The sequence below is a fragment of the Heterodontus francisci genome, chromosome 38, assembly GCF_036365525.1.
Source record: "Heterodontus francisci isolate sHetFra1 chromosome 38, sHetFra1.hap1, whole genome shotgun sequence".
In the NCBI taxonomy this organism is placed as follows: domain Eukaryota; kingdom Metazoa; phylum Chordata; class Chondrichthyes; order Heterodontiformes; family Heterodontidae; genus Heterodontus; species Heterodontus francisci.
In genome coordinates, this window is record NC_090408.1 from 42,859,382 (window position 1) to 43,831,462 (window position 972,081).

The 972,081-nt window shown below is 43.8% G+C and overlaps 11 protein-coding genes, 1 long non-coding RNA gene and 6 other non-coding genes across 44 annotated transcripts; 12 read left to right on the forward strand and 6 right to left on the reverse strand.

Annotated features, from left to right (window-relative positions):
• The first annotated feature begins 15,561 nt into the window (after positions 1 to 15,561).
• Positions 15,562 to 17,175, forward strand: ankrd34c (ankyrin repeat domain 34C). Its single transcript, XM_068018230.1, has one exon. It carries the CDS (start codon positions 15,562 to 15,564, stop codon positions 17,173 to 17,175), a length of 1,614 nt encoding a protein of 537 aa, XP_067874331.1.
• Positions 17,176 to 21,006: 3,831 nt separating this feature from the next.
• si:ch211-107o10.3 (uncharacterized protein LOC407663 homolog) lies at positions 21,007 to 68,168 on the reverse strand. The gene is made up of 7 exons (XM_068018231.1): positions 67,974 to 68,168; positions 51,572 to 51,712; positions 46,308 to 46,499; positions 44,001 to 44,162; positions 35,622 to 35,738; positions 29,061 to 29,268; positions 21,007 to 23,517 (listed from the first exon to the last, which is right to left on the reverse strand). Exons 1-7 carry the CDS (start codon positions 68,041 to 68,043, stop codon positions 23,385 to 23,387), a joined length of 1,023 nt encoding a protein of 340 aa, XP_067874332.1. The 5' UTR covers positions 68,044 to 68,168; the 3' UTR covers positions 21,007 to 23,384.
• Positions 68,169 to 68,274: 106 nt separating this feature from the next.
• Positions 68,275 to 83,984, forward strand: snapc5 (small nuclear RNA activating complex, polypeptide 5). Of its 6 annotated transcripts, XM_068018249.1 has the most exons (6): positions 68,276 to 68,340; positions 72,466 to 72,625; positions 75,890 to 76,008; positions 78,035 to 78,130; positions 78,958 to 79,049; positions 81,154 to 81,242. In XM_068018249.1, the coding sequence occupies exons 3-6, from the start codon at positions 75,919 to 75,921 to the stop codon at positions 81,167 to 81,169; spliced, it is 294 nt and encodes a 97-aa protein (XP_067874350.1). In that variant the 5' UTR covers positions 68,276 to 68,340; positions 72,466 to 72,625; positions 75,890 to 75,918; the 3' UTR covers positions 81,170 to 81,242. The 6 variants fall into 6 exon arrangements, with proteins under 6 accessions (XP_067874348.1, XP_067874350.1, XP_067874346.1 ...); XM_068018245.1 differs by lacking the exon at positions 78,958 to 79,049 and having other exon boundaries at positions 75,741 to 76,008; positions 81,154 to 83,984; XM_068018244.1 differs by lacking the exon at positions 78,958 to 79,049 and having other exon boundaries at positions 81,154 to 83,984.
• A 1,686-nt stretch (positions 83,985 to 85,670) lies between these two features.
• LOC137352584 (uncharacterized) lies at positions 85,671 to 107,270 on the reverse strand. Its single transcript, XR_010969738.1, has 3 exons — positions 107,090 to 107,270; positions 93,572 to 93,795; positions 85,671 to 86,407 (listed from the first exon to the last, which is right to left on the reverse strand). It is a non-coding gene; the product is annotated as an uncharacterized lncRNA (long non-coding RNA).
• Positions 102,539 to 128,734, forward strand: lctlb (lactase-like b). 3 transcript variants are annotated; one of them, XM_068018240.1, is made up of 12 exons: positions 102,539 to 102,617; positions 103,988 to 104,075; positions 105,061 to 105,170; positions 106,203 to 106,331; positions 108,897 to 108,992; positions 110,599 to 110,653; positions 112,851 to 113,012; positions 114,219 to 114,493; positions 119,320 to 119,446; positions 120,437 to 120,636; positions 121,377 to 121,440; positions 126,992 to 128,734. In XM_068018240.1, exons 2-12 carry the CDS (start codon positions 104,057 to 104,059, stop codon positions 127,102 to 127,104), a joined length of 1,350 nt encoding a protein of 449 aa, XP_067874341.1. In that variant the 5' UTR covers positions 102,539 to 102,617; positions 103,988 to 104,056; the 3' UTR covers positions 127,105 to 128,734. The 3 variants fall into 3 exon arrangements, with proteins under 3 accessions (XP_067874341.1, XP_067874339.1, XP_067874340.1); XM_068018238.1 differs by lacking the exon at positions 126,992 to 128,734 and adding an exon at positions 122,131 to 122,289; XM_068018239.1 differs by lacking the exons at positions 102,539 to 102,617; positions 126,992 to 128,734 and adding exons at positions 122,131 to 122,284; positions 123,730 to 123,789 and having other exon boundaries at positions 103,929 to 104,075.
• Positions 118,114 to 166,160, reverse strand: zwilch (zwilch kinetochore protein). Of its 5 annotated transcripts, XM_068018235.1 has the most exons (19): positions 165,808 to 165,963; positions 161,887 to 161,938; positions 160,722 to 160,817; positions 156,476 to 156,594; positions 155,482 to 155,681; positions 153,998 to 154,077; positions 147,423 to 147,578; positions 145,775 to 145,846; positions 141,751 to 141,844; positions 141,001 to 141,059; positions 139,526 to 139,634; positions 138,834 to 138,913; positions 135,615 to 135,771; positions 133,532 to 133,560; positions 133,294 to 133,430; positions 131,355 to 131,450; positions 130,229 to 130,347; positions 128,673 to 128,783; positions 118,199 to 118,287 (listed from the first exon to the last, which is right to left on the reverse strand). In XM_068018235.1, the coding sequence occupies exons 1-18, from the start codon at positions 165,858 to 165,860 to the stop codon at positions 128,689 to 128,691; spliced, it is 1,803 nt and encodes a 600-aa protein (XP_067874336.1). In that variant the 5' UTR covers positions 165,861 to 165,963; the 3' UTR covers positions 118,199 to 118,287; positions 128,673 to 128,688. The 5 variants fall into 5 exon arrangements, with proteins under 5 accessions (XP_067874334.1, XP_067874333.1, XP_067874337.1 ...); XM_068018233.1 differs by lacking the exons at positions 128,673 to 128,783; positions 165,808 to 165,963 and adding an exon at positions 166,093 to 166,160 and having other exon boundaries at positions 118,114 to 118,287; XM_068018232.1 differs by lacking the exon at positions 128,673 to 128,783 and having other exon boundaries at positions 118,114 to 118,287.
• A 124-nt stretch (positions 166,161 to 166,284) lies between these two features.
• Positions 166,285 to 178,674, forward strand: rpl4 (ribosomal protein L4). Its single transcript, XM_068018242.1, has 10 exons — positions 166,285 to 166,391; positions 167,403 to 167,574; positions 169,614 to 169,720; positions 170,011 to 170,149; positions 171,386 to 171,510; positions 171,688 to 171,817; positions 172,401 to 172,557; positions 173,645 to 173,728; positions 174,383 to 174,503; positions 178,552 to 178,674. Exons 1-10 carry the CDS (start codon positions 166,389 to 166,391, stop codon positions 178,591 to 178,593), a joined length of 1,080 nt encoding a protein of 359 aa, XP_067874343.1. The 5' UTR covers positions 166,285 to 166,388; the 3' UTR covers positions 178,594 to 178,674.
• Positions 169,853 to 169,952, forward strand: LOC137352653 (small nucleolar RNA SNORD16). Its single transcript, XR_010969755.1, has one exon. It is a non-coding gene; the product is annotated as a small nucleolar RNA SNORD16 (small nucleolar RNA).
• On the forward strand, positions 170,740 to 170,839 carry LOC137352652 (small nucleolar RNA SNORD16). The gene has a single exon (XR_010969754.1). It is a non-coding gene; the product is annotated as a small nucleolar RNA SNORD16 (small nucleolar RNA).
• On the forward strand, positions 171,547 to 171,614 carry LOC137352651 (small nucleolar RNA SNORD18). Its single transcript, XR_010969753.1, has one exon. It is a non-coding gene; the product is annotated as a small nucleolar RNA SNORD18 (small nucleolar RNA).
• Positions 172,073 to 172,144, forward strand: LOC137352646 (small nucleolar RNA SNORD18). Its single transcript, XR_010969749.1, has one exon. It is a non-coding gene; the product is annotated as a small nucleolar RNA SNORD18 (small nucleolar RNA).
• On the forward strand, positions 172,853 to 172,923 carry LOC137352650 (small nucleolar RNA SNORD18). The gene has a single exon (XR_010969752.1). It is a non-coding gene; the product is annotated as a small nucleolar RNA SNORD18 (small nucleolar RNA).
• On the forward strand, positions 173,879 to 173,951 carry LOC137352647 (small nucleolar RNA SNORD18). The gene has a single exon (XR_010969750.1). It is a non-coding gene; the product is annotated as a small nucleolar RNA SNORD18 (small nucleolar RNA).
• A 503-nt stretch (positions 178,675 to 179,177) lies between the features above and the next one.
• On the reverse strand, positions 179,178 to 233,860 carry map2k1 (mitogen-activated protein kinase kinase 1). Its single transcript, XM_068018241.1, has 11 exons — positions 233,347 to 233,860; positions 201,361 to 201,571; positions 199,310 to 199,456; positions 197,728 to 197,805; positions 195,870 to 195,921; positions 189,867 to 189,991; positions 188,532 to 188,733; positions 188,167 to 188,231; positions 185,039 to 185,100; positions 182,699 to 182,744; positions 179,178 to 182,012 (listed from the first exon to the last, which is right to left on the reverse strand). Exons 1-11 carry the CDS (start codon positions 233,424 to 233,426, stop codon positions 181,899 to 181,901), a joined length of 1,182 nt encoding a protein of 393 aa, XP_067874342.1. The 5' UTR covers positions 233,427 to 233,860; the 3' UTR covers positions 179,178 to 181,898.
• A 29,398-nt stretch (positions 233,861 to 263,258) lies between these two features.
• On the forward strand, positions 263,259 to 285,385 carry tipin (timeless interacting protein). Of its 2 annotated transcripts, XM_068018254.1 has the most exons (8): positions 263,259 to 263,341; positions 266,762 to 266,915; positions 271,350 to 271,440; positions 273,322 to 273,397; positions 275,693 to 275,815; positions 278,719 to 278,782; positions 281,270 to 281,470; positions 283,997 to 285,384. In XM_068018254.1, exons 2-8 carry the CDS (start codon positions 266,783 to 266,785, stop codon positions 284,395 to 284,397), a joined length of 1,089 nt encoding a protein of 362 aa, XP_067874355.1. In that variant the 5' UTR covers positions 263,259 to 263,341; positions 266,762 to 266,782; the 3' UTR covers positions 284,398 to 285,384. The 2 variants fall into 2 exon arrangements, with proteins under 2 accessions (XP_067874355.1, XP_067874356.1); XM_068018255.1 differs by lacking the exon at positions 275,693 to 275,815 and having other exon boundaries at positions 283,997 to 285,385.
• Positions 285,177 to 337,858, reverse strand: dis3l (DIS3 like exosome 3'-5' exoribonuclease). 3 transcript variants are annotated; one of them, XM_068018250.1, is made up of 17 exons: positions 337,579 to 337,858; positions 335,505 to 335,658; positions 314,795 to 314,923; positions 312,698 to 312,833; positions 307,537 to 307,713; positions 306,737 to 306,815; positions 306,472 to 306,651; positions 305,622 to 305,791; positions 304,417 to 304,578; positions 302,526 to 302,773; positions 301,935 to 302,027; positions 300,460 to 300,993; positions 298,522 to 298,676; positions 296,063 to 296,241; positions 294,169 to 294,311; positions 286,628 to 286,802; positions 285,177 to 285,833 (listed from the first exon to the last, which is right to left on the reverse strand). In XM_068018250.1, exons 1-17 carry the CDS (start codon positions 337,736 to 337,738, stop codon positions 285,531 to 285,533), a joined length of 3,177 nt encoding a protein of 1,058 aa, XP_067874351.1. In that variant the 5' UTR covers positions 337,739 to 337,858; the 3' UTR covers positions 285,177 to 285,530. The 3 variants fall into 3 exon arrangements, with proteins under 3 accessions (XP_067874351.1, XP_067874352.1, XP_067874353.1); XM_068018251.1 differs by lacking the exons at positions 335,505 to 335,658; positions 337,579 to 337,858 and adding an exon at positions 329,905 to 329,941; XM_068018252.1 differs by lacking the exons at positions 285,177 to 285,833; positions 294,169 to 294,311 and having other exon boundaries at positions 286,655 to 286,802.
• A 3,009-nt stretch (positions 337,859 to 340,867) lies between these two features.
• Positions 340,868 to 908,956, forward strand: megf11 (multiple EGF-like-domains 11). Of its 13 annotated transcripts, XM_068018261.1 has the most exons (27): positions 340,872 to 341,111; positions 437,369 to 437,476; positions 444,975 to 445,066; positions 448,024 to 448,122; positions 472,277 to 472,399; positions 476,549 to 476,650; positions 490,411 to 490,511; positions 543,414 to 543,506; positions 742,969 to 743,215; positions 749,632 to 749,752; positions 755,055 to 755,191; positions 780,154 to 780,366; positions 785,910 to 786,084; positions 815,197 to 815,317; positions 819,518 to 819,681; positions 820,558 to 820,660; positions 841,139 to 841,285; positions 848,614 to 848,748; positions 861,872 to 862,000; positions 872,816 to 872,944; positions 877,048 to 877,176; positions 886,518 to 886,646; positions 888,724 to 888,957; positions 899,977 to 900,095; positions 901,117 to 901,240; positions 906,302 to 906,502; positions 907,572 to 908,956. In XM_068018261.1, the coding sequence occupies exons 5-27, from the start codon at positions 472,287 to 472,289 to the stop codon at positions 907,745 to 907,747; spliced, it is 3,342 nt and encodes a 1,113-aa protein (XP_067874362.1). In that variant the 5' UTR covers positions 340,872 to 341,111; positions 437,369 to 437,476; positions 444,975 to 445,066; positions 448,024 to 448,122; positions 472,277 to 472,286; the 3' UTR covers positions 907,748 to 908,956. The 13 variants fall into 13 exon arrangements, with proteins under 13 accessions (XP_067874370.1, XP_067874369.1, XP_067874362.1 ...); XM_068018258.1 differs by lacking the exons at positions 437,369 to 437,476; positions 444,975 to 445,066 and adding an exon at positions 394,430 to 394,695; XM_068018262.1 differs by lacking the exon at positions 444,975 to 445,066.
• A 2,315-nt stretch (positions 908,957 to 911,271) lies between these two features.
• rab11a (RAB11a, member RAS oncogene family) lies at positions 911,272 to 953,850 on the reverse strand. The gene is made up of 5 exons (XM_068018366.1): positions 953,619 to 953,850; positions 919,927 to 920,122; positions 919,213 to 919,406; positions 918,268 to 918,348; positions 911,272 to 912,015 (listed from the first exon to the last, which is right to left on the reverse strand). The coding sequence occupies exons 1-5, from the start codon at positions 953,848 to 953,850 to the stop codon at positions 911,876 to 911,878; spliced, it is 843 nt and encodes a 280-aa protein (XP_067874467.1). The 3' UTR covers positions 911,272 to 911,875.
• Between the last annotated feature and the right edge of the window lie 18,231 nt (positions 953,851 to 972,081).

The following is a 972,081-nucleotide window of genomic DNA, read 5'->3' on the forward strand; positions in this document are numbered from 1 at the left end:
TCCGGAACTATTTTAGTGCAGTCATCAATCAACCTACTTAAAATTAGTGGGCTACCAACATCTCTAAAGTAATGGAGAGAGGAATTTCAACAACCGCATCTTCGGTTTATCATATCATGCAATGGTTAGAACACAGAATGAGGCAATTTGCCCCATTAAGTCCATGCCAGCTGTCTGAAAGAGTGTCTTTAATTTAGTAAACAGTCCCAATGCATTTTGCAAGAGCATAATCAGACAAAAAAACTGACACCAAACCAAAAGGAAGACATTAGAACAGGTGATTAACAGCTTGGTCAAAGTGAAAGTATTAAGGAGCACCTTAAAGGACAAAAGAATGGTGGAAAGATGGAGAGGCTTAGGGAGGGATTTCTAGAGCTTAGGGCCAAGGCAGCTGAAGGCATGGCCACCAAGGGTCAGCCAAGGGAGTGGGAGTGCACAAGAGGTCAGAGTGGAGGAACACAGATATCTCAAAGGGGCTTGTGGAGGTTACAGAGCTAAGGAGGGGCAAGGCCATGGAGGGATTTGAAGACAAGAATAAGCATTTTAAAATAAAGGTGATGTTGGACCGGGAGCCAATGTAGGTCAGTGATGGGTGAACAGGACTTAGTGCGAGTTAGGAAAATGGGAGCCGAATTTTGGATGAATTTGAGCTAAACACATTAAGTGTCTGTAACACAACATCCTATGGCTCAATTTTAGGGCCGGAACATATTTGCGTGAATTTATTTGCCTGTGATTTTAATAAAGACGTTGATCTACTTAAATAAATGTGTTAATGTTTTCATTAAAATAGGGATAATGCAATTTTATATAAACAGGTTAAGCATTTGTACACTAATATTGCCTATATTACTATCCTAATTCTGTATGGAGTCAGTAAGGCTGTCTTGTGACAATACTTCAATTAAAAAATTTAAGAGATCAGTGGCAATTCCTTCCAGAAAATTGATGTATGAATCAACAAAAAATTTAACAGGCATTTCACTTGTTCTGAATCATACATGATGAAATGTTAACTATTTTAACATCCCTGCCTTGTCCTTTGTGGAGAAAGTGGGCAAAGTAAGGAAATATCAGAAATTAAGATTCCTCTGAATATGTTACAGTCAGTGGGTTATAACTGCATCAAAACCCAGAACAAATCAAACCAGGCTAAATCCCATTAACTGGAAGCATTTCACAGGATAAGTGACAATGTCCAACAACTACCAACTGAGATGTGACTGAGACAGTTGTAGTAAATGACAAAGCATTTGTCCAGAGAGAGTGTTAATGGTAGAATAATGAACAGCTCTGTCCAAAAGCAAAAACACGAAAAACATGTTTAAGACCAGCAGATGGTTATAAAAAATGTTCAACAATTTCAGATCATGACCCCCATTTTGATTTTTTTTTATCAACCATGTGCCGATCTTATATCATCTGGGTAAGAGACAGCTGAATGGCAAAAACATATTCAAAGAGTGCTATAAATATACTTATATTTACAGTGAGTCACAGGGAGAGATTTAGATTAGCACTGCGACAAACTGTTAAAAGGGACTATTTTTGGAATATTAACTGGCATTGAATGGGTAAGAAAAGAGCCTCAGTCCACAGTCCGAAAAGATTATACAAATGCATTACCATTTAATAACCAAAATATATGTAATGGTTGCTATGCCATATAAACAGTTATATAAAGGATAACATAGCCAAAGGGTACAGATATCATTGATGTATGAGTTAGATATGGAAATCATTGTAGGTAATTATTATTTAACCTAAATCCATTTCAAGCCCAAAGATTCTTTGTTTTCAAATTTTGCCCCTTTTCTTCTCCCTTGATGTACAGATTTGCTACGACCCAGTGAGAAAGGGGTCTAGGGGTCCCTTTCAGCCTTCACCTGGTCTTACCATAACAGGGTTTAATTTTAGACACACCGTGTTTTTAGCTCCCCCTTGGTGAATCCTTGTTCACCGCTTTTCAATTATAAGGCAAAGAAACCAGCACAAACAGGCTTTCATAGGTTTAAAGAAGAAAGGTTGAAATTTACTAAACTTAAACTCTAATTTGGTTAACACCTATGGATACATGATGCGCCCACGCTAGCATACATACGCAATGCACACATGCAAATAGAGACAGAAAAGAGCTGAAGAAAAATAAAGTGGAAATATTTGAGGTAATATCTGAAGAGTTTTTGTTACGGTTTTTTGAGCTCACTATAGAGTCCTTGATTGTAGGCAGATCTTGCTTTTCGTTGGGGCCCAGTATTCTTCTTAAACCTTGTTCACTGTAGGAGACTTTTCTCTCTTGGGGTTCATGTGTCTTCAGTGGATTCAGAGGCTTGTGAGAAAGAGGTGGGAGCAGACAGGAGAGATCTTCTCAGTTTAGGAGCAAACAGACTTTCTGCCGTCTCTGAGTTCAAACTGTACAATTCAGAAAAACCCAGGTTGCCAAGCAGGTTAGTCATGTGACTAACTGGTTTGACCACTTCTGTTTGTGGATTGTATTGCAGCAGGGAATGGCTCCTTTGTTCTTCCAAGCATTGTCTATTAATATGCAAATGTCTTGCCAGCCAAGGGTCCATCATGGGATAAAAACAAGAAATACTGGAAACACTCAACAGGTCAGGCAGCATCTGTGGAGAGAGAAGCAGAGTTAACGTTTCAGGTCAGTGACCTTTCTGCAGTCACTGACCTGAAACATTAATTCTGTTACTCTCTCCACAGATGCTGCCAGACCTGCTGAGTGGTTCCAGCATTTCTTGTTTATATTTCAGATTTCCAGCATCTGCAGTATTTTGCTTTTAATTAAGGGTCTATCATGGGTTTTTTAACAAGTTCTTTTTCACTCCAGTAACAGTTTTAAAATGAATGTTCATATGGCAAAATTAACGGCCTCGTTCTTGGCAGGTGAGGGCCTGCATGACAGCAGGCACAGTGGCGCAGTGGTTAGCACCGCAGCCTCACAGCTCCAGCGACCCGGGTTCAATTCTGGGTACTGCCTGTGTGGAGTTTGCAAGTTCTCCCTGTGTCTGCGTGGGTTTCCTCCGGGTGCTCCGGTTTCCTCCCACAGCCAAAAAAGACTTGCAGGTTGATAGGCTGTTATAAATTGTCACTAGTATAGGTAGGTGGTAGGGGAATATAGGGACAGGTGAGGATGTGGTAGGAATATGAGATTAGTGTAGGATTAGTATAAATGGGTGGTTAATGGTCGGCACAGACTCGGTGGGCCGAAGGGCCTGTTTCAGTGCTGTATCTCTAAATCTAAAATGACAGGGTTGCTCAATTCTCCATGTCCAAATGAGCATTTTCATGCATGAGCCTGCACTTACAGTGTTGGCAGGCTGTTCAACCATGAAGGGCATCAGAGCAGATCCTGTCTTCATTCAATGCCAATATAAACACTCTTTACAACCCAAGGACCATGAACTAGATGTTGTGACCAATGGACTTTACAGTTCATACTTGTGTGAATGTAGAGGAGCAGACAATTTGAAGGGGATTTAACATGAGGGGAGGTGTTGTTATTTGGCAGAGATGTTAAACTGAGGCCGTGCCTCATTCCGAAGAAAAGCAGGAGAGTTTCCCTTTTGTCCTGACCAACATTTATCCCTTGACCAACAACATTAAAATGAATGAAATAAAAACAAAAAGTGCTGGAAAATACTCAGCAGATCTGGCAGCATCTGTGAAGAGAGAAGCAAAGTTAATGTTTCAGGTCTGTTCTGATGAAAGGTCACTGACCTGAAACGTTAACTTTGTTTCTGTCGTCACAGATGCTGCCAGACCTGCTGTGTATTTTCCAGCACTTTCTGTTTTTATTTCAGATTTCCAGCTTCTGCGGTATTTTGTTTTTATTAAAATGAATGAATTGGTCATTTATCTCATTGTCTTGTGTTTGCTTACATAACAACAGTGACTACACTTCAAAATTAATTCATTAGAAGCAAAGTGCTTTGGGATTTCCTGAAAACATGAAAGGTGCTATAAAAAGGTAAATTCTTTAATAAGCTCAGAGAGAAAGTGTTCTGTATTGCATTCAGAATGGACTTGTACAAAATGTTTAAATTGCAATAGCTGAACTGTTGAATCTTTCAATGCCAGATACTCAGTTGCTCAGAGATTCAGGTCAATGATCTTTTGTCGGAATCTAAGATGCTTGGCAATGGTTTGGAGCTGTGTTGTTCATCTGTGACTGAGCTTCGAATGAAAGACATAAAAACACAGAAAATAGGAGCAGGAGTAGGCCATTCAGCCCTTCGGGCCTGCTCTGCCATTCAAAAAAGATCACGGCTGATCGTCTAATTCAGTACCCTGTTCCCGCTTTCTCCCCGTATCCCTTGATCCCTTTGGCATTAAGAAATATATCTATCCCCTTCTTGAATATATTTAATGACGTGGCCTCCACTGCCTTCTGTGGTAGAGAATTCCACAGGTTCACCACCCTCTGAGTGAAGAAATTTCTCCTCATCTCGGTTCTAAATGACATATCCTGTATCCTGAGACTGTGACCCCTGGTTCTGGACTCCCCAGCCATCAGGAACATCCTCCCTGTATCTAGCCTGTCAGACCTAAAATGTTAATCCAACATTCCTCTCTTCACAGATGCTGCTTTACAATTTTCAGTTTTTATGACAGCTTTCCAGCATCTATGGTATTTATTTTGCATTTAAGTCCCTAGAGTGGGAGCTGAATCCATGATTTACTAACTCAAAGGTAACAGTGCTGCCCACTAAGACTTCTGCACAAGGCCCACCTAATTCAACTTCTACCATCCTGGTGGTCCTATGATCCATGTAACTGACTAATCGCAACAAGCAACCTCTCATCAATTACTTTACAACAGAGCCAGACATGAAGCGAGGAAAGCCCCAAGTGCTGGAGAGCTTCGGCAACTACAGGTCCAAAGTCACCTCTCCCTCCCAAGCGCATCCCACTCACCACGTCTCAAATTACTCATAGACTCTATCCCAATTGAACATGGGTTGGTAAATGTCCTGAGCCTTTCCAAAACTACTGCTTCTGAAAACACACAAGCAGACCAGGACTGGTGACATTATTTAACAGCAGAGTTTTTTTTAAAACACGAAGGAGTTATTTCCAGGAGATGCTGAGGAATAGTTGGAGGATGGGGAATACTTTCCACACTAGTTACGTGGTTATTTTGGGGATGACGTTCGTGACGTACACGCAATCGTATTTCTTCCAACAAATGAAAAAAAAGGTTATTTATAAACCTGATCTCTCCATCTGAGCTCACCCCAAATCCGGTACAACCTGGAGCTGCACTGCAGGGCGAGTGGACCGACAGACACAGGGCATCGCCACACACAGCTACACCCGCAAAAGTCCACTCATTTATCAATTTTCTTTGCAAAATAGAATTATAGTTCTAATTACAGTAGGAAATGTAAATCTGCATAAGATTTGCTAGTCCCTCTTCCGTGGCTGCCGCAGTTGGGAAATAAACCGATTTCTCGCAGCTTTATTTTTGGATTTTTTTTTTAAACGTAAAATTTGAAGAGATTCAGAGACTTCTGGCGGTTGCGGAAAACTGCAACTGGGAAAAAGGCATCATGCTCTGTCAAAACCTGCAGTGGAGCCGGGCTCATTTTCAAACGGTAAGGCTGCTTATTTATTCCTGTATCTTTTCTAGAATTGTGTTTTATTAAAACTTCGAAACATGGGACCACTTTTAAATTTAAAAAAAATTAAAGCTCCATCTGCGATTTATAATAAATACATTAATCTTTTGCAATCTCTAATTTTTGCACCCGCGGTTTGTCAAATGATAAATGAAGTGAAATCCAGGTTGTTATATATACATTTACACTGATAAACCCCCGCCACATGCCGATGGGTATTACAGAGTTCAGGAATATCGCTGCATTTTGGTGCACGCGTGGTTTTAACTTATTATTTTGTTCAATCCGAGAGGATTTCTTTTCTGTTTGAAATACTGCACTTTTTTTTCAAATATCTTCACTGGGGCACAGCCGGGTATTCGGCCACGGGGTGCCGCACATTTATCAATTGTAAATCCCCACGTTGGCCTCTGTGCTAAAAAATCCATACAGAAATGGTATTGGTGTTTATATTGGCACCGCCGGGAGATTTGATGCCATTAACTGACCCAGGGATCTGCCAGAATGAAGCCGACATTTAACCAAATTCATTTACAATTAGGGGTTTGAGTCGCTGCTTTTAGACTGAAGGAAATCTGGAAGAGACTATAACCCGCCCGCTGTAAGGGATTCCGGAATTCCCTACTTGGGCTAATTTTCTACCGGTTCTGCCCCCCAGTAAGGTTCCCAAACAGTCCTCTCAGACTCACTTAACCCCCGGTTAAAGCCTGGCACTGTCTGTGCTCTTTCTCAGCTCCCGGTAAGTGTGGGCGGATGGTCCCGTCTTTCTGGTTTGGGTCCCGGGCACCCCCACCCGGGTAATGCAAGCGGGGCTCCTGGACAGCGGGCTAGCTACCAGGCTTCTCTTTAAACACACCAGTTGCGCTCACCGCCTGCCCTCGCCGGAGAGGAAACGCAGATTTGTGAGCTTCTCTACATCAAATAGGGGAAATAAATTAGCAAATGGTGAACAGGGTTTGTGAGAAGCAACGCGGCGCCGCAGTGTGGGTAATAGATTTCTCTCTGGAAGGGAGAATGTCAGGGGGGAGATAGAGAGACATAGAGGGAGAGATTGGATAGATACAACAAGAGTTTTATATTAAACAGAAAATGCTGGAAATACTGAGCAGGCCAGTGGAGAGAGAAACAACGTTAACGTTTCAGGTTGATGACCTTTCATCAGAGTTTAATATATCTGTGAATAGAGGGGTTGTAAGGCATCGAGAGAAAACTCAGAGAGGCAGACATACAGAGGGAGGGGAGAATATGAGTGGTAAGGAGTGAGAGAGATTGTGACAGATGTACACAGAATGGGGAGGAGAGGAATGACAATGTCAGACAAAAGCAAAATACTGCAGATGCTGAAAATCTGAAATAAAAAGGTAAAATGCTGGGAATACTCAGCAGGTCTGGCAGCATCTGTGAAGAGAAAAACAGTTAACGTTTCAGGTCAGAACACAGTATTAATAGCAATAATGTTACAATATTGGAGGGAGCTGCAGGATCAGCACCATGGACAGTAATTTAATTCCAGTGTGGTCTCTCGTTTATTGCCCATTGCTGTGTCTCTCTGTCTGTCTTTCTGTTTGTCTTTATTTCTCTGTCTGTCCCTAACTGCCTCTGTTTCTTTTTCTCTCAGACTGTTGCAGCTCTTCCATTATTCCCAATCTATTCGTTGCCCATGCAGCATTTGTTTTTCACACTCTCTATATGATCAATACCATGGGGATCACTATCCACCTCACCCTCTCAATGATATGCCACACTGGAGTAAAGACAATTCTTTTATTTCCTTTCCATTTACATTTTCATGATGAAAACCTGAATTATTTGCTTAATATTAGTGCTTCAGTCCAATGTTGTAGATTTATATCATTAGTATTCATCACTGTTAGAAAAATTACAACCCCTGATTTCTCTGTAAGAATTAAATACAGCTATAACCCTTATGGGAATATTGTAATACCTTGTTATTAATAGTTAATATTTATTTAATTAATATCAAATTAAATACTTTGATTGCAATAGAAATGTGTAGATTAAGCCAGCAAAATATAAAGAACATCCTGTCAATTACTGGATATCAAAGAGGAATTTATTCTTTATCTGGTCATCTTTTTCGTTACAAAAACAACTTGTACATATATTTATAGAGCAACATGTCCAAGGTGTTTCATAAAGTGGGGAGGGTGAGAGTGGGACACAAGCAGGAGCAGGGCGATGAGGTGAATCTTAAAGACACTTTCAATAGTGTAAAGAGCTGGAGCAATGTGGGGATGTTTAAAAAGAGAATGAAGGAATGAAGGTCACTGAAATCTCTATCACTGACTGACAGAGTGGGGAGGAAGATCTGGAGCAGGTTATAGAGGTAGTGGGGAGTGAGGCTGGGGAGCGATTTGTAAATGAGGACAAGGATTCTGAAATCAATGCAGTAAGAGACCTAGAGTCAGTGGCTGGCATATATCTCATAACAGTTTAATCCACACCTGATAACGTTAATTAACCAATTCAATCCAATTCTAATTATTTAGAAGTATCTAAGTATCAAACTGAAGTAGTTTGACATTTGCTGCACTTGAAGTACAGTGCCTTGTTAAATACTTAGCATTATAACAACTATCAAACTGTTTCTAAATATATTTTGTTATAGTGTGATGTACAAAAATGTCCCACACAAGCATATTGCCAAGTAAAATCTTTATTATTCTAATCGCAGGAGCATTCAACATCCGAAGTGCAGTCACCTTATTCCGAGCTCTGACTTCAGATGATTTTTTTTAGGTCATGTGGAGTATTGTGCCATCTACTGTCCAAAATCAGGAAACTCCCTCATCTTAAAAGACCCTTGAGCTTTGACTGTGACGTTTTGAAGATTTAGGACTGTGTACATGAGTGTGTTGACATTTTGAAAATAATTGGGATGAAGCTTAAGCCTACAGAAGCTACTGTTAATGGTGCAAGTATTCTTCCACCTTTTGCACTCAGTGTGACCAGCAAGCTTTCCTTAATGAGGGACAGGATAAACCATATTCAGGGTTAAACATTCCGGTCTACCCTAACCAGACAGAACCAATAAAGGGACAAGGGAGAAACCACACAACTCTCCAGCCGAAGCATACAAGCACATTTACTCATGAATCTGATCACCAAACTGCCCAAAGAAAAACGAGTCAATCTCTCCAGATCATTTAGCTGCCAATTCCTGTAGGTACGTGAGACAAAGAGTTGAGTACATGAATGTTCTGAAATTGACTATGGATGGCTGGGAAATATAGTTCAATTACCACTAAAATTTCCTTATTTTCCTTGCATTTCAGTTCATTCGAATTCCCCAACAATTCTGCAATACAACTACATCCCTCAGTCACTTATTACTCAATTATTTAAGCACCAATGTAATGCTAATTCCAATCCGAATAACAGGAATAAGATTTTTTAGGAATGGTCACCAAGCTCCTTATTGTTGAATCTAATTAGCAGAATCCACAAATAAAAGGGAAATGAAGCCCATTATCAGACCTTACTGAAATCTTTGATCCAGATTGGGAAAATGGACTGAAGCTCTGAATTGATTTCAGATCTGTGACTTGCTTCACCAGAACCTTCCCAAACATGTAGAGAGCTGATTGATATGTCTTCCTGCAACTGAGAGCTCCAGGAATTGTTTTATCTACCTCTCAGTAACTGTGAGTGGTGGCTGCAACTTCAGCTGAATTCTTTAGTACCTAGCTGAACTCTGCTCCTTTTACCAAGATGACAAGATAGTCCCAAGAACACACTGAATCCCATCTTTGAGAGACCACCACCTTCCATACTGCATCAGTAGAACATTATTAACAGTACCTTTAACATAGGGAGGACTGATTGGATAGCTCTTTCAAAGAGCTGGCACAGACATGATGGGCTGAATGGCCTCCTTCCATGCTGTATCAGTCTATATAAATGTCCCAAGGTCCTATACAAGGGAAGAGGGGGATGGAAATGGACATAGACCAGGAACTGGGAGAAAAGTTACAGGAAGTAACCGAAGGTGAGGTGCAAGAGATGGGTTTTTTGGGAGTCTTTTGGAAATAGGGAGAGATAAAGCAAGGCAAAAGGGGTTTAAGAAGAGAATGTAGAGCATAGGACCACCAATGGTGGAGTACAGGGAGAGAGGAGGGGGCTGCACAGTGGTCCCGACTGAGGGCAACATGGCTATAGGGCTAGAAGAGAATGCAGAGAGAGCATGGAGCACAGTCCAGTCACCCAAGGGATTTGCAGTTGATGCCGATGATTTTACACTCAACATTTTGGGGTTGGACAGCCTGAGGAGGTCTAACATTCAGGGCAGTATTTATCTTGCGGGGACTCTGTGCAATTGCACAGGTTGAACAATTTTAATAGCATCCCTGCTTACATCCCTTTTGCCAGACAGAGTGAAATCACGTTCTTACAATCTGTTTTATGAGACAGAGTGAAATCACTCTGTCTCATAAAACAGATTGTAAGAACCTTTATAAGTACATAAAAAGGAAGGGAGTAGCTAAAGTAGACTAGATTAGATTAGAGATACAGCACTGAAACAGGCCCTTCGGCCCATCGAGTCTGTGCCGACCGTCAACCACCCATTGAGACTAATCCTACACTAATCCCATATTCCCACCAAACATCCCCACCTGTCCCTATATTTCCCTACCACCTACCTATACTAGTGACAATTTATAATGGCCAATTTACCTATCAACCTGCAAGTCTTTTTTGGCTTGTGGGAGGAAACCGGAGCACCCGGAGAAAACCCACGCAGACACAGGGAGAACTTGCAAACTCCACACAGGCAGTACCCGGAATTGAACCTGAGTTGCTGGAGCTGTGAGGCTGCAGTGCTAACCACTGCGCCACTGTGCCGCCCTAGACGTTGGTCCTTTAGAGGCAGACATCATGGGGGATGAGGAAATGGCAGAGGCATTGAACAAATATTTTGTGACTGTCTTCACAGTAGAAGACACAAGTTCCAAACCAGAAATAGGCAGCAACCTAGGGGCTAAAAAGAATGAGGAAATTAAGGAAATTGATCTCAGCCGAAAAAAAATTATTGGAAAAACTTGAGGGACTAAAATCTGACTAGTCCCTGGGACCAGATGGCCTACACCCTAGGGTTCTGAAAGAGACAGCTGCAGAGACAGTGGATGCACTAGCTATGATTTTCCAGAATTCCTTAGATTCAGGAATGGTCCCATCAGATTGGAAGTTGGCAGGTGTTAGACCGCTTTTCTGGAAAGGAGGTAGAGAGAAAATAGGGAACTACAGGCCAGAGAGCCTAACATCAGTCATTGGGAAGATGCTGGAAACTATTATTAAGGAAGTCTTAACATTGCACTTGGAAAAGCATAGTATGATTAGAACAAGTCAGCATGGTTTTACTAAAGGGAGATCCTGTTTGACAGATTTATTAGAATTTTTTGAGTATGTAACTAGTGGGATAGTCGAAGGGGAACCAGTAGATGTAGTATATTTGAATTTCCAAAAGGCATTCGATAAGGTGGCACATAAAAGATTGATGGGCAAGATAAGGGCTCATGGTGTTGGGGTTATATATTAGCATTTATAGAGGATTAGTTATCAGACAGGAAGCAGAGAGTGGACATAAATGGGGCATTTTCAAGTTGGCAGCAGCAAATAGTGGAGTGCTGCAAGGATCAGTGCTGGGGCCTCAGCTATTTACAATCTATATTAATGACTTGAAGAGACAGAGAGTAATGTATCTAAGTTTGCTGATGATACAAAGCTCGGTAGAAAGGTAAGCTGCGGGACGAACATAGAGAGGCTGCAAAGAGATATAGACAGGATAAGTGAGTGGAAAACAAGTTGGAAAATAGAGTGTAATGTAGGGAAGTGTGAAGTTGTTCACTTTGGTTGTAAAAATAGAAAATCAGAATTTTTTTTTAAAAGGTGTGAAACTGGTAAGTGCTGATGTTCAGAGAGACTTGGGCGTACTCGTACAAGGAACACACAAAGTTAACATGCAGGTGCAGCAGGCTATTAGGAAGGCAACTGGCATGTTGGCCTTTATTGCAAGGGGATTGGAGTAGAGGAATAAAAAAGTCTTACTCAAATTGTACAGGGCATTGGTGAGACTGCATCTGGAATACTGTGTGCAGTTTTGGTCTCCACATTTAAGAAAGGATTTACTTGCACTGGAGGCAGTGCAGCGAAGATTTACTAAATTGTTCCCTGGGATGAGGGGGTTATCCTATGATGAGAGGCTGAGTAAATTGGGCCTATATTCTCTGGAGTTTAGAAGAATGAGAGGTGATCTGATTGAGACATACAAGATTCTGAAAGGGCTGGATAGGGTAGAAGCTGAGAGATTGTTCCCACTGTTCAGGGAATCTTGAACACGGGGACACAATATCAGGATAAGGGGCCGATCATTCAGGACTGAGATGAGGAGAAATTACTACACTCAAAGGGTTGTGAATCTTTGGAATTCTCTACCCAGAGGGTTGTAGATGCTCCATCGTTGAATACATAGAACATAGAACATAGAACAGTACAGCACAGTACAGGCCCTTCGGCCCACGATGTTGTGCCGAACCTTTAACCTACTCTAAGATCAAACTACCTACCTACCCTTCATTCTACTATCATCCATGTACCTATCCAAGAGTCGCTTAAATGTCCCTAATGTATCTGCTTCTACTACCACTGCTGGCAGCGCATTCCACGCACCCACCACTCTCTGTGTAAAGAACCTACCTCTGACATTTCCCCGAAACCTTCCTCCAATCACCTTAAAATTATGCCCCCTGGTGATAGCCCTTTCCACCCTGGGAAAAAGTCTCTGGCTATCCACTCTATCTATGCTTCTCATCATCTTGTACCCCTCTATCAAGTCACCTCTCATCCTTCTTTGCTCCAATGAGAAAAGCCCTAGCTCCCTCAATCTTTCTTCGTAAGACATGCCCTCCAGTCCAGGCAGCATCCTGGTAAATCTCCTCTGCACCCTCTCTAAAGCTTCCACATCCTTCCTATAATGAGGCGACCAGAACTGAACACAATATTCCAAGTGTGGTCGAACCAGGGCCTTATAGAGCTGCAGCATAACCTCGTGGCTCTTAAACTCAATCCCCCTGTTAATGAAAGCCAACACACCATATGCCTTCTTAACAACCCTATCAACTTGGGTGGCAACTTTGAGCGAGCTATGGACATTTAAGACTGGGATAGATAGATTTTTGGTCTCGCAGGGAATCAAGGGATATGAGGAGCAGGCGGGAAAGTGGAATTGAAGCCCAAGATCAGCCATGATCGTATTGAATGGCGGAGCAGGCTCGATGGGCCGTATGGTCTACATATGCTCCTATTTCTTGTGTTCTTGAGATTGATAGTTTCATGCTAAATTATTTAGTGGCTATTTTGTTTTTAAAAAAGCTCTTTAAGCATGACAATTAGTCCACAGTTATACTGGAAGCACTGATATCAGACTGGTCTGTGTATAGTGTGATATTCAGCTGATACACCTGAGCACATCCAAAACTCTGCTGCCCATATCCTAACTCGCACCAAGACCTGTCCACCCATCACCTCTACATCGGTTCCCAGTTTGGCAACATCTCAATTTTAAAATACTCATCCTGTTTTCAAATCCCTCCGTGGCCTTGCCCCTCCCTTTCTCTGTAATCTCCAACCCCTACAAGTCACTGTGGGGAGAATCTTATTTTCAGTAAGGAATTCCTCAGTGTGTCAGTAAATAACAAACCCTATATTCAGCAGCTAGCCACATCTCTTAGTCAGCCTGAAGTTGGGTTTGGGTGAAGACCCTTTGGCCAGTTTGATGTCTTTCTCCTCATTACAGCTTGAACATCCATCTGTTGGAGTACAGGGTCTTGGCTTAACATTGGTTTGAACATGGAGCTGGAGGGGTGAAGAGTACTGGGTGCGGGTTGGGGTTTGGTGAGGGGGGGGTCTTATTTGGCACCAGCTCTGGGAATAGCTGTTTAACTTTAACAAAGATCAAAGAACTTCTGATCCATTTGAAGCATACTCCCTACAGTAGACCCCTGTTGTTTTGCAGCCTCCTCTTCCTGAATCGTTTCTTATAAATTGGAGAGTATTTTCTCAGGAGCCAGCAGCCTCAGCCTGAAATACTTAGATGGCTGGTTACTGAGCTAAATTGTATCTTCGTGTGATGTCTGTTGACAAGCCAAATGATGGTAAGGAAGTGCCAAGATGCAGAGCTATTAAATACAACAAAAAGCCCTGTATGTGGATATATTCCGGTGGCCCAGAAAAGAATTTGTTTTCCAACAAGGAAGCGGTGAGATTTCAGGACTGATTGTTGTGTTACCACTGGGAAGCCTTGTCTGTTCGCTATGACTCAAAAGGTGAGCTGTTTGATATCAGTTCTGTTTGACTAGGCCTATATTCACTAGAGTTTAGAAGGATGAGAGGGGATCTCATAGAAACCTATAAACTTCTAACAGGACAAGACAGGCTAGATGAAGGGAGGATGTTCCCGATGGCTGGGGAGTCCAGATCCAGGGGTCACAGTCTCAGGATACGGGGTATGCCATTTAGAACCGAAATGAGGAGAAATTTCTTCACTCAGAGGGTGGTGAACCTGTGGAATTCTCTACCGCAGAAGACAGTGGAGGCCAAATCATTAAATATATTCAAGAAGGAGATAGATATATTTCTTAATGCCAAAGGGATCAAGGGATATGGGGAAAAAGCGGGAACAGGGTACTGAATTAGATGATCAGCCATGATCTTTTTTGAATGGCGGAGCAGGCCCGACGGGCCGAATGGCCTACTCCTGCTCCTATTTTCTATGTTTCTATGTTTTATTTAAGTCTCCCAGATTTCTGCACTCCTCCAATTCTGGGTTCTTGTCCATACCCCACTTCCTTCGCTCCACCATTGGTGGCCGTGCCTTCAGCCACCTAAGCCCTAAGCTCTGGAATTCCCTCCACAAACCTCTCTGCCTCTCACCAAGGCCATCCTTAAAAGATACTTTTTCGACCAAGCTTTTGTCACTCTTTCCACTTTCTCATTCTTTTGCTCAGTGTCAACTTTTGTCTGATTACACCTCCATGAAGTACCTTGGATTGATTTCCCATGTCAAAGGTGCAAGCTGTTGTCAGCTAACCCTCATGTTGAATTTAATTACAAGAGGCTCTATATCTGTATGGACAGATGTGGAAGACTTCAGACCTCAGGCAGTCAATGTTTAATATTAGGACAGTGTGCGGAAGGGGGAAGATCTACCAACTGACATTATAAAGATTGAAAAATAAGTTTCTATGGTTGCCAGGGGGTCTGATTTCTAAAACAGATTTACACCAGGCTGGAGTTATACTACACCTGGAGCAAACTTCATTTTGATGGTTTCACATCTCACTTTAGTATGTGCATCTCAAACCAAAGCAGAGTTTGGCGGTCATTAGAGAAAGATTTCATAACTTCAGGATGTCCCAAAGTGCTTAACATAGGAAATGAGGCAGGAAATTTGCACACAGCAAGCTCCCACAAACAGCAACATGATAGCTAAATAACCTGTTTTTCAGTAATGGCGGTTGAAGGAGAAATATTGGGTCCAGGACACCGGAGTGAACTCCCGTTTGAAGTAGTGCCATCGGATCGTTTATGTCCACCTGAGAGAGCAGACCAGGCCTTTGTTTAACGTCTCATCCAAAAGATGGCACCTCCATCAGTGCAGCACTACCTCTACTCCGCTGGGTTCATCAGCTCATCAGTGTAAGAGTACCAATAAAACTGTACTCCAAGAACCTATCAACTGTGCAATTTGTAACTCCAGGCAGACAAAGTGATAGACACTAAAATACAGTTAGTGCGCATGGAGGGAATTATTACTTAGTTGTAGAAATATTATTGATTTTTGCCTTTATCATTTAACCCAGATTCTCAAGTCTGTCACGCTTCTAAAGGAGCTACAATAATACAGTTCACTATGGATGATGCTATTGAATTACGGACTGATGGGAATTCCCTTCTAAAGGCAGTTTGGTTGGGGAGGTTGAGATTAACCAGACTTTTGTTAGAAGGTGGAGCGTACATCAATGAAAGCAATGAAAGAGGAGAGACACCGCTTATGGTAGCATGTATGACCAGACATGTTGACCAGCAAAGTGTAAGCAAAGCCAAGATGGTGAAGTACCTGCTGGAAAATCAGGCAGACCCAAATATTCAAGACAAGTCTGGTAAAACAGCGTTAATGCATGCGTGCATTGAGAGAGCTGGAGAGGAAGCTGTGTCGCTGTTGCTCACCAATGGTGCAGATCCAAGCTTGGAGGATCATTCTGGTGCCTCAGCCTTGGTTTATGCCATCAACACAGATGACAAAGAGGTCCTAAAATGTCTACTAAATGCCTGCAAAGCCAAAGGGAAGGAGGTCATAATAATAACTACTGATAAATCTCCTTCCGGTACAAAAACAACAAAACAGTATCTAAACGTCCCACCTTCACCAGAACTAGAGGAAAGACATACTCCTGCTCTCTGTATGTCCCCATCTGATATTGAACTCAAGACATCTCTGACTCCATCGCCCACTGATGAACAAGATGATGAAAAACCCTTTAATTTTCAAGTAATGTCACATCAGACCGGAGGTTACACTGGCAAACCCCACAATGATCCTGGCTCTCCAACCAGAAAAGTGAATCCAAAAAGAATTGGGACCCGCTTGCCACAACTGAAGAGGCTCCAATCAGAGCCCTGGGGTTTGATTGCACCATCTGTCTTAGCTGCTTCCGCCTATCAAGAGGAGTGCAAAAGAGTTAGCCCAGATGATGAGATCATCCAGGGAATCAATGGGTTGACTCTGCCCAAACGAACGACTTTGTCCAGAACCAACAGTACAGAAAGTAAAGATCCATCCACCTTCCCATTTGTAGGTGACTCAACTTCTAGGACTCCCTCCACATCTGCACCAGTTTCCCGCAAGCAATCCTATGAGAAAAGCCAAACCCAGCACCAGCCTTTAGCTCGAAGAAGCACTTTGCCTTCTGAGCAAGATACTGTTAGCAGCTTTGCTTCAACGGGTCCAGTGAGCTTGCGAGACACTGTCCATCGCAGAAGATTAGGCAATGACCACTATGATTCAGACTCCCAGCTTTATTCAGACTCAGTCACCAATCCATTTGATCCAGGAAAAATTACTTTTGAAAGAAAGAAACATAACACCTCTCCCCTGACATTGTTAACCAGCTCCCGTGAGTCACTAGACAGTATCTCCAGCACATCCCCCAGTTCTGTACGACGCAGACCACCTGGCCTACTTGAAAGAAGAGGGTCTGGAACGCTTCTTCTAGATCATATCTCTCACACAAGACCGGGACATCTGCCACCATTGAACGTCAATCCCAATCCACCCATCCCTGACATAGGGTGCAACAGCAAGCCTTCGTCCCCTCTGACCATGTGTCTGAAATCTATGGTTCCCATGGCGCCATCTTCACCAAAGCGAAACGACATGAAAGCCAAAAAGAAGTTGGTGAGAAGGCATTCTATGCAGGTGGAGCAAATGAAGCAGCTGTCTGACTTTGAGGAGCTGAACACTTAGTGCATATGTCACTATATATATAGTCCATCTTCACTTTATATAACCATGAGAATGTAAAACTAATTCAAGCTTACACTTTAACAAACCAATACAATCAAGATTAGTATTTTCCTTTAAAGTGGCTAGTATTGTGACCTGATGAAATGCACAGAGCTGGGCTGGCTGGATTAGAGATACTGGTATACTTGGTAAATGTTGGATACTAACCAAGCAGCATATTGACCACATGGGACTAAAATTCAACTTTGGCGGGAGCTCAAAACCAGCGATAGCGGATTGCCTGTCCATTACACACCTTGCCCAACATTCCCTTCCATCAACTGCAGAATTTACCAATCTCCTGCTCTCCCAGTCCAGGGGTGGAAGAGGCTGGGGCCATTTTTTGACCTGGTTTGCAATTAAATGGAACCAGTGAGCTATGGATGCCAGACTGACATCTTGATGCAGTTCACTGTTTCGAACCCAAAGGATTTCAGCCAGTTCCCAGGGCCTGAGGAAGACCCTTTAAAAATGACGGCAGCTAAAGCACATGTTTTAATGGGGCAGTAAGTCTACTGGCTACATTTTAAGCCTGTTTCCCCACCTGCACCGCCCCCCCCCCCCCCAATTAATGCCAATTTTGGCAAGTTGAAATCAGCTGAAGTGTGTGATCACTCCTGGCATAGCCACAGTGTTTATATTGTTTTGGTTTTAGAATGACGTCAAACCCTCCTGCCACCCTTAGACATGTGCTGATTATACATTTCATTGCTTATGGACATGTACAACAGGCATTCATTATTTTAAGAAAGCAGGTCCCTTTGGATCAGTCTTCATTGTATTAAATATTTCCTTAATTGTGACATAACTTTAAATAGAATGTAATTTTTTCTTAATCTAACTACCTATGTTGTGATCCTCAATTAACAAGTATAATTGCCTGCTTACCTCTTGGCTAGTTTTAGATATTATTCTGAAACAAGGGATCCACATAAAATCCTGCCTTCAATTTATAGAAGTCATACTGGAATCAAAGGGGAGGAGATTACAGAAGGTAAGTTCTCTGCCTGGGACTCCTGTGTATGTTTAATAAAAAAAAAGAGCACGGTTATAGAGCTGCATCCAGAAGGCGCAAAATATGTGAGCATAAACCAAAAAGGCCCAATATCAAAAAAGCACAGTTGAGCATAGTTTAAGATCCATAATCCATCTATTTCCACAAGGACTATTTGCTACTATCCAATCTCTAACTGGCGATCTGATTCGGACACATATTCCTTGACCATCCTCTGTACTTGATGACGGTAGATATTATCCTATGCCTTTGGATAAATGAAACCACTCTAAGACGTGTGGCAATTTTAAGAATGCTAGGAAAAGTTAGCATCATTTTGACTTGGGCAACCAGTGCTCAGCGTTTGTCAGTTTTAATCATTAATTGCATATTGATTTAGCACCTTTCACGACCTCAGGACATCCCAAAGTGCTTTATAGGCAATGAAGTACTTTTGGAGTGTAATCACTGTTGTAATGTAGAAAACACGGCAGCCAATTTGCCTGTAAGATCATCCCACAAAGAATAATAACTGGGTAATCTGTTTTAGTGATGTTGGTTGAGGGATGAATATTGGCCAAGAACACTGGGGAGAACTCCCCTGCTCTTCTTCAAAATAGTGCCATGGGATTCTTTATGTCCCAACCTGAGATGGCCGATGGGGCCTCCATTTGTCTCATCCAAAAGATACACACAGGCTATGGAGCAGTGAGTAGCAACTATTGTCATTTGGACCTATACATTACAATGTGGACAGCAATCATTAGAAACCAAAATTAAATAAGGTTGGTAATAAAAAAAATCAGACCAGTGTCAAAAATGATCAACATTTTTTTTATATATATCATCATTTCAGCACTAGGTCATGGGCATCTCATCTCCACTTCTGAACTCTCAACTCCCTCATTCACATGGGCACTGAAACATAATACAGTAAATCCCAGTGCATGACATTTAATAAAGCAAAGGCTAATCTGCATTACCTGAGCAGGTCAGTTCATCAAATTAAAGGGCAGCGAGCTTAAAGGAAAAGTCAGCATTTTGTCTCATTCCACAAGACCAGTGACTCCATTAAAATTGCATTAAAGCTCATTAAATTAAAAAAAATTTGAAATTTCAAGTGAATATTCTATTATTTACACTAGTGGACTTTAATGATACAATAATATAAAGTAGTGCTGTATTAGCATTGGTCTTTCAGCGTATTCTTCGTGTGAGTAAATTTAAATTATTTAAACTGTATATTTGAGAAAATCGTTCAAGTAAATATTTGTGTATTTCTGTGGAAATGAAGTAAATCATTTAGAATGTGAATAATAATTCTAATTAGCAGTTTGCGAACTCAAAGTGCATTAAGATGTGTATGTTTCTCTGTTTAAAGCGCCTTAAAGTTTTGTCGGAGATGAGACTCCCTCAAAGCCCAAGCTTCATTCTGAATGATGGTTGGACAAAGTTGGTTAAACCAGCTGGAGCAGAAAGTGATGAGCTGATTAAAATTACAATTTGTGGAAGCTATTTTGCTTATAGGTCTAACAATGTCCTTTGTGCTCCGCTTAGTGTTTTGTCAATGTGTAAATAACATGATATCTGTATTTTCTTAATATTTTACATTTAATGTTTGTAAATAAGCAACTTCCCTAGGATGGAACCTGCAAATGTTGACCTATGTTTACAAAATGATGGACATCATTTGGAGCTTCACTGCAAGATTTGCAGCCTGTTCTAGATGTAAATTATCACTTGAAATAGCAAGTGTTTCTTTACAGAATGTAAGCGGATTGTTACAGTATCTTGTGTACAAGAGTATTTTCATAAAATAAATGAGTGGTATATTATTTGTGGCAGAAAACATTGCATTAAAGTGGAACAAATAATCTTTCAAAAACATTGAAAAGCAGAATTCCCCAATGTGTTTTAGTGAACAATTGCACTGCATTGAACAAATAAATGAATTGCACTTTAATGAACAAATTTCACATTGAGATTCACTGTCTAACCTCACACAAAGAATGGTCACTTGAGTGAGCTGTAGGAAATTATCTATGAGCATGGAACCATATCCATACTCAGGAAGTGTTATTGCTGAAAGGGGTAAAAGGGAAGGGGGAATTCAAAGGGGTTAGGAAGAATAATTTAAAATGATCAGTGGTCACATTGATCATTAACAGGGAAACACTATGGCATATATCTGTGGTTAGAGTTCCGAGAGCAACAGAAGTAACCAGTATTCTGCATACAATAGATGAACAGTTTCCTTGAAGAGAATTATAGAACACCTTTGAAATTTTATAAATACTGGACAAGATTGTGCTGAGCCAGGAGAAATAGGCCACTCTACCCAGCAAGCAGAGTGTTAATGAGCACTCAGGACAAATTACAGATTAAAGGAACAGAATGAAGGGGTTAAATATCGATCACAGCACAAGTACAGACACATTGCGCCAGCTGCAAAAGAGAGAGAGACACACACACACACACACACACACAGACAACTGTTAGTATCAGATGGGTAATGGAGCAGGATTCTGGCCCCTACTCCAAGCTTGTATCTGAATGCAAACCAGTGTGCTTTACAAACTGTACAGGTAGCCTCTTCAGTCTAAACACACCCGGTGAACAAAACAGCCACGTTCATGAATTTATTAGAGCACACAAGATGATTTTGAAAGGTTGTGTGTACAAAATTCATACACGTAACTCAGGAGTAAATGATATACATTGCAGAGTACAGGGACATTTTCAAACTCTGTAGACTGAAACTCACCAGCAATCAACAGGAACAGACTGTAATTAAACAATTCTTTAAATGTATCTTTTATTTTTGCTTGAAGATTTACAGTGATCCATATGTTACATTAGCAGTAAGAAAGACTATGATTAAAGACAGAAATCTCAGTTCTGGTACAAGATTTACTTGACAAAATCAGTAAAATTAACGATTTATATTTTGCAAATGCAAGTTCTGAAAGATGCCAGAGCAAGGTTAAATGTCATCTTCATAGTGACGTGAAGCAGATTCAGATTCAACTTGATAGTGGTCTGTCAATTGCCAATCCAACACTGAGACACACCAAGACCAAGCAAAGACCTTGGCTTGTACAGTTGCCTGGTATTTATTTTAACAGTACTCAGGCAGGGATAGCTACCATGAATCAACTGACACTCCTGCCTGCTCTCCAATGAAAATTGGCAGCCTGCAACGTGGGGAAACCAATCTCAGAATGCAGTATGAAGCACAGGTCAAGGCAACATAACAGAACAGCAAACTGTAGCTGCACATGGGCTGGCGGACGGGTAGGATACAATTTACTGCATGCTATTTTTCCAACTAGCCCACGCCATCGAGTTTGGGGCTTAGCAGATAGCTGGGCATTATTGTAGAAGGTGATTAATGTCTGTAAACACAGTTACTCACATGCCATTAAAATAAAAGCAAAATACTGCAGATGCTGGAAATCTGAAATAAAAACAAAGTGCTGGAAATACTCAGCAGTCAGGCAGCATCTGTGGAGAGAGAAGGAGAGTTAACGTTTCAGGTCTGTGACCTTTCATCAGTTCTGAAACATTAACTCTGCTTCTCTCTCCACAGATGCTGTCAGACCTTTTGAGTATTTCCAGCATTTCTTGTTTATATTTCAGATTTCCAGCATCGGCAGTATTTTGCGATTCTATAAAGCTAGATTTGCATTTATATAGCACTTTTCACTATCTCGTGACATCCCAAAGCTCTTTACAGCCAATGAAGTACTTTTGAAGTGTAGTCATTGTTAGAATGCAAGCAAACACAGCAGCCAATTTGTGTACAGCAAGGTTCCACAAGCAGAAATCAGATAAATGACCAGATAATCTGCTTTAAAGAGATTTTGACTGAGTGGTAAATGAAGGCTGGAACATTCTCCTGCTTTTGACACGTAGCCTCTACTACAAACCAAACACAGCAGTTAATTCGCACATTGCAAGGTCCCACAAACAGCAATGGAATAAATGACCTGTTAATCTGTTGGGCATCTGTCTGGGTGGTGTTGCTTGAAGGATTTCCTCAGCACTGCACTGAAGTATCAGCCAAGGTCAAGTGCTCAAGTCTCTTCCAGAGTGGGGCTTGAACCCATGACCTTCTAACTCAAAGGCAAAAGTGCTACCTACTGAGCCAAAGCTGCCACCATCAAGTGGGAGAGAGGGTGTGCAATAATTAGATGAGGGAGCACAGATGTCTTTCAGTTTCCATTTCAAAGTCATACACTATCAATGTTCTACTTCCAATCACATGTCCAGATTTATAAATATTTTAACTAGCACACTGTAATCACATGCTCCTGCCAGGAGGGAGGATGTACTTACAGCGTGACAGGTTTCCATAGCTGGTTTCCATTATAAATTCCTGTGTCCATATTTCTGGCCTTCTGTGCTAGAGGTGTGCAAAGGAAACCCTTTCTTTTGCGAGCCCGAATTCTGGACCCAGAAGTCCGACCGAACCCGACCCAAACTGGGCACATGTCGGCAGGACCTGTCGGGGTCGGGTCGGGTGGCAGGCCTTTACATCAGTACATGAGTAAAGGCCTGCTACCCGACCTGACCCCGACGGAATCCGATGGCATGTGTCGGGTTCTGGTCGGGCTTCCAGGTCCAGCATTCGGACTTGGGTCGGGTTTCCTTTGCATACCTCTATTCTGTGCCATTACGACTCTATGAAATGCAAGATGTTTTATTGGAGACAGATGTTATAATTTTTTTTATACACCTTCTGTCATCTCTTGCTTACCTATAACAAGGCTACTACACTACTTACCAAATAAGTCAAATCCTATTCTGTTGAGGAATTTTTATCTAGCATGTCAGATTGCATGTTACAATTCCACTGATCTTTTCCACCTGAAACAAAAGCCAGTGGCCCTGCCTATGATAGATCAAGCTTTGTATTCTCTCCCCCAATAAACTGCCTTTTTGAAACTCAACGAACTTTAATGTTTCGGAAGACATTAATAAATTTCATTGGCTCCGTCCAAACTTCAAAATCTGTGCATGAACCCCAGCCCATAACAACCTAAAGCCCTGACAATAGGATCACTTTCAAAACTGGTATTACATTTTAAGTAGTTCAGAAACACCACTACACATCTAGATACGAGAAGCTTCAAGCAGGAATTACAGAAAATAATGATGCTAGTGGGTTAATGTCTCAGGATTCTGGAGTATGAAGCAGTTGTCCTTCGGAAACATCAAGTCCCACCATCTTTTCACTGAGCTCCCACAGTTTCTTGGCATCATCATCATCTCTGGCTTGAGGGGCAGGCTCTTTAGCACAGCAGTCACTGTCAAATATGAAGTTAGAATTTGTTTACTATGTGGCATTAACTGTACACGGTCCACAAGGCAACAGGTTACAATGGGGTAGATATTGTGTAATGGTGTAAAAGGGCCGATAGCGACTCACCAGCCATCGCCTTCAATGGAAATAACAATGCGGAAAGATGTAAAACAGACTGCCAACTGCTGTCAAAGTCCAAATCTACCCCAATATATTTGGGATTTTTTTTTAAAACCATTTGGCTTTAGGCTTTCCCATTTCTGGTGATAAGATTTGCCAACTGAAGGTAAACATAGGTTACCTGCCCATAGCCAAAATCTACTCTTTACTCCCTCGGGATAGGTCAGGACACAATTTTTTCCCCCCATGGCTGTTTCCCTTCATCCATTGACTACACCACCCCCCCCCCCACCACCCCCTAACCCACTGAGAAAGCACAAATGGATTTAGTATTTCCTGCAGGAGAACTTTACATTGGAGAATTAGCAAACTCTCCAAAGTCCCAACACCACAGTTGGTACAAACGGATCAGACCAGATTAAAATAATATCATGTTTGATTCCTGGACTGTGCTGAGTTAGCTGACCTCAGCCAGGTAGCAGCAATGGTGGCACTGCTGGTCTCAAGGTCCCTTGGCTATGTAGGGGAGAACGGGCAGGGATTACGAGCCAAACATTCTGATGCTGTTCCTATGTCCCAAAAGCATCAATAGTAAGGTAAGAGTTTCAGATGCAAACTATAAATATTTGTGTATACACCATCGTCACCACACATTATGTACATTGCTCACTGTACTGTAACACTAATTATTGTACAATTGGAGGACCCTTATAGGTTTTAAGGTAGTCAAGAAGGCATACGGCATGCTTGCCTTCATCAGTCGGGGCATAGAGTATAAAAATTGGCAAGTCATGCTGCAGCTGTACAGAACCTTAGTTAGGCCACACTTAGAATATTGCGTGCAATTCTGGTTGCCACACTACCGGAAGGATGTGGAGGCTTTGGGGAGGGTACAGAAGAGGTTTACCAGGATGTTGCCTGGTCTGGAGGGCATTAGCTATGAGGAGAGGTTGGATAAACTCGGATTGTTTTCACTGGAACGACGGAGGTGGAGGGACGACATGATAGAGATTTACAAAGTTATGAGTAGCATGGACAGAGTGGATAGTCAGAAGCTTTTTCCCAGGGTGGAAGAGTCAGTTACTAGGGGGACATAGGTTTTAGGTGCGAGTGGCAAAATTTAGACGGGATGTGCGAGGCAAGTTTTTTTTTAAACACAGAGGGTGGTGAGTGCCTGGAACTTGCTGCTGGGGGAGGTGGTGGAAGCAGGTACGATAGCGACGTTTAAGAGGCATCTTGACAAATACATGAATAGGATGGGAATAGAGAGATACGGACCCCGGAAGTGCAGAAGGTTTTAGTTTAGACAGGCATCATGATCAGTGCAGGCTTGGAGGGCCGAATGGCCTGTTCCTGTGCTGTGCTGTTCTTTGTTCCACAATCTGAGGGGGCACATTCATGTTCTTTAAACGAGGTTTTAAAATGGGGTCAATGTTAAACGCCAATACAGCAGCAAATTGAAAGAAGATCGATTTGCATTTATATAGCGGCTTTCACAACCTTAGGATGCCCCATAATGCTTTACAGCCAATGAAGAGCTATTGAAGTGTAATCACTGTTGTAATGCAAAATTGCAACCAATTTGCACGCGGCAAGCTCCCACAAACAGCAAGTTGACGACGGTCAGATAATTTGTTTCAGTGATGTTGACTGAAGGATAAATATTGGCTAGGACATTAGGGAGAGCTCCACTGCTCTTCTTTGAAATATTGCACTAGGATCTTTTATGCCCACCTGACAGAGCAAATGGGGCCTCAATTTAATGTCTCATCTGAAAACAGCACCCCCTCAGCACAAACTGAATTGTCTGCCTCGATTTTATGTTTTTATATTTTAAGTCTCTGGAGTGGGACTTGAGCCCATGGTCTTCTGCCTCAGAGGCAAGAGTGCTACACACCGAGCCATAGACAACACCTCTGGACAGAAGGTGCAAGACTGCAAAAGGCAAGAGAGTTAGAAGTTGGTAATCATTGCTTTACTAGCTGCTTCACTGGTGAGTTCATAGAGTCATTTACAGCACAGAAGGAGGCCATTTGGCCCATTGAGTCCATGCCAGCTCCCCACGGAGCTATGCAGTCAATCCCACTCCCCACTCGATCCCTGTAGCCTTGCAAGTCTATTTCTCTCAAGTGGCCATCCAACTTCCTCTTGAAGTCATTGATAACCTCCGCTTCCACCACCCTTGTGGGCAGAGAGTTCCAGGTCATTACCACCCGCTGTGTAAAAAACTGCTTCCTGATATTCCCCCTGCATCTTTTGCCCAAAAAACTTTCAACCCGTGTCCCCTAGTCCTTGTACCATTAGGTGATGGGAACAGTTTTTCCTCGTCTAACTTATCTAAGTCTGTTATAATCTTGTATACTTCTATCAAATGTCTCCTCAATCTCCTTTGCTCCAGCGAAAACAACCCCAACTTTTCCGAAGAAGGGTCACTGACCCGAAACGTTAACTCTGCTTCTCTTTCCACAGATGCTGCCAGACCTGCTGAGTATTTCTAGCATTTCTTGTTTTTATTTCAGATTTCCAGCATCCGCAGTATTTTGCTTTTATTTTCCAACCTAACCTTGTAACTAAAATTCCCCATCTCTGGAACCATTCTGGTAAATCTCCTCTGCACCCTCTCAAGGACCCTCACATCTTTCCTAAAGCGTGGTGACCAGAACTGGACATAATACTCCAGTTGGAGCCTAACCAGAGCTTTATAAAGGTTCAGCATAACTTCCCTACTTTTGCACTCAATGCCTCTATTTATGAAGCCCAAGATCCCATATGCTTTACTAACCACTCTCTCAATGTGTCCTGCCACCTTCAAAGATTGATGCACATGCACCCCCTGGTCCCTCTGTTCCTGTATATTTTTTAGAACTGTGCCATTAAGTATGTATTGCCTCTCTCTATTCCTTCTGCCAAAATGCATCACCTCACAGTTGTCAGTATTAAATTCCTCTGCCACCTCTCTGCCCATTCTGCTAGCCTATCTCTGTCGCGTTGCAGGCAGCTCATACCATACTCACGGTTTGACGTACCTCCAAGTTTGGTGTCGTAAGCAAATTTTGAGGTTCTACTCCATATTCCAAGATCCAAGTCATTTATAATAACAAAAAAAGCAGTGGTCCCAGTACTGACCCTTGGGGAACATCACTGTCTACCATCCTCCAGTCTGAAAAACAACCATGTACTACAACTCGCTGTTTTCTGTTATTAAGCCAATTTTTTTTTTATCCAATTGGACACTGACCCTCCTATTCCATGAGCCTCGATTTTGTTAACCAGCCTTTTATGATAGTACCTTATCAAATGCTTTCTTAAAATCCATATAAACAACATCCATCGTATTCCTTTCATCAACCTTCTCTGTTACTTCATCAAAAATTCAATTAGATTGGTCGAGCATGATCTGCTTTTTACAAATGCATGCTGGCTATCCTTAATTAACTCAAATCTCTTCAAGTGTCCATTGATATTTTCTTTGACTACTGTTTCTAACACCTCACCCACCACTGATGTTAAACTAACTGGCCTGTAATGGCTAGCAGTCTTTACACCCTTTCTTGAATAGGGGTATCATGTTTGCCACTCTTCGATTCTTTGGCACCTCCCTTGTATCCAGGGAAGATTGGAAAATTATGGCAAGCCTTTTGCACTATCTCCATCCCCACTTACTTTAGCAACCGGAGAAGCTAGCCATCCAGACCAGCTGACTTATCTACCCTAAGCTACCCTTTTTAGTACTTCTCCCCTCAGTTATCTGCTTCTACTTACATCTTGACAGCCTCCATTTCCTTAGTAAACACTGATACAAAAGTACTCAATTAAGTATATTAGCCTTAACCTGCACCTCTAAGCATACATTACCCTCTCTGTTCCTAACAGGCCCCACTCCTCCTCTTACTACTTGCTTACTATTCACATGCAGGTAGAAGATCTTTGGGTTCCCTTTTATGTTGACTGCCATTCCATTTTCATACTCTCTCTTTGCCAGTCTTACTTTCCTCTTCACCTCTCAACTTATTGTATGTGGTCTGGTTCTCACTTGATGAGTTCACCTGACCTGCATCATACACCCTCTTTTTTTGTTTCTTCATCATCTCTGATCTCCCTCGTCAACCAAGGGCCCTGTTTTTGGTTCCCCTACCTTTCACCCTTGTTGGAATGTTCCTAGTATGTACCTGAAGCATTTGTTCCTTAAAGATGATCCATTGTTTCAATACAACTCTTCCTGCCAGTATTTGGTTCCATTCTACCCTGGCTATATCCCTTCTCTGTGTTGAATTTAGACCTCTTCCAATCTAGACATTCTACCTCATTTTGTTCCTTGCCTTTCTGCATTACTAGCCTAAACTTTAGAACATGATGATCACTCTTATCCAAGTGCTTCCCCACAGACACTTGGTCCACTTGGCCCCCTCATTTCCCAGCACCAGACCAGCAATGCCTCTTTTCTATGTGGGCTGAGAACATACTGATCACAGAAGTTCTCCTGAACACATTTAAGAAATTCCTTCCACTCCTTTCCCCTTACTGTAAAATTATCCCAACTCGATATTTGAATAATTAACGTCCCTCAGTATCACCACTCTATAGTACTTGCATATCTGTGATTTCCCTGCAGATTTGCTCCTATCTCTCACACTTTTTGGAGGCCTATAGAATACTGCCAGTAGCGTGATCACATCCTTTTTGCTCCTCAACTCCAACCAAATGGATTCTGTCCTTGCCCCTTCAAGGACATCCTCCCTTTCCAGCACTGCATTGTCTTCCCTAATCAGGATTGCCACCCCCTCCCTTTTTTCCTTCTCTATCTTTTCTGAACACTTTATATCCTTGTATATGAAGCACCCAGTCTTTGCCATTTTTAAGCCACTTTTCCATTATTGCCACGACATCATATTCCCATACTGCTATTTGTGCTTGGAGCACACCAACTTTATTCACCACAACGTGTGTTTACACACATGCATTGTAATCCTTTTCCTGCATTCCTCATAGTCCTTCTCAGTCCACTCCCATCTAATACAGTACTCCCTTCTCTAGAAACATAGAAAAATAGGAGCATAAGTAGGCCTTTTGGCCCTTCCAGCCTGCACGCCATTCGATACAATCATGGCTGATCATCCAAACTCAGTCCCCTCTAGCCGCTTTCTCTCCTTATCCCTTGATCCCTTTAGCCCAAAGGGTGCTCACTCTCACCCCACCTAATACTTTGCTATTTCCTACTCTAGTGCTACCGGTCTCTTCCAATTCTCTGTGCACCTTGGTGTTCCTCTCTTGTATTATCTCCTGGTTCCCACACCTCTGCCAAGTTAGTTTGTATTCACTGTCAGATCCTGGCAGAGATGTCGAGAGAGACTAAAATTTTCTACCAGGCATTTTCAACTGTCTCAAGAAGCAGGTAAACATGATGCTAAGTCAAGAATTCAATCTCACCTGAAGTACAGGCCGCTAACATTGTCCAGCTCCTCAGCAACTGCACAATAAATGCTCGTCTGAGCTCCCTGCCAGGGATTCTTAAAGGCGACGATTGCTATTGATGCAATGAGGATCTTGAACCATAAAGATAGATTAGGCATCATGTGACGTGCCAACTCAGTCATTACTACTCCAGGGTGGAGAGAATTGGCAGTTACTCCTGTTCCTAAAATTAAGGAAGACACAATTACAACCCAGAAATGTAGAAAATAAATAAACAGTTGAGGATGGTTTTCCTGGAAAATGGAATAACATTTGATTCAAGTTCAGAATAAATGGACCTGTAAAACTTGCCATAATTTGGCATCAATTGGGAACAATGATTATTAGTGCAGGAAGTGGAAATGTTTGAAGCACTCTTCAGAGTTTAGGGTTAAACAACACAGGTCAGGGCTCAGTAAAAGGAGCTCTTTCCTTGCATCTAAACACATGCTTATTGCGGACCTGGAGCACTGAATGTTGAAGCAACACATTTGACACCCCAGAACACATCCTTCAACTTTAAAAAGGGCAAGAATTAAAAAAAAACTTCTCAAATTCTTAAAGTTAATTAGGATCCCAAAGGCCAATAACAACCACCTAGCAGTTTTGTCCCAGTGATTACCAGCACCGCACCAAAGCCCTTCACTTCATTACAAAGGCTCAACGAATCAAGTTGTCTTTTTGAAGGGGTGGCACAGTGGCGCAGTGGTTAGCACCGCAGCCTCACAGCTCCAGCAACTGCTGGGTAAGTAAAAAGTATATATTTGTGTGGTGTAAAATCTCTTTCTTTTAGTTTCGGTGACTGCAGCTTTGATAGTAACGGAGGTGCGTGAGCGGGCTTACAGCTGTGAAGTCAATTTCTGTGTAAGTTTAAAAGTGAATTCCCTTTTGTTTTCGGAGGACCAGGGGACTGCTGGGTAAGTAAAAAGTATATATTTGTGTGGTGGCTGTACCCGAGACACTACACGTGTAATGTCTCCCACCCACCCTCCTCCTCTAACCAAAAAAAAGGACTCTGGTGTGTTGATAAGGTAAGCTTTTTATTTAAGAAGTTCTGTCCGTTGGATTGCTAACCTAACAAGTTTTGACTTTTTGTTTTTGGTTTTTCAGTAGATTTGTTGGGAATTTGGAATAGTGTGAATGGAGGTTAAGGCAGTTGTATGTTCCTCCTGCAGAATGTGGGAGGTAAGGGTCGCCAAGAGTGTCCCTGCTGACTGCATCTGTGGGAAGTGCACCCAACTCCAGCTCCTCGAGAACCGCGTTAGGGAACTGGAGCTGGAGCTGGATGAACTTCGGATCATTCGGGAGGCGGAGGAGGTTATTGAGAGGAGTTATGGGGAGGTAGTCACACCTCAGGTAAAAGAAGTAGGTAGATGGGTTACCGTCAGGGGAAGGAGAGGGAACCAGCAGGCAGTGCAGGGATCCCCTGTGGCCGTTTCCCTCAACAACAGGTATACCGTTTTGGATACTGTTGCGGGGGACGACTTACCAGGGGTAAGCAATGGGGTACAGGTATCTGGCACAGAGTCTGTCCCTGTTGCTCAGAAGGGAAGGGGGAAGAGGAGCAGAACATTAGTCATTGGGGACTCCATAGTTAGGGGAACAGATAGGAGGTTCTGTGGGAACGAGAGAGACTCACGGTTGGTATGTTGCCTCCCAGGTGCCAGGGTTCGTGATGTCTCGGATCGTGTTTTTGGGATCCTTAAGGGGGAGGGGGAGCAGCCCCAAGTCGTGGTCCACATAGGCACCAACGACATAGGTAGGAAGAGAGGTGGGGATTTAAGACAGAAATTCAGGGAGCTCGGGTGGAAGCTTAGAGCGAGAACAAACAGAGTTGTTATCTCTGGGTTGTTGCCCGTGCCACGTGATAGCGAAGTGAGGAATAGGGAGAGAGAGGAGTTGAACACGTGGCTGCAGGGATGGTGCAGGAGGGAGGGTTTTGGCTTCCTGGATAATTGGGGCTCTTTCTGGGGTAGGTGGGACCTCTACAAACAGGATGGTCTTCACCTGAACCAGAGGGGTACCAATATCCTGGGGGGGAGATTTGCTAGTGCTCTTCGGGGGGGTTTAAACTAATTCAGCAGGGGAATGGGAACCTAAATTGTAGCGCCAGTGTACAGGATGTTGAGAGTAGTGGAGGTCAGGGATATGGTTACAAGGACGCAAGAGGGCACTGGCAAGCAAGAACCTGGTTTAAAGTGTGTCTACTTCAACGCCAGGAGCATCCGGAATAAGGTGGGTGAGCTTGCAGCATGGGTTGGTACCTGGGATCTCGATGTAGTGGCCATTTCGGAGACATGGGTAGAGCAGGGGCAGGAATGGATGTTGCAGATTCCGGGATTTAGATGTTTCAGTAAGAACAGAGAAGATGGTAAAAGAGGGGGGGGTGTGGCATTGTTAATCAAGGAGAGTATTACAGCGACAGAAAGGACGTTTGAGGACTCGTCTACTGAGGTAGTATGGGCCGAGGTTAGAAACAGGATAGGAGAGGTCACCCTGTTGGGAGTCTTTTATAGACCTCCGAATAGTTCCAGAGATGTAGAGGAAAGGATAGCGAAGATGATTCTCGTTGGGGCGAGAGTAACAGGGTAGTTGTTATGGGGGACTTTAACTTTCCAAATATCGACTGGAAATACTATAGTTCGAGTACTTTAGATGGGTCAGTTTTTGTCCAGTGTGTGCAGGAGGGTTTTCTGACACAGTATGTAGACAGGCCAACTAGGGACGATGCCACATTGGATTTGGTACTGGGAAATGAACCCGGCCAGGTGTTAGATTTAGATGTAGGTGAGCACTTTGGCGATAGTGATCACAATTCGGTTAGGTTTACCTTAGCGATGGGCAGGGACAGGTATATACCGCAGGGCAAGAATTATAGCTGGGGGAAAGGAAATTATGATGCGATTAGGCAAGATTTAGGATGCGAAGGATGGGGAAGGAAACTGCAGGGGATGGGAACAATCGAAATGTGGAGCTTATTCAAGGAGCAGCTACTGCGTGTCCTTGATAAATATGTACCTGTGAGGCAGGGAGGAAGTTGTCGAGCGAGGGAGCCGTGGTTTACTAAAGAAGTTGAAGCGCTTGTCAAGAGGAAAAAGAAGGCTTATGTTAGGATGAGACGTGAAGGCTCAGTTAGGGCACTTGAGAGTTACAAGCTAGCCAGGAAAGATCTAAAGGGAGAGCTAAGAAGAGCAAGGAGAGGACACGAGAAGTCATTGGTGGATAGGATCTGGGAAAACCCTAAGGCTTTCTATAGGTATATCAGGAATAAAAGAATGACTAGAGTTAGATTAGGGCCAATCAAGGATAGTAGTGGGAAGTTGTGTGTGGAATCAGAGGAGATAGGGGAAGTGTTAAATGAATATTTTGCATCAGTATTTACAGTAGAGAAAGAAAATGTTGTTGAGAATACTGAGATTCAGGCTACTAGGCTAGATGGGATTCAGGTTCACAAGGAGGAGGTGTTATCAATTTTGGAAAGTGTGAAAATAGATAAGTCCCCTGGGCCAGATGGGATTTATCCTAGGATTCTCTGGGAAGCAAGGGAGGAGATTGCAGAGCCTTTGTCCTTGATCTTTATGTCATCATTGTCGACAGGAACAGTGCCGGAAGACTGGAGGATAGCAAATGTTGTCCCCTTGTTCAAGAAGGGGAGTAGAGACGGCCCTGGTAATTATAGACCTGTGAGCCTTACTTCGGTTGTGGGTAAAATGTTGGAAAAGGTTATAAGAGACAGGATTTATAATCATCTTGAAAAGAATAAGTTCATTAGAGATAGTCAGCACGGTTTTGTGACGGGTAGGTCGTGCCTCACAAACCTTATTGAGTTTTTCGAGAAGGTGACCAAACAGGTGGATGAGGGTAAAGCAGTGGATGTGGTGTATATGGATTTCAGTAAGGCGTTTGATAAGGTTCCCCACGGTAGGCTATTGCAGAAAATACGGAAGTATGGGGTTGAAGGTGATTTAGAGCTTTGGATCAGAAATTGGCTAGCTGAAAGAAGACAGAGGGTGGTGGTTGATGGCAAATGTTCATCCTGGAGTTTAGTTACTAGTGGTGTACCGCAAGGATCTGTTTTGGGGCCACTGCTGTTTGTCATTTTTATAAATGACCTGGAAGAGGGTGTAGAAGGGTGGGTTAGTAAATTTGCAGATGACACTAAAGTCGGTGGAGTTGTGGATAGTGCCGAAGGATGTTGTCGGGTACAGAGGGACATAGATAGGCTGCAGAGCTGGGCTGAGAGATGGCAAATGGAGTTTAATGCGGAAAAGTGTGAGGTGATTCACTTTGGAAGGAGTAACAGGAATGCAGAGTACTGGGCTAATGGGAAGATTCTTGGTAGTGTAGATGAACAGAGAGATCTTGGTGTCCAGGTGCATAAATCCCTGAAGATTGCTACCCAGGTTAATAGGGCTGTTAAGAAGGCATATGGTGTGTTAGCTTTTATTAGTAGGGGGATCGAGTTTCGGAGCCACGAGGTCATGCTGCAGCTGTACAGAACTCTGGTGAGACCGCACCTGGAGTATTGCGTGCAGTTCTGGTCACCGCATTATAGGAAGGATGTGGAAGCTATGGAAAGGATGCAGAGGAGATTTACTAGGATGTTGCCTGGTATGGAGGGAAGGTCTTACGAGGAAAGGCTGAGGGACTTGAGGTTGCTTTCGTTGGAGAGAAGGAGGAGGAGAGGTGACTTAATAGAGACATATAAGATAATCAGAGGGTTAGATAGGGTGGATAGTGAGCGTCTTTTTCCTCGGATGGTGATGGCAAACACGAGGGGACATAGCTTCAAGTTGAGGGGTGATAGATATAGGACAGATGTGAGAGGTAGTTTCTTTACTCAGAGAGTAGTAAGGGCGTGGAACGCCCTGCCTGCAGCAGTAGTAGATTCACCAACTTTAAGGGCATTTAAGTGGTCATTGGATAGACATATGGATGAAAATGGAATAGTGTAGGTCAGATGGTTTCACAGGTCGGCGCAACATCGAGGGCCGAAGGGCCTGTACTGCGCTGTAATGTTCTAATTCTAACCCAGGTTCAAATCTGGGTATTGCCTGTGTGGAGTTTGTAAGTTCTCCCTGTGCCTGCGTGGGTTTCCTCCGGGTGCTCCGGTTTCCTCCCACAGCCAAAAGACTTGCAGGTTGATAGGTGAATTGGCCATTATAAATTGCCACTAGTATAGGAAGGTGGTAGGGGAGTATAGGGACAGGTGAGGATGTGGTAGGAATATGGGATTAGTGCAGGATTAGTATAAATGTGTGGTTAATGGTCGGCACAGACTCGGTGGGCCGAAGGGCCTGTTTCAGTGCTGTATCTCTAAATCTAAATCTAAAAGACAGTGCATTTGGCCTAGCTGGTTCATGCCTGCATTTATGCTCTACAAGAACCTCTCTTCACCCTTCTTCATCTAACCCATCAACAGATCCTTCTGTTCCTTTTGCCCACATGTTTATCCAGTTTCCCCTTAAATGCATCAATGCTATTCAGGTCAATTACTCCTTGAGGTAGTGAGTTCCACATTCTCTGGGTAAGGAAGTTGGCTGCGTTTGCTGACAATGTGACCATTAGGTGGTGCAGTACTGGCACATGCACAAATGCAGCCTCATCGCCTGAAACATCACTGTCTGCGATGTCTCAGGCAGATGGCAGTAATAAAAATGGCGCTGCTCAATTTGTCACAAGAATAAATCAAACCCAAACCCCCTAAACGGTTGCGATTGCCACCTCCATCCCACCGCTAACAGTACCCTGCTCCCATCGCGTTTCTCTTCACTGCCTCCTCCCACACCCATCTGCTCGCCATCTCATCGCTGCCTCCCCTTAGCCACTTGCTCCCTGCCTCGCTACTGCCTCTCTTCTGCCGCTTGCTCCCAGCCTTGCCACTTGCCTCCTTTCAGTGGTTCACTCCTTCTGTCACCCCAAAACCCGCGGCCACTTGCTCCATGCTCGTCAGCTTGTTCCCCGCTGCTTCGCTAGGTGGCGAGCAAGCGAGTAGCTGGTGTGGGGGGGTTGGTCTTGATGGTGGGAGCAGCGAGCAAGTGGCCGGGGGGGTGGGAAGCAAGCGGCCGAAGCAGGGTACGGTTAAGGGGGAAATGAAGGCGGCGGCGATTGCAGCCATTGAGAGGTGAGGCAACACTCGGACGTCATTACGTCTGCTGGCATTGTGTGGTGACATCGGTGCGCGCACACGCAGATTCATACTGGCAAGCTGGCAAATGTTCAGACACACGCTCATAACGTCGCCGATCGCTCTGCTCATGCTCTGCGTTGTCAGGAAACACTCAGAAAGAAGTTTCTCTTGAATTCCCTATTGGATTTATTAGTGACTTGCATATACTTATGGCACCTAGTTCTAGTCTTGCCCACAAATTGCAACATCTTCTTTACATCTACCCTATCAAACCCTTTCATAATCTTGAAGACCTTTATCAGGTCACCCCTCAGTCATCTTATTTATGGAGCAAACAGCCACAGCCTGTTCAATCTTTCCTGATAAGTTATAACTTCTCAGTTCTGGTATCATTCTGTAGCACTCACCTTTTAATTTCTTTGCCAGCTCCCTGGTGAACAGTACATTTGCCAGCTTGCTCTGTTCATAACTAACAGCAGGATTGTAGTCATTGTCCAAATTAATGTCATCAAAATGAATTTTACCTGCATTTGAGAAAAGAATTAGAACAACCATTTATTGTCTTTAGACATTGATGAAATGAGATTATAAAAGGTGGTTGAATGAGAAGCAACTGTTGTCTTTGGGCACTTCAGGTAATGGAGACAGAATTCTTTCTCTAATCTTTATCCAGATTGTGCATGTTACATCTGTATCAAATAACAGTTCTTTTTAATACAGCGAATGAGTTAACGGGAGCAGACTTTTCTTTTAAACTGGAGACAAATTAATGTTTGCTAAAATGACAACAATCAAACAAGAAACAGACTCTAAAAGGTCACTGGGTGCACAAAATGAATGGCTGTTTCTCAAGCTCTAGTTACCTCAAATGTCATCTACAACTTGGGTAGACCTACTGCAACCAACTCAGCTCAATTCAGCTGACTGCAGAGCAATGGCCAGGAGAGGGGGTCAAACAGAGAATGCTGACTGGGATATCTTCTGTATTTACCTGGACAAGTACTACATCAACAGGTTAGACGGAACAGAAAACCAGTGAGTTCATCTAGACAGAGTCCAGAAATATTTTAGGTACAGGCCCCAGGAAACAATGAACTGGGCGAAGATCTTGTTCATCTAGCAGGAAGTTCCAGACTGTTTGCAGACACGTCATTTATATTAGGTGTCAGCTGTGCGTCAGTGGGTAGCACTGTTGTCTGAGTCAGAAGGTTGAGAGTAAAGCCTGGCTACCTGACCTGAACCCAACCAAACCCGACTACATGTGCCATGTTCCGGTCGGGCCTATATTCTGTGTCCAGCATTCGGGCTCGGGTGGGTCGGGTTCGGGTTGGCTGTGGTCGGGTTTTGTTTTCTATTGTTTTCTTTTTAACCTACGTTTTGGCGTGATGAGGGAGGATGTTCCCGATGGCTGGGGAATCCAGAACCAGGGATCACAGGATACAGGGTACGCCATTTAGAACCGAAATGAGGAGAGATTTCTTCACTCAGAGGGTGGTGAACCTGTGGAATTCTCTACTGCAGAAGGCAGTGGAGGCCAAATCATTAAATATATTCAAGAAGGAGATAGATATATTTCTTAATGCCAAAGGGATCAAGGGATATGGGGAAAAAGCGGGCAGGGTACTCAATTAGACGATCAGCCATGATCTTTTTTGAATGGCAGAGCAGGCCCGAGGGGCCGAATGGTCTACTCCTGCTCCTATTTTCTATGTTTCTATGTGTTTTTCCTTTTAATAACGTTTGATATTTTCGGGTCAGGTCGGGCATGAAAAAAAATTGAAGGACTCGGGCCCGGGTCGGGTTTTAATTTTATACCCGAGCCAGGCATTAGTTGAGACTTCAATATCCACTCCAACAACATGAGCATATTCTAGGCTGACACTCCCAGTTCCAGCATCGTGGGAGTGCTGCACTGTTGGAGGGGTTGCCTTTCAGATGATACGTTAAACCGAGGCCCTGTCTGCCCCCTCATGTGGATATAAAAGGTCACCTGGCACTATTTCGAAGAGCAGGGGAGTTCTACCCGATGTGATTTGAGGGATAAATATTGGCAAGGATATCACTAAAAAGAAAAACTGTCCAGGCAGCACTAACAAAAAAAAAGAAAAACGCACAGGGGCCTGCTGCTTTTGTTTAATGATCCAGTCTCAGGGATTTGGGAGGTGCAGCAGTCCCGTCCCATTACACTGCACTTTCAGCAATGCCAGGAATTTCTGAACTTGTTTTTTCCTTGTACTTATTTCCTGCCTTTGCTCCCACTGATTATTTATAAAAGGGCTTACAGCAACAATTAGACTCTTTGAAATGGTTCCTCAGTACTCCTCATTGTACTGGAGGAACTTCCTCAAGCCTTACCAGATTGTTGGTGGAAAGGTGATTCTTAAATTTCTCACTCCCTCATAAGGAGACCACACATTCTACTCCACTCAACACAAGTTGCTGGAATATCCTAATCTACTTGTTCACATCTTGGATCATGCCCCAACAGTTAGCTCCCTCTTCTCCCTTGCTAGTACAGGAGTTAGAGGCTTTTAATTAAACACTAAAGTAGGCTTTAGAGTTCATTTGCTGGCTTCAAAGATGTAGTTTAATCTCAAGGACACAAGAGAGCACAGATTTTTCATTACTGGAAGCTAAAATAATGAGAGCAGCGAGTATAGCAGAAAAAAATTGGCAGCTGGTATCAAGGGTACTAGCAAAAGTTTATTTTATAAGCACATTAAGGGAATTTTTTAAAAAGGAAATGGCCCCATTAACATCAGAACGCAAGAAGAGGAGTAGGCCATACAGGCCTCCAGCCTATTCTGCCATTCAATAAAATCATGGCTGACCTTAGACCTCAACTCCATTTCCACCCCCACTATCATTTGATTACTGTCCAAAAATTTAGCGATCTCAGCCTTGAATGTACTGACTGACTATGCATCCACAGCCATCTGGGGTAGAGAATTCCAAAAATTCACACCCCTCAGAAAAGAGATTTCTCATCTCAATCCAAAATGGTCATCCCCTTACCTTGAGACTATGTCACCTAGTTCTAAATTCTCCAGCCAGGGAACATGGCTTCTCAGTATCCAAGATCCCATATGCTTTGCTAATTACTCTCCCAATATGTCCTGTCACCTTCAAAGATCTATGCACATGAAGACCCAGGTCCCTCTGTCCCTGCATACTCTTTAGAATTGTGCCATTAAGACTATATTGCCTGGCCCTATCCCGGGCTGGATTTCGTGCAGGGTGGAGCTCATGGCGCCAGGCTGGAAAGGCGGGGAAATCCTGCCTCAGCATTTTTTTTTGAGCTCCCTGGAGCAACCCTCCAGCCTTTTGTTGTCAAAATTTGAGGCGGGAATCCCGTCCCTTTAAAGACTGAATAGGGATGGGGATCCAGGCCCCAATAGCTGCCGGCCAATCACAGGATTGGCAGTTCAGCAGCGGCATTGCCACCAGGAGTGGTACTGCAGAGGCCTCCGACAGAGGCCCAGCTCTGGAACCCCAGAGAAGAGGTAGGTGAGGCAGGGTTGCCGGGGCCAGTCCGGAAGGCCCCGGCAAAGTGGGTGTCCGGTCCGGGGGAGAAAAAGGTCACGGGGCGTATAGTTCCTGATGGGGGTCCTCCTTGGGCCCAAAAATTGCCCATAGAGGAGGGACTCCCTCCCCCCCACACCACACCAAGCCTGCAAGGGTGAGGGGGGGGTGGGGGGTAGTGCCTCATTTTCCAAGGCGTCCTCCCCGCATGGCGGTCCCTGCCACAGGTAAATCTCGGCGGCGACAAGAAAAGGCCCTTATTTGGCCTCTGGGTGGGAAGGTCGCCGTTGGCCTATCCCACCCCTGGCACAATTGCAACCAAAGTCCTGGCTTCAGGTTTAGTGGTGGGTGACTCTGCCTCGATTCTCCAGCACCACCCTCAATCACGAAAGCTGCTGTCAGGACAAGAACATCCAGCCCCACATGTCAAAATGCATCACCTCACACTTCTCTTTATTAAATTCCATTTTCCACTTATCTGCCCATTCCGCTAGCCTATCTATGTTCTGTTGCAATTGATTTGTATCATCCACGTTGCTTGCCACTCCTCCAAGTCTGGTACCTTCGGCAAATTTTGAAATTTTACTTTATATTCTAATATCCAAGTCATTTACAAATTATAAAAAAAGCAGTGGTCCTAGCACTGACCTTTGGGGAACCCCACTGTCTACCACCCTCCTGCCCGAAAAACAACCACTTACCACAACTTGCCGCTTTCTTTCCTGAAGCCAATTTTTTATCCAATCTGACGTTAACCCACCTATTGCATGAGTCTCAATTTTGTGAACTAACCTTTTATGTGATACTTTGTCAAATGCTTGCTTAAAATTCATATAGACAAGATCCACTGCATTCCCTTCCATCAACCTTCTCTGTTACTTCATCAAAAAACTCAATTAGATTAGTCAAGCATGATCTGCCTTTTACAAATCCATGCTGCTCTCCTTAATTAACTCAAACCTCTCCAAGTGCCTGTTGATTTTTTCCGATAGGTTTCTAAAACCTTACCCACCACTGATGTTAAACTGACCAGCCAGTAGTCATTAGGAATGTCCTTACATCCTTTCTTGAATAAGGGTGTCACATTTGCTACTCCGTAGTCCTCTGGCACCACCCCCAAAGTCAAGGGGAGATTGAAAGATTATGGAAAGCCTATTCACTAACTCCATTTCCTCTGGCAGCCTGGGATGCAAGCCATCCAAATCAGGCGACTTATCCACTGTAAGCACAGCCAGCCTTTCCAGTACATCCTGCCCATCAATTTTCACCCCATTCATATCCTCTACCAGTTCTGCTTCTACCAATATTTTGTCAGCATTCTCTTTCTTAGTAACCACCAATACAAAGTAGTCAGTAAGTATTTTAGCCTTGCTTTGTGCCTCTAAGCATAAATCACCCACTTTATCTTTATTGAACCCATCCTACCTCTTGCTGCACACTTACTATTTACATGCCGGAGAAGATTTGTGCGTTCCCCTTTATGTTAACTGCCATTCTATTCTCATTCTCTCTGTCAGTCTTATTTTGCTCTTCACTTCTCTCTCAGCTTATTGTATTTGGCCTCGTTCTCACTTGAAGAATTCACCTGACATGCATCAGTTTTTTGTTTCATCATATTTTCTATCTTCCTTGTCACCCAAGGAGCCCTGGCTTGGCTTCCCTACCTGGAATGTAGCTAGACTGTAACTGAAACATCCCCTCCTTATTAAAGGCCCATTGTTTCATTACAGTTATTCCGATCAGTCTTTGGTTCCATTATATTTACTCTGGCTAGAACCACTCTTCCAATTTAGAAGTTCTACTTTAGATTGTTCCTTGCTCTTCTCCATTACTAATCTAAACTTTATGCTGATCATTCTTACCCAAGTGTTACCCCACAGAGACTTGGCCCCAACACCAGATCCAGCAATGCCTCCATCCCAGTTGAACAGAGAACATACTAGACAAGGAAGTTCTCCTGAACACATTTCAGAAATTCCTCCCCGTTCTAACTTTATACTGTCAGCAAACTTGCATACATTACACTCGGTTCCATCATCCAATTCATTGAAATTCTCAGTCTGAAAGCATGACTCAGAGCTTCCGGTTGCTGGCCATTTCAATACACCCCCCTGCTCTCGTGCCCACATATCTGTCCTGGTCTTGCTGCAGTGTTCCAGTGAACATCAACGCAAGAGAGGAACAACATCTCATTTACAAATTAGGCACGCTACAGCCTGCCGGACTGAAAATTGAGTTCAATAATTTCAGAGCATGACGGACCCCCTTTCTATTTTCAGTTATTTTTTATTTGTTTGTTTATTTTAGTTTGTTTCATTATTCATTTTTTTTTTACCATGTGCCTACCCACTTTTTTTTAAATGTTTGTGCTTTGGGCCAGGGCTGTTCATTTTTCTGTCAATTAACACCCTCTCTGCACTAACGCTTTGTCTTTCAGCACACCATTAACATACCGTTTGCCTTTGCTCAGTGACCTTCTGGTCAGTTATTCTCTGTGACCCTCTGTCCTATGAACACCTTGCCTTTTTGTTATCTATCGCCCCACCCCGCTTTAATTGCTTAAAACCTATTGTATTTCGAACATTTGCCAGTTCCGATGAAGGGTCACTGACTTGAAACATTAACTCTGCTTCTCTCTCCACAGATGCTGCCAGACCTGCATATTTCCAGCATTTGTTTTTAAATTCAATCCATTGATATGGATTGTAAATAGCCGAGGCCCAAGCACTGCTCCTCACCACACCCCACTAGTTACACCTGCCAAATTGAAAATGATCTGTTTATTCCTGTCTATTTTCTGCCAGCTAACCAATCCCCAATTCATGCTAATATATCACCCCTAAATTTTCCCTAATCTGTGTAACTACCTTTCATGAGGCACCTTACCGAATGTCTTTTGAAAATCCAAATATACTACATCCACTAGTTCCCCTTTACCTACCTTGATAAGGGTTTATTTTGTGGGTGTAACTAATAGATTTGTCAAACACAATTTCCCTTTCATAAAATCATGTTGACTTAGAAAATCATAACATGATTTGACAAAGTGCCCATGTCCCTAATAATGGATTCTAGCATTTCCCTACTATTGATGTCAGACTAACTGACCTATGGTTCTGTGCTTTCTTTGTCCCATCTTCCTTGGGTTACGTTTGCTACCTTGTAATCCATTGGAACCATTCTAGAATGGAAGATCAAAACCAATGCCTCCACTATCTCTGTAGCAACCAGTTTTAAAACTCTAGTTAAAACAGTTCTCCATTTAAAAAATATGTCCACCTAGGAAATCGGTCATAGCTGATTAGCTTCAAAAGCTAAAAAAAACTCCAAAAAATCAGCAACTCAAAAACAGCCCCCAACATTAACTTTATGGTGTGAAAAGGAGTTTGAATACACCAGTGTACAGAGTTTTAACTCCAGTGATGTCATGATTTATAACTTTTAGTGCAGTATGTAAGAAAAGGAATTTGCAGCTGTCATGCAGGCCCCCACCCGCCAAGAATGAGGCACATTAATTTCGCCACATGGGACACTAAATTTCAAATTGCTGCTGGGAAGAAGAGAAGGCCTGTTACAAGGAATTGCCGGGGCCCTGGCCGGAAAGACATTTTTGCATATTAGCAGACAATGTTGGAACAAAGGAGCTATCCCCTGCTCTCATACAATACACAGAAAAGACCTAGTCAAACCAGTCAGTCACATGACCACCCTGCTGGCCAACTTGGGGAATTTTAAATTATAGAGACAGTTTTTGAACTGGCAGAAAGCTCTTTTGCTCCTGGACTAGAAAAGACCTCCTCTCCTCCTGTCAGCTTCCATCTCTTTTCTCACGGAACTCCAAAACCCACTGAAGACTCATGAACCCCAAGAAAGCGAAAAGTCTCCTACAGTGAACAAGGAAGAATAATACTGGGCCCCAATGAAAAGCAAGTCCATATTTTCAATCAAGGACTGTACAGCGAGCTCGAAGCACAGTAACAAAAAAAACCTTCCTCAGAGATTGCCTCAAATTTTTCCACTTTAACTTTTTCTTCTGCTCTTTTCTGTCTCTATCTGCATGTGCGTATCACGTATGCATGCCAGCGTGGGCGCGTCATGTATTCGTAGGCGTTAACCGAATTAGAGTTTAAGTTTAATAAATTTCATTTTTCTTTTTTAAACCTAAGAAAGCCTGTTTGTGCTCGTTTCTTTGCCTTATAATTGGAAAGCGGTGAACAAGGATTCACCATGGGGGAGCTCAAAACATTGTGTTTAAAAATAAAACCCTGTACAGTAAGACCAGGTGAAGGCTGAGAGGGACCTCTAGATACCTTTCTCACCTGGTCATAACAGCAGCAAAGGTGCATCTGGAATGATTAAAGCGAAGGTTTGTCACTGGACGGGGTGGGGGAGGTCTGGGAGCAAGGTCCCACCTCTTTCACTTGATTATGTGCATTCTAAACTTTACAGTAATCCCCAAATTGGTAAGTTTTATTTCATTTTTTAAAATGCACTCTTTAACTGTAGCCCCATTTTATTCTCAAATCCTGGCAATCCTATAACTGCCATGAGACGAATGCTCAAATAAAGCCAGTTAAATCATTCACATCGGGAATGACCTCTATCTTAAAAAGTGGCTGTATCCAACCTTGAAGAAAATGGAACAACATCTCGGCATGCCCAGGAAGTTTCTTTTAAGAGTTTTTAAAAGCTACATTCCAGCAATCACTTAACCCCAAGTTTCACAACAGTGAACTGTAGTCTTTTCAACTTGTGTTTAGCTAGAGTACATCAGCAGCATGTAATTACTCCAGGTTCTCAGAAAGATCCAGTTTTACAAAGTGTCAATCTAGCTAGCTTATTGTATTCTGTGATATATATTTGCGAAGTCTCTGTCCCTGTTATTCTTCATGCATTTGCAGTTTTCTCTCCTTCCCTTCTTTGCTGGGCAACAATTCCACAGGCACCCCATCAAAAGTGGCCATTATTCATAGGGTGAGCTTGGCAGTAATTGCTAGCAGGCTGTTCAAACAAAGGGTACATCACAGCTGAGCTAGATTCAGTCCACCGCTTTTAATCTGGGCTGTTGGATACTGATGAAGAGCCTAACTGATTTCTCTCTTCTTACCTCGCCCTCCCCCCATTCCCCAAAACCCCAGCTTCAGACATCTGCTATTCTGTCCCCGAGATCAGCTAATTAAGCATGGTGAGAGGGTAGCTAAAACTTCCCTAATCTATTGGGCTCAGCTCTGCATTAGGCCACTGCAAGTGGGCAATAAACCTACCACGAATGTGGGCTAAACTGGATACTGTAACAATCCGACTGGGCGTGGATTTCTTCAGCAGGTCCAGCAGGAGGTTGGTCAGGAGAAAATGACCCAGATGGTTAACTCCAAACTGCATCTCAAAACCATCCTCAGTCTTCCACTTGGGACACCTCATGATACCTGAAGATACAAATGGAAAAATCATGCGAGAACAAGGTACTCAGAGCACTAGCCAGAATGCACGAAACGTGAAGCAAAATGCACAGTCTTAGACTGTACTTTCCCATGTGTGCAGGATTATTTCAAATAAAGCTAGAAGGAAAGAAAAAAAAATATATCAGTATCAAATTCTAAAGAATGCATGTATGGCTTCTTGATAAAAGTGTATAGAAAGACTGCAAAATCCTCACTAAGCGAGTACTGCACTTATCAGATAAGATGTTAAACAGAGGCCCCATTGCCCTCTCAGGTAAATGTGAAAGATCCCATGTCACTATTGGAAGAAGAGTAGTGGAGTTCTCCCCAGCATCCTGTCCAATATTTAAACTTCAGCCAACATTACTAAAACAGATTATCTGGCTATTCTTCTTACGGCTCTTTGTGGGACCTTGCTGTGCACAAATTATTGTTGGTCTGGATTTTACAGTACTAACGACAGTGAAATTGTCAGTGTTTGCTGTCATTACTTCTCTGAAACAAACAGCAACTTCTGGAATCCGCACATGCACAGGTTATGTGTAGAAACCCAGAAGTTGTTGTTAGTGATTCCATCTCTCCACTGCTGAAGTCCCCCAGACTGCAATCAATTAGAAATCACTGATCTGATGAGAAGAGTCAGAGGGTTGGAATTTATACTCATGCTACTGAAATTGGTAGCCGTTGAAAACAATGGGCACATCGCAGAGCCGCCGCAATATTAAGCGCAGCGGCTCATTTAAAAGCCGGGGTAGACTGCCCACCCTGATGACGTGGAGGGGGCAGGCTGTACGTCCCCGACAATGGCATCAGCTGCCTTTCTGCAGGTGCTAATGCCATTTTTAAAGGGCTCAGAGTCCTGCATTTCAATTTAAACATTTAAAAGAGAAATTTAAGGAAAAAAATTGAAAACATTTATTTTGCCACTCTCCTATTCCCCCTCAGTAACCATAGAATTACTTTCCCTCTTAACCCCCCCACCAAAATACTTAGCTTGTCCACCTGACCTTCCCCCCCCCACCCCACCCCAAGTACATAAACTTTACACTATAACCCTTCCCACCATACCCTACACCAATGATACTAGTTTGACCCCGCACTCCCCCACTGCACTGAAAAACATATCTGCGTCCCCCCTCCCCGCCAGTGTTACGCCTCGGTTCCCCGGACGGGGATCCGAAGGCACGGGAGTGCCAGCCACCGGAACAAATATCGCACCGGGACAGACTGTGGGAGAAGGCAATCAATTCATTAATTTACATTTATTTCAATATGTTAATGGCAGTCCCGTCGCCAAGCGGCGGGGGCCGCCACGAGGCCTCACCACCGCCAATATCGGGCCGGGCCCTCACGGCATGGGGGTGCATAGCAGCCATCTCCCAGAGACATTTTCTGGCCCCCCCGCAACCTGCGGCCCACCGGTGGGTCTGTAAAATTCAGTCCATAGAGTCTGTGCCCTTTTATGCTATTAGTCTCAAATGTAAAAAAACTTTAAAAAGCTACACCATGTTGACGGAGGCATAACTGGTTTCTAATGGTGGACTAAATTCATAATTACCGCTGAAAAACTTCTCCATCCTTGAAAAGCCAATGCTACATTTCTGGAATATCAACTTTCCCCATTATGATAAAAAATACATTGAAAATTTTTTTAAATAGTTTGATATTCAGCTTCTACCCTAATCCTATGTGTAGATCTCAACCATTTATTTCACACTCTGTAAAACTTAAATTAAAAAGTGAAGGATAATCAGTGCATTTTACTTCCTGGTTTGCTGTCTATGAGAATACTTCAATGTGACTGGCTTTATGACACCACTGTGGTTAGATGGCTGGAGATCCCTTTACTTGGTGCCAGATTCAAACTAATGTCAGGAAAGGGGAAATCCACACCACAGAGATCGCTAGATCATTGTGGGCGGCTTTCTTCAAGATCAGCAGAAAGTGCCGTCGCTTTGTTGCTGACCATGAAATCCGGGCCATTATGTAGGCAAGCATGGCAGCCAAAGAGTATGCTTCAAAAGTAATTCATTAGCTGAGATGCACTTTGGATGCACCAAAGATGTAAAAAGGCCTGATATGAATGAAATTATGTTTCTTCTTTCACTTGCTCCTTAAACCAATACTTGCCTGCATTGTTGATGAGAATGTCTAGGCGCGTTTCAGTTTCCAGAATTTTGTTAGCAAATGAACGCACAGATTGGAGTGAAGCCAAATCCAGCTTCTGCACCAGGACATTCCCATTCCCGCTCGCTTTTCTGATCTCTTCTGCTGTCTTGTTGGCTTTTTCCAAATCCCGGCAAGCTAGTATTACACGAGCCCCTGCAACACAAAGTGAGGCGGTTAGGATTCTTACTATTAAATCTGAACTTAGAATGATACAACACGGATGGAAGTCATTTGGCCGATCATGCCTGTGCCAGCTCTTTGATAAAGCTATCAAATTAATTCTGCTGCTCTTTCCCCATAGTGCTGTAAATATCTTTTTTTCAAATATTTAATACAAGGAAAGTGACACCAGAATTGAGAACGAGAGATCAAAGTCACTTAGTCATAGAGTTATCCAGCACAGAAACAGGCCCCTGGGCCCATCGTATCCGTGCCGGCCATCAAGCACCTAACTATTCTAATCCCATTTTCCAGCACTTGGCCCGTAGCCTTGTATGCTATGGCATTTCAAGTGTTCATCTAAATAATTCTTAAATATTGTGAGGGTTCCTGCCTCTACCACCCCTTCAGGCAGTGCATTCCATATTCCAACCACCCTCTGGGCGAAGAAGTTTTTCCTCAAATCCCCTCTAAACCTCCTGCCCCTTACCTTAAATCTATGCCCCCTGGTTATTGTCTCCTCTGCTAAGGGGAAAAGTTTCTTCCTAACTAACCTATCAATGTCCCTCATAATTTTGCATACCTCAATCATGTCCCCCCCCAGCCTTCTTTGCCCTAAGGAAAACAACCCTAGCCTTTTCAGTCTCTCTTCATAGTTGAAATGCTCCAACACAGGCAACATCCTGGTGAATCTCCTCTGCACCCTCTCCAGTGCAATCACATCCTTCCTATAGTGTGGTGACCAGAACTGTACACAGTACTCCAGCTGTGGCCTAACTAGCGTTTTATACAGTTCCATCATAACCTCCCTGCTCTTATATTCTATGCCTTGGCTAATAAAGGTAAGTATCCCATATGCCTTCCTCACCACCTTATCTACCTGTGCTGCTGCCTTCAGTGATCTATGGACAAGTACACCAAGGTCCCTCTGACCCTCTGTACGTCCAAGTCATTAATGTACACTACAAACAGCAAGGGCCCCAACACCGATCCCTGCTGTACACCACAGGTCACAGGCTTCCACTCGCAAAAACAACTCCCTGCCTCCTGCCATAAAGCCTATTTTGGATCCAATTTGCCAAATTGCCCTGGATCCCATGGGCTGTTACCATTTTAACCAATCTCCCATGCGGTTCTTTATCAAAAGCCTTACTTATGTCCACGTAGACTACATCAACTGCTTTACCCTCATCTACACATCTAGTCACTGCCTCAAAAAATTCTCTCAAGTTAGTTAGACATGAACTCCCCCTGACAAAGCCATGCTGACTATCCCTGATTAATCCCTGCCTCTCCAAGTGGAGATTAATCCTGTCCCAGAAATTTTTCCAATAGTTTCCCAACTACTGATGTTAGACTCACCAGCCTGTAATTACCTGGTTTATCCCTGCTATCCTTCTTGAAAAATGGCACCACATTCGCTGTCCTCCAGTCCTCTGGTACCTCTCCTGTGTCCAGAGAGGATTTGAAAATTTGTGTCAGAGCCCCTGCAATCTCCTCCCTTGCCTCACAGAACAGCCTGGGATAAATCTCATCTGAGCCTGGGGATTTATCCACTTTTAAGCCTGCTAAAACAGCTAATACTTCCTCGCTTTCAATGCTCATTTTTTCAAGTATATCACAACCCTGATCTCTACACCTACATCGTCCTTCTCCATAGTGAACACAGATGAAAAGTAATCATTTAAAACCTCACCTATGTCCTCCAGCTCCACACACAGATTGCCACTTTGGTCCCTAATGGGCCCCACTCTTTGCCTGGTTATCCTCTTGCCCTTAATATACTTAGAAAACGCCTTGGGATTTTCCTTTATCTTGCCCACCAGTGTTTTTTCATGTCCCCTCTTCGCTCTCCTAATTACTTTTTTTAGTACCCCCCTACACTTTCTACACTCGTCTAGTACCTCCGCTGTTTTTAGCGTTCCGAATCTGCCATAAGCCTCCTTTTTTTTCCTGATCCAATCCTCTATATCCCTTGACATCCAGGGTTTCCTGGACTTATTGGTCCTACCCTTCTCCTTAACTGGTACATGTTGGCTCTGAACCCTCACTATTTCCTTTTTGAATGACTCCCACTGGTTTGATGTAATCTTTCCTACAATAGCTGCTCCCTGTTCACTTTGGCCAGATCCTGTTTTATCATATTAAAAATCGGCCTTCCCCCAATTCAGTATCTTTATTTCCGGCCCGTCTTTGTCCTTTACCATAACTCCCTTAAGTCTTAGAGTTATAGTCACTATCCCCGATCTCATAACCAATGCATCAGATCTAAGCTTTGTAGACTTGCCACATCCAGTCGTGAATGGTGGTGGACAATTAAACAACTAACTGGAGGAGGTGGCTCCACAAATATCCCCATCCTCAATGATAGGGGAGCCCAGCACATCAGCGCGAAGGATAAGGCTGAAGCATTTGCAACAATCTTCAGCCAGAAGTGCCGAGTTGATGATCCATCTCAGCCTCCTCCTGAAGTCCCTAGCATCACAGATGCCAGATTTCAGCAAATTCGATTCACTCCGCGTGATATCAAGAAACGACTGAAGGCACTGGATACTGCAAAGGCTCTGGGCCCTGACAATATTCCGGCAATAGTACTGAAGACCTGTGCTCCAGAACTTGCCGTGCCCCTAGCCAAGCTGTTCCAGTACAGCGACACCACTGGCATCTACCTGGCAATGTGGAAAATTGCCCAGGTCTGTCCTGTACACAAAAAGCAGGACAAATCCAACACGGCCAATTACCGTCCCCATCAGTCTACTCTCAATCATCAGTAATGTGATGGAAGGTGTCATCGACAGCTGCACTTGCTTAGCAATAACCTGCTCAGTGACACTCAGTTTGGGTTCTGCCAGGGACACTCAGCTCCTGACCTCATTACAGCCTTGGTTCAAACATGGTCAAAAGAGCTGAACTCAAGAGATTAGGTGAGAGTGACTGCCCTTGACATCAAGGCAGCATTTGACCGAGTATGGCATCAAGGAGCCCCAGCAAAACTGAAGTCAATGGGAATCAGGGATGAAACTCTCCGCTGGTTGGAGTCATACCTAGCACAAAGGAAGATGGTTGTGGTTGTTGGAGGTCAATCTTCTGAGCTTCAGGACATCACTGCAGGAGTTCCTCAGGGTAGTGTCCTAGGCCCAACCATCTTCAGCTGCTTCATCAATGACCTTCATTCAATCATAAGGTCAGAAGTGGGGATGTTCGCTGATGACTGCACAATGTTCAGCACCATTCACAACTCCTCAGATACTGAAGCAGTCCGTGTAGAAATGCAGCAAGACCTGGACAATATCCAGGCTTGGGCTGATAAGTGGCAAGTAACAATCGCGCCACACAAGTGCCAGGCAATGACCATCTCCAACAAGAGAGAATCTAACCATCTCCCCTTGACATTCAATGACATTACCATCGCTGATTCCCCCACTATCAACATCCTGGGGGCTACCATTGACCAGAAACTGAACTGGAGTAGCCATATAAATACCGTGGCTACAACAGCAGATCAGAGGCTGGGAATCCTGCGGCGAGTAACGCATCTCCTGACTCCCCAAAGTCTGTCCACCATCTACAAGGCACAAGTCAGGAGTGTGATGGAATACTCTCCACTTGCCTGGATGGGTGCAGCTCCAACAACACTCAAGAAGCTCGACACCATCCAGGACAAAGCAGCCCGCTTGATTGGCACCCATCCACACACATTCACTCCCTCCACCACCGACGCACAGTGGCAGCAGTGTGTACCATCTACAAGATGCACTGCAGCAACGCACCAAGGCTCCTCAGACAGCACCTTCCAAACCCGCGACCTCTACCAACTAGAAGGACAAGGGCAGAAAATGCATGCGAACACCACCACCTGCAAGTTCCCCTCCAAGTAACACATCATCCTGACTTGGAACTATATCGCCATTCCTTCAATGTCACTGGGTCAAAATGCTGGAATTCCCTTCCTAACAGCCCTGTGGGTGTACCTACCCCACATGGACTGTAGCGGCTCAAGAAGGCAGCTCACCATCACCTTCTCAAGGGCAATTGGGGATGGGCAATAAATGGTGGCCTAGCCACTGATGCCCACATCCCATGAATGAATAAAAAAGAAATGCTCCCCCACTGACACTTCTACCACATGTCCAGCTTCATTCCCTAGATTAGGTCCAGTACTGCCCCTTCTCTTGTCGGACTTTCTACGTACTGGCTCAAAAGGCTCTCCTGTATGCACTTTAAGAATTCTGCCCCCTTTAAGCCTTTTACACTAAGACTATCCCAGTCGATATTGGGTAAGTTGAAATCCCCTACTACTATTATTACCCTATTATTTTTATACCTCTGTGATTTGCCTACATATCTGCTCCTGTATCTCTCCTTGACTGTTTGGAGGCCTATAGTACATTCCCAGCCAAGTGATTGCCCCCTTTTTGTTTTTAAGTTCTACCCATATGGCCTCATTTGAGGAACCTTCTAAGATATCATCCCTCCTTACTGCAGTAATTCACTCCGAAAAAGGGTCACTGACTCAAAATGCTAACTCTGCTTCTCTCTCCACAGATACTGCCAGACCTGCTGAGTATTTCCAGCATTTCTTGTTTTTATTTCAGATTTCCAGCATCTGCAGTATTTTGCTTTTATTACTGCAGTAATTCACTCCTTGATCAACAGTGCAATGCCACCTCCTCTTTTATCCCCTCCCCTGTCACGCCTGAAGATTCTATACCCTGGATATTGAGCTGCCAGTCGTGCCCCTCCCTCAACCATGTCTCTGTGATGGTAACAATATCCCAGCATGTACTTCCGACATCAAAGCAGCGACTACACTTCAAAAAAAAGCACTGTTAGTTGTGAAACATTTTGAGATGTCCTGAGTTAATGAAAGGCGCTATATAAGTGCAAGTTTGTGTTTCTCATTTCTTACAGGAATAATACAGTAACAGGGCAGGTGGCTTAATTTCTACAGAATTAGGACTGGTTCACCATAAACCAGAAATGTACTTTCAGGTCGTCTAATATTATTTGTCACGCATTTTGTAACCACACACAAAAAAAAGCATTATGGTTAAGGATAGGATTACCTCGATGAGCCAGGTCCTGGGCAGTCTCTTTTCCAATCCCAACGTTGGCACCAGTGATGATCACCGTTTTTCCATCCAGGCGCACTTTACTCTTGCAAACCCCACCAGAAAACCATCGCCGTAGAAGAATGAGCCCAATTCCTGTAGGATCATTAACAAAACAGGTCAGTAATTACTAATCTTTCTTGTGTACTGAATCTGTTAATGAAGAATTTATTTATTTAGAGATACAGCACTAAAACAGGACCTTCAGCCCACCGAGTCTGTGCCGACCAACAACCACCCATTTATACTAACCCTACAGTAATCCCATATTCCCTACACTAGGGGCAATTTACAATGGCCAATTTAACTATCACCTGCAAGTCTTTGGTGGTGGGAGGAAACCGGAGCACCTGGCAAAAACCCACGCGGTCACAAGAAGAACTTGCAAACTCCACACAGGCAGTACCCAGAATTGAACCCGGGTCCCTGGAGCTGTGAGGCTGCGGTGCTAACCACTGCGCCACTGTGCCGCCCAAGCACACGTATCCATTCAACTACACAAGGTACATACATATTGGCCAATGTGGCAGTCAATGCTTTTGTGAAAAGTGCCTGTTTCCAAATCAGCAGCTCCTCTCTTCCACCCTACCCCATCCACCATCGTCTGCTGTTGTGCAGACTGAGACAGAATATGTGGGGATGTGGTAAAAATATGGAATTAGTGTTCTTTTTTCTTTTGGGCCTCCTTATCTCGAGAGACAATGGATACGCGCCTGGAGGTGGTCAGTGGTTTGTGAAGCAGCGCCTGGAGTGGCTATAAAGGCCAATTCTAGAGTGACAGGCTTTTCCACAGGTGCTGCAGAGAAATTTGTTTGTCGGGGCTGTTGCACAGTTGGCTCTCCCCTTGCGCCTCTGTCTTTTTTCCTGCCAACTACTAAGTCTCTTCGACTCACCACATTTTAGCCCCGTCTTTATGGCTGCCCACCAGCTCTGGCGAACGCTGGCAACTGACTCCCACGACTTGTGATCAATGTCACAGGATTTCATGTCGCGTTTGCAGACGTCTTTATAGCAGAGACATGGACGGCCGGTGGGTCTGATACCAGTGGCGAGCTCGCTGTACAATGTGTCTTTGGGGTTCTTGCCATCTTCCATGCGGCTCACATGGCCAAGCCATCTCAAGCGCCGCTGACTCAGTAGTGTGTACAAGCTGGGGATGTTGGCCGCCTCGAAGACTTCTGTGTTGGAGATACGGTCCTGCCACCTGATGCCAAGTATTCTCCGGAGGCAGCGAAGATGGAATGAATTGAGACGTCGCTCTTGGCTGACATACGTTGTCCAAGCCTCGCTGCCATAGAGCAAGGTACTGAGGACACAGGCCTGATACACTCGGACTTTTGTGTTCCGTGTCAGTGCGCCATTTTCCCACACTCTCTTGGCCAGTCTGGACATAGCAGTGGAAGCCTTTCCCATGCGCTTGTTGATTTCTGCATCTAGAGACAGGTTACTGGTGATAGTTGAGCCTAGGTAGGTGAACTCTTGAACCACTTCCAGAGCGTGGTCGCCAATATTGATGGATGGAGCATTTCTGACATCCTGCCCCATGATGTTTGTTTTCTTGAGGCTGATGGTTAGGCCAAATTCATTGCAGGCAGCCGCAAACCTGTCGATGAGACTCTGCAGGCACTCTTCAGCGTGAGATGTTAAAGCAGCATCGTCAAAGAGGAGTTCCCTGATGAGGACTTTCCGTACTTTGGACTTCGCCCTTAGACGGGCAAGGTTGAACAACCTGCCCCCTGATCTGGTGTGGAGGAAAATTCCTTCTTCAGAGGACTTGAACGCATGTGAAAGCAGCAGGGAGAAGAAAATCCCAAAAAGTGTGGGTGCGAGAACACAGCCCTGTTTCACGCCACTCAGGATAGGAAAGGGCTCGGAGGAGGAGCCACCATGTTGAATTGTGCCTTTCATATTGTCATGGAATGAGGTGATGATACTTAGTAGCTTTGGTGGGCATCCAATCTTTTCTAGTAGTCTGAAGAGACCACGTCTGCTGACGAGGTCAAAGGTTTGGTGAGATCAATGAAAGCAATGTAGAGGGGCATCTGTTGTTCACGGCATTTCTCCTGTATCTGACGAAGGGAGAACAGCATGTCAACGGTCGATCTCTCTGCACGAAAGCCACACTGTGCCTCAGGATAGACGCGCTCGGCCAGCTTCTGGAGCCTGTTCAGAGCGACTCCAGCAAAGACTTTCCCCACTATGCTGAGCAGGGAGATTCCACGGTAGTTGTTGCAGTCACCACGGTCACCTTTGTTTTTATAGAGGGTGATGATATTGGCATCGCGCATGTCCTGGGGTACTGCTCCCTCGTCCCAGCACAGGCAAAGCAGTTCATGTTGTGCTGAGAGTATAGCAGGCTTGGCACTCTTGATTATTTCAGGGGTAATGCTGTCCTTCCCAGGGGCTTTTCCACTGGCTAGAGAATCAATGGCATCACTGAGTTCTGATTTGGTTGGCTGTATGTCCAGCTCATCCATGACTGGTAGAGGCTGGGCTGCATTGAGGGCAGTCTCAGTGACAGCATTCTCCCTGGAGTACAGTTCTAGGTAGTGCTCAACCCAGCGGTCCATTTGTTTGTGTTGGTCAGTGATTATGTCCCCTGATTTAGATTTGAGGGTGGCGATCTTCTTGATGGTTGGCCCAAGAGCTCTCTTCACGCCATCATACATTCCTCTGATGTTTCCGATGTCTGAGGCCAGCTGAATATGACTGCATAGGTGTTGCCAGTAGTCGTTTGCGCAGCGCCTGGCTGCTCTTTGTGCAGTGCTTCTGGCTGCTTTAAGTGCTGCGGATGTTAAATCGCTGGGGGCTTTCTTGTAGTTCAACAGTGCAATGCGCTTAGCGGCTATGACAGGTTCCAGCTCTTCATTATGAGATTGAAACCAGTCTGCATTTCTCTTCGCACTTTTTCCGTAGGTGGTCAAAGCTGACTCATAGATGGCGTCTCTGATGTGGGCCCACTTGGTCTCAGCATCCCCTGTGGGAGTGTTTTGAAGGGCTGTTACAAAAATTTCTAAATTCACTTTTAACAGCTGTGGGTGAGAAATTCTGCTAGTGTTGATGCGCGGGTGGCCCTTCTGCTTGGAATGATGCAACTTCTTTGGTCTGAGTCTAACCTTGCTGCACACCAGGGAGTGGTCGGTGTCGCAGTCTGCACTGTGGAAGCTGCGTGTGATTTGAACACTGTTTAAGGCGGCTCGCCTTGTGACAATGAGGTCTAGCTGGTGCCAACGACGCGATCTTGGGTGCCTCCATGAAACCTGGTGACAGGGTTTAGTGTGAAAGAACGAGTTGGTGATGCAGAGGTTCTGATAGGTACACAACTCAAGCAGTCTCTGCCCGTTCTCATTCATCCTTCCAATGCCATAGCGCCCAAGGCAGGAGGGCCATGAGTCATGGTCGGCCCCAACCCCGGCATTAAAGTCCCCCAGCAGGAATAGGTGTTCGGTGTTGGGGATGCTGCTAATGATGTTATGGAGTTGCTCGTAGAACTGGTCTTTAGCTTCAGGAGGCGAGCAGAGTGTTGGAGCATAGATGCTGAGTAGGTGTACTGGACCAGAGGTGGTGAGCAGTCGGATGGACAGTATGCGTTCCGAGCCATTTGAGGGAGGCTCTATCATGCTGAGCAAGGAGTTTCTGATGGCGAAGCCCACTCCATGCTGTCTTGGTTCTTCAGGATCCCTGCCCTGCCAGAAGAAGGTGTAGTCTTGCTCTGCTAGAGATCCACTCGCGGGGAGGCGTGTCTCCTGAAGTGCTGCAATGTCTACATTGAGTCTACTGAGCTTGTTGTTAATGATGGCGGTCTTCCGAGAATCGTTGATTTGTGCAAGGTCTTCCGACAGGCCAGGACACATAGTTCTGACGTTCCAGCTTGCAAAGCGAAGGGCTGGTACCTTCTTTCCTTTTTTCGTGTTGTTTGGTGCAGTGTATCAGTCCACCTTTCGGGCAATGACCCTGAGCTCCAAGCACCCATTGAAGCAGGTAGACTGTGGCGGGACAGAACCTTATTGACCGGGGGCTGCCCGGTTTGAGGCGGGCAGTAGCTGTCCAGTGAGGTGCAATGACCTCTCCCACCGACAAAGGCAACCCGTGGCGCCCAGTTTCTACGCCAATTTATCTGGACTTATAACCCGTAACTGCTGCCTTCCGTGTTGTGTCAGTCGCTGTGAGGCAACTATGGAGTGACCTCTCCATGGCGCATGCCTGGGCAAGTTTATGGAGGTTGAGAGTTGCCCAGTCGTCAAAACCCCCCTCTCGGCCTTTCTGGTGGGGTCCAAAGGAGTGCAGAGCACGACGTTTGGCACCGGTATGGCTGCAGGAACTGCCGGAAACATGCCAAAGGTGACACATGACCGCCTATGGGGTTCCACTCCGGATTATCTGTTAGGGTTTACTCCCTTAGCCTTGGTCTCTCCCGAGACGCCCACAAGGCAGTGGGGTTGTTAGGGCCCCTACACAGGTGTAGGATGGTGCCTGTGGGAGGAGGGGATGCGAGGGGGAGGGGTGGAGGGAGGGGGGGTGCGAGGGGGAGCTGGTAAGGGGGCTGTAAGGGGGTGAGGTGGGTGCAGGGGAATGGGGTGTGGGGGAGGAAGATGGTGCGGGGGGGGGGGCGGGCTGGGACGGGGTTGTTGGGGGGTGAGCTGAGAGGGTGGAGCAGGGAAAGGGAAGGGGGGAAAAGGGGGGGGGGGGGGGGGGAAAGCAGGTGCAGGTAATAAGGTCCCGAGTGCCCACCATAGACGTCCGGAAAGCTCATCCACGTCCTTCAGGAGGTGAAGCATCTTTTGGCAGACTTACAGAGGTGATTACATTCACTAAAGGAATTAGTGTAGGATTAGTATAAATGGGTGGTTGATGGTCAGCACAGACTCAGTGGGCCAAAGGGCCTGTTTCAGTGCTGTATCTCTAAACTAAACCAAACTAAAATACTCATTAGATCTTCAAGTCCTGTCCACATTGTGCAGTAGTGTTTAATCCCTGACGCAATGGCAGGAGGTAGCAGTCAAAGAAGGGCTGAGAAGAGGGGACAGCAGTCAGAAAGTCTGGAGCAAGGGAACCCAAAGGATTGTTCTTGCCTACAAAGAAGCCTTTAAACTGATGAGAAAATTTCAACTTACACAAGCCTCTTCTGACCATGGTCCTGCTGTCCTCCTGGTTTCAATGGGGGTGGGGGGCAGGGGGCACGTCAGGGTTCTGAGCATCACTGCCATTGTTGGCACATAAATTTGCACTGGGTTAAGAATGACATCATTAGATTCCAACTTTTAAATATTTTCTAGGCCCTTGCCTGCCTGCGGCGAGCAGTCCCAAGGAACCTGAACACCCGGCAGTTAAAATGGCAGCAGACGTAAATGCATCAGGAAGCACCTGACTGCCATTTTACCACACGCATGCGGTCAGGGTTAAAACTGTCCCTGAGGTCCTAAGCCCATAGCCAACACTAAACTTGGTATAATTACTTGTTTCACGTGTCATAAGGTTACGTTCATCAACTGCAGGAGGCAGTGGCATTGTAGTAATGTCACTAGACTAGTAACTCAGAGCCCCAGGCTAATGCTCTGGGAACATGGGTTTAAATCCCACCACGGCAGATAGTGGAATTTGAATTCAATTAATAAATCTAGAATTAGAAAGCTAGTCTAGTGGTGACCATGAAAACAGTGTTGATTGTTCTAAAAGCCCATCTGGTTCACTAATGTCCTTGAGGGAAGCAAATCTGCCGTCCTTACCTGGTCTGGCCACTCCAGACACACACCAATGTGGCTGACTCTTAACCACCCTTTGAAATGGCTTAACAAGCCACTCAGTTGTATCAAACCGCTGCAAAGTCTAAGGAAAGGAAGGAAAGCAGAAGGACTGCCTGGCATCGGAAACAATAACGGCAAACTCAGTCCTGTCGACCCTGCAAAGTCCTCCTTACTAACATCTGGGGGTTTATGCCCAGTACTTATATGGCCGTTCCAGTTGTTTCTTGTCAATGGTGACGCCCAAGATACTGGGGGATTTAGTGATGGGAATGCCATTGAATGTCAAGGGGAGGAAATGGTTAGATTCTCTCTTGTTTGAGATGGTCATTGCCTGACACAAATGTTACTTGCCACTTATCAGCCCAAGCCTGGATGTTGTCCAGGTCTTGCTGCATCTGGACATGGGCTGCTTCAGTATCTGAGGAGTTGTGAACCAGCCACACAAATGCTGTGGCTACAAGAGCGGCGCAGTGGTTAGCACCGCAGCCTCACAGCTCCAGGGATCCTGGTTCAATTCTGGGTACTGCCTGTGCGGAGTTTGCAGGTTCTCCCTGTGACCGCATGAGTTTTTGCCGGGTGCTCCGGTTTCCTCCCACAGCCAAAGACTTGCAGGTGATCGGTAAATTGACCATTGTAAATTGCCCCTAGTGTAGGTAGGTGGTAGGGAATATGGGATTACTGTAGGGTTAGTATAAATGGGTGGTTGTTGGTCGGCACAGACTCGGTGGGTTGAAGGGCCTGTTTCAGTGCTGTATCTCTAAATAAACAAAACCACCTGTCTCCCCAATGTCTGTCCACCATCTACAGGGCACAAGTCAGGAGTGTGATGGAATGCTCTCCACTTGCCTGGATGGGTGCAGTTCCAACAACATCCAAGCAGTTCAACACCATCCAGGACAAAGTAGCCTGCTTGATTGGCACCCCATCTACCACCTTCAACATTCACTCCCTCCACAACCGACACACAGTGGCAGCCGTGTGTACCATCTGCAAGATGCACTGCAGCAACTCACTAAGGCTCCTTTGACAGCACCTTCCAAACCTGCAACCTCTACCACCTAGAAGAACAAGGGCAGCAGATGCATGGGAACATCACCACCTGCAAGTTCCCCTCTAAGTCACACACCATCCTGACTTGGAACTATATCGCTATTCCTTCACTGTCACTGGGTCAAAATCCTGGAACTCCCTTCCTAACAGCACTGTGGGTGTACCTACCCCACATGGACTGCAGCAGTTCAAGAAGGCAGCTCACCACCACCTTAAGGGCAATTGGGGATGGGCAATAAATGCTGGCATAGGCCAGTGACGCCCACATCCCCAAATGAATAAAAGAACTTGCTTTTGTGTTTTTTTTTAAAGAAGTCTCAAGGTGTTTCACAGATAGGTATAACAGAAATGGACACCAACTTAGGAAGTGTTTCCTTTGGGCCAGGAGTACTTTGGGCCTCCCTTGCCCCAGGCATTCCGCCCTCCCCACCCCCACCACCCCCACAATTACCTGCAAGACCATCCCTCACTGACTGCTGGAGAGCGTTCCCATGGGTCCCAGGCTGTGACCTCCGAATTCCCACTGCTACTTTCCAGACAGGGAGTGGATCTGGTTGGGTTCAAGCAGGACTCCAGGAAACTTTAAGAAAAGAAAGCCTGGCCATTAACATCGGCCGTGTCGCCAGGTCCCCAGACTCATGTGCATAAACAGACACCCCTCCTCCTTTAAAATCAGGGCTTTAGACTTTGTAACTTCACCTTCTTTTATCCATGCTTTCCCCTGATCTGCCAGGGATGGATCGTGTCACAAGGAGTCCAAGGAGGAGAAACAAGAGAGAAGAGAAAATCCCGTTCTCAAAAGGCTTTTCAGAAGGCAATTAAGAATCAAGCACATTGCAGTCTGCAGCAGTCACATATAGGCCATACCAGGCTAGTATTCATGCCTCTGAGTCACAAGCTTCCGGATTCAAGTTCCACTCCAGAGCCTGAGCACAAAAATCAAGGCTGACACTCACTGCAGTACTTTCGAATGAGCCATTAAACTGAGGCCCTGTCTGTCTGCTTGGGTGGATGTAAAAGATCCCATGACACTATTCAAAAAAGAGCAGAGGAGTTATCCCCTGGTCAATATTTATCCCTCAATTAACATTACAAATCAGACTACAAGGGTCATCATATTACTGTTTGTGGGATCTTGCTGTATGTAAATTGACTGCTGTGTTTCCTACATTACAACAGTGACTACACTTCAAAAGCAGTTCATTGGCTATAAAGTGCTTTGAAACATCTGGTGGTCATGAAAAAGCGCTATATAAATGCAAGCCCTTGTTTTTATAAACATCACAGGAACTAAAAAATGTTTTAAAAACATAAAAACTGGAAGCAATGGATGTCATCCTCAAAATTAGGGCACGGTGGCAGTAGACAGTGACAAAAAGAATATAAAATCCCAGGAAGGATTAAAGTTTAATTAAATTAAAACACAAAAGGGTGATTACAAGTTTTAAGACAAAAACAGGAACAGCTTTGCAAATTCAAAGATGATTAAACAACAATGATTGAGAGGACAGAATCCTAAAGACTTTCAGGCAAAGCAGGCCAGAAATTGGGGCAGATAAACAAGCTCAGGCTTACAACCAGGAATGTAAATTTAACACTCAAGGTACATTGTTAAATTCCATTGCCTCAGTTGAACAGCAGATCACTAGCAGAAAAACATATACGGTTCAGGCTTTCACATTAAAAAGCCAGTGTATATTAAGTAGACAGAGATTCCTATGACCTTACCCATCCTGTGCACAGAGAGAGAGATTAGTGATTAGTACAATACACCAAAAACCACATGGGATGTCCACGAGATTTTATTCTAAGGGGCAATTTGATAGAGCTGTCTAAGTTCTGAAGGGATGGGACAAGATAGGGAAAGAAACAGGCAGTTTCCAGTGATTGAGAGGTGTAGAATGAGGCAAGAGGGAGGGACATCTGCTGGGAAGCAGCAGGATCCTTCTTATATATGGATCTCGAGCTCCAATGAAGTAAGCATGACCAGACTGGAATGTTAACCAGAATCCTGCATGGAGAAACTGCTGCGTGCCAGAAATGGCCCAGAAAGATCAGTGTTTTAGACAGGGAAACATTCCCTGCCCCTCGCTTGACTGCGAGTCTCCTCCAACCCCTCCTTCCTGCCCCTCTCCTCTGACTCAGAAGGTTATGGCTTCAAATCCCACTCCAGAGACTTGAGCCCATAACCCAGGATGAAACTCCTGTGCAGTATGGAGGGAATGCTGCACTGACAGAGGAGCTGTCTTTCAGATGAGACATTAATCTGGGATCCATCTGCCCTCTGATTGTGCATAAAAGATCCCGTGGCACCAATTCAAAGAAGAGTAGGGGAGTTCTCTCCAATGAACTGGCCAATATTTATCCCTCAATCAACATCACTAAAACAGATTATTTGGTTATATCACATTGTTGTTTGTAGGAACTTGCTGTGCACAAACTTAGCAGCTGCATTTTCTACATTACAACAGTGACAACACCAAAAGTACATCATTGACTGTGAAGCACCTTGGGACACAGTGAGGTTGTGAAATGCGCTACAAAAATGCAAGTTTCTTCTGATCACTGGTGGCAGCCTCCTGCTGCAAGACATCTCACTTCCACCCGCTGGCCAGTTAGCACTTCCCACAGAGTGCGGACAGGAGATGAGGGCAGGCTTCATTCTGTGGATAACTAGACTGTTGTTGTTGTCTCGGCCCATGGCCGGGAGTTAAAATCCATGCTACAGAATATGATGCCGTGAGGACACAGGGGAGAGGAGGAGCAAGTAGGGCAGTAATGTTGGAGCATGGTTCACAGGTTTTGGATTTAAGCCCTACTTATAGAATTTAAGCTCATAATCTGTATAATCTCATAATCACTTCAGTACTGAGAGGGCACTGCATTGTTGGTGGTGCCATCTTTCAAAGGAAGTATTATTCCGAAGTCCTATCAGGTTGACATAAATGAAAAGGTCCTGTGGCACAACTGGAAGATCAGCAGGGAATTTCCCTAGTTTTCTGACCAACATTCCTCCCTCAGCTACCAGTAAAAACAGTCTGGTCATGTCAATTTTGATGTTTGTAGATTGATTGTCACGATTGCATAACAGTAACTATACCTCAAAAGTAATTAACTAGTTATAAAGCACCTTGGGGACATCTGAAGGTGAGGTAGCACATTTTTAAAACGCCAAAATCTTTCCTTCATAGAAGGTGCAAGAAAGGAGAGTTATGAGAAAGAAAAAACAAACACTGATAAATCAGCAAGAAAATCATACACAATATTCAATATTACAAATAAAAACAAAATATACTGGGAACACTCAGGAGGCTAGGCAGCATCTGTGGAAAGAGAAATATTTCAGGATGATGAGTTCTGATGAAACCTCCTTGACCTGAAATATTAGCCCTATGTTGTTCTTTCCAGATTGCTGTCTGACCTACTGAGTGTTTCCTACATTTTATCATTTCGATTTTAAATTTCCAGCTTCTGCAGTATTTTGCTTTTGATTCAGAATCACAACATGCATTTGTAATTTAATTGATTAATATTTATTGTACTGTTCTGTCAATGATGTCATTATATCCATTGCTACAGTAACCAAGGCCTTCACCCTTGCAACTCTGTCTGCTTTTACTCTCATTACCTTGGTAACACTCCAGAGGTCCACTGTTATCTGAAATGTCTTAAAATTACAACACTCTCCATGTTTACATGTCTGGTTGCTTTACATCACTCAACCATTCAAAGTCAACTTCACTTTAAGATAGTAAACTTTTAAACAGTGCTTACCATTTTGCTTTCAGGCAAGATGTGTAACTAACTGGAATGCAAAGGTAGTTCTATGCACCCAATAGTGTCTCGTCCACCTTCAATGTTTCTTCTGCAATACTTTAAAACTTGTAGTTTGAGGTAGCTGCGTAATGCAATTCGAGTTAAATTTCAAACTGACTACAGAGTACTGAGGAATAAGGCTTCCCCTCTAGGGAGTATTCATTCAGAACATAGGCCACATTCACACCACCAACAGCACAACACAAAGTGAGACTGCTACATGCCAGCTCTACAGCTGCAGTCATAATCTGTGACTTTTCTAATATTTGTCAGTTCCGAAGAAGGGTCATTGACCCGAAACGTTAACTCTGCTTCTCTTTCCACAGATGCTGCCAGACCTGCTGAGTGATTCCAGCATTTCTTGTTTTTGTTTCAGATTTCCAGCATCCGCAGTATTTTGCTTTTATTTTAGAGTTTTTGGTGCCGTTTGCCCGAAGAACGTTGACCAATACACCAGAAAAACTCCCTGCTTCTTTTCCAAACAGTGCTTTGTGATCTTTAATGTCTTTATGCAACCCTTTTTATCTTGTCATGTTATGATGTTATAGATCTGTATATTAAATATCACTGCAGGAGTTCTTCAGGGTAGTGTCCTGGGCCCAACCAACTTCAGCTGCTTCATCAATGACCTTTCCTCCATCATAACATCAGAAGTGGGGATGTTCGCTGATGATTGCTCAGTGTTCAGTACCATTTGCAACTCTGCAGATACTGAAGCAGGCCGTGCCCACATGTAGCAGGACCTGCACAACATTTAGGCTTGGGCTGATAAGTGTCAAGTAACATTCGCGCTGCACAAGTGCTGGGCAATGACCATCTCCAACAAGAGAATATCTAACCATCTCTCATTGACGTTCAATGGCATTACCATCACTGAATCCCTCACCAACATCCTAGGGAGTTACCATTCATCAGAAACTTAACTAGAGCAGCCACATAAGCACTGTGACAAGAAGAGCAGGTCAAAGACTTGAAATTCTGCGACGAGTAATCACCTCCTGACTCCCCAAAGCCTGTCCACCATCTACAAGGCACAAAATCAGGAACCTGATTGAATACACTCCATTTGCCTGGATGAGTGCAGCTCCAACACTCAAGCAGCTAGACACTATTCAGGACAAAGAAACCCACTTGATCGGCACCCCATCCACCACTGACGCACAGTGGCAGCAGTGTGTACCATATACAAGATGCACTGCAGCAACTTGCCAAGCCTCCTTCGATAGCACCTTCCAAACCCACGACCTCTACCACCAAGAAGAATAAGGGCAGCAGACGCAGGGGAACACCACCACTGGCAAGTTCCCTTTCATGTCACACGCCATCCTGACTTGGTAACTATATCTCTGCTTCTTCAGTGTCGCTGGGTCAAAATCCTGAAACTTCCTTCCTAACAGCACTTTGGGTATACCTATACCACATGGACTGCAATGATTCAAGAAGGCAGCTCACCACCACCTTCTCAAGGGCAATTGGGGATGGGCAACAAATGATGGCTTGGTTAATGATGATCATATCCCATGAACGAATAAAAAAAAAACTAAATGAAGAACCTTGCAAACATAAAATCTGTAAAGCTTAGCGGTGTAATTTAATATGAATCAAATGTCTTTCCGTAACGTACAAAATGCAATAAAAATAGCTTTCTATTGTGTGTAGACTATTAATTCAAAATGCATGTTAGTTGCAGGGCCCTCAATGTAACATTTCAATGTCAGCCTAGTTTATGCCTGCACCGCTGAAATTGGATTTGCAGCCATACAGTAATACAGGAAATGGTTGAGGCAAACAGAATAGGTGCTTTTGAAAGGTATCTAGATGAGTACGCGAGAGAAGAGGGAATAGAAAGACATGCTGAAAGGCTGAGATGAGGTAGGTGGAATGGGAGGTGACTCATATGGAGTATAAACATCACAAACTAGTTGGGCTGAATGGCCTGCTGTACATTCTATGTAATTTTACAAATACAAATATTGGGGCTGTGCACATGAAACTGTTTCTCCACCTTTCCCAAAACCACCCCACAAGCGACATATGGTGGAACAAGAAACCTTAACAAGCTTCGAGAAGGAACAAGACATGTTCTGAACAAAGGAGATTCAAGGTAATTGAAAATGCACCATAGGAATGCCATGGATAGAGGGGCTAGATGGACTGACGGGCTGCAGCCTGAAACTGTTCTGTCATGTCACTAGCACTAGCAGCCAAGACTGTTACAGGACCACTTGTACAAAGGGCTACAGCAAACTCGTTAACTTCAAAGACGACAGGGAATTAAATTCTCATAATTCCATTTAAAATCAGATTAGCAGGAACAACTGCTGCTTCCCATTAGCTGTAAGCAAATTGAACCAGCAAACAAAATTATCCAATATTTGTTTAATCTACAAACCAAGAGTACATAATAAAGTAATTTATTGAAAGGTCATCGATTAAGCCACGTGACTAATAAAACATTGTTCTCTTCCCTCCCATTACAAAGCTGCATATTTGCTTGAATTGGACACAAATCTAGGTCATAATGCTACAAGACTCTAAATGTGTTACATCCATCCAACTCCCAACCTTCAGCTTGCTTACCAAGTCACCAGATTACGACCATACAGAGCAGCAAACTGGCACCGATAGAATAGAAGGGAACCGAGGGAAGAATCTGTTTTGATCATTTAGCATTAAGTAAATTATCTTTGTGCTCATCAACACTGCTTCATTTCTTTCACTTTTGTCAGTTAGCATCAGTGTTAAGTGCTGTCTGATCCTTTTAGTCTTTAATCCTAACTCAAGATTGCATTTTTCTCTAACTCCCACACCAGCCTCCGAGCAGAACTCAATTTGCACCAAATTTTATAGCAATTTGTTACCGTGTGGCTGCAATATTAGGAGGGCGAGTTTGATACCATCGGAACTCATTTCACAGAGACCCTCCCGTAACATTTCTCACTCCAAGTTAGTCAATCAGTACCATAAGCATTTCAGCTCCCTATTTTGGGAGTACTAATCTTCCTCACTATAGTTTTACAACCGAGCAATAAACACGACAGTGAAAAGCCAAGTCATAGAATCATACAGCAGAGAAGGAGGCCATTCAGCCCATCATGCCCATGCTGACTCTTTGAAAGAGGTATCCAATTAGTCCCAATTCCCTGTTCTTTCCCTCTACACCAGCCAGTTTTTCCTTTCCAGGTATGTATCCAATTCCCTTTTGAAAGTTATTGAATCTGCTTCCACCTCCCTTTCAGACAGTGCATTCCAGATCACAACTCTGCATAAAAAAATTCTCATTTCACCTCTGGCTCTTTGGCCAATTGTCTTAAATATGTGTCTTCTGGTTACCGACTCTCCCACCATTGGAAATAGGGCAAATAAGGAGAAATTATCAAAGCCCTGCAGATTTTGAACACCTCTATTAAATCACTCTTAACATTCTCTGCTTTAGGGAAAACAATCCCAGCTTCTCCAGTCTCTGTTTTCCTTTTGTGGTCTTTAAATTCTACCAGGTTTTTTTTGAAGTTGGCAGGTAATATTTTGCCTTGCTGTATTATTTCTCAAAGCATATACCTTACAACCAAGTTCTCATCTGTTTTATAAATATCTTACATTGGAACTAATTTAATTTGCTTGCATAACCATGGTTTAACAGGTAACTAGAGAACCCACCATATACAATATTTATATAGTCAGCACGATCTGCTGCACGTATCCTACATCATTACCACTCTTAGGAATTCTCATTCACTTCTAGGCAGAGGTCATACTTGCAACAAGAATCACCCAACTATCTACAGGCACATGGGCTACTCCAGATTATTGACAGCAGCATCACTACTGCGAACACCAATGCACTGGGCACTGGTGAAACATTTCTTTTTGACTATAGAGATCACCTGAAGTTGTTGAAAAGAGGTAACCTCAGATATCCAGTCAAGAACATTCACTGGAACTGCTCTTGGACAACACCATTGGAACAGCAACAACGGGAACTTACAGTTTGCTTTAACATAGAAAACATCCCATGGTGCTCTAAAGAGGGAGGAAGAGGAAAGAAGACAATAGATATAGAGGTGAGCATTGAACCATGGAGAGAAGTGATTAGGTGATCATGAGCTTGCTGAGTTGAAAAGATGAGTTTTGAGAGACTTTTAAAAGGTAGGAGAGAAAGGAGAATTAGAGAAAGCCCCAGAGAGTAGAAACAAGGCAGATGACGACTGTGACTAATGATGGGACAACAGGAGGGACAAGGGAAAGAGACAAATGGTAGTAGTAGAGCCATATAAATACCGTGGCTATGAGCAGGTCAGAGGATAGGAATCCTGTGGCGAGTAACTCACCTACTGACTCACCAAAGCCTGTCCACCATCTACAAGGCACAAGTCAGGAGTGTGATGGAATACTCTCCACTTGCCTGGATGGATACAGCTCCAACAATACTCAAGAAGCTCGACACCATCCAAGACAAAGCAACCCGCTTGATTGGCACCCCATCCACAAACATTCACTCCCTTCACTGCCACGCACAGTGGCAGCAGTGTGTACCATCTACAAGATGCACTGCAACAACGCACCAAGGCTCCTTAGACAGCACCTTCCAAACCCGCGACCTCTACCACCTCGAAGGACAAGGGCAGCAAATACATGGGAACACCACCACCTGCAAGTTCCCATCCAAGTCACATATCATCCTGACTTGGAACTATATCGCCGTTCCTTCACTATCGCTGGTTCAAAATCCTGGAACTCCTTTCCTAACAGCACTGTGGGTGTACCTACCCGACATGGACCGCAGTGGTTCAAGAAGGCAGCTCACCACCACCTTCTCAAGGGCAATTAGGGATGGGCAATAAATGCTGACCTGGCCAGTGATGCCCACATCCCATGAATGAATAAAAAAAAACTGAAGGGTACCAGAACGAATATTGCTGCAGGAATTCACAAAGGGTCGGATAGGATGAGGTCGCAAATCAGAATCACAGAATTATTACAGCGCAGAAGGTGACCATTCGGCCCATCGCGTTAGCACTCTCCGAATAGCAAATCACCTCAATAGACTGCAGGCTTTGGGGGCTAGGAGCCCATTAGGGTCAACAAAGAGCAGAATGATGGGCCGTTTTTGCACTTGTCAACTACCGGTTTAATTCATGATCAAATGATTCAAACTGACCTCCTACCTCAATTAATTCAAAGATTATTTATCTATTCCTTTGACGATCATGTGGAATGGCAGGTACTGACTGAACAAGCTTCATAATTCTGAAGTTAAAATTAAATCCAAAAGGAGAACTCCAACTCGGATTGCTGTCAGAAAGTTCAGCAGTTGTTTACCTGAAATTCTCTGTCAAAAATCCCAATACAAATGATGGGATTCGCTGTCGGTATTTGTTTTTGCAAAGTTGAGAAATTTATAAAGTAAACACGGTCTTATACAGATAAAATTTAACGAGTTTAAACCAGGGGTTTCGAGTATCAATATAAATCAAATTAACAAGTCTTAACGGCAAAAATATAAAAAATTTTAATGATAAAATTTAAATTAAGTAGAATCAAAGGAGGTTTATCAAATTAAAGCATTATGTTTAATAAAAAGATTTCCGGCGTTATGTTACTGGCCGTGTCTGCTTTTAACGTTAAACTGGATTAGTTATAATTAACTCCAGAATCTGCAAATCGATTCCAGTCGGAATCCCGCTCTCGGTGCTCAAGGCCCGGGGCGGACACCCACACCCACACCGCGGGAGCCCGACCCCGCTCACCTGTCACCGCCACGGAACAAGCCGCCACCGAATGTCGCCGCCAAAACTCAGCCGCTTCCCAGGAATTCATGACGAAAACAGGAGGCGCGGGTCCGGGTCCGAAGAAGGGTCACTGACCCGAAACGTTAACTCTGCTTCTCTTTCCACAGATGCTGCCAGACCCGCTGAGTGGCTCCAGCATTTTTTGTTCCTGTGCCGGTTAGCGGGTCCGGTTGCTATGGGCGGGTCCGGTTGCTATGGGCGGGTCTGATGCGAGCGGGGAAATTTTAAGCCTCCGTGCCTTCACCGCGCACTTCCGGAAGTGACGAATGTGGGACTCGAGGAGACTGAAACCGGTTCATCGGGAGTTGGCGCCGAGCGCATGCGGGTAAGTGGGGTTGGTGAGGGGAGGGGTGAGTGGTGGGGGGGGTTGGTGAGGGGGTGTGTGTGGGGGAGGGCTTGGTGAGGGTGTGTGTGTGGGGGGGGGGGGTTGGTGAGGGGTGTGTGTGGGGGGGGGGTTGGTGAGGGGTGTGTGTGGGGGGGGGGGGTTGGTGAGGGGTGTGTGTGGGGGGGGGGGTTGGTGAGGGGTGTGGGGGTTGGTGAGGGGGGTTGGTGAGGGGTGTGGGGGTTGGTGAGGGGTGTGTGGGGGGGGGGTTGGTGAGGGGTGTGTGTGGGGGGGGGTGGTTGGTGAGGGGTGTGTGTGGGGGGGGTGGTTGGTGAGGGGTGTGTGTGGGGGGGGGTGGTTGGTGAGGGGTGTGTGTGGGGGGGGGTGGTTGGTGAGGGGTGTGTGTGGGGGGGGGTGGTTGGTGAGGGGTGTGTGTGGGGGGGGGGGTGGTTGGTGAGGGGTGTGTGTGGGGGGGGGGGTGGTTGGTGAGGGGTGTGTGTGGGGGGGGGGGTGGTTGGTGAGGGGTGTGTGTGGGGGGGGGGGGTTGGTGAGGGGTGTGTGTGGGGGGGGGGGGTTGGTGAGGGGGTGTGTGTGGGGGGGGGGTTGGTGAGGGGTGTGTGGGGGGGGGGGGTTGGTGAGGGGTGTGTGTGGGGGGGGGGTTGGTGAGGGGTGTGTGTGGGGGGGGGGTTGGTGAGGGGTGTGTGTGGGGGGGGGGTTGGTGGGTGTGTGTGGGGGGGGGGTTGGTGAGGGGTGTGTGTGGGGGGGGTTGGTGAGGGGTGTGTGTGGGGGGGGGGTTGGTGAGGGGTGTGTGTGTGGGGGGGGGGTTGGTGAGGGGGGTGTGTGGGGGGGGGGTTGGTGAGGGGTGTGTGTGGGGGGGGGGGGTTGGTGAGGGGTGTGTGTGGGGGGGGGGGTTGGTGAGGGGTGTGTGTGGGGGGGGGGGTTGGTGAGGGGTGTGTGTGGGGGGGGTTGGTGAGGGGTGTGTGTGGGGGGGGGGGTTGGTGAGGGGTGTGTGTGGGGGGGGTTGGTGAGGGGTGTGTGTGGGGGGGGGGTTGGTGAGGGGTGTGTGTGGGGGGGGGGTTGGTGAGGGGTGTGTGTGGGGGGGGGTTGGTGAGGGGTGTGTGTGGGGGGGGGTTGGTGAGGGGTGTGTGTGGGGGGGGGTTGGTGAGGGGTGTGTGGGGGGGGGTTGGTGAGGGGTGTGTGTGGGGGGGGGGTTGGTGAGGGGTGTGTGTGGGGGGGGGGTTGGTGAGGGGTGTGTGTGGGGGGGGGTTGGTGAGGGGTGTGTGTGGGGGGGGGTTGGTGAGGGGTGTGTGTGGGGGGGGGTTGGTGAGGGGTGTGTGGGGGGGGGTTGGTGAGGGGTGTGTGTGGGGGGGGGTTGGTGAGGGTGTGTGTGGGGGGGGGTTGGTGAGGGGTGTGTGTGGGGGGGGGGGTTGGTGAGGGGTGTGTGGGGGGGGGGTTGGTGAGGGGTGTGTGTGGGGGGGGGTTGGTGAGGGGTGTGTGTGGTGGGGGGGGGGTTGGTGAGGGGTGTGTGTGTGGGGGGGGGTTGGTGAGGGGTGTGTGGGGGGGGGTTGTGAGGGGTGTGTGGGGGGGGGGGTTGGTAGATCGGTTTGAGGAGTGGGGTGGGTTCGGGGGGAGGGGGTGGGTGGATTCAGTCTCCTTATTAAGGAAGGATATATTTGCATTGGAGGCACTTCAGAGAAGATTCTTGGGATGAGGTGTTTGTCTTACAAGGAAAGATAGAGCAGGTTGGACCTATACCCATTGAAGTTTAAAAGAATGATAAATGATCTTATTCAAACATAAGATTTTAAGGGGGCTTGACTGGGTGGATGCTGAGAGAATGTTGCCCCTCAAAGGGAAATATTGAACAAGGGTGCACATTCAAAATAAGGGGTCTCCCGTATGAGACTGAGATGAGGAGGAATTGCTTCTCTCAGAGGGTTGTTAATCTTTGGAATTCTCTTCCCCAGAGAACAGTGGAGACAGGGTCATTGAATATGTTCAAAGCTGAGTTAGACAGATTCTTGATCTACAAGGGAGTTGAGGGTTATGGCAGGAAAGTAGAGTTGAGGCTAAGATCAGATCAGCCATGAACTTATTGAATGGCGAAGCAGGCTTGAGCCAAATGGCCTACTCCAACTCCTATTTCTTATGTTCTTCTTAGGGTGAGCCTGTTGTACTGGGAGAGTGGCAGGACTTCAGCATTCAGGTGCATTGGCAGCAGCCCATTGGTCAATGTCTTTGGAACTCAATAATCAACCTGGGAATTAGGGTCAGGGTTTAGGGTTGGGGTTGAGTTGGCTGGGGTTGGGGTTAGAGTTGATGAGTAGGGCTTGGGTTTGGGCTATGATTGATTGGGTGTTGGAGTTGGTTTAGGATACAGTTGGGGGTTTAGGGTTCAAGATTGTTTTGGGAATTTGTGTTGGTTTGGACACAAGATTCACTGCATTGAATATGAAGGTACATAATCCACTAAAGAAACAGCATGGAGCCCCAGGTTATCAGTGCTGAGTTAACCACTGAACTGGAGCACAGTAGCTCATCTCTGCTGTGGCTTAGTTGGTAGCACTCTCGCCTCTTGAGTTGCAAGGTCCTGGGTTCAAGTCCCACTCTAGAACTTGAGCGTAACAATCTAGGCTGACACTCCAATGCAGTACTGAGGAAGTGCTGCACTGTCAGAGGTGCCCATCTTTCAGCTAAGTTGTTAACCTGAGGCCCTGTCTTCCCTCGCAAATGAACAGAAAAGATCCAATGGCACTATTTCGAAGTAGAGTGGAGTTGGAACCATAGAAAAGTTATGGCACAGAAAGAGGCCAGTCAGCCCATAGTGTCTGCGACGGCTAAAAAAGCTAGCCACCCAATCTAATCCCACCTTCCAGCACCTGGTCTGTAGACTTGCAGGCTACAGCACTTTAATTGCAGGTCCGGATACCTTTTTAAATGAGTTGAGGGTATCTGCCTCCACCACCATTCTGGGCAGTGAATTCCAGACACCCACCATCCACTGGGTGAAAAGGTTTTTCCTCATGTCCGCTCTAATCCTTTTACCAATCACCTTATATCTGTGCCCCCTGGTAATTGACCTGTCCATTAGGGGAAACAGGTCCTTCCTGTCTATTTAGGCTCCTCAATTTTGTACACCTCAATTAAGTCACCTCTCAGCCTCCTCTGTTCTAAGGAAAACAACCCTAGCCTATCCAATCTTTCCTCATAGCTGCAATTTTCAAGTCCTGGCAACATTCTTGTAAATCTCTGTACTCTCTTCCTGTAATGTGGTGACCCGAACTGTATGCAATACTCCAGCTGTGGCCTAACCAGTGTTTTATACACTAAAATAAAAGCAAAATACTGCGGATGCTGGAAATCTGAAACAAAAACAAGAAATGCTGGATTCACTCAGCAGGTCTGGCAGCATCTGTGGAAAGAGAAGCAGAGTTAACGTTTCGGGTCAGTGACCCTTGTTCGAGTTCCGAAGAAGGGTCACTGACCCGAAACGTTAACTCTGCTTCTCTTTCCACAGATGCTGCCAGACCTGCTGAGTGAATCCAGCATTTCTTGTTTTTGTTTGTGTTTTATACAGTTCCCTCTTTATCTCAGCCAATAAAGGAAAGAATTCCATATGCTTTCTTCACCTTTATATACCTGTCCTGCCACCTTCAGGGACCTGTGGACATGCACTCAAAAATCTCTCTCTTCCTCTACCGCTCTCAGCATCCTCCTGTTTATTATGTATTTATTGAGTTATCCCCCGGTGTCCTGGTCAATATTTATCCCTCAATCAACATCACACAAAGTTTATCTGGCCATTATCACACTGCTGTTTGTGGGATCTCGTGCTGTTCAAATTGCCTGTCTTGTTTCCTACATCACAACAGTGACTAAACTTCAGAAGTATTTTATTAGCTGTAAAGCACTTTGGGATGGACATGTGGTCGTGAAAGGCACTATATAAATGCAAGTCTTTTCTTTTTTACATACTCCTGGAAGTGGTGGGGAGAGGGGTAAGAATTGGCCAGGGTTCCCATTCCTGGCTGTTGTCTGATGTATAACCATGTAGAAATCAGGTGGAAGCAGTACTGTCTGTTACCGAGTTAAATCGCCTGTTGGTCACTTATCCTGATATCTCCTTAGGTGACTCATTGTCAAATTTTGGTCTGATTTATGCTTCCGTGAAGCACCTTGGGATGCTTTAGTATGTGAAAGGTGCGATATAAATGCAAGCTGTTGTTCACAGTCAGCGTCAAGGCTCGTGTGATGGGATGAAGCACTGATCGAGAATATATAACTGAAGGTAAAGTACCTTCAGAACAGGAGAGAAAATGAACATAATCACAGTGTAATGTGCTGGTTGTTACTTCCTATTGGTAATCACTTAACTAACTGGGTCACATCCACCGTTATGGACGTAGTATGTGATCAGTCATGTGGAGTGAGGGGAAAAAAAACTCAAGTGCCAGAAATTGAAAGTATAAGCAGTCCAACCTTACTCAGATAAAAGCAAAATACTGCAGATGGGGCGGCACAGTGGTGCAGTGGTTAGCACTGCAGCCTCACGGCTCCAACGACCTGCGTTTGGTTCTGGGTACTTTGGTTCTGCCTGTGCGGAGTTTGCAAGTTCTCCCTGTGACCGCGTGGGTTTCTGCCAGGTGCTCTGGTTTCCTCCCACAGCCAAAGACTTGCAGGTTGATAGGTAAATTGGCCATTATAAATTGCCCCTAGTGTAGGTAGGTGGTCGGAGAATTGAGGGAAGGTGGGGATGTGAAAGGGGAAAAATGGGATTAATATAGGATTAGTATAAATGGGTGGTTGATGGCTGGCACAGACTCGGTGGGCCGTAGGGCCTGTTTCAGTGCTGTATCTCTCTAGGGGGCGGAACAGTGGTTAGCACCGCAGCCTCACAGCTCCAGTGACCCGGGTTTGGTTCTGGGTACTGCCTGTGCGGAGGTTGCAAGTTCTCCCTGTGACCGCGTGGGTTTCTGCCGGGTGCTCCGGTTTCCTCCCACAGCCAAAGACTTGCAGGTTGATAGGTAAATTGGCCATTGTAAATTGCCCCTAGTGTAGGTAGGTGGTAGGAGAATAGTGGGGATGTGGTCGAGAATATGGGATTAATGTAGGATTAGTATAAATGGGTGGTTGATGGTCGGCACAGACTCAGTGGGCCGAAGGGCCTGTTTCAGTGCAGTATCTCTCTATGACTCTATGCTGGAAATCTGAAATAAAAACAAGAAATGCTGGAAATACTCAGCAGGTCTGGCAGCATCTGTGGAGAGAGAAACAGAGTTAACGTTTCAGGTCAATGATGGTCACTGACCTGAAACGTTAACTCTGCTTCTCTCTCTACAGATGCTGCTGGACCTGCTGAGTATTTCCAGCATTTGTTTTTATTCCAACCGTACTCAGATGTTGATATACCAGGTGTGCGTTTCTGGAATTTTCCACTCTGAACTTCATGGTGTTTAATAAATGTTAGAGAATGTGGAGATGTCATATTTTAAGCCTGTAGTCGTTTCTGGTTGTTGATTTTTCTCCCTTTTTTCTGCAAGTTATATCTATTAAAAATGTTTTTGACAGGTTATAGGTACTAAATTATTTCATCTTCCTTACAAGGTTACAAGTGTAGGATCACATTCTGAGTGGATAAATGGATAATTTCTCCTGTTAAAAAGCATATGGGATCCTTTGCTTTATAAATAGAGGCATAGAGAAGAAAAGCAAGGAAGTTGTGCTCAACCTATATAAAATACTGGTTAGGCCTTGGCTGGAGCATTGTGTCCATTTCTGGGCTCCACACTTTGGGAAAGATGTCAAGGCCTTGGAGAGGGTGCAGGGATGGTTTATGAGAATGGTTCCAGGGATGGAGAAGCTGGGATTGTTCTCTTTAGAGCAGGGAAGGTTAAGAGGTGATTTCGCAGAGGGGTTTTCATTTGAGTAAATCAGGCAAAAATGTTTCCAGTGGCAGAGGATGGGTAACCAGAAGATACAGCTTTAAGATGATTGGCAAAAGAACTAGAGCGGAACTGATGAGAATTTTTTTATGCAGCAAGTTATGATCAAGAATATACTGCCTGAAAGGGCGGTGGAAGCAGATTCAGTAGTAACTTTTCAAAAGCGAATTGGATAAATAATTGAAGGGGAAAAATTGCAGAGTAGTGGGACTAATTGGATATCTGTGTCAAATAACCAGCACAGGCACAATGGGTCGAATGGCCTCTCTCTCTGCTGTATGATTCTATGATTTGCAAGTACCAAGTTAAAGAAAACCTTTTAGTTAAAAGCTAAGTATATTTTAAAGTGAAGGAGTTTGCATTGCCATGGATGTAACCTCTGGTGGTGCAGCTCTATGTAGCTATTCAGAAAGTTAATCTATGCCAAAATTTCATAACTCAATGATCACGGCGTTTGTAGGGATTATACATACATAGCAACAGAAGTAGTCCATTCAGCCCCTCGAACCTGTTCCACCATTCAGTTATATCTAATCTATACCTGAACCCCGTTAACCCACCTTTGCTCGATTTTCATTGATATCCGTGCATAATTTGATCTTTTTTTTTTAGAGATACAGCACTGAAACAGGCCCTTCGGCCCACCGAGTCTGTGCCGACCATCAACCACCCACTTATACTAATCCTACCCTAATTCCATATTCCTACCACATCCCCACCTGTTCCTATATTTCCCTCCCACCTACCTATACTAGGGGCAATTTATAATGGCCAATTAACCTATCACCCTGCAAGTCTTTGGCATGTGGGAGGAAACCGGAGCACCCGGAGGAAACCCACGCAGACACAGGGAGAACTTGCAAACTCCACACAGGCAGTACCCAGATTTGAACCCGGGTCGCTGGAGCTGTGAGGCTGCGGTGCTAACCACTGCGCCACTGTGCTGCCCTCATCTTGAAATTTTCAATTGTCCCCCAACATCCACAGCTTTTTGTTGGAGAGTTCCAGATTTCCAAGACCCTTTTGTGTGAAAAATGCTTCCTGATTTCATTTTTGAACAGCCTAGCTCTAATTTTAAGGTTGTGCCCCTCCCTTGTTCTGGATTCACCCCACCAGTGGAAATAGTTTCTCTATATCTCCCCTATTAAATCATATTAAACATCTCAATTAGATCATCGATTAATCTTCTAAACTCGAGGAGAGGGGATCCTTTCTTCACATTTTCTGCATGGGTAAGGTATGTGCAAACTCGATTGGTGGGGGGGGGGTGGGGACAGGGAGCAGGGGTTCTGTTTAGAAGGTGGCACACGAGAGCAGTGTAGTACTATTGCAAATGATTAATTAACGATGTGGATGTGACTTCTTCAAAGCTGCTAAACTGTCTTTCTGTTTGAGGTTGATTGACCTGATGGGAAGCTATTTGTTTCATCCGATGCTCCTTTTTTTACTTTTGATTCGCAGTGTATTTAACCAAAGCAGTTTTTGCTCCCTGTCCTGGCCTTTAGACAGACTGCTCCTCTTACAAGGAATGCAATGTACAATCCAGAGAAGCTCATAGCCTTCTTCAAAGGATGCAGTTACCCTTTAGTGAATTACACGTCCTCCTACAGGTGAACTTTAAAACTCCGAAGGGCTCAGAATGCTGAGTCGGCTGCAGGAGCTGAAGAAAGAAGAGGAAGCTCTACTGAAAATCAAAACCAATTTACAAGATCAATTAAACCGGCTTAAGGTAAACCTATATGCTAAGAACATTTGACATTTATTGTTTGTTTATTTATTGTTTATTTATGGAATTAACTTTGTGCTCTGCTGTGTCCTTGGATGGAGTGCCTTTTCGCCAAGGGCCAGTATCAAGTGTCACCAGCTTGACAGTAAGGTAAAACTCATGAACCCTTTTCCCACTACTTCATTATTGCCATTGTTTTCTCCTGTGACAGGAGCAGTTTGTGGGAAATAGGGTGGAGGAGAACTCCGCTCCCATCACCCCATCAAACACTTGAGTTTCATTTATTTATTCTTTCCTGTGATTTCAGTAAAAGTATCCCCGAACTTTTTCAGTTGACTTAAGTTTGCCTACTCCAGCGTTTTGCAGTCACTCTAACAGCGCTAATGCATTGGTCTGAGAAATACATTCACCTCCAGTGTGGTAAGCATATAAAAGCTACATTTCAAAAAGGGTAAGACATTAATGATTATTTACCCCTTTTATTTTGAAAGGAATATTCTTTACTTCATGCTTGTGCCATACACTTGCTGGGAGCTTGCGGTTATATACCCCCTTTTCATGTCTCTCAGGGTGGTCCAAAGCACTTCCATGCATGACCATTGAAGTAGTCACTGTAGCTATGCTAGGAAAACCCAGCAGCCAGTTTCTACCCAGCAAATGTTTGGTTGAAGAAGGAAAGGAATGTTGTTTAGAACAGTGGGAGTGCCATCTAACTTAAATACTAGAGGGATTCTCATCATAAAGATGAACCTCTGACAGTGCAGCACCTCTCACCTTTGGTATGATAAGTTGAGCCAAGCTGACATTGAATTTCCCAACTGTTATACCTCTGCAAATATCTCCTGTCACAGTGCCAGTAACTAGCAGTAGATGTTCTTGTGACGGCTCCAGCTAAATTCTCACTCCGCACTGTCCTATCCGACAGTGCAACCAACGTTCGCAAAATGTTGAGTCACTCCTATTGGACCACAGCCAGGAATTTAGTTCTGATAATCTCTCCTAACCTAGATACAGAAAGACTATTTTATCTGGTGGAGGAATGCAGAAAAATTATTTTAATCTTTAGAGTTAGGCCACTTCAGAGTGAAACCAGTAAATTCTTTTTCACACAGAAGATAGTGGGAAAAATGTCATGCCCCACCCCACCAAAAGGCTGTGGATGTTCCGAGTCATATGAAAGACTGTGAATGATTTATAAGGTCATAGAGAGATACAGCACTGAAACAGGCCCTTCAACCCACCGAGTCTGTGCCGACCACCATTTATACTAATCCTACATTAATCCCATTTCCCTCTCGCATCCTCACCTTCGCTCAATTCTCCTACCACCTACCTACACTAGGGGCAATTTACAATGGCCAATTTACCTGTCAACCCGCAAGTCTTTGGCATGTGGGAGGAAACCCACGTAGGTCACAGGGAGAACTTGCAAACTCCGCACAGGCAGTACCCAGAATCGAACCCGGGTCACTGGAGCTGTTAGGCTGCGGTGCTAACCACTGTGCCACCCTTAAGGTAAGGGCATCAAGTGGAGCAAAGCTTTGGTTTAGTGGTTAGCATTCCATCTGACTCAGTAAGTGGAAGGTTCAAACCTTGGAGTGGAGATGGGAGCTCTGACTCTAAATTCTGGTTGACATCCAGTGGAGTACTCTTGTCTAATGCCCCATGCGCTCTCCCTCCATGGATGGGTTGTGAGATCCCTAAAGCCCTTGCCCCAAACAGGGCTAACCACTCAGTTGGCTGAATTAATCTGGATCTGGAAAAGGTGGTAGTGGGATATGACCCCAAAAAAGATGAGTGAATGGAATTGAGGTACAGATCAGCCATGATCTGTTTGTTTTAGATTCAGGTGTTGAATGGTCGTCTCCCGTTCCTATGTTCCTTCCCGTAACTCAGTGTGATTTTATTCCTTTAAGTACCTTGGTATGTTTGGTTTGTTAAAGTTGCTGCAGGATTGTAAGTTATTAACATTGATGCTGGCAGTATATTGGAATGTGCCCTTCTATAAGTGTGTGTATTGTGCCTTTAGGTAGAAGAGTTGGCCCTGCGCTCGATGATCATGACTAAGGAAGATGGTGATGATGATGACAGTGACAGCTGTGGTCAGGCAACTGAACCTATAGAGGTGAGAAGTGTGACCTGAGATGTAAATGTTTGGATTTTTAAAAAATGCACAGGAAAAGGAATTACAGAAAACCCCATTGGATAGTTCTTGTGTGCACTATTTTAATTCTGCCTCCCGATCTGATCTTGGCTTTGCTATCCTTGGATCATTCTAATCCATCATTTGTTCACTTGGTCTATTTCTTCTCTGAGAAAAAGTTGTAGGGTTATCGGGAAAGAGCAGTGGCATGGGACTAACTGGATTCCTCTTTGAAGAGCTGGTGTACTTGTGTAAAAGAGTTTTTCTTCATCTCCCCTCTGGTTCTTTTACCAATCATTTAAATCGGTGTCCTCAGGTTTTCGACCTATCGGCAGCGGCCTTGAACTATGGCGGTCCACACATGCAGAGCATGTCACAAATCCACTGTGATATTAAACACGGTGGCTCATTTAGATGGCTGGGGTGGACTCACCCACCACCCCACCAATGACATGGAGGAGGCGGGCATTCTGGCCCCGGCAACAGCGTCGGCGCTATTTTTAAAGGGCATGGAGCCCTAGATGACAATTTAAATATTTAAAAATCCAATTAAACTTTATTAAAGATTAAATGAGTGTTTCTAGCCCCTCTCCTAACCCCCCGCCCCCCCCGATAAACATACACATCATTCCGTTCACTCTTTCTCCCTTGTATACCTGACCTACCCCCACCCCCCCCCCCCCCCCCCACAAAGTTCACAAACTTTTATCTTTAACCCTTCTCACCATCCCCTCCACCAATCAGATTAGATTGACCCCGCTCCCCCTCTCCTGCACTGAAATACTTACCTGCTCCCTCCTCCCCACCAGTGTACCGCATCGGTTCTCCGAATGGAGATCCGAAGGCACATGATTGCCGACCACTGGCTACAATATCAGAGCGGGACAAATGGCGGGAGTGGGTAAGTATTTAATTCATTTATTTTAATAAATTTTAAATATTTAGATTGGCCTCCCGTCGCTGAACAGCAAGTGGGCTGCCATGAGACCTGGCTGCCGCTGGTAATATTGGGCTGGGCCTTCCCTGCGTTGAGGCCTGTGGTGGGCCTCTCCCGGAGACATTTTCCAGCCCCCTGCCACAACCCCTAACGGCGGGGGTGATGTAAAATCCAGCCTACAGTTTGTTTATTTACTCTATCTAAACCCTTCATGATGTTAAACACCTCTATCAAATCTCCTCTGCTATAAGGAGAACAATCCCAGCTGCTCCAGTCTATCCACTGAAGACCCTCATCCCTGGAACCACTCTAGTAAATCTCCTCTGCACCCTCTACAAGCCCTTGACCATAGAACCATAGAAACATTATGGCACAGAAGGAGGCCATTCAGCCCGTTGTATCCATGCCAGCTGGAAAAAAAACTAGCTGCCCAATCTAATTCCACCTTCCAGCACCTGCTCCATAGCCTTGCAGGTTACAGCACTTCAGGTGCATGTCCAGGTACCTTTTAAAAGAATTGAGGGTTTCTGCCTCCACCACCATTCCTGGCAGTGAATTGCAGACACCCACCACCCTCTGAGTGAAAAAGTTTTTCCTCATGTCCCCTCTAATCCTTCTACAAATCACCTTAAATCTGTGCCCCTGGTAATTGACCTCTCCGCTAGGGGAAACAGGTCCTTCCTGTCCACTCTATCTAAGCCCCTCATAATTTTGTATACTTCAGTCAAGTTACCCCTTCCTTCCAGGCATCCTTTCTAAAGTGTGGTGCCCAGAATTGGACACACTACTCCAGCTGGGCTGAACTAGTGTTTTATATATGTTTTGTGTAACTTCTGGCTTTTGTATTTTATGCCTCTATTTATAAAGCCCATGATTCTCTATGCTTTATTAAAGTGTCCTGCCCCCTTCAAAGATTTGTGCACAGACACCTCCAGGTGTGTGTGTCTCTCTCTCTTGTTCCTCCTTTTAAAATTATACTATTTAGTATGTATTGTCTCTCTTCATTCTTCCTACCAAAATGTATCACCTCACACTTTTCTGCTTTGAATTTCATCTGCCATGTGCCCCCTCCCCCCGCCCCCCAACCATTCCACTAGCATGTCTATGTCCTCTTAAAGTCTGTTACTGTCTTCCACACTGCTTATTACATTTCCACGTTTCATGCCATCTGCAAATTTTGAAACTACCCTAGACCCCCAAGTCCCAAGTTATTAATGTATATCAAACCGCAGTGATCAGAGTACTGAACCCTGGGGAACTCCGCTGTATACTTCCCTCCAGACTGCAAAACACCTTTTCACTGCAATTCTGTTTTCTCTCCCTTTGCCAATTTTGTATTCATGCTGATACTACCCCATGGACTTCAATTTTGCAACAAGCCTAATATGTGGTACTTTTTTTTTATTTGTTTCATGGGATCTGGGTGTCGCTGGCAAGGCCAGCATTTATTGTCCATCCCTATTGCCCTTGGGAAGGTGGTGGTGAGCTGCCTACTTGAACTGCTGCAGTCCATGTAGGGTAGGTACACTTCCTAACAGTGCTGTTAGGAAGAGAGTTCCAGGATTTTGGCCCAACGACAGTGAAGGAATGGCGATTATAGTTCCAAGTGTGTGTGGCTTGGAGGGTAACTTGCAGGTGGTGTTCCCATGCATCTGCTGCCCTTGTCCTTCTAGGTGGTAAGAGTTCATGGGTTTGGAAGGCACTGCCTGAGTAGCCTTGATGCAGTGCATCTTGTAGATGGTACATACTGCCTTTTGTCATATCAAATGCCTTTTGAAAGTCCATATACGCCAGCATCAACTGCATGGTCCTCATCCATCCTCTGAAACCAATAAATCCAAACTTCCTTAATGAACTTTGAAGTCAGCAACTAGTACAGGAAGGAAGGAGTGAGAAAAACATGTAATTCCATGGAAAAGTACAAAAGTTTAGGCCACAATGATAATTGAGAAGTAGTACTCTTGGTATATGAGACTTAAACTTGAGATGTTTTAAAGTTTTAGACTAGTCTGATATTACTGAATGAAAATTGTAATAGATTTCAGTTGCTAACCATTTCTTTCTACAGTCCTCGATTCAGGTAGATGATGCAAGTGTTATTAATCAAACCCAGCTTCAGTTGAGTACATCGCTGTCTGTTAGAAATGTAAAACAGGGAGATGAGGAGGAGGAAGAGGAAGAAGAAGAAGAATACAACTCCTAAATGCGTTATTTTCAGGCAAGAATTCAAAGAAGTCGCACAAACAGAATGCACTCTTTTCCTTTTTTAAGATGGAGTGTTGAACTGTCCTTGTAAAGAATGAAGCCTCTGAAAACATCGATCTGTCAGAGTGCATGGTTTTCCGATAAGTGTACAGTAAGCTAGATGGTCACCACGGGGTGGAAATTGGCCATCCTGCCATCTCTGAGCCTGCAGTCTGTTGACTGCTGAAATATTAAGCAGTATTTGAAACTTCAAACTGTTTGTCTTCATTGCTGTACCTCCTTTACCGAAAGAAATGGAGAAAGACTGAAGGATAAAAGAAAAGTTGGGGCTTGCTGAATGAAGATATGTGTGTTTTTGGCACAGCAAAACACTGAAAAATTCTTGGGTTATGAAAATAAAACCTCAATGTGAGATTGTGGCCAAGGAATAAAAGAGGGTGCGAAATTCTACAATTCTGAATGTTTTTTGGAGCATTAGTATTAGGATATCAGAACAATAGACGTATAAAAGTCAGCTGGATCTGTGGAGTAAATTCAAATACTGCAGTATCAATTCTCAGCTACCTAGGGATCTTTACTGTTTGGGTGCCTCACTGAGGATCTCTAATGGTAGGAAACCAATACTGCAGCATTGTTTACTGACGCATAAACCCCAAGTAAAAACTCCCAAGAAATTAAATATTGTTGGCCTTGAGCAACATGCCTTTGAAATAATGTTCCACTCCTAAATGTGATGAAGAAGGAAGGTATGTTTGATACTGAGGATGAGGTTGACCTGGGTCTGGCTGGATTTATGCCTCTTTGCATGGATATGTTTTGTTGAGTATTGGAAGAGATTGAGATATATCTACAGGTTCATTTTGTGAACTCGTGGAGCCTCAACTGGAGGGAGAGCACATCAGTTATTAAGAATCACCCTCAAACCCCCAGTCAGTGCTCTGGGCCAGCAGAGCAGGAGTGTGGCTTTGTACAATGACCCTTGTAATTCTAGTCATTCCCTACATTTTTATAATGTAATTCTTTAACTCCTGGATTCCCAGCATCGTGGCCTATTCCACAGCTCCAGAGAGGCAGACGGACTGTTGTTTATATTGTACCTACACTTTAACAAAAAAAAACACCATTTTCATTGGCTGAAATATACTTAGGTGCCTTTTTAATAGGTGTGGTACTGTGTCGGGTCGAGTAGGTTTTCAGTGGCCTGTGAAAGTCATTAATAAGGAGTGCCATTCAATCTTGAACAAATGCACCATGACTCTGTGAGCTAATCCAAACTGAATCAAGCATTGACTCTGTTACATAAGGTATGAAGCTGTGAATTTGAATTCCATTTCTAAAATTGAGTATGCAACCATAAATCAAAATAACTAGGTCCTAAAATACTGGCAAGAAAAGTGATGATTCCTTCTATATCTTAAACCATCTGAAGGGTTTAAGTTCCTCTGATAACACACTGGCTAATGTATTTGCATAATACTCCTTTACGTGCAACCCTTAACTGGTTTATTTTGAAAGAGTGGATCTCCTGTGGCGATACACATTGGGAGTCCAGACTTAAGTGTTATCTTTAGGTGAAGCAGGTTTGGATGGTGGAGCATAATTGCACTGGGGGTGCAGAGATAATTCAGTCCCCATTTTAAGGATATAAATTCTGTTTTTATATTTGTTATAAATTCCTATGTAAACTTGTTACCATGTCATTACACCCTCCTGCCAGTGGTGATGCTACAGGACCTCCATTAGCAGGTGAGTGTAATTTCAGTGGCAAATTTAATAATTATAATTTCAGTTATAAATGTGGACACGATAATGGAAAAGGTTGACTGTGTGCAGATGTAAGATTTTTAATATATTTAGATGGGTTAACTACCATATTAAAATAACAAAAGTTTATACAAATGCAGCAGACAGTGATCTACCAGTAAACCCATGAATGCGTTTTTAGGTTATTATAGTCAAGTCCTCAAGGTACTGCCTCAAACGGCTTCAAAGGAATTGTTAAACTTTTGTCTGATATTAAAACTGTGAATGTAGAAGTTAATTATCTTTTTTTTTAAAAACACCGTAAAACTGTGTAAACCTTACAAGAATTGAATTGACAAGTATGTACCCTGTAATACCTTAACCTGGCCAGTGAACACCCTTTTTCACAGTGAAAATAAGACATCTGTGTTTTTGGTTTGTTTTATGTGCACCCAATAGTTAACGCCAACATGCAGCATTCTGGCTGATGGGGCAAGAGCTGGTGGTGAGCTACAGTATTCACTGAGCTAACGGGGGAATACAGCAAGCAGAAATGAGCCTGAAGGGTGGTAATGCCAAGATACTGGACTTGTTTAAGAGCCAGCTAGATGTTGTGATCTTTCCCTCCTGAGAAAACTCAGAGCAAAGTCAACAGGATGTTCTCTCCACCCTTCTGGTGGGCATGCTCAAGATTGGTGAATGTTGATAAACAGTTTGCATGCTCTCCACCCAAAGCATTGGTGGGGAGCAGGGAACACAGAATTTGGGAGGCGAGTGTTAGTATTTACTTACTGACTGGTTAAGTTGTTTCAGGACACAGACTGGTTGCATTTTTTCTGACTATTTGAAGTAATGTTAAATTAATAAATGCTTAGGGCTTTGTGAAAAACTGCAGCTAATCAATTGCACTGCTACAAGGATAGCCAATAATAAAATATTGTGAACTCTTAAGACTTTTTATTTACTATTGACAATTGTGAAAACTCACTTCTTAACTCGGTGGAAACACACATGTTGAATGGAGCCCACAGTAGCAGCAGTTGCTCCCCACTCCATATAATTACTGAAGTCTTTCTTCTCCAAAAAAAAAAGTATAGGCCCTGGTAATTTGGGCATTGGTGAGACCACATCTGGAGTACTGTGTACAGTACTGGTCTCCTTATTTAAGGAAGGATGTAAATGCATTGGAGACAGTCCAGAGAAGGTTTACTCGACTAATACCTGGAATGGGTGGGCTGTCTTACGAGGAAAGATTGGAATTTAGATGAGTAAAAGGGCGATTTGATTGAAACATAAGATCTTGAGGGGTCTTGACAGGGTGGATGTGGAAAAGACGTTTCCCCTTGTGGGAGGATCTAGAACTAGGGGTCACTTTAAAAATAAGGGGTTGCCCATTTAAAACAGATGAGAATTTTTTTCTCTGAGGGTCTCGCTAATGCCCTGTATAACTGAAGCATAACCTCCCTACTTTTGTATTCAAGTCCCCTCGCGATAAACAATAACATTCTTAGTTTTCCCAATTACTTGCTGAACCTGCATACTAATCTTTTGCGATTCATGCTCCAGGGCACCCAGATCCCTCTGCACCTCGGAGCTCTGCAATCTCACCATTTAGATAATTTGATTCTTTTTTATTCCTGCCAAAATGGACAATTTAACATTTTCCTACATTATACTTCATTTGCCAGATCTTTGCCCACTCACTTAACTATCTATATCCCTTTGTAGTCTCCTTATGTCCTCTTCGCAAGTTGCTTTCCTACCTATCATGCTTATTTAAAGCTGTGCTTCCTGCTCTTGTCATACGATGTTTAAAGGGTGGATAATGCAAGCGGCAATACGTTCACTGAAACACTCCGATCCCTGAACAGTTAGTATTTGTTGCAGGAAGGGGGGGGAGGAATGAAGAAATATTCTATCCATCATATTGTTCTTAGTGCCTTGTAGGTAGGTCCACTGTCCATACAGGCCAAGGACCTCTGTGTTTTGACTCTTTCTGTACTGAGATGGCTGATCAGGTTCTGAAAATGGCCACAAATCCCCTACCCAGCATGGGGGAGGGGGAAAGGTGGCGAAACAGCCGGGGTTTCTGCTCCTGATAGTCATCCAGCGACCCCTGCTGGATAGCATATTTTTGGGTATTTGTGCAGGATATGATCAGGAAGCTGTGGGGTTGGATAGCCCAGTGACAATATGGGGGCTTGTGTGTGATGAGTGAGTGAGTTACCAAAGGGATGCTGGCACCAGCTGAATTCCAGCATCAGTCACACCTCCCAGAAGGATGGGAAACAGTTTGGAATCTTCGCTATATACCGGTGTAAATGGTGTGAATAAAATTTCAACTGCAGTGATCTATTAATTGCAAAGTACTTCATCACACTTAAACATTGGCCAATGAGTTATTTCTCAAATACAGTTGCTGTTATGCAGCCAACATAGCCCAGACTGCACTTACACTTGACCCAGACTGTACTTACACTCCTCCAAGAACCCTGGCAGAGGCAAAGCAATTGATGCTGAAGCGTGAAATGAGGTTTGGAATATCCTCTTAGAGTTCCACCTTCCTTCCAGAAAAGCTGGCATTTTCATATAAACAAATTTTAGGTGGAAACCATTCCTGATTGGGTTCAAGGCACAAAGATATTTATTTGATAAAGTTTGATTGTGTCAATGATTACAGTTTTTTAGCTGAGATATTTAAATTTTTCAAAATATATAATTTTTTAAAAACAAATTAGACTTTTTTCTGCCATGCTTTTTGTTGCTCCCCAATTTAACAGTAGACAGCCTGCTTCTTGGATCTACCAGTGCAGCCCTTGGGCTAAACATTGACAGGCTAAGTGATTTAGTGCTGTAATACTTCCTACAACACATCCTAATTCTTGGCAGTTGAACACCTTCTGTTTGTTGCATTTCAAATAAACAAAATGTTCGCCTTCCCTCCCTGGCTCCGTATGAGGTAATTAATCTCCAATTGGCACCTCTACCCACTGCACAGCAAAGCTCAAGGACACATGGAGTGAGATACTCTGGTCATGGACCTGCATCTCTTAACTCTTGTGATGTACCATTGATGAAGTGATTTTATGTTTTTGATTACAATGGATGGCCTCCTCCTGTGCTGTAAATTTTCTGTCTTTCTATGTTCTCCTTTGCTTTGAGGATTTTTACTGAGTAATGGCCCTGTCTATAGTCGGTAATTTACTGCATCATGCAACCTTAACATCAAATCAAATTTTTTAACCTCTCACTGCTCTTAGAGGAGATGTGATCTGATGTTCCAAGCCACTTATCATAGTTGCTGTATTCTCGTTTGTCGTACACATCCCAGAGGTACTAGTGACCACTAATTTTCACCTTCGTATCTTACCCATCTGTAAAGACAAAGGAAAATAAAACATTTATTACCCACACTGCAACAGGTGTTAGAATTAGTTGAGTCTGATAAAAACAGCAATAGGAGTAATAAATAAAAAGTAGTGCTGACACTGGTTGTTTGGCTCCATAGCAACCATCCAGTCCAAAATGTTACAAGGCTGCAAAGAATAGTCTAAAAATCAAATTACTCCTGCAGAGAGGAAACTTTGGGTGGAAGGTTAGTGGCTCAGTAGATAGTACTCTCACCTTGGAAGCAGAAAGGCATTCTAGATTCATGAACACATAATCCAGTCTAATGCTTCAGTGCAGGCCTGAGGGAGTGCAGCACAATCAGAAATGCCATTTTTCAAGTAAAATATTATACTTTGGTTCCTGTCTGCCCTCTGCGGTGAAAGTAAAAGGTCAAAGAAGAGCAGAGGAGTTGTCTCAATGACCTGGCTAATATTTATCTTTCAAACAACATCACTAAAACAGATCAACTGGTTATTCAACCCGATGCTGTTTGTGGGAGCTTGCAGTGTGCAAATTGGCTGCCACGTTGGCCATGTTACAACAGTGATTACAGATAAAATATACTTTACTGGTTGTAAAGAGCTTTAGGATGGAAGGTGCTGTATAAACGCAAGCTCTTTCTTAATCTGTTTTGATAGTACTCATCCCACAGTATGGGCTGTATAGTCCAAGGAGCTCTGTTAGAATGACCTTGTGATATATTAATAGAAATGTGATTTTTATTCGGTCAGGATTTCTCCACAGGAGTGTTTTCTTTCAACAGTTTTTTCCTCCCATCTCATCCTCTCCAGACGATTATTGTGAGGCTATTCTACTGTAGAGGGCAATACAGCCCGAGTCCAATCTTGTCTAAAGGAGGTCCACTTTTTAAAAAAAATCGTTCTCAGGATAGGGGATTCGATAGTCAGGGGATCAGACAGGCATTTCTGTGGCAGTAAACGTGACTCCAGGATGGTGTGTTGCCTCTCTGGTGCCAGGGTCAAGGATGTCACGGAGCGTCTGCGGGACATCCTTCTGGGGGAGGGTGAACAGCCATAAGCCATGGTCCACATTGGTAGGAAGAGGGATGATGTCCTGAAAGCAGATTTCAGGGAGTTAGGAAGGAAATTAAAAAGCAGGACCTCAAGAGCAGTAATCTCAGGATTACTCCCAGTGCCACGTGCAAGTGAGCAAAGGAATAGAAGGATTGATCGATTGAACACGTGGCTGGAGAATTGGTGTAGGAGGGAGGAATCAGATTTCTGAGGTATTGGGACGGGTTATGGGGCAGGTGGGACATGTAAAAGATGGACGGGCTACACCTTAGCAGGATCGAAACTTATATCCTCGCAGGGAGATTTGCTTGTGCTGTTGGGGAGGGTTTAAACTGGCTTGTCGGGGGGTGGGAACCAGAGGGGTAGCTCAAATTGGAAGGAAGTAAAGCTGGTAACAGGATGTAGAAAAGTAGCAAGTGACATTAGAAAGCAGGCGGAACAAGTATCAACTAAGCTCAGAATGCAGAATAATGTCAAGAAGACACGGTTAAGGGCACTCTACCTGAATGCATACAGCCCAAATAGAGGTAAATGGGTATGATCGAATTGCCATTATGGAAACATGGCTACAGGGTGACCAAGACTGGAAACTGAATATTCAAGGATATTCAACATTTAGGAAGGACAGGCAAAAAGGAAAAGGAGGTGGTGTTGTGTTGATAATAAGGGATGGGATCAATACATTAGTAAGGGAGGATCTTGGATCGGAAGAACAAAATGTGGAATTTGTTTGGGTGGAGCTAAGAAACAGCAAGGGGCAGCAAACATTGCTAGGAGTTGTTTATGGGCCACCAAACAGTAGTGGTAGTGTGGGGCATGGTATTCATCAGGAGATTAGAGAAGCATTTAGCATGCATAATACAGTAATCATGGGTGAATTTAATCTGCATATAGACTGGGTAAACATAATGAGCACTAATGCTGTGGAGGACAAGTTTCTGCAGTGTGTTAGGAATGGTTTTCTAGAACAGGATGTTGAGGAACAGACTAGAGAACAGGCTATTTTAGATCTAGTATTATATAATGAGAAAGGGCTTATTAATAATCTTGTAAAAAAACTTTTAGGGATGAGTGACCATAATATGATAGAATTTTACATTATGTTTGAAAGTGAGGTAGTTCAATCTGAAGCCAGCATGTTAAATTTAAACAAAGGAAATTATGAAGGTATGAGGGGCAAATTGACTGAGGTGGATTGGGAAAATACATTAAAAGGTATGACAGCACATAGGCAATGGATCATCTTTAAAGAAATATTACATAGTTTACAGCAACTATACATTCCTTCAAGGCACAAAAACTCCAAAAGTAAAGGCAGCCAACTGTGGATAACAAAGCAAGTTAAGGATTGTATAAGATTAAAAGAAAAGGCCTATAAAGTTGCCAGAAATAGAAGTAAACTTGAGGATTTTAGAATACAGCAAAGGAGGATGAAGAAACTGAAACTCCCTCCACCAACGACGCACAGTGGCAGCAGTGTGTCCCATCTACAAGATGCACTGCAGCAACTCACCAAGGCTTCTTAGACAGCACCTTCCAAACCTGCAACCTCTACCACCTAGAAGGACAAGGGCAGCAGATGCATGGGAACACCACCACCTGTAAGTTCCCCTCCAAGCCACACACCATCCTGACTTGGAACTATATCGCTGTTCCTTCACTGTCGCTGGGTCAAAATCCTGGAACTCCCTTCCTAACAGCACTCTGGGTATACCTACCTCACATGGACTACAGTGGTTCAAGAAGGCAGCTCACCACCACCTTCTCAAGGGCAATTAGGGATGGGCAATAAATGCTGGCCTAGCCAGCGACGCCCACATCCCAGGAATGAATAAAAATAAATAGAATATGAATGTAAGCTAGCAAGAAACATAAAAACGGACTGTAAAAGCTTCTATAGGTACGTAAAAACGAAACGTTTAGCTAAGACAAATGTGGGTCCATTACAAGAGAGTTAGGAGAATTTCTAATGGTGAATAGAGAAATGGCAGAGAAGCTAAATGATTACTTTGTGTCTGTCTTCACTGAGGAAGATACAAGAAATCTCCCAGAATTAGAGATCCAAGGGATTAGGGAGAATGAGGAATTGAAGGAAACTAATATTATTAAGATGGTTGTATTGGAGAAATAATGGGGCTGAAGGTTGATAAGTCCCTAGAACCTGATATTCTACATCCCAAAGTGTTGAAAGAGGTAGCTATGGAGATAGTGGATGCATTGGTGATCATCATCCAAAATTCTATAGATTCTGAAATGGTTCCTGCAGATTGGAAGGTAGCAAATGTCACCCCACTATTCAAGAAGGGAAGGAAAGAGAAAACAGGGAATTACAGACCTGTTTAGAGCATAGCTACCCGACCCGAACCCAACCAGACACGACAACATGTGTCGGGTTCGGGTCGGGTCGGGTCTCTCTTCCGGGTCCGGCATTTGGGCTTGGGTCGGGTCAGGCCGGGTCGGACACAGTGCTGCCTTTGGGTCAGGGAGGGAAAAGCTTAAAAATTTGAACAGCCAGGACGTAAAGGCAGGAAACGTGCATCCAGACTCCGCACTAGTCTGCAGTGAGCGATTCCATCCAAGAAGAGCACAACCTCTTTGATATAATCAACTTCATTCGGGTAGTCGGGTTGGGTTGGGTTGGGTCGGGTCGGGTCGGGCGCGGGAAAAAAAATCAAAGGACTCGGGCCGGGTCGGGTTGGATGTGGTTCTGTCGGGCTTGGGTCAGGTTTCAATTGCATACCCGAGCAGGCCTTTAGACCTGTTAGCTTTACATCAGTTGTTGGGAAAATGCTAGAATCTATTCTAAAGGATGTGATAAATGGAGACTTGGATAATAATGATCTGATTGGGCATAGTCAACATGGATTTATGAATGGGAAATCACTTTTGATGAACCTGTTGGAATTTTTTGAGGATGTTAGTAAAAAATTGATAAAGGGGAGTTGGTGAACATGGTATACTTGGATTTTCAAGAGGCCTTTGATAAAATCCCCCACAGGAGGTTGGTTAGCAAAATTAAAGCACATAAAAGGATAAAAGGTAATATACTGGTGTGAATTAAGGATTGGTTAACAGGCAGAAAGAAGAGAGTAGGAATAAACGGGTCATTCTCACGATGGTAGGCTGTGACTAGTGGGGTACTGCAGGGATCAGTGCTTGGGCCCCAGCTGTTCACAATATAAATCAACGATTTGGATGTGGGGACCAAATGTAATATTTCCAATTTCGCGGATGACACAAAACTAGGTAGGAATGTATGTGTGAGGAAGATGCAAAGCAGCTTCAAGGGGACTTGGACAAACTTAGTGAGTGGGCAAGAATATGGCAAATGGAATATAATGTGGAAAAATGTGGAGTTATCTACTTTGGTAGGAGGAACAGATGTGCAGAGTATTTCTTAAATGGTAAGAGATTGGCCATGTGAGCCGCATGGAAGATGGCAGGATCCCCAAAGACACATTGTACAGCGAGCTCGCCACTGGTATCAGACCCACCGGCCGTCCATGTCTCCGTTATAAAGACGTCTGCAAACGCGACATGAAATCGTGTGACATTGATCACAAGTCGTGGGAGTCAGTTGCCAGCATTCGCCAGAGCTGGCGGGTAGCCATAAAGACAGGGCTAAATTGTGGCGAGTCGAAGAGACTTAGTAGTTGGCAGGAAAAAAGACAGAGGCGCAAGGGGAGAGCCAACTGTGCAACAGCCCCAACAAACAAATTTCTCTGCAGCACCTGTGGAAGAGCCTGTCACTCCAGAATTGGCCTTTATAGCCACTCCAGGCGCTGCTTCACAAACCACTGACCACCTCCAGGCGCGTATCCATTGTCTCTCGAGATAAGGAGGCCCAAAAGAAAGAAAAGAAGAAGAGATTAGCAAGTGTAAATATACAAAGGGACCTGGGTGTCCTTGTCAATAAGACACTGAAAGCTAACATGCAGGTGCAGCAAGCAAATAAGAAGGCTAATGGTATGTTAGCCTTTATTGCAAGAGGATTTGAGTACAGGTTGAGTGAGGTCTTGCAGGTAAAATGTTTCCCCTGGTTGGGGAGTCTAGAACCAGGGGACACAATTTCAAAATAAGGGGGAAGCCACTGAGGACAGAGATGAGGAGAAATTTCTTTACTCAGAGGATTGTGAATCTTTGGAATTCTCTACCCCAGAAGCTCTGTCATTGAGTCTGGTCAAAGCAGAGACTGACAGATTTCTAAATACAAATTACATAAAGAGATATGTGGATATTGTGGGGAAAAGGCATTGAAGTGGATGATCAACTATGATCTTATTGAATGGTGGGGTAGGCTCGATGGGCTGAATGGTCTACCCCTGCCCCGATGTTCCTATCACTGGCAAGGCTGGTATTTATTGCCCATCCTTAGTAGCCGTCAAGGTGGTGGTGAAGCACCTTCTTAACCTGCCACACTGTTTGACGAAGCTTTTTAAAAAATTTGTTCATGGGATGTGGGTATCGCTGACCAAGCCAGCATTTATTGCTCATGCCTAATTGTCTTTGAGAAGGTGGTGGACTGCAGGTCCTTGGGGTGTAGGTACACCCAGTGCTATTAGGAAGGGAGTTCCAGGATTTTGACCCAGCGACAGTGGAAGAACAACAATATAGTTCTAAGTCAGGATAGTGTGTGGCTTGGAGGGGAACTTGCAAGTGGTGGTGTTCCCATTTGTCTGCTGCCTTGTCCTTCCAGGTGGTAAAGGTCATGGGTTTGGAAGGTGCTGTATAAGGAGCTTTGGTGTGTTGCTGCAGTGCATCTTGTAGATGGTACACACTGCTGAAACTGTGCATCAGTGGTGGAGGGACTGAAATGTTGAAGATGGTATTTGGGGTGCCAATCAAACGGGCTACTTTGTCCTGGATGGTGTCAAGCCTCTTGGGTGTTGTTGGAGCTGCACCCATCCAGGTAAGTGGAAAGTATTCCATCACACTCCTGACCTGTGCCTTGTAGATGGTGGACTGACATTGGGGAGTCAGGAAGTGAGTTACTCGCTGCAGAATTTCCAGCCTCTGATTTGCTCTTGTAGCCACAGCATTTATGTGACTGGTCCAGTTCAATTTCTGGTCAATGGTGACCCCCAGGATGTTGATAGTGGGGGATTCAGCAATGGTAATGCTATTGAACATCAAGAGGAAATGGTTAGATTCTCTGTTATTGGAGATGGTCATTGCCTGGCACTTGTGTGGCGCAAATCTTACTTGATACTCATCAGTCCAAGCCTGGATGTTGTCCAGGTCTTGCTGCATTTCTACACAGACTGCTTCAGTATCTGAGGAGTCACGAATGGTTCTGAACATTGTGCAATCATCAGTGAACACCCCCACTTCTGACCTTATGGTGGAGGGAAGGTCATTGATGAAGCAGCTGAAGATGGTTGGGCCTAGGACACTACCCCAAGGAACTCCTGCAGTAATGTCCTAGGACTGAGATGATTGACCTCCAACAACCATAACCATTTTCCTTTGTGCTAGTATGACTCCAACCATAGAGTTTTTCCCCGATTCCTATTGACCTCAGTTTTGCTAGGGCTCTTTTCTGCCATACTCGGTCAAATGCTGCCTTGATGTCAAGGGCAGTCACTCTCACCTCACCTCTTGAGTTGAGCTCTTTTGTCCATGTTTGGACCAAGGTTGTAATGAGGTCAGGAGCTGAGTGGCCTTGGGGGAACTTAAACTGAGTGTCACTGAACAGGTTATTGCTAAGCAGGTGGTGAGACAGCAAGAATTCATTGCAAGTTTAGAATCGGGAGTCCAGGTTTGTTGCGAGAAGGGTTTTTTTTGGATAAAACGGAAAAACACTTTACGGAAGAGTGGAAAAAACCTGAATTCGTTTTCAAGTTGTTGAAATATATAAATCCCATTTAGGCTAAAGTCAAATGCGACTAAAATTATTTTGGATCTCAGTGATTGCCATAGGCAACAGTTTGCAGTCTGTTCCCCACATTGCTATTGTATTTCTGAAGCTCATTGCACATCTTCGCCAGGTATTTGCTTACGTTTAGAACTATTCCAATCAAATACTGGAGTGCTCGTCCCTTCGCATTGTAAGTTAACATCATCAAAAAAATAGATGAGTTGCTGGTTTAAATACAGCAAAAAAAGTTTGCTTACGTCGGGAAACTCACTCTGTACAAAGAGATCTGTATGGATAAGCTAAATTTAGTAACGCATGGTTGAGTTCCAATGGGAGTTTTCTCTCTGTTCGGAGGCAATGAATGATGTGCTGGATTGTTCTCCAAAGTGTTGCTAGATTTTGAGCTGCGAGGTATTTTGGATTTGGTTGGTTTATTCTCTGAACAGAGTACGTTGCTTGTAGTTCGTGTCCTCTCCCCATTCTAGATAAATGAAGAAGGGTCAACAGGTAAGATAAAGTCTGGTGCAGGTCGATCATTCCGGAGATGAATTGTCCTCAAATATTCATTTGCCAAATCTGATTAATTTTGGTTGTGCATTTGACATAAATAATCATAGAAATTCAATATTGTATATTTTACTAGGAAACTGAAGAGGCTGGGATAGAGGAGGTTTATTTACAACTGTAATAAACAATCTTTTAAACATCTGCTTTGATAGATAAACACTGCTTGAGTGGGGTGGAGGCAGGTTCGATCGAGATATTCAAGAGGGAATTGGATTGTTATCTGAAAAGGAAACATGTGCAGGGCTAGGGGGAAAAGGCACTAGGTAAATTGCTCCTTCTGGACTGCCAGCTCAGACACGACGGGCCGAATGGCCTCCTTCCATACTGTAACAATTCTGTGATAATGCAGCAGAGATGCGACCTGATAAAAGTTTGAAATGTACGGGAACTTAAAAACATAAAGTAGTCAGATTTATGAAGTAGGGAACATTTTGTGTTGTGAATTTCTACATTTAATATCAGGGTAGATCAATATTTCATCATTTAATATCCTATGTTTTCTGTCAAATTAAAAAGTGTTGTTTGAACTTTAATTTAACATGATTTTTTTGTGTGGAGAAATGTCAAAAATGCTTTTTGTACCATATTACAATCTGGAATCATCTAAACGTCATTAATCTAATCATCTCCCTGTGACCGCGTGGGTTTCCGCTGGGTGCTCCGGTTTCCTCCCACAGCCAAAGACTTGCAGGTTGATAGGTAAATTGGCCATTGTAAATTGCCCCTAGTGTAGGTAGGTGGTAGGAGAATGGTGGGGATGTAGTAGGGAATATGGAATTAATGTAGGATTAGTATAAATGGGTGGTTGTTGGTCGGTACAGACTCGGTGGGCCGAAGGGCCTGTTTCAGTGCTGTATCTCTAAATAAAATAAATAAACCTGGCATTTAAGTGACACTTCTAATTGGTGTAAATGTTCACCTGGAAATTCTGCACACAACAAAAAATAGAGCAAAGAGCCTGAATCAGTTAAGAAACAGTTGGATATTGTAATGAGGGGACTATCCTGGCTTTCTGGATGGATGAGACAGGATGAGGCCAAATCCTAGAAATTAATTTATTTGATATCTCATTTTATTACTTGGATGGGGAAAGTGCCTTTTAATATAACACGAGACAATTTAACTATTTATATACAGAGACACAGAAATATACATTTTTGCTACTCTGTTGCCTCTGTTGAAAATTGTGATGGTTGATAACTAGCGCCTGGTACTATTTACATCAAATTTACAGCACAGAAACAGGCCATTTGGGCCAACTGACCCCTGCCAGTGTTTATGCTCCAGTGAAGACTCCTTCCCCCCACACCCAACCCTTTGTCAAATCCCATCAACATACTCCTACTCCTTTCTTCCTCATGTGTTTATCCAGATTCCCCTTAAATATATCTATGTTATTCACCTCAACCATTCCATGTGATAGCAAGTTCCGCATTCTCACCACCCTCTGGGTAAAGAAGATATTCCTGAATTCCCTATTGGATTTAGTAGTTACTATCTTATATTTAGTGCCCCTAATTCTGGTCTCCCCCACAAGTGGAAACATCACGACAACTACCTTATCAAACCTTTTCATAATTTCAAAGACCTCTATTAGGACACCCCTCAACCTTCACTTTTCTAGAGAAAAGAACCCCAGCACATCCAATCTAAGTGGTTTTTGCCTGCATTCCTATCTACTTGTATGATCCTCCTGTCCTCTTTGTGGCAAAAGGCTGTTGGCTTCGTGCAGGTGGGAGAGTGCTAGTTCGACCCTAACTGAAGGACGATGCAGCCTCCAGTTCTACACATTGTGTCCCGGTCCTTTCTGCTGTTGCTGCCTCTGCACTTGTCTCAGGAATTCGACTGGACAAAAGAACATGGTGGATCCTTCTATTACGGGACTTTCCCTCCTGGTAAGGGTTTTTTTTAAGGACTCAAGGAAATGTGGGATGCATGTTGTGTATTTATTTACTGTTGTACCAAGTGTTAAAAACACTTTTAAGATGCCCAGTGTAAGGTGCCCTGTCACTAAGGCGTGTGTTTCGTGTATATATGTCCCTTTTCCCAGAAAGTCCAGCTCCTGTCACTGACCTAGCATTTTGTGATGACTTTAAGCACAACTATTTTACAAGTGAACCCTACTCTTCTGGTTTTAAATATTTTCAGAATAAACTGAGCTTTTTGATACTTATTGTGTATCTAACGAGCCACGAGGTCATGCTGCAGCTGTACAAAACTCTGGTGAGACCGCACCTGGAGTATTGCGTGCAGTTCTGGTCACCGCATTATAGGAAGGATGTGGAAGCTTTGGAAAGGGTGCAGAGGAGATTTACTAGGATGTTGCCTGGTATGGAGGGAAGGTCTTACGAGGAAAGGCTGAGGGACTTGAGGTTGTTTTCGTTGGAGAGAAGGAGGAGGAGAGGTGACTTAAGAGAGACATGAAAGATAATCAGAGGGTTAGATAGGGTGGATAGTGAGAGTCTTTTTCCTCGGATGGTGATGGCAAACACGAGGAGACATAGCTTTAAGTTGAGGGGTGATAGATATAGGACAGATGTCAGAGGTAGTTGAGAGTAGTGAGGTCAGGGATATGGTTACAAGGACGCAAGAGGGCACTGGCAAGCAAGAACCTGGTTTAAAGTGTGTCTATTTCAACGCCAGGAGCATCCGGAATAAGGTGGGTGAGCTTGCAGCATGGGTTGGTACCTGGGATCTCGATGTAGTGGCCATTTCGGAGACATGGGTAGAGCAGGGGCAGGAATGGATGTTGCAGATTCCGGGATTTAGATGTTTCAGTAAGAACAGAGAAGATGGTAAAAGAGGGGGGGGGTGTGGCATTGTTAATCAAGGAGAGTATTACAGCGACAGAAAGGACGTTTGAGGACTCGGCTACTGAGGTAGTATGGGCTGAGGTTAGAAACAGGAGAGGTGAGGTTACCCTGTTGGGAGTCTTTTATAGACCTCCGAATAGTTCCAGAGATGTAGAGGAAAGGATAGCGAAGATGATTCTCGACAGGGGTGAGAGTAACAGGGTAGTTGTTATGGGGGACTTTAACTTTCCAAATATCGACTGGAAATACTATAGTTCGAGTACTTTAGATGGGTCAGTTTTTGTCCAGTGTGTGCAGGAGGGTTTTCTGACACAGTATGTAGACAGGCCAATCAGGGGCGATGCCACATTGGATTTGGTACTGGGAAATGAACCCGGCCAGGTGTTAGATTTAGATGTAGGTGAGCACTTTGGTGATAGTGATCACAATTCGGTTAGGTTTACCTTAGCGATGGGCAGGGACAGGTATATACCGCAGGGCAAGAATTATAACTGGGGGAAAGGAAATTATGATGCGATTAGGCAAGATTTAGGATGCGTAGGATGGGGAAGGAAACTGCAGGGGATGGGAACAATCGAAATGTGGAGCTTGTTCAAGGAGCAGCTACTGCGTGTCCTTGATAAGTATGTACCTGTGAGGCAGGGAGGAAGTTGTCGTGCGAGGGAGCCGTGGTTTACTAAAGAAGTTGAAGCGTTTGTCAAGAGGAAGAAGAAGGCTTATGTTAGGATGAGACGTGAAGGCTCAGTTAGGGCGCTTGAGAGCTACAAGCTAGCCAGGAAGGATCTAAAGGGAGAGCTAAGAAGAGCAAGGAGAGGACACGAGAAGTCATTGGTGGATCGGATCAGGGAAAACCCTAAGGCTTTCTATAGGTATATCAGGAATAAAAGAATGACTAGAGTTAGATTAGGGCCAATCAAGGATAGTAGTGGGAATTTGTGTGTGGAATCAGAGGAGATAGGGGAAGCGTTAAATGAATATTTTGCGTCAGTATTTACAGTAGAGAAAGAAAATGTTGTTGAGAATACTGAGATTCAGGCTACGAGGCTAGATGGGATTGAGGTTCACAAGGAGGAGGTGTTAGCAATTTTGGAAAGTGTGAAAATAGATAAGTCCCCTGGGCCAGATGGGATTTATCCTAGGATTCTCTGGGAAGCTAGGGAGGAGATTGCAGAGCCTTTGTCCTTGATCTTTATGTCGTCATTGTCGACAGGAATAGTGCCGGAAGACTGGAGGATTGCAAATGTTGTCCCCTTGTTCAAGAAGGGGAGTAGAGACAGCCCTGGTAATTATAGACCTGTGAGCCTTACTTCGGTTGTGGGTAAAATGTTGGAAAAGGTTATAAGAGACAGGATTTATAATCATCTTGAAAAGAATAAGTACATTAGAGATAGTCAGCACGGTTTTGTGACGGGTAGGTCGTGCCTCACAAACCTTATTGAGTTTTTCGAGAAGGTGACCAAACAGGTGGATGAGGGTAAAGCAGTGGATGTGGTGTATATGGATTTCAGTAAGGCGTTTGATAAGGTTCCCCACGGTAGGCTATTGCAGAAAATACGCAAGTATGGGGTTGAAGGTGATTTAGAGCTTTGGATCAGAAATTGGCTAGCTGAAAGAAGACAGAGGGTGGTGGTTGATGGCAAATGTTCATCCTGGAGTTTAGTTACTAGTGGTGTACCGCAAGGATCTGTTTTGGGGCCACTGCTGTTTGTCATTTTTATAAATGACCTGGAAGAGGGTGTAGAAGGGTGGGTTAGTAAATTTGCAGATGACACTAAGGTCGGTGGAGTTGTGGATAGTGCCGAAGGATGTTGTCGGGTACAGAGAGACATAGATAGGCTGCAGAGCTGGGCTGAGAGATGGCAAATGGAGTTTAATGCGGAAAAGTGTGAGGTGATTCACTTTGGAAGGAGCAACAGGAATGCAGAGTACTGGGCTAATGGGAGGATTCTTGGTACTGTAGATGAACAGAGAGATCTTGGTGTCCAGGTGCATAAATCCCTGAAGGTTGCTCACCAGGTTAATAGGGCTGTTAAGAAGGCATATGGTGTGTTAGCTTTTATTAGTAGGGGGGTCGAGTTTCGGAGCCACGAGGTCATGCTGCAGCTGTACAAAACTCTGGTGAGACCGCACCTGGAGTATTGCGTGCAGTTCTGGTCACCGCATTATAGGAAGGATGTGGAAGCTATGGAAAGGGTGCAGAGGAGATTTACTAGGATGTTGCCTGGTATGGAGGGAAGGTCTTACGAGGAAAGGCTGAGGGACTTGAGGTTGTTTTCGTTGGAGAGAAGGAGGAGGAGAGGTGACTTAATAGAGACATATAAGATAATCAGAGGGTTAGATAGGGCGGATAGTGAGCGTCTTTTTCCTCGGATGGTGATGGCAAACACGAGGGGACATAGCTTCAAGTTGAGGGGTGATAGATATCGGACAGATGTGAGAGGTAGTTTCTTTACTCAGAGAGTAGTAAGGGCGTGGAACGCCCTGCCTGCAGCAGTAGTAGATTCGCCAACTTTAAGGGCATTTAAGTGGACATTGGATAGACACATGGATGAAAATGGAATAGTGTAGGTCAGATGGTTTCACAGGGCGGCGCAACATCGAGGGCCGAAGGGCCTGTACTGCGCTGTAATGTTCTAAATTTACTCAGAGAGTAGTAGGGGCGTGGAACGCCCTGCCTGCAGCAGTAGTAGACTCGCCAACTTTGAGGGCATTTAAGTGGTCATTGGATAGACACATGGATGAAAATGGAATAGTGTAGGTCAGATGGTTTCACAGGTCGGCGCAACATCGAGGGCCGAAGAGCCTGTACAGCGCTGTAATGTAATGTTCTAATTCTAAAGAAATTGGAATTTTAAAACTGATCACCAACACCTGCACTGCGGGAGCTGGATTTTGTACATTATATTGTGTTGTGATTTTCAGGTATTGAAGGACTCATTGATCCTGCAGTAAACAACCTAAACTGTTATGTTCAGAGTTGCACAAACTGAGGCACAGAAAAAAGAAACTTTTTAATGAAACAAGTTTTCAAAATTTTGTTTCTCTAAACTCACTTCATACACTTGTTAGATTCTTAAGAAGTATCAGGAATACTTAGGTGAGTCGAAGAGACTTAGTAGTTGGCAGGAAAAAAGACAGAGGCGCAAGGGGAGAGCCAACTGTGTAACAGCCCCGACAAACAAATTTCTCTGCAGCAGAGCCTGTCACTCTAGAATTGGCCTTTATAGCCACTCCAGGCGCTGCTTCACAAACCACTGACCACCTCCAGGCGCTTATCCATTGTCTCTCGAGATAAGGAGGCCAAAGAAGATTAGGAATATAGGATTACTAGACAATTAAATAACAAGTCCTTCTAGTTCACCTTCGACCATCCTGGAAGCCACATGATACAACGATAATGGAGTTCTTGACTAATCACAGCAATCAATCTCTATCCATTAGTCTACAATAGAGACAGACATGATGCGAGGAAATCCCCCCGTGCTGGAGAGCTTTGGGATCCACAGCTCCAAAGACACCTCTTCCTCTCAAGCACACTCCACTTACCACTCATGATTCAAATTACTTATACACTGGATCCCAACATTTTATTTTCTGAAAGAAATCTATCTAATTTGCCTTTGAATGAATCAGTACTATCTGCTTTCACCATCTCCCTCGAGAACCTGTTCCATAGATTGGCCACTCACTTGCTAAATCACAGAATCGTTACGGCACAGAAGGAGGCCATTCAGCCCATCGTGTCCACACCGGCTCTCTGAAAGAGTAACTCCTTCAGTTCCATTCTCCTTCCTTCTCCCATAACCCTGCACATTCTTCCTTTTCATATAATGGTCTAATTCCCTTTTGAATGCTTCAATTGAACCTGCCTCCACCACGTTCTCAGGCAGCACATACCACACCTTAACCACTCGCTGCGTAAAAAAGGTTTTCCTCATGCCACTTTATTGCCCATCCCTAATTGCCCTTGAGAAGGTGGTGGTGAGCTGCCTTCTTGAACCGCTGCAGTCCATGTGCTTGCTGCATGAAAACGTTTTTCCTCCTGTCGCCATTGCTTCTTTTGCCAATTACATTAAATCTGTGCCCTCTTGTTCTCGATCCTTTCACGAGTGGGAACAGTTTCTCTCTATCTACTCTGTCCAGACCCCTCATGATTTTGGATACCTCTATCAAATCACCTCTCAGCCTTCTCTTCTCCAAGGAAAACAGTCCTAACTTCTCCAATCTATCTTCATAACTGAAATTCCTCATCCCTGGAACCATTCTCGTGAATCTTTTCTGTACTCTCTCCAATGCCCTCACGTCTTGTCTCAAGTGTGGCACCCAAAATTGGATGCAATACTCCAGCTGAGTACTAGTGTCTTATACAAGTTCAGCATAACCTCCTTGCTCTTCTACTCTATGCTCCTATTAATAAAGCCCAGAATACTGTATGCTTTATTAACCGCTCTCTCAACATGTCCTGCCACCTTCAATGACTTATGCACAAATACACCCATGTCCCTCTGCTCCTGCACCCCCTTTAGAATTGTACCCTTTATTCTATATTGTCTCTCCATGTTCTTCCTACCAAAATGAATCACTTCACATTTCTCTGCATTGAACTTCCTGCAGTGCCACCTCTCTGCCCATTCCACCAACTTGTCTATGTCCTTTTGAAGTTCTACACTATCCTCCTCATAGTTCACAATGCTACCAAGTTTCGTATCATCTGCAAACTTTGAAATTGTGCCCTGTACACCAAGGTCTAGGTCATTAATATACATCAGGAAAAGTAAGGGTCCCAACACTGATCCCTGGGGAACTCCACTATAAACCTTCCTCCAGCCTGAAAAATGTCCATTAACCACTACTCTTTGTTTCCTGTCACTCAGCCAATTTCGTATCCATGTTGCTATCGTCCCTTTTATTCCATGTATCCATGGAAATAATGTTTCCTCAGATTTGTTTTGAATTTATCCCCCTTTAAACACAGGTTGTATCCTCTGGTTCTACTTTTCTAGACAAGGTGAAACAGCCTGTCATGGTTTACATTATCCAGTCTCTTTAAAATACTAAGAACAGCAATCATATCACCTTCCAACCATTTCTTTTCCAGTGAGAAAATGCCCAATTGCATAATCGCTCCCCATAATCCAACCCCTCCATCGTTATTTACTCTGTTCTGTATCCTTTTAATAATTGCAGTATCGTTTTGGTACTACGGTGACCAGAACTGTCAGTTGGAATCTAGAATCTGCTGTTGCAGCTAAGCATAGAAGCTGAGTCAGTCACATTTAAGAGGAAATCTTAGTTAACCACCTTAGTAAGAAAATATTAGCAAGTACAAGGAATAGAGCAAGGAATGGGGTGCAGAGCAGGAGAGGGCTAGAGAAGGACAGTTGGGTAGAGCAGGATAGAGGCTTGTAGACCAGTATAAGGGGGTAGAGCAGGAGAGGAGGTAGCATAGGAGAGGGTGGGGTGGTAAGCAGTGATACAGGCACTGAATGTTCTCCATCTATGATAACAAGTACTTTGTTTCTATTCCATCTGCTTCCTTGATTGAATTGGCTGCAAACAATTTACAGAAATAATTCTTGAAATTACTTAGAAGTTGTATTTGGAGCTTAAAATCGTGCCGTACACTCTTTAAACTTTCTGTATTGGAACTTTTCGGTTGTCTGACAGCTTTTCCTGGAACAATTTGGTATTTAGCTGAATATTATCCAATGTATCAACAAGCTGTTGTGAAACACAGAAATTAACTATTGAATCGATTTCAGGTTTTACCTGGGGTGTGGGGAGTTCTGCCTACCAGACAGAAGGGGCTTGGGATCAAGATGGGAAAGGACTCAGTATCTGGGATGTTTTCACCCGTATTAAAGGAAAAGTGCACCTGAATGAAACAGGAGATTCATCCTGTGAAAGCTATTATAAATTCAAGGTAAGAACACATAAATAAAGAACTTGCATTTATATAGTGCCTTTTGCAAAATCTCAAAATGCTTTACAGCCAATGAAGTTGAAGTGTAATAATGTGGGAAACAGGGCAGCCAATGTACACATGGCAAGGTCTCATAAACAGCAATGAGATACATTATTATAGTCTTCTTTCATGTTGGTTGAAGGATAAATGTTGGTCAGGACAACTCCCCTGCTCTTCACCAAATAGTGGTCATGGGATCCTTTACATCCTTCTTGGAGAGCAGACTGGGCCTCAGTCTAACTGTCACAGTACTGCATTGGAATGTCAGCTTAGGGTTTTGTGCTCAAGTTTTGAGTCAGCCTTGGACCCACAACCTTCTGACTCAGAGGCATGAGCCAAGGCTGACACATGAAATAAAGGTCAAACACAACCTGTAAGACTCAAATAATTGGATTCACTTTTTTTAAAACAATGTTGCCATTTTTTGCAGGAGAGATGGTCAATATTGCACTAGTCGCCAACACTGGATAGAGGTGCAATAAAGCAACTTTCTCTATTCTGCCCCAACAGTATGTGTAAATTGCAGCTATATACAGTGTCCCCCAGTGTAATAATTCCATTCTCCACAGCCTTGTGATGCAAAATTGTTCAATTAATGCCAAATTACAGGCAGTTTTGTGCCATGACTCTTATCCATCTAGGAGCTGAACTAAGGCTGCCTGAAACAGATATAGACCACTGAATTCTGTTGTTTTCTGTTTTTGGGATGTGGGCGTCACTGGCAAGGCTACACTTGTTGCTATCCCTAGTTGCCCTAAGGAGGATGGACTGGAGTCACCCATAGGCCAGACTGGAAAGAGGTGACTTATTCTCTTCCCTGATGAATATTAGTCAACTAGTTGGGTTTTTTGCAACAGCCCAACAGCTTTCATTGTTCATCCCACAAATTACCTGACTTGTTAAATTCAGTTTCACAACTTACCAGAATAGGATTTGAACTCATAACTTCTTGATTGTGAGGCTAGTGCCATTTCCATTATACTATACCCAGTAAACACACCCATCACATTTATTGTGGTGACAATTAGTATACACCACATAGACCATCAAATCTTTTTGCCTAAATTTAAATCTAATGCCTAGAGGAAACAAATTGTCTTATTTGGCTATGCCACAATCTCCACATCCTTGCTCCAAATTAGAGCCCTGTTTCTTTTGAGCTCTGAGGAGGGATGCTATCTGAAATGTTAACCACTCCTTTTCTCTCCGCTTGCCACATGTTTGCAGCATAGTCGGGTTTCGTTTTGATGTTTCCTCTGATGAGGAAGCTGCTCGAGTCAATCCTCCTGATGTATGCAAAGCCTGGTTAACTCTTTGTTCTCTTGCAGGAGGACATTGGCCTCCTGAAGGAGTTGAAAGTCAATCATTATCGTTTTTCTATCTCCTGGCCTCGGATCATGCCCACTGGAATAAAAGGTAACATTTCTCATTTTGTGATCATGCAGCGTTTTTGCTAATAGGAAGGGTCACAGGTTGGGAGTCACAGCCTCAACCGGTGCTCAGATCAAGTCCTTTCCTAATGCCAACTTCCTTATATTAGTTCAGTTGAATGAGTAAGCAGCCTGCCTCACTGCTGGCAGGGAGAGAAAACCAATTTGAGTTTAATCCTGAGTTGCACTTCGGGACCCACAAATTGACACAGAGATGGTAGAAGCTGGAGGGGATGTCAGCCAGGAATGAGGGTGTGCTGGCCAAAAGTGGAGGAAGTACATGGATATAATGCATTTTTATTTTGTAGTAAAGAAAAATGGAAATAGTCCTGTTGGCATATCTTTTTGGCACATTGGGGTTTGGAATCCCCCTTGAACATTCTCCATGCAGTGAGCTGTCAGCCTCAGTCAGACTGTAAGGGAACAATGAGCAGAGGCAAGGTGCTTGCCCAATCAAGTGTGACAGACCAGCTTTAAGGTATGAGGGCCTGGCTTCCTCTTCTATAGGTTCCTATCTTTCTATTGAGAACATACGGCAGTGTTACTGTAGCACTCAGGTTAAGTTGTGATCCTCTGGTCTTGCCCAAATCTATTGTACTCTGGGAAGTAGGTCAATCACTGAGTCCCCAGATGATTGCAAGTCTTCCTGACTATGAGATACTGCCTTACTGTAAAGGTACAAATCTGCAGCTGAGCGCTGACCACCAGCTTTTGCTGCCCCCACCACCTCTAAGGCTGATCTCCTGTAGCATTGCCCTCGCACAGGAGTCCAGCAAAATTAATGATGATAAAGCAGCCTTTATTCAGTGTGGGAGGAGGTTGCCACTAACAAAAAGATGTATGCAGCACAGGAAGATTGGAAGGGGGATATAACAAGAAAGGGTAGTGGAGAAAATTTTTACTGTTGTCAAATAACTTGTTTAATTTTTAAGTCGTAGCTGATCTGTTTCTCATCTCTCCAAATTATGCAGCTGAACATGTCAATGACAAAGGAATCATGCATTATAATGACCTGATAAACACCCTCTTGGAGAGCAAGATCCAGCCCATAGTGACCCTGTACCATGGGGATCTTCCACAGGTCTGTGGAAAATGTTTGAATACCATTTGAAACATGCTAACATCTGTGTGAGTCATGGGGACCGCAGAGGTTCAAGGAGACAGTGCACCATCACCTTCTCAAGGGCAGCTAGGGATGGGTAATAAATGTCAGAATTGCCAGCGATGCCACACCCTGAAAAGGAATAAAAAATCCCAGAGCTATGTTTTCCCTGAACATTAAACATCAACAATACTTTCAAATTATGTGTTTTTATGGGTTTTGTTCCAATTTTCTCTTCCTCTCTTTAACAAGTAGACACATAAAAGGGTTCAGCTCCATGAGCACAGGCCATCCTCTGTTGTCTCCCCCATGTGGCCATCTTTCATGTATGCACCAAGAGTCTATTCAACTCTTCCATAGGATCATGTTTTTCTATTGAGAAGACAGCCATATCTAAATCTGCTGTATTCTGTGAAGTAGGTTAATCACTGTGTCCCCTGATGATTGCAAACCTTCCGGACATTGTAATGTTACAAATCCATAGCTCAGTCAGTGCTGACCCCCAGCTTTTCCTGCCCTACACCCTCTAAGGCTGATCTCCTCCAGCATTGCCCTCGCTGAAGCCCCTCAATGGAGATTACAGTTGATCCCAATTGTATCCTCACTAGAAAACCACACACTCGCACCTTCCAGAAAGATTCACTGGACAGCAATCAGGATTGGGAACCTTGACCTTAATTTATCCTCTCCAAGCTTGAGCACTGAAGCCAACAATAGCACCCTTACCCTGTCACAGTCTAAGCTTACACTGAAGACTGAAGCTGTGACCTTCCCAGGTGGTACAGCCCAGTTTCACAGGGCCCTGTATCAGCCAACTGATCATGTTTACTTTTGGTGACCAGGAGGTTTCTTTTGTTGGAAGTTTTATCTGGGGTTATGCAAGCCTGGAAGAGGTTGATAAGCTCTACATAGTTTGTTGGAAGGAGCAGTCGTGATGGGTCAAATGGCCTTTTTTAATTGAATGCTTATCTTCCTAGAACTGACTAAAGTCTATCATCATTGATATTTTAGGCACTTCAAGATAGATATGGAGGCTGGCAGAACAGCAGTCTGATTAACTTCTTCAATGATTATGCCAACTTGTGTTTTGAGAAGTTTGGTGACCGGGTAAAACACTGGATTACTTTCAATAATCCTTGGGTATGTTTTATGTTGCAGTGTGTTGTGGTTAACTGAACATTAACAATTGCAGTTTTAAATGAGATTTTAATTCATCTATCTCCTATATGTATGAATAATGGATTGAGATTTACATTTATATCTAAAATATTATTGGGATGACCAATTTAGTACTACATAACCCACCTCAAGTACAGAAGGCATCAATTCTCAGGTTTCCAAAGATACCAAGTTTTCAGTTTTTATAGCAAAGTACAGATAGATTTTTAAAAATTCATTCATGGGATTAAGTTTGTCTCTTGCAGTGCCATTTTCTTCCTTCTAATTTCAGCTGATGTGTTATACTGTCATATTTCTTTAAAATGGTCATTCATACTTTGGGACTACTCTCTGAGTTGAACTATGAACATATCTAACACTACTATGTACGGATGCCTCCTTCACAAAGTTCTTCCCACTTATACTCTACTTCTTGCTTTGACTTATTCATTAAAAAAGGTAAACTTAAAACTAAAGTCCTGGTAGGAAGCTTACCCCTTTATTTTGTCATTACATCCATGTCTAAGGCCCTAGTGTGAGATATAATTTTTTCACTGATTTATCCCGCATACCCCATGTCATTTACAAGAAGCTGTTAATTCTGATCTTTCCAAGGCTACCGAGAACTGAAAGCATCATTTCAGTATCACCATTCTAGCTAGGCACAGCTTAACATAGAAACATAGACAGTGTTTGCTTTGTGAATTACACTGCAAGCTAGGCAAAGTTAATGAACTTACCTGCGATCTAACATTTGGGCCGCAATCTTCAGAGCAGCAGCCAGTACTCCCGCGCCTTCACTTTCCTGTTAGTGCTTTTTAAAAAAAAATTTTAAATACAGTTTATCTGTGCCATTAAAGCTTTCACCAAGATTGCCCACATTCCGTGAAAATTTTTTTAAAAATGACCTGAGGTAAATATGTCAGTAAGTTGGCTCTGAGCTTCCCCTGTAAAGAACGGTTCTTATTTGCTTAACCCTTTCTTATCAGGGTCTTACTAGGTTGAATTTCAACCAAAGGTCAAAGGCTCAGATCTCTGAAACTTGGAACCAGAGTGGCAGCTTGGCAACACTATTGTCAACATGCCCTACAGTATTCCCAGTAGAATGGTGAAAGGGCTTCCTTTTATCGAGTGCCTTATCACATCTCTCAGAAATATCTCAAAGTGCTTCATGTACATGAACTGAAGGGAGTGACATGCTCTTGTTATGTAGACAAACATGGCAGCCATTTTCCAAACAGCAACGTCCCACAAAAAGTTAAAGACTACAATGTTTTCTCTAAATTGTTACTTACAAGTATAATATTTAAAGAGTATTGGAAATAGTTTCAAATTAAAGATTAATTAATTGTGATGGCTTGAGGCCGAAACTTTTTTTTTTTAATTGCTTTTTAAAATTATTTCTTCAGTTAAACCTGATCTAGCACTGTTTGTGGTTTATCTGTTTTGTGTAACACGGTAATTGAAGGTGTACATAATAAGGAATTGCATGAAAATACGATTGAAAAGTCGAAAATTTATTCCTGAATGAATTGTTTTCTAAATGGCTGAAATAGAAAATCTTAACTCAATAATTACAGTTCATACTCTATATTGAAGTGTTCTAACTGAAGTCTATGGGCTGTTGTTTCTTTATTATTCACTGTTTTATCTGGTGTGAGTTTTGTCGGGCTGGCAAATTTAGAAAGGGTTGTTCTCGGCAGTGTTGTTTCAATGGTGGATAAATCTTAAATCAGAGCACCAAGAACTGCTGATACTGGCCGACTGAGATTCCTGTACATGAACAGGAACATGAGCACAAGTTTAATCTGAGAAGTGTGAGGCTCTGTGATATACAGTTAAGCAGTCTTGGACATTCTATTCATTATCTGTGATGTAACCTATATTTTTGGCACATATACCCTGCCTGGTCCTGAATGTTGGCAGGAACTCTGGAATAGATGTGCCACTTATCATCAGAGAGGATTCTGACTCCCATTGTTGCAAACAAACTGACCAACTCATTGTTTCATTGTCATGGCTGGACTAGGGCAGTCAGAAAGTTGCCTGTCACAGTGCAGCTTGGGAGACAGTACACCAGTAGATCAGGAGACATGAGGTCAATGCTTGTTCTGCTTCCATATAAGTGGGACCAATGTCTAGCATCTAAAGAAACTGTATTTAATACATAATTTCCACTTTCTCTTTGGTTACTCCCACCACTACCATTTGCTATCTCCAGTTTAAGGCAGAGCAATTATCCTGCTTATGATATTCCTGATAAGAGATATGCGCCAACTAGCCTTAGCTGATAGCTGTAGAGAATGCCTTTCTTCACCTGATGTCCACTTGCCCTTTCCTCCAACTGACCGACAAAAGTGAGGTTGGGAAGTCTTTGTGTGTAGGAATAGTCCTGGCACTAGCCTGCATGCTAGGACACCCTGCAGCTCCAACGTAGAACATAAGCAGGATCCCAACTCAGAAGGGGTTTTATATGACAGTTACCATAGTGCTGTTATTTGTGAATTGACTCCATTTGATAATAAAGTATTGTACTTTTCATTGTAGTCCACAGCTGTGGAGGGATATGAGGTGGGAGAGCATGCACCAGGGTTAAAGCTGAAAGGAATAGGAGCTTACAGGGCAGCACATAATATCATTAAGGTAAGTACCCTCCCTTTTCCCTATATCATAGACTACATAACTCATTGAAATAAGAAAGAACTTGCTGGTGTACAGTGCCTTTCATGTTCTCAGCATGTCCTAAAGTGCCTCACAGCTAATGAATTACACTCACTATTGTTATGCAGGCAAATGCTCCAGCCAATTTAGGCACAACAGACATGACAAGCTAATCTGTTTTTGGTCATGGTCAAGGGTTAAATGTTGGCCAGGGCATGAGGAGAAAACCGCGCTTTTCTTCATGGGATCTTTTACACAAGAAACCAGGACATCTTACAGTGTAGCACTCCCTCAGTATTGCGCTGAAATGTCAGTCAAGATTATGTGCTCAAGTTCCTGGAGTGTGGCTTGAACCCACAGTGCTCTAACTCAGAATTTTAAGTGTTACCACTGAGCCAAGGTTAGATGTAGACTTTTATGATGTACATTTACGAACATAACATAAGAAATAGGAGCATTTGGCCCCTCGAGCCTGCTTTGCCATTCAATAAGACCATGGCTGACCTGATTGTGGCCTTAACTCCATTTTCCTGCCTGCCACCAACCCCCCCCCCCACCCCATAACACTCAACTCCCCTGTACATCAAAAATGTGTCTAACTCAGCCTTGAATATATTCAATGACCCAGCCTCCACTGCTCTCTGGTGAAGAGAATTCCAAAGATTAACAACCCTCTGAAAGAAGAAATTCCTCCTCATCTCTGTCCTAAAAGGGAGACCCCTTATTTTGAAACTGACCCCAAGTTCTAGATTCCCCCACAAGGGGAAACATTCTCTCGACATCTACCCTGTCAAGCCCCCTTAGAACCTTATATGTTTCAATAAGATCACCACTCATTCTTCTGAACTCCAATGAGTATAGGCCCAGCCTGCTCAACCTTTCCTCATAAGACAACTCCTTCATCCCAGGAATCAGCCTAGTGAACCTTCTCTGAACTGCTTCCAATGCAAGTATATCCCTTCTTAAGTAAGGAAACCAAAACTGTACACAGTACACTATGTGCAGTCTCACCAATGCCCTGTACAATTATAACAAGACTTCCGTATTTTTATACTCCACCACCCACGATTCCATTTGTCTTCATAATTACTTGCTGTACCTGCATGCTAACTTTTTGTGATTCATGTACAAGGACACCCAGGTCCCTCTGTACCACGACATTCTGCAGTCTCTCTCCATGTAAATAATATTCTGTTTTTCTATTCTTCCTGCCAAAGTGGACAACCTCACATTTTCCCACTTAATACTCCATTTGGCAAATTTCTGCCAACTCACTTACCCTATTTATATCTCCTTGCAGATACTCTGTGTCCTCCTCACAACTTGCTTTCCTATTTTTGTATCGTCCTCAAATTTGGCTACAACACACTTGGTCCCTCCATCCAAGTCATTAATATAGATTGCAAATAGATGTGGGCCCAGCACTAATCCCTGTGGTACTCCACTAGTTGTAGCTTGCCAACCTGACAATGTAGGGCTCATTAAGGTGGGGGTGACAGCTGAGAAATTTTAAAAAGACTGTGCGGGAGGAAAATGCAAACAAACCATAATCTCATTAACAGTAAATGTGTTGACTTCTGTTTCACAGGCACATGCAAGGGCTTGGCACACGTATGACAGACTCTGGCGGAGTCGCCAAAAAGGTATCACAGAAGCAGAGAATTTTTACATCACGGAAGGAGTCCATTCGGCCTGCCGTGTCTACACTGGCTCTCTGAAGGAGCAATTTACCTAGTGCCACTCCCCCGTCTTCTCCTCGTAGCCTTGCACATTCTTCCTTTTCATGTAACAATCCAATTCCCTCTTGAATGCCTCAATTGAACCTGCCTCCACCGCACTCTCAGGCAGTGCATTCCAGGTCCTAACCACTCGCTGCGTGAAAAAGTTTTTCCTCATGTCGCCATTGCTTCCTTTGCCAATTACCTTAAATCTGGGTCCTCTTGTTCTTGATCCTTTCACCAATAGGATCAGATTTTCCTACTCTGTCCAGACCCCTCATGATTTTGAATACCCTATCAATCTCCTCTCAACTTTCTCTTCAAGGAAAAGTCCTAACTTCTCCAATCTATGTAACTGAAGTTCCTCATCCCTGGAACCATCCTCGTGAATCTATTCTGCACTTTCTCTAATACATCCTTCCTAAAGTGTGGCACCCAGAATTGGACTTAATACTCCAGTTGAGGCCAAATCAGTGTTCTATACAAGTTTAACATAACTTCCTCACTTTTGTACTCAATGCCCCTAGTAACAAAGCCTAGGATGCTGTATGCTCTATTAACGGCTCTCTCAACCTGTCCTGCCACCTTCAATGATTTATGCACATATACACCCAGGACCCTCTGCTCCTGGACCCCCTTTAGAATTGTACCTTTTATTTTATATTGTCTCTCCGCATTCTTCCTACCAAAATGAATCACTTCACACTTCTCTGCATTAAATTTCATCTGCCACTTGTCCTCCCATTCCACCAACTTGTCTATGTCCTTTTGAGGTTCTACACTATGCTCCTCACAATTCGCAATACTTCCAAGTTTCATATCATCCACAAATTTTGAAATTGTGTCCTGTACAACAAGGTCTAGGTCATTAATATATATCAGGAAGAGCAAGGGTCCTAACACCAACCCCTGGGGAACTCCACTACAAACGTTCCTCCAGTTCGAAAAACATCCATTAACTGCTGCTCTCTGTTTTCTGTTACACAGCCAATTTCGTATCCATGTTGATACTCCCTTTTATTCCATGAACTGTAACTTTGCTCACAAGTCTGTTATGCAGCACTTTATCAAATGCCTTTTGGAAGTCCACCATATCAAAAGCATTACCCTTATCAACCCTCTCAGTCACCTCATCAAAAAACTCCAGCAAGTTAGTTGAACACCATTTGCCCTTAAGAAATCCATGCTGACTTTCTTTAATTAACCAGAGTTCTCAGAGTTAAGATTGAACAGAATCAAATAAAATGCAAACATATATCACAGGAGTTGATTGGAGTAATATATATGTATAGCTTGACAAGTGTTTCTGCTATAAAGATTAGCAGAGTTTATAGGGTGAAACGTTTCACTGGCTTCAAGTGGTATTTGAAATTCGAGCCATCGATGGATGTAACAAATTCCATGGAACTATCACAGTATACAGGTAGAGGCAGGTTGTGTATAATTACAAATTAACACATTGTGTTCTGTAGAAATATAAAGCCATGGATTGGGAGGGTCTTGGATGGTCATTCAGCTCTAGCATATCTTGTCTTACTTCAGTTAGAGCAGGAATGAGGGATTTCAGTTATGCGGAAAGACTGGACAAGGTGGCATTGTCCTCCCCACAGCAGAGAAAGTTAAGAGGAGATTTAATAGAGGTGATCAAAATTATGAAGAGTTTAGGTAGAATAAATAGGGAGAAACTGTTTCCAATGGCAGGAGGGTCAGTAACTAGAGGACACAGCTTTAAGGCAGTTGCCAAAAGAACAGAAGATGAGAATTTTTTTAATGTCGCGAATTATGATCTGGAATGCACTGCCTGAAAGGGTGATGGAAGCAGAATTAATTGTAACTTTCAAAAGGGAATCAGATATATAATCGAAAAGGAAACATTTGCCAGGCTATGGGGATAGAGCAGGGGAGTGGGACTGATTGGAAAGCTCTTTCAAAGAGCCAGCAGAGGTATGATGGGCCAAATGGCCTCCTTCTGTGGTCTATGATTCTATGAAGTAACTTGCTGCATTGCAGAGTTGTATCATTCACACATATTAAAAAAATTACAGCAAATACTTTCATATTGTAATTGCAAGGTCATTTGTGTGATACATATAACTTATAAAACATTCTTTTACTATGAAAGGACTGGTGGGTATTTCTATCACAAGTGAATGGGGAGAGCCAGTCGACATTACAAGCCAAAAGGATATTGAGGCTGCTGAGCGATACATCCAGTTTTATCTAGGCTGGTTTGCCAACCCTATTTTCAATGGGGACTACCCTCAAGTTATGAAAGACTGCATTGGTAAGTGTAAATAATGGAAGGGAATATTGTTAGCACACATACGAGACTGCATAACAAGTTAACTTAGCATGATGAGAGCCAAAAGCACAGATTAAACATATCTATTCAGATACTGGGATCTATAACAAAAGCAAAGTTTTGCAGATGTTGGAAATCTGAAATAAAAACTGAAAATGTTGGAAATACTCAGCAAGTCAGGCAGCATCTGTGGAGAGAGGAACAGAGTTAACATTTCGGGTCGATGACCTTTCTGCAGAATCAGTTCTCAGAAATGTTAACTCTGTTTCTCTCTTCACAGATGCTGACTGACCTGCTTAGTATTTCCAGCATTTTCTCTTTTTATTACTGGGGTCTATAATTCTGGCTTTCTGGTAGATTATTTAGGGGTCTAAAGTACCATTAGACAAACATGTTACAGAATACATTTGGTTTTCTGATAGCAAAATGTGAAAAGGGGATTATTTTGCGGTATTCGTTTAAATCCCTCTGCACTTTTGTGTATGTCACAGAGCACACGGGCGATGTGATCCCAGGGACTTCCTCAGTGTTTTGGAAGAGCCTATGCGGCTTCAGTTTGCCTCTGCATGGCATCACGGCTGAGTTATGTGACTCAACGTGTGGGCAATAATAAGCATGTATAATGGGTGGCAACTTGAAGGAATTGTATCCCCAAAGCCTTCTGTTAACGGCTGCTGTATACATCAGTGCAATGATTTCAAATACACAAAAAAAAATTTGCCTCAGAGTAGGGGAAGGATAAAGTATTCTAATGTGGAATCCTAGCATGGTGTAGAATTGCAAACAAATAAGAAGGCCTTGCATTTATCTGCTTTCCATGGGTGTAGCTTTTGTGTATTTTTAGTGAGGAAGTCACATTGAGGGAGCAATATATCTTGTACAAACTTTCAAACTTCCATTTTACTGTCAGGATTGCTTCCTGCAATTTCTATCCAAACTGTTCCTACACATTCAGATTATGTTAGTGCAGGTGTAGGAGATTTTGATTGAATCTGAGCTAGGTAAGACTATATTTTTATGAGGACACAATGCATTTCATACCACAACCTGAGGCAATCCAGAACAAAATTGGACTAGCTCAAGATCTTGGACAGCTGAGATCATGGCTTTGTATAAGAGCACATGTATTCAATATGTGTAATCTTTGTACCTGAATTTGATCTACCTTGCTGTTTTCTACATTAACAGGGAGAAAGAGCTCACAGGAAGGTCTGGGTGGCTCCCGGCTGCCTGCCTTCACTCCGCAGGAGAAACACTTCATCAAAGGCACATCTGACTTCTTCGGGCTGGGTCATTTCACAACCCGTTACATCACTCACAGGAGCTACCATTACAGCAAGGGACCAAGTTATCACACAGACCGGGACTTGGCAGAACTTGTTGACCCTTGGTGGCCAGACCCAGGTTCTGAGTGGCTGTACTCTGTACCTTGGGGCTTCAGGAGGATTCTGAATTATATCAAGGTATTTTCTACAACTCAGAGATACATAGATTATTATGTTGCTTCCTTTGCAGTTATAAAAAAAGACTTTCATTCATAAAGTGCCTTTCACAACCTTAAGCCATCCCAAAGCGTTTTACAGCCAATGAAGTATTTTTTGAAGTGTTGTAATGTAGGAAATGCAACAGCCAATTTATGCCCAGAAAGCTCCCACAAAAACAATGTAATAATAACCAGATTTATTTTTAAAGTTATGTTGGTTGAGGAAAAATATTGGCCAGGACACCATGGATAACTTCCCTGTTCTTCTTCAAAATAGTGCCATGGGATTTTTTTATGTCCATCTGAGAGAGCAACAAGGCTTCGGTCCAAAAGACAGGACCTCCAACCGTGTGGCACTACCTCAGTACTGCACGGGAGTGCCAGCCTAAATTTTGTGCTCACATCTCTGGAGTGGGACTTGAACCCACAACCTTCTGAGTGAGAGGTGAGAGTACTACCAACTGAGTAATATTAAGTAGAAGTCAAACTTGAAAATGTTTTGCAATGTTCATCTCAAGCATCAAAATATTCACCTGTAGCTCAATGAGTGGCACTCTTGTCTGAGTCACAAGGTTGCAGGTCAAGTTCCACTTCAAATACTTGAGTATATAATCAACCTCAGTGCTACATTGTCAGAGGTGCTGCCTTTCAGTCAAGATGTTAAACTGAGGCTCTGACTGCTTTCTCAGATGGATATAAAAGATCCCATGGCAATATTTAAAGAAAAACAGGGGAGTTCTGCCCAGTGTCACAGAATCATAAAATGTTTACAGCACAGAAGGAGTCACGTCTGTGCCAGCAAGAGTAACTCAGTTGATCCCACTCCCCTCCCCCCCCACCACCACCTTTCCGGTAACACTGCAAATATTTTCACTTCAGGTGCTTACCCAATTCCTTTTTGAAAGCCACAATTGAATCTGCCTCCACCACATTTATAGGTAGTGCATCCATATCCTAACCATTCGCTGCATAATACATCTTTTCCTCTTGCTGCCATTGGTTCTTTTGCTAGACACCTTAAATCAGTGTCCTGGCCAATGTTTCCTCTAAGCTGCATGGCCGTGCAGCAACCCAGAAATTCCCACGAGTCGGGTACAGGTTGACTCCTTTAAGTTACCATGCATGCACAGCTGTACATAAAGTTTTAAAGGTCCTGCACACTTAAATGAATAGACTGCACACAAGAAAAAAATTAGAGGGGACGTTGGTCCTGCCAGTATTTATCCCTCAATCAACATTGCTTTGTTTATTATCACATTGCTGTTTATGGGGCCTTGTGATGCACATATTGACTGCTGTGTTTCCTGCATTATGATAGCAACTCTACTTCAGAAGTACTTGATTAGCTGTCATGTGCATAAATGCAAGTTTGTTCTTTCTTTATAAACTAACTATATTTTCTCTATCCCTCCATAAACCACTGTCCATTCAGCATTGTCCTGGCTTCTAAATTAACTGTACTGTTCATATGTCTAAATTGTTTTGTGTGTGAATAAAATTTAGCTTTCACCAGCGTGTGTATTCACCAATTACAATTATTTAACTTTGACTTGTTGCGTGATACCCACCTGCTAACCTCACTCTTCAGCCTCTTCTGCAAGATATAGAGCTCTGTGGTTCATTAGCCCTCTGATCTTTCCTCCATCAGAAGAAGAGTCTCAGTTAAAGTTGGGAACTCAAATATGTGAGAAACTGTAAGTGTAAACTGCAGTCCGAATTAGTACAGCCTTCACCTGAGCACAGAGGCAAAAAAACAAAGGCAACTTTTTAATATTTCTTTTCCTGGTTATTCTGCATGGGTGAATCTGAAAGGCTAAAACAGACTTTATCTTAGATTATGTATATATAAAAAACAAAGACTTAAATGCTGTAGCTAACCCTAAGCTTTAATGTACTAACAGTTTAAAAAACAAACAGAAAATGCTGGTTATGCATAGGAGTTTCTTACAGGTTAATGTTTTAGGTAGAGTGGTCTGACCAAGAGTCTCTACTTAAAACATTAATTCTTTTCTGTTTTTAATTCAGATTTCCAGCATTCTGGTTTACCCCACCATTACCTCTATCTAAAGTATAGGTACAAATCCCCAAAACCTAGTCAGTTCGCCTATCAATCAAGTTAACTGACTTTGGAATCACAAACGAGACAGACCTGAGGAAGTGGAGCAATGAGAATGTCATGGACTGGTGAGCCGGTGGGGTAAATGGCTGGGCCATCCCGCAATTCTATTTACAATTACTTCCAAACCTTGGCTGAGCCGCAAGGATGTGCTGTGCGACTATTTGCGAATGGGGGATAACTTGTTGATACTGCAGCTTTGTTTTTTTTTTCTTGTCACAGTAAATCAAGATCTCCATGTTCTGGAACTCTGGGTGCAAATATCTTATGCAGACATACAGATTTTTAAAAATTATTAATTCTCAGGATATGGGCATCACTGGCTCAGCTGGCATTTGTTGCCCATCCCAAGTTGCCCTCGAGAAGGTGGTGGTGAGCTGCTCTCTTGAACTGTGGTAATTCATGTGGTGAAGGTAGGGAGTTTCAGGATTTTGATCCACTGCCGATGAATGGCGAAATATATCCAAGTCAAGATAGTGTGTGACTTGGAGGTGATGGGGTTTCCATCCATTTGTTCCTACCTCCTTCTAGGTGGTGCAGGTTATGGGATTGGGAGGTGCTGCTGAAGAAGCCTTGGTGATTTGCTGCAGAGCGTATTGTAGATAGTACACACAGTAGCCACGGTACACTCAGGGATAGGCACCAACATGCTGCACTGCCGACATTTGACAAAACTGTTGACTCAGCCACGGACATAGGGGAATTAATTTGTATGTAAAGTGTATAGGCAACCTAATCCCATCAAAACACAGACCGATTTAAACCACATTTCTCCCTATTTAGTGACTACCTGGCATTGTTTTTGCTTGCACAGTAGTCAATGTCTGCCCACGCACTTAATGTAGCAATACACAGAATCCGGATAGATGTCCAAACTGTCAGGTGTCATCTTGATTTCTTTCTCTCCCCTGTCCATGTCCATCTCTCTCCTTGCCTCTGTGTCCATCCCTCTCTCCCACTGCCACACTCTCTCTCTCTGACAGTTGCAGAAAATGGGAACTCTTCCCAGAGCAGCTTTGTGATTGGTCAGTTTTAAAAAAAAAATCACAGCCTTAGTTTCACACTGACAGGTGCTGGGAGTGGCTTCCCAACTCAGGACAAGTTTGGGGTTTTCTGCAGGCTTTTAAACAAAAAAAGATTGAAGCCCGCCGGAAAAACCCGAACTTGGCCTGAGTTCACAAGCCCTGTTCCCCGTGAAACTGAAACTGCCGGCTGTAAATTTTATTTATTTATTTTAAATCGGACTCGTCTGGAAAGAAGTCAATGGGAAATTTCTCATTCCTGAAATTGCCAGTCACAGACCTCAAAATTTTTAACCACAGACACGTTGCTAATATCTGGGTGCAGTGGCAGTGGATGTTCTTTCACTACTCTACAGACTAGGAGTCACTACAAAGTTCAGGAGCAGAGATACAACTGTGGCTTTGAGTGATAGATACTACAAAGCACATCACACTCAGATAACAAAAGAAACAAACAAAAATATCTTTATTAAGAATAAAACAGAATAGACAACAATTTTAAAAGCCTACAGCTAAAACAGCAAGATGACAGGAAGAACTAGAATATTCTAGGGAAAAGTAAGACACTTATTTTTGTTAATGTCTTGGATGCAAGGTGCTGAAGTGCACAGGTGTATGGTCCTGCTGCAAGTGAACCTGAAAAAGAATCAGAAAGGTCCATATCACAAAATTGCTTTATAAATATGGGAATACTTGCACTTATATATAACTCATCACATTCTCTTATTAACATCTCTGAGTACTCAGCATACAATGAACTACTTTGCAGTCATGTATGCAAATGCAGCAGCCAACTTGTACACACCAAGATTATTTCCCAGACACAAGCGATTTATGGAAAATAAATTATCAACCATTACCAATTGTAATTATTAGGCACCGTATGGTAGATCACTGCCAGCACGATTGGTTTATTCTCCATAAATCACCAATTCCGGACATGTTCTGTTGTACAACATGTCTGGGTTTAAAAAAAAACTTAGTATCTTTGCCAACTTTAGCCTGGTTTATCCGGTGGGGATGCAGTGTGAAACTAAGTGACATGAATGAAGACATGTGCAACTCACTCATGTTGGGGGAAAGGAATAGGCTTCAAAAAAATTGTTCTAATCCTTTGGAGAGAAAAGTTTTCTACAGTGGATTATAGCCATAGAGCAGAGTGTAAACAGTACACATGGCACATACACTGGTATGGTCTTGTAGATTTTACAGAAAGAAAATGCAGTACAAGTCTTATGCCTTGAAAAAGAGAGAGAGAGAGAGAGAGAGAGAGAACGAGACAACAGAATGGATAGTCTCCGTCTTGGTGACAAAGAGATCTATAAGCTCCTTCAACTTGTTAGGCAGGAGATGGGATTAAGGAGACAGTCTGCAGTGAAAAGAAGCTGCAGGTTACCTTTGCATTCCAGAATTATTTGGCAAAGGAGAATGATATGGTCCAATCAGATCTGGTTACAGACAATTAAGCCAATTGTGGAGCAGATATGGCCAAGTCTGTGCCCCTTGCACTTCAGTGATGGGATGGCTAGATGTGGAAGGTTCCAAGTCACTATTTGTTTCTTGCTCTATCACAACTTACTACATATAAGCACTGTACGTTATTATTTTAGTTTGTGAGGGGCTGAAATTTGATTGGTTGCAATGCTTTTCTTGTTTTTTTTCCCCTAGAGTCGCTATGGAAACCCAAGGATCTATGTGACAGAAAATGGAGTATCTGAAAAACGGCAGTGCACTGAGCTCTGTGACAACTGGCGAATGCAGTATATGAATAATTACATTAACGAGATTCTTAAAGGTGGCTCTCTTTACATCAAAATATGAAATTTTCCACAGTAAGGGCTACATATTATTTAATGAAACAGTAGATAGTTTATTTCCCACAGGGGAGGTAACAAAAACGAGAAGACAGAAAAAATTTGACAAGTATCTTATAAATGGAAGACTATTGAAGAAATAGAAGACAAAATTCCTTTTAAAAGACAGGAAAATGCCCCCCACCATCCTGCCCCAACCCCACCCCATAAAAACTGTCCTTAGAAAAGAGTCATTCCTGCCTTTTCATTAGCAGGTTAATTACAGAGAAAAACCTCACATTTAGATATTACCTCCATTTTTGTTCTCATAATTTTGGCTGTTTGAAGTGTTTTGTAGCATAAAATTGCTCAGACAGTACACAAACATAAAACAAGCACAGCTATCAAACCAGTAATCATATAATGGTGGTGGGAGAGCAATCCCTTAACAAATCACTACCGCAAAGAGGTGGTGACAAGCAACACATGCTCCATATTATTCACTAATTGAGCAATACTCAACCCTGCAACATGAGTTAAAGTAGCATGGGTGGGAAATGAGCCTTTTGGTGGGTTTGGGGAGAGAAAAGAACAAGAGGGAGGGAAGGCCAAGGAAGGAAAGAAAATGACAAAAGTAGGGGAGAGGGAGTGCAAACCTTTCTCGTCATTAAAGTTTCAATGACTCATTTAATAGGTTGTTTTATTTGTTACTTAGTTGAGAGGAAGCTTGATCAGTTCTGTTGGGCTTTTTTTTTTGCAGGGGAAAGTGGGGGGAGGGGCAGTTGTCCTAGCAGGACAATTTTGAAATAAAGACAGGAAGCGCTGGAAATGCAGAGCAGCCAGGTTAATGTTTTGGCTGTGGACCTTTTGCTCTGACAGAGGGTCTGCAGCCAGTACATGAACCGACCTGCTGTGAATTTCCAGCATTTCCTGTTATTTCAGTTTGGCAGCTTTGTTTTAAAAGAAACCTGTGATTTTGAAACTTTTTTCAGCTATTAAGGATGGTGTTAAAGTCAAGGGATACACATCCTGGTCACTGCTGGATAAGTTTGAATGGGATGAAGGATATTCAGAAAGATTTGGGCTATACTACATCGATTTTAAAAGCAAGAATAAGAGGAGGTATCCCAAGGCCTCAGTTCAATACTATAGGAAGATGATCAGCTCAAATGGATTTCCCAACCAGAGAGAAGTGAGTACCACTGATTTTTATCAAACACAATAAAACTTATTCTGGCAGTCCAGGCGAGAGATGATAGCTATCTGATATTAAGTTCTAGAATCATAAACAGGCTACAAACTAAGAAGAAGGAAGCTTAGATTTAAATGTTTTATGCAGAAATTGATGAGCGTATGAAAAAGAGGCAGAAGAGAATAATGTGGAAAATTGAAGGCAGAGTTTGTGAGGCAGTGGGCCACTGACAGGGTAATAGTTTTTGAGTCCAGCCAGATGGTCTTGTACTTTCCCATCTTCGTAAACTGACCCAGGTTTGTTCAATAACACTGGGGCTAATAAGAGTACCAATGGGTTCTGTCCATTTTGCAGCATTAACATACTTCATTTTGAACACAAATTGGGGGAGGAGAAAGAATAAAATAAAATGCAGCTATTAAATGAAAACATTACAAAATGCATTTTACTCCTGATGATAATCCTACAGAATAATTAAATAATTGCTGCTTTACGCCTGGTAACTGTCCCAGTTTTTGCTGTAGCATACAGAGTAGATAACTTCTGGCAAAAAAAGTAAAGAATGTACTGATGTTGCACAAATACACAGCACTGTTTAACAAGATGCATCAGCTCAGTCAGTCTGAGTTCCAGGAATCAGTCAAGCTCTGGTGTGATGTTTAGCTGCCCTCTCCCATAACCACAGAAAGCTGACCCTTACTAAAGACTTATAGAATCTTTTTACTTTCCTCTTCTGCTAGATTGAGAGTTGGAAGCGCAAGGCTGCAGAGACTTGTTCCACCACCAACGCATTGTTTGCTGCAGGTAGGCAAATGCAGTCATTCCATTGCATTTAGGAACACAGAGTTTGGCGTGAGAAATGACCTTTCAGTCCATCAGTCCCACTGTGGCCACAGCCCATGGACAGTAATTCCACCATGAGCTCTTCATTGATCAACACTGTATCCCACAAAGGATCAAAGTTCCTTGCACAACCTCCCCAGGGGGGGGGGGGGGGGGGGGGGAAAAAGAATCAAGCAATGCTATTGATATTTCTATCCCTCTCAATCACAGCCGCTGTTCAACAGTGAGAGTCTATTTATCAAAAGTAGTATGGGAAACACTTTAAGTTTGATCCCATAAAAGTAACAATAACCTAATAAAAATTAGAAATGCTGGAAATACTCAGCAGGTCTAGCAGCATCTGTCAGGTCAGTGACCCGAAACGTTAACTCTGCTTTTCTCTCCACAGATGCTGCCCGACCTGCTGAATATTTCCAGCATTTCTTGTTTTTATTTCAGATTTCCAGCATCTGCAGTATTTTGCTTTTATTAACCTAATAAAAATTACTACTTTGCAAGTTTGCTTGCAGGCTCTTCTAGCCTGCATTCTGGACCATGTACAGACACATTACAGAGAAATCCACTGTGTGTAGCATTTGGGTTAGCATCCTCAATGGCATTAATGCTTTTTCTTCACGTGCTTGTTCAATTATTTCCACTTGGATGGGATAGCCCGTGTCCATGGACCCATACTGCAACATGAATCAGTACTTTCAGTACAGGAGGAGAAGGAAACAAGGAGTACAGTGGAAGGACAAAGAGTACAAAACTATTCTTGTACAGAACGGAGAAAAAAGTGTCATTAGAATAGAGCACAGTTATGGAGGTATTTCAACATGGTTTAATTTATTAAAATGATGTAACTGAGTAGGCATCTCATAAGGAGCTATCCTTAATTGTATCTTTTTCACAAGAGTAGTCTAGTTAATTCAAAATCATTTTTGCTTTAGAAAAAAAATTCAAATTATCCATTTATTTGAATTGAGTAATTTAAAACAGTGCTGGAAGCATTTTATGTTTGGAAAAGAAATTAAAGCTAAGCAACTTCAAAGTCCTGCTTCAACAATTCTCTCATAACAGGCGTACAGGTCTCATTAAGCAGCACCCAGAGTAAAAACAAGGATGGATGGCACTTAAACACTCATGCTGATCAGTGCGAAATACATGACATTTACAGTGGGGAATAGATTGTATTCACAAAAAAAAAAGCTGCCAGTGAAAGAGACTAGATGGTCTTCCTTTGGGTACTATTGATGAATAAAAATACATTTTGGCTAGGTTACCCCGAGAGAAGGCATGTGTTCCCTATTTGACAGATCGTCTGTTTCTGTTCTTACTTGAAAAGGGCAAATAGGGCTTTAAACTGGCAACTAGCACAGAATGGAGACAAAATTTGCCACTTCTATGTTTGATGTCACATTTTAATGCAACATTAAATTAAGTACATAATCTTGACACTTCTCCCTTTCTTGGGCAACAGTGCAATACTGTTGTTTTCAAAACACTCACTTCATACAAAGATGAAAGTTAGTTATATAGAGAGCAAATTGAGGAAAGTGCTGCTGTATAACAATGCTGTTGCCTGGGAGTGGTTAAAGACAGGCAATACAGCCAATAGCATATCAGAAGAAATCAGACTGGTGTGTTTCATTTTCTCGATTTAAGACTGCTGATAACACAAGGTCAGGGGTGGGCAGGTGGGGAATTGATGTTTTGTTTACTGTCTATACTCCAAAAAGGATTATGCTAAAAATTACTGAAGAAACAGACAGTACTGTTAATTACACAGAAAAGGATATCAATATGTAGCAATACCACACCTTTCTCCCTTAACTAGGGCAAAAAAGGAACATGCATATAATCCCATCTTGTTAAAAGTTCTGTTCCCATGTTAAGACAACACCAGTTTAAAAATAAAAACAAGAAATGCTGGAACCACTCAGCAGGTCTGGCAGCATCTGTGGAAAGAGAAGCAGAGTTAACGTTTCGAGTCAGTGACCCTTCTTCGGAACTCGGGTCACTGACCCGAAACATTAACTCTGCTTCTCTTTCCACAGATGCTGCCAGACCTGCTGAGTGGTTCCAGCATTTCTTGTTTTTATTTCAGATTTTCAGCATCCGCAGTATTTTGCTTTTATACCAGTTTAAAAATACTTTTCTCATTAAAGTTCTTTTAAAATTCACCATTACACTTACAAAAGTGCGGGGCGAGGTAGAAGGAGGTGGTGGCAATCATAGGCTAATGGGTTCTTCTTTGTTTGCCCTTTTCAGCTAGAAGAACAGACCGAACAATTGAGAAGCAGGCAGACATGCCAACGGTTTGGCCAGTGCACGATGAAGTTTAGGTATTAGGGGTTTTGTGTCACCTCAGTGCTGAGTTCAAGCCTTGAAAGAACCATCCAAGTGAAACATTAGCCTTCTTGGTTATGGATAATTAATTAGGTTGTAATACTTTGCCCCCTTGTAGCTAAAAACTCTCAACACCTCTAGAATGACTCACTGAGCAATTCATTCAAAAAGTTAGGTTTCCAAGGCTTTACTGTTTGCAATAGTTTCCCAAACCAAATAACATTGCACTTCTACTGGAATAATTATTTGATTATGAAATACAAATAACTTACATTTAGATTTCTCTAGAGACATTGTGATGATTTCCCCCGATAAAGGAGGGCGAAATGACCTCTATTATGCATGTTCCCAGGCCACCAGAATGGGCTGCTGTCGAATTCACTGATCTTCATTGAGCAATGAACTATGACTGGCTTTCACCCCTCTCTGTGATCCATGCACCCACAACAACTCAGGCTACAACAACCTATGTAGCATTTATGTAGAACCAAGCCATGTAGGCAAGTTAGGATAGGTGACAAAGCTTCAGCTGAAGAGAAATTTTCTAAGAAGGCTTTAAAAAGAAAGAGGTACAGAGATGGAGGGGATTGAGGGAGAAAATTCCTGACAAATAGGATGGGAATAGAGGGATACGGTCCCCGGAAGTGCAGAAGGTTTTAGTTTAGGCAAGCATCAAGATCGGCGCAGGCTTGGAGGGCCGAATAGCCTGTTCCTGTGCTGTACTGTTCTTTGTTCTAAATACAGTTAAGGTAGCTTAAAGTTTTACCACTAATCATGGGGCAGGGGTGGGGGAACATTGCACGGAAGGTTACAGTCAGAGAACTGAAGGGTACAGGAAGCTTAAGGTTAGAGGAGATTTCAAAGGTGGGCTGGAGGTGAGACCTTGGGAGGGATTTTAAGATGAGGACAAAGAGTTGAAATTCAATGTATTGGGGATCAGGGATCCAGAATATATGAGAATAAGTCAAGCAGTATAGTTGTCTATTTCCTGTCTTACACTAAGTATAAACACCAACTTGAGAGGGAGAAAGAAGAGAGACCAGCCAGAAAGGCTGGTCAACCAAAGCATGAACAAAGATTTCACCAGCAGTGGGTGGGTGCAGTATATGAAAATATACAGCCAGACAGGGAAGCTTTATTGATGGGGTGCAGCTGTCACCCTGTACGCCAGATTTCTTTCTGGCCAGGAATTTCAATAGATAGATGTACAAAGTGAGTAAACATGCTAGAGTGTGATACAGAGCAATAGTTGATGATCTACTGATGGAGTCGCGAGAGGGACAACGAGAGCCAAGATGGATGGAGAGGAAGGTGGAGAGGCGAATGTCCATGGAGCAAGGTGTCCAGGATGGTTGCTGGGAAGAGGATGAGACAGTTGAGTTTGCTGCTCTGCATAGCCAGTGACAAATGCTGCAATAGGCATGGCAGAGATTACCAAGTAAGGAGTAGAGGGAGCACATGAGCTGGGTCCAGAGGGATTTCAGCCTGGCATGGCAGCAGGAATAAAAGCAGACTGGCGAGTAATATTGAGTAGGACAGAGTGCTAGGGAAGGAGGAGGTGGGATTGGAGAGAGAAGCAGAATTAGAAAATAACCAAAAGAAGAACAGTGGGGGTAGGGGACTCAGGCCCAGAGCTGTTGCCAATAAGTTCACATGATGGACTCAAAGACCTTTGACACAGACCACAGGCATAGAATTGAGCGTAGTGTTACAACTGAGGCGGGAGGAGTGCACTGTTTTAGTTCCACATCTTCATGGGTTCACAACATATATTTAAATTTTTTCCCCAATTACTAATATGCTCAATCATAGATTCTATTTTTATCCCAGAATAAAAACACACCAACCAGGTTTTTTTTTTAAATAAACAAAATCATCAATTTATTATAAAACAAGTCTTAACCAGTAATGAAGTTAAGCATAAGCAGAGATTGAAATATTAAAGTACCCTTTTTACCTTAGCCCCTCACACATACACAGTGGATAACTGGAAAAATAAAGGGAGTTTTGTTTTTAAGAGCTCTATTACAGACAAAATAAAACACTTGGGCTGAATACTTGCTCATTCTTGAAGAAACAGCAGATATGTTGATTTCCAAAACTGGCATACAGTCGGGCCTCAGAGTACATGTAGACGAGTCACTGGGAGCTTTTAGAACAGTTCTTTTCAGGCGGCTTGAGAATTAATTTCAGGCTTTTCTTCAAAGACAGGGAACAAGATGAACTGACACAGTGGACTTCTCAGGGTCTTTTAGAGGTGTGCTGGAAAGCTGAGCTGGGTTGTGGTCTTCTTTTCTCTTCTTGGAAAGTTTTCTTCTCCCCTTGGGAAGTTCTCCTCGATTTACACAGTTCAACCCCGACACAAAACAATTCAAAAGCAAAACCCACAATAGGAGGTCAACTGTTTGACCTCCATCAATCTTGACCGGTCACTTCTTTATAAATAACTTCTCCGGGTATCCAAACTTCTCTGTTGTTTATTGAGCTGGAGGTCAGGTTGTTTCCCGGAAAGGCTTGTTTTCCTCACAAGACCTCTCAGTGCCACTTTTAAAAAACATTTCCAGGGACTGTTTTTCAAAGTCTATCTTTCAAAAATGAATCCTCAAAAAATATATTTAATGAAACACAGAGGCATTTTCATAACAGCAGCAATGAAGATTTTATAGAATAGGGCTTTGATACAAAAGTAGTAATTAGCTCAGTGTCTTGAGGCCCTCTTGAGGGACAAGTTGAACTGAACACAAAAAAATTTGAATGCATTAAACAGAAAAATAGTCACAAATAGGAGTGATTCAAAACTGCAATTTAATTTCTATTTTTTGATGACATTTGAATGCCCTGGATCAGATTAATGCCTCAATTACATCCCAGGAAAGTCTCTCTCTCTCGCTCTCTATGGTTTATGTGCTTCAGAAGGAATTTAATACTTCGGTAATGAGCGTTTTCCTTTAAAAATCAGAGGAACAGCAGAATTTGGTGCCAATATTCTCAGACTAATTTATGGTAAACAAAAGATGCAACCCAGCATTTTTTCAAAATAAATTAAACCAGGTACACAGCAGGATATTTTCTAACATGTTAAATATGCCTATTTATTTGGTTTAGTGAGAACCAAAGCATTTCTCGGAAACAACTGAATACAAGTTTTGCAGTGTAATATTTTTCCTTTCCCCTCCATTTTTAGATCCTCTTGTCAATCATATGGAGATGGTGACTGAGATTGTCGTTCCAACTGTGTGTACTCTTTGTATACTGCTGAGTGCTGTTTTACTGATGTTCCTACTTCGGAGGCAGTGAAAAACCCGCACTCCTGTTGCGACAATACAATGCTCGATGTGCAACAAAAATAGACAACTAGCTATTTCAGCAAGTTTGTTAAAATATGACATAGCCTTCAAAAGAATGAGTTGGTACTTCTCTGCTGTCACCTCCACAGACCTGATGGTTTTATTGCTAATGAATGAGATGACCCGTTACCAGGACAGCACAACTGCATTATAAACACAAACCTCTGATTAGAATTCCATGGCTGAGATAAAAAAGGAACTCAACAGGATAAAATGATTCCACTTCTAATACTTCCTTCCTGAATAGGCACAGTGCCTGACCCAGGTCTATATTAACAAGGTTTCACTATGGATACAGGATAATAAATTACAAATAAATCATGTGTCTCCTAATAGAACAAGTTTTTGCAGACAAACCATTTTTCATCATTAGAAATGATTAATCAAATTTTTAAAATAAAAAGATACATAGTGACAATAGGAACAGTAACATGCTCGGTCCGTGTGATGATGGAAAGATGTGAACTGAAGAAATCAGCCAGTCCATCAATGCATTATTCTAAAATCTATAACAGCTTGGTCCAGGTACAAATGTAGAAGCTATATAATTATTGGGCCAACATTTAGATCAAACTGGGCCAGTTCTCAAGAGGAACAGGTGATTCTTAATGGTGAATTATAAACAGCTGTTACAAATTTGCTTATTACATATACCATACATTCATTGAATATAAAGATGATATTTATACCTGAGAAAGTTTTATTAGTTCATCTATTGCTATGTTACTAATAAACATACAGTTGTTAGTCAGATTTCGGGGACATTTAGTCTGGCCTGGTTCAAATATAATGGGCTGTGAAAGCTGGGATTTTTAGGCTATGGGAACATAAATGTCACTTTAACCAATAGTTTTAATTCGTCCAATTCCACATTCCCAACAATAACACTACACAAAATAATAAACCCAGACAGAAATAAAAGATCATACAAAAGATTTGTCACTCAATATTTAAATTTAACTCATGGTGTGTCAATTATTCATTTTTATGAAATGGAATTTAGATACTAATTTTAGTAATACAGGAAGTATTTAAAAAAAATAATAAATTTGCAGTTGATTTAAGATTATTTACTGAATTGTGTCAACTAATTTGATTCATACACTGGATTTCTGAAATGGGTGAAAGTGAGGTTATTGTATGGAGTTGCATGGAATTTGACAGGCTCAGTACTTTAGTGGGGAAACACCACACAGATTCAGTGCTTTTTTTGGCAGACTAAGGGGAGGGTCGTGGCAAGGAGGAGAGAGAGCACCATGACAGCTCATTTCAGTTTCACCAAGGAAAAATGCTAGGCAAGCCATATATGTGGGATGGAGAATGAAAACATGAGCAGGTTCAGCATTCTGTTAATGGTCACTACAAGGTACATGAGAAGGTTTTAGAGTGACTAATACCTGGTCTGTGTTCAGTACTTGTGATGGGCTGGTTGACTTCCCATATGCCAAAAAATTGGGATGTCACTCTGCATTCAGGAGAGTGAAAAAAATATTAAATTTACACACTGGTTAGATTTACCTTTTCTCCCGAAGATTTATATGAAATGTGCCTGACTGCAGCTGATCATTGTGTTGTAATAAAACGCCTCCTCGTAATCACTATTCAAAGTTGCATCATCAATTGGCAGATCTTTTTTAAAAAATCAAGGGAGTAATAGTATCAGTGATTGTGACACTCTTTTTCTCCACATTGCATGCACTAAATCCTATTTTTGGGAATAACCTCAACTGGTCAGGTTTCCATGGATCATAAGGATTAAACAACCATGCACATTTCAAAATAAAGTGCTTCAATAAAATCAATCCCTAACTATATAATACAACAGTACAGATATAGATCAAAAACAAACAAACATTCAGATGAGCACGGTGAAATGTTCTGAATTTACAGCACCATTTATTGTTTCCAGGGAGAAGCAACACACTGTTGGTTTAATCTAAGCTTTGACAAACACATAGGCCTTAATAGCAAGTATCCTAAACTAAACAATCTATGTAGAGAGAGAGAGAGACAGAGACAGGGGTGGGGGGAAAAGAGAGGCAGAGGGAGAATGATTGTCAATTAAATGTCCACATTTCTATAAAGCAGTAAGTATCTCATATACAGGGGCGGCGCAGTGGTTAGCACCGCAGCCTCACAGCTCCAGTGACCCGGGTTCAATTCTGGGTACTGCCTGTGTGGAGTTTGCAAGTTCTCCCTGTGTCTGCGTGGGTTTCCTCCGGGTGCTCCGGTTTCCTCCCACATGCCAAAGACTTGCAGGTTGATCGGTAAATTGGTCATTAGCAATTGCCCCTAGTATAGGTAGGTGGTAGGGAAATATAGGGACAGATGGGGATGTGGTAGGAATATGGAATTAATGTAGGATTAGTATAAATGGGTGGTTGATGGTCAGCACAGACTCGGTGGGCCGAAGGGCCTGTTTCAGTGCTGTATCTCTAAACTAAATTAAACAGGAGAAAAGAGATTTGAAAAGGTTACATACAGACAGATCTGGGAGATTCAGAGTAATCACAGTAGCCCCATCACTCTCCTAACAGCTAAATGAGCGGACCATAAATTTAATCTGGGACCTTTGTAGACTGTATGGATGAGATTTTAACTCATGTGAAACCCATTCAGTTACACAGGGTTAATAAAAAAGGCCAATGGCTCCCTAGGAGATGATGCAGCCAGCAGGCTGTCTCTGCTCACACTTAACTATGTTATAGGAAATTCACTGCCATGCTCATCTTGTTACAGTATAGAAACAGAGATTGATAGATTTTTGTTAAGTAAGGGTATTAAGGATTACAAACCCTAGGCAGGTAAATAGAGTTAGGATACAGATCAGCCATGATCTAAATCAATGCCATGATGGGCTGAATAGCCTACTCCTATTCCTATCAGAGAAGCTCATAAGATTTTCATAGTTTTCACTATGGCCCAAAAGGACCATCAAATGGAAGATCAGCCAATTTGAACACCAAAGACACTGTTTACAAAACAAATTCTAATTTAAAAAAGGTGCACCAGATTGATGTCAGTGCCAGGAAATGTAAATATCTCTGGGAATGTGACTGCATAAAAGAAAATACCTGGGGTATTAAATATCACATGATCCACTGGTGGCCTGGTGTTGAGCTGCCACACGGTCTTTAATTCTCTCTGCCCGTGGCCACTAATAATCTCCATTCTCCACATGATGGGGTGCTCACTAGAACGCAAGAAGACAGGGTGTCATCAGGAAATCACTTCCAAATATTAGAAGAGCTGCCAGTGTTATTACTGATCATTCCCACATCCCATACTCCAATCCATGGGTGCCCAACTTTTGCAGCAAGGGTCATATCCACTGGCCACAACTAATGAGTGGGTCGTGCATGGTTACAGCACTTTGGGTCAGGCAGAATCATGTCTGGAATCTTAAAGCATTCAAACATCACAGGATTTGAGTATACTGGCAGCACAGTTGCCCAATGGACACAAGACATAAAAAAAAATTAAGACATCCATAGGCATAACAAAAATTGAAGCCAACCATGGATTTGGGAGCTAGCTGAAAATAAATCAAACTCCCATGTTATAGACTCCCATGCATTAATTGGTTGGCTGCTTACTCCTTCCCTCTTTAGCTAGCTCATGCTTCCCACACTTGGATCACAGGATCAGCTGATGCTATCCTCTCCTTGCTTGTCCTGTTCCACTGCTGTAATTCACCACCCAGTCTGGTCTGATCCATAACAGTCCAGTGTCCCCCTACTATCAGGTCTAGTCTGCTCTATCATTATGCTCCTGTACCCTGAAACTTGCTGTCTAGCTCCCTTGACTTTGGCACCTTCCTTCAAGAAGCTTATTACCATTCTCCCCAACCATGTCTTTGCTCCCTTCACCCTCGCTTCAAGGTTTTCCCTTTATCATGGCTTATTACCATCCAGTGTTTTTTTCCCTTCATCACAGTTAAATGTTTTCCCACAATTGAGACACTATAGCAATGGAAGTTGTTGTAGTGCCAAATACAAATCACTATTCCTCCTATGGCAGTGTAAAGATGATGATTCTGCCCACTCCCCTTCCAAAAATAACAATTAATCAAATATACATCAACACACCATTTACTATTATAAACTGTGCTGTGTACTAACCCTTTTCTCAAGTATTTTTAACCAGAAAATGTACAATTGCTTTTGTGTAAACACAAACATTTTTAGTTATGAACCTTACTTCTCATAGAAAGCATTGATGGCTGTGGGTCTGATTGGCAACTGAAAAACATGCTGCTCATCCAGTGGATTGTCCTTGTAGTATCGTGAACAGGACCTGTCACAAGAAAGATCAGGGATTCAGTACAATTTTTTTTTTTTTTTACAACCAATGAGATGGCAACCAATTTTTTTTTTAAATTCGGTCATGGGATATGGGAGTCGTTGACAAGGCCAACACTTATTGCCCATCCCTAATTGCTCGAGAAGGTGGTGGTGAGCTGCCTTCTTGAACCGCTGCGGTCCATGAGGGGTAGGTACACCCACAGTGCTGTTAGGAAGGCAGTTCCAGGAATTTGACCCAATGACAGTGAAGGAACGGCGATATAGTTCCAAGTCAGGATGGTGTGTGGCTTGAAGGGGAACTTGCTAGTTGTGGTGTTCCCATGCAACTGCTGCTCTTGTCCTTCTAGGTGGTAGAGGTCATGGGTTTGGAAGGTGCTGTCGAAGGAGCCATGGTGCATTGCTGCAGTGCATCTTGTAGATGGCACACACTGCTGCCACTGTGCGTCGGTGGTGAAGGAAGTGAATGTTTGTGGACGGGGTGCCAATCAAGCGGGCTGCTTTGTCCTGGATGGTGTCGAGCTTCTTGAGTGTTGTTGGAGCTGCACCCATCCAGGCCAGTGGAGAGTATTCCATCACACTCCTGGCTTGTGCCTTGTAGATGGTGGACAGGCTTTGGGGAGTCAGGAGGTGAGTTACTCACTGCAGGATTCCTAGCTTCTGACCTGCTCTTGTAGAGAAACCTACAATAATAATTTCACAATCACTAAATCTTCAATGTGAAGAACATGGAATATACAGACAGTCAATTTCTATCCTCACAACCAAAGTCAACACCACTAATCTTACAGCGTGCTAGAAATAAAATACTTACCCCACAGAAACTTAGAGCACAGGAGGCCATTCATCCCATCATGTCTTGGCTAGCTCTTTGCTACAGTAATCCAAAACTAATGTCACTGCCCTACTCTCTCTCTCTCTAGCCTTGTACCTTCATCTGTTTCAAAGGGATTTCAAACGAGAATTTAATCATAGGAGCTTAAGTTAAGCCAGTTAAGTTTTCCCTTGTAGTTTGAAATATCATTTTATTATGCGTACTGCACAAAAATCATCCACACGGATGTACCAATTTTCTATATAAACTTTAAAACTTCCCTTCTTCACAACTCAAAATGATTTTAACATCCCTCCAATCACTATTCTGATCTTAATATATGTTTTGTATATGAAAAGCACCCATTATACTAGACACATTTGTTTTATTTCCATTTTGCACACTCTTGCGTTAAACTGCCAAAATATGCAGAATTTCAATGAAGGAAAAACCTTTTTTGGTTTCTTCCTTAATCTAGATTTGTTTTGGAGTCAAATATTAAAATTGGTCTCTATGAATTAATATAAAAAAGCTCAATATGAACTGAAAGCTAGATTGATGGAGTGAAGTATTACATGGATAGTTGTGTCCAGGTGCTTCTTTTTTGGAAGTGAGAAATGAAGAGTCATGGCCATAGTGCAAGACAGCAGCAAGATCAAAAAGGAATAAAAAAGGGAGAATGAGACAAATATCAGGCAATAGTAACTAGATGACATCAAGCTTTGCTTTAAAAAGCTTGTAAATTGTAAGAAAAAATAAAACAGGGAGATGAGTTTAACAGTCTTGAGGTTCTGGGAAGAAGTTAGACTAAGGGACTGTGATGATGTTGGTTTCAGCACACTGATAAACCAGGCAGGGGGAAAAGTACACAGCTCAGTATACCAATTAAAGGGCATGGTGTTCATATAAAAAAAGCATCAAGGCAGGACAAGGCAACACTACAGACAAAGAAAGTGCCTTTCTGTATTGTAACTCTCAAGACGATCATTTGTACTGGAATATCTGAATTAGATAAAGTACTCACTGTGTCAGTGTAAAGATGTTCTCATGGCTCAAGTTAAGGAAGGCACTACAACTCACCACCAGCTCGAGCATGTGGTGGAGTTTATGGAGACGGAGGATCTGCTCTTCTAGATTTACAGTGTAATTCACAAAGTAATCCTGCAGAGCAAACAGCAACAGGTCATGAAAAACTAATTATTAGATAGGAAACTAAATTTCAATTTTTTTTGTGATTTATAAAATCCATTCATTGTTCTTACCAAGTAATTCAAAGTGGTGAGTTCTTGACCTAGAAGAAAATATTTTTTCAATAATGACTTTCACTTTGTTATATGGGATTAAACTCACTTATTTACAATATTCTACGAGGTGGGACGGGGGCACTATAAGCCTCTCTATCACTCCAAGCCTCATGACACATGTAGTTTACACACTTTTCCTACAGCACCTTTCCACGCAAGTGCAGGAGATGCAAAACCTGCACTTTTACCTCCTTTCTCCTCACCATCCAAGGTACCAAACACTCCTTCCAGATGACGCAGCAATTTACTTGTACTTCTTTCAATATGCTCTAATTGCTGCTCACAAGCTGGTTTCCTCAACATTGGGGAGACCAAATACAGAGTGGGTAATCACTTTGCGAAACACCTCCGTTCAGTCCGCAAGTGTGGCCCTGAGCTTCCAGTCGCCTGTCATTTTAATTTTCCAACTTCCTCTACTCTGACTTTTCAGTCCTTGGCCTGCTGCAGTGTTACGATGAAGCTCAACGCAAGCTCGAAAAACTTAAAGTCAGTAATTTACAGCATAGAATGAGGCCATTCGGCCTATCGGGTCCATGCTGGCTCTCCGTGGAGCAATCCAGTCCCTCGCTCAATCCCCGTAGCCCTGCAAGTTTATTTTCTTCAAGTAACCATCAAATTTTATTTTGAAATTATTGATAGTCTCTGCTTCCACCACCCTCCTGGGCAGCAAGTTCCAAGTACTGCGTGAAAAAGTTCTTCCTCACATGCCTCCTGCATCTCTTGCCCAAAACCTTCAATCTGTGTCCCTAAGTCCTTGTACCATCAGTTAATGGGGACACTTTTTCCTTGTCTAACTTATCCAAGCTTGTCATAATCTTCTACACCTCTATCAAATCTCCCCTCAATCTTGTTTGCTCAGGGAGAACGACCCCAGCTTTTCCAACCTAACCTTATAACTAAAATTCCCCATCCCTGGAACCATTTTGGTAAATCGCCTCTGCACCCTCTCAAGGGCCTTCACCTTCTTCCTAAAAAGTGTGGTGACCAGAACTGACCAATATTCATCTTTTGACTGGGCATTTTACAGTCTTCTAGACTCAACATTTGAGTTCAACAACTTTAGATCATAACCTCTGCTCCCATTTTATGTTGTTTTCTTTGCTGTATTTTTTTCTCTTCTATTTCTCCCTCATTCCTCTTTTGTATTCGGATGTCAGTTACTCAGGATCTTGCCATTCACACCTCCTCTAGAGGAGGTTTCTTTTTACTTGTCCCATTACTACTCCCTTTGGCTTTGTACCATGAAACCTTTTGTCATTTAATCTCTCCTGCCCTCCAACCTATTTCAGATCTTTCCTTTTGTTTTTTCCCCATCTCCCCTCCTTTCACTTGCTCAAAACTTATTACATTTCTAACTTTTTCCAGTTCTGATATAAAGGTCTCAGACCTGAAACATTAACTATGTTTCTCTCTCCCCAGATGCTGCCAGACCTGCTGAGTAATTCCAGTATTTTCTGTTCTTATTTTAGTTTAGTTGATTCATTACTCCAAAGCCTTGGAGGACCAGTGCTAGTGTCAGCCAGGGGGTGCCTGATTTCTACTTATCAGTCTGCAGTGGAGATCAGCGACTCAGCAGCAAATGATGGATTAAAACATATCTGCTATCATAATGCAGTGTAATTTTACTTAAACAACTTGCTCCATTTCCCCAGCTTCATTTCAAACTCATTTAATTTTCTGTTAGTCTTTTACGCTACCCAAAGATCACGCATTGATCTGTGATAAATGAAAGAAATGACAGAACCTCTACCAGGACTCTGTTAATCCCGCATTTGAACTGCCTACTGGGTAGGTACCCAAGAGCAGCTTACTGCACCTCACCCTCTGGTCCTCCTCCCCTCTCTCCACATGGAGAAGCTCAAAGTATTTTATTAGAAGGTCTCTCTAGAAGCATGGTACAATCTGGAAATTGTGGCTGTGAACCAAACGCTGTCAGTATATGGCACTTGTGGAATGTACAGAAATTTACAACGAAATGGAGCATTTTAAAAATCAAATAATACCACATCAAACATTAGCCATGTAGTGAAAGAAGATCTACCTATAAAATAGTTTATGTAATCCCTCCGCAATTTATCCACTCCTATCTCCAATAGCATTCGGATAGCAGTAAGTCCATTGACAGAGACAGTGGGCATAGTGCCATGGTAAGACTGCTGAATCAGCTTACTGAGAGAACTGTTACTTCCTCGATGGATCTGAAAAGTGATCAGAGGTTCTTCAAATGTTCCAGTAACATTTTAATTTCACAAATCCTATATTCTTGCAAAAGCAGAACAAGGAATACTTCCCAACCGATAGGCAAGTTTCTAGAACATGTACATAACTACAGCAACTTACAATGTTAAGCCTAAGAGGGACCATAACTAATTGAAGTACAGGACTTTGAGGAGGTAAGGATACAAAGTAAGTAACTATCAATATTTGTAGTTTGTGGAAGCAGGAAGACAAACTAGGAGGGTATTAGAGAAACTAAACATCAAAAGGTGTGGATTAGAGTCTCAGCAATAGTCAGTAAAGGGGCTGAGATGTGTGATATTGCAAAGGTAGTAGGTGCAAGGGTGGAATTAATATGGGGAAAGAATGGAGCTCAGCATCAAACTTAGCCTAAGATGATGGTGGAGTTAGGGGCATAGGCATGCAAGTGTTTTGCCTACAATAAGCTGGAAGAAAGTCTGACTTATCCAAGGATTAATGCCAGAGGGGCAGTTAGAGAATTAAGCAACAGTGGGAATCAAGAGAAGAGACACAAAGGATAAATGGGATGTCATCAGCATACATAGGAAATGGGATCTATTCTACTGAATGTCACCAAATGGAAGCACATAGATATCAGATTTGGTATTGTGTAATGAGGTGGGATTAATAAATGATCTCATAGTTAAGGATCCTCTAGGGAAGAGTGATCATAGCATGCAACAATTTCAAATTCAGTTTGAGGGCGAGAAACTGGAGTCCCACTGGAGTTAAACAAAGGTAATTACATAGGCATGAGGACAGATTTGGCCCTAATGGACGGGCAGGAAGACTAAAAGGTAAGACAGTTGATGAGCAGTGGCAGATGTTTAAGGAAATATTCAATTCCTCCCAACTAAAATATATTCCAGAGAGGAAGAAAGATTCTAAGAGGGGGAAAAACATCCATGGCTAAGCAAGGAAGTTAAGGATAACATAGACAAAAACTAAGGCATACCATACTGCTAAGGCCAGTGGCAGGCTGGAAGATTGGGAAACTTTTAAAGATCAACAAAGGCTTACCAAAAATGTAATAAAAACAGCAAAGGCAAATTATGAAAGGAAACTAGCACAAAAAATATAAAAACGGATAGCAAAAGCTTCTATAAGTATATAAAAAGGAAGAGAGTAGCTAAAGTGAATGTTGGTTCTTTGCAGGATAAGACTGGGAAGTTAATTGAGGGGAACACAGAAATGGCAGAGACACTAAATCACTATTTTGCCTCAATTTTCATGGTGGAGGACACTAGTACCATCCCAATAGTAACAGGTAATGCAGAGGTTATAGAAAGGGAAGAACTTAGAACAATAATTGCTAGGGAAAAAGTACAGAGCAAACTATTGGGACTGAAGGCAGACAAGTCCCCAGGGCCTGATGGTGTTTATCTAGGGTTTAAAGGAAGTGGCAGTGGAGATAGTGGATCCATTGGTTATAATATTCCAAAATTCCCTGGATGCAGGAAAGGTTCCAGTGGATTGGAAAAAAGCTAATATAACGCCCTTATTCAAAAAGGGAGGGAGGCAGAAAGTAGGAAACTATAGACCAGTTAGTTCAACATCAGTCGTTGGGAAATTGTTAGAATCCATTATTAAGGAAGTAATAACAGAACATTTAGAAAGTCAAAAGGCAATCCATCAGAGTCAGCACGGTTTTATGAAAGGTAAATCATGTTTGACTAATTTGCTAGAGTTCTTTGAAACTGTAACAAGCAAAGTGGATAATGGGGATCCTGTAGATGTAGTATACCTGGACTTCCAGAAGGCATTTGATAAGGTGCCGCACAAAAGGTTAATACACAAGGTAAGATCACATGGGGTTAGGGGCAATTTATTAGCTTGGATAAAGGATTGGCTAACCAACAGAAAACAGAGAGTCGGGATAAATGGGACTTTTTCTGGTTGGCAAGATGCAACTAGTGGGGTGCCACAGGGTTCGGTCCTCGGATCATAACTATTTACAATCTATATTAATGACTTGGATGCAGGGATAGAAGGTACTTATAGCCAAATTTGCAGATGACACTAAAATAGGTGGGATAGCAAGTTGCAATAAAGAAATAAGGAATCTCCAAATGGATATGGATAGGGTAGGTGAATGGGCCAAAATTTGGCAGATGAAGTTTAATGGGGCTAAGTGTGAGGTTATCCATTTTGGTCAGAAGAATAGAAAGGCAGATTATCTAAATGGAGAGAAACTTCAGAGTGCTTCAGTGCAGAGGGATCTGGGTGTCCTCGTGCATGAATCGCAGAAAACTAGTATGCAGGTGCAGCAAAATTGAATTTTGGCATTTATTGCTAAAGGAATAGAGTATAAAAGTAGGGAAGTGTTGCTGCAACTGTACAAGGCATTAGTGAGACCGCACCTGGAGTATTGCGTACAGTTTTGGTCCCCTTATTTGAGGAGGGATGTAGTTGCATTGGAGGCAGTTCAGAGGAGGTTCCAGAGATGAGGGGTTTGTCTTATGAAGAGAGATTGAGCAGTTTAAGCCTTTACTCGCTAGAGTTTAGAAGAATGAAAGGAGATCTAATTGAGGTATATAAGATGAATAAGGGGATCGACAAAGTAGACGTAGAGAAGATGTTTCCTTTTGTGGGGCAATCTAGAACAAGAGGTCATAGTTTTAGGATAAGGGGTAGCAGATTTAAAACAGAGATGAGGAGAAATTACTTCTCTCAAAGGGTCACGAGTCTGTGGAATTCACTACCCCAGAGTGCAGTGGATGCCAGGACATTGAGTAAATTTAAGGAAGAGACAGACAGATTTTTAATTAGTAATGGGTTGAAGGGTTATGGAGAACGGGCAGGAAAGTAGAGTTGAGGCCAAGATGAGATCAGCCATGATCGGACTGAATGCCGGAGCAGGCTCAAGGGGCTGAATTGCCTACTCCTGCTCCTAGTTCTTATGTTTTAACAGGAGCTAACAGGACCCACTAATGCTCCTTTATAATGCCAGGTGCCATTGGTACAAGTACTTTGCAGGTAGCACCATTTAATTAAATATTAAAATAACAAGTTTGCTACATACCCATGGTTGAATGTCCTTGCGTTTTAAGTGTTGGATAACTAGTGTCAAGCAATCTACCACATCTTGGTATGAAGAAACAGCTAAAATAAAAGGAAAGAAATGAATAGACAAGAGTATGTTTTGCTCAACTATAAAGAAATGATTTTTAGGCTACTGAGAGGAGGAGAAGAAAAGAAACAAACATGGATATCTAGTCCCATTACCATAGCTCTCCCTATTAAATGATTGAACTCTTAAAGCTGTCCTGGTAATTATTACCTACCCTCTCTTTCTCTTTCCACAGATGTTGCGTGATCTGCTGAGTACTTCCAGCATTTTCTGTTTTTATAATAAGAAAAAGTTGCTTGGCCATCTAACTCAATCTCTCAGCTAAATCTTTATTCATAACCATGAAAAAGCTTCAATAATTTTTGCCTTTCACGAAGTCATGAGCTCTCTACTGAATCAGGAATCCTTTTGAACTTTTAAATCCAGTTTTTATTCATTGCTCTGGGTGGTATTCTTTGGTGTCGCCCAAGTTGGAAAACTCTTCTATAGTCTCTAACTTATATTCATAGTCCTTTTTCTCGGTAAGAGCACTACAAGAGACTGGATCTGTAGTTGTCCAATTCTGACATTGAATAGCAATGCTCAAAAATCTGAGTGTTACTTTGCTTGCTTACAGAGATAATCTGATCCACAGGCATACATACTTCTCCTCATTCTGGTCCAAAGCTGCTCTGCAAAATCAAGATCTCCACGTTCAGGAGCAAATGACGCATGAATAGTTGATTCAACAGCAGCTACATCACTTTTTAATTTCTGATATAAAAAAAAAGAAATTGAATAAAAACAAAGCTTTGGTCCAAAATCCAGTACTAGCATCTTAGAAATCCTTAAGTATGACTTTATAGTACACTAACCCACCAAAAATGAAATTGTGTGTGCTACTACCTTATTACAAGGTAGAACACCACTGTTACATAGAATCATAATAGCACAGAAGGAGGCCATCCGGCCATTGTATCTGTTCTTTGAAAGAGCTGTCCAGTTAGTCCCACTTCCCTGCTCCTGCCCCATAGCTCTGCAAATGTCTGTTTTTCAATCTTCAGATGTCACTGTTCTGAAGAAGCAAAGTTTCAAAACCTGCATAAAATCACATACTTGATTGACTGGCACCCACAGGAGTAGCAGTGTGACAACTTTAACTTCCCAATAGTTATTGTAAGATTTTTTTTGCATGCTCAAGCACAGCACTCTCTCCAAATTCATTTTTAAATCTATAGGACTTAAATACATGAATTAAACAATATCTTACTTGGCCTGTTTACATTTACTAACTTGTAACAGAGTACTATGAAGAAAACCCAAGATAGATTTACCATTCTCTCACAAACTGCAAAACATACCTGACTATAGACTATCTTGGACTCGAACACTAATTTGCTTCTCATTGTTCCTTTGTAAGCCTAACTCCCTTACTTTAGTGCAACTTCACGTGATGTAGCTAAAACTTTGTAGACCAGCACCAACTGGAAATAGACGCAACTGCTTTGGGAAAACAAACCAAAGTACACACATCTCAAGAGAACTGGTTTAGTTGATGTTACTAGAGGTCATTTGTGTCATGTCGTGACTGAACAAAAGGAGAGCTGACAGGGCTCTGCAGTGAGGTACACTGAATTCAATTTCAACAAGATGTTGTAGATGAAAGATACATTTATATCACACATTCAAGTGCTTACCTATAGAGCACCCTCCTTTAACAGAATAAAAGTAAGGTTACATTTTCCACATCTTTTCCCACCATGGGCGGCACAGTGGCGCAGTGGTTAGCACCGCAGCCTCACAGCTCCAGTGACCCGGGTTCAATTCTGGGTACTGCCTGTGTGGAGTTTGCAAGTTCTCTCTGTGTCTGCGTGGATTTCCTCCAGGTGCTCCGGTTTCCTCCCACAGCCAAAGACTTGCAGGTTTATAGGTAAATTGGCCATTATAAATTGCCCCTAGTGTAGGTAGGTGGTAGGGAAATATAGGGACAGGTGGGGATGTGGTAGGAATATGGAATTAGTGTAGGATTAGTGTAAATGGGTGGTTGATGGTCGGCACAGACTCGGTGGGCCGAAGGGCCTGTTTCAGTGCTGTATCTCTAAACTAAACTAAACCATCAGGTTTCCGCTCAAGATCTTACCTCAGCCTCCTTGCTCTTTAGCTGCTGATGTTGAGAGACATTGAGCTGGTTCTTTAGGTCTGTATCAGATGTGAAAACAAAATAAGATTCTGTACTAGGACAAATAGTACAACGTAAAAGTCTATTCACAGCAGTAAAGTCCCCAAAATGTGGTGTTCTCATATTAAACCATGTTCACATCTCCACAATTTTCAGTACGATTTGGCCAATTATTTTGCACCAATAAAATTACAGATATATTGGACCTGGTATCAAATGAGAAATAGGAGACAATTTCTAACATGAATAAATCTGTGGGGCTTTCCATCCCATCTCTGAACTTTTAGCTCAACACAAAAAGGGGCCATGTTGTATTTTCCCCTCTATAAAACCTGGTTCAAAATCCAGTCAGTGCAGATGGGAATGAAACCTCAACCTCAGTCATTGTAAAAAAAGTGGAAAAATGTTTCATTCCCCAGCATCAACACCCCTCACTTTGATGAGCACTAGAGAAAAGGAAGCTTTGCCTCTGGTTGGCATTGAAGTGTTTGGAAGATTTTAGCACACCACTTCAAGCACAATATTTAGGAAAAAATAGCCTTGCCAGCAGTATATATTGTAGACATAATTACTACCTGAAGCGTAAACTGAGCTCACAGATAATTGGCTGTTATACTGACAAATTGTGTTCAATTATACTCAAGTATCCAGCCCAAAGTATGCTATATCGTCTAAATTTTACAGGAGATGTTCAAATGTGAAAGTGTGTACCTTCAATTAACTCCTGCACAACAGCAACTGCAGATTTTTCTTCTAGAATTTCTGGCCACTCTGTTTCGCCTGTTTTCAAACCTTGAGCTAAAACCTATCACACAACACAGCAGAAACCAGGTAATGGTATTCGAACCACAACATATGCTTAACATCCTTAAGAACTTGTATTTAATATGTTTGAAACCCATCTTGTGTAGATTATTTTTTCCCCAAACTCTTCTCACCTGTTTATCCCTAAAGTTTCTCCCCGTACTGCCAGCTGTGGCTCAGTTGGTAGCACTCTTGCATCGGACTCAGCAGGTTCAGCCTTCAAGTCACACTCCAGGACTTGAACACAAAAATCTAGACAGACTCCAGTGCAGTACTAAGAGAGAGTGCTGCACAGAGTTGCCATTTTTCGGATGAGACGTTAAACGGAGGCCCTGTTGTCCCTTAAAAGATCCCATGGTACTCATTGGAAGAAGAGCAGGGGACTTATGCTTGGTGCACGGGTCAATATTTATCCCTCAAAAAACAGATCATCTGGTTGTTATCATATTACTGTTTGTGGGAGCTTGCTCTGTGCAACTTGGCTGCCATGCTTCCCGCATTGCAACAGTGACTACACTTTAAAAGTAGTTCATTGGCTGTAAAGCACTTTGAGATAGATATCGGTGGTCACGAAAGGCGCTATATAAATGACAGTCTTTCTTTTTTTCCCCCCCCCCTCTTATTCTTAACTGGTTTACTCTTGTTGGGCTATAGCTGCGTTGACCTTGTTCAAGTGACATTCTCCGTGGGCACCAAGGCAGGGACAGCCAACCAATTATGGGCTCGGGCAGGGAAAGATGGTAGGGCAAGGTCATTACAGCTGGTCCAATCCTGTCTTCACCCCACATGTACAGACTTTCCTCACAGGAGCCATTTGATAGAGATCAGAAGCAGGAACAATGTCTGCTTTTCTCTCTGTAGTTGGAGCGACAAGTCCAATTGTTGCACCACACCTGATACCCAGGCTCAGATCAAATAGGCCAGCACAGATTGGAAAGCAAAACAGGGAGTTTCTGGTTTGTATGGGCTCATTACCACAGCAAACAAGGCTATTAATCAGCAAGTCCCTGGAACAGCAAACATTAAAGGCATTTAAACAGGAAGGGGAATTAGGAAGGTGGATAGCAGCAGAGATCAGGAAGTGAGAGTTAAACTGATTATGCATGAGATTCAAAAATCATAGTGACTCCCTCTCTCTTGTGTATATTACACACAGATGTGTCGTGCTATAGGATTCTCTGGGAAGCTAGGGAGGAGATTGCAGAGCCTTTGTCCTTGATCTTTATGTCGTCATTGTCGACAGGAATAGTGCCGGAAGACTAGAGGATAGCAAATGTTGTCCCCTTGTTCAAGAAGGAGAGCAGAGACAGCCCTGGTAATTATAGACCTGTGAGCCTTACTTCGGTTGTGGGTAAAATGTTGGAAAAGGTTATAAGAGACAGGATTTATAATCATCTTGAAAAGAATAAGTTCATTAGCGATAGTCAGCACGGTTTTGTGACGGGTAGGTCGTGCCTCACAAACCTTATTGAGTTTTTCGAGAAGGTGACCAAACAGGTGGATGAGGGTAAAGCAGTGGATGTGGTGTATATGGATTTCAGTAAGGCGTTTGATAAGGTTCCCCACGGTAGGCTATTGCAGAAAATACGGAAGTATGGGGTTGAAGGTGATTTAGAGCTTTGGATCAGAAATTGGCTAGCTGAAAGAAGACAGAGGGTGGTGGTTGATGGCAAATGTTCATCCTGGAGTTTAGTTACTAGTGGTGTACCGCAAGGATCTGTTTTGGGGCCACTGATGTTTGTCATTTTTATAAATGACCTGGAAGAGGGTGTAGAAGGGTGGGTTAGTAAATTTGCGGATGACACCAAGGTCGGTGGAGTTGTGGATAGTGCCAAAGGATGTTGTAGGGTACAGAGGGACATAGATAGGCTGCAGAGCTGGGCTGAGAGATGGCAAATGGAGTTTAATGCGGAAAAGTGTGAGGTGATTCACTTTGGAAGGAGTAACAGGAATGCAGAGTACTGGGCTAATGGGAAGATTCTTGGTAGTGTAGATGAACAGAGAGATCTTGGTGTCCAGGTACATAAATCCCTGAAGGTTGCTACCCAGGTTAATAGGGCTGTTAAGAAGGCATATGGTGTGTTAGCTTTTATTAGTAGGGGGATCGAGTTTCGGAGCCACGAGGTCATGCTGCAGCTGTACAAAACTCTGGTGAGACCGCACCTGGAGTATTGCGTGCAGTTCTGGTCACCGCATTATAGGAAGGATGTGGAAGCTTTGGAAAGGGTGCAGAGGAGATTTACTAGGATGTTGCCTGGTATGGAGGGAAGGTCTTACGAGGAAAGGCTGAGGGACTTGAGGTTGTTTTCGTTGGAGAGAAGGAGGAGGAGAGGTGACTTAATAGAGACATACAAGATAATCAGAGGGTTAGATAGGGTGGATAGTGAGAGTCTTTTTCCTCGGATGGTGATGGCAAACACGAGGGGACATAGCTTTAAGTTGAGGGGTGATAGATATAGGACAGATGTGAGAGGTAGTTTCTTTACTCAGAGAGTAGTAGGGGCGTGGAACGCCCTGCCTGCAACAGTAGTAGACTCGCCAACTTTAAGGGCATTTAAGTGGTCATTGGATAGACATATGGATGAAAATGCAATAGTGTAGGTCAGATGGTTTCACAGGTCGGCGCAACATCGAGGGCCGAAAGGCCTGTACTGCGCTGTAATGTTCTAATTCTAATATATGCCAAAAGAAACTAGGATCTAGCACAAGTCTTACCTACTTGAATACATAGGCAGACTTTCTCTTTTGAAATTAGGTATTAAATTTTGACTGATTTTTCCTTTTAAATCATCTGCAGCAACTTTTAACTGTCTTATTTCTTTCAGTATTCAGAGCAAAGGCACCATCAATTATCATTTAAGTCAACCTAAAGCATCCGGCACAGTTCTGATGAAAGGTCGACGACCTAAAACGTTAACTCTGCTTTTCTTTCCACAGATGCTGCCTGACCTGTTGAGTATTTCCAGTGTTTTCTGTTTTTGTTTCAGATTTCCAGCACCTGCAGTACTTTGCTTTTGTGCTATAGTATCTGGCACTGTCCTTGTGCTGCTCAGGAGATAGGGTCAGACGTAAGTATGTATTGATGTACTTCATTCAGCTAAGCTGCACCCCCATATTTCAGAAAACAGCTGGACAGGGAGGCAGGAGAGATGTTGTGTTTGAATTGAACAGATACAACTAAACTACAAACTTAAAAAAAAAGAGAAAGTGAACTTGGTGATTGCTAGAGTTCCAATTTTACCACCAATACAAACTAAGGTAGCAATGCTTTAAATTTTATACATCAAATCAAACAAATAGGAGGTTCAAGACTTTGGACCAGTCAACAGTTTTAATCAAAGCTATTTGTATAGTACAAGAGGAGAAAATGTTTTGTGGCCAAAGTCATCCCAGCTCTCACATTTACCATCATGGGGGAATATTTCCTCAGTGTGCAATGTGCATTCTATGCCTCATCATAAAGAGAGAGTTTATGATTTTGTTATACGTTATCACACCAAGCAAACCTTCGGCACAGTGGCGTAGTGGTTAGCACTGCAGCCTCACAGCTCCAGGGACCCAGGTTCGATTCTGGGTACTGCCTGTGCAGAGTTTGTAAGTTCTCTCTGTGTCTGCGTGGGTTTTTGCCGGGTGCTCCGGTTTCCTCCCACAGCCAAAGACTTGCAGGTGATAGGTAAATTGGCTGTTGTAAATTGCCCCTAGTGTAGGTAGATGGTAGGATTAATATAAATGGGTGGTTGTTGGGCAGCACAGACTCGGTGGGCCGAAGGGCCTGTTTCAGTGCTGTATCTCTAAAAAAAAAAAATGTTTGCTTAAAACAATAACTATATTCAGGCTGCAATCTGTTGGACCACATCTATACAAATGTATTTAAAAATCAACTTGTGAAAGAACTTTATGAATGCAATAGTTATTTGAAATAAATACTTACAAGGAGAAATTCTAGCTCCCTGTATATTTGAATAACCGGACTTCTCATGTCTCCAGGTTCCACTTTGATATTCTAAACAACCACAAATACAAGGGGGGAAAAAAATAAATAAATAGCAGTATGTAAAATAGACCAATTCTGTCTAATCTACTCCTGGGGATTCAGAGGCTAATCCTGCACCAGTACATGCCAAGTATTTAATCCTATTCCTAGACTGCAGAATACAGCCCAGATTCACATATCATTGTCCAGCCATTTCCAAGAAAGTACAGAAGTGAAATCACTAATTATTTCAAAAGTTCTCATTCTTGTATAAAATATTAAAATTGTATCAATAGTAGAGAAAAATATTAAATTACAAAGTATATCAAAATACAAACTGGTATGCAAAGTAGGAGGTAGCTTGTAGAAGCAAAAATATTGGGGTTCTTCAGAAATCAGCTGGATGGCATTGGGGTAAAGGCCTGCTACTCGACCCAAAGACGTGTCAGGTTTGGGTCGGGTCGCACTTCTGGGTCCGGCATTCGGGCTTGGGTTGGGGCGGGCTGGATAGAACACGCTCTATCACTACCTCAGGTAAGTGACTCCAATATTAATTTACTTTTTGGACTTTAAAGGCGGTTTTGTTAGTTATTTTAAGCTTGTGCAGGTAAGGAACAAAATGAAGAATGGAAGGCAAGTTAACTGATGGTTGGGTGGGGTTGGGAAAAAAAATGGAAGGACTCTGAGGCTGGGTCGGGTCTCATTTGCAGACCCGAGCAGGCCTTTACACGAGGGTAAGCTCCGTTGAGCCAAAATGCCCCTCTCCTCTCCGAATTTTGGGGCCATACCCCAAACATTGTCATATTAATGGAGACTTGTATTTATATTGAACACTCATACCTGAAATCTACACATTTCTTTTACACTGCTGTAAAATAACTGTCATTTCACGAGTGGCAAGATATTATGGGTTTTTTTTTTAAAAGTGTATGCAAATTTTAATTTCTGGGACTTACAGGGTACAGAAGAAAACAGACATGGGGATAACAGCAACTGAACATCTAAACTATACTGAGATTTGGCAATACATTGGGTAAAATGGGAACATCCGCAAAGCCACCTACAAAGACTCCTTTACAGAAACATGCATTTCTTAAAAAAAAACCCTCCCACCTCTTTTCATCAGACAGGAAACTGGTTTCCAAATATCTGACAATGCTATTGTGCAATTGATTCTCTAAGAATTTAAGAGGGGAGGCCAGGTGTGACTCTCCCTCCCCAGCACAGAAACACTAGCCTTTACCCAACACCCTTGTGACACAGCTGAGAACAAGTTTAGCAGCATAGTGCAGATCTTCCACACTAATACACCACTGCTGTGCAGAAGTAGGCAGAGAAAATTGGAGCTCATCATCACGAACAACAGTCTCCCAATGGCTAAACAGAATTTTCTGCTACAATAGTAGACACTTGGGACTGTCAGCTGCCTGTCCTTGGGCAAGCAATCACGTGGCATCTGAAAACATTAAAAAAAAAGCAGACAAAACTCCCCCAAAAAAGCAAGAACACATTCTTTTCGTTGTCATTGTGCATAAGATAGCTGCCCTAGTTTCTATATTGCTATGTGCAGTAAGAGAAGCTAAAATCAAAAGTTTGTTTTCCTTACCAGTGTAGCAACTGATGTATGTGGTGGAATTTCTAAGATTTTCTCCACATTATTCCAAGTGAAATCCACCATAATGTTACTCTGGGACTCCATAATTGTATTCTCCAATAAAGTAGCACCAAACAGATCATACTGTGCATAGCCCTTCGTTGTTACCTGAATCAAGGTAATAAGCCATTATACTTTAGAAATCAGTAGAGCTGTATCCCAATACTTACCCCCAAATTAAAATATTGTTCCCTGTGCCCTCTTTGAGGTCTCCCACATCATGTATTATACCCTCACCAAGAGAGCAGGAAGGCTTCCACTATTGATTCTTACTAGCCACTATGACCTACACATTGACCCAGAATGGCTCAAGCTCTATGTCTATGCATTTGTCCTCTCCCCTTTTGACCTACATCTGTGGTCAGATACCATCAGTGTTTGGAACTGTAGACACACAGACACATAGGGAGTTTCAATCACACTTCAGATCTTAGTGAAGTCTCCATGTACTTTTATAACCATCTCTGCAATGGTTTGTCCCTTCAAAATTTGGCTTACTGCAAAAATCATTCTTGCTGAAAACACACTAATGCCTGGAAACTCAAAGAGATGAATTGTTATGAGTGAGGAAGACACCAACAGCTCCAGTCCACTGTGCTGTCACGCTGAAACGTGTCAAGTAGAACAAAGAACAAAAGAACAGTACAGCACAGGAACAGGCCATTCGGCCCTCCAAGCCTGCGCCGATCTTGATGCCTGCCTAAACTAAAACCTTCTGTACTTCCGGGGTCCGTATCCCTCTATTCCCATCCTATTCATGTATTTGTCAAGATGCCTCTTAAACGTCTCTATGGTACCTGCTTCCACCACCTCCCCCGGCAACAAGTTCCGGGCACTCACCACCCTCTGTGTAAAAAACTTGCCTCGCACATCCCCTCTAAACTTTGCCCCTCGCACCTTAAACCGATGTCCCCCTAGTAACTGGCTCTTCCACTTTGGGAAAAAGCTTCTGACTATCCACTCTGTCCATGCCGCTCTTAACTTTGTAAACCTCTATCATGTCATCCCTCCACCTGCGTCGTTCCAGTGAAAACAGTCCGAGTTTATCCAACCTCTCCTCATAGCTAATGCCCTCCAGACCAGGCAACATCCTGGTAAACCTCCTCTGTACCCTCTCCAAAGCCTCCACGTCCTTCTGGTAGTGTGGCGACCAGAATTGCACGCAATATTCTAAGTGTGGCCTAACTAAAGTTCTGTACAGCTGCAACATGACTTGCCTATTTTTATACTCTATGCCCCGACCGATGAAGGCAAGCATGCCGTATGCCTTCTTGACTACCTTATCCACCTGCGTTGCCACTTTCAGTGACCTGTGGACCTGTACGCCCAGATCTCTCTGCCTGTTAATACTCCCAAGGGTTCTGCCATTTACTGTATACTTCCCACCTGCATTAGACCTTCCAAAATGCATTACCTCACATTTGTCCGAATTAAACTCCATCTGCCATTTCTCCGCCCAAGTCTCCAACCAATCTATATCCTGCTGTATCCTCTGACAATCCTCATCACTGTCCGCAACTCCACCAACCTTTGTGTCATCCGCAAACTTACTAATCAGACCAGCTACATTTTCCTCCAAATCATTTATATATACTACAAACAAAGGTCCCAGCACAGATCCCTGCAAAATACCACTAGTCACAGCCCTCCATTCAGAAAAGCACCCTTCCACTGCTACCCTCTGTCTTCTATGACCGAGCCAGTTCTGTATCCATCTTGCCAGCTCACCTCTGATCCCGTGTGACTTCACCTTTTGTACCAGTCTGCCATGAGTGACCTTGTCAAAGGCTTTACTGAAGTCCATATAGATAACATCCACTGCCCTTCCTCCATCAATCATCTTTGTCACTTCCTCAAAATACTCAATCAAATTAGTGAGACACGACCTCTCCTTCACAAAACCATGCTGTCTCTCGCTAATAAGTCCATTTGTTTCCAAATGGGAGTAAATCCTGTCCCGAAGAATCCTCTCCAATAATTTCCCTACCACTGACGTAAAGCTCACCGGCCTATAATTTCCTGGATTATCCTTGCTACCCTTCTTAAACAAAGGCACAACATTGGCTATTCTCCAGTCCTCTGGGACCTCACCTGTAGCCAATGAGGATGCAAAGATTTTGGTCAAGGCCCCAGCAATTTCTTCCCTTGCCTCCCTCAGTATTCTAGGGTAGATCCCATCAGGCCCTGGGGACTTATCTACCTTAATGCTTTGCAAGACATCCAACACCTCCTCCTTTTTGATAATGAGATGATGGAGACTATCTACACTCCGTTCCCTAGGCTCATCATCCACCAAGTCCTTCTCCTTGGTGAATACTGATGCAAAGTACTCATTTAGTACCTCGCCCATTTCCTCTGGCTCCACACACAGATTCCCTTCTCTGTCCTTGAGTGGGCCAACCCTTTCCCTGGTTACCCTCTTGCTCTTTATATACCGTATAAAAAGCCTTGGAATTTTCCTTAATCCTGTTTGCCAATGACTTCTCATAACCCCTTTTAGCCCTCCTGACTCCTTGCTTAAGTTCCTTCCTAATGTCTTTATATTCCTCAAGGGATTCGTCTGTTCCTAGCCTTCCAGCCCTTATGAACGCTTCCTTTTTCTTTTTGACGAGGCTCACAATATCCCGCGTTATCCAAGGTTCCCGAAACTTGCCAAACTTATCCTTCTTCCTCACAGGAACATGCTGGTCCTGGATTACAATCAACTGACGTTTGAAAGACTCCCACATGTCAGATGTTGATTTACAGCCGCCCCCAATCTAAATTCTTCAGTTCCTGCCTAATATTGTTATAATTAGCCTTCCCCCAATTCAACACCTTCACCCGAGGACTACTCTTATCCACAAGTACCTTAAAACTGATGGAATTATGGTCACTGTTCCCGAAATGCTCCCCTACTGAAACTTCGACCACCTGGCCGGGCTCATTCCCCAATACCAGGTCCAGTACGGCCCCATCCCTAGTTGGACTATCTACGTATTGTTTCAAGAAGCCCTCCTGGATGCTCCTCACAGATTCTGCCCCATCCAAGCCCCTAGCACTGAGAGTCCCAGTCAATATAGGGGAAGTTAAAATCACCCACCACCACAACCCTGTTACCTTTACATCTTTCCAAAATCTGTCTACATATCTGCTCCTCTACCTCCCGCTGGCTGTTGGGAGGCCTGTAGTAAACCCCCAACATCGTGACTGCACCCTTCCTATTCCTGAGCTCCACCCATATTGCCTCGCTGCATGACCCCTCCAAGGTGTCCTCCCGCAATACAGCTGTGATATTCTCCTTAACCAGTAATGCAACTCCCCCACCCCTTTTACATCCCCCTCTATCCCGCCTGAAGCTTCTAAATCCTGGAACATTTAGCTGCCAATCCTGTCCTTCCCTCAACCAAGTCTCTGTAATAACATCATAGTTCCAAGTACTAATCCAAGCTCGAAGTTCATCTGCCTTACCTGTTATACTTCTTGCATTGAAATAAATGCACTTCAGACCACCAGTCCCACTGTTCTCTGCAACATCTCCCTGCCTGCTCTTCCTCTTAGTCTTACTGGCCTTATTTACTAGTTCCCCTTCATTTATTTCACTTGCTGTCCTACTGCTCTGGTTCCCACCCCCCTACCACACTAGTTTAAACCCTCCCGAGTGACACTAGCAAACCTCGCAGCCAGGATATTTGTGCCCCTCCAGTTTAGATACAACCCGTCCTTCTTGTACAGGTCCCATCTGTCCCTGAAGAGATCCCAATGGTCCAGATATCTGAAACCCTCCCTTCTACACCAGCTGTTCAGCCACGTGTTTAGCTGCACTATCTTCCTATTTATAGCCTCACTGGCACGTGGCACAGGGAGTAATCTTGAGATTACAACCCTAGAGGTCCTGTTTTTTAAAACTTTCTACCTAACTCCCTCTGCAGGACCTCATCACTCTTCCTGCCTATGTCGTTAGTACCGATGTGTACCACAACCTCTGGCTGTTCACCCTCCCCCTTCAGAATGCCCCCTGTCCGTTCAGAGACATCCTTGACCCTGGCACCAGGGAGGCAACATACCATCCTGGAGTCTCTTTCACGTCCACAGAAGCGCCTATCTGTGCCCCTAACTATAGAGTCCCCTATAACTATTGCTCTTCTGCGCTTTGTCCCTCCCTGCTGAACAACAGTGCCAGCCGTGGTGCCACTGCTCTGGCTGCTGCTGCTTTCCCCTGATAGGCCATCCCCCCCAACAGTATCCAAAACGGTATACTTGTTAGAGAGGGGGATAGCCACAGGGGATTCCTGCACTGACTGCCTGCCCCTTCTAGCGGTCACCCATCTATCTGCCTGCACCTTGGGTGCAACCACTTCTCTAAAACTCCTGTCTGACACTTTCTGCCACTTGCATGCTCCTAAGTGCATCCAGTTGCCGCTCCAACCAATCCATACGGTCTGTGAGGAGCTGCAACTGGGTACACTTCCTGCAGATGTAGTCGTCCGGAACGCTGGAAGCGTCACGGACTTCCCACATCTCACAGGTGAAGCACTTCACCCTCTAACTGTCATTTCTAGCACTAATTAATTAATTAATTAATATAAAATAAATACTTATTAAATCCTTACTAAATTGTTATAATTAACTATATGGCCCCTAGTGCTAGATTCCTACTATAAATGTTAAATGCTATCTAAATACAGTAATCTCCTCCCTCTGGTTTAGTTACTCTAATTATTAATTAGTTAATTAAGGGTTTTAATCAATTTTTACCAATGTTTTATTTTCAAATTCAGTACAAATTCCCTACCAGTTTTTTCCTCGCTGCCACAAATAGGACCACCACAGTAAAACCCAATTCTGTCCTTATCCACCATTCACACAAGTATAATTTCCAGCAGTGAACACAGCATAGCAATCAGAAGCAGGAATCTTAGCTGATTTTCTGCCTCCCTAACCCAGCACTAAAGCTAACCGTGCTTTTACTAAGTGACCCAGATACATCAACTTATCACAGATTAAGATCAAATGAACGTTTTGGTCTACTTAATTTACCCAGTGACCCTGAAATGTTTGTATACCATGAAAAAGGAAGAACTTGCATTTATATAGCATCTTTCACACTCTAAGGACATCCCAAAGTGTTTTATTGCCAATTAAGTACTTTGAAGTGTAGTCACTGTTGTAAAAAAGGAAACACAGCAGCCAATTTATGCACAGCAAGCTCCCACAAACAGCAATGTGAAAATGACCAAATCTTTTGTTTTAGTGATGTCAGTTGAGGGATAAAATATTGGCCCCAGAACGTTGGGGGGGGGGGGGGGGGGGGAAATCTCCTCTGCTCTTTTACGTTCACCTGCGAAGGTAGACAGGGCCTCGGTTTAACGTCTCATCTGAAAGACAGCACCTCAGACAGTGCTGTGATCTCTCAGTATTGCACTGGGTTGTCAGCCTATTTCATGCACTCAAGTCTCTTGAACCTTCCAACTCACAGTGAGAATTAGATGAGTGCAGCTATCTGGGAGGATTGTGGGGCTGGAGGAGATTACAGGAGATAGGGAGGAGCGAGGCCATGGAGGGATTTGAAAACATGGATGAGAATTTTAAAAGCTATTTAAAATAAAAGTAGAAAATGGTAGATCTGAGCACCTGAGAAGAGAAAATCCAAGTGAACATTTCATGTACATAACCTTTGTTAGAACTGTGAAGCATGTTACAAAGGTTCTGTACCCATATCTTGGCCATCTCTTTTCAGGTACAGACAGACTACCGCATATTTCCAATATTTTCTGCTTTTGAGATGAGCTTCCAACCAGATATTCACACCAACACTTCTGCAGCATCACCAAGACCACCTTCTTTCACCACTATAGCAATGCCTGACTTTGCCCCTGCCTCAGCTCATCTGTTGCTGAAACTTTGTTACTGCTACTCTTAACTATTCCAAGGCACTTTTGGTTGGCCTTCCCACATTCTGCCCCCTAGAAACTTGAGATTATCCAAAACTCTGCTGTCCAGGTCCTTACTCGCACCAAGCCCCATTCACCTATTACCCCTATGCTTGCTGACCTACAGTGATCCCAGGTCAAGCAACACCTCGATTTTAAAATTCTCATCCTTGATTTCAAATCCCTCCATGGCCTCACTCCTCCCTATTTCTGTAATCTCCTCCAACCCCACAACCCTCCAAGATATCTGTGCTCCTCTAATTCTGGCCTCTTGAGAATCCTCGATTTTAAATCACTCCACCACTGGCAGCCATGCTCTGGAATTCCCTCCCTAAACCACTCCACCTCTCTACCTTTCTTTCTTCCTTCCTTTAAGATGTCCCTTAAAACTAACCTTTTGGGCCAAGCTTCTGGCCATCTGACCCAATATCTCCTCATGTGGCTCAGTGTCTAATTTAGCTTTATAACACTCCTGTGAAGCACTTTAGGTCATTTCATTACGTTAAAGGTGCTTATATAAATATAAGCTTTTTTACTTTATAAAGTTGCAGATTTACCAAAGCTACTTATAACTGGTGGGGGAGGGGTGGGGAAGAAGAGAGTGGGAATACCTACAGCAGAACAAGGATGTCTATCCTTATGGGCACTTTTCAATCTTTCTATGCTTGTGAAAGAGCTCTTGTCGACAATCGGTCCTAAAAGAATGAGAAATAACATTTTGAAAATAGTGTTCAAGACGCAAAGCTCATGCATGCTCTGTCCATGAATGTTAAAAACTTAGAAAGTCACCAGAACTGTAAATCATTGGATATTATTCAGATCCCAACTACTGTTGACAAACAAAAAAGAAAAAACAAGCATACGTGGAATCTTTACAACAGTGAACATGGAGTATTATAGTTCATCGATTTGTTCTACTAGAGTTCAATAATTATTTAGAAATATAAAATATATAGTTGATGGCTCATGGCATTGCACAAGGGGAACAGAGACCAAGTGTAATCTTTGGGTGGAGCTGAGTTAGAAGGCGAGGGTTAACAAGACCAGGGTGCACAGCTATAGTATAGTCTCATTTTAAAGACATAACATATTCTCTCCTTATTTTTAGATTATAAATTCCAATGTCCACATTTAAAATGGAAAATATCTATGTAAATTTGTCAGGCTGCAATTACACCCTCCCAGTAGTGATGACAGAGCCAAAGTGCAACGCAATTCTTTTAAAAAGTTACTAGAATCATAGAAAGTTTAAGGCGCAGAAAGAGGCCACTTAGCCCATTGTGTCTGTGCTGGCCGAAAAACAATCCACCTATTCCAATCCCACTTTCCAGCATTTGGTCCGTAGCCTTGCAGATTACAGAACTCTAGAGGTGCATATCCAGATTCCTTTTGAATGAGTTGAGGGTTTCTGCCTCAACTACCCTTTCAGTCAGTGAGTTCCAGACCCCCATCACCCTCTGGGTGAAAAGGTTTTTCCTCATTTCCCCTCTAATTTTTCTACCAATCACTTTAAATCTATGCCCCCCTAGTCATTGACCTCTCTGCTAAGGTGAATTGACCCTTCACCTCCATTCTATCCAGGCCCCTCCAAATTTTGTACATTTCAATCAGATCTCCCCTCAGCCTTCTCTGTTCCAAGGAGAACAACCCCCGCCTATCCAATCTTTCCTCATAGCTGTATTTTTCCAATCCTGGCAACATCCTCGTAAATCTCCTCTGTACCCTCTCTAGTGTAATTACATCCTTTCTGTAATGAGGTGACCAGAACTGCACACAGTACTCCAGTTGTGGCCTAACCAATGAGTTATACAGTTCCAGCATGACCTCCCTGCTCTTATCTTCTATACCTCAGCTAATAAAAGGAAAGGATTCCATATGCCTTTTTAACCACCTTATCGACCGGTCCTGCTACCTTCAGGGATCTGTGGACATTCACTCCAAGGTCCCTCACTTCCTCTACACTTCTCAGTATTATCCCATTAATCGTATATTCCTTTGCCTTGTTTGACCTCCCCAAATGCATCACCTCACACTTCTCCAAGTTGAATTCCATTTGCCACTTCTCTGCTCCATCTGACCAGATTATTTTGACTTCTTACCGGTGCACGTGACTATATGGAAAACTATTGATGTAACCTCCTTCTCAGTTTTCACGGGTTCAGCTCCCAACCAAACAGTGCCTTCAGGGTCAGAGCCATCACATCTCACCCACAACAGAGGAAAGGCACTAGGTGTGTTGCAGTTGACCACCTGGGACATATGTGGATTATGGGCCAAGGTGTACCAGGAAACCAACTGTCTGCAAAGAGGAGAAAAATGGATAAACATTAGAGAAGATAAAAGCATAATAGATGTGAGCACTACGTACATGACTTAGAAACAATTCAGGTGAATTCTTGCCCAAGTCCAAAAAAAAAAAATCACCATAACTGAAAATGAAAAGCTTTTCCAGTTCTGGCAACAATTAACCGTGTGGCGATCTCCCAAGTCAGGTGCAGAGTAAAGATTCCTCCTCTTTGTCCCAACATTATGCCTTGCCACACTACCAATTCAAGGTGGAATTATGACTAATATTGCACTACAGATTGGCTCACACCGGAGAACTGCATTAAAATTGCTCACTTGAGATGGTCATCCCAGCGGATAACACTCAATAAAACTTGCAGATATGTTACTGCTATTAATCCCTCAATGTGGTTGTCACCAACTACTATCAGTGACATGTAATGTAATCTGCCTTTGGTATGGCTCTTCTCACCGTTCAGTTGTAAGTTAAGCCCCACATTCAAAAGAATCAAAAATTCCTAAGGAATCACCGCTTCTCTTACAGTAGTCATGTGATTTTTCCCTCAACATAAAGTTCTCAAGTTTAAGTTACTAGAAAGCATTCCTGCAAAAAGTGAATACCCAAATATAACTCAGAGACCCTTTACAAGGAACCTGAAAAATCTTAAAGTGCACTTTACATGGGTAGAGAATCTGAGAGATGAACAGCATTTCTACAAGACGTGTGAAGCAAAATGACCAAGAATTCAGTTCTTTTAAATCAACATATGTAATATATCGACGATTGGCCATTACTTTGCCTATTACCTTGCCTTCATGATAGAGAGGGGCAAAGGCCCCACATTTTCTTCTAACTTGCTAGGTGTTAGATCGCTGGTTTCATGAGTACAGGAGTCTGCCAGGTGCTCCTCATCCACTTTAAATGACTGCAAGTGAAGGGAAAACTGCAGTCAGGCCAAGCAATTGAAAAGAATACACAGGCAGCATGGCTGTAACGCTCATCAAGAAGAGCACTGCTGTTTAAAGCCATGCTTCACATAAAGACTCAGAACTCCAACAAAAATTCCCAATCTCATTCTTCAGGTGTGATGCTAAACAGTGGTAATCAATGGAGTATTCAACTGTGGAAAGGCATCAAAGCCCAGCCCAGCCCGGTCCTCTCCTCACCAGCTGTTCACACATGAGCAATTTCAGCAACTGTAAACAGGCAGCGATCAGCAGCATGAAACCCAGGCAATTTTAATTCTCCCTACAGGTTCCAGACAAACTCCAGTATTGCCTCGCTTAAGATTCTGCCAACTCATCAAACTGGAGTTCTTCTGATCCGAATCGCACACTGCATCTGGTAAATTAATAATGTACTGTGCATTTTTTTTTTTAAATAGTAGAAAGCTCAGCATGAAAGCAGGAAATTGTCTCTCCCCTCTTTGTTTTGTCACCTTTTCTTTAATATGTTCCCGACCTCCCCTTTTAAAAAATGTTTGTAACTGCACATTGTGGGTGGTTATTCCCATCTCTTTTCCTTTATTCTGTTTTCTCCCCATGGGCAATCAGCAGCTGTCATTTTTTTTTATTCTTACATGGGATGTGGGCATCGCTGGAAAGGCCAGCATTTATTGCCCATCCCTAGTTGCCCTTGAGAAGATGGTGGGGAGCCGCTTTCTTGAACTGCTGCAGTCCATATGGGGTAGGTACACCCAGTGCTGTTAGGGAGTTCCTGGATTTTGACCCAGCAACAGTGAAGGAACGGTGATATAGTTCCAAGTCAGGATGGTGTGTGGCTTGGAGGGGAACTTGCAGGTGGTGGCGTTCCCATGTATCTGCTGCCCTTGTCCTTCTAGGTGGTAGAGGTCACAGGTTTGAAGGTGCTGTTGAAGGACCGTTGGCGAGTTGCTGCAGTGCAACTTGTAGATGGTACACACTGCTGCCACTGTGCATCGGTGGTGAAGGCAATGAATGTTGAAGGTGGTGGATGGGGTGCCAATGAAGCGGGATGCTTTGTCCTGGATGGTGTCGAGTTTCATGAGTGTTGTTGGAGCTGCACCCATCCAGGCAAGTGGAGAGTATTCCATCACACTCCTGACTTGTGCCTTGTAGATGGTTGACAGGCTTTGGGGAGTCAGGAGAGGAGTTACTCGCTGCAGAATTCCCAGCCTCTGACCCGCTCTTGTAGCCACAGTACTTATATGGCTGGTCCAGTTCAATTTCTGGTCAATGGTCACTCCCAGGATGTTAATCGTGGGGGTATAAGCGATGGTAATGCCATTGAATGTCAAGAGGAAATGGTTAGATTCTCTCTTGTTGGAGATAGTCATTGCTTGGCACTTGTGTGGTGTGAATGTTACTTGCCACTTATCAGCCCAAGCTTGAATATTGTCCAGGTCTTGCTGCACATGGACACAAACTCCTTCAGTATCTGAGGAGTTGCGTCTTGTGCTGAACATTGTGCAATCATCAGCAAACATTCCCACTTCTGACCTTCTGTTGAGGGAAGGTCATTGATGGAACAGCTGAAGATGGTTGGGCCTAGGACACTATCCTGAGGAACTCCTGCAGTTATGTCCTGGGACTGAAATGATTGACCTCCAACAACCACAATCATCTTCTTTTGTACTAGGTACGACTCCAACCAGTGGAGTTTCCCCCCCGATTCCCATCGACTCCAGTTTTGCTAGGGCTCCTTGATGACTTGGTCAAATGCTGCCTTAATGTCAAGGTCAGTCACTCTCACCTCACCTCTGGAGTTCAGCTCTTTCGTCCATGTTTGGACAAAGGTTGTAATAAGGTCAGGAGCTGTCTGGCCCTGGTGGAACTCAAACTGATCATCAGCGAGCAAGTTATTGCTAAGTATGTGCCACTTGATAGTACTGTCGATGACACCTTCCATCACTTTACTGATGAATCGAGAGTAGACTGATGAGGTGTTAATTGGCCTTGTTGGATTTGTCCTGCTTTTTGTGTACAGGACATACCTGGGCAATTTTCCACATTGTCAGGTAGATGCCAGTATTGTAGCTGTACTGGAACAGCTTGACTCGGGGTGCGGCTAGTTCTGGAGCACGTCTTCAGTACTATTAATGGAATGTTGTCAGGGCCCATAGCCTTTGCAGTATCCAGTGCCTTCACATGGAGTGAATCGAATTGGCTGAAAACTGGCATCTGTGATGCTAGGCACCTCACTTCTGGCTGAAGATGGTTGCAAATGCGTCAGCCTTATCTTTTGCACTGATGTGCTGGACTCCCCTATCATTGAGGATGGGGATATTTGTGGAGCCTCCTCCTCCTCCTGTTAGTTATTTAATTGTCCATCACAATTCACAACTGGATGTGGCAGGTCTGCAGAGCTTTGATTTGATCTGTTGGTTGTGGGATCGCTTAGCTCGGTCTATCGCATGCTGATTCTGCTATTTGGCATGCACGTAGTCCTGCGTTATAGCTTCACCAGATTGACACCTCGTTTTTAGGTACGCCTGGTGCTGTTCCTGGCATGCTCTCCTGCACTCTTCATTGAACCAGCGTTGATCCCCCAGCTTGATGGTAATGGTCGAGTGGCGGAAATACTGGGCCATGAGGTTACAGATTGCGGTTGCTGCTCCTGCTGATGGCCCACAGCACCTCATGGATTCCCAGTTTTGAGTTGCTAGATCTGTTCAAAATCTATCCCATTTAGCACGGTGGTAGTGCCACACAACACAATGGAGGGTATCCTCAATGTGAAGACGGGACTTAGTCTCCACAAGGCAGTGCAGTGGTCACTCCTACCAATACTGTTATGGACAGATGGATCTGCGACAAGTAGATTGGCGAGGATGAAGTCAAGCAGATTTTTCCCCTCTTGTTGGTTCCCTCACCACTTGCCGCAGACCCAGTTTAGCAGGCATGTCCTTTAGGACTCCGCAAGCTTGGTCAGTAGTGGTGCTACTGAGCCACTCTTGGTGATGGACATTGAAGTCCCCTATTCAGAGTACATTCAGCACCCTTGCCACCCTCAGTGCTTCTTCCAAGTGGTGTTCAACATGGAGGAGTACTGATTCATCAGCTGGGGGTGGGGGGTGGGTGGCAGCAGTAGGTGGTAATCAGCAGGAGGTTTCCATGCCCATGTTTGACCAGATGCCATGAGACTCCATGGGGTCCAGAGTCAATGTTGAGGATTCCCAGGGCAACTCCCTCCCGACTATACACCACTGTACTGACAGCTCTGGTGGGTCTGTCCAGCCAGTGGGCCAAGACATATCCAGGGATGGTGCTGGCAGTGTCTGGGACTTTGTATGATTCCATGAGTATGACCATGTCAGGCTGTTGTTTGACTAGTCTGTGGGACAGCTCCAAGATATTAGTAAGCAGGACTTTGCAGGGTCGACAAAGCTAGATGTGCCATTGTCATTTCCGGTGCCTAGGTCGATGCAGCACGGTCCAGCCAATTTAATTCCTTTCAGACTTTTCTCTAGCGGTTTGATACAATTGAGTGACTTGCTGGGCCATTTCAGAGGGTACTTAAAAGTCAACCACATTGCTGTGATCTGGAGTCACATGTAGGCCAGACCAGGCAAGGACAGCTGATTTCCTTTCCAAAGGAAATTAGTGAACCATATGACACAATCTCCAATGCTTCAATTTCTCCCATTGGCAGAAATCATCTACAAATTCCAACAAAGCAGCAGCCTCCATCAGAACAGTGATGAGGATGGAGGGTTGGAATTGAAAATGTTACCCTAAATAGCCAGAAAAATGCAACAAATAAAAGAACACAGAAACAAAGGATTAGTGCGAGACAGTTATGATGAAGATGCCTTCTGTTATGTGGCAATTGAGAAGAATGCAGCTCCTTGCGACAATTCCTCTTAACTTTCTGGTGTAATGCGAAGCTAAATGGCACAGTCACCAAGAAAAGCCTCCCCATCAAACTCATCCTTACTCCAATCTTAATGAGATGATAACCTGCCTCAAAGTATGCCACTGGAAGCCCACTATTGGCACACTTACAAACCCGAGCCTCCTATACATATACCTCAGTAAATTACGAATTACTTATTACTTAACTGTACATACTTACTGCTCTCTCTGCTATAAAGATGGGCGTATTCTCCTTCCAGAAAGCTTGCAAGGGACTCCTGTTCACTTCACTTACAATGTATACTTGGACATCATCCTACAAGATAACCCAGAAGAAAGCTGAAAATCTCAAACAAAAATCAATCTAATCTACCTCACAAACAGTTGAAAGCACAGTATTGATAAGGGGATAATCCAATAGCATAGCTCACTGGTGCTCTAATTTGATGTACCACAGAGCTGCAAAAACAAGTGGGGCATAGGCACAATGGGACCTCAATTTTAACTACATTGTTCAAGGCACTTCCCTACATAATGGGCTAGGGAAAGATGAAAAAAGTCAAGAGGAATGGTCACTGCAGGCAGTGATTATGTGTACAAACTTGTGAATGGCAGTAGAACCTGTTGGTATCTTGGAGGGGAATAATACAAAAAGAGACCTCAAGAGAAGGCGGCTTTATAAAAAAAAAATCTATTCCTTTAACTGTGATTGAACAGATCAAAGTGTAAATATGTCACACTGCTGCACTACTTGTACTTTGTATAAATTTTACTATAGGTAGCTTTGAAAAAAACCTCCCCAGAAGTTTCAGTTGTGCAATAGCACTGTACAACAAGCATGTGTTGTTACTGGAATGCATCTATTACTCAAGCAGTTGCACTGCACTGATCCACTGCTGAACATACTGGTCCCCAGTCTATCGATCAAGTTCAAGAACATGAGCTTCTGCCTGCTTACCCAACTCAGGAGTTACAAACAACCACATTTTAAGTGGAAGTATTGGTTAGATTAATAAAAAAATAATTTTCAGTGGACATCGTCCTAAAGTACATCTCCATAGGCTTATCCAAGGCATGATGTTAGACAAACAATTTGATAGCTCAGAGGGGTTTAGAGAGGCAGTGAAGATAGAACTGGGTATCATCAGCATTGTTGAAGTGGACTCCATTTCTACAGATGGAATCAGCAAATGGTAGTATGTAGATGAGGAACAGGAAAAGGTTGAGAATGGATCCTTAAGGTGGCCATACAGGGATGGGAATTGAGGCCATTGCTGGAGATGCTCTGGTTGTGAAAGTGGAACCAGGCAAACACAATACTACTGAACTGGATAATGGCAGAGGCATTGGAGAACATAAAATACTCAGCTGTTCAAGCAGATTACCTCAAACAGCATGGGCTCCTTTAACATTCCTTTCTTTTCCTGGTCACAGATTCTGGAAAGAAAATAAATGTATTGAAATACAAAATCAGATTGTGGCAATGTTTATACATGCAGGTCTTTCTTTCTTGTTCAGACTGCCTATTCAAGAAGTTTTCTTTGTTCTAGAATGAAAGTAATAAATATGCACTTCTAGAATACAGAACTCAAAGAGGTAACTCTCAATGTTGAGACAAGTGTCTCTGTACACCATTATGTAACTTCAAATTCAGGTCAGGTATAAATAAAATAATCTGCACTATAAATAGGAATGAATGTTAAGATAACTTATTAATAAAAAGCTAGAAATCTAAAAGTAAAATAAAATGCTGAAAATACATGGTAGGTTCATCAGCATTTGAAAAGAGAAACAAGGAGTTAAGATTTTGGGGAAGTTTCGTCAGAACTCAGATGTGTTTTAAAGAAAAATATATTCTTCAGCACTCAGGTCCAATGGTGAATGTTTGGGTCAGAGTATTGTCAGGCAGCTTGTGCCATTTGAGAGCATTGTCAGACATTCCCAATTGGTCAGGAATGTCACAAATCAATTGGATACAGGAGACTAACCCGACATAAAAACAGAAAATTCAGCAAATATGCAGCGTGTTTGAAGAAGAGTTAAACCCAAGTGAGAAGGATAGATTACATTTTGAGTTTAACCCTTCAAGGGAATGTGCTACCAGTTGGTTTCAGAGAACTCTAAGCAGGGCCTGGAGCCACACTCACTCTTAGAAGAAATGGTACCTGATAATGTAGGAAAGAAAAAGCCTCCAAAATAAACTTTCGTACTCGTCTATATTTCACAAGATCAAAACAAATGCTGGGATGAAGGAGTTGTTTCTTAACTGAGTTCAGTGTGCTAGCCTCAACAACTCATCACAATCTTAAAGCCACACGCTCTTGTCCAGTTTCCTTAGTTTGGCTGAAGATATTGTTTTGCATTTAATTTATCTGGATCATTAAATTTTTTACCCAATCTGAGACATGTCTTTTGAGGCAGAAGATCCCTAGTTTATGGAGGCATTCCTCAAAATCCCACTCTCAAGACATTGGGGATCATTCTCTTTGCTCTCCACTGCATCGAAACAGTCCTGTTATCTTGTGGTGACCAAGGCTATATAGTGTGTCAAATGCAGCCCAGTCAGGGCACTGTACAGCCTCAGCATGCAGATTTAAACTCAGATGATTTGATAATTTATCCAGTATCCTGGCTGCTTTGTTTATTGCACTACTTCAACAGATTCCACTTTCCTGCAATGTTTTAATGTTGACATCTACTATCACAGATTAGACAGGTTAATCAACACTAATCCATGCTAGCAAAAGCACCAGCAATAAAACAACATTAAAAACTCCACAGTAAAGATTTTCCACAGGATTACAGGCACTACTTTAATCTCATGGTGCAGCTGCTGAACAATCTTCTCTCAGATTTGGGTCAGTCAAATGCATTCACTGCCTGTACCCTGAATTTTATTTCTTTGCATCATCTGCTAAACCTCCATGTTTATAATGCACTAAGTGTTGTCACTGGGCTAATTTAAGCTATTACGGTATCAATATACAACTGGGAAAAAAGTTGCACTTTAGCCAATGTACTTTAAAGCATGAATCTCCTGCACCATTGCATACAGCAAATCATGATCAAATGTAGTCTTTGGGTGAAGCAGGGTTCAAGGAAAGAGCATAACTGGATTTGTTTTTTAAAAAAAATCTAAATATAGCACTTTAAGTTATTATCTATCATTACATGTCAAAACATAGAATAATTTGGGAAGCAGAGAAATAAAGTTCAGTGGAGGTCAGGAGCTCCTCACCTGAACAGGCTGAGTAGTGGAGAGATGCAAATCTGAGGTGCTACAGTGCCACCATTGGCCAAGTATGTAATTACACTGTGACAAGTTTACATTATAAACATAAGAATTTATAGAAAACGTGATACAAGAGCATGAAAAATGTGGCAACGAGAAGCAGGGTTTTATAGATAAGATATGCACACAAGACACAAGAGTTCTAATGTATTATGGATTTCTGAGCAGCATTTTCTTTTATTTCAGAAACCAATTCATCATCTCGTTAAAATAACCTTCCATTACCATCCAATACAATGTTCCTTCGAGGCCACATAACAGTCCGGAACCTACCGCCACGTAAAAAGTATTTTGCATCTTCCCCTAGTTTTTTTTTACCAATTATGTTAAATCTATGCCCCATGGTTACAAACCTGCCAGTCAGTGGAAACAGTTTATCCTTTCCTACTCTAATAAAACACCGCTATTAAATCTCCCCTTACCCTTCTATACAGTACCTGCAACGTAAAGCAACATGTTTTTCCAAGGTGGCACAACTCTTTGGACTAAAAATCAGTTTGAGAAAACTGAAGTCCTACATCAGCCTGCAACCTAAGAAGAATATAGACCACCAAGCATGGTCATCGAGGGAACCAAGCCGAATGCCATCAAGCAATTTACTTATTTGGGGAGCGTCATCTCACAATGCCACCATAGACAAGGAAATGGACAATGGGCTTTCAACAGCAAACAGTACATTCGGCAGACTCTACAAACAAGCGTGGGTCAACCATAGCCTCAGAGCACAGACCAAACTCAAAGTGTACAAAGACGTAATCCTCACCAGCTTTCTGAATGGCACCGAGTCATGTACGCCTTCTATAGCACATCCACCGGCGCTGCCTCCACAGCATCCTCAAGATCCGCTGGCAGGACCGCATCAGAAACATTGAAGTCCTGGAAACAGCCAACATCACTGGTATCGACGCCATCCTCCTTCAAAGCCAACTGCGTTGGGCGGGTCACGTTGCTTGGATGGACAACAGTCGCCTGTCCAAGATAGTATTGTATGGAGAGCTGACCACAAAGGAACAGAGGGGGCCCACGCAAATATTTCAAAGACTCCCTGAAGAAATCACTCTCTGTATACCATATTGACCATCGCCAGTGGGAAGTGCAGGCCATAGATTGTGATGGGTGGAGATGCTACATCAAGAGTGCTACATACACCTTTGAGACTGAGCAAAGAACCAGCATGAAAGAGAAAAGGAGGATAAGGATAGATCCATTTGCCCCCAGCAGTGACTACACCTTCTGCTGTGGGAGAATCTGCCTGTCACGGATAGGCCTGACTAGCCACCAATGGGCCTGCAACCAATGAGTACAACTTTCCCAAAATCTTTGTCCACGAAGAAATGCCAAGAAGATAAAACCCTTCTATGCTGTAAGGAGAATAATCCCATTTTCTCTAGTCTCTCCACATAAGTTAATCACTCATACCTGGTACTATTCTAGTAAATTTCCTCTGCAGCCTCTCCAGGGCCTTGACATTCTTCCAAATGCATAGTGCCCACAATTGGACAAAATCAGGTCTAACTGGAGATAATTAGGTCTAATCAGTGTTATAAAGTTTTAGCATAACTTCTTTGCTTTAGTACTCCATTTCTCTGTTTATAAAGCCAAGGCTCCCAAATATTGTTAACAGTAAAAAAACTGTTTTTAAAAAAAAAAGAGATCCTTACACTAATGTTTACCCTAACATTCAATGTTGTAAAAGTCCATGAGCTTCACAGGTGTTAGCACAGAAAATTTTCGACATAAGGAATTAGGATAGGTTAAATCTACATGGTATGATGTTTTTTGAGCAAGGTTCTTGATCCATTACCTCAAATTGCTCTTAATCAGCAAGTGAAACGGAGACACATCCCACCGTTTTCAACCCAATGTTTTATACATCAGAAACTGATCATTGCACCTTTCTATTTCTCTCTCTCTTCCCCCCATTACCCACAGGAGCTGAGGAGACTCCAACTCAACTTCACTCAACACCCAGTTGGAAGACATTAGCTCCATCAACAACTCAATGCACACTTACTGAAGCAGGAAGGCGTGAAATCCTCGGACCGACTGGAGACCAACTGAGTCCATTATATATGGAGATATATGTATATATCTTAATTGACAGCAAATATATATACTTTTAAATTACCAAAATATTCAAACAACAACCGCCCAGCGCGCGCATTTCTATGATGACTACGTCACTTCCGCTGAAAATATGTTCAATTTTTAAATATTATTTTAATTAATATTTATCAATACGTTTTCAAAGGAAATATTATAGTGTGAAATAAATTTGTAAAAATAATTAATATTTTACCTCATCAGCCCGGCAACGTGACCTATCACCGGGCTATAAAGTAGTACCGGCATTAAAAGAAAATAGTGCCAGCAATATTTTAGTGTTTTTGTGAAGGAAACGAGTGTATTCTTGTCATTTAAAAAATATTATTGGTCAGTAGGATCGGTCTTGAAGCATCTCTGTTGCAGCTCCCTGGCTGGCGATGTTTGTTTGCCGTCGGGAGGGTGGCGGCGGCCGATATATAAGGGCGCGGCAGTGATAGGTTCTTCCTTTTCCGGCCGCCGCCATTGTGAACGCGGGGAGCAGCAGCTGAGATGGTGTGTAAGAAACCCGGGGCTGGAACACTGAAAGGCCGGGCTGGCCCGCTGCTTTAACGGCCAAAAGAAAGCGGGTTGCTTCAGTAGCTTCTGAAACGCTAAATTTGAAAAAAGAAGTGAAAGTTTTCTTGAAAGAAAGCAAATCCCGAGGCTGGGTTGTGCCGGGCCGCCATTTTATAGCTGGGGGGGAGGGGGAGACACGTTGTCTCCTGTAACCTAATTAAAGTTGGTTAAATAACAGGGAATAAATGGTCCGAAGCAATATTTGGTGACGAGATACTTCATTTAAAGCAATGTAATACTGTTTATAAAAGCTTATTTTCAAAAATTTAAATCAATTTTCCATTATGAATTTTCTTAATTTGGATTTTAAGTGTTGAGGTTATTTCACATTCTTCTGTGATTTGTATTTTTGGTAAAAGGGAAGCATTTCCAACTGACCAATAGTTTTGAGTTCTCTGCGAGGTCTAGTTGAGACAGGTCAATGTGCCTCTGTTTTTTCCGGCTAAGAGAAATGGCTGTTAAGTAACTTGATATTTCGGATTGTATCCGTTGAAATAATGTTGAATCTCTATGTTTAATGGATCATTGAAAATTGTAAAGATTTTAAAGCCCCAGCTAAGAGCAATGAAGTATTCAGCGCATTGATTTGCTACCTGTACACTGATCTCTGAGAAAGAATAACCTTGCTGTATTACATGTGATATTAGAATCAGTCTGTTTGGGTCTTGAAAGGGCTTGCATAAACTCTTTCATTTTAAAGTTTGGTGCCAACGTAATGTGATACTGAATATTGGCAGAACTGAGCTTATACAGTGCATTAGATGCTCCGATGTCTTACTGAGCACCACAGCTGAGTCCTATACTGCAGAAAGTACCCCAGCCAGAGAGACCAACATCACCACTAGAAAGTGCCAGGGAACCTAGGAAGTAAATTGTACTAGTGAACTGAGAACCAGACTACTTCTGCAAGGTTCAATCTTAATGACTTATTAAAAAATTATCTTTCAGGCTTGTGCTCGGCCATTAATAACGGTGTACAGCGACAAGGGAGAGGTGTCTGGCAAAAATGTTGTTATGCCTGCTGTTTTCAAGGCTCCTATCCGCCCAGATATTGTGAATTTTGTTCACACAAATCTACGCAAAAATAACAGACAGCCGTATGCTGTGAGTGCGGATGCAGGTGATGTATAATGGTTTTTAAATGACGCTTGAGGTAAAACTAACCCCATGACCGTTTTCCTTTGATTTGGCCCATGCAATCTCAAAATTATTTGGTGCATGTTTAAGATTGATTGACATTGCTACATCGGAGGAACAAGGGTAGGTCTTTCACGACCTGAGCCTGTCGATGATAAACCAGTGCTTTTGGACTCCGAACCATAGAAACGTTATGGTGCAAAAAGAGACCATTCAGCCCATCATATACTGGATGGGAAAAACGAGCTGTCCAATCTAATCCCACCTTCTGGCACCTGGTCTGTAGCCTTGCAGGTTACAGCATTTAGGTCCATCTAGATCTTAATGAATGTTAGTTTGCGTAAAAGCTATTTGAAAGTATGTTTATACTAATACAATAGGGAAATACTGTGAATGCTGGAACCCTGAAATAAGCTGGAAGTACTCTGGTACGGCAGCATCGCTGAAAAGAGGAGCCATGTTTGAGAGTTCTGATAGGTCATCGACCTGAAAAGTTAAGGTTGTTTCTCTCTTCAGACGCTGCCAAACCTGCTGGGTACATTCAGCAAATTCTGTTCTTAGTTTATGTTTATACTAAGTGGAATCCGTTGCAGGGAATCAGTTTAGCTACTTTAAAACAGTTAACATTTGAAGATAAAGTAATCTGTTGCATGAGGTGAAATGATTATTGGGTTAATACCTGAGTTGAGGTATTAGCTCACTTTCGATGTATTTTGGCCTCCTGCACTGTAACAATTCTATGATTCAAGTTTGAAGGAAATAACATAAGTTATAAAAGAATGAATGTGCAAAATGTGAAGTTTTTGAAAAGGTGACTTATTCAGTGGTCATACTGGTGTGGAGTTTCACTACTGAGTTGACAGTTGCTGTGATACTATTGACTTGATTCCTACACTGCTCAGCGACTGGTACCTTCTGTGCTAACTTTTTGACAGCTAAGTGACCAGCATTTCGGTCTGAGTAAGAAAATCCTGGTCTGGGCACGTTATGGGTTTGTTGAATTTTTTGCATATTTGTACAGTAGTCCTAGACTCCATAGTTTATTTCTACCTACCCTAACTGTTCCCCTTAGTTATCTTGAAAACTTCAATCAAATCACCCCTGAAATGTTAACTGTTCCCCTCTCAGCTTATGTTTATAAACCACCTTTAATATAAAACATCCCAAGGCGCTTCACAGGAGCATAAAATAAAAGGCTGCGCTTGCTGACAACGCAACCACTAGGAGGCGCTGCACTGGCACATGCGCTGTGCAGCCTGTTCCACTAAAATGTTAGTTTGTGACGTTCTGGCAACTGCCAGGACTACAGATGGCACTTCCCCCATTCCGCGCTCTCCGCCGCATTATGCGATGATGTCATCTGCACATGTGCCAACCAGTCCTGGCAATGCAGAACACCGCACACACTGAGAGCAGGAGCCCATTTGTGCATGTGTGCAGCTTGCCGCAGTCTGATGTCGTCAGTGGCTGGCTGCGTTGTCAAGAATCAGTTTGAAAATAAAATGACACCAAGCCACAAAAGGGGATGTCAGATGTCCAAAAGCTCAGTCAGAGTCAAAGTTAAGGAGCGCCTTTAAACGAGGAAAGCAAGGTGGAAGAGTTTAGGGAGAATGTTCCAGAGCTTGGGGCCTAGATTTCCAGATCTGCTGAGTATTTCCAGCATTTTGTATTTTATCCAGACACTCCACTGTCTATGATTTAGTCACCTCTTCAAAAAGTTTAGCCTCAGCCTGCTTAGCCTTTCCTAAATATAACAAATGATTGTACCTGGACTACTGTGGGCCAAATGACCTATTTTCATACTGTACATTCTGTGTATATGATTCTATGCTCGTTACTGTAATGGTCAGTGATTTTGGTTTATAGCTTACTGAATATTAAAAGTTCATGGCTCCTGTATACTAAACTGAAATTCACTTGTTGCATTATGATCACTCACTGGCTTTGTAGCTTTGGGAGAAAATAACAAATTTATGCAAGTTGGTTCCATTATTTGTATTGATACAAATGTTTATTTTTCAGGTCACCAAACCAGTGCTGAGTCATGGGGTACTGGAAGGGCTGTGGCTCGTATTCCCCGTGTACGGGGTGGTGGTACCCATCGCTCTGGCCAGGGTGCTTTTGGCAACGTATCCTAGATAATGTGTAAGGTTAAATATCTCAAAGTCTAGTACCCACAGCCCTATTTTCTGTTCTCCCCATTATTAAGCAGCTATTTGTCACGTAGAGCCTATTTGAGCTGTTGGCCTAACGTTCCTTATTGCTGTGATGGTGTAATTTGCGTCTTACGCTGTGTGCAGTGATGGTTGCCTACTGTCATTAAGCTGCTACAGAGGAATGACGAATGCTGAAGTCTGAGCAAAACTGGATGCCAACAGTTGTCTTTTGGAAAAGTTACACACCTTAACCCATATCTCAGATGTGCCGTGGTGGCCGCATGTTCGCTCCCACAAAGACTTGGCGACGTTGGCACCGCAGGGTGAATGTGACCCAGAAGCGTTATGCCATCTGCTCTTCTCTGGCTGCATCAGCCCTCCCTGCTCTGGTCCTGTCAAAAGGTAAGAATATGTGAAGGCTAAAATGCTTCAGTCACATTGAATAAAAGCAAGGTTCTCAAACTTCTTAATGCTCAAAACAAGGCCATTTTGGTTCGTTGTGCACAGGAGACTAAAGAGTGATTTTCTCACTGGCTTTCTGTCATGGCTTCATATATGTTGGCTGCAGTAAATTGCTTTCTGCTGTGAATGCAATGACGTGGTAAATGCAATAGAAGAATCTTTCTAAAATAATTAGAGCAGATGTTATAAAGTAGTTAAATAGTTTAGTGCAGTGATTTGTATCCATGGCAATTTCAGTGAGTTATAAAGTGCAAATTATCTGTGCAAGAGCAGTCACTGCAGGAGTTTTGTTTGCTCTGCCATCAAGGTGAATCATTTTGAGCAATCTTTAGTGTATATATGTATGAATTTATGTGGCATTGATGGCAGAAGATGTTTAATGTGGTTGGCTGAAATTGGGAGTGCAGAGGTTACTAAATGTTGCTAATGGAAATTTACTGTAGGTCTTAAATCATTTGGATTTTACAGTCAGATCCTTTGGGTATATTTTAAAATATGCTTCACTATTGCTTTGAAACGTGACAGTGGCTTGCTATGATGGTGTAATTTGCGTCTTATGCTGTGCACAGTGACAGTTGCCTTCTGTTATTACGCTGGTGCAGATATATGACGAACATTTCGATCTGAGCAGCTCCTGAACGTATTGGAGATCGTCAAACTTGAGTGACTGGGAATTTAAGCTTTTCTCATCCAAGGCCAGCCAAGACTGGCTGTTTAATTTTAAATCCTTGTACCACCATGCATCATAGAAAAGACAGTAGACAGCCAGTTAGTCCATTGTGACTATGCTGGCTCTCAGCAGCTCTCCCTTTGCCGAGTGAAATTTTCCTTTTTTAAATAATTAATCCATTTCCCTTTGTTAAAATAAGAGTTCTGTTTTCACCACTGTTTCTGGTAGGAGATTCCATGTCCTAAGAACCTGTTGTGTACAATATCTAATTTTAACCCAATTGTATATCATGTTCTTGGTTCCAATAATTTGAGGCTCATTGAATGGAAGACACCAGTCTCTGAGGGTCAGGTGGGAAATCTTTTTGCTTTGTCCAGTTCTAATTTGGGTTTTTACTTCTGGGAGTTGTCTCTGCAACTGAATTGAGGGATTTGGTTATATGCTTTAGAAGAGATCTATCGACCAGATTTTCTTGAAACTGATTTTGTAACCACTCCACTCTGCAGGTCATCGCATTGAGGAAATCCCAGAGCTCCCACTTGTAGTTGAAGACAAGATTGAGAGCTACAAAAAGACAAAGGAGGCTGTTCTGATGCTAAAGAAACTGAAGGCCTGGAATGATATTAAAAAGGCAAGCAACTCTTTCCTTGTTTATTTGAGTGACGCACAGAGAGGATGAGATTTCACTTCTGGTCCGTGTTTCTGATCACTGACGATTTTTGAAGTTCTGATCTTGTGTGAATTTTTAGAAAAATATTCAATTAGTGTTTGGATTTGGTCAAGAGTGGATTTATTTTTTTCCCTGCAGGTTTATGCTTCCCAACGTATGCGTGCTGGTAAAGGGAAAATGAGGAACCGTCGTCGCATCCGGCGCAAAGGCCCATGCGTTATCTACAATGAAGACAATGGTGTTGTAAGAGCTTTCAGGAACATCCCAGGTAATCTCATTTCTGGAGAAGGTATGAAGTGTAGTATGTGCTTTAATGGGCAGGAGTGCAGTTAACAATGTTTCGGACTTTTTTATATTCGCACTATTTACACTTTTGGCATCCTTGTGTCTATTGATGATTAACTGTTGGTTTACTATAAATTGGTAATTTGTTAAATTCACTTCAGTGAAGAGGAGCAAGAGTACCAATCAGTAAGACAAATGTCAGTTGAATAGAGGGCAGTTACTGTCTCCTCCGAGCTGGATAGAATGATGAGATTCCACTTCATGGTCCGTGTTTTTGAAAACGTGTGATATTAGTGGAAGTTCTGACTTCAGTAATCGGGGATGGAGTAATGCATATCAAGGTACAGATCCTTTTGCAAGCCTTTGTCATTTAAAGCAGCACGTGAAATAATCGTTTTTTTTTTCCTTCTGTTGCTCAGTTCATCCTGGTAGGAATATCTGTGCACAGCCCCGATAGCAGTGGTGCTTTTTTTGTAAAAGTTTATTGCACTGTTAAGACCTGGCTTAAGCTGAAGGTAGGAGTCTACTCTGGAGAATCTAATGCTTCTTTGCATTGTCCATTGCAGGCATAACTCTTCTCAATGTCAACAAATTGAATGTCCTGAGACTTGCTCCTGGTGGCCATGTAGGGCGATTCTGCATCTGGACTGAGAGTGCCTTCCGTAAGCTGGATGACCTGTATGGAACTTGGCGCAAACCTTCTAAATTGAAGATTGGATACAAGTAAGCCTCTATCTGATATTAAAATGAACATTGGGAGCAGTGAAGCTCCTCTTCTAAATTGATGTTTATGCACTTTCTTCCTTCTCAGTTTTTTCCCATCATCTGAAGGTACTCTGTCTTCACCAACATGGTAGTTATAAATGTATGGGCATCGTAGCCTGATCCTATCATGTCTAATTTCCACCTAGTGGATCTTTTATCTCTCCCCCAGGAGGGTGGAGGCCAGTGGCAGCACACCTGTCCTGCTGACATCACATTTTATCCCCATTGAGACAGTAGATTTGCTGATTCTTGTGACAATGATGAGATTCCACTTCATGGTCCGTGTTTTTGACTGTTCATGATATTAGTGGAAGTTCTGATGTCTGACTGAAGCAGGAGTTTGAAATTAGCACAGATTGGCTGTTTCAGTGGTTATACGGTAGATGTTGGTAAAGACTGCTTTGGCCAACCATTGAACTAGATTAGTGATAGCTCGATATGGGGCAGAAAATTCAAACTATAGTTCGAGAAGTGAACAGATTGATTATCTCATAAGTCTTTTTTATTTTATTTTTTTATTTAGAGATACAACACTGAAACAGGCCCTTCGGCCCACCGAGTCTGTGCCAACCAACAACCACCCATCTATAGTAACCCCACAGTAATCCCATATGCCCTACCACCTACCTACACTAGGGGCAATTTATAACAGCCAATTTACCTATCACCTGCAAGTCTTTGGCGGTGGGAGGAAACCGGAGCACCCGGCAAAAACCCACGCAGACAGTACCCAGAATTGAACCCGGGTCCCTGGAGCTGTGAGGCTGCAGCGCTAACCGCTGTGCCGCCCAATACTGTGTACAGTATTGTCTAAATAGATAGCACTTCAAAAATAATGAATTATTTTGGGACAACCTAGATAACTAATGAGGATGCTGTGTGTAAGTTGCTTTGCGTTCTATTTAAAGCCAGCAGTGCTGCTCAACATACATTACCCTGGACTTCATTCTCATGGTCTGACCTTACTGCAATAATTCTGCCATTGGTTTCAGTTTTAATCTGTTGTGCCAGTCTTCTTACTACAACTGTTTGTTTTATAATCTAGCCTTCCTATTCACAAGATGACAAACACCGATCTGAGTCGCATCATGAAGAGTCAAGAAATCCAGAAGGCTCTTCGTCCACCAAAGTAAGTTGAAATGTTTTGCCTGGTCAGTTTCTACAAGCTGAAGTTTGTTGCCCTGCAATTCTGGTTGAATTCCATCCATCCATCAGGAATTAATGCAAGTGGAAGCACAACTTGTGTAACAGAGTTGGATTTATAGTTCTTCAGTTTTCAGACACACTGATGAGATGCCACTTCATGGTCCGTGTTTTTGATACCATGTGATATTTGTGGAAGTTCTGATGTCTTGGCTAACATGAGGCTGAAGTTGGGATAATTGGTAGGGGTGGCTTAGGCGAGAGAATCATTTAAAACATTCCTTCATACAGATAATTTAACAGCAAGTTCATACTAACCTGGCATCATCCACCTATCTCCAACCCAGAGGCAGACGAGCACCATGGGGTGTGTCTCTTACCTGTGGGATCTGGAATTTCTTGATTGTGCAGCTTTTCCACTAGAGCACAGCTGAGATAAGGCACGCTTTGAACTGCTGGCGTACTAATTCCTGTACTCTTACAGAATGAAACAAACGTAAACTAGGTTCGATGTTCCATATTTCAGCATAGGACCTGTTCCTGTACCTCTGGTTTATGATCCCTGTGTGTGTGGTGAATGTAACTTTACTGTCGGTAACATCTGCAGATGTTAGCTGATGTGTTTTACTGTTTTTCACAGCAAAAAGGTTCACCGCAGGGTACTCAAGAAGAATCCACTGAAGAACTTGAGGATCATGACCAAATTGAATCCATATGCCAAGACAGCACGACGCCATGCAATCCTTCTGCAAGAAAAGAATGTAAGTGTGACTATGTACACACCATGCATGGCCAGTACCATCTTGGAGAGTAATGACTAAAAGTTGTATAAAAGGGATCTTTTTAATTGGTCTTGCTTTTGTGCTCAGACATAATAGATGTCTGGGCATATTTATGACCCTTGATAGCCTATTATACTATTTTGGATTCTGTAGAGGGCAGTGATTACATTAAAAATGTTGGGCATTATTAAAATTTTCACTGTAGGATTCTGATCGAAGCCTTAAAACAGGGGTATGCAAGTTCTCTGGGAGCAGCTGCAGCTAGTTACTTAGCTGGCTTAAACTTCGGAAGCTTGAATCAGTTTTTCAGAAAGTATAAAAACAGGGCTTCCTCAGTGTTGCTTTGTCTGCAGAGTATAAAGTGGGAGTTCAGTGAAGGAGGGGCTCCTACCTTTTTTCAGCCTCCAGTAGTTGGCTATTACTTCAATATGGGGAAGAAGCCAGTGAGTAACTGGTAATTTATTCTACTAATTCTAATTGTAATATAGTTTTTAAAGTTACAGTATAGCAGGTAAGCTCAGCCAAGTGGAATGTACAGGAGATGGTGTTGCACTGATAATACAGATGGGATCAGTACATTAGTAAGGGAGGATTGGAAGATTAGAGAAGCATGTAGCATGGGTAATTCTGTGATCATGGGTGATGTCAATCTTCATATAAACTGGGTAAACCTAATGAGCACTAATGCTGTGGAGGACGAGTTTCTGGAGTGTTATGGATGGTTTTCCAGAGCAGTATGTTGAGGAAATGACGAGAGAATAGGCTATTTTAGATCTAGTTATGTAATGAGAAAAGGTTAATTAATCTTGAAAAAGGACCTTTAGGGATGAATAACCAAAATATATGTAAAATTCTGTTTGAAAGTGAGGTAGTTCAATCTGAAACCAGGGTGTTAAATTCATAATTTCCGTTGTTCAAATTTGAGGGGGAAATTGGCTGAGGTGGATTGAGAAAATACATTAAAAGGTATGAGTACATAGACAATGAATGGTCTATAAAGAATTATTACATAGTTTACAGCAACTATACATTCCTTCAAGGCACAAAAACCCCAAAATGAAAAGGCAGTCGACCGTGGCTAACAAAGGAAGTTAAGATTGCATAAGAGTAAAACAAAAGACCTATAAAGTTGTCAGATATAGTAGTAAACTTGAGGGTTGGGAGAATTTTAGAATACTGCAAAGCGGGACCAAGAAACCGATAAAGGGAGAATAGAAAATAAAAAACTAGCAAAAAACATAAAAATGGACTGTAAAAGCTTCGATAGGCACGTAAAAATGAAACATTTGACGAAGAATGACTCTAAGACAAAAGTGGGTCCATTATAGGCAGTCAGGGCAATAGAAAAATGCCAGAGAAGCTAAATGATTACTTTGTATCTGTCTTCACTGAGCAAGATACAAGAAATCTCCCAGAATTAAAGGGTCTAGGGAGAATGAGGGATTGAAGGAAATTAGTATTGGTAAGAAGATTGTATTGGAAAAATTAATGGGACTGAAGGTTGATAATTCCCCCCGACCTGATATTGTACATCCCAGAGTGTTGAAAGAGGTAGCTGTGAAGATGGTGCATGCATTGATGATCATCCAAAAAGCTATAGATTCTGGAATTCTTCCTGCAGATTGGAAGGTAGCAAATCTCACCCCACTATTTAAGAAGGGAAGCAGAGAGAAAACGGGGAACTACAGACCTGTTAGCCTTCCATCAGTAGGGAAAATGCTACAATCTATTCTAAAGTATATGATAAATGGACAATCTGTTTGGGCATAGTCAACATGGATTTATGAATGGGAAATCATGAACCTTTTGGGAATTTTTTGAGTATGTTACTAACAGAATTGATAAAGGGGAGTTGGTGGATGTAGTATACTTGGATTTTCAGAAGGCCTTTGATAAAGTCCCCCACAGGAGGTTGGTTAGCAGAATTAAAGCACATGGGATAGGAGGCTTGAATTAAGGATTAGTTAACAGGCAGAAAGTAGAAATAAACAGGCCATTCTTGCATTGGCAGGCTGTGACTAGTGGGATACTGCAAGGATCAGTGAGTACTTGGACCCCAGTTTAGAGATACAGCACCGAAACAGGCCCTTCGGCCCATCGAGTCTGTGCCGACCATCAACCACCCATTTATACTAATCCCATATTCCTATCACATCCCCACCTGTCCCTATATATTTCCCTACCACCTACCTATGCTAAGGTTAATTGGCCATTATAAATTGCCCCATCAACCTGCAAGTCTTTGGCATGTGGGAGGAAACCGGAGCACCCGGAGGAAACCCACGCAGACACAGGGAGAACTTGCAAACTCCGCACAGGCAGTACCCAGAATCGAACCCGGGTCCTTGGAGCTGTGAGGCTGCGGTGCTGACCACTGTGCCGCCCATTGTTAATATACATCAATGATTTGGATGTAGGGACCAAATCTAATATTTCCAAGTCCTATCAGTCTACTCTCAATCATCGGTAAAGTGATGGAAGGTGTCATTGACAGTCCTATCAAGCAGCACTTGCTCAGCAAAAACCTGCTCACTGATGCACAGTTTGGGATCGGCCAGGGCACTCTGCTCCTGACTTCATTTCTGGCCATGTTTGAACCAAAGCTGTAGAGCTGAACTCTGAGTGACTGCCCTCGACATCAAAGCAACATTTGACCGAGTATGACAGCAAGGAGGCCTCGCAAAACTGGAGTCAGTGGGAAATTGGTGGGGTGGGGTGAGGAGAATCTCTCCACTGGTGGGGTTCATATCTAGTGCAAATGAAGATGGTTGTTGGTCAATCATCTCAGGTCCAGGACATCACTGCAGGAGTTCCTCAGGGTAGTGTCCTAGGCCCAACCATCTTTAGCTGCTTCATCAATCATAAGGGGAAGTTTGCTGTTCGCACAATATTTGGCACCATTCACCACTCCTCAGATACTGACACAGTCCGTGTCCAGATGCAGTAAGACCTGGACAGTATCCAATCTTGGGCTGATAAGTGGCAAGTAACATTCATGTCACAAAGTGCCAAGCAATGACTATCTCAAATAAGAGAATCTAACCATCTCATGACATTCAATGGCATTATGATTGCTGAATCCCCCACTGTCAGCATCCTAGGGGCTACCATTGACCTGAAACTGAACTGGAGTAGCCATATAAATACTGTGGCTACAAGAGCAGGTCAGAGGCTTGGAATCCTGCAGTGAGTAACTTGCCTCCGGTCCACCATCTACAAGGCACAAGTCAGGAGTGTGATAGAATACTGTCCACCTGTCTGGATGGGTGCAGCTCCAACAACACTGAATAAGCTCGACACCATTCAGAACAACGCAGCCTGCTTGATTGGCACCCCATCTACAAACGTTCACTCCTTCCACCACTGATTCACAGTGGCAGCAGTGTGTACCATCTACAAGATGCACTGCATCTTCCAAACCTGCAACCTCTACCCACTGGAAGAGCAGCAGATGCATGGGAACACCACTACCTGCAAGTTCCCCTCTAAGTCACATGCCATCCTATTTGGAACTATATGCTGTTCCTTCACTGTTGCTCAGTCAAAATCCTCTTACCTCTTCCTAACAGCACTGTGCATGTAGCCACCCCTCACGGACAGCAGTGGTTCAAGAAGGCAGCTCACCACTATCTTAAGGGCAATGAATGCTATCCCAGCCAGCAACACCTACATCCCATGTATGAATTTCTTTAAAAGATACAATGGCCCTTTTCTGGCTCCTCATCTATTCAGTAAATTCATGTCTGAGCCCCGGAATGATTATCTCTTTCTGACAATACATTTTGTTGAAGGTTGAATAAAATATTGGTAGTTATGGGTTCCCTTAACTTGGAGCAGCTGCTGTTTGCTGAACAGGTTGGAGAGCTAGGAACATTTTATACACTTGTATCTTCATGTTTGTTGCTTTAACCGGTGGCTGTGACTGATGTCTTTATCAGTCATTACAAGTAATGCAGGAATGCTTTGTGATTTGGGTTGGTGGGGATTTCAAATGCAGTGACTTTTGATTTTGTTTTCCCCCTTTTAGCGCAAAGCCAAGCTGGAGAAGAAGCAAAAGGCAGTGGCATAAATATGAAGCTCCTGTTTTACAGATTTGCTCACATTGCCGTATGGATTCAGTCTAAATAAAATCTATTTAAAATGTATACAAGTGCTTATGCAGCCTTTCCTATTCAGATGTGTGGTTTCATCTTGTTTTAGGTTTCCACTTATCAATTCAAATACCTTGCATCTTTGACCTAGATTACCAAGTTAAACTATATATTATCCCATTGTGGAGTTCAAAAGATTGGATCATGACCCCAAAAATGTACTGTGGTGCCAATTTTTTAAAAAAGCTACATGGAAATAGACAAGTGCTAGTTGTAGGACCACTGCAGCCAAGTGATCAGTATCAGCTGCATGTCGCATCCTACATACACCCTGGTGTTTCTTCCTGAATCAGTTGTCCAATTGTGTTTCTGGCTGTTTACTTTCACCATATTCTACCTAATCGAGCCTGGAGCACAATGATGGATTTGTCCTTTGTGCATTTAAGAGGTTTAATGACCTGTAAAGATGCCTGGTGTCCAATGATGCCGCAAAGACTTGAGCATAATAGTTCCCCTCATTGATTTGTAAAGCAGCAAAATGAAAATTACATGGGGACACTGGTTAAGATCACATTACAATCATTTATTGCAACATCTGATTAATGGTGAAAACTTTAGCAGGAACACAGGTTGAATGGGGTTTTGAATTACACACTTTTACACGTTATGCACAATTCTAGCAGTCAACAGTATTTTCTTACAGGTTGCATTTGGTCTAAAGAAAGATTGTCTGATTTATAGTACTGCACATCTCTTGTCCCTGGCTGTTTTCCAGTTTGGTTTTTCAGGATTTCCAAAAAGATCTTAAGTACAAAAGAGATTAGTTTTCTTTCAAAGTTGGGCCTTTGCTTAACAGTTTCTTATTCAATAAGGTGGGGGAAGGGTACTTTAAATCATGATGCAGCTTCACCAGCATAGTGTGGGTGGGCTGCACCATGAGAAGCCCAGGCAGAGCTCAAAAACCACAAGGAAGGAGGGTAATTGGGGTCTGCAAAATAAAGTGAAAGTAATGAGGTGGACTTGGTGCTAGCTAAGAGTGGAGTGAAGTAAACATCACACCAAGGATCGATGGACTGCAGTGAGAAGCAGGCATACCCATCTCCCTGATATCCAAGTACCCACTTTCTTAAAAGCATCACTAAAACACTATTATATGCAGCACTTTAATAATACATGTATAATTTAGATCAGTTGGGAGGGTCCATTATTACTAATCCATTTGAAAAAGGGTCCTTCAATCAAAAAAGTTACACAACTGCAATTGGCTTTCCTGCTTGTACCCTTCCCAGTGGAGATCAAGAATAATTGGATGCATTTCTAGCTTGCACTGTTTCATAACTCTGAGGGGAGGGGGGAGAAAAATCAAGGTCTCCCCATTACAGATAGATATCTATCCAGAATATTCTGCATCACTACATCAAGTGTGCGGTCAGAGATTGACTACTTATGCAAGCAAAAACAATGATAGGTATGTCACAATCAGTTTTCAATATAGTGACAAGAAAGTAAGTCAATAAAATAGTCTTATTTAAAGCTTCTTCACAAAAATGCACATTTGTTTTTATAGTAAGATAAATTTTTAATGACTTTATCTTTCGAAACTTGCTCACCGGCCCCTGGGGCTGAGAAAAAATCGTAATGTGGCCGGCCCTCAGCCGGAAAAGGTTGGTCAACCCTGCTCTAGACTTTTGTTCCTTTACTTGTCCTATTATCACCCCCCTTTTTGTCTTGCTCCATCATCCCCTTTTGTCATTTAATTTCTCCTTTCCACTCCATTACAGGCCTTTCCTTTGTTCTTTCTCCCTCTCCCCCTTTCTGGGCCTTTGTACTTGCTTAACATGTAACATCTTTTTCCACTGTGACAAAGGGTCACAAACCTGAAATGGTAACTTTCTCTCTCTCTCCACAGATGCTTGCTGAATTGCTGAGTATTTCCAGCACTTTATATTTTAGATCTCCAGCATCTGCAGTGTTTTGTCTTTTGCCTTGATCTGCTCTTGGTAATGTACAAGACCTGTGACCTGTCAGTTGAAGTCTCTCAGGTTTGTCCAGCTGTACTGTAATTGCAGTAGCAGCAGGCAAAACAAACCTGGGTCAGGCTACTGGTTACTCCTGGTGCACGTGCACTGAAGAATTTTGTTGCAATGGGATTGCACCATTGAAGAGGGGGTTTAAATTAGCGGAAACACAATATTCCCAGCCCTGGGCAGTGACTGACTGCTTTGGACTTTTGAACCTACATAAAAGATCACATAGTCAGGTGTAAAGTAACTCACGTTTAAAATTCCATAATATTTTAGTGCTATTTCATTCAATTTTGTCTGAATTGTGCGGATACCTGGGCTTAAATTTTGTAGAAACTCCTCACTGTGCGCTAACTGGACACAACACAAAGGCTTCGTTTTGAATTAAACAAATCTCATTCAACTCATGTTTACTAAATTATAAATTACATTTTAACTTTTTGTAAAAGGCACCCACAGCTATTTTAATCCTCCTTTACTATCTTCCCTTAATTTCATAACAGTAAAATGAAGGTTCACTGGCATTACTTAAATGCAAGATAAAAGGTACAGAATTTCCCCCATGGGTTTTGGATGAACTGGGCCTATCTTCCCCCTGCTGTGGTTGCAACACCCAAATTCCCAATCTCTGACTGCTCAGGGGCAAATGCTTGGTGGAAATTGACCCAAGCTCCTCCTGTACATCTATCTCCTGGCTATAGCAGATTGGGGTGAACAGATGAACTTTTTCCCACCTCTGCTGTTATGAGGGATGCAGTGGAAATAAATTAGGGAGACTGTGATTTATTCCAATTTCCCCACTTAACAGTGCAGTGTATACATAAGTACCGGGTATTCAACGGGTATCATTGCCACATAAAGGAGAGTAGGATGTCTATTCTCTCTTTAAAATAATGGGTGAAGACCCTGAAGATAGTGGGATGTCTCCACAATTATCCACTAAATTGGGCAGTAGAATGATTTCCTACTGTATAAAGAATACCTTGCCCCATTACCCTCAGCTCCTACCATTTCCTAAACCAAGCCCCACTCAAACCTCAACACTGATTCCTATTGACAAGTTCTAGTCATTAATAGGGGCAGTTAAATCTTGGCAATTACTTTTAGCAGACATCCTTCCTTTAAAAATGAAAATACATTTCTATTTAAATATATATCTTTAGAATTATTTGTGGACAGAGGGATATTGATGAGGTAATGTTAGCAGAAACATCCATCAGTTTGCTGCACAAAGAACAGAGGTTTAGCAGCATAGGTGACTACACAGCGGGAGTGTGTGTTGGGGTGCTCGGCTGCTTCAGGCCAATAGTCGTGCACAGCCAGCCTGCGAAATCCACCTCTTCTGCCTCCGATCGCTTGATGAAAGCATGAGCCTGCCACAAAATATGAAAGATTTGTGAAGACAAAGGACATTGGCTCAAATGAGATCACCACTTCCAATTCACACACCAGCCCGCCTTAGCCTTTTCTTCATCGTCGCTGGGTCAAAATCCTGGAGCTCCCTACCCAAAAGCACTGTGGGAGAGCCAATTACCTTAAAATCTGTCATCTAGTTACCAACCCCCCTGCCCATGGAAAGTTTCTCCTATCAAAACCCATCACTGTAATACTTTTGGCATTATCACATTTTGCAAGTCTATAACCAACCAGCAAGTTAATTGACCTTGGGGACATCACATCCAAGCCCAATCCTGACTTCACACCATCAGCAAGGTCTCTGGATTAGGTTCAGGATTGAAAACCTTGTAGTTGTTCATTTTAAAGAACTTTCTCTTCCCCCTACTTCCCCATCTCCAATCGTCCATTTCCAAATCTAGAGGTACAGTCCAACTACAACACCCTTAACATTGCCCTGTTTGAGGGCCAACGAACGCAGCACAGACAAGGGATTAAATCAGAGACCCTTCTGATTTATAAAGTTCCGTTACTCATGGCCCTCGAGGGAACTACCATGTATATGTATTTTAAAAAGTAATTTAGCTACAACAATAACTCAGTGGTATTATATTACTTGTAATTTGATCCAAAAACTATTAATAGCACTGAGTGGCTCACTCACCATAAGCTGCTTCAAGTCTGCTCTCTCTGCAGGATTCTTTATCAAGCTTTAAAAAAAAAGGATACTTTCAACTGTTAAGTAATGGTGTTTTTAAAAAAAAATCTTTGAGGAGAGCAGATATTAGCATCATGGGTTCTATCCATGCCATTCCCAGCACCCTCCAAGCTCTCAGGGAGAGAAACCAGGTCAAGGACACAGCTTTACTCTAGTTCTGTAATGGAAGTATTTCTTTAAAGTAAAAACAACTAATGCCTTTTAATTAAATCAAGACACAGCTTAGTCAAAGTAATTATGAAGCACCATGTTGATTGTGGGGAGGGGAATAGATATCATCTTAAACACCCATCCTGATGAAGACAGGACACAATCTTGATCTTACTAAAGGCAAGGGGTTAAATATTCACCTTGCCCGCACGGGCGGTAAAGTGGCAGTGCGAATCATTCGCTCAATGTGTAGCATTGAGTCACAAGGTCACGGGTTCAAGCTCCACTCCAGAGACTTGAGCACAAAATCCAGGCTGACGCTCTAGTGCTTTGTTGCACTGCCGTCTTCTGAATGAGACGTTAAACTGAGGCCCTATATGCCCGGTCAGTTGGATGTAAAAGACCCCATGGCATTATTTCAAAGACGAGCAGGGGAGTTTCCCCGATGTCCTGGTCAATATTTATCCCTCAATCAACATCACAAAAACAGATTATCTGGTCATTATTGTATTGTTATTTGTGGGAGTTTACTGTGCTCAACTTGGCTGTTGCATTCCCTATATTACAAAGCTGACTACACTTAAGAATTACTTAATTAGCTGTAAAGCACTTTGCGATGTCCTGAGGTTGTGAAAGGTGCTATATAAATGCAAGTCTTTTAGACCTTTCTTGTACTGTGTAATATGTTTGTAATTCTGTGTCTAACCACTAGAGGGAGGAGTTGCTATCTACTGAGAGGAGATTGCTTCTGACTTTGCCTGTTCTATTTTCCTATTCCCTCAGTCTGCATTTAAAACCTAACCACAGGGCTGTGCTTCTGGAACGTGGTAATTTACAGGAACAGACCAATGATCTGTTGGGAGGGTTTGCCAGCCACTGCAGTTTCAGCATTTTAATTTACATTTGGCCCCTATTTGGTCTATGCTGGTGTTTATGCTTCACATGAACCTACTCCCACTTCATCTCACTTTATCAGCATATCTTTCTTTTCCTTTCTCCCACTTGTGTTTCATCTAGCTTCCTCTTCAATACATCCATGCTGGTCACCTCAACTACTCCTTGGGGTACTAAGTTTCACATTGTAACCACTCTCTGGGTAAAGAAGTTTCTCCTGAATTCCCGACTGGATTTATTGGTGACATATTAAAGCTGCCTGACACTATAATTTTACTGAATTAGAATTGAAAGAAGCTTTTCTCTCTCTAAAATCTCCCTGTGTTACACCTTATACCATAGCTTTGAAGACCAGACAAACAATTTAATCCAGGCCAGTGTGGTTCTGTAAACTAGCTCTTGGGAGTGCCCAAGACACCTTGGGTGAGACTCCCTCCCTCTTTTCTCCTTCCCTCTAATAGGAAAGTGCTTGGCCTTGAAGAGCATGGCTGAAATTGAGAACTCACTACAAGGAAACGATCTTAAACCTGCATCAGAGTGCTAACAACCACTGACTTGCACCTCTCAGGGTTGGCACCTCTTGCACTGCCCGTATTGATGGCCTTGCAAACCCACTTCATTGTGGGTCTCCCACTTCACCATCAGATCAGCACTCTCCTCAGTTACCCTGCTAAAAGCCAGGTGTACATGTCAAGATGTGCATGTCTGATGATACAAGTGGTAACATGCCATGACACACGTGGCATCAAAATCTATGGTCCATCAACATGTACAATTGTGTCACAATTCTGTGACCGGAACTGGTCACCGAAGGGCTTACCTGGAGACTAGGGAAAAAAAATGTGGTAGTTTAAATGTAGGAGAAAGTAAATACAACAAAGTCATTCATTGCATATCAATCTTTGTGCTGTTTCTGGGATGTGATAAGGTGCTATATAAATGCAGGTCTCTCCTTCACCATCAATTAATTAACTTTGACACAGTAAAAGAGTTTTTTGGCGGAAGGGGATATGAGGACATGATGAGCCTGCCCACAGATCCCCACGAACTACACAGAGAGTCGGACAGCTTCAGACGGATGATTCTCCCTCTGAATCTCCAGTCCTCTGTGAGGGAAGCCTGGCGCCAGCCCAGAGGAACATACCCGAGATCGGGAAGTGCCCACCCCCATCCCGTGCTGTGGGCTCCTCCAGTGCACTGCACTCAGAGACTTGTGCCTTTCATTATCAATAACTGACTCACCATTTATTCACAAAGTCCTGGAATTCTTCACTGAATACTCCAGTTGGCAATTTAGGCGGTGGCTGCAAAGAGAATTAACAGATAAATACCTTCACAAACAAATAGAGAAAGAGAGAAACAGCATTATTGGAGATAATAAAAGCAGCTGGGAAGCTGAAACAGAGTCAAAGGATGTAAGACAGTGAATGGACAATTTGTGGTATTCCCGACACTGGAGATCATGTTACAGCCTTAAAACTTCGCTGTAGTTAATATTTTTATAATATTCATAATATTAAAATCTTGCCTATTACATTTATTTCCTGTAAGTGACATTTTACTGCCTGTCACATGTTAGTGTATCTGCCCAATCACAATGAGAAATGCGATGGGAGATCTGTGTATATACACAGGGAAGAAAATGTGTAACAAACATACAATTGTAAATACAACACAGACAGGAAACATGGGAACAGGGGCCATTCAGCCCTTTGAGCCTGTTCTACTATTCAATGAGATCATGGATGATCTGTATCTTCACTCCATTTACCGCCCGTGGCTCAATATCCCTTACCCAACAAAAATCTATCGCCCTTAAGTCTTGAAAGGATCCCCAGCATCCACAGCCTTTTGGGGGAAGAGAGTTTCAGATTTCCATTATCCTTTATGTGAACACAGGAACCAGAGGAAATCTTGTCTCCATCTTAGTAAAAGGCACTATGGAAATGCAAGATCTTTCTTTAATTGATAGAGCTTGATCAGGCAATAACCCCATTATTGTTTATGGTGCAAACTAGATGGACCTTGGTCTTTTTTCATCAGTTCATATGTTTCCACTACAAGCCAACACTTACAGTCAGGGTCATCATCATTAACAACTTATATTTATATAGTGCCTTTAATGTAATTAAACGCCCCAAAGCGCTTTAAAAACATTATAAAACAAGGTATGCCACTGAGCCACAAAAGGAGATATTAGATCAGGTGACCAAAAGCTTGGTCAAAGAGGTAGTTTTTAAGGAGTGTCTTAAAGGAGGAAAGCGAGGTGGAGAGGGGAGAGGTGCAGGGAGGGTATTCTGAAGCTTGAGGCCTAGACACCTGAAGGCGCAACCACCAATGGTGGAGCAATTAAAATCAGGGATGCTCAAGAGGCCAGAATTAGCTGAGCGCTGATATCTCAGAGGGTTGTGGGGCTGGAGGAGATTACAGAGATAGGGAGGGGCGAGGCCGTGGAGAGATTTGAAAACAAGGATGAGAATATTAAAATCAACACTTTGTTTGAGTGGGAGCTAATGTAGGTCAGTGAGCACATGGGTGACAGGGGAACAGGACTTGGCTCGGGCTAAGACACCGTCAGCAGAGTTCTGGATGATCTCAAGTTTACAGAGAGTAGAATGTGGGAGACCAACCAGGAGTGCATTGGAATAATCAAGTCTAGGGGTAACAAAGGCATGAATGAGGGTTTCAGCAGCAGTTGAGCCAAGATGGGGGCGTAGTTGGGCGATGTTGTGCAGGTGGAAAAAGGCGGTCATAGTGATGGCACGAATATGAGGTTGGAAGCTCATCTCGGGGTCAAAAGTGACACCACGGTTGCAAACTGACTGGCTTAATCTCAGACTGTTGCCAGGGAGAGGGAAGGAGTCAGTAGCTAGGGAAAGGAGTTTGGAGTGGGGACCAAAAACAATGGCTTCAGTCTTCCCAATATTTAATTGGAGGAAATTTCTGCTCATCCAGTACTGGATGCTGGATAAGCAGTCTGATCATTTATCAACAGTGGAGGAGTTGAGAGAAGTGGTGGAGAGGTAGAGTGTCAGTGTACATGTGAAAACTAACGCTGTACTTTTGGATGATATCATCGAGGGACAACATGTAGAATAGAAATAGGGAGCCAAGGATAGATCCTTGGGAGACACCAGAGGTAACGGTGCGGGAGCAGGAAGAGACGCCATTGCAAGTGATACTCTGGCTCTGATTAGATGCTTAAGAATGGAACCAGGTGAGAGCAGTCCCACCCAGCCGGACGTAGGTAGAGAGGTGTTGGAGGAGGATGGTGCAGTCAACCACGTCAAAGGCTGCAGACAGGTTGAGAAGGACGAGGAGGGAAAGTTTACCTTTGTCATAGTCAGATAGGATGTCATTTGTGACTTTGATGGAGCTGTTTGGTACTATGACAGGGACGGAAACCTGAGTAGAGAGATTCAATCACGGATCAATAATGGTCAGAGAGTGAATTTGCACAACACTGGATCCTCATCAGTGTCTTTAAGAGATAAAGGGGACGGAAATAACAAGCAGACCCTTAATTCCCAGAAAATGCTGGAAACACTCAGCAGGTCAGGCAGCATCTGCGGGACAGAAAGAGAGAGTTAATGTTACAGGTCCGTGACCTTTCATCAAAACTGATCTAAGACCTGAAACGTTAACTCTGTTTCTCTTTCCACAGGTGCTGCCTGAACAGCAGAGTATTTCCAGCACTTTCTGTCTTGATTTCAGATTTCCAGCATCTGCAGTATTTTGCTTTTGATTAAGAGAAATGTTGTGAAGCTTTGATGCACGATCCTTTGTCAAACTCAGTCTTAATTCGAACAAAACTATAGGGGCTGACTCCCCTGTTCAGCATTTCCAACATTTTCTGGGACGTTTTTCCCCTTTTTATTTGACTCTTGATTTACCTTTCGCTGCCAGTGAGTGAATTATCAGAAGCTCTCTCTGCTGGTGGATGATGTGCTATAATTCGACCAACAGCTAAATACTATTCTGAGATAAAGATTTACACTTAAAAAGAAAAATCAAGGCAGCACCCACAGAGTATGGGGAACCCAGGCTGCCTGATACTTTCCCTTTAAAGCCCTGTTAAAGGGGCAGTGATCTGTTTTATAATTTAACAATCTGCTGTAAGTTTTAAATCCTGTCATTCTATCTTAGATGAAGTAGGGTGGGAGGAGGCTCGTGCGGAGGATGAACACTAGCACAGAGCAGTTGGGCCGAATGGCCTGTTTCTATGCTGTAAATACTGTGTAATATCACCAGTCATCTGCCAGATTGCCTGCCATACCCGAGTGAGAATCAGTGGGAAAAACAAAGTCAAGTTATTGAGAATGTTGCACAACCTGGGTAACTGAAAGCGTGAGAACAGGCGTGGAACTGACCTCATTCACAATGTAATCCAACAGTTCAAATATTGCCATTGGGGGTCGACAATCCACACCGAAAGCTGCAAAGGAAAAAGATCAATTTAAAGGCATCCTGAGGAGCAGTGGAAATCTGGATTGTCCAATCCCTTTATTGAACAACTGCCTTACAACCCCAGCGATACATTCTCACTATCCCAGTATTCCCCTACACCAATCTTATAAGCCCAACGTCCCAGTATTTCCCTACCCAGCAATACCGGCCCAATGTCCCAGTATTCTCCCATCCAGTGATACAACTTCACTATTCCTGTCTTCTCCTACCCCAGAGATTCTGGGATCTTTGTGAATGATGAGGAAATCAGTACAGAATCTAAACTCACAGCTCCCTGGATGTGCAGAAGATTGAGGATTTGGCTCCGAGGATGTTGAGTCTTCTCCCATGCGACAACCAAAGATTTGTTCGAGTTCCTTAGCATCAGGCGGAGGAATTGGATACCTGCCGATTGCCATCTCCACCAGAGAGAGGCCCATACTCCAGATATCAGATTGAACGGAATAGTGCGTCCCCTGGAGTCTTTCAGGCTGAAAAAGAGAGTAGAGGCAATGAGGTTAGTTCTTCTGTGAAACGCCCTCCTGCCTACAGCATTCGGCCCATCGTGCTCATGCGGGCTCTTTGACAGAGCTATCCAATGAGTCCCACACTCCTGCTCATTCCCATTAGCCCTGCAAAATGTTCATCCATTACACCCGGGAGTGGGGTGGCAGGATAGAAATCTGACTTTGTTGTGCTCCCGTTACAGACATAAAAGAGATGCAACAAGGGCCAATGTCCTGTGCCCAAAGCATGTCTGAGAAACAAACAACTCAATATTGGGTTGAGCAGTTTTTCAGGTCCCTGCCTGAAAGGGCGGTGGAAGCTGCTTCAAAAGTAACGTTTGAGAGTGAATTGGATGAATACTTGAAAAGGAAAAATTACAGGGCTATGGGAACAAAGCAAGGAAATGGGACTAATTGGATAGCTCTTTCAAAGAGCTAGCACAGGCACAATGGGCTGAATGGCCTCTTTCTGTGCTGTTTCATTGTATGATACTCAGAGGGACTGAGTGAAACTGCCAAATTAACATTTATTAATGTCAAGTTAAGGGTATTTTTGCATTAGATTGAAAACAGATCTATTTGGTCAGTTTATATTCGAAGTGTTTTTGTGAATTTCTTGCTTCTTGAGGTGAGAATTGTCAGTTTTGAGGAACCGAACATTTTGTCACTTTGGGTGCCCAGCCTCAGTATCCAGGCAGATATAAGCCCCGAAACTGTGAGCACAGATCCCCGAGTCGCTGAACACACACGGTCTGTCTGCTCCTCATTTTCCAAATCATTAAAACCAATGGCTGGAAAACTGTCCACTCCTTGAATCAGGCGCAGTGACTTCTGTGGAGCCAGACTTGGAACAGAATCTTACAACTTCAGGGCTACAGAGTAGAGCTCAGTCCCAGTAAGTCCCCAAATTCAAACCCAAGAAAGACACCCCTGCAAATGTCTCCATTTCCCACAACATCTGAAATCCCTCGTCCCCCACTGAGTGTTCCAGCATTTTTTGTTTTTTGCTTCAGATTCCCGTGTTTAGCTTTTAAGTTCATATTTTTCCTGGAGATTGCTACCAGAAGCACGTAACATCGACAGTGTGGTTAAGATCAGAATAGCCTAACGGAACTTACTGACATATAAGACCTTGTCCCAACGAATGAGTTCGCCATAGAGTCAATCAGCTGTCCACTGACCCCAAAATCACAAAGTTTGATTTCACCACGGGAATTTACCAAGATGTTTGAAGGTTTAACGTCTGGAAAAGAAACATGATTTAGAAGGTTCTAGAACTACAAGAAATGATGCATTTTTAGCTTCTGTTTTGACAAGTGACTTGGGAAAAGCAGCACTGTTGGATACAAACAAAAAATAATGTTTATGAATTGTAACATGTGTAAAAATTAAGAAGCAAATGATGTTACATAAAGATACAGAATTAATAGTGTTAGAGGCAGAAACTGTGTCAAAATTGAAGAATAGCTTGGATAAGTTGATGAAGGAGAAGTGATTGAGAGGATACGGGAACATTGTGGGTAAATTTGGATATAAACCCGCAAAGGAAATATTTGCAGAGGTATGGGGAAGGAGTGGGACTCATTGATAGCTCTTTTGAAGAACCAGCAGAGGCACAAAGGGCTGAATGGCCTCCTTCTGTGATGTAACACTCCATGATGTAATTTGCATTTGAATGAATACTGACTGCTTAATTAGGGAACAAAAATCAGCCTGCTGACTCGGAGCTGGATGTGTGCAGGTATGAACATTGTGTGAAGACTAGGATGCCATACAGAGTTGAACAGCCTTGCTGTCAAGGCTTGCACATGGATAATGGCCTCAATGAGGTTTCTAAGAAGGAGCAAGAGATATAATACCTTTGGGAAAGGGGGGAAATAATTGGAGAGCATTTTATTTTTAAAATTCTGCCTGCAGCTTGCTGTGTGCTTTCAGATCCATGTGACTCAAGAAAGGAATCAGAGGAACAGGTTTAAAGTGATTTCTTCTTGGTAAAACAGTTTAATCTGAACACCATATAAACGGATAACTCCGCCCCTTGCTGTATAACTTAAACAGACACTACTCTTTAATCCAGTGCATTATCCAGATTCATCCCATCAGTCATCATTCCATTATAATTTATTGCAGGTAAAACAGTTGCAACACAGTCCCAGCACAGAGAAGCAGAGAATCTAACTGGGGGGTCATTCCGACATTCATTAATAGTGAGCAGCTTGTTTGGGTTAGAGAGAGTTATAGAGAAATTCAAAGAAAAAGCTAATGGTAAGATTAAAGTGAATTAATTTTATCAGAAATCTGGCCCCAAGACAACAGCAATCTTCTTCTGTGGATTGGCTGATCGGTCATTTTTTTAAAAATTTGGTATTTGCTCCCAAAAGACCTAAAAGTGAAAAGGCATTGATTGGTTTAGCAACAAAAAGTTACATTTATATAGTGCCTTTAAGTAGTAAAATGTCCTAAGGTGCTTCACAGGAGTGTAATCAGACCAAAAAAAATGACACCATGCCAGAGAAGGGGAAATTAGGGCAGGTGACCAAACGTTTGGTCAAAATAGTAGGTTTTAAGGTGCGTCTCAAAGGATTTCCATCTCTCCACCATCGGCAGCCGTGCCTTCAGCTGCCTGGGCCCTAAGCTCTGGAATTCCCTTCCTAAACCTCTCCACCTCTCTCTCCTCCTTTAAAACACTCCTTAAAACCTATCTCTTTCACCAAGATTTTGGTTACCTGTCGTAACATATCCTTATGTGGCTCAGTGTCAAACCTTGTTTAACAACGTTCCTGTGAAACACCTTGGGACGTTTTACTACATTAAAGGTTCTATATAAGTGCAAGTTGTTGTTGTGTATTTATGCCCAGAAACTGGATTGTAGGCATGGCAACTCTGTTGTAGTAATATGACCTAAGCTCAGGAAACCAGGATGTAGAAGCAGTTTGGGTAGAGATGAGAAATAATAAAGGCAAAAAGACACTCATGGGAGTGTTATACAGGCCCCCTAAAAGTAACCACATGGTAGGACAGAGTCTTTCTTTGGCCTCTTTATCTCGAGAAACAATGGATACGCGCCTGCAGGTGGTCAGTGGTGTGTGGAGCAGCGCCTGGAGTGGCTATAAAGGCCAATTCTAGAGTGACAGGCTCTTCCACAGGTGCTGCAGAAAAATTTGATTGTCGGGGCTGTTACACAGTTGGCTCTTCCCTTGCGCCTCTGTCTTTTTTCCTGCCAACTGCTAAGTCTCTTCGACTCGCCACACTTTAGCCCCACCTTTATGGCTGCCCGCCAGCTCTGGCAAACGCTGGCAACTGACTCCCACGACTTGTGATCAATGTCACAGGATTTCATGTCGCGTTTGCAGACGTCTTTAAAGCGGAGACATGGACGGCCAATGGGTCTGATACCAGTGGCGAGCTCGCTGTACAATGTGTCTTTGGGAATCCTGCCATCTTCCATGCGGCTCACATGGCCAAGCCATCTCAAGCGCCGCTGACTCAGTAGTGTGTATAAGCTGGGGATGTTGGCCGCCTCGAGGACTTCTGTGTTGGAGATACAGTCTTGCCACCTGATGCCAAGTATTCTCCGGAGGCAGCGAAGATGGAATGAATTGAGACGTCGCTCTTGGCTGACATACGTTGTCCAGGCCTCGCTGCCATAGAGCAAGGTACTGAGGACACAGACTTGATACACTCGGACTTTTGTGTTCCGTGTCAGTGCACCATTTTCCCACACTCTCTTGGCCAGTCTGGACATAGCAGTGGAAGCCTTTCCCATGCGCTTGTTGATTTCTGCATCTAGAAACAGGTTACTGGTGATAGTTGAGCCTAGGTAGGTGAACTCTTGAACCACTTCCAGAGCGTGGTCGCCAATATTGATGGATGGTACATTTCTGACGTCCTGCCCCATGATGTTCGTTTTATTGAGGCTGATGGTTAGGCCAAATTCATTGCAGGCAGCCGCAAACCTGTCGATGAGTCTCTGCAGACACTCTTCAGTGTGAGATGTTAAAGCAGCATCGTCAGCAAAGAGGAGTTCCCTGATGAGGACTTTCCGTACTTTGGACTTCGCTCTTAGACGGGTAAGGTTGAACAACCTGCCCCCTGATCTTGTGTGGAGGAAAATTCCTTCTTCCAAGGACTTGAACGCATGTGAAAGCAGTAGGGAGAAGAAAATCCCAAAAAGTGTGGGTGCGAGAACACAGCCCTGTTTCACGCCACTCAGGATAGGAAAGGGGTCTGATGAGGAGCCACCATGTTGAATTGTGCCTTTCATATTGTCATGGAATGAGGTGATGATACTTAGTAGCTTTGGTGGACATCCAATCTTTTCTAGCAGTCTGAAGAGACCACGTCTGCTGACGAGGTCAAAGGCTTTGGTGAGATCAATGAAAGCAATGTAGAGGGACATCTGTTGTTCGTGGCATTTCTCCTGTATCTGACGAAGGGAGAACAGCATGTCAACGGTCGATCTTGTAGTAGTATGACCTAAGCTCAGGAAACCAGGATGTAGAAGCAGTTTGGGTAGAGATGAGAAATAATAAAGGCAAAAAGCCACTCATGGGAGTGTTATACAGGCCCCCTAAAAGTAACCACATGGTAGGACAGAGTATATAGGAAGAAATAATGGGAGCTTGTCTGAAAGGTACGGCGATAATCATGGGGGATTTTAATCTACATATAGACTAGAAAAATCAGATGGGCAAAGGTAGCCTAGATGAGAATGTTTTTGGGATAGTTTCTTAGAACAGCACATTCTGGAGCCAGAGAGCAGGCTATACTAGACCTGGTATTGTGAAACGAGATAGGATTAACTGATGACCTCATAGTGAAGACGCCCCTAGGTAGCAGCAATCATAATATGATTGAATTTTACTTTCAGTTTAAGGGAGACAAGAGTGGGTCTAAGAGTAGTATTTTAAACTTAAATAAGGGTAATTATGAGGCAATGAAAGCAGAGCTAGCTAAAGTGAACTGGCAAATTAGGTTAAGGAATCACTCAATAGGGATGCAGTTTGCAGACATTTAAGGGGATATTTCAGAATACATAGAATAGATACATTCCAACAAGAAAGAAAAATTCCAAGGGGGGGGACCCACCATCCGTGGTTAACTAAACAAGTTAGAGTTAGTATCAAACTTAAAGAAAAAGCATATAATTGCACAAAGATGGGTGGCAGGCCAGAAGATAGGACAGAATATAAAAAACAGCAAAGTATGACTAAAAGACTGATAAGAGTACGAGAGAAAGCTAGCTAGAAATATAAAAACAGATAATAAGAGTTTCTATAGATATTTTAAAAAGAAAAGAGTTAACAAAGTGAGCGTTGGTCCTATAGAAAGTGAGTCTGGGGAATTAATAAGGGAAAATAAAGAGATGGCAGATGAATTGAACAGGTATTTTGCATCAGTCTTCACTATAGAGGATATAAGCAACTTCCCAGTATTAGCTATAAATCAGGAAATGGAAGGGAGGGAGGGAAATCAAGAAAATTACAATCACCAGGGAAATGGTACTGAGCAAATTGTTGGACTTGTGGGTTGACAAGTCCCCGGGTCCTGATGGATTTCATCCTAGGGTCTTAAAAGAAGTGGCGAGTGAGATAGTTGATACTTTGGTTTTAATTTTCCAAAATTCCTTAGATTCAGGGAATGTTCCATTAGATTGGAAACTAGCCAGTGTAACTCCTTTATGCAAAAAGGGAGGGAGACAGAAAGCAAGAAACTACAGGCCAGTTAGCTTAACATCTGTCTTAGGGAAAATGTTAGAAGCTATTATTAAAGACGTTATAGCAGGGCACTTAGAAAAATTCAAATTAATCGGGCAGAGTCAACACGGTTTTGTGAAAGGGAAATCACATTTAACCAATTTATTGGAATTCTTTGCTGTGGATAAAGAGAAACCGGTGGCTGTATTATACTTAGATTTCCAGAAGGCATTTGATAAGGTGCCACATCAAAGGTTATTGTGGAAAATAAAAGCTCATGGTGTAGGGGGTAACATATTGGCATGGATAGAAGATTGGCTAGCTAATAGGAAACAGAGTATAGGCATAAATGGGTCATTTTCTGGTTGGCAAGATGTAACGAGTGGTGAGAAATTGCAGAGCTCTGAGATGGAGAGGAATCCGGGTGCCCTAGTGCATGAATTGTAAAAGATTAGTATGCAAGTTCAACAAGTAATTAGGAAAGCTAATAGAATGTTATCGTTTATTGCGAGGGGAATTGAATACAAAAGTAGGGAGGTTATTCTTCAGTTATACAGGGCATTGGTGAGACCACATCTGGAGTACTGTTTACAGTATTGGTCTCCTTAATTAAGGAAGGATGTAAATGCGTTGGAAGCAGTTCAGAGAAGGTTTACTTGACGAATACCTGGGATGGGCGGGTTGTCTTACGAGCAAAAGTTGGTCGGGCTGGGCTTGTATCCTCTGGAGTTTAGAAGAGTAAGAGGCGACTTGATTGAAACATATAAGATCCTGAGTGGTCTTGACAGGGTGGATGTGGAAAGGATGTTTCCCCTTGTGGGAGAATCTAGAACTAAGGTTCACGGTTTAAAAATAAGGGGTCGCCCATTTAAGACAGAGATGAGGAGAAACCTTTTCTCTGAGGGTCGTGAATCTTTGGAACTCTCTTCCTCAGAAGGCAGTGGAAGCAGAGGTTTTAAATATTTTTAAGGCAGAGGTAGATAGATTTTTGATAAGCAAAGGGGCAAAAGGTTACTGAAGGTAGGCGGGAATATGGAGTTGAGGTTAAAATCAGATCAGCCATGATCTTATTGAACGGCGGAGTAGGCTCGAGGGGCCGAGTGGCCTACTCCTAGTTTGTATGTTTGTTTATGTGATTATTATTTTGTGCACGACACAAGTGCGCTGAACTGACTCAGTGAGATGATGACGTGAATCACTGCTGCTGTTGATTGTGTGGGATAGAGGCAGTCACACAGACAAGTGCTGCCGATGCTACTTTAGTTAGGCAAACATGCTGCAGAGTATTCGGTGTGGGACTGATTCTAGTCAGAGTTAGATGTTAGGCCCCTTTAACTTATACCATAGAGCTCTGGGGGTTAGGTCAATTTCAGTGAAAGATACCCCACATACAAACAGCATTCAATAGACTGGTCATTACTATACCTCTGTGCATGATCTTGTGTTTCTCTCGCAGGTATGCCAGTCCCTTGTTAACCTGCGAAGATTGTAAAGTATTTTTAAAAAGGACTTACTAGGACTAAGTTTATCTGTTTATATACAAAATATACTAACAATCTTACACCACCAGCTGTCAGGTTTTTCCATTTTAAACTTCTTTATCCCTATTTAGAGGGGGCAGTGAGTTCAGTTGGCTAGATGGCTGGAATGTGGTGCAGAATAACGCCAACAGCGTGGGTTCAATGCCTGTACCGGCTGAGGTAGTTCTTGAGGCCTGCCTCCTTGCCTTGCCCCATTGTGATATCCTGGGAAAGCCATGATTAGCAACTCTCAGACAACAAGGACGTTACATAGTTAGAGAGAGATAGATGTTCCTATTTATAATGGAGTGCCACCACTGGCAACAGGGTGTAATTACAGCATGACAAGTTTACATAGGATAAAGGGGATAGAGGAATTTATAACAGAAATATAAAAATTACGACAGAATGCACGACTTTGGAACTGCATTATGTCTGCACGCCCTGGTCCAATTATCCTTACCCATTAACTCCACTTCACCCGGGATCTAGACCTGGTCTTAGCTCCACGTGTGCAATGGCTACAGGAAACTGACCAGTGATGTAATAGCAGTTTTGCTATAACACACACTTCCTGTGTCAGATTTGCCTCCTGCTAACACATTACACTCTCTGGTGATAACACCCCCACTGTAAATCCCCCAACTCACCTTGACCTGTGTCATAAGGAAAAAATAAAGAAGCATTTGCATTTCTATAGCCCCTTTCACAACCTCAGGAAGTCCCAAAGCGCTTTACAGCCAATGAAATACTTTTGAATTGTAGTCATTGTTGTAATGAAGGAAACACAGCAGCCAATTTGCACACAGCAAGATCCCACAAACAGCAATGTGATAATGACTAGATCATCAGTTTTTGTGATGTTGATTGAGGGATGAGTGTTGTCCAGGACACTGGGGAGAACTCCCTCGCTGTTCTTTACAATAGTGCCATGGGATCTTCTACCACCTGAGAGCGAAGATGGGGCCTCGATTTAACATCTCATCCAAAAGGCAGCACCTCTAACAGTGCAGCACTCCCTCAGTATTGCACTGGAAGAGCCAGCCTACATTATGTGCCTCAGTCCTGGAATGGGACTTGAAGCAACAACCTTCTGACTCAGAGGCGAGTTTGCTTCCCACTGAGTCACAACGGACATCTTAAATGCCAGTATGTGCCCAGCACATAGACATCACATTTGAAAGTGGCAAAAGTATACACAAAACAAAGCGACAGGAAGTTATATCAAGCTGGTTTCTTTTGACCTGGAGTCAGAAATTTAAGGCACCTGCCAATCTGTAAACTTCCTTGATTGACAGGAAGTTATGTACGAATGACTTCAGCATGTGTAGGTCAGTGAAACACACATCCACCCATTTTATCAGCAGAACACTGTGTATTACATAGTATAGCACTCCTGCCATTATAAAATAACATATCATCCGTCTAACTGTGAGCGATGCCACAGGAAATCCACTCAGTGATATAAATAGTGACTTTAGCTTTTCATAACAAACAGCAGGTTGTAATGTACCCAGGATACAAAGTGCGCTCCAGAAAGCCACTAGATGATAAACCATTTCATACAGCGTAGGGGATTGTGGGCATTGTAGCTGCCATTATTGAATGATTGATATGCCGAGCAACCAATCGAGGGAACGTGGTAACGGGACAATTGAAGGTGGTCATGTGCCAAAAACTCGAGAATATTGTCCAACCACAGTTGACGACGCTACTCTGTTACTGGACCATCATGCTCCTGTACTGATTTGAGTCGTACTTACAGCTATGCTCACTTTGCCCAGGACTTGCTCTGTAATTCTTCCAGCTTTTTTGAGCACTTGATCCAATGATCCACCATCCTAACAGTAAATTAAAAGTTAGAATTACTCAGATTAAACTAAACAGCACTGGACCCCGATCATCTTACTGTGTGACAGGCACACCCCTGTGAACAAAATATTAATTATCTGTCAGAATGGAGCATGGTCAATAACACATGATTGAGAATCATCTTTAGCTTGTGATTGGTCTCTTTCCATTATTGAATCTAGTTCCCAGGATGTGCAGATAAGACCTTCATTTTTCCATCTTAATTTTTTTTTAAATGCCAATACTCCCCTCCCTCCCCCAATCCATGGATTGCAACAGCTGGCCCTGGTGACAGGTTTCAGAGAACCCTTAGGGAAGGATTCACAGAATCACAGAATAATACAGTGCAGAAGAGGCCCTTCGGCCCATCGAGTCTGCACCGATGCATTAAAGAAACCTGACCTGTCTACCTAATCCCATTTGCCAGCACTTAACCCATAGCCTTGAATGTTATGACATGCCAAGTGCTCATCCAGGTACTTTTTAAAGGATGTGAGGCAACCCGCCTCTACCACCCATTCTCTGACTAGATCTGTAAGAAACCCCTCAGGAAGTTCCCACACCTGCTGCTGCCTCCCTGCAGCAAGAGCAGTAGATTCAGAGAGTCACGTACCACAAAGGATAGGAAGAACAACATATCACAGTAAACGCACTACATTTCATCATTATTAAAGACACAATTCATCATCATAAACTTTGCAATCATCGCCTGCTTACAAAATTTATGGCTTTTGCCTAAATAGCAATTCAGAGGAACGGTTGTTAATAGAAAAGCAAGTCCAAAGGAAGTACCAGGGATAAAAGACTTCAGTTACATGGAGAGACTGGAGAAGCTGGGATTGTTCTCCTTACAGCAGAGAAGGTTCAGGGGAGATGTAACAGAATTGTTTAAAATTATGAGGGGTTTTGATAGAGTCGATAAGGAGAAACTGCTTCGACTGGCAGGTGGGTCAGTAACCAGATGACACAGATTTAAGGTAATTGACAAAAGGACCGGAGGCAAAATGAGGAAAAAAATGTTTTCATGCAGCAAGTTGTTGTGATCTGGAATGTGCTGCCTGAAAGGACGGTGTCAGCAGAGTCATCTGTAAATTTCAAAAGGGAATTGGATAAATACTAGAAGGGGAAAATTTTTCAGGGCTATGGGGAAAGAGCAGGGTGTAGGACTAAGTGGATAGCTTTCAGAGAGCTTCACAGGCATGCACAGGACTACATGGCCTTTCTGTGCTGAAAGATTTTATGAAAACATCGAAGACCTGTTGTATCTGTTAAAGGGGCAAATGTGCACAAGGTCTTTGAGCAGAACCAGGAGCCAAGAATTAAGGATAGCAACTGCTAGAACACACAGTGATTCAAGGAGTAGAGACAAGGCCATCTCACTGAAGGGAGATGGAAATGAACTTGGCGGCTCCCACAACTGGACTTGAAAATCGGCCGTTTTCTGTTCCCACCTCATTTTTTTTTTTAAGTAGCAAATGCTCTTAGCTTCCGTACCATGTGCTCCATGCAGATGCTTATCTCTCCATCGCTGTAGAAAGCTCCATAGAATCCCACAATATAGGGAGAGTTGCATTCATGTAGAACCTGAAGCTCTCGGATGATCTGATTCCGAATGGCTGGCTTTATCTCCAGGTGAATCAGCTACGAGAAAAAGATACGGAAAAATTCAGTCTATTTTTCCATCCTTCCATAATTACACAGAATTTACAGCACAGAAACAGGACCAACTGGTCCAATCTGATGTTTATGCTCCACACAAGCCTCCTCCCACCCCTCAACTCAACCTATCAAGATATCCTTCTATTCCTTTCTCCCTCATGTGACTCTCCAGCTTGGCCTTAAATGCATCTACACTCCTGGCCTCAACCAGCAAGTTCCACGTTCTCACCACTCTCTGGGTAAAGTCTCTTCCGAATTCCCTATTGGATTTATTAGTGACTATCTTATATTAATGACCCATGGCTTTTGATTCTTTCATGTGGAAACATCCACTCTATTAAACCCCTTCATCATTTTATGGACCTCTATTAGGTCATCCCTGTCTTCTCTTTTTCTAGAGAAAAGAGACTGAGCCTGTTAAATCTTTCCTGATAATCGGCATCTTGTCATGCCTCTACACCTTCCTCACTACTGTTCCACACAGGCTCTGGCTCGAGACAGTTATAGCCTCTCAGTTCTGGCAACATCCTTGTAAATCTTTATTCCACCTTCTTCAGTGCCTCTATACCCTTGATACAGAGACCAGAACTGCATGCCGTAATCCAAGTGTGGTCTAACGAAAGTTTAAATAAATTTAACATAACTTCTCTGCTTTTCAATTCTACTTCCGAGAAACATTTCAGTTATATTGACACCAGCTTTATGTTTCTAGGTTTTTTAAACTGAATTAAGATTTTCAAACTGCTGTGGAAGGATTTGAACTCTTGGTTTTCTGGATTCCTACTCCAGTAACATAATCTTCACAGCAATACCATGGCCCTCTCACATTAGATGCCACATTGGTAACAGAATCAATACTTTAGTCAAATGTTTGGTCACAAATTTGATCAATAATTTACAGAGGCATTGAATACAAAAACAAGGAAGTCATGCTAAACCTTTATAGAACACTGGTTAGGCTTCAGCTGGAATATTGTTTCAGTTCTGGGCAGCACTTTGGGAAGGATGTCAAGGCCTTAGAGAAGGTATCGAGGAGGTTCACCAGGATGACGCCAGGGATGAGGGATTTCACTGGAGTAGTTGGGATTGTTCCGCTTAGAGCAGGGAGGTTTAATAGAGGTATTTAAAATTATTGGAGGCTTTGATGGAGTAGATAAGGAGAAACTGTTTTCTCTGGCAAGTGGATTGGTAACCAGAGGTCAGAGATTTAAAATAATTAGCAAAAGAACTAGAGGGAAAATGAGAAGAAATTTTTCACAGAAGCTTCTTAAGATCTGGAATGCAATACCTGGAAGGATGATGGAATAAGATTCTATGGGAACTTTCAAAGGGCAACTGGACATGTACTTGAAGAGGATGAATTTACAGGATTATGGGGAGGGAAGGCTGTGGGAATAAATTAGACAGCTCTTTCAAAGAGCTGGCACAGACATGACAAGCTGAATTTCCTCCTTCTGTGTAAGAGTCCACAATTCTAAAACTATTCAGGTTCACCATGATGTAATCACAGAGCATTTTAAGATTTATGAACAGTATATGATTTTTTACCGCCCACTTACACTGAAAGGATACTTAAAAAGTGGAGTTGAGGCCGAGATGAGATCAGCTACGATCGTATTGAATGGCGGAGCAGGCTCAAGGGGCTGAATTGCCTACTCCTACTCTTAGTTCTTATTTTCTTAGAAACATGATCCAAATGGAGATGGCACTCTGTCTAATTCTGTGTCTGTGTGTGCATAAGGAGGAAAGCGAGCATGTGTGTAAATATTTGTCTGTGCGTGCTGACACTCACTGTTAATCCTCATGTTTGAACAAGGGGGAAAACCAAACCTCAGATAAGACCTTCAGGTGAGAAGGGGTTAGAAAAGGAAGAAAATTTGTGTTACCTTTCGAGCCATAATGAGACCGGATGGTTTGTGTGAGACTTTGAAAACCACGCCTCCATTTCCCGCGCCCAGTTCCGATATCTTCTCAAAGTCGTCATCTTTTAGCTCTCCGACCTTCTGTTTCTGGGTCAGAAACGCCTCCAACCGTTTGCGCTGTTGTTCATCCAACTCGAGCTCCTCTAACTTCTTCTGCAGAGCCTCCAGGTTTGTCCTAAAATGTTGCAAGAAAACAAAAAAGCAAAACTTTAGAGAGAACTTAATGGGAGTTATCATCCCACAAAGGACAGCAGCACCTGCTCTTTGGGACTTATCCTCATCTCTAGGGTTTACAAAGCTTTTCCCGGGTGCCTCACACACACAAAGATTGCTCAATGGTAATGCAGTCCGTCCTGCCTGACTACGCCCAGACATTGCTTTATGTCCAACTGGAAAAAGACGATTATTTACTCTGTGCTGTCTGAAAACAAAAGGTACCTTTTTTTTTGAACCTCTGTTCATATAAAAGTTTTAAGAGCATTTGTTATAGGTGGAGATTGAGAGAAATATAGAGTGAGAGAGAATATGAGAGAGACATGCATAGATACAGAAACTGAGATAGAGAGATGTGGATATATATAATAGAGAGAGAGAGATAGATAGGGATTGGTAGAGAGATCAATAGCTCCTTAATTGGTTTATGTCAGAACATAAAACTCAGTTCAGTTCAGTGAGTTATGAGATAATGCAATCACACTCCCATCTCTCTCCAGCAGCACTAACTGACCTTTCCTGTACCTGAGCTGCATTTTCTCAATTGGATTCCCAAGAAAGTACATTCACATAAATAATGATAGAGCCACTATTTCTGAATATCAACAAAATTCAAAAAAGCTAACTCCCAAACAAACATAATTCTGCATTTTGCTTGGTACTTTTACCCTCTCAACTGGTTTCTCCTCCTGCTCGGTCTGTCCAATCAGCAGGGATTCTGATCAATAATGGATAGATCAAGAGATCAAACTGATAAGTTATCCAAATTAGCAGCAATAAACGCAAGTCGAGCTGAAGCCTCAGATCCGATGCCAGTGTTGGCCAAGTCACACCAGGGCAAATGGAGGTCTGATCGTTATTGTTGCCTCACCCTCAGGAGTCATCACCTCCTCACAGACTGGATTGAGGACGTTGCCTTTGGGGAATCATCAGCTCAAATCCACGACCGGCCACTGGAGCAACCCCTCACTGAAATAAAAATCCTGAGGCATCCTTAACTTGGAAAAGCCAGATGACGGGTCAAGGTTCAAGGTGCAGCTTTGCACCAAGTGTGAAGCAAAGAGGAAGAAAATATAGTTTAAGGTAATTGTCAAAAAATCTTGGTGCGGAGGAGAAAATGAGATTTTTTTTTTTTTAAACACGGCGAGTTATGATGATCTGGAATGCACTGCCTGAAAGAGTTGTTGAAAGAAGATTTAATAGTAACTTACAAAATGAAATTGGATAAACACTTGAAGGGAAAACATTTGCAGGGCTTTGGGGAAACAGCAGAGGAGTTGTCTAATTGTATAGCTCAGAGCCAGTACAGTTATGATGGGTTGAACAGCCTCCTTCTCTGCTGCAAGATTCACCCCATTGAAGTTGGCTCCCCCCAATTAATTATTTTTACTCTGGATTCCTTGTTCCTTGTCATTTTTCATAGCTAACCTAAACCTTATGATCACTGTCCTCTAAATGTTCCCCGACTGACACCTGATCCACATGACCCATCTCATTCCCCACAACCAGATCCAGCAATGCCTCCTTCCTTGCTGGACTGGAAACATTCTGATATAGAAAATTCTCTTGAACATATTGTAGAAGCTCTTGCCCCTCTCTGCCATTTACATTATTACTATCCGAGTCTATATTCGGATAATTAAAGTCCCTCATTATAACTACTCTATAATTCTGCACCTCTCTGTAATTTCCTTGAAAATCTGTATCTCTAAATTTTTTGCACCAGTTGGTGGCCTATAGAATAGACCCAGCAATGTAATAGGACCTCTATTGTTTCTTAGCTCTAACCAAATAGATTCTATCCTTGACCCCTCTAGGACATCCTCTCTCTCCAGCACTGGAATGTTCTCCTTAATCAATCTTTTCTTCCTTATCTTTCCTGAACACCGTGTATCCAGGAATATTTAGTACCCAGTCCTGTCCTTTTTTGAGGCAGGTCTCCATCATCGCCATAATATATTTTCACGTGGCTAGTTGCGCCTGCAGCTCACCAACCTTATTTAGTACATTCTGTGCATTCACATACAAGCTCAGTAAACCTAATTTAGACCTTATTACATTCCCTCTGACTCTGATCCCACCTATTACCTTACTATTTCCTACTCTAGTGCCATCTGTCTCTCCCAATTCTCTGTGCACCTTGGTTTTCCTCTCTAATATTATGTCCTGGTTCCCACACCTTTGCCAAGTTAGTTTAAACCCTTCCTAATAGAACTAGCAATTCACCCTGCAAGGACATTTGTTCTAACTGATGTGTACAGGGCCCATCTCCTGCAGATTTGGTCCCAATGTCCCAGGAATCCAAAACCCTCTCTCCTGCATCATCTCTCCAGCCACACATTCATCTGCTCTATCCTCCTATTTCTATACTCAAATGTGCGTGGTATTGGGAGTAATCCGGAGATTTCTACCTTGGAGGTCCTGCTTTCTAGCTTCTTTCTTAGCCTCCTAAACTCTACCTGCAGGACCTCATTCCTCTTTCTACCTATGTCTGATAACTATATGGACCACAACCACTGGATGTTCACCCTCCCTCGTCAAAGTGCTCTGCATCCGCTCAGTGACATCCTTGATTCTGGCACCCGGGAGGCAATATACCATCAGTGATTCACGTCTGCGGCCGCAGAAACTCTTGTCTGTTCCTCGAAGACAACTGCTTTTCCAATCTTCCTCCTGTCACCCTGTACAGCTGTGCCATCTGTGGTGCCATGGATTAGAGGCCTGGTACCTGACCCGAACCCGATGGGACCCGACGACGTGTCGGGTTCGGGTCGGGCCGGACACACGGTAAGTGCTCTGCTGGTAAGTATTAAAAATTAAAAATAAACTTACCTGAGTTGGGACGAAACTGTGTTGGCGCAGTGCGCGATGACGTCACTATGATGTCATCATGCATGCGCCGCAGCTCAGTGGAGCTTCCCTGTCGGAAGGTAAGTAAAGGGATGGTCAGGTCGGGCCGAGTAGTAGCAGGTTCGGGTCGGGTCGGGCCTGGGCCCACTGTAGTTCAGTCGGGTTCTTTTTCCCAACCTAAAGCAGGTCTCTACCATGGATTCATCTCTAGCTGCATACCCCAGAGGAGCCATCACTGTCATCAGTATTCAGAATGAAATACTGGTTGGAGAGTGAGATGCATTCAGGGAACTCTCGCACTACTGCCAGATCATTGCTGACTGCCTGGCGGTCACTCTTTCATGCACACCCTTAAGTTGTGGGTGACCACATCTATAAACATGCTATTCACAAAATTCTCAACCTCACAGATGCTCTGCCGTGATGCCAGCTGCTGCTCCAGTTCCGAAACCTGGAGCTCAAGCTGCTGCAGCTGATGACACTTCCTGCACATGTGGTTATCCAGGACACAAGAAGCGTTCGTGAGTTGCCATGGAACAGGATGTGCATTCCACAGGATCAAGTTGCCTTGCCATGCCTCTATTTTTTAGACTATTAAACTTATGACTTGAATAACTAAATAACTCACAGCTACTCACCAATTAGCTGTGTCTCTTGTGTTGATGTCACTTTATTTTATAGAGAAGTTAACTGAAATGTGTTACTAAACTCTTATCTAAAGACCTTAGATTTTAATTTATTGAAAAATTCAGAACCCTTTAGCATTACTATACCCTGCAATTTAATTTCAACTTTATCCCCTAGATTTGATTAATTAATTGAACACCAAATGTAAATTATCAAATTGGCCTTAGTTGTATGTGAATTAATTGATCTAGTCTTGCATTAAAGTTGATTAATTTAAATAAAATTATATTAAAATAAAAATTCAAAGCTTACCAGTATACTCACCTGACGACACCTGTGACATCACTTTGCAATATGTTTCCACCTCTCACTGCTGCTCTTCTCTTCTCCTGTGCTTTACTGCTCTGTTGCTGCCAGTGTTTCCCGTGCTGTTTTTAAAGGCTCCTCTCTCCTGTTGTGCTTTACTGCTCTGTTGCTGCCAGTGTTTCCCGTGCTGTTTTTAAAGGCTCCTCTCTCCTGTTGTGCTTTGCTGCTCTGGGGAATATAGGAACACAGGAGCAGGAGTAGGCCATTCAGCCCATCAAGCCTGCTCTGCCATTCAATACGATCATGGCTAATCATCCACTTCAATGCTTTTTTCCCCACACTATCCTCATATCTCCTTATGTCATTTGTGTATTTAGAAATCTGTCAATCTCTGCTTTAAACATACTCAATGACTGAGCTTCCACAGCCCTCTGGGGTAGAGAATTCCAAAGATTCGCAATCCTCTGAGTAAAGAAATTTCTCCTCACCTCTGTCCTAAGTGCTTCCCCCTTATTTTGAAATTGTGTCCCCTGGGTCTAGACTCCCCAAACAGAGGGAGCATCATATCTGCATCTACCCCATCTATCCCTTTAATATTTTGTAGGTTTCAATGAGATCACCTCTCATTCTTCGAAACTCCAGAGAATACAGGCCCAGTTTCCCCAATCTCTCTTCATAGGACAGTCCTGCCATCCCGGGAACAAGTCTGGTGAACCTTCGTTGCACTCCCTCTATGGCAATAATATCCTTCCTAAGGTAAGGGGACCAAAACTGCACAGTACTTCAGGTGCGATCTAACCAAGATTCTATACAATTGAAGCAAGACTTCACTACTCCTGAACTCAAATCCTCTTGCGATTAAAGCTAACATTATATTAGCCTTCCTAATTGCTTGCTGCACCTGCATGTTAGCTTTCAGTGACTTATTGACAAGGACACCAAAGTCCCTTTGTACATCTACACTTTCTAATCTCTTGCCGTTTAAGAAATACTCTGCACATCTGTTCGTCCTACCAAAGTGGATAACCTCACATTTGTGTACATTTTATTCCACCTGCCACGTTCTTGCCCACTCACTAAGTCTGTCCAAATCCCTTTGAAGCCGCTTTGCATCTTCCTCACAACACACATTCCCACCTAGTTTTGTGTCATCCGCGAACTTCGAAATACTGCATTTGGTCCCCACATTCAAATCATTGATATATATTCTGAACAGCTGGGGCACAAACACTGATCCCTGCAGTACTCCACTAGTCACAGCCTGCCAACGTGAGAATGACCTGTTTCTTCCTACTCTCTTTTTTGCCTTTTAACCAATCCTTAATCCATGCCTGTATATTACCTCCTACCCCATGTGCTTTAATTTTGCTAACCAACCTCCTGTGGGGAACTTTATCAAAAGCCTTTTGAAAATCCAAGTATACCACATCCACCAACTCCCCTTTATCAATTCTGTTAGTAACATCCACAAAAAACTCCAACAGGTTCATCAAACATGAAGAGCAAGGGAGGTAAGGTGTTTCAATTTGGAGGATGTGGGAAGGAATGAGTCAGGGTAGGTGTGAGTGAGAAGAATCTCAATTTCAGTCCAGTGAGATTGCAGGGAGGAGGAAGAGAATGTAGATGTTGAGTAGGAGTGGGACAGGAGAGTTGTGGGCAGCACTGACCATCACAGGACTAATAAACAGAGGAATGAGAAAGCTTGCAACAAGAGACAGGTCCGAAAGCTAGAGTTGAGAGAGAGATAGAGAGTACTTAATGACCAGTTTTTGCCTGTATCCTGTCCAGGAGTGCAATATATGACAAGGCACAACTGCAGCAGCCACTGCAGTAGAGTTTTCAGAATATCTGGCGGGGGGAGGTGGGTGAATTTTAACCCCCCGTCCGCAAAAAAACGAGTGGGTTAGAGAGGGAGTTACAATGTAGTGGGAGTCATCCCTGTTGCTCTCCCAGTCCGTGCTGTCAATTTTAAATTGGTGTTGCCAAAGACAAATGTTTGAAGTTGGCGCAGTCCTTTAAATGTGTAGATTATTCCCTGATGATGTCATTGGGACCCTGACTGCTATTTTAAATGTTGGCCTGAGGTTTCCCCACCAGAGGCTGATCACTGAAAGAGATCTTTATCGTGGGGCCTGGTGAATCAGGAGCAACAGGACCTCTGCCCAATCAGGAGCTCCGCCCACCCCCGAGCCTCTGAACCACCTGATCTTAAAGGCCAAGCAGCTATTTCCCGGGTGTCTTGGTCGAGAAGTTGTTCAGTGTCCTGATAGTGATGCCCGGCTGTTAAAGCCAATAGAGCCTCTCACATTAGGGTTGCCAACCTAATGGTTGGACATATTCCCAGAAGTTTGGCCATGTGACCTCCTGCCTCTAAATGCCCCACATCCACGCTCCCACCACTGGTCGCTCAACACATCCATCCTCGAGATGTTCTGCCTTTCCATGACCAATAAAAAGTGAAAAGACTCTTCATGACCCGATTGGATGATTCCGGACTCTCAGTCTAACAGCCTCTTGTCCCCCACCCCATCTCCAATTTTTTTTAATATAAAAAACAAAATTATTCAATGAAATTAAAGATTTACCCACACCATGTATTTTTAATGCCCCTGTGATTTTTCTCCCTGGTTTTTGCTGGCAGCAATGTCTTGGAGATTAATCTTCAATTCCTGGAGATTCCAGGGCAATCCTGGAGGGTTGGTAACCTCTACTCCGGCTCCCACTCCAGACGGGCCAGTCACTCACAAGGCCCACCTGCGAGTTAAAATTCCAGACTGCTCTAGGAAGTTGGTTTACTTCCCAATCTGAGAGCAACAAAACTTCCCTTTAAAATTGTAATTTCAGAGTTACACCATTACATTTTAAAAGTTAAATATAGCATTTTGTTGAATATTAATGCTGATCTTAAAACAAAGACTTTCATTTTCCTGGTTATTATTTTGACACTACCCATCGCTTCTGACAATTCGGCCCTGCATATTTTGACACTTTATACATTGAGGTGTCTGGTTAAAGAGTCAGATGTTTATTGCAGTTGAACCAGAGGAAGGGAGGCAGACTCCTCCTCTTCACACTGTCAGTCACCAAGACAGCCCAGACGTGATGTGAAATTAAATGGTTCATCTCATTTTGTGTCACAGATGCGAAATGAAAGCAAGAAGTTGTTGTTGCTGCTGTGCTATTTGAGGACAGGTGGCTGTCACCTTGCACTGTCCAACCAGAACCATTGGAATGTGATCTGCAGAAACCTGGCTGATTGCTCCTCAATTTCTAGTCAAGAGAAATCGAGAACAACAGATGCACCACAACCATCATCTGAGCAGGGATTAGTGAACTAACCTTTGCCTCTTGACAACCATGAGATCACAATTTATAAATATTCTTGCTGCTGTAAGCACAGAAACTTCGAGTACTGCCTGTGGATAAGATTTCCCAAGTAATCCCTTGTTGGTTTAGCGGGTAAACTTACTGCCTGGTATGATATTAAACCATTCAGCACAGAATGTCACAGGTTCAATTCCCAATCTGTGCTTAGTTGTTCAGGATTCACTGTGAAGATTTCTGAGAGTGAATAGCACTAAAACTTGCATTCATTTAGCTCCTTTAATGTTGCAAATCCTCCTTGTATGTATCCTAGATCAAATATTTATCCCTAAAACAGATTAGCTGATCATCATCACATTGCTGTTTCTGGGAGCTTACTGTGTGCAAATTGGCTGCTGTGTTTCCTACATTACAATAGTGACTACACTGCAAAGTACTTCATTGGCTGTAAAGTGTTTTGGGAGATCCAGAGGCTGTAAAAGGTGCTATAGAAATGCAAGTCTTTACTTAATTAGGATGGGTAACCAAAAGTTTGGTCAAAAGGGTAGAATTTAAGGAGCATCTTAAAGGAGGAGAGAGAGAGAGAGAGAGAGAGGGAGAAATGCAGAGAGGTTTAGGGAGCGGATTCCAGAGCTTAGGGCCCAGCCACCCAGCTCTCTGACTCTACACTAGGAATATTTAAAGCTGGAAGCTATTGTTGGTGATAAGAATATAAGAAATAAGAGCAGGAATCAACTATTCGGCCCCTTGAGCCTGCCCCACAAATCAATGAGATTATGTCTGATCTTCTACCTCAGTTTCAATTTCCCTCAATTTTCTTTGCACCCAAAAGTCTGTCAATTTCGGTCTTGAATATACTCGATGTTGGTTTGTGTGTAATCTTTTTGCCTTTTGCCAAAGATTTGTCATTTTTGCTCTGCTATTTTAGCAGGGTTAACTCATCGCCTTTAACTAGATTAACACCTCCGATGTTTAATATCTCCGATACAATAACAAACAGATCGATGGGATAGTCTGCCCACCGATATCACCAATCTTAAGTCTTAGGGAACAGCAGGTGGCAGTATTCCTGATACAATCAAATGTAATTGTGTCACATGATTTTCATTGCAAATCTTTATTTGCAAAGCATTTTGCAAACCAAATCCATTTATTATTTTGCATGTGGTATCATTCAGCTAGAGGGCAGGAAATATTTGACTCAGACTGTCTGGGATTCATTCCTGCGACCTCAGTGAAAGCAAAGGCTCAGTGAGTTTGTCAAGGCCATGTCCCAGAGGAAGTGACTCATTCATTTCACTGTGCTCCTTTGACTTAGAGGCATGTCACTTACTTTGCTTACGCAATGTTATCATATTTTCTTTTGCCATATTTTCTACCCTTCTCTCCTGAAGGCATTGACTCTCACTGGGGTAGGTATTCCCCACACACTGACTCTCACTGGGATACGGGTTCCCCACACACTGACTCTCACTGGGGTACGGGTTCCCCACACACTGACTCTCACTGGGGTACGGGTTCCCCACACACTGACTCTCACTGGGGTACGGGTTCCCCACACACTAACTCTCACTGGGGTACGGGTTCCCCACACACTGACCCTCACTGGGGTACGGGCTCTGGAATCGATTATTTTGTGATAAACCTATAGTAATTTTGTGATTGAACAAAATACCACACTGGAGCATTGAAATCTAATAGTACCGCAAACAGAACTAACGGGGGAATTGGTGATGCAATCTCTAAGATCTTTGCTCAAATAAAGATCATTCTCATGTAAAGCAAGTGTCCTCTGACTGCTGGCAGTAATGTAGGAAATGCAGCAGCCAATTTGCTCACAGCAAGCTCCCACAAACAGCAATAACCTGCTTTAGGGATGCTGGTTAAGGGATAAACATTGGCCAGGACACTGGGGAAAACACCCTGCTCTTCTTCAAATTAGTGCCAGGGGTTCTTTTATGGCCACCTTAGAGTGGAGATGGGGGATTGATTTAACGTCTCATCCAAAAGATGCACTGCAGTGTCAGCCTAGATTTTGTGCTCAAGTATAGGGAGTGGGACTTGAACCCACAGCCTTCCGACTCAGAGGCGAGAGTGCTACCCACTGAACTACAGCTGGCACCTAAGAAGTTATTTTCAGGCATTGGGGTTATGGCACATTGTTGGGCAGCGAGCCAGGACCTTTATTCCCGCGAGTCCTTGTTCTTGATAAGCATGTCCAAAACCAGACGTGCCCCTTCCCCAGTGCCAACATTCTTCATGTTACTGAGCACAAAATTCCGATAACAGACAGCGAGTTTAGAATAATGATATGGCTGTAAACCATGGCATTCACATGAATTCCTCAGATTACAGTGTGGCAATCAGCACCAAGTGTTTGTGGATTGCAGCAAGAACAGAATATTTGCACAACAGTCACTTCACTCCAGAAACATTGATTGTATCACAGACATTTCCAACTGTATATATTAATCCTGCAATAAGCATTGGATAGATTCAACTCCTAAAGGAAAACTTTGCTCACTAACAGAGGGCTGAGAGTAGTGTGCAGGGAGCTCACACACTCACTCTCAGCTGGCAACACTCCACACCCATTCCTCTAACCTCGTTCCCGTCACAGAAGATAAGGTTCCCTCCTGAGTGAGGGTGGCTCCCATGTGTTTGATCATACCCCTCCAGAAATGATCACTCATTGGAGTTCAGAAGAATGAGAGGTGATCTTATTGAAACGTATAAGATTCTGAGGGGGTTTGATAGTGTAGATGCTGAGGGGATGATTCCCATCGTGGAGGAATCTAGAACTAGGGGGCACAGTTTCAAATTAAGGGGTCTCCCTTTTAAAATGGAGATGAGGAGGAATTTCTTCTCTCAGAGGGTCGTTAATCTTTGGAATACCCTTCCCTAGACAGCAGTGGAGGCTGGGTCATTGAATATATTCAAGGCTGAGTTAGACAGATTTTTGATTGACAAGTGAGTCAAGGGTTATGGGAGACAAGCAGGAGAGTTTAGTTAAAGACACAATCAGATCAGCCATGATCTTATTGACTGTCAGAGCAGGCTCAAGAGGCCGAATAGCCTACTCCTGCTCCTACTTCTTATGTTCATCTCCATCGCCAGGGGAGAAATCTCTTCTACATCTACTGGCGGATGGGTGAACCCTTGTAGGATTGTCAGCCATGGCTCTGTGAGTGGCACTCTCGCTTCAGAGTCAGAAGGTTGTGGGTTTGAGCCCCATTCCAGAAACCTGAGCACAAAATCCAAGCTGCCACTCCCAGTGCAGTACTGAGGGAGTGCTGCATTGTCAGAGGTGCTGTCTTTCAGATGACGAGTGGAGTTCTGGGGCCTGAATCACTGACAGTCAGCACCTTCAGGACAGGAGAAAGAAACTGCAAAATAAAAAAGATCCCTGTGAATGTTTACTGGTACATCAACTGCATTCCATGTAGCTGACCTCTGCATAAAGAATTCAAGTTGTGACATAACTGTAAATGTCAATGTGACATACAGATGCAAGACCACAAGGCAAAACTCAAATTGTTTTGAGAACTTTTCTGAACCCTGAGGCGAGATTATTGCCTGAAAATCTCATGGACTCTGTTTTCTACGATAGGTACTGTCACTCCAGTGGACTGCCAAATACTATGGCATTATCCTCCCAAAACACCCAGCCTTGCCAGTCTCTTCCCAGCTTTAAAAGCCTCCTTAATATCTACCTCTTCACTTGTGCTTCCCTAACAATTCTCCCTACTGCTGCTCATGTCCAATTCCTCTGGTTCCCCCTTGGGCCACTTTCTATGCTAAATGCACCACAATGACTACAATCATTGTTGATTTATCCTCTTTTTGGTCTCTTTTTTGAGCGGAGAACTGTGCAGCCAGGTCTGCCTGCGAACAGCTGCAGTCACATCAGTGTTCAAATTTTTTTTTAGTAGTTGTTATTGTAACTTTTCCAATTGTCAGTAAATTCTGTGATGGCCTAGACCTTGGTGTACAGGGCACAATTTCAACATCTGCAGACGATACAAAACTTGGAAACATTGTGAATTGTGAGGAGGATAGTGTAGAACTTCAAAAGGAGATAAGACAGGTTGGTGGAATGAGCAGACAAATGGCAGATGAAATTTAATGTAAAGTGTGAGGTGGTTCATTTTGGTAGGAAGAAAGCGGAGAAACAATATAAAATAAATGGTACAATTCTAAAGGGTGCAGGAGCAGAAGGACCTGGTGTACATGTTCATAAATCATTGAAGGTGGCAGGACAGGTTGAGAGCGCAGTTCATAGAACATACAGCATCCTCGGCTTCATTAATAGGGACATAGAGTACAAATGCAAGGAAGTTATGTTGAACTTGTATAGAACACTGGTTTGGCCTCAACTAGAGTATTGTGTCCAGTTCTGGGTGCCACACTTTAGGAAAGATGTGAAGGCACTGGAGAGAGGGCAGAAAAAGGTTCATGAGACTGGTTCCAGGGATGAAGAACTTCAGTTACATGGATAGATTGGAGAAGTCAGGACTGTTTTCTTTGAAGAGAAAGTAGAGAGGCGATTTGATAGAGGTATTCAAAATCATGAGGGGTCTGGACAGAGTAGATTAGTAAAAACTGTACCCAGCAGTGGAGGGATCAAGAACAAGGCGGCACAGATTTACGGTAACTGGCAAAAGCAGCAATAGCGAGACAAGGAAAAACTCTCTCATGGTTAGGATCTGGAATGCACTGCCTGAGAGCGTGGTGGAGACAGGTTCACTCGAGGCATTCAAGAGGAAATTAGATTGTTATCTGAAAAGGAAAAATTGTGCAAGGGTATGGGGAGAAGGCAGGGGAGTGGCATTAGGTAACAGCTCTTTTGAACAGCCTCCTTCTGTGCTGCAACAATTCAGTGATTCTGTGACCCTGTATTTATTTATTTATTATATTTAGTAATAGTGGACTGTACAGCCATACATTTTCAGGGTTGGGTGTTACACATTTTTCACATTCCTTGGACTAGATGTGGATTCCCTCGAGGGGATGAGGTCTGTGACTGTACAGGAAGGGTGGCTGAAAGATTGTAAGAATAATACAGTCATACACTGACACCCATTACAGTCACAGACTACGCAAAGCTCTTCAATACAGCCAAAGCCACAGGACAGTCTGTAACACTGGGACCTCCATCACTGACCTACTTTCGATAGAAAGATTGACAAATTCCTTTTCACTATGCTACATGCTAAAAACCAGGCGCAAATTGTAACTAGCCTATTAGTTAATCAGTATTAGAGGGGAAGGTAATCCAACTGATAAATACTAACACTGAGATATGTCTACAGTCCTCACCACTCACAACATTCATACTTATTACAGGCAGCCATCTGCATCAGGTAAATGGCGCTAACTCTTTGCAATTTCCACTGAAGTCAGTTAGAAAGGAGCAGCTTATAAAACATTATGTGCTGCTGATAGCTCAGGCAGTTCAGCAGGCTTTTTCCACATTGCTAAAAAAAAAACTTGCATTTATATATCATCTTTCACAACCTCAGGACATTCCAAAGCACTTTACAGCCAATGAAGTACTTTTGAAGTGTAGTCACTGTTGTAATTTAAGAAACACAGCAGCCAATTTGTGCACAGCAAGATCCCACCAACAGCAATGTGATAATGATCAGATAAATTTGGGGTTTTCTTTAGGTGTTGGTTCAGGGAAAAATATTGATCAGAACTCTGGGGCGACCTCCCCTGCTAATGCCGTAGAATCTTTTACGTCCACAAGAGGGAACAGATAGGCCTTAGTTTAACGTCTTGTCCAAAAGACAGCAACTCCAACAGTGCAGCACTCCCTCAGTACTGCAATGGGAGGTGGCAGCCTAGAGTTATTACTCAAGTCTCTGGGGTGGGACTCAAACCCACAATCACCTGTCAGAAGCAGGAGTATAACTCACTGAGCCACTACCTCAAGCTGAGCCACTGGGACACCTGAGGGCAGCACAGTGGCGCAGTGGTTAGCACCGCAGCCTCACAGCTCCAGGGACCCGGGTTTGATTCTGGGTACTGCCTGTGTGGAGTTTGCAAGTTCTCCCTGTGACTGCGTGGGTTTTTGCCGGGTACTCCAGTTTCCTCCCACAGCCGAAGACTTGCAGGGGATAGGTAAATTGGCTGTTGTAAATTACCCCTAGTGTAGGTAGGTGGTAGGGAATATGGGATTACAGTAGGGTTGGTATAAATGGGTGGTTGTTGGTTGGCACAGACTCGGTGGGCCGAAGGGCCTGTTTCAGTGCTGTATCTCTAAATAAAAAATAAATGTCTGAGTGGGCTTCTGATCTTCCCTCCCTGACAGTATGAGTCATAATCACAAGTGCTGGAGGTTGGGAGGAGGTCCTTTGACATTGGGAAATGCTACACAAAGCACAGAGACCAACACAGGTAGGTGGAAAAAATACAAAAATAATTAAATTGCTAATTTATTCAACTTGTCTTTTGAAATCTCTCTCAAATGGAACAGAAAAGCTTTTTCTTGCTCATCTGTGGGTAAATGTTTCATTTTTCATTGATATAAAATCTTTCATATGTAGAACGATTTGCTGGAACCCAAGGAGGTGGATTTCAATGACTGCTTCTGCCTATTAACATAATGAATGGGATGGTACAAAAAGGGCAATTAATAAAATATTCTTTCACATTGTCTATCGAATGAAAAACTGAATAATATTCACATGGTATGTCACGATCTGCTGCATCTAATTCATTTAGGTTTGCTATGCAAAGTTGCACTTAATTGATTTGTTCAATCTGGCTAAAATGCCTTCAATTATTAAAATACACTTTGTACTTGGATCAATCCAAGTGGCCAACGACTTCCGCATCTGTGTGGGGTGCGGCCAAACATCCTTCAGGGATTTGTTTTCACTAATTTGATTGGGCTCCAGTGTTATGCTGAATTGGAAGCATCTTATGCAGTTGGGTTTCAGGCAGATAGAGTTCCCACAAAACAGACTGTTCTAAAAATGCTTCCTACGACAGTTGTTGTTTACCACAGTGACCGGACCTCAAAAAGTACTTCAGTGGCTGTAAAACTCTTTGGGACGTCTGAGGTTGTGAAAGACGCTACAGAAATGCAAGCCTTTCATTCTAAGTTGCTGCAACTTCACCATTTTAGCAGGGTAGGCAAATTCCTCCTTCAGCAGATATTATACGGGATGGGTTAACACACAGGCCTGAGCAAATATAGGACCCCCACCAAGGGCCCAGTGTAAGTAAGAGGGTACATTAAAGCCATGGTTGCCAACTTTGATTTGGCACATTCATGGAGGTGTCAACAGATGGCCTCCTACCTCCAACCACCCTGTCCTGTCAAACAGACTCTTCCCTCCATTTCCAAAATTTTTACAACTAATAAATAAAAGTGTTCAAGAAAATTAATGGAAACACAAATTATTTTTAATGCGCCATGATGTTTCTCTTAGCTTGTACATAGCTGTGTCCAGGAGATTCACCTTCAATTCCTGGAGACTCCAGGACAATCCTGGAGGGTTGGGAACCTAGTTAAAGCATAATATATTGCGATATGTTTATTATTAATGCATTCTGTAACCACTCTGCTGCACATTTCCTCTAGCATGTTAACGCATGTTTGTGTTTTAAGGGATCATGGGTAGGGGAGGATGGGGAAATAAGGCAAGGTGCAGAGGGGCCCAGAAAAGACCCCAATAGTTCACAGTGCCCAGGACCAAAGACTTCTTAATTCGGCTCTGGACACTACATCTGTTATATATGTGAAGTTTAGAATTTTTTTTAAGCTTTCTTACTTCGTAAAATTGGGGATTGGGTGGCTAAGTTAGCTAGTTGGCTAGCATGTGCTTCAGAACATGAACAGTTTGGGTTCAATTCCCGTTCCAGTCGGAGGAAGGCAACGGGACACCACCTCTTATACCCTCTTTCCTAGTCATGCTCAGCTCTCCTGGGTGGAGAAAAAGAGCAGAGGACCTGCCCTTGGGATGACCATCAACACATCAGGGCACTTCCTAATCAAAGTTACAAAGTGCATACCTCTGTGAATGGGTATCGGCACCATCTTGTGCGGAAAGTATTTTATAGACTGCTGTTCTAACACACTGTACCAAGGTGTAATTGGGAGCAGAGCCCACTCCCGATTACCCGCAAGGCGAGTTACCACCTTCAATCAGACCATCAGCAAGATTCCACGTTGAGGCCAAAGTCAAAAATTGAAATACCCTGACTCATATCTAACACTTGGTAGTAATACCTTAACAACAAGTTGCCTTTATATAGCACCTCTAACATTAGTAAAACGTCCCATGGTACTTCACAGGAGTGTTATCAGACTAAATTTTACACCAAAAACCAACACCATAAAGAGATATTATGACGTGACCAAAAATTTGGTCAAAGAGGTAAGTTTTAAGAGGCGTCTTAAAAGGAGGAAAGAGAGGTGGAGAGGTTTAGGGAGGGAATTCCAGAGCTTAGAGCCTAGGCATCGGAAGGCATGGCCGCCGATGATATTCTGTATGTCCAATTTATGGTACTGACGATAAGTGACTCCTGGCTTTGTTGCTGGTGAGTTATCAAGATCAGATACAACTATTTACTCACAGCATCTCTTATTACCAGCTTTCTATTGTCACAAGAATTTTAATCTCCCATCATCTACATCCCTGATAAAGATTGCATTATCTGGTTGTGCACCATGTCAGTCCTTTCACTGAGGTACCTTCATTCTATTACATCCTGGTACTTTAAACTTAAACAATGACATGTAGCTGAGTGGCTCTGATTTTGGGTGAGTAAGTGCATCAGTCAGGTCAATAATAGTGAAAATCCTGGATGCAGCATCTGGTAAATGGATTTGGAACAGATAAAGGATGCAAACCTCCATGTCTAATTGCTAAAAATGAAGTGCATCAGCTTGCATGAGTACATTTATCAAACACGATGTGCACTGGGTGAGAATCCATTCCCATCTGGTATCAGCTCTTGTACATGCTTAATACACACAGGGAGAAAGGTACTGCCTGATACTGTGTGGCCTGTGGAGCTTTGCTTTATGTGCTTGCTGTCAGGTTCATGCCCCTTCCAGCATAGCAGCTCATTGCTGAGGAGAACAGGCTATTTTGCTTATGCAGAGGTCAGTGTTGATCTCAGAGATGTAACTGCAGGGTGACTAAAGGGTAGTTCTTGGTTAAATTTTGGTTTCCAATTCCATCCCTCCTTTGCTGAAGGTGTTGACTCAAGCAGAGTAAAGTTCCACAGGTGCCAACACTCTCAGCTTGGCTCAGTAGGAGTATTCCCATCTCTGAGTCAGGAGCTTCAAGATCTACTGCAGGACTGGATGGTATAATCTAAGCTAACCCATCAATGCAATACTGAGGAAGTGCTGAACTGTCAGAGGTGCCATCATTTGAACAAGACGTTAAACCAGAGGCCCCATCTGCCCTCTTAGTTGGATGTGAAAGATCCCATGGCACTATTAAAAGAGAAGTGGAGACAGAGAAAGAAAAGAGACTTGCATTCATAAATGGCTTTTCATGACCACCATATGTCTCAAAGTGCTTTAGAGCCAATGAAGTACTTTTTGAAGTGTAGTCACTGTTGAAATGCAGGAAACGCAGCAGCCAGTATGCAAGGCAAACATAAACAGCAATGTGATAATGACCAGATAACCTGTTTGTGAGATGTTGATTGAGGGATAAATATTGGCCAGGACACTGGGGAGAACTCTTCAAAATAGTACCATGGAATCTTTCACATCCACACGAGCAACAAGATGGGGTCTCGGTTTAACATTGCATTGGAAGGACAGCACCTCAGACAGTGCAGCACAGCCTCAGTACTGCACTGGAGGGTCAACCTTGATTTTTGTGCTCAAGTCCTGGAGTGGAACTTCAACCCAGAACCTTGTGACTCAGAGGCAAGAGCGCTACAAACTGAGCCACAGCTGACACGCTGATTGCCTGGTGCCTTGGCCAACATTCATCTCCCAACCAACACCAACAACTAAAAGCAGAATAACTGCGTGGGTTTCCTCCGGGTGCTCCGGTTTCCTCCCACAAGCCAAAAGACTTGCAGGTTGGTAGGTAAATTGGCCGTTATAAATTGCCCCTAGTATAGGTAGGTGGTAGGGAAATATAGGGACAGGTGGGGATGTGGTAGGAATATGGGATTAGTGTAGGATTAGTATACATGGGTGGTTGATGGTCGGCACAGACTCGGTGGGCCGAAGGGCCTGTTTCAGTGCTGTATCTCTAAACTAAACTGGTAACTGATCTCATTGCTGTTTGTGGAACCTGACAGGATGGAAAATGGTTGCCGTATCTGCCTACGTAACAATGTTACACTTCAAAAATAATTCACCGGCTGTGAAGCACTTTGGGCTGAACCAAGGAAGTGAAAGGTTTTATATAAATGCAACAACAACTTGCTTTATATAATGCCTTTAACACAATAAAACATCAGTCTCAAAATAAGGGGTAGGCCATTTAAGACTGAGATGAGGAGCAATTTCTTTACCCAGAAGGGGTTGAATCTGAGGAATTCTCTATCCCAGAGGGCTGTGGAAGCTCAATCACTGAGCATGTTCAAGACAGAAATCAACAGATCTCTGGAGACTAATGACGTCAAGGATTATGGGCATAGTGTGGAAAAATGACGTAGAGGTAGATGATCAGGCATGATCTGATTGAATAGCAGAGACGGATCGACGGGCCAAATGGCCTATTCCTGCTCCTATTTCCCAAGATCTCAAAATGCTTCACAGGGATGCACTGCAAATTTCTTCCCTTCACTCCTCCCCTGAAGATGATGGGGTATAGCTCAATGGGTAGCTGCCATTTTGCCCCAAGTGCCCATTATCCAACCCCGAGCCTCAACAATGATTATGGTAGGCTATTTGACTGTGGATGCATCACAACAAGGCCCAATCCTGTCGATCATCACCTCACCCGACAGGCACAGGCACACATTTCCCAGCAGGAGCCACTGAATATAGGTTAATGAACAGGAGCCTCGGCCAATTGTTTGCTCCCTAACCCTGGATATTGAAGCCAACTGCAGCCCCCGGCTGAGATCAGCCAACTCAACACAAACCGGAGATCAAAACCAGATCTTTACCCATCTGTCTCCCTCTTCTCCTTAAGACTCCTTAAAACCTACCTTTTTAATCAAGCTTTTGGTTATCTGTCCTAATATCTCCAAAAGTGACTCAGTGGCAAACTTTGTTTGCTAACACTCCTGTGAGGCACCGTGGGGCGTTTTACTATGTTAAAGATGCTACATAAATGCAAGTTGTTATTGTTGATTGAGATACTCAATGCACAAACTCACCGAGTGTTCAGGAGAACTACATTGGCCACATTTATCATCCATTTTAATCAGAGAAAGACTTAGGTCAATTAAACAATTCATTCCAGAAATGCTAAAATCTGTATATGGTGGAGAGATAAAATATTGGAAAATAATTCCAAAATACTGAACCTACGATGTAATAATAAAAGGATACTAGAGTCGGTTGTCATGACGCTGTAAGGTATCACAGAATTGAATTACCATGGAGACTGTGAAGAGTTGCTTTTAACAAAAAATGTTTCTTTGTAAATTATTCAAAACCTTCCTCTCACCTCTTTTTAACAGATCAGAAGCATTATCTTCCACTTGATATTTTTTGATAATTTTCCAAGATGAGAGTGAGGGGCATCGGTGCTGGGGCTGGAATTATTTCTAATTTACGCTGCCATTGCCTATCAAAGATTCATAGAAACATTAGGTACAGGAAGACACCATTCAGCTCCTCAGCCACTACCAGTCGCATCTCCCCCCCCCCCTTCCCCTGTCAGCATTCCGAAGGGATCGTTCCCTCCGCGACACCCTGGTCCACTCCTCCATTACCCCCACCACCTCGTCCCCGTCCCAGGGCACCTTCCCCTGCAATCGCAGGAGGTGTAATACCTGCCCATTTACCTCCTCTCTCCTCACTATCCCAGGCCCCAAACACTCCTTTCAGGTGAAGCAGCGATTTACTTGTACTTCTTTCAATGTAGTATACTGTATTCGCTGCTCACAGTGTGGTCTCCTCTACATTGGGGAGACCAAGCGCAGACTGGGTGACCGCTTTGCGGAACATCTCCGCTCCGTCCGCAAGCAGGACCCTGAGCTTCCGGTTGCTTGCCATTTCAACACTCCCCCCTGCTCTCATGCTCATATCTCTGTCCTGGGATTGCTGCAGTGTTCCAGTGAACATCAACGCAAGCTCGAGGAACAGCATCTCATCTACCGATTAGGCACACTACAGCCTGCCGGACTGAACATTGAGTTCAATAATTTCAGAGCATGACAGCCTCCCATTTTACTTTCATTTTTAGTTATTTTTTCTTCCTTTTTTCTACATTCTTTTTTACAATTTTTACAATCTTTTTTTGCATTTATTTCATTTCATCTTAGTTTGTTCAGTTTGCTTACCCACTGTTTTTTTCAGGTTTGCACTTGCTGCTGTTCAATATTCAGTATATTCACACCTATTCTGTACTAATGCTTTGTCTTTCAACACACCATTAACATATTGTTTGCCTTTGCTCCATGACTTTTTGGTCAGCTATGTGGCCTGGTCCAATCTACACCTTCTCCTTTGTTATCTCTTGCCCAACCCCCACCTCACTTGTTTATAATCTGTGACTTTTCTAATATTTGTCAGTTCCGAAGAAGGGTCACTGACCCGAAACGTTAACTCTGCTTCTCTTTCCACAGATGCTGCCAGACCTGCTGAGTGATTCCAGCATTTCTTGTTTTTGTTTCAGATTTCCAGCATCCGCAGTATTTTGCTTTTATTCAGCTCCTCATGTCTGTTCTGCCATTCAACTGGATCACGGCTTCTCTGTACTTCAACTCTATTTATCCACCTTTTCTCTATATCCCTTGATACACTTACCCAACAAAAATCTATCAATCTCAACTTTCAAATCTCCAAATGACCCCAGCAACCAGTGGGTGGGTGGGGGAGGGGAAAGGGGGGAGAAGAAAAAGTGTTCCAGATTTCCACTATCCTTTCGGTGAAAAAGTGTTTCCTGATTTCACTCCTGAAGTTCTGATGAAATGTCACTGAGCTGAAACGTCAACTCTGCTTCTCTCTCCACAGATGCTGCCAGATCTGCTGAGTATTTCCATCACCTTCTGTTTGTGTTTGTAATCCTCTGAACCATTCACGTGTATCCCTAATCCAGTGGTACATTCTGTGCTGGGTGTTCCTGAATTGATCTGGGCTTCCGAATAAAATTTGAGGTAGTTTTGGAGTCTGTCTGTACCTAATCAAGGTATCACTGTGGATACTAATATGCTTGTAAAGCTTCTTAAAATAACTAATGTGCTTTAACCCCGATAAGAACAGCAATGCCTTCCACGTCAGGGTGACATTTACATTTCCCACAGCAACATTCCTTATGGCATTTCTGTGTGACGTTGCAAATGCGAACAGAATTATCAGGTTTGCACTGAGAAAGTGGTTCAGGCTGCTTAAAACAAAATTTTACTTAAGGCCTTTGCAGCAAGAAAACAGCAGAGATTCAACTCAACGTCTGGACTGGTTTGGAAACATGTACTCTAATCCACTATGTATATATAACCAAATACTGTGAACTGCTCTGGTCTCCATGTTAAAAAAATGATACAGAGGTACCGGAGAAGATGCAAAAAAGATTTACTAGAAATACCAAAACTTGAGAGGATATCCTCATCAGGAAAGATTGAATAGGCTGGGGCTCTTATCTCTAGGAAAAAGATGATGGAGGGATGACCAAATAAACTTATGAAAGGTTTTGACTTTCAGCCTCTAATCTTACAGGGCTGGGTTTGAAAAGATTTGGTAGGTATGAGTCAACAGACTTGATTTAATTGCTGGTCTGTGCTAATTTGTTTAATCTGAGCTGGGGCAACAGTTGAAATAGTAATACAAAAGGCAAAATATGGCAGATGCTGGAAATCTAAAATAAAAGCAGAAAAGGCTCAATGCACGGCGGGTCAGGCAGCATCTGTGGTGAGAGAAGCAGTTGATGTTTCGGATTGATGACCATTCATCAGAATGCTGAAGTTCTGATGGGAGTGGGGGGTCATTTACCTGAAGCATTGACTCTATTTTACTCCATAGATGCTGTCTGACCTGTTGAGTATTTCCACTATTTTCTGTTTTTATTATAGTTGAAATGGTAAAATTTGGTCATCTGCCCCGGGCAGTTGGGGGGTACGGGGTGAGGAGACAGGATTAGTGAAGTTAGGACTGTTTTCCTTGGAGAAGGGAAGGTTGAAAGGAGATTTGATAGCGGTATTCAAAATCATGAGGGGTCTGGACAGAGTAGATAGAGAGAAACTGTTCCCACTCGTGAAAGGATCGAGAACCAGAAGGCACAGATTTAAGGTAATTGGCAAAAGAAGAAATGGCGGCATGAGGAAAAATGTTTTCATGCAGTGAGTGGTTAGGATCTGGAATGCACCGCCTGAGAGTGAGGTGGAGGCAGGTTCAATCGAGGCATTCATGAGGCAGTTGGATTATTATCTGAAAAGGAAGAATATGCAGGGTTACGGGGAGGAGGCAGAGGAGTGGCACTAGGTGAATTGCTCCTTCAGAGAGCCAGCACAGACACAATGGGCCAAGTGGCCTCCTTCTGTGCTGTAACCATTCTATGATAGGGTAGAAGCAGAGATTGTTTCATTTGCAGGTGAGACCAAAACTAAGGACCATAAATATAAGATCCTCACGAATAAATCCAATAGGGAATTCAGGAGAAACTTCTTTACCCAGACAGTGGTTCGAATGTGGAACTTGCTATGACAGGTGAGTTGAATAAGCATAGAAATCTTTAAGGGAAAGCTAGATAAACACATGAGGGAGAAAGGAATAGAAGGACATGCTGATGGGGTTAGAAGAGGTGGGAGGAGGCTTGTGTGATGCATAAACACCAGCACAGACCTGTTGGGCCAAATGGCCTGTTTCTGTGTTGTAAGTACTTTGTAACTTTGTAACTGCATGCCTTAATGTCACTGTTTACATTGGTCTCTACTGCAGCTCCTAAAACTCCTGCTCTGAAGTTCCAATCTAATAGCGTAGAGCTGGACTATTAACATGTTGCAACAAGGAAATGCAGGGTATGTGTTTGCTCTTGTAAGTTCTCAATTAGATGAATTCCTGATCCTAGGCTGGATCATCAGGCGAAGGCACTGAACGGCATCTAAAGCACTTCCATCCAAGGTTGCAAAAGTGTAAATAGTGTAAGATTATTTCCAATGGCCAATGAATTAGTAACAAAGAGACATAAACTGAGGATTGCTACTACAAGTAAGAGTGGGAGCTTAAAATATTTTTTTCCACCTAAAGATTGGAATACATTACCATAAGTAGCTGAAGAAGCCAAGCAAATCACAGCATTAAGGGGGAAATTAGATCAACGCATGAAGGAAATGTTAAATAGTATGAAGAATGAGCAGCGATCTAGAACAATGGTAGATAGTTCTGACCTGGAACTAGCTCCAGCTCAGTGGGCCAAAGCCTTCCATCAATTTGTTTCGTCTCTGAGCAAGTAGGTGAAATGACTGGCATGTCACTCTTGGATTGTTCCCATGCACACTCCACTGATCAGTGGCTGAGGGAGTGACTGAGCCCTGCTAACCCTTGGGATCAAGAATGATCCACGGAGTCTATCAACAACTTTCATTTAAATAGAACCTTTAATGTAGCAAGATGTCCCAAGGAGCATTACACCAGCTTGATCAATCAAAATTTGACACCGAGCCACCAAAGGAGATCTCAGGACAGCTAACCAAAAGCTTGGTCAAAGAGGTAGGTTTTAAGGAGTGTCTTAAAGGTGGAGGGAGAGGTAGAGAAGTTTAGGGAAGGAATTCCAGAGCTTAGGGCCCAGGCAACTGAAGATACAGCCACCAATAGTGGAGCGATTAAAATCGGGTTGCGCAAGATGCCAGAATTGGAGAAGCGCAGAGATCTGGGAAGGGTGTAGGCTGGAGGAGATTAAGAAGTACGGACAGGCAAGGCCACAGAGGGCTTTGAAACAAGGACAAGAATTTTAATAAGAGGGAGAAGCCCTACAATAACATATGAAATGGTACATGGACAAATATAAATGGAATATAAAACAATAATTGTCCACAGGAACATCAACACACAGGGCCAAGGTAGTGATGGAAAGAAGTTAGATTTGTTGCTGAGTTGTAAATGTCACCATTCTGGTCTGGAGAGCTGTTGAGAAAAAGGGGGAAATAAGTCACTTTTATGTGGTCCTTATATTCCTAGCAGCTCCCTCAGAATGAAGAACCTGTAACTAGTTCACCTGCAGTTAGTACTTGCTCTAGGGGAAGAAAGAGAGAAGAAAAATACCCTGAAATAAACAAAGCCATTCACTGGCTCCAAAGTAAATTTCAGCAAAACCTTCAAGGAAAAAGATTTGCATCTCTCAGAATGTTTCAAAGACCGTCACAATGTATGGGAATATAATGAATGCTCTAGTCTAGGCAAATGTGACAACATTCACTAACAGTAATGAGAGAAACTAACCAGCTAATCGGTTTTGATGGTGTTGGTTGAGTGAGAGTTGTTAGACGCAGGGAGAACTCTCTGCCCTGATTCAGCTGCTTTAACATTGGGTGAAATCTGCATTTGTGTCTTCTCAGTCAATAGCTAGTTCTAGCAACTCCGAACAGTTTTACATTCAGTGTGTAAATGTCTGTGTTAAGAACATAGGAACAGGTTCCTTAGGAAGGAGGTAGCATAGATTTACCAGAATGAGACCTGGGCTCCAACAGTTAAATTAGAATTAGAATCATTTACAGCATAGAAGGAGGCCATTCAGCCCATCGAGTCCATGCCTGCTCTCTGCACAGCAATCCAGTCAGTCCCATTCCCTGCTCGAATTTTGTTGCCCTGGAAGTTTATTTCTTTCAAGTGCCCATTCAATTTCCTTTTAAAATCATTGTCTCCACTTCCACCACCCTCATAGGCAGCGAGTTCCAGGTCATTACCACTCGCTGCATAAAAAAGTTCTTCCTCACACTCCCCCTGCATCTCTTACCCAAAACCTTAAATCTGTGTCCTCTAGTCCTTGCACCATCAGTTAATGAGAACCATTTTTCCTTATCTAACTTATCTAAGCTGGTCATAATCTTGTACACCTCTATCAAATCTTTCCAGAATCTCCTTTGTTCCAGGGAGAACAACCCCAGCTTTTCCAACCTAACATTGTAACTAAAATCCCTCATCCCCAGATCCATTCTGGTAAATCTCCTCTGCACCCTCTCAAGGACCCTCACATCTTTCCAAAAGTGTGGTGACCAGAACTGGATGCAATACTCCAGTCGGGGCCTAACCAGAGCTTTATAAAGGTTGGGCATAACTTCCCTGCTTTTGTATTCAATGCCTCTATTTATGAAGCCCAAGATCCCATATGCTTTGCTAACCACTTCTCTCAATATGCCCTGCCACCTTCAAAGATCGATGCAAATGCAGCCCCAGGTCTCTCTGTTCCTGCACACTCTTTAGAACTGCGCCATTAAGACTATATTGCTTCACCCTATCCTTTCTACTAAAATGCATCACCTCACACTTGTCTGTATTAAATTCCATCTGCCACTTGTCCACCCACTCTGCTAGCCTATCTATGTGAAAGGTTATCAGGGGTAGGTGGGAATGTGGAGTCGAGGTTACAATCAGATCAGCCATGATCTTATTGAATGGCAGAGCAGGCTTGAGGGACCAAGTGGCCTACTCCTGCTCCTAATTCATATGTTCCTATGTCCTGTATCATCTTCACTGTTTGCCACTCCTCCAGGTTTGGCATCATCGGAAAATTTTGAAATTCTATTCTTTGTTCCAAGATCCAAGTTATTTATATATAGCAAAAAGGCAGTGGCTCTAGCACTAAACCTTGGGGAACACCACTGTCTACCATCCTCCACTCTGAAAAACAACCATTTACCACAACTCGCTGTTTTTTGTCCTTGAGACAATTTTTTATTCAATTGGACGCTGACCGTCTTATTCCATGCACCTCAATTTTGTTAACCAGCCTTTTATGTGGTACTTTATCAAATGCTTAAGATCCATATAGACAACATCCACCACATTCCCTTCAACAACCTTCGGTTACTTCATCAAAAAATTCAATTAGATTAGTCAAGCATGATCTGCCTATTACAAATTTGTGTTGGCTCTCCTTAATTAACTCAAAACTCTCCAAATGCCTGTTAATTTTTTCCCTGATTATTGTTTCTAAAACCTTACCCACCACTGATATGGAACTAATTGGCCTGTAGTTGCGAGGACTGTTCTTACACCCCTTCTTGAATATAGGTGTCACATTTGCCACTCTCCAATCCTCTGGCACGTCCCCCGTATCCAGGGAAGATTGGAAGATTATGGTACGCCTTTCCACTATCTCCATCCCCATTTCCTTTAGCAACCTGGGATGCAAGCCACCTGGATCAGGTGACTTATCTACCCTAAGCATAGCCGGCCTTTCCAGTACTTCCTCATTCTCAATTTTTACCCTATCCATTGCCTCTACTCTCTCCCCTTCTACCGATATTTAGTCAGATTCCTCTTCCTCAGTAAACACCGATACAAAGCACTCATTAAGAATTCTAGCCTTGCCCTGTGTCTCTATATTACCCTCTTTGTCCCTAATAGGACCCACTCCTCCTCTTACTTCCCGCTTACTATTTATATGCTGGTAGATGACGTTTGGTTTCCCTTTTATGTTGACTGTCATTCTATTCTCATATTCTCTCTTTGCCAGTCTTATTTTCCTCTTCACCTCTCCTCTCAACTTAGTGTATTTGGCCTGGTTCGCACTTGAAGACTTATGAGGAGAGACTATACAAATTAGGGTTGCATCGCCTCGAATTTAGATGGTTAATGGGTGATCTGACGAAGTTTTAAAGATATTAAGGGAAACAGGTAGGGTCGATAGAGAGAAACTATTTCTCATGTAGCCTATGTTTCTATAATCTGTGTTTTTTTGTAGCATGTGATGTTGATTGAGGGATAAATATTGGCCAGGACACCAGGGAGAACTCCTCTGCTCTTCTTCAAATAGTGCTATGGGATCATTTACATCCACCTAAGACAGGAGTTGGGGATTCAGTTTAAAATCTCATCAAGGATGGCACCTCTACCAGTGCAGCACACCCTCAGTACTGCACTGGGAGTGTCAGCCTAGATTTTTGTGCTCAAATCACAGGGTGAGACTTGAACCCACTAACTTCTGACTCAAAGGCTAGAGTGTTACCCACTGAGCCACAGCTGATAAACAGTTATCTTGCACTAAAATTACATTAATTTTCTTCCTGACACAAATTTAAAAACTACACTTGAGAATAGCAACCTCTGACTGCATCCTACAAATAATATTTTCATAATCCCAGCCAATTTGGAACCGAAACATTACAAGATAATGTTTATATTCCTATAATTATTCAAACTTTTTCATAAAAAGATCCCCTTGGTACACATTCACTAGATATCATTTATGTCTGTGTGTTCACTTTCCAGAATGATTCAATTGTCTTTCTTTTCACACCAGAGGCATTATTTTCCATTTTATAATTACTCCATTTCTCCTGAGAGCTTTGTTCTACTTATCATTTCCAATATGTATTCCTGCAGTTGTGTCTTTGCTACATTATGTGGCAATTATCTAACGGATATTTCGCGGGTTAAATAAAACTGACCCCCTACTTAAGTGAATTCTTGATAAGCAAATATTTCTGTTGCAAACAGATTTCCCCTTAATAGGTTGATTATGGGGTTAGCAGTACCTGAGTCCGATAATCAAAAACTGTGGAATTTTAACATTTCGGAAGAGTAGTTCAGATGTACCACAGTCAGACAGAGTGAATCACACTCAGATTAGCCCTACTTCCACAGGGGTAAATGACCGATCAGCTCCTTCAGTGGCCTAGAGTTCCCACTCTGAGCAATCACAGCTGTAAACTGGTGCCTTGCTGACCCCATTCACTTTGCAAAAACACAGGCCTGTGGAAACCAACAGACGGCCCACAGCAGAAAATCTGGACAAAATCGTATCAGCTGCGTGGAGGTGGCTTTGGAGGTTGTGGGAGTGGGGGGCGGGTGGTTTAGAAAATCTTGCATCGGGTCACCTACCCAACACATTCCCACCTCTAAGTGATCTTGCAAGAAGTGGTGTGAGACCGGCAGCAGCTACCTGCCCAGAAGTGGTGGGTAGCTAATTAGAAGCAAGTAAGTGCCTGGGATCTTACCAGCCGCAGACAGGCCCCCTGCTGCGGCGGAAGCCTGACAGGTGACTGGAGGCGGCCTCCCATCCCAGACCAGGGAAGTCAGTGAGGCCTCCTTTAATTTCTGCCCCCTCCCCGAAGCCCTGGGTGCTAGCTGCGGCCGCAGTCCATCCTGCAGAGGAGTTCCTCCTCCACAATGATGGCCAAGCAGCTGTGACCACAGTTTACATCAAGCATTTTTTTGAAGTCTTCAGAAGGTACCTCAATCTTGAGGTTCCCTCGCGGTCGCCCACCTACAGCGGCAGCGCTCATCTCTCTCCATGGGGCTGTCGGCCACCCAGAGCCTTAAGTGCTCCCATTGGTCCTCCCACCTGCTGTACTTAATTGCATGGGGCTTCCAGAAACAGCCTGTTAATTGGCCACCTCCAGGAAGCTCGCCCAGGTGTGCGGACCTCATAAAGCATCGGAGTCGGGACCCGAAAATTGTCCCGTTCCTCGTTTAACACTAAGGGGGTAAGATTCTGCCCATTGTCTCAGGACGGGCAGAGGAGAAGAGCGAGCACCAACCCACCTCAGCAACCAGCACCATCAATATTTCAAATTAAGCTATCGGTGATCATTCTCAGAAGCTTCTCCTTCCTGAAAACACTAGCTTGATTCTGCTTTTTGATGGTTAATGCGGTTGATGTGGTGTATCCGGACTTCCAAAAGGCATTTGATAAAGTGCCACATAACAGGCTTTTCAGCAAAGTTGAAGCCCACGGGATAAAAGGGACAGTGACAGCATGGATATGAAGCTGGCTGAATGACAGGATACAGAGAGTAGTAGTGAACAGTTATTTTTTAGACTGGGGAAACGCATACAGTGGGGTAAGGAATTGGTACTAGGACCACTGCTTTTCTCGATATATGTTACTATCTTAGACTTGGGAGTATAGGGCACAATTTCAAAATGTGCACTTGTAAGTATTATGAACTGTGAGTAGGATAATGATAGACTTCAAGAGGACATAAGCTGGCAGAATGGGTGGACACGTGGCAAATTAAATTTAATGCAGAGAAGTGTGAAGTGGTACATTCTGAAAGGAAGAATAAGGAGAGGCAATATAAAATAAAGAGTACAATTCTAAAAGAGGCGCGTGTACAGAAACACCTGGGGGTACATCTGCACAAATCATTGAAGGTGGCAGGGCAGGTTGAGAAAGTGGTTAATAAGGCATACGGGATCCTGAGCTTTATAAATAGAGGCATAAAGTACAAAAGCAAGGAAGTTGTGATGAAGCTCTGTAAAACACTAGTTTGGCCTCAACTGGGGTATTGTGTCCAATTCTGGGCACCGCACTTAGGAAAGATGTGAAGCCTTTAGAGAGGGTGCAGAAAAGATTTTGAGAATGGTTTCAGGGATGAGGGACTTCAGTTACTTGGACAGATTGGAGAAGTTGGGGTTGTTCTCCTTAGGGAAGAGAAGGTTGAGAGGAGATTTGATAGAAGTGTTCAAAATCATGAGGGGTCTAGTCAAAGTAAATAGTGAGAAACTGTTCCCATTGGTGGAAGGGTCAAGAACCAAAGGACATCAATTTAAGGTGAATGGCAAAAGAACCAATGGTGACATGAGGAAAAACATTTTTATGCAGCGAGCGGTGAGGATCTGGAATGTGAGTGTGGTGGAGGCAGATTCAATTGTGGCTTTCAAAAGGGAACTGGATAAACACCTGAAGCAAAAAATTTGCAGGGCTACAGGGAAAAGGTGGCGGAGTGAGACTGAGTTGCTCTTGAGGAGAGCAGGCCGAACGGCCACCTCCTGTGCCATAGCCATTCTATGATTCTATTTTCACAATTTTTGAGTTATTACTGGCGTTTTATATTTAATATCACAGTCATCAGTCACAAACAAAAGCTACTCATCAGGCTGCCTCTCCCAAATTATCTGGCCAGTCTCAAATGTGGGGAGAACTATCATCACTCCAGGGATACATGCCCTCTCATTACAACACTCATTTCTTTCCAACTGAAGGTAATGAAGTACCTTTTGAAGTGTAGTCACGTAATGTAGGAAGCACGATAGCCAATTTGTGCACAGCAAGATCTCTCAAACAGCAATGTGATGTTGGTTGAATGAAATAGTCCATGGGATCTTTTACATCCACCTGAGAGGCAACACAGGGTTTGGTTTAATGTCCCATCTGAAAGATGGCACCTTTGACAGTGCGGCGCTCCCTCAGTATTGCACTGCAGGTGTCAGCCTGGGCTGTGTGTTCAAGTCCCTGCAGCAGAACTCAAATCACAACTTCTGACTCAGGAATTGAGAGTCCAACCCACTGAGCCTCGACTGACTGCAAGGGAGAGACCAATGTTTGTGGAGAATGGAGGGGAAGCCAGAGCATCAGCAGTCCAGGCTGTATTTTCATAGCCTTGAGCGGCACTGCTATCCCGCAAAAAGATAAAGGAACTTATTTTTGGAACTTCATTTGGCCAAGCTATCAGCTGATACTGCTCACAGTAAGCATGGTGCCCCTTCACCCAGGTTAGTCTAATAATTGTGATCAGAGTCCCAAGTAAGTCACAAGTGTCAGCTGTGGCTCAGTGGGTAGCACTTATGCCTCGGAGTCAAAAGATTATCCCCACTGCAGAGACATGAGCCCAAAATTGAGGCTGACATTCCAGGGCAGTAATGAGGGAGTGCTGCACTGTCAGAGGGGCCATCTTTCAGATGCAACATTAAACCAAGCCCCCCCCCTCTGCCCTCTGAAGGTGGACCAATTTATTTAATGTCACTACTGATTGCACGGAGAACTCCAGGGAAAAGCATTGTGTTTATCTGAAAGTATCTCATGCTATAATGATATTTGGGTGGCGCAGTGGTTAGCAGCGCAGCCTCACAGCTCCAGCGACCCGGGTTCAGTTCTGGGTACTGCCTGTACGGAGTTTGCAAGTTCTCCCTGTGTCTGCCGGTTTCCTCCCACAGCCAAAGACATGCAGGTTGATAGGTAAATTGGCCATTGTAAATTGCCCCTAGTGTAGGTAGGTGGTAGGAGAATGGTGGGGATGTGGTAGAGAATATGGGGTTAATAGGATTAGTATAAATGGGTGGTTGTTGGTCAGCACAGACTCGGTGGGCCGAAGGGCCTGTTTCAGTGCTGTATCTCTAAATAAAAATAAATAAAATACAATGTCAGGGTTGTACAGTTTTAATAGTGATATTTCATTACTGCTATGAATCCTGGGATAGTTCACTGCTCTAGTAATATTCAACAAAAAAAAATCAACATACCAGCCCATACAAGCTAGGGGGCAGCAAAATACGAATCCAGAAGAAAGGCAGGAGATAAACATTGAGGAGAGGATGAGAGACAAGAGGAAACTATATCAGTAGTAAGCAGCCAGTCCCTGCAGCCCTAACAACAGACATTTTGAGCTTGTGATGATTCATGTTTTTGGCATATAACTGGAGACCAAAAATCCCATCAAGGATTTGTCCAATCCCTTTCAACACCACTATTTATGGCATTGTAAAACCTATGGAAGTATACATATTATAGGCATTTCTTTATATCCTGGACTTTTATATAAATTAATATCAATATATTAAATAGGCTTACGTCTGCAGGCACTTCCTGTCGACTTTACCCATTTTAAACTCCTATGTCCAATTTACAATGGAAATTACCTGAAAACTTGTCATACTGTAATTACATTTCCCCAGAGGCGGTGCACCGCCACCAGTGGCAGGAGATTGTAATTACAGCGTGATGTTTACATAAGCAGTTTCCAATGTAAATATCCCTGTTGGAATTTATAATGAAAATTAATTACAAGGAGAGAATCTATGACTTTAAAATGGAGACTGAAATACATCTGTGTGCCCTGGTCCAATTATGCTCAATCTAAACCTTCTTTCCTTGAAGATTACACTTGGTCCTGACTCACCACCCCACCCCTACTTTCGTAGGAAAATCAACTAAACAGTTAAATTACTAAATACATTTTCAAAAGTCCATAGCGGATCAGGGTGAGATCTAGACGCGTACCAGGTACAGTAACTGCAAGATTTGCATAACATGTTTATCATCAGGGAGTGGCGAGGGTTTATTGCACTAGGTGTCGGTTTCGACATGTTGTGAATGTCTGGCAGGCAAAAAATATGTCCTTTTTAATAAACTACTGCGCCCATCTAAAATAAATCAAAGTTACTGCAGGCCCACATCAAGGGTTTATTCCAGTGTGTCCCATGTTAAACCTTACTCTGAAATTGACCAGTGGCATTGCCTGAATAATCACAGCCCGCCATCCTAACAGGAACACAATTCTCTTTTAAATTCACCCGTTCAAAATAATGCGAGACATCAGCGTTATTGCAGCATAAGAATCATTTTAGATGGGGATGAATTATCTTACTCTGCGGAAGTGGTCCCGTTCAGAGCCGATCCATCGGGACTCGGGTGCAGCTGTATTGGTCCCGGCTTCTTCTTGGGCATGACTCGCAGGAGGAAGCAGCACTGGATTTACACACGTGTGTTTTTCACTGTTCCAAGGGGAAGCTTGTCTTTTCTCAGGAGCCGATGTTGATACTAGTGTACAAATTCAGTTCCGCCTTTTCTTTGCGAGGCATGCATGGGTGGCCGATCCCGAAAATGTCAAACGCTGCGATCTCTCCTCGTTTCCTGAGGATCTAAAACACCCCCTTATACCCACAACCCACCTCCCACCGCCCCTTCTCCAAAAATATCCCCACAGTAAAGCCCGGGGCTGTCCCGCTGTCCCCAACACTCAGGGTCACAATGTAACAATCTGCAGCCGCTCGATACTTTGTATCAAACTCTGCCCAATGATACTTTGGAAGCAGACGGGGTGGCTTTGCCCGGATAAACTGACCACATTTTCCCCTCCTGTAAAATCGTCAATCCCAACCCGGATTTGCGGAAATGCGTCACTGATATCTTTGCAAAGAAAAAAGCATGCTATTTAAGTGTCACCCGCACGCTGTAGTCCTTCATAGACTGCTCTGCAGAGTGAAATGGTGACTGTTTCATAAAGGACAGTCCTGTCGTACCCTTCCTTAATTCCTAACCATATATATACCGACCACAAAAGCAGTGCCGGGAGAATAGGGAATAGGTCTGTTAATAAATGAAATATTCTAGATCAGGAACTATACAGGCAATCACAAATGCTATAAAATGGGGAATATACACAGTATCATGAAAAAGGCAGATTAGTATATAAACCTTATGTGCTTAGAATTGATAAGTTATAAATTGGATTTCTGTGTGATCTCTACAAAATTGCTTTATATATTATTAAAGCTCTTACATCTGAGTGAACTTTAGGCCATTTTTTTCTATTATAAACTTGTGACCACATTTAGAATGCAAAGATTTAATTACACCCTCCTCAGTCCCCATTATAAATGTGAACATGGGAATTTATAATGAATATATAAGCATTAGGAGAGAACAAGAAAGACCTATATTTATATTGCGCCTTTCACAGAATCAGGATGTCACAAAGCCCTTTACAGTCAGCTAAGTGCTTTTGAAGTGTTCCAATATAGGAAACAGGCTTTAAATTGAGGGCTGATAAATGTCTGCATATCCTGAATTGTATTCTTGGCTCCATACTACTTCATCTGAAAACGACACTTGGCCTTCACTCCGTCTGGACCATGAGGATAACTTGGGTTGGGTTGCTTTCCTTCCATCCACAAAAATTGATGGACACACAGTAAACCATACATTTAGGTGGGGTGTCTTCTCTTGGTGCACCTTTGCTAATGGCTGTGAAGGCCAATCCTTGAGAGGCAGGTTCTGCCACAAGTGCTGCACATGAAGCTGCCAGGTGATGCTGTGAGTTGTTGTTTTTGACATTGGCGCCTATTGCCAAGCTGCTGTAGCCACTGGTCATCGTGGTAGTGCACACCAGTCCACAGGATGTGTCGTCATTTCCCTCTTTCACCAGCTAGTGACTCCCAGGTGCAATAGTCGACATTTAGGGCCTTCATGTCACGCTTGCAAGAATCCCTGAAGCGGAGCTTTGGGCTCCCCACTGGTCGTCTGGCCCCGACTACCTCACCATATAGAAGTCCTTGGGTATATGATCGTCTTCCATCCTGCGGCCGTGTCCGATCCACCGAAATTGCCTCTGTTTGATTAGCGGCAACACACTTGGGAGCTCTGCCTTTGAGAGGTCAGCCATATTTGTGATTTTGTCCTGCCAGGATATACCCATAATGCACTGCAGACAGCGAGGATGAAAATTATTGATCTTCTTTTCCCAGTAGCTGTAAGTCACCCATGTTTCACAGCCATACAGCAAGGTGCTGAGAACACAGACCTAATAAACCATCAGCTTGGTCCTAAGGAGCAGCTTGGTGTTATTCCATGTGTGTTTCATGAGACGTTCAAAGGTGGAGCTGCTTTCCCTACGTGTGTATCGAGCTCTGCATCAAGGGACAGATTGTCTGTCATTGTAGGCCCAAGGTAGCAGAATTTGCTAACCACTTCCAGTGGGGTGTTATTTAGTGTGATCGGGGTGGAGATGCAACACCTTGTCCCATGACCACAGTTTGCTTAACGCTTATAGTCAAGGAAAACAAGTTACAGCCATGGAATAGACAGTCTATGAGTCTTTGTAGCTGAGTATCCATGTGAGCGACTAGCACAGCATCATCAGCGTAGAGGAGATTTCTGATTAGGACACGATGTGTTTTTGTCTTTGCTTTCAGCCTTGATATATTGTAAAGATTGCTGTCTGGCCTAGTGTGCAAGTAGACTCCTTCCATGTCTGCAGGGAAGGCGAGGGTCAGGAGCATTGGAGAAGAAGAGGCTGCCATACAGAGAGAGGGCTAGGATGCAACCCTGTTTCATTCCATTCTTCATTCTGAAACTGTTGGAAGTGGAGCCATCAAACTGTACGGTGTCATGTTGTCATGGAAGGAACGGATGAGACTGAGGAGCTTCGGTGGACAGCCAATTTTTCCCAAAATCTTGTATAGCCCTGCTCTGCTGATGGTGTCGAATGCCTTAGTGAGAAAGTAAGGTAAAGGGGTATACTCTGTTCCCTACACTTCTCTTGTAGCTGGAATACAGAGAAGATCATATCTACAGTAGATCTGCCAGCACAGAAACCGCACTGTGCTTCCGGGTACACTCGGTCTGCAATTAAATGGAGTCTTTTAAGTATGACCCTATCATAGTCCTTCCCTGTGACACTAAGGAGTGAGATGTTGTCGTTGTTGTAGTCTCCTGTTGCCCTGCATGGTGTAGTTTGTATACACTAGCCATTAGGTGGCTCTGTAGGTCACATTTTTGAAATGTTTCTCACAAATCAGTCCCCATCTTAGTTTTCAGTACAAGTGAGTTTTAAATTTTAGTTTCATTCTTTATATTATTTTGTATTAGTAATATTGCTTTACTTTCACTTATTTACTTGCTTCCTGTCACTTGCCTCTATTCTCTTGGCATGAACTATCAGCCATTAGACTTTCCTGCCCTTTCAGATTATGGCCCCACTTCCATTTCTGAAGTGCTCCACACCCCCAACACTCGACAATTCCTGTCCCCTCTAGGTTCCCAACTTTTATGGAGCTCCATCTGTTCTCTGTCACTCCCCCAGCCCCCTGACACACAGCCCCTCCAAACCCCTTACCACTCTGTCATCGAGCAACCTTAATGGGTCTTGGCATACAACTTCCTGTCACCAACATGATTGAAAAACATTCACTGACAAGGCTAGCATTTATTGCCCATCCCTAATTTCCCTGAGGTGGTGATGGGCTACCTTCTTGAACCACTGCAGTGTAGGAGTTTGATACAACTGAGTGGCTTGCTAGTCACTATATTCATGTGGGACTGGAGTGACATATAACTAGAATGGAAAGTTTCCTTCCCGAAAGGACATTGCTAAACCAGTTGGGTTTAGACAGTTTTATGGTCACTTTACAGATATTAGTTTTTATTTCTATTTCTCATTTCTATTATTCCAATTTTTTATCTATATGCTGCCCCTTGGCAACATCGTCCAAAAACATAGCTTTAGTTTTCATATCTACGCTGATGACACCCAACTCTACCTCACCACCACCTCTCGCGAATCCTCCACTGTTGCTGAATTGTCAGCTGCTTGTCCGACATCTAGTACTGGATGGGCAGAAATTTCTTGCAATTAAATATTGGGAAGGCTAAAGTCATGTTTTTGCGATCCCTGTCACAAACTCAGTTCCCTAGCTACTGACTCCATCCCAACCACTACATTACTGTAACCTGTAGTGGAGGAGAGCACTCAGGGTAGGGGGTGGGAAGTGGGGAAGGGCAATAGATAACATTGCAAAGTAGAGAAGGCTTTGAGAAGCTGCCAGTCCAGCAGCCATCTTAGATAATCAATAAGGCACTTGCGGCAACTAATCACTTGTCCTACATACAATGTGAAGGCATCAGCCATTAATGTTTTTAAGGTTTTCAATTCATTTTCATTATTAGTGAAGGAAAGTATCAGACCTCAAGCCATGACACCTCCCACCCCTTGCTGCCACCCATCTCACTCCCATCCCGTCCTCTGTTTGCTTCATGACTTGATGTGTTAGACCACCACATCCCCAATGGGGAACTCACACACCCACCCAGTTAAAAATGGCCATTTGGCAGGCTAACAGGGCTGCAATTCTGCTTGAATTAACCCTGTAATTAAAAAGTTATAGATTCAGTATTTCAAATGAGGATGTAATTACAAAACAGTAATCTGATTTAGAAGTGTAGTCTTGTGGTTTGACATGATCCAAACACCCAATACAAGATTAAATCACTCCTATGTGACAAGTTATTCTGACCTTGTATAGAATCACTAGTGAGGCTACATTTAGAATATTGTGGGCACTTTCGGACACCACAAGAGACACCAAGGATTGCAGAAGGTCCAGAGAACAGCGACAAAGGTAATTCCAGGTCTTAGGGTCTGACACTAAGAGGAGCGACTCACCGAACTGAACTTGTTTCCACTGGAGGAATGCAGACTGAGGTGGGTAATGTATCCAAATCTTTAAATTCTGCAAGGAATAGATGATGTAGATGCAAGCAGGTAATTTAGCTTGTGAATTGGAGAAAAAGAAGCTTGACTATTAGTAAATTCCACATGAAAGTGACGATTCAATGTTTTTATCCCCACAGAATTGTGCATATTTGGAATATATCTATCAAAAATGAGTTGAGTCATTATTTGATTGAGGACAGAATTTCAAGTTATAAGGGTAAATACAAAATGAGATAATGAAATACTCTACCGGGAATAATAGCCCCTGAACTGCTGTGGCTCAAGGCATACGAATATAAGAAACAGAAGCAGGAGTGGGCCATTCAGCCCTTCGAGCCTCCTGTCATTCAATAAGATCATGGCCACATCGTCCAGCACTATGCCCATATGCCTTGGTTCCCTTAGCACCCAAAAATCTATCAATCTCTATAAGATGGTGAGAGGAGTTGAATATCGGAGATATAAAAAGATTTTGGTGTTCCATGTGATTATATTCAGGAATCAGGTCATTTATCAGAACTTTTCCCTTGCAAGATTACACAGGTGACTAGAACTATGGTTCTGGAGCAAACAAGGCGGCACTGCAGCCTCACAGCTCCAGCGACCCGGGTTCAATTCTGGGTACTGCCTGTGCAGAGTTTGCAAGTTCTCCCTGTGTCTGCGTGGGTTTCCTCCGGGTGCTCCGGTTTCCTCCCACCACCAAAAACTTGCAGGTTGATAGGTAAATAGGCCATTATAAATTGCCCCTAGTATAGGTAGGTGGTAGGGGAATATAGGAAAGGTGGGGATGTGGTAGGAATATGGGATTAGTGTAGGATTAGAATAAATGGGTGGTTGATGGTCAGCACAGACTCAGTGGGCCGAAGGGCCTGTTTCAGTGCTGTATCTCTAAAAACAAAAATAGCAAAGATTGGTAATTGCTTGTAAATTCTGGGCTCCTGTCTCTGGGGAAAAGCCAGGTGATCAAGACAGAAAATCTATGCAGAGATGATTAGCTTTCTTTTTTTGTATATACACTACGGTGGATAGGCAATGGCAAACATTTAAAGAGCACATGGATGAACTGCAACAATTGCTTATCCCTGTGTGGCGCAAAAGTAAAACGGGAAAGGTAGCCAAACCATGACTTACAAGGGAAATAAGAGATAGCATTAGATCCAAGGAAGAGGCATATACATTTGCCAGGAAAAACAACAGACCTGAGGATTGGGAGCAGTTTGGAATTCAGCAAAGGAGGATCAAGGGATTGATTAAGAAGGGGAAAATAGAGTACGAGAGCAAGCTTGCGGGGAACATAAAAACTGACTGTAAAAGTTTCTATAGGTATGTGAAGAGAAAAAGATTGGTGAAGACAAATGTAGATCCCTTACAGTCAGAAACAGGGGAATTTATTATTGGGAATAAAGAAATGGCTGACCAACTAAGTGCATACTTTGGTTCTGTCTTCACAAAGGAGGACACAAATATCATACCAGAAATGTTGGGGAACACAGGGCTTAGTGAGAGAGAGGAGCTGAAGGAAATCAGTATTAGTAGAGAAATAGTGTTGGGGAAATTGATGGGATTGAAGGCCGATAAATCCCCAGGGCCTGATGGTATGCATCCCAGAGTACTTAAGGAAGTGGCCCTAGAAATAGTGGATGCATTGGTGGTCATCTTCCAAGATTCTATAGACTCTGGAACAGTTCCTACAGATTGGAGGGTAGCTAATGTAACCCCACTATTTAAAAAGGGAGGTAGAGAGGAAGCAGGGAATTATAGACCAGTCAGCCTTACGTCGGTAGTGGGGAAAATTCTAGAGTCCATTATCAAGGATTTTATAGCAGAGCACTTGGAGAACAGTGGTAGAATCGGGCAGAGTCAGCATGGATTTACAAAAGGGAAATCATGCTTGACAAATCTACTAGACTTCTTCGAGGATGTAACTAGTAGAGTTGATGAGGGAGAGCCAGTGGATGTGGTTTATTTGGACTTTCAGAAGGCTTTCGACAAAGTCCCACATAAGAGATTAGCGTGTAAAATTAAAGCGCATGGGATTGGGGGTCGTGTATTGCGATGGATAGAAAATTGGTTGGCAGACAGGAAACAAAGAGTAGGGATGAATGGGTCTTTCTCCAAATGGCAGGCAGTTACTAGTGGGGTACCGCAGGGATCAGTGCTAGGACCCCAGCTATTCACAATATACATTAATGATTTAGATGAGGGAACTAAATGTAATATCTCCAAATTTGCAGATGACACAAAACTGGGTGGGTGGGTCAGTTGTGAGGAGGATGCAGAGAGGCTTCAGGGTGCTTTGGACAAGTTGAGTGAGTGGGCAAATGCATGGCAGATGCAGTATAATGTGGATAAATGTGAGGTTATCCACTTTGGTAGCAAAAACAGGAAGGCAGATTATTATCTAAATGGCTATAAACGGAAAGAGGGGAATATGCAGCGAGACCTAGGTGTTCTCGTACACCAGTCGCTGAAGGTAAGCATGCAGGTCCAACAGGAGGTAAAAAAGGCAAATGGTATGTTGGCCTTCATAGCGAGAGGATTCGAGTACAGGAGCAGGGATGTCTTGCTGCAATTATACAGGGCCTTGGTGAGGCCACACCTGGAATATTGTCTGCAGTTTTGGTCTCCTTATCTGAGGAAGGATGTTCCTGTGATAGAGGGAGTGCAGCGAAGGTTTACCAGACTGATTCCTGGGATGGCGGGTCTGACGTATGAGGAGAGATTGAGTCGGTTAGGATTATATTCGCTGGAGTTCAGAAGAGTGAGGGGGGATCTCATAGAAACCTATAAAATTCTAACAGGACTTGACAGGGTAGATGCAGGAAGGATGTTCCTGATGGTGGGGGAGTCCAGAACCAGGGGTCACAGTCTAAGGATACGGGGTAAACCTTTCAGGACTGAGATGAGGAGAAATGTCTTCACCCAGAGAGTGGTGAGCCTGTTGAATTCGCTACCACAGAAAGCAGTTGAGGCCAAAACATTGTATGTTTTCAAGAAGGAGTTAGATATAGCTCTTGGGTCTAAAGGGATCAAAGGGTATGGGGTGAAATGGGGAACAGGTTATTGAGTTGGATGATCAGCCATGATCATAATGAATGGTGGAGCAGGCTTGAAGGGCCGAATGGCCTACTCCTGCTCCTATTTTCTATGTTTTGACACTTTGGTTACTTTTGAAGTTTAATGGTTGCGTACTACATCCAAGACTTTATAGAACAGAAGGTTTCTGTGGAGTTTGTACTGAGTGAGAATCAGTCCAGATTTCTCTCTCGGTTTCTCTCACCTCTTACTCTCTTGTCACCCTGGCTCGCTCATCTCTCATTCAGTAGTTCCTTGCTTTACCCTTCATCTTCTGAAACTTCTCTCCACCTCACTTGATTAGCTTAAACAGTTAAACTTCCTGCTCCACTGGCTGCTTGGTCCTGGAGTGATTTCAACATTAATTTGACAGGAAAAGTCACAGTTTTCTATACAATTACTTAGAAATCTCCACTGAATCACTGCAAAGGGAACAACATAATAATTATGAAGCTCCTTAGGGATTTCTGTGAAGCTGTCAGGATATTAAATGCTTCTTCCGATAGGAATGATGAGTAATAACAGCTAGTTTCAACTTTCTATGACTCAAGTTCATTATCATACATAATCTAACCAAGCTTGCTAGTTTGATTTATTTATTACATCAAGAATTATGAGCTGGTTGAAAAATGTGTTTGATTCACACTAATGGCAAAATGCACTTACTACAAGACAGGCACTTTAGAAACATCCAATCACTGTGTGTCTAGATTTCCAGAGGTCTTTACACGGAGAACTATGAGGCTGTGATTGAAGTACAGACACTGTCAATATTTAAGAATGATAAGTGGCTGGTTGAAGAAAAGGAGAACAAAGGGATAGAGGAGAGAGTTGGTACATGAGATTGGAAGGACAAAGGACCATTCCCTGACACATTCAACCCACAATGGACCTTGATGACCAGGTATTGTGTGTAAGAGGAGCATTCCAGAGACTGCTGTAAACCAAGACATGGTCAGACCAGTTAGTCACATAACTAACTTGCTTGGCAACCTGGGTTTTTCTGAATTGTACAAACAGTTTGAACTAAGAAAGTCTGTTTGCTCCTGAACTGAGAAGATCTCTCCTGTCTGCTCCCATCTCTTTCTCAAAAGGCACTGAATCCACTGAAGACACATGAACCCCAAGAGAGAAAAGTCTCCTACAGCGAACAAGGTTTAAGAAGAATATTGGGCCCCAACGAAAAGCAAGATCTGCCTACAATCAAGGACTCTACAGTGAGCTCGAGGAACCATAACAAAAACTCTTCAGATATTGCCTCAAACATTTCCACTTTATTTTTCTTCTGTTCTTTTCTGTCTCTATTTGCATCGCGTGTGTATCGTGTATGCATGCTACTGTGGGTGCGTCGTGTATCCGTAGGCATCAACTGAATTAGAGTTTAAGTTTAAGTTTAATAAATTTCAACTTTTCTTCTTTAAACCGAAGAAAGCCTGTTTGTGCTGGTTTCTTTGCCTTATAATTGGAAAGCGGTGAACAAGGATTCACCAAGGGGGAGCTAAAAACACGGTGTGTTAAAAATTAAATCCTGTTACGGTAAGACCAGTTGAAGGCTGAGAGGGATCCCTAGACGCCTTTCTCACCTGGTTGTAACACTATTTTCACATTAATAATGAAAGTACCTATGTAAACCTGACACTCTCTAATTGCACCCTCCCACTGGAGGAGGCAATGCAGCACAACTACTGGTGGGAGGATGTCATTACAGCAGGACACGTTGACATAGGGACTTTCATCATAAATAGGGACATAAGAATTTATAATGAAATTATAAAAATAAGGACTGAATGTATTAAAAGAAAAAAGATGACATGGGTAATTTCATCATAAATGTGGATATAAGAATTTATAATGGAAATATAAAAATGAGAACTGAATATGTGACTTTAAAACAAGGACTGAACCTTACCTGTGTGCCGCCGGCCAATTATTCCCCCCTCTCTCTAACCCCTCACTTAGTCTCAACTCCCTCTGTGTATTGCTATGGGAGATCGACTGGTACATCGAAAAAATTTCCCCTTAATTTGTTTTAATCCAAAAGCTCATACTATAACAATGGCAACTACTTCACAAATAGAAGCAATTAATGAGAACAGAATGCTCAGATTCACTTTTCTCAAATGAAGCAATTACTGATTACGGGTTTAGATGAACCTATCCAACTGCTCAAGATTCTCTTTCAGGTCTTGAACACATGCACGCACACATATGGAGGTGGACAATCTCTTCCCCGACAAGACACGGAGGGAAAAATAATCAAGGCGTCTCCACCATTCTCACATTCATTCTAGGGCCAATACAAACACAGCACTGAGAAGATAAGCAAGAAAGCACCTGCCAATCTCTTCTACTGAACGGAGAGGGGGGTGGGGGAGTGTGGGAGGCAGAATAAATAAAAACGAAGCAGTAGAAAATAAAATGGATTGGAGTCTGAAACTTGTATTTGAATATAACCAAAGTCAGCAATCAGCTTCTCAAACTGCAACCCTCAAATTGTGCTTCACATTAACATTTTTGTGAATATTAACATTCATAAGGTGTCACTGCAAAAATAGCAAAAATTGTTAAATATTAATGAGTAGAATAAGTCACTTCAGTGTTGAGTGAAATAAATGAATAGACAAGAATATGATGGAGAGGTGCCAGGTAAGCTGGGTATACCAAGCAGGGAGCTTGGAAATTAGGAAGGATTTTTATATTTTAGACCTGAAGGGCTGTGAGGAGCAGGAAGATCCCAGACTAGGTCCCAATCTGTATTCAGCTATCAGTCAGGTTGGCTGTAATGTGCTCCAACTGTCTGAGGGATAGGAAAAATCTGGCAGGGATCCCAGTCCTGATCACAGCCCTTCTGGAAAATGCACCTGTGTGGATAGTACAGAAGGAGGCCATTCAGCCCCTCGTGTTTGCACCAGCTCTGTGCAAGAGCATCTCTGCCAGTCTCATTCCCTTTCCTTTCCCCGTAGCCCTGCAAATAGAAAGAGATGAGAATAATTTAAAGGTTTGTCTGTGATGCATCCTATTAAAGATTTGGTTCCTGACACTGCGAGTGCTGAATTCCTTCAGGAATTCAGGAATTCCTTGGACAGATTCCCACCACAACTCTAGCAAGAGTCTTGGTCAAGCATTTGGAATGAGGTCTGAACCCAGATACTTGTCCTGCCAATGTCAGGCGGCTGGAGGTGAGGCCAGAGAGGAGGACTCCCTATGCTGGGAATTTCCACTTCCCTGGCCCATTAGGGACCTCATGTAACTCTAAAGGCTGATCTGCCAAGTGAGATGAAGTGGGCCGGGTTCTAGAAGGAGGAAGTGTTTCCAACAACGTGGGGCCACACACAGTGCAACAGGCACCCTCCAGCCCCACTCACTCAGCAGACTCCAACACTAATGAGTACAATCCTGGACTAATTACTGGGTTCACAGTCTATAGATTTTCATCACCTCATTGTCTGGGCTCACACACAAGAATGATCACTTAGGCAAAGTACCAAACAGCTGTGAATCATGAAATTCCATCCCAGTGTGAGTCAACCTTCAACAATAACTTGCATTTATATAGCACATTTAATGTAATAAAACATAGGGACCAGACAGCTGAAGCACAGCTGCCAATGGTGAACTGAAGGAAATCGGGGACAGGAACATTGGAGCAGGAGTCGGCCATTCAGTCCATCGAGCCTGCTCCGCCATTCAATACAATCATGGCAAATCATCCACGTCAATGCCTTTTTCCCACACTATCCTCATATCCCCTTATGTCATTTGTATTTAGAAAACTGTCAATCTCTGCTTCCACAGCCCTCTGCCCTCTGAGTAAAGAAATTTCTCCTCATCTCGATCCTAAGTGACTTCCCCCTTATTTTGAAATTGTGTCCCCTGGTTCTCGACTCCCCAACCAGGGGAAACATTTTACCTGCAAGACTTCACTACACCTGTACTCAAATCCTCTTGCGATAAAGGCTAACCGACCATTAGCCTTCTTAATTGCTTGCTACACCTGCGTGTTAGCTTTCAGTGACTTATTGACAAGGACACCCAGGTCCCTTTGTACATCTACACTTTCTTACTATCTTACCATTTAAGAAATACTCTGCACATCTGTTCCTCTTACCAAAGTGGATAACCTCACATTTTTCCATATTATATTCCATCTGCCACATTCTTGCCCACTCACAAAGTCTGTCCAAATCCCCTTGAAGCTGCTTTGCATCTTCCTCACAACACACATTCCCACCTAGTTCTGTGTCATCCGTGAACTTCGAAATACTGCATTTGGTCCCCACATCCAAAACCATTGATATATATTGTGAACAGCTGGGGCACAAGCACTGATCCCTGCGGTACCCCACTAGTCACAGCCTGCCAAAGCACGAATGACCCATTTATTCCTACTTTCTGTTTTCTTCCTGTTAACCAATCCTTAATCCATGCCAGTGTATTCCTCCTATCCCATGTGCTTTAATTTTGCTAACCAACCTGCTGTGGGGGACTTTATCAAAGGCCTTTTGAAAATCCAAGTATACCACATCCACCAACTCCCCTTTATCAATTCTGTTAGTAACATCCACAAAAAACTCCAACAGGTTCATCAAACATGAAGAGCAAGGGAGGTAAGGTGTTTCAATTTGGAGGATGTGGGAAGGAATGAGTCAGGGTAGGTGTGAGTGCGAAGAATCTCAATTTCAGTCCAGTGAGATTGCAGGGAGGAGGAAGAGAATGTAGATGTTGAGTAGGAGTGGGACAGGAGAGTTGTGGGCAGCACTGACCATCACAGGACTAATAAACAGAGGAATGAGAAAGCTTGCAACAAGAGACAGGTCCGAAAGCTGGAGGTGAGAGAGAGATAGAGTATTTAATGACCAGTTTTTGCCTGTATCCTGTCCAGGAGTGCAATATATGACAAGGCACGTCCACTGACTCCCCTTTATCAATTCTGTTAGTAACATCCTCAAAAAACTCCAACAGTTTGTCAAACATGATTTCCCATTCATAAATCCACGTTGACTATGCCCAATTAGATCATTATTATCCAAGTGTCCATTTATCACATCTTTTAGAATAGATTCTAGCATTTTCCCAATGACTGATGTAAGGTTTGTAATTCCCTGTTTTCTCTCTCCCTCCCTCCTTAAATATTGGGGTGATATTCGCTACCTTTCAATCTGCAGGAACCGCTCCAGAATCTATAGAATTTTGGAAGATGATCACCAATGCCTCCATTATCTCCATAGCTACCTCTTTCAACACTCTGGGATGTAGAATATCAGGTCCTGGGGACTTATGAACTTTCAGCCCCATTAATTTCTCCAATACAACCTTCTTACTCATACTAATTTCCTTCAATTCCTCATTCTCCCTAATCCCTTGGCTCTCTAATTCTGGGAGATTTCTTGTATCTTCCTCAGTGAAGACAGACACAACATAATCAGTTAGTTTCTCTGCCATTTCTCTATTCCCCATTATAAAATCTCCTAACTCTGCCTGTCAGCCAAACGTTTCCTTTATACCTACCTATAGAAGCTTTTATTTCGTTTTTATATTTTTTGTTGGCTTACATTCATATTCTATTCTCCCTTTATCAGTTTCTTCGTCCTCCTTTGCTGTATTCTAAAATCCTCCCAATCCTCAGGTTTACTACTATTTCTGGCAACTTTATAGGCCTTTTCTTTTAATCTTATATAATCCTTAACTTCCTTTGTTATGAACGGTTGACTGTCTTTACTTTTGGGGTTTTTGTGCTTTGAAGGAATGTATAGTTGCTGTAAACTATGTAATATTTCTTTAAAGACTATCCATTGCCTATGTACTGTCATACCTTTTAATGTATTTTCCCAATCCACCTCAGCCAGTTTGCCCCTCATACCTTCATAATTTCCTTTCTTCAAATTTAACACCCTGGCTTCAGATTGAACTACCACACTTTCAAACATAATGTAAAATTCTGTCATATTATGATCACTCATCCCTAAAGGTTCTTTTACAACAAGATTATTAATTAGCCTTTTCTCATTACATAATATTAAATCTAAAATAGCCTGTTCTCGTCAATTCCTCAACATACTGCTCTAGAAAACCATCCCTAACACACTCCAGAAACTCATCCTCCACAGCATTAGTGCTCATTAGGTTTACCCAGTCTATATGCAGATTGAAATCACCCATGATTACTGTATTACCCATGCTCCATGCTTCTCTAATCTCCTGATTAATGCCATGCCCCACACTACCATTACTGTCTGGTGGCCTATAAGCAACTCCAATCAATGTTTGCTGCCCATGCTGTTTCTTAGCTCCACCCAAATAGATTCCACACTTTGTTCTTCCGATCGGAGATCCTCCCTCACTAATATACTGATCCCATCCCTTATTATCAACGCAACATCACCTCCTATTCCTTTTTGCCTGTCCTTCCTAAATGTTGAATATCCTTGAATATTCAGTTTCCAGTCTTGGTCACACTGTAGCCACATTACTGTTATGGAAATTAGATCATATTAAAGCCTGGCTACCCTACCCGAACCCGACGAGACCTGACTACACGTGTCGGGTTTGGGTCAGGTCTATATTCCGAGTCCAGCATTCGGGCTCGGGTCGGATTGATTTGGACAGTGCTGCTTCCGGGAAGTCATGGGATCAGGCTTACCCATGATTCCCCACAACTCCATCTGCAGGAATAGCCTGCTGTTGGAATGGATAAACGATATTTATGTCGGGTTGTGTCGGGCGCAAAAAAAAATTAAAGGACTCAGGCCAGGGTTGGGTTCGGGTTGGCTGTGGTTGGGTCGGGCCTAGGTCTGGTTTTAATTTTATACCTGAACCAGGCTTTAGATCATACCCATTTACCTCTACCTTGTAGTCATCTACCTTGTTGCGAATGCTGCGTGCATTCAGGTAGAGTGCCCTTAACCTTGTCTTCTTGACATTATTCTGCATTCTAAGCCTAGTTGATGTTCGCCTTTGTTTCGCCTGCCTTCTAATGTCACTTGCTTCTTTTCTACCTCCTGTTACCAGCTTTACTTCCTTCCAATTTGAGCTACCCCTCAGGTTCCAATCCCCCTGATAAGAAAGTTTAAACCCTCCCCAATAGCACTAGCAAATCTCCCTGAGAGGATGTTAGTTCTGGTCCTGTTAAGCTGTAGTCCATCCATCTTGTACAGGTCCCACCTGCCCCAGAACTGGTCCCAATGCCTCAGAAATCTGATGCCCTCCCTCCTACACCAATTCTCCATGTGTTCAATCGATCAATCCTCCTATTCCTATGTTCACTAGCACGTGGCACTGGGAGCAATCCTGAGATTACTGTTTTGGAGGTCCTGCTTTTTAATTTCCTTCCTAACTCCCTAAAATCTGCTTTCAGGACCTCATCCCTCTTCCTACCTATGTCATTGTTACCAATGTGGACCACGACCTCTGGCTGCTCACCCTCCCCTTTCAGAATGTCCTGCAGCCGCTCCGTGACATCCTTGACCCTGGCACCAGGGAGGCAACACACCATCCTGGAGTCACGTTTACTGCCGCAGGAACGCCGGTCTCATCCCCTGACTAGTGAATCCTCTATCTCTATTGCTCTTCCACTCTTCTTCCTCCCCTCCTGTACAGCCTAGCCACCCGTGGTGCCACGGATTTTGCTCTGGCTGCACTCCCTCGAGGAACCATCGCTCTCACCAGTATCAAAAATGGAAAACCGATTAGCAAGCAAGATAGAGTCAGGGGACTCCTGTACTGCCTGCCTGGTTCTCTTAGACTGCCAGCGGTCAACCATTCCCTCTCTGCCTGCATGTTCCTAACCTGCAGTGTGACCACCTCCCATAGTCCACTGCCTTGCGGATGCACAACAGTGACTCCAGCTGCCGCTCGAGTTCCAAAACCTGGAGCTCAAGCTTCTGCAGCCGGTGACACTTCCTGCAGATGTGCTCGTCTAGGACATGTGGTGCGTCCATGACTTCCCACAGACAACGGGATGTACATTCCACTTGGCTGAGCTGTCCTGCCATAACGTAACTTTAAAAACTGTTTATTACGATGAGAAGTAAAATAACTTACAAGCTACTCACCAATCAACTTCTTCCCCTGTACCAAAGAGAGAGGCAGCTACTAGAGGCTGAAAAAAAGTAGAAGAAAGAAAGGAGCCCCTCCCTCATGCACCAAACTCCCACTTTACACTCTGTGCACTCAAATCTATTTTCTTCATAATTTATAGTTCCCCTCCTTAGCGAACTCCCTCAATTACCAAACTTCCTTCTTCACACTTTGTGCCCTCCAGCAGCACTCAGTGCAGACAAGCAGCACTGAGAGTCCCCTGAATTTATACTCTGAAAACAATGCTCTGCTAGAGCTCTACTGAAGCTCAGAAACCAGTTTAAGCTAGCTACCTAATTAACTAGCTACAGCTACTCTCAGAGTGTTAGTATACCCCTGTTTAAAACTGCAAGAAATCTAACTTACCTCTTAACTGAAACAGGAATTTCAATTAATTGCTAGATGTAAACAAAATAAAAACTATTCTTGAGAGATTAACCCTTAAAATTCACTCACTTACCAAACTCCCTTCTTCACACTCAGTGCAGACAGATGCACAAGAGACCAGAACTGGCGGAGCGTAGAGAGCTTGAAGGGATGTAGGGCTGGAGGAGATGACAGAGATACTGAGGGGCAAGGTCATGGACGGATTTGAAAACCAGGATGAGAATTTTAAAATTGAGGCCTTGCTGGACTGGGAGTCAGTGAGCACAAGGACGATGGGCAAACAGGACATGGTGCAAGTTAGGACATGGCAGCAGAGTTTTCGATGACCTCCAGTTTACAGAGTGTGGGAGGCCAGCCAGAAGTGTGTTGTCTTTAGTGGAAAAGAGGATAAAATTAAAAACTTAGGAATAAACAATAGCATTGGTTCCAACTTCTTTGAAATGTAAAACAGTGACACAAGTACAAAGAGAATACATTATTATTTCACAAAATCGCAGTGACTGTCACAAGTAACAAATAACACTAAACAAGACTGTAGCAGCAGTGAACTCAGGCAACTATGGCAACCAAAAACACTACGATTTAATAACACTTACACTGGCACTTCTCAGGTCAATTGTACAGGTCTACTTTGTCTGCATCATTGACATACTTAGAATAGACACTACTTCAAAACATTTTAATTCGATCTCAGACTTTTATGTAACTACAGGCCCAATTATTTATTTATTTTTAGATACAGCACTGAAACAGGCCCTTTAGCCCACCGAGTCTGTGCTGACCATCAACCACCCATTTATACTAATCCTACATTAATCCCATTACCTTCTCACATCCCCACCTTTCCTCAATTCCCCTACCATCTACCTATACTAGGGGCAATTTATAATGGCCAATTTACCTATCAACGTGCAAGTCTTTGGCAGTGGGAGGAAACCGGAGCACCCGGCGAAAACCCACGCGGTCACAGGGAGAACTTGCAAACTCCGCACAGGCAGTACCCAAAATCGAACCCGGGTCGCTGGAGCTGTGAGGCTGCGGTGCTAACCACTGCGCCACTGTGCCGCTACTAATCATTCAGATAATCAACACACTAAGGATCATTAGCCACATGCCATTTCCCAGACAAGGGAGCTACCAAACAACCTTAATCCATGGCTATGATAATGGAAATATACAATGGTGTTCCGCAGGGGTCTGTATTAGGACCACTGCTCTTTTTGGTATATATTAATAACCTGGAGTTGGGGGTAAAGGGCATAATTTCAAAGTTTGCAAATTGACACAAAACAAAACTCAGAAGAGGATAGTAACAGACTTCAGGAGGACATAAACTGGTGAAATGGGCAGACACATGGTAGATGAAATTTAACACTGAGAATGTGACGTGATATATTTTGGTAAGAAGAATGGGGAAAGGCAATATGAACTAAATGGTACAATTTTAAAAGGGGTGCAGGAATACAGACCTGGGGGTATACGTACACAAATCTTTGAAGGCGGTAGGACAATTTGAGAAGGTTGTTTAAAAAGGTATAAAGGAATCCTCGGCTTTATAAACAGGAGCAAGGAGTATAGAAACCTTGTGCTAATTAATTACAAAACACTGGTTAGGCTTCAGTTAGAGTTATTGTGCTCAATTCTGGGCACTGCTTTTTAGAAAGGATGTCAAGGCCTTAGAGAGGGTGCAGGGGAGATTTACTAGAATGGCACCAGGAATGGGGAACTTCAGTTATTTAGAGAGAATGGAGAAACTGTGATTGTTTTCCTTAAAGCAGAAAAGGTTAAGAGGAGATATTAATAGAAGTGTTCAAAATCATGAAGGATTTTGATAGAATAGATGAGAAACAATTCCTAGTGGCAGGAGGGTCGGTAACCAGAAGACATTGATTTACGGGATTGGGAAAAAAGCAGTGGCAACATGAGGTGTATTTTTTATGCAGCGAGTTGTTGTTGTATGGAATGTATTGCCTGATGGGTGGCGGAAGCAGATTCACAAGTAACTTTCAAAAGGGAATTGGATAAATTGAAGGGGAAAAAAAGGTTTTAGTCACCTGTCTTAATGTCTCCTTATGTGGCTCAGTGTCAAATTTTGTTTGGTAACTGCTCTAGTGAAGAGACTTGGTACATTTTATTATGTTAAAGGTGCTATATAAATGCAAGTTGTTCTTTTTTTAAAAGAGTCCTTTACAAGCCAAAGAAAACATTGGTGAGGGTCTTTCCATTAACACTGAGTACATCCCAAAATTTCACCTCTTTAAAAGGGCTTGCCTGTTGGAGGTTGCTGATCCTATCTGAGACACATTCTGTCCAAATGAGATAGTGGTCACGAACAGATGTAACCTGATCCATTAAGGGATGATTCATTTGTTGAGTATGTCAAGACTGTCAGAATCCAGAACACCAGCAAGCATTAACAGGTTAGTCTGAGCACATTTTTGTGCTTTAATGTTAATTTACAATCTGTGCATAGAAACAGCTGCTGCATGATAACAGACAGAGCCACTGCTGCCTGAGGGGGAAATTCAGATCAGATAGTACAGGGGCCCTGAAGATGCCTGGGCAGGCACATGCCAGCCTAAGTATCAGAATATACAGGCATAAAGATTTTTTAAATAACATCTGGCCCCAGATTTCAGGTAAAAGCATCACATGTGCTTGTCCTCAATATGTAAAATAATCAAAACGTCATAAATTGGAAATTTCTTTTGGTCTATTTCTAAAGTAGAAAGAATATATTCTTCTTTTTCTTAGGCAGTCCCTCAGGAACGAGAATGACTTTCTTGTGGGTCCTTAGGTGACTGAAAAGTCCAATTCTGGATCAGCACACCCTGCCACAGGTGTTTGAAATTCCAAACGCTCCTTCCACTGTTTGCACTTGGTCGCTGCCTGGGCATGTCGACGTTGTTTGAAATGGCTGGCACCGTTGCAGATGCTTCTTCTCAGAGCTCATGTAGAAAGCTTGTTTTGGAGGTCTTGTGTCAGGCATGCAGACGTTGTGGCCCGTCCAACGTAACTGACTAGCCATGATCAGTGTCTCGATACTGGGGATGTTGGCCTGAGAGAGGACACTGATATTGGAGCACCTGTCCTGCCACTGAATTTGCAGGATCTCACGGAGGCACTGCAGCAGACCTGCAGGAGCTGATGAAAGAAGATGTGTCTAGTTTAGAGATACAGCACTGAAACAGGCCCTTCGGCCCACCGAGTCTGTGCCGACCATCAACCACCCATTTATACTAATCCTACACTAATCCCATATTCCTACCACATCCCCACCTGTCCCTATATTTCCCTACCACCTACCTATACTAGGGGCAATTTATAACGGCCAATTTACCTACCAACCTGCAAGTCTTTTGGCTTGTGGGAGGAAACCGGAGCACCCGGAGAAAACCCACGCAGACACAGGGAGAACTTGCAAACTCCACACAGGCAGTACCCGGAATCGAACCCGGGTCGCTGGAGCTGTGAGGCTGCGGTACTAACCACTGCGCCACTGTGGTCAGAGTCACATGACAGGATGTTCAACAAACTGAAAAAGGTAGTATGCAAGGAGACAAGTCTGTCATACTATGACAAAATGAAACCTGTCACTCTGCAAGTAGATGCTTCCACAAAAGGGCTGGGAGCAGTCCTGGTACACGAGGGAAAGCCAATAGCATTTGCATTCAAAGCTCTAACATCAGCTGAGACAAGATATGCCAACATAGAGAGCTTTTGGCAGTTGAGTATGGATGTGAGACGTTCCACACATATCTCTATGGGAGAAAGTTCGTAGTGGAGGGTGATCATCGTCCACTGGAGCATATCTACAAGGAAAATCGATGTAAAGCACCAGCAAGACTGCAGAGGTTACTCTTGAGGCTTCAGAGTTACGATTTCACTCTAAAATATAAGCCAGGAAGAGAAATAGTGCTGGCAGAAACCCTATCTTGGTTGTCACCACAAGAGAAACACAAGGTAGAAGATCTAGGTATAAAGATTCATCACCTAGTGAATGTAACACCACCGAAACCGAGTCAAATTAGAGATGAGACCAGCAAAGACGAGGAGTTACAGATGCTCTCTCAGCAAATGATCCAGGGATGGTCTGATAGGATACAGCACACACAGACAGCAATACAGCAGTACTGGTTTATCAGAGATGACATCTCACTAGAAGATGGTGTTCTGCTAGCCGGATCCAGAATAATCATTCCCAAAACAATGCAGGAAGAACCTCTCCAACATGAAGGCCACATGGGAATGGAGAAGTGTAAACTCAGTGCCAGATCAGCCGTGTACTGGATAGGGTTATACAAAGATAACGGAAATATGGTGTTTACAGCAAAAAGAGGAGATGATAGCTACTGAAGTACCACCCAGACCATGGCATACTGTAGGAGTCGATTTATTCACACATAATCAAGAATGGTATCTCATAGTCGCAGACTACTACTCAAGTTCCCTTTTATCCGGAAGGTGAAAGACTTGAGAGCCAAAACAATAATCTCAGCAATGGGAGTTCTGTTCGCTGAGCAAGGGATTCCTGAAAGGTGACAATGGCACCCAATTTACATCCAAAGAATTTAAGGAATTCGCTGACCAGTATGGGTTCAACAACATCACCTCATCACCACACTACCCAATGGGACACGGATTTATAGAAAGACACATCCAGACGGTCAAAAGAACACTTGTGAAATGCCAAGAGATGAAGGAAGACCCAAACCTGGCCTTATTGTCACTCTGATCCACACCTCTCAAGGCTGACATGAAATCACCTGCACAGCTGTTGAATGGAAGAAAATATAAGACAACTCTGCCAAGCAAAATACATCCTTCAAGTGACCAGGAGGAAGTGAGACAACAACTCACTGAAGCACAGGTAAGAGGAGAGCAACACTTCAACAAATATGCTAAATCCCTACCCAAGCTGTTGAAAGGACAAACTGTACATGTACAGGATCCAATCATGAAAACCTGGAGCCCAGCAAAAGTTGTTGATGAAGCTGAAACACCAAGGTCATATATCATTGAGACTGAAACCAGTAACCAAATGAGAAGGAACAGAATCCATATTCAACCTACACCTGATCTGGAACAACAGAAAAGACCATCAACAACACCGGAAACATCACTATCCAGTGAGACAACATTAACAGCATCACCAGCAAGTGACATAACATCGCCTGTAGAGCATGCCAACTCACCACTGAGAGCAACAAATGCCAAATCTACAAGATGGAGGCACAACATCTTACCACTCAAGCGATACTGTGAATAATATTTTTTTACAAAAAGAATACACGTTATATAAGACTATAAAAAGGGGTTCAGATTATTCCAAAAATCGGTTGATAATCTTCTTTAGTTGTATTGACAGTTATATTGATATCGGAGCATTATATTTTAAAGAAAGAGGGATGTTATATATTGTTATACTATCTGTAAAGTGCTAGGAACTAATTGGCTAGGAACTAGTTGTTATGTGTAAGTGTTCCAGTGGGGCCACATTCACAGCTGCACTGGAGAGTCATGGGATATGTAACAGAAAACCAGTTTCACCCGTCCTACAGCAGGCAGCATCGTGGCTGAACAAATAAATGAAAAATTTAAGCCTTTCCAAGTTTAAAGTGTGATTATTTCCAACATCTGGGAACCAGAAAACAATAAGATGTAACAAATGTAACCATCTTTTCAACTCTATATATCTGAACTTGTCAAAGTTGTTTGTCAAGCACAATTTTCAAATAAGCTGATTTTACATCAAAAGGAATTAAAGGTGTAACCTAAAAGGATCTTTCAGCAGTGACTTGTTCTGAGATACATTCAGGTGCATTGGCTTCATGTTACAACAAAACATACATAGGGTGAAATCCCTCTTGGGAGATAGCATGAAATGAGTGATAGCAAGTGGTCGCCTCTTTACACCACACCTGATTTTCTTTTCTAATCAGGCAGTGTATAATCACCTGTTCTATGTTACTCAAGCTGAATTTCAACTCAATGTCAAAATCCAACTCTGACAAATTATTATTTCTGCTGTCTGGCGTCTCTATATTTCTTTCTGTAAATTGTATAATCCATCTTTATCTTATTAAAACTCTCACTGCGCACACCTATTTACTTCCTGTGTCACAATTTTTGTCACACATTTGTAACTCATAACACAGTCACCACCTGAAGTCACAGCTAAAAGTAACATCTGTTTATATTTTAATAGATCACACCATCACATCACCTTCACTATAGTTACCCTTCAGTCCTCCTACACTAAGTGGTGCTGTAATTCTAATTTGCATCTTCCAGCTGCCTTCCCGACAAAAACAGGACCTGCTGCAACTGCCTCTGAAAATTAAAGGGTTTTTTAAAATATTCATTGCACCAAATTCTTACCCAAAAGCATCAATTCAGGGACAAATATTATGTCTCATGCCAACTGCTTTAAGTTAATCTTTTTCCTCCCACTGCTGGCATTTAATATATTTAATTAATATGCATGAATTTGCAGTCTTGTTCACGACAACATTTAGGATTCTTAAAATTAATTCATTGTTGCGGTTTTAATTTTACTGAATTCAGTTTGGGGATTCATGGTTTCTTCTTTACTGTAACCCATTTTTCCTGCTGCTCATATGATAGAATTAATTAACTGCAGCAATTGTAACCTTACTCCCAACAACATTTTGGATATTTTCCTGTTGTCTGTATCGTACGAAATGAATTAATAATTGCAGCAGCACTCAGGGTCCTAGTGTTACACCCCAGGTTACAATATCATGGAGCAGTACAGGACAGGCACACTTTTGGCAGCAAGACACTCAAGCCACCTATAATCAGTGTTCATCATTGATGTACCAAAAAGAATATCTATGGCAGGCATAGAATTAGTAACATTCCTTTTCTCTCTCTTTGTTTTCCCTCCAGTTTCCAAGAGATTCTCACCCCACATATTTTATTTAATAAATTCATAAAGAGAGGGATTCACAGATTTAATCTGTGTTTAATTTCGGGGCGGCACAGTGGCGCAGTAGTTAGCACCGCAGCCTCACAGCTCCAAGGACCCGGGTTTGATTCTGGGTACGGCCTGTGCGGAGTTTGCAAGTTCTCACTGTGACCATGTGGGTTTTTGCCGGGTGCTCCGGTTTCCTCCCACTGCCAAAGATTTGCAGGTAATAGGTAAATTGGCTGTTGTAAATTGCCCCTAGTGTGGGTAGGTGGTAGGGAATATGGGATTACTGTAGGGTTAGTATAAATGGGTGGTTGTTGGTCAGCACAGACTCGAAGGGCCTGTTTAAGTGCTGTATCTCGAAATAAAATAATGTGAACCAATTATTATTAGATCACTTTCCCTCTTTAAATGTTCATCTCGCTAAATGTAGCCCTGTATAGCATACTTTTTACCACTTTTCCTCTTTCTCACTCTCCATTTAATTCAGTCTTATATTCCCACTATTTTTATAAATGTTCCATTGCAGTGTATAAACTTTGTTGATTTTTCTATCTCTCCATTCCAGTTTTCACCTTATGTATTTTGGACCTGTATGTTTCATTTAAAGAATTAATGTCAAAACCCTACACTAACTCCCACTTTTTCTAAGTGCATTTTATTTACTAATTAATTATGAATCTATATTTCTTTAATAATTTCAGAGACATTTTTTTTAATGTCTCCTTTCAGCACATTGATTTGTAATAGGCTCCACTTTCTCTCAATGTTCTTTTCCCCATTTCCAAACTGTACAACACCTTATTTTCTTGTAATTTATTGCCAAGAAACCTGCTCCAATTAATTGAGACAAAAACAGTAAATCTGGAAACACACAGTCAGTCAACATATGTGGAGAAAACAGTCAACAGATTGGGCTAGTTTCCAGGTTTTTCTCTTTTTAAGATTTCCAGTGTTTTGCTTTTTATCTGTATCAGTTAATTGAGACAGGGTTTTAATGTAGATTGATAATACCACATGCTGTCATACTTCCTGTGATGTACTGTAACACCACAAATCTCAGAAAGTTAAACTCATATATCACCTTCCACATCCTTACAATGCCTCAAAGCACTTCACAGCCAAATTAAGTACTCTTGAAGTGTTGTAATTGTTCTTATGTCAGTAAGAGAGTACTACTCAGAGAGTAGTAGGGGCGTGGAACGCCCTGCCTGCAACAGTAGTAGACTCGCCAACTTTAAGGGCATTGAAGTGGTCATTGGATAGACATATGGATGAAAATGGAATAGTGTAGGTCAGATGGTTTCACAGGTCGGCGCAACATCGAGGGCCGAAGGGCCTGTACTGCGCTGTAATGTTCTAATTCTAATTCTAAATGCAACAACCAATTTGCACATAGCAAGGTCTCACAAAGCAATGTTTTAGTGGCAATGTTGATAATAAAAGTTGGCCAGGAGACCATCTTCAAATAGTGCTGCAAGATCTTTTACATCCACCTTGACCATCGCCTAACATCTCATCCAAAAGTCAGCATCTCCCTCAATGCAACACTCCTTCAGCACTGCTCTGAAATATCAGCCTTGATGCCATTCTCAAGTTCTGAATTAGAGGTTGAACACAAAGAAAAGAGAAGGCTGAGGGATGACCAACGTTCTCTCTAATTTTTTTTTGAGTGTGCGGATTATTTATGTGTGCAGCCCCTTTAAATTTTGTTGTGGACACAGGAACACAAGAAATAGGAGCAGGAGTAGAGCCTGCTCTTCCATTCAATACGATCATGGCTGGCTTTAGGTTTCAATTCCACTTTGCCGCCCATTCACCATATCCCTTGATTCCCTGAGACACCAAAAATCTGTCTATCCCCGCATCCATAATTCTCTGGGATAGAGAATTCAAAAGATTCACAACTCTTAGGGTAAAGTAATTTCTCCTCATCTCAGTCCTAAATGACCAGCCCCTTATCCTGAGACTGTGTCCCTGTGTTTTAGATTCCCTGATGAGCGGAAACAATCTCCAGCCCCTTCAGAATTTTACATTTTTCAATGAGATCGCCTCTCATTCTTCTAAACTCCAGAATATAGGCCCAATTTACTCAGCCTCTCAACATAGGACAAGCCCCTCATCCCAGGGATCAATTTAGTGAACCTTCGCTGTACTGCCTTCAATACAAATATATCCTTTCTTAAATGTGGAGACCAAAACTGTACACAGGAAAGAGTAGGGCCCATTAGGGACCAAAGTGGCAATGTGTGTGTGGAGCTGGAGGACATAGGTGAGGTTTTAAATGATTACTTTTCATCTGTGTTCACTATGGAGAAGGACGATGTAGGTGTAGAGATCAGGGAGGGGGATTGTGATATACTTGAACATATTAGTATTGAAAGGGAAGTATTAGCTGTTTTAGCGGGCTTAAAAGTGGATAAATCCCCAGGCCCAGATGAGATGTATCCCAGATGTTATGTGAGGCAAGGGAGGAGATAGCAGGGACTCTGACACAAATTATCAAATCCTCTCTGGCCACAGGAGAGGTACCAAAGGATTGGAGGACAGCGAATGTGGTTCCATTATTCAAGAAGGGTAGCAGGGATAAACCAGGTAATTGCAGGACGGTGAGTCTAACATCAGTGGTTGGGAAACTATTGGAAAAAATTCTGAGGGACAGGATTAATCTCCACTTGGAGAGGCAGGGATTAATCAGGGATAGTCAGCATGGCTTTGTCGGGGGAGATCGTGTCTAACTAACTTGATTGAATTTTTCGAGGCAGTGACTAGATTTGTAGATGAGGGTAAAGCAGTTGATGTAGTCTACATGGACTGCAGTAAGGCTTTTGATAAGCTCCCGCATGGGAAATTGGTTAAGATAAGAGCCCATGGGATCCAGGGCAATTTGGCAAATTGGATCCAAAATTGGCTCAGTGACAGGAGGCAGAGGGTGATGGTCGAGTGTTGTATTTGTGATTGAAAACCTGTGACCAGTGGTGTACCACAGGGATTGGTGCTGGGACCCTTGCTGTTTGTAGAGTACATTAATGATTTAGACGTGAATATAGGAGGTATGATCAGTAAGTTCGCAGATGACACGAAAATTGGTGGTGTTGTAAATTCTTTTGGGCCTCCTTATCTCGAGAGACAATGGATAAGCGCCTGGAGGTGGTCAGTGGTTTGTGAAGCAGCGCCTGGAGTGGCTATAAAGGCCAATTCTGGAGTGACAGGCTCTTCCACAGGTGCTGCAGAGAAATTTGTTTGTCGGGGCTGTTGCACAGTTGGCTCTCCCCTTGCGCCTCTGTCTTTTTTCCTGCCAACTACTAAGTCTCTTCGACTCGCCACAATTTAGCCCTGTCTTTATGGCTGCCCGCCAGCTCTGGCGACTGCTGGCAACTGACTCCCACGACTTGTGATCAATGTCACACGATTTCATGTCACGTTTGCAGACGTCTTTATAGCGGAGACATGGACGGCCGGTGGGTCTGATACCAGTAGCGAGCTCGCTGTACAATGTGTCTTTGGGGATCCTGCCATCTTCCATGCGGCTCACATGGCCAAGCCATCTCAAGCGCCGCTGACTCAGTAGTGTGTATAAGCTGGGGGTGTTGGCCGCTTCAAGGACATCTGTGTTGGAGATATAGTCCTGCCACCTGATGCCAAGTATTCTCCGAAGGCAGCGAAGATGGAATGAATTGAGACGTCGCTCTTGGCTGGCATACGTTGTCCAGGCCTCGCTGCCGTAGAGCAAGGTACTGAGGACACAGGCCTGATACACTCGGACTTTTGTGTTCCGTGTCAGTGCGCCATTTTCCCACACTCTCTTGGCCAGTCTGGACATAGCAGTGGAAGCCTTACCCATGCGCTTGTTGATTTCTGCATCTAGAGACAGGTTACTGGTGATAGTTGAGCCTAGGTAGGTGAACTCTTGAACCACTTCCAGAGCGTGGTCGCCAATATTGATGGATGGAGCATTTCAGACATCCTGCCCCATGATGTTCGTTTTCTTGAGGCTGATGGTTAGGCCAAATTCATTGCAGGCAGCCGCAAACCTGTCGATGAGACTCTGCAGGCACTCTTCAGTGTGAGATGTTAAAGCAGCATCGTCAGCAAAGAGGAGTTCTCTGATGAGGACTTTCCATACTTTGGACTTCGCTCTTAGACGGGCAAGGTTGAACAACCTGCCCCCTGATCTTGTGTGGAGGAAAATTCCTTCTTCAGAGGATTTGAACGCATGTGAAAGCAGCAGGGAGAAGAAAATCCCAAAAAGTGTGGGTGCGAGAACACAGCCCTGTTTCACACCACTCAGGATAGGAAAGGGCTCTGTAGGATAGGAAAGGGTGTCGTAAATAGTGAGGAGGAAAGCCTTAGATTACAGGATGGTACAGATGGGCTGGTAAAATGGGCGGAGCAGTGGCAAATGGAATTTAATCCTGAGAAGTGTGAGGTGATGCATTTTGGGAAGACTAACAAGGCAAGGGAATATACAATGGATGGTAGGACCCTAGAAAGTACAGAGGGTATAAAAACAAGAAATGCTGGAACCACTCAGCGGGTCTGGCAGCATCTGTGGAAAGAGAAGCAGAGTTAATGTTTCGGGTCAGTGACCCTTCTTCGGAACTCTGCTTCTTTTTCCACAGCTGCTGCCAGACCTGCTGAGTGGTTCCAGCATTTCTTGTTTTTATTTCAGATTTCCAGCATCCGCAGTATTTTGCTTTTATATAAGTACAGAGGGTACTTGTCCATAGATCACTATGCTGAGGCATAGAATAGAAGAGCAGGGAGGTTATGATGGAGCTGTATAAAACGCTAGTTAGGCCACAACTGGAGTACTGTGTACAGTTCTGGTCACCACACTATCGGAAAGATGTGATTGCACTGGAGAGGATGCAGAGGAGATTCACCAGGATGTTGCCTGGGCTGGAGCATTTCAGCTATGAAGAGAGACTGAAAAGGCTAGGGTTGTTTTCCTTAGAGCAGAGAAGGCTGAGGGGGGACATGAATGAGGTATACAAAATTATGAGGGGCATTGATAGGTTAGATAGGAAGAAACTTTTTCCCTTCGCAGAGGGGTCAATAACCAGGGGGCATAGATTTAAGGTAAGGGGCAGGAGGTTTAGAGGGGATTTGAGGAAAAATATTTTCACTCAGAGGGTGGTTAGAATCTGGAACACACTACCTGAAGAGGTGGTACAGGCAGGAACCCTCACAACATTTAAGAAGTATTTAGATGAGCACTTGAAACGCCAAAGCATACAAGGCTACGGACCAAGTGCTAGAAAATGGGATTAAAAGTTAGGTGCTTGATGGCTGGCACAGACACGATGGGCCGAAGGGCCTGTTTCTGTGCTGTATAACTCTATGACAGTACTCCAAATGTGGTCTCACCAAAACCCTGTACAATTGTAGCAAGACTTCTTTATTCCTGTACTCCCCTTGCAATAAAGGCCAAAATGCCATTTTCCCTCCTAATTGCTTGCTGTACCTGCATGCTAACTTTCCGCGTTCCTTGTACAAGCACACCCAAGTCTCTTTGAACATCAACACTTACAAGTTTCACACCTTTTAAAAAACATTCTGCTTTTCTATTCTTACAACCAAAAAGAATAACTTCACACTTCCCTACATTATACACCATCTGTCATCTTGTTGCCCACTCGCTTAATCTGTCTCTATCTCTTTGCAGCCTATCTGTGTCCTCCCCATGGCTTACCTTTCCACCTACCTTTATATCATCAACAAACTTAGATTACTCTCTGTCTCTTCATCTAAATCATTAATATAGATTGTAAATAGCTGAGGCCCCAGCATTGATCCTCCACTATTAACTGTCTGCCAACTTGCAAATGCCCCGTTTATGCCCATTCTTTGCTTCCTGTCCGTTAACCAATCCTCTATCCATGCTACTATATTACCAACTCCATGAACCCTTATCTTGCTGATTAACCTTTTGTGTGGCACTTTAACCAATACCTTTTGAAAATCCAGGTATAATACATCTACTAATTCCCCTTTATCTACCCTACTCGTTAGTACAACTGAGTGCTGCTGTAATTAAGTCAACATGGTTGTACAACTGGAGATGCTACATCAGGAGTGCTGCAGCCACCTTTGAAACTGCATGAAGAACCAGCATGAAAGAGAAAAGGAGAAGGATAGATCCATTTGTCCCCAGCAGCAACTACACCTTCACTTGCACCCACTGTGGGAGAATCTGCCAGTCACGGATAGGCCTGACTAGCCACCAGTGGGCCTCCAACCTTCCCAAAATCTTCATTCACGAATAAATGCCAAGTATATGAGGGGAAAAAGGAATAGAAGAATAGGATTAGATGAAGTAGGGTGGGAGCAGGTTCATGTGAAGCATAAACACCAGCATGGACCAGTTGAGTTGAATGGCCTGTTTCTGTGCTGTAAATTCGATAGAACTCAGACGTGGAAGTGTTATCTTTAATTGACATTTTACTTACTCATTGAGCACAGTCAGCTCCTGGAATATTTCCCCTGTTGCATTTGTTGATAAATTAACTGTTAACTAAGCTGCTAGACCTTACACAACCAAAAAATGTCATGTAGAAAGAGCGAATAAAATTAAACAACCAAGAGCACTAGCGTGATGCTGATTAGTTTCAGGGAGAAGATGCTAAACACAGAAAGGAAGAGAATCAAATTTCCCGCGCCATTGGGAGGAGGAAGACTTCATCTGATTGGCTCGGACGCCTGTCCACAGGCGCCAACTGCTCTGATTGGCTAATGTTTAATCTATAATCTGATTGGTTGAACATGTTAATCGATTAAATCCGAAACTCTGATTGGTTAGTGGTGGAGTTCGCGCGTCGTTGTTCTGAGGGAAAGTGCAGGCGTTTTTTGGTGTACGAAAGGGAATTAAAATACCCTTACATTTGTTGTATTTCGGTAAGTTATGATTTAAAGAGGGAAGGTAATTTATTTCCAGACGCATGGACGTGATGGGCCGAATGGTTTCCTCTGTGCCGTAAATGTTTATGACGTATCCAGCTATTGTGTTGGATTTTTTTTGTGTTTAAAAATGTCTTTTTTTTCCAAGTTTTTCTGAAATATGGTTTCAGTTTGTTTCCTTATTAAAACTTGTTGCTTTAAAACCCGAATTAGAGTTAGTCCAGGCCCAGAGTTTCTCCCGGTTTTAAAGTGGTTGGCGAGCGGCGCCTGCGCAGAGCGCACCCGCCGGACAGTGCCCCAGAGGCGCCTGCGCAGAGCGCACCCGCCGGACAGTGCCCCAGAGGCGCCTGCGCAGAGCGCACCCGCCGGACAGTGCCCCAGAGGCGCCTGCGCAGAGCGCACCCGCCGAATGATGTTCGAGCGTGGGATAGTTTGTGGTAGTGGGAATTCTGGAGACTCTCAGCACAAGAATGTCGACAAGCCCTTAGCGCCTTCTATGATTCTAGGTCGTTTCAAAGCGTTTTACCGCCCATGAAGTTGTTGTTGCAGGAAACGTGAGAGCCTATGCACAACAAATGATAATTATAGAATCATACAACACAGAAGGAGACCTATGCTGGTTCTTTTGAAAGAGCTGTCCAATTCGTCAGGCTCCCCTGTTCTTCCCCATAGCCCTGTAAATTTTCCCTTTTCAAATATTTATCTATTTTCTTTTGAGTGTTATTATTGAATCTTTATCCATTGCCCTTTCAGACAGTGCATTCCAGATCATCATAACTCGCTGAGCTTTAAAAAACCTTTCCTAATGTTGCCTTTTTTGGCAATTTAAATGTGTCCTCAGATTACTGGAAATGGTTTATCCCAATCTACTCATGCGCTTCATGATTTTGAACACCTCTATTAAATCTCCCTTAATCTTCTCTGCTAAAGAGAACAATCTCAGATTATCTAGTGTCTCATCCTTGGTACCATTGGAGTAAGTCTCCTCTGCAGTAGGTATCTCTGCTATCTCTGACCTCCTCCAGTTCTGCAACCCTTAGATCTCTGCACTGCACCAATTCTGGCCTCTTGTGCATCTCTGATTTTAAACGCTCCATCATTTGTGGCCGTGCCTTCAGCTGACTGGGCCTTAAGCTTTGGAATTCCCTCGCTAAACTTCTCTGTCACTCTACCTCTTTCTCCTCCATTTAAGATGCTCTATAAAACCTACCTGCTTGATGAAACTTTTGGTCATCCTGTCCTAAGACATCCTTATGTGGTTGTGTCAGTTTTTGTTTCATAACAATCCTGGGAAGCACCTTGGACATTTTTCAACCATAACCATTTGCATTTATGTAGTGCCTTTAACATAGTAAAACATCCCAATGCTATGTTAAAAGTGGTATAAATGCTAACTGTTGTATGTAGCAAGGCAGTTGTGTAGCTTTTAAAATCGCTCTGTAACTTGATTTGGGTTTGCTGGTTCATGTTGAATGATTTGTAAAGGAAAAATGTACTTGACGCTAGCAAAAATATAAGTAAGCAGGAAAGGTGAAGAAGAATCATCTAGAACAACAACTTGTATTTTTATACAGTACCTTTAACGTAATAAAGCTTCCCAAGGCACTTCACAGAGGGTATTGTAAAACAAAATATGACACCAAGCCACACGAGGAGATATCGTGTCAGATGAACAAAAGCTTGGTTAGAGGGCTGGGTTTTAAGGAGCCTCTTGAAGAGGGGAGAGAGAGGCGGAGAGGTTTAGGGAGGGAATTCTAGAGCTTAGGGCCTAGGCAACTTAAGGTGCGGCCATCAATGGTGGAGTGATGAAAATTGGGAATGCTCAAGAGACTCTTAGTTTTAAAGTCCCCTGATTAATGAGTTTTCAATTTCAACTGGACTTCCTCATGAAATAGCTGCTGTTATCAGAGGGCAGAAAAATGAGATTGTCCTTTCAGTGGTTGTTACTGAACAGTCTAACCGTGTTTTCAGATATGCCTCTGCAAATATTACCTACCCAAGAATGTGGCGTGGTGGAGATAGGAATTGAGGGATCTCTTTCAATTTTTAAAACCTTACTAGTAATGACACCGCTATGTTAACTATATTGCATTACTGAAAGAAATAATCCAAAATAAAGCATGTTGGCTTTATACTTGCATTGGAAGCAGTTCAGAGAAGGTTCACAAGGCTGATACCTGGGATGAAGGGTTTGTCTTCTGAAGAAAGGTTGGGCCTATATTCATTAGAGTTTAGAAGAATGATCTTATTGAAACATGTAAGATTCTGAGGGGGCTTAACAGAGAGGATGGCTGAGATTTTACCCCAGGCAGATGGGAGCCAGCCACCGACTAAACAGACGGTGGAGAACCTGCTGCCGCCTCGCCTGGGGATCCAACCCATATTTTGTGGGTCGCTGGGCTTTAATTGGTGTGAGGCGGGACTTCCACCTGCAATATGCAAGGTTTGAATTATAATCTCTAATCCTAAATTTGACCTCCAGTTTAAACTTGGTGGGAGCAACCAAGTATTTTGTTGACTTTAGCCCTGATCATGTATGAATTATTCACCCATTAAACATAACTACATTATTAGATCAACATACAGTGGCAAAACTCTGGATGAGATCCGCAATCACTTCACTGGCCACCAAAGGCAAGTCAGCTTTTTGTTCCTACCTTCCAGCAGTTGATTAGAATCACACTTACTGCTTTCTACTAACTAAGAAATGGACAGTAAAGAAGACGATAATACAATTGCTGTGTGAAATGGCCAATAGAAATTTGGAGCAGTGAGATGGAGAAGGCGACTTGTCCTTTTGAGGGGTGGGAAGCAGAGCTCCCCTTTCAACAGTGAGTTTTATTTGTAATCTTCTACACAATGAGCCAAACGTCTGTTTTTTTTTTTCTCTCCTCATTTGAATTATGGTTCCAGTTCTGTCTTCTGGTACCTCCAGTAAAGCAGTAATTATGCACTTGTGATCATAACAGTGGGTATCCACAAGCTAATTAACCATGGGGTTTGATCCTCTCCTCACTGGATGCTGCTGCATTTCTAACCAGAGTCGCTGGACAGTGATCTGGTTGACTTATTTATGTTTTGTTTTGTGCCCTTTCTAATTCAGGAGCACTGAAGCCAGTTGTAGTGCCTGCCTGACAGGGATTAGTTAACTCAACACAGAAGAGGGACCTTTCCTTGGTTGTGAACTAAGCTTCTTTCTAATGGACCTTCTTGGTATGAGGGGCAGGGTGGAAAAGGGAATATTTTTACAAGAAATATTACTTGACCGTGTCTTTTTATCCAAAAGTTTTTGGGTGACAATATAACACATTAATGCCACGTAAACAAATGCTGGTATGAGACTAACTACTTGATCTCATTTCAAATAATGATATCAATGATCCATTGACTTTACCATTCTAATTTATTTTTGTAAAGTGGATAAGACAAGCTAGTGTGATGAGTGACACTTTGGAACATGGTTTGTTCGATATCCCTGACTATGACCACTTAGAAGATGAAACCTTTCCACCCCTTCCTCCTCCATCATCACCTGGACAAGTGGAATATGGTGAAGATTTTGCTAATGGAGGTAAGTCAGTTGTTTCACATTGTACTAGGCTTTGTGGGTAATTGTGAAATTTTAAAATCTGAGATCCAGTACAGTAAAAAAAAAAATTTATTCCACTGAATAGAATAAAACATAGTACATTTCTTTAGAATGAAGAAAATTAACATTTCTGTTTAATGAAACAGCAGCCTGAAACTTGGAAGAAGCTATTAAGCTCATTAAATCTGTATGTACTATTTCTGTTGTCGGAGGCTAATTGTTCTATTGGTGGAAACAGATTACAATAAGTAAAAATTCAAAGAGTGAACAGTATAATTTCTCCCTAACATGCAAAAAAGTCTGGAAAAATCACAGAATTGTTACAACACAGAAGGAAGCCATTCAGCCCATCATGTATGTGCTTGCTCTCTGAAGGAGCAATTTATCTAGTGCTACACCCCTGCCTTCTCCCCCATAGCCCTGCACATTGTTCCTTTTCAGATAACAATCCAATTCCTTCTTGAATGCCTCGATTGAACCTGCCTCCACCACACTTTCAGGTAGTGCATTCCAGATCCTAACCACTCGCTGCATGAAAAAGTTTTCCTCCTGTCACCATTGCTTCTTTTGCCAGTTACCTTAATTCTGTGCCCTGTTGTTCTTGATCCTTCCACCAAAGGGAACAGTTTTCCCTACCTACTCTGTCCAGATCCCTCATGATTTTGAATACCTCTATCAATCTCCTGTCAACCTTCTCTTCAAGGAAAACAGTCCCAACTTCTCCAATCTGTCTACATCTTGAAGTTCCTCATCCGTGGGACCATTTTCATGAATCTTTTCTGCATTCTCTCTAATGTCTTCACATCTTTTCTAAAGTGTGGCACCCAGAACCAGACACACTACTCCAGTTGAGGCCGAACCAATATTCTGTACAAGTTTAACGTAACTTCCTTGCTTTTGTACTCTATACTCCTATTAATGAAGCCTAGGATGCTGCATGCTCTATTATCCGCTCTCAACCTGTCCTGCCACCTTCAATGATTTATGCACATATACACCCAGGTCCCCTCCGCTCCTGCACCCTTTAGAATTGTACCCTTGATTTTATATTGTCTCTCTGCTTTCTTCCTTCCAAAATGAATCACCTCACACTTTGCATTAAATTTTGTCTGCCCATTCCGCCAATTTTGGATCCATGTTGCTACTGTCCCTTTTATTCCATGAGCTGTAACTTTGCTCACAAGTCTGTTGTGCGGCACTTTATCAAATGCTTTTTGAAGTCCATGTACACCACATTACCCTGATCAACTTTCTCTGTTACCTCATTAAAAAAACTCCAACTTAATTAAACACGATTTGCCCTTCACAAATCTGTGCTGGATTTCCCTAATTAACCCACATTTGCCCAAGTGACTATTAATTTTGTCCCGAATTATCGTTTCTAGAAGCTTCCTCACCACCGAGGTTAAACTGACTGGCCTGTAGTTGCTGGGCTTATCTTTACACCCTTTTTTTGAACAAGGGTGTAACATTTGCAATTCTCCAGTCCTCTAGTACCATCCCTGGACAAACCTGGTTTAAATCCTCCCCAATAACACTAGCAAATCGCTGTGCAAAGAAATTTGTCCTAGCTCTGTTCAGGTGCAACCCGTCCGGCCTGTACAGGTCCCAACTCTCCCAGAACTGGTTCCAGTGTCCAGGATACATTTAACTTTATGGTTTGTTTGTCCTTGACATTCTGATGGTCCTAATGGCTATTTAGTTATTGTATTCATTTAATTATTTGGTCAAGTACTTATACCTTTAATCAGCCATGTTTCTATGGAGTTTCTCTTCAGTGATTAAAGAGCACCATGTTTCTTTTAAGTTTACCAGGATATACCAATGTGGGCGGTGGGAGATTTCACCTCATTCGTACTTGAAATTGTGATTTGTTCGCCCCCCCGTCTTGTGTTTTTTTGTTTTTTGCAACCACCACCAACGCACAGTGGCAGCAGTGTGTACCATCTACAAGATGCACGGCAGCAACTCCCCAAGGCTTATTCAACAGCACCTTCCAAACCTGTGACCTCTACCACCTAGAAGAACAAGGGCAGCAGATGCATGAGAACACCACCGCCTGCAAGTTCCACTCCAAGCCGCACACACCATCCTGATTTGGAACTATATTGCCATTCCTTCACTGTCGCTGGGTCAAAATCCTGAACTCCTTAACAGCACTGTGGGTGTACCTATACCACACGGACTGCAGCGGTTCAGGAAGGCGGCTCATCCACCTTCTCGAGGGCAATTAAGGATGGGCAATAATGCCGTGCCATGAGGCTACAGATTGTGGTTGAGTACAATTCTGCTGCTGCTGATGGCCCACAGTGCCTCATGGATGACCAGTTTTGCATTGCTAGATCTGTTGGAAATCTATCCCATTTAGCACGGTGGTAGTGCCACACAACACAATGGAGGGTATCCTCAATGTGAAGGCGGGACTTCGTATCCACAAGGATTGTGCGGTGGTCACTCCTACCAATGCTGTCATGGACCGATGCATCTGCAGCAGGCAGATTGGTGAGGACGAGGTCAAGTATGTTTTTCCCTCTTGTTGGTTCCGTCACCACCTGCCGCATACCCTGTCTAGCAGAATGTCCTTTAGGACTCGGCCAGCTCGGTCAATAGTGGTGCTACCGAGCCACTCTTGGTGATGGATATTGAAATCCCCCACCCAGAGTACATTCTGTGCCCTTGCCACCCTCAGTACTTCCTCCAAGTGCTGTTCAAAGTGGAGTACTGATTCATCAGCTAAGGGAGGCCGGTAGGTGGTAATCAGCAGGAGGTTTCTTTGCCCATGTTTGACTTGATGCCACGAGACGTCATGGGGTCTGGAGTCGATATTGAGGACTCCCAGGGCGACTACCTCCCGACTGTATACCATTGTGCTGCCACCCCTGCTGGGTCTGTCCTGCCGGTGGGACAGGATGTACCCGGGGATGATGATGGCGGTGTCTGGGACATTGTAAGGTATGATTCTGTGAGTATGACTATGTCAGGCTGTTGCTTGACTAGTCTGTGGGACAGCTCCCCCAACTTTGACACAAGCCCCCAGATATTAGTAAGGAGGTCGTTGCAGGGTCGACAGGGCTGGGTTTGCCATTGTTTCTGATGCCTAAGTTGATGCCAGGTGGTCCGTCCGGTTTCATTCTTTATTGACTTCGTAGCAGTTAGATAAAACTGAGTGGTTGCTAGGCCATTTCGGAGGGCATTTAAGAGTCAACCACATTGCTGTGGGTCTGGAGTCACATGTAGGCCAGACCAGGTAAGGATGGCAGATTACCTTTCCTAAAGGACATTGTTTAGTTTAGTTTATGTTTAGAGATACAGCACTGAAACAGGCCCTTCAGCCCACCGAGTCTGTGCTGACCATCAACCACCCATTTATACTAATCCTACACTAATCCCATATTCCTACCACATCCCCACCTGTCCCTATATTTCCCTACCACCTACCTATACTAGGGGCAATTTATAATGGCCAATTTACCTACCAACCTGCAAGTCTTTTGGCTTGTGGGAGGAAACCGGAGCACCCGGAGGAAACCCATGCAGACACAGGGAGAACTTGCAAACTCCACACAGGCAGTACCTGGAATTGAACCCGGGTCGCTGGAGCTGTGAGGCTGCGGTGCTAACCACTGCGCCACCATAATTGACAAAATAAAATGTACTTATGTTGTGTCCTAGCCAGTGCTCTTTGTGAAATCCAAAACTGAATAAGTTCAGCCTTGAACCCCCTTGTAGCAGTGTGAGTACATGTTATATTATTTATCCTTTTCAAAAACAACTATGTAGAAACTGAAAATTTCAACCTGCTTCTTGGTTTGTGTGCAGTTGTCCCCAGTATTTGCTGTACAGACTTACTACAGCACGCAATGTTTTAACAGCAGTTATACAATCTTGGGTCTTTTTAATATAAGGGATAAAAGAGAGGAATTCCACTGTTCAAGTCAGAAAATTCATTAGAACAGTGAAGAACATTAAAGGCATATGTTTTTCCCTGAGTGATTGCAAATAATTGAACTTTGATCTTGTTTCTTCAATCATAATGTCAGTAGAACCTTAAGGTGAGCTAAATGTTCTTGGATAGTTATTTCATAGAATAGTACACTATAGGAGGAGGCCATTCGGCCCATTGAGTCTGTGTCAGCTCTTTTGAAGAATAATCCAGTTAGTCCCACTCCCCTGCTGTCTCTCTAAGTTCCTGCAATTTTTTTCTTTCAAGTATATTAAAACTAGTGGAACCATAGTCAACTAGATTCAGACCGTTGCAAGGAACTGTAAAGGATTTCTAACCCATCGCATAACCACTCGGTCAAACTATCCAGCAAACTTAATTTGAATTTTTGTGGATTACTAGTCCAGTAACATAGCCAGTGCACTATTGCACCCACTGTTATTTAATCTGTTTTTTTTTTGTTCTCTCATAAGAGGAAGGCAGACAAGAGGGAACTCAGTCCAAAGAGCCTGTAGTTCTCAGGAAAGGTGTAAAAAGACCACAGCCTAAACTGGATGCTCATCGGTAACTAACATTTTCAACTTTGCTGAAGTGGGTGTTTTGCTTCCTGTGACCAGTGTTGTACAGTGAGGAGACTTAGTGGAATCACTACTATATCTTATCACTTGACCCGCCCAATTCCACTGTGGGTGAAAATTAGTTATGTCCTTGGCAAAACAAAAGTACTATTTGGAGCAAATGAGTGTACATCTAAAAATAGGATTTAAAAAAAAAAGTTGAACTGCCAGTAAAAATCCTCAGCATTCAGCTACTTTCCAGGCATTTTGGAGAGTTAAACAATGGAACCAGCCATTTGCAGCTACTGCTGTGTGTTTTCAGAGAATGGCGCAGGGTGTGTTTTTACCTCGCATCTACTATTTCCTGGAATGTTGTTCCAGAGGTGCTAATTGGGCCATTACCTAAGTGGCCATTATCCACATGGAAACCTTGAAAATAAGTATTGGTGGGTCATTTGGCCCAGCCCAGTCAGCCCTTGCCCATTTGTTATTGTGTGTCATTTCAGCAGCAGTTACTGGTTAGTGACCAGCTGTGCGACCCTTGGATTTCCCCTCATCTTCCTAGTCCAGAAATACTGAGGCCAGTTGTTGTGCCCTTGCTGCTGCTTCAGCAGAGGTTGGAACCTGACATCCGCCAAAGCGGTAACTCTTTTGCCCCTCAGTCAGAAGAAGGTCATGGATTCAACCTCCACTCCAAGACTTAAGCTTGCAATCTAAGCTGACACTCCAGTGCAGTACTGACAAAGAACAGTACAGCACAGGAACAGGCCATTCGGCCTGACGGTGTGCTCCACTCTTGGAGATACATCTTTCAGATGAAATGTCAAACCGAGGCCCCATTTTCCCCCTCAGGTGGACATTAAACATCCAGTGGCCCTTTTCAAAGAAGAGTACAGGAGTTCTCCCAGTGTCCTGGTCAACATTAATAAGCAACAGATTATCTGGTCATTATCTCTTGGCTGTTTTTGGGAGTTTGATGTGCGCAAACAAGCTGCCACATTCCATGCATTACAAAAGTGGCTGCATTTCAAAAGCATTTCCTTGTCTGTAAAGCGCTTTGGGAAGTTCTGAGGTCATAAAGGTGCTATATAAATGAAAGTTCTTTCCTTTCACACGTTGGCTGGGAAGTACTTTGGAACCTTTTGAGGAAGTAAAAGGCAGTATGTTTATTTCCTAATGTGTGTTGCTTAGCATCATATTGGGTAGTGCCATTTCCCACTGAGTCAGTGAGGAATTCTATTTAGGTATCTGGGGTTGGAGAGGGTAGAGGATACTTCTGAATACCAGTTCTGTTGTGCTCTTGCAAAGAAATAAAATGCTGAATTTGTACAAATATCTTCTGACTTCATGTCACTTTATAACAAAAGCAAAATACTGCGGATGCTGGAAATCTGAAACAAAAACAAGAAATGCTGGATTCACTCAGCAGGTCTGGCAGCATCTGTGGAAAGAGAAGCAGAGTTAACGTTTCGGGTCAGTGACCCTTCTTCGGAACTGACAAATATTAGAAAAGTCACAGATTATAAACAAGTGAGGTGGGGGTGGGGCAAGAGATAACAAAGGAGAAGGTGCAGATTGGACCAGGCCACATAGCTGACCAAAAGGTCACGGAGCAAAGGCAAACAATATGTTAATGGTGTGTTGAAAGACAAAGCATTAGTACAGATTAGGTGTGAATACACTGAATATTGAACAGCAGCAAGTGCAAACCTGAAGAAAAACAACCTGAAAAAAATACCCACTGTTTTTATAACCTTGTGCTTGGGTTGTATTCTGGGTTTAGCAGGGGATATTGTGCATCTGGTGGTATATAGTCTTTTTCAGATCTGGTTTCGAGTTCTTGTATAACTGCTTGAGATTTGAGTTTAATTTTTTTTATATATAAAAGATTGACTTCCAATCGAGGATTGCCAGCTTTACGGAATTTGTTCAATAACATCCGATTTAAAGGCAAAGGACACGAGGTAAGCCAGAAGAATAAAGATTCCTGTCCGTCCTACATTAACTCTGAGTCTGGCAATGCCTTGATTTTAAAATTCTTATCCTTGTTTCCAAATAGCGCTATGGCCTCACCCCCTCCCTATCTTTACAAGCTCCTCCAACTCTCCAAGATCTCTGCACTCCAATTCTGCCTTCATGTGCATCCTCACATCACCCGTTATTGGCTGCGCCTTAAGCTGTTTGGGCCTGAGGCTCTGGAATTCCCTCCCTAAATCTCTTTGCCTCTCTACCTCTTTCTCCTCATTTAAGATGCTCCTTGTCACCTGCCCTAATATCTCCTAATGCGACTTGGTGTCAAATTTTATTTGATAATGCTCCTGTGAAATGCCTTGGCATGTTTTACTATGTAAAGGGGCTATATACATGCAACTTGTTATTACTTTGCTCCACAAATATGCCTTCAAATTTAGTCCATAGAAGAGATCTCTTCCTGTATCAGTGTGATATTTCTCACATTCACCATCCTTGTGGGTGCATTGAACTAATTGCCAATTTTTAGGTTTCTCTGCACCAAGTACATGCTCTTTTTTGATCCGATACTAGCTGGCTACAATAAGAAAAATCATTGCAAATTAATTTGAACATTTCTGTATTTTCTTTTGCTCCCATCCTCCTTTCCTGAATCGTTGGTAGCAGGGCAGTTCCACAGGAGCTCGTCATCCTTTGGTACCTTGCCCAGGAGTTTATTATTCATGTAAGATCTAGCAGGCTAATTGGCTGCAGAGGCTAGCATTTTGGAAAATCGCAGCTGAAGCCGTACACTGACATCACTGGAGGCACAGTGAGCTCTGTCAGGAGTGCAAGTTAAGCATGTTTAAAGAAGTGTTCATTCATACTGATCCTTTTGCAGAGCTACTAGCTATTTCATGAATATTTAATATTGATGGGCACATTGAATAATTGGAGTAGAGACTGTTATCATGAAGAGTCTTGCCTGTCTTAACTGCCCAGAAACTTCAGTGCCAAGTTTTGTGCAGAATTCAATATATTGGTTTTCTTTTTTCAAATTTGAAATTGACTTGGGAGCACTGATCCCTTCATATTCCACTACACTGTTATGATACATGTTGCCTCAATTGCTCTTATAGGCACTTTGCTTCTTCGGTTGGGTTACATATGACCTTTTCTCTACATAGTTTTAAAAAATAAATGAATACCACAATGATTGATTGATTGTTTCTAGCATATGCCACTGCCAAATGAATATTCATTACATGCTGGCTGTGTGTGCAATAGTGCAGATGTTCTGTGCAAGTGAAGTCTAATCCTGGGACTGCAGAACGTCAATGGGTGTATATTATAGTGACGAAGCGGAATCGATTTTATTAATTAAAACAGAGTGCTGTGACTCTAAGTCAGATCAACATCTGAAAGACGAAGCTAGGTTAATGTTTCAGCTGAGGCCACTCATCAGAACACTTAAGAGTTTCCACCTGGACCACCAACCTGTCTTTTGTTCAGATGCACACTGAGTTTTTATTTGCCGTGTGCTGGAAGTGGAGGGTCTGGTAGTGTACGGGAAACGAGGAAGTCTGGGTTTCTTCACTTTGCTCTGGAGTTTTAACTCCACAATGTGACTTTTGGACCTGATAGGTTCCCCACCATGAAGTCAACCTGATTGACAGGTTTTACTTCCATTTGAACAGGGAGCCTTTGGAAGAGGCCGCAGGACCAGGTGGGTCCAATCCCTGAGGAGTTGTGGTTTGATGGTGGGGAAGCTTAAGGGCTGGGAGGAAGCAATCCTGCTCCTCTTAGCTCATCAGGAGTGTTGTGAAGATGCTTATTTTCTCCCCAAGGCTGTCCTTGCCTGAATGCAGCCACTGGGTTTCCTGAAACCCTGGGAAACTTGCTCGGCCATAGTAAAACCTGCAGAGCAGGTTAAGTCCAGGCTTCCGGCCTCCAACATATTTAAAATGCCAACCCTCTTCCCGGGAGGGAGTCAGTTGGCTGCCCACCGCTTGCCTGGCTAAATAAAACTCAGAAGTTGGGGGGGTAGGGGGCTGGAACCAGCATCCCAGTGTGTTCAGGATTTTTGCCCATTTAGTCCCCCCCTCGCACCCAGTCCCACCGGCTCACCCATTTTCAAATTTCCCCCCCCCCTCCCCCCTTAGTATATTTGGTGAATGATGCTCCTGGGCAGAGAATTGTTCCCCTGACCTATTGTGTATTTCTGACATTGTATGTGGTTTTGGTTTTTAACCCTATATATAGTTTACATAATATGTTTTTATTCTCCTCATATCCCCACTTCTGTTAAGAGTGAAGATGTGAAGACTCTCCTTTGGCACATGGAGCATTGGGCTCATAGACTGTACCCTAAGTTACAATTTGAGGAATTCATTGACAAAGTGGAAGCCTTGGGTAGTAAAAAAGAAGTTCAGGTAACTTTTCATTATTGCAAGTTTAAGTTTTCTGTCCCCACTCCTCACTGGGATGCAATTGTTTCAAAAAAATGGATTTTTAAACCATTGATAGCCATATAACAACATTTATGTTTAGCAAGAAACAGTGAATGGGATTGCTTCAAAAAGGTGTCGGTTGTGAGTAAACTGGTTCCAGTAATGCCTACCAGTTAATGTTGGTTAGTGAGTGATGTCAGAGTTCTTCCTGTGCTGACATGTACAACACATGCTTGCACTCTTATCAGGGGTGCAATAGTGATACAAATCCTGTCATGGATGGAAAATATCATGTCACTATTGGAAGGAGAGTTCTTGTCTGTGTCCAAGTAAATATTTATTCCTCAGCCAGTACCAGATTAATTGGTTATTATTTCATTGTGTTACGACCAGGTGAGAAAGGTGCTTAGGGGTCCCTCTCAGACTTCACCTGTTCTTACCGTAACCGGGTTTAATTTTAAACACACCATGTTTTTAGCTCCCCCTTGGTGAATCCTTGTTCAAGGCTTTCCAATTATAAGGCAAAGAAACCAGCACAAACAGGCTTTCTTAGGCTTAAAGAAAAAAAGTTGAAATGTATTAAACTTAAACTTTAATTCGGTTGACGCCTACGGATATACGATGCGCCCACGCTAGCATGCATATGTGATACACACATGCAAATAGAGACAGAAAAGAGCAGGGGAAAAAAAGTGGAAATGTTTGAGGCAATATCTGAAGAGTTTTTGTTACGGTTCTTCGAGCTCACTGTAGAGTCCTTGATTGTAGGTAGATCTTGCTTTTCGTTGAGGCCCAGTATTCTTCGTAAACCTTGTTCGCTGTAGGAGACTTTTCTCTCTTGGGATTCATGTGTCTTCAGTGGATTCAGAGGCTTGTGAGAAAGAGATGGGAGCAGACAGGAGAGGTCTTCTCCGTTCAGGAGCAAACAGACTTTCTCAGTTCAAACCCAGAAAAACCCAGGTTGCTAAGCAGGTTAGTCATGTGACTAACTGGTCTGACCACATTTTGGATTGTATCACCTTGGCAGTCTCTGGAATGCTGCTCTTACACACAATACCTGATGGTCAAGGTCCATTGTGGGTTGAATGTGTCAGGGAATGGTCCTTTTGTCCTTCCAATCACTGTCTGTTAATATGCAAATGTCTTTTCCAGCCACAGCTGATCTGTTTACCAAGTCCTTTCTTCACTCCAGTAACACTTTAAGATCAGTGTTCATGACAAAATTAATGTGCCTCATTCTTGGCAGGTGGGGGCCTAGCATGACGATTGCTATTTGCTACGTGATAAGTTAACTTGTATTTCTGGGCCTCTGTCGGTTGGTCATATATGGACATTTAGAATAGTTGTCATTTGCTTGTATGTTTGTCGACTGCTTGCGTATGTCTTGACATTGGATGAATTGCTTGGAATTATATCCATACACATCGAATCAGCAGCCTACCAACACTGCAGTTCTGTTTTTCTGTGTTTACTATCAAGTAGATTAACTGGCTGATGTGTATTATTTAGAATTTTCCCCCTCCTTTAGCAAACCAGCTTGGCATGATTGGAGTGTGGTGAGATAGGGTTCTTGTATGCTAACTTCATGGTACCAGTGATTTTTTTTTTTGGAGCTTTATGTAAGACTGTCTAAGCTACTGCCATGGGTAGAAAGGGAAACTTGTTCAGGCAATACATTGTTTCCTTTACATTCTAATGTTTTAACAAAGAGCATCTAGCTATGGGGAGTAATTAATTACCATTGAAGCATGGGGTGTTATTCTATTAGGTTGCCTTTAATCTGGTTTTGTTTTCCTCCATCCAAAAAAGTTGTCAGTTTTTATATTTAGAGCTGCTCTCTCTCTTCCTCTTTTAGATAGTGAATAGAGCAGCTGGCCTCTAAATGCTGCTCCACTAATACTGGCTGTGTGACATGGTGCAAACCTCCTTGTAGCTACATACAACTTCAGTTGCTGTCTGTCTTGTCCATAAATCTTGCCCCTTGTCAGGATTTTTGGTCATGCTTTTCTGTCCGCATTTATCAATGTAAATTGTTGTGTCAATATTTTACATTCACTTTTGCCAGCTAAAAGTGTCACAGTTGGCCGTGGAGCGAGTTTCTAAAGTTTCTCAGTTTCATTGCCATTTTGTGTATATATAAATAGTCTTTAAAAACTTAAAATTCATCAACTGACCAAGGGCAAGGTCTCTTGCAGTTTTCTAGTATGTAACATTTTTGCATTGGTTCATTTTAGAGTCATAGTTATACAGCACAGAAACAGGCCTACAGCCCATCGTGTCTGTGCCGGCCATCAAGCACCTATCTATTCTAATCCCATTTTCCAGCACTTGGCCCGTAGCCTTTTATGCTATGGTGTTTCAAGTGCTCATCTAAATACTTCTTAAATGTTGTGACAGTTCTTCAGGCTGTGTGTTCCAGATTCCAACCACCCTCTCGGTGAAAAACTTTTTTTTCCTCAAATCCCCATTAAACCTCCTGCCCCTTACCTTAAATCTATGCCCCCCTGGTTATTGACACCTCCGCTAAGGGAAAAAGTTTCTTCCTACCTACCCTATGTATGCCCCTCATAATTTTGTATACCTCAATCAGGTACCCCCTGTCTTCTCTGCTCTAAGGAAAACAACCCTAGCCTATCCAGTCTCTCTTCATAGCTGAAATGCTCCAGCCCAGGCAACATCCTGGTGAATCTCCTCTGCACCCTCTCCAGTGCAATCACATCCTTCCTTTTTTGCTTGTTACAAATCCACAATATTTCTTAACATGAAAAAAACACTGGAAACACCCAGCAGGTGAAAGGCAACATCTGTGGAGAGAACAATCCAGGGTTAAAGTTTCAGGTCAATGACCTTTCCTGCAGTTTATACTTGTCATTTTTACATTCCAGACCTGCTTGAAGAAAATTCGACTTGATATCCCCATTACAGATGAAGACTTTATTTCTAATGAAGGCAAGTGCTTCTTTCAGGTCTTTGTTCAAAATTTCTTTAAAAGCTTTATGCTCCTTCAGATGGGACAAATAATAATAAAGAATTTTACAGCCTGTTTCAGTGAAAATCTGTTATTGGTTCTAAGACCTGATGCTGAGGCTTTTTCCAGTGCATTAACTTGTTTTTTTATAATTCCCATCTTTGCTCATACCACTACAGAGTATAATCTGAATTTGTTTATAACACTCACCTTTTTTGGGAGGTTGGGGGTGAGAAAGTGTTTTGACATCAATGAAATCATTCTGAATTTCTCTTTTCATGAATTACAGAAGAGCATTAGTTCCAGTTTGCAAGGCTTGCATTGACTGACTAATGTGCTTTTTCTCCTTTGATTTGATTGGTGTAATGTAATTTCCTGTCTTGAATAAGTGATGTTCTGGAAGGGTGTATTTGAACTCCACTCAGTCCTGCTCTCTGCAGTGTGAAAAGTGTGGTTGTTCAGTTGTGTACATAATCTAGTGATGCAGCCAGAGTTTACAACACTAATTAAAACCTGTGAAACATTGCATAGGACACAAAATCAAACATGTAAACTGTCATTTTATATTAAAAACAAAACCTTCTCATTCTCAAGCACCACCAGTTGTTGTTTGTGGGACCTTGTTGTGCACACATTGGCTGCCACCTTTTCCTACAACAGTGACTACACTTCAGAATAATTCATTGGCTTTGGGACATGCTGAGGTTGTGAAAGAGGCCACATAAATGCAAGCTCATTGTGTAGAAAGAAGAAAAGGGCATAAAGTCCATCTTTCATATTAAGTCACAAAAGCAAAATTCTGCAGATGCTGCAAATCTGAAACAAAAGCAGAAAATGCTGCAAACACTTGGCAGCATCCTTTCTGAAAGGACATCAACTGGAAACATTAACTCTGCTTTTCTCTACAGATGCTGCCTGGCCTGCTGAGTGTTTCCAGCATTTTCTGCTTTTGTTTCATTTTAAGTTGTTTTTGCTGTAATGCCAAGCCCCTATCTATTCTAGGTTTAACTGGAACTAATAATCTTTGTACCTGTGACGGCAAAGTAACACATTTAATTTTACATAAAACATAATTTATTTTTATATACTTGTCTGTGGAATTAAAGTTGCTTAGTTCTGGAGTTCTGGTGATCCTGTTTTGTGTCCATAATCATAGAAATTTGTGTTGCCAGTTTTGTGCCCTCAGCAGAACAGAAAAGGGTAATGACTAGACTACAGCTTCACAGGTTGTGGTCAGGTCCATTTTTGCATCTAATGCAACTAGTGGTTTAACTGTCAAGAGTATCACAAGTGAGGCTGCAGCTGTCCAATTGTGTGTTTTCATCAGGTACCACTGAGTATGAATCAAACGAAAGCACCCCCACTGTTAATAAATGATTGGCAAATGCCTGGCCTGGTTTTAATATAACAGAGCTGCAGTAGGGCCTGATGCGAAGATGTTCTTGGTGTGCATTCTTTCACTTTTTTAAAAAAAAAAAAATTTTCTTTGCCAAATTGCTTCCTCTGCTCCTGAAAACATGACTTTTGTTGGGTGATGGGAGCCTTCTGATAACTTGGCTCAAGTGACTATTTTATGTTGACCTAAACAGTAAGCTGTGGCCAGTACACAGCCAAGCCTGATCTTACACAGAAGTTTCAACATGGAAACAGGCATATTTGGCACAACCAGTATGTGGTGTTTATCTTTCACTTAAATGTGCCCGTACACCTTTATTTCCCTTTCCTGATTCTTAAATGGTAACATGGTCTCTACTTCTTCAATCACTTCCATATAGCCATTATTTTCAAAAAAGGTTTCTCGTGCTCTATCCAGAGTCTTACATTTAATCTTGTATTATCTTATCCAACATGAACACTTTCCAGCAGGGATCACTGCAATGTAATAAAGGAAAGAGAACCCTTTTTTTCTCTTTCCTACATAGCTCAAGAGAGCAGAGACCAGTTGTAGCTTCCAAAATACTGCCCTGACAACCAGTAACTGCACAAAACAGGGATCAAACCTGGGATTATTTTTCATCTTTGTGGCTTAATGTACATTAGATATTGCCTTTACCCAGCAGAACTTTGTAGAAATCCATTATTAGAATTTCTGTTTCTCCACTCTGTTGAAGACCAGTTCTGTAGGCACCAGGTATCCCCTGGAAACTCCAAGTGGCCATTGTTGTGTAAATCAAGAATTGAGTGTCTGGATCTAAGAGCATCACTGCTAAACCCAGTGCTGTCCTAATCCATTTATACCCATGTACTCTCTCTCTTTCCCTTCCCTTTTACTTTACTTGATCACAACCAGAACTGTTTTTTTTTTAAAAGTTAACTCATCAAGGACAGGGACTGAATTAGGACACTCCTGGTCTCTAAATTCAGTTATTTTCCAGATAAACCCATTGGCATCAGGAGAATTATTACTTTGAGAGCTATGATAAATTGACACAAGAATAAAATTGTGTTGAAATGATATTTAATTACAGTCGTAGAGAACGAGGATGGCCTCCAAATTGATAACTTAGAAACTTCATTCAATTCAATGTCTGGCCAACCAGCTGCAGAATCGACTCCTAGTTCAAGCACGCTCTCTGAGGAACAGCAGCTTAGAATTGAAAAGAACAAACAGCTTGCACTTCAGAGACGACAAGCAAAGTTTCAGTTGACAAATCAAATGCCCTCCAATGGTAAGTGTATTTTTTTAACGAATTTACTACAGGCATCTAACTGTTTAATTTCCATACTAAAGTAAATCAGAATACAGTTTTAAAACGGAAGAGGAGGAAGAGTGAGATTTCCTCTATCTTCCTTCGTTACAAAATCTGCCTTCAAAAGGATACAACCACTATCTTGTGCATTGTGGAGAAATTGGAATTCAACGGCCTACAAGCATGCTTCTTTATCAGTTGTTCCATTACCTAGTGATTTAAGATGCGGCTGAAACACAAGGCGTTGTGTAAATGTGGTTCCTGCCGATAAGGCTTATAAAGTAACGTGGTTTCTTATGATAGCTATCCTTTCTGTGTTCAAAGAACAAAGAAAATTACAGCACAGGAACAGGCCCTTCGGCCCTCCAAGCCTACGCCGATCCAAATCCTCTATCTAAACCTGTTGCCTATTTTCTAAGGGTCTGTATCTCTTTACTTCCTGCCCATTCATGTATCTGTCTAGATACATCTTAAAAGACGCTATCGTGCCCGCGTCTACCACCTCCGCTGGCAATGCGTTCCATGCACCCACCACCCTCTGCGTAAAGAACTTTCCACGCATATCCCCCCTAAACTTTTCCCCTTTCACTTTGAACTCGTGTCCCCTTGTAATTGAATCCCCCACTCTGGGGGGGAAAAAGCTTCTTGCTATCCACCCTGTCTATACCTCTCATGATTTTGTACACCTCAATCAGGTCCCCCCCTCAACCTCCGTCTTTCTAATGAAAATAATCCTAATCTGCTCAACCTCTCTTCATAGCTAGCGCCCTCCATACCAGGCAACATCCTGGTGAACCTCCTCTGCACCCTCTCCAAAGCATCCACATCTTTTTGGTAATGTGGCGACCAGAACTGCACGCAGTATTCCAAATGTGGCCGAACCAAAGTCCTATACAACTGTAATATGACCTGCCAACTCTTGTACTCAATACCCCGTCCGATGAAGGAAAGCATGCCGTATGCCTTCTTGACCACTCTATTGACCTGCGTTGCCACCTTCAGGGAACAATGGACCTGAACACCCAAATCTCTCTCTCTGTACATCAATTTTCCCCAGGACTTTTCCATTTACTGTATAGTTCACTCTTGAATTGGATCTTCCAAAATGCATCACCTCGCATTTGCCCTGATTGAACTCCATCTGCCATTTCTCTGCCCAACTCTCCAGTCTATCTATATTCTGCTGTATTCTGACAGTCCCCTTCACTATCTGCTACTCCACCAATCTTAGTATCGTCTGCAAACTTGCTAATCAGACCACCTATACTTTCCTCCTAATCATTTATGTATATCACAAACAACAGTGGTCCCAGCACGGATCCCTGTGGAACACCACTGGTCACACGTCTCCATTTTGAGAAACTCCCTTCTACTGCTACTCTCTGTCTCCTGTTGCCCAGCCAGTTCTTTATCCATCTAGCTAGTACACCTCAGTGGAACAGAGCCTGGGCACTTCTGGCTTCTGCTCATCAATGGATGTTACCAGAACCATTTGCAGTTCAGCCAGATATTAAGTTTTCCCCTACAATGGGCTAAAAATATGTCTTGGTCCTCGAGAACTCTGGACATCTTCCCATTAAGAACCAGTTTAGTGGCCTTAGCTCAATGGTAGCATTCTCCCCTCCCAAACATAAGGTTCTGTGTTCATGACCTTCTCCATAGACAACAGCATAAAATCTTGGTTGAGATTCCGATACCGTACTGAGGGAGCATTGCATTGTTGGAGGTGCAGTCTGGCTATCCAGGCCTAGTCTGCTCCCTCAGGTAGACATAAATGATTTTTTGCCACTATTTGAAGAGTTCACCCTACTGTCTTTTTCCAGCATTTGTCGCTTAACCAACACTACCAAACCAGGTAAACTGGTCAGTATTTCATTTCTGTTTTGTAGGACCTTACTGTGTGCGAATTGGCACATTTTCTATGTTGCAACAATGATTACACTTCAAAAGTAATTTAGGTGATGGCTGCCCAGGTTTTTTTAAATGTAGAACTGTTGCAGCAAGACTTTCGTCCCATCACTTGGATTTGAATTCCAGTTTCTCAAGAAAAAGGTTTTTCTGCCAACCAGTGATACCTGGTCTGTAGATTTAAGAGTTAATGTACTGAATAGACTTTTCAGTAAACTCTACCCCACCTTTGTTCTGCATAGCTAAACAGTAAGGATCAGGGACTAAAGCAAAATTCCACCCTGTTGTCTCATCTCCATTTTTAAAAAAACTTATTGAGCTGCTCTCAAAATATTCTCCATCCCTTCCCAAATTTAAATGTTTATGGTATAGAACTCAATTATGGTTCTGCTTCTTCAAAGCTGAAGCCTGCTGTTGAGGTAATCCTGCATAGTCAACAAGGTCAGTTGCCAGGTGAGAGCAAGTAAACTGGTATCTTACCGAATCTCAAAGACTGTGAACCATTGGAGCTATTGGTCTACCAGTGCTTTGTGCTATAGTTTGTTTAGGGGTAAAAATGCAGATTATTGTGTCTTAAGTTTACTACTTGTGTTTCAGATCTAGGTGATTCTCAGTCCTTGAGTCAGTCTACAGAACCAAATCAAACCAAGGTGTTGAGAGATCCTGATGACATGTTCGAAGATCTAAATATAGAAAATATCGAAGCTTTGAAAGAGATAACCAAAACTGAATGTTGTATGCCAGCTCAGGAACTTGAAACTCCAACAGAAGTAGATCTCGCTTTGGAAACTCTAGAACACTTCTCTGAGATAACTAAAACAATTGACTCTTCTAAACCAACACACAAATCTGAAACCACAATTGAAGACACTGATTCTTCCAAACTCATTCCAGAAGCAACCACAAAATCACAGAATTTGTCCATGGAAACATTAACCAAAAGAACAGATGTTTCTCAACTGATACAGGAGCTACAAACCACTACAGAAGTTGACTAAAAGTATTATGTTTATCATATTATGTGACCAAGATTTGCTGGTGATTACTACTTTGTGTTTTGTTTTGCAAGTGAAATGGTTGATGCAAATTAAGGTGGCAGTGGAGAATGTAATGGCAAGGTTTGTTTTGGTTATACGTTATTGTATTGTGTAGAAACTCAACCATTCTGAATTATGCTAAGTGTAATCACAAGTGCAGAGGGTGTTTTGGAACACCTAACTAGTTCATTCCACAAGTTTCACAGCAACGCTAAAAGTATAGTGTAAATCTGGTATAAAGGCCCCATTTGAGGCTATAATTTGTGGTGTCCGTGCGTCCTAACACAATGTAATACAAAACTGAATTGAAGATCTCTGCTTAAGGATTATTAGTGTATTGGTTTGTACCAGTAAACTAGAGGGGGGAAAAAGAATCACACTAAAGCTAATAGATTATTTTAAAAACCACTTGACTTTTGCCGATGTTGTATAACTCCAAATTCTATTCAAACACAGCCCAAGACTGGGGGGAGAAAATTGTTCTGTACTGTAAGCCTTCATAAATAGAATTTTTTTGTTGTTTTTGCTTGTTAAAAGACCTACTTGAGCAGTTTAACTTTCTGCCTTGGTGCCATGTTGAACTAGGAGATCCCAAAGCGTAGGAAGACTTGGAACTCAACTTAGGGATACCTGTGCATAGCTGGAGTAAAGAAACTGCTCTAAACTGGACATAAGCACTAACGACAAAACTGTCAACTATTAGGTCTTTTCAACTTCTCCAGAAAGGGTGTGAAGACTAATTGATTAAACAGTGGTTCTTTATTTGTGCCAGTCACACTTGAATAAAAATTACAATATTTACATTTAGTTCAAAAAAATCTTTGTTCATTTCACATTTGTATTGAAAACTTTACACAAGCTTGAGTGGCTTTACAGATAACTGCTGGTTTGGTTGAAGTTGCTGGACCCTGCCATTTTCTTTACTTCTAATGAACTGCCTGCAATTACACTAGTAAAACTGCTGTCAAATTTGCTTTAAAAACCAGAACCATTGTCTGGGTTGTTTGTATCAGTCACAAAAAAAAACGTCCTGTTCAAATAGTGGTTTTGGTTAAGAAGTTAAAACTGATCTAAAGTCGAATTAGCTCGGGCAGTCATCCAACTGTAACATCCAGAAGTGCCAATTCCTTGATTTCTTCTAACAACGAGTAGAGACTGTTCCCCTGGGTTTGACAGTATTCCTTATCTTCATCTCTGATTGATGTATTTTTTGCATGCTTTTGGGCAATTTGTGCCTCTTCAGCAGATCTGATTACATCCCGTACCAAGTCTGTCTTTGAAGTGTGTGAAGTTTCAGGCGTAGGTTCTTTGCCAGCTGTGTTACAAGGTTGATTGCTGATGATGTCCAGTTTGATGCTGTCAGGATGTGACCGGGATGAGTGTTCAGATATTCTTACCTTTTTGAGCAAGGTGAGGGGAACAAAAGTTAAACTGTTCATAAAATCAATTATTAGAAATAAATGTACAAATCCAGCAGGCTAGATATTAACAAGATACTCTTAAGTTAAGCTGGAGCTGTGATAAGGAACACTGGCACCGCAGCAGACAAAAGGGAGTACCTGAACAAACATACGAATTCATACAAACATTCGGCCCTTTGAGCCTGCTCCGCCATTCAATAAGTTCATGGCTGAACTGATTACTCCACATTTCCACCTACCCTCGAAAATCTTCCACCCCCTTCTTTCAAGAATCTACCTCTGCCTTAAAAATGTTCAAAGACTCTGCTTCCACCGCCTTGTGAGGAAGAGAATTCCAAAGACTCGCGCCCCTCTCAATGTTTGTTTGGTTTTAAATCCAAACAGCAACTATGAATTCAGTCCATCAACACAAGGGGAGAGAGAATAAGGGAAGAGAACAAAGTATGTAGCAGAGCAACCAGTGAATTACAAAACCTTTTAATATTGAATTAATCTGTTGCAAATCAATATTCTACTCTAATAGTCATGTATCATTGATCTCTTGCCATTTGCCTAGTGGTTCTGTCACTTTAAAAACATCCGCTTTGTAGAATAGTGAGGTTATCACTGTCAAAAGGAGAAACACAAAACTGGCCCTTTTTTCTGTTGGATGTTTTACATTTCTAAAATTGTCTGCTTTTATTTCAGTTTTCTTTTTACCTCAAATTCTGTGCAACTTAGTCCCAGGTATGAGTGTGTGTATAATTTATATGTAAAACTTGTTTACTTACAGTGATGTGATCAAACAGAGAGAAGGTAACTGATCCTCCATCCACTGTAGTGGAGATAATTTTGTCTCTAAGGCGTCTTAGGGAGCCAGGTTTCCAGTCACATGACCCATCAGGCTGCGCTGAGATCACAAGACCCTCTTTGTTCTTTAGGAACGCTGGAGCTTTTATCCCATACCTAGTTTACACAGTACATCTCAATTTGATTTTGCCATTAAATTACACACAGACGGAGAACAAGAGCTCAATATAAAAAATGTCAAATTATACACTAAAGCAAAGCAACTGAATCACTGTCAGCTTGCAAGCGATAAGAAATAAACTCTGCTGGGGAGTGCCGGAAGTTGTGCAAGACCTGTTGGACTCATGCTATAGCACCAAGTGTACAGAAGGAAAATTTCAGACAATGAATTATACTCATCATTAGCTAAACTACAGGCATCAAATCATTCTCCAAATGAAGGTCATCACTTTCTTCCCTCTTGTGTCAAGTGCTAATGAAATCAGTTTCATGATAAGTTAAAGGGGGAGAAAAAAAGATGCATTCATATAGTAGCTTTCACAAAGTACTTCAAGATGTCCCAAAGCGCTTTACAGTCAATTATGCTGTTATGAACAGTTTTTTTTTCATATTCAGGCATGGGATGTGGGTGTCAGTGGCTAGGCCAGCTTTTATTGCCCATCCTTAATTGCCCTAGGTGGTATGGGCGTCTTCCACTTGTCACCACCCAACGTTTTTTTTTATTCGTTCCTGGGATGTGAGCATTGCTGGCTAGGCCAGCATTTATTATCCATCCCTAATTGCCCTTGAGGAGATGGTAGTGAACTGCCTTCTTGAACTGCAGCAGTCCATGTGGTGTCGGTACACCTACAGTTCCAGGAATTTGACCCAGCAACAGTGAAGGAATATCAATATAGTTCCAAGTCAGGATAGTGTGTGGCTTGGAGGGGAACTTGCAGGTGATAGTGTTCCCGTGCATCTGCTGCCCTTGTCCTTCTGGGTGGTAGAACTCACGGGTTTGGAAGGTGCTGTCGTAGGAGCCTTGGTGCGTTGCTGCAGTGCACCTTGTAGATGGTACACACTGCTGCCACTGTGCATCATGAGGGAGTGAATGTTTGTGAATGGGGTGCCAATCAAGTGGGCTGCTTTGTCTTGGATGGTGTCTCGCTTTGAGTGTTGTTGGAGCTGCACCCATCCAGGCAAGTGGAGAGTATTCCATCACACTCCTGACATGTACCTTGTAGATGGTGGACAGGCTTCAGGGAGTCAGGAGGCGAGTTACTCACCACAGGATTCCTAGCCTCTGACCTGTTTTTGTAGCCACAGTATTTGTATGGCTACTCCAGTTCAGTTTCTGGTCAATGGTAACCCCCAGGATGTTGATAGTGGGGGATTCAGCAATGGTAATGCCAAAGGGAGATGGTTAGATTCTCTCTTGTTGCAGATGGTCATTACCTGGCACTTATCAGCCCAACACAGGATAATGTCCAGGTCTTGCTGCATTTCCACATGGACTGTTTCAGGATTTGAGGAGTCGTGAATGATGCTGAACATTGTGCAATCATCAGCAAACATCCCTACTTCTGACCTTCTGATTGAAGGAAGGTCATTGATGAAGCAGTTGAAGATGGTTGGGCCTAGGACACTACCCTGATGAACTCCTGCAGTGATGTCCTGGAGCTGAGACGATTGACCTCCAGCAACCACAACCATCTTTCTTTGCACTAGATACGATTCCAACCAGCAGAGAGTTTTCCCCTTGATCCCCACTGACTCCAATTTGCCAGGGCTCCTTGATGCCATACTTGGTCAAATGCTGCCTTGATGTCAAGGGCAGTCACTCTCACCTCTCCTCGAGTTCAGCTCTTTTGTCTGTGTTTGAACCAAGGCTGTAATGAGGTCAGGAGCCGAGTCGCCCTGGCAGAACCCAAACTGAGCATCAGTGAGCAGGTATTGCTAAGCAAGTACCGCTTGATAGCACTGTTGATGACACCTTCCACACTTTACTGATGATCGAGAGTAGACTGATGGGGCGGTAATTGGCCGGGTTGGATTTGTCCTGCTTTTTGTGTACAGGACAATCCTGGGCAATTTTCCACATTTCAGGGTTGATGCCAGTGTTGTAGCTGTACTGTAACAGCTTGGCTAGGGGCACGGAAAGTTCTGGAGCACAGGTCTTCAGTACTGTTGCCTGAATGTTGTCAGGGCCCATAGCCTTTGCAGTATCCAATCCCTTCAGTCGTTTCTTTATCACGCACAGTGAATCGAATTGGCTGAAAACTGGCATGTGATGTTGGGGACTTCAGGAGGAGGCCAAGAAGGATCATCAACTCGGCACTTCTGGCTGAAGATTGTTGCAAAAAGATAAGGCTGAAGTATTTACACTGATGTGCTGGGCTGCCCCATCATTGAGGATGGGGATATTTGTGGAGGCACCTCCTCCAGTTAGTTGTTTAATTGTCCACCACCATTCACGACTGGATGTGGCAGAACTGCAGAGGTTTGATCTGCTCCGTTGGTTATGGGATCGCTTAGCTTTGTCTATCGCATGCTGCTTAAGCTGTTTGGTACACAAGTAGTCCTGGGTTGTAGCTTCACCAGGCTGACACCTCATTTTGAGGTGTGCCCTCCTGCACTCTTCATTGAACCCAGGGTTGGTCCCCCGACTCGATGGCGATAGTAGAGTGGGGGACATGCCGGGCCATGAGGTCACAGACTGTGATTAGATTAGATTAGAGATACAGCACTGAAACAGGCCCTTCGGCCCACCGAGTCTGTGCCGAACATCAACCACCCATTTATACTAATCCTACACTTATCCCATATTCCTACCAAACATCCCCACCTGTCCCTATATTTCCCTACCACCTACCTATACTAGTGACAATGTATAATGGCCAATTTACCTATCAACCTGCAAGTCTTTTGGCTTGTGGGAGGAAACCGGAGCACCCGGAGAAAACCCACGCAGACACAGGGAGAACTTGCAAACTCCACACAGGCAGTACCCGGAATCGAACCCGGGTCCCTGGAGCTGTGAGGCTGCGGTGCTAACCACTGCGCCACTGTGCCGTACTGTGGTTGAGTACAATTCTGCTGCTGCTGCTGATGGCCCACAGCGCCTCATGGCCAGTTTTGCATTGCTAGATCTGTTCGAAATCTATACCATTTAGCATGGTGGTAGTGCCACAGAACACAATGGAGGGTATCCTCAATGTGAAGACGGGACTTCATCTCCACAAGGACTGTGCAGTGGTCACTCCGACCACTACTGTCATGGACAGATGCATCTGCAGCAGGCAGATTCTTGAGGATGAAGTCAAGTATATTTTTCCTTCTTGTTGGTTCCCTCACCACCTGCCGCAAATCCTAGCAGTCCTTTAGGAATCGGCCAGCTGGATCAGTAGTGGTGCTACCGGGCCACTCTTGGTGATGGACATTAAAGTCCCCTTCCCAGAGTACATTCTGCACTCTTGCTACCCTCTGCTTCCTCCAATTTGTGCTCAACATGGAGTACTTATTCATCAGTTGAGGAGTGGGGGGGGGGGGGGGGGGTGCGGGCACAGTAGGTGGTAATCAGCATGAAGTTTCCTTACCCATGTTTGACCTGATACCATGAGAGTTCATGGGGTCTGGAGTCAATGTTGAGGACACCTAGGGCAACTCCCTCCCAACTGTATACCACTATATTGTCACCTCTGCTGGGTCTGCCCCGCTGGTGGTGATGGCGGTGTCTGGGCCATTGATTTGGTGAGTATGACTGTGTCAGGCTGTTGCTTGACTAGTCTGTGGGACAGCTCTCCCAACTTTGGCACAAGCCCCCAGATGTTAGTAAGGAGAACTTTGCAGGGTCGACAGGGCTGGGTTTGCCGTTGTCGTTTCCAGTACCTAGGTCGATGCCAGGTGGTCTGTCTGGTTTCATTCCTTATTGACTCATAGCGGTTAGATACAACATGGTAGCTTGTTTGGCCATTTCAGAGGCCATTTAAGAGTCAACCACATTGTGGTGGGTCTGGAGTCACATGTAGGCCAGACCAGGTAAGGCCAGCAGACTTCCTTCCCTAAAGACATTAGTGAACCAGATGGGTTTTTACAACAATCGACAATGGTTTCATGGCCATCATAGGACTGACCATAATTGTATTTTGTTAAAAATGGTGCGTTAGTCTCGAGTGTTTTTAAGGGTGAAATAAACAAACGACAGGTTTTCTCATAGGTTTTAAAAAAGATAACTATTTTTTAGCAATTCCTGAAATGGTCGTAACCTTCACACACTCACACACATGCATACACAAGAATAGATATAGACGAAAAAGGGTGGGATGCAATTTAAAATCCAAGGTGATACGAGTTTGTGATTTACAGAATACTGTTGTCTTCTCAGGAGGAAAGTTTTTAAAGGTGCAGGCCTAAATGTTTGCAGTCTTGAACTTGCTGAGGTGTTATAGAGTTCTAGTGGTTAAAACTCAGCCCAAAGTTGGTGTGAGTTTGGTTTACCTTCAAAGATGGGGAGTCTCAAAGTTACTAATTTTTCTGTTGCAGTGGTTGTTCGGTTCTTGTTCGGCAGGGTTCTTCTGTTTAGCTGGATCTCTCTCACAGCCTCTGGCTGGAAATAGGCTTTCTGAGGTCTTGGTTTGATCTCTCTCCAGAGGGCTACCTTTTTCAGGTAAAAATCCATCACTTTTCAGTTTCTGTTAGGTGAGACATGGCCCTGTCCCCTGGTGTGACCACACAATGGACCAGGATGTGGAAACCATGGCTATCTATTGATGTCTGAATGGGGACCATTCCATTATAATGGTGCTACTTCACACCTATTCATTTTGGTTTGGGCTGTGAGCCAGTCTGTCTCCAGAGCCTTTTGTTACTCCATTGATGTAGATACAGAGTCATCGCTATGCAATGGTGCTCCTTTCAATTTCAATGGGTTCTACCCAGAGCTATTTCAGACGAGGTTAACGAGTTTCATCTTCAACAGATGGAGATGTGTACGTCCAGTACAGGAGGGGGGTCACATGGCTCACTACTCCATTTTGGTCTGTGATACAAGTGTCCATGTTCTTGTGATCCAGTTTAACAGCTGACTTTTTATTTTCATAATTTCTCCAATTCATTATTACATCATGGCTCCTTCTGAGCATGACATCATACTTTTGAAGCATAGTCAGTTGTAATGTAGGAAACATGGCAGTCAATTTGTGCACAGCAAGCTCCCACAAACAGCAATGTAATAATGACTAGATAATCAGTCTTTGTGATGTTGGTGCTATTCTTTGAAATAGTGCCATGGGATCTTTTCCATCGACCTCCAGGTTTCATGTCTCACCCAAAAGACAGCACCTCTGGCAGTGCAGAACTCCCTTACTGCTGCACTGGAATGCCAGCCTAGATTTTGTACTCAAGCCTCTGAACCCAAATCTTTCATTGCAACGGAGCCAAAACTGACCACCTTTCTCTTTTCACCACTCCTCCCTCCACCATTGTACCCCCTAATTTTTCTTTTTGTAGTGCACGGCTAGTTCGTTTAAGTGCACGGGTCCTTTTTTTTTTGCACATTCATGCTCATGTGATAACTTAAAGGGCCTGACTTGTGTGTGGCCAGGCAGCTTGGAGGAAACATTACTGACAGCTCCTCTCTTTTTCAAGCCTAGATAAAAATCAAGAACTCAATCTCATGTTAACCATGGAACAACCAATCCAAGGTGTAATGCGAGTTTGTCTCGGGGCAAAAAGTTGTAGTTTCAAGTTCAACTGCAGAATTTGAATGATTTAGAATAGCATATAAGCTAGACTTCTGCTTCAATGTGGTATTAAGGGATTGTCATATTGTCAGATACAATGTTAAACTAAGGCTTCATTTACTATTTAGATGAATGTAGAAAAACCCGTGATGCTTTTTCAAAGAGCAAGGGAGGTCTAGTATGGAAACAAAAAATACTGGAAATATTCGGCAGGTCTGGTAGCATCTGGGGAGAGAGCAGCAGAGTTAACGTTTCAGGTCAGTGACCCTTCATCAGAACTGACAAATATTAGAAATGTAAAAGATTTTAAGCAAGTAAAGTGAGGGTGGGCCAAGAGATAACAAAAGAGGTGTTGATAGGACAGGGGCGCAGAGAATAACTGACCAGGTGGTCATGGAAGAAAGGCAAATGGTATGTTAATGGTGTGCTGAAAGACAAAGCGTTAGTACAGAAAGGGTGTTAATTGACTGTAAAATGAACAGCCCTGGCTCCAAGCACAAACATTTAAAAAAAAGTGGATAGGCACAGTAGAAACAAAATAAATTAAAATAAATAAAAAAGAAAAAAATAACTAAAAATAAAATGGGGGGCCCGTCATGCTCTGAAATTATTGAACTCAATGTTCAGTCTGGCAGGCTGTAGCATGCCTAATTGGTAAATGAGGTGCTGTTCCTCAAGCTTGCATTGATGTTCGCTGGAACACTGCAGCAATCCCAGGACAGAGATGTGAGCATGAGAGAAGGGGAGGAGGGGGAGGGGAGAGAGTGTTGAAAGGGCGAGCAACCGGAGGTGTCCCAATCTGCGTTTGGTCTCCCCAATGTAGAGACGACCATATTGTCAGCAGCGAATACAGTAGACTAAATTGAAAGAAGTGCAAGTAAATCGCTGCTTCACCTGAAAGGAGTGTTTGGGGCCATGGATAGTGAGGAGAGAGGTGGTAAATGGACAGGTAGTACACCTACTACGATTGCAGGGGAAGGTGCTGTGGGAAGGGGACGAGGTGGTGGGATAATGGAGGAGTGGACCAGGGTATCACGGAGAGAACGATCCCTTCGGAATGCTGACTGGGGAAGGGAGGGGAAGATGCGTTTGGTAGTGGCATCACGCTGGATGTGGCAGAAATGGCGGAGGATGACCCTTTGGATGTGGAGGCTGGTGGGGTGGAAAGTGAGGACAAGGGGAACCCTGTCATGGTTCTGGGAGGGAGAGGAAGGGGTGAGGGTAGAGGTGCGGGAAATGGCCCCGACACGGTTGAGGGCCCTGTCAACCACAGTGGGGGGGGAATCCTTGGTTGAGGAAAAAGGAAGACATATCAGAAGCACTGTCGTGTAAGGTAGCATCATCAGAGCAGATGCATCAGAGGTCTAGTATCCTGGCCAACTTCCATCCCTCAAACGACAAACTAGAATATAGTTGTTTTTGTTGTCCTTTACTGTGTAAATTGGCTGTTGCATTTACCTACAAAACAACACTGACTACACTTCAAAAGTAATTCACTAGCTGTGAAGTACCTTGGGACATAGTGAGAATGTGAAGGATGCTGTAAGTACAAGGATTTTTGTTTGTTTAGGTGAAGCAGAGCTAGGCTTATCCCAAATTTTGCAAGAATGGACATATGGACAATTCGGATCACAGCCTAAGGAGATATACTTTTAAATTAGCACACTCTGATTTAGTATATCTATTCTATACCCTTTTCAATTCATGGATAGTTTGGAAATTGCACACCAGACTAGAGAAGAGAATTGTTGAAATTTATCAAGATTTATTTCAAATGCTATTGGACATTCTTGACAACTTACCTTGGTACAAATACCAGTACACCATTTGCCCGTATTGAGTATATGATGCCATCTGCTGTGCAACGCTCATCAGAAGGGTCTTTATCCTTAAAATACATGCACTGAAATAACTCTATAGATTGCTTCTGCACACGCTGAGCAGCCTAAGAAACAATGGAATAGGAACTGACTTAATTAGGCCATAGCATTCAACTCTAATCTGAAGGAGCGATTTTCAAACTTTCCTGTGAGACTGCAAATTACTACCATATTCCTGTGGACCACTTTGTCCTAAAATTTCCGAAAGACATTACAATCATGCAGATCCCCGCTTGAAAAGGACTAGTGTAGCTACAAATAACTGGAGGAGAAAAATCAGCCAGGATAGAGTCCGTGTTTTTTTTAATTCATTCATGGGATGTGGGCATCGCTGGCAAGGCTAGCATTTATTGCCCATCCCCAATTGCCTTGAACAGAGTAACTGCTAGGCCATTTCAGAGGACATTTAAGAGTCAACCACATTGCTTTGGGTCTGGAGTCACATGTAGGCCAGACCAGGTAAGGACAGCAGATTTCCCTAAAGGACATTAGTGGGTTAGATGGGTTTTTACAACAATCGACAATGGTTTCATGGTCACCAGTAGACTAGCTTTTAAATCCAGATTTATATTAATTGAATTCAAATTTCACCACCTGCTGTGTTGGGATTCGAACCCATGTCCCCAGAGCCTGGGCTTCTGGAATACTAGTCCAGTGACATTACCACTACGCCACTGCCTCCCCTACAGTCTTTGTCTGCCAAACAATTACTGACAGGATCACTCATGAAGATGGCTTTTATGCCAAGTTCTGTCAGTGTCCAGAGTGCACCAGGGTGCTCAGTACACCAGCTTCAGTCACTGGAATTTGTTTTTTAAAAAGAAACTAGATGCAATAGTTCCATTTTGCACAGTAATCTCAAAAACAAATATAGCAGACATCAGAGAAAATCTGTTACTAATTGATTTCCCAGAGTATTTACATCAGTACTAACAATTTTTTGTTTGAGGAGGGATAAAATATTCAGTGCACAAATTGACCATTAAATAATCTTTTCGACATTTGTAAGCTATTTTCTCTTCCATTCCTTCTTCCTCTTTACAGACTACAAAAGCAAGCTATTGTCAGGACTCGAGCAGAATTCTGGGAGGTATATGAGAGGCAGACTTTGCTCTCTTCTGAGGAATCATCTGGTCTCTGCTCGATGTTCCAGCTGAGATTAAGAACTTGCTGGGGGCACAACATATGCCAATAGTACAGTGCCGTATGTGTTAATTTGTTACTTACTGAAGAAAGTATAATTTCTCAGCTGCAATGTACTCCAACAAAGCTCGATATCCACACTGATTATCGAATCTGTTCGAAATATGGAAGATGTTTTGCTTTTTAAGCCCAAGGGCAGCATCAGACATTCCCAGGTCAGGTTTTTATGGCAAAGATGCAATTTCTATTCCACCTTAAGTATGCTTCAATCCCAAACTCATAGTTGCATTCTTTGCTGGGTGAGCAAGGCAGCTTAAATTTCCTACACTAGCCATCCTGTGGCCTGAATAAAACTTCCACTTTAAAATCAAATTCTGGCAACTTTTGTCTATTGACTCCATTAATCTAGGCTGGATTCAAATCTAGGTTCTAGGGATGGAGAGGCCTGTTCTAATATAATGCAGTGCCCATTCTTTCAGTTCAATCTTTAAAGGACTCGATGAAAAGCTGTTGGTTATCCTTTTTCCCCCAATATTTGCCAACGTGCAATGGTACTGATACAAGCTGCAAATCTTTTGGTTATTCTTCCTCCCCAATATGACTATGATGATACTTATGCAATTGCTTTATGTTTTTAAAAAGAAAAGCTCTACTGAATTAGTTTCCTACTCACGTTATTCTTGTTGTTGATGTGTTGACACAATTCTTCTAAATCCTTGTTGCTGAGCAATGAATCTTCTGGTTCCAATTTTTTATCCTTCATTATAGCTGCCATCAGTAGTCTATGTACCACTATGTCTGCATATCTTCTGATTGGAGAAGTGAAGTGAGTATATTTGTCTAGAGCAAGACCTATGATAAGACACAAAATAGTTATTACCACATAGATGTTGAAATAGGTGTGTCAGGTTGTGTAGATAACCTGGTCTCAGGACGTTGCCAATTCTGTTTATAAATGGAGTGGTACATGAGCAGCTCTGAGAAGTGACCGGTTCCAATGCTATTTCCATCTCTTGTTTTTCAAGATCATCTCAAAATGCTGACTGATATTTTACATATTTAGTAGCATTACAGCTCTCACTGATAAAATGAACCTTAACTCATATTAGACTCCAATGCTGAATTTGACTCTACAGAAGCAAGTATTCCCATTGAAGATGAATTTTAAAAAAATTATAAAATGAATTTGCATAATTGTTTCCCTGTACTATACTTGGTATAGTAAATAGTACAACTGGTGAGCACTGGCCTTTCTACACACTGTCCTTGGTTAGCCAACAGGGACTCAGTGTCACAGTGTCTTTTTACCTATTGGACTGTGGTTCAAATCTAGCCCAGGATAAAAGTTAACTGTTTGCCAGCTGCAAGGGCCCTTTGTGAAATTATTCCAGTCTCAATCCAGTGCCCTGTTATACGTTTATAGCAAATTGTCTATTGTTTGACACAAACTGACAGTCTAACTCAAGAAGGTAACTATAGCATGTGACCTGGAAAAATTCATACTTGTTTGAGGTGTCCAACCTGTGGCCAACAGCTTTGGCAATCCAGCTGTCAAAGCCCAGGCAACTCAGTCCTGTATGCTTTTATTGCCCTTATTTAATGTACCAGTGGTTTTAAGGGCTTTTTTTTTAAGTGCTGTTGCCTCACTGAGTAAACCTAAAATCTCCCATCATCTTTTGCAGTTTAACAGGCTCAAAATTCCAGACTCCAGCTAAAAGCCAGGAATCTCTGCTTATAAAACACTTGGCCATCAAAAGCAACTGAAAACTCAATAAATGTAGTAACCTGTTTCCATGAAAACCGAACAAATCCATATTGCAAGGGAATGTAATGGATGCAGATTTAGAGATTAAAATTAACCCAGTTTGCTAAGCTCAGCATGCAGCAAGAAAACAGCTTTGCTTATCTGCAGTTTCACTGAACTTATTTATGTATCAATTGTGTAAAAAGATGTCTGTATCCCTTAATCAAATAAAAGCAGTAGGTACTTGATATAAAGGTGGAACCGGTCCCTAGATTTCATATTGAGCATTTTAAAAATGTGTTACTTTATCTCCCCTCATTATCTCCTCTCTGCTTTTCCTCTCTGGAACTCTGGAACCTCCTCCATCCCTACAACCTGCCAAGATCTCTGTGCTCCTCCAATTCTTCCATCTTGTATACCCCCGATTTCCACTGCACCACCATTGGCGAGCGTGCCTAGGCCCCAAGTTCTGGAATTACCTCATTAAATCTCTCCACCTCTCCCTCCTCCTTTAAGATACTCCTTTAAACCCAACTCTTTGACAACCTTTTGCACACCTGACCAAATTTTTTATTGTGTGGCCCAGTGTCAAATTTCATTTGTTAATGCTCCTGAGAAGCACCTTGGGACATTTTATGATGTCAAAGGCACTATATAAATACAAGCTGTAAATCAAACATGACCATTCTCATATAAAATGATCCATTTCAATACATTCATATCCAGAACACTTTGCTTTTTGAAATGGCTGTTTAAATGTGAGACTTATTTTTATTTACTAAGTATTCATAGTAAATACACAATCTAATCCATTTGGAACTCTAATCTACAAAATCGCAATAACTCCTGACAGCTCAGCATAGAAATTCTGTAAAATAACTTAACAGACATCTGCAATGCAGTGTTGACACAGGCACTGACTAATGCAGACTGATCACTGCATTACAGAGAGGCTTAATGGAATGAATGCAGCAATGACTGAGCGTGGTGCCTTGGAAATTTTTTTTAAAATTTCATTTCCAATGTATTTATTCAAGGTCAAAATATCCAAATACTTACCTGTCCCCTTCACAAATCAGAAAAATTCTGTCTTACTCAAAGATCCCAGAGTGGGCATAAAACTAAACGTGAAAACCATTCATTTTAAAGAGTCTAAATGTTAAAGGGTAACCCCGTTTCTGCTGTAACTGAAGTTAACCAGTTTTCAATTATGGGAGTGATACAGGAGAGAGGCAGAAAGCACACTGCTTCTTACAAACTGAAGCTCTCAAGAAACATCCAAGATAGATATTCTCCAAGAACTAATCTCATACCATTTATATTCAGTTTTATCTCATCAAAACCTTACAATGTAGAAATATTAAAAAACTATATGTAACTTCATGTACCGTAATGATAAAATACATCCTCCGAGCAGGAGCCAGTAGAAAAATAAAGGGCATTGGACATAGCCTGCGTGGCCATGGATCGTAAGAGCTTGTTCACCTGCGCATCATCTCGGTCTTTTGCCATGTCCAGTGAATCTGCCAGAGCCTTGTTGGAGCTAAAAATTAACAAATATTTTAAATTACAACATACATTTATGTACAGACACAAAGTATGTCTATATGCACCATCACAAAATCTCCTGCTCCAACTCAAATCTTCCGCAGGACTGCAGAATTATGGAACTGCTCATCTCACCCTCTCCCAACCCAAATATTCCTTAATATAATCCAATGAGTTTTAAACTCAAGCTTGCCTTCAGCTAATTAATCTTTATGAATTTATCTAGTTTTCTCTTCTATTCTTTGCAACTCTGGAAGTGTCCTAAACTGGGCCTTAGTTTTTCAATTAGATTTCTCAAATTAAAATACAACAAAAACCTCTTGCGAATGTGATGCTACACAATAACTTGCTTGATGCCAAATAAAATCCCAGTAGGCCAAACTGCTTCCTATTCAAACCCATTACGCAGAATTTCAATGAACATAACTTCCTAGACATTGAATTTGTATAAACAATGACGAGAACTTGTATTTAATGTAGAAAAAGATCCCAAGGCACTTCACAGAGCATAGTTGATATAAAGGAGGGACAACTAAATGTTTGTTCATAGAGGTAGATTTTAAGAAGTGTCTTAAAGGAGGAGAGAGAGAAGTGAACAGGCATAGAGGTTTATTCTGGAAATTTCAGAGTTTAGGGCCTAGACAGCTAGAAGTATATCCTCCAATGATGAAATGGAGGGACTAATATCCTAATCTACTGGAAGGGGACTGTGGGAAAAAAAAGTCCCAACTGTTCACCAATATTAATAGAAAAAAACTTTTATCTTCCAGTAGTGGGCGGCACAGTGGCGCAGCAGTTAGCACCGCAGCCTCACAGCTCCAGGGACCCAGGTTCGATTCTGGGTACTGCCTGTGTGGAGTTTGCAAGTCTGCGTGGGTTTTCGCCGGGTGCTCCGGTTTCCTCCCACATCCAAAGACTTGCAGGTGATAGGTAAATCGGCCATTGTAAATTGCCCCTAGTATAGGGAATATGGGATTACTGTCGGGTTAGTATAAATGGGTGTTTGTTGGTCGGCACAGACTCGGTGGGCCGAAGGGCCTGTTTCAGTGCTGTATCTCTAAATAAATAAATATACAGCACAATACTAGAACAGACATTTACACTTGTGGATACTGGTATTGCTTCAGATATGTATTCATTTTTTAAAAGTTTTTTTTTTTGAATGCTACAGATCTGCCTTTATTGCATGTTTCCATGTAGGTAAATGTGGCAAGCTCTGCATCAGCAATAAATGACCCATTTTTAATGATGGTTGAAGGAAGAATGTTAATTAGGACACCATTCAGAATTTTAAATAGCGCCATATAATCTTTAAGAACTGCCTGAACCATCTTAAGAACCTGTGACAATGCAGGACTCTCCCAGTACTACACCAAAATCTAAGCTTGGATTGTGCGCTCAATCCTGGGGTGTGGCCCCAACCCATAACCTTCTAGCTCAATTGCTACCAATTGAGTCAAAATGACACTCTTAATACAATATTGATGAGCTAAAGAGCCAGATTGTTCAAGAGCCAGATTGTTCTTTCATGTTTTTACCACTAATGTTGTACAGAAAATTAACAAAAATGTGGAATAGCTGGAGGAACAGAAAATCAAAAATAACAATATTTAATACTGGGCTGTGCACTGACTCAAATCATGAGTATCTAAGCTACATAAGAAACCAGGAACTTTTATCTGTCTCCCTGTTGTATACATGTGTATGTATTTTATATAAAAAATATATTGAAAATATATTGAAAATTGACACACAGGCACCTTTTATCTATACGTTACCATGTATCTATTTTGAATCCCTTTGCCTTTGCACAATCAACCAGCTCTGCGAAGAACTCCTGCTGCGGTGGAGGGTGACGACGCAGCAAGGCTTGGTGCGGTAAGTTCTCGGTTATCTTCTTTGCCACCCAGTAGTTAGCCAGAATCATACACTCTGCTACAGTCTCATGTACTTCCAGCGGCTGCTTCGGGACCAGGTCACTTATGTTCTTCTTCTCATCTAACTGAACTCGTAATTCGATCCCTTCTAGCTCCAGTGCGCCACCGAGGGCACGCTTTGCTCGAGTGTGGCGAGCTATTTCAGTCAGCTTCTCTATAGCCCATATCAGGTCATTCAATTTTCTACATTTATCTTTCTCGTCAGACCCTTTGAGCTCAGGGATATCATCCATGACACTGAGATCCCCATGCAACAAGGCCTGAGCAGCTTCATAGAACATCTTGTACGCAGATTTTATAATGGTTCGTCCAAACCACACCTTAAGGACTTCATAGTTAGTTTTGTCCAGTTCCCACAGCACACTCACTGCATACCTTAAGAATGAAATGAATACAGAAGATTAACCTTCATTCTGAAAGGTGAATTGAAACCACAGTACACCATGCAATAACTGATTGACAGTTAAGAGTAAATACAGTATGTGTTTATATTTTGCTTTATCACTGCAAACGTTTAACTTTTTAATATGATAGAGAATTTTCCACATTTCGAGCCAAATCCTCCCAATTGTAGACTATCAGGGATAAAGCTCTCCCCACAACGTGCCGTAACCTCAACCACTTGAGTACACACACTCACTACTGCATCAGTGTAACATTTTCATTTCCCACATCAGCCTGCCTCCGAGTGCCAATTCAGGTTTAAAATTATGAGCCAAATTTTATGCCACTGAATCTCCTTCACCAGGAACTAGAACAGAGAATATACATTTTATTACATATTGTTTTGGCTTTTGAGGCACCCCAAAGCTCTCAACAGCTATAAGCTTCAGTTGGAGAAATAATTATTTTATTATATAAGTTTGTGCTATACAAACCTTGGGGACATTTTCCTTTTTTAATCAGAAGAGGCATCATCAATTTTCTAGAGATAAAAGTGAAGATCAACCAAAGAACCTTGTGCTGGCATCCAACATTTGGTGCCGCAGGTTAAGTACTAGCAGCTGGCCTCTCCTCACAGTAGGTTTGTGATTGCAACCAAGTTGTTCAGTAGAGGTGCTGATTGCAGTCCTGACACTTTCCTCACAGGGAGAGGGGTAAAACTGAATAGCGTAAATTACCTCTCTCACCCCTGGCCTCCTCTATATAATCTCCTAGCAAACAGTTATACCGCTCCTTTACCATAGCTGGCACAGCTACCTGCTTTCTGCCAGGGCAAAGAACGAACAGACAAAATAAGTATAAATACTTCTATTGCAAAAATTGCATCCTTTTCTTCAATAGCATTTTGCACCCCAGATAGAACTGAGACTTACCTGTCAGCACCTCCAAGTAAAGAACACAGATCAGCACTTAAGATGGTAGGCAACATGTCATAGCGACGATCTGCTAGGTAACAAGTTGTTGCCCTGGAAGAAAGTAACAGTGTTTGCACAAGAATATTAAGTATACAGAGAAAATTTACACCAACAATGTTCCTCAGTCCTTCCAAGAGATCATAACATTTGCATAAATTAGCAACAGAGGAGCAGTGGCAGGCGACAAATACCGCAGCAGTGTATTATTGAGTATTACTAATTTCCCAATCCATGGCATGGTGCCCTGAGGTGTCTCAGCTCTGGGGCACCTGGCAGATCGGTCTTCAGTCACAGCCCTACTGTTTCCTTTGTGGCCATTCCAAAATACACAGGGGTTGCTTCCCACTAGTGACATCATCAGAGCAGCACTAGTAGGGAGATCTCCATACCAGAAAAAAATCCATAATTTAATGAAAATGTCAGATACAATTCTGATAAGTAAATTATTTTTGACAGTATTCTGAACAAAAAATATTCCCCCTAGATTTTCTTGCCCCTTTAATTACTTAACTTCAGTGACTGACTTTTATCATTTTTATTTCACATTACCTTGATCTAGCCTCCAGATCTGTATATGAATTTAATTTCACAAAGTGCGTGACGTCTGCAATATGAACCCCTAGCTCCAGATTTTCATTTGCTAATCTGCGAACTGACAGTACATCATCCACATCCTCACAGCCCTTGGGATCGATGCTGAACACCAGGTGAGTGTTCCTTAAATCCACTCGCCGGTTTTGCTCCTCTGTATCAATCTTCCAGGGGTTCTCAGGAGTGTTCACTGGCATCTCACGCAGCTACAAAATGGGAACAAACAAACAAACAAGAGATACTTAAGTGGTTTTAAACATCTGACCAATATTTCAGTTTCCTTTTCGATATAAAAAATTTCCCAACTATTTTATGTTCCATTTTTCCTTTTCATATACACACACATGGTATAAACCCATCATGATTCCTAATTCCCTCCTCTAAACAATGAATGCAATTTAAGTTTTTTTAACCTCCCCTACCCTCTGCACCAGTCTGGTAGCCTGTGACCTCTGCCAGCCTGGCTCTGAAATAGGTACTAGGGACAAAGGAAAGTGGCACAGATTGACTGTATGACCTCTCCCCAACCCAGGGATGCAGGACAGAAGACATCTGCCTTCCAATTTTGTGCCTTCTGAGACATTGTGTCCGAGATTGGTAAAATCACTACAGTGGGTTGTGGAACAAAACAAACCGCAGGGCAGACATTTACAATGTCACTTTTAAAAACAACATGTGGGTGTATGATTTTTCCTTGAAGACACAATATGTTATAACTACATTCTGGAACTCAAAAGTTCTCTCAATTTTTTTTTATAAAAGCTTTTAGAGGCTTACATATCACAATGAAATTTAAATCTCCTTGAGGAATAGCAAGCTTTACATCAAGAGGTTTTCTTTTGTTTTTCTTCTTGATTATCTCCCTTTACCTCCCCCAACCCTCCTGATGCCAAGGCACAGCTCACAGGCAGGAGTCCCTGCTACCTCACCCAGCCTGGGCAATTAATATTGAGATACTAGCCATCTAATTGTGGGGACCACCATAGCCAAAGCTAACCCTATCATAAGCCGCCATCAAAGCATGTGGACTTCCAGCAGAAGCCCAGGTAATACAGTAGTGTCAAATGAGGCTAGTTAGTCTCATTTGTTCTGTGGACCAATTTTAGCATCTCAACTGTTGCCACAACTGAGATCAACTAACTCAGCAAAGATTAGGGTTTAAATCAGAGACCTTCCTAGGCTCAAGGTATTGGCTCAGTGCCAGATTATACTACAGTTATTCGCCAAGATAAAAGAAATGCAAACTTGCATTTTATAATATCTTCCACACTCCTAATATCCTAAAACACTTCACAGCCAACTCATTACTTTTGAAGCGTAGTCATTGTTGTTAGGTAGGCAAACACAGCGGTGAATTTTCACACAGCGAGGAACCACAAATATCAATGAGATAAATGACCATTTACTTTGTTTCTGGTGGTGTTTGTCAAGGGATAAATGCTGGCCAAGACATCAGCAGAAACTCCTCAGCTCTTTTTTGAATACTGCCATATTTATGTCCACCTGAACAGGCAGACAGAAACTTTTAAGACAGCATCTCTGACAATGCAGCACTCCCTCAGAATTATATTAAAGTATCAATCGAGATTTTGCGCTCATATAATTGGACCTTCCGACTCTGAAGCGAGAGTGCTACCACCAAGCCAAGTTGACACTCAAAAAGCTTTACCATATGAATATTTTCAGTTTGAGAATACTGATGTGCTATTTGATCACATGGCCAAACCCAAACTTGTGTGTATAATAATTATTCATTGGGTAGAATCAGTCCATACAATTCTACTGCTAACAACGCCAATTAAAGAATCCCACTCTTTTATGATAAGGTTCAATAAGTATAAAGATTAACCTGGGCTTCAGAGAAAGGGCCAACTGAAATGCTGTTTTCTACAAGAATGGCTGCAATTTCTGTCTCAAGATCACCAGCTCTTCCAAGAACCTTCACAAAGTGTCCATTGGGATAAAGAGAAGTAGAATCCCAGGAATCGATACGTACAATAATTCTGCAATCCTATGTAATCAGGAAAATAAAAGAAAAAAATTAAACATGTTGTTCAAGTCCATTACAATACTCCCAGGTTGATGAAAATAAATCGGTGAACTACCTGAAGAAGAGTAGAGCAATTCTTTTTACTACACTTCGCTCCAGGTACTTCTCGATTCAATCAACAGTATACAATTCAACATTTCCATAGCTACAGAGTTGCCTATATTTCACAAGGCAATTGATCAGAGTTGGGCACAAGAGAGAAAACAATTAAAGCAGAAAGTCAACAAGGATTATGCATTAATAATCTTCTTGATGCAAAAATGGCTTCTCATGCCTTCAGAAACTGACAGATGCTATTGCAACAAACATTTTTTAAAACATGAAATTTAAATGTTTTGCCTCATCTCAGGAAACCAACTCTGAATAATTAAAATGACAAATGGGAACAAGATAAAATGATCCACGGTAATATGCATGACTTATGATGTGCAACACTGATACAGAGGCTACTTTATGGAAGTAAGCACAGTTGATTTTTGTTTCCACAAGTGATGTGAATTGGTTAAAGCACTAGCAATGAAGCTATTGCCAGGTAGGATCCCAAATTTAGTCCCTGGTCAGCACTGAGTGAGCTCATCTTAGCTAGCTCAGTGGAAAGAGTGCTACAATTGCCTTAGCTAGCTTGGGTTAAGGAGGGCAAAAGTCAACCAGGATTCCCAACCAAAGTGTTATCCGCTGATCCTTTCCAGAAAATGCATGCATCAGGATCAGTAGTGAGCAATGAAAAGGACAGTAAGCCCTGGTAGGACTGGCAGCAAAACAGAAAATCAACAAAAAAAAAGCAAAAAGGAGTGAAGAAGATACATTGAGGAAAACAGCAATCAAGAAATGACAAACAATTATTAAGCAAAATCAATTCTAAACAAGAAAGTCTGGAATGACTGAATCCAGGAACGTGTTGTGCAGACATGACCCACAATCTTCACAAAGTTAAAGTTTATAAACTTCAATTATTAAAAGGTTTTGGGGGTGGAAGAGGGGCAAAGTTTATTTATAATTCCCACCTGCAGGGATTCAGCTTGCTGGGTGCTGATCCTTATTTTAGGAATTCTGTAATCCCAAGGTATAACTAGAATCTTCCGAACATTTTTACCCTGAGATTGTATGTCTTCTTTGGGTGGGAAGGACGCAGTGTAATCTCGCCAGTTCCTCTGAATAATTCCAACAACTTTACCTACAAATGAAAAGGCAATGTCAGCCTGAACCCATTTTACTGAAAATGTGGAAGATGTTTTTCACCTGATAACCTAATTTGAAACAAAACAACAAATGTTAATATTTAAGTAAAAGCACAGAACTAATAAATGATTAAATGTAAAACTTTGTCAAGGAAATTATATCAAATTAGGCAATCTAAAAAAAACCATCTTCCATCTTATTAGTATCCCTTCTTGCCAATCACCTCTCCCCTGCTTCTTCTGTTGCTTCATGTCAGTAATGTGCATTTCCACAAACAAAGTAAATGGCCTTTCTTGACGCACTCTGGTGAGGCACGTGTGAGTGGCAATTCTAAGAATATGTGCCACAGGGGGCTAGTTTTTGAACATCTCCCTCACAAACCAGAAAAGGCATCCTATAGGAGAGAACTTTTAAAAGTAAACATTGAATCCCACTGAAGGCGAGAAGAGGAAGCTCAACGAGGAGTCCCTTCAAAACCCCAAGTATGGTTCTTAGCTGGTTTGCCAAGCCGAAGCAGTAATGGCGTCTCTAGGCTGTCATTCTCTTATGACATTAAAAGGACAGTTTATACGAATATTTGAACAGGGGAAAGGAAGTGGGAGCGATTAAAAAACAGGAGTTGAAAGATTATACTTAAACAAGAGTGAGTTGTTTCCTTTATTATTAAAATCCTACCTGTAGCCATTGGTTCACTCTCAGTTTCTTCAGTAGTTTTTTCCTCAGATTCACTCTCACACAGCATAGAAACTCTTCCCTTCCATTCATTCCTTGGCAGCAACTCCACAGCCACCACATCACCTTGAATGGCACGGTTTCGAGCCTTAGTGCCACAGATAAGAATGTCCATTTCCAGTTCTAACAGACAAGAACAAAAAAGCTCATACAAACAAACCACATTTTTAGAAAAAAGTTTTTTTTTAAATAAAGAGAGTAAAATTACCTGATTTTTTATTAGTCAATCCCTGAATACGAACAAAGGCTTCCAACTGAGATCTGTGTTTGTTGACAGTTAAAGTGCCCTAAGAACATAAAACAAACGTGTTAGTATGCAAATAGATAAGAAATAAAACCAGCAGGTTTAAGGTGTAGTTAGAGTTAGCATGATTTTCACCAATTTTCCATGTGTCTTCTGCACTTTTAGATGTTACAGAAGAATAAAAAGAGGGGAAACATGGGCTGGAGAAGTTTCTGAATCCAGCATACTGGGGGAACGAGGTTATTAGCAACAGAGACAGACACTGACCCAAGAAGGTTTCAGTGATCTCATCATTTTCAACTACCGTGTTCAGCAATTTCACACAGCTGATTTTCTTAAACAGATCATCAGTGCTTAAGATGTAAACAAAAATTACAATGTTTTTTTAAAACAACATCTCTCTAACAAACACACATCAATATTCAATGCACTAAGTTTGAGTTACATTTTGTTCATGAAAGATTTTTTTGAAAATGTGTAACAATGACTTTTGCAACTATTGATTCTATTATTTTTTAAATAAAATACAGGTTTGCTGCAATGTGTTGAGAAGCAAGCACTCCCAACTTATACAGAAAAAGATCTGCATGCACCAATATATGATATTAAAGGCTGTATGATCAGCTTCTTTTCAGAATTGTTGAGCAGTGAAGAGTTCATTTTGAGTCTTGGTGTGGAGACAAAATGTTTTGAGATTCAAAATGAACATTCTTTAGTCACTTGTTTACGACTGGTGTTTAAGAGACCGTTATCAGTGCGCTTACCTGCATATATCTCCCGGATTTGATGCCAGCCTCTAGTATTTCAAAAGGAAGATGTTCTGAATATTCTTTTCCATTCTTTTCCTGATTTTCACTTTCTCTTTCTTTCCGAGATTGAACAATGGACTCGTACAGCTGATGCACAGCTTCCAGGTCAGGCCAAAAATTCTCCAAATAGCTCTAAAAAGAAAGACCCTGATAAGAGCACATGTTCATGTTTATTGCTCAAAACTGCAGAATCCCAAACAAAAAGGTAACTGATTATAGCGGATGCAGTTGGTATTTAAAATATATTAATGCAGGGGCTGAGTATGGTGGAAGTTTGAAACTGCTGAGATGGAAATGTCTATTTACTGGTACTTGTAAGATGCTCATAAAATACCTTATCCCAGTGCCCAATGGGCATGTCCATAGCACTCACTTGAGTCCAAAATGTGACACTGATTCAACAGAGTATGCTCCTGTGAGATGAAAGCTGGACAGGGCAGGAGATTTGAGCTGCTTTTAACCCATTCACTCCCATTCCCGTACTGACATGACTTTTTACAACTGACTCTTAAAAACATGCTTGTTAACATCTGATAATCCAAAATCTGTAGGTCAGCTTCCATAATTCTGTAAATATAATTGGGCCAAATTGTGTATAAGGTTTTAGAAATTACAAGTCTTCAGAAAGCTGCTGTTTCAAGGAAGAATGTTAATCAAGATTCCTTCTGCATCCCTCCCAGTTTCCAATGAAGATATTTTCAGTAACACTACTGCCATCCAGGGACAACAATAAAGAATTACCATCAATAACACATTTCTTTGACAAGTAGAAAGCCATGCTATTCATTTTCATCGGCTGTAATATTGGAAAACAAGGTGAAATAAGTATTGAAAAGAACAGACGTGGTAGAGAGAGGCACAGACATGAGAAGACGGGCAGAAAGAGAAACAAGTTAAGCAGTATACTAGAAAACTTTTTTTTGCAGATTTACCAGTACCAGTGTTGTTTTTCTATTTGTTCATGGGATGTGGGCATCGCTGACTAGGCCAGCGGTTATTGCCCATCCCTAATTGCCCATGAGAAGGTGGCGGTGAACTGCCTTCTTGAACTACTGCAGTGCTGTTAGGAAGGGAGTTCCAGGATTTTGTCCCAGCGACAGTGAAGGAACAAGGAACAAAGAACAAAGAACAGTACAGCACAGGAACAGGCCATTCGGCCCTCCAAGCCTGCGCCGATCTTGAAAGTTCTTTACGTAGAGGGTGGTGGGCACCTGGAACGCGTTGCCAGCGGAGGTGGTAGACGCGGGCACGATGGAGTCTTTTAAGATGTATCTAGACAGATACATGAATGGGCAGGAAGAAAAGAGATACAGAACCTTAGAAAATAGGCGACATGTTTAGAGAGAGGATCTGGATCGGCGCAGGCTTGGAGGGCCGAAGGGCCTGTTCCTGTGCTGTAATTATCTTTGTTCTTTGTTCTTGATGCCTGCCGAAACTAACACCTTCTGCACTTCCGGGGCCCATATCCCTCTATTCCCTTCCTATTCATATATTTGTCAAGATGTCTCTTAAACATCACTATCCATTCTGCTTCCACCACCTCCCCTGGCAGCAAGTTCCAGGCACTCACCACCCTCTGTGTAAAAAACTTGCTTCGCACATCCCCTCTAAACTTTGCCCCTCGCACCTTAAACCTATGCCCCCTAGTAACTGACTCTTCCACCCTGGGAAAAAGCTTCTGACTATCCACTCTGTCCATGCCGCTCATAACTTTTGTAAGCCTCTATCAAGTCGCCCCTCCACCTCCGTCGTTCCAGTGAAAACAATCCGAGTTTTTCCAACCTCTCCTCATAGCTAATGCCCTCCAGACCAGGCAACATCCTGGTAACCCTCCTCTGTACCCTCTCCAAAGCCTCCACGTCCTTCTGGTAGTGTGGCAACAGAATTGCACGCAATATTCTAAGTGTGGCCTAACTAAGGTTCTGTACAGCTGCAACATGACTTGCCAATTTTTATACTCTATGCCCCGACCGATGAAGGCAAGCATGCCGAATGCCTTCTTGACTACCTTATCCACCTGCGTTGCCACTTTCAGTGACCTGTGGACCTGTACGCCCAGATCTCTCTGCCTGTCAATACTCCTAAGGGTTCTGCCATTTACTGTATACCTCCCACCTGCATTATACCTTCCAAAATGCATTACCTCACATTTGTCCGGATTAAACTCCATCTGCCATTTCTCCGCCCAAGTCTCCAACCGATCTATATCCTGCTGTATCCTCTGACAATCCTCATCATTATCCGCAACTCTACCAACCTTCGTGTCGTCCGCAAACTAACTAATCAGACCAGCTACATTTTCCTCCAAATCATTTATTATATACTATAAACAGCAAAGGTCCCAGCACTGATCCCTGCGGGACACCACTAGTCACATCCCTCCATTCAGAAAAACACCCATCCACTGTTACCCTCTGTCTTCTGTGACCGAGCCAGTTCTGTATCCATCTTGCCAGCTCACCTCTGATCCCGTGTGACTTCACCTTTTGCACCAGTCTGCCATGAGGGACCCTATCAAAGGCTTTACTAAAGTCCATATAGACAACATCCACCGCCCTTCCCTCATCAATCATCTTCGTCACTTTCTCAAAAAACTCAATCAAATTAGTAAGACACGACTTCCCCTTCACAAAACCATGCTGTCTCTCGCTAATAAGTTCGTTTGTTTCCAAATGGGAGTAAATCCTGTCCCGAAGAATCCTCTCTAATTAGTTTCCCTACCACTGACGTAAGGCTCACCGGCCTATAATTTCCTGGATTATCCTTGCCACCCTTCTTAAACAAAGGCACAACATTGGCTATTCTCCAGTCCTCTGGGGATGCAAAGATTTCTGTCAAGGCCCCAGCAATTTCTTCCCTTGCCTCCCTCAGTATTCTGGGGTAGATCCCATCAGGCCCTGGGGACTTATCTAACTTAATGCTTTGCAAGACACCCAACACCTCCTCCTTTTTGATAATGAGATGACTTGAGACTATCCGCACTCCCTTCCCTAGGCTCATCATCCCCAAGTCCTTCTCCTTGGTGAATACTGATGCAAAGTACTCATTTAGCACCTCGCCCATTTCCTCTGGCTCTACGCATAGATTCCCATCTGTCCTTGAGTGGGCCAACCCTTTCCCTGGTTACCCTCTTGCTCTTTATATATGTATAAAAAGCCTTGGGATTTTCCTTAATCCTGTTTGCCAATGACTTTTCATGACTTCTTTTAGCCCTCCTAACATCTTGCTTAAGTTCCTTCCTACTGTCTTTATATTCCTCAAGTGCTTCGTCTGTTCCTAGCCTTCCAGCCCTTGCAAATGCTTCCTTTTTCTTTTTGACTAGGCTCACAATATCCCGTGTTATCCAAGCTTCCCGAAACTTGCCAAACTTGTCTTTCTTCCTCACAAGAACATGCTGGTCCTGGATTCTAATCAGCTGACGTTTGAAAGACTCCCACATGTCAGATGTTGATTTACCCTCAAACAGCCGCCCCCAATCTAAATTCTTCAGTTACTGCCCAATATTGTTATTTTTTAGAGATACAGCACTGAAATTATAATTATAATTAGCCTTCCCCCAATTTAGCACCTTCACTCGAGGACTACTCTTATCCTTATCCACAAGTACCTTAAAACTTATGGAATTATGATCACTGCTGCCGAAATGCTCCCCCACTGAAACTTCGACCACCTGGCCGGGCTCATTCCCCAATACCAGGTCCAGAATGGCCCCATCCCTAGTTGGACTATCTACGTATTGTTTCAAGAAGCCCTCCTGGATGCTCCTCACAAATTCTGCCCCATCCAAGCCCCTAGCACTAAGTGAGTCCCAGTCAATATAGGGGAAGTTAAAATCACCCACCACCACAACCCTGTTACCTTTACATCTTTCCAAAATCTGTCTACATATCTGCTCCTCTACCTCCCGCTGGCTGTTGGGAGGCTTGTAGTAAACCCCCAACATCGTGACTGCACCCTTCCTATTCCTGAGCTCCACCCATATAGCCGGCGATATAGTTCCAGGTCAGGACGGTGTGTGACTTGGAGGGGAACTTGCAGGTGGTGGCGCTTATGTGCATCTGCTGCCCAGTCCTTCTAGCTGGTCGAGTTCATGGGTTTGGAAGGTGCTGTCGAAGAAGCCTTGGTGAGTTGCTGCAGTGCATCCTGTAGATGGAACACACTGCTGCCACTGTGCGTCGGTAGTGAAGGGAGTGAATGTTGAAGGTGGTGGATGAGATGCCAATCAAGTGGCAGCTTTGTCCTGGATGGTGTCGAAGTTCTTGAGTGTTGTTGGAGCTACAAACATCCAGGCAGGTGGAGAGTATTCCATCACACTCCTGACTTGTGTCTTGTAAATGGTGAATAGGTATTGGAGAGACAGGAGGTGGGTTACTCCCCACAGAATTCCTAGCCTCTGACCTGCTCTTGTAGCCACAATATTTATGTGGTTGGTCCAATTCACTTTCTGGTCAATGGTAACCCCCAGGATGTTGATAGTGGGGGATTCAGCGATGGTAATGCCATTGAACGTCAAGGGGAGATGGTTAGATTCTCTCTTGTTTGAGATGGTCATTGCCTGGCACTTGTGTGGTGCGAATGTTTCTTGCCACTTATCAGCCCAAGCCTGGATCTTATCCACGTCTTGCTGCTTCTGGACACAGGCTGCTCCAGCATCTGAGGAGACACGGATGGTGCTAAACATTGTGCAATCCGGCTAGAGTATGAGATTTAGTGACAACTCCTGAATTGAGTAACTTTTAAGATTTAATAAAGACTGACAAGCTGTTGGATGGAAGATGTGCTTAAACAGGTACAATATTTTGCACAAAGGCAGTTGTACCACTCCTAATACCTCTGGAAAATGCACTGAACACAATTTAAGCATTCTCCCAACCAGTCAAGTCCTTTGGACCTCACTGGAGTGCTCCCCTTAGACACCAATTCTCTTTCCTGAGTGCTCAAAAGCCTCGGCTTCACACCGTACCCATGCCCCATCCCTGCCTCTTCGACCCCCTCTTCCCATGACTGCTGCCAGAGCCAAGCCACCTCCAACGTCTGCAAGACCCCAGACCACACAATCTTACAGTAACATTCCAGTTCAGTAAGCTCAATGACATAGCAAAGAAGTGGGCAATACCTTAAATGATACGACAAACACTCCATCTGTTTCACTCCCATACTTCTGAATGGCTTCGGCATCTTCCGTTACCATAACAACTGGCATCAATCCTGCAAGATGATTATAATACCAGACTGTGGCATAGTAAATGCACCTAGAATAAATAATTAGGGTTTTTATTATTTCCCGAAATAACAAGCATTGTGTTTAGGGGTGCAGAGCATAACAGGGCTGTCAGTACTAATCAACTTCCAACCAAGTTCAGAACTCTTTTCTTCCCAATTTCTCCCAATCACATTCCAACAAACAAATACTCCTGGAGATAAAATGATCGAATGCCTCTACTACTTACCCCTAAAAATAAAAATTATTACATAATACAAAAAATCCACAAATTTACCAAAAACTTCTGCCCTTCTGCAAATATACTGCCCATACCAGCCCTCTGAATATCCTGGAAGTCAGGTACACTTCCCCTTTAACACTTCACAATCCCCAGTCAACTAACTTTACCCATTCAAAAGTCTCCTTTAATTGTACCCAATTCCATCCCACACCACATTAGAATATAAAAAGACAGGAGTTGCATATATCCCAATGAGACTGATACCCAAGAGCCACCACAGCCTCACAACTGCGTAAAGAAGTTTCTCCAGCCCTCTGTTCCAAATCTCTTGTGCTTAATCTTGTAGTTATGGCCCCTCATTCTTGACCCCCTCTCCTCAACTACTGGAAACAGTCTGCTCCTACCTATCCAGATCCTGAGTGATCTTGACAGGGTGGATGTGGAAAGGATGTTTCCCCTTGTGGGAGAATCTAGAACTAGGGGTCACTGTTTAAAAATAGGGGGGTCACCCATTTAAGACAGAGATGAGAAATTTTTTCTCTCAGAGAGTCATGAGTCTTTGGAATTCTCTTCCTCAAAAGGCGGTGGAAGCAGAGTCTTTGAATATTTTTAAGGCAGAGGTAAAGAGATTCTTGATAAGCAAAGGGGTGGAAGGTTATCGAGGGTAGGTGGAAATGTGGAGTAATCAGTTCAGCCATGAACTTACTGAATGGCGGAGCAGGCTCGAGGGGCCGAGTGGCCTACTCCTGCTCCTAATTCGTATGTTCGTATTTTTAGTGCTCATACACTGTTACATAAGAACATAAGAAATAGGAGGAGTAGGCCATTCAGCCCCTCAAGCCTGCCCCAACATTCAATAAGATCATGGCTTATCTGTCCCAGGCCTCAACTCCTCTTTCGGGCCTGCTCCGCATAACCCTCGATCCCCTGAGATTTCAAAAATCTATCTACCTCCTCCTTAAATACATTTAGTGACCAAGCCTCCACAACTCTCTGAGGTAGAGAATTCCAGCGATTCACCACCCTCGAGAGAAGAAATTCCTTTGCATCTCAGTTTTAAATGTGTGACCTCTTATTCTGTAAATATGTCCCCTAGTTCGAGATTCCCTGACCAGTGGAAACATATTCTCAACTAGAGGTGTGCAAAGGAAACCCGACGCGAGCCCGAATTCTGGACATGGAAGTCCGACTCCACTCGGCCCGAACCCGACACATGTTGTCGGGACCCGTCGGGGTCGGGTCGGGTGACAGGCCTTTACATCAGTACATGGGTAAAGGCCTGCTACCCGACCTGACCCCGACGGGATCTGACAGCGTGTGTCGGGTATGGGTCGGGCTTCCAGGTCCAGTATCCGGACTTGGGTCGGGTTTCCTTTGCACGCCTCTATTCTCAACATCTACCCTGTCAAGCCCCCTTAGAACCTTATATGTTTCAATAAGATAACCTCTCATTCTTCTAAACTCCAATGAATAAAGGCCTTATAAAGGCTGTTATAGCAGTGCAGACTATTTCAACCCTTTGATTAGGATTATATATATTTATGATGGCTATAGCAGTTCCAGATCAACTACAAATTACTTCTTACAATCCTGAAATGTGAATGTTGCCCAGCAATTTCTGTGTTTAAACAAAATACTTCTGTGCATTTTGTTATGTTGTGTAATACAAGAGTGTGATTTAACGACTAGTGAGACTAATATGCAAGATTTTACAGTAAATACATAAGATTTCGAAAAAGGCAAAAACATCAAGTTGAATTTCAACAAACCTGGTCTGCCATTTTTCTAGAGATTCTCCCTGCTCTCTTGGTACATATGAGTACAGCTGGAATTCATTGAAGAACATAACACATTCGTGACGAGCATCCTTCAGCAGGTTCCGCAGCTTGTTGTACTGTCTGCAATGAAACAGCCGATGAGTGTGACCAGTTATCGTTAAAAATGTATCATTCCTTTCCTATGCTTTTCCTTAATCATACCTTTAGATCCTATCACCTTTGTCAACCGGGAACAGGGAGGCAACGGGTCTCAGCTATGACTATATCACTCTGCAGCCAGTCACAAAATGGTGCATAGAAGCATTTGGGGTTGTTTCTTTTTGACAATCTCCCTCCCTGCCCCAAACTGTGGAAGTTTAAAAATAGTTGAACCATTTCTGATCACCAGCTTTCTTCCTTTATCTAAATCCCATAATAACTCAGGAGTAAAGGGAATGTGAATGCGGAGAGTTTCTTTTTTCAAGGTTATGAATCCTCTTTGTCTTCTCCATGTTTGTTCCCCACACCACACGTCCATGAGTTAGACTAGGCCACTCTGAACTGACGTACAAAAATAACAATTTTCCCCATCTCCCTGTGGCAGAGCCCCAGCCTTTGTCAGGTGCTTCCTCATGGTATCCTAACCAAGATAAGGAACTTAGCAGTATGGAGAATTTGTAAGGACAAACCTAAATCCCAGCATTTCACATGTTAGTGCTCCTGTATACACATAAATGATCAGCTCTCAAGTGGCACTGCTCGCATTAAGTCAGAAAATACTCTGTTAAAAGGAGCATACTTCCAACAATGCAGCACTCCCTTAATACTGTACTGCTGTGAACCTCGATTATGCTGAGTCTCTAAAGCGGGTCTCAAACCCATAACCCTCTGACTCAGAGGCAGAAGTGCTACCAATTGAGCCACTGGCTTGATGGTAATGGTAGAGTGGGGGAATATGCCAGGCCATGAGGTTACAGATTGTGGTTGAGTACAATTCTGCTGCTGCTGATGGCCCACAGTGCCTCATGGATGCCCAGTTTTGCATTGCTAGATATGTTCGAAATCTATCCCATTCAGCACGGTGGTAGTGCCACACAACACGATGGAGGATATCCTCAAAGTGAAGGCGGGACTTCGTCTCCACAACGACTGTGCGGTGGTCACTCCTATCAATACTGTCATGGACAGATACATCCGCAGCAGGCAGATTGGTGAGGACGAGGTCAAGTATGTTTTCCCCTCTTGTTGGTTCCCTCACCACCTGCCACACACCCAGTCTAGCAGCAATGTCCTTTAGGACTCAGCCAGCTCGGTCAGTAGTGGTGCTACTGCACCACTCTTGGTGATGGACATTGAAGTCCCCCACCCAGAGTACATTCTGTGCCCTTGCCACCCTCAGTGCTTCCTCCAAGTGCTGTTCAACATGGAGGAGTACTGACTCATCAGCTGGGGGAGGGCGGTAGGTGGTAATCAGCAGGAGGTTTCCTTGTCCATGTCTTATCTGATGCCATGAGACTTCATGGGGTCCACAGTCGACATTGAGAACTCCCAGGGCAACTCCCTCCCTACTGTATACCACTGTGCCGCCACCTCTGCTGGGTCTGTCCTGCCAGTGGGACAGGACATACCCGGGGATGGTGATGGCAGTGTCTGGGACATTGTCTGTAAGGTATGATTCCGTGAGTATGACTATGTCAGGCTGTTGCTTGACTAGTCTGTGGGACAGCTCTCCCAACTTTGTTACAAGCCCCCAGATGTCAGTAAGGAGGACTTTGCAGGGTCGACAGGGCTGGGTTTGCCGTTGTCGTTTTCAGTGCCTAGGTCGATGCCGGGTGGTCCATCCGGTTTCATTCCTTTTTATTGACTTCGTAGCGGTTAGATACAACTGAGTTGCTTGCTAGGCCATTTCAGAGGGCATGTAAGAGCCAACCACATTGCTGTGGGTCTGGAGTCACACGTAGGCCAGACCAGGTAAGGACTGCAGATTTCCTTCCCTAAAGGACATTAGTTAGAAGTGAAGTACGATTCTTAAATTGCAATGGGACAAGTCTTGCTGGGGGACAAAAAAACAGCATGTTAACTTTCTGTATCAAGCTTCACGCCCAATTCATGTGAAAATCCAGCAAGTTCTTAAAAATAATGAGGAGGCTAAGGATGAGATGCCATTTGTGCCACCGAGCCACATAAGGCAATATTAGGGTAGATGGGCAAAATCTTGGTCAAAGAGGTAGGTTTTAAGGAGCATCTTAAAGGAGGAAAAAGAGGTAGAGGGGTTTAGGATGGGAATTCCATACCTTAGGGTCTTGGCAGCTGAAGACACAACCCACAATGGTGAGGGAAAACAAATAGGGGATTCTCAAGAGGCTAGAATTCAAGGAGCACAAAGATCTCGGAGGGTTATGGGGCTGGAGGAGACTACTGACCTCGTTAGTAAGGAAATCAACTTATTAACTGAAGAAATTGATATTTAATTAGATTCTCATTATACAGAGTTGAATTTTAACTTTTGGTATAATCATGTAAAGTGGAAACATGCTGAGGGTCAGCTAGTAGAGTAAATGATAAGCAGCCTGAGAAAGTTGAAAGCATGTTTATATCTGGAGCCATGCCAATCAACATAAGTACGGTAAAGTTACCCATTAATCCGCAGTTTAAAGATTTAAAGTTATACACGTGAGCAAGACATGGTCAGTTCTGTATAGCTTGCCATATATTGCCACTTTCCTTATCAAAATGTCAGAGTAGAGTGAGGATTTTAATTGGGAGGGCTTGATTAACATAAATACTGAGCTCAGAACTGTAATGCATTAGCGCCTCCAACCATCAAGTATGATTTGTAAGCACTATACTTTTACGTGTACAACTAAGTACAACTGCATCAAATTATACGCTCAACAAACGACCTCAACATTTCAAGAACCTCATTCATTTTGGGGAATAGATAGAACATCTAATCATAAATAAAAATCATCCTCCATCAATCCTACTTGCCAAAACTTAATCATCCTCAAGTTGGTATCTTTGAACTAGTTAGACCAACTGATTTCCATTAAAGTGGAAAGGGATTCGACATATAAGCCCCATAACAGATAGATACTCACACAGAATGTTCCTCTTTAACCTTTAATAATATTTGCTGATTTGGTAGAAAAGGTTCCACTGTCTTTACAGAGCTATTTATAACCAGTCCAGAATCTCATACCAGTGAGAAATTTTTTAACTCTGCTATTCTCAAGTCATAGAGTTATACAGCACAGAAACAGGCCCTTTAGCCCACCGTGCCGGCCATCAAGCACCTATCTAATCCCATTTTCCAGCACCTGGCCTGTAGCCTTGTATGTTATGACGTTTCAGGTGCTCATCTAAATACTTCTTAAATGTTGTGAGTGTTCCTGCCTCTACCACCCCTTCTGGCAGTGCGTTCCAGATTCCAACCACCCTCTGAGTGAAATTTTTTTTCCTCAAATCCTCCTGCCCCTTACCTTAAATCTATGCCCCCTGGTTATTCTCACCTCTGCTAAGGGAAAAAAAGTTTCTTCCTATCTATACCCCTCATAATTTTGTATACCTCAATCAGGTCCCCCGTCAGCCTTCTCTGCTCTAAGGAAAACAACCCTAGCCTTTTCAGTCTCTCTTCATAGCTGAAATGCCCCAGCCCAGGCAACAACCTGGTGAATCTCCTCTGCACCCTCTCCAGTGCAATCACATCCTTCCTATAGTGTGGTGCCCAGAACTGTACACAATACTCCAGCTGTGGCCTAACTAGCATTTTATACAGCTCCATCATAACCTCCCTGCTCTTATATTCTATGCCTCAGCTAATAAAGGCAAGAATCCCATATGCCTTCCTAACCACCTTATCTACCAGTGCTGCTGCCTTCAGTGATCTATGGGCAAGTACACCAAGGTCCCTCTGACCGTCTGTACTTCCTAGGTCCAACCATCCATTGCACAGTGGCGCAGTGGTTAGCACCGCAGCCTCACAGCTCCAGGGACCCGGGTTCGATTCTGGGTACTGCCTGTGCGGAGTTTGCAAGTTCTCCCTGTGTCTGCGTGGGTTTCCTCCGGGTGCTCCGGTTTCCTCCCACATGCCAAAGACTTGCAGGTTGATAGGTTAATTGGCCATTATAAATTGCCCCTAGTATAGGTAGGTGGTAGGGAAATATATAGGGACAGGTGGGGATGTGGTAGGAATATGGGATTAGTGTAGGATTAGTATAAATGGGTGGTTGATGGTCGGCACAGACTCGGTGGGCCGAAGGGCCTGTTTCAGTGCTGTATCTCTAAACTAAACATATTCCCTTGCCTTGCTAATCCTCCCAAAATGCATCACCTCACACTTCTCTGGAATAAATTCCATTTGCCACTGCTCTGCCCATCTTACCAGCCCATCTATATCGTCCTGTAATCTAAGGCTTTCCTCCTCACTATTTATGACACCACCAATTTTCATGTCATCTGCAAACTTACTGATCATACCTCCTATATTCATGTCTAAATCATTAATGTACACTCCAAACAGCAAGGATCCCAGCACTGATGCCTGTAGTACATCACTGGTCACAGGCTTCCAATCGCAAAAACAACCCCCGACCATCACCCTCTGCCTCCTGCCACTAAGCCAATTTTGGATCCAATTTGCCAAATTGCCCTGGATCCCTTGGGCTCTTACCTTCTTAACCAATCTCCCATGCAGGACCTTATCAAAAGCCTTACTGAAGTCCATGTAGACTATATTAATTGCTTTACCCTCATCTACACATCTAGTCACTGCCTCGAAAAATTCAATCAAGTTTGTTAGACATGATCTCCCCCTGACAAAGCCATGCTGACTATCCCTGATTAATCCCTGCTTCTCCAAGTGGAGATTAATCCTGTCCCTCAGAATTTTTTCCAATAGTTTCCCTACCACTGATGTTAGACTCACCGACCTGTAATTACCTGGTTTATCACTGCTACCCTTCTTGAATAATGGTACCACATTCGCTGTCCTCCAGTCCTCTGGCACCTCTCCTGTGGCCAGAGAGGATTTGAAAATTTGTGTCAGAGCCCCTGCAATCTCCTCCCTTGCCTCACATAACAGCCTGGGATACATCACATCTAAGCGTGGGGATTTATCCACTTTTAAGCCCGCTAAAACCGCTAATACCTCCTCCCTTTAGAAGTAGCTTCTGACGTTTCACTGTATTAAAGGCGCTAGGATATATTGGAGAAAAAGTCAAAATTCTATAAAATAAATAATTTGGGAAAGGAGAGGATGTTAAAAGTCCTTAAAGACTGCAGTGGATACACCACAGAAACTAACTGATACCAGCAGGTACAGCTATCCATACTGTACACAGTGGGAATTAAATGAACAACAGGGACAAAATTAACAGCAATCTGTTAAGCTAACGATCTTTGATTAAAATAGCCCAAGGCTTTTAACAGATGCTCAATCCTCGAGGGAAGTCTTCCCAAAATGTCAGTAGGAAGTTAATTTAACTGATTGCGGATTTAATCATTTGATGACATTAGTACAATATTACTTCTTGAAAATCAAAAATACAACCAAGTGCATTTGTTTTTTTTAAAAACTCTCCAAAATCAAGACATTTTGTTTCTCTACATTTTACATTTTTTAAAAAAATCAATCAGTTATCTTACATTTCCTCAATCTCCTGTTTTTAAAAAAAATTTGTTCGTGGGATGCGGGTGTCGCTGACTCGGCCAGCATTTCTTGCCCATCCCTAATTGCCCTCGAGAAGGTGGTGGTGAACTGCCATCTTGAACCGCTGCAGTCCTTGGGATGTAGGTACACCAACAGTGCTGTTAGGGAGGGTGTTGCATGATTTTGACCCAGTGACAGTGAAGGAATGGTGATATACTTCCAAATCAGGATGGTATGTGGCTTGGAGGGGAACTTGCAGGGGTGGTGTTTGCATGCATCTGCTGCCCTTGTCCTTCTAGGTGGTAGAGGTCGTGGGTTTCGAAGATGCTATCGCAGGAGCCTTAGTGACTTGCTGCAGTGCATCTTGTAGATAGTACACACTGCTGTCACTGTGCGTCGGTGGTGGAGGGAGTGAATGCTGAGGGTGGTGGATGGGGTGGCAATCAAGTGGCAGCTTTGTCCTGGATGGTATCGAGCTTCTTGAGTGTTGTTGGAGCTGCACCCATCCAGGCAAGTGGAGGGTATTCCATCACACTCCTGACTTGTGCCTTGTAGATGGTGGACAGGTATTGGGGAGACAGGAGGAGAGTTACTTGCCGCAGAATTCCCAGCCTCTCACCTGCTCTTGTAGCCACAGCATTTAAGTGGCTAGTCCAGTTCAGTTTCTAGTCAATGGTAACCCCCAGGATACTGATAGTGGGGGATTCATTCAGCAATGGTAATGTCATTAAATGTCAAAGGGAGATGGTTAGATTCTCTCTTGTTGAGATGATCATTGTCTGGCACTTGTGTGGCACGAATGTTACTTGCCACTTATCAGTTCAAGTCTGCTTGAACCATATACCATTCCCTCATGTATCAAACTGGGACTTTTAAGTGAGACTTAAAAGTGTAAACTTTTAAAGCATCAGCAGCAATTTAGAGATCATACAATAAGTCTGTCTGGCCACATACAAAAAGGCCCAATGAATACTGTCGACTTAAGCAACAACAATTTACTTTTATAAAGCACCTTTAAAACACAAAACATCCTCTGGTACTTTGCAGAGCAGTAGAGAAGGGAACAGAACGTCAAGCTAGAAAAGTTAGGACGGTACATTACACAAATAGAAAGGTTTTGGAAAAGATTTTTTAAAGGATGAAAGAGTAGAAAAATTGAGGGTTTTATGGAGGAAGGGTGAACCTCTTTACATAGTGTATAGGGGAATAATGTAATATAGTGGTGTACAGCATGCCAAACCTATCTTCCTGATGAGTTGCTCTGACAAATGCAACCTAGTTTTTCCTGTTCACATATGGCACCAAGACCTGGACAAAGCGTTAAATTTAGAAATTCGACAGAAGCTAAGCTTGGCTCCCAAGGTTGCTTAGCTGGGAGCTACTGGCAGTTGAAGTCATGGAACAGGACACAGTTACATTCTGGTATTTTTTAATGCTTGATTTAAACAGGACAAATTTTGGGTCTCTACATAATAAGAGTTAACAGAATCACAGAACAATACAGTGAAGAGGCCCTTCGGCCCATCGAGTCTGCACCGATGCATTAAAACACCTGACCTGTCTACCTAATCCCATTTGCCAGCACTTGGCCCATAGCCTTGAATGTTATGACGTGCCAAGTGCTCATCCAGGTACTTTTTAAAGGATGTGAGGCAACCTGTCTCTACCACCCTCCCAGGCAGGGCATTCCAGACCGTCACTACCCTCTGGGTAAAAAAAGTTCTTCCTCAAATCCCCCTTAAACCTCCCGTCCCTCACCTTAAACTTGTGACCCCTCGTAACTGACCCTTCAACTAAGGGGAACAGTTGCTCCCTATCCACCCTGTCCATGCCCCTCATAATCTTGTACACCTCGATCAGGTCACCCCTCAGTCTTCTCTGCTCCAGTGAAAACAACCCAAGCCTATCCAACCTCTCTTCATAGCTTAAATCTTCCATCCCAGTCAACATCCTGGTGAATCGCCTCTGCACCCCCTCCAATGCAATCACATCCTTCCTATAATGTGGCGACCAGATTTTCACACAGTACTCCAGCTGTGGCCTTACCAAAGTTCTGTATAACTCCAACATGACCTCCCTGCTTTTGTAATCTATGCCTCGATTGATAAAGCCAAGTGTCCCATATGCCTTTTTCACCACCCTATTAACCTGCCCTTCTGCCTTCAGAGATCTATGGACAAACATGCCAAGGTCCCTTTGTTCCTCGGAACTTCCCAGTGTCAGGCCATTCATTGAATTCTTCCGTGTCACATTACTCCTTCCAAAGTGTATCACCTCACACTTCTCAGGGTTAAATTCCATCTGCCAGTTTTCTGCCCATTTGACCATCACGTCTATATCTTCCTGTAACCCAAGACACTCCACCTCACTGTTAACCACTCAGCCAATCTTTGTGTCATCCGCGAACTTACTGATCCTACCCCCCACATAGTCATCTATGTCGTTTATATAAATGACAAACAATAGGGGGCCCAGCACAGATCCCTGTGTTACGCCACTGGACACTGGCTTCCGGTCACTAAAACAGCCGTCTGTCATCACTCTCTGTCTCCTACAGCTAAGCCAATTTTGAATCCACCTTATCAAGTTACCTTGTATCCCATGTGCATTTGCTTTCTTGATAAGTCTCCCATGTGGGACCTGGTCAAAGGCTTTGCTGAAATCCATGTAAACTACATCAACTGCACTACCCTCATCTACACATCTGATCACATGCTCAAAAAATTCAATCAAATTTGTTAGGCATGACCTCCCTCTGACAAAACCATGCTGACTATTCCTAATCAAATTTTGCCTCTCCAAGTGGTGTTAGATTCTCTTCTTCAGAATTTTCTCCAATAGTTTCCCTACCACTGACGTGAGACTCACTGGTCTGTCGTTCCCTGGCTTATCTCTACAACCTTTCTTAAATAGTGGGACCACATTAGCTGTGCTCCAGTCCTCTGGCACCTCCCCCGTGGCCAGAGAGGAATTAAAAATTAGGGTCCGAGCCCCTACAACTTCCTGGGACACAAATCGACCAGACTTGGAGATTTGTCCACTTTTAAGCCTTCCAAAACCTCCAATACCTTGTCACTCCCTATGACAATTTGCTCAAGAACCTCACAGTCTCTCTCTCTAAATTCCATATCTACATCCTCTTTCTCTTGGGTGAAGACAGATGTGAAGTATTCGTTCAACACCCTACCAATGTTCTCTGGCTCCACCCACAAATTTCCCCCTTGGTCCCTAACGGGTCCTACTCTTTTCCTGGTTATCCTCTTCCCATTGATATACTTATAGAATATCTTGGGATTTTCCCTACTTTTACCAGCCAGAGCTTTCTCATATCCCCTCTTTGCTCTCCTAATTGCTTTCTTAAGCTCCATCCTACACTTTCTGTACTCCACTAATGCTTCCATTGATTTGCTCTCCTTGTACTTGCTAAAAGCCTCTCTTTTCCTTCTCATCGTACCCTGGATGTTTCTGGTCATCCATGGTTCTCTGAGCTTGTTGCTCCTACCTATTACCCTAGAGGGAACATGTTGGGCCTGTACCCTCCCCATTTCCTTTTTGAATGCCCCCCCCCTCACTGCTCTTCTGTAGATTTCCCGACAAGTAACTCTTTCCAGTCTACCTTGGCCAGATCCTGCCTTATTTTACTAAAATTCGCTCTCCCCCAATCCAAAACCTTTTTTGCAACTTGTCTATTTCTTTCTCCATAACAAGCTTAAATTGTACCATGTTGTGGTCGCTATCACCAAAATGCTCCCCCAACACATCAACCACCTGTCCGGCTTCATTCCCCAGAATTAGGTCCAGGACTGCACCCTCCCTTATTGGATCCTCTACATATTGAGCTAAAAAGTTCTCCTGTATACATTAAGAACTTCACTCCATCTAAGCCCTTAACACGATGACTATCCCAATTAATGTTGGGAAAGTTGAAATCACCTAATATAATTACCCTATTATTTTTACACAACTAATGGTTTCTCAACTGGGACCATCATTATCTTATATACTTCAAGTAGCCAACATGGATAAAGAAGGGGAATATGCTCCCTCACCAATCCGCTGAGGAAGTGACAACCCCAGTGGACTGTGAAAATCCCAAAAGACCTTTGTCAAAAAGTTCCACATGTAAATGCAGAGATTCAAGGTAAACCCTGGAAACGGATAAGAAAATGACTGGAGGATTAAGCAACCGTTACTTGTTAGAGGAGTTAAATCTATTAGCAGTGGAGGAATGGGGAGTTCTAAAGTTCCCCAAGGCTTGGTGTTGGGACCACCATTATTTCTATTTCAACTCGATGCTGAATGGAGTTAAATTTGCAGGTTATACCAAACTAGGCAGCACAGTGAAATTAGAAAACTCAACTCAGATTACAGAATCAGTTCAATAGAGTATGCAAGGCAACAGTACTGACCAAATCCCGAAGGACACATCTGCCAGATTGGGCCTGCAGCAGGTGGTGAGAACACCAAAAAGGGGTCAATCTACTTGACCTCATCCTCACCAATCTACCTGTCACAGATGCATCGGTCCATGACAGTATTGGCAGGAGTGACCACTGCACAGTCCTTGTGGAGGCCAAGTCCCGTCTTCACTCTGATGACATCCTCCATTGTGTTGTGTGACCCTACCACTGCGCTAAATGGGCCAGATTCAGAACAGATCTAGCAAACTGGGCATCCAAAAGGCACTGTGGGCCATCAGCAGCAGCAGAATTGTATTCAACCACAATCTGTAACCTCATGGCCCAGCATATCCCTCATTCTACCATAACCATCAAGCCAGGGGACCAACCCTGGTTCAATGAGGAGTGTAGGAGAGCATGCCAGGAGCAGCATCAGGTATACCTAAAAATGAGATGACAGCCTGGTGAAGCTATAACCCAGGACTACATGCATGCTGGACAGCAGAAGCAACATGCTATAAACAGACCTAAGCGATTCCATAATCAACGGATCAAATCTAAGCTCTTCAGTCCTGCCACATCCAGTTCTGAATAGTGGTGCACAATTAAACTAATAGAAGGCGGCGGCACAACAAACATCCCTATCCTCAATGATGGGGGAGCCCAGCACATCAGTGCAATAGACAAGGGTGAAGCATTTGCAACCATCTTCAACCAGAAGTGCTGAGTGGATGATACATCTCAGACTCCTCCTGAGGTCCCCAGCATCACAGATGCCAGTTTTCAGCCAATTCGATTCACTGCACAGAAGATCAAAAAACGGCTGAAGACACTAGAGACAGCAAAGGCTATGGGCCCTGACAAAATCCCAGCTGCAGCATTGAAGACCTGTGCTCCAGACTAGCCGCACCCCTAGCCAAGCTGTTTGAGTACAGCTATAACACTGGCATCTACCCGATAATGTGGAAAAATACCCAGGTATGTCCTGTACACAAAAAGCAAGACAAATCCAATCTGGCCAATTAACGACCCATCAGTCTACTCTCAATCATCAGCAAAGTGACGGAAGATGTCGTCAAAATGCTTTTGAACAACACCTACTCAGCAATAACCTGCTCACCGATGCTCAGTTTGGACTCCGACATGTCACCAGGCTCCAGATCTCATTACAGCCTTGGTCCAAACTTGGACATAAGAGCTGAATTTCAGAAATGAGGCAAGAGTGACTGCCCTTGACATCAAGGCAGCATTTGACCTAGTGTGGCATCAAGGAGCCTGAGCAAAATTGAAGTCAATGGGAATCAGGGAAAACTCTCCACTGGTTGGAGCCATACCTAGCACAAAGGAAGATGGTTGTGGTTGTTGGAGGCCAATCATCTCAGCCTCAGGACATTGCTGCAGGAGTTCCTCAGGGTAGTGTCCCAGGCCTAACCATCTTCAGCAGCTTCACCAATGACCTTTCCCTCCAACATAAGATCAGAAGTGGGGATGTTGGCTGATGATTGCACAGTGTTCAATACCATTCACAACTCCTCAGATACTGAAGAGTCAGTGTCTGCATGCAGCAAAACCTGGACAACATCCAGGCTTGGGCTGATAAATGGCAAGTAACATTCATGTCACATAAGTGCCAGATAATGACCATCTCCAACAGGAGAGAATCTACCCATCTCCTCTAGGTAGTTAATGGCATTACGGTTGCTGAATTCCCCACTGTTATGACCAGGTGAGACAGGGGTCTAGGGGTTCCAGCTCAGCCTTTACCTGATTTAACCATAACAGGGTTTAATTTTTAAAACACCATGTTTTAGCTCTCCCCTCAGTGAATCCTTGTTCACCGCTTTCCAATTGTAAAGCAAAGAAATCAATTCAGACAGGTTTTCTGAGATTTAAACACAAAAGGTGGAAGTTTATTAATCTTAAACTCTAATTCGGCTAACAACTACGAATATGCGACGCGACCACGCTAGCATGCAAACACACACGCAGATAGAGACAGAAAAAGTAGAAAGAATAAAGGAGAGAAGTTTGAGGCAATATTTACAGTCCTTTGAGTTCAATGTGGAGTCTTTGGTTGCCCATAAGTCTTGCTGTTCGTTGGGGTTCAGTGCACGCTTTAACTTGTTTCGATGCAGGAGTCTTTCCTCTCTTGAGGTTTACGTGTCTTCAGTGGGTCCAGAAGCCTGTGAGAAAGCGAGAGCGCGCCAGCCAGGAGAGAGGCTGCCTTGCTCCAGGTTCAATTACAATCTGCATTCGGACCAAACTGTCCTGTGCCTAGTTCAAAAAGCCTGGACCAGCAAGTTGGTCATGTGACCAGCTGGTTTAACCATTTCTGCGTTCGTGGATTCCAAAGCTCTCGCTGGGGGGATGGGGGTGGTGTAGTGCTGTCTCTTACCCCGACAAGATGTGGATCACCATTGCCAGGCCCAAACTCTGTTAATTGAATCAGTGAGCAATTCTTTTGTCTCGCCAAGCACTGTCTCTCAGCATGCAGATATCCTCTAGTCGAGTGTCTGGTGATCTCTTCTTAACAAGTGATTTCTTCACTCCAGCAACAGTTTAAAAATTAATGTTCATATGACAAAATTAATATGCCTCATTCTTGGCAGGTAGGGGTCTCCATGACACCCACCATCAACATCCTTGGGGTCACCAGTGACCAGAAACTGAACTGGAGTAGCCATATAAATACCATGGCTACAAGACCAGGTCAGAAGCTGGCAATTCTGACTCCCCAAAGCCTCTCTACCATCTATAAGACACAAGATAGGAGTGTGATGGAATACTCTCCACTTGCCTAAATGAGTGCAGCTCCAACAACACTCAAGAAGCTCGACACTATCCAGGACAAAGCAGCCCGCTTGATCGACACCCCATCCACCACTTTACACATTCACTCCCTCCACCACCGACGCACAGTGCCAGCAGTGTGTACCATCTACAAGATGCACTGGAGCAACTCACCAAGGCTTCTTCAACAGCACCTTCCAAACTCGCGACTTCTACCACCTAGAAGCCAGCAGATGCATGCGAACATCACCACCTGCAAGTTCCCCTCCAAGTCACACACCATCCTGACTTGGAACTACACCATCATTCCTTCCCTGTCACTGGGTCAATGAATCATGCTAGAATAACTAAGGATGTAGCCGAAAGAGACCTAGGAGCCCCTTCAAACTTATCACTCAACAAGTCCGACCTACACAGAGCAGCAATCCATGAAGCCAATCGAATGTTAAATTACATATAGTCGTTTGACAGTACAGAACTTGACTATTGCTGAAAGTAGAGACATGTTATCAAAGCTTTTCGTCTTGCACTCATCAGGACAATCTACAAGAATAACCAATGTAAGGGAAAAAAACAACTTTATACGTATGAGAAGAGAGTGCTGTTTACTTGTCAAGTGAACTGATTGGTAGAGGGGTTGCCATGGAGAATGTATGTTTACGGTGACTGACAGTTAACTGCCAAGATAAAAACAAGAAATGCTGGAACCACTCAGCAGGTCTGGCAGCATCTGTGAAAAGAGAAGCAGAGTTAACGTTTCGGGTCAGTGACCCTTCTTCGGAACTGGCAAGCTTTGTTTGAAATTTAAACCAGGCAGCTTGACTGTGATTGGTCAAGACATTGCCCTGAGGAATGAACCCTCAAATGGCTGTCACTTACTTTGTTTAGCTGAAACAGGCGCAATGTTTGTACACTTAACTGTCAGTCACTGTAAACTGGTGCATTCTCCATGGCAACACCTCTACCAATCAGAGTTCACTTGCCAACCAATCAGCACTCCCTTCTCATACAGTATAAAGTTGATGTTTTCCCTTACATTGGTATTCTTGCAGATTGTCCTAATCAATGCAAGACGAAAAGCTTTGACATGTATCTATTTTCAGCAATACTTAAATTACATAGCTAAAACAACAGAATACAAGTCACAGGAAGCCACGACTAAACTGTACTGTGCCATGGTGAGACAGCACCTTGAGTAATGCCTCCAGTTTTAGTCACCAACAGTAGAACGGAAATATTGAAGCACTGGACACAGTGTAGAGAAGCACCACAAGGCTGATCCCTATTGTCAAAGCTCTGAATTATGAGGAAAAATTGGAGAAAGTTGAGCTTTTCAGTCTAGACATGTAGTAACTGAGATCTTTTCTTATAAAGGTATAGAAGATAATTAAGGGAATTGAAAAGATAGATCCAGAATATTACTTTAAGCGAAGAGTGTAGGACAAGGAGGCATAAATTTAAACTAGTGTAATGTAAATTTTGGACTAATGTTAGAACAGAAATTGCCACACTAAAAGGCGGCAAAAAGCCTGGAATTTTTGATTTGTTCTCGGAATGTCGGCAATGCTGGTAAGGTCTTATTTATTGCCCATCCCTAGTTGTGCTAAGATAGTGGTGGGATTTTGTGAACAGCTGCAGGCTGTTAATGGTGTCCCCGCAATGCTATTAGGCCAGAAATTCGAGAGTATTGACTCAGCAATGATGAAGGAACAGTAATACAAGTCCAAATCAGAAGGCAACTTGGAGGGGAATGTGGAGGTGATGGTGTAGAGGTCGCTTGGAAGGAGGTGCGGCGGAACTAACCTTGGTGAGTTTGTGCAGTGCATCGTGTAGATTGTATATACTGCAGCCGCAATGCATCAGTGATGGAGGGGTGGACATATAGTTTGGTGGTAGCAGCCCCGATCAAGCAAACTATTCTGTCCTAAGTTGTACTGAATGCCCTTCCTCATCTGTAACTATCTTTGAGTATTTATTTTACAGTACATAATTCGCAACAGTTAATTGAACTGAGACAGAAAGAGAAAGAAAAAGAGAGGGAGGGAGAGAGCAAGAGACAATGACATTGCTAAAAATACTTACTAATAGAGAGTCAATGGGCCAATGGGAAGAAAGGGAAAAAATAATAACAGGCAGAGATACACAGGAAAGGGAAAAACAGAGAAAGAACATTTCGCAATTCTTACTCATGCTGCATGTGAGATTTCAACATCATAAAATCTTAGAAGGCCATGAGTATATAAATGAAAAAAATCAGTTCATATTGCAGTATGAACACTCACCCAGCAGTCACTGTGACATCTTTTCCCTCTGGCTCAAAAGATGCTGTGTAATCTGATGGGAAAGAGTTCTTTTTATGGGTTTTAAGTATTGTTCAATAAATCAAAAAAAAAATTCAAGTCTCCAAACCACGCCAAGGCATTTTATACTTGAAGAGGTTATTGCATGCACTCTATAGGTGCAAAGGATAAAGAATCTTGTATAATACTGTACTGAGAAGGCAATGCCACTTAAATCTAGCTTAATAAGAAATTCTAGACAGCATTCAATGAAATGCAAGACATTCCTGAAGAATTTTGATTTTAACCAGTTTTGCATAGGGGTTTATTAAAAAAAGATTTCCAAGCATTCCTATTTTCCAATATATTGAACAAAATGCATTTTCTTAGCAAACTGAATAAATAATACATTCCTTCATCTTACACAGCAAGTTGTTGTCATCTGGAATGAACTGCCTGAAAGGGCAGCAGAAGCAGATTCAACAACATTAAAAAAAGAATTGGATAAATACTTGGAGAAAAAAATTACAGGGCTATGGGGAAAAAGCAGGAGAGTGAGATCAATTGGATAGTTATACTAAAGAGCTGGCCCAGGCACGATGAGCTGAATGGCCTACTTCTGTGTTGTATCATTCTATGATTCATTTTCAACATACACATTTACTGGGCAGAGGTGGGGAAAGTCAATCAGGAACAAAATTCAACAAATAGGAATTGGAAAACATAAAACGTTCCCACTAATAAAATGCATCCTTTACAATCACAGCTGATCTTTCTGATTCATGCTTTAGAAAAGCTAATTAAGTCATTACATAAAAAAGCAAGACTACTGCAGAACAGTACAGGCGTGCAACCAGGATCCTTCAGTTACCAGAGGCACACTGGGAAGGTGTTCCATCTTCTATCTTAGCATTCAGTGGCCAGCTGCAAAGTAGCACTGACAACCACCTACTGATAATCAGGCAACAAATTCCCCCACCATCGCTGGGGGGGCGGGGGAGGAAGAGGAATGGATGCTGCATGGCAAGAACACACCCAGGAAAAGGCAAAATATTTGAGAGAATCTTATTTCAAATCAAAAATGGTTGCATTTCACAAAAGCTGAAAGCCCTGTTGTGCATGTGATGATTTGAATGCTCGGCATTAAAAAAAAGCTGATGCTATTAAAAGTGCCTGATTACTGCGATAGGTTCATTGGCAATCTTGTCAATACCTATTTATCCTATTCTAGGTAAGTGACAAGCATCAAAATTCACACATCCATTGACTCACATTATTAATAAAGCTGGCTAAATTTAGCCTTCTTTATTTGAAAATTGATATATTTCATTTCTACTTGTGACTTCATTCAGTGATCAGTCTCTAGAAAGTAAATCATTCCTACATGTACCTTATTATTCAACATCCTATTATTCAATGCACAGAATTCCCCTGTAATCTTTAGTGCACTACATTAGTTAAAACTGGTGTTAATCAAAAAGGAGACTAATACTACATTATGAACATTGCAGACCTAAGACACAAGAACCTCCAAGCAATAAAAGTTGAATGTGCAATCTTCCTCTAGTGCTCCCCAAGGTTGAATAGCATGCCAATTTTATTGGCGCACCAAAATCTGCATCTAAGACAGAGGATGATGCCAAACCCCTTCTCAACATAATGGAAGTCAGCCAAAAACCGACACGCCCCATACATTACTTCAGTAGGATTTTGGCAGCCTAGAGAATATTTAATATGAGAAGCTCCTGGATTCCTGGTGCCAGATTGATCGCGATACAGGCCCATGGTTATATTGGCCCACACTACCAGTTCCCAATGCAAATAGCTATGAAAGGCAGAGATCAAAATCAAAGTGTTGTATAATAATTGGAAGAAATATTGGAGATTCAATATTAGTATTAATATGTGGCAGCATCATGAGAGCATGTCACTTGCTTTCCCTCTTGGCTGGAGGCAAAGTGTAAAAGAGGAGGGACAAGAGCTGAAAACAATGACGACCATATTTACGAAGAGAAAACAAAAGGTGAAGATGATTATACAATCAAATCGCCCTATTTGATCATAGCCAGAGCACCTTTACCAATAGCTTCTCTTTTTATGCCCAGTCACCTCAACAGTCTCCCAATTATCCATCTCCCTTCCTCATTTATGTGCTTTTTAAAATTTGTTTCATGGGATATGAGCATCGCTGGCTAGGCCAGCATTTATTGCCCACCCCTAATTGCCCATGAGAAGGTAGTGGTGAGCTGCCTTCTTGAACCGCTGCAGTCCATGTGAGGTAGGTACACCCACAGTGCTATCAATAAGGGAATTCCAGGATTTTGACCCAGCGACAGTGAAGGAACAGCAATATAGTTCCAAGTCAGGATGGTGTGTGGCTTGGAGAGGAACTTGCAGGTGGTGATGTTCCCATGCATCTGCTGCATATGTCCTTCTAGGTAGTAGAGGTCGTGGTTTTGGAAGGTGCTGCCTGAGCAGCCTTGGTGCTTTGCTGCAGTGCATCTTGTAGATGGCACACACTGCTGCCACAGTGTTTGTGGACAGGGTGCCAATCAAGCTGGCTGCTTTGTCCTAGATGGTGTCAAGCTTCTTGAGTGTTGTTGCAGCTGCACTCATCCAGGCAAGTGGAGGGTACTCCATCACACTCCTGACTTGTGTCTTGTAAATGGTGGACAGGCATTGGGGAGACAGGAGGTGGCTTACTCGCTGCAGGATTCCTAGCCTCTGACCTGCTTTTGTAGCCATGGTATTTATATAGCTACTCAAATTCAGTTTCTGATCAATGGTAACCCCCAGTATGTTGATAGTGGGGGATTCAGCGATCATAATTTCGTTGAATGTCAAGGGGCGATGGTTAGATTCTCCCTTGGTGGAGATGGTCATTGCCAGGCACTTGTGTGGCGCAAATGTTACTTGCCACTTAACAGCCCAAACCTGGATATTGTCCAGGTCTTGCTGCATATCTACATGAACTGCTTCAGCATGAGGAGTCACGAATGGTGAACATTGTGCAACCATCAGCGAACATTGCAACTTCTGACCTTATAATTGAAGGAAGGTCATTGATGAAGCAACTGAAGATGGGCCTAGGACACTACCCTGAGGAACTCCTGCAGTGATGTCCTGGAGCTGAGATGATTAACCTCCAACAACCACAATCATCTTCCTTTGCACTAGATACGATTCTAACCAGTGGAGAGTTTTCCCCGATTCCCATTGACTCCAGTTTTGCTGGGGCTCCTTGATGCCATACTCGGTCAAATGCTGCCTTGCTGTCAAGGGCAGTCAGTCACTCTCACCTCTTGAGTTCAACTCTTTTATCCATACTTGAACCAAGGCTGTAAAGAGGTCTGGAGCGGAGTGTTTCTGGTGGAACCCAAACTGAGCAGGTTATTGCTAAGCAAGTGCTGCTTGATAGCACTGTTGATGACACCTTCCATCACTTTACTGATGATCGAGAGTAGACTGATGGGGCGGTAATTGGCCGGGTTGGATTTGTCCTGCTTTTTGTGTACAGGACATACCTGTGCAATTTTCCACATTGCAGGGTGGATGCCAGTGTGGTAGCTGTACTGGAACAGTTTGGCTAGGGGTGCGGCAGGTTCTGGTGCACAGATGTTCAGTACTATTGCCAGAATGTTGTCAGGGCCCATAGCCTTTGCAGTATCCAGTGCCTTCAGTCGTTTGATATCACGCGGAGTGAATCGAATTGGCTGAAGACTGGCATCTGTGATGCTGGGGACTTCAGGAGGCCGAGATGGATCGTCCACTCGGCACTTCTGGCTGAAGATTGTTGCAAATGCTTCAGCCTTATCTTTTGCACTGATATGCTGGGCTCACTCATCATTGAGGATGGGGATATTTGTGGAGCCACCTCCTCTTGTTAGTTGTTTAATTGACCACAATTCACGACTGGATGTGGCAGGACTGCAGAGCTTAGATCTGATCCGTTGGTTGTGGGATCGCTTAGCTCTGTCTATTGTATGCTGCTTACGTTGTTTGGCATGCAAGAAGTCCTGGGTTGTACCTTCACCAGGTTGACACCTCATTTTGAGGTATGCCTGGTACTGCTCCTGGCATGCCCTCCAGCACTCTTCATTGAACCAGATCATCCCCCGGCTTGATGGAAATGGTAGAGTGGCGGATATGCCGGGCCATGAAGTTACAGATTGTGGTTGAGTACAATTCTGTTGCTGCTGATGGTCCACAGCGCCTCATGGTTGCCCAGTTGCTAGATCTGTTCAAAATCTATCCCATTTAGCACGGTGGTTGTGTCACACAACATGATAGAGGGTATCCTCAATGTGAAGACAGGTCTTCGGCTCCACAAGGACTGTGTGGTGGTCACTCCTACCAATACTGCCATGGACAGATGCATCTGCAGTAGGCAGATTGGTGAGGATGAGGTCAAGTCTGTTTTTCCCTCTAGGTTTCCTCACCACCTGCCACAGTCCCAGTCTAGCAGCTATGTCCTTGAGGACTCGGCCAGCTCGGTCAGTAGCGGTGCTACTGAGCCACTCTTGGTGATACTGAGCTAATCTTGGTGATGGACATTGAAGTCCCCCACCCAGAGTATATTCTGCACCCTTGCCACCCTCAGTGTTTCCTCCAAATGGTGTTCAACATGAAGGAGTACTGATTCATCAGCTGAGGGGGGCGGTAAGTGGTAAGCAGCAGGTTACCTTGCCCATGTTTGACCTGATGCCATGAGACTTCATGGAGTCCAGAGTCGATGTTGAGGACTCCCAGGGCAACTCCCTCCCAAATGTATATCACTGTGCTGCCACCTCTGCTGAGTCTGTCCTGCCAGTGGGACAGAACATACCCAGGGATGGTGATGGTCGTGTCTGGGACATTGTCTGTAAGGCATGATTCCGTGAGTATGACTATGTCAAGCTATTGCTTGACAATTCTATGGGGCAGCTCTCCCGACTTTGGCACAAGCCCCCAGCCGTTAGTAAGAAGGGCTTTGCAGGGTCGACAGAGCTGGGTTTGCTGTTGTCGTTTCCGGTGTCTATGTCGATGCCAGGTGGTCCGTCCAGTTTCATTCCTTATCGACATTCTAGCAGTTAGGTACAACTGAGTGGCCCGCTCAGCCATTTCAGAGGGCATTTTAAGAGACAGCCACATTGCCTTGGATCTGGAGTCACATGTGGCCAGACCAGGTAAGGACAGCAGATTTCCTTCCCTACAGGACATTAGTGAACCAGATGGGTTTTTGCGACAATCAACAAAGGTTTCATGTTCACTATTAGTGCAGCCTTTTAATTCCATTTTTTTTTGGCCACCCTTCCTAACTGCTCCTCCTTTTCACCAATTTTCCTTGTGCTTCTATGAAGTGCCTTCTTACACTTTTCTTTGTTAGCAGTATTATATAAGATATATTATTGCAAACTGTTGGTATTCAATGCAACCGAATTAAAAATTTGAGGATAACAATCTAAAGTTACATTCCACACTGCTCCAACATGATCAGCCACAAATCACAGGTCAGAGTTAAATAATTACAGCACTGTAGCTTTTTTGTTCCATCCAGCAATTGATCCATGCTTACACGATCTTTAGAACCATCAAAACGTCCACCACAGATAACCAGCACTAACCTGCGTCCCTTCTGGTGCTGGACAGCCTGACAGGCCGTCTGCATGAAGATAATGCCTCTCAATTCTGGAAACTCAAGTATCTCTAGATAATCTTGTACAACTTTCCAGTCAGGTATCACATAATGAGTTGCACTTTCTGACAGCAATTTCCCTTCTGAAACATTAAGTTAATATAAAATTAAGCAAGTAGCATAAAAAATTTAAAACTCCAGTTTAACAGTAGTTAAGTTAGTTGCAAAAAAACAACAGATTTTCAGATGCAACATTAAACTAGTATCTAAAATAAAAGCTAAATACTGCAGATGCTGGAAATCTGAAATAAAAACAAGAAATGCTGTAACCACTCAGCAGGTCTGGCAGCATCTGTGGAAAGAGAAGCAGAAGGGCAGTTCCGAAGAAGGGTCACTGACCCGAAACGTTAACTCTGCTTCTCTTTCCACAGATGCTGCCAGACCTGCTGAGTGGTTCCAGCATTTCTTGTTTTTATTAAACTAGTATATCCCTGTTCAGATAAATGTAAAAGACCCCATGGCACCATTCGAAAGACCAGGGAGCTCTCTCAACGTCCTGGCCAACATCCCTCCCTCAACCAACATCATTGAAAGCAGATCAGGTTATTCATTTAGTTGCTGTTGAGAGATATTTCTGGGTGCAAACTGGCTGCCAGATTTACATGCATTACAATGCTGACTGAAATTCAAAAATAATTCATCAGCTGAATAGCATTTTGGGACATCCCAAGGGTAATGAAACAGAGCTATATAAATGCAAAGTCTTTCTATATTAGAAATTCTGCCCTATCCTGATCATGAATTTTTTTTTTAAGTATTTTTTTTTCAATTCTTATTGTGCCAGCCATGGCTCAATAGGTAGCAATATCTCACCTCTGAGTCAGGAGGTTCTGTGTGCAAGACCCAGTGCAGAGACCTGACCACTTAATCCAGCCTGACACTCTGGCTGGGATTTTATCCAAGCAACAGGGGTCTCGACCTCCGACAAAAGTGCCGGCAAGAGCCCTGTACCTCCTCCTCTGGGAAAGGTCTGCCAAATCAAATGTCACTTAGGCACTTATGTGGAAAGCAGCAGGCCTTCCCCAGGATCAAGGACCCTAGCGGCGGCAGTCCCGCCTGCTGAGAGCTGCCAGCCAATCCGAGGCCAATAGCTCTTTAACTGAGCAGTGCCACCACAGAGGTGGTGGCTGCTGCTGGTACATGACTCATCCAAGGCCCTGGAAGCAGGCCACAGGTAAGTCAGGGTGACAGGTAGCTCGTGGGGTGGGGGTCACAGTGGAGGAATGTGTAGGGGGTTGGCAGCAAGTGGGGGGGGCCTGGTGGTGGATCTCAACAGGCTCCCTCCTTCCCGATGCCTGGTCTCTCATTCAGGCACTGTGCCTTCAAACAAGGGACCACCCCACTCCAGAGTCGGCAAGCAACCCGTATGGAATAAAAACAAGAAAAGCTGGAACCACTCAGCAGGTCTGGCAGCATCTGTGGAAAGAGAAGCAGAGTTAACGTTTCGGGTCGGTGACCCTTCTTCGGAACCCGTATGGATTTGCTTAGCGTGCTCCCCATGCAGTGATAGGCCCGCCTGTCGATAGGCTAATTCCAGCAGCGGCAGGATGAGGCCCTTAAGTGGCCATTAATTGCCCACTTAAGGGCCTCAATTGGCAGCAGGATCCCACCCCGCCACCATCCCACCCGATTATATGTTCTCCCTACCTCCAAACCTGACATGGGGGAACAGCATAAAATTCCCCCCTCCCAGTGCAATACTGAGGGAGTACTGCGCTCAGAGGTGCCATCTTTCCAATGTAATGTTAAACACGGCCCCGTCTGCCCATTCAGGTGGACGTAAAAAATTATCTGGTCATTATCATATTACTGTTTGTGGGAGCTTGCTGTGTGCAAATTGGCTGCCACATTTCCTGCAAGCGACTACACTTCAAAATACTTAATTGGCCGTAAAGCGCTTTGGGACAACCTGAAAAGTGTTGTATAAATGCATGTCATTCTTTTCTCCAGGGGTTTTATTGAAGGTTATTGCTGGTGACTGTACCCCCTCCGCCATACTTTACCATTGTGGCACTGAGCCTGGCACAGGGAGCTCTTACAGGGAACCGACTCCCTGAGGTAATGTTCCCTCACAACACGAACAGATTTTCCTTTGCAGCTCCTCAGGTGCAGCACCTTCTCCGTTTTTATCATTGTACTGCCGGAAACAAGTGAAGTGGACATAAATTGGTGCCTTTTCTTCTTTTCAAAGCTGATTCCCCACCAAATCCCGAGAAAACCACGCTCTGCGGATATAAACAATCCACACCAGTGCCTCCCGCCTTCCTACCGCCCATTTTCTGCCTGCTTCACCCGGAAGTGCTTTCCAAGCCTTACCCGGAAATGCAATGTCGTGCTGCGGGGCAAAGCGACACTGAGGGGCAAAACGGCCGACCTAGTTCGCATGCGCAAACCTGAATCGAGCTATTCATTCCAATTAGCTCTCTTCCTGCAGATTTAAATAAATGCAATCTACTCTTTATATGCTTCACTCTCCAGAATAAACAAATCACCGCATTTTAACAGACCTGCCTCATTCTTTTAGTCATTTAAATTCTCTTTTTGAACATTTCCCTACTTTAGCATCTCTATCAATCAAATAATCTCAGTAAATATTGGGGAGTTTCACTGTTTTGAGGTTGGTCTCACATTCAATCGCACTACAGAAGGTAGAAGATGTTATTGATTTTTTTCATGGTATTCAATGTTAGTACAAGGAGGCACAAATTGGAGATTTGTAATAAGAAATGCCTAATAAAACTGATTGAAAACCCAGGTATCGATATAAAGATAACATCAGATTGAAAGATCAGGAATACAATGCGCCAGAAAAGGGGGAAATCCATTAGGTTGTCCTTATACTCCTGCTATTAGTCTCAGATGGCTCTATCTGAGAAAGAAGCTCTGTGTACGTATGCTTGGACGAATAACCAGACCTCCAATTCCTGTGCTGTCTATTTTTGCTAGGGCAGCAGGGGAAATAATTCCTTTCCTTTCATGTGATAAAGATTATAATTTACTTTTACAAGCCCCAAATCAGGCTTCACAATCGACTAAAGTTATTACTGCATTCAGTGTGTAAATAGTGGCGTGAAATGGCACCCTTGGGTGGTCTCATTTACTTTCAGTGTCCAGGAGTCAGGTCAGTATTGGACTCCCTAATTTTGCTGCCATTTTTAACTCATTGCACATCTTAAACTTCTTCATACCAACACAAAAGTGACAGCACAAACGTACCCTTATACCGAAGGATTAGGGGTTCAATATTACTAGAAGATACAATACTATAAACAGAAATATGTGAAATTTATTTTATTAACATATACATTTCAGCTTACTTGAGGATAAGGTGGCAATTCTTGGATTAAAGGGAGATTTATTTAGTATCTGGACCATTCCTTGGTGCTTGATGTAAGGGAATAATTTCCCAGCACTGCCAGCTCTCATCCCACACATTCTGAAAAATCGTGGTGTTGAGAAATTGCCATCAAATAACTCACAATAAAACATGCTCATTTCATAGAGTCATAAAGTTTTGCAGCACAGAAATAGGCCCTTCGGCCCATCGTGTCTGTGCCAGCCATCAAGCATCTATTTATTCTAATCCCATTTCCCAATATTGCCCCGTAGCCTTCTATGCTATGGCATTTCAAGTGCTCATCTAAATACTTCTTAAATGTTGTGAGGGTTCCTGCCTCTACCATCCCTTCAGGCAGTGTGTTCCAGATTCCACCCACCCTCTGGGTGAAAATTATTTTCCTCAAATCCCCGCTAAACCTCCTGCCCCTTACCTTAAATCTATGCCCCCAGGTTATTGACACCTCTGCTAAGTGAAAAAGTTTCTTCCTATCTATCCTATCAATGCCCTTCATAATTTTGTATACCTCAATCAGGTTCCCTCCCCGCCTCCCCCCCCCCCCCCACCCCCCCACAAGCCTTCTCTGCTTTTAAACTTCTTCCACCCAAAGATGGGTTTCAGCTCCAACAACACTCAAGAAGCTCGACACCATCCAAGACAAAGTAGCGCGCTTCATTCACAAACATTCACTCCCTCCACCACCGACACACAGTGACAGCAGTGTGTATCATCTACAAGCTGCACTGCAGCAACTCACCAAGGCTCCTTAAACAGCACCTTCCAAACCCGCAATCTCTACTAACTGGAAGGACAAGGGCAGCAAATGCATGGGAACACCACCACCTGCAAGTTCCCCACCAAGACACACATCATCCTGACTTGGAACTATATCGCCGTTCCTTCACTATCGCTGGGTCAAAATCCTGGAACTCCCTCCCTAACAGCACTGTGGGTGTACCTACCCCACATGGACTGCAGCGGTTCAAGAAGGCAGCTCACCACTTTCTCAAGGGCAATGAATGGGCAATAAATGCTGGCTTGGCCAGCGATGCCCACATCCCATGAATTAATTTTTAAAAAGCAACAATCTTCCTTTAAAAAAAAGTATTTTTCCCAACTAGCCGTGGCCTCTCTCTCTCTCTCTCTGTCAACATTATCTGTGGGACAGAAGCTAACACAACTTGCCTGGGATTGACGAGAGGTTGCAGACGGAAAGCAACACCACAACAGTCAGCTCTCTCACATTGTGAAGTACTTGGGGTTGGGAGAGTGCTGGCTTGTGTGTGTGTTTTTAAAAAATTACATTTGCACCATTTTTATTTGGCAGATCAAATCGAAGTGCCAGCGCTCGAGTCATTTTCATGTGGGAATGCGCAGCAAGTCAATCAGTACCTGATTCAGAAGGAAAGGTTAATCTTTCGAGTGACCCTGATGGTGGGTGCTGACCCCACTGATAACCATTCTTTCTCGGAGTGCGATGAATGTGCTGGATATTTTCAGCATTAAGTGATGTATTTGGATTTCATATCGTAAACGATTGAGGGCGCTGCATGTCCAGAATCGCGCATCCCTCATTGAAGCGAAAGGAAACCCATTAAAAGATAACTTTATTTTCTTTGGAAAAGTAACATTTGCACGGCAAATTTAACCAAATAATTCTCCTACAGCTGGGGGTCAAGTTCCAGCGAGAGCAAAAGGGAAATTAGAGGAAGTAGCACAAGGTGCTGTGTCGAGATAGGTTTTAAGGAGGTTTTTAAATGTGTTTGCTTGTGTTCCAAAATGCCACTGAACACGGGACCAGTATCTAATTATCAGTGCAGTAAATATAAACATCGCCGCCTCTGTACTCTGCTGCTCCTTATCTCCTTCTCCAAAGCTTCAGTAATGCACTTTTTGAAAGCATACAAAGTACATATGATTTTCTTTTCATCCAACCAGAAGCGGAATAGATGGGCAAATACCGAGCACCAATAGGAACTCATTGTGACCAGTTCAATGAAGAATAATTCCCCGAGGCGTTTGCAGTATGGTGTGAGGGATTACTGCTCTATGTATAAATTCATCAATGCAATGGTCGCGGTATCGTGTCCAGGGATTGGTATACATCCCGGACAAGATATTGTGCTGCTGTGTTAAGATCATGATTTCATGCCCCGATTTCGTTCAGTTTAGAGCAGATATGAGGACATGAACTAAAATGTAAGTACGGTATTTCTAACGATTTGCGTTTCTTCTACTGTATCTGGGAACTTAGAAATACATGTTTATTTAAAAATTGTGAATTAAAAAAAGCAAATGTTCTATGTACTTTTAAATTAGAAGTCTCTTAATTTAAGTGTCATTCCATCAGGTCGTCTCCAGTATTATCTCGTTCTTTATTGGAGCATCTTCTTATCAGTAGCGCTTCTAAAGCGGATACTGCAATTGTGATTAACTTTTTTACAGTGAGAACTTTAGGGATTTAGGGATACCATTGTGGTGTATTTGTGATAATTGGTTTCTGCAATAAGTGGTCAAGACCTTGCAGGGGTAACGAGCTTGAGCTATTGAACCCTAAAGTGCCAAGCAGCGGATTTGGTTCACGGGGTAAAACAACAATTATCAATGAAAAATCTCCTGATGATGGTGTCTGCCGACTTCTCGATTCATTCATTGTTGAGCTAAACCGCAAAATGGAAACTAACGGAAGAATGTTAAGAATTTCTTCGTAATGCATTTTCTACATTACAGCAGTGACTACACTTCAAACATATTTCATTGGCTGAAAAGCGCTTTGGGACATCCTGAGGTCGTGAGATGCGCTATATAAATGAAAGATTTTATTTTTCTTTAATGGTAATATCTGTCGGTAACGTGTCTTGGATGAGTTTTTGCCACGTTCGCACATGGAGAGCATAAATGGTTTATTAGTGTTATTTTAGACTTAGTAAAAGGTTGAGATAAAAACATGGGAAACACGCTGCAAAATTCCCAGCTGTAGCGTTCAACATGGTTTGCTTGTGGTTGAATACAGGCTCTTCATAACTATTCCGAAAGGGACTTGTGAGAACACTCAGCAATAGTTCCACACTACATCTTTGAAAGGGGTCCTGATAACAACTCTTTATCATAATGTCGGCATATGTTACATGTTAAAGCAAGCTGGGTTCTGACATTTTATTTCCTCCCATAGAACAGTCACACATTTCTTGTTACTTTATCTCCCCATTTTCTCTGGTTGTATAAAGTCATTATTTCTCACCAATTGCATAAAGACCGAGATTAACGGAGGGAGTTGCAGATCAGAAGTATGACTATTTTTCAAAAAATATACTTTATTCATAACAGTTCAAATTTGACATTGCATAAAGTGCAATACAATTCAATTTCTTTTAATACATTATGTGGCACTCTGAGGTGCCTCACTATATTTACAACACACATTTAATGTCAAACATTCTCTGGTGCATACAACCCAAGGGGTTTTACACGGGTTCCAGCCCCTCGGTGTATGATGGCAGGAGGGCCTTAAGTTTATGTATGAAACATAAACCTCGAAGCAGCACAGGCTAAATTAGGATGAGAGTTGCAAACTGTTACATCTGGTGTCTCTTTAAACTACGCATGGAGGTTGAGAAATATATTGAAATGCGAAAAAACTGCAATTGCTGGAAATCTGAAATAGAAGCAGATGATGTTGGCAATGTACTTGACAGAGAAAGGTTAGTGTGATGCATTCTCTAGATGGAGCAGTATTTGGGGCAAGTTTGCACCACAACACAAACTTTTCCAGCGGGTGCGGATTATACTGGCATCTAGATTCAATTCAGTGTTTAACATACAAAACGGCAGGAAGTAGGTTCAACAATACCTTTATATAGTGCCCTTAACTTAGAAAAATGCCCCAAGTAATTTCCCAGAGAGGCGAAGAAAAAATGGATGCTGAGCCAACGAAGGGGCTATCATTTTTATTTGTTCATGGAATGTGAGCGTCGCTGGCAAGGCCAGCATTTATTGCCCATCCCTAATTGCTTTTTTCCTCCAAAATATACTTTATTCATAAAAAATCTGTAAAAACTACATTACAAAACAGCACCAAGTAGACATTCCAGAAAGTGCGAAGGAAATCAGTTTTCTTCAATACGGGAGTGAGTTGCCTCACAACCCTTCCATTTCATTTTACATACCATGTACATTTTACAGCAAACCCATATTTGGTGTATACAGCCCGAGGGGTTTCCCATGGGTCCAGCCCCTCAGTTCACTATACCCTAATTGCCTTTCAGAAAGAGGTGGAACCAAAACTTTGGTCAAATAAATAGTGTTATGTGAGGCAACCCCATCATTGTGTCACGGTCATGTCACTCTCCTAAGCGGTCACTTCCCTTCACCTCTCTCGGAAACACCAAATTTTACACTCATCTCCTCATCTACATATTCTGTCAGATATAGAAAAAGACTACATTGGTAGAAAAAGGAACCAAAGGGCTCATTTAAGTGAATGTCGCACCAAGGCAAAGGATACCCAATTCCCAACACTGTATACCTCTGAAATAAAAACAGAAATGCTGGAAATGCTCAGCAGGTCTGGCAGCACCTGTGGAGAGAGAAGCAGTGTATACCTCTGTCCAGCTCCAAGGCAAATTCCCCAGATTTGACTTCGAAATAAACCCTGAATTGAGACTTAAAAGCAGAAAATGCTGGAAATTCTCAGCAGGTCAGGCAGCATCTGTGAAGAGAGAAACATAGTTGACCTTTCAAGTCGATGGCCTTTCGTCTGATGAATGGTCACAGACCTGAAATGTAAACTATGCTTCTCTCTCCACAGATGCTGCCGGACCTGCTGAGTATTTCTTGCTTTTGTTTCGGAATTAAGACTTGCTGCCTTTCATGTTCTGGTGTTCGTCACCAGCTGAGAAACACAAAAGGACAGTAACGGTTCTTCCAGCAACACCACATTGTTGCTGGAAATACACAAAACCTTTCCTGCACGGGGAAAGTGAAAAAACATGAATTTACATCTGTAAAATGTGCAATTTAGTTTGAAACACCATAATGTGCCAATAAATAATAGTTTATTGAATACGAAAAGAGAAGGAATTCTTAAACAGAACCAGATAGTATTATCAATTCGAACATTTTGGATATAAAAGAGACAAACACTAATGAAGGGCGAATTTTAAAAATGTGCTGTTTGCTTTAAATCATATTTTGACTAAATTATAATTTAAAGGTTCGAAATGGGAAACTAGTCACTCTCCTCAAAAACACCATAACAGTAAGGCTCAAGCGGGAAATAAAAATATTGTATTGTATAGAACCCTAGAACTGCAGCTGATATACAACACTGATGTTTCTATCTCCAGCTTTTAAAACAGAGGATTAAAAAATGACTTTCCGTAACATTGCATTTTGAAAGGGAAAGTTAAAATTGCAGCCTGCCAACGAAACAGCAAAATCACCGTTATCTGCTGTATAATGTGTGCCCAAGGGAATGATGGCCTGAAGTTAGATACTATGTGAGTTGAAGTACATTACCGCGTTGCAAAAAAAAAGTTTATGTGTTTGTGCGCACGCGCGGCTCGGGTCCTCGCGGGTGGGGCACGTGGTCGGGGGAAGGGGGAGTGAGGTCACGGGTGTGACAGGGCGCTCGCCGGAGCGCGAGTGGAGGGAGAGCCGGCCGGTCAGCCCGTCCGTCACCCGGGGGGAGAGCCGCCCCTCACGCGGCTTAATAACAAGACTCTCCACTGTCCCGGCCCTGCGCACCCCATGTCCTATCACCTCCCCTCCCTCACACACAAGGCCCGGGAGCCTCCACTGAGAGGACGGCGTCGAGCGCCAAACTCCAAACCCATCAGCAGCTACTCAGCTGAAGTAGGAGGAGACAGGCGTTTCTAGACAGGTTAGTTAGAATTAAACCTTTAATATTCCGTTAACAACTTAATTTATAACCTTTTTCTGGTGGTTGTTACTTGCCCAACATTTAACTTCATGAGCCCCGGACAGTCACCGAGCTCGGGAGGAAGCCATTCGGCCCGTCCGGCCTGTACTGCCTCTCCGAAAGGACCATTGAGCTGTTGGTAACTCAGCGTCTCTTTGTGCTCCATTCATCTGTAGCTTGCAAAAAAAAACTTTTAATAATCGTACATAATGTTTGCGTGTGGCGTTGGGTTTATTTTGTTGAATTATTCTTCTTATTATCCCGTGTTTGCCGCATTATGATCTGGCTGATCAGGGAGTAGAAAATCTTCAATAAAAGTGCCATAATTCTGACACCGTTGCCACGGACCGAAAGTTAAGCCTTTTCTTTTTGTATCTTTTAAAGACAGTACGACTCTACCCAAGCAAAATTGATTTAATATTCTTTGGTTGACTGCGTGCATGCGTGATATCTGTTAAAATATTGCAACTCTTTGCCTCTCCTAAATGTAAATTCCAAATTATCAAGATAAATGCACTGTAATATTTGCTTACCAGACTAATCCTTAAATTAAAAGGAGAGCCAAGTCCCGAAGGATGGTAATATTTCCAGCATTTCTTGTTTTTATATGCAATAATAGCAATTGCCTACATTTAATTTCTCTTCTGTATCAGTTCGCAGGCATTTTTTTCTGAGGATGGTGCTGAGGTTTAACTTTGCAGAAAGCGGAGTTTGGAAGAACATAATGCAGAATTTCCCTAAGTGAAGGGTTCAGAGGAGCTTGTATGCACCAGTAAATCTCCTTTATTTGCGTCTTTTGGGAAAAGCTCAGGTTGCATACGGTTATTCCCTCCCATGCTTACCTTAATTAACTTTCAAACCAAAGGGACCCTGTTAATACACCGGTTGCATTTGTGGTTTTGTGGGTGTACTGTGCCCAGTGAAATCTTCGCAACTGTAACCACTATAACTTTTAGGATCAGTTTATGGGGAAAATAATCAGTACGCGTATTGCATTAGAAACCGAGCTATTTTGTTAATTAACTAGCTCAGGAATGCGTCGTTTTTTAATACTTTTTATTATTGAAATCTCCGTGCACGGTAATACTGCAAATTGGAACAGCCATTATCCACTTTCATTTTCAATGTAATCGCTATTTTAATTTGAGGATTATCAATCGAAGGCAGTTAAATTAACTTTAAATAACGAACATCTTAAGGAATTGTGATGATTTTGTGCCAGGAGCTGTAGGAATTTTTAGGTAAATGAAGTCTAGTAAGACTTAATTTTGTCAGTCTGCAAGGTAAGTAGACAGCTAGTAATGGTCAAAGGTTTGTCAAGATTTTCTTTGGTGGGGGGGGGGGGTAGTGGATTATGACTAGTCTTTCTTATATTGTGAGCTTCAACCTACTTTTCATAATATTTAGTTAATGAAGCCCTCTAATTCTGCATTAATTACTTGGGTTACCTTGAAAGGTTTAATTTCTCCAGCAGATGTGAACTGCTATATTCTTTAACTTAAATACTGAGTGCTCCAATCAAAAAGAAGAGAATACGATTTGAGAAGGGAAGTCGAATATACCCATCGGTACTGCAACATTATTTTGCAGTGAGACCTGGTTTACATCTTCCTTTGAACCCTTGAATAGACTATTATAATCTGACTTCTAGTGTGCAGTATAGATGGGTCAGATTTTGTGCTCTGAGAGGTTCCTGACCTGAATGTACTCTCCATAAAAAGGTACGTTTCACACATTATTGAATTAAGAGACAATGAGACACAAGTGAGATGGGGAATATTATTTGATAGACATTGAGAAGGGTTGTACGTATCTAGTAAAATGCATCTGGAATGATTTACACGAACTGTAACAAATGCATTATAACTGGTGAACAGGATTCTCCACTAAAACTAGAGTCTGCATTTTAAGGAGTCACTAAGCAGAAATTAAACTTGACAAAATACTAATATTGGTCAGATCAGACTCCAGTAACATGGAAACTAATTTTAACTTGTGTTGAACATTCCCCAGCCCACCACCTCATATACCAAATTTGTCACACCTATCATTCCCTTCAACAGCAACAACAATGACATGCATTTATATAGCGGCTTTAACAAATTAAAACATCCCATTGCGTTTCTTGGGAATGTTATTGGACAAAATTTGACACTGAGTCACATAGGGACGTTGGTCAAAGAGAGGTTTTAATGGGTGCTTTAGAGGAGAGAGAGGTGGAGAAGTTTAAGAAGGGAATTTTAGAGCTTGGGATCTAGCCAACTGGCTTGGCTGCCAGTGATCGGTCGAAGGAAATTGGAAATGCATAAGAGGCCAAAATTTTAGGAACACATTGTCTCTGAGGATTGCAAGCCTGGACGAGGTTACAGAGATAGAGAAGGGTGAGGCCCTGGAGGGATTTAAATACAAGGATGAGTATTTAAATTTGAGGCATTGCTGGACTGGGAACCAGTGTAGGTGAGTGAGCATAGGGCTGAAGGTGAACAGGACTTGATGTGAGTAGCTTCAAGTCCTAGTATACATGGTACAGATCCTTTCTAATCCAGAGAATGAGCTTTGTTGAATAGTCAGTTTTTTGACACAGCGAATAATTACATTGTACTTGCATTCCAATGGCAATGACAATCTCCAACAAAAGAGAATCTAACCATCTCCTCTAGGTAGTCAATGGCATTACGGTTGCTGAATTCCCCACCACCAACATCTTGTGGGTTACCATTGACCAGAAACTTAACTGGACCAGCCATATAAATACTGTGGCTACAAGGTCAGGTCAGAGGCTGGGAATTCTGCAGTGAGTAACTCACTTCCTGATTTCCCGAAGCTTTTCCACCATCTACAAGGCACAAGTCAGTTGTGTGATGGATTATTCTCCACTTGCCTGGATGAGTGCACTACAACAGCAGTAGTGTGTGCCATCTACAAGATGCACTCCAGCAATTAGCCAATGCTCATTGCATATCAAGGTTGTCTACCACTCAGAAGAACAAGAACAGCAGACACATGGGAACATCGCCACCTGCAAGTTCCCCTCCAAGTTACACATCATCCTGACTTGGAAATATGTTGCCGCTTCTTCAGTGTCGCTGGGTCAAAGTCCTAGAACTTCCTCCCTAAAACAACTATGGGTGTACTTGCGAACATCCGAACTAGGAGCAGGAGTAGACCACTCGGCCCCTCAAGCCTGCTCCGACATTCAATAAGATCATGGCTGATCTGATTGTAACCTCAACTCCACATTCCTGCCTACCCCCGCTAACCTTTCACCCCCTTACTTATCAATAATCTATTTACCCCTACCTTAAAAATATTCAAAGACTCTGCTTCCACTGCCATTTGAGGAAGAGAGTTGCAAAGACTGTCGACGCTCTGAGAGAAAAAAATTCCTCATCTCTGTCTTAAATGGGCGACCCCTTATTTTTAAACAGTGACCCCGAGTTCTAGATTCTCCCACAAGGGGAAACATCCTTTCCACGTTCACCCTGTCAAGACCTCTCAGAATGTTATATGTTTCAATCAAGTCGCCTGTTACTCTTCTAAATTCCAGTGGATACAAGCCTAGCCTGTCCAGCCTTTCCTTTTTTTAAATTATTCATTCATGGGATGTGGGCGTCACTGGCCAGGCCAGCATTTATTGCCCATCCCTAATTGCCCTTGAGAAGGTGGTGGTGAACTGCCTTCTTGAACCGCTGCAGTCCATGTGGGGTAGGTACACCCACAGTGCTGTTAGGAAGGGAGTTCCAGGATTTTGACCCAGCGACTGTGAAGGAACGGTGATATAGTTCCAAGTCAGGATAATGTGTGACTTGGAGGGGAACTTGCAGGTGGTGGTGTTCCCATGCATTTGCTGCACTTTTCCTTCTAGTTGGTAGAGGTCGCGGATCTGGAAGGTGCTGTCTAAGGAGCATTGGTGCGTTGCTGCGGTGCATCTTGTAGATGGTACACACTGCTGCCACTGTGCGTCGGTGGTGGAGGGAGTGAATATTTGTAGATGGGGTGCCAATCAAGCGGGCTGCTTTGTCCTGGATGGTATCAAGCTTCTTGAGTGTTGGAGCTGCACCCATCCAGGCAAGTGGAGAGTATTCCATCACACTCCTGACTTGTGCCTTGTAGGTGGTGGACAGGCTTCGGGAAGTCTGGAGGTGAGTTACTTGCCGCAGGATTCCTGCTCTTGTAGCCACGGTATTTATACGGCTATTCCAGTTCAGTTTCTGGTCAATGGTAGCCCCTAGGATGTCGATAATGGGGCATTCAACGATGATAATGCCATTGAATGTCAAGGGGAGATGGTTAGATTCTGTCTAGTTGGAGATGGTCATTGCCTGGCACTTGTGTGGCGCGAATGTTACTTGCCACTTATCAGCCCAAGCCTGGATATTGTCCAGGTCTTGCTGCATTTTTACATGGACTGCTTCAGTATCTGAGGAGTCATGAATGGTGCTGAACATTGTGCAATCATCAGCGAACATCCCCACTTCTGACCTTATGATTGAAGGAAGGTCATTGATGAAGCAGCTGAAGAAGGTTGGGCCTAGGACACTATCCTGAGGAACTCCTGCAGTGATGTCCTGGAGCTCCTGACCTCCAACAACCACAATCATCTTCCTTTGCGCTAGGTATGACTCCAGCCAGCAGAGGGTTTTCCCCCTGATTCCGATTGACTCCAGTTTTGCTAGGGCTCCTTGATGCCATACTCGGTCAAATGCTGCTTTGATGTCAAGGGCAGTAACTCTCACTTCACCTCTTGAGTTCAGCTCTTGTCCATGTTTGAACCAAGGCTGTAATGAGGTCTGGAGCTGAGTGGCCGTGGCAGAACCCGAGCTGAGTATCACTGAGCAGGTTATTGCTAAGCAAGTACCGTTTGATAGCACTGTTGATGACACCTTCCATCACTTTATTGATGACTGAGAGTAGGCTGATGGCGGGGTAATTGGCCAGGTTGGACTTGTCCTGCTTTTTGTGTACAAGACATACCTGGGCTAATTTTACACATTGCAGGGTAGATGCTGATGTTGTGGCTGTACTGGAACAGCTTGGCTAGGGGTGCAGCAAGTTCTGGAGCACAGGTCATCAGTACTATTGCTGGAATATTGTCAGGGCCCATAGCCTTTGCAGTATCCAGTGCCTTTAGTCGTTTCTTGATATCACGCGGAGTGAATTGAATTGGCTGAAGTCTGGCATCTGTGATGCTGGGGACTTCAGGAGGAGGCCGAGATGGATCATCAATTTGGCACTTCTGGCTGAAGATTGTTGCAAATGCTTCACCCTTATCTTTCGCACTGATGTGCTGGGCTCCCCCATTATTGAGCATGGGGATATTTGTAGAGCCACCTCCTCCAGTTAGTTGTTTAATTGTCCACCACCATTCACAGCTGGGTGTGGTAGGACTGCAGAGCTTAAATCTGATCTGTTGGTTATGGGATCGCTTAACTCTGTCTATCGCATGCTGCTTATGTAGTTTGGCACGCAGATAGTCCTGTGTTGTAGCTTCACCAGGTTGACACCTCATTTTGACGTATTCCTGGTGCAGTTCCTGGCATGTCCTCCTGCACTCTTCATTGAACCAGGGTTGGTCTCCTGGCTTGATGGTAATGGTAGAGTGGGGGATATGCTGGGACATGAGATTACAGATTGTGGTTGAGTACAGTTCTGCTGCTGCTGATGGCCCACAGCACCTCATGGATGCCCAGTTTTGCATTGCTAGATCTGTTCGAAATCTATCCCATGTAGCACGGTGGTAGTGCCACACAACACCTCATAGTGCCTCATAAGACAACCCACCCATTCCAGGTATTAGTCCAGTAAACTTGCTCTGAACTGCTTCCTTTTTTAAAATATATTCGTTCCTGGGATGTGGGCGTCCGCTTGCTGGGCCAGCATTTATTGCCCGGCCCTAATTTCCCTTGAGAAGGTGTTGGTGAGCTGCTTTCTTGACCTTTGCAGTCCATGTGGGGTAGGTACACCTACAGTGCTGTTAGGAAGGGAGTTCCAGGATTTTGACCCAGCAACAGTGAACAAATGGTGATATAGTTCCAAGTCAGGATGATGTGTGGCTTGGAGGGGAACTTGCAGGTGGTGGTGTTCCCATGCATCAGCTGCCCTTATCCTTCTAGGTGGTAGAGGTTGCGGGTTTGAAAGGTGTGGTCTAAGGAGTCTTGGTGAGTTGCTTCAGTGCATTTTGTAGATGGTATACACTACTGCTACTGTGTGTCGGTGGTGGAGGAAGTGAACGTTTGCAGATGGTGTGCCTATCAAAGTGGGCTGCTTGTCCTGGATAGTGTCGAGCTTCTTGCGTGTTGTTGGAGCGGCACCTATGCAGGCAAATGGATGGTATTCCATCACACTCCTGACTTGTGCCTTGTAGATGGTGGGCAGGCTTTGAGAAGTCAGGAGATGAGTTACGCACCGCAGGATTCCCAGCCTCTGACTTGCTCTTGTAGCCAGGGTATTTATATGGCTACTCCAGTTCAGTTTCTGAACAATGGTAACCCCCAGGATGTTGATAGTGGGGGATTCAGTGATTGTAATGCCATTGAATGTCAAGGGGAGATGGTTACATTCTCTCTTATTGTAGATGGTCATTGTCTGGCACTTGTGTGTTGTGAATGTTACTTATCAAAGAACAGTACAGCACAGGAACAGGCCATTCGGCCCTCCTAGCCTGCGCTGATCTTGATGCCTGTCTAAACTAAAACGTTCTGCACTTCCGTATCCCTCTATTCCAATCCTATTCATGTATTTGTCAAGATGCCTCTTAAACGTCGCTATCATACCTGCTTCCACCACCTCCCCCGGCAACAAGTTCCAGGCACTCACCACCCTCTGTGTAAAGAACTTGCCTCGCACATCCCCTCTAAACTTTGCCCCTCTCACCTTAAACCTATGTCCCCTAGTAACTGACTCTTCCACCCTGGGAAAAAACTTCTGACTATCCACTCTGTCCATGCCACTCATAACTTTGTAAACCTCTATCATGTCGCCCCTCCACTGTTCCAGTGAAAACAATCTGAGTTTTTCCAACCTCTCCTCATAGCTAATGCCCTCCAGACCAGGCAACATCCTGGTAAACCTCTTCTGTACCCTCTCCAAAGCCTCCATGTCCTTCTGGTAGTGTGGCGACCAGAATTGCACGCAGTATGGTGATAGTGCCACACAATACGATGGAGGGTATCCTCAATGTGAAGACAGGACTTCGTCTCCACAAGGACTGTGCAGTGGTCACTCCTACCAGTACTGTCATGGACCGATACATCTGCGACAGGCAGATTGGTGACGACGAGGTCAAATATATTTTTCCCTCTTGTTGGTTCCCTCCTCCCCTGCTGCAAACCCAGTCTAGCAGCTATGTCCTTTAGGACTCAGCCAGCTCGGTCAGTAGCGATGCTACAGAGTGACTCTTGGTGATGAACATTGAAGTCCCCCACCCAGAGTACATTCAGCACCCTTGCCACCCTCAGTACTTCCTCCAAGTGCTGTTCAACATGGAGGAGTGCTGGTTCATCAGCTGAGGGAGGTGGTAATCAGCAGGCGGTTTCCTTGCCCATGTTTGACCTGATGCCATGAGACTACATGGGGTCTGGAGTCGATGTTGAGGACTCCCAGGGCAACTCCCTCCTGACTGTATACCACTGTGCTGCCACCTCTGCTGGGTCTGTCCTGCCGGTGGGACAGGACATATCCGGGGATGATGATGGCAGTGTCTGGGACATTGTCGGGTATGATTCTGCGAGTATGACTATGTCAGGCTATTGCTTGACTAGTCTGTGGGACATTTCCCAACTTTGGCACAAGCCGCCAGATGATGGTAAGAGGACTTTGCAGGGTCGACAGGGCTGGGTATGCCGTTTCTGGTGCCTTGGTTGTTGCTGACCCAGCGATGCCGATTCCAATGCATTTACATCCTTCCTTAAATAAAGAGATCAATACTGTACACAGTACTCCAGATGTGGTCTAACCAATGCTCTATATATCTGAAGCATAACCTCCCTACTGATGTATTCAATTCCCCTCGCAATGAACGTTAACATTCTATTATCTTTCCTAATTACTTGCATATTAACCTTTTGCGATTCATGCACTAGGACACCAGATCCCTCTGCATCTCAGAGTTCTGCAATCTCTCACCATTTAGATGATATGTTTCTTTTTTATTCTTCTTGCCAAAATGGACAATTTCACATCTTCCCACATTATACTCCATTTGCCAGATCTTTGCCCACTCACTTAACCTATCTGTATCCTTTTGTAACCTCCTTATGTCCTCTTCAGAACTTACTTTCCTACCAATCTTTGTATCATCAGCAAATTTAGCAACCATACCTTTGGTCCCTTCATCCAAGTCATTTATATAAATTGTGAGAAGTTGAGGCCCCAGAACTGACCCCTGCTTCGCACCACTTGTTACATCTTGCCAGCCAGAAAATGATCCATTTATGCCTACTCTCTGTTTCCTGTTAGCTAGCTAATCTATCCATGCCAAAATGTTACCTCCTGCACCATGAGCTTTTATTTTCCGTAATAACCTTTGATGTGGCACCTTATCAAATACCTTCTGGAAAGCTAAGTACTGTACATCCACTGGTTCCCCTTTATCCACAGCACATGTTAGTACTTCAAAGAACTCCAATAAATTGGTTAAACATAATTTCCCTTTCACAAAACCATGTTGACGCTGCCTGATAATCTTGAATTTTTCTAAGCGCCCTGCTGTAACATCTTTAATAATAGCTTCCAACATTTTTGCTATGACAGATGTTAAGCAAACTGGCCTGTAGTTTCCTGCTTTCTGTCTCCCTCCCTTTTTGAAAAAAGGAGTTACATTCACTATTTTCCAATCTAATGGAACCTTCCCTGAATCTAGTGAATTTTGGAAGATCAAAACCAGTGCATCAATTCACAGCAGATGGACTGCAGTGGTTCAAGAAAGCAGCTCACCATCACCTCAAGGACAATTAGGGATGGGGAACACATGCTGGCCTTGCCAGCAACACTTGCATCCCGTGAACGAATTAAAAAAAAAAATTGTTTGTAACCGTAAGGGTTTTCAATGCGAATCTGTTGGCACATTATTTCTTTAGAACACTATTTGTTGTGTGAGCAACTTATAGAATAGCACCAGGAGTCAGAAAAGATAATCTGAAATGGAGCATAACATTTTGCAAATAAATTGAATTTCTCCGTCAAGAGCTGGGAATTATTGTTAATTGAAGATTACTAGACTGAATTAGATGGTAAGTGAATTGGCTGTACACTGGGACTCTATAACGCAGTCCATTGTAGCTTGGAACTTGGTGTAATACGGGTGCGTCATGGACCCCAAAAGTTTCATGTAAATTTGTCATTTCAGAACGTATTTCAGAACATTGTTGAAGTATAAATACTCCAGAAATGATTTAGAACCAGCCAGTGCAAATGGCAGCCTCGTGGCGGCACAGTGGCGCAGTGGTTAGCACCGCAGCCTCACAGCTCCAGCGACCCGGGTTCAATTCTGGGTACTGCCTGTGTGGAGTTTGCAAGTTCTCCCTGTGTCTGCGTGGGTTTTCTCCGGGTGCTCCAGTTTCCTCCCACAAGCCAAAAGACTTGCAGGTTGGTAGGTAAATTGGCCGTTATAAATTGCCCCTAGTATAGGTAGGTGGTAGGGAAATATAGGGACAGGTGGGGATGTGGTAGGAATGTGGGATTAGTGTAGGATTAGTATCCATGGGTGGTTGATGGTCGGCACAGACTCGGTTGGCCGAAGGGCCTGTTTCAGTGCTGTATCTCTAAACTAAACTAAGGTGCAATTTTTCTATGTATAAATAAGAATATAAGCAAGGAACAAAATAAAGTAGCATATCTAGATTGGAAGAGGGCTAATTTCAATGCAGTGAGAAGGGATCTAGAGGGTAGAAAGGAACCAAGAGCTGTCTCAGAACAATGGGTTATCTTTAAGGAACAGATGCTTCAGATACAGGTTAGGAACATTCCAACAAGGGTGAAAGTTAGGAGAACCAAGAACATGGCTCCTTGGGAGATAGAGATGATTATGAAACCAAAATGGAGGGTGTATGATGCATGTCAGGTGAACTCATCAAGTGAGGATCAGGCCATGTACAATAGGTTGAGAGGGAAGGTGAAGAGGAAAATAAGACTGGCAAAGAGAGAGTATGAAAATGGAATGGTAGTCAACATAAAAGGGAACTCCAAGATCTCTGGCATGTAAATTGTAAGTGAGTAGTAAGAGGAGGAGTGGGGCCTATTAGGGACAGAGAGGGTAATGTATGCTTAGAGGCGCAGGGCAAGGCTAATATACTTAATGAGTACTTTGTGTCAGTATTCACTAAGGAAATGGAGGCTGACAAAATATCAGTAGAAGCAGAGAGAGTAGAGGCAATAGATAGGATAAAAATTGAGATGGGGGGGGGGGGAGGTGATAAAAAGGCTAGCTATGCTTAGGAGAGATAAGTCACCTGGTCCGATGACTTGCATCCCAGGTTGCTTTAGGAACCTGCTCAACCTTTCCTCATAAGACAAACCCTTTGTACCAGGAATCAACCTAGAGAACCTTTTCTGAACTGCCTCCAATGCAAGTATATCCCTCTTTAAATAAGCAGACCAAAACTACACAGTGTGGTCTCACCAATGCCCTGTACAGATGTTGCAAGACTTCCCGACTTTTATACTCCATCCCACTTGCAATAAAGGCCAACATTCCATTTGCCTTTCTAATTTCTTGCTATACCTTTTGTGATTCATGTACAAGGATACTGTAGCGTTTTGTAGTCTTTCTCCATTTACACAATATTCTGCCTTTCTATTCCTACCAATGTGGATAACCCCACATTATACTCTCTGCCAAATTTCTGCTCACTTACAATTTTTTTAATTCTTTCATGGGATGTGGACATCACTGGCAAGGCAAGCATTTGTTGCCCATCCCTAATTGCCCTTGACAACTGAGTGGCTTGTTAGACCATTTCAGAGGGCAGTTACGAGTCAGTTACATTGCTGCGGGTCTGGGGTCACATGTAAGTCAGGCCAGGTCGGGCAGATTTCCTACCCTGAGGATGTTAATGAACCTGATGGGTTTTTACGACAGTCGATGATAGTTTCGTGGCACCATTACTGAGACTAGCTTTCAATTCTAGATTTTTATCAATTAATTGAATTTAAATTCCACCTGCTGCCATCATGGGATTTGAACTCGTGTCCACAGGGCATTAGTCTGGGCCTCTAGATTACTCGTTCAGCGACATTGCCACTACACCACCGTCTCCTCTGTCTTTTTGTCCTCCTCACAACTTGCTTTCCCATTTTCTTTGTATTGTCAGCAAATTTGGCTGCAGTACACTCTGTCCCTTCATCAAAGTCATGAATAAAAATTGTAAATAGTTGAGGCCCCAGCACTGATCACTGGGGCATCCCATTAGTTGCAGTTTGCCAACCTAAAAATGACCCATTTATCCCTAATCTCTGTTTCCTGTTAGTTAGCCAATCTTCTATCCATGCGAAAATATTACCCCAATACCATGAGCTCTTGTCTTGTGCAGTAAACATTTATGTGGCAACATGTTGAATTTTTTAAAATATTTGTTCGTGGGATGGGAGCGTTGCTGGATAGGCCAGCATTTATTGCCCATCCCTAACTGCCCTTGAGAATGTGGTGGTGAGCTGCCTGCTTGAACCGCTGCAGTCCTTGGGATGTCGCCAACAGTGCTGTTAGGAAGGGAGTTCCAGGATTTTGACCCAGCGACAGTGAAGGAACGACGATATAGTTCTAGGTCAGGATTGGTGTGTGGCTTGGAGGGGAACCTGCAGGTGGTGGTGCCTCTATGCATCTGCTGCCCTTGTCCTTCTTGGCTGTAAAGTTCACAGGTTTAGAAGGTGCTGTCGAAGGAGCCTTGGTGAGTTGTTGCAGTACATGTTGTAGATTGTACAAACTGCTGCCACTGTGCGTCGGTGGTGAAAGGAGTGAATGTTGAAGGTGGTAGATGGAGTGCTAGTCAAGCGGGCTGTTTTGTCTTGGTAGGTGTCGAGCTTCTTGAGTGTTGTTGGAGCTGCACTATCCAGGCAAGTGAAGAGTATTTCATCACACTCCTGACTTGTGCCTTGTAGATGGTGGACAGGCATTGTGGAGACAGGAAGTGAGTTGCTCACCACAGAATTCCTAGCCTCTGACCTGCTCTTGTAGCCATGGTATTTATGTGAGTGGTCCAGTTCAGTTTCTGGTCAATGGTAACCCCAGGATGTTGATAGTGGGGGATTCAGCAATGGTATTGCCATTGAACATCAAGGGGAGATGGTTAGATTCTCTCTTGTTGGAGATGATCATTGCCTGGCACTTGTGTGGCATGAATGTTACTTGCCACTTACCAGCCCAAGCCTGGCTCTTGTCCAGGTCTTGCTGGATCGGGACATGGGCTGCTTCAGTATCTGAGGAGTCACAAATGGTACTGAAGATTGTGCAATCATCAGCGAACATCCTCACTCTGACCTTATGATGGTGGGAAGGTCATTGATGAAGCAGCTGAAGATGGTTGGGCCTAAGGCAATACCCTGAGAAACTCCTGCAGCAATGTCCTGGGACTGAGATGATTGACCTCCAACAACCACTTTGTGCTATTTATGACTCCAACCAGCAGAGAGATTTCCCCCTGATTCCCATTGACTCCAGTTTTGCTAGGGTTTCTTGATGCCATACTCTGTCAAATGCTGCCTTGATGTCAAGAGCAATCACTCTCACCTCACCAGAATGCCTTTTGGGAGTCCAAATATGCCACATCTACTGTTCCCCTTTATCCACCTTGCTTGTTACATCCTCAAAGAACTCTAATAAATTTGGCAAACATTATTTCCCTTTCATAAAACCATGTTGATTCTGCTTGATTGTATTATGATTTTCTAAATGTCCTACCACTACTTCCTTAATAATGGATTCCGGCATTTTCCCAATGACAGACATTAGGCTAACTGGCCTATAGTTTCCTGCTTTCTGTCTACTTCCTTCCTTGAATAGGGGCATTACATTTGTCGTCTTCCAATCCATTGGGACCTTTCCAGAATCTAGGGAATGTTGGAAGATTACAACCACTGCATCCACTATCTCTGCAGCTACTTCTTTTAAGACCCTAGGATGCAGACCATCAGGTCCAGGGGGTTTGCCAGCCTTTGGTCCCATTAATTTTCCTAGTACTTTTTCTCTAGTGAGAGTGATTGTTTGTTTTAAGTTTCTCCCTCCCTTTTGCCCCTGGATTTTCTACTATTCTTGGGATGCTTTTAGTGTCATCTTCCGGAAGACAGATACAAAATACTTGTTCAAAGTCTCTGCCATTTCCTTGTTTCCTATTGTTAATTCTCCAGTCTCATCCTCTAAGGGACCAATGTTTACTTTATCTGCTCAGTTCCTTTTTATATACTTGTAGAAGCTCTTACTATTTGTTTTTATATTGTTAGTTTACCCTCATGTTCTAATTTCTCCCTCCACATTTTTATAGCCATCCTTTGCTGGCTTCGAAAATTTTCCCAGTCTTCTGGCCTACCACTAATCCTCGCGCCATTGTATGCCTTTTAGATTAGAGATACAGCACTGAAACGGGCCCTTTGGCCCACCGAGTCTGTGCCGACCATCAACCACCCATTTATACTAATCCTACACTAATCCCATATTCCTACCAAACATCCCCACCTGTCCCTATATTTCCCTACCACCTACCTATACTAGTGACAATTTATAATGGCCAATTTACCTATCAACCTGCAAGTCTTTTGGCTTGTGGGAGGAAACTGGAGCACCCGGAGAAAACCCACGCAGACACAGGGAGAACTTGCAAACTCCACACAGGCAGTACCCGGAATCGAACCTGGGTCCCTGGAGCTGTGAGGCTGCGGTGCTAGCCACTGTGCCACCCTAATCAATCTTTCGATTGATACCATCCTTAACTTTCTTAGATGGCCACGGATGGTTCACCCTTCTCATAGAGTCTTTCTTTCTCAATGGAATATAGTTTTGTTGAAAGTTATGAAATATCTCTTTAAAGGTCTGTCACCGCTTATCTATTGTCTCACCTTTTAACCTATTTTCCCAGTCTACTTCAGCTAACTCTCTCACCATTCTTTTATAATTGCCTTTATTTAAGTTTAAGACAGTAGTTTCAGATCCAAGTTTCTCACCCTCTAACTAAATGTGAAATTCTATCATGGTATGATCACTCGTCCCTAGAGGATCCTTTACTGAGATCATTAATTAATCCTGTCTCATTACACATTATCAGATCTAAAATGGCCTGTTTCCTGGTTGGTTCCACAACATATTGTTCTAAGAAACTGTCCTGAATACACTCTATGAACATGTCCTCAAGGCTACCTTTGCCAATTTGATTTGTCCAATCTATGTGACGATTAAAATTGTCCACAATTGTTGCAGTACTGGTCAAACTTGCACTGATATCCATACAACAATTAATGCGAAATCATGTGTACTGAATCATGAAAGGAAAAATCTTACACCACCGCTGAGTAGCTGAAAATCATTGCCCAGATCAAGAAAGGCGCTACACATGCATCTATTGCGCAAAGAATTGGGATTACTGAATTAATACTTCGTGGATGGCTTAAAGATGAAGGGAAGTTGAGAATGGTGTTGATAGAAATGGATGAAGGCAACCAAGCTGTACACGTGGTTCATACAGCAGAGAACTGAGGGCATACCCATATCTGGTCCTCAGGCTAAGAAGTTTTGTCATCAAATGAATGAAAATACCAATGCCAGCAAAGGAAGGCTAGCAAGACTCGAGTACCGGCACGGCATCTTGCAAGTTACTGTAAGAGGGGAACAGTGCTCTGCGGACATGGTACTGCAACATCACTTCCTGCTGAATTAAAGAAGAATTTACTTGAAGGAGGATACACAGAGGAACATATCTACAACTGCAGTGAAACGACCCTGTACTGCAAAATGTTACCAGACAAGACACTAGCGACAAGATTGGCACCAACAAAACGTCCAGATTTAAACAGATAAAGATAAGGTTGACAGTCTTCCTTTGCTGCAACAAAACTGGTCTACATAAGCTGACTTCAATTGTCATCATACAATTTGCCAAACCATGCTGCTTCCATTATCTAAACCTAAAATCACTATAATGCTAATACTCAAGTAGCGCCAAAGCCCGGATGCCTTCATCAATTTTTGAAGACTAGTTCCACCATGAATTTGTACCAAATGTCAGAATACATCTGTGACAGAACAAAGAACCAAAGAAAGCCATCTTGCTGCTGACAGCTGCTCTGCACACCCACCCCAGGCAAACTGGTAACTTGAGATTGCAACATCAAATGCGTCTATCTACTGAAAAAAACGTCAAAATTTCAACCCCTTAACCAAGGTTTCATAGTGACCTTCAAATGTAACTACAGAAGAGAACTGATCAAGAGAGTGGTGGACTGTAAGCTTATCGTGACAATTTGACTGAAGACACTCAGTGTGAAAGAGGAATCTATGTATGTGGCCTTGCTTGGCAAGAAGTGATAATCAACTGCATCAGAAACTCCTGGAGAGACACCCTGGATGCTGGATTCAAGATGGAAACCAACAGCGATGACTAGGATTTCAAAGGCTTCACCGAAGAAGAAATATTTGAAAGCGAGCAGAGTTGTGGATTACGATGGATTCAATGCCCACAATCTAAACAATGTCAGGTCCGTACTTGGAACTGAATTGGATACTGATGACATCAATGCAATATCGACACCCAAGAAGCTACCAATGAGACAATGACAGATGATGAAATATTGGCCAGTGTAACAGATTCAAACCCTCAAGACGTCTAACAAGCTGAAGAAGATGATGATGATGACAACACTGAGACTGACCCACTGCCATCATCCCACACAGTCATCAACTACCGGGAAGAATCACTGAGATGTTTGGAAGCCAATGAAAAATCAACTGCTGCAAATGTGACACAACCTCAGAACATCTTAGATCTAGCAAAAGCAGAGGCGAATTTAAACGTGAACAGTTAAAAATTACTGATTTCTTCAACATGCGTCCATCCATTCAAAATGGCTGTAGGTGTATAGTCACATTTCTGTTACCAGAAGAAATAATATTTAATTTATTTGAATTGAATGTCTTCATTTTGTTTGTTATTCTGGCTACTGGCTTGGCGCTTTTGAAAGGACGTGGTCTCACCTTTAATGTGGTCTCGTGATATGGTCCCTGTGGACTGCCTTATAATGGGGTCCCAATGTAGTAAAATCAGTTTAAAGAGGAAGTCTCAGCATAGGACCACTTCAAAAAATCAAAAATAATTAATGATTTACCTCAAGTTCTTTATGCATTTTTCAGTCTTTATTTCAATAATTTTGCTCAAACAATAAGCAATGATAACCTCATCAGAAGAGCTGGGTAGGATGGAGTTTTGGACCAGCAGTGAGAGGAAGCTGCATTAAATTCACACCATCAAACAGAAATATATTTCAGTAGGAGCTCCAACATGCTGTGCCACAAGATTATAACTGCCCTTGTGTGGTATCCTATCACAGTATAGTTGAGGTCTTACTGGGACATTGTTCATTCATGACTTACGTATTGTATTGTGTGCAGATTCAGTTCCCTTGCAGTCATTGGTTCAGTAACTCCTCAAAGCAAGTACCTCTAATGATAGTAACATTCAGTGTTTAAATAAAAGTTTTTTTTTAAAAGAAAGCAACTTTTTTGTGGCATACTTAAATTATTTTTCTGTCCTTCCTCGGTTTGGTATTTCTCTACACTGCACACCTTCGTCGGTGAAGAGAACAGTTGAGTACTGCCCTTAAGCCTGTACCAGTGCTGCTTCTGAATAGGTCTTTGGTAGCTGCACAAGCCTGGCCAAAGGCGACTGTCTGTTTTCTTCTCCATCCTTTTCATTGTGGAAAGCTTTTTTCAAATTTGTTCTTGGGATGTGAGCATCTCTGGCAGGGCCAGCATTTATTGCCCATCCTTAATGACTCTTGAGAAGGTGGTGGTGAGCTGTTGGTCTCTATTAGCATATTGTACTACTTTTAAGATGCTGATAATTTAAAAGTAGTACTGTTTTGGGGCAAGGGAGGTCAGGAAACTAGTTGGCATTGATTAGAGCTCCATCTTTTCACTTCTTTGGATTTGATTCAAATTGATTCTGGCTGATGAGATCAAATTAGCTCTCGCTGGCTGTAAAGATCCTAAGTGAAATTAGTTTTAAAATTGCCATTCTCAGATACAAAGGCCATAAATATGGCTATGTGGGAAGTAGAAAACTTAAACTGGTATAGTAGGATGTGATCTAAGATTTGCATTAAGGCAAATTTAGGCAGCTTTGCTTTCTATCTGGCTGTACTGTATCCAGGTTTGCTTCATGATCTTCAATGCAAAATTTGCAGTTCTGACATCCTTCACCTTGATTTATGTGAAATCTTGAAGATTGTAAACAGTGCCAGCCCAGTTGGAATACTATTCTACAACACCAATACACTGATAAATTGGTACAAATTGTACTAAATAAGCATTTTATTCAAAGAAAATGCAAATAATTGAAAATGGAAATTCACAATGATGTACAAGAAAGTGAGTTGGGTTGAAGGCATTGTGTTCTTCTCATAACTGACCCTGTGGGCTGAATTTTTGCCACGGAGGTGGGAAGCAGGAGCTGGGTCTGTGTTTGGGTTAGAAACCCGCCTCTGGTGGGAAACTAATTAAAGTCCCGATTTTCACATGCGTGAACTCTTAATAATTGAGCCTGGAGGAGACGAAGGCTTGGAGGAGGATTTCTGCAGCAGATGGGCTGTGGAAGGGGCGGAGACGGCCAATGTTATGGGGGTGGAAGTAGGTGCTTTGCAATGGAGAGTATATGGGTTTGAAGTTTGGTTTAGGGTTGAATAAGATACCGCAGTTGTAGAATTATGAAGCTGACCTGGTTAAAGGTCATGTGACCATCAGCAGAAGGGGAGGGTTAACAACTTACATTTGTGTTGAAATGTTCCTTGTTATCTAACTTTTAAAGGAGAGGTGCCAGAGAACTGGAGGACAGTAAATGTACCATTTTTCAGGAAGGCAAGGCTAAGGGAGTAAACCCTAACAGAAAATCCGGAGCGGAACCCCGTAGGCAGTCATGTGTCACCTTTGGCATGTTTCCGGCAGTTCCTGCAGCCATACTGGTGCCAAACGTCGTGCTCTGCACTCCTTTGGACCACACCAGAAAGGCCAAGAGGGGGGTTTTGACGCTTGGGCAACTCTCAACCTCCATACATTCGCCCAGGCATGCGCCATGGAGAGGTCACTTCATAGTTGCCTCGCAGCGACTGACACCACTGACCACCTCCAGGTGCTTACCCATTGTCTCTCGAGACAAGGAGGCCAAAGAAGAACTCTTAATTGGTATGGAGACTGGTTTCCTGTCCAATTAGAGCCAGTGGGGGCAGGAACAGAGGTGGGTCAGATCAAGTGTGGGGCTCATTTAGACACCCCACCGCAGCCACTACTGAGGCTGCTGGCTGCCTGGAAGAAAACTCCACATTGTGCCAAAGCCTTCAGCTTAAAGTCCTGCTCGGTTATGAAATTGAAACTCGACCCGCGCCAGAGTCCTTTGATTTTTTCCCGCGCCCGAACGGACCCGGCTACCATAATAAAGTTAATTATATCAAACAGGTTATTGTGCTCTACCTTGTCCAAATGTTGTGATCTTCCGTTCCGGCAGCACGTTTCCCACCTTGACATCCCAGATGAATGTTCAAATTTTGAAGATTACTTCCCTCCCTGAGCAAGGCAGCACTGTGTCCACGTCCAGCCTGACCTGACCCGAGCCCGAATGCCGGACTCTGAAGAGGGACCCGACCTGATCCGAACCCGACACGTTGTCGGGTCTCGTCGGGTTCGGGTCGGGTAGCCATGTTTTACTTCAGCTCTTCCAAGGGGAAGTGAGATGATGCAGGACAGCTGGAGGACTAGCACCAAGGGCATGGCTGCCCCTCGTGTCATTTACGTGGACCTCAATGTCATCTTGGAGGTTGTGAGGGAGAGGAGGGATGTCCTTTTCCTGGAGGGTGGCCGGAGGAGGTCACCATCTGAAACCAAGCAGGCGTGGCTGGAGGTTGCTGCCAATCTGAGTAGCAGAAGTGAGACTCGCAGATCCTGGATCCAGTGCCAGAAAACATTCAACGACCTCATAGTTTTGGCAAGGTGAGTGCGACCCCCAACCCTCTGGATAGGTTTCAGGGCTTGCGCCTTCCAGCAGCCACCCTGAGGAGCCTCAGGACCCATGCTACTCCTGAAGATGGGAGGGGTGTGTGCCCAAGGCAATTGCTGACCCCCTCAGAATGGCTCACGGCCATAGTGCTACGAAAGACCTTTTACCACTGTGACATGCAGCTCCTAACGAATAGGGACAGATGACATTGGACACAGAGGACAGCAGTGCCTTACCTCGCTCTTTTTTGTCCTTGCAGAAGTAATGTGCGCACAATGCCAGAGAGAGGGCTCACACGGGAGGAGGGGTGCTCCTTCTCTATCGAGTCATCCCCATGGAGAAGGAGAGCTTGGACATATCCAGGATAGTGGTAGAGGAGGCAGTTAGACCTGGCGAAAGGGCAGCTCTTGGTGCACTTGCTGATTTCAGAGGGCAAAATGCTCATTAAGGGATGCAGAGCATTCAGTCCCGTCCAGTAGCATGTTGTGCACGAGTCACATTGGTTAGCCATAGCACTGCAGAGGTTTTCGCTCTCCTAGGCTAACTGTCATCATTTCTTTTTGTCTCACACAGGTACAGACATCCAACCCAGGGCACCCTCTCCCTCTATCTCCGCAGGACCTCAGCTACAAGAGGGAGAAGAAGAAGAAGCACTGTCACATCTTATGCGCGCAGCATCCACCAGATACTTTCACCTCTGTGGGTCCTAGTGTGGGTGTAGATATGGTGGCACAGGGTATTGCTACAATTGTACAGGGTTTTGGTAAGACCACATCTGAAGTATTGTGTGCAGATTTGGTCGCCACATTTATGAAAGGATATACTTGCATTGGAGGTGGTACAGCGAAGATTCACTAGATTAGTCCCTGGGATGAGGGGGTTGTCCTATGATGAGTGGCTAAGGAGCTTAGAAGAATGAGAGGTGATCTCATTGAAACATATAAGATTCTTAAGGGCTGGATAGCGTAGACACATAGATTATTTCCTCTGGTCGGGGAATCTAAAACACAGGGACACAATCTCAGGATAAGGGGCCAATCATTTAGGACTGAGATGAGGAGAAATTACTTTACTCAAAGGTTGTGAATCTTTGGAATTCTCTATCCTAGAGGGTTGTGGATGCTCCATTGTTGAATACATATAAGGCTGGGATAGACAGGTCTTTGGTTTCTTAGGGAATCAAGGAATATGGCAAGCGGGCAGGAAAATGGAGTTGAATCCTAAAATCAGCCATGATCGTTTTGAATGGCAAAGCAGGCTCGATGGGCCATATGGTCTACTCCTCCTATTTCTTGTGTTCTTGTGTATTATTGGGGAGGAGGAGGTGCCAGAGTTAGAGGGAGCCATGGTCAGTTCACCTCGGAGAAGGGAGGATAGACAGAGCCCTGCTCTGCTGGGCACTGGTGCAGGAAGTCACAGCAAAGAAGGCTGTATCTTGAACAGCAGAAGTATATGTGCACCGGTGTGTTGGAGTTCCCTGAGGCAGTGCTGGGACTTTGACAGAGAATGGTTCAGAACTATAAGCGCATGAGCTCCTCCATATAGAGAGTGTCCAACCTCTTGGAGAGCCATATGCAGCATTACTCTGAGTGGATGCAGGAACTACGCACTGATGTCCACTGGATCAGAGAGACAAGTGTGGATCGGTCTGTGGTGCTGAAGGCACAGAGATCCTTGGAGGGGATGCCAGTTGTGTCCTAGCTGATGTCCTCTGCCAGGCATCTGGCATGCTCAGCAAGGGCTGAGATGCCTTGGAGGAGAATGGGGGTGCCACCCTCACGGGGCACCCTCACCTTCCCTCAGCCTCCTTGGCCCCTCTGACTGAGGGACCATCTGTGCAGCAGGGCCAAGTGATGGAGGGTGTCCCTGCAATGATGCAGTTGCAGCAGCCTCTGGAGATGAGAATAACTGCCATGTGCCTCTCAGCATAGTTAACGGTTTTCCTCTGTACACTTTATAAAGAATAACACGTTAAGGCACACATTTGGTGGTCCTTTATTTGCTGCTGTGACAGGAGAAGTGGTTTGAGTTGCTGAAAGACATAATGGATTCTCCACAGTGAGGGCAACGCCTCAGAAGTCCTTCCTTCATTGCGGTAAGTGATTAGAAGTTCCAGGCTGCGTCTTCTGTCCATGTGTTAGCACATGTATCTCAGACTCCCTTCCATGCCATGCCCCTAAACCTGGGTCAGAAGAGTTCAGTGGAAAGTTCCCTGAGTTAGGAAATCCCTGACATTCATGGCATCCGCATGACCCCATTGCATCCTGGGCCATGCCCGGCCTCCTCTTTGTGCAGCAGAGGCATCTCTCTGTTCTGTGCTATCTTCCTTTGGCTCCACTTCCTCCTGCTCCTGCTGTTATCCCGATGAGCTGCCTCCTTCCAGGTCCTCAAGAACATAAGAAATAGGAACAGGAGTAGGCCATTCGGCCCTTCGAGCCTGTTTCGCCATTCAGTAACATCATGGCTGATTTGATTGTGGCCTAAACTCCATTTTCCTGCCTGCCCTCCATAACCCCTGACTCCCTTGTAGATCAAAAATCTGCCTAACTTAGCCTTGAATATATTCAATGACCCAGCCTCCACCGCTCCCTGGGGAAGAGAATTCCAAAGATTAACGACCCTCTGAGAAGAAATTCCTCTTCATCTCCCTTATTTTGAAATTGTGCCCCCTAGTTCTCTCTGTACCGCAGCATGGAAATAATAATCTGCCTGCCAAAGTGGACAACTTGACGTTTTCCCACATTATACTCCATCTGCCAAGTTTTTGCCCACTCACTTGACCTATCTATATCTCTTTGCAGACACTTAGTGTCCTCCTCACAACTTGCTTTCCTACCTTTCTTTGTATCATCCACAAATTTGGCTGCAATACACTTGGTCACTTCATCCATGTCATTACTATAGATCACAAATAGGTGGTTCCTGGCACTCCACTGGTTACAGGTTGCCAACCTGAAAATGCCCCATTTTTTCTTTCATGGATGTGGGTGTCACTGGCAAGGCCAATATTTGTTGCCCAGCCCTAATTGTCCTTGACAACTGAGTGGCTTGCTAGGCCATTTCAGAGGGCAGTTAAGAGTCAACCATATTGCTGGAGTGAGGACAGCAGATTTCCTTTCCTAAAGGACATTAGTGAAACATATGGATTTTTACAGTAATTGTTGATAGTTTCATGGCACCATTACTGACACTAGCTTTCAATGTCAGATTTTGATCAATTAATTGAACCCGTGTCCCCCAGAGCATTAGCCTGGGCTTCTGGATTACTAGTTCAGTGACATTACCACTAAGCCACCATCTCCACATGAGATTCTCTGTTTCCTGTTTGTTAACCAACCCTTTATCCATGCTAATATATTACCCCCAACACCATGAGCTCTTACCTTGTGTAGTAACCTTTTATGTGGCATAATACACTACATCTAGTTCCCCTTTAATCTGTTAATCCTTGTTAATCTGTTAATTGTGTATCAGTTGTTTGATTATATGCAGATGGAAGGTGTTAATTGGGGTCTTACTTGAGCACTTCGAAGCAGACCCTGACTGAGACTGGGGGAGAGTTTTGAGTGAGGAGCTACATGTTTGTAATCTTTTTATTTTGTAAAATAAATGTGAAACTGAGTAAAGATAGGATCCAGCATTATCCTTCCATAACAAGCATTCTGGAGTTTAACATGGTAGTTGCCGAAAGCTGAAGGTTGGAAACTAGGAATTTCTTTTGACATGGAAAACTAAAATCTCATGAGCTATTGTGGAAAATATGGCAGAAAGCAAGTGTAAATTGTCAGGGTATGATTACCCTTCGGTGTTCTGAGTCTCAATCATATGACCAGTGGAAGAATGAAGTGGATATGTGGACATGGGTTACATCTCTACCAAAGAGGAAACAAGGTATGGCCGTGGCGTTGTCACTTCCTACCAAAAATCAAATCAAAAGTAAAATGTTTTGTGAACTGGTTGCTCGTCAGTTGGATACTGTTGAAGGGTTGGATCTTCTGTTAGAATTCTTGGATGAAATTTACAGGAAAGATGATGCATTGAATGTGTATGAGGCCTGGTCAGACTTAGATTTTGGAAAGCAGATGGCTATTCAATGGAGGAATATATCATGGACTTTAAAAGACTGTACAAATTGAGGAAATTCAATTTGGAGATCCGTGGTTCAGTGCTAGCATTTAAATAGCTATATTGTGCTGGGATGTCGCATATGTACAGGCTGCTGGTTCTAATTGGGGTTCGGTTCTTGGACAAAGACTCCCTGTTGGATCAAATGTCTACTTTCTTAAAGAAATTCCTGGGGAATCAGTTATTTTCTGCAGTCCTGTTAGAACAAACAGGGCATTCTGTGGTGGCAAAGGATGGAGGACTCAATGTTTGCTAGATTTTGAAATGGTCCAGATACTGGAAGCAGGCATAAGTACATGGAAGAGTTAAAGAGAGGAATGAGGATGAAAATACCTTTAGCAGGTCTGGCTATTACAGTGGAAGTCAGAATTGGAACAGCAATCATAGGCGAATGAATCCCAGGAATGCCCAAGGAACAGTTAATAGGTACTTCAGATGTGACTCAAAGTATTATTACGCAATGAACTTTCCTAAGCGGAGGGACAGCCCTCGAAATAACACACGACAGAGAATTCTGAGGCAGAAGAAGATACTGATGAATCTGAATGAATTGTACTAGTCACAAGGAGTTTTAGTCCTGTGATGAATGTGTTAGTTGTGGATTCATTCAACTGTGCTGTATTGGATAGTGCTTGCACATCGACAGTATGTGGAACTGATTGGTTACAATTTTATCTGGATTTACTTAGTAGTGAGGACTGACGCAAGATTAAGGATTATAAAAGTACTACCAGCTTTAGGTTTGGTGATGACAACACCTTGAAGTCACTGAAGAGAGTAGTAATTCCATGTAAAATAGCTGGAGCGAGCCACTTTATCAGTACTGATGTTGTCTCGAGCGAGATCCCTTTGCTGTTGAGTAAGCCTTCAATGAAAAAGGCACAATTGAAACTTGTTAGGGAACATGATAAGATAAGGCAATTGTTTTTGGAAAATCAGTGAATTTGCAGTATACCTTTAACAAAACCTGATGTTTCTAGTCAGTGTTAGAACAGTATTGTGGCATCAGGTGTTAAGAGATAAAAAGCAAATTGTCTTCAAGTTACACAGACAATTTGCTCACCCTTTTTGTCAGTGGTTAAGAACCATGCTAAAAGGTGCAGGTGTGATTGGTGAAGAGTATACGAGGATAATAGATTACTGAAAAGTCTGAAATCTGTAAAAAGTATCGGAGGACACCATCACGTCCTATTGTCAGCCTTCCATTGCCATGGATTTAAAGGTTCGGGACAAAGACAATATTTTCATTCTACATTTTATAGACTAAGCTAAGTTTCTGACATAATGGCCAATGACGAGTTCAGAGATATGTGTGAAAACATGAACATTATGTAATGAATACTGCAGCTGAAAATCCTTTCAGTAATGTGCTCTATGAAAGGAATCATGCAGTGGTTGATGAAATGCTGCATAAAATCTTAGCTGACAAGTCAAACCGCAAGTTGACAACTGCCCTGGCATGGGCGGTTCATATGAAGAATTCGCTTCAGATGGTTGGAGGATATAGTCCCTATCGATTGCTCTATGGGCGGAATCCCAAATTGCCTTCTGTACTGTGCGACGGGCCTGCTGTTATAGAAAGTACTACAATTAGTTCCATTTTTTGCTGCACATTTGAATGCTTTACATGCAGGGAGATGGGGCTTTCATCAAGGCTGAGGTCTGAGAAAATTCGGAGAGCTCAGGCATCATATAAGGTCAACTCAGGTGGAATTTAATTCAGGAGATTAGATGTATTATAAAAGAGAAGGTCATAGGGAATGGAAGGGCCCTGGTAAGGTAATCGGTCGTGATGGTAAAACAGTAGTTATCAGGCATGGAAATCAGACTGTTAAGGTTCATTTCTCGTGATTGTTCGGGGTTAATTACAAAATCTCAGAATCTGAGCGGTTGATAGAGGGAACCAATGCACTTTCAACCTCAAATACTCGTTTTGTGATGAAGGTTCTGAGGAACAGAATGAGGTAGATAAGGGTTGGAAATTAACGTGAGGATTCATGGTGTTCAAAAAAGAGCTATTGCATTCAAAGGACAGTTGCCTCGAGTAGGTACTTGGGTGACATATATTCCAGAGGGGTCAAATACGTGGAGGGATGCAACAATTGTGGGACATGCAAGAAAACCTATAGGCAAGTTTAAATATTGGTTAAATATTAAAGATGATGGCCAAGAAGCAAGGTCCATGGCTTGGCAGAATGGGGTGAAAGAGTGGAGGGTATGAAAGCGCAGTGCAAGTTCTACTAGTGGGTCTGGAAGTGACTCTTGCGTAAAGAAGCGATCACGTACTGGAGAAAGAGCCTCCGAGAGGGAGATCTTCTAGCAGTAGTCCCGAAAGTCATCAAAGTGCGAATAGAAGCCATAGTTTGAGCATATTCCACAATGAAATGAAGGCTAGAGAGCAGTCTTGGGATAGAACTAGAAGCAGAAGTCCTCATGACCATGAAGTTTTAGTGGCCATCAATGAACTTGAGGGTAAACTAATAAGAGAAGCAAAACATAAGGAATTAGAGAGTTTGGAGTTTATTCTGTGGTACCAGGTGGTCCAAAGTACGGAAAGTCCTCATCAGGGAACTCCTCTTTGCTGACGATGCTGCTTTAACATCTCACACTGAAGAGTGCCTGCAGAGTCTCATCGACAGGTTTGCGGCTGCCTGCAATGAATTTGGCCTAACCATCAGCCTCAAGAAAACGAACATCATGGGGCAGGATGTCTGAAATGCTCCATCCATCAATATTGGCGACCATGCTCTGGAAGTGGTTCAAAAGTTCACCTACCTAGGCTCAACTATCACCAGTAACCTGTCTCTAGATGCAGAAATCAACAAGCGCATGGGAAAGGCTTCCACTGCTATGTCCAGACTGGCCAAGAGAGTGTGGGAAAATGTCGCACTGATACGGAACACAAAAGTCCGAGTGTATCAAGACTGTGTCCTCAGTACCTTGCTCTATGGCAGCGAGGCCTGGACAACATATGTCAGCCAAGAGCGATTGTCTCAATTCATTCCATCTTCGCTGCCTCCGGAGAATACTTGGCATCAGGTGGCAGGACCGTATCTCCAACACAGAAGTTCTTGAAGCGGCCAACATCCCCAGCTTATACACACTACTGAGTCAGCGGCGCTTGAGATGGCTTGGCCATGTGAGCCGCATGGAAGATGGCTGGATCCCCAAAGACACATTGTACAGCGAGCTCGCCACTGGTATCAGACCCACCAGCCGTCCATGTCTCCGCTTTAAAGACGACTGCAAACACGACATGAAGTCCTGTGACATTGATCACAAGTCGTGGGAGTCAGTTGCCAGCGTTCGCCAGAGCTGGCGGGCAGCCATAAAGGCGGGGCTAAAGTGTTGCGAGTCGAAGAGACTAAGCAGTTGGCAGGAAAAAAGACAAAAGTGCAAGGGGAGAGCCAACTGTGTAACAGCCCTGACAAACAAATTTTTCTGCAGCACCTGTGGAAGAGCCTGTCACTCTAGAATTGGCCTTTATAGCCACTCCAGGTGCTTATCCACACACCACTGACCACCTCCATTGTCTCTCGAGATAAGGAGGCCAAAGAAGACCAGGTGGGGGACAGCCAGCCTTGTTACATAGATAGATAGATTTGTACTGAAAAAGTCCTTCCCGATGGAACTTATTTGAAGAGCAACTGAGTGATGCCGATGTTAGAGTGGACTCTCCTACAGTTGGAAAAGTAATCTTGAAAATCTTTTTAGCTCTTTTGGCCACACATTCATGAGTGTAGATCCATTGACATAAAAGTCACATTTCTGCAGGGTGATACTTTTCAGAGAAGTGTTTCTGAAACCACCCAAAGAGGCAGCAGTTGCAGAAGGAAAACTATGCAAACTGAGCAAATGTGTCTGTGGCCTTAATGATGCTTCCAGATTATGGTATTTCTCGGTGAGATCTGATTTGTTGAAAATTGGTTGTGTTCAACTCAAAGCAGATCCTGCAATGTTTTATTTGTATCATAAAGAGAAACTTTCAGGCATCTACATGATGCATGTTGATGATTTCTTATGGGGTGGTACTGCGGATTTTGAGAAACATCTTATTAAGATTGGGGCAGAATTTAAAATTGGGAGTCAGGCTTGTGGGGCCTTTTAAATATATTTTAGATATTAAGCAGAATAGGTCTAGAATAAGTTTGAACCAACAATCCTATTTAGAGAGTGCTACTCCCATCTTGGTTAATTGTGTTAGGTCATCAAAGAAAGATGATATATCTAAAGCAGAGACTGAGCAATTGCGAAGCTTGATTGTTCAGTTAAACTGGTTGTGCTCTCAGTCTAGGCCTGATGCTAGTTTTGATGTGCTGGAGTTAAGCACATGATGAAATATCTGAAAGTCGAGTGTTTTCAGGGCAAATAAAACATTAAAAAAACTAAATCTGGAGAAATTTGTACTGAAGTTCCCATCCTTTGGTAACCCAAAGAACATGAAGCTAATAATTGTTAGTGATGCTTCACATGCTAATCTTGCGGATGGGTGTTCGAGTGCAGCTGGTGTCATAATATTTCTGATGGGTGAAAACGGGAAATGTCCGTTAGCTTGGGAGGCTAAGAAAATAAATCGGGTTTTTAAAAACACTTTAGCTGTGGAAACACTGGGTCATGTGGAGGCAGTGGATATGGGGTTCTATTTGTGAAATATTTTGGGTGAATTTCTGAACAAGGGACATACTGAAGATAGGATACCCATTGAATGTTATGTGGGTAATTGTTCATACACTCTACAAAAAGTGTGTGTGAGTGAGTGAAGACTATATATTGACCATGCTGGATTGAAACAAATGCTGGAGAGAAAGGAAATCTCCAAACTTAAATGGGTAGATGCAAGTCATTAGCTATCTGATTGTTTCACAAAAAGAAATACTAGTACAAAGAAATTGTTAGAGCTAGAAGAGGGGCATCTCACAATGTAATACTTTGTACCCAATATGAATTTATTTTGATTTATTTTGAAATGTTTGAGCATATTAATCCATTTTGTATTATAAAAGAAAGAAGGGAATCTGTTAATTGTGTATCTTAATTGAGCACTTATAAACAGACACTTACTGAGACTGGTGGTGGGTTTTGAGTGAGGAGCTACATGTTTGTAATCCTTTTACTCTGTACAATAAATGTGAAACTGAGTAAAGATAGGCTGCAGCATTATCCTTCCAACACAAGCTTCCTGAAGTTTAACACAGCTTGTTACATTCTCAAAGAACTCTAATAAATTTGTTAAACATGATTTCCCTTTCATAAAACCATGTTGACTGTGCCTGATTGCATTATGATTTTCTAAATGTCATGCTACTATTTCCTTAGTAATGGATGATAGCTTTTTCCCAATGACACACATTAGGCTAACTGGCCTATAGTTTCCTGCTTTCTGTTGCATCCCCTCCCCTTTCTTGAATAGAGGTGTTACATTTGTGTTTTTCCAATCTGCTGGGACCTTTCCAGAATCTAGGGAATTTTGGAAGATTACAACTAATGCATCCACTACCTCTGCAGGCACTACTTTTAAGACACTAGGACGCAGGGTATCAGGTCCAGGGGACTTGTCAGCCTTTAGTCCCATTAGCTTTCTTAGTACTTTTTCTCTAGTGATGGTGATCGTTTTAAGTTCCTCCCTCCCTTTTGCCTCTTAATCAAAGTCCACACCTCTCTGGAGGGCCATGTTATGGGGGAACGCAGCAACCCGTCATAATGACCGAGACCTATGCAGAATAGTATTGGAGGGCACCACCTGACTGGTCCAGGCACTGGAAGTGCATTTTGAGAAGCTCGATGGCCTGCTCAATGGTTGCCCTAGTGACCATGTGGCTCTGGTTGTATCACCTCTGTGCCTCTGGTAGGGGTTCCCATGGAGGGGTGCGTTGCTGTGTCTGCAAAGGATATCCCTTGTCCCCTAGGATCCATACATGCACCCTGGGAGTTGGAGTGAAGATCTGAGGCAGCGTGGACTGGCGGAGGATGAAGTAGACATGGTAGCTGCCAGGATAGCAAGGGCACACATGGAAGAAGCTCTTTTTGTGGTTGCAGACCAGTTGAGCATTGAGGGAATGGAATCCCTTCCTATTGATGAAACTCATTGGCTGGTAAGTAGGTGTCTTGATGGCCACATGGGTGCAATTGATGACACCTTGCACCTGGGGAAATGCAGCGAAACCCACTGCCCTCTATGCCTGCGAGGCTTCATCTGTCGTGAAATGAATGTATTTTACAGCCCTGGTAAAGAGGGCATCAGTAACCTGCAAGATGTAGAGGTGTTGTGCTGCCTGTGAGATGCCTCTAAGGTCCACAGCAGGTCCTTGGAAGAAGCCAGTAACAAAGAAGTTCAAGGTCATAGTAATTTTTGATGGACACTGGTAGGTCATGGCGACCAATGCTGCAAGGTGTGGGGTCTTTCGCGATGAGGTCACACATGTCTGTGACCATCTGCCTGGAGACGCATTCGCCTGCAGCACTGGGTCTTGGTCATTTCCAGGTAGCTCTGTTTTCAGCAGTAGATCCTGTCATGATGTTATGGCCTCCATGCACTTCCTGCCCTTCTTTCCTGTGCCCTTCTGCTCAGGGCCCTGCCTTTCCTGTGGAGGGTGTTGTCCCGCATGTCCTTGGCAGCCTTGCCCCCTGCTTTTTTGCCCCCCCCCCCGTGATGCTATAGGTTGCTGACTCCCCTTCAAAGCCCAGGCACTAAGTGCCCTTTCTTCCTGCCACCTGCACTGCATCAGGGGCACCCCTGACTAAGAGCTGAGTATCCCTTTGTCCCACTGACCTTTTTATGGGGCTGGGCTGATGCCCTGGGGGAGCCATGACCGGCTCCCCACTCTGTATGTGCCTCCTTCCAGCTGATCTGTTTTAGTAGGCACATGTTACCCGTGCGCCTCTTTCAAAATCAGAGCTGCAACCCCTTAAAAGCTCAACGAGCTTTTAAACTATCTTAATTGGCCTGAATTGGAGGGAGAGTGGGATTTATGTCCCGCCCTCCCCCACCCTCGCTCTGCTCATTATTTCTGGTGCTGGGATCGGTGCCTTGAAATTGACATGCTGCCTGGCACTGGTATTTTTGGGGCACCCGCACTTCCATTCCTGTCTGTGGGGATGGGGGGGGGGTCCCGAAAATTCAGCCCTGTGTGTTCGACATTGACACTTGGTCCTAAAACTGGAAAATGTTCCCTTCTCCAGCGCTGATGCTCCTTAAATGGAAATAAATAGTACCAATAGTGGGATTCACCTTTTTTTGGTGAGCTCAAACCTACAGGGCCTCACCTGCACCTTAAGATCAAACTGCTGGTGTATTTTGCAATGTCACAGGCAGTTCTCCCATAGGAGAAAAGTGAATTTCGGGGCCTCCAGCAGCGGCCATCAGTTAAGTACCAGGAGGAGGGTTTGATTAGACAATTGGGGGTGGTGGGAGGGGTGGGATGCAATCATCAGGACTGTGGAGTTGGGGAGCTCTTCTGCTCCTCCTGGATCCACAGAAAGATTAAAAATCAAAATCTACTTTTAGTTGGTGACCGTAGGAGCTGCTGAAGAATCCTGAGTGGAGCAGGCTCAATGCCCTGAAGGCCTAATAATCCCTAAGAATTTTGCAGTGGGACCATTGCCTGCACAGATTGGTTGCAGGATGTCTCACTGCGAAATTGGTATGCATTGTTCCCACTTTATGCCTAACAAGGGGCATAACGCATCTCAATATCTACCCCACAATATCGCTACAAATATCTTCAAGCGAAGAACAACAAACCTTTAAAAAAGCTGTGGTTCATTTTTAACAGTGGGAAGACCCAACTCTGAAGAAACTGGTGAAAAGACTTCTCGCATGTTAATTTATTATAAAAGTCTTCAAATATACTGGCATTAAATGTTTCTTTTGCAGGTTTTTATGCAAAACAATGAGTACAGATCTTACTTCATTTGAATTGTAAAGGGTTTTCAGCAGAACAAGAAGCCTGTTATTCCTTTAGTACAGTAGATGATGCCACTGTGAACTGTTACAGGATATGGGGATCGAGTTGGGGAGTGGCACTGACAGCATAGCTCCATGGAGAGCTGGCATTGGACTCGATGGGTCAAATGGCTTCCTTCTGTGCCATAAATGACTGGATGACTCTATGGAGTATGTTGGTCCATTATTTATGATAATGCAGATGGTATAAAGGCAATAGTTCAGGAAGGTGAGACGTGTGCTTGCTGAGACACCTAGCAATGTTTGTAGTACTTTGCCTAACGTTGGGGAGCGGCTCATCTGTGGTCACTAAAAATGTGCTGCATTTGCCCTAATCGCCTCTTCAGAATGGGACTGTAGAGTTTTAGACAAGTGATTCTTATATCCCCAAATCTAATTTTATCTGCACATTAACAAGTGCTGAAAAGTGGAATAAAGTGTTTCATTTTTAATATTTTCCTTTGCAACTTATAGAATGGTTACACTTGGGGCCAATTTTCCATTTTCACTCAGCAAGCATGTATTATCATAGTCATCATTGATAAAGGGTGGATGGATTTTGCCCAAGGTCAAAACTGGAAGGTTGAGGATTCTGAACTGAAAAGACCCAATCCCCCAGTGCCATCATTAGCTATATGGAACATTTTTGACAGATGTGATATAAATATTTCAAGCATTACATTAATGCAGCATTCATAAAATATTAAAAAATCTGCAATTGTGATTAAAATGGTTTGTTGGAAATTGCCAAAAATCATAGTGTAGATTAATTTTGATCTAATCATTAAGAACAATAATTTTAACAAGTGCAAGAGAGCTGCACTTTCCCACTACAAGTTCTGAACTCATTTGTTTTCTATTATTTTAGCTAGAAACTGGACTGTTTAGCCACCAGCGAGTTTGCCCATAGAGCCGATTCTACCCTTGATCTTCTTCTGCGATGAATTAGCCATTATCAGCAGCAGCTAGAAAATCACTGCTGACCATACTGTTTCCTGGTAATGAGCTCTTGATTATTATTCAGTAAAGATGCAAAATTCTTTTCATAACTAATTCTTCAGTAAGGATATTGTGCATCAACATGTGCACTGGCCATAGAGTGAGAGCCACAATCAGTAAAATGGAATTCAGACCAGAATTAAATCACTCAGTGAACCTGATGTGAATATGATGACAATCAATTTTGAGCTTCAATCATAGTTTGGTTATTTTGACACTTAGGAATCACTATCAACTTTCCATTATTAGTTTTATGGTTTACCAAACTAAACTTTGGTTTGTTAATATATTCTGCTTGAATTTGCACGTTTTATGCTGTACAATTGATATATTAAGAACGATGAATTTTGAAGCAATGAGAGCAGAAGTGGGAGGATATGGCAGGTTAATGAGTGGCTAGCGATATGGTACAGGAGGGATGGCTTAGGATTCCTGGGTTATTGGGACCAGTTCTGTTACAGACCTGTTCCAGATGAACTGGTTACACCTGAGCAGAGCTGCGACCAGTATCATCGTGGGTATGTTAACTAGTACCGTGGAGAGGGATTAAACTAATTTGGTGTGGGATTGTGTGCTAAAAAGAAGAAACAAGGCGCATAGAGAACTGGGGGAAGGCAGTTCAGAGTTAGAAATAATTAGGTGTAATCCTAGAAAATGCAAAGAAGCCTAAGTTAGGTTTGGAATGCATGCATGTAAATTGTTACGACTGAGGTGGGAGGAGTGCACTGTTTATTCTAGTCCCACTTCTCCACAGGTCAAAACATATATTTAAATTTTCCCACTTACTGATACGGTTAATCATACTCTATATTTCCCAGAATAAAACACACCAACAAGGTTTCTTTAATCAACAAAATTATCAATTTATTATAAAACAAGTCTTAACCAATAATGAAGCAAAACGTACACACACAAATGGAAATATTAACGCTCCTTATTTATCTTAGCCCCTCACACACACCTACATACCCTGGTTAACTAGAAAAATAAAAGGGATTTTTGTTTCGTGCTGTTACAGAAAACCACGAAAAACCCCACTTAGGCTGAATACTTGTCCTTGGTTTTCGTTTGGCATCCCAAATGCGTATATACGGCTGCCACTGGCATCTTCCTAGAACAGTTCTTTCCAGGTGATGTTGAAGATCAGTTTGGGTAGGCTTTCCAAGAAGTGCAGCTATAGAGGCTTCAGATAGGTCTTACAGCAGAAATGTGGCAACAAGGTTTCAGTTTCAACACATTCAATACGCAGGGTTTCTTCAAATACAGTTGGAACTAGGAAACATACACACTGGAAATACAGGATTTCTTTTTCAAGAGAGAGATGAGCTGGGTGGTCTTCTGGCAAAAACCAACTGTTGTAACAGTTCAAACTGATACTAAAGACATTCCAGAAGTCAAGACTCCTGAACTCTATGAATCTTGACCTGTCATTTCTTTGTAAACATTTCCCAAGTCAAAACAACCCATGCTGGGTGATCATCCACGGACAGGTGCCTTCCAGTAAGGCTTGTTTACAGCCAAATCCGGGAACCTTCTGGTGACTTCTTTTTTTTTTAAAAAAAAGCTCAAAGTTCAATGTCCATAATTCAACTATAAGTCCTTAAAACATACTTTACAAAAACAAACCACTCTCATAACACCTCCACCCTTGGAGAAATGAAACGCCATTTTTAAATGCGCTTCATTATAAAGTGTAAAAAAAAAAATTTTAAAACACATTTTCAAACTCCTCCCATTCACTCTTTACCTGTAGTTTAAACAATTTTGCTTTACATTCGTATAACTCCAAAGTTAGATTCGCAATAAAGCAACTGCGATGACATTTTTGCCTGCAATATGGATAATCTTTAAGTGATAGGGCTGTAATAGTAAACTCCATCGGAATAGTCTGGGATTCTGGTTTTTAAATTTTTCCACAAAGTTTATCACCAAATCAGCCAACTGCAACCTTCCAAACAGAGCCCCCCCAGTTGTTCCAGGTGTCACTGTATACCGGCACATCGTCAAGGTAAACTACACAGTTAGGAACACTGGCTACCTCTTGGTTCACTAGTTTCTGAAAAGTGGCTGGGGCATCCCCTAGCTTGTATGGCATCACTCGGCACTGGAAAAGACCATCCGGTGTGACAAAAGCCGATTATTTCTTTAGCTTGGGGTGTTAAAGGAATTTGCCAGTATCCCTTTAATAAATCTATTTTTGTAAGAAACATGGCACTGCCCACTCTGTCAATACAGTCTTCCAAGCGAGGGATTGGGTAAGAGTCTGCCTTTGTAACTGCATTAACTTTTCCGTAGTCTATGCAAAGTCTAGTTGAATTGTCAGGTATAGGCACTAATACTATTGGTGAAGTCCAGCTGCTTTGGGTTCAATTAGGTGGTTTTCCAGCATGTATTGGATTTCTGCTTTTACCTGGGCCTGTTTCTCTGGACTTAAGCGACAATGATAGAGTTTTATAGGAAAGGATTCCCCTACATACACATCATGCGTGGCTAAGGTTGTACATCCTGGCTTATCACTACAGACTCTTTTAAATGTTGTGAGTAGCCTTGTTAGATTTTCTCGTTGTTTTGCATCTAAATATGCATAGTGTCCAATCTCCCTAGCAATTCATACATATAAACGTACGAATTAGGAGCAGGAGTAGGCGACTCGGCCCTTCGAGCCCACTCCACCATTCAATAAGTTCATGGCTGAACTGATTACTCCACATTTCCACCACCCCCGTAACCTTCCACCCCCTTGCTTATCAAGAATCTATCTACCTCTGTGTCAGGCAAACCCCCCACCTGCCAAGACTGAGGCACACATGATTTCGCCACCTGAACATTAAAATTGCAAGCCCCTGACTGGAAAGATATTTGCATAGTAACCGATAATGTTGGGACAATGGGTACCCAGTCGTTGCTTCCCCAATACACAGAAGAAGTGGTCAGACCCGTTTTGGTCACATGACTGACTGTTGGAGGTTTTGAATTTGAACTTCCAACAGAGAATCTGAACTCAGAAAGCCATGTGCTCCTGGTTGGAACAGAACCTTCTCTCCAGTCCTGCCTGCCTCCATTTCTTTCCCACGGATATGAATCTTGTGAAAACACATGAACTGCAAAGAGAGAAACGTCTCCTATGTGAACAAGGTTTCAGAAGAACACTGGATCTGCCGTAGAAATATTCAAAGACTCAGTATTATCTAACCGGATAGTAGGAGGTTCAATTTGATAATTGTCTAGGCCTCCTTCTGCCTCATCCTCACTAACCCTTTCATCCTTCACTGTCCCTACTACCTGACATACCTGTGCTTGCTTATCCTCCTCCTGGCGATAATATTGTTTTAACATATTGATATGACACAGCCGATTCTTTTTCAGGTGATCTGGGGCGTCAATCAAATAATTTACCAATTCTCTTGACCACTTTATATGGACCACTGAACAGTTCTTTTAACAGTTCACCCTGTAAAGGTAGTAATACTAACACCTCGTCCCCAGTTGAACTGTTCGGGTCTTAGCATGCTTGTTTGCCCATTTTTTCATAGTTGTTTCGGAAGCTTTCAGGTGTTCCTGAGCCACTTTACAAGCTTTCATGAGCTGTTCCTGGAACATGGATACATAATCTAGCACAGAAGGTTCGTCCCTCTGTTCATTTAAAAAAAAACCTTTAATTATTTTTAGAGGACCTCTTATCTCATGTCCATAAACTAATTCAAAAGGACTAAAGCCTGTAGACTCATTAGGTGAATCCCTAATGGCAAACAAAAGAAATTCTAGTCCTTTATCTCAATCATGGGGATATTCATGATAATATACCCTAATCATCATCTTGAAGGTCTAAAGCTCCCTGTGTCTGTGGGTGGTATGCTGAAGAATTTATACCCAAATTACCCATAACTTCCTGAAAAACTTTAGGCATAAAATTGGAACCTTGATCTGACTGAATCTCAATCGGTAATACGTATCTAGTGAAGAACTGGGTTAACTTCTCTACTACCACCTTAGCAGAAATTGTTCTCAAGGGAATGACCTCTGGGAACCGAATAGCCATATCCATGATGGTGAGCATATATTGGTGTCCCACTTTTGTTTTCGTCAAAGGCCCTACACAGTCTACCAACACCCTACTAAATGGTTCCCCAGTAACTGGTATGGGAATTAGAGATGCCAGTTTTATGACGGGTTGCTGTTTTGAGAAGTGCTGTCGAAGAAGCCTTGGCAAGTTGCTTTAAGTGCATCTTGTAGATGGTGTTGACTGGTACACACTGCAGCCATGCTGCACTGGTAGTGGAGGGAGCGAATGTTTAATGTGGTGGATTGGGTACCAATCAAGTGGGCTGCTTTTCCAGGATGGTGTTGAGCTTCTTGAGTGCTGTTGGAGTTGCATGCACCCAGGCAAGTGATGACATTTTCCATCATACTTCTGACTGCGCCTTGTAAATGGTGGAAAGGTTTTGGGGAGTTAGGAGATAAGTCACTTGTTGCAGAATACCCAGCCTCTGACTTGTTTTTGTCGCCACTGTATTTATGTGGCTGGTCCAGTTAAGTTTCTAGTTAATAACTAGCAACAATTGAGATCTGGTTTAAAACAGGAGGATTGGATGCTTTATATTCCTGGGTACAAGATATTCAGGAATGATAGGGAAGGAAAAAAAGGGTAGCAGTTTTCATGAAGGAAAATATTATAGTGCTAGGAAGAGTGAATTTCTTTGGGTGGTCAGATACAGAGGTTCTATGGCTGGAGGCAAGAAACAATGAAAGAGCTATAATGCTACTTATTGTGTTTTATAGGCACCAAATAGTGGGAAGGAGATAGAGGAGCAGATTTGCAAAGAAATTAGTGAGAGATGCAAGAACTGTACAGTAATGATAACGTGAGGCTTTAACTACCCCAGTATTGAAGGTGCAGTGATTGTGTTAAGGACAGAGATGGGGAGGAATTTCTGAAGTGTGTTCAGGAGAACTTTCTTGATCACTGTTTCCTGCCCAGCGAGGAAGCAGGCATTGCTGGATCTCATCTGGGGACTGAAGTGGGTCAAATGGAGAATGCCATAGTTGGTGAGCATCTCGGGAATAGCAATCATAGTATTGTAAGGCTTAGATTAGTTATGGAGAAGGACGAGAAGCGATGTAGAATAAAAAACTTAATGCGAGGAGGGCCAATCTCAGCAAATTGAGGTGGGAATTAGCCCAAATTTGTATCAATGACTTGCGATAGAAGTGTAATGAAGTAATGGCCAGCCATTAATGAGATGTTTGGTACAGTCCAGGTACATTCCCACAAGGGGGAAAGGGAGGGCAACTAAAGCCAGAGCTCCCTGACTAAGTTAAGGAGTTAGAAAGTAGGATGAAGCTGTAAGGGGGAGTGTATGGCAGATGTCAGCTTGATGATGCAAGGGAATATCAGGCTGAATATAAAAAGTACAGAGGAGAAGTGAAAAAGGAAACAAGAGGGGCAAAGAGACAATGAGAATAGATTGGCAGCTAACATAAAAGGGAATCCAAAGGTCTACTACAGGCATATTAACAGTAAAAGGATTGTACATAAGCAGTGGGACCATTTAGGGACCAAAATGGAAAACTGTTTGTGGAGGCAGAAGGCATGGTTTAGGTACTAAATGAGTACTTTATACTGGTGTTTACTAAGGCAGAAGACTTTGCCGAAGTTTTGGTAAGTGAGGAGGTTGCCAGGACACTGGATGAGATAAAAGTAGATAAAGAAGAGGTGCTACAAAGGCTGGCAGTACTTAAAGTGGCTAAGTTATCCAGTCTGGATGGGATGTATCCTAGGTTACTGAGGGAGGTAAGGTTAGAAATTGTGGAGGTGTTGGCCACAATCTTCCTCTTCTCCTTAGGTGCAGGGGTGGTGCTAAAAGACTAGAGGATTACAAACATTACACTCAAAAAGGGGGAGAAAAATAAACCTTGGAATTACAGATCACTGTTTAACATTAGTGATGGGAAAGCTTTCAAAAACAATGATTTGGGAGAAAATTTAAGAGTCACTTGGACAAGCATGGACTAATAAAGGAGACCCAATACAGATTTGTGCAAATCATGCTTGACTAACTTGATTGAGTTTACTTTTGAGATAACAGAGAGGGTGAATGAGGGCAGTGGACCTGACGTGTTTATGGACTTTAAAAAGGTGTTTGATAAAGTACCACATATTAGGCTTGTTAACAAAATTGAAGCCCAAGGGATAAAAGGGGTAAGTAGCAGCATAGATACAAAACTGGCTAAGGGATAGAAAACAGTGTCATGGTGAATGGCTGTTTTTCCTACTAGAGGGAGGTACTTGATGGAAGTACAGGATGTTTCCCCTGTCTCGGGAGTCTAGAGCTAGGGGCTGCAGTCTCAGAATAAGGGATCAATGATTTAGGACTGAGATGAAGAGAAATTTATTCATTCAAAGGGTTGTGATTCTTTGGAATTCTCTACCCCAGAGAGCTCTGGATGCTCAGTCGTTGAGTATATTCAAGACAGAGATCGATAGATTTTTGGGTACTAAGGGAATCGAGGGATATGGATTGAGTGTGGGAAGGTGGAGTTGAAGTAGATCAGCCATGAACTTATTGAATGGCCTAGCAGGCTCAAAAGGCTAAATGGCTTACTCCTATTTCTTAGGTATACAGTGGAGTTTCCCAGTTTTAGTACTAGGACCATTGCTGTTTTTGATATACATTAATGACATGGACTTGGGGGTCTAGGGCACAGTTTCGAAATTTGCAGATGACATGAAACTTGGAAGTGTGGTAACAGTGAGGAAGATAGTAATAGACTTCAAGAGGACATAGACAGGCTGTTGCTGCAACATATTTGTCATTTAATCTCTCCCACCTTCTGCCCAATCACAGACCTTCCCTCTGGTTCTTCTTCCCGCCCCCCCCCCACTGTTTGCCCCTTTCACTTGCTCAGACCCTATTACATTTCTAACCTTTGCCAGTTCTGATGAAATGTCATCGACCTGAAACGTCGGCCAGGATTTTACCCTTGGCGGACGGGAGCTGCCAACCAACTGAAAAGTCAGTGGTGAATCCGATTCCACCTCGTCTGGGGATCCAACACGTATTTTGCAGTCCCCGGCCTTTAATTGTTCTGAGGTGGGACTTCCACCCTCTTGAGTCCTGCCTAATAGAGCTGCTGGCCAGTCAGCGGTCCAGCAGCTTTTAGTCCCAGGTGCGTCACCGGGAGTGGTGGCCGCTGCTGGGACTGCAGCCCAGCTGACAGAAGATGATGTCGGGGAGCCCATAACCAAGGTAAGTGTTTTGGTTGCCTCACCGGGGGTGATTGGTCAGGCCCCAGCAAGGCAAGGGTGGTTGGTTGGGGGAACAGGAGCATGTTGTGGGTAGTTGGGGCAGCTGGGGAGGCCCTCCATCGGGCATAGGGTGCCCGATCACGAGGGCCCCTCCCAGGCCGTCAGAGCCGCCTGTCTTTGTCAGGGGGCTTCTCTCGCGCCTCGGCTGCCCGTCTAGTCACGGATAAAATCCCCATGGCGGTGGGTGGAGGCCCTTAAGTGGCCAGCTAATGGCCTTAATTGGCCTGGGGCGGGCGGGCTGTTTTTAGCCACCGCCGCCCTGCATAAAATGGCGGCGGAGCGGGTCAGGAAGGGCCCCCCGAGCCTCCTACTGCATTTTACGCCCCCTCCCAGCCACCTCCTCGCTCTTTGGGGGTTGTAAAATTCAGCCCATCAACTCTGTTTCTCTTTCCACAGATGCTGCCAGACCTGCTGAGTATTCCCAGCACTTTCTGTTTATATTTCAGATTTCCAGTTTTTGCAGTAGTTTTCTTTTATTTATAGACAGGCTGGTGGAATGGGCAGACAGATGGCAGATGAAATTCAAAGCAAAAAAGTGTGAGGTGATGCATTTTGATAGGAAGAATGAGGAGAGCGAATACCTGCTAAATTGTATTTTTACGGAGTGGCAAGAGCAGATAGTGACCTCGGGGTGTTTGTGCACAAATCTTTGAAGGTGACAGCACAGTTAAAGAAGCAGTTAATAAAGTGCATGGAATCCTGGGCTTTATAAATAGAGCATAGAGTACAAAAGCAAGGAAGTTACGCTAAACATATCTAAAACAGTAGTTCAACCCCAACTGGAGTATTGTGTCTAATTCTGGGCATCGCACTTTTTAGGAAGGACATGAAGGCTTTGGAGTGAATACAGAAGATTTACTATAATAGTTTCAGGGTTGAGGGATTACAGCTACGAAGAGACATTGGAGAAACTGGGGTTATTCTCCTTAGAGCAGAGAAGGCTAAGAGGATATTTGATAGAGGTGTTTAACATTATGCAGGGTTTAGATAGAGGGCTGAATTTTGCAGCCCCTGACGTCGGGGGTCATGGTGGGGGGTGGGGGGTTGGAAAATGCCTCCGGGGGAGGCCCGCCATGAGCCTTGACACCGGGAAGGCCCAGCCCGATATTGCCGGCGGCAGCGAAGCCTCGTGGCAGCCCGCTCTCCCTCCCCCTCCCCCCTCCTCCGGCTGCTCGGTGACAAGAGTCCAATTTAAATTAATTTAAATAAACAAATTAAATACCTTCTCACTCCCACCGTCTGTCTTGGTGTGATATTGGTGCCGGTGGCTGACACTCATACACCTTTGGATCCCCGTCTGGGGATCCGAGATGGAACACTGGTGGGGAGGGGGGGAGCACTTATGTTTCTCTGTGTGGGAGGGGAAGGAACGGGTCACAGTCACCTCATTGGTGTAGGAGATGGTGGGAAGAGGGGAAGTGTAAAGTTGATGCACTTTGGTGGGGTGGGGGGAAGGTCAAGTGCACGAGGTGAATTAAATCTATGGTTATTGGGGAGAGGGTCAAGATCAATTAATTTAATTTTTTAAAATCAATCCCTCTTTAAATATTTAAATTTAATGATGGGGCTCAAAGCCCTTTAAAATGTGACCCTCTCCATGTCATTTGTGGGTGGGTGGGGGCGGGGGGGGGGTCCACCCCAGCTATTTAAAGGTGCAGCTGCATTTAATATCGCGCCGGCTCCGCGACATGTGGCCTGCATGGGCGGATAGTATAAATTCTAGCCCAGAATGTAAAACGTTCACTGGGCTGGATTTTGTTCCCAGCCCGACATTGGGTTCCGTGGTAGGGGTGGGGGAGGGACCCAGAGAATGAGTGGCAGCGGTTGCCAGGGAATCCGATGCTAGGATTGCCGGGCCCGATCTTCCCGGTGGTGGGGAAGCTCGGTCGTCTCTCAGCCGCTCTGCGACGGGACCCTGCTTTCCATATGCTAATTAGATGTTTGCATTAATTTAAATGTAACCCGCAGCAATTTTACCTTCAGTTCCCGATCTTCAGCGTGACGTGCGGCACTCATGCGCCTTCACTTTCCCATCCAAGGAACGCAGGCACCACCGAGGTGGGGAAGGAGTCAACTCTGCAGTATTTGTATAGAGCGGGGGGCGGGGGTGGAAACAAGGCAACATTGCAGTATTTGGATAGGGAAGGGGTGGGGGGGGTGGTGGGGAAGAGGTCAAATCTGCATTTTGCTGAACTGCCTGCAGGGCTGGCAGCCTTTTAAAAATGGCGCCAGCATCTGCTTTCGGATCAGGTGACGCTGTGGACGGCCTCGCCAAAACCACCCCCGCCGCATGATTGCGGGGGGGGGTGGTCACCATGAATATGCTAAGTGGCTGCCCACTGTGTAATTGCGGTGGCGTGCAGGCACGGGTCCCGTGGGGGATGGCCGCCATGTTCCGCGCCTGCTGCCATTGCCGGTGGCGGGACTACAAAATCCAGCCCACTGTGTCTCAAGATTATGCCTTAACTCTAACTTCAGGAGTGGCCATAAACTATCCTCATCGTCTGAGTAAATTTAACTGTTCGGGCTATTAGTAACTGTACTGAAACTAGTTTTAAACCTACTTCACATAGGACTGTCACATAACAGAGGTAAAAGCTTTATCATCAGTCTGGGCTGAATTCAGTTCTGATGAAAGGTCATTGGCCTGAAACATTAACTCTCTTTCTCACTCCACAGCTGCTGCCAGACCTGCTCAGCATTTTCGGTTTTTATTTCAGATTTCCAGCATCTGCAGTGTTTTGCTTTTGTGTTTATGTGGGCCGAATTCATGTTTTGATAACTTTAAATATTTTCTATTTGACATCATATAGGTAGTGTCTATAGTTCTCAACAGGCATGCTTATGTTTTGTGATCTTTAAACTGCCTCTGATAATCTAAGGAGTAAACTATGCTCACTATGACAATTACTACTGTATTACTGCCCCCTGCCCCCTGGGAGAAGCACCTTCTGGCATTTAAACATTTTAGCTCTGTTTATATCATTCACTTCTTTGGATTTGATTCAAATTGATTCTGGCTGATGAGATCAAATTAGCTCTCGCTGGCTGTAAAGATCCTAAGTGAAATTAGTTTTAAAATTGCCATTCTCAGATACAAAGGCCATAAATATGGCTATGTGGGAAGTAGAAAACTTAAACTGGTATAGTAGGATGTGATCTAAGATTTGCATTAAGGCAAATTTAGGCAGCTTTGCTTTCTATCTGGCTGTACTGTATCCAGGTTTGCTTCATGATCTTCAATGCAAAATTTGCAGTTCTGACATCCTTCACCTTGATTTATGTGAAATCTTGAAGATTGTAAACAGTGCCAGCCCAGTTGGAATACTATTCTACAACACCAATACACTGATAAATTGGTACAAATTGTACTAAATAAGCATTTTATTCAAAGAAAATGCAAATAATTGAAAATGGAAATTCACAATGATGTACAAGAAAGTGAGTTGGGTTGAAGGCATTGTGTTCTTCTCATAACTGACCCTGTGGGCTGAATTTTTGCCACGGAGGTGGGAAGCAGGAGCTGGGTCTGTGTTTGGGTTAGAAACCCGCCTCTGGTGGGAAACTAATTAAAGTCCCGATTTTCACATGCGTGAACTCTTAATAATTGAGCCTGGAGGAGACGAAGGCTTGGAGGAGGATTTCTGCAGCAGATGGGCTGTGGAAGGGGCGGAGACGGCCAATGTTATGGGGGTGGAAGTAGGTGCTTTGCAATGGAGAGTATATGGGTTTGAAGTTTGGTTTAGGGTTGAATAAGATACCGCAGTTGTAGAATTATGAAGCTGACCTGGTTAAAGGTCATGTGACCATCAGCAGAAGGGGAGGGTTAACAACTTACATTTGTGTTGAAATGTTCCTTGTTATCTAACTTTTAAAGGAGAGGTGCCAGAGAACTGGAGGACAGTAAATGTACCATTTTTCAGGAAGGCAAGGCTAAGGGAGTAAACCCTAACAGAAAATCCGGAGCGGAACCCCGTAGGCAGTCATGTGTCACCTTTGGCATGTTTCCGGCAGTTCCTGCAGCCATACTGGTGCCAAACGTCGTGCTCTGCACTCCTTTGGACCACACCAGAAAGGCCAAGAGGGGGGTTTTGACGCTTGGGCAACTCTCAACCTCCATACATTCGCCCAGGCATGCGCCATGGAGAGGTCACTTCATAGTTGCCTCGCAGCGACTGACACCACTGACCACCTCCAGGTGCTTACCCATTGTCTCTCGAGACAAGGAGGCCAAAGAAGATTACCATGAAACTACATATAAGACAGAAAGCATAACTGTAGTAGCTTGCTTGCACTGGCAATGTGTTACAGATTTTTATTCATTGGGCTGAATTTTATAATCCCGTTGCTGAAATTGGCAGCAGGCGAAAACAATGGCAGCCCACTCGTGTAGGCCGCAAGTCACAGCGCCGCCGCAATCCTAAGCGCGACGTCTCATTTAAATAGCTGGGGCCGGCGGCATCCCCTGATCACATGGAGGGAGCGGGCTGTCCATCCCTGACAATGGAGCCAGCTGCCTATGTGCAGGTGCTGATACCATTTTTAAAGGGCTTTGAGCCCGACTGTTAAATATAAATATTTAAAGATACAGTGAATGAAAAAAATTAAATAAGTTTACTTTGCACCTCTCCCACCCACCTCAATAACCATAAAATTAATAACTTGCCCTTCCACCCCCCCAAAACACTTACATTGTCCACCTGACCTTCCCTCCTCCTTTCTCCCCCACCCCAAAGTGCATAAACTTTAACCTCAAACTCTTCCCAACATCCCCTACACCAGTGATGTCACTTTGACCCCATTCTCCCCCCTCCTGCACTGAGAAACGTACCTCCTTCCCCCCCCACCCCCCACACAAGTGTTCCGCCTCGTTTCAGCGGCAGGAAGATCGCAGAGGGTTGGAAGATGTCGGCATAAGTACGATTAATACATTCATTTTAATTTACTTAAATATGCAAATGGGGGTCCCATCGCTGAAGCCTTGCTGTCACCGGCAATATCGGGCTGGGCCCTCCCGGCGTCGGGGTGTGTGGCGGTCCTTTCCCGGAGGCATTTTCTGGCCCCTCCCCCGGCCACGAAACCCGACGTCGGGGGTTCTGCAAAATCCAGCCCTTTGCATTTTGACACTGCCTTTACGGATTCCGCACCAGTTGGTTTGCTCTCCGTATTATTTTTGAACAAATATACCCTGGTCTGTTCTCAGCAAATGTTCATTCAAAACATTTTCTTGCTTATGTTTTATTGCTTGATGTTTTTGGGAGCTTATATTTTTCATATAAACCAATTTAAGAATTGGGCATTTTCTTTGTAAAATGCATTGCAGCAGTTCATCTAAAGTCTATACTTATAGAAAAGCCTCATAATGAGTTATAAGGCTATAATCTAATCAGTGATGTTCTAAGCTGTGAGGGTAGCGACTGGGAAGTTTATAATGTCATCTGGACCCTATAATTAGATTACTATCTGGAATCACTCCCATGATATCTTTCTTTGTAGCACACACTGATAATTTTATGTGGGTGTTTCTAATTCCATTTGCTTTTGTTTCTGTGCCTGATGCATCTGTCCATACAGACACTAGTTGGCAATATGGTCCATGTTGTTGGCAGTTAGTGATGTTCACATTGAAGAACTGTGACATAATTAGTGGGAATTTATCAAGACATAATTTGCAGTTAATTACCAGAAAATGCCTTAGATTATTTACGTTATATCATACTTACAGATTTTTCTTTTCTATTGAATAAACAGATTGTGATCCCCTCTGAGTACTGGGGGATGGGAATAGGTTGTGCCCAGAATTCATTTAGGAGTTGTGGGGGTGGGTGGTGTTGTGGTCGAGGTTGTGCAAATTAAAGGCTGAGGGTCGTGTTGTAACCTCAGTTGAATTGAGGCAAGAAAGCCACTGTGGCTCAATCCAGCTGAACTTTGACCTTTTCCCAGATTCTTAGTCCTGAATGACCTTGTTGGGGAAGGTTTTAGGAACATAGGAGTAGGCCATTCAGCCCATCGAGCCTGCTCTGCCATTCAATACGTTCGCAGCTGAGCATCCACTTCAATGCCTTTTCCCCACACTGTCCCCATATCCCTTTATGTCATTTGTATTTAGAAATCTGTCAATCTCTGTTTTAAACATACTCAATGACTGAGCTTCCACAGCCCTCTGGGGTAGAAAATTCCAAAGATTCACAAACCTCTGAGTAAAGAAATTTCTCCTCATCTCTGTCCTGTGACTTCCCCCTTATTTTAAAATTGTGTCCCCTCATTCAAGATTCCCCAACCAGGGGAAACATCTTAGTTGCATCTACCCTGTCTATCCCTTTAAGTATTTTGTAGGTTTCAGTGAGATCACCTCTCATTCTTGAAACTCTAAAGAATACAGGCTCAGTTTCCCCAATCTCTCTTCATAGGACAGTCTCGCCATCCCGGGAACAAGTCTGGTGAACTTTCGTTGCACTCCCTCTATGGCAATAATATCCCTTCCTAAGGTAAGGGGACCAAAACTGCACACAGTACTCCAGGTGCAGTCTAACCAAGGTTCTATACAATTGAAGCAAGACTTCACGACTCCTGTACTCAAATCCTCTTGCGATAAAGGCTAACATACCATTAGCCTTCTTAATTGCTTGCTGCACCTACATGTTAGTTTTCAGTGACTTGTTGACAAGGACACCCAGGTCCCTTTGTACATCTACACTTTCTAATCTCTTACCATTTAAGAAATAGCACACATCTGTTCCTCTTACCCAAGTGGATAACCTCACATTTTTCCACATTATATTCCATTTGCACACCACTGGAGTGGCCTGACACCACTATAAATCTGGAAGGTACAGAAATCACAGAAGTGGTTGAGGTACCTGCTTTTGAGATGTTATGATATTTGTTGTCCCGATGTTCTCCTGTGAAATCTCATACCCCTGTGCAAAACAAAGACCCTGGCACACACTAAAGCATCAGCTTGTTTTTCCCCTCCACCTGGGTGAAGGTTTTCAATTGCTCATTGCTACTCTGTGTCATTGTTCGGTCTGCTCCCCTGGTGGAAGTGGGGCCGAATGGGTACTGGTGACTGCTGCTGCCGGCCCTACCAGAGTGTGATTTTGGGGAGGTCACCTAATTTAAATGGAAGTGGTGAGGGAACAGAAAGCAGTGCTAACCAGACACCTTTTTGGCTATCAGCATCACTGTTTGACCATATTGGCCCCCTTTTATAAATGGGTCAAAAAGTATAATGTTATGGAATCATATAGCACAGAAGGAGGAAATTTGACCCATCATGACTGTGCTGGCTCTTTGACAGAGCTATCCAATTAGTCCCACTCCCCCCCTCCTTCCTCATGGTTCTGCATATTTTTCCTTTTCAAGTATATATTCAATTCCCTTTTGAAAGGCAAGAAATTTGGGGTGGAATCCAGACCTACATCACAGGGTAAATTCTACTTATACCACTGGGTATGTCCAAGCATCCAGGTTGCTTCCTCATTAGTGGCTAAGGCTGAGAAAATGCCCCTTACCCTTTCCAACCTCACTTTGTTCTACTTGGTGGGTAAAGAAGTGACCATACATATGTATTAAGGTTCTGCAGAAAAGATTATTAGCAAAAATGAAAGCATAAGGAATTAGGGGCATCCTTACAATATAAATTGGAAATTGTTTGGGAGATAGGAGCCAGAGCAGGGTTAAAGGGCGCTTACTGTGGTGGGATGTGAGAAGTGGTGTTCCTCATGAATCTGTACTGGGACCTATGCTTTTCAGCTATTTATCCGTGACTTGGATGAAGGAATAGTGGATTGTACATCCAAGTTTACAGATGACACTAATTTGGGATGCATGGTATGTAGTGCAGATATGAGCAGGACGTTATGAAGGGACATAGATAAAGTGAATGGGCATTGGTGTTCAATGTGTGAAAATATGAGGCCATCATTTTTGGATCTAACGAAGACAAATAGGTGTATTTTCTAAATGGTGAGAAGCTAGGAGCTGTGGAGGAGAAAAAGGATTTGGGTGTCCATGCACACAAATCACTAAATGCTAGTGGACAGTTAGTTTTGGGAACATGTTTTCCTGTTCCTGCAACTGGAATTATTGGAAATTGCAAATTCAGGAAAATCGGGCAAGTAGGAACAGATGCTTTGAAGAGCGCCTACTTGATTTTCCGTCAATATAGATTAATTTGCCCCACTGTCTTGAATTTGGGGAGGGAGTATTGTTTAACAGCATGAAAAATCAGGTTTAACCTGCATTTCTCACTAGCAAGCTTCTGCAGCATTAAACAACATGTGTAATGCATTGCGAGTGCTTTTAGTATTTCCTGCTAAAGGGAAAAATATATAGCCTCATTGATGGTGAACCATTAAAAGCTTCCTTTTATTAAAGGGAGAGAAAGGCATGATAACATAAGCACCTGTCAGAAGTTTTCCGACTCAAATGCAAAAGCCTCGAGTTTTATTTTCAGACGCTTCTAATCAGCAGTGTTTAAATCTGTAGTTAGTAGCCACAGGCAGTCTGGATTTATATAGATGCAAAAATAAACATAAGAAAATCAGATGGATATTCTTCTCTTAGTTGATCTTAATGGAGTAAGGTTCTTAAAAGCACTGGGAATCAACAATGACTTGGATCTGTAAAGCCCTTTAATGTTGAAAGCTGAATAGTGTTTAAATTAAACTGATGGAGGGCTTTTCATTCTGGAGACCCTAAGGTTTGCTGCTTTTACACAAAGAAAAAATCATAAAAGGAAAGAACTCAAGATTGTGATCACTTGAGGAATACAAATTGCTGTATCTGCAGGAATATTTCATGCCCTCAAAATATGCTTGCAGGAGTAAAACAGTTTGACTAGGTATTCATTATTAAGGATTAATCTGTCAAACTGTGTTAGCATTGGAGGTTAAAAAGCCTGCAGCCAAGTAGAAACTGATTTTTCTCTTTTTGATTTTTGTGATTCTCCCCCTGCCACGAACCACCACTGATTCTGACTAAGAAGGCCTCCACCAAAGTTACTAGCTGGCAGAATGTTTGACAGTTGCCTTTGTCCAATAGTTTTCCCCCCTCCTCTTCTGAGAGGGAGACCATTTAGCAACTGTTCACGAGGAAACCCCTAGCGATGCCTCTTCCACTTTGTGTAGAGAAGTGCCCGGCCTCCTTTGTTTTGCAACTTCTCCCTGATGGCCAAGGTTAAGAACTTGATAGTGGGGAAATGTTAGAACTCTCATTCTGCAGTTGCCAATGTTTCTGTACCACTCTTGACTGTCACAGCTTTGAATAACTTGCTCAATGTATACAATGCAGAATAAATCCTTTATTATGGACAGTTCTCAATTTCCTGAAAAACAGAAAATAAAAAGCTAATTTAGAATTTCTTCTGTGACAACAGTGCTATCCATATAATGTGATATGTCCATGATCTTGATTGGTAGTTTATGTTTAACTGATACAATGCAAAAATTTCACCTATTTTAGGAACAAATACTTGTTACTATTTCATTTTAAGTACTGATAATATATTGGAATCCAATTACTATATTGCAAAAAGCACTGACTTGTTTTGTATCACAATTGAACATTTCTTAATTGGAGAATAAAGAAAAAAATTGTTACTGTGAGGTGGTAATGAAACATTAAAGGAAAGACAAAGCAAAATTTATTTGAAAGTAGCAGAAAGCAAGAACTAACTGTTGTGCCTAGAATTTTGAGGGTGATATTTTCCTCTTTTAACTAATTATGATTAAAAAGGGGATATATAAAAAAAATTATTCACCATTATGTTCATTGATGCTGTGTCATGCATCTTAAATGTGTTTTCCTCCCACCTTTGCTCATTCTGTGCAGTGAAAGTCCTCTGTTTTGGTTGTTGAGATGTCTTACTATTCAGTGCTCCTCTAATTGCTGGAGAAGTAGCACTTGTGGGTGAGTGCAGAGGATATAGAAGGTTTGCTATATTTCTGTGGGAGACCCTGACAGACCCACATAAGTGCCATCCTTTGCAGGAAATGCTGTATGCTAATTGATTTCAGAATCAACATTTATTGTCACTTGCAGGGGAATATGATGGCCTAGAACTGCAACTGATACAAGTATGAACTGACTGCTGCTGTGCCAGCCCATGAATACCACTGCTGAAGTCGTCATCTCATGCCCACAAATCTCCCTGAGCATTAAACATTGAACATCTACAACATGTAGGAATCCATCCCTCTTGCCTGCCTGCAACCATTCTTCAAAGCTTTGACTACAAATCACTAAAAGCTAGTGAATAGTTACAATAAATAATCGAAAGGGCTAATGGAAACATTTTCAAGTTTCAGGTAAGGAGGACAGCATAGAGTCAGAAAAAAACTCTTCTACCCCTGCTTCCTTCCTGTTATAGTGCATTGACTTTCAGTAACCATCTTTTCTAATACTAGTGGAAATTCCAGTGGGGGTGTCACATCCAACAGTTTCACCCCCAAAATGAGTTATTGATGTGTGAAATATATAGTGATCTCAATGTCGCGAAGAAAATACTTTTACGAAAAGATAATGTAGTAAGTTTAAAAAACAGGACCTCTAGGATTGTAATCTCTGGATTACTCCCTGTGCCACGTGCCAGTGAGGCTAGAAATAGGAAGATAGTACAGCTAAACATGTGGCTGAGCAGCTGGTGTAGAAGGGAGGGTTTCAGATATCTGGACCATTGGGCTCTCTTCAGGGACAGATGGGACCTGTACAAGAAGGACGGGTTGCATCTAAACTGGAGGGGCACAAATATCCTGGCTGTGAGGTTTGCTAGCGTCACTCGGGAGGGTTTAAACTAGTGTGGCAGGGGGGTGGGAACCAGAGCAGTAGGACAGCTAGTGAAGTAAATGAGGAGGACATAGTAAATAAGGCCAGTAGGGCTAAGAGGAAGAGCAGGCAGGGAGATGTTGCTGAGCACAGCAGGACTGGTGGTCTAAAGTGCATTTGTTTCAATGCGAGATGTATAACAGGTAAGGCAGATGAACTTAGAGCTTGGATTAGTACTTGGAAATATGATGTTGTTGCTATTACAGAGACTTGGTTGAGGGAAGGGCAGGATTGGCAGCCAAATGTTACAGGATTTAGAAGCTTCAGGCGGGATAGAGGGGGATGTAAAAGGGGTGGGGGAGTTGCATTACTGGTTAAGGAGAATATCACAGCTGTGCTGCGGGAGGACACCTCAGAGGGGTCATGCAGCGAGGCAATATGGGTGGAGCTCAGGAATAGGAAGGGTGCAGACACGATGTTGGGGGTTTACTACAGGCCTCCCAACAGCCAGCGGGAGGTAGAGGAGCAGATATGTAGACAGATTTTGGAAAGATGTAAAGGTAACAGGGTTGTGGTGGTGGGTGATTTTAACTTCCCCTATATTGACTGGGACTCACTTAGTGCTAGGGGCTTGGATGGGGCAGAATTTGTGAGGAGCATCCAGGAGGGCTTCTTGAAACAATACGTAGATAGTCCAACTAGGGATGGGGCCATTCTGGACCTGGTATTGGGGAATGAGCCCGGCCAGGTGGTCGAAGTTTCAGTGGGGGAGCATTTCGGGAGCAGTGACCATAATTCCATAAGTTTTAAGGTACTTGTGGATAAGGATAAGAGTAGTCCTCGGGTGAAGGTGCTAAATTGGGGGAAGGCTAATTATAACAATATTAGGCAGTAACTGAAGAATTTAGATTGGAGGCGGCTGTTTGAGGGTAAATCAACATCTGACGTGGGAGTTTTTCAAACTTCAGCTGATTAGAATCCAGGACCAGCATGTTCCTGTGAGGAAGAAAGACGTTTGGCAAGTTTCGGGAAGCTTGGATAACACGGGATATTGTGAGCTGAGTCAAAAAGAAAAAGGAAGCATTTGTAAGGGCTGGAAGGCTAGGAACAGATGAAGCACTTGAGGAATATAAAGACAGTAGGAAGGAACTTAAGCAAGGAGTTAGGAGGGCTAAAAGGGGTCATGAAAAGTCATTGGCAAACAGGATTAAGGAAAATCCCAAGGCTTTTTATACATATATAAAGAGCAAGAGGGTAACCAGGGAAAGGGTTGGCCCCCTCAAGGACAGAGATGGGAATCTGTGTGGAGCCAGAGGAAATGGGCGAGGTGCTAAATGAGTACTTTGCATCAGTATTCACCAAGGAGAAGGACTTGGTGGATGATGAGCCTAGGAAAGGGCGTGCAGATAGTCTCAGTCATCTCATTATCAAAAAGGAGGAGGTGTTGGATGTCTTGCAAAGCATTAAGGTAGATAAGTCCCCAGGGCCTGATGGGATCTACCCCAGAATACTGAGGGAGGCAAGGGAAGAAATTGCTGGGGCCTTGACAGAAATCTTTGCATCCTCATTGGCGACAGGTGAGGTCCCAGAGGACTGGAGAATAGCCAATGTTGTGCCTTTGTTTAAGAAGGGTGGCAAGGATAATCCAGGAAATTATAGGCCGGTGAGCCTTATGTCAGTGGTAGGGAAACTATTAGAGAGGATTATTCGGGACAGGATTTACTCCCATTTGGAAACAAACGAACTTGTTAGCGAGAGACAGCATGGTTTTGTGAAGGGGAGGTCGTGTCTTACTAATTTGATTGAGTTTTTTGAGGAAGTGACGAAGATGATTGATGAGGGAAGGGCAGTGGATGTTATCTATATGGACTTCAGTAAAGCCTTTGACAAGGTCCCTCATGGCAGACTGGTGCAAAAGGTGAAGTCACATGGGATCAGAGATGAGCTGGCAAGATGGATACAGAACTGGCTCGGTCATAGAAGACCGAGGGTAACCGTGGATGGGTGTTTTTCTGAATGGAGGGATGTGACTAGTGGTGTTACGCAGGGATCAGTGCTGGGACCTTTGCTGTTTGTAGTATATATAAATGATTTGGAGGAAAATGTCTGATTAGTAAGTTTGCGGACGACACAAAGGTTGGTGGAGTTGCGGATAATGATGAGGATTGTCAGAGGATACAGCAGGATATAGATCGGTTGGAGACTTGGGCGGAGAAATGGCAGATGGAGTTTAATCCGGACAAATGTGAGGTAATGCATTTTGGAAGGTCTAATGCAGGTGGGAGGTATACAGTAAATGGCAGAACCCTTGGGAGTATTGACAGGCAGAGAGATCTGGGCGTACAGGTCCACAGGTCACTGAAAGTGGCAACGCAGGTGGATAAGGTAGTCAAGAAGGCATTCGGCATGCTTGCCTTCATCGGTCAGGGCATAAGAGTATAAAAATTGGCAAGTCATGTTGCAGCTGCACAGAACCTTAGTTAGGCCACACTTAGAATATTGCGTGCAATTCTGGTTGCCACACTACCAGAAGGACGTGGAGGCTTTGGAGAGGGTACAGAGGAGGTTTACCAGGATGTTGCCTGGTCTGGAGGGCATTAGCTATGAGGAGAGGTTGGAAAACTGGGATTGTTTTCACTGGAACGACGGAGGTGGAAGGGCGACATGATAGAGGTTTACAAAGTTATGAGCGACATGGACAGAGTGGATAGTCAGAAACTTTTTCACAGGGTGGGACATAGGTTTAAGGTGAGAGGGGCAAAGTTTAGAGGGGATGTGCGAGGCAAGTTTTTTTTACACAGAGGGTGGTGAGTGCCTGGAACTTGCTGCCATGGGAGGTGGTGGTAGCAGATACGATAGCGACGTTTAAGAGACATCTTGACAAATATATGAATAGGAAGGGAATAGAGGGATATGGTCCCCGGAAGTGCAGAAGGTGTTAGTTTAGGCAGGCATCAAGATCGGCGCAGGCCTGGAGGGCCGAATGGCCTGTTCTTGTGCTGTACTGTTCTTTGTTCTTTGACAGTATTTCTGTAAATATGAAAACATTTTCAGTATGTAATTTGATATGACAGAATAATAGGTGTCCTTCTACACAGTTAGCCATTATAAAACGGCCTGTGTGAATGAATACATTTTTAATTAAATCTTGCCGGAGCCACAATGAGGGAACGTTTATAATGGTTTGTCCATAAGTGGAATTGGCTGTGAATCCAATTTAAGATTTCTTGTATATTAATATTTATGTTAGAACCAATTCATATGTTTGAAAATTAATGGCATTATTTTTAAGTTGTATCCGTCCATATCTATATTTTAAAGTTGAATTTTCACTTTTGGGTTGTTTGCAGTGAATGTTATAAATGGTAGGATTTTAATTTAGGTTACAGAAAACTCCAATGTGGATCACCCTCGTACATAAATTGTATTCTTTGCGTATTAGTAGTGGAAGAAGGAGTCTCTACTTCCTTGAGGATTATGTGCAGGTGTGGGGTTCTCTTTTGAATAGTGTAGCAGGAGACTCTCAAATCTCTTGATAGGACTGTGCATCCAGTTCCATCCTGTGGCATTAATGTAACTGAGAATGGTCCACTTGGAAAATAATCTCAAGTCTCAGAGCAAGCAAGATTTTTGATTCCATTAAATGCTTTTTTATTTTACTGTTTATTATGCTGTAAGACCAGTGAATTAAGAAAGAATGAAGTTGTTTTCCTTTTGCCCTTACCCTTGTTGGAATGTACCACTCCAAAATACTTTCTTCACAAAGAAGGTGAGTTACTGACTGGCACTGGTGGAGGTCTAGGAATGGTCCTTTCGATATTTGCTATTTTATGTATGGGAGAGACTGTGTATGGGAATGATTATAATTCTTCCTATCCCACTGATCACATCCCTGTGATATAACGGCTAAGATCAGGAACTTACTGCTTGGGAATTCACAAGTGCAAACCCACGTACAACCATGCTGTGATGCAGCATGTTGTAACTTAAACATACTGTTCCACCATACATTTCTAGAAAAATAGCTTCTTTAATTTTCCTCCCTCTGAGACATGTAACTGTCAGTTACTGTTATTATTTGGATCTGCAGCCTTAAGGGGGTGGAATGTCTAGGGAGAATACTTTTGGTTCAAAGTACTCGTACTTTTTATTGAAAAAAAAAGAAAGAGACTCTTTCCTTGCTAGTCTGGTTTGATAATGCAAATTATAGTGTTAGAGTGGCTGCAGTGCAAACAGCAGGGTTGGGAGAGAAACTTCACAACCACCTGTTATCAGAAAAATAGCCCAGACTCTTTGGGCTGAATTTTATAAGCCCCCCGAGGCTTGTGGCTAGGGGGCCCAGAAAATACTTCTGGGAGAGGCCACCCTGGGCCTCGACGCTGAGAAGGCCCCGCTGCATTTGACTGGTGACATGAGGCCTCAGGGTGCCCCCCACCCCTCTGCCACTTGTGAGGGGGAGGGTTTTAGATTCCTAGGACATTGGGACCGGTTCTGGGGAAGGTGGGACCAGTACAAACTGGACGGGTTACGCCTGGGCAGGACTGGGACTGAGTATTTGCTGGAGTGGTCGGGGAGGGTTTAAACTAAAATGGCAGGGGTTTGGGAACCTTTGCAAGGAGTCAGAGGAGGGGGGATCAAAGACAAGAACAAAAGACAGTAAGGGGAATAAGAAAAGTGATAGGCAGAGAAATCCAAGGCCAGAATCAAACAGTGCCACAGTGAAAAATAGTGGGAAGGGGACAAGTAATGTTAAGGCACAAAGCCTTAAGGCTTGTCTTTTTAACGTGCGGAGCAGTTGCAGTAAAGTGAATGAATTAATTGCGCAAATAGATGTAAACGGGTATGATATAGTTGGGATTATGGAGACATGGCTGCAAGGTGATTAGGGATGGGAAATGAACATCCAGGGATATTCAGTATTTAGGAAGAACAGACAAAAAGCTAAAGGTGGTGGAGTTGCATTGCTGGTTAAAGAGGAAATTAACGCAATAGTGAGGAAAGATATTAGCTCTGACGATGAGGAATCTGTATGGGTAGAGCTGAGAAACACTAAGGGGCAAAAAACGTTAGTGGGGGGTGTATATAGACCCCTAAACTGTAGTGGTGATGTTGGGAATGGCATTAAACAGGAAATTAGAGATGCATGTGATAAAGGAACATCTGTAATTATGGGTGACTTTAATCTGCATATAGATTGGGCAAATCAAATTGTCACAATACCGTAGAGGAGGAATTCTTGGAGTGTATATGGGATGGTTTTCTGGACCAATACGTTGAGGAACCAACTAGAGAATAGGCCATCCTGGACTGGGCATTGTGTAATGAGAGAGGAATAATTGACAGTGTAGTGGTGCAAGACCCCTTGAGGACAAGTGACCATAATATGATAAAATTCTTCATTGAGATGGAGAGTGACGTAGTTGATTCTGAGACTAGGGTTCTGAATCTTAGTAAAGGAAACTACGAAGGTATGAGGCGTGAGTTGGCCATGACTGATTGGGAAACGTTACTTAAAGGGATGATGGTGGAAAAGCAATGGCAAACATTTAAAGAGTGCATGGATAAACTGCAACAATTGTTTATCCCTGTCTGGCGCAAAAGTAAAATGGGAAAGGTCACCAAACCATGGCTTACAAGGGAAATTAAAGATAGCATTAGATCCATGGAAGAGGCATATAAATTTGCTAGGAAAAACAACAGACCTGAGGATTGGGAACAGTTTAGAATTCAGCAAAGGAGGACCAAGGGATTGATTAAGAAGGGGAAAATAGAGTATGAGAGCAAGCTTACAGGGAACATAAAAACTGACTGTAAAAGTTTCTATAGGTATGTGAAGAGAAAAAGATTGGTGAAGACAAATGCAGATCCCTTGCAGTCAGAAACAGGGGAATTTATTATGGGAACAAAGAAATGGCTGACCAAATAATGCATACTTTGGTTCTGTCTTCACAAAGGAGGACACAAATATCATAGCAGAAATGTTGGGGAACACAGGGCTTAGTGAGAGAGAGGAACTGAAGGAAATTAGTATTAGCAGAGAAATATTGTTGGGGAAATTGATGGGATTGAAGGCCGATAAATCCCCAGGGCCTGATGGTATGCATCCCAGAGTACTTAAGGAAGTGGCTCGAGAAATAGTGGATGCATTGGTGGTCATCTTCCAAGATTCTATAGACTTTGGAACAGCTCCTACAGATTGGAGGGTAGCTAATGTAACCCCACTATTTAAAAAGGGAGGTAGAGAGAACGCAGAGAATTAAAGACCAGTCAGCCTGAAGTCGGTAGTGGGGAAAATTCTAGAGTCCATTATCAAAGATTTTATAGCAGAGCACTTAGAGCAGTGGTAGAATCAGGCAGAGTCAGCATGGATTTACGAAAGGGAAATCATGCTTGACAAATCTACTAGAATTCTTCGAGGATGTGACTAGTAGAGTTGATGAGGGGGAGCCAGTGGACTTTCAAAAGGCTTTCGACAAAGTCCCACATAAGAGATTAGCATGTAAGATTAAAGTGCATGGGATTGGGGGTAGTGTATTGCGATGGGTAGAAAATTGGTTGGCGGACAGGAAACAAAGAGTAGGGATAAATGGGTCTTTTTCCAAATGGCAGGCAGTTACTAGTGGGGTACCGCAGGGATCGGTGCTAGGACCCCAGCTATTCACAATATACATGAATGATTTAGATGAGGGAACTAAATGTAATATCTCCAAATTTGCAGATGACACAAAACTGGGTGAGTTGTGAGGAGGATGCAGAGGCGCTTCAGGGTGATTTGGACAAGTTGAGTGAGTGGGCAAATGCATGGCAGATGCAGTATAATATGGATAAATGTGAGGTTATCCACTTTGGTGGCAAAAATAGGAAGGCAGATTATCTGAACGGCTATAAACTGAGAGAGGGGAATATGTAGCGAGACCTGGGTGTTCTCGTACACCAGTCGCTGAAGGTAAGCATGCAGGTGCAACAAGTGGTAAAAGAGGCAAATGGTATGTTGGCCTTCATAACGAGAAGATTCGAGTACAGGAGCAGGGATGTCTTGCTGCAATTATGCAGGGCCTTGATGAGACCACACCTGGAATATTGTGTGCAGTTTTGGTCTCCTTATTGAGGAAGAATGTTCTTGCTTTAGAGGGAGTGCAGTGAGGGTTACCAGACTGATTTGTCGGATGGTGGGACTGACGTATGAGGAAAGATTGAGTTGGTTAGGAATATATTTGCTGGAGATCAGAAGAGTGAGGGGGGATCTCATTAGAAACCTATAAAATTCTAACAGGACTTGACAAGGGTAGATGCAGGAAGGATGTTCCCGATGGTGGGGGAGTCCAGAACCAGGGGTCATAGTCTAAGGATACGGAGTAAACCTTTCAGGACTGAGATGAGGAGAAATTTCTTCACCCAGCGAGTGGTGAGACTGTGGAATTCGCTACCACAGAAAGCAGTTGAGGCCAAAACATTGTATGTTTTCAAGAAGGAGTTAGATATAGCTCTTGGATCTAAAGGAATCAAAGGGTATGGGGCGAAAGCAGGAACAGGTTACTGAGTTGGATGATCAGCCATGATCATAATCAATGGCAGAGCAGGCTCTAAGGGCCAAATGGCCTACTCCTATTTTCTATGTTTCTATGTATTGACTGAGGGGATGTTGGGAAGGGATTGAAGGGCAAAGATCTGTATGTTTGGGGGTGAACAAAGAACAAAGAAAATTACAGCACAGGAACAGGCCCTTCGGCCCTCCAAGCCTGTGCCGATCCAGAACCTCTATCTAAACCTGTCGCCTATTTTCTAAGGGTCTGTATCTCTTTGCTTCCTGTCCATTCATGTATCTGTCTAGATACATCTTAAAAGACGCTATCGTGCCCGCGTCTACCACCTCCGCTGGCAACACGTTCCAGGCACCCACCACCCTCTGCGTAAAGAACTTTCCACGCATATCCCCCCTAAACTTTTCCCCTCTCACTTTGAACTCGTGACCCCTAGTAATTGAATCCCCCACTCTGGGGGGAAAAAGCTTCTTGCTATCCACCCTGTCTATACCTCTCATGATTTTGTACACCTCAATCAGGTCCCCCCTCAACCTCCGTCTTTCTAATGAAAATAATCCTAATCTACTCAACCTCTCTTCATAGCTAGCACCCTCCATACCAGGCAACATCCTGGTGAATCTCCTCTGCACCCTCTCCAAAGGTCAGGACCGGCAATAAAATGTTTTCAGAGGGGGGGGAGAGGGAAATTAAAACTTTGCTAGGTCACTGGGGGGTGGGTGGATGGAAGAGGGGCTTTGCTCTTTTTTTTTGATGTAAAAACTGACGACAAAGTTACATATCCCTTTAAAAATTTAAATGTCTTATCAGGGCTTGAAGCCCTTAAAAATGGTGCCTACGTGGTGGCGCCGGACGCCATTGTTGAGGACGGAGAGCCTGCCCCCGATGATGCAGAGGAGGCGGGCGCTCTGCCTCCTCCATGCTAATGAGCCACCATGCACATCTCGTGCGTGTGCCACACACTTTTTCAAGCTCGCCGCCGAGAACGCTGGTGAGCGATAAAAATGCAGTCCTTTGTGTTGGAGTTGCTGCAGGATGCTCCCAATATTTGAGATCAGTGGAGTAACCTATTTGGGAGGGAGCCCTTATTTGAGGGTCTCCATATTGACAAAAACTTTCTGTTGCAACTGCTACTATTTTCTATTGAAAGGTGGGGAAATACTTTGACTGAAATTCACTCTCCCAAACTTCCCTGCTTTTTTAATATAGAGCCTTGGTGCTATGACTTAGCAAGCCATTATTGCATTATTTTGAAATTCAACATATTAGCTGATGTAAAGTTTCTGTTTGTTAACCAAAAAGGAAAACATCATGAATGTTCTTCAGTATTCCTTCAGCTGTTACTGTAGTGTATGGTTAATCTGACCCTAAAAAAGGCAACATATCAATTCCTTCACGATAAAAATACTACTGAGACTCATGCCCTTTAATCGAATTTCTATATTGAAAGCTAATTCCTCAAATGTTTAATCATGTGAATGCAACTAAAATGTTAATACAGATTTAGCGATGTCAAAATTAATCTAAGCTTTCATGTAATTGATTTATGTTCAATATATTTAAACAAGTCTGTGGTTTTAAATGGACTATGAAGTCAGGAAAGATGTCATAAAATAATTGAATAAATATGCAGCTTCAACTGTTATTTATAATTAGGATGATACTTGATTAAATTTAACTTTATTGAAATGATCTTGGGTGTTTCTTCCCAAAAATTAAAGGTCCAATGATTAATTAATCTTTTTAATAGATAGTGGGAAAGCATTTTTAGGAAACCGATTCAAACTTTCATTTCCCCTTAAGTCATGATGTGTGCAATAATTGTTGAAATGGCCTGCTCCATCAGTGAATGGTTTAATCCACAATGGGATGTTAACAAAGTCAACAGACTCAAATAAGTATATTTTGAGTAATTTTGTGTCCTTTTTCTCCCCTGTTATGTGAAATATTGTGCCTCATACTGGTATATGTTTCACAGGCATTAGTAACCCTCTAATGCCCTTCCCAAGATGAAAGTTTTCATTCATGAGCCCAACAAATTAGAATTGCAAGGTTATTTAATCATTTAGGACATATAAGCTCAGCCTATTCTTGCCCTCACCTGATATTCACACGTCCATTTCTGGTGGGGCCACTTCGATAGTGAGCAGGAGTGAGAATTTCAGCTGATTTTTTTTTTTTCTCCTTTCCTAGTCCAGAGAAACAGACATTAGTTTTACTTTCCTCATTGCCATTCCTGCTAATTTCAGTTAACACAGCTCAGATGGGGGTATGTCTGATTCAGTGCCAGACTGTGCAAAGCATTTACTTACTGAGTCATCTGAGGAACTCCTAGCTTTTTAACATTAAATAGATTGTGTGTGTATAATATAACGATGTATATTGAGACATCATACATTAATATTGGGGGAGGTACTCTCCATTACATGGAGTAACGTGAAATGAAGCTTTGCATCTCATTCTGAATAGAAACACTGGAAATGGAAAACCGAACATTTACAAGAAAACTACCCTATGTAAATATAGCAGGATACTTTTATAAACTTTTGATAGTCGCACCCAAGAGGGTGAACAAGTAACATGTTGAAGGCTTCAAGTTTACAAATGAAATGTGTTTGAAACTGACATGAGCGGACATTAGTTCAGATATCTTCAGTTTAACCTATGCGTCGTGGTGAAACCTCTAATATCCACACTCCTATTTTCCACCATCCCAATCATTCACCATTTTACAGAATAAAGCCTTGTCTGAGACGTAGCATTATTGCACAGCCTTGTTTCTTATTTGTATTAACCACCTTTGCCTGGTGAGATTACAAAATATTTATAGCACAGAAACAGACCATTTGGCCCATGCCTGTATTTATGCTCCACATGAGCTTCCTCCCACCCCTCATCATCTTCTTTCTTCTTTGGCCTCCTTGTCTCGAGAGACAATGGATACGCGCCTGGAGGTGGTCAGTGGATTATGAAGCAGCGCCTGGAGTGGCTATAAAGGCCAGTTCTAGAGTGACAGACTCTTCCACAGGTGCTACAGATATAATTGGTTGTCGGGGCTGTTACACAGTTGGCTCGCCCCTCGCACTTCTGTCTTTTTACCTGCCAACTGCTCAGTCTCTTCGACTCGCAACACTTTAGCCCCTCCTTTATGGCTGCCTGCCAGCTCTGGCGATCGCTGGCAACTGACTCCCATGACTTGTGATCAATGTCACAGGACTTCATGTCGCGTTTGCAGACGTCTTTAAAGCGGAGATATGGACGGCTGGTGGGTCTGATACCAGTGACGAGCTCGCTGTACAATGTGTCCTTGGGGATCCTGCCATCTTCCATGCGGCTCACATGGCCAAGCCATCTCAAGCGCCACTGGCTCAGTAGGGTGTATATGCTGGGGCTGTTGGCCGCCTCGAGGACTTCTGTGTTGGAGATACGGTCTGACACCTGATGCCAAGGATTCTCCGGAGGCAGCGAAGATGGAATGAATTGAGACGTCACTCTTGGCTGACATACGTTGTCCAGGCCTTGCTGCCGTAGAGCAAGTTACTGAGGACACAGGCTTGATACACTCGGACTCTTGTGTTCCATGTCAGTGTGCCATTTTCCCACACTCTCTTGGCCAGTCTGGATATAGTGGAAGCCTTTCCCATGCGCTTGTTGATTTCTGCATCGAGAGACAGGTTACTGGTGATAGTTGAGCCTAGGTAGGTGAACTCTTGAACCACTTCCAGAGCGTGGTTGCCGATATTGATGGATGGAGCATTTCTGACGTCCTGTCCCATGATGTTTGTTTTCTTGAGGCTGATGGTTAGGCCAAATTCGTTGCAAGCAGCCGCAATCCTGTCGAGTCTCTGCAGACACTCTTCAGTGTGAGATGTTAATGTAGCATCATCAGCAAAGAGAAGTTCCCTGATGAGGACTTTCCGTACTTTGGTCTTCGCTCTTAGATGGGCAAGGTTGAACAACCTGCCACTTGATCTTGTGTGGAGGAAAATTCCTTCTTCTGAAGTCTTGAATGCATGTGAAAGCAGCAGGGAGAAGAAGATCCCAAACAGTGTAGGTGTGAGAACACAGCCCTGTTTCACGCCACTCAGGATAGGAAAGGGGTCTGATGAGGTGCCGCTATGCTGAATTGTGCCTTTCATAGTGTCATGGAATGAGGTGATGATACTTAGTAGCTTTGGACATCCGATCTTTTCTAGTAGTCTGAAGAGACCACGTCTGCTGACAAGGTGAAAGGCTTTGGTGAGATCAATGAAAGCAACGTAGAGGGGTATCTGTTGTTCACGGCATTTCTCCTGTAGCTGGTGAAGGGAGAACAGCATGTCAATGGTCGATCTCTCTGTTCGAAAGCCACGCTGTGCCTCAGGGTAGACACGCTCAGCCAGCTTCTGGAGCCTGTTTAAAGCGACTCAAGCGAAGACTTTCCCCACTATGCTGAGCAGGGAGATTCCACGGGAGTTGTTGCAGTCACCGTGGTCACCCTTGTTCTTATAGAGGGTGATGATATTGGCATCGTGCATGTCCTGTGGTACTGCTCCCTCGTCCCAGCACAGGCAAAGCAGTTCATACAGTGCTGAAGGTATAGCAGGTTTGGCACTCTTAACCCCATCAATATATCCTTATATTCCTTTCTCCCTCGTCCTGACCTAGTTTAGTTTAGTTTAGTTTAGAGATACAGCACTGGAACAGGCCCTTCGGCCCACCGAGTCTGTGCCGACCATCAACCACCCATTTATACTAATCCTACACTAATCCCAGATTCCTACCACATCCCCACCTGTCCCTACATTTCCCTACCACCTACCTATACTAGTGGCAATTTATAATGGCCAATTTACCTACCAACCTGCAAGTCTTTTGGCTTGTGGGAGGAAACCGGAGCACCCGGAGAAAACCCACGCAGACACAGGGAGAACTTTCAAACTCCACACAGGCAGTACCCAGAATTGAACCCGGGTCGCTGGAGCTGTGAGGCTGCGGTGCTAACCACTGTGCCACTGTGCCGCCCCTAGCTTCCCCTCATATCCATGCTATCACTAAGATAGCCTATTGCCACCTCAGTAACATCACCCAACCTTCCCTTTGTCTTAGCCCATCTGCTGCTGAAACCCTTATTCATGCCTGTGATATCTCCAGCGCATTCCCGTCTGGTCTCCCACATTCTACTCTCTGTAAAGTTAAGGTCATTGTTACGACCGAGGTGGGAGGAGTGCACTGTTAATTCAGTCCCATTTCTCCACAGATTACAACATATCAATAACTTATCCTACTTACCGAAACAATTAGATACTCTATTCATCCCCAGAATAAAGCACACCAACCAGGTTTCTGTAATAAACAACAAAATTATCTGTTTATTATAAACCAAGTCTTAACCGATAATGAATTGAAATATTAAAGCCATTTTTTTTTATCCTAGCCCTCACACATACTCTCATACATAACTGGTTAACTGGGAAAAAAAGGGATTTTTGTTTACAGATGGTACAAAGAAATAGAAGGAATTAAAAAAAACTACTTCTGAAGAGAAGAGATGGAAGTCCTTTGTTTTGGCGAGGTATCCCAAAGTCGAATAAGTGGCTGCCACTAGGAATCTTTCCAGGTGATGTTGATGAACAGTCGGTTTGGGTAGGTGTTCAAAGAAATTCAACTACAGAAGGCTTCACATAGGACTTCCATCAGATGTGCAGCAACAAAGGTTTCAGTTCTCTCATTTCCTGCAAAGTTCTTTAAAGATGCAAGGTTTCTGCAAACATTCAGGAGTTCTTGAAAATACAGTAGGCAATAGTACAACTTCATACAGGCTTTTGCTTTTCAAGAGCAGGGATTCTTTAAAGAGAGATAAAAGTTGTCTGGTTTTACTACTGATCTCCTGGCAGGTCCATATGCAGATCTCCAACTGCCTCTTTTAGTCCAAAAACTATCTGGCTTTTAACAGTTCAAAATGAATCAAAAACAGTTCAGCAACAATCGTGTGACAGCCACATATCGTGGTCTGTCATTTCCTTGTAAACATCTATCCCTTCAGGTTAGAACACCTGCTGTGTTCACTTGAAATCACATGTTTTCCAGTACTTGTTTACTGATCAACCTTTTTGTTGCCCTCCCTTTTTGAAAAAAAACACAAAGTTCAGCCTCTTCAGTTTTAAAATATAGATTCCAAGTTTAAACAAAATACCTGGAAACTCTCGTAACATCATCCAAAACTCTGCTGCCTGTGTCTTAACTTGCACCAAGTCTTATTCACTCCTGTGCTTGCTGACCTACATTGGCTCCTGGTCAAGCAATGACTTGATTTTAAAATTCTCATCCTTGTTTTCAAACCCCTTGCCCATCCCCATCTCTGTAATCTCCTCCAGCCCCACAACCCTCTGAGATCTCTGTGCTTCTTTAATTCTGGCCTCTTGAGCATCTCTGATTTTAATTTCTCCACCATTGGCGGTAGTGCCTTCAGTTGCTTAGGTCCTAAGCTTTGGAATACCCTCCCAACACTCTCTGCTTCGCTTTCCTCATTTAAGACACTCCTTAAAATCTACGTCTGACCAAGCTTTTGGTCGTTTGACCTAATGTCTGCTTAGTGTGGCATGGTGTCATATTTTGTTTTATAATGCTCGTGTGAAGTACCTTGGGACATTTTATTGTGGTTGAAGGCGCTATATAAGTTGTTGAATGCACCTATGTTATTTGCCTCAACTACTCCTTTTGTAGAGTGTTCCACTATTGTTTCTCCGTTCTAAAGTATTGTGTCCTTAGGATTCCAAGTCAAAGCTTAGTACCAGTACCTAATAGAGAAGTGTACCCATTTGTGGTTTTCAGATTTACCAACCTGGATTATTTAGTGGTGGTAAGATAAAACTACATAAATATTACTTTTGATGTTTGTGTTGTGTGTCTTTTATGTCCTTGGTGTATTGCTGTAACATAAATGTAAAATCCAACTTTGGGGACTCTTGATTGTTTGTTAATTCCCACTGCCAGACCTGGGAAGTTCTCCTTTTTGGTAGATCATGGAAGCTACACTGTATTTGTGAAAAGCTATCGAATAATTTTAAACAATTTAAACATACATTTTAAAAGCCCGCCCGCATGCACAGGGCCCATGTCACAGAGCCGCTGTGATTCCAGGGGTTGGGCAAGCCATCCACGCAAAGGTGTCTGGCGCCAATGCGCAGGCGCCGGTTCCATTTTTAAAGGGCTCATAGCCCTCAATGAGCATTTGAATTTTCAAGGAACAGTGACTTTAAAGTTTTAAAAAATGAATAAAGTAAGCTTTCCATGCCCTCTCCCATGCCCCCAATGGCATTACACATCATTCCTGCCCTTTTATCCCCTGGAATACCTACCATGAAAATTTGACCTCCTCCCCTGCGCCCCGCAACCCCCCCACCGCAAAGTTTGGAACCTTTGCCCCTTCCCATCACCGCCCCCCACCCCCCCAATCAATCTGAACGTTTTAACCCCGCTCGCCCCCTCCTGCACAGAGAAAGTCATGTCCTCCCTCCTTCCCATAGGAGTCGCGCCTGCTTTCCCCGAACGAGGATTCAAAGGCGCGGCATTGCCGGCAGCCGGAATGAAGATCGGAACCTGCTCTCAGAATTGCTGTGGCTGGCCTGTTAATGAAAGTTAAGTATTCATTAGCATATTTTAATGCAGGTCCCATCGCCGGGCGGGGGGCTGCCACGAGGCCTCGCTGGGATCGGTATGGGTTCTTCCGGCGTCTGGTTCAGTGGCAGGCCTCATCCGTTGCGATCTTCATCTCACCCCGCCACCCTTCCCAGCATTGGAGAGCCTTTAAAATCCAGCCCAATATGTGCCACAGTAAAGAGTTATTTAAAAATGAGAATACTCAATAATCTAAGATCATGTGATCTTGCGTTGGTAAGATATGTCCATTATTTTCAGATTTACTGTTAAGTACTGGCAATAAGCTTTGTCTCTGAGTCCTAATGACACAGTACTTTAGAATGGAAGAAAATAAGTTTGATTCATCTCCATTTGGCTGAATTTCTGATCTCACTTGTTGATTGGAACCTAGGAAATAGCAGGAGTAGGCCATTCATCCCCTTGAGCCTGCTCTGCTATTCAACTAGATCATGGCTGATCATCTACTTCAATGCCATTTTCCCGCATTATCCCCACATTCCTTGATATCTTTAATACCTAGAAGCCTAACAAAGAACAGTACAGCACAGGAACAAGCCATTCGACCCTCCAAGCCTGCGCTGATCTTGATGCCTGCCTAAACTAAAACCTTCTGCACTTCCGGGGACCGTATCCCTCTATTCCCATCCTATTCATGTATTTGTCAAGATGCCTCTTAAATGTCGCTATCGTACCTGCTTCCACCACCTCCCCTGGCAGCAAGTTCCAGGCACTCACCACCCTCTGTGTAAAGAACTTGCCTCGCACATCCCCTCTAAACTTTGCCCCTCTCACCTTAAACCTATGTCCCCTAGTAACTGATTCTCCCACCCTGGGAAAAAGCTTCTGACTATCCACTCTGTCCATGCCGCTCATAACTTTGTAAACCTCTATCATGTCGCCCCTCCACCTCCGTCGTTCCAGTGAAAACAATCCGAGTTTATCCAACCTCTCCTCATGGCTAATGCCCTCCAGGCCAGGCAACATCCTGGTAAACCTCTTCTGTACCCTCTCCAAAGCCTCCATGTCCTTCTGGTAGTGTGGCGACCAGAATTGCACGCAATATCAATCTCTGTCTTGAACATACTCAATGACAGCCTCCACAGCCCTCTGGGGTAGAGAATTCCAAAGATTCACCACCCTCTGAGTGAAGAAATTCCTTCTCATCTTAGTCCTAAATGACCTATCTGTTATTTTGAGGCGGTGTCCCTGGTTCTAGAACCCCTAGCCAGGGGAAACATCCTTCCTGCATCAACCCTTTCGAGCTCTGTAAGAATTTTGTATGCTTCAATGAGATTGCCTCTCGTTCTTCTAAACTCTAGAGAATACAAGCCCAGTCTCCTCAGTCTCTGCTCACGGGACAATCCCACCATCCCAGGAATCAGGTTGATGAACCTTCATTGCACTCCCTCTATGGCAAGTATATCCTTCTTTAGGAAAAGAATGAAAAAGAAATAACTTGCATTTATGTAGTACTTTTCGCATTTTCAGAATGTCCAAAGTGCTTTACAGCCAATGGTTATTTTTGAAGTGTGTTGACTTGTTTTGTAGGCAACTGTTAAAAAAATAATATTGGGTATCTATAATCAAGTCATTCTCTCATGCCTTCTGGCATTCGGTCAATGAGTATTGTACCTGCAAATTTGCTATTAAAAGGTGAAAGCCTTGGCTCAGTGGTAGCACTCTTGCCTCTGAGTCAGAAGGTCATGGGTTTAAGCCCCACTCCACAGATAAGCACATAATCTAGGCTAACACTTCAGTGTAGTACTGAGGAAATGTTACACTGTTGGAGGTGCATCTTTCGGTAAGGTGTTGAACCAAGGCTTAATCTGCACTTCAGGTGGATGTTAATGATCTCATGGCAGTAAGTGCAGAGGAGTTCCAGTATCCTGGCCAACATTTATCCCTCAATACCTCTATCAATACTTGTTTGTGAGACTTTACTGCTATGTTTCCTGCATAACATTAACTACACTCAAAGTATGTCATTTGTTCTAAAGGGCTTTGGGGTGTCCTGAGGGCATGAGAGGTGTAATAGAAATGTAAATCTTTAAGTAGTTAATTTACTCAAAGAACTCTTTGTATGTTTAATATAGAAAATAGAAACGTCACACTGGTGCAATAGGGAGTTCTTAAGGGATTGCAGCTGAGGTCCATAGTTATAGTTTTATACCGGAACTATACTGACTTTGGGGCCAAAAGAAAGGAAGTTTCCATGTTCAGTATTGGCTATTCTGTAACAAACAGAAAATGCTGGAAATACTCAGCAGGACTGGAAATATCTGTGGTGAGAGAAACAGAGTTAATGTTTCAGGTCTGTGACCTTTCATCATGGCTAATCTGCATCTTCACCAAAATTCATTTTTCCTCACCCCACAAAAAACCTGGGATATGTAGGATCTTTGGTCATACTACTTGCACCTATGCAGATAGAGTGATGTAGTTACTGTGATGTTTTCTTAATAAAATGCTTTTTGATGCAACAGCAAATTTCTTCAGTTACATTCATGTTTTCCTTATTTGCTGAACTCAGAAAATTGTGATGAATGCAAAAGTGACTTGTTGTAATCTATTTTCTTTCCCTAGGGAAACATCACTTGTTAATATGTACAATTAGCAGTGTTGGAAAACGGTGTTGACACAGTCAAGACAAGTGAATGCTGGGCCTTTCTCTTTGTTGACAGATTATATTCCCTTCTACTTTATTTTAATGGTGTTTTGTCTCTTGGCTTTCTGTGCCTGTTAACAAATAACTTGTTGAGTTAAACATACTTATAATGATTATATGCATTTACATAAACTCATTACATAAATATTAACCTTCCTTTTAGGGAAGTGGAATAGTCCTCAAAGTTCTTCCTATTTGTGGGGAAGGACCTGGATTTCTATCTAGTACTTTCTAATGATATTGAGATCAGGAACATTCAGTGTGGGGAATTATTGGGTGTAAAGCCATGTCCTCACTTTCTGTAGCAGAGTCTGTTGATATTCTGATTTGCCACACGAGCAATCCAAGCAAATGTTATAATCGCTATTTTGCAACTGATGTGATGCAAAATTGCTTACTTAATATCAAGCCTGCACGGAATATACCCCAGAGTAATGCAGGAATATATTTTAAAAGCTCCTTGCAACTTGGTGAAAACAGTTTTAATTTATACAATCTTTTGTTTATTTAAAAAAATCTAACTTTTCCGTTATGAAAATTTGGTTGACTATTAAACAGCGAAAATGAAATTTGAAAAATGGGCAAAGGGAAAGAAGCAACAAAGAAGAGGTGCAATAACAAATTAGAGAAAGAACTGAGAGGGTGAAGAATGCTGTTGTAATTTGGATTCCAGAATAAACACCTCACCAGTACTGCCTTGGAATCACTTTGCATATATCTTAAAGCAATGGACATGTATGATTGTGTATTTAAGAATGTAACATATTCTTTAAGTCAACAAGAAGATTGAGTGGCTTATAATCTCAATGATGTTGCATCTTTGTGATATGTTTACGACTTTCTATTCCTGTTGCATATAGATTAGCTAAATAATTCATCAATATCAATAATCACATTTTAATAAACCTGTAGTGATACTGTGATTAATCATCCAATATGAAAATGATTATTGTACATCAAGAATATGTCCATGTTAATGGGCACAGGAATTACCATGTGGTGGAGTGCGGGAGTTTTTTTTTGACAGATTGTTCTGGCAGTTTGATAACTGGCTATTGGCTGCCAGGAAAATAAGTAAGTATAATTCTGGACCCTTTTGAAGCTTCGTAGTTATTTGATTTGATTTGCATTGCTTGTTTGTGCATAGAATAAAGGGTAATGAAACTCAGACCTGCCAGTGGGATGGTACTTGGTTGGAAATCTACTTTAAGTTTCCTCCGGCACACACATTCCTACAGATTATTCTGGCAAATTCTAAAAAAAATTGCTTATCTTTAGTATGAGTTTATAATTATTTAAATGTCAATGTTTTGAAAATCTGTATTTTCTGTTTAAACATTACAACATTTCAGGGTACACAGTTTGATGTAAATATAGCCTTCAAAGCTTACATGAGGAGAAATTTAATTTCATAGTGTCATTGATGCCTTCAGAGAATCAATAGGATGGAAATTGCTTGCAGTTCTGCCTAAAGTGTTGCAATAGATAGCTGTTTCAGATTCTCACCTTACAGTCTCCTCTTTGCAGAGGATATAGGTTCATTCAGAGCACAGAATGTTTTGGAAACAGAAATCCAATTTGTAACTACTGCCAGAGAATATACTTTCACTATACCTTCCTATTTGTTGGCCCTTAAGTGTATGTTTCTGTGTAATTGTGCAGATACAGAGCAAGTAGTTTTCATTGTAGATAGGTACATATGATAAGGTCCATTAATTCCTTTTATTGGTTATCTTACACCATTGTCTGTCATGAGTAGCAGTAAGGAGGAATTACAGTAGGAGAGGCGATTTAAAAAATATAGGCATCAAGTTAATTCAAATAAGGACTGATTCAACAATTCTGTAATCCTGCAAGTAGAGGGGAGAGCTGACTCCTTTTGATTTAGTGAAGTCAGCTTATTATAATAATTTATGTGTGCTCCTTGCACATTATTCATGAACAAAGGGAGCACAGTGAATGGAAGAAGGTGGGAAATCATGACAGAAGCATCTCATAATGGGTTGTTACTGGATTCCAACATAGTTAACTACTTTGGCTGCATTGAAGAGCAGCTGTGCAAGATTGGCAAAGACATGTAGGCAGAACTTCCTTGTTCGCTGATTATTATTTTGGATGTTCTTCTTGAAGAGATGTTAACGAGAAGGATAATCATTTGAGTCTGCAGGGAACTTTCCTCTGTTCCACATTATGCAGGAAGCATGGCAGTCAGAGGCTGATGCAGTGAATGTTGTCTCCATGTTCATTGATCTTGGGAGTAGATGAGGAAGCAATTCTCAGGCCTGAAGAAGAATGCCAAGAAATTTTTCCCACGTTTTAACAACTCAAATAAAGTCAATACCCATTGTATGCATACCAGAAACATGTCTCCAAATATGATGTATCAACAATGGAGTATAGGAAGCACTGGCACGTCTAGTATCTTTCATACTTATACTTCTGTGTCTAAAATGCTTTAGGTTGAAATTTGTTGCTGGCACTGAAAAGTTCTTTTAGTGTCACACATAGCTGTTGCACTGAGTCAAAATGCCACCTAGAGCTATTTGTGTGGATTCATACAAGCTGGGATCTAAGCTGGACAGTGGTGTGCCACTCTATATTCTTCCAAATGCTAAAAACTGCATTTTTTTAAACTTGTTAAAAAGAAGGCTACACGCTACAGAAATTCAAAATGGGTTGGTGGTAAGCATTCCAATCTCTGATTTCTGAATTGACAATCATTTGTTCGTTCTTGATTCTGCAGTTATCAACAACAATTTGCATTTATATAGTTTCTTTAACATAGTAAAATGTCCCAACACACATCACAAGACCATTATCAAACAGAGTGAGATTCCACCGAACTTGCTTTCTGTCCCCTTGTTAGTTGATAATGATGTCCTCTTCTCAGGTACTCTCCCCCTCCCCTTCAAATCATCACCCTTCTCAGAAAAAAACTTGCAAACTACGCCCCAAATCCAACCTCCGTTTACCCTCCAAAACCCTTGAACGTGTTGTTGCCTCCCAAATTCATGTTGATCTTTCCTGGAACCAATTAGGTTTCTGCCCTGCCACAGTTTCTCTTCATTCATTCATGGGATGCGGGCACCACAGGCAAGGCCAACATTTATTGCCCATCCCCAATTGCCATTGAGAATGTGGTGGTGACAGCCTTTTTGGATATAGTTGAGTGGCCTGCTAAGCCATTTCAGAGGGCAGTTAAAATTCAGCCACATTGCTGTGAGTCTGAAGTCATATATAGGCCAGACCGGGTAAGGATGGCAGATTTCCTTCCTTAAAGGACATTAGTGAACCAGATGGGTTTTTATGACAATCCAGTTGTTCCATGGTCACCATTAATGCTAGTTTTTTTATTCCAGATTTACTTAATTAATTGAATTTAAATTTCTCAGCTGCCGTAGTGGGACTTGAACTCGTGTCTCCAGATTAGTCTGGGCCTGTGGATTACTACTTAAACAATGGAACTACTATGCTACTGTACCAAAACAACCAACACCTTTAATGTACTAAAACATCCCAAGCGTTTAACAGGAGCATTATAAGACAAAATAAGGAGATATTGGGTCAGATGACCAAAAGCTTGGCAAAAGAGGTAAATTTTAAGGAGTTTGTTAAAGGAGGAAAGTGAGGTACAGAGGACATTAATTTAGGGCCTAAGTAATTGAAGGTGCAGCCATCAATGGGAGAGTGATTAAAATTGGGGTTACTCAAGAGGCCAGAATTAGAGGGTTGTGTGACTGGAGAAGATTATAGAGTTAGGGAGGGCAAGGCCATGGAGGGATTTGAAAACAAGGATGAGAATTTTAAAATCAAGACGTTGCTTGGCTGAGAGCCAGTGTAGGTCAGTGAGCACAGGGGTGATAGGTGAGCAGGACTTGGTGCAAATTAAGCAGAGTTTGGATGACCTCAAATTTACAGAGGGTCGAATGTGGGAGACTAGCCAGGAGTGTGTTGGAATAGTCAAGTCTAGACGTAACAAAGGCATGACAGGGTTTCAGCAGTTGAGATAGGGGCGAAGTCAGGCGATGTTAAGGAGATGGATTTAGTTGGTCTTGGTGATGGCTCGACTATGTGGTCGGAAGCTTATCTCGGGGTCAAATATGAGACGGAGGTCATGAACAGACTGATTTAATCTCAGACTGTTTCCGGGGGAGAGATGTACTTGGTAGCTAAGGAATGGAGTTTGGAGCGGGGACCGAAAACAATGGCTTCAGTCTTTCCAATATTTAATTGGAGGAAGTTTCTGCTCATCTATTAATGGATGTTAGAGAAGCAGTCTGATAACTTAGCAACAGTGGAGGAGTCGAGAGAGGTGGTGGTGAGGTAGAACTGGATGTCATCAACGTACATGTGGAAACTAACGCTGTGCTTTCGGGTGACAGCTCTTATCAAAGTCACAAATTACATCCTCTTTGCCTGCTACCTTGATAAACCACCCCTCCTCATCCTTCTCAACCTATCTACAGTCTTTGACACAATTTTCCACACTGTCCTCCTCCAACACCTCTCCGCTGTTGCCCATCTGGGTGGGACTGCACTCGCCTGGTTCAATTCTTATCTATCAAATCATAGACAGAAAATCATCTACAATGCCTTCTTTTCCTGCTGCCACACCATTACCTCTGATATCCCCCAATGATCCATTCTTGGCCCTTTCTCTTCCTTATCTATACGCTACCCCTCGGCAACATCATCCAAAAACATGTTGGTTTTCACATGTACAATAACACCCAGCTCAACACTGCCGCCACCTTTCTCGACCCCTCTGCTGTCTCTACGTTGTCAGATTGTTTGTCCGACATTCGGTACCATAATCTCTGTTGCCTAGCTACTGACTCCATGGCTGTATTTTATGGGCCCCCCCGAGGCAGGGTCGGGGTGCATAGAATCGTGATGGGTGGCAGGGCAGAGGGCCCATTGCCAAGCGATCTTGCCAGAGGCGGGAAAGGCCGATGACGTCCTTCCCGCCCAGAGGCCAACTGAGATCCCTAAGTGGCCTATTAACGGCCACTTAAGGGCCTCTTCCCGTTGCTGGAATATAAGGGCACCTTGTAAAGCGAGCTCACTCCCTGTGGGTTTGGTGGGGGTGGGGTCTCTCCTCTGTGGGCACTGTTGAAGCCCATGGAGGGCCCTGGCTGGGAAACAATGCACCTCCCAGGACCCCCCTCCCCCTGGGCTTTACGAGCATTCCCCCAATCCCCCTCGCTGGGTCTTCTGGACTGGCCCCAGTGACCCCACCTCACTTCCTGAGGTCCAGGGTTCCAGCGCTGGGCCTGGGTCCAAGGCCTCTGCAATACTGGCAGGGATCACCGCTCCTGGTGGCGCTGCTAATACTGCAGGGCTGGCAGCTCTTGGAGGCAGGATTGCCATCTTTAAAGGGACAGGGATCCTGGTTTGGGACATTAAAGCAGAAAGATAACTGACGATCGCTCCGGAGGTTTGTAGGGGGGCACAAAGAGGCTGAGGCAGAGTTTCCCCTTGCCTTTTCAGCCGGGAGCCCCGCCTCTTCCACAAAGTCCAGCCCGATCTCTCCCTGGCAGTCTTAGGCTAAACTAGACTGTTTGCAACCTTGATGTCATATTTCATTAGGTGAGCTTCCAACACTTATTTATGCCATCATTGGGTGCTATGGCATTGGAAGGATGAATGAGAATGGGCAGAGACTGCTTGCGTTGTGTACCTATCGTAACCTCTGCATCACCAACTCGTTCTTTCACACTAAACCCTGTCACCAGGTTTCATGGAGGCACCCAAGATCGCGTCGTTGGCACCAGCTAGACCTCATCGTCACAAGGCGAGCCTCCTTAAACAGTGTTCAAATCACACGCAGCTTCCACAGTGCGGACTGCGACACCGACCACTCCCTGGTGTGCAGCAAGGTTAGACTCAGACCAAAGAAGTTGCATCATTCCAAGCAGAAGGGCCACCCGCGCATCAACACGAGCAGAATTTCTCATCCACAGCTGTTACATAAATTTCTAAATTCACTTGTAACAGCCCTTCAAAACACTCTCACAGGGGATGCTGAGACCAAGTGGGCCCACATCAGAGATGCCATCTATGAGTCAGCTTTGACCATCTACGGCAAAAGTGCGCAGAGAAATGCAGACTGGTTTCAATCTCATAATGAAGAGCTGGAACCTGTCATAGCCGCTAAGCGCATTGCACTGTTGAACTACAAGAAAGCCCCCAGCGAGTTAACATCCGTAGCACTTAAAGCAGCCAGAAGCACTGCACAAAGAGCAGCCAGGCGCTGCGCAAACGACTACTGGCAACACCTATGCAGTCATATTCAGCTGGCCTCAGACATCGGAAACATCAGAGGAATGTATGATGGCATTAAGAGAGCTCTTGGGCCAACCATCAAGAAGATTGCCCCCCTCAAATCTAAATCAGGGGACATAATCACTGACCAACGCAAACAAATGGACCGCTGGGTTGAGCACTACCTAGAACTGTACTCCAGGGAGAATGTTGTCACTGAGACTGCCCTCAATGCAGCCCAGCCTCTACCAGTCATGGATGAGCTGGACATACAGCCAACAAAATAGGAACTCAGTGATGCCATTGATTCTCTAGCCAGCGGAAAAGCCCCCGGGAAGGACAGCATTACCCCTGAAATAATCAAGAGTGCCAAGCCTGCTATACTCTCAGCACTACATGAACTGCTATGCCTGTGCTGGGACGAGGGAGCAGTACCCCAGGACATTCTCGATGCCAATATCATCACCCTCTATAAAAACAAAGGTGACCGCGGTGACTGCAACAACTACCGTGGAATCTCCCTGCTCAGCATAGTGGGGAAAGTCTTTGCTCGAGTCGCTCTAAACAGGCTCCAGAAGCTGGCCGAGCGCGTCTACCCTGAGGCACAGTGTGGCCTTCGTGCAGAGACATCGACCGTTGACATGCTGTTCTCCCTTCATCAGATACAGGAGAAATGCCGCGAACAACAGATGCCCCTCTACATTGCTTTCATTGATCTCACCAAAGCCTTTGACCTCGTCAGCAGACGTGGTCTCTTCAGACTACTAGAAAAGATTGGATGTCAACCAAAGCTACTAAGTATCATCACCTCATTCCATGACAATATGAAAGGCACAATTCAACATGGCGGCTCCTCATCAGACCCCTTTCCTATTCTGAGTGGCGTGAAACAGGACTGTGCTCTCGCACCCACACTTTTTGGGATTTTCTTCTCCCTGCTGCTTTCACATGCGTTCAAGTCTTCTGAAGAAGGAATTTTCCTCCACACAAGATCAGGGGGCAGGTTGTTCAACCTTGCCCGTCTAAGAGCGAAGTCCAAAGTACGGAAAGTCCTCATCAGGGAACTCCTCTTTGCTGACGATGCTGCTTTAACATCTCACACTGAAGAGTGTTTGCAGAGTCTCATCGACAGGTTTGCGGCTGCCTGCAATGAATTTGGCCTAACCATCAGCCTCAAGAAAACGAACATCATGGGGCAGGACGTCAGAAATGCTCCATCCATCAATACTGGCGACCACGCTCTGGAAGTGGTTCAAGAGTTCACCTACCTAGGCTCAACTATCACCAGTAACCTGTCTCTAGACACAGAAATCAACAAGCGCATGGGTAAGGCTTCCACTGCTATGTCCAGACTGGCCAAGAGAGTGTGGGAAAATGTCGCACTGACACGGAACACAAAAGTCCGAGTGTATCAAGCCTGTGTCCTCAGTACCTTGCTCTATGGCAGCGAGGTCTGGACAACGTATGTCAGCCAAGAGCGAGGGGTGAGCCAACTGTGTAACAGCCCCGACAAACAAATTTTTCTGCAGCACCTGTAGAAGAGCCTGTCACTCTAGAATTGACATTTATAGCCACTCCAGGCGCTGCTCCACACACCACTGACCACCTCCAGGTGCTCACCCATTGTCTCTCGAGACAAGGAGGCCAAAGAAGAAGAAGCTTGTTTCCACCTCTGTAACATCTCCTGACTCCGCCCCTGCCTCAGCTGTTCTTCTTCTGAAACCCTCATCCGTGCCTTTGGTACTTCTTTACTATTCCAACACACTCTTTGCCGGCCTCCCAACTTCTACCCAACATAAACTTCAGCCCATTCAAACTCTGCTGTCTGTTTCCTAACTCGGACAAAGTTCAGTTGATCCATCACCCCTGTGGTGGTTGACCTATATTGGCTCAGTTAAGCAACGGCTCGATTTTAAAAATTCTCATCTTTGTTTTCAAATCCCTCCATGGCCTCGCTCCTGCCGATCTCTGTAACCTCCTCCAGCCCTCCGAGACATCTTTGCACCTCTAATTCTGGCCTCTTGTGCATGCCTGATTTTAATCGCTCCACCATTGGTGACTGTGCCTTCAGCTGTTGAGGCCCTAAGCTCTGGAATTCCTTCCCTAAACCTCTTTGCCTCACTACTTTGCTTTCCTCCTTTAAGACACTCCTTAAAATCTACCTCATTTGGTCATCTGCTCAAATATCTCCTTTTGTGGCTCAGTTTGATAACATTCCTGTGAAGTGCCCTCTAATGTTTTGCTATTTTTAAAAAATTCATTAATGAGATGTGAGCGTTGCTGGCTAGGTCAGCATTTACTGCCCATTCCTACTTGCCCTTGAGAAGGTGGTGATGAGCTGCCTTAGAGTTATAGAGTCGTACAGCATAGAAACAGGCCCTTCGGCCCACCGTGTTCATGCCTATCTGTACTAATCCCACCTGCCTGCATTTATTCCATATCCCTCTATGTCTTTCTCATTCAAGTACCTGTCCAGGTACTTAAATGTTGCTACTGTTCCTGCCTCCACCACCTCCTCTGGTGGCTCATTCCAGATACCCACTATTCTTTGTGTGAAAAAATTACCCCTTTGATCCCCTTTAAACCTCCTCCCTCTCACCTTAAATCTATGCCCTCTAGTTTTAGTCAACCCTACCATGGGAAAGAGACTCTGGCTATCTACCCTATCTATGCCTCTCATAATTTTGTATACCTCTATCATGCCCCCTCTCAGCCTCCTTCGCTCCAGGGCAAACAGACCCAGCCTATCCAATCTCTCTTTATAACTCAAGCCCTCCAAACCAGGCAACGTCGTTGTGAATCTTTTCTGCACCCTCTCTAGCTTAATCATATCTTTCCTGTAGTGCAGCGACCAGAACTGCACACAGTACTCCAAATGCGGCCTAACCAACATTATGTACAACTGTAACATGACGTCCCAATTCTTGTACTCAATACCTCAGCCGATGAAGGCAAGCATGCCATACGCCGCCTTCACCACTCTGTCTACCTGTGTTGCCACTTTCAGGGAACTATGTACTTGCACCCCAAGGTGTCTCTGCTCAACAACACTCCCCAGGGCCCTGCCATTCACTGTATATGTCCTGCCCTGGTTTAACTTCCCAAAATGCATCAGTTCACACTCGTCTGCATTAAATTCCATTTGCCACTCCCTTGCCCACTTTCCCAGTTTATCTATATCCTGTTGTGACCTTAGACAACCTTCTTCACTGTTCACTATACCACCAATTTTGGTGTCATCTGCAAATTTACTAATCATGCCCCCTACATTCACATCGAAGTCATTAATATATATGACAAACAACAGAGGGTCCTGCACCGATCCCTGCGGTACACCACTGGTCACCAGCTTCCAATCTGAAAAACAACCCTCCACTACCACCCTCTGCCTCCTATCACCAAGCCAATTTTGTATCCAATTTGCAAGCTCACCCTGGATCCTATGTGTTCGAACCATCTGGACCAGCCTACCATGCGGGACCTTGTCAAAGGCCTTGCTAAAGTCCATGTAGACAACGTCCATCGCCCTGCCCTCGTCAATCCTCTTGGTCACCTCCTCAAAAACTCAATGAAATTCGTGAGACATGATTTCCCATGCACAAAGCCATGCTGACTATCCCTAATCAGATCATGCCTTTCCAAATGCAGATAAATCCTGTCTCTCAGAATCCCTTCCAATAACTTTCCCACCACTGATGTAAGGCTCACCGGCCTGTAGTTCCCTGGTTTATCCCTGCTGCCCTTCTTAAATTAAGCACAACATTAGCTATCCTCCAGTCTTCTGGTACCTCACCTGTGGCTAACAATGACACAAAAATCTCTGCCAGGGCCCCCGCAATCTCTTCCCTTGCTTCCCATAGCATCCTAGGATACACCTGGTCAGGCCCTGAGGATTTATCCACTTTAATGTGCTTCAAAATCTCCAACACCACCTCCTTTGTAATGTTGATATGCTCCAGGATATTGGTGTTCCCTCCATTGAAGTCACTAGCTTCCACGACCTTCTCCATGGTAAATACAGACGAGAAGTATTCATTTAAGACCTCGCCCATTTCCCGTGGCTCCACACATAGATTACCACAATGATCCTTAAGGGGACCTACTCTCTCCCTGGCTATCCTTTTACTCTTAATATACTTATAAAATCTTTTAGGAGTCTCCTTTATCTTATCTGTGAGGGAAATCTCATGGCCCCTTTTCGCCCTTCTAATTTCCTTCTTAAGTATACTCCTATATCCCCTAAACTCCTCGAGGGACTCGCTTGATTCCAGCTGCCTATACCTGACATATGCCTTTTTCTTTGTCCTGAGCAGACCCTCAATATCCTTCGTCAACCAAGGTTCCCTAAACTTGCTAGCCTTGCCCTTCCATCTAACAGGAACATGCCGGCCCTGAACTCTTCCTATCTCACTTTTAAAAGCCTCCCACTTGCCAGACATCCCTTTACCTGTAAACAGCCTCTCCCATTCAACTTTTGAGAGTTCCTGTCTTATGCCATCGAAATTAGCCTTCCCCCAATTTAGGACTTCAACCTGAGGACCAGTCCTATCCTTTTCCATAACTATCTTGAAGCTAATAGAGTTATGGTCACTGGTCTCAAAGTGCTCCCTCACTGACACCTGCCCAGCCTCATTTCCCAAGAGGAGGTCGAGTGTAGCCCCTTCTGTAGTAGGGCCATCCACATACTGCTTCAGAAAACTATCCTGGACATACTTAACAAATTCTTCCCCATCTGCTTGATCGCTGCGGTCCATGTGGGGTAGGTACACGGGCTATATTAAAGGTGCTATATATATGAAAGTTGTTGTAAATCCCTCTCTCCTTCCCATCCACCTTCACTTCTAACAAGTGTCAGGAGTTCGTGGACGACTTGGTTAACAAAATTGAGACCATCTGTTCAGCTGCCTCTGCTGATACCCCCTTCCACTTGCCTAAAAAGGCAAACCTCCCTCCAGGAGTGTTCACTCATTAAAAGTTCGCTAAATGAAATTTTGTAATTTCCTGTTGCACAATATTTGACCATGTATGATTTTGGTCTGTAAACATGGACGGAAAGCATTCTTATTTCAGGTTAAAGCTAGAATAATATTTCAAAAGAAGTAAATACAGTGATGGGGCAAAATGTAGGGGTGGAATTTTATGGGCCCTGCAAGAGCGGCTTTGGTGGAGTGCGGGATGATTTAATCAGGCGTGAGTTTTTTTGGTTTGCGGGGTTCCTGCCACATGGTAGTGAATTGCAGTTTTGCATTCATTTCCATACCATGAATACTCTACCCTACACTTAATTCAATTAAGGCCTGCCAGATTAAGTGAATGGTGAACAGTATTCCCATGCTACCTGGTTCACTTTTGTTTGAAAGTGGCATGCAACAGTTGGCTTTGTACAGTTGTGTCTGAGGTCAGTGCTTTGCTTTCATGAACTCATTGGCAAAAAGAACGGCAACATTGGAATGGAGGTTTGGCTTCAGGCTCGGCATCAGCAAGGGCGATTTTTCTTGGGATGGTGGTGAAGTCATGGTGGGTCTACATGGAGGAGCAGGGGAGTGTACTCGGGGAGGACAGGGTGGGGTTACTGGGTGCATGGAGGAGCAGGAGAGGGTACTCGGAGAGCACAAAGGCTGTGGTGATTGCATGTATGGAGGTGCAGGGGAGGGTATTCGGGGGGAGGACAGGGTGGGGTACCGAGTGCATGGAGGAGTGGGGAGGGAAGAAGGGAGCGTCCAGGGTGCGTAGTGACTGTTGCTGCTGAAGCTGGCTGTGGGTGGCTGCAGGGGTGTTGCTTTGATTTGAGTTTTACAGTCAACAGATGGTCATGATAGGCCTAAAGGGAGTGATGAGTGCTGTCAAAGTCGGGGACCTGTTGGGCAAATTCAGGGTACTGGCTGACAGAGAGAAAGGTCACAGTCAGCGGGGGCAAATGGATTCTGTAAGGGGTAAGGTTGAGACTTAGCGTTGGGTCCTCTCTGGCATGATGGGGAGAGGAATGGGACTCGACAATATTCAGGTGGACTTCAGGAGGATCAAGGATCAGAGTGAACATTTTGATGGTAACGGGAGTAGGAATAGGGAGGAGGGATGGCATGAATACATTGATTGTGACACTGTGCATTGTAATGGGAGGTTCAATGGTAACAGAGGGAAGGGTTAAGGTTACATTAGGTGGTTCAAGGGTGATGGGTTCGGGCTTGAAGGTGGCAGGAGGAGGTTGGAAGATGGGGAGACTTACCTTAAATGGCCCCATTTTCTCGAACGATAATGAAAACCAATGAAGGATTGCAAGGAGAGTAGGAGGAGACAAATGATAGTGGATGGATACTCGACCTGGCTGCTATGCTCGGCACAGAAAGGAAAACTGCATATTGCCTGGATAATTCAGCTGACTTGCAAAAGAAGGCTGAAGTGGAAGGTTCTGCTGGTTTCATTATTTGAAAAACTGCAGTGATATGGGTGTCATACCCCCAGTTGTTCTAATACCACGGGGGGAAAAAAGCAGAGGAAGCAACTAAGAATGGACCTTTTCCCTGAATGCGTGATGCCTGAATGCCAGCAACAGGCAGAACAGGAAGGTGAGGATGCTGCGACTGACAACATCCAGGAATGGCCTTATCGAAGACTGGTGCTGACACGTCATCGCATCCTTAGCACAAGGACAAATCACCTTCAAATGTCAGCGAGGCAATGCCAGAGACGCCTAAGGATGTCATGTGAAATGGTCACAGAAGTTTTCACGATCCTGCGGCATGACCCACAACTGCATAGGTTTGGTGGAAAACCCATGCCACCTGCCCTCAAGGTGACTGTGGCACTCAATCTTTAGGTTACCGGCATCTCCCAGAGATCAACGGGCGACATATGCGCATATCACAGTCTGCGACCCATAGGTGTATCAAAGAGGTGACCAATGCCCTATTGCGTCGTGCCAATCAGTTCATCTACTTGCCTGTAGATGAGGACAGCCATGCAGCAAGGTCTGCAAGCTTCGCTGTCATCACTGGGTTCCCTAGAGTGCAAGAGGTGATTGACTGCTCTCATGAGGCCATTAGAGCTCCCTGAGAGCAGCATGCTGCATTTGTGATTTGCAAAAGCTTCCAATCTTTGAACGTGCAACTGGTTTGCGACCACAGGAGAAAACTGATGCAAGTTTGTAAATGTTTCCAAGGGAGCAGTCACGACTCATACAGTTTGAGAAAATCACAGCTGCCAGGGGTTTTTGAAGAATAAGCCGATGTGGACGGCTGGATCCTGGGTGACGAGGGTTATCCCTTTGTACATGGTTGATGTCATCAGTGCATCATCCTCAAAGCACGGCTGAAGAGAGATGCAGTGCTGCTCAAGCATCCACCAGAGCTATCATCAAAAACACAATTGGCATGCTGAAAATGCACTTGCGCTGCCTTGACTGGTCTGGAGGGGCTCTTCATGGCACGCCAGAGAGGATCTCATGAATCACCATTGTCTGCTGTGCATTACGCAACAAGGTACTTAGGGCTATTTTCTGCAGGTGGAGAAAGAGGAGGAACACCAGTCCTCTGCAGATGAGGATGACTATGAAGAGGGTGAGGAGGGGAGCAACAATGCTATTATAGATATAAGGACCATGGAGAGACATGTAAGGGATATCAGGGAAAATCTCATATTTGCACATTTTAGCCAACAATAAGCCAGTTCAAAAAAGGAAGGTTGAGAGGAGAAAACATACATTCTCCAAATATGTGCACGTACACCTGAGGTCTTAATCGATGCTGCAATCAAAAAGAAGGACTCTTCTGACAATAGTACATGAACCTGCAGTCGAGATGTGGCAAACAAACTGTATGCTATCCACTTACTAAAATCGACATGTGTCTCCTTTGAAAATATTGTAATGCAGCAAAGCATTAACCCACACGCATAAGAAGCTACAACTTTGCAGCACTTTGATGTGACCAGCAGATCTAATGTTCTCTGGGCTACGAAGCAATGGAAAATACAATGCTAGGAAAGTAAGGGTGTGACTGCAGATCTATGAATGGAAGATATGTTAGTAGTTTGAACATTGAAAAATATGCAGATGAGATACTGCCATCATTGAGGACTGAAGGCTAACATCAAACTGAAAAATTGCCACTGGGCACTTTCTGAAAGACATTGCAAGCAACAATGCGTTCCTGCCATACATCTCCAATAAGCATTTTCCTTTTGAAATGAAACCAAGCAAATGACTTACGAGAGTGCATCAAATATTAAACTAAATAAAGATGTATTGAAAATGGAGCAAAATGTGCACAATTATTACAGCACCCATGCCACCTCCATGCTCAAAACCTTTTCATCTTGCGTTTCCTCCCATTATGTCTAGGTGCAACCCCGACATTAGCAGTTGAGGTGGAGGCAGTTTGCTTAGTGCACTGCCCCGTTGCTGTTCATGACTGTGGCGGACGTACTCTGGAAGCACTGGGCCTTGGTGGCTCTATCCTATTGGGGGTTTGCAGCAAGGGTGATTGAGTATCTCCCATGTACTCGCCTGCTGGAGGTAAGGAGGTCAATGTCGGGGGGGTGGAGGATGAGACGCTGCTCACCCTGGGGGTGTCCTGAGAGGAAGCCTCGGAGCAGCTGGCATGCATTCGTCCTGTATCTATGTGCACAATGGCACCTGCTTGTCTCGCTGAGGAGAAGGAAGACCCGTAGGGAGGTCCAGGTTCCTTGGCCCCCTCTTGCTTAGATTCTGCTGCATGGAGTCCACGGCAACAGCGATGGAGTGTAGGTTAGAATGCATATGGCACGAGTGCTCAATGAGACTCACGATGGCACTCGCCAAACTCTCAACTGAGGCAGCTATATGTTCATATGCCTGGGACATGGCAGACATCATGGCTTGCATGGACTCCTCCATGGCATGCGCAAAGCCCTCTGACATATTTTCCACATGGATTTGCTGCACATCCAGCAGACTTCTCGTAACAACAAACAGAGGATCATCATGAGCGTGGGGCTGAGCAGGGGCCTGGTCCTCAGCAGTTTTCCGATAGTCTTGGGACCTGGCTGGCACATGCTCCCTTAGTTGCTGGGATGTGTCTGTGTCATGACTACCAGCACGTGACCCAGATTCTAATCATAAGCCCCCCGCGGTCTGTGTGGATATATCTGAGTGGGCAGAGGTGGAAGAAGAGGCAGGTGTCTGCACCCTCGGGCATTGGCTTCATCTTCCTCCCCAGAGGAGGATTCTTGGGCCTCGTGGTGTTCCAGGATTCGGGTGTGGGCACCTGCAGTGGAGACACAAACAGAGGCACTTTAAGCATCAGTTGCACATGAGTTCGCACACTTTCCTTTTGGTGAGCATACACACCTGCGAGAGTGGAGATGACACTTCATCCTTCCGCCTTGTGGATCCTGCCTTGCCATCTGCAATCGCCCTGCCTCCCTCCTCTCTTGTAATTTCTGACGCCTCCTTAGCAGGGATCAGCACCCTGATGTCAGGAACACCTCTTCCTGTTTAGCACACTTGTGCTGGTTGTGGGTACATTTATCCTACAGGAGACAGTGCAGATTTAATGACATGTCCAAAGATACATCACAACTCTTGCATACATGCATCAGTATCACTCATTCTGCAGTCGATTTTGCACGACACTTCCAAGCACATAGACGATGCACAATCATTTAGTGTATGGCACCAAGGTTGCTCAGGCATTCCACTGCATACCTTGTCTACCTTCTGTCTTAAAGACACAGATCAGGTAGAAACCAGTGGAGCAGCTTCACCAAGATAACTTACTCTCGCCGATCTGAGCAAGTCATTGATCTGTTTGCGACACTGAACCCAGGTTCTACGTGTCACCCCATGATTTGAGACCTCCTCTGCTACCTCCATCCAGGCTGCCTTGGTCTGGCGGGAGGGTTTTCTGAGTCCATTTGCAGGGAAGAGGGCCTCCCGCCTTTCCCTGACGGCCTGGAGGAGCACCTGCAGGGAGGCATCACTGAACCGTGGGGTGAGATGCTGCCTGCTGGCTGACATCTGCTTTGATTTTATTGCAGGGGAAAGAAATTGTGAAGTTGGTGTTGGATTTCTCAAATTAAGGGAGGCAAAAGCATTTTGAATTAATTAAAACATTTAACTTAGGTACATCTGAAGAAACTTACATGATAGAAAGGTTGCTGCTCCTTGAGGCTGCAAACACAGAATGCTTTATATCCATAGCAGTCATGGTGCTTGACTCTGATGGTGGGTCCAACCAATGAAAGGCTGTCCTATCCGCATGATCCCATGTGTATCCTATGCCCATTGCCGCAATGTTAATTTAAATATACAATTGTGTGGGATACGGGGAAAATGGCAGAAGTAGAAGTCATGCCAACTTACAGTCCTACCGTTGGGAACGCCGCAGGACTCAAAATTCTGCCCTAGGTGTCAAATCTTCAATTTTCATTAAATTAATATTTCTGTGAATTGTAAGTGGCACTTAGTGCATGTAACTATTCAACTATCTTCTTTAAGAACAGTTGTTTTTGTTGCAAATACTTCTGTTACTTGATGGATCTGTAGTTAATGTATTTATTTATTATGGTTAGAACATAGTTATTGCAGATGTTAGCTTCTCATTCAGCTTAAGTGAATGATTTTGTAATGAATGAAAGAGTCAGAATTGTGAATTAAAAGCACTTGACCACTGATTGAATACTGTATAATTTGAGTATTCCATGGTGACTCCTCATAAATAATAGAGAAGTTAGTGACTGGGAAAATGTGTTCAGACGAACTACCCCAATAGTAAACACAAAATTTGTGCATGTTGTTGAACTATAGCAAATGACACAATGTAATTTAATGAGAGTTGCACAAGCCTATAAAAAGTAGATAGAAAGTCATATGAGTTATGAATAAGGTATGAAGAACTTTTATTCTGAAATGTTCAGGATTTGCCTGTGAAGCTTGTACAGAGTTAAGTTTTAAATTGGCATGTTTATTGAATAGATTCTCGGTATAATAAGTGTTAATCAGAATAAAAAGATCAGTAATATTTATATTGAAGTATAAAATCAAGGACATTCCATCTTTGAAACATTTCTCACAGGACACATTAACACTGTAATGGCTAGAGTTTAGTTCAGCCTTTTTATCAAGAGTTATTTTCGGTTAACTATTTCAGTGGGATCAGAATAGGTTAATTAGTAGACCCTCTGTGGTGGTTACTACTTCGCACATGAGGCTGGTTGCATATCCCTCTATGCACTTCTCCTCCATTCCCCCCCAACCCCCCCAACAATGAGGCTGATGCTCCTGCTGACCCTCTGGTTGATGCTGCCTGTGGCTGCAGCTCTCTCCCTCTCTGATGCTTGTCTTCTCTGGAGGAACTGAAACCTGAATGAATGAGGCCCAAGGCATATGGAGTCCCTCAGTCTCCAGGGTCTCTTACCCCCCCATCGCTTTACCCACACAAGTGCCAATGTGAGATGGCACTCTGGTGGTATGCTCTGCAGCGATTACTACTTTTCCCCTTCTCCCGGTTGACAGTGTCAATGCCCACACTGTTCCACTCTGCTTGGCTTCACAATGGCTGCCGCTTGTAGCCAGAATGGACTCCCTGCTAGTTCACCACCTCCTGACGGGGGTATATATGCACAAATCATTGAAGGCGGCAGGGTAGGTTGAGAAAGCAGTTAATAAAGCATACAGGATCCTGGGCTTTATAAATAGGGCCATAGAGTACAAAAACAAGGCAGTTATGATAAACCTGTAAAAAAAAAAAGCAGTGGTCTGGCCTTAATTTACTGCCATTTGGACAATTCCCCCAAAGTACTTTAAATTGTCCTTAAAAGTAATGGCAATTTACCCCTAAAGAATCTGGATGCTTTCCTTAATCTTATGGCAATACTTGAAATTGGCTATTAAATTCATGTGTGTAGACAATTAGGTCATTAACAGATCATTTAAATATCCTTTTTAATCCCCAGTGTCTAGAGGGGATATTGTAATATTGCATGTGAATGAAGGTTGGATGCGGTGCTTGGGGCTACAGAGGAGGAAAGTTGCAGATATAGTCCAAATATTGATAAAAGCTGAATTCCAGAGGTGAGGTGAGAGTGACTGCTCTGGACATCAAGGCAGCAATTGAGAGTGTGGCATCAAGGAGCCGTAGTAAAATTGAAGTCAAAGGGCAAAAACTCTCCACTGGCTGGAGTCATAGCAAGCATGAGAAATGGTGTGATTATTTGAGGCTAATCATCTCAGCCGCAGGAGTGCCTCAGGATAGTGTCCAAGCCCGACCATCTTCAGTTGCCTCATTGACCTTCCCTCCATCATAAGGTCCGAAGTGGAGATATTTGCTGATGGTTGCACAGTGTTCAGTTTCATTTGTAATTCATCAGATACTGAAGCCGTCCGTGCCTGTATGCAGCAAGACCTGGACAAAATCCAGGCTTGAGCGATGTGGCAATTAGCATTCGTGCCACACGTGCCAGGCAATGATCATCTCCAACGAGAGAGAGTCTAACCACTTCCCTATGACAGTCAGTGATATTGCTATCATTGAATCCCCCCCCCCCATCATCATCCTAGGGGACTCAAAAAGCCCGACAGCATCCAGGACAAAGCAGCCTGGTTGATTGAAAGCCCATCCAGCACCTTAAACTGTCACTTTCTCTTTCTCTACCAGCAGCAGAATGTGGCTGCAGTGTGTACCATCTACAAGATACACTGCAATAATTGGCCAAAGCTTAATTGACAGCACCTTCCAAACCCGTGACCTCTACCACCCAGAAGGACAAGGGGCAGCAGGCGCATGGGAACACCGCCACCTCCAAGTTCCCCTCCAAGTCACGCACTTGGAAATATATTGCCATTCCGTCATTGTTGCTGGGTCAAAATGCTGTGACTCCCTATGTAACAGCACAGTGGGAGTACCTTCACCACCTGGTCTGCTGTGGTTCAAGAAGGCAACTCACCACCACCTTCTCAATGGCAATTATACATGGGCAGTAAATGCTGGCTTTGCCAGCAATGCTCATATCCCATGAATTAAAAAAAAAAGTTGAACAATAGAGGTTTACAGCACAAGTAGACTTCAAAATCCAAAATCTGTTTCTCCAGAGCTCTATATCTTATTTTGCTTCTTCCTCTGTCTGAACTAATTCGTGTGGTAAAGCATTTTATAGTCTGACGATCCAAAGTCATTGGGCTGGATTTTCCCTCTGGGTGGTTGTGGAGGAAACGGAAGTCGGGACTGTTTCCAGGCCCTGAACCTGCCCTGGAGAGAAACAGTCACTCACCTGTGATTTTCCCTGGGGCAGCCAATTAATGGCCAGAGGGCAGGTTCGCCATCCAATTAAGGGTAGGCAGACTTGAAGCTGGAGTCACAATCGGAGGCCTTCCAGCTTGAAAGGAGCAGCAGGCTGTAATAGGTGAGTAAGAGAAAGGATGCTTCAAGATGGAGGCATCCTCTCCAACTTTTTTAAAATCTTTAATTGAAAAATAGATTCCGCATCCAGACCACCACTGATGGGGGGCAGGGATGAGGTCCTCGGCAGGGCGGCATGTGGCTGCTCCTACACCCAGGCAGGTAGGGAGGGCCTGTAGCCCTCCCTGGAACACTGGCTCCCCAGGCCTGCTGCTGTGTGCCAGCCTCCAGACACCTAAACTGGCACCCGCCACCTGTGAGAACATGGAAGCCGCTTGGAAAATTCCAGTGGGCCTCCTTTAATTGGCCTCAATTGGTTCTTAATGATCCTGATTGGCTACACGCCGCATGTGGGTGGGTAACCCTGCTGGCTTTCAATCCCACCTCTGCTCGGAGGCGGGATGGAGCTGGGAAACCTGCACACCAGCTGCCGGGGCTATTTTTAGCTCCCACCCACTTCTGATCCTGGCCCCAATGGGGGCTGAAAATCCAACCCATTTCCCCTAACCTTGCTCCTTGCTCTCTTAGTAGTAATTTAAAATTGATGACCTCTTGTCACTGACTCCTCAACCAGAAAAAAAAATTTCACTCAATGATCCCTTTTAAAACTTGTAATTTTAAAAATGTTTATTACATCTTCTCTTAGATTTCTGTGGTCTAGTATAAACAGTTCTTGAGTCTTTCTCTCGAACTATAATTTCTTAATTTTGGTGTCTTCCAGGGGAATCTATATAGCATACATTCTGTGGCTTTAATTCCTTTCCATAATGTCACAACTGTTGCCATGTAGAAGTTTAACACATTGCTTTACTTTTGTACTATATATCCCTATTTATAAGACTAAAATGCCTAAATCCCAGGCAGGATAGGGGTTGTGATTGCAGATATGATAAAAAGTTCTTTACATCTCAGTACATTAAAGGTAAATGATTTAGGATTTGGCTACTGTGATGGGAGGAAATTGCATAAAGTAACTATTCTGCATTAATATCTTCATGTACACAGAAGTATTATGGCCTAGAAAAAAAGTGCCTTATGTTAAATATATAGCATGGGATAGAGCTGTGGAGGGAACTAGGCAGGGAGAATAAAACAATTCACAAAAAGAGTGCAGAAACACAAAGAGAGTGCAGAAACACAAAGATTTAAAAACTAAAGGGAAAAATTCTAGTTATCTATTACTTTACAGGAGGTAGTTTTACTTGGGTATGAATTGGTTTTATTTAAAAATTTGATTGAGTTATTAGGAATTGTAAGGACATCTTTATACAGTTCTCCTATCCCTCATTAATGTAAATGCTTATATATGTATCACAATCAATACTACAGTTTGGATGAAATTGAGAATGAACTTTCAGTGATCTGTTTGCCATCTGAACCTTGAAGTAATGCATTCATATCACCCAGCTACAGAGCATAACTGGTGGAGCCATGGGAGTGGGAGATGATGTCTCACAAAGGGAAATAAAATCTTCCTGGTGCTCGGTGGGGGTTGAAGCTATAACTGGTTAAATACAATGGAAAGGTCAGAACTCTGTGTGTTCTGCTGCGGATTGATTGAAGCTTTTGATGTGGGTTCTTGCCGACCTGTTGGAGACATCGGGCTGAATTTTATAAGCCCCCTGACGTTGGGGGTCATTTGGAGGTGGGGGGGGGGGGGACCTGGAGAGATCTGCCATTGGCCCTCAATGCTGGGAAGGCTCCGCCCCATTTTACCGGCAGCGAGGCCTTGGGGCGGCCTCCCCCCACCGCTCGGCAAAAAAAATTATTAGCATATTTAAATAAAGTATAATCACTGCATAAGTACTTACCTTTTCACAATGTCTGCCCAGGCCGATATTCCGGCCGGTTGCCGGAAGTCCTGCGCCTTTGGATCTTAGTTCACAGATCTGAGGCATAACACCGGGGGGGGGGGTGGAGTGAAAATTTCAGGTTGTGGGGGGGAGGGAAACAGGTAAAACTCCTTCTATTGGCTGAGGGGATGATGGGAAGGAGTTGAAGGGCAAAAGTAAAGTTAGTGGGGGGAAGTTGGGGATGGGAAGAAATTTGTTCTTTGTGTGGGAAAGTCAATATATGGTCATTGCGGGGGTGGGAGAGGGGCTTTGATCTTTTATTAAAGTTATAACTTTAAATGTTCCCTCCATTTCTGTTTAAATATTCAAATTGCCGGTAAGGGCTTGAAGCCCTTTAAAAATGGCGCTGGCGCCTGCGTGGTGACGCTGGACACCGTTGCCAGGGACGAAGTGCCCGCCCCCTCTAAGTCATTGGGGCGGGCGCTCCGCCCCCTCCATGTTAATGAGCCGCCACGCACGTCTCATCCGTGCGCCATGCATTTCTGAAGGCAGCAAGCTATTAAAATTCGGTCTCAGTATAAGCTCCTTGTTATTCACAAGCTGTTTATTATAAACATATTTATCTTGTTCTGTCAGATACTGACAAGATGGGTACTGGAGAAGCAATGAACCATTGGGAATAAAATGCTTTAAGGACATCTTTATTTAACATTTTGTTGGAAGGGGAAGACAGATGCATCTAGTATTTTATGGTTGATTACGTGATTTTTTTTTTACCTTTTCCTGATTTCTGCACTTAATCTCTGAAATTTAACTTGAATTGTTGACATGTTCAAACTCGACATACAATATAATTGGTATCATACAGGGCTGCATGATGTTCAGGGACAGTGTAATACACACAAAAATTATTTGTTATTCCAATGGTGGTCAGAAAAGTTATTACTGTAGAAAAGAAAGTAACATGGGAAGAAACCATTTTAAAAGGATTCGTTGTATTGAGGAAAGAAGTATTTTTCCTTAGAACAACAAACATATGGCACAAGCATTCAAAACCTCATAGGTTTTTTTCTCTTGTGTATCCACACCTTCCACATCAGTCTTCAAACTCAGTACCACCATGTTATTTTGTTGCATAATTACAAGCTATAAAACAGAAAAGTATTTTCTCAACACAGTTTGATGTGAAAACATTAAACTCTTTATTGCAGGGGTTAACATCAGTCATTTGTGATTTCTGCAATCATAGCACGTGCCTCTAGTCATCCCTCTGTGTTTCTTCCAATATCCAAGGATATGGAATGGAGAATTGTGGTATTCACAAAGGACCTCCACATTGATATTATTGATTCCTGTCAGAAGAAAAGTAATATCAATGTGAACTGATCAATAGCCTGCTCAAAATGAACCATGTTGGCAACCGCTGAAGTCATTTTGGTTGTTAGCAGATTTCAAACCTGAATGTTCTGTGATATCTTTTTATGCTCATTTTTCAAGTATAATCTTAAAGTATAATGGCATAAGTAGTCCACGATCACTTCTTGTTCATAAATCTGACAAGTATCTTTCAAGTCAATGTACTTGATGACAGTAACTCAGAAATACAAAAAATATCAATACCCATCAAAATGACAACAAAACATAGGAACAGGAGTAGGCCATTCAGCCCGTCGAGCCTGCCCCGTGATTCAATATGATCATGGCTGATCATCCACTTCAATGCGTTTTCCCCACATTATCCCCATATCCCCTTATGTCATGTGTATTTAGAAATCCGTCAATCTCTGCTTTAAACATACTCAATGACTGAACAAAACAACACTTATAAATGGCGTCAGCAACTGCTTTAAAGACTTTGGGCTGAATTTTACGCCACTCCAGATGGTGGCGTGGGGGTGGCGTAAAATTGAGCGGGAGGCTCCGGGAGGCCTGTCCGCCCAGCTCCTGCCTCCCGTCAACTTTACAGCGTTCGGGGTGGGGGTGGGGGGGGGGGGGGGTGGGGTAGGGGAACAGACCGCCCGTCCGAGGCCAATCAAGGCCCTTAAGTGGCCACTTAGCGGTCACTTAATGGCCCTCGCCTGCCTCCATGGGTTTTTTTACCCGTGGCAAGTGGATGTGCTGGGGATGTGAAAGACCGCCCAGCGATAGTTGCCAGCCTTTCCGTGCCCCAGGGGGGCCATGGCAGTCGGGCACAGGGTGCCTGATTGAGGCTGCCCCCGCCTCCCAACCCACACCCGGGACCCAAAACGTCTCCTCCCCACAAACCCCCACTGCAGCCTCACCAGGGAAGGACCGATCCCCCTGGTGAGGCAAGCCCAACTTGCATCTTCCCCAGGGTCCATGGCGCCGGCTGGGCTGCAGTCCCAGCAGTGGCCACCGCTCCAGGTGGCGCTGCTGGGACTAAGCTGCCGGCCCGCTGATTGGCCGGTAGCTCACTGAGGTGGGACCTCCTCCCTCAAGTGGGTGGAAGTCCCGCCTCGGGACAATTAAAGCCTGGGGACCTGTAAAATGCGGGGTGATCCCCGGGCTAGGCAGAAGAGGGTTTGCCACCAACTTTTACGTCGGTGGCGAATTCCCGTCCGCCTCAGGTAAAATCCAGCCCTTTTTCTCCATTCATCTCTGCATATTGCCACTTTGGTTTCAGTTCAGTACTTTCATCTTTAAGATCTGTGAGAAAGGTGAATTGAATCTTGCCTTCATGTAGGTATTCAATGTTGTAATCTGCTATTCACTTTTAATACTTGCCCGGGGATGATGGAAGTGTAATCCTTCCCTACTCTCTTCCTAGCAGAGTGTTCCCTAGTGCATAGCAAATTACACCAATTAAGCAATGTCTTAAAGCACTTTTTAATTTTTCAACTTATTTCAATATTCCTAAAATGTTTGTTATTTTCTGTTTAATTTCCCTGTAATGTCATGCACTGTTGTTTGGCCAAGAGAATAGGAACAGAACAAAAAGCAAAATAATGCAGATGCTGAAAGTCTGACATCAAAACAGAAAATGCTGGAAACACACAGCGTGAGGCATCATCTGTGGAGAGCAGAAGGTAAGTTTAACATTTCAGGTTCATGGGTTCAGACAGTAGATTTACAATATGTAATTAATGACCCCAAATAGGAATGGGATGGGGTTGTCTGTAGGGGTTACTCTGTCTGACTGCACAAAGGAGCTGTATTCCAGTAAAGTTACAGGCCAGAATTTTACGCACACCCACCCGCCCCCACCCTCCACCTAGGAGTGGGCTGGTGGTGTGGGGTTGGGGGGTTGTAAAATTGAGTGGGAGACAGGCCGTTCTCGAAGCCATCCCGCCCCCCCGCTGCAGTTTAACAAGGGGCAGCAGTGGCGAGAAACAGCCCACATGCCCCAGGCCAATCAAGGCCCTGTAGAATTAACTGCCACTTGAAGGCCTCCTCCCACCATTGCTGGTATTTTACCAGCAGTGGGTGGGTGGATCAGGCCCTCCAGGAGGCTGCCTAGTAAAACCTAGCAGCCTCCTTGTGGGCGAGGGGAGTAAGCCCCTCCTGATCTGGCACCCTATGCTCCATGGAGGCCACCCCCCTGCCAGGGCCCAGCCAATTGTCCCCAGCAAGGCCCCAGATACTTATCATTTTACCAGGCTGGCTTCCACGATCCTGCCATGGCTGGGTGCAGTCCCAGCAGTGGCCACTGTTAATAAGGCAGATATCTATTCACCAAAATCAGGAAGCTGGTGACAGTCTCTGATCCACAACTGTTTTATTCTCCATTCACATTTTAGTCCATATACTAGTTTCCACTCTTCCTTTCTGGACTAACTCTCTGTCCAGAGGTAATCTCCTGATTGGGGGAAATCCCAGCCCTTAAATGCAAACTGCAATGAGGATCACCTGCTCTCTATTAACACTGAATTAAGTCCTGATTAATTAAAGGGACCAACATTTTCAATGTAGTCAGCCACCACTCCCGCTGATTGGCCAGCAGCTCATTAGGTGGGATTTCTTGCCTCAGAGGGGCAGAAGTCCCACCTGAGGCCAATTAAGGGCCTGGGGAGCATAAAATCCTGGCGTGGCTCCCCAGACCTGGTGGAGGCAGGCTCACCCCTGACTTTTTAGCCAGTGGGTGGAGCCTCTCGCCCAACGTAAAATCCCGGCCACGATTTTGATTCTTTCAGTGATTGTGTCAATTCAGCTAAGAATGTGAATTCATCTCCCTCACACTGTCAGGCTGAGCTACTCAGACGTGCTACTTTACTCACTGTTTACAAACTATGAACAGCTTTTTTTACTCAACAGAAATAGAAGAAAGCCTTAAAAATCTGTGAAGTTAACTCAGAATTCGCAGCAACTCATCTTTTTAAAGAAATATTGGCCTTTTATGAGATATCCTCCTTGGTGCATTTAAAATATTATGACTAAGTGTCCTAAAACATCCACACATCAAGTTGGGATCATTGATCCATTTCTTTGCCAACTTGGTCTGGCATGGATGCAAAGGCAGAGATGGAAGAAACCAATGAATGGTTGCAGATTCAGAGGGCAGTAAGCCTCATTCTGTGCTGGTTGCTGTTACTTATTAAGTAGTTGTTGGTGTGCACAATTATTTGATAGGTTAAAGCAGCATTGATACCCTTAGGAATACATAGGAACAGCGGTAGGCCATTCAGCCCCTTGAGCCTGTTCTACAATTCAGTTAAATCACGGCTCATCTGTACCACAGTTCCTTTTATCTGGCATAGCTCCATATCCCTTGATACCTGTACCTGCAAAATCTTTTCTGCAGAAACAACTTTTGTTGTTCCACAATTTGTTACTCAGTTCAGTTTTAGTGTATTCTCTTTACCATTGCTGCCTAGTCCCTGAAATCTTCCTCCCTTGCAAATGGCTTCATGCTCTCTGGTCCCTTCCCTAAGCAAACAGGTTAATACTATGGGGCTGAGTGTCAGGCTCAGCCTGCACTGCTCTGTAACTGGCTGCTAGGAAGTGCTCAAGTGGAGCCTGCTGCTACTCTCTTTGACTTCTATTCTTCTATGTGGTGCTTCCAGGATGTAATGATTGAGTTAGTAAGTGATCCTGTTGAGAATCTTGGACATGAACCTCCACACTACGGCTGTATTGGGCAACACATTGACATATGAGCAATGGGTTTGGCTAATTGACTTTATCTATATCTATAAATCAATTTGCTTCCTTTTTAAAATTAATTCACATTTCGTTGATTTTGTTCTCAAATTTTCATTAAATGAAGTAAAGTTAATTTACCTGATGAAAGTCTTTAAGATTCACTTTATGTGCTGGCAGATTCAGTAGCTTGGCACATCACTTTTCAGTGTATTTATCAGTAGAGGTTTCTTACAATCCCTCTATGTATGTACTGAGAAACAATGCTTGCCCATATTATTGACACATACCTAGTATTTTACGAGAGCATGTAGAGATGTCAACTGCTCTGCTGTAGATTTGTGATTATTTGATCAGGGGTTTATAAACCTTTATTTAGTATACATACTGCATTGGGATCCCAAAAGAAAATTTGAACACCACTCTTGTTCCATTTATCATGTTACTTACTATTTTATTAGGTTTCTGTCCTTTAATGGCATATGATGCTATTAATTCAGTCAATACATAATTTTAATAGAGATTATAATTGTAGTAATTGTGTTGAATTTAATGAATGTGACTGACTAATTACATCTGATTCAGATATGAAAATACTGTGCTATACAGAACTGAAAGTAAATAGAATTAATATGAATTAACTAACATGTAATGGCACCAGATATTGATCAGGGCAACATAGCTTTAATTTTTCGCTATCTTTGAAATAATTCCATGTATAAATAATTTTGTGCTTTACATCTTTAAAGATAGAACCAAATTCCCATGTTTTAAGTATTTCCTTTAGTTACTTTTACTTGCTATGTTCCTCTCTATCTAATTCATGTAAATACTTTTCATGACATTTCTTATTCCTGTTAGAGAGATACAGCACTGAAACAGGCCCCTTCAGCCCACTGAGTCTGTGCCAACCATCAGCCACCCATTTATACCAATCCTACATTAACCCCATATTTCCTACCAAATTCCCACAATTCTCCCACCACCTACCTACACTAGGGGCAATTTACAATGGCCAATTTACCTATCAACCTGCAAGTCTTTGGCTGTGGGAGGAAACCAGAGCACCCGGCGGAAACCCACACGGTCATAGGAAGAACTTGCAAACTCCGCACAGGCAGGACCCAGAACCGAACCCAGGTCGCTGGAGCTGTGAGGCTGCGGTGCTAACCATTACGCCACTGCGCCACCCCTGGTCACTGTGCCACTATGCCACCCCTGTTAGAGAACTATGGCTGGAATACTTCTGGCAGAAACACCAGGCTCAGTAGCAAATGCGAGCCAGATGGAAAAGTTGCAAGTATGAGTGTCATATTACAATAAATAGGCTCCTTCAAATTCTTTGTGATTATTATGAATGGCAAGAGATCTAGAACAAACCTCTGCGGAACTCCTTTGGTCACTGGCCCCCAGTTAAATCTTTTCAATTTTTAAAAAATCACCTTCTACTTGCAGATGATATAGCTAATGTGTCGTTATTCCTGATTTTAACTTGCATTTGATGTTGGTGCAGTGGGGCAAGTGCCAAGCTTTCCTGGTTCTGCTGGAGTCAGACCTGGGACATTTTTAACTCCCGGGCCACATTTTCATCTCTTAATTGAGTCTCCTACTTGATTGTAGCAATATTCAGTACTTGACCAGCATGTGTGTGAGTGGGATTTCAGGCAGCAGGAACATTCCCAGCAGTCAGTAAAGGGGTGGGGAGAGGGTCTGGATGCAATTACGGTGGGGGGAGGGGGCCATTCAGCTCCTGACCTCATTACAGCCTTGGTCCAAACATGGGTAAAGGAGCTGAACTCCAGAGATGAGGTGAGAGTGACTGCCCTTGACAGCAAGGCAGCATTTGACCAACTATGGCATCAAGGAGCCCTAGCAAGACTGGAGTCAATGGGAATCGGGGAAAACTCTCCGCTGGTTGGAGTCATACTTCGCACAAAGGAGGATGGTTGTGATTGTTGGAGGTCACTCATCTCAGTCCCAGGACATCACTGCAGGAGTTCCTCAGCATAGTGTCCTAGGCCCAACCATCTTCAGCTGTTTCATCAATGATCTTCCTTCCATCATAAGGTCAGAAGTGAGGATGTTCGCTGATGATTGCACAATGTTCAGCACCATTTGCGTCTCCTCAGATGCTGAAGCAGCTCATATCCAGATGCAGAAAGACCTGGACAACGTTCAGGCTTGGGCTGATAAGTGGCAAGTAACATTCCTGTCACACAAGTGCCAGGTAATGACCATCTCAAACAAGACAGAATCTAACCATCTCCCCTTGACATTCCATGGCATTACCATCGCTAAATCCCCCACTATCAACATCCTGGGGGTTATCATTGTCCAGAAACTGAACTGGACCACCCATTTAAATGCAGGTCAGAGGCTAGGAATTCTGCGGCAAGTAACTCACCGACTGTCGCCCCAGTGCTTGTCCACTATCTACAAGGCACAAGTCAGGAGTGTGATGGAATACTCTGTGCTTACCTGGATGGATGCAGCACCAACATCACTTAAGAAGCTCAATACCATCCAGGACAAAGCAGCTGCTTGATTGGCACCCATCCACCACCCTCAGCATTCACTCCCTCCACCACCCATGTACAGTGGCAGCAGTGTGTACCATATACAAGAGGCACTGCATTAACTCACCAAGACTCCTTCGACAGCACCTTCCAAATCAGCGATCTCTACTACCTAGAAGGACAAGGGTAGCAGATGCATGGGTATACCACCACCTGCAAGTTCCCCTCCAAGCCACACACCATCCTGGCTTGGAAATATATTACCATTCCTTCACTGTCGCTGGGTCAAAATCCTGGAACTCCCTTCCTAATAGCGCTGTGGGTGTACCTACACCCCAAGCACTGCAGCAGTTCAAGAAGGCAGCTCACCACCACCTTCTCAAGGGCAATTAAGGATGGGCAATAAATGCTGGCCTAGCCAGCGATGCCCACGTCCTGCGAACGAATAAAAAAAGTCCCAGTGTAGGGGAGAACTTGGGTTTCCTTCTGGGACTCCTGCTCCTCCAGACCCACAAGGAAACCTTTAAAAAAACAAAAATTAAAACTCACCTTCTTGACCCTCTTCTGGAACTAATTCCATGATCCCTAATCATCTTTCAAAGACTCATCTACAGAAATTTTTCACGAGTTGTGAAAAGTCAGATGCTGCATTTGTTTGGTTAATTGCTGAAGAAATTCCAGCAGTTTGGTGAAGCACGACATTGTGCTGCTGACTTGGTGCTGCCTGCTCCTTGTGGTCTCAGTGCTCATTTGATAATCATCAATAATATCCCTTGGAAAGCTGCCAACTATTTTATCTATTACACATATTAAGCTAACTAGTCTATCATAGTCTAACACCACCACCTGCAAGTTCCCCTTCAAGTCACACCCCATCCTGACTTGGAACTATATCACCATTCCTTCACTGGCGCTGGGTCAAAATCCTGGAACTCCCTTCCTAACAGCACTGTGGGTGTACCTACCCCACATGGAATGCAGCGGTTCAAGAAGGCAGCTCACCACCACCTTCCCAAGGGCAATAGGGATGGACAATAAATACTGGCCTGGCCAGCGATGCCCACATCCCATGAATGAATAAAATTTGTTTTTCCAGACTCTTGTCTCATTGTTTGTTTTTTTTGTTGCCTTTTTCTCTTTTGAATGTCCTTAAGGTGCTATTTCCAGCTGAGGCAATGAGATGACAACCTGCTCTCATTCCTTTATAACTAGCTGTTAGAAGGTTGTGAAAAATAATTACACAAATACTGAGAAAATTATTTTAAAAAAATGCTGTGGCTGAAAATAGCAGAATACAAGTTTATAGCAATTGAGGCAGTCTCAGCAAGTGCATCTTCTTGAGATTTCGGTATCCGTGTACGGACACGTTGCCGACCCCTGTAGCAAAAATCTAACTCTGCCTTGAATAAATTCAGTGACTCAGCCTCCACTGCTTTCTGGGGAAGAGAATTCCAGAGACTAAAGACTCTCGGGGAAAAAAATTCCTCTTATCTCAGTCTTAAAAGTGAGACCTCATTCTTAAACTGTGTCCTCTAGTTCTAGAATCCCCCACAAGAGGAAATATCTCCCAGTATCCACTCTATCTAGTCCCCTCAGAATCTTATATGTTTCAATAAGATCACCTTTCATTCTTCTAAAGTCCAACGGATATAGGCCCAACCTGTTCAACCTTTCTTCATAAGATAATCCCTTCACCCCGGAATGAGTCGAGTGAATCTTCTCTTAACTGCTAACGTAATCATATCCTTTTTCAAATAAGGAGACCAAACTGTACGCAGTACTTCAGATGTGGTCTCACTAAAGTACTGTACAGCTACAGTGACGCAATCCCTACTTTTATACTCTATTCCCTTCGCAATAAACACCAACATTCCATTTGCCTTTCTAATCACTTGCTGTACCTGCATACCAACTTTTTGTGATTCATGTACCAGGACACCCAGATCCCTCTATACCACCAAGTTCTGCAATCTCTCCCCATTTAAATAGGATACTGCTTTTCTATTCTTCCTGCCAAAGTGGACAAGTTCACGTTTTCCCACATTATACTCCATCTGCCAAATTTAACTACAATATATTCGGTCCCTTCATCCAAGTCAATGACATAGATTGTGAATAGTTGAGGCCCCAGCATTGATTCCTGTAGCACTCCACTAGTTTACAGCTTGCCACTCTGAAAAAGACCCATTTATCCCTACTCTCTGCTTCCTGTTAGCTAACCACTCCCTTTTCCACGCTAATATGTTACCCTCTACACCATGTGCTCTTACCTAGTGCAGTAACCTTTGATGTGGCACCTTATCAAATGCCTTTTGAAAATCCAAGTACACCACATCTACAGGTTCCCCTTTGTCCACCTTGCTTGTTACTTCCACAAAGAACTCCAATAAATTAGTTAAATGCCATTAAAACTGGAAGTGGGCAGGTTGGAGGTGGCTTGGGCTGGGTTTAAGATTTTTAAAATTTTAACATGCCACCTGTTTTATGTGGTTAAAATTACTCCTATGACCCCAATATTTACTCTAAGCCAGGAAGAAAGCAGCAGACAGGACTTACAGCCCAATTGTTTGTTTATTATGGAATGCATAGATTTGTGCACCTACTCATATTTATGTTTTGCTGGTGCATGGAGTGATGGTGTAAAGGTTTCATGAACCATGATTGCAAGCCTCTACCATGATCTCTCAAAAGGCAAACTTGCAATTGGTTATGCTGTTAAAATAAATACAATTAGGTAAGAAGTAATCATCTGTTGACCTGGATACTTTTCAGTACCACACGATGTTTCTTAGGAATTATTGAAATGGAAACCCTTATGAATTATGTATGTTATCAAGTTGAGTGATGATGTCTATATTTCTTTCAGGGTGTAGACCAGCATATCCAAACATTAAATTTTGCTGTGCAGTAAACTATTTCTTTGCACTTTTAGAAAAATGAAATATTCCAGCTGCCCAGAGCAGTGTACTCCTCACCTTTGAATACAAATGGATCTGGTGCTTTGAAGGGAAAAACTAAAAAAAGGTTTATATCTTGTTTGTGAAAGGAAATTGAAATTCCTATGCCTATTTTATGTACAGTTATGCACGTTCTTGTTAAATGAATAATAGTGCCTATAACATGATCTTCGCTGCACACTGGGCCCCAGATTCCCAATTTATGGAGCACTAAGGTCCCAGTGTGCTCAATGAATAGTGCACATAATGGGCTGGATTTTGTAGAGGAGGCGGGGCTCCTGGCTTCTGGCTGAAACAGCGGGGATTAAGTGGTTAAGTGGCCTGCGCCGGGATCCCGTCCCTTTAAAGAGTGTGATTCTGCCTCCAAGAGCTGCTGGCCAATCATGGGGCCGGCAGCTCAGCAGTATCGGTACACCACTGGGAGCGGTGGCCACTGCTGGTATGGCAAAGGCCTTGGATCCAGGCTCAGCGCTGGAACCCTGGACTTCAGGTAAGTGAGACCAGGTCACCGGGGCCAGTCCAGAAGGCCCCGGCGAGGTGGGATTTGAGGTTTGGTCATAAAGCCCAGGGGGAGGGAGGTCCTGAGAGCTGCATTGTTTCCTGGCTGGGGCACTCCATGGACAACTGATTACCCATGGAGGAGGGACTCTTCCCCACAAACCTGCAGGGAGGGCGCCTCATTTTACAAGGCGCCCTCCCCGAGTGGTGGAGGCACCTCTCGCTGCTGGTTAGATCCCAGTGGCGGCAGGAAGAGGTCCTTAAGTGGCTGTTAATAGACCACTTAAGGGCCTCAATTGACCTCTGGGCGGGAAGGCCGTTATTGGCCTATCCCGCCCCCGGCAAGATTGCTTAATGACAGGGCAGCGAGGGGCCCTCTGCCACCTGTCACAATTCTATTGGCTCCCCCCCCCCCCCCCATCTTCAACCTCACCTCAGCGGGGCCCATAAAATCCAGCCCAATGATGCAACTGGGGCAATGCCCGTTGGCACATAGAACCTGCTAGGGACATTAGAGTGCTGATTTTTTTGTTAACTTGGGGATTTCCAGAATGCATTCATGGCACCCGAAGAGCATATTAAAAACAAAAAATGTTGGAAATACTCAGCAGGTCTGGCAGCATCTATGGAGAGAGAAGCAGAATTGATGTTTCAGGTCAGAGACCCTTCATCAGAATAGCCCTGCAGAATAGCACCTGAATAGCATATCTGATTCTCAGCATCTGTATGAAACTGGTGTTAAAAGGGAAATCTCTTCAGTTGGTCCTTGCTGTTAAAAGCCTGCTGCTGTTTTTCATATTTCCATGTAGCTGTTTGTCATTCACTGCTTCTGTGCTGTAGTGCTGATGCAGAAAGAAAGTCAGTAAAACTTATTGGATCCTTATTGGTAGCCTCTTAAAGCTGCACTGAATCTGTTATCTATGCCTGTTTCCCTAGGTAATGATCATTGGGTGATGCTTTGAGTAACTATGGGCATCTCTCTGCACACAGACCCAGATCTATATATATGTTTGTTAATTCTTGGGAAGTAGGCTTTGCTGACAAGGCCAGCATTTATTGTCCTTCCTTAATAACTGAGTGTCATGCTAGGTCACTTCAGAGGACAGTTATGAGTCAACCATGTTGGTATAGGTCTGGAGTCACATAAGAGGATAGACTGGGTAAGGACAGCAGATTTCCTTCCTTAAAGAACATTAGTGAATCAGTTGGTTTTTTTATGACAATCCAACAACTTCATGGTCACTTTTACGAGTGCCAGCTTTTCATTTTCAGATTTTTAAAAAACGGAGTTTAAATTCTGAAGCTGTTATTGTAGGATTTGAACTCACGTTCTCTGAATTATTAGTCCAGAACACTGGATTACTAGTCGAGCAACATAACTGCTATCCTACCATTCCACAATTTATCATGTATATATACATGACATGTCAGATGAAGCCTATATGTGGAGAATATGCTTCCCCAAGGCAGCCATCACTGAACTTTGCATACTCCTGCGGTCAGATTAATAACAGCTTCCTGTGCACAGCACCAAGACCCTTTCATTCTATACAAACAAGGCTAGGATAGCTCACGGGCAACACCTTCCAGTATCATCACTTGCCACCTTCACTTTTTGACCTTTGCAATCCCTAAAGAGATCATTTTAAATAGAGTGGATCTTGCATTGTATGTAAGCTTTGACAGCTCATCAACATCTGCTTCTGTTTCGGTAGAAGTAGACAGCACACAATAAAAGACAGGTAGGTGTCTGTTACCAGAGGAAGTACAGCCACAGGCATTGAGGTCACCCATTTAAGGAACATGCCCTTTAAAAACAGGGAAGGTAATTGGAGAAGCAGGCCATAGATGGGTAAGCAGGAGGCTCAGCGTTGGTATCGCACTGCTCCAGCCTTCATACCACATACTATTCAGTGACACAAGCAGTGATCTTATAGTAAATATACAGTTGCACTAGTGTCAGCTACTGTTGAGCACTGATTTGTGCTAAAATGTTTAAAGGATGGGTACTTAACAGCTTCCCTTCTCTACAGGTACAGTAAAAGGTGCTATTTGTGTGCCTTTCCAAATTTGGATATCCCACCACACTCTGTCACAGTAACATGAAAACAACATATACAAAATTATAATCTATCTGAACTGTGAGACAGACATTCGTATTTGACTTGCTGTGCGTCACTATTGTCAAAAGCTCATCTGTGCTCCTCATTAACATCATTTTTGGACTAAAGTGGCACTGAATGTTTCCAGTTTGTACTTTTTTTTGTTTAAGTGAGCACAACCGTTTTCCCTTCTCATTCTGCAGCAAGTGCAAAATTCTACAACACATTCCTTGACCATTGGATTCCAAGACTCATGCCTGTATTTAATGGCAATGACATATTGATTAGGTCGCTACGATTAACTTATACATATTTTCTGCTCTGTTACTACTGCTGTTGCATTAAGTTCCTTTCCTGAGACCTTCACTAATCCTTTGCCCTTTCTATTTTGACCTCTTGCTGTGTCTCGGGGATCTTCCTAAAGGAGCCAGCTTTGAAAGCCTGCCAGGTGTATGAATCTATTGAAATGCACTGAATGTCGAGCAAAACAACAGGAGCTCTGAAACTAAACCAAGCATCTGAGGTAAGCCAGTATTCAAGATTTAAGCACAGCTGTAATTCTGAAATGCAGATACAGATGAAGATGGATAAAAGTAAATCTAAAATGTTGGGATCAATTTTACTGCTTTGTTTGCATAAAACTGTGACGATTGATAATCTGTTGATATCAGTAATAACAGTAGTTTTTCATGATATTACTGTAGAAGGCATATTAGGAACAAGAAAAAATAATTTTGTTTAAAAAGCCTGGATTTTTGTTTAGTAACTTTGTAAAGCAGAGTGAAGATCCCAGTGATTTGTAACCACCATCTGTATGCCAAAATAAGAATACTGTCTTCCGATCACCCCAATGAATATATTTTTGTTCTTGTCACTTTGTTCTGTTGCCTGATCCTAGCTCCTGATTTTCTGTATCTTGGCTCAGCTTCTTGTATTTCTTGCTCACTGATTTTCTCGACTTCCTGTGTAAATACTCAGATCTTCAAGTCCAGCACTAGTTAGTCTGGAACACAACTTCAATTTCAAAATAATCAGTATCAGGGCAACAAGAATCTTGTGATACTAATTATTTGTTGTTGTTAAGTTTCCCTGAGCAGATAGATGGTAGACAGATGATTTTTACCCAGGCCTCTATCAATGCTTCTCTATAAACAGACTATACAAGAGCAGTGTGGACTGATATATCTTTTACTAAAGAAAAACTCCTTTTATGCTCTCTCACTACTTGTCAGAAAAATCCTAATATTCATAACCTTAAATAGGTCCCTGCTACAAGCAATATCTCTGAGCTGACACTCATTACCAACATCTTTATGCTGTAACAGAACAATAGTTTCAATGTTCACAAATATTCAGGTTTGGTACAATGAAATTTTCTTTGTTAACTAATCAATAATAAATCGCCTTGTAGCAGAGTGAGAACTGCTGTCAGATAAATAGTGTGTCACCAAAGTAACTGCTCATCAGATGTTTTCGTTGATGAAAGTCGCTGACATATATAGTTAATACATGATTGAAAGTAAAATCAATGTGTTTCCCAGCTGGTGTAGATGTCAGCCCATCTGCAGAGTCATAGGTTAACTTGATGTTAGTCAGCATATCAAAGGGCAGTGTACTCCTCATGACAGAATACAGTGTAAAACAAAGTGATTTAAAGCTTGTGAATGCAATCAGCAGTGCTACAATTGACAATCTTAATGAGTTTATGACTAGTAATAAAGAATTATGTTTGTAATGTAAAAGAGATCAATACAGTTTACATGCTATTAAAGGTATAATTAGGCAGAATAAATTATTTTAGTGATGTTGTCTGAGAAGTAGTATTTTCATTTGCAAATGTTGTGTTGCTAATGTTATAAGTTTTTTAACCCTGTTTACTGATGATCTTTGACTTTTAAGTCAGCAATATGACACTATGACTATATTGATGTCCTGAGATATTACTTGTGATGTTAACACAAATCCATCAATAGATTTAGGTTCATAGAATGACAAGAAGGCCAGACTTGAATTTAAGGCTATGCTGAAGAGAGGACAACTTTGTCTTTGAAATGTTTAAACAGTTTTAATCCAGCAGTCTGGTGCCAGGAGTTCTTAAAGGCCTGCTGATTGATCTTGCTACTGATGGGAGCGAAATGGTTACAATGAGGGAGAACTACTTCATTCAATGGAGGAGTGTTAGTGCTCCTGCTTCAGCACAGGTCTAGCATGTTGAAAGCATGCTCTCTTTTTTGGTTATTGCCAAATGTCCAAAATATATAAACGTACTCGAGAATGATTCCAGGGATGAGGAACTTCAATTATGAAGATAGATTGGAGAGGTTGGGACTGTTTTCCTTGGAGAAGGCTGAGAGGAGATTTGATAGGTATATTCAAAATCACTAGGGGTCTGGACAGAGTAAATAGAGAGAAACTGTTCCCACTCGTGAAAGGATCAAGAATGAGGGCACATATTTAAAGTAATTGGTAAAAGAAGCAAAAGCGACATGAGAAAAAACTGTTTCACGCAGCATGTGATTAAGGTCTGGAATGCACTGCCAGAGAGTGTGGTGGAGACAGGTTCAGTCGAGGCATTCAAAAGGGAATTAGACAGTTATATGAAAAGGAAGATGTGCAGGGTTACAGGGAGAAGGTGGGGTGGGGAGTGGCACTAGGTGAAATGCTTGTTAGGAGAGCCGTGCAGACATGATGGGCCGAATGGCCTCCTTCTGGGCTATAACAATTCTGTGAGTGTTGTTAATTAAGACAATGTAGAAGGAAAGTAAATGATTGACATTTTTAAAGATGTGGTAGGGTAAGTATGTTATTTGTTACCAATTGCACTCTAGTACAATAAGGACATTTTTAGATGTTGATTTTACAAACTATTTTAATGATTTTTCTGATATTGGAAACATTCCGAAATACACCAGATCCTTTAGTTTTCCTTTAAATATATGGGGAACAATATACCAAACAGAGAGACAAGTTTACCAGATGAAGTTCAATATAGAAATATGAAGTGATTCACTTTGGGAGGACTAATATGGAAAGACAGTATTCTATAAATGGCATGATTTTGAAAGTGTAGAATGATAGAGTCACCTTGGTGTTCATATACACAACTGCTTAAAGGTGGCAGGCCAAGTTGATAAAGTAATTAAAAAAGCATATATGAGTTACTTGAGTTTATAAATAGAGGAATAGAATATAAAAACAAAGAGATTGACAATTCCAGGTACCATGCTTCAGGAAAGATGTAAGTGCATTAGAAAGGGTACAGAGGAAGCTTACCAGGATGTTACTAGGGAATTCAGTAGTGAGGAAAGGTTGGAAAAGCTCGTACTGTTCTGCTTGGAACAGAGAAGGTTAAGAGGTGACCTAATAGAGATTTTCAAGATATTCCCTCTGTAGAGTGGGTCAATAACTAGAGGTCATGGATTCAAAATCATTGGAAAAAGATCTAGAGGGGGGATGAGGAGAAATGTTTTCATTCAGAGTTAAAGCTGGTGGAAGTCGATTCCATAAATAATTTTGAGAGGGAGATGGATCGATACTTGACGATGAGGAACTTACAGGGTTGCAGACAAAAGGTTGAGATGTGGGACTAAGCATGACTGCTCTTTCAAAGATGGCCTCCTTCTGAGCTGTAAGTTTCTATGATTCTATGACCCCAAATATAAGGTGTTGTGTGCTGTCGATTCTGCTGTTGTGTTTCTTAGTTAATAATGAGTATTAAGGCATAGGACAATCTGACAATAATAATATATACTGAAGTAAAATAAAAAAGATGCAATTCTTACAATTTAATTTGTCGTCCAGGGAGTAGTTCAATCGGATTTAATTTGAAATTTGAAAATTAATTTGTCATCACTTTGCAATATTTAATCTTACTGTTGTAATCTATTTTCTAGATCAGCTCTTCAATTTCAGTTTGAAGATCTTAAATAACCATTAATAGTTTAATAGATTTGAGATATTTACTGCTGTTGATTAGAAGTTATGAAATAACTGTATCCTTTCCTTTTGGGCCTCCTTATCTCGAGAGACAATGGATACGCGCCTGGAGGTGGTCAGTGGTTTGTGAAGCAGCGCCTGGAGTGACTATAAAGGCCAATTCTGGAGTGACAGGCTCTTCCACAGGTGCTGCAGAGAAATTTGTTTGTTGGGGCTGTTGCACAGTTGGCTCTCCCCTTGCGCCTCTGTCTTTTTTCCTGCCAACTACTAAGTCTCTTCGACTCGCCACAATTTAGCCCTGTCTTTATGGCTGCCCGCCAGCTCTGGCGAATGCTGGCAACTGACTCCCACGACTTGTGATCAATGTCACACGATTTCATGTCGCGTTTGCAGACGTCTTTATAACGGAGACATGGACGGCCGGTGGGTCTGATACCAGTGGCGAGCTCGCTGTACAATGTGTCTTTGGGGATCCTGCCATCTTCCATGCGGCTCACATGGCCAAGCCATCTCAAGCGCCGCTGACTCAGTAGTGTGTATAAGCTGGGGGTGTTGGCCGCTTCAAGGACTTCTGTGTTGGAGATATAGTCCTGCCACCTGATGCCAAGTATTCTCCGAAGGCAGCGAAGATGGAATGAATTGAGACGTCGCTCTTGGCTGGCATACGTTGTCCAGGCCTCGCTGCCGTAGAGCAAGGTACTGAGGACACAGGCCTGATACACTCGGACTTTTGTGTTCCGTGTCAGTGCGCCATTTTCCCACACTCTCTTGGCCAGTCTGGACATAGCAGTGGAAGCCTTACCCATGCGCTTGTTGATTTCTGCATCTAGAGACAGGTTACTGGTGATAGTTGAGCCTAGGTAGGTGAACTCTTGAACCACTTCCAGAGCGTGGTCGCCAATATTGATGGATGGAGCATTTCTGACATCCTGCCCCATGATGTTCGTTTTCTTGAGGCTGATGGTTAGGCCAAATTCATTGCAGGCAGACGCAAACCTGTCGATGAGACTCTGCAGGCATTCTTCAGTGTGAGATGTTAAAGCAGCATCGTCAGCAAAGAGGAGTTCTCTGATGAGGACTTTCCGTACTTTGGACTTCGCTCTTAGACGGGCAAGGTTGAACAACCTGCCCCCTGATCTTGTGAATGATCACAACCTGCCCCCTGATCATGGAATGATCACCTCATTCCATGACAATATGAAAGGCACAATTCAACATGGTGGCTCCTCATCAGAGCCCTTTCCTATCCTGAGTGGTGTGAAACAGGGCTGTGTTCTCGCACCCACACTTTTTGGGATTTTCTTCTCCCTGCTGCTTTCACATGCGTTCAAATAACTGTATAATGTGCATCATTAGGGTGTATTGAAAGTTTTATAGTTGTTAAGTGGTACTGGTTGCTTATGAAACAATGGGGCTCTGAAATTCTGTGGGGATTCTACTTGTCGTCCAGTGAGACAAATAGAACTCCTCTGGGACGTGGCTGAAATCAGCCATTTATGCTGTTTTCCTTGGGGTTCTGTCAGTTATGATGGGAGATCAGTTGATGCTTGCAGCATTTCAGAACCACCTCTTTAAATTGGGAGAACACTATCTCTTTCACACCTGGGATTCCCTTTTCTTGAACTGTGAGCCATTTATATAAATTGATATTTTCTATATTTTTGTGGACCTATTCCAAGTAAGGTTTATAGACTCTATATTTGGATTACAGAATCTTTGGTGTACCTGTTAAGTGACAATTTATCTATTTAAAACGTGTGCTAGTAATGTACTGATGTGGAGTGGCAGGCTCGGTATTCTGTTATCCTTGCTTTCAAATTCATAGTTCAGAAATTCAATTGCAGGAAAATCTCAGTAGCTTTCCAAACAGAGTTAGACGGCTGAATTTTTGGGTCCCGCTGGAGGAGGAAATGGAGGTGGGTGGGGTCAAAAATAATGGCACTCATCGGTGTGCCGGTTTCCCAATGCTGGCCAATTTCACCAGGGTGTGGGGAGGGCACCTCTGCAATCCCACCCGATTCATTATGAAGGCCAAATAAGATGGTTAAAAAGATCATTGAGAGCTGGTTAAGGGGGATGTTGTGATTTTCACAGGAGCACAAGGGCTGCAAATGTTGTCTGGGGCAGACCAGCTGAATGGAGGTGGATAGGCAATGAGAAGCCAGTCATGGCAGTCCCAAGGAATTAGATGGGGATCATAAAAGGGTGAATGGCACAGAGGAGATCTCGCCCATTAGGAGACAGGTGCCATTGGCTCAGCGCAAGTGGCAAAGAGAGTGGAAAGTAAGCGCTCAGGCAGTGCAGGGGGTCGCCACCCTCCTGGAATTGTTGGGGCAGAAGAGGAAGGGTGCAAGGCTGCTAAACACATTTGCGGGGGGGTGGCGCAACTGAGCACAGGAAGGATGCAGCTGGCAATGCGGGCACTGCTATCCGATTTTGAGCCCAGTGGTATTGGGGAGGAACACACTCCGCAGGAAGGACGGAGGGCAGGGGATAGGGTCGGGGGGCAGGAAGGACATGGAGGCCATACTCTGAGCATAGGATCTACTGGCGAAGATGGAGCTACCTGGATATGACTGAGACCTAGTGCCGTAGGAGACTGCGGCTCTCCAGGCAGATGGTCACAGACATCTGTGCCCTCGTCGTCGAAGACCTTACACCTTGCAGCACTGGTTGCCATGCTCTGCCAGAAGCTGTCAAAGTCACCGTGGCCTTGAACCTCCTCACTTCTGGCTCCTTCTTTGCCACCTGTGGACCTTGGTGGCATCTTGTAAATGGCTGGACACCACTGAATCTCACAGGTCACTGGTGGGAGTACCCGCACCAGATGGACTGCAGCAGTTCAAGAAGGCAGCTCACTACCACCTTCTCAAGGGCAGTTAGGGATGGGCAACAAATGCTGGCCTTGCCAGCGACACCCACATCCCACGAAAGAATTAAAAAATGTAATTATTTACATGATGCTCATAAATGAAAACAGTGCACAGTTGCAGGAAGAAGACACCTCAGTGATCCACTCAGTGTTGTGCCCGACGTGGTGGCCTCCACGCTTTGCCACTTCTATATGGTCCTCCCCTTATTGCATCTAAGGAGTTGGAGACAACTCTTGTCTTGGCTTGTGGCTGAGATGCATGTGGTGGTCATCCTTGTCTTGGAGGTTCCTGTGCGGGCATCTCCAGAGGCTGCTGCACCTGACTCATTGCAGGGGCAACCTCTGTCACTGGGCCCTTGCTGCACAGATGCTCCATCTGTCAGAGGGGCTAATGAGGACGAAGATGATGGTGCCCTGTGAGGGGAGTTACCCTCATCTTCTTTGGTGGCATCCTCAGCCCTTGGCTGGTGCTCTGGATGGCTGCAGGGGAGTACAAGCTGGGGCGCAACTGGTATCCCCGCCAAACATCTCTGCGCCACCAGCGCCACTGACCGGTCCAGGCTACATACATGCATCCTGTGTACATCAGTGCACAGTTCCTGCAGGCACTCCCAAGTGCTGCCATATTTGGCTGTCCATGAGGTTGGTCACTCTCTCAAAGGAGGAGCTCATGCACTTAAAGCCCTGAGGCATTGTGGTGTACATGAGCTGGATGGACTCATCCATTCTCTGCCCATGACTCCGCGCTGCCTCAGGGAACTCCAACATGTGGGAGCACATCTGGCGCTGCTGCTCTGGGTGAAGCCTCCTTCCAGTGACTACTGAGGTCCCTCAGATGAGTAAGGCTGTGTCCGTCTTCCCTCCTTAGAGGGGAACTGACCACAGCTGCCTCTGCCTCTGGCATGTCTTTCTGCACACTAGTGCCGTGCTCCTCACCCACTGCCATCCTATCTAGCTGTGTGTGAGGACCCACCGAAGTTGCAGCTGCAGTATGTGGGAGCTGGTGGACCGCCATGGCAAACACGCTGCAGGAAGTGTCTGCAGCTCCAGGAACTTCGCCTCAGTGTAGATGAGCTGGAGGCCAAGCTACAGATACTGTGATGCATCAGGGAGAGAAAAAGTTACCTGGACACATTGTTCCAGAAGTTAGTCACACCCCATAGAATAGGGTCTTCTGATTGGTCAGGGACAGGAGGGTGTGACTGCGAGTGAGGCAGGCAAGGGGATCGAGAAGGCAGAAATGGAGGAGTCTCAGCCCTTGTAATTGTCCAACAGGTTTGAGGTTCTTTCAGCTTGTATGGATGAGAGCGAGGGCTGCAGGGTGGATGAGCAAACTGACCATAGCACCACGGTGCAGGAAGCCATTCAAGCAGGGGGAGTTGATAGGAATCTAGTGGTAGTAGGGGACAGTATAGTCAGGGGGATGGACATAGTTCTCTGTGTCCAAGAGCGAGAGTCTAGAAGGCTGTGTTGCCTGCCCGGTGCCAGAGTTCTGGCCAACTGCTCAGGGCTGGAGAAGAACTTACAGTGGGAGGGGGAGGATCCAGTCGTCATGGTCCATGTAGGTACCAATGACATAGGCAGGACAGAAAAGAGGTTCTATGAGGGTTAAGAAGCAGAACCTCAAAGGTAATAATAATCTCTGGATTATTACCTGAGCCACGTGCAAATTCCTTTTTTTCCCCTTTCCTTTTTGGCCTCCTTGTCTTGAGATACAATGGGTAAGCGCCTAGCAGTGGACAGTGATTTGTGGAGCAGCACCTGGAGTGGCTATAAAAACCAATTCTAGAGTGACAGACTCTTCCACAGGCACTGCAAGTTGGTTGTCGGGGCTGTACCCAGTTGTCTCCTTACACTTCTGTCTCTTTTCCTGCCAACTGCTGAGTCTCTTCGACTCACCTCTCTTCAGCCCCGCCTTTATAGCTGTCCGCCAGCTCTGGCGATTGCTGGCAACTGGCTCCCATGACTTGTGGTCAATGTCGCAGGACTTCATGTTGTGTTAGCAAACGTCTTTAAAGCAGAAACATGGACGGCCGGTGGGTCTGATACCAGTGACGAGCTCGCTGTACAATACGTCCTTAGGGATCCTGCCATCTTCCATGCGGCTCACATGGCCAAGCTATCTCAAGCGCCACTGGCTCAGTAGGGCGTACATGCTGGGGATCTTGGCTGCCTCGAGGACTTCTGTGTTGGAGATACGGTCCTGCCACCTGATGCCAAGGATTCTCCAGAGACAACGAAGATGGAATGCGTTGAGACGTCGCTCTTGACTGACATACGTTGTCCAGGCCTCGCTGCCATAGAGCAAGTACTGAGGACACAGGCTTGAAACACTCGGCCTTTTGTGTTCCGTGTCAGTGCGCCATTTTCCCACACCCTCTTGGCCAGTCTGAACATAGCAGCGGACACCTTTCCCATGCGCTTGTTGATTTCTGCATCGAGAGATAGGTTACTGGTGATGGTTGAGCCTTGGTAGGTGAACTCTTGAACCACTTCCAGAGCGTGGTTGCCGATATTGATGGATGGAGCATTTCTGACGTCCCGTCCCATGATGTTCGTTTTCTTGAAATTGATGGTTAGGCCAAATTCATTGCAGGCAGCCGCCAGCCCGTTGATGAGTCTCTGCAGACACTCTTCAGTGTGGGATGTTAATGCAGCATCGTCAGCAAAGAGGAGTTCCCTGATGATGACTTTCCGTACTTTGGTCTTCGCTCATAGACGGGCAAGGTTGAACAATCTACCACCTGATCTTGTGTGGAGGAAAATTCCTTCTTCTGAAGACTTAAACGCGTGAGAGAGCAGCAGTGAGAAGAAGATCCCAAACAGTGTAGGTGCGAGAACACAGCCCTGTTTCACACCACTCAGGATGGGAAAGGGTTCTGATGAGGCGCCGCCATGTTGAATTGTGCCTTTCAATTGTCATGGAACGAGGTGATGATACTTAGTAGCTTTGGTAGACATTCGATCTTTTCTAGTAGTCTGAAGTGACCACGTCTGCTGAACAGTAGTTGTTGCAGTCAACGTGGTCACCCTTGTTCTTATAGAGGGTGATGATATTGGCATTGCGCATGTCCTGTGGTCTGCTCCCTCATCCCAGCACAGGCAAAGCAGTTCATGGAGTGCTGAAAGTATAGCAGGCTTGGCACACTTGACTATTGCCGTCCTTTCCAGGGGCTTTTCTGCTGGCTAGAGAATCGATGGCATTACTGAGCTCCGATTTTGTTGGTTGTTCGACCAGCTCATCCATGACTGACAGAGACTGGGCTGCATTGAGGGCAGTATCAGTGACATCATCTTCCCTGGAGTTCAGTTCTAGGTAGTGCTGCACCCAGTGGTCCATTTGCTTGCATTGGTCAGTGATCGTTTCCCCTGATTTAGACTTACGGGGGCGATCTTCTTGACGGATGGTCCAAAAGCTGTCTTAATGTCATCATACATTCCTCTGATATTTCCGGTGTCGGAGGCCAGCTGAATATGACTGCAAAGGTGTTGCCAGTAGTCATTTGCACAGCGCCTGGCTGTTCTTTGTGCAGTGCTTCTGGTGGCTTTAAGTGCGAAGGATGCTGGGGGCTTTCTTGTAGTTCAGCAGTGCAGTGTGCTTGGCAGCTATGACTGGTTCCATCTCTAAAAGTGGGATTGAAACCAGTCTGCATTCTGCTTCTCACGTTTGCCAAAGGTGGTCATTGCTGAATCATAGATGGTGTCTCTGATGTGGGCCCAAATTGGAGTAGGGCAAATAAGATTAGAGAAATGAATGTGTGGCTCAAACACTGTTGTGGTAGAAGTGGGTTTCGATTTGTGGGGCACTGGCACCAGTACTGGGGAAAGTGGGGGCTGTACCATTGGGACGGTCTACATCTGAACCATGCTGGGACCAGTGTTCTAGCAAGCTGCATAACTAGGGAAGTCGAGAAGGTTTTAAACTAAATAGTGTGGGCAAGGGATCAAATTTGGAAAGATGTGGTAAATCAAAGAATAGAGACAAGACAAGAGAGAAAGATATTAATATGGGAAATGATAGACTGTGACAGGAAGGGACAGAGAGTACAATCTAAGAGTAAATCAGCAGATAAGGCTAGAGGTTACAAAAATAATAAAAGGACAAAACTAAAGGCTCGGTATCTGAATGCACGTAGCATTCGAAACAAAACTGATGAACTGAGAGTGCAGATAGAAGTAAGTAAGTACGATCTGATAGCTTTTACAGAGACATGGCTACTGGATGACATAGATTTGGACCTGAATATTGAAGGGTACATGACATTAAGGAAGGACAGGAAGCTAGGAGAAGGGGGAGTGGTGGCTCTTGTAATTAATGATGGTATTAGCGCCATAGCGAGGGATGACCTAAGTTCAGAAACCAGGATGTAGAAGCGCTTTGGGTTGAGATAAGAAATGATAAAGACATGAAGTTACTTGTGGGAGTGGTGCACAGGCCCCCTAACAGTAACCACATGGTAGGACAGGGTATAAAGGAAGAAATAATGGGAGCTTGTCAGAAAGGTAACCATGGGGGGGATTTTAAACTACATATAGACTGGAAAAATCAGATGGGCAAAGGTAGTTTAGATGAGAAGTTCGTAGAATATTTTCAGGACAGTTTCTTAGAACAGCGTGTTCTGGAGCCAACCAGAGAGCAGGCTATACTAGACTTGGTATTGTGCAACAAGATAGGATTAATTAATGACCTCATAGTGAAGCGTCTAGGCAGCAGTGATCATAATATGAATTGACGTTTAGATTCAGTTTGAGGGAGAGAAGAATGAGTCTAAGACAAGTATTTTAAACTTAAATAAGGGCAATTATGAGGGCTTGAAAGCAGAGCTAGCTAAAGTGAACTGGCAAATTAGGCTAAGGGATAGGTCAATAGAGATGCAGTGGCAGACATTTACGGGGATATTTCAGAATACACAGAATAGATACATTCCAATGAGAAAGAAAAATTCCAAGGGGAGGACCCACCTCCCATGATTAACAAAAAAAAGTTAAAGATAGTATCAAACTTCAAGAAAATTCATATAATTGCGCAAAGATGAGTGGCAGGTCAGAAGATTGGACCGAATATAAAAAAGAGCAAAAAATAACTGAAAGATTAATAAGGAGGGAAAATTTTGAGGAATAGCAAAAGATAGCTAGAAATATGAAAATGGAGAGTAAGAGTTTCGATAGATATTTAAAAAAAAAGACTTAACAAAGTGAGCGTAGGTCCTATTGGAAGTGACTCTGGGGAATTAATAATGGAAAATAAAGAGATGGCAGATGAATTTAACTGGTATTTTGCAAAGGTCTTCACTATAGAGGACACCAGTAACATCCCAGAAATAGGTGTAAATCAGGAAATGGAAGGGAGGGAGGAACCCAAGAAAATTACAATCGCCAGGGAAGTGGTACTGAGCAAATTGTTGGAGCTGCGGACTGACAAGTCCCTGGGTCCTGATGGACTTCATCCTAGGGTCTTAAAAGAAGTGGCTAGTGAGATAGTTGATACGTTGGTTTTAATTTTCTAAAATTCCCTAGATTCGGGAATCCCATTAGATTGGAAACTAGCCAGTGTAACTCCTTTATTCAAAAAGGGAGGGAGACAGAAAGCAGGAAACTACAGGCCAGTTAGGGAAAATGTTAGAAGCTATTATTAAAGACGTTATAGCAGGGCACTTAGAAAAATTCAAGTTAATCCGGTAGAGTCAGCATGGTTTTGTGAAAGGAAAATCATGGTTAACCAATTTATTGGAACTCTTTGAAGGAGTAACATGTGCTGTGGATAAAGGGGAACCAGTGGATGTACTGTACTTGGATTTCCAGAAGGCATTTGATAAGGTGCCACATCAAAGGTTATTGCAGAAAATAAAAGCTCATGGTGTAGGGGTAACATACTGGTATGGATAGAAGATTGGCTAGCTAACAGGAAACAGAAGTAGGCATCAGTGGATCATTTCTGGTTGGCAAGATGTAATGGGTGGTGTGCTACTGGGATGAGTGCTGGGGTCTCAGCCTTTTACAACTTATATCAATGACTTTGATGATGGGACCGAAGGTATGGTTGCTAAATTTGTTGATGACGCAAAGATAGTTAGGAATGTAGGTTGTGAAGAGGACATAAGGGGGCTACAAAGGGATATAGATAGGTAAGTGAGTGGGCAAAGATCTTGCAAATGTACTATAATGTGGGAATATGTGATGTTGTCCATTTTGGCAAGAGGAATAAAAAAGAAGCATATAATCAAAATGGTGAGAGATTGCAGAGCTCTGAGATGCAGAGGGATCTGGGTGTCCTAGTGCATGAATCGCAAAAGGTTAGAATGCAGGTACAGCATGTAATTAGGAAAGCTAATAGAATGTTATCGTTTATTGCAAGGGGAATTGAATACAAAAGTAGGGAGGTAATGCTTCAGTTATACAGGGCATTGGTTTACTAGACGAATACGTGGAATGAGCGGGTTGTCTTATGAGGAAAGGTTGAGCAGGCACTGCTTGTATCCGCTGGAGTTTAGAAGAGTAAGAGGTGACTTGATTGAAACATATAAGGTCCTGAAGGGTTTTGACAGTGTGGATGTGGAAAGGATGTTTCCTCTTGTGGGAGAATCTAGAACTGGGGGTCACTGTTTAAAATAAGGGGTCGCCCATTTAAGATAGAGATGAGAATCTTTTTCTCTCAGAGGGTTGTGAGTCTTTGGAATTCTCTTCCTCAAAAGGCGGTGGAAGGCGAGTCTTTGAATATTTTTAAGGTAGAGGTAGATAGATTCTTAATAAGCAAGGGGGTGAAAGGTTTTTGGAGGTCGGTGGGAATGTGGAATTGAGGTTACAATCAGATCAGCCATGATCTTATTGAATGGCGAAGCAGGCTTGAGGGGTCAAGTGGCCTATGCCTGCTCCTAATTCCTATGTTCATATGTTCAGGAGCAGCATGCGCCCTGAGGCTCTTCAGGTGTTGTGCCTGCTGGAGGGTGAATGCTCAGAGGCCTGTCCTGAGGGTTTAGGGGTGCACTTATCTTGCTAGAGCATATCAGCGCTTCTGATATGTCTTCCTTTTTCCTCAACCAAGGATTCCCCCCCACTATGGTTGACAGGGCCCTCAACCGTGTCCTGCCCATTTCCCACACCTCTACCCTCACCCCTTCCCCTCCCTCCCAGAACCGCGACAGGGTTCCCCTTGTCCTCACTTTCCACTCCATCAGCCTCCATATCCAAAGGATCATCCTCCGCCATTTCTGCCACCTCCAGTGTGATGCCACTACCAAACGCATCTTCCCCTCCCTTCCCCTGTCAGCATTCCGAAGGGAACGTTTCCTCCGTGACACCCTGGTCCACTCCTCCATTACCCCCACCACCTCGTCCCCTTCCCATGGCACCTTCCCCTGCAATCACAGGAGGTGTAATACCTGCCCATTTACCTCCTCTCTCCTCACTATCCCAGGCCCCAAACATTTCTTTCAAGTGAAGCAGCAATATACGTGTACTTCTTTCAATGTCGTATACTGTATTCGCTGCTCACAATGTGTGCTCCTCTACATTGGGGAGGCCAAGCGCAGACTGGGTGACCGCTTTGCGGAACACCACTGCTCAGTCCGCAAGCAGGACCCCAAGCTTCCGGTTGCTTGCCATTTCAACGCTTTCCCCCCTGCTCTCATGCTCACACCTCTGTCCTGGGATTGCTGCAGTGTTCCAGTGAACATCAACGCAAGCTCGAGGAACAGCATCTCATTTACTGATTCGGCACGCTACAGCCTGCCGGACTGAACATTGAGTTCAGTAATTTCAGAGCATGACAGGCCCCCCATTTTACTTTTATTTTTAGTTATTTTTTTTCTTTTATCTTTTTTATTTATATATTTTTTTTGTGTTTATTTTATTTTGTTTCATCTTTGTTTGTTCAGATTGCTTACCCACTGTTTTTTTTCATGTCTGTACTTGCGTCTGTTCAATTTTCAGTCCGTTAACACCCTTTCTGTACTAATGCTTTGTCTTTCAACACACCATTAACACATATTGTTTGCCTTTGCTCCACGACCTTCTGGTCAGCTATTCTGTGACCTTGTCCTATCTACACCTTCTCCTTTGTTATCTCTTGCCCCACCCCCACTTTACTTGCTTATAACCTTTTACATTTCTAATATTTGCCAGTTCTGAAGAAGGGTCACTGACCTGAAACGTTAACTCTGCTTCTCTCTCCACTGATGCTGCCAGACCTGCTGAGTATTTCCAGCATTCCTTGTTTCTGTTTCAGGTCATTGAACCTCTTACTGGATGTAACTTCTTTGGACCAAACGTCTTCTGCTTACTGAGTCAATGTGAAAAACACTGAAATTGCCAATTGTAGAAACTAAGAGTTTTGCTATTATAACTGTCTGTTGACAGGCAAGCAATCGAGTCCTGGAATAACTAAACCTTGGATCCGAATCAGTGTGAAAGTGCCTGACTTCCACTCAGTGCTTCGCCATGATAGAATGGCTGGGATCTGAAAATCACTGTCAGGAGCACTCTATAATGCAGCACATAGTGCTCAGCAAGCTGTGCCACCTTCAGTCTGCAGGTCATTGTTAACTCTGTTAATGACATCGGGCCTTCTTCCCGAAATTGGGCGTGAAAAATGTGGTGGGTAGCCGTTCCGCTGATCTGGGATTTTCCCGAGAAGTGAACTTAAAAGACATGCACTGATACTTGGATAGATATATTCAAATAATATGTTAACAATTGGAATACATCATCCCAGACATTTCCTATCATTAACAACATAACAATTCTTGCATCAAAAATGTATTCCTGGCACCTAGTTTTGCTAAGCGAGAGCGGCGGCAGCGAGAGCGGGAACAGGCGAGAGGAGCCAGGAGATGAAAGGAGTTGAAGCCAGAGACCAGAAGCAGCAGCGAGAGTGCTCTGTTCTGTGGACCTGCTTGATCAGCAAAAATTGAAGTGTGACGTCACAGGAGAGCTGGTAAGTGATTGGTGGGTATTTCTTTCTTCCATTTGAGTAGCGGGAGCGGTGAGAGCGCGGGCCAGGGGGCAGCCGGGAAGGGAAGTTGAGCTATAAAGTACTTACCTCGTGATTCGGCAGAAGCGGACACGGGGACTGCTGGGTAAGTGAACTTATATATTCGGGCAGTGTCACGTTTACAGACGTCTTTAAAGCGGAGACATGGACGGCCGGTGGGTCTGATACCAGTGACGAGCTCACTGTACAATGTGTCCTTGGGGATCCTGCCATCTTTCATGCGGCTCACGTGGCCAAGCCATCTCAAGCGCCGCTGACTCAGTAGGGTGTATAAGCTGGGGATGTTGGCTGCCTCGAGGACTTCTGTGTTGGAGATACGGTCCTGCCACCTGATGCCAAATATTCTCTGGAGGCAGCGAAGATGGAATGAATTGAGACGTCGCTCTTGGCTGACATACGTTGTCCAGGCCTCGCTGCCATAGAGCAAGGTACTGAGGACACAGGCTTGATACACGCGGACTTTTGTGTTCCGTGTCAGTGCACCATTTTCCCACACTCTCTTGGCCAGTCTGGACATAGCAGTGGAAGCCTTTCCCATGCGCTTGTTGATTTCTGCATTGAGAGACAGGTTACTGGTGATAGTTGAGCCTAGGTGAGTGAACTCTTGAACCATTTCCAGAGCGTGGTCGCCGATATTGATGGATGGAGCATTACTGACGTCCTATCCCATGATGTTTGTTTTCTTGAGGCTGATGGTTAGGCCAAATTCGTTGCAGGCAGCCGCAAACCTGTCGATGAGATTCTGCAGACACATCTCAGTGTGAGATGTTAATGCAGTATCGTCAGCAAAGAGAAGTTCCCTGATGAGGGCTTTCCGTACTTTAGTCTTCGCTCTTAGATGGGCAAGGTTGAACAACCTGCCACCTGATCTTGCATGGAGGAAAATTCCTTCTTCAGAAGACTTGAACGCATGTGAGAGCAGCAGGGAGAAGAAAATCCCAAACACAGCCTTGTCATGGAATGAGGTGATGATACTTAGTAGCTTTGGTGGACATCCGATCTTTTCTAGTAGTCTGAAGAGACCACGTCTGCTGACAAGGTCAAAGGCTTTGGTGAGATCAATGAAAGCAACGTAGAGGGGCATCTGTTGTTCGCGGCATTTCTCCTGCAGCTGACGAAGGGAGAACAGCATGTCAATGGTCGATCTCTCTGCTCGAAAGCCACACTGTGCCTCAGGGTAGACATGCTCGGCCAGCTTCTGGAGCCTGCTTAAAGCGACTCGAGCAAAGACTTTCCCCACTATGCTGAGCAGGGAGATTCCACGGTAGTTGTTGCAGTCACCGCGGTCACCTTTGTTTTTATAGAGGGTGATGATATTGGCATCGCGCATGTCCTGTGGTACTGCTCCCTCATCCCAGCACAGGCAAAGCAGTTCATAGAGTGCTGAGAGTATAGCAGGCTTAGCACTCTTGATTATTTCAGGGGTAATGCCGTCCTTCCCAGGGGCTTTTCCGCTGACTAGAGAATCAATGGCATCACCGAGTTCCGATTTTGTTGGCTGTAGTCCAGCTCATCCATGACTGAGAGAGACTGGGCTGCATTGAGGGCGGTCTCAGTGACAACTGAGACAGTACAGATGGAGTACAGATCTAGGTAGTGCTCAACCCAGCGGTCCATTTGTTTGCGTTGGTCAGTGATTGTGTCCCCTGATTTAGATTTGAGGGGGGCAATCTTCTTGATGGTTGGCCCAAAAGCTCTCTTAATGCCATCGTACACTCCTCTGATGTTTCCTGGTGTCTGAGGCCAGCTGAAAATGACTGCATAGGTGTTGCCAGTAGTCATTTGCACAGCGCCTGGCTGTTCTTTGTGCAGCACATCTGGCTGTTTTAAGTGCTACGGATGTTAACTTGCTGGGGGCTTTTTTGTAGTTCAGCAGTGCAATGCGCTTAGCAGCTATGACAGGTTCCAGCTCTTCAAAATGAGATTGAAACCAGTCTGCATTCCGCTTCACATGTTTGCCATAGGTGGCCATTGCTGACTCATAGATGGCGTCTCTGACGTGGGCCCACTTGGTCTCTGCATCCCCTGTGGGAGTGTTTTGAAGGGCTTTTTCAAGTGAATTTAGAAATTTTTGTAACAGCTGTGGATAAGAAATTCTGTTCGTGTTGATGCGCGGGTGGCCCTTCTGCTTGGAGTGATGCAGCTTCTTTGGTTTGAGTCTAACCTTGCTGCACACCAGGGAGTGGTCGGTGTCGCAGTCCGCACTGTGGAAGCTGCGTGTGATTAGAACACGGTTTAAGGAGGCTCGCCTTGTGACGATGAGGTCCAGCTGGTGCCAACGACGCGATCTTGGGTGCCTCCAAGAAACCTGGTGACAGGGTTTAGTGTGAAAGAACGAGTTGGTGATGTAGAGGTAATGATAGGTACACAACTCAAGCAGTCTCTGTCCATTCTCATTCATTCTTCCAATGCCATAGCGCCCAGGCAGGAGGGCCATGAGTCATGGTCGGCCCCAACCCTGGCATTAAAGTCCCCCAGCAGGAACAGATGTTCGATATTGGGGATGCTACTAATGATATTATGGAATTACTCGTAGAACTGGTCTTTATCTTCAGGTGGGGAGCAGAGTGTTGGAGCGTAGATGCTGAGTAGGTGTACTGGACCAGAGGCGGTGAGCAGTCGGATGGACAGTATGCGTTCCGAGCCATTTGAAGGTGGCTCTATTACGCTGAGCAAAGAGTTTCGGATGGCGAAGCCCATTCCATGCTGTCTTGGTTCTTCACGATCCCTACCCTGCCAGAAGAAGGTGTAGTCTTGCTCTGTTAGAGATCCACTCGCAGGGAGGCGTGTCTCCTGAAGTGCTGCAATGTCCATGTTGAGTCTACGGAGCTCCTTGTTAATGATGGCGGTCTTCCGAGAATCATTGATTTGTGTAAGGTCTTCCGACAGGCCACTCCACATAGTTCTGACGTTCCAGCTTGCAAAACGAAGGGCTGGTAACTTCTTTCCTTTTTTCGTGCTGTTTGGTGCGGTGTTGCAGTCCGCTTTTCGGGCAATGACCCTGAGCTCCAAGCACCCATTGAAGCAGGTGGACTGTGGCGGGACAGAACCTTATTGACCAGGGGTTGCCCTGTTTAAGGCGGGCAGTAGCTGTCCAGTGAGGTGCGATGACCTCTCCCACCGACAAAGGCAACCCGTGGCGCCCAATCTCTACGCCAATTGAGTTGGACTTATAACCCGTAACTGCTGCCTTCCGTGTTGTTTCGGTCGCTGTGAGGCGACTATGGAGTGACCTCTCCATGGCGCATGCCTGGGCAAATGTATGGAGGTTGTGAGTTGCCCAAGCATCAATACCCCCCTCTCGGCCTTTCTGGTGGGGTCCAAAGGAGTGCAGAGCACGACGTTTGGCACCGGTATGGCTGCAGGAACTGCCGGAAACATGTCAAAGGTGACACATGACCGCCTACGGGGTTCCGCTCCGGATTTTCTGTTAGGGTTTACTCCCTTAGCCTTAATTGTACTATATTGTACCATGCAAACATAGGCAATGATCTTTGTGTACTGGCATGACTCAGTCGTAAATGATTAAGAACTGAAGCAAATGCAACATATAGCAATCAATATTTTTGGGTCAACTCATTTTTACTTATTGACAAATCTAAGTGGAGGGAGGTAGCCTGGAAAATTGTATTGTAGTTTCAATTGAAAGGGTTTTTGAGACAAAAGGAAAGTGTTTAATCGGATGACAAAAACTTGATGCCTTTGGAAACGTTCAAAGGGCATTTCAACGTGAGGGGCAGAATTTTATGCAGACCTTAGGGCCAGGAACTGGTCAGGGGGTGGGGGGGGGGGTGGTGGAGTAGTTGGCAGGGGACATAAAATTGGATGGGAGACATCCCATCTCAATTTTGCCGATGGCGCCAAAGACGGAAGGCGGAGTTCAGATGGCGATGCTGCGGGCAGGTAATTAAGGTAGTGAAGAGGCCTATTGACAGTGATTTTATTTGTGGGTTTGAACTTTATAAATGGCACATGGGATTCATGGGCTTCAGAGGCTCGCCTGCATCAAGGTGGTGACATGGAAGCAGGAGCTCATTGCTGTCTGCAAGAGGAGGCCATCGGGTGAGGCAGCATCGACTGCCAGACAGGGTGGATAGGGGAGGGCATTAGGCATCAAGTGGGGGCAAAGGTCCCAGAAGTGCAGGGAGGCTATTGCAAGGGGTGGGGGGAAAGGGGAGTCCCTGGGAGGGATGAACTTGTACTTAGGGAGAGGCCACCTATCATGGCCTCATTCATCCAGGCTTTGGGGACCCTGTTGAAGACATGGGACAACATGTGCGACCATAGAGCAGACCTTTGGTGTCCTGAAGATAAGATTCCAGTGCCTAGATTGGTCCAATGGAGCCCTTCAGAATACCCCAGCGAAGGTCTTGTGTATTGTGATGGTTTGCTGTGCACTGCTCAACTTGGCGCTGTAGAGGGAGGAACCGTTGAGTATTGAAGATAATGAGGCGCGTACTGCCTTCTTGGACGATGAGGATGCGGTGGGGAAAGATGGTCAAGCAATGCTAGGTGAAGGACCCCAGGGACAACAGGAGACTCACCATGAGATACTATGTGCAAGGGAGGCTCGTGACGCCCATATACATTAGCATTTCCTTTGATCCTTACTGCCAGTTGTAGCTTGACCAATAAAGACTTAGCTTTATGCAGCTCTGTTGTCACCTTTCTTCCTTCAGGAAGCAGTCACTCATTGATCAGTTGCACATTGCTGAGCAGGCCAGGCTCCAGACTTGACCCACCACAGCATGATGCCTTGCCTCCAGCTTCTCCACAGAGGCTGGGTTTAAACGAAGGGCCAATGGCCTAATGGAAGAGAAGGGATATCTGTTTGCTTTAGAAAAGAATTTTAATGAGCTTTACAACACGTTGCCCTTTCCACCCACAGCACACAATTACCTGTGATAACCCAGTGAATATACGTGCTCTTCCTCATTCGTCTGCATGAACTCCTACGAGGTGCCTCCACTGCGCTGTCAGCTGAGATGGAGGCAGGCTGCTGACTTTGCTGCTCTTTGGCTAGGGATGACCTTGGCAGTCATCCTTTGGTTGCCTAGTGCGCCCTGGCATGCTGGGATCCTCCTGCACAGAAACAGTAGCACCCTCTGTCATCAGGGATGATGGAAGACCTGGCATCACTGGCTGAGGAGCAGAGGAACTGCTCAGAAGCACCATGAGAGGAGCCCCCAGCAGGGTGGCCAGCCGCACCTCCTCCCTAGCAAGGCTAATGTTTGCCTCTCGTGACTTGACAGCGTAGTGAACCTGGTGGTGACTCCATGTCCCTTATCCCCCTCTCACCTTGCCACTGGTGCCTTGTGCCCATAATCAAGACGAGGGTATGCAGGCCTGCACGAATGTCCTGCAGACACTGAGTGCTCCGCTGGATGTGGCTGCCATTCAGAGCCACCATCTCTCAATGGAGAACGCCACTCATGCACCAGTCAGAGACAGTGCACCACTCAAGGCCTGGATGGACTCCTCCATCGTCTGCTGTCGGGCATGTATATCCAATGGCATCTCTGACAGATGTTGCCTAACCTCTCGCTTTAGCTGCAGTATTTCCCGTGATGCTGGTGGCACCAGAGGCTGGGGCTCAGCATGGGCCTGGCCTCCCACAGTCCTCTGACTGTCAGAGACTTGGGGGGGGGGGGAATTTTATGGGCCCTGCAAGAGCGGCTTTGGTGGCGTGTGGGGTGATTTAATTAGGCGTGAGTTTTTTCTGATATCTGATGGCAGTTTTTTTTTTATCGCAATTAAGTCATGGTGAGTTTGCGGCGGTCGAGGGTTCCACCCGCACAATGCAGAATTGCAGTTTTGCTTGAATTTCCATACCATTAAGTCCTACCTGCCAGATTAAGTTAGCGGCAAGCGGTATTCCCATGCCACCCAGTTCACTTTCGTTTAAACGTGGCATACACCAGTTGGGGCTTTGTGCACTTGTGTCTGAGTTCAGTGATTTCATGGACTGAACTTTATGATGGGCCTAAGGGGAGGGATTAGTGCTGTCAAAATCAGGGACCTGTGGGGCGAACTCAGTACTGGCTGGCAGAGGGAAAGGTCACAGTCAGTGGGGGCCAATGGATTCTGTTGGGGGGGTGGGGAAGGTCGAGAATCAGGATTGGGTACCCTAGGGCATCATGGGGAGGGAATGGGACTCAGCAATAGCATCGAGGTGGATTTGAGGTGGATCAAGGGTCAGAGTCGGCATTTGGATGGTAATGTGAGTAGGAACTCAAAGTGAGGTGTCAACACAGGACGACTTGAATGCCAAATTGTGTAAGCAGCATGCGATAGACAGAGCTAAGCAATCCCATAACCAACGAATCAGATCTAAGCTCTGCAGTCTTGTCACATCCAATTAAACAACTAACTGGAGGAGGTGGCTCCACAAATAACCCTGTCCTTAATAATGGGGGAGCCCAGCTCATCAGTGTGGAAGATAAGGGTGAAGCATTTGCATCAATCTTCAGCCAGAAGTGCCGAGTTAATGATCCATCTCAGCCTCCTCCTGAAGTCCCCAGCATCACAGATGCCAGACATCAGCCAATTCGATTCACTCCGCATGATATCGAGAAACGACTGAAGGCATTGGATGCTGCAAAGGCTGTGGACCCTGACCTTGCTCCTTCTGCCCCTACTCCGACCACATAATTGGTTGGCCCCTGTGCTTCAAGGCCTGAAGTTAGCTGGCCACCGCTGGAGTGTATCTGGCTGCACTTGCCCCTAACGTGCTGTGCACCCACTTCCGGTCCGGACAGCGGGACCGGCGTCTGTGTTACAAAATCCAGCCCTATGTTGACTTTTGGCAAGGCTGAAAGGGAAAAGAAGTGATGGGAAAAAATTAACTGTAAGGAAATCAAATGTGGAGCTATGAGCCTGCAGATAAGTAACAGGGCATTCCAGCAAGTCACCCTGTGTTTTAGGGCTAGTGCACTGGATGTGGTGCTGCATGAGGTGGTCATACGAATGAGGCAACATTCCCATAGGTCAAAAGCAAAATACTTTTGACACTGGAAATCTGAAATAAAAACAGAACATGATGTAAATACTCAGCCGGTCTGGCAGCCTCTGTGGAGAGAAAAGCAGAGTTAACGGGCTGGATTTTAGGTCCCCGCCTGGGCCAGCATCAGAGGTGGGCAGGAGTTAAAAATAGCCCCACCGGCCAGTGTGCTGGTTCTCCGGCTCCATCCGACCTCTGGGCCACTTTTGCAGAGGTGGGACCAGGGGCTGCCTGGGCTACCCACCTGCATGTGATGGGTAGCCGACCAGGCTCACTAACAGGCTAATTGAGGCCAATTCAAGGAGGCTGACTGGAATTTTCCAATTGGCCTCTATTTTCCCCACAGGTCGCGGGGGCCAGTTTAGGTGCCTGGAGGCAAGTATGTGGCGGCAGATTGGGGGGCTAGCGCTCCCCAGAGGCCTAGAGGCCCTCCCTGCCTGACCAGGCACTGGAGCAGCCGCAGGCTGCCCTGTACAGAGGTTCCTCCCCCCTCCTCCCCCCCACTGCGGTGGCCTGGCTACTGAATCTATTTTTAATTAAAGATTTAAAAAAGCTGGAGAGAGGGCGCATCCACTTGAAGTGCCCTCTCTCTTTTATTTACATTACATTGAAGCATTCTGCTCCTTTCAAGCTGGAAGGCCGCTGATTTGCTCTCCAGCTTCGAGAGCCCACCTACCATCCTTAATTGGATGGCAAATTTGACCTCTGGCCATTAATTCACTGCCCTGGGGAAAATCACAAGTGAGTGGGGGTGGGATTGGGAACCGGAAACAGTCCCAACCTCTGTCCCAGAGAGAAAATCCAGCACAACGTTTCAGGTCGATGACCTTTCATCAGAACTCCATAGAACCCCATAGGTCAGCTTTGCAGCATATCTGAAAACATCACTCCATCATATGAATAGAATATTGTGTGTGAAATGGGGGAAGTGCATGGGTTAAGTCTTCTTGACATCATTTGGGTTATTTTCCTAACTGATTCTTATGTATCTTTCCCACTTTTATGGCAGCAGTTATGGCTATAGGGTAACTTCAGTGTAGTGATAAGTGCTTTGAATAATGTGTACTTACACCTACATCTAACTTGTGCTTGTGTTTTTTTTCTATATATTGATTTCTACCACTTTCGCAATTTCAGTACTTCATAGGACCCCGATATGTAATCATCTTAGTGAACTGAATATGCTGGGATGATGTGCAGCAAGCAGATTACGTTCCAGTGACTGCTGACAGCTGTGACCCTCCAAAGTACTTACTGCAATATGTGGGGAAACATATAAAGATATAGATCATAACTAGTATTCAGTAGGTTTAGGAAATGTAAGTGTGAGAGTAGTTTCTGCACAGCAATAACATTCTGTATTTCCTTTTTGAAAGAAAATTCTCATGCCCTTGCAATTGCCTCTCCTCATTTTCTGAAGCTGTTGACCAAACTGGGATCTGGGTGGCCCCTAGTACCTTGGCAATCTATTCCAAATCATCACCAAGCTCAGTTTTGTTCTCCCCTGATATCTTACACATGCATACTTTTTACTGCTGTGGGACCTTTTGCTGTGTATAGCTCAGTTCCATAATGGGCAGCAAATGTGTTAACTGAGCCATCGTGACAGATGAAAACACTGCATTTTCAATACAGTAGGTTAAATCGGGGACAATATAGAACACTGCTTCCAAGCTTCTATGTGCTGTGCTATGGTAAGGTCGAATGTATGTATGAACCCTTCCTTCTTCACAAGCCGAGTTCCTGATCTTACACCATTCCACCATAGGGAAATTCTGAATGGAAGCCAGGTGGATTTCCCACATAGAGGAAATGTGTACATACTGGTCTTGTGGGGATAAATTACACAAGAGTTTTAATTAATTCCTTGTTTTCTTTAGATTTGAAAGAATGGTTTGTGCTGCCTTCAGTTGGTGCCAAAGCGTGGTTATAATCTGCTACCTAGCAAGAGTAGTATGGTGTCTGAATCCTGATGATCCCAATGTGTGCAGCCACTGGGAAAGGTAAACCCAATAGTTCAGGCTTCCTTTGCACTCATCCATTTTGTATGTTGTTTTAATTTTTTATTGTTCACAAAATTAAAGAATTTGGATACTTTAATTGGTATAGCTGCTCGTAGAAATATTAATATTCATTTTGTATACTGTTTTTAAAGGGGGAGGGGAATTCTGCCTGATCATTATCTTTTATATTTTTGAGTAAGTCGCATTCCAAATTGATAGTGAGAATCCATGTAATACAGTCCAGACACATTTCCAGAAAGCTTCTGATAAAAATTCCACATGAAAGGTGGCAACACTTGGTGAATTTGGAGCACTACCCCCAATAAGGTTTCAATATCTTTAAGAAAAGAGACAAGGGAAGAAAATTAGTTGCAAAATAGAGAAACATAAAAAGCAAATTTTCAGATTTCATAAAAACAATATTTTTATGTAGTTCTAAACCAGAATTATTTGACACTATGTGACATTAAGATTCATACCTAGAATCATCTGTATTCATACAATAAGGCACAGTGGCGCAGTGGTTAGCACCGCAGCCTCACAGCTCCAGGGACCCGGGTTCGATTCTGGGTACTGCCTGTGCGGAGTTTGCAAGTTCTCCCTGTGTCTGCGTGGGTTTCCTCCGGGTGCTCCGGTTTCCTCCCACATGCCAAAGACTTGCAGGTTGATAGGTTAATTGGCCATTATAAATTGCCCCTAGCATAGGTAGGTGGTAGGGAAATATATAGGGACAGGTGGGGATGTGGTAGGAATATGGGCTTAGTGTAGGATTAGTATAAATGGGTGGTTGATGGTCGGCACAGACTCGGTGGGCCGAAGGGCCTGTTTCAGTGCTGTATCTCTAAACTAAACTAAACTAAATGTAAGATGGAATGTTCATTATTAACAAAGGTGGACACTCACCTCTTGTTTCTTCAACTGGAAGTGATTGTATCAGGTTCAAAACAAACGGGAAGTTAACATGTACCTAATTACATTTTTATTACTAACAGGATTACATTATTGTTGGGTCATACTACATTTTTTTCTGTGTGGGATTAGTTACAAATTTCAATCAAACTAGAACTGTATTCTGATATTGTAACTATAAAAATTACTTGCAAAAAGAGAGGTGAATTAGTAGCTTAAACTCTTCTCAGAGACTATAATTAATAAAATACAAAGTACAAGATGGTACTGTTATAAATTTTTTCCTGTAGTTTTAAAATCTTATTTAAGCAGCAAGAAATTAATTATTGCAGTGATTCTTGAGGTTAATCAAGAAACCAAGACTTCCTACTTTTTTTTTGTAAAGGGATTTGCTAACCAAAAGCACAAACTATTGATTGAGTGAATTGTTATGAGCACAACATTCCAATCAAGAGAAAAGCCAGATTAAATACTGGTATTGATTTGTTGTACATCACATGATGACTTTGTTATGCAGATGTTAATAAATCACATTGCAATGGGAGCCTGCAGCAAATGACCTTTAGTGCCCTTTAGGATTAAATGTTGATTATTAAACATTTATGACAATCTGTCTAATTTCCTCGAAGAAATATCTGATTCAAGCACCAACTTGTACTTATGAAATAGCACTTCCAATATAATAAAATGGGAATTTTATCCTTAGGAATCAAATGATAAAAATAGAGAGTGCGACATATCATAGTTTAAAAAATGCGTTGTCACAGAGTGGTAAATACAGCTTTAAATCCATTATTCCTGATCTCAGCCCCATACTTTTAAAGAAGTAGAATAGAGTAAAAGCATTTCCCTCACTGGACAGTAGTAGAATTTGAACAACAATGATCTCAATGAATTGGCAAATGCCTCAAATCAGGGGCCCTGCCCATGTCTGGTCTCTGCTAGCTCTTTGAAAGAGTTGTCTAATTTAGTCCTGAGCCCAGTTTTTTCCCCATAATATGCAAATTAATTCTCTCTAAGTACATGACCAGTTGTCTTTTGAAAGTTCCTGTGGAATCTGGCTCCACCACCTTTTCAGGTAGTGCATTCCAGATTATAACAGGCCTCTGTTGTTCAGAGTGCATCTGAAGTTAAGACTGAAGACTGTTGCTAAACTGTCAGACTGCTTATCTGACATCCAGTACTGGATGAGTAGAAATTTCCTCCAATTAAATATTGGAAAGACGGAAGCCATCGTTTTTGGTCCCCGCTCCAAACTCCTTTTCCTAGCTATGGACTCCATCCCTCTCCCTGGCAACAGTCCGAGATTAAGCCAGTTTGTTCGCAACCTTGGTGTCACATGTGACCCAGAGATGAGCTTCCAACCACATATTTGCACTATCGCTAAGACAGCCTATTTCCACCTCCGTAACATCGCTCGACTTCGCTCCTGTCTCAGTTCATCTGCTGCTGAAACCCTCATTCATGCCTTGGTTACCTCTAGACATGACCTTTCCAATACAGTCCTGGCTGGTCTCCCACATTCTACCCTCTATAAACCTAAGATCATCCAAAGCTCTGCTGCCTGTATGTTAACTCACATCAGGTTCAGTTCCCTTATCACCCCTGTGGTGGCTGACCTACATTGGCTCACGCTCAAGCAATGTCTTGGTTTTAAAATTCTCATCCTTGTTTTTAAATCCCACCATGGCCTCACCCCTCCCTATCTTTGTAATCTCCTCCAGCCCTACAACCCTCCGAAATATCTGTGCCCCTCTAATTCTGGCCTCTTGCGCATCCCTGACTTTAATTGCTCCACCTTTGTGGCCATGTCTTCAGTTGCCTACGCCCTAAGCTCTGGAATACCCTCCCTACGCCTCTTCGCCTCTGTAGCTTGCTTTCCTCCTTGAAAATACTCCTTAAGACATAACTCTTTGACCAAGCTTTTGGTCATCTGACCTAATATGTCCTCATGTGGCTCATTTTATTTAAATTTTGTTTAAATGTTTTTATTACATTAACGGTGTTATATAAATATAAGTTGTTGTTGTTGAAGTAGACTGCCTGTCAGGCCTTGACACAACGAAATTTAGTGGGCCGATGCAGAAGCATGGACTGTTTGCACTATTGCCTGGCAGGGTCCTGCACTGAAAAATGGGGCTCTAAACAGAAGTCAGGAAGCTCCCCCTCAAACCCTTTCATCCAAGGGGTTCACAGCTGCAAAGCCCAACTGTTTTGGATAACTCTGCACCTTGGTACCCTATAGTTGTAGGAACAGGAAAGTGGTAAGAGAGCTGAAGAACACCCTCACCTCCCTCATTTCCTGTGCCAATTTGGAGAAGATTTGCACAAATTTGGGTGGAAGCCTCTGGAGGAGGCATTCATGAGAGGAAACTTTCATCTCCAGCCTTCATTCTCATCAGGAGAGATCCACAGTACCATGAGAACATCTACATGAGATGAACTGTCTGGTAAAATTGAAATTGATGGGTGGAAAATCATAAGGAGTGTGCCAGCAAATTCATGATATGCCCAGTGGTGAAAAAGTTTTGCACCATAAGCACACATTTGGAAATTTGGCACAGTCTGGGATGCTAAGTTCATTTGAGCATCAAAGAGCAGGTAATTACTTCTATTCATAATACCATGGAATAGTAGGATAAAGTTTTTTGCTGGTGATTATCCACACTGGGAGCTCCTGCTTGTGGGAATTGCTAAGTGGAGCCATACATTTTACTATGGGCAGGAAAGAGAAATAAGAATGAGTAATCTGAGAGCAACTGAACACCAGAAAACAAAAGGTACAATACAAATATAGAAATGTGACCCTGAGAACTTGCAATGATGAAACAGAATGCTTTTAATTTTACTTTATTGAAGAATATTTCAAATCAGCAGGTTCACTGGTTGAAACATTTTGCTATATACTGAAATGCAATAAAAACCAATATGCTCAATTTGTTTTTTTTATAAAGTGGTAACAAATTTCTGATCTAGATGAATTCCCGTAATTTTTGAATGAAACGGGAAACCAATATTGTCATGGATTTCAAGTCTTTATTTACCAGTGGTAATCAGCATGTTATGTAAACCCATGTTCTTTGACAGAAAATGATGTAGTAAACAAAAACTGTGTTATTTTAATATTTTAGAAGATCAATATCTGGCCTTATGCTTAATATTTTTGTATTTTCTTCCCCTTTTCAGTTCTCATTATCAAACAATTTTAATGGACAAGTGTTTTATGTTTTGTTTTCTCAGTTATGCTGTCACTGTTCAGGAATCCTATGCCCACCCCTTCGACCAAGTCTACTACACGAGATGCACTGATATTCTTAATTGGTTTAAGTGTACCAGACACAGGTTAGTTTCAAGTACAGCAAACATATATAGATCAATGATTAATTCTTCGGTGAGGATTTAATTGTTTATCAATTATATGGAGTTTCTTGGCTGTTCACCGTGACTCCTGATGCTGTGGTTAAAAAAAATTGAGAGAAACTATAATAACTCACCGCAGGATTAAAAAAAAGTGAATACATTGGACTGTCCCAGATAATAATCTCATCAATTAGTTCAGATAATGTTATAAAACAGGTGTGCATTGTTGCGATGTCATCTGTAGCTCTTGATAATGTCATGCAGGTCCCCACCTGCCAAGAATGAGGCACATTAATTTCACCACATGGACATTAAATTTCAAATTATTGCTGGAAAGAAGAGAAGGCCTGTTACAAGGGGTTGCCAGGCCCATGACTGGAAAGACATTTTTGCATATTAGCAGACAGTGTTGGAACAAAGGAGCTATCCCCTGCTCCAGTACAATACACAGAACAGACCTGGTCAAACCAGTCGGTCACATGACTACCCTGCTGGCCAAATTGGGGAGTTTTAAATTGTAGAGACAGTGTTTAAACTGGCAGAAGGTTCTTTGCTCCTGGATTGAAAAGACCTCCTCTCCCGTCCTGTCTGCTCCCATCTCTTTCTCATGGAACTCCAAATACCCACTGGAGACACATGAATCCCAAGAGAGAAAAGTCTCCTACAGTGAACAAGATTTAAGAAGAATACTGGGCCCCAACGAAAAGCAAGAACTACCTATAATCAAGGACTATACAGTGAACTCGAAGAACCATAACAATGGCTCATTGGATATTGCCTCAAACCTTTCCACTTTAATTTTTCTTCTCTTTTCTGTCTCTATTTGCATGTGCATGTCGCGTATGCATGCTAGCATGGGGTGCAGCGTGTATCCGTAGGCGTTAACCAAATTAGAGTTTTAAGTTTAAGTTTAATAAAATTTCACTTTTCTTCTTTAAATCTAAGAAAGCCTGTTTGTGCTCATTTCTTTGCCTTATAATTGGAAAGCGGTGAACAAGGATTCACCAAGGGGGAGCTAAAAACAGTGTGTTTAAATTTAAAACACTGTTACAGTAAGACCAGGTGAAGGCTGAATGGGAACCCTAGACCTCTTTCTCACCTGGTCGTAACAATAAAATCACTCCTTAATAATAGAACCGTAGAAGAGTTACGGCACAAAAAGAGGCCATTCAGCCTACGCCAGCTGAAAAAACTACCCACCCCATCTAATCCCACCTTCCAGCACCTGGTCCTTGGCTTTGCAGGTTACAGCACTTCAGGTGCACGTCCATGTACCTTTCAAATGAGTTGAGGGTTTCTGCCTCCACCACTGATCTGGGCAATGAATTCCAGACACCCACCACCCTCTGGATGAAAATGTTTTTCCTCATGTCCCCTCTAATCTTTCTACCAATCACCTTAAATCTGTGCCCCCTGGTAAATGATCTCTCCGCTAGGGGAAACAGGTCCTTCCTGTCTGCTGTATCGAGGCCCCTCATAATTTTGTACACCTCAATTAAGTGACCCCTCAGCCTCCTCTAGCCTATCCAATCTTTCCTCATAGCTGCAATTTTCAATCCCTGGCAACATTCTTGTAACTCCCCTCTGTATTCTCACCAGAGCAATTATGTCACAGAATAATACTGTGCAGAAGAGGCCCTTCAGCCCATCGAGTATGCACCGATGCATTAAAACACCTGACCTATCTACCTAATCCCATTTGCCAGCACTTGACCCATAGCCTTGAATGTTATGACGTGCCAAGTGCTCATCCAGGTACTTTTTAAAGGATGTGAGGCAACCTGCCTCTACCACCCTCCCAGGCAGGGCATTCCAGACCGTCACCACCCTCTGGGTAAAAAAGTTCTTCCTCAAATCCCCCTTAAACCTCCCGCCCCTCACCTTAAATTTGTGACCCCTGGTAACTGACCCTTCAACTAAGGGGAACAGCTTCTCCCTATCCACCCTGTCCATGCCCCTCATAATCTTGTACACCTCGATCAGGTCACCCCTCAGTCTTCTCTGCTCCAGTGAAAACAACCCAAGCCTATCCAACCTCTCTTCATAGCTTAAATGTTCCATCCCAGGCAACATCCTGGTGAATCGCCTCTGCACCCCCTCCAATGCAATCACATCCTTCCTATAATGTGGCGACCAGAATTGCACACAATACTTCAGCTGTGGCCTTACCAAAGTTCTGTACAACTCCAACATGACCTCCCTGCTTTTGTAATCTGTGCCTCGATTGATAAAGGCAAGTTATTGAACCCGGGTTCAATTCTGGGTACTGCCTGTGTGGAGTTTGCAAGTTCTTCCTGTGTCTGCGTGGGTTTTCTCCGGGTGCTCCGGTTTCCTCCCACAAGCCTAAAAACTTGCAGGTTGGTAGGTAAATTGGCCATTATAAATTGCCCCTAGTATAGGTAGGTGGGAGGAAAATATAGGAACAGGTGGGGATGTGGTAGGAATATGGGATTAGTGTAGGATTAGTATAAATGGGTGGTTGATGGTCGGCACAGACTCGGTGGGCCGAAGGGCCTGTTTCTGTGCTGTATCTCTAAACTAAACTAAACTAAAGTGTACCATATGCCTTTTTCACCACCCTATTAACCTGCCCTTCTGCCTTCAGAGAGCTGTGGACAAACAGGCCAAGGTCCCTTTGTTCCTTAGAACTACCCAGTGTCAGGCCATTCATTAAATACTTCTGTGTCACATTACTCCTTCCAAAGTGTATCACTTCATACTTTTCAGCGTTAAGTTCCATCTGCCACTTTTCTGCCCATTTGACCAGCCCGTCTATATCTTCCTGTAACCTAAGACACTCCACCTCATTGTTACCACTTGGCCAATCTTTGTGTCATCCGCGAACTTACTGATCCTACCCCCCACATAGTCATCTATGTCATTTATATAAATGACGAACAATAGGGGACCCAGCACAGATCCCTGTGGTACGCCACTGGACACAGGCTTCCAGTCACTAAAACAGCCATCTGTCATCACTCCCTGTCTCCTACAGAGAAGCCAATTTTGAATCCACCTTATCAAGTTACCTTGTATCTCATGTGCATTTGCTTTCTTGATAAGTCTCCCATGTGGGACCTTGTCAAAGGCTTTGCTGAAATCCATGTAAACTACATCAATTGCACTACCCTCATCTACACACCTGGTCACATGCTCAAAAAATTCAATCAAATTTGTTAGGCATGACCTCCCTCTGACAAAGCCATGTTGACTATTCCTAATCAAATTTTGCCTCTCCAAGTGGAGATAGATTCTCTCCTTCAGAATTTTCTCCAATAGTTTCCCTACCACTGACGTGTAATGTCTTTCCTGTAATGTGGTGACCAGAACAGTACGCAATACTCCAGCTGTGGCCTAACCAGCATTTTATACAGTTGCAGCTTTACATCCCTGCTTTTGTATTCTATACCTCGGCCAATAAAGGATAGCATTCCACATGTCTTCGTCACTTTATCTAGCTGTCCTGCCACCTTCAGGGACCTGTGGACATGCACTCCAAGGTCTCTCACTTCCTCTACCCCTCTCCATATCCTCCTGTTTGTTGTGCATTCCCTTGCTTTGTTTGCCCTCCCCAAATGCATTACCTCACACTTCTCCGGATTGAATTCCATTTGCCACTTTTCTGTCCACTCAACTAAACCATTGATATCATTCTGGAGTCCACAGCTATCCTCTTCACTGTCAACTCTACCAGATACACCAGTTCCCAGATATCTATTGTTCTTGGCAAACTATCTCAAACTCTGGACCAAATTGCAACCATGTAATTGCAACAAGATATCCAGTATTGTAATCAAGAATGTATGCAGACTTACATGATATATGTAGTTTATATGTAGTTTACTGCCTTGTAGTTATTCCTGAACAAACAATATTATTTAAGTAAAAACAAGAAATGCTGGAAATACTCAGCAGGTCTGGCAGTGGAGAGAGAAGCAGAGTTAACATTTCAGGTCAGTGACCCCCCTTCAGAACTGGCAAATATTAGAAATGTAAAAGGTTATAAGCAAGTAAAGCGGGGATGGGGCAAGAGATAACAAAGGAGAAGGAGGAGAAGGGGCGGCACAGTGGCGCAGTGGTTAGCACCGCAGCCTCACAGCTCCAGGGACCCGGGTTCGATTCTGGGTACTGCCTGTGCGGAGTTTGCAAGTTCTCCCTGTGTCTGCGTGGGTTTCCTCCGGGTGCTCCGGTTTCCTCCCACATGCCAAAGACTTGCAGGTTGATAGGTTAATTGGTCATTATAAATTGCCCCTAGTATAGGTAGGTGGTAGGGAAATATATAGGGACAGGTGGGGATGTGATAGGAATATGGGATTAGTGTAGGATTAGTATAAATGGGTGGTTGATGGTCGGCACAGACTCGGTGGGCCGAAGGGCCTGTTTCAGTGCTGTATCTCTAAACTAAACTAAACTAAGGTGTAGATAGGACAAGGTCACAGAATAGCTGACCAGAAGGTTGTGGAGCAAAGGCAAACAATATGTTAATGGTGTGTTGAAAGACAAAGCATTAGTACAGAAAGGGTGTTAACGGACTGAAAATTGAACAGCCGCAAGTACAAACATGAAAAAAAACAGTGGGTAAGCAAACTGAACAAAGTAAGATGAAACAAAATAAAATAAACACAAAAAAAAGGAAAAAGAAAAAATAACTAAAAATAAAAGTAAAATGGGGGGCCTGTCATGCTCTGAAATTATTGAACTCAATGTTCAGTCCGGCAGGCTGTAGTGTGCCTAATCGGTAAATGGGATGCTGTTCATTGAGATAAAAGCAAAATACTGCGGATGCTGGAAATCTGAAACCAAAACAAGAAATGCTGGAACCACTCAGCAGGTCTGGCGGCATCTGTGGAAAGAGAAGCAGAGTTAACGTTTCGGGTCAGTGACCGAAGAAGGGTCACTGACCCGAAACGTTAACTCTGCTTCTCTTTCCACAGATGCTGCCAGACCTGCTGAGTGGTTCCAGCATTTCTTGTTTTTGTTGCTGTTTATTGAGCTTGTGTTGATGTTCACTGGAACACTGCAGCAATCCCAGGACAGAGATGTGAGCATGAGAGCGGGTGGAGTGTTGAAATGGCAAGAAACCGGAAGCTCGGGGCCCTGCTTGCGGACTGAGCAGTGGTGTTCCGCAAAGCGGTCACCCAGTCTGCGTTTGGTCTCCCCAATGTAGAGGAGACCACATTGTGAGCAGTGAATACAGTATACTACATTGAAAGAAGTACAAGTAAATCGCAGCTTCACCTGAAAGGAGTGTTTGGGGCCTGGGATAGTGAGGAGAGAGGAGGTAAATGGGCAGGTATTACACCTCCTGCGACTGCAGGGGAAGGTGCCATGGGAAGGGGACGAGGTGGTGGGGGGTAATGGAGGAGTGGACCAGGGTGTCACGGAGGGAATGATCCCTTCGGAATGCTGACAGGGGAAGGGAGGGGAAGATGCGACTGGTAGTGGCATCACACTGGACGTGGCGGAAATGGCGGAGGATGATCCTTTGGATATGGAGGCTGATGGAGTGGAAAGTGAGGACAAGGGGAACCCTGTCGCGGTTCTGGGAGGGAGGGGAAGGGGTGAGGGTAGAGGTGTGGGAAATGGGCAGGACACGGTTGAGGGCCCTGTCAACCATAGTGGGGTGGAATCCTCGGTTGAGGAAAAAGGAAGACATATCAGAAGCGCTGTCATGGAAGGTAGCATCATCAGAGCAGATGCGTCGGAGATGGGGAAACTGGGAGAATGGAATGGAGTCCTTACAGAATGCCTCCAGTAACATTCTGCTGAAAAAATTAAAGTATACATGACATTATAGTGTAGAAATTGCTGCCAGTGAAAGTATTTTCACTGTCAGGAACATGTAGTTTCTAGACCCTAGTCCAGCACGGTTTTGTTTCCTTTATTTGTTTTTGTCTTGTGCTGTAAGCAGAGAAGTTGTCTTGAATTGTGTTACGAGCTCACAGGACAACAGTCTTGCTTGTACTGTGTCTTTATTGAACTGCCATCTGATGGATGCCTGCAGTGAGCGCCTCATGGTAGACATCACATGACTACGGCAAGCCAGAAGGCAAATTACTACAGTATTGCATTTCTATCCTGAACATCCCACTTTTCATGCATTATCATTTACACTTTAGAACATAGAACAGTACAGCACAGTACAGGCCCTTCGGCACACGATGTTGTGCCGAACCTTTAACCTACTCTAAGATCAAACTACCTACCTACCCTTCATTCTACTATCATCCATGTACCTATCCAAGAGTCGCTTAAATGCCCCTAATGTATCTGCTTCTACCACCACTGGCAGCGCATTCCACGCACCCACCACTCTCTGTGTAAAGAACCTACCTCTGACATCTCCCCGAAACCTTCCTCCAATCACCTTAAAATTATGCCCCCTGGTGATAGCCCTTTCCACCCTGGGAAAAAGTCTCTGACTATCCACTCTATCTATGCCTCTCATCATCTTGTACCCCTCTATCAAGTCACCTCTCATCCTTCTTCGCTCCAATGAGAAAAGCCCTAGCTCCCTCAATCTTTCTTCGTAGGACATGCCCTCCAGTCCAGGCAGCATCCTGGTAAATCTCCTCTGCACCCTCTCTAAAGCTTCAACATCCTTCCTATAATGAGGCGACCAGAACTGAACACAATATTCCAAGTGTGGTTGAACCAGGGCCTGATAGAGCTGCAGCATAACCTCGCGGCTCTTAAACTCAATCCCCCTGTTAATGAAAGCCAACACACCATACGCCTTCTTAACAACCCTATCAACTTGGGTGGCAACTTTGAGCGATCTATGGACATGGACCCCAAGATCCCTCCATTCCTCCACACTACCAAGAATCCTGTCTTTAAGCCCTGTATTCCGCATTCAAATTCAACCTTTCAAAATGAATCACTTCACACTTTTCCAGGTTGAACTCCATCTGCCACTTCTCAGCCCAGCTCTGCATCCTGTCAATGTCCCGTTGCAGCCTACAACAGCCTTCCACACTATCCACAACTCCAGCAACCTTCGTGTCATCGGCAAACTTGCTAACCCAGCCTTCCACTTCCTCATCCAAGTCATTTATAAAAATCACAAAGAGCAGAGGTCCCAGAACAGATCCTTGTGGAACACTGCTGGTCACCGAGCTCCATGCTGAATACTTTCCATCTACTACCACCCTCTGACTTCCATGGGCCAGCCAATTTTGTATCCAGACAGCCAACTTTCCCTGAATCCCATGCCTCCTTACTTTCTGAATGAGCCTACCATGGGGAACCTTATCAAACGCCTTGCTAAAATCCATATACGCCACATCCACTGCTCTTCCTTCATCAATGTGTTTTGTCACATCTTCAAAGAATTCAATAAGGCTTGTGAGGCATGACCTGCCCCTCACAAAGCCATGCTGACTGTCTCTAATCAAACCATGCTTTTCCAAATAATCATAAATCCTGTCTCTCAGAATCCTCTCCAATAATTTTACCACTACCGACGTAAGACTGACTGGTCTATAATTCCCAGGGTTATCCCTATTCCCTTTCTTGAACATGGGAACAACATTTGCCACCCTCCAATCATCCGGTACTACTCTAGTGGACAGTGAAGACGCAAAGATCATCGCCAAAGGCGCAGCAATCTCTTCCCTCGCTTCCCGTAATATCCTTGGGTATATCCCGTCTGGCCCCGGGGACTTATCTGTCCTCATATCATTCAAAATTTCCAGCACATCCTCCCTCTTAACCTCAACCTGTTCGAGCATATCAGCCTGTTGCACGCTGTCCTCACAAACGACCAGGTCCCTCTCACTAGTGAATACTGAAGCAAAGTATTCATTTAGGACCTCCCCTACCTCCTCGACTCCAGGCACAAGTTCCCTCCACTATCCCTGATCGGCCCTACCCTCACTCTGGCCATCCTCTTGTTCCTCACACAAGTGTAGAACGCCTTGGGATTTTCCTTAATCCTACCTGCCAAGACTTTTTCATGTCCCCTTCCAGCTCTCCTAAGTCCATTCTTCAGTTCCTTCCTGGCTACCTTGTAACCCTCTAGAGCCCTGTCTGATCCTTGCTTCCTCAACCTTAAGTAAGCTTCCTTCTTCCTCTTGACTAGCTGTTCCACATCTCTGGTCATCCAAGGTTCCTTCACCCTACCATCCCTTCCTTGCCTCATCGGGACAAACCTATCCAGCAGTCGCAGCAAGTGCTCCCTAAACAACCTCCACATTTCTGTCGTGCATTTCCCTGAGAACATCTGTTCCCAGTTTATGCTCCCCAGTTCCTGCCTAATAGCATTGTAATTTCCCCTCCCCCAATTAAATATTTTCCCATCCCGTCTGCTCCTGTCCCTCTTCATGACTATAGTAAAGGTCAGGGAGTTGCCCAAGTTGCCCACGATGTACACATCTATTGGCATGCATTAGCAGTTCATTATTCTCGTCAGTCTCTGCACACGCATTGCACACATAGGCCTGGATTTTGTTCTCTCCCAGGCGTTGGGTTCCATGGCAGGGCGGCCCGCCATGGACCTTGACGCGTGAGGGCCCGGCCCGATCCTCACAGCGGCGGCGAGGCTCCGTGGTGGCCCCCCCCTCCCCATACCGCTGGGCAATGGGACCACAATTTCAATATTCAGCTCAATAAAATTATTACATTTAAATAGACTTATCTGTGACCTTGAGGGCCTGCCACAATCTTCGGCATGGCGGCTGGCACTCCCGCGCCTTCAGATCCCCATCCGGGGAAACATGGCACCACACTGGGTACTCCGGTTTCCTCCCACAAGCCAAAAGACTTGTAGGTTGGTAGGTAAATTGGCCATTATAAATTGCCCCTAGTATAGGTAGGTGGTAGGGAAATATAGGGACAGATGGGGATGTGGTAGGAATATGGGATTAGTGTAGGATTAGTATAAATGGGTGGTTGATGGTCGGCACAGACTCGGTGGGCTGAAGGGCCTGTTTCAGTGCTGTATCTCTAAACTAAACTAAACTAAACACTGGTGGGGAGGGGGGAGGAGGTAGGTTTGTCAGTGTGGAGGGGGAGGAGGGATGGGGTCAAATATATGTAATGGGTGCCAGGGATGGTGGGAAGAGTTGAACCTTAAACTTTGTGCAGTTTGGAGGGCGGGGTGAAGGTCAGATGGAAAAGTAAGCGTTTGGGGGTAGAGTTATTGTATTTGCTATTGGGGCATTGGAAAGGGGCGTTAGAAATTTATTTATTTAATTTTATGGGGTAGGACTTTTAAAATTTAAATTAGGCGGCAGGTCTGGCTGCCCTTTAAAAAGGGCACCAGTGCCTGCGCACAGGCAGCTGATGCCATTGCCGGAGCAGACATCTGCCCCCTCCATGAGATTGGGCAGGGGCGGGCTGCCCTGGCTATTTAAATGAGCCGTCGTGCTTGAGATTGTGGTGGCTCTTTGGCGTGCGGCCGGGCCGCCATTTTTTGAGCTCGCCGCCGGACTCTTAAACTCCAGCCCATAGTCTTTTGTTTTCCAGTAACATTCTGCTGAAAAAAAATTAAAGTATACATGACATTATAGTTTAGAAATTGCTGTCTCTTAATGGTGCACATGCGCATTGACGTTGGCTGTTCATCTGGGTGATTTTTCTTCTGCAGGAAGTGTCGTTCCTGTGTCACTTCTTGTTGCCGCGGTAACTGTTATTCCATTTTCGTTGTTGGGGTGCATTGATCTGTGGTCTGTGCAGATGGTGAGTTCACATCTTCCTGATTGGTTTGTACCCTGACTGGCTCTCCAATGCTCAATTCTGGCAATGGTTTGGCAGTTTTGTCAAAATGAAATTTGGCTTTCTGCTGTTTCACCTTGATTTTGTTACTCACGCCTGTTATTGTTTCTGGCTTCAGTAGCTTTTTTGCTATTGGAAGAGTAGTTTGGGTACGGCATGATATTAGTCTTTGTACTGGACTGCTTTCCATGCCTTCAGGAGGTGTGTTTCTCCATTTGGAGATTGCCTTGTCTACATCTATGCTGGATTTGCTTGATTTGTTTATGATTCCTTTGGCGGTTTTCACTGCTGCTTCAGCCTTTCCATTTGACTGGGGATAGTGTGGAGATGAAGTATGGTGTTGAATTTCCCAATCCTTTATGAAGCGGCTGAATTCTTCACTCATGAACTGAGGGCCATTGTCGCTCATCACAATGTCTGAAATCCCGTAATGACCGAAATGTGCTTTCAGGCATTCTACAATCTCACCGGTAGTCGTTGAAGTCAGCTGGTCTACCTTCCAGTAGTCAGAATAGTAGTCTACAGTGGCTAGATAATCAGTTCCTGCGAGAGTGAAGATGTCTACTCCCAGCTTCATCCATGGTCTGTCTGGGATGTCATGTGTCATCAGCGGCTCTTCAGCTTGGTACTCGTTACACGCACAGCGCTGGCTGTTGTGGTCCTTGATTTCATTGCTCATATTTGGCCAGTAGAGCACTTCTCTTGCCTTCCTCAGACTTAAGTCAATTCCTTGGAGGCTTGCATGGATGTGCTTTAGCATCTCTTCTTTCAACTCCTTAGGGATAATGACTCTATTTCCTTTGTACATGATGCCATCTTGGGCTGTCAATTCATCTCTGTAAGCCCAATACTCTCTTGTGACCACAGGAGTGTCCTTGATACTTTCAGGCCATCCTTTCATCACTACTTCTTGCAACACTTGGAGAATTGCATCTTGTTGGGTAGTTTGCTTGATTTGAGCATGTCTCTGCTGGGTTGATGACTTCCAGAGCATGTCGAGCTGCAGCTTCACATTGGATCTGGAAGATTTCACACACTGTCATAACATTCTCTATTTTCTTCATAGGGAGTGCCGCCCTCGACAGCATGTCAGCGATGTACATCTGTTTCCCTTGCTTGTCTGTCACGTCCAGACAATACCTCTGTAACCGGAGTAGTATTCTTTGCAGACGCTTTGGAGCAGATAGTAGCGGCTTGAGGAAAATGCTTTGACGTGGGTTGTGGTCGGACTCGACTCACTTTGTCTCTTCCAAGTAGATATTGATGAAAATGTTCACAAGCAAAGACAATGGCCGGGCACTCTTTCTCGATCTGAGCGTAACTTCGTTCCATTTGTATTAACGCCCTGGATGCAAACGCAACCAGTTGTTCTTGCTGCATTAGGGTTGCTCCAAGTCCTGTCTTGCTGGCATCAAACTGCAGGGTGACTTCATCATTTACGCCCTAGTATTTCAGCACTGGCATTGCCGTCACTAGTTGTTTGATTTTAGTGAACACTGCTTCTTCTGTGCCCCAGTACCACAGCATGTCCTTGATAGTGAGTTGGCATAATGGTTCACACTCCGATGACAAATTGGGCAAGAATTTTGCTAAATAGTTGACGAATCCAACAAATCGTATTGCTTTTACACCTGTCGGTCGCCGCATCACTGCTACTGCTCTCACCTTTTTGAGATCCAGGTGAAAACGTTTTGCTGTCAGTACATGACCTATGTACTTGACTATGGCATCTTTAATTCCAATTTTTTCTTGTTCAGCTGGCGAGCTCTGTCTAGCAGTCGCACTAGATTTTGATCATGGTCAGCAATGGCTTCTTGCATTGTGTCTCCGCATCCATGAAGTAACAGATCATCCACTATAGCTTCCACTCTGGGAAGATCACTATCTCATGCTGTATGTGTTGATACTCCTCTGGAGCTGTGGAAATGTCAAATGGAATGCACAACCATCTGTTTATCCTGAACGGCATCCAGAATGTAGATAGAAAGCTGCCGTTTTCATCCAGATTCACTTGCTAGTAACCATCCTTCGCATCGCGTGAAGATTCTTGCGTTTGCAAGTTGTGGCAAAATTCCTTGGATGGTTGGCAAAGGGTAGTTAGATCTCTTCAGAGCTTTATTTAGATCCTTTGGGTTGACACATACTCTCAGCTTTCCAGGTTGTTTCATTCTTGTCATTGTATTGGGCTCTTAGAGTAATTTGTCCTTTCGGCACTAGCATGGTGCCATCATATTGCCTCAACCTCACTTTCGAGGGCTTCATTTTTGGATTGCTAGGTTGAGCCACTTCACACAGTTCTGTGAAGGTCATGATGTTGCATGAAGCACCGGTGTCTATCGGACACTTGATGTGGACTTGATGTTCTCCTTCTGTAGTCATCATTCCACCAGTCACAAACCATTTATCACCTATCGACCTGACTGAATCAACCTTTTGTATGGTGGAGAGTGATTCGTCACAATTTTTGGCTGATATCTCTCCAGTTGCCATCAAGCCCTTTAGAATAGATTCTAGCATTTTCCTACTACTGATGTAAGGCTGAAAGGTCTGTAGTTCACTGTTTTCTTCTCCCTCCCTTCTTAAATAGGCCGCTAGGCCTGCCTGGAGCATTGGTTCCTTGTCGGCTGCAGGGAGGCTGCCTCCAGGCAGATAAACTGGCCTCCGCCACCTGCAGAGACCTGGAGGCCGACAGGAAAATCCCAGTTGGCCTCCTTTAATTGGCCTTAAGTAGCCCTTAATTACCTGGAACGGCTACTGCACCACCCACCCACCCACCTTCACGAAAATGGTCTAGGGGTGGGATGGAAGTGGGGAACCTGCACGTAGACTGGCAACGCTATTTTTACTGCCCGTCCACCTCCAATCCTGGCCCTGGTGGCAGCTAAAAATCAAGCCCTTGCCATCGATCCTTTGTGCCAGCAGCTCACTAATTGGTGCAGTAGTTTCAATGTGTAGATTTGATAGTTCCAGATTATTTTGCTTGTATAATAAATTAGATGAATTATTTTAATGCTTCCATATGCTTTTCTAATGATATATATTAAGGATATATCAGGTCTACTAATTAAATAAAAGTTCACTTAGTTGTGACAAAACTGTTCTGTTGATTTTGCCATTTCACCACAAAACTTTAGCAGAATTTGCAAATGCTTATGCAGACTTCCCAATGTGTTTTCCATTAGCTGTTAGAATTGTTAAAAGGTCTATACTGGATTGCGAACTTTCTAAAAGCTTGGCCAGAATTATTACCAGTGCTTTGGAGACAGGCTGGGAGGGAGGAGGGTTGGTAAAATGGTGGTGGAAGGGGTCAGGAGGGAAGCCCGACCTGTTCCCGCTGCTAGGGGAATATTCCCCGTGGCAGGAATGGCAGCGGCTCAGTTGCCTGCGGATTGGAGGCAGGCGGCCAATTAAGGTAATTAATTGGCCTATTGACGGTCATTGTACCAGAATGCCGATCTCGGAATGGCTCCCTGGTGCATAGGGAGACCGCCAGCTATATTGAAGCAGCTTCCCAGCAACTTCCCAGGGAGGGGTCTTCCTTTCTGGAGGCTCCATGTCGCATGGAGGGGCCCACCAGCAGCAATGGTCACTACCATGGCTGTGATGCCACCACTGGAGGGCTCATTCCTGCAATTGACAGGGCCTACTTGCCTGGTCCTGGCACATCAATAAATTTTTACGCCAGCCTGTTGGGGGCACCTTGATATGGAGGCACCCTCTAATTCCTCTTGCATCCTCAGCAGCGGCCACCTCTATTGGTGATTGGGCCGGAAGCTCAGAGAGGCAGGCCGCCGTCCTTAATAGAATGATGGTCCAGGCAGTGCCCTCTTAATTGGCTGCTGCCGGTAATATTGCTGCCGCAGTCCCGCCGTTCACCCGCATGAGCTTGGACCTGCATTTGGTCCTGATGTCCGGCCTTGCTGCGTGCTGATAATATTCCAGTTCTTGTTACATAAAACTATTTTAATTGTAAGTTACGCAATGCCTAGACACCAGAAATTTCACAAATAAATATTTCATTACAGAATCAGCTATAAAACAGCTTATCGTCGAGGCCTAAGAACAATGTATAGGAGAAGATCACAGTGCTGCCCTGGATACTATGAAAGTGATGATTACTGTATCCGTAAGTGTTGACTTTCAATTAAGCCTACATTGCTGGACTGTTTATCACCTTCTGTGCCATTTCTTTCTCTACTGAGAGAGTATTCGCTTTGCACTGAATCAGTGGTTTAAACCATCATTCTTCCACAATGCAGAGTCCACACCGCACCAGTACTATATTTCAATGGTTTGTAGTCCATCTTTCATTATGTTTTTGAAATTATTGTGTAAGTCTACGACTGGTTGGTTTCAGTCCTTTTTTTATCTGATCCGATAGGTCTGTCCCTCCCTCACCAGTGCATGTAATTTCCCTTGAAGGTGGTAACCAAACTTGCACAATTATAAATGCTTATGATAGCCTCTATGCAGCTGTATATCCCAACATTTTATTTGCTTCTCCACATTATCTTGACATTGTACACGACGAGCGGAAAGTTAATTCTAGGTCCTTTCTAGTCTCCTGGTGCTAATTCTATTCACGTCAGTGTAGGGATATCTAAATCAACGCAAAAAATTTTTCAATTATATTAGGGAAAAGAGGGTGTTTAGAAACAGTGTAAGTCCTTTGAAAACTGATAATGATGATATTGTCAATGAAAATAAGGAAATGGAGGACATGTTATATAATTACTTTGTGTCAGTATTTACAGTAGAGGAAGAGGTCAGCATGCCATACATCCCATGGAAACACATTGAATCAAGAATGGGTCTCACCAAAATGTTAACTTAACAAAAACAAAATAACAGTAATTAAAAAAGGCACTAAAGAGTGATAAATCCCCAGGATCAGATGGTTTCCATCCCGATTTTGCTTCGATGATGGGATAGAAAGTCGCATATCCAAGTTTCCAGATGACACAAAGATAGGTGACATTGTAAGCCAGAGTTGTCCAACCTACGGCCCGTGGGCCAGGATCCGGCCTGCAGATGTATTTCAGATAAGAGAAATTTTCCATTGTTGTCTTCTTTCAGATCGGCTTTTTAAAATTGTGCTGTCAGTTTCACAGCTGATCGGGAACAACAGTTCCTGAACGTCAGACAGATACCCTGAATCTGTCCGAAGTTCAGAAGCCGCTGTTTCCGATGTCAGCACTGTCAGCTGTGAAACTGACAGCGTGATATTTAAAAAAACTGACCGACCACAAAAGTTGCTGTGCTGAGCATTCCTGCTCCCTGCAACTGTCAGAGAAAGAGAGAGGGGGTCATAGAGAGAGAGAGAGGAACAGAGATGTTGGGGGGGGGGGGGGGGAACAGAGAGAGAGAGACGAAGAGAGAGAGGGAGGAACAGACCCCTTGACATCGGGGGTCGTGGCGGGGTGGGGGTGCAGAAAATGCCTCTGGGAGAGGGCCGCCATGCACCCCGATTCCAGGAGTATCTGGCCTGATATTGCCAGTGGCGGCAAGGCTTCATGGTGGCCCCCTTCGCCACTTGGCGATGGGACCGCCATTAACATATTGAAATTTAATTTAATGAATTAATTACCTTTACCTTTCTACCGTCTATCCCGGTGTGATATTCGTGCAGCTGGCCGAATGTCCGCGCCTTTTGATCCCTGTCTGGGGAACTGAGATGGAACGCTGATGGGAGCAGGGAGGAGGTAAGTTTCTCAGTGCGGGTGGGGGGGAAGCGGGATCAAAGTCATATCATTGATGTAGGGGATGGTGGGAAGGGTTATGGTGTAAAGTTTATGCACTTTGTGGGGAGGGGGAGAAGGTTAGGTAGACAAGGTGTTTTTGTTGGGGAGAGGGCAAGAGATTAATACTATGGTTATCTGGGGGGGAGTTGGGAGATGGACAGAATAAATGTATTTAATTTCTTAATTAAATGTTCCTTTAAATATTTAAATTGAATGGTATGGCTCGAAGTCCTTTAAAAATGGCATCAGTGCCTGCGCACAGGCAGCCCGGCCCCTCCATGTCATCGGGGTTGGGGGGGCGGGGGGGCGCCAGTCCACCCTGGCTATTTAAATGAGCCGCCGCGATTGCGCTTAATATCACGGTGGCTCCGCGACATGCAGCCCACACAGGCGGGCCGCCATTGTTTTTGCCCGCTGCCGATTTCGGTGGCGCAAGTATAAATTTCAGTCCAGAGAGAGAGAGGTGGTGGTGGGGGTTGGGGGGGGGGTTGGTGCAGAGAAAGATGGGGAGGCAGAGAGAGAGAGGGGGAACAAAAAGAGAAAGGGGGGACAGAGAGGGGGGAAACAGGGTGAGAGAAAGGGAGAGAGAGAGTGATCAAGATCACTGCTGACAGATAGACATCTATCTGGAATACACCACATCGCGACAGCAAGCATGCAGGCAAACATTACTACTTATGCAAGCAAAAAAGTGCCAGGTATCTCACTAAATCAGTGTTCAACATAGTGATGAGAAAGTTAGTCAATAAATTCATCTTCTCATTTAAAGCTTCTTCACAAAAATGCACATTTGTTGTTGTTTATTTATAGTAAAATGAAATTTTAATGCCTTTATCTTTCTGAAATTGTCTCTCCAGCCCCCTATGGAAGATAAAAATTGTAATGTGGCCCCTCACGCAAAAAGATTGGACAACCCTGTTGTAAGCAGTGTAGATGGAAGCAGAAAAGTTAGAAAGAGATATTAGTAGATTAAGTGAACGGGCAAAACTGTGGCAAATGGATTTCAATGTAGGCAAATGTGAGGTCATCCACTTTGAACCTAAAAGGGATAGAACAGATTACTTTCTAAATGGTGAAAAGAGAGAAACAGTGAAGTCTAAAGAGAGTTGAGGGCCTATGTACCAATATTCCCTCTAAACTGCCTGGCTGCACAGCAAAAAAGCCAAAAGTTCCTGCGCAGAGTGCACAAGTTGGCCCCTTTAAATTGTTGCACATGTGCAAAAAAATTTAAAGGGGCTGCACACTTAAATTGGCCACGCACTCCGAAAAAAATTAAAGGTAGATTAATATGTACATAGATCATTAAAATGTCATGAACAAGTAGAGAAAATAATCAAAAGTGCTAATGGAATGCTGGCCTTTATGTATAGAGGACCAGAATACAAGGGGGTGGAAGTCATGCTTCAGCTATGTAAAGCCTTGGTTGGACCATACCTGGAGTACTGTGAACAGATCTGGGCACCACACGTTAGGAAGGATATATAAATTGCCTTGGAGGGACTGCAGAGGGAATGCAGTGTAGATTTATCAGAATGATGCCTAATCACCAAGGGTTAAAATACAAGGAGAAATAATACAAACTCAAGTTGCGTTCAGGTTGTTCATCACATGCTTTTGAGATAGTTTCTTAGAGCAGCACATTCTGGAACCAACCAGAGAGCAGGTTATATTAGACTTGATATTGTGTAATGTGACAGGGATTAATTAATGACCTCAGAGTAAAGACACCTGTAGGTAGTAGCGACCACAATATGACTGAATTTTACATCCAGTTTGAAAGAGAGAAGAGTGAGTCCAAGACTAGTATTTTAAACTTAAATAGGGGCAACTATGTGGGCATGAAAGCTGAGCTAGCTGAAGTGAACTGGGTTACTAGGCTAGGAGATAGATCAATAGAGAAGCAGTGGCAGATATTCAAATGGATATTTCAGAATACTCAGGATAAGTATATTCCTACTATAAAGAAAAATTCTAAGGGGAGGACCCACCATCTGTGGCTAACTAAGGAAGTTAAAGAAAGCATCGAACTTAAGGAAAAGGCATATAATTGCACAAAGATGAATGGCAAGTCAGATGACTGGTCAGAATGTAAAGAACGGCAGAGAATGACTAAAAGGTTAATCAGGAGAAAGAAATTAGAGTATGAGAGGAAACTAGCTAGAAATGTAAAACTGGATAGCAAGAGTTTCTACAGGTATTTAAAAAGGAAAAGAGCAAGTAAAGTGAGTGTTGGTCCTCTAGAGAGTGAGAATGGGGAGTTAATAGTAGATAAGAAGGAAATGGTGGATGAAATTAACAAATATTTTGCTTCTGTCTTCACTATAGAGGATACAAAAAACATTCCAGTAACAGCTGTAAATCAGGAGGTGGAAGGAACAGAGGAACTTGGTGAAATTACAATCACCAGGGAAGCAGTACTGACCAAACTGATGGAGCTGTGGGCTGACAAGTCCACAGGTCCTGATGGGCTTCATCCTAGGGTCTTAAAAGAGGTGGCTAATGAGGTAGTAGATACGCTGGTGGTAATCTTTCAAAATTCGCTAGGTTCTGGAAAGGTTCCATCAGACTGGAAAATAGCAAATAAAACCCCTCTATTCAAGAAGGGGGGAAGCAGAAAACAGGTGACTATAGGCCAGTTAGCTTGATGTCTGTCATGGGGAAGGTGTTAGAATCGATCATTAAGGAGGCTAAAGCTGAGCACTTAGAAAACTCACGGTAATCGGGAATAGTCAGCATGGCTTTGTGAAAGGGAGATCATGTTTAACCAATTTATTGGAGTTCTTTGAAGGAGTAACATGTGCCATGGATAAAGGGGAGCCCATTGACATACTGTACTTGGATTTCCAGAAAACATTTGACAAGATGGCACATCAAAGGTTATTGCGCAAAGTAGGAGCTTATGGTGTAGTGGGTAACATATTAGCATGGATAGAAGATTGGCTGGCTAGCAGAAAACAGAGTATGCATAAATGGGTCCTTTTCTGATTGGCAGGATGTGACAAGTGCAGTCCCGCAGGGGTCTGTGCTGGGGTCTCAACTTTTTACAATTTATATCAATGACTTAGATGAGGGGTGTGATGGCATGGTAGCACAATGATGACACAAAGATAGGTAGGAAAGTATGTTGTGAAGAGGACATTAGGAGGTTGCAAACCGATATAAATAGGTTGAGTGAATGGGCAAAAATCTGGCAGATGGAGTATAATGTAGGAAAATGTGAAGTTGTTCACTTGGCAGGAAGAATAAAAAAGCAGAGTATTATTTAAATAGAGAACGACTTCAGAACTCCAAGGTGCAAAGGGATCTAGGTTTTAGAACATAGAACAAAATACAGCACAGAAAGAGGCCATTCAGCCCATCGTGTCTGTGCCGGACGAATAAGCTATCCACCCAAACTAATCCCACCTTCCAGCACCTGGTCCATAGCCCCGCAGGTTACAGCACTTCAGATGTATGTCCAGGTACCTTTTAAAAGAATTGAGGATCTCTGCCTCCAACACTGATCCTGGCAGTGAATTCCAGACACCCACCACCCTCTGGGTGAAAATGTTTCTCCTCATGACCCCTCTAATCTTTATACCTCACCTTAAATCTGCGTCCCCTGGTAACCGACCTCCCCGCTAGGGGAAACAGGTCCTTTCTGTCTACTCTTTCTAGGCCCCTCATTATTTTGTACACCTCAATCAAGTCACCCCTCAGCCTCCTCAATTCCTGGGAAAACAACCCCAACCTATCCAATCTTTCCTCATAGCTGCAACCCTCAAGCCCTGGCAACATTCTTGTAAAGCCCCTCTGTACTGTCTCCAGAACAATTATGTCCTTTCTGTAATGTGACCAGAACGGCGATACTCCAGCTGCGGCCTAACCAGCGCTCTATATTGCTCCAGCATCACATCACTGCTTTTGTATTCTATACCTCAGTGAATAAAGGAAAGCATTCCATATGCCTTCTTCACCACTCTATCTATCCGTCCTGCCACTTTCAGGGACCCGTGGACATGCACTGCAAGGTCTCTCACTTCTTCTACCCCTCTCAATATCCTCCCATTTATTGTATATTCTCTCGCTTTATTTGCCCTCCCCAAATGCATCACTTCACACTTCTCAGGATTGAATTTCATTTGCCACTTTTCTGCCCACTCAACCAAACCATTGATGTCATTCTGGAGTCCACGACTCTCCTTCTCACTATTAATTACACAGCCAATTTTTGTGTCATCAGCAAATTTCCCAATCATGCCTCCCACATTTAAGTCCAAATCATTAATATATACCACAAACAGCAAGGGACCCAACACTGAGCCCTGTGAAACACTACTGGAAACCGCTTTCCATTCACAAAAACATCTGTTGACCACTACCCTTTGTTTCCTGTCACTGAGCCAATTCTGGATCCAACCTGCCACCTTCCCCTGTATCCCATGGGCTTTCATTTTACTGACCAGTCTGCCATGCGGGACCTTGTCAAATGCCTTACTAAAATCCATATAGACCACATCCACTGCACAACCCTCATCGATCCTTCTTGTTACTTCCTCAAAAAACTCAATCAAGTTAGTAAGACATGACCTTCCCTTAACAAATCCATGCTGACTATCCCTGATTAATCCATGCCTTTCTAAGATGTAGTTTATCCTGTCCCTCAGAATAGATTCTAGCAACTTACCCACCACCGAGGTCAGACTGACCGGCCTATAATTACTTGGCTTACCCCTCGCACCCTTTTTAAACAATGATACAACGTTCGCAGACCTCCAATAATTTAGTACCTCGCCTGTATCTAGTGAGGATTTGAAGATGATCCTCATCGCATCTGCAATTTCCTCCCTGGTTCATTTAACAACCTGGGATGCAAAACATCCGCTCCTGGCGATTTATTTACTTTCAGGGATGTTAGACCCTCAAGCACATACTCTCTCATTATGCTTATCTTATCTAATATTTCACACTCCTCATTAACTACAATGTCTGCATCAACCCTCTCCTTTGTGAAGACAGAGACAAAAAACTCATTAAGAACCCTGCCCACATCTTCTGCATCCACGCATAAGTTCCCTTGTACATCTCTGATGGGCCCTACCCTTTCCTTAGTTATTCTCTTACTCTTAATGTACTGATAAAACGTCTTTGGATTTTCCTTGATTTTACCTGCCAATGATTTTTCATGTCCTCTCTTTGCTTTTCTAATTTCCTCTTTTACTTCACCCCTGCACTTTCTATACTCCTGTAGGTTTTTAAAGTATTAAGATATTTCTGATCGTCATAAGCTTTCTTTTTTTGCTTTAACTTACCCTGTAAGCTTCTAGATAACCAGGGAGCTCCAGATTTGGCAGTACCACCCTTTATCTTTGTGGGGACATGCCTGCACTGTGCCTGTAGTATCTTGCTCTTGAATACCACTTAAATGACCATGGGGGGGGGGGGGGGTGGTGGTGGTGGTTTGGGGAAGAGCCCCCATCACAAAGATTTTTATAAAATTTCAGAATGCTACCACTTTAAATATTAAAATTGTACTGAAGGGCTTAAAGCTCTTTAAAAACGGCGCCTGCGCAGTGCCTGTTCTAGTGCAGGAGTCACAAAAAGTTAGTATACAGGTGCAGCAAGTAATAAAGAAAGCTAAAGGAATGCTATCCTTTATTATGAGAGGAATTGAACATAAAAGAAAGGATGTTCTGCATCAGTTACACAGGGCATTGGTGAGACCATCTCTCGAATACAGTGTGCAGTTTTGGTCTCCTTATTTAAGAAAGGATGTGAATGGGTTGGAGGTGGTTCAGAGGAGGTTTACTAGATTGATACCTGGAATGGGCAGGTTGTTTTATGAGGAAAGGTTGGGCAGACTGGGCTTGTTTTCACTCGAGTTTAGAAGAGTGAGGAGAGACTTGATTGAAATATATAAGATCCTGAACGGTCTTGACAAAGAGGATGTGGAAAGTATGTTTCCTCTTGTGGGGGGAGTCCAGAACTAGGGGGCAATGTTTTAAAATTAGGGGTCGCCCTTTTAGGACAGAGATGAGGAGAAATTTTTTCTCTGAGGGTTGTGCGACTTTGGAACTCTGTGTCTGAGAAGATGGTGGAGGCTGTGTCATTGAATAATTTTAAGGCGGGTTAGATAGATTCTTGTTACAGAAGGGAATCAAAGATTATCAGGGGTAGATGGGAGTTTGGAATTTGAGACACAAACAGATCAGCCATGATCTTATTGAATGGCAGAGCAGGTTAGAGGGACCAAATGGCCTACTTCTGCTCCTAATTCATAAGTATCTTCGTATGTATGCAATCCTTGGAAATTAGCTGGTTAAGGGGTGATTTGATTGAACTTTACAAGATATTGAGGGGAACAGATAGAAAGTAACTATTTACATTGGTTGGGGAGTCTAGGACCAGGGGTCATAGCCTAAAAATTAGAACCAAGCCTTTCAGGAGTGAAATTAGGAGACACTTCCACAAGCAAAGGATGGTAGACGTTTGGAACTCTCTTCTGAAAATGGCAATTGATGCTAGATCAATTGTTAATTTTAAATCTAAGATTGATAGACTCTTGTTAACCAAAGGTATTAAGGGATATGGGGCAAAGGCGGGTATATGGATTTAGGTTGCAGATCAGCCAAATGAACTACTCCTGTTCCTATGTCATTCTCTTTTACCCAATAGTTTATCATACTTTACATTTGTCAATGTTCAGTTTCATTTACCATTTGTTTGCCCAATTCCATTTGATCTCAATCACTCTGAAAGTTCTTTACTCTATCTCCCATTCCTGCTCAGTTTGGGTTCTGCCAGGGCTTCTCCGCTCCTGACCTCATTACAGCCTTGGTTCAAACATGGACAAAAGAGCTGAACTCCAGAGTTGAGGTGACAGTGACTGCCCTTGACATCAAAGCAACATTTGACTGAATATGGCAGCAAGGAGCCCTAGCAAAACTGAAGTCAATGGGAATCGGGGAAAACTCTCCACTGGTTGGAGTCATGCCTAGAGCAAAGGAAGATGGTTGTGGTTGTTGGAGGTCAATCATCTCGGCTCCAGGACATCACTGCAGGAGTTCCTCAGGTTAGTGTCCTAGGCCCAACCATCTTCAGCTGTTTCATCAATGACCTTCCTTCAATCATTAGGTCAGAAGTGGGGATCTTTGCTGATGATTGCACAATGTTCAGCACCATTCGTGACTCCTCAGATACCGAAGCAGTCTGTGTAGAAATGTAGCAAGACCTGGACAATATCCAGGCTTGGGATGATAAGTGACAACCTTCATGCCACACAAGCACCAGGCCATGACAATCTCCAACAAGAGAGAATCTAACCATCTTCCCTTGATATTCAATGGCTGAATCCCCCATTATCAACATTTAACATTACCATTAACCTGAAACTGAACTGGAGAAGCCATATAAATATCCTGGCTACAAGAGCAGGTCAGAGGGTAGGAATCCTGAGGCGATTAACTCACCTCCTGACTCCCCAAAGCCTGTCCACCATCTACAAGGCACAAGTCAGGAGTGTGATGGAATACTCTCCGCTTGCTTGGATGGGTGCAGCTCCAACAACACTCAAGAAGCTCGACGCCATCCAGGACAAAGCAGCCCACTTGATTGGCACCCCATCCACAAACATTCACTCCCTCCACCACTGATGCACAGTGGCACCAGTGTGTACCATCTACAAGAGGCACTGCAGCAACTCACCAAGGCTCCTTCGACAGCACCTTCCAAACCCGTGACCTCTACCACCTAGAAGGACAAGGGCAGCAAATGATTGGAAACACCACCACCTGCGAATTCCCCTCCAAGCCATCCACTATCCTGACTTGGAACTATATCACCGTTCCTTCACTGTCGCTGGGTCAAAATCCAGGAACTCCCTTCCTAACAGCACTGTGGGTGTCTGTACCCCACATGGACTGCAGCGGTTCAAGAAGGCAGCTCACCACCACCTTTTCAAGGGCAATTGGGGATGGGCAATAAATGCTGGTTTAGCCAGCGACACCTGCAGTCCATGAATGAATTAAAAAAAATACTCACCTTTGACTTAGGACATTGTGTGTTTAAGTCCATGTAATCACGGCTGAATATGGAGTTCAGTACTGAGAAATGCTGCATTGTTGGAGTATTGCATTATGGATGAAACTTTAAACTGAGACCTGGGGCTGAATTTTTCCAGTTCACTGCCAAGCTTCAAAAATGGCGGGGCTCATGCGCGGGAATTACTCTGTGGAGCCATGGCGGCTCATTTACATGGCTGGGGCGGACTGCACCACCCGCCCCCGGCAGTGCAACGGCGTCCGGCGCCACTGCGCAAGCGCTAGCGCCTTTTTTAAAGGGCTTCAAACCCTTGCATTGCATTTCAATTTTTAAAGTTATAGACATATTAAAGTGAAAAATTTAATAAAAGATTTAAGCCCCTCTCCCACCCCGCCAATGACTAAAGAATTTATTAATTGCCCTCCCCCCCAAAAAAACTTTCCTTGTGATCCTGACCACCTCCCCCCGCCCCCCCACAAAACTTTTACCTTCAACTCCTTTCCACCATCCCCTGCACACCAATCGTAATACTTTTCCCCACTTCCCCTCCCCCTGCCCTGAAAACTTACCTGCTCCCCCCTCCCAACCAGTGTTTCGCCTTGGATCTCCGAATGGAGATCCGAAGGCGTGGTAATTCCGGCAACCAACCGGAATATCGCAGCGGGACGGCCGGCGGCAGCAGGTAAGTGATTAATTCATTTGTTTTAATGTATTAACAGATTTTAAATTGTGATGCCGGCTTGGGGGGGGGGGGGGGGCGCCATGAGGCCTCGCTGCCACTGGTAATATGGGGCTGTGCCTACCCCGCATCAAGGCCTGTGGCGGGCCTGTCCCGGAAGTATTTTCCAGGCATCCCCCACCACGACCCCTGACATCGTGGGGGGCGGGTGGGGGGCCAGTAAAGTTCAGCCCCTTTTTTTGTCAGTTGTGATAGACCACATGGTAGTATTGAAGAGATGGGAGTTCTCCTGGTGTCTTGCTCAATATTCAACCCCAACCACCACCATCATCATTTTCTGTTTGTGAGAACTTAATGGGTGCAATCTTAACTTATTGAAATTGATGTTAACAGTGTCTGTAGATTGCTTCCCCATTAGTGCTGATGATTGGCCAGCTGACACTTTTACAGCTGAGCAGCCAAAGCACCTGCCTGTTGCAGGCAGTAGGATCCATTTAATTTGCAAATGTGGGTGCTGTGACATACATAGGATCCTGATTGCAATTTTAGGTTAAAAACTGGGTAGAGTGGTGCTGGGCAGTAGTGCCCCTCCGGACCCCAAACTAACAATCTGGGTTTGGCTGCCCCACTCACCACCACATTTAGGACCAGCCCCTAGGATGTACCTTGCTGGTGGCCTCTGGGCTGCCTGATTTTGTGGCAACCTGAGTCTGGCAAGCCTCATCAGGCCACTTGTTTGGCACATGCTGCTCGCCAGATCTATTTAAATGTTAGAATGGGCCTGAAAATAGCTCTGGCCTGTTTGCTGCCAGAACATGTGGGCTGCCAGTACACTCTGCTGGCCCAAAAGTTTAAATCAGTCCCATTGTAGGAAATTAGCTGCCACATTTGCCTATGTGACAACAGTGATTACAATTAGTTAATTGGATTTGAAGTACTTTGGGACGTGAGGATGTGATAAAGTACTATATCATGTAAATTTGTCATTTCAGAACATTGTTGAAGTATAAATACTCCAGAAATGATTTAGAACCAGCCAGTGCAAATGGCAGCCTCGTGGCGGCACAGTGGCGCAGTGGTTAGCACCGCAGCCTCACAGCTCCAGCGACCCGGGTTCAATTCTGGGTACTGCCTGTGTGGAGTTTGCAAGTTCTCCCTGTGTCTGCGTGGGTTTTCTCCGGGTGCTCCGGTTTCCTCCCACAAGCCAAAAGACTTGCAGGTTGGTAGGTAAATTGGCCGTTATAAATTGCCCCTAGTATAGGTAGGTGGTAGGGAAATAAAGGGACAGGTGGGGATGTGGTAGGAATGTGGGATTAGTGTAGGATTAGTATACATGGGTGGTTGATGGTCGGCACAGACTCGGTTGGCCGAAGGGCCTGTTTCAGTGCTGTATCTCTAAACTAAACTAAACAAATTCTTCTTTGTAACAGAAGGCAAAGGAAAGAAACAAAAGTAGTTGATTTTATGAATTTGCGCTCCCACTATAAAACCACTATCCAGCAATATATCGTTATGACAAGAAGGATCAGAGACAAACAGAGAGCTACAGTATTGAAGAGAAAAAGTGTATGACAGAGAGAAAGAGGGAGGCAGAAAAAATTAGTGAGAGAAAAGCAAACAATTTAAGGATGGAAGAGAATTTTTTTAATGGTCGCAGTCCTCGAGATGAACTAGTTAATTTAAATTTACAGAAATTATATATTAATAAATTATATCTGTATTGAAATCTGTTAAACTAATGCTGAATGACAGTTGATTTTATCTTTCTTTTGAAACCCATTTGTATCACGCTATGGCATACACAATATTAATGTCAGAAGTACAGTATCTTGACTAAACCACAAGTGAGTCATATAGGTGCCACTTAATTACATTCACAGTTAAAAGAGATTGCTTCCCATGGTACTCAGTACCTGTATGGATCAACCTTTGATCCTAATCACATGAAAATGTTCAAAAACTAAAGGCTTTTGTGAATATCTCTCTCGCACCCCGCCATCTCATGTTGCTCTGTGTTAATTCAAGGGAGGTAAACATTTAGGGAAGAGCATTTGATGTTAGGGTTCACATAAGTATGGCTTTAGGGATGTATTTACCTGTCAGTTTACTTCATCGTTAAAAAATATTGCATCTCCCTTTTTAGAAGAGTGTTTTATGAGTTAGTTCGAAAGTTGAAAAATACACTTGTCTTTCTGTTCTGCAGTGAATTGTGGGACAGCCACCAGAACTATTTTGTTATTCATCTCTGCTTCCTGTTGCAAATGGTTTTATTTTATATCAGATAGCAGAGGTATCAGGGTGTTATTGATGGCGAAATGATGGCCATTGGAGAGCTTTGTATTTTGTGCTCAGCATCAGCAGTGCAGAAGTTACTCCGATACTTCGCTACTAAATTAAGCTGTATCATTGTTGGTCCTAAGCTGTGACTAAGTCTGTTAAGCAAGCAATAAATTAACTGGCACTAAATAGCAGTGTTAAAGAAAATTAAGTTTTAAAATTGATTTTAGTTTTTCATTTGTTAAAGTGTCTAATTTGCAGAATTTTATTACTTTTAAAAATTATTTTTCAAGCTCCTTTAGATCTATTTGTGCATATAGTAGTTTTTTCCAGTGGAGAAGGCTGGCATCTTATCCCTCAGCACCCTTCCCCATACCAGAAGGCATAGCTAAATCTAGAAACTCTTCACGTGGGGAACTGGAGGATATAAACCTGCTCCAAACAAAAACTTCCTTACAGAATTAATGTTGTTTAAAACCATTTAATTTTAAACGGCTCAGAATAAGCAGAACAATTCCACTGACAACACAACAGATCTTTGTAATTGATAAAAATAAACATGTGAATGCTATAAATATGAAGCACAAAACACTGAAAGCGAGCAACAGGGTCAGTCAGCATTTAAACTAGGAAAAGAGGTTGATGTGTTAGGTGAAATCCTTCATCAAAACTGGCCAGCAGCCAACTGACCCGCTGGGCATTTTTAGAATTTTATTTCAGATCTGTGATGATCTGCAATTTACTCAGTGTAACTGAAACAGATTATACAGGAAAGGATCTTGGAAGCATTAGCAAATACAAGATACATTTTCTGTTTTATCATTTGGGATCAGCAGAAAGGTTAGTTTGAAATTTGAAGAATAATATATTTCTGAGGATAATGTAGAAGATATATGGGGATCATTTTTTTAATCTGTCTAAAAAAAAATGTTTTTATTTTGGTAAATGATAAAAGCCGTCATGGAGGTTGGGCACAATTTATCTGTAGCTGATTTTGTGAAACACAGTTTCATTGAACAGCAGAATCATAATGCCCATGAAATAAGGTTCTTTCATACCTCTCAAGTGGCCAAATAGCCAATTAACAGTTCTACCTGACACAAACTGACACAATGCACCTGGGAGGTATACAATACTTATACACAATGGCTTCACCAAAATAAAGCCAATGTCAATTTTCCAAGAAAAGTTTAAATTTATGAAAAGCAAAACCCAGTCTAAGAGAGATAACAGCAAATTCAGCTGTGCAGCTCCCATTTTTCAGGCACTAACTGGCCTGCTAAGCCCTAAATATAGTGGGCAGATAGCGCATGCAGAGTTCCAGACAGAAGTGTGCTCACACAATATTGGGAAGAAGACGACACTGCATGCTGGCAAAGTAGAAAATGAAGAATAATTGTTTTAAGATAGGGTTCTGAACTACTTACAGGACCCATTGTAAATCTTCAATTACCTCAGCACTTCACTCGCCATCATACCCTGAACTCTCATGTCACTAACCAACAGGAAGGGCCCCATGCTTATCTGAAAGTGGAGTCAGGAAGACCATGAGTGCTTCTCGCAGCCTCACTTTAGAAGAACACAGGCTGCTCTCTTGTTGGCCACAAATCAACAACCCCCGCCCCCTTTTCCACTTAGCCGAGGATTGCTGCTGGCGCCACAGTGACTTGATCTTCAGCGACGCTTTGCTCAATGAGCTGTCACTTACTCTCTGCAGCTGATCCACTTCGTGGAAATTGGGTCCAGCACCCAATATCAGCTGTGCCTTGGGTCTTACCATTGTACCCTGTGTCCCCCTAAACAACCAAAATAGGCCATCCTCGAATTTCAACTGCCCATGTTATCTTAAATAAAAGCTCTTGGATGAACACATGCAAACCTTTCTCCTGCAGACCTATGTTTTGTTTTAATTTTTGCAGCTGGACACAATGGCTGGAATTTTTCCCTCGGCGGATGGGAGCCGTCCACCGACTGAAATGTCGGTGGCGAACCCGCCTCCGCCTGGCCTGGGGATCCGATCTGCATTTTGCGATTCCTCGGCCTTTACTTGGGGCAGGAAGTCCTGCCTAATGGAGCTGCCGGCCAATCAGCGGGCTGGTAGCCCTTAGTCCCAGCAGCACCACTGGGAGCAGTGGCCACTGTTGGGACTGCAACCTGGCCATCGGGAAGATGATGTTGGGAGCCCAGAGAACTAAGGTACATTTTTGGTGCCTCACCTTGGTTGATCGGTCGGACCCCGGCAAGGCACGGGTGGTTGATTAAGGGGAAGGGGTGTTGGGGGCGATTGGGGCAGTGGGGGCGGCCCTCTGTCGGGCACAAGGTGCCTGATCATGAGGGTGCCCCCTTCCGGCCGACGGAGAGCTGACTGCTTTTGTCAGGCGGCCCCTCACAGGCCTGGGCCACCCGACCAGCCACAGGTAAAATCCCTGTGGAGACGGGCGGAGGCCCTTAAGTGGCCGCTATGTGGTAAGGGATTGACTGTATGGGACCCACATTTGTCTTCACTAATCTTTTTCTTTTCACTTATCTATAGAAACTTTTACAGTCAGTTTTTATGTTCTCTGCAAGCTTACTCTCATACTCTATTTTACCCTTCTTAATCAATCCCTTTGTCCTCCTTCGCTGAATTCTAAATTGCTCCCAATCCTCAGGTTTGCTGCTTGTTCTGGCCATTTTATATTTCTCCTCCTTCGATCTAATACTATCCCTAATTTCTTTTGTAATCCACGGTTGAGCCGCCCTTCCTGTTTTAGTTTTGTGCCGGATAGGAATGAACAATTGTTGTAATTCATCCATGCGATCTTTAAATGCTAGCCATTGCCTATCCACTGTCAACCCTTTAAGTAACGTTCCCCAATCTATCATAGCCAACTCGCGCCTCATACCTTCATAATTTCCTTTATTTAGATTCAGGACCCTAGTTTCGGAATCAACACTCTCACTCTCCATCTTAATGAAGAATTCTATCGTGTTATGGTCGCTCTTCCCAAGGGACCCCACACAACAAGATTGTTAATTAATCCTTTCTCATTACAGAATACCCAGTCTAGGATGGCCTGTTCTCTAGTTGGTTTCTCAACGTATTGGTCCAGAAAACCATCACGTACGCATTCTGCCTCTACAGTATTATTGCTAATTTGGTTTGCCCAATCTATATGTAGATTAAATTCACCCATAATTACAGTTGCACCCTTATTGCATGCATCTCTAATATCCTGTTTAATGCCATCCTCTACATCACCACTGCTGTTTGGGTGTCTATATACAACCCCCACCAACGTTTTCTGCCCCTTGGTATTTCTTAGTTCCACCCATACAGATTCCACATCAGGATTCTCTAAGCTAATATCCTTCCTCACTATTGTATTGATTTCCCCTTTTACTAACAATGCTACTCCACCTCCTTTTCCTTTTTGCCTGTCCTTCCTAAATATTGAATACCCTTGGATGTTCAGTTCCCATCCTTGGTCACCCTGCAGCCATGTCTGTGTAATTGCAACTATATCGTATCCATTTACATCTATTTGCGCGGTTAATTCGCCTACCTTATTGTGAATACTGCGCGCATTGAGATGATGTTGGGAGCCCAGAGAACTAAGGTACCATCATCTCCTGTTCCTATACTCACTAACAGGTGGCACAGGAAGTAATCCTGAGATTACTACCTTTGAGGTCCTGCTTTTTAACTTAGCTGCTAACTCCTTAAATTCATCTTGCAGGACCTCATCCTTTTTCTGTCTATGTCGTTGGTACCAGCATGTACCACGACCACTGGCTGTTCATCCTCCCCCTTCAGAATGTCCTGCAGCTGCTCTGAGGCATCCTTGAATCTAGCACCAGGGAGGCAACATACCATCCTGGAGTTTCGTTTGCGGCCACAGAAACGCGTATCTGTTCCCCTTACAATTGAATCTTCTATCACTATGGCTCTCCCAGTCTTTTTCCCCACCTGCTGTGCAGCAGAGCCATCCGTGGTGCCACGAACGTGGCTGTTGCTGCTTTCCCCTGGGAGGCCATCCCCCCCCCCCCCCCCAACAGTATCCAAAGCGGTATATCTGTTTGAGAGGGCTATGGCCACAGGGGACTCCTGCACTACCTGCCTGCGCCTTCTACTCTGCCTGCTGGTCACCCATCCCTTTTCTGCCTGTGCAGCCATTACCTGCGGTGTGACCACCTCGCTAAACATGCTATCCACGACGTCCTCAGCATCGCAGATGCTCCACAGTGGATCCACCTGCAGCTCCAGCACTGTAATGCGGGTAGCCAGTAGCTGCAGATGCATACACTTCCTGCACACATGGTCGTCAGGAACACTGGAAGCATCCCTGATTTCCCACATAGCGCAGGAGGAGCATATCACGGGTGTGAGCTCTCCTGCCATGACTTACCTTTAGATTACTTAGTTACTCCCTATAAAAAACATTAATTACAGTAGGAGCCTTGTTCTGCTCCAAACACTACCCACTACAATCTAATGTCCTTACTAAATTACACTAATTTAAAAAAAAACACACTTTAGTAGTACTCCCCTTATCACTTACACGGTAGGTTTTGAGTTTTTTTGCAAAAAAAACTTTCCCCTTATTTTTTTAAAGCTATTTAAATGTACTAACAGCTGTTACTTACCCAAACAATCACCTTGCAGATTTTCCGTGATGTCACTATAAGTTTCTTTTTCCTCTTTCGAATCTCAGTGCGCGCCGGCACAGAGAGAGCCTGCCGCCGCTCCGGTCACCAGCTAAGTAAGGGCCTCGAGCCCCACTCTCTGCTTTTCAGGTCCTGCTCAGGAAGCGATTCTTCCCAGATCCACCAGCTGCCCCTCTGGTCACCAGGTAAGTAAGGGCTTCGAGCCCCGCTCTCTGCTTTACAGGTCATGCTTAGGATGCGATTCCTTTTAGATAAAGTTGGTATCACATTGCAGCAGAACTGCTGTACGGGATGACATTACCTCTGTCAATGTGATCTGTCTTTGGTATCAAGGGGCATATATTCAACGTTATTTTTCTTGTTTTGCGGGTGTGAAATGGGCGCAACGGTGATTAATTTAGCAGAGCAATGGCCTGCGCCATTAAATTCATTAAACTTTTTTTAAGGCAGACCTGACGTCCACTTGAAATGAGGTAGGTCTTGTGTCGAAATTGAAAGAAGAGTCCTGCATCCATTTCAGGCCTCTCGTTTCTGATGCCCGTGTCCAGCACATTGATCATTTCAGCGTAAAACGGCAAAGCAATTATGAATTTAACAGAGAGAGATCCTGCACTTGATTTGTGTGTGTGTTTGGGCTGCCACTAAATTAATCATTATTTTAGGAGAACTGGCAGCTTCCTGAAATGAGCACGTGTTTCATTTCAGTATTGAAATGGGGATCCGATGCCTGTTTCAGGACCCATTTTCTAAATGCATTCAATCTAGTCAGAGCTTGCACTGCAGCTTAACTATACTTTGGCCTAACCAGCAGTCTTCTAAAGAAATTTGTAGGTAAGTTAATTTACCTTAATGTAGAGCCAGGAAGAGCAGAAGTGCTCCTTGTGCTTCCAGGTTAACATCGCGGACTGCTGGTCCATGCTCGCCTGACCTACCCATTTGCTTTCCCATTTTCTCCTCGGACTTTAACCTGAAATTCGAACAGGTCAGCTGTTTCAGGGCTCACTGGATTTATGCAATGAGGCCCAGGCATGAATTTAGGACTGTCTTCTATTTCTGCTTTGCAAGCTCAGTGTGCCAGCCATTTTTCACCTGTTATCAAACGATATCGACTTCAGGATTCCTAATGTCCCTGCTGTAACTGAGCCTCTCTTATATAACTGACCCAACAGTGCTCTTTGTACCTGGCTTTGGAAAAACACATCCTAGTACACCAGTGTAATATTTTTACTTCTCACAAGAGTAGTTTAGGTCAAGTTACACATAGTTTTGTACTGTTGACATCATGCACACCAGTAATGGGATTATCTGCAACAATTTAGTTTGGTGTTTTCAGCAGTTATGTAGAGAATTCTACACACATTCTATATTACATACTGAATCATAATACAGTAAGATATGGTACAAAAGTATATATACCACCAATTGACAGAAAAATAAAAATTGATGTTCTATCCTGGGTATAATTGCTGGGAGCACTAAATGAAAAGCCCAAATTAAAAAAATAGTGCTTTGTCAGAGTTAATGCATTATTCCCAGCAGGTGTGTCTTTTAAAAAAGGACCAAATAATCTGAATTAAAAAAGGAATTAAAAATGGGCTAGATTTTCAAATTACTGCGTGACTTGTTAAACCAATGTTGTGGATTGGCTGCCCATTATAGAAACCACACAATTTTTATTTCCATGAATTGGATTTTCACTGGAACATAGCACAATGAGAAATATATATAATCTATAGTATGCATATGTGCATCCGTACATGGCTCATCTGTAAATGTAAAGTTCTGGAATTTCCTGATGTCAAATATTTTGAGCTCCTATCACAACAAAGCAGACACAGTTAACTGGAGAGTGAAAGGAGCCCGAGAATCCGGAAATACTGAATGTTCTAAAATGATGTTTCCACTCTATAAATGTCCATAATACATTTGACCTTAATTGAAACAGAAAAGCTAAAGATCATTCCTTGCAAGATTTATCAGTCACAGCTGTTATATATTTACTGGGCTTTCTTTGTTTATCTGTGGACGGAAGCAGAAAAAAAGTAAAAGCAAGTGCTGATTAGACAGAGTGCCTTGAGACAAATTATAGAGGTCTCTTTGTTGTCATTTCATTCCCTGTGATGTGCATTTGGCACAGCTACTCTCAATAATGAATTACTTCGCGATACCACAGCTGTTTCAAAGCATTCTATTGAGCCCATCCATTTACTAAGGGTGCTTCAGCTAAAAAATGGATATACTTTGCAGAAGGATTATCTATAGAAAAGAACTCTTACAACATCAATGACTATAATAGAAGGGTAAATTAAAGGCACAATACTCTCAGAAGTACAAAGTTATATGAAGAATGATGCCTCTATCTTTTTCCATTGTATTTTTTTTCTCCTTGCACCTTTCTTTGGTCTTCCTGTGCCACATGATGCCAACAATGAAGAGAGTGCACAGAAAACTTGCAACTAGGCTTCTGCACATGTGGTGTGATTAGCCACTGGGTAGCGTGTGAGTGGCTGCTGGGTGTGACTTGTTATTTTCTACTCTTTAAAAGTAAGGCTCATCTCTACTGAGTATGTTCTTACTCCATGTGAGTCTGGGAACTAACTGTGGGGCAATTACAATGTTACAACCGGGTGAGAAAGGGGTCTAGGGCTCCCTCTCAGCCTTCACCTGGTCTTACCGTAACAGAGTTTAATTTTGAACACACCTTTTTTTAGCTCCCCCTTAGTGAATCCTTGTTCACTAACTTCCAATTATAAAGCAAAGAAAGTAACCAAACAGTTTTTCTTAGGTTTAAAGAAAAAAAGTTGAACTTTATTAAACTTAAACTCTAATTTGGTTAACGCCTAAGGATATGCGACGTGGCTACGCTAGCATGCATACATGAAACACACATGCAGGTAGAGCCAGAAAAGAGCAGAAGAAATAAAGTGGAAAAGTTTGAGCAATATCTGAAGATGGTTGTGATTACTGTTCTTTGAGCTCGCTGTAAAGTCCTTGATTGTAGGTAGGTCTTTCTTTTCGTTGGGGCCCAGTATTCTTCTTGAACTTAGTTTGATGTAGGAGACTTTTCTGTCTTGAAGTTCATCTGTCCTCAGAGGCTTGTGAGAAAGAGGTGAGAGCAGATAGGAAAGGTCTTCTTAGTCCATGAGCAAACAGTCTTTTTCAGTTCAAGCTCTTTGTACAATTCAGAAAAACCAGGTCATGTGACTAGCTGGTCTGACCATGTCTGTTTTTGGATTCGGCCTTATTAGGCTTAGGCTGATAAGTGGCAAGTAATATTCATGTCACACAAGTGCCAGGCAATGACCATCTCCAACAAGAGAGAATCTCACCATCTACCCTTAATGTTCAATGACATTACCATCAGTGAATCCCTCACCATCAACATCCTGGGGGTTACCATTGACCAGAAACTTAACTGGACCAGCCATATAAATGCTGTGACTACCAGAGCAGGTCTGAGGCTTGGAATTCTGCAGTGAGTAACTCACCTCCTGACTCATAGAATCGTTAAAGCTCAGAAGGAGGTCATTGATCCCAGAGTGTCTGTGCCGCTATCTACAAGAGCGACTCCTCAAAGCCTGTCCACCATCTACAAGGCACAAGTCAGGAATGTGATGGAATACTCTCCACTTGCCTGAATGAATGCAGCTCAACAACACTCAAGAAGCTCAAAACCATCCAGGACAAAGCAGCCAACTTGATTGGCAACCTATCCACCACATTAAACATCACTCCCCCCATCACCAGCGTACAGTGGCAGTAGTGTGTACCATCTACAAGTTGCACTGCTGCAAATCACTAAGCCTTCTTCGACAGGACCTTCCAAACCCGCAACCTCTACCACCTAGAAGGACAAGGGCAGCAGATTCATGGAACACCACCATCTGCGCGTGCCCCTTCAAGCCACGCACTACACTGACTTGAATTATATTGCTGTTCCTTTACTGTCATTGTGTCAAAACCTGGAACTCCGTCCTGAACAGCACTGTCTGTGTACCTTCAGAAGAACTTCCTCGATCAGTATGTTCTTGGCCCTGCTAGAAAGGTAGCATTGCTCGATCTGATGCTGGGAAATGAGGTGGGCGAAATGGACCAAGTGTCTGTGGAGGAGCACTTGGGTAAGAGTGATCATCATATCATAAGGTTAAGACTCTTAATGCGGAAAAGCAAGGAACAATATAAGGTGGAATGGCTAGCTTGGAAGATGGCTAATTTCAATGCAATGAGAAGGAATCTAGCCCGACTAAAATGGAAACGAAGCCTGACGGGAAAAACTGTAATGGAACAATGGGTTATCTTTAAGGAAGTGATGCTTCAGGTACCGGTTAGGTACATTCCAACAAGGGCGAAAGGTATGGGAACCAAAATCATGACTCATTGAATGACAAGGGAGATGGAGATTATGATGAGACAAAAACAGAAGGTGTATGATGCATGTCAGGTAAATTCTTCAACTGAAAACCAGGTCAAATACAATAAGTTGAGAGGGAGGTGAAGAGGAAAATAAGACTGGCAAAGAGAGAATATGAGAATAGAATGGCAGTCAACATAAGAGGGAACCCAAAAATCTTCTCGCGGCATGTAACTTGTAAGTGAGTAGTACGAGGAGTATTAGGGCCAAAGAGGGTAATATATGCTTAGAGGCACAGTGCAAGGCTAGAATACTTCATGAGTACTTTGTATCAGTGTTCACTAAGGAAGAGGAATCTGACAAAATATTGGTAGAAGTGGAGAGAGTAGAGGCAATGGATAGGGTAAAAATTGAGAGTGAGGTGATACTGGAAAGGCTGGCTATGCTTAAGGTAGATAAGTCACCTGGTCCGGATGGCTTGCATCCCAGGTTGCTAAAGGAAGTGGGGATGGAGATAGTGGATGGGAGAGTCACAAATGTGACGCCCTTATTCAAGAAAGTGTGCAAGAACAGTCCTAGCAACAACAGGCCAGTCAGTTTAACATCACCGGTGGGTAAGGTTTTATATATAATTATCAGGGAAAAAATCAACAGGTACTTGGAGAGGTTTGAGATAATTAAGGAGAGCCAGCACAGATTTGTAATACATTTGCTAAAGTATCACATAAAAGGCTGGTTAACAAAACTGAGGCTCAGGAGGGTCTGTGTCCAATTGGATAAAAAATTAGTTCGAGGACAGAAAACAGCGAGTCGTGGTAAATGTTTGTTTTTCACAGTGGAGGATGGTAGACAGTGGTGTTCCCCATGGGTCAGCACTAGGATCACTGCATTTTTTGCTATCTATAAATGACTTGGATCTTGGAATACAGATTTCAAAATTTTCCAATGATACAAAACTTGGAGGAATGGCAAACAGTGAGGATGATGCGAACTGCCTGCATAGATAGGCTAGCAAAATGGGCAGACAAGTGGCAGATGGAATTTAATGCAGACAAGTGTGAGGTGATGCATTTTGGCAGAAGGAATAGGGTGAGGGAATATAAACTTAATGGTGTAGTTCTAAAGAGTATGCAGGAACAGAGGTACCTGGGGGTGCAGATGCATTGAGCTTTGAAGGTGGCGGGACATATTGAGAGAGTGGTTAGCAAAGCATATGGAATCTTGGGTTTCATAAATAGAGACATCGAGTACAAAAGCAGGGAAGTTATTCTGATGCTTTATAACGCTCTGGTCAGGCCCCAACTGGAGTATTGTGTCCAGTTCTGGTCGCCACACTTTAGGAAAGATGTGAGGGTCCTTGAGAGGGTGCAGAGGAGATTTACCAGAATGGTTCCAGGGATGGGGGATTTTAGATAAAAGGTTAGGTTGGAAAAGATGGGGTTGTTTTCCCTGGAGCAAAGAGATTGCGGGGAGATTTGATAGAGGTGTACATGATTATGACAGGCTTAGATAAGTTAGACAATGCAAAACTGTTCCCATTAACTAATGGTACAAGGACTAGAGGACACAGATTGAAAGTTTTGGGCAAAAGATGCAGGGGAAATGTGAGGAAGAACTTTTTTACGCAGCAAGTGGTAATGACCTGGAACTTGCTGCCCACGAGGGCGGTGGAAGCAGAGAGTGGAGACAATGATTTCAAAAGGAAATTGAATGGGCACTTGAAGAAAATAAACTTGCAGGGCTTTGGGGATCAAGCAAGGGAGTGGGACTTACTGGATTGCTCCGCAGAGGGCTAGCATGGACTCAGTGGGACAAATGGCCTCGTTCTATGCTGTAAATGACTCTGACTCTACACCAGATGGGCTGCAATGTTTCAAGAAGGCAGCTCACCACCACCTTCTCAAGGGCAGATCAGGATGGGCAGCAAATGCTGGCCTTGCCAACGACGCTCACATCCCATATGAAATAAAAAAGGACATCCAGATCCATCTGAATACTGATATTTCCCAGTCTCTTACCAAATATTAAAATATTTTAAAATATTCCGCTTTTCTGTTTTTCCTACCGAACAGTATGTTCACACAGAACAGGTAGAAGAGCAGTATTCAAAACAAACAGTCTAATTACTTTGACTAACCTCTCAAAATGTCAAAAAACGCAAAGACATATCTCCTGCTATCTTATTCAACATGCGACTGGGTTTGACACACTTCCTTTGCAGCTGTTTGGTACCATGGAGTCCTCGGACTACGCTTTTACACTTTTAGCTTCAGACTGATTGATTTCTCATTACTATACAGCAAATACATAGGTAAATCTCTAGAACAAAGGGAATTAAAAGCTGATATTTCTCATATAATAAAAGCAAAATACTGCAGATGCTCGAAATTTGAAATAAAAACAAAGTGCTGGAAATACTCAGCAGGTCAGGCAGCATTTGTGGAGAGAGAAGCAGAGTTAATGTTTCAGGTCTTTGACTTTTAATCAGAACTGGCAAAGGTTAGAAAAGTATTACGTTTTAAGAAAGAGAAGGGGGGAGGGTGTTGGGGCGTGGTGGGGAAGAGAACAAAAGAGTTGTGTGATAGTGCAGAGGGCAAGACAGAGTAAATAATAAAGATTTCATGGGACAAAGGCAAAGCGAGTGTTAATGGTTGTGGTGAACGACAAAGCATTAGTCCAGCAAGAGTGTTAATGGCAGAATAATAAGCAGCTCTGACCAAAGCACAACATGAAAAACAGGCACATGGTTCAAAAATAAAAGAAAATAATGGGAAAAAAAAGAAAATTTAAAAAAGGTCATGCTCTGAAATTGTTGGACTGACTGTTGAGTGCCTAATCGAAAGATGAGGTCCACTAATATTCATTATAAGCCCTCAGACTCCCACAGCTATCTTGACTGCACTTCCTCACATCCTGTTGCCTATAAGGACTCCATCCCATTCTCCCAGTTTTTCCGTCTCCGATGCATCTGTTCTGATTATGCAACCTTCCACAACAGCGCTTCTGACATGTCTTCCTTTTTCCTCGACCAAGGATTTCCCCCCCACTGTGGTTGACAGGGCCCTCAACTGTGTCTGACTGATTTCCATCACTTCTGCCCTCACCTCTTCCCCTCCCTCCCAGAAGTGCAGCAGGCTTCCCCTTGTCCTCACTTTCCATTTCACCAACCTCCACAGCTAAAGGATCATCCTCCGCCATTTCCGCCACCTCCAACGTGATGCCACAGCCAAACACATCTTCCCTTCCCCTCCACTGTCAGCATTCCGAAGGGATTGTTTCCTCCGCGACACTCTGGTCCACTCTTCCATCACCCCTGACACCTCAACCCCTTCCAATGGCATCTTCCCATGCAACCTGTCCTTTTACTTCCTCTCCTCACTATCCAAGGCCCCAAACATTCCTTCCAGGTGAAGCAGCGAATTACTTGTACTTCCTTCAATTTAGTAGACTGTATTCACTGCTCACAATTTGGACGCCTCTACAGTGGGGAGACCAAACATAGATTGGGTTACCATTTTGCGGAATACCACCACTCAGTCCGAAAGCATAACCCCAAGCTTCCGGTTGCTTGCCATTTCAACACACCACCCTGCCCTCATGCCAACATTTCTGTCTCTGGCCTGCTGCAGTGCTCTAGTAAACATCAACGCAAGGTCGAGGAGCAGCACCTCATCTTACGATTAGGCACTCTACAGTCTTGCGAACTCAACCTTGAGTTCAGTAATTTCAAAGCATGACTGGCCTTTTAAAAATTTTTTTATTTTAAAAATTATTTTTTAACCATGTGCCTGTTTTTCATGTTGTGCTTTTGGACAGCGCTGCTCATTATTCTGCTATTAACACTCTCCCTGGACTAAGGGTTTGTCGTTTACCACAACCATTAACACTGTCTTTGCCTTTGTTCCATGACATCTCTGTTATTTAATCTCTCCTGCCCTCTGCCCTATCACACACCTCTTTTGTTCTCTTCCCCACCCCACCCCCTTCATTTGCTTAAAACCTAATACCTTTCTAACCTTTGCCAGTTCTGATGAAGGTCCCAGACCTGAAATGTTAACTCTGCTTCTCTCTCCACAGATGCTGACTTACCTGCTGAGTATTTCCAGCACTTGTTGGTTTTTCTCATAACTGGTCAGACATTTACAGGATTCAAAACAGTATTTGTCCATACAAATACAATTACCAAACAAGTGTACACTTTGATTACAGGAAATTAATATGTGTCTGTAAAACTATCAGGGATGCCTCTGGACAGAATGACATTAATGGCTCTACAATCAACATACTTTATCGTATTAAACCACTCTTTTGTTCCACAGGAACTACCCACACTGATACCAATAGTATACAATACTGGGATTTTTTTTGTTTGTATGGCCTGCAGAAATTGCTAGCAGTAGCCAATCTTAGCCACATAAGTTGCAATCAGCAAGAAAGATAAGTTGTTTGATTCTATCATAGGCAAATTGCTTTTTTTGTCTCATTCTGCAAAAGGTGTAAAATGGAAAAGAAAAATAGAGTAAATAGATTACATGCGGAGAATAATGTTCAGTGACCTGCTTGGCCTTTAAGATAACCAATTTAATCCTTCAGTTTATTACTAAGCAGCACAAGTCTGCAGACATTTTTGATTGTTTATATAAACAGTAGAAATATGATAGCTGAAAGGTCCAAAGGATTGGCATTTTTGAAGTGTGATCATGCTGTCTTAATGTCACCGTCATTAATACGATTACCATCCCTTCACAAGAAAAAATCGTTAACCATCCACTAGTGCAACTCAAAGTTAAGTAAGTTAAGGAGGCAGCAGTTAGCAAAATAAAAATGTGAGTAAACAGTAAAATTAACATTAATGGACACTGCTACTTTATTTTATTTGTCAAGTTAAATCTGTAAAGAAACTTTATTATTTTAGACCCCCCAAATGTGTTTGTTTTGTGTGCCAGTCATCTTAAATGACTTTTACCACAAAATAAGTCATATCGTACTTAGTCTGAATCTATTGTAAAAAAAAATATAGATTAACAGAATGAATAAAGGACATCATCTCGCAAGGAACTCTCCATTTAGCAAATTAAGAGACCTGCTTTAACTGTCACCCTTGAAAGGAAACTTCAGATAGCCAGTGGGGTGACCATTAGACAACAATTCCATACTTCAAGGATGTCACTTTGTGTCTGCAGGCAAAAATATAGCTAACCCTCCCTCCCCCCCAAAAAAGATAATCTATTAAAGCAGTCTTATTCTTGTGGATCTGTGCACACACAAACAGACTTCGCTGTCAATAAGGTTACTTCAAATGTAAAATGTATTCATGTTGTTTATAGCTCAGCTTGTGAACCCAGTATTTCTAAGCACAAATTAGATAAAGGGACTTCAATGTTCAGTTATTCATGCAAACGCTTGATTGCAATGGCAATTTATTAATGTTGCAAAGCTCTTTCCTTAATGGAGGAAGGTTTTTTTTTGAATTGCCAATAGATCTGATGGAGCGAATTGTTCAGAATGGTGGAGGAAGGGTGAAAGGAATGTTGTCAGGGGTTGTTGAGAGAGGTGAAGAGACGAAGAGCTATACTTGCCCTTGCTGCTCTCTTCAGGTTATTTAAATTTCTGCCTATGCTGCTGCAAGGTCCTGGGGCTGAGGTCCAAAGCATTTTCAAGTTTGGGTTTCATTTACATTGAGTTGAAGAGCTGCTGAGCACCCATGAGTGCTGATGAATAGTGTGTTGATCTGGGGGATAGGTGACTTAGTGACTCCATGGTTGGGAACCTGACATCATGTTCATTTCTGGGTTCCAACCCTGCACCATGTTGGCAACGCACATGTCGTGTTCTCTGTTCAGTTAGTGGCGGCAGGCACAGGAAGGAGGCGGGAGACAAGAATCAGCGGACCCGATTTAAAGGGTAATTGGCAGCCATTGCTGTGGTTGTCATTTGTTTCAATGATGGAAGGAACAGCTGAGCGAAGGGCCCCTGTGCCAGGGCAACCCCCCCCCCCCCCCTCCATTTCTCAGACTCCTCACTTGAGGTGCTGCTGAAAGGGGTGACATCATGGAGAAATATCCTACTCCCTACCAGCGGCACGAGAAGGCCTGAAGGGCAGACCAGGAGTGGTGAGGAGGAACTGGTTCCAATGCAGATAACATTTCAATGACCTGTTTAGGTCTGGCATGCCTCCTGGTCAGCAGTTATCAGAATGCAAAAGAGTGGCGTCCTTAGGGCGCATGGACTTTTCCTGACCATAGGAGAGATGTGTGCACAGCAACATTGATGACCCATAAGCATAGTTCCTAATGTTAGTGCAATTGGACAGTAGGCTACAGTGAAGAAAGCAACATCTTATATGAATGAAAAGCTGCAAGTGGTGAGGGAGGGAGGCATTGTCATATTGGCATCTTTCTTCACCTCGCAGGCCAAACGAGATCAACGCCAGGGAGAGAGAGAGAGAAAGGGCACGTTTGGATGGTGGGGTGCCCCAGCTCACATCACTAACGCATTTTGACGAGCTGGCCCTTGATCTGGCCAGAGTGGCAAGTTGCCGGGATGTTGGAAACAGAGAAATGGGAATCCAGCATAGGAAGGGTGAAAAGATCTCAACATTCCACGTCCAGGGGATGTATGGCAATCCTCCGTGTGCAACAAGCTGTCAATGCATAAACTATCATCTCATTATTTTAAACAGCAGGGGCATCTGTTGATAGTGTCAATTTCTCATCACCTCTTATGTTTCCCACAGGGCCAACTGTAGGGGGAGAAGAGTTGACACACTGCCAACATGTTCTGGAGGAGTCAGAGGAGGAAAACACATCGGAGCCTGCACTGTCACATCTTTCTTGGGTACCCTCCATCAGCGCAGACACTCACACCTCGGTGGCTCCTCGCAGGGTATTAGAAACGGTGACACACTTCAGAGCAGGAGGAGACGGAGGAGGTTGTGGGCAGACCCCCTTGAAGGATGGAGGACAGGCACAGCCCTGCTCAGCAGGGCAAAGATGCAGAACCTCAGGAGTCACGAAACAGGTGGCCGTACCTGGAGAGTCAGTGTGAGATGTGTGTCCACATGTTGGAGTTACCTGAGGCACTGTGGAGTCAGGGGATGACGCTTGCTCCACGGTGTCATCGTGCTTTGAGCTGCTCCATTGAGAGAGTAGCCAACCTCATGGAGAGCCATATGCGGCATCACTCTAAGCGGAAGAAGGATCAGCATGCTGACATTCACAGAATGCATACCACAGTCTGTAGCATTGACTGATTAGTGGCGCAAAGAAGCATAGAGTGGATGCCAGCTGCTCCCAGCTGGTGGTTCCCTCTAGCAATCAAGAGCACCATAAAAGGGCCGAGGAGGCGACAGATGGTGATAAGGGGGCCACCTTTTACAGGGCTCCATCATCATTATTAGCCTCCATGACCCTTCTGACTGAGGAAGCATCTGTAGAGTTATGCCCTGTTACAGTGGCTGCTCCTGCAGTGATGCCGGTGCAGCAGTCTTTGGAGGTGCTTCCCCGGCCCCTCCATGACGCGACCGACTGCCATGGGCATCTCAGTCCCAGACAGACACTAGCAAGCAGTCTGCTTCCACCTCATGCTTAGTGACAGGGGGAGAAACTCGTAGGAGTGGTTGTGAGTGGAGGTCACCGCGTCGCTGATGTCACTCTGTAGGACACTTGGGTGTTTCTGTTCTGAATTATATCTAATTGTTATGTGATAAAGCACTGGGCATGTTGTTGCACTAAGGCTGACTTGTGTTTTTCCATTTCATTATGGCGAAAGGCAGGAGAATTGAAAATAAGGGTTTGCAAAGCAAAGGAGTGTATTGAGGAAGAATGTGTCAGGTGGAGACTCTGGAACCTTACAGTGTTTGTGCCTTGGGAGATTGCTGACATTTGCTCTTAACCAATACTTGCTGTCAGATGAAGGAGACTCTCATTGTCAAACGTCTTGCAAACTGAGTCTCGCTCAGGTGAAATGTGCCTGGATCAGAGTGGCCCTAGTGTCCCTACCATCCTGATGAGCAATCTACCATGGTGACATCCCTGCAAAGCATGGGAACTGTTCTCCACTTCTCCTTTTCCTCTTCCTCCTCTGAGGAGCTGTGCTGTTTTAGCACTTCTTCCTCTTCAAAGTCCACACTCTCTGGAGGACCATGCTATGGAATATGCAACAGATCACCAGATTGCTTGAGAGCCTTGAAGGAGTGTACTGGCAGGCGCCATCTGACCGGTCAAGGCACCTGAACCTCATCTTCATGAGGCTGATTGCCTGCTCTTTGATGACCCTTGTGCTCAGGTGGCAGGTTGTAGTGTCTCTCAGCCTCCGTGGCAGGGTTATCTGCCAGTGTCATCAGCCACCTCTTCAAGGGATAAGCCTTATCCGCTACTAGCCATCCATGGATTTCCGATGTCTCCATCAGGAGCTGTGGCTCCTGCGATTGCTAGAGGATGAAGGCACTATGGCAGCTTCTAGGATAGCATGCGCACACCTGCATAAAGCACTTGTTGTGGTCGCAAACAAGCTGGAAGTTTCAGGAGTGGAATCCCTATTGAGGAGTCTCCCTGGGTTTGGCACCCTGTGCCTTGATGGCCACATGAGTGCAATCAATGATCCTGAGGGAATCCGGCGAATGAGGCAGATCTCACTGCCCTTTGAGCTTGAGTGCTGCTATTCACCTGGCATTTAGTGTAATATCCTACTGTCTCGAACAGAGCATCTGTTACCCCTGTGATGCAATGATGTGCTGCTTCCTGCAAGATGCCATCAGTGTCTGCTGCCGCTCCTTGGAAGGGACCGGTTGCAAAAAGGTGCAAGGCCACTGTGACATTTGCAGCCACGGGAAGGCCATGGCGAAGGTTTCTACAAATCCTCGGATGACCCTTGATGAGAGTACATGTCAGCAACCATCTGCCTGGGCAGGCGCAGCCTTCTGCGGCACTGACAATCTGACCTGACCAGGTAGTTCTCCTTTAGTGGTAGACTCTATGCTGAGGGTATCACCTTCGTTGCCTTCCTGCCCCTTGTTCCTCACCCCTGCGCCCCTGTTGCCAGATGTCTGCCTCTGCTCCTGCTGATGCTGCTCTAATCCATAGTCGATCCTATCTCAGAGTAGCATAACTCCATTTTCTGTTATGTCCTTCCTTCCTTTCATACCAACATACGAATTAGGAGCAGAAGTAGGCCATTCGGCCTCTCTAGACGCCTCTGCCATTCAATAAGATTATGGTTGATCTGTTTGTGTCTCGAATTCCACACTTCCATCTACTTTCGCCTTAAAATTATTCAATGACCCCGCCTCCGCCACCTTCTGAGGCAGAGTTCCAAAGTCGCACAACCCTCTGAGAGAAAAAAAATTCTCCTCATCTTTGTCCTAAAAGGGCGACCCCTAATTTTAAAACAGTGCTCCCTAGTTCTGGACTCCCCCACAAGAGGAAATATCCTTTCCACATCCACCTTGTCAAGACCGTCAGGATCTTATAAACTTCAATCAAGTATTCCCTCACTCTCCTAAACTTGTGAAAACAAGCCCAGTTTGTCCAACCTTTCCTCATAAGACAACCTGCTCATTCCAGGTATCAATCTAGTAAATCTCCTCTGAACCGCCTCCAACGCATTTACATCCTCAATTGGAATGTGGAATCTTCCTGAACACCCTCCTTATGAACCTGTGAACCCTGTATGCAATGGTAATGCTGTTGAATGTCAAGAGGAGATGGTTAGATTCTCTTTTTTGGAGATGGTCATTGCCTGTCACTTGTGTGATGCGAATGTTATTTGCCATTTATCAGCCAAGCCTGAATGTTGTCCAGGTAGGGATTGCATCAGTATCTGAGGAATCGTGAATGGTGTTGAATAATCATCTGCAAATATTCCCACTTCTGACCTTATGTTGGAGGAAATGTCATTGATGAAGCAGCTGTAGGTGGTTGGGTCTAGGACCCTCTCCTGAAAAGTCCTGTAGTGATGCCCTGGGGAATGCTAAGCTCCCATTTATGAACAGCCTCCAGCAATTCTTCTAGGAGCTACTGGTAAGCTGCAGAAGGTCTAGTTCCAATGGGCAGAGCATGATGTGGCAATTGGTACTGAAAATTGCAAACTGAACCCTACAAACGGCATAGAACTCCCATTTGCAAAGTTGGGGGGCAGGATTTTCAGACCCTGTTGAGGCCAGGAACGGAGGTGGACAGGCCTAAAAATACCGTTGGTTTGCTGGTTTCCCAATCCTGTTGCCAACTCCGGCCATTTTAAGGGAGATGGGACTGGGGCTTGGTAGGGCTGCCTCCCCCACACAGTGGGCAGCCAATTAGGCTCATTAAAACCATGTTAAGGGCATTGACTGGAGATTGACAGATTTTCTAGTCGGCCTCCAGTTTCCCGATGTGACGGGGGTCAAATCGACAGCCTGGTGGCACACACCCAGTGTTGGGCTGGGGGCCAGCCTTCCAGGGGGCCTGCATTCCAGGAGGCCAACAGGCCCTCCCTGCCTGCCTGGTGCAGATGCAGCCAAAGGCTGCCCTGTAGAGGGATTCCCCCACCACAGTGGTGACCTGGCTGTTTTTTCTGGAATGTGGGTGTCGTTGGCTAGGCCAGCATTTATTGCCCAATTGCCCTTGAGAAGGTGGTGGTGAGCTGCCTTCTTGAACTGCTGCAGTCCATTTGGGGTAGGTATACCTACAGTGCTGTTAGGAAGGGAGTTCCAGGATTTTGACCCAGCGACAGCGAAGGAACGGCGATATAGTTCCAAGTCAGGATGGTGTATATTTTTATTTATATTTTTTAAAAAGTCAGTGTGAGGATGCTTTCGTGTTGAAGGGCCCTCTCAGTTACTTACCCTTTACTGCAGCCTGCTGCTCCTCTCAAGCTGGAAGGTCTCTGATTGGCCCTCCAGCTTCAAGAGCCCGTCTGCCACCCTAATTGGACAGGGAACATGTCTCCATGCTGATTAAGGGAGCGCCTCCATGAAAATCCCAGGTCAGTGACTGTTACCCCCAACCCTGGGGGCAGGAGTGTGTTCAGGAACTGGAAACAGTCCTGGCTCCTGTTTCCCATTCCAAAGCGCAAATTCAGCTCGAGGAATCTGCTACTGTATTTTGTTTGCTTGTTTTGGGCTGCATGGTGGTTTTCTATTTGCAGGCTCGCCTGAAAATTGCCTTGGGTGGCCAAGGGACCAGCAAATATTTTTAAATTTACCATTGTAAAAGGGATGAGTGGCACTTGAAAATTGCACCTGTGATTTCCACAGTATTAATTATTTTGGATCATAGGTTACGTCTTAATGGGGAGAAAATGGAGAGAGATAGGGTGCTTTTGCACAAAGAAGGAGGGAAAATTGGTGTGCACCTTACCCATGGCTAACATCTTGCACCTTCTGAGTGTGGTTACTGAGGCCATTCTCCCATCCCTGTTGCCTCAGATGAGGAATATGTGAGACATGCAGGACGTGAAAATCAAATTTAAAAAGGGTTAGAAATAAAAACATTAAAGCTGTTCCTGGATTACTTATTTATAAATGAGTTGGGAATGGATTTGCAACCCATTGTAAATCAATGCTTCGTATAACTGCTTAAAACTGCCTAGCGATATAAGATGCACATAAATGTTGTCATGATCAATAACCTTCTCTACGATGTTTTCTTGTTGTGCTTGTGTCTCTTAGAATATCCTTTTGTTTAGAATATCCTTTTGTTCTTTCCTAGTATAGTTATCTGATTGGATTATTTTATCAAATCAATCCGAAAATGAACTTCCAAATGTGCTTCTCAGATGGACAATAGTATCTACTCAACCAAAGTATAGTGTTGTCAACTCTGGTTAGATATATTCCTGAAAGTTTCATCAGGTGATCGCTCAGCTCCAACCAGCCAGCCCAATACCTTTTTTTCCATCTCCAATATTGTTATAACTAATAAATCAAAGTGTTCCAAGAAAATGAAAAAAGAACGCTTTTTTAATGCCCCAGTAATCTTTCTCCAGGGTTGCTTGCAGGATTGTCCAGGAAATTAATCTTCAATTTCTGGAAACTCCAGGACAATTCTGGAGGGTTGGCAGTTCTAATGTAACAAATTTGAATAAATGTCACTGATTTAACCTGCTTCTCTCTCCCAAGTATACCCCCACTGACTTTGCTTTTTTTAAATTTTGACAGCCATCTATAGGTAAAACTAGACTCTTCTCTAGTCTGAAACATATCATCTATTTCAGTTTTACATAGGGACAGACATCCATTCTGATTGCTCACCTTTTTAAATTCCCTTTCTTTACTGCTGTTCTCTCTTTAAGTCAGTGATTCATGCTGACTCATGCTGGGATACAGTTCAGTTAGTGCCAGTGGCTCTTTGGTGTCTTAAGAAAATCGTCATTCTAATGTCAATCTAGACAGCGTGATTGTGCACAGTCAGTGTCATTAGGTTATTCATCCATAGTTGAATCATAGAACTTCCTAGTGTTGTGGCTTAATATCTTGCTGGTCAGTATATTTGCCAACTGAGTGACTGGGAGAGTTAATTGACTGCTTAGAACAGAAACTAAAGAGACCTTTGATATAATTTCAGGGTAACCTCAGAAACGGAGACCTCAGAAACGGAGTCCTATCTTGTACCAACCAATGGCCCCAAATTCACCTTCTCCATTGCTGGTTAGTGAATACCAGTGTGTGGAGAACTTGCTGATTTTCTTATTTTTTGCTCCCTATCTCCCAAGGGCACAAAGATGAATTGTAGTTTTTTTTATTCTTTCATGGGATGTGGGCGTCGCTGGCAAGGCCAGCATTTGTTGCCCATCCCTAATTGCCCTTGACAACTGAGTGGCTTGCTATGCCATTTCAAAGGGCAGTTAAGAGTCAACCACATTACGATGGGTCTGGAGTCACATGTAGGTCAGACCAGTTAAGGATAGCAGATTTCCTTCCCTGAAGGACACTAGTGAATCAGATGGGATTTTACAACGATCGATGATAGTTTCATGGCACCATTACTGAGACTAGTTTTCAATTCTCGTTTTTTATTAATTAAATTGAATGTATTAATTAATGGGTTTTGAACCCATGTCCCCAGGGCATTAGCTTAGGCCTCTTGATTACTAATTCAGTGACATTACCATTACACCACCGACTCCCCCATATTAACATCTTGGTTGAGATCAGCTAATTCAGTGCAGCTTAGCAATTTAACCTGTGACCTTCATGTTCTGTGTGGCACCATATTCAACTGGTCAATATATTAAATTCGCTGGGCTATTGGGCATGTTGGCTGTCTCATGATAACTAACGCTGGAGGAACCTTTGGCATAAAGGTTAGCACCGCAGCCTCACAGCTCCAGGGACCCGGGTTCAATTCTGGGTACTGCCTGTGCGGAGTTTGCAAGTTCTCCCTGTGACCGCGTGGGTTTTCGCCGGGTGCTCCGATTTCCTCCCACCGCCAAAGACTTGCAGGTGATAGGTAAATTGGCCATTGTAACTTGCCCCTAGTATAGGTAGGTGGTAGGGAATATGGGATTACTGTATGGTTAGTATAAATGGGTGGTTCTTGGTCGGCACAGACTCGGTGGGCCGAAGGGCTTGTTTCAGTGCTATATCTCTAAATAAATAATTTAAGGATAACCTCACCAAATGCATTACTTCCTCCTATTAAGGTAAAACCCAGCTGCCACTTAAAGAGAGAATCACTGTTGAATTTAGCTGTTGATGAATCAAACAGTTGGACTAAGAACAGTAACGATGATCATTAACCTGGAAATGCTTCAGTAATTGTTATTTCAATTTTGGATGCATTCGTTCACCTTTCTCATGCTATTATGTACGTCAGCGCAATCCGTTCACTGGGTGATGTCATCATTACTTATTTAAAAAGAACAAAATAATACAAGAAGAATCTTAAAGTTAATCTTTATAATTGATTTGTCTTTAATATAAAATAGTGATTTAGTACATAGAATCACAGATTTCACAGCATAGAAGGAGGCCATTTGGTTCATCACATCTGTACAGATGTTAGCTCTTCACCTGGAGCTAGTAACTCTAATATCAATTTTTTCAAATATGTATTCAGTTCCTTTTTAAATTATGTTGTAAGGGAACAGTTTATGAATTTATGATTTGGGTGAGGAAGTCAGCAGACCTGCAGGATTTTCTGTGCATGAATTCCCAATAACGGGACCCTGTTAAAGCTGTATTTTATTACATAATTTTTATTCTGCAGCATTTTTATCTTCTATAAGATCACGTTATAGGGAAATATATGTAAGTAGCATAATAATGAACTTCCTCCAACTGAACATCAGGAAGTATACAGCCATTGTTTTTGGTTCCCAATACGATTTCTGCTTCTTTGCCATGGGTGGTATCCTGCTTCCCAGCTAATTGCTCTGGTTGAATCAGTCTGTGCAAAACTTTAATGTTCCGTTTGACCTTGCATTTAACTGCACACCGGATGTCCTCGCCATTACCAAGACTACTTAATTTTGCCTCAGCAGTTAATCTGCCTCCACCTTTACCTCAGACCACTGAAATCCTTACTCATGCTATGTTAACTCTGGATGCAGTGGGGGTAACCCACCTTCACCAGGGGCTGAAAATGGGAGGTAGTGGATTGGCAAAACTGTGTGGACTGTATCATTGTAGCTGATCCGCTACCGCCCATTTTGTGCCCAATCAAGGTTGAATTTAGCTCTAATTTCTCTAATGTCCTCCTCATGGCCTCCCATTCCCATGAACTGCAACTGGTCCAAAATACAGCTGCTTGCATCTTGTTTTGCAGCAAGTCTCACTTGTCCATTACCCCAATCCTCTCTGACCTACTTTGACTACCAATCCCCTTGCAAAATACCATAGGATTTCTTTTAAATTGAAACTGCTATATAAATGCAAGTTACTGTCTTAAAGACAGTGTGGGTGAAGGCACCAAAGGTAGTTTTATTGCCGGTCCTTCTGACTGGGTAAGGTATGTGATATAGAGAAACTTCAGGATATAAATAAAAAAGGAGAGAAAAAATGAAGTAGCTTTCAAAATAAACCCACCCCACTCTCTTAATTCTTAAGAGCATAAATGAAAGGGCACTAGTAAGATATTATTTTGTTTTAGTTTAAGCAATTGAATTGGTCTTTACTGTAAGAAGGATCTAAAATGTTATTCAGAATAATTTGAATTGTTCACTCATTTGAACGGTTTAAATATGTGTCTTGTGCTCACTAGTCCATTTAGCGATGTCACATGCGCAGTGGAAGCTAACTAGATTTCATACTTATAAAGCAATAGCTCTCTGAAGCATTCTCATCCACATTGACAATATTTCAAGAAAACACAGTAAATTAAGTTTCTCCTTTTTTTAAGACTGCAACTGAATGGTAAATCGGATTAAAAATGTGTCAAAAGTTGTTACTGTTTCAGAAGTATAAGTTAGTTAACCTGAAATTCCTTAATTGTCAGAACTTGCCACAGAACTGAAATGTTCTGCTTTCACTGCATTTTTTGAATTAGTCTGACTACCTTAGGTTTAAAATAACCATACAAACTGCTGAAGTCTGCTCCCATTGTAACTGCCCTCTGCATTTCTTATCTACTCACGAGGACCTGCTTTTGTAGTATTGATTCCTCATGAATCAATATATCAGCAAATACGCAGGCAATATTTAAATAGGTATTTGCAGACTAATTACCTGATGGAGATCATATACTTTCAGATACTTGTCCTGTGTAGCCATCCACATTGACAGACTGAAATGAATGTTTGTTACATTATGACAGACAAATGTGTCATCAAAAATTAAAATTGTTTAAAAGGCCAATGATGAGTCTCAAAGGGTTATTTGGTGAAAGGGTGAAAAGAGGCACAAACTGAGCAGGGATAGGCACCAACATGTTGCCCCCTGACATTGGGGTCTTGGCGGCAGGTGGAATGTGGAAAATGCCAACGGGTGAGGCCTGCCACGGATCTTGACTCTGGGAAGGTTCGGCCCCATTTTGCCAGCAAGGCCTCGTGGCGGCTCCCCCCGCCCCCCCCCCCCCACCCCCCCCCAAGGATCAAAATTTAAATATGTTAATTTATTTAAGGTAATGAATTAAATACTTGCCCGCTCCTGGCGTCAGTCCCGGTGCAATATTCGTGCCGGTGGCTGGCACTCCTGCACCTTGGAATCTCCGTTCGGAGTGGGGGAGCGGGTTCAAAGCAATCTGATTGGTGTACGAGCTGGTGGGAAGGGATTGAAGTGAAAAGTTCATAAACTTTGGGAGGGCGGGGGAATGTCAGGTACACAAGGCAAGTATTTTGTAGGGGGAGAGGGCAAGGAATGAACTGTATGGTCATGGGGGTGGGAGAGGGGCGAGAAACATTAAGTTAATTTTTAAAATAAAATTTAAAAGGCCTGTACCTTTAAATATTTAAACTAAATTGAAGGGCTCGAAGCCCTTTAAAAATAGCGTTGGCGCCTGCGCAATGGCGCCTGACGTCGTTGCCAGGGATGGAACACCCACCTCTTCCACGTCATCAGGGTGGGTGGGGAGGGTCCAACCTGGCCATTAAATGAGCCGCTGCGCTAAATATCGTGCTGGCTCCACGATGTCCGGTCCGCACGAGCGGAACGCCATCTTTGAAGCTCGCTGCTGATCTGATTGACTCGGCCACAGACGTGGGTGTAATGAATCTGTATATAAAGTGTATAGCCAACCTAATGCCATCAACACATAGTCCAATTTAAAACACGTTTCTCCCTATTTAGTGAGATACCTGGCATTGTTTCGCTTGCACAATGAGCAATGCAGAGAAATCAGATTATGTCCATCTCTCAGGAGTGATCTCACTCTCTCTCTCTCTCTCTCCATCCCTCTCCCCCTCCTCCTCTGTGTCCATCTGTCTTCCCTCTGTGTCCATTCCTCCCCCTCTCTGACCCCTTCTTTCTCCCCCCTCTGTGTTCCCCTCCGTCTCCCTCCTCTCTCTGTGTCCCCCTCTCTCTCCCCCTCTCCCCTGCCCTCCTGTCCCCTTCTCCACCTGCCCACCTTCCCCCCCTCTGTCCCCCTCCCTCACCCATTCCTCTCTCTCCCCTTCTTCCTCTTTCCACCATTCTTTCCCCCACTCTCTCCCCCTCCATCTCCCCCTCTCTCTCCCCCTCCATCTCCCCCTCTCTCTCCCCACTCCCCCCCCACTCTTTCCCTCTGTTCCCCCCACTCTTTCCCTCTCCCCTTCTCTCCCTCTCTCTCTCCCCCCTACCCGCTCTCTTCCCCTTACTCTCTCCCCCCCCCATCCCGTCCTCTCTCTCTCTCTCCCCACTACTCTCCCCCTGTCTCTCCCCCTCTCTGCTCCTCTCTCTCTCCCCCTCCCTGTCTCTCCCTCTCTGTCTCACCCTCTCTCTCCCCCCCACTCTCTCCATCTCTCTCTCTTTCTCCCTCCTACCCTCTCCGTCTCTCCCTCTCCCCCCACTCTTTCCCCCTCTCCCCCCCACTCTTTCCCCCTCTCCCCCCCACTCTTTCCCCCTCTCCACCTCTCTCTCTTTCTCCCTCCTACCCTCACCACCCTACTCTCTCCCCTCCCTCTCTTACCCCTCTCTCTCTTACCCTTCCCTTTCTCCCTCTCTCTCCCCCCACTTTCTCCCTCTCTCTCCCCCCACTCTCTTCCCCCCCCCACTCTCTTCCCCCCCCACTCTCTTTCCCCCCCCCACTCTCTTTCCCCCCCCACTCTCTCTTCCCCCCCCACTCTCTCTTCCCCCCCCACTCTCTCTTCCCCCCCCCACTCTCTCTTCCCCCCCCCACTCTCTCTTCCCCCCCCACTCTCTCTTCCCCCCCCACTCTCTCTTCCCCCCCCCACTCTCTCTTCCCCCCCCACTCTCTTTTCCCCCCCCCACTCTCTTTTCCCCCCCCACTCTCTTTTCCCCCCCCACTCTCTTTTCCCCCCCCACTCTCTTTTCCCCCCCCACTCTCTTTTCCCCCCCCACTCTCTTCCCCCCCCACTCTCTTCCCCCCCACTCTCTTCCCCCCCACTCTCTTCCCCCCCACTCTCTTTCCCCCCCCCACTCTCTTTCCCCCCCCCACTCTCTTCCCCCCCCCCACTCTCTTCCCCCCCCCACTCTCTTCCCCCCCCCACTCTCTTCCCCCCCCCCACTCTCTTCCCCCCCCCCACTCTCTTCCCCCCCCCACTCTCTTCCCCCCCCCACTCTCTTTCCCCCCCCCACTCTCTTTTCCCCCCCCCACTCTCTTTTCCCCCCCCACTCTCTTTTCCCCCCCCCACTCTCTTTTCACCCCCCCACTCTCTTTTCCCCCCCCCCCACTCTCTTTCCCCCCCCCCACTCTCTTTTCCCCCCCCCACTCTCTTTTCCCCCCCCACTCTCTTTTCCCCCCCCCACTCTCTTTTCCCCCCCCCACTCTCTTTTCCCCCCCCCACTCTCTTTTCCCCCCCCACTCTCTTTTCCCCCCCCCACTCTCTTTCCCCCCCCACTCTCTTTTCCCCCCCCCACTCTCTTTTCCCCCCCCCACTCTCTTTCCCCCCCCCACTCTCTTTCCCCCCCCCCACTCTCTTTTCTCCCCCCACTCTCTTTTCTCCCCCCACTCTCTTTTCTCCCCCCACTCTCTTTTCTCCCCCCACTCTCTTTTCTCCCCCCACTCTCTTTTCCCCCCCCACTCTCTTCCCCCCCCCACTCTCTTTTCCCCCCCCCCGCTCTCTCCACCCTCCCCCCCACTCCACCCCCGCACCATGCACATGGCGCCGGCCCCAAACTCTGAGAGAAACCAGGGCGTTTGGAGAGCTGGAAAGTGAACTGTCTGCCTTAAAAAAAAAAGTTTGCTCTGACTCAAAGCAGTCTTCCCTTTCCAGTTCTATCATTTGTTCCTGTGCACTATCCTATCTGTTCCAACATGGGCAGTGAGCAGCTGATTGACAGCTCCAGTCTTCCCAGCAAGTCCCACTTCCCCCGCGTTCTGATTGGATGGAGGTCCGCGCGCAGGCTAACCGTTCACACTTTTGATTGGCTGGATACAAAACTTTGGCGAGCTGTAGGAACTAGCCAGATGTCCTGATTACCCAATCCTTCCTAATTACTTTTGTTCCTAATAATTATAAATGTCTTTCTCCAAGCCTTTAAACTGGTGTTTTAAAACATCAGTTTAAAGGCTTGGAGCAAAACATTTAAAATTACCACTGACCTCAAAATGTTTTACCACGGGCACTGGTCGGACATGTTGCGGACCCCTGTAAGTGAGTGTTGTGCTAATAAGACAGGCCTGTTTGAAAGTCTGGTTTTAGCCCCCAATGTTGGGGCTTATTGATGATTACTATAACTTTGATGATTACTTATCTGAGGCACTAAAACAGATACCTATAGGTTTAGCACTCAAACGCTGATTCGAAGCAATTTTTGTGGAGTGCTGTATGCAGCCCACACACACCCACTTCCACTGAAGGTGTGGAGTTGGTTGAGACACGACTGAACGTTTCAGGACGTCTCAGAGATTGGGGGTAAGGGCTCAATGTTCTCGGACGTGGCATTAGAGGTGCTGATGAAGGAGATCCATAGGAGAAGGAATACCCTCCTGTCCCTCTGTCCTGCAGCAGCTGGTGCTGTTCTGCCTCATGTCCTTTTCCAGACCAAGGAGGACCCCTAACAAGATGCCCATGACCAAGCATTCCCTTTTTCCTGGTGATTTCTATAAGGTGTCCAATAAGGTAGAGTAGCACAGCACTCACTCTCTTGAGGTGAATTCCTCAGAGAATTTCAGGAATAAATATTAATAGTATTGGTGAAGTCTTGACAAAGCATCAGGGAAAGCCTCCCGATGTGCCTCAAAAGTCAAGTCCTCTTCAAACCTCGAGTAGCAATTGACCAGTGAAAGCTGAGCATAGCTTTAAGTAATGCTCAAAATCCTTAGCAATTACTTCTTTACTCCTGGTCGCTGTTGGGAGATGCTAGCCAGCAATATGCTGTGCAGCCTCTTTAATGAGTGCCTGCAGTCAGTTCAGTCAGACCCTTAATGAGCCTTGGGCGGCCATTCCCAGTGCAAACTTCAGCTCTTTTGCCCAAGATGGCATCTTGTGCTAAAGGTGGGCTAAACTGGAGATGCAGCTCAAGACCCTTTCTCGGCCACGTTGGAGGCTCTTTAGCACCTAAAGTATCTGGGAAAAATTGCGTCTTTAATTCAGGACTGAGCCCCACTCTTATGGTAAATTTGCTTCATCAGAAGATGGCTTTGATGTACTGGAGCTGGTCTTGGTGTTTTCACAAGGGGAACCTCAAATTAGGGGTGTAGGCAGCAAAGGCCATATTGTTGCAGTCTAATCAGCACATCTTGAGTTCCATTGATATCTTCTTTGCAGCTGAACCCTCATGATAAATGGAACAATAGAATCAAATAGTGTGGGGTGCCTGAATTCTGGTTAGAAGTTGAGGTTGCTTCTGCTCATTGCTTAGGCATTGATTTTGCAGATTCTGACATATTAACCAATTAAACTGAGCCTTCTCATATCTTCAGTTGAGAATCCCAAAAACCTGCTGTCCTGTAGCATGGCTGGTAAAATAAGAAATCCTAGTATCTAGATCCTCTGCTCTTTTTTGGATAAAGGTCAGCATTTGGGCAGTGTAGGACACATTAGTAAATTTGTTGAGTTGAATCAAAACACTTATTTTCCTGAGCTTAATTAAAAAGGCTTTATGCAAACATCGGCAGCAATGTCATGGATTCTGAGTGACCATGTCAGAGAGAGGAATTGCGTTCATCTAACTGATAGCAGAAGATTCCAACATGATAACCCATGTCTGATTGAGGTTACAATCAATAATATTGTAGGGTTGCTAGATATCAAAATTTGTAGTGACATCGATGAACAGGGGTTTCTTGTTTATTGTGCTGGCACTTAAATGCATGAGTTATTGCTGATAAAGTTTTAGATTTTTCTTAAAGAATTATATCTTTAATCTCCAAAAGGTGCCCCATTTTGGGAGACTTAGACTGTCTTATACACTGTGCTTGTGGGTTTTCTCATAAGAACTTAAGAAATAGGAGCAGGAGTAGGCCATGTATTCCCTCAAACCTGCTCTGCCATTCAGTAAGATCATGGCTGATCTTCAACCTCAACTCCACTTTCCCAAACGATCTCCATATCTTTTGATTCCATTAGAGCTTGAATATACTCAATGACTGAGCATTCTCAGCTCTCTGGGGTAGATAATTCTAACGATTCACAACACTCCAAGTGAAGAAGTTTCTCCTCATCTCAGACCTAAATGGCTGACCTCTTATCCTGAAACTATGATCCTACTTCCAGGCTCTCCAGCCAGAGGAAACAGCTTCTCAGCATCTAACATGTCAAGTTCTCTCATAATCTCATATGTTTTGATGAGATCATCTCTCATTCGTCTAAACACTAGAGAGTACGGACCCGTCCTACTCAATCTCCTAACCCAGTATACACAAACTCAAGCCCCAGATACTAGAGGTCACATTTCCATTTCTTTGCCTTTCAAAACCAACTCATCTCACATGAGTTTTCAGACCTGTTGCTGAAAACCAGAGTTTGAAAATCACTGGGCTGTAACACTACTAGTTATTGCACTTCACTATTGGGTTGAAAATCTGGCTCAGGAAAAGGAGGTAAAGGGCTTTTATTTACCAAATGCTATTTGGAGTTAAATAAATTTCTACAGTGCAAAACCCACTCGAAGAAGAACAATTCCCCTCCCCTTGAGGTGCTCCTCACTGCTATTGTCACCCTGCTGAGTGAGATGCTTATCCCTTTCTGAGGTTCTGCTGTGATCCACACCATTTCCACAGGCACTCTTAATACCTGCCATCATATTCCAGAGACAAATTCCCTTTCAATCCCTCTTGCAATAGTTTGCTCAGCCCTTAAACTGCTTGCACCCATTAAATATGGAATTTGTGTGCTTGATCTGCCTCCTTCCGGAATTTTCTACCCTCCCTGAATTTTATACCCTTTGACCGCCAAATCCCCTGTCCCAGCATGTGTGGGACTCTCACCAGCACTATTTAAATGAGCTTACACTGGAATTTCTTCTAGTTTGATCAGCTGTCAGGGACTCAGGAATTTGCAGGCCATAATCTTTCAACTTAAGATCCTTGGAAGTGTCAGAAAAAGACTGTCCTCTCACTAATCTGGCATGGACTTGGCAAAAATACATACAAAAGTGGACTGTAGAATTAAAGAAATAATACCACAGAACAATACTGAAAACACAGATATAGTTACAACATTCATATATAGTGGATAGCAGGTTGATGCAGCTAATTGGAGCCCTAGACCACCAATAGCCCTAAGAGCTACAATTCTCAACAGTGCCATTATAGGGAGTTGGCAGGCACCATAGAGGGAGAAATTGAAGAAGCAGAACCTCCAGGCTATTGTTGTGCACTAATGAAACCCTAACAGCAGGCTCTTGCTTTTCGGCTAAGATGATGCATGGCATTGAAAAACCCAAGAAAAGTAACAGGATGAAAATACCTGAAAAAAATGTAATCACACTCAACAAAGAATAACGTCATGTCATGAGGGTATGAAAAATAATGAAATGCTTGCTTTAGTAATCTTTTTCCAGTTCAAATAGGATATAAATTATGAAATAGTCCTTAAAGCTTCAGAGATGGAAAGGGAATTAAAGACCACATACCAAAACTAGCTTGAGTCATATCTTATTACAGTTCTAAATATATGATGTATTTTGATTTTTGTCTGTCAAATGACTCCACTCTTTCATATAGTTCTTGTAAACTATCAACATTCTTATGTTTTCTGCCAGAGTGCATTAGACAATCATAAACACATGAAAAGCAAGTAATGTGGGCTTGCATTAACTCTGAAGAAAGAAATGTATTAAAACTCTCACACAGTATCTCCAACTAGACTGATACAAAAGCAAAATACTGCGGATGCTGGAAATCTGAAACAGAAACAGCAAATGCTGGAAATACTCAGCAGGTCAGGCAGCATCTGTGGGGAGAAAAGCAGGGCTAATGGTCGAATTTTTACAGTCTCCAAACGAGCGGGCTGGTGGCAGGGGTGGGGGTGGGTTGTAAAATTAAGTGGGAGGCGGGGGCCATTCCCGACCCCCTCACGCCCCCGCTGCAGTTTTACAAGGGGTGGTGGCAGCGAGACACAGCCTGCCTGCCCCATGCCAATCAAGGCCCTTAAGTGGCCAATTAACTGGCACTTAAGAGCCTACTCCCGCTGTCGTGGGTATTTTGCCCTTGGCAGCCGGATGGCAAAAGCCTCAAGAATCTCGCCTGGTAAAAGCAGGTGGCCTTTTTGCTTGCTGGAGGGGCCCTCCTGATCGGGCACCCTGTGCCCCATGGAGGTCCGCTCCCAAAGCCCCAACTGCCCCCAACCCACAACATTCCCCCCGCCCTCCTAGGCGACCCCCACTTGCCTTGCTGGGGCCCAGCCAATTGTCCCAGGCGAAGCCCTAAAAACTTACCTGTCTTCTGGGCCGTCCACCTTGCGATGGCTGGGTGTAGTCCCAGCAGTGGCCACTGCTCCTAGTGGCACTGCTGGGATTAAGAGCTGCCGGCCCACTGATTGGCCGGCCGCTCCATTTGGCGGGACTTCCTGCCTCAAAGAGGTGGAAGTCCCGCCCAAGACCAATTAAGGGCCTGGGGAGCGAAAAATCCCAACCTGTCTCCCCAGGCACAGTGGAGGCGGGCTCGCCCCACCTTTTTAGCTAGTGGGCAAGGCCTCCTGCCCAATGAGAAATTCCGGCCAAAGTTTCAGGTTGATGACCTTTCATCAGTTCCACAGATGCTGCCTGATCTGCTGACTATTTCCAGTATTTTCTGTTTTTGTTCCAACTAGAGTGGCACAGTGGCGCAGTGGTTAGCACCGCAGCCTCACAGTTTCAGGGACCCGGGTTCGATTCTGGGTACTGCCTGTGCAGAGTTTGCAAGTTCTCCCTGTAACCGCGTGGGTTTTCGCCGGGTGCTCCAGTTTCCTCCCACAGCCAAAGACTTTGCAGGTTGATAGGTAAATTGGCCATTATAAATTGCCCCTAGTGGTGGTAGGGAATATGGGATTACTGTAGGGTTAGTATAAATGGGTGGTTTTTGGTCGGCACAGACTCGGTGGGCCAAAGGGCCTGTTTCAGTGCTGTATCTCTAAATAAATAAATAAATAAATAAATAGACTGAGGTGGCTTTCCTGCATTTCCCCAATGTAGATCAGCAGTATGAAAAGGGGCCCGGGCATAGCACAGAGGCAAAGAAGAAGATGCCACAATTTCAGAGTCTGACCTGCAAACCCTCCTTGATGAAGAAGAACTTTGGAGAGACAGGATCCTGAGTGTCAATGGCAGGAATCCTGCCATAAAGGCCTTGTGGATGTGGAACTGTCACTGAATGATAACACTCTCTCACCTGCCAAAACTACAGACGAGTGCCACAAAAAGCTTAATGATCTGACCAGGGCTGGCATGGTAACACACCAGCCATGCTGTCCTTTCTTACTTAGGTACCCTGGATTATGAGCATTATTTTCACCCTTTAAAAGATCCCCAACTTCAGCATTGTGGGAAATGAAGGCATTAGATTTACTTTTCTGAATCGAGGTAAAGATGCATTGTTGATGCAGTGTAGCAGAAATCCTGCTTTGAACCAAGTTGTGAGGACAGCAGTAGGCCATTTAGTCCCTCGAGCATGCTTTGCCATTCATTTAAATCATGACTGAACTGTACAACTCTGTTTACCCACTTTAGCTCCATATTTTTTGATACCCGTTATCTAATAAATGTTAGGTATAATGCTATACCTGACACAGAAATGCTTAATGCTGACAGTGGGTGAAAATGTGAAAAATGTTACTCTATTCCCTAATATAAATATCTCTTACTTTGATGAGTATAAAATTGACTCCTTCCTCAAATATCCCCAAATATTGAAATTGTGACTGTTCAATTTATTGTTGGTATAGTCATTGTAACCATCGTAGAACAATATAGCTTAGTAGAACCTGTGCAAGTGAGAAGCTTCAAGTGAAATGTTTTTGCACTCTTCATATTGATGTTTTTTTAGTTAAGAATCAGCTTGATTTAACTGGCTGGGTGACCTTGGGAAGGCTCGAATAATTCATGCTAAATGCATTACTACTGAGCTGGCATGGTTACAGGTCGCAATGTAGGTCACTTTTATTGCTAGCTTGAATGAAACTTCAAACTGATTTTATCATCATGCCAAGAATGCTAATATTTTCAGATCAATGATATCTGAGCACAGTTGTTCAACTGAGCCGGTCAGACAAAACCAGTCTATTAGAAAAGAGTGGCACACAAAGGCCACTGTGATACAATGTCAATTTAAAGCATAACCATGCCAAACACTTGTTTTATCAAACTGCATAGGTAACATAGGTTATTTTCATACCAAAGTGATGTGTTGTCTCTGGCAACTTTTGTGATCCATAAATACTTATTTCTCCTCATGACTGATGGTGAATTATGTTGTAGTATACATGTGGAAGCTGATCCCATGCTGTTGGGCGATGTCACTGTGTAGATGACTCATAGTGGAGGGCCAAGGAGAGGTCCTTGGGGGACTTGATAGGTGATGGTGCAGAGGCAAGAGGAGGAGTCATTGCTGGAGGTTCTCTGGCTACAATCATAGGTAAAGCCAAGTGAGTCCCATTGAATTAGACAGGGGATGAAAGGCATTAAAGACTATGTTAAAGGCTACAGGAATGAGGAGGGATAATGCACCATGGTCATAGTCACAAAGGAATTTATTTTTGACTTGGGTTGGGGCCATTTTGGTGCTGTGGCAGAGGCAGAAACCTGATCGAAGAGATTCAAATGGAATTATGGAAAGTATGGACATGGATTTTGGAGGCAACGATGTGGTCAAGGAAGGGAGATTGAAGATGGGATGGTAGTTTGCAAGGCCAGAGGGGATTGGAGGTGGTGTTTTGAGGAAGGGATTATGGTGGTATATTGGTTATGTTACTAGACTAGTAATCCAGAAGCCTGAACTAAAAATCCAGAGAATGTGTCTGGAATTTTATGTCGGGCCAGAGGCCCTGCCCACTGGCAGAAAAAGTCAGTTCCAAGCCCACCTCTGCAGGGCCTGGAAGCCACACCATAATTTTACATGGCTCGGGCCCTTAATTGACCTCGGGTGGGACTTCTGTCCTTCTGAGGCAGGAAGTCCCGCCTCCAAGAGCTGCCGGCCAATCAGTGGGCCAGCAGCTCTTCAGTCCCAGCAGTGCCACTGGGAGCGATGGCCACTGCTGGGACTGCACCCAGCCAGGAACAGCAACATGGACGAGGGCCTGGAATACAGGTAAGTGTGTGGGGCCTCGCCAGAGACGATTGGCTGGGCCCCGGCGAGGTGTGGGGGGGGGCACTCGAGAGAGGAGGGAGAAGTACTCCAGTGGGGTCGGCTTGTGCCACAAGGGGGACCCTCCGTCGGGCACAGGGTGCCCGATCGGGAGGGGGTCCCCCCAACAGTGTGCAAGGAGGCCGCCAGCTTTTACTGGACGTACCTTTGAGCTACTGAACCGTCCACCCACTGGTAATATACCAGTGGCAGTGGGAGGAGGCTCTTAAGAGGCAATCAATTGGCCACAAGGGCCTTAATTGACCTGGGGGGCGGGTGGGCTGTTTATCATCTCCCCTGCCACTCATAAAATTGCAGCGGGGGGCAAGAAGGTGACAGGAATGGCAACCCCCCGCCTGCCACTCAGCCCGTTCCGGCGGGGGTAGGCGGTGATGGGTGTAAAATTCCAGCTTGTGAGTGTAAATCCCATCAAGGCAGTTTGAGAATTTGAATTTAATTTAAACATCAATCTGAAAACAAAAGGCTGGTACTAATAAAGGTACCATGAAGCTGCTGTCCCTTAGGGAAGGTGACTGGCAGTCCTTACCCCATCAGGTCTATATGTGACTCCAGTTCCACACCATCGTGGTTGACTGAGTGGCGTAGAAAGCTGATCAGTGGAAAGTGTGAAAATAGATAAGTCCCCTGGGCCAGATGGGATTTATCCTAGGATTCTCTGGGAAGCCAGGGAGGAGATTGCAGAGCCTTTGTCCTTGATCTTTATGTCGTCATTGTCGACAGGAATAGTGCCGGAAGACTGGAGGATAGCAAATGTTGTCCCCTTGTTCAAGAAGGGGAGTAGAGACAGCCCTGGTAATTATAGACCTGTGAGCCTTACTTCGGTTGTGGGTAAAATGTTGGAAAAGGTTATAAGAGACAGGATTTTTAATCATCTTGAAAAGAATAAGTTCATTAGCGATAGTCAGCACGGTTTTGTGAAGGGTAGGTCGTGCCTCACAAACCTTATTGAGTTTTTCGAGAAGGTGACCAAACAGGTGGATGAGGGTAAAGCAGTGGATGTGGTGTATATGGATTTCAGTAAGGCGTTTGATAAGGTTCCCCACGGTAGGCTATTGCAGAAAATACGGAAGTATGGGGTTGAAGGTGATTTAGAGCTTTGGATCAGAAATTGGCTAGCTGAAAGAAGACAGAGGGTGGTGGTTGATGGCAAATGTTCTTCCTGGAGTTTAGTTACTAGTGGTGTACCGCAAGGATCTGTTTTGGGGCCACTGCTGTTTGTCATTTTTATAAATGACCTGAAAGAGGGTGCAGAAGGGTGGGTTAGTAAATTTGTGGATGACACGAAGGTCGGTGGAGTTGTGGATAGTGCCGAAGGATGTTGTAGGGTACAGAGGGACATAGATAGGCTGCAGAGCTGGGCTGAGAGATGGCAAATGGAGTTTAATGCGGAAAAGTGCGAGGTGATTCACTTTGGAAGGAGTAACAGGAATGCAGAGTACTGGGCTAATGGGAAGATTCTTGGTAGTGTAGATGAACAGAGAGATCTTGGTGTCCAGATACATAAATCCCTGAAAGTTGATACCCAGGTTAATAGGGCTGTTGAGAAGACATATGGTGTGTTAGCTTTTATTAGTAGGGGGATCGAGTTTCGGAGCCACGAGGTCATGCTGCAGCTGTACAAAACTCTGGTGAGACCGCACCTGGAGTATTGCGTGCAGTTCTGGTCACCGCATTATAGGAAGGATGTGGAAGCTTTGGAAAGGGTGCAGAGGAGATTTACTAGGATGTTGCCTGGTATGGAGGGAAGGTCTTACGAGGAAAAGCTGAGGGACTTGAGGTTGTTTTCGTTAGAGAGAAGGAGGAGGAGAGGTGACTTAATAGAGACATATAAGATAATCAGAGGGTTAGATAGGGTGGATAGTGAGAGTCTTTTTCCTCGGATGGTGATGGCAAACACGAGGGGACATAGCTTTAAGTTGAGGGGTGATAGATATAGGACAGATGTCAGAGGTAGTTTCTTTACTCAGAGAGTAGTAGGGGCGTGGAACGCCCTGCCTGCAACAGTAGTAGACTCGCCAACTTTAAGGGCATTTAAGTGGTCATTGGATAGACATATGGATGAAAATGGAATAGTGTAGGTCAGATGGTTTCACAGGTCGGCGCAACATAGAGGGCCGAAGGGCCTGTACTGCGCTGTAATGTTCTAATTCTAATAAAAAATTACTATTTCAGCTAGCATTAGGGGCCAGGAAATAAAGTTGATTATTCAAATGTTTGGTGGAAATGGAGTCATGGGAGTATGAGATGGGTCTCATGGATTAAATGGGTAGGGCATGAGGGGAGAATGGAGAGAAACTAGAGAGAGGGATCAAGGATGGGGATGGGGGAGCCTTGGCTGGGTGGGTAAGGGAAGGGAATGAAGCAGTGTTGCATAGAGGCCTGCTCAGGTCTGGAAAAAAGACCCCGACCCGAACCCGACCAAACTACTGAGGACCCAAGCCCGAGTCCCTCCGATTTTGCCTCGAGCCCAACCCAACCTGACCCGAACCTGACTCGACACGACCCAAGCCCGACCTGACCATCCGTTTACTCACCTTCGGACTCAGAATCTCCACGATGCTGCAGCGTATGCACGATGACATCATCGTGATGTCACTCACTCACTGCGCCGACTCAGTTTCGTCCCGGACTCCCAGCTCAGGTAAGTTTTTTTAATTTCAATACTTGCCAGCAGAGCACTTACCGTGTGTCCGGCCTGACCCGACCCAACTCGACTTGAACTCAGCGCGACCCGACCCGACCCGAGCCCAAACGTACCCTGAAGATGGGCCTGACCCGACCCGAACTCGACACCTGTCGTCGGGTCCCACCGGGTAGCAGGCCTCTAGTGTTGCAGCTGCAAGGATGGTTTCAGTTTTAGTGACAAACAAGTCCGAGCTCCTTGCATTTGTTGCCAGAGAGGTGAGGGTGGAGGGGTTAGGGGTTTAAGGAAACATATGTATTGGCTAACTGATATCATTCAGCTTAGTATGTGTTCGAGGGCGAAACATACTTTTAAATGAGACACTGCTCATTAATTGTTTGAACTTCACCTCGGTGATTCATGACAACATCCAAACCGCCTGAAGTATGTTAGATCTAAAGTATAAACTTTATAAGCCACTTTACAACAAACAGCCTGCATTTTGGGAGATCATAGCATAAAAAAAAGGAAATACAGATTTCTCAAGTAAACTCGAACCCAAGAATTGTTACTTCTTGCTATTATTCATTAAATGCTTTTGTGAAAAGGAAGTGCAACAATGGGGATGCATAAATTTGCTCCTAAAATTTCTAAATTGGATCAATTTGCTCTCTTCCTTAATTTGTAATTTCAAAGCCTGGTTCTAGGCTTTAACACAAGTTTGTTCTCTGTAGCCGTTAGCAGTTTATTTAGGTTCAAATGGACATTTCATCAGCATTATAGAAGCAATAGCGACATGAGGAAAAGCTTTTTCATGCAGCGACTGGTTAGGATCTGGAATGCACTGCCTGAGAGTGTGGTGGAGGCAGGTTCAATCGAGGCATTCAGGAGGGAATTGTATTGTTGCCTGAAAAGGAAGAATATGCAGCGCTATGAGGAGAAGGCAGGAGAGTGGCACTAGGTAAATTGTTCTTTCGGAGAGCCAGTGCATACACAACGGGCCGAATGGCCTCCTTCTGTGCTATAACGGATCCTGTGATTGTACTAAAAAATTAAACTTGATTTTTTTTTTAATTCTTTGAATTGAGTTACATATGTGATGAGTACTGATAACATTTTCAGGGCAAACTGGCTAGGAAGAGATACTGAGCTCCACAAAGTGAAAAAAAAACTTAGCTAATATTACACACAGTTGAAATGACAAGATCCAGAATGCTATTTTAACCACAATTTCATTTAGATTCTGGAAACCCAGCATACATACTCATTCCAAGCATTTACCTGGAGCTACGCTGCCACAATACAGAAAATGGATTTAACAACATAAACACCAGGGGCACGATTTTCCCCATGGGCTTCAGGACCCCACCGTTAGGCTCAAATGGGGGTCAGATGTTCGCACTATGTGGGGAACAGTCACATATCTGTGATTTTTTCCCGAATTGGCCAATTAATGGCCAGAGGGTGGGCTCGCCATCCAATTAAGGATGGCGGGTGGACTGTTGACGCTGAAGAGCCGAAAGAAAGCCCTCCAGCTTGGAAGCAGCAGCAGGATACCAGTCAAGGTAAGTGAGGCAAAGAGCGCCCCAAGATGGGTGCACTTGCTGTCCAACTTTTTAAAATGGAAAATAAAAAAAGGCCTTAGCTGCCAGCCCACCACTGGAGGGGGATCCCCTCCATGGGTGGCCTGCAGCTGCAGATGAATTCAGGCAGGTGGGGCGGGCCTCTAAGCCTGCCTGAAGCGCTGGCTCCTCGGTTTGCCGTTGGGAGGCTGCCTCCAGGCGGCTGTCCTGTTCCATGACGCTTGCGGGGTCCTGCAGGCCAACTGGAAGATTCCAGTCAGCTTCTGACAATAGACCTTAATATGCCATTAATTATTTGAATTGGCAACCCACTGCATGCGGGTAGGTAACCCTGCCACCTCTCTATCCTGCCTCCGGGAAAATGGCCCGGGGCGGGATAGAGCCAGGGAACCAGTATGCCAGCTGGCAGATGCGTTTTTATTCCTGCCTGCCTCCTTGCCTGCCCCCCATTGGGGACTAAAATTCTTCCGCAAGAGTCACGCAGAGACCAGGGTTCTAGATTCTTAATTAAAATAAAGAGTAGAAAAACACTGTAAAGCAATGTCAGTTAATAGCATCTCAGCTGATGTAAATTCATCTCTCTGACACTGCTGTGTTTAATAGCTCCTCCCAACCACTTGGCCCAATGATGTCGTCGTCACATCCTCTTAGAAGCTTGAAAAAAAGTTAATTGCAATTTTTTGTGTAATTTTTAAAAGGGTCACTGATGGTACGAGACCTTCTTTAATATTTGATACAGCTAAAATATTAATTTCTTGCTATTTGAAATCATGCCAATATTAATACATTATTTATCCATCCTTCTCTATAGCACTGTGCACAGAAGAATGTATGCATGGGAGGTGTGTTTCTCCAGACACCTGTCAGTGTGAGCCTGGCTGGGGAGGAACAGACTGCTCCAGTGGTAAGTGAGAACACCGATGGCTAATTTGCACATACAAGTATTGTTCAAATGCAGTCACATTATTGGATATAATTTCCCCATCTGTAGCTAATACACCGGACTTGCTACATCTAGCAAACCAAGGACTAGTGCTTTTATTTTTCAAAAGTTGTTTTATGTATTGTTGCTTCCATTTTTTCATGTTTTCCTATATCACCTTGGCTAGTAGACATTAACTGTGACTTAGCCTCTTTCTCTTAAGGGGGAAAATATTTTGTTTCTCTTCGGTGCCTCCTCTTTTGGGAGATAGAAATTGTTACCACAAATATCTGTGTCCTGTGAATCCATGTTCAAAAGCACTGCAATACTAAGTGTTGAGTGAGAAAACCAGTGGTTTTCCACATGTACCATTGTTCAAGTACAATTAAGTCAACAGTATGACTAATTTGTCACACTTTGTGAATATAGTGGATTAACTAAAGGCATTATCCAGAGATTTGATTTTTATTCTGTAAGTTAAAAGTCTACTATATTCTAGAGCTTAATAATCTGCACTGTCAAGGTTGCAGCATTATCTACCATTGTGAAAGGTTGCATTGCTTTCGGACACGTGAAGTGCATAGAAAGAATATGCTTTCCCTCTAAATGAATGATGGTAGGTCAAATTGAAATTGCAATGGTATCTAATCACCTTGGGAAAAAGATGCAGTAAATGAGTGTAGAGAATTTATGCATGAAAGGAAAAACTAAGTTGGAAACGCTGTCAGTACATAACTGCCAAGTGATAAGTTAATTGATGAACCCTTATCAGTAATTAGCTAAAATCATTCCCAACAAATGTTAATGTGCTGAAATAGGTGCTGGTGGGCAGTAATGGCCTCAGACAGGGGTAGAATATTGCTCCATTAATGCCTTGCTCTGCTTGCTGCCATTTTTACAGTTACCTACTACTGGGTGGCCAAAGTGCTTGTTTCAGGCAGTAGGCTCCCTCTGATATGCAGTTCATGGTTTTTTGATATACAAAGGACCACGATTGTCACTTCAGGGCAGAACTGGCTAGATTGTGTGCCGTGTACTCTGTGACCAGGATTGTGACAATGGAGCTGAAGAAGATGCAGAAAGGTAAGTTTCAGATTTTTTTCTGTGGGGCTTGGAGGAGCAGAAATGATCTTCTGGACCCCACAAAATCAGCTGCGGCCCTGGGCTCCTTCGCCTCCAAGATTGTTGTTAGAGAAACTTCCCAACCTGTTTGTGAAGAAGACACTGAGACTAGGATGCTATGGTGGAGACTGTTTATTGCTTGCCACAGAGCTTACTTCTCCACTCATAGCAACACCTGCCAGTGCTGACTGGCTCCTCTTTATATATACATCTGAGTACAATTAACAAATCACCTATTCACCCTCTGACCTTCAACTACTAGGTATTTAACATCCATTAACAGAACTTATTAGACATTAACAATTGTGACTCCTCACTCCCAGAATTACTTTGCTGCCCAACGGGCATCCTCTGGGCCACCCAATATTGCGTTGGCCTTTGTTTAGCAGGCTGCTTCTGAATGCCTGTTTGCAGCGGGCACCTCACTGGTTCTATTTATATGACACATGAATTTTTCACCCCTTTCTCTCTCAGATCTCCTTTCCAACTTTCCCCATCAAAGATATTGGGTAGCTGGTCTGCCTCCAACCATCTGCCAGCACTATTTTGTGACCTAGTACAAGAAGATGCACAAGAGTGTCACCAGGACTACCTCTCTCCCTTTCTGCTGAAGCAGCATCTACTCATACTTTATTTCTCCTAGTGACAACCAAGTTGAAATCAGCAATTAATTACGTGGGAACATCAAGTTCACAAGATAGAACTGGATTTGGAAGGCCATATGACTCATCCAAACACTGCACTCCACTACTTCCCCCAAGACAGTGTTGGGATAGTCTCCATGTTGCAGAACAATAGTGGATTTAATGGCCATTAGTTGTCATATTTCATTTCATGTATCCAACGATAATAAGCAGGACTAGCTCTGACATTTGGTGAGCCTTGTGCTTTATGGATCTTCTAGTTTAGAACTAATGGCTCATGTCGATTTATTTTCATTTGTGAGCATAAACTTTTAGTAAAACTTTTACATTTATTTTAAAATGAGATTTATTTTGTCTCATTGAATGTAAGTACAAACGATTTGGAATGTGTGTGTTTGTGTGTCTGTAACGTCCTCAAGCTTTACAACCCTCTGAGATATCTGTGCTTCTCCAATTCTGGGCTCTTGCGCATCCCAATTTTAATCGTTCCACCACTGGCAGCCATACTTTTGGCTTCCCAGGCCCTAAGCTCTGGAATTCTGTCCCTAACCCTCTCCACCTCTCTCTCCTCCTTTAAGACGTTCCTTAAAACCTCTGACCAAGCTTTTTGCCATCTGCCCTAATATATCCTGATGTGGCTCAGTGTCAAATTTTGTTTGATAATGCTCCTGTGAAGCTCCTTGGGACGTTTTACTATGTTAAAGGCACTTTATAAATGCAAGTAGTTGTTGGAAAATGTATGTGTGCATTGGGAAACGTGTATTTTGAGAAACTTACAGCAAGCACAGTTCTCCAGTCAAGAGAACACCAAGCTGCCGTTATGCATTTGCCATGGTTGATCTTCTCCCCCCAAGAATTGTACTGTACATTCAGGTTGTCAGTAAATACTTTTTTTTAACCTTCTAATAGCGCAACAGGAGAGCCAACTGTGTTACAGCCCCAACAACCAATCTAATCTGTAGCACCTGTGGAAAAGTCTGTCACTCTAGAATTGGCCTTTATAGCCACTCCCGGCGCTGCTTCACAAACCACTGACCATCTCCAGGCGCTTATCCATTGTTCCCGAGACAAGGAGGCCAAAGAAATGTTTAATTATTTTAGAAGAAAACTGTAAGAGAAATAAATTGTATTGTGCCATCAGAAGTGCAGTGCGGCAGAACTTTAACCTGCCGCTTTGATCTGCCCGTAACCCCAAATCCCGGGGATGGGGTATTTCAAAAATAGAGGTAGGTGCCTGTGCCTAGAGCCTTCCCTTCCAAGCGGAATGCCAGAGACAAAACTGAGCCAAAAAATCAGGTGGGCCAAAAAACTTTTAACTTCAATTAACTACAATAGAGGGGCCAGTCTATAATCGATTCTAACTGGACTCTTCAGCGTGGGGCCAACATCCAGCTGAGATGGAAATTAAGAAAGTTCTCAGGGAGGTGTAGCCTGGGAATGGTTCCAGATATATTCCCAAGCTGCTGGCACAATCTACATGACCACCCTTCTCTAGCGGAACATTCTGTAATCAATGGAAAAGAAAATTGGGCAGTCAGTGAAACAGGCAGATGATTTGCTATCGACTGTTTTGTGCTACCGTCCAAGACCAGTTTCACCCCCTATGTATTCTATTCAGCGAGCATATGGCACAGCAGCAACAAAGTGACAAGGTGCCTGTCATCAGAATCACTTTGGTTCGGCAATCAGATGTAAACCTTTTGTTTTTCTGTTTCAAATATACTGCTTTCAGCCGTAATAAAAACATGCTTGTTTACCAGGACAAGTAATTTTATAGAAGTAGTTTGACTGAAAGAGGCATCGGTGACAAGTCTCCTTAGGTCCTTGCTATAGTACATGAAGGTCAGTTATCCTTTTCTATCTTACACACTGCAGAATAACAGAATCTTCAACTTCTTCTAAAGAAACGTCAGATATAATTTTATGTTTTATGTGGAAGAGAGTGCATTTATTAATAAACAATATCTGTGGTACAAGCCAGAAAACAACAACACTTAGTCTGTTACACCTCCCTCCTTCCTTATGGGTTTGCCGTATATAGCCAATTCCACTTGCCCTCTCTATAATGCTCTCTGCAATACAACGCCTCCTTTTCCTGTTTGTCAGGTGGCGGGTAGTCATTTAAGTATTATAATGAGGCTGAGTACCTCAGAATTAACCACCACTATAAATTTAACGCTACCTGGCTGGGTTTCCCAGGTCTCATTCTTCCAGGTTTCCTAACTGCAAAATTGTTTGCTCCCCGCCTCCCATATAAGATCAGCGCATTGTTTTTTGATGGATTTGCTGTAACAATTGTTTGTCATTTACTGTATGTAACTAATCCTCTACAAATCAAAGTAATGAATGTGCAAAACTCAAGTTTTGTTACAAAAGCCTCCTGTACAGGCTTGGATTCCCACTTACTTCCTTTGTGTGGAATTCATTATTTTCCATTTACTCCTATTATACAGAATTCCAACAGGTCATTGGTTGAATCTTGCTGGAGCGGGACATGTCGCAGCATGTCCCATTCATTAGACGCCTCTTTGCATCCTTCAGCTCAAATATAACTTGCTGAAAGTGTGTGTTAGTAATGGCACAGTGAGGGAAATGGGGTATCTGAGACTTCAATGAACGATGAGGCCAACAGTCTATCTCCATAAACCAATGAAATTTAAGGATTAAGAAAGAAGCATAGGAACAACAGTGAGCGAGGGTGAATCAGAGTCAAATCAGGTAAAGAAAGGGAACTAAAGAGAGAGAAAAAAAGATTGAATGAGAGAGAGAGAGAGAAAGAGTTATAAAGTAAAAGTGAGAAAAAAATTTAAATTTTTTAAATTTTGGGGAAGTTTCTACCTGCAGGAATGAGACTCAATGGTTTAAATAGTTCCCTCTCTGGCCAAGGGAAGTTGATTGGCATTGCATCAACAATGATCACCTCGTTAAAAGGGTACTTGCTGTATTAAGTACCAGCTCTAACTTTCTGTGGCTTGTTTAATTTGAGTTTAATGTGCAAAGCCAGCTTGTGCTTAAACACAACAGGGAGGTTCAGGATGAAATGTTTTATGTGAAACAAATTAAACTGGTTGTCCTCACTTAGAATTGCCACCTTAAACCTTTTATAACATGAAAACAACTACAGTTATCTTGAAATTCTGTATTTCTTATTATTGACTCCTGATGACAGCCTCAGAAAAACTGGCTTTTAGAAGAGATCCTTTGCCACACATTGTCGAAGGAGTTGAACTAACAGTGGACATAGTTTGGAGCTGTGTGCCAGATTTGAAGTGATTTAGGGGAGTTCCTCTTTCTTCTCCCTCAGCACCCACTTCTCCCACAAACACATCTACCTACCATTCTCTCATGTTATATAGAAGGGTGATCACCTGGTATGCTGTTTGGTGGCTAGTCCTCATAATTTATTTATGTTGACAGATCTCAATTACCTGACATGATGTAATGAATATGTTGCTGTGATTATGTGCCCGAGGCAAACATAATTCTAACTTTTTGTTACTAATGGAATTTGTCTATAAAGTATTCTGAAAGATGTTTCAGGAAATTACCAAATATCATGAAGCTAAGTTATGTTGAAATGATTCCAAGTGTGACGACCTTTAGACCTGTACAGTTTTGGTCTCCATATCTAAGGAAGGATATGCTTGCCATAGAGGGAGTGCAAAGGAGGTTCACCAGACTAATCGCTGGGATGGCGGGATTGACTTATGAGGAGAGATTTCAGAAACTGGGCCTGTATTCTCTAGAGTTTCGAAGAGTGAGAGGTGATCTGATTGAAACTTAGAAAGTTCTTACAGGGCATGACAGGGTGGATGTAGATAGGATGTTTCCTCTGGTTGGTGAATCTAGAATAAGGAGACACGGTCTCAGAATAAGGGGCAGGCAATTTAAGACTAAAATGAGGAGGAATTTCTTTACTGAGAGGGTGGTGAATCTGTGGAATTCTCTACCCCAGAGGAAAGTGGAAGCTCAATCGTTGAGCATGTTCAAACAGAAATCGCTAGATTTCTGAATACTAATAACATCAAGGATATGGGGAAAGCGTGGAAAAAAGGTGTAGAGGTGGATGATCTGTCTGAATGGCTAAGCAGGCTCGATGGGCCAAATGGTCTACTCCTGCTCCTATTTCCTGTAATCCTATGGTCCTAGAGGTGTGAATATGCCATGGTTTTTAGTTCCAAGTTGAATGTATGTGCAACTGGAGCATGCAAGAGGCGCAAGCCTGGATTTTCTGCCCACTCTCATTGATTTTTCAGCAAAACTGGGATTTGTTTGGAAGATTGTGGATATTATATCTGCCCATATATTTAAAGTGGCAGTATTCCTTAGAATTCTGTCATGAAGACCCCACCTGCCACGAATGAGGCATATTAATTTTGTCATGTGAACATTGATTCTAAACTGTTGCTGGAATGGAGAGATGACTTGTTTAAAGAGATCAGCAGTGGCTTGAAAATATTTGCATACTAAGAGACAGTGCTTAGGGGCAAGAAAACTGCTCCCTGATCCAATTAACCCAAATGGATTTTGATCACCAGACATTGAATGTGTAAGAAAGCCAGCATTCGAGGGTGTCTGCTAAGATGGAGAATCCACAAACGCAGGAGTTTGTTTAAAAAAAAAGCAACTAGTCACATGACTAACTTGCTGGCCCAGGGTTTTGGGGTTTTGAACTGCTCACAGGACAGTTTGGGTCAGATTGCAACTGAACTTGGAAGAAGAGAGCCTCTCTCCTGGCTAGCTCTCTCTCTCTCATGAATGTCCAGATCCAATGAAGTCACTTAAACCTCAAGAGAGTAAAGACTCCTACATCGAAACAGGTTTTAAAGCGTGCACTGGGCCCCAATGAAACAGCAAGACTTACCAGCAATCAACAACTCTACATCGAACTCAAAGGACCATAAATAAATCCCAGCTATTGCCTCAAACTTTTCCCCTTTATTCTTTCTACTTTTCTGTCTCTATCTGTGCATGTGTTTATCGTGTATGCATGCTAACGTGGCCGTGTCGTGTATTCGTAGTCATTAACCGAATTAGAGTTTAAGGTTAATAAACTTCCACCTTTCTTGTTTAAATCTAAGAAAAGCTGTCTGGTTGATTTTTTTGCTTTACAATTGGAGAGCAGCGAACAAGGATTCACTGAAGGGGAGCTAAAAACACGGTGTTTTTAAAAAATTATGCCCTGTTATGGTTAAACCAGGCAAAGGCTGAGAGGGAACCATTACACCCCTTTCTCAGCTGGTTGTAACAATTCAAAAAGGAAGAAGTTTGAGGATGAGGAGTAGAGGTCTGCTACCTGACCTGGACCCGATGACGTGTCGGGTTCGGGTCAGGTCAGGCCCATCTTCCGGGCTCGCCTTTTGGGCTCAGGTCGGGTGGGCCGAGTCCAGAGCGAGTCAGGTTGGGTCAGGCCAGACACACACGGTAAGTGCTCTGCTGGTAAATATTAAAAATAAAAAAACTTACCTGAGCTGAGAGTCTGGGACGACACTGAGTCTGCGCAGTGAACAAGTGACGTCGCTATGACGTCTCGCGCATGCGCTGCAGCTTCTTACAGGTTCGACGTCAGGAACATAAGTAAAGGGATGGTCGGGTTGGGCCGACTAGTGGCGGGTTCAGGTCGGGTCGGGCTCGGGGCAAAATCGGAGGGCCTCAGGCCGGGTTGGGCTCGGGCCGGCTGTGGTTCGGTCGGGTTCGGGTCAGGTTATTTTTCCCGACCTAAAGCAGGCCTCTAATGAGGAGACCATTTGAAGAAGATAAGAGAACTGTGGAAATCCTAAATAAAAACAAGAAATGCTGGAAATACTCAGCAGGTCTGGCAGCATCTGTGGAGAGAGAAGCAGAGTTAACGTTTCAGGTCAGTGACCCTATCTTTCAAATCTATCTTTCTTGCTTTTATCCAAAGACTGCTCTTGTTCAGAACTGGCAGAGGCTAGAAATGTAATAGGTTTTAAGCAAGTAAAGCGTAGGTGGAGCAAGAGCTAACAAAAGAGGTGTTGATAGGACAAGGTCACAGAGAATAACTGACCAGAAGGTCATGGAGCAAAGGCAAACGATATGTTAATGGTGTGGTGAAGAACAAAGCATTAGTACAGAAAGGGTGTTAATTGTCAGAAAACTGAACAGCCTGGCCCCAAGCACAAACATGAAAAAAAACAGTGGGTAGGCACAGTAGAAACAAACTAAAATAAAATAAACACATAAAAAAATAAAAATAAATAAATAAAAATAAAAAGGGGGGCCTGTCATGCTCTAAAATTATTGAACTCAATGTTCAGTCTGGCAGGCTGAAGCGTGCCTAATTGGTAAATGAGGTGCTGTTCCTTGAGCTTGCGTTGATGTTCACTGGAACACTGCAGCAGTCCCAGGACAGAGATGTGGGCATGAGAGCAGGGGAAAGTGTTGAAATGGCTAGCAACCAGAAGCTCGGAGTTATGCTTTTGGACTGAGCGGAGGTGTTCCGCAAAGCGTTCACCCAGTCTGCGTTTGGTCTGCCCAATGTCGAGGAGACCGCATTGTGAGCAGCGAATATAGTATACTACATTGAAATAAGTACAAGTAAATCGCTGCTTCACCTGAAAGGAGTGTTTTGGGGCCTTGGATAGTGAGGAGAGGGGAGGTAAATGGGCAGGTATTACAACTCCTGCGATTGCAGGACAAGTGGTGGGGGTAATGGAAGAGCGGACCAGGGTGTCGCAGAGGGAACGATCCCTTCGGAATGCTGACAGGGGAAGGGAGGGGAAGATGTGTTTGGTAGTGGCATCGCGCTGGATGTGGCGGAAATGGCGGAGGATGATCCTTTGGATGTGGAGGCTGGTGGGGTGGAAAGTGAGGTCAAGGGGAACCCTGTCGCGGTTCTGGGAGGGAGGGGAAGGGGTGAGGGTAGAGGGTAGAGGTGCGGGAAATGGGCCGGACACGGTTGAGGGCCCTGTCATCCACAGTGGGGAGTATCCTCGGTTGAGGAAAAAGGAAGACATATCAGAAGCGCTGTCATGGAAGGTTGCATCATCAGAGCAGATGCATCGGAGACAAAGAAACTGGGAAAATGGAATGGAGTCCTTACAGGAGGCAGAGTGTGAAGAAGTGTAGTCGATGTAGCTGTGGGAGTCGATAGAAATCCTAAGTTTGTGTAGGATAAGAGCCATCAGAAATCAAAGGAATTCAATTTAGTTCAGAAAAGAGTGCAGCAGTTGTTGTAGTTTGTCAATTTAATAACAGAAGTTCTTAATAAGCTGCTGCTCAAACCTCTTTTATTCCAAATTCTGAGGGAAAATTGCCCCTTTAAATACCCCAACATTGAAGAATTATTCAGAGGATATGAGTTGGATTTTTAAAATCCCATCCAGGTTCATTTGTTCAACACTTTAGTATTTGAGTATTGCTGAAAATAGAGACATTTTGTCGAAGCTTTTCATCTTGCACTCATCAGGACAATTCACAAGAAGACCAATGTAAGGGAAAACAACCAATTTATACTATATGAGAAGAGAGTGCTGATTGGTTGGCAAGTGGACTGTGGTTGGTAGAAGGGTTGCCATGGAGAATGCACCGGTTTATGATGACCGACAGTATAAATTTGTTGTTTTCCCTCATATTGCTATTCTTGTGAATTGTCCTGATGAGTGCAAGCCGAAAAGCTTCAACAACATGTCTCTATTTTCAGCAATACTCAAGTTCTGTACTGCTAAACGACTACTTTCATATTTAGTATATTATTGTCCAACCTTCTGACTCCGACTGATTCTTAGTAACCCAGAGAACACATTCATACTTTTCAGTTGACTAACTGTATCTCTGCAGGTTTCGGTTGTAGCTGCATTAGAGTTGGCAACCATTTGGAAGGACCCTTTGTGAATTGCTCCGGCATGATAGAAAGGATACTTAATCTTTGTACTGACTGCTGTGAGGAAGGCTCTTAAATCACAAATTGAGACAGTACATTCTATCATTCAGGAAGTTTGCTCTCAGGATTTCACATAAACATCAGTTTATCAGTATCAGGTGTGACTAAAACAGATAAGGATGTTCTCTGTTTAGTATTTTAGGGCCCACAAGGTTTGGCTATTAGTTCAAGTCTCTCTTTTAGAGTCTGATTATATTCAAATACCAGCTTGTTAGTGTCTGACAGCTTGTGGTGAAATTAAGTCTATAGAGGGAAGCTGACCAGAGCTTCTCCCACATCTGCCTCAACCAACCCTGGAGAAGCAGCCAGGCAGAGGCTGCAGGGCTTTCTTGACAGGAGGGAAGTTTGAAGGGCAGATGAATGGTTGCAGCCTTACTGGTGGCATCAGAGTCATGTGTAGAGCAAGGTTACCTGCCTGTTGTCTTGTTTGAGAGAATGATGCATTGCATGGGAGGAAGGATGAAAGGGGAGAAAATGAAATTACAGAAACAATGAAGAGAAGAATCATATTTAAAATTTGTGGTTTAAAATTAAATTTCATAGCATGATTTGTAGGGATTCCATCCCTAAATAGGTGGCTGTTTTATTTATTATTATGGAATAAATTATATTTAACATCACATTTGCATTCTTAGTGAAAAGAAGTAAACCTCATCCAAAAAGGTTATTAAAACAAAATTAATTGAATGACTTTACAAGTGTATGGGATTTGCTTTTCATTACTGTTATTTGAGATCAATTACAGAATATTTTGCTGGAGGGAAATTCTGCCGATGTAATATCATTAATCAGAGCTCAGGAATGTCCAGTCAAAATGTGTGTACTAATGACCATGCAATTTTCATGAATGTTGCTACAATACTGTGTAAGCAAAATGCATAAGTAAATTAGAAGTTTTTAGTTCGTCATGGAGAGCTTTGTATTTTATTTTGGAGGGGTAAGAATATTCATAATGATTTAATTGCGCACATTTTTCATAAATTTTATTTCTTTACTGGGCTGCATTCCAACAAAGATTTTTCCAGTTGCAGGCTTTCATTTCCTAAAACTAGGAGCAGCAGCCAATTTTTAAATTAAATCTGCCTTGTTAATTTTTATAAATGACCCAGCTACACTTACTTTCAAAGTTAAATCCTTATTGTGCCAATGTGGTTGCAAAAATTTCATAACCAGCTTCTATACTTTTAAGCATTTGCTCATGCCATGCCTTGGCTCTACATTAACCTCTGAAATTTTCATTTAGTAAGTATTTTCCAGACGTGATGCGTTTTTTTTATTGCAATAATAAAGTGCCACTGCACTGCAGATAAATGCGAGGTGATTCTGTCTATTGGCTTACCCTTAATTTAAAACAAGAAACATCTTTTCTTTAATTCTTTCATGAGATGAGAGTGTCGCTGGCAAGGCCAACATTTGTTGTTTCCCTTGAGAAGGTGATAGTGAGCTGCCTTCTTGAACTGCTGCAGTCCATCTGAAGGTACACTTGCCCAGTTGAGTGCAGCTGCAACAACACTCAAGAAGCTTGACACCATCCAGGACAAAGCAGCCCGCTTGATTGGCATCCAATCCACCACCTTTGACATTCACTCCCTCCACCATTGACGCACAGTGGCAACCATCTACAAGATGCTTTGCAGCAATTCACCAAGGCTCCTACAACAGCACCTTCCAAACCCACAACCTCTATCAACTAAAAAGACAAGGGCAGCACATGCATGCAAACAGCACCACCTGCAAGTTCTCCTCCAAGCCACAGACCATCCTGCTTTGGGACTTTATCCGTTCCTTCACTGTCGCTGCGTCAAAATCCTGGAACTCACTTCCAAACAGCACTATTGGTGTACCCACACCACATGGACTGCAGCGGTTCAAGAAGATGACTCATCACCACCTTCTCAAGGGCGATTAGGGATGGGCAATAAATGCTGAACAGCCAGCAATGTTCACATCCCGTGAAAGAATTAAAAAAACACCCACAGCTCTGTTATGAAATAAGTTCCAGGTTTTTGACCAGTGACAGTGAAGGAAAAACGATATAGTTCCAAGTCAGGATGGTGCGTGGCTTGGAGGTGAACTTGCAGGTGGTGGTGTTCCCATGCATCTGCTGCCCTTATCCTTCTAGGTGGTAGCGGTTGCAGGTTTGGAAGTTGCTGTTGAGGATTGATGAATTCCTGCAATACATCTTGTAGATGGTACACACTGCTGCCACTGTGCATCGGTGGTGCAGGGGGTGAATGTTTAAGGTGGTGGATGGGGTGCTGATCAAGTGGGCTGCTTTGACCTGGATGGTATCGAGCTCCTTGAGTGTTGTAGGAGATCCACTCATCCAGGCAAGTGGAGAGTATTCCATCACACTCCTGACTTGTGCTTTGTAGATAGTGGACAGGCCTTGGGGAGTCAGGAGGTGAGTTACTTGGTGCAGAGTTCACAGCCTTTGGCCTGCTCTTGTAGCCACAGTATTGCCTGGTCCAGTTAAGTTTCTGGTCAATGGTCACCCCCAGGATGTTGATAGTGGGTGAATTCAGCAATAGTAATGCTGTTGAATGTCAAGGGGAGATGGTGAGATTCTCTCTTGTTGGAGATGGGCATTACCTGGCACTTGTATGGCGGAAATGTTACTTGCCACTTATCAGCCCAAGCCTGAATGTTGTCCGGGTCTTGCTGCACGTGGACACGGACTGTTTCAGTATCTGAGGTGTCACAAATGGTACAGAACACTGAGCAATCATTAGTGAACATCCCCACTTCTGACGTCATGATGGAGGGAAGGTCATTGATGAAGCAGTTGAAAATGGTTGGGCCTAGGCCACTACCCTCAAGAACTCCTGCTACAATGTCCTGGGGCTTCAATGTTTGGCCTCCAACAACCACTAGCATCTTCCTTTGTGCTAGGTATGACTCGAACCAGTGGAGAGTTTTCGGCCCGTTTTCCATTGACCTCAGTTTTGCTAAGGCTCCTTGATGCCACACTCGGTCAAATGCTGCCTTGATGTCAAGAAAAACCTCTGCTGATGTCTCATGGCACAGTAGCAAATTAATTTGTTCTTTACTTATTGGTGAGGTTTCCTGAACTTTTTTCCCATTCCCTGGTCATAACATAAGAAAGAACATAAGAAATAGGAGCAGGAATAGACCATATAGCCCCTCGAGTCTTGTTCACCATTCAATATGATCATGGCTGATCCTCGGCCTTAACTGCACTTTCCCACCTGCAGCCCCTATCCCTTGCTTCCCTGAGAGACCAAAAATCTGTCTATCTCAGCCTTAAATATATTCAACGATGGAGCATTCATAACCCTCTGGGGTAAAGAATTCCAAAGATTCACAACACTTTGGGTTTAGAAATTTCTTTCATCTCAGTCCTAAATAATTTGCCCCTCATCCTGAGACTGTGCCCTCGTGTTCTAGATTTTCTCTCAGTGTCTACCCTGTCAAACCCTTTCAGAATCTAGTATGTTTCACCTCTCATTCTTCTAAACTCCAGAGAGTATAACCCAATTTACTCAGCTCTTATCATAGGACACCCCTCTCATCCCAGGAACGAATCTAGTAAACCTTCACTGTCCCGCCTCCAATGCAAGTATATCCTTCCTTAAATATGGAGACTGAAATTGTGTACAATACTCCAAGTCTGGTCTTACCAAAGCCCTGTACACCAAGATGTCTGTCATTCCGATATACTTTGTTGTATGATAATTTTCTTTAAACTACTGACTGGAGTCTGATACCAGTGGTGCAGCACCTGTGGAAGAGCCTGTCACTCTAGAATTGGCCTTTATAGCCACTCCAGGCGCTGCTCCACAAACCACTGACCACCTCCAGGCGCTTACCCATTGTCTCTCGAGACAAGGAGGCCAAAGAAGAAAAAGAAGACTGACTGGAGATCTGAATTTATATTTTTTAAAGAAATTTTAAAAGGAACAGAGAAAAGCTGACTTTGCTAGCTGCTTAAGATGGCCACCCTAATTTGCAATACTGAATCCTACATTGCAAGGCTTGTGAGATGGAGACCGAAATATCTGCTCCTCATAGCAAGAACCAAGATCCAGGAAGTTTAAGGGAACTGCCTGTTCTTTTTAGCAACAAGAAATACACTGCTAAATACCATGCTTGAATCACTGGGTGATTGTCATATAACAAGCATCACTCCTATATGCGCCCCCCCCACCACCGGCACCCCCAATCTCTGGTTTTAAGCTGGTGTTTCTCTGCAGCAGCAAGGAGAAGCATCTGGACTCTGACACATGCAGACCCAAATGGGTGTCCTCCCCTCTCTCGCTCTTTCTCTCTCTCCTTTTCTGCTTGCAACCTTCAATCCTGCCTGCTGACTGGCCACCTCTGCATACTCTGGTTACAACCAGAAACTCCTTTGGAGGAAATCATCTGCATCGCTGTCTCCAAGACACCCACCAAATCAGACATCTATCTCTTCAAACTACAAGCCTCAGGACCACCCAATTCAGCTAGAAGCCAACCAAATCACCAAACTCTACAGATTGTTTACCCCTTTTTTCTATGGACTCTAACTCGACCAATCTCTCCTTTCCCACTCTGCAATCTATTTATTTGTGCAGGAACCTCTAATGTGTGTGCGTGAGGAAGTTGGCGCGTACTTTATTGTTTTACTTAGTTCAGTTTAGGTACTCTGCATAGGGGACTTCAATATCCATCACCAAGAGTGGCTCGGTAGCACCAGTACTGACCGAGCTGGCCAAGTCCTAAAGGACATAGCTGCTAGACTGAGTATGCAGCAGGTGGTGAGGGAGCCAACAACCTCACCAGTGCGCCTGCCGCAGATGTATCTGTCCATGACAGTATTGGTCGGAGTGACCACCGCACAGTCCTTGTGGAGACGAAGTCCCCCCTTCACATTGAGTATACCCTCCATCGTGTTGTGTGGCACTACCACCGTGCTAAATGGGATAGATTTCCAACAGATCTAGCAATGCAAAACTGGGCATCCATGAAGCGCTGTGGGCCATCAGCAACAGCAGAATTGTACTCAACCACAATCTGTAACCTCATGGCCCAGCATATTCCCCACTCTACCATTACCATCAAGCCAGGAGACCAACCCTGGTTCAATGAAGAGTGCAGGAGGGCATGCCAGGAGCAGCACCAGGCATACCTCAAAATGAGGTGTCAGCCTGGTGAAACTACAACCCAGGACTACTTGCGTGCCAAACTGCGTAAGCAGCAGGCGATAGACAGAACTAAGCGATCCCATTAAAGGCCTGCTATCTGACCCAAATCCGACGGGACCCGCGCCATGTATCGGGTCCGAGTTGGTTCGGGCCCAGGTTGGACACACACAGTATTAATTGAACTTGTTTAAAAAAAAATAAAGTTTGGAGCCACAAAGTCAGTGATTATTTGGTCACGAGTTAAACAGAAACCCATGGAGTTGTGCCCAGACAGGTTGTGCCACACTGTACCAGTATCTGTATTGCTTAAAATAAACACAGCAATTGCTCGAAGGCTCAGAAAATATCATTATACATTACGTAGACTCCTGCTTTACAGGTTTACAAGTATTTCAAACTGAAAAAGTGAAAAACGAATTCTGAATCGGAAGGTAGGTAAAGTGAACATTCCGGTGGTTGAGTTGGGCGCAGGAAAAAATGGAAGGGCTCTGGCTGGGTCGGTCTCGGGTCCGATGTAGTTCTGCCAGGTTCGGGTCGGGTTTTTTTTTCAGATCCAAGTAGGCCTTTAGATCCCATAACCAACGGATCAGATCTAAGCTCTGCAGTCCTGCCATATCCAGCCATGAGTGGTGGTGGACAATTAAGCAACTAACTGGAGGAGGTGGCTCCACAAATATCCCCATACTCAATGATGGGGGATCTCAGCACATCAGTGCAAAAGATAAGGCTGAAGCATTTGCAACAATCTTCAGCCAGAAGTGCCAAGTTGATGATCCATCTCGGTTTCCTCCTGAAGTTCCCAGCATCACAGATGCCAGACATCAGCCAATTCGATTCACTCGTGTGATGTCAAGAAACGACAGAAGGCACTGGATACTACAAAGGCTATGGTCCCTGGCAATATTCCGGCAATTGTACTGAAGACCTGTGCTCCTGAACTTGCCGCCACCCTTGCCAAGCTGTTCCAGTACAGCTACACCACTGGCATCTACCCGGCAATGTGGAAAATTGCCCAGGTACGTCTTTACACACAAGCAGGACAAGTCCAACCCAGCCAATTACCGCCCCATCAGTCTACTGTCGATCATCAGTAAAGTGATGGAAGGCGTCATTGACAGTACTATGAAGCGACACTTGCTTAGCAATAACCTGCTCAGTGACGCTCAGTTTGGGTTCCGCCAGGGACACTCAGCTCCTGACCTCATTACAGCCTTCATTCAAACATGGACAAAAGAGCTGAACTCAAGAGGTGTGGTGACAGTGACTGCACTTGACATCAAGGCATTATTTGACCGAGTATGGCATCAAGGAGTCCTAGCAAAACTGAAGTCAATGGGAATCAGGGAGGAAACTCTCCGCTGGTTGGAGTCATACCTAGTGCAAAGGAAGATGGTTGTGGTTGTTGGAGGTCAATCATCTCAGCTGCAGGACATCACTGCAGGCGTTCCTCAGGGTAGTATCCTAGGCCCAACCATCTTCAGCTGCTTCAATGACCTTCCTTCAATCATAAGGTCAGAAGTGGGGATGTTCACTGATGATTGCACAATGTTCAGCACCATTCGTGACTCCTCAGATACTGAAGCAGTCCATGTAGAAATGCAGCAAGACCTGGACAATATCCAGGCTTGGGCTGATAAGTGGCAAGTAAATTTCGCGCCACACAAATGCCAGGCAATGACCATCTCCAATGAGAGAGAATCTAACCATCTCCCCTTGACATTCAATGGCATTACCATCACTGAATCCCCCACTATCAACATCCTAGGGGCTACCATTGACCAGAAACTAAACTGGAGTAGCCATATAAATACTGTGGCTATAAGAGCAGGTCACAGGCTAGGAATCCTGCGGCAAGTAACTCACCTCCTGATTCCCCAAAGCCTGTCCACCATCTACAAGGCCTGGATGGGTGCAGCTCCAACAACACTCAAGAAGCTTGCCACCATCCAGGACAAAGCAGCCCGCTTGATTGGCACCTCATCCACAAACATTCACTCCCTCCACCATCAACGCACAGTGGCAGCACTGTGTACCATCTACAAGATGCACTGCAGCAATGCACCAAGGCTCCTTAGACAGCACCTTCCAAACCCGCGACCTCTACCAACTAGAAGGACAAGGGCAGCAAATGCATGGAAGCACCACCACCTGCAAGTTCCCCTCCAAGTCACACCATCCTGACTTGGAACTATATCGCCATTCCTTCACTGTCACTGGGTCAAAATCCTGGAACTCCCTTCCTAACAGCACTGTGGGTGTACCTACCTGACATGGACTGCAGCAGTTCAAGAAGGCAGCTAACCTCTGCATTCTCAAGGGCAATTAGGGTTGGGCAATAAATGTTGGTCTAGCTAGCGACACCCACATCCCATGAATGAATAAAATAAAAACAGTAACACTTCTTTATTCTTGTACTCCAATCCCCTTTCCATAAAGGCCAACATGGAATTTGCCTCCTAATTGCATGCTAACTTATTGTGCTCCTTGTTCGAGTACAGCCAAGTCCCTCTGAGCATCAACATTTACAAGTTTCATGCCTTTTAAAAAATAATCTGCTTTTCTATTTTTACTACCAAAGTGAATAATCTCACACTTCCCACATTATACTCTATCTGCCACCTTGTTGCCTAGTCACTTACGGTGGAGGTGGTGACATAGTGGTAATGTCATTAGACAAGGACATGGGTTCGAATCCCACCATGGCAAATGGTGAAATTTGAATTCAATTAATAAAAATCTGGAATTAAAAGATAGTCTAATGGTGACCATGAAACCATTGTCGATTGTCGTAAAAACGCATCTGGTTCACTAATGTCCTTTAGGGAAGGAAATCTGCTGTCCTTACTTGGTCTGACCTACATGTGACTCCAGACCCATAGCAATGTGGTTGACTCTTAAATGTCCTCGGAAATGGCCACTCAGTTCAAGGGCAATTAGGGATGGGTAATAAATGCTGACCTCGCCAGCAACACCCACGTCCCAGGAATGAATAAAAACAAACTTAGCCTGTCTATAACTCTTTTCAGCCTCTTTGTATCCTCCTCACAACTTACATTCCCACCAAGCTTTGTATCATCAGCAAACTTAGATACATTAATCTCAGTCTCTTTTTCTATGTTATTAATATAGATTGTAAATAGGAGAGGCCCTAGCATATGTCTTGTGGCACTCCACTAGTCACAGCCTGCCAACTTGAAAATGCCCTGTTTAACCCTACTCTCTGCTTCCTGTCTATTTACTAATCCTCTTTCCTTGGTACTATATCGCATGCCTTTTGGAAATCCAAGTATACTAAATCTACTGGTTCCCCGTTATCCTACTAGTTATATCCTCAAAAAACTCCACAGGCCATGAGTTAGCCATTACCAAGACATGCTCCCAGTCATCTGCCTATGTTGCTCTGACCTGAATGCTGGCAGCTCCATAACATGAAAGACTATCCCTTCAGTTTAGTGTTCCACTCACCTTGGGAATATTGGGTTAAACCCTGAATGGTTATTTCCAGAACACCAAGTCTGATATTGTGAATTCAGCAATGAGTGAGGGGCTCCCAGTGCATGCAGATGATAGACAATGCATTGATGTGTGCTGATACTTCTGCATTCTACAACACCATGCTGCCATCAGTATGTGCACTGCCAAGTTGTACTATGGAATGACAAGAAATTCATTCACCTTCAGCTCTTGGCAATAAATTCCTGATTTTTTGTCATCGAGTTCCATTGGGCATAGGTTGAAGGCTGAGAATAGGTGTATGCTTTCCTCCTCCTTTCTAGGTTCCAGTATGCTGTGTATCAAAGTGGCAGTGGTATGCAGGGAGAAGAATCTATGACACTGAGCGAAATAACTTGTGACAGTGGAAACAGCGGGAGACACAATAGTACTATGCATTTATGCCCCAGAGGGCAGTGCCAATAATTGAAGGAACCCTACTGTAAGGTACATGTTGTTTGGAAAGATGCTAAGCATTTTCCAAGCGGGGAGGGAAATGCATTGTTAAGATATTCTAATGGATAGCCTTGCAATTGGCTAAAGGCAGCATATGTAGAGGTCTGGAAATAGGGTTGCGTGCCCTCACGGCCCCAGTATGGGCGTGAACCGATGAGATCAGAGCACATGGCAGGGAGAAAGTTTTTTAAAAATTCAGGATTTCATATTTTCATCCTCCCCTAAAAAATGAATATTGTATAATAGCTATGTTCTATAAATAACAGCTTGAGCAATATTTTGACTTTTATAGTATCTAGTTCAGGGGTAAAACATCGATCCACAGTGCTACATAAGCCATAACTTAATAACAGATTTTACAGTACATTCTAGCACTTTGAAGTATGGGCTATCCTTCAGAACTAACTGCAAATACAGAATAATGGGTAGCTGTGAGAGAGTGCAGGCTGTAATCCAATTCAGATACTTTACGCATTGTATACAATGGAAAAAGAAACAAGGCTCTGATCTAATCTTAAGGTTCAGATGCCAACACCATACCACAAGAGTATAGTTTGAGCATTGTAAAAGTGTCTCATTTCTGAGATTATATTGCAATTTTGAACTTGCAGGTGATTTAGTTGTGCTATTGACTTTTTACTTCTTTGTGCAGTTAATAAGACATGGAGGCAGAATTGAAAGAAAGTATGGAGGGCAGGAAAGGTCAAAGCATGCCAAAAGAATTGAGTTAAAAACAAGCAGAAGAGAGAAAAATATTTAGGATAAAATAAGTGGAGAAGCAGAAAGGAAGTTGAGGAGCTCAATGGGGAGTGAGGGTTGAGATAAAAGATGGCATAATGAAAAAGTGAATCTTGGTGAGAGACAGGATTGTTCGGAGAGCCAGTGCAGACACGATGGGGTGAACGGCTTCCTCCTGTGCTGTAACAGATCCTGTGATTGAAGTAAGAATCACAGATTGGAGAAAAAGATTTGAGGTGAGAATGTCCAAGTGTGTTGAGAGGGAAGAAAGAGAGAATGGAGAGAACAATAGTGTATATTTTCGTGGCCAGCGGAGTTCCCATATGTATGGTCAGTGCGATTGAAGCTAATGGGCAGAATTTTACTGACCCCTTGGTGGCGGGAATGGAGATGGGGATGGGGGCAGTAAAATGGCATGGGCCTGTGGCAGATTTTCAGTAGCTAGGGAGGAAGTTAAAGAGTCGGACCAAGCAGGGAGTAATCTCTGGGTTACTCCCAGTGCCATGCGCTAGTGAGAGTAGAAATAGGAAGACAGGGAGGATCAATGCGTGGATTGAAGCATGGTGCAGGAGGGAAGGCTTAAGATTCTTGTGGCATTGGGACCAGTTCTGGGGCAGAAGGCAGCTATTCAAAAGGGACAGGTTGCACCTCAACAGGACTGGGACATATGTCCTCGTGGGGAGATTCACGAGTGAGGTTGGGGAGGGTTTAAACTAAATTGGCATGGGGGTGGCACCAGCATATAGAAGTAGAAAGGAGGAATAAGGTGCATAATGTGAGATTGTTGGACAGCACTAGAGAGGGGAGTAGTTCGTATTAGATGGGAGTAGACTGAAAAGAACTAGAAGGAATGCAAAGACAGGATTACAATGCATGTATGTAAATACAGGTTTTCTCAATGAAATTGATCCGGATGAAACTGACGAGCACAGCTGCCGATACTTCAATCTCCGATCCTGCTGTCTTCACAGTCCAGAGTGTCTGCAGCCACGGCATGCGGTAAGTCCATTGAGGTGAAGAAGGAGCTGCGGGACCCGAGAGAAGTCCTGTGAAAAGGTGCCCCGAACACCCAAAACATCCACGAACGGCCCCCCCGGCCGCAACTTCAAAGCGCCCGCGGGAGATGGCTCGGAGAGCATCTGCAGCGCACTGTCGGCAATGCTGCATGCCTTTATTTAAACCACTGCAGAAAAAAAAACCCTTAGCAAATGTAATCACCTCTAAGTCTGCCAAATGATGCTTCACCTCCCGAAGGACGTGGATGAGCTTTCCGGACGTCGATGGTGGGCACTGAGGAAATGGCTTATTACCTGCACCAGATTCCACCCCCCCTCCCCCCCCCTTTACCCCCCTTCCACCCCCCCCCCACCCCGTCCCCTTCCCTGCTCCACCCTCTCAGCTCACCCCCTCACAACCCCGTCCCAGCCCGCCCCCCCCTCGCACCATCTTCACCCCGCACCCCCTTCCCCTGCACCCCCCCCCACCCCCTCCCTCTACCCCTCCCCCTTGCATCCCCTCCTCCCACCGGCACCATCCTACACCTGTGTAGGGGCCCCAACAACCCCACTGCCTTGTGGGCGTCTCGGGAGAGACCAAGGCTAAGGGAGTAAACCCTAACAGAAAATCCGGAGCGGAACCCCGTAGGCGGTCATGTGTCACCTTTGGCATGTTTCCGGCAGTTCCTGCAGCCATACTGGTGCCAAACGTCGTGTCCTGCACTCCTTTGGACCCCACCAGAAAGGCCGAGAGGGGGGTTTTGACGACTGGGCAACTCTCAACCTCCATAAATTTGCCCAGGCATGCGCCATGGAGAGGTCACTCCATAGTTGCCTCACAGCGACTAAAACAACACGGAAGGCAGCAGTTACGGGTTATAAGTCCAGATAAATTGGCGTAGAAACTGGGCGCCACGGGTTGCCTTTGTCGGTGGGAGAGGTCATTGCACCTCACTGGACAGCTACCGCCCGCCTCAAACCGGGCAGCCCCCGGTCAATAAGGTTCTGTCCCGCCACAGTCTGCCTGCTTCAATGGGTGCTTGGAGCTCAGGGTCATTGCCCGAAAGGTGGACTGATACACCGCACCAAACAACATGAAAAAAGGAAAGAAGGTACCAGCCCTTCGCTTTGCAAGCTGGAACGTCAGAACTATGTGTCCTGGCCTGTCGGAAGACCTTACACAAATCAACGATTCTCGGAAGACCGCCATCATTAACAACGAGCTCAGTAGATTCAATGTGGACATTGCAGCACTTCAGGAGACTCGCCTCCCCGCGAGTGGCTCTCTAGCAGAGCAAGACTACACCTTCTTCTGGCAGGGCAGGGATCCTGAAGAACCAAGACAGCATGGAGTGGGCTTCGCCATCAGAAACTCCTTGCTCAGCATGATAGAGCCTCCCTCAAATGGCTCGGAACGCATACTGTCCATCCGACTGCTCACCGCCTCTGGTCCAGTACACCTACTCAGCATCTATGCTCCAACACTCTGCTCCGCACCTGAAGCTAAAGTCCAGTTCTATGAACAACTCCATAACATCATTAGCAGCATCCCCAACACCGAACACCTATTCCTGCTGGGGGACTTTAATGCCAGGGTTGGGGCTGACCATGACTCATGGCCCTCCTGCCTTGGGCGCTATGGCGTTGGAAGGATGAATGAGAACGGGCAGAGACTGCTTGAGTTGTGTACCTATCATAACCTCTGCATCACCAACTCGTTCTTTCACACTAAACCCTGTCACCAGGTTTCATGGAGGCACCCAAGATCACGTCGTTGGCACCAGCTAGACCTCATTGTCACAAGGCGAGCCGCCTTAAACAGTGTTCAAATCACACGCAGCTTCCACAGTGCGGACTGCGACACCGACCACTCCCTGGTGTGCAGCAAGGTTAGACTCAGACCAAAGAAGTTGCATCATTCCAAGCAAAAGGGCCACCCGCGCATCAACACGAGCAGAATTTCTCACCCACAGCTGTTACAAAAATTTCTAAATTCACTTGTAACAGCCCTTCAAAACACTCCCACAGGGGATGCTGAGACCAAGTGGGCCCACATCAGAGACGCCATCTATGAGTCAGCTTTGACCACCTACGGCAAAAGTGCGAAGAGAAATGCAGACTGGTTTCAATCTCATAATGAAGAGCTGGAACCTGTCATAGCTGCTAAGCGCATTGCACTTTTGAACTACAAGAAAGCCCCCAGCGATTTAACATCTGCAGCACTTAAAGCAGCCAGAAGTACTGCACAAAGAACAGCTAGGCGTTGCGCAAACGACTACTGGCAACACCTATGCAGTCATATTCAGCTGGCCTCAGACACCGGAAACATCAGAGGAATGTATGATGGCATGAAGAGAGCTCTTGGGCCAACCATCAAGAAGATCACCCCCCTCAAATCTAAATCGGGGGACATAATCACTGACCAACGCAAACAGATGGACCGCTGGGTTGAGCACTACCTAGAACTGTACTCCAGGGAGAATGCTGTCACTGAGACTGCCCTCAATGCAGCCCAGCCTCTACCAGTCATGGATGAGCTGGACATACAGCCAACCAAATCGGAACTCAGTGATGCCATTGATTCCCTAGCCAGCGGAAAAGCCCCTGGGAAGGACAGCATTACCCCTGAAATAATCAAGAGTGCCAAGCCTGCTATACTCTCAGCACTACATGAACTGCTATGCCTGTGCTGGGACGAGGGAGCAGTACCCCAGGACATGCGCGATGCCAACATCATCACCCTCTATAAAAACAAAGGTGACCGCGGTGACTGCAACAACTACCGTGGAATCTCCCTGCTCAGCATAGTGGGGAAAGTCTTTGCTCGAGTCGCTCTGAACAGGCTCCAGAAGCTGGCCGAGCGCGTCTACCCTGAGGCACAGTGTGGCTTTCGTGCAGAGAGATCGACTATTGACATGCTGTTCTCCCTTCGTCAGATACAGGAGAAATGCCGTGAACAACAGATGCCCCTCTACATTGCTTTCATTGATCTCACCAAAGCCTTTGACCTCGTCAGCAGACGTGGTCTCTTCAGACTACTAGAAAAGATCGGATGTCCACCAAAGCTACTAAGTATCATCACCTCATTCCATGTCAATATGAAAGGCACAATTCAACATGGTGGCTCCTCATCAGGGCCCTTTCCTATCCTGAGTGGTGTGAAACAGGGCTGTGTTCTCGCACCCACACTTTTTGGGATTTTCTTCTCCCTGCTGCTTTCACATGCGTTCAAATCCTCTGAAGAAGGAATTTTCCTCCACACAAGATCAGGGGGCAGGTTGTTCAACCTTGCCCGTCTAAGAGCGAAGTCCAAAGTACGGAAAGTCCTCATCAGAGAACTCCTCTTTGCTGACGATGCTGCTTTAACATCTCACACTGAAGAATGCCTGCAGAGTCTCATCGACAGGTTTGCGTCTGCCTGCAATGAATTTGGCCTAACCATCAGCCTCAAGAAAACGAACATCATGGGGCAGGATGTCAGAAATGCTCCATCCATCAATATTGGCGACCACGCTCTGGAAGTGGTTCAAGAGTTCACCTACCTAGGCTCAACTATCACCAGTAACCTGTCTCTAGATGCAGAAATCAACAAGCGCATGGGTAAGGCTTCCACTGCTATGTCCAGACTGGCCAAGAGAGTGTGGGAAAATGGCGCACTGACACGGAACACAAAAGTCCGAGTGTATCAGGCCTGTGTCCTCAGTACCTTGCTCTACGGCAGCGAGGCCTGGACAACGTATGCCAGCCAAGAGCGACGTCTCAATTCATTCCATCTTCGCTGCCTTCGGAGAATACTTGGCATCAGGTGGCAGGACTATATCTCCAACACAGAAGTCCTTGAAGCGGCCAACATCCCCAGCTTATACACACTACTGAGTCAGCGGCGCTTGAGATGGCTTGGCCATGTGAGCCGCATGGAAGATGGCAGGATCCCCAAAGACACATTGTACAGCGAGCTCGCCACTGGTATCAGACCCACCGGCCGTCCATGTCTCCGTTATAAAGACGTCTGCAAACGTGACATGAAATCGTGTGACATTGATCACAAGTCGTGGGAGTCAGTTGCCAGCATTCGCCAGAGCTGGCGGGCAGCCATAAAGACAGGGCTAAATTGTGGCGAGTCGAAGAGACTTAGTAGTTGGCAGGAAAAAAGACAGAGGCGCAAGGGGAGAGCCAACTGTGCAACAGCCCCAACAAACAAATTTCTCTGCAGCACCTGTGGAAGAGCCTGTCACTCCAGAATTGGCCTTTATAGCCACTCCAGGCGCTGCTTCACAAACCACTGACCACCTCCAGGCGCGTATCCATTGTCTCTCGAGATAAGGAGGCCCAAAAGAAAAAGAAAAGAAAGAATATCGATTGAGATACTGTAAGAGTAAAGAGTAAGGAGAAGTTCTGAAATGTATTCGGGAGAACTTCTTTGATCAGTATATCCTCAGTCCAACTAGAACATACGAATTAGGAGCAGGAGTAGACCACTCAGCCCCTCGAGCCTGCTCTGCCATTCAATAAGATCATGGCTGATCTGATTGTAACCTTGACTCCAGATTCTCGCCTACCGCCGATAACCTTTCACCCCTTGCTTATCAAGAATCTATCTATCTCTGCCTTAAAAATATTTACAGACTGTGCTTCCACTGCCTTTTGAGGAAGAGAGTTCCAAAGACTCATGAACATCTGAGAGAAAAAAATTCTCCTCATCTCTATCTTAAATGGGCGACCTCTTATTTTTAAATAGTGACCCATAGTTATAGACCCTCCCACGAGAAGAAACATAATTTCTACATCCATCCTGTCAAGACCCCTTGTTATGACTGAGGCGGGAGGAGTGCACTGTTTTTTCTAGTTCCATTTCTCCACAGGTCACAACATATATTTAAATGTTTACCCTGTTACCGATAGGGTCAATCATAGACTCTAGTTTTATCCCAGAATAAAATACACCAACCAGATGTAATAAATTAATAAACAACAAAATTGTCAGTTTATTATAAAACAAGACTTAATCAGTAACAAAGAAAAGCATTAACACACAGATTGAAATATTCAAGTTTCCTTTTACCTTACACACACACAGGTAAACTGAAAAAAATAGAGATTTTCTTTTTAGAGCTCTGTTACAAAAAAGGCAAAAAAGATTACTTTGGCCAAATACTTGCTAATTCTTGAAGAAAAAAGAGAATATTTGGAAAGATGTCAGATGTCCTTTTTGGCATCTGGGTATACAGTGATGGGTCACTGGGATCCTTCTCAGGAGCATTTTGTTCAGGCAGCGTAGAGGATTTTTTCGGCAGGTTTTTCCAGTGTCTCAGAAGAAATGTGGCAACTGAAGTTCCAAGCAAGCATTTCAGGATGACTAGCATTAATTTCTCTATTTCTTACACTCAGAGAGGTAGAAAAGCTGGCAGGCTTTTGAAAGTGATGGAAAAGGCTGAGCTGGGGTGACTGTTCTATTGGCTGGTTTTTAAAACACTAACTGACTGTCCAAAGCAAAACCAAAAACAATATCTCAAGAGTCAAGTCTCCTGACTCCTATAAATCTTGACCTGTCACTTCACTGTAAACATCTAATCATGGAAAACCGCTAATGTGACGCCCCTGTTCAAGAAGGGAGGGAGACAAAAAGCAGGAAACTATAGGCCAGTCAGCCTAACATCGGTCGTTGGGAAAATGCCATAGTCCATTATTAAGGAAGAAATAGCAGGACATTTAGAAAAGCTTAATGCAATCAAACAGAGTCAACATGGTTTTGTGAAAGGGAAATCATGTTTGACAAATTTGCTAGAGTTCTTTGAGGCACAACATCGTGGGCCGAAGGGCCTGTTCTGTGCTGTATTTTTCTATGTTCTTTTCTATATAACAAGCAGAGTTGATAAAGGGAAACCAGTAGATGTAGTGTATTTGGATTTCTAGAAGGCATTCGATAAGGTGCCACATGAAAGATTATTGCACAAGATAGGAGCTCACGGTATTGGGGGTAATGTATTAGCATGGATTGAGGATTGGTTAACTCACACAAGACAGAGAGTCGGGATTAATGGGTCTTTTTCAGGTTGGAAAGATATAACTAGTGGAGGGCCTCAATTATTTACTAACTATATTAATGACTTAGAGGAAGGGGCAGAGTGTAGTATATCCAAATTTGCTGACGACACAAAAATAAGTGGGAGAGCATGTTTTGACCAGGACATAAGGAATCTGCAAAGGGAGATAGATAGGTTGAGTGAGTGGGCAAAAACTTGGCAGATGGAGTTTAATGTAGGAAAGTGTGAGGTTATGCACTTTGGTAGGAAGAATCAAAAGGCAGACAATTATTTAAATGGAGAGAGTCTCCAAAAAAGTGCAGCACAGAGGGATCTGGGTGTTCTTGTGCATGAAACACAAAAAGTTAGCATGCAGGTGCAGCAAGTAATTAGGAAGGCAAATGGAATTTTGGCCTTTATTGCTAGGGGGTTGGAGTTTAAAAATAGGGAAGTCTTGTTACAACTGTACAGGGTGTTGGTGACGCCACACCTGGAGTACTGTGTACAGTTTTGGTCCCTGTATTTAAGAAAGGATGTACTGGCATTGGAGGCAGTTCAAATGAGATTCACTAGGCTGATTCCTGGGATGAAGGGGTTGACATATCAAGAACAGCTAAACAGGTTAGGGCTTTATTCATTAGAGTTTAGAAGAATGAGGGGTGGTCTTATTGAAACGTACAAGATTCTGAGGGGGCTTGATAGGGTAGATGTTGAGAAGATGTTTCCACTGGAGGGGGAACCTCGAACTAAGGGACATAGTTTCAGAATAAGGGGACACTCATTTAAAACTGAGATGTGAAGGAATTTCTTCTCTCAGAGGGCAGTTAATGTCTGGAATTCTCTACCCCAGAGAGTTGTGGATTCTAGATCACTGAAAGTATTTAAAGAGGAGGTAGATAGATTTTTGAAATGTCGGGGAGTTGAGGGTTATGAGGAGCTGGCACAAAAGAGGAGTTGAAGTCTGGGGCAGATCAGCCATGATCTTATTGACTGGTGGGGCAGGCTTGAGGGGCCAAATGGCTTACTCCTTCTCCTATTTCTTATGTTCTTATCTCCACAAGTCAAAAAGCCCCTGCTGGGTAATTATCTGAAGACAGGTGACTTTCAGTAAGGGTTGTTTACAGACAAAGTTCAAAAGACCTTACGATGACCTCTTTAACAAAAAACAACACAAAGTCCAGCATCTATGGAATTCTTTTTTTCAGTTTTAAAACACACGTCCTCAAAATTTAACAAAAAATTGAAGTCCTTTTGTATCACTCTCAGGATCTTACATCAATCAAGGTGCCTGTTACTCTCCTAAACTCCAGTGGATACAAGCCTTGCCTGTCACACCTTTCCTAAAAAGACAACCCACCCATTCCAGGTATTCGTCAATAAACCTTCTCTGAACTGTTTCCAACGCATTTACATCCTTCCTTAAATTAGGAGACCAATACTGTACACAGTACTCCATATGTGGTCTCACCAATGCCCTGTATAACTGAAACATAACCTCCCTACTTTTGTATTCAATTCCCCTCGCAATAAATGATAACATCCGATTAGCTTTCCTAATTACTTGTTGAACCTGAATACTAATCTTTTGTGATTCATGCACTCGGACACCCAGATCCCTGTGCACCTCAGAGCTCTGTAATCTCTTACCATTTAGATAATATGCTTCTTTTTTATTCTTCCTGCCAAAATGGACAATTTCACATTTTCCCACATTATACTCCATTTGCCAGATCTTTGCCCATTCACTTAACCTATCTATATCTCTTTGTAGCCTCCTTATGTCCTCTTCAGAACTTACTTTCCGACCTATCTTTGTGTCATTAGCAAATTTAGCAACCATACCTTCGGTCCCTTCATCCAAGTCATTTATATAAATTGTAAAAAGTTGTGGGCCCAGCACTTATCCCTGAGGAACACCACTCGTTACATCTTGCCAACCAGAAAACAACCCGTTTATGCCTATTCTCTATTTCCTGTTCGCTAGCCAATCTTCTAGCCATGCCAATATGTTACCCCGTACACCATGAGCTTTAATCTTTGCAATAATCTTTGATGTGGCACCTTATCAAATGCCTTCTGGAAATCTAAGTACAATACATCCACCGGTTCCCCTTTATCCACAGCACATGCTACTTCTTCAAAGAATTCCAATTGTTACAACTGAGGCTGGAGGATGCACTATCTTTCTCTAGTTCCACTTCTCCATGGGTCACAACATATATTTAAATGTTTTACCCAGTTACCGATACAGCCAATTATATACTTGATATATTTTAGTTTCAGAATAAAATCTGCCAACCAGGTTTCTTTAATAAACAATGACATTATTAATTTATTCTAAAACAAGACTTATTCAATAAAGATGCAAAGCTTTAACACACAGTTTGAAATATGAAAGTAGAAATATATACCCTTCTAAAATAACCCAACACGCACGCACACACACACTGGAAATAAAGAAGTTTTCTCTGCAGAGATTAGTTATAGAAAAAAGACAAAAAATACTTTAGCCAAATTCTTGTTAATTCTTGAAGAAAAAGAATAAGATATGAAATGTTCTCAGATATCCCTTTCCTGTCCAGATATGTGTAGACGGCTGTCACTGGGATCTTTTGGAGCAGTTCTCTTCAGGTGACGCCGAGGATTAATCTGGCAGGCTTTTCAGGAGAAATGCTGCATCAGTTTCTCCAGTCCTCACACTGGATTCTCAGGGTTTCTCAAAGAATAAGGATGAGCTGGTGCATCTCTCTTTTAGCAGGCTTACCCCCAACTGAAATTCAAAACAGTCCACACCCCAAATCAGAAAGCCCAAAACTCCTGATCACCATAAATCTTGACACTTCTCTGTAAACAATTTCCATAGTCAGCAAGGCTCCTGCTGTTTACATAGCTTAATACATGTGACATCCATTAAGTGTTTGTTATTAAACAAAACCCCGAGTCCTTCCAGTGACCTGTTTTTAGAAAAAAACAAGTCCAGCATCGCCCCAGGTATTTCCAGACTTTTACACATAGGTCCTCAAAACATGATAAAAAATGGAAACATCTTCATAACACAATAAATTGGTTAAACATCACTAAACCATGTTGACTCTGCCTGGTAACCTTGAATTTTTCTAAGTGCCCTGCTATAACGTCTTTAATAATAGCTTCTAACATTTTCCCTAAGACGGATATTAAGCTAACTGTCCTTTAGATTCCTGCTTTCTGTCTCCCTCCCTTTCTGAATAAAGGAGTTACATTTGCTATTTTCCAATCTAATGGAACCTTCCCCGAATCTAGGGAATTTTGGAAAATTAAAACCAACGCATCAACTGTCTTGAGTGTTGCTGAAAATAGAGACATGTTGTCGAAGCTTTTCGTCTTGCACTCATCAGAACAATCGCAAGAATAACCAATATATGGGAAAACAACAACTTAAACTGCATGAGAAGAGAGTGCTGCTTGGTTGGCAAGTAAACTCTGATTGGGAGAGGCGTTGCCATGGCAATTGCACCAGTTTACGGTGACTGACAGTTCACTGCCAAGCTTTGTTTAAAATTTAAACCAGGTAGCTTGACTCTGATTGGTCAGGGCATTGCCCTGAGGAAACATGTCTCTATTTTCAGCAATAATCAACTATCTCACTAGCCACTTCTTTTCGGACCCTAGAATGAAGTCTGTTAGGACCCGGGGACTTGTCAGCCCGCAGCTCCAACAATTTGCTCAGTACCACTTCCCTGGTGATTGTAATTTTCTTGAATTCCTCCCTCCCATTTCCTGATTTATAGCTATTTCTGGGATGTTGCTTGTATCATTTACAGTGAAGACCAATGCAAAGTACCTGCTCAATTCATCTGTCATCTCCTTATTTTCCCTTATTAATTCCCCAGACTCAGTTTCTATAGGACCAATGCTCACTTTATTAACACTTTACTTTTCTAAATATCTATAGAAATTCTTACTATCCATTTTTATATTTCTAGCTAGCTTTCTCTCCTAGTCAAATTTTCCCTTCCTTATCAATTTTTTAAGGTATTCTTTGCTGTTCTTTGTATTCCGTCCAATCTTCTGACCTGCTACCCATCTTTGGGCAGTTACATGCTTTTTCTTGAAGTTTGATGCTATCTTTAACTTTTTTAGTTAACCATGGATAGTGAGTCCTCCCTTGGAATTTTTCGTTCGAGTTGGAATGTATCCTGCGTATTCTGAAATAACCCCTTAAATGTCTGCCACTGCATCTTTATTGACCTATCCCTTAACCTAATTTGTCACTTCACTTTTGCTAGCTCTGCTTTCATGCCCTCATAATTGCCCTTACTTAAGTTTAAAATACTCGTCTTGGACCCATTCTTCTCTCCCTCAAACCGAATATAAAATTCAGCATATTATGATTGCTGCTACCTAGGGGCGCCTTAACTATGAGGTCATCAAAAATTCCTGTCTCGTTGCACAATACCAGGTCTAGTATAGCCTGCTGTCAGGTTGGCTCCAGAACCTGCTGTTCTAAGAAACATTCCCGAAAATATTCTATGAACTCTGCATCTAGGCTACCTTTGCCCATCTGATTTTTCCAGTCTATATGTAGATTAAAATCCCCCATGATTATCACCGTATCTTTGACAAGCTACCATTATTTCTTCCTTTATTCCCTCTCCTACCGTGTGGTTACTGTTAGGGGGCCTAACCACTCCCATGAGTGACTTCTTGTCTTCATCATTTCTCATTTCTACCCAAACTGCTTCTGCATCCTGGTTTCCTGAACTTAGGTCTCCCTCTCTAATGTGCTAATACCATCATTAATTAACAGAGCCACCCCTCCACCTTTTCTTACCTTCCTGTCCTTCCTAAATGTCATGCACCCTTCAATATTCAGGTTCCAATCTATATCATCCTGCAGCCATGTCTCTGTAATGGCTATCAGATTGTACTTATTTATTTCTATTTGCACTATCAGTTTGTCTGTTTTGTTTCAAATGCTACGTGCATTCAGTTACAGAGCCTTTAGTTTTGTCCTTTTATTATTTTTGTAACGTCTAGCCTTGACTGCTGATTTATTCTTAGATTAGTACTTTAGATTAGTACTTAGATTAAATTAAGACAGAAATCTTTGTATCCTCATTGGCTACAGGTGAGGTCCCAGAGGACTGGAGAATAGCCAATGTTGTTCCTTTGTTTAAGAAGGGTAGCAAGGATAATCCAGGAAATTATAGGCTGGTGAGCTTTACGTCAGTGGGAGGGAAATTATTGGAGAGGATCCTTCGGGACAGGATTTACTCCCATTTGGAAACAAATGAACTTATTAGCGAGAGGCAGCATGGTTTTGTGAAGGGGAGGTCGTGTCTCACTAACTTGATAGAGTTTTTTGAGGAAGTGACGAAGATGATTGATGAAGGAAGGGCAGTGGATGTTGTCTACATGGACTTCAGTAAAGCCTTTGACAAGGTCCCTCATGGCAGACTGGTACAAAAGGTGAAGTCACACGGGATCAGAGGTGAGCTGGCAAGATGGATACAGAACTGGCTCTGTCATAGAAGACAGCGGGTAGCAGTGGAAGGGTGCTTTTCTGAATGGAGGGCTGTGACTAGTGGTGTTCCGCAGGGTTCAGTGCTGGGACCTTTGCTCTTTGTAGTATATATAAATGATTTGGAGGAAAATGTAGCTGGTCTGATTAGTAAGTTTGCGGACAATACAAAGGTTGGAGTTGCAGACAGTGATGAGGATTGTCAGAGGATACGGCAGGATATAAATCGGTTGGAGACTTGGGCGGAGAAATGGCAGATGGAGTTTAATCCGGACAAGTGTGAGGTAATGCATTTTGGAAGGTCTAATACAGGTGGGAAGTATACAGTAAATAGCAGAACCCTTAGGAATATTGACAGGCAGAGAGATCTGAGCGTACAGGTCCACAGATCACTGAAAGTGGCAACACAGGTGGATAAGGTAGTCAAGAAGGCATACGGCATGCTTGCCTTCATCAGTTGGGGCACTGAGTATAAAAATTGGCAAGTCATGCTGCAGCTGTACAGAACCTTAGTTAGGCCACACTTGGAATATTGCGTACAATTCTGGTCGCCACACGATCAGAAGGATGTGGAGGCTTTGGAGAGGGTACAGAAGAGGTTTACCAGGATGTTGCCTGGTCTGGAGGGTATTAGCTATGAGGATAAACTCGGATTGTTTTCACTGGAACGACGGAGGTGGAGGGGCGACATGATAGAGGTTTACAAAGTTAAGAGCGGCATGGACAGAGTGGATAGTCAGTAGCTTTTTCCCAGGGTGGAAGAGTCAGTTACTAGGGGACATAGGTTTAAGGTGCGAGGGGCAAAGTTTAGAGGGGATGTGCGAGGCAAGTTTTTTACACAGAGGGTGGTGAGTGCCTGGAACTTGCTGCCGGGGGAGGTGGTGGAAGCAGGTACGATAGCGACGTTTAAGAGACATCTTGACAAATACATGAATAGGATGGGAATAGAGGGATATGGACCCCGGAAGTGCAGGTTTTAGTTTAGACAGGCATCAAGATCAGCGCAGGCTTGGAGGGCCGAATGGCCTGTTCCTGTGCTGTACTGTTCTTTGTTCTTTGTACTCTCTATTCCTTCCTGCCACGGTCTGTTTATCACTTCCCATATTAATACCTTTCTCTCTTGCCTTGTCTCCACTCTTTGATTTGCCATATCTTCCCAAATTTGATCCTTTGCCCCACTATTTAGTTTATAACTCTCTCAGAGGAGGCATTCCTGGATCTGATGCTGGGAAATGAGGTTGGCTAAATGGATCAAGTGTCTGTCGGGGTGTACTTGGGTAAGAATGATCATCGTATTGTTCCGACCGAGGCGGGAGAAGTGCACTGCTAATTCTGTCCCACTTCCTCACAGGTCACAGCATATCAATAAATTTTCCCACCTCCTGAGAAACAGCCAATTACGTACTCCTATTTGTCCCCGAGAATAAAGCACACCAACCAGGTTTCTTTAATCAAGAACAACATTAACTATTTATTATATAAACAAGTCTTAACCAATAATGAGATAACTCTATATACGAAAAGCTCCTTATTTCCCTAGCCCTCATATACACACATGCATTAAAAAAGAGGTTAACCGGGGAAAAAGGATTTTGGTTTACAGCTGTTTCGTAGGAATAGAAGGAATTTTAAAAAATTTATTCATGGGATGTGGGCATTGGTGGCTAGGCCACCATTTATCGCCCACCCCTCATTGCCCTTGAGAAGGTGGTGGTGAGCTGCCTTCTTGAACCGCTGCAGTCCATGTGAGGTAGGTACACCCACAGTGCTGTTAGGAAGAGAGTTCCAGGATTTTGACCCAGTGACAGTGAAGGAACGATGGTATAGTTCCAAGTCAGGATGGTGTGTGACTTGGAGGGGAACTTCCAGGAGATGGTGTTCCCATGCATTTGCTACCCTTGTCCTTCTAGCTGGTAGAGGTTGCGGGTTTGGAAGGTGCTGTCTAAGGAACCTTGGTGCGTTGCTGCAGTGCATCTTGTAGATGGTACACACTGCTGCCACTGTGCATCGGTGGTGGAGGGAGTGAATGTTTGTGGATGGGGTGCAAATCAAGCGGGCTGCTTTGTCCTGGATGGTGTCGAGCTTCTTGAGTGTTGTTGGAGCTGCAGCCATCCAGGCAAGTGGAGAGTATTCCATCACACTCCTGACTTGTGCCTTGTTGATGGTGGACAGGCTTTGGGGAATCAGGAGGTGAGTTACTTGCCACAGGATTCCGAGCCTCTGACCTGCTGTTGTAGCCACGGTATTTATATGGGTACTCCAGTTTCTGGTCAATGGTAGCCCCTAGGATGTTGATGGTGGGGGAGGCAGCGATGGTAATGCCATTGAATGTGAACGGGAGATGGTTAGATTCTCTCTCATTGGAGATGGTCATTGCCTGGCACTTGTGTGGCGCGAATGTTACTTACCACTTACCAGCCCAAGCCTAGATATTGTCCAGGTCTTGCTGCATTTCTACACGGACTGCTTCCGTATCTGAGGAGTCGCAAATGCTGCTGAACATTGTGCAATCATCAGTGAGCATCCCCACTTCTGACCTAATGATTGAAGGAAGGTCATCGATGAAGCAGCTGAAGATTGTTGGGCCTAGGATACTACCCTGAGGAACTCCTGCAGTGATGTCCTGGAGCTGAGGAGATTGACCTCCAACAACCACAACCATCTTCCTTTGTGCTAGGTATGACTCCAACCAACAGAGAGTTTTCCCCTGATTCCCATTGACTTCAGTTTTGCTAGGGCTCCTTGATGCCATACTTGGTCAAATGCTGCCTTGATGTCAAGGGCAGTCACTCTCACCCCACCTCTTGAGTTCAGCTCTTTTGTCCATGTTTGAACCAAGGCTGTAATGAGGTCAGGAGCTGAGCGGCCCTGGTGGAACCCAAATTGAGCGTCACTGAGCAGGTTATTGCGAAGCAAGTGCTGTTTCTTGGAACTGTTGATGACACCTTCCATCGTTTACTGATGATTGAGAGTAGACTGATGGGGCGGTAATTGACCGGGTTGGACTTGTCCTGCTTTTTGTGTGCAGGACATACCTGGGCAATTTTCCACATTGCCGGGTTGATGTCAGTGTTGTAGCTGTACTGGAACAGCTTGGTTTGTCACATTTTGGTAGGACGTTCTTTGGTTTGGTGAGGTGTCCCAGAGTTGACTAGTCGGATGCTACTCGAAGTCTCTCTAGGCGAGGTTGATGAACAGTCTGTGACGGGTAGGTGTTCAAGGCAATTCAACTGCAGCAGGCTTCACATAGGTCTTTCATCAGGGGTGCAGCAACAAGTCTTCTTAGGTTTTACGACAGCTGTCTCGCAGTAGTAGATTTCTTCAGATTGCAGGATTTCTTAAAACACAGCAGCCAACTGGAACCACACTTGCTGCGATTCCTCAGAGACAGGAGGCAGTAGAAATCTGCCACCTTTGAAATACCGGGTTTTTTCTCCAGAGTTGCAGGATTCCTTTCCAGAGGGAGGTAACACTTTTTCTGGGTCTTCCTCTCTGATCTCCAGGCAAGTCAAATTTTAAATGCCTGCTCTTTGTCCAACTCACTGGCTTTTTAAACGGTCCAAAGTGAAAGTGAAACATTCCTAAACAGGTCACATGTCCAGACATAGAGTCTTCCTTGTCATTCAAAGAGCTGCTCTGAGGAGGTCAAACTCCTTGTTGGTTTCCTTGAAATTGCCTGCTTTCCTGTCCTTATATACAAAGTCAGCGTCCTTTCAAAACATACAAAAATTTCAGCTATTTGCAGGTGTCAATGTCCACTGAAAAATTGTTTCAGTTTTTTGAAACACACAGCATTCTATGTTTTTAATACAAAAGCAAAATCCTTGTAACAGAATCATAAAGTTTAGACTGATAATGCAGAAAAGCAACGAACAGAATAAGGTAGAACATCTAGATTGGAAGAGGGCTAATTGCAACATGAGGAGAAGGGATCTAGCCAGGGTAAAATGGAACCAAAGACTGACAGGAAAAGCTGTATTAGCAGAGTGGGTTATCTTTAAGGAAGAGCTGCTTCAGGTACAGGCGAGGTACATTCCAACAAGGGCGAAAGGTAGGGGAACCAAAAACAGGGCTCCTTGGACGACGAGGGAGCTAGAGATCGGATGAAACAAGAATAGAGGGTGAATGGTGCATGTCAAATCGCTTTATCATTTTGGAATTTTTTTAGATCACTCCTCAATCTTCTAAGCTCAAGGAAATACAACCCAAGTTTGTGCCATGTGTTATAATAATTTAACCTTTCAAGCCCTGGTATCAGTCAAAGGATATTGTTCATTATCTCTGCAGTAAGTTTCTGTGTACCTCATAAACATCTATGCAGTTAAATCATACCAACCAATTTTCAAATATATTTCATATCTATCTTTATGCTCCATCTTCATATTAACCTCTCACCTCTCAGTAGGATGGATTTGGTGTGCATTTATGATGGTGTCTTTTTTTATAGAAATAGTTGTTTGGAGTACAGAACTTGAGTATTGCTGAAAATAGTCATTTTGTCAAAGCTTTTCGTCTTGCACTCATCAGGACATATCGCAAGAATACCAATGTAATGGAAAGCAACAAATTTGTACTGTATGAGAAAAGAGTGCTGATTGGTTGGCAAGTGGACTGTAATTGGTAAAGGTGTTGCCATGGACAATGTACCAGTTTTTGGTGGCTGACAGTTAACTGCCAAGCTTTGTTTGAAATTTAAACCAGGCAGCTTGACTCTGATTGGTCAAAGCATTGCCCTAAGGAATGAACCAGCGAATGGCTGTCACTTATTTTGTTTAGCTGAAACAGGCACAGTGGCCGGAATTCTACGGTGGATGGATGGGAGCCGGACTCTGACGTGAAAGTCGGTGGCGAACCGCTTCTGCCTAGCCAGGGGATCCGTCCCGTATTTTATGGATCCCCGGGCTTTAATTGTCCTGAGTCGTGACTTCCACCCACTTGAGGGAGGAGGTCCCGCCTCAGTGAGCTGTTGGCCAATCAGTGGGCTGGCAGCTCTTAGTCCCAGCAGTGCCACCAGGAATCGGTGGCCAATGCTGGGACTGCAGCCCCGCCGACACCATGGATCGAGGAGGGAAGAAAAGTAGGGGCATGCCTCACCAGGGGAATCGGTCCTTCCCTGGTGAGGCTGTTGTGGTCGTTTGGGGTGAGGGGGGTGTCTTGGGTCCCAAGGGTGGGTTGGGAGGCGGGTGTGGCCCTCAATCGGGCACCCTGTGCCCGACTGCCATGCCTCCCCCCGCCCGCACCAACTCTTCCCCCCACCATCCCAGGGCACGGAAAGGCCGACGGCTATTGCTGGGCGGCCTTTCACGTCCCCAGCACACCTGCTTGCCACGGGTAAAATACCCGTGGAGGCGGGCGAGGGCCCTTAAGTGGCCGCTTAAGGGTCTTGATTGGCCTCGGGCGGGCGGGCCATTTCCCACCCCCCCCCCCCCCCCACCTGACCGCTGTAAACTTGTCCAGAGGCGCAAGCGGGGCGGGTAGCCCTCCCGGAGCCTGCCGCTCAATTTTACACCTCCCCCACACCACCATCCGACCCACTGGGGCAGCATAAAATTCCGGCCAATGTGTGTACATGTTCTTTCTGTCTGAAAAGAACAGGGTCCTGTGTTTTAATGTATGTAGTTTCCACTATGCACAAATGCACCACATTGCGAACCCGACTGACAATCTGAAATTGATTGTCAACGTAATTCCTAGCACACTGAGGATTATTTAGCAAATGTTGTCCAACCACGGAATCGCATCTAATGTTGGACACTGTGTTTTGAGTTTTGCAAGGCGGAACCCTGGTGGGGAGGTGGGAGCAGGTAAGTTTTTCAATGCGGTCAGGGTTGGGGGAGCAGTGTCAGACTCATTTCATTGGTCTAGGGGTTGGTGGTAAGGGGTAAAGTTTAAAGTTTATGAACTTTGAGGGGGAAGGTCAGGTGCACAAGGCAAGTGTTTTGGTGGGGGGAGAGGACAGCTAATTAATTCTATTGTTATTGGGGGAGGTGGGAGAGGGTCAAGATCAATTTATTTTATTTTTTAAAAACCGTTTTAAAATAATTTAATTGAATGTTAGGGCTCGAAAACCTTTAAAAATGGCGTCAGCACCTGCATAAAGTCTGCTGACGCCATTGCCGTGGATTAACAGCCCGCCCCCTCCTTGTCATCGGGGCGGGGGAGGCACTGCGCCCCGGCCATTTAAATGAGCTGCTGCATTTAATATCACGGGGCTCCGTGACTTGTGGTTGCCCATTGTTTATGTCCGCTACTGATTTCGGCAGCGGGAATGTAAAATGCAGCCCAAACTCTCTTATTAACCTTTCATTCTTCAGATATAAAAGGCCCACTGTTGTGATGCCTTTTTCACAGGCCTTTGATATGTCCTTTCAGCAACCCATTAATCACCCTATTGTTGAGAGGCTAAATTACTGGTGTTGTATTGTAAAGCGTTTATGGTTAATGCTGTTTATCTTCCTTTGCTGGAGTAAAGCTCTAATACAATTCTTTCTCAGTGTGTAGCTTTAGGAGGTAGTACTCGAATGATTTGTTTTTGCTCAATTACATGAATTAATCAGTATGTTAACTTTCTAATGCATGACATAAAGCTGCTAAATGTTGCACAGAACACAGAGTAATGAATCAGCAGAACCGCTAATTACAAGTTTTGTAGGATGGATTTGATGTGCTTTCATGGTAGTACCTTTTTTATATAGTTATATTTATCGCACTGGAGTAGAGGAGCAAAGGGTTCTAGGGGTATAGATGCACAAATCACTAGAAGTAGTGACACAGGTTGATAAGGTCATAAAAAATACCAAGCAGTAGGGTTCGTTTTTAGAGGGGTCGAATTGAAAAGCAGGGAAATTCTGTTAAACTTGCATCTAACCATGGTTAAGAGAATACTTGGAGTACTGCGCACAGTTCTAGTCTCTATACTATGAAAAGGTTATTGAGGCACTGGAGAAAGTGCAAAAAAGACTCACAAGGAAAATACCAGAACTGAGAGGTTGTAAAGGCTGGGACTTTCTTCTCTAGAAAAGAGAAGGCTGAAGGGTGACCTGATGAAGGTCTTTAAGATTATGAAAGGGTTCGATATGGTAGACATAAAAAAGATGTTTCCACTTGTTGGGGCGATCAAAACTAGAGGCTATAAATATGATAGTCACCAATCAATCCAATAAGGAATTCAAGTGAAATTTCTTTACCCAGAGAGTGGTTGGACTGTGAAACTCTTTACCACAAGGAGTAGTTGAGGCAAATATCATTTAAGGGCAAGCTGGATAAGCACGAGGGGGAAAGGAATAGAAGGATATGCTGATAGGATGAGATGAAGATGGGTGGGAAGGCTCAGGTGCAGCATAAACTCTGCCACAGACCTGTTGGGCTGAATGGCCTATTTCTGTGCTGTAAACCCAATGTAATTTTATGTAACACATATTGGGACTGAAAATCCACGGGGTGGGTTGTGGGGAGAGGGGCAAATCCTTGCATGTGCAAACTTGGGAACTCGCTTCTAAACCCATGGATATTGAGTCTCTTTTTTATAATCCCATACTTTTCTCCCTAGAACATCTTTGCTTATTTTAATGCAGGCGTTATTAGCCTACACCACACACCAGGAGGATTTTCTGTTTGCTTTGGTCACTGGTGTCACAGTGGAACAGATGATGGAGGGTTGTGAAAACAGGTAGGACATATTGAGAGAGTGGTCAACAAAGCATATAGGATCTTAGGTTCCATAAATAGAGGCATTGAGATAAACTGAGAAGTTATGCTGAACCTTTGTAAAGCTTTGGTTAGGCCGCAACTAGTGTATTGCATCTAGTTCTGGTCTCCATACTTTAGGAGGGAAGTGAGGGCCCTTGAGAGGGTGTAGAGGAGGTTTACCAAAATGGCTCCAGGGATGAGGAATTTTAGCTGCAAAGTTAATTTGGAGAAGCTGGGATTTTTCTACTTGGAGCAAAGGAGATTACGGGGAGATTTGATAGAAGTGTACAAGGTTATTGCAGGTTTGGATAAGGTAGATGAAGAAAAACTGTTCCCATTAACTGCTGTTATAAGGACTAGGGGGGCACAGATTTAAGGTTTTGGGAAAGATGCAGAGGGAATGTGAGGAAGAACTTTTTTACGCAGCGAGTGGTAATGGCCTGGAACTCGCTGTCTGCGAAGGTGGTGGAAGCAGAGACAATCAATGATTTCAAAAGGAAATTGGATGGGCAATTGAGGGATGGGACTGACTAGATTGCTGTATGGAGAGCTAGAATGGACTCAATGGGTCGAATGGCCTCCTTCTGTGCCGTAAATGACTCTGTGACTCTCTCAATGAAAGACACCATGTGCTCACATGGCAGAGAAATGCCACCACTCATGGCATGGATTGAGAATTGGTTGACAGACAGGAAACAGAGAGTAGGAATAAATGGGTTTTTTTCCGGGTGGGAGGCAGTGACTAGTGGGGTACCGCAGGGATCAGTGCTTGGGCCCCAGCTATTCACAATATATATTTATGACTTGAGTGACTGAACTAAATGTAACATTTCCAAGTTTGCAGATGACACAAAGCTGGGGGGGAATGTCAGCTATGTGGAGGATGCAAAGAGGCTCCAATGTGATTTGGACAAGTTGGGTGAGTGGGCAAAAGAATGGCAGATGCAGTATAATGTGGATAAATGTGAGGTTATCCACTTTGGTTGTAAAAACAGAGAAGCAGATTATTATCTGAATGGTGATAGATTGGGAAAGGGGGAGGTGCCACGAGACCTGGGTGTTCTTGTACGCCAGTCGCTGAAAGCAAGCATTCAGGTGCAGCAAGCAATTAGGAAGGTGAATAGTATGTTGGCCTTTGTTGGAAGAGGATTTGAGTACAGGAGCAAGGATGTCTTACTGCAGTTATACAGGGCCTTGATGAGTATTGGAGTCTGGAGTATTGTGTGCAGTTTTGGTCTTATCTTAGGAAGGATGTTCTTGCTTGGAGGGAGTGCAAAAAAGATTTACTAGGCTGATTCCTGGGATGGCAGCATTGATGTATGAGGAGAGATTGGGTCGAGTAGGCCTATATTCGCTAGAGTATAGAAGAATGAGAGGGGATCTCATAGAAACCTATAAAATTCTAACAGGACGAGACAGGCTAGATGCAGGGAGGATGTTCCCGATGGCTGGGAAGTCCAGAACCAGAGGTCACAGTCTCAGGATATGGGGTATGCCAAATAGAACCGAGATGAGGAGAAATTTCTTCACTGAGAGGGTGGTGAACCTGTGGAATTCTCTGCTGCAGAAGGCAGTGGAGGCCAAGTCATTAAATATATTCAGGAAGGAGATAGATATATTTCTTAATGCCAAAGGGATCAAGGGATATGGGGAGAAAGCGGGAACAGGGTACTGAATTAGACGATCAGCTGGGATCTTTTTTTGAATGGCGGAGAAGGGCCGAATGGCCTACTCCAGCTCCTATTTTCTATGTTTTTATGAATGGAATCCACCATCGTTTGCACTTGGGACTGCATTGTCTCTTGGAGATCCTCCTTGACATCAATCCTTATCGACTGCAGCAGGAGCAGATTCTGCATGCTTGACTGCAGTCAGGCATTTTCCTCTGTCCCTCTCTCGCCTTCCGAACACCTTTGACGGTGAAGAACCTCTTGATGTTCCCCTTGATCACTTCCTACCAGTGCGTCAGGGACTCAGAGAGGGGTTTCATGGTTCTCCAACCTTTGTAATCCCTTATGAGTTCCTCGATATTTTCTGGGGTCAACAGTTTCATGTTCAGCTTCCATGTCCCCCTGCCAACCTTCTGGTCCTCCTGTAAGTGAGAGTCAGCCAGTAGGAGGCAATAGTCAGAGAAGAACACCAGCTTGATGTCAATAGATCTGACCATGAATGCTTGAGACACAAACAGGAGGTCAATCTTGGAACGGATGAATCTGTCTGGCCTTGACCAGGCATATCCATGCGATTCTCTGTCTGCAGGGTTGCTGAAGATGCCGTGCAACTTGGCGATTTTTACCATTTCCATCAGGCATCTGGACATGGTACCCAGTATGCTGTTGGCCCTGCCTGATCGTCCAGCCGCATCGATGATGCAGTTGAAGTCCAAACCAGCCTGGATGTCGCCAGCAGAAGTGGGAGCTGCTGGAACGGGAATTGATTCCCCTGACCGGATCGATGGTTTGTGGGACCACCATCGCAACCATTGCCTGTAAATGCTGAGATGCGGTATTCTGCACTCCTGCAGAAACAGCAGGTCTGCTTTGACCTTAGCGAGGTACCCCAGGGTCGAAACACATTGCGCACTGGACTTAATGCCAAACACGTTAATGGAGGCAATCTTTAGACCCATTAAAACTGTATGTTGCTTACCGCTCCAGGGGCTGGATCTTGTGCTCAGCTGGAAGGTGGGTTTCGTGGCGGGGTGGGGGCTGGAGAATCAGAGCAGAATCGCCCGCCACAGAATCCGATGCCGTAATGCCGGGTTGCAATTTTCCAGGAGGTGGGGAAGTTCTCTGGCGGCACCTCCACCGCTCTGCAACGGGGCTGTACTTTAAACATGTTAAATACTTTTTTGCATTAATTAGAATGCAGTTTGCTGCGATCCTACCAGCCATTCACAATCTTCTGCTTGACGTGCGGCAGTCATGTGCCTTCACTTTCCCGTCCCTGAAAAGCTGGTGCCACCCAGGGGAAAGTCTTTGGTGCCTACAAAGGCTTGGTAAATTTGGCCTTGCTATCTTTCAGATTTGTTGCAACATCAGACACTGCCACCAAGGTTAATCTCCAGAAGTGAGGGGAGGTTGGAACTCTGCAACTGTGTATTATTAAGGGGGTTCGGGAAGTAGGAACTCTAAGTGTATATACTGTTTGCGGGGGGGGGGGGGGCGCACAACGGGGAAACTGTAAAGGCTGCTTTTGTCGGGGGTCCTTTGCAGGCAACTCAAATGGTATGCCGATGGTCATGTCGGCTCGCACTTAATTAATGGTTGTGCAGGCAACGTGATGCCGTACCATAGAGCTCATGCTGGAATGCTGCTGAAGCAGGAATTAACATAGATCGCTGTACTTGACCTTTTGAAGGAACCCGGTTACCAGGAGCATAGAGATGGGTACGATCCACCCTGTTTTCCTGGATCCCCTTGCTGTGATGAGGCATCTCTGCTGGAGGTGGACCCAAGAGGCAGGTGCGGCCTTGGAGGAAGCTCCGAGATGTGAACTGCAGCAGCCATCAAGGCGCAAAATAGCCCAGATACGCCAGCGAGTCGATTGGACTTGGATGACATACCTTCAGATGTCTGAACGCCAATGTCCGAGATGACTGCGGATGACCAGAAAGGCCGTCTCACACTTCTGCGCACTGCTGAATGATGACCTGCAACCAGTGGGCTTTGGTGGCCACACTATACCTGTGGCCCTCAAAATTATTTCGGACATCTACACCTCTAGATCATTGCAGGGAACCACTGGCAACGTGTGGGGTCTCTCAATCTGCAGTGCACCGCTACATCAAGGAGGTGACGGATGCTTTGTTCAGGAGGGCCGGTGCAACGTCCACTACAGGACTGACTCTGAGAGTCAGGCTGAGAGGGCCATTGGATTTGGGGCCATTGCGGGATTCCCACAGGTGGAAGATGTCATCGACTGCATGCATGTGGTCATCAGGGCTCCCACGGACCAACTGGCTGCCTTCATAAACATAAAGGGTATTCATTCCATCAATGTCCAACTATTGTGCGATGACAGAAAGTGCTTCCTGCAAGGCTACGGGCCAAATGCTGGATAAATGAGATTAGAATAGTTAGGTGCTTGATGGCCGGCACAGACAAGATGATTCTATGACTCTAAGTGTGTGCCCACATCCTGGGCAACTGCCATGACTCGTGCATACTGTGCCAGTCCCAGGTGCTGCTGCTTTTTACTGCCCCCGCTCACCCTCTGGGGTGGATTCTTGGGGATAAGGGCTCCCCCTTGATGACATGGCTTCTGACGCCAGTGAGAAACCCCACCAACGATGCTGAAGGACATTACAATGCCTGTCACAGCTCCACCCGAGCGATCATCGAACAGCCATTGGTATGCTGAGGATGCGCTTCCGCTGCCTCGATAGATCTAGTGGGGCCAAAAAGTATACACCAAACAGGGTTGGACGCATCATTGTAGTCTGCTGCATTCTGCACAACATCGCAGTACAGAGGGGGGAGGCCTTGCAAGATGAAGAAGTATGGGAGCAGGACAAATCCTCTGACGATGAAGACACAGAGGGCACTCAAGAACAAGCATGCATGGGAACACAGAGCAGTGATGGAGGCCTGACATGGCGAGCAGCGAGCAAGGGAGGCAAGGCAAAGACTGATAATTGGGCATTTCCAGAGTCCCTGAACTTTAATATATTTTTCAAAACACAACTCACCATCATGCATGTCGTCTGAAGTCCTCTGCCTCTGTAACATCTGTCTCTCCAACATGACCGGCAGCAACAAACTGAGCCATTGTCCATGTGACTTTATTCGCGCAGTGACACCTCATGCATATTGACATGGTAATGATGTAGGTGGTCACATTGGCAGTTCTGTAAGGCTTATGACGTAATTGAAAGACACATAATCACTCCATAGTGAAATGAGTTTTTCAGACAATAAAGGCTGATGATTGGCAGGACAACACATTTAATTAAAGTACACATGACTCACCCGTGAATACCCGCATGAATCGAACAAAGAACAGTACAGCACAGGAACAGGCCTTTCGGCCCTCCAAGCCTGCGCCGATCTTGATGCCTGCCGAAACTAACACCTTCTGCACTTCCGGGGCCCATATCCCTCTATTCCCTTCCTATTCATATATTTGTCAAGATGTCTCGTAAACGTTGCTATCGTATCTGCTTCCACCACCTCCCCTGGCAGCAAGTTCCAGGCACTCACCACCCTCTGTGTAAAAAAACTTGCCTCGCACATCCCCACTAAACTTTGCCCCTCGCACCTTAAACCTATGTCCCCTAGTAACTGACTCTTCCACCCTGGGAAAAAGCTTCTGACTATCCACTCTGTCCATGCCGCTCATAACTTTGTAAACCTCTTATCATGTCGCCCCTCCACCTCCGTCGTTCCAGTGAAAACAATCCGAGTTTTTCCAACCTCTCCTCATAGCTAATGCCCTCCAGACCAGGCAACACCCTGGTAAACCTCCTCTGTACCCTCTCCAAAGCCTCCACGTCCTTCTGGTAGTGCGGCGACCAGAATTGCACGCAATATTCTAAGTGTGGCCTAACTAAAGTTCTGTACAGCTGCAGCATGACTTGCCAATTTTTATACTCTATGCCCCGACCAATGAAGGCAAGCATGCCGTATGCCTTCTTGACTACCTTATCCACCTGCATTGCCACTTTCATTGACCTGTGGACCTGTACGCCCAGATCTCTCTGCCTGTCAATACTCCCAAGGGTTCTGCCATTTACTGTATACTTCCCACCTGCATTAGACCTTCCAAAATGTATTACCTCACATTTGTCCGGATTAAACTCCATCTGCCATGTCTCCGCCCAAGTCTCTAACCAATCTATCTCATGCTGTCATGCATCCTCTAAGTGTATCTCTTCCTCAGAGGATGTCATCGCTCCCTTGGTCTCTGCCAGCATTTGCAAGCGTCGCCCTGCAAGATACAATGTGAAGAACAGACGTTTAGTTGGTATGATACACATGTCGCAATGATGACAGCCTGGCATCTGCATATGAGATGTAAATTGGAATCATTCTGTTTGACAATAATCTCTTCAACTGGGATCCCGAGCTCCATGTCCGATATGGCACGTGTTCCTCGGGTCCTGGCTAACTCCAGCGCCACCTGTGCGGCTTGCGACAGAGGTCTCAGGTCGGACACCCTGTCTCCAGTCCTGGATGCCTCCCTACTGTTGTGGGTCCTCTTCTCCTGAAAGAGCAAAGATGCAGTCACTGTTAAGTTCCAAACATCTGAACAGCATGTCAATGCTAACATGGGCCCCTCTTCTGCACTTGGTGGATGTCGCTGCTCTCAAAATGACTCTAACTGTCATGGGTCTAAAGTGGGCTACGATAGAAACGAGGGGGACTGGTTTCACTTATGCAGTCAGTATTCTGCTCTCATTGTGCTACGACCTTCCTATCATTAGAATGGCTGTCTCACCTGTGCACCTTTACACTTGTGGGCAGGCAGATCTCAGCAAGCTATGTGGAACTACACAACTTACCTTGGCTGAGTGCAGGAGGTCATTGACCCTCTTCCTGCATGGGACCCAGTTATGACGGGTGAGCCCACGGCTGATAACTTTCTCTGTGATCTCTGTCCAGGCTTGCTTGCTCAGGCGGGAAGACCTCCTCTTGCCATCATTGGAGAAGAGGACCTGTCGCCTTTCCCTTGCAGCCTGGAGGAAGATCAGCAGGGACGCATCACTGAAGCATGCGGCCACCCTTGCTCTGACCTCTGACATTCTCAGCACTATGCCCAGGGGTTCTTCTTGCTGACGTTGCAATTGATGCTAATGTCGAGATATTTTCGATGACTAAGCTGCTGTACATTTCAAGGAGAGAGTGAATGCAGGGCTGGCAGCCTTTTAAAGATGGTGCCAGCACCTGATCCGACATCAGGTGATGCTGTTCATGGCACTGCCAATGTCACCCCCGCCATATGATTGGGGGTGGGGGGGGGACCACTGCCATTATGGTAAGTAGCCGCCTGCCGAGTAATCGCAGCAGTGCGGCCGCAAGGGTCATGTACGGGAAGGCCGCCATTTTGCTCACCTGTTGCCGCTCTTAGCAGCGCAACTACAATATCCAGCCCCAGGTGTCTGTGCTAGCCCCAGCCCTTGGGTATGTTGCTGCATACCCATAGTATTCACAAACTGTTGCACGGTCGTTGGGATGAGAAAACTGTCCGAGTCAGTCTTGGGGGTTTGTTCCGCTGGGGTGATATCTGTGGGGTCATGTAGGCAGGGAGGTTTGGACTTTCCTCTGCTGGTGCTGTCTCCCTCTCTGTTCCTCATCGAGGGGGTTGCTGCTCTTGGCTTCCCGGAGCTGGGGTGCGCTGGACGTCTTGCTGCACTTGGCACTTTGGGGTTGGGGTCCTTCGCTGCTCCCAGTGTTTTGGAGCTGGGGGGCCTTCTCCTCCACACATGAAAAGTAATCATTTAAAACCTGACCTACGTCCTCCGCTCCACACACATATTGCCACTTTGGTCCTTAATGGGCCCTACTGTTACCCTGGTTATCCTCTTGCCCTTAATATACTTATAAAATGCCTTGGGATTTTCCTTTATTTCTTTATGTTTTTTCATGCCCCCTCTTCGCTCTCCTAATTACTTTTTTAAGTACCCCCCTACACTGTCTATACTCCTAGGGCCTCCGCTGTTTTCAGCACTCTAAATCTGCCATAAGCCTCCTTTTTTTCCTTATCCAATCTATTATCCCTTGACATCCAGGGTTCCCTGGACTTATTGGTCATACCCTTCACCTTTATGGGAACATGTTGGCCCTGAACTCTCTCTATTTCCTTTTTGAATGACACCCACTGGTCTGATGCAGACTTTCCTACAAGTAGGTGCTCCCAGTCCACTTTGGCCAGATCCTGTATTATCATATTGAAATCGGCCTTCCCTCAATTCAGTACCTTTATTTCCGGTCCATTTTTGTCCGTTTCCATAATTATCTGAAATCTTAGAGTTATGGTCACTATCCTCAAAATGCTCCCCCACTGTCACTTCTACCACTTGTCCGGCTTCATTCCCTAAGATTAGGTCCAGTACTGCCCCTTCTCTCTTAGGACTTTCTATGTGCTGGCTCAAAAAGCTCTTCTGTGTGCACTTTAAGAATTCTGCCCCTTTAAGCCTTTTGCAATAAGACACTCCCAGTTAATATTGGAGAAGTTGAAATCCCCTACGATTATCACCTTATTATTTTTACACTTCTCTGAGATTTGCCTACATATCTGCTCCTCTATCTCTCCCTGACTGTTTGGAGGCCTGTAGTATACTCCCAGCCAAGTGATTGCCCCCTTGTTGTTTTTAAGTTCTACCCAAATGGCCTCATTTGAGGAACCTTCTAAGATATTCCATTTCTGAAATGAACCCTCTCGCCACTGGTTTAGGTGGTGGGCTGTTCCCTTTTTTTGGGCCGCCTTCTTTGTGGTTTTTCTCATAACCACTTGTCACTCACCCGGTTGTCCCTCTGCTGGCTTCTCTTCCATTGATTCTGTCTGCTGCGGAGGAGGCTCAGGGCACAGGGTTGGTGTTTGGCAGCTTGCTGCAGCACCCTCTTCCTTTTCCTCCTTGTCCTTCTTTGGCAAGTTGTTCTCACAGGGGGGCTTTGTGGAGGGAGGTTGTGCCTTCATTACAGGCTGGATGATGCATAGTATTATTGGCAGAGGTTGGGTTTACGTATCCGGTCCACTCTTTCATGGTCGTAGCATTCAGCTTTCAATGAAGCATAAAATCAGGTGGTGTGTAAAATGGGTGTCCGACCTGAACCCGGCCCCGTTCCCGCCTGGCTGGTTACGTTAAAATCAGGACTCCAGTTTTGTGCTGACGTTTTCCTTTTCTAGTTGGATCTTAAACCTTGTCATCTTATGGTCACTGCACACAATGTGCTCACCCATGTTCACAATAATCTGCCTGATTCTTTTGCTGTTCATAACTAGATTTAGCAACACCATGACCTTGTAGGCCTATAAACATAGAGTTGAAAGAGGAAAGGGAGAAAATTGTGATGGCATCATACTGTGAGATTTGTTTAAATCATGTTTTAAATGTTACAACTGCTAAAGGAAGATGATAGGATTAGCAATATAGGATTTAAAGATGTATTCCAGATGTCTTGATTAAAACTGACATTGCAAACTGACAATGGACAGTGTGAGAAACCTCCATTGATGATGTTTCTCCATTGATAATATTTTGAATAGAAAATAAAAGTTAAAGAATGTAGTCTGATAATTTTTATCTATAATAAAGGAGGATACTTTAGTTATTTAGTTATGCAGAGAGTATGAGAGATGTATTATAGGTTGTGATGTAGAGGAATCACTTATGGTGTTATTTAAAAATATGTTTGATTATATAGTGGTCTTATATTTTCATTGAAGGCTGAGCCTTGTTATTTCTGTAACTTGAGAGGCAAGAGTTTATCTCGTGGTCTAAGAAGTGTACGAATGAAGTTCTGATGATGGGTCACTGACCTGAAATGTTAACTGTGCTTCTCTCTCCACAGATGCTGCCAGACCTGCTGAGTATTTCCAGCATTTCTTGTTTTTATCATCAATTTCCAGGTCGTGCATTTGACTGCAGTCCAGGCAGTACAGCACATCAGGAGGCCATTCAGCTCGTTGTGCCTGTGCTGGCTCTTTGAAAGAGCAGTAGCGCTTAGTCCCACATCCCCGCTTTTTGTCCGTAACTCCTTTTTAGAATTATTTATGGAGTCAGCTTCCACTACCTTTTCAGGTAGAGCGTTCCTGATCCTGAGAACTCTGAGTGAAAAAAAAAATCTCTTTCTCTCTCTTCTAGATCTAATGCCAATAATTTTGAATGCAATACCTCCAGTTATTGACCCATTCACCAGAGGAAATATTTTTCCCTATCTATCAAAATTTTTCATCATTTTGGAAACCTCTATTAAGTCATCTCTTAATCATCTCTGTTCCGAGGAGAACAGTCCTAACTTTTCCAACCTTTCCTCATAACTGAAATCCCTCATCCCTGGTAATATCCTGTGGTGAAAGTTTCCCCCCTCGAAAACTGCATGGGTCCTAAGTGAAATTAGTTTGTTCAGTTTCAACACTGTTCCCAGTTAGCTTGAGTGTTTGGCACAAAACTGTTGTTCACATGTGACATTTCAGCAGAAGGCTATCATAATATGTCACATAATTAGAATTAATTTACAGCAGATACAGGAAAGAGTTGGACTACTATGTAATATCAGGCCATATTAAACTGCAGAGATAAGATTTAATGTACAATATCAAATCAATAATCAGAATTAGAAAAAAACTAGAACTAATGTACAATATAAGTCCATAATCAATGGGTGGCACTGTAGGTCAATCTATTATTTATTCACCTTTGGGAGCAAGATTCAGTTCAGTCGCAAACAGAATGAAAATGTCCTCTGCTGGGTGTAAGGACCCATTAAAATTTGAGATTTTTATCTATTGGGCCTGGAAGTGATTTTGAGGTAAATTTATATCATAGTATTGCAATGAGGTTAAATTCAATTCATAAATGGTTAACTCCAGGAAACACGCAAGCTAGTTGGATTTCGTTTAGGGCAAATTAGCTGGAGTATTAGGCAACAGTGTTTCACAACATGAGGCACTGGGGGTGGGTCATATGTTGGATTGGTTTCATTCATTGAGTACAACAGGAGGCCTAGCTAAATAGCTAATGTAGCTGCCATGGGCGTTACTACATCAAAAAGGGGATGCCCCTTATTTTAGATGGTTTTAATTGGCAGCTCAATTTTTTATATTAACCTTTCACAGGATGTGGGCATCGCTGGCTAGGCCAACATTTATTGCCCATCCCTAATTGCCTTGAGAAGGTGGTGGTGAGCCGCCTTCTTGAACCACTGCAGTCATGTGGTCTAGGAACACCCACAGTGCTGTTCGGAAAGGAGTTCCAGGATTTTGACCCAGCGACAGTGAAGGAATTACGATATAGTTCCAAGTCAGGATGGTGAGTGACTTGGAGGGGAACTTGCAGGTGGTGGTGTTCCCATGCATTTGCTGCCCTTGTCCTTCTAGTTGGTAGAGGCTGCAGGTTTGGAAGGTGTTGTCTAAGGAACCTTGGTGCATTGCTGCAGTGCATCTTTTAGATGGTACACACTGCTGCCACTGTGCGTCGGTGGTGGAGGGAGTGAATGTTTGTGAATGAGGTACCAATCAAGCGGGCTGCTTTGTCCTGGAAGGTGTCGAGCTTCTTGAGTGTTATTGGAGCTGCACCCATCCAGGCAAGTATTTCATCACACTCCTGACCTGTGCCTTGTAGATGGTGGACAGGCTTTGGGGAGTCAGGAGGTGAGTTACTTCTCGCAGGATTCCGAGCCTCTGACCTGCTCTTGTAGCCACAGAATTTATATGGCTATTCCAGTTCAGTTTCTGGTCAATGGTAACCCCTAGGATGTTGATAGTGGGGGATTCAGTGATGGTCTTGCCATTGAATGTCAAGGGGCGATGGTTAGATTCTCTCTTGTTGGAGATGGTCACTGTCTGGCATTTGTGTGGCGCGATTGTTACTTGCCACTTAACAGCCCAAGCCTGGATATTGTTCAGGTCTTTCTGCATTTCTGCACGGACTGCTTCAGTATCTGAGGAGTTGCAAATGGTGCTGAACATTGTGCAATCATCAGCGAACATCCCCACTTCTGACCTTATGATTGAAGGAAGGTCATTTATGAAGTAGCTGAAGATGGTTGGGTCTAGGACACTACCCTGAGGAACTCCTGCAGTGATGTCCTGGAGCTGAGATGATTGACCTCCAACAACCACAACCATCTTCCTTTGCACTAGGCACCATTGCAACCAGCAGAGAGTTTTCCCCCGATTCCCATTGACTCCAGTTTTACTAGGGCTCCTTGCTGCCATACTGGGTCAAATGCTGCCTTGATGTCAAGGGCAGTCACTCTCATCTCACCTCTTGAGTTCAGCTCTTTTGTCCATGTTTGAACCAAGGCTGTAATGAGGTCTGGAGCTGAGTGTCCCTGGCGGAACCCAAACTGAGAGTCACTGAGTAGGTTATTGCTAAGCATGTGCTGCTTGATAGCACTGTCAGTGACACCTTCCATCACTTTATTGATGATCGAGAGTAGACTGATGGGCCAGTAATTGCAAGGTTGGATTTTTCATGCTTTTTGTGTACAGGAAATATTGGGCAATTTTCCACATTGCCGGGTAGATGCCAGTGTTGTAGCTGTACTGGAACAGCTTGTGGCAAGTTCTGGAGCACAGGTCTTCAGTACTACTGCCGGAATGTTGTCAGGGCCTGTAGCCTTTGCAGTATCCAGTGCCTTCAGTCATTTCTTGATAGCACGCGGAGTGAATTGAATTGGCTGAAGACTGGCATCTGTGATGCTGGGGACTTCAGGAGGAGGCTGCGATGGATCATCAACTCGGCATTTCTGGCTGAAGACTGTTGCAAACCTTATCTTTTGCACTGATATGCTGGGCGCCCCCATCATTGATGGGGATATTTGTGGAGCCACGTCTTCCTGTTAGTTGTTTAATTGTCCACCACCATTCACGACTGGATGTGGCAGGACTGCAGAGTTTAGATCTGATCCGTTGGTTCTTGGATTGCTTAGCTCTGTCTATCGCATGCTGTTTACACTGTTTGGCATGCAAGTAGTCCTGGGTTGTAGCTTCACCAGGTTGACACCTCATTTTGAGGTATGCCTGGTGCTGCTCCTGACATGTCCTCTTGCACTCTTCAGTGAACCAGGGTTGATCCCCCAGCATGATGGTAATGGTAGAATGGGAAATATGCCAGGCCATGAGGTTACAGATTGTGGTTGAGTATAATTCTGCTGCTGCTGATGGTCCACAGCGCCTCATGGATGCCCAGTTTTGCATTGCTAGATCTGTTCGAAATCTATCCCATTTAGCATGATCATGCGGTGATCACTCCTACCAATGCTGTCATGGACAGATACATCTGCGGCAGGCAGCTTGGTGAAGATGAGGTCAAATATGTTTTTGCCTCTTGTTGGTTTCCTCACCGCCTGCTGCAGACCCAGTCTAGCAGCTATGTCCTTTAGGACTCGGTCAGCTCGGTCAGTAGTGGTGCTACCGAGCCATTCTTAGTGATTGATGTACTTTGAAGTCCCCCATGCAGAGTACATTCTGTGCCCTTGCCACCCTCAGTGCTTCCCTCAAGTGCTGTTCAACATGGAGGAGTACTGATTCATCAGCTGCGAGGGGTTTCGGTAGGTGGTAATCAGCAGGAGGTTTCCTTGCCCATGTTTGACCTGATGCTATGAAACCTCATGGGGTCCGGAGTCAATGTTGAGGACTCCCAGGGAAACTCCCTCCCGACTGTAGACCACTGTGCCGCCACCTCTGCTGGGTCTGGCCTGCTGGTGGGACAGGACATACCCAGGGATGGTGATGGTCATATCTGGGACATTGTAAGGTATGATTCCGTGAGTATGACTATGTCAGGCTGTTGCTTGACTAGTCTGTGGGACAGCTCTCCCAATTTTGGAACAAGCTCCCAGATGTTAGTCAAGAGGACTTTGCAGGATCGACAGGGCTGGGTTTGCTGTTGTCATTTCCGGTGCCTAGGTCGATACCGGGTGGTCCATCCGGTTTCATTCCTTACTGACTTTTTAGCGGTTAGGTACAACTGAATACCTTGCTAGGTCATTTCAGAGGGCCTTTATGAGTCAACCACATTGCTGTGGTAATCTAAAAACAAAATACTGCAGATGCTGAAAATCTAAAATAAAAACGAAAAATTCTGGAAATACTCAGCAGGTCTGGCAGCATCTGTGGAGAGAGAAGCAGAGTTAACGTTTCTGTTCAGTAACCTTTCATCAGAACTGGCAAAGGTTAGAAATGTAATAGGTTTTAAGCAAATAAAGCAGGGGTGGGGCAAAAGATAACAAAAGGGAAGGTGATGAGAGAACAGAGGGTCACAAAGAATAACTGACAAGAAGGTAATGGGCAAAGGGTGTGTTAATGGTGTGGTGAAAGACAATGCGTTCGTGCAGAGAGGGTGTTAAGTGACAGAATAATGAACAGCCAAAAGCATAAACATGAAAAAAAGGAGTGGGCAGGCACATGGTAAGAAAATCAACGATGAAACAAACTAAAATAAAATAAAAATAAAAAATAAAGCTAAAAATAAAAAAGGGGGGCATTGCTATGGGTCTGGAGTCACATGTCGGACAGACCAGGTAAGGACAGCAGATTTCATTCCCTAAAGGACATTCGTGAACCAGATGGGTTTTTACAACAATCGACAATGGTTTCATGGCCATCATTGGACTAGCTTTTTCATTCCAAATTTTTAAAAAGTAATTAATTTAATTAAAATTCTACCTTCTTCCATGGTGGGATTGAAACCCATGTGCTCAGGGGAATACCCTGGGTCTCTGGGTTACCAATCTAGTGACAATACCACTATACCACCACCTCCCCCAGTAAAGCCTAAGTGGCTTCCCCCTTATTTTGAAATTGTGTCCCCTGGTTCTAGACTCCCCAACCAGGGGAAACTCTTACCTGCATCTACCCTGTCTATCCCTTTAAGTATTTTGTAGGTTTCAATGAGATCACCTCTCATTCTTCAAAATTCTAGAGAATATAGGCCCAGTTTCCCCAATCTCTCTTCATTCGACAGCCCCGCCATTCCGGAAACAAGTCGGGTGAACCTTTATTGCACTCCCTGTATGGCAATAATATCCTTCCTAAGGTAAGGGGTCCAAAACTGCACACAGTATTCCAGGTGCAGTCTAACCAAGGTTCTATACAACTGAAGTTTGACTTCACTATTCTTTTACTCAAATCCTCTTGCAATAAAGGCGGCTCGATGGCGCAGTGGTTAGCACTGCAGCCTCACCGCTCCAGCGACCTGGGTTCGATTCTGGGTACTGCCTGTGTGGAGTTTGCAAGTTCTCCCTGTGACCACGTGGGTTTCTGCCGGGTGCTCTGGTTTCCTCCCACAGCCAAAGACTTGCAGGTTAATAGGTAAATTGGCCATTGTAAATTGCCCCTAGTGTAGATAGGAGATTGGTGGGGATGTGGTAGGGAATATGGGATTAATGTAGGATTAGTATAAATGGGTGGTTGTTGGTTGGCACAGACTTAGTGGGCCAAAGGGCCTGTTTCAGTGCTGTACATATCTGTATCTATACCATTAGCCTTCTTAATTTCTTGCTGCACCTGCATGTTAGTTTTCAGTGACTTATTGACAAGGACACCCAGGTTCCTTTGTACATCTACACTTTCTAATCTCTTACCATTTAAGAAATACTCTGCACATCTATTCCTCCTACCAAAATGGATAATCTCACATTTCTTCACATTATATTCCATCTCCCACATTCTTGCCCACTCACTAAGTCTTTCCAATTTCCCTTGAAGCCGCTTTGCATCGTCCTCACAACACACATTCCCATTGCATTGTCTATGCACTGTCATACCTTTTAATGTATTTTCCCAATCCTCCTTAGCCACTTTGCCCCTTATACTGACATAATTTCCTTTGTTCAAGTTTAAGACCCTGGCTTCAGTTTGAACTACCTCACTTTCAAACATAAAGTAAAATTCTATCATATTATGGTCACTCATCCCTAAAGGTTCTTTCACAAGATTATTAATTAGCCCTTTCTCATTACACAATACTTGATCTAAAATATCCTGTTCTCTAATCAGTTCTAGAAAACCATCCCTAACACACTCCAGAAACTCATCCTCCACAGCATTAGTGCTCATTAGGTTTACCCAGTTTATGTGCAGATTGAAGTCACCCATAATTACTGTACTACCCATGCTACATGCTTCTCTAATCTCCTAATTAATGCCATGCCCCACACCACCACTCCTGTTTGCTGGCCTATACACAACTCTTACCAATGTTTGCTGCCCCTTGCTGTTTCTTAGCTCCACCCAAATGCTTATTAGTTCACCTTCCTGAAAGGTGAGAGAAATATATGTGTGGGCACATGCAAGATCACACAATGAGGGATATTATGTTATGGCCATCAGGTCACATTATCATGTAAGTAAATCTTCTTCTTCTTCTTCTTTGGCCTCCTTGTCTCGAGAGACAATGGGTAAGCGCCTGGAGGTGGTCAGTGGTTTGTGCAGCAGCGCCTGGAGTGGCTATAAAGGCCAATACTAGAGTGACAGACTCTTCCACAGGTGCTGCAGATAAAATTAGTTGTTGGGGCTGTTACACGGTTGGTTCTCCTTGCGCTTCTGTCTTTTTTCCTGCCAACTGCTAAGTCTCTTCGACTTGCCACGCTTTAGCCCCGCCTTTATGGTTGCCCGCCAGCTCTGGCGATCGCTGGCAACTGACTCCCACGACTTGTGATCAATGTCACAGGACTTCATGTCGCATTTGCAGACGTCTTTAAAGCGGAGCCATGGATGGCCGGTGGGTCTGGTACCAGTGACGAGCTCGCAGTACAATGTGTCCTTGGGGATCCTGCCATCTTCCATATGGCTCACATGGCCAAGCCATGTAAGTAAATATTAGGCCATAAAGATACATTTTGTTCTTCCGATCTGAGATCCTCCCTTACTAATGTACTGATCCCATCCCTTATTATCAACGCAACACCTCCTTTTCTTTTTTTACTGTCTTTGCTAAATGTCGAATATCCTTGAATATTCAGTTCCCAGTCTTGGTCACCCTGTAGCCATGTTTCTGTAATGGCAATTAGATCATACCCATTCCATCACGCTCCTGACTTGTGCTTTGTAGATGGTGGACAGGCTTTGGGGAATCAGGAGGTGAGTAACTCGCCGCAAAATTCCCAGTCTCCGACCTGCTCTTGTAGCCACAGTACTTATCTGGCTAGTCCAGTTCAGTTTCTGGTCAATGGTAACCCCCAGGATGTTGATAGTGGGGGATTCAGTGATAGTGATGCCATTGAATGTCAAGGGGAGGTGACTGGATTATTTCTTGTTGGAGCCAGTTTATCACAGAGAACTAGGGAAGGAAGAGGGTAACCTTTTGACTTTTTGTCTGTATGAAAAAGATGGTCTGCAATAGGTTTGTGTCTGAAACAGTCAGACAGAGGTAGAGGGGTCTCCCTTTTCAATTTAATACCAGTCAGTCAGTAAGTAATGCTGTCTTGTGGACCTGGTAAGCCCATATCAAGGGAAAAGTTTGTGCAATTTATTATTTTTGATGTTATGAACAGCTAAGGAAAATAACTAAGGCTGACTGAGAAATTATATTCATTCATGCACTTCATGTAAACATAAACCAGTTTGTTGCTGTACAATTGGCCTTGTCTTACTAGAATGCTTATTAGTTCACTTTCCTGAAAGGTGAGAGAAATATATATGTGGGCACATGCAAGATCACACAATGAGGGATATTATGTTGTGGCCATCAGGTCACATTATCATGTAAGTAAATATTAGGCCATAAAGATACTCTTCAGCACAGAAACAGGCCATTCAGCCCAACTGGTCTATGCTAGTGCTTATGCACCACACAAGACTCCTCCCATTCTACTTCAGCTAACCGTATCAGCATATCCTTTCTTCCCTTCTCCCTCACATACTTATCTAGCTTCCCCTTAAAGGTATCTGTGCTATTTTTGCCTCAACCACTCCATGGTTACACATTCTCTTGGTGTAGAAGTTTCTCCTGATTTTTTTATTGGGTTTAGAGTCATAGATTCGTAGAGTTACATAGTGCAGAAACAGGCCCTTCGGCCCATCGTGTCTGTGCCGGCCGTCAAACACCTATCTATTCTAATCCTATTTTCCAGCACTTGGCCCGTAGCTTTGTATGCTATGGCATTTCAAGTGCTCATCTAAATACATCTTAAATGTTATGAGGGTTCCTGCCTCTACCACCCCTTCAGGCAGTGTGTTCCACATTCCAACCACCTTCTGGGTAAAAAATATTTTCCTCAAATCCCCTCTAAACCTCCTGCCCTTACCTTAAATCTATGCCCCCTGGTTATTGACCCTTCCGCGAAGGGAAAAAGTTTCTTCCTATCAATGCCCCTCATAATTTTGTATAGCTCAATCAGGTCCCCCCTCAGCCTTCTCTGCTCTAAGGAAAACAACCCTAGCCTATCCAGTTTCTCTTCATAGCTGAAATGCTCCAGCCCAGGCAACATCCTGGTGAATCTCCTCTGCACCCTCTCCAGTGCAATCACATCCTTCCTATAGTGTGGTGACCAGAACTGCGCACAGTACTCCAGCTGTGACCTAACTAGCGTTTTATACAGCTCCATCATAACCTCCCTGCTCTTCTATTCTATGCCTCAGCTAATAAAGGCAAGTATCGCAAATGCCTTCCTAACCACCTTATCTAGCTGTGCTGCTGCCTTCAGTGATCTATGGACAAGTACACCAAGGTCCCTCTGACCCTCTGTACTTCCTAGGCTACTACCATCCATTGCATATTCCCTTGCCTTGTTAGTCCTTCCAAAATGCATCACCTCACACTTCTCAGGATTAAATTCCATTTGCCACTGCTCCGCCCATCTTACCAACCCATCTATATCGTCCTGTAATCTAAGGCTTTCCTCCTCACTATTTACGACACCACCAATTTTCGTACACTCTGCGAACTTACTGATCATACCTTCTATATTCACGTCTAAATCATTAATGTACAGTACAAACAGCAAGGGTCCCAGCACCAATCTCTGTGGTACACCACTGGTCACAGGTTTTCACTCGCAAAAACAACCCTCGACCATCACCCTCTGCCTCCTGCCAAAAAGCCAATTTTGGATCCAATTTGCTAGATTGCCCTGGATCCCATGGGCTCTTGCCTTCTTAACCAATCTCCCATGCGGGACATTATCAAAAGCCTTACTGAAGTCCATGTAGACGACATCAATTGCTTTACCCTCATCTACACATCTCGTCACCTCCTCGAAAAATTCAATCAAGTTAGTTAGACACGATCTTCCCCTGTCAAAACCATGCTGACTACCCCTGATTAATCCCTGCCTCTCCAAGTGGAGATTAATCCTGTCCCTCAGAATTTTTTCCAATAGTTTCCCTATCACTGATGTTAGACTCACTGGCCTGTAATTATCTGGTTTATCACTGCTACCCTTCTTGAATAATGGTACCACATTCGCTGTCCTCCAGTCCTCTAGTACCTGTCCTGTGGCCAGAGAGGATTTGAAAATTTGTGTCAGAACCCCTGCTATCTCCTCCCTTGCCTCACACAGCAGCCTGGGTTACATCTCATCTTGGCCTGGGGATTTATCCACTTTTAAGCCCGCTAATGCTTCCTCCCTTTCAATGTTAATTTATTCAAGTATATCACAATCCCCCTCCCTGATCTCTACACCTACCTTGTCATTCTCCATAGTGAACACAGATGAAAAGTAATCATTTAAAACCTTACCTACGTCCTCCGCTCCACACACAGATTGCCACTTTGTTCCCTAATGGGCCCTACTCTTTCCCCGGTTATCCTCTTGCTCTTAATATACTTATAAAACGCCTTGGGATTTTCCTTTATTTTGCTCGGCAGTGTTTTTTCAAGTCCCCTCTTTGCTCTCCTAATTACTTTTTTCAGTACCCCCCTACACTTTCTATACTCCTCGAGGGCCTCCGCTGTTTTCAGCGCTCTGAATCTGCCATAAGCCTCCTTTTTTTTCCCTTATCCAATCCTGTATATCCCTTGACATCCAGGGTTCCCTGGATTTGTTGGTCCTACCCTTCACCTTTACGGGAACATGTTGGCCCTGAACTCTCACTATTTCCTTTTTGAATGACACCCACTGTAGACTTACCTACAAGTAGCTGCTCCCAGTCCACTTTGGCCAGATCCTGTTTTGTCATATTGAAATCGGCCTTCCCCAAATTCAGTACTTTTATTTCCGGTCCCTCTTTGTCCTTTTCCATAACTACCTTAAATCCTAGAGTTATGGTCACTGTCCCCAAAATGCTCCCCCACTGACTCTTCTACCACTTGTCCGGCTTCATTCCCTAGGATTAGGTCCAGTACCGCCCCTTCTCATGTAGGACTTTCTACGTACTGGCTCAAAAAGCTCTCCTGTATGCACTTTAAGAATTCCTCCCCCTTTAAGTCTTTTGCCCAGTTAATATTGGGGAAGTTGAAATCCCCTACTATTATTACCCTATTATTTTTACAACTCTCTGAGATTTGCCTACATATTTGCTCCGCTATCTCTCCCTGCCAGTTTGGTGGCCTGTAGTACACTCTCAGCCAAGTGATTGCCCCTTTTTGTTTTTAGGTTCTCCCCAATGGCCTCATTTGAGGAACCTTCTAAGATATCATCCCTCCTTACTGCAGTAATTGACTCCTTGATCAACAGTGCAATTCCACCTCCTCTTTTACACCCTCCCCTGTCATGCCTCAAGATTCTATACCTTGGAATATTAAGCTGCCAGTCCTGCCCTTCCCTCAACCATTTCTTTGTGATAGCAATAATATCATATTTATGAGTGACTAATCTTTATGGTCCCTTGTTTTGTTCTCCCCACAAGTGGAAACGTCTTCTCTACATCCACCCTATAAAACACTTCATAATTGGGTCATCCCTCAGCCTTCTGTTTTCTCGTGGGACAAGCCTGAAGCCCCAGCCTGCTCAGTCCTTTGTGAGAGGTATAACTTCTACATTCTGGTATCATTCATATAAATTTTCTTTGCCTCTTCTCCAGTGCTCTACATTTATGGAGAACAGAATTATGCACAGTTGTAGGAGTGATTGGTGACATTAAACTTGAGAAAATGCCTAGCGTAGACCAGAAATTTTTAACAAGACCCTAAGTGAAATTATCTTGGACAATCTATAGTGGTAAAGGCCATGACCTTGAACTACCCTTAATTAGGCACTAATTGCCCATCTCACTCAGAGATAACTGGTGTAGGAAATAACAGTTGTCACATAGGTGTGCAGTTCAGAGCTCGGGGTTAAGGTTTGCTTTTGAACAGAGTAGAGGGAGCTTTAGTTTGCATTGACTTGTACTATACCTGCCCTGGGAGCGTTTAATGTTGACATTAGATCCTTCTCCAGTGCTAACTTCCCTTACAATCATAATCACAACATTTTACCCCAAAGAAACTTTTACCAACAACAAAGGATTGGACTGACTGTACAGCACAAATCTATAATCAAATGTAGCTGGAACTGGACATTCATACAATATAAATCCATCATTAGATACAATAAGGACTACAGGCACTGTTCAAGATAAAATCCATAATGAGAAAATTAACTCTATACGGTACAATATAAATCCATAGTGAAAGAAAGAGCTGGGCCTCAGGTATAATTTAAATTCATAATCAGATACAGCATGAACTGGGCCTCCAATATTATATAAAAGAACTCATTTTCCAAGCAACTCTGTTCATTTCTGACTTTCAGTTATCTGATCTACCACACTCTAAAACATTTTTAAAAAATTGTATTTTCTCTTTTTCTTCTTGCCTTGAAATATCTCAGGGACTGCACATTTTGGGATGGAGACCTGCTTTCTAGGCTTTTGCAAACATATTTTATTTAAATTGGACTAAATGATAATGTTTGGACTCCCCTGTGTCTGCTACAGGTATAACAATTCTATTTTAAATGTTAGATGCTAAATAGATGTATACACCAAGTTGCACAGAAATTCAATAATTTATCTTTCCTGATTACTGATAATATATGATGCAGTATGGTGAACTTTCTATAATCGCTGTTTTAGCTTTCAGTATCCCTGTCCTTGGCCAGTCTGTGGAAGGCAATACATTAACATTCGATGGAGTTTTGCTTTCACTTGTGATCCCAAGACGTTTAACCCAAGACTTAATTTTATTTTGCAGTGATTATAAACTATCTTCTGGGACATCATGCAGCAGTATTCTCCAACAAATCCTCTAAACACAGCTGAATTAACTTGCAGCCTGCCAATGTCAATTAACTTGAAAGGAAACACTGCCTTGATTGTTCTGTTGCTTACAGCAAAATTATACAATCTTCTTGTTCGCCAAGATAATGATCCTAAAATTTTCAATGACTTTCAATATGCTATTTTCTTCGAAGTCCATGAATAGGGCACACACAGTTATTTCCTGCAGGAAAATAAAGAGCTGTTGGACTGATTTTTAAACAGCATATTCTTGCTTTACTTAAAGACATATTGAATGAGTTCCACAGAACTGTTTTGCAAGGAAAGCATGACCTGTAATGTTCTGTACTTCATCAGTGTGGAATGAACTACACTAAGTGCCAAACTTTGGTTAATTTTGGCAGCATCAACACCAAGCCAAGCAGCCAGGTTGTTTGATTTGACAGAATCTTAGAACAACAAAATGAGCATTAGCCATTTTTATACCTCTGCTGCTTTAGTTGAGATTCCAGGGGATCATCATCCTGCCATTTAGACTAAATCTGGCTCCTCTTTTCCAGCTGGGTCTATAATTCAGTTACCAGGAAAAATGAATCCTAATTTGGTCGAGTAGTTATACAAGGTAGGCAGTGGCGTAGTGGTATTATCACTGGACTAGTAACCCAGAGACCCAGGTATTTCTCTAGTGACATGGGTTCGAATCCCACCACGGCAGAAGGTGGAATTTGAATTCAATTAATAAATCTGGAATTAAAAGCTAGTCTAATGATGGCCATGAAACCATTGTCGATTGTTGTATAAACCCATCTGGTTCACTAATGTCCTTTAGGGAAGGAAATCTGCTTACCAGACGGACGACCCGGCATCGACCTAGGCACCGGAAACGACAACAGCAAACCCAGCCCTGTCGAACCTGCAAAATCCTCCTTACTAACATCGGGGGGCTTGTGCCAAAGTTGGGAGAGCTGTCCCACAAACTAGTCAAGCAACAGCCTGACATAGTCATACTCACGGAATCATACCTTACAGACAATGTCCCAGACACTGCCATCACCATCCCCGGGTATGTCCTGTCCCACCGGCAGGACAGTCCCAGCAGAGGTGGTGGCACAGTGGTATACAGTAGGGAGGGAGTTGCACTGGGAGTCCTCAACATTGACTCCGGACCCCATAACTCTCATGGCATCAGGTCAAACATGGTCAAGGTAACCTCCTACTGATTACCACCTACCGCCCTCCCTCAGCTGATGACTCAGTACTCCTCCATGTTGAACACCACTTGGAGGAAACACTGAGGGTGGCAAGGGCACAAAATGTACTCTGGGTGGGGGACTTCAATGTTCATCACCAAGAGTGGCTCGGTAGCACCACTACTGACCGAGCTGGCCGAGTCCTAAAAGACATAGCTGCTAGACTGGGTCTGCAGCAGGTGGTGAGGGAACCAACACGAGGGAAAAACATACTTAACCTCGTCCTCACCAATCTGCCTGCCGCAGATGCTTCTGTCCATGACAGTATTGGTAGGAGTGACCACCGCACAGTCCTTGTGGAGACGAAGTCCCGCCTTCACATTGACGATACCGTCCATCGTGTTGTGTGGAACTACCACCATGCTAAATGGGATAGATTTCGAACAGATCTAGCAATGCAAGACTGGGCATCCATGAGGCGCTGTGGGCCATCAGCAGCAGCAGAATTGTACTCAACCACAATCTGTGACCTCATGGCCCAGCATATCCCCCACTCATTACCATCAAGCCAGGAGACCAACCCTGGTTCAATGAAGAGTGCAGGAGGGCATGCCAGGAGCAGCACCAGGCATACTTCAAAATGAGGTGTCAACCTGGTGAAGCTACAACACAGGACTACTTGCGTGCCAAAGTGGGTAAGCAGCATGCGATAGAGCTAAGTGATCCCATAACCAACGGATCAGATCTAAGCTCTGCAGTCCTGCCACATCCAGCCGTGAATGGTGGTGGTCAATTAAACAACTAACTGGAGGAGGTGGCTCCACAAATATCCCCATCCTTAATGATGGGGGAGCCCAGCACATCACTGCGAAAGATAAGGCTGAAGCATTTGCAACAATCTTCAGCCAGAAGTGCCGGGTTGATGATCCATCTCGGCCTCCTCCTGAAGTCCCCAACATCACAGATGCCAGACTTCAGCCAATTCGATTCACTCCGCGTGATATCAAGAAACGACTGAAGGCACTGGATACTGCAATAGGTATGGGCCCTGACAATATTCCGGCAATAGTACTGAAGAGCTGTGCTCCAGAACTTGCCGCGCCCCTAGCCAAGCTGTTCCAGTACAGTTACAACACTGGCATCTACCCGGCAATGTGGAAAATTGCCCAGGTATGTCCTGTACACAAAAAGCAGGACAAGTCCAACCCGGCCAATTACCGCCCCATCAGCCTACTCTCAATCATCAGTGAAGTGATGGAAGGTGTCATCAACAGTGCCATCAAGCGACACTTGCTTAGCAATAACCTGCTCAGTGACGCTCAGTTTGGGTTCTGCCAGGGCCACTCAGCTCCTGACCTCATTACAGCCTTGGTTCAAACATGGACAAAAGAGCTGAACTCAAGAGGTGAGGTGAGAGTGACTGCCCTTGACATCAAGGCAGCATTTGACCGAGTATGGCATCAAGGAGCCCTAGCAAAACTGAGGTCAATGGGAATCAGGGGGAAAACCCTCTGCTGGCTGGACTCATACCTAGCGCAAAGGAAGATGGTTGTGGTTGTTGGAGGTCAATCATCTGAGCTCCAGGACATCACTGCAGGAGTTCCTCAGGGTAGTGTCCTAGGCCCAGGCCCAACCATCTTCAGCTGCTTCATCAATGACCACCCTTCAATCATAAGGTCAGAAGTGGGGATGTTCGCTGATGATTGCACAATGTTCAGCACCATTAGTGACTTCTCAGATACTGAAGCAGTCCGTGTAGAAATGCAGCAAGACCTGGACAATATCCAAACTTGGGCTGATAAGTGGCAAGTAACATTCGTGCCACACAAGTGCTAGGCAATGACCATCTCCAACAAGAGAGAATCTAACTAACAAACATTCACTCCCTCCACCACCGATGCACAGTGGCAGCAGTGTGTACCATCTACAAGATGCACTGCAGCAATGCACCAAGGCTCCTTAGACAGCACCTTCCAAACCCGCGACCTCTACCAACTAGAAGGACAAGGGCAGCAAATGCATGGGAACACCACCACCTGCAAATTCCCCTCCAAGTCACACACCATCCTGACTTGGAACTATATCGCCATTCCTTCACTATCGCTGGGTCAAAATCCTGGAACTCCCTTCCTAACAGCACTGTGGGTGTACCTACCCCAAATGGACTGCAGCGGTTCAAGAAGGCAGCTCGTAATTACAGAGCGACACCTCACTCAACTACAGGAAAACCTCCAGCTACACTCATCTTTGCACGTGCTATGTACACACATCTTCCTGAGCTACCCTGCGGATCAGGGGCGGCACAGTGGCGCAGTGGTTAGCACCGCAGCCTCACAGCTCCAGCAACCCGGGTTCAAATCTGGGTACTGCCTGTGTGGAGTTTGCAAGTTCTCCCTGTGTCTGCGTGGGTTTCCTCCGGGTGCTCCGGTTTCCTCCCACAGCCAAAAGACTTGCAGGTTGATAGGTGAATTGGCCATTATAAATTGCCACTAGTATAGGTAGGTGGTAGGGGAATATAGGGACAGGTGACGATGTGGTAGGAATATGGGATTAGTGCAGGATTAGTATAAATGGGTGGTTAATGGTTGGCACAGACTCGGTGGGCCGAAGGGCCTGTTTCAGTGCTGTATCTCTAAATCTAAAATCACCACCTTCTCAAGGGCAATTAGGGATGGGCAATAAGTGCTGGCCTAGCCAGCGATGCCCACATCCCTGAATGAATGAAAATAACCAAATAGGAGTAGACAATTCAGCCCCTCGAGCCTGTTATGAAAAAGAGCCACCTCACAGACTCGTCTACAGTGATGTTCTTGGGACTGGAATGAGGTTTAACTGAGTTTAATATAGGTTATGTGAGGCAAAGACTGAGACAGCAGCAGGCTGTTGAACATTAAGGCTTCTCCTTTATTCTGGTTTAGTGTCATTTTCTCTTTGCTAGCATGTGTGTTCTACAGCAGCCTCTAGTGTACACAAGGCACAATCCAATTGCCAATTCAGGACGCTACAGCACTACATCCCTCCTCTTCTTAGTAAATGAGAGACATAGCATGTTTCAATGGTTTGTTTCCAAAACTGTAAACAATAAACTTAAACATAAATAGTTCACTTTGTAACACAGTCACTTAAGTATGGTGGGTGTTTTCTTTCACGAGTAGGATATCATTTCACATCAGATGTAGTTTCAGTTGACTCATGTTCTTCATCTAAGGTGTCAGTGTCGGAATCGATTCAATGCTTGTGAGTGGTGTTTTCAGTGCTTTGAAGGATGACGCGTTTCTTGTGAGGATTTGTGAATCGCACTTAGCAGTGATCATTGATCCTTTTGTGTTGGTCACAACAGATGGTAGGATGTCATACGGAGTTGTTTGTTTTCCAACATGACCATCATATTTTACAAGTACTTTATCTCCTGGCTTAAGCAGTATATCTCTAAATTTCGTGTTTCGCTCTGCATTTTCTTTCATTCGATCCTTCTGTGCTTGTTCGCGTACATGTTGATCATTAGCTCCGCAGGGTAGCTCGGGAAGATGTGTGTACATAGCACGTGCAAAGATGAGTGTAGCTGGAGGTTTTCCTGTAGTTGAGTGAGGTGTCGCTCTGTAATTACGAGGAAAATGATATAGTTCTTGCTTCCATGACTTGTTCTCACCATTAGCTCTTGGCCAATGGGGTGTGATTTTCCTATGTATGAACTCTAGGAAGTTCGTGAATTTGTTGTCCTCATCGCTGTTGAATGGGAGTCCATTGTCACTTCTTACCATTTGAGGGATTCCAAACAAAGCGAAGATCTGGTCAAGCTTTGGGATGACTGCTTTATTTGAAGTTGACATAACTAATTCCACGATTAAGAATCTGCTGTAGTCATCAATGAGAACAAGTAGGTGTTCACCCGTGGGCAAATCAATGAAGTTAATGCTAACTTCAATCCATGGTCCTGGAGGTAGTTCGGACATCTTAAGAGGGTCATGAAGATTTAACATTGTGGTTACTTGACAAGGGAAACACTGATTCATTTTGTGCTCTACCTTTTCCCTCAGGAATTATTTGGTCTTGACTATTCCCTGGTGTCCTTCATTTTTTTTTTAGAGATACAGCACTGAAACAGGCCCTTCAGCCCACCGAGTCTGTGCTGACCATCAACCACCCATTTATACTAATCCTACACTAATTCCATATTCCTACCACATCCCCACCTGTCCCTATATTTCCCTACCACCTACCTATACTAGGGGCAATTGCTAATGGCCAATTTACCTATCAACCGGCAAGTCTTTGGCATGTGGGAGGAAACCAGAGCACCCGGAGGAAACCCACGCAGACACAGGGAGAACTTGCAAACTCCACACAGGCAGTACCCAGAATTGAACCCGGGTCGCTGGAGCTGTGAGGCTGCGGTGCTAACCACTGCGCCGCCCCATGTGCTATGTTGACAACACATTCCCTCAATTAGTGTAGAATGACAATACAGTTCTTGCATAATACAGGATCAGATGTGGTTGTAGTGGTTAGCTCATTTCAAACATTGTGTAGACCTTGTAGTGTTGAGTGATTTTGTTTGTAGATGCTTTCTCGATCAATCTTTCCAGTTTTGTGATTCTACAGCCTTCGTACATAAAGGTACAGCCTCATCTTGCTTTGTTGCTGCTTTGTGTCAGCTAGTTTTAGCAACTTTGGCACCGCATTTATGATATTCAGCAACGTTTTCTCATGACTAGTAGTTGGCAACGGATGTTGTGAAAGGTAGTCCACTAGGTTGTGTTTTCCTGGCTGATACTCAACATGGAATTTGTACTCTTGTAGTTTGAGTATCCAACATTCTATTCAAGTGGGTGGTTTGCTATGTGGATTGTTGGACAAACTCACTAGTGATTTATGATCGGTTATTACTTTAAATTCACTTCCATATAAGTAGATATGAAAGTGTAAGATAGCCCATGTGATTGAGAGTGTTTTTCTCTCTGTTTTCAAATAACGTTGCTCTACGGCATTAACGATCTGCTTGCCATTGCAGTGATTGATGGGTTACCTGTCTTGTCTTTCTGTTCAAGAACTGTACCTAAGCCAAACATATAAAATCTTGAAGGGTCACGTGGAAAGGATGTTTCCTCTTGTGGGAGAGTCTAGAACTAGGGGTCACCTGTTTAAAAATAAGGGGTCGTCCATTTAAGACAGAGATGAGGAGAAATCATTTCTCTCAGAGGGTTGTGAGTCTTTGGAACTCAGTACAAATGTTAATTGCAGCTTATGGAGTGTAGCTACGCAATTCCTTGCTGGTTGGCAGGACAGTTTACATTGATGGTACGTTGTGAGCCAGAATTGTAACATTTATTCCTTATGCTGTCACTGAAAGAAGAAATACTTGCATTTATACGGTGTCTTTCACACCTCAAGACATCCCAGAGCACTTCATAGCCAGCCAAGTACTTTGGAAGTGTAGTTGCTGTTGTAATATAGGAGACGTGGCAGCCAATTTGTACACAGCAAGCTCCCACAAACAGCAGTGAGATAGTTTGTTTTATTGATGTTAGTTGAGGGATAAATATGTGTAATATCAGTACCACTGTGGCTCCTCCAGGATGGCCTCACTGCTGGGCTGACAGTCTACACAGTAATAAAGAAATATAGAACATGTTCCAGCACTCATTCTGCCACATTAACGGGGGATTTACCTATCTCTGACCCCCATCTCCAACAGTGCACTGCTAAAATCCTGTGCAGCTGCTAATGGAGGAACTAAATATGCTGCTGGTTTTGCAGACTAGTGTATCATATTGTAGTATGATTTATTATTTAGAGGTACCACAAAGGTGTGAATTTCTACTTCTAATCCATTTAATCTGTCATAGAGATAGAAATATAAACTGTGACACAATCTGATATTTATAGCAACATATCAATATTTTAAATATGAGAGTAAGTGTGTTATGTGTAATCTCACCAGAACACACATCAGGGAAAAGTAGTAATCAAATTGTACAGTGCTCTGGCCAGATTTCACTTTGAGTTCTGTGCGCAGTTCTCATTGCCAAAACATAAAGGCGAAATTACATTTCTGGAGGCAGTCCAGTGAAGGCTTACTTTTATTGTCAAAGGTCTGAGTTAAGAGGAAAGAAAGCATAAATTTAGGGTTTTCTTTTTCGGTAATGTCTGAGAGGTGACCTTATAGAGCAGGGTTGTCCAACATACAGCCCATGGGCCAGGATCTGGCCCACTAAACATTTCCATCCAGACCGCGGATGGAAACTGTTCCTGGGGCTGCTCCTCATCCTCACCGTGACTGGAAATGAGAAATTTCCCTTTGTCTTCTTCTTACAGAGTGGCCTTTTTAAAAACATCCCGCTGTCAGTTTCACAGCTGACAACTGCTGACATTGGGATGGCCGTTTCACAACAGACTTGGGGTTTTCTGGCGGGTTCTGACTTTTTTAAAAGCCCACCGGACAACCCCAAGTCTGATGGGCAACGGCTGTTCCCGATGTCAGAAGCTGATTGCTGTGAAACTGACAGTGATCTTTTTTAAAAGAACTGACTAACCATCTGCTGAACATTCCACTTTCTGCAACTGTGTAAGAGAGAGTGGGCGAGAGAGAGGGAACAGAGAGAGAGAGTGGGAGAAAGGAGAGAGAGAGAGTGGGGGAATCAGAGAGATAGAGAGTGGGGTACAGAGAGACAGTGGAGACAGAGAGAGTGGGGAATACTGAGCAGGGAGCAGGGAACACTGGAAATACGGGGAGTTGGAGAAAGAGAGGGGAGTGGAGAGGGCGGCGCAGTGGTTAGCACTGCAGCCTCACAGCTCCAGGGACCCGGGTTCGATTCTGGGTACTGCCTGTGTGGAGTTTGCAAGTTCTCCCTGTGTCTGCGTGGGTTTTCTCCGGGTACTCCGGTTTCCTCCCACAAGCCAAAAGACTTGCAGGTTGGTAGGTAAATTGATCATTATAAATTGTCACTAGTATAGGTAGGTGGTAGGGAAATATAGGGACAGGTGGGGATGTTTGGTAGGAATATGGGATTAGTGTAGGATTAGTATAAATGGGTGGTTGATGGTCGGCACAGACTCAGTGGGCCGAAGGGCCTGTTTCAGTGCTGTATCTCTAATAATAAATAAAAAATAAATAAGTTGTTTATGGCACAGAAGGAGGCCATTCTGTCCATCGAGCCCATGCCGGTTCTCCATGCAGCTATGCAGTCAGTCCCACTCCCTAGCTCGATCCCCGTAGCCCTGCAAGTCTATTTCTCTCAGGTGGCCACTTCCACCACCCTTGTGGGCAGAGAGTTCCAGGTCATTACCACCCGCTGCATAAAAAAGTGCTTCCTCATATTCCCCCTGCATCTTTTGCACAAAACTTTTAATCTGAGGCCCCTAGTCCTAGAGGGGAGGGAGGAGGGAGCAGAGAATGAGACACATACACATAGAGTGCGTGGAGAGGGGGGTGAGAGATCTCGGTCTCTCCTGAAAGATGGACATCTATCCAGAATACTCTGCACTGCTACATCAAGTGTACGGGCAGAGATTGACTACTTATGCAAGCAAAAACAATGCCAGGTAAGTCAATAAATTGGTTTTCAATATACTGACGAGAAAGTAAGTCAATAAATTAGGCTTCTTATTTAAAGCTTCTTCACAAAAATTCACATTTGTTGTTGTTTTTATTAGTAAGATACATTTTTCATGCCTTTATCTTTCGAAATTTGCTCACCGGCCCCCTGGGCCGAGCAAAAATCGTAATGCAGCCCTCCGTCTGAAAAGGTCGGACAACCCTGTTATAGAGGTACTATAGATCACCAAGGGAATGGAAAAGGTGAATAATACTTTAAGTCAAATTGTGAGAGTGGAATAAGGGGTTACAAGTTCAAACTAATGAAAGATAAATTGAAAAGAGATAATCAGGAAATTCCTTTTTATATAAAGGGTGATGAATGCATGGAATGGACTTCTAGATTGAAGAGTGGTGGTGGAAATCCTGAAATTATTTAAGAAACAATTGGATGGTGCAGTGGGGTGACTTCAGGGTTTGAATGGATGAACTAAGATGACCCAAACGGCATTCTCTGTTTTGTAGTTGTTACCATCCTAAGAAAGACTTGTTCAACCATTTGTGTTTGCCCAACAAAGGAAAATAAAAATAGTACTCTTACTTGCTGCATTTTGAAGACTGCAATAGTATAGATAGATAAATTGAAAAAACCTTTACAAATGATTGTTTTAAAAAAGTCACTAAAAGTTTAGGCTGCTTATCAATGTATCAGAGATAGATCTGCTTGCTGCATCAAAAGACAAGCTCAAGGTACTGTTTGAGTAACAGCCAAACACATAGGACTTGCATGTAAAGATAAAGACAGCACAGGAAAAAATTTTTACTACAAAATGGCAATTTTATAGGTTACAGCGAGCCATCTTGTATGATCGTTTGAAGTGCAGGGCTCGTATGGATAATTAACCTCCAAGGATGCTAAATCTGTTGATTTTTATTCAGAGCCTTTAGCAGTTAATATTGATCAAGTTGCTAACCTGTTCACCTGCCAAACTCTGTACAAAATGCTTGGCTTCAGTAGTGGGCCTTCTACTGAACAAAATAAATCTTGTGAGCTTATCAAATAAATTGACAAATTTGCAATTTGTTAATGAGGAAATGCACATGCTATCTATGGATGGGCAGTTGAGCATGCAAGGGCTTAGACTTTAACTTGGCTACTCATTGTAAATGGGGAGGGGGGGTGGTAACAGCCCAAAATTGTTTACTGCCCAATTACACCAGCATTCAGTTCACTGTCATCTTCCAAGGGACCTGCTGCTGGGCAGCTGAAAAAGCTAGTTGATAGGCCCTTTTAATATGTGTGTTCATACAACCCCGATTGTCATTTTAGGACAGAACTGGGTGAGTGCGCACCATACTGATGAGGAACCCAAAGGCAAGGGCTAATTTCTTTTTGTGAGGTGAGGGGAAACAAGAACTCCTTCAGACCATAAATAACCTATGCTGTTGCAATACCAGGTCCCCTCACCCACTGAAATTGGACCTCCCCACAACCAACCTTTTCTAGGCTGGCCTCTGGAGCCAGAGGGTTGCCTCAAGGTGCCTGTTTGTCACCCATGTTCCGCTGAAGGCGTATTAATGAACCCTGGCCCTCAAATTGATCCAGGGCCCTCGTTGGCACAGTCGAGCAGCCAGTGTGATCTGGCAGTAGGCTGCCTGATAGCGACTGCCAGATAGATGTCTTCCATCTTTACCTGATGACAGATGAGGATCCCTTTAATTAACATTGGAAACGGCCACCTCCTGCTTTGCAGTGCCCACGGTTGATGGGCAGGACAAGCAACTGGAAGTAGTCAAGTAGGCAGAAACAAAAATGGCATTGGGGTCTTAATTGCATGTATGTAAGTGGAATCTGCCTATTCCTGTTGGTAGCTCTGGTTGTCAGGATGTAGGCCAGCCCAATAACAGGCAACAACATGTAAATCAGTATGGTGACCTGCCGCTTGACTTTGCTCTGCTACTGCCTCATTTTGTTGTGCAAATGGGGTGGTAAAAAGACAAAAATAATGTTGTTATTAAAGTGGGAAAATGGTGACATTTAAAAAAAAATTGTCTTTGGATTCAGACTGTGCAAAGTTCAGTTCCTCCAAAATCACATCTGAACATTGGCCAGAATTTTACGCCACCCCAGCGAGCCGGATGGTGGCGCTGGGGGGGGGGGGTGGGGTGCGGGGTATGGCGTAAAATTGAGTAGGAGGCTCCGGGAGACCTTCCTGGCCTGCTCCCGCCTCTGACCCTACTTTACGTGGGCCGCGGCGGGGGTGAGAAACGTGCCACCCACCCCAGGTCAATCAATATTTTACCTGTAGCAAGTGGGCGTCTGGTAGACGTGAAAGGCCCCCAGTGGTACCTGGCGGCCTCCCAGCGCACCAGGAGGTGGGACCCTGACAATTGGGCACAGGGTGCCCGATTGAGGGCTGCCCCCGCTTCCCCAACCACCCCAGGACCCGAGACGCCCCCCCCCCCTCTTCCCCCCAAATGACCACCCTTGCCTCGCCGGGTCGCGACCAATTCCCACGGTGAGGCAAACCCCAACTTACCGTCAGACCCGGCTCCATGTCCTTGGCTGGGCTGCAGTCCCAGCAGTGGCCACTGCACCCGGTGGCGCTGCTGGGACTAAGAGCTGCCAGCCCAATGATTGGCTGGCAGCTCAATGAGGCGGGACTTGCTCCCTCAAACGGGTGGAAGTCCCGCCTCGGAACAGTTAAAGTCCGGGGACCCGTAAAATGCGGGAAGGATCCCCGGACCGGGCGGAAGTGGCTTTGCCACCGACATTTACGTCGGTGGCCAGCTCCCGTTCGCCCGACGTAAAATCCAGCCCATTGACTCTAATTGTATCTGGGAAAACAGCAGGTACTATGACACTTACAACCTGTCTGTCTGCGAGCTTGATAAGGATTCAACCTCAAAATGATCTGTTTCTCCCACTGTACAACCGAGGATCAAATGTATACCACTTTCTACCAGATACCCCATAACCCTTTTCTTCCTGTAAATGTTAATGATGAAAAACTTGAAAACTGCAATCTGGGTTTTCTGCAGGTGACCGATATAGGCAGAAATAAGTTTTCAGGAGCAAGCTATCCCAGGACCAGTACCTTATCAAAAACTCCCCATTGTGGCAACAAGATTCTTTTTAAATAGGGCTTTAGAACTATGTGTTCAAAATGATAAAGTACTCACTTTGTTACAAGGTTCATCTTAATTCAGCATCGTGTTTCTAAGCATAGATCAATATAACACCTCGATTACACTCTAGTAGAAATGCACAGTCCTGGAAGAAATCATTGACTTGGCAGAGTTTAGCTGATTTGCAAGGTCATCGAAAACAGATAGCAGTTTTGTTCTTCAGAATGGAATAACCTTTACATAAATATCAAATCTAATCAGGTTTGTTCAGTGCAAGCCACTTGGATGAATTATAAATACAAAGGTTTACCCTTGGTGTGGGAGGTTAACAATCCATACAACTTTTTATTAAAACATTGTGTAAGTCACTGTCCCATTTTACAGCTGCCATTTCAGTAAAGATGCAGCTAGTCACTCCCAACATTTAGAGGATACAGAAACATTCATGATATGAATTCTAAACCAAATTTTACAGTTTGACGAATATGTTTTCATTTTAGACCATTTTTCTGGGAGGGTATATGCTAAAGTGAGGTAAGTACTTCTTGTGCTGCTGTAAAAAAGGAGTTATTGATAGCTTCAAAACAGGGTTCTGCAAATAAATGTATGTAATTTGAAAAAAAATTTACACACTGCAGCAAAATTAATTTGAATTGCTATGCTAGAATTCTGAGGCAAAATCCATCACTTCTCCCTTTTTGAGCAACTGACCCAGACTGCGATGATGTTTTGAGCAGAAAGCATTGGTTGGATTGACTGCTGCAAATTGAATGTCTGTCAGAAATTCAAACACCGCTCAAAGTGGTAACCTCACACAGTGGGGAATTTTTCAAAACGTTGTCCTTGCCAATGGCGAGACCATTAGCGGGTCAGTATCCTGTTGGAATCTGCAGTGGGCTTTGCCATAACTCTTTAATTGAGCCATGGCATTAGCATTCACTCCGGGTTCCCTGACCAATCAGAGAGGGTGGGTGGAATCACACGCCAGATCTGTCGAAGGAAGGATTTCTAATTAAAGGGACCCTAACATGGGTTAAAATGGCTCACCTGCAACAGGAATGGAGACTTGGGAAGGCTGTTCCCCAGGTCTCTCACCCCTACCTGAAGGTCCTTCTGCAGGATCTGAGGAGCTACAGTGAGGTGATCTTTCTCAAGGACGGGAGGAAGAGGACAATCTCTCCAACCAAGCAGGCGAGGATGGAAGTGACCGAGTAAGTCAGCAGCAGATGTGTGGTCCCTCCAACCTGGACACAGTGCACCAAGAGAATCCTGAACCTCAAGAGGGTGGGAAAGGTGAGTGGCATAGAAATGTCAGGTGCCAAGCCCTACGCTCTGTCTTTCCCAGCATTCTCCTGCACAGCACTCCTCAACAACACACCTCGCAGCTGCATTTATGCCTCTCTCTCCAGGCAACTCACATCCTCATCTGAATAGCCAAACACTCGTCCTCATCCTATTGCCCTCTCGCACCCATACCTCACAGTCACCCTCCACAAATGCTGTCCTTCCTGTTACCCACACAAACCATTGCTAATCTGCAAAACCTGGCTTTCTCTCCTTGCAGGAGAAGAGAGCACACAACCACAGGGAAAGGTGGAGACCCAGTCGATGGGTGGGAGGGAGCCCCAGTGATGGGAACCTTGACAGCTACTGGCAGTGCGTGCCCACCTGGCCCACCGGGAAGGAGGTCTTGTTCAAAGAGGCAGCAGATGTCAGCAACGACCTGCCCTGAAAACCTGAGGCACTGGTGTTTGCAGATGTCAAGAGAACTGATCCTCTGCCTGTAAACCCTGTGATGGGGTTTTGCTTCCTTGGAGTTATATCTCTGCGTCCATCCCCTCTGCTCTGTGGAGTGGAATGTGGCTGAGGAGAGGGCAGCTGGTGCTGTTGTTGCTCCTCATTCTTCATCAGAAGTGCAAACTAGAGCTGTAGAAGCTGCTCCCGTGACATGGTGAAGGCTGGCAGCAGGGAAGTGCAGCTGAAGGTGAGGGCACCTGTCAAACACTGAAAGCACTCTTTGAGAAGGAGTGCTGTGGGCAGCAGCCTCTTACCTGGCAGTGGCTGGAACACTTTAGTTTCACTGATCAAAGGCTTCCCAGCTTGTTAGTTTCAGTGAAGAAGCACTCACTTGCCTGCTGTTAAAGCCAGAATCCTTGGTTAAAACAGTACTTAATTGCCTATTAGAATATTTAAATGACTTAACCAACAGATGCACGGGTGTTCCCTGCTTGCCTGCAGACCCGCCTGCGTAAAACCTGGAAGTGGGCTGCATTATGACTGAATCCTGACCTGACATCCGTTTTAGGGGATTTAACTTCCCGCATGCACCCAAACCCGCTTCCCCTTGCCTGTAAAAATTCACCCCAGTGTCCAGAAATAAATGGTGCAGACAGCAACGCAGTGCACTGGAGCATCAATGCAATATTTCATGGAATGCTTGGATATAGGTTGGTTGCCACAATTCCTGATATTGTGAATTTCAGTATCATTCATGCTGTGATTGAAATGAGATGAGTTGAATTAAAGTGTTTTTAGACACAGAAGAATACTAAAGAGAGTTTCACCCTCTTGCCAGCCCAGTACCACACAATTATAGTTTGGCATGCCCCGGCATATCAGTGTAGGTTTTAGCTGCAAACCCCTGCATCCCCCCCCCCCCCCCCCCCCACCATCCCCTGCAGTCCAGACTCCTCCTGGCCCCACAGAATACATTGAGCCTCCACTACCCTGGGCTTCCTTCCCTCCCCTGACCATAATTATTTTGATGCCACTTTCTTTCTCACTTACCTTCATGGAGATCATTTCACTGGATCTCCAACAGGGACCTGGAACTTTCCACTCCCACCCACCCTCCCACATTAATGTCATTCCCATTGGCTTTGGGTGGGGGTCGGTTTCGAGGTATTCAAATGAGCTCTGGAAGTTAAATTTTTAAAGACCTTATGCACTAAAGTGACCAGATGCATTGTTGCCCGCTTCACCTCCCGCACCCTCCCAATTCCTTTCCTCAAGTTAAAATCAACCCCGATCTCTCAGATGGATAATTATAGATGGTTCAGGGAAACAAACGGATGCGAAGGGAGGAAAAGTAATTTAAAGCTATCTTTACTTTTATTGCCAGATTTCATGTTGATGAAATAGCAGTGTACAGATTAACAATCAATCTTCTCTACCTCACATTCTTCGACTGAAATTATGACATATGACACAATATTGTGCGTCAATGTCCTTCAGGCAGTCAGATCAATAAAGCTAAAATGGTCCTCTTTCTAGGAGACTTCAACAGGCAACAAAATTATGAGGCAACTGACATTTGCTTTATGTTGAAGTATCTAGTCAGGACTTCTGTGGACTTCAGGATTTCAGGCGCTTCTGTGGATGTGAAAGAGACTCCAGGATGGTATGTTGCCACCCTGGTGCCAGGGTCAAGGATGTTTCTGAACAGACAGGGGGCATTCTGAAGGGGGAGGGGGAACAGCCAGAGGTTGTGGTACACATCGGTACCAATGACATAGACAGGAAGAGTGACGAGGTCCTGCAGGGGGAGTTTAGGGAGTTAGGTAGAAAGTTAAAAGACAGGACCTCTAGGGTTGTAATCTCGGGATTATTCCCTGTGCCACGTGCCAGTGAGGCTAGAATTAGGAAGATAGTGCAACTAAACAGATGGCTGAACAGCTGGTGTAGAAGGGAGCGTTTCAGATCTCTGGACCATTGGGATCTCTTCAGGGACAGATGGGACCTGTACAAGAAGGACGGGTTGCATCTAAACTGGAGGGGCACAAATATCCTGGCTGCGAGGTTTGCTAGCGTCACTCGGGAGGGTTTAAACTAGTGTGGCAGGGGAGTGGGAACCAGAGCAGTAGGACAGCAAGTGAAATAAATGAGGGGGAACTAGTAAATAAGGCCAGTAAGACTAAGAGGAAGAGCAGGCAGGGAGATGTTGTGGAGCACAGCGGTACTGGTGGTCTGAAGTGCATTTGTTTCAATGCGAGAAGTATAACAGGTAAGGCAGATGAACTTAGAGCTTGTATTAGTACTTGGAACTATGATGTTGTTACTATTACAGAGACTTGGTTGAAGGAAGGACAAGGTTGGCAGCTAAATGTTCCAGGATTTAGAAGCTTCAGGCGGGATAGAGGGGGATGTAAAAGGGGTGGGGTAGTTGCATTACTTGTTAAGGAGAATATCACAGCTGTACTGCGGGAGGACACCTCGGATTGATCGTGCAGCGAGGCAATATGGGTGGAGCTCAGGAATAGGAAGGGTGCAATCACGATGTTGGGGGTTTTCTACAGGCCTCCCAACAACCAGCGGGAGGTAGAAGAGTAGATATGTAGACAGATTTTGGAAAGATGTAAAGGTAACAGGGTTGTGGTGGTGGGTGATTTTAACTTCCCCTATATTGACTGGGACTCACTTAGTGCTAGGGGCTTGGATGGGGCAGAATTTGCAAGTAGCATCCAGGAGGGCTTCTTGAAACAGTATGTAGATAGTCCAACTAGGGATGGGGCCGTACTGGACCTGGTATTGGGGAATGAGCCCGGCCAGGTGGTCGAAGTTTCAGTAGGGGAGCATTTCGGGAACAGTGACCATAATTCCATAAGTTTTAAGGTGCTTGTGGATCAGGATAAGAGTAGTCCTCGGGTGAAGGTGCTAAATTGGGGGAAGGCTAATTATAACAATATTAGGCAGGAACTGAAGAATTTAGATTGGGGGCGGCTGTTTGAGGGTAAATCAACATCTGACATGTGGGAGTCTTTCAAACGTCAATTGATTAGAATCCAGGACCAGCATGTTCCTGTGAGGAAGAAGGATAAGTTTGGCAAGTTTCGGGAACCTTGGATAACGCGGGATATTGTGAGCCTCGTCAAAAAGAAAAAGGAAGCATTCGTAAGGGCTGGAAGGCTAGGAACAGACGAATCCCTTGAGGAATATAAAGACAGTAGGAAGGAACTTAAGCAAGGAGTCAGGAGGGCTAAAAGGGGTCATGAAAAGTCATTGGCAAACAGGATTAAGGAAAATCCCAAGGCTTTTTATACGTATATAAAGAGCAAGAGGGTAACTAGGGAAAGGGTTGGCCCACTCAAGGACAGAGAAGGGAATCTATGTGTGGAGCCAGAGGAAATGGGCGAGGTACTAAATGAGTACTTTGCATCAGTATTCACCAAGGAGAAGGACTTGGTGGATGATGAGCTGGGGACGGGAGTGTAGATAGTCTCAGTCATCTCATTATCAAAAAGGAGGAGGTGTTGGGTGTCTTGCACAGCATTAAGGTAGATAAGTCCCCAGGGCCTGATGGGATCGACCCCAGAATACAGAGGGAGGCAAGGGAAGAAATTGCTGGGGCCTTGACAGAAATCTTTGCATCCTCATTGGCTACAGGTGAGGTCCCAGAGGACTGGAGAATAGCCAATGTTGTTCCTTTGTTTAAGAAGGGTAGCAAGGATAATCCAGGAAATTATAGGCCGGTGAGCCTTACGTCAATGGTATGGAAATTATTAGAGAGGATTCTTCCGGACAGGATTTACTCCCATTTGGAAACAAACGAACTTATTAGCGAGAGGCAGCATGGTTTTGTGAAGGGGAGGTCGTGTCTCATTAATTTGATTGAGTTTTTTGAGGAAGTGACAAAGATGATTGGTGAAGGAAGGATGTTATCTATATGGACTTCAGTAAAGCCTTTGACAAGGTCACTCATGGCAGACTGGTACAAAAGGTGAAGTCACACGGGATCAGAGGTGAGCTGGCAAGATGGATACAGAACTGGCTCTGTCATAGAATTCAGAGGGTAGCAGTGGAAGGGTGCTTTTCTGAATGGAGGGATGTGACTAGTGGTGTTCTGCAGGGATCAGTGCTGGGACCTTTGCTCTTTGTAGTATATATAAATGATTTGGAGGAAAATGTAGCTGGTCTGATTAGTAAGTTTGCAGACGACACAAAGGTTGGTGGAGTTGCGGATAGTGATGAGGATTGTCAGAGGATACAGCAGGATATAGATCGGTTGGAGACTTGGGCGGAGAAATGGCAGATGGAGTTTAATCCGGACAAATGTGAGGTAATACATTTTGGAAGGTCTAATGCAGGTGGGAAGTATACAGTAAATAGCAGAACCCTTAGGAATATTGACAGGCAGAGAGATCTGGGCGTACAGGTCCACAGGTCACTGAAAGTGGCAACGCAGGTGGATAAGGTAGTCAAGAAGGCATACGGCATGCTTGCCTTCGTCGGTCGGGGCATAGAGTATAAAAATTGGCAAGTCATGCTGCAGCTGTACTTTAGTTAGGCCACACTTAGAATATTGCGTGCAATTCTGGTCGCCACACTACCAGAAGGACGTGGAGGCTTTGGAGAGGGTACAGAGGAGGTTTACCAGGATGTTGCCTGGTCTGGAGGGCATTAGCTAGGAGGAGAGGTTGGATAAACTCGGATTGTTTTCACTGGAATGACGGAGGTGGAGGGGCGACATGATAGAGGTTTACAAAGTTATGAGCGGCATGGACAGAGTGGATAGTCAGAAGCTTTTTCCCAGGGTGGAAGAGTCAGTTACTAGGGGACATAGGTTTAAGGTGAGACAAGGTCCCTCATGGCAGACAGGTACAAAGTTTAGGGGGGATGTGCGAGGCAAGTTCTTTACACAGAGGGTGGAGAGTGCCTGGAACTTGCTGCCGGGGGAGGTGGTGGAAGCAGGTACGAAAGCGACGTTTAAGAGGCATCTTGACAAATACATGGATAGGATGGGAATAGAGGGATACAGTCCCCGGAAGTGCAGAAGGTTTTAGTTTAGGCAGGCATCAAGATCGGCGCAGGCTTGGAGGGCCGAATGGCCTGTTCCTGTGCTGTACTGTTCTTTGTTCTTTGACTAATGGAAGCATATTGAAGAATTTGCAAGCTAGCCACTCCTTTACTAATCTTTTTTTAAATTGAGAAAGCAATGTGAAAGATGCCAAGTTTAAACAGAGCAAAACAGATATCTAATTAATCAGGAAATAGTGATTAGATTATCTAAGCTTGGTTTTATTTCTTTTTCCCTTTACTTTTATTCATCAATTTTCTTCCCTCCTTTCCCTGCTGTGCATAAGTATGCACAGTCAGTGGTATATTACAGAGGGACTTGGAGTTCGGTGATACTGCTGAACATTAAAATGGCCATGTCTTTAGCAACTGCTTGGTCAGTAGCAACGTCTAACAAAGGTACAACCCCACATCTTCAGGGAAAGGGGCTAGCTAACAAGGGTAGGTATGCCTGTCAAGCAACAAAACATTTTTAGAAAATATAGTCTTGGAACCTTGCTTCTGCTGAGGCTCTTGATGTAAATCCATCATTCTAATACCAAAAGCTTGAAAGGTTTAGTTTGAGATGTGGGTTGGAGGGGGCTTGGAAGTGTGCATTTATTGCAATTAAGTCCATTAGCCATGAGTGAGGGTGGTATATACTCATCTGAGTACCACCTTGGCTAACATTCTCAAATTTCCTCATCATGAAGTAAAATAATTTCCCTCTAGTTGTGGCTTCTCTTTTGCCACCTGGAATATTTACTTCTTGGATGTTAAGATACCTGAGATCACAATTTTCCCTTTCCAGGAACAGATCCATGTCCTTGGCATGCAGGGAAAAATGCATGGTTACAAAGTGGTTAACAGGCACATAACCCAGATACAAATGAGATTTAGAGCAGTGGTTCTGATCATTAACGAGAATTTATTAGCAGTGGAAATTGGGTCCTTGGCTAAGTTTGACTGGGCAAAGACACTCTAAAGGGTCTGAATCTTGGCTTGTGGCATTGTGTATATTCCTCAACCTGCATATTGCTGAAGACCGGAGAATCTTTCAGGCTGTCGGTGATGGAAGCTTGGAACCAAGTGAACCTTTTGTCATTGAATCAATAATCTGATAACTGAACTCGGCAGGTACAGAGTACTCTGGAGCACAATTGGTGATTGATAAGCCAATCTGATTCACAATTGAAACCTGAAGGGGTAATCTTGACACTGGGGGTCAGGATTCTTCCCAGTCGACTCCTGATGAGCCCTGTGCCCAAACAGAGAGGGTGGTCCTTGCAGAAAGTGCCTTGGTTAAGCTGTGTGATTTTGGCTGGTTAAGCTCCACTGGTACTCCAGTGCACATTTCAGGATTCCACAGGCTTGGTTTTACTAACGTACACCTAAGTTACCTGGACTTAAGTAATTGGGATGTTTCCCTGTGGAATTTCCATATTGGGCAAACAGAAACTCTATGGCTGGAATTTTATGCCTCCCCAAAGAGCGGGAAGGTGGGGGGGGCCGGGGGGCGTAAAATGGAACAGGAAGCTCGGGAGGCCCTTCCCGACCCGCTCCCACCTCTGCTGCCACTTTACGCAGGGTGGCAGCGGTGAAAAACGGCCTGCCCACCCCAGGCCAATGAAGGCCCTTAAGTGGTCACTAAATGGCCACTTAAGGGCCTCCACCCGCCACCATGGGGATTTTACTCATGGCTGGTCAGGCGCCCCAGACCCGAGAGAAGCCACCTGACAAAAGCAGGTGGCTTTCTGACGGCCTGGGGTGGACTCTCATGATCAAACACCCTTTGCCCGACGGAGGTTCGCCCCCGCTGCCTCGCAACACCCAACATGACCCCCGTCCCCCCAGTCGACCACCCTTGCTTCACTGGGGCCTAACCAATCACCCCCGGCGAGGCACCAAAAACTTACCTTCGTTCCGGGGCTCCCCGACATCTTCTTTCCGATGGCTGGGTTGCAGTCCCAGCAGAGGCCACTGCTCCCAGTAGTGCTGCTGGGACTAAGTGCTGCTGGCCCACTGATTGGCCAGCAACTCCATTAGGTGCAACTTCCTGCCTCAATGATGTGGAAGTCCAGCCTCAGTCCAGTTAAATGCCTGTGGAATGTAAAATGCGGTCCGGATTCCCAGGCCAGACGTAGGCGGGTGCGCTACCGACTTTTCAGTCGGTAGACGGCTCCTGTCTGCCAAGGGAAAAATTCCGGCCGACATAGGTAGTTCTAGGTTTCTCAGTAAGTTGCTTTGGAGATTCTTAAACAGGGCATAGATTTCTGCATTTATCAGATACCTGATTGATAAACAAATTGCTGGGTAAAGTTCCATAGCCAGTTTTGCCCGAATAACCAAGTGTGAGCCAATACAGTGTGCTGGCTGTTTGTTCATAGTTTCTGACCTCAACTGGTGAATTCGAGTAGTGCCATCAGAGACTCATACCTGATGAAGGGAAGTTACTTAGAAAGTAGAGAATGCTGAATTTTCAACATGGTTTTCTGGGCTCATGTGGATTTCAGCTCTCTTTGAAGTAGCACCTCCTGATATTTGCAGTGGAACTACTCTGGAATGCTCCCCATAACTGATGTCATTGGAGTGACCTAGTAGGGAGTGTGACCTTATTAATGAAAATAACATTTATGATATAGGTAACACGTTTCTTCTATAATAAGGGGAAATACATTGGACAAAAAGTACTGCTTCTGCTAAACTTTCCTTTCCCGTTAAGAGTCCACACCATAATATCGCCCATAATCTGCCAATGAACATGCAGCCTAACACAGAACTGATAAAAAAAATTTGCTAGTGTGGAAAATAGAAACGTCACACTTGTTTTTTAAAATTCTTTCATGGGATGTGGGCGTCACTGGCTGGGCCAGCATTTATTGCCCATCCCTAATTGCCCTTGAGAAGGTGGTGGTGAGCTGCTTTCTTGAACCGTGCGCAGTCCATGTGGTGTACACCGACAGTGGTGTTCGGAAGAGAGTTCCAGGATTTTGACCCAACGACAGTGAAGGAACGGCAGAGTAGCTTAGCTTGTGTAGCAGAGAATGCTCTTTGATGGGTTATTGTACTTTGTTAGGACTGAGCAAATTAAACTTTACTCTGCATCTAACTCGTGTCATTCTTTACCTATGAGTAGTTGATGCTGACACTGATTGCAAAAATTAAAATGAAGTGTATGTTTTTCTTGGCGTCCTTCATCTAGATAAGCATAAAAAAATCACTTATAAAATTCATTTGGTAGAAATCCAAAGACAATTTTTCTAATACGGTAACCAGTCCATCTAGGAGAAACGATCTATGTGTCATCACCTTGATAACGCCAGCTGCTGCAGTTCAGAGTAAATCATTCCATGCAAAGGACTTTGAACTGTCCTGAGAGGAATTTTAAGGAACCATAAATGCAAGTTTTTCCTTTAATCTGTTTCAGATGTACTAATGGCTACTTCAATTGGTAAAGGTCAGAATATTAATCATTTACTTTGGCTCAGTCAGTGAAATGCAGGACACAGGAGGAACCTAACAGAATGTTTGAAATAGAGGGGACAGGGTGACTAGTTCAGCTGAACATCAAAAACCTTACAGCTTCTTTCCCAGTGCTTGCTATGAGGGCTTTTGCCAGCTTTGCAACACGCCCAAATTGGAGATCTGCACATCAGTGAGTTGTAACAGGCCATCGATTGGCATCCACAGCTTGCCAATTAAATGAACATGAGACCCAGAGTTCAATTTGGCATGGCGCTCACTCCAGCACGCAACAATCGCTCCATTGACGTGCTGCCTATTTTGGAAGCAAATCCAATTTTTACCCCAAGTCCCTTTACTCAAAAGCAACAAAGAAGACAACCTGAAATATTTTTAGTTCTTTTCAATAGATCCTGACTGCTGTCTTGCAGGTACGTTAATGGTAGATGTACCTCTATGGAGGAACTATCAATTTTCTCAAATTTAAAAACATGGCCTCACCCTTCCCTATCTCTGAAAATTCCTTAAACTCTCCGTTCCTCTGACTATTCACTTTTCCCACAATTGGTGGCCATGCCTTCTGCTGCATGGGTTTCACTCTCTGGAATTCCTTCCCTAAACTCCTGCATCTCCAACTCTTCCTTCTATTTTAAGGTCCTCACAAGGCGTAACTCTTGTGCCAAGCTTTCAGTCACCCTAATATCTCCTTTGGCTCAATGCCCATTTGCTTCAATCTTCTGTGAAGCAGCTTGGGTTGCTCTTCTTTATAAACGCAAGCTATTAGCCATTACCCCTCTACCCACAATGCCTGGGGAAAATCCATGAAAAGTTATGTGTGACCCGAAAAAGTGGTCATTGTGGACCTACCAGAAAACATTTGCATTTGTCACTGGACAACCAGGTGGCTATCATCTCTATCATAAGTTCTGCTTTGCTCAAGTGGTATTAGCGCCAACTTATTTGCTGGCAAAGGCAGTGGTGCTGATGGCAGCCATGCTGTAGTATAAAGTGGATATTGATTACACTCCAAAGCTGCAAGTGACTTTACATAATGGCCTGGAGTTTCCGCTTGCCCAAAACTGGCGAAACCAGTGCAAATGATCACAGAATTTTAAACGCAAATTACGTTTAGTGCAAATTGCAATTCCACAAATCTTTATGTGCTCTAAAACATTACACTAGAAGCTGGCCACAGTCTCAGATCGAAATAATCACCATTGTGTGTTGCTGCTAGTTGTGCCCGTCTGCAGGTCTTCAAGGATGCCCTAAAAATTAAACGTGTTTTCTCAGGTGCAAGGACACCAATAGGCACATTTTAAATTCTTTTGAATATATGTTTTTTAATTTACTAAGAAACTGACAACTGTACACCAACATAACTAGCAAATGGTTTTGTATAGTTTTTTTTTCAACCATTTAGTTATTTAAAATCAGGTTACTCACAGGTGGTGGACTATACACCCTGAATAAAATGCTTAATTTTTGTGATAAACTCATTTTCAGCTATATCAATCAAACTGCACCAAGATACCATTTTCAAATATATCAAGGAATATTTTTAAAGCAATCATTTTAAAAAAATAAATTGCATACTAAAACTGCCCGATTGCGCTCATTCATGGTAGATTTTACATTTGGTGATATGTAAATGAGTTTGAGTGGAAACTCAAGAAAACAAATACAGAAAACGTTCTGGTGAGTGATCTCCTGCATCACTCTCTTTGCCTCATTTTTTTTTTTCTTTAGCTCGGGCTTTGTCCTTTAAGGCTCGATTGTTTCCTTCCCTCAGAGTGCAATAAATTTGTGTCTGATATTTGGGTATTTGGATTTAGGCCTGAAATGCATGTGTTAATATTGGGGTAGAGTTTCAACTATGGGTGTAATTGGCAATCCAGGCTGAAATTGGTCCCACAATTGTGTTAGCTTTAATAGGTATTTGTTTTCCTGAGATTCCACTCAAATTCATTTACATATCACCAAATGTAAAATCTGCCATGAATGAGCGCAATCAGGCAGTTTTAGTATGTAATTTATTTTTTAAAATGATTGCTTTAAAAATATTCCTTGATATATTTGAGAATGGTATCTTGGTGCACGTTTAATATCGTGGCGGCTCTCGCCATTGTTTACGGCCGCCGCGCAACATAATTTCAGCCCTATTTCTCCTTCTCCTCCTCCTCCTCCTCATAAAATAGAATTATTAGAAAGCTCAGTTTATTTCACAGAGTCCCTCCCACCACCCCCCCCCCTCCCCCCCGTGGCAACCATCATCCTGAAACAATGGAGAGCAGCAAGCTAGCTACCACTTACTGTGACTCATACTGGTGCAAAAAAGATTGGACCATTAACACGGGATGGTGCTCAGAGCAAACCACTGACATGTAATTTTCACAAATATCCTTCCAAATTACATGGACTTTTTAAGGGAAGATCATGTCTGACCAACTTAATTGAATTTTTTGAGGCGGTAACAAGGAGGATTGATGAGGGTAGTGCAGTTGATGTGCTCTACATGGATTTTAGCAAGGCCTTTGACAAGGTCCCACATGGCAGACTGGTTAAAAAAATAAAAGCCCATGAGATCCAGGGGAATGTAGCAAGCTAGATACAAAATTGGCTCAGTGGCAGGAAACAAAGGGTAATGGTTGACGGATGTTTTTGCAACCGGAAGGCTGTTTCCAGTGGGGTTCTGCAGGGCTCAGTACTAGGTCCCCTGCTTTTTGTGGTATATATTAATGATTTGAACTTAAATATAGGAGGAACGATCAAGAAGTTTACAGATGAAACAAAAATTGGCCGCGAGGTTGATAGTGGGGAGGGACGCTGTAGACTGCAGGAAGATATTAATGGACTGGTTAGGTGGGCAGAAAAGTGGCAAATGGAATTCACCCAGAGAAGTGTGTTATGATGAATTTAGGGAGGTCAAACAAGGCAAAGGAATACATAATAAATGAGAGGATACTGAGAGCTGCAGAGGAAGTGCATGTCCACAGATCCCTGAAGGTAGCGGGACAGGTTGATAAGGTGGTTAAGAAGGCATATGGAATACTTTCCTTTATTAACTGAGGCATAGAATATAAGAGAAGGGAGGTTATGCTGGAGCTACATAAGACACTGGTTAGGCCACAACTTGAGTGCTGTTAACAGTTCTGGTCACCTCATTATAGAAAGGATGTAACTGCATTGGAGAGGATACAGAGGAGATTTACGAGGATGTTGCCAGGACTGGGGTTGTTTTTCTTGGAACAGAAGAGGTTGAGGGGAGATTTGATTGAGGTGTACAAGGTTGTGAGGGGCCTGGAAAGAGTGGATGGGAAAGACCTATTTCCCTTAACAGAGGGGTCAGTGACTAAGGGGCATGGATTTAAAGTGGTTGATAGAAGGATTAGAGGGGAGATGAGGAAAATGTTTTCACCCAGAGGGTGGTAGGGGTCTGGAACTCACTGCCTGAAAGCATAGTAGAGGCAGAAACCCTCAACTCATTTAAAATGTATTTGGATATGCACCTGAAGTCCTGTAACTTGCAGGGATATGAACCAAGTGCTGGAAAATGGGATTAGGCTGTGTGGTTTGATTTTCAGTAGACACAGACTCGACGGGCAGAGTGGCCTCATTCTGTGCCATAACTTTTTCTGCATTTTCTAAGTATCTGAAAAGGAGGAATGTGAGGAGAGGGTGGGGGAGTGGCAGTATGTGAATTGTTCCTTAAGAGGGGCAGCATGGACATGATGGGTTGAATGGCCTTCTGTGCTGTATCAATTTTATGATTCTATTCTATGACAGAGAAAAGCCAAGTTAAGCAGTTGTTAGCACTTTTTTTTATTCATTCATGGGATGTGAGCATCAAGGCAAGGCCAGCATTTATTGCCCATCCCTATTTGCCCATGAGAAGGTGGTGGTGAGCTGCCTTCTTGAACTGCTGCAGTCCATGCGGTGTAGATAGGTCCACAGTACTGTTAGGGAGAGAGTTCCAGGTTTTTGACGTAGCGGCAGTGAAGGAACGGCACTATACTTTAAAGTAAGGATGGTGCGTGGCTTGGAGGGGAACTTGCAGGTGCTGGTGTTCTCATGCAATTGCTGCCCTTGTCCTTCTAAGTGGTAGAGGTCGCGGGTTTGGAAGGTGCTGTAGAAGGAGCTTTGGTGAGTTACTGCAGTGCATCTTGTAAATGGTACACACTGCTGCCACTGTGTGGCAGTGGTGGAGGGAGTGAATGTTTAAGGTGGTGGATGGGGTGCCAATCAAGCAGGCTGCCTTCTTAATTACTTGCTGTACCTGCATGCTAACTTTTTGCGTTTCATGCACAAGAACACCCAGATCCCTCTGTGCTGCACTTTTTTGAAGTCTCTCTCCATTTAAATAATAGTCTGCCTATTGATTCTTCCTACCAAAGTGCATGACCTCACACTTTCCTACATTAAACTCCATCTGCCAAGTTTTTGCCCACTCACTTAACCTATCTATCTTCCTTTGCAGATTCCTTATGTCTTCGTCACAACATGCCCTCTCACCTAATTTTGTATCGTCAGCAAATTTGGATATATTACTTCCTCTAAGTCATTAATATAGTTAGTAAATAATTGAGGCCCTAGGACTGATCCTTGTGGCACTTCACTAGTTACGTCTTTCCAACCTGAAAAAGACCCATTAATCCCGACTCTCTGTCTTGTGTGGGGGGTAGGATCAGTAAGTTCGCGGATGACACAAAGATTGGCCGAGTGGTTAACAGTGAGGTTGAGTGTCTTGGGTTACAGGAAGATATAGACGGGATGGTCAAATGGGCAGAAAAGTGGCAGATGGAATTTAACCCTGAAAGGTGTGAGGTGATGCACTTTGGAAGGAGTAATGTGACACGGAAGTATTCAATCAATGGCCTGACACTGGGAAGTTCCGAGGAACAAAGGGACCTTGGCATGTTTGTCCATAGATCTCTGAAGGCAGAAGGGCAGGTTAATAGGGTGGTGAAAAAGGCATATGGGACACTTGCCTTTATCAATCGAGGCATAGATTACAAAAGCAGGGAGGTCATGTTGAAGTTGTATCGAACTTTGGTAAGGCCACAGCTGGAGTACTGTGTGCAATTCTGGTCACCACATTATAGGAAGGATGTGATTGCATTGGAGGGGGTGCAGAGGCGATTCACCAGGATGTTGCCTGGGATGGAATATTTAAGCTATGAAGAGAGGTTGGATAGGCTTGGGTTGTTTTCGCTGGAGCAGAGAAGACTGAGGGGTGACCTGATCAAGGTGTACAAGATTATGAGGGGCATGGACAGGGTGGATAGGGAGCAGCTGTTCCCCTTAGTTGAAGGGTCAGTTACGAGGGGACACAAGTTTAAGGTGAGGGGCAGGAGGTTTAAAGGGGATTTGAGGAAGAACTTTTTTACCCAGAGGGTAGTGACGGTCTGGAATGCCCTGCCTGGGAGGGTGGTAGAGGCGGGTTGCCTCACATCCTTTAAGAAGTACCTGGATGAACACTTGGCACATCATAACATTCAAGGCTATGGGCCAAGTGCTGGCAAATGGGATTAGGTAGACAGGTCAGGTGTCTTTAATGCATCAGTGCAGACTCGATGGGCCGAAGGACCTCTTCTGCACTGTATTATTCTGTGTGAGTTAACCAATTCTCAATCAATGCTAGTACATTACCCCCAATTCTGTGAGCTCCTATCTTGTGCAATAATCTTTTATGTGGCACCTTATCGAATGCCTTCTGGAAATCCAAATACACTACATCTATTGGTTTCCCTTTATCAACTCTGCTTGTTATATCCTCAACGATCTCTAGCAAATTTGTCAAACATGATTTCCCTTGGTTGGCTGGTTCAGTTAAGATTCTGGTCAATGGTAACCCACAGGATGTTGATGGTAGGGGGGTTCAGTAATGGTACTGCTGTTGACCATCAAGGTCACTGATGAAGCAGCTGAAGATGGTTGGGCCTAGGACATTGAGAGACTTGAAATGATGTCATAAACAATGAGAGTTTTTCCAATGAGACAAGTCAATGCAAAGTAATTTTACTACTGTAGAACGCATTATGTGTTATTCCCTCGCCTCCCAGCCCGTATCCATTGGGCAGGAAAAATTCATCCCAGAGTGACAAGTTTACATAGGCAGCTCCCATTACATATGTAGACTTAGGAATTTATAATGGGAAAAGTTGACAGGAAATGTGGACATCATGGCCTAGAAATTAGATCACGCTTGACTTGGGATGTGATCTGGGTGCAGCGCAGGCTTAGTGTGCCGAAAGAGACCAGCGTCAGTGCTATGGCAAATGATCTGCCAGCCTCATTTGTTTATTACGACGAGTTGCAACTGGCCCCACATACAGCTTGCTCATCATAGAGTAAGGCGAGGGGGGTGTGGGGCAGCGGCAGGATGGGCTGGCTATGATACCCGCTAAGAACATTAGGTGGGTGTGGGGGGTGGGGGGTGCAGAGAGTCAATCTGAGGGGATGGGGGTGGAGGCAAGCGACGCCCAGCATTGGTCCATAGTTTTATCATGGAGCCGGAAGAAGCGCTCCTGCTACCCCCAGCTCTACATTAAGGTAAGTATTACAAGATTTACAGCGATACCAGAACTGAGAGGTTATAAATGTTAGGAAAGACTGAATACGCTGGGGCTCTTTTCTCTAGAAAAGAGAAGGTAGAAGGGTGACGTGATCGAGGTCTTTAACTTATGGTGTTTGACAGTAGACAAAGAGAAAATGTTTCTAATTTTAGAGAAGGCCAAAATGTGGGGCCATAAGTATACAATAGTCACTAATAAATCCAATTAAAAAATCATGAAAAACCTTTTATCCAGAGAGTGGTTAGAAGTGAAACTCACTTTTTTTTATTCTTTCGTGGGATGTGGGCATTGCTGGCAAGGCCAGTATTTGTTGCCCATCCCTAATTGCCCAACGGAGTGGCTTGCTAGGCAATTTCAGAGGGCATTTAAGAATCAACCACATTGCTTTGGGTCTGGAGTCTTTGTAGGCCAGACCAGGTGAGGACATTAGTAAATGAAATAAGTTTTTATGACAATCAATGATAATCTCATTGCACCATTACTGAGACTAGGGGCTGGATTTTACGTTGGGCGGACGGGAGCTGGCCACCGACGTAAAGGTTGGTGGCGAACCCGCTTCTGCCTAGCTTGGGGATCCGTCCCACATTATACAGGTCCCCAGGCTTTAACTGTTCCGAGGCGGGACTTCCACCCGATTGAGGGAAGAGGTCTCGCCTCATTGAGCTGTTAGCCAATCAGCGGGCCAGCCATTGTTAGTCCCAGCAGCGCCACCGGGAGTGGTGGCCACTGCTGGGACTGCAGCCCAGCTGACAGTTTATGAAGACATGGAGCCGGGATTTCAGGTAAGTTTTGGTTGCCTCGCCAGGGGTAATCGGTCGGGCCCCAGCGAGGCAAGCATTGTCGTTTGGGGGGAAGTGGGGTGTGTTGGGTTCTGGGGGTGGTTGCGGACCTCAGTCAGGTACCCTGTGCCCGATTTTCAGGGCCCACCCCCGGGGCGCTGAGAGGCCACCAGCTTTTACCTGGCAGCCTTTCCCGACTCCAGGATGCCTGCTTGCCACGCGTAGAATCTGCGAGGAGGCGGGCGAAGGCCCTTAAGTGGTCGTTAATTGGCAACTTAAGAGCCTTGATTGGCCTGGGGCGGGCAGCCCGTTTTTCACCCCACCCCCGCCCTACGTAGGGCGGAAGCGGGAGCTGGTCGGGAAGGCCTCCCAGAGCCTCCTGCTCCATTTTATGCCAGCGCCACCCCCCTACCCCCATCCCCGCCACCATCCAGCTTGTTGGGGGTGCATAAAATTCCAGCCTAGCTTTCAATTCCAGATTTTTATTAATTAATTGAATTTAAATTCCACCAGCTGACATGTCCCCAGGACATTAGCCTGGGCTTCTGGATTACTAGTCCAGTGACATTATCACTACACCAACGTCTTTAGAGAAGCTGAGATAAATAGCATAGATGTATTTAAAGGGAAGCTAAATAAACGCATTTAGACCCAATAAAAGAACTACAGACATGATTTTTGTGCTGAAACAGATCCAGGTGAAATGTAGAGAACAAAACATAGGCATGTACGCTACTTTTGTAAATCTCACCAAGGCGTTTGATACAGTCGACCAGGACGGACTTTGGAAGATACTATCTAGATCGGGGCGCCCTCTAAGATTCCTCATCATTCTCTGTCAACTGCATGAAGGCCAGAAAGGTCAGGTCAAGCAGAATGGAGCCTTCTTAGACAGCTTCCCTATCTCCAATGGTGTTAAGCAAGGGTGTTGCTTTCTCTATTTTCTTCTGTATGATGCTTCATGCGGCAAATACAGGCTTGACAGAGGGCATATACATCCGCTTCCAAACAGACGGCTGTCTCTTCAACCTGCGACGACTACTGGCACATACCAAAACCACAGAAGAGCTTATCGTGGAGCTTTTGTTTGCTGACGATTGCACCCTTCTGGCACACATGGAGGAGGCAATGCGGTTCATTCCCTGAGGCAGAAAATGCCTTTGGCCTTACTATTAGCCTAAAGAAAACAGAAGTGCTGTACCAACCATGGCCCTGAGGAAATTACAGTCCACTTCAGATCAGCATTAACAGCAGCAACCTCGATGCGGTAGAACAGTTTATCTATCTAGGTAGCATTATCTCAAATGATGGCACTGTTGATGAGGACATAGGCAATCGACAGTTCAAGGCCAACAGCTCCTTTGGCCCCTCTTGAAGTGTGTCTGGTGAAACCATTCAGTACGCATCTCTACCAAAATTTAAGTATACAGAGCAGTTGTCATCACCACCCTCTTGTATGGGCCGGAATCAGGGGTTCTTTACAGAAAACAAATGTGATTGCTAGAGTGCTTCCATCAACACTATCTTCAATCCATCATGAACATCAGATGGCAGGACTACATCACAAATATTGAAGTCCTCAACAGGCCAATCTGCCCGGCCTTGAATGCTTTCTTTTATAATTGTGCTGGGCAGGATATGTGTCATGCATGAAGCATTCCAGAATGCCAAAAACAATGCTTTATGGTGACCCATGGTCCTGTAAGCGAGATCGAGGAGCATCTCACAAATGCTTCAAAGACCAGCTGAAAAGACAGCTCTGTCCAGCTGACATTGACTGATGAGGTTTGAGAGCAGGAGGCTGCTGACAGAGACAGCTGGCACACAACAACAAGGAAAGCAGCCTACAAGCTCAAAACAAACAGACACGAGGCTGCTGAAGAAAGGCGCAGACAATGGTAGGAGGCTGCTTTTACTTGCGCCCATCCAAACCAGGGGTTCTTGCGCCCCAACTGCTCAGTAGCCTGCAGCTCAAGAATTGGCCTCTTTAGTCACCAACAATCATGCCAACTACCACAGGGACAAGCCTTCCCATGATCTTCGCCTGCAATGAATCTGCCATCATCATCATCATCAGATAAACACATGAGGGAGAAAGGAATTGAAGGATAAGCTCATAGCCTGAGATGAATTAGGGTGGTAGGAGCCTTGTGTTGAACCTAAACATTGGCATATGAACTGGTTGGGCTAAATGAAATTCTGTGATGGCAGACCAGAGATTTGCTCACACTATCAAGATGTTAAGTTACCAGGCATTGAGTTGAGACCAGCACTTCCCCATAGGAAGGGAAAGAAAGATTGGAAATCATTCCACACCTCACACACCCCACCTAATGGCCAGTTTCATAGAGGCCTCAGAGGAAATCAGCCAACACACTGGATTAACTGGCTACTACTGCATGGGCCAGGGAGAAAATTAATATAAAACTAAATGTAGACAATTAAAATACATGAATTATGTTATTAACATTAACTGTACTCTCACCAATAAGCAAAATGATGGTGTAAGTGTGAAATGGATGTGTGAAACACTGGTGTAAAACTCATGTGTAAACATTGGCATGAAACAGATGTGTAAATACTAGTGTGAAATGGATGTGTAAACACTGGTGTGAAACGGATGTGTAAATACTGGTGTGAAACGGATGTGTAAACACTGGTGTGAAACGGATGTGTAAGCACTGGTGTGAAACGGATGTGTAAGCACTGGTGTGAAATGGATGTGTAAACACTGGTGTGAAACGGATGTGTAAACACTGGTGTAAAACGGATATGTAACAGTGGTTTGAAAAGGATGTGTAACAGTGGTGTAGTAAGGAGATGCATTACTCCTTATCCAATCTCGAGCATATACTTCAGCTGAAATGCTTAACATTGACACTTCAGGAAAATTGGGATACAATTTCAATGATGACATCCCACACAAAAAGGAAAACAGTGGAAGTGCGAGGCCTATTATGGTTTGTTAAAGCTTTTCCTTTAGGCTTGTGAACCATGAAAATCTCCTCTTGTGAAAACAAAGAGCCCAGCCATAAAATCAACCATCTGGAGATATGTTTTCATTTATCTGAAGTCAATTTTTACTGAACTACTGAAGGTTCACTAAAGGTTTGTAAGTACTATATAATCTTGTGGTTTGAGCTTTCCAATTCCCAGTACATTGACCTGACAATGTAATCTTTCCCTCTAATATTGACTATTGGATTTAATGTGTGAGCCTGGAGAAAAAAAATTATTGCTTAGGAAGTAAGCAAACAAGAGAAAAGAACAACACATAAGAAGGGGAGAAAAAAGTGCAGCTTTTATATTTTACATGTTTACTTTAAAATAGGAATCCTACTTAGATGTTAAAAATGATTAGGGGACCAGACAGTGCTACTGCACTAATTTGTTGTCCATCATTGCAGTCTTGGCCTCTTCACATTAGACATGGCAACTTAAGCAGACTCCAAGGGCAGGATTTCTCTTTTTGGGGTGGAGGGGAAGGGGAAAGAGTAGCTGCATGACAAAACTTCCTCCTACCCACCCCCCTTCTCCGCTCCAATCCACTGCTATTTTTCTGGATCAGGAGCCACGTCCCATGCATAGTGAGCTTTTGGCAATATTCCCGCCGCTAAGAAGCCTGAGGATTGGGAGCAGTTTAGAATTCAGCAAAGGAGGATCAAGGGATTGATTAAGAAGGGGAAAATAGAGAACGCGAGTAAGCTTGCAGGGAACATAAAAAACTGGAAAAGTTTCTATAGTTATGTGAAGAGAAAAAGATTGTTGAAGACAAATGTAGGTCCCTTACAGTCAGAAACAGGGGAATTTATTATGGGGAATAAAGAAATGGCTGACGAACTAAATGCATACTTTGGTTCTGTCTTCACAAAGGAGGACGCAAATATCATACCAGAAATGTTGGGGAACACAGGGTTTAGTGAGAGGGAGGAACTGAAGGAAATCAGTATTAGTAGAGAAATGGTGTTAGGGAAATTGATGGGATTGAAGGCCGATAAATCCCCAGAGCATGGTAATCTACATCCCAGAGTACTTAAGGAAGTGGCCCTAGAAATAGTGGATACATTGGTGGTCATCTTCCAAGACGATAGACTCTGGAACAGTTCCTACAGATTTGAGGGTAGCTGATGTAACCTCACTATTTAAAAAGGGAGGTAGAGAGAAAACAGGGAATTATAGACCAGTCAGCCTGACGTCAGTAGTGGGGAAAATTCTAGAGTCCATTATCAAAGAGAACAGTAGTAGAATCAGACAGAGTCAACATGGATTTACGAAAGGGAAATCATGCTTGACAAATCTACTGGAGTTCTTCGAGGATGTAACTAGTAGAGTTGATGACGGGGAGCCAGTGGATGTGGTTTATTTGAACTTTCAGAAGGCTTTCGACAAAGTCCCACATAAGAGATTAGCATGTAAAATTAAAGCGCATAGGATTGGGGGTAGTGTATTGCGATGGATAGAAAATTGATTGGCAGACAGGAAACAGAGAGTCGGAATAAACGGGTCTTTTTCCGAATGGCAGGCAGTGACTAGTGGGGTACCGCAGGGATCGGTGCTAGGACCCCAGCTATTCACAATATAAATGATTTAGATGAGGGAACTAAATGTAATATTTCCAAATTTGCAGGTGACACAAAACTGGGCAGGAGGGTGAGTTGTGAGGAGGATGCAGAGAGGCTTCAGGGTGATTTGGACAAGTTGAGTGAGTGGGCTAATGCATGGCACATGCAGTATAATGTGGATAAATGTGAGGTTATCTACTTTGGTAGCAAAAACAGGAAGGCAGATTATTATCTGAATGGCTATAAACTGAGAGGCGAATATGTAGCGAGACCTGGATGTTCTCGTACACCAGTCGCTGAAGGTAAGCATGCAGGTGCAACAGGCGGTAAAAAAGGCAAATGGTATGTTGGCCTACATAGCGAGAGGATTCGAGTACAGGAGCAGGGATGACTTGCTGCAATTATACAGGGCCTTGGTGAGGCCACACCTGGAATATTGTGTGCAGTTTTGGTCTCCTTATCTGAGGAAGGATGTTCTTTCTCGCTATAGAGGGAGTGCAGCGAAGGTTTACCAGACTGATTCCTGGGATGGCAGGACTGACGTATGAGGAGAGATTGAGTCGGTTAGGATTATATTCGCTGGAGTTCAGAAGAGTGAGGGGGGATTTCATAGAAACCTATAAAATTCTAACAGGACTTGACGGTAGATGCAGGAAGGATGTTCCTGATGGCGGGGGAGCCCAGAACCAGGGGTTATAGTCTAAGGATACGGGGTAAACCTTTCAGGGCTGAGATGAGGAGAAATTACTTCACCCAGAGAGTGGTGAGTCTGTGGAATTCGCTACCACAGAAAGCACTGAGACCAAAACATTGCACGTTTTCAAGAAGGAGTTAGAAATAGCTCTTGGGACGAAAGGGATCAAAGGATATGGGGGGAAAGCGGGAACAGGCTACTGAGTTGGATGATCAGCCATGATTATTGTGAATGGCAGAGCAGGCTCGAAGGGCCAAATGGCCTGCTGCTATTTTCTATGTTTCTATAAGAGGGAGCCTGCTAGCAGCCACATAGGAAATGCTGGTAATTCTCTGGCAGGACCAAAGACTGATGGAGCTGCAATCTCGAGGACCTGCACAGCTAATTCATTAAGAGCTTCATTGGAGAGTTGAAGATACTACGAGTCCTTCTCCCTCCTTGGAGGGATCTCAAGCCAATTACTGCTGCTTCTTGGAGTCTACCACCACCTGTCCCATGGCAGCTCTGGGAAGCAGCGGTAACATGGGTGGATGGGAGGAAGATCTGCTGGAGACCCAAGCCCTATATCTCCCACTGCCATTTGCATGCAGTAGGCAGAGAATGAGCAGCCAGCATGGGGCATGGAGATGCAGATTGGAGAGTGAAACAGCTGTAGGCTGCACTGGCAGAATTTGGTATCAGTTTTCTATCTTTCTTCACCACAATCCCACCCGATTTCACTTTTTTAGTTCTATTGTAATCCGTCCATGAGGAGATTATACTTAAAGCAGACACCTTGGTGCATCGCTAACCTTTAACTGTTAATTACTTATTTACTTATGGGTATACTGCTACATTCTTACAACTGTGGAGAATGCACACGAGTCCAACATTCATGAAACTCCCCTAATAGTTGCTTCTGTTTAATGCACAGAGAAAAATATAAATACGTTAAACAGAGGCAGCTATCAGGGTTAGCCTTCATGGCCTCATGGCCAGCTTTACGTAGGACACCACAAGGAGGGCCAGTGCCATCAGACCAAGATTAAGCATGAAACGCTATCGTGTATTCGGTATTGTACCTGAATTTCAGACTTTGATTTGAATGGCCTATAATTCAGTCTAGTGGGAAAGAGATCATATCCTGCCTGGTTGGTGAGCGGCTTCTCATGCATAGGAAGTTTTGTTTTCAGTGGATTTGCCCTGATCAATTATGAATTGTAGCTTACTAGCCATCCCGTGACCCTCTGGAATGTCACAAGACTTTGCAAAAAAAAAAGTAATTAAATTCAGAAGAAACTTCACAACAGAACAAAATAGATCATATAAAAGACTATGGACTGAAATTACAGTAAGTGCAGCATTTTCTGGCATGGCAAATAGCAATTCTATTTTCTGCCAATGACAGGTAAAAAGGAACTGAATGCAGTGAGGGGCAGGTCAACTGATCCAAAGTCAGCACAAAGTTGTGGAAACAGTGGCTGAGAAATTGCTCTTGCACCAAAAACCAGTGCACCTGTAACACATACCCGAAGATGAAGAACCAAGGCTCACTGAGAATTGCACCTTAGGCCTCATCTACATAATATTGTCAAGCTGCACATGCCAATCAGGCATTCTATTAAAGATCACTGATCCGTTGTGGAGTTGGGCCACAGCTATGTCCTGGGTAGGGGAGGTGGGTGCTCTTTCTCCTCCTGGCTCCACATAAGGGAAGGTGAGAAAGCCGAAACCTACCTGTTCTTCGATTGCCTTCATCGTTCCCTTTAAGTATCGTTGTTTAGGCCACCGTAGACCCAGAAAACTGAGTACAGCATGCCACATTTTACATTGGAGTCTTAAAATGGGCATCAGATCCACTATTAACATAGCTGAGGGGCTTTGCACCTCTGTTTAGGCGTGAACCCTGGGCACTATTAGGAGGGATTGGCTGCAGGAGATTGCACCTGGAAAATATTCACTCCAACTCCTATTTTCCATCAAGAAGTCTGGTGTGTCAGGAACCAATTTCTTTCCCAGTGCTTTTGGTGATTTTCCCATCTGGAATGGTAGCAATATCATATCTGTGAGTGAAAATTAGAGAAATAAGTTAAGTTGTAATGTCACAATATTGACCTATTCACATTTTTGGAAAATCACCAACTCCCTTGTTTCTGCTCTGTGTCTGGGGAGAAAAAGGAAAGCTGTTCAGGATTAATGAGATCTTGGCAATCTTCATTGATCAGTTAATTTGGGACTGATTAAATAGCTCTTAGAACAATCCTGGTTTTCTTGCCATTGGGACAAGAAATTGCTACAGCTGAATCCAATGGTACATAATCTTGATATCCTGTTTGGCCCTAAGCTAAGGTTTAAATAATCTATCACCAAGACTGCCTTTGAAATATCACCTATCTCAGTCTGTATCTCACTGTAAGTGTTGCTGAAACATTAAACCACTTTTTGTCGATTCAGGGGTTGATTTTTCCAGTGCTCTGCTTGTTTGCCTCCCAAGCTCCATACTGCACAAATTTCAACTCATCCAGAACCAGCGAATGCTTGTACTCTATCCTGTACGAAGTCTCTCTGACCTTGCATTCTTATCATTGCTGGCCTACACTGGGCCTAGTTCCCCAATGCATTGCTTGTAAATCCTTCCATTGCATTGCTACACTGCAGCAACATCAACATATAATTATATAGCATCTTTAACATAATAAAACATCTCAAGGGGCTTCGTAGGAGCTTTAGAAAGCAAAATTAGACACTCAGCCACATAAGGCAATTTTAGGGCAGATGGCCAAAAGCTTGGTCAAAGAGGTAGGTTTTAAGGACAATCTTAAAAGTGTTATGATCCTGTATTTTTTTCCCTCGGAAATATGTGATGTGTCTTTAAGATAGCCAAGGATCAGTATTGCTTTAAGAATAAGCAGGCCTCAGGAGTTACCAAGAAGGTGCATTCTCGTTGCCTTGGATCCGGCCATTTGGAGACTGCGATTCAAAGGGTGCATTTTCGTTAACTTGGATACAACCACTTCGACTGAGCATTGAGAGATACATTTGTTACAATTCAATTTTGAACTGGCTTATAGCGTAAACAGACTGTTCTAACAAGAGAACACAGACAGACAACTGTGTGTTAGCACCTGAAAGGACAGATCTCTGATAATTTAAACTGAAGGAAGGATTTAAACTGTGACTATATTTTTAAGCCTCAAAAATTCTATAGCCAAATTGATTCATTTAAAAAATGTTTGCAAGTCATTAATTGTGGAAATTCATCGCTGGAGAAGGAAAGCATCACTTACTGCTGGAATTAGACTATGGACTGTTCTACTGTTGAAGAACCTTTTTCTCCCCCATTGGACGGCTGTGAGGACTTCAAGCAACCTTGGACTTTTGTTCACCTCCGGCAGGAGTGTAAATTTGCAAGGACTCTATTTATTTTTTTCTATTTTAAATGTCATTTATATCTTCATAGTGTTTAAGAATTTAATTTTTCTAATTAAACAGTTAATTTGTTGATTTAAAGACACCTCATTTGGTTCGCCTCATTTGGGGTTAATAGATGGTACAATTTGGCTGGGTCTTTCTTTAATTTGGAAAGTTTAAAATGATATGTTAGGCGATCTGTGGAGGGACAGGATTGAATTAACAGTGCATTTCTCCCACCACAATCAGAATTGTATATTTTGACTGGGGGCTTTGACTGGAGCAGTTGGTCGTAACATATTAATTGGGGGCTTGCTCAAGATTTGAATCATATATTAATTGGGGGCTTGCTCGCAGTTGAATCATATTTAATTCGGTGGTTCACGTCTGGGATCAGAATCAGACTAATTTGGAGGGCTCGCATTTGGAATCATATTGATTACTCGTCTCTGAGATAACATATTTAAATTGGGATCCTGCGTTTGGCATCATATTATTTGCTCTCGAGTCTGGGATCATATCCATTGGAAACTCGATTGCTGAGATCTAAATCTAATGCCAATTACAAAGAAATAAAAGAACCAGGTCTCTTGTATAATAAGGTACAGTCTATACCATTGTTATGGCATTAGTGGTTGCGGTAGAGTTTTTGGGAAAGCAGAATGTTTCCCTGAGTGACTTGATAACTTTAACTAAGAAGAAATTAAAAGAATTGGCAGCGAAATTGGGGTTGGAATTGCAATCAGGTGCCAAAAAAAACAGAGATAATTGACATAATAGCCAAACATCTGGAATTAGTAGAAGATGATGATGATGAAGAAGATGAACGGCAATACGAGGAACAAGAAAAGGAATACGAGAGACAAGAAAGTAGTAGGTCTGAGAGTAATGCAGTGGTATTGGCTAGGATTCCATTAGAAATGAAAAACTGGAGCTGCAACAGGAAAAAGAAAAAGCAATACAATTAAGAAAACTTGAATTGGAGGAAAGGGAGAACGAGAGCATTTCGGAGAAAAAGTGAAAGAGAAGAGAGGGAATTTAAGTTAAAAGAGACGAAAATTCGGGTCAGGAAGAATCTGAGTTTAGATCAGGACCCAGAGAGAAGTTGTTTAAATTTATACAGGCTCTTCCTAAGTTCGAGGAAAGGGACGTAGAGGCATTTTTCCTATCTTTTGAAAAAATAACCAAACAAATGAAATGGCCGAAAGAAAGCTGGACATTGCTTATTCAGGACAGGCTGGTAGGCAGAGCTCATGAAGCTTATGCCATGCTTTCTGAAGAGGTTTCTGCAGATTATGAGATGGCAAAAAAGGCTATTCTCGCTGCATATGAGTTAGTCCCTGAAGCTTACCGTCAGATGTTTAGGAATTTACGGAGATTGACTGGGCACACATATTTAGAATTTGAGAGGGTGAAGCAAATGAATTTTGACTGTTGAATACGGGCATTAAAGATAGAAACCACATATGAGAATCTTCGAGAATTGATTCTCTGAGAAGAGTTTAAAAACTCCATTCCTTCCGTAGTGAGAACTCATATAGATAACCTGAAAGTTTTGAAAGCTAGGTAAGCAGCGGAATTTGCTGATGAATTTGAGCTTGTGAATAAGCCAACCTATTTTGTCTGTCACCCCTATAAACTCGAGAAGGATAGAATGTGGGAGAGTGAAAGAAAGGCAAGTAGCCGTGGACAAGAAGGAACAGCTGGGAATGCCCCAGGATCACCACCTCAGGTCAGAAAGGAAGGTGCTGAGGGTAGAAGTGAGGTTCACAAGCTAAAGTGTTATCATTGCAACAAAACGGGTCATCTTCGTTCAGAGTGCTGTAAATTTCGAGGTAAACCCATAGGACGTGTTGGGGTACACAAAGTTAGTGCAGAGGAAAAGACTCTGACTGAGAGTATAGCAGACGAGGCTGTGGCTTTAACAACAGTTATAAAACTAGATACTAAAACTAAGAGGAGTGTAGAGGTTAAGAATAAAATACCCAAGAGTTATAATGAATTTTTGTCAAAGGGGAGAGTAACTCCGTATCCTGTAAGTGAGCCAGGAAAACCTGTCATTATACTCAGGGACACTGGAGCAACCCAAACGCTGTTGCTGGGGAAAGATGTGAGGTTTCCACCAGAGAGCACCTTGAATGCTAAAGTTTTAGAAAATGGAATTGGCGGGGTGTGTATACCTTACCTTTGTATAAAGTATGCCTAGAGACTTAATATCTGGGATAGTAACTATGGGTGTTGTGCACAGTTTACCAGTAAAGGGAATTGATCTGCTTCTAGGAAATGATTTGGCAGGATCAAAAGTATCAGTTTCTCCTATAATTACAGAGGAACCAAGTGAAATTAAGGAAATGGAGCAATTACAGGAACAAGTTCCGGGAATATTTCCTGCGTGTGTAGTTAACCGAGCAATGGCTAAACAGGATCCGTTGTCGGAGGTAAAAGGGGCACCACAAATAGATAGCCAGGCATCTGAAATCTTATTTGGGATTTAGATAATCCAAATGAGATATTTAACAGATCGTCTATCGTTGCAGCACAGCAAGCTGATCCAGAGGTATACCAAGTAGCACAGACGGCTGTCAAAAGCTAAGGCAAAAGGAGTTCCGGAAGGCTATTATATGGCAAACGGGGTTTTGAGGAGGAAATGGAGACCACCTTATAGGCTTGCCGACGAAGACTGGACAGTTGTTGAACAGATAGTGGTACAACCTAAACACGACCAGGATTATTAAGGTTAGCACACGACATTCCTTTTGCAGGACATAGGGGAATTCAGAAGACCAAATCGCACATAAGCAAGCATTATTATTGGCCAGGTCTTACAAAGGATGTGAGACAATTTTGGAGGGCGTGCCACACCTGTGAAGTAGTGGGAAAACAACAACCTACCGTAAAACCAGGAAATGAGGTATTAGCGTTGTTACCGTCACAGGGAGAACCATTTGAAAGCACGGTTCAGTGGCCCAGATAGAGTGATCAAAAGAATGGGTAGGGTAGATTACTTGATTGACACCCCTGATTGCTGGAAGAAGAAGCAGTTGTGTCACATTAATATGCTCAAACAATATTACCACAGGGAGGAGGATAAGCAGTACAGGTATGTCAGGTAATCGGGACTGTTGATAAGGAAAAGGACAGTGAGGATGAGGCAGAAGCAGGCCTAGGAAATTCTCAGATTGAACCTCCAACTATCCAATTAGCAAATGCAGAATGGCTAAGAAAATTAAACAATAGGCTTTTACACTTACAGGCAAAACAGCGTGAAGTCCTAACCAGGGTTTTCACAACATTTCAAAAGGTTTATAGGGATAAGCCAGGATGTACAACCTTAGCCACACATGGCGGAGGTATTATGATCCTGCAGTTTTTTTCCTGGGAAATATGTGGTGTGTCTTTAAGACAGCAAAGGATCAGTACTGCTTTAAGAATAAGCAGGCCTCAGGAGTTACCGAGAAGGTGCATTCTCGTTGCCTTGGATACAACCATTCGGAGACTGCGATTCAAAGAATGCATTCTCGTTACCTTGGATACAGCCACTTGGATTGAGCTTCGAGAGATACGTTTGTTACAATTCAATTTTGAACTGGCTTATAGTGCAAACAGACTGTTCTAACAAGAGAACACAGACAGCTGTGTGTTAGCACCTGAAAGGAGAGATAATTTAAACTGAAGGAAGAATTTAAACTGTGACTATATTTTTAAGCCTCAAAAATTCTATAGCCAAATTGATTCATTTAAAAAGTGTTTGCAAGTCATTAATTGTGGGAATTCATCTCTGGAGAAGGAAAGCATCACTTACTGCTGGAATTAGATTACGGCCTATTCTGCTGTTGAAGAACCTTTTTCTCCCCCATTGGACGGCTGTGAGGACTTCAAGCAACCTTGGACTTTTGTCACCTCCAGCAGGAGTGTACATTTGCAAGGACTCTAATTTTTTCTATTTTAAATGTTGTTTATATCTTCATAGTGTTTAAGAATTTAGTTTTTCTAATTAAGCAGTTAATTTGTTGATTTGATTAGCCTCATTTGGGGGTTAATAGATGATACAATTTGGCTGGGTCTTCCTTTAATTTGGAAAGTTTAAAATGATATGTTAGGCGATCTGTGGAGGGATGGGATTGAATTAATAGTGCATTTCTCCCACCACAGTCAGAATTGTATATTTTGATTGGGGGCTTTGACTGGAGCGGTCAGTCGTAACAAAAGGATAAGGAGAGATCGAGTGTTGGATGGGTTTAGGAAGAGAATTCTAGAGCTTAGGGCCCAGGCAGCTGAAGGCACAGCCACCAATGGTGGAGCAGTTAAAATCGGGGAAGTTCAAGAGGTCAAAATTAGAGTCATAGAGAGATACAGCGCCAAAACAGGCCCTGCGGCCCAACAAGTCTGCACTGACCATCAACCACCCATTTATACTAATCCTACATTAATCTCATATCCCTCTCACATCCCCACAATTCTCATACCACCTACCTACAATAGGGGCAATTTACAATGGCCAATTTACCTATCAACCCACAAGTCATTCGCATGTGGGAGGAAACCAGAGCACCTGGAGGAAACCCATGTGGTCACAGGGAGAACTTGCAAATTCCACACAGGCAGTACCCAGAACTGAACCCGGGTCACTGCAGCTATGAAGCTGCAGTGCCTATCACTGCGCCACTGTGTCGCCCCTATTTAGATGAACACAGATATCTCAGAGGATTGTAGAGCTGAAGGAGATTGCAGACATAGGGAGGGTCAAGGCCATGAAGGGATTTGAAAACAAAGATGAGAATTTTAAAATCAAAGCGTTGCTTGACCTGGAGCCAGAATGGATCAGTGAGCGTAGGGGTGATAGGTGAAAAGGACTTGGTGCAAGTAAGGACATGGGCACAGAGGTTTGGATGACCAGAAGGAGGGTAGAATGTGGGAGGCCAGCCAGGAGTGCTTTGAATAGTCAGGTCTAGTGGTAACAAAGACATGAATGAGAATTTCAGCAGCAGATGAGCTGTCGCAGGGGCAAAATCGAGCGATGTTATGGAGGTAGAAGTAGACGGTCTTAGTGAAGGTGCAGATATATAGTTGGAACCTCATCTTGGGATCAAATATGACACCAAGGTTGGGAATATTGAGAGAGTGACATATTGAGAGAGTGTTTAGTAAAACATATGGGATTGTGGGCTTCATAATTAGAGGCATTGAGTACAAAAGCAGGGAAGCTACGCTGACCCTTTATAAAGCTTTGGTTAGGCTCCAACTGGAGTATTGAATCCAATTCTGGTCACCACTTTAGGAAAGATGTGAGGATCCTTGAGAGGGTGCAAAGGAGATTTACCAGAATGGTCCCAGGGTTGGGGGATTTTTGTTACAAGTGTCATGGTCCTGTAGTTTTTTTTCCGGAATATGCAGTTTGCCTTTAAGGCTTGCGAGGGATCAGTATTGCTTTAAGAGCCGGCAAGCCTTAGGAGTTATAAGAAGATGCATTTTCGTTGCCTTAGAAACAGCCATTTGGAGACTGTGATTCAAAGGATGCATTCTCGATACCATGGAAACAGCCACTGGGAGTGAGCCTGATGCGATACATTTGTTACAATTTAGTTTGAACTGGCAGTTAGTAAGACAGTTTGAACACACAGACAGGAGACACAGAGGACACAGCTGTGATGAGCACACCTGAAAAAGAGCTCTCAACCATTTAAAATGAAGGAAGAGGATTTTAGTCTGTTTAATTATTATCTCAAAATTCTAAAAAGTCAAGCCAAGACAGAGATCTCTGGTAATTTAAACTGAAGAAAGGGGAGTTAGACTGTGACAACCTTTTATCCCTCAAAAACTCTAAAGTCAGATTGATTCTGTTGAAAGTATTTGCAAGTCATTAATTGTTGAAATTTGCTGGACTTCGAACAACATTCTGCGAGGACTTCGAACAACATTTGCAAGGACTCTAATTTTTCTATTTTTAAATGTTTGTAGTGTTTAAGAATTTAATTTTTTTAATTAGAGAGTTAATTTGTTGATTTAAAGACACCTGGTTTGGTTAGCCTCATTCGGGGGGTTAATAGATGGTACAATTTGGCTGGGTCTTTCTTTAATTTGGAAAGTTTTAAATGATATGTTAGCCGATCTGTGGAAACGACGGGATTGAATTAACAGTGCGTTGGTCCCACCACAATCAGAATCGTATATTTTGATTGAGGGCTTTGACGGGAGTGGCCAGTCGTAACACAAGGTTAGGTTGATAAAGCTGGGGTTGTTCTCCTTAAAACAAAGGAGATTGCAGGGAGATTTAATAGAAGGCTTAGATAAGTTATACAAGGAAAAACTGTTCCCATTAACTAATGATACAAGGACTAAGGGACACAGATTGAAAGTTTTGGGCAAGAGATGCAGGGGGAATATGAGGAAGAACTTTTTTACGCAGTGGGTGGTAATGACCTGGAACTTGCTACCCATAAGGGTGGTGGAAGCAGAGACAATCAATAACTTCAAAAGGAAATTGGATAGCCACATGAAGGAAATAAACTTGCAGAGCTACAGGGATCAAGCAACGAGCGTGACTGACTGAATTGCTCCATGGAAAGCCGACATGGACTCGATGGGCCAAATGGCCTCCTCCTGTGCCGTAAATGACTCCATGGCCGGAATTTTACGCCCCCCCCACCCCCACCCTGCAACAGGAGCAGGCTGGTGGCAGGTGGGGAGGGGGTCGTAAAAATTGAGTGGGAGGCGAGGACTGTGGGGGGTGGCGGGGGTGGTTCCGTTCCTGATGCCTTCCCGCCCCGCTGCAATTTTATCAGGGGCGGCAGCAGCAGATAGAAATGGCCCACCCTCCCCAGGCCAATTAAGGCTCTTGAGCGGCCAATTAACTCCTACTTAAAGGCCTCCTCCTGTCACCACTGGTATTCTACCAGCGGCCGATGGGTGCCTTAGGCCCTACAGAAGGCCGCCAGCTGGAAGGGGGTGCCCTCCTGATCGAGCACCTTGTGCCCATGGAGGGCCCCACCACCACCCCCTAAGCCCCAACCGCCCCCACTGAAATAAAGTCTCCCCAGTGACTCCCCCTGCCTCACCAGGGCCCAGCTGATTATCCCCGGCAAGGCCCCAAAACGTAGCTTTCTTCCTGGGCCGTCGTCCAGGATCCTGCTGTTAGCTGGGTGCAGTCCCAGTAGTGGCCACCATTGATTGGCTGGCTACTCTTGGAGACGGTATTTCCTGCCCAAGTGCAATTAAGGGCCTGGGGAGCGTTAAATCCTGGCGTGGCTCCCGAGGCCCAGCGAAGGCGGGCTCACCCCCAACTTTTTGGTCGGCAGGTGGGGCCTCCCGCCCAACGTAAAATTCCGGCCTCTGGCTCCAGTTTGGTTCAGCCTCAGACAGTTGCTAAGGAAACTGAGGAGTAGATAGCTACAGAATGGCATCTGTGGCAGAGATTGAAGACAGCGGTGCCAGTCTTCCCGATGCTTAATTGGAACAAATTCTAATACTGTTAACAGCTATGTTTGAATCCCTGAATGACTGTCATGTGACAAGCCCCTCCTCATCTGTCATTTTACACGTGTTTGGCTGCAGCAGAGGAGAAGCTTCTGGACTCTGGCGCATGCAGACCCGAGTGGGGTCTCTCTCTCTCTCTCTCTCTCTCTCTCCATTCCAGCTTACAAGCTTCAAATCCTGCTTGTTTACTGACCACCTTTGCAAACTCCAGTTACAATCAGAAACCCCTTTGGAAGAAATCATCCACATCGCTGTCTCCAAGAGACCCACTGAACCAGTCATCAACCTCTTAAAACTAAAAGCTTCAGGACCACCGAATTCAGCTGGAAGCTAGCTGACTCACCAAACCCCACAGTCTGTATACCCCTTTTTTCTATGTACTCTAACTCAACCAATCTATCTTTCCCCACTCTGTAACTTATTTGTGTGTGTATAAACCTCTAGTTTGTGTGTGTGAGTGAAAATTGGCATATAGTTTATTATTTCTCATTAGTTTGGTTTAGATACAGTGAAGCTAACCTCTTTGTTTTTAAACTCAAGAAAACCTGTCCCATTGGTTCTTGTTATGATCATAGCAAGTAAATAATCAAACACCTACTGAATTGGCCAGTACATCCAGTTTAAAAAAAAGAATTAAACATGCTGTGGTCAAACAGGGAGAAGGAAAAAAGGGAGGCCCTTCGACCCCTCCTCACCTGACCGTAACAAGTCAGATAATTTAGTATCAGTGGACGAGTCAAGAGAGGTCGTGGTGAGGTAGAGCTGACTGTCATCAGAGTAAATGTGGAAACTAATGCTGTGCTTTTGGATGATGTCACCAAGGAGAAGCACATAGATGAGAAATAGGAGGGGGCCAGGGATAGATCCTTGGGGGACACCAGAGATAATATTGCATGAATGGGAAGGGAAGCCATTGCAAGTGACACTCTGGCTATGATTAAATAAATAGGAATGGAACCAGGCAAGTACAGTCCCACCCAGCTGGACAACAGTGGAAGAAGTTGAATAGGTGTGGTGTAGTTAACCATGTCAAAGACTACAGACCGGTTGAGAAGGGTCAACCTCTGCAACCTCCTGAAGCCTTATGTCCCAGGTCATAACCTCCGCTCTTTGATCTACTGCACCCCTCCCTACTCTACCATCAGTAACATAGTATTCGTGGCCCCTCATTCTGGAATGCTCTTCCTAATATCCTCACTTTGTCACATCTCCTCCAATCTTCAAAGGCTTCTTCTAAACCTACTGCTTCAACTATGCCTTCAGTCACCGCCCCAAAGTTTGTGTTTGGTTTCGAGTCTCCTTTGTGAAATGCCTTGTGATGTTGTAATACATTCGAGGTGATATATAAGTGCAAGTTGTACTTGTAGTTTCCTCATTTTACTTACCACTTCATCAGTTGGAATTTAGACCATTGTTTCCATTGTGCAGATAGTTGAAGGGCTGTGGCCTTTTATACTCACCATTCCAACCATTTGTCACCTACAGTTTCAAGCAGCAGTTTCTCAGCAAGCAATTAAAAATGGTAGTGGATTGCGTTCTTTATTCGAATACCTATGAGGGAACCCAGTGGCTCTCTTGAGAGTTCACTCTTCCTTTTCAATGGCTATTTCTTGGCTGCTATTGAAATAGATGTCCCATGCCTATATATATATAAATAAGGCTGCATTTTTTGACAACGCAACATCGAGGTGGCACAATGCGAGCACATGCGCAAATGTAGTCTCATTGACAGAAACGTCACTGTCTGCGACGTCTCAGGCAGCTGCCAGTAATAATGATGGCGCTGCTCAATTTGACAGAACAAAACTAATTGAACCCAAACCCTTCACCTCTCAATGGCTGCGATTGCCGCCATCACACTGCCATCACCCCCCGCCCCACCAACAGTAACCCACTCCCTCTGCGATCGCTGCCTCAATCGCCGCATTCAGTTTCCCGCTCACTCCCACAATCGCCGCTTCTCTTTCCTGCTCCCTCCCGCGCCTGCCTTCTCACTGCTCCATCCTGCCACTCGCCCTCCCGCGTCGCTGCCCAGAGAAGCAGTGGTGGGGGTGGGGGGGGTAGCGAGCAGTGAAGCGGGAAGCGAGCAGTGAAATGGAGCTGCGGGCAGGCGAGAGCAGTTTTGAGCAGGCGAGCATGGGAGAGAACGGTGGGAGGGAGTGGGCAAGAGGAGTGGCGATTGAGGCACCATTTGCAGGAGCGAGTGGGATACTGTTGGAGGGGATGGAGGCAGCGATTGCGGCCATTGAGGGGTGGAGGAACACGTGGACGTCATTACGTCTGACGTCAATGACCAACTGGTCCATCAAACTTATCTCATACTTATGCATAACTCTCACACTCACCATTTCCACCATCCCTACCAGCCAGCTATGCATTCTCCTCGGGAGGCAAAACAAAAACCCAGACCAATCAAACAAGTTCCAGGAGACTCGAGTGACTGGGAGACACATCAATTCAAATAGCTAATTCACATCAACCAAATTTAATCCTTTCATTATTTTAATGACCTCAATCAGATCTCCTCAAATTCTACACTTCTTTGAGTAAAAAGGCCGACTGTCCAAACCCATTGTGGTAACTAAAGGTCTTTAAACCAGATATAATCTGTAATCTCATGGCCTGGCATATCCCTCACTCTACCATTACCATCAAGCCAGGGGACCAACCCTGGTTCAATGAAGAGTGCAGGAGGGCATGCCAGGAGCAGCACCAGGCATACCTCAAAATGAGGTGTCAACCTGGTGAAGCTACAACCCAGGACTACTTGCTTGCCAAACAGTGTAAGCAGCATGTGATAGATACAGCTATGCAATTCCATAACCAACGGATCAGATCTAAGCTCTGCAGTCCTGCCACATCCAGTCGTGAGTGGTGGTGGACAATTAAACAACTAACCGGAGGACGTGGCTCCACAAATATCCCCATCCTCAATGATGGGGGAGCCCAGCACATCAGTGCAAAGGGTAAGGCTGAAGCATTTGCAACAGTCTTCACTCAGAAGTGCCAAGTTGATGATCCATCTCGGCCTCCTTCTGAAGTCCCCAGATGCCAGGCTTCAGCCAATTCAATTCACTTCGCATGATATCAAGAAACGACTGAAGGCACTGGATACTGCAAAGGCTATGGACCCTGACAACATTCCGGCAAGACCTGTGATCCAGAACTTGTCGTGCCCCTAGCCAAGCTGTTCCAGTACAGCTACAACACTGGCATTACCTGGCAATGTGGGAAATTGCCCAGGTATGTCCTGTACACAAAAAGCAGGACAAATCCAACCCGGCCAATTACCGCCCCATCTGTTTACCACCTTCTCAAGGGCAATTATGGATGAGCAATAAATGCTGGCCTAGCCAGTGATGCCCAAATCCCATGAATGAATGAAAAAAATCTATTGACCCTCCTCTGAACATTTTCCAAGGCTTTTATTTCATCCACCAAGTGAAAGGACCAGAACTGGACAGTTTTTAAAGTGGGGCCTAACCTAGGCGTTAAGGAAGGACAGCCTATTTTTTTCTTTTGTAGTTAATCATCCTTGCAATACATCGTCGCATTCTGCTTACTTTTGTAATAGCCTGACTGCACTGGTCGTGACTCTTCAGGGGTTCATGTACAATAACACCTATGTTTTTCTGCTATTCTGCGGCCTTAAGCTCACAATCTTGCATGCTGCTCATAAGTTTTGCATTGGCCCTATCAACATGAATAACTCTACATTTATCTGTCTTAAATAACGTCCTCCAGACATTCCCTCTCTGCATCTGGATCCGCTGGTAATCTATTGTTCTCATGTAGGGTCTGAAAAACAGCAATAACTTATATTTATGTAACGCCTTTAATGTAATAAAACGTTGCAAGGCACTTCACAGAAGCATTATCAAACAAAATATTAGCGAGACAAAATATTAATCAGATATTAGGGCAGATGACGAAAAGCTTGTTCGAAGAGGTATGTTTTGAGCAACATCTTAAAGGGGGATAGAAAGGTAGAGAGGTTAGGGCCCAGGCAGCTGGAGGCACAGCTGCCATTGGTGGAGTGATTAAAATTGTGGGTTCAAGCTAGAATTGAAAGTGTGCAGATATCTCAGAGGGTTGTGTAGGGCTGGAGGAGATTACAGATATAGGGAACGACGAGGTCATGGAGGGATTTGAAAATAAGGCTGAGAATTTTAAAATCAAGGTTTTGCTTGACCGGGAGCCAGTGTAAGTCAGCGAGTACAGGGATGTTAGGTCATAGAGTTATACAGCACAGAAACAGGCCCTTCAGCCCATCGTGTCTGTGCCGGCCATCAAGCAGCTATCTATTCTAATCCCACTTTCCAGTACTTGACCCACAGCCTTGTACGCTATGGCATTTCAAGTGCTCATCTGAATGCTTCTTAAATGTTGTGAGGGTTCCTGCCTCTACCACCTCTTCAGGCAGTGTGTTCCAGATTCCAACCACCCTCAAAACCCCTTCCAAACCACCTGCCCCTTACCTTAAATCTATGCCCTCTGGTTATTGACACCTCCGCTAAGGGAATAAATTTCTTCCTATCTACCCTATCTATGCCCCTCATAATTTTGTGTACCTCAATCAGGACCCTCATCAGCCTTCTCTGCTCTAAGGAAAACAACCCTAGCCTATCCAGTCTCTCTTCATAGCTGAAATGCCCCAGCCCAGGCAACATCCTGATGAATCTCCTCTGCACCCTCTCCAGTGCAATCACATCCTTCCTGTAGTGTAGTGACCAGAACTGTACACAGTACTCCAGCTGTAGCCTAATTAGCATTTAATACAGCTCCATCATAACCTCCATGCTCTTATATTCTATGCCTCGGCTAATAAAGGCAAGTATCCCATATGCCTTCCTAGCCACCTTATCTACCTGTGCTGCTGCCTTCAGTGATCTATGGACAAGTACACCAAGGTCCCTCTGACCCTCTGTACTTCCTAGGGTCCTACCATCCATTGAATATTCCCTTGCCTTGTTAGTCCTCCCAAAATGCATCACCTCACACATCTCAGGATTAAATTCCATTTACCACTGCTCTGCCCATCTTACCAGCCCATCTATATCGTCCTGTAATCTAAGGCTTTCCTCCTCACTATTTACGACACCACCAATTTTCATGTTATCTGCGAACTTACTGATCATACCACCTATATTCATGTCTAAATCATTAATGTACACTAAAAACAGCAAGGGTCCCAGCACCTGCAGTACGCCACCGGTCACAGGCTTCCATTCGCAAAAGCAACCATCAACCACCACCCTCTGCCTCCTGCCACTAAGCCAGTTTTGGTGAACAGGATTTGGTGGGAATAGGGTCAAGGGAGCAAGAGCTGAGTCTCATGGATAAGTTGAGCTCTCAGACGGCATGAGGAAAGATAGGAGAGAAACTTGTGAGTTCAGGGCTAGGGCAGGGGGAATCTTAGAGGAAGATTAGCCTGGTGGGCTAACACCTACACAAATGTTTGTATCATCATAGACTTGCACAATTTCTCCAAGACCACCTTCCAGATCATTGTTGAAGACGGTGAAGAGCAATAACCCTAATACCGATCCCTGTAACTAGTCCCCACACAAAACCATTACCAATAACATTCTGTCTGCAAGAGTGCAACCGATTCTTTTTCCAACCCAGATCAGCCTGTTCCTCCCACAGGATTCCATTTTAAGCATCTTATTGTATGGGCCTTGTAAAATGCTTCTTGGAAATCTAGGTATACTATGTTAACCGGGCTATCTGTGCTAACTAACCTAATAACTTCCTCGAAAAATGTAACCAAGTTGGTGAGATGTGACCTTTTGCAGTAACTATGTTGAGAATCTCTAATAACTTCTGCTGTGTCAAGGAGATCATACAGTATATCACTAGTGATTCTTTCTTGCAACTGGCCTATAACTGAAGTTACATTAATAGGTCTATAATTTTTTGGTTCTTATGTATTGTCCCCTTTAGGTAATTTGTAAGTGTGCAAGCCTCTGTCCAGTCCATGGGAACAATCCCAGACCTTATTCAACACAGCACAACCTCCATTTCATTGAGCACCCTGGGGTGAATGCCCTCACAGCCAGCAGCCCGATCTGTTTTGAGACCCTGCCTTCTAACTGGGACTATGTACCATTTCTACGTTGACACTTTCAACTTTAGCATCAAGCCTATGATGCATTACTGGTAAATCACAGAACATAGCTAACCCAAATATGTGCCCACGACATGGCAATATCCTTTTAACAACACCATTGTTTCCTGTTTAATGGGAGAAATCACTGAACTTAAAGCCTGCTTGGTTGAAGGTTACAGACAGAGGGAGGTCTGACTATTCATGCTCACTGGACACCAACACAATACATCATTAGGTAATCAGCAGGCCTCCCTCATGATGACATAGGCTGCTGCTAATGTCCCTTGTGTGAGGTTTGGTTTAACGGAAAAACAAATATCCGGGCCTCAACCCAGCTGGATTTATTTCTGTAGTGCTGGTGGGAATGCTACCTGGCGAGTATCATAAGCTCACTGCAAGATTTATTTCCAGATGAATCCATTTTGCATTAATGTCTGATCATTAAAAGGCAATTATTGTTGTGAGAGGGAGCTGCTGCGAGATGATGTGCAGAGAAACACAGATTAAAAAAACACTTTGTTTTGCAGCTGGTAATATTATCCTAAATATTGTTTTAAAAATATTGTTTTGAAGTAATATCTTGCACAATTATGTGGTGTTTGATTTAGCACTGACAAAATAAGTTTTTAGTTAACATTGAAATGTTGGAATAATGAACAGGATGATTTGCAATTCAAGTCCCAGTCTCATCTACTGATGAGTCTTTCCATTCTTTGATGTTCCTTAAAGGGTGATCTAGAAATAGCAACATTGATGGTATCATGTAGAGATGTTCCACATGCTAGACCAACCTGCATTGCTAATCACGGATGGGGGGAAAGGAAGATGGGGTTACATATCAAAGAGAGTAGTTATCAAACCACTGTTAAACAATATAATAAAAACAATTTAACTGAGAGGAGACAAACGGTAATGTAAAGGGGGCTGAAGCATTAACAGATAGCGTTTGTGAGCCAGTTCACTAACACCTTTAAAAACAGCAATCTTAAAGGAGATACATTCCAACATTTAAAAAGGAACTAAGGGGATTGATATGGTGATGTATTTACAAACTACTCAATGGAAATAAAATACAAAGATTGCCTGTACTTAAGTTTCTAATAGACAGTCACACTAACACCAATAAAATGGGGTAGGCACAAGGGGATCCCACTAGATTTACATCAACCCAACACAATTACTGCTATGTTTGTTGAACAAAACAGCACTTCAGAACTCCATATGCACAGTTTATTCAGTTTTAAGAGGTAATTTCTAAATCATAACATTTGTCAGAATAGGTTTAACAAAAATGCTGGTTTGATTCACAAAGGGCTGGATTTTCTGCCTCACATTTGCCCTATTTTGGGCAGTCAGGCTGGAGAGAGGTCAGTGCTGGGAGAGGAGGGTGCAGGGGAGAGAAAATTCTGGGATTTCTCACTGGAAGCGACAGTGGGAGTAGAATACATTAGCCCATATTTGAGTAGGAATGATATCCGATAGATTTCCGGGGCGGCACAGTGGTGCAGTGGTTTGCACCGCAGCCTCACAGCTCCAGCGACCTGGGTTCAATTCTGGGTACTGCCTGTGTGGAGTTTGCAAGTTCTCCCTGTGTCTGCGTGGGTTTCCTCCGGGTGCTCCGGTTTCCTCCCACAGCCAAAAGACTTGCAGGTTGATAGGTAAATTGGCCATTATAAATTGCCCTTAGTATAGGTAGGTGGTAGGGGAATATAGGGACAGGTGAGGATGTGGTAGGAATATGGGATTAGTGTAGGATTAGTATAAATGGGTGGTTAATGGTCGGCACAGACTCGGTGGGCCGAATGGCCTGTTTCAGTGCTGTATCTCTAAATCTAAATCAAAAATTTCCCATCATTGAAGACCTAACAGTGATAGAGAGCCAGTTTGCTGGTGTGTTTCTGGCATCCAGCATTGTTAAAATGATGGAGAGGGTGGGTTTAAACTTTAAAGGGAAGAGCAATTGATTGCAAAAGACAGGAGGTTTGCAATTTTGATAAAAAAGTAGCATTCTTTTCTTCTGATGGGACTTTGAGCTTACATGTTCTGTAATGAGCATTGCTGCCATTTCCGAACCCCCAGCTGAGGTGGGCAACACAGAGACAGGGAAAACATCACTTTGACTTGGCTAAATTTTTGATAATCAGTTTGACCCCTGGAAGTCCACCAGGGTAAATGCTCACCTTGACAGGCGGGAACAAAGAATACTGAAGATGACCAGGACTCCTGCTGGATCAGAATCCTCTCGAAGGAGTTAACAAAGTGGCTAGGCAAGTCTTCACACAGGGGCTCCTGTAAAATAAGTTATATTTATATACAGCTTTCTATTGCAGAAATAAAATGAATAGTTCTTTCAACTTTACAGATAATTCCTTACCATCAGTAATGGTTACCTATGGCTGCTCTTTGCTTTAAAGGCGAATGGGCTGAAATATGCATAAACATGTTTCTTATTTCTTCATTAGCTTCAGAATCAAAACTGTGAAGTCACAGATACACTTTGGTTGGTGTCACGAAACTTCACCCTTTATGTATTCTGTACGAGCTCCCACTCTTTTCCTGCTGCCATCATCATTATTCACTTTGTGCCACTGCTGTTTGCAAGTGAGAAAAGCCATCATTTTTCAAGCAGAAATATTGCATCTTTTTTTTCGAGGTACTGTATGCAGTCTATGTATCAGGTTTTATTTCACAAGGTCAAATTTTAAGGATGGACAGAAGATCTCTCCATTAACCCTTTTGTCAGTCGTGGAAGTATTTCTACAGCAACATGAACAGTAGCCCAAAAATTCCACAGGCTGCAAAATGGAGACTTGTGCTGAGGTATTTCCTGCTGGTCTCTCCAGCACAGACCATGCCAGACTCTATCAAATCAGGGATAAGACACCTAACTAATCATTATTCACTTTGGGTGAATCCTGTGGGTGCCTACCTGTCTCCAGCTGCTGGGAGGCCTGTGTGTTGAGAGCTCCTCCAAAACACTCAGCATTAGCCCCAATTGATCCCCCATGCTTTGTTAGGGGGCTACAGTGAATACAGAAGAAAAATTACTTGTGTGGTCAGTCTTTGGTGATCAGGCCTGCTTCCATGATCAGGACCTCTCAGGGTGATCCCCACTCATGCCTTTGAGGAGCCCAGTATGCCTCTTCTCACTTGATCAAAGTTATGCCAGGTCCCAGTGAGATCACGGCCCCAGGTCTTCCTGATACTGTGAGTCCCTGACCCCTCACCTTCTGCCCCTGACCCGCTGCACCTGCGGCTGGGCCTCTGCCTGCTGCTCTTGACCCATGCCTTCTGTTTCTGACCCACACCTCCAACCCTCTGCTGCTGACTCCTTTAACCCAATGCCCGACCCTCTGCCCCTGTGCCTTGCCCCTGATCCCCCTACTCCTGGCCTCTCTTGACGTGTGCCCTGTAAGGGGTGAACGGAGGTTTCACCCCATTATGAGGTTCTGCAGCAGCTGCATCCTGGCCTATTTTCTGCCCTTTCTGCTGGAGTTGCAGTGGAATTTTGCAGTTAGTGCTGTGGAATTTTGGGTCCATTATTTTTATAAAATGTAATTGACAAATACAATCGCTTAAGAAATATCCTGTTTCTGACACAAATATTCACACCTTTACAACATTTCTAAAATTTGCTTTGAGTGCCACTCATTTTCCCCGTCTGAGAGAACATTAAAACATATTAATTTATAGAGACTTTGCAAATTTCTTTTGAGTGTTATCTTTCAGAAGGGTTATGTCCCCTTCATGCCCCTAATTATCTCAGTTGAATCATTTAGAAATACATATATAAGTAATAAAACTTTTTAATATTCTATTTATTTTCCTGTTTGTATGTCTTCAAGTGATAAAGGAGGAGGTGTTGGAGGTTTTGAAGCGCATTAAGGTGGATAAATCCCCAGGGCCTGACCAGGTGTATCCTGGGATGCTATGGGAAGCAAGGGAGGAGATTGCTGGGGCCCTGGCAGAGATTCTTGTATCATCATTAGCCACGGGTGAGGTACCGGAAGACTGGAGGATAGCTAATGTTGTGCCTTTAAGAAGGGCAGCAGGGATAAACCAGGGAACTACAGGCCAGTAGCTTTACATCAGTGGTGGGAAAGTTATTGGAAGGGATTTTGAGAGACAGGATTTATATGCATCTGGAAAGGCATGGTCTGATTAGGGATAGTCAGCATGGCTTTGTGCCTGGGAAATCATGTCTCACGAATTTCATTGAGTTTTTCGAGGAGGTGACCAAGAGGATTGACGAGGGAAGGGCGATGGACGTTGTCTACATGGACTTTAGCAAAGCCTTTGACAAGGTCCCGCATGGTAGGCTGGTCCAGATGGTTCGAACACATGGGATCCAGGGTGAGCTCGCAAATTGGATACAAAATTGGCTTGGTGATGGGAGGCAGAGGGTGGTAGTGGAGGGTTGTTTTTCAGATTGGAGGCCAGTGACGAGTGGTGTGCCACAGGGATCGGTGCTGGGCCTTCTGTTGTTTGTCATATATATTAATGACTTGGATGTGAATATAAGGGGCATGATTAGTAAGTTTGCAGATGACACCAAAATTGGTGGTATAGTGGACAGTGAAGAAGGTTGTCTAAGGTTACAACAGGATATAGATCAACTGGGAAAGTGGGCAAGGGAGTGGCAAATGGAATTTAACGCAGACAAGTGTGAAGTGATGCATTTTGGGAAGTTAAACCAGGGCAGGACATATACAGTGAATGGCAGGGCCCTGGGGAGTGTTGTTGAGCAGAGAGACCTTGGGATGCAAGTACATAGTTCCCTGAAAGTGGCAACACAGGTAGACAGGGTGGTGAAGAAGGCATGTGGCATGCTTGCCTTCATCGGCCGAGGCATTGAGTACATGAGTTGGGACGTCATGTTACAGTTGTACATAACGTTGGTTAGGCCGCATTTGGAGTACTGCAGTTCTGGTCGCCGCACTACAGGAAAGATTAAGCTAGAGAGGGTGCAGAAAAGATTCACAAGGATGTTGCCTGGTTTGGAGGGCTTGAGTTATAAAGAGAGATTGGATAGGCTGGGTCTGTTTTCCCTGGAGTGAAGGAGGCTGAGAGGGGACATGATAGAGGTATATAAAATTATGAGAGGCATGGATAGGGTAGATAGCCAGAGTCTGTTTCCCATGGTAGGGGTGACTAAAACTAGAGGGCATAGATTTAAGGTGAGAGGGAGGAGGTTTAAAGGGGATCAAAGGGGTAAATTTTTCACACAAAGAATAGTGGGTATCTGGAATGAGCTGCCTGAGGAGGTGGTGGAGGCAGGAACAGTAGCGACATTTAAGAGGCATCTGGACTGGTACTTGAATGAGTAAGGCATAGAGGGATATGGAATTAATGCAGGCAGGTGGGATTAGTATAGATAGGCATTATGTTCGGCATGGACGCAGTGGGCCGAAGGGCCTGTTTCTATGCTATACAACTCTATGACTGTATGATAATTAAGTTTTCCCTCTTTTTATGAATTCTGTCATGGGGTTTGTTGATGTGTCTTTGTTTTGTTTTGTAAGTTATTTTCTGCTTTTTTTGTATGTTCCTCCCAGCATAGTGATTGGGATTGAGGTCTAGTGCAAGCCTTCCACTATTTGCACATTATAACTGGCTGCTAGGAGAATGTGCTTCGATTTTGCCAGGCTGCCCAGTGAGGAAACATCTGGCTTTTGCTGGTACTTTACCCAGCATGTGACAGCTAAGATCCAAAATCTTATTCAGGGTATTTCAGGTATAAACCAATTTGCAAGTGCAGCTAGATGATATTTGCAGAATAATTTTGCTTTACATTGGTGAAACTGACAATGGTTTTCCTATAGGAAATAGCATTAGAAATGCAAACCCCAATTAAAATTTCCCCTCTAGTATGTGTGTTTCTTAAGCATTGCATGTTGATGGATTAACCAATTACCCATCTCCTGGCTCCATTTTTTTCTTCAAAGCTGATAATACTGAGATACTTCAGCAAACACATCAGTACCAGATACATCAACATCCATTAGTGTTTTGTGAATAGAGAGGTTTTATTATTATTGGTTATTGAAAGGGGTAATCTGCATTGTTACAAGATATGTAAAAACATGAGAGGAGAGACAGTAGTGGTATTTAGTGAAGGGAGTGGTATTTTGTGGTAACTTGTACAAATATAATTGAAGAAGTGGACTTGCAAGGTACAGTTAACTTAAAGAGTTGTTGGTGTCCCCAGGTTGCTAGATCTGTCAAGCTCTTTCTTCCCACCATTCGTTTTTAATGTACCGGGTGTTAGAGAGCACCGCTGCCTTCTGGAACCTGTAGGATTGCTGCTTTACTTTGGATATATGATGAAATTTCCAGCCTGCGAAGACTTTGTGCTTATGCTCAATGATGTCCTGTATTCCTTGGTCGTTCTCATTAGAGCCCTGCTTTAGGTCGGGAAAAAGAACCCGACCCGAACCTGACCGAACTACAGCAGACCATCCCTTTATTTACCTTCGGACTCTGAATCTCCACGAAGCTGCAGCACATGCGCGATGACATCATCGTGACAGCATACGTTCACTGCACAGACTCAGTTTCATCCCAGACTCCCAGCTCAAATACGTTTTTTAATTCCAATACTTACCAGCAGAGCACTTACAGTGTGTGTCCGGCCCGACCTGATCCGACTTGACCTGGACTCGGTCCGACCCAACCCGAGCCCGAAAGCCGGCCCCGGAAGATGGGCCCGACCCGACCTGAACCCAACACATGTCGTCGGGTTCGTGTCGGGTAGCAGGCCTCTTGTTCTCATCAAACCAGTCACAATGCTATCTGGTGGAGAAGCCAAGGACCTCTTAGCAGTTGCTTGTTATGGTGGTCTTTAGGGTCGACCAGGCACTAATGGCACACAGTGGCTCTTGGTGATTAGGGGTTGAGAGATTGAAGCAGCTGTTCTACTCAGTACTAGGTTGCAGCAGGAGACTTCCAGGAGGACAGCAGAAACACTTTAGAGAGATCCTCAAAGCATCCCTGAAGACATCAAACATCCCAGCCAACTCGTGGGAGTTCCTGGCTCATGACCATCCTAGATGGAGAAAGCTCATTTGGAAAGACATTGTACACCTTGAGGGACTTCGTTGGGAACATGCGGGGGCAAAATCAAGGCATTGGAGGAGCGCACAAACCTCCAAACTACCTGACCCTTCACGCACCACCTGCCCTTCATGTGGCAGAGTCTGCAGATCACACATTGGACTTATCAGACATCTCAGAACTCATTGAACCGGAGTGGAAGCAAGTCATCCTTGATCCCAACAGACTGCCTAAAAAGAAGACTTAGAGTTGTGTATAGTTAAAAGGCAATGCCAGACCTGCATATTGACAATTTTATTATTAATTTAATTGGGAAATTTTACACTGCAGCAGATACAGTGGTTACAGTAGTGTCTCACAATAGTATGCACCTTCTAGATGCTAAACTTGGAATGTAGGAAGTTTAAACCATTAGACATTTGCAAAGCTGCTTTCAAAGGGACATCATAATTTACTGCGTTATAATGGCACCAAATCACTTTGTCTCAAGTGTTTACCACCACTGTTTTGTCAAGTAGTATTTACCTGTTATGTGCCTATAACTAGATCTATATAATGCATATAAGTAAATAAAATATATCCTGACAAATTTGATCCAGGCTGTAGAATGAGATCGTTACATGGGGGCAATGAAAATAGCTTGTTACCAGCAGAGAGGACCCTACTGTGAAACTGTAGTATAGCAAGAACAAAAGGAATGTGTTAATACTTAAAAGTGTTTTTCTTTCAAAGCTTCTGGATGACCGGTAGGTAGATGAGTAAATAAGAGGCAGTAGTCCTATAGTTAACCTTATTCAAAGGAAAGCCCAGTTCTGGGATTAATTAATGTGTTAATAGGAATGTAGCTATTACATTGTAATTTATGTGCCATGTACACAGTTTAATAATGTTTGACAATATGAGATGTCCTATACAGCATCCTTATCGTACAATATAGAACCCTGCTGCAGAAACTTTGTGGATCTAGATCACTGTATAGGGCAATAATCTTATTACTTGAATAAATTGTTACCACCAAGACAGGAGGAGTGCAGTGCCTCTAAATGTTTACCCAGTTACCGATACGGTCAATCATATACTCTACCCTTTATCCCAGAATAAAATACACCAACCAGGTTTCTTTAATAAACAACAAAATTATCAGTTTATTATAAAAACAAGACTTATCCAGTAATGAAGCAAAGCGTTAACACACAGATTGAAATATTAAAGTTCCCCTTTCAAATACCCCACACACAAACTCACACATACACTGCACAAAATAAAGAAATTCTCTCTGCAGAGGCCTTTTACAAAAAAAAAAGACAAAAAAGAATACTTTGGCCAAATACTTGCTAATTCTTGAAGTAAAAAGGAGAAGATGTGTAAGGATGTCCCTTTTGGTCTGGCGTCCGGGTACACAGAGACAGGTCACTGAGATATTTTCAGAAGCAGTTCGTTCTGGAGATGTCGAGAATTAGTCAGGTAGGCTTAGAGGAGAAATGTGGCATCAGAGGTTTCAGTTGTCACGCTCTGGATTCGCAGGGTTTTTTCAAAGAACTAGAGAAAGAGGAACTGTCACTCTGGATTTCTCAGCGTCTCTTAGAGAGGTTCAAGAAAGATGAGCTGGGGGGTTCTTTTCAGCAGGCTACAAAACCAACTGCGTTTCAACAGCATCTACACCCTAACTGAACCAAAACAATATGCCAGAAGTGAAACCAATTCCTGACCCTCATAAATCTTGACATGTCACTTCTCTGTAAACATCTTCTCCAAGTCACCCAGGTTTCTGTTGTTTATTTATCTTAAGGCACGTGATAGCCAGTAAGATTGTTTTCAAACACAACATCTCAAGTGTCTTTTCAGTGAACTTTCAACAAAAAACAAAGTACAGCATCTATGAAATCTTCAGCCTTCCAAAATGAATCCATTCCCACAATTTAAATATGAGTCCTCAAAAAAATTTATCAAAAAATGGAAGCACTTTCATAAAAAAATGTAATAAATTAAAGTTTGCATTTTTAAATTAGTTCCTTGTGGAACCAATGTGCACCATCCTGGAAAGCCTCCTGATTGGCACTCTGTAAATCTATTTCAAAGTCTCCAGGTAGCAGACACTGACCATCAGCACTTACCTGCACTACTGGGCCTTTGCAAGCAGGTAGCAAGCTGCTTAACTGTTTGAAAAGTGTGTAAAGTTCCAAATCCAATGGTTTACTCATCCAAATGTAGGAAGAACATTAATGTAACATTTTCACGCACCCTGGTTTACTGCCTTAGATAAACGTTCTCCCACACATAAATATACTTAGACGAAGAAACAGAGAGTAATGTATCTAAATTTGCTGACGATGCAAAGCTGAGTGGGAATGTAAGCTGTGAGGAGGGCACAGAGAGGCTGCAAAGAGATATAGACAGGTTAAGTGAGTGTCAACAAAGTGGCAGGTGGAGTATAATGTGGGGAAGTATGAGGTTACTGACTTGGGTAGTAAGAATAGAAAAGAAGAATATTTTTAAAAGGTGTGAAACGTGTAAATGTTGATGTTCAGAGAAACTTGGGTATACTTGAACAAGGAACACAAAGTTAGGATGCTGGTACAGCAAGCAATTAGGAAGGCAAATGGCATGTTGGCCTTTATTGCAAGGGAATTAGAGTACACGAATAAGGAAGTCTTGCTACAGTTGCACAGGGCTTTAGTGAAACTGCACCTTGAGTACCGTGCACAGTTTTGATCTCCATATTTAAGGAAGGATATACTTGCATTGGATGTGGTACAGCGAAGGTTCAATAGATTGATTCCTGGGATGAGAGGGTTGTTCTTTGGTGAGAGGCTGCCTAAATTGGGTCTATACCCTATTGCGTTTAGAAGAAAGAGAGGTGATCTCATTGAAATATACAAGATTCTTTTTTTAATTCATTTATGGGATGTGGGCGTCGCTGGCCAGGCCAACATTTATTGCCCATCCCTAATTGCCCTTGAGAAGGTGGTGGTGAGCTGCCTTCTTGAACCGCTGCAGTCCATGTGAGGTAGGTACACCCACAGCGTTCTGAAAGGCGTTCTATTGAAAGATCACAGACCTGAAACGTTAACTGTTTCTCTCTCCACAGATGCTGCCTGACCTGCTGAGTACTTCCAGTATTTACTGTTTTTATTTCAGATTTCCAGCATCTGAGGTATTTTGCTTTTAATTAAGATTCTGAAGGAGTTTGACAGGGTAGACACCGGTTAGGGAATCTTGAACATGGTGGTACAGTCTCAGGGTAAGGGGTTGATCATTTTGGAGTGGGATGAGAAGAAATTTCTTCACTAAAAGATTTGTGAATCTTTGGAATTCTCCACTCCGGAGGATTGTGGATGCTCCATCATTGAATATATTTAAAGCTGAGGTAGACAGATTTTTGGTCTCTCAGAAAATCAAGGGATATAGGGAGTGGGCGGGAAAGTGGAGTTGAGGCTGAGAATCAGTGGACCAGGCTCAAAGAGCTGTATGATCTACTCCTGCTCCTATTTCATGTTCTTATGTTAAATGTGTGTGCCACTCTAACTTGATCCTACAAGCTGCTCTCATCTAAATTATATTAGCAGTCTTCAGGATATCCCTGCCAGCTGTTTTAACCCAAATCCATGAACAACACATCCTTAATCCTCTGAGCAACTCTGATCTCATTACCAATGCACAGATTACCTCAAAATGCAGAACCCCCGACACAAGCCGCAGCAGAACCCCCGATACTAGCCCACAGCAGAACCCCCAATATCAGACGAGTCTCAGAAAGTACTTATTTTCTGTGTTTGTGAATGTCATCAATAGATTCCTGTCATTCATATATTTCTGAAATTAACATTGATCCACCAGTTACTGTTTTCTACTGCATTAAATAATGCCTGATTTCACAGCTTTGAGTTCCGAAAGCATTTATTCAGTCAGTAAATGGACTATTATTGAGGATTTTGTTCTGTGTTAACACCGTAGATCACACTGCTTGTTGTCATCGGGAGTTATGCTAAGGGCTGGCACTGCAGATATTCCTGAGGGCTGGTATGGCATGATGAGTTGTATTAGGAGGGGGGTTGGATAAAGGCTACTTGCAGCATTCACATGACGACTGCTGGCTGGACACTTGTGCTCAAACTGATGTAAGTGGATGAGACTAGAACAACTGTGTTGAAAATAAATGATAGTCTGATGAGACAACAGTATCGCTCTCATAAAATTGTTTCGATGTGAAGGAAATCAAACAACTGAGTTTAGTGAGCACATTCCTGAAATTAATAAGGAGCTAATGAGTTGGTAACAAGCTTTGTTTTTCATGCACTTCCATTATTTAGGTGTCAGCACTTCAAACATTCCATTGCTGTTTTTTGAAAAGAATATCAGATTTCTTCATCAGTTTACTCGCCACCTTTATCTGTAATAGTTTGCACAGAGGTTCCATTTATTGCACATACACAAACTACTTGTTTACATCTCAAAGCATTTTTTTGTGAGTTTTCATGCTGCAGGAAGCCAAACCGAACAGAATAAATATTCCAACGACAAGTCCACAGCCAACTGTTAATACACTGCAGTAAATCAAATAATATCAGCATGCACCTCATGATCACAAGAATTCTGAACTGTGTCTTACTGTTCTTTTTTTTATTCATTCATGAGATGTGGGCATCGCTGGCTAGGCCAGCATTTATAGCCCATCCTTAATTGCCCTTGAGAAGGTGGTGGTGAGCTGCCTTCCTGAACCGCTGTAGTCCATGTGAGGTAGGTACACCCACAGTGCTGTTAGGAAGGGAGTTCCAGGATTTTGAACCAGCGACAGTGAAGGGACGGCGATATTGTTCCAAGTCAGGATGGTGTGTGACTGGGAGGGGAACTTACAGGTGGTGGTGTTCCCATGCATTTGCTGTCCTTGTCCTTCTAGTTGGTAGAGGTCGCGGGTTTGGAAGGTGCTGTCTAAGGAGCCTTGGTGCTTGCTGCAGTGCAGCTTGTAGATGGGACACACTGCTGCCACTGTGCGTCGGTGGTGGAGAGAGTCAATGTGGTGGATGGGGTGCCAATCAAGCGGGCTGCTTTGTCCTGGATGATGTTGAGCTTCTTGAGTGTTGTTGGAGCTGCACCCATCCAGGCAAGTGGAGAGTATTCCATCATACTCCTGACCTGTGCCTGGTAAATGGTTGACAGATTTTGGGGAGTCAGGAGGTGAGTTACTTGCCGCAGGATTCCTAGCCTCTGACCTGCTCTTGTAGCCATGGTATTTATATGGCTACTCCAGTTCAGTTTCTGGTCAATGGTAACCCCCAGGATGTTGATAGTGGGGGATTCAACGATCGTAATGCCATTGAATGTCAAGGAGAGATGGTTAGATTCTCTCTTGTTGGAGATGGTCATTGCCTGGCACTTGTGTGGCGCGAATGTTACTTGCCACTTATCAGCCCAAGCCTGGATATTGTCCAGGCCTTGCTGCATTTCTACACGCACGCTTCAGTATCTGAGGAGTCGCGAATGCTGCTGAACATTGTGCAATCATCAGCGAACATCCCCACTTCTGACCTTACGATTGAAGGGAGGTCATTGATGAAGCAGCTGAAGATGGTTTGGCCCAGGACGCTACCCTGAGGAGCACCTGCAGTGATGTCCTGGAGCTCAGATGATTGACCTCCAACAACCACAACCATCTTCCTTTGTGCAAGGTCTGACTCCAACCAGTGGAGAGTTTTCCCACTGATTCCTATTGACTCCAGTTCTGCTAGGGCTCCTTGATGCCATACTCGTTCAAATGCTGCCTTGATGTCAAGGGCAGTGACTCTCACCTCACCTCTTGAGTTCAGCTCTTTTGTCCATGTTTGAACGAACGCTGTAATGAGGTCAGAAGCTGAGTGTTCCTGGCGGAACCCAAACTGAATAGGTTATTGCTAAGCAAGTGCCGCTTGATCGCACTGTCGATGACACCTTCCATCACTTTACTAATGATTGAAAGTAGACTGATGGGGCGGTAATTGGCTGGGTTGGACTTGCCCTGTTTTTGTGTGCAGGGCACACCTGGGCAATTTTCCACATTGCCTGGTAGATGCCAGTGCTGTTGCTGTACTGGAACAGCTTGGCTAGGGGTGAGGCAAGTTGTGGAGCACAGGTCCTCAGTACTATTGCCAGAATGTTGTCAAGGTCCATAGCTTTTGCAGTATCCAGTGCGTTCCGTCGTTTCTTGATATCACGCAGAGTGAATTGAATTGGCTGATGAAGTCTGGCATCTGTGATGCTGGGGACTGCAGGAGGAGGCTGAGATGGATCATCAACCCGGCACTTCTGGCTGAAGATTGTTGCAAATGCTTCAGTCTTGTCTTTTGCACTGATGTGCTGGGCTCCCCCATTATTGAGGATGGGGATATTTGTGGAGCCACCTCCTCCAGTTAGTTGTTTAATCGTCCACCACCATTCACGGCTGGATGTGGAAGGTCTGCAGAGCTTAGATCTGATCCGTTGGTTATGGGATCGCTTAGCTCTGTCTATCGCATGCTGCTTACGCAGTTTGGCACGCAAGTAGTCATGTGTTGTAGCTTCACCAGGTTGACACCTCATTTTGAAGTATGCCTGGTGCTGCTCCTGGTATGCCCTCTTGCACCCTTCATTGAACCAAGGTTGGTCTTCTGCCTTGATGGTAACGGTAGAGTGGGGAATATGCCATGCCATGAGGTCCCAGATTGTGGTTGAGTATAATTCTGCTGCTGCTGATGGCCTTCAGCGCCTCATAATGCCCAGTTTTGCATTGCTAGATCTGTTTGAAATTTATCCCATTTAGCACAGTGGTAGTGCCACACAACACGATGGACGGTATCCTCAATGTGAAGGCGGGACTTCGTCTGCACAATGACTGTGCGGTGGTCACTCCTACCAGTACTGTCATGGACAGATGCATCTGCAACTAGCAGATTGGTGAGGACGAGGTCAAGTATATTTTTCCCTCTTGTTGGTTCCCTAACCACATGCCACATACCCAGTCTAGCAGTTATGTCCTTTGGGACTCGGCCAGCTTGGTCAGTAGTGCTGCTACCGAGCCACTCTTGGTGATGGACATTGAAGTCCCCCACCAAGATTACATTCTGCGCCCTTGCCACCCTCTGTGCTTCCTGCAAGTGCTGATCAACATGGAGGACTACTGATTCATCAGCTGAGGGAGGGCGGTATGTGGTAATCAGCAGGAGGTTTCCTTGCCCATATTTGACTTGATGCCATGAGACTTCATGGGGTCCAGAGTTGATGTTGAGGATTCCCAGGGCAACTCCCTCCTGACTGTATACCACTGTGCCGCCACCTCTGCTGGCTCTGTCCAGCCGGTGGGACAGAACATATCCGGGGATGATGATGGCAGTGTCTGGGACATTGTCTGTAGGTATGATTCCGTGAGTATGACTTTGTCAGGCTGTTGCTTGGCTAGTCTGTGGGACAGCTCTCCCAACTTTGGTGCACACCCCCAGATGTTAGTAAGGAGGACTTTGCAGGGTCAACAGGGCTGGGTTTTCCATTGTCGTTTCCGGTGCCTCGGACGATGCGGGTGGTCTGTCTGATTTCATTCTGTTTTATTTATTTTGTAGTGGTTAGATACAACTGAGTAGCTTGCTAGGCCATTTCAGAGGGCATTTAAGAGCTAACCACATTGCTGTGGGTCTGGAGTCACATGTAGGCCAGACCAGGTAAGGACAGCAGATTTCCTTCCCTAAAGGACATTAGTGAACCAGTTGGGTTTTTACAACAATCAACAATGGTTTCACGGCCATCATTAGACTAGCTTTTAATTCCATCTGGAATTTGGTACACCGTTTGATATACCATTTGGTATACATTGGTTCATAATATTATAAAATATTTTAAACTGTGGTTTATAGTTATAGCAATAGTACAATCCGAATACGTTAGGAGCATTCATGGAGTATAGTCAACATATCCTCTCTTTTTTTTTTGGGTAGTGCACAGGTGATTGGTTTATGTATGCAGGCCCTTTAAATTATTTTATGCACCGCACAGTAACTCAAAATGGCTAACTTGTGCGCAGCCTGCGTGGGAGCTTTTGGGTTGCCAGATGGCTGTACAGCTTAGAGGCAACATTGGATATGGTATTATGGTACTTATGAAGTGGAACATTAGGAACAGGAGTAGGTCCTTTGACAGCACCTTCCAAACCCGCGACCTCTACCATCTAGAAGGACAAGGGTAGCAGATGCATGGGAACATCACCACCTGCAAGTTCCCCTCCAAGTCACACACTACCCTGACTTGGAACTGTATTGCCGTTCCTTCACTGTCGCTGGAACTCCCTTCCTAACAGCACTATGGGTTTACCTACAGCCCAAGGACTGCAGCGGTTCAAGAAGGCAGCTCACCACCTTCTCAGGGCAATTAAGGATGGCAAATAAATGCTGGCCAGGCAAGCGATGCCCACATTCCATGAATGAATAAAAAAAAGGTCATTTAGCCCCTCGATCCTGCTCTGTCTTTCATTTAGATCATGTCTGAGCTGCTCCTTAACTCCATTTACCTGCTATAGCTCTGTACCCCTTAATACATTTACATAACAAAAATCTATCTTAGTCCTGAAATCTCCATTTGTCCCCCACCTTTCACAGCCTTTTGGGGAAAAAGCTCCAGATTTCTACTACCTTTATCTGAAAAAGTGCTTCCTGATTTCGCTCCTGAATGACCTAGCTCTAATTTTAAGATTGTGTCCCCTTGTTCTTGGTACTCCCACCGGAGATAATAGTTTCTTCATATCTACCCTATTAAATCCTTTTGCATTTTAAGTGCTTCATTTGGATCGACCCTCAATCTTTTAAATTCAAGTGTATGTAAGCCATGTTTATGCAACCTATCGTTGTAATTTAGCCCTCTAATCCCTGATATAATTCTGGTGAAACTGCGCTGCATTCCCTCCAAGGCCAGTATATACTTCCTGAAGTGCAGTGCCCAAAATTGAATGCAGTGCTCTAGGTCTGACCAAGATTCTGTACAACTGATGCATTACTTCCTTTGATTTGTATTCCAGGCCCCTTGAAATAAATGGCAACTTCCATTACCCTTTTTGATTGCTCTCTGTACCTATCTACTAGTTTTTAATGATTTGTGTATTTGGACTCCCAATCCTTTGCACCTCTACAGTTCCTAGTTTCTCACCATTTGAAAATTACTCCAATTTATTTTCCAACAGCCAAAAATGGATGACCTTACAATTGCCCACATTGGACAAAACTGGCAAATGGAGTTCAATCAATTAGTCTGCCCATAACCCTTTGCAACTTTCTGCTCCCATCCACACAATTTACAGTTCCTCCGAACTTTGCGCATTGTGGGTGAATTGAGCCTTTTTGATCAAGAGATTGACACTATTAAGTTTGTGCAAATATAAATGTAAAACAGGCTGAACAGTGATTGCAACTAAGGGGGTCCAATTTTAACTTCCAGCTGGTTTTCGGCAGGTGGGGCAGGTGCAGGTCAGTGCAAAATGTACTCACAGGCCCAGATTTCTGGTCCAGGGTACTTTAACTCACTGGTCTCAATTATATGTAGTCAGTCAGATCACCATCCAAATGGGTGGAAAGTGGCAGCTGGCTAGCAGATGGGGGCAGCAGGTTGAGAAGCTAGAGTATGAAGGCTAGCAGCAAAGGAAGGCACGCTGACAACTAGATAAGTCACATGGGGGGGGGGAGATTTTGGAAGTTCTCGCATGAGAGTAGGGTGTAATCCAGGGAGTGGAGCTCATAACGTTCCTTGTGGGGCCTTAAGGAGCAAACTCTGTCCATACCTACCCCACAAAGGAAAGATTTCAACTCACCTTGAATGGTCTTTTCATCCTTGCAACAGCTGCCGAACTGCTTCAGCCAAGTGGGAAATTTGTGATGATCTCACCCTTCACACCGAGTTAAAATCCATTTGGGACCCCATTAATGTCATGGGCCTCTGTTTAGCAAAATTTATGGGCCTGCTGTCAGCCACCAATCTTCCATGAGCAGTTAAAATGGTGGCCGCTGGCCGGTTGAGTAGGGTTAAAAATCCCCCCCAAAACGGGTGTTTTTTTGGTTTGATTTCACTTATTTTATTAAATTCTCATTCAGAATGTCTGTCAGTGTCTAGTACAACAAGAACAGTGGATTTTTGATTCAATGAGGTGATGGGTACACCAGCAATTGTGTGCATGTGGTAGAATGCAGCAACAATTCTCTTCAAAAGAACATGAGAAAATATGCATCTGATGTGTATATCATCTCGAGCTGTTTTGCATTATGTCTGAGCTGTGCTGGCAGGCTTTGGTTGCTTGAGTACTGTTTCTCATGATTGGAGAGGAATAGAAATTAATTCTGTTGGGGTGGAGAGCCACCTGTGTGTGTCAGCTCTCATTGTAAAATAGTATGTTATCGCAGTCTTGTGATTGTTTTGGGACAGAACTAGTTGGGGTAAACATCACTGCATGTTACAAGATAAGTACTTCCTGAAAGATCTGAGTAGGAACTTTGACATCTAAAGCACATGAAGAGTGAAATCTGGTCTCAAGTGGATAGCATTACATAATTGAGTATGATTTGTTTTTTGTTTGCTGAACTGTAAAAATGTATATTTTTCCTAAGTATATTTACGGAGAAAACATCTGCAGACTAAAGAAGGAAGCTAACAACAGTGTTTTGCTTGTGTAGTTTCTCTGGTCTTGGCATCAGGCTGCAGTGCTGACAGGAGCTAACGGCAGTGGAAAGGCTGAAGCAAGTCAATTTAGTTGGACAGTTAATCCATCTTCACTCAGTTGCAGATGTGCGAGGAGTCAGCAAGCTCAACTTTTTGCTGACTTTAATACTCTGTAGAGGAAGCTAAGTATAGGAAAGGTTGGCAGACCTTGAATTAACAAATTACACTCCCCTCAAGCTTTCTGTCATAATATTTTTAGAAAGACTTGGTCAGCTGACTTATGATCAAACTAAATTGAAATCAGTTTCATAACTTATGGAAGAGACACAAGGCAAAATACTGAATTGAATCTTGAAATATCCTTGGATGCTTGCAAAGGGGCTGGGGAGGGAGACAAATTTTACTCCTGAAGGGTATCATGAATTTTTCTTTGAGTAAGATTTTCTTGACAAAATGAGTTTCTAGTAACAGTTGGACATAAAGCAGGTCCTGAATGATAGTAACCTTTTGTCCACAAGGAAGTGAAATTCAAGGAGAGAGTAAACAGCTTACATATGTATAGCTCTGTTCTCCTCCTGCATACCCAAAAATGAGTGAGCCTGAATTTCCAGACCAGTATCTCTGGGCTAAAGTAGATTCACTTTCCCAATCATGATGCAGTGACTCCGTGCTGAAAACTATGTATGTGTAGACATTGGGCGAAGAGAGGATTAGGCTCAATGAGATTCCCACTTTGTCAAATAGTCTGCTGATACTCACTTGTGTAAAATGCTGGTGGAACCATGATCCAGCATGAGTCAGCATCTTTAGTCAGGGAGAGGAGAAAATTGGAGGGAAAGAATTGGTTAGTGGAAAACACGATTATATCAGGGCACAAGCTGCTATTGGTATGCAAAGTAAAATGTTAAGAAAGACATTTTACCCTATGGCAGAGTCCCTTTAATAAGAATGATGTATTGAATTTTATTTTAATGAACGTATATGAACATATGAATTAGGAATGTGCCCTAAATAGGAGCACTATAAGAAATAAATGCCAGCACAGTTTTTAAAACCTGATAAAAACGAGTGGTCAGCTATTCAGAATATATTTATGATTTGAGTGTCTGCATCACTTTGCCTTTAATTTTGAGTCAAGTCATGTTGGACTATTTGTAATGCTCATGAATGTCAGGAAAGCTCTCAGTTGACAGAAGGAGACTGTGCCACTATTTGAAGTCTCACTCAGTAGCTGCTTAATAAATTCCTCATGTCCTACATTGGGGCATTGGTGCCTTATCTCTGCACACCTTCTTGCTTGATAATCTGGCTTTTTACTGTGTCTGCATTCAGTCACTCACAGTAGAAATATCATGAATGATGTCTCTCTTTTAGCCTCCCAGAACTGGGTTACCCTTTTCCCCTCGGATCACATTAAATTATTCTTTGTGATTAACAGGAGATTTTCAGCAGTGGATTCTATTGTCATACTAATGTTCTGTGCAACTGACTATCAGTCTCCTACTGAAGGCTGAAAAAGAATGAAACAGAAAAGAAATTGCTGCTGCAGAACACAGCATGTTGGATAAGGATTTTCTTTTCTATATACTTCACATTTTATAAATCTGTTTTTGGTTGCTTTCCATAGTTTGCTGAGCACCATTCATTTCACCAAGAGAGCAAGCAGGTGGGCTTTTTAAATTGCTTGTTATTTTTGAGTTACTTCTCTCACTCGCTCTCATGTCATTACCATTCAGCAAAAGAAAAGGAAAGCAGCCAACCCATTCCAAGACCTCCGCATTGCCAATTGGTATTAGGATGCGAGAATCTGCAGATGAGCCACAGTGTTTTTCCTTCCTTCTTCACTTCATACTTCACTCACTAGCTCGTCTCCAAATTGATCCAAATATCACAATCCACATTAAGTTTTCCAACACAGGCTGTAGGGCGGCACAATGGCGCAGTGGTTAGCACCGCAGCCTCACAGCTCCAGTGACCCGGGTTCAATTCTGGGTACTGCCTGTGTGGAGTTTGCAAGTTCTCCCTGTGTCTGCGTGGGTTTCCTCCCATATGCCAAAAGACTTGCAGGTTGATAGGTTAATTGGCCATTATAAATTGCCCTAGTATAGGTAGGTGGTAGGGAAATATAGGGACAGGTGGGGATGTGGTAGGAATATGGGATTAGTGTAGGATTAGTATAAATGGGTGGTTGATGTTTGGCACAGACTCGGTGGGCCGAAGGGCCTGTTTCAGTGCTGTATCTCTAAACTAATAGTCCACAGACAGCCCAGGAAATGAGTGAAGCATGACAGGCATGGAGGGGGAGAGCAGTATGCCAGTGTTTTGTGCTGCACCAGCGTTGATGCTCCAATATGGTCCATGTTAATCTTCCAATCAATGATAACATCTAGTTAGCATAGATCAATCGGCAACTCATTGAGGGTGCTCTACAAACAAACACATTCTCTATAATCATATATTCTTATAGATAAAACTTTTAATTGTATAGTGAAGAGCTCTGACGGTGTATCCTTTAACACGAAAGTAATTAGCATGACAGGGTTAATAATTTCTTGGCCTCAAGGTGACACAGTACAACAGAGCTACACATACAGTGCAAAGGAATAGTCAGATGTAGGTTTGTGTTCATGGACTGTATATCATTGAGTTGCCAAACTTAACAACATTACTGTAAAGAAGCATTATACAGAGATTTAAATGCTTCCTAATGTTGGGAATGACATCTGGGGAACAAATCATCACCAAGCTACTCTTTCATAACTTATATCAGTCTGGTCTGGATTCAAACCAAGTTCCAAGAGATAGAAGGATTATACTCAGCCGGATTGCACCAGCAAGATGTTGCCATGTTATCTGTCTAAATTAAAGCAAGCTACTTAACTACATGGCAACTTCATTTCAAACTTCATTATATTTTCTTCACCATAAAATCTCCACCTAAATTTAACAATATGTTCCCCTAACTTACAGAAATATTCCTTTACTGTTCCAGAATATCATATTTACTCTGCACGTAATTACTGTAATCTGCCAGGGTAAATTTTTCTATAGTTAAGTAAACCAAAATCATAAATATTGTGTTAAATGGGTATCCAAGGTTGCAAAAAAAAAGAGGAAGAGAATTTATTGAAGTATTTTTCGCACTTCAGAAGCAAATTAAATAAAGTATACAAAGCAATATACTAATTCTATTTCCTCCTGAGATCACTTTGCATTATTTATGCCTTTATAGCACTACTGACCTTTAACACTATTTTAAATATAGTGTTCTGTAAGATGTTTTTGCTATAAATGTCTAATGTTGAATGTTTAAAAATAGAATTAATGAATAAATAAGGTAAACAAGATACTTTCTCATTCCTTGGAATTGTACAGTTTTCTTTTGGTCCTTGCTCCTTTTACGTGGTTCCCTATCTGCTGTTATTCTGTGCAGAGGCAGACAAGCAAGCCACTCTCCAGATCTCTGCCAATACCACACTATAACTGGCTGCTAGAAGATGTATGAGATCAGGTGTTGCTTTAACATTGCAATATAAATACATTTTATAGTAATGGGCCAAGCATACCAATTGAGCTAATTCTGGGCACAAAAGACACAATCAGTGAGCACCTCTCTTTCAACAGTACAGTCAAGATGTGGACTTGGCTTGTGAGAAATTGCAGGTGCAAATGCCCCATATTCCAAGACACAATTTATCAGAACATCAGTCCTTTACGTAAGTGGGATTCACTTTCTTTTTCCAAGACCACTATAAAGTGTAATTATATCTTTAAATCAGAACTAGTGCTAGGATAAACAGTTAAAATATTCCACATAAACAATTTTTATTTTTATTCATTTGTTAAATTCCAAAGTTTGTGCATAACATTAGTAAATAGACATTCCTAGGAAATCATCTGGAGAAGGAGAAGAATTTTGTCTCCCATTGTTCTGCCTACTAAGCATATTTTGTGCAACATATTCTGTTATTTCTGAGTTGCCTCTGCAGACTCCATATCCTAGTTCAAGTTTGGTGTCACTGCAATTTTCACTACTAGGTAAATTAGAAACAGTAGTGGTCCCAGCACCAAGCCCTGAGGTCTCCCCATTTAGTACTTCCCTCCACCCCCCCCCAACCCCCACTCCGACCTAACTCTTCTAGCAAGTACTTGGTTTCTACCCTTAAACCAATTCCTTACAGATTTACCCTGAATCCTCACAGGTTTGAGTTTGATTAATAACCCGCAAAAGGATTCTGATAAAGTTGCATGTGAAAGGCCATAGGGCTTACAACAGTCCACTTAGGTCATCACTTCCTTTAAGAAGTTGAGGAAATTGGTTAGGCAGAATCTTTCCCATCCAAATCCTTGCTGATTGCAGTTAACTAGATTATTGTTACACAGATGATGCTCAAGCTTACTCCTGATAATTGATTCTATTATCAGTTGTATCTAACTGCTACAAAGTCAATAAGGAATGAAACTGGATGGACCTGGCACGACCGAAGCACTGGAAATGATAACGGCAGTCCCAGCCCTGTTGACTCTGCAAAGTCCTCCTTACTAACATCTGGGGGCTTGTGCCAAAACTGGGAGAGCTGCCCCACAGACTAGCCAACTAACAGCCTGACATAATCATACTCCCTGAATCATACCTGACAATGTCCCAGACATCATCATCACCATCCCTGGGTATGTCCCATTCCACTGGCAGGACAGACCCAGCAGAGGTGGCAGCACAGTGGTATACAGTAGGGAGGGAGTTGCCCTGGGAGCCCTCCAGATTGACGCTGGATCCCATGAAGTCTCATGGCATCAGGTCAAACATGGGCAAGGAAACCTCCTGCTGATTACCACCTACTGCCCCCACACTCAGCTGATGAATCAGTACACCTCCATGTTGAACAGCACTTGGAGGAAGCACTGAAGGTGGCAATGGCACTGGATGGACTTCAGTGTCCACCACCAAGAGTGGCATGGTAGCACCACAGCTGGCCGAGTCCTTTTGGACATAGTTGTTAGACTGGGTCTGCGGCAGGGGTTGAGGGAACCAACAAGAGAGAAAAATATACTTGACCTCAAGCTCACCAGTCTGCCTGCCGCAGATGCATCTGTCCATGCCAGTATTGGTAAGAGTGACCACTGCACATATTCTGTTATTTCTGAGTTGCCTCTGCAGACTCCATATCCTAGTTCACAACAAGACAAAGTCCCGTCTTCACATTGAGGATACCCTCCATCGTGTTGTGTGGCACTAGCACCATGCTAAATGGGATAGATTTTGAACAGATCTAGCAATGCAAAACTGGGCATCCATGAGGCGCTGCGGGCTATCAACAACAGCAGAATTGTACTCAACCACAATCTGGAACCTCATGGCCAGGCATAACCCCCACTCTACCATTACCATCAAGGCAGAAGACCAACCTTGTTTCAATGAAGAGTACAGGAGGGCATGCCAGGAGCAACACCAGGCATACTTCAAAATGAGGTGTCAACCTGGTGAAGCTACCACCCAGGACTACTTGCGTGCCAAACAGCATAAGCAGCATGCGATAGACAGAGCTAAGCGATCCCATAACCAACGGATAAGATCTAAGTTCTGCAGTCCTGCCATATCCAGTTATGAATGGTTGTGGACAATTAAACAACTAACTAGAGGAGGTGGCTCCACAAATACCCCCATCCTCAATGAGGGGGAGCCCAGCACATCAGTGCAAAAGATAAGGCTGAAGCATTTGCATTCATCTTCAGCCAGAAGTGCTGAGTTGATGATCCATCTTGTCCTCCTCCTGACGTTCCCAACATCACAGATGCCAGTCTTCAGCCAATTCGATTCACTCTGCGTGCTATCAAGAAATGGCTGAAGGCACTGGATCCTGCAAATGCTATGGATCCTGAAAATATTCTGGCAATGGTACTGAAGACCTGTGCTCCTGAACTTGCTGCACCGCGAGCCAAGCTGTTCCAGTAGCTACAACACTGGCATCTACCTGGCAATGTGGAAAATTGCCCAGGTAAGTCCTGTACACAAAAGAAGGACAAATCCAACCAGGCCAATTACCGCCCCATCAGCCTACTCTCAATCATCAGTAAAGTGATGGAAGGTGTCATCAACAGTGCTACCAAGCGACACTTGATTAGCAATAACCTGCTCAGTGACGCTCAGCTCGGGTTCTGCCTGGGCCACTCAGCTCCTGACCTCATTACAGCCTTGGTTCAAACATGGACAAAAGAGCTGAACTCAAGAGGTGAGGTGAGAATTTCTGCCCTTGACATCAAGGTAGCATTTGACCGAGTATGGCATCAAGGAGCCCTAGCAAAACTGGAGTCAATGGGAATCGGGGAAAACTCTCCACTGGTTGGAGTCTTATCTGGCGCAAAGGAAGATGGTTGTGGTTGTTGGAGGTCAATCATCTGAGCTCCAGGACATCACTGCAGGAGTTCCTCAGGCTCAACCGCCTTCAGCTGCTTCATCAATGACCTTCCTTCAATCATAAGGTCAGAAATTGCAATGTTCATTGATGATTGCACAATGTTCAGCACCATTCGTGACTCCTCAGATACTGAAGCAGTCTGTGTAGAAATGCAGCAAGACCTGGACAATATTCAGGCTTGGGCTGAAACGTGGCAAGTAACATTAGTGCCACACAAGTGCTAGGCAATGACCATCTCCAACAAGAGAGAATCTAACCATCTCCCCTTAACATTCAATGGCATTACAATCGCTGAATCCCCCACTATCAACATCCTGGGGGTTACCATTGACCAGAAACTGAACTGGAGCAGCCATATAAATGCTGTGGCTGCAAAAGTAGGTCAGAGGCTAGGAATCCTGCGGCAAGTAACTCACCTCCTGACTCCCCAAAGCCTGTCTGCCATCTACAAGGCAGAAGTCAGGAGTGTGATGGAATACTCTCAACTTGCCTGGATGGGTGCAGCTCCAACAACACTCAAGAAGCACGACACCATCCAGGAAAAAGCAGCCCACTTGATTGGCACCCCATCCACAAACATTCACTCCCTCCACCACCGACGCACACACTGCAGCAACGCACCTAGGCTCCTTAGACAGCACCTTCCAAACCCATTACCTGCACCAGGACAAGGGCAGCATATATATAGGAACACCACCACCTGCAAGTTCCCCTCCAAGTCACACACCATCCTGACTTGGAACTATATCGCCATTCCTACACTGTCGCTGGGTCAAAATCCTGGAATTCCCTTCCTTTAGATTAGAGATACAGCACTGAAACAGGCCCTTCGGCCCACCAAGTCTGTGCCGAACATCAACCACCCATTTATACTAATCCTACACTAATCCCATATTCCCAACAAACATCCCCACCTGTCCCTATATTTCCCTACCACCTACCTATACTGGTGACAATTTATAATGGCCAATTTACCTACCAACCTGCAAGTCTTTTGGCTTGTGGGAGGAAACCGGAGCACCCGGAGAAAACCCACGCAGACACAGGGAGAACTTGCAAACTCCACACAGGCAGTACCCGGAATCGAACCCGGGTCCCTGGAGCTGTGAGGCTGCGGTGCTAACCACTGCACCACTGTGCCGCCCTTCCTAACAGCACTGTGAGTGTACCTACCCCACATGAACTGCAGCAGTTCAAGAAGGCAGCTCACCACCACCTTCTCAAAGGCATTTAGGGATGGGCAATAAATGCTGGCCCAACCAGTGATGCCCCACATCCCAGGAACAAATAAAAACAAAGTGTTCCCCCACAGACACTTGGCCTACCTCATTCCCGAGCACCAGATCCAGCAATGCCTCCTTCCTAGTGTGCTAGCTACAGTGGGATTATCAAGAATGAAATGATGAACAGTTGGCATCATGTAGGAGAAATAGAAAAAGAGGATGGAATGGTTGATTGTATACAAAGGCTACAGAAAGATGAAGGACAACGGTGATAATGTGCCACAGTTGTGTCACACAAGCAAGAGAATCAAGAAGGAGAATGGGGCAAACAGGAAGGTGTGAGAACACAGGATTAGAATGGATTCTGTAGGTGAAACTTGTACAAGGCTTGCATGTCATATCTGTATCCAACTGGGCACAGTGCATGTGGAGTTCAGACTTTCCAAGGAGGCATTGTCTGCAGTATGTTCGACCCGACTACGACTCATAGAAACATAGAAAATAGGAGCAGGAGTAGGCCATTCGGGCCTGCTCCGCCATTCAAAAAAGATCATGGCTGATCATTTAATTCAGTACCCTGTTCCCGCTTTCTCCCCATATCCCTTGATCCCTTTGGCATTAAGAAATATATCTATCTCCTTCTTGAATATATTTAATGACTTGGCCTCCACTGCATTCTGCGGTAGAGAATTCCACAGGTTCATCATCCTCTGAGTGAAGAAACTTCTCCTCATCTTGGTTCTAAATGGCATACCCCATATCCTGAGACTTTGACCCCTGAATCTGGACTCCCCAGCCATCGGGAACATCCTCCCTGCATCTACCCAGTCCCATTCTAAGTCTCTGTTTTTCTTCAGATCAAAGAAAGCTGCTTATCTCCATTGCATCTTTTTGTAATTGGAAATGATGAAAATAACCTGAAGCTGACATCTCCAATTTCTCTTCAATCACTTGAAGTATTACATCAGTACCAGATGAATACTTATGTATTGGCAACCCAGTGCCATATGTTGGAGCAGGTGCCTCAGTCTCTGCCTCGGTGCTACTGTTTGTGGTTTATGTTGTTAATGATGCTGCTAATCTCCAGATGGTCTAGGTTCATCAATGGAGAGATATTTCAGCAGGACAAGAGCATCACTTCATCCAGCCAGCCCAACCTCTTTCTTTCCTTTAAGATGTTTCCCTGTAATTTATAAAATTTAACAACCATGACTACCTTCAAATTTGAGAAACTAGACCCTTTCTGAAACCCCTATCTATTCAGTTAACCTCTATGGCATGTTGTTCCAAGGTTGCTCCCTTTTTATAGAGATGTTTTATCCTACATAAGATATTATGCGAAAACAAGGACAAAGTGTATAATTTTAAATTGGCCTATGTGTCCTAGTCCAAATACCACCCCCCCCCCCCCCCCCCCCCCAGGTGCTTGATGGCCGGCACAGACACGATGGGCTGAAGGGCTTGTTTCAGTGCTGTATGACTCCATGACTCCCCTGCCCCTAATTCACCTGAAGACTGCATTTGGTCTTGATTTCCTGTGTTTGATGCCACTGGAAATTGACAAATTTACTTACTTTAAATCTAAATCCCCTGTCTCTGGAATTCTATATTGGACAGAAAAAACAGATCTCTTTCCACTCCTTCATAATCTTAAAATCTTCTTAATCTTATTTTAAGGAAGTCCAAGCATATACAATTGCTATTCAATGCTCAGTCCTTTAAATTCTGGTGTTAATCTTGTAGCTCCCTCTAATAATATAGCATCTGTTAATGTGTTAGTCTCAGCTCAGTGGTAGTACACTTGCCTCTGAGTCAAAAGGTTGTGGGCTCAAGTACCATTACAGAATTTAGTGCATGATGTAGCTGTGAGAATTTTGTTTTCAGAGGTGCTGTCTTTTGAATGAGATGTTAAACTTCATCTGTCAAAGCAGGAAAATTCCTCTTATTGGCTGTTGTGCCAATATTTATTCTTCAACCAAAACAGATTATATTTTCTTCATCACTTTGCTGTTTGGAGGAACTTGCTGTATCCAGATTAGCTACCGCATTTACCTAAACTCCTTACATAATTAGAATCACTATAGCATGACATCATCTGTTAATAGATTAATAGTGTTTCTAATCATGTAATTTGCCCCAGGAGGAAAATGTCATGGAATAGAATCTTACCGGAGTCTGCCACATAAGTTTCTATCACTTCCTCCAAACAATCCATGGACCAGAAACATGCCTTACTTTTCCTTGCCTCAGAGAGTTCAACTACTACTCCTCTCCTAGATTGGTGACCGAATGTCATCTTCTGCTTGATTGTTTTCTATGCTTCTGTTGAACTTTCTGAGGAGTTAATTGAGATTGCATTCAACAGGTATTTAACAAGAATGGTAAATGGTGCATGGGGACTGAGGCCTGCTCTAAATATCATGACTTCTGTACAGGAGACCATGGGTCAATCAGCTTTGTGAATCTGGTCTTCCTGTTATGTTATGGCTGAATTCCTATTTTATGATCAGTTCTACTGGTATAGTTCCCACGTGATGATTTATGCAAGTCAAGCACTTCCTCCGCCTCCTCATTTAATGGCTTAAATCTGAACCATAAGGCATTGTGATGATATTGTGTGCCGCAACACACAGCATTCATTGTCAAACAAAAACTGATTATTTTTTGCCATATAGATACCTAGGATTAATACCTGACAGTTCAAAAGTAGGCCCATCTATGTATTATTTCATACAAAAGAAGCACAAAATAAATTGTGCATGGCATTTTTGGAGTAAACTAATATTAAGCATTCAGAATCTCATGTAGGATACAGTGCTGTGAAGATGGGGATTTGGACGCACTATTTCCTTCACAGTGACTTATTGTTCTCAGACCCACAGTTGTATGGGATGGAAGCACAGTCAAAGGGAAATATTAATGGCAAAGTTCTTTAATCATAGATGGAAGGGAAGAAAATCAAAAGAATTAAGAGTGACGCTGCTCATCTCCTGTTGGCTGACCTCAAGAGACATCAACTTGATTATAGACCACCCAGCTCTATCATTCCAACTGGAGGATACTTAAAAGGAAATAAGAAAAGAAACTACTTTTAAATTGTGCCAGAAAAAAGATGATATTGTTTGACACCACTCTTCAGAACTGTAGAATTAATCTTATTCAGATTGACTGGGAAAACCCCAGGTCAACCTGGAACTATGATAATTACATGCCAAATGTAGTAATTGAAAAAATTGGACACTGACAGTAAAAGTATGGCTTCATTTTCCTCATCAGTTCCCAGCTGTGTGGTGCAGTTGGAAATACAGAAGACATTTAAGTAATGAAAAGCAGCTACTGGAGCATTGATTTATTGAATACATTTGCTGACTGCTATCCATATCCACAATGGTATTAAGTCATACTGTTCAATGCATTAAACCACTTAGATGAAATAATGCAATAACATTTACTTTCATAGTAACAAGGTAGACAATGGAACCTTATAATCTTTCTTCACATAATAATTGTGGAGCAGATACACTGAATGACCTCAACAGAAAACAGCATCAGGGTCTGCCAAGATCATCGAAGTTGATCTTGCCTGTGGTCATACTAAGGTTTTAACTATTGGAAGTAGTCTCTGAGTGCATTTTAACAGTGGAGAAAATTCTAGATATTGCATATAGTACAACACAAATCCAGTCTCTCCATGGTGTTGTGTTTAGTGTTATGCAAAGGGGAATGAGGGGCTGGATTTTAAAAGCCTGCTGCCGTTCTCAGCAGCAGGCCATTAAACTGGCGGCCCACACGCTTTAGAGCCGCCGCGATCTCCTGTGCGGTGGCTCATTTAAATAGCCGGGGCAGCCGACCCCCCCCCTCCCCCCAATCACGTGGAGGCGGCAGGCTCTGTGCCAGCAATGGCATCAGCTGCCAGTGCGCAGGCACCATTTTCAAAGGACAGCCACTCCTGCTGGCAAATTTAAATTTTTAAAGATAAACCGCCCCCCAAAATGTATCAAATAAAATCCTAACGCCCCTTCCCCCCCCCCCCCCAAATCACTTAATTTTGAAATCTGACCTTCACCCCTCAAGACTGTACAAAATTTAAAGTTCACCCCTTCCCACCATCCCCTACATTCATTACGTTTATTTGACCCCTCTACTCCACCCCCACACTAAAAATCTTAACTCTCCCCCCATCAACCAGTGTCACGCCGGCTTTCCCTAGATGGGGAAGTGAAGGTGCAGGAGGGCCAGCCGCCACGCTGAAGATCGTGGCGGGCCCGGAAGATTGGAGGTGAGTGTTTTTAAATTTATTCATTTTATTGATTTATATATTGGAATTCAGATCCCATTGCCCAGCTGTGGGGGGGGCTCACTGCCACCTGGAGGATCAGATTGGGCCCTCCCAGTGTCAAGCTCCGTGGCGGGCCTCTGCTGGAACAATCTTCCTGCCCCACCCCCCCACTCCCCGCCACTGAGCCCGACATCGGGGGCCCAGTAAAACTCAGCCGGAAGACTTCCACAAAAACACTTAAAACAGTCAGAGTGACTATTCCTTTTTATTATCAGATAATATGAATTTCGTTAACTCTGAACACGCTTTCATCAAACCAAAATACAAATTGAAATAAATAGTACTAAATAATGATTTTATCCAGGGAATTGTTCAGAGGTGATGTTGAGTCCCATAGTTTTGTGGGAGCTAAATTAATATCAACAGAGTAACAGTCATTACCTTGTGTTGTTACACCAGTTATTCAATTGTGTGTTAAGTCAAGTAATTGTAATATGGGACACCTGATATAATCATGTTATTTTTGAAAGTAAACAATAGAAAATTTGTATCGCTTTCTATATAGTGGTAGATCCAGCAGCCTAGTGTTTCTCTAAACAACCAAAAGATAATCAGAACTCGGGGATATTCCTGAATGTTGATATTAGGTTATTAAAATGAGTAATGGTGGTTCAGAATAAAGATTCTTATCTAACAAACAGATTGTGGAGTATTTGGGGAAATATGCAGTTTCCTTTGTTTAATTTATAAGGTCAGGCACTATGTGAGAAGGACTGAGTCTAAGCCTAATCGACATTTCTAGCAGATGATGGGGACAAGTCGGTTCTGTTTTCTAATACACTCGCAACAGAAAATCAATGACTTCAGGTACGCAGAGATAATGGTGCTGCCATGATCAATACTGTCTGATTGATCCATTTTGGGCTTTTGGCTAAATTTGCTGCATCATAATTAGAATTATTAATTAAAAATTGGAAATCAATCAACACAAATTACATGTCAGTGAAGTGTGTTTTAATTTCTTTGTCATTGTCCTGCAGCCACTATTGTGACAGAATTGACCCACAAGTGGACAGTTTCATTTTTGGATTTGTATTATTCATGTCAACCAATTTACAGACTCCTTTTAAAGTGACACAGTTTCAGTAGCTTAACGCTGTTTTGTTTTTTCCCTGTTGCGTATCAAGGGCGGCACAGTGGCGCAGTGGTTAGCACCGCAGCCTCACAGCTCCAGCGACCAGGGTTCAATTCTGGGTACTGCCTGTGTGGAGTTTGCAAGTTCTCCCTGTGTCTGCGTGGGTTTCCTCCCACATGCCAAAGACTTGCTGGTTGATAGGTAAATTGGCCATTATAAATTGCCCCTAGTATAGGTAGGTGGTAGGGAAATATAGGGACAGGTGGGGATGTGGTAGGAATATGGAATTAGCGTAGGATTAGTATAATTGGGTGGTTGATGGTCGGCACCACCTCGGTGGGCCGAAGGGCCTGTTTCGGTGCTGTATCTCTAAACTAAACTAAACACCCCGCTACTGCTTGTGTCACTGGCCTTGACTGGGGTGGGAAAAGGCTGTACCTCCTAACAAACCACTGAAAACTCCCATGCCAGTCCGGAACCTGGTCTTTTCTATGCTGGTGGAGTTTATGGTCCTTTCACCAGAACAATGTCGGAAATATGGTGGGAGTCTGCTGGAATGACAATTTCAGGCCTCAATGTTTAATGAAACAAACCTGTTCTTTCAAAAATTAACAAAGATATATTAACAAAATATGTTTTGATACAACCTCAGTAGAGACTGTTAATTTTAGAACAAGAAATATGAACTTCTCAATGACCAATTAAAGAATCACACAGAAAGATTTAATAAAAGCAAAATACTGCGGATGCTGGAAATCTGAAATAAAAACACAAAATACTGGAAATACTCAGCAGGTCTGGCAGCATCTGTGGAGAGAGAAGCAGAGTTAACGTTTCAGTTCTGATGAAGGGTCACTGACCTGAAACGTTAACTCTGCTTCTCTCTCCACAGTTGCTACCAGACCTGCTGAGTATTTCCAGCATTTCTTGTTTTTATTACACAAAAAGATTTCATGTTTTAAGACTTATTATAACAACTAAACTAAAAATCAATATTAACTAAACAGTACTTAGTAGGTAGCTAATACACTAAATTGCAGGGAAAGGTATTTCCCATTAACTTATTAGCTCGAAAACCCCACATCACATTTATACATTACACTGTATTCTAATTGAAAAGGTACCCTTGCAGTTAAAAGCCCCAAAATCCTCCCAGCTGCAATGGGTTGGATCTCCCAGTGTCCTTTTCAAAGCCAACATCCACTTCATTCACTTCTTCAGAGCACATTCGACTGGACTTCCGTTAATAAGGCAATTTCTGGTGCCCCGTTCGTCTTTTCTCCTCCGCAACCTCGAGCCTTCAAACTGGGTTCAAATCTTAGCAGCCTTTTGCTTTATTGGTGATTTGAAAGCATCTGTTTCCCAGAAACAACTCACTGGTCTCTCTCTCTTTTTAGGCTGCCGCTGACTGCTGGTCTTCCTTTCTTCCTTTCAGCCTCCAGATCCTCCAGGAAAGCGTCTTGAATTTATCCAGATCAAAAGTCAATAGTCATTTGCCTTTGATATTTCTCAGATGCCAGGTCCCCCATTCAAGCACTAAATGCCTTTTAACAAGAGACCACCCAAACCCCCAAAGAGCCGGGAAGCATCCCGCACGGTTTTCCGTGCCATGCTTCCCGTGTGGTGACAGGGCTGCCCGCCCCACGGCTAATTGCGGCTGTGGCGGGAAGAGGTCTTTAATTGGGGGTTAATTGCCCAGTTAAGGGCCTTAACTGGCGGCGGGGCAAGAAGGCCTTTCAAAGGCCTTCCCACCCCGGACTAAATTTGGTCAGAGGTGGGATGGTGGTGGGAACCCCCCCCCCCCCCCCCCCCGCCCCCACCACAATCCCAACCGATTTTATGCTCTCCCCACCTCGCGACCTACCACGGGGGACACCATAAAATTTCCCCCCCACCCCCCCATAAGTCTGATCATAGTAAAACCACCTGGGCCTTCCTTTGTTTCCAGGTGTTAAAAATTGCAACTCGAATCTGCATTTTAGAGCCCCTGGCTCCCTATTTGCAATCTGAGAGTCTAGGAGAGCAAAATCCATTATCCCTTAGGTGTTACAAACTTGCACCCTGCTTTCAAATGGGTCTTTGATCTGGGTTCCTTGTTCTCATGGTAACCAAGACCTCTGGCTTGTCTCATGGCTGATTTTGTGTGAGATCACGTTTCCTCCGAATGTCCATTTTACTGCATTAAAGATCACAGTTTTAAAAACACAACCATACCACAAAGTCCAGCATTCATAACAGTTTATTTACCAAAAATAATGCCAGTTTGAGGTTTGGGAATAGAGCCTGCTCATCAACTATGATTGTGTGACCTTCTGAAACACTGTTAAATCTTGAATTCTAAAATTGGAGTCCATTCAGGATCTTCTTTGGCCTCCTTGTCTTGAGAAACAATGGGTAAGCGCCTGGAGGTGGTCAGTGGTTTGTGGAGCAGCGCCTGGAGTGGCTATAAAGGCCAATTCTAGAGTGACAGACTCTTCCACAGGTGCTGCAGAAAAATTTGTTTGTCGGGGCTGTTACACAGTTGGCTCTCCCCTTGCGCCTCTGTCTTTTTTCCTGCCAACTGCTAAGTCTCTTCGACTCGCCACACTTTAGCCCCGCCTTTATGGCTGCCTGCCAGCTCTGGCGATCGCTGGCAACTGACTCCCACGACTTGTGATCAATGTCACAGGACTTCATGTTGTGTTTGCAGACGTCTTTAAAGCGAAGACATGGACGGCCAGTGGGTCTGATACCAGTGGCGAGCTCGCTGTACAATGTGTCTTTGGGGATCCTGCCATCTTCCATGCGGCTGACATGGCCAAGCCATCTCAAGCGCCGCTGACTCAGTAGTGTGTATAAGCTGGGGATGTTGGCCGCCTCAAGGACTTCTGTGTTGGGGATACGGTCCTGCCACCTGATGCCAAGTATTCTCCGGAGGCAGCGACGATGGAATGAATTGAGACATCTCCCTTGGCTGACATACGTTGTCCAGGCCTCGCTGCCATAGAGCAAGGTACTGAGGACACAGGCTTGATACACTCGGACTTTTGTGTTCTGTGTCAGTGTGCCATTTTCCCACACTCTCTTGGCCAGTCTGGACATAGCAGTGGAAGCCTTTCCCATGCGCTTGTTGATTTCTGCATCGAGAGACAGGTTACTGGTGATAGTTGAGCCTAGGTAGGTGAACTCTTGAGCCACTTCCAGAGCGTGGTCGCCGATATTGATGGATGGAGCATTTCTGACGTCCTGTCCCATGATGTTCGTTTTCTTGAGGCTGATGGTTAGGCCAAATTCGTTGCAGGTAGCCACAAACCTGTCGATGAGACTCTGCAGACACTCTTCAGTGTGAGATGTTTAAGCAGCATCGTCAGCAAAGAGGAGTTCCCTGATGAGGACTTTCCGTACTTTGGTCTTCGCTCTTAGACGGGCAAGGTTGAATAACCTGCCCCCTGATCTTGTGTGGAGGAAAATTCCTTCTTCTGAAGACTTGTACGCATGTGAGAGCAGCAGGGAGAAGAAAATCCCAAACAGTGTGGGTGCGAGAACACAGCCCTGTTTCACGCCACTCAGGATAGGAAAGGGGTCTGATGAGGTGCCGCTATGCTGAATTGTCCCTTTCATATTGTCATGGAATGAGGTGATGATACTTAGTAGCTTTGGTGGACATCCAATCTTTTCTAGTAGTCTGAAGAGACCACGTCTGCTGACGAGGTCAAAGGCTTTGGTGAGATCAATGAAAGCAATGTAGAGGGGCATCTGTTGTTCTTGGCATTTCTCCTGTATCTGACGAAGGGAGAACAGCATGTCAACGGTCGATCTCTCTGCACGAAAGCCACACTGTGCCTCAGGGTGAACGCGCTCGGCCAGCTTCTGGAGCCTGTTTAAAGCGACTTGAGCAAAGACTTTCCCCACTATGCTGAGCAGGGAGATTCCACGATAGCTGTTGCAGTCACCACGGTCACCTTTGTTTTTATAGAGGGTGATGATATTGGCATCGCGCATGTCCTGTGGTACTGCTCCCTCGTCCCAGCACAGGCAAAGCAGTTCATGTTGTGCTGAGAGTATAGCAGGCTTGGCACTCTTGATTATTTCAGGGGTAATGCTGTCCTTCCCAGGGGCTTTTCCGCTGGCTAGAGAATCAATGGCATCACCGAGTTCCGATTTTGTTGGCTGTACGTCCAGCTCATCCATGACTGGTAGAGGCTGGGCTGCATTGAGGGCAGTCTCAGTGACAACATTCTCCCTGGAGTACAGTTCTAGGTAGTGCTCAACCCAGCGGTCCATTTGTTTGCGTTGGTCAGTGATTTTGTCCCCTGATTTAGATTTGAGGGGGGCAATCTTCTTGATGGTTGGCCCAAAAGCTTTCTTAATGCCATCATACATTCCTCTGATGTTTCCGGTGTCTGAGGCCAGCTGAATATGACTGCATAGGTGTTGCCAGTAGTCGTTTGCGCAGCGCCTGGCTGTTCTTTGTGCAGTGCTTCTGGCTGCTTTAAGTGCTACGGATGTTAACTCACTGGGGGCTTTCTTGTAGTTCAACAGTGCAATGTGCTTAGCGGCTATGACAGGTTCCAGCTCTTCAAAATGAGATTGAAACCAGTCTGCATTCCTCTTCGCACATTTGCCATAGGTGGTCAAAGCTGACTCATAGATGGCGTCTCTGATGTGGGCCCACTTACTCTCTGCATCCCCTGTGGGAGTGTTTTGAAGGGCTTTTTCAAGTGAATTTAGAAATTTATGTAACAGCTGTGGATGAGAAATTCTGCTCGTGTTGATGCGCGGGTGGCCCTTCTGTTTGGAGTGATACAGCTTCTTTGGTTTGAGTCTAACCTTGCTGCACACCAGGGAGTGGTCGGTGTCGCAGTCCACACTGTGGAAGCTGCGTGTGATTTGAACACTGTTTAAGGAGGCTCGCCTTGTGACAATGAGGTCCAGCTGGTGCCAACGACGTGATCTTGGGTGCCTCCATGAAACCTGGTGACAGGGTTTAGTGTGAAAGAACGAGTTGGTGATGTAGAGGTTATGATAGGTACACAACCCAAGCAGTCTCTGTCCATTCTCATTCATCCTTCCAACGCCATAGCGCCCAAGGCAGGAGGGCCATGAGTCATGGTCAGCCCCAACCCTGGCATTAAAGTCCCACAGCAGGAACTGATGTTCGGTGTTGGGGATGCTACTAATGATATTATGGAGTTCCTCATAGAACTGGTCTTTAGCTTCAGGTGGGGAGCAGAGTGTTGGAGCATAGATGCTGAGTAGGTGTACTGGACCAGAGGCGGTGAGCAGTCGGATGGACAGTATGCGTTCCGAGCAATTTAAGGGAGGCTCTATCATGCTGAGCAAGGAGTTTCTGATGGCGAAGCCCACTCCATGCTGTCTTGGTTCTTCAGGATCCCTACCCTGCCAGAAGAAGGTGTAGTCTTGCTCTGTTAGAGATCCACTCGCAGGGAGGCGTGTCTCCTGAAGTGCTGCAATGTCTACATTGAGTCAACGGAGCTCATTGTTAATGATGGCGGTCTTCCGAGAATCGTTGATTTGTGTAAGGTCTTCCGACAGGCCAGGACACATAGTTCTGACGTTCCAGCTTGCAAAACGAAGGGCTGGTACCTTCTTTCCTTTTTTCGTGCTGTTTGGTGCGGTGTTGCAGTCCGCTTTTCGGGCAATGACCCTGAGCTCCAAGCACCCATTGAAGCAGGTGGACTGTGGCGGGACAGAACCTTATTGACCGGGGGCTGCCCGGTTTGAGGCGGGCGGTAGCTGTCCAGTGAGGTGCGATGACCTCTCCCACCGACAAAGGCAACCCGTGGCGTCCAATCTCTCCGCCAATTTAGCTGGACTTATAACCCGTAACTGCTGTCTTCCGTGTTATTTCGGTCGCTGTGAGGCGACTATGGAGTGACCTCTCCATGGCGCATGCCTGGGCGAATGTATGGAGGTTGAGAGTTGCCCAAGCGTCAAAACCCCCCTCTCGGCCGTTCTGGTGGGGTCCAAAGGAGTGCAGAGCACGACATTTGGCACCGGTATGGCTCCAGGAACTGCCGGAAACATGCCAAAGGTGACACATGACCGCCTACGGGGTTCCGCTCCGAATTTTCTGTTCGGGTGAACTCCCTTAGCCTTGGTCTCTCCCGAGACGCCCACAAGGCAGTGGGGTTGTTAGGGCCCCAACACAGGGGTAGGAGGATGCCGGTGGGAGGAGGGGGTGCGAGGGCAAGGGGTGGAGGGAAGGGGGTGCGAGGGGGGGCTGGGAAGGGGTTGTGAGGGGGGAGGGGATGGGGGAGGAGGGTGGGGGGGTGAGCTGGGAGAGTGGAGCTGGGAAGGGGAAGTGGGGGAAGGGGGGGAAAGGGGGTGCAGGTAATAAACCATTTCATCAGTTCCCACCATCGACGCCGGGAAAGCTGATCCGCGTCCTCCGGGAGGTGAGCGACAGCCTCGGGCGCCGGTACCAGTAGGAATTCGCCGACATTGCGCTGCAGATGCTCTCCGAGCCATCTCCCGCGGGCGCTTTGAAGATGTGGCCGAGGAGCCGTTTGTGGCTTTTTGCATGTTCGGGGCACCTTTTTCGCAAGCTTCCCCTCTGTGATAATCTTATTGCCCTAGGGTCCCGCTGCTCCTTCTTCTCTACAATGGACTTACCGAACACCGTGGCTGCGGACATTCTGGACGGTGTCGACAGCAGGATCACACCATCAGCATTCAGCATTCTAATATTGTATTTAAAGAGTCAAATAGAATTAGAATAATATTTTGCCCTGGATATCTTTAACAGACTCTGTAAACAAATGAGGTTTGAAATTTTGTTGGTCAGATTCAATCCAAATCCCAGGAACAAGGTGATATAAGCATTAGAGGTCACACCCACAATAATCGAGGGACTGCAGTAGTGCCAAGCAAGTGTTACTGCAGGAATCTCACCTTAGCAATGTGAAAGAAGGATGTAGGCTGGTCTGGGGAAGACTCAAAAGTTTGCAGAATAGCCTTTTCTTGCTCCTTTACTGGTGGGCCTAGATACAAATAGCAAGCAATCTCTCTGGCATTAATTGTCCTTTCAATTCTTTTTGCAGTCCAGAATAGCACATACACTGCTTTCTGCAAGTGTATCTACCAGAGGCAGCACTGCCTGCATATCGGATGCAATTTCTCCGGAAGCCTGCAAACCCCACCCCTACCAGATGCTTCTATAACAGATGTCCAAATGGAAGGGGCCAGGTGGAAGAGGCACCCCCCACCCCCCTCCCCAATCCCTCACCATTGAAACTCGCTGTTGCAGTTATCAAGGGTGGACACCCAGCAAAGACTGGTTCTACCCCAATTTCTGGCCCCTCTTAGCCTGAATGTCTCATAACAAGGGCAGAGGTTCTCGACCATGACATATGGAGGATTATTGTCACCTTCATTGCCTCAATAATCTATATACAAGTGACATCCAGTGCTAGAATATCATTCTACATCATTAAAAAAAGTTAAATTGTCTAATTTTGAACAGCTTGCAGCATTTCTACAATGCCAAGTTGCAATGCAAGCCAGTTATTGGATTTCTACGCATATAACTTGATCCAGTAGGGTTGAGGTTAATCTGTGTCAGTGAGCAGAGTACACATTTCCAATAACCTTTACAAAGCAGTATATTCACATCCACTCATTGTCTTGGTGCATGGCACAGCATAATGATCCTTCACTTACCTGCTCCATAACCACGCTGTGATCTGGCTAGTGGCACCCTTAGCAATGTCTGCAGAGATCTGAAAAGGAATTTAGCCAGAACAATAAAGTATAAATGAAGTGGGGAGTTCATTATCACTCCAGAGATTGTGTCCATAAGGTACTCAACCTCCACACTCACAAACATTTAACATCGATCAAGAAAAGTCTAATACTCTAGGTGAATTTGCTGCTGATCCACCGTCCCAAAAAGCAGCTTCTTCACAGTTTTTAGTTCACTTGAGTGAGGTGTTGTGCTTCGGAATTAGTAGTTCCTTTTTGTTTGTGTTTTTTGATATTCGTATCAATTCTCAGCTTCTGTAGTTACATTAATATATTGGTTGAGCTAAATAAGGCAAAAATAACTTAAGAAGTACATTCATCACCACCTGTCCCCCAAGCTTCATAAGACAAAATGGAACACAGAGTCCTGAACCAAGTTAAAATCATGAGGGAAAGGTACACTCCAGCACAAACCTCAGTATTAGGTCATGTTTGTGTCAGTATGTTGAGGAAAATCTTCTGATCAGTATGCTGCATGTGTTCACAACCTGGTGGATACAATACTACTTACAATGGGAGGTTAATATGCACATTGTAATATTGAGGCCATGGAGTTGGGCACATTTAATTTTGTGGTGTAAAGCATATTTTAATTCCTGCAAGTCATTGGTAAATGTAAATGATCCCACTTTGTTTTCACAGTGGTGTGTCAAAGTTATGATAGCTCAAAGGGGAGGATGTTGTTCCATATGCAACAGGAAATTTAAAATCCTCTCTTCCTCAGAAGATTAACAAAACTTGGAGTATATTGCAAAGTAAACTGCCTGATCCATCAGAAAGAGCAAACTGAATAAGAGATCTTTTCTGAGTTTGTACTTTCATTAAGTAAATCATAAAGCTGTTTTGACAATTATGCTGTATTTGTTAGCTGTAGTTTCAACAGTGTACTGAAACTCAATGCTTCTTCAGTCTATTATTGGCTTCCCTACCTAAGTAATCAATGACTAATATCAGAGCAGTTTTATGCAACACAATGTAAATGACTTAACTCTGATGCATGCTCATTCATGAAACTCATTGATTGTAAGGGATGACTCATTGGTTTAAATCGAGACAGCTCTCAGCATTGGGGGATGGTGGGAAGGATACCAAAACAGACAGACTGATGTAGATTCAGAATGCGAAGCCGAACTAAAGCCTAGTTTTATGCCATATTAATCAGCCAGTGGTAGATCTTTGTGTATATCCTGCAAACCAATTACCGTTATGTCCCCAGGATGCCCTTATTTAATTTTTCATAATTGCTAAACCAATTGATGAGGTGAAATTCTGCATAAAGTAATTATGAAACTTTGAAAAACATCGCCTTTTAGTTGTTTACCTTCCAATTCTTTGATCATTTCTCTTGCCTTGTGGGATGTATTGACCGTGAATGTAAAAAGGTTACAAAGGAGTTTCATAATAGATCTGAGCTTAATTTAGAAGCAACATACCTAATTCCTAAGGTAATAAAAGAATGTGGATAAAGGGGAACCTGTGGATGTGGTATACTTGGATTTTTTGAAGGCATTTGACAAGGTGCCACATCAAAGGTTACTAAGCAAGAGAAGAGCTCATGGTGTAGGGGGTAACATATGAGCATAGATTGAGGATTGGTTAGCTAACAGGAAACAGAAAGTAGATATAAAAGGGTCGTTTTTAGGTTGGCAAGCTGTAATTAGTGGAGTGCCACAGGGATAAGTGCTGGGGCCTCAAATATTTACAATCTATATCAATGACTTGGACGAAGGGGCAGAATGTATGGTTGCTAAATTTGCTGATCACACAAAGATAGGTAGGAGAGTAAGTAGTGAAGAGGATGTAAGGAGTCTGTAAAAGGATATACATAGGTTAAGTGAGTGGGCAAAGATTTGGCAGATGGAGTATAATGTGGGAAAGTGTGAACTTGTCCACTTTGGCCAGAAAAATAGGAAAGCAACATATTATTTAAATGGAGAGAAATTGCAGAACTCCGAGATGCAGAGAAATCTGGGTGTCCTAGTGCACAAGACACAAAAATTAAGTATGCAGGTACAACAAGTGATTAAGAAGTGTTACGGCCATGGCAGGAGCAATGCACTGTCAATTCAGTCCCGTCACTCCACAGGTCGCAGCATATTATTAAGCATTCACACCCAATCAAAAAGCAGCCAAATTAAACACTCTGGTAACCCCAGAATGAAACAGACCAAACCAGGTATTTTTAGATAACAATAAATTAACTATTTATTAGAAAAAACTAAATCTTAAACACTATTAAGATAAGCCAATGTCTAAAGACCTTATAACTTCTTATTTTAACCTAACTCACGCATTCACACACATAGGGCTGAATTTTATTCGGGCGCCGCAGCACCCTTTAAACTCAGCGGGGTGCCCGCATTTAGTGGCCGCCGCAGAGCCCCCCGCGATATTTCACGCGGGGACCCATTAGCATCACTGCGATGAGTCGCCCCTCCATATTACTTGGGGAGAAGTGGGATATTTGGCGCAGTGAGAGACATTTTGACAGCTGTGCAGCAGATGCTGGGGCTCTATTTAAAGCACCCCAGCACCTGCTTCCTGACAGCTGTCAAAGAAATACTTACCTCACTGTTGAAGAGTGGGGCTGCTGTCAATCTGGCATCAAAGCAGAAAATGCTGGAAAACTCAGCAGGTCAGGCAGCATCTGTGGAGAGAGAAACAGAATTAACTTGACCAAATTCACAGACCTGGAAGTTAACTCTGCTTCTCTCTCCACAGATGCTGCTTGACCTGTTGAGTTTCTCCAGTACTTTCTGCTTTGCTGCCATTTACTTACCCTGCTGTGTCCCAGTGTCCTGTGAAGTTGCGATCCTCTTCTTCCACTCAAGTGTAACAGTCCTTCTTGTAGGTGTGCCGCACCTGGGTGAATAATCTTAATTTTGCACATTCCAGCACGTGAGACTTAAATATACCATAAAAGGCAAATACACAACAGAAATAAAACCATAATTGAAGAATAATTACCTACTATGAGCATCTAATCATCTGACTGCGAAGAGCCGCAGACTAATATGCATTTATTCATTTCTCTGCTAACTGTTATGTGAAAATACATGTAACTGCGATTAAACGATCTTTGTTAGAAAAACAGGGACATATGTTCATATTCTAGCTGCATTGCCAACTAGAAATATTACGGCAATAAATATGATCAGCTGCTGCAGAAGCAAAGTGTTGGTGAACATGTGTCGATGTGTAATAATTGAAAAACCATGTCAACAGCATAGATTTCCTCACCAGTCCTGCATTGGTTTTCAAACATGTGCAAGACAAACCTTGCAGCCAGAAGTTAGAGCAGTTACACGGTGGAGTCACCGTTGCATTTAAAGGACCACACCAAAAGCTGAGGATGGCAGAGGGGTACTCTAGGGTGACCCCACAGTTCAGCGATTCCTGCCTGCTCACTCTCCTCCAGGCTGTGCAGGCAAGGTGGGAGTTCCTTTTCAGCAGTGATGGTAAGGAGAGGCCCTCCCGCCTGAACAAGGCAGTCTGGCTGGAGATGGCAGAGGAGGTGAACAGCCGTGTTGCCATCTGCCGTCAAAGGGTTCAATGCTGGAAGGGGATGAGCGAGCACTCCTCCAGCCAGCCAGGGCCCGCGAGGCCTCGTGCACAGGGTATGAGCGCCAAAGTCATCCACAGCCAAAGGGCAATCAGATCAGCAGCCTACCTCCAGTCAGGCTGCTAACACAGAGGTTGCACCAAGACAGGGCACTCTCTCCGTTTACAGAGAACACACTGACACGAATGGCAATGCATGGGTGTCACAGCAATGTAGATACGTCTTTCACTAAATGTTCCTCACCAACATGTGTGTCCTTTTCTCTGTGTGAATGATGTGTGCCAGGATGTAGGGCCAATGTGACATCCCTTTGCACCACTGGCCTTCATTGCCATGCCACCATTACTCATGAGCATCTCCACGGATGCAGTGTCATGGACATTGACTCAGTCAGCTGCTGCCTCTAATGGTTTATACTGGGGTGCTGCAGATGTGGACTGGTGCACAGCAGGTGAGCGAGGGTGATGTGTGGCTTGCAGAGCTCATGTCAGTTCCTATGGAGCAGACAGCCTTTGTTTGATAAGCCACTGCTGTACATCTCTAGCTCACTGCTAGCCCTGTGTGCAGAGCCTGGGTGCCATCTGCCCTCCCATGCGTCTTTCATGTTGTGGGTCCTCATAGACCGAGGAGGAATCCTGTTGTCGTCTCCCTCATCATGCCTGGCCTGGCCCCTATTGGGTGCATGGTGTGCAGAGCAGCAAACAAAGGAGTTGCCTTTTTGGCCCGTAGTACAGGGCATCACCCTGTCCATCCAGGCATTGGAAACACTCTTTCAGCATGCCGATCTCCTGCTCAATGGTGGCTCTTGTAGTTCAGTGGCTGGTGTTGTATCTCTCCTCTGCAGCAGTGGTGGGGTCTCTCACTGGTGTCAGGAGCCATGTCTGCAAAGGATAGCCCTTATCTCCAAGAAACCACCCCTCCATCTGAACCAGTTCAGTGAATAGCGGTGGCAGCTGGGACTGCCGCAAGCCCCAGGTGTCATGGCAGCTGCCTGAGAAGCAGTCACAGATTTGCATGTAGCTTCTGCGGTGATCACATACCAGCTTCATCTAGATTGAGATGATACCTTTAATGGTGAGTCTCATCGACAGGTTTGTGGCTGCCTGCAACGAATTTGGCCTAACCATCAGCCTCAAGAAAACGAACATCATGGGACAGGACATCAGAAATGCTCCATCCATCAATATTGGCGACCACGCTCTGGAAGTGGTTCAAGAGTTCACCTACCAAGGCTCAACCATCACCAGTAACCTATCTCTCGATGCAGAAATCAACAAGCGCATGGGAAAGGTGTCCGCTGCTATGTTCAGACTGGCCAAGAGAGTGTGGGAATATGGCGCACTGACACGGAACACAAAAGTCCGAGTGTATCAAGCCTGTGTCCTCAGTACCTTGCTCTACGGTAGCGAGGCCTGGACAACGTATGTCAGCCAAGAGCGACGACTCAATTCATTCCATCGTCGCTGCCCCCAGAGAATCCTTGGCATCAGGTGGCAGGACCGTATCTCCAACACAGAAGTCCTTGAGGCGGCCAACATCCCCAGCTTATACACCCTACTAAGCCAGCGGCGCTTGAGATGGCTTGGTCATGTGAGCCGCATGGAAGATGGCAGGATCCCCAAGGGCACATTGTACAGCGAGCTCGCCACTGGTATCAGACCCACCGGCCGTCCATGTCTCCACTTTAAAGACGTCTGCAAATGCGACATGAAGTCCTGTGACATTGATCACAAGTCGTGGGAGTCAGTTGCCAGCGATTGCCAGAGCTGGCGGGCAGCCATAAAGGCGGGGCTAAAGTGTGGCGAGTCGAAGAGACTTAGCAGTTGGCAGGAATAAAGACAGAAGCGCAAGGGGAGAGCCAACTGTGTAACAGCCCCGACAAACAAATTTTATCTGCAGCACCTGTGGAAGAGTCTGTCACTCTAGAATTGGCCTTTATAGCCACTCCAGGCGCTGCTCCACAAACCACTGACCACCTCCAGGCGCGTATCCATTGTCTCGAGAGAAGGAGGCCAAAGAAGAAGAAGATACAGGTGGTAGCCTGGCGGGAGGCCTGATGGCCCCATGAGTGCAGTTTCTGAATGTTACAGCCTATGGTTCTCCGGCAATGGTGCCGAAACCGATGGCCCTCTGGGCCTGGCTGTGGGAGTCTATCCTGAAGCGGACATACTCACTGGCATTCCAGTGCAGGGCATTGGTGACCTCCCTGATGCAGCGGTGCATTTCTGACTGTGTGACCCCACAAAGGTCTCCAGTGAGTCCCCAAAGAGCTGCATAGGCATCAAGCTTGAGAACCACTGCCACTATGAGGAACAAAGGCATAGGATGCCCACCAAAGCCCATGGGCTGCAGGTCATCTTTGATCAGGGCACAGAGACGTGTCACCACCCTCTCTACATGCGCAATTGCCTCTGACACTAGTGCTCTGACATCCAATGGCATGTCATGTGGGGCCTGTAAATGCATGACAGCCGGAATGGCGAGCTCCCCTTCGGGCCTGCTGCTCACGACTGGTCACTTCAGCACAGAAGGAGGCCATTCAGCCCGTCGTGTCCGTGCCAATCGAGAAAACTAGCCGCCCAATCTAATCCCACCTTTCAGCACCTAGTCCGTAGCCTTGCAGGTTACACCACATCAGGTGCATGTCCAGGTACCTTTTAAAAGAATTGAGGGGTTCTACCTCCACCACCGAGCACTGAGCCCTGTGGAACAGCACTGGAAACTGCTTTCCATTCATAAAAACATTCCGTCGACTACTGCCCTTTGTTTCCTGTCACTGAGCCAATTCTGGATCCAACCTGCCACCTTCCCCTGTATCCTATGGGCTTTCATTTTACTGACCAGTCTGCCATGCGGGACCTTGTCAGATGCCTTACTAAAGTCCATGCAGACCACACCCAGTGCACTACCCTCATCAATCCTTCTTGTTACTTCCTCAAAAAACTTAAATTAGTAAGACATGACCTTCCATGACCAAATCCATGCTGACTATCCCTGATTAATCCGTGCCTTTCTAAGTGGCAGTTTATCCTGTCCCTCAGAATAGATTCTAATAATTTACCCACCACCGAGGTCAGACTGACCAGCCTATAATTATTTGGCCTATCCCTCGCACCCTTTTTAAACAATAGTACAACATTCGCAGACCTCCAATCGTCTGGTACCACTCCTGCATCTAGTGAGGATTTGAAGATGATCCTCAGCGCATCCGCTATTTCCTCCCTGGCTTCCTTTAGCAACCTGGGATGCAATCCATCCGGCCCTGGCAATTTATCTACTTTCAAGGATGTAAGACCCTCTAGTACTTCCTCTCTTATGCTTATCGTATCTAATATTTCACACTCCTCCTCTTTAACTACAATGTCTACATCAACCCTCTCCTTTATGAAGACAGAGACAAAAAACCCATTAAGAAACCATCCACACGTAAGTTCCCTTGTACATCTCTGATAGTTAGTTATCCTTTCCTTAGTTATCCTCTTGCTCTTAATGTACTGATAAAACATATTCGGGTTTTCCATGATTTTACCTGCCAATAATTCTTCATGTCCTCGCTTTGCTTTTCTAATTTCCTTTTTTACTTCCCCCCTGCACTTTCTATACTCCTCTAGGCATTCTAAAGTATTAAGATTTTTCTAATTGTCATAAGCTTTATTTTTCTGCTTTAACTTACCCTGTATGCTTCTAGATAACCAGGGGCTCTAGATTTGGCAGTACCACCCTTTATCTTAGTGGGGACATGCCTATCCTATGCCTGTAGTATCTTGCTTTTGAATGCCTCCCACTGGTTTGCCACTGATTTTCCTTCAAGTAGCTGTATCCAGTCCACTTTCGCCAGGTCACCTCTCAGTTTCTTAAAATTTGTCTTCCCCCAATTTAGAACTTTTACTCCTGTTTTATCTTTGTCCTTTTCCATGATTATTACCCACTTCCTCCACTTGCCCAGCTTTGTTACCGAAGACCAAATCTAGAATTGCACCCCCTCTCATTGGGCTTGCTACATACTGGCTAAAAAAGTTCTCTTGAATGCAGTTCAACAATTTTGTCCCCTATGTGCCCTTCACACTGTTTGTATCCCAGTTGATATTGAGGTAGTTGAAATCCCCAACTATATTTCCCTATAGTTTTTGCACTCAGAAATTTGCCTACATATTTGTTCTTCTACCTCTCTCTCACTATTTGGGGTCTATAGTACACTCCTAGTAATGTGGCTGCCCCTTTTTTATTTCTGAGCTCCACCCATATGGCCTCATTTCATGATTCATTTAGCACATCATCCCTCCTCAAAGCTGTTATTGATTCATAAACCAGTAATGCTACACCCCATCCTTTTTTATCTCCCTCTCCATCCCGCCTGAAAACTCGATATCCAAGGATGTTGTGTTGCCATTCTTGCCCCACTTTAAGCCACGTTTCCGTTATAGCAACAATATCGTGTTGCCATGTGTCTATCTGTGCCCTTAGCTCATGGCTTTATTTACTATAGTCCTTGCATTTAAATAAATGCCGTTTAACACTGCCAAATTTCCGTGCTGCACACTTTTTAACCTTTGCTTCTTCTGTCTTTCACAGTCACTCGCTAAATTTCTGCCTCCTGTTCCCTGCCCTGAAATTGTCCTATCTAAGACTGCGCTCAGGTACCCATCCCCCTGCCAAGCTAGCTTAAACCATCCCCAACAGCACTAGCAAACCTTCCTGCAAGGATATTTGTCCCAGTCCTGTTCAGCTGCAGACTGTCCGGCTTGTACAGGTCCCACCTTCCCCAGAACTGGTCCCAATACCCCAGAAATCTGAGGTCCTCCCTCCTGCACCATCTCTCCAGCCACGCATTCATCTGGTGTATTTTCCTATTTCTATATTCACTAGCACAAGGCCTTGGGAGTAATCCGGAGATTACTACCTTTGTGGTCCTGCTGGCTAATCTCGTTCCTAACTCCCTAAACTCAGCCTGCAGGACCTCATCCCTCTTTCTTCCTATATCTTTGGTACCAATGTGGACCACGACCTCTGGCTGTGCACCCTCTCCCTCCAGAATGCTCTGTAGCTGCTTGGTGATATCCTTGACCCTTGCACCAGGGATGTAACATACCATCCTGGAATCACGTCTGCGACCACAGAAATGCCTATCTGTTCCCCTAACTATAGAGTATATAGAACCTGCCTGTTGATTTTGCCTCTGGCGCATATGGATGCTCAGGAGCAGAAGATCACACAGAGGATGAGTTATACCTATTTCCATGTGATAAATAAAGTTGAACCATTCATGTATTCAAAGGTTCCTAACAAGGCAGGGATTGGTGTTGACGGGTACATCAGCTGCTTTCCTGGATCAACTATGTGGCTTGCCATGGCATTGCCCATCTTGGCCACCACTCAGAATGGGACAGCATGACCACATCAAGATCCGATCAGCTGAATTGATTGCCCCCGTCATCCTTAATGTTCCAACCCTTTCTGGCACCCACCCCACACACAGGGTGACTAGAGTGCCATTGCTCCTTTAACCAACTGGAAAACAGGCTATCCTAGACTGGGTATTGTGCAATGAGAAAGGATTAATTAACAATCTTGTTGTGCCTTGGGAAGGAGCGACCATACCATGATAGAATTCTTCATTAAGATGGAGAGTGAATCTGAAACTAGGGTCCTGAATCTGAATAAAGGAAACTACGAAAGTATGAGATGCGAGTTGGCTATGGTAGATTGGGGAACTTTACTAAAAGGGTTGATGGTGAATAGGTAATGGATAATATTTAAAGAATGTGTGCAACAATTATTCATTCCTGTCTGCGGCAAAAATAAAACCGGAAAGGTGGCTCAACCGTGACTTACAAAAGAAATTAGGGACAGTATTAGATCCAAAGATGAGGCATATAAAATTGTCAGAAAAAGCAGCAAATCTGAGGATTGGGAGCAGTTTACAATTCAGCAAAGGAGGACAAAGAGGTTGATTAAACGAGGGAAAATAGAGTATGAGAGTAAACTTGCGGCGAACATAAAAACTGACTGCAAAAGCTTCTATAATTATGTGACGGGAAAAGATTAGTGAAGGCAAATGTGGGTCCCTTACAGTCAGAAACAGGGGAAATTATAATGGGGAACAAAGAAATGGCAGAACAATTAAACACATACTTTGGTTCTGTCTTCACAAAGGAAGACACAAATAACCTCTCAGAAATGTTAGGGAACCAAGGGTCTAGTGAGAGGGAGGAACTGAAGGAAATCAGTATTCCTAAAAAAATAGTTATAGGGAAATTAATGGGGTTAAAGGCTGACAAATCCCCAGGGCCTGATAATCTACATCCCAGAGTACTAAAGGAAGTGGCCCTGGAAATAGTGGATGCATTGGTAGTCATCTTCCAAAATTCTATAAACTCTGGAGCAGTTCCTACAGATTGGAGGGTGGCAAATGTAACCCCACTATTTAAAAAAGGAGGGAGAGAAAAAACAGAACTACAGACCAGTGAGCCTTACATCAGTAGTGGGGAAAATGCTAGAGTCCATTATAAAGGATGTGATAGCAGAACACCTGGAAAGCATAAACAGGATTGGGAAAAGTCAGCATGGGTTTACGAAAGGGACATCATGCTTAACAAATCTACTGGAGTTTTTGAGGATGTAACTAGTAGAATCGATAAGGGAGAACCAGTGGATGTGGTGTATTTGGATTTTCAGAAAGCTTTTGATAAGGTCCCACATAAGAGGTTAGTGTGCAAAATTAAAGCACATGGGATTGGGGGTAATACAATGGCATTGATTGAGAATTGGTTGACAGACAGGAAACAAAGAGTAGGAATAAACAGGTCTTTTTCCGGGGGGCAGGCAGTGACTAGTGGGGTACTGCAGGAATCATTGCTTGGGCCCCAGCTATTTACAATATATATTAATGACTTGGGTGAGGGAACTAAATGTACCATTTCCAAGTTTGCAGACGACACAAAACTGGTGGGAGTGGGGGGGGGGAGTCAGCTGTGAGGGGGATGCAAAGAGGCTCCAATGTGATTTGGACAAGTTGGGTGAGTGGGCAAATGCATGGCAGATGCAGTATAACATGGATAAATGTGAGGTTATCCACTTTGGTTGTAAAAACAGAAAGGCAGATTATTATCTGAATGGTGATAGATTGGGAAAGGGGGAGGTGCAATGAGACCTGGGTGCCCTTGTACACCAGTTGCTGAAAGCAAGCATTCAGGTGCAGCAAGCAATTAGGAAGACGAATGGTATGTTGGCCTTCATTGCAAGAGGATTTGAGTACAGGAGCAAGGATATCTTACTGCAGTTATACAGGGCCATGGTGAGACCACATCTGGTGTATTGTGTGCAGTTTTGGTCTCTTTATCTGAGGAAGGATGTTCTTGTCATGGAGGGAGTGCAAAGAAGATTTACTAGGCTGATTCCTGGGATGGCAGCATTGATGTTTGAGGAGAGATTGGGTCGACTAGGCCTATATTTGCTAGAGTTTAGAAGAATGAGAGGGGATCTCATAGAAACCTATAAAATTCTAACAGGACTAGACAGGCTAGATGCAGGGAGGATGTTCCCGATGGCTGGGGAGTCCAGAACCAGGGATCACAGTCTCAGGATATGGGGTATGCCATTTCGAGTCATCGAGTGATACAGCACAGAAAAAGGCCCTTTGGCCCATTGTGTCTTTGCCAGCCATCAAGCACCTAACTATTCTAATCCCATTTTTTAGCACTTGGCCCATAGCCTTGTAAGCTCAAGTGCTCATCTAAATACTTCTTAAATGTCGTGAGGGTTCCTGTCTCTACCACCTCTTCAGGCAGTGCGTTCCAGATTCCAACCATCCTTTGAGTGAAAACATTTTTCCTCAAATCCCCTCTGAACCTCCTGCCCCTTACCTTAAATCTATGCCCCCTGGTTATTGACCCATCAGCTGAGGGAAAAAGTTTCTTCCTATCGAACCTATTAATGCCCTTCATAATTTTTTATACCTCAATCATGTCCCCCCTCAGCCTTCTCTGCTCTAAGGAAAACAACTCTAGCCTTTTCAATCTCTCTTCATAGCTGAAATGCTCCAGCACAGGCAACATCCTGGTGAATCTCCCTTGCACCCTCTCCAGTGCAATCACATCCTTCCTATAGTGTGGTGCCCAAAACTGTACACAGTACTCTAGCTGTGGCCTAACTAGCGTTTAATCCAGCTCCATCATAACCTCCATGCTCTTATATTCTATGCCTCAGCTAATAAAGGCAAGTATCCCATATGCCTTCCTAACCACCTTATCTACCTGTGCTGCTGCCTTCAGTGATCTATGGACAAGTACACCAAGGTCCCTCTGACCCTCTGTACTTCCTAGGGTCCTACCATCCATTGTATATTCCCTTGCCTTGTTAGTCCTCCCAAAATGCATCATCTTACACTTCTCAGGATTAAATTCCATTTGCCACTGCTCCACGCATCTTACCAGCCCATCTATATCGTCCTGTAATCTAAGGCTTTCCTCCTCACTATTTACAACACCACCAATTTTCATGTTATCTGCGAACTTACTGATCATACCTCCTATATTCACGTCTAAATCATTAATGTACACTCCAGACAGCAAGGGTCCCAGCACTGATCCCTGTGGTACACCACTGGTCACAGGCTTCTGCTCACAAAAACAACCCTCGACCATCACTCTCTGCCTCCTGCCACTGAGCCAATTTTAGATCCAATTTGCCAAGTTGCCCTGGATCCCATGGGCTCTTACCTTCTTAACCAATCTCCCATGCGGGATCTTATCAAAAGCCTTACTGAAGTCCATGTAGACTACATCTACTGCTTTACCTTCATCTACACATCTAGTCACCGCCTCAAAAAATTCAATCAAGTTAGTTAAACACAATCTCCCCCTGACAAAGCCGTGCTGACTATCCTTGATTAATCCCTGCCTCTCTTAGAACCAAGATGAGGAGAAATTTCTTCACTCAGAGGGTGGTGAACCTGTGCAATTCTCTACCATAGAAGGCAGTGGAGGCCAAATCATTAAATATATTCAAGAAGGTGATAGATATATTTCTTAATACCAAAGGGATCGAGGGATATGGGGAAAAAGCAGGAACAGGATACTGAATTAGACGATCAGCCATGATCTTTTCTGAATGGTGGAGCAGGCCCAAAGGGCCGAATGGCCTACTCCTGCCTATTTTCTATGTTTCACAAACACAAACAAATGCAGAGTGTACACTGTTTACGGAGGGAGGGTGCATAGTATCTCCCTTCATATCTGCAGAGCTTTCCCTCCAGTAATCCCAGACCCCCTCCCTCCTCCCTTTAAGAATGTAGAGCTGAGACCCCTGTAATCCCCCCTCCTCCCTTCCAGTGTGCAGAGTTGGACCCCTGTAATCCCCCCTCCCTTATCCCTTTCAGAATGCAGAGTGAAACCCCTGTGATTCCCTCCTCCCTCCTCCCTTCCAGTATGCAGAGTGAGACTCCTGTAATCCCCCCTTCCCCTTCCAGTATGCAGAGTGAAACCCCTGTAATCCCCCCTCCCCCCTCCCTTTAAGTTTGCAGAGTGAGACCCCTTCAATCCCCCCCCTCCTCCCTTCCAGTGTGCAGAGTTGGACCCCTGTAATCCCCCCTCCCTTATCCCTTTTAGAATGCAGAGTGAAACCCCTGTGATTCCCTCCTCCCTCCTCCCTTCCAGTATGCAGAGTGAGACCCCTTCAATCCCCCCTCCCTCCTCCCTTCCAGTATGCAGAGTGAGACCCCTGAAAACAGAACTTAACTTCTGTCACAAAACCTTCTGCCTCCGATGACCTGCAAGACAGGCCTATCCCCACAGAATGTTACTGGCCCCTGCGCCGCGGCACGTGGGGTCGCGAAGCCGGTAAAATTCAGCCTTTTTGCTGAAAAACTAACAGTGGAGTTTTTGAAATTAGCTGTCTCTTAAGAATAAATAAAATACGTTTTTTGTAGGCTATGTTCCTGATGGATGAGGTATTCTAATGTGAAAAATAATCAAAAGTCACTCGAAGTTTTCACGTAAATTTGATGAAAATAGTCCTTCAGTAGATCGGCATTCAACTCTTCGGCTGCAGCAAGCATTAAACAGTTCTTTGAACGATGATCACAGAAATACAAATGGTTTCTTTAAAAAGAAGGCTTTTTCTTCTTTACTCAGGGAGTTAACTGGGCTTGTAGCTCCTTGTAGAATTTTTGCTGAAAGGAAATAGACAGCTTCTTTCTCTTCAGTCCGCTTCACTGGAAAGCTTCTCAGAACTAACTGGTTTCAGTTGGTTTCTGCCAGTTCCACACACAGCCAACTGGAAACATTACCATGTGACCTCTCCTGCTGCTGCCCAGGGTAACAAAAATGCAGCTGCTGCACACTGTCTCTCAGGAATTCCAGAACCTTCTTTCCCTTAAAGGTACACTGTTTTTAATAGTCTTAAAGGCACACACACTGTTTTTAATCCAAGGAGAAAAAGAAATCTACGTCTGTGACAGAAGGCAAATGCAATGTTGTCATTTGTTGCAAGGGGAATGGAATATAAAAGTAGAGATGTTTTGCTGCAGTTGTATAGGGCATTTGTGAGACCACATCGAGAGTATTGCGTACAGCTTTGGTCTCTTTACTTAAGAAAGGATATAATTGCATTGGAAGCAGTTCAGTGAAGGTTCACTCGACTGATTCCTGGGATGAGAGGGATATCTTATGAGGAAAGGTTGGACAGGTTGGGTCTGTATTCGTTGGAGTTTAGAAGGATGAGAGATGATCTGATTGAAACATATAAGATCCTGAGGAGACTTGAGACTTGACAGGGTGGATGTTGAAAGGATGTTTCCCCTTGTGGGAGATACTAAAACTAGGGGGCAGAGTTTAAAAACAAGGGATCTCCCATTTAAGACAGAGATGAGGGGAATTTTTTTTCTCTCAGAGGGTCGTGAGTCTGTGGAACTCTCTTTCCCAGAGAGCGATGGAGGCAGGGTCATTGAATGTTTTTAAGGCAGAGGTAAACAGATTCTTGACAAATAAGGGAGTCAAATGGTATCAGGTAGGCAGGAGAGTGGAGTTGAGTCCACAAACAGATCAGCCATGATCTTATAGAATGGCAAAGCAGGCTCGAGGGGCCGAATAGCCCACTCCTGCTCCTAGTTCGTATGTATCATTTGAAAAAACTTAATATTAAAAATACGTATGAGATATTTAAAATGTGATTAATATAGTATGTGAACTCAGAATACATAGAGCATATTGAGCACTGATTGGAGTGGGATTGTTATATAACAAGCCTGTTGAAAGTTCATAGTTTGAGGAATTGTGAAAATTGGCATGAAAATACAAGCAGCTTGTCCTGAGTCCTAAGTGGTCACGTGGTGAGATTGGTTGGGGTTGGATAGGAGGCCAACAAGCTCCATGTAATTTGTTTCTGACTTACTGCGCTGCCTGCTTTCAGCCTGCCACACACTGATCCCAGTTCCTGTTAAAATTGGAACATAAGATATAATATGGGCTGAGTTTTGCAGATCCCCCGATGTCGGGGCACATGGTGGGGGAGGAGCTGGAAAATGCCTCTGGGAGAGGGCCACCACGCACCCCGACGTCGGGAGGGCCCGGCCCTACATTGCCGCCAGCGATAAGGCTTCATGGCGTTTCCCCTGCCACTCGGCAATAGGACCCCCATTAACATATTTAAATAAATTTAAATTGAATGAATTAATCATACCTACTCCGCTGCCTTCTGTCCCTCTGCGATCTTCCTGCCATTGGCTGGCACTCCCACGCCTTCGGATCCCTGTCTGAGGAAATTTTTTTTTATTCATTCATGGGATGTGGGCGTCACTGGCTAGGCCAGCATTTATTGCCCATCTCTAATTGCCCTTGAGAAGGTGGTGGTGAGCTGCCTTCTTGAACCGCTGCAGTCCATGTGAGGTAGGTACACCCACAGTACTGTTAGGAAGGGAGATCCAGGATTTTGACCCAGCGACAGTGAAGGAACAGCGATATAGTTCCAAGTCAGGATGGTGTGTGGCTTGGAGGGGAACTTGCAGGTGGTGGTGTTCCCATGCATCTGCTGTCCTTGTCCTTCTAGTTGGTAGAGGTCGCAGGTTTAGAAGGTGCTGTCTAAGGAGCCTTGGTGCGTTGCTGCAGTGCATCTTGTAGATGGTACACACTGCTGCCACTGTACGTCGGTGGTGGAGGGAGCGAATGTTTGTGGATGGGGTGCCAATCAAGCGGGCTGCTTTGTCCTGGATGGTGTCGAGCTTCTTGAGTGTTGTTGGGGTTGCATCCATCCAGGCAAGTGGAGAGTATCCCATCACACTCCTGACTTGTGCCTTGTAGATAAATGAGGCGGAACACTTGTGGGGAGTGGGAGGAGGAGGTAAGTTTCTAAATGCTGGGGAGGGCGAAGGGGTCAAAGTAACATAATTGGTGTAGGGGATGGTGGGATGTGTTTTAAGTTAATGTTTATGCAATTAGTTGGGGGGGGGGGGGTGGAAGGTCAGGTGGACAAGGTAAGTGTTCTGGGGGGAAAGGGCAAGTAATCAATTTAATTGTTAATGGGGGTGGGAGAGGGGCAAAGTAAATGTTTTTTTTATTCACTTTTGCTTTAAATAATTAAATGTAACTGTATGGCTCAAAGCCCTTTAAAAATGGAGTCGGCGCCTGCGCACAGGCAGCTGACGCCATTGCCGGGGACGGACAGCCCACTGCCTCCACGTGATCAGTGGGGGTGTCCCACCCCGGCTATTTAAATGAGCTGCCACACTTAGGATCGTGGCGGCTCCGCAACGTGCGGCCCGCACGGGCGGACTGCCATTGTTTTTGCCGGTGGCGGGAATATAAAATTCATATAATGGGAACCAATGATCCTTCAGTACCTGACCTAATTTTGTATTTGAATGTAATCAGTGAGGTGTGTCATCCTCACTTGGTAGCACTTTCAGCTCTGAGTCAAAGGTTGTGGGTTTGTCTTTTACTCCAGGGATTGGAGTAGATAATCTAGGCTGGCGCTGTCTGTGCACTGTCTGAGGTGCTGTCTCATGGATGAAATTTTAATCCAAGGCTTCATCTGCTCTTTCAGGTGGATGTAAAAGATCCCCTGGCACTATTTTGAAGAAGAGCAGGGGAGTTCCTCCTTGTGTCCTAACCAATATTTATCCCTTAACGAGCATCACTAAAAGACAGATTATCTGGTCAAGACAGATTAACTGGTCATTATCCCATTGCTGTTTGTGGGACCTTGCTGTGTGCAAATTAGCTGCCGAATTTCCTACATTGCAACAGTGACCACACTTCAAAAATACTTCATTGGCTGTAAAGTGCTTTGCGACATCTTGAGGTCATGAAAAACACTATATAAATGCAAGTGTTTCTTCTAATCTACCATAGAGGACATCACAGATAAACTCCAATTATGTGCTTGCCAGATACATAGCCCCCCCGACACACACACACACACACACACACAATTTTATAAGTCCTGCAGCGTTTCCGACAGTGAGATCGGAAGTTGGCGGAACTTCCGCCTCCGCCATTTTTCCCGTTTCGCACACAATTTTACATGCAAATCAACGGTGCGGCGACAGACATGGGAGACATGTGCGATCATGCGGCAGGGACAGACTTTCATTGGTGGAACCCGCCATCACTCTGTGAAGCACCATGAATGCCATGGCTATAAAGCATACTGTGCTCCAAGCCTCAAGGATCAGCAGCCTTAGTGGTATGTAAATGTCTGCAGATTTTCTGCAATTAAATTGTTTACTTAGTTTTAACTGCTTTTTCCTTTGTTAATTTTTCAACCCCAGCACCAACTCCCCATTATTTTTTTTGACTAGAGCAAGAGCTATAAATATGTCAGCCAGCAGGCAGCGTCCCGCCACATGATTCAGTGATGCCTCCCTGCAAGTTCTCCTCCAGGCCATCAGGGAAAGGCAGGAAGTCCTCTTCCCTGCAGATGGACACAGAAAACCCTCCTGCCTGACCAAGGTGGCCTGGATGGAGGTAGTGGAGGAGGTCTCGAGTCTTCAGGTTATGCAACGTATCTGGGTTCAGCGTCGGAAGAGTATCAATGACTTGCTCAGATCGACATGGGTAAGTGGTCTTGCCGAAGCTGTTCCATTGTTTTTCTCCCTGGCTCCATTTGCTTAAGGCATGTAGTGGAATGCATGAGCAGCCTTGGTGCCATCCACCAAATGATTGTGCGGAAAGTTGACATTGGCATTTTTTAATCATCTTGGATGTATCATGTGAAAGCTACTCCGGAATGAGTGATGTCGATGTATGTATACAATGGATGTGATCATCTTTTGACATCATTAAATCAGTACTGTCACCTGCAGGATAAATGCACCCACAACCAGCGGGAGTGGGCAAGGTGGTAGAGTCCCAGACATCAGAGTCCTGACACCATCTGAGGAGGAGGCTGCAGAAATTGAGAGAGGAGGGAGGCAGAGCTGTTGAAGATGGTGAGGCAGGATCCTCATGGCATAAGGATGAAGTGTCATCTTCAGTCTTGCTACCACATGTGCACACCAAAGGAAAGTGTGTGACCTCATGTGCAGCTGATATTTAATGTGCCCCTGTTTGTGTCTCCACTGCAGGTGCCCGAACTTGAGTGACAGAATGCAGCGAGGCCCAAGTCTCCACTTCTGGGGAGGCTGCAGCCAATGCCCCAGAGGGTACACTGTCACCTGCCTCCTCTTCCACCTCCGCCAGTGCAGATACATCCACATGGTCCACAGGGGGGGGTTAAGATTAGAATCTGGGTCACAATCTGGTGTGCACTACACAGAGACGTCGCAGCAGCTGAGAGAGCATGTGCCAGCCAGGTTCCCTGACAATCAGAGGGCTGCTGGGGATCAAGCCCCTGCTCAGCCCAACACTGATGATGATCCTCTGTTCGTTGCTATGAGATGTCTGCTGGAAGTGCAGCAAACTCATGTGGAAAATATGTCGTAAATGCCTGATGTCATGTGTGGCTTTGCGTGTGCCATGGAGGAGTCCATGCAAGCCATGACATTGGCCATGTTCCAGGCAGATGTATGTATGGCTTCCTCAGGCGAGAGTTTGGCGAGCTCCATAGTGAGTCTGGTTGAGCACTCAAGCCATATGTGCTCTGAACTGCACTCCATCGTTGTAGCCATGGGTTCCATGCAGCAGAGTCTAAGTGAGAGGGGAACGAGGAACCTGGACCTCTCTACAGGTGCTCCTTCCCCTCAGGGAGACAGGCAGGTACCATCATGCACCCAGATGGAGGTTGAGCACATGTCAGCTGCCCTGGGGCCTTCCTCTCAGGACACCCCCAGGGTAAGCGACATCTCGACCTCCACCCCACACCGCACCCCCCCCCCCCCCCCCCACCAAACATTGACCCTCTTACCTCCAGCAGGTGAGCACACAGGGGATTATCAAGCAGCAGTGCTGCAGACCGCCAGTAGGATGAAGCCTTCAAGGCCCCATTCCTCCAAAGGAGGCTCGCCACGGTCATCCACAGCAATGGGGCAGTGCATTGAGCAGACTGCCTCCAACTCAGCTGTTAATGTTGGGGTTGCACCGAGACATAGTGGTAGGAAATGGAAAAATGTTTGGTCACGAAGGTGACACTGGTGTTGTAAATATTGTACAAATATTAAGGATGTTTCAATACATTTTTATTTGCTTTAATATTTGATGCATTCTCGTACATCATTTGCTTTGTTTCAGTTTCAAAGTGCTGCAACGTTGTAGCATCCTATGTGTGAAGGGTAATGCCTTGATACAGGACAATATTTCCATGGAGACGCAGGTCGTTTTCAATGAAGTTGATAGCAGACAGGCCGTTAGGCACATCTCCACTGCAGGTTCACTCGCTGTTGTTAGAAGAGCCTTTCTTTTGGATTACAGCAATGAATAAGAGCTCAGGGGTTTGTGAACATATTTGGAGAATATTTTTTTCTCTTCCCAACTTTCCTTTGTGAAGTGGCTCAATGTTGGCTGAAATGTCCAAATATGAGGTTCTCCCTGATGTCCCTTGCATGTCTCTCCATGGCCCTTATATCCATAATGGCATAATTTGCATTTTTGTCCTCCTCCTCACCCTCTCCATAGTCATCCTCATCTGAGGAGGACTGATGTCCCTCCTGTTCCTCCACATGCAACATGTGACTGCGTCTAATTGCCAGGTTGTGCAATGCACAGTAGACAATGATTATTCGTGAGACCCTCTGTGGCGCGTACTGAAGAACCCCTCCATACCAGTCAGGGCAGCAGAAACGCATTTTCAACATGCCAGTGGTGTGTTCTATGATGGCTCTGGTGGATGTGTGAGCAGTATTGCATTGCTCTTCAGCTGTGGTATGGGGATTCAGCACTGGTGTCACCAGGCATATCCAAAGTGGGTAACCCAAGATCCAGCTGTCTACTTTGGCTGGTTCGCCAAAAATTCCTGGCAGCTGTGAGCTCCGCAAAATGTGTGAGTTGTGACAGGTCCCTGGGAAATAAGCACAAACCTGCATGATTCTTCGCCTACGGTCGCAATCCAGTTGTAAGTTCAAAGATTGGAAGCCTTTGCGATTCACAAATGCAACAGGCTGGTCCCAGGAAATTCGAAGAGCCACATGAATGCAGACTATCACCCCTTGCACTCCAGGGAACCCAGTGAGGGCGCCGAAGGCCGCAGACCTTGCTGTCTGGCTATTCTTGTCTACAGATAAGTCGATGAAACCATTGGCACAAAGAAATATGGCATTCGTCACCTCTTTGATGCACCGATTGATCGCAGACTATGAAATGCCACATATATCACTCATTGATCCTTGGACAGCACCGCTAGCAAAAAAATTGAATGCAGCAGTAACCTTAGGGGCAACTGGCATGAGATTCCCACCAAACCTAAGTGGTCATGCTGCAGGATCCTACAAATTTCTATAGCCATTTCACATAACATCCTTAGGCATCTCTGGCATTACCTCTCTGACACTTGAAGGTAATTTGTCCTTGTCCTGAGGATGCGATGACGTGCCAGCGCCCATCTTCAATAATGCCGTTCCTGGATGTTATCATTCTGAGCATCCCCACCATCTTGTTCTGCCCGCTGCTGGCGTTTAGGCATCATCCGTTAAGGGAAAAGAGCCCTCCTCAGTCGCTCCCTCTGCTCTTCTTCCCTATGATGCCACAGAATACCCAGCCCAAAGTCTCGACCTTCCCCCACCCTGGAAATCTAATTGGCCCCTGTGACTGTGACCATTCTCTCTGCCAGCTAGTGTTAATCTGTTAATTGTGTCAGTGGTTTGATTATATGCAGGTGAAGGGTGTTAATTGGGGTCTTGAGCACTTCTAAGCAGACACTCACTGAGACTGGTGGTGGGTTTTGAGTGAGGAGCTACATGTTTGTAATCCTTTTACTCTGCACAATAAATGTGAAACTGAGTAAAGATAGGCTCCAGCATTATCCTTCCAACACAAGCTTTCTGGGATTTAACAGCCAGCACCCTGATTTCACCCCACAGGACACTGATGTACACAGCACACATCCCTCCCTCATAACCATGTGTTGACTGTAATGCTCAATAAACCCATCACTCCTGCAGCTGCCCACAGCCAGCTTCAGCAACAATGACAATCACTACAGATGCTCCCCTCCTCCCTCCCCTGCTCCTCCATGCACCCATTAACCCCACCCTTTGTCCTGCCCTCCGCCCCTCCCCTGCTGCTGCATGCACCCACCACCCCCGGCCTTTCACACCATCCCCTGAGAAAATTCACCCTTGCTGGTGCTGAGCCTGGAGCCAAACAACCATTCCAATGTTTGTCTCCCTTGTGCCGATGAGTTCAAGACATGAAACCACTGACTTCAGACACAAATGCGCAAAGCCGACTGGTGTACGCCACATTTAAATGAACATGAACTGGGTGACACAAGAATACCGCTCTGCTAACTTAATCTGGCAGGTCGGACTCAATTTGAAATAAAAATAGAAAGTGCAGGAAATACTCAGCAGGTCAGGCAGCATCTTGGCTAGAGAAGCAGAGTTAACGTTTCAGGTCTGTGACCTTTCATCATAACAGGCAAAGGTTAGAAAAGAATTAGGGTTTAAGCAAGCGAAGGGGGTTGGGGGGCATGGTGGAGAAGAAAACAAAAGGGAAGGTGTGTGATAGGGCAGAGGGCAGGAGAGATTAAAGAACAAAGCTGTCCTGGGACAAAGGCAAAGAGTGTGTTAATGCCTGTGGTGAAAGACAAAGCATTAGTCCAGAGAGAGTGTTAATAGTGGAATAATGAGCAGCTACATGAAAAACAGGCACATGGTTGAAAGACAAAATAAAAGATGTAAAAATATATTTTTTAAAAGCCAATCATGGTCTGAAGTTATTGAACTCAATGTTAAGTCTGCAAGGCTGTAGATTGCCTAATCGAAAGATTAGGTACTGCTCTTCGAGCTTAGTTTAGAGTTACAGCACTGAAACAGGCCCTTCGGCATACCGAGTCTGTGCCGACCATCAACCACCCATTTATACTAATCCTACACTAATTCCATATTCCTACCACATCCCCACCTGTCTCTATATTTCCCTACCACCTATCTATACTAGGAGCAATTGCTAATGGACAATTTACCTAACAACCTGCAAGTCTTTGGCATGTGGGAAGAAACCGGAGCACCCGGAGGAAACCCACGCAGACACAGGGAGAACTTGCAAACTCCACACAGGCAGTACCCAGAATTGAACCCGGGTCGCTGGAGCTGTGAGGCTACGGTGCTGACCACTGCGCCACTGTGCCGCTTGTGTTGAAGTTCACTGGAAAAGACAGAAATGTTGGCATGAGAGCGGGGGGGGGGGGGGGGGCGGTGTTGAAATGGCAAGCAACCGCAAGCTCGGGGTCATGCTTTCAGACTGAGCGGAGGTGTTCTGCAAAGTGGTCACCCAATCTACATTTGGTCTCCCCAATATAGAGGTGACCACATTGCGAGCAGCGAATACAGTAAACTACATTGAAGGAAGTAAATCGCTGCTTCACCTGGAAGGATTGTTTGGGGCCTTTGATGGTGAGGAGAGAGGAGGTAAAAGGGCAGATGTTACACCTCCTGCAATAGCATAGGAAGGGGACAAGGTGTCAGGGGTGATGGAGGAGTGGACCAGGGTGTCACAGAGGGAATGATACCTTTGGAATGCTGACAAGGGAGGGGAAGGGAAGATGTGTTTGGTGGTGGCATCATGCTGGAGGTGGCGGAAATGGCAGAAGATGATCCTTTGGATGTGGAGGCTGGTGGGGTGGAAAGTGAGGACAGGGGGAACCCTGTCGCGGTTCTGGGAGGGAGAGGAAGGGGTGAGGGCAGAAATGCAGGAAATGGGTCAGACGCGGTTGAGGGCCCTGTCAACCACAGTGGAAGGAATCCTCTGTTGAGGAAAAAGGAAGACATGTCAGAAGCACTGTCATGGAAGGTTGCATCATCAGAACAGATGCATCGGAGATGGGAGAATGGGATGGAGTCCTTACAGGAAACAGGGTGTGAGGAAGTGTAGTCAAGGTAGCTGTGGGAGTCGGTGGGCTTATAATGAATATAAGTAGACAGCCTATCCCCAGAGATGGAGGCAGAGATGTCAAGGAAGGTAAGGGAAGTGTCGGAAATAGACCATTTAAAGGTGAGAGAAGGTTGGAAGTTGGAAGCAAAGTTGATGAAGTTTTTTAGTTCGGGGCAAGAGCAGGAAGCAGCACCAAGTGGAACTAAGTGTGGGGTAATGAGTATTCACGGTATGGAAATGCACGCAAAGCTTCACCGTGTGGGGGGATCTCTGGACCGCCACAAACATGCCACTTACTTAATTGCAATTTAAAAAAACGCCATCAAATTCGAAAATCAATCCCACCTAATTAAATCACCCCACACACCACCAAAGTGGCTCTGACAGGGCCCATAAAACTCAACCCATAGGGTGGAATTTAATGGGCCCCCGGGAGACGGGCTAGGTGGCAGGGAGGCCCATAGAATTACAACGGAAGGTGGGGGGCAGTTAAGTCATGGGGTGGGAAAGACTAAAGATGGTCTTCCCGCCCACTGGCCAATTGAGGTCCTTAAGTGACCAATCACTAGCCACTTAAGTGCCTCTTCTCACTGTCGCTGGAATTAAACCAGCAGTGAGGGTGGGGGGGGGGGGGGGGTTCTGCGCCACATGGGGACGTTGCCCAGTGAAACAAGGCGGCTTCCCTGCAGGCTTGCGGGAGTGGTGTTCCATGATCAATCTGTGGCCCCCGGTAGCAAAGGCGGCCCCTCCGGTAACACCCCCTCCCTCCATCCTCAACACCTCCCCCCCTTAAAGGGATGGGGATCCCGGCAACGGCAGTTAATTACCCAAGTGCCTTTGAATTGCACAGGGTTGGCTCCAAAGGTCTGAGGCGGAGCTCCCCTTGCCTTTTCAGCCTGGCACCGGCAGTCCCACCGCCATGACTAAATTCAGCCCATTGTCTTTTCCAACAGCAACCAATGGTTGGTAACCAGGAACGTAAAACCTGGGTGAATGTTTCCTTCTCTAGCACAGGCTGATGGTGACACCCTTACTGCTTCCCCAGCTGTGGTCAGGTATTCAGAAAGTTAACTGCCAGTAGGCAACAGTTAAGTCTTACTTTATCAAACCAAGTAGGCGCTACCATTCAGCACAATAATGTAAGAACATGATGTGCCACCGGATGATGAGATGCAGGATTGTACACAATGAGTTCCCAAATTTTGCTTGACTGCCTGAGATATTGGATCTTTCTGTGCTAATCCCTGGACAAGAAGGGAGAATGGAAGCTGCTCCCATCATTTGCAACTGCCATTCTTGTAGCAAGACACTTAGAGGTTAGTGACAGCTACGAAGAGTTGACCAGGATAGCTCACAATTTTATTTTGGAATTGCACACAAGCAATTCACAGTCATGGTGTCATAGAGTCATTTACGGCACAGAAGGAGGCTATTCGTCCCATTAAGCTCATTCCGGCTTTCCATCGAGCAATCCAGTCAGTCCCATTCACCCGCTGTATCCCCGTAGCCCTGCAAGTTTATTTCCCTCAATTCCTCATCCAATTTCCTTTTGAAATCATTGATTGTCTCTGCCTCCACCACCCTCATAGGCAGCGTGTTCCAGGTCATTACCGCTCGCTGTGTAAAGAAGTTCTTCCTCATGTTCCCTCTGCATCTCTTGCCCAAAACCTTAAATCTGTGCCCCCTAGTCCTTGTACCCTTCAGCTAATGGGAACAATTTTTCTTCGTCTACCTTATCCAAATCTGTCATAACCTTGTACTGTCAAGCCATAGAAAATCCAGAATATAAATTGTGTGACCCTTTGGCTTTAGGTAAGCCCCTTAAATGTAAACCTGTAGTTTTAACCAAAGGAAAGAATTCCAATGGACTGTCAACCTCTTTATTCATTGTCCTTGTATAAAATTCCTGATCCAAGCTTAAAATTTCAATAGAAAAACCTGATCAAGCATAAAACATTCATTGATTTATTCTGTTTATAATTCTCAGCAAAGCAAATATCGTTAATCCACAGCCAAATATCACCAAACCTCAGCAGCATGATTTGCAAGTGCAATCACAATTGTGCAAAATATGTTTCTCGTGAATGTTTTCTCTTTTTGTTCATTCTCTTTGAATGAGTGATTAACTGAGCTGTATTAAAATAATTTGCAAATTAACTGTTTTCACTTGCAGCTTATAGAAATCCTGATTTCAGCATGTGCACTTGGGAAAGCTAGTTATATATTTTATCATTGACCAACAATACAATATTTTCACAACTTGTAGACTGTAAGCATTTATGACTTGATGTGCTCAGTGAATTATTCTTTCAGGTCCATTTATGTAAATATCACATCAAACCAGTAACTCCTTTGGTCAGTGTCTGTTGGTAGAAGTGCATGTGCAGAGAGAATTCTGTTTTGACATATTCTATTTATGCCAGTAGATTATATGGCATTATTGCTATTGAGTCAGGGGATACACTGAAATATGACAGCTAAATGTGAGTAAATAGGTCTAATGCAGGATGCATATGTACTAGTGAATCTTTCATGTCCTTGCTTGCAGTTAAGTAGCCGCTGAGGCATGCGACCCTCAATTGTTCTCTTTTCATCTCTTCCACCCATCATTTATACTTCCCTTCACACCCCAGCTCCCATCACATCACTTACCATCATTTCCAAAATACTCCCTCACTTTCCTACCACTCTGTTACTCCCAAAGATACCTTTACACACATTCATCAATACCTCTGACTCTTCCCTTTTTAACAATCTGCCCAGCCTTTCTAGCCTCCTTTCACTCACCTCATTGTTAACCTTCCATTTACTTTTCCCTCACTTCTCCTTGTGATTTCCGAGGGCAGGTATTGAGAGACCAAAGGTTACCTCACCCTTGACCCCAGCTTCTACTTGTTTCCTTCTTCATAGCAACCCCTTCCATTTGTATCATCATTGTAAGCATTCGATCTGTTTGCTCATTCTGCTCACTGCAACAAATTGAAACTTAACAGGCCACATCCAATATCAGCTAATAGTCCAACTAAAGAGGAAACTGGCAGTTAAGTGTTCATTTATTTTTGTAGCGCTGTGAGGAGTAAGTCCCACAAAACAACCTGTGCTGTTGCCGCACTAGATCCTTCCCCCTCAAACCCAGACCTATCTTCTTCTAGCCCTGTGCCAGGTCAAATTGTCCAATATCAGAGTGGCCCAGAGCCAGTGAGCTCCCCTAGGAAGACAATCTCTCTCATATGACATTTACACTTCCCACACTAACGATTTTTGTGGCTTCTGTCCAGCGAGACTGCATTTTGGAATTAATTTACGGGTAGTATTTTTTACACATGGGTTAACACTAGGAATTGGGTTGAAGTAATTGAAAACTCATTTTACCGTAGATCATTAGAAGTGGTGATTCTTATCCCATCAGCCTCGACCAGATATGAGCGTGGGTCCAGAAAATGTAAGCTACAGTGAAAGGGTGCTAATGGACTATCATATCCAAGCTGCACTCAATAAAAGTAAAACAGCCTTTTAACTAAATCTGAAAATTAAAAAAAAGAAAAATGTATCAATTTGGGCTAATATTTGATATTACATCAGAAATTTGCTAACTGCAGCGTTTTTGTTAGCTTGTGGCATTAATAACAGAATGACACAACACTTTTTCTGGTTTAGTACTGACATCACTTTGACTTACCTTAGCCAATTTAAGAACAATATTGAATTTGCTAAATTGGGAACATTGCATTATTGGCCCTTAACTTCCATGTTTTCACAGATTTCTGAGCTTGGAAGTGACAGGTTTTGATTAATGCATTCTCCAGAACTATTGCTATGATAGATGAATCATAAAACTACTCATCAATATCAACCGATACTGTCATTTTTCAAATTAAAGTTTAATTATCGTTAATTGATTTTCAAAGCTTAAAAATGCCTTCAATCATTAGAATAGAGAAAAAAATGAAGATGTTTTCCTGATACCAACTATTTTCTATTCAATTACATTTTTTTTTCAACATGATGGCGTGTAATTGTCTATCTTAACGTACGAATTGGAGCAGGAGTAGGCCACTTGGTCCCTTGAGCCTGCTCTGCCAATCAACAGGATCATGGCTGAACTGGTTGTAACCTCAGCTCCACATTCCCGCTTATCCCCAATAACCTTTCACCCTCTTGCTTATCACAAATCTGTTTACCCATGCCTTAAAAATATTCAAAGACTCTGCTTCCACCGCCTTTTGAGGAAGAGAGTTCCAAAGACTCACTACCCTCTGAGAGATATAATTTCTCCTCATCTCTGTCTTAAATGGGAGACCACTTATTTTTAAACAGTTCTAGATTCTCCCACAAGAGAAAACATGGAGAAGGACAATGTAGGTGTAGAGATCAGGGACGGGGATTGTGATATACTTGAACATATTAGCTGTTTTAGCGGTTTTAAAAGTGGATAAATCCTCAGGCCCAGATGAGATGTATCCCAGGCTGTTATGTCAGGCAAGGTAGGAGATAGCAAGGGCTTTGACTCAAGTTTTCAAATCCTCTCTGGCCACAGGAGAAGTACCAGAGGACTGGAGGACAGTGAATGCGGTACCATTATTCAAGAAGGGTAGCAGGGATAAACCAGGTAATTACAGGCCGGTGAGTCTAACATCAGTGGTAGGGAAACTATTAGAAAAAATTCTGAGGGTCAGGATTACTCTCCACTTGGAACTTATTAGCGACAGGCAGCATGATATTGTGAAGGGGAGGTCGTGTCCCACTGACTTGATTGAGTTTTTTGAGGAAGTGACGAAGATGATTGATGAAGGAAGGGCAGTGACTGTTGTCTATATGGACTTCAGTAAAGCCTTTGACAAGGTCCCGCATGGCAGAATGGTAAAAAAGGTGAAGTCACACGGGATCAGAGGTGAGCTGGCAAGATGGATACAGAACTGGCTCGGTCATAGAAGACAGAGGGTAGCAGCGGAAGGGTGCTTTTCTGAATGGAGGGCTGTGACTAGTGGTATTCCGTAGGGATCAGTGCTGGGACCTTTGCTGTTTGTAGTATATATAAATGATTTGGAGGAAAATGTAGCTGCTCTGATTAGTAATTTTGCGGATGACACAAAGGTTGGTGGAGTTACGGGTAATGATGAGGATTGTCAGAGAATAGAGCAGGATATAGATCGGTTGGCGACTTGGGCGGAGAAATGGCAGATGGAGTTTAATCCGGACAAATGTGAGGTAATGCATTTTGGAAGGTCTAATGCAGGTGGGAAGTATACAGTAAATGGCAGAACCCTTAGGAATATTGACAGGCAGAGAGATCCGGGCGTACAGGTCCACAGGTCACTGAAAGTGGCAACGCAGGTGGATAAGGTAGTCAAGAAGGCATACGGCATGCTTGCCTTCATCGGTCGGGGCATAGAGTATAAAAATAGGCAAGTCATGCTGCAGCTGTACAGAACTTTAGATAGGCCACACTTAGAATATTGTGTGCAATTCTGGTCACCACACTACCAGAAGGACGTGGAGGCTTTGGAGAGGGTACAGAAGAGGTTTACCAGGATGTTGCCTGGTCTGGAGGGCATTAGCTATAAGGAGAGGTTGGATAAACTCGGATTGTTTTCACTGGAACGACGGAGGTGGAGGGGCGACATGATAGATGTTTACAAAGTTATGAGTAGCATGGACAGAGTGGATAGTCAGAAGCTTTTTCCCAGGGTGGAAGAGTCAGTTACTGGGGGACATAGGTTTAAGGTGCGAGGGGAAAAGTTTAGAGGGGATGTGCGAGGCAAGTTCTTTACACAGTGGGTGGTGAGTGCCTGGAACTTGCTGCTGGGGGAGGTGGTGGAAGCAGATACGATAGCGACGTTTAAGAGGCATCTTGACAAATACATGAATAGGATGGGAATAGAGGGATACGGTCCCCGGAAGTGCAGAAGGTTTTAGTTTAGACAGACATCAAGATCGGCACAGGCTTGGAGGGCAGAATGGCCTGTTCCTGTGCTGTACTGTTCTTTGTTCTTTGGAGAGGCAGGGATTAATCAAGGATAGGCAGCATGGCTTTGTCGGGGGAGATCATGTCCAACAAACTTGTCTGAATTTTTCGAGGAGGTGACTAGGTGTGTAAACGAGGTTGATTTAGTCTACATGGACTTCAGTAAGGCTTTTGATAAGGACCCACATGGGAGAATGGTTAAGAAGGTAAGAGCCCTTGGGATCCAGGGCAATTTGGCAAATTGGATCCAAAATGGGCTTATTGGCAGTAGACAAAGGATGATGGTCAAGGGTTGTTGTTGCAATTGGAAGCCTGTGACCAGTGGTGTACCACAGGGATCGGTGCTGGGACCCTTGCTGTTTGTAGTGTACATTAATGATTTAGACGTGAATATAGGAGGTATGATCAGTAAGTTCGCAGATGACATGAAAATTGGTGGTGTCGTAAATAGTGAGGAAGAAAGCCTTTGATTACAGGATGATATAGATGGGCTGGTAAGATGGGCAGAGCAGTGGCAAATGGAATTTAATCCTGAGAAGTGAGAGATGATGCATTTTGGGAGGACTAACAAGGCAAGGTCATATAAAATGGGTGGTAGGACCCTAGGAGGTACAGAGGGTCAGAGGGACCTTGGTGTACTTGTCCATAGATCACTGAAGGCAGCAGCACAGGTAGATAAGGTGGTTAGGAAGGCATATGGGATACTTGCCTTTATTAGCCGAGGCATAGAATATAAGAGCAGGGAGGTTAAGATGGAGCTGGATTAAACGCTAGTTAGGCTGTCCTCCAGTCCTCTGGCATCTCTCCTGTGGCCAGCGAGGATTTGAAAAATTGTGTCCGAACCCCTGCTATCTCCTCCCTTGACTCACATAACTGCCTCTGATACATCTCATCTGGGCCTGGGGATTTATCCACTTTTAAGCCTGCTAGAACCGCTAATACCTCCTCCCTTTCGATACGGATACTAATCCCACTCCCTGATCTCTACAGCTACATCGTCCTTCTCCATAGTGAACACAGGGGAACAGTAATCATTTAAAACCTCACCACGTCCTCCAGCTCCACACACAAATTGCCACTTTGGTCCCTAATGGGCCCTACTCTTCCCCTGGTTATCCTCTTGCCCTTAACATACTTAGAAACGCCTTGGGATTTTCCTTTATCTTGCCCACCAGTGTTTTTTCATGCCCCCTCTTCGCTTTCCTAATTATTTTTTTAAGTACACCTCTACATTTTCTATACTCCTGTAGGACCTCTGCTGTTTTCAGCGCTCTGAATCTGCCATAAGCCTCCTTTTATTCCCTTATCCAATCCTCTATATCCCTTGACATCCAGGGTTCCCTGAACTTGTTGGTCCTACCCTTCACCTTTACGGGAACATGTTGGCCCTGAACTCTCACTATTTCCTCTTTGAATGACTCCCACTGATGTGGTGTAGACTTTCCTCCAAGTAGCTGCTCCTAGTCCACTTTGACCAGACCCTGCTTTATCATATTGAAATCGGCCTTCCCCCAATTCAGTACAATAAAAACAAAATACTGCAGATGCTGGAAATCTGGAATAAAAACCAGAAATGCTGGAAATACTCAGCAGGTCTGGCAGCATCCCTCCTTACTGCAGTAATTGACTCCTTGATCAATAGTGCAATGCCACCTCCTCTTTTACACACCCCTTTCACGCCTGAAGATTCTATATCCTGGAATATTAAGCTGCCAGTCCTGCCCCTCCCTCAACCATGTCTCTGTGATAGCAATAATATCATATTCCCATGTGTTAATCAATGCCCTCAATTCATCTGCCTTACTAGTAAGACTCCTTGCGTTAAAATAGATACAATCCAGCATTGCATCATATGCTTGTGCCTTAACAGGTCTATATTTGCTCTGCCTTCCAGACTGACTTAGTTTCTCTTCTATATTTGGCTGTGCATCACTCCCTACTGTACCTCCACTCTGTATCCCATCCCCCTGCCAAATTAGTTTACCCACCCCCCCCCTCCCGCCGCAACAACAGCACTCGCAAACTTCCCAGCAAGGATGTTGGTCCCATTCCGGTTCAGGTGCAACCCATCCAACTTGTGCAGGTCCCACCTTCGCCAGAAACTGACCCAGTGATCCAGGAAACTAAAGCCCTCCCTCCTGCACCATGTCTTCATCTGCTGTATCCTCCTATTCCTATACTCACTAGCACGTGGCACCAGGAGTAATCCAGAGATTACAACCTTTGAGGCCCTGCTTTTTAATCTGCTACCTAGCTTCCTAAATTCTTGTTGCAGGACCTCATCCCTCATTCTACCTAGTCATTGGTACCACTGTGAACCAAGACCTCTGACTGTTCACCCTCCCCCTTCAGAATGCCCTGCAACCGCTCCGTGACATTCTTGACCTGGGCACCAGGGAGGCAACATACCATCCTGGAGTCATGTTTGCGGCCACAGAAATGCCTATCTGTACCCCTTACAATGGAATCCCCGATCACTATCGCTCTCCCACTCTTTTTCCTCCCCTCCTGTGCAGCTGAGCCACCCGTGGTGCTACAGACTTGGCTGTTGCTGCATTCCCCTGAGAAGCTATCTCCCCCAACAGTATTCAAAGTGGAAACTCTGTTAGATAGGGAGATGGACCCGGGGACTCCTGCACAACCTGCCTACTTCTTCAACTCTGTCTGGCGGTCACCCATTCCCTTTCTGCCTGAGCAGTCTTTACCTGCGGTGTGACCACCTCCCTGTACGTGCTATCCACGATAACTCAGCCTCACGGATGCGCCACAGTGTCCCCAGCTGCCACGCCAGATCCGAAACGCGGATTTCGAGTAGCTGCAGCTGGAGAAACTTCCTGCACAAGTGTTCGCCCTGGACACTGGAAGTGTCCCTGACTTCCCATGTTGCACAGGAGGTGCACTCGACGTTGCCATGACTTACCCTTAATGTAGTCAAAAATTTGAGATTATATACACTAGGGACCTTGATTCCCTAAAAACCACTATTAACTATATAAAAAAATTAGTAATAATTACTAGTAATTATTAATAAATTACACCAATTTAAAATTAAAACTTTAGTAGTACTAACCTTATCACTTTTTTTTTATTCATTCATGGGATGTAGGCGTCGCAGGCCAGGCCAGCATTTATTGCCCATCCCTAATTGCCCTTGAACTGAGTGGCTTGCTGGGCCATTTTGAGGGCACGTAAGAGTCAATCACATTGCTGTGGATCTGGAGTCACATGTAGGCCAGACCAGGTAAGGACAGCAGATTTCCATCCCTAAAGGACATTAGTGAACCAGATGGGGTTATAAAAAAATTAGTAATAATTACTAGTAATTATTAATAAATTACACCAATTTCAAATAAAAACTTTAGTAGTACTAACTTTATCACTTATAAGGTAGGTTTGAGGTTTTTTTAAAAATGAACGTTCTCTCCTCTGATTTTTTAAGCTATTTACAGGTACTAATAGCTGTTACTTACTCAACCAATCAGCTTATAGATTTCCCGTGATGTCACTGTAAGTTTTTTTCCTCCTTATCAAATGCCTTCTGAAAATCTAAGTACAGTACATCCACCACTTCCCCATTATCCACAGCACATGTAACTCCCTCAAAGAACTCCAATAAATTTGTTTAAACATGGTTTCCCTTTCACAAAACTATGTTGACTGTGCCTGGTTACCTTGAATTTTTCTAAGTGCCCTGCTATAACATCTTTAATAATAGGTTCTAACATTTTCCCTATGACAGATGTTAAGCTAACTGGCCTGTAGTTTCCTGCTTTCTGTCTTTCTCCCTTTTTGAATAAAGGAGTTACATTCGCTATTTTCCATCTAATGGATTCTTCCCCAAATCTAGGGGATTTTGGAAAATTAAAACCCATGCATCAATTATCTCATGAGCCACTTTTATGACCCAAGGATGAAGTCTGTCAGGACCCAAGGAACTGTCAGTCCGCAGCTCCATCAATTTGCTCAATACCACTTCCCTGGTGATTGTAATTTTCTTGAGTTCCTCCCTTCCATTTCCTGATTTACACCTATTTCTGAGATGTTGCTTATATCCTCTATAGTGAAGACCGATGCAAAATATCTGTTTAATTCATCTGCCATCTCCTTATTTCCCATTATTAATTCCCCAGAATCACTTTCTATAGGACCAACGCTGACTTTGTTAACTCTTGTCTTATTTAAGTATCTATAGAAACTCTTACTATATGTTTTTATATTTCTAGCTAGCTTTCTTTCGTACTGTAATTTTTCCCTCATTATTTTAGTCATTATAATTTCCTATTCTAAAATCACTCCAGATCAAACAAAGCATTGGTCAGTGCACAGCTGAATATGTATGCCCTGACCCTCGTTTACAATCTCAATGAATTTCTTGTGATTGGCCTTTTAGCAAGCTAAAGTTTTGCTTTTTCATAAATGTTCCTCAGCCTGTTTTTGAATAGGAGCAATCCTCCACTTAATACTTATGTATATATAGTTCATTAGCTCCTTCTATCAGTTTTCAACTGTTTACATCAATCTACTTTATTGACAAATTTAGCAAATGGAGGAAAATATGGCCTCACCTCATCAGTTAAATTATTACAAGGATATGTTCAACGAGGTTCTGCTGCTAGTGTGAAGCCCCACTAGACAGGAGCATCAATAGGAGAGAGGCTCAATTTCGCTAATATGCACTCACTGGAAACCTTTCCATGACTTTCAAAATGTAGGAAAGGACTATTTAAAAGTGGTTGGGCTGGAGTGCATGAAGGCATATGTCAGAGCCCCAACATACTGTGTGACTGAATGGTAAGATTTTGTTGACCAGAGGTTAAATATTTTCTCAGATAATTCTTCCTACCTCCCCCTAGACCATGACCCCACCACAGAACATCAAGCCATTGTCTCTAGGACTGTCACTAACCTCATCTCCTCTGGAGATCTTCCCTCTACAGCTACCCACCTCATAGTCCTGCAACTCCGGACAAACTGCTTTTACCTCTTTCCCAAAATCCACAAACAGTATTGTTCCAGTGGACCCATTGTTTCAGCCTGTTCCTGCCCCACTGAATGTATTTCTTCCTATCTTGATTCTTATTTTTTCTCCCCAGTCCAGTCTGTTCCCACTACATCCTTGACTCTCCTGACGCCCTACATCATTTTGACAATTTCCAGTTTCCTGGTCCTAACTGCCTCCTCTTCACTATGAACGTTCAATCTCTCTTCACCTCCATCCTCCACCAGGATGGTCTGAGGGATCTCCGCAAGTTCCTTGAACAGAGGCCCAACCAGTCCCCATCCACTACCACATTCCTCGGCCTGGCTGTACTTGTCCTCACTTTGAACAACTTCTCCTTTAACTCCACTCACTTCCTCCAAATATAAGGTGTTGCTATGGGTACCTGCATGGGTCCCAGTTATGTCTGTCTTTTTGTGGGGTATGTCAAACATTCCTTGTTCCAGTCCTAATCCGACCCCTCCCCCAACTCTTTTCCAGTACATTGATGACTGTATCAGTGCCATTTTCTCCTCCCACCCCGAACTGGAAAACTTCATCAATTTTACTTCCAATTTCCACCCTTGTCTCACCTTCACCTCATCCATCTCTGACACTTCCCTTCCCTTCCTCGACTTCTCTGTTTCCATCTCTGGGGATAGGCTGTCCATTAATATTCATTATAAGCACACCGGCTCTCATGGCTACTTCGACTACACTTCCTCACACCCTGCTTCCTGTAAGGACTCCATTCCATTCACCCAGTTTCTCCATCTCCGACGCATCTGCTCTGATGATGCTACCTTTGACTACAGTCATTGGGGGAGGGCGTTCTGCCCCCGGCAACGGTGTCCAGCACCACCACTCAGGCGCTGGCGCCATATTTAAAGGGCTTCAAGCCCTTATATGCCATTTAGTTTAGTTTAGTTTAGAGATACAGCACTGAAACAGGCCCTTCGGCCCACCGAGTCTGTGCCGACCATCAACCACCCATTTATACTAATCCTACACTAATTCCATATTCCTACCACATCCCCACCTGTCCCTATATTTCCCTACCACCTACCTATACCGGGGCAATTTATAATGGCCAATTTACCTATCAGCCTGAAAATCTTTGGCATGTGGGAGGAAAGAGGATTGCCAGTGTGATTTAAATTTACACATTCAATAAAAGAATGAAGCCTCTCTTCCACACTCCCCCACTCCTTCCCAATGACCTAACCAGTTATTTATTTTCCTCTCCCCATGAAAAAACCTTTTTGCCGGTCCCGAACTTCCACCTCCAAATGTAGATATCTTTGCCCTTCAACCCCTTCCCACCATCGCCTCAGCCAATAGTAACAGTTTTCCAAACGGAGATCCGAAGGTGCGGGACATCCGGCCACCAGCCGGAATATCGGGGTGGGATGGCCGTCGCTACCAGTTAAGTTATTATTCATTCATTAAATTTTATTAACATTGTCATGAAGACCCCCACCTGCCAAGAATGAGGCATATTAATTTTGTCATATGTACATTAATTTTAAACTGTTGCTGGAGTGAAAAAATGACTCGTTTAAAGAGATCACCAGACATTTGGCTGTAGGATATTTGCATACTGAGAGACGGTGCTTGGAGGGACAAAGCAACTACTCCCTGGTCCAATTAACCCAAACGGATTTTTATCACCAGACATTGAAGGTGTAAGGAAGCTCGCATTGCAGTGTCTGCTAAGATGGAGAATCCACAAACATAGGCATGGTTAAACCAGCTGGTCACATGACTAACTGGCTGGCCCAAGCTTTTTGAACTAGACACAGGACAGTTTGAAGATAGACTGCAGATTGCAACTGAACCTGGAACAAGAGAGCCTCTCTCCTGGCTGGCTCTCTCTCACTTTCTCTCAAAACTCCGGACCCACTGAAGTCGCTTAAACCTCAAGAGAGAAAAGACTCCTATATCGAAACAAATTAAAGCGTGCACTGGGCCCCAACGAATGGCAAGACTTACCAGCAACCAAAGACTCTACATTGAACTCAAAGGACTGTAATTACAACCCAGATATTGCCTCAAACTTTTCCCCTTTATTCTTTCTACTTCTTCTGTTTCTATCTGCGTGTGTTTATCGCGTATGCATGCTAGCGTGGTTGCGTCGCGTACTCGTAGTCATTAACCGAATTAGAGTTTAAGGTTAATAAACTTCCACCTTTCTTGCTTAAGTCCAAGAAAACCTGTCTGATTGATTTCTTTGCCTGACAATTGGAAACAGTGAACAAGGATTCACTGAGCAGGGAAGCTAAAACATGGTGTTTTTAAAATTAAACCCTGTTAAGGTTAAACCAGGTAAAGGCTGAGAGGGAATCCATGGACCCCTTTCTCATCTGATCGGAACAACATATTTAAATTAAGTTGTTTTCACTGAGCGGTGGGGGGACCATCCCAAGGCCTCGCCGCTGACAGTAAAATGGGGTAGGACCTTCTTGGCTTCGAACCCGTGGTGGGCCTATCCCAGAGATATTTTCAGGACCCCCGACATCGGTGGGACTGGTAGAATTCAGCCCATTGAGTACAAAAGCCGGGAGGTTATGCTGAACCTTTATAAAGCTCTGGCTAGGTCCCAGCTGGAGTGTTGCATCCAGTTCTGGTCACCACATTTTAGGAAGGATGTGAGGGGTCCTTGAGAGGGTGCAGAGGAAATTTACCAGAATGGTTCCAGGGATGAGGCATATCAGTTACAAGGTTAGGTTGGAAAAGCTGGGGTTGTTCTCCTTAGAGCAAAGGAGATTGAGGGGAGATTAAAGAGATGTACAAGATTATGACGGGCTTAGATAAGTTATGCAAGGAAAAACTGTTTCCATTATCTAATGGTTCAAGGACTGGGGAACACAAATTGAAGGTTTTGGGCAAGAGATGCAGGGGAAATATGAGGAAGCACTTTTTTTACACATCAGTGTTAATGACCTGGAACTCGCTGCCCACAAGGCTGTTGGAAGCGAAGACAATCAATGGCTTCAAAATGAAATTGGATGGCTACTTGGAAGGAAATAAACTTGCAGGGCTATGGGGATTGAGCAGGGGAGTGGGACTGACCGGATAGCTCTGTGGAGAGCGGACTCGATGGGCCGAATGACCTCCTTCTGTGCTGTAAATGTCTCTGACTCCTACATGTCTGGTACACAACACTGTTACAAATATGGTGCTGTTAGGGACCTGAAAGCAACCTTCAAAGAGAAGTGATGAGATATGAGTTTTTACTAAACTTGGATCAATTGGCACTCATGTCAAAGGCAACTAAAGAAGCCAAATGCTTTCATGTACTTTCTCTCATAATCTTTACATGGTTCCAATGTTCAGCTGTCTGCTGGGGTTATTTTTCTTGTCTTAATTTAGAAATTTTGTCAATGTTTTTGTGCTTATCAAAGTTCGGAATGACAGTTCTGAGCTGAGGAAGAAAATGTTGTTCCACTTTTGAAATCCATTGTCATCTTCGAGCATCAAGTCCGTTAAAATAGCTTGGATGAAAGATAAAACCGAGCCAATAGAAAAACAGTCACTGCTGTACATCAGGAGCTTTGGGAAACTTCTGAAATTAATACCACCTCTTGTGAAATTTGGCACTGTTTACTCATACTCAATAGAAATTAATTGAGACTGATCCAGGCTTTTGTCAGCAAGTAGAGGGAGAGAGAGAATGCAAAGACTTTCATTCCATCATTCTGAGCTGGATTTAAACCTCCATAACCAATGGTGAAAAGCCAGACTGCTGATCTGCTGGACCATCCCGTCAAAGTACATGCTTCCACGGAGCAAAAGCAGTGTATAATCACAGGAAAAAGTGTCAATGATTAGCCGGAGGCAGCAATGCCCACAGTGGGATTATTGTGACATTCGAAGTTGTCCCTGCTTATCTGTTTCATGATTATCATAATCAGGAAAATTGTATATTGAACAATCATCCATATAAGGCTAAGTGGACCAACGAACCACCTCAGCCAAGATCAAAATCAAATGGGTGATTATTCTGATCACTTATTCATCATGTCTGAGCATATCTTTGGATAAGATGGCCACTTCATCCTAATTAGAACCCAACCAGCATGAAAGTTGATCACAATCCTAAACATCTGTGCCCAGATGCCATCTGTGCTGCAGCTGTACAAAACTCTGGTGCGGCTGCACCTGGAGTATTGCGTGTAGTTCTGGTCACCGCATTATAGGAAGGATGTGGAAGCTATGGAAAGGGTGCAGAGGAGATTTACTAGGATGTTGCCTGGTATGGAGGGAAGGTCTTACGAGGAACGGCTGAGGGACTTGAGGTTGTTTTCGTTGGAGAGAAGGAGGAGGAGAGGTGACTTAATAGAGACATATAAGATAATCAGAGGGTTAGATAGGGTGGATAGTGAGCGTCTTTTTCCTCGGATGGTGATGGCAAACACGAGGGGACATAGCTTCAAGTTGAGGGGTGATAGATATAGGACAGATGTGAGAGGTAGTTTCTTTACTCAGAGAGTAGTAAGGGCGTGGAACGCCCTGCCTGCAACAGTAGTAGACTCGACAACTTTAAGGGCATTTAAGTGGACATTGGATAGACATATGGATGAAAATGGAATAGTGTAGGTCAGATGGTTTCACAGGTCGGCGCAACATCGAGGGCCGAAGGGCCTGTACTGCGCTGTAATGTTCTAATTCTAAAAAAAAACATAGACTATGATGTTACTAGCATTAAGTAACTCCCAAACAGGGGACAGAGTGATACTGAGAAACCCCCCATTGTCCTTTCTCAAATTACAGGCTGTTTGCAGAAGCAGGGCATCTCAGAAAGCAGCCATGGAGCAGGTCCCATGTCTCATTGGGAAAGTGTTCCTTCTGCTCAAACCCACCCATGCTATAACCCCAATTAAACAACTTCTGAAATTGTCATATTTGATGCATGTCATTGGGATTTATTTTTTGGATCAAACATCAAGTCCACTATAAAACAGCTAAGGTGAAGCTCCCCCAACAGAAAAAGAATCATTGCATTCACCATGTGTCTGTCATCCTCCGTGATACCTGATATCTTAAATCCTTCCAAACTCACTCAGCCTGGTTCACCTTAAATTTCCAGGTGCTGGGCAAATTATGGAGCTTGGGTGCCTGAGAATAGGTGGCCTGAGAATTGGGGGGCCAGGGACCAGACAGCCGGTGTTCAGATAGACAAGGGAATTTGGGGGTGGTGCAATGGTGGGGGTGTCGGGGACAGTTGGGGGCAGGGAGATTAGGGTATGGGTCTGGGAGCAGTGGGGGTTGGAGTAGAGAGTGGTGAAGATCAGGGTAGTGAGTGTCGGGTGTTGGGGCCGGCAGTGTGGGAGATCAGATGTTGCAGCCGAGAGAGGGAAAGGTCGGGTGTCAGGGCCAGGTATGCGGGAGGTCAGCGTGATCATTCCTTTAATGTGGGCTCGACATTCAGGTGTTATTTACATTCTTGATTGGGCCTTGTAGGTGATCCCTAGGCTTGGTTCCCCTGAGCCCACTGATGCCGACTGCCTTAGGGCAAACCAATCTTGGAGAGGGGACCTCAAACAGGCATTAGGCCTCTTATTTGCATATGCAAAGAACCTAATGCCTGTTTTAAGCCTGAGTAAAAGACACAAATATTTTAATAAAAGCAAAATACTGCGGATGCTGGAAATCTGAAACAAAAACAAGAAATGCTGGATTCACTCAGCAGGTCTGGCAGCATCTGTGGAAAGAGAAGCAGAGTTAACGTTTCGGATCAGTGACCCTTCTTCGGAACTGACAAATATTAGAAAAGTCACAGATTATAAACAAGTGAGGTGGGGGTTGGGCAAGAGATAACAAAGGAGAAGGTGCAGATTGGACCAGGCCACATAGCTGACCAAAAGGTCACGGAGCAAAGGCAAACAATATGTTAATGGTGTGTTGAAAGACAAAGCATTAGTACAGATTAGGTGTGAATATACTGAATATTGAACATCAGCAAGTGCAAACCTGAAGAAAAACAACCTGAAAAAAACAGTGGGTGAGCAAACTGAACAAACTAAGATGAACTGAAATAAATACAAAAAAAGATTGTAAAAAATGTAAAAAGGAATGCCAAAAAAAAAAAAAAAAAAGGAAGAAAAAATAACTAAAAATGACTAAAAATGAAAGTAAAGTGGGGGGCTGTCATGCTCTGAAATTATTGAACTCAATGTTCAGACCGGCAGGCTGTAGTGTGCCTAATCGGTAGATGAGATGCTGTTCCTCGAGCTTGCGTTGATGTTCACTGGAACACTGCAGCAATCCCAGGACAGAGATGTGAGCATGAGAGCAGGGGGGAGTGTTGAAATGGCAAGCAACCGGAAGCTCAGGGTCCTGCTTGCGGACTGAGCGGAGATGTTCCGCAAAGCGGTCACCCAGTCTGCGCTTGGTCTCCCCAATGTAGAGGAGACCACACTGTGAGCAGCGAATACAGTATACTACATTGAAAGAAGTACAAGTAAATCGCTGCTTCACCTGAAAGGAGTGTTTGGGGCCTGGGATAGTGAGGAGAGAGGAGGTAAAGGGACAGGTATTACACCTCCTGCGATTGCAAGGGAAGGTGCCCTGGGATGGGGACGAGGTGGTGGGGGTAATGGAGGAGTGGACCAGGGTGTCGCGGAGGGAACGATCCCTTCGGAATGCTGACAGGGGAAGGGAGGGGAAGATGCGACTGGTAGTGGCATCACGCTGGAGGTGGCGAAAATGGCGGAGGATGATCCTTTGGATATGGAGGCTGGTGGGATGAAAAGTGAGGACAAGGGGAACCCTGTCACGGTTCTGGGAGGGAGGGGAAGGGGTGAGGGTAGAGGTGCGGGGAATGGGTCGGACACGGTTGAGGGCCCTGTCAACCACAGTGGGGGGAAATCCTCGGTTGAGGAAAAAGGAGGTCATATCAGAAGCACCGTCATGGAAGGTAGCATCATCAGAGCAGATGCGTCGGAGACGGAGAAACTGGGAGAATGGAATGGAGTCCTTACAGGAGGTAGGGTGTGAAGAAGTGTAGTCGAGGTAGCTGTGGGAGTCAGTGGGCTTATAATGGATATTGGTAGACAACCTATCCCCAGAGATGGAGACAGAGAAGTCGAGGAAGGGAAGGGAAGTGTCAGAGATGGACCATGTAAAGGTGAGAGAAGGGTGGAAATTGGAAGCAAAGTTGATAAAGTTTTCTAGTTCGGGGCGGGAGCAGGAAACGGCACCGATACAGTCATCAATGTACCGGAAAAAGAGTTGGGGGAGGGGGCCTGAGTAGGACTGGAACAAAGAATGCTCGACATATCCCACAAAAAGACAGGCATAACTAGGACCCATGCGGGTACCCATAGCGACACCTTTTACTTGAAGGAAATGAGCGAAGTTGAAGGAGAAGTTGTTCAATGTGAGAACAAGTTCAGCCAGGCGGAGGAGGGTGGTGGTGGATGGGGACTGGTTGGGTCTCTGTTCAAGCAAATATTTTTGCCTGACCCAATATGACGGGCAGTGAACTACCAGCTGCTTCCTGCCCACCATATTGGGGCCTCTAACCCGAGTAGCACCTGAGAAATGGGCACTGCACAGACTGCAAAGCTGTGAGAGTGAAAGTAGATTGGGCTACAAAGAGTGAACTCTGTTTGTATTGCAGTATCCTGTAAAATGGGAGCTGCAAATTCAAACCCGATTATAAATGAATGCACCTTCATAAAGCAAGACACATGCAGATGTAAATCATTGCTATTGCTCAGATAGCTTATCAGTATGGACTGATGCCCATGCAGCTTTTTTCTCTGTTATTTGTTTAACCATAAACCTAAAATGCATGTAATGTGAATACTGTATACTTTTCACCTATAAAAAAGCATTTTTATATTACGAATCCTATGATCCCTGATACAAGTTTACAAATATAAAGCTATGGGAAGAAAATAACTTTTATATTGCTTTTTACAGGAAAACATTGTCAACTCATGACTTTATTTTGCTGATCACAAAGTTGTGTGTAACTCAGACTATTTAAATATTGAACAGGAAAGCAGATTCCTCACAAATCATTGGTGAGGAATGCATTGTTGCCAAACTAGATTACTGTATAAAAACAGAAAGTGCTGGAAATACTCAACAGGTCAAAGGTCATCAACACAGATACCGCTAGACCTGCTGAGTATTTCCAACATTTTCTGTTTTTATTTCAGATTTCAAGTATCTGCGATATTTTGCTTTTGTAAATTTCTGTATACTGAGGATGGATCCCCATTGTTGTATCCTGTGACTAAAAGTTGTCATGTATTGTGCAGTTTTATTATGTTACCAGTTTGTGAATGGTTTTGAGATTTGGATGCCATTATAGGAACAGGCGGAGGCCATACAACCCCTTGAGTCTGTTCCGCCCTTCAGTTACATCATGACTGATCTTTATTCCAATTCCAACATCCCACCTTGGTTCTGTAACTTTAATATCCCCACCTAACAAAAATCTATCAGTCTTAGTTTTGAAATTTTCAATTGACCTAGCCTCATAATATAGAACCATAGAAATATTACAGCACAGAAGGAGGCCATTCAGCCCGTCGTGTCCATGCCGACTAAAAAAACTACCTGCCCAATCTAATTCCACCTTCCAGCACCTGGTCCATAGCCTTGCCGGTTACAACTCTTCGGGTGTATGTCCTGGTACCTTTTAAAAGAATTGAGGGTTTCTGCCTCTACCACCATTCCCGGCAGTGAATTCCAGACACCAAACACCTTCTGGGTGAAAATGCTTTTCCTCATGTCCCCTCTAATCCTTTTACCAATCACCTTAAAACTGTGCCCCCTGGTAATTGAACTCCCTGCTAGGGGAAAAAGGTCCTTCCTGTCTACTCTATCTAGGCCCCCTCATAATTTTGTAAACCTCAATTAAGTCACCCTCAACCTCCTCTGTTCTAAGGAAAACAACCCTAGCCAATCCAATCTCTCCTCGTAGCTGCAACTTTCAAGCCCTGACAACATTCTTGTAAATCTTCTCTGTACTCTCTCCAGAGCAGCTATGTCCTTCCTGTAATGTGGTGACCAGAACTGTACGCAATACCCCAACTGTGGCCGAACCAGCGTTTTATACAGTTCCAACATTACATCCCTATTTTGCATTCTATACGTCGGTGAATAAAGGAAAGCATTCCATATGCCTTCTTCACCACTCTTTCTACCTGTCCTGCCACCTTTAGGGACCTGTGGACATTCACTCCAAGGTCTCTCACTTCTTCTATCCCTCACAATATCCTCCTGTTTATTGTGTATTCCCTCGCTTTATTTGCCCTCCCCAAGTGCATTACCTCACACTTCTCTGAATTGAATTCCATTTGCCACATTTCCACCCACTCAATCAAACCATTGATATCATTCTGGAGTCTACGGCTATCTTCTTTACTATCAACTACATGACCAATTTTTGTGTCATCAGCTAATTTCCCAGATGCCTCCCACATTTAAGTCCAAATCATTAATATATACCACAAACAGCAAGGGACCCAACACTGAGCCCTGTGGAACACCACTGGAAACAGCTTTCCAGTCACAAAAACATCCGTCGACTACTACCCTTTGCTTCCTGTCACTGAGCCAATTTTGGATCCAACCTGCCACATTTCCCTGTATCCCATGGGTTTTCATTTTACTGACCAGTCTGCCATGCGGGACCTTGTCAAATGTCTTACTAAAATCCATGTAGACCACATCCACTGTACTACCCTCATCAATCCTCCTTGTTGCTTCCTCAAAGAATTCAATTAAGTTAGTAAGACATGACCTCCCCTTAACAAATCCACGCTGACTATCCCTGATTAGTCCATGCCTTTCTAAGTGGCAGTTTATCCTGTCCCTCAGAATTGATTCTAATAATTTACCCACCACTGAGGTCAGACTGACTGACCTATAATTATGTGGCCTATCTCTCGCACTCTTTTTAAACAATGGTATAATGTTCGCAGACCTCCAATCCTCTGGCACCTCACCCGTATCCAGTGAGGATTTGAAGATGATCCTCAGCGCATCTGCTGTTTCCTCCCTGGCTTCCTTTAACAACCTGGGATGCAATCCATCTGGCCTTGGTGATTTATCCACTTTCAAGGATGTCAGACCCTCTAGTACTTCCTCTTTCATTGTGCTAATTGTATCTAATATTTCACACTCCTCTTTTACTACAACGTCTGCATCATCCCTCTCTTTTATGAAGACAGTGGCAAAAAACTCATTAAGAACCCTACCCACATCTTCTGCATACACGTGTAAGTTCCCTTGTACATCTCTGATAGGCCCTAACCTTTCCTTAGTTATCCTCTTGCTCTTAATGTACTGATAAAACATCTTCGGGTTTTCCTTGATTTTACCTGCCAATATTTTTTCATGTCCTCACTTTGCTTTTCTAATTTCCTTTTTTACTTCACTCCTTCACTTTCTTTACTCCTCTAGGGTTTCTAAAGTATTAAGTTTTTTGTGATCGTTATAAGCTTTCTTTTTCTGCTTCAACATACCCTGTAAGCCTCTAGATAACCAGGGGGCTCTAGATTTGGCCGTACCACCCTTTATCTTTGTGCCTGTAGAATCTCGCTTTTGAATGCCTCCCACTGGTTTGCCACTGATTTTCCTTCCAGTAGCTGTATCCAGTCCACTTTCACCAGATCGCCTCTCACTTTTGTAAAATTTTCCTTCCCTCAATTCAGAACTTTAACTCCTGTCTTTATTTATTTAGAGATACAGCACTGAAACAGGCCCTTCGGCCCACCGTGTCTGTGCCGACCATCAACCACCCATTTATACTATTCCTACGTTAATCCCATATTCCTGCCACATCCCCTCAATTCCCCTACCACCTACCTACACTAGGGGCAATTTACAATGGCCAATTTACCTATCAACCTGCAAGTCTTTTGGCTGTGGGAGGAAACCAGAGCACCCGGCAGAAACCCACGCAGTCACAGGGAGAACTTGCAAACTCTGCACAGGCAGTACCCAGAATTGAAACCAGGTCGCTGGAGCTGTGAAGCTGCGGTGCTAACCACTGTGCCACTGTGCCACCTGCATCTTTGTTCAACATACCCTGTAAGCCTCTAGATAACCATGGGGCTCTAGATTTGGCCGTACCACCCTTTATCTTTGTTATCTTTGTTCTTTTCCATGATTATGCTAAAACTAACTGTATTATGATCGCTACCTCCAAAATGGTCACCCACTGCTACTTCGTAAGAACATAAGAAATAGGAGCAGGAGTAGGCCATTCAGCCCCTCATCTACTTGCCCAGCTTCATTCCCAAAGACTAAATCTAGAATTGCGCCCCCTCTCGTTGGGCTTGTTACGTGCTGGCTAAAAAAGTTCTCTTGAATGCAGTTCAAGAATTTTCTGCCCTCTGTGCCCTTCATGCTGTTTGTATCCCAGTTGATGTTAGGATAGTTGAAATCAACAACTATTATTGCCCTATAGTCTTTACATTCAGAAATTTACCCAGAAATTTGTTCCTCTATCTCCCTCTCACTATTTGGGAGTCTATAGTACACTCCTAGTACTATGGCTGCCCCTTTTTTTATTTCTGATCTCCACCCATATGGCCTCATTTGATCATTCATTTAGCATATCATCTCTCCTCACAGCTGTTATTGATTCCTTAGCCAATAATGCTACATCCTCTCCTTTTTTATCCCCCTCTCTATCCCACTTGAAAACTCTGTATCCAGGGATGTTGAGCTGCCATTCTTGCCCCACTTTAAGCCAAGTTTTCGTTATAGCAACAGTATTGTCTATCTGTGCCCTCAGCTCATCGGCTTTATTTACTATACTCCTTGCATTTAAGTAAATACCTTTTAACATTGCCAAATTCCTGTGTTGCACACTTTTTAACCTTTGCTTCTTCTGTCTTTCTGAGTCACTCGCTAATTTTCTGCCTTCCGTTCCCTGGCCTGAAATTGTCCTATCTGAAACTGCCCTCAGGTTCCCATCCCCCTGCCAAGCTAGTTTAAACCATCCCCAACAGCACTAGCAAACTTTCCTGCAAGGATATTTGTCCCAGTCCTGTTCAGGTGTAGGCCATCCGGTTTGTACAGGGCCCACTTTCCCCAGGACCAGTCCCAATGGCCCAGAAATCTGAAGCCCTCCCTCCTGCTCCCTCTCTCCAGCCACACATTCATCTGGTGTATTCTCCTATTTCTATACTCACTAGCACGTGACCTTGGGAGTAATCCGAAGATTACTACCTTTGAGGTCCTGCTTGCTAATCTCTTTCCTAAGTCCCTAAAAGCCTGCAGGACCTCATCCCTCTTTCTTTCTATACCGTTGCTACTAATGTGGACTCGACCTCTGGCTGTGCACCCTCGCCCTTCAGAATGCCCTGTAGCCGCTCAGTGATATCCATGACCCTTGTACCAGGGAGGTAACATACCGTCCTGGAATCACGTTTGCGACCACAGAAATGCCTATCTGTTCCTCTAACTATAGAATCCCCTACCACTATTGCTCTCTTGTCTTTTCTCCTCCCTCCCTGCACAGCTGAGCCACCTCTGGTCATGGCTCTCGCTGCACTCTCCAGAGGAACCCTCTCTCCCATCGGTACTCTGAGCTAAGTACCGGTTAGAAAGTGGGATGTTCTCCGGGGTCTCCTGCATAGCCTGCCTTAACCTTCTTGTCTGTCTGGCAGCCACCCAGTCCCTCTCTGCTTGCGCTTTCTTAAGCTCTGGGGTGACTAAATCCTGAAACGTGCTATCCATGTAGTTCTCTGTCTCCCGGATGCACCACAGTGACTCCAGCTGCCGCTCGAGTTCCCAAACCCAGAGCTCAAGCTTCTGCAGCCAGGGATACTTCCTGCAGATGTGTTTGTCAAGTGCATACATGACATCCCACGTACCACAGGATGCACATTCCACTTGGCCGAGCTGTCCTGCCACACCTTAGCTTTACAAAAAAAAATGTTTTGCTATTGTAATTAGTAGAATAACTTACCAATTATTTGCCAATCAACTTCTTCCCCTGTACCGTGGAGGCAACCAATCAGCTTACAGATTTTCCGTGATGTCACTAAGTTTTTTTTAACTCAACACGCGCTGACTCAGCCAAAGAGAGTCCGCTGTGCCGCTCCACTCACAGGTGAGTAAGGGCCTCGAGCCCCGGTCTTGATTTTTATACTTCCTGCTCGGGTTTGCTTCCTCCTAGGTCCGCTGTCTGCTGCTCCGCTTCCAGATGAGAATATACATTTGAAATTGCATAAAATGTTATAAATTCATATAACAATTGTCACTCTGGATAATGGCTAATACCTTGAACACTGAACTAGTGACTGTTGGCAGGGTTCAGTCAGCCATTCATCTCTGAGGTAGTTAAACGAGTATCACCATGTGGGGCAGAGCAGAAGGCTGCAGGAGATTTCAGGGACTGTGTGCTGTGCTTGTTCTGCTGTCATAACTATTATTTTCAGACATTCTTTGTTTCCAGCAATAGAAACCGAGACCAGCAGCACCTCATCTATCAGCTGGTGTCGACAACACACATCTCTCCCTCTTGCCTTTCACGTATCACACCCCATTTTTAACTGAGAAATTTTAAGTAGACAACTGCTCCCAATGCCCTACAAATTGGTAACTTGGAGATGTGTGAAAACAATTTATCTGACACACCTTCTGATTTCTTTCCCTTCAAGTTGTAAAAATTCCTCAGTTTCACACTTTTGCTTGGTGACCTGACTGAGATGGGGACAACCCATATGAGTGATGAGGAGATCCTGTGTGTTGCCTCGCCCTGGTGTAGTTTGTTAGAATTTCAGTGCACTATCTAGACACATAAGTTGTCATAATGTCTCTTTTTGCCCACACAGGCTGCGACAGTGAACACTGGGGACCACACTGCAGTAACCGCTGCCAATGTCAAAACAGAGCCCTGTGTAATCCCATCACCGGGGCCTGTGTCTGTGCTGATGGATATAAGGGGTGGCGTTGTGAAGAACCCTGTGATCATTGGACTTATGGCAAAGGATGTCAGTATAAGTGTCAGTGCCAAAATGCAGCTACTTGTGATCACGAGACTGGAGAATGTCACTGTTCTCCCGGTTACACTGGTGCCTTGTAAGTATAAGTTTACCAGAGTTCCCAACTACATTTTAGGGCTATGTTTTGAATCTATATAGACATTCCACTAAAAAATTGATTTACTAGTCAATCTTCCAGGATAGCGTAGAGTTCAAGAACTTAGGTTGTGCAGGAAGAATCACAGGTACAATCCATGTTGTATAAGTGCTTTACCTTGCACGTTGACACTCCAAAACACTGCATCACTCTCTTCATTACATGATTGTTATCCCATTCATTTCCATATTAAATATTTTTCAGTTTCAAGTGAGCTTTCCTGCATCCAACTATATTGGGATGAATCTTAACCCCAAAAACAGCTGCGTTGGAGTCGGGTGAAATGTTAAAACTTTAAAAAATCTCAAACCTGATCCCAACCCAACTATTTCTGGGTTTAGCGCAGGCAGGACAAGAGGAAGGCAGTCAACTCACTCCCAGGAGGCAGGTTGGCAATTTAAATATTTATATGAGGTTCATTGCCACAGATTTAACCCTTGTTGGCTGGGTTTCCCAGACCTCGGGAAATCGTCAACTGAAGGGAGGTGAGGACTGTTTGGGGAGAAGGGAAGTTCTTTTATAGCACTGCTTGTGGGCCAGGACAAGTAGGATTACCTTCCCCTGGACCCCAAGCTTCTTCCCACCTTCAAACAAAGATCCTTCAGGGGATTGGGAGCCCTCCCAAAAGATCACTTGTCACCCCGACTCCACTCTCACACTAACAGCTGCAGGCTCCTTACCTGAGGTTGCAGCCTGCTGTGGAGTGCTGTCTGCCTGACTGGAAGCCAAGGCTGACTTCCAGGCATGAACCTACAGAAAAAGAGATAAGCAAGCCTTGGAGTCTGCCCCACCACTGCCACCCCATTATGTCCGATTCCCATGCTGTTCTGCATGTTATTATTACAAGATTGTTAGATTAAGTAAAGTATTTCTTTTATATCTCCCTTATCTTAATTATTTGTGCTGCTCATTTAGATATTGCCACACCATTCATTATTAGCAGTTTGGGAGAAGGCTAATACTACTGCCACCTTCTAACTGATGTGAGGAGATGTAAGAGAATGATCTACAGTTGACATTATCCTTTTTTTCCCTCCCTCCACGACTATGGGATGAGTGCTTTTCCTTGTTTGCTTGGCTGAGATCAGTGTGTATTTGAAACTGCAAACCCACTTTGTGGTGCAATGCCAGTGTGGCAATCCACCAGACCTCAAAATATCATCTTATTAAGGGTGAAACTCCTCCACGGACTATATTGAGACCTCCCATAGGAAATGGGGAAAACGTTTGTTACACTGGATGTTTAGTAATGGCAGAATCTGTAACAAAAGCTCCGACTTATTGGTAGTGCTGGAGAAACTCACAAAGAAAACCTCTTGCTCATTTAACATAAAGCATAATGCATGATTCTGAGGAGCCCAAGGGTTAAGCCTTTCCTGTAGACTGCAGATGTTCACATGTATCATATCTGAATGTATTGTTACTCATTAGAGACCAGTCTTCAGACATTCCTTCTTGTTTGTGACTGGATGTCACTTACTTAGCACAGAATGAAAGCAGCAAGATAACACAACGGAACCACTAGCTGACAACAAATGTCAAAATAAGTATCATTGGTTCAACAACATAAAACTAGAGTTGTTCTTCCAATACTATAATACATATGTATGTGTCCGGACACAGTTTGTAAAAAGCTTGCAGTGCTTTGACTGCGTACAGTGTATATTACTGTTGAAATGTTTTTACTGCCTAATTGAACCAGTTAAATTCCTGCTTCCACTGTCACTGGTCTAATTCTAAATGCAATGGTCTTTCTGCAATGGATCAATGTTAATTTTGAGCCACTAGGCAGGTGCTAAGCCAGACATACAAATTATTGAAAACTATGAGGGTAAATCAACATCTGACACGTGAGAGTCTTTCAAACGTAAGTTGATTAGAATCCAGGACCAGCGTGTTCCTGTGAGGAAGAAGGATAAGTTTCACAAGTTTCGGGAACCTTGGATAACGAGGGATACTGTGAGCCTAGTCAAAAAGAAAAAGGAAGCATTCGTAAGGGCTAGAAGGCTGGGAACAGACGAAGCCCTTGAGGAATATAAAGACTAGGAAGGAACTTAAGCAAGGAGTCAGGAGGGCTAGAAGGGGTCATGAAAAGTCATTGGCAAACAGAATTAAGGAGAATCCCAAGGCTTTTTATACGTATATAAAGAGCAAGAGGGTAACCAGGGAAAGGGTTGGCGCACTCAAGGACAGAGGAGGGAATCTATGTGAGGAGCCACAGGAAATGGGCAAGGTACTAAATGAGTACTTTGCATCAGTATTCACCAAAGAGAAGGACTTGGTGGATGATGAGTCTAGGGAAGGGAGTGTAGATAGTCTGGGTCATGTCGTTATCAAAAAGGAGGAGGTGTTGGGCGTCTTGCAAAGCATTAAGGTAGATAAGTCCAGAGGGCCTGATGGGATCTACCCCAGAATACTGAGGGAGACAAGGGAAGAAATTGCTGGGGCCTTGACAGAAATCTTTGTATCCTCATTGGCTACAGGTGAGGTCCCGGAGGACTGGAGAATAGCCAATGTTGTTCCTTTGTTTAAGAAGGGTAGCAAGGATAATCCAGGAAATTATAGGCTGGTGAGCCTTACGTCAGTGGTAGGGAAATTATTGGAGAGAATTCTTTGGGACAGGATTTACTCCCATTTGGAAACAAAGGAACTTATTAGCGAGAGGCAGTATGGTTTTGTGAAGGGGAGGTCGTGTCTCACTAACTTGATTTGAGTTTTTTGAGGAAGTGACGAAGATGATTGATGAAGGAAGGGCAGTGGATGTTGTCTATATGGACTTCAGTAAAGCCTTTGACAAGGTCCCTCATGACAGACTGGTACAAAAGGTGAAGTTACATGCGATCAGAGGTGAGCTGGCAAGATGGATACAGAACTGGCTCGGTCATAGAGGACAGAGGGTAGCAGTGGAAGGGTGCTTTTCTGAATGGAGAGCTGTGACTAGTGGTGTTCTGCAGGGATCAGTGCTGGGACCTTTGCTGTTTGTAGCATATATAAATGATTTGGAGGAAAATGTAGCTGCTCTGATTAGTAAATTTGCGGATGACACAAAGGTTGGTGGAGTTGCGGTCAGTGATGAGGACTGTCAGAGGATACAGCAGGATATAGATCGGTTGGCAACTTGGGCGGAGAAATGGCAGATGGAGTTTAATCCGGACAAATGTGAGGTAATGCATTTTGGAAGATCTAATACAGGTGGGAAGTATACAGTAAATGGCAGAACCTCTAGGAGTATTGACAGGCAGAAAGATCTGGGCGTACAGGTCCACAGGTCACTGAAAGTGGCAACGCAGGTGGATAAGGTAGTCAAGAAGGCATACGGCATGCTTGCCTTCATCGGTTGGGACATAGAGTATAAAAATTGGCAAGTCATGCTGCAGCTGTACAGAACTTTAGTTAGGCCACACTTGGAATATTGCGTGCAATTCTAGTCACCACACTACCAGAAGGACGTGGAGGCTTTGGAGAGAGTACAGAGGACGTTTACCAGGATGTTGCCTGGTCTGGAGGGCATTAGCTAGGAGGAGAGGTTGGATAAACTCGGATTGTTTTCACTGGAACGACGGAGGTGGAGGGGCGACATGATAGAGGTTTAAAAAGAGTGGCATGGACAGAGTGGATGGTCAGAAGCTTTTTCCCAGGGTGGAAGAGTCAGTTACTCGGGGACATAGGTTTAAGGTGCGAGGGGCAAAGTTTAGAGGGGTTGTGCGAGGCAAGTTCTTTACACAGAGGGTGGTGAGTGCCTGGAACTTGCTGCTGGGGGAGGTGGTGGAAGCAGGTACGATAGCGACGTTTAAGAGGCATCTTGACAAATACATGAATAGGATGGGAATAGAAGGGTACGGTCCCTGGAAGTGCAGAGGTTTTACTTTAGACAGGCATCAAGATCGGTGCAGGCTTGGAGGGCCGAATGGCCTGTTCCTGTGCTGTACTGTTCTTTGTTCTTTTTTATGGGTGGGTGGGAGGGGGGTTGCGGGGATGCGAAATTAGATCCCATGGCACCTATTTGTCAGGTGCAGAAAGGAGGTAAAAAGCATCAATTTTGGGGGCTATACCCATGCCTGAACAGAGTCTGAAGTATATCCAACATCAGATTGGCTCCGCTGATATTTATAAACATGCCAGCAGCCAGCTGAAACAATCATTTTTTTTTATTTCCAAAATATACTTTATTCATAAAAATCTGTAAAAAAATACATGTCAAAACAGTTCTAAACAGCACCAAGTCAAAAATTACAAACAGTGCAAAGGAGGTCAGTATCCTTCAATGCAGGAGAGAGCTGCCTCACAACCCTTCCATTTCATTTCTCATGCCATATACATTTTACAGCAAACGGGTTTTCCATGGATCCAGCCCCTCAGTTCAGCTTGGTGGGGGGACCTTACACAGTGGTCTTTCCCCGTTGAGCCTTTACTGCGGCTGCCCCAAGCTTTAATGCGTCCTTCAGCACGTAGTCCTGGACCTTGGAATGTGCTAGTCTGCAACATTCAGTCGTGGACAACTCTTTGCGCTGGAAGACCAGCAAGTTTCGGGCAGACCAAAGAGCATCTTTCACTGAATTGATAGTCCTCCAGCAGCAGTTGATGTTTGTCTCGGTGTGCGTCCCTGGGAATAGCCCGTAGAACACAGACTCCTGTGTTACAGAGCTACTTGGGATGAACCTCGACAAAAACCACTGCATCTCTTTCCACACCTGCTTTGCAAAGACACATTGTGCCCCCTTGCATATGCGTTAGGGGCCAACATCTGTTTCAAAATCCCACTCCAAAATCTGGTAGGATATGTGCTGCGCATGCACCTTTCAGTTGGAGACCCCCACCACCAAAAACTTACTGTAATGTGGACCGATTCTCCTCCCCTCCCTACCCCGCTCCCAGGATCTACCTGAGGTCCACCATCAGTGTTAAAATTGGCCCAAACTGGTGTCCTCGAAACCAGCAAGCACCCAGACATCCAATCCAGCTTGTGTACACATCAACCATTCTATGCCCATTTTATGCTGTTGGGACCATAGAAATGGTCTGATTTGGGTAATAATGTAGGTTCATACCTGACTCAATTACCCTTGGAAATTTCAAAGTTTTACATTCTTGAAGCTTTAAGTATTGAACTGCTGAAGCAATTAAATAAATAAGGAAGAATCTGTGATAATGTAAATTGTACACAATACATAAAAAATTGCCCAGTTTATCATCTTCTTCTTCTTTGGCCTCCTTCTCTCGAGAGACAATGGGTAAGCGCCTGAAGGTGGTCAGTGGTTTGCTTCACAAGCCCAGTTTATAGAGCTCTGGTTAGGCCCCAACTGGAGTATTGCATTCAGTTCTGGTCACCACACTTCAGGAAGGATGTGAGGGTCCTTGAGAGGGTGCAGCGGAGATTTACCAGAATGCTTCCAGGGATGGAGAATTTTAGCTACAAGGTTAGGTTGGAAAAGCTGGGTTTGTTCACCTTGGAACAAAGGAGATTGAGGGGAGATTTAATAGAAGTGTACGAGATTATGACAGGCTTAGGTAAGTTAGATAAGGAAAAGCTGTTCCCATTAACAAATGGTACAAGGACACAGATTGAAAGTTTTGGGCAAGAGATGCGGGAGAATATCAGGAAGCAGTTTTTTACGCTGCGGATGGTAATGACCTGGAATTTGCTGCCCACATGGGTGGTGGAAGCGAAGACGAGCAGGAAGATGTTAGGCTACCTGAGAGAAATAGACTTGCAAGGCTATGGGGATTGAGCCGGGGAGTGGGACTGACAGCATAGCTCCGTGGAAAGCTGGCATAGACCGAATGGTCTCCTTCTGTGCTGTAAATGACTATGGCAGAGGGCTTTTTCTTCTGCCGTAGTTTCTTATGTATCCTGTCCTTAACAATAATGCATAGCATCATACATTGCTGAAGTTGAATTCCAAGGCTGATTCAAATAGTATAAATAGCAGCATAAAATACTAAGGGCAAGCTTGTGGTTAATCTCACAGTGTAAAAGGTGGTATAAGCATCTTCAAATGTGTCATAATGCAGTTTTAAATATAGGGTTTCTTTCTGTTTCTTCATTTCTTCCTTTTTCTCTCCCTTTCTCTATTTTTCTTTCTCTCTTTCGCTCTCTCTTATCCAGTGATCACACTAAAAGTATCACCAAACACAAAACAGCCTGGTTTTAAAATATTACGGCAGACAGAAAATTCTTGTTACAAAATTTACAGTGGATCCAGTGACCATTATCAGATTCAATAACACCGGTTTCATCCTACTGAGTTAGTCACCTTTGCATTCATAAGATAATACAACCCTATCTTGTTAGAGTTTTGTATAGTTTGGGTTCAGTACTATATTGACCAGCAACATTGCCTACTCTTAATCTGCAGTTGTGAAGAACGCTGCCCATCTGGCAGTCATGGAGACCAGTGTGGGTTACGGTGCCCGTGCCAGAATGGTGGCAAATGTCACCACATCACCGGAGAGTGCTCTTGTCCAACTGGATGGATGGTAGGTGTAAAAAAAAATGGGTCCTTCATATTTTTGTCATAATAAAGCAACCACATTATCAGAGGTCATAGGGAGATACAGAACTGAAACAGGCCCTTTGGCCCACCGAGTCTGTGCTGACCAACAACCACCCATTTATACTAATCCTACATTAATCCCATATTCCCTACCACCTACCTACACTAGGGGTAATTTACATTGGCCAATTTACCTATCAACCTGCAAGTCTTTGGCTGCGGAAGGAAACCAGAGCACCCGGCGGAAACCCATGCGGTTACAGGGAGAACTTGCAAACTCCACACAGGCAGTACCTAGAACCAAACCCGGGTTGCTGGAGCGGTGAGGCTGCGGTGCGAACCACTGCACCACTGTGCCGCCAGGTGTTGGATATCCAATCAATGTTGATTACTGTTGATTGTAATGTTAATGGCCTGGACTTCATCAGTAAAAGCAGAAAATGCTTGAAATACACATCAGGTCTGTCAGCATCTGAAAGAAAAGGACAAATTAACATTTCAGGTAATACTCTTTATTGGAACTACATACAGGTCTGCTTTGTATTTCTAGCATTTTAAAATTTATTTCCGATTTTCAGCATTCCATGTTGTTCTTTTTATCTGTTCGATGTTTAACTTGCTTGCAGCCAAAAATCCAGGTAATTGTTTTTTCTTTTTGGTTATTTATCTACCAGACCTGCTGAGTATTTCTAGCACTTTCTGTTTTTATCTCAGATTTTATGCATCCGCAATATTTTGCTGTTATTAAAGTTTAGCAGTATGTGAAATGAAGGGTATTTATACGAACTAGGAGCAGGAGTAGGCCATTCGGCCCCTCGGGCCTGCTCCGCCATTCCATAAGATCATGGCTGATCTGTTTGTGGACTCAACTCCACTTTCCTGCCTACCCCGATACCCTTTGACTCCCTTGTATGTCAAAAATCTGTCACCCTCTGTTTTTAAAACATTCAATGACCCGGCCTCCACCGCTCTCCAGGGAAGAGAGTTCCACAGACTCACGACCCTCTGAGAGAAAAAAATTCTCCTCATCACTGTAATAAATGGGACACCCCTTATTTTTAAACTGTGCCCCATGGTTTTAGCCTCTCCCACAAGGGGAAACATCCTTTCCATATCCACCCTGTCAAGTCCCCTCAGGATCTTATATGTTTCAATCAGATCACCTCTCATCTTTCTAAGCTCCAATGAATACAGACCCAACCTGTCCAACCTTTCCTCATAAATGAACCTTCTCATCCCAGGCATCAATCGAGTGAACCTTCTCTGAACTGCTTCTCATGTAATTATATCCTTTCTTAAGTAAGGAGACCAAAACTGTACACAATACTCTAGATGTGATCTCACCAATGCCCTATACAACTGTAGCAAAACATTTCTACTTTTATATTCCATTCCTCTTGCAATAAACAGCAACATTGCATTTGCCTTCTTAATCACTTGCTGTACCTGTATACTAACTTTTTGTGTTTCATGTACTAGGACACCCAGATCCCTCTGCGTATCAGGGTTCTGCAATCTCTCTCCATTTAAATAATATGTCACTTTTCTATTTTTCCGGCCAAAGTGGACAAGTACACACTTACCCACATTATACTCCGTTTGCCAAATCTTTGCCCGCTCACTTAACCTATCTATATCCCTTTGCAGACTCCTTATGTCCTCTTCACAACTTACTTTCCTACCTATCTTTGTGTCATCAGCACATTTAGCAACCATACATTCTGTCCCTTCATCCAAGTTAATTGATATATATATGTAAATATTTGAGGCCCCAGCACCTATCCCTGTGGCACTCCACTTGTTACAGTTTACCCCCTATACCATGGGCTCTTATTTTGTTCAGTAACCTTTGGTGTGGCACCTTGTCAATTGTCTCCTGGAAATCCAAGTATACCACATCCACATGTTCCCCTTTATCCACGTTGCTTGTTACTTCCTCAAAGAACACTAATAAATTAGTCAAACAGGATTTCCCTTTTATAAAACCATGTTGACTCTGCCTGATGCATTGAGATTTTCTGAATGACCTCCTAACTAATAGATTCTATAATTTTTCCTATTTCAGATAGGAAGTTAAGCTAACTGGCCTGTAATTTCCTGCTTTCTGTCTTCCTCCTTTCTTGAATAGTGGAGTTACATTTGCTATTTTCCAATCTGATGGGACCTTTCCAGAATCTAGGGAATTTTGGAAAATTAAAATCAATACACCCACTATCTCAGCAGGCACTTTTTCTAAGACCCTAGGATGAAGTCCATCAGGACCTGGGGACTTATCATCTTTTAGTTCTAATATTTTTCTCAGTCCCCTTTCCTTGGTAATGGTAATTTTTTTAAGTTCCTCCCTCCCTTTCAACTCTTGAATCACAATTATTTCTGGGATGTTATTTGTATCCTCTACAGTGAAGACAGATACAAAAAATCTGTTCAATTCCTCTGCCATTTCCTTATTTTCCATTATTAACTCCCTAGACTCACTCTCTGGAGGACCAATACTCATTTTACTTACTCTTTTCCTTTTTAAATACCTGTAGAAACTCTTCCTATCCATTTTTATATTTCTAGCTAGCTTTCTCTTGTACTCTAATTTCTCTCTCCTCATTTTTTTTAGTCATTCTTTGCTTTTTTTAATATTCTGTCTAATCTTCTGACCTGCCATTACTCTTCACTGAATGTACACTTTTTCTTTCAAGTTGATGCTATCTTTAATATCCTTAGTTAGCCACGGATGGTGCATCCATCCCCTGGAGTCTTTCTTTCTCACTGGAATGTATCTTTGCTGAGTGTTGTGAAATATCTCCTTAAATGTCTGCCACTGCATCTCTACTGACCTATCCTAATTTCCCAGTTTACTTTAGCCAGCTCTGTCTTCAAACCCTCATCGTTACCCTTATTTAAGTTTAAAGCACTAGTCTTAGATCTTAGACTCTTCTCACCCTCAGACTGAATGCTATATTCAATCATATTGTGATCACTGCTACCTAGGGGTGCCTTTACTATGAGGTCATTAATTAATCCTGTCTTGTTACACATTACTAGATCTAGAATAGCCTGCTCTCTGGTTGGCTCTAGAACGTGCTGCCCTAAGAAACTGTCCTGAAAACACTCTATGAACTCATCATCCAGGCTACCTTTGCCAATCTGATTCGTCCAACCTATATGTAGATTAAAATCACCCATGATTATCGCGGTAAGAAAGTCTCCAACCCTCATGCAGGAAGGAATGGCTTGGAGCAATCAGAAAACAGATGGCTGAGGATATTATCTCCCAAACTACAGTGCTAATGGTTTGGGATCTTTAATATGCCTAGCCACCTTATACAAACATATGAAAGGGCAGGGAAAAATAACAGTTCAGCCTCCATAACTCAAGATGCCTGGGCAATCATAACTGGATAGTTCCTCCCCCCACAGCCATGTAATCTCCTGGGAGAGGCAGAAAAACAAAAAGAACAGGGCCAATAAGATGGAAAAAAACTCTGGAAAATTCTTTAGTCCCCTCAGGCCATCAAAACCAGTCCCAGCGCTCACACAGACCAAGTGTGCATTAACTGTTAATCCACTGATCTTTTATATGATGTGATCTCTGTCCCAGCCAAGAACAGGTCCAGCTCCCCCTTGAAGGTAGAGAGTCAGTACCCACCACACCAGCCAGCAATGTGTTCCAGAGGCTCACTACTTTCTGGAGAAAGAACCACCCAAAATTAGTTTATTTACACTTTTGTGTAGTTGAAATGCATAAATTTCAGCAGGTATGCGTTCATTTAAGGTCTTTTGAGGAACTGATATTTCACCTGAAGGAGTCTGGCATTGAGAGTTTCACATATATGGCCTCCTTCTGTGCTGTAAATTGTTCAACCAAACCAAATACACCTCTGGAATTAGGCCCAATTCCCATTCCACTTTGGAGGCCTGTGAAATAGTAGGGCTAAATTTCAGTCATAGTTGGACACCTAAGGGCTCATTTGCAAAGTTCATGAAATCTGGGCGAATGTGATTTACGGGGTAATTTAACTGCATTTGCAACATATGTGCTATTCAGTGCTGAGAATATAGGCTTCTACAGCAAACAAAATGTTAGCATGTCATACTGAACAGCAGCTCTATAAAGCCAGGTCAGTTTTAGTGCAAAGGCTGTGACTAACTGTGAATGCAGGGTCAGATCCAAAATGACAGCAAACTGATCACCCATGTAAATTGTGTTAAATTGTATACAGGTGGTGGGCATTAACTGGGGCCCTGTAACTAGACACAGACTGAAAGTGTGGTTGGGTTTGGAGATGTATGCTTGTAATGTGTAATTCTCTAAATAAATGCTTATAAAAGTGTGTAAAGTTTGGCTCCAGTTCTATCCTTCACCAACTGGCTTTCTGGAATATAACAACCCAACTTGTCAGAAAGCAGGCAGTCCTCTTCAGTGGGAGAGTAGAATTTCTCGTTAAAGAAAAGTTGTTCATTTAAACTGCAATTGGTTTATAACAACAGTTAAGAGAAAAAATACTTCTGTAACTTTTCACACACAATAAATCATAGAATCATAGAACGTTTACAGCACAGAAAGAGGCCACTTGGCCCATCATGTCTGTGCGGCCGAAAAATGAGCCACCCAGTTTAATCCCACCTTCCAGCATTTGGTCCACAGCCCTGCAGGTTACGGTACTTGACTTGTCCGACAGCTTGACTTGTGGAGCTAGATCGCATCACATCTTACTGGATAAGAACGTCATCCTTTCTGAATAACAAATTAATATGAAAGGTTCAACACGTTTATCCCTGGCATTATGAAGCAGATTTTTATCCTCACCATTCTCATTATTCCATATCAATACTTTACAATAGTACAAAAATCATTGTTAGGCTTTGAAGTAATTTACAAAAATGAATAGATTCCTCACTGGTTTACACATGACAGCTTTTAGCAATGCTTTATAATGTGTGAAAAGTACAGCTCATCGTCACACAGATCAATTTTTGACTTGAAAATTGCATTAGAAATGGTTGCTGCATGTTGTTGGGTTGAGTAAATTTGCCAATGGCATGCAGAGAATTAAAAATAAAATGAATCAGTATAATATGCAAAATAATCCATTGAGGAGATTGTACAATGAATCACTTTTGCTCCAGGCTCCTAACTAATGCACACCAAGGTGGCCTGATGTATAATTGTGCACATTCATTTGATCCACTGTTTCACCAGAACAGTATGTTATCCATTTATATACCAAGCAGTTAAAATTCTGTTTGGATTATAAATATAATGGAGATTTTTATTTTACCTTTTGTTGTAGGGATCGGTCTGTGCACAGCCATGCCCATTTGGAAAGTTTGGGATAAATTGTACCCAAGACTGCCCGTGCCATAATGGAGGACACTGTGATCATGTGACAGGCAGATGCCATTGTATAGCTGGATACGCTGGTGACAGGTGAGAACAAATCCAACGTAGCATACAATTATGTAACAGGTATAAGGAAATCACAATGGAAATAGAAACCATGGCCTAAGCTTTCCAAATACTCACAGCAGTGAGGCACCTGGCTGCCTGTAGCACATATCTTGCAATAATAGTTGCGTTTCCCATACTGATTACGGGTAGAAATCAGTATGTTTAGTTTCTTTTTTTTTCAGACATAGAACAGGTGCAAAATATACATATTTAACGGTGGGATGGCTGTCCCCCCAATACGTGGAGGCATTGATCCCATCGCAAAATTCGTCAGGGACTTTTCTTAAGCATCCCGGGCAAACGCTGGTCGTAAGTGATATAATGGTCTAGGATGCATCTTCATCTCTAATTGCCCCTGATAAACACTTGACCAGTTTTGCATTAATGACGACTGGGTTATGTTTGGTAAGGTTTAGGGAAGGTGGGGACATCAGCAGCTCAGTCAGTGAACAGCAGACTTGAGTTGCTCTCTTCTGCAGGAATGGTCATCTCTCAATGAGTAAAACAGGTGCAGATCTAAAGTGACCAAATGTCACTGCAGTGTAAAACATGGTGCACCTCATATCCTGTCCTGCTCAGGACAAAGCTCGTCAGCAAGTTTTGATAGCACAATGCTACTGTGAAGCGATTGAGTTTCTTGTAATCATATGGTAGGGAGTTTAATGGTGCCAAAGCAATATTATTATCTATCGGTTATTGTATATTGTTTCTGTAAGAAGGGGCAGTAATTTTAACCCTTCCTGCCTGGTGGAATTGAGCAGGAGAACAGTTAAAATCATCCAGGTTACTTATCCACCCTGGAGCAGCTGGTAGCTAACTTGTTAAGATTTTTACTTCCCCAACTGAGCAGGTAGCAAGGACACTCATCCCACGTTGGCCTGGTCCATTTTTAATGAATATGTCGGTTCCTCATGGTGTCACCGGGAGCCAACTGCAATTTTAAGTCTGCAGGCAGGAGCGGTGGGTTTCCTGTCAGGCCAAGCCAGCGGGGAAGTGGATTAGGGCCAGAAGATGCCCAAAAAGGGAGAGGTCTGGTCCTCTGGCCCCACAAGGAAGGCTTAGGCATCCCTTACCTTGAACTCGCCCCACCTCCGATCGCAAGACCACCCCCCTCCCACACATGAGATTGTGCCAGTTCCAATCCCACCACTTATTCATCTCAGTGGGTAGTCTCTGGGCTACATGGTTTTCTGCCCAGTCCAGAGCAAGTGGGGTGCTGGCCAGGGGGATTTAACTGAGGCCTCTGAGTTAAAATACACCGAGGATCATTACTGGAGCATGGGTGAGTTTGACATTCACATTTTCTCCTCACTGCCAAAAACTGGTCTAGAGATAAAATTGAGGCCAAATTTACTTAAGGTTGCTGTACTTCTAACAAAATTTATTTTAGCAGTTTTGGAATTCTTACTTGTGCATTTCAGTTGAAGTGGGGTTAGAGGATGGGAGTTAATTAGACCAGGACATTCAGGTACAATTCAGTCCCCATTTTCAAGTCATACATTATATTAATTATAGTTAAATGACAAAACGTATGTTAATTTGGGAAGGAGTCTAGGAGTTTCTCTTAAGTACCGGCTGAAGAGCTGAGAAAAAAAACTGAGGCACCATAATGCCTCCTCTGGTGAAAGTGTGTAATTATTTTGAGACAGGTTTACAAAGGCATTATAAATTATAATCCATTATAAATTTGAATATAGGAACTTGGAATTGAAAATAGTTTGACACAAAAGTATGACAAAAATGTGTCAACAGGGAGTAAGGTTTTGTAGAAATGCATGCACTCATAACATATTTAAAACATCATAGATACATTTTGTTAATTTTTGGTGAAAGAATATTTTCCTTATGCAGGATCCTTTGTATTCCTAGGTAATGGTGGAATTTCTGCTTACAATTCACTGTTACTTATGTAGTGAGTTGAAGTGGGAAAAGGTAATCTTATATATTATACCTGCCAGAAGTTTGGAGATAGGGGGAAGTGGACTTAAATTGTGGTGAGGTGCAATATGTATAAAGTGGCAGTCACATTCCCTGCAGCTGAATAATTATCTGTCAGAAGTGAGTTTTGATTTCTGTGATTCTGGGACCACATGTTTGCAGTTTAATGTAACTATTCTATTACAGTATTATTTACTTAGAGTAGCTGAAACTATGAAATTCTGAAATAATAGTTAGTTATGCACTACCGAAATGTCCCAGGATTGCCCAGTTTAAAGGGCTTGTACAATATATTCAACAGGAATGTTAAGAAAAATGTAATTAAATCTGGCAGTCTATGAGATCCTGATGAGCATGCAATAATTTACTTTAAATTGTTTTTAAAGAAAGACATACCTTTTGCTATTTAATATTTCTATAAAATGCCCTGATTAATTTTGTGAGCACCAACAGAATTAACCCAGCAAGCCTAATAATTATAGACCGTGTTAGAATTCCCTACCAGCAGTAATCCTACTCTCAGTAGTTGAAAGACCCCACCAGTGCAATCCGAACACTAAATGGAGCCATACATAATTATATGTTTATACTTTAATTGAAATATATCTAGCCTCTAACATCATTTACAGGTGTAATAGATTTCTGGCTGTGTGGAAAAAGATATTTAACTCGGTTACAAAGTCCCACTGCAACCATTCTTGATGTTTTAAACCCATTTGCTGCTTTTAAGAGTGAGCTAATGTGATACGTGTTTGAATAAATGAGTGTGATGCCTTTAACGTTTGTAAGGAGAGGTAATGAGGTACTTCAGATCATTTGTCATTTTCCTGAATATTTTATTTATTTTGTGCCCTTTGTCTTTTGGTGACATAAAGCTGGAGCCATCAGAAAATCTATACAAAGAAAAGCTGATAGCAGCCAACTTCTCATCTTCTTTGTTCTTTTCATGAGTAATTTTTTAAACCAGAAAAGAACCACTGATTGGACCATAGCCTACATATTCCTCCATCTCCGTCCATCCCCATATTAACCGTTAACTTGTCTCGGTTTGATCGACGTTTCCCCTATTTGCAAGTTGTATCCCATCTTCTGTACTACCTTGTCCCACATTCAGTCCCTAAAATCGGTGTGTTGATTAAGCAGATGCCTTTAAAAGCCTAAGTCAGGATATTTACATACTCATTGGTCAGTGATAGACATGTGTGTAGGGAGAGGGTGAAGGAACACTGCAGGGGGAATTTTATGAAGGCAACGGGGTCTCGGCTGCTGGCTGGAAAGCTGGTGAGAGACCCATGTTGTCTCCTTTGGGGAAAGCCCGCCTTATGATGAGCCAATCAGCCAATTAACAGACCCCCGCAGGCCTTTCCCAGGATCAGGACCCCAGGGGGTGAGAATTCCTGCCCACCGAGAGCTGCCGGCCAATCAGATGCTGGCAGCTCTTTTGCTGAGCAGCGCCACCAACGAGATGGTGGCTACTGCTGGAACAGCACCCACCTAAGGCCCAGAATTGCAGAGCAACCAGTGCCAGAGGTGAGTGATGCCAGGAGGGATATCACAGGGTGAGGGTCACGAGGAGGGGGCTGTAGGGAAATTGGCAGCAAGGTCAGGTGGGTGGCTCTCAGCAGGCCCCCCTCTTTGCAATGCCAGGTCCCTCTGAGTGCCTTTGAACGAGGGACCTCCCCTGGGAAACCACAAGCAATCCCACATGGGTTTGCATATTGTGCTCCCTGCGTGGCAACAGGCCAGCCCGCTGCTTGATTAATACCAGCAGTGGGAAGAGGCCCTTAATGCGGTATTAATTGCCCTTTAAGGACCTCAATTGGCGGTGGGGCCTTCCCGTCATGGACTTAATTGACATAGAGGCAGGAATGTGGCAGGTCCCTACCCGCCACCATCCCACCGATTAATTGCCCTCTCTGCCTCCAAACTTGCCATGGGGGAGAGCATAAAATACCACCCTGCCTGTGTAATCTCCCTAAAAGAAATCACAGAATGGTTACAGCACAAAAGGAGACCATTCGGCCCGTAGTGTCCATGCCGACTATCTGCAAGAGCATCTCAGCTAGTTCCACTCCCCTGCTCTTTCCCTGTAGCCCTGTTAATGTTTTCTCTTCAGGTGCTTATCCAATTCCCTTTTAAAAGCCCTGATTGTATCTGCCTCCACCACACTCTCAGTTGGTGCAATCCCAATCCTAACCACTCTCTGTGTTAAAAAAGTTTTCCCTTCATGTCACCGCTGTTTTTTTGCCAGTCACCTTAAAGTGTGTCCTCTGGTTCTCAACCCTTCCTCCAATGAGAACAGTTTCTTTCTCTCTGCTCTGTTTTGATCCCTCAAGGTTTAGAATACTTCTATCAAATCTCTTCTCTAAGGAGAACAACCAAAACTTCTCCAATCTATCCACATTACTGAAGTCCATCATCCCTGGAACCATTCTTGTAAAAATCTTTTCTGCACCTACTATAAAGCCTTCACATCCTTCCTAAATTGCAGCCCAGAATTGGATACAATACTCCAGTTGAGGCCGAACCAGTGTTTTATAACTTCCTTGCTTTGGTGAACCTTTATAAAATTCTGGTTTGGCATAAGTTAATTTAAAGCATAATTATTCTGACCATCTTTAAAATGCTATTTTTCCTAATCCCTTAATCTGTTTTCTCAGGATGTAGTTTGGTTCTTCACTGTGCCATTTCAGAATGCTGAAGCTGGCTGATTCACTGTACATGGTGTACAGTCTTATGCTCTCTGACACTCACTCTCTTTCCTGCCCCAGTACTCCTCTGGTTGCCTCTCCATGTTGTATGAGACCTCGCTCAAAGCCTGATCATAGCAACCCGCAGTTACTGAGGTAGTTGTGGATTTGTAGTAACACAGTAATTGTCAATTGGCACCAACAGTAAATTTATTAGGAGGGAGGATGCCAGGACAGGACAGAAAAACATTACATTTATTTACAGGAGTGGGTTACTAGTCCTAATCTCAAAATTATTGGTGCAGGTATGAACCTTGATCAAACTAATCTTGACTACGAATTATACAATCCTATTGGATCATTTTATCTCAGGTTTTTGCTTCACTTTTTCTTGTGTTTAATCTGCCTATAATTACCCTTCTGCCACACTTTCATTTGATTAGTTTTATCAAATGAAATATTGCCATTTGGATTTGCATGGCATGATCCCAATTACAACACCTGCAAACAAGTTAGAACAAAATTGGTGAGTACCCTATTCAAATCATTAAGGATAATTGGATGCCTCTACTGATAGGCACCAGTATGTTTGAGTGGCAACAATTAGCCAGGAAAAAGAAGCTGGAACTTTGGGAGGTGGCTCATGGAGTTAATGGTAGGAATTTTATGCTTGGTGGGAGGCCCTGCCCACCAGCCAAAAAGTTGGGATGAGCCCGCCTCCACCGGCCCTAGGAGCCACACTATGATATTACGTGGCCCAGGCCCTCATTTGGCCTTGGGTGGGACTTCCGCCTCCAAGAGCTGCTGGCTAATCAGCGGGCTGGGAGCTCTCAGTCCCAGCAGTGCCACCGGGAGCGATGGCCTCTGCTGGGACTGAGCCAGGGAGAGGAGCAAGAGGGACGTCGACCCCAGAAAAAAGATACGTTTTTGGGGCCTCACAGGGGACAATCGGCTGGGGCCCAGCAAGGCAAGGGGGGAGGGGGCGGTTGGTGTGGAGGTGGGGAATGTATTTCAATGGTGGCAATTGAGCTGTGGGGAGGGCCTCCATGGGGCACAGGGTGCCTGAGCAGGAGGGCCCCCAGCCCACAAGGAGGCCACCAGGTTTTACCGGGCGGCCTCCTAGGGGGCCTAAGCCGCCATACTGGCAGCGATGGGAGGAGACCCTAAAGTGGCCTGGAGCGGGCGGGCCTCTTCTCACCGCTGCCGCCCCTCATAAAATTGCAACGGGAACGGCAACCCGGCTCCCACTCTATTTTACAACACCCCCGCCTCCAGCCCACACCTGCAGGGTGCATAAAATTCTTGACAATGTTTCAGAATCTCCATTGAAATGTCCATTTTCAAAATCATCATTGTAGCAACTCAAATGTAGCAAGAAAATCTCCAAGAAAAATCCCATGGAAAATAGCAGCAAACATAAATCTAACGCAGTAGGACCCCTTGTAGAGTCATAGAATTATACAGCACAGACACAGGCCCTTCAGTCCATCATGTCCATGCTGGTCATCAAGCACCTATCTATTCTAATCCCATTTTCCAGCACTTGGCCCATAGCCTTGTATGCTATGGTGTTTCAAGTGCTCATCTAAATACGTCTTAAATGTTGTGAGGGTTCCTGCCTGTACCACCCCTTCAGGCAGTGTGTACCAGATTCCAACCACCCTCTGGGTGAAAAGCTTTTCCTCAAATCCCCTCTAAAGCTCCTGCCCCTTACCTTAAATCTATGCCCTCTGGTTATTGACTCCTCTGCTAAGGGAAAATGTTTCTTCCTATCTACCCTATCTATGCCCCTCATAATTTTGTATACCTCAATCAGGTCCCCCCTCAACCTTCTCTGCTCTAAGGAAAACAACCCTAGCCTATCCAGACTCTCTTCATAGCTGAGATGCTCCAGCCCAGGCAACATCCTGGTGAATCGCCTCTACACCCTCTCCAGTGCAATCACATCCTTCCTGTAGTGTGGTGACCAGAACTGTACACAGTACTCCAGCTGTGGCCTAATTAGCCTTTTATACAGCTCCATCATAACCTCCCTGCTCTTATAAGAACATAAGAACTAGGAGCAGGAGTAGGCAATTCAGCCCCTCGAGCCTGCTCCACCATTCAATACGATCATGGCTGATCTCATCTTGGCCTCAACTCCACTTTCCTGCCCGTTGTCTATAACCCATTACTAATTAAAAATCTGTCTATCTCCTCCTTAAATTTACTCAATGTCCCGGCATCCACCACACTCTGGGGTAGTGAATTCCACAGACTGACGACCCTTTGAGAGAAGTAATTTCTCCGCATCTCTGTTTTAAATCTGCTACCCCTTTTCCTAAAACTATGACCTCTCATTCTAGATTGCCCCACCAGAAAAAACATCCCCTCTACGTTTACTTTGTCAATCTCCTTAATCATCTTATATACCTCAATTAGATCTCCTCTCATTCTTCTAAACTCTCGAGAGTAAAGGCGTAAACTGCTCAATCTCTCTTCATAAGACAAACCCCTCATCTCTGGAATCAATCTAGTGAACCTCCTCTGAACTGCCTCCAATGCAACTACATCCCTCCTCAAGTAAGGGGACCAAAACTGTACGCAATACTCCAGGTGCGGTCTCACTAATGCCTTGTACAGTTGCAGCAACACTTCCCTACTTTTATACTCTATTCCATTAGCAATAAATGCCAAAATTCCAATTGCCTTTCTTATTACCTGCTGTACCTGCATACTAGTTTTCTGTGATTCATGCACGAGGACACCCTGATCCCTCTGCATGAAGCTCTCTGAAGTTTCTCTCCATTTAGATAATAATTTGCCTTTCTATTCTTACGACCAAAATGAATAACCTCACACTTATCCACTTTAAACTCCATCTGCCAAATTTTGGCCCATTCACCTAACCTATCCATATCCATTTGTAAATTTCTTTATTGCGACCTACTATCCCACATATTTTAGTGCCATCTTTGAACTTACTAATCATACCTCCTATATTCATGTCTAAATCATTAATGTACACTACAAACAGCACGGGTGCCAGCACCGACCCCTGCGGTACACCACTGGTCATAGGCTTCCAATCACATAAACAACCCTTGACCCTCACCCTCTGCCTACTGCCACTAAGCCAATTTTGGATATAATTTGCCAAATTGCCCTGGATCCCAAGGGCTCTTACCTTCTTGACCAATCTCCCATGTGAGACCTTATTAAAAACCTTACTGAAGTCCATGTAGACTACTTCAACTGCTTTACCCTCATCTATACACCTAGTCACCTCCTCGAAAAATTCAATCAAATTTGACAAAGCCATGCTGACTATCCTTGATTAATCCCTGTCTCTCCAAGTGGAGATTAGTTCTGTCCCTCAGAATTTTTTCCAATAATTACCCTACCACTGATGTTAGACTCACTGGCCTGTAATTACCTGGTTTATCCCTACTACCCTTCTTGAATAATGGTACCACATTCGCTGTCCTCCAGTCCTCTGGCACCTCTCCTGTGGACAGAGAGGATTTGAAAATTTGTGTCAGAGCCCCTGTAATCTCCTCCCTTGCCTCACATAGCAGCCTGGGATACATCTCATCTGGGCCTGGGGATTTATCCACTTTTAACCCGCTAAAACCGTTAATACCTCCTCCTTATCAATGCCAATTTGTTCAAGTATATCACAATCCCCCTCCCTGATCTCTACACCTACATCGCCCTTCTCCATAGCAAAAACCTCACCTACATCCTCCGGCTCCAGACACAGATTGCCACTTTGGTCCCTAATGGGCCCTACTCTTTCCCTTCAAATGCTTTCATCCCAGAATGTGCCTTCCCCAAAAGCTCATTTCGTGTGGAAGAACTAAAAGTTTTCATGGCAAGAGTCATAAGGAATTGCATGTGGAGTTTCAGAATCATACAATAATACAAATTATTATGATATTAAAATGAAGCTGTCATCTGTTTTTAGCAAAAGTTCCTCTGAGCTGTAGAATGGGGCAGTGACTCTCCCCTAATTTCCCCACCCGCAGCCTTTGTTCTATTCTGCCACCAGCAATGCCAGCCAGAAAGTTTCCTCTGATGTGTCAGAATTGACCTGTTTGATAATGAACAAGTGGTTGGACTTTCATACAGACATTAACTCACTGGCTATAGTTTGTAATACTAGTGCAATAGTTGAGTGACTCTTGTGTTAACATTTAGATACAAGACCTGAATTTTCTTTCTTCCACCCGAGGAAGGTGAGCTGGGACTTTGGACCGTTGCCTCAATCCCACTGTGACCCCACCCCATTTTCTTGGGTCAGAACTATTAATGCAGGAAGGGTGGGCTCCTGGCAGGATCTTCTCTGGCAAGAGGGAGCCTGTCACTGCTGGGAAAGGAGAATTCTGGTGGTGCTGCTGTGGGACCAACATCAGAAGGAGAGAAGGCCAAATTCAGGGGTTCTGAAGTGCTCCCCCCAAAAATAAGACATGTTGAATGTTAGGCTTCAGACTGATCCGTAGCCTAACAAAGGTCAATGTTTAGCCCTCTTCTTCCAAGCGGGTCCACCCCTCTCCTGATGATCCAATCAGAGTTCACTTGCCAACCAATCAGCACTCTCTTCTCATGCAGTATAAGTTGTTATTTTCCTTGCATTGGTTATTCTTGCGTATTGTCCTGATGAGTGCAAGACGAAAAGCTCCGACAACTTGTCTCTATTTTCAGCAATTCTCAAGTTCTGTACTACCAAATGACTATTTTTGAGATTATGGATTTATTTCTTTTAGTCATGTTTTTGCTACTATTTTAATTTCAGGGACTGGATGAAGGGGTTGTCTAGCACTCTGTCCTTCCAGTACAAACACTTGGATTCAAATCAAAGCCAGACCAAAAGAATGAAAATCTTCCTTGTTTGCTGTTGTAATGGGGTGGGTCAATCACAATCTAGTTCCCAAATTCACAGCCTCACCCAAAGACACTCTCTGCATAGCTTACTTAGAAAAAGGAAAATCACACTGGGTTACAATGGTAGATGCTGTTTTCAGGCTAGGGTTAAAACAGAATTTGGGGACAGATCAGAAAACTTACCAATTTTTATAATGTATAATTCTGTTCCTGTCTGTCATCCTGACAGCTTCACAGCAACATCTGATCTAAAAAGAAAAGATGATTTGAATAAAGCCATCTGGTTATGACAAATTTTACAATGGCGCTCAGCCAATCCAGCATCAGCCGCAATTGAATTTAGCTTGCAATGGTCAGACTGTTTGCCACAGCATTCGTTCAGCATTCCCACATCAAGACTTACCATGGACACACTCCAAGCTATTCCCATCACATAAACTTCTCAGAAAAACGAGAGACACTCAAGGACAAATGATAATGAAACTGTCGAATAGACTAAACTGTCATCTGGCAGCAGTGAAAATGGGAACTGGCAAGAAATCTTTTTCAAGCAAATAAAGAATTCAGATTGGGTTTAAGAATCAGCTCATCCAGTATAACTGGCTCTAATAATTATAAATAGTTTTTTAAGCTATAGTCTTAGCTCCTCAGCTGCCAGCCCTTGCTGGAAATTAGATTTTTTTAAAGATAAGCTTTAATGAGTTCTCAATAATCGGCATACAACATAGCTGTTGCTGTTGATCATACTCACCTTGCGAGAAACATCACACCAACTATTATTTTCTTGCAATCAACTGTGGATTTCTGCTCAATAATCTTGCAGTGATGACATCATATGTTTATTCTTCACTCTGAATATCATCTCATCAACTATATGCAGTGATAAATATATGCTCTGCTTGGGAAAGAATCATCAGTTAAGTTCCACAGCAATCTGTTCTGCTAGTTATATTTGTGAATGAAATGAAACAACTGTTTATAGTTCTCTGGAGTTTAGAAGAATGAGAGATGATCTAATTGAGACATACAAGATTCTGAAAGGGCTTGATAGGGTAGAAGCTGAGAGATTATTTCCGCTGGTCGGGGAATCTAGAACGCGGGGGCACAGTCTCAGGATAAGGGGCCGATCATTCAGGACTGAGATGAGGAGAAATTACTTCACTCAAAAGGTTGTGAATCTTTGGAATTCTCGACCCAGAGAGTTGTGGATGCTCCATCGTTGAATACATTTAAGGCTGGAATAGATAGATTTTTGGTCTCGCAGGGAATCAAGGGATATGAGGAGCAGGCGGGAAAGTGGAATTGAAGCCCAAGATCAGCCATGATCGAATTGAATGGTGGGGCAGGGTCGATGGGCCATATGGTCTATTTCAGCTCCTATTTCTTGTGTTCATAGTGATATTGTTAAATTTGCTGATGACACAAAGCTCTAAGGGAAGGTAACAAGTAAAAATGAGATTGGCCATTTGCAGAGAGACTTTGTATCAGTTATGTAGATGGACTGAAATAGCAGATGGATTTTAGTGTGGATAAATGTTGGGTAATACATACAGGGACAGGTAACAGTAAATGTACATAACACAAAAGGGCGCTGTCATGTGATAGGTCAGTAAGTGTAGGGCTAAACAAGCCTAGCTCCTCAAGGAGAAATTAGGGATAGTATTAGATCCAAAGATGAGGCATATAAAATTGCCAGAAAAAGTAGCAAGTCTGAGGATTGGGAGCAGTTTAGAATTCAGCAAAGGAGGACAAAGAGGTTAATTAAGCAAGGGAAAATAGAGTATGAGAGTAAACTTGTGGGGAACATAAAAACTGACTGTAAAAGCTTCTAGAAATATGTGAAAAGAAAAAGATTAGTGAAGACAAATGTGGGTCCCTTACAGTCAGAAATGGGGGAATTTATTATGGGGAACAAAGAAATAGCAGACCAATTAAATACATACTTTGGTTCTGTCTTCACAAGGGAGGACACAAATTACCTCCCAGAAATGTTAGGGAACATAAGGTCCAGTGAGAAGGAGGAACTGTATGAAATCAGTATTAGTAGGGAAATGGTGTTAGGGAAATTGACGGGATTGAAGGCCGATAAATCCCCAGGGCCTGATAATCCACATCCCAGAGTACTTAAGGAAGTGGCCCTAGAAATAGTAGATGCATTGCTGGTCATTTTTCAAGATTCTGGACTCTGGAACAGTTCCAACGGATTGGAGGGTAGCTAATGTAACCCCACTATTTAAAAAAGAAGGTAGAGAGAAAACAGGGAATTATAGACGGTTAACCTGACATCAGTAGTGGGGAAAATGCGAGTGTCCTTTATAAAAGATGTAATAGCAGAGCACTTGGAAAACAGTGACAGGATTGGACGAAGCCAACATGGATTTACGAAAAGGAAATCATGCTTGACAAATCTACTGGAATTTTTTGAGGATGTAACTAGTAGAATAGATAAGGGAGAACCTGTGGATGTGGTGTATTTGGACCTTGAGAAGGTTTTCGATAAGGTCCCACAAAAGAGATTAGAGTGCAAAATTAAAGCACATGGAATTGGGGGTAAGGTACTGACATGCATAGAGAACTGGTTGGCAGACAGGAAACAAAGAGTAGGAATAAACGGGTCATTTTCCAGGTGGCAGGCAGTGACTAGTGGGGTACCGCAGGGATCAGTGCTAGGACCCCAGCTATTCACAATATATATTAATGATATAGATGAAGGAATTAACTGTAATGTATCCAAGTTTGCAGATGACACAAAGCTGGGTGGGAGTGTGAACTGTGAGGAGGATGCCGAGAAGCTCCAGTGTGATTTGGACAGGTTGAGTGAGTGGGCAAATACACGGCAGATGCAGTATAATGTGGATAAATGTGAGGTTATCCACTTTGGTGGCGAAAACAGAAAGGCAGATTATTATCTGAACGGCGATAGATTGGGAAAGGGGGAGGTGCAGCGAGACCTGGGTGTCCTTGTGCACCAGTTGCTGAAAGTAAGCATGCAGGTGCAGCAGGCAGTTAAGAAGGCAAATGGTATATTGGCCTTCATAGCGAGAGGATTCAAGTACAGAAGCAAGGATGTCTTGCTGCAATTATAAAAGGCCTTGGTGAGACCACATCTGGAGTATTGTGTGCAGTTTTGGTCTCCTTGTCTGAGGAAGGATGTTCTTGCTGTGGAGGGAGTGCAGCGAAGGTTCACCAGACTGATTCCTGGGATGGTAAGACTGATGTATGAAGAAAGTTTGGGTCGATTAGGCTTGTATTCGTTAGAGTTTAGAAGTATGAGAGGGGATCTCATAGAAACCTACAAAATTCTAACAGGACTGGACAGACTAGATGCAGGAAGGATGTTCCCGATGTTCGGGAAGTCCAGGACCAGGGGTCACAGTATAAGAATAAGGGGTAAGCCATTTAGGACTGAGATGAGGAGGGATTTCTTCACCCAGAGTGTGGAACCTGTGGAATTCTCTACCACGGAAAGCAGTTGAGGCCAAATCATTAAATATATTCAAGAAAGAGTTAGGTATCGTTCTTAGGGCCAATGGGATCAAGGGATATGGGGAGAAAGCGGGAACAGGGTACTGAGTTTGGATGATCAGCCATGATCATGTTGAATGGTGGTGCAGGCTTGAAGGGCCGAATGGCCTACTCGCTCCTATTTTTCTATGTTTCTATATAGGCCTAGTCGACCCAATTTCTCCTCATACATGAATCCTGCCATCCCAGGAATCAGCCTAGTAAATCCTCTTTGCACTCCCTCCATGGCAAGAACATCCTTCCTCAGATAAGGACATCAAAACTGCACACAATACTCCAGATGTGGTCTCACCAAGGCCCTGTATAACTACAGTAAGACATCCTTGCTCCTGTACTCAAATCCTCTTGCAATGAAGGCCAACATACCATTTGCCTTCCTAATTGCTTGCTGCACCTGACTGCTTGCTTTTAGCGACTGGTGTACAAGGACACCCAGGTCTTGTTGTACCTCCCCCTTTCCCAATCTATCACCATTCAAATAATAATCTGCCTTTCTGTTTTTACAACCAAAGTGGATAACCTCTCATTTATCCATGTTATACTGCATCTGCCATGCATTTGCCCACTCACCCAACTTGTCCAAATCACATTAGAGCCTCTTTGCATCCTCCTCACAGCTGACATTCCCCCCCAGCTTTGTGTCGTCTGCAAACTTGGAAATGTTACATTTAGTTCCCTCACCCAAATCATTAATATATATTGTGAATAGCTGGGGCCCAAGCACTGATCCCTGCGGTACCTAACTAGTCACTGCCTGCCACCCAGAAAAATACCCATTTTTCCTACTCTCTGTTTCCTGTCTGTCAACCAATTCTCAATCTATGCCAGTATATTACCCCCAATCCCATGTGCTTTAATTTTGCACACTATCCTCTTATGTGGGTCCTTATCAAAAGCCTTCTGAAAATCCAAATACACCAGATCCACAGGTTCTCCCTTATCTATTCTACTAGTTACATCCTCAAAAAACTCCAGTTGATTTGTTAAGCATGATTTCCCTTTCGTAAATCCATGCTGACTTTGTCCAATTCCGTTTATGCCTTTCCAGGTGTTCTGCTATCACATCCTTTATAATAGACTCTAGCATTTTCCCCACTACTGATGTAAGGCTAACTGGTCAGTAGCTCCTTGTTTATTCTCTCCCTCCTTTTTTAAATAGTGGGTTTACATTTGCCACCCTCCAATCTGTAGGAACTGCTCCAGAATCTATAGAATTTTGAAAGATGACCACCAATGCATCCACTATTTCCAGGGCCACTTCCTTTAGTACTCTGGGATGTAGTTCATCAGGCCCTAGGGATTTGTCAGCCTTTAACCCCATTAATTTCCCAACACTATTTTTTTTACTAATACTGATTTCCTTCAGTTCCTCCCTCTCACTAGACCCTTGGTTCCCTGACATTTCTGGGAGGTTATTTGTGTCTTCCTTTGTGAAGACAGAACCAAAGTATGTGTTTAATTGTTCTGCCATTTCTTTGTTCCCCATTATAATTTCCCCCAATTTCTGACTGTAAGGGACCCACATTTGTCTTCACTAATCTTTTTCTTTTCACATATTTCTAGAAGCTTTTACAGTCAGTTTTTATGTTCCCCACAAGTTTACTCTCATACTCTATTTTCCCTTGCTTAATTAACCTCTTTGTCCTCCTTTGCTGAATTCTAAACTGCTCCCAATCCTCAGACTTGCTACTTTTTTTGGCAATTTTATATGCCTCATCTTTGGATCTAATACTATCCCTAATTTCTTTTGTAAGTGAAGTTTTGAGCCACCTTTCCAGTTTTATTTTTGTGCCAGACAGGAATGAATAATTGTTGTAATTCATGCACACATTCTTTAAATATTATCCATTTCCTATCCACCGTCAACCCTTTTAGTAAAGTTCCCCAATCTACCATAGCCAACTCGCACCTCATACCTTCGTAGTTTCCTTTATTTAGATTCAGGACCCTAGTTTTAGATTCAACTGCTTCACTGTCCATCTTAATGAAGAATTCTATCATGTTATGGTCGCTCCTCCCCAAGGGATCTTGCACAACAAGATTGTTAATTAATCCTTTCTCATTGCACAATACCCAGTCTTGGATAGCCTGTTCCCTAGTTGGTTCCTCAACGTATTGGTCTAAGAAACCGTCACGTACGCACTCCAGGAAATCCTCCTCGACAGTATTATTGCTAATTTGGTTTGACCAATCTATATGTAGATTAAAGACACCCATGATTACAGTTGTACCATTATTGCATGCATCTCTAATTTCCTGTTTAATGCCATCCCTTACGTCTCCACTACTATTTGGGGGCCTATAGATAACCCCCACCAACGTTTTCTGACCCTTGGTGTTTCTTAGCTCCACCCATACAGATTCTACATCATGATTTCCGAGCCAATATCCCTCATCATTATTGCATTGATTTCCTCCTTTACTAACAACGCTACCCCTCCTCCTCTCCCTTTTTGCCTGTCTTTCCTAAATATTGAATACCCCTGGATGTTCAGTTCCCATCCTTGGTCACCTTGCAGCCATGTCTCCATAACCACTACTATATCATCACCGTTTATATCTATTTGTGCTGTTAATTCATCTACCTTATTGCGAATGCTCCGTGCATTAATACACAATGCCTTTAGACTTGTCTTTTTCACATTGTTAGTCATCTTAGCTTTATTTTGCACTATGGCCCCATTTGTTTCTCGCCCTTATTTTCTCTGCCTTCCACTTTTGCTTCTTACCTTTCTGTTTTTCATTTCTATCCTTGTTTCCCTCTCCTCTGTCTCCCTGTTCAGATTCCCATCCCCCTGCCATTCTAGTTTAAACCCTCCCCAACAGCACTAGCAAACACCCCTCCCCACCCCCCCACCTAAGGAAATTGGTCCCGGTCCTGCCCAGATGCAACCCATCCAGCTTGTACTGGTCCCACCTTCCCCAATATCCCAGGAATCTGAATCCCTCCCCCCTACACCATTTCTCCAGCCAGGTATTCATCTGTTATATCCTGCTATTTCTGCTCTTGCTAGCACATGGCACTGGTAGTAATCCTGAGGTTACTACCTTTGAGGTCCTACTTTCAATTTACGTCCTAACTCCCTATATTCAGCTTGTAGGACCTCATCCCTTTTTTTTACTTATGTCATTGGTACCAATATGTACCACAACAACTGGCTGCTCGCCCTCCCCCCTCAGAATGCCCTGCAGCCACTCAGAGAAATCCTTGACCCTAGCACCAGGGAGGCAACATACCATCCTGGAGTCTGTTTTGCGGCCGCAGAAACACCTGTCTGTTCCCCTTACGATTGAATCCCCTATCACTATAGCCCTGCCACTCTTTTTCCTCCCGTCCTGTGCAGCAGAGCCCCACCCACGGTGCCATGAACTTGGCTCTTGCTGCTTTCCCCTGAGCCATCTCCCCCAACAATATCCAAAGTAGTATATCTGTTAGAGAGGTGGATGGCCACAGGGGACTCTGACACTACCTGCCTTCCTCGACTCTGCCTGGTGGTCACCCATTCCCTTTCTGCCTTTGCAGCATTTGCCTGTGGTGTGACCACCTCGCTAAATGTGCTATACACTTGCTAAGGAGTGACGCATGCAAATTTCAGGGATGGTTGGCAAACATAAACCAAAATTAACCAAAATGTCTTAAAACAGTCTCTTCCTTGGCAACTGCTAAAGGGAAAGGGATTGAGAAAGGCATTGATCATATCTGAAAGCTTTTTGTCAGTGTGAGGCAGTTACTAATAAGATAAATGAAGTACTTGGGCAAGGTTATAGTGACATTGCACAGAGCCAAAAAAAGCTCGTCAGTTCATTGGTAGTGCGGTCAGTCCTGGGGAATGTTTATTCTTTTGACCACTCAACCTGAAAAAGGTTTAGATGCATTAAAAGGATTTCAGGGAAGAGTGACCCTAATCGTTCTAGGCCTTGGGAGACTAAAGTTTGAGGAAAAGCTCAAACAACTAAGCTTATTTTTACCAGCAAAAAGCAGAATGAGGGCAGACATGAAAATATGAAAAGTATAGAAAACATTGAAATAATGTGTTTTGTAGACCTGCATCATTTGTCCAAGTTAAATAATCTTTAAAATAATGAAATGTATGGATGAGGTGGAATATGCAAGCTATTTATCTTCGGCAATGAGTAAAGCTCAAGGGGACACAAAAATAGGTGTTCTGTGAGGGAAATCCATGATAGAATAATCAGACATGGACTCTGGATAGAGCAGGCATGATGGACTGAAGAGCCTTTTAGAACATAGAACATAGAACAGTACAGCACAGTACAGGCCCTTCGGCCCACAATGTTGTGCCAAACCTTTAACCTACTCTAAGATCAAACTAACTACCTACCCTTCATTCTACTATCATCCATGTACCTATCCAAGAGTCGCTTAAATGTCCCTAATGTATCTGCTTCTACTACCACCGCTGGCAGCGCATTCCACGCACCCACCACTCTCTGTGTAAAGAACCTACCTCTGACATCTCCCCGAAACCTTCCTCCAATCACCTTAAAATTATGCCCCCTGGTGATAGCCCTTTCCACCCTGGGAAAAAGTCTCTGGCTATCCACTCTATCTATGCCTCTCATCATCTTGTACCCCTCTATCAAGTCACCTCTCATCCTTCTTCGCTCCAATGAGAAAAGCCCTAGCTCCCTCAATCTTTCTTCGTAGGACATGCCCTCCAGTCCAGGCAGCATCCTGGTAAATCTCCTCTGCACCCTCTCTAAAGCTTCCACATCCTTCCTATAATGAGGCGACCAGAACTGAACACAATATTCCAAGTGTGGTCGAACCAGGGCCTTATAGAGCTGCAGCATAACCTCGTGGCTCTTAAACTCAATCCCCCTGTTAATGAAAGCCAACACACCATACGCCTTCTTAACAACCCTATCAACTTGGGTGGCAACTTTGAGCGATCTATGGACATGGACCCCAAGATCCCTCTGTTCCTCCACACTACCAAGAATCCTGTCTTTAAGCCTGTATTCTGCATTCAAATTCGACCTTCCAAAATGAATCACTTCACACTTTTCCAGGTTGAACTCCATCTGCCACTTCCCAGCCCAGCTCTGCATCCTGTCAATGTCCCGTTGCAACCTACAACAGCCTTCCACACTATCCACAACTCCAGCAACCTTCGCGTCATCGGCAAACTTGCTAACCCAGCCTTCCAATTCCTCATCCAAGTCATTTATAAAAATCACAAAGAGCAGAGGCCCCAGAACAGATCCCTGCGGAACACCACTGGTCACCGAGCTCCAGGCTGAATACTTTCCATCGACTGCCACCCTCTGTCTTCTATGGGCTAGCTAATTTTGTATCCAGACAGCCAACTTCCCCTGTTTCCCATGCCTCCTTACTTTCTGAATGAGCCTACCATGGGGAACCTTATCAAACGCCTTGCTAAAATCCATATACACCACATCCACTGCTCTTCCTTCATCAATGTGTTTTGTCACATCTTCAAAGAATTCAATAAGGCTTGTGAGGCATGACCTGCCCCTCACAAAGCCATGCTGACTGTCTCTAATCAAACCATGCTTTTCCAAATAATCATAAATCCTGTCTCTCAGAATCCTCTCCAATAATTTTCCCACCACCGACATAAGACCGACTGGTCTATAATTCCCAGGGTTATCCCTATTCCCTTTCTTGAACAAGGGAACAACATTTGCCACCCTCCAATCATCCGGTACTACTCCAGTGGACAGTGAAGACGCAAAGATCATCGCCAAAGGCGCAGCAATCTCTTCCCTCGCTTCCCGTAATATCCTTGGGTATATCCCGTCTGGCCCCAGGGACTTATCTGTCCTCATATCATTCAAAATTTCCAGCACATCCTCCCTCTTAACCTCAACCTGTTCGAGCATATCAGCCTGTTCCACGCTGTCCTCACAAACAACCAGGTCCCTCTCACTAGTGAATACTGAAGCAAAGTATTCATTTAGGACCTCCCCTACCTCCTCCGACTCCAGGCACAAGTTCCTTCCACTATCCCTGATCGGCCCTACCCTCACTCTGGCCATCCTCTTGTTCCTCACATAAGTGTAGAACGCCTTGGGATTTTCCTTAATCCTACCCGCCAAGACTTTTTCATGTCCCCTTCTAGCTCTCCTAAGTCCATTCTTCAGTTCCTTCCTGGCTACCTTGTAACCCTCTAGAGCCCTGTCTGATCCTTGCTTCCTCAACCTTAAGTAAGCTTCCTTCTTCCTCTTGACTAGCTGTTCCACATCTCTGGTCATCCAAGGTTCCTTCACCCTACCATCCCTTCCTTGCCTCATCAGGACAAACCTACCCAGCAGTCGCAGCAAGTGCTCCCTAAACAACCTCCACATTTCTGTCGTGCATTTCCCTGAGAACATCTGTTCCCAGTTTATGCTCCCCAGTTCCTGCCTAATAGCATTGTAATTCCCCCTCCCCCAATTAAATATTTTCCCATCCCGTCTGCTCCTGTCCCTCTCCATGACTATAGTAAAGGTCAGGGAGTTGTGATCACTATCACCGAAATGCTCTCCCACCGAGAGATCTGCCACCTGGCCTGGTTCGTTGCTAAGCACCAAGTCCAACATAGCCTCCCCTCGAGTCGGCCTATCTACATATTGATTCAGGAAACCTTCCTGGACACACCTGACAAAACTATTTGCACTAAGGAGGTTCCAATCAATATTAGGGAAGTTGAAGTTACTCATGACAACAACCCTGTTACTTCTGCACCTTTCCAAAATCTGCTTCCCAATCTGTTCCTCCGTGTCTCTGTTGCTATTGGGGGGTCTATAGAAAACTCCCAACAAAGTGACTGCTCCTTTCCTTTTTCTGACTTCCACCCATACTGACTCAGTAGACAAACCCTCCTCGATGACCTCCCTTTCTGCAGCTGTGATACTATCCCTGATTAGCAATGCCACTCCCCCACCTCTTTTACCTCCCTCCCTATTCCTTTTGAAACATCTAAACCCCGGAACATCCAACATCCATTTCTGCCCCTGTGATATCCACGTCTCCGTAATGGCCACAACATCGTAGCTCCAAGTACTGATCCATGCTCTAAGTTCATCACCCTTATTTCTGACACTTCTTGTGTTAAAATAGACACACTTCAACCCATCATACTGGCTGCAACTTTGTCGTGTCAATTGTCTACCCTTCCTCACAGACTTTCTGCACTCGGTATCTGCCTGTTCAACAGCTACCCCATCCACTGATCCGTAGCTCCGGTTCCCATCCCAATGATGCCAATGTCTGCTTTAAAACTCATATCCTCGCAAAAATTTAATATATTTTTCTTGTATAAAAAAGTGGCATGATTACACATTTGTGATCTGAGCTTTCCCTAAATTCTAAATCCTTCTTATGGTTTACAATGTTGGCTGAGACACTTAATGAGATTACTAATCAATGTTTCCAAATTAACCATTACTCCTAACATAAACCATCTGAACCTCTCAATCGGATTGTAACATTATAATCACACATAGGTGATATTAAATATATAAATAATCTGAGTTCCTTATTAGATTAATTCTAGTTTTGTGATTGTTCACAGTTATGTCCTTTTGATATACACCATTTCAAACCTTTAATACGGTTAAAGAAGTGGGTACATTGAAAAAGAGGGGCCACTTGCAGCTACCTACCCCTTAACCTGTGGCCCAGAACAGACCTGCTGCTTCAAGTGTCTCTGGGCTCAATTCAAGGCATTCCATCTTTCAGCTATTGTTGGAGTCATACCTAGCACAAAGGAAGATAATTGTGGTTGTTGGAGGCCAATTACCTCAGCCCTAAGACATCGCTGCAGGAGTTCCTCAGGGTAGTGTCCTAGGTCCAATCATCTTCAGCTCCTGCATTAATGACCTTGCTTCCAACATAAGGTCAGAATTGGGGATGTTCGCTGATGATTGTACAGTGGCTACAAGAGCAGATCAGAGGCTGGGAATTCTATGGCAAGTAATTCACCTCCTGACTCGCCAAAGCCTGTCCATCATCTACAAGTCAGAAATGTGATGGAATACTCTCCACCCACCTGAATGAGTGCATCTCCAACAACACTCACTTGACACTATCCAAGATAAAGCAGCCACTTGATTGGCATCCCACCCACCACATTCAACATTCGCTCCCTTCACCACCAGCGCACAGTGGCAGGAGTGTGTACCATCTACGAGATGTACTGCCGCAACTCGCCAAGGCTCCATCAGCAGCACCTTCCAAACCCACGATTTCTACCATTTAGAAGAACAAGGGCAGCAGACACCACCACCTGCAAGTTACCCTCCAAGTCACACACCATTCTGACTTGGAACTATGTCACCGTTCCTTCACAGTCACTGGGTCAAAATCCTGGAACTCCCTCCCTAACAGCACTGTGGGTGTACCTACCTCACATGGACTGCAGCGGTTCAAGCAGGTGACTCACCACCACAGGCAATTAGGGAAGGGCAATAAATGCTGGCCTTGCCAGTGATACTCACATCCCAAGAGCAAATTAAACAAAAAACACGACGTATACACAGAGAGGGAGAGAGACAAAAACATAAAAGGTAACTCGGAAATCTTCTACCAGCATGTAAATAGTAAGCAGGTAGTAGAAGGCAAAGGTGATATCTGCTTTGAGGTGCAGGCCAAGGCTATAATACTTAATTAGTACTTTGTATCAGTATTTACTAAGGAAGCGGATGCTGACAAAATATCGACAGAAGAGATGGTAGAGTTAATGGAAGGGGTGAAATTTGATGGCAGGCTGTACTGGAAAGACTGGCTATGCTTAGGGTGAATAAGTCACTTGGTCAGGATGGCTTGTATCCCAGGTTGCTAAGGGAAGTGGGGGTGGGGCGAGCGGAAGGGCTTCCATAATCTTCCAATCTTCTCTAGGTATGAGGGGGATGTGCCAGGGAAAGTGGCAGATGTTCAAGTTAGGATGTAAGGACATTCCTAGTAACTATAGGCCAGTCAGTTGAACATCAGTGGTCGGTAAGGTTTTAGAAACGATAATCAGGGAAAAAAATTAATAGGCACTTGGAGAGGTTTGAGTTAATTAAGGAGACCAAGCATGGATTTGTAAAAGGCTGATCATGTTTGACTAATCTAATTGAATTTTTTGACTAAGTAACAGGAAAGATCGATGAAGATAATGTAATGGATGTTGTCTGTATGGATTTAAGCGAGCATTTGACAAAGTATCACATAAAAGGCTGGTTAACAAAATTGAGGCTCATGGACTAGGAGAGTCAGGAAAGAAGGACAGAAAACAGTGAGTTATTTTTCAGACTGGAGGATGGTCGATAGTGGTGTTCTTCGAGGGTCTGTGCTAGGACCACTTCTTCTTTTGATATATATAAATTACTTGGATATTGAAATACAGAGTAAAATTTCCAAATTTGGAGGTGTGGCTAACAGGATGATACCAATCAACTGCAGCAGGCCATAGATAGGCTAGCAGAATGAGCGGACAAGTGGCGGATGAAATTTAATGCAGAGAAGTGTCAGATGATGCGTTTTGGCAGAAAGGATAGAGAGAAACAATATATACTTAATGGCACAGTTCTAAAGAGTGTGCAGAGACAGAGGGACATTGGGGTGCATGTGCATAGATCTTTAATGCTGGCAGGACTTCATAAATAGAGGTATTGAATACAAAAGCAGGGATGTTACACTGAACCTATATAAATAGGGCCCTGCCAAATTCACGGTCAAATTTAACAAATTTCACAATCACAGCGTTTTCAGAATTCTGAATTTCATGATTTCACGTATTTAAATTGTAAATTTCATGGTGTGGCAATAAACCATGAAAATGATCTATTTAAAACAAAAAATGGGAGCTTTATCTGCATTTCATGTAATATGGACAGCATTAGGCATTACACCTTGGAGCTCAGATTTAAAAAATTTTGTCATATAAGTTGCATTGTCACTAATGAAAGCGGACAATTTGTTGAAATCTGCACTGTATTTTGAAATGATTTTGGTTATCGCTTGGGAATTGTGGTGTAGTTAACAGCTTTAAGTGGACGCAGTCTGCAAGCACTAATGTTAGCTTTTCTGAATGTACATCATTGGCCTTACCAGACATAAAATCAAACAAAATATACTGTACACAGTTGTCTTGTTTATTGGTGGACTCATCACAAATAATTGCAAAAGGCTCACATGCGTTAATCTGAGACTTCATCTCCTCACAATGTGTAGCAAAAACCATCGGTAGGTAGTACTGTCATATTTTATTTGCACTGGACAAGCAAGCACTATTTTGCACATTACGTTGCATGAATACCTGCAGCTTTAGGTGGTCAAGTTTTTCCAATGGTATGTTAGCGCTTGCAAAAACACCCACAAGTTCCATTGTAATCAAATGATGATTTTCTGAGTTCTCGGTCAACTTCTTTAAAAAGAAATGAAATCATTGCTTTTTTGCGTGTTGGTTTTCTAGCAGTGCAGCGTCTGATGCTCTATTTCTGCTACGGTGGCTTTTGGACTCTAAGTGGCGCTGAACCGTTGCCCGCTGTGTGTGATCCAACGAAACATTGCACCTTGTGCAAAACAGTATTCCACCATCGGCATGCAGAATTTGGCTTCCAAAGTCTTTGTGTTGCATTAATGGTTGTGGCCGTTTTTGATTTGCTCATTCTGGCATTCTCACTTGTCTGCTAATACTTGAGAATGCTTTTCTCAAAACGGCACTAGAAGCTCTCCCTCATCTACCAATCAGCGAGTTGAACCTTGTGTCAATCAATAAAACGCGAATTGTTTGCAACATGCCCAGCAGTCAGAGAGGTGAACCTTATGTTAATCACTAAAATGCGTGATGTTCAGAACTTGCCCAACAATCAGCGACGTGAGCCTTGTGCCAATGAATAAAATGTGCAAAGTTCACAAAATGACCCGTTTCACAGAGGACCTAAAATTTCTCGGTGCGTGATGCATTTTTCATAGCCAATTTGGTAGGGCCCTATTTATAAAGCTCTGGTTAGGCCACAACTAGAGTATTGCATCTAGTTCTGGTCACCACATTTTAGGAAGGATGTAAAAGTCCTTGAGAGGTTCCAGAGGAGATTTACCAGAATGGTTCAAAGGATGATGGAATTTAGCTACAAGGTCAGATTGGAGAAGTTGAGGTTGTTCTCCTTGGAGCATATGAGGTTGAGGGGAGATTTGATGGAGGTGTACAAAATTATGACAGGTTTGAATAAGGTAGACAAAGAAAAGCTGTTCCCATTAGCTGATGGTACAAGGATTAATGGGACACAGATTTAAGGTTTTGGGCAAGAGATACAGGGGGGATGTGAGGAAAAGCTTTTTTATGCAGCAAGTGGTAATGATCTGGAATTCGCTGCCTACAAGGGTGGTGGAAGCGGAAATGATGAATGATTTCAAAAGGAAATTAGATAGGCACTTGAGGGAAATAAACTTACAGGGCTATGAGGATAAAGTGGGAGAAGTGGACTGACTTTATTGCTCGACAGAGAGCCAGCATATACTCAATGGGCTGAATGGCCTCCTCCTGTGCCATAATGACTCTGATTCTTTTAATGAAAGAAACATGAGTTGTTCTGTGGTAAGTCTGTGGAAGTTGTTGCTGTGTAAATTCCTGTTCAAAATAATGTCCCTCAGCCAAAGGTTAGTAGGTAACCTAGATAAGAGCCTTATAATCAGACTTAAGTATTCATTATTCTCTCTGGCCATGAAATTACTGTGTCTGTATGGGTATAAGTATTTACTCATATTTGTATCCACTGTTTTAGCAATGGCCAATGCCCCTGTTAAACACAGTCAGCAACAGAATTTCATACATTAATATTACAACATGTAATTTCAGAGCCTCTGGAAATAAATTGAAATGAGTAAACTTAAGTTGATTTTGTATGGTGAGACTTAATTTTTGTAGCACTTTGCTTCCATATTGTGACTTACTAATTGTTTATTCCATATAGGTGTCAGGAGGAGTGTCCTATTGGCAGTTATGGTTTGCAGTGTGCCCAACTGTGTGAGTGCCTGAATGGAGCTGAATGTTACCACGTTAATGGAGCATGTCTTTGCAAGCCAGGGTTTACAGGAGATCACTGCCAAGACAGAATGTGTCCAGATGGGCTTTATGGACTGAAGTGCAACAAGCAGTGTCCTTGCAATGGCAAACATACTCAGAGGTAAAAAAAGCTTAAGGTGAACAGTGTGCTAATTTCATACATGAGTAATTTTGTTAAAATAACTTGTTTTCTATGGCATCAGAAGATATCCTCAACCAGTCAAGTTGTACACTTACCAGGAGATCAGCGTTGCTTTTGTACAACAACTCAATTCAGATTTCCTGCCACATTCGACCCGATTTTGGAGAGGTAATCAGATAGTATTCCACTATTATTTCCTGCATTGGAGAAGCACTGCCTATTTTGGGGTACATTAAAATGAGACAAGAGAGGCATGGTGATGTCATATGTCCCATTTTCCATAATTTCCTCCTTATATTATTTCATGCTCCTACTACACAAAACTCACATCCAGGATTGCGAGGCTCTAAAATGGAAAAGAGAAAAGTAAAGAACTTACATTTCTATAGTGCCTTCAATGACCTCAGGATGTCTGAAAGCACTGTAACTATGAGTTACATCTTGAAGTGTCGCCGCTGTTGTGATGTAGAAAACACAGCAGCCAATTTGCACACAACGAAGTCCCAAAAATAGCAATGTAAGAATGACCAGATCATCTGGATGTTTTGGTGTTGGTTGAGTGATAAATATTGGTCAGGAAACTGAGGAGAGTATTGCCTTACTTGTTAACTTATTAATGTTCAAGAGCTACTTGTAAGGTGAAAACATTTTGTCATTTATTTAGGAAAACAGATACAAAATAGCAGTTGGAAAAAGTAATTGAGATACCATATGAAATCAGTTCGTACTCTGAGAGACCAATTTAGCAGGGAAGTCATAAGGAGTAGTAAAATGTACAAATACAAAAGCAAAATACTGCAGATGCTCAAAATCTGAAATAAAAACAGAAAATGCTGGAAATATTCAGCTGGTCAGGCAACATCTGTGGAGAGAGGAGGAGTTATTGTTTCAAATTGATGACCTTTTGCTAGATAAACTAGATATAACAACATTGCATGCACTGAAGAAATGGCATTTAACCCTTTCTCACCCAAAGCGGCCAAAAATACCTTTAGAAGCAGAAAAAGAATAATTTCTAGGTAGGAAAAAGATAAATAATTTAATATCATTGGTGGTCTAAAGCTTAATAGATTCTCCATATACGATTATTGCTAGGCAGATTTTAAAAAGTGCCTCAAGTATTGTTTTTGTAAATTAAACTGTTTAGTTTGCTGTATATAATGTATAGTTTAGTCTGTACTTTACAGCCTATTCTGCACAGTATACAGTGAATATTGCAATATAGTTTTTGTTTAATATTTTATTATTCATTCTATTGAACCAGCAAATCCTGGAATGTTATAAAGCTCTGGTTGGACCCCAACTGGGGTGTTATGTCCAGTTCTGGTCACCACACTTTGGGAGGGATGTGAGGGTCGTTGAGGGGGTGCAGAGGAGATTTATCAGAACAGTTCCAGGGATGGGGGATTTTAGCTATAAGGTTAGGTTGGAAAAGCTGGTGTTGTTGGCCTTGGAGCAAAGGAGATTGAGGGGAGATTTGACAGAGGTGTACAAGATTGTGACAGGCTTAGATAAGTTAGACAAGAAGAACTGTTCCATTAACAATGACTAGGGGACACAGATTGAACGTTTTGGGCTGCCCTGCCACATCCAGTCATGAATGGTGGTGGACAATTAAGCAACTAACAGGAGGAGGTGACTCCACAAATATCCCCATCCTCAACGATGGGGGAGCCCAGCACATCAGTGTCAAAGACAAGGCTGAAGCATTTGCATCCATCTTCAGCCAGAAGTGCCAAGTTGATGATCCATCTCAGTCTCCTCCTGGGGTCCCCAGCATCGCAGATGCCAGTCTTCAGCCAATCCGATTCACCCCACATGATATCAAGAAATGGCTGAAGGCTGAATGCCTTTGGGCCCTGATTACATTCCAGCAATAGTACTGAACACTTGTGCTCCAAAACTAACCGCGACCTAGCCAAGCTGTTCCAGTACAGCTACAACACTGGCATCTACTCGGCAATGTGGAAAATTGCACGGGTATGTCCTGTCCACAAAAAGCAGGACAAATCCAACCCGGCCAATAACTGCCCGATCAGTCTACTCCCGATCATCAGCAAAGTGACGGAAGGTGTCGTCGACATTTGCTCAGCAATAACCAGCTCACTGACGTTCAGTTTGGGTTCCACCAGGGCCATTCAGTTCCGGACCTCATTACAGCCTTAGTCCAAACATGGACAAAAGAACTGAACTCCAGAGATGAGGTGAGAGTGACTGCCCTTGACTTCAAGGCATCATTTAACTGAGTATGGCATCAAGGTGCCCGAGCAAAACTGGAGTCAATGGGAATCGAGGGAAAACACTCCGTTGGTTGGAGTCACACCTAGCACAAAGGAAGACAGTTGTGGTTGTTGGAGGTCAATAATTTCAGCTCGAGAACATCACTACAGGAGTTCCTCAGGGTATTGTCCTAGGCCCAACCATCTTCAGCTGCTTCATCAATGACCTTCCCTCCATCATAAGGTCAGAAGTGGGGACGCTCACTGATGATTGCACAATGTTCAGCACCATTCGCAATTCTTCAGATACTGAAGCAGCCCATGTCCAGATGTAGCAATACCTGGACAACATCCAGGATTGGGCTGATAAGTGTCATGTAACATTCGTGCCACACAAGTGCCAGGCAATAACCATCTCAAACAAGGAAGAATGTAACCATCTCCCCTTGATTTTCAATGGCATTAGCATCGCTGAATCCCCCACCATCAACATCCTGGGGGTTACCATTGTCCAGAAACTGAACTGGACCAGTCCATAAATGCTGTGACTACTTAGAGCAGGTCTGAGGCTGGGAATTCTGCAGCGAGTAACTCGCCTCCTGTCTCCCCAATGCCTGTCCGCCATCTACAAGGCACAAGCCAAGAGTGTGATGGAATACTCTCCACTTGCCTGGATGGGTGTAGCTCCAACAACATTCAAGAAGCTCGACACCATCCAGGACAAAGCAGCCCACTTGATTGGCACACTATCCACTACCTTCAACATTCACTCCCTTCACCACCAATGCACAGTGGGATAAGTCTGTACTATCTGCAAGATGCACTGCAGCAACTCACCAAGGTTCCTTAGACAGCACCTTCCAAACCTGCAACCTCTACCACCTAGAAAGACAAGGGCAGCAGATGCATGGGAACACCACCACCTGCAAGTTACCCTCCAAGCCACACACCATCCTGACTTAGAACTATATCACTGTTCCTTCACTGTCACTGGGTCAAAATCCTAGAACTCCCTTCCTAACAGCACTGTGGGTGCACGTACACCCCAAAAGACGCAGCAGTTCAAGAAGGCAACTCACCACCACCTTCTCAAGGGTAATTGGGGATGGGCAATAAATGCTGAACTAGCCAGCGACGCCCACATCCCGCGAACGAATAAAAAAAAAGATGCGGGGGAATGTGAGGAAGAACTTTTGTACACAGCGGGTGATAATAACCTGGAATTCCCTGCCCACAAGGGTGGTGGAAGTGGAGACAATCAATGATTTCAAAAGGAAATTGAATGGCCACTTGAAAGAAATAAACTTGCATGGCTACAGGGATTGAGTGGCTTTTGGGACCGACTGGATCACTCCGCGAAGAGCTGGCATGGACTCATTGGGCTAAATGGCTACCTTCTATGCCATAAATGACTCTATGTTACTGTAATACCAGTCATGTGATACCACATAATAATAAAAGAAAAATACTGCGGATGCTGTAAATCTGAAATAAAAATAGAAAGTGCTGGAAAAATTCCGCAGGTCTGGCAGCATCAGTGGAGAGAGAAGCAGAGTTTACATTTCAGGTCTGTGACCTTTCATCAGAATATTTGCCAGTTCTGATGAAGGATCACAGACCTGAACTGTTAACTCTGCTTCTCTCTCCACAGATGCTGCCAGACCTGCTGAGTATTCCCAGCATTTTCTGTTTTTATATTATATGTGATACTACATATCTTGATCATTGTTGTGATTACTGTCTTCTGCTATGTCATGCGTTCTGTATCATACTCAGTATTAGTTTGGTGAAATCAGAATTGAGCTCCTCCCATGTTTCTGCCTATGTCATCTGTAACCTGTGACAGATAAAGGCCTGTTTGGGTCTGCAAAAAAAAAACCTGACCCGAGCCCGACAGAACCACATCCGACCCGAGGCCGACCCGGCCCGAGTCCTTCCATTTTTTCCCACGCCCGACCCGACCATCAGTTAACTTACCTTCCGTTTTTCATTTTGTTGCTAATCTGCACCACCTTAAAATAACTGTAACAAAACCACCTTTTTAGTCCAAAAATTAAATTAACATTGGAGCCACTTACCTCTGATAGAGCGTGTCCGACCTGGGCCGAACCGAGCCCGAATGCAGGACCCGGAAGTGCAACCCGACCCGACCCAAACCGAACCTTACACATGTTGGGTAGCAGGCCTTTAGTGCAAGAGTGACCTGATTGTGAATCACTTGCAGGTTGCTCCTCTGGCCCTTACTCTGCACCTCCCTTCACAGCAAGGCTCAAACTGAGACCTTATTTAATCAGAAATCAAGGCTACTGATTCATATCCTTCCATTTTGGAACACACTTTAATGTGTCAATTGTTTGTGCCACTACCTTACAGTGCAATCCCTAGAGTTATTTTGAAACAATCAAACTAGCATTCTCGTCTTGAGTAATAACAAATGTCTGGCAGTGGGTTTAAGGCAATAATATCCTTTGACATTTTGAGTGGTAGTTTGACAAGTAAGTAATGATATGGGAACTTTCTGGAGAAATTACTAAGTCTGAAAGCATAAGAAAGCTGAATTAAGACCCGCAAAAAACTGCTGTGTGTTGAGGGTGTTTCAGGAACCGTGTTACTTCAAATGTGTGGATGTTGATTCAGCTCCTGGCATTGGCCTCATTCAACTCTGCCAGCAAGTTACCCTGGTTACGTCATTTTCCATCATGGTTGAAATTAAAATATTCAAAAAATCAGTAGTAATAGGTTGAAAATCGATCGTAATTCCTTGTAAACAATCTTTTTTTTTAAAAACATGCTCTTCAATTATCAAATTTCACTCAGAGACAGCAGGACATTTTATAATAAAAGCAAAATACTGCAGGTGCTGGAAATCTGAAATAAAAACAGGGAGTGCAGTTCTGATGAAAGGTCATAGACCTGAAACATTAACTTTGCTTCTCTCTCCACAGATGCTGCCTGATCTGCTGAGTATTTCCAGCACTCTCTGTTTTTATTTTAGGATATTTTAGAAGTTTGGCTGCTTCTGAGTAAATTTATTTGAATTCTGTGTTGGATTGAAATGCCAAGTGAGCAAGTAGCAGTACACAGTAAAAAGATCTGAAATTGACTAATTTTATTCCTGGTTGATAGAAATCCTGGTCCAAGGATTAACATTAACTATGGATTAGTTAGGATTTAAATTGGTAGTTGTTAATGGTCACTTTCATTTTTCTGACTTTGTGTATTGAAAAAAACAAAAGTTCAGTGTTATGTGATCAATTAATAAAATTGAGGATTATGCTGTTGCCTCTTCAATGCTTCTTTCAGCTGCCACCCATTGTCTGGTGAATGTTCCTGTAGAGCGGGCTGGGCTGGACTGTACTGCAATGAGACCTGTCCCCCTGGCTTTCATGGAGAGAACTGTCAGCAAATCTGTATCTGTCAGAGTGGGGCTGATTGTGACAGTGTCACCGGCAAATGTGTTTGTGCTCCGGGATTTAAGGTGAGTAGTTTTATTTCGATACATTATATAGGTATAGAGAGAGATTATAGAATCAAATCATAGAGTGGTTCCAACACAGAAGAAGGCCATTCAGCCCGTCGAACCCATGCCAGATCTCTACAAGAGCATTTTAACTAGTCCCGCTCCCCTACCCTTATCCAGTAGCCCTGCAATTCTTTTCTCTTCAGGTGCTTATCTAATTCCCTTTTGAAAGCCTTGATCAAATCCACCTCCTTCACCCAGTGCATTCCAGATCGTAACCACTCTCCGCATAATGTTGCCATTGATTCTTTTGCCAAACACTTTAAATCTGCGTCCTCTGGTTATTGATACTCCTGCCAGTGAGAACAGTTTTTCTCTATCTACTCTATCCAGACCCCACATGTTTTTGAACACCTCTGTCAAATCTCATCTCAACCTTCTCTAAAGTGAACATCCCAGCTTCTCCAATTTATCCATGTCCCTCATCCCTGGAACCATTCTTGTAAATATTTTCTGCGCCCTCTCTAAAGCTGTCACATCCTTCCTAAAGTGTGATGCCCAGAATTGGACACAATATTCCAGTTGAGGCCAAACCAGTATTTTATGAAGGTTCTTCCTTTATAACGAATAATGATTAATTGTTAAAAATAATTTATTGGAGATGCTGTGCTGCAGCTTCATCACATGATGCCACAAGGCTGTGAGATAAAACTTTGTGCCCATGATTCCACCACTACCAATCTTCCAACTTCAGCCATGCCGCCATAGAGAGACAATTAGCAAAGTCCTGATACTTTGCAATGGATAGAAAGTGAACAACAACAACAACTTATATTTATGTGCACCTTTAACATAATAAAACGTTCCAAGGCACTTCACAGAAGCATTATTAAGCAACTTTAGATACCGAGCCGCATAAAGCAATATTAGGGTAGATGGCCAAAAGCTTGGTCAAAGAGATAGGTTTTAAGGAGCGTCTTAAGAGAAGAAAGAGAGGTAGAGAGTAGGAGAGGTGTAGGTAGGGTATTCCAGAACTTAGGGACTATTCAGCTGAAGGCATGGCCACCAATGGTAGAGCAATTAAAATCAATGATGTTCAAGAAGCCAGAATTAGATGAGCGCTGATATCTTGAAGGGTTGTGGGGCTAGAGGAGAATACAGATAAGTGGAGGGGTGAGGCCATGGAGGATTTGAAAACAAAGGTGAGAATTTTAAAATCAAGGCATTGCTTGACCTGGAGCCAGCATAAGTCAGCGAGCACAGGCGTGATAGGTGAATGGGGCTTAGTGCGAGTAAGGACACTGGCAGCAGAGTTTTGGATGAGATCAAGTTTACAGAGGATAATGTGGGAGACCAGCCAGGAGTGTGTTGGAATAGTCAAGTCTAGAGGTAACAAAGGCATGAATGAGAGTTTCAGGAGCAGATGGGCTGAGGCAGGGACTGGAGGAGAATCATCACTAGAGTGCCTTATCTACGTCCTGGCACTTGACTCAAGAGTGGCAAAGATGGAGGCCTGGGAATAGGTTGCTCACCCATTTCCTTGGCTGCAATTGGTACACACCTGTGAAAATAAACCAAATTATATACTGTGCAGAACACCACAAATCCCTATAGAATCCATTAAACAATGTGATTCTTTACAACAATGGATGAGACATACATTTGCATTTGTAAAAAATAAACTGAGATATTGGAAAGAATTTCCTTGCTCACAGAGTGATTAATGCTTGGAATAATTTCACCAGACAAGCTGCTTGAAGTAAAAACATGGAACTGTTCAGAATGTAGCTGGATGCAATAACAGGAGAACTAGGGCATGGGAGGAATGAGTTTCAATTGCCTTTTCTTGTCCTTCATTTTTCTTATGTTCTGATTACCTGTAAATCAAATACTGTCTCTGAGAAATCCAACTGGGAAAGAGTCAACTGTTCATTCATAACACTCATGAGCTTCTTAGCTTCCCATAAAGACACAATAAAGCTTGTTTTGTGGGAATAGACTATTTTTGTCGTGTTATACTCAGAAAATACAAACACAGCAGAAGGGAGAATGTGAGAGGGACCTTGAGGCAGCTCCATCAAATGATGAATGTGAGGCCATCTGTGAAGCAAAACACTCTGTCGGGGAGATTTTCAATTTTACTGTCTGGACGTAAAGCATTGCTTGTACGGAGCATGAAAATTCTGGTAAGGAGCTCAGCATTCTCCTAACAGAAGCTGCTATTGCAATGGAAGGAGAATCCAGTAGGTTTTATTCTTCCTTTCTGTGTATTTCCCAGGCACCACCCAGGCAGTAAAGCCAATGGCCCCAATATTTACAGGGAGGCGGGAAGGGTGCAGGGGAGCAAAATACTGCATCAAAAGCCTGGCAATTCAGGGGATTTATTAAAAGAAATTAACAGATTGATAGGCTGGCTGGTTGCCAATTGGGAAAACCAACAACAGGAGGTCCACACTGGGCTCTTTGGAGATGGTCCCCAGTAATTCGGAGAGATTGGGGCTTGGCATTGGGACTTGGTGGGCAGGAGTCGCCAGTTGCTGCAGCAAGGATAGGCCACAATTGTCAGAAAGGAAGCCAGTGATTTCCTTGAGGGACTGGGGGTAGCACTCCCGCTCCTGCTGGCCTGCAAAATATACTATCAACATTAACAACAACTTATATTTATATATCACCTTTAACGTAACAAAATGTCCCAAGATGCTTCACAGCATTATAAAATAAAGTGTGAAACTGAGCCACAAAAGGAGATACTAGGTCAGATGACCAAACGTTTTGTCAAAGAGGTAGGTTTTAAGGAGTGTATTAAAGGAGAAAACTGAAGTGGAGAGGGCAGCAGGTGAGGGAGGGTATTCCAGAGCTTGGGGCCTAGTAAATTGAAGGTGCAGCCACCAAAGGTGGAGCAATTAAAATCAGGGATGCACAGAGGCCAGAATTAGAGGAGCACAGTATCTCAGAGGGTTGTGGAGCTGGAGGAGATTACAGAGATAGGGAGAGGCAAGGCCATGGAGGGATTTGAAAATAAGGATGAGAATTTTAAAATCAAGACGTTGCTTGACTGGGAGCCAATGTAGGTTAGTGAGCACAGGGATGATAGGGGAACGGGACTTGGTGCGAGTTAAGAGAGAGGCAGCAGAGTTTTGAATGATCTCAAGTTTACAGAGAGTAGTATGTGGGAGCCCAGCCAGGAGTGCATTGGAATAATCAAGTCTAGAGGTAACAAAGGCATGAATGAGGCTTTCAGCAACAGATGAGCTGAGACAGGTGTCATGCAGGCTCCCACCTGCCATGAATGAGGCATATTAATTTCGCCACATAGACATTAAAATTTCAAATTGTTGCTGGGAAGAAGAGAAGGCCTATTACAAGGGCTGCCAGACTGGCTGGAAAGACATTTTTGCATATTAACAGACAGTACTTGAAAAGACAAAGGGAATATTCCCTGCTCCAGTTTAACCCAGAATGGGCCTTTGATCACCAGGTATTGTGTGGAGAAGAGACATTCCATGGTCTGCTAGGACAAGACAATCCACAAGGGCCCGGACTGGTTAGGTGAGCTGGTCACATGACTAACTGGCTGTTGCAGTTTTTTTGAACTTACCACAGAGAATTTGAACTCAGAAAGCTCATGGCTCCTGGATTGAAAACATCTTTCTCCTGTCTGCTCCTATCTCTTTCTCACCAGCTATGGAATTCATTGAAAACACATAAACCCCAAGAGAGAAAAGTCTCCTACCGTGAACAAGGTTTAAGAAGAATACTGGACCCCAACGAAAAGCAAGAACTGCCTACAAAAGGACTCTACAGTGAGCTCGAAGAATCATAATAAGGAAACTCTTCAGATATTGCCTCAAACCTCTCCACTTTATTTTTCTTCTGCTCTTTTCTGTCTCTATTTGCATGTCTTTATTGGGTATGCATGCTAGTGTGGGCACTATCCATAGACGTCAACCGAATTAAAGTTTAAGTTTTAATAAATTTTAATCTTCTTTAAACCTTAGAAAGTCTTTTTGTGCTCATTTCTTTGCCTTATAATTGGAAAGTGGTGTACAAGGATTCACCAAGGGGGAGCTCAAAACACAGTGTGTTTAAAAATAAAACCCTGTTACAGTAAGACCAGGTGAAGGCTGAAAGGGAACCCTAGGCCTCTTTCTCACCTGGTCGTAACACAGGGCAGTTGGCTAGTGTTACGGAGGTGGAAGTAAGGTGGTCTTAGTGACGGCACAAAGACGAGGTTGGAAGTTCATTTTGTGGTGAAATATGACACCAAGTTTGCAAACTGACTGACTTAATCTCAGACTGTTGCCAGGGAGAGGGATGGAGTCGGTAGCTAGAGAATAGAGTTTCAAGTTGCAACCAAAAACAGTGGCGTCAGTCTTCCCAATATTTAATTGGAGGACATTTCTGCTCATCCAGTACTTGATGTCAGATAAGCAGTCTGATAATTTAGCAACCGTGGAGGAGTCGAGAGAAGTGGTGGTGAGATAGCGCTGAGTGTCATCGGCATACTTAAACGCCATGGAGTCAGTTGCTTATTTACATTCCTGCCTCAGTCCTCGCAAGGAACCTTGGTTCCACCTGTCTATATTATTTACTTCCTTTTTTAAGCCTTGCAAGCATTTAGCCATGGCACAACTCAATCAACCTTGGCTCAGTGGTAGTACCTTTGCCTGAGTCAAAAGTTTGTGGGTTCAAGTCCTATTGCAGAGAAATAAGTGACAGATGATAAAGGGAATTCAGAGAACTACAATCACAGTCCAAATGAGAAATGCCACACAGGAGAGGAAGACTTGGTGGACAAACATGTGTTGTAGCCTTACATTGAAACTGCAGCATACCAATTATTGTGTTCTCTAGTGGATTATAAACATCCCTTCATTTGCAGTTCTGGGCAATACACATCTGTAGATAGTGATAACAAGTCAGGTCATTCGGGAAGAATGTAGCCCACACAATTGCATTATTAATTTTAACAACTTTATTTATTTATTTTGAAACTCTACAAATACTGCAGATCTCCTACTGAAAAGGAAGAAGTACAGTCTGTTCATCTGTAGTTCCAATTCATGCCTGGCTGGTCTCCCACATTCTACTCCTTGTAAACTTGAGGTCATCCAAAACTCTGCTGCCTGTATCTTAACTTGCACCAAGTCCCGTTCCCCTGTGCTCGCTGACCTACATTGGCTCCTGGTCAAGCAACGTCTTGATTTTAAAATTCCCATCCTTGTTTTCAAATCCTGCCATGGCCTCAGCCCTTCCTATCTCTGTAATCTCCTCCAGCCCCACAAACCACCGAGATATCTGTGCTTCTCTAATTCTGACCTCTTGTGTATTCCTGATTTTAATTGCTCCACCATTGGTGGCTGTGCCTTCAGTTTCCTAGGCCCCAAGCTCTGGAATACCCATCCTAGACCTCTTCACCTCACTTACCTCTTTTAAGGCACTCCTTAAAACCTACCTCTTTGACCGAATACCTCCTTTTGTGGCTTGGTGTCATAATATGTTTTATAATACTCCTGTAAAGTGTCTTAGGATGTTTTATTATGTTAAAGGCACTATATAAATATAAGTTGCTGTTGTTGGATGTAGTTCTCCATAATCTAAAGTGCTAAGTGCTGGCCATGGTGTTCAGGTCTCTCATCAGTTCACCAGGTGTCACCCTGGTGCCATCAAAAGTACCATCTCTGACTGGTACTTCACCACCCCTTCTCATGTTGATTTATAATTTATTTATATTTAATTTCTAATTTATTTATAATTTTTATGACAAAGTATAGTTTCTGTCACATGAATCCAGCTGGAATTCACTTTTTAAAAAATTGTGGAAGTCACATGATGAACATAATCCATATTCTTTTTATTCATTCATGGGATGTGGGCGTCGCTGGCCAGGCCAGCATTTATTGCCCATCCCTAATTGCCCTTGAGAAGGTGGTGGTGAGCTGCCTTCTTGAACCGCTGCAGTCCATGTGGGGTAGGTACACCCACAGTGCTGTTAGGAAGGGAGTTCCAGGATTTTGACCCAGCGACAGTGAAGGAACGGCGATATAGTTCCTAGTCAGGACGGTGTGTGACTTGGGGGGGGGAACCTGCAGGTGGTGGTGTTCCCATGTATGTGCTGCCCTTGTCCTTCTAGTTAGTAGAGGTCGCGGGTTTGGAAGGTGCTGTCTAAGGGACCTTGGTGCATCTTGTAGATGGTACACACTGCTGCCACTGTGCATCGGTGGTGGAAAGAGTGAATGTTTGTAGATGGGGTGCCTTCACAACTGGAACTGGTGTTGTAGTGATTCTGGACCCCTAACCGCTGGAGGTGGATTCTGCAGGATGGCAGAGGCAAGACACCGGATGGGCCCACAGTTTAGTGAGCCCTGCCTCCAAATTCTCCTCCAGGCTGCAAGGGAAAGGCAGGAGGTCCTCTTCCCCAGGAATGGCGAGAAGAGGTCCTCCCGCCTAAGCAAGCAAGCCTGGATGATGATAGCTGAGGAGGCCAGCAGCCATGGGGTCACCCCCTGGTCATGGGTACAGTGCTGCAAGAGAGTCAACTTTGTTCTACCTTTGTTCTGCCAAGGTGACTGCTCCATACTTCTCCTTTTTAGCGTTTACAAATATCTACGCAGGAGGAAGCGGGAGATGGGGAGGGAGGCACTGTAAATGTGCTGACAGATGCATGGCTGCATCTCGCCCACAGGCCACCTTCATTCACAGCTCACCCCAATTAACTCCCCTAACAGTGAACGTGAGGATGAGCTATATAGGAAACCCCAGGAGGGGACGAGGGGCTGATGGTAGCAGAACTGTCATGTAGATCTCTCTGCAAAGTATGACTATCTCCCTCTTTCCACTTGGAGGACAAGAGGGCCCATAACAGCAGGGAGACAGCCCAGACTGGTGGAGGAATCCCAAATCTTTGGTCTCTCTCTCCAACAGAGGAGGAGGTGTTAGAATTGGCGGGGACCCAAGGTGGCTGCTCCATATCTGATGGAGAGACTGGAGTCTCCGTGTAAGAGAGTGAGGATTGTTGTCCATCAACGTTCAGTTCGCTTCTGGAGACCCACATCATGTATGGTTGGCACAATGAGATCTGCACAGTCTAACCCACACATGTTTGCGTTCTCTCATGCAGTCTTTGTCTGCAGGAAACTCAAGCAGAATATGGACAGCCTTCAACCTCTGAGGAGGAACTGCAGTCAGAGGATGAATCGTCACATGACTCTCCTGCACCTTCCACCAGTGCAGATACTTTCACCTTGGTGGGTTTCCACTCGACTGCAGAATCAGGGTCACAAGTTGGTGACAGCACCGCACATGTGCCCGAACAGGTGGTTGAGGCTGAGCCAGCCGAGGCCCCTGACAGTCGGAGGACTGTGGAAAACCAGGCCCTTGCTGAGCCCCAGGCTGATGACGAGCCTCAGGTGTTGACAGCAACAGGGCATACAGGAGTTGCAGAGAGAAGTAAGGCAACATCTGGCAGTGATGCCAGAGGCCATGCACAGCCACCATGAGCAGATGGAGGAGTCCATCCATGCCATGAGTATTGCCATGTCTCAGGTATGTGAGCACATGGCTTCCTCCATCAAGAGGTTGGCAACCCTCATGGAGAGACAGATCCCACAAATGTGTGTAAGCCTGTACACCATCGCCTTGGCCATGAGCTCAATGCAGCAGTAGCAAGGCGAGAGAAGGACGAGGTGCCTGGAGTCTTTTCCTACTCCTTGCCCTTCTCTGTCAGCAGGGGGGATTCAAGTGAGCCTTGAAAGGGAAGAGGAGAGGCTGACCTCCACAGTTGGGGGCTCCCCTCAGGGTGTTCTGAGTATGGACACTGGCTGCTCAGCCCCTCTGCCAGTGAGCCCAGCTCCAGTAGCTGTGATGCCTGAGGAGAGTCCTGCACCAGTGCAAGAACCCCTCAGACAGCCGGGACCCTCCAGACCTCAAGCAGCCAGAGGACGGCTGCTTAAGTCATCACAGAGCAAGGAGTAGCTTGATCAGCAGCCTGCCTCCAGCCCAGCTGCTAGCCATAGATTCACACCTTGCAGAAGCAGTCAGAAACGTATAAAGAAAACCACATAGAGGCACTTGGGGGTTCACGGGTGTTTGAAATTTGACATGCTGCATCATACAAAGTTCTTTTGTTGTAACAATTAACCTTCATTGTGTAAAAGTGATTATTCTCTATGAATTAATTGTGAGCTCCTGACATCACCCTTCCCCTTTAGTGGAATGCCAGTGTAGGCACGGCCCTCATTTGAATAGGATCTCCTATGGACCATAGTGCGTGGTTCAGCTGGGCGCTAGGCATGGAACACAAATAGAAAGGAGGTGACAGACTGCATGCATTGAGGTGAGTCTTTATTGTTTTTACTCTGAGTGGCCATCAGGGTGACTGGAAGCAGGTAAGTATGAGATTGTCTTTTACCTCCTTGGTCCATCACTCAATTTGCCTGGCCTCCAGTGCGAGGGCTTCAACATCCAGTACTGCTTGATCATCTCCCTCCTCTGCGTCCTCCTTGATGGTGGAGGACTGTCATTCAGTCATGTCATCGTCATGCAAGGCAGACACAGCAGACCACAATGATGCACGAGACCCTCGCTGGGGCATATGGCAGAGCTCCACCGCATCGATATAGACAACAGAATCTCATCTTCAGCAGCCCAATCACCTGCTTGATGGATGCTCGGTTGGAGCCATGGCAAGTGTTGTATCGATGGGCCGAAGGGCCTATTTCTGTGCACTATGACTCTATGACTCTCCTCTGCTGCATTGCAAAGGTTTCTCACAGGCATCTGTAGCCAAGTCTTCAATAAGTAGCCTTTGTCCCTGAGAATCTATCCCTGACAGCGAACGGGGCCGGGGGGCCTGAAAAGCTGTGGCACCTGATACTGTCGAAATATGCAGGCCTCGTGGCCACTTCCCAGGATGTGGGCACACACCGGCAGGAAATGCTTTCGGTGATTGTAGACCAGTTGCACGTTGATTGAATGAAAGCCCTTCCCGTGGATGAAGGTAGCTGGCTGGTCCATTGCAGCCTTGATGGCCACATGTGTGCAATCTATCACAGCTTGCACCCGGAGGAATTCAGTGATGACCCCGAATCCAATAGCCCTCTTGGCCTAACTGTCAGGGTCGATCTGGTAGCGCACATAGTCGCTGTCCCTCTTGAACAGGGCATTGGTCACCTTCTTGATGCAGTGGTGGGCTGCTGCCTGGGAGACCCCAAACATATCCACAGTGGATCCTTGGAATGATCCAGACGCGTAAAAGTTTAGTGTTGCTGTGATCTTCAGAGCCACTGGTATAGGATGACCCCCAAATCCTGTAGGTCACAACTCGTCCTGCAACAGGGCACATAAGTCGGTGACAGCTTTGCTGGAGAGCCATAGTCTTCGCTGACAATGGCGCTCAGACATTTGGAGGTAGCTGATTTGAGTGTGGTACACTGGCACAGGTGGCTCCTCTTGGCAGGGCTGGTTACTGTTGCTCTCGTCGTGAGTTTCACGGGCAAGCACAGCTGCTTCCTGGTCCTCCCTCGGTCGGAGACGCTGCATTATGCCGGTGGGGGGGTCCTAGAAGACAAGGGGTATGAAACCCATGCCAGGTGATCAGTGGGCCTACAGAGCTCTGTGAATGCATAGACAACCCTCCCTTGGCAGCTGTGCATTTGCTCCTTCTCCTGGCAGACTCTCTGATGACCCTCAGTGATGATAGCTGATCCTTTCATCCAGCAGTATGGGCAGCCACCCAAACCCAAGCCCCACCCCCCTGCAGACCACCTGAGACCTTGCTCAGTCAGCACTTCCACCTGACCTGATCCCCCTTGCAGAACATCCGAGACCATGATCCCATTGAAGATCACCCAATCGCCCCGACCTCCTTTCAGAACACCCGAGACCACAACTCCCCCCCCGCTGAGCACATGAGACCACAAACCCCCCCCGCTTGCAGAGCACCCGAGGCCCTGACCCCCTTTCAGAACACTCGAGACCACGATCCCCATTGCAGAGCACCCGAGACCACAACCCTCCCCCCCTTGCAGACTGCAGAGCACTGTAGGCTGACAATGGCCTCTGCTCCCCCATCATCTCCTATGCAGTTCTGCTCATGGATGCCTACCCGTCTTGGTTCTGAGGCCTCGCCTCGATGCTGCCTTCTTTCAATGGTCGGAAATCCGAAAGCACGTGAGGCCACCCGTTGTTCACTTAATCCCAAGCTCCCCATTGTATCACGATGAATTAGATGCATATGTATTAAAAGTAAGTGTTCTGTAATTTAAATTACACTCCCATCGCGTTGGGGCGGCACGTTGCCTTGGTTCTTTACCGCCACTGACTAAATCCGGAACCGACCTCAAGACGCTGGATTTCCAGGCAGACGCTTCCGAAGCAATTCTCCGGCCCCCCACGCCTCCATTCCCGCTCCAATCGGTCACATTAAATTCAGCCCCACATGTTTCTCCCACGTGGAGGGAGAGAAAACCTGATTAGGAAAACCGGAAAACCTCCCACCAGTTAGTTAAAGGGCAGCATTGGTGAAGGACTTACATGCTTTCTCAGACCAGAAGGTGGTATGTGATTTGAATAAGGAATTCCTCCTGTGAATGTTTCCTCTTTATAGAAAGTGATCAAGCCCTTCTTCTAAATAACAAAAGGTTTATTTGGGGGGAGTTTATGCATTAGAAAATGCAGAGGCAAAAATTTAGATGATAATTAACATCATCAGCTTGCAGTCTTACACAGGGAAAAATTGCTGTTGTATAAAAAACTTCATGACACATCACATAATGAAATCAGAGCAGCAGAACATATTCTGCCACGCATCCTTGCATGCATCATTTTTTGTGCCTGATTCCCTTTCTTTTACTTTAGATATGCATACCTGGTATTTAATGATTTCAGCCAGCCAGAACAATGCATTGAACACTTGCTGCAGTAAATGTGATATCTTGCACTCAGCACACAGTTAATTGAAAGGATTATTTTCACAAGCTTTCGAGATTATGTTAATCGACTACAAAATGTGATTTCCTGCAGAAAGACATATGAATAAAAAGCCATCAATTGGTTGAAATTAGCCGAGATGCAACCATGGTGAATTTCCAACTTCTACTGCTTGTCCTCGTGTTCTAAATTCCCCAGATGGGGAACAATTTCTCAGTGTCTCAGAGGGTTGAGCTATTTACAATCTATATTAATGACTTATAGTCATTTCGTAGTACAGAACTTGAGTATTGCTGAAAATAGAGACATGTTGTCAAAGCTTTTCATCATGCACACATCAGGACACACCGCAAGAATACCAATGTAAGGGAAAACAACAACGTTATACTGTATGAGAAGAGAGTGCTGATGGTTGACATGTGAATTCTGATTGGTAGAGGCTTTGCCATAGAGAATGCACCAGTTTACGGTGACTGACAGTTAACTGTCAAGCTTTGTTTGAAATTTAAACCAGGCAGCTTGACTTTGATTGGTCAAGGCATTGCCCTGAGGAATGAACCAGTGAATGGCTTTCACTTATTTTGTTCAGCTGAAACAGGTCTGTTTGTACATAGTCTTTCTGTCTGCAAAGAACAGGGCCCTGTGTATTAATATATGTAGCTTCCAGTACACGCAAATGCACCACACTGCGAGCCCTACTGACAATCTTAAATTGGTTGTCAGTGTAATTCTTAGCACACTGAGGATTATTTAGCAAATGTTGTCCAATTGTGGGATCACATCTAATGTTGGGCACTTGTGTTGTACGTTTTGCAAGCATGGGCTGGTTGGGTACAGCCTGTACCTTGCCCGTTGCAAACAGTGCCCAGTCTACCTCAAATTACCCTGGAAGGGTAATGTATCCCAAACATTTGAGCAACAGGTGAAGCTAGCTGTTTCACACTGCTACTATGCAGTAGCAACATATGCGTTATTCGTCACTAACAGGATGCTGCTGTCAAGCCAAAAAGATGTCCTGTCTTTCACACAAATGAGTAATGTGATATATAAATTTCACTGTCAGTGTGATGCTAGATATATAGGCCGTACATCCCAAAGACTGGCGGATCGTATCAAACATGTCCCTTCTGCTCTTCGCAACGGGCAAAGTACAGGCCATACCCAACCAGACCATGCTTGGGGAGGTGGTGGCGTAGTGGTATTGCCACTGGACTAGTAATCCAGAGTACTAGGGTATTGCTATGGGGGCATGGCATCAAATCCCAACACGGCAGAAGGTGGAATTTGAATTCAATTAATAAATCTGGAATTGAAAGCTAGTCTAATAATGGCCATGAAACCATTGTTGATTGTTGTAAAAACCCATCTGGTTCACATCATGTCCTTTAGGGAAGGAAACCTGCTGTCCTTACCTGGTCTGGTCTACATGTGACTCCAGACTCACAGCAATGTGGTTGACTCTTAAATGCCCTCTAAAATGGCCCAGCAAACCACTCAGTTGAATCCAACCACTACGAATTCAATAAAGAATGAAAATGGACGCACCACCCAGCATCGACCTAGGCACTGGAAATTACAAACTATATTGCCGTTCCATCACTGTTGCTGGTCAAAATCCTGGAACTCCCTTCCTAACAGTACTGCGGGTGTACCTACCCCACATGGACTGCAGTAGTTCAAGAAAGCACCACCTTCTAAAGAGCAATAAGGGATGGGCAATAAATGCTGGCCTAGCCAGCGACGCCCATATCCCATGAATGAATAAATTCACTGGTTCATTCCTGGTTTAAATATCAAACAAAGCTTGGCAGCTAACTGTCAATCACCGTAAACTAGTACATTCTCCATGGCAGCGCCTCTACCAATCGGAGTTCACTTGCCAAGCAATCAACACTCTCTTTTCATACAGTATAAAGTTGTTGTTTTCCTATACATTGATGTTGCGGATTGTCCTGATGAGTGCAAGATGAAAATTTTCGACAACATGTCTCTATTTTCAGCAATTAATTATTTAGACGAAGAGACAGAGAGTAATATATCTATGTTTGCTGATGATACAAAGTTAGGTGGAATGTAAGCTGTGAGAAGTGCACACAGAAGCTGCCAAGAGATATAGACAGGTTAAGTGTGTGCACAACAAGGTGGAAGATGGAGTATAATGTGGGGAAGTGTGAGGTTATTCATTTTAGTAGTAAGAATAGAAAACTAGAATATTTTTAAAAGGCGTGAAACTTGTAAATGTCGGTGTTCAGGGAGACTTGGGTGTTTCTTTTTATTCGTTCACAGGATGTGGGCATCGCTGGCCAGGCCAGCATTTATTGCCCATACCTAATTGCCCTTAAGAAGGTGGTGGTGAGCTGTCTTCTTGATCCGCCGCAGTTCTTGGGGTGTAAGAACACCCACAGTGCTGTTAGGAAGGGAAATCCAGGATTTTGACCCAGAGACAGTAGTGGAACGGCGATATAGTTCCAAGTCAGGATTGTGTATGACTTGGAGGGGAACATGCAGATGGTGGTGGTCCCATGTATCTGCTGCCCTTTTCCTTCTAGGTGTTGGAGGTCGGGGGTTTGGAAGGTGCTGCCGAAGGAGCCTTGGTGAGTTTCTGCAGTGTCTCTTGTAGATGTTGCACACTGCTGCCACTGTGCATTGGTGGTGAAGGGAGTGAATGTTGAATGTGGTGGATGGGGTGCCAATCAAGTGGGCAGCTTTGTCCTGGATGGTGTCGAGCTTCTTGAGTGTTGTTGGAGTTGCACCCATCCAGGCAAGTGGAGAGTATTCCATCACATTCCTGACGTGTGCCTTGTAGATGGTGGACAGGCACTGGGGAGTCAGGAAGTGAGTTACTCTGCAGAATTCCCAGCCTCTGACCTGCTCTTGTAGCCACAATATTTATGTGGCTGGTCCAGTTCAGTTTCTGGAAAATGGTAACCCCCATGATGTTGATAGTGGGGGATTCAGCGATGGTAATGCCATTGAACATCAAAGGGAGATGGTTAGATTCTCTCTTGTTTGAAATGGTCATTGCCTGGCACTTGTGTGGCGCGAATGCTACTTGCCACTTATCAATACAATCCTGGATGTTGTCCAGGTCTTGCTGCATCGGTACATGGGCTGCTTCAATATCTGAGGAGTCGCAAATGGTTCTGAACATTGTGCAATCATCAGCGAACATCCACACTTCTGACCTTACGATTAAAGGAAGGTCTTTGATGAAGCAGTTGAAGATGGTTGGGCCTAGGACACTACCCTGAGGAACTCTTGCAGTGATGTCCTGGGACTGAGATGATTGACCTCCAACAACCACAACCATCTTCCTTTGTTCTAGGTATGACTCTGACCAGTGGAGAGTTTACCCCCTGATTCCTATTCACTGCAGTTTCGCTAGGGCTTCTTGATGCCATGCTCAGTCAAATGCTGACTTGATGTCAAGGGCAGTCAGTCTCACCTCACCTCTTGAGTTCAGACTTTTTGTCCATGTTTGGACTAAGGCTATAATGAGATCAGGAGCTGAGTGGCCCTGGCAGAACCCAAACTGAGCGTCAGTGAGCAGGTTATTGCTGAGCAAGTGCCGCTTGATAGCACTGTTGACGGCACCTTCCATCACTTTGCTGATGATAGAGAGTAGACTGATAGGGCAGTAATTGGTCGGGTTGGATTTAGAAACATAGAAAAATAGGAGCAGGAGTAGGCTATTCAGCCCTTCGAGCCTGCACCGCCATGCAATACAATCATGGCTGATCATCCAAACTCTGTACCCTGTTCCCACTTTCTCCCCGTATCCCTTAATCGCTTTAGCCCTAAGAACTACATCTAACTTTTTCTTGAATATATTTAATGATTTGACCTCAACTGCTTTCTGTGGTAGAGAATTCCACAGGTTCACCACTCTCTGGGTGAAGAAATCCCTCTTCATCTCAGTCCTAAATGGCTTACTCCTTATCTTTAGACTGTGACCCCTGGTCCTGGACTCCCCCGCCATTGGGAACATCCTTCCTGCATCTAGTCTGTCCAATCCTGTTAGAATTTTGTAGGTTTTAATGAGATCCCCTCTCATTCTTCTAAACTCTAGTGAATACAAGCTTAATCGACCCAATGTCTCTTCATACATCAGTCCTGCCATCCCAGGAATCAGTCTGGTGAATGTTCGCTGCACTCTCTCCATAGCAAGAACATCCTTCCTCAGATAAGGAGACCAAAACTGCACAGAATACTCCAGATGTGGTCTCACCAAGGCCTTTTATAATTGCAGCAAGACATCCTTGCTCCTGTACTCGAATCCTCTCGCTATGAAGGCCAACATACCATTTGCCTTCTTAACTGCCTGCTGCACCTGCATGCTTACCTTCAGCGACTGGTGCACAAGGACACCCAGGTCTCTCTGCACCTCCCCCTTTCCCAATCTATCGCCGTTCAGATAATAATCTGCCTTTCTGTTTTTGCCACCAAAGTGGATAACCTCACATTTATCCACATTATACTGCATCTGCCATGTATTTGCCATTCACTCAACCTGTCCAAATCACACTGGAGCTTCTCTGCATCCTCCTCACAGCTCACACTCCCACCCAGCTTTGTATCTTCTGCAAACTTGGATATATTACATTTAATTCCCTCGTCTATATCATTAATATATATTGTGAATAGCTGGAGTCCTAGCACTGATCCCTGCGGTACCCCACTAGTCACTGCCTGCCATTCGGAAAAAGACCCTTCTCTTCCTACTCTTTGTTTCCTGTCTGCCAACCAGTTCTCTATCCATGTCAATACTTTACCCCCAATCCCATGTGCTTTAATTTTGCACTCTAATCTGCTTTTTGTGTACAGGACATACCTGGGCAATTTTCCACATTGCCGGGTAGAGGTCAGTGTTGTAGCTGTACTGGAACAGCTTGGCTAGGCGCGCGGCTAGTTCTGGAGTACAAGTGTTCAGTACTATTGCTGGAATGTTGTCAGTGCCAATAGCCTTTGCAGTCTTCAGTGCCTTCAACCATTTCTTGATATCAAGAGGAGTGAATCGGATTGGCTGAAGCCTGGTATCTGTGTTTTTTTCTAACCCCGCGTTGTACCTGCCCTGGGAGGGTTTGGTAGGACAGTGTAGAGGGAGCTTTATTCTGTCTCTAACCTCATTTTTTTTATATAGCTGATCTTTATAAGACTCGCATCTGTGATGCTGGGGACCTCATGAGGAGGCCGAGATGGATCATCCACTTGGCACTTCTGGCTGAAGATGGATGCAAATGCTTCAGCTTTGTCTTTGACACTGATGTGCTGGGCTCCCCCATCATTGAGGATGGGAATATTTGTGGAGCCACCTCCTCCTCTTAGTTGTTTAATTGTCCACCACCATTCATAACTGGATGTGGCAGGACTGCAGATCTTAGAAGCATGGAATGGTTATGGTACAGAAGGAGGCCATTCAGCCCATCATGTCTGTGCCAGCTGAAAAAATTAGCAGCCCAATCTAATCCCACCTTCCAGCACCTGGTCCATAGCCTGGCAGATTACAGGTTAGGGTTTCTGCCTCCACCACTGGGCGGCACAGTGGCGCAGTGGTTAGCACGGCAGCCTCACAGCTCCGGCGACCCGGGTTTGATTGTGGGTACTGCCTGTGCGGAGTTTGCAGGTTCTCCCTGTGACTGCGTGGGTTTCCGCCGGTTGCTCCGGTTTCCTCCCACTGCCAAAGACTTGCAGGTTGGTAGGTAAATTGGCCATTGTAAATTGCCCATAGTGTAGGTAGGTGGTAGGAGAATGGTGGGGATGTTGGAGGGAATATGGGATTAATGTAGGATTAGTATAAATGGGTGGTTGTTGGTTGGCATAGACTCGGTGGGCCGAAGGGCCTATTTCAGTGCTGTATCTCTCTATGACCTATCTGGGCAGTGAATTCCAGACACCCACCACCCTCTGGGTGAAAGAGTTTTGCCTCATGTCTCCTCTAATCCTTCTCCCAATCACCTTAAATCTGTGCCCCCGGTAATTGACCTCTCCACTAGGGGAAACAGGTCTTTCCTTTCTATCTCGGCCCCTCATAATTTTGAACACCTCAATTAAGTCACCCCTCAGCCTCCTCTGTTCTAAGGAAAGCAACCCTAGCCTATCCAATCTTTCGTCGTAGCTGCAATTTTCAAGCCCTGGCAACATTCTTGTAAATCTCCTCTGTACTCTCTCCAGAGCAATTACGTCCTTCCTATAATGTGGTGACCAGAACTGTATGCAATACTCCCAGCTGTGGCCTAACCAGCCTTTTATACAGTTTCAGCATCGCATCCTTGCTTTTGTATTCGATACCTCAGCCAATAAAGGAAAGCATTCCATATGCCTTCTTCACCACTCTATCTACCTGTCCTGCCACTTTCAGGGACCTGTGGGCATGCACTCCAAGGTCTCTCACTTCTTCTACCCCTCTCAATATCCTCCTGTTTATTGTGTATTCCCTTGCTTTGTTTGCCCTCCCCAAATGCATTACTTCACACTTCTCCAGATTGAATTCCATTTGCCACTTTTCCACCCACTCAACCCAAACCATTAATAGTTTCTGGAGTCTACAGCTATCGTATTCACTATCAACTACACACCCAATTTTTGTGTCATCTGCAAATTTCCCAATCATGCCTCTCATATTTAAGTCCAAATCATTAATATCTACCAAAGACAGCAAGGGACCCAACATTACGCCCTGTGGAACATCATTGGAAACCTCTTTCCAATCGCGAAAACATCTGTCGACCACTACCCTTTGTTTCCTGTCACTGAGCCAATTTTGGATCCAATCTGCCACATTCCCCTGTATCCCATGGGCTTTCATTTTTCTGACCAGTCTGCCATGTGGGACCTTGTAAAATGCCTTAATAAAATTCACATCCGCTGCATTACCCTCATCAATCCTCTTTGTTGCTTCCTCAAAAAATTCAATCAAGTTCGCAAGACACGACTTTCCCTTACCAAATCCATGCTGTCTATCTCTGATTAATCCATAATAAAAGCAAAATACTGCAGATGCTGGAAATCAGAAATAAAAACAAGAAATGCTGGAAATATTCAGCAGGTCTGGCAGCATCTGTGAAAAGAGAAGCAGATTTAACGTTTCAGATCAGTGACCCTTCATCAGTTCTAACCTGAAACGTTAACTCTGCTTCTCTCTCCACTGATGCTACCAGACCTGCTTAGTATTTCCAGCATTTCTTGTTTTTATTTCTGATTAATCCATGCCTATCTAAGTGGCAGTTTATCCTGTCTCTCAGAATTGATTCTAATAATTTACTCACCACTGACCGGTCTACAATTATTTGGCCTATCCTTCGCATTCTTTTAAACAATGGTACAACGTTCGCAGACCTCCAATCCTCTGGTACCTCACCTGTATCCAGTGAGGATTTGAAGATGATCCTCAGAGCATCTGCTATTTCCTCCCTGGCTTCCTTTAACAACTTGGGATACAATCCATCCGGCCCTGGCAATTTATCCACTTTCAAGGATGTCAGACCCTCTAATATTTCCTCTCATTATGCTTACCATATCTAATATTTTACACTCCTCTTTTACTACAATGTCTGCACCATCCCTCTCCTTTGTGAAGACAGAGACAAAAAACTCATTCAGAACCCTGCCCACATCTTCTGCATCCATGCATAAGTTCCCTTGTCCATCTCTGATCGGCCCTACCCTTCCTTTCCTTAGTTATCCTCTTGCTCTGAATGTACTGATAAAACATCTTTGGATTTTCCTTGATTTTACCTGCCAATAATTTTTTCATGTCCTCTCTTTGCATTGCTAATTTCCTTTTTTACTTCACCCCTGCACTTTCTATATGCCTATAGGCTTTCTAAAGTACTAAGTTTTTTGTGACCATCATAAGCTTTCTTTTTCTGCTTAATCTTATCCTGTAAGCTTCTAGATAATCAGGGGGCTCTAGATTTGGCAGTACCACCCTTTATCTTTGTGGGGACATGTCTACCCTGTGCCTGTAGAATCTTGCTTTTGAATGCCTCCCACTGGTTTGCCACTGATTTTCCTTCAAGTAGCTGTATTCGGTCCACTTTCACCAGATCACCTCTCAGCTTCCCCCAACTTAGAACTTTTACTCCTATTTTATCTTTGTCCTTTTCCATGATTATGCTAAAACTAACTGTATTATGGTCACTATCTCTAAAATGGTCACCCACTGCTACTTCATCCACTTGCCCAGCTTCATTACCGAAGACTAAATCTAGAATTGCTCCCCCTCTTGTTGAGCTTGTTACATGCTGGCTTGAAAAGTTCTCTTGAATGCAGTTCAAGAATTTTGTGCCTTCTGTGCACTTCACGCTGTTTGTATCCCAGTTGAGATTAGGGTAGTTGAAATCCCCAGCTATTATTGTCCTATAGTTTTTGCACTCAGATATTTGCCTACATATTTGTTCTTCTATCTCCCTTTCACTATTTGGGGGTCTATAGTACACTCCTAGTAGTGTGGCTGCCCCTTTTTAATTTCTGAGCTCAACCCATATGGCCTCATTGGATGATTCATTTAGCACATCATCCCTCCTCAAAGCTGTTATTGATTCCTTAATCAATAATGCTACATCCCCTTCCTTTTGTATCCCCCTCCCTATCACGCCTGAAAACTCTATATCCAGGGATGTTGAGCTGCCATTCTTAGATCTGATCCGTTGGTTGTGGGATCATTTAGCCCTGTCTATCGCATGCTGCTTCCGCTGTTTGGCATGTAAGTAGTCCTGTGTTGTAGCTCACCAGGCTGACACCTCATTTTCAGGTATACCTGGTTCTGCTCCTGGCATGCCCCCCTGCACTCTTCATTGAACCAGGGTTGGTCCCCCAGCTTGATGGTAATGGTAGAACGGGGGATATGCCGGGCCATGAGGTTACATATTGTGGTTGAATACAGTTCTGCTGCTGCTGGTGGTCCACAGCGCCTCATGGATACCCAGTTTTGAATTGCTAGATTTGTTTGAAATCCATCCCATTTAGCACGGTGGTAGTGCCACACAACACAATGGTGGGACCCTCAGAGTGAAGGCGGGACTTTGTCTGCACAAGGACTGTGCTGTGGTCACTCCTACCAATACTGTCATGGAGATGCATCTGCAGCAGGCAGGACGAGGTCAAGTATGTTTTCCCCTCTTGTTGGTTCCCTCACCACCTGCCGCAGACCCAGTCTAGCAGCTATGTCCTTCAGAACTCGGCCAGCTCAGTCAATCGTGGTGCTACCGAGCCACTCTTGGTGATGGACATTGAAGTTCCCACCCAGATTACATTCTGCACCCTTGTTACCTTAGTGCTTCTTCCAAGTGCTTCATCAGCCACAGGGGCGGTAGTTGGTAATCAGCAGGAGGTTTCCTTGCCCATGTTTGACCTGATGCCATGAGACTTCATGGGGTCCAGAGTCAATGTTGAGGACTCCCACGGCAACTCCCTCCTGACAGTATACCACTGTGCCACCACCTCTGTTGAGTCTGTCCTGCTGGTTGGACAGGACATACCCAGGTATGATGATGGTGGTGTCAGGGACATTGTCTGTAAAGTATCATTCCACGAGTATGACTATGTCAGGCTGTTGCTTGTCTAATCTGTGGGACAGCTCTCCCAATTTTGGCACAAGCCCCCAGATGTTAGTAAGGAGGACTTTGCAGGGTCGACAGGGCTGGGTTTGCCATTGTCGTTTCCAGTGCCTAGGTCAATGCCCGGTGGTCTGTCCGGTTTCATTCCTTTTCTTACACTTTGTAGCGGTTTGATACAAGTGAATGGCCATTTCAGAGGGCATTTAAGAGTCAGCCATGCTGTGGCGGCTCTGGACTCACATCTAGGCCAGGCCAGGTAAGGACAGCAGATTTCCATCCCTAAATGACATTAGTGAACCGTATGGGTTTTTACAACAATCGACAATAGTTTCAAGGTCATCATTAGACTAGCTTTTAATTCCAGATTTTTTTTTATTAATTGAATTCAAATTTCACCATCTGCCATGTCCGCAGAGCATTAGCCTGGGCCTCTGGATTACTAGTCCAGTGATAATACCACTTCGCCACCATCTCCCCATTTCCTAATACTCGTAGAAGGAACACAGAAAATCACCATTCAGGTACAGCAAGCAATTAGGAACGCAAATGGCGTGTTGGCCTTTATTGCAAGGGGATTGGAGTACAAGAATAAGAAGTCTTGCAACAATTGTTTAGGGCTATGGTGAGACAATACCTGGTGTACTGTGTGCAGTTTTGGTCTCTGTATCTAACGAAGGATATACTTGCCTTGGAGGTGTTACAGCGAAGTTTCCCTAGATTGGTTTCTGGAATGAAAGGGTTGTCCTTTGATTAGAGGTAGCATAAGTTGGGCCTATACTCTCTGGAGTTTAGAAGAATGAGTGTTAATCTCATTGAAACATACAGGATTCTGAAGGGGTTTGACAGGGTAGACACTGAGAGGTTGTTTCCCCTGGCTGGGGAATCTAGAACACGGGGGCACAGTCTCAGGATAAGGGGTCCATCGTTTAGGACTGAGATGAGGAGAAATTTCTTCACTTAGAGGGTTGTGAATCTTTGGAATTATCTACCGCAGAGGCTTGTGGATGCTCCATTGTTGAATATATTCAAGACTGAGATGATAGATTTTGATCTTTCAGGAACTCAAGAGATATGGGGAGTGGGCAGGGAAGTGAAGTTGAGGTAGAATATCAACCATGATCCTAATGAATAGCAGAGCAGGGCTCGAATGCTGAAAGGTCAACTCCTGCTCCTATTTCTTATGTTCATATGAGAAGCGTTAATGCTGTGGAATAGACCAGTTTTCTACTCCTGGTACTCAATGTCAATATAAGTTCTCTCAGGTCAAGTATAGCGTGCACCAATAAACCCGTCTATGCTGCTCTAGTGATATGTATTGACCCAACCTCAGCAGAACATCCTCCGCTGCAATAGTGTGAATTTCATTTTCCACAGCAGCCATCTATGTGACTTCTCCAGAGAGAGAGACAGACCAATATTTTTAGTGTGCAATTATGGGCAGCATTGTGCTATCATGCCACTCTACGAGCAACTGGGTTGTGACTTCCCACATCTATTTCACTTAGGATTCTTGTGACAATAATGATAGGACAATTTCATTCCTTCAGTCTGGACGGGATTTGAACCCAGGTCAAATTTTACACAGTACTGTTTTTAGCTGGCACAGACACGATGGGCCGAAGGGCCTGTTTCTGTGCTGTATAACTCTATGCCTCTATGACAAAGCCCACAGTGGTAATAAAAAGAAAGGAGTAGTTAATGGGAATTATGCCAAAATAGGCTGATCATAAAGTGGTAGGGAATGTTTTTTTTCAACTGAAATTTCCCATAGTTACTAATTTGAAGTTGGGCCAGAAGACCAACGCAGAATGAAAAATTGCAATCAAAAGTGAAAGTGGAGCAGACAGAATACAGTGACTCTAGCCTATATAATAACCATCTGTGGGATTGAGATGGGCATTAATTGGAGAGGTAATATCAAAACAGAGTCAAATTGATTTATTAATTTACTCTTGGGAGCATCATTTCTTAATTGAGAGGGTGGTTGGCCATCCAGCTATCAAGCCTACTGCCAGTTAAGCTGTGCAGCCAACTACTAGGAGACATGCAAGATTAGACTAGCATGACTCACTCTCCAATTTTCTTTCCATCCCCATGGGGAAATAGCTGCTCTTTGCTCAGCAGTTCCCTGTGATGACACAATTGAGATTGGAGTTGCTCATGGTTGTACAGTTAGAGTCATAGAATTATACAGCACAGAAACAGGTCCTTCGGCCCATTGTGTCTGTGCCAGCCATCAAGCACCTAACTATTCTAATCCCATTTTCCAGCACTTGGCCCGTAGCCTTGTGTGCTATGGCGTTTCAAGTGCTCATCTAAATACATCTTAAATGTTGTGAGGGTTCCTGACTCTACCACCTCTTCAGGCAGTGCGTTCCAGATTCCAACCACCCTCTGAGTGAAAATCTTTTTCCTCGAATCCCCTCTAAACCTCCTGCCTCTTACCTTAAATCTATGCCCCCTGGCTATTGACACCTCCGCTAAGGGAAAAAGTTTCTTCCTATCTACCCTATCTATGCCCCTCATAATTTTGTATACCTCAATCAGGTCCCCCTTCAGCCTTCTCTACTCTAAGGAAAACAACCCTAGCCTTTTCAGTCTCTCTTCATAGCTGAAATGCTCCAGCCCAGGCAACATCCTGGTGAATCTCCTCTGCACCCTCTCCAGAGCAATCACATCCTTCCCATAGTGTGGTGCCCAGAACTGTACACAGTTTCTTTGCAGACAGAAAGAATATGTACAAACATTGCGCCTGTTTCAGCTGAACGAAATAAGTGACAGCCATCGCTGGTTCATTCCTCAGGGCAATGCTTTGACCAATCAGAGTCAACATGCCTGGTTTAAATTTTAAACATAGCTTGGCAGTTAACTGTCAGTCACCGTAAACTGGCTCATTCGCCATGGCAATGCCTCTGCTAATCAGAGTTCACTTGCCAACCAATCAACACTCTTTTCTCATGCAGTATAAGTTGTTGTTTTCCCTTACATAGGTTATTCTTGCGATTGTCCTGATGAGTGCAAGACGAAAAGCTTCAACAACATGTCTCTACTTTCAGCAGTACTCAAGTTCTGTACTACTAAATGACTATTTGTATAGCACATTCTCAAAAAAATGCCAATGTTTATATTGTGCCACCACACCCCATCCCCCCCCCACCCCTCCAGAACTTCATAGCTGACCCCACCCTCTCTCCCTCCAAGCAGTCTGGGCTGTATTTGAACGCAGGGATCACAGAGCACTATCCAACCAATGCATTACTCAATCCCTAGTCTTAAATAAAACTTTTTTAAAGCCATTTATTGCCTTCCCCACCCCTGTCTTGGTCTCTGTCCAACAGGCACCATCCTGGCCATTTGAATTCCATTTGCTAACTGCCATATTAGCTGAACCTAATGCAGAGATCTAAAAACAGAAAGGAAATATCATGGGGGTAGATTTTTCCCCTGTGCGTATGTCAGTCATTTGATAGTCCTGGCAGGAGATCTGGTCCGTTTTGAAGGCTAGATCCATTAACGTTCAGCCACCTGGTGGAAATTCAGCATTCTGGGGAATCCCCCAATTCTAGACCACTGCAATATCAGAATGCCGGACAAAAGCAGGTCTGAGGGAGTCCAATCTCGTCTGGGAGGCGGGGGTGGAGAGGTTGAGCTGGAGTATCAGCAGCAGTGAGCCCCGCCAGTTTTCTGGAACCACAGTAAGCACTGCTGTTCCTCCTAGCCGCACAAATACACAGTACAACCTACCTGTGGGTTTCTCCCCCACTGGATCAGTCAGCTGATATTGGGCAGAGTGTGACTGGCGCAGTATTGTCCTAAAAAGGCAAACGCCATCCTATTAATGTCATAGCACCCTGATTTGTGGATGCTTGGGACTCCCATTGGTAGGTCTGGGCGAGAATCAGGGCAGGAGTGGGAACAGGGTGATAACTCATTCCCACCTCCCCCCCCCCCCCCGCCCCCCCACCCCACCATTTCCATCCCATTCCTGCTGGGGAGGAGGCCTCAAAATTCCTAAATATGTTCAAAATCATGCCCCTGTTGTGAGTTTAGAAATTTCAACTGTCTTGTAGAGGGATGTAGATGACAATGATATTTCTAATAATAATGCATTGCAGATAAACCCATCCCCTGTTTGTTAATATTCTTCACTGGAATGAAGCTCTGAATGTTAAACTATTAATTAACCTATATGTGTATTGGACTCCAGATGTGGGGAGGTACCTTCTTTAACCCATTTGTCAGATAATTATAAAGCAGAAACTAAACACTGTTGTATATATTAGACTAACAGGAGAATTTTTAAAAAATCTTCTTTTTAAATGTGAGATAATGGTAATAGACAGTCCACAAAAATATAAAAAGTGGAATGGGACTTTATGTACTTTCTAGAAATATGTCTTAAGCCAGGAGTTTATATTGACTCAAAGCCCAACTGGTCACAGACGCGCATTACCAAAGGAATCCATTTGGTAGGGCAGTTGCAATTGCAGCTCCTCTGATATGTATTGATGACACTTCCCATGTTAGCCTGTATAACCTTCTCATCACATCTCAGCAGAGGATTATATTCATAAGGCTCTGGTAAGCATAGCTTCTAATTAACAACATTTAATGATAAGAACAAACTGTAATGCAGCATATGACAAGTGAGAGATAACAACAAAACAATGAAAACATTATATTGAACATCTTTTCTTAGGAAGGGATGTAAGTGTAACAGAGGGGCAGCAGAAGGTTTTTGGAGCCTTTGAGCAATATTCAAATATATTTATTTCTGTAGGCAGAAATCGAGCTTATGGCATCATGATAATTTCATAGAGTATTTCGCAAATTTTCATTGGTGAATAATTTGGATTTCAAACTTTGTTGACTACTTCTAATGCAGAAAGTGAAGATAAGTTTTTTAAAATTTATTCTTTCATGGGATGTGGGCATCGATGGCTCGGCCAAAATTTATTGCCCATCCCTAATTGCCCTTGAGAAGGTGGTGGTGAGCCACCTTCTTGAACCGCTGCAGTCCATGTGGGGTAGGTACACCCACAGTGCTGTTAGGAAGGGAGTTCCAGGATTTTGACCTAGCGACAGTGAAGGAACAGCGATATAGTTCCAAGTCAGGATGGTGTGTGGCTTGAAGGGGAACTTGCAGGTGATGGTATTCCCTTGCATCTGCTACCCTTGTCCTTCTAGGTGGTAGAGGTCGCAGTTTGGAAGGTGCTATCTAAGGAGCCTTGATGTATTGCTGCAGTGCATCTTGTGGATGGTACATACTGCTGCCACTGTGCATCAGTGGTGGAGGGAGTGAATGTCTGTGGATGGGGTGCCAATCAAGCAGGCTGCTTTGTCCTAGAAAATGTCAAGCTTCTTGAGTGTTGTTGGAACTGCACCCATCCAGGCAAATGGAGAGTATTCCATCACACTCCTGACTTGTGCCTTGTAGATGGTGAACAGGCTTTGGGGAGTCAGGAGGTGAGTTACTCACCGCAGAATTCCTAGCCTCTGACCTGCTCTTGTAGCCACAGTATTTATATGGCTACTCCAGTTCAATTTCTGGTCAATGGTAACCCCCAGGATGTTGATAGTGGGGGATTCAGCAATCATGATGCCATTGAATGTCAAGGGGAGATGGTTACATTCTCCCTTGTTTGAGATAGTCATTGCCTGGCACTTGTGTGACACGAATGTTACTTGCCACTTATCAGCCCAAGCCTGAATATTGTCCAGGTCTTGCTGCATTTCTACACAGACTGCTTCAGTATCTGAGGAGTCACGAATGGTGCTGAATATTGTGCAATCATCAGCGAACATCCCCACTTCTGACCTTATAAATGACGGAAGGTCATTGATGAAGCAGCTGAAGATGGTTGGGCCTAGGACACCACCCTGAGGAACTCCTGCAGTGATGTCCCGGAGCTGAGATGATTGACCTCTAACAACTACAACCATCTTCATTTGCGCTAGGTATGACTCCAACCAGCAGAAAGTTTTCCCCCTGATTCCCATTGACTCCAGTTTTGCGGGGGCTCCTTGATGCCGTACTTGGTCAAATGCTACCTTGATGTCAAGGGCAGTCACTCTCACCTCACCTCTTGAGTTCAGCTCTTTTGTCCATGTTTATACCAAGGCTGAATTGAGGTCAGGAGCTGAGTGGCCCTGGCGGAACCCAGATTGAGTGTCAGTGAGCAAGTTATTGCTCATTAAGTGCCGCTTGATAGCACTGTCGACGACACCTTCCATCACTTTACTGATGACCGAAAGTAGACTGATAGGGCGGTAATTGGCCGGGTTGGATTTGTCCTGCTTTTTGTGTACTTACATTTCAGCACTTGTGATTACTAGTTGCTGAGCACCAGTCTTCAACTTCATGTCAAGACTTATAGAAAAGATAAAAACATTTAAACACAGTGAGGAACTCAATTGCAAGTTGAATAATAAATGTAAGATGGGGGAGGGGTGAGTGTGGTGAAGTCTAGCAGCTCACTGGAGGTCCAGCAGGTTGCACCATAAGGCTGTAGGATGCAAGTGTACAGCCATGAACAACTCCAATCTCAACTGTGTCATCACAGGTAACTGATGAGCAAAGAGCAGCTATTTCCCCACAGGGATAGAAAGAAAATTAGAGAGTGAGTCATGCTAGTCTAATCTTGTAGGGGTGGGAGAGATAGGAAGTTCCAGTGCACCACCATGACATGCTGTGGAGAGGTGAAACAGGGTTTTTTTATTATTCATTCTTGGGATGTGGGTGTCGTTGGCAAAACCAGCATTTATTGTCCATCTTTTATTGCACTTGAGAACGTGCTTGAACATGCGCTTGTTCACAGAGTGAAAAATAGCTTTTGCTTGAAAAGAATGTACTTTCATTGAAATGAATGGGAAGTTAATCTCCCCATGGTGCGGACTCGTTTTTAATGGGTTTTTAAGACTTGCAGGCACTCGAGCAGTGATGTGAGGAATTATTTTTACTTGCCATAAATACATATCTTTAGCCAACCTACAACTAATCTAAAAGCAAAATACTGCAGATGCTGGCAATCTGAAATAAAAACAGAAAATGCTGGAAATACTCAGCAGCTCAGGCACTATCTGTGGAGAGAAAAACAGAGTTAACGTTTCAGATCGATGAACTTTCATCAGGCGTCCTGATGAAAGGTAATCGACCTGAAACGTTAATGCTGTACCTCTAATTTAATTAGGCTCATTCCCCCTTCAGGTTAGAGCTGTGGCAGTAGCTATTACTATCTTAGAGAGATCGTTAATGTGAAAAATACAAGATATGAACCCCCACAAGATTTCACGTTTTAAGACTTATTTTAGCAACTAAACTAAAAGAAATCCCCAATTAACTAAACAGTACTTTGTAAGTAGCTGATACCCCAAGTTACAAATAATGGTATTTTATTTACTTATTCAAACACTTGGAAACTCACACCACACTTATACATTACACAGTCCTTTTTGATGACAAAATGCTTTGTGGTCAAAAGTCCCAAACTCCTCCCAGTTGCAATGGGTTGGATCTCACACACTTTCAAAAATCAATATTCTCTTCACTTACTTCTCCGAGCATTTCCGTCCTGGTCATCCATGAATAATGCAATTTCTGATCATCCAGTGAGTCCTTTACTCCTCCGCAAGCTTCGACTCTCAAAACAGTTCAGGTCTTCACAACCTTTCGTTGTATATCTTCAAAGAGCAGGTGTTTTCTCTCTCTCTCTTTCTCTCCAGCTGCCACTGCTGGGTGTCTTCTCTTACAGCTTGTCTTGAGGCTACACCTCGATAGGTTCCCTTCTTACAGCCTGTTTGCCTTCAGAAAGTCTCTTAAATTTATCTGAATTCAGAAGTCAATAGCTCATTGTTCTGTTCCAAAATGCAGAGACCAGAAGTCTGTGTTCACATAGCAATTCGGGCCTTTCCATTGTCCCCAGGTGTTAACACCTGCCTGGTGCATTTGCATTTTCCCAATTACTGACTCCTTTTTTTACAACCCAAAGATCTGGGAGGGGCGAAACCCTTTGTTCTTCAGATGTTAGTGGCTGTAGTCTCTATTTTTCAGAAGACAATCTTTGATCTGTGTTCTCTGTTGTCCTGGTAATCTTTTGCAGAGTGGAGGTGAGGCCACCTGACTTTCCAAACTCCACCTTGAACTTTTAAAAAATCACAATTTTAAAAATATAATCATGTTACAAGGTTCATAACAGTAGCAGATACAAGGACAATATCACATCTGTCACCATCTGATGTGGGTTTGTATTCATAATTGATTATGGATGTACTATCAAAATGTTAAATTTTTGGCAGAAATTTCAATTTTAGTCTAATTGTATACTTGCTCTTCATTGCTTACTAATGCGTGTGCACCTGTCTACACGTGTGCAGAATTTGAGACATGACTGCGTAACATGCTGGGGAGGAAGCTTTCCACCACTGGGGTTTTCCTTGCCTCATGTCTGAGACTGTTGTAAACTAATTCATAGAGATTGATTGCTATGACTAGTGAACAACTCCATTATCATTGTATCATACAACTACCAGGATGGCAAAAAGCAAACTGGATCAACTTTGATCTTTTTTTGTCTAGCAGTATCTTTGTTTATGCTGTAGAATCTGAAGTCTAAGATCTAGTGAATGCATTTCCTTTGTATTCCAGGGAGAAGATTGCTCCTTTTCATGCCTTCCTGGAAAATATGGAGCCAACTGTTCATCTACTTGTAGCTGCAAGCATGGTGGAACTTGTTCTCCTATTGATGGTTCCTGTATTTGTAAAGCAGGTATAGACACACCCTATTATACCCTGTATCATTTTGCTAACATCTTAAATACACTTTGAATTCTGTACTTAACGAGGTGAGAAATGTCAATAAAATACTGGGGTGGAACATGTTTCCTTGCGCTCCCTACTCCAGCCCTTAATTGAACACCTGGCCAGCAGTGTTCTTTAATATATGCTAGACAGCATTTTGGGTTACTGTTGATGTGACATAACTCTGTTATCTAGCCTGAAATGCTAAAAAGCCATCTAGTTATCAGAGAAAAATCATACAGATGTCTCAACAACATCAAAAACTTGCATTTGCATGGTGCTATTAATATAGAAAATGTCCCAAGGTGCTTTACAGAAGGGTGAGGAAAAGATAGGAATAGTTAAGAGAATGGACAACAAGCCTTGGAGGAGCAAATTAGGATGGGTGATAATTTTTTTAAAACAACGTGAGAGAAGGAGCAGTTTAGGGAGGAACTTCCAGAGAGCATTTCCAAGATGATTGAATGCTTTGCCACCTATGGTAGGATGAAGGGAGGAGAGCAGCAGGATAGGGTGAGTTGGAGAGATTTAAAAAGCAGGACGAGCATTTTAACTTTAATACATTGGGGGACTTGAAATCAAGTTAGTTTAGCAAAGACCAGGATAATGGATGAGTGGAAGTTAGTGTGGGGCAGGATACAGCTGACTGCATTTTGTACTCGTTGAAAGTTACAGCGGGTGGAAGATGGGAGGGCAGTGAGTAGTATATTACAGAACAGAATAGGTTTTTCTCTATTGGTGCTTGCTGCTGACCAGCACAGCACATGTGCAAAGTATTCTGCTGGCCTCAGAACCCCCCACAGACTTTCTGGTCTGTAGTGGTCCTGGGGTGGGTCCTTTGCACAAGGTTTCTTCGGACACCCCACCACTGAAGTGTCTAACAGTCATAGGAAACAGAATATGAGGCCGCAGGCCAGGAATGCCTCAATAAAATGGGAGCGCTGGGCATGTGAACACTTCAGGCGCAGATTTACTGACACTACTTGAGAAAGCCCCAGGAAATCCTGGGACAGTGCAGGTGGTCTTTATGTTGAGAATACAATCATAGAATGGCTACAACACAGAAGGAGGCTATTCAACCCATTGTCTCCTTGCCAGCTCTCTGCAAGAGCAACTGACCTAGTACTACTCCCCTGCCTTTTCCCCATAGCCCTGCAAAGTTTTTCTCTTCAGGTCATTATCCAATTCTGTTTTGAAGGTCTCAATTGAAAGTGCCTCCACCACTCTCTCAGGCAGTGCATTCCAGATCCTAACCACTGGCTCTGGAAGAATGCTTTTCCTGATGTCGCTGTTGCTTCTTTTGCCAATCACCTTAAATCGGTGTCCTCTGGCTCTGGATCCTTCTGCCATTGGGAACAGTTTCTCCCTATCTATCTGTCCTGATTCCTTATGATTTTGAACACCTCAATCAAATCTTCTCTGAATCTTCTCTTCTTCAAGGAAAACAGCCCCAGCTTCACTAACCTATCCACGTAACTGAAGTTCCAAACAGGTCTTCGGTCCCATTTCCTCATTACTGCTCCTGAAAAACACCAATTTTCCAGGCAAATTGAAGGGGGAAATCGGGATGAGCGACCATAATATGATAGAATTCTTCATCAAGATGGAGAGTGATGTAGTTGATTCTGAGACTAGGTTCCTGAATCTTAATAAAGGAAACTACGAAGGTATGAGGTGCAAGTTGGCTATGATGGATTGGGATACGTTACTTAAAGGGATGACAGTGGATAGGCAATGGCAAACTTTTAAAGAGAGCATGGATGAACTGCAACAATTGTTTATTCCTGTCTGGCGCAAAAGTAAAACGGGAAAGCTAACCAAACCATGGCTTACAAAGGAAATTAGAGATAGCATTAGATCCAAGGAAGAGGCATACAAATTCGCCAGGAAAAACAACAGACCTGAGGATTGGGAGCAGTTTAGAATTCAGCAAAGGAGGACCAAGGGATTGATTAAGAAGGGGAAAATAGAGTACGAGAGTAAGCTTGTGGGGAACATAAATACTGGCTGTAAACATTTCTTTAGGTATGTGAAGAGAAAAAGATTGGTGAAGACAAATGTAGGTCTCTTACAGTCAGAAACAGGGGAATTTATTATGGGGAACAAAGAAATGGCTGACCAACTAAATGCATACTTTGGTTCTGTCTTCACAGAGGAGGACACAAATAACATACCAGAAATGTTGGGGAACACAGGGTTTAGTGAGAGGGAGGAACTGAAGGAAATCAGTATTAGTAGAGAAATAGTGTTGGGGAAATTGATGGGATTGAAGGCCGATAAATCCCCAGGGTCTGATAATCTACATCCCAGAGTACTTAAGGAAGTAGCCCTAGAAATAGTGGATGCATTGGTGGTCATCTTTCAAGATTCTATAGACTCTGGAACAGTTCCTACAGATTGGAGGGTAGCTAATGTAACCCCACTATTGAAAAAGGGAGGTAGAGAGAAAGCAGGGAATTATAGACCAGTCAGCCTGATGTCAGTAGTGGGGAAAATTCTAGAGTCCATTATCAAAGATTTTATAGCAGAGCACTTGGAGAGCAGTGGTAGAATCGGATAGAGTCAGCATGGATTTACGAAAGGGAAATCATGTTTGACAAATCTACTAGAATTCTTCGAGGATGTAACTAGTAGAGTTGATGAGGGGGAGCCAGTGGATGTGGTTTATTTGGACTTTCAGAAGGCTTTCGACAAAGTCCCACATAAGAGATTAGCGGGTAAAATTAAAGCGCATGGGATTGGGGGTAGTGTATTGCGATGGATAGAAAACTGTTTGCAGACAGGAAACAAAGAGTAGGAATAAACGGGTCTATTTCCGAATGACAGGCAGTGACTAGTGGGGTACCGCAGGGATCGGTGCTAGGACCCCAGCTATTCACAATATATATTAATGATTTAGATGAGGGAACGAAATGTAATATCTCCAAATTTGCAGATGACACAAAACTGGCTGGGAGGATGGGTTGTGAGGAGGATGCAGAGAGGCTTCAGGGTGATTTGGACAAGTTGAGTGAGTGGGCAAATGCATGGCAGATGCAGTATAATGTGGATAAATGTGAGGTTATCCACTTTGGTGGCAAAAACAGGAAGGCAGATGATGATCTGAACGGCTATAAACTGAGAGAGGGGAATATGCAATGAGACCTGGGTGTTCTCGTACACCAGTCGCTGAAGGTAAGCATGCAGGTGCAGCAGGCGGTAAAAAGGGCAAATGGTATGTTGGCCTTCATAGCGAGAGGATTCGAGTACAGGAGCAGGGATGTCTTGCTGCAATTATACAGGGCCTTGGTGCGGCCACATCTGGAATATTGTGTGCATTTTTGGTCTCCTTATCTGAGGAAGGATGTTCCTGCTATAGAGGGAGTGCAGCGAAGATTTACCAGACTGATTCCTGGGATGGCAGGACTGACGTATGAGGAGAGATTGAGTCGGTTAGGATTATATTCGCTGGAGTTCAGAAGAGTGAGGGGGGATCTCATAGAAACCTATAAAATTCTAACAGGACTTGACAGGGTAGATGCAGGAAGGATGTTCCCGATGGTGGGGGAGTCCAGAACCAGGGTCATAATCTAAGGATACGGGGTAAACCATTCAGGACTGAGATGAGGAGAAATTTCTTCACCCAGCGAGTGGTAAGCCTGTGGAATTCGCTACCACAGAAAGCAGTTGAGGCCAAAACATTGTATGTTTTCAAGAAGGAGTTAGATATAACTCTTGGGGCGAAAGGGATCAAAGGATATGGGGGGAAAGTGGTTACTGAATTGGATGCTCAGCTATGATCATAATGAATGGCGGAGCAGGCTCGAAGGGCTGAATGGCCTACTCCTGCTCCTATTTTCTATGTTTCTATGTTTCTAAATCTATACTGTATCCTGAACCCCTCCTGTGTTGCTCGGATTGAAACTGAGACTGCATCATCCATGAATCAAGGAAAGGTTTATCCCTGCTTCACACTATCCTCAATGGGTAAGGTTTCACATGCATTGAAATATGCCTGGACTGGGCACTTGGACGTGAATTGGCACTGTTAGGAGAATCAGTGGCTTTGGAAGTGTCTCCCCTTCACCAGGTTTTTGAAGTTAAGATGTCAGTTGATAGGATTTAATGTTTCTAATTGGCTGAAAGTATAGAAGTTCCTGTGCCTTGAATGATAGTGTTTGTGTTTTAGGTTGGCATGGAGTGGACTGCTCCATCCCTTGCTCCAAAGGTACATGGGGGCTTTACTGCAATAATACCTGCACCTGTACCAATGGAGCAGCTTGTAATCCAGAGAATGGCTCCTGCACATGTTCCTCAGGCTGGCATGGAAAACATTGTGACCAGCCATGTCTGGTAAGTTGTATTTTAGTTTTCTGGGTTTTTTTCCCTCTGGTGCAAGTTATTTAACTTTCCCCCTTCTTAAATTTCCTTGAGCTACAAATCACTCCCCAATAAAGGGGTTAACCAGATAACCTGCTGCCAGTACCTCTGCCAATGCAATTATGGAGCTTGCTGCCAGGAGGTACACAAGACAGCAGCATCAGATATGAGTTGCCATATGATTTATTTTTTACCCTCCCATCTTCAGGGTTTCCACCTGGTCCCTTCCCCAATCTGCCCAACTGAATTCAAGAAATCATCTTAAGGGATAGGCAGCTGAAAATCCTTATCCTGCCACTCGTAGAGCAATATGCTTGTGGAACAGGGCCATGAAAACTCCTCAAGTGAGTTACTACCTTGTAACACTTGAGCATTGTTTAATATCTATACAATGCACTGTCAGACAAAACTGTTACTCTGTATACATTTTAGCCAAAATAATTAAGTTCTTTGAACTGGTTGCTCAGTGGGTTTACTTTAGGACCGATTTGGTATGATATTCGAAATAGCAAATTTAATGTACTGCATTCAAGCAGAGCAGCTATGAGTGTTTTATGATCTATTGGCTTATCAGACAGTTTCCTGTTACAGCAGAAAACGATGTTCTAAGAAAATCTGAAATTTTAAATTTTTTGAACAAAATAAACATCTGTTGATTGATTACTTTGATGGTGTGGAAAATGAATTGTGCTGTTGCTGAGAACACAAGCAAAATGTGATGGGCATTATTTAATGGGGATGACCAGTGTGGCCCAGGATGTACATGGTCTAATAATTTGTTTTTAAAAAATCAGATACTGAACTGAAGGGATTGTGCTTTTAGAACCATTCTTTTCTTTCCTTTTCTAGGATGGAACGTATGGTCTCGGCTGTAGCGAACGTTGTGACTGCTGTCATGCAGATGGTTGTGATCCAGTCACAGGATTCTGCCGCTGTGTAGCGGGCTGGACTGGTAAATATGACAAACATGTAAAACGTGAAATGTATTCAAATATGCTTTTGTTTTCTGCTCACCACCTCCTCCTAGAACATGGGAGCAGGCTCAGGATAAGGGGCCAATCATTTAGAACTGAGATGAGGAGAATTTCTTTCACTCAAAGGGTTGTGAATCTTTGGAATTCTCTATCCCAGAGGGTTGTGGATGCTCCATTGTGGAACATATTTAAGGCTGAGATAGACAGATTTTTGGTCTCTTAAGGAATCGAGGTCTATGGGGAACAGACGGGAAAGTGGAGTTGAGGCAAAAGATCAGCCATGATCAAATTGAATGGCAGAGCAGTTTCAGGGGGCCTGCTCCTATTTCTTATGTTCTTATATTCATATCATGGATTAAGAACATACATACATACGAACATATGAATTAGGAGCAGGAGTAGGCCATTCGGCCCCTCGAACCTGCTCCGCCATTCAATAAGATCATGGCTGATCTGATTGTAACGTCGACCCCAAATTCCCACCTACCCCCGATAACCTTTCACCCCCTTGCTTATCAAGAATATATCTAACTCTGCCTTAAAAATATTCAAAGACTCTGCTTCCACTGCCTTTTGAGGAAGAGAATTCCAAAGACTCACGACCCTCTGAAAGAAAAAAATTCTCCTCATCTCTGTCTTAAATGGGTGACCCCTTATTTTTAAACAGTGACCCCTAGTTCTAGATTCTCTCACAAGGGGAAACATCCTTTCCATATCTACCCTGTCAAGACCCCTCAGGATCTTATATGTATCAATCGTCACCTCTTACTCTTCTAAACTCCAGTGGATTCAAGGCTAACCTTTCCTCATAAGACAGCCTGTTCATTCCAGGTATTAGTCTAGTAAACCTTCTCTGAACTGCTTCCAATGCATTTAAATCCTTTCTTAAATTAGGAGACCAATACTGTACACGGTACCCCAGATGTATTCACCAATTCCCTGTATAACTGAAGCATAACCTCCCTACTTTTGTATTCAATTCCCCTCGCAATAATCAATAACATTCTGAAGGGGGAGGGTGAACAGCCAGCAGTCGTGGTCCAAATTGGAACCAACGACTTAGGTAGAAAGAGGGATGTGGTCCTGCAGTCATAATTTAGGGAGCTAGGTAAGAAATTAGCAAGCAGGACCTCAAAAGTAGTAAACTCCAGATTACTCCCAGTGCCACACACAAGTGAGTATAGAAATAGAAGGATAAGACAGATGAATGCATGGCTGGAATGATGGTGCAGGTGCAGAAGGGAGGGATTCCTGGGACAATGGGACCGGCTCTGGGGGAGATAGGACCTGTACTGGCAGGACGGGTTGCACTTGAACAGAGCCGGGACTGAGTTCCTTGCAGGACTTTATGCTATTACTGTGGGGGAGGGTTTAAACTAGTTTGGCAAGGGGATGGGGACTTGAGGGTAGACTCAGTTGGGACAAAATCTGAAATGAAAATGGAAGGCAGAAAGTTGATGGATGAGTCTGGAAGGCAGAGGAAACAAAGGTTAGACAATAAAAAAAAAGAATTTGGCAGGCTTCAAGGGTATCTATTTCAATGCAAGGAGTATAGCAAATAAAGTAGATGAGCTGAGGGCACAGATAGACACGTAGCAGTATGATATCATAGCTATGACAGAAACATGGCTTAAGGAGGGATAGGAATGGCAGCTCAAGATTGCTGGTTACAGGGTTTTCAGACGCGATGGGGGGAGGATAAGAAAGGAGGTGGAGTGGCAGTTTTGGTCAAGGAAACTATTACAGTTGTGGGGAGGGATGATATGTTAGAAGGTTCATCAAATGAGGCAATATTGATTGAGCTAAGGAGGAAAAAAAGGACGATCACACTGCTGGGAGTGTACTATAGACCCGCAAACAGTCAGAGGGAGATAAAAGAGCAGATATGAAGGCAAATCTCTGAGAAGTGCAAGAACAATAGGGCAGTAATAGTAGGGGATTTTAACTACCAATATTAACTTGGATAGTTTTAGTATGAAAGGAATTGAGGGAGCAGGATCCTTGAGGTGCATTCAGGAGAACTTTTTTGCCCAGTATGTAGTAAGTCTAACAAGAGGGCGCAGTTTTAGACTTAGTTTTAGGAAATGAAGATGGGCAGGTGGAAAGAGTGGCTTTGGGAGAGGATTTTGGTGGTAGTGATTATAATTCCGTCAGTTTTAACATAATTATGGAAAAGAAAGAGTTAGAACAGGAGTTAGAGTTCTCAATTGGGGCAAGGCCAATTTTACTAAACAAAAGTGATTTTGCAAAAGTGGACTGGAAACAGCTACTTGCGGTTAAATCGGTGTTAGAACAATGGGAGGCATTCAAAAGGGAGATTCAACAGGTTCAGAGTAAACATGTTCCCTCAAAGAAAAAGGTTGAGACGGCCAAATCTAGAGCCCCATGAACGTCAAGGAGCCTACAAGGTAAAATAAGGCAGAAAAGGAAAGCTTATGTCCGACACCGAGAACTCAATACTACAGAAAGCCGAGAGCAGTATAGAAAGTGGAGGGATGAAATCAAAAAGGAAATTAGGAAAGCAAAGAGAGGGCATGAAAAATTATTGACAAGCAAAATCAAGGTGAACCCAAAGATGTTTTATCAATACATTAAGAGTAAGAGGATAACTAAGGAGAGAGTAGGACCAATAAAAGACCAAAAAGGTAACCTATGTGTAGGGGTGGAAGATGTTGATATGGTTCTTAATGAATACTTTGCGTCTCTCTTCACAAAAGAGGGGGACGATGCAGATATTGTAGTTAAGGAGGTGGAGTGTGAAGTTTTGGATTTGATAAACATAGGGAAGGAGGAAGTATCAATGGGACTAGCATCCTTGAAAGTTGATAAATCACCAGGACCAGATAACATGTCCCCATGGCTGTTAAAAGAAGCAAGAGAGGAAATAGCAGAAGGTCTGACCATCATTTTCCAGTCCTCACTGGATACAAGTGTGGTGCTGGAGGACTGGAGAACTGCTAATGTTGTACCTCTGTTTAAAAAGGGAGCGAAGGATAGACCGAATAATTACAGGCCAGTCAGTCGAACCTCAGTAGTGGGCAAATTATTGGGATCTATTCTGAGAGACAGGATAAACTGTCACTTAGAAAGGCACAGGTTCATCAAGGATAGTCAGCATGGATTTGTTAAGGGAAGATCTTGTTTGACCAACTTGATCACATTTTTTGAAGAAGTAACAAGGAAGATCGATGAGGGTAGTGCAGTTGATGTGGTCTATATGTATTTTAGCAAGGCTTTTGACAAGGTCCCACGTGGCAGACTGGTTTAAAAAATAAAATTCCATGGGATCCAGGAAAATGCAGCAAGGTGGATACAAAATTGGCTCAGTGGCAGGAAACAAAGGGTAATTGTTGATGGATGTTTTAGTGACTGGAGGGCTGTTTCCAGTGGCATTCTGCAGGGCACAGTACTGGGCCCCTGCTTTTTGTGATATATTAACGATTTGGACATAAATGTAGGTGGCATGATCAAGAAGTTTGCAGACAACACAAAAATTGGCCGTGTAGTAGATAGCGAGGAGGACAGCTGTAGGCTGCAGGAAGATATTGATGGTCTGGTCAGATGGGCAGAAAAGTGGCAAATGGAATTCAACCCAGAGAAGTGTGAGGTGATGCATTTGGGAGGTCAAACAAGACAAAGGAATACATGATTAATGGGAAAATACTAAGAAATGTAGAGGAAGTGAGGGACCTTGGAGTGAATGTCCACCGATCCCTGAAGGTAGCAGGACAGGTCGATAAGGTGGTTAAGAAGGCATATGGAATCCTTTCCTTTATTAGCCAAGGTATAGAATATAAGAGCAGGGAGGTTATGATGGAACTGCATAACTCATTGGTTAGGCCACAACTTGAGTACTGTGTGCAGTTCTGGTCACCTCATTACAAAAAGGATGTAATTGCATTAAAGAGGATGCAGAGGAGATTTACGAGGATGTTGCCAGGACTGGAAAAATGCAGCTATCAGGAAAGATTGGATAGGCTGGGGTTGTTCTCCTTGGAACAGAGAAGGTTAAGGGGAGATTTGATTGAGATGTACAAAATTGTGAGGGGCCTGAATAGAGTGGTGGTGAAGGGTCTATTCACCTTAGCAGAGAGGTCAGTGATGAAGGGGCATAGATTTAAAGTGATTGGTAGAAAAATTAGAGGGAAACTGAGGAAAAACGTTTTCACCCAGAGGGTGGTGGTGTCTGGAACTCACTGCCTGAAAGGGTAGTTTGAGGCAGAAACTCTCAACTCATTCAAATGCTGGAAGGTGGAATTAGAATAGGTGGATCATTTCTTGGGCGTCACAGACACGGTGGGCCAAGTGGCCTCTTTCTGTGCCTTAAACATTCTATGATTCAATAACATTTTATTAGATTTCCTAATTATTTGCTGAACCTGTATACTAACCTTTTGCGATTCAAGCACTAGGATATCCAGATCCCTCTGCATCACAGAGCTCTGCAATCTCTCACCATTTAGATAAAATGCTTCTTTTTTGTTCTTCCTACCAAAATGGACAATTTCACATTTTCCCACATTAAACTCCATTTGCCAGATCTTTGCCCACTCACTTAACCTATCTATATCCCTTTGTAGTTCTGAAGAAGGGTCACTGACCTGAAACGTTAACTCTGCTTCTCTCTCCATAAATGCTGCCAGACCTGCTGAGTATTTCCAGCATTTCTTGTTTTTATATCCCTTTGTAGTCTCCTTATGTCCTCTTCACAACTTACCCTGCCCTTATCCCTTTAGGAACCTGTGTTGCACTAATCCTTCATTGTTTGCATAAATGGTGTATAGAGGTAAAAATTTCAGTTGTAATATATCTGAAGAAACAGACTGCAAGGAGTCACTGAGCTGAACATTTTAAGGGAAATTAACTAATGCGCATAGAAATAATGTCACCAACCTGGGATTTCCCCAATCCTGTTATTTCAACTCTACATTCTTGATGAACCCCCATGCCTTGCTGGGGTCAGAAATAAATCCTAGCCTGCTCTATTTCTCCCAAAGAGATAGGTATATATATTTTTAAATTGTGCATGAAATTTAATAGCTATTTATCTTTAAATTAAAAATTCCCTTTACTTGCTCTCCCTACTTTGGTAACCATTCCTTGAGTGAGAGAGTGGACAGGTGACTTACTCCCTGTCCGCCTCCCACACCTCACCCCCTCCCCCCCCCTATACTTCTCTTGTTGAGTCGTTGAATGAGAGGTGTGACAGAAATATTTTGGCAGTGGAGGCCAAGTCATTAAATATATTCAAGAAGGAGATAGATATATTTCTTAATGTCTAAGAGATCAAAGGGTATAGAGAGAAAGCGGGAACAGGGTACTGAATTAAACAATCAGCCATGATCTTTTTTGAATGGCAGAGCAGGCCCGAAGGGCCGAATGGCCTACTCCTGCTCTGATTTTCTATGTTTCTATAAACAGAAATGCTGGAAATTCCCATCCAGCAGTTCTGCCAGCATCTGAAATAGGAAAACATAAGTTAATCTTTCAGTAAAATTAGCCTGACAGTAACCTAGATTTTCTCTTTACAGTTGCTGATGGATCTGTAGCATTTTCTGTCTTTATTTCAGATTTCTGGAGTTTTTTTATTTTCTTATCATTTCTTCTGGAATGTGAGATCTTGTTAGGATGGAGTGATTCAGTTTTTGAATATCCCCTTGTAGAAGAATTGTATGACCCTACTTCTGGTAACTTCTCATGTGGAGGAATCATCCTGCATTCTACCTCACCATGGTACAGCACATGCCATATATAGCATAAAACAGACCTTCACTGTGGCCCAGTACCGTGTTGATTCTGTTGTAAACCCAATGTCTCATTCTTCTCATTTCAATTACTTTGAAACCAGATTATTTTTATTTCCATTTAAGCTTTGAAAGTACTTTGAAAGCTCATTATTTCATTCCAGTCATGATTAGGGAAGGATATTTAGTGCTGCCGTTTCTTATGATTGCTGCCATTTAGGAGTATGTTTCTGATGTTGGCGTATATTTATATTGTCAAATTTTTGCACTTCCGGTGAATCACAGGGCTGGAAATTTAACTCAGCTCTGTGACAAATTATTAAAAGTGTTCTATTTTAAGGCTGCACTTAGGCCGAAGTCTAGTTTCAAGATACCAACCAAAAACATCTTGCAGAGATAATAAAGCTGCCTCACATAAGGTAACAGAGAACTTTAAAGAATCCTCCGCCCTAGCAAAAGTCTGCATTACAATTAGAAGCACAAAATAAAAGTTTGAAACCATACAAGCAGATTTTATTTCAAACTTGTAGGATTCGGTAAAATAATCGTTATCAAGGATCCACCTCACTGACGTTTGAACTCCGGTATATAGTAAAAAGGGACTCCTGGAGTCAAGAATATGGAGACAAGTAACCAGTTTAATGTATAATAAGTGTTTTAATAATGATTCTACTAAAGCATCCCAGTAGAGCAGAGGTTTCTCTCTTTTACCATCTGATTCTTTGAGAACATATTATGTTCTTGTGGTGAAGCTATGTCTAAAATTCATATTAAATTCAATGTATAAATTTGCTTTTCTTTGCCTTTTCCTCTTTGGAATATCATAATGCCACAAGCTTCACTAACTGAGAGGCCAACCTTAGAGACTTGCTCCAGGCTTGTGCTAATGTTGTTCTATAGCCAGCTGTAAGGAAATATACAAGAGAGTCTGGGATGAGTAATTCTCTGATTTCCTCCCTTCCTGGTGAAGAGGCACCTGGCCTGAGGAACTCACCATGTGGAGGATCCCAGGTGCAGGCATACCTCCAACTGTTCTGTGTTGTGACATGTATACGGCCATCTGCCCTTGGAGTCATTTGATTTGCAGAATGTTAAAGTTGTAAAATTGTGTTGTTAGAAGTAAAAAGATGATCTGAGGGTTGGAAATGAATTTTCATCTGTATGCTTCAGTAAAGACTATTTGTGATTTTGCAGTGCAGTTCCAAAGAAGAAAGCTACAATCATGAGGAGGTATTTCACAAGGGAGGGAGGATCAGGTGCATTTTCATTCTAAAAACTCCCATGTTTTAGACCTTTTCTAACCTGAATATGGAATTCTCTTTCATATTTAATGCTAGATCTCTCTCTCTCTCTCTCTCTTGTACTGACTGCTGTCATTTCTTCTAGGTTTTAAATGTAACATAAACCCTGTTTAAAATTGGCTTCACTCTCTCATCTCAATAAGTCTAAGCTAGCTGATTAATTTGGCTTTAATGACACTACGCATTAAAAAATTCTCTCTTTACTCTATTAAATTAGACTTCTGCATTTCAGAGGACAGAATGTTTCTGCTGATGTGGAGGAGGAGAGTGCAGTCAATTCAGACATCCAGCATGATAGTGGGCACAGAACCCACCCGCTGCCTTTTTTGTGGTAATAGATTCATTTTTCAATGGGTGAAATTAAAGTTTCTTTTCTCTGTCAATTATAATTGTCCTTGGTGATATAACTTTGTAGTTTCCAAAATGGAGAAGGGGTGCCCGGTACCAGAAGGCCCACAATTTGTCACTAATTGGAATTAAATTAGGAGTCTCACTTGAACACCACAAGGATCGCTGATGTGATTGCAGTGCAGCTCTGTTTCTGCTTTAATATGCTGCATCATGGAGCAGTGGGAGGAAAGTTCCATTTTCAACTCCAGTGAATTCCCAGTCTCAATTGCTTTGTTACCAGGAGGAACAGTTGGAGGGTGAGTTATTACCAGGCTATTACAGGGAGGGGCTTAGATGAATGCCTGAGAATATATTGCCCACCTGCCTTCTTGGCTACAGGATGTACTTGGCCAGAAGGGATGAAAAGGGGAGCAAAATGAAACATCAAAAGACTAGGAGTTATGGGATCTAGAAACACCACTCTGAGGTTACCTGCTGTACCTGCATACTAGTTTTCTGCGATTCGTGCATGAGGACACCCAGATCCCTCTGCACCGAAGCACTCTGAAGTTTTTCTCCATTTAGATAATAATTTGCCTTTCTATTCTTCCGACCAAAATGGATAACCTCACACTAATCCACATTAAACTCCGTCTGCCAAATTTTGGCCCATTCACCTGACCTATCCATATCCATTTGTAAATTTCTTATTTCTTTATTGCAATTTATCATCACACCTATTTTAGTGTCATTTTAAAGGTACCTGGACCTGCGCCTGAAGTGCTGTAACCTGCAAGGCTACGGACCAGGTTCTGGAAAGTGGGATTAGATTGGGCGGATAGTTTTTTCAGCCGGCGCAGACATGATGGATGAATGGTCTCTTTCTGTGTCATAACTTTTCTATGGTTCATGCTTCAGTGAAGCTGGAGTACTGCTGGACCCGGCTGAAGAGTTGTTGAAACTCCTGGACTGCCCCCTCTTCCCCCCCATACCCTCACCTCCACCCCCCACCCCCCCTACACCCTGTACAAAAACTTACTGCCGTTGGGATGTAGCAGGAGCGACATGGCACCATGGCTGAAGCAAGACACCAGGTGGCCCCACTGTTTAGCGCTGCCTCCCTGGCGATTCTGCTCCGGGCTGCGAGGGAAAGGCGGGTGGTCCTCTTTCCAAGGGATAGCAAGAAGAGATCCTCCTGCCTGACCACCAAGCCTGGATGGAGATCGCCATGGGGGTCACCCTACGCAACTGGGTTCAGTGCTGAAAGAAAGTTAATGACCTCCTTCTTTCTTCCAAATTGAGTCCTCCGTACCTCTCTTCTCTTTGGGGCTTGTATGTGGCTACGTGGGAAGGAGCACTACATGGGGAGAGAGTGAATGCAAAGGCGCTGGCAAGGGGGTTAGGCATCACCACATCCTGGCAGATGCATGGTTGCATCTCGGCGATAAGCCTCCTGCTTTCACCCCTCACCCCAATTACCTCCCCTGAGAGCGGACGTGGGGAGGAGCCATGTAGGAATCCCATCAGGGGCGAGGGGCTGCCACTAGCATAACTGTTCTGTTGTTCTTCCTTCGAAGTCTTACGATGTCTCTTTTTCTACTTGCAGGACAAATGGGCCCATAACACTAGGGAGACCTGAAGGAGTGGCGGAGGCATCCCAGATCTAAGGCCACTATCATTGGCTGAGCAGGAGGCACGGGTGCTAGATGGGGCCCTGGGCAGCCATTCAATAGTGGATGGTGAAACAGGAGTCTCCGCACAAGAGAGTGAGCATTGTGTGCATGTGCCCTCCACCACACTTCTGGAAATCCACATCACGCATGGTTGGCATGAGGAGATCTGAACAACTTAAAGCACAAATGTTTGTTTTTTCATGCAGGTCATCATCTGTAGGTGGCTCACACTGACACTGTGACAATGGGACAGCTGTTCACCTTTGAGGAGGAGGAGCAGTCACAGGATGCACCATCACATGATTCTCCTGCACCTTCCACCAGCACAGATACTTTCACTCGGTGGGTATGCGTTCGGGCTTAAGTTCAGGGTCACAAGTTGGTGATACCACCACACACATGCCCAAGCAGTTGATGAAGGCTGTGACAGTCTAGCCACTGATAGTCGAAGGACTGTGGGTGACCAGGCCCATGCTGAGCCCCAGGCTGATGACGAGCCTCTGGTGTCAACAGCACAGGGCATGCTGGAGTTGCAGAGAGAGGTAAGGTGGAGCTGCCAAGCGGCCATGTGTGGCGACGGAGGAGTCCATCCATGCCATGAGCCTGCTGTGTCTCAGGCATGAGAGCACAAGGCTTCCTCCATTGAGAGGTTGGTGACCCCTGTGGAGAACCAGATCCCAGAGATGCATGCAGACCTGCACATCATCACCTTGGCCATGGGGGATTTTAGCTACAAGGTTAGGTTGGAAAAGCTGGGGTTGTTCTCCTTAGAGCAAAGGAGATTGAAGAGAGATTTAATAGAGGTGTAAAAGATTATGACAGGCTTAGATAAGTTGTGGTTGGAATTCTTCAATCTACAAAAGATAATGGACATCAGTAAATAATCCAATTAGGTGGGGTGTCTTCTCTTGGTGCACCTTTGCTGATGACTGCGAAGGCCAATCCTTGGGATGTGCCACACGTGAAGCTGCCAAGTGACACTGTGAGTTGTTGTTTTTGACGTTGGCATCTGTTGCCAAGCTGCTGTAGCCACTGGTCATCGTGGTAGTGCACACCAGTCCACAGGATGTATCGTCATTTCCCTCTTTCACCAGCTAGTGACTCCCAGATGCGATAGTCGACATTTAGGGCCTCCATGTCACGCTTGCAAGAATCCCTGAAGTGGAGCTTTGGGCTCCCCACTGGTCATCTGGCTCCGACTACCTCACTATACAGAAGGTCCTTGGGTATGTGACCGTCTTCCATCCTGCTGACGTGTCCGATCCACCGAAACTCCTTCTGTTTGATTAGTGCCAACACACTTGGGAGTGCTGCCTTTGAGAGGACTGCCACATTTGTGATTTTGTCCTGCCAGGATATACCCATAATGCACTGCAGACAGCGAATATGGAAATTATTGAGCTTCTTTTCCTGGTAGCTGTAAGTCGCCCGGTGTTTCACAGCCATATGCAAAATGCTGAGAAAACAGGCCTTAGAAACCACAAGCTTGGCCCTAAGGGTCAACTTGATGTTATCCCAAGCACGTTTTGCAAGTCGGCCAAACGTGGTAGCTGCTTTCCCAACGTGTGTATCGAGCTCTGCATCAAGGAACAGATTGTCTGTCATTGTGGACCCAAGATAGCAGAATTTGCTAACCACTCCCAGTGGGGTGTTATTTAGCGTGATCAGGGGTGGAGATGCAACACCTTGTCCCATGACCACAGTTTGCTTAATGCTTATAGTCAAGGAAAACAAGTTACAGCCATGGAATAGACAGTCTATGAGTCTTTGTAGCTGACTATCCATGTGAGCGACTAGCGCAGCATCATCAGCTTAGAGGAGATCTCTGATTAGGACACAATGTGTTTTTGTCTTCGCTTTCAGCTTTGAAAGATTGTAGAGCTTGCAGTCTGGCCTAGGGTGCAAGTAGACTCCATCCATATCTGCAGGGAAGGCGAAGGTCAGGAGCATTGGAGAAGAAGATGCTGCCATACAGAGAGAGGGCTAGGACGCAACCCTGTTTCATTCCATTCTTCATTCTGAAACTGTTGGAAGTGGAGCCATCAAACTGTACGGTGCAGTGCATGTTGTCATGGAAGGAGTGGATGAGACTGAAGAGCTTCAGTGGACAGCCAATTTTTCCCAAAATCTTGGAGATCCCTGCTCTACTGACGGTGTTGAATGCCTTAGTGAGATCTATGAAAGTAAGGTAAAGGGGTATACTCTGTTCCCTACCCTTCTCTTGTAGCTGTAGTATGGAGAAGATCATATCTACAGTAGATATGATCCTGGAACTCCCTTCCTAACAGCACTGTGGGTGTACCTACCCGACATGGACTGCAGCGGTTCAAGAAGGCAGCTCACCACCACCTTCTCAAGGGCAATTAGGGATGGACAATGAATGCTGGCCTAGCCAGCAACGCCCACATCTCTGAATGAATAAAAAAAAAAGATCCGCCGGCACGGAAACTGTACTATTCTTCCAGGTACACTCGGTCTGCAAGTAAATGGAGTCTTTTAAGTATGACCCTAGCAAAGGCCGTCTCGTGATGCTCAGGAATGAAATGCCCCTGTAGTTGTTGCAGTCTCCTCTGTCGCCTTTGTTTTTGTATAGTGTGATGATTTTAGCGTCACACATCTCCTGTGGAACAGAGCCTACTTCCAGCAGAGAAGGAGAAAGTCATAAAGGTGTAGCAATAGATAAGTTAAAAAAGGAAAAGCTGTTCCCATTAACTAAAGGTACAAGGACTGGGGGGTTATAGATTGAAGGTTCTGGGCAAGAGATGCAGGGGGTATATGAGGAAGAACTTTTTTACAGCGGTTGTAATAACCTGGAACTTGCTGCCCACAAGGGTGGTGGAAGCAGAGACAATCAATTACTTCAAAGGGAAATTAGACGGCCACTTGAAGGACCTAAACTTGCAGGGCTAAGGGAATCGAGTGGGGGAGTGAGACTGACTCGATAGCTCTGTGGAGAGCCGGTATGGACTCGATGGACCGAATGGCCTTCTGCTCCATAAATAACTATGGCTCCCCAGGACTCTTATGCTCTCAGCAGTGACAAGCCAAGAGAAGGATGAGGCACCTGGAGTCTTCTCCAGGTTCTTATTCTTCTCTGGTCAGCAGGGAGGTTCAAGAGAGCCTTGAAAGGGAGGAGGCTGACCTCCACATCTGGGGGCTCCCCTCAGGGCACTCTGACTGTGGACAGAAGCTCTTCAGCCCCTCTGCCAGTGAGCCCAGCTTCAGTAGCCGTGACAACTGAAGAGAGTCCTGCACCTGTGCAGCAACCCCTCAGCCAGTCGGGCCTTCCAGGCTTCAGGCACCTAGAGGATGGTCGCCAAAGTCATCTCAGGCCAAAGGGCAGCCTGATCAGCAGCCTGTCTCGATCTCAGCTGCTAGTGCAGGGGACACACCTCATAGAATCACTCGTAAACATATAAAGAAGAGCACCTAGACACACTTGGGGACTCACGGGTGTATTACATTTACCCTTTATATTGTTCTCTGCATTTTTTTCATAGAGTTCACATTCATTGTTGTGAAATGCTCATTCTTACATGACTGAATTGTGAGATGCTGCCATCAACCTTGCTCCCTGAATGGGCTGCCAGCATAGGCACAGGCCGCGTCTGGTTAGCGTCTCAGATGTGCCAGAGAGCACATGCAGCTGGGCACTAGGAACAGAATGGAAATAGAAAGGAGGCGACAGACGAATTACAGTGAGGTGAGTCCTTATTGAGTTCACATTGAGAGGCCATCATGGTGACAGTAACCAGGTATGTATGAGATTGTCTCTTGCCTCCCTTGCGCGTCTCTCAGCGCCCCTAGTCTCTGCTTCAAAGGAATCATTATGCACTGGTGCCTTCTCATTACTCACTTCCTCATCCTCCTTGACGTATGAGGACTGACGATCAATCATGTCCTGTTCATGCAAGTCCTTCCCCATCTGCAGTACTAGATTGTGCAAAGCAGAAAAGACCACCATGATACATAGGAACATAGGAGAAGGAGTAGGCTATTCAGCCTGTCGAACCTGCTCTGCCATTCAGTTAAATCATGGCTGATCATCTACCTCAACTCCACTTTCCTGCGCCATCCTCCTATCCCTTGATGTCAGTGGTATCCAGATATCTGTCGATTTCTGTCTTGAACATGCTCAATGATTAAGCTTCCACAGGCCTCTAGGGTAGAGAATTCCAAAGATTCACAAACCTCTGAGTGAAGAAATTCCTCCTCATCTCAGTCTTAAATGGCCTGCCCCTTATACTGAGACTGTGTCCCCTGGTTCTAAACTCACCAGCCTGGGGCAACCTCCTATCTACATCCACCATGTCATGTCCTGTAAAAATTTTGTAAGTTTCAATGAGATCACCTCTCATTTTTCGAAACTCTAGAGAACACAGGCCCAGTTTCCTCAATCTCTGCTCATAAGTCAATCCCGCCATCCCAGTGATTAGTCTGGTGAACCTCCTTTGCACTCCCTCTATGGCAAGTATATCCTTCCTTAAATGAGGAGACCAAAACTGTACACAATACTGCAGGTGCAGTCTCACCAAGGCTCTATACAATTGCAGCAAGACTTCTTTACTCCTGTACTCAAAACCCCTTGCGATGAAGGCCAACATACCATTTGCCTTCTGAGTTGCTTGCTAGCTTTTAGTGACTCATGAGCAAAGACACCCAGATCCTTTTGGACATCAACACTTCCCAACCTCTCACTATTTAAGAAATACTCTTGCTGGGACATACTGCAGGGCTTCACCAGATCAATCCAGGCACTGGAATCCCATCTTCAGCAGCCCAATGGCCTGCTCGATGATCGCTCAGGTGGAGCTATAGCAATTGTTGTATCTCTCCTCTGCTGCAGTGCAAGTGTGCCTCACAGGTGTGAGTAGCCATGTCTTCAGTGGGTAGCTCCTGTCCCCGAGAATCCATCCCAGAAGGCAAACGGGGCGTTTGAAAAGCTGTGGCACCTGCGACTGCCGAAGTATGTAGCGTCACGGCTGCTTCTCAGGAAGTGGACACACACCTGCAGGAAACGTTATCTGTGGTTGAAGACCAGTTGTACGTTGATGGAATGAAAGCCCTTCCTGTTGATGAATACAGCTAGTTGTTCCGTGGGAGCCTTGATGATCACATACATGCAGTCGATTACACCTTGTACCTGGGGGAATCCAGCGATGGCCCGAACTCAATGGCCCTCTCTGCCTGACTGTCATGGTTGTCAGCTCTCTTGAACAGGACATTGATTACCTCCTTGATTCAGCGGGAGGCTGCTGCTTGGGAGACCCCATGTATATCCCCTGCCGATCCCTGGAAAGAGCCAGACACATAAAAGTTGAGTACCGCTGTGATCTTCAGGCCACAGGCATTGAATGTCCACCGAAGCCCATAGGTCACAACTCATTCTGCAACATGGTGCATAAGTCAGTGACAACCTCCCGGGCCACAGTCTTCGCTGACACTGCTACTTGGACATCTGGAGGTAGCTGAGGCCAGTCTGGTACACACTGGCGCAGGTGGGCCCTTCTTAGCGTGGCTGGATGCTGCCGCTCTCCTCTTGGTGCTTCATGAGCGGGCACAGTTACATCCTGGCCCTCCCTCTGTCTGAGCCGCTGCTGCATGCCACGGAGGTCCACAAGTATGGGTTGTATGAGGCTCATGCCAGCTGATCAGTAGCCTTCCAGAGCACTGTCTTGCAGAGATAAACTTGCCTTGGCACCTTTCCCTTTGCTACTCCCTTTAGAATACAGTGCCCACCCTTGCAGAGATCCCAACCCCCACCCCCCCACCCTTTACCATGGTTGTCCAGCCCTGTCATCCGATACAGTGGCCACTCGGCCCTGTCACCCTATACAGTGGTCACCAGGCCCTGTTATCCAAGAATGAACCCATGCATGCAGAATGCCCACCAGTGCAGGCTGACATTGGCCTCTGCTTCCCCTCTTCCCCTATGCTCTGCTCCACATGGCCGCCTTCACGTAGTGCTCAAGTCCTGGAGTGGGACTTGTGCCCATAATTCTATTCATGGTGAGGTTTTAATCTGACCATTATATTAGAGGGAAGCCACAAGTAAAGTCCAGATGCATCCCCACAGAATATGGAATTGCAATTTTATTTCCTCTCTCCAGTGTGCTGTCATGGTGGTCTGGTCCATGAGCAGCATTCGCAGAAGTCTTGGGCCTGGAGGCAGATTTCCTACCTGCTTCCCCGAACCAGAGAATGACCAAAAATGAAAATAACAATAAAAATATTCATGAAGGATGTGTGGAAATTACATTTTTAAATATTACAGAATACAGATGCTTTAAAAAAAGATGGGGAAAGATTAGAAGAACATGTTCATGCAGAAAACTGCTTTTATTTCTGTCATCTTCATTACTTAGCATTTATCATTGAGAAAACTTACCATAATGAAGGCATCAAAAGTTGGGGGAGTATATTCTGTTTTTAAGTTGAAACCTCAGGGCCCTTACGTAACTTATGTCCTCCCTGTCATCTCATTGTGCCTGTGTACTGCGCCCAAGATCAGCAACACTTACAGATTCATGTTACAGAAATAAAACAAATCATATCACACCTTAGCAAATGCTCAATTAATGTGACTATAAGAAAATAAATCTTCCTAGCCACAACCTTATATTACAATCTCCTTTCATCTGCACTACTTAACATAGCATTCCTCAGATAAGAAAGGCTTAATGTTGAGTATGGAAATTCATCAAAGGTGTGGGACAGAGGGTTCCCAGAACTCAATTAGAGAATATGCCATCCTTGTCACATTTGTATTTAATGATTAATTTGAAATGCTTTATCTCACTTGGTACAAAAATTCCTCTAATTGCTATTTACAATGAGATTGTAAATGTGTAAAAATTTCCTCTGTATGCTATATCTAACAAAATCTTACTCTAAAAGAATTAATTTACAGTGTTGCCAAAAAATATCAAATATATTTTCACAACTACATTTAGAATGTTGCTATACACAGCAACAAGAGGCATTCTTGCTTCCAATTGCTGATAAATTTAAATCTTTATACTTCAAGGCCTCACCAATATGCAGTGCCATGGAATGGTAAAAATACTCTCTATCCAATATGTTCCCAGCAATATTTACAAATGGGAAGAACTATGGCAGATGAAATTCCATATAAATACATGTACAGTGTTGCATAATGGAAGGAAAAAAGAGTTATATTTAACAAATGTTGTCAAAGTAGCTGAGAGAGAGACTGGAAAGAGATCTGGAAATGATAATACTCTCAACACTGACTGTAGCCAGTCATCAGAGCAACAATCAACAAAACTAACAGTATGCTTTATTGTGCCATCGTGCTGGAGCTATGAAATGCCTTGGTCAGGCTGCAACTTGAATAATGTGTTCAGTTCTGGTCAACAAGACACAAGGGAAACATCCAAGCCCTGGAAATGATGTACAAAAGAGCTACAAGGCTGAGTCCTACTGTCAGAAGAATGAGTTATGAGAATAGTTAGAGCAACTTGGGCTCTTAAGCCTGGAAGTCTTAAAGAACGTGAGAGGTATATAAGGTACAAACTCAATTTGAAAACATTAATCCTGAGCATTTTTTCATGATTGCAGGGCTTGGGGACATAGGTAGTCTGGTAAAGGCAAGTTTAGGACTAATGGCTGGAAGCACTTCCTCATGCAAACAGTTGTCATCACCTGGATAGGTTTGTGGGGACAGAAAGTTCAGTTGAATGTTACAGATTCTGTAATGGGATGGGGAGAAATTATGGGTGGAAAGTTGAGACCTGCCTCATCTGTACTTTTGTGATATCATCAGTAATTCAAAATGTGTAGATTGGGTAGCATGGGTGAAGCCTAGAAATGTGGTTCAGATCTGAAATGTTTTCATTAATGTAAAATAAAAGCCAAATTTTTCACAGAGTGGTAAGTTATGGGTTCGCACTAAGGATTCCTCATATTTGAGTTCCCTATCTGTGCTGTGCTATCATAAGAAATTACTGAATCAGATAATTCATCAATGGGAAGGAATAATAATCGAGATGATCCCAGAATGTCTTCAGCATCTGGCTAAATAGAGGCGTTGGTGAAGAGTGGAGGTGAGCCTCCACCCATCCTCCTAACCAGGAAGCTGTGTGACATGGGCATATGTCAGGACGGGTAAAGGAGGTAGGATGTGATTTTAAAATGTTGTATTTTTTAGGAGGTTATCTTTTTATGTTCCTCTGTAATGCCACAGAGCTTTCTGGACAAGCACAGGTACTTCGCACATGGTAGGAACAAAGTGATTTCCTATGTCAGTCTACCTAGAATGGTTTTGTGCTCCTTGGTACTCAGGAATGGGAAATAATTACATCGTGTGTCAGCATTTGGCACTCCCAGGTCAGATATAGCAGAGTTACAAATAATGATAAAGCTGCTTCTGCTCTACTTCAACAATGTTCTTGAAACTAAAATCCCAAATGCCCCAAAAGTAACATTTCCATCCTTGTCACCTTTCTGAATCAGACTGTTCCAAACGATGGCAGTTTTTGCTGTGGGCCCTGTCCACTGACATTTAAAGTAAAATTGTTCCAAATTCACTAAAGATCCTTCCAGAGTGAAAGACTTCCATGCCATGAACTGCAAGTGGCTTTCAACCTAAGGTTCAAGGGATGAAAAAGACAGTGTTTTAAACCACTATGAAACCCTCCTCACCTTGTGACTCACCCTTTGATCTCTCCCCCCCCTCCCCCCCTTTATTCTCTGGGTGCAAATGCCTTTTGCTGTTTGTGTTTTGCCTGTTGTGTGAAACCAAATATAACTAGCCAGTCTCCATGATTAATGATTATTTCAGACTGAACAAATTTTTTTTTTATTCATTCCTGGGATGTGGGTATCACTGGCCAGGCCAGCATTTATTGCCCATCCCTAATTGCCCTTGAGAAGGTGGTGGTGAGCTGCCTTCTTGAACCGCTGCAGTCCATGGGAGGTAGGTACACCACAGTGCTATTAGGAAGGGAGTTCCAGGATTTTGACCCAGCGACAGTGAAGGAACGGCGATATAGTTCCAAGTCAGGATGGTGTGTGACTTGGAGGGGAAGTCAGGATGGTGTGTGACTTGGAGGGGAATTTGCAGGTGGTGGTGTTCCCACACATTTGCTGCCCTTGTCCTTCTAGTTGGTAGAGGTTGTGGGTTTGGAAGGTGCTGTCTAAGGAGCCTTGGTACGTTGCTACAGTGCATTTTGTAGGTGGTACACACTAATCAGGCACAAACTGTACTATTTTAAAGATCAGAAATGCAAGATCTTTTAATTTTATTAAACTATTCAAAGGAAATCCTCCATTACATCAAAAAGAAATAGATGTATATTTTTCTCCCTTGTTCTATAGGATTTTTTGTTCTAAAAGTATTATTTATTGCTGAACATGCTGTTGAAGCTGTTCATCTTGCACTCATCAGGACAGACGCAAGAATGCCAAATTTCAAAGGGAGCAACAATTTATACTACATGAGAAAAGGGTGCTGATTGGTTGGCAAGTCAACTCTGATTGATTGAGGCGTTGCCATGGAGAATGCACCAGGGAACTGTTGGCCCCAAGCTTTGTTTAAATCAAAAAATGCACAATGCCTGGACATGTTCTTTTTGCCTGCAGAGGACAGGTTTCTCTGTATGAATATATGTAGCTTCTAGCATATAATCAGGGTTGACTTGCCAACCAATCAGCACCCTTTTCTCACGCAGTATGAATTGTTGCTCCCTTTGGCATTCTTGCATCTGTCCTGATGAGTACAAGATGAAAAACTTAACAGCGTGTCTCCTTTTTCAGCAATACTCAAGTTCTGTACTACAAATGACTATTAGTATTATTTATACTAAGGAATTTCATGCCAGTCAATTGAATTGATGTTAGACTTTCAAAGTCAATCTCAGTTCCATGACTACATTGTGCCATCTCCCAATTCAGTCACAAAAATGTTTATATGGGGCATCTCAAGCTGATAGGACTTATAGCATCATGGGGAAGCACATAGCAGAGATCAGCTACCTCCCAGTCCAAGGAATGGGCATTATGGTCCTGGGAACCTTCAGGAGCCCAGTAATCATGTAGCAAAATTCAAATTTGGCCAATTTGACTTGGTTTAGATCAGTTTGTACACATGCTGCTGCACTCTGCTCTTTATTCTGCAAATACATAAATGGCAATTTCTAACTCCCACATGCCCCACTTATGCTGGAAAATGGAGTGGTTGGCAGTTCAAAATTAAGTAGAGATTGCCTGTTCCTTGACCAGCCAAGGCGACAGCCAATGTAGTATTCAAGTGAGTAAGTAACTGGGGGGTCAGCAGTTTCTCCTGAACCAAGCAGGAGCTCACTTCGTTATGCAAGTTAGATTGTATGCCGGTTATGGGACTGCATTTCCATTTCTCAGTCTCAGTGAGCAGAACAGCCATGGTACCAGGCCATGAGTGGTCCAAGCAGCAGTCCTTATAGGGATGTTGGAAGGCCGTACACAAAACAAAACCCCATTGTGGGGCCAGGAAGAGCAGGATTGTAACATGCTTTTGCCCCACTATCCACCCTTTTACAGTTTTATTCTGGTTTGGTTCAGTTATGGCATCGATGAATATGTTGCTCCCCCTTAGCATTCTTTGAGCCCTCAGCAGGCCTTAAACACAATTTAAGTAAGGCTCGATAGTTCAGGGACACGTGCAACCGGTATCATGTGGGTGGCATCAAGCAGCATGCTGTGCAACATACTATCACATTTATCTACAGTGAGGTGAATTCCTGCCAGGATCTCCTGCTTATCTGCAGTAACTGCCAGAAAAACCATGGAAAAACAAAGTAAATGTTTAGCTCTGGAAATTTACCCCCAGGATGTTTTACTGCACTTTTTAAAGATGCAACATCTACTAGCAGGTAAAATGGTATCCCTGCTACCATTAATACTTCCAGAATTGAGTTACCGCCAGAGGGTCAGAACATCATGGTCATAGGCAGCAGAGGAAGCACTACCTTCTTTCCCTTTTTTAAATTAATTAATGGGATGGTTCGCAGGCAAGGCCAGCATTAATTGCATATCTCTAATTGGCCTTGAGATGCAACTGTTTAGCTTGGCAGACCATTTCAAAGGGTGTCAACCACATTGCTGTGGGTTTGGAGTCACATATAGGTGAGATTGGATAAGGACGGCAGGTTTCGCACCCTAAAGGACATTAGTGAACCAGATGGGTTTTTACTACAATCTAGTAGTTTCATAATTACTATTATTGATACTATCTTATTTATTCAAGATTTATTTAATTAACTGAAATTAAATTGCTGCTTCCCCACCATTTCCCAGTGGAAGTGAGACGATGCACCCTCTCCGCACCCAGGGATTTCAGGGCTACAGTCTCTGTCACGGCCATTTCTATAAAAATGTGCTGCTTATATCTGTTCTATTTCCTTTCCTAGGCATTCGCTGTGATAATGTGTGTGTGCAAGGGAGATGGGGTCCAAACTGCTCCATTTCCTGTAGATGTGAAAATGGGGGCACCTGCTCACCTGAGGATGGAACTTGTGAGTGTGCACATGGATATCGAGGAGCCATGTGCCAGAGGAGTAAGTAAGAAGCTTAACTTGATGGGATTTCTATGGGTTTTTAAAAATCTTTTCTCCTTCTTCACTCACTTGCTCTCTCCATATTATTCCTGGCAAGAGGAAAGGAGTCATTCTCTCTCATGGATGCCAGTTTAACAATGGGCAATCCTGGCCTCTGGCCCGATTTTCATCACTCCATCATTGGTGGTTGTACCTTCAGCCTTAAGCTCTGAAATTCCCTCCCTAAACCTCTTTGCCTCACTACCTCACTCTCCTCCTTTAAGTCACTCCTTAAAACCTATCTCTTTAACTGAATGTTTGGTCATCTGTCCTAATATCACTTTATCTGGCTTGGTGTCAAATGTAATTATGCTCCTGTGAAGCACCTTTGGTGTTTTTACTACATCAAAGACATAACATAGGTGCAAGTTGTTGTTGATAATGACCTAGTGTGGGAAACCTGTTAACTTCTCTAACCCCAATAAGAGATATATGATAGAATTATAGTTTAATACAGCATGGAAACAGGCCATTCAGCCCATCAAGCATGTGCCAGTTTTTTTGAAAAGTAATACAGTTAGTCCCACTCCCCCACTCTTTCCCTTATCCGTGCAATTCTTTTCTCCTTCAAGTATTTATCCAATTCCCTTTTGAAGGCTACTATTAAATCTGTATCCACCACCCTATTGGGCAGTGCATTTCAAATCCTAACCACTATTGTGTAAAAATGTTTTTCCTTATGTTGTCTCTGTTTCTTTTGCAAGTCACCTTAAATCAGTGCCCTCTAGCTATCAGGTTATAAATACAAGAGTTTCTGAGTTCTGCTTGTCTGCACAGAGTTCTGCTTGAGTGCACAGAGTGTGAAGCAGGGAGTTTGGTGAGTGAGGGAGTTTGGTGAAGAGGGAAAAATAAATTTAATTAACACAATAAAGATGGAAGGACAGGTGATGTGTCATGGCTGCAGCATGTGGGAGCTCCTGGATGCCACTGCAATCCATGCACCCACATCTGTTGTATGTGTCTACAGCTTGAGGAGTTTGGCTCAGAGTTAATGAGCTGGAGGCCGAGCTAGAGACATTGCGATGCATCAAGGAGGGGGAAAGTTACCTGGACACTTCATTCCAGAAGGCAGTCACACCCCTTAGAATAGGGTTGTCTGTTTTGGTCAGTGGTCAGAGACAGGACGGTGTGACTGTGAGTCAAGCAGATAAGGGGATTGAGAAGCTGGGAGTGGAGGAGACTCAGCCCTTGCAATTGAGCAACACATTTGAGGTTCTTGCAGCTTGTGTGGACAAGAGCGAGGGCTGTAGTGTGGTTGAGCAGACTGACTGTGGCACTATGATACAGGAAGCCATTCAAGTGAGGGGAGTTAAAAGAAATGTATTGGTAGTAGGGAACAGTATAGTGAGGGGATAGAGATTGTTCTCTGCAGCCGAGAGCGAGAATCCAGAGGCTCTGTTGCCTGCCAGGTGCCAGGGTTCGGGACATCTGCTCAGTGCTGAAGAGGAACATGCAGTGGGAGGGGGAGGATCCAGTTGTTGTGGTCTGTGTACATACCAATGACATAGATAGGACTAGGAAAGAGTTTCTGCATAGGGAGTATGAGGAGCTGAGTATGAAATTAAAAAGCAGAACCTCATAGGTAATAGTCACTGGATTATTACCTGAGCCATGTGCAAATTGGCATAGGGTAAATAAGATTAGAGAGATGACTGCGTAGCTCAAAGTGGGAGAAGGGGGTTCTGATTCATGGAGCACTGGCACCGGTACTGGGGAAAGTAGGGGCTGTACCATTGGGATGGACTTTCACCTGAAGCGGCTGGGACCAGTGTTCTAGAGAGTCGTATAACTCGGGAAGTTGAGAGGGCTTTAAACCAAATAGACGGGGAAAGGGATCATGTAGAGGAAGATTGAGTAAACTGAAGGGAAATGACAAGGCAGTAGATCAAGATAGTAATAAATGTAATGGTAATCAGAGTATGGCAGGAAGGGACAGTGATTGCAAACTTAAGCGTGTACCAGTAGATAGGGCCAGAGTTTACAAAAACAGTAAAAGAAAATGAATTAAGGGCTCTGTATCTGAATGTCCACAGCATTCACAATAAGACAGATGAATTGTCAGCTCAAATAGAGGTTCATACATATAACCTGATAGCCATTACAGAGGCATAGCTACAAGGAAACCAAAGCTGGGATCTGAATATCCAAGGGTATGTGACATTCGGGAAGAAGGAAGCTGGGAAAAGGTGGTGGGGTAGCTCTTTTAATTAAAGAGGGCATTAGTACTGTAGTGAGAGATGACCTTAGTTCTAAAGATCAAGATGTAGAATCAGTTTGGGTGGAACTAAGAAACTGCAAGGGGCATAAAACAGTGGTGGGAGTTGTTTATAGGCCACCAAACAGCAGTGGTAATGTAAATCACAGTATAAATCAAGAAATTAGAGGTGCGTGTAACAAGGTTAATACAGTAATCATGGGGGATTTCAATCTACGTATAGACTGAGTAAACCTAATTAGTACTAATATTGTGGAGGACGAATTCTTAGAATGTATGCAAGATGGTTTCTAGAGCAATACGTTGAGGAACCAATGAGGGAACGGGCTATATTAGATCTAGTATTGTGCAACGAAAAAGCCTTTCGGAAAGAGTGGCCATTTTATGATAGAATTTAATATTAAGTTTGGAAGTGATGGATTTCAATCAGAAACTAGGGTCTTAAATTTAACCAAAGGAAACTAGGAAGGTACGAGGGACAAATTGGCTATGGTGCATTGGGAAACTACGTTAAAAGGTATGACGGTAGACAGGCAATGGCTAACATTTAAAGAACTAATACATAGTTCACAATAAAAATACAATACTTTAATGCACAAAAAAACAGCAAGGTAAGTGTTCCAACCATGGCTAATGAAAGATATCAAGGTTTGTGTTAGATCAAAGGAAGAGGCATATAAAAAATTGGTAAGCCTGAGGATTGGGAGCATTTTAAAATTCTGTAAAGGAGCACTAAGAAAAAGATTAAAATAGGGAAAATAGAATATGAGAGTAAACTAGCGAGAAACATAAAAATGGACTGTAAAAGCTTCTATAGGTATGGAAAAAGGAAAAGATTAGGAAAAACAAATGTGGATCCATTACAAGCGGAATCAGGAGAATTTATAGTGGGGAATAAGGAAATGGCAGAGAAACTGAACAAGTACTCTGTGTCTGTCTTCATGGAGGAAAATACTAAAAAACCTCCCAGAAATAATGGAGATTCAAGGGACTAGTGTAAACGAGGAATTGCAAGGTATTAATATTAGTTTTAAAAAGTACTAGAGAAATTAATGGGACTTAAAGTAGAAAAATCCCCTGGACCTGATGATCAACATCTCAGAGTGTTGAAAGAGGTGGCGGTAGAGACAGTAGATGCATTGGTGGTCATCTTTCAAAATTCTTTAAACTCTGGAATGGTTCCTGCAGATTGGAAGGTGGCAATTGTAACCCCACTATTTAAGAAAGGAGGGAAAGAGAAAACGGGGAACTACAGACCTGTTAGCCTAACATCAGTCATAGGGAAAATGTAAGAATCTACAATAAAGGATGTGATAACTTAGAAAATAATGGTAGGTTTGGGCAGAGTCAACATGGATTTATAAAAGGGAAATCATGTTTAATGAACCTGTTGGAGTTTTTTGAAAATGTAACTAGCAGAATAGATAAGGGGAAACCAGTGGATGTGGTAATATTTAGATTATCAGAAAGCTTTTGATAAGGTCCCACACAAGAAGTTAGTAAACAAAATTAGAGCACATGGGATTGGGGAGAATATACTGGCATGGATTGAGAACTGGTTAATGGACAGAACCAAAGAGTAGGAATAAATGGGCCATTTTCAGGTTGGCAGCTGTGACTAGTGGGGTACCACAAGGATCCGTGCTTGGGCCCCAGCTATTCACAATCTAGATCAATGATTTGGATGTGGGGATTAAATGTAATATTTCCATGTTTGCAGATGAGACAAAACTAGGTGGAAGTGTGCGTTGTGAGGAGGGTGCAAAGATGCCAGAAGTAAATTTGGAGAGGCTAAACAAGTGGACATAAATTTGGCAGATAGAATACAATGTGGAAAGATGTGAGGTTATTCACTTTAGTAGGAAAAACAGAAATACAGAGTATTTCGTACATGGTGAGAGGCTGGGATGTGTTGAACCTCAAAGGGACTTGGGTGTCTTTGTTCATGAGTCACTGAAAGCTAACATGCAGGTCCAGAAAGCATTTAAGAAGGCAAATGGTATGTTGGCCTTTATTACAAGAGGATTTGAGTATAGGAGTAAAGATGTCATACTGCAATTATATAGAGCCTTGGTCAGCCCGCTTCTGGGCTGAATCTTCTGCACCCGCCGCCAACATCGTAGGCAGGCAAAATAAACGGCGCCCCGCACATGTCGCGGAGCAGCCGCAATCTTCCATGCAGTGGCTTATTTAAATAGCCGGGGTGGGCCACCCCCCCGATCACATGATATCCCCGGTAATGGTGTCAGCTGCCTGTGCGCAGGTGCTGACGCCATTTTTAAAAGGCTTTCAGCCCTACCAGGAAATTTAAATACTTAAAGGTAAAGAAAATGAAAAGAAATGCAGAATTTGTGCTGCCCCACTTCCACCCCCCCCAATAACAAAATTAATTATTTGCCCTTTACCAACACCCCCCCCCCCCCCCCAAGACAGTTACGTTGGCCATCTGACCTTCCCCCCACAAACTGCACGGACTTTAACCTCCAACCCTCTCACCAACCCCTACACCCATTATGTTACTTTGACCTCCTTCCCCACCCTGCACAGATAAACTTACCTCCTCCCCCTCCCCACCAGTGTGGTGCCTCATTTCCCCAGACAGGGATCTGAAGGCATGGGAGTGCTGGCCACCAGATCACAGTGGGACATCAGGCAGCAACATAAGTATCATTAATTCATGCATTTTAATTTATTTAAATATTCAAATGGGGGTTGCATCGCCAAGTGGCGGGGAGGCCACCATGAAGCCTTGTCGACGGCAGTAAAATCGGGCCGGGCCCACCCGTGGTGCATGGAGGTCTTCTCCCGGAGGCATCTTCAGGCCACCCCCTCCGCCCTGGAACCCGATGCCTGGGGAGAACAAAATCCAGCCCATTATGTGCAGTTTTGGTCTCCTTACCTAAGGAAAGATATACTTGCCATAGAGGGAGTGCAACAAAGATTCACCAAATTCATTCCTGGGATGGAGAGAATGCCCTATCTGGAGTTTAGAAGAATGAGAGGTGATCTATTCAAACATACAAAATTCTTACAGGGCTCGACAGGTTTCCCCTGGTTGGGGAGTCAAGAACCAGGGTACACAGTCTCAGAATAAGGGACAGGCCATTTCGGACTGAGATGAGGAGGAATTTCTTCACTCAGAAGGTGGTGAATCTTTGGAATTCTCTGCTCCAGAGGGCTGTGGAGGTTCAGTCGCTGAGTACGTTCAAGACTGAGATCGATAGATCTCTGCATATCAAAAACATCAAGGGGTACAGGGATAGTGCAGGAAAATGGTGTTGAAGTAGAAGATTAGCCATGATCTCATCGAATGGCCTACTCCTGCTCCTATTTCTTATTTTCTAATGTAACCCTTCAGCAACTGGAAAGTTTCTCTTTATTTACTCTATCTAAACCCTTCATGATTTTAAACATTTCTATCAAATTTCCTCTTAGCCCTCTCCACTGTAAGGAGAAGAACCCCAGTTTCTCCTGTTTAACCACTCAACTGTAATCCCTCATCCCGTGAACCATTCTAGTAATTCTCTTCAAATCCTCTCCAAAGCCTTCACGTTCTTCCTAAACTGTAGTTCCCAGAATTGAGCACAATACTCCATCCAGGGCCGAACTAGTGTTTTATAGAGGTTCATAGATTAAGTTTACCATGACTTCCTGGCTTTCATACTCCATGCCTCTATTTATAAAGTCCAGGATCCCATATGCTTCAGTAAATTCCTTGTTAACCTAATTGCCCATTTTTCAAAGATTAGAGCTCAAATACCCCCTTATATAGAAAAATGTGTATCTGGAAGATACTACAAGGTCATAACCAAAGGGCCAAATTTTGTTGTGATGTCAGGCGTCCCAGAAACGCACTGGAGGTAGGGGGAGACCCCGACCTGGCCCTTCGTCGGATCCCCATTACAATTACATGGCGGTAGGCAATTAACTGCCCATTAATTAGCCACTTAAGGGCTTCAACTGGCCTGGGGCGGGAAGGCCATCTTCGGCTTTCCCCGCCCCAGACTAAATTGGTAGGCAGCACGAAAGCAATGGGCACTCCCCTTCCCCCCACCCCCCGACCCCCACCTTCCAATGCAGTTTTATGGGCCCCCCAAGCCCCCCATCTCCATTCCCGTCCTGAGGGGGCCTATAAACTTCAGCCCAAATTGTAACTTCAAGTCACAAATGACACAAGCCACCACTTTAGATCTAATGGAATGATATTTTGTGTACAGCCGACCGCTGAATCAGAGTTACTGTCACAGTCTATACAGACACCACTAAACCCAACAGAATTCTTCAAAAGAAGTACGTTTCTACTTTGGGAATCATCTCAAAAACATGGAGGATGAAATCACGCTGTTAGGACATCACAGAAAAAAAGGAACAACTTGCATTTATATAGTACATTTCACATCAAACATGGCAGCCAATTTGCCCACAGTAAGGCCCTACAATCAACAATTAGATCATTTACAAGTTAATCTGTTTTTTGTGATGGTAATTGAAGAATGAATATTGGCCAGGACACCGAAATTAATTCCCTACTCTCTCTTGAATACTGCCATGGGATCTTTAACATCCACCTGGGAGGGATGTGTTACATCCACCTGAAAAAACAAACAAGCCCTCAATTTAACATCTCATCTGAAAGACAGCACCTCCATCTATGTGGCACTTCGTCAGGACTGCACTGAAGTCTCAGCCTAGATTTTATGCTCAATTCCTGGAGTGGAGCTTGAACCCACAACCTCTGGCTTGGAGGTGAGAGTGATATCACTGAACCAAGCTGGCACTCAAAGGGAAAGCTATCAGGGGATCACAATCCTACTTATTGTGATTTCTGTCTATTTACATTAATGAACAGAAAATCAGATGCTTGTCTCACCAGGAGTGTCTGGTTGGGAATCAACCTTCAAAGGTAATCATGTGACCTCATTTTTGGCAGCGCAGAAAAAATGGTTACTGGACCGTTTTCATGTGTTTGATAATTTTTGACTAATATTTTAAAAAGAGGAAATTGAGAAAGTTTTTGATCCGTAGATGCTGAAAATTTTGTTTAACTATGTGAACTATTTTGGCTTTCTTTTAGTATGTTCTCCTGGATTTTATGGCCATCGTTGCAACCAGGCTTGTCCCCAGTGTGTGCACAGTAATGGACTATGTCATCATGTCACAGGCCACTGTGAGTGCTTGTCAGGCTTCACCGGTTCCCTCTGCAATCAAGGTAATGTCTTGAATATGTCAGGCACACATATACACAGGTAATGAAGCCTGTACACTAGGATCATCCATGCTCTTTGTAGAGAAATCTCTAACCTCCAGTCAGCACCTCCAGAACAGAGCAAGGGTGAGGATAGTTATTTACTGTGTAAAAAACTGACTTTGAACTTGCACCCTGCCAGTCCCTAGTACTAGCACAATACACCAGCTCTCCCTACTTTCCATGCCTCAATAGGATTTTTCTGTACTTGCATAAACAAGAGTCAGGAATGTGATTTGTTTTTTCCACTAAATTCAGAATCAATAATATTTACTCAGTAATTATTTTTACAGGAATTAAAATCATAGACCATTCAGCCCATTCTGACTGTGCCAGCTGTTTGAAAGAGCTATCCAATTTCTCCCACTCCCCTGCTTTTTTTGGAAATTTCCAGCTTAGGTACAAATCAAAATGCAGGCAGTGAGGCTTAGTAAAGTGCAGGATAAAATAATAAAACGATATAACTCCAGTGAACTTGAGACGGTTATAAAACTTCAACTATATTACTAATTGCAGCACTGCATGAAGATTAAACATGATTGAATGGGCAGGTCAACTCTTTCTATTTAAATCTCAGTGTACAAAATGTCTCCATGAAATTTGATCTTAGTGTTTCAAATAGCATTTCTGGTGAGGGAAAGGGAAAAAGAACTGATTCCTGATCAAATAACATAGGTTCAGTGGTGGGTCATGTGTGCATTAAATGGTCCGAAACGGTAGTGAGGAAATCTCCATTGCCAAAGTCCTTCTGAAGGAGGCGATTGGTTTCCTATGTATTCAGTATCCCTATTGTTCCAATTATGTATCCTCAAGAGAATCACAGAATTGTTACAGTACAGAAGGAGACCATTCGGCCCATTGTGTCCACACTGGCTCTCTGAAAGAGCAATTCACTTAATGCCATTCCTCCACCTTCTCCCCGTAACCCTGCACATTCTTCCTTTTCATCTAACAGTCTAATTCCCTTTTGAATGCTTCCATTGAACCTGTCTCCACCACACTCTCAGGCAGCACATTCCAAACCTTAAACACTTGCTGCATGAAAAAGTTTTTCCTCATGTCGCTTTTGCTTCTCTTACCCATTACTTTAAATCTGTTCCCCCTCATGCTCGATCTTTTCACAAGTGGGAACAGTTTCTCTCTTACCTACTCTGTCCAGATCTCTCATGATTTTGAACACCTCTATCAAATCACCTCTCAGCCTTCTCTTCTCCAAAGAAAACAGTCCTAACTTCTCCAATCTATCATCATAACTGAAATTCCTCATCCCTGGAACCTTTCTCGTGAATCTTTTCTGTACTCTCTCCAATGCCCTGACATCTTTCCTCATACTGTAATTTTTCTGATAGCCTTATGCACTTTGCTAAGTCTGAAAATTTTCACACATAACACATTTCTGGGTTTTGAGCCTTTTATCAATGTAAAGTGGTGTGTGGGAAATGTTACTGCCACCTCATTGTGTATCCTCGATACATCGCTGCTCTCTGACTATTGCCTACCCTCTTAAAAATCTGTCTTGTTCTTCATTTTCGAAGCATTCCCTCCATTGTGCAGCATTTTTTTGTTGCTGTGTGACCTCTATTCTCACCTCTTGCATTACAGCAAAGAAAGGACATTGATGCAGTGGAGCTAGCACGGTGTTGCAGAATAGGCTTGGAGCTACTTTCTACTTGCATGTGGAAAACAGAGTTCCTTAAAGGATAGATCAGGCAATTAGCCAGATGTCTTTAGGATCAGTGCCTGTTTCACCAGTCCACCTGATTACATTAAAGGAGTCACTTAAGTCTGTCCAAAATACCTTGCAAAATATATCTGCAGTGCCGTCATAGGAACAGGAATGGGCCATTCAGCCCCTCAAGCCTGATCCCCTTGATTTGCAATGACATTCTGCTCTGGCCTCAGTTGAGGGATGGTCTCTTCCTCCATGGTTAGGCCTCTTTGTGTTGCAGTGTTGTTTAGTCAGTGATCCTGGCACCCCTAGTGGCTGTACTGTGAGACACCCCCTATCTATCAAGGCATTTGAAACACTGCTTGAAGCTCCCAGTAGTATGCTCTATAATGATCCTGATCATTGAAGGGCCTTGTAGTATTTACATTTTTCTTCTGTCGGTGACCACTGGAATGGTCGTCAGTTTCATCTGAAGATGTTAGTCTATGAGGAGCTATCCTTGTAATCAATACTCAGTTCAAGTAAGCCTGAAACAGATTATTTAACCTGAAAGTACTGTGATTACTGCCTGGGAAGATGGTGTAATGATCCAGTGTTTCTGGTCACTGACCAGCTGTACATTGATGGAGTCAAATTCCTTTATTCTCATATTTGCCATTTCGTTGTGCCAAGAGGCCCATATGCATACCATTGATGAACCCCTATATTTTGACAAATCCTGCAGTGTGATGAAATTTGGCAGCCTTATGCTGCTGTTGCTGTTCAGCCGTAAATGAGATGAAAGTGTTAACCCTGCTGAACAATGCATCAGTCACCTGTTTGATACATCTCTGGACAGCTTGCAGTTCTTCTTTGTTATTGTCAGGAACCTGTACACACAGCTCAGGAATTGAGTGAAATAAAGCAAGCAGGAACCCAACGGGTTTCAGTGATTTTCCTGGCACATCACAGCAGGGGTTTATAGGTTCTTCTGTATTTGATTCTGCTCTGAATCCTGTGTCCTCAAACTATTCTCCCCTCCCTAATCTGTATGTCCTCCCTATTCTCTGTACTTTAGAGGTAGTTTTGAAAAATGTGCCTGGCAGTAGAGCCTCATTAGTGGTGAGTGTGGGTTGGAGAATCAGGGCTATGATGACATTGCCCTATTCCTGACTCGTTTTTCTGGTTCTAATGAGATGTTACATCGGAAGCAACACCGTGTAGGATTATCCCTTTGATTTTTCTCTGAAAGCTTTAATTTTGTTCCCAAGGCATTTTACCTGAATTCAGGGTCAAGCTTATTAGTAACTTTAATTGCAAGTTCCTATGATTCCTCTACTTTTTCCCAAATATTTGACTTACCCAATTCCATAAAGTTTTTATCCACATTCATTGAACATAAATTAAATATAGATGAATAGATAATTCCCAGGACAGCAAAAAGCAGCAGTGTGTTATCAAATAAATCATTTGAAGGAGGAATTGACATGCTTTTCTCTGCTGCAGAATCTCTGTCATGTTCTAGTTAAAAAGAGCAGAGTCTCTTAATTGACTGAGAACTTAATCTGACAAGTGAGTGATCTTGGGGCCAATTTGATTGTTGGATCAGAAGGCTAAGAAGAGTTGTGTATCGGTTTGTAGGTTGGATGCTGATTAACTAAAATGAGGATTGCAGAGAAAGTTTTCCAAAAAGTTTTATACTTTTGTAGGCTAAGTATGTAACAACCCATAAAATTGTGTTAAAATTTACACTCTAAAGTCTCACAAATGGCAATAAACAGTGAGTAATGCACATCTGGGAGGGGTTCCAGAGATTTATAGATCATTAATGAGTATCTGATTGGGGATTGAAACAAGATGGCAACGTAATTAAGGAATCCAAATTTATATCCTGAATATCGACCTAATCTGATTAATGAAGTCATGTTTGGGTATATATTGTGTCTTAGAGCATTTTTAAAATATTTTTTCCCAGTTTCTCTCCTTCCCCATTTCCTGAAGGCCTTGACTCCCATCACTAGGGTATGGTTCCAGCGGCACTGTTCATCCTCACGTACCTACCCCAAGTGGCTACTATTGTTGTCTGAACCTTGACAATAAGTGTCAGCAAGTTATCCAGCTATGAAGGATATTGAGACTGATCCTGCCCATTCCTTACATCGACACATGCTAACTTCTGACAGTGATTCCTGGATGTTGAATAGGAGCTGGCACCCTAATTGATTTATCTTTCCTAACCCAGAGACACTGAGGCCAGTTATACTCTCCCACCACTGTCTGATGAGATCAACAAATTCAACACAAACAAGGAACCTTCCTAGGAAGCAGCTTCTGAGGGCAGATGTTTTGTAATATATTTTTCTAAATTATTTTTCATCACTTCTCCATCATGGATACTGATATTTCAGTCATGGACATTCACAGATACACTTCCAGTCCCAAGTTCCAGATAATAGCTGAGCTTCTGCTTTATTTTTAAATTGCTGTAACTATTAATCCAGTTCTGTGTTAAATATACAGGCACATGATTTCCCCATCCTCCCAACACTGAATGTCCCTCAGCCAGCCATATGGTTTCAAACCATCACCCCCTTCCCCACCAGCTTTCAAAAGACAAAAGCTCAGTCACATGTCGACCCAAAAATAAAAAAACACAATATTCCATAAAAAGATCCTTAACTTCAACCTTGAAAAGTAAAAAAATCACAATGGCCAAGGGGAAAATAATTTGGCCAGACAAATCTATGTTGTACTGCTTTCAATTCTGGGATCCACATTATAGGAAGGATGTTGAGGCAATAGCACAGGATCATTAGGATTCTGCCTGGTATGAGGAAGTACAATTATAAAGAAAAACTCAGAAAATTGAGGCTGTTTTTGTTAGAACAGAGGAGTTTAAGTAGAAGGTGTTTAAAATTGTGAAGGATTGAACAATGTAGATAGAAACTGATTGTTTTCAATAATTGAAGGGTCTAGAACAAGTGGGCATAGATATAACATTCAAAATAACAGATTTAGGGCAGAGCACTAGAAGTGTTTTTTTGCAGAGGATTGTGAGGTTATGAATGAATCACCAGTGCAGGACCATGGCATTGTTAAAGAATGGGGTAGATAGGTGGTTGAAGGAAAAGGGCAATATGGGAATAAGGGAAAAGACCGTAACTAATGCTGGTGTGAAAATAAATACTACCAGGGACTGCTTGACCTGAATGGCCTGATTCTGTATTGTAATTTCGATGTAATTTTATGTACTGAGGCTGCTGGAGCAGTCATTCATTTCTCTCTTTTCTCAATCAGTGTTCTCTCAATCCCCTCTATTCCCTCAGGTACTTTATGACAGCTTGCTGAGTTAGCAAATCTAACACATGATTGCATTTTTTGATATTTGCTCATATATGCTTGCCCTTACCTGCCCTTTGTTCATTCTTTTGCATTGTGCTTCCTCGGGAATTCGTTTGCTGGTTGCTTAGTCCTAGTGCCTTGCACTGAAATACCTTTGATTACACCTGTAAATGCCCTTGGCAATCATGAGCAGAGAGACACATGGAGCCAGTTTACCATAATACAGAGTGGCATGCCTTTTTCTTTGCTACTTTGCATTTTGGAATCAATAGGTTGCCAATGCTGTAAACATGAAATTTGCAACCTTACCAGCGCTGACTTCCTCACAGTATTTGGCTTGAAACAGTTATAACCTCTTTCCCCTTCATTTGGCCTTGACTATCCCTGGGACTGGGTATGCGGCAGGTGGTGAGGAAACCAACAAAGGGGAAAAACATACTTGACCTCATCCTCACCAATCTGCCTGCTACAGATAGAGTCATTGAGTCATAGAGAAATAGGCCCTTCGGCCCATCGTGTCTGTGTTGGCCATCAAGCACCTAACTATTCTAATCCCATTTTCCAGCACTTGGCCCATAGCCTTGTATGCTATGGCGTTTCAAGTGCTCATCTAAATACTTCTTAAATGTTGTGAGGGTTCCTGCCTCTACCACCTCTTCAGGCAATGTGTACCAGATTCAAGCCACCCTGAGTGAAAAATGTTTTCCTCAAATCCCTTCTAAACCTCCTGCCCCTTACCTTAAATCTATGCGCCCTGGTTATTAACACCTCCGCTAAGGGACACAGTTTCTTCCTATCTAACCTATCAATGCTCCTCATAATTTTGTATACCTCAATCTCGTCACCCCTCAGCCTTCTCTGCTCTAAGGAAAACAACCCTAGCCTTTTCAGTCTCTCTTCATAGCTGAAATGCTCCAGCCCAGGCAACATCCTGGTGAATCTCCTCTGCACCCTCTCCAGTGCAATCACATCCTTCCTATAGTGTGGTGCCCAGAACTGTACACAATACTCCAGCTGTGGCCTAACTAACATTTTATCCAGCTCCATCATAACCTCCCTGCTCTTATATTCTATGCCTTGGCTAATAAAGGCAAGAATCCCATATGCCTTCCTAACCACCTTATCTACCTGTGCTGCTGCCTTCAGTGACCTATGGACTAGTACACCAAGGTCCCTCTGACCCTCTGTACTTCCTAGGGTCCTACCATCCATTGTATATTCCCTTGCCTTGTTAGTCCTCCCAAAATGCAACATCTCACACATCTCAGGATTAAATTCCATTTGCCACTGCTCTGCCCATCTTACCAGCCCATCTATATGATCCTGTAATCTAAGGCTTTCCTCCTCACTATTTACAACACCACCAATTCTCATATCATCTGCGAACTTACTGATCATACCTCCTATATTCACGTCCAAATCATTAATGTACACTACAAACAGCAAGGGTCCCAGCACCGATCCCTGCGGTGCACCACTGGTCAAAGGTTTCCACTTGCAAAAACAGCCCTCGACCATTACCCTCTGCCTCCTGCCACTAAGCCAATTTTGGATCCAATTTGCCAAATTGCCCAGGATCCCATGGGCTCTTACCTTATTATCCAATCTCCCATGCGGGACCTTATCAAAAGCCTTCCTGAAGTCCATGTAGACTACATCTACTGCTTTACCCTCATCTACACATCTAGTCACCACCTCGAAAAATTCAGTCAAGTTAGTTAGACACGATCTCCCCCTGACAAAGCCATGCTGACTATCCCTGATTAATCCCTGCCTCTCCAAGTGGAGATTAACCCTGTCCCTCAGAACTTATTCCAATATTTTCCCAAACACTGATATAGACTCACTGGCCTGTAATTACCTGGTTTATCCTTCTTGAATAATGGTCCCGCATTAACTGTCCTCCAGTCTTCTGGTACCTCTCCTGTGGCCAGAGAGGATTTGAAAATTTGTGTCAAAGCCCCTGCTATCTCCTCCCTTGCCTCCAGAACAGCCTGGGATATATCTCATCTGGGCCTGGGGATTTATCCACTTTTAAGCCTGCTAAAACAGATAATACTTCCTCCCTTTCAATGCTAATATGTTCAAGTATATCACAATCCCCCTCCCTGACCTCTACACCTACATCGTCCTTCTCCCTAGTGAACACAGATGGAAAGTAATCATTTAAAACTTCAGCTATGTCCTCCAGCTCCACACACAGATTGCCACTTTGGTTCCTAATGGACCCTACTCTTTCCCTGGTTATCCTCTTGCCCTTAATATACTTATAAAATGCCTTAGGATTTTCCTTTATCTTGCCCACCAGTGTTTTTTCATGTCCTCTCTTCACTCTCCTAATTACTTTTTTATATACTCCCCCTACACTTTCTACTCCTCCAGTGCCTCTGCTGTTTTCAGTGCTCTGAATCTGCCGTAAGCCTCCACTTTTTTCCTGATCCAATCCTCTATATCCCTTGACATCCAGGGTTCCTGGACTTGTTGGTCCTACCCTTCACCTTAACGGGTACATGTTGGCTCTGAACTCTCACTATTTCCTCTTTGAATGACTCCTGCAGGTCTGATGTAGACTTTCCTACATGTAGCTGCTCCCAGTCCACTTTGGCCAGACTCTGTTTTATCATATTGAAATCGGCCTTTCCCCAATTCAGTACCTTTATTTCTGGTCCGTCTTTGTCCTTTTCCATAACTACCTTAAATCTTACAGAGTTATGGTCACTATCCCCGAAATGCTCCCCCACTGACACTTCTACCTCTTGTCCGGCTTCATTCCCTAGGATTAGAACCAGTACTCCCCCTTCTCTTGTCGGACTTTCTACATACTGGCTCAAAAAGCTCTCTTGTATGCATTATAAGAAGTCCGCCCCTTTAAGCCTTTTGCACTAAGACTATCCCAGGTGATATTGCGGAAGTTGAAATCCCCTACTATTATTACCCTATTATTTTTACACCTCTCTGAGATTTGCCTACATATCTGCTCCCCTATCTCTTCCTGACTGTTTGGAGGCCTGTAGTACACACCCAGCCAAGTGATTTCCCCCTTTTTGTTTTTAAGTTCTACCCAAATGGTTTCATTTGGGGAACCTTCCAAGGTATCATCCTTCCTTACTGCAGTAATTGACTCCTTGATCAACAGTGCAATGCCATCTCCTCTTTTTTCCCCCTCCCCTGTCTTGCCTGTAGATTCCATACCCTGGAATATTGAGCTGCCAGTCCTGCCCCTCCCTCAACCTGTCTGTGTGATAGCAATAATATCATAGTCCCATGTGTTAGCCATCGCTCTCAATTCATCTGCCTTACTAGTAAGACTCCTTGTATTAAAATAGATGCAATCCAGCCTTGCATTTTTCACTTATGCCGTAACAGGTCTATATTTGCTCTGCCTTCCAGACTGACTCAGTTTCTCTTTTATATTTGACTATGCATCACCCCCTACTGTACCTCCACTCTGTATCCCATCCCCCTGCCAAATTAGTTTAAACCCCCCCCCCACCCTAACAGCACTGGCAAACCTCCCAGCAAGGATGTTGGTCCTGTTCCGGTTCAAGTGCAACCCGTCCAACTTGTACAGGTCCCACCTTCACCAGAAACTGACCCAGTGATCCAGGAAACTAAAGTCCTCTCTCCTGCACCATCTCCTCAGCCACGCATTCATCTGCTCTATCCTCCTATTCCTATACTCACTAGCATGTGGCACCAGAAGTAATCCAGAGATTATAACCTTTGAGGTCCTGCTTTTTAATCTGCTAACTGGCTCCCTAAATTCTTGTTGCAGGACCTCATCCCTCTTTCTACCTATGTCGTTGGTACCAATGTGTACCATGACCTCTGACTGTTCACCCTCCCCCTTCAAAATGTCCTTAGCAGCTCTGTGACATCCTTGACCCTAGCACTAGGGAGGCAAATACCATCCTGGAGTCAAGTTTGCGGCCACAGAAACACCTATCTGTACCCCTTACGATAGAATCCCCTATCACTATAGCTCTTCCACTCCTTTTCCTCCCATCCTGTGCAGCTGAGCCACCTGTGGTGCCACAGACTTGCCTCTTGCTGCATTCCCCTGAGAAGCTATCTTGCCCAACAGTATTCAAAGTGGAAGATCTGTTAGATAGGGAGATGGACACAGGGGACTCCTGCACTACCTGCCTAGTTCTTCTACTCTGTCTGGCGGTCACCCATTCCCTTTCTGTCTGAGCAGTCTTTACCTGCGGTGTGACCACCTCGTGCTATCCACGATGATCTCAGCCTTGCGGATGCTCCTAAGTGTCTCCAGCTGCTGCTCCAGATCCGAGACGCAGATTTCGAGTAGCTGCAGCTGGAGACACTTCCTGAACACGTGTTCGCCCTGGACACTGGAAGAGTCCCTGAGTTTCCACTTTGCACCGGAAGAGCATTCCACTTTGCCGAGCTGCCCTGCCATGACTTACCCTTAATTTATCCCCTTAAATTACCCAAAAATTCGATTATTTACACTGGGTCCTTGATTCCCTAAAAAAACACTACCTACTATTTTTTTTAAAAACTGTAGCCCTTTCTCCCTTTACTTTTAGTTGCTAACCCAGCTATTTAGAGTTATTCCCTGTCAGCAGTTACTCACCAACCAATCACCTTGAAGCTTTCCTGTGACGTCACTGCTCACTTTGTTTTCAAACTCCGGCGTGTCTGGACTCCTCCCCACTGCTCTCCCGGAAGGTATCTGTCCATGACAGTATTGGTAGGAGTGACCACCACACAGTCCTTGTGGAGACAAAGTCCCGTCTTCACATTGAGGATATCCTCTTTGTGTTGTGTGGCACTACCGCCGTGCTAAATGGGATAGATTTCGAACGGATTTAGTAATGCAAAAGTGGGCATCCATGAGGCACTGTGGGCCATCAGCAGCAACAGAATTGTACACAACCACAATCTGTAACCTCATGGCCTGGCCTATACCCACTCTACCATTACCATCAAGCCAGGAGACCAACCCTGGTTCAATGAAGAGTGCAGGAGGGCATGCCAGGAGCAGCACCAGGCATACCTCAAAATGAGGTGTCAACCTGGTGAAGCTACAACACAGGACTATCTGCATGCCAAACAGTGTAAGCAGCATGCGATAGACAGAGCTAATCGATCCCATAAGCAATGGATCAGATCTAAGCTCTGCAGTCCTGCCACATCCAGCCTTGAATGGTGGTGGACAATTAACTGGAGGAGGTGGCTCCACAAATATCCCCATCCTCAATGATGGGGTAGCCCAGCACATCAGTGCAAAAGATAAGGCTGAAGCATTTGCAACAATCTTCAACCAGAAGTGCCGAGTTGATGATCCATCTCAGCCTCCTGAAGTCCCCAGCATTACAGATGCCAGACTTCAGCCAATTCGAGTCACTCCGCATGATATCAATAAATGACTGATACTGCAAAGGCTATGGGCCCTGACAACATTCCGGCAATAGTACTGAAGACCTGTGCACCAGAACTTGCCGCACCCCTAGCCCAGCTGTTCCAGTACAGCTACAACACTGGCATCTATCTGGCAATGTGGAAAATTACCCAGTTACGTCCTGTACACAAAAAGCAGGACAAGTCCAACCCGGCCAATTATCACCCCCCCCCCCCCACCATCAGTCTACTCTCAATCATCAGTAAAATGATGGAAGGTGCTATCAAGCGGCACTTGCTTAGCAATAACCTACTTAGTGATGCTCAGTTGGGTTCCGCCAGGGCCACTCAGCTCCTGACCACATTACAGCCTTAGTTCAAACATGGACAAGAGCTGAACTCAAGAGGTGAGGTGAGAGTCACTGCCCTTGACATCAAGGCAGCATTTGACCAAGTATGGCATCAAGGAGCCCTAGCAAAACTGAGGTCAATGGGAATCATGGGGAAAACTCTCCACTGGTTGGAATCATACCTAGCGCAAAGGAAGATGATTGTGGTTGTTGGAGGTCAATCATCTGAGCTCCAGGACACCACTGCAGGAGTTCCTCAGGGTAGTGTCCTAGGCCCAACCATCTTCAGCTGCTTCATCAATGACCACCCTTCAATCATAAGGTCAGAAGTGGGGATGTCCGCTGATGATTGCACAATGTTCAGCACCATTCGTGACTCCTCAGATACTGAAGCAGTCTGTGTAGAAATGCAGCAAGACCTTGATAATATCCAGGCTTGGGCTGATAAGTGGCAAGTAACATTCGTGCCACACAAGTGCCAGACAATGACCATCTCCAACAAGAGAGAATCCCCTTGACATTCAACGGCATTACGATCGCTGAGTTCCCCACTATCAACATCCTCGGGTTACCATTGACCAGAAATTGAACTGGAGTAGCCATATAAATACCGTGTCTGCAAGAGCAGGTCAGAGGCTAGGAATCCTGCGGCGAGTAACTCACCTCCTGACTCCCCAAAGCATGTCCACCATTTACAAGGCACAAGTCAGAAGTGTGATGAAATACTCTCCACTTGACTGGATGGGTGCAGCTCCAACAACACTCAAGAAGCTCAACAGTGGCGCAGTGGTTAGCACTGCAGCCTCACAGCTCCAGGGACCTGGGTTCGATTCTGGGTACTGCCTGTGTGGAGTTTGCAAGTTCTCCCTGTGTCTGCGTGGGTTTTCTCCGGGTGCTCCGGTTTCCTCCCACAAGCCAAAAGACTTGCAGGTTGATAGGTAAATTGGCCATTATAAATTGTCACTAGTATAGGTAGGTGGCAGGGAAATATAGGGACAGGTGGGGATGTTTGGTAGGAATATGGGATTAGTGTAGGATTCGTATAAATGGGTGGCTGATGGTCCGCACAGACTCGGTGGGCCGAAGGGCCTGTTTCAGTGCTGTATCTCTAATCTAATCTAATCATCCAGGACAGAGCAGCCCACTTGATTGGCACCCCATCTGCAAACATTCACTCCCTCCACCACCGACGCACAGTGAAAGCAGTGTGTCCCATCTACAAGATGCACTGCAGCAACTCACCAAGGCTCCTTAGACAGCATCTTCCAAACCCATGACCTCTACCAACTAGAAGAACAAGGGCAGCAGATGCATGGGAACACCACCACCTGCAAGTTCCTCTCCAAGTCACACACTATCCTGACTTGGAACTATATCGCCATTCCTTCACTGTCGCTGGGTCAAAATCCTGGAACTCCCTTCCTAACAGCACTGTGGGTGTACCTACCTCACATGGACTGCAGCGGTTCAAGAAGGCAGCTCACCACCACCTTCCCAAGGGCAATTAGGGATGGGCAATAAATGCTGGCCTAGCCAGCAACGCCCACATCCCATGAATTAATTTTAAAAAACCTAAGTGCTACTCTCAAACACCTATTAGCAGCCAGAGGCAGAACAGCAATGGTTATGGGCTGAAAGTCTGCCTATCACCTTGGTTAAGGGAATGATGTGTGGTGCAGAGAAACCCGGAATGCAGAACAGAAAAGCTGGAGTAACTTGCAAAGAATCCAACAATGAGCAAAGTGTAATAATAATGTTTCTGGACAAGGTCCTTAATAGAAGGAGAACAATACATACAGAAAAAAAAGATGCATTGGTATTGTATTTTATTGAAAAAAGGCTTAACAATGCCTGTTACTGATTTGCTATTTTTTAATTCTATCTTTGAAACTAGAAATTTCTGATTACTTCCAAATGCTGATGAAGTTGGCTGGTTGCTGCTCAAGACGGCAGTTCTCACTCACATGGCCCTTCAGTCACATATGGAGGAAAAGGAAGAGATTTTTAGAAGTTCTTTTCAGGCTTCATGACTTGCTCCCAGACATTACCGAGTATTTCCTCAGAGCTACTCACACTCCACCTCGTTTACACCAGGCTTTCAAAGAGGTTGCAGGACCAGAAGCAGGGGTGGAGGAAGGAGCAGGAGTGGGACCAGATGCAGAAACTGGGTGGGAACAGGGATCAGGGAGGGAGCTGGACAAGGAACAAGAGCAAGAACAGGGCAGGGAGAAGGAGTGGGGAAGGGAGTAGGTCTGGGGTGGGAGCAGGAGCAGGTCCAAGGAAATTACTGACCTTTAATAAGTAATTTTACTAAGCAAAGAAGAATCTTGCTTGTCAGCACTTTGTTAATATATCTGGGTTCATTTTGTTTTCCTTTGTACAGTATGTGCCAGAGGAAGATTTGGCAAGAACTGTTCTGGCACTTGCTTCTGCTCCAACAATGGTACCTGTAATCCTATCGATGGCTCCTGTCAGTGTTTTCCAGGCTGGATCGGAAAAGATTGTTCTCAAAGTAAGTGATAGAAAAATTTGCATTTTTACAGTGCTTTATCAGCTCTCTGAAACATCTCAAAGCACTTTATGTACAATAAATTGCAGCAGATCACTCGAGATACCCTCACATACTAGAGCTGTGGAGGAACACTTGCAATCCTCTCACACAGGGGCTATGGCAAATCACTCGAGATCCCCTCACACACTGGAGCTGTAAAAGTGCATGACATCAGCCAAATTGCTTTTATAGCATGTTTGAATTGAAAGAACATGCTGAGAAAGTATAGAGCTGTGTAATTTTTTATTAGTTAGGAGAAATATTGCAAGTTGGGCTATCAAATGGTAACTTTGTGTCAGCCTCAATAGTTGCAGGCTGATAAGGAGACCATCATTTTCAGTTAGGGGCTATCTCAAAATCTTCCAAATCCACTTCAAATAAGTGACCAACCACACAGGACATTTGGAGAGTGATACTGTATGATCTTTTTCATTCTATATTAATATCATGCTTGATTTTTTCTGTCATTTAGTGCTGTTGTTTGAAACTTTTATAGAGATGATTTGTTTCTTGTTTTTTTTCCTGAGAATCTGCGGGGGGGAAAAGTCTCTCATTAGTCATTTATAAAAATGCTTTAAGCAGTCAGTTTGAAATCTGCCAGTATTTATCTTGAGCCAATCAGTAGAAAGTACACTTAAGACCAGACCTGATATAACCCATCTGCCTATGTTCAATTCTTTCTAGCTCCTGGGGTTGTGCCAGGCCAAAGATCAGGGTGTTATGATGTGGGTAGCTGTGTGTGCACAGACCCCTCCCCACACATGGGCCTACATACATACATACATGCACGCATTCTATCATTCTGGTTTTGTTAATGAACTTTAGAATGTGACATATAGATCATCACGTGCCAGGGAGTAGCCAGTGTGAGAACAAAATGCTTCACTGGATCAAACTGAAAATTAAAATGCTTCCTGTATCTCACAGAAATTGTTTCTCATACATTTTACAGTTTACCATCACTGGACACTGATGGCTTGCTTCTTGATGTGATCTATAATATGGTTGACAGTAAGGCAATGAGTTGGAATGACTGGCACTGAGTGATAAAGGGCTGTCATCTACTGAACACACTGAGTAATTGGAGACAGTTACATGTTTGGATTGTTAGCGTTTGCTTCACAAATGAAATAGGATTGATATTTTCTACTTTTGTTACAATAATGAAACTGCGAATGTGAAATATGAATCAAAGCACACACGTTAGTGTGTTTTAAGTTTGTTTAATTAGTGCTGGAATCTCCAACAGCTTGTCCATTTCTGTGTTGCTGGACTGGGAAATTCTTGTGATTGGGTGAATCTGGGCTCTGAGTGTTTCCTGGTCTGTTTTTCTTCCAATGAATTGATGAGGCTCTTCCACTATCACTATTGATATGTCCAAAGAGCTTGATGTGGTTCCCTCCCACTGACGGGCTCAGAGTTCCCCACCCACCACAATTATACCAACAGCACTTGCTGTCTAAGCAATATTGTTAAAAATAAGCCAAACAAAACACAGGGATCATCACAATTCTTTGTGAATGTTGTTAATAGATTTCCATAGTCAACATTCTCTTTTTAAGCTCATATTTTGGATACATTAATACTGAATTATTACGTCTAAATCTTTGCTTTCTTTTTCAGTTTTCACCCTGGGGTTTCCTTCCTGCCATAGCAACTTTCTTTTTGAAGGAATCATGAAATGAAAATATCAAAGGGCTGATTTGAACTGTGACCCAGAAGGACCTTATTCATGTATCACTGTTCAGCAATAAACTTTCTGATAGGAACAGAATGGGGCCATTTAGCTCCTGGAGCCTGTTCCACCATTTAATGAGATCAAGGTTGATCTGTGACATAACTCCATATGCCCACCTTTGCCCATATCCCTTAATACCTTTGGTTAATAAAAACCTATCAATCTCAGATTTAAAATTAACAGTTGATCTAACATCAGTTGCTGTTTGCTGAATAGAAAGTTCCAAATTTCTACTACTCTTTGTATGTAGAAATATTTCTTAATTTACTCCTGAAAGGCCTGATTCTAATTTTTCATTTTTAGATTAGTGGAAATAGTATTTCTCTAGCTACCTTACCTGTTATCCTTAATATCTTGAAAACTTCGATCAAATTGCTCCTTATCCTTATGAATTCCAGGAAGTACAACCCCCTCGTTTGCATAATCTCTCCTCATAATTTAACCCTTGGAGTTCAAGGATCATTCTGGTAAATTTATGCTGCACTCCCTCCAAGAGCAATATATCCTTCCTAAGATGTGGTGCACAGAACTGTTCACAGTACTCCAGGTCTAAGGGCTTTTATAGCTGTAGCATGACTTCTACCCCCTTGTATTTTAGTCCTCTAGCTATAAAGGTCAGCATCCCATTAGTAGCTGGAATGGACGGGTTGTCTTCTGAGGAAAGCTTGGACAGACTAGGCTTGTATCCGCTGGAGTTTAGAAGAGTAAGAAGCAACTTGATTGAAACATTTAAGATCCTGAGGGGTCTTGAAAGGGTAGATGTGGAAAGGATACTTCCTCTTGTGGGAGAATCTAGAACTAGGGGTGACTGTTGAAGTATTTAGATGAGCACTTGAAACGCCATAGCATACAAGGCTACGGGCCAAGTGCTAGAAAATGGGATTAGAATAGATAGGTGCTTGATGGCTGGCATGGACACGATGGGCTGAAGGGCCTGTTTCTGTGCTGTATAACTCAATGACTCTATGTTTAAAAATAAGGGGTTGCCCATTTAAGACAGAGATGAGGAGAATTTTTTTCTCTCAGAGGGTCATGAGTCTTTGACACTCTCTTCCCCAAAAGGCGGTGGAAACAGTCTTTGAATATTTTTAAGGTAGAGTTAGATAGATTCTTAATAAGCAAGGGGGTGAAAGGTTATTGGAGGTAGGCGGGAATGTGGAGTTGAGGTTACAATCTGATCAACCATGATCTTGTTGAATGGCAGAGCAGGCTCAAGGAGCCGAGTGGCCGACTCCTGCTCCTAATTCGTATGTTCATATTAGCCCTTTTAATTATTTTCTGTCCCTGTCGTTGATGATTTATGATTTAATGATTTATGTACAGGGATGCCCAAATCTCTTTGGACCGCCATTGTTTCTAGCTTTTCACCATTTAGAAAACATTCTATTCTATCATTTTTGGGCCCTACATTGGGCAAAATTATGGCAAATGAATTTCATTTATTTAACCTGTTAATATCTCTTTGTAATTTTAAGATTCCATTTATGTTGCTTACGAACTTTGTGTCATGGGCAAACTTGGATATGTGGCTTTCCATCCTATCATCGGAGTCGTTAAGAAATATAGTGAATAGTTGAGGCCTCAACACAGATCCTTGTGGGATGCCACTAGTCACAAGCTGCTAATGAGAGTACCTGCCCATTATCCCTACTCTCTGTATCCTTTTATTAGAGTTCTTTGAGGAAGTAACAAACAACATAGATAAAAGGGAACTTGTGGATGTGGTGTACTTGGATTTCCAGAAGGTATTTGACAAGGTGTCACACCAAAGGTTAAACAAAATAAGAGCCCATGATATGGGGGTAACATATTAGCATGGATAGAGGATTGGTTAGCTAACAGCAAACAGAGAGTAGGCATAAATGAGTCATTTTCAGATTGACAAGCTGTAACTAGTGGAGTGCCACAAGGATCAGTGCTGGGGCCTCAACTATTTACAATCTATATCAATGACTTGGATGAAGGGACCGAATGTATGGTTGCTAAATTTGCTGATCACCCAAAGATAGGTAGGAGAGTTAGTTGTGAAGAGGATATAAGGAGTTTGCAATCTGCAAAGGGACATAGATAGGTTAAGTGAGTGGGCAAAGATTTGGCAGATGGAGTATAATGTGGGAAAGTGTAAACTTGGCCATTTTAGCTGGAAAAATAGAAAAGCAACATATTATTTAAATGGAGAGAGATTGCAGAACTCTCAGATGCAGAGGGATCTGTATGTCCTAGTACACGAAACATCAAAGGTTATAATGCAGGTACAGCAAGTGATTATGAAGGCAAATGCAATGTTGTCGTTTATTGCAAGGGGAATGGAATATAAAAGAAGAAATGTTTTGCTGCAGTTGTATAAAACATTGGTGAGATCATATCTGGAATCTTGTGTATAATTTTGGTCTCTTTACTGAAGAAAGGATGTAATTGCATTAGAAGCAGTTCAGAGGAGGTTCACTCGACTGATTCCTGGGATGAGAGGGTTGTCTTATGAGGAAAGGTTGGACACTTTGGGTTGAGTCTAGAAGAATGAGAGGTGATCTTAGAAATAGGACGATAGATGAATGTGTGGCTGAGGAGATGGTACAGGAGGAAGGGCTTTAGTTTCCTGGATCACTGGGTCTGTTTCTGGCAAAGGTGGGACCTGTACAGGTTGGACGGGTTGCACCTGAACCGGAATGGGACAAGCATCCTCGCTGGGAGGTTTGCAAGTGCTGTTGCGGGGGGGATTTAAACTAATTTGGCAGGGCGATGGGATACAGAGTGGAGATACAGTAAGGGATAATATAGAACAGAAAGTGAGTCTGTCTGGAAGGCAGAGCAAATATAGACCTGGTAAGGATCAAGTGAAAAATGCAGGGTTGGATTGCATCTATTTTAATGCAAGGAGTCTTACTAGTAAGGCAGATGAATTGAGGGCATTGATTAGCACATGGGATTATGATATTATTGCAATCACAGAGACATGGTTGAGGGAGGGACAGGACTGGCAGCTCAATATTCAAGGGTATAGAATCTTTAGATGCGACAGTGTTGGGGATAAAAGAGGAGGTGGCATTGCATTGTTGATCAAGGAGTCAATTACTGCAGTAAGGAGGGATGATATCTTAGAAGGTTCCTCCAATGAGGCCATTTGGGTACAATTTAAAAACAAAAAGGGGGCAATCACTTGACTGGGAGTGTATTACAAGCCTCCAAACAGTCAGGAAGAGATAGAGGAGCAGATATGTTGGCAAATCTCAGAGAGGTGTAAAAATAATAGGGTAATAATAGTAGGGGATTTCAACTTCCCCAATATCACCTGGGATAGTCTTAGTGCAAAAGGCTTAAAGGGGCGGAATTCTTATAATGCATACAGGAGAGCTGTAAAAGAGGAAATAGTGAGAGTTCAGAACCAATATGTACCCATTAAGGTGAAGGGTAGGACTAACAGGCCCAGGGAACCCTGAATGTCAAGGGATATAGAGGATTGGCTCAGGGGAAAAAGGAGGCTTACGGCAGATCCCAAGCGCTGAAAACAGCGGAGGCACTAGAGGAGTATAGAAAGTGTAGGGTGGCACTTAAAAAAGTAGTTAGGAGAGCGAATGATAGAGGGGACATGAAAAAACACTGGTGGGCAAGATAAAGGAAAATCCTAAGGCGTTTTAAAAGTATATTAAGAGTAAGAGGATAACCAGGGAAAGAGTAAGGCCCATTAGGGACCAACGTGGCAATCTTTGTGTGGAGCCGGAGGACATAGGTGAGGTTTTGAATGATTACTTTTCATCGGTGTTCGCTATGGAGAAGGACGATGTAGGTGTAGAGATCAGGGAGGGGGATTGTGATATACTTGAACATATTAGCATTGAAAGGGAGGAAGTGTTAGCAGTTTTAGCGGGCTTAAAAGTGGATAAATCCTCAGGCTCAGATGAGATGTATCCCAGGCTGTTATGTGAGGCAAGGGAGGAGATAGCAGGGGCTTTGACACAAATTTTCAAATCCTCTCTGGCCACAGGACAGGTGCCAGAGGACTGGAATGTGGTACCATTATTCAAGAAGGATAGCAGGGATAAACCAGGTAATTACAGGACAGTGAGTCTACATCAGTGTTTGGGAAAATATTGGAAACAATTCTGAGAGACAGGATTAATCTCCACTTGGAGAGGCAGGGATTAATCAGGGATAGTCAGCATGGCTTTGTCAGGAGGAGATCGTGTCTAACAAACTTGATTGAATTTTTCCAGGAGGTGACTGGATGTGTCGATGAGGGTAAAGCAGTAGATGTAGTCTACATGGATTTCAGTAAGGCTTTTGATAAGGTCCCGTATGGGAGATTGGTTAAGAAGGTAAGAGCCCAAGGGATCCAGGGCAATTTGGCAAATTGGATCCAAAATTGGCTTAGTGGCAGGAGGCAGAGGGTGATGGTCGAGGGCTGTTTTTGTGAGCAGAAGCCTGTGACCAGTGGTGTACCACAGGGATCGGTGCTGGGACCCTTGCTGTTTGGAGTGTACATTAATGATTTAGATGTGAATATAGGAGGTATGATCAGTAAGTTCGCAGATGATACTAAAATTGGTGGTGTCGTAAATAGTGAGGAGGAAAGCCTTAGATTACAGGGAGATATAGATCTTCTGGTAAGATGGGCGGAGCAGTGGCAAATGGAATTTAATCCTGAGACGTGTGAGGTAATGCATTTTGGGAGGACTAACAAGGCAAGGGAATAGACAATGGATGGTAGGACTCTAGGACGTACAGAGGGTCAGAGGGACCTTGGTGTACTAGTCCATAGATCACTGAAGGCAGCAGCACAGGTAGATAAGGTGGTTAGGAAGGCATATGGGATACTTGCCTTTATTAGCCGAGGGATAGAATATAAGACCAGGGAGGTTATGATGGAGCTGTATAAAATGCTAGTTAGGCCACAGCTGGAGTACGGTGTACAGTTCTGATCACCACACTATAGGAAGGATGTGATTGCACTGGAGAGGGTGCAGAGGAGATTTACCAGGATGTTGCCTGGGCTGGACCATTTCAACTATGAAGAGAGACTGCAAAGGCTAGTTTTGTTTTCCTTGGAGCAGAGAAGGCTGAAGGGGGACCTGATTGAGGTATACAAAATTATGAGGGGCATAGGTAGGTTAGATAGGAAGAATCTTTTTTCACTTAGCGGAGGGGTCAAGAACCAGGGGGCATAGATTTAGGGTAAGGGGCAGGAGGTTTAGGGGGGAATTTGAGGAAATAATTTTTCACTCAGCGGGTGATTGGAATCTGGTACACACTGCCTGAAGAGGTGGTGGAGGCAGGAACCCTCATCACATTTAAGAAGTATTTAGATGAGCACTTGAAACGCCATAGCATACAAGGCTACGAGCCAAGTGCAGGAATATGGGATTAGAATAGTTGGCTGGCACAGAGACGATGGACTGAAGGGCCTATTTCTGTGCTGTATAACTCTATGACTCTGTGACTCTATCTCATTGAAACATGTAAGATCCTGAGGGGACTTGACAGGGTGGATGTTGAAAGGATGTTTCCCCTTGTAGGAGAGACTAAAACTAGGGGACACAGTTTAAAAATAAGGGGTCTCCCATTTAAGACAGAGATGAGGAGGAATATTTTCTCTCAGAGGGTTGTAAGTCTGTGGAACTCTCTTCCCCAGAGAGCAGTGGAGGCAGGGTCATTGAACATTTTTAAGGCAGAGGTAGACAGATTTTTGACAAACAAGGGAGTCAAAGGGTATCAGAGGTAGGCAGGAAAGTGGAGTCGGGTCCACAAACAGATCAGCCATGATCTTATAGAATAGCAGAGCAGGCTCGAGGGGCTGAATGGCCTACTCCTTCTCCTAGTTCGTATGTTCATATGTTGCGCTCAGCCAATTTCCTAACCAAGTCAATAGTTTGGCTTCAATTCCACGAGCAAACAGTTTCATATGAGGGTCTTTATAAAATGCTTTCTTTAAGACCCTATCAATAAAATCCATAGACATTCCCATCTGTTACTTTAGTCACCATTTCAAAAATTTCAATCACGATTGTCAGGCATGATCTACCCATTACAAATCCATGCTGACTGGCACTCCCTGGTCAGCTGAATATTTTCAAGGTGTTGAGTCACCCAGTTCTTAATTATAGACTCTAGTAATTGCAAATAACAACAACTTTCATTTATATTACACTTTTAATAAAACAGCCAATGGCACTTTACAGGAGTGTTATGGAACAAAGTTTGACACTGAGCCACATGAGATATTAGGCCAAATCACCAAAAGCTTGATTAAAGAGATAGTTTTTAGGGAGCGTCTTAAAGGAGGAAAGAAAGGAAGAGGGACAGACCGATATAGAAAGGGAATTCCAGAGCTTAGGGCCTGGGCAGCTGAAGACACAGCTGCCAGTGGTGGAGCGATTAAAGTCGGAAATGTTCAAGAGGCTAGAATTGGAGGAACACAGAGATCTAGGGGATATTGTAGGACTGAAGGAGATTACAGAAATGGTGGGTGGGGGGGGAGGGGTGGTGGCAGTGGCGGGGAAGGCAATTCAATAATTTGAAAATGAGATGAAAATTTTAAAATTGAAGTGTTGCTTGACTGGCAGTCAATGTAGATCAGCAAGCAGAGGGGAGATGGGTGAACGGGACTTGGTAAGTTAGGACACGACAACAACAGTTTTGAATGACCTCAGGTTTGTGGATGGTGACCAGGAATGCTTTACAATAATCAAATCTAGAGGTAACAAAGACATGGATGATTTTTCAACAACGGTCTATCATTCTAGAAATCTGTTTATGAATATATAAGCATATAAATAGTCTATAATTCCCTGGTTTCCCTTTCTTGCCTTTCTTAAATAGCGAAGTGACATCCCAATTTTTCAAATTGAGAACTTTGGAAGATTATGGTGTAGGCAACTGCAATGTTCTTACTTACTTCTTTAAAACCCTAGCTATAAACTGACTCTGTATCACATGAAATTCTTTTTTGAATACATCCCACGAATCTTCTGTTGTCTTATCCATTAACAAGCAAATAGTCTCTGTCTTGAAGTTAGCCTTACCTAAATCTAGAATCTTAGTAGCTGTTTTGTGGTTCTTCCTTTCAAACACTATATTGAACTCGATTACATTATGATCGCTATTAGATAAATGTTCATGCACATTAGGCCGTTAACTAAATCCAGCTCATTACTCATTAATAAATCTAATATGGCATGCTCCCCTGTTGTTATAAGATATATTGTTGCAGAAAACTATCCTGAACACACTCAGGAACTTCACTAACTTTGTGACATGAGCTAGTCTGAATATCCCAAACTATATCAAAGTTAAAGTTCCCCATTAAAACCACTCTAATACCTGCATTTATACATTCAGTCACTTCACAGCTGCTACAAGTGGGCCTACAGTCTTATACTCATTTCTATTTCTTAATTCTACCCATAAAGTCTCCACTGCCTGTTTACCTCTCATTATATCCTCTCTTATCATTTAAGTGATTTCATTCTTCATCACTAAAGATACTCCTCCCCTTTACCATTTTCCCTAGCTTTCCTGTGGACCTTGTAACCTGGTTTGCTTAGTTCCCAGTCCTGACCATCTTCCAGCCATTTCTCAGTAATGGCTACCATGTCGTACCGTCCAAATTGAATTTGTGCCTGCAATTCATTCAGTTTGTTACATATACTCCATGTGTTTGTGTAAAGAATGCTTATTTGGGCCACACCCCCTAATCTGTCTTTCTACTCTAATGTTATACTCATGCAGTTCTTATTTCTTTCTCCAGGTTTAATGACTTTACATCTTTTAGATTTTCCTTTACCTGTAATGCTTAAAGCACAATCTCTGACTGTTAGCCTCCTCTCTTCCCTTTTGTTTGTTTTCAAACTATTATTTGTACTACCTTTTCCATATGAGCCCTCCTCTCCATTTATTAATGTAAAGTCCTCATGACTGCCCTATTTACCCTTTCTGCTAGAACCCTGATTCCAGCTGGGTTCAGGTGGAGCCCATCCTAACAGTACAGTTCTTTCCTGTCCTAGTACAGGTGTCAGTGTCCCAAGAAATGGAATTCCTCTTCCCACACTACTCCTTCAGCCACTTGTTCACCTCCCTAGTCTGCTTATCCCTACACCAGTTTGTGCATTGCTGAAATAACAATCCAGTGTTTATAACCCTTAAAGTCCTGTTCTTTAATTTAGTTCCCAGCTCCTGGTGCTCTCCGAACCAGACCTCTCTACTAAATTGTTGGTTCTAACATGGATCCTCCCCTTCCCTCTTGAATAACCTTTTAAGCTAGTTTGAGATCATCCTGGCACCAGGTAAGCAGCATAGCATGTGGGACTCTTGATCCTGCTTACAAAGGATCCCTAATAATTGAATCCTCCACATCTATCAGATTATGCTTCCCATCCCCTTCCTCCACCTCCCTCCCTTTGGACAACCTCCTGCTCCAAGGTGCCATGGTCCACATTCTGGCTGTCCTTTTTATTTATTTAGAGATACAGCACTGAAACAGGCCCTTCGGCCCACTGAGTCTGTGCCGACCAACAACCACCCATTTATACTAATCCTACATTAATCCCATATTCCCTGCCACATCCCCACCATTCTCCTACCACCTACCTACACTAGGGGCAATTTACAATAGCCAATTTACCTATCAACCTGCAAGTCTTTGGCTGTGGGAGGAAAACGGAGTACCCGGCGGAAACCCACGCAGTCACGGGAAGAACTTGCAAGCTCTGCCAAGGCAGTACCCAGAACTGAACCCGGGTCGCTGGAGCTGTGAGACTGCGGTGCTAACCACTGCGCCACTGTGCACGTTGACCATCTTTATTCTTATCCTCACAGATAGCAAGTACATGTGCCTGTTGGATAGGATCAGTTTCTGCCGATTCTCGTTCTCTATCTCACTTGGGTTCCCCTTACTCTGTACACTCTCAGTCACATGAACACCATTCTGATCCTGCATCTTGCTAAGAGGCGTGCCCGAGATCTGGAGCAAACTATCCAGATACTGCACTCTTTCATGTAATTTTTGTTTTTATTTTCTTTGTTCATCGGTTTCTCTTTCTGTTCAGCTTGCCTGCCAGGTTATTGGGGCCCCAACTGTATCCACACATGTAACTGCCATAACGGAGCAGTGTGCAGTGCTTATGACGGAGAGTGTCGATGTACACAGGGCTGGACTGGCTTGTATTGCACACAGAGTGAGTACCAGTTTCAATTGAAGCCTTGTGCAAACCAAAGCCACTCTGGAAAGAGTCCGCCATCTTGTGGAGAAACAAGATAACACAGCGGGCCCTTTCTTGAAGTAAATAATCAGTTCCCATGTTTAGAAATAAATTGGTGAAATCATTACTCTGTAATACACTTACATGGTCCTGATGTTTTATCAGCCAATTTTATGGTATCGGGGCTTTTATCAACATGTGTCAATAAATCTATATGCAACAACTAATTCTGGAGTCTCTAGACACCAGGGTCAATATTTCAATATTTCGCTCCAAGTCAAAAATCAAGAAATGCCCATTTTTCATTATAATTGACGAGCCGCTACTGAAATTACCGGAACATATGATTTGGAAACCTGACCTCATGAGAATGGGATTTAATTAGTTTTAAAGAGAAATAGTTGTCTCTCGAGACAAGGAGGCCAAAGAAGAAGAAGAAGTAGCCAACCAGAGGAAGGAAAATACAGCCTGAAGTCTACACACAGACTCTGAGGGCAGGATTTTCAGTCCCATATGGGGGCAAGCACAGAGGCAGGCGGGCATGTAAATTCGCACCTCCTGCTGGTATGCTGGTTTCGGTTAGGCAGCTCCATCCTGCCCTCGGGCCATTTTCCCCGAGGCAGAATTGGAGTTGTCAGGGCTATCTGCCGACAGGCAGGGGATAGCCAATTAAGAATAGTTAAAGGCCAATTGAGGCCTGTTGTCAGAGACCGGGGTGCCAGGGCTCCATGCAGGCTTTCAGGCCCTCTCCTCCTGTCTGGCCTCAGCTGCGGTCACAGGCCGCCCTGTGGATGGGTTCCACCTCCACTGTGGTGGCCCGGCTGCGAAGGGCATTTTTAAATTTAAAAGTTTAAAAGTCGGAGAGAGTGCACCTCAAAATGGAGACACCTTCTCTATATTTCTTAGCTGAACTCCAAGCTACAGCTTCTTCCGAGCTGAAGGCCCTCCGATTAACCTTCCAGCTTCGAGAGGTCACCCGCCATCCTTAACTGGACAGTGAGCCTGCCCTCTGGCCAATAATTGGCCAATTCGGGGAAAATCATTGCCAGGTGACTGTTTCCCACACAGTGGCCTGGGTTTTGTGCAGGAGGCGGAGGTGATGCTCCACGTTGACCATCTTTATTCTTATCCTCACAGATAGCAAGTACATGTGCCTGTTGGATAGGATCAGTTTCTGCCGATTCTCGTTCTCTATCTCACTTGGGTTCCCCTTACTCTGTACACTCTCAGTCACATGAACACCATTCTGATCCTGCATCTTGCTAAGAGGCGTGCCCAAGATCTGGAGCAAACTATCCAGATACTGCACTCTTTCATGTAATTTTTGTTTTTATTTTCTTTGTTCATCGGTTTCTCTTTCTGTTCAGCTGTTCATCACCAGGGTGATGCTCTGGTTTCCTGGCTGGGAGACAAATTGTGCACCTTTGCTGCACCCGTATAAGAGACATCCACCTTAGGGATGGAAATGACTATAGTTTGGGACAAGGTCTATTGCTTTCGTGAGAACGCCAAACACTTTCTTAATACACTTAATGCTGGTGTATGTTTAATGTTATTTTTTGCAAATATAATTTGTGACATAAAGCAGTGGATCACCACAGTTATCCTGCAGATGAGATGAGACTCCCTGTAACTCTCTGTTCCTACCCTCCCTGTCACTCTCTACTCCTACCCTCCCTGTCACTCTCTGCTCCTACCCTCCCTGTCACTCTCTGCTCCTACCCTCCCTGTCACCCTCTCCTCCTACCCTCCTTGTCACTCTCTGTTCCTACCCTCCCTGTCACTCTCTGCTCCTACCCTCCCTGTCACTCTCTACTCCTACCCTCCCTGTCACTCTCTGCTCCTACCCTCCCTGTCACCCTCTCCTCCTACCCTCCTTGTCACTCTCTGTTCCTACCCTCCCTGTCACTCTCTACTCCTACCCTCCCTGTCACTCTCTGCTTTTACCCTCCCTGTCACTCTCTGCTCCTACCCTCCCTGTCACTCTCCCCTCCTACCCTCCCTGTCACTCTCTGCTTTTACCCTCCCTGTCACTTTCTGCTCCTACCCTCCCTGTCACTCTCTACACCTACCCTCCCTGTCACTCTCTACACCTACCCTCCCTGTCACTCTCTGCTCCTACCCTCCCTGTCACTCTCTGCTCCTACCCTCCCTGTCACTCTCTACTCCTACCCTCCCTGTCATTCTCTGCTCCACCCTCCCAGTCACTCTCTACTCCTATCCTCCCTGTCACTCTCTACTACCCTCCCTGTCACTCTGTTCCTACCCTCCCTGTCACTCTCTACTCCTATCCTCCCTGTCACTCTCTGCTCCTACCCTCCCTGTCACTCTCTGCTCCTACCCTCCCTGTCACTCTCTGCTCCACCCTCCCAGTCACTCTCTACTCCTATCCTCCCTGTCACTCTCTACTACCCTCCCTGTCACTCTCTGTTCCTACCCTCCCTGTCACTCTCTACTCCTACCCTCCCTGTCACTCTGTACTCCTACCCTCCCTGTCACTCTCTGCTCCTACCCTCCCTGTCACTCTCTGCTCCTACCTATCCTGTCACTCTCTTTTCCTACCCTCCCTGTCACTCTCTGTTCCTACCCTCCCTGTCACTCTCTACTACCCTCCCTGTCACTCTGTACTCCTACCCTCCCTGTCACTCTCTGCTCCTACCCTCCCTGTCACTCTCTACACCTACCCTCCCTGTCACTCTCTGCTCCTACCCTCCCTGTCACTCTCTGCTTCTACCCTCCCTGTCACTCTCTACTCCTACCCTCCCTGTCATTCTCTACTCCTACCCTCCCTGTCACTCTCTGCTCCTACCCTCCCTGTCACTCTCTCCTCCTACCCTCCCTGTCACTCTCTGCTTTTACCCTCCCTGTCACTTTCTGCTCCTACCCTCCCTGTCACTCTCTACACCTACCCTCCCTGTCACTCTCTACACCTACCCTCCCTGTCACTCTCTGCTCCTACCCTCCCTGTCACTCTCTACTCCTACCCTCCCTGTCACTCTTGTACTCCTACCCTCCCTGTCACTCTCTGCTCCTACCCTCCCTGTCACTCTCTGCTTCTACCTACCCTGTCACTCTCTTTTCCTACCCTCCCTGTCACTCTCTGTTCCTACCCTCCCTGTCACTCTGTACTCCTACCCTCCTTGTCACTCTCTGCTCCTACCCTCCCTGTCACTCTCTGCTTCTACCTACCCTGTCACTCTCTTTTCCTACCCTCCCTGTCACTCTCTTTTCCTACCCTCCCTGTCACTCTCTTTTCCTACCCTCCCTGTCACTCTCTACACCTACCCTCCCTGTCACTCTCTGCTCCACCCTCCCAGTCACTCTCTACTCCTACCCTCCCTGTCACTCTCTGCTCCTACCCTCCCTGTCACTCTCTGCTTCTACCTACCCTCACTCTCTTTTCCTACCCTCCCTGTCACTCTCTGCTCCTACCCTCCCTGTCACTCTTTGCTCCTATCCCCCTTCTCATTCGTTGCTTGCATTCTGCACAATACTGTTGCTCCAACATTCTCCACTCATGGCTGCTTCAAATCTCCATAGTTGGCAGTGTTTTGTGAGCTGTAGTTTATTTTATTTTTATTTTTTTTATTTAGAGATACAGCACTGAAACAGGCCCTTCGGCCCACCGAGTCTGTGCCGACCATCAACCACCCATGTATACTAATCCTACACTAATTCCATATTCTTACCACATCCTCACCTGTCCCTATATTTCCCTACCACCTACCTATACTAGGGGCAATTTATAATGGCCAATTTACCTATCAACCGGCAAGTCTTTGGCATGTGGGAGGAAACCGGAGCACCCGGAGAAAACCCACGCAGACACAGGGAGAACTTGCAAACTCCACACAGGCAGGACCCAGAATTGAACCCGGGTCGCTGGAGCTGTGAGGCTGCAGTGCTAACCACTGTGCCACCCAATATAATATAACCTAAGTTTAAAGAATGCTCCAACAGACTTCAGTTCTTGGACCTCTGGTCTCCTCTTCTTATTTCTTGATCCTCCTTAAGGGGTGGAATGTGATAGTGAAGAAAATAATTGTAGAACTCTTTCTAACAGAGGATTTATGTTCCAGGGTGCCCACTGGGCTTCTTTGGAAAAGATTGCATCCGACTCTGCAAATGCCAAAATGGAGCAGACTGTGACCATGTGACAGGTGAATGCATGTGTCGAACAGGATTCATCGGGAAACACTGCGAACAGAGTGAGTGGGACAGGAGAAGCATGCCATTCAATGCACGCACATTCTTTGCACGGCACAAAGTAGACAGCACCACCAGGCATCATGTGCACCACAAGGCCATGACAGATCTGTAACTCCAGTGATCATTCATTCATTTGACAGGCCATTTATTGCATTTGTCCACTTTCCCAGTGTGCATCCGATGTGTCTGCGTTAATCTGCAATGCTCAATTATGCAACACTTCCTGAGACACCTGTCCGGAGTGCATTTGCTTCCTGTTGTCTCAAGCAAGTAAATGGAGATTTTATTGCAATTATACACTCTGCTGGATCTACTGGAGCCTTAAGAGGAGATTCCCCACCCCCCCCCCCCCCCTTGGTACTCATAACAAAGAATACATGGTGGGAAATTTTCATGCATTTATTTCAATGAAAGGAAACGCAGAGTCTAGGTGGGTGTCAATTCCCAAAATACAATCCTGGGGTGCAACGGGAGCACCAAGGCAGGAAGTCTTCCCTTTCAGACCAGTATTGTTTCTTGGGGACCAGGCAGGGACTGAAACTTGCTATATTGTGTGAAGCTATATCCTCTCTAGCAACCAGTTATTATTCTGATCTGAAGTGTCATAGAACCACATTTAAAACAACCTGTGCATATTCTTCAGCACAAAACCACAGTCACAGCATTAAGGACCCATCACACGTGGGACAATCTTTGGGTTGGTGATGACAGACAAAAAAATGATACAACCAAAATTCAGTCCATTAAATTGACACCCCTCTCAAACAGAAAACTAGGATAAGCCACCCTATCTGTAATGTATAGACATCTGTCTCAATAAATTGTGTCTCTTGGTTGTAGTACTTGCTGATGCAGCGAATGTTGTCCCTCCCTCTTTAACAGAAAACTATGAAACTCTCATGGTAATGCAATTCCCTTCTCTGTCAGACTCTTTCATATTATGCACATTATGTCTGGTTTCCTCAGCAATAGGGAAAGTTCCTTCTCTAGAACATCTTTTGGCAGGCTGCCACAAAGCAGTGAGACAGAGTGATTCTGCTGTAGTTATTAGGTTCACAAGGAAATCATCCATTTCCTCACACACTACGTTTGTTGGAAATTGAGTCATTAATGCGCAAATAAAGAGATCGTTGAGTCTTCTGGGAAACTGGGAATAAGACTCAACACTGTATGTATTGACCCATTTTCTCTGTTTTATTCTTACAGCCTTAAGACAACACATAAAATAGTGTTACAGCTGTATCCTGCACATTATATGACAACAGTAATACACATAGATTAATTGTAAGTCATGCTTTAAAAAGGAGCTGCACTCAGGAGCCTTGATCTTCCACTGGGGTTATATGGTCCTGAGGCATAATTTGAGCAGCCTTGCACGGGAAGTTCTTTGGGAGTCAATCTGCTAACTCCCTATTCATGCCCTGTATCCCTGGAAGCAATGGGTAACGTACAACATGTCCCATTTATATGGACGTGTGCATATTGCATGCAAATGTTGAGTGTATGTCATCCGAATCATTTTAGGCATTTGCACCATAGCACCCTGCGTGTCTGACCCTGGCATCCAGCATTGCGGTGGGGAGCGCAGGGACTGTTTCAATGTTAAAGCGTCAGGCTCACTGGCACAAGCGAAAAGGGAATTCAGGACCAATATATTAAAAACATTGTAAGCAGCATGGACAGGAAGCAAATAGTGGGTATAAACAGGGCATTTTCAAGTTGGCAAGCAGTGAATAGTGGAGTGCTGCAAGGATCAGTGCTGAGGCCTCAGCTATTTACAATCTATATTAATGACTTAGATGAAGAGACAGAGAGTAATGTATCTAAATTTTCTGATGATACAAAGGTAGGTGGAAAGATAAGCTGTGGGGAAGACACAGAGAGGCTGCAGAGATATAGACAGGTTAAGTGATGGGCAACAAGATGACAGATGGAGTATAATGTTGGGAAGTATGAAGTTATTCACTTTGGTCATAAGAATAGAAAAGCAGAATATTTTTTAAAAGGTGTGAAACTTGTAAGTGTTGATGTTCAAAGAGACTTGGTTGTGCTTGTACAAGACATGCAGAAAGGTAGCATGCATGTACAGCGAGCAATTAGGAAGGCAAATGGCATGTTAGTATTTATTGCAAGGGGATTGGAGTACAGGAATAAAGAAATCTTGCTACAGTTCTACAGGGTTTTGGTGAGACCACATCTGGAATACTGTGTGCAATTTTGGTCTCCGCATTTAAGAAAGGATATACTTGCATTGGAGGCGGTGCAGTGAAGGTTCATTAGATTGGTCCCTGGGATGAGGGCGTTGTCCTATAGTAAGAGGCTGAGTAAATTGGGCCTATATTCTCTGGAGTTTAGAAGAATGAGAGACAATCTTATTGAAACATACAAGATTCTTAAGAGGCTGGATAGGGTAGACACAGGGATTGTTTCCGCTGGTCAGGGAATCTAAAACACAGGGGCACAGTCTCAGGATAAGGGGCCGATCATTTAGGACTGAGATGAGGAGAAATTACTTTACTCAAAGGGTTGTGAATCTTTGGAATTCTCAACCCCAAAGAGTTTTGGATGCTCCATCATTGAATACATTTAAGGCTGGGATAGACAGATTTTTGGTCTCTCAGGGAATCAAGGGATATGGGGAGCGGGTGGGAAAGTGGAATTGAAGCCTAAGTTCAGCCATGATCCTATTGAATGGCGGAGCAGGCTCGATGGGCCATATGGTCCACTCCTGCTCCTATTTCTTGTGTTCATATAATAACATTTACAAATGGCACATTTCACATTAATGTAATTAAGTTTCCCTCTAGTGTTTCTCCCTGTAAGGAGGCCCAGAAGAAGAAGGTGAGAAAGAGGTCTAGGGTTCCCTTTCGGCCTTCACCTGGTTTTACTGTAACATGGTTTAATTTTTAAACACACTGTGTTTTCAGCTCCCCCTTGGTGAATCCTTGTTCACCACTTTCCAATTATAAGACAAAGAAACCAGCACAAACAGGCTTTCTTATGTTTAAAGAAGAAAAGTTGAAATTTATTAAATTTAAACTCTAAATCGGTTAACGCCTACGGATACATGACGCGCCCACGCTAGCATGCATACGCGATACACACATGCAGATAGGGACAGGGAGAGCAAAAGAAAAAATAAAGTGGAAAAGTTTGAGGCAATATCTGAAGAATTGTTGTTATGGTTCTTTGAGCTCACTGTATAGTCTTGATCTTGCTTTTCGTTGGGGCCCAGTTTTCTTCTTAAACCATGTTCCATATTGGAGACTTTTCTCTCTTGGGGTTCACGTGTCTTCAGTGGGTTTTGGAGTTCCGTGAGAAAGAGATGGGAGCAGGCAGACAGGAGAGGAGGTCTGCTTCATTCCAGGAGCATTCTGCGTTCTGCAGGCTCTCAGTTCAAACTGTACAATTTTTTAAAAACCCCAGACTGCCAAGCAGGTTAGTCATGTGACTGACTGGTTTGACCACATCTGTTTGTGGATTGCATTGGAGCAGGGGATAGCTCCTTTGTTCCAAACACTGTTTGTTAATATGCAAAAAATGTCTTTCCAGCCAGGGGCCTGGCAACTCCTTATCACAGGCCTTCTCTTCTTCCCAGCAAAAATTTGAAATTTAATGCCCATGTGGCGAAATTAGTGTGCCTCATTCTTTGCAGGTGGGGGGCCTGCATGACAGTATGTTTAAGCTATTCAATTAATGGTTTTATTTGAAGCCCCGGCCTCTCTCAAAACCCTGAATTTGAAGTTTATATTTTAATCAACAGCTATCTGTTTAGTTTCAGAGAACAGGCACAGTCTGAACAAGTGTAGAATTTCCTATCCTGCATGAATAGGATTCTGCCAGTGTGAGTTGCATACCTGGAATGGCATTGTCTCTTCATGATGTAGAGGGATCCTTGAGTTTGTTATGAGGGTGCTCCATTCTTAAGATGTTTTGAGGACTTGTGATAAAGATTGTGGACATTGGTTCATTTGGAAAACTGAAAAAATTCTATGGATGTGGTTTTTTTTCTACAGGGGTCACTGGGAAGGCACTTGAGGATTTGTTTGAAAACAAACCTTTACTGGATGTCACATGCCTTAAGCTAAATAAACAACAGAAGCCTTGGTGATTTGGGGGAGATCTTTACAGAGAAATGACGTCAAGATTTATGGTGGTGAGGGGGTTTTGACTTTCTGGATGAGTTGTGGACTGTTTTGAATGTCAGTTGGGTTTGTAGCCTGCTGAAAGAAACACCCAGCTCATCTTTCTCCACCTCTTTGAGAGACACTGCAAAAAAATCCAGTGTGTGATAATTAAAACCCCTGATGCCGCATATCTCCAGAGAAGCTCCTAGAAAGCCTGCTAGATTAATTCTCAATGCCGCCTGAAAAAAACTGCTCCAGAAAAGATCCCAGTGACCCGTCTACATGTACTCGGATGCCAGACTGTATGCCATTTGGGACACAACCTATCATCCTTTTTCTTCAAGAATTAACAAATGTTTGGCCAAAGTATTCTTTTTTGTCTTTTTTTGTAAAAGACCTCTGCAGAGAAAATTTCTTTTTTTTAAATCTAACCAGTGTGTGTGTGTCTGTGTGTGTCTGTGTTGGGTATCTAGAAGGGAATATCTATATTCATATTTCAAACTGGGTGTTAATGATTTGCATCTTTACTGGATAAGTCTTGTTTTCTAATAAACTGATAATTTTGTTGTTTATGAAAGTGTATTTTATTCTTGGATCAAGAGTAGAGTATATGGCTGACCGTATTGGTAACTGGGTAAACATTTAAATATATGTTGTGACCTGTGGAGAAGTGGAACTAGAGAAAGACAGTGCACTCCCCTCGCCTTAATTATTTGAAAAGAAGCTGCCAATTAATTTTTGATGAAATGTTTCCCATGTTATTAACCATTCGGTCTGAGCGCCAGCATGGCCTAGAAATTTGGGCTGTGCCATAATTGGGTGCACAGGGCTCATGATCTTTGAATGGGGGTTGGAAGAATCGATCCCACTCCTCTCTGCTAACATTCAGAGAAGTATATTTTAAAAATACATCTTGTTGATGCAGCACAACAGACAGTCCCTTTAAGGACCAGTGTTAGGCGGGTGTAGAGCTGGTTTTCCTATGTTTCAACCAGTGCTGGTACTGGCTGCCTCAGAGCAACCAGTCTGGTAGCGGGGGCCTCTAAACAGGTGTTGGGTCCTTCATTTGCATACAGAAAAGGGCTAATGCCTGTTTTTGGCATGGGCATTGCAGGACAATTTGTGGCTGTTCAAATAATGGCAGGAGGTGTTTCCAGCTGCCATATTGGGGACTTAGAAGGCCATTTAGTGCCCGAAAAGTGGGTACTGAATGATGAATTTCTAGGCCTATGAATCAGATCTTGCTAGCCAAACAGGCAGACAGCTTTTTGTCTCCGCTTTGCACTGGTGTCTAACCTAGTGTACGTGGAGTGGAAGATTTGGTGAAGGCCTGTAACAAATTTCTGTTTAGTGTGTGCACATATTTTTTTTTTATAGAGATACAGCACTGAAACAGGCCCTTCGGTCCACCGAGTCTGTGCCGACCATCAACCACCCATTTATACTAATCCTACACTAATCCCATATTCCTACCACATCCCCACCTGTCCCTATGTATTTCCCTACCACCTACCTATACTAGGGGCAATTTATAATGGCCAATTTACCGATCAACCTGCAAGTCTTTGGCATGTGGGAGGAAACCGGAGCACCCGGAGGAAACTCACGCAGACACAGGGAGAACTTGCAAACTCCACACAGGCAGTACCCAGAATTGAACCCGGGTCGCTGGAGCTGTGAGGCTGCGGTGCTAGCCACTGTGCCGCCTATATAGAGTCACAGTGGCACAGAAGGAGACCATTTGGCCCATGAAGTTCATGCCAGCTCTCTGTAGAGCAATCCGATCAGCCCAATTCCCTAGCTTTATCCCTGTAGTCCTGTAAGTTTGTTTCTCTCGTGCCCATCCAATTTCCTTTTGAAATCATTCATTGACTCCCCTTCTACCACCCCTGCAGCCAGCGAGTTCCAGGTCATTACCATTCGCTGTGTAAAAAAAGTTCTTCCTCATATTCCCCCCGCATCCCCTGCCCAAAACCTTAAATTTGTGTTCCCTAGTCCTTGCACCATCAGCTAATGGGAACAGCTTTTCTTTGTCTACCCTATCCAAACCTGTCATAATCTTGTACAGCTCTATCAAATCTCCCCTCAATCTCCTTTGCTCGAAGGAGAACAACCCCAACTTCTCCAACCTAACCATGTAGCTAAAATCCCTCAACCCTGGAACCCTTCTGTTAAATCTCCTCTGTGCCCTCTCAAGGACCCTCACATCCTTCCTAAAGTGTGGTGACCAAAACTGGATGCCATACTCTAGTTGTGGCCTACCAGAGCTTTATAAAGGTTCAACATAACTTCCCTGCTTTTGTCCTCAATACCTCTATGTATGAAGTCCAAGATCTCTTATGCTTTGTTAACTGCTCTCTCAATATGACCTGCCACCTTCAAAAATCAATGCACATGAACCCCCCAAGTCCCTCGGTCCCTGTATACTCTTTAGAACTCTACCATTTAGTCTATATTGCCTCTCCCTATCCTCCTGCCAAAATCATCTCAAATTTCTCTGTATTAAATTTCATCTGCCACCTGTCTGCCCATTCTGCTGGCCTATCACTGTCCTGTTGCAGTCGATTGGTATCATCCCCAATGACTGCGCACCTCCAAGTTTCGTGGTATTGGCAAATTTTGAAATTTTACTCTGTATTCCAATATCCAAGTCATTTATGTATATTAAAAAAAGCAGTGGCCCTTTCACAAATCCTTAGGGAACACCACTGTCTACCATCTGCTAGTCTGAAAAACAACCATTTACCACGACTTGCTGTTTTCTGTCCTTAAGCCAATTTTTTATCCAAGCTGACACTGGCCCTCCTATTCCATGAGCCTCAATTTTGTTAACCAGCCTCTTATGTAGTGCTTTGACAAAGGCTTTGTTAAAATTCATAGAGACAACATCCATTGCTTTCCCTTCATCAACCTTCACTGTTACTTCATCAAAAAAATCAATTAGATTAGTTAAAGACGATCTGCCTTTGCAAATCCTTATTGGCGCCCCCTAAGTAACTCAAACCTCCCCAAGTGCCTGTTGATTATTTCCCTGATTATTGTTTCTAAAACCTTACCCACCACTGATATTAAACTGACCGGCCTGTAGTTACTCGAATGTCCTTACACCCTTTCTTGAATAAGGGTGTCACATTTGTCACTCTCCAATCCTCTGGCACCTCCCCATATCTAGAGATTATTGGAAGATTATGACAAACCCTTCCGTTATCTCCACTCCCACTTCCTTTAGCAGCCTTTCCAGTACATCCTGCCCATCAATTATCATCTCATCCATTACCTCTAACATCTCTGCTTCTACCAATATTTTGTCAGCATCCTGTTCCTTGGTAAACAGCGATACAAAGTACTCATTAAGTATTCTAGCCTTGCCCTACACCTCTAAGCATATATCACCCTCTTTATCCCTAATAGGTCCCACCCCACCGCTTACTATTTACATGCCGGTAGAAGATTTTTAGGTTCCCTTTTATGTTAACTGCCATTCTATTCTCATATTCTGTCTTTGTCAGTCATATTTTCCTGTTCATTTATCCTCTTGACTTGTTGTATTTGGCCTGGTTCTCGCTTGAAGATTTCACCTGACATGCATCATAACCCTCTTTTTTCATTTCATCATATTCTCTATCTCCCTCATCATCCAATGAGCCCGGTTTTGTTCCTGTACCTTTCACCCTTGTTGGAATGTACATAACCTGTACCTGAAACATCTCCTTCTTGAAGATCATCAATTGCTCTGTTACAGTTTTCCCTGTCAATCTTTGGTTCCATTTTACTCTGGCTGGATTCCCTCTCATCCCATTGAAGTCGGTCTTCTTCCAATTTAGAAGTTTTGCTTTAGATTGTTCCTAGCTTTTCTCCATTGCTAATCTAAACCTTATTATACAATAATCTCTCTTACCCAAGTGTTCCCCACAGATGCTTGGTCCATTGGCCCACCTCATTCCCCAGCACTAGATCCAGCAATGCCTGATTCCTAGTTGGACCGTGAGCATACTAGTTCTCCTGAACACATTTCAGAAATGTTTCCCCCTCCTTTCCTTTACTCTATCATTATCCCAACTGATATTTGGGTAATTGAAGTCCCCCAATGTCACTGCTCTATTGTTCTTGCACATCTCTGTGATTTCCCTGCAGATTTGCTCCTCTATCTCTCAGTATTCGGAGGCCTATAGAATATCACCAGTAACGTAATTATCCCCTTTTTTGTTTCTCAATTCTAACCAAATGAATTCTGTCTTTGCCACCTCAAAGACTTCCTCCCTTTCCAACACTTCAGTGTCTTTCCTGATCAGCAGTGTCACCTCACCTCCCTTCATTTCCTTCCTCTTCAGTTCTGATTTGCGGTGTTTTATTTTGAATCAATCAACAAAGTATGAAAGCAGGAAATAAAAAACAGGAAGTGCACCAGACTTTTAATACATTATATAAATGTATAAATGTCTATGCAAAAGCTATGATTTTGGCAGAGACAGGCAAACTAGTCAATCCCTGGTGCTATTGTAGACAGAAAGTCAAAGCCAAGTGTCATGTTCAGGTAAAGCAGCATTAGAGATCAGGGAATAATTGGACAAAGGTGCACAGACATAATTCAGCCCTTATTTTAAAGATTTGGTGGGTAGTTTCCAGTATAAAGTTCGGCATATAAATTTAGAATACAAATAAAAAATAAGGTCAGAATGTATGACTGACAACTAATTTATATCTGCACCCCCTCCCCACCCCAGTACAATTATCCTTCACTCTCTAACTCAAATTCACTTGAAAACTATATTAGGCCTTGACTACCTACACCAAGACTGGGAGATCAACTAGTTTATAATTACACACTTCACTGGTAATAAGCAAAAAAAGTCTATACAAGCAGTTTTCGTTATAAATGAGGACATGGACATTTCTAATGGAAAATGTTGACGGAACATGTGCAGAGATGCAGGAATTTCAATATGTTCCAGATATATACAACGTGCATCCAAACAGCTCATCAACTCATCCAACTACTTCCTTGCAATAACATCCTAACACTACACAGACAAAAATGAACAAATAGATAATAATAGAATGTTTTTGAAAAAGTGCTCCTAATAAAGGCACTCACTGTTTCAAATTCATTAATACTGTGTCATAACTGCCATAAACCTTGACATTATTGGATTCCTTGACATCTGGAGGGACTGTGTAAACCCTGAATTACATTATTTTCCAATGCTTTGCAGAGTGTCCTCCTCGTACCTTTGGCTATGGCTGTCAACAGCTGTGTGAGTGTATGAATAATGCCACTTGTGATCATGTAACTGGGACCTGCTACTGCACACCTGGATTCAAAGGCATCCGGTGTGACCAAGGTATGTGATGCAACTTAAAGGAAAAGCTGTCCTTTGCAGTGCTCAGTAAGAGATGACTACCAGGCCGAATTTAGATCAAAAGCTGGGATATTTAGGAAGTCTCGATCTGAACAATTTGGGATTTCCATGTGCCTATTCCTTTAAATAAAATATCATAAAGTGGAAGTACAGAGAACAAGTCTTGTCAATGCAACACTTGTTTCCTCCAGCCACAGTTTGAAAGTATCATGTACGGTTTCAGAATTTAGGAATAATTTATTGAGAACTGCTGAGGCTTCTAGGTCAAGGGACGTTTTGTGGTTTGGATCCACATAACAGAGGAGGTATTTCCTCATTCATTTTCTCCCCTCTCTTCCTCTCCTGACATCATGAGGGATCAAATTCAACACTGAAGGCGATGGGTCGTAGTTTAAATTCCACCCATTGTGGATGTATAATGGGCAGCTGATTTGCTGTCTCCCATTTTCTATGTGTGAGGTATTATCTGGGATGTATCCCTTTGGTGGAATCCCAGCCTTGGTAAAGGAGGCTGATTTTCTAGGGTCAGACTGTTTTGCATAATTGAAGCAATTATGGGGAATCTCTCTCAAAGAGCTTTAGAGAATAGAAACCAAAGAATATCCAGCAATATCCACCTGTTTTATGCCAGGAGATAAGGGTCACTGACAGAAAGGGAAGAAGAATCACGGAGAATGAATTAACCCATGCCAAGTAATATCCATCTCCTGACAACTGGCTCAACAGTAGCATCGCCTGCTACTGTTCTGAAAGAATGAATGGAGAGCATGAAAAATCAGATTCATTGAGGTGGATCCCACTTTGCTCTTTTCAAATCATTTTGGACAGTTTAGTAGAGTTTAGACAGCCCATTCCAGGTGATTAAGGTTCCTTCAGCTGAGGGAACCATGTGTAGGTCACTGCAGATGAGAGCAGTTTAAGGATACCACATGCTGGCTACTTGAGGTAAGGACAATTTCAAAAGCTAGAGACTCAGTATAGGGAGAAAATTGACCATACATTGAATAAATTTAAACTTGGTTTCGATTCCCAATCCCGCCCAATGACCTCATTCCCAATGACCTCTACTTGAAGCCTCCTCGCCTCCACCCCAAAATCAGGAACCAACCACAGGAGCAAAATTCACATCCAGCTACTCCATGCTGCAGCACATTAGGGCACAATATGTTGTGTTGCACTACACCCAGTCTCCTGTATTTGTTTTCAGATTCTCTTTAGTTTTAAGTTTAACTTTTTAAAAAATCCTTACTAACAAAATATTTATTGCCTGTTGTATTTAAGTGGTCATAGAGTCACAATGGCACAGAAGGAGGCCTGTGCTGGCTCTCTGTAGAGCAATCCAGTCAGTCCCATTACACCGCTCTATCCCCATAGCCCTGCAAGTGTATTTCCCTCAAGTGCCCATACAATATATACTTTTGAAATGATTGAACGACTCCAATTCCACTACCCTTGTAGGTAGCAAGTTCCAGGTCAATACCACTTGCTGGATTAAAAAGTTCTTCCTCACATCCGCCCTGTATCTCTTGGCCAAAACCTTAAATCAATGCCCCCTAGGCCTTGTACCATCAGTTAATATGAACAGCATTTTCTCCCTATATTATAATGTTGTACAGCTTTATCAAATCTCCCCTCAATCTCCTTTGCTCCAAGGAGAACAATCCCAACTTCTCCAACCTAACCTTGTGGCTAAATTCCCTCATGTCTGGAAACATTCTGGTAAATCTCCTCTGCACCCCCTCAAGGACCCTCACATCCCTCCGAAAGTGTGGTGACCAGATCTGGATGCAGTACTCCAGTCGTGGCCCAACCAGAGCTCTGGTGGAAGCCTTAAGTAGATGCATTTAAGGGAAAGCTAGATAATTACATGAGGGAGAAAGGAATAGAGGGTGTGCTGGTAGGGTGAGATGAAGAGGGGTGCGAGGAGGCATAAATAGCCATAGGTCAATTAGGCTGAATGGGCTGTTTCAGTGCTGTAACTTTCATGTAATTCTATGTATGGTGGTGCAATTAAAAGTGACATATGTTCTTCATCTAATGAATGTGCTCTCTCCTCCAGCTGCCCTGCTAATGGATGAACTGAACCCCTACACAAGAATCAGTCCAGCACTAGCATCAGACAGGCACTCCATTGGAGCCATAACTGGGATCATTATTCTTCTCTTGATAATAGTCGTGCTGCTGGTTTTGTTCATCTGGTACAAATGGAAGCAGAAAGAGAAAGGCCACGACATGCCCAGTGTATCCTACACCCCCGCCATGCAGATAACGAATACAGACTATTCCCTCTCTGGTAAGATGAGCTGTAGTGCTTAAGAGAGAAATCAAACTTTTGCACTGGTTGGTGGGGCTAACTGGGCCCAGTAGAATATGCACTGAGTTTAGTGTCCATGACTTTGCATCAAAATCCATCCAATTATTGTTTCACCAGGCTGGTGATCACATAATGGCCCAAATTCTATTTTGGGATCAGAATCTAGGAGAGATAGGGATACTGGGCAGCATTGCAATATGGAGCAAGAAATTAAGCATGGTTGTGGCAGGAGCGGGACAAAAGAGACTGGACAGTGTGTGGGGGGGATTCAAGAGCTGGGTTGTCAGGAGCTCTGGCTCACCAATCAGCAGCATGTTTTGTATTTACTAATTTTTAATTATCTTGTAATTTTCATCATGCATAACTAAAATAATTGGTTTGAGAATTATATAACACATGGAAATAATTTAGTAGGTGTTAGGAATAATGTCAGCTTTGCTCAGTGGTAGCAGTCTCGCCTTGAGTCAGAAGATCATAGAGTCAAGCCTGACTCTAAGGACAAAAGCCCACGATCTCAGCTGACAGTTCAGTATAGTACTGAGGCAGTGCTGACTGCTGGAGGGTGCCGTCTTTGATATGAGACAATAAACCAATGTCTGTTCAGGTGGATGTGAAAGATCCCATGGAACTATTTCAAGAATAGTAGCGATCTCTCCCAGTGTGGTGGCCAATTTTCCCTCAATGAGCACCATCAAAAACAAATCTGGTAATTTATTGCATTGCTGTTTATGGGACCTTGCTGTGTGCAAACTGGCTGCTGTGTTCGTTTACAAAACAACAGTGCCTATACTTGAGCAGCATTATTTGGCTGTGAAAGGTGCCATATAATTGTATGTTCTTTCTTTTTAATGTAACTGTAAATCATGGGGAGTTAGGGAGTTTGGACTAAGTTATGAAATGGAGCAGAGAAGGAAGGAGAATGTTTGGCAGAGCAGTGAAGTGAGTGCCAGTATGTTTTTCACCGTGGAATTAATGCTGATTATGTAATTGACCTTGGTCGCCGTGATAATACAAGTCACCAACATTTTTATTACTTTGCATTTTTGTACCTAAATAATGTAGCAAAATGGAAATAATTCAACTTAGGGTAACAGGAATCATGTTACCCATGAATTACCATATTTCTAGCTTGTGGGGTCACCTAAGTTAGATGAACTACACCTTGGATTAGTAGTACTTGTGTAACTCACCTGGTTTAGTTTATATAGTTAGATATGTGACTTGTGAACTGTGGTTGTTAATTGTTCAGTAGTTATTCACAGAAAGTAATCAGGCAGATTGTTTTGTTGGTCAGATGGTATTAGTGACGGTACTTGCCTCTCCCATTCAAAAAAATGGGAATGTCAGTACCTCCCAGTTACTTATCCTGCTCTCTAATGCTGCCATTGTTGATCAAGAAGCACATCTATGAATCTATTTCGTAGAGAATAATGGATGTCTGGGTGTCTTTCGCCCAGACAATAGTTTCCCAGTCTCAGTGGTATCAATAAACCAGGTGCTTCCAACAAAGTCAACCCTTGGAGCCACATTTGCTCAACTTCTTAGCAATTGGCTACAGGTCATAGAATCATACAAAACAGAAGGAGGCCATTTGGCCCATCGTGCCTGTGCCATCTCTTTTGAAAGAGCTATCCACATAGTTGCCCCACTCTCCTTCCTTTTCCCATAGCCCTGTAATTTTTTTCCAAATGGTAGAGATCTGTAAACTGGATCCTCACAATTGGGATTGGTGCAGGGAGACATAAAGTGGCAAGAAAAATAGGGTTAAGGACTGAGAACAAAAATAAATTTAAAGTCAAACATTTCCCACCCCCTGTATATCGTTTATGTACCACCTCAGGTTACCCTCTTCGCTCTTTTCCTGTAGCCCAGGCTAATTACTCAGATAATGGAATCATATATTTATGTTTCAATAAGCATTGTAATTCCCCTCAAATGATTATTAAGTCAACAAATGAATTTGACAGCAAGACATACCTAGCACTGTGCTGGTGATATAGAGAGCTCATTATCATTCACTGATTCTTTCTTTAAATGGGCATCTGATTCTCTTGTGCTGCCACAAATCAAGTGATGTACTCACATCATCAGCATAAAATGCACAATGAATACGAGTAGATTTGTACTTGGCACTCGTTCCATCCTCTGTGACAAATCAAGAAATAACTATGAACGTTTCATTACAACACACTAAATGCAGCAGCATTTCTGTTTACCTTCACCCGTTCAATAAAGCCCCTGTGATCATCTCAATGGATTTGTGCTCCTGCTGAATTTCTAATGAATTTCTGATGACAGGTCTCCTAACTCTTCAAATATTGGAAGATCAAACACGTATGCAGTATCTTTCATTTCAAAATAGTCAAGACTACTTGTGCACAATTCCTAACCAGATTCTTGCTCACAGCTGGATGCAACTGTGAATTATATCCAGCAGGTCTGGCAGCATCTTTGTAGAGAGAAACAGAGTTAACGTTTCAGGTCTGCAACCCTTTGTTCAGAACTGGCAAAAGTTAGAAATGTGACAGTCTTTGAGCAAGTGAAAGAGGTGAGGGGGGAAGAAGGACAAGAAGGAAGGACTGTGATAGGACGGGGGGGGTGGGGGGGAGAGATTAAATGACAGGTGTAATGGAACCTTAACGCAAATGGAGTGCCAAAATAGTTCTAGTGAAAGACAAAGCATGAGTCCAGAGAGAGTGCTAATGGCAAAATAATGAACAGCTCTGGACGAAAGCAAAAACTTGAAAAAAAAAGTTAGAGACTAGCACATGGTTAAAATATAATTAATTAAAAAAGAACATATACAAAACATAAATAAAAATAATAAATAAACAAAAAATAATGGGGCTCATGGTCTAAAATTACTGAACTCAATATTGAGTCCAGAAGGCTGCAGAGTGCCTAATCGGAAGATGAGGTGTTGTTCCTCGAGCTTATGTTGATGTTTACTGGAACACTGCAGCAGTTCGAGGACAGAAATGTGGGCATGGGAGCAAGGTGGAGAATTAAAATGGTAAGCAACTGGAAGCTCAGGATCATGCTTGCAGATTGAGCGGAGGTGTTCTGCAAAGCGGTTACCCAATCTGCGTTTGGTCTCCGCAGTGTAAAGGAGACGGCACTGTGAACAGCGAATATAGTATAAAATTGAAAGAAGTACAAGTAAATCGCTGCTTTACCTGGAAGGAGTGTTTGGAGCCTTGGATGGTGAGGAGAGAGGAGATAAAAGGGCAGGAACTTTACCGAGTCAAATCGGGTGTCTTTGGAGGCAGCCGAAGGGAAAAATGGCGGGCAATGATGTCGGGTCAGGTTCCCAATGTCATTATGCCGAATCTCCATTTTACGGTCATCGGAAGGCGGGCGAGGTGGAGATGCCCTGGCCGTCCGATTTGAGGCAATTAAGGGCCAATTAAAGTCATTAAAAAGGCAATTGACAGCCATTTTATGTCGGCCGCTCGATTTTACGTTGTGCGAATGGGTCAAGGTGGGGGGGTGGGTCGCAAACCCTGCAGCTTTAAAAGAGCGGCAACCACTGTGTCAGTGAAGGAGTTGGAGGTACTTGAATTTTAATTTCTGTCTGTTGTAGTTATGAGTTAATTACAAGGTCAGGGCTGATAATGCTGGCTCACCAGGGCTCACTGTAAAACTCCTGGTAGGGCCACAGCATCAGTGATTTATCCTGCTTAGAGGAGGGGGGTTGCGAGTGCATATCCTTGCAGCAGGCAGCAAATAGCTGTCCCCAATACATCTTTGGGACTCTGCAGCCATGGGCATTGTCCACTCTGGAGGAGGGTCCTCTAGCGAGGAAGAGAGTGCCACAAGGAGGGACAGGGGGACAAGTGGCCAGGGAAATCAGTGGCCAGCTGCAGCCTGGTTATGAGGGGAGGGGCAGAAGGCCACAGAGTGCACCGGGAACAAAAACCTGTGAGGAGACGAGGCTACCTAGTTGTCAGGGTCTACAGTCAGCAGCTGAGCTTTCTGCAGATGTCAGAGCGCCAGAAGACTGCACCAAATACCCTGTCAGGGTATTTGAATCGAGCTCTAAATGTAATGGAGAACATGGTGAAAGCATCAAATGGAATAAAGCTTTGTAAAGAAGCGGTGGATGCCATGGCAACCATGTTGGAGATGGCAGCATCTGAGACCAGTGAATCCATGGTGACAGATGAATCACAGGAAACAAAACAAGAAGCTGCACTTGATGAGGAGGATGATCATGAAAAATCAAAACTTACTGACTTCTCTGTCACATCTCTGTGTGAGATGCTGGCAGTGGAGGTCAGCTCCAACTGCGTGGGTGACCATCCAGTGCCGGTGCCTCTAAAGTTCACAGTCGTTCTGAACTTCTGTGCATCAGCCTCATTCCAGGCTTCCACAGGAGATGTGTAGAATTCACAATCATTAGCGCAGCACTGCATAAAGGTGGTAACTGATGCCATATTCAGGCATGCCAACCAGTTCATCATGTTCCAGACAGACTCCGCCAGTCAGGCCGAGAGAGCCAGAGGCTTCAGCCCATTGCTGGGTTCCCCATGGTCCAAGGTGTGATTGACTGTACACATGTGGCCATCAGAGCACCTGCAGGTCTGTCAGGGGCCTTCATTAATCGAAAGGGGTTTCACTCAATGAATGTGCAACTAGTCTGTGACCAACGTAAGAGTATATTGCAGGTGTGTGCTTGTTATCCAAGAAGCAGTCACAATGCATTCATTCCTCAGAACTCCCAGATGGCAGCGCTTTTCAGCCCCCCCGAATGCCTGGAAGGATGGATACTTGGCAACAGGGATTACCCACTTAAGGCATGGCTGATGACACCTGTGAGGAACCCATGGAATGAAGCAGAGGAACATTACAATGCGAGCCACACAACCACCAGAGTCACCATTGAGCAGACCATAGATCTTCTGAAGATGACATTTAGGTGCCTGGATCATTCCGGTTGTGCCCTTCAGTATTTGCCAGCAAGGGTATCTCGCATTGTTGTCGTCTACTGCGCCTTACATAACCTGGCACTGCAGAGGGGGGAGGCCCAGGATCTGGGGAGGCCTTCTCCTTCTGTCTGTTGGGAAGAGGACCTCCCGCCTTGCCTCAGCCTCATGGGGGAGGACATGCAGGGAGTCATCTGTGAACCTTGGGGCCATGCGGTTGACTCTCTGCCATTGCCGCAAGCGGGTTCTGCTCCTCCTCCTCAGGTAATTTTATTGCAAATGACGGTGGGTCGCCCCTTTAAGTGACAGGACAGCTCCTGTTAAAGGCCTGCTCAGATCAGGAAAAAAAACCTGACCAGAACCCGACAGAACCCCATCTGACCCGAGCCCGACCCGACCACTGGAATGTTTACTTTACCTACCTTCCGATTCCGAATCCGTTTCTTTTTAAACAACCTTTCAAATCCAATTAATACAGTGTGTGTCCGACCCGGACTCGGCCCCGGTCCTGGCCCGACCCAGACCCAGCCCCGACCCAGACCCAGCTCGACCTGATCCGAGCCCGACACGTCGGGTCCTGTTGGGTTCGAGTCAGGTAGCAAGCCTTTAGCTCCTGTTCCCCTCGGCCTGATGTATCTAATAAGTGAAGGGACAGCTCCTGTTCCCCTCAGCCTGATATCTATCTCATCTTGTTCTCTTGCTCCCCCACCATCCTCTAAGAAGCAAACAGTCTTCTCAGAGCCACTAAAGGTGCTGACACCCATTTTAAAAGGATTTCAGCATTTTCTTCTGGCTCTTGCCCCGCCGACGCTGACCTTACTGCCCGCGCAAGCCTTTTCTGTTCAAAACTCCACCACCGAGACGCTAATCGGACACTTAGCACTCGATCGAGGTGGCAGTTGAGCACGGAGCAGGAGAGCCTTCAGCACCTGCTTCCGCTTGCCAGACCGCGGCCCCGCTGGATCACAAATAATTCCGGTCCATATTTCTCAAAATCCGCAGTACCATCCCATAAGAAATCAATGTGCATCATGTAGATGCCTGAAAGTTTCTCTTTATGATATAAATAAAACATTGCAGGATCTGCTTTTAGTTGAACACAACCAATTTTCAACAAAACAGATCTCACCGAGAAATACCATAATCTGGAAGCATCATTAAGGCCACAGACACATTTGCTCAGTTTGCATAGTTTTCCTTCTGCAACTGCTGCCTCTTTGGGTGGTTTCAGAAACACTTCTCTGAAAAGTATCACCCTGCAGAAATGTGACTTTTATGGACCAACAGTCCCATCAAAGAATTCTAACAGAAGATCCAACCCTTCATCAGTATTCAACTGACGAGCATCAAGTTCACAAAACACTTTATTTCTGATTTTACTTTTGGTAGGAATTGACAACACCAAGACCATACCTTGTTTCCTCTTTGGTAGAGATGTAACCCATGTCCACATATCCACTTCATTCTTCCACTGGTCATGTGGTTCAGATTCAGAGAACATTGCAGGGTAATCATACCCTGACAATTTACACTTGCTTTCTGCCATATTTTCCACAATAGCCAATGAGATTTTAGTTTTCTATGAAAAAGAAATTCCTAGTTTCCAATCTTCAACTTTAGACTGTCTTAATCTTCCTTTCTCCCCTCTCTGTGTCTAACTCTCTTCCTCTTTACCTCTTTCCCTCTCTCTCTGAGGATGGTGGAACTGTGGAACTTTCCCCCCAAAGGATTTTGGATGCTCTTTTTGATTTGATGTGAGCATCTCTGGCAAGGCCAGCATTTGTTGCCCATCCCTAATTGTCCTTGAGAAGGTGGTGCTGAGCCGTCACCTTGAACCACCACAGTCCATGTGGTGTAGGTACACCCACAGTGCTGTTAGGAAGGGACAAGATTTTGACCCAGTTACAATGAAGGAAGGGCAATATAGTTCCAAGTCAGGATGGCGTGTGGCCAGGGGAACTTGCAGGTGGTGATGTCCCCGTGAGTCTGCTGCCCTTGTCCTTCTAGGTGGTAGAGGGCATGGGTTTGGAAGGTGCTGCCGAAGGAGCCTTGGTGAGTTGCTGCAGTGCATCTTGTAGATGGTACACACTGCTACCACTATGCGCTGGTGGTGGAGGGTGTGAACGCTTAAGGTGGTGGATGGGGTGCCGATCAAGCAGGCTGCTTTGTCCTGGATGGTGTCGAGCTTCTTGAGTGTTATTGGAGCTGCACCTATCCAGGCAAGTGGAGAGTATTCCATCACACTCCTGACTTGTGCCTTGTAGATGGTGGACAGGCTTTGGGGAATCACTCGCTGCAGAATTCCCAGCCTCTGACCTGCTCTTGTAGCTACACTATTTATATGGCTGGTCCAGTTAAATTTCTGATTAATGGCCAGCCGCAGGATGTTGATAGGGGGGTATTCAGCAACGGTAATGCCATTGAACATCAAAGAGAGATGGTTAGATTCTCTCATAGAATGGTGACAGCACCGTGTCTGTGCCAGCTCTCTGTAACAGCAACTCAGCTGGTCCCACTCACCCACCTTTTCTCCTAGCCCTGCAACTTTTTTCTCTTCCGATAATTATCTAATTCCCTTTTCAAAGCCATGATTGAACCTGCCTCCACCACACTCTGACAGTGCATTCCAGATCCTAATCACTCACTGCGTTAAAAAGCTTTTCTTCATGACATTGTTACGATCGAGGTGGGAGGAGTGCACTTTCTTTTCTAGTTCCACTTCTCCACGGGTCACAGCATATATTTTTTAAAATGTTAACCCAGTTACCGATGCAGTCACTCATATACTCTACTCTTTATCCCAGAATAAAATACACCAACCAGGTTTCTTTAATAAACAACAAAATTATCTGTTTATTTTAAAACAAGACTTAACCAGTAATGAAGCAAAGCATTAACACACAGTTTTCTCAGAGAAGGTTGGAGTGTTTTGACTGAAGGCCATGCCTGCTTTTTTGTATTGGTGGAAGATAGATGTTTAAAAAATGGAAATAAACTTTGAGACGCACATAATGATTCAGAATTTCTTGGTAAATGGTCAACTAACCTCAGCATTAATCACATTCCTCAGGAGTCTGCAAGTCACTAATGGATGTTACCGAGCTAATAACTTAATTTTAAAATTCTAATATCTAATCTCTTAAATAAGCTCAAACATTAGATCTGCACACTAACATTCTCATGCCACATTGCACATTGATAAAGATGTGCAATCCTGGTGCTCAGGTAGCTGGGCTCTGTCGTTCATGTTCAGCAACAGTGAAACGGGTTATAAACTCCTTTCTAAATATAGATCTATATGTCTATATCACAGAATTGTTACAGCGCAGAAGGAGGTCATTCGGTCCATCTTGTCTGCACCGGCTCTCTGAATAAGCAATTCACCTAGTGCCATTCCCCTGCCTTCTCTCCATAACCCTGCACATTCTTCCTTTTCAGATAACAGTCTAATTCCCTTTTAAATGCTTCAATTGAACCTGACTCCACCACAATCTCAGGCAGCGCATTCCAGACCTTAACCACTCGCTGTGTGAAAAAGTTTTTCCTCATGTCACTTTTGCTTCTCTTACCCGTTGCTTTAAATCTGTGCCCTCTCGTTCTCTATCTTTTCACGAGTGGGAACAGTTTCTCCCCATCTACTCTGTCCAGACCCTTCATGATTTTGCATACCTCTATCAAATCACATCTCAGTCTTCTCTTCTCCAAGGAAAACAGTCCCAATTTCTCCAATTTATCTTCATAACAGAAATTCCTCATCCCTGGAACCATTCTCATGAATCCTTTCTGTACGCTTTCCAATCCCCTCACATCTTTCCTAAAGTACAGTGCCCAGAACTGGACGCAATACTCCAGCTGAGGCCGAACTAGTGTCTTATACAAGTTCAACATAACTTTCTTGCTCTGGTACTCTGTGCCCTTATTAATAAAGCCCAGGAAACTGTATGCTTTATGAACCACTCTCTCAACCTGTCCTGTCACCTTCAGTGAATTATGCATATACACACGCGTGTCTCTTTGCTCCTGCAACCCCTTTATTCTATATTGTCTCTCCATGTTCTTTCTACCAAAATGAATCACCTCACATTTCTCTGTATTGAACTTCATCTGCCACCTGTCTACCCATACCACCAACTTGTCTATGTCCTTTTGAAGTTCTACACTATCCTCCTCACAGTTCACAATGCTTCCAAGTTTCGTATCATCCGCAACCTTTGAAACTGTACCCTGTACACCAAGGTCTAGGTCATTAATATATATCAGGAACAGCAAGGGTCCCAAGACTGACCCTTGTGGAACTTCACTACAAACCTTCCTCCAGCCCGAAAAACATCCATTAATCACTACTCTTTAGTCCCTGTCACTCAGCCAATTCCATATCCATGTTTTTACTGTCCCTTTTATTCCATGAGCTATAACTTTTCTCACAGGTCTGTCGTGTGACACTGTATCAAACACCTTTTGAAAGTCCATGTACACCACATCAACTGCATTGTCCTCATCAACCTCTCTGTTACCTCCTCAAAAAACTCCAGCAAGTTAGTTAGACATGATTTTCCCTTAAGAAAACCATGCTGGCTTTCTTTAATTAACCCGCATTTGTCCATTAACTATTAATTTTGTCCCAAAATATTCTTTCTAGAAGTTTCCCAACAACCAAAGTTAAACTGACTGGCCTGTAGTCGCTGGGCTTATCTTTACACCCTTTTTTGAACACGGGTGTAATGTTTGCAATTCTCCAGTCCTCTGGCACTAACCCCGAGTCCATGGAGGACTGAAAAATTATGGCCAGTGCCTCCATGATTTCCACCCTCACTTCCCTCAGTATCCTTGGATGCATCTCATCCGGCCCTGGTGCTTTATTCACTTTAAGTACAGACAGCCTATCTAATACTTCCTCTTCATCAATTTTAAACCCTTCTAGTGTCTGAATTACCTCCTTTTTCACCATTGAGGTTGCATCCTCTTCCTCAATATATTTTCGAGCATACATCAACATATTTAACATTTCTGAATTAAAATAAGTTATTGTCACTTCTAATAAATGCACTTAGCTGATCTGCATCAGTATTGGTGGCAATGGGGAATTCATGGCCCGTTTACCATCTGTGAGCATACTTGCAATATTTCTGCAATTACTCACCAGTAACTTAAAAAAAAGTTCCCCACAAGAGGGAGTGAGGTGAATTAGAGGCAGAAATGAACTTTGCCAGTTTTTGCCTAATTAAAGCAGCAGACTGGGAGCAGCTTATTTGTCCTTTCGCCATGAAAACTGAAGGTAATTTTTTTGAGATGTTCATATTAGAAGGAAGAATGTAAGTTTGTGGCTCCTGTCATTTACAGTTAAGGATCTGACTCCAGCTGCATTTTTTACCTTATGTCAATGTGATATTCTCCTTAATTTTACAAAGATTTTTTGGCTTCACTGGGTTCCAAAATGAAGCTAATTTATTTTTTCGAAATGTGATGTTCACATCGAATATGTGAAAGTGGCTGATTCTGGCAGCAGTGTTTTTCACAACTGCTCTCAAGAATTCATGTAAATCTCACAACTCTCATAATGAAGTCATGTGTTCTTCCTGCAGTCTCGCTGTGTCCTGTTGTCAGTCAGTCTCTGGACTGATCTTTGTGCATTTATTCCTGCTGCTGATTTGTTTTAATAGACTTTTGTTTACAGGCTGTGCTGTATCCTGGTGACAAGCACTAATTTGTCTTCCTCAAATTCTAATACATTTTATTTCTGCTTTTCATTTGTGTCTTTTTTGAAAATCTTAATAACATAAATATGTTCACAGGCATTATTTGTAGAAGATACTGGAGATTATTATGCAGTCTTCTGCAAGTCTGGAAGTGACTAGGCTCTCATTGATTTTCTGTCTCTCTCTCTATTTTCCTCTCTCTGCCTCCTTCCCACTTCTCATTCTCACTCTCCCTCATTGCTGCTCTTTTGCACTTTCTTTCTGTGTTATTCTCAGTCTGTCCCTCTGTCTCTGCCTGTCTGTCTCTTTTTCTCTCTCTCTCTATATAATTAGTTACTCCATATACATATGTTTTGTGCTGACTTATTTTTTCCTAGATCCTTCTCAGAGTACCAGCACCCTTCACTGTTTCACCAACCCTAGTTACCACACACTGTCCCAGTGTGGGAGACTCACCCGTTTTATCAATAACCCGGATGGAAGCTGCTACATCAAGGTATGTATAGATACATACACTCACCTTCTGATTGGAATCTAAAGTCACAAGCAATGCTATATGTATTATGAAAACACTTTGTGGTACCATTGGTCAAGGGCAGTTTCAACCAGTTAAAAAAACTCCATTCTCACAGTTTTATTGATTTTCACCCCCCAAACCTGGCACCCTACAGTACTTTGTATTAAATACAACAAAAGTCATAACACGGAACTTTAGGACATACTGTTCTAATGGGAAACAACTTTGTTTCTGCTTTTAGTCAGGTCATTGTGGGGAGACATCAAGCACAGGCTACACCTCCCTTCACAGCAGAGGGAAAATCTGTGAATCTAATCCCTTGGCCAGATTCTCATATTTCCTGATAACTTGTCAGAGGGGTTAAGATCTGAGAACAAATTGACTGCTCTGGAAGCTACAATTGATGTGTAACCTGGGGAGACCAGGAGAAACAAAAGGAGAAAGTAGCTTGAAATAAAGGAACAATTTGAAGCCTCACATTTAAAAAAAACTAGTTGCTGATGGTGACATTGCCAAAAGCGGGAATGTTTCCTTTTCTAATTGTTGATAATTCTCACCTTGAGAAACACGAAACTTAACCAAAAATCAAATTTTGCTCCAATGCAGCATCAGAGTAGGAGGTGGGTTCTTGTTGTCAGTGACATAAGCAATAAGACGGCTTGCTAGGAGTTACTGTCAACATGCACATGAATTGTGGCCCTGTGGGTGATTCCCCAGAGATCAGTTACCATCTGTGGAACTCTTCCCTGAAGTTGTTAAGGTGACAGGGAAAGTTTAAAAAAATAAGAATCTGTCAAATCTATCTCTATGGCCAGAATCACTGGGAAGATTAAGATAATTATTTGAAATCATTTATTGAACTGCCTTGTTACACACTCCAGCCTGTACACTACTATTGTGTAAAGTGAGATATAATATTGAAGTGACAAATCTGGCATTCTACCTTATGCTAAAGATTGCCCCATTTAACCATTACAATCTTTTATTAATTTATGAACAGACAAAAAAACAGCTTTTCTCAAGTCTCAAGAGTGTAGAGCTTTCTGGACAAGAAGGCTGTAGACAAGATTTCAACAACTCATTGCATCCTGAATGGAGATACTACAGTAACTTGAATGATTTAGGTCAGTAAGCTCTCAACATAGTTTTACTTTTGAAACTGAGGTTTGTGTCAGGTTACAATGACAGCAGTGATATCACACACAAACTATTCACCCTGTGCATGCCCTCATTAATACTAAGGTGAATGCTCATTTGTACTGCACTACCCTCTCCCCTCTGTGGCTCCCACATTAGTCCAGTTAGTATCAGTGCTCACATACAAATAACTGTCTCGAATGTATTACATGGCTTGTGGTTGCTTTATTTGTGAAGACTTACTGACACGGATATGTTGAGAAGCTGTAGGATGATATCCATTATAAACATCACACAAAGGGGCCCCATGTAATCTTGAGGTTGCTATATTGTTGGTTTGTGTTTGGAAAGTTGCAGCGAGGGTTGTCGGAGCCCCATATTCCATGTTGCGACACAGCTCAGACAATTCTTCAGTGATACTATTAGCATCTCTAATGCAGCTAATTCCAACATTGTAGAGAGACTGACATCCCACCCATATTGCTGCAATGCTGAAGAAGATGGACTTCTGTGACCTCTTTCCGATTGAATGACCCACATACCCACTAGGAATTGAGTTGAGACAGTCCAAACTCATTTAAAATGGGAGTTTGGCCGAGCTGGAACAAGGAGAGTATTTTAATCTATGAGTAAAGCTCACGGTTTTTTACTTCCCAAATGCGAACAAGAGTGTAGATGAATTGACCTGATCCCAGGCATCAGTCAGCCACTAGAAGATGCCCATAGACCATTGTACAACAACTCTCCCTTCACCAGCCCCCAACTGAGGAGGCATCAGCTTCCACTCTGCACTTTCTCCTAAATGATGTAACTAAGTTTGAATCTCCATCCCACGCTCCATGGCAACCCGGAGATTCTTTCACCAGTCTACCTTCTCACTCACAAAAATTGAGCTTTTGATGATCTTATTTTTCGGGTGATGTGCAGATTGGGGAACTGCAACTAAGCTGTGTGGTGATGTCACTGCTCCATACAAATTCATTTTTATTTCCAGACTCCTGGGATTACATGGATGAGAATATTTTAATATGAACATTTCAGTGTGTTTTATGCTGGAATTGGTGTCTAGTCTGACTGAAGCAGGAGGCACAAACTGTGAACTGCAGTCAATCACCCATAGCCTGGTGTAAAATATTCTAAAATCATAATTTTGCTTATTCATAGATAAGTCATTTTAGAAATATGCATTTTTATCACTGTACCAGTCAATTGAGTTACTTGTTTCAGTTCATTCCAATGAATGTATTTTATATAACGACTCTGGACCTGGGTCAGCACTGCATTAGTAAATATTACCATATGTCACACAAGCAATTCTGGTGCCTTGTTTAAATTACATTGAAAATTTGGAGCTAATTACAGTCAAATTATAGTTAATTTGATGCTTAGATTTGTATCTATTAGGAACTTGCTCCAAATTCTTTTCACATAGAATACTTACAGTGTCAGTTCAGAGGTGAGGTACTCATCTCACCAATCTCTGGATTCAAGCTCAGACCCTAGAAAGGAAGAAAGATTTGCATTTATACAGTGCCTTTCACAACTTCAGGACATCCAAAGTGCTTTACAACCAGTGAAGTACTTTTGAAATGTTGACAATGTTGTAATACAGGGAAACAGAACAGTCAATTTTGGCCTAGCAAGCTCCCATAAACAGCAATGAAATCAGTGACCAGATAATTGCTTTTTTAGGTATTATTTGAAGGATAAATATCAGTTAGGACACCAGGGAGAATTCCCCTGCTGTTCTTCGAAATGGTGCCATGGGAAGTTTCATGTCCACCCTAAGAAGGTAGACAGGGCCTCATTTTAACCTGTTATCTGAAAAATGGCATGTCCAACAGTGCAGCACTCCCTCAGTACTGTTCTGGGTCTATTCCCCTGGATTATGTGCTTGTGTCTGTAGGTGAAAGGATGATTGCAATTGCACTGCTCACTGTCCAGTGACTCTGCTGCCAAGTTTTCACATTTCACAATTGTAAATCCCACTGTGAAAACAAGCCTCCACCATCTGAGCTGTAAAACCTTCATGATCACTTTCACCTTTAGTCAATCTGTCTCATCTTCTGTTTCTCATTGAAATTCAAGTTTCACCTCTTTCTGATGCTCACCCGATTCCAGTTTCCCTCTTACACTTCCTGCTCCAGCTTCCATTCTAAAGGTGGTGCATGTGCTTAGCTTCATTCTAAACCATTGCTGCTCATCTTAGCTCCTGCGGCTAAAAATCTGTTTCTCAGCACATTAAGTTCACTACTGCCTTTATCCCTCTCCAAACCTTGATAACTCTCCAAAACCTTTGAGAATTTTGTCAAATAAAATAAAATCTATTAAGTCCAACTTCCTGTCTGCCAAAATCACACTTGGTGATTTCAGTCTTCACCATTAGCAGTGATTTCTGGTCTCTTCCCTTCTGCTGATCAGGGCAGTATAAATGTCAAATAACTCATCAACAAGTTACTCATCTAATCCTCACCTCCAAACCCAACTCCTACACTGTATCCTTGTAACATAGAGTCATTTACAGCACAGAAGGAAGCCATTCAGCCCATCAAGTCCATGCTGGCTCTCCAAATTGTACACTGTAAACCAGTCCTATCTTGTAGAGTAAATTTTCCAATTGCAGACTCCTGCCGTGGCATCTCCTTTTACTGGGTTACTGTAATGTAGAACCATGCAGGTCATGATATGTTTTGGATTGTACCTTCTTTGGTGTGTTCTGATGAAGGGTTACACACATGAAATGCCATAACTCATATTTGCTCTTTACAGATGTTGCCTGTCTTGCTGTGTTATTGCAATCATAGAATCTTACAGCACAGAAGGAGTCCATTCAGCCCTTTGTGCCTGTGCTGGCTCTTTGAAAGAGCTATCCAATGTTGTCCCACAACCCAGCTTTTTCCGCATGGTCCTGGAAATTAATTCAAGTACATGTCCAATTGTTCTTGCCATCATTTTCTGTTTTTATTTCAGTTTTCCACTGTTTGCAGTTTTTCCTTTCATTTTGTGGTACAGGTGAGTGTGATAATGTTTTCACTTTGGGCTGCAACGGATGAGCCCAGCTTTGACCTTAGCTGTTGTTGATCTGAGCATATGGGGGGAGGGGTGTCAGTGCAAAAGTGTAAGTGTTACAACTGGTCTCTGTCATTGTGGGCTGGGCTCTGCTGCTGATCACTGTCCTCTGATCCCTGCTGTAAAATCCTCAGATAAACCAACTGAGGACAGGGTCTGGATCAGCTGTGATGCTCGCCACAGATGAACAGCTTGTCAGCACTCACTATCCAGGGTCACCCATACCAAATTGGGTCAGGTGAAGTACAGGAGGGATTTGCAGCCTTTGGAACCATATCCAGTGAGACTCAGCCTTCAGAGGTGGAGGAACATGTGTTGGGAACTGGAGAGAAAAGGCGCTGGAGCTGGTTCACTTTGGATTCTTTGAGTCAGCTCTTGGCATTTACATTGCAAAGTTCATCCTCATCATCCAGCAGCAGTCTCCTAGCTTCACAAAAAATGAGATTTATGAACCTGTGAATGGGATAAGGGAGCCAGATTTTACTAATGAAAACAGTGGGAGCCAACTCATGGACCTGAAACTAAAACAGGATGCATATAACTGGCTAAAATCCCATCACTGGAGCAGACTAAAGCTTTATAACATAAGATATTGTGTGATTTTTTAAAACTCTACCATTAACCAAACTTTCCTCTCTCTTAGGTTTGCAATGCATTTTGTTCCTCCTTCAGCCAATTCTGGAGCCTGGAGCTAATCTCCGGTCCTTGTCACAATTAGCAGCAAAGGGAGAGCTAGGGTGGGGACAGGAATTGGGGGTTTCTCTCTCTTTTCAGGTTCTGTTCATTGTTTTTTCTGCTCAAAATTTATACAAGTAAATATCACTTTCAGTTAATCTGCATTTTCAGAGTTATATCAGTGAGGCGTTTCCATGTGGGAACTGCAATAGAACTTTCCAGAAAGGATACTGATTCAAATTTCTTTGTAGAAAAAAACTTTCTATTACTGTTGCCAAACATGTGTTTATTCAACTGTGATGTGTTTTGCACATAAAGGAGTTCAGACAAATGACCCATCAGATTGGTAACTTGGACCTTCCTGGACTAACAATCATCTGCTTTGTGGATGTCTATGTATTCAGTACTTGCATAAACCTCAGAGATTGTAATTATTAAGGAAATAATTGATAAGTCTGCTGACTGGGCAGTGTCCTAGGGAAGGGGCATGTTTAATTAGTGATCTAACATCTGTAGAATGACCCTGCTTTGGGAGACTCTCCCATTGCAAGTGGGAATGGAAAGTCTATTAGCAGTTTCACTCACACTATCGGCAGAGCCCTGGTCATGCTGGGGAGTGCAAGGAAACTCAGCGTTAAGGAGGAAATTATTCCTAAACTAAATCCTTTTGTAATACAGTAGGACAAGGCCTTGATAAGATGTGTTTGAGCTATGTTAAATTTACAGCGGGAGGACATGCTCTAAAAAGGGAAGTTTATTCTGGGCAAGGCTGCTTTTAGTATTATTGAAGGTCCCCGCAACACACCTGTGCATATCAGTGTGGCTGACGCTTAACAATCAGTAGAAATCACAGCTTAGTTATGAGTCTCTGCATCCTAGAACTGCAATGAATTTAGCATGATCTAAGAAAATTTTAATTTTTGTCTTAATTTGGAGATGCTTTTAAGGAAGCTCAGTATTCCAGGGCCTCTATAACTGTAGTCAGCCAGGGAGAGAGGTGAGGGTGGGCAGGTAATGTTCGAGAGTGTTACAGTTGGGTCTGTGTCACAGCAAAAGTGGTTTGTATTCTCTGTACAGTAGAAGGGACGTCACGTGTCCCACAGCACAGCCTATTATACTGATACAAAATTCTTGCAGAATGAATATACTTCTGGGAATAATATCCTTTTCTAAAATGGAAACTGCATGACGTATCGAAGGAGCCCTGAGGTGTCACAACACTCCCGTGACACTGGACTGGGATGTCCCTTTTACAGAAAGCAAATGGCATCTCTAATTTGTTTTTTTTTTGTTTTTTTGGTCAGATTATGTAAAAGGTTCAGTATGCAGTTCCAGCACATGTTCGTTAAACAGCAGTGAGAACCCGTACGCTACCATTAAAGACCCGCCAGTGTTATCCTGCAAACATTCTGAAAGCAGCTACGTAGAGATGAAGTCCCCTGTTCACAGGGAACCCCCCTACACGGAGAGCGAGACCTCCACAAACAAAAACATCTACGAAGTTGGCAAGTGATTTTCTGGAAGATACATAAATATTTGAAAACCTTCTAAAATCAGTCAGGATTCTTATCAAAATACTTCAAGTTTTAACTTTAGAAAGAGTTATATTACAATTGGACATTAATTATTCACACTCCCACTGACTCCACGTTCCTGCTATCCCCACATCACCACTGCCTTCACTCCCATTATCCGGCACTCTTGATTCATGTAAATTTTCATGCGATTCAGGGCTTTGTTTTGAAGCAGTTAAAATGTTTTTAATGGATTTTTGCAGACTCAAACTGCTTAACCTAGCAGCGGAATTAGTTACTCGATTGTCTCATTTCTGGTAGATTTTATCTTCATTATAGCTGATATTTAGCTTTAGATCAGGAGACCTGCAAAATCAGGACTTAGTGTCTGACAGACCCTAGGACCAACTTTTCTGATCCTGTCCCAGTTGTAAACGTTAGGGAACGAGGCTCAATGTGCTAAGTCTTGGTCTGTTTTCTGTTTGCCAATTTTCACCCCAATCTCAGGGTTTGTTCATTGTGTGTTTTCTAATATTAAATGTATGTGACTGATTAATCCTGTTACTCAGATACAGCAGAAACTCTAAGCCATCACACCTGTGCTCTTCAGCAAATCCCAGCAGCTAACTCAGAGAGCTGAGTAGGTACTGCAGACTGTTGAGCAAAACGGCTTCATTGCTTCTTTGCCTGGTTTAAGACCTGTTACTGAGTCAAATGATTATGGTAATCCAGACAAGCAAAAATTCAATTTGAATAGTCGTTTGTTACTGGATTTGCGACTATTCAGGCAAGGGCAGTCTCTTCAACCTAATCTAATGCAATGACTATTTGAGATAAATGGCAACTATGTGAGGGTAGATAAATTGGAGAGAGCAAGCAGCCTTTTCTTGTACCTGTATGCTAGCAAATGAGTAGAATGAATCTAGATGTGGAGAGAAAATCAAGTCTGTTATTCTCACTTAGCAGGTACTCATGGTTTTGGAGTTTCCAAAGACCAAAAGGAAGTCAGTTTTATTTGAGTTCAGTGAATCTAACAAGTGTTTTATTTTCTTGTTTCTAGAGCCAACAGTCAGTGTACTCCATGGAGGTCAGGGAATCACCCCAAGCTGCAGCCAGAATCCATATGACCTTCCTAAGAACAGCCACATTCCAAGTCACTATGATTTACTACCTGTGAGGCACAGCCCAACACATGTACCAGGTGACAAACAGCATAACAAGCCAATCAAAGCATAACTTTGGGTCAACTCGCATACTGCTTCGGAATCTGTTGCTTCTAAGAAATGGTGGCAGGGAAGACAAACTTTTTGCCCTAAAATATGCTGAAACTCAAAGATGACTTGAAAATAACTTCTAATCATGAACATTACATACAGGCAATCTGTCAGCCTCCGTTATGTGACTTTCCATTGCTGCATGATATTTAAAAAAAAACAAGTACTTTCACATCATGAAATTGAAGCAAGGTCACTCAATTCCAGACTTGGAAATGGATTCTTTTTCTAGAAAAAAAGTTTGTCTGCACTACTTAGTTCAACTCTTGGCTAGATTAGACCAACTATTGATTAGTTGACTAACTGTAACTGAGAGTTGTCAGGGAAATGATTAAACCAGGCAGCAAAGTGCCACATCAAAAGTACAATTTCATCACTGGGGAGAAGAACACAAACTAAATCTGGCAAACATTTCTTAACTTTAATCATTATTGCCACTTAATGCTGATGACTTATTGAAATAGAGCCATTATTTAAGAGAATTAGTGACGTGTGGCCAGAGTTTCATTGACCACGCTAGTAGGCATTTTAAACCCAACAGAGGTAGTATATAGAAGATTGGTAGGATTCTCCATTGCAGTATGAAGCATTGGAGATCAAATTATTTATTAGGATACTGAAGAGTAAGCAATGTGGATGTTGCTGTATCATGTTTACCACATGAAATTTCAAGAATTGTTCCTGAGCTGAATTGCATTTGTAGGTGAGGCAATTATTGTCCAGGCTGAATGAAAAGGTTGAAAGCTCACGTAGCATTGATGTCAAAGCCCTAATGAAATAATTTTGCATCAAAAGTGACCTAAAGATGAATCCTGACAAATACTGTATCATTTAGGTTAAATCATGTAACATAGTGTACCAACATTGGAAGTATTTCTTATTTGGATGACTATAACTACTAAAGGATATTCCATAGCGAGTGTGAGATCCAGAATATATTCAATCAAAGAGGAAAACCTGATAAATCATACTGTCCAATTAAGTTTGTACAAGTTACAAGCTGCACTGAGGTAGTAGCAGGTTTCAAGATCCTTAAAATGTACTTCCTTCCTATTTCATTCACAATATACATATGAAGTTAGTGTTTTTATTCATTCTGGGGTCAGTGATTTATTTTGCTATCGGCTGGCTGTGTGCTATTTATCTGTACAATAAACTACAAATTAATACAGCATTGCATAATGTGATTTAAAGGGCATTTAATTTCAGTATTTGCTAGTGAAACACCATATACAAGTTCTGTATTCCACATTTCCCTATTTATTAGAATGTTTATATTGTGTGATTTACAGTAATTAAAACATGCCCATTAAATGTTAACCCAGTTATGTCAGTGCTGGAATGTGGAACAATATTGTTTATAATGACCTACCCACCATTGGAATATTTCATTTACTGTTACATCTCATTTAATAATTTACTTACACCTTTAATGTAATAAAATGTCCAAAGGTGCTTCAAAAGAGCATCAAAAAACAAAATATGACACTGAGCTACATAAGGCAAGCGATCAAAAGCTTGGTCAAAGAGTTAGGTTTTAATGATTGTCTTCAAAGAAGGAAAGCAAGGTAGAAAGACAGAGGTTTAAGGAGGGAATTCCAGAGCCTGGTGCTGAGGCAACTGAAGGTGTAGCCACCAATGGAGAAGCGATTAAAATTGGGAATGCTCACGAGGCCAGAATTAGGAGAGAAAAATTCAGGCTGAGAAAAATGTTTTAAAAGTTACCAATTAGCTGCATGTAAAAATTGTGAATTAACTTTTCACTTAGAAAAAGGTAAAAAAAAAAATCCAGAAAAAATATAAACATAGGATGAGGTAAGACAACATTACAATTGGAAATAGATCAGATGCAGCGATAGTGCAGCAATGATAATGGCAGAAAGCTGGGGGGGAGGGGGGCAGTGTGGGGAGTCCAGAAATACAGGGTCAATACTCTTATACTGTTATTCAGCTTAATACAAGTTGAGCAGAAAGTCACTTCTAGGCTAATTGAATTCTTAAAGATCAGTAACTTTACAGAGACCAGCAGTGATTATTGTAACATAGGAATTCTACTGTATAGAAGTGTAAAAAGACAGTCTATAAATTTGATTGCTTTTAACAGCCTACCCTTTAGGATGGGGGCTTGAACTATAGCATACAACCAAATGCTTCACAATATTTCACTGAAGGGTGTAAATACATTGCTGTAAAAAGGAACATGTAGGCCGTCAGTAGTGATAGTTCCATAGTATAGATCATGCTTTGAAGACCACACACAATACTCAAGAATTGAATTGTTATAAGGTTGCTCAGAGTTGTCATATTTTGTGAAAAGTAATAAATGTTACTTTCACTAAATTTTATTTTTTGTCTTTTTGCAATAACTTTACTATTTTTTCTTTGTGACTGTACTCAAGATGAAGGGAGACAGTGCAAGGGATGGAATATGTTCATGTAGCCACCTCCTGATAGTTGCCATATTGTCCACCAATCTCAACTGGTTCCCGATGGTGGGGGAGTCCAGAACCAGGGGTCATTGTCTAAGGATACGGGGTAAACCTTTCAAAACTGAGATGAGGAAAAATTTCTTCACCAAGAGAGTGGTGAGTCTATGGAATTCACTACCACAGAAAGCAGTTGAGGCCAAAACATTGTATGTTTTCAAAAAGGAGTTAGATATAGCTCTTGGGTCTAAAGGGATCAAAGGGTATGGGGCGAAAGCCGGAACAGGCTACTGAATTGAATGATCAGCCACAATCATAATGAATGGCGGAGCAGGCTCGAAGGGCTGAATGGCCTACTCCTGCTCCTATTTTCTATGTTTCTATGGCTGTGGTAGGGCCACAGAGCTTAGCTCTGTTCCATTAGCTGTGGGATCAGCTGCTGATTTTGCTGTTTAGCAGGCAGCTAGCCATGTGGAGCAGCTCCAAGAAGTTGATACTTCATTGAGGTATGCCTGGTGCTGGCATTCCCTTCTACATTCCCTATTTTAAAAAAATATAGGTTGATAGAACTGTCCTCTCAGTCTCTGTCACACTACATGACAGAGAACAACCACATAGTGGAAGAGACTATCTTCACAAGGACTGCAAAGTGATCAGACCGACCACTGCCATCATGAATATACAGGTAAGTTAGTGAGGACGGTGAATAAGGCAGATTACTATTTCGCATTGGTTACCCAATGCAGGCCCAGTCTGGTAGTTATGTCCTTCAGCAATCAGCCAGCAGTGGTACTAAACCACATACTGAACTCCCCACCCAAAGTGCTTTCTGTGCCCTTACCTCCCTTAGAGCTGGGACAATGCTCTCAACTTAAACCCAAAGTACCCAAATGATCTGAAATGTACTTTTTTCTTGTAGAACCCATTTACTGAAGTAGACAGTCAAAACATCAGTCTGAACTAGATTCCAACAATGGGACATTCCAGTTATATGGCTCTGATCTGCAGTCTGCATCCCGTAAATAGAAGCATAACTTTGCATTGAAATAAACCAAGTAAATCCCCTTCCATTTCATTTTAATTAAGATTCAAGTACACAGAGTATATTTTAAACCATTATAACCTAAAAATTTGAAAAAAAGAGACATAGCACATGCATAAAATATGAATCATTTACAAAACAATTACATGTAATACCAGAAACCATGACAGAGAGGGAGAGGGAGGGAGAGAGGGGCAAATTAGTGATGAGCTGACTAAAGAAATGCCATCTGTGTTGTTCACACTTCATGAGCATTCCAGATCTGAACAAGCATTTCCATCTCTTAAAACACCAACAGTAAGGCTCATGAGTGTTGCATTCCATCTGCCCTATTGCTACCACTTAGAAATAGCATTACTTTACATGATAACTTCATTTACAAAATGGTTTTATTTTTAAACCATTTTACACTACCTGTGAATATATATATATTATATATAAAAATGCTCCATAGCTGACATCAATTTAACATGTCAGAATTTGTTTATAAAGACAGTAACAAGTTTAAGATAATTGCCACATTAATCAGCAAATTTTGAATTACAAAAACCAAAGGAATAAACTGTAAGCACTACACAGGTACAGTATATGGAGGCTCGGAATGGAAAGCGACTACTGTATCTCAGATATTTTGACAGCATTGCATCTTTGGTTTGTTTTCAGTAGTTGGAGGCATGTGAATGGGGACCACATTGTTACTCGGTGACATGTCATTTTCACGCCTGTCTGACATTTGCTTCTGAGACACAATACGATAAATTTCTAGGAGGGAAACAAAACATTTTATTACAATCTTTTCATAACTGAAGCCTCCATCTAATGGTTCTGGCCCTAATTCAGAGTCTATTCTTGTGTAAATTTACACAGATTATACCAAATGTAAATTAGTTTTGCAATGTCAACAATTCAGGTTTGGAGGATGTCCCAGTATATTTAAATATTGCAGCTCAGAACATCAGAGATTACAGATTATCCCAAGTATCATCAATTTAAACATACTTTAAAAATGCAAGTATGACATCTGAAAATACATAATGCAGCAGTAGTTTCCACAGATTTATATAAAATTTAGCATTGGGAGAATCAGATCCTAATGCAGTAAATTGGAATAGGAAATCCTTTAGAATCTCAAACAGCAGAGTTTTCCACAATGCAAACACAGGGGGGAGAACAACTTATATTTATATAGCACCTTTAACATAATGAAATGCCCCAAGGCACTTTACAGGAGAATTATAAAACAAAATACAACCCTGAGCAACAAAAGGAGATATTAGGTCAGATGACCAAAAGCTTGGTCAAAGAGGTAGGTTTTAAGGAGTGTCCTAAAGGAAGAAAGGGGGGGTGGGGGGGGGGGGGGAAGAAGTGTAGGAAGAGTATGCCAAAGTTTGGTGCCTAGGCAATTGAAGACATGGCCACCAAGGTGTAACGATTAAATCAGGGATGCACAGGCCAGAATTAGAGTGCAGAGGGTTATGGAGCTGGAAGAGATGACAGTGTTAGGGAGGGGCAAGGCCATGGAGGGATTTAAAAACAAGGATGAGAATTTTAAAATTAAGACATTTGACCAGGAGCCAATGTAGGTCTGTGAGCACAGGGGCGATAGGGGAACGGTACTTGGTACAATATAAGACATGGACAACAGAGACTTAGATGACTTTTGAAGAGTACAGTGTGGGAGACCAGCCAGGAAGGAGTGCATTGGAATAGTCAAGTCTAGAGGTAATGATGGTATGAATGAAGGTTTCAGCAGATGAGCTGAGATGGGGGCTAAGTCAAACGATGTTATGGAGGTGAAACTAGGCAGTCTTAGTGATGGCACAAATGAGGTCGGAAGCTCATCTCAGGGTTAAATATGACACCAAGGTTGCGAACGGACTGGCTTAATCTCAGACTGTTGCCAGGGAGAGGAATGGAGTCGGTAGCTAGGGAATGGAATTGGGAGCAAGGACCAAAAACAATTGCTTCAGTCTTCCCAATATTTAATTGCAGGAAATTTCTGCTCAAGTACTGCATGTCAAATAAGCAGTCTCATAATTTAGCAACAGTGGCAGAGTCGAGAGAAGTGACGATGAGGTAGAGCTGAGTGTCATCAGCATGTGTGAAAACTAACTGCTTTCAGATGAAGTCACTGAGGGGCAGTACATAGACGAAAAATAGGAGGGGGCCAAGGATAGATCCTTGGGGGATGAGAGGTAATGGTGCGGGACTAGGAAGAGAAGCCATTGAAAGTGATTCTCTGGCTATGGTTACATAAATAAGAATGGAATCAGGTAAGAGCAGTTCCACCCAGTTAGATGACAGTGGAGAGGCATTTGAGGAGGATGGTGTGGTCAACCATGTCAAAGGCTGCAGACAGGTCGAGAAGGACGAGGGGGAGAAGTTTACCTTTGTCCCAGTCACATAGCAAAGTTATAAATGACATCCGAAGAGCTTTTTCAGTACTGTGGCAGGGGCAGAAACCTGATTGGAGGGATTCAAACATGGAATTCCAGGAAAGATGGGAAGAGATTTGGGAGGAGACATTCCACGAACTTGAGTGGAAAGGGAGGCTGGAGATGGGACGGTTAGTTTGCAAGGGCGGTGGAGTCAAGGGTTGTTTTGAGAAAGGGGTGATGGTGGCAAATTTAAAGGAGAGAGGAACAACACCCTAAGGGGGAAAACCGCTTACAATATCGGCTAATATGGGGAGCATGAGGGGAAGTTGGGTGATCAGTTTGGTGGGAATAGCATTAAGGGAACAGGGATGTGCATTTCATGGACAAGATGAGCTCAGAGAGGACACGAGAGATGAGAGAAACTAAAGAAAGATGTGAGTTCGGGCAAGGGGAACATCACCAGATGTTTGGCCAGGTGGGCTAGTGGAAAGATGGAATTTTTAAAAATACATAAATCCTTTATTTTTCTCTTTATTCTGTAGCTTACTGGCCTCAAATGCAGCTTTGACATGCAGTTCCTGCACTGGTCACTAAGAGGCAAGAAGGAAGAGTAGGATCACATTCCAACTGCAGACCCAAGAGATCATGACCCTCATTCTGCCAGGAATAACTAATGGAGTTTACTACATGCATTCTGGTGCATTGCCACTTGCTACAATAACATCCCATCCACCTCACTCTTTACAGCTTAAGTAACATTTTAGGTCACTGATGTTGAGCATTAAAAGGTGAAGTGATGAATGCAAAACAAGCTAGTCAGGCCATGGAATGCTACTTCATCCACTCCTGAGAAATATTTACTGAAGGAGGTGGCTGTGCTAATTTATCGCGAGGAGCTCGACCACAAACACTGACAACAGGAATCACACTTGACTGCTCTGTAACAGAGTTGCTGGGGAACAACACTGCTGAGTGACAACCACATAACAATTCTCAACACTCCAAAAGAGATGTGCATTATAGATATGATAAAAGCAGGAGGTTAGACTCCAGGACATAAGAATAGAAATTTCCATACATGGCTGAAGGCACTGGATACTGCAAAGGCTATGGGCCCAGACAACATTCCAGAAATAGTACTGAAGACACTTGTTCCTCACCCCTAGCCAAGCTGTTCCAGTACAGCTACAACACTGGCATCTCCCGTTGACGTTCAATGGCATTACAATCGCTGAATCCCCCACTATCATTGACCAGAATCTGAACTGCACCAATCATGTAAGTACTGTGGCGACAAGAACAGGTCAGAGGCTGGGAATTCTGCGGCGAGTAACTCACTTCCTGTCACCCCAATGTCTGTCCACCATCTACAAGGCACAAGTCAGGAGTGTGATGGAATACTCTCCACTTGCCTGGACGGGTGCAACTCCAACACTCAAGAAGCTCGACACCATCCAGGACAAAGCCGCCCGCTTGATCAGCACCCCACCCACCACCTTGAACATTCACTCCCTTCACCACTGACGCACAGTGGCAGCAGTGTGTACCATCTACAGGATGCACTGCAGCAACTCACTAAGGCTCCTTCGACAGCACCTTCCAAACCCGCGACCTCTACCACCTAGAGGGACAAGGACAGCAGATGCATGGGACCACCACCTGTAAATTTCCCTCCAAGCCAAACGCTACCCTGACTTGGAACTATATTGCTGTTCCTTCACTGTCGCTGGGTCAAAATCCTGGAACTCCCTTCCTAACAGCACCCCAAGGACTGCAGCGGTTCAAAAAGGCAGTTCACCACCACCTTCTCAAGGGCAATGTGGGATGGGCAATAAATGCTGGCCTAGCCAGCGACACCCACATCCCACAAATGAATAAAAAAAAACAACCAGGACTTGCCAGTAAAAAGAATGTCTGTCACTAAGAATAATTGGGATTTTCAGCTTTCTTCTGGTACAATAGGACATGGTAATTGTTTGGCTCAGTAGGGGTTTAATTGGAAGACAAGCAAAGTTTATGCTTAGTGATCCACACATTGACTCATGAAAATTTCAACAGCATTATATCACTGAAAACAGGACTGCATTTTGCACTTTCCACCTGCCCTTCCATTAATATCCTCAACTCCTCAAGAAGCTTAAAAAAAAACCCATCAGGAGTTTATTGGACAGGAATCTGCAGGAGCAGGGCTCTCACAATGTGCATAGTTAGGTAGATTTCAGCTCAAACCCTTCTGTTCTGTATCTGGAAGTGAGTGCTGATACAGCATGACGAGGGCAACAGTCTATCTCCTTAACCAATGAGATTTATGGATTGAGAAAGAAAGAGGAAAGACTGAGAAGGAGGGTAAATTAGTCAATTCAGGTACAGAAAGAAATAATGAGGGGGAAAGAAAGAAAGGGAAAGAAACAATGTTTAATTTTTTTAAAATCGCCAACAATTCTCTACCAGAAGGAATGGGACTCCACACTTATTTGTTCACTTTCTGGGCGAGAGAAGTTGATTGGCAGTCATCAACATCTATCACACTGTCAAAAGGTTACTTATGCCATTAATCACGAGAGTTAACTTTCTATAGCAAGTTAAATGGGTAATTAATACACAAATGCAGTAACTTCACGAAAAATCACAGGGAGAACGAGGGCAAGATGCCATTTTTGTGAAGCTCACTAGGAGCAGCACAAACTGTCCAGCAACTTTTGGCTGTTCACAATTGACGGCGTCTCTCGTCCTTACCACAAGTTGCTGGCTGATTTGCACATGTTAATATTCTCCTGGTGCAGCAGTGATGTTAAGGCATGTTACTGAGGCAGAGTAAAAGGGTCTTCATATCTAGTCTGAGTTATGCCCGAGCTGGGAGTAGTGTTGGGAACACCAGCTGTCTGAGGGCAGAGTTTCATTCGTTGCCATCAACATCCCAGTTTGATGTGCATAAAAATTAACTCTAAGATTTTAAATCATCATCCCCTTAAGAATCCCTCTTGATTGGAGACTGACCAATTTGGGGATTTCTTGTTTTCTTCAAGTCTGAGCTGAAGATCAACAAAAAGCTGTACAGAGCAGCCAGACTCTCAGCTGATCTCACCCAGCAATCATACTTTGGAATTGCAAAAACTGATGACACACTCAAAATAAGAAGCCCAGAGATGCTCAACCCATGACACCTCCACAAGAGGCACATGGCACTTCTTTCTGTGGTGGAAAATGGAACAGTCTTATCTACATATAATTGCATAACTTAACTGATTATTAACATAAAAGTAGGGAGGTTATGCTAAACCTTTATACAGCTCTGGTTAGGTCCCAACTGGAGTATTGCTTCCAGTTCTGGTCACTACACTTCAGAAAGGATGCAAGGGTCCTTGACAGGGCGTAGAGGAGATTTACCAGAACGGTTCCAGGGATGGAGGATTTTAGTTAGAAGTTTAGATTGGAAAAGCTGGGTTTGTTCTCTTAGAACAAAGAAGACTGAGGGGAGATTTAATAGAAGTGTACATACGAACTAGGAGCAAGAGTAGGCCACTTGGCCCTTCAAGCCTGCTCTGCCATTCAAGTTCATGGCTGAACTGATTACTCCACATTTCCACCTACCCCCGATAACCTTTCACCCCCTTGCTTATCAAGAATCTATCTACCTCTGCCTTAAAAATATTCAAAGACTCTGCTTCCACTGCCTTTTGACGAAGAGAATTCCAAAGACTCATGACCCTCAGAGAAAAATTTCTCCTCATCTCGGTCTTAAGTGGGCGACCCCTCATTTTTAAAAGTGATCCCTAGTTCTACATTCTCCCACAAGGGGAAACATCCTTTCCACATCCACCCTGTCAAGACCCCTCAGGATCTTATATGTTTCAATCAAGTCGCCTCTTACTCTTCTAAATTCCAGCAGATACAAGCCTACCCTGTCCAATCTTTCCTCATAAGACAGGCCACCCATTCCAGGTATTAGTGTAGTAAACCTTCTCTGTACTGCCTCCAACGCATCCTTCCTTAAATAAGGAGACTAGTACTATACACAGTACTCCAGATGTGATCTCACCAATGCCCTGTATAGATGAAGCATAGCCTCCCTACTTTTGTATTCAGTTCCCCTAGTGATAAATGATAACATTCCGTTAGCTTTCCTAATTACTTGCTGTACCTGCATACTAACACACTTAGATAAGTTACACAAGGAAAAACTTCCCATTAAATAATGGTACAAGGACTAGGGGACACACATTGACTGTTTTGGGTAAGAGATGTGGGGGAAGATAAGGAAGAACTTTTTTTTTATTGCAGTGGGTGGTAATGACCTGGAACTTACTGCCCGCGAGAGTAGTGAAAGTGGAGACAATGACTTCAAGAGGAAGTTGAATGGCCACTTGAGGGAAATATACTTGCAGGGTCATGGGAATCAAGCGAGGGAGTGGGACTGACTGCAAAGCTCTGTGGAGAGTCTGCATGGTCTCAATAGGCCAAATGGCCTTCTTCTGGGCTGTAAATGACCATGACTCCAAGTAACCTAGTTTATCAGACGCAGCCCTACTTTTAAACATCAGGTCAGAGAGGCATTCTACATGGAAGATTTTTTAATACAAAATAATGATCAGATTAGTCCAGATTCAAAATCAATCTCTGAAGCAGATCCACATACCCGTGAGGATGGTCTGGAATGCAGTCTCGACATTTGTCGAATCTAAAGCTGAAGTTTCAATAAATGACAATCCATTCTTTTCTGGAACAAAAAAACACTGTCAGATTTTTTTTTTATAAAGTCAGTCACAGGACAGAAATGAGATTCTTTTATTTTTTCCTCCAGCTCCTGTCATCTCCAGGTAGACGGTCAGATCACTGGCTTATCAGTGATTAGATGAAGTTGCAGAAACAAAACCAATGGATTGTGACTGCCCCATCCTGACTTAGACGAGTGCCCCATCACTGAGCCAAGCTCGGTGCATTTATTAGGGGTAGACAAGATGGGAAGAATGTGTAAGTACCCATCAAGAATCTCCATTGTGCCAATCATCCCTACTTACTCCCCAAATTCAAAATCAAAGCAGTATATAAAAAGGGCAGAATTTATATCTTCAGATGGAATTCAGTCCCCGTCTCACAGACCAGGTTCAATTTTCCCCACCTTCTAACCTGGTTTCACCTGATCACTTCCATTGGATCTTCACAGCCCATGTGCAATGTCACAGCTGTGGTCAATGGACTGACTTGTTTCCAGGCCAAGGACAAGGCCACCCTAGAATGACCCAGGAACACTGCGCATGGTGCAGCCCATAACGTTTCATCCAAGTCATGTACTTCCAGCCGAGCAACGAGAAGGAGGGGACGGAAATGGAATTTTTTTGCAAAATCTTAAAAATATAGACTTCTATAAAATGTTAGGGAGCAATTCTGGCAAAGTCCTTCACATACATTTTTCAGTTCAAGTGCAATGTCCCTTAACCAGAAAACTAAATATGTAAAGTCACAAATATTGACATGAGTTGGAGGAACATCCATTACTGATCTTTATCATTCCTCTGGCCATCAGTTTACAAAAACAGGGCATTAAACAGGAATAGCCCTAAGACACAGCCAGAACACAAACCTGCAAAGGCCTTTGCTTCATCTGTAGGCACAGCTCGGAGGTGACGCAGATCACTCTTGTTCCCTACCAGCATGATGACGATGTTATTGTCTGCGTGATCCCTCAGCTCCTTTAACCACCTTTCCACATTCTCGTAGGTAAGGTGTTTGGCGATATCATAAACCAACAGGGCACCGACTGCCCCTCGGTAATATCTAACCACAAGACAAAGAATTCAACATCACTTCACACACATTCGTAACTAGCTTAATGGATTAAAATGAGACAATTACACCAGAAAGGGTTGGAATTCCTTTTAAAATGCTGGCTGTTTTTAATTTGAATAAAGTGCATGTCTGTACCAACACCATAAAAGGGGATGTTAAATGGGTTCAACCGTCTTTTTTTGGGCCCAGGGTTTCTCCCTGACAGGTCTTCTTTTCTATCGAGTTTCAGTCTCAAGAAACTGAAGCTGATGCAGAGTCAAGCCGGCAGGTCAGCTTGTGTAAACCAGCAAGCAATGCAAGAAAAGGCCACCTGGTTTCCCCTCATCGGTATACCCCACAGCACCCTCCCAGCCTGCCATAATCCACAACCCCCCACTCTACCTGTTACCCCACAACCCCCAGTATCACCGTATCGACATGCAGAGTGTGGCACTGGAGAGAGAGGAGAAAAAAAATGTAAACGCACGCCACTCAGACAACCTTTTGTTTTAGTAAATGTAAAACTCACGCAGAGGTGATGGCTCGATATCGCTCCTGCCCAGCCGTGTCCCAGATCTGTGCTTTAATAGTCTTCCCATCCACCTGGATACTTCTGGTCGCAAATTCCACTCCAATTGTGCTCTTGCTTTCCAGGTTAAACTCATTGCGTGTAAAGCGTGATAAGAGATTACTTTTTCCCACACCCGAGTCGCCAATGAGCACAACTGAGAGACAGAAAGAAAATAAGGGCACCGTCAGACTCCAGAGCAGTAAATCCAGAGTGAGTTGCTGGTGTACAGGGGTCCCAGTCCAAGGCAGTATACAACAGGCATCTACATAAGGGGGACGGCACAGTGGCACAGTGGTTAGCACCGCAGCCTCACAGCTCCAGCGACCTGGGTTCGATTCTGGGTACTGCCTGTGCAGAGCTTGCAAGTTCTCCCTGTGATCACGTGGGTTTCTGCCAGGTGCTCCGGTTTCCTCCCACAGCCAAAGACTTGCAGGTTGATAGGTAAATTGGCCATTGTAAATTGCCCCTAGTATAGATAGGTGGTAGGGGAATTGAGGGAAGGTGGGGATATGGTAGGAATATGGGATTAATGCAGGATTAGTATAAATGGGTGGTTGATGGTTGGCACAGACTCAGTGGGCCGAAGGGCCTGTTTCAGTGCTGTATTTCAAATAAAAAAATGAATTCGCTGCTTCATACAACTCACAAATCCCATTGTCAGCAAAAGCACCAAAAGTTGAGTAAAAATTTAAAGTGACCAGTATTTATTTGGCAGCCTTCAATTCTGGAGGAGGTCAGGGACCAGGATCTGTATCAGGAGGACGCAATTAGATTTAGAGAAGCAACAGAAACACAGGTTATTCCCAGTGTTGAAACAGATTGAATCCTGCCTTGTAATTTGATGAATATCCCAATAGATCATAGACACCTCAACCCTGTACTTGGCCAACAGAGATCTGTACAAGATAAAGATCCACACATCATTGTGAACTGCACATGCTCAAAAGCGTTGATGAACTTGCATTTATATAGCGCCTTTCACAATCACAGCATGTCCCAAAGTGCTCAACATCCAATGAAGTACTTTAAGTGGAGACACAGTTATAATATACACAGCAATATCCTGTAAACAGTGAGGTAACAATGACTGGATAATTCTTTTTAGATGTTGATTGAGACCAAAACCCCGGCCAGGACAATGGGGAGAACTTGCTTGCGGCTTTTCAAAGAGTGGCCATGGGATCCTTTACATCCACCAAAGTGCAGCAGATGGAGCCTCAGGTTAATTTACCACGAGGTACAATTAGCTGAAAAGTCAAAAGGCAACACCTTGTGGAATTCACACCATAGAGGGAGCAGAGAGAGCACTCAGAACAAGCAAGGGCGTCAACCAAATTCACAAGCAGAAAAGCAGGAAATAGCTCAAATGTGGAATTCATGACTTCAGCTTGGCAAAGCTCAGAAATTAATTTAAAGTGAACTAGATAGTTGCTTGAAAAAGTAAAATGAAGAACATGAGGAGTTAGCGGGATTGGAGTTGGCAGCTCGTGAACTTGGTTGAATGGCCAGTTTATGTTCTGGAATCTTCTGCGTTTGTGAAAAAAAGGATAAAACCCGTTACGGTCAAACCAGAGAAGGGGTGAAAGGGGAACCCGAGGCCCCTTCCTTACCTGGTCGTAACAAGGTGTTGACAACTTCACAAGGGCCTGTGCACCTTATCCTGGGATGGGGTAGGGGAAGCGGAGACCCACTGTTTCTTGAGACTTGCAGGTCACCAGACTTTCCAGCTCCACTCTGGACTTGTGCACAACACCAGGGCATAAAGTAAATCAGGGAGAAACCCAAGGAGGGCACAGATAGTATATTAGCACCCAACACGGCCAAGCAACACAGAGCAGAGATCAGTAAAACAAAATGCTGAACTGCACAGGTAAAGCAGCAGCATGCAAGTCCGAGGAAGGAACATTCAAAAACCGTCAGAGCTCTGGTCAGATCACACCACTAGCAAGATGCCCAAGGTCAAGACTGTATTAGGAGGAATGTCTGGAGAAATCTAGGCTTTTCTTCCAGAAGAGGACACTTTATTCCTATAAGAACAGGAAGGGGCCATTCAGCCCCTCGAGCCTGTTCCATCATACGAGGTTGTGGCTGATGTGCAACATAATGCCACCTTTTCCCCCACATTCTTTAATACCTATACCCAAGAGAAAGCTTAGAGATTGAGATAATTAACAAATTGGAAAAGGTAAAAACCCTTAGCTAAACTAAGAACACAAGGGACCAAGGACTCAAACAGACAGGGAGGAAATTCAGGAGTGACATCAGGAAATTCTTATAATGGAGATAAAAACCATGGAAGGGACTCTGGGTAGAGCTAAAAAACCTTGAAACAATTTAAGCAGCAGCTAGATGCCCTGATGTTTTGTGTCAAAGGCGAAGAGAAATGACATCAACTCTTCTTCATCCATATTGAGTTTAGGATTAGAGCAATCCCAAAATCCACAGCACAATTTAACAGCACCTGGAGTCTCTGCCTGGTACGAGAGGAAAGTGGTGGGACTCAGGAAAACATGCAGAATTACAGTAGGTTAAAAGTTACATTTTCTATCAGACAGTTACATTTTCTGTCTCGCTGAACCAATTGTATGGCACTTTTGGAAAATAAAAACTAGGCCAATTTGCAGCACTCCAGGGGGCAGCGAATGTCTATTGTTTAAAAAAAGCTTCCAATTGAAGCAGTATCTACCCAACAAAAGAAGTTAATTTTGTCTGAACATTAAAACCCAACAAGAAAATATTTGTTTTTATTTCAAAGTGCTGGAAATACTCAGCAGGTCTGGCAGCATCTGTGGAGAGAGAAGCAGAGTTAATGTTTCAGGTCAGTGACCTTTCATCAGAAAATATTTGAACCCTGCGCCAGCAGGCAACACATGGAGATTATTTCACATCAAGTCCCATCAAGTCAGTCCTTTGTGCAGAACAATTCAGGTTTGTAAAAAGATTTTTTTTAAAAAACAATTTTTGTCAACAGGAGGCAGTTGCTACAGAGCAAAAGGAACCACGTGGGACAATGAGCGCCTGTCAGCAGGGCAGGAACAAATGGGCAAAAGAAAAGGCCTGCAACAATCCAATCTCTCAGCAGTTCCTGTAATGCATGACTTCATTGTTATAAACTAACCACTGTGTAAATGACAGAACTCATTACCCTGCAGAGGCTGGCCTGCAGCCAAGCTCCAGATAACACTGCCTGTGTCTTCTCACAATGCTGAAGTAAACTTCCTCGGTCCCTCCTGTGCCTTCTGCCAACTTGCAGCCCATTTCTCTGCTTGAACCCCAATTGCAGGAACTGAAAGCCAAACAAACATCGATTCCACCGGAAGGACTCAGATGGCAATGGGTCAGCAAAGACCGTAACTGTCTGCCTGTCAGAGGTTGTGGTTCAAGTCTCTCTCTATACGGGAGGTGGTGGTGTAGTGGTGATGTCACTGGACTTGTAATCCAGAGCCCAGGCTAATGCTCTGGGGACATGGGTTCAAATGCCACTACAGCAGATGGTGAAATTTGAATTCAATTAATAAATCTGGAGTTTAAAAAAGCTGGTCCAATGATGGCCATGAAACCATCGTCAATTGTCGTAAAAACCCATCTGGTTCACTAATGTCCTTTTGGGAAGGAAATCTGCTGTCCTTTCCAGCAATGTGGTTGACTCTATACTGCCCTCTGAAATAGCCTAGCAAGCCACTCAGTTGTCAAGGGTGATTATGGATGGGCATTTACTGGCCTAGTCAGTAACGCCCACATCCCAGAAACAAAAAAAAACTCGACAATTTCACTGTAATCCAGTTTGATGCAGGATTGAGGGGGTTACAATATTGTCCCACCCTGAACAGAGGTTACAACTATGGACCTTACCACAATCTGAAAAGCAGACAATTCTCCAGGGATCATCTTGCGGCTCAGAGCAGAATCTAGCAAATAGACATTTTCCGAATAGTCTGAGTATGAAGCACCAGAACTCCTCTTAAAAAGAAACTCATTAAATACAAGTTTTTATTTCAGAGCTCAGAGGCATCGAAAGTCTCTGTACTGACAAGTCTGAGCTTTTTTGATACAAGTCACATGGACCAGATCTACCCCTCAGGTTCATGGAGAAAAGACACTTTGGGAACAGTGCTCAGGACTATGGTATTGTTAATTCTAGTTTGCATCGTATCCCTTATTTGTTTTATTGAATCATCAACGGTCAGTTCTGAAGGATTTGGTACAATCGCTGAACCATGAGTCACATCTCCTCAGAAACTGATTTCTCCATTTTCTAATAATGACTGAGTTGGGATAAGGGCAGTGAAGTGCATTGAACTCAGTCACAGAGGCTGCAATAAGCCATCAGCAGATGCCTGGGACTAGATCACCTGCTGGTCTCTGGCTTGTAGCCATTAGCAGAGAAGTAAAGCTAGCTGCAAAGACAGACTTGAATTTCTATAGCACCTTTCACAATCTCAGGACATCACTGTCTGTAAGGTACTTTTCAAGTGTTGCAATCTCGAAACCACAGGAGCCATTTGCACACAAAGCTCCCACACACAATGAAACAAATGATCAGATGATATGTTTTAGTAATGTTGGTTGAGGAATAAATATTGGCCAGGACATTGGGGAGAACTCCACTGCTTCTTTCCAAATAGTGCAAAGGGATCTTTTACGTTAACTTGGTGGGGGGAGGGGGGGGGGGGGGGTAAGACAGGACCTCTGTTTAATGCTTCATCCGAAAAACAGCAGTTCCAACAGTGCAGCACTCCCTCAGCATCCCAGTGTCAACCTACATTATGCGCTCAAGTGTCTCGAATGGGATTTGAACGCACAACCTTTAACTCAGAGGCCACAGTTTTACCCACTGAGCCACAGCTGACAGGTTTACAGCCCAACAGTGCACTGTGCAAACCTGGGCTTCCAAGTGTGCATTGCCAAAGATCGCAAAGGTGAATCCCATGAAGTCTCAGGGCCATATAGACCATTTAAATTTGTGTCCCTTTAATTTGCACATATTTCAAGTTGCTGATTTGGGATTCAGCAACAGAACCAATAAGTAACCTTTCAAACATCTAGGCTCTCAAAACTCAGAGGTCAAACGTATAAATATCAAGTGCAGAGGACTGAGTGGCCTGGGTTTGGAGGGCCAGGGGCTGTGAGACCCTAGGATCACAGGTCAAAACAGCTGCTGTAAATCATGATCTCTGAATAACTAGAGTTAAAAACTGAAGGAGGGCTTAACACGAAATGGAAAGGGTAGTGGAATGAGAAAACAAAAGAGGGAAGAACTAAAAGCACAGTAAGGTGGAAGGTTTTATATCAGCAGCACTCTGCAATCTACATGAAAAAGCAAGTACAATAAAATCAGGGCACGGCCTGTAATGGATACTCAGTTGGGGAGTGACTGATTTTAAAAAATGCTCCCAATCACCCATTCCCGAGGCCTTGCCTGTTTCCCATTTCTGTGACATAGGAACAGGAGTAGGCCATTCAGCCCGTCAAGCCTGCTCCGCCATTCAATTAGAGCATCCATTTCAATGACACTTTCCCGTGCTATCCCTCTATCCCTTGATGTCATCAGTATCTATCGATTTCTGTCTTGAACATGCTCAATGAATGAAATTGCACTGCCCTATGGGGTAGAGAATTCCAGAGATTCACCGCCGAGTGAACAAATTCCTCATTTAAGTTTTCAATGGCCTACCCCTTATTCTGAGATTATGTCCCCTAGTTCTAGACACCAGCCAGGGATCAGTGCAGTTGTGAGTAATGATATAGGTGTAATAGATTGTGATGTAGAATCAGTTTGGGTGGAAATAAGGAATAGCAAGGGAAAGAAATCACGGGTGGGAGTGGTCTATAGGCCCCCGAAGAGTCGCCTCTCTGTAGGACAAGATATAAATCAGGAAATAATGGAGGCATGTAAGAAGGGCACTGCAATTATCATGGGTGATTTTAATCTGCATATAGACTGGACAAATCAAATTGGCAAAGGTAGCATGGAAGACAAATTTGTAGAGTGCCTCAGGGATTGTTAGAGCAATACATTGCAGAACCTACCCGGGAACAGGCTATTTTAGATTTGGCATTGTGTAATGAGGTAGGATTAATAAAAGATCTCGTAGTTTAGGATCCTTTGGGGGGGGGGGGGGGGGGGGGGGGGGTGGGGGGGAGAAAGCGATCATAACATGGTAGAATTTCAAATTCAGTTTGAGGGTGGGCAACTCGGGTCTCAAACCAGTGTCTTCAACTTAAACAAGGACAATTACAGAGGTATGAAGAAAGAGTTGGCTAAAGCGGGCTGGGAAGATAGGCTACAGGGGAAGTCAGTAGATGAGCAGTGGCAGACTTTTAAGCAGATATTTCACAACACTCAGCAAACATTTATTCCAGTCAGAAGGAAGGACTCGAAGAGAACGATGAACCACCAGTGGATAACAAAGGAAGTTAAGGAGAGTATCAAATCAAAAATAAAGGTGCACAATGCAGCAAAAACGAGTGGTAGACCAGAGGATTGGGTATTTTTTTTAGAAACCAGCAGTGGATGACTAAAAAACTAATAAAGAGGGAGAAAATTGATTGAGAGAGCAAATTGGCAAGAAATACAAAAAACAGTAAGAGCTTCTATGGGTATATTAAAAGGAAGAGAGTAGTTAAAGTAAGTGTGGGACCCTTAGAGGTCTTCACGGTGGAGCACACTATAAACATCCCAATAATAGATGAGCAAGGTGTAAATGGGAGGGAGGAACTTGTAACAATCTCTATCACGAGGGAAAAGGTGCTGGACAAACTGATGGGACTAAAGACAGACAAGTCGCCAGGACCTGATGGCCTGCATCCAAGGGTTTTAAAAGAAGTGGCTGCAGAGATAGTGGAGGCATTGGTCATAATATACCAAACTCACTGGATTCCAGTAGGGTACCAGCGGATTGGAAAAACGCTAATGTGACACCCCTATTCAAGAAAGGAGGGAGACAGAAAGCAGGAAATTACAGACCAGTTAGCTTAACATCTGTCATTGGGAAAATGCTAAAGTCCATTATTAAGGAAGAAATAGCAGGACATTTAGAAAAATATAATGCAATCAAACAGAGTCAACATGGTTTTATGAAAGGGAAATCATAGTAACATAGTAAATAGGAGCAGGAGTAGGCCATTCGGCCCTTCGAGCCTGCTCTGCCATTCATTATGATCATGGCTGATCATCCAACTCCGTAACCTGTTCCCGCTTTCACCCCATATCCTTTGATTCCTTTAAATCCAAGAGCTATATCTAACTCCTTCTTGAAAACATACAATGTTTTGGCCTCAACTGCTTTCTGTGGTAGTGAATTCCACAGGCTCACCACTCTCTGGGTGAAGAAATTTCTCCTCATCTCAGTCCTGAAAGGTTTACCCCGTATCCTTAGACTATGACCCCTGGTTCTGGACTCCCCCACCATCGGGAACATCCTTCCTGCATCTACCCTGTCAAGTCCTGTTAGAATTTTATAGGTTTCTATGAGATCCCCCCTCATTCTTCTGAACTCCAGCAAATATAATCCTAACCGACTCAATCTCTCCTCATACGTCAGTCCCACCATCCCAGGAATCAGTCTGGTGAACCTTCGCTGCACTCCCTCTATAGCAAGAACATCCTTCCTCAGATAAGGAGACCAAAACTGCGCACAATATTCCAGGTGTGGCCTCACCAAGGCCCTGTATAATTGCAGCAAGACATCCCTGCTCCTGTACTCGAATCCTCTTGCTATGAAGGCCAACATACCATTTGCCTTTTTTAAAATGCCTGTTGGACCTGCATGCTTACCTTCAGTGACTGGTGTACAAAAACACCCAGGTCTTGTTGCATATTCCCCTCAGCAATGGAAGGGTGCTTTTCTGAATGGAGGGATGCGACTAGTGGTGTTCTGCAGGGATCAGTGCTGGGACCTTTGCTCTTTGTAGTTAATATAAATGATTTGGAGGAAAACATAGCCGGTCTGATCAGTAAGTTTGCAGACGACACAAAGGTTGGTGGAGTTGCGGATAGTGATGAGAATTGTCAGAGGATACAGCAGGATATAGATCGGTTGGAGACTTGGGCGGAGAAATGGCAGATGGAGTTTAATCCGGACAAATGTGAGGTAATGCATTTTGGAAGATCTAATGCAGGTGGGAGGTATACAGTAAATGGCAGAACCCTTAGGAGTATTGGCAGGCAGAGAGATCTGGGCGTACAGGTCCGCAGGTCACAGAAAGTGGCAACACAGGTGGATAAAGTAGTCAAGAAGGCATACGGCATGCTTGCCTTAACGGTCGGGGCATAGAGTATAAAAATTGGCAAGTCATGCTGCAGCTCTTCAGAACCTTAGTTAGGCCACACTTAAAATATTGCGTGCAATTCTGGTCGCCACACTACTAGAAGGACGTGGAGGCTTTGGAGAGGGTACAGAAGAAGTTTACCAGGATGTGGCCTGGTCTGGAGGGCAATAGCTATGAGGAGAGGTTGGATAAACTTGGATTGTTTTCACTGGAACAACGGAGGTGGAGGGGCGACATGATAGAGATTTACAAAGTTATGAGCGGCATGAACAGAGTGGATAGTCAGAAGCTTTTTCCCAGGGTGGAGGAGTTGGTTACTAGGGGACATGGGTTTAAGGTGAGAGGCAAAGGTTAGAGGGGATGTGCGAGGCAAGTTCTTTACACAGTGGGTGGTGAGTGCCTGGAACTTGCTGCCGGGGGAGGTGGTGGAAGCAGGTACGATAGCGACATTTAAGAGGCATCTTGACAAATACATGAATAGGATGGGAATAGAGGGATACGGTCCCCGGAAGTGCAGAAGGCTTTAGTTTAGGCAGGCATCAAGATCGGCGCAGGCTTGGAGGGCCGAATGGCCTGTCCCTGTGCTGTGCTGTTCTTTGTTCTTTGTATAGCCGTTTAGAGAATAATCTGCCTTCCTGTTTTTGCTACCAAAGTGGATAACCTCACATTTATCCACATCATACTGCATCTGCCATGCATTTGCCCACTCACTCAACTTGTCCACATCACCCTGAAGCCTCTCTGCATCCTCTTCACAACTCACCCCCCCCCCCCCCACCCAGTTTTGTTCCATCTGCAAATTACATTTAGTTCCCTCATCTAAATCATTAATATATATTGTGAATAGCTGGGGTCCTAGCACCGATCCCTGCAGTACCCCACTAGTCACTGCCTGCCATTCAGAAAAAGACCCATTCATCCCTACTCTTAGTTTCTTGTCCGCCAACCAATTTTCTATCCATCACAATACACTACCCCCAATCCCATGCGCTTTAATTTTACATGCGAATCTTTTATATGGGACTTTGTCGAAAGCCTTCTGAAAGTCCAAATAAACCACATCCACTGGCTCCCCTTCAACAACTCTACTAGTTTGACATGTTTGACAAATTTGTTAGAGTTCTTTGAGGATATAACAAGTAGAGTGAATAAAGGGGAACCAGTAGATGTAGCGCATTTGCATTTTCAGAAGGCGTTTGATAAGGTGCCACATAAAAGGTTATTGCACAAAAAATAAGAGCTCAGGGTATCAGGATCAATGGGTCTTTTTCAGGTTGGAAAGTTGTAACTAGTGGGGTGCCACAAGGATCGGTCCTAGGGCCTCAACTATTTACTATCTATATTAATGACTTAGAGGAAGGGACAGAGTGTAGTGTATCCAAATTTGCTAACGATACAAAAATAGGTGGGAAGGCATGTTGTGATGAGGACACAACGAATCTGCAAAGGGATATAGATAGGTTAAGTGAGTGGGCAAAAACTTGGCAGATGGTGTTCAATGTGGGAAAGTGTGAGGTCATTCACTTTGGTAGGAAGAATAAAAAGGCAGATTATTTAGATGGAGAAAGACTACAAAATACTGCAGAACAGAGGGATCTGGGTGTTCTTGTACAGGAAACACAAAAAGTTAGCATGCAGGTGCAGCAAGTAATTAGGAAGGCAAATGGAATTTTGGCCTTTATTGCTAGGGGGTTAGAGTTTAAAAATAGGGAAGTCTTGTTACAACTGTACAGGATGTTGGTGAGGCCACACCTGGAGTACTGCGTACAGTTTTGGTCCCCGTATTTAAAGAAGGATATACTGGCAGTTCAGAAAAGGTTCACAAGACAACTCCTTCATCCCAGGAATCAGCCTAATCAAGAACAGCTAAACAGGTTAGGCCTTTATTCATTGGCGTTTAGAAGAATGAGAGGTGATCTTATAGAAACATACAAGATTTTAAGGGGGCTTGACAGGGTAGATGTTGAGAATATGTTTCCACTGGTGGGGGAATGTCAAACTAGGGGACATAATTACAGAATAAGGGGACACACATTTAAAACTGAGATGCGATGGAATTTCTTCTCTCAGAGGGTGGTGAATCTCTGGAATTCTCTACCTCAGAGTTGTGGAGGCTAGGTCACTAAATGTATTTGAGGAGATAGATTTTTGAAAACTCGGAGTCGAGGGTTAGGCAGAGCAGGCCCGAAAGAGGAGTTGGGGCCTGGGACAGATCAGCCATGATCTTATTGAATGGTGGGGCAGGCTTGAGGGACTGAATGGCCTACTCCTGCTCCTATTTCTTATGTTCTAATCTACATCCACCCTGTCATGCCCTGTAAGTTTCAAAGAGATCACCTCTCATTCTTCGAAACTCGAGAACACAGGCCCAGTTTCCTCAATCTCTCCTCATAAGACAATCCCGCCATCCCAGAGATTAGTCTGGTGAACCTCCATTGCATTCCCTCCATGGCAAGCGGATCCTTCCTTAGATGAGACCAAAACTGTAGACAATACTCCAGGTGCAGTATCACCAAGGCTCTATACAATTGCAGCAAGACTTTGTTAGTCCTGTACTCAAATCCCCTTGCAACAAAGACCAACATACCATTTGACTTCATAATTGTTTGCTGCATCTACATGCTAGCTTTTAATGACTCAAGAACAAGGACACCCAGGTCCCTTTGGACATCAACACTTCCCAACCTCTCATCATTTAAGAAATACTCTTTTGTTTTTCTACCAAAGTGGATAACTTCACACTTATTCATATTATATTCCATCTGCCATATTCTTGCCCATTCACTTAGCCTGTCCAAGTCCCCTTGAAGCCTCCTCACAACTTACATTCTCACAGTTTTGTGTCAACAGTAAATTTGGAATTACAACATTTGGCCCCCACATCCAAATAATTTATATAGATTGTGACCAACTGTGGCCCCAGAACTGATCCTTGTGGTACCCCACTAGTAACAGCCTGCCATCCTGAGAATGACCCATTTATTCCTACTCTGCTTTCTGTCTGTTAACCAATTCTCATTCCATACCAGTACATTACCCCCAATCCCATGCGCTCTAATTTTGTTTACTAACCTGTGTGGGACCTTATCAAAAGCCTTCTGAAAATCCAAATACATCACATCCACTGGTTCTCCTTTATCAATGCTACAAGTAACATCCTCAAAAAACACCAACAGGTTTGTCAAACATGATTCCCCTTTCATAAATTCATGTTGATTCTGCCCAATCATATTATCTAAGTGTCGAGTTATCACATCCTTTATAATAGATTCTAACATTTTCCCTACTACTATCAAACTAACAGGTCTGTACTCCCTGTTTTCTCTCTCTCTCCTTTCTTAAATAGTGGGGTTACATTTGCTACTTTCCAGTCTTCAGGAACCTTTCCAGAATCTATAGAATTTTGAAAGATAACCGCCAACGCATCCACTATCTCTATAGTCACCTCCTTCAACACTCTGGTCCAGGGGATTTATCGATCTTCAATCCAGTTAATTTTTTTTTTCTAACCTCTATTAATACTAATTTCTTCAGCTCCTCATTTTCACAAGTCGCTTAGTTCCCCAGTATTTGAGAGATTTTCTGTATCTTCCTCCGTGTAGACAGACACAAAGTAATTGTTTAGTTTCTCTGCCATTTCCCTATTCTCCATTTTGAATAGTTCAGTCTCTGCCTGTAATGGACCCACATTTGTTCCTTGCTAATCTTTGCCTTTTCACATACCCAAAGAAGCTTTTACAGTTTGCCTTTTATATTGCTCGCTAGCTTGCATTCATATTCTTTTCCCTTTCAGTTGCTTGGTCATCCTTTGTTGGATTCTAAATTGCTCCCAATTCTCAGGTTTACCACTTTTTCTGGAACTTCCTTTGATCTACTCCAATCTTTAAATTCTTGTTAGCCACTGATGATTCATCTTTCCCGTTCGGTTTTTGTGTCTTAGAGGAATGTATATTTGTGATGTAGTATTTAGTGTGTTGCACTGTAACCCAATCACAACTGCCCCAAGACAAGAATACTTCATTTTAAGGGCAATTTCACATTGGTTCCTCAGTGAAAATTCTTATTGAAACACCAACTCCAATCCAGAAGGAAACCAACTTACTCCAGATTTCCAACCAATACCAGAATTAAACAAGGGGCCTCATTATCAGAGAGTCATTTACTGCATAGATGGAGGCCATTCAGCCCATTGAGCCCATGCCAGCTCTCCACACAGCAATCCAGTTAATCCACTCCCACTCAATCCCCACAGTCCTGCAAGTTTATTTCCTTCAAGTATCAATCCAATTTCCTTCTGAAATCATTGATTGCCGCCACTTCCACCACCCTTGTGGACAGGGTTTTCCAGATCATTACCACTCGCTGCATAAAAAAGTGCTTCCTCATATTCCCCCTGCATCTGTTGCCCAAAACCTTCATTCTGTCTCCTCTGGACCTTGTACCATCAGCTAATGGGAACTGTTTTTCATGTCTAACTTATCTAAGCCCATCAATCTTGTATACCTCATCAAATTTCCCCTCAATCTCCTCTGATCCAGGAGAACAACTCCAGCTTCTCCAACCTAACCTTGTAACTAAAATTCCCCACCCCTGGAACCATTCTGGTAAATCTCCTCTGCACCCTCTCAAAGACCCTCACATCCTTCCTAAAGTGTGGTGACCGTAACTGAATGCAATTCTCCAGTTGGGGCCTAACCAGAGCTTTATAGAGTTTGTACATAACTTCCCTGCTTTTGTATTCAATGCCTCTATTTATGAAGCTCACGATCCCATCTGCTTTGCTAACCAATCTCTCAATATGTCCTGCCACCTTCAAAGATCGATGCACATGCACCCCCAGGTCCCTCTGTTCCTGCACACTCTTTGGAAATGTGCCATTAAATCTATGTCGCCTCACCTTATCTCTTCTGCCAAAATGCATCATCTCACACTTGTCAATATTAAATTCCATCTGCCACCTCTGCCCATTCTGCTCGCCTATCTATGCCCCTGCTGCAGGTGGTTCATATCATCCTCACTGTCTGCCACTCCTCCAAGTTTGGTATCATTGGAAAATTGAAATTCTACTCTGCATTCCAAGATCCAAGTCACTTATATATCAAAGTGACTCCTGACAACGCAGCGACCCGCTGACGTCAAAGTGCTCCAAACGGTCTCCTACGTACAGATGCTGCCCATATCTTGCGTTGCCAGGACTCGCATGCGTAGGAAAATGCTCTCCCCCTTGGCCACTCATTTGCCACTTACCCCCCCACACCCCTCCCCCACGCATTCCCCAACCACGCGCTCGCTTCCCTGCCACCCGTCCAGCCACTCGCTCTCTCTCGTCCCCACCCCCTCACTGACCGCTTGCTCCCCCCACTCCCCAATCTCCTGCCCCTTGCTGCCCCCACCCCCCACCCCTCCCCTCCAGACACTACTTCTAAGCCACGGGTCACTTCCCTCCTCTCAGCCACTCGCTGCGCCCGAAGAAGCAAAGCAGGCCGCGAGGGATGATGGTGTGATGGAGAAGTGAGTGGCGGGGGGGGGGGGGGAAGGGGAAAAAGAGTGGTGCGGCCAGCAGCCTAGAGCTAGTGTCTGCAGGGTTGGGGGTGGGGGTGAAGCAGGGAGTGAGCGGCAGGAGAGCGAGTTGGCACTGGAATCTCTCAGAATTACGAAGGGCGTGCAGCACCGTCAGAGGTGCTGTCCTTCGGAACAGACTTTAAAGAGCGCAAGTTCTCTGAGTATCGAACATATCCATTGTGTGCTGCCTTGGGTTGAAATTGTTTTTCTGTGATAAATTGAGCAGTGGCATCTTGAACCTTGGCAGCTGCGTGAACGTTGCAGACAGTGATCTTTCAGTGGAACAGGCTGCATTTGCGCATGTGCTAGTACAGCGCCACCTAGTGGTTATGTTGTCAGCAAACGCAGCCTTTATATATGGCAAAAAAAGTAGTGGTCCTAGCACTGACCTTGGGGAACACCACTGTGTACCATCCTCCAGTCTGTCATGGTTAGCTTTCACTCCCTCCCTATTCATTCCAGCTTGCTCCACACCTAACTGTGAGAGAGAACCACAGGCTCCCTCACCACTGCTGGGGATTTGCTTTCAAATTACATTTCCTGATTAGGGTTAGGCACAGTGACACAGTGGTTAGCACTGCAGCCTCACAGCTCCAGCGACCCGGGTTCAGTTCAGGGTACTGCCTGTGCGGAGTTTGCAAGTTCCCCCTGTGACCGCGTGGGTTTCCGCCGGGTGCTCCAGTTTCCTCCCACAGCCAAAGACTTGCAGGTTGATAGGTAAATTGGCCATTGTAAATTGCCCCTAGTGCAGGTAGGTGGTAGGGGAATGGTGGGGATGTGGTAGGGAATATGGGGTTAATGTAGGATCAGTATAAATGGGTGGTTGCTGGTCGGCACCGACTCGGTGGGCCGAAGGGCCTGTTTCAGTCCTATATCTCTAAATAAATAAAATAAAAACTACTAAGCAATCCAAAGGACTTTTGTTGATTTAGCTCAAGGGTTGGTTGCCAAGTTTATTTTGTAAGGCACATCACCTTGGGTGTTTCTACTTTTCCTGTTTCTACAATGCAGATGAGGCCAGATCTGTTCATCAGCTCTCCTACATTCACATTGCTGAAATCAAGTCACTTATCTCAATACCAAAATCATAGCCTCAGTGGGATTTCAGTCAATTTGAGCAAAGATAACTGCAGCCAGGCGACGCCTGCACACTACACTCACAATCAAACTAAAGATCCACCTCAGCAAATCATCTGCAAACAGCCCAGTTCAGCAAAAAAAAAAATCAAGGGATAAATTAATCTTCATTGTAAAGGAACCTCGGTTGATGTCAAGAGTGATCGGTTACTCACACATCAGGAATGGGTGTGCATCCACTTTAGCTCCTTTACCACAAAGCAGGAAAGCCTTTCAATGCTAGCTGCTCTACATACTTTAAATATAAAAAGCTATTGTGTTTCATGTCGTAAACAAATTAACTCCAAATGAAACCTCTCAGTAAACTGGGATAGATCACAAAATTATAGAGCAGAGGAGGAAGTCATTTAGTCCATCATGTCTTAAAAGAACTATCCATTCCCCTGCTTTTTCCAATAGCCTTTCTTCCTTCCGGGTGAAATTATTGTCAAGGGGGAACCCGGACTACACTCTGGGGTTGGTTTACTGTGTTCTTCACAGCATCTAGTTGTAGTGTAGTGGGGACAGTCCCAGCATCGTTGGACAGGGGCAAAGGGTTTCAGGCAATGCCAATGAGGAAGATAATGCAGTACTGAAGGGATTCCCAGAGTCAGTACTAGAAGAGGTCTGGTAGCACTGGGAGAAGGTAGAAGAGCTTGGAGCACTTGGGGAGGGGGCCCTGGGGTCTTTGGGTAAAAGGTTAATATCTCCTTTGGTACCACTCAAAGTCAAATGATTAAAAAATCTGCATAAGATAGTTTATCATTGAATTCACAACATTTTCTGCTAAATGTGGATCTCTGTCTAAGATATAGTCTAAATATTACAAGATCTCTACTTCAAGTCAACACATGGCTGCTGTCAGAAAAGTTAATGGGATGTTGAGTTGTATCAAAAGGGAAATGGAGAGCATGTGAATATATTAAAGAGATTATGGCTGTAGTTACGTAGAGCATTAAATAGATCCCACCTGGCATGATGCTTGTTTGAAACTTATTGCAGGAAAGACATAGCTCAGTTGGAAAGCTAATGGGACAGATAATAAAAACATGACAGAGTTGAGAATCAGAGGTGCCTCACTGGAAAGACGACTGCGGCGCAGGGGTGGGGGGGAAGATATAACTGAAGTATTCCAAATAAGGCAGGAACGCTGTGCTATTTCTGTCAAGCAGGTTAGATTCACAAGTTAAATTTGAAATAGTACCTTGGAGAAAGCTCAGACTGCAGACAAGATGGAGCCTGGTCTTCTCCAGCCCGAGCTCTCAGCCGTTGTTTGATCAGGAAACTTTGCAAATTGTAAAGTGCTCAGTTTCCACTCCAGGTCAGAAGCATCCAGCAGTGACTGATTTTTTTTTATATAAAAAGAATATTTGCATCTGTGACAACGTTTGACAGACACTCGCATCTCAAGAAATGCATTATCTTGTCTCACTTCAGATACCACACCTTTACAGATGCAGAGTAGGATTTAAGAGTCAGGCATTTCATCCTAGATTCTTCTGATTTGAAGCCTGGAATTTACTGATCGCTAATTCACCATAGCAACATTCACCAAGCTACAATTTTTCCACAGTAAGTGCTTGAAAGTACCATGCAGCCTTCTCTAGACACCAACTCCATAGCACAAAACAGCACTCACATTAAAACCATCAACATCAGAGCAAGAGACCACAATCTATTCAGAATAAAATGAACTGTAGATGATTCTTTTGCACTGAACACAAGGCAGCATTGGTGTAAACTCACTTTATACAATGAAAGTTCAACCTATTTAATTCATCCCATGACGAGCGATGTTTATTCAAATCAGAGGTCAGTACAAACGGACGACTTTGCTGATTTTGCAGACTGCCTCCCTACATACAACTGGAAGTCGGGGTGTAGCCTGAACATTTCTGCACAGCTGTAGACTGTGCCCTCCCTCTTCACCTTCCCCCTCAACCCCACCAGTTGGGGATATTACCGGCTCTGCACTAATGGCACTGAATTAGATCAAATTTGGTTAACAAAAAAATCTCCATTCCATTTAATAAAGAAACCGTGTCTTTGTGCTCTCATTCCATAGCTTTTTCCATCAAAATCAGGTTTCTACTTCCACTGAGATTGTACATCAGTCCACACAAACAAATACTGAACAGTCTGCACATATACAACACCTTCATCAGGAAACTAGTTTAAGTTTACCTGAGGGTAACAAAGTTTGAGGGCTGGGCCTAGCCTGAGGTGGACAGTGTGAACAAACCTTCCTCTGATTTCAATTCCGTCCATTGCTGCTTTGCACTGATTGGACAGTTCAGCGTCAAATTGACCAGAACTCATGAGTCTCTTTTAACTTTATCTTTACCTCAATACCATTCAGAGTACACATCAATAAAAGCAAAATACTGCAGATGCTGGAAATCTGAAATAAAAACAAGAAATGCTGGAAATACTCAGCAGGTCTGGCAGCATCTGTGGACAGAGAAGCAGAGTTAACGTTTCAGGTCAGTGACCCTTCTTCAGAACTGGCAAATATTAGAAATGTAAAAGGTTATAAGCAAGTAAAGTGGGGGTGGGGCAAGAGATAACAAAGGAGAAGGTGCGAATAGGACGAGGTCACAGAATAGCTGACCAGAAGGTCATGGAGCAAAGATATGTTAATAAAAGCAAAATACTGCGGATACTGGAAATCTGAAACAAAAACAAGAAAACAAAGATATGTTAATGGTGTGTTGAAAGACAAAGCATTAGTACAGAAAGGGTGTTAACGGACTGAAAATTGAACAGCCACAAGTACAAACATGAAAAAAGTGGGTAAGCAAACTGAACAAACTATGAAATAAAATAAAAATAAATATATATTAAAAAAAGGAAAAGAAAAAACTAAAAATAAAGGTAAAATGGGGGGCCCCCGTCATGCTCTGAAATTATTGAACTCAATGTTTGGTCTGGCAGGCTGTAGTGTGCCTAATCGGTAAATGAGATGCTGTTCCTCGAGCTTGCATTGATGTTCACTGGAACACTGCAGCAATCCCAGGGCAAAGACGTGAGCATGAAAGGGGGGGAAAGTGTTGAAATGGCAAGCAACTGGAAGCTCGGGGTCCTGCTTGTGGACTGAGCAGAAGGATACTGAGCCGAGAATACACATCACCCATCTATCAAGTTAGACAAGTTAATGCTATATGAAAGGACATTCACACAGTGCTCATGAATCATGATTGGAATTGTGAGGGGGGGGGGGGGGGGGGGGGGGGGGGGAGAAAGGGGGAAATAATCCCGTGTGTCAGAAAAGTTGACCAGGGGCCCTCACAATTTCAAAGATTTAAATAAATTCCCTCATGTGCTGCCCCAAGTATTTATAATTGACTGTACATCACAAATTTTACCAGGCAAAAAACTGACAGGGCAAAGGCCCAGATCAGAAATGAGAAACACTCAGTTCTGCAGCCATTAACTTCAGACTAACAGCAGTTACACCATCAAAACTTCAGTCTGCAGCTTGCTGCAAAATTTGCACTTACATTAACAGGCCATTTGTAAAGAGCTGAAATCATTGCAAGTGTAACCTGAAGCCAAACTGTTGCCAGACTAGCCACAATCCCCCTACCCCTCCCTTCCTCCCTCCCCCTGGCCCCCCACAGCTCCCCATAAACACAAGGATTAGGATTACTAATTGTGACGCCGACATAACACAGTTACTCACTCCCTAGACTAGCAGACAGGTATCAATACTCCTACTTCAGAGATCCAGCTTCACAACATCTCATTCACAACAGAATATTAATCCTCAGTTCGTTGAAAATCACTGTTTGCATTTACTGTTATTTAATAATTATAAAAATCAATACATCCAGAATCGATCCAGAAGGGATTGTTCCCTCCGTGGCACCCTGGTCCACTCTATTACCCCCAACACCTCGTCCCCTTCCCATGCAATCGCAGAAGCTGTAATACCTGCACTTTTACCTCATCTCTCCTATCCAAGGCCCCAAACACACCTTTCAGGTGAAGCAGTGATTTACTTGTACTTCTTTCAATTTACTATACTGTATTCACTGCTCACAATGTGATCTCCTCTACATTGGGGAGACCAAACGCAGATTGGGCGACCACTTTGCAGAATACCTCCACTCAGTCCGAAAGCAGGACCCCGAGCTTCCTGTCGCTGGCCATTTCAACACTCCCCCCTGCTCTCATGCTCATATCTCTGTCCTGGGATTGCTGCAGTGTTCCAGTGAACATCAACGCAAGCTCGAGAAACAGCATCTCATCTACTGATTAGGCACACTACAGCCTGCCGGACTGAACATTGAGTTCAATAATTTCAGAGCATGACTGGGCCCCTCCCCCCTTTTATTTTCAGTTTTTTTTTCTTTTTTCTTATTTTATTTTAGTTTGTTTCATCATTCATACTCTGTCCATTAACACCCTCTCTGCACTAACGCGTTGTCTTTCAGCACACCATTAACATACCGTTTGCCTTTGCTCAATGACCTTCTGGTCAATTATTCTCTGTGACATTGTCCTATCAGCACCTCTTTTGTTATCTCTTGCTGCACCCCCCACTTTATTTGCTTAAAACCCATTTCATTTCTAATCTTTGCCAGTTTAGAGATACAGCACTGAAACAGGCCCTTCGGCCCACCGAGTCTGTGCCGACCATCAACCATCCATTTATACTAATCCTACACGAATCCCATATTCCTACCACATCCCCACCTGTCCCTATATTTCCCTACCACCTACCTATAGAAGGGCCAATTTACCTATCAACCTGCAAGTCTTTGGCATGTGGGAGGAAACCGGAGCAAGGAAACCCACGCAGACACAGGGAGAACTTGCAAACTCCACACAGGCAGTAGCCAGAATTGAACCCGGGTCGCTGGAGCTGTGAGGCTGCGGTGCTAACCACTGCGCCACTGTGCCGCCCCTAACTCCATCAGTTCTGATGAAGGGTCACTGACCTGAAACATTAATTCTGCTTCTCTCTCCACAGATGCTGCCAGACCTGCTGAGGATTTCCAGCATTTCTTGTTGTATTACATCCAGAACTGTAATCAATCCCACACTCTATTTCTTCACGTATTTGTGACTCCAGTCCCACAATGATGAGCTTGATTCTTAACTACCCTTTCTAGGCAGCCAAGCAAATCAGCTTTAAATCAAACAGTTCAAGGCTGCAGTAGTTAATGATGGTCAGCCAGTGACACCCACATCTCCAGAATGAATTTCTCTAAAAAACAAATTCCTGGTTTAACACATCTGTTGTCTCAGCTATTCATCTTTCAACTAAAAATCTAAAACAAACAAAATGTATTTCAAAGAATGCACAAGATACATTATAAAGAAACTGCCATACGGAATCAGACACCACTGCTTCAAGATGAAAAACATTTCCTTTGTCAAATATAATTCCTATACACTGCAGCATCCAATACCAGAGTGTAAACGTAAAGCGAAAACCTCAAAGGGTTCAAATCCCAAACAGGAATTCCAGTTTTATTTGGAGTCACCCAAAGCCCTGTTAAAGTTCAGCCTTCAAGTTCTGACACATCACGGCTTCATAGAAACGGTCCCAAATAAACTAATTCTTTGTTTTATAAATTACAAATGTATTTGCAATTTGTTATTGTTCACTGTTGCCCATGGCAACTACCCACACACCTCACCTCTGCCATGTGAGGAAATCCAGACAATATTAAAGACTCTCTAAAAACTGGCAATTTAAATATTGACACCAACAAAAACCTCCAGCACAGTTTAACATAACTGTCATCTCATGACCAAGCGCTTTAGCTTTGATTATACATTAGTCACCCTTTCCCTTTCCAAAAACAGCCCAGGTTATCAGCAGTCAGGAGCAGTTTCTGACACAATGTTTGTCGCTTTGTAAGAAGACGACCAAGCTCTCATTCCGCTCATGGCTTCATCCTTTAGAAGCATTGCCCCTTCACCCACAATCCACTCATCTACATCCTACTTGTGATCTTAGAAATCTTAAACTGCCTTGCACCCAATGAGTATAATCTTAAACTGTGTCCAAAGGGCTTCTGTCAAAATAGAAGCTTCTTTATCTGATGGAGATTCTCAGTTCAGCTCAGATTCCATGGCATTGACTTCAAGGGTATCAGAGCAACCCGCTCACCACAGCCTGTGCCAAGAAATAGCAGTCTCCAATCAGCTACTGGAAGGTGGGGTTTGGGATTCTGCATTCAGTTTAAAACACAATGACTCAAATTTTAACCCAGCACAACTCTCAGCACATCCCTCAATCCCGTTACCACTGGTGATTATGTATAGCAGATACTACACTAGGTTCAGCATTTGAAACATAAAAGCTTACCAGCACTCAGCCACTACTCTCAGCATCCCCGATTCTTTTATGCTGCATCCTTTACAAGGAAAATCATCCCTCAGGAGGCACAATATAAAATACAGTTTAAGAACCAGCCACATCTGACACTTGTTTCACTGTTCCTGACAAAATGACATCAAAGGATGTGGGGATAGTGGGGAAAAATGGCAGAGGTAGATGATCAGCCATAATTTGTTTGAATGGTGGAGCAGGCTCGACAGGCCGAATGGCCTACTCCTGCTCCTATTTCCTATGATCGTGTCCCAATATAACAGCTCAAGCAGTACAACCAACTCTAACCCTTCTCCTCCCCTCGTTCATTCAGAACCAAGACTATTTTTCTTCTAATCGGAGGCAATACTATTCCACAACTATCTGCATTTATTCCCCATTAAGCACTGACTGCAGTCATTAGCAGCATTGCAGTCACGCACTGAGTTTTCAGAAAAGTTGGAATGCAATTTCTGTCTTATACAGAAACCTCCATCATCATCCAACTCAACAACCTGAAGCCCTGACTGATCCAAAGCCCCCTCCACCAGCAAACTGCCCCCTGCCGTAACTGTACCACGAAGCAGTTCAAGGCTGGCATTAAACTTTTCATGTTTTGCACTCACCCCCGAGTACACTAGATATCATTTTCACAAACTGCAAATTACCCTTTTCTCTATATGGCCCCCAACCCCATTTCGAGTTCTGTTCTTTTCCTGATTCACAGTACATGACCCACCACCACCTCAAGGAAATTAAAGGTGAACAATAAATGCTGGCCTTGCCTTCAAAGCCCACATCCCCAAGAACAATGTTGAAAAATGGCCAGGTACATGAGCCACCTTTTTCCACTTCTGAGTTCTCTAATTTCCTGGTCAAGATTGCACATTCTCCAGGTGATTCAATGAAAGTTAGTCTGGTGTGACATGCCCATTCATTTTCCTTCACTCCCAGTGTAACTGCCATCCACTCTCTTTCATCCCTGATTAAGACCGGAGAAACAGTCCATTTGGAATCTCAGAAATACAAACTGATATATCTTCAAGGACCTTTGGGCACGTGCACTAGTTTCTCATCAAGGTAACACCCAGTCAATCCCTTTATTAACCAGTGACACTCAGCAAATCAAAACATCCCTCAACACCAGAGAAATAGGTGAATCGCTCCTTAGAACAAGAAACTGAATAATCCATTTGAAATATTCAACATGGCCCTTTATGTTGAATTAATTTAACAGAGCAACTCATAAGGGCCATTCAATTTAATGGTAAGAAAGCTCAAAAAGTGAAGATTCAGCCAATATCTTCTGATGTCTTCCAGGATTTCCTGTTGTGGCATCTATTTTCCATTAGAAATAGCCCTCACATTGCATATCTCTGCCAATAGCGTGTTTAAAACTTCATTTACTTCAACACTTCACAATAAATCAGGAGCATCTTCCTGATTAAATACATCAGTGATTGAGACACTGAGCAGAATCAGCTCCAGTTCAGGCTCAGGCCGTATCAGCCCAGTACATTTTGTTGGAAACTCCTGGTTATTTATGTCAGCACCACAGATCCTGGATTTTCTGATTAATTGTGTGAGGCAGCTGACCAGCTGGTAAGGAATGGTGAAAAAATTTTTTTTGATGATTTAGTACAAAACTCAACATTAGGTCCAAGAAGCATGATTATTGTCTGCATGCCTTTCTCAGAGTCTACTTCGTAGGCAGATACAAAGGCACCCAAAAGTTAGAAACAGAGTGGAATACAGACAGCACTGATGGTATGTCATTGCTCTGATAGTGTGTTAGCATACGGCTGTCATTTAGAATTCCCAACACAAGATCCTAATCTTGGGTGGCACAGTGGTTAGCACCGCAGCCTCACAGCTCCAGCGACCCGGGTTCAATTCTGGGTACTGCCTGTGTGGAGTTTGCAAGTTCTCCCTGTGTCTGCGTGGGTTTTCTCCGAGTGCTCCGGTTTCCTCCCACAGCCAAAAGACTTGCATGTTGGTAGGTAAATTGGCCATTATAATTTACCCCTAGTATAGGTAGGTGGTAGGGGAATATAGGGACAGTTGGGGATGTAGTAGGAATATGGGATTAGCGTAGGATTAGTATAAATGGGTGGTTGATGGTCGGCACAGACTCGATGGGCCAAAGGGCCTGTTTCAGTGCTGTATCTCTAAACTAAACTAATATCAGCCATGTTGCAGGGGGTGGAAGATGTTGGATGCCTGTATTGATGTTTACTGAATCAAGGGAGGTAAATGGAGTCAAGATACTGATCAGCTATAACAGAACAGGCTCAAGGGGCGGTGAGGCCTACTCCTGTGTTTTGTTGAGTTACAATATTGCACCTTCTGATGGCCAATTCCTAAAGGCAAATTATGTCACCTGTCATTTCCTGACAGAATTACAGTAAAACAGTTCAAAATGTTTCAAAAGTTTTGATGGAATGTGTCGACAGAAGACAGATCTTATAGTCACTAAACATCTCAGTTGTAAAACATGGAATGGTGAAAGTTGCTGAGGTGACAACATAATCAAAGCCACTATTGATTTGCTACAATTGTATTTCAGTGGACACGGGTATGAAAACACAATTCAGGGCGATTGTTGGGCTTTAATGCAACAATTGTAGGACAATCCAGAGATGTCACTGCATCAGTTTTATGGAGAAGTCACTGGAGTCAAGTGATCCCCGATTCTGAGCCATTCTCCATCTCAAACCCAGTTTAGGTGAACTCAAGCAAAATTGTCCGTCAAGAAGATACCTACAACCTACAGTTAGAGAAAGTTTTAAAAAGTGAAATACCAAGGAATCCAGCAACAGAATATCTGGTTTAGGTGAAGCACCTGTTACATGCAAGAGAATTGAATGACTGCCTACTTCAAATCTAATCTTCTCTCCTATTTAAATGCAGTTATTAGGACAATCTGGCAACAGTTAGATCTTTTGCTTTAATTGTACAAGGTGAAGTGCTGAATTATCAGGTTTGAGTTGCAGATTTTGTACACAGCTATTAAGTTATTTATAACCAAGTGTTCAAAATGTCAAAACTATTGACTAGTTTTTAAATACAGGTGCTTCCTTCCTTCCTGGATTAATACTTCAATAGCATGTTTATTAGAGTAAAAACCCAAGGGCGATTGTGCAGGACATTCTAGAGTTTGAAGAAACAAGATCAAGCCATCAACAGCGTGATTGAACTGAATAAAGCCTCAGATTGCAGCAAACAGCAAGTTAGTGAATCACACAAGCTCCCAGCACCAAGACAATTCACAGATCGACAGCCATAACTCCCAAAGGATCTCTCGATCCCTGGAAGCATCAACCAACAGAAAAACTACCATTGATGCCGCTTCTCACATTAGATCAAGCAGGAAGACGGCAGCACAGAAATAAGAAGTGGATCAGGGTATGGGAGAGGAGGAGGATGGGGGGGGGGGGGGGGGGGGGGGAGAATAGAGACCGGGGGGGGGGGGGAGAATAGAGACCCGGGGGGGGGGGGGAGGAGAATAGAGACCCGGGGGGGGGGGGGAGGAGAATAGAGACCCGGGGGGGGGGGGGGAGAGAATAGAGACCGGGGGGGGGGGGAGAGAATAGAGACCGGGGGGGGGGGGAGAGAATAGAGACCGGGGGGGGGGGGAGAATAGAGACCGGGGGGGGGGGGGGGGGGGGAGGAGAATAGAGACCCGGGGGGGGGGGGGGGAGAGGAGAATAGAGACCCCGGGGGGGGGGGGGGAGAGGAGAATAGAGACCCGGGGGGGGGGGGGGAGAGGAGAATAGAGACCGGGGGGAAACCGACGAGTTAAAGAGGCCTCGGGCTGGGAGTCCAGACCAGCCCCCGGCGGAAACCTACCTTTGAACAAGTAATCGTACTCATCGTCCCCGCGTCCCCATTGTCTCGGCCGAGTAATAAATATTTAAAGAAAAAGTTGGTAAAGTTACTGAACAAGAGACTTGAACGACCCCGCCTGTATTTCCGCTTCCGGGGCAAAGATCACCGAGGATACGCCCCCTTTTCCTGTAAATATTTTGTTTCTCTCCATTCCGAGATGTTTGAACCTTTGGTCGCTCCGGTATTAAGAGAGAAATAATTATATCGGGAATTAATAAATTAGAATTCTAGTTAATATTTTTGGGAAAGTATCGATTGGGGCGGGGCCCTGAGCGATGATGTCAGATGAGGGGCGGGGATAGTCCTGACGTCACCCAGTCAGTGGGCGGCATCTCTGTCAATCACTGTTACGTCATGCAGCGGCGGGTCGGAGAGCGAAGATGCAGCTTGAGCGCCACCCAGCGGCAGAGCAGGGTCCGCGCAGCCTCACCCAGGTGGAAGGGAACGTGACGCGGGCAAGATGCTTTGAAGTGTGGGCTCGGAGGCGTGGCCGCCATTTGTTTTATGGTGTAATGGTTAGCACGTTGGACTGTGAATGCAGAGATCCGAGTTCAAAGCTTGGTGGAAATTTTATTCTGGTTTTAAGATTTAAAATTACTGCAGACCCCAGGGTGGGAAACCTCAACAATTCAGAGAGACTCTTGCTTTATTTTCCACTCAACAGCACAGAATGTTCCTCCAGCAGATCCATCCCTCACTGTCTCCATCCTTCCATCCCATATGGGCTCAAACTGAAGGGACTGTCTGAGGTAAAGTGAGCTGTGAGGTGGGTGAGCTAGATTCTAACTCACTCAAAACAAGTCCAACCTTAGCGAACAAGACAATTTAAGGACAATATTAGATTAAAGGAAGAAGCTTATAATATTGTCAAAAAGAGTAGTAAGTGTGAGGATTTGGAATATTTTAAAATTCAGCAAAGGATGGCAGCAAAATTGATAAAGAGAAAATAGGATATGAAAGTAAACCAGTTAAAGACAGAAAATCAAATTTTAAAAGCTTCCATAGGTTTTTAAAAACAGAAACTAGCGAAGGTCCCTTAGTGGCAGAGGCAGGAGAAATTATAATGGGGAATAAGGAAATGGCAGAGACATGGCCTGAATTCTACCAGCCCCTTGGCGACGGGTTGGAGGGCGGGGGGGTGTATGCCTAATGTCTTAATTCCCACGGCCATGCCATTTTCCCAGCGGTGGGAAAGCTGGCAAATATGCTGCCCACCAGGAGCTCAATTGCGCCACTTAAATGACCAATTAAGGGTCTCCTCCTGCCTTTGCAGGCATTTGCCAAAGGCGGGGGCCCTGCCATCGTATGGGAGGCTGTCCAATGAACAGTGGTGGCCTCCCTGCGGGCTCTGGTGGGGACCCTGCTTTTTGGGCACTCCATGACCCAAGGAGGGGTACCCCAGCAATAATGGCTGCCCCCACGGCAAAGGCCAGCCTGTCTGGCCCCGGCCTCTCCAGACCCCACTTAACTGTCTTCGAGGGCGCACCGGCATCAACGCACCCTCATCCTACGGGTGCAGCCCTGTGTTGCTGCTGGCAGCTGTTGTGGAGGTGCTTCGCCATCCCTAAGAAGGACAGCATCCCCAGCAGCTGACACTTCATTGGCCATCACCGGGAATATGCCTCATCGGGTCCTGTCACCAGCTGAAGCAGGGTTGCCTTCCACTTCCGGCCCCAGCGGTGGGACTTCAGCCTTCTTCATAACATTCAGGCCTTTGTATCTGTCTTCACAGTAAAAAAGCACTCCGGCAACATAATCCCGCTATTCAAGAAAGGAGGGAGAGTGAAAACACAGAACTCTATGCCAGTTAGGCTGATGTCAGGATTAGGAAGGTTTACTAGACTAATACCTGGAATGGGTGGGTTGTCTAATGAGGAAAGTTTGGACAGGCTAGGCTTGTATCCGCTGGGGTTTAGGAGAGTAAGGGGTGACTTGATTGCAACATATAAGATCCTGAGGGGTCTTGACAGGGTGGATGTGGAAAGGATGTTTCCCCCGGTGGGAGAATCAAGAACTAGGGCTCACTATTTAAAAATAAGGGGTTGCCCATTTAAGATAGAGGGTTGTGAGTCTTTGGAACTCTCTTCCTCAAAAGGCAGTGGAAACAGTCTTTGAATGTTTTTAAGGCAGAGGTAAATAGATTCTTAATAAGCAAGGGGGTGAAAGGTTATTGGGGGTAGGCGAGAATGTGGAGGTGAGGTTACAATCAGATCAGCCATGATCTTATTGAATGGCGGAGCAGGCTCGAGTGGCCTACTCCTGGTCCTAACTTGTATGTTAGTAGGAAAATGCTAGAAACTATTATTCGGGATGTGATAACAGGACATTTAGAAAATCATAATATGATTGGATAGAGTCAATGCAGATTTATGAAAGGGAAATTGTGTTTGATCAATCTGTTAGAGTTTTTGAAGAGGTATCAAGTAAAGTGCAACACTAGAGATTATTACACAAAACTAGGGCTCATGGAATTGGTAATATATTAGCATGGATTGACGATTGGTTAACAAACAGAAAACAGAGAGTAGGAATAAATGGGTCAGTTTTGGGTTGGCAGACTGTAACTATTGGGATACACAGGATCAAAGCATGAACCTCAGCTTTTTACAAACTATATTAATGAATTAGATGAGGGAACTGAGTGTAATGTATCCAAGTTTGCTGACAATACAAAGCTAGTTGGGTAAGTAAGAAGTGAGGAGGACACAAAGAGGCTTCAAAGAGATAGAGACAGGTTAAATGATTGGGCAAGAATGTGGCAGATGACATAAAATGTGGAGAAATGTGAACTTATCCACTTGGTAGGAAAAATAGAAAAGCAGAATATTTGTTCAATAGTGAGAGACTGGGAAATGTTGGTATTCAGAGGGATCTGGGTGTCCTTGTGCAGGAATCACAAAAGGTTAACATGCAGGTACAGCAAGCAATTTGGAAAGCAAATGGTATGTTAGCTTTTATTACAAAGGATTTGGAGTATGTATTGGCGTATTACAAAAGATGACGGACACACAACAAACAATCCATTTAGGTGGGGTGTCTTCTCTTGGTGCACCTTTGCTAATGGCTGTGAAGGCCAATCCTTAAGAGGCAGGTTCTGCCACAAGTGCTGCACATGAAGCTGCCAGGTGATGCTGTGAGTTGTTGTTTTTGATGTTGGCGCCTATTGCCAAGCTGCTGTAGCCACTGGTCATCGTGGTAGTGCACACCAGTCCACAGGATGTGTCGCCATTTCCCTCTTTCACCAGCTAGTGACTCCCAGGTGCAATAGTCGACATTTAGGGCCTTCATGTCACGTTTGCAAGAATCCCTGAAGCGGAGCTTTGGGCTCCCCACTGGTCGTCTGGCCCCGACTACCTCACCATATAGAAGGTCCTTGGGTATATGACCGTCTTCCATCCTGCGGCCGTGTCCGATCCACCGAAATTGCCTCTGTTTGATTAGCGGCAACACACTTGGGAGCTCTGCCTTTGAGAGGTCAGCCATATTTGTGATTTTGTCCTGCCAGGATATACCCATAATGCACTGCAGACAGCGAATATGGAAAATATTGAGCTTCTTTTCCCGCTAGCTGTAAGTGACCTGGTGTTTCACAGCCATACAGCAAGGTGTCATATAGTCACAGAGTTATACAGCACAGAAACAGGCCCTCCGGCTCATCATGTCTGACGCTCTGTACTTCCTCGGGCCCTACCACCCATTGTATATTCCCTTGCCTCGTTAGTCCTCCCAAAATGCATCACCTCACACTTCTCAGGATTAAATTCCATTTGCCACTGCTCCGCCCATCTTACCAGCCCATCTATATCATCCTGTAATCTAAGGCTTTCCTCTTCACTATTTACGACACCACCAATATTTGTGTCATCTGCGAACTTACTGATCATACCTCCTATATTCACGTCTAAATCATTAATGTACACTACAAACAGCAAGGGTCCCAGCACCAATCCCTGTGGTACACCACTGGTCACAGGCTTCCACTCGCAAAAACAACCCTCGACCATCACTCTCTGCCTCCTGCCACTAAGCCAATTTTGGATCCAATTTGCCAAATTACCCTGGATCCCATGGTCTCTTACCTTCATAACCAGTCTTCCATGTGGGACCTTATCAAAAGCCTTACTGAAGTCCATGTAGACTACATCAACTGCTTTACCCTCATCTACACATCTAGTCACCTCCTCAAAAAATTCAATCAAGTTAGTTAGACATGATCTCCCCCTGACAAAGCCATGCTGACTATCCCTGATTAATCCCTGCCTCTCCAAGTGGAGATTAATCCTGTCCCTCAGAACTTTTTCCAATATTTTTCCAATCGTTTCCCAACCACTGATGTTAGACTCACTGGCCTGTAATTACCTGGTTTATCACTGCTACCCTTCTTGAATAATCGTACTACATTCGCTCTTCTCCAGTTCTCTGGTACCTCTCCTGTGGCCAGAGAGGATTTGAAAATTTGTGTCAAAGCCCCTGCTATCTCCTCTCTTGCCTCACATAACAGCCTGGGATACATCACATCTGGGCCTGGGGATTTATCCACTTTTAAGCCCACGAAAACAGCTAATACTTCCTCCCTTTCAATACTAATATGTTCAAGTTTATCACAATCCCCCTCCCTGATCTCTACACCTACATCATCCTTCTCCATAGTGAACACAGATGAAAAGTAATCATTTAAAACTTCACCTATATCCTCTGGCTCCACACACACATTGCCACTTTGGTCCCTAATGGGCCCTACTCTTTCCCTGCTTATCCTCTTGCCCTTAATATACTTAGAAATGCATTAGGATTTTCATTTATCTTGGCCGCCAGTGTTTTTTCATGCCCGCTCTTCGCTCACCTAATTACTTTTTTAAGTACCCCCCTACACTTTCTATACTCCTCTAGTGCCTCCGCTGTTTTCAGTGCTCCGAATCTGCCATAAGCCTCCTTTTTTTCCCTGATCCAATCCTCTTTATCCCTTGACATCCAGGGCTCCCTGGACTTGTTGGTCCTACCCTTCACCTAAACGGGTACATGTTGGCTCTGAACTCTCACTATTTCCTCTTTGAATGACTCCTGCAGGTCTGATGTAGACTTTCCTACAAGTCGCTGCTCCCAGTCCACTTTGGCCAGTTCCTGTTTTATCATATTGAAATCGGCCTTCCCCCAATTCAGGACCTTTATTTCCAGTCCATCTTTGTCCTTTTCCATAACTACCTTAAATCTTACAGAGTTATGGTCACTATCCCCGAAATGCTCCCCCACTGACACTTCTACCACTTGTCCAGCTTCATTCCCTAATATTAGGTCCAGTACTGCCCCTTCTCTTGTAAGACTTTCTACATACTGGTTCAAAAAGCTCTCCTGTATGCATTTTAAAAATTCCGCCCCCTTTTAGCCTTTTGCACTAAGACTATCCCAGTTGATATTGGGGAAGTTGAAATCCCCTACTATTATTACCCTATTATTTTTACACCTCTCTGAGATTTGCCTACATATCTGCTCCTCTATCTCTCCCTGACTGTTTGGAGGCCTGTAGTACACTCCCAGCCAAGTGATTGCCCCCTTTTTGTTTTTAAGTTCTACCCATATGGCCTCATTTGAGGAACCTTCTAAGATATCATCCCTCCTTACTGCAGTAATTGACTCCTTGATCAACAGTGCAATGCCACCTCCTCTTTTACACCCTCTCCTGACGCCTGAAGATTCTATACCCTGGAATATTGAGCTGCCAGTCCTGCCCCTCCCTCAACCATGTCTCTGTGATAGCAATAATATCATAATCCCATGTGTTAATCAATGCCCTCAATTCATCTGCCTTACTAGTAAGACTCCTTGCGTTAAAATAGATGTAATCCAGCCTGCATTTTTCACTTGTGCCTTAACAGGTCTATATTTGCTCTGCCTTCCAGACAGACTCAGTTTCTCTTCTATATTTGACTGTACCTCCACTCTGTATCCCATCCCCCTGACAAATTAGTTTAAACCCCCCACCCACCCCAACAGCACTAGCAAACATCCCAGCAAGGAGGTTCAGGTGCAACCCGTCCAACTTGTACAGGTCCCACCTTTGCCAGAAACAGACCCAGTGATCCAGGAAACTAAAGCCCTCCCTCCTGCACCATCTCCTCAGCCACGCATTCATCTGCTCTGTCCTCCTATTTCTAAACTTACTAACTTGTGGTAACAGGAGTAATCCAGAGATTACAACCTTTGAGGTCCTGCTTTTTAATCGGCTACCTAGCTCCCTAAATTCTTGTTGCAGGATTCATCCCTCTTTCTACCTATGTCGTTGGTACCAATATGTACCACGACCTCTGACTGTTCACCCTCCCCCTTCAGAATGTCCTGTAACCGCTCAGAGACATCCTTGACCCTAGCACCAGGGAGGCAACATACCATCCTGGAGTCACATTTGCGGCCACAGAAATGTCTATCTGTACACCTTACGATAGAATCCCCTATCACTATACCTCTTCCACTCCTTTTCCTCCTGTCTTGTGCAGCTGAGCCACCTGTGTTGCCACAGACGTGGTCCTGAGAACACAGGCCTTATAAACCATCAGCTTGGTCCTAAGGGTCAGCTTGATGTTATCCCATGTGCGTTTCACAAGTCAGCTAAAGGTGGAGCTGCTTTCCCTACGTGTGTATCGAGCTCTGCATCAAGTGCCAGATTGTCTGTCACTGTGGACCCAAGGTATAAGAGTGAAGCAGTCTTGTTTATTTCAAAATACTCAGAATAAGTATATTCCTATTATAAAGAAAAATTCTAAGGGGAGGACCCACCATCCGTGGTTAACTAAAGAAGTGAAGGAAAGCATCAAACTTAAGGAAAAAGCATATAATTGTGCAAAGATGAGTGGCAGCTCAGATGATTGGTCAGAATATAAAGAACAGCAGAGAATTACTAAAAAGTTAATCAGGAGAAAGAAATTAGAGTATGAGAGGAAAGTAGCTAGAAATGTAAAACTGGATAGCAAAAGTTTCTACAGGTATTTAAAAAGGAAAAGAGCAAGTAAAGTGAGTGTTGGTCCTCTAGAGAGTGAGAATGGGGAGTTAATAGTAGATAATAAGGAAAAGGCAGATGAAGTAAACAAATATTTTGCTTCTGTCTTCACTAGAGGATACAAAAAACATTCCAATAATAGCTGTAAATCAGGAGGTGGAAGGAACAGAGGAACTTGGTGAAATTACAATCACCAGGGAAGCAGTACTGACCAAACTGATGGACCTGTGGGCTGACAAGTCCCCAGGTCCTGATGGGCTTCATCCTAGGGTCTTAAAAGAGGTGGCTAATGAGGTAGCAGATGCGTTTGTGGTAATCTTTCAAAATTCGCTAGGTTCTGGAAAGGTTCCATCAGACTGGAAAATAGCAAATAAAACCCCTCTATTCAAGAAGGGGGGAGACAGAAGACAGAAGACTATAGGCCAGTTAGCTTGATGTCTGTCATGGGGAAGGTGTTAGAATCGATCATTAAGGAAGTTGTAGCTGGGCACTTTGAAAAACTCACGGTAATCGGTAATAGTCAGCATGGTTTTGTGAAAGGGAGATCATAGAATTATAGAAAGTTTAAGGCACAGAGAGAGGCCACTTGTCCCATCATGTCTGTGCTGGCCGAAAAACAATCCACCCATTCTAATCCCATCTTCCAGCATTCGGTCCGTAGCCTTGCAGATTACAGCACTTGAGGTGCATATCCAGACTCCTTCTGAATGAGTTGAGGGTTTCTGCCTCAACTACCCTTTCAGACAGTGAGTTCCAGACCATCACCACCCTCTGGGTGAAAAAGTTTTTCCTCATCTCCCCTCTAATTTTTCTACCAATCACTTTAAATCTATGCCCCCTCGTCACTGACCTCTCTGCTAAGGTGAATGGACCCTTCACCTCCACTCTATCCAGGCCCCTCAAAATTTTGTACTTTTCAATCAGATCTCCCCTCAGCCTTCTCTGTTCCAAGGAGAACAACCACAGCCTATCCAATCTTTCCTCATAGCTGCATTTTTCCAGTCCTGGCAACATCCTTGTAAATCTCCTCTGTACTCTCTCTAGTGCAATTACATCCTTTCTGTAATAAGGTGACCAGAACTGCACACAGTACTCAAGTTGTGGCCTAACCAATGAGTTATACAGTTCCAACATAACCTCCCTGCTCTTATATTCTGTACCTTGGCTAATAAAGGAAAGGATTCCATCTGCCTACTTAACCACCTTATCGACCTGTCCTTCTACCTTCAGGGATCTGTGGAAATTCACTCCAAGGTCCCTCACTTCCTCTATACTTCTCAGTATTTTGCCATTAATCGTGTAGTCCTTTGCCTTGCTTGACCTCCCCAAATGCGTCACCTCACACTTCTCTGGGTTGAATTCCATGTGCCACTTTTCTGCCCATCTGACCAGACCATCAATATCTTCCTGCAGCCTACAGCTATCCTCCTCGCTATCTACCACACGGCCAATCTTTGTGTTGTCTGCAAACTTCTTGATCGTGCCCCCTACATTTACGTCCAAATCGTCCTATTAATACTTCCTCTCTCCCGATGTTTATCATCCTTAACTCCTCCTCCTGAACTACAATATCTGCATCGTCCCCCTCTTTTGTGAAGACAGAAGTAAAGTATTCATTAAGAACCATACCAACATCTTCCGCCCCTACACATAGGTTACCTTTTTGGTTTTCTTTGGGCCCTACACTCTCCTTAGTTATCCTCTTACTCTTAATGTATTGATAAAACATCTTTGGGTTCACCTTGATTTTGCTTGCCAATATTCTTTCATACCCTCTCTTTGCTTTCCTAATTTCCTTTTTGTATTCACCCCTCCACTTTTTATACTCCTTTCAGCTTTCTGCTTTCATGTTAAATCATGTTTAACAAATTTATTGGAGTTCTTTGAAGGAGTAACATGCGCTGTTGATAAAGGGGAGCCCGTTGGCTTACTGTATGTGGATTTCCAGAAGGCATTTGACAAGGTGCTACATCAAAGGTTATTGTGTAAAGTAGGAGCTCATGGTGTAGTGGGGAACATATTAGCATGGATAGAAGATTGGCTGGCTGTCAGAAAACAGAGTATGCATAAATGAGTCCTTTTCTGATTGGCAGGATGAGACAAGTGCAGTCCCGCAGGGGTCTGTGCATGGGCCTCAACTTTTTACAATTTATATCAATGACTTAGATGAGGGGTGTGATGGCATGGTAGCTAAATTTGCAGATGACACAAAGATAGGTAGGAAAGTATGTTGTGAAAAGGACATAAGGAGGTTTCAGACCGATATAGATTGGTTGAGTGAGTGGGCAAAAATCCGGCAGATGGAGTATAATGTAGGAAAATGTGAAGTTGTTCACTTTGGCAGGAAGAATAAAAAAGCAGAGTATTACTTAAATGGAGAATGACTGCAGAATTCCAAAGTGCAGAGGGATTTAGGTGTTCTAGTGCAGGAGGGAAACGGTGGCAGAGTGGTAATGTCACTGGACTAGTAATCCAGAGGCCCAGCTAGTGCTCTGGGGACATAGGTTCGAATTGGTTGAAATTTGAATTCAATTAATAAATCTGGAATTGAAAAAGCTAGTCTACTGGTTACCATGAAACCATTGTTGTTTGTTGTAAAAACCCATCTGGTTGACTAATGTCCTTTAGGGAAGGAAATCAGCCATCCTTAACTGGTCTGGCCTACATGTGACTCTCGATTCACAGCAATGTGGTTAACTTTTAAATGCCCTCTGAAATGGCCGAGCAAACCACTCAGTTCAAGGGTAATTAGGGATGGGCAATAAATGCTGGCCGAGCCAGCGACGCCCACATCCCATGAACAAATAAAAAAAAGTCACAAAAAGTTAGTATGCAGGTACAGCAGGTAATAAAGAAGGTTAATGGAATGATATCCTTTATAATATAAGTAAGGATGTTATGCTTCAGTTATACAGGGCATTGGTGAGACCACATCTCGAATACTGTGTGCAGTTTTGGTCTTCTTATTTAAGGAAGGATGTAAATGCGTTGGAGGCGGTTCAGAGGAGGTTTACTAGATTGATACCTGGAATGAGCGGGTTGTCTTATGAGGAAAAGTTGGACAGACTGGGCTTGTTTACACTGGAGTTTAGAAGAGTGAGGGGAGACTTGATTGAAGTTTATAAGATCCTGAACAGTCTTGACAAGGTGGATGTGGAAAGGATGTTTCCTCTTGTGGGTGAGTCCAGAACTAGGGGTCACTGTTTTAAAATTAGGGGTCGCCCTTTTAGGACAGAGATGAGGAGAAATTTTTTCTCTCAGAGGGTTGTGCGACTTTGGAACTCTCTGCCTCAGAAGGTGGTGGAGGCGGGGTCATTGAATATTTTTAAGGCAGAAGTAGATAGATTCTTGTTAGGCAAGGGAATCAAAGGTTATTGTGGGTAGATGGGAGTGTGGAATTCGAGACACAAACAGGTCAACCATGATCTTATTGAATGGCAGAGCTGACTAGAGGGGCCGAATGGCCTACTTCTGCCCCTAATTCGTATGATCGTATGCAATTGTACAGGACCTTGGAGACCATACCTCGAGTACTGTGTACAGTTTTGGTCTCCTTATCTGAGGAAGGGTAAACTTGTCTTACTGGGAGTGCAATGAAGGTTCAGTAGACTGATTCCTGGGATGAAGGAATTGTCCTATGAGGAGTAGACTAGGCAGATATTCCCTTGAATTTCGAAAAATGAGAGATGATCTCATTGAAAAATATAAAAGGAGTTTGATAGGTTAAATGCTGGGAGGATGTTTCTTCTGGCTGGAGAGTCTAGTGTTAATGGTAGGTTAATTGTGTTATTAGAGATAAACAGGTGAAGGGCATTGTTTAATTAAGGCCCCAGAGCAAAGGAGAGAACAAACAGGAGGTGGAGATTTGTAATTCTGCATTCGGTGAATAAGTCAACCATCAAGACAACGTGTTCTAATGAAAGGTCATAGACCTGAAATGTTAACTCTGTTTCTCTCTTCACATACGCTGCCTGACCTGCTGAGTATTTCCAGCATTTTCTGTTTTTATTTCAGATTTCCAGTATCTGGAGCATTTTGCTTTTATTTACATGAAGAAAATGATCTGTGCCAACCTTCATTCTTCACCATTTGGTTGGGATTCACAACATCGAAAACTGGGGGTCACAATCTCAGAATAATTAGTCAGTCATTTAGGACTGAGATAAGGAGAAATTTCTTCACTCAAAAAGTTGTGAATGTTTGAAATTCTCTACCCCTGAGAGCTGTGGCTGTTTAATCATTGAGTGTATTCAAATCAGAGATTGACAGATTTTTGGATACTAAGGGAATTGTGGGATATGGGATAGTGAGGGAAAGTGTAGGTGAGGTAGAAGATTGGCCATCATCTAATTAGATGGCAGAGCAGGCGTGAGGGGCTGAATGGTCGGCTCCTGTTTCTTATGCTCTTATAAGATATTTTTTTTTTTATTCATTCATGGGATGTGGGCATCACTGGCTATGCCAGCATTTATTGCCCATCCCTAATTGCCCTTGAGAAGGTGGTGGTGAGCTGCTTTCTTGAACCTCTGCAGTCCATGTGGGGTAGGTACACCCACAGTGCTGTTAGGAAGGGAGTTCCAGGATTTTGACCCAGCGACAGTGAAAGAACGGCGATATAGTTACTAGTCAGGATGGTGTGTGACTTGGAGGGGATTGCAGGTGGTGGTGTTCCCATGTATTTGCTGCCCTTGTCCTTCTAGTTGGTAGAGGTCGCGAGTTTGGAAGGTGCTGTCTAAGGAGCCTTGGTGCATTTCTGCAGTGTATCTTGTAGATGGTACACACTGCTGCCACTGTGCGTCGGTGGTGGAGGGAGTGAATGTTTGTAGATGGGGTGCCAATCAATCGAGCTGCTTTGTCCTGGATGGTGTCGAGCTTCTTGATAGTTGTTGGAGCTGCACCCATCCAGGCAAGTGGAGAGTATTCCATCACACTCCTGACTTGTGCCTTGTAGATGGTGGACAGGCTTTGGGGAGTCAGGAGGTGAGTTACTCGCCTCAAGATTCCTATCCTCTGACCTGCTCTTGTAGCCACGGTATTTATATGGCTACTCCAGTTCAGTTTCTGGTCAATGGTAGCCCCTAGGATGTTGATAGTGCGGGATTCAGCGATGGTAAAGCCGTTGAATGTCAAGGGGAGATGGTTAGATTCTCTGTTGTTGGAGATGGTCATTGCCTGGCACTTGTGTGGTGCGAATGTTACTTGCCACTTATCAGCCCAAGCCTGGATATTGTCCAGGTCTTGCTGCATTTCTGCATGGACTGCTTCAGTATCTGAGGAGTCACGAATGGTGCTAAACATTGTGCAATCATCAGCAAACATCCCCACTTCTGACCTTATGATTGAAGGAAGGTCATTGATGAAGCAGCTGAAGATGGTTGGGCCTAGGACACTACCCTGAGGAACTCCTGCAGTGATGTCCTAGAGCTCAGATGATTGACCTCCAACAACCACAACCATCTTCCTTTGCTTGAGGTATAACTCCAGCCAGCGGAGGGTTTTCCCCCTGATTCCCATTGACTTCAGTTTTGCTAGGGTTCCTTGATGCCATACTCGGTCAAATGCTGCCTTGATGTCGAGGGCAGTCACTCTCACCTCACCTCTTGAGTTCAGCTCTTTTGTCCATGTTTGAACCAAGGCTGTAATGTGGTCAGGAGCTGAGTGGCCCTGGCGGAAACCAAACTGAGCGTCACTGAGCAGGTTATTGCTAAGCAAGTGCCGCTTGATGGCACTGTTGATGACACCTTCCATCACTTTACTGATGATTGAGAGTAGACTGATGGGGCGGTAATTGGCCGGGTTGGACTTGTCCTGTTTTTTGTGTACAGGATATATCTGGGCAATTTTCCACATTGCAGGGTAGATGCCAGTGTTGTAGCTGTACTGGAACATTTGGCTAGGGGCGCGGCAAGTTCTGGAGCACAGGTCTTCAGTACTATTGTCGGAATATTGTCAGGGCCCATAGCTTTTGCAGTATCCAGTGCCTTCAGTCGTTTCTTGATATCACGCGGAGTGAATCGAATTGGCTGAAGTCTGGCATCTGTGATGCTGGGGACTTCAGGAGGAGGCCGAGATGGATCATCAACTCGGCACTTCTGGCTGAAGATTGTTGCAAATGCTTCAGCCTTATCTTTCGCACTGATGTGCTGGGCTCCCCCATCATTGAGGATGGGGATATTTGTGGAGCCACCTCCTCCAGTTAGTTGTTTAATTGTCCACCACCATTCATGGCTGGATGTGGCAGGACTGCAGAGCTTCGATCTGATCCATTGGTTATGGGATCGCTTAGCTCTGTCTATCGCATGCTGCTTATGCAGTTTGGCACACAGATAGTCCTGTGTTGTAGCTTCACCAGGTTGACACCTCATTTTGAGGTATGCCTGGTGCTGCTCCTGGCATGCCCTCCTGCACTTTTCATTGAACCAGGGTTGGTCTCCTGGCTTGATGATAATGGTAGAGTGGGGGATATGCCGGGCCATGAGGTCACAGATTGTGGTTGAGTACAGTTCTGCTGCTGCTGATGGCCCACAGCGCCTCATGGATGCCCAGTTTTGCATTGCGAGATCTGTTTGAAATCTATCCCATTTAGCACGGTGATAGTGCCACACAACACAACGGATGGTATCCTCAATGTGAAGGTGAGACTTCATCTCCACAAGGACTGTGCAGTGGTCACCCCTACCAATACAGTCATGGACAGAAGCATCTGCGGCAGGCAGATTGATGAGGATGATGTTCCAGTATGTTTTTCCGTCTTGTTGGTTCCCCCACCACCTGCCGCAGACCCAGTCTAGCAGCTATGTCCTTTGGGACTCGGCCAGCTCGGTCAGTAGTGGTGCTACCAAGCCACTCTTGGTGATGGACATTGAAGTCCCTTACCCAGAGTACATTTTGTGCCCTTGCCACCCTCAGTGCTTCCTCCAAGTGGTGTTCAACATGGTGGAGCACTGAGTCATCAGCTGAGGGAGGGCGGTAGGTGGTAATCAGTAGGAGGTTACCTTGCCCATGTCTGACCTGATGCCATGAGACTTCATGGGGTCCAGAGTCGATGTTGAGGACTCCCAGGGCAACTCCCTCCCGACTGTATATCACTGTGCCACCACCTCTGCTGGGTCTGTCCTGCCAGTGGGACAGGACATACCCGGGGATGGTGATGGCAGTGTCTGGGACATTGTCTGTAAGGTATGATTCCGTGAGTATGACTATGTCAGGCTGTTGCTTGACTAGTCTGTGGGACAGCTCTCCCAACTTTGGCACAAGCCCCCAGATATCAGTAAGGAGGACTTTGCAGGGTCGACAGGGCTGGGTTTGCCATTGTCATTTCCGGTGCCTAGGTCGATGTGGGTGGTCCGTCTGGTTTCATTCCTTTTTATTGACTTCGTAGCGGTTAGGTACAACTGAGTGGCTTGCTCGGCCATCTCAGAGGGCATGTAAGAGTTAGCCACATTGCTGTGGGTCTGGAATCACATGTGGGCCAGACCAGGTAAGGACAGCAGATTTCCTTCCCTAAAGGACATTAGTGAACCAGATGGGTTTTTACAACAATCGACAATGGTTTCATGGCCATCATTAGACTAGCTTTTAATTCCAGATTTAATTAATTAAATTCAAATTCCACCTTCTGCCGTGGTGGGATTCAAACCCATGTCCCCAGAGAAACCCTGGGTCTCTGGGTTACTAGTCCAGTGATAATACCACTACGCCACCGCTTATAAGTGAATAAAATCATCATACACAAACACAATGTCTGTCATTTCCAGTGATTGCTGTCCCTGTTAAATGTATGACTGTTAAAGGAATAAAATATGTAAATGAATCTCAAAAGTCTGGATTAATTTAAGTACTGAATTGCCTCAATAAAGCTCTTTTAGAAATATGTGAAACTGACAGTGTCTCACTGTTAACACACAAAACAGTTCGCAACGTCTAGAGCCAGCTCAGGTGCAGATAAATGTGTAAATTAGCACATTGCTGCCTAAGATATGCTCCTGTTCCAGATATTGTGCTGAACAGGTATCTCACCTCGTGATTGAGTAGTCAAATACATCGAATGGTGTGCAATTGTTGTACTTACCTGATTTATACAATAAACTCACCAGAAAAAGTTAGGGCTTGTTTGTTCCAATACCATTTAACAATGCGATAAGTCTTAATTACTGATGAACAATCTCTCTGGCCCTGAAAATTATTTTTTCGAAATGTGGAGTTTGATTCCTTCTGATGTTAATTATTATTGGAGATTTAAAAAATAAAAAAAGTATTTTTCTTTCCAATTTTGTTATCTCTTTCTTAATCTATTCTTTCTTTCCCTCTTTATTTTGCTTTCTGTACCTGATTTGACAGTGAATCAAATATTCTATTCTTCAATCTGCTTAGCTACACAGTTACTTTCCTTGTTCACGCAGGTCCCAGATGCCCTCTAGACAATAGTTGGCTGACAGCTGCTTCCTCTGTAAAGGTCTGTTGAATGTTTGTGGTTCAGTGCAAGTTTTAACAATTGCCTGACCTCAAAATCTGGCCAAGGTTTGAGCTTTTTGAACAAGTGTTTTTGTCTGAGTGTGAAAACCGTCTAATAACTGATTCAATGATGTTTCAGGGTCATTTTTTACATCAGGTGCTAGGACTTGAGCATTTTTAGCATTCAATGTGACAAACACTTCTGTGTCAGTGTGAAAACTACTTGATCAGATGTTAATACTCAATCTTTGTGCTGCTTATAACTTACCCATGTTTTAAATGTGCACAAATACTTTGGTAACAAATGGGGGCAGCAGCTTACTCTATGGATAATGGAAACACCACTGAAGAAGATTCTTTCCCTTGTTGATAAGTTGAGTAATTACAATGCTGAATGAACCAAATCTGCCCCAGATTTTCAAAGTGAAACAATAAACTTAATTATTGTCGTTTTTTAAATGTTTTTCTGTAATATATATATAGTAATGAAGCCAATGAACATAAATGCACTTTGTTTTCCATAGCAGCTGAGTGACTTTTGACAGTATTGTCAGCATACTCCAGGTTGCATTTCATTATTAGTTTTTTGTTAAATTTGGTGCAACAGTTAAAATGGATAAAAGGATATAACAGAATATAATTACTTGGCAAAATAATTAATTTAACAGTTTTCCTGTACATTACTCCTGTCCTTCTGAAACAGTAGACCCTCTGACCCACAGAGCAGCACATATACATGTCTCTCACACACATCACATTTCAGCTGTCACCTGGCAGACAACAGAACCTAAAAGAAATAAAGAATTGCATTTATATGGTGCCTTTCACAACCACAGATGTCTCAAAGTGCTTTACAGCCATGGAGTACTTTTGAAGTGTAGTCACTATTGTAATGTTGGAAATACAGAAGACAATTTGTGCACAGCAAGATCCCACAAACAGCAATGTGATAATGACGAGATAATCTGTTTTTGTGATGTTGATTGAGGGATAAACATTAGCCAGGATGCCGGGGAGAACTCCCCTGCTTGTCTTCGAAATAGTGCCTTGGGATCTTTTGCATCCATCAAACAGGCAAATGGGGCTTTGGTTTAATGTCTCATCTGAAAGATGGCACCTCTGACAGTGCAGCACTCCCTCAGTACTGCAGTGAGTTTCAGCCTTGATTTTTGTGCTCAAACCCTGGAGTGGGACTCAAACCCACAACCTTGTGACTCAGAATGTAAACAGAAAACAACAGCCATTTGCTACTGGTTCTTCAGACTTTCGATATCCTAGCCCCCTCCCCCCCCCCCCCCCCCCCACCAACCACACCCCCCTCCCACCCCCGGCAAATGGCAGAAGTCACGGATTCACAAGTAACAAAATCCCCTCTAATTAACCTCAGGGCATTAGTACTTGGACTGCTTCTGTTCGGGACATTAAAGGAACAGAACTGGTTAAACTCAGCTCCACCTCAGGAGAGAAACACCTTAATTGTGCTTTAAACCCAACTTTATTGAAGAGGTTGTGCTCTCCCTTGGATGGAATCACTCACTGCAGACTGGTGCGGAGTATTTCCCGCCTTGACGTCCTGGCTGTCACTGTGTCCGACCCGGACTGAGCCGAGCCCGAATGCTGGACCCGAAAGAGCAACCCGACCTGACCCAAAAACAACACATCTCATCGGGTCTCGTCAGGTTCGGGTCGGATAGCCATACTCTAATGGGGATTAAGTGTTGCAGTGCAGCAGTCCCCTGCCTGTAGGTTCAAATCCAGTCCATGCTGATGGAATAAATGTTGTCTCTCCCTCTGTTAGAAACAAGGATCCTAAATTCACAATCTTCCAGCTCCCAGTACTCATGGCTTCACAGAACAAATCTTCCTACAGATTGATACTAAACTAGCAGAGTCAGTCTTGTGTGGGAGCTGGAAGCATCACATTAGTGTAGGAGAGTAGAAAGTCTACAAACATTTTAATCTAATATAGGAAGATTTTCAGAACTGTATATCTGTAACATTTGTTATTTAACTTTTCTGCAGCAAAGACGACTATCAGTGTTTCAGGGTTTGTATATGCAGAGAGCTTGGCTGCAGCCTTGGCTCAGTTCTGGCTGTGGTAACTGGGCTGAAATCCAGGACTTGTGCAAAGAGCAGAAGTGAGTACCCTAAACACACAAACTGTGACCTCCACTACAAACAGAGTCAGAAGATTCTACGAAGGGGGCTCATTGTTTTCAGAAACAAAAACAGAAAACACTGGAAAGATCTGTGGAAAGAAGATAAATTAATGTTTCAGTTATAAACCGCTCATGAAATTTACAAACATACAAATAATGCTAGACAGGAGAAGACTCTCTGATTGATGCAGCTTGTCCCAGTCAACTGTCATAGCTTATGAATCATAACATGTACACTCCCCACCTGGAACCAGGTGATCTCCTGGGAGAGGTGAGAAAATTAAAAAATACAGAACAATTTTGAAAAAAAAATCTGGGAAATTCCTTTCCGATCCTTAGGCAATCAAAATTAGTCGAGGAGATCATTCTGGCTCTAATAATTCCCTGCAGCACCTGCCTTTTGTAAGAGGTGATCTCTGACCCAGTCAAAATCAGGTCCAGCTCGTGCTTGAAGGAATTAGCATCCACCACAGCCTGTCCCAAATATTCACTTGTTTCTGGAAAAAAGAACCAGTTCCTGAAATCTAACCTATACCTAGCCTTACACAACTTAAAATTGTGACCCCTGGTCTTTCCTGACCTTTTTAACTGGAACCCAATCTATTCCCTTCATCTTATAAATCTCAACTCACCTGTAAGTCTTTCTTCCTGCACCTATTTATTGCTTTTCCTTGAAAGGTGTATGTATGTAGAGCATTCTCCCTGCCCACATGCATAACACTGCACTTATTCAAGTTAACATATTTTACCAGTTATGAGCCTAATCTCCCAACACATCAAGATCCACCTGAAGCAGACAAGAATTTACAGTCCTAACACTCAAACAAATCTTAATATCATCAGCAAATTTGCAGATTATGCCCTCAGCATCTGCAGCTAGATCATTAATAGAAATGGTAAAGAGTAACAATCCCAACATCTATGGCTGCATAGGTGACCGGTCTCCAAACAGATCCAAATCTATGTATAATTACTTTCTTCCAATGTCCTTCCAGCTAGCTCCAAATCCAGCTCAATATATTACCACTAATACCAGAGGCTTTGATCTCTTAGTGAAAGCCCCACAATGCTTAAACTCAACACCAACTCTCCAGGTGGAGCACACACCACACTGCAGTCACTCTTTCTTTAAGATCCAGGGTTTGCCAATCGTGTGTGGTACATAACCTATAGGGGGCACTATGTTGCCCCAATGTCAACAGCCAAAAAACAAACATATATTCCCCACCTTTTAAAGAGACACAATTTTACATTCATTTTGAGGGAGAGAAGAGTGGGTCCAAGACTAATATTTTAAACCTAAATAAGGGCAATTATGAGGGCATGAAAGCAGAGCTAGCTAAAGTGAGCTGGCAAATCAGGTTAAGGATAGGTCAACAGAGATGCAGTGGCTGACATTTAAGGGGATATTTCAGAATACACAGAATAGATACATTTCAACAAGAAAGAATAATTCCAAGGGTGGGACCCGCCATCTGTGGTTAACTAAAACAGTTAAAGATAGTATCAAACTTAAAGAAAAAGCCTATAATTGCGCAAAGATGGGAGGCAGATAAAAAGATTGGACAGAATATAAAAAGCAGCAAAGAATGACTAAAAGATTGATAAGGAAGGTAAAATTAGAGTACGAGAGAAAGCTAGCTAGAAATATAAAGACAGATAGTAAGAGTTTCCATAGTAATTTTAAAAAGAAAAGAGTTAACAAAGTGAGCATTGGTCCTATAAAAGGTGAGTCTGGGGAATTAATAATAGATAATAAGGAGATGGCAGATGAATTGAACAGATATATTGCATCGGTCTTCACTATTGAGGATACAAGTAACATCCCAGTATTAGCTGTAAGTCAGGAAATGGAAGGGAGGAAGGAAATCAAGAAAATTACAATCACGAGGGAAGTGGTACTGAACAAATTGTTGGAGCTGCGGGCTGACAAGTCCCCGGGTCCTGATGGACTTCATCCTAGGGTGTTAAAAGAAGTGTCCAGTGAGATAGTTGATGCATTAGTTTTAATTTTCCAAAATTCCCTAAATTCAGGGAAGGTTCCAATAGATTGGAAAATAGCGAATGTCACTCCTTTATTCAAAAAGGGAGGGAAACAGAAAGCAAGAAACTACAGGCCAGTTAGCTTAACATCTGTCTTAGGGAAAATATTAGAAGCTATTATTAAAGATGGTATAGCACAGCAGTTCGAAAAATTCAAGGTAATCAGATAGAATCAGCATGGTTTTCTGAAAGGGAAATCATGTTTAACCACAGTGGCGCAGTGGTTAGCACTGCAGCCTCACGGCTCCAGCGACCTGGGTTCAATTCTGGGTACTGCCTGTGTGGAGTTTGCAAGTTCTCCCTGTGTCTGTGTGGGTTTCCTCTGGGTGCTCCGGTTTCCTCCCACATGCCAAAGACTTGAAGGTTGATAGGTAAATTGGCCATTAGCAATTGCCCCTAGTATAGGTAGGTGGTAGGGAAATATAGGGACAGGTGGGGATGTGGTAGGAATATGGAATTAGTGTAGGATTAGTATAAATGGGTGGTTGATGGTCGGCACAGACTTGGTGGGCCGAAGGGCCTGTTTCAGTGCTGTATCTCTAAACTAAACAATTTATTGGAGTTCCTTGAGGGAATTACATGTGCTGTGGATAAAGGGGAACTGGTGGATGTACTGTACTTAGATTTCCAGAAGGCATTTGATAAGGTGCCACTTCAAAGGTTATTGCAGAAAATAAAAGTTCATGGTGTAGGGGGTAACATATTGGCATGGATAGAAAATTGGTTAGCTAACAGGAAACAGAGAGTAGGCAGAAATGGGTTATTTTCTGGTTGGCAAGATGTAACGAGTAGTGTGCCGCACGGATCTGTGCTGGGGCCTTAACTTTTTACAATTTATATAAATTACTTAGATGAAGGGACTGAAGATATGGTTGCTAAATTTGCAGATGACACAAAGATAGGTAGGAAAGTAAGTTGTGAAGAGGACATAAGGGGGCTACAAAGGGATATAGATAGGTTAAGTGAGTGGGCGAAGACCTGGCAAATGGAGTATAATGTGGGAAAGTGTGTAATTGACCACTTTGGCAGGAAGAATAAAAAAGAAGCATATTATATAAATGGTGAGAGATTGCAGAGCTCTGAGATACAGAGGGATCTGGGTGTCCTAGTGCATTACTTGCAAAAGGTTAGTATGCAGGTACAGCACGTAATTAGGAAAGCTAATAGAATGTTATCGTTTATCGCAAGGAGAATTGAATAAAAAAGTAGGGAGGTTATGCTTCAGCTATACAGGGCATTGGTGAGACCACATCTGTGTACAGTACTGGATGCCTTGAGGAAGGATGTAAATGCATTGGAGGCAGTACAGCGAAGGTTTACTAGACTAATACCTGGAATGGGGGGGCTGTCTTATGAGGAAAGATTGGACAGGCTAGGCTTGTATCCGCTGGAATTTAGAAGAGTAAGAGGTGACTTGATTGAAACATATAAGATCCTGAGGGGTCTTGACAGGGTGGATGTGGAAAGGATGTTTCCCCTTGTTGAAGAATCTAGAACTAGGGGTCACTGTTTAAAAATAAGGGGTCGCCCATTTAAGACAGATGAGGAGAATCTTTTTCTCTCAGAGGGTCGTGAGTCTTTGGAATTCTCTTCCTCAAAAGGCGGTGGAAGGCGAGTCTTTGAATATTTTTAAGGTAGAGGTAGATAGATTCTTGATAAGCAAAGGGGTGGAAGGTTATTGGGGGTAGGTGGAAATGTAGAGTAATCAGTTCAGCCATGAACTTATTGAATGGCAGAGCAGACTCGAAGGGCCGAGTGGCCTACTCTTGCTCCTAATTTGTATGTTCGTATGTAACTGATAAGAAATTAACCACAAAACTGAAGGAAACATCCACCCAGGTTGGCTACAGACTCCAGTCCCTGTGGTGCCCACTGGTTGTGGAAGACCGTACTGGTGGTCACCGCATGCTCCTTCTCAAGGGTCACTTAGGTGTGGATAAAGCCACAGAAAGGAGGCAGCTGAAGCGACCCCCTCCCACCCCAACATATGGGCTGTGTCCAGCCTGGACCTGTGGATGACCAGCTTCACCATGGTCCAGCAGGAGACTCATGAATATGTCCTCCGGATCCCTGAGCCCCTCTGCACCAGGTAGCTGAAAATCAGGAGTGTGGGACTGCAGTGAAGCCAGGAGTTGAGGAGCAGCCTCTCAAATAGCGGAAAAGGGGCTGCAACCTCTCACACTCAGTGTAAATATGAAACGCGGACTCATTCAGGCTGCAAAAAGTAATAGTGGGGCTGTACTCTGTTAGATTCCTGCCTCGTAGACGTGTGTCACTGTGAGCCTATTTTTGTGATGTCTTGTGATTCCATAAAGGTGGCGTTTGGCGCAGGTAATCCAAGTTTCCCAGAAACCAAAACATGTTCTGTCTTTTCTCTGCAAACAATAATGGAACCCTTGATTCCCTTAAGATGTGTGTGTAGTAATCACTCCACGGAAAACAAGCATTAATGTTAATAATATTTTGCACACCATCTGACTACTGAGGGAGCAGTAATTCTGGCAAAGCAGAGCACAGCCTACAGGGATGGCTCAAGTTACAGCTTCCTTACACATTGTTTTTCTCTCTGGTCCAGGTAGGTGACACATCAATGGTACTCATGCTGCATCAGCTACAAGCAGATCCTGTAAGTAAGTAAGAAGCCATTGTCTTCTTACTTTTCAGTGCTGTATCTCTCTATGTCTATGTCTCTATGTCTATGTCTTTGGTCCCTGCCACAAACTCTGTTCCTTAGTCACCGACTCCATCCTTCTCCCTGGGAATTGTCTGAGACTGAACCAGACTCTTCGCAACCTTGGTGTCATATTTGACCCTGAGATGAGCTTCCAACCACATATCCACTCTATCACTAAGATCACCTATTTCCACCTCTGTAACATCACCTGACTCTGCCCCTGCCTCAGCTCATCTGCTGTTGAAACCTTCATCAATGCCTTTGTTACCTCTAGATTTGACTATTCGAATGCACTCCTGGCTGGCCTCCCACATTCTACCTTCTGTAAACTTGACGTCATCCAAAACCCTGCAGCTCATGCTCACCAAATCTCATTCACCCATCACCCCTCTGCTCATTGACTTACACTGGCTCACGATTAAATAATGTCTCAATTTTAAAATTCTCATCCTTGTTTTCAAATCCCTCCATGGCCTCACCCCTCCCTATCTCTGTAATCTTCTCCGGCCCCATAACCCACCGAGATATCTGTGCTCCTCTATTTCCGGCTTCTTGAGCATCCCTGATTTTAATCGTTCCACCATTGGCGGCCGTGCCTTCAACTGCCTGGCTCCTAATCTCTGGAATTCCTTCCCTAAACAACTACGCCTCTCTACCTCTCTCTCCTCCGTTAAGAGAGAATTTAAGGGGCATCTTAAAACACCTCTTTGACCAAGCTTTTGTTCATGTGCCTTTATATCTTGTTATGTGGCTCAGTGTCATGTTTTGGTTTAGAATGCTGCTGTGAAGCACCTTGGACATTTTATTATGTCACACTCATGTGAAATGCATTGATTGAAATACAAAATCCAAAAAATTGACTTTTCCTTTAAAAAGTGGACAATGTGCTGCAAAATGGCCACTGAAGGTCAAATGACCTTGCCCTGTATATTCAAACTGTCTTACTGTCTGGTAAGGACAAAAGGATACATTCCAAGCTAAGAGGTGTCAATTACACCTATCCTGAACCCATCAAGAGACATTTTTGAATTGAATGGCTTCTTCTGAAACAAAGAAAGTGTGAAGTAGCCACATCCTGGGCCATTGCTGGTCACCACAGGGAGGGGATCTGCATCTCCCACCACAGTCAACATGTGAGAGACTGTTTGATCTTAAAATGTAGCTCTCTGGAGAGAGAGGGAGAAAATCTGAACAATATCACCAAAAGTCTGTCCAGCCAAGAGCTGAGATCTCCAGCAAAAGCCAAAGAAGGTGCCCTCCTGTGAATTCTACACTTCAACTTGTGCAGCAGAGAACTGAAAGTTATCACCATCTCCAGACTGAAATCTCAAACAACAGAAAAATCGACGAACAACCCAGGCCTGAAACTTTAAAAGAGAAATTGACCTCCAAGAAGATTCAACAGGTTTACCATAAACCCTAAGCATCTACTTCACTTCAAACTACATACCTCTTTTCCTCTGTATCTCTTCTTGGATGTGTGCGCAAGTGAATGAGGAATGAATATTGCTCAATAAATAGTTCATCTTCTGTTTTAAATCTAAAGAAAATCTGTCACTGTCTATTTATTTGACAAATAAAATACAAAGGGTTATATCATAGAGTCATACAGCACTGAAACAGACCCTTCAGCCCACCGAGTCTGTGCTGATCAACAACCACCCATTTATACTAATCCTACATTAATCCCATATTCCCTACCACATCCCCACAATTCTCTCCTACCACCTACTTACACGAGGGGCAATTTACAATAGCCAATTTACCTATCAACCTGCAAGTCTTTGGCTGTAGGAGGAAACTGGAGCACCCGGCAGAAACACGCGCGGTCACAGGGAGAACTTGCAAACTCTGCACAGGCAGTACCCAGAACTGAACCCAGGTCACTGGACATGTGAGACTGTGGTGCTAACCACTGCGCCACTGTGCCGCCCCAAATCCTTGTAATAAAAACACTTACTGCGGTTAGTTGAGAGTTGAACAGTGAGAACCACCCACACCCCTCATCACCCAGCCAGAACAAGTATGTTAAAGGCACTATATTAACTCAAGTTGTTGTTGTTGTATCTTATTGTTCCTCTTCTATGGTCTCAGCCTCCCAGACTATGTTCTCTTGCTGTTACTAATCCTTCTCCTGTGAGGTATTTAGAATTGACTGAATTGACATCATATCCCAAATTGCAGAGTTCACCAAGGACCCACTCTTTAGGCAGTATTTTTGCTCACCACTAAAACTCAGCAAGCTCTTGTAACATAGAAACATAGAAAATAGGAGCAGGAGTAGGCCATTCAGTCCTTCAAGCCTGCACCGCCATTCAATATGATCATGGCTGATCGTCTAAACTCAGTACCCTGTTCCCACTTTCTCCCCATATCCCTTGATTCCTTTAGCCCTAAGAACTATATCTAACTCTTTCTTGAATATATTTAACGATTTGGCCTCAACTGCTTTCTGTGGTAGAGAATTCCACAGGTTCACCACTCTCTGGGTGAAGAAATCCCTCCTCATCTCAGTCTGAAATGGCTTACCCCTTATCCTTAGACTGTGACCCCTGGTCCTGGACTTCCCCACCATCAGGAACATCCTTTCTGCTTCTAGTCTGTCCAGTCCTGTTAGAAATTTGTAGGTTTCTATGAGATCCCCTCTCATTCTTCTAAACTCTAGTGAATACAAGCTTAATCGACCCAATCTCTCTTCATACTTCAGTCCTGCCATCCCAGGAATCAGTCTAGTGAACCTTTGCTGCACTCCCTCCATAGCAAGAACATCCTTCCCAGATAAGGAGACCAAAACTGCACACAATACTCCAGATGTGGTCTCACAAGACCTTGTATAATTGCAGCAAGACATCCTTGCTCCTGTGCTCGAATCCTCTCGCTATGAAGGCCAACATACCATTTGCCTTCTTAACTGCCTGCTGCACCTGCATGCTTACTTTCAGCAATTGGTGCACAAGGACACCCAGGTCTCTCTGCACCTCCCCCTTTCCCAATCTATTGCCATTCAGATAATAATCTGTCTTTCTGTTTTTGCCACCAAAATGGGTAACTTCACATTTATTCACATTATACTGCATCTGCCGTGTATTTGCCCACTCACTCAACCTGTCCAAATCACACTGGAGCTTCTCTGCATCCTCCTCACAGCTCACACACCCACCCAGCTTTGTCTCATCTGCAAACTTGGATATATTACATTTAATTCCCTCATCTATATCATTAATATATATTGTGAATAGCTGGGGTCCTAGCACTGATCACTGCGGTACCCCACTAGTCACTGCCTGCCACTCGAAAAAGACCCATTTATTCCTACTCTTTGTTTCCTGTCTGCCAACCAGTTCTCTATCCATGTCAGGACCTTACCCCCAATTCCATGTGCTTTAATTTTGCACGCTAATCTCCATGTGGGACCTTATCGAAACCCTTCTGAAAGTCCAAATACACCACATCCACTGGTTCTCTCTTATCTATTCTACTAGTTACATCCTCAAAAAATTCCAGTAGATTTGTCAAGCATGATTTCCCTTTTGTAAATCCATGTTGATTTTGTCCGATCCTGTCATTGTTTTCCAAGTGCTCTGCTATTACATCTTTTATAATGGACTCTAGCATTTTCTCCACTACTGATGTCAGGCTAACCGGTCTATAATTCGCTGTTTTCTCTCTACCTCCTTTTTTAAATAGTAGGGTTACATTAGCTACCCTCCAATCCATTGGAACTGTTCCAGAGTCTATAGAATTTAGAAAAATGACAAACAATGCATCTACTATTACTAGGGCCACTTCCTTATGTACTCTGGGATGTAGATTATCAGGCCCTGGGGATTTATCGGCCTTCAATCCCATCAATTTCCCCAACACCATTTCCCTAATACTGATTTCATACAATTCCTCCTTCTCACTAGACCCTATGTTCCCCAACATTTCTGGGAGGTAATTTGTGTCCTCCTTTGTAAAGACAGAACCAAAGTATGTATTTAATAGGTCTGCCATTTCTTTGTTCCCCATTATAAATTCCCCCATTTCTGACTGTAAGGGACCCACATTTGTCTTCACTAATCTTCTTCTCTTCACATATCTATAGAAGCTTTTACAGTCAGTTTTTATGTTTTCTGCAAGCTTACACTCATACTCTATTTTACCCTTCTTAAACAATCCCTTTGTACTCCTTTGCTGAATTCTAAACTGTTCCCAATCCTCAGGTTTGCTGTAGATATTTTAATTCCAACAATATATGGCAGAAAATTAGACATGAAGTAAATTCAAGAAACACTTGGAGTATTGTGCATTGTTTTGGTCTCCATATTACAAAAAAGGTATAGAGGCAGTGGAGAAGGTGCAAAAATATTCACTTTGTTGATACTAGAACTGAGAGGTTATAACTATCAGGAAAGATTGAATAGTCTGGGGCTCATTCCTCCAGAAAAGAGAAAGCTCAGGGGTGATCTGAAAGCAGTCTTTGAAACTTTGAGAAGGTTTAATAGGGTATACATGGAGAAAATGTTTCCACTTCTGTGTGAGTTCAAAACTTGGGGTCATAAATATAACATATTTACTAATAAATTGAATAGGGAATTCAGGAGAAACTTTTTTTATCCAGAGTGGTGAGAATGTGGAACTCTACAAC

Coding starts and splice junctions, on each gene's coding strand:
- ankrd34c (XM_068018230.1), top strand. CDS start 15,562: ATGGATGATGCTATTGAATTACGGACTGATGGGAATTCCCTTCTAAAG.
- si:ch211-107o10.3 (XM_068018231.1), bottom strand. CDS start 68,043: ATGAATTCCTGGGAAGCGGCTGAGTTTTGGCGGCGACATTCGGTGGCG. Junction 44,163..46,307: donor CATTCTCATCAACAATGCAG/GCAAGTATTGGT, acceptor TTGTATCTTCAG/GTATCATGAGGTGTCCCAAG. Junction 29,269..35,621: donor GCTGGCAAAGAAATTAAAAG/GTGAGTGCTACA, acceptor CCTTAATTTTAG/GAACAGGAGTAACTGCCAAT.
- snapc5 (XM_068018247.1), top strand. CDS start 75,919: ATGCTGAGTCGGCTGCAGGAGCTGAAGAAAGAAGAGGAAGCTCTACTG. Junction 76,009..78,034: donor ATCAATTAAACCGGCTTAAG/GTAAACCTATAT, acceptor TTGTGCCTTTAG/GTAGAAGAGTTGGCCCTGCG. Junction 78,131..81,153: donor AGGCAACTGAACCTATAGAG/GTGAGAAGTGTG, acceptor TTCTTTCTACAG/TCCTCGATTCAGGTAGATGA.
- lctlb (XM_068018238.1), top strand. Junction 108,993..110,598: donor CAGCACATAATATCATTAAG/GTAAGTACCCTC, acceptor TCTGTTTCACAG/GCACATGCAAGGGCTTGGCA. Junction 121,441..122,130: donor CAACGCATTGTTTGCTGCAG/GTAGGCAAATGC, acceptor TGGATGGGATAG/CCCGTGTCCATGGACCCATA.
- zwilch (XM_068018233.1), bottom strand. CDS start 166,145: ATGCCGGTACTACTTTATAGCCCGGTGATAGGTCACGTTGCCGGGCTG. Junction 139,635..141,000: donor TAAAGAGCAAGGAGGCTGAG/GTAAGATCTTGA, acceptor TTTTTATATCAG/AAATTAAAAAGTGATGTAGC. Junction 131,451..133,293: donor AACATCTTTACACTGACACA/GTGAGTACTTTA, acceptor TTCTTGTGACAG/GTCCTGTTCACGATACTACA.
- rpl4 (XM_068018242.1), top strand. Junction 171,818..172,400: donor AGCTTTCAGGAACATCCCAG/GTAATCTCATTT, acceptor TGTCCATTGCAG/GCATAACTCTTCTCAATGTC. Junction 174,504..178,551: donor TCCTTCTGCAAGAAAAGAAT/GTAAGTGTGACT, acceptor TCCCCCTTTTAG/CGCAAAGCCAAGCTGGAGAA.
- map2k1 (XM_068018241.1), bottom strand. CDS start 233,426: ATGCCCAAGAAGAAGCCGGGACCAATACAGCTGCACCCGAGTCCCGAT. Junction 201,572..233,346: donor AACGGGACCACTTCCGCAGA/GTAAGATAATTC, acceptor GCAACATTTTAG/GACAAACCTGGAGGCTCTGC. Junction 199,457..201,360: donor GTCTCATTATGGCTCGAAAG/GTAACACAAATT, acceptor TTTTTCTCGTAG/CTGATTCACCTGGAGATAAA.
- tipin (XM_068018254.1), top strand. CDS start 266,783: ATGAGTGACACTTTGGAACATGGTTTGTTCGATATCCCTGACTATGAC. Junction 273,398..275,692: donor TTAAAGGCAAAGGACACGAG/GTAAGCCAGAAG, acceptor ACTTCTGTTAAG/AGTGAAGATGTGAAGACTCT. Junction 275,816..278,718: donor GTAGTAAAAAAGAAGTTCAG/GTAACTTTTCAT, acceptor TTTACATTCCAG/ACCTGCTTGAAGAAAATTCG.
- dis3l (XM_068018250.1), bottom strand. CDS start 337,738: ATGTCCACTTCACTTGTTTCCGGCAGTACAATGATAAAAACGGAGAAG. Junction 335,659..337,578: donor CCAGGCTCAGTGCCACAATG/GTAAAGTATGGC, acceptor TTAATGTTTCAG/AAGGGAAATTGCTGTCAGAA. Junction 302,028..302,525: donor GATCTGGAGGCTAGATCAAG/GTAATGTGAAAT, acceptor ACTTTCTTCCAG/GGCAACAACTTGTTACCTAG.
- megf11 (XM_068018258.1), top strand. CDS start 472,287: ATGGTTTGTGCTGCCTTCAGTTGGTGCCAAAGCGTGGTTATAATCTGC. Junction 543,507..742,968: donor AGGAACAGACTGCTCCAGTG/GTAAGTGAGAAC, acceptor TTGCCCACACAG/GCTGCGACAGTGAACACTGG. Junction 877,177..886,517: donor CGGGAAACACTGCGAACAGA/GTGAGTGGGACA, acceptor AATGCTTTGCAG/AGTGTCCTCCTCGTACCTTT.
- rab11a (XM_068018366.1), bottom strand. CDS start 953,850: ATGTTTTATCAATACATTAAGAGTAAGAGGATAACTAAGGAGAGTGTA. Junction 920,123..953,618: donor ATTAATAGGACGATTTGGAC/GTAAATGTAGGG, acceptor TCTGTCTCTCAG/TTGTGCTCATTGGCGACTCG. Junction 918,349..919,212: donor TGAAGCAAAGGCCTTTGCAG/GTTTGTGTTCTG, acceptor TTTTTGTTCCAG/AAAAGAATGGATTGTCATTT.